This window comes from Nomascus leucogenys, chromosome 21, assembly GCF_006542625.1.
Source record: "Nomascus leucogenys isolate Asia chromosome 21, Asia_NLE_v1, whole genome shotgun sequence".
NCBI lineage: Eukaryota > Metazoa > Chordata > Mammalia > Primates > Hylobatidae > Nomascus > Nomascus leucogenys.
The window spans coordinates 74301936-75455368 of record NC_044401.1 but is presented as its reverse complement, the minus strand read 5'-3'; the positions used below and the strand labels follow the sequence as shown (position 1 = coordinate 75455368).

Below are 1153433 nucleotides of genomic sequence, written 5' to 3'. Positions count from 1 at the left end.
ATTTAATAATGTGGTTTCTCACTTAGGATTGTCTTATATCTTTCAATAATTTTAGAATTCTTTTTTAAAAGTTCTTGCATATCATTTCTAGGGTTTGCTTCAAAGGGCTGTACAGATTTTTGAATGGAGTATTATTAATTGTTCTAATTTGTTAAAGCAAGAATGCTATTGCTTTTGTATATTGATCCTCTATCCAAAAAATTTACTGAACTCTCTAACTACTGCTAGTTTGCAGATTCTCCTGGATGTGCAAAGTTAAAAATCATATGCAAATAAATAATTTTGTATCTTCCATTTTTCTTTTGTTATATTTTATTTCTCTTGTCTTATTTAGTTGACTAGAATGCCCAGTTAATATTAAATGTGGACAATGTCCAAGGGCAATATTTGTTTATATTTTCCTTAAAAGGAATGCTTCTAATGTTTAACTATTAACTATGAGGTTAGCTATATATATTTTTTATTGACTAAGAAAGTTTATTTTTTCTTAATTCAAGATGGATTAAAGACTTAAATGTTAGACCTAAAACCATAAAAACCCTAGAAGAAAACCTAGGGAATACCATTCAGGCCATAGGCATGGGGAAGGACTTCATGTCTAAAACACCAAAAGCAATGGCAACAAAAGCCAAAACAGACAAATGGGATCTAATTAAACTAAACAGCTTCTGCATAGCAAAAGAAACTACCATCAGAGTGAACAGGCAACCTACACAATGGGAGAAAAATTTTGCAATCTACTCATCTGACAAAGGGCTAATATCCAGAATCTACAAAGAACTTAAACAAATTTAAAAGAAAAAAACAACCCCATCAAAAAGTGGGTGAAGGATATGCACAGACACTTCTCAAAAGAAGACATTTGTGCAGCCAAAAGACACATGAAAAAGGGCTCATCATCACTGGCCATCAGAGAAATGCAAATCAAAACCACAATGAGATACCATCTCACACCAGTTAGAATGGCCATCATTAAAAAGTCAGGAAACAACAGGTGCTGGAGAGGATGTGGAGGAACAGGAACACTTTTACACTGTTGGTGGGACTGTAAACTAGTTCAACCATTGTGGAAGACAGTGTAGTGATTCCTCAAGGATCTAGAACTAGAAATACCATTTGACCCAGCCATCCCATTACTGGGTATATACCCAAAGGAGTATAAATCATGCTGCTATAAAGACACATGCACATGTATGTTTATTGTGGCACTATTCACAATAGCAAAGACTTGGAACTAACCCAAATGTCCATCAGTGATAGACTGGATTAAGAAAATGTGGCACATATATACCATGGAATACTATGCAGCCATAAAAAAGGATGAGTTCATGTCCTTTGTAGTGACACGGATGAAGCTGGAAACCATCATCCTCAGCAAACTATCACAAGGACAAAAAACTAAACACCACATGTTCTCACTCAAAGGAATTGAACAATGAGAACACTTGGACACAGGAAGGGGAACATCACACACCGAGGCCTGTCATGGGGCGGGGGAGGGGAGAGGGATAGCATTAGGAGATAGACCTAATGTAAATGATGAGTTAATGGGTGCAGCACACCAACATGGCACATGTATACATATGTAACAAACCTGCACATTGTGCACATGTACCCTAGAACTTAAAGTATAATTAAAAAAAGAAAGTTTATTTTTTCTAACGCGAGTTCCATCACATCATTCAGTTCCTTATTAAAAATGTTAAAAATATTAATAAAGTACAGATATCTGAGGACTTGTACACAAACTTTTAAATGACAGTTTCAGTTTAATAGTAGAAAAAAGGATAAAATGATAGAAGAGAAAGTAGAAGAGATAGAGATGGCTACCTTAATTGGCAAAAGAATATTTTGTTTATGTTTCTTTTTTAAAGGTTAGCTTGGACCAGTGCTCCTCACTGAGTCATTCCAGGGTGGTGAGTAGAAGTTCTCCAGGGATTGGGAGCTAGGCCTCTGGTACTGTTTTGCTATTTTCGGTGCTGTGAGACCGTAGTGGTCCTAACATGGGGCAGTATACAATGGATTTCTGGCTTGGGTTGGCTGTTTTCTTGGCTTTGTTTCCACTTGCAGCATGGGATTATCCACTAGACATTGGTAAATAACTCTTCTTGTCAAAAGATACAAAAAACTATATTTAACAAGTGATCTCCCATGATTCTTTCCTTCCCATTTGGCCCTAACTGCCATATTGTTTCTCAAGTGTGGGCCATGCTCACACCTGCTTTCGCCACTCCTGTCTAGCAAGGCCCAGAGCGCTGCAGCCTGACCTATACGCTGCGACTTTAGTTCCCTACTCACATTCAACCTCACAGGGCTTCCTAGAAGTTCCTTTATTTATCACTTTATCATTTCCTAGCATGCTTTCATCATTGCCATTCCAGGCATTCTTTTCTTCTGGAGGCCCCAGCACCCCTGTACCCTCCAGCCTCAGAGGATTTAGTGCATGACACCATGAAGATGGTGGTAACCAGCCTTGTCCACAGTTCAACAGCTGTAGGAGGAGTGGTCCTTCTCGGGGCTTGCCTTAGGGGTAAAATCAGCCTCCACACGGACTCCTAGGTAGAATGAATTCCTCCAAAATCCTTCAAATACAGAATTATTTCAAGAAAGGCTAGACCTTCTGGGAGCACTTAACATAACAGGAAATCCTCCCATTATCATTTGCGAAGACACTGGCTTCTAGAATTGAGGGGCAAAGTGAGATTTCACTGAGCAGTTCCATGTGCCATTGAGTTGCCTCACTCTCGGTTCAGAGCATATCAGGTAGTATCCTAGGGGTTGCTCTTCTTTGAAAAAGAAATTTCTGATGCAATATTTGTTTATGATAAAAATTTTAACATAGAAAACTATAAAGAAGATATAATCAATAGCAGGTCATATTAATAGGTTTATTGAATGCTCACTATATGTCAGGTTCTCTGCTAAGCACTTTATAAGCATTATCCTTTTTTTTTTTTTTTTTTTTTTTTTTGTTGAGGCTGAGTCTCACTCAGTTACCCAGGCTGGAGTGCAGTGGCAGGATCTCAGCTCACTGCAACCTCCACCTCCCGGGTTCAGGCGATTCTCCTGCCTCAGCCTTCCAAGTAGCTGGGATTATAGGCGCCTGCCACCATGCCCAGCTAATTTTTGTATTTTGAGTACAGACGGGGTTTCACCATGTTGGCCAGGCTGGTCTCGAACTCCTGACCTCAGGTGATGCACCCACCTCAACCTCCCAAAGTGCTGGGATTACAGGCATGAGCCACTGTGCCCGGCCCTATAAGCATTATCTTATCTTCAAAACAAGCCAGATAAAAACAGCCACTAATATTGGTATAATTCCCTTCAGTCTTTTTTTAAAAATAGATTTTGTTAGGACATTTCAAATTTACAAAAAAAAAAAAATTGAAAAGCTTGTACAGACAGTTCTCTCATACCCTACAGCCAAGCTCCCCTCTTACTACCATGTTACACTAGTATGAAATATTTGTTACCATTAATGAATCAATGCTGATACATTATGATTAACTGATCCACAGTTCATTTAGACTTCCTCAGTTTTTGCCAATGTCCTTTTTCTGTTCCAAGATCCTCTTCAGGATCCCACATTAGATTTCTCATCGTGTCTCCTTAGGCTCTTCTCAGCTATGGGTTTTTCAGACTTTCCTTGTTGTTCATAACCTTGACAGTTTAGAGGAGTGCTGGTGAGGTTAATGAAGGATGCCCCTAGATTAGAATCTGCCAGGCTTTTCTCATAAGATGGGGGTAAGAATTTTTTAAAATTCTGATTAATTGAAGCTGAATTATAATAATTCTTTTTCTGCTAGTGAGACAAACATCCAGTCTTTCTCTTTGCTTTTGCTGTTGAAGTCCATTACCAGATTTCAAATGTTACATTATCTAGAGACCTGAGAAAAAAACCAACTTAATCACAATGTATTTGTTAAACCAGCCCAGAAGTTTCCTTCCTCCTACTACCCTTGTCCAGTTTTGTTATTGTCTTCAGTCATGTTTCCCAGGAAGCAAACTCTGGGGCAGACATGTAAGTACAGGAACTTTATTAAGGAAGCTAAGTTCAGTATCAATCCCTATCAGAGCAAGGGCAGACGGTAGAGTTAAACTGTGATGTAGGCGCAGTGGAAGCCTCAGTGATAGAACTAGGACGGTCTTTCAAAGTTGTCTCAAACTGATTCAAAGGGGCCAGGCCCTTGTGCCATTACATCTACCAATAATTGGAAGTTGGCTCTCCCCGGGGAAAGAATGTAATTTTGGACAAGGCAGGTCCTTCCAGCAAAAGGCAGTTCCTGGAAAGAGACTCAGCTCTGTATGGCCAGCAGACACCATTCCCAGCAGCTGGGGGAATGTATGCCCTGTTTGTAAAAGGTAGATCTAGGCAATTTGCCACAGCATCAACTACAGTAAGCAAAAATATTGTTTTCTCAAAACCAGAATTCGGGAAGTTTTTCTTTGGTAGAGTCAAACAATTTGTAGAAGCTAGAAGTTACCTATTCTTTTGATTGTGTGATAAAACTCAACTTAAAAATGGTCTGGGTCATGAGTTGCAGGGGACTGGGTGTAGTCAGAAGTGAGGATGGATAGACATTTGACTCCTAAATCAAGTTCTTTGACAGCTTCATAAATCCTTTTTCTTCACTCATGTCATATTGGTAACCTAAATTTTTTTCTAGAAAAAGAGTCAACTTTACATAAGTTTTCAGATTTGTTAGCATCAAATTATAATTACCCTTCTAATATTTTAAGTCACTATTTTATATTTAATTATACTCCCTGTTTTTTCTGTGCCTTCTTTGTTTCTAAGTCTTGCCAGATGTTTGTTCTCCTTCTCCACTTTATTCTTTTCACCTTTTCAAAGAACTGGACTTTGTTTTTGCTTACCATCTTTATTGTTCGTTTTCTGTTTAATTAATGTTTGCCCTTTATTAGTTTCTTCTTTCAACTTTCTTAGGGAATAAACTTCTTTTTCTAGATTGAGTTGAGTTCTGGGCTCACTACTTTTCTGTTTTCTTTTTGAATAGATATATTAATGGCTACAAAGTTCACCCTGGAGTATTGATCTAGCTGCATTCCATATGTTTCGATTAAATATAATAGAGATTGTAAGTTGTCCTCCCATTTCCATCCTGATCTTTTTTTTCTATTAAAAAAAAAACCCACCCAAAATGTTAGATGAACATATGCTTTCCAACTAAGGATAGTATTTCTCAGCCTCTCTTGCAGCTAGGGTGGCCATATGCTGAGCATACACAGACTCCAGAGCCACCCAGGTGTTTGCTCCAGAAATTTCTGAGGACGAGGTCTAATTTGCAATCAGTAATGTGTTACAGAAACTCCAAGGTGATCAGCCACACAGTCTGCCTAGTCAGCTTTGAAACATACTTGGCAGGCCAGAAAATGGTACTGGCTAGATTCTACTACTGCAGCAAGGAAGGCTGGAAAATGGAGACCGTCACCTGGAAGCCATTTATCTGTCTAGCTAAAATTTGGAGAATCCATTATTGAAAAGGTAAAGGAAGGATGGATACTGGGAAACTATTAGCACTATCCACCATAACTCTACACCAATACACAGGGATACAATCAAGCAATTTTGCTTTGGGTAGTAGAAAAGTGACCAGAAGTCATACAGGTATCCTTTAGTTTGCATATTTAAAGGAAATGAACCCGCCCTCTTCTTCCCCTGTTCTCATTCCCTACTGGCTGGAAGTCAGCATGATGGCAGGAGCTGGAAATTGTCAGATCATGACATGAAAGGAGCACAGTGAAGATTGTAGAACAAACAGCTAAGAGGCTCTGAGAAAGACAGGATCTAGTTAGAGTCCTCTTGGAGACCTTCTCTAGACTTTCCCAGCCTGAGTAATAGGTGTCAAGCATGACCAAGATGAATCTTAGGGGCTGGTGAGGATGGAGTTCCAGCAAAAAGGAAGTGAGGGAACAAGGTAGAGATGGTAGACAAAGCAAACTCAAGAAATACTTGCAGTGTTCTATTTTATTTTCATAAAATAATGTATTTAATTGATAACAAAATAAACATTGATTTTCAATACCTAAAAGAAATCAAAACAGAAAGACTCGAAAACAGGAAGCTACTTCAAAGTCCACCTGACAAACTTTGGTTACACAAGAGGAAAACACAGCATCCTAGCTTCTGGCTTAATGTTACAGGATGACGTTTGAGGGTACTGACACTGTATCAAAATATTTAAGAGCTATGATATACGTGAACAGATTTTGTCCCATCTCTTTCCAGCTTTGAAACCCTAGGGAGGCCTCTATTTTTCTCCAACCCATATGGCTATTCTGAGGTCTTAATGATATCATAACTATAAAGTACTTTATTGTGTCTGGCACGCAGTGCATACTCAATTAGTGACAGCAATTATTATTTCCAGTATGTTTTAGCACTTTCCCAACTCTAGAACCCTCTCTTTGCCATTTTCTCAAACTCCTTAGCTTTTCTTTTTTCCCCTCTTGACATAGAAAGGATTGAACTATTAGTGCCACTGAATTCTAACAATGTCAGAAGGTTTATTAAGTTCAAGGATTCAGCGTCTATAAAAACAAATCAGTACCCTGTTTTATGGGAGCTCAGGGCTCAAAATTCTATAAAACAGATTTACATTTAATGACAAGTACCTATGCCATGAACATGTCACTGTTAATATTTCTGTGGCAAATTGCACTGAACAATAAGGTATTCCAGACAAATAACCTGATGTCATGCAGGAGGGAAAAGCTTTCTTTACTTACTAATTCTTAGCTCCAAATGCCCTTTGAGCCTCTTGGCTCACCATTAGATCAGAGTAGTTATTATTACTGAAACATAAGGTTAACATTTCCACCATCACTGGGGTTACAATTTGCATACTTCTGCATAATTCTTGTGCGCAGCTGCTGCTATGCTTCATCTTTCATCTTGGTTTGTACCATTCATCTGGAATTTCTTAAAACTGAACTATTCATAATAACAGTCTTGAAAGAACTTCAGGGGGAATGTTGAGTTCAAGATTTTAGCAGCATCCTTAAATAAAAAAGCTTCACAGCCTCTTGAAGACATGAACGGTTTTGACTAACAAGTTTAATATTGACTGCATGGGCTAAATGATTGCAGAACAAATTTTTTATTGCATTATAAATCTGCTGGAAACAACAACAAAAAAAGGTCATCAATTCCTTCCTTACTTCTTGCTGGTTTTCAAAAATTACTCTCTTTGCCTTTCTTGTTTCCCAAACTAAACTAGGGTATTCAATGTTGTCATAACTTCCCTTTGTCAATAATTTTTCATAAACTGTTGAAACTTGTAGGCTAGATGAGAGGAAATCACATAAGAACTCAAGCCATCTTTAAAAATCAAAGGTGCAATAAAAAGAAACTGGTCAACAGCCATTATGTGAAATGAAGCAAAGACAAAAAAGAGTAGTTTAAAAGAAGACATGAATTCTAGCCTTGACTTTGCTTAACACTTGACATATTTCCATTAGCACATCATTTCACTTTTCAGTAGATGGGCCCCTTGGTTACAAGTTTCAGAATCCAATCCAACTGGCAAAAGAACAAGTGAAAGCAATGGTAGCGCAGAGCCATTTACTGGCTCACATACAAACATGGGAGTATATTTGGTTCAGGTGCAGCTAGATCTAGGCACCTAAATGAAGAACATGTTCCCCCTTACCCCTATTCCTCAGCTCCTCTTTTTCTGTAGGTTGGCTTCGCTTTCAGGCAGGCTTTTCAGATCCCATGGGAACACAGTTACTAGCACTTCCAGTTTATGTCTATTAGTTTAGCTATCCCAGTGGAAAGACAGCACCCCATTCCCAATAGTTCCCATGAAAGACCCATGGTCTTTGGAAAACCCCTTTAGATCTCAGACTCAAATTCGAATCAATGCAAAATTCAAATTGGCCAGGTTTCGGGTACATGCACCACATATTATATGAACTACAATTTGGGAGGGGGTGTTTGCCTGAAGGAAAATCAGAGTAATGTTACAAGAAAAAGTGGGGAATGAATAATAAATGAGGAAACAGGCAAAAGAAATTCACTTTCAGTCCAACGTCTCTTGGATCTCAAAGTACTCAATGAAATGCAGAACTTGGAGTTGATGATGTGAAGCTTTTTCCTCTAAGATTCAAACTACAATACCTTAACCCCGTCTCTACTAAAAACACAAAAAATTAGCCAGGCGTGGTGGCGGGCGCCCGTAGTCCCAGCTACTCAGAGAGGCTGAGGCAGGAGAATGGTGTGAACCCAGTAGGCGGAGCTTGCAGTGAGCCGAGATCGCGCCACTGCACTCCAGCCTGGGTGACACAGCGAGACTCCGTCTCAAAAAAAAAAAAAACTTCTGAGAAAGAAAATTGAAACCCAATATTTATTCTCCTCCTCTATCCTTACTGAAATAATCCCCTAACCTATGATAGATGCATAGCTGCCCAGCAAAAGACTGTTATTCCCAAGCTCCCATGTAGCTAAGTGTGGCCAAATGACTGATGTGGTAGGCTGAATTATGACCTCTGTATTAGTCTGCTCTCATGCTGCTAATAAAGACATACCCGAGACTGGGTAATTTATAAAGGAAAAAGGTTTAACTGACTCACAGTTCTGCATGGCTGGGGAGGCCTCAGGAAACTTACGATCATGGCAGAAGGGGAGGCAAACATGTCCTTCACATGGTGGCAGGAAGGAGAAGTGCTAGGCAAAAGGAGGAAAAGCCCCTTATAAAACTAAACTGTCAGATCTCATGAGAACTCACTCACTATCATGAGAACAGCATAAGAGTAACTACCCTCATGATTGATTAAATTACCTCCCACTGGGTCCCTCCCATGACATGTGGGGATTATGGGAACTATAATTCAAGATGAAATTTGGGTAGGGACACAGCCAAACTGTATCAGCCTCCAAAGATAGCCAGGTCTTAATCCTTGGAAACTAAGAATGTTACCTCATAAGGTAACAGGGGCTTTGCAGGTGCGATTGCGTTAAGGATCTTGAGATGGGAAAGTTATTCTGGCTTACGCAGGGAGGCATTAACTGCAACCACAAATGCCCTTATAAGAAGAAAGCAGAGGAACATTACATACAGCAGAGGAGAAGGCAATGTGACCACCAATGTGGAGACTGGAGTGATGCAGAATGCAATAGCTACCAGAAGCTGGAAGAGGCAAAGAGGGGGTTCCCTTCCACAGTCTCCAGAGGGAGCACAGCCTTGCTGACACCTTGAGTTCAATCCCTAAAAAGGTGAACTGTGAACGAATAAACTTCAGTTGCTTTAAGCCACTAAATTTATGGTAGTTTTTTATAGCAGCCATAGGAAACTAATACAAATTAGTATGAGTTTTGGCAAATAAAATATGAGAAGAAAGGAGGTGCCCAACTACCAGCTCATGCCCTTCAAGGGAAAGGCAGTACCCTCCCCTCCTCTCTCTCCCTTTTATTCAGTGGGCTGGAAGGCAGACATGGTGGTGAGCTATCTTGGACCACCACCCATTATGTGAATAATGGTAACAACCCTACAATGACAGAGCAGCAAGATAGAAGGAACCCAGATCCCCAATACTCAGCTTGAGCTTCCAGTTTGAGAAATAAATAAAATTCTCTCTTGCTTAAGCCACAGTATTTTGTGGTCTCTTATGACAGCTAATCTGTATCCTAATGAAATCATCATTTTTGACTGCCATGAGATAACTCCTTGCAGACTTCAACTACAAGGAGTATAATTCACCAATAGTCAGTAGACACAATCTGAAATCCCCCCCATCTGCACCCAGCCCATGCTTTCACAAGCTGCTCCTGGATAGTGACTGGGCATGGTAGAGATACTAAAGCAGTCCTATTCCTGGGAGACATGGCACTCCTATAACAGGCATCTCTGGCTCAAAGATTTCCCCAATGTCCTTGCCAAAACTTCATTAGACAGCATGGCAGTCTAAGAAACTTAGACCCAACCTTCCTTCCCTCTGCGGTCACTCAGGGCAGATTTATTTTACTCTCTGATGGCTCTCCCAACCTTACCAGCTCCTGCCCCATTTTCCCTCACAGATGATTCTGCTAATTAAATCCTTGCTCAATTAATTTCACCTTGGCATCTGCTTCTGAGATTAGCATACCACCTTTTCTGAGAAATTCAAGAAAAATTGGTCTTCTGCAAAAGTAAGAAAATACAAGAATTTGATCGAGCAGTAAAAATAACCTGCTATAAACATATTTTGTAAATACCCAAGGTACCTCTCTGTGAAACCAAGAAAGAAGGCTTGACAATCTTATACAACTTCACTTTCCCCAAACAACCTCTTGATTACTTCCAAATTCCCCTCTGCGACTTGGAAATACATTAGGAGTGCGACAAAGTTTTCTCTCAACATTTAGCAAATTGTAAGTTATTGGCTATTCTGAACAACTGAATTAAAAGTAAAATCCCATCAATTACCCAATTGCTTATTTAAATATCAAACATGTAGTTGGTTGATGATAAATAGGTAAACATTCAGAATGATCAAATTTTTTCATTAATATTTGACCTGATTTAACATAGTGTAGATGGAGTCCATTAGCTCTGCGTCTCCACGTGTTTGCATGTTTTCATCTTAGTGAGTGCTAATCTGTCATCTGTCCACACAATGTGAGACTTGCTGGACTCTCCTGATTAGAAGTTAATGCTCTATTCCACTATAGTCTACTATTTGCACCATTAGTCATAACTTATTTCTTTTATATATATATTCTTTAAGTGCTGGGATACATGTGCAGAACATGCAGGTTTATTACATAGGTATACACGTGCCATGGCGGTTTGCTGCATCCATCAACCTGTCATCTACATTAGGTATTTCTCCTAATGCTATGCCTCCCCTAGCTCCCCACCTCCTGACAGGCCCTGGTGTGTGATGTTCCCCTCCTGTGGCCTTGTGTTCTCATTGTTCAACTCCCACTTATGAGTGAGAACATGCAGTGTTTGGTTTGTTCTTGTGTTAGTTTGCTGAGAATGATGCTTTCCAACTTCATCCATGTCCCTGCAAAGGACATGAACCCATCCATTTTATGGCTGCATAGTATTCCATGGTGTATATATGCCACATTTTCTTTATCCAGTCTAACATTGATGGGCATTTGGGTTGGTTTCAAGTCTTTGCTATTGTGAATAGTGCTGCAATAAACATATGTGTGCATGTGTCTTTATAGTAGAATGATTTATAATCCTTCGGATATATACCCAGTAATGGGATTGCTGCGTCAGATGGTATTTCTGGTTCTAGATCCTTGAAGAATTGCCACACTGTCTTCCACAATGGCTGAACTAACAACATTGTAAAAGCATTCCTATTTCTCCACATCATCTCCAGCATCTGTAGTTTCCTGACTTTTTAATGATCGCCATTCTAACTGATGTGAGATGGTATCTCACTGTGGTTTTGATTTGCATTTCTCTAATGACCAGTGATGTTGGGCTTTTTTTTTTTCATATGTTTGCCTTGGCCACATAAATGTCTTCTTTTGAGAAGTGTCTGTTCATATCCTTTGCCCACTTTTTGATAGGGTTGTTTTTTTCTTGTAAATTTGTTTAAGTTCTTTGTAGATTCTGTATATTAGCCTTTTGTCAGATGAATAGATTGTAAAAATTTTCTCTCGTTCTGTAGGCTGCCTGTTCACTCTGATGATAGTTTCTTTGGCTGTGCAGAAGCTCTTTAGTTTAATTAGATCTCATTTGTCAATTTTGTCTTTTGTTGCCATTGCTTTTGGTGTTTTAGTCATGAAGTCTTTGCCCATGCCTATGTCCTGAATGGTATTGCCTAGTTTTTCTTCTAGGGTTTTTATGGTGTTAGGTCTTACATTGAAAGTCATTTATGTCATCTGCCTCAATGTCCTGGACAATCATTTGAGTGTGTGATTTCTACACTCCATGAATTGAAATACAATTGAGAGTCTAAAAATTTATATGTATAATCAATTGATTTTCAACAAGAGGTCCCAAAAACTCAATGGAGAAAAAAAAAACAGTATTTTCAACAAATAGTACTTTAAAGGGACAACTTTGATATCAAATGGACAACTTGATATCCACATGCAATAGGATAAAGTTGGATCTTTTTCTCACACCATACACATAAATTAAAATTGATCACAGATTAAATATAAGAGATGACACTATAAAACTATTAGGAGAACCTTCAAGACCTTAGGTTGGGCAATACTGTCTTATATATAACATGAAAATACATGTAACAAAAGAAAATAGATAAGCGAGACTTCAAAATTAAAAACTTTTGTGCTTCAAAGAGCACCACTGAAGAAGTAAAAAGACAACCCACAAAATGATAGCAAACATTTACAAATCATATAGCTGATAAAGAACTTGTATCTATATTACATTAAAAACTATTATAATACCACAATAAAATGACAACTCAAATTTAAAAATGTGTAAAGGATCTGAACAGACATTTCTCCAAAGAGAAATACACAAATAAGGATATACAAATGACCAAAAAGCACTTGAAAAGATTCTGAATGTTGTTAGCCATTATGGAAATGCAAATAAAAACCACAGTGAAATATGATTTCATATTCACTAAAATGGTTATAATAAAAAAGAGACACTGACAAATGTTGGCAAAGATATGGTGAAACTGGAATCCTCATATACTATTGGGAACATAAGATTTTGCATCCACTTTGAAAAATAGGCTGGTAGTTCAACAAAAGGGTAAACATAAAATTATCATATGACCCCCAAATTCCACCACTAGATATATTCATCCAGGAGAAATAAAAATATATGTCTGCACAAAAACTTGTACATAAATGTTCATAGCAGCATTATTCATAATAGCTTATAACTAGAACCAAGTTTTCATCAATTGAATAATAGACAAACAAAATGTGGTATATCCATACAATGGAATACTATTTGGCAATTAAAACAGAATGAAATACTGAAACATAACCCAAAATGGATGAACTCTCAGAATAGTATGCTATGTGAAAGAAGTCAGACATTAAAGGACGTATATGGTAAGATTCAATTTATATGAAATGTCCAGAATAGGCAAATTCACAGAGAGAGAAAGTAGATTGATGGTTGCCAGGGGATGGGGGTAGGGAGAATGAAGAGTGACTGCTTAAAGGTATTGAGTTTCTTTTGGGGGTGAATACTATGTTGTGAAATTAGATAGTGGTGATGGTTGTACGACTTTGTGAAAATGCTAAAAAACATTGAATTGTACACTAAAAAGGTGGATTTTATGATATGTGAGCTATATCTCAACTTGTAAAAGTCTATGAGCCTCCAATAGCATGTAAACCTTCATCTCCATTATCCCTATTAACACTGCCAATATCCTTAAATCATTTTCCCCAGTCATCAGTTAACCAATATGAGCTTCCAGCTTCACCTTAGCATATAACAAGGTGAATTAAGTCTAATGTTGAAATAAATTTTACTTATGAAAAAATAAGACATGAGCCTCTTTTTTTAAAAAAAAAGGAAACTGGAGGAAATTTTTAAAATATGTATTTTACTCATCTTTTGAAGATTAAAGTTTTTGTAATTTTTTTCAATAAACATCTCAGCTCTATGTTACCCTATGAAATCTCTCTCCTTTTGTTGACAGGCTTGTTGCAGGACAGGGAAGACAAATCCTAATCAATGACAAATTGGTTTAAGTTTTCACATCCTTTTGTACAATCACCTTTGAGATTGAGCTCATGGTCTCTTCTGAATTTCAGATCAAGCTGGGGCAACTGATAAATTGGCAGCTCCTACAGGGGCTCATTTTAAGCCACTATCCTCCCACCCCAGTAGTTGAAGATTAAAGTGGCAGTTGTCTTGTAGTATGACTATTAAAAAATTAATTTCCTTATTCAAGGGGAGGTATGCAGGCAAGTGAATTATCCCAACTCTTCGGTATTTTTCTCTTACACCTCAGCATACTGAAGAAGAGAAATACATTACCAAAACATCAAGACGCCAAAAACGCTCCCCCCGAAACATTATTTTCATAGCTGTAAACACAGTTGAAGTTTCAGAAATATCTTCTCACTATATTGACCAAGCACAAAAGGTAACAATTATTTAACATTAACCAATCAATCTCAGCAAAATTCTGCTATGTTTCATCACTATTCCAGCATTAAAGATGAAAACGTTTTGCCTTTAGAAAGCGGTTCCTATGGAAATGACCATAAATAAAGATAAGTGTGAATATTTAATGAGAAGTGGGAAAAATATATATTTTTTAAGTTGGCTACTTTGAACTGGTTGACTTGAGAAGAGTGCAGTTTCTCTTCTTTGGCAGAAAATTCTCCTTTGTTTAGAAAAACACATGAATGAGTTTCCTTGTACTGTATATATTTTTTATTTTCTATATATTCTGATGTTTTGACATGTTAAAAAAACCTTTCTAGCTGGGGAGGGACTGCCCCTCCCAGGAATAGCCAGCTCTTAGAGATAGGGAGAGCTCAGCCAGGCATGAGTTTGATATGCAAACTAACCAATCTGCAGCCCAGAGCCCGGGCTTCTCTATTTGGCCCAGACACCCCAGGAGACTATATTCCTCTGCCCTAAACATCCCAAAGCCAGATTCCAGGCAACTAGGGACCACCTCTATAATTTAGAACCCACCACAAATTACTCAAACCCACTAGTCCTAAATCGTTCATTTTGCCCTGCCTTGCCTTTCCCATGGAAATCCCCATGGACCATGGCCCCAGTCCACCCCCCGTTTTGTGTTTCTGTTTCCTGCCTCCTGACCACCATGCTGTCTTGCCCCTGTGTCCTTGCGTGGTATGCCCCATCTTTAGGACCTGTGAGTATAACACACTTTGCTTTCCTGAGCCGCTCCTTGTCTCCTCTTGTGATTTCATCTTACTGAACATCACATAAAAGAATTGAAAATACCCCTCAACCCTCTGGACCAGATAAAAGAGATCTAGAAAAAGAAAAATAAAGCTCATCTACATAATAAATAATTAAAATTTCCCCAGTGGCGATGGGCAAGGGAATCCTCCATATCCATTTCCCCACCCTGCTCTACCCTGTGTTTCATCTGACCACAGGAGGCTGCATTCAACAGACTCCCAAGCCCACTGGCTTCCAGCGGGGTTCTGCCAACATGTGATAACTGCCAACTACTGGAAAGTGAGGTCGGGGTGTTTATTCCCCAGGCTCTCCATCTGCTGCTTCACGGGCTAGCAGCACTTGGCATTTGTGGAAGCAAGGCATCCTTCTCCTGCAGGGTCCCTCTCCCCCTCAGGATTCCCGTGACATCTTCTCTGCTCTCCTCCTTCAGACCTAAGACTGGTAATAGCTCCCTGCTGTTGCCAGCCACAGGGTGCTTCAACATAAAGTCAGTTCTGCTATAAAGCAATACAGGCATTCCTGAAAATCATCATACTATGAAAAACTGTGCAATAAAAACCACAGGACTTAGGGCAAAATGGGGCTAGAGGCAAATAAGCAAAAACAACATCTGTGACATGTTTTAAGAAGATAGGAACCTAATAAAAATGGTACAGTGTTATACTTGTTGAATAAGAAAGACATGAATACTAGAAATATGGCACTCAGCCTTAAGAAAGACCTTGCATTTTCTTATGGAGTGGGCGTGGGGAGAGATGCACCTTGTGAGCTATTGTGAAGTGGTGGGAATGGGTTATCTGGAGTCCCAGGGAAAGCTGTCACATAGGATGTGTGTGGGTGTGGCTCACAAGAATGTGATGAACTGAGGGTGGACGGTGGTGGACGCTCGAAGTGCTTGCATTTTGTGTATCCCTACACTGCTTGGCTCTCCTGGTTGTAGTTTTCTATGTTCACTTAATGTTTCTTATGGATGAAATCACACATAAGCAAATACAAAATTATGCTCAAATTTTCCCTGAATACATCAATGACTTTGGAACAAATCTGTATTTTCAAAACAAGTGTTAAGAAAGAAATGGTTGTACATAATTTGTTCCCCTATACTCGGCCTATGACCTTTACTAAATTCTCCTCAGTTTTCAAAGTCGAGTGTATTCTGTTTCCTCTCAAAACACCTAGAAAGAGAATTACAGGAGCCTGGGGAAACTCAGGAGCCCCACTGGGAGCTGTAGCAACGTAATGGGAATTCAGAACCTAAGACTCTAACAGCCTCTGTAAGAAATTCCTGTCGGGAGCATGAGCCAAGAGAACTATGACATGGACAATGTCCCACCAAGCCATGGGGGTGACGTTGCCACCCTGTGGGTCTGGAAGGCAGAGCATCAAGGCAAAGAAGATTATTCTCAAGCCTTTAAAATATAGGGCTTGGCTGGCTGGGTTTTAGATTTGCTTGGTACTAATACCCCTTCCTTCTTTCCTATTTATCCCTTTGGAATGACAGTGCCTATCCTACCCCTGTACCACCAGTGGATTTTAGAAGCACATAACTTGTTTGATTTCACAGGTTCACAGGTGGAGAATGATTTTGCCTCAGGATGAATTATACCTCAAGTCTCACTCATGTCTGATTTAGATATTTAGATGAGACTTGGAATGTTAGAGTTGATGCTGGAATGAGTTACAAATTTTGGGGCTGTAGGGATGAAATGAATGTATTTTGCACGTAGAAGAGTATGAATTTGGGGTGAGGGGCTAAGGATGGAATGCAATGGAATGAATGTTTGTGTCCCACACATAAAAACATATGTTGAAATCCTAAGCCACAAAATGATGGCATTTGGAGGTAAGGCTTTGAAAATTGATCAGGTCATGAGGGTACAGTCTCCACGAATGGGATTAGTACCCTTATCAGAGAGGCCCCTGAGAACTCCCTTTCACCTTCCCCCAGTGAGGATACAACCAGAAGTCATCGGTCTGCAACCTGGAACAGGACCCTCACCAGAACCCAACCATGCTGGCAACCTGCTGTAGGATTTCCAGCCTGTGAAACAGTAAGAAATACATTTTTGTTGTTTATAAGCCACCATAAGTCAGTGGTCTCTGTTACAGCAGCCGAAACCAAGACAAAGCAATTGCCAAAGAACTTTGAAAGATGGTGATGTCTCTCTATAAAATTCTAGTTGCTCCATGTTCTACACGATCTTGCAATCTCCGCCACAGCCTGCCCCACCTCCCAGCCTGGGTACCTGCAATAGCTGTGGCTTTGTGAAGATTGGGGTAAGGAAAGGGGAGGAGAATGGCATATGAGAGACAAAGACAGGCAGAAAAGACAGGGACCACCTTTGCCAACAAAAAATAATTGAGACACAAACCTCCTTCCCCAGAATCAATCAAGGAAAGGGACCTTGGAAGGAAACCAGGCAGTTCACACTGTGTTAGTGTGTGACTAGGGGCCATATTCCTGTTGCTAGAGAATTGCACTCTACACTCAGAAAAAGTGAATATGATTTTACTTCCACGTTTTTCACGAAGAAAAGCTTCCCAACTATATTTTTCATTCTAAAAGCGCTTGTTCTGCAAGTAACAAAATTTTAGGGTGAAAATATTCTATTTTTTTTTCTTCAACAAGCCATTTTCTTTTTTACCTAAGCCAGAACATAAATATAACCTAGTCTTTGCTCAAAAATACTACATTAGCCAGAGAAACACACCCATGTGAAGGAATTATTAACCCTCAAAAAAACTGTAGCAGAATTTGATGAAAGCTGAAATGTATTTTTACAGATGGTTGTGCTATGATGTATTTGATTTGAAAAATATTAAACAAAGCAATACTCCATTTCTGTTTTATTCCCTGAAAGCAATTACTACATGAAAAGGTGGACAGGCAGGAGACAGTTAACAAACAAAGACTACAGAGTTGTCATCAGGTTCGAAATGGTCTGGAAAATAAATGAGGGCCACTCGCCAATAATATGACTATAAAATATAGCAATGAAAAATCTATATTGCGAACATACACATACTTACATCCCACATCACAGCTTGATGGAGCAGGAGATAAATGATCCAACATTGATTGTTTTTACAGGAATATGACAACCCCCCCAAAGAAGAGAAACAGAACATCTCTCCCTTCACATAAAAAGCAAATTACAGTTGAAAAAAATTCACTACTCTCAAAGCAAGACTCAATTAAAAAAATATGTCTGTCTTTGACAGGGCAAATTCCAGGCATGGTATATTTTCATAGAAGTTGGTCCTAAAGGAAAGATTTGAGTGCAACAAAAACCTATGGAACTTTTCACAGCTTGTCATAATTTCTCTGTAATATTAAGCAAGGATTTCTGCCTCCTTAGCTCATATTTTTCTTAACTGATCCTACAAGGTGGTGTTATGTTTGTGATAGTGTATGTCCTTCTTGAAATTCACATTGTATAATAGCTGCACTGCAGACATTGAATAATAACTAACACTGCCTTACAGCAATACTGTAATGGGTAGTGTTTTACTGAGGTGTGTGTGTGTGTGTGTGTGTGTGTAAATGCATGTGGTTAAATGGCAGGATGAAACTATGGCAAGGAAGAGCAGAGGGAGCTCATCCTGTCCCATGAAATGCTGCAAGGACATCACAAATGGCGTTATTTAATTAGAAGGCAATCCGAACTCTGGGACATCCACTTCTATCTTCAGAAACATTAAACAGGAACTATATTGTCTTTGTGTTGTGCAAAGGTTCAAGCCAACACAAAGAACCTCTGAAAGTCACAAGATTTTTGAGCCAGAACTTCCGCGCACGTTCCCCTCTGCCTTGTCACCTTTCATCCACTTTGTTCAGAACATCCTTAGGGTTTCTAGACACCCTGTTCTGGATCTTGTTATAATGCTCAGAATGGCTGTCAGCGGACAAGAACAGAGCTCCAGTGGTCAGGTTTGAGTATGTGAATAAATACACCCATTTGGGTGTTATCCAGCTTTTCCATTTGTCTTACCATTTCATTCTTCAGTTGACTCTGTGACCCTTGGGAAGTCAAAGAAGGCATTTCTCTGGTTCTTTACCCTCGACCTCAGGGCACTACAGCCTTTATTCTCTGCCCCCTATTGCCCTTTGGAGATAATTGCCTACACTTTGGTGCCTATATTACATATGTTTCAACCTGTTCTCCAAACGTTAACTGTTTGGGATTAAAATAGTTTCTAAGAAGTATTTTCAGCCTTTCCTTGAGCTTCTGCCAAATCTATGGCTCTCCACGGAAAGGAAAATGCTGAGCATCAAAAACAAAATGAGAGTTAGTCAGAAAGAGATAATAAATAGCACATGACTACATGTGGCAAAAGCTAAAAAAAAAAAACCAACTTCTTTGTGTTTTAATGGTTTAACCATGACAACAGTTTGAGGTCTTAGTAAAGGTAATAGGAATATAGGTTTCTCATTTCTATCAAGAAGTGAGAAAAGATTGGAAAGGCTTTACCATGGAAGTCATATCAGATCATTGATACTGTTTATGCAACCAGATTAAAAGATTCCAATTAAACATTTCCACAATGCATTATTTGCAATGTAAATAGTAATAGCAGCAATAAATGCTGGAATAAATTGTGATGTGGATAATTACAAAATAGGAGTTGGACTGAGGTCTGCAGGACTCTAGTTCTCTCAATATTACGCTAATAAAGGGGCAGGGCAAACTCTACCAATACCTTTGTCAGAGTTGCTGCAGGTTTGGGTGGAGAGTGTCCTGGCTACCACTTGGGAAAGAGAGAACCATGGTGCTAAAATCATAACAAACATCGCTACAACAACTTATTTAATCTTATAAAAAGAAAAAAAAAGCCAACCCATGGCTGGAGAGATTGGTGGAAGAAAAACAGGTTACCTGCAGAGCTATGGAGGGAAATACTCGCAAGTAGTTCTGGAAGGTTAATATGCCTCAGAATTGCCTAGAGGGTTTATGAAAACATAGATTGTGCCCTCCCATTCCACCCCACCCCCCACCCCCACCACTGCTACCTGCAGTTTCTGACTTAGTAGGTCTGTGTTTGGACTTAAGAATTTGCATTTCTAACCAGTTCCCAGATGACACTGATACCGCTGGGCTGGAGACTACAGTTTGAGCATTGTTGCTCTAAGGGGTATTTGGTTGAGGGAGAGACTTCCTCATGTCGTATTTTACATCTCTTGGAGATAATCCTCTGCTTAAGAAAAATAATTAGTAACTTTTATAGATACAGTATGAGGCCTACCAGAAAGTGTCTCTCATCCTGCCTTAAAATATCAACACGCTCTCTAGGATGGGTAACATTCAGCCACCCACAGCATGTGGGATCTGATGGAATCAGACAGAGGACAGGTAAGTTGTTGTTGTTGTTTTAACAGCCTTTACTTTTTAGAGCAGATTTAGGTTCACAGAAATATTGAACACAAATACAGAGCTCCTGTATATGTCCTACCCCACCTCACTCCAACAGCTCTCACTGTCAACATCCCCCACCGGACTAGTACATCTGTTGCAATTGATGAACTTCCATTGACACATCATTATCACCCAAAGTCCATAGTATATATTAGTGTTCACTCATGTTGTACATTCTGTGGGTTTGGACAAATGTATAACAACATGTATCCACCATTACAGTATCATACAGAATAGTTTCACTCCCCTAAAATCCTCTGTGCTTTGTTGATTCATCCCTCCCTTACCCCAGCCCATGGTTTTGCCTTTTCCAGAATGTCATATAGTTGGAATTCTACAGTGTGTATCGTTTTCAGATTGGCTTCTTTCATTTAGCAGTTTGCATTTAAGATTCCTTCATGGTTTTTTGTGGCTTGATCGCTCATTTCTCTTTGTTGCTGAATAATATTCTGTTCCCTGGATGTACCATTGTTTATTTATCAATTTACTTACTGAAGGACATCTTAGTTGTTTCCAAGTTTTGGCAATCATGAATAAAGCTGCCATAAACATTTATGAGTAGGTTTTTCTGTGGATTTAGATATTTACTTTTTAACCATTTGGCAAAAATGTTCCTATAACTTGTATTTTTGTGTATTTCACAATGAAACATCTTTATATTTTAATTTTTAATTTTTTTGTTTTATTAACTAAACTTTTTTGGTTTTTTAAGTTGGTAAAATGATATGTAATTCTCATGTACACCATGATGTTGTGAAGTATACATACATTGTGAAATGACCAGTTCTAGCTAATTAACACATTTTATTGGGTCCCATAGTTATTTTTGTGGTGAGAACACAACATTCACCCTCTTAGCAATTTTCAAGAATATAATATATTGTTATTAACTGTAGCCACCATGTTGTACAATAGATCTCTTGAACTGATTTCCATGTAACTGAATTGAGACATTTTTAAATGAGCTAATACATGCAAAGCATAGTACGTGGCACATATCAAAGCTTAATAATGCTACCAGACAGGTAAGTTTTGACAACATAGACTTGAAAGGAAAAGCAAAACGTGAAGCCAGGGTGTGCTATCTTGAGTATACTATTGAGGAATCAGAAGTAATATACAAAATATTGACACTCTAAGGGATGGAGGTGCTAATGGCAAGATGAGAACCACTACAGAGGCATTTTTTACTCATCCATTCAAGAAGCACATCTGATTTGTACAGACAGTAACACCCTACCATTTAATTGACATGATGACTAAAGTTGCCTCCAGTTTCCTGGGTCTGGTTTTAATACATGTTAAAAAAAAAAACAAACCCTGAATATATTTCTTGTCTATGAAAGGGCATTTTTCCAGATTCATGACCTTTTTGTCTACTAGAGACATACATGGCAAGAGTGAAAGGAAGTGCTGGGAAAGAGACAATTGCTTTGAAATCCATATGGGGATAGAAAGTACAGCATTATCTGTGAGAACAATGATATATGTACATAGGTACACATACATATGATTTTTTTTTTCCAAAGGTTTGAGTTGTCAGGCTGAATGTTACAGAACAAGAGGGCTTGTGGAGTTAGGTTATAAAACTGTGAGATGCAGAAAGGAGAAATACACGGGTTGGCATTTGGATAGCTTTCCTCCAAGATCAAGTAGAATGAATTTCTGACATCAAGAGGCCATTTTGCTCTGCTCTGGAAATAGCCTTACACTAACACCAAGTAACAGTATAACAAGTTGCGTAAGTAAATATCCAGCCTTGAAGACAAATGCGAGTGATGTGGAAAGTCATTTAGGAGTCGGTTATCCGTAATATCAGCTATCTAAATGGCCTGTTCCTTAACCTGGCCCAAATAATTAAAAGTTAGCTGGTTTTCGAAGCTGATGGCCCACAGGTGTGACTCGTTCAACCTGCATCTCTTGCTGCTAGTTGTTGTGCCTTTAAATGTTGAACTTGAATGAGTTAAATGGAGCACTCAGTCTCCTGTGTGCAACCTTGCCCACTGGTCTCTGATATCTTTTGCCTGGACTGGGTGAAACCTTTAAGTCGCTGACCAATCCCTTGGAAAGACTTGAGTTTTTGACCCTTGCTATATAGTTTACCAAGTTTCTCTTCAACAACAGCATTATTTTCCTACTAATCTAACTGCCTCTTATTTTTTCCTCATCTCGCTAGTGAAAGGCCAGGTTTTTCCATAAGAATTTAATTGTTCCTGGGTGGGTGATATAACAGTATGTGAAACTTAGGGAGGAAATGTTTCTCAATGAAACTACAGAATTACTTTCTGGCATGGTTCACGGTACGGTCCATATTATTGACCTATTTGGGAGGGGCTTGAAAATTTTGAGCTCAATAAATAAAACGGGTCAAATCTGTGAAGTAACTTGATTTTTAGCAATAGAAGCATATTACCACCAGACACAAATTAGCTCAGAGAATACATTAAATTTTAGGAGGTAGAGAAGGGGCTTTTTTTTTTTGACAAAAGAAGGCTGGGAGAATGTGAAATACCTCGAGGCATGTTCACTTTTATTCTGTAATGAATAGGAAATCTACTGCAGCAAAAGCAGAATTAATGATTCAAAAACAGCTGGAGATATTGAAACAGAAATTTTTTTTTCAATCATAAATTTTGTTTATTTTCTGTCTTCTTTTTTTAAAATTTTATTATTATTATACTTCAAGTTTTAGGGTACATGTGCACAATGTGCAGGTTTGTTACATATGTATACATGTGCCATGTTGGTGTGCTGCACCCATTAACTCGTCATTTATCATTAGGTATATCTCCTAATGCTATCCCTCCCCCCTCCCCCCACCCCACAACAGTCCCCAGAGGGTGATGTTCCCCTTCCTGTGTCCATGTGTTCTCACTGTTCAATTCCCACCTATGAGTGAGAACATGCAGTGTTTGGTTTTTTGTCCTTGCGATAGTTTGCTGAGGATGATGCTTTCCAGCTTCATCCATGTCCCTACAAAGGACATGAATTCATCATTTTTTATGGCTGTATAGTATTCCATGGTGTATATGTGCCACATGTTCTTAATCCTGTCTATCGTTGTTGGACATTTGGGTTGGTTCCAAGTCTTTGCTATTGTGAATAGTGCCGCAATAAACATACGTGTGCATGTGTCTTTATAGCAGCATGATTTATAATCCTTTGGGTATATACCCAGTAATGGGATGGCTGGGTCAAGTGGTATTTCTAGTTCTAGATCCCTGAGGAATTGCCGCACTGACTTCCACAATGGTTGAACTAGTTTACAGTCCCACCAACAGTGTAAAAGTGTTCCTGTTGAAACAGAAATTAATCCTACTTACCTAACTCTTAAAACTGGCGAAAGGGCGAGACAGGCTGATAAGCCAGCACCTGAAGGGAGGTGGAATGTGGATGTTAAAAATCTGTGACTGGTCATTTGTAGGACATTCACATACAGCTACGGTAAAGCCCACAAGTAGCAAATCTCACTAATTAGGAAAAACGGGGTGATGGCCACTGGAAATCACTGGAAAACCTGAAGTGTGGACACTTTTTAAGGACATGTAGTGGTACTGCTTTCAAGACAGAGACTAACAACAAATGACTTTCAAAGGACCGCAAGGTCCCACTGGAGCTGCTAAGAGATAAAAATCATTTGCACTTAGCACATTCTTTATAGGCCAGGGGCTGGTGCTTGGGTTGTACCAGTCACTTTATAACAGTTTGATTTTAAAAAGCTATGCATACCTCCTGCTACCTTACCTATGCTGTTCATTTGACCATTTTTCCCAAAAATGGTAGGAAAGTTTACTTTAGTCCAAGCGCTTTCCTGAGTGACAAATTCACGTTGGTAGTATATGTCATATTGAAATGGTCCCATTGATCTTAGAAATTCTTACTGTCACAGTTGGGGAAAGGCTGAAAATTGGAACATATGTATGTATGTATGTATGCACATGTGGGTGTGTATGCACATGTGTATAAGGCCCATATTTGCCATCTTCTATGTTGTTCTAAGTTTTTTTTTTAAATTGAATTCTAGGAGGCAGGTATGCAAACTTGAGCCTCACACAATTGATTTTGTGGTTTTTCTTTTTCAGGGTATTGGGAAGATATAGGAATCATGACCAGGGCTTTTCTTCACTAGTAAATTTTGCTGGCAGATTTTAAGCAAATAGAAAATTCATCTGGCAGCTCTGTTTTACCATGACATATATATCTCCAAACCTATTCTGGATAGAAAAACAGCATTAATGTCCAAACCCATTTCAACATCAGCTCTTAACCAAAAGAGGTCTTTATAGAGTTTCCAAGGCTAAAGCACTTGCTTATTTCCACTTAGTGACTTTCAAGAGACAGAAGCCTATGAAAGAACACACTAATTCCAGGATATTTGTAAACGTCTACCCATTTGGGGGCCAAGGTACAAATGGCTTGTACATTTGCTAGATGAAACTGCCTGAGATTCCTTCAGGAGGAAGGAAAAGAAGTTCTACCAAGCGCATTCTCAGTGTCAGTCCCTGAATAAGCTTTATGTTTGAAATATATTAAATGGAGTCCCTATTTAAAAGTAGGCCATGCCCCCTCCTACTTAATTTCTCTCCTTAGCATTCATCATTTTCCACTATAAAATTTACTTATTTTGTCTATTTTCTGTCTCCTTCCACCAAAATATAAGCTTCATGAGGGTAAGGATTTTACCTGTTTCTTATTGCTTAGTCTCCACTGCCAAGAATTTTGTCTGGAAGATAACAGGTACTCGATAAATAAATCATTGTGGAGTGAGTGAGTGAATGACTGAGTATAAACAACTAGGATATCATCTCATTATCTTGTGTTCTAATGGACCCAACAGGAAGACCTGGCTGGAACCTAGCTCTGCCACTTACGAACTGGAAGGCCTTAGATGAGTGACAGTCTCTCTGGGTGTCAGTTTTCCTCATGCCTGAAAAGCAGATAATGATAGTTCCTTCTCCATGAGGTTGTAACAACAAAAAAGGAACATGTCAAGACACTGTTTGGCATGTTTCTCGGCATGTTGTAGGTGCTTCAAAAATGTTGGCTATTATTACTGCTTTTGTCTTTATTTCAAAACCATTAACGAATGCAGAATAATACTCCCATGAATATAACAGAATTCTGCACCTACATATTTTGTCACTCATCTTTTCTAAGAGCTCTGACCCAGGACGAGGAAGAAACTGATGGGTGAAGAAGCTGCCTCACTCTTGCTGAGTTTTGTAAAACCATTTCTTGGGCTTGGGGAATGGAAAGGGCTTCCTAGACCTGACCTCACAAAGGACCGTGTGCAGCAGCTGGCCTGCCTATCTCCAAGTTGCATGCTTCAGAAATCAGTAGGGCATTTGGGTCTCAGGCTGTCCATGCTATTACCTTCCTGAAGCCCTAAATACATTTGAAAAGCAATCGTTTTCCTTATAGCTTTGGAAAGGAGAATGTGAAGAGATGCTTGGTGGAGGCAAGCTCATATTTCAAGGCACGTCAAGGACCAAGATGGATGATGTGCAGATAACAGTGGAAACGGATAGAAAACATAACGACCAGGCCCACACAGATGCTCCCACTACCTGCCCCCCGACCCCACTTCAGGATCAAGATGAAATGGAGCCATAACATTCAAAAACAGAGACACTGGCTTTCAGAATAAAGGATGGCTTGACAGTGCCTGATATTCAGGTCATCATTGCCTGCACTGGGATTTTGAATGCATAGCTGCTTCCAGATACGTCTATTTTTCTACCTCTTGTTCTGTGATTCCTAGTCTGCTTGCCTTATTAGAATTATCAGTAAAGAATACTGTTTAAAGGCACTTATTCTATGGATAAGTGCTTGTTTCATCTTTGCAATAAGCCATCGAAATAGGAAATATTTATTTGTGTGCCCATTTCACAGATGAAGTCTTGTCATAAAACCAGTAAGTAGTGCAGTTAGATCTGCCCCCTAGGCCTGTCTGAATCAAGCTTAAATGCTGCTCGGTATCATAACACCACAAACCAAATTAGTTCTTCTGTGATGCTCTCACAGCTTCTTTACTTTTTCTTCATAACATTGAACGTAATTTTCAAAAATATATGTACATGATTACTTGCCTAATTCTTGACTCAGCAATAAACAACTTTTTTTTAATATCACTGTATTTGTAAAGCAGAGCCCAAACATAATTAATAAGAGAGACTCAGAAAATAACTGTCAAATGTGTGAATACAAAGTGGACATAAGTTAAAATTTCACATTAAGATTGAAATTTAGTTAGTTTTTTAAATGAATAAAGAACATTCAAAACTCTTGTATTCAGTGATCTTTCCTCTTCTAAGGATAAAATCAATGTGTAAAAGTTTCTAATAATCTTTAGCATAATTATTCCACAATCATATGGAAATTCACACACTTGTGCAATTTACCTATTATTTTACTCTTCCATTAAACAGCTGCCAGTATGTATCTACCCTCTACATTTTTTTCCTCCTTTTGATTCTAGTTCTTAGCAGGTGCTCAACAAATATTTATGGGACAAACTAATTAAAAATACTGCTGATCAGCAGTTGCTGATATTTTAATAAAAGTAAAAATGCTGACACCTTTATAACCATACATAAATCTTTTCTGAGTGATGTGAACTTAGAGATTTTCAGAGTGAGTTACTTGTGACTTTACAATATTCAAGATACAACAGAATGATGAAAATCTAATTCAAGGGAGAAACTCTGTGGTCATGAACCAAGGCTAAAGAGAAAAAGCCTTGCTGTTTTAGTTTGTTTTTTCCAAACAAAGTTGGGAGGTAAACCACAGCTTCTGACCATATATTTAAACATTTGGAAAACTGACTGAAATTGCTTACATGTAAACAGCAAGAGATTAATACTGTGTTTTCAAAACTGGCTTGAATGAGGCCTGTGAGATTTCACCACAGAAAACGAGAAAATGATTGTTCCCAGAAATAAACAAAAACAATGTAAGAATTTATATTTCTTCTTTCTCTTTCTCTTAGCCAAAAGCAAAGCACAACAGACAATGCAAACAAAAAGGAAATGAACAAAAGAATCTTGAAAGGAAAGAAGTGGTGATAAAGTCTAAGGATGGGAAAATGTGCTATGAAGCAAGAAGCGAAGGATTCCAGTGAAACGTAAGGGAAATGCTAAATGAAAGATGGGTATACAGCATGAAACAGAATCAAGAAATAGTAAGAGGTTGGATAGAGAAGAATCAAGCTGCCGGGTGGTGAGTCCAAACACTGCTAAAATCCAATTCTAATTATACACAAGGCTCTTCTCTGCATTTGTTTAATTTCATTCTTCTCTGCAAATACAGAAACAGCTGTTTCCTTTTTGACACAATTATCTAAGTCCAGAAGCTTTTGAAACATCCCTTTGAAAGGTTTGCAGACCTTGCAAGAAGCCTAAACATATTAAGTAACAGATCTTTTGGATTTTAGACAAGGAAAGCATTTTACTCAAGGCCTTGAATCTACCAGCCAGAGGACCTAGGGTGGTGGAAGGAACCATGGTGTGTCTCAAAGTCAAGATGAATGGCAATAGTTATTTGACCTTAAAAGTCAACAACTTGACCATTAGCTTAACTACATTATGAGTGAAAAATTGACCCAGAGTATTCATCCATTGGCTGACCAGCAGCTAATCAGATTGTCTTTACTGAACTTAGCTTGAACTAAGATACTGATAATCTATGGTCAATTGTTGATGGACACCAGAATGCAGTAAAGTAGATTTAGGATTAGTGGTTCCACTGGGCCATGTCAGTCAAGAGACACAAATAGAAAACTGAGTAGTTCCCTCAAGAGAGAGAATACTAAAAGAAAAAAGGGAAAGACTACAAAAGAGACAAAAATGAATGAATGTGTGGCCCCACAGAGATGGAAGTGAGGGGTGAACCCAGCTGGGCTTCTGGGTCAGGTGGGGACTTGGAGAAGTTTTCTGTCTAGCTAAAGGATTGTAAATGCACCAATCAGTGCTCTGTGTCTAGCTAAAGGTTTGTAAACGCACCAGTCAGCACTCTGTAAAAACAGACCAATCAGCACTCTGTAAAATGGACCAATCAGCACTTGTAAAATGGACCAATTGGCAGGATGTGGGCGTGGCCAAATAAGGCAGTAAAAGCTGGCCACTTGAGCCAGCAGCCGCAGCCCGCTGAGGTCACCTTTCACACTGTGGAAGCTTTGTTCTTTTGCTCTTCACAATAAATCTTGCTGCTGCTCACTCTTTGGATCTGCACTACCTTTATGAGTTGTCACACTCACTGTGGAGGTGTGAGGCCTCACTCCTGAAGTCAGCGAGACCACGAACCCACTGGGAGGAACAAACAACTCCAGACGCACCACCTTTAAGAGCTGTAACACTCACTGCAAAGGTCTGCGGCTTCACTCCTGACATCAAGCGAGACCACGAACCCACCGGAAGGAAGAAACTCTGGACACATCTGGACATCCGAAGGAACAAACTCTAGACACGCCATCTTTAAGAACTATAACACTCACCGTAAGTGTCCGCGGCTTGATTCTTTAAGTGAGACCAAGAACCCACAGGAAGGAACCAATTCCGGACACAGAAGTATTTTCCATTGCTGTCAACTTTTCATTTCCATCTTCATGAAGACTCAGTATCCAAACTCAGTATCCAATAAACAATGGCTAATATTTCTGAACACATAACCATATAGCATTGTGCGTACATTGTTTCATTTCATCCTCAAACAACCCTATAAAGAAAGAACTATTACTGTTCCCATTTTACAGCTGAGAAAACTGAGACCTGGAGAGCTTAAGTAGTGCGCTCACACAAGTCCCATGGCTAGTGACTGGTAGCGGTAGGATTCAAACCCAATTCTGTCTTATTCCAAAGTTCATGTTCTTCTTAAACCAAGTGTTTCTTGTACACTGAAATTACCTCCCTCTTTATTCGAGAAAGCTTGAGAATTCTTTTTATAAACGTCAGCCATCCCTGATGAAGACAGAAATGAAAAAGTTAAAGATGTTGGCAAGGAGGGGATCCTCGTAAGCACTGAAGTTGTGACATAGAGGCAATTCTGTGACTTAAAATTCCATTTCCTTTGGGTATAAGGATTCAACTTTAAATGTTTTTTCCCTCACTTTACTTTCCTCCTTTCTGGTTTTTACATTAGGCAAGTTACTGATATAAAACTCTTGCTGAACTTAGAGTCCTGTCATTTTCCCCAGTGTTCTGACATTTTTAAAAAAATATAAAGTAATTTAATGGAAATTTTTGAACGGGGTAAGAGAAAGACAGAGGAAAGAGTATACTTTGAGTAATGAGCAAACGAAGCTGAGGAAGTTGGATGCTTATGTTTACTACCAAGTAAATGTCAGAGGACATTTACATTTGCCAAATTCTTTGCGTGTATATCTTTAAAGCTGTCCAGATGCATTAGATGAACACAGCATGATAATGGTCATACCCTGCTCTACGCTTCACTTCTACACATTAAATTGCCTGAATATAAATGAAGGCCACAATGTTCATTTACATGCAATACTAGGTCTATTTTTTGAACAAGCTGTCTAAAGAAATATCTGTCACACGATAGATTTTCACATCTTTGGCTATTTGGGTTTTATGTTGGAAAGAAGTGAAGAGATATGTGAAGGATTTTTTCAGAATATTGAATTTGGGCCTGGGCTAGGCATTGGCTAGCTGTGTGACCTTGAGCTATGCATTCACCTGATGACATTGAAACCATACTATTTATGTCATAGGGTAATTAAGGTCATAATAAGATCGTAACTGAAACAGAGATGGAGAAGATTATCAGGAGTCTTTAAATGTTTACGGAATTTATTGAATGATTATTATGAATTGCTTTAAGGAAGAGCCACTCTAAACTCCATTTTAGTTGAAGGAACACATTTGGGTACTTACTGTGTGTCTGGCACATGCTTTCTTATGAAACGATCTCCCCAGTTCTGTAATAGGACTTTCAGTTTAGATCTTTTGAGTTGAAAATGGCAGAAGGTGCTGGACCATCAAGATCTGAAGCTGATCTCAAGAAAAGATGCTCCCTGCCTCCAAATCTTTAGCCTCAGGCCACTGGGTGCATGTGGAATGGGCCAACAAAGGGGCGGGGTCGATAGGCTGCTGTTGCCTTGCAGCCGAGTCCCCAGGGAGACAAAAGAGGGTGCTGACCAGAAGCAAAGAACTCACTATTTTACCCCTTTAACAGGTAAAAATTACAGGTAATTAACAGGGTAAAAATTAACAGGGTAATTAACAGCGTAAAAAAAAATTAGGGTAAAAATTACAGGCTCATTGTTTTAATCTCACATTCTTTTGTTTGTAACATCAGAGGCAAGTCTTTCATAACCTATTCATAGACACATACACATTTATGTGAAACAAATATTTTGCAAAAGAATAATTTTTTTTAAAGTGACACTTTCAACAGAAAATATGTAGATATTCAATATTTTCCTTCCTCCTAGAGGGTGAACAGCCTCTTTCTAGGGAAGGGCACCCAGCTGGAGAACACTTGTCATAATTTGCAATTATCAGCCTCTCATGAAAAGAAACGTAGTCACAAAGCCAAGCCAGGCTGTTTCAAAACCACAGTAGAGAATTTTCTGGAATCAGGGGCATATGAGTGCATGGAACTGAGGAACAAATGCCAGATCCAAAGTGGATGCTGAGATCATTCCCAAGCAAAGACCACCATGTGAGTAGGGGGAATCAAGACATAGTGTCAGAGAGGGCAGAGAAGCCCAAAGATGAGTGAAGGGTATCATGGTGAGAAGAGGGGTAGCTACAGCGTCTGCAGGAGCTAAGGCAGTTCTGCTGGCATTTGTAACCACCTGGCCTTGAAAGGTGGCAACACAGAGGAGTGGAAGCAGCTCAGGGCATCATAAGGCCCTGGGGGCCTGAGGGAATGGTGATAAATGGAGGTATGAGGCCCAATGAGAGATGAGGATAAAGAGTAACCAAGGATGAGGAAGACCATAATATTTATGGTCCAAACAAGGCCAGGACAATTTGGAAAGTGCAAGGGGGTGCTGTTAATAACTATACCAGGCATATACTGGACTGTTGCAGGCAACTTGGGACGTATGGACTCTATTAAAAGCAATTAATGCTTTGGCTTAATGTTGGCCTTGATCAAGCCACTGAGGGTAAGAGTTAGGGCTCTGGAGTCATTTGCCCTGGTTCAAACACAAACACTGCTGCTTATTGACTGTGTGATCTTGGGTGGATAATTTAACTTCTCTGTGCTGAGTTTTCCTGCATATTCCCATTGTACAGGGTATACCCTGAGGCCCTAGAGAGGTTTAGTAAGTTACCCTAGGTCATGGAGTTAGGAATCAAACATAATCCAGTCTTAAACCAAACTCATGCTCTGAACCTCTACCACAGTAACTGTACATACAGTCAGTGGCAGCATTTGTGTTCTCAGATTATTCACTATGAACAGCACTGAATAGATCTCAGCAGGTTTCTAACTATTTTCCTCCTTGACCAGTATTTTTGGAACCACAATATATATCTGTCCCCAACTTTATAATGCCCTCAAGCAATACCAGCTCCCCAAGAAATGTCTAGTTTAATGTCATTTTGGAAGGTTTTACTTGAAATCTGCTGTTTCTTCTACCAGTAATTCCTCCCGCCTTAAAGAATGTTCCCTCCCTGGCCACAGAAGAAGTTACCTGTTTGATTTTAATCACTCTCCTTAGAACCCAGCTTAAGGGGATACAGGTAAAAACAAGAAAAGGAATCAGCTGAGAAGACAAAGTTCTTGGCTCCAAATTAAAAACAATCCTGAATACTCCATATCTGAAAAAAGTGCAAATGATTCCTGGGAGGGACTTGGAAAAGAGCTTGGCTCTTACGGTAATCTATCAACTGTCGGCCTCTTAACACTAGAGGTTTAAAGACACACGCTGTTCTTGTTACAGAGGACATGTTCTTGTGGGTACATCCACAGCAATTTATGACTACTTCAAAATCAGTTGCAAGCTTCATCTATGTTTGAAATCCAGCATTTATATGTGCTTTAGGAGACACTGAAAATGCTCTTAAATGAGATTTGTAAAAGCCAGTGAAAAGTTAAAAGCAGCTTATAAATGCAAGGTATTGTTATTATTGCAAGAACATTAGTTATGCAATGCCTGTCAGTCTCTTCTACAGTATTCTGGATAAATGCATTATTCCTTTAAAACTATTCCAGTAAATCTGACTTTAGATAATATGCAGGCAGATATTATTTTCATATCCCTTGTTTTCATTCTCTGAGTGTTGACATATTTCAAATCGGTGAGTGAATCCATAAGGTACTCAAAGAGGCAGTGTGGTCTTCTCACCCCAGAACACCATCACTAATTACCTGTAATGCAGCTGACCAGGACAAGAAATGCAGAACGTAATTCTTTATTATTACCTGTACAACCATTTTAGCTCAGATCCCACTAATTTGGACATTCCAATTATTCAACTGAGCCTGTGCTGAATTTTTTCTTTCTCTTTGTTTTTGTGCTGAATTTTTTTCTTTCTGCTCTCTTTGATAAAACTAGTTGTGAAGCAAATGGAAGTACAGATATAATGAGTTTGGAGGAGAAAGTTAAAAATATTTTAAAAGTTTTGAATACATCTTCATGTAAAAGAACAAGAAATGTGATGAATAAATATAGCTACTCAGGTATTACCTAAATTTTATACCTCTTTAAAAGAATCTTTACTGGTTGCCCTAGGGTTACGTCTTTAATTAACCAGTCTCCTTTCAAGTAATGTTATACTGTTTCCCATGGCATGCAAGTTGGCATTTGAATCACATTCCTTATTTAATAGATGGAAATTAAAATATACTTTAAGCTATAATTCTCTATATTTTAGTCTATTTTCATGAATTCAGACTGACCAGTCAATTTTCTTCTCTTTACTCTTAGTTTACTCTTATGTTCTGGGGTACTGGCAATGTTCTATATCTTGACTTGGGTGATAGTTATGTGGGTGGATACACGTGTAAAAACTTATGTACTTACTTGTATATGTGTTATACTTATATATTTTTTTCAATATGATGCACAAGTTAAGCCTTCCCCATTGTTCACCCAGGAGATATTTCTCTAATGGCATTGAGTATGTTACAGAAAATATAGGTAGGACATATTTTGATGGCTGCCTGGATGCCTTATGTTAGCACTCAGAGCTCAAGGAGCTGGAATCTCTACAGATCGGTTATCATCACTCTAATCCTAGAATGCCTTTTCATCCCAACCAGCCATCTTTCAGACACTATCTGTTGCCTGGAAAAGCCAGAGTCACATCAAGGAAGATGTTTCTCAACCAATAAAACAGCCCACATGCAACTGGTGGTGGATTTTTTTGTATGCATGCCAGTGAGGTATGAAGAATGGCTTCATTAATGATGGCAAACTCCAGCAAATTAAGAATTGTTTATATTCATTTATTCATCAAGAATTCATGAATGATTATTTATGCAATCATCCATTGCATGTCCATATGTACAAGACCCTGTGCAGGAATACGCAGTTATTGCTTTTAGGCGCTCATTGTATTGGGGGATATAAAGGCAATTACAGTGCAGCTGCACAGTAACTGTACTATAGCAGGAACTGCAGCACGGCATTGCGGGGCAGAATTGGGCTCTCCACCAGCTGAAGATTATCAAGGAGCAATGGGTATGGAAGTCTTCTTGGAGGATATGAAGCATAACCATTGGAAATAGCCTATCAATCTAGTGCCAGAATTCTCAATTCCCATCCTCTTCCCTCTTCTAACTATATTCCTTCCTTAATGGATGCACCTTGGAAATATACACCATTATTTTTTTCAGTTGTGAAAGTAAAAAATCTAGGAAGTCCTGCAAAGGAGTGCAAAGAATTGTTTAGGACTGGTAAAAAATTTGATATTTCTGTATTACAGTGGTATGGTTTCATAGGCATATATATCTTTCTATACTCATCTTGTATGTTTTAAATGGATAAAATTTCATCAATAAGGTTGATGAAAAGTCTAGCCATTATCCTTGACTGATCTTTTTCCATCATCCTCAAGTCATTTATAAATGCAGTCCCTTCAACATCTAAAAATCATCCTAATCCATCCACTGGTCTCCATCCCCATTGCCATCACTATTGTACAAGCCCCAACCACACGTGGCTAGGATGACTGTGGTAGCCTCCTGACTGGTCTTTCCTCCATTCTTGCTCTCTGTAGTCCATTCTCCACATCTGTTTATAATGCAAATGTGGTATGTTATACCCTTGCTTAAAACTCAGAAAGCTTCCAATTGCACTTATAATGAAACTGAAATTCCTTCCAGGGCCTTCAAGGTGCTACCTTAAAACTTTTAAAACTTTTTGGCCTCAGGACTGTCTCACACTTTTAGAAATTAGTGAGGAAAGCAAAGAGCTTCGTTATATCTATTGATATTTACCAGATTAAAAACTAAAGCTGGGATATTTTTATATCTCTTTTAAATACATTTTTAGTGGTTGCTCTTCCAGGGTTTTATATATACATGTGTGTGTATATATGTATATATACGTGTGTGTGTGTGTATATATATGTATGTATGCATGTATACACACATATATGTCTTTAATCAGTTTACCTTCAAATATTATATAGTTTCACATGGCAGGCAAGAAAGTTTAGAACAATATTCTTTTGGTTCCTCTCCCCCCTCTTTGTACTATTGTTTTATACATTTTACTCATACATATGATATAAATATACAATAATTACTATATACTTTAGAAAGTTATCTTTTAGAGCAATTTAAAATGAAGAAAAAATAATTTTATACTTACCTTCATGAATGCCATTTCCAGTGCTCTTCATTTCTTCATGTATGTCCAAGTTTCTTTAATCTGGTATTACATTCTGTCTGAAGAACTTCCTTTAACATTTTTTCCACAGAACAAGTCTGCTGGTCATGAGTTCACCAAGTTTTTGCCTGAAAAGTATTTTCGAAAGATATTTTTGCTGGATATAGAATTCTGGATAGACAGATTGGTTTTTAAATTTTTTTATTAATACATAATAGATGTACATATTTCCAGGGTACATGTAATAATTTTGTATAATTTGTTTCTTTCAGCACCTTAAAGATGTCACTCTTTTCTTCCAGCTTGCAGAGATTTAAGGGAAAGTGGCTCATAATTTTTATCTTTGCTTCTCTTTATGCAATGTTTTTTTCTTTCATGGCCTTCAAGATTTTCTCCTTATCTTTGGTTTTCAGAAGTTTGAATATGATGTGTCTAGGGTTTTTAACATCTGTATTGTTCTCCAAGCTTCTTAGAGCTGTAGTTTGTCAACCATCATTAATTTTAGAAAATTCTCAGCCATATATTTCAAATATTGCTTCTTTCATGTTTTCATGTTTTTTTCTCTTTCTAGGATTTCAATCATGTGGTATATTAGACCGTTTGAACATTTGATATTGTTCCACAACTCTAGGATACTCAGTTCCTTTTTTTTATTTGTGTCTCAAATTGGGTAATTTCTATTGGCCTATTTTCAATCGCACTGATTCTTTCCTCAGCTGTATTGAGTTTACTGATAAATTTGTCAAAGGCATTTAATCTCTTTTTCACTTCCAGCATTTTGATTGTTTCTTATAATTGTTATCTCTCTGCTAAAGTTCATCATCTGACATTGCATGTTACTCATTTTTCTACTAGATCCATTAGCTTAATAATTATATTTAAATTATTTGTCTGATATTTCCAACTGAAGGACCTGGGTGGGGCTTCCCGCCTTTCCTAGGGATGTTGCTGTTCCCCTCCTCCATGCCTTGCACCACAACGGAGGTTTCCTCTGGACTCTTACCTGCCTCTTGTCTTTCTCATGAATATCCAATAAAGTCCACAAAAAAGAGCCTGAGAGTGAGTGTCAAGTCCCCTTGTGTCTCCAGCTCCCAAGGATTCTATACTCTCATATTAGCCACCTTCTATTTTAGCTCATTCATTAAAATTTTTAGCTGAAACTTGTTATCAGCTTGTATGGCTAGTAGTCCGTCTCTCTTTATACGTACTAGTCTTTGCTTAAATTTCAGATGAGTTGATTTCCCTGAGACCTCAGCAATCTGAGAGATTTAGGAATGATTGTATGTACCATCTGGAAAACTCTACTGTGTGCTCATCAGAGAACAAACGTGAAAAAGGAAAATAATATTTAGCATTATTATGAAAATTATTTTAGCATTGTGGACTCTCCAAAATATTTTGGTAACTTCCAGTAGAGTCTTTGAGACCCACTGTCCTCCATGATTTAAGCTACACTCACCTTTCTAACATTACCACCAAACACTATCCCCCCTTCCGTACTATATTCAGCCACACTGGTCCTGTAGTTCTGCCTGCACACCAAGTTCTCTAATGACCTAAGTTTTTGGCCTCATTTCTCCCACAAGGAGTGCTGTTCCCTAGGTCTTCAAATGACTAGTTCCTTGTCATTCTCCAAATTTCAGCATGGATGTACCTCCTCAAACAGGTCTTCCATGATCACCTTGGTCTAAAGAACCTATACACATACGCCTACTCTAAGATGTTTTCTATCACATCACACTCTTTATATGAAATGGTATTTATACTCTCAGCCATGCTTTCATGTCTCTTGTGGCTATGCCTATTCTTGGTATGAGTCCGACTGGGCCTAAACAGAAAACCAATTCAGTTCAAAGAGTGTTTGAACCTCGATATGAGCTACACTTGGCCAGTGAAACAACCCCATGGGAGTCTTCTTTTTAAGTGATTTTTAAAAAACCACAATTAGCTTGTTAATGATTGATACAATTTAGTCATTCTTTTATCAAAATTATTTTCAATATATTTGCTTCTTTTCTGTCTTCCTCCAACTTTTCTGTCTCCTACAATATCTATAGTACCTAGAATAGCATCTGTTGTATAGTAGCTCCTCAAAATGTCAATAAAATGGCTGAGACTATTTTAATGACTAAATTGTACCAATCATTATCAAGCTAATTGTGACTTTTACATCACTTAAATAAAAAAAAAAAAAAGTCTCCCATGCGGTTGTTTGACTGGCCAAGAATAGTTAGTATTTAGATTCAAATGCTCTTTGAACTGAATTGGTTTTTAATCTATGCCCAGTTGAACTCGTATCAGAGGCAGGCTCAGCCACAAGAGACATGGAAGAATAGCCAAGAGTCTAAAATATGATTTCAACACATGATAAAGCAAGGCTGTTTCAACAGCATGGGAGGTGTACTTCTTTGAACAGCGAGCCCTGGCTTTCCATATCACAGTACCTGGCAAAACTTTGTTTTCTTTTCAGTAATCTTTAGCTTATCTTCCTTAGGCAATGTGAAAAACTAAAAAGGAAACTTCAAGCCAGGAAGCTGTCAGAAATCCTCTGGTTTTCATGTCTGCTCTACTTGGTTCCCCAAAGTAATATTTCCACAAATAAAGATGTCAGGAGTTAATGTGGACTACAGAACTAGGCAAGAACCCCTAATCAGGTGGTCCCTGATCAGTCTCATGATGCGCTTTCTCCCTTATGGAAGGCTATAGAACATGAAAAAAGAAGAACCATGGTTCTTTTTTAATTTGAGATTGGGGCAAGAAATTAAGTGCTGGTAGTTTGGAGTTTTTCACAAATTGAATGGATGTTTTAGAAAAAGCTCTTACTCAACACTCAACTCCCCTAATATAATTGATGACATTTTTCCTCAGCTGTCTGATTTTAAATGTATGTTACCATCTGGATGAATCTTTTCTCTAAAGCCTTATTAAGGGCACATATCAGGGGTGGGGAATAAAACAAGGGCAGTGATTGATGCAAGTCATCAATGATCTGAAAAGTCTTTAATTCAGTCCTAGAAAAAGGGCATAATATGGTGGAGAATGAAGAATATAGGGCCAAAATCTAAGTCATATTCGTGTGTGTGTGTGTGTGTGTGTGTGTTTGTGTGTACGTGTGTGTATTCATTAATCCAGTGTACATTTGATGCAGTTTGGCTTTGTGTCCCCACCCAAATCTCATCTCAAATTGTAATCCCCAGGTGTCAAGGAAGGGACCTGATGGGAGGTGATTGGGTGGTGAAGGCAGTTCCCCCATGCTGTTCTCATGATAATGAGAGAGTTCTCACGAGAGCTGATGGTTTTTGAAATGGCAGTTTCCCCTGTGCTCTCTCTCTCCTGCCACCTTGTGAAGAAGGTGCCTGCTTCTCCTTCACCTTCCAAGATGATTGTAAGTTTCCTGAGGCTTCCCCAGCCATGCAGAACTGTGAGTCAATTAAACCTCTTGTGTTTATAAATTACCCAGTCTCGGGTAGTATCTTTACAGCAGTGTGAACATGAACTAACATTAACATTATTGAACTCCGACCATGTGACAGGTACTATACTAGGTAAGCAATGGTAAGGAAGATAGACACAGTGTCTTCTTAATAGGCTTCAGAGTCTAAGAAGAAAATGAGAATACAATTAGATATGCAAATAACTATATTAAATAGAATAGGCTATGAGAAAAAAACTAATCGAATATTTAGGACTAAGACTCAGAGGAGAGATTTTTGATGAAAATGTGGGAGGAACCAACAGATGTATTTTATTAAGGCTGTGATGAGTAGACTGGTGATCTAGGATGAAAGAATAAATGTAAGACACAAAGAACTAGAGTCTTTATTGTGGAACCTTATGACTGTGTGAGTTAATACTTAATAAGCTATATATATCTCTATATATGTATATATATACATATATACATATATATGCATTTATATATACATATATATGTATTTTTATATATGCATATATGTATTTTTATATATACATGTATGTATATGTTTATATATATACAAGATTTTTGATGAAAATTTGGAAGGATATATATATACACACATGTATTTATATATCCTATTAGTTCTGTCCCTCTAGAGAACCCTAATATACCTGGGAACCTGACCAAGTCAAGGGAAAAGAACCTAAAGATAATTACATTGAGAGTTCATCCAAAAATGACCTACCCAGATGCCCCGAAGTAAACCTCAAAGTTGACAAGCCGTACCTACACACTCAGTTCATCCAATCAGGGCATTTTCCCTCTTTTAATCAGGAGCACACGACCAAGACATTGGGAGGAATGATTCTTACATAGAAGATGGTGATCATTAAAATACAGTCATGTGTCTCAATGACAGGACTACGTTCTGTCAGTAGGTGATTCCATCATTGTGCAAACATCATCATGTATGCTCTGACAAAAATAAATAATTGAATATATAAGACTATGAATATGCCATGAGAAAAATAAGTAATTGAATATATAAAACAAACTCAGAGGAGAGATTTTTGATGAAAATTTGAGAGGAAGCAATACAGGTATTTTCTTAAGGCTATGATGAGTAGATTGGTGATCTAGGATGAGAGAATAAATATACAAGCACAAAGAACCAGAGAACGCTACGATTGAGTGTGGCTCAATCAAATCTGAGTGATATAGCCTACTACATACCTAGGCTATATAGTATATAGGCTATTGCTCCTAGGCTACAAATCTGTACATCATGTTACTTTGCTGAACACTGTAGGCAACTGTAACACAATGGAAAGTATGTATGTATTTGAACACATCTAAACATAGAACAGATACTGTAAAAATACAGCATAAAAGATAAAAAATGGTTGACCTGCAAAAGGCACTTAGCATGAATGGAGCTTGCAGGACTGGAAGTTGCTCTGGGTGGGTCAGTGAATGAGTGGCGAGTGAACGTGGAGGTCTAGGACATTACTGTACACCACCGTAGACTTTATGAACACTGTACACTTACATTTATTTTAAAAATACCATACTTGTGCAATAACATTATGACGGCTATAACGTCACTAGGTAATAGGAACTTTTCAGCTCTATTATAATCATATGGGCCCACCGTCATACATGTGGTGCATCGTGACCAAAATGTCTTTATGCAATGCATGGCTGTATCTCTATGTAAAGTTAACCAGAGGATTCATGATCAGCATAACAGATATTGGAAATAATTTGTACATTGGTAAAGTGGATGGATTAGATTTAAAAAGCTATAGAGGAGCTGTCACCCTTACCAAGACAGGGCGTAAGAATCTGGTGAGCCAGGAGCCTAACGATGCTGCCACAGTGGTGTCATTCAGTCTTGTGTAGGCGCACATTGTGGACATTCCTGCTGGCTGATGCAATTAGGTTAGTTACTGCTACCTCAGATCAGAGCCACATCTGTCTCCAAGTGACCCTTTCATGTATGATATTGGAGGACCGGAGACAACAGAGAGCAGAGTCAGCCACTGGATTACAGAGACTTGTGAATAACCTTTGGAAGCGTGGCAGAAATTGGTTTGAGCCTTGCTCTCATGAATGTACAACTTGGCAGAAAAATTCATCCACAGGGAAGGGAACATCTAGCTTGCACCCAACTCTCATTATCAGGGGCTGACAATATTTGCTGAAAGACCTTGACAAATGTGAACAAATAAACAACTTCAGGTCTATTTGCAACACTTGTCCAGCTTGCTTACTGGATAAACCATACTTGGATTCAACTTTCTTTTTGGATTTAAGCCTTTCTTGTGCTGCCCCCTGCTCAAAGAGTCCTGCCTTCTCTTGTACACTAAGCCCACTCATCTTATTGAAACCATTCATATACTCAGATGATTCATATTGTGTCTTGACAATTCAACTGTAAGCTCCCAAATAGGAATTCTGTTGTTCAAGTTTTAGAGTAAGAACTATTATAATGGTAAGACTCTCTCTCTCTCTCTCTCTCACTCACAAACACTTACAATGTACCAGGCACTGCTCTATGTGTTTAATGCAAATCAACCTCTATAATTTTCACAGCAACCCTAAGGGGCAGGTAACATCAATACTCATATTTTACAGAAAGGAAACGGAATCAGAATACTTAAGTGAGTTGTCTAAAGTCACACAGCTATCATTCAAACTGAGCCAGGTGAGCTCTAAAACCCAAAACTCTTTACCACTATTGTGAGATTTCTCACCTGCAGAACTGTAAGATAGTTATTATTATTATTTTTTTTTTACTATTTTAAATCACCTGGTTTCTCACTATTTTGTAATAGCAGCAACAGAAAACTAACATAACTGTGCTACCCCCACTGCTATTCAAGCCACAGGCATAATTCTTTGCATATAAGCTTTAAAAAGTAAAGGTGTTGGCCGGGCGCAGTGGCTCATGCCTGTAATCCCAGCATTTTGGGAGGCCGAGGCAGGCGGATCACTTGAGGTCAGGAGTTCAAAACCAGCCTGGCCTACATGGTGAAACCTCATATCTACTAAAAATACAAAAATTAGCTGGGTGTGGTGGCAGGCACCTGTAATTCAAGCTACTGGAGAGGCTGAGGCAGGAGAATCGCTTGAACCTGGGAGGTGGAGGTTGCAGTAAGCCAAGATTGTGCCACTGCACTCCAGCCTGGGTGACAGAGCAAGACTCTGTCTCAAAAAAAAAAAAAGAAAAAAAAAAAGAAAATTGTTAATGAATATATATTTGTTGAATTTGTTACAACTGTTAAAAATGACCTAGCGATGCAGAGAAACACAAAAATTATCATGAGAATTAGCAGGAGAGAAAATTACATATTCATGAATTTCAAAGAGGTGACAAGGGCACCAATCTTAGAGACCAGAGACCTTGATCCTGGACCAGATTTTGCCTAGAAATGCCTATGTGACATGAGCAAGCCTTTTAATTTCTCTGAGCCTCAGCTTCTATGTTGAAGAATAAGGGAGTTGGACCGGGTCATCTTGAACTTCTTTCTGGTATAAAAAGAATGATATTTTGATTATAGTTTTCTTTCTTCCCACTTATTTCAGTCAAATAATGATGTGCCCCAATATTTCTCTGAGATAGCCATACTATATCATCATGAGCAGTGCGAATAATCAGATTCATGATGAAATGCACAAGGAAGTACTCAAAGCTGACTTTAAAAAGCACCATCTAATATAACCCTGAGGTTTCCTCTCTCCACTTTAACTGATCCTCCTTAGTGGCTTGCCATTCATCACAGAAACCAATCACAGAAACCACAAGGGCGTTGATCATATTTCTTGAGTCTATGCATTTGTATAACCTCATTGTCTTTATAGAGTGTGCAGAATAAGAATTTCTGACAAAATCTTTTTCTTTGCTGAGAAATAATAGATGTCTGTATAATGCCAGTGATACTGGTCTGATGGCCAGCCAGTGGTTTACAATTTCCAGTAGAATTTGCCTTTGTGTGTTATTTTTCTAACAGTACTGTTACTATAAAATATAAGGAAGAGTGTACTGGGGAGAAGGGTAGTGGCAGGGAAAGAATAAGAGACAGGAATAGAGGTCGCAGGTGAGGGAGCTGCAAGGTGCTTGGAGCTATTTGGCCTTTTGTGCACAATTGACAAAACCATTTAAATTGTGGTGGGTTGTGCTCCTCCAGCTAAAATTCAGTGGTGAGGATTTAAAAATATAAAAATTAGATGCAGAGAACTAAGCAAAGCAATCAGTATGTGCAGAAGTTGGAGGTACCAGGACCAGCTTTTGTTGCAAATCTTTGGGCAGATGACATGATTTGGGCATAATATACATCTTTCACAGCCAAACAACATAACCCGTGATGAACAGAGCGTCCAGACAAAGATAAACCCTGTGAGTCACACACAATTCTTTTCTCGGCAAACAATGGAATTACATCCAGCTTGGTTCGTAGAAAAGACAGCCAAGGCGTTTTCCTTTCTTTGAGTATCTTAAATATAATGAAGGGATAACATATGAGAGGGAACATAAAGAAGGAGAAAATTTTCTTAGAGAAGGAAACATTGTCAGATAACTAGACAGCAAAGAGACATAGGGTAACAGATTTCCTGAGCTATATCCCCTGCGTACCAAAGAAAGTACAGGATTGGAAGAAAAAGAAAGACCAAGATGAAACTTAATGGGCGAGTGTAAAAATTGAGAAGAAAGCTACAAAGAGAAAGAAAAATAGAAATAGGAAAAAATTGTGAAGAGAAGAAAATACAAAAAGAAGAGGAGGTGGAAGCCTGCTTTGTCCTCCTTTCATTGGTGCACATCAGTAAGGGTCAGTCTCTGTACGTTTGTTTCATCATTACTTCCACTTTCTCTTCTTTCTCACTTTTTCCCACTTCAGAATTGGGAAAGAAAGGAACTGCCAGAGATGCTTCTATGCTCCCCTTTACTGCCATGCACAACTTGGATTTTCTTTGTCCTGCCAAGACAGCATAAAATAGGGTTCCCCGAAAGGAAATCAGGGTACTGTTAGGAAAGGACCATGAGGTTGAGAAACCAAAACACAACAGTATCCACACAGAATTGATTCTGTGAGCTAGTCTTATCTTACATTGAGCGCCAACCATTCACAACTTAATCAAGGGGAGCTGAAAAGCAAAGATGCTAAAAAACAATAACAACAAAAAGAAAAAGTATATATATGCAATGTTTCATAAAAGATGAAGCTTTCCCTAACCTCATAGATCAGAAATAGAAATAAAAGCTCGATGTAGATTTCCTATTCTATGAGTCTGCTTCAAGAATAAAATCGCTAGGTTAATTGAACTCTGACCTCTTAACATGTTCATTAGAAATGTAAAAATATTGTTTGATCATCTCTTGAAAACTAAAATGAGCTATACTTTCAGTCATTTTTGTAGTTGTCGTATTTATGTTTTCATCTTTTATTATGCCCCCTGACTTTAAGATTTAGGTATACTAAATTTTATCCTCTATAAACAAATTGATGCTTTTCTATGACATTTCCTAAAAGACAAGTGGCTGTTTTACTTTTCCTTTTGGCACATTCTTTGCTGCTGCTTAATTTTTTTAATCTTGAGAAAATGTCTTTCAACTTTTTTTCTTCATAAGAATGCTCTTCGAGTCTCTTTGAACCTGTCAGGTTATACTACTTTACATACAAAATTATACATAATTATTATAAATGCATTTACAAATGACTAAATGGCAAGTGCTTATAGATGCATACTTACAGACATGTATATATTCAATATTTACCTTATACATAAATTTAGTCAGACTCTGTTAAGTGGATGGTTATTAACATGTCAAAATATGGTTCTGAGAGTATGATTTTATAACATCAGGATAGTTGATATGTACTGACAAGGACTGATGTCTAGAAATGTTAAGTGAAAAATTAAGCTGCAGATCAATACACATACTATAATCGTTTGAATTTTTTAAAAATATAAGTACAGATTCATGTACTAGGTTATAATTGGTTTTGCTGTGGTAACTAGCTTATTCTGAAATCTTAGTGATTAAACACAATGAAGATAGTTTGCTCATGGTACATATATAACACACATATGCACGATGAGAGAAGAATGCTAATCCATATAGTCATTCAGGGACCCAGGCTTCCACCACATTGTACATGTAACATTTAGAAGATGGAGCCTCCTCAGTCTTTGCAAGAAAAGAAGAAGGCTCATGGAAAACTCATTCTTACCATTATGCATCAGCCTAGCAATGACAAATATTACTTCTTCTTTGAGACAGGGTCTCACTCTGTTGCCTAGGCTGGAGTGCAGTGGTGTAAACATTGCTTGCTGTAACCTTGAACTCCTGGGCTCAAGTAATCCTCCCACCTCAGCCTCCCAGAGAGCTATGACTACAGATGCATGTCACCACACTGAACTAATTTAAAATTTTTTTTGGTAGAGACAGGGTCTTGCTATGTTACCCAGGCTGATTTTGACCTCATGGCCTCAAGCAATCCTCCTGCCTCAGCTTCCCAAAGTGAAGGGATTACTGGCATGAGCCACTGTGCCTGGCCTCACTTCTGTTTATAGTATATGGGCCTAAGCTAGTCTCAAGGCCAATATAAGCTGCAAGGAAACTGGAATTGGGAAGAGCACATGGATATCCAGTTAACAGTAAATATTTCTAACAGTACAAACACACACACACACACAGAGAGAGAGAGAGAGAGAGAGAGAGAGAGACATGCAAAATGCAAATTTAAAAGCTCTAGAAAGAAAAAAATATCTATCTAGTAAGTACCTTTGAGGAGAGAAATGAAATTAGGGAAAGAATGAAGAAAAATTCTATTCTTTTATATTATATGCTTCCAAATTTTTACATTTTTAAAATAAAATCAGGTCTGACATTTGTTATTAAATAAAAATATTTTTAAAACTGTTAATGATTAGTTATTCTGAGACAATCCAGTTGAAATAAAACTGGTAAACAAGTGGTTAAAAGGCAATACAAAATAGTTTCCACCAATGGCCCAGCATCAAGCACGGGCATAGTTTTCAGGGATCAGCCAGGGCTCTCTATGATTTAGTGGCTGTTGTTTGATCAATGGTTGAAATGATAGAGTGGAGAGCTTGCTGATTAAGTTCATGGATAAAGCTATGTTAACTAAAACTTTGGGAGCTGTGATTAAGATCCAAACTGGCCTGTCAGAAGTGAGCTATGGCCAAGTGTGGGGTGTGAGTATACTTGGGAGTGAAGAATGAATCTCTCAAGACTGCAAGGGTCAGACAGAAATACTTGAGTGCCTCTGGATTCAGTGTAAATCACATGCCAGACGGATGTCTGGAATAAATGGGGTTGCTTTAAGAAATGTAGCACTGCTCAGGCATTTCAAGCTTTAAGAGAAGACAGGAAAGGAAAGAAAGGAACATATCTTCAGAGCTTGTTGTATTCAAGATCATCAGGCAAAAAAAATAAATAAATTACTGAACAGGGTGGACTGTGTATCAGACCATGAGCTACAGTGGTAAATAATGCAGACACTGTCATCATCTTTATGGAGATCATGTCTAGCTGCTCTCTTTACATCCAAGACTTCCCTCTCTTGGTCTCTAGGTTGACTTGTCCAGGGACCAGCAGCAAGAGACTCTCCTGAGAACTTATTAGAAATGCAGAATATGAGCTCAATCCCAGACCTAACGAAACAGAATCTGCTTTCTAACAAGGTCCCTCAGGTGGTTCCTGTGCACATTCATTTGTGGAAAGCACAGGTCTAGGTTGTATTTTCCTCCTCCAACTTACCTACCCTATTAAGGAGAAAGCCACCTTACTCACTTTGCAATTGCCTTGTCTTTGATTTTTATCTACAAGTGGATAGGCAAGAGAATTGAAAGAGATAGGAGAGGCTAAGCAGACATACATAATGAAGGGGTAAATAGAGAGGGGAAATGCAAAGAGAAATATTCAGGCAGGGGGAGATTATGGGAAAGTTCAGGGAAATGTAGAGACAGGAGGAGGAGAGAGAAATGGAGGGCAATTGCAAATAAATAAAGAGATGAGGGAAAGCAAATTTGAAGAAGTCTTGCTATACAATGTCTCCATCAGCTATTCTTTGAAAGACTTCATAAGAGATTTAAATTTCCTTTTAACTATCTTTGGGTGTCACTACGAATATTTTTTATGTGAAACCAGATGAGAAGGGGCTACTACAACAAACCCTAGCTTTATATTAGGTATATATTAGTTGTCATTTTTTAGGTAGGAGGGTGGAAAACACAATAAAAATCTAAGACAAGTCCTGTAATCTAGCACTATGCAGTTCCCATTCTATACCATTTCCAAAAAGGAAGAATTATTTTTCATTATTTCACAATGTTTCTGTTGACTTTCATAGATCTCTGCACTGAATTATTTAATGATGCTAAATTAGAGCTAAATCCCCAAATAGCTGTGATTTACCAGTTACACTAGAAAGAGATGGACCAGATAGATCCTTCAAGCTGATTTTAGCTCTGTATTTCAATGTCTAGTATGAATGGAAAAAAATTGAAAATAATCTCCAGCTTGTGGAATTAAATTAGCAGTAAGAACATTCCAGCCTTGGTTTTTAGCTAAATGAATTGCTTGAACATAAACGATCATTATCCTTTCTATGTACATAACAAAGAGGATCAATTTTGAAGCCCAAATGAATGATAGTGATAGTAAAAAAAAGGAATTCATAAATCAAACTTGATAGAATATAATAACCTCAGCACCTATGGCTGCTCTGTATAATCTCCATATCAAACAAAAATCACAAAAGAAAAAATAATTTGTTGTGGAAAATCTTGAATGGTATGAGAGATGAAGTGATGGTTCTCCTTGAAAAACAACTCTCATAAACATTTATTTTAAAAATAGTTTTTAGATCAGGAGAAAACATCAGAAGGAAACCCTACCTGGCTCTTTTGCTCTTTTTGGTGTTTAATTTAAACTCAAGGTTGGGGTATTCTTTTTTTTTCTTAGACGGAGTCTCACTCTGCCGCCTAGGCTGGAGTGCAGTGGAGCAATCTCGGCTCACTGCAACCTCTGCCTCCGGGTTCAAGCGATTCTCCTACCACGGCCTCCCGAGTAGCTGGGACTGCAGGCACCTGCCACCATGCCTAGATAATTTTTGTATTTTTAGTAGAGGTGAGATTTCAGTATGTTGGCCAGGCTGGTCTCGAACTCCTGACCTCATGATCCGGCCACCTTGGCCTGCCAAAGTGCTGGGATTACAGGTATGAACAACCGTACCTGGCCGAGGATTCTTATTACAACAAAAATAAAGAATTTTGTTTTAATTTAAGCGTAGTCTTTGATGCTGCATTGCCCATGTGGTAACATGCAACCCTGCTTGACTTAGATATAGTACCATGCATTCAACTGCAGAACAATTTCAAAGACTGTCAAGAGACTAGGTGCCCTTCCTTTCTGAGGCAGAATCTAATTAGCCCACGGTAACAGGCCTTTAAAACACACACACACACACACACACACACACACACACACACACACACACAGAGATGGTGAGAAAAGTGCTAAACTTTATTAAAATAGAGTACTTGTCATCAGTTTGTATAGAATTTACTTCTAATTGCTGGTGTGAATATCATGAAGTCTTCCACATTTAAAGAGAGAGAGAAAGAAAGGAAGGTTGCTGATCTAAATGTGCTTTACAAACGCTTTATCAAAGCTACAACATTTCAAGTGTTTCACAGGCTATAATACAAACGCGATGGCAAGAAAACAGTGTTGAGTTGATTGCTGCCCTCAACCCTCACTGTGTAAACCTCCATAACATAAGCACCATATCTACTAGCAGACATGCAAGTCCTTGGGCCATGCTCCAGGGTCAGTGTGTTTTTCTGGCTTGGGGCATCAGTTTATGAACTCTAATTACAGTTAATACACTATTCCTAGGTACTAATCTCCAATCCCACAGCTGCCAGATCCATTGGAGAAATTGGCCAAAAGTCAAGGCCAGGGAGCTTTAAGGGAAAGCAAAATGCTGAAACGAACAAGATGCTGTCTATCTCCTGCTTAAATGTTTTCTCATGGCTCTCGAAATTAAGGTCAAGATCTGCAGGATGAATTACACAGTCCTGCGCAGCCTGGCAGCTCCCTAGCTCCTGCTCAGCATTTTTCCCTTAGCTGACTATTCTTCAGTCATGCTGGTTTTTCCCGTCACGGGGCCTTTACCCACATCCCTGCCCCTTGCCCACTGCATTTCACCTCTCTCTTCCCTTCATCCATCAAGTCACAGTGCAAACATCAAGGCATTAGGAGAAGCCCAACTTCAGCATTCAAACTAGGGAGTTTGTTTCCCCTGTTATGTGATCCCACAGGACCTGCAACTTTTCCATGAGAACATCTACCACGATTGCAGTTTTACTGTTATATATACAATTTTTTTTACTGCCTTTTCTGCTAGGCTTTAAACTTATCTGTCTTGCACATAGAGACTCCATAAATATTTGTTAACCGAATGAATGAATGAATAAAACAGAGAAGAGATAGGAGTCAGATAGTCCCATAAGTCACCTTAATCATTTCTGTCTGTCAGAGTCCCTTTTACTAATACTGAAATTTCTTATTTCTGAATTGGTCTCCCCCATTTAATTATCTGATCTTCAGGTAGAGGGCTCTTGTCATGGCCTGCCACATATGAAAGAGTTCAAAGATCAGCTGCTTGGAGAAGAATGGAGGAAGACATGGAGACAAAAGATGAATTATAAGAAGGGAGAAGAAAAGGTGGCAGAGAGAGAAAAAGAAGGCAGAGGAAGGGTTAGTAAGTCCTTAAACATGTCAGGTGAAATACAAGAGAAAAATCCCTGATTAAAACCTTCCTCTGGAAGAAGAAAAGGCTTATGTAATCTTTTTGGAGGATATGCCAAACAAATGTGGCACACTGACAGCATATTATAAATAATACTGATTTTAAAATTGCTTTTATAAAGACAAACAGAACACTAAATTTCCTGTTGGCAATACACAAACCATTAATAATTTTGATTTCAGGTTAATACATTTTTGGGGGAAGAATAGAGGACTTCAGAGGGCATTTAGAATCATTAGAAGCTGGTGTATTACCACTGACATTAACAATCTTTGGGAAAACTCATGATGTCACTTGCTTTGAACAATATGAGGACCAGCTGTAAGTGGTACAGAATGGGGACTAATGACTAACTGTTCACATGCAAAACTCAGACTTGTGGGAGAGGACTTCTTAGGCAGCACCAGGCTTTTAGGCCAAATTATTAGCTCATTTTAATTGAAAATGTGAAAAGACATTACACTTTGCAAGATGGTACTCAAGACAGCCATGATTTTTAGTGGAAAGAATCTCATTCAGAGAATCCCCATGGTGCCAGGCTTTCAACTGTATATTACAGATATGTTACCGTTGATATTCTGTATTTTTGTAAGATCTGGTCCAAGTGCATTTAGCTCTATATTCAATAAATGGTCCACATCAGAAAGTCTTTAGTCATCTTGTATTTTAGACTTTTTACTTACATTTCTGTTATTCAAGACAATGTATTTGTTCACTGTCCTCTTCTAAAAAAGATGAGTATCATTAACATGTCACAACTCATTTGTCTGTTTTTTTATTCCAAAGCCATAAACTTTTATTGAAAATGTTGTGATCCATTCAGTTTCAAGAAACGCTGTTGGAACATCTTGGTTTGACAGTCTCTTAAGTCAAGCCCACTATATTCCTGACATGGTGAGTCGGACTTTTGCCAAAAACAGGCAAAAGCTAAACTCTGCATGTTAGCAGCAGAAAAGGCCAAGAAGCTGGCTTTGGAAATGGTTCTCAAAGTAGCCACATTTGAATCCTGGATAATAAGAAAGGATACCTCACATAGAAGCTGGTAACCATAAATCAACCAAGGTTCCTCTGTCCCTCATTTCACCCCATGTCCAGTCTAACACTTAACCCCATTAATTTTGCTTCCAATCTTCCCCACACTACCTGAGCTACTCCAGTGGTCTCCTCCCTGGGCTTTGGGCTTACGTGCTTGGCCTCTTCAGTGCATTCTCTACATGGAGACCCAAGTGATCTGATAAACACTAATCGGATAAGTATGGATGTCTGTTGTATGATAGTAACCATAGTTGATAATAATGTGTTGAATACTTAGAAATTGTTAAGAGATTAGATCTTAACTCTTTTCACAACAAAAAATAAGTATGTGAGGTGATGGATATGTTAATTAGCTTGACTGTATCATTTTACAACATATACCTATATCAATACATCACCTCATATGCCATCAATATATGCGTTTTTTGTCAAGTGTGCCTTAGTTTTAAAAGAATAAAATTAAAAATAAGCACTCTCCAAAAAATAAAACAAAACAAAAACCAAAAATACGATCATATCACCCATCTGCATGAACCCTTCAATGATTTTCCTTGCACTTAGGACAAAGCAAAACTCTTTATTCTTACTTAAAATGCCTTGCCATCCTCTCCAAACTCATCCTGTATTACTTCCCATCAGTATCCTTTGTATTTATTATCTTAAAAGTTAAGGTGCAGTAACACCAACACGCACTTTCACCCTGGTGACCCCGGTCATCCTGGCTCACTCACCAGGTAAGCTGGGCACCATTCAGGAGTTCTGGACTGTGGAGACATGCACAGAGGTGCCCTCACATCTTCTCACTGGTCTACATATGACACTAAAGTCATATTATCTAACGATAACTAAATTGCCGAAATGAACAGTGGACTATGTAAGCTAATGCCTACCAAGAAACTCCAGTTAGAAGATAATACCAAGAAAGGAAACACAAGCAATCACAAGAAAACAGAACAGACACTTCTCATACTCCAAATCCATACTTCTTTCATGTTAAAAACGATGACTGAATCAGATTTGCCAAAATGCCAGGAAGAAAGTGATTATCAAAAAAAGCGTTTGAACTTATTTTCATGTTTACTATTGGTAATAATGATCCTTAACTTTCATATATACTGAATCTTGACCTATTGATAATATGAAAATATAATTAGCAAGAACATTTCAAAGCTAAGCATACAGATTATTAACCTACTTAAGAATATAAGAGATTTTATGTTAATAAAAATGACTTAAATATAACATAACATAGTGATATAGGAACATAATTTGTAAATAAGTAAATACATACATTTTTGTATTCCTTCCTCAAAATGTTTCTATTGCTGGGGTGGTCAAAAAGTTTAAGGACAACTAGACTCCTATGTATCAGAATCATCTGTGGAACTGCTAAAAGCAAGGATGCCTGCGATTCACCTCAGGGTCTCCAAGGTGGGATGCAGGAATCTGCATTTTTAAACATATCCTTTAGAGATGTTGAAGTGTTCCTAGAATTCATTAATTCCATGCATACTGAATAACTCCTCCTGTGTACCAGGCACTTTGAGATGCTGAGGGGACAGCAGTGAACAATTTAGACAAGGCTACTGCTCTCCTCGTGCTTACATTTTAATGTGAGACAAACAAGAATACTTGACATCAATATGTGATACAAAGTAAATAAAATGGGATATTAAGATAGAAAGTCAGGAGCTGGACGCAATGGCTCGTGCCTGTAATCCTAGCAATTGGGGAGGCCAAGGTAGGAGGATCGCTTGAGCCCAGGAGTTCAAGGCCAGCCTGTGCAACATAGGAAGACCCTGTCACTACAAAAGAATTAAAATTAGTGAGTATGGTGGAGCGCACCTGTAGTCCCAGCTACTTGGGAGGTTGAGGGGGGAGGATCACTTGAGCCCAGGAGGTCGAGACTTCGGTAAGTCATGATTGCGCCACTGCACTCCAGTCTGGGCAACAGAGTGAGACATTGCCTCTCAAGAATAAAAAAGAAAGTCATACAGGTGTCAGGAAGGACTCTTGTGGAGACAACGTTTAGGCTGAGAGTTGAATGACAAGAAGAAGCCAGTCATGCCAAAATATGGGACCAAAGGGAACATCAGTGCAAAGTCCCCAGGTGGCATCAAATTGGGAAAATTTGAGGAAAAGGGAAAGATCATACAGCAGGCATTGGGGACAAGGAGAAGATGCAAGGTGAGGTGAGGCCCTACTCCTGTCAGCTTTGGAAGGCAGGGGAAGGAGTTCAGACGTTCTTTTAAGTGAGATGGGGAGCCATTGAAGGGTCTTGGTAAACGTACTATCTGATTTGATTTATATTTTTAAAGCATACGCACTGGCTCTGTGTGGGGAATGGAATATAAGGAGGCTGGAAGGACATCAGGTGAGACCCATTGTGACAGTCAAGACTTTCAAACCTGGCCGGGCACAGTGGCTCACGCCTGTAATCCCAGCATTTTGGGAGGCTGAGGTGGGTGGATCACAAGGTCAGGAGATGGAGACCATCCTGGCTAACATGGTGAAACCCCGTCTGTACTAAAAATACAAAAAAATTAGCCGGATGCGGTGGCGGGCACCCGTAGTCCCACCTACTGGGGAGGTTGAGGCGGGAGAATGCCCTGAACCCGGGAGGCAGGCTTGCTTGCAGTGAGCTGAGATCGCACTACTGCACTCCAGCCTGGATGACAGAGTGAGACTCTGTCTCAAAAATAAATAACTAAATAAATAAATAAATAAATAAAGACTTTCAAACCTAAGGCCAAGCTTGGAACTAAAGAAAGTGTAGCATTTGGCTGTTGAGTGAACAAATCAACAATGAAGAATTAATAAACAGTGGAACCAAGGAATGAATCAAAGCCAGGAGTGAATTATAGTCCTAGAAACTCACCCCATATCCAGTGGTGACCCTTCCAGTTAGAAGTCAGGACCACTGACCACTCCTGTTCCGGGTGCCAGCCAGCCCTCTGCTCATATTTCAGACAGAATGCATTTTATGATTAATCTTAATCCTCCTACCTCCTGTAGAAGTAAATAATCTAAATGCTTTCCTCGGGGGAGGAGAGAAGGTAAATGATCTCTCCAAACACACCCTTTAAAATTTTTTCGATGAAAGCAAATTTTTAAACCCACACATTTGAGTGGGAACTGAATGGTAGTAAACAAACACCTAACTTCTACATGTGGGATCTTTGAGGTGACCCCATGTCTGTCATCACAGAATGAAGTTTGTAACCACAGCCAAGATTTCTACCCTCATCTTTGCCCCAAATTCTAACTAACAGGAGCCAGAAGTTGCCAAGGTTAAGATAGGGGATGGCTGTTGTCTTTTGCACTTAAGTTATTATGCACCTTCTTTTTCTTTCAGGTGCCTTACTTTTTCACTCTCAACATGAATGCCTCTCTCTGATTTGCAAATCTCTTTCCAGAGTCTGTCTAAATGGAAAGTTTTTTTTGATCTGTAGCCCAGACAAAGGAAGGATCTGTATTTCCAGCATCTAGTATGGGTTGCCTCCCTGTTGACATTAATCTTCCGCCTTTGCCAGGTCTAGACAATAGGGGTTGGAGAGCGTTAATCTAAAGATTCACCAGACACCAAGCCATAAATCTGCCTGGGGGTAGACAAACTTGTGGCATTTTCTATTTGCTCCTAAGAAGACTCTAGGCTCTGTTTGGTTCTCCATTGCCTCTGCCCTGAGAAATTGAGTTACTCACAATATCAAAATTCAGTTCCTCGAGAGCATCTCACACTCAGCAAAGCTGAGAAGAACAAGGCACCATCCATTTCCTTCAGGAATCGAGTTAGAAAATCTAAGGGGAGACATTGTAAAGATACAACAGATTTAGTTGTTGTGAGACATTTTGTTTCCCAATAGAATAAAGCAAAGCAGATATTTCTCATTATATAATCATGTTTCCTAGTGAGCATCACTGAGATTTTTCTAATTGCCATATCTACTTTTTCTTATCTGGGAAAGTTCCCAATTAAGACCAAAACTATAAGGTGTTCACAAGAGAATACTACCAGTAAGCTGGATATTTGCTGTACATTTTCATAAAATCCAAATATTAAAAAGCAAATCTGAAAAGTGTGCCTAATGATAGACTAGGCAATTGTGTCTGCAAAACCAAAGACATCATTATATTTTGTCTGCATGTACAACTGATAAATGATTTCCCTTTAAAAGTTATTTTGAATTTTTGTTTTGACTTTGGTTTCCCCGAGAATAACTGGACTGTCAATGTGTGTGGGCGTATGCTTAAAGATTATTCTCTGTGTGTCTCTGTTCTTATCTCTCCACTTTCCTCCACCTCCCTTTTTCCCCCTCCCTCCCTCCCTCCCCATTTGTGTCCGTCTCTCTATGTGTCTCTCTCTCCCTAAAAACACCTTAGCCCTACGAAATAAGTTGCATCCCTTGTTCTGGCTCAAGATAACACCTATTTTAGGGTACTCATTCTATGGACAAGCCGACTACTTGACACATCTTCTAGTCCAAGAACTCCATAATTATTAGGCAATTCCCTGTATCAATTAAAGAAATGTTTTCATGCACATCTCCAGATTGAGCTTTGGCTCCATTATACTCCTGGGATCATTCATATGTTGACATCACTTGAAGTAGACACTCCAGTGTGTGCAGAAAGATAAGCTGCATTTCATGTGTCAAGAATGAGACAGACTGGACAAAGAAAATGTGGTACATATACACTGTGGAATACTATGTAGCCATAAAAAGGAATGAGATCACGTCCTTTGCAGAGATGTGGATGGAACTGGAAGCAGTTATCCTTAGCAAACTAGTGCAGGAACAGAAAACCAAACACCAAATGTTCTTATGTATAAGTAGGAGCTGAATGATGAGAACAAATGGACACATAGGGGGAACAACACACACTGTCAGTCTGTGTGTGGGGGGATGGAGAGCATCAAGAATAGCTAACGGATGCTGGGGTTAATACCTAGGTCATGGGTTCATCTGTGTAGCAAACCACCATGGCACCCATTTACCTATGGAACAAACCTGCACATCCTGCACATGTACTCTGGAATTTAAAAGTTGAAGGAGAAAAATAAAAACAGATTGAGTTGGGGGCAGTTCCAAGATGGCCGAATAGGAACTGCTCCAGTCTACAGCTCCCAGAGTGAGTGACGCAGCAGACGAATGATTTCTGCATTTCCAACTGAGGTACCAGGTTCATCTCACTCGGGATTGTCAGACAGTGGATGCAGGACAGTGGGTGCAGTGCACTGAGCATGAGCTGAAGCAGGGCGAGGCATCATCTTACCCGAGAAGCACAAGGGGTCAGGGAATTCCCTCTCCTAGCCAAGGAAACGGGTGACAGACGGCACCTGGAAAACCAGGTCACTCCCACCCTAATACTGCGCTTTTCCGAGGGTCTTAGCAAATGGCACACCAGGAGATTATATCCCGTGCCTGGCTCGAAGGGTCCTACGCCCACGGAGCCTCGCTCATTGCTAGCACAGCAGTCTGAGATCAAACTGCAAGGCAGCAGTGAGGCTGGGGGAGGGGCACCCACCATTGCTGAGGCTTGAGCAGGTAAATCTGCCAAGAAGCTCAAACTGGGTGGAGCCCACTGCAGCTCAAGGAGGCCTACCTGCCTCTGTAGACTCCACCTCTGGGGGCATGGCATAGCCAAACAAAGGCCAGCAGAAACCTCTGCAGGCTTAAATGTCCCTGTCTGACAGCTTTGAAGACAGTAGTGGTTCTCCCAGCACACAGCTTGAGAACTGAGAACAGACAGACTGCCTCCTCAAGTGGGACCTTGACCCCCAAGTGGCCTAACTGGGAGGGACCCCCCAGTAGGGGCAGACTGACACCTCACAAGGCCGGGTACTCCTCTGAGACAAAACTTCCAGAGGAACAATCAGGCAGCAACATTAGCTGCTCACCAATATTCACTGTTCTGCAGCCTCTGCTGCTGATACCCAGACAAACAGGGTCTGGAGTAGACCTCTGGCAAACTCCAACAGACTTGCAGCTGAGGGTCTTGACTGTTAGAAGGAAAACTAACAAACAGAAAGGACATCCATACCCAAACCCTATCTGTACGTCACCATCATCAAAGACCAAATGTAGATAAAACCACAAAGATGGGGAAAAAACAGAGCATAAAAACTAAAAATCAGAGCACCTCTCCTCCTCCAAAGGAAAGCAGCTCCTCACCAGCAACGGAACAAAGCTGGACGGAGAATGACTTTGATGAGTTGAGAGAAGAAGGCTTCAGATGATCAAACTTCTCCAAGCTAAATGAGGAAGTTCGAACCCATGGTAAAGAAGTTAAAAACCTTGAAAAAAGATTAGACAAATTGCTAACTCAATAACCAATGCAGAGAAATCCTTAAAGGACTTGATGGAGCTGAAAACCATGGCATGAGAACTACATGACGAATGCACAAGCTTCAGTAGCCGATTCGATCAACTGGAAGAAAGGTTATCAGTGATGGAAGTTCAAATGAATGAAATGAAGCGAGAAGAGAAGTTTAGAGAAAAAAGAATAAAAAGAAATGAACAAAGCCTCCAAGAAATATGGGACTATGTGAAAAGACCAAATCTACATCTGATTGGTGTACCTGAAAGTGATGGGGAGAATGGAACCAAGTTGGAAAACATTCTGCAGGATATTACCCAGGAGAACTTCCCCAATCTAGCAAGGCAGGCCAACATTCAAATTCAGGAAATACAGAGAACACCACAAAGATACTCCTTGAGAAGAGCAACTCCAAGACACATAATTGTCAGATTCACCAAAGTTGAAATGAAGGAAAAAATGTTAAGGGCAGCCAGAGAGAAAGGTCGGGTTATCCACAAACGGAAGCCCATCAGACTAACAGCTCATCTCTTGGCAGAAACTCTACAAGCCAGAAGAGAGTCAGGGCCAATATTCAACATCTTAAAGAAAAGAATTTTCAACTCAGAATTTCATATCCAGCCAAACTAAGCTTCAGAAGTGAAGGAGAAACAAAATACTTTAAAGACAAGCAAATGCTGAGAGATTTTCTCACCACCAGGCCTGCCCTAAAAGAGCTCCTGAAGGAAGCACTAAACATGGAAAGGAACAACCATAACCAGCTACTGCAAAAACATGCCAAATTGTAAAGACCGTCAGTGCTAGGAAGAAACTGCATCAACTAACAAGCAAAATAACCAGATAACATCATCATGACAGGTTCAAATTCACACATAACAATATTAACTTTAAACGTAAATGGGCTAAATGCTCCAATTAAAAGACACAGACTGGCAAACTGGATAAAGAGTCAAGACCCATCAGTGTGCTGTATTCAGGAAACCCATCTCACATGCAGAGACACACATAGGCTCAAAATAAAGGGATGGAGGAAGGTCCACCAAGCAAATGGAAAACAAAAAAAGGCAGGGGTTGCAATCCTAGTCTCTGATAAAACAGACTTTAAACCAACAAAGATCAAAAGAGACAAAGAAGGCCATTATATAATGGTAAAGGGATCAATTCAACAAGAAGAGCTAACTATCCTAAATATATATGCACCCAATAAAGGAGCACCCAGATTTACAAAGCAAATCCTTAGAGACCTACAAAGAGACTTAGACTCCCACACAATAATAATGGGAGACTTTAACACCCCACTGTCAACATTAGACAGATCAATGAGACAGAAAGTTAACAAGGATATCCAGGAATTGAAACCAGCTCTGCACCAAGAGGACCTAATAGACATCTACAGAACTCTCCACCCCAAAGCAACAGAATATACATTCTTCTTAGCACCACATTGCACCTATTCCAAAATTGACCACATAGTTGGAAGTAAAGCACTCCTCAGCAAATGTAAAAGAACAGAAATTATAACCAACTGTCTCTCAGATCACAGTGCAATCAAACTAGAACTCAGGATTAAGGAACTCACTCAAAACCGCTCAACTACATGGAAACTGAACAACCTGCTCCTGAATGACTACTGGGTACATAACAAAATGAAGACAGAAATAAAGATGTTCTGTGAAACCAACGAGAACAAAGACACAACATACCAGAATCTCTGGGACACATTTAAAGCACTGTGGAGAGGAAAATTTATAGCACTAAATGCCCACAAGAGAAAGCAGGAAAGATCTAAAATTGACACCCTAACATCACAATTAAAAGAACTAGAGAAGCAAGAGCAATCACATTCAAAAGCTAGCAGAAGGCAAGAAATAACTAAAATCAGAGCAGAATTGAAGGAGATACAGACACAGAAAACCCTTCAAAAAATCAATGAATCCAGGAGCTGGGTTTTTGAAAAGATCAACAAAATTGATAGACCGCTAGCAAGACTAATAAAGAAGAAAAGAGAGAAGAATCAAATAGATGCAATAAAAAATGATAAAGGTGAAATCACTACCAATCCCACAGAAATACAAACTACCATCAGAGTAGTTGTATAAACAACTCTATGCAAATAAACTTGAAAATCTAGAAGAAATGGATAAATTCCTGGACACATACACCCTCCCAAGACTAAACCAGGAAGAAGTTGAATCTCTGAATAGACCAATAACAGGCTCTGAAATTGAGGCAATAATTAATAGCTTACGAACCAAAAACAGTCCAGGACCAGATGGATTCACAGCCGAATTCTACCAGAGGTACAAGGAGGAGCTGATACCATTCCTTCTGAAACTATCCCAATCAGTAGAAAAACAGGGAATCCTCCCTAACTCATTTTGTGAGGCCAGCATCATCTTGATACCAAAGCCTGGCAGAGACACAACAACAAAAGAGAATTTTAGACCAATATCCCTGAAGAATATCGATGCAAAAATCATCAATAAAATACTGGCAAACCAAATCCAGCAGCACACCAAAAAGCTTATCTACCATGATCAAGTGTGCTTCATCCCTGGGATGCAAGGCTGGTTCAACATACGAAAATCAATAAATGTAATCCAGCATATAAACAGAAACAACAACAAAAAACACATGATTATCTCAATAGCTGCAGAAAAGGCCTTTGACAAAATTCAACAACCGTTCATGCTAAAAACTCTCAATAAATTAGGTATTGATAGGACGTATCTCAAAATAATAAGAGCTATCTATGACAAACCCACAGCCAATATCATATTGAATGGGCAAAAATTGGAAGCATTCCCTTTGAAAACTGGCACAAGACAGGGATGCCCTCTCTCACCACTCCTATTCAACATAGTGTTGGAAGTTCTGGTCAGGGCAATCAGGCAGGAGAAGGAAATAAAGGGTATTCAATTACGAAAAGAGGAAGTCAAATTGTCCCTGTTTGCAGATGACAGGATTGTATGTCTAGAAAACCCCATCGTCTCAGGCAAAAATCTCCTTAAGCTGACAAGCAACTTCAGCAAAGTCTCAGGATACAAAATCAATGTGAAAAAATCACAAGCATTCTTATACACCAATAACAGACAGAGAGCCAAATCATGAGTGAACTCCCATTCACAACTGCTTCAAAGAGAATAAAATACCTAGGAATCCAACTTACAAGGGATGCGAAGGACCTCTTCAAGGAGAACTACAAACCACTGCTCAAGGAAGTAAAAGAGGATACAAACAAATGGAAGAACATTCCATGCTCATGGGTAGGAAAAATCAATATCGTGAAAATTGCCATACTGCCCAAGGTAATTTATAGATTCAATGCCATCCCCAACCAGCTACCAATAACTTTCTTCACAGAACTGGAAAAAACTACTTTAAAGTTCATATGGAACCAAAAAAGAGCCCATATAGCCAAGAAAATCCTAAGCAAAAAGAACAAAGCTGGAGGCATCATTCTACCTGACTTCAAGCTATACTACAATGGAACAGAATAGAGACCTCAGAAATAATGCCACGTATCTACAACTACCTGATCTTTGACAAACCTGACAAAAACAAGAAATGGGGAAGGATTCCCTATTTAATAAATGGTGCTGGGAAAACTGGCTAGCCATATGTAGAAAGCTGAAACTGGATCCCTTCCTTACACCTTATACAAAAATTAATTCAAGATGGATTAAAGACTTAAATATTAGACCTAAAGCCATAAAAACCCTAGAAGAAAACCTAGGCGATACCATTCAGGACATAGGCATGGGCAAGGACTTCATGTCTAAAACACCAAAAGCAATGGCAACAAAAGCCAGAATTGACAAATGGGATCTAATTAAACTAAAGAGCTTCTGCATGCAAAAGAAACTACCATTAGAATGAACAGGCAACCTACACAATGGGAGAAAATTTTTGCAATCTGCTCATCTGACAAAGGGCTAATATCCAGAATCTACAAAGAACTCAAACAAATTTACAAGAAAAAAACAACCCCATCCTCAAGTGGGTGAAGGATATGAACAGACAATTCTCAAAAGAAGACATTTATGCAGCCAAAAGACACATGAAAAAATGCTCATCATCACTGGCCATCAGAGAAATGCAAATCAAAACCACAATGAGATACCATCTCACACCAGTTAGAATGGCCATCATTAAAAAGTTAGGGAACAACAGGTGCTGGAGAGGATGTGGAGAAATAGGAACACTTTTACACTGTTGGTGGGACTGTCAACTAGTTCAACCATTGTGGAAGACAGTGTGGTGATTCCTCAGGGATCTAGAACTAGAAATACCATTTGACCCAGCCATCCCATTACTGGGTATATACCCAAAGGATTATAAATCATGCTGCTATAAAGACACATGCACACATGTGTTTATTGCGGCACTAGTCACAATAGCAAAGACTTGGAACCAACCCAAATGTCCATCAATGACAGACTGGATTAAGAAAATGTGGCACATATACACCATGGAATACTATGCAGCCATAAAAAACGATGAGTTCACGTCCTTTGTAGGGACATGGATGAAGCTGGAAACCATCATCCTCAGCAAACTATCTCAAGGACAAAAAACCAAACACCGCATGTTTTCACTCATAGGTGGGAATTGAACAGTGAGAACACATGGACACAGGAAGGGGAACATCACACACTGGGGACTGTTGTGGGGTGGGGGGAGGGGGGAGGGATAGCATTAGGAGATATACCTAATGTAAATGACGAGTTAATGGGTGCAGCACACCAGCATGGCACATGTATACATATGTATCAAACCTGCACACGTTGTTCACGTGTACCCTAAAACTTAAAGTATAATAATAATTTTTAAAAAACCAGATTGAGTTGGTAGTGGATTCTTAGAACTCTGTGTTTAGAAGGATTCTGAGGCTATCTCCTTCCTTAGCAGGAAAGAGTGCCAAAATCATCAGGTCTTATTTCTACAGGAATGGGAACTTGAACAAGGACACAAGTTACCTTTCTCCAATCTGTTCCTTCGTGTGTTTTCTATTGACAGGCTTCATCTTCAACACATACTTCACCCCATCACTTGCTAGACTCTCTTAACCAAATATTTTGCTCCCATTTTTTTCAGCTTACCTCTACATGAGGGGCTAGACCATGGAGCGTCCCTTCAACCTCAATTGACCTGTGATATGGCTTACGATATGGCTCATTCATTATGTTCCAGTTCCCAGGCTAATTCTGTAAGTACTTTGTTTTAGAGTAAGACTAAGTGAGAATGTCACAATGAATTATGCTTTTGGAACAATATGTTTACATTTTAACTTAAGTTGTGGGCTTTAAGAGGCATGATGAATAAACTTTCTCACACACGTCTGCACTCACAGACTTTGGTGGCTTATTGCATCATACGCAAATCACCAGGCCCACTTTATGATGTCAGCTCAGCAATGGCATGCTAACTTTCTGTGCTCATGAAAACAATGATCAAAAAGTCTGATTACCTCATGATTAAGGTGCTCCAAAAAAAATGAGCTATCAACCTGTGCACAGAATGGGCAAGCATCTTTTCAGCATGCAAAAGAGATTTGGGTTGCAATTTTTACCATAGTACAATTTGCCCATTTAAACTAGCTCAACGTTCCCCATTAATTACTCACGCACATTTCAGGTCTTTTGAAAATTTGTAACAAAGAAACGCAGCTTAAGAAATAAACTACCTATACAAAAATAACCTCGGAGGAAAGAGGGAGTCACATGTGACAAATAAACATTTGTAATCGGTACTATAAATCACGAAACAGATTAATTATCCAGAAACATACAAAATCATCCTCTAAATTGTTCTCTTAATGTACCAGCTCTCCACTGACTCATTACTAAATTATTTGCTAGTGAATGAATTTTCTTCTCTTCAAACGCTTTTTGAGCTGGGAGAAGTTGGCACAGACAAAATGCTTTCTGCCAGGGGTGAGGTTATATCCCCACAACCCTGAATCAACTGGTTATAAAAATCAAAGAGCTCTGCTGAACCACAAGGAAGTTTTCTCTTGTGGTTATCGGCCATTTATTTTGCCACATCTTCATTACCATTCTGAAATAAAATTCACAGATAATATAACCTACTGAAATGTAATTTAAATAAACAAACAGGTATTAACTAATATAAAGGAAGGAAAAAAAAGTCATTTGTTATAATATGAATTTAATATTTGCATGTTTGGGCTCTAAACTGGAAATCATAATAAAGCAGTCAGATGATTTCATCTGTAACATAGAAGCACAAGAGCTACAGATATTCCCCAATCCTTGGAGCAACCAAAATTGCATCCATGTATTTGCTATACAACTCCTAGAGACAGGTGATTTCACTGAGACCCACAATTTCCACAACACTATATGGTTGGTTTGATAGCCTCTTTTTGATACATATTTTTTTCAGGCTGAATTCATTATTGGTCTGGCTAGTGGTGTCATAACCGTTGATGAGAACTTGACACCATACGCCCTAAGTTTTTACATCTCTGTTTTTGTTTTTTACTTTTTAGAACTAGCATCTTGCTCTGTCACCCAGGCTAGAGTTCAGCAGCATGATATGGCTCACTGCAGCTTCAAACTCCTGGGTTCAAGCAGTTCTCCCATCTCAGCCTCCCAAGTAGCTAGGACTATAGGCATGTGCCACCATACTTACCTAATTTTTAAAATTTTTGTGGAAATAGAGTCTCACTTTGTTGCCCAGGCTGGTCTCAAACTCCTGGCCTCAAGCGATCCTCTGACCTCAGCCTCCCAAAGCGCTGTGATTACAGACATAAGCCACTGTGCCTAGCCTCACCTCTGTTTCTAAGTATGATTCTCTAAAAGTCCAATGTTAATGAAATAAACATAGAAACCTGCCAGTCCCATGGCCTGCCACATGACTGTACCTGTAGAGAAAAATGGCAAAAATTTAAGGAAAAAAACCAGCCCACTCCACAGACATACTGAGACTTGTCTTTTAGGCAGAAGTTACAAGGTTTTCTCTACTCCCCTTGAGATGGGGCGCTGAAACTCCAAAAGACATTTACCTTGTGATATCTGAATCAGGAGAGTGGCTTGCTTGTGTCCACAAATGATCAGTGTCATTCTTGAGCTTCCACACTGGATTCTGTTTCTCACCAGGGAGAAAAGTAAACTTCTCCTTATCTGGCCTGTGAAATGGGAACCCGAGGTGGGGGAATGCCCTCACTTGTTGTAAAAGGGGATGAGTAAATTCTCTTTTTTTACTGCTTAATGCTTCTAAGAGAAAGAAGCACACATTATTCCCTCTGGGTTGTCCTTCTTAAGTTACCCTGGAACAAAAGTCAGTTTGAGTTTCTCTTCTGGTGAATCACAGAGAAAAAACGAAAACAGTGAAAGCACTTCAAAACGTCAATGGTATGCTTCCCCCTTAGCTGTAGTCCTGTGATGAGACATCATAATTGCTATCGGTATCATTGATGTTTTGCATTCCTATACCATTGTAGAAATGTCATTGTACATTCTATACACACGATCCTACTTGATCCTTTACAGCAAGGGAAATAAAAAAGTCAGTGTTATTAACATCATTTTAAAGATGATGACACTGAGGCTGAGAGAAAAGGAATTTGTCTAAATCCCCACGGTTACCAAGTGGCAGTTCAAAGAGAAGGATTCATGTATTGGGCTAAGAATACTTTGCTCTTTTTATTCCACCGCTGATTTACCAGAAGCTACCCCTTTGCCCCTTGGATAATTTGCCCCGTGAAGAGAATAGATCATTTGCATGATTGGCCCTCAAGTAGGCAATAGCTAAAAATAATACTATAAACCAAGTTCTATACTTTCGATATTGGGAGAACAGGACAAGGACACACGTGGGTAATGTCAAGACCCAAGTTCACACAAAGCATATTTCAAGAGAATTAGTCACTGTCTCAAAGTGTTGCCTACATTAGAAAAATTATTGTCTCTAGTTTTTAGACTCCACCGTCTTCAATATAGGAGTTTTATTTCAGGATAACTCTCCTCATGGTCACAAGATGGCTGCCAAACAGCTCCAGGCTTCCTATGGGGATGAAACAAGATCTGGCAAGAAAGAGACAATCTATTCCTGAGTTTAACAGTGAAATAGAATTTTCTTCTAGAAAAATTGTGAGAAGTCCCCCAGCCAGTCACACTATTTTCATTGGCCAGAGCTAGGCCTTATCCCCACCCTTAAAATAATTTATTGGCAAGAGGAATTACTCAATTGGCTGAAACACATCAAATTGACCCTTTGGGTAGAGAGACGGTCCTCTTCCCTGAAGGGAGATAGGAAGATACCTGGGGGGGAAAATGGGGTTTTATTGAAAAGAAAAGGCCAGTCATTGTGGCTTACGCCTGTAATCCCAGCACTTTGGGAGGCTGAGGAGGGCGGATCATGAGGTCAGGAGTTCGAGACCAGCCTGGCCAATATGGTGACACCCCATCTCTACTAAAAATGCAAAAATTAGCCGGGTGTGGTGGCGAGTGCCTGTAGGCCCAGCTACTCGGGAGGCTGAGGCAGAAGAATCACTTGAACCCAGGAGGTGGAGGTTGCAGTGAGCCAAGCTCACACCACTGCACTCCAGCCTGGGCAACAGAGCCAGACTCTGTCTCAAAAAAACAAAAAAAAAAGAAAAAGAAAAGGAAAACCACACACACACACACACACACACACACACACACCTCTCTTTCTCTCTGTGTGAAGGGAGAATGCAATGTTGTCTACCACATAAGTTTCTACAAGCCACCAAGAAATTTCCATTTTCTAAATTTCCTTCTTTTGAGGATCCTTCGAGTACTTCTTTCACACTTTGTACCTTCCAGATAGTGCTGGTTTTTTTTTCGCTTCTTTCCTAAGCTGCATTCTCTCCTAGTTTTGTTGTTGGTACAGAACTGTCTGTCTGATTGCCTCTTCTCCGAGGCTGCCAAGCCATGGGATTGGGCAAGTTTCTAAGCTTGGCCCTTTAGAATTGCATTTTTAGAAAATCATACTTAAAAACAGAGATGAGAAATCTTAAGATGTGTGGTCTCAAGGTTTCATCAATGGCTATGACACTACTAGCCAGTCCAATAATGAATCGAGCCAAGAGACAATAGCAATATATACTGTGTTTAAAATGTTCACTCAGTTGTGAATCATTATTGATAATACATTTTAAAGCCATTTTTTACTGAGTGTTTACCAGGTGCCAGGTGTTGTTTTAAGTGCTCCGCATGCATGACTTACGTCACTGTCACATTTCCCTCAGAGGAAGGTAATATTTTCCTCATTCTTCCTTGACATATGAAGAAACTGAGCCTCAGAGAAGTGAAGAGACTTAACTTCTCAAGGTCTCACAGCTAAAAGTGGCGGAACAAGTCCTTGAACCCATGCTTCCCTGACTCCACAATCCACACTGTTAACCACTATTTTATGTTTTCTTCCGGATGTTCAGAAGCCTAGTGAATGAGTCGATGCAATGATTAATCAGCTTTCATGTTCAGAATTACTGATAGCTCTGGCCTTCCTAATAGCTCAGTGAGTATGAACATTATGATATCCTACCCTCACAGAGTTCCTGAGTACTGAGAGTGGGCTGGCCTAGAACTTTCAATGAAACAAGAGTCTTCAGACTCCTAGCCAGTGCGCTCACCTGTAGATCATGAAATGCCTTACCCAGGACATGAACACTCTTCCATCAAGTTCCAGCGTTCTTACCATCATCATCTCAGAACCTCTTCATACCTCCCTGGTAAATATTAGGTAACGATGTTAACCTTGATAGAAAGAAGCAAACCTGGTGGGTAACGGTGGCTCATGCCCGCAATCCCAGCACTTTGGGAGGCTGAGGCGGGCATATTGCTTGAGTCCAGGAGTTCAAGACCAGTCTGGGCAACATGGTGAAACCCTGTCTCAACAAAAAACACACACAAAAAATAGCCTGGCATGGTGGTACATGCCTGTAGGCCTAGCTACTTGGGAGACTGAGGTGGGAGGATCCCTTGAACCCAGGAGGCAGAGGTTGCAGTGAGCCAAGATCGCACCACTATACTCCAGCCTGGGTGACAGAGTGAGACCCTATCTCAAAGCAAAGAAAGAAGCAAACTTGATAAGGGAGAAGTGTGGTGGTTTTTTCATGCCAACAGGGCAAGTCAGAGGTAATGAATAGGTACCACAGCCATAAAAGGTATCCAAATGCCCCCTCCAAACCCTGGTTATAGAAGCCTTTCTTATAATTCCTGCTTGCTTGGAGAAGAGATCAGTAAAGTATCTGGTTATGCTCTGTCCACAGGACAAGATTGCTGATGCCACATCTTTTCCCCAATCATTCAAAAGAGCATCTTTGTCAGCCTGTCAGCCCTACTGAATCAAAGTGATGCTGGGGAAAGGAGAGAGCAAAATCTGGAGAGAGAAGCCATGTATAACAACTGCTCTGAACACGACCTCTAGTCCAATAACAAATGTCCTAATTTCACAGTGCTAAGGAAACAGTGTCCTCACTGGTGGGTGAAGTTCAGCTTCTCTGCAGGAGCAGGACCCATGCAAATCATTGTTTTTCCTTTCTAAGGATCTACTAGATACTTTCCAATGAGTTAATCAGCTTTAACATGGGGCGATGCCACTGTGCTGGTCTAAAATATATGATTTGCAGATGGAGGTCGGGGGATCAACCACAAAGTCTGTCATCAAACGAAACACAAATGTGTTCACCTCTGGTCACTGGTTCAGGTTCTGGGCAGTCTGCCCCTTTGGTAACTGTTGTGAGTGTGGCAGTGCAAGCTGAATAAGTTGATGCCCCCTTGGACTTCTATTTGAGATTTCTCCTCTGGTATTTGTATGGTACAGGTTTTGGGCAGTTGAATGAGAGTATGTAGGGACTGATCTTAGAAAACCAACAGAAGTCCAGGCACAGTGGCTCACACTTGTGATTCCAGCACTTTGGGAGGCTGAGGTGGGTGGATCACTCAAGGTCGGGAGCTCGAGACCAGCCTGGCCAACATGATAAAACCCTGTCTCTACTAAAAATACAAAAATTATCTGGGCATGGTGACGGGCACCTGTAGTCCCAGCTGCTCAGGAGGCTGAGGCAGGAGAATTGCTTGAATCCGGGAGGTGGAGGTTGCAGTGAGCCAAGATCGCACCACTGCACTCCAGCCTGGGTGACACAGCAACACTCCGTCTCAGAAAAAAAGAAAAGAAAAGAAAAGAAAAAGAATAAAAAAAAGAAAGAAAACCAACATAAATCAGACTGTTACCTTCTATCCCTTTTCCCTAATAGGGGGAGAATGCCCCGTCTTATAACCCATTTGCTATACCTCTGCCAGCGATCTTTCACACATGCAGCAGCTGAATTGTCACTTCTTCAAAGACATCTCCTTGACCATTAATCTGAAGGAGCCATCCAGCATTATATTCTTCACAATGCCGATCTCCAAGTAATCTTTCCCTTCCATTGTTTATTACCAGTTTCTCCCAAAGAGGACATAAGTTCTTTGAGAACTGGAACCTGACCTGTTATACCAGTTAAGATGAGCTTCCTCTGCTGGTCATGGAAAATCTAAACTAAGAGTGACTTAAAATCAAAACTTATTTCTCTCTTGCATCCAGAGGTAAGCAGTCCAGGGCTGGTAAGATGGCTCCAAGCTCTCTAAGGGGCTCAGGCTCTCTCTCTCTCTTTTATTATCTTTCCTACAAGGCTTTTATCTCCAGGCCCAGTCATGGCATCTGTTTTCCAACCAGGAGGAAGGCAGACTAGGTAAAAAGAGGCAAGGCCCTCTGTCCTTTAAATATTCTTCTGCTTACATCTTATTGGTTTAACCTAGTCACATGGTCATGCCTTCTGCAAGGGAGGCTGGGAAATGTGGCTTATATTTCTGCACAGGCCCAGACAAAAAGCAGGGGTTCTATTATTGCAGAAGAAGAGGAAAACTGATACCAGAAAGCAGTTAATCTCAGAAACTTATGTTGTATTTGCTGCTGTATACCCACTACCTGACCAATCTTTGACATAAAGTCCCCCCAAATATCCGTTAAATGAAAATGAGTGAATGAATGCCATTCTTTGGCTTATATTCTCTAACCACTCCTAATGTTTGTAGAATTAAGACCCAAATCTTTAAGGCAAACTACAAAGCCCTGCGTGATCTGAATCATGCCCCCCTCTCCAGCCTTGTTCCATTCTTCCACTCCTCCTTCCCCCTGTTGGCTCTAGCTATGTTGACTTCCTTCAATTCCTGGAATATTCCTGGCTCTCTCCCGGTTCTCACCAGAGCAATGCACATGGCATTTCCTCTGTCTGAGATGTCCTTCCCTACTCTCTTCTTCTAGGCATTTTCTACTCTTTCCTTTTTTCCTTTTCTATCCTGAATTCCTAGAAAAGTACCCAGGGTATAGAAGATGCTCAATAATTACCTTTTGACTGACTTAACCTCAACACGTACTTCCTTGGGGAGGGTTTCCAAACTCTGTAGACTGAGTTGAGTTCCATATCGTATAACCCCATAGCATCCTGGACTTTTCCTTTGTGAGACTCTGTACTCTTAAAATTATTTACTTAGTTATTTAGAAGTATTTTTGGGGGATGTCAGCCATCCTCATTAGATGAAGATTATGGAGGGGAAGGATTATGTAACTGCCATTCTCTGCTAAATCCCCAGAGCCTAGCAAAGTATATGGCACACAATAGCTGCTTCGTAAGTACCTATTGTCTATGAATGAATGCCTACCTTGTGTAAAACTGCTATATGACATCTTGGTGAGTTGATTGAAACAAGCATTCCTTGTTCTCATGAAGTTTATAAGAGAGACACATGACCATAAATATACATTCAGGAAAAGTCTGTAGAATTACATTTAATTGAACTAAACAGGCATTTCATGAGTACCTGCTTTGTGCCAAATAATTAAAGGTATTGACCCTCAGGGAGTTCACAGTGTAATGAGGAGTATAAATTGCTAATCACCCTGCAATAACTGTTTCCCGTTTTTCTCTTTAATAGAATCTCCACCACCAACTCAAGTGTTAGTGAAGAACATGGCTGCCTTGCTGAGGTCTAGTGTTTCCAGCCTCCCTTTTAATCAGGTATAAACATGTGACCAAATCTGGCCAATGGGATGTGAGCAGAGATGATACACGCAACTTCTAGATTATGATCTTGTGAAGGAAGCTGCTTGCACTCCCCCCATTATCCTTTCCTCCCTTCCTGGTGGCTAGGAGATGACAGTAACGCTAGCCACTTTCTTGTGCCCAGAGATGGAAGCCACACATTTAGGATGGCACAACTACTCTGGACTATTCATCCTTGGACTGTTCTATGAGGGAGAAACAAAACTTCCATCTTATTTAAGCCACTATATTTTGGGGTCTCTGTTATTGTAACCTAACTTATATCCAAATAGAGGGGGTAGCCAGGTATAATGGCTTACACCTGTAATCACAGTGCTTTGGGAGGCTGAGGCAGGAGGATGGCTTGAGGCCAGAAGTTTGAGATCAGCCTGGGTAACACAGCGAGACTTTGTCTCTACAAAAAATAAAAACAACAAAATAGTAGGGTGTGGTGACACATGCCTGTAGTCCTAGTAATTCAGGAGGCTTAAGTGGGAGGATCACTTGATCCCAGGAGTTTGAGGCTGCAGCGAGCTATGATTGTGCTGCCACACTCCAGGTTGGGCAACAGATAGAGACCCTGCCACTGAGAAAAACGAAAACAAAAAAATAAATAGAGGAGGCAAGCAAACACAATAGAGTATGTTAAGTACGGTAACAATGGAATTGTAGAGGTAGAGCCTAATCTTACCAAGACGGTGGTGTTTAAAAATGAAAATTGGGCACAATCTAAATTTCCTCTAGGTCATCCAGAAAGCACAGTGATAGTCAATGTTTCTCATGGCCCTTAAATGATTCTTCCATTTATTCCTGCAGAAGGTTGAGGAAGTCATAACTGCCTCCTAAGCAAGTTATCTGATGTTTCTGTGTTGGCAAAACCCCTGAAATTATTCACTCATTCTTCCTCTGTGTTTTACCTTCCCACCTGGCTAAATTTCATTCACTGCCTGTTTATGGGCAAAGCATTAGGGGTCTCAACTCAGTATGCTTGAAGTCAGTTAAGACAGATGGGCATATAATGGTCCTCCTGCAGAAGTGGCCTAGAAGACTGAGTGCTTCACTCTGTGTGTGAAGAGTGGGACATGGAAAGCTTCAAAAAGGAGCTTTTCAGGATTTCACATGAAAGGGGAAAATGAGTTGTTCATATCTATAACATGGCATGAGATTGAAGATTTTTAGCTTTTGCTAGATTTACTAAGGCTCCTATGTGATCCCATCCTGGATGACCTTGTATATGTCATCACTCATGGGATCCTTTTCAGAAGTCATGATAAATTTCAGTAACCAAGGTCATGGGAGCACTGGCACTAAAAGGTTCCATGTATTTATGATGTGTAACATGCTGTGACATGGGTGTTGTCAAAAGCACTGGACAGGAATATTGCATATTGCCTATAATAACCACTTACAAGAAAAACCTTTATAAATTTCTGGATTGTCAAGCAAGTAGACTTTATTGCAAATAACAAATTCATTTCTGTAATAACAATTTTGTTAAACCCTCATGGAGATTGAATTATAATTTAGATAATTATGAGAGAATGAGCTGTTTGAAAAAACTTAGCACATCCTTGTCTTTGAAGGAAACAAAACGTCACCTAACTGACCGATGTTTTAATTTCTCACTTTAGCACATCCACTTGCTCATAATGAGGGTTACTGCCAGTAAATTCATGCCCTGCTTCAAATCTGCTCTGGTGCATGTTTCATCTTAAAATAGAACCCCACAGTCTATAAATCATTATACTTTTCTCTTGATAACTCTTAAAGTTGTGGTCAGAATTAAGTAAGTCGGTAATGTGAACTACCTGTATCAATAACCCAGTTAGGAAAGATCATTTATCCTCCCTGTAGATTGTCTGCAAAAATGGCCTCCCACAATTCCATTCATCTTTAACACACGTGCCATCTTTCCCACCAAGAGGTGTAGTCTATTTCTCCAGCCCTTAAGCCTAGGCTGGCCTCTTTGATCAATAAATTGGAGCAGAAGGGATGTTATGTGACATCTATTAATATTTCTGGTCTTATACCTTAAGAGATGTGGCAGGTTCTGCATTTGGCCCCCTGGGATCCAGCCTTCATGTCAAGAAGCTTGGGCTAGATTATTGAATGATTAAAGAACACATGGAGAGACAGAGAGGCTTAGCGAGGCCCCAGCAGTTCCATCTATGCCAGCCGAAGCCCCAGGCATGTGAGCAAAGCCATCTTGCATCCTCCAGCTCTAGTCAAGCTCTCCCCACTCCTCTTTTCCACCCCCAGCTCACCTCCCCTGCCAACAGCACATGGGGGCAGAGATGAGCCTCCCATGCCAAGCCACCCATCCCAAGCCCTGGCCAACTTGCAGAATTGTGAACAACTAAGTGTTTTTTTTGGTTTGTTTTGGTTTTTTTTTTTTGAGACGGAGTTTTGCCCAGGCAGGAATGCAGTGGTGCGGTCTCAGCTCACTGCAACCTCCGCCTCCCAGGTTCAAGTGATTCTCCTGCCTCAGTCTCCTGAGTAGCTGGAATCACAGGTGCGCTCCACCATGCCCAGCTAATTTTTTTTTTTTTTTTGTACTTTTAGTAGAGATGGGGTTTCACTGTGTTAGCTAGGATGGTCTCTATCTCCTGACCTCATGATCCGCCCGCCTTGGCCTCCCAAAATGCTGGGATTACAGGTGTGAGCTACCGTGCCCGGCCAAGTGATTGTAATTTTTTTAAGCCTCTAAGTTGTGGGGCGGTTTGTTATATAGCCATGGGTAACTAAAAAAGATGAAGAAACTGAATTACAAAAGGCCACTGGCTTAGCTAGCCAAGTAGCAAAGTTAGGATTTGAACCCAGGCAACCCAGCAGCAGAAACCACACCTCTAACCACCATTCTATGTTGACTGCTTAGATATAAACAAAGAACAGCACAGAATGAGAAGGCAGATCAAAACCACAGTCTAAATGGTGGGTACAAATAAAGCAAGGGAAAAGAACAGTAAACAAAACAAAAAAAGATCAGTCCAGAGATCTGAGGTAATGGTGTCAAGAAAAGTGCACAGGAACCATCGTGATTTTCAACATGTATTTTTGCCCTTTAACTGCTGCCTAAGTCAGGATACCTGCCTAACTTGATCTTCATGCACATATTCTGCCTTTTATGTGTCTCTTAGGAGAGGCAGCAGTTCAGAGTTTGAACTCTGCACGATGGGGCTTAAGATCTGAGATACCCAGTACCTAGCTGGCATTAGGTATCGCAAATCTTAAGCCACCTCATCTTAGCTGAGTGCTCGCCTCACATCACTTAACATCTCTGAAACTCAGTCCATCCATCTGTAAAGTGGGCACAATACTTTGATCTAACTTCTAAATTGTTATAAGGATTAAATCTAACAATATACTCATGGTTTAATCTCAATAAATGGATATTATTACTTTGATGGAAACTGTCTGGCCCAGAGACCTTCCTCCTTACATTTTTGGAATTATATTTTGACTTGGTTTCACATCTTCTACATTGTGTCTCTAATTCCATGTGCCATGACAGTCACCAGATATCTGCCATCCTCCAACACTACTGCAGGCTAATCCTGAGGCACAGACTGCTAAACTGCCATACCTACTTGGCCTACAGGTTCAGGAAACTATTTTAAGACCCTGAAGGATTGCCAAATATGAAACCCCCTTTCCAACCCAGGAATCTCATTTTGCATTTCTTGCCATGTTAAACAGTAAATAAATTACCTCCTGATCAAGCCAAAAGCACTTTCAAAAGGTCCTTCCCTTTTCTTTCTTCTGTTCACATCAATCTTTGTTGCTAGCCAGGTCATTTTTTTAATGACATCTAAGCTCTCTGCTCCCATGGGCATCTGATACAGTCTGCTTTCTCTTAGCCTGTTATGCCCCAGTCCTCTCTCTCTTTTCCCATTATCTTAAATTCCCAGACTACTAGAGTGATACCAACAAGCTGACAACTCACTTGCCTGCCAGACCCCTTCCAAGCACTCATTAATTCAGTTGGGTCGAATGTAACATGCCTTCCCCCCGATGCAATTCCGTTCCCTCAATTTTCATTTTCCAGGCAAGGTGCCTGCATCGTGGAATGGCCATGATGAATTAGTTTTTACCTTAATTTATTCCAGCATGCATAAAGCATGAGGATTCCAATTTCCTTGATTAATGTACCATTCCACTCCACAAGAGCCTTCATTTTTAGCTCCTAATCACTCTCAGAAACGTGCGATATTGTTAGCTACCACATTCAACCTAGGAATGCTATTATTTCCCCAAGTTCCCTCAAACTCAACTTGGACCCTCACTTTCTGAGCTGGGATGTCTTGAAAAAACCATCCTTCACCTTAAGTTCCACAATAAATTTTGCATCTTTGCCCCCTTCTTGGGATTTCATGAAAAACATACATTTAGAAGAAATACAGAACATACTTTAAGGGAATCTGGCCCTATCCAGTGAAAAATACCTCACTTTTACAGCAGGGAGAAACAATTCCTACAGCACAAAGAATCAGTGGCTTCTACCAAAAATAATGGTAGCACTTTCAGAGGGTTTCCACAGAAATAGAAAAGATATTTTACTCAGAAAAGGGGAATAAAGGCCAATGACATGTGTTCACTCTCTGAAAACGTGAAAAACAACAGATTAAAAGACAAATCAAAGGTCTCCTCACCAACCTCTCTTTCTTAAATAGATGAGAGACATGGAGGCCCACATTGAGCTAACCTAACCCTGACAGCTATTGGAGAGTAACAGGGAGATTAGATGAAAGTGTCAGAAAAAAAAAAAATACAAAGATGATATTTTTGTTTCAAAGCCAATTTTCCATATTTTTATCACAAAGTATATACAAATTATAGAGTAGGTCAGGAGACTGGGAAAGGCTTTCTTTATTCACTAAATATCACAGCTTACCAAAAATGTAAGCTCCTTCCTTTCTAAGGGATCTGGCACATTGAAAGTAGGAGGAGCAAAAAGGGAGAGCCGGATAGGGACAGGAACCTGGTGATAAACGGGCTGCACCATCAGTCTAGTTGAAGTCGATCCTTTTTTTTAAAGCAGATTAATACTTGAGATGCTCCCCTCATAAGAATGCTCATGTCTGCCTCTATCCCTTTCTCCTGGCCTGGCCACATGCAATCACCTCCCTTCACACATGACATTTGATGCTTTGGGAACATCGCTCATATTAGTCCTCTTTTTTGATTCCTCACATCCCCCTTGAAATCCTATTTGACCTACATAGCCAGCTCAAATACATTCAGTGTCACCACGAAGACCTCTTCGTATATGTAGCTGCAATTTATTGCTCCTTCATTGGAATCCCATCATCCTCCTCATCATTGAAGCTATCATTTATTGAATGCGGCTGTTTCTCCCCCTTGTGTTCTATTATTCAGCAGACATTTAGAGGGTATTAAACATGTACTGATTACTACCTGTTTGTGGAGAGGGAGGAAGGGGTGAGAGATAAAGAGAAATAAAACTTCTGCTCTCCAGGAAACGTCTCTCAGAATGTCATCATCGTCGTCAAATATTGAATCATGACAGTTACGCCATGGCTGATTCATTTCCTACTCGTGTGTGCTCTCGCATGTGGTCTTGCCCTCTTGCAGTTAGGTAAGGCCATGTGACTAGTTCTGACCAGTGGGCTGTGAGTGGCTGTGACATCTGTCCCTTGCTATCTGAAGCACTTAAGAGCTGGGGGGGTGGGGGGGAATAATGATCCCCCTTCCCCCAAGCTCTCTCTTGCTTTCCTTAAAGCACTGCATTAAAGTGGCAACGTCACAAGTTTGAGGTGACCTAGATCACTGGTAAGTCAGTGAATAAAGTAGTTGCCCTGGGGAGTCACCTGGCTCACAGCAGATTTTCTGTTGATGAGAAACCTTCATGGTACTGAACACCTGTGTTTTGGGAAGATTTGTCAGTGCAGCATGGCCTATTCAAACCAACACATACCTCAAAGACAGGTTCCCCTACTATCCACATCTCTAAATGAGAAAACTCACACATGGAGTGTAAAGCCATTGGTCCAGATAGAAACAGAAGGATTCTCTCATTTCCATTATCAACTCTGCCCTCCTGAATGGATTAATGTCATTATCACTCAGGTGGGTTAATTATCTCAGGATTGGGCTCCTGATAAATGAATCAACCTGATTTTCTTTTTCTGTCTGGCATGCTGATTTGCCCTTCCCTCTTCCACCATGAGATGACCCAGATGCAGCACCATGCTCTTGGACTTCCCAGCATCCAGAACTGTGAGCCAAATAAAGTTCTACTGTTTATAAATTACCCTGTCTGTGGTATTCTGTCATGGCAGCAGAAAACAAAGACAACCAGTAAACAAACTAATTAGTAAAAGAAAAATTATTCTCATTAATATGGAGACTGAAGTTACTGTGGAGCTAACAGCAGCCTATTGACACATTCATTCATTCTTTTCACATATATTATTAAGTGTTCATCATATGCTGAGCACTGGTAGCCACAGTAGGTTTGGCAGTGAAAACACAGGCATAATCTCTACATTCAAGAAACTTACAGTCTAGTGGAGAAAAAAGAAGGTCATCAGGTAACGATATGAATGAGCATATAATTGAAGAGACGGATTCTTGCTCTGTTGCCTGGGCTGGAGTGCAGTGGCATGCTCTTGGCTCACTGCAACCTCCACCTCCTGAGTTCAAGTGATTCTTCTGCCTCAGCCTCCTGAGTAGCTGGGACTACAGGTGCACACCACCACACCCGGCTAACTTTTGTATTTTTAGTAGCGACGGGGTGTCACCATATTGGCCAGGCTGATCGCGAACTCCTGACCTTGTGATCCGTCCGCCTCAGCCTCCCAAATTGCTGGGATTATAGGCGTGAGTCACTGCACCCAGCCACATAACTTTTAGAAAGTTCACTTAAAGGAGGGGAGAGTTCCCTTTGCCACTCCTTGCTCTTTACTGCTGGTTAGAATGTAGATGTAATGGCTGGAGGTAAGCAGCCATCCTAGACCATGACATACATGGGAAAGAAAAACACATGTGACAAGATAAGTAGGATAGAAGAAATCTTGTCCTCTTATGCCACAGACCATGACATCCCTGGGAAGACTGCCTCTAGCTTCTTAAATGTATGAAAGAAATTCACTTCTACCTTCTTTAACCCTCTGCTATTTGGGGATTTTTCTGTTATTCCCATGGAAATGTAATCTAATCCAGTGCTGAATATTAAACACTCATTAAGCTCCTCTGTGAAGTTATTGTACATTTTTAGAAAATTGGCGTATTCATAATTGGAAGATAAATTTTCCCTTCAGAATTCTAAGCAAGGAGCAAAGCTAGTATATACCGCAAGCAAAATTTTTTTTTAATTGTAGTTTTTAAGTTCTGGGGTACATGTGCAGGGGATGTGAAGATTTGTTACATAGGTAAATGGGTGCCATGGTGGTTTGCTGCACCTATCAATGTACCACCTAGGTATTGAGCCCAGCGTGCATTAGCTGTTTTTCCCAACTGCCAGCAGGCCCCAGTGTATGTTGTTCCCCTCCCTGTGTCTGTGTGTTCTCATTGTTCAGCTCCCACTTATGAGTTCAGCCATTGTGGAAGATGGTGTGGCAATTCCTCTGAGATCTAGAACCAGAAATACCATTTGACCCAGCAATCCCACTGCTGGGTATATACCTAAAGGAACATAAATCATTCTATTACAAAGATGCATGTATGCATATGTTCATTGCAGCATTATTCACAATAGCAAAGATATGGAATCAACCCCAAAGCAAAATTTTTTCAAAGTAAAAACCATATTTTAGAGGAAGAGCTGCATCATGAGTTGAGATGTCCATTTAAAAGAGAATCACTTACAAAAGACATTCCTCAAATCACTGCATACGGGTAAACAAAGCAGTTTCTTTAAAAGCCAACTTATAATAATAGAAACAAGCAATCATCTTCCAACAACCTGAGCAAGTCTGCTCACAGCATGATAGCTAGATACTGTTTACAATGTTGGCATCTTCTTTTGTTTCTGTCTTCCTAATACCAGATAAATTTTATAAAAATCAGGATTCCATCTCTGTGTATAATTTGGGACACAGCTAATCTGGAGACAAGAATGGATGCAGCCCCAATTTCATCTTTACTTGCCTGCTTACCTCCTGTGTTTTCCTATTTGATAAACCTCACACAGGAAAAAGAACAGCACAAGACTTGAGTCAATGAGCCCAGGAGCCCTACTGGAAGACTAAGGCACAGAGGACAGAAGGAAGGACACACACTGCCACTCATTGCAAGACCACGGAGTGAGAGACATTTAGAAGAATTACTGCCAGACTTTCTTGATACCAGTGGCAGGGTGCATTTGGGCTTTCAAGCCTGTGGACACAGGGAAGGTGAGCAGCTTTGATCCACATCTAAATCCCTAGCTTCTGAGGAGGCACCCATGTTAAGCTACTCATCTGAGCATGAGCAAAGGTTAAACTTTACTTCCATGCTTCCAAAGCAAACCGAAGTCTGAGAAAGGTGGAAATGAGTGTGGACTAAACAAATAAGCAAAGCCTTTTAAAGGCCTCACTGGTCTTTGGCTTAATTCTGTATCCATCAAGAGAAAGTTAGGAAGGGCAGAAAAGAGCCGAGGGAACACAGAATCTAATTCTGCTTTGGCAGCAGAGGAAACGATTGGGACTCTGAGAGGAGGTGAGCCCACCTTGTCCACATAGCTGGTGACTGCAGAGCTGGACCCAGAAAGGGGCATTCAGCTGCTCAGCCTCCTCTCCAGCGTCATGCTACATGGGGGTGCCACCACCCCTGCCACTTCCTTCCTACCAGTAGTACCCATCATAAAATACCAGCATATCCTTGGGAGTCTTGAAAAACAATGGGTATACGACGTCATGCTGACCTCTGCCACCACCTTCCCATCTTCTCCCAAACTTTCAAGAAGGGCTGTGCCCTGAGACTTGCTGCGGGGACAAGAGATATGGGAGAAAGAGCCATAGGCATTACTGGCAGGTCAGCCTGTGGAGGAAATGGCTTTGTGCTGGCCGCAGCGTCCATTCTTCATTCACTTAGCAAGGCCTGCCAGAAAAAGAGGCAAGAAGGGGGACACCAGTCCACTGCTGTTGTTATCCCCATTTCACAGATGGGAAAACCAAGGAATGGAGGGACTAAAACACCCTCATGATTCAAATCCAGCCCTCCTGATTTCCAATGTGGTACTCTTTCCATTACACTACTCTTCTTCCAGAAAATCTTAATGTAAAATCACCTGAGATTTCTGCATTCTCAGAATGCAAGAAAGTTCCATTCCTAACAGAAAAAAAACAGGCTCCTATTGTGGGTTGAATTGCATACCCCACTCCCCCCAAAACGACATCCTAACCTTCATGGAATGGAATTGGCACCCTTATAAAAGAGGCTTGAGGGAGTCTGTTTGTCCCTTCCAACAGGTGAGGACACAACAAGGCGCCATCTTGAAAGGAAAGTGCAAACCTTCACCATACACTGAATCTGCTGGAGCCTTGATCTTGGACCTCCCAGGCTCCAGAACTGTGAGAATAAATTCCTATTGTTTATAAATGACCTAGCTGGTTGTATTTTGTGATGCCAGTCCAAACCCACTGAGGCACTGGTAGAGAGATAAAAGCACCCATATGGGGTCTCTTGGCCTCAGGCTATAACTCCAACTCCCTGTGTAACCTTGGGCAAGTTACTTCCTTTCTCTTTGTCTCCATTTTAACAACAATGAAGTAGTAGCTCCCTTGTAGTCTGAAATGAAGATTACATGAAATAATGCATGTTAAAACATGTAGCACAGATAGCACATAATAAGGACTCAAAAATTTTATAACTGTTATTAATTTTTCAGGGCAAACTTAAACACAAGAGAGAACAAGGGAAAAGTTTACAAACTTAATAGAAGCCTCAGTAATCAACTTTCTCCTGTTCATGATTATACCTAGTCCAATAAGATAGCTATTAGATACATGTGAGTATTTAAATTCAAATTAATGAAATAAAATGAAATAAAAACTTGAGTTTTTCAGGCACACTAGCCAAATTTTAATAGCCACATGTGGCTACTAGCTATGAATAGAACATTTCCAGGATTGCAGAAAGTTCTGTTGGACGGCAATGTTGCCACACTTGCTGCTTGAAGGCCTTAGGTAGAGACTTTCCAGACACAGGAGCCAAGATGCCAAGGGGATGTTATTTTCCTTTCAGCTTATAAAGGATTTTCAATGCTGCATCAGTAAATAGACATCTTAAAAAATCTCTTTATCAGCAGTAAACATAAAAGTCAGTTCTTATCACAACTTCAAATAGAATGCATAGCTACCAAGAATTTTTCATCTAAAGTCAGAGATGCTATAAGCCACAAAATGGAGTGTGTATTAATCATGACAATACCAGTGTATGAATAACTTCTTTAGTAATAGCCACAAAAATGCAAAGGGCTTTGAGTTTTAGGAACAAGAATTGGTACAAACACATGTAAACCAAGCCCCACATTTACTGTGAATAAAAAGAGACCATTCTGGTGTAACATATTGGCCACACAAACACATTTTTAAGTTTCAGAACCTAGGCTGAATTAAAAACCACATGGAAGATTATAGCTAAAGTAGGGAAAAATACAGTAATAAGTGATAGAAAAGAAATCAAAGTGACAATGTAGTTTACAAGTTTCCAGTTAGATGTCATCTAAAATGTTTTGTTCACTGTAATTGGGCTATCAACAAGACATTATGCAAGGAACAGCTCAAGAAACAGCCCATGATGTCTCTCATTTTGATACAACTTCTGGAAGGGGGAAGAATATAATCAAGTCACTTCTGTTCCAATCAAAAGGGGGAAATCATGGTTCAAGAAAAAGAAAATCAAAATAGAAAAATAAAGTTTATGTTCTACTAATCAGAGATGAAATTCAGAAGGATGATTGGACTTTTAGAAGAGAGTTCAAAAACCCCATTTAACTCCAGGCATAAGAGGTCAATAAAGTCATGATGCTAATAAGCAGAAGTGTAGATAAATAGAGTTTCAGTCCCCCTAAGCCTTTTATGGCAAGAGAAAAGCCTGACCAAGAAACAAGAGTGATAAGACATAGACGATGTTGGAAGTAAATCCGAAAGGGTCAGCATGGACAGCCTTATCTTGCACAGCCCACCACTAAACAGGTTTCTAAGAACAGGCAGTGGGGATCAGCTGTGGGTATCTGTCACAGTCCTCCTATCAAGATTTCCTCTACTCCAGGAAATGATCACATCCCTTCCATCATGTGTACATCAACTAGACTCTCTAGATCATCTTCTTTCTGTCTCATAAATGTCTGTCTGGGACATGGGTTGGTCTGGAGAACAGGCCCCAGCACATTTCTGGCACCACCCTCTATAGAATTCTCTCCCTAAAAAGGAAAAGAAGAACAAGAAAAAAGAATAATGAAAGAGAACCCTTCTTAAAGAGGAGGAGTTCTCTCATTACAAATCCACCATTGCCCTCCGACAGCTCAAAGAGAAACTGCAGTGATTTCCACATCACAGAAACTCAACGTTAAGTCTCCACATTCCTTTCCTATTACACCTGCCTGCCACCTGCAGAGATGTACTCATCTCATTTCCTGAGAGGGTTTCTGCACATGGCAAGGTGGCCTCAAGTTAAAGGAATGATGCAGGTCAGGAGACACACGGTACAACTCTTTGAAATGTTTATGAAATCAGATCCTGAACTTGTCCTCCCACCATTATGTTGCACGACAGCTATCATACGCCTGCAATTTGCATTGCTGAGAAACAAACAAGAAACTACATGATTTGTTTCTGGACACCTCCCTGTCTGTATACAAAGGGTTTGTTTTTCCACCTGCATGAGAGGTTCTAGCCTGTTCCACCAGCTAGAAAACATGTGCTTTAAGATGATAGATGTGTATTGCAAGATAATGACCAAGGTAATTACTAAATTCAATAATGTAGTTTAAGTTAATAAAAAGCTGAAGTATTAGAAAATGACACCAAGGATATTAAAACTTGGTAGAAATTCTAAGAACACTGAATAGCCCAATAGCCAATTAGAGCAACAGAGGTTGCTGCTTTTAAGGGAATACTGGTGATAAGGTCAGAAGTAGTCTAGCTTAAAAGAGATCCCAGTTTAAAACCATCCTGAGCCCTATCTCAGAACTTCAGAAGCCACCTTAGCAGGTCCTCAACCCCACCCCACCCCAATTCTATTCCTTCTATTTTGCCAAGGTCTCCACAGCCTGATGGCTTCCTGATCCCCACAAGAGGATATCCAAATGAAAAGACCTGGGGATTATGTTTAACTACTCTCAGCCCTTACCTGCCTACATGTTGTAAAAAGCAGCGCATACATCTGTTCAGCTATTATCCACATGAAGGACACAATCCATGGATAGATTCAAGGAAAAGCACAATTCACTAGCAATACTAACAAACTAATCCAAATAACAGCAAAAATCACTGTGTGCTTCCTAGGTACTACCTGGCACTATTCTAATGCAGTTTATATATAGCTTAGCTTCTCCTTGTGACAACACTCCAAAGTAGGCACTACTGTGATTATCTTCGTTTGACACATAAAGAAACAAAGGCATGGAGAGATCAAGTAACTTGCCTAAGTTCACATATCCAGGCAGAAAGTTTCCAGAGATTGTGTTCCTGACCACTAACTCCACAGCTTGCTAAGGGACGTAAATGTGACTGCATCTTTTCCTGAGGAATACCTTAAATGCCCTAAATTTAAGAGTAGCCTACATACCCTAAATACAAATCAACAAAATGCAAAGAGACTGACAGTAGCACAAGGGTGAGAACTTTAAATTCACACAAAGATAAATGTTTTAAAAGAAGGTTACCTTCAGACATTGGTAAAGAGAGGGTCACTACTATCTAATGGCTTGACACACCACTTATACCTGTATATCCTCGCGCTGTGGTCAAGTTCAGTGGAAGGTATAGAACAGAAGTCACCAGTGAAAGCCCACAGGCAGGTCTTGAATACATGTTCTATTCTGCCCATATGGTATTTTCAAGTTTTTTAAAACTTTGCTGCCAAAGTATAAAAGTTGAAATTTTTCACATAAATATTCAGATTTTAGACTTTTCTACAAGGAACAGGTTTGTCCACGCTGGACACGCCCTCCCTTATGCAACACTTAGAACTGAAATGTAGGTCTGTCCTTTAGATGGGGCATGTGCTCTAGTTTGCCATACTCACCACTACTCCCTATTGTTATATATATGACAGCTTCTCTCATTTATGTTTCCTACTAGGTCCCCATAAAGCATTAAAACATGTGGGTCCTGATTTAGAGGAAAGGAGAAGTCACAGAGAAAGGATTCTGAAAAGGCAAGATAAAGGGATTTTGGTTCTAGCTAGGAGACTGGTAACGTCACCTCACTCCCCATATACTCATTCTTTAAATGGGAGGCCAGGCTAGATACTGTCTAAGGTTGCCTAAGTTTAATAACTCAAATAGGAGATTGAAGCAGTACGTGTAATGTCCCAGCAGTGAGAAGTGAGTTTGTCACTCTTGCAGAGGCCACCTAGGACAGGCTCTCCCTGTGCACTGTCTGACCAAGAGAACTGGCTTGGCTCAGTCGCACGGAACACCCCCCTCACTGCTGGGGATTGAGAGGCAGTTCACTATGTTGGTTCTCAGTGTTGTATTAATATGTAGGGTACTTCTCAGATAAGAGATAATAACCCTTCATGCTACAGTATTCTAAGCTTCTCAGTTTCATCATGGTATTCATAGATGAATAACTTTTTGCTTTTTATGCATGCATACATGCACAAATTTATTAATCCATTCAATAAATTAAATGAAGCTCTAGGCACTGTGCCAGTCACTATGATATAAATCTGCAGGTTGAAATAGCAGGTAAGTGGGGAGCTAATGCGTACAATCCCAGATAGCTTTCAGTGTGGGCAGGTACCATCCAATCTACTGGGTGCCTGGAGAGAACAAAAACAGAGAAAAGGCAAATGTGTCGATCTGTCTGCTGGCCGGGGATATAGTCCTCCTCTCCTCTCCCTGGGTAACAACTTCCCCTCCCCAGCCTTTGGACTCCAAGACTTACACCAGCAGCCCACTGGGTTCTCAGGCCTCTGGGCTTGGCTGAGAGTTACACCATCAGCTTCCCTGGTTCTAAGGCCTTTGGACTTGGACTGAACCAATCTACTACCATCCCAGGGTCTCCAGCTTGCAGATGACCTGTCATGGAATGTGTCAGCCTCTATAATTGCATGAGCCAATTCCCCTAATAAATCCACACTCATCTATATATATTTCTCTCCCTACCTATCTCCTTACCTCTCTACCTACTTATCTCCCTGCCTCTCTACCTATCTCCCTACCTCTTTACCTATATCCCCATCTCCTGTCTCCATATATATATATTCTATTGGCTCTGTCTTTCTGCAGAACCCTGACTAACGCAGAGACATATCTCCCCAATGCTCAGCCCCATTCCACACATAGAAAGTGCTCACCTCCATCCTGCTTCAAAGGGCCCCTTCAAATCTATAGTAGCTTGGGAATAACGCGGGAAGGTACATGTACCTTCTTCCATGTCCTCAGATGAAGGTAGAAAAAGGCCTTGTGGCCTGGGCCCAGTTGTTGTACTTGCTACATAGGCATTGCTAAGAGTAGTTAGAGGACGCTTGTGAAAATTGGATTGTCAATTGGGTGGAGCTCTTGCAGAGGTCATGTTTATTTTCTAAATTTGTGTAAGTGTATTGATAAATTCTCGACCCAGTGCTTCTTCTCAGGGCACTTCACCAGGCAGCTTCTAAGCACAGCCTAGTCACCTCGAATCCCTTCTTCCCAGAGCAACAGGCTTTAGTTTCCTTTCTTTGTGCTTCCCTGCCACCTCTCCCAACACACACACACAGACTACCGTTCAACTATCCACCACCCCCTAATCCTGTTTTCTTTGTTTGGCCTACTAGAAACCTTCAGTGCCTCATTTAAAACAGAATCCAAATGTGTCAAGGAAAAATTTGGTTGTCACTTCCTTGAGGACAGGGAAGGCTTGATCTTTAAAATAGAATTCTTTCATTTCTACCTCTTGCCAGTGAGAGGAAGTATTTACTTGGCATATCAGGAAGGTACCTCATTCCCAGATGGGCTAAGTCAACTCCTCCAAAGCAGCAACAACAAAAGACCTTCCATATTAAAATAGGTTAATCTTTTACCTATGATTGCATTTGTACTATGTTACTTTACCCTCTGGTTAGCAGCCTGAATTAGGAGAAGATGTTACTTTTTTAAAGTTCTTTACTTTGCGGCCCAGTGAAAACTTCAATAGAGACCAACAAAACTTCCTTTTAGGTTGGCCTGAGTTCACAGGCCAGGAAACAAAGGGGTGTTACATTTTAAATGTGATGTTTCCCCAAAATATGTTAAAAGGGCTCTACTCTCATGAATGGGATTAGTGTTCTTATAAAAGAAATTCCAGAGTTACCTTGCCCCTTCCACCACGTGAGGACACAGCAAGAAGGAACCATCTAGAAACCAGAAAGCCTGCATCAGACACCAAATCTGCAGGTGTCTTGATATTGGACGTTCTAGTCTCCAGAACTATGAAAAATAAATTTCCATTGGTTATAAGCCACCCAGTTTATGGCATGTTGTTATAGCAACCTGAATGAAAAAAAGACAAGAGGTAAAGTGATACCTTTAATTCAGAAACATCTGAATCCCAGTTGAGATCTCAATTAAGATGCTGGGCAGTTGGGTGTCCTTGGGTAAGTTAATTAACTTGTAAAAGGCTCCAATTTCTAATGTAGAGATGAGAACGATAAAGCCTCCCTGTTCTGCATAGCCCTAGACAAAACACCAGAGCTGGTGTATGGACAAGCACCCAGCACAGCGCTTGGCACAGAGAAGGGGGCACATAAATAATAGTAATGCCTTGGCACGGAAGAGACAACAATTGAGAAGGAGAGAAGGCTCTCACATGCAGCACGAATTGTTTAACAGAACATCCAGAGCACAACCAACACTTCAACAGTTGGCACAAACTATGTTTAAAAATAATAAGGAAAATAAGACGAAATATATTGAACAGTTCAGTGGTTAAACAACACGGATTCATTGAGCCAATCTACACTGAGTAACTATATCAGATGAGGACTAAGCACTGGCAGTAATAATAGGGAAAACAATTCAACTAGTTTTTCTTATCATGGAGCTACAGAGGAGACATAGGTAAATAAACCAGTAACAATACCAACTTGTGGTAAATGCTCAGGAAAGGAGAAGATATTTTGAGAGCAAGAGTCTATCAGAGCCCCTGTTGGGAAAGTTTTCCCAGAGGTAGAACCATCTCAGCTGAGATCTGCAACTCAAGGAGGAACCAGCAAGATGGAGATGGTGGTAACAGGAAGCACAAAGGTCTACTGGTAAAAGCAAGTGAGCCCTTTCAGTGGACTAAGTCAGAGAAGGCATTAAATGCAAAAGGGGAATGGGCAAGGGTTATAACTATGCTGGGTCAGCCCCAGGCAAGGAAATTTGCTCCCAGAGGCAGTGGAAAGCTATCAGGGAGACTTCAGCAGAAGACTGGCTTGTCTTTGGATAATGAGACTATGGATTTTTTTTTTCTTAATTTCTGATTTTGAAGAATCTCTATAATGAGCAAGTACTAGTTACATAATTTTTAAATTGTGTAAACCATTCACCTTAATAAGAAACAAATACAACACACTGTTTATCAAATAGGTCCTTTTGGGAAAGAAGGTCAGGGATTTAAATATCCTTAGAATTACCAAGAAAGCAAACCCACCATTTTAAAAGGAAAAAGGGCAGCATAGTGCCTTTGGCTGATTGCATCAATAGGGCCTGAGGATATGTAAAGAGGCTTAGCCCAGCTCAGGTGCAGACCACGCTCTGACTCCTTCAACATAATGTTCTCAGGGATTAGTATCTTGACGACGTCAGAAAAACAAGCTGAAAGGAAGGTTAAAGACCTCTTCAGTGGTTTTCAAACATTTTTAAAAAAGGGACTTTTTTTCTTTTTCAAGTGCAATCTTAAACATAAAATAGGTAAAAGATTACTTGCAGGTTGAACAGGGAGGGAAATGTGGTAAACCGCCGGAATTGGGATGACTTGATCTCTATTTCCTAAGGTGAATTCCTCCCAGAAATGCCAGGGTGCCTCAGAAGAGTTTAAACTTTACCAGCATAGGTTCAACATCAAAGAAACTGCAGTCCACAGAGGGGAAGCCAGTGGCTTTAGCACTGGAAGGGATTTGCACAAGGTCACGGGTTAGTGCAGAGCAAGGATGAGAACCCATGTACCTGTCCTGCATTCATTCTGGCTTCCTCCACCCCACAAAAATGGGGAAAAAAAAAAAACTGCCTAAAATTAGGGTATTCAAGTCAAAAAATTGGAGTGACAGCCAGAGCAGGTCATGTCTTTGTGAAAACCCCCGTCTCACCTCCCAGGACCGTGTCACATCTACAGAAGGTCACACTCCATTTACCCTGCCAAGGATCTCCAAGGTAGTTCTGTATACTAGTTTGGATTCCAACTTCTAGAGCCAAAACAACAACAAAAGGAGGACTTACTGGCTCATATAACGGGGAAGGCTAAAGTCAGTTCCTCCAAATAACTCTCTCACCTTTCCTTGGCTCCTCTCTCCTCTGGATTTCTTAATTTTGATGGTGGGTTCTCTCCATCTGGTGCCAAAAGCAGCCACTTACAATGGTGAATGGAAAAGTTTCTTAAAATCTCAGTCTTGAAGACAAGTGGAACTCTTGTCTGATAATTCCAGCAGAAGTCCTCGGAAAGCTCTTGATTGGCCTGATTTAATACAGTTGCCTATCCCTGAACCCAATCACTGCTGAATTGTTCCTGAATTGGCTTGGCCTGAGTCTTGAACACACCCCTGGACCCTCAAAATAGAATTATCCCCATCTGGGGCTTAGGGTAGTGGGAGGGTGGGAGTGGAAAATGGGTGGTTCTCCAAGGAAAGGAGATGGGATGCTTGGCCAACAAATACTAGACATATCCTTGACATTTCAGGCCTATAATAAGTCATTTCCTAATTGGTGAAAGCGGGATTATTTGTGTAAAGGGCATCCTCAGAGATACACGTGACACTGCTTTTCTGCTGTGAATAGCCAGAAATTGCTTAAAATCCTAATTGAATCAGACTCCGGCAAAACTCGATTGTGCCACTAGAGCTGAAGTGAAATGAAATCAGCTGAATTAAAAGATTTCTATTTTACTTGCAGTTAGATGGCTCCGAAACGACTTCTAATAATGTAAATCCTCAGCCTGATACTGGTATTTAGTCTTTGTCTTTACTACAGGTAACTATAAGAAGAAAGAACTTTGGGAGGCCGAGGCGGGCGGATCACGAGGTCAGGAGATTGAGACCATCCTGGCTAACACGGTGAAACCCCGTCTCTACTAAACAAAATACAAAGAAATTAGCCGGGCGAGGTGGCGGGCATCTGTAGTCCCAGCTACTTGGGAGGCTGAGGCAGGAGAATGGCGTGAACCCAGGAGGCGGAGCTTGCAGTGAGCCGAGATCGTGCCACTGCACTCCAGCCTGGGCGACAGAGCGAGACTCGGTCTCAGAAAAGAGAAGAAAGAGCATTTGGATGCATATTATTAGATTTATTATCCACACCTTTAGGAAACATAAAAGCATTCAAAAGTTCCAGATATTACTATGATCCAAACATGGTATGAATCTTTTTAGCACTCAAGTTTAAGGATTTTCTACAAAGACCGCAGTGTAAACTATTGTGTATAGATCATTATAATATAATCAATGGTAAATTTTTTAAGGAATATGATATTTTCACAGAACAGAAAAACACTTAGCATCTGCTTTTGCCTTCCCTGCCCCACATGCATGGGGAATAAGGTCACATGCATATTTCAGAGCTATAGACATTTCATGTTTTCTAATTCTTGGGTTTCCAAAATAGCTCTCAAGTTTCTTCAAAGGTTTAGTTCACAAAACAGAGCTAAAATGTAATGAGAAAAGGCTGAAAGAAAACCTCTAACCCAGGGACATCAGGTGGCGTTTGAGAAGCATTTTAATGACAAAGCTGAAATCCACATCTGTTAGCACCTTTCATAACGCCCCCTGGACAATGCACTGAATCTGTTTAACTCTTGGCATCTGAGAACAAAGGATTCTCCGGGTCCAGCAACTGTTCGATGCCCCCAACATAAGCCGTGGAATGGCTCAGAGGGGGTAAAAACAAAACAAAATGAGCCAAAATGAAACTTCTCTCTGTTTGTCCTGCCCTGAAGGGAAAGATGACTTAATCCACGCTGGTTAAATCACAAGTGAACCATGGGTAAGGGCCCCGGGTCAATCCAGGACAAGAGAACGACATCTGTTAATGTTTGGGGATGGGACTGTTCCCTGGGCACTTTTAGAAACAATGCCAACTCTGAAATGCTGCTGGTCACTTTTTCCCTTCGGATGTAAACCTCATTCTTCGAACTTTAATAGGAACCAAATCTCATGCACCACAGTTAACATGGCAACATATCCATTTCGTGACTTTGCCTTGGAGAATCTTTTTTTTTTAAGTGCAAAAATTTCTCTATCAAGATAAGATAGAACAGACTGAAAAGTACATATGGTAAGTTAATTCAGGTACTGGATGTCCTGAGGCTTAACATTACATCTTCTCAAACCTGGTCAGTTTGGCAAATCTTTATTCTCAGTTGGCTTACTGCTATACAGAGAAATCCAGGTAATCCTGAAGCACATAAATAGTTTTCTTTTAACCATAAGAAAACATCTATGAGTACCTCTGTAGGGACAATAAACTGAGAGAATATTGTAGAACACTGCGGTTTAGACATTTCCCCGACTCCTCTAGTTCTGCTTTCAGCTCACATTTTTTTCTTTCTTAAATTTTTTTCTTCTGTTTAATTGACATATAATAATTATACAAATTTATGGGATACATAGTGATGTTTCAATTCATATAATGTGTAGTGATCATATCAGGGTAATTGGCATATCCATCATCTTCAATATTTATCATTTCTTTGTGTTAGGAACATTCAATATCCTCCTTCCAGCTATTTGAAACTATATATTATTGTTAACTCTAGTCATCCTACAATGCTATAGAACACTAGAACTCATTCCTCCTAGCTAGCTGTCATTTTGCCACTTTAGCAAATGGCTCCCTATCCCTCCCTTCTCCCTACCCTTCCCAGCCTCCAATATTGTCTGTTCTACTTTTGACTTATGAGATCAGCTTTTCTTAGCTTCCACCTACGAGCAGCAGCTGACATTTTTTGAGTGCCTAATACATACCAGACATTGAGAATACAAAGGTGAGCAAAAGCTCACCCACAGGTGAGAGACAAACACATCAAGAAACAGTGACAATCCATGTAACTATTGAAACCAGGGAATCAGAAGAAAGGGAAGCTAACTTAGCCAAGCTAAGGACGCATGATTAGGGAAGGTTCATGGAGTGGGTGCCCTTTGACCTTTGCAAGTTAAACAAGAATTCACCAGGTGGAAAGTGGTGTTCAGTGGAGGGACCAGAACAAAGGGTGGGGAGTATATTATCAACTGAAGAAGACAAATGAACATTATCTCAAACCCCAACTCTAACTGATTGGGAGTGCCTTCTCAAAGTGTGGCGATGACAAAGTCTACAAAGCTATGTGGCAGGCATTACCCAAGCCCCACCCATCATCCAACCCATCCTTCACTCAGTCCATCTTCACCCCTGAGCTCAATTCTGGCCTCTGTGGACAGTTCTTTTGCATTAGGGTAGCTTCCTCTTTCCACCACCTGCAGCTTTCTGCTCTTCTGGCTGAGGATTTTCTGATTCCTTGGGTTTCCCAAGGGCAAGGCAGCCTGCAAATACTAAGGATTTAATGCTTCCAGAGGAAACCTTTATCCAGTGAAGAAATGGGAATCACTGGGAAAACAAGCGAGCATCCCCTTCCCTCATGGGCATCATTCTCAGGTGCATCCTGTACAACCATCGCAGGATCCCCAGTGGGATTGAACCCATTTGTCTATAGCAGTAACTCAGTCATCAACATATTGACTTCTGTCTTCCCTGTCTCATTTTCCTCACTCATTTAAACTTCCAGGAATCACCTTTCAAACACTACACATTAGATATCTATTGCAATGTAACAAATTATCTTCAAATTTAGCAGCTTAAAACAATATATATTTATAACCTCTTATAGTTTCTATAGGTCAGGAAATCAGGAGAAGCTTGGCTGAGAGGCTCTTGCTCTAGGACCCTCATCAGGTTGCCATCAATTGAAGGCATGATTAGGGCTGACGGATCTACTTCCAAGATGGTTCACTCAGGTGACTGGTAAGTTGGTATTGGCTGTTAGCAGTTGGCCTTACCATGTGAGTTTCTCCACAGGGTTGCTTAAGGGTCTTCCTGACATGGCAAATGACTTCCCCCAGACAACACAATCCACAAGAGCAAGGCAGTAGTCATGATATCTTTTACGACTTAGCTTTGGAAGTCACACAGTCATTTCTGCAGGACTCTGTTGGTCAAACAGGCCAGCCTCATACAATATGGGATGGAACTATACAAGGGTATGGATACACAAGAGAGGCTAGGATCACTGGGGAACATCTTGGAGGCTGGCTATCATACTTTCTTAGGGTTTAGCAGGAAAGTTTGTCCTGTTTCATTCATGATGTCCACCTTGCATGGGACATGAGGGTGCTGTCATGCATGCTAGCATGCTGAGGATCTATTTCCCCGTAATTTCTGGATTTAATTCCCAAAACTTTCAGAGATTAAGTAGATTCTGACCAAGACCTAAGAACTCACTTCCATTTTGGATGTAACTCTTCCAAAATTAAGCCAGTCCCAATTTCCTACTATATTATTCTTTTTAGGAGTCATGTCACTGAGAAGGACTGGGACAATACCTTTCCACTTTATTTGGAAACATTTTCAGATCCTTCAATTGTTTTTTTAACAATGCCATGCTGCTTCCATCACTAATGTAAGTACAAAATTCTAAAGACATGGTTCCTTCTGATTTGTAATTTATATGCATTCTTTTGCAAAACTAGTCACTAGGAAATAGCAACAGAAAGTCTAAATTACCCTTCAGTATTACCATATTCATATCCACATGGGAATTCCACAGTATAAATCAGATCTAAATAAACAAGTTCTGCCCCCAGATTGCATAAGATGTATAAATGACATCAGATAATTCAGTTTGCAGATGACAGTTCAAAGCCTTCCTCTTTGCCCTCTTGTTACAAACCTATGATAAATATGTCCAAAGTAGAAAAACTGTCAAGTGGCCAAAAGAGGTTCACCAAGGGGAAGAGTTTTGCTGGTTCTATGTTTCAACCTCTCCCCGAAATAACTTGTCAATCCATAAGATGAATAATATCCTTAGTTTGCTTCCATGGAACATTTAAATTACAATCCAATTTTATAATTACATTTCCTCAGGTGTACCACCTTGGTTATATCAAGATTATATAAGCATGCAAGATTTAAGTTAGTAAATGCAGAGCAAAATATAAATATTTATGCCTATGAACACATTAAAAACAAAAATCATGAAACTCCAACTTGAAATTTCTTATGTGCCTCATTTTCAGTGATGAAAATACAAAAATTGGCTGGGCGTGGTGGTATGCACCTGTAGTCCCAGCTACTTGGGAGGCTGAGCAGGACAACCGCTTGAACCCAGGAGGTGGAGGTTGCAGTGAGCCGAGATCACACCACTGCACTCCAGCCCGGTGACAGAGCAAGACTCCATCTCAAAAAAAAAAAAAAAAAATCTTGGCAGGATACTATCTTTTCATAATGTATTCTTAGGTCCAGGGGGATAGAAATAAAACATTAGCATTACAATGTTAGAATAAAATGTGTGCATTAAATAAACAAAGATGTTTACCTGGAAAGAAACAGACTAGACCAACAAAAACCTCAACAGAATTGTTGAGGTTTAAAGCCATCTCCATTGCCAAAAGGCTCGATCTATTGTTGATTGTCATCTTTTATTGTGACACTAGCTAGAAGAGTCGGAGGGGTTTGTGTGTGTGTGTTTGGTGGCGGCGGTTGGGGTGGGGGTGGCAGTTGTTTTTTACAAGGAGAGATCAATCTCTTTTTAACCATTCTCCATCTTAAGAAAAAAAAAATTGCTTAAACTCTGAGAGGTATAGGCTTTATTTAGGATGCCAGGGAGACAGATTTTAACTCACTTAATCACAGTGAAATCTCACAATCTAAAATAATTACCAGTACTTGGCAGACAAACTATTATCTGTTGAAGATAATCAGTAGAGAGAACCAGGCTAGATGGTTAAGAATCTAAGACAAGGCTTTTTATTGTTGATCAAGAGGAGAATCATCAGGCCTGAGTTATTCTGCCTAACTTCTCCTTCTTTTTGTCTCTGCCAACCCAAGCTCAATGTGAAATGACCACAGTATTTTGACTATATTTGTAGGTGAATTCCCATCTCCATATGGTGTCTCTGAAGAAGTCTATTTGTTTATCTAGATTATAACAGTGATACGTAATTAATATATTTTGTTTAATATATGTTTTCTGTGTGGCGAAACAGTCTTGCTTTTTAAAAAATAAAAGAAATGGCCGGGTGCAGTGGCTCACGCCTGTAATCCCAGCACTTTGGGAGGCCAAAACAGGTGGATCATCTGAGGTCAAAAATTCCAGACAAGCCTGGTCAACATGGCGAAACCCCGTCTCTACTAAAAAATACAAAAATTAGCCAGGTGTGGTGGCAGGTGCCTGTAATCTCAGCTACTCAGGAGGCTGAGGCAGGATAATAGCTTGAACCCAGGAGGCCAAGGTTACAGGGAGCTGAGATTGTGCCACCGCACTCCAGCCTGGGTGACAGAGCGAGACTCTGCCTCAAAATAAATAAATTAATTAATTAAATTAAAAAACTACTGAGTTCTGCTGAGTCATTTACCCACAAAGTCCTGAGAACAGCAATTGAGAACAGCTGGGGGGAATGCCTTCATCTTTTTTTTTTTTATTTAATAACAGCTTTTTTGAGATATAATGCACATACCATAAAATCCATCTTGTTAAAGTATACAATTCTGTGTTTTCAGCATATTCACAAATGTGTGCAGCATCACCACTATCTAATTCCATAACATTGTCATTATCCCAAAAAGAATCCCCATGGCTGTTAGCAGCCATTCCCCATCTCCTCCTTCATCCAGCCCCTAGCAACAACTAACACATCTCTGTCTCTATAAATTTGCCGATTCTGGACAATTCATATAAATCGAATGCTACAGTATGCAGACTTTTATGAAGGACTCCTTTCCCTTATTCAAGGTTCATCCATGTTGTAGAAGATAGAAGTATTTACTTCTTTGTTTGGCTAAATAATACTATTGTATATTCATACCATATTTTGTGTATCCATTCATCAATTGAGGGACATTTGTGTTGTTTCCACCTTTTGGCTGTTATTAATTCTATGAACATTCATGTAAAGGTTTTTATGTGAACATGTGTTTTTCATTCTTTAGGGTCTATACCTAAAGTTGGAATTTCTGGGTCATATGGTACCTCTATCTTGAGTTTTTGAGGAATTTCCAAACTGTCTTCAAAATGGTTGTACCATTTTGCATTCCCACCAGCAATGTATGAGGGTTCCAATTTCTCCACATCCTCACAACACTTGTTATTTTTGTCTTTTTGACATAGCCATCCTAATAAATGTGAAATGATATCTCATGTGACATTGACTTACATTTCCCTAATGAACAATGATGTGGAACATCTTTTAATGTGCTTATTGGCTATTTATGTATCTTTTTTGGAGGAAGATCTATTCAAATCCTTTTTCCATTCTTAAATTAGGTGTTTCTTTTTATTGTTGAGTTGTAAAAAGTTCTTTAAATATTCTAGATACTAGACCCTCATCAAATATGTGATTCGAAAATATATTCTCCATTATCTGGGTTGTCTTTTAATTTTATCGTTGGTGTCCTTTGAAGCACAAAAGTTCTTAATTTTGATGGCATCCACTTTCTTTTTCTGTTGCTTATGCCATTGGTGTTATTTCTAAGAAACCATATCTAATCCAATGTCACAAAAAATTAATTTTGGTTCTTACATTTAAATTTACAATCTGTTGCAAGTTAATTTTTGTATATTATGTGAAGTAGGGAGAACAACCTCATTCTATTCCATGTGGGTATCCAGTTGTCCCAGCATCATTTGATGAAAAGATTGTTTTTCTTATTAAATTGGCACTCTTGGCAAAAATCAATTAATTATAAATGCTCGGGTTTTTTCCTAGACTTTTGATTCTACATTATTCATGTACTTGTCTTATTTGTCTATCTTTATGGCAGTACTATATCATCTTGATTAATATAAATTCATAGGAAGATTCGAAATCAGAAAGTGCAAAGCCTACAACTTTGTTCTGCTTTTTCAAGATTGCTTTAGTTATTCTGGGCCCCTTGCATTTCCACACGAACTTCAGGATTTGCTTTTCCATTTATGCAAAGAAGGGCAGCTTGGATTTGAAAGAGATTGCATTGAATATGTAGACCAATTTGGGGAGTATTGCCATTTTAACAGTATTAATTCTTCCAGCCTATCAACATGGAATGCCTTCCCACTTATTTAGGTATTTCTTAACTTCACTGAAATGGTTTTTACTTTTCAGTGCCAAATCTCGCAATTCTTTTGTGAAATTTATTCCTCCTAAGTATTTTATTCCTTTTTAAGCTGTTGTAGACAGAATTTCTTTCTTGATTTCAATTTCAATTTGTCCATTGCTAGTGTATACAACTGAGTTTTGTGTATTGATCTTGTGTCCTGCAACCTTACTGAACTTCTTTATTAACTCCAATAATTCTTTTGTGGATTCACTACAATTTTTTATATAGAATTTCTGTGGCTTTTTAAGAGTCCCAGGAATATGTCAGAGCCCTTCAAAGACCCCTGCAAATGTCTCATTCCTCAGTTTTTCCATTTAAGTTTTTTGGTCAACCTCTTGTTTGCCCCAACTGGTAATGGCACCTCAGACAGCTGTAATATTAAACATTTGCTGCCAATTGTTTTCTACAAGTATCTTGAAGATTACACTATTCATACAGAGTGAGCTCCGAATCAAGTCAAATAAAAACAAGCCCTGAGAATGGAGCTTTTCAGCAAGCTTTCAAACAAGCCAAATAGTGGAAATTCTCTGGAGATCAGGCTTTAGGAAAACTCCAAACCTATTTTTTCCCTTCCAGTGGCTGATAGGCTACTGGTTTTCACAGCAATCATAACTGTAATCCTGATGGTTTTCAAGGCTACTAAGGCTGGGGAAGAGGAAAGAATTATAAATTTTAAAATGCTATAAATTTAATTGTTCTTACAAAGTTTCAATTATTTTTCTTAAACACTCCTCAGATTGTTGTAAGCCTTTAGTTATTTCTACAGTTCTTCAAAAGCTGATTTTGACAGGTTTTTTGTTTGTTTGTTTGGTTGGTTGGTTTTGTTTGTTTGTTTGCAAGTGTTCTTATTTCTTCATTTCTTTTTTGAAGAAGTGAATTTTCAGAGATCCTTACTCAACCATTCTAGAAGTCAGCCCAATGCCTTTATTTATTTATTTATTTATTGAAATTCTTATTGCAGAATTCTGAAAAGAGCAATCAAAGATAGGACTTGAGCCAGTAGAAAATGCACTTAATAAGAATTGGGCATTGATGAAGTAGTTGTCAATTCTAAAAAACAAAGAAAAATTAATTTGCCAATGTAAAGTACTTGAAATATTTTTTAAGTGAAGCAGCACCTTCTTTATAAGTTTCTTTTCTATTTGCTTACTACCAATTAAAATCCAAATAGTATTAGAAATAATGTCCTTAGAATACTAAGCATGCAAGTCCATTATTATGTTTCTTCATGATACACACTAGTGAGAGTGAGAAGGGGAGATTCCCTGTTTTTACTACTTTTTCTAGGCCCACAGGATGTTTTCATAGCTCTGTTACCAAAGTGAGGCATGTTGTGGCAACTTCCAGAGATGAAGCAAAGTGCTGAGAAAAATTAAACTCTTTCAGGCTTGCCCTAAAAACTTAACCCTTTAGTGTCATGTCAATATCTCAGGGATTCCCTCTAATTCACTGGAGGAAGAAAAAGTACCACCAATAGTATCAATACATACATTGTGCAGTATGGATTTTGCAGGGGCTAAGCTTTTTTTTTTTTTGATAGCCCTTTCTATTCAACTTTCAAGGTTAAATCTAAAAATTTGTGTAAAGTGCTATATGAAATAGCAACGTTTCAATATAATTCTTATATTTCAGGATGTGTTACAGAGCAGCTGATGGGCCCCAGGGAATCTATCCTTATCACTTCCAAAATTGATTGGTGCTGTTAGCAGAAGGTAGCAGAAGTTATTTTCCTTCAGATTATCTCCAAAGCACAGCACTTGCTCCTTCTATATTTATAACCTAGGCACCCTAACCAACAGCTGCTTCAATGTGATGGGAGCAAACCGAGATTCTCAGCTTAGATATGGGCAAGCTTTGAGACAGAATAAAGGCATACTATGTTCCTTTCCTTGATTCAGCTAATTGCTGAATGACATTTTAATAAGCATCTGAGGTAGGACAAACCTGCCATTTATATTAAGATCAGCCTTGAGCTGTAGACAAGAATTTGGACTATACAATTCAGCAGGAACACCTAGATACCAAAGCTGGGCAAAATGACAAAAAAAAAAAACTGATCCTTGCATATATTTGACGTCCATAACCAAGGGATAGGAAAATTTTATCTACTTCCTATAAGAAAAGGCAGTTTCCAAGGGTGGAGCAAGGATAATTTCATGCTGTTAAAATTCTAGTTAGAAATTCCTATTTGAAGACTCTGGTAGTGCTTTGCCATCCTTTCTCTGAACTAACATTTTAGATGCTTGGGTTGTGATCTTCCAGCAAACCTTATTTTAAAATAGGCCCTTTCATCTTTCAAGTGGCTTTGGGGCATCCTTCTCAGTGCCAAAATCACAGTTATCTATTGCACAAATGAGGCCAAATGAGGATGCCACTTGGCCTTCCTTTCACAAACATCTTTCCAACCCATGACAAAGCAACAAAGCAGTGAATGGTTCAATGGCATCTGAAGCACATAAATTGTAAATTTTCCCACACAAGGAAATCAATAGATATTTTCAAAAGGTCAAAGAGTTTCCCTCTATACTAACAAGCTGAATCTACTGGGGGAAAGAAGTGTTGGAAGATTCCACTTCTGTGATGAGTATCTTGTTATAGTACAGTGGCTTGTTTTCCTACACAAAGATTGAATCCTGAGAGAAGACAATTTTCCTGTAAAACAAGCAATGCGGTCCTTAGCCAATGTGACCTTGAACCAATCCAAGCTTTATTGGCTTTAATCTCCTTATATACAAATGGGAATAATAACAGTATCTGCCCCCAACAGATTGTAATAGGCATAAGTTCCTGTAAAATGCCTACCCTACTGCCTGGCTCCTAGTCAATGCCCAGTAAACAGTATCTCTGAAGTTAACAAGGTCTAGATTGATGATGGTGGTGTCTGATGATGATAAGCTGATACTGAATATTAGCTGATATTGAAATTTAGCTCAGAATCTCCCTATTCTTCTGATCATGCCCTTTCTACATCTCTAACAAAGTTTGTTCCTGAGCACTCAGTTAACTCAGATCCCACCCCCAGATAGAAATAGAATACCACAGCTTAATAAGTTTAAATGTCTGCAATTTAAAGAGGACTACAAGAAAACAATGAATAAAGTACTCCACAGGGTGAGTTTAGGTGCCAGAGCATTTCTCCAGAGCAACTTTTTATGGGTAGCCAGGGAGGAAGAAATGAATGAGACCAAGTTAAAGTAGAAGAAACAGAGCTCAATTCAAAGCCCACCTGGAGAGATGGTTTTGTGAGGTTGATTCCTGGATATCACTACAATGAACACCTTTGTTGGAAGAGCTGAGCCATGGAGGCTTTTGCTAATGTTGGGTGATTAGATTATTACACAAAGCAGCATAGAAGGCAGCCTTCCCTCCTGCCCCTTTGCCCTCCTCTTCTTCATTTTGTAGATTGATTTGACCACTCATCAGTTAATTAAGATTTTTATTCCCTGCACTAGGGTTAGCCCACTTATCAGATGATAATAAAACTCATTTGAAAACTAAAGAGAAACATTTAATTCCAAGTCATGTACAAAAGCGCATTTATAGATAGATATCATGAGGAAAAACAAGATCTGAACTTCTAAAATTTAAATTCCAAGGTTTGGGGGCAGGAGGGGTTATTTCTACTGTATTTCCAAGATGCAGGCATTCATGTTTAAATTTTTTTTTCTGATTCATTAAAGACGACTGATCTGGTAGAGGAATAATCATACAGAAGTTGAAGTCTAAAGTCCTGAATTCAAATTCTGACTCTAATGAGCTCTGTTACCATGAGGAAATCATTTAATTTCTCCATGCTCCATTCTCTCGATTGTAAAATGAAAGTGCTTGATAACCTATTTTCTTTTGTGCATGTACATTTTACAATCTTTATACATGCTCATCATTTTTTTAATGCAGGGTATGTCAAGAAAACACCAAAGTTCTCCCTACTCATTACCCAACAGTCTTACTGCTCAGAGGTAACTATAGTTAACTGTTTGTATACATTCATATATGTGAAGACATGAAGACATATATTTTACAGAAAAAATGATTCCACTATATCAAATGTTGTGCAATTGCTTTTTTATTCCCAATAATATTTTCCTGAGCTTCATTTTAAGTGAGTTCAGGTAAATCTACTTTAAATACTATATAACATTACATTATGTCATGGTTTATTTAACTTTTCACTGATTTACAAATTTAGGTTATTTCTGTTTTTGTTTTTTAGCTGATACAAATAAGGCAGCAATGAATTTTCTGGGGCAACTATCATGTGCACTTAGGCTCATATACCAGTTGACTGGATGTCATAGAATGCTTCTAAGAAATTGACTTTTTCTTCTTTCCCAGACCATAGTTTTTGGTCTAAAAATGTGTATAGAAAGCTTCAGCAAGTGACTCAGAACACCATCTCTCTTGTCCTCTCTTTCTCTCTCTCTCAAAAAAAGATGCAAATATGACATTTTACTGCAAATCTGACAGAAACCCACACGAAAGCCTGCATAAGGGTTTTCAGAAAGTTTTATTTAAATTGTCAGTAAAGGCATACAGTTTAAACTGCCAAGTCCCTCAGAACTTTAGAGAAATATTTAGGAATTGATGAACGTTAATAACAACAATGTAATGACATAGTCGGGGGTGGGGGGCAGATGTTAATTTGTTAAAGAAAAACATGCAGAGCTCAGCTGAGAAGAAAAATCCCCTTTTCTGACTGACACAACTGAGCAAAGAGAATCATTCAACTTCAAAGCCAAAACAAAAAAACTTAACTACTTACCATAATTTAGGAGTAAAGATTGACAGTTTGCTGCAAAAGTTAATCTCCTGATTCATGTTGAAGGCATTGAGTCAATAGAGTACCATCATTTATAGTACTGCCTATGAGTTAACAAAATTTGCTGTTGCAGAGTTTACAACTTCCTGTGTTTAAGAACAAAGTTTCCTTAAAAAAAAAGAAGATGTAATTTTAGTTATTCATGCCTCTTTCAACTCAAACACTGCACATTACAAGTGAACAACATATGATAATTCAAACCAATAAAAGTTACTACAAAGAAAAGAATATGATGCATGGCCTGTTCACCTGTTTCTGAAGGTAGAGTATCATCAAGTTGGAGAAAAGGAAGTCAGGTAGAAATGGCATGACCACCATCTTATTTTCTTCCATCACTGCATTTATCCAACAATGCCCATTTACCATACATGCACTTAATTTGTATTGTAACCGTCCATCTTCATCTCAGAGTGAGATGTATTTCCTAGGTGTGAGGGAAGATTTCCAAATTAAAAAGTTATTTCTGTATCAAAATTCTCTGAAAGGATTAGGAAGAGTGTGATGAGAAAAATCACACTTTCAACCCTAGTCTGAAACAGCACAATATATTCTTTTGTCTTTTTAAAGAAACTTCATGTAAGGGGCCAAAACGATTCAAGAAACCATTCTGGGATGGTCAACTACTCACCCCAAGCAGTTTCTTCTTTCTTTATAGCTGCATCTTTGAGAGAGTTGTAGAATATGACAAATTCAAAGAGATCAGGGCTGATAGTTTCACAAAAATTACAGCTTCATAAAAATTATTAATGTAAATAATTCTGAAATTATTTACATTAGCGAACTCCAAAGGAAATCCTGAGTCTATAATAAGGACGTATAACAAAAAAACTGAAACTGAAATTTTCACAATCTCATAATATTCAATCCTTACTTTCTCAGTATTATTACAGATATCCCATAGGTTTCTAAGATTTTCAGTGTTTCAGAACTATTCTTGTTAGTGTGAAATTTCCAACATAGAGAAAAGCCGTATTTTTTATAAATCTTACAGAAATGCTTATCTTAGGCAAAAGTGTTTCACTTAGAAGTATGTCATTAAAGGACTTTGGATTCTACGTAGTGGCCACTTTAGAGGGAACTCTAGTCTGAATATTTTCTGTTGTTATCTGCCTTTCATTCACTTGTCTTTTGCATCCTGATTTCCACGTGGAACTTCCCCTTCCATAATCTCAGTAGGATGGTGTTTATCATTTCCACAGCACCACAGGTGGTCAGGTGATCCAAGCCTGATCAATTACAGCATCACATCCCTGGAGCCATAGTGATTAGTTTAGAGGTGAACAAAGGGGTTCAGTCAAGGCTGATTGTAGCCAATGAGTCAATGTAGTCAATGCCAGGGCTCTAACTTGAAAGAGAGATGCTCTGTTTCCATGTGTACTGCTTTTAATTCATGGATATTCCATTTTCACTCACTTTCAGTTTTTGTTTTGTTTTTCTTAATCATTTCTACTCCCTCTCTTCAGGGTTTTTTTGTTTTGTTTTGTTTTTTTAACTCTGGCCAACTCTTTCCATGTCTTATTCTTTTGGAACTGCAGTATCCCAGGAACCACCCAGGGAACAGAAAAACATTTTTTGCTTCAGAAGGATTAGGATCTAGGTACGAGGTGTAATTCAGTTGAAGAGTTTCTTACATGTTCTTTACAAAAACAACAAAACAGAAAATAATAAATGAAATAACTACTATCAAAAGGCAGCTGACCCAGCACTTCTTTTCCTTTTTTCTTGAAGTTTGGCTGGGCAGTCTGCAAAACAAAGAAACGTACTGGCGATGTGAGGTTCATATGTCAGAACTCTTTATCTTGAGTGGGGCTGAAAACTTAACTTGAATTGACTTGAGAGAGAGAAGATATTTTCCTCTCTATCAGAAACGTTCAGGGTAGAGGTTGGCTTAGGGAACAAATGAATTCAGGATCCAAATGATGTCATTGGACTCATTTTCACTCCTTATCTCCACTCTGTCTTCCTCTGTTGATTTTATGGTCAGGACCTGAAAAATCAAAGCTTGTAGTGACACCTGAAAAATCAAGGCTCAAGTACTTTTTATAGCTGGGGGAAGAGGAAGCATACGCAAGATTTTCACTGTGCCTCAATGGATTTGACTGAACCCATTCATTCATTCATCTACTCCTGTTTCTCTCTACGCAGTTGCTTTCTGATTACAAACACATCAGTGACCACGGCATCCCTGAGATGGTGACTTCTGATCACAAGTCTATGTGACTTTCCAACTCACCTCTCCAAAGGAAACTAATTCAAACACACTAATTTCAAAATCCATGGCGAGAGATTCTGATAGAAGTCATTTTGTGTCTACCCCTGGTCCACTCAGAGGAGCTGTGAAGATTGGCTCTTTGGGGCATTAAGGCAGAGTCTCTAAGAAAGCAGAGAGAAAGAAGAGGAAACAGTCCCAGCATAACACAGTCCCCACCATAATACACACACATCTCAAAACTCTTTAGGGTCTTTCTGTTATGCCAACCTATTCACTCACGTGATACAGGAATGGAGACAACATTGGATAACTCTGTACATTCAGGCTACGCAGAATTCCCAATCCCAGCCTTCCCCATGTGCTCCCAAAGCTCAAGCTTCACCCCAGACCAGTGAGGTAGGGTGAGTAAACCTCAAGGAATAACATAAATGCCTACAAGCAACTCCAGCTTAATTTCTAGCTTGTACCACATATGCCAGATGCAATGAGTTCAAATCCTGGCTCCATTAATTATTAGCTATGTTGCCTTGGGCAAGTCACTAAACTTCTCTTTGCCACATTTTCTTTAACTATAAAATGTAACCCTCGTGATTTTTGTGTAAACCTCATGATATCCCTCCTTCATAAAATTCTGTGTATCATGATTCTCCACAATGGGATTATTTGGTGGTATTCTCTTATACTTAAACCCCTGTTAACACTCGTAAGTTTTCTATTACCCACCCACTCCTAAATGATGACAAGGCAAAGTCAGAGAGTGTCAGTGTGGAAATATAAATCTGACTTCTCAACCCAGCCCTGAGCCCAGACATAGCGTTGCTTTGAAAAGGCACTAAACTTGGGCCCCCAGATTGTCACCTATAAAATAAGGGAACTGGAGTGATTGTTCCTGTTTCCTTCCGGCTTTATTCTAAGAACACCCATTAAGTGTAACAATTATTTTAAGACTCAACTTATGGTAACTTAAATGTTACCGTCATGGAAAATTAAGACGCCTTTGTTAAACAAGGGAAGTACCAGTGTGCTGTCAAATATGGAATTCTCTTGCATAAATGTGACTGGAGAAAAAAAATGTGAGAGCAACCTCTGTGCAAGGCTTCTGCTAGTCTCTGAGGTAATATCCTGAGAGGATATGGCTCCTCATTAAGAGACCCCGGCCCAGCACAGCGGAAGGAGGAAGAAGCAGCAAAATGCTTTCCCCTGTGATATGTTGCCGGTCTTTCACAGATCTGTATTTTTTTTCCCTCCCTTGTTTCCATTTATTGGTTAATTACTAATATTAATAGTTTTCTTAGCCCGGCAGTAACCCCTATTTGTGATTTAGAAAACAGATTCCAAAGGCAATCCTTGTTTCACTGGAAGCTGAGATTTTGGCTTGCTGTACCTCGTGGCCTTCTGGGTTCTGACGGAGGCTTAACCTGAGAAGAATATTATGTCTGGGTAAGGAACAGAGCAGTCCCTGAGCTGCCACAGCTATAGAACCTTGGAAATATACTTTTGTTCCAGGATCATTTTCAAGTCACTACCCAGGTCTCTCCAAAGAAGCAAATGCCGTTCTGCCTTGATTTTCATCCTGACATGGGCTTGGGCACAAATACTTTGTCCAGCAGCATCAAACACTGTTCTGCAGAGGCTTCATCCTCAAACCATCCTATCAAAGAAATAACTGCAGGATACTCAGCCTCACAGTAGAACTCATTATGACTACAAGCCCTGTTTTATAAACCTAATCACATTGTCCATAGAAAAAGCAGGAAGCCAGCCGGGCGAGGTGGCTCACGCCTATAATCCCAGCACTTTGGGAGGCCGAGGCGGGCAGATGACAAGGTCAGGAGTTCCAGCCTGGCCAACATGGTGAAACCCTGTCTCTGCTAAAAGTACAAAAATTAGATGGGAATGGTGGTGGGCACCTGTAATCCCAGTTACTCAGGAGGCTGAGGCAGGAGAATTGCTTGAACCCAGGAGGTGGAGACTGCAGTGAGCCGAGATCGTGCCACTGCACTCCAGCCTGGGTGACAGAGCAAGACTCTGTCTTGGAAAAAAAAAAAGCAGGAAGCCAATCAGAGAAGCAAAATTATTTCTTTTGTTTTGTTCTGTGTGAGATAGGGTCTCATTCTATTGCCCAGGCTGGAGTGCAGTTCTGCAAGCATAGCTCACTGCAGCCTTGAACTCCTGGCCTCTCACATGATCCTCTCTCCTTGGCCTCCCAAAGCACTGGGATTACAGGCATGAGCCACCACACCTGGCCAAAATTCATAGATAGATATGAATGGGTATGATATTTCACACTTGAGAGAAATAAGGGAGGTGGGAAAAATCATTCTTTGAACACTGGCTACTTGTCAAGCTTTAAATGCATTGTAAAATTAAATCCAAATAAGAACTCTGGGTGTGGCAGGGCAGTCTATTTCCATATTACAGAGCTATCAGGCAATTTGCTCAAGGCCACTCAACTAGTAACAGCTGAGCTGGGATCCGAACCCAAGTCTGTTTTTCTTACCCCTCCTACCACCAAATGCCCAAATACCACTTGAAATAACTGGAGGAATTCATTTTCTAATTTCGATTCATATTGATGCGTATTATATGATGTTTCTTATCTTGTGAACAAGGCTTATTTCTATAGCACTTTCATAATACCCCAGAAAGTAAAATTTTTCTCTAAAAGAGACTCTGAGAATTTTAATATTTTGCTTACTCAAAAAGGCAGATTACATTCTGCATTCAAAACAAAATAGCTCCCCCTACAGTTTTTGTTCTATTCTCATCCTCGGCTTTGGCCAAGGATGACACAGAGAACCCCTAGGTCAGATACTAGAAGGCAGAGCTGTGCATTTGCCCTGTATTGATGGGAATAATTATTGGTCCATCTACTTAGAGAGGATCAGGGTTGCTACTCAGGACAAGGAGACAGCCCTTTAACAGTTCCTCACTTTCTTAAGTGTCGGCAACAATTAGTAGAATAACTCTGTAGCTGCTAAGAGTCTCGTGTTGATTTTGACAGGCTCCAGGCTGGAGTAAAAATGTGCTTTCTGGAGGCCAAATTCCCTTCCAGCTTCCAGTGCATAGCTGGCAAAGGCAGACACTGTCAGCCATTCAAGTGCCGAGATTCCTCTGTGACGTCGTGAGTCCCAGCTTGGCCCAGCGCCCACTGCCTCCCGGTAACTGGTTGGAAACTTGCAAAGCTGTACGTCAGCATCACGTTAAGAACATGGCACCTACGTGCTCTCCCATGGGTCTGCAACGAGGGAACACCACTGATGATGCAAGGACTGCTGGGAACTTCACTAAAGTTCTGGGTGCTCAGTGACCCTGGGGACGTCAATAATTTGAACTGGCCTGACATCATTTACTCTCACTATCCCTTACAACAATCAGCTGTCTCTGCCTCTTTTGGATTTGGTTCTTTCTCCTAGGTAATTTCCCAAGGAATTTTTAGGTGGAGGGAAGTGGAAGACCCTTCATGTAGTCCATGCAAAACCTACGTAAGTGGACAAGTGAAGGAAGATGGATAATAATCAGCCCGCTATTGATAATGTTAAGAAAAATTAAATTAGAAAACGGAGCTAGAAAGTACCCTGAAAACTTTAAAGGACATAGAAATAATAATAATTAACATGTGATGAGCTCTTAACATGGGCTAACGACTGTGTTAACAACTTTACATGTAATATTTCTTTTAATCCTCAAACCAGGCTTATAAAGTTCATTCTATGAACAGACCCATTTTGCAGAAGAGAAAACTGAGTTGGAGAAGTTAAATATTAAAAAGATGTCAAATTGCCGAGCAGAAAATTAAATCTATATCTGTGTGACTCTAAAGCTCATGTTCTTAACACGGGATAGTACTGCTTCCCCAAAACAGAAGTGCACGTTAAGTAGCAATTTATAATGGAAAGTATAATCAGATACTTGGAATGATACTCAGATCCTGAGAAACCTGAGATTTTAAAACATGAGCGTACTTTCTCAGTAAAGTTGCCCTTTGCACCCGTAAAGTGCCTCTTACCTCGATGACTGAACATGACAATTAGTGTGTATAGAATGATTTGTGACTTTTTAAGCGTTTCCATATGTGCCATTTTAATGAATCCTCCCAGTAATCCTATAAGAAACACGGGGCAGGAATGTCTACTTTCTAGATAAAGCAACTGAAGAAGTTAAGTGACATGGCCAAGGTCCCATAATTTAAAAAGAAGAATCTACTGATTCTCAGTTCATAGCTTTTTCTACTTCCCTGAGATGCCTGACTTGGGAACAAATGGTAACTTCAATTCTTCCAACTCTTCCCTACAGCAAACCTAGCCCTTGGTATCTGCCTTACTCCACCTTCTTTAAAGAGATAACCATCCTGTTACCCACAAACTTCTGTGCATCCAAGGACAGGGTTAAATAAATCACTTATTTGCCCTGATCCTCCCTGCCTGTCAATATTTGCTGAATGGCTTCTTCAGAAAGTACCCAGAGTTATTGGTAGCTGTCAATGACTTTCTTCACAGAATTGGAAAAAACTACTTTAAAGTTCATATGGAACCAAAAAAGAGCCCGCATCACCAAGTCAATCCTAAGCCAAAAGAACAAAGCTGGAGGCGTCACGCTACCTGACTTCAAACTATACTACAAGGCTACAGTAACCAAAACAGCATGGTACTGGTACCACAACAGAGACATAGATCAATGGAACAGAACAGAGCCCTCAGAAATAATGCTGCATATCTACAACCATCTGATCTTTGACAAACGTGACAAAAACAAGCAATGGGGAAAGGATTCCCTATTTAATAAATGGTGCTGGGAAAACTGGCTAGACATATGGAGAAAGCTGAAACTGGATCCCTTCCTTACACCTTATACAAAAATTAATTCAAGTTGGATTAAAGATTTACATGTTAGACCTAAAACCATAAAAACCCTACAAGAAAACCTAGGCAATGTCATTCGACATAGGCATGGGCAAGGACTTCATGTCTAAAACACCAAAAGCAATGGCAACAAAAGCCAAAATTGACAAATGGGATCTAATTAAACTAAAGAGCTTCTGCACAGCAAAAGAAACTACTATCAGAGTGAACAGGCAACCTACAAAATGCGAGAACATTTTCGCAACCTACTCATCTGACAAAGGGCTAATATCCAGAATCTACAATGAACTCAAACAAATTTACAAGAAAAAAATAAACAACCCCATCAAAAAGTGGACAAAGGATATGAACAGACACTTCTCAAAAGAACACATTTATGCAGCCAAAAAACACATGAAAAAATGCTCATGATCACTGGCCATCAGAGAAATGCAAATCAAAACCACAATGAGATACCGTCTCACACCAGTTAGAATGGCCATCATTAAAAAGGAAACAACAGGTGCTGGAGAGGATGTGGAGAAATAGGAACACTTTTACACTGTTGGTAGGACTGCAAACTAGTTCAACCATTGTGGAAGTCAGTGTGGCGATTCCTCAGGGATCTACAACTAGAAATACCATTGGACCCAGCCATCCCATTATTGGGTATATACCCAAAGGATTATAAATCATGCTGCTATAAAGACACATGCACACGTATGTTTATTGCGGCACTATTCACAATAGCAAAGACTTGGAACCAACTCAAATGTCCAACAACGATAGACTGGATTAAGAAAATGTGGCACATATACACCATGGAATACTATGCAGCCATGAAAAATGATGAGTTCATGTCCTTTGTAGGGACATGGATGAAACTGGAAACCATCATTCTCAGCAAACTATCGCAAGGACAAAAAACCAAACACCGCATGTTCTCACTCATAGGTGGGAATTGAACAATGAGAACACATGGACACAGGAAGGGGAACATCACACACCGGGGACTATTGTGGGGTGAGGGGAGGGGGGAGGGATAGCATTAGGAGATATACCTAATGCTAAATGACGAGTTAATGGGTGCAGCACACCAACATGGCACATGTATACATATGTAACAAACCTGCACATTGTGCACATGTACCCTAAAACTTAAAGTATAATAATAATAAAATTTAAAAAAAAAGAAAGAAAGAAACTACCCCAAGTTTTCTTGACCAGCTGAAAGTGATGAGCAGTGGAGAGAATTTACAAGTCAGGAGGAATGAATGGGAGTTTGGCAGACTAGACATTTGGGGATGATATTGTCTAAATTGGTTAATTTGTTTTAATCAAGTGGCTTAGTTCAAGCCATCATTAGCTCTCCCATGTCAATGGTATAAGTGGAATGACCTCCTAAAAGGTCCTGCTGTACCCGGCCAACGTATTTGGATCCATTTTTTAAAGTGAAGCCAATTTAATCTTACAAAAAATGCAAGTTCCTCTTGTCTTTAAGCCTTTCAAATGCTTCCCAAGGCCTTTAGGATTAAAACAACAAATCCTTATAATAACATATGACCCCGGGTTACTTTTCCAACCTCTGCTCGGGTCACTCCCCAACATGCCGCATTTCCCCTCTCAGTCTGCACCCTAATCTCTTTACCCAATGTATGAGAATTCCCTTCACAACTTCCCTGACAATAGTCCTCCAACGTAGGCTTGAACATGCCCAGGAATAGCCTGGCGGAATAGCCATTCTCTTGACGGGCACATCAAATTATCATTCCCTAGCTGAGTCCCAATCAGCTTCTTTATAACTTGGGCTCAGAAGTCATGGAGATTTGGGTCCATGCACACTAGCTGTGTGAGTCAGTGTCAAAGCCTCAGTTTCCTCATCTGAGAGATGGGTAAACTGATGAAGTTGTAGCAATTAAGTGAGAACAGGTGCAGAATATTCCTAACAGTGCCCTAAATGTAGTAAGTGTTCAGTAAGTATTAGCCATCATCATCATCATCACTTTTATCATATACCTTTCCACTCACTTGGCTGCACATCCTGAGTTTCTTCAACCAATGCAGAGTAGCATTAACTATTTAAAAATCAGTTAACATTTAATAGTCCCCCCAGGACATATAGTCTAATGCCCTTTTATCTAGGGAGAAGTCTTAGATTATCGCAAGAAGTTCCCTAGGTCTGCTGCCAAGTTATGGGGGTTTACTGACTAGGACCATAAGCTGATTGCCACATCTTCTCCCACCAAGCCAGGCCCACACCTAATGCCCATGTACACACACCAAAGAATAAGTGAATTTCCCAGTTCAGTTACTTTTAGAATTGGACTTCTAATCCAGCTTCAGTCTATACTACATCAACACTATAGGAATAGAAGAGGAGGAGGATGATAGTCTAAGACCCAGGACAGTTGCAAAAGGATTTTCTGTTTAACAAAAAAGAAAATAATGGCTGGGAGCAGTGGCTCATGCCTGTAATCCCAGCACTTTGGGAGGCCGAGGCGGGCAGGTCACAAGGTCAGGACATCGAGACCATCCTGGCTAACATGGTGAAACCACGTCTCTACTAAAAAATGCAAAAGATTGGCCAGGCATGGTGGCAGGTGCCTGTGGTCCCAGCTGCTCGGGAGGCTGAGGCAGAAGAATGGCGTGAACCTGGGAGGCAGAATTTGCAGTGAGCCGAGATCGCGCCACTGCACTCCAGCCTGGACGACAGAGCGAGACTCCATCTCAAAAAAAAAAAAAAAAAAAAAAAAAAAAAGAAAAAGAAAAAAATACATAAATAAATAACAAGAAAAAGAAAACATATCATTTTTGGTTCACAGTGAAAAATCAATATGGTCTCTGTCTTTTCTTTCAAGAACTTGAATGCTTCCTACTTCAAAGTATATCATCTAAGTTATTGCCTTTCATAAAGACACAAAAATGAGACATTAATTTGTGCAGCATGAATTGAATTTCTGAAGGAAATACATGGGGAGTGTGTTTGAGGAGAAACTATAGAGGCCAATGTAGTAAAACATGCCTCCCCGCATTGGTGTTATGAATCATCACACTCAGCCAATGTGGGTAGACTGTGCCACATTGCATCATGTCTGCACACCACGCCAGATGACCATAAAGAAGCATCACGTTTCTTTGCATATACAGCCTCATCTAACCATAAAGAAATAATTAAACAAGCAACCAATAAAAATTGTGGACATGTATTTTTTAACTGAAATGTAGCATAGCAACTACAGCAATGAAACAGATAAGAGGGAAAACAGATCAATATTTAGAGCATAAATTTTAGTAACACAAAACCAAACTACCATCCAAGAAACCCAACTCTTCTCGCCACATCACCCCAGGAAGGCAGCCAACTCAAGGCAAAAGAGGACATTAATTTCTCAGTTCTCACTCCTATATGATTCCCACTCCCTCTTTAGACCATTAGGACCTGCTCTAAGTAAATGGGGCTCATGGGAAGTTGACAGCAACACCTTCTTGCCCCATCAGCATGGTATTTCTTCCTCATTGAAGCCACTGACAGCTTTCTGTCCTCAAGGTACTCAGAACATTGATTCACCCAGATTCCTTTGGTTACAAGTGTCAGAAACTAAACTTACTGAGTTAAGCCAAACTGGAACAATGGGTTCAAATAGCAGGGAAGTCCAGGAGTAAGCTGGCCCCAGGAAGCCCAGTGACTTAGACAATGTGATTACATTTAAACTCCCTCCATCTCCCTCCATCTCCAAGCTCAGGTTCTACCTGTTGTCTTCTTCCTTTTCTATAGATTGGCTTCTTCCTCATGGCCAGGTTGAATGAGGAAATGGTAAAAGAGGTGTGGATGCAGACAACTCTAGGCTTCCATTTCCTGCTTAGTAACACCAGAGCTTCTCTATACCATTGTCTCTCTCTATGAGACTGCAGGGAACGACTCTGATTGGCCTAAATTGGGTCACGTGCTCATCCCTGTGGCCATGGAAACCAGTTACTATGATTGGCCAGGCCTATTTTTTATGTCCATTCCTACGGCTGCAGGGCCATGTCCTGTGATTGGCAGCTCCTCAGAACCACATGGAGTGGAAGAGCTGTTCCTAGAAATGCGGTGCTTGTTATTCTGAGAGGTAAGTAGAAAAGACAAAAAATTGACAGTTGTTTACCATATCATCCCATTCTGTCTTTATTACCATGATACACACATCCTCTGACCCTCTTTCACTTTACCCCATGACCTCTGCTTCCCATTAAATATTTTCTGGAATAATTCTTATAAACATAGACCTTTTAAATCCTGCCTTAAAATCCCGCTTGATCTCATTTTCACATTTAAAGAAATCCATCCTAGAAGTCATAAGTAAATAAAAAACACTTTGTGTTTACTACAGTTTGGTTTAAAAAAAAAAAAAACTTCAGAATTACTTTTGTAGAACTCAAAAAAACATTCAATTACCAACCATTCCTCCTTTCAAAAGTTCCAAGATGCACAAAGGCTGCTCTCAAGGCCACTCACCTGCCTGCTCAAATACTGACAACCGCCCCCTCCAAACAGTCCCACTTTTAATTTCCCCTTTAATAGTTCTATTTCTTTTCTCCTACCATTTACTCTTTGACCTTTCTAGAGTAATGAGCTAGAGTCTCCAGACCTACAGTGATAATAAAAACCAAGAAGTTGGTGATCAAGCCAGCAACCTATTAGGTGGAGCAGGAGAAATGGTGGGCCAGGCAGGCAAAGTCAGGTTTTTCACAGCAGATGAAGGAGGGAGGGGTCTGTGAATATTCACATGCTGATGTATTTTCCCTGCAATCTCCCTAATCACTTAAAGTTCAGACAGTTGGCAACAGCCACTTATTTCACAAACTCATTCACAACAAGGCAGGGTTACCAAAGCACAGATGCTACACAAGGAAATAGCTTTGTAGTCAAATAAATCTGGGAAAGGCTTCCCAACATATCCCTCAGTTTGAGGTTTATGGTGTACCTGAAGGACTGACAATTTTTACAGTGAAGGCATACGTTTCTCTTGTTTTACCTGTCATTCCAAAAACACACTTGTTAATAGAACTCTTCATGATAACACCCATTAAAAGTGTTAGGAATATACTTCCAGAATTGTACCACCAAGAGATTTGTGGCTACTAACACCATCTCTGGGAGAATTTTTGCTTTTTTTAGAAGGCTGGCTCAAACATCAAAGCTCTACTGATGGAGATGTTGGGCAAGCAGCCAGCCTGTGGTAGGTACTTGGAAAGAGAACCTTTTGATATCTCGTCTTCTGCGGCTTCTATTTGGTTTGGACTTGCTCTCCATATACCACTGCTGAGTTTCTGAGCACTATACATTGGAGAAGAATCATTTTGGTTCCGTTGAAAGGCCTCTCTTTTCATCAAACCAGTGTGGTGCTTTTCCAGCTCTCATTGCTCCAGGGAGCTATGGGCAGTTTTCCTACCAAAGGCACCAGGTGCTGTCTGTGTTTCTGGGACCTTCTCCAGTGCCTGTCTCTGTTGGTCCCCTTGAATGTGCTGCCTGCATTTTGCTACTTCTAATTGAGAACCATGGGCTTCAGGCTGGATTTCCATCTCTCTGCCTTGCCCTATTAGACTTGATGTTATATTCTGGAGTTTCAGTCCCAACCCAAAACCTACTCTCATATGCCTAAACTACAGGTGAACCTCACCCAATTAAATTCAGCTCAGGGTTGAGCTTTTAACCCACAACTTGTCTGCAAGAGAAAAATAGAAGTTCCTTTCCTTCTATTTACATTATTTCTGAAATTTCTGAAATAGAAGGAAATAATTTACATTATAAATAATTACATTAGATTATTTCTGAAATCTACAACATTTCAGAAAATTTTAGCTCTTTGGTCAAACTTGGTGCTTTCTACTTGCATTACAGTTAGGTGTATGAATGACCTAAGTCCCTGCCCCACTGCCTCACATCTCAAGCTTCTTCAGGACAAAAAAAAACTATATCTGTTTTTCTCCGTATCTCCCTAATACCTGGGTAACGTCTTTTGCAGGTAGTAAGCACTTAACAAATGCCTATTAACTGAATCAGTAAGAGAATAAAAAATCTTATATAGCACATGGATGCTTTGGAGAACTAATGGAAAAGACAAAATATTTATAAATTTAACATATGAAATCCTGTTAATTTAGAATTCCCTAATCCAAAAGTGTATTAGTCCATTCTCACCGCGCTATAAAGAACTGCCCGACACTGAGTAATTTATAAAGAAAGAGGTTTCACTGACTCACAGTCACACATGGCCGGGGAAGCCCCAAGAAACACAATCATGATGGAAGGGGAAGCAAGGACCTTCTTCACATGCTGGCAGGAGAGAGAAGAGCCTCTGAGAGCTTTTCTCAGGAAAAACCACCGTTTATAAAACCATCAGATCTCGTGAGAATCTACCCACTGTCACGAGAACAGCATGGGAGCGACAGCCCCCATAAACCGGTAACTTCCCACCGAGTCTCTTCCTCAACACCTAGAGATTACAAATTCAGGATAAGATGTCGGTGGGGGCAAAAAGCCAAACCATATCAAAAAGCTATGTTGATTCCCACAACATGGTGATTTTCCCTTCTTCCCCCTACCTTTGAGTACGTCTGGCATTGTCTGGAAATATATTTAATATCAAAACTGGGGTGGGGGTGGGGAAGAACAGAGCTACTGGCATCCAGAGGGTTGAAGGCAGAAATGGTGCTAAACGAGTTACACTGCAAAGGACAGAACCCCTGCCCCCAACAAAGAATTATATGTCCCCAAAGTCAATAGTGCCACTACTAAGAAACCTCGCCACGAAGTCAAGAAAAAGCCCACCTTTCCACTGCCTAATAACAAAAGCTTGCTAAAGAAATGAATAGCACAAAAAGATTGCAAGATAGAATTCAAGCTTTTTCAAATGCTTCAAGTCACCTGGTTTGCTTTCATCAAAGAATGGTCTTTATTATTATCATTATTCCACTGTAATTACCCAGAATGCTTTGCTTATGTTCTGTGCTGGACCAATTGGTAAATTGAATTGCTTAAATGCATTCTCTTCTTAGTGGTGCTTTTGTCTATATTACAGGGCAGGAACCAAATTTAATTCCCTAGTCATAGGACAAATATTTACCACAAACAATAGCATTTCAACAGTTTGAATCCTTAACTGCCAGAGTGGCTGCTATAAAAGGGACTGTAAGCACAAATGCTCAGCTAGTATTTAAAGACCCAATTGCTCATAAGCCAGACAGCACATGCACAAATTACCGTTTTCTTCACTTGACAACTGCTGTTTTTATCTTGACACATCCACTTAAAAATTATTTCTGACAAGAATCTTAACAGCTTTAAATCAGTCTAATTAAAGGTAATACATTTTTGCTAGAAAAGCATTTGAAATTATACAGTATTGCACAGTTCACTTTTCAAATCAAGTTACTGAGTGCATCAGTAAATGACAAAAACACCTCCACTGACATATGGTCTTCTATCAAAGGAAAACATTTCCAATACTTTATGGAAGTCTCTAACAGCAAGGTTGTAGGAGGCAAAACATGCTTAGAGAGCTTTTCTGTAGTGAATTAGCACCATGTCCTCGAATATTACTTTATGTAGATGTGGTCAGCAGCTCTGACAGGGCTCCTAGCGACCTCTGCCCCCTGGTATGCAGGCACCTGTGGAATCCCCTTCCTTTGTGCACAGAACCTACTGACTCAGTTTTAACAACAGAACATAACACAGGTGAAGAGATGTCATTTCCATGATGTGGTTGCAGTCTTACCTGCATCTCGCTGGGTTTCTGTCTCTGTTGCTGGCATTCTCTCTCACCCTCTTGCTTGCTTGCTGCCATGTTGTGAGCTGCCCGATGGAGATGCCCACGTGGCAAGAAACCAAGGGTGGTTCACAGCTTATGAGGAGCTGAAACTCACTCCAACAACACAAGGATTGGAAACCTGCCAACGAACACATGAGAGTTGTTAGAAGCGACTCCTCCCCAGGCAAGCCTTGAGATGACTACAGCCCTGTGAGAGACCCAAAGCTACAGGACCCAGCTATACGTGGCACCTGGTTTCCTGATCCACAGAATCTGAGAAATCGTAAATATGTAGTCATTTTGAGTTGCTACATTTTAGGGTAATTGGTTGTGCAGCAATAGATAACTAATACAAGATATAACCCTGTTGCCCCAATCTTTATCTCTTTTGTTAATTCCTTCCTTACACAAAAGGCTCACCTCTCCTATTCTTTGATGCATCCTTTTCTTATCATTCCACCAGCTCTAAAACTGAACTCTCCACCAGTATTTCCTCCTGACATCTATATTTTTCAAAAGCATACTCCTTTACACTCTTTTCTTCTTCCCCAAAGCTCAAATGAATGGAATGAGAAATGCTGCACTGGCCATCCGGATTCAGAGCATTGCTGTCATCATTAACTTCTCCACTTTCCACACTGACAATCCCACACACAGCCACAGTGCCCTCAACCTGTTCCTCCTCTCTCCACAAAGGCTCTCACATCCCTTCTTTCTTATTGTTTCCTTATGTTGGAACGATTGTACTTGTCTAACAGGTTTCTTCTTGTACATACAAAGCCAGATTATACCTCCTAACACACCACTTTTCTAATTTTACATGAAATTTTTGCCTAAAAACCTACAAAATGTTCATTCATGTTTGGAAAATCACCTTTGATTATGACATTCACTCCGACAGTTCACCTACCATGCCAGTTTTTATCTCCTTTGTGTTCAGGGCCTCATGAAAACTTGACTCATAAGGTTCAGAATTTCCAAGCCTTAGAGCAAAGTAAAACACCATAGCCAATTTGATACAATAAATCCATCAGGGCTGTTGTTGCAGGTCGGGTCAAGAAGTAGACTGTGAGATGGAGATTATTAGCATGAGGAAAGATTATTAGGGAGTTCTTCAAGATTAACAGTGGTGGGGAAAGGGAAGGCCAGAGGAAGAAGCTGGGAGACGATGCAATCACAGCAAAGGCCTCAGCCTTAGAACGTCATTCTTGTTCGTAAGAGCATAAAACAGGAAATAATTCAAATCTCCATCAACAAAATAAACTGTAGTATACTGAGACAAGGAATTCTATGCAGTGATAAAAAAAAAAGGACTACCATTAAGCTCAACAACATGGGTGATTTTCACAGACACAATATTCAGCAAAAGCATCAGACACAAAAGAATGTGTGATTCCATGTACCTGAAGTTCAAGCTAACGAAACTAATCTATGGTGATAGAAGTTATAACAGTGGTTTCCTCTTAGGGAAAAGGGGTTATTGACTGGGAAGGGTCATGAGGGAATCTTCTAGGGATGGGGTCTGAATATATTCTATATCTCGATCTTGATTGTGGTCATATAGGTGTATATACATACGTAAGAATTTCTCAAATTCTACACTAAATATTTGTATACTATAATGTATATACATTATAACTTTCTATCAAGGGAAACCTAAGTGTTGGCCTGAACAAAACAACAATTACCTCAAACAGAAATGTATTCATCTTCCTTGGAAGACCAGCTAAAACCACAGCCAGTTTGGGGGATTTGGATTTTTGTTTGTTTGTTTTTGTTTTGTTTTGTTTTTTTGAGAGACAGGGTCTTTCTCTGTCACCCAGACTGGAGTACAGTGGTACAATCATGTCTCACTGTAGCCTGAACCTCCCAGGCTTAAGCAATCCTCCCTCCTCAGCCTCCTGACTAGCTGGTATGACAGGTTCACATCACCACATCCAGCTAACTTTTAAATATTTTGTAGACACAGAGTCTTCCTATGTTGTCCAAGCTGGTCTCAAGCTCCTGGCCTCAAGCAATCTTCCCACCTAGCCCTCACAAAGTGCTGGGATTACAGGTATGAGCCACCATGCCAGGCCAAAATCTTTAAATATACTCTGTTTCTTCCCAAATTCTCAAAATAAATGTTCACAACTACATAGCTGTATGTGTACCTCTACCCATAAAATATAGAACACATGCCAATAGGGAGAGAAGACACCAGCATGCTGACGCTAGTAACCTCTGGCCACTTTAATTGTAGGCAATTTTAACTTTTTCCTATTTGATTTTCTAAAATTAACATTATCATTATTTGTGAAAGAAAAAGAGTGACTTTTTAAAAAATGCATTATCATTCATTGAGGAACACACTAAAAGAAAAATGCAGTGCTGAAAATGACGTTGTCCCTGAGAGTGTGTGTTAAACCTCAGAGTGAAAAAGGGTAACTTTTTCAGGACCAACATGAGAGTGGACAGGGATATAGAAGACCCATGGGGGAAAGGTGCCATGTTAAAAACAAGCTGCAAATGACCCTGGCTGCAGTGACAATACATTTAAATGGGAATGTCCAGTTGGAAGGAACACAGCATAACTGCTGACAATCAGTTAGGAATTTCTGGCAAGACGCAGGCAAAGACAGAGGGGCTGTCCCAGTAACATAGCTCTGATTTCTTACGAGGCCAAAAAAGAGCCCAGTCCTCTGACAAAGACTGGCTCTTCCTGTGGTAGTAGCCGCCGATGCTGCATGAAGGACACGCTAGAGAGATGCAAAGCAAGAAAGCCTCTCAGTTCCTTACAGATACCAGAGTAACTGGGACATCAGCCATGTTGCCTGGGAATACCCAGAGTACGTCACAGTGGCAGGTAAATAAAAAAGGGTGTGAATTTGTCAGATTCCAAAGTCTTCCAGCCATTCTGACTCAGTGACTACTGAAATCATTTCACAACGATCAGATTACTCCCAGAGTCCCTCGTGGAGAAACATCACGTTCTCTGCCAGTCCAACCCAGGAACATGAATCCCCAGGGGGAGCTGAAGGAAAACAGACATTTCAATGAAGACTTTTTATAATAAGAGAGAAAAGATTCTTTCTCTCCAAAGGATGCTGAAAGCTCACAAAAAGAAAAAAATTTAATTTCTTTATCACGTAGTATAAGTAAAATGATAATTAAAACAATAATTTAAGGATTTCTTTTTGAGGAAGGAACAGAGACATGCTAGTGGCTGTGAAAGATGCCATTTGCCATTGTGGAAGCAAAAATAGCTTTGTGATCAGAAACACTAGTACTGGCTGCGTGACTGTGGACAATTTACCTCTGTATACATCAGCTTCCTCATGCATAAGGTGGGGAGAATAATACCCATCTGATAGACTATTGTGAGGAGTAAATGCAAATAACATATATTAGGTGCACTTGGTGCAATGCCTGGCAAGTACCAAGCCCAATAATATATATCACGTGATCCATGCTGTTGTCACGGTTATGGACAATTCTCACTACAGCGTCTTTCTAAATTTCATTCCAGTCTCACCCCAGCTACAAAGTCTTCTTTTCATGCCTCGTATCGCATGCTCTTATTTCAAGGATAGTGTCTAGCTCTGTAAAAACTGTACATAACAAGATCTAACCCAAGCCAACAGGCACAAGAAGGCCACCGTAAGTGAAGGTGGTATAGTACGTTGCAAACCCAGATAGAATGAAGCCCAGCTAAGTCAGAATTATGTAAAGTCAGCTTGTCTGATTTTTCCTACTGTGGAGACATCAGAATCTTGACTCATAAACTCTGGTATGGTTCACTTGTCCAAGGACCTACATCTGAGAATACCCTGATATGTTCTTTAATCATAAAACCTGAGAGGCTCATGGAAAACAATGGAATCTGAATTCTATAAGGAAATCTACATTGTATAAAATTTGTAATAAATGACGCATAGTGTCTAGCCATTCCTCACTGAGGAAGTGGTGATCATCTCTTAACAATGACTTTTTGAGCGAACAGCTTTCATACTGTCTGGTCACAGAGAGACTATACTTTCTGCTTAAGCATTTGCTATTAATAGAAGTATAATGCCACCATTGACGGAGTGGACTGTGACGTCAGACTGCCTGCAGTGCTAAACCCAGTGCCGATATTTGATACGTGCGCAACTTGGGTACATTGTTAACAATTTTTTTTTTTTTTTTTTGAGATGGAGTCTCACTCTGTCACCAGGCTGGAGTGCAGTGGTGTGACCTTGGCTCACTGCAACCTCCAACTCCCTGGTTCAAGCAATTCTCCTGCCTCAGCCTCCTGAGTAGCTGGGATTACAGGCAAGCGCCACCATGCCCAGCTAATTTTTGTATTTTCAGTAGAGACGGGGTTTCACCATGTTGCCCAGGATGATCTCTGTCTCCTGAGTTCGTGATCCGCCCGCCTCGGCCTCCCAAAGTGCCGAAATTACAGGCATGAGCCACCACGCCAGGCCCATTCTTAGTATCTATTTTTGCTTCAATCTTATCAAAAGTAAATGGGATTGATAATAGTGCCTGTGTCAGAAAACGGTTGTAATCATTTATCATAAATAAATTTATTGATGATAAGGTAAATCACTTAGTGCCTGGCACACAGCAGGCAAATATTTAGCTATTTTTACTAATTTTTAATCATTATTATTAATTTTTTACTTATATTCACTTTAGAAATTTCAGAAAAAAGTGGAGGGGACAAAGTTTCAAACCTTTTGCTATGGAATATCTCGAAATGACCACTTTAAGCATTTTGGAAAAGTTTTCTTCTGAAATATACAATTGTACAATACCAAAGTGTATATGGTATTTTATAACCTAATTTTTCCCATCTAACCACCAATTATGGGGTAAGGGGGGATGTCATATTTTTTACTTAATCATACTTCATGGGAAAAATCTTTGTCATTATATATTCTTCTAAACATTATTGTGCCTTATGCAGAATACTACATTGCGTAGGAGTATTTCTTTAACTATTCCTCTATTACTGGCTATTTAGGTATCCAAATTTTACTATTTTTTAAAAAAATGGTTGAACATCCCCTAATGTTTGTGCAGGTCTGTGATCTTTTCTTTGAGATAAATTCCTGGGAGTGGAATTTGTGATACCCAAAAGGAATAAACGTTATTGAAGCTTCTGATCTATTTAATGTGTTTCTATTGGGATGCATTGCTTCCCCCAAAATGCTCTTTCAAATTCTGGTTGGAAATATGTGATGCTACAGTTCTTTCTCTCCCTGAGCAATAGGATCTCTCATCAGTTCCCCTATAAGATGTACATTCTCGGTCAGGCGTGGTGGCTCCTGCATATAATCCCAGCTCTTTGGGAGGCCGAGGCAGGTGGATCACGAGGTCAGGAGATTGAGACCATCCTGGCCAACATGATGAAACCTTGTCTCTACTAAAAATACAAAAATTATCTGGGCATGATGGTGCACGCCTGTAGTCCCAGCTACTTGGGAGGCTGAGGCAGGAGAATCGCTTGAACCCAGGAGGCAGAGTTTGCAGTGAGCAAAGATCACACCATGCACTCCAGCCTGCTGGCAGCGTGAGATTCCATATAAAAAAATTTTTTTTAAAAGATGTACATTCTCTTCTGTGTGGCAATGGAAAGGCTTTTAAAACTCTCCCTGATTAAAAAAAAGAATTATTTCCTGTTGTCTTTGAGCTGGAATTGAATTATGCAAATATATGAAATCCACAATACTTATTGCGCCACCCCTGGCAATAGCATCCCTAGGGGTTATCTTTTGTTCACTTGGAGATCAATATTTTGTGTATTTCATTTTGGATGCTCAGGTAGAGTAAACAGCTTCATTTCTCCTCTTGCCCATTTCCCTACTTCTTTTTTTTTTTCACATTCTGGACTGGTATGTTACTTTCTTTATACGCAAAAAATAAAAATAAACACATGAAATCTCTAAACTCCAACCCATTTAAAGACTGGTGCATGTGTCAAATTTCTTACGGTGTCCCCTTGTGGTTAAAAGCAATCTCAGTGCCTTACCCCAACATTCAAACATAAAGATCTAGCACCTGCCTAACTCTTCAACTGTGCCTATGCCTCTCTCTCTCCTTTGCATACCAAATTACAGTTATGCTAAATATTATGCATTTCATTGAACATTCCAAGTGCCTTCTGACACTAGGCTATTCCTGAGCTGTTCCCTCTACCAGAAAGGCTTTTGTGCTCCTCCTTGTCATTCAGATCACATTCGAATGCCACCTCCTCACCATCCTTGCTTGCCCACCCAAACTTAAGCTGCCTCTCACTCATCCTTTCTCACATCACTCAATATAAGTCTTTGCAGTGCACTTGCCATGCTCTAATCTTATATATTACCAAAGTCCTTGGACTGTTTTCTTCCCAGCTGTATTCCTAGGAACTAGTGCCCGGCATGTCGTAAGTGCTCCATAAATACTCACTGAAAACTTTTGTTGAATGGATTATGAAAAATTTACTCATTATATCCTGCTGAAAATCTCCAACAGAACTTAAGTTCTGTAAGAAGGCAGGGAAGTGTTGTAATGAGAATAAGGTGAACCTCTGTAAGAAGAATGAATGTCTGTTATACATATAGCCTTATTTAGGAAACCAATGGTGAACAGAACTATGGATACTGGATAACAGGAGAGAAGTCTAGGGACAAAGTGGCAAAGAAACTCCTTTTGGTTGTGAAAAATGAGTGGATGGAGACAGAGACAGGAGTTGGAGAGAGAGGAAGGAAAGCAAGAAAGATAAAAGGGAGGAAGGGAGAGAAGGAGATAGAGAAAGAGAATTCAAAGCAAGTCTTTGAAATGCTATGTGGCTGAGATCTTGCAGAGGCACAAGCCACATGTCAAGGGCTTACAGAAAATTAGAATGATGTATTATAGGGCCAGGCAACCAAGGAGAGTTTCAAGGACGAATATGAACTAAGCTTGTAGAACTGGTGATTTTTGTTTCCTAATAGAGAAAAAGAAAAGAAAGCATAGTCGCACCTCAGCAAAGGTAAGTAGAAAGAAAGTGCATGGCTCGCTCAGAGAAATGGCAGGTCATTTTGTGGGGCTGGTACATGAGGTACAGAAGGAGACACGGAGGGAATCCTGACTGCTAGTACTTATATATTTGGCACATTCATTCTCCAAGATCAGTTCCATGGTCTGGCCGGTTCTGACCTATAGCAAGAAGAGAGGGCAGTCACGTAACACATGTTCTCATTGGTCTCCCATTTCATTTATCTTTCTCTTCTTCTCAACATCTGTAATGAGATACAATTCACATACCACCCAATTCATCCATTTAAATATATGATTCATTTCAGTATATTTGTAGAGTTTTGCAACCATCAACACTAATTCCAGAGCATTATCATTGCTCCCCCAAAAAAACCCGTACCCATTGTCAGTCATCCCTCATCCCCACCTCCAAACCCCTGACAAACTCTAATCAACCTTTTGTTTCTATGAATTTGCATATTCTGGACATTTCATATAAAAGGAGTCCTATACTATGTGGTCTTCTCTGATTGGCTTATTTTAGTTAGTATAATGTTTTTAAGGTTCATCCAAGTTGTGATATATATCAGAACTTCATTCCTTTTTATGACTGAATAATATTCCATTGTGTAGATATACCACATTTTATTTATACATTTATCAGCTGATAAACATTTAGTTTACTTCTACTTTTTAGCTGCTTTGAATAACACTGCTATTAGCATTCATGTGCAAGTGTTTCTGTGGACATGTATTTTTAATTGTCCTCGATATATACATAGGAGTAGAATTGGTAGGTCATATGGTTAACTCTGTGTTTACCGCTGTGATGAACTGCCTGTTTTCCAAAGTGACTGCACTATTTTACATTCTCACTAACAATTCCTCCGCACCCTTGCCAACACTTACTGTATCTGTCATTTTGATTACAGTCTTCCTAGTGGACGTGAGGTGGTATCTCACTGTGCTATTTCATTATAGTTTTGATGTGCATTCTCTAATGACTAATGATGTTGAGCCTCTTGTATTGCACTTATTGGCTATTCTATTCTGCCCAATCTATTCTTTACCAGGTAGCAAAATTATAGTCCTTAACCTATACCTGATCTCAATACTCCCTTGCCCAGAAATTTACATAACCTACCCATCATACTCAGACTAAAGCCCAAATCCCTCTCACATATACTAGGCCCTGTATAATGTTACAACTTGCAGTTATTTTACTAATTGGCATGTTTCATTTTGGGGTATGTGTCAGTCTTCCCATTCAGAAGATCAGAAATAATATCTGCCTGTCCTCCATGAATTTGCATGCCTAGAACAATGGCTCCCATATGGTAAAACAAATGCTTACCAAATGCAAGAATAACTAGGAAATTTAAAAAATATTTTCTCCCAAATATAGCTAGATAATATACAATAATTTGCTAATGAAAAGTGATATATACGTGTGTCCTTCACTTATTTCAATGGAATAATAATGGTATATTAACTCCTCTCATAAAAAATATGTACTAGCACATCTAGAAGTAGAAAATGTAATGAAAGTAGACATACTTATTGTAGTTCATTCAATTCAATCACAGTCTCCAAAACATACTGTCTGCTGCTGTGGTATTTCAAAACACCTAACTCATATCCACATGCTGTACATTTGCCACTCAGCAATATTTTTTTAAAAAAAGAATAAGTAAATCGGGTAATAGCTCTATTACCATTCTGTAGATTAATAATGCAGGTTTTATTGCATAGTTTGGTATTGATGTGTTTATTCTGATTCTATTAACAATGAGTGTGTGCCAGCCAATGTGAGCCTGTGTTTTAATGTATTCCATGGACATTGTGATTCTCCCTTAAGTGGTCCTTTTGTTCAATAAACCATAAAAGTCATTTTCAACTATGCTATAAGGTTTAAGTTTCTTTGGGGTTATGAGGTTGTCATTGCCATACTGTGAGAAATTAGTTCAAAGTGATTGGAAGTTAATAAAGAAATTATTCATGCCATGTGTTACTTGTAACGAAAAATCATCAATTTAATGGCTTGTGATATTTTACATGGAAAACAACTTTCTTCCTTTGCATTTCTAAATGTATGAGTTTGGACATTAAAAACAAAACAAGGAGTAGTTTCCACCCAATCCTCGCTGACCTATTCCACCCCAGAGCACACTTTTCTACATATTTGTCCGCAAGAACCCACCATATTCTTGAATGATTTAAACTCAAGTTTTGTCTCCCCCATAAAAATTCTAATCAGTCCACTCTGTCTTATCTTCAATTCCTCCACTTTTTTCCAACCTCTCTGTCACCACTGTGCTCTTTCTTTCCTGGACAACTGCAGCCACCACAGTCCTGCACCCCTACCTCCACTTGAGCTCTCCTCCATGCCATGCTCCACCAGCAAGTCAGATCATGCCACTCCCCATCTTTGGTAACGAAGGGACCAATGAATGAATGACTACCCAGAGAGAGACAGAAGTAGTAATTCTAATAATTGTCTTCTCATATGTATAAAGCATTTGTTCATATTTTCAATACAGTGTTTTGATGAAGATAGGTGGGAATTATTATTATTGTTATTTCCATTTTACACATAAAGAAATTGAATCTCAGGCATTGGGATGATTTGCTCAGAGTTACATGGATAGCTGGAAGACAAACAGAGCCAAGATTCTAATTTGGAATTTTGAATTCCCTGTCCTGTGCACTCTTCCCATGGCAACGTGTTTTCTCTGCTGCCCCCCTCACACACACACACATGCGCGCGTGCGCACTCACATACATAAAGGTACGTGCATGTGCACACACCAAGGAAAAAGATCGAGGGTGCCTAATCTGTTGCCAAACAAACCTAAAAGCTATTTATGTTTTTCTGTACTCATACAGAGGAGCAATTGCTTGAAAATCTGTGATAGCAAAACTGTACAAGTGGGAGATTATTTCATTTCCAAGATATAACCAATCACGCTGTCCCCAGAACCGCCCAAGAAGAAACTCCCAATCTCAGAACAGGCACACGGCTCGAATTATCAAAAAAGCCATTGAGATAAGACATGCATGATCTCCTTCCTAAAGAGGTACCTCAAATAAATGTTCAGCTGAGTGTATCTAGAAAATTAGAAAGCTTAAAATGCTCCCTGACACTTTTCTTCCTTTCAAGTAAGTTATTCTATGAGGCAGAGCTCTTCATAAGGCCTATTTTTCTTGTAGCCCACAGAAGGAACTTAAAACACAATAAAAGAGTGCTCTGTTGGGTGGGTCAAAGAGGTTAAAGCTGAGAAAAGAGACTGGAGAAAATTTTTTAAATAAAAAATTAAGAATTATAGGGTATCCTTATACCAAATAATATATGTTAGAACAGAAAACTGGCAAGGTACAGGGTGCCTTGAGACTATTTCACTGTGACATCTTATTTCTTATAAACCATCTTAATCTCCTTTCTCATCCAGGACAAGAATGACAGCCACATCATCTGGAGAAGGCAGCCAGGGAAGTACTCAAGAGAAAACACTTCTGTGGGTGACTTGAAGAAGCTGGTTACCATATGGTACATTTTCTATAACCCTGGTCAAAATAAGCTCAGAAACTAATGGGAACTAAAGGGTAATCAAATAAAATTACCCCAGACCAAGAAGCTAATTGCAAAAAATAAAAGGGATGAATCAGGGCTTGAGTCAGAAATAGGGAGTCAAAAGCCCTTCCCAGAGACCACCCTCCTTGCTCTCACTGGTAGATAGTTCCTCCTCCTCCTTGCCTTGACAATTTCTGCTTTGTCAGCGCCAAGCCTCTCCCAATTCAGTTCCTCATGTGTCCTTTGAGTTCTAAGGAATGGGGAGAGGAGGCAAAAAACAGCTTTCAGATGCCAAGTAAGTGGAAGCCTAGAGCACCAATCTGCCAGAACCTGTCTATACCCCACTCCTGACATAAGTCACTGTCTCCTATATCCCCCACTTGCATCAGATAGAAGGACATCTCTGCCAGTTCTTTAAACATTTCATATTTTTGATTCATTTAGACCTTAAAAAATGTTTATTTCCTCTTTCTGGAAGGTTTTGTTTTTCTTCTCATTGCCAACTAATCATTCAGGTCTTCACTTAAGCTGCAATTCTCCACCTACCTTGACCCTGCCCCCTCCCACCAGAGCAGATCAGCTCACTTAGCCATACTCTCATGGTACCTACCACAGAAACAAAAACCATTAACAAAGTCATCATAATTATTTATTGTTTGTCTACCTTGTTAGACTGGACACTCTTAGAGGGCAGGAACGTGATCTCATTTTCCTCACTCCTAGAATCCCAATGCTTAACTCACTGCCTGGCACGTAAGTGCTTGGTAAAAGTTTGTTCTTCCTTTTGCTACTGGTCACCTTTCAAAATCTCTGCATTACATCATCTCTCAAATTGCAGCTCAGAGAAGACTGACTTGGAAATGAAACACAGACAAACAGAGGGAGACTGCCAGACACTAGTGACTAAGATACAGCGGGGCCGTTCACCTTCCATAATAACCTACTGCACCAACATGTACGACCATCCCTCCTATTCCATAGCCAAAAATCTCGGAATCATTTTCACTCTTGATGCCTGCCCTTGTCTTTCCCTCACCTTACACCTAACCATCACCTAGGGCTGTCTATTGTTATTTTCCATCAATTGATTGCCAACCACTGTCCTAGCTCCCTGTCACCATACTAGACAAAGCCACCATTCCCTCCTAGAGACAGCCTACTCCTGTCTCACTGCTTCCTTCTTGCTATATCTCCTCCATTCTCCACTTAACAGCCAGAGTGTCCCTTGTGAAACATCTACCATGTCACAGCACTGCCTTCTGTTGATGTTGCTTCAATGACTTCCTATGGCTCTTAGGATAATGAGCAAAAGCCCTAATCAGTCTTTGAGGCCCTCGCAGACATGCCCACTGTGCATGTAGCTCATCTGCCTCAAATGCAGCCAGTTCCCCATGTGCTCAGCTGCTCCGGCCCTCTGACTGTCCTGTGGGCCATACCAAGCTGTTGGTGTCACATGGCCTTGTGCTCACTGCCTCTGTGGTCTACAGTGTCCTCTCACACCCTTCTCTCTCCCATCAACCCCTGCTCCTTCTAAAGATCCTACCTCACTTATTCTGCTGGGAAGAATCTTTTTATCACATTTCTTCTCCCAGTCTAGAGCCAGTTTCATTCCTTTACAGGGCTAAATATGTTTCTAATTGTTTCTTATTATGCACTCACTCAGTAGAATTGCTAAGGGTAATGCTTATCTTTTGGACCAAACTCTAAATTCCTGGACAACAGAGACTCGATAATGCTTGCAGTTTCATCTTCAAGATGTAACACAGTGCCTAGCATACAGAAGGCACTAAGTAAACTTTTGTTAATGGATAGATGGATGGATGGATGGATTGATGGATGCATGAATGAGTGAATAGTCTGGGCTGCCATTTCTCCATCCTCTAAACCAGGAATTACAAAATCCCCACAGGGGCCAGGCAGGCAGAAAAATGCGTGAATTATGCTAGGCGTTAGTAAACAGGAGTTGTAGAGCATGCAATGAAATTTTCACATTTCTTTTAAACCCTAGGTTGTTGACCAAGCTTTGCCAGCTTTTTTGCAGCTTTCTGTTCCAGCAAGTTACTCCCCTAAATCCTACCTATTTTAAAAGCAACTCTAAGAGGAAGAAAGGCTTGGCAGCCAACAGATGACCACCACATTCTCTCCCCCAAGACGTCTGATTTCAGAAGGCAAGTTCTGTTCACAGGAAGGACAGTATCCATACAAGTTCAGTGAGAGGGGCTGTCCCATAACCTGGAAGCCAAGGACTGGAATGCCCTCATTCACTTATTCTGATTCATAAAGTTTAAATTACTAAAAGAGGTTAACAACTTCAACATGTGGCATAATCCAGCCATTCATTTTTTCAAGAAAGGGAAAAAAGTTTAACTTTGTAACAATAATACAAACACAAAAACATTTCCTGGGAGCAAAAAAAAAAAAAAAAATGGCTTTGAAATTCTGCCTTTTATCTTCCTGGGAAAAGCAAGAGCTTACAAACTGGAAAAAAAAAAAAAAAAGTTTCTTTTTGGTAAACTCACAGGCCTTTGGCCACTGCTTCCCTTCCACCTCAATTTTTTTTCTGATCTATGCATTGACCATGTAGAAATGTTCAAATGAAAGCACCTGGTCATTTTTACTTATCTTTCTTATTTTTTCTAGAAAGAGGCCTTGATATATTCTAGGTTCACAAGTGATTTTGCTAGATTTTTGCCATTATGAACCTGTTTCTCTTTAACTGCAAACCACCTGATTCTGATTTTCCCTAGCCATAAATCTGAATTTTTACTACATTTTATCTGAGATTCCCAACAGATGGGCTATGAACCAAGAAAAATACAATGGGAGGAAAGAAAAGATAAAATTATTGGGCAACAACTACACAGAAGATGAAACAACCCTCAGACAGGATATAAAGGAGGGTGAATGGGGTAGTCCCAATGAAACAGAATGAGGAAAACCATTTTCTTCATAAAACCATAGAAACAGCAGTATTTACCTTTAATGTTGTTGCTACCCAGAAGAAGAAAAGGTATCTTGGCATTTTATCAACCATATTTTTATGTCCTGCCATCAAGAATTTCTTTTCACTGCCTCCATATATTTCTTAGTCATAAAAGAGGGCAACCATTTTCAATGATACTAAATCCATCTATTCCCATATATCTGACCCAACACAACTCAATCAGACATTTTTTTTAACCAGCCTTATGAAAAGATGTTATGAAAAGCTAATGACCACCCAAACCTGAGTATAACCATCCAAACATTTTAGTGAAAGGACAGGATTGAGAAGAATCACTTGACTAAAGAAATGCCTACAATGGGCTGGGCCGGTGGCTCATGCCGGTAATCCCAGCACTTTGGGAGGATGAGGCAGGTGGATCACCTGAGGTCGGGAATTCAAGACCAGCCTGGCCAACATGGCAAAACTCCGTCTCTACTAAAAATACAAAAATTAGCCAGGCGTGGTGGCACACGCCTGTAATCCCAGCTACATGGGAGACTGAGGCGGGAGAATCACCTGAACCCAGGAGGCGGAGGTTGCAGTGAGCCGAGATTGCACCACTGCACTCTAGCCTGTGCGACAGGAGGGAGAGTTCATCTCAAAAAAAAAAAAAAGAGAAAGAAAGAAAAGAAAAGCCTACAATGTTAAAGGTTATGCTAACATTCACAGCCAAAGGCAGAAGGGCAATGTATATATTATGATACAAAATATTTAAATAGGAATAGTTCAATTCACCATATATATACTCTGTACATGATGCCAACCAGGTTACTTGAAAGTCACACATTAAAACAGCTGTCTTCATATTTGCTAGTTGCTATCTAATTTCTATAGGGTATTGGTCCTGTAAAATTTTTCTAATATATGTTATTGTTTTATTTTTTGATATTTTAATAGAAATTCAAGAATGAATATTTACTGCCTATATCTGATAGAAGAATCCCATTTCTCATGAGAAAATCAATGGATAATACTCAGCGATTCTTCAAAACCAAAACTTCCTTTATCAAAACCTGTAGAACACAGGTTTCAGCAAACTTTGTAAAATATTCAGATCAAATTTGGGTTTGTTATTGATTTTCAGGAGGATTAATCTCTTTTATATTAAAAGCTCATTTCCTCACAAGTAATGGAAATTCATTGAGTCTTGCTTTGGTGTGGGGAATGTGCAAGAACACACTATGGAACTCAGAAGGGAGGAAACAGTTCAGTACGGATGGGACCCAAGCACTAGAAAGCCAGAATGAATCAAGACTGCCAGTCCCGGATCTCCCCAACTCTGTGGTTGCTGGTCTCTCCTCTCTTTACCTCATCACAGCTCACTTCAATCGTTTCTTTGCAGAAAGGCTTTCTCCGTCACTCTACACATGCGTGATAGAAACAGGCCCCTCCCCTGTCTCTCAAGACCACACATCCCCAAGTCAAATGATTAGACAGACTCCCTTTCCTGACTCTAAAATTCCAGAGGGAGTCCAACTGACTCAGCCTGGATCAGCTGTCCACCTGAGGCCAATCAGCTTTGTGCAGAGATGCTAGTTTTCATAGTAGAGCAATCTGGAACTACCCAGGCAAATTACATATATATATATGTAATATATATAAGTTATATATATGTAATATATATGTTATATATATGTAATATATATATGTTATATATATGTAATATATATAACTTATATATATGTAATATATATGTTATATATATGTAATATATATAAGTTATATATGTAATATATATAAGTTATATATATGTAATATATATGTTATATATGTAATATATATGTTATATATATGTAATATATATGTTATATATATGTAATATATATGTTATATATGTTATATATATGTTATATATATGTAATATATATGTTATATATATGTAATATATGTGTTATATGTGTTATATATGTGTTTTATATATATATGTTTTATATATCTATATATAAGACTTCTACTCCAGGGGAAATTTCACAAAGATTCATGAAAAGGCAGGGGTATGGTCTTTGTACACATTTGTAGGGGCAAGAAATTGGATGTCCATTACTGGGAGAGGAGATCAGGTAAACAGTAGAGTTACATCACAGAGCATTATGCAGCAGGTGAAGCAAAGGGCTACACACGGCCCCACAGGAGTTCATTGTTAAGCGCAGGGCTTTGTCACACACTATAGAAACTTCAAATGGGCAGACTAGAAGGTCTAGGGAGAAAGGCTGCAGCAGGATATTGGATGCCCAGTTGCCTTTTATTACAGCATTCTATGGAGAGGTGTTCTTAGACCAGAGGGTAGCTAGATGTCTCATGGGCTATGCTCCAGGAGAGAAACCTATCCCTTTTTTATAGGACTAGTGAGAGCCCTTGCAAGCAGGGAAAAAAACAGCCTGTGCTTGGGTGCTGGCTATTCAGAGGAGCTGCATGCTCATGCTTATAGCGTCTAGAGAATTCGGGGGACCTGAGGCTGGATACAGCCCATCCAACTGGGAGAGGGGAAGAGCTCCCAATCACAGCTAGCTCATTTCCACTTATTTGGAAGAGAACACTGCATCATGCAGTTGACATCCTATTGGGCATTGCAAATCTTAAATGCATAGTGCTTAGTGGCGGAAAGGGTAAAGAATAGAAAAAAAAATCTATAAAATAATAAATAATATTATCTGCATAAATGGGGGTGAAGCATGTGAAAATCAAATGGATGAATGGTGACCAAAAAGAACAAAAGAGGATCTTTTCACTGGACAAGGATGTAATGTGACAGAAAGTATAATTAACCTGAAACCATTCTGCCACAGATCCACAACGACAAATTTTTTTAAATGAATAAAGGATGAATATGGACGCAGTTTCAACAGGGCTGGGAATACAGTCTCAAGGCTGTCTATGAAAACCTGTCATTAATCATTTGTACAAACATTAAATACTGATTCTGAACCAGGAATGAAGGGTGTTCCACAGGAAAGCTGGAATGACCTTTAACTAACCGTCCATCTTCGCCACTGGGACATTTTTCACTTGCTAGTGAACTGCTAGGAAATAAGATTAACTCATCTTGTCTTTGAAGGTGGTAGTGATGGTGGGATCAAATATCCTCTTGACCTCAAATATCACATAAGTAACAGCTCGGCAATGTAATGCTGCATTGTTGTCAAAGAAAATCTTGTCCACCAGCAGTTAAGCATTTGTAGAGAAAGTGGGGAGAAGCTATCTGGCAAATGTTTTAACAAATCACTACAACTTAGAAATGTGTCTGAAGGCACATGGCATAAATTGATTTTGAGATATCTTAAGGTCTTAAACATGCTCAATATCTGCAAGAAGATGCCTATTTCAATTCTTATCACTTTTCCAGATCAACTTGAAATTAGTCAAAGGTGGACTAATCAAAGAACATCTTTGACTAATATGAAACAGGGCAAATTTCCCAAGCCAGAGGATAATTACACAACAATTTTTAAGGATGAACTTTCAATTATACACCAACTTACATTTTCAAATTTTGCCTTGTACAAACAGACCAGGATTGCCAGAGGGAAGGTTGCAGGAGAAAAAAATAAATGCTGATTGAAGCCAAGATGCGGTTGGAGGAACTGTTGAAAAAAAAAAAGTCTCCTCTTTTCCCTGGAAATTCCTGGGCTCTCAGGGAACAGAAATGATTGAATCTGCAGGAGAAAGCTCCCCCCACCCCGACTCCCTGGGCCACCAAGAGTCACCAGTTTAATAATGCACAATATCATGGTGACCCCTCGCTTCGGTCTCAAGCTCTACAATTTATGGTTTGGTTGTTATGTGACCTGTGGATAATATTGAGAACCATTGGTTCTCATTAGAAGGCCTTAAAAAAAAACACTGCAAGTTTTTTATAGTTCATCTCTAGAATTCTTACAAAGGGCACTATGTTTATAAAACATCTGAACACCCAAGAATATGGCTGAACCAAGGCAACCCTGGGAAGTAGGTAACATCTGTTTTTTTATCCCAAACCTATTAGCCTTCTGTCTAGTACTGCTCTATTTTTAACCCTTCCCTCCCCAACTAGATAGCCATGGCTGTCACACATGCTGCACCCTTGGTCCCCAAATTCTCTTAACTGCCTCCTCTCCTCCTCTGACTTGGGTTTTTGCTAGGAGACTGCTAGCAGTAGTACAAATTTACAGTGTAAAAGAATCAGCAGGTGCCAACGTCTTCATATGGAGATTCTCAAAGTTAGGGGCATATCAACAAACAGACCCAGGATTAAGTAGCCTCTGTTCTGATAGCTCAGGGCCCATGCTATATTGGTCATTAAATACCTTAACATCGCCTCGCTCATGGAGCTTGTTCCAGCTACATATGTCATTCCTGCACTTCTCTCCAGTTTCTCTATTTCCCTATTCCAACCCAAGATTCTGTCTCGTGAATCAATGTCAAAGTGAGTCACTGTGACAGAAGTTCTGTGGGAATGCACAGGTGTTTTGAAGCAGAAAAAAGTATATTCAAAGACCAGAGCTGAAATTGTTATTGCAATAGTTTTTAACCCTGGTTGCAGATTAGAAAAATACGCGGGAGAATTTTTACATGCTGACACCAATTAAACTATACATCCTGGTGGATATTGCCTGGCATCAATATTTTGTGAAAGACTCGCCATGGGATTCTAATGTGCATCCAAGGTTGATAGCCACTGCATTGCTATTGCCAGTTAGAATATCATGTCTGTACTTTAACTAGAGTCTACAGTGCTTTGACCCAAAGGAAAATTTTACAGAGGAATTTCAGCTTTGCTCGTTGACTCGGAGAAATATTTTCAGTCGGTTTGGATGTTACATGATGTAATCAGTTTCTTCTTCCATCTAGGCATGGGATGCCAGCATTGTGTTGTAAATTCTCATCGTATTTAACTAACAGGGAAATCACACTGGCTGAAGATTCCTGTGAGTGGTGCTCTTGTACCCGCTGGTGTGTATCTGTTGAAAGCCTTTTCTGAGCAGTTATGTTCATGCATGGAACCTCAAACACCACGGCACTGGGCTATTGAACACTAAAATCTAAAACACACACAAAAAAATCTATACCCTTAAGACGCTCTACCTCTTCATGCTTGATTTATTCTACTTAGATTTAGTCCACACTGGCATTTTTATATTAAATTGTTTTCCTGCTGTCTTGTATTTTAAAGCCCCTTGAGAAATCCTGACATTAAATTGGCCACACAATAGAAAAATTGGGAGAAGCAAACTCCCTTCCCCCCTCTTTTGTTAGCATGATTGTTTTTGATTAAGTCAAGTCCAAAATGAAAACCACAGGGGCCTTCCATCACAAACATCCATCATAAGCCATGTTGAAGGCATTCTCAGAATCCTGTTAGAACACAGGGAAACTTGCTTGGAAATTCTGACATCTCCAAAACATTTCTGGGGAGTCAGGTTGGGGGTGGATGTACAGGCAAATATCATTAGACTAAATGGCTCAAGATTAGAGCAGTATCTCCCCCAAAGAGCATTTTTTTCCTAGAGTTTTTCCAAAATGATATCACAACAAAATCCAAGAGATTGTTTAATTTTTTATGACTTTGGCATTTCTTCTTCTCTCAGTTGCTTTTGTTTGTAGTTGCAAATATTTTCTATCTTGATTTCTTATACCTCCATACCAAAGATCATACACCACGCATACAGCACAAGTTTCCCACAGAGTGGATGGTGGTCAAGGGGATTTTTATCTGACGCAGAGACTGCTATATATTTTCCCAACTACCTGCAATAAAAATAATAAATGCAGCAATCACTCATTCTGCTTAGTACAGTTGCTTGCTGATGGTGCCTGTTAAAAGGTTCAGCTTAAGAAGTCTAGCCCTAGCTTCTTTGTGTAACTATCACTTATTCGGTGTTACTATGGGGCAGACACGGTGTTCTGTGTTTTAAACCCATTTTCTTCTCTAATCCTCACCACGGATAATACTCTCCTCATTTACAAATAAAGAAACTGAGTTCACAGCAGCAGTTATGTCACTAGTTGAAGGCCATGCAGCTAGTATTAGGCGGACCTGAAGAAATCAATCCTAGTTTATTTCACTCCACAGCCCATTTGCTCTCAATAACAACGTGATATTCCGTAGTGGGACAGAGATTATTAAAATCTGGAAGTAAAATAAAATGCATGCGTGTTTTCTGTCCTGAATCCTTGCAGGGCCATCTTGAAGGATACTGGCATGAGGGAGAACAGTGCAGGAGTACGTTGAAGATCAGATCTTTTTATTTCCATAGGTTTTTGGGGAACAGGTGGTATTTGGTTACATGACTAAGTTCTTTAGTGGTTATTTGTGAGATTTTGCTGCACCCATCACCAGAGCAGTGTACACTGAACCCAATTTGTAGCCTTTTATCCCTCACCCCCTTCCCACCCTTTCCCCTGAAGTCCCCAAAGTCCATTGTGTCATTCTTATGCCTTTGCATCCTCATAGCTTAGCTCCCATTTATGAATGAGAACATACAATGTTTGGTTTTCCATTCCTGAGTTACTTCTCTTGGAATAATAGTCTCTGATCCCACCCAGGTTGCTGCGAATACCATTAATTCATCATTCCTTTTTATGGCTGAGTAGTATTCCATTATGTGTGTGTGTGTGTGTGTGTATACATATATATGTATATATGTGTGTGTGTGTATATATCACAGTTTCTTTGTCCACTTTATTGATGAGCATTTGAGCAGATTCCATATTTTTGCAATTGTGAATTATACTGCTGTAAACTTACGTGTGCAAGTATCTTTTTCGTATAATGACTTCTTTTCCTCTGGGTAGATACTCAGTAGTGGGATTGCTGATAAAATGGTAGTTCTAATTTTAGTTCTTTAAGGAATCCCTACACTGTTTTCCGTTGTGGTTGTACTAGTTTGCATTCCCACCAGCAGTGTAAAGTATTCCCTTTTCACTGCATCCATGCCAACAGTTTTTTTTTTTATTTTTTGATTATGACCATTCTTCCAGGAATAAAATGGTATCACTTTGTGGTTTTGATTTGCATTTCCCTATCATTAGTTATGTTGAGCATGTTTTTCATATGTTTTTTGGCCATTTGTATAGAAGATCAGCTCTTTTATGTAAAGCTGTGTTTCTCCGTCTCTTACTATAGATGTTTGAGGCAGGATAATCGTTGCTGACCACGGAGATGGAGGGGGGATGATCTCTCCTGTGGATTGCAACATGTTTAGCATCCCTGGCCTCCACTCACTACATGTGCTAGCAAACCCCCTCCCAGTGACAACAACCAAAAAATGACTCCAGATATTGTCAAATGTTTTCTTTTTGGGGGGGTTGGGAATCATCCCTATTTAAAACTCAGTGACATAGACTAAAATTAGAATGGGGAGCCCTGGAACTGTGCAAAGGCAGCAGCCCTGCTCCATCCCATCCATTACCAAAAGCCTCCCAGTGAAAACAGAGACACAGGATGAGTCAAATCAAAGGCAAATAGATGCTACTAGGAGAACAAAGAAGCTTGAGATTCCTGTAGAGTATTTATGCACCCATCAGATTGACCAGATTGGAGTGCACACCACTCCAGAAGTCAGTAAATCATAACTCCAGATAGCCCCGTTCACATTCTTCTGAGGAGCCATCCAGTTGATGTCCCTTGCAATGTCTGCCTTATGAGACACCTTGATAGATCTATTGTCTGCCCTGTGTTGTGGTCTACATTTCCTATCTCTCAAAAAGAGAACAGACATGGAGATAATAATTGATTGGCAGAGGTTAAGTTTTTAGATCAATGTATAAAGTATTGCCACTAATTGGTTTCCTTCACAGCACAAAGATCATTCTTGTTCTACAAAATGTTCCTGTATCATATATTTCAAGGACTTTTGACCTAGCATTATGCAAATTCCCAGTGCCCCCAAAGAAACAAGACAAAATAAGCCACAAAAGGTAGTATTTAAATCTTGGAATGTTAAGGTTCAAGTTAGAATTAAGACCCAGAGAGGCTCCATGTAATGAATATTAACCTGAGCCCAGGCCATGTTAGAAAAACAGAGTAAGTATCACACAGATGTAATTTATTTGTTGGTCTTGGCGTACCGATCTTCTTATCTCCCCAAGTTTTGGTCCTGGTGGAATTGCAGACACTTTCAACTCCAGTTCAAGGCGATATCTAGGATGAATAAAAGCCATTTCATTACCAGCTGATACCAAGCAAAGAGAGAGGGGGAACAGGAATGTTCTAAGATTCCAAAGGCATTTTCTCCAGAGCAGCTCTCATACAAGTCCATCTGCAATTCATTTTCTATTTCAAACAGGCTCAAGACAGTGGGCTCTTCAAAATTACACACAACGGCAGAAAGCTTTATAGCATGGTTTTTCATGGTCCTTTTGCCTGCAGCCATCACTGAATGTCACAGGAGATGTGGTCCCCTCGTTGTCATGGTAACAAGATGCTACTGGGTTGGCTGCCAGTCACTGGGAGCCTGGAAATAATATTCACACCACATGGACACTTCACCCCCTGGCACTTTGGGGTCCCAAATTGAACCAATGGCACTGTGTCCCTGCTAGAATCCACTCCAGGGGTTTCCTTCAAGTAAGCTAGAGCTGGGACGCAAGCTTAGCTTTGAAACCGCTCCCTGCCACAGAGCTGAACCGACAAAATGAGTTATTTCAGGCAGAAGAGCCTCCTTTGAGCTTGGGACCTCTCTGCCCTTGCCAGATGATTCAAAGCACGAATCTGATTTTTTCCTCTTCCTTGCTAATCTTCCTTCTGATGTTCAGGCCATGTGCGTGTCTCACAAACATTTTTACAAGTAGGAGAGTGAGGGAAAGGAAAAACAAAATAGCTAATTCTCCCACTCCACCCCTTGAAACATTCTTCTGTTAAATAAGCCTTATAGACGCACTAAAATCTCTGGCTGAAACAGGCACATCTGAAAACGTGTAACTTTTCCTTATTCCAGGTTATGCCATCCCTTGGTTTTATCAATAAATGCTGGTTGCCAGGTTTTTGTCCCTATTCTTCTCACTGCAGCTGGCATACCATGAACACCAGATGCACGAGGAAAGAAGATAAATCCCGGGGTCCAGGATAACAGCCTTGATGGATTTCAGAGAGCAGCAGTCAGTGGATCACAGTTCAGAAACCAAAAGGGAGTTCAAAGTACATGTGATCTCTTTACCCAAGGAAATGCCAAAGGAGGAACCCTTGTCTCTCTGCTTCCTTTGTTAATCTCTTACAGTCCATTTTCCAAAAGGCAAAGAATGATCACAAGGAAATTAGCCTATGTTACCTTTTTACTTAGAGCATTCCATCTCCTTCAGCAAAATCCAAAGTTTTATCATGGCTTCCATGGCCTGGACTGTAATCGGCTACCTCGCTGATCACATCTCCCACTTTTGTCCTCTTGGTAACTCCAGTTCGGCCCTCTGGATTCCTTTTCTTTGAATGCACAGAGCAAGCTCCTGCCCTTTGTTCAAATGTCAACTCATGAGGGCGGCCTCAGCTGACCAGCCAATAGAGCCCTCTCCCAGCCTCCCAACCCATTATTCTGGATGTCCCTTACCCTTAATTTGTTTCTTGTCATATAAAACATTAATCTGCTTGTCATTCCCCCTCTGAAAGGTCAACTCTCTGGAAAGCAGGAACTTCATCATTCAGGTGGTCAAGGAAGGCCTCTCTGAAGAGGTGACATATAAGCAGGGACCTCAGTGATCCCTGAAAGACACAAGGGATTAAGCTGGAGGAAGAGCAGTCCTGCCAGGACAGAAGCACAAAGACCACAAGATAGGGCCCAGCTTGGCAATTCCATACAACAACAAGGGAAAAATTTTCTAATAATTTTCTAGTAATTCTAAAATGTTGGCTTCTTTTCTTCCCAGAAAACAAACAAGCTTCTCTTTCAGATGAAGTTTATTATTTTTCATAGTTAGATGAAGACTTTGCATTCTTATAGATTTGCATTCAAAAGAATGTCCTCTGATCATGGACATGGGAAGATATGTGGGACCAGTAGAAATATTGTGAAAGACAGTACTTCTGGGAAAAAGAATTCTCAGACTGCTGTTAATAATTCACCCCTCCTCTAGCTCACAGGAAGATTCTTATCTGGACTTTTAAAAACACCTTCTTTCAGTTTAAGTCTATCTCTATCCTTGTTAGAAAATCAGGATTAAGCAAATGAAGTGTCATCTCAACCAATATCAAAAAGATTGTCCTATAGAGAAAACAGGATAAGGCTTAATTCTCTCAAGGAGGTGAAAAAAGGGAAAGACAAATTGCTAATTCACGGTTACTCCGAGTCTCTGTATGACTGGATGCACTTTTTTCTTTTATTAGGATAGATGGGATTAGAGTTGTTTTGAATTCTTAAAATGTATATAAGATACCCATATCAAAGCTTAGCTTAGAGCAAGGAATTATCTACCAGGTAATATCTTTGGGGTTGATGGGAGATTTTAGACCAGACATTTGTAATTCAATTATGCCAAAAGATCTGGGTTGCTCATGTTTTTAAGTAGCTTTGACTTCTGTATGTGCCTCTCCATAAGGAGCCACAGCAGGTACCAGGCCCATCTATCACCTAATGTACAGGAAAAGATATCATAAACTATTTTGCCCCAAGGTGACAGCAACTTAATATGCTACCTTCTCCACAGATGTTTCCGTTACAATTTTATTTTGCTGAAAAACTTATTAAGCATCTGCTATGAACCAGGCTTTCTGTTCACTGATTACATTTGTCTTATTCAGTAATTCATAACAAAGTGAGACTACTAGGTTTAGGTTTGGGATGGAGACATAGGTACTTTGAAAAAAAATACATATTTTTAATTACTCTATTTTCTGTTCCATGATACAAACTATAAAAATGAGAGCTCAGGCCGAGCGCAGTGGCTCACACCTGTAGTCCCTGAACTTTGGGAGGCCAAGGAGGTGGGAGTTCAAGACCAGCCTGACCAACATGGCAAAACCCCATCTCTACTAAAAACACAAATATCAGCTGGGCCTGGTGGCACGTGCCTGTAATCCCAGCTACTCGGGAGGCTGAGGTAGGAGAATCCCTTGAACCCAGAAGCCAGAGGCTTCAGTGAGCCAAAATTGTGCCACTGCACTCCAGCCTGGGCAACAGACTGAGAACTTATCTCAGAAAAAAAAAAAGAAAAGAAACAAACCTTAACCAAAATTTTCTCAGCTAGTGGCCTCGTGTCAGTTGACCCCAGGCCCAGAGCTTCAGTAATTTTACCTCCTCTCTTTGACCCTCACCCCAGGCATGGGATAAGCTTCCTTCCATTGCTTCGGTTTGGGTTGCCTCAATGACTCCTGTTGGCTTCTCAGCCTCGCTTCTATCATCTGTGTAATGAATTCTCTACACTATATCCCTTCAATTTCAAATACATTGAGTGATTTCTGTTTTTTTCAGTTGCATCTGGATTGATACAGAAGCCATATGTAATACTTCCAAGGTAATAGTTAAAAGAAGAACTGAGAATAGAACTCAAGTCTGTCTGCATTCAACAGCTATACTCTTTCCGCAGCATTTTGCTACTTGGATAAATTAACTTAATGAATATTTATTAAACTCCCATTATGTACTAGGCAGTGAGTAAATAAGGTTCTGAAAGCAAGGGCTTGCTGCTGACCAGGACCTTCAATGTTCCCCTAGTTTGGACCTTGTTTACAGATAAAAGATATTAAGAGGATTCCCTTCCTAAGAGTCAGCCTGGTTTGTTACTCTGCCTGCATTTATGAGCTCCATTACTGTAATATCAGGAGACTCAGCTGTATTCACAACTCACACCATAGCAAGTAACCCCAAATGATACTGTGAAATGCATCTTGTTTTTCCTCTTTTCCCTGTATCTTACCAGTAGGGAAATAATAGTATTAGAAAATCCATTTTGCCACCTCATCTCTTCCTGTATCTTGTCAGCAGGGGAGGAATCAAAGTAAATGGCAGTGGCCCTGAGGCAGCAGATAATTACTGGGGGACTGAGCATGTCCACATTAAAATTTGTGGGGTTGAAGCACATCTAGGAGGAATTTAGTGATGTACACAGACGGGAGGGCTTTTGTTTTGTGTTTGTTTCATGCTGAACCTCAGGTTGTAAAGTTTGTGTATTTAGATATGTGCAATAAGCTGAATGCATTAAACTCCATGTCCAGTGTAAACCAACGAACAAACTGAGGCACACAAAGATGACATGACTTACCCAACATCACAATCCCAGTTTGTTGCAAATACAGTTGATAAGACCAATCGTTAAAGTTTCTTTCACAGAGAAAAGAAGGACCACTTCCCTTGGTTTTGCTAATAAAACATTTTAAATCATTTATTTACACACACATAGAACTGTAAGTTTAGAAACCCTTCGGAAAGGGGTTGTAATAGTGGAATGCAGAGAGCAGACAAATTCACAGAGCAAAAAGCAATTCTACTGCTTGGAATATCTTTCCTCAATAAAAATGATTATCTGTACAAGAAAAGAAACCCCTGAGCACATCCAGAATCCTCCATATGCATGAGAAATACAATGGCTTATAAATGAGCACGTGCACTGGCCGCCCTTCACCATGAGGATTGCTGAAGACAATAAACAAATGAACAAACACATATCCGCATGTGTATACATTCTGAGTATTAAATCATGTTTCATTACGATTAAAAGTGCTGATTAAGAAGATAAATTTAAATTCTTTTCTAGTTCAGAAATTAAAAACCTCAATCCTTGGATTTAATGACTTTATCACCTTCCTCTATCAACCACACTTGGGTCTCAGTCAAATCTTGACCTCACCAGGGAATAATTCATAATTATATGCTGGTCTAGAAAGAAAGAAAACAGTTTTTAAAATCTGAATGTGATAGTTTTAAAATGTGTCCACAAATTATTGGCTGTGTATTTCATCAAGAATGGAATCTTATTTCACTCCCATTGAACGTGGCTCACTTCTGACAAAGAGAAGGCAGCAGAAGTGGTGCTGTATGACTACTGAGGCTAGATCCATAAAAGGTACCGGGCTGTCTCTCTTCTTGGGACATAGGCCTCTGGAGCCCTGAGCCACCATGTAAGAAGTCTGGCCACCTATAACCACCATACTGGAGAGACCATATAGGGAGACCACAGAGAAAGCAAGAGAGAGAGAAAGGAATTACAGTTGTTTGAGTGATCCTAGTCCAGGCACCAAATACATGAGTGAGGATGCCTTCAAGGTGACACCAGCTCAGCCACCATTTCATTGCAACTGTTTTAATGACCCCATGTAAGAATCATCTAGCTAAGCCTATTCAGCCCAGAAGACTATCACCAATAATAATAAACAATTATTGTTGTTTTGGGCCATTATGTTTGCGGTGATTGTATGTAGCAATAAATAACAATTTCATTCTAATAAATCGTCTTTCTACTTAGTGTACTTATGGTACCTTTTGACTGCTTGGACTCTTTTTCCCTTTTAGGAACTCTTCCCTTCCCAATGCCATATGATTTTTCTGGGTTATCTACCAGGCAACTTGGAGTCTTCTGCCTCATGGCCAGATATGTGGTCCAACCTGGCCCATCAGAATATCCTGGATGCAGTGATTGGTTCAAGGAACATGACACATGATTCAGCAGAGCCAACCAGAGACCTCCAGGGAGATCAATGCCCACTCTGGAGACAAGAAATGATGTCCTTTTCTCTGGATTTTCTAGCTTTGGAGTGGTATCTTGGCTAACAGGAGAGAGAGAGTTGCCCTGGGAATAAAGACAGGATAAGAGAAGGCAGAATACAGAGATAGAGGTGTGGAAAGCAGGGATTGAGGATAGTGGAGAAACAGAGGGAGTGATTAAATCATGATGGCAACATTTGAACTCCTGCATCTAGTCAAACTGAAGCCAGGATTTGCCATCATGGACTTTTCAGACACATGAGCTGATAAAGTCTCTTCTTCCTTTGAGTTTGGTTTCTTTTATTTGCAAAGAGGGTTCTTTCATATTTAAGAATTCAATATGATTTTAGAAAAAAAGGTCCAGGAAAGATCCAAAGAGGTGTATACAATTTTAGCCAGAAATAAATTATGATTATAATTATTCAAACAAATGCTACATGCCTGTGTGAAAAAACAAAATACGCAATTTATTTTTAATGAACCTAACAAAGGAAGACAAAGAAATAAAAAGTACAAAATTGAAGGTTCAGGATAAAGATTGAAATCAGGTTTAATAATTGTATTACTTTAGGCTGGACATTTTACTTTGAGACCTAAAACTCAATGGTTTAAAACATTTTTTATCTCAGAGTTTTTTTGGGTCAGGTATGCAGGAGCAGTGTACAGGGACCTCTGTCTCAGTATCTCTCAAGCTGCAATCAAGGTGTCTCTCTGGGGCTGGGGTCTCATCTGAAAGCTCAACTGGGGAAGGATCCACTTCCAAGCTCACTGACATGATTGTTGGCACGTTTCATATCCCCATAGGCTATAGAATGAGAGTCTCAGTTTCTCACTGGGTGTTGGCAAAAGGACTCCCTCATTTTCTTGCTACATGGACTTCTCTGAAGGGCAGTTAAGAACATGGCAGCTGGCTACCATCAAGACAAGCAAATGAGAAAGAGTGAGGGATTGAGAGCAAAACAGAAATCACAGACTTTGAAAACCCAGTCCCAGAAGTGATATCCCATCACTTTGCCCTATTCCATCCCTTAGAAGCAAGTCACTAGGTCCATCATTCCTAAGAGGATTACACAAGAACATGAAGGCAAGATCCAGGGATCATTAAAAGCCAAGTATCCTTCCAGGAGTATCCTCACTTCACAGGGGCTTCTATGTGTTCAGAGACCAAACTTAAAGCCGGAGTGTCTTATGACAGAGTTATAAGTACAGAAACTGATGATGCACATAAATCCCTTTAGGGAGGGAAGGATTTTCCAAAACCTAGTTAGCTCCAGAATTTTCATATATTAGGGGATTGTGGTCAACAGTCTTGTTAGAGGGTGAAAACTTGATTTGTCTTAAAGCTGCATTTACCTAGGAAGCACATTCTTTTTACTTAGCTTGTTGGTGAGCTATTGAGGGGTAGGTATAGTAAAAGGACTTTATGATGTCATTAGATCTTTTCCAAGCCCCAAGTGTGCCAGCATCAGAACTTTTTGAATCATAACACAAAAGCCACACCTTTCTTTGTCTAAAGGAAGATTGATCTTAGACCCAGGTCTTCCTAACCAAGCCAATGACGGCACTCTTACCTGGCACCACCGCTTAGGAACATAAGTGCCTTTGAACCTGTAGGAATTATAGCTAGTGTTCAGAGTAGACAACTGCTGTGGAATGGGAAAAACATTGCAAGCTATCTGCTTATCAGAAGCACTTGGGCCCCCTCTGTTTTGAAAAATGTTTATGTTTGCTTCTTTCTAACCACTAATTACTCCATAAAATCCTGTTTGGCTATTGTAAACATGTGCCTGTAGCTAAATGAATCCATAAAACCGAAACAACACCATTAGAACAGCTCTTTGTTAAGCTTTAGGAATGGACTATCATTACTTGTATTTGGCACAAGGAATAAAAACGAAATCATTTGCATAAATATTACTGAAATTAGAATCTTAAAAGAAGGTTTATACCCCAAGGTGCTTTATTCTAAAAAATAGTTTCAAATTTTGAGAATTTGAACAATATTGAATTTCTACAATAGTAGAAGGAACTATTGTTTATTATGTTTTAGGGCTTTTTTTCCACTACATAGAGGGGTACAATCTAGATTTTGCATGTTTGTTATTTATTCTCAAATAAGTACCTCTATTTTCCTTTCCATATAAAAGACGATGTCAGATTGTCCCTGGAGAACAATAGGCACTGGCAAGTAGCCTGAAGATCTCCTTCATATGCATGTTTCCCAGGTGAAGGGCCAACGCAGAAGTGGAGAGTAAATCACCAATAGGGGATTGGTTTTGGCAACATGAGAATTTGCTCAGCTTGATTCAAGTTGTGTATGTGCCAAGTTCACTCAAGAACACAACACATAACCTGCCATCTAGATATTAAGCCAGGATATGTGATGTACAGAGAAATATATGTCAGCAGAGAGCTCTGCTACAAAACTTCTTTCCATCACCAAAATAACAATAGAAAAATTGATGCTTTTTCTATTGTAGATCAGTGGTCCTGATCTTCAAAATTGTAATAAATCTTCCTTAATGTCAATTCCCAAGCTAATTATGAACAACCTGAGCACAAAGTCTAACGCTTGGAGTTTTCTGTGAGTAATGCTCCTCCCTCTTCCTAAAATCCCTTCAACCAAAGAATGGAAGCAAGGTAAGAAGGGACAAGTGTCTCCCCTCTGTTGCCTCACTCAGTATTTTCCATGAGAAGCATCTCATATTGGATGGCGGGTTGGGGGGCAGTCTGATTTCGCTGGAGCAGCTCTCAGGTCTTGGGGCCAAAGGGATGACGCCAGAGGTCCACAACGCCGGGAACTCCCAAGATGGAATAGTCCTTGAAGCCATTTTGAAGGGACTTGCTTGGATTTATAATTCAGCTGAGTGTAACTGTGACAGGAGACATGATAGCCAAAAGCTTGAACTGTCGATCTTAATTCTCAGATCCTCCAACTCAGTGTGAAGGTCCTATCTCTCCTACCTGCCTTTGGGAACACCAAAGTCACCTTTTCTATACACTGGCCCCCGACCTTCATAAATAGCTCTTAGTTACAAACTACTGATGACTTCCTGTATGGACATAAATTATTTTTAGCAATTTTACTCAAAACCTTTAGACTGGACATTGTTGTGATTTTCTAATATTCACTTAATTCCTCCCCTGTAGGAAAGTGGACACACAGTTTGGGAAGAAGAGCCTCACCCTCAAGACTCCCACTCCAGGTGAGTGGTGCTGATGCTTTCCAGTCTTTTACTTATCTTGGGGGGCGGGGTGCCCTGAAGGCTAAGAGCACAGGTGCTGGTGTTAGATCCTAAGTTCCAATGTTAGTTCTGCCTCTTACCTTCTCCAACCTTCATTTTCTTCATTTCTACAATGGGGATTACAATGGTACCCCTCCTTAAGGGCATGTTGTGAGGGTTAAATGAGACTGTCCACGCAAAATGGTTTTAGCAGTACATACAGTAGGCATTCAGAACATAACAGGGATATAGTGGGGCTCAACACAAGGCAGCAAGTGTGACCATTATATTAATGTTTCAGGGGAAAAGTGGTGCCAAAGGTGACTTCATGAATTCAGAAACCAAAAGACTCAGAGAGTAACAATATATGAGGCTTTAAATGGAAATGGACAAGTTGGGTGGGAAGGAAGAAGTTAGATAGGCAAGTGTCTAGGCAATTGGGTTGTGTGTCCTGTGGCTGCAGAGATGGTGGGACAAGTAACAAGCTCCCAGGTCTGTCAAGTTGCTCTTCTCCCAACCCCTGGGGATCTGATGAGGCCACAACAAAGTCTTAGTACTGAGGTAATGGAAACTTAGTAGTATCAAATACAACCCTCTCTTTTTCCAGATGGAGAAATGACTTGATCTAGGTCATGAAATGGTTCATGGTAGAAATAGAAATGCAACAAAGATCTCCTGGCAGCCAGACTGGCATTTTTTAACCCAGCAACCAGGTATCTAATTAGCTTCCATTGTAATGCTCCCATGAAAGCATTCAGCGTATCATGACCTGCAAGACAACTTTACACACAAACAAATCCTAGTTAAAGCTTTTACTACTGAGAAGAAAAATGTGGCACCATGCATTCCTTTGCATCAGTGAGAATACTAGAAAGCAATCATTATTTTGCTGAAATCTGCAAACCATTGAATCAATAGAACGTACTTACATTAGGGTATCAGTCTACACACAAAAGAGTTAACTAAAGAACATAAACTGGGTGCAAGCAGAAAGATGGGATGTTGATTAAGAAAAATGGTCCTAGCTAAACCAGAAGGGCTAAAAGGTGCTTTCACAATCGAAAATTTACCGTTTTGACCCTTATAACTGTCACGAGATCTGGGACACAAGGACCCACATTTCAACTCTTTTCCACTTACTAGCTTTGGGAACTGGGCCAGTTACTTAAATTCTCAGGGCTCCAGATTCTGCTTCTATAAACAGAAGATAATAACATCTGACTCACAGCATTGTTTTCATGAGACATTAGTGAGAAATTGTTGATGATGTCCAGCACAGTACCAGACCCAGGGTGTTTGGCACTGCCTCTTCCAATCCAGGTATAGCCAAAGATACTCATTTTCTGAAAAAGCAATAATTATCTGTTATGCAGCAGGTCTTTCCTAATTGGGCTCTTGTTCTGTTTTGTTTTAAGGATTTTTCCTAATTAAATACAGAGCAAGGAAGCTGGTTTAGATTACAGGGTCACTGCAAAATAACTTAGACAGTAGATACGACCTATTCTCAAGCTGCCATAGTATAATTGGGAATATTTTCTTTGTCTTGGGAAGGAGCCAGAGCTGTAAGCCTCCTTTCCTCTGCTTTGTGGATCATATCAACCAAGGGAGCCACTTTGACAGCTCTGCAGCCCTGGCCCATGCTTGAGAGTTTCCCTTCCTCTGACCTTCCTAGGGTCTCTTCCCAGAAGGATTGCTTTGCACTGGCCTCAGCATCATTGAAATTCCCTCTACTTACAGTTATGGCTGCAAGCAAGGTCATCATAAGTGTACTGATGATGCTATTGATGGAAAGTCTAATGCCATCTGTTGGTTGTGGGGAGAGTTGATATGCTTCTAGTCCAGTGTGTGGCTTTATTGAATTCTGAAACTATTTGAGATAGATTTTCCCCCAAAGATTGTCACAAATTCTCCTTACAGGAAATACTAGTGGAAGTTCTTTCGGCTGAAACAAAGTAATCCCAGATGCTACTTCAAATCCACATGAAAAACAAAATAAAAAACAAGTACACTGGCAAAAGTAATTATGTTATTATAAAAGATAGTATGAATTTCTTCTCCTTTCTCCTCTTGTAATAACTGATTTACAAAGCACTTGTATAAAATATATGTATAAAATTGTATTGCTATAGGCTTGTAACATATAGAAGTGTAGAATATTTGACAATAAGAGCACAAAGATGGTAGGTAAGAGCAAAGCTGTATAGAAGAAAAGGAATGACACCAAACAGTAACTTGAATCCACAGAAATAAATGAAAAGAACCAGAAATGGCAGATAGGATGATTAATATTTAAAAAAAACTCTACAAACATGTATGTACGCTCCTGTCTTCTCTGCTTTCTTTTTCTTTTCTTTCTTTCTTTCTTTATCTTTTATTTTATTGTACTTTTTGAGACAGGATCTTGCTCTGTTGCCTAGGTTGAAGTGCAGTGGCATGAACATGGCTCACTACAGCCTCGACCTCCTGGGCTCATGTGATCTCCCCACCTCAGTCTCCCAAGTAGTTGGGACCACAAGCATGTGCCACCTTGCCTGGCTACTTTTTTTGATGGTTGTTTGTTTTTGTAGAGATGATGACTTGCTATGTTGCCCAGGCTCAGTTTCCTTAATAGACATAAAACTATATAAAGCAATAATTACAAAAAATATAGTTTGCAACATATATGAATATAATACATATAACAATAATGACGTAAATGGGGGAAAACAGAATAGAACTATATCAAAGTAGTGTTTCTGTATCTCACTGGAATTAAGGTGGTATAAATCTAAGTCAATTCTGATTATTTAAAATGTGTGTGGTAAATCCTAGATCAACTACTAAGAAAATAACTTAAAAATAAAAAGTGAAAATATCATTAAAGGAACTAAAATGTTTTATTAGAAAATTCTTAATGCAAAAGAAAGTAGTAAAGGAGGAATAGACGAACAAAAAAGACATGAGCCATATAGAAAGTAAAAAGCAAAATAGCAGATATAAATCCAACTAGACAGTAATAATAGTAAATGTGAATGCATTAAGCAATTCAGTTGAATGGCAGAGATAGATAAAAAAAAAAAAAGATCCAACTATATACCTCTACAAGAGACATGATTTAAATTCAAAGACACAATACAGAGAAAGTAAAATGATCAAAAAAGACATATTATTTAAAGAGCAACCATTTTTAAAACTGCATTAATATTAGACAATACACTTTGGAACAAAAAGTGTTACGATAAACTTTAGAATGAAAACTTTTGAGAGGCCGGTCACAGTGGCTCACATCTGTAATCCCAGCATTTTGGGATGCCAAGGCAGGTGGATCACTTGAGGTCAGGAGTCTGAGACCACCAGCCTGACCAACATGGTGAAACCCCGTCTCTACTAAAAATTCACACACATAAAAATTAGCCAGGTGTGGTGTCGTGCACCTGTAATCCCAGCTACTCAGGAGGCTGAGGCAGGAGAATCACTTGAACTCAGGAGGTGGAGGTTGCAGTGAGCCAAGATCGCGCCACTGCACTCCAGCTTGAGTGACAAAGCAAGACTCCATCTCAAAAAAAAAATAATAAAAAGTTATGAGATAAAAAGGGATATTTTATGATGGCAAAAGGGCCAGTCAAACAGAAAGATAAACATTTATTCATCTAAAACTGAGCCTCAAAATGTAAGAAGTAAAACTAACAGAAGTGAAGGAAGAAATAGACAATTCAGCAATAATAGAGACTTTAATACTCCACTTTCAATAATGTATGGAACAACTAGAAGGAGATCAACAAGGAAAAAGAAAACTTGAACAATACTATCAACCAATTAGACCTAACAGAAATGTATAAAACATTCCACCAACAACAGCAGAATACACATTCTTCTCAATTACACATGGAACAGTCCCCAGGATGGGCCATATCTAGGCCATAAAACAATTCTCAATAAATGTAAAATGACTGAAATCATACTAAGAATATTCTGTAACCACAATGAAATAAAATGAGAAATCATTAACAAAAAGAAATTTGGGGACTTCACAAATATGTGAAAAATAGACAACACATACCTAAATAATCAATAGATCAAAGAAATCACAAGGGAAATTAGAAAATTCTCCGTGATGAATAACAATGAAAACACATCAAAACTCACAGGATGCAGGTAAAATAGTGCTTGGAGGGAAATTTATAGCTGTAAATGCCTACATTAAAAGAGAAGAAAGTCTTGATCTCGATAGCATAAACTTCAACCTTAAGATACTAGAAAAAGAAGAGTAAGCTAATTCCAAGTGAATAGAAGAAAGGAAATATTAATAGCAAAGATTTGAGCAGAAATTAATGAAACAGAGAAGAGAGAAACAATAGAGAAAAATCAATGAAAACAAAGTGAAGCCACCAATAATTCCTCTCCTCCCTGTACACACATGCAGCTTCTTCCACCAAGAGGTGGGGGTCTATCTCTTTTCTCTTTGAATCTGGATTGTTGTGATTTTCACTGACCAATCAAATATGGCAGAAATGCTACCTAAAGAGGTCGCCATGCTACCCAAGTACAGGCTAGCCTGGTGAAAGAGGGGGCTCAGGGAGAGGCCCTGGAAGATGAGAGAACAGGTGAAAAACAAAACCTTCCTAACTAGCAAGCACTGAGACCTCAGATATGTGAGGGAAGGGCTTGAGGACCACCAGCTGACTGTAACTTCATGAGGTATCCCAGCCAACACCATGTTGGGGAAAAGACTCGTAGTCAACTGACAGAATTGTAAAAAAAATACATGGTTGTGTTAAGCCACTAAGCCATAAGTAACTGAAAGCAATTTTTAGGTTGAACGCTCATAAGGAGAGGAACTTCTAATATAGTAATGTTGGCCAAATCTCAGCCTCGTTCCTCTATAATGTTAAAAAACAAAAGGTCTCAATCTTCTAGTCTAGAGATCTTCAAACTATAATAGATGAAACTAGATAAAAGTTAAGTTTCTCTTGGTGGGATGGCCAGGGGAAGACATTCAGAAATTCACCTGTTTGGGCTGTCTAAATCACTTTCTCTTTTTTTTAAGTTAGCTTTTTTTTTTTTTTTTTTTACTGTAAGTTCTGGGATACACGTGCAGAACGTGCAGGTTTGTTACAAGGTATACACGTGCCATGATGGTTTGCTGCACCCATCAACATGTCATCTACATTAAGTATTTCTCTTAATGCTATCGCTTGCCTATCCCCCTACCCCTCGACAGGCCCTGGTGTGTGATGTTCCCCTCCCTATGTCCAGGTGTTCTCATTGTTTAACTCCCACTTACGAGTGAGAACATGCAGTGTTTAGTTTTCTGTTCCTGTGGTAGTTTGCTGAGAATGATGGTTTTCAGCTTCATCCATGTCCTTGCAAAGGACATTACCTCAACCTTTTTTATGGTGCCATAGTATTCCATGGTGTATATGTGCCACGTTTTCTTTATCCAGTCTATCATTGATGGGCATTTGACTTGGTTCCAAATCTTCGCTATTGTGAACAGTGCTGCAATAAACATATGTGTGCATGTGTCTTTATAGTAGAATGATTTATAACCTTTTGGGTATATACCCAGTAATGGGATTGCTGGGTCAAATGGTATTTCTAGTTCAAGATCCATGATTTAAATCAAGACCATTATTTTACAGATGAGGCACAGAAGGAGAAAGGAAGCTTTCCAAGAACTATAAGAAGTTTCAGACTGACTTCTAATCAAAGTCAGGTTTCCTCAATCCTATTCAATACTTCATCTTCAACACATGGAATTTTAGAGGTGGGACTTTATTTTTTGTGCCTGCTTTTTGGATCACTTGTCACTGTAACAGGCCAGCTAAGGCATAATAGTTAAGACATGATTTTGGAACCACATTCCCTTACTACCTGTGTGACTGAAACCTCTGCCAGCAACAGAGATCACCACTAACTCCCCAAGATGGCAGCATTTTTCCCTGAGTGATCAACCAACTACTTGGTGGCAGGGTGATTACAGTGGACCCCTTCCACCATGGAAAGAGCAGCATTTTGTCCTTACTGGGATAGACACTTATTCTGGATACACATTTGCCTTCCCTAAATGTAATGGTTCTGCCAGAACTACCATCTGTAGACTAGCAGAATGCCTATCCACCCTCATGGCATTCTACAATTGCTTCTGATCAAGCAACTCACTTCACAGCAAATGAAGTGGGGCTCATGGGATTCACTAATCTTACCACATTCCTCACCATCCTGAAGCAGCTGGCTTGACAGAATGATGAAATAGCCTTTCAAAGACTCAGTTACAGTACCAGCTACAGTGAGGGTCTGGGACAAAGTGCTCCAGGAGGGAGTATATGCTCTGAATCAGTATCCAATATATGGTGTTACTTCTCCCATAGCTAGCATTCATGGGTCCAGGAATCAAGGGGTGGTCTACTGGCATAGACCCCTGGTGATCCACTACCAAAAGTTTTATTTTCTGTCGCTGAGACCTTATCCTCCGCCAGTCTAGAGGCCTTATTCTAAAAGGAGGAATACTTCCACCAGGAGAAACAAAAATTAATCCACTGACCTGGAATTTAAGACCCCTGCTCTGACACTTTGGGCTCCTCATGGCTCTGAAACAACAAGCAGAGAGTGTCTGTGATGGCTGGGGTGATTGATCCTGATCACCAGGGAGAAATTGGACTGCTACTCCACACTGAAGGTAAGAAAGGGTATGGATGGAGTACAGGAGCTCTCTTAGGGTGTCTCCTAACACTACCATCCCCTGTGATTAAAGTCAATGGAAAACTATACCAACCCAATTCAGGCAGGACTACTAATGTCCCATATCCTTCAGTAATGGAATTGTAAATTTATTCTAATCTTTAATAATAGAATCATGATGAGCTGATTTAAATGTAAACTTTAAATGTAAATGGGCTAAACGCTCCAATTAAAAGACACAGACTGGCAAACTGGATAAAGAGTCAAGACCCATCAGTGTGCTGTATTCAGGAAACCCATCTCATGTGCAGAGACACACATAGGCTCAAAATAAAGGGATGGAGGAAGATCTACCAAGCAAATGGAAAACAAAAAAAGGCAGGGGTTGCGATCCTAGTCTCTGATAAAACAGACTTTAAACCAACAAAGATCAAAAGAGACAAACAAGGCCATTACAAAATGGTAAAGGGATCCATTCAACAAGAAGAGCTGACTATCCTAAATATATATGCACCCAATACAGGAGCACCCAGATTCATAAAGCAAGTCCTTAGAGACCTACAAAGAGACTTAGACTCCCACACAATAATAATGGGAGACTTTAACACCCCACTGTCAACATTAGACAGATCAATGAGACACAAAGTTAACAAGGATAGCCAGGAATTGAACTCAGCTCTGCACCAAGCGGACCTAATAGACATCTACAGAACCCTCCACCCAAATCAATAGAATATACATTCTTTTCAGCCCCACACCACACCTATTCCAAAATTGACCACATAGTTGGAAGTAAAGCACTCCTCAGTAAATGTAAAAGAACAGAAATTATAACAAACTGTCTCTCAGACTACAGTGCAACCAAACTAGAACACAGGATTAAGAAACTCACTCAAAACCGCTCAACTACATGGAAACTGAACAACCTGCTCCTGAGTGACTACTGGGTACATAACGAAATGAAGGCAGAAATAAAGATGTTCTTTGAAACCAATGAGAACAAAGACACAACATACCAGAATCTCTGGGACACATTCAAAGCAGTGTGTAGAGGGAAACTTAGAGCACTAAATGCTCACAAGAGAAAGCAGGAAAGATCTAAAATTGACACCCTAACATTACAATTAAAAGAACTAGAGAAGCAAGAGCAAACACATTCAAAAGCTAGCAGAAGGCAAGAAACAACTGATCCCACAGCAATACAAACTACCATCAGAGAATACTATAAACACCTCTGCACAAATAAACTAGAAAATCTAGAAGAAATGAATAAATTCTTGGACACATACATGCTCCCAAGACTAAACCAGGAAGAAGTTGAATCTCTGAATAGACCAGTAACAGGCTCTGAAATTGAGGCAATAATTAATAGCCTACCAACCAAAATAAGTCCAGGAACAGATGGATTGAAGCTGAATTCTACCAGAGGTATAAGGAGGAGCTGGTACCATTCCTTCTGAAACTATTCCAATCAATAGAAAAAGAGGGAATCCTCCCTAACTCATTTTATGAGGCCAGTAACATCCTGATACCAAAGCCTGGCAGAGACACAATAAAAAAAGAGAATTTTAGACCAATACCCCTGATGAACATCGATGGGAAAATCCTCCATAAAATACTGGCAAACCAAATACAGCAGCAAAGCAAAAGGCTTATCCACCATGATCAAGTGGGCTTCATCCCTGGGATGCAAGGCTGGTTCAACATATGCAAATCAATTAACGTAATCCATCATATAAACAGAACCAAGGACAAAAACCACATGATTATCTCAATAGACACAGAAAAGGCCTTTGACAAAATTCAACAACCCTTCATGCTAAAAGCTCTCCATAAATTAGGTATTGACGGGACATATCTCAAAATAATAACAGCTATCTATGACAAACCCAAAGCCAGTATCATACTGAATGGGCAAAAACTGGAAGCATTCCCTCTGAAAACTGGCACAAGACAGGGATGCCCTCTCTCACTACTCCTATTCAACATAGTGTTGGAATTACTAGCCAGGGCAATTAGGCAGGAAAAAGAAATAAAGGGTATTCAATTAGGAAAAGAGGAAGTCAAATTGTCCCTGTTTGCAGATGACATGATTGTATATCTAGAAAACCCCATTGTCTCAGCCCAAAATCTCCTTAAGCTGATAGGCAACTTCAGCAATGTCTCAGGACACAAAATCGATATGCAAAAATCACAAGCATTCCTATACACCGATGACAGACAAACAGAGAGCCAAATCATGAGTGAATTCCCATTCACAATTGCTACAAAGAGAATAAAATACCTAGGAAAACAACTTACAAGGGATTTGAAGGACCTCTTCAAGGAGAACTACAAACCACTGCTCAAGGAAATAGAGGATACAAACAAATGGAAGAACATTCCATGCTCATGGATAGGAAGAATCAATATCGTAAAAATGGCCATACTGCCCAAGGTAATTTATAGATTCAATGCCATCCCCATCAAGCTACCAATGACTTTCTTCACAGAATTGGAAAAAACTACTTTAAAGTTCATATGGAACCAAAAAATATTCTGCATTGCCACAACGATCCTAAGCCAAAAGAACAAAGCTGGAGGCATCATGCTACCTGACTTCAAACTATACTCCAAGGCTGCAATAACCAAAACAGCATGGTACTGGTACCAAAACAGAGATATAGAACAATGGAACAGAACAGAGCCATCAGAAATAATGCCGCATATCTACAACTATCTGATCTTTGACAAACCTGACAAAAACAAGAAATGGGGAAAGGATTCCCTATTTAATAACTAGTGCTGGGAAAACTGGCTAGCCATATGCAGAAAGCTGAAACTGGATCCCTTCCTTACACCTTATATAAAAATTAATTCAAAATGGATTAAAGACTTAAATGTTAGACCTAAAACCATAAAAACCCTAAAAGAAAAAACCTAGGCAATACCATTCAGGACATAGGCATGGGTAAGGACTTCATGTCTAAAACACCAAAAGCAATGGCAACAAAAGCCAAAATTGACAAATGGGATCTAATTAAACCAAAGGGCTTCTGCACAGCAAAAGAAACTACCATCAGAGTGAACAGGCAACCTACAGAATGGGAGAAAATTTTTGCAATCTACTCATCTGACAAAGGGCTAATATCCAGAATCTACAATGAACTCAAACAAATTTACAAGAAAAAAATCAAGCAACCCCATCAACAAGTGGGCGAAGGATATGAACAGACACTTCTCAAAGGAAGACATTTATGCAGCCAACAGACACATGAAAAAATGCTCATCATCACTGGCCATCAGAGAAATGCAAATCAAAACCACAATGAGATACCATCTCACACCAGTTAGAATGGTGATCATTAAAAAGTCAGGAAACAACAGGTGCTGGAGAGGATGTGGAGAAATAGGAACACTTGTACACTGTTGGTGGGACTCTAAACTAATTCAACCATTGTGGAAGTCAGTGTGGTGATTCCTCAGGGATCTAGAACTAGAAATACCATTTGACCCAGCCATCCCATTACTGGGGATATACCCAAAGGATTATAAAACATGCTGCTATAAAGACACATGCACAGGTATGTTTACTGGAGCACTATTCACAATAGCAAAGACTGGGAACCAACCCAAATGTCCATCAATGATAGACCGGATTAAGAAAATGTGGCACATATACACCAGGGAATACCATGAAGCCATAAAAAATGATGAGTTGATGTCCTTTGTAGGGACATGGATGAAGCTGGAAACCATCATTCTCAGTAAACTCCCGCAAGGACAAAAAACCAAACACCACATGTTCTCACTCATAGGTGGGAATTGAACAATGAGAACACATGGACACAGGAAGGGGAATATCACACACCGGAGCCTGTTGTGGGGTGGGGGGAGGGGAGAGGGATAACATGAGGAGATATACCTAATGCTAAATGATGAGTTAATGGGTGCAGCACACCAACATGGCAATTGTATACATATGTAACTAACCTGCACATTGTGCACACGTACCCTAAAACTTAAAGTATAATAAAAAAAATAAAATAAAATAAATTCCTCTCTACACACTGCTTTAAATGTGTCCCAGAGATTCTGGTACGTTGTGTCTTCATTCTCATTGGTTTCAAAGAATATCTTTATTTCTGCCTTCATTTCGTTATTTACCCAGTAGTTATTCAGGAGCAGGTTGTTCAGTTTCCATGTAGTTGTGCAGTTTTGAGTGAGTTTCTTAATCCTGAGTTCTAATTTGATTGCACTGTGGTCTGAGAGACAGTTTGCTGTGATTTCTGTTCTTTTACATTTACTGAGGAGAGCTTTACTTTGAACTATGTGGTCAGTGTTGGAATAAGTGTAATGTGGTGCTGAGAAAAATGTATATTCTGTTGATTAGGGGTGGAGAGTTCTGTAGATGCCTATTAGGTCTGCTTGGTGCAGAGCTGAGTTCAATTCCTGGATATCCTTGTTAACTTTCTGTCTCGTTGATCTGCCTAATGTTGACAGTGGGGTGTTAAAGTCTCCCATTATTATTGTGTGGGAGTCTAAGTCTCTTTTTAGGTCTCTCAGGACTTGCTTTATGAATCTGGGTGCTCTTGTATTGGGTGCGTATATATTTAGGATAGTCAGCTCTTCTTGTTGAATTGATCCCTTTGGCCTTCTTTGTCTCTTTTGATCTTTGTTGGTTTAAAGTCTGTTTTATCAGAGAGGAGGAGTGCAAGCCCTGCTTTTTTTTTTTTTGCTTTCCATTTGCTTGGTAGATCTTCCTCCATGCCTTTATTTTGATCCTATGTGTGTGTCTGCATGTGAGATGGGTCTCCTGAATACAGCACACTGATGGGTCTTGACTGTTTATCAAATTTTCCACTCTGTGTCTTTTAATTGGGGCATTTAGTCCATTTACTTTAAAGGTTAATATTGTTATGTGTGAATTTGATCCTGTCATTATAATGTCAGCTGGTTATTTTGCCCATTAGTTGATGCAGTTTCTTCTTAGCATCGATGGTCTTTACAATGTGGCATGTTTTTGCAGTGGCTGGTACCGGTTGTTCCTTTCCATGTTTAGTGCTTCCTGCAGGAGCTCTTGTAAGGCAGGCCTGGTGGTGACTAAATCTCTCAGCATTTGCTTGTCTGTAAAGGATTTTATTTCTCCTTCACTTATGAAGCTTAGTTTGGCTGGATAGGAAATTCTGGGTTGAAAATTCTTTTCATTAAGAATGTTGAATATTGGCGCCCATTCTTTTCTGGCTGATAGGATTTCTGACAAGAGATCAGCTATTAGTCTGATGGGCTTCCCTTTTTAGGTAACCTGACCTTTCTCTCTCACTGCCCTTAGCATTTTTTCCTTCATTTCAACTTTGGTGAATCTGACTATTATGTGTCTTGGCGTTGCTCTTCTTGAGGAGTATCTTTGTGGTGTTCTCTGTATTTCCTGAATTTGAATGTTGGCCTGCCTTGCTAGGTTGGAGAAGTTCTCCTGGATAATATCCTGCAGAGTGTTTTCCAACTTGGTTCCATTCTCCCCATCACTTTCAGGTACACCAATCAAACGAAGATTTGGTCTTTTCACATAGTCCCATATTTCTTGGAGGCTTTGTTTGTTTCTTTTTTACTCTTTTTTCTCTAAACTTCTCTTCTCACTTCATTTCATTAATTTGATCTTCAATCACTGATACCCTTTCTTCCACTTGATCAAATCAGCTTCTGAAGCTTGTGTATGCATGTAGTTCCCGTGCCATGGTTTTCAGCTCCATCAGGTCATTTAAGGTCTTCTCTACACTGTTTATTCTAGTTAGCCATTCGTCTAATCTTTTTCAAGTATTTTAGCTTCCTTGCAATGGGTTCGAACATCTTCCTTTAGTTCAGAGAAGTTTGTTATTACCAACTTTCTGAAGCCTACTTCTGTCAACTTGTCAAAGTTATTCTCTGTCCTGCTTTGTTGCATTGCTGCCAAGGAGCTGTGATCCTTTGGCGCAGAAGGGGAGCTCTGGTTTTTAGAATTTTCAGCTTTTCTGCTCTGGTTTCTCCCCATTTTTGTGGCTTTATCTACCTTTGGTCTTTGATGATGGTGACCTACAGATGGGGTTCTGGTGTGGATGTCCTTTTTGTTGATGTTGATGCTATTCCTTTCTGTTTGTTAGTTTTCCTTCTAATAGTCAGGTTCCTCAGCTGCAGGTCTGTTGGGAATTTGCTGGAGGCCCACTCCAGATGCTGTTTACCTGGGTATCACCAGCGGAGGCTGCAGAACAGCAAATATTGCAGAACAGCATATATTGCTGCCTAATCCTTCCTCTGGAAGCTTCGTCTCAGAGGGGCACCCAGCTGTATGAGGTGTCAGTCAGCCCCTACTGGGAGGTATCTCTCAATTAGGTTACTTGGGGGTCAGGGACCCACTTGAGGAGGCAGTCTGTCCATTCTCAGAGCTCAAACACCGTGCTGGGAGAACCACTGCTTTCTTCAGTGCTGTCAGACAGGGATGTTTAAGTCTGCAGAAGTTTCTGCTGCCTTTTGTTCAGCTACGCCCTGCCCCCAGAGGTGGAGTCTACAGAGGCAGGCAGGCCTCCTTGAGCTGCAGTGGGCTCCAGCCAGTTCAAGCTTTCTGCTGCTTTGTTTACCTACTCAAGCCTCAGCAATGGCAGACGCCCTTCCCCCAGCCAGGCTTGCAGTCAAGCAGTTCGATCTCAGACTAGCAGTGAACAAGGCACCATGGGCGTGGGACCCAATGAGCCAGGTGCGGGATATAATCTCCTGGTGTGCTGTATGCTAAGACCGTTGGAAAAGCTTGGTGTTTAGGTGGCAGTGTCCCGATTTTCCCAGTAAAGTCTGTCATGGCTTCCCTTAGCTAGGAAACGGAAATCTCCCGACCCCTTGTGCTTCCCAGGTGAGGCCATGCCCCACCCTGCTTCGGCTCACCCTCCGTAGGCTGCACCCGCTTTCTGACCAGTCCCAAAGAGATGAACCAAGTACCTGAGTTGGAAATGCAGAAATCACCCGTCTTCTGCATCGATCACACTGGGAGCTGCAGCCTGGAGCTGTTCCTATCCAGCCATCTTGAAATGGAAGCTTAGCTCATGTCACATTGATCCGATCAATTGTCAGTCAGTGTCACTGATGACATTACCAAAGTTTACTTTGGAAAGGAAAGAGATTGAAAGGATATTATCTTAGTAATGAATTACTTACCAAAGAATCCCTAACTGCCTTATTTTTTAGCTAACATTTATTAACTAAAATTTCCAAGAAGATCTTAATCATAACGTAAAAGAATCCTTCAGGTTCCCAAAGCCAGTTTCTACAATATAAGCTGTCTTCAGGCTGAAAATGCTTAATAACTATGAGGGCATGCTTTGAAGAAACGTGAACAGCCCTAAACACTTCATTGATTTATCAAAACCAAGTAGCCAGAAAGAAGCTAGAGTCCATTTCTTCATTAACTTGGTTGCTGTGGAATCCATTTGGTGAGCACTTGACTTACTACAATTGAGTTACCTATTCTTAGTAGCTTGTTCTGCTTCCAATTTTAGCTTATTTGCTGAATTGGTGCAAACCAGAAGACAAGCAATATATCTGGAACAATCAGCACGTTCTTTCATGGGCTAATGAGAGTCAATTCCTGGGATTTCAACAGAAACTGTCTTTTAATTATCATTATAATTAATAATAATAATGCTAAGTAATTTTCTAACCAGCCAAGGTGAAATCACTCAATACTTGAAATTGACACACAAGCCCAGTCAGGATTATAGGCTCAACTTTTTAGCTACTTGGGTATCTAGCAGTTCTATCACTCTGAGGATATGAGCTTGAGGATTTTGGAAATTTGGTTCATAATGAGCGACAGAATCCCAGAGTCCCAGAAGGTCGGAGCCAATGAAATCATCTACATTCAATCTCTTAGAAGAGCTTAATGTGCATAGACATGGAATATGTTCCAAGACATATTGTCAAGTTGAAAACAGTAAATTGCAGGATAATACACACATCAATTGTCTGTCAACATAACCACAGGAGTAAAACTAAGTAGAAAATATGTTTTTTGGAAGTATATATATTATATATTCTAAAAAATAGAGTAGAGGATATGTACTGTGGAGAAATCCATAAGACTGTACATTAATATATTAACAGCGATTATTTCTGAGAGAATGAAGTAATATATACATTACAAAACTAGCCTCAGTTATTCCCTTTCCCACATCTCTGCTGCTTGCAATGTGATTTTGCAACTCCTTCTACAGGGATGTTGAGTTCATTTCTTCTCTCCTTATACGTGGGCTGGCATTGTGACTTGCTTTGGCCAATACAAGCAGCAGCAGTAAAGGCAGGTCGGTCACAGATCTAGGCTTCAAAAAGCTTTCACTTGCTCTTTTAAGGCCCTATTCAGCCTCAGTGAGAACAAGCCTCAAGCTAGCCTGCTGGATGATAAGAGAAATACAGTCTGGTTACCCCATTCTCCCCCTGCCCCGGCAGTCAGCAGTCAGTTAATATACCAGCTGATCACAGGCACATAAGCAACCTCAATTAGGTCCGCTGAGCCTTGACCAGAACAGCAGAACCACCTAACTAACATCCAGAGTCATGAGCAATAATAAACACTTATTATTTCAAGCCACTGGATTTGGGTGAGATTTGTTACACAGCGATAAATAACCGATAAGTGCAGATACAACCTAATAATCCTTCTCTATAATCATTTTACAATGAGCATATATTGACTTTTTAATTAGAAAGCAAAATAACAATTTTTTAAAATGTCTAACCCTTGAAAGAAAAGAAACCTGAATCACACAAGGGGAATATTGTCCAATTGGTTAAAACCCTGGCTGCAAATCACAAAAACCTAATTCAAAGTTTAAGCAAATCAACTAACTTACTGACTCACAGGACTCTGAGGCCCAGTGAGGTATTTCTAGTTTTAGTAGTGGCTGAGTCTTGGTAATCAAGTCATATTTGTCTAGAATATGTCTTTCTCTTCTTTTATATCTCTTCTTCTAGTTTGGCTTTATTCTTGGGCAGATATTCCCAAGAGTGATGAGATGGCCATTGCTATAATTTGGACGTTTTGTCTGCTCCAAATCTCACATTGAAATGTGATCTCCAATGTTGGAGGCGAGGCCTGGGGAGGTGTTTTGGTCATGGGGGCTGATAACTTATGAATGTCTTGGTGTCATCCTCATGACAATGAGTGAGTTCTCACTCTATGTGTTCATGCAAGATCTGATTGTCTAAAAAAGCCTCGAATTTCCTCCTCCTCCTCCCTCTCCTCCTCTTCCTCCTCTTTCTTCCTCTCTCTCGCCCCCCATCATGTGACACACCTGCTCCCCATTCATCTTCTGCCATGACTATAAGCTTCCTAAGGCCTGACCAGAGGCTGAGCAGATGCTGGTGCCATGCTTGCACCCTGCAGAACTGTGAGCCAAATCAACCTCTTTTCTTTATAAATTAGCCAGCCTCAGGTATTTCTTTATATCTACAGGTTTAGGATCCAATGAAAATGATAATTCCTCCTAAAAGTTCTAGTAATATCTCAGGAGTCACTCTAAGTGGCCTAGTTTGGATTTCGTACTCATCTCTCAGTCGTTGTTGTTCTGGTTGACCAGCTCCATTTGTACGCCAGTCCCTCAGAGATGGGCAATGAATGGCAAAAGGGCAGTTATTCAAATGAATATTGGGCTACTGTTATCCTAATAAAGGAGAAGTGGGAGTTGGGTGTAGAAAAAACAAAACAAAACAGGGGTTCGCAATACCCAAGGACTTATAACTAGTAAGTGGCCAAGTTGGGACTAAATCCTAGGTTTTCTGACTACTAGTACAACACTGAAAATGTATTGTGAAATATATATGTGAAAATGCCCACATATTGGCATTATATGGTATATTCATCTCTGCCCTCATGTTCTTCCTCATTTGGCAAACAGCCCAAAATGTATATGAAATGTTCTGCTGCTATGAAACCTCATGACAAAATACTGTGCTTTCACAAATTAAAGTGAAGTTGTCATAGTCCATTATTGGAAAGCAATGAAACTTGCATTCATTCATTCAATAACTATGCTGTGGCTTCTGCAATATGCTTTAGTCTATTCTGTAACTACATTAACATATGAATGAAAAGCAATACAGACACCCTACAAGTAGTGGAGAGGGGCGTTAGAGTTTAATTATCATGTCACAATTCATCTGTTTTGTGAACCATCCCAAACACAGTGAAAAGAATGCTTTATCACAGCAGAAGGGAGGTTATCATTTGAAACTTGGAATAAACTGAGTCTATGAAAATAAAAGACAGTTTTAAAGTGGACTTTTACTATACTTAAATAACCTTCATGCCTTTCTCCTACAGTTGCAAAATATTTACATATTACCACATTTGCCACAACCTCTTATAGCAAAGCCTGCCAACTCACTTTAAAGAAAAAAAAAAAAAAAAAAAAAAAACAGAGAGAAACCAAGATGCTGAAGTGCAACGGGTTCACTGTTTGACTAGATGCATGTCAGCTCTGGTCAGGACTGGGAAGGAGGCTGCCCCGAGACGACATTTTTCTTTCGGAAATTTTGACATCATATAGACACAGCTGGTACATATCGGAAAACATTTTATGTTCTCACCATCCCAAAATAAAATGATCTTCTCCCACCATTCATTTGGTAATTAATCATGGACGGCCTTGTGACATTTCTTCTTTCTCTTGTGATTTCGACTTAGGAATTTAATCCTATGCTTTTCTTTTTTATATTTGCTGTGTCTCATTATATATAGGGCCTTGGGGGTAGGGACTCTATATTAAGCCAGCAAAGACCAGTAAGCTGCTCCCTGTGTGCCTTCTCCAAACAACTACTGGTAATTGGTGGGATTTGGGAAAATTTGATGCCAAGATTCTACAGGAAAGAGGATCAACGCCAATGATAATATCTGCCAGGGGTTTCATACGGCAGGTTGTAGTTGACCCCAAGCTTGCCAGGCATTTGCCATCCTTGCAACCCCAGGCCCCAGTTTCCTTCTTATTTGACCCTACAGCCTCACGTCTTTAAAGAAACTTCTATCTGCATTCTTTATCCAGGATTCAAACCTTTGTATGGATAAAGAGAAACAAAAGTTAGGTGAGCATCTAAGGTGAGATGGTTTGGCTGTGTCCCCACCCAAATCTCATCTTGAATTGTAGCTCCCATAATCCCTATGTGTAATGGAAAGGACCTGATGGGAGGTAATTGAATCATGGAGGCAGGTTTTTCCCATGCTGTTCTCATGATAGTTAATAAGTCTCACGAGATCTGACTGTTTAGTAAAGGGCAGTCCCCCTGTACAAGCTCTCTCTTACCTGCCACCATGTAAGACATGCCTTTGCTCCTCCTTCACCTTCTGCCATGATTGTGAGGCCTCCCCACCCACGTGGAACTGTGAGTCCATTAAACCTCTTTTTCTTTATAAATTACCTAGTCTCAGGTATTTCTTCAAGCAGTATGAAAATGGACTAATACCTAAGGTATTATATGTGCAGATATTCTTTACAAAATAAATTGGTTTGTCTTCTGATTAGAAAGTTATGTTTTGTGTAGTAAGTTTAGAAAATAAAGGGAATATTATGATATAAGAGAAATAAAAATTACTGTAATTAATTATATCATCCAGAAATACCCATGACAGTATTTTTGGAGTGTTCGTGCTAGCGAATTTTTTTTTCCATTTCGGTTTTTCTGCCAAAATTTGATTCATGCTAGTATATGCTTTTTGTTTTTATCACTTTGCAATGTGCTTTGAACATTTTAAATGTCATTATTCTTCCCCCAAAATGTGTTTACTACAAATAAAATTCCTCTATGTGGATTTCCATGGGTTTATTTTTAACTCAAGGCATTATTTTTATTAAAATATATTGGGTTTGATGACTTAGATAACTATTTACAACTTTTCTAACAGCAGTGGGGCCTCTCACTGCATTGTTACATTAAATAAAACATTTACATTGCCAGGGTTCTGCTTCCAAAGTGGAAAAACACTCTGAATTCAAACTCATTCAGGATCAGAGTCTGCCTTGCCTATACTACTGGAAAAACAAGTGATCTTTTAAGGAAAGGAGAATATTAGTTAGGTCAGGTGTATCTCTTGGAATATGATCTAGAAGCAAAATATGCCTTTTTTTCCTTTCTGAGTTAATAATTTATACTAAAGCCACCTCCCCATTTCTTGTGTTTCCTTCATTGCCTTTAGAGCCTCCACAGCCTTGAAATCAGGAGAAAAAAAGAGTTCCTCTATTCCCAGTAGAGAATTCCCACTGACATCATGGCAAGTAATGCAGTCTTCATATTTCCTCAAGGGAACGTCCCACAGAAGATGCTTACCGGGGATAAGATGGGGGAGAAAGAACAGCCAACAAGACATTCTATCGATCCTACAAGGCAGGACACTTGAAAGGAGGGGAGTAGAGCTCTAGGAATCTCCTTTGGTTTTAAATAGGGGGAAAAAATAATTTGTTTCATAGGCTTAAAAAAAATTAAACCTATTATTAGATTTAAGTTATTTAATGTTGATCTGTGCTAGCAGTTGCTAATTTAACTGTGCATAATAATTACCTGGGTGCTTGCAAAATTCAGATCCCCAGGCCTTACCCCAGACCTACTAAATCAGAATCTTGGAGGGGAGGAAAAGGGGAAGTGAGAGAATCTGTAGTCTAAAAAGTTGCCCAGGTGATTCTGATGCAACATATGGGAAATCACTATCTCAAAACAGTTGGAATTGAAAATCTCAGTCAATAGCCAACTATTGGGTCTGCTTGATTTGAGGTCAAGCAAATTGAATAAATCATCTTGATGAAATAGAGGTATTTTTCTCCTCGAGTCAACTAACACATATTAAACAGTGACGTTGTGTGCAGCTCAGCCAACAGTTTGCAATTCTTCACTATCAAACCATGGGGCTCTGATAACTGATCTTTCACGCACGTCCCAGACATTTCTATAATGTCTTCAGCAACCAACTGACACATCTAGCAAGCAGAAAATAACCAAGGTTACCATCCTGTTGATATACTTCCAGCCAAGAGCAAAGAAAATTGACATTTTAGCCTAAATGGCTTTAGGATGGGAAAATCTACCATGTCTGGTTGATATTTTGAAATACTAAAAATAGGTTAAGGATCCTCACCCACTATTCTCTGCTCACAAATCCCTAGCTGGGTGTCAATTTGCTAAAGAAAAAAAGGACACAGCACATGCTTACCTTCAGAAATTCACAATGTGATGTGGGGAACATAATTTATTCCAAAAATAAGAAAGGAAGAATATAAGACCCTGCATAATCAAGGGCTAGATTGTGAAGGAAGGACCTAAGTACCAGAGGAATTTGGTGAAAAGAACATCTATATGAGATTTGGTCTACATAATTACATTAGCCTTGCAGATGGCAATTTGCCTGCAATTGAGTACTTTCTCATGGTCTCTATTTTAAATGTCTCATTATAATACTATCTCTGGATCTTCAATGGGTTAATGACTTTTGTTGGCTGATATATTTGGGGAAGTTATAGAAAGCCTGATTTAAACCATGAATCAATCAGTTAGAACTCTCAACATAAAATCCATTTAAAGAAGCAATTATAATTCACCCTTTCCTCCTGCCTGTACCAAGATAATTTTTCACCCCAGCAATCCAATCGTGAATTGTCCAAAAGACGTCACTTTCAGAATAGTTTGTCACATATAATAGAGAGGAGACTTTGATCAGCTGCAGCCAGCATCATTTCACTATGTCATTGAAGAAGAAAATTTTTGTTTTAATGTAATGGAAACATTAGCATTTAGAAACCAAATTCTACTGAACACTGCTGTGAATATAAATATACTTTAATATTAAATATAACCTCGGAATATTTTTGTACCCCCAAAAAATTGTTATGCCTGTAATTCCATCAGCCAGACAGAAAGCTCTGTCAAAACCTTGGTGTATAACCTTTCAAACCGTTTCCCAACTGTGTCAAACGCACACACACATACACACAGAAACACACACACAGATACATTTATATTATCTATATACTAAAAATTAAAATTGTAAAATTACAGATAATAAATTGTTATAAATAAGGAATCATGCTGTCTATAACCTTTTGTGATCTTTTCTTACTCTGCATGGGAACATTCTTTCCATATCAAAATGTTCATTTACAATATTATTTTTAATGGACCACTTTAATTATTTTACATAGAGCTGCCATCTTTTATTCAACCAATCCCTCACTGTACGACGTTTCAATTTTTTCATAAATTATTTGCTATTATATAAAACACAATGATGAATATCAAAAAGATAAAATATTCTCACCAGTACTGATTACAATCTCAGGATAAATTTCTTGATGTGGAATTTTAGGGCCAAGTATGTGTTTGTGATACATATAAGGCCAAGTGGGCTTCCCAGCTCCAGCATTAACCAACAGCCATTTACCTGAGCTCTCCTATAAACAAACCAGACTTCTCTAAATAATATGGGTATACATATGTAACAAACCTGCACATTCTGCACATATATCCCAGAACTTAAAGTAAAACATAAAAAATAATAATAATAATAATATGGGTCTCCAGTCCTAGCATATGTTATAGTGTTAAACACATTACCGAGCCAAAAAAACCTCCCCATCACAGGTGAGGTTGGGGAAGGTCAAAGAAGTGTAGCAGGGAGCAAACTCCACCAGGCAACTGGGAACATTCCACTCATTCATTCCAATAAGCACGTATCAAGCACGCACCGTGTGCCAGGTACTGTACTTGGTACTGGCAATTTGATTCCTGTTTAGCATTTTGAATAGAGATAACCACAGATTCTCATAGATAATCATCGCAGGGTGTGATATGTGCTGTGTGAAAATCATACGCAGGGTGCACTGAAAACACAAAGGACAAGGGAATATCTGAGAGGTCAGAGTCACAAATCATAGTAAAGGTCACCTATGCTGAGCCTAAGGACAGTAGTAGAATTGTCCCAGGTAAACAAGCAGACAGAAGGACATTACAGCAAAGGGAACAGATATGCAAAGGTTCAGAAGTCTTTTTGAGAATTACAAATTCCGGGAAATGGCAAGTGAATTATGGCTGCAGTAGAGGAAGCACAGATCCCAGCTATAGACAGGACCTGGATGGAACTGTGGTCTGGGTGAGAACTGAGTGGCCCCTAAATGGCACATAAAGGAGTCTGGATTTAATATTGCAGGACACCAAAAAGATTTTGAGAATCTTTATCTTCAAACACATGATCTCATGTTATGAGACAGTGAAGGTTAAATATCAGGGCTTTGGAGTCACAGGATTGTTGAGATAATTAGGTTGATGTCCGTATGTATAGCTGTATAGCTCACAGTGTCTGAGCTATACTCTGCACTCAATAGATAGTAGATATTGCACTAGTAAGAGTGAGAAATCATTGTTAACCCTCACAGCAACCATTTGAAGGAGGCATGAAAGGAAAGGAAAGCTCAAAAGGGCTTAAGGGACTTGACCTAACTCCAGTAAGTAGTTTGTGGAGAAGCATGAACTTAACATCACATTTTGGGACTCTAAGTCCCGTGCTGTCTCTTTTCTTCACATCATAATGTGTTGCTTCCATCTTTTAGTCTGTTTTGTGCTTCTATAACAAAATATCTAAGACTGGGTAATTTATAAGAAATGAAAATTGTTTTCTTACTGTTCTGGAGGCATGGAAGTCCAAATCAAGGGGCCAGCATTTGATCTAGAGAGGGCCTTCTGGCTTTGTCCTCAGATGGCAGAAGGGCAAGCTTGCTGAACGCTGCATGGAGCCTCTTTTAGAAGGGCCTTAATCGAATTCACGAGGAAGCAGCCCTCATGACCTGATCACCCCTTAAAGGCCCCACCTCCTAGAACAATCACATTGACAACACCTGGATTTTGGAAAGGACAAATTCAAACCATAGCATCCTAACTTTTTCACTCACAGTCAGCCCAGAGGGAGCAAAATGACACTTTCTAAAAGACTGTCCCTTCAGTTCCTCCACAAAAGCGAGGCTAAGAGAAAAGACAGGATTGGGCTAACCATTAGCCTGGTTGTAAATAACATCCCTGATAACACTAACACAGCAGGAATAACTACAGCGTTAAAAACCACTAACTTGTATTGACACTAGGTGCCAGGCACTGAGCTAAGTACATTGTACCACTTAACAACCCCCTAAATTAAGTGCTGTTCTACAGATGAACAAACTGAGGACCAGAGAGGTTAAAGAGCTTGTCCAAAGCTACAAAGACTGTAATTCATAGAGTCAAACCTGTACCAGATCACTCCTAAGCCAGTATATTTAACTTCTGTAAACGAATTTCTATATCCTGTCAAAATCCATAAGCTTTAACATGGACTTTTTCCAGAGCTGATGCTTCAGAATTGGACCCAGGAATCACTGGCTTGTTAGGCCACACAGCGACCCTGGCACATTGCAATCCTGTCTCTTGAAGAAGGGCAATCTCCTATTTGAAAAGCTACGTTGGGAAAAGGCTCTTTGCTCATGTAATGGGCTGAAAGGAACATCTGCAACTGAGTTTCACCACCTGGCAGTGTGTCTAAGGCTAGTGATGAATGGAAGGTGAGACTGACACTTACTAAATCAGGTTGTGTCCTCCGTGCAGAGGAGCGAGGAGCACCGGAAAGCCAGAGTGATTCACTGAGCCTGCTTTGGCAATCTGTGAAGACTTCATTCCAGGCTCACAGCAGGGAAAAACATACTTAAATCTTGCCTGCAGAGCTCTCTGGGAACGAAATCTATCACATCACTGTAGGGGCAGAGAGAGAAATCAGCTCTGCAATTGTGGGGTGTATCTAGCAACCAGTCACTGCTGTCAACATTCAAACTTACCCTGCATGCATCATGAGATGCCATCAGCAATGGCGGTGCAACACAGTACTAGCCAGTGGGCAGGGGAGCTCCATGGGCAGCTTTGAGGAGATAGGAAACAGTATTAATAAACAGAGGGTGAGAAACGGCTTGGTTTAAAGGCTGTACACCATCAGGAGTAATAAAAGCAGAATGCTAAGAAAGAGAACACTTCATTCATCCTCTCTCATGGTTGGTCATTGTCTCCCTAAACTGAGTATGCGCTTGCTACGAAGCCCAGCCTCCCGTGCTGCAGAGATAGATCAAATGCACAGTGGCATTCATGAGCAGGGAGAGACAGGAGTGCTTTAGCAACTCTTTACCACCCCATCCCCTTCTCTAACCTTATTGCCTACATAATAATAACCATGGTAGTTATGAGTCACAGCTTTTGTTGAACCCTTGCTCCATGCTAGGCAAAATGCAAAGTCCTTTTAGTCTATTAACTAATTTAATTGGTGAAGCAACCTTCCAAGATGAGGATCATTATTATCCCTGTTTTACAGATGAGGTTTCAAGTAACTTGCCAGGGGTTATCCAAGTCTTCATGCGGAGCTTTATAACCTAACCACTAGGCTCTAGCACCTCCAGTGCCGACACATGGTTCTGCTCTCAAAGGTCACTGCTAAATTATTACTTGCCCAGAAGGGATAAAACCAAGCTATTATTAATTTCCCAGCTCACTTCCTTCAGAACATTTATCACAATCTGGACACATCTGATTTCCTCTTTGCTTACTTATTAGTATTCTGTTTTCGCCCATAGACTTATAAACCCCAAGAGAGCAGGGTCCTGTGGGTCATGTTGCTAAAGTCACATAAGTGCTTAAACCCATGCCTAGCATGTTCAAGGTTTTCACTGCAGATTTGTTGACTGAATGGTTTGCCATGAATACTCTCAAGTTAATTAAGTACATAGGTTATGAGCTTCTCAGAGCCAGAGCCCATGGTCTAATTCTATCTCCTATGGTCTAATTTGGGGCCTGGTCTGCAATGCGCATGCAATTAATGCTGTTTGACACGTGGTACAATTTTAAGAGCAGGCATCTGCTTTTTGGAGCAGATGGACCTGACCTCAACCACTCATTAGTCATGTGATTTTGAGAAAGTTACATAAATTCTCTGTGCCACCACAGTTGTGACATCTGCAAAACAGTAGGATTGTCAAGAAGATTAAATGACAAAAATCAAGGCTGCATCAATGCCTTGATTTTAGACTTCTGGCCTCCAGAACCATCATGATAGAGTACATTTCTGTTGTTTCATCTACCCAGTTTGCAGTAATATGTTGTGGCAGCCCTAGGAAACTAGTGCTATGGTGAATGTAGGTGCTACTGGAGCATAGAGCTTAACTTAAACAAAAACAGAACGGCAAACGACCTATATTTGAAGCATTTCAGGTGCACCTTGCTGAAAGGAAGCCTAATGAATAAAAGTCTTAATTCATAGATGAGACGAATTAGAAAGCAAGGACCTTCTCAAAATGATTTATAACAGGATCTCCTTAGAAAGAATAGATTCAATTTAGCAAAATGTGTTTGCCCACAAATTTTCTTTACTGAGCAAAATAAGATACAATTACGAAAATCATTGTCCCTGAATCAATCACAGTCATTTTCTTTACCTGATAAAATGGAATGATCTGCTTATTTATCAGACATCTTTCTTTGCGATCTCTTTTTAAAAATAAACTATTTCATTGACCTGTAACATACCACAGAAAAGCGCCCTACATAAAAATGTATGGCTCCAATTAATTTTTTTTTTTTTTTTTTTTTTTGAGACAGAGTCTCACTCTGTTGCCAGGCTGGAGTGCAGTGGCGCGATCTTGGCTCACTGCAATTTCTGGGTTCAAGCGATTCTCCTGCCTCAGCCTCCCAAGCAGCTGGGACTACAGGCATGCACTACCACACCCAGCTAATTTTTTTTGTATTTTAGTAGAGACGGGGTTTCACCATGTTGGCCAGGATGATGTTGATGTCCTGACCTCATATCTGCCCGCCTCAGCCTCCCAAAGTGCTGGGATTACAGGAGTCAGCCACCACGCCTGGCCAGCTGCAATTAATTTTTACAAAGTGTTCCCACTAAGGTAATCAGGCACTATAAACAGAATGTGACCAGCCTCCATCATCCACCCTCCCAGTAACTGCCCCTCCCCACAAGAGGTAACCAGTCTTGATCTCTAACATCACCAATCAGATTGGTCTGTTTTAAATATTATATTAGGTTGGTACAAAAGTAATTGTGGTTTTTGCTATTGAAAGCAATGGCAGAAACCGCAATTACTTTTGCACCAACCTAATATGATGGAATCTCATGGTATTTACTGTACATCTGCTTATATTGTCCAACATTGCATCTCTGAGACTTATCCATGTCGTTGGGTGTCACGATACTTTGTTCTTTTATATTGCTGTGTGGTATTCCCTTGCAGAAATACAACACAACTTATCCATTCTACGGTTGATAAAATTTTGGTGGATTCCAATTTTATGGCTATTAAAAAGACTGTTTCTTTGACCATTTTTGTACATGCCTTCCGGTGTACACATTCCTTTCAGATGTGTAAGTCAGTGCTGAATTACTGAGTCACTGAATGCATTCACCTTGATGACATACAGTCAATTTTAGCCATTTTGGTGGATTTGTAGCATGTTTCATTGTGTTTTTAATTTGCATTTCCATGGTAATAAATGGTGTAGGTCATCTTTCAAATATTTATTGTCCATCTGGTTATCATTTTTTGTAATGTGTTGGTACAAGTTTTCTGGCCACTTAAAAAACAATTAGGCTGCCATCTCTAATACGGTTTTACTTTCAGGTTTTCCACATGAGTAGTTTATAAAAATCACTTGATAAACATTTTAGCTGTTCAAGTACTATAAACGAGAGGATGATAACAGGAATTCTATTTTGCTATATGGTTAGGTTACCTCCCTTTGTTTATTGGACAGACAGAAGCCTTGAAAAAACACATGGCAGCTGAGTCTTGAGGTTAGAGATCCACTTCAGGCCACAAAACTGGAGATACTGCCACCATCATACTGTGGAATTTCCCCCAGCAGCCAGCTAGGGAGGATTTTACTCCTTAACTTTCAAGTCGGCAACCACATCTCTCTCCTTTCTCCTAAGAAATTTGAACACAGCACAAATGACTCAGGGCGCTTATAAACCAAACTGGGCCTCAAAAATAATCTTTTTGTCAGCTTCTGGGGAAATCATTCATCAGCGCTCGTGTTTTCTTGGTAGGCCCAGGTGACATTTCTCCAACATCAAGACTTGCAATGTTCTTTTATCTTCTTTCTTTTCCTAATGAAGAGTATTGATTTTCTTTCTAATTTTTACTTTGCTTTTAGAGAAAGTTTGTTTTATAACAAATATGATTGGTTGACTTAAATCTGGTTCCTGTTCATACGGATGTTCTCTCTGTGATCACTGGAATGACCAGTTTGAACTAGTTTGTCTTCATTTATGCTAAAATGATACCATTTTCCAGGATTCAGGCTGTATAAAAGTAAAATAGTAGCTTGTGTTCTCTCAAAGCATGGAGAAACTTGTATACTCAACAGAGAGATCATGATTCCTATTGGCATTTCAGACCTTGGAGCTAGAGGCAGCTATGCAGGAAAACCCAAGGCAGGGGGCTGTGGGGGCCCAGGAACTCCAGAATTCAATGCAGCTCTTGGGCATTTTTAATAGGTGAGTTTCCCAAATACCATTTTGAAATATTACCTTTGAGATACCCCAGAGTAGACTCAGTCTCAGGGGAAGCTATAGATGTAAATCAGGAAGGGCAAATTTTTACCGTTTATTAAGTCATTTTCCCCAAAATTTCTACCTGGGGGTTTACACCCTGAACCTAGTGCTAGAGGACACAGTGAAAACCAGTGACAAACGGCTTTGGTGGCTCTCCTTCAAAAATATGTCCTAATGAAATAATAAAGGATATGTGCAAAGGTTTGCAGATAAGGATGTTCATACCAGCATTATTTATAAATGGTAACATATTGCCAATTACCTAAATATTACACAATGAAAGACTGGAGTTACATATTATGTTTTCTTTATTTTTGCTTACATGTCTTTTCTATTTTTTCACAAAATTATATTTCTTGTTTAATTAATATATATATTTTTTAAATAAGGTGATATGAAAATCAAGTTAAATAAATAAAAGAATACAGGAAAACAATTACAAAGAGGTATTTCATAATCTTTGAAGTAGAGTCTCAGTATGGGACTACATGGCACTGGGTGGAACTGGGCTTACAGTTTGCAGTAACTTTTCTTTAGAAACGGAAGATAATGGAATGACAAGAGATGAAGCAGCTGGTTCCTGCAGAGGCTCTTGTTCGACAGAAAATAGTAACAGGAGATTTGTCCTTGGATCTAGTGATAGGTTACCTTTTACTAAGTCTCACTAGGTGTCGGGCCATATGCCAAACACAATTGTTACACGTTGTCACTTAAATTGGGCAAAGATAAGATGCAGGCATGTTTGTGATCAATACCTCCGTCTCCCTGAAACCCTATCCTTCCTAACTACATTATTCCCCTCCCCTTCTCCATCCTCCACCTCCTACCCCATGCCCTACTCTGAAACCTCCAGATTTGGCTGGGCGTGGTGGCTCAACGCCTGTAATCCCAGGACTTTGGGAGGCCGAGGCGGATGGATCACCTGAGGTTAGGAGTTTGAGATCAGCCTGGCCAACATGGTGAAACCCTGTCTCTACTAAAAATACAAAAATTAGCCATGTGTGGTAGCAGGCGCCTATAATTCCAGCTACTTGGGAGGCTGAGGCAGGAGAATAGCTTGAATCCAGGAGGCGGAGGTTGCAGTGAGCCAAGATGGCGCCTTTGCACTCCAGCCTGGGGGACAAGAGAGAGACTTCGTCTCAAAAAAAAAAAAAAACCTCCAGACTGGATATTCAGTGCCACTGTTCTGCCCTTTCTTTCCCTGAAATCACAGCTTCATCTCTACTAGTCTAAAGCATCTGCTGGTCTAGACCTTGTCCCCTGACTCACACTTATTTATGCACAACAAAATCATTCATTCATTCTTCCATTTGACATGGAGTTAAGACTCAAACCCAGGCAGGCCAGCTCCAGCATCATGGTCTTCATCTTTCTGCTCTGCTAGCTTTGGTACACACCCAAGCTTTGATTTACACAAATCAAACATGGGTTCAAATCCCTGTGCTGCCAATTTCTAGCTGGATGGGACTTTTAGGGAGTCACTTAGCTCCCTAAGCCACACTGCCCTTATTTGTAAAAATGGGTTTACTGATGGTAACTATTTCATAGAGTTAATATGAGGGCTAAATTAAATAAGACAGGGCAGCAAAAGCTCTTGCACAGAGGCTAACAGATAGACATATTTAATATATAGAAGTTAACTATAAGCAAACTGCAATGTTGGCCATGAAATCAGGTTTCTGAGAAAAAAAATTACGTTAATTGCAATATTTGGAAAGAGTTTGAAAACAACTCACATAAATGTTAAGTATGTAAATACAGAGTCTCTATTGAGGTCAATTTTTTCCAAATCTTCCCCAATTATCATTTTATAAGGGACCAATTGAGGGCCTTCTGTTCCAGGAAGTAAGCATCTCCTCTGGTAAATTTTTCTCTGACCTGCTTTACTCTCTGAGGTATAATCTGGTCTCCTTGATTCCTCCCAATAAGATTTAACATGGGAGATTATGTTATCATATCACATTCAATACTTTGGCACAGTATTTGAAAAAAAAAATAAAAGGATCCTCCAAGATCATCCCATCTGTTGCTTCTCAGTCTTTAATGTGCATATAAATCACCTGGGATTCTTGCTCAGATGCAGCTTCTGATTCAGCAGATATGAGTTTTAGCCTGAGATGCTGCATTTCTAAGAAGGTCCCACATGATGTGATACCGCTGGTCTAAGGACCACACTTCGAGTAGCACAGCACTAGAGCCCTAGTTGTCAAATGTCCCTATACATTCGAATCATGCAGACGTTTATAAAATACTGATGTCGGATTCTCACTCTCTCACCCTTAAGATTCTGATTTCACTCATGTAGAGGCCAGCATGAGAAACGGCAGTTTTTGTTGTTTGTAGCTGCACGTAGGCTTTCAGGTAAGAGGGCAGCACATTTTTTATTGGAGTATTCACAGATCATAAGTGCACAGCATGATCCTCCAAAACAAGAAAATAGACGTCAGCATGGAAATAACGTCCAGATTGCTTTCTGCCAGGTGAAATCTCCACCCCACAACTGCCACTTATTGGTTACTGGGTACTAACTATTAATACTTTGCTAGAAGATACGTATATTTCACTTGGCTCTACTGCAGCCCTCTGGGGTGGATATCATTAGACTCATTTCATATGTGACACTCAAAATGTTAAGCAATTGCCCAAGTGAACACAAGTGAGAGTCAAAGCTGGGATTCAAAACCAAGTCTTTCTGATGGCAAAGTTTGGTGAAGTTTTTTTTTTTTTTTTTTTTTTTGAGATGGACTCTCACTCTGTCGCCCAGGCTGAAGTGCAGTGCAGTGGCACGATCTCGGCTCACTGCAAGCTCCACCTCCCAGGTTAATGCCATTCTTCTGCCTCAGCCTCCCGAGTAGCTGGAACTACAGGCACCTGCCCCCACGCCTGGCTAATTTTTTTGTATTTTTAGTAGAGATGGGGTTGCACCGTGTTAGCCAGGGTGGTCTCGATCTCCTGACCTCGTGATCCACTCGCCTCAGCTTCCCAAAGTGCTGAGGTATATGTACAAGATGTGCAGCTTTGTTACATAGGTAAACGTGTGCCTGGTGATTTGCTGTACCTATCAACACATCACCTAGGTATTAAGCCCAGCATGCATTAGCTATTTTTCCTGATGCTCTCCCTCCTCCATCCCACTCTCCAACAAGCCTCAGTGTGTGTTATTTCCCTCCCTGTGTACATGTGTTCTCATTGTTCGTCTCCCACTTATAAGTGAGAACATGCAGTGTTTGGTTATCTGTTCCTGTGTTAGTTTGCTGAGGATAATGGCTTCCAGCTCCTTCCATGTCCCTGCAAAGGACATGATCTTATTCCTTTTTATGGCTGCATAGTATTCCATGGTATATATTTCACTCGTTGCCCAGGCTGTAGTGCAATGGCATGATCTCAGCTCACCTCAACCTCTGTCTCCCGGGTTTAAGCAATTCTCCTGCCTCAGCCTCCCAAGTAGCTGCGATTACAGGCATGTGCCACCGCACCCAGTTAATTTTGTATTTTCAGTAGAGACAGGTTTTCTCTATGTTGGTCAGGCTGGTCTCGAACTGCCGACCTCAGGTGATCCCCAGCCTCAGCCTCCCAAAGTGCTGGGATTACAGGTGTAAGCCACCATGCCTGGCTGTACCACATTTTCTTTATCCAGTCTCTTATTAATAGACATTTGGGTTGATTCCATCTCTTTGCTATTGTGAATAGTGCCACAATGAACATATGTGTGTGTGTGTCTTTGTAATAGAATGATTTATATTCCTTTGGGTATATACCCAGTAATGGGGTTGCTGGGTCAAATGGTATTTCTGGTTCTGGATTTCTGAGGAATAGTCACACTGTCTTCCACAATGGTGGAAGTAATTTACATTCCCACCAACAACGTAAAAGCATTCCTATTTCCCAATAACCTCTCCAGCAACTATCATTTCTTGACTTCTTAATAATCGCCATTCTGACTGACATGAGATGGTATTTCATTATGGTTTTGATTTGCACTTTTCTAATGACCAGTGAGGTTGAGCTGTTTTTCGAGTTTTTTGGCCACATGAATGTCTTCTTTTGAGAAGTGTTTGTTCATGTCCTGTGCCCATTGATTAGCAATTTTATTGAACTACAGTTGGCAAATCGATTGTACATATTTAAAGGGTATTATTTTATGAGTTTTGAAATATGTATATACCTAGGAAATCATAATTACGATCAACAGAATGACTATATCCATCTCTTCTAAAAGTTTTCTCATGGTCTTTGCCCTCCCTCCCTCCCTGTCTTCACCCCATCCCCAGGCAACCACTAATCTTTCCGTCATGATACCTTAGTTTACATTTCCCAGACATTTATGTAAATGGAATCACACACTATGTACATATTTTGGCTTATTTTACTCAGCACATTGATTTTGAGATTTATTCGTGCTCTTGGATTTATCAATGGTTTATTCTTTTTCATTGCTGAGTAATCATCCATTGTATGGATATACCACAATTGGTTTATCCGTTCACTGTTCATGGACACTCAGATTGTTTGCAGTTTTGGACTATTAGAAATAAAACTGCTGTGAGCATTCATGTAATATCTCTATGTTAATGTACACTTTCATTTCTTTTGGGTAAACACCTAGGAGTGGAATGACTGACAATTATATATTTAACTTTTCAAGAAATGGCTAGTCTGTTTTCCAAAATGGCTGTACAATTTTCCATGCCCACCAGCAGCTTTAGGGAATTCCAGTTGCTCCACAGCCTTGCCAACATTTGGTAGGACCCAGGTCTTTTAATTTTAGCAATTCTAATAGATATGTTGTGATATCTCATTGTGGCTTTAATTTGCATTTCCCCATTAAATAAATAATGATGTTGAGCATTTTTTATGTGCTTATTTCAAGTGTAAGCTTTTACACTCAACATCACTGTTTCTCAAACACATACAGTATGATTCTTCTTAAATGAAAAAATAAAACAATATCAATCCCCAAAGTTCCTTTACTTTTATAATGATATTTAGTTTTATTATAATATGAACAAAATACATAGCAACATAAAACCAGGCGTTTTTATTTATAAATTATACTTTTATTTATATGACTATAAAAAATTAAAACTTGAATCCAAACAAAACTAAAAATTCCCACTACTAGAAGTAATAGTATGAAAGATGATGATTTTGCTGACCCTAAATCACCACTCATAAATTTACATGAGTTGCTTATACAGTACCCCACAATAGTATATAGCCTTCCCTTGGCAGGAATTCATCATTTATGTGTAAGATCTGCCTCGTTTTAGCCTGTGATAATTAAAGTGGCCTTTCTTGTCTTGGCTCCAACACTTTTGTAAACACCAGTGCAAATGTAGGCACTGGCATTGCATGGCAGTATTTGGTTATAAGGAGAACCAGATGATCCAAAACAGGCTTATACTGTTTTTGTTAGATTTTCATCAAAATGAAAAATACAGTATTGAAATACCCTCATAACAAACAAGTCACCCTCCAAAGACAGGGCTGCATTTCCAAACTTTAGCAAATCCCCTAGTTAGAAAAGCTTCACTCTATGATTCGACCTGTGCTGTCTTCACTTGACCACACACTTTCTCTGTCCCCTGCATCCGATACTCTTTGCTCTATTCCACAGCTCATTCCACAGTGCTAATGACTCTTCCAACAGTTTATATCTCATTATATCACTTGATCACCCCCACCAAAGAAATCCTGCAGGGAAAGTAGAGCATCACCCTAAAGTGCAGATGTGGAAACTGATGCTGATGACTCTAAGTGGGCCCTCCCATATTCACATAACAGAGCCTGGTGGATTCAAGACTCAGGTTAGATCTTCCAAGTTACATCTTTTTTCCTACATCACATGACTTCCTGGCATTATTACTAAGAATACATATTCTGGAGAACATACAAACCTGGGGCTTTTTAAAATAGCTCTCCTTATGATCAAACAACCAAATGTTTTCCACCCATTTTATTTCCACTAATACAAAACAGACCCAGCATCCTTTTGCCCATAATTCATGTCTATTTTTCTTTGATTGTCTCTTTGTCCTCTCCAATAGGAAACACAAAGCTTTGGGCACATAAATGGGTATGACACAATCTAGCTGCCACCCACCACGTGGCTACTGTCCATCATGTGAAAACAAGGACCCCCTACCTCCCTCACTCCCACAGACGAGCCCCTGGTGTTCTTACAATCACACCGACTTTCAATAGCCTCAGCATATTCACAGCTCTCATTAAGGTTGCTGTATTTCTTTTCCAGGTGGAAGTTTTCAAACAAAGCTCTAAAAACAATTACAAAAAGCCACAACATCTGTCATCCATTGAGCCTTCATGCCAGGCCTTGTGCTGAGGGACCGCACGCATCACATCTCCATGCCATACCCCTATGAGGCAGATACTATATTACTCCCACTTAGGAGATATGGAGATGAGTTCAGAGAGTATAACTTGCCCAATGTCACACAGCTAATAACCAGTGGAGTCAGGATTCAAACCCTTGTCTTTTAGGGGCCAGTAATGTATGTGTTTAATCATTGTGCCAGCATTACCTCTGAGAAGTCATCTCTAATTTCCCCAGCGATAGGAAATAACTCTTTCCTCTAAAAATGTGTAGCCTTTCAACTATACCCGTCTTCCCCTTCTTGGCACTTCTGATTTAGCATTATCTTTATTTGTGAGATCTATTTGCTCCTAAATGGCAATATTTCTGCCCAACACTCCTTGGGAGTCTCACACAGAACTTAGCACGCTGCCTTACCTATAATAAGATTTTAGTACATGTCTATTATTTTTGCTTGTTTGTCTTGGCTGGCAAAATGGATGAGTAGGTAGAGGGCCTTGCTGTTTTCATCTGCCAAGCATCCTCATTTCTTATTTCTCCACCACCATTACCACCTACTCCAAGAGTGGTTGAGCATGGAGTCCACTCCCCTCCCTGATCACCTGGGCAAAATTTTTTCCTGATTTCCCTGCAACAGCAATTGATCCACAAGGGGTAGATGGTTCAAGCAGATGCCTTCTCTGTAGTCATAAATGGATACAGGTAGAGAGAAGCACCTCTTATTGCTGAGATGACTTAACTGGGACGATGTGACTCTGGAATGGTCAGAGTTCTTTCCTTTCATCTCAAGGAGAGATATTCTGCATATCCTGCATGTAGCATGAGGGAAATATAATTTGAACACATAAACTCAGCTCCTCAACACAAAACCTACCAGTTAAGTAAGCCACGTTTGTCTTTTAGTCACTTGGGCATTGATGACTTCCAACTTCAAGCTGCCTGACAAACACCAGAAAGCAAAGGCCTAGATAAGGATAATGTTCTTATTATAAATCATCACTCTCTGTATTATTGTAAAACTGACAATGGCACATTAAGAAGACAGGTATGATATATGAGCATCATTCACTCTGTCATCATTCACAGACCAAATGCCATTTAACACACCTAAGATGTCATGGCACTCAACGTGGGTCCTCTCCACTGGTCTTTTACTGACACTCCTTATTTTCAAAAAAAAAAAAAAAAAAGGAAATTATTTTCTTACCTAAAAGAAAAGTCTAAAGATGATTTCAGGGGAGACGCAAACAATGCCATCAAACACCCAAGTCCTGCCTGTCTCTACAATCTGACTCCTCCAGTGCTGCCTGTCCCATAGTGGACCCTTGACAGCTCTGAGCTCTTTGTTCATGGATGTAAAATGGCTGCAGCAGTTTGAGCATCACTTCCTTGTACTGCACCATCCAGAGAAGGAAGTGAAGTCTTCTCTGGTAGTTCCTGCAAAAGAGCTTGCCAGAATTGAGGCCGTCAGTCCACAGGCACATGATGAAGAATGGGTAATCCATTTCCCTCAAAGCAAAATTCATGTATTTTAATGTGAAGAGGAAGCAGAAGACACACACATATATACACACACACAGAGAGAGAGAGAGAGAGAGCAAGATAGAGAGGAGCATAAATATGGCAAAAATTAACAACTGTTGAGTCTAAACATAAATGGCATATGGATATTCCATGTATTCATTTTCAATGAATGTTCAGTGTCTGTAACTTTTGTGTTACTGGGAAAAGTGTCACAGAGGTCATGAGCACGATTCGTTAAAATTTTCAGCTCTCTGCCACCAAAAGACATGGTGAGTTTATACTTCCCAGCTTCTTTAAATTTAGATGTAGACAAGCGACTTGCTTTGGCCTATGAGATATGAACTAGTATCATTTCTAGAAGAAGCTTTGTAGGCCGATTTGTGATTCTCTATGTTCCCACCCTCTGTTGCAGAGATCAAGGAAGCATATATCAAGATGAAATCTCCCTCAGCCTCAGTCTCTGAGAGACCGCATGAGAACAGCCCTCAGACAAACCCCTATGGTCATGCATCTAAGCAAGAAATAAGTCCTTCTTGTTATGCACCACCAAGATTTGGGGGTTGTTGGTTACAGCGGCAAAACCTAAATTATCCTAACTGATACAGGATAGATACTGTGCAGAAAAAACAATACTCCATCCTCTAAATAATTGGAAGCTTTAACCATGAAGTTTTAACTCCTAGACTCTTAGCTCAAATAGGAGCCTTCAAGCACATACTCAGAGCAGGCTAAAATATTGATTTTCTTCTTGTTGTTGTTTCAAAGTTGCAATTAAATTGTAGCCCAATACCAAACACCACGTGATCCCTCTTTTAAGATAACTATGTTGTTAAATAATACTAGGAAAATGATTCCAATTGCTGTTTCCTTCTTTCCTAACTGCCGAAAATACATTCTAGAGTGGTGTCAGAGCAGTGACAAAAACATTTGCAAAACTCTACAACCTGTCCTCTTAGCCCCATTGCTGTCAGTGAGCAGGGAAGAGCAGTGGGCACGTTGTAAAGTAAACCACTGTCCATTAAATCTGTGAAACTGTGAGACAAAGAAAAAGGGAAATATACCCGGTCCTTAGGAAGTTTCTAAGGAAGAATTACAATAGGCTAGTGGGATTGGAGTGAACTCATCAGCAGTACCAACCAGAGAAGTAAATGCCTTCTCTTAACTACTTAGACAGCATCTTTAATAACCACTCGAAACTCTTTGCACAAGTCCACAGGCATTATCCACTGTGGCAAGAGGCCCTTGATAGGCCAGTATTGGATTTCTTAAAAGTAGCACAAGTGATCTCTCCAAAGAGAAATCATTAAAAAGTGGAGAAGTCACTTGGAGTCCAAACTCAATCTGGAAAAAAAAGATTCTCTGAGAGCAGAGGAAGACTAGGCAGATGACTTGGTGGATAGGTCTGCATTTTTTGGAAGGAAAAGCTCATAAAATTTTTCGCAGTGATGGTCCCATGTTAGCTGCAGCATGTGAGTGGCTCTCATCTACTTTGGGCCTCATTGTCTCTGTTACCTCTCAGAAGTTCCTTCTGTAGCTCTGTCTGAAACAGTCAGCATTGATCTAAATTAACTTAGCAGAGGTAGAATCTAAGGCAAGCTGCCCCAAATCTGTAAGCCTCAGTTTCCCCATCTCTAAAACAGGAATAAGACTGTTGTGATATTAAATAAAATAAAAAGGTAAAGTGCTTAGCAAGGTCTGGCACATAGCAAGAGCTCAATAAATATTTAGTTGTTATCATTATAAATTGTATGTCTTGGTTGGAAAAGTCCTGTGGGTCTCTATGTGAGTTGGCTGGCCTTTTCCTTTCTAACTCTTCAAGGGCTCCAGTCATTATTTTCTTCCTTCTTTAAGTCAAGGAAATTAAACTGTGTGCCAGTTACTGTCCTCCTGGCTGGTGACGATGATGAATGAGACAGAGTTCTTGTCCTCCATAGCCAACACACACGATGTGATGTGATCAGTGCAAAAAAGAAAAAGAAAGAAAGAAAAAAAACAAACCCATGGGCCACAGAGGAGGGACACTGGAGTGGGTTTGGATTCAGGTAGTCTTACCCTGAATGGGTGATATTTAAAAGGCCTCCTTTTCCTAGGCCTAGCTCTTTCCCGAAGAGGATCTGCAAATCCCACTCCACAGGTGTCAGGAAACAAAAGCACAACTCCCTACCCAGATTTAAGAGCTATGAAAACTGGAGTGAAGAAAATATCACCAGGAGGAGAAGAAACTCTTATGTTTTAAGGCATTGGGACTGGGGGATCGAGATAGGGATGTGTCCATGGATTTTTTTCCTTGGATATGGGAGATATTCATACCAAAAGCCCTAAGGATAGGGCTTCTATCCCAACAGACACTTCCCATTGCACACTTGTGCACTTATCAGTCTCCCAGCATTTCAAATCTGAATTTATCGCTTCAGTAAAACCTGCACATTATATTAGCATGGCTATACATCCTGATTGGGCTAGGATAGTCCTGGTTTATACCTGTTGTCCTAGTGTAATTATTACTAGTGTTACTTTTCACTTTCAAAGTTGTCCCAGCTTGAATGATAAATTATACCTATAGAATCAACCTAATCTTAGTAAATCTCCTTAAATTTGTTTTACAGCTTATGAGTGTTTGGATGCTGAAATTCTTTTTTTTTTTTTTTTTTGAGACGGAGTCTCTCTGTCACCCAGGCTGGAGTGCAGTGGCGTGATCTCTGCTTACCGCAAGCTCTGTCTCCTGGGTTCACAAAAATACTTTAAAATATAAGAGAAGGTAAACTCATTTTCAACATCATCTGTATTATAGATTGACAGTCACAGTAATAATAAAATTGCTTACCATTTATTAAAAAGAAAGTATATCCTAGTCATTCTGACAGGTGCTTTCCTCATTTTATCTCATGTGTAAATATTATAGCTTCATTTGGGGTTATTTTCCACAAATGTGGAAATGAAGCACAAAGAAGTGACTTGTGGAATCTTCAGGGAGCAGATGGGATACTGTGGAGGAAAGATAAGGCATCCAGAAGGAAATGAGGAAGACAGCAGAAGAGGCAGGGCGAGAGAGCCAAAGCAAAGACAAGGAAGTTTGCTTGGTTCAAGGCCAATCATATTCCTTGGCTAGCACCTTGCAGACATGGGAACACCAATGCTTCCTGGCTTCGGAGCTTGAATGAAACCTTCAGCTGCCCAGAAGCTTAAGTGAAGCCCTGGAACCCTCTGACCCTAAAATACTGATAGCAAACAGTTTCATCTCAACCATTCATCCCTTCCCTTCTCCATGGCCCTGTACCAGCTCTCTAGAGCCCTCTACAGCAATATCAAATTATCAAGAAAAGCAAGACTTCCGAAATCCAAGGGTCATGAGAAATGTATTCTAGAGGTCATGGCCTGCAAAATCCCTGATATGGCTCAGTTGCAGAGGGCTAATCTCCTATCTCTTCTCAGATCTCTGTCCACTTGCCAAGGTCACAAAGCATGGTCAACAGATCTGAGCCCTGGCTCTTGGGTTCTGATCTCTCCTTGTGCAGTATTCACGTTCTCACTGCCACTAGCACAGAAGTTGCATTTCCAACACTATGATTAATTGAATCCCTCCAGGTTTCCACAACTAATCACATCTTCATAAAGTTTAATTTAACATAATTTAATGTAACACTGCCCTCTTGTGCCTCACCACACAAGGGGCCTTTGTGTGGAAAAATTTATTTTCAATTAAAAATAAAACATATCATTTCAGCACCCTATGGAACACTATGCTGGAGAAGTGGGTGTCCTTCTTGTTTTTCTCCCTTCATGGTTTACCCAAGCCTTTTGTTACATTGATTTCCATCATTGCTGGACAAGGAAACCAATGCTAAGGACAGACTTCAACATAAATCCACATGTGATTATTTTAAAGTAGCATATGGACGGAAACAGCAAACAATGAATCCAGGCTGCCCGGGAATGAGGAGTGCAGGAGAAACTGAGTAAAAAATCAGGAAATGAAAATAAAGTTATTAAATAGACTTGCCACAGCTGGCTTAGGGATTGCAATAGACTTGGTTAATGGGAAAAATAATCATAGAGAGCCCTTTAATTGCTTTTCTGCTGAGTTCCTTTCCACATCTCCATGTTTGCAGAGATTAATTAGGAGTTCTAATCACAACCTAAAACTAAACTCAGACAGATCAGAGAATTCTTTTTTTAAATGGGGGCATGCTCTGGAGACTTCTGAGCAGTGTGTCTCATAAAATTGACAGTCAGTGATTCTGGTTTGCAAAAAAGGAAAGTATTTGTAAGGAATAAGTAATTTCAGGGCATAACCCAACATCAAATAATGCACAAATTGCCACTTTTTGAGCCTTATTCCTAGCTCAAAAATTGGGTCTTAGTATTTTTCTCTTGATTAGCCACTCCTCAGCACTCTGGGCAAGAAATGACGGGTAGGAAAATGATTCTGAAAATGCTGAACGTTCTATAAATCACTGAGGCAGAAAAAATGCAGCCGAGCTGACCTCCAAGATAAGGAGATAAAGACAGGAATTGCATAAGCCATGCCTCTGGAGGTGTGCTGCTCGCTCTTGCAGGAGAGCAGAGCTTCTGACCACTGTTTCATTTCCATTCGGTTTTCTTTATCTAGCCTCCATCCCCATGATTATCTTTGAAAATGTATGCTTTGGTCAGTGATGGATGTCTGAAGATTATGTACTTAGAAAAAAGGGGCCCATGAGTTTTTTTCCCCCTCCCTTTTAGGTCATACTTTGCTTTATGATCAGTTCTTTTTACTATGTCCAGAACTTTCAGCTTTGCCTAAGGCTCTGAAAATTTTCAATGTCTTGAACTACCAGAAAGCCTCTTTGGATAAAAATGGTAGTACTTATCTGGAAGGGAGCCACTAAAAAAATGTTTTTTGTTTTTTGTTTTTTTGGTTTTTTTTTTGACTGGCTTGTATTTACTAATCCTTCAGTAATGAACATAAAATGTTTATGCAATAAGAAAAACAAACATGTTTTTAAAACTTTTTTTGAACTTTCCATTTTTCAGACTTTTTATGGATTTGGATACTTGCAACTTTTTAAGAACTTTGTACCAAATTTTGGATATTAAAATCATACCTTTCCCTTTATCATATATTATAGACATTTTTCTTTTGCAGCAGTAGCTATCACTACTAGATGTAGGGTGATAATCATATTCACCCAATAAATCATTACCTATTATGTATATAGCACTGAGGTAGTCAGTGTACGTGTATTGGGAATAGGAGAAATGACAGAGACTAATGAGATTCAGAGTTTTAAATCCAGAAAAGCAGAAGAGTCATATCCACTGATAACTGCATCACCAAGTAGAAAAGCAACAGTACCATCAGAGAGGTGGAGATCAGTGGATCTAAGCCTTCAGCATGCATCAGAATCATTTTGAGAGTTTTTAAAAATATATATGCAGATGCCTCTGTCCCTCCCCTGGAAATCCTGATTCCATATGTCTGGGGCAAGGCTCTGAATATTTGTTTTTAAAGTATCTTCAGGTAATTCTGATGTGTGGCCATGTTTGAGAATGATTGGTATAGCTAGACAGATATGGAGATTGAGAAAAACATGAAGTTATTTGCTCTAGGAAAGAATGAGAGGCTGGCTTCATTGAAAAGATGACATTTTAATATGTATATATGCTGGTAGAACATATATGTGATATTATCCATGTACCCAGGCCCAGATAAGCAAATTACTAGTTATCCTTTGAGAACTAAATAGACAGAGTAATCATTCAGTGAAAGACATTAGAAATACTTAAAGACAATTATCAAACTCAGATATGCAAGGAAGCACTTGATATTCCGTCCACCAAGGGTAAACCACTGCTTGATGGAAAACAGAAAGGACTTAAAACTGTTGGAAGTTTGGAATTAGTACAGCTCTGCAGTTTAGAATTATAAAATGGTAAAATGAAAAAGTAGATCCTGTTGTTAACAGAAATGTTGCATTCAGCCTTTCAGCTGAGAAAAGGGGGCAGATGGATGATGTGACCGTGACAGCAGGACTGACATGTGCATTGTCCTCTATGACTATCCCAAAGTGAGTAAGGGAGCTCTGATTGCTTCTCTGCGCTTCTGCATTGCTGAGAGGGTGAGAAAATACAGGAGAAGGCAGCCCAGACTCTGCCATCAAAGACAACTGTGTTTACATCACTACAATTTTTTAACCCTTCTTGAAATTCGCAAAAGCATCAAGGTGAACCTTCTCAATGTTGGAAGATGAATCTAGTTCCTAATCTCAGATGAGCAAGAAATGTTTTTTTTTTTATTTGAATCAAATTGTCTGATTCCCAGGGCCCATCTGACCATGGGCTCAAAGACCTCTCAGCACTTATTGCTGTTGCTGCCCTCCCAGGGATGCACCAACATCCCAGGGTCTTACCCTACCCCAAGCAAGAGAGTGGGAGGTGACACTTCCTCTATCCAGTAGGGCATCTGTGGCAAACTGTTTCCAAGGAGAGGTTCCGTGGCGGCTGTGCCATGCTGGCGACTTGAGAATCTTGGGCTAGTCCTGAGTCCTGAGTTTATGATCCCATCTCTGGGTGCCTTGGGTAGGCATCACTCCTCCCCAGTCTAGGGAAAAAACCTTAGCTGGATTTGCTAACCTCAGTTCCGGCAGAGCTTCACCATCTTTAGGCACTTCCATTTCCTAGAAACACATCCTTACTTTCAATCCTTGACCCTGAACACCCTCCCTCTGCTCTACATGCTTAGACCCTCTGTCTCATCTCCTCTACAAACTTAGGCTTTTTGGAGAGGCAGAAACAGTATTTTGTTTAGGCAAATTTGGCTCTCAATCTAGGAAAACAAAAATGAAAATTAAAAAAGCTTAGTTAAGGAAATATCAAGGGCATGACTCCTTCTTGGAATAGAGAAAAGAGAAAAGGCAGGGAGAATACAGACTCCTCAAAAAAATTTTTTTAAATAATATATTTAATTTAAACAGCAAACTGAACCACACCACTCCCTCAACTACACCTTTTCACTGACTTGCCATCACCTATTATATCTCGCTATTATTGTATCTCACTATTCTTGATAAAACCATTTAAGGTGCTATCCCTGCCTGATAAAGTGCTTCACAAACTTTAATGTGCATCAAATCACCTGGGAGTCTTCTCAAAATGCAGATTCTGATTCAGAAGTTCTGGAGTGGGGCCTGGGATTCTACCTTTCTAATAAGCTCCCAGGGGATGTGAAGTCTACTCCTTCAAGGACCACACTTTCCTTCAAGGGACCACAGCTTTCGCTTCATATATACCACATATAAAACTCTCTCTGCAACATCACACAGTTGTTTCTTAGTGGACTGTAGGATAACCGCTAGGCCTTTTGTGTCAAATGCTCGTTTTCTGGACCTCATCCCAGATCCACTGGTTCAGAATCTCTGTGGTGGGTCATGGTGTCTGTATTTTTTAAGTATATTTTGTGCGTGTATCTGCATTTTAACAAGCTCTCTTGGTGACTTCTATGCTCAGTAGCATTTAAGATGCATTGCCCTTGCTTTATCCATGATTAACTACTCAATGTGTTCCTAAGGTGTCTTTCACCTGCCTGCCCCCAGGCCTTTGCATTGACTGGGGATTCTACTGCCAATGTCCTTACTAGCATCCTTCTCCGCCTCTTGTCTATACATTTTACCTGGATTCTTCCTGCTAACCCTTCAGAGGCCTTCTTGGGCTACTGCCAATTTGCAGTGGATATCCCCTGTGCTGCATTAAAGCATCCCATGAATACTTTGGTCCTCTTGTTTTGTCTATTGGAATGTCTCCCTCCAAACTTAGGAGCAACTTGAGGGCAGAAAGTCCTTTATCATTTATACCCTATGGACATAACCAGATAGATGGATGATGTATGAAATAGATAGATAGAAAAGACAAGACAAGACAGATGATAAGATAAGATAAGATAAGATAAGATAAGATAAGATAAGATAAGATAAGATATTGTGAGGTGGTATGAGATAAGATAGGTGATGGATAAAATGAATCAAGGGCAGATCAGTATTTCCATCCACATACATACAGAAGTTTTACGTTGAATAAAATTCTTAGGAGTTTTTTAAAATAAGTTTTGCTAAATGTACCAACAGATGTCAAGCTCAAAGCAGGGCTCTTCCTCCCAAGAAGAGTGCTGTACCCTCTGTTTTATCTTCAACCCTGCCACAGAGGTGACAATATAATCTCTCTTAAAAAGGCATTTGAGACTACCTTCTTCCAAAGCCCCATGCATGCACTTTTATTCACCTTTATGTCATCCACAAAGTGCATCTCAGTTTCTGCCACTATAGCTGCAGTGTTACAGACTAAAATTTCAGGAGAAAGAACAGCTAGAATTTATTAGGCATTTTCTGCCATCTAGGGACTCTACCAATCACTTTTACATTAAATATCTCTTACAAGCTGCACAACGACCCTAACGTATATTGCCAATGGGAAACTGAGTCTAAAGAGGTTAAGTAGGCTACTCCAGATAAAGGAGCTAGGAAAGAGGATGAAACTTGAGACCCAGGACTGTCTCACCCCAGAGGCAATGCTCTGAACCTCTGTGTCACTTCCGAGGGAATATGCTCTGGTCACCCATGGGCACAGCATTCAAAGCCTTTGGGACATTCATTGGGTAGACCTTCAGATTGTCACCTTTTCACTGGATGACTATGGGTAATTTTCATCATGGAAAACTTTGTGACTGAGAAATCTTTGCATCACTTCCTCGGAAATAAATCATGCTCCACCTAGCCCAGCTCCCATCCATACTTATAGTATCTCACTCTCTCAGACCGTCTTCTATTTCTTGACTTCCATGTCTTCTTTTGCCAACACAAAGGGAAGAAGTCAAAATCAGCATGTGTTTTGTGGTTAGCAAATGGTACATTAATTAAACTAACCAAAGAATTCACCCAGCCCCAAGGTTTTGTTCTCAGTGTTACTTACAATTTCTGGAAGAATGATGCCATCGGGTTAAGATCCACACAGTCTGTGGCTGCCATCTTGTTACCCAGGTGGTTGCTGAGACCCTGTCTGCAACCACCTGTGATGTCTGCAACCTGTCTGCAACGTGCAATGTAGATTAACTTGGCTAAAACCCAACTACACTGCCCTCCCAATGGCTTCTGCCACTTCCCTAGATCCCCTCTATTCCTAGCTCCTGAATTTGTTCCTTTTCCCTCCTTGTCAACCTAGATGACAAATTCAGCCACTTGCCAGTTTGTATAAAAGCAGTCTGAGAGAGAGGAAGAATGTATTGAAGGACACAGAACTGAGACAGCAGTCACCTCAGATCTCCTGCCACATCACCCATCCTTCTCCTCACAGTCCTCCTCACTCAGTGTCCAGACAAACCAACTTAGTTCCTCCTGAGTACACAGAATAATTACACCAGAACCTGCTGCATGGATACCAGACAACATTTCCCTCTTGCATCATAACAGAACCCTGAAATTTTTTAGAGATTCACATGTACAAACAACGGTGTGCTTCAGAGGACATTGCCCCTTACCAGCCTCAGGGACAGGTTTGACTTGTCAAACAGCAATCCCATTTCCCTTTCAGGGATTGCTACAGAAAAAAAACACGTGATCCAAATCTGGCCAATGAAATATAAGGGAAGATTTGCTGGGGGCTTCTGGGAAAAGTTTCCTCATTCATGGGAGACACACAAATAAGGAATTGTTCCTTTTCTTCTCTCAGCTGTGGTAGTTGGAGAGGACACCTGGAACTGCTGCAGCCATCTTGCTACCAGAAGAGAAGGAGTGACTTTGAAAATGACAGAGCAGAAAAGGAGAAAAAGCTCAGGAGATAGAGACAATGAATCCACAAAACCCATTTTATTTTTCTCCTGAGCACAGAATAAACGACAGTTAACAGCCACCCCGCCCCCTCCCCTGAAGTCAGGCAGTACTAGAAAATTGAGTCCTGACCAATGGATTGTGTATGAAAGTAACGTTTACAGCTTCTAGGCCTGGCCTTTAAAGTGACCTGCTTCATCCTCCCCATCCTTGCTCTTTCTCCATCTGCAGGCTGAATGATGATAGGGTGATTGTGAAGCCATATTGAAGATGACAGACCTATCACATAGAAGAAGCCAAAGTTCTTGAATATAGTAGAAGCCTCTATTTCCATTAAATGATTACATGAATGAGTAGTGTCTTTTTGTGTGTTAAACCACTGGGATCTCAGGACTAATTTGTTGTTATAGCACATATCATTATTTAACCTGATTAATACAACCAAATTCCTTGACTCCTGAATCAGCAAACTCTGAATTCTTTCCACCTTTAGCCTTCCTCTTATGAGATAACACTTTACTTAATCCTTAAGATCATTTGGGGCATTGTTTTCCTTTTTTCAGCCTAAAACACCTTAACAGTATTTCACATCTCTACAGTTCTGACCTTCATACTTGTATAAACAAACCCATCAAGATGTTCATAGAACCAAGGCCAGGATCCACTCTGTTAAAGAAGATTATCAATGAATGTAAGAATTTTTTTTTAACACTCTCCAGGGGTGGTCTGGTTTTTCTTTTTCTTTTTTTTTTTTTTTTAATTATACTTAAAGTTCTGGGATACATGTGCAGGACATGCAGTTTTGTTACATAGGTGTACAAGTGCCATGGTGGTTTGCAGCACCCATCAACCCTTCACCTACATTAGGTATTTCTCTTAATGCTATCCCTCCCCTAGCCCCCCGCCCCCTGAAAGGGCCAGTGTGTGATGTTCCCCTCCCTGTGGCCATGTGTTCTCATTGTTCAATTCCCATTTATGAGTGAGAACATGTGGTGCTTGGTTTTCTGTTCTTGTGATAGTTGGCTGAGAATGATGGTTTCCAGCTTCATCCATGTCCCTACAAAGGATATGAACCCATCCTTTTTATGGCTACATAGTATTCCATGGTGTAAATGTGTCACATTTTCTTTATCCAGTCTATCATTGATGGGCATTTGGGTTGGTTCCAAGTCTTTGCTATCGTGAGTAGTGCCACAGTAAACATACATATGCCCGTGTCTTTATAATAGAATGATTTATAATCCTTTGGGTATATACCCAGTAATGGGATGGCTGGGTCAAATGGTATTTCTAGTTCTAGATCCTTGAGGAATCTCCACACTGTCTTCTACAATGGTTGAACTAATTTACACTCCCACCAACAGCGTAAAAGCATTCCTATTTCTCCACATCCTCTCCAGCATCTGTTGTTTCCTGACTTTTTAATGATCACCATTCTAACTGTCATGAGATGATATCTCATTGTGGTTTTGATTTGCATTTCTCTAATGACCAGTGATGATGAGCATTTTTTTCATATGTTTGTTGGCTGCATAAATGTCTTTTATTGAGAAGTATCTGTTCATATCCTTTGCCCACTTTTTGTTGGGGTTGTTTTTCTCTTGTAAATTTGTTTAAGTTCTTTGTAGATTCTGGATATTAGCCCTTTGTCAGATGGATAGATTGCAAAAGTTTTCTCCCATTCTGCAGGTTGCCTGTTCACTCAAGTGATAGTTTCTATTGCTGTGCAGAAGCTCTTCAGTTTAATTAGATCCCACTTGTCAATTTTGTCTTTTGTTGCCATTGCTTTTGGTGTTTTAGTCATGAAGTCTTTGCCCATGCCTATGACCTGATGGTGTTGCCCAGGTTTTCTTCTAGGATTTTTATGGTTTTAGGTCTTACATTTAAGTCTTTAATTCATCTTGAGTTGATTTTTGTATAAGGTGTAAGGAAGTAGTCCAGTTTCAGTTTTCTGTATATGGCTAGCCAGTTTTCCCAACACCATTTATTAAATAGGGAATCTTTTCCCCATTTCTTGTTTTTGTCAGGTTTGTCAAAGATCAGATGGTTGTAGCAGTGTGGTGTTATTTCTGAGGCATCTGTTCTGTTCCATTGACCTATATATCTGTTTTAGTACCAGTACCATGCTGTTTTGGTTACTGTAGCCTTGTAGTATAGTTTGAAGGCAGGTAGCATGATGCCTCCAGCATTGTTCCCTTTGCTTAGGATTGTCTTGGCTATGCAGGCTCTTTTTTGGTTCCATATGAAGTTCAAAGTAGTGTTTTTCCAATTCTGTGAAGAAAGTCAATGATAGCTTGATGGGGATAGCATTGAATCTATAAATTACCTTGGGCAGTATGGCCATTTTCATGATATTGATTATTCCTGTCCATGAGCATGGAATGTTTTTCCGTTTGTTTGTGCCCTCTCTTATTTCCTTGAGCAGTGGTTTGTAGTTCTCCTTGGAGAGGTCCTTCACATCCCTTGTAAATTGTATTCCCAGGTATTTTATTCTCTTTGTAGCAATTGTGAATGGGAGTTCACTCATGATTTGGCTCTCTGTTTGTTCTTGGTGTATAGGAATGCTTGTGATTTTTGCAGATTGAGTTTGTATCCTGAAGCTTTGCTGAAGTTGCTTATCAGCTTAAGAAGATTTTGAGCTGAGATGATAGGGTGTTCTAAATATGTAATCATGTCATCTGCAAACAGAGACAATTTGACTTCCTCTCTTACTATTTGAATACCCTTTATTTCTTTCTCTTGCCTGATTGCCCTGGCCAGAACTTCCAATATTGTGTTGAATAGCAGTGGTGAGAGAGGGCATCCTTGTCTTGTGCCGGTTTTCAAAGGGAATGCTTCCAGTTTTTGCCCATTCACTATGATATACGCTGTTTTCTAATGGGATTTTCCTTTCCTTTGGGAATATCTATTTCTGAGCTTTTTTCTGCTTGATGGGTACAGTGATTTTTCCTAAGCAACATCCTCTTCTAGCTAGCCAGGGAACCTACAGCAACATGAATTTTAGGAGTAGGCATTCTGAGATATCCCTCTGGATAAATTCACTGATGAGAGCTCGCTGAGCACTCACCTCAGATCTAGCATAAGTTAAATTTTCTCCTGAGTCTTATCTTTTCTGCACTTGGTTCAATAGCTTCCCCTTGTGAGGAGGATCTTTGAATGATGCTACCTTCCTTCCTTGGTGGTTGATATGGTTTGGCTGTGTCTCCACCCAAATCTCATCTTGAATTATGGTTCCCATAATCCCCATGTGTCATTGGAGGGACCAAGTGGAGGTAATTGAATCATCGGGGGTGGTTTTCCCTATGCTGTTCTCATGATAATGAGTGAGTCTCACGAGATGTGATGGTTTTATAAGCATCTGGCATTTACCCTGCTGGCACTCATTCTCTCTTGCCTGCCACCATGTAGGATGTGCCTTTGCTCTTTCTTCACCTTCTGCCATGATTGTGAGGCCTCCCCAGCCATGTGGAACTGTGAATCGATTAAACCTCTTTTTCTTTATAAATTATCCAGTCTCAGGTATGTCTCTATTAGCAGCATGAGAACAGACTAATACGGTGATGCACTTTTATCTGCTCCTGGATGAAGGCCACAGAGTTGGCCTTACTCCCAATGCAAGTGTTCCATCCTTGTCCTCTGTCCAGTGGCTCCATTGTCTCACTTGCAACTGATACATCTGTGGGCCCACCCACACTTGAAGGGCTAACAGACTACCTCATTGGTCCTCTTGCAGCTCCCATGGAATATTGGGACACAGTATGCAGATATAGGACAAATAGAAAATAAAATATTTCTGACAAACCAGAGTTACAGTACTGTGTGTATGTATGCCAAGCATCTACATATTCTCCCTCCTTATCAGATTTCTCTTAAAAATTAAATAATTTTTTGAGTTCCAATGTCTTGCCTGAAACTCCTCTTTTCTACTCCCTTCCCACATTAGAGCTTACCCCTTCTTCCTTTATGAATCCTGTCCTGGAACCTACTGTTCTTTGATGTGCTCTTTCATGCAGCAGAAAATAGAGATTAGGAGCTTGGAATCTGCAGCCAGACTGCCTTGTCTTGATTCCTAGTTCTACTACTTACTGGCTATGTAACCATGGGCAAAGTAAACTCTCTGTTCCTCAGTCTCCTCATTTGCATGAGGGGATAATAATAATATGACTAATTTCATTTAGGTGACGGCGAAAATTGAGGAAATTCACTGAACATGGTTTGAAGAGTGGAACAGAGTTAAATGCTCAATAAATATACATGTAGCTATTTGTATATCTGTCTGTGCTTTCCCTTAGATTATAAATTCCTTGAAGTAAAGGACAAAATCTTATCTGTCTTTGTATTCCCAGTGTTAGGCCCTAAGTAATTCTCAGTATGTGTTGAATGAATGAATGAGAAATAAGTAATGGAATAAACTTCCAGGTGTATCTATGACTAATAAGCAATTATTTGGAGACTTTCCCACTGACAACCACAGCTTTATAGCAAACAATTCCAGTCTTTTTGTCATCTGTCATAACCCAAGCTGAGCTTGTCTTAGTTTTCTCTGCATCTGTGAGATTTCTGATGCCAGTGTGGATATTTCAGTCCTTTTTTGCCCACACCCTCCCCACCTCACCCCCTTCCCCAGCCCAGGTGAAAACATTCTGCCTTTCCAACCACAAAGAAATAAGTAAGCAAATTAAATTGTACTGTGAGGCCATTAAAAAAGATGGGTTTGCTCTCTCATCCTTCTGTAGAAAGATGTTTGTAACAAAATGATAAAGATCAGGTAATGAAACTGTATTATAGAATGCCCATTTCGGTAAAAATATATATTTTATATACTAAATGTCTAGACCCGTGGTTTTTCACCTATGGCTACACATTAGACCTTAAAAAACTAGTCCTGCACACTCCAGACCATTTGAAACAGAATCTCTGGGAATGGGCAACAGACACTTATATTCCTTAAAAGCTCTCCAAGTGATTCTAAAGATACAAACAGATATCTTATCAGAGGCTGTCTCTGCCTGGTGGAATTGTTGGTGTTTTTATTTTCTTCTCTTTCATTATCTTTTTTTCTCCTCCTATAAACATGTATTGCTTTTGTGATAAGAAAAGAAAAAATCCTCACATACCATCAAAGTACAAGTGGAGACAAGGGTAGAACGGAGACAATTTTCAACATCCACTAGCCCCTTACTACAAGGGAGAGAACACTGAAACTTCCTGCTGCACTGCTCAAATTGCGATCCCACAGGGCCTCCTAGGAGGAGGTGGGACACAAACACAGCAGTGTTGTATTAGGCTGTTTTTGCATTGCTATAAAAAAGATACCTGAGACTGAGTAATTTATATAAATTTAATTAACATATAATTTATATCTTATGTAATTTATACAAACTTAATTAATATATAATTTATATGTTATATAATTTATACAAATTTAATTAACATATAACTTATATAAATTACCCAGTCTCAGGGTTTTTGTTGCTGGTGGTTTTTTGTTTGTTTATTCGTTTGTTTGTGTTTTGGAGACAGAGTCTCACTCTGTCACCCAGGCTGGAGTGTTGTGGCATGATATGGGCTCACTGCAACCTCCACCTCCTTCCTAGGTTCAAGCGATTCTTGTGCCTCAGCCTCCCGAGTAGCTAGGACCAGTCATGTACCACCACACATGGCTGATTTTTGTATTTTTTTTTAGAGATGGCATCTCCCATGTTGGCCAGTCTGGTCTTGAACCCTTGGCCTCAAGTAATACACCCATCTCGTCCTCCCAAAGTGCTGGGATTACAGGCATGAGCGACCATGCCTGGCCAGTCTCAGGTATTTTAATTGGCTCACGGTTCTGCAGGCTGTATAGGAAGCATAGCAGCATCTGTGTCTGGGGAGGCCTCAGGAAACTTACAGTCATGAAGGAGGGTGAAGAGGGAGCAGGCACATCACAGAGTGAAAGCAGGAGCAAGGGGGAGAGTGGGGGGTGGGGAGGTGTCACACAGTTTTAAATGACCAGATCTCATGTGAACTCAATCACTGTCTCAAAGATAGGACCAAGCCATGAGGGATCCGCTCCCATGACTCAAACATCTCCCCCAAGGCCCCACCTCCAGCCTCGGGGATTACAATTAAATATGAGATTTGGGCAGGGACAAACATCCAAACCATATCAACCATCCTGCAGATCAATGCCAACCAATGGAGAGGACATTAAAGGATATACTAGCCATCCCTAAAACACTGGACTCACTTTTGACGTTTATTAACCTTCTTGTTAAAGCTCAGCTTCAACTGTCAATGGCCATCAGACCTTCCCCAAAAGAAGAGGCAATGTGCACAGAAGTCCCCTAATAGACCAGAAAGCTATCTGATGATGAAGTAGATGCCAATGGCTACTCTACAGACAAAAATATCCAATCCTATCTGATGCACAGAATTTGAAAATAATATGAGTTGTCCCCAGAGTTCAGGATCATCATAAATCTAGATAGTTACATAAGTGGTGGGGTGGGTAGGGGGTCTGAGAAAGCCCACCCATAACATTTACAGAGCCTGGGGTAAGAATTCAAATGGAAGCCCATAAGCTGTATGTCTTTTTTATAAATCAGGCTTAAAAACTGTTAAATAAAATGTGTTCTGTCTCCCTGCCTTGATGACTATTTTTTCCACAAAGATGAAATGGAAAATATGTAAAACCATGGCTTTTAAGTGACCAAAAATCAATAACATATCAAAGATGACTGAATGAAAAGATTATTGTACAGCTCTGGGTATTCTGTAAATCGGCCAGCAGCATTTGAGTGAGTAATAAAATAAAGCCATACATTGTCATAAATTGTTACCTATCTATCCCATAAGCTTTACTTTTCTTGCCCTTATTTCCACAGAATCACTCTTATAATTGTTTAATATTACAATCAAGATTTTCACATAATCTATGTTCTATTAACAATAATAATTTAAAGGATTCTAGATAAAATGTAAATTATATTCACAATACACAAAATTTGAGAATATTTTTATTCAAAAGTTATATTAAAGTAAATGTAACAAGGTAAAAAGAATTATTTAAATTATTACTTAATGTTTCATCATTTTTATGTCTATTATACATTATTTAATAAACTAATATTATGTAAAGTACTGCCTTCAGGTCGGAGCCAAGATGGCCGAATAGGAACAGCTCCGGTCTACAGCTCCCAGCGTGAGCAACCAGAAGATGGGTGATTTCTGCATTTCCATCTGAGGTACTGGGTTCATCTCACTAGGGAGTGCCAGACAGCGGGCACAGGACACCAGGTGCAGCGCACCATGCACCAGCCGAAGCAGGGCGAGGCATTGCCTCACTTGGGAAGTGCAAGGGGTCAGGGAGTTCCCTTTCCTAGTCAAAGAAAGGGGTGGCAGACGGCACTTGGAAAATCAGGTCACTCCCACCCTAATACTGCGCTTTTCCGACGGGCTTAAAAAATGGCACACCAGGAGTTTATATCCTCCACCTGGCTCGGAGGGTCCTATGCCCACGGAGTCTCGCTGATTGCTAGCACAGCAGTCTGAGCTCAAACTGCAAGGCAGCAGCAAGGCTGGGGGAGGGGCGCCCACCATTTCCCAGGCTTGCTGAGGTAAACAAAGCAGCCGGGAAGCTCGAACTGGGTGGAGCCCACCACAGCTCAAAGAGGCCTGCCTGCCTCTGTAGGCTCCACCTCTGGGGGCAGGGCAGAGACAAACAAAAAGACAGCAGTAACCTCGGCACACTTAAACATCCCTGTCTGACAGCTTTGGAGAGAGTAGTGGTTCTCCCAGCACACAGCTGGAGATCTGAGAACGGGCAGTATGCCTCCTCAAGTGGGTTCCTGACCCCAGACCCCCGAGCAGCCTAACTGGGAGGCACCCCCAAGTAGGGGCAGACTGACACCTCACATGGCTGGGTACTCCTCTGAGACAAAACTTCCAGAGGAACGATCAGGCAGCAGCATTCGCAGTTCATGAAAATCCACTGTTCTGCAGCCTCCGCTGCTGAGATCCAGGCAAACAGTGTCTGGAGTGGACCTCTAGCAAACTCCAACAGACCTGCAGCTGAGGGTCCTGTCTGTTAGAAGGAAAACTAACAAACAGAAAGGACATCCACACCAAAAACCCATCTGTACATCACCATCATCAAAGACCAAAAGTAGATAAAACCACAAAGATGGGGAAAAATCAGAGCAGAAGAACTGGAAATTCCAAAAAGCAGAGCATCTCTCCTCCTCCAAAGGAACGCAGTTCCTCACCAGCAATGGAACAAAGCTGGACGGAGAATGACTTTGACGAGTTGAGAGAAGAAGGCTTCAGACAATCAAACTACTCCGAGCTACAGGAGGAAATTCAAACCAAAGGCAAATAAGTTAAAAACTTAGAAAAAAATTTAGATGAATGTATAACTAGAATAACCAATACAGAGAAGTGCTTAAAGGAACTGATGGAGCTGAAAGCCAAGGCTCGAGAACTACGTGAAGAATGCAGAAGCCTCAGGAGCCGATGCAATCAACTGGAAGAAAGGGCATCAGTGATGGAAGATGAAATGAATGAAATGCAGTGAGAAGGGAAATTTAGAGAAAGAAGAATAAAAAGAAACAACAAAGCCTCCAAGAAATATGGGACTATGTGAAAAGACCAAATCTACGTCTGATTGGTGTACCTGAAAGTGACGGGGAGAATGGAACCAAGTTGGAAAACACTCTGCAGGATATTATCCAGGAGAACTTCCCCAATCTAGCAAGGCAGGCCAATATTCAGATTCAGGAAATACAGAGAATGCCACAAAGATACTCCTCGAGAAGAGCAACTCCAAGACACATAATTGTCAGATTCACCAAAGTTGAAATGAAGGAAAAAATGTTAAGAGCAGCCAGAGAGAAAGGTTGCGTTATCCACAAAGGGAAGCCCATCAGACTAATAGCAGATCTCTCGGCAGAAACTCTACAAGCCAGAAAGAGAGTGGGGGCCGATATTCAACATTCTTAAAGAAAAGAATTTTCAACCCAGAATTTCATATCCAGTCAGACTAAGCTTCAGAAGTGAAGGAGAAATAAAACACTTTATAGAAAAGCAAATGCTGAGAGATTTTGTCACCACCAGGCCTGCCTTACAAGAGCTCCTGAAGGAAGCACTAAACATGGAAAGGAACAACTGGTACCAGCCACTGCAATAACATGCCAAATTGTAAAGATAATCGAGGCTAGGAAGAAACTGCATCAACTAACAAGCAAAATAACCAGCTAACATCATAATGACAGGATCAAATTCACACATAACAATATTAACCTTAAATGTAAATGGACTAAATGCTCTAATTAAAAGACACAGACTGGCAAATTGGATAAAGAGTCAAGATCCGTCAGTGTGCTGTATTCAGGAAACCCATCTCACGTGCAGAGACACACATAGGCTCAAAATAAAAGGATGGAGGAAGATCTACCAAGCAAATGGAAAACAAAAAAAGGCAGGGATTGCAATCCTAGTCTCTGATAAAACAGACTTTAAACCAACAAAGATCAAAAGAGACAAAGAAGGCCATTACATAATGGTAAAGGGATCAATTCAACAAGAAGAGCTAACTATCCTAAATATATATGCACCCAATACAGGAGCACCCAGATTCATAAAGCAAGTCCTGAGTGACCTACGAGGAGACTTAGACTCCCACACAATAATAATGGGAGACTTTAATACCCCACTGTCAACATTAGACAGATCAACGAGACAGAAAGTTAACAAGGATACCCAGGAATTGAACTCAGCTCTGCACCAAGCGGACCTAATAGACATCTACAGAACTCTCCACCCCAAATCAACAGAATATACATTCTTTTCAGCACCACACCACACCTATTCCAAAATTGACCATATAGTTGGAAGTAAAGCTCTCCTCAGCAAATGTAAAAGAACGGAAATTATAACAAACTGTCTCTCAGACCACAGTGCAATCAAACTAGAACTCAGGATTAAGAAACTCACCCAAAACTGCTCAACTACATGGAAACTGAATAACCTGCTCCTGAATGAATACTGGGTACATAACAAAATGAAGGCAGGAATAAAGATGTTCTTTGAAATCAACGAGAACAAGGACACAACATACCAGAATCTCTGGGACACGTTCAAAGCAGTGTGTAGAGGGAAATTTCTAGCACTAAATGCCCACAAAAGGAAGCAGGAAAGATCCAAAGTTGACACCCTAACATCACAATTAAAAGAACTAGAAAAGCAAGAGCAAACAAATACAAAAGCTAGCAGAAGGCAAGAAATAACTAAGATCAGAGCAGAATTGAAGGAGATAGAGACCCAAAAAACCCTTCAAAAAATTAATGAATCCAGGAGCTGGTTTTTTGAAAAGATCAGCAAAATTGATAGACCGCTAGCAAGACTAATAAAGAAGAAAACAGAGAAGATAAAATAGACGCAATAAAAAATGATAAAGGGGATATCACCACCAATCCCACAGAAATACAAACCACCATCAGAGAATACTACAAACACCTCTATGCAAATAAACTAGAAAATCTAGAAGAAATGGATAAATTCCTCGACACATACACCCTCCCAACACTAAACCAGGAAGAGTTGAATCTCTGAATAGACTAATAACAGGCTCTGAAATTGTGGCAATAATCAATAGCTTACCAACCAAACAGAGTCCAGGACCAGATGGATTCACAGCCGAATTCTACCAGAGGTACAAGGAGGAACTGCTACCATTCCTTCTGAAACTATTCCAATCAATAGAAGAAGAGGGAATCCTCCCTAACTCATTTTATGAGGCCATCATAATCCTGATACCAAAGCCGGGCAGAGACACAACCAAAAAAGAGAATTTTAGACCAATATCCTTGATGAACATTGATGCAAAAATCCTCAGTAAAATACTGGCAAACCGAATCCAGCAGCACATCAAAAAGCTTATCCACCATGATCAAGTGGGCTTCATCCCTGGGATGCAAGGCTGGTTCAACATACACAAATCAATAAATGTAATCCAGCATATAAACAGAACCAAAGACAAAACCACATGATTATCTCAATAGATGCAGAAAAGGCCTTTGACAAAATTCAACAACGTTTCATGCTAAAAACTCTCAATAAATTAGGTATTGATGGGACGTATCTCAAATAATAAGAGCTATATAAAATCTTTGTATTCTTTCTTCCACTTTTCTGTAAGACAGAAATTTAAACATTGTTTTTAAATCACCCAGGGTCTTTTGGCGCCAGGAATTCCACTAATAGTGACATTACTGGTCCTTTCCATTAGAAGAAAACTCCTCTAGGCTACTCTTTTTAAACTACTAGTATTCCTGAAGGGGATAAACACAGCCTGTTATCCATCATCCATCCATTTATTTAACAAAGATTTCACTCATCTATTCAATAAATGTGTTTAGCACCTACTGTGTGTCAGGGACTACACTAGGCAGGAGGAATATGTTGGCAAGCAAAATTAGTCATGACCCTACCCCTTTTAGGCTTTTGATCTAGTAAAGAAGACAAAAATTAATCCAAAACTCACAAAAACAGCTATAAAATTCCAATCTTGACAAATATTACAAAGAAATACGTGATGCTATAAAAGCGTATAATTGAGGAATGAGGAATTGACCTAGTTAATTTGTTTTGAGCCCTGAAGATAAAAGGGTGAATGAGGTACTACTTTTAGTTTTTAGTAGTTTACAGGGTAATAAAGGAAAAAACAAGAATAAAATAACATCGTTGGGATGTGATAAATCTAACGAGAGCGACATGAAAAAAATACATTGAGAGCACAAAGGAAAGGTTGATCTTAATGTAAAGATCAGGGCCTAAAATCAGTGTCACCTGACCCAAATTATGAAAAATGAATAGGCAAAGAAATGCATCAATATCCAAGAGAGTCACGTAAGCAAGGGAGTGGGGACATGGGTGGGAATTGTGGCTCCTTAGGAGAGAGGTGACTATCACAGAGCTCCTGCCACATAAAGATGAATATCACAGAGCACCCGCCACATAGAAGTGAATATCACAAAGCGCCTGCCACATAGAGGTGAATATTACAATGCCTGCCACGTAGAGGTGAATAGCACAGCGCCTGCCACGTAGAGGTGAATAGCACAGCACCTGCCACGTAGAGGTGAATAGCACAGCGCCTGCCAGATAGAGGTGAATAGAACAGTGCCTGCCACGTACGGTGACTATCACAGTGCCTGCCACATAGAGTGAATATCACAGAGCCGTCACGTAGAGGTGAATATCATGGTGCCTGCCACGTAGAGGTGAATATCACAGAGCGCCTGCCACATAGAGGTGAATATCATAGCATCTGCCACGTATCAGTGAATATCCAAGTGCCTGCCACATAAAGGTGACTATCACAGAGCACTTACCATATAGAGGTGGATATCAAAGTACTTGCCACATAGAGGTGAATATCACAGTGCCTGCCACATAGAGGTAATATCACAGAGCACCTGCCACATAAAGGTAATATCACAGAGCACCTGCCACATAGAGGTGAATATCACAAAGCACCTGCCACATAGAGGTGAATATCACAAAGCACCTGCCACATGGGCCCTCTAGAAAGACGCAGGCCAAGCTATCACTGCAAATGCAGGTCAGGCTTGGGTGCAGAAGGATCTAGATGTTGGCCATTTTCCCCAGGCAGCATGGAGCCACTAAAAGTTTGTAAACAGTGGAGTTGCATAGCCATTTCTTTGAAACTTAATTGCCCTAAGCTACAAAATGGAGACTCCAAAATGTTGAATGAATAAATGAACGAATGCAGAAACAAGCCTTATGTCAAAATAGCTGAATTCTTGAAAAGACTCCTGAGACAAGTACAAGACACAATATAAGGCTTATTGCTGGTGCGGTCACCCCAGTTTTAAATGGCACAACCTCACTTGCCAAATACTTTGCTACCACAAAGGGCTGGATTGTTCAGACTCCCACCCACAGGGAGGTCCAGGATAGGCCTGAAGGGAACCTCTCAGAGTCCCTCCCACAGACCTCTGACCAGTACAATGTAGATTTCTATGGGAAATAAGATGCCACAATCTTTACGTCATTTTTACAAAGAGAGATGTTTTCCAGCTGTAAAGATGGTGCATATCAAAATACATTAGTTCACATAATTCCTAATCAGAACTCTATGTCGCAGGTGACAGAAACCCAACTCATACTAGAAAAAGTGAAACAGAAACTATAGGATCATATAACTGAGGAATCAAAAGGGGAACAGGCTTAGGCACAGTTTGACCCAGGGTTCAAGCAAAATCAAAGGAACACTCCCCACTCCCATTTCTTTTCTCTTCTGGAATCTACTTCATTTCACTTTCAAATACGCCCTCGATTCATGGTGGGAAACCACCAACAGCAGCCCACACTCATATCCTGCATGTTTAGGATTCTTGGTAGTAAGAACAAGTCTCTTTTCATAGCTCTGGCAGAGGAGCCTTGGGGACGAGTCTTACAGAACCAAAATGGATCAATGGCACATCTATAAACCAATTACAGTGTCTAGGGGACAGATTAGTCTAACTGGTAGATCTGAGTCAGTGTGTACCATTGACTGCATTATTCCCTTACAGGGGAAAAAAAAAGTTCTGTTTCCATAAGAAACAGGATGATGTGGTGCCAGGCAAACACAAACAACAGATGTGGTAGATGTGGCAGATGGACTCATGCCTCTTTATTTCCTCCCTTTGTAGTATGCCTTACAGATACTAGAGGCTAAGAAGCTAAAAACTACTCATTCAAGGCTCACTCCAACTCAGGTTCACACCGGGCAGCCTCTGCCAACAGAGACAATCATGCAAAATCTAGCTGCTTACACGACTTATTCTAGCAAGAGCATTCATGGACACACTTGTGAGATCCTTACAGATGGTCCCAGCTTCATGTGCAGCAAGAAATAGAGCTCAGGAACCTAATTTGCTACTAAGGGTCATGGCTAAGGCAATGTAGTCTTGGAGCCACCAGCTGTGGTGGTGGCTTCCTAATCATTACAAAAGATGTACTTTTTTGGTAAACCACCTCTGTGACAGTTTGGAAGCCCAGCCTGCAGCCTGTTTGCTTAGTCTTTCCAATGATTGTGTAAGCCCCTAAATCTCTGTATATTTAATCCCTTTCTATTTGAATCAGGTAGAGTATGGATCCTAACGCAGTTATCCACTACAGTTTCTGAAGAATGCTGTACAAATAAAACTTTGTTCTGAATCCTTTTTACAAATGATAGATTCATGGAATCCATCTTAGCAGAATCAGGCTGTACCTTCCATGAGTTCACCCCATCATTTGTGGCCCCCAGCAGTTTTGAGATACATTTTCTTTTTATTTTTGACATCTTACAGTTCTATAATTCTCTCTTCTTCTTTATAATCAACTGTTAAACTCATCTCTTAAGATGTTAATTTTGGTTATTGCTATTTTCAATTCCTGTATTTCTATTTTGTTTTAAAATACATTGTGTCATTTTTCCAATTTTCTCACAAAATATTTTAATTTTCTAAGCACAGTTATTTTTAAATGTTTTTGAACTTTCCAACTTCTGGGTGGGGCCTATCTCATGCCAGCTGTTCTGTCTGTACTCACTCAATATGTAGTCTTATGTGTCTGACTATCTGTGAGTTGTGTGCCTATAAATGCAATTTAAAAAGTGTTTGTAGAAATAATTTGAACTCAAATCATGCTATTTCTTGTAAGGAGGATTTTTAATTTATTTTTGTCAGGCAACTAGAAGCATTAGAAATCTGGAATAGTATCTATCTGATTTCAGGAACCACCCAGATAATCCAAAGATGTGGACTCTAAGAATACAGTTTTGCTTCTGGTACACACTTTCTAATTAAGGAGCAGGCTTTTACATTCCCAATTCAATGTGTAGAGATCTTACTAGGTTTCTACCATAAGCAGGTCCTGAACCCTAACTTTTCCCACCTACTTCCAACTCCATTAGGCTGTTGAAAGTGCTGCTCCAGGCTCAGCTGCCTCTTCTGGAATCTGCAAGCGCACCCAGGGTTACAGCAGCCAAAAATGTTATTGTGCCTCTCTTGACTACTTCTATTTCTTACATCTGGGCTCAATAATTCCTCATAACCTAGTTAGTTCCCTAAAGCCTTAAAACAGATTTTTTAATAGATGATATTTTGTCCAGCTTTCTGGTTTGTCATCAGTGGGAGGGTTGGTACACATTACAAAATCTGCCATAATCTAGGGGCATTTTACTTTTCTGGGATCCAGAAATAGCATTTGAAACCCTCTCTGACTCAGATTTATACAGCAAAACAACAAAACATTAGAAAATTGTATAGAATGTCCCAAAAATTTTATCCAAAATGGTAGAAAATCAGTCTGGATTCACTCAAGGGATGAACCGTTTTGAAAAACTTAATGATATGGTTTGGCTGTGTCCCTACCCAAATCTCATCTTGAATTGCAGCTCCCATAATTCCCATGTGTTGTGGGAGGGACCCAGTAGGAGGTAATTGAATCATGGGGGTGGGTCTTTCCCATGCTGTTCTTGTGATAGTGAATAAGTCTCATGAGATCTGATGGTTTTATAAAGGGAAGTTCTCTTGCCTGCTGCCATGTAAGATGTGCCTTTACTTCTCTTTTGCCTTCTGTCATGATTATGAGGCCTTGCCAGCCATATGGAACTATAAGTCCATTAAACCTCTTTCCTTTATAAATTACCCAGTCTCGGGTATGTCTTTATTAGCAGTGTGAAAATAGACTAACACACATAATAACCAAAACTTTGGTCTTCCCTCAAACAAAACAGTGACTAAAACGCTGTTGTCAAGGAGCAGCCTTTTCATGGTGAGACAGGCAATTCTCACACGTGAGGCAGCTACTAGGAATGACTTCATTTCTGACAGCTGCTCTGTTTCCTCCTCACTGCTAATAAGCTGAGAGATTCTGGAATGATTCTCTCAGGAAGCTTTGTGTGTGTGTATATGATCATATTTCATTTTATTTGGCAGAACAGAAAAGATGATTGGGATAAAAACAATTTCTGCTCAGTGAGCAAAAATAAAACAATAAAAGTAAGTAGGAGACTTCATTCAAACATGTTTTACAAAGAATTTAAGGTTTTAAAATATAGGAAATTTCACCATCTCGTGTATGTTTTCCTTTGGTATTTTGCAAAAAAATGCTCCTCCAGAGAAATCCATGCCTACTTTTAGTACTCATCAAAGATCAGACCTGGACTAAGCCTAGATCTCTGAACAGTCACTTGAGAAATTATTTGCTTCTGCTATGACACTGAGGGATGACAATCACAGAGCTTAAAGCCATTTGAGCGGTGAAAAAGTATATGAAATAGCACCAAGGGAAGTCCCAGATTTTCTGGTTTTGCTTTATGGGCAAAATTTTTCATTCTGTTCTACAAGAAATAGAGTCCCCCAGGGCTGTTCCTCTGATAGACGTATTCATTATTGCTGAGAAATTAGAGTAGTTTCCACAAAATGCTAAAGGTTGTAGGGTTGATTATATTTATTAAACAACCAAAGATAAAATATCAGTTGCAATGTTTTGGAAATCACATGAAATGGTTCATGTAACTTTTAACAGGTGGGGGGAACAGCTAAACAGGCAGGTCATCACATTTGCATAGAAAAAGAGCATTACTATTTGTTGTTATTGAGAGGTCCTGTAAATTATTGACAAGGAGATGATACTCAGAGCAGTGAGACACAGTCAAAGGACTAGCAAGTTAAAAGTCATATAACATAAATTTCAGAAAACTTAAAAATCTAAGCCTTTAAGGTTAGTTGTTTTCTTACGGATGTCTGTAATAGAAAAAATATTTTCCTTACAAAAATGGAATAAAGGTAAGCTTTATGTCCAGCTTTGTCACTCACTAGTTGTATGAGTTGGTAATGTTTCAGTCTCTCTAAATCCCAGTTTTCTCATCTTTAAAATGGAGTTTATCACAATGAGATACCATCTCACACCAGTCAAAATGGCTATCATGAAAAACTCAAAAAATGACAGATACTGGCGAGGTTGCAGAGAAAAGGGACATTTATACACTGTCAGTGGGAGGGTAAATTAGTTCAACCATTGTGGAAAGCAGTACAGCAATTCCTCAAAGAGTTAAAAGAAGAACTACCATTCAACCCAGAAATTCCATTACTGGGTATGTACCCAGAGGAATACAAATCATTCTAACATAAAGACACGTGCACACAAATGTTCATTGCAGCACTATCCACAATAGCAAAGACATGGAATTAACCTACATGCCCATCAATGTCATATTAGATAAAGAAAATGTGATACATATATACCCCACTGAATGCTATGCATCCATAAAAAAGAACAAGATCATATCTTTTGAGGGAACATAGATGGAGCTGGAGGCTATTACCCTTAGTAAACTAATGCAAGAACAGAAAACTAAAACTGCATGTTCTCACTTATAAGTGGGAGCTAAATTATAAGAACTTATGAACACAAAGAAGGAAACAATAGACACTGGGGTGTACTTGAGGGTGGAGGGTGGGAGGAGGGAGAGGAGCAGAAAAGAAAACTATTGGGTACTGAGCTTAATATCTGGGTGATGAAATAATATGTATAACAAACTCCAGCGACGCGTGTTTACCTGTGTAACAAACCTTCACATGTACCCCCAAACCTAAAACAAAATTTTTTTAAACTTATAAAAATTTGGTGAATGCAGCAAAGGAAGTGCTCAAAGGGAAATTTGTAGCACTGAATGCAAATATTAGAAAAGAAGAAAGATCTAAAATCAACAATCTAAGCTTCACCTTAGGAAAGTAGCAAAAGAAGAACAATTTAAATCCAAAGTAAGCAGAAGAAAAGAAATAATAAACATCAGAGAAGAAATCAATGGAATTTAAAATAAGAAACCAATAGAGAAAAATGATGAAATCAAAAGCTTGTTCTTTGAAAAGATCAATAGGATGTTAAACCTCCAGCCAGGCTAACTAAGGATAAATGAAAGAAGATAAAAGTTACTAATACCAGAAACGAGAGAGGCCATCACTACTGATTTAATGGATAATAAAAGGATAATAAATATTAGGAAGAACTCTGTGCCGACAAATTTGATAAATTAGATACCTCTTAAAAATGTAACTCTTAAGATTCAACAATGAGAAAATACACAACCCAATTAAAAAATGGGCAATAGGTCTGAGCAGATACATCACCAAAGAAGATATACAGATGGCAAATAAGCATCTGAATAGCTGCTCGACATTATATGTTATCAGGGAACTGCAAATTAAAACAATATTGAGATATCACTACCACCTATAGAATGGCTAAAATCCACGATATTGACACCAAATGCTGGCAAGAATGTGGAACAGGAACCCTCATTCATGGTTGGTGAGAATGCAAAATGACAGAACTGCTTTGGAAGAGTTTGGTAGTTTCTTACAAAGCTAAACATGCACTTACCTTACAATTCAACAGTCACACTCTTTGGTATTTGCCCAAATGACATAAATAATTATGTCCAAACAAAAACTTGTAAATGAACGTTTATAGCAGCTTTATTTATAACTGTCAAAATTGAGAGGCAACCGAGATGTCCTTCAATACGTGAGTGCATAAGCAAACTGTTGTACAGCCATGCAATGGACTATGTTCTAGTGATTAAAAAAATGAGCCACAGAGTCATGAAAAGATATAGAAGAACATGAAATGCATGCTACTAAGTGAAAGAAACCAGTGTGAAAGGCTACATATTGGGTAATGCCAAGTATATGACATTCTGGAAAAGGCAAAACTATGGAGACAATAAAAAGACCAGTGGTTTCCAGGCATTCATGTTGAGGGACGGAGGAATGAATAGTTGGAGTATAGGAGAATTTGGGGGCAGTGAAACTATTTTGTACCATACCATGATGGTAGATCTATGAATCATACTTTTATAAAAACTCACAGAACTGTACAACAAAGAGTGAATCTTAATATAAACTATATGCTTTTGTTAATAATATTGCATTAATATTAGTTCATCAACTATAACAAATTTACTACATTAATGCAAGACGTTAATAATATAGGAAACTGTGGTTGGGGTGATAAATAGAAACCATCTGTACCTTCTGCTCACTTTTTCTGTAAACATAAAACTGCTCTAAAAAAATAAAGTCGATTAATTAAAAAAGCAAAAAATAAAATAAAATAGAACGGGGTTTATAATGGTGGTCGTCTCACAGGCCAGTTGCATACAAAGAGCTTAGAACATTCTTGGGCATGGAATAAGTGATTAATATTGTTATTGTTTATATTACCACATTATTAAGTTAGCTTGCCATGAAATCCAATGTACAAATGACAAAATAAAGTGGTCCCCAGATAAACTTATAGTAGTTAAGGAGGGAGGGAGTACAGTGTTTTAAGATAAGTTTGGGCGCATTTTGATAAACATTCTTAAATCAAAATCCGCTACTTCAAATTCAGGGATGTTAAAGAAAATGCCTCACTGACACTTCCCTCTGAAGTGCTGATTTTAAAAAAAAGTTTTTAAAGCAAATAAAATGGTGAAATGCAGATTATATAGGCTGAATAGGACCAATCTGAACAGAAACAAGAAGCCAGAATGCAAACGTGATTCTGCTCAGACATACTTAAGAGGAAAAGCTATATTCAAATTGTCAGAAAGCTCTCTGTACAAGCAACTGTCCGGGTTCTCCTCCCATTTCTCTGACATTTCCATCTTTGCATCCTTGGTGAGGTCCTCTGCATCCACTCACTTCTTAGTTTGCACTGTTCTCAAGAGTCCTCGTGGCTCACTCTGCTGGATGACATGGGCTCACTGGGTTTCCTTCACTTGCACACTGTAGTCCCTGCCCTTGATTTGGCTTAAACTGAAAAGTGTATTTTTCATGGAACTTAAAAAACCCCAGGGTATATGGGCTTTGGCGCAGTAGAATCCAATTGCTCAGATGTACCTATCAGTAATCTACTTTTGTTATGTCTCAACTCTGCCTTACAAAATGGTGGTTGGTTGGTTGATTCTCCTCACAATAGCAAGTTGGCCAACAGGGGCTTAGCCCTATCAGCAGGAAAAGAGAGGGTTCCTTTTTCCAATGCATCCACCATATATCTTGGAGCTGATTCTTACGAGACTGACTTGGGTCCATGCCTATCTTGGAATCAGTCCCTGTGCCAAAGCAACAGAGGATACATTTACCCAGACCTCGGTTACATACCCACCCGCATAACAGGAAGTGGGAGTCATCACCTCCAAACTACCAGTCTGAGAGTGGAGAGGTAGAGTAACCCAAAAGAAAGAGATACGTTCTGTTAGCAGAAAGAATGCTGTGCAGACAAAATAACCACTATTGCATATGCCAGATCTTCCCTGTTCTGGCCTCACCCTCTTCTCCCACCCCTCTGGACACTCCCTGCCAGTGAATCCCAGTGGACACCCTTTCTCACCTCCACCCCCTCCTCACTTCCACCCCTTCATAAGGGTAATCCCCACTCATCCTGTAAGACTCAGTTCAATTATCCTCCCTCCAAGGAGTTTTCCCTGACTACTTACATCACCATAATCCTATGCTGGATTAGGAGCCCCCAACAATCCTGTGATTCTGTTTGCTCATCTCTGTCATGACACTTACACATTGATGTGCCAGTCTCCACTCCTGGACTAAACTCCTTGAGTGCAGGGACTATTTAACTCAACTTCATATCCCCTGAAATTAGCATAGTATCTTGCATATAGTAGGCAAGCCTCACTGTGCGAATGAATTAATGAAAGAAATCAGCCTCATCAGCCTCGCTGTGCAAATGAATTAATGAAATTTCAACATGAGGTCAAATCCCAAACATTTGCACACATGCACACAGGTGGTATTCAAAATGGCTAACAACCTGTAAATTCACAGACTCATCAGAAAGAACTCTGGCTGTAGAATCAGGACAGAGGCCTGGAGGCATCCTTCAAGAGCCAAGTGTTTCCACTTGGACACATCAAGTAGATCAAGGGGAGCCCCAGAGGGTACAGCAGGTACTCAGGGGTAGCATCTGTTTACGAAGTGCAATGAAAATATTTCAATATGTCATCAACTGGTACAGGTGTACTGATGCATACTTGGTGATTACCGGATGTATAGCTATTTGCGTGGCTGTTCATGTGTATAACATATTTAAATATATTGCATACACAGGTATGTATGCAATAAAAGATTTCCATTAGCTTGTCTTTTACACATTTTTTTATCATAGAACTTCTAACAGTACCCAGAAAGATTTCTGGGAAATGTGTCTTGGCCTAGAAAGATACAATAACTCCTTTTCCCATCCTAGTTTCCATCAGAGAAGCATCTGCTCTGACTTCAGCTCCCAAACCAGAGTCCCCAAAAGATCCCTTGCAGATGGCTCAAAAATGACACTATTCTCAGTGCACATGCTCCTCTTATAAGCAACGTAGTCATACTCACAGCCTTCCCCCAAACTGGCATTTATTTCCCAAGAGGGTTCTATACTGTTCTCTAAAAAGATGAAGCAAACATTAAAAGTCTTAAGTGATCTAAAGACAACCAGGGTTAGGGAAACCTTCAGGGAAGCTAATTTTGTATTCACAAAGAAGGTAGCCGTGGTCAGGTCCTGCCAGTGGGTGAATTTACAACATATAATTCTTTCAGAATGAGATATGCAAATTAAACCAATTAAATCCTGGCTGTGCTTGGCCATTCTAATGCTCACACTCACCACCACATTAATTGAAACAGCGCTGAAGGAGTCTTAAATTCAGGGTAATAAGTTGTGTCTGAGATAATCAACAGGCAATGCATTCATATTAAGGCTGAGTAGGAAATGCTGATTCTAAATCACTCAAGGATCCAGCACTGCATGCAAGAGAGGCTAGTCGCGTGGTGCTGATACCCGAGAAGGAGCTCTGTTTTTTAATTCTGTTGACAAGAGACACAACTCACTCAGGAGAGGAGCTGTTTTTTTTTTTCTCTGAACACCAAGCAGGCATGAGGGTGACAAGAAGAGCAGTGCCTGAGACCGTGACTTAGCAAGAGGTGAAAGGAATAAAATTGCATAATTTAAAAACAGGGCCAACGGCTAGAAGGCAAGCCAGAAAATGACTGCTAGATACCAGTAGTAGCTCAAGACAGAAATGTGGGTGTTATCCTAGATTTATCTCATTCTAATGATCCCTCTCCACCAGCCAATTCGTCACTAAATCCTCTTTTTCTGCCTCCTAATTATACCCTTAATCCGTCCGCTTCTATCGACCACCATTGGCCACCTCCCTAGATCAAAGTCTTGCCACATCTCCCCTATACTTTCGTAATTGCCTCTTTACTACTTTGCCTGATTTCATTTTTGTTTTCCTCCAACATATTCTCCTTGTAGAGCCACAGTGGCGTTTTATAAATAGAAATTGGATCATGTCACTCCTTGCCTTAAAACTCCTCCGCAGCTTCCTGTTGCACGTCAAACAATATCCCAGCTTTGTATAATATCATGATCCAGCTGGCCAAAATAATGGGCCCCTTCCTATCTCTCTACCTGGGTCTCAGTACCAAATATCCCCACTCCCCACCATAATCTTCACCCTCTAATTCCAGTCACATTGACCACCCTTCAATTCCTCAAAGATTCCAAGCTCTTTCCTCCCCCAGAGTATTTGCAATGCTCTGTTCCTTCTTCCTGGAACATCCTTCCTCACTTTTCCCAGCCTCACTCTTAGTGTCCTTCTATGGCTTCCTCCTTCTGATGTTACTGGTCACAACCTAGATATGACCTCGTCAATGAGCATTTCTCTGACCACCCATCCCGAAGAACATGTGTTTCCTCCTCCAAAACCCAACATCTTGCAACACCACCTCCCCAAAAGAGAAAGCTTAGTACCTTCTTCTAGGGTTTCCTCCTTATTCCCTTGTTTCAAAGAGACCAACAAATGGAAATCCCAGTTTTTACCCTAGCCATCTCAAGCCTGTCGATGCTGCTACAGTAGCATTGGGAGATTAAATACTCAGAAATCTGCTCCCGCTGGGACCCATTTCCTCTGTCAGCAGGTACACTCCAAAAGGGATGGCAGGAACCCACTTGAGCTGATTTGCTTTCAATCTGGTCAACAAGGCAAGGCAATTTAGCCTCATATTTAGTACCACTTGCTTTACTAAGTACATTCTGACGAAGTTTTAATGACATAACCCAGGGAGCACTCTATCTACATGTAAGTAAATTGGTTGAGAACTTTGATTTTCCCACTGGAAATCTCACTATTAATCCATGATTTATTAAGCCATTAGTCAAAGATTTCAACACTCTAAACATGCTGTCATTCATACTTAAACTACCTTCCTACTTCTCACCCTCCTGTTCCACTTCTTGGAATGATTTCTGGAGGCTGTTGCCTCTGGGTATCTGCTGCACACCCTACTGGCATCTCCATCCCACCTTATGTTCTGCACACAAACTCTTCAGCCTTGAACTCTGCATTATCCAAAGGGGCCTTAACAGAATTGCCACCATAGTCTCAGCAAATTTTTGTACTTCTTAATCTGACTTCACCCACCTTGGCCCTGTAAGTGATTTTAAAATGCCCAGTAGTGGCTTCTCATTTTTCTCAACTAATTAACCTGTTTAGTGAGATCTGTCTTCTGCAAACTCATTCATTTTTACAAACAAGCTTGAGAATATGATGTAAAAGAAGTATATATAATGGAGAGTATCTCTTTGCCAAACAGTCTGTCAAAAGAGGTAAGATTCTGTATGTATATATATAGCCTTCTCTGGGGTTAAAAAATGAAACTCTTGAAGGAAAATAATAATCAAATTACTATTACCACTGTCATATTCTATTAAAAGGTATAATGCCTTCTTTGTACTCATACTAGCATAGATAATAAGAATTATTCTAGAATTTAATGTTCTTTCCTTTTCTCTTTTGTCATTTATTCCCTTTATCAGAGTTCCTTAGTTTTAAGAAACCAAAACCAAGCTTCAATGTCTAAAGATAAAATGGAGTTTACTAGAAAGAAAGAAAAGACTCACAGCATCAACCAGAGAGATTTAAGACAAAGGATTAGAAAATATTAAGGAATCACAGGACACTGGCAAAAGCTGTGTTTCAGGAATACTTTGGCCAGCTACTACTGCCACAAAACTCAAAAGATAACCCTGCCTACTACTGCTGCCTAAGTGAATGTCACTGGATCCTTCATCTTTGTGTCATCTACTCAAGATAAAGTCCTTGGTGAGAGAATCTGATGGGCCAAACCCAGCTCACGTGCACTTGACCCAGCAGGCAGGCAACATGGAGAGGAGGAAGCTGACCCTTGGCAGGGATGCTGTGGTACACTGACAGATCTCTCAAGACCCAGGCTCTCAATTCCCCCAGCTGCTGGGGATATTGCCTGCTGATGGCTCCCAGATAAATCTCTCCCCTGGAATTGTCCTCCACTGGGAGGAGCTGCCTCACCCAAGGGTACACTCTCTACTGGGGGCAGCCTGCATTCAATGCCTGGGTATGTTACTGGAAAGGGGTCCTGATCCAGACCCCAAGAGAAAGTTCTTGGATCTCATGCAAGAAAGAATTCAGGGCGAGTCCACAGTGCAAAGCGAAAGCAAATTTATTAAGAAAGCAAAGTGATGAAAGAATAGCTGCTCCATAGACAGAGTAAGGCGTTCCCAATAGTAACAGAAAGAACGCACCCAGTCTAGGTACAATGCTTGTTTATATACATGATAACAACAACAACAACAAAAAGTCATGGGGATAAGTGCTCTGCTACAAGGGTTTGTGATAAAGAATTTATTTTCTTTATTACTATATTTTGCAAGAATCGATATTATTATCTTTAAAGCAAAATTAGGAATGCTTCTGTTCTCAAGATATTGGGATATCAGGACATTCCTGAGTCTGGGTCTGTTCAGTAACGTTATCAGCCTGTTCCCTTAATCATACACATCTAGAGGCTAGGAATACCTAACTTTCTGGGAATGCAGCCCAGCAAGCCCCAGCCTCATTTTTCCTAGCCCTCACCGAAGATGGATTCCACTCTGGTTCTAATGCCTCTGACAGTTGATAAACGAATACAAAAGCCTGCAAACTGTGCCTCAATTTGGGGCATCTCTGAAGAGCCATCTTAGTCTCAGAGCTCCTTGTGGAGTTGACTGAGGTCTTTATGCGAACTGCATTACAGTTCAACTTCACCCTCAGCCCCATCCAGCTTTCCTCACTCCCTTACCTGTATTGCTCCTAAGAGTACTCCCCAGCGAACCACCTGCAGGCAAACATCTGTCTCAGGATCTGTTTTGACAGCCTCCTTCAGTTTTCCAAAAAGAACTACACGTAATAGGATATTTTGCATAAATAAGACAGGGCATGGATACTGGGCAATCAGATAAAATGGCATATGTCCACTGCATGCTCACATACTTTTCTGTATCAAGTAAGATGCTGCCATTAACAAACAGTTGACAATTTAGAGTTTCATTTAGAAATTTTCTATGGAGTCAAGTCAGTTTCCTTCCCACATTCATCCATTCCCTTCCCCCATTCTCCTTAGCTCACTCTTTCGTATATTTAGATCTATATATTTCTCTCTATTAGCTGTTTCTCTAGAGATGATAGAAATAGCAATCATAATGGAAATAGAAATTAGATAGATATGGAGATCAAGAGATTCAGAGATTGAGAGAGAGAGGCCTGAAGTCATTCTACTTCTCTCTGTCTGTCCTTATGTTCTTCTCCCTTCCTAGAATTCCTTCTCTTTTTCTCTCTCTGGAAGTATAAAATCCTACCTATCCTTATTTATAAAATCATTCCCTCACATTTAGAAAGCACTTGGATAGTTCAAAGTGCTATAACGCACTTCAGGCGATTTGATCTCACAACATGACCATGAAGAAAGAAGAACAAATATTGTTATTCCTATTTTACCTGTGGGGATCCCTGTCTTGGAGAGGTTAGATAACTGGACCAGGTTCCCTTAGACCTCCCCCTCCATGATGTCCTTTGAGAATCATCCAATGCCCTTTGACTCTTCTCTAAGCTAATGTAGTGATGGGAATTCACTAACTTGATTCAGAATCAGGTTTTGTTCTACTGCTATTCCTTGGGTGGTTGTGTTTTGTTTCTGCCTAGAACTCCCTTCCACCAACCCACCTGACTCTGACCTAGGCTAGATATATGCTTCTTGAGGGCCAGGGCTGCATCTTTACTCCTACCACAGAGTACAGAATAGTAGAAGTTAGAAACCCAGGGTCCAGTCCGGATATTAGTATTTCCCAGCTGGGTGACCTTGCAAGTCACTTAACGTTTCTGAGTCTTAGTTCCCTCATCTGTAAAAGAACAAATGCCTACTTTGCAAAATCATTGTAAAAATTACCTGAAATAAGACATTTGGAAAAACTTACATGATCTGCCACACAGAGGTCACTTAATAGGGGATCATTTTTCCATCATTTTCACTTTCACAGTGCTAGGCATACCAAAGTCATTTTAATATTTATTAACCAACTATTAAGGGAAATGATGGTCATGATCATGTTAGGAAGAAAAGGTATGTAAAGAGATGAGCAAAGGGCTTGAAAACAGCTGCTAAAAATGTTTAGTATTTACTATATGCAAGCCCAAATATATATTTCTATCACATCACCTTTTACAAAGCACCAGCTAATCCATTTGCCTTTCACCCAACCATGTATCCAAAAAAATGGCCCCCATTTCCCCATTTGTATGCTGGCTGTTGTTACAGACTGTCAAGGTTCATTAATACAGTTTGCACTGTAAGTGTTACTGAAACACAGTATTTTACAAACCAGGAGGGATATGGTTTGAATGTGTTTCTCAAAATTCCTGTGTTGGAAACTTAATCCCCAATGCAACAGTATTAGGAGGTGGGGCCTAATTAGAGATGAGCAGGTCATGAGGGCTCTGCTCTCATGAATGGATTAATGTTATTATCTTGGGTGTAGATTAGTTATTGTGAGAGTGGCTTGTTATAAAAGCGAGTGTGGCACCTTCTTGCTATCTCAAGCATACTCTCTTGCCCTTCAGCCTTCCACCATGGGAGGAAGCAGCATGATGGCCCTCACCAGATGCTCCTGGACTTCACCTCTGGAACCATGAACCAAACAAATTTCTCTTCTTTATAACTTTCCCAGTCACAGATATTCTGTTATAGCAGCAGAAAATGGCCTAAGACAGGAAGCAACATTTATTTTAAGGATGTGGTAATAGCCCATGGAATAAGTGATTCTCCAAAGTCACACAGTCACAAAGTAGCACAATGGTAGCTAAAATTTAGATTATACGAGTCTAGAACCCAAGTCCTTTCCTCCATCCCACAAATGGGCCACATCATTTCATAGCCAGTTTACCTTTCTGTCAGACTTATGGTGAAAACTTTAGGTTGCACATCAAAAAAGATGAGATAAATGCTAATTTCATTTTGGCAAAAATTCAAAGTCACTTGGTTGCCAGAAATGGAAACCCACTCAGGCTGCCTTAAATAAGAGGAGATTCATTTTAAAGAATCAAGAATATTTTATGTAATCTCAAGGCTCTTGAGAAACTGAAAACCAAAGTCTCACTCAGACTGAGGAAGCTATTTTCTCCATCTTGCTTTCTTCCCTTCTTGGCTGCCACATCGTCTCCTGGTCTCTCACTTTTCTCTCTCTCTACATGTGCACATTTCCTCAAACTCAGCTTTCCCTGCCTCTTCAAAAACATGATTAAAACGTGGTTGCCTGGAGGCCTTCCACTGCTTTCCAATTCCAATGCCTCCAATTAGCTAACTACTATCCCTGCATACCAGTTCCAAATTCCCAGGTGGGAACGTCTGATTGGTTGACACCAGCTAATAGATGGACTCACCTTATCAGCTGTCTATCCTCATCCAATCTGTTGGTGTCAGGGAGGAGTATAATTAGGTAATGTAATCATGTCTACAAGGTCATGTTTCTTTGTTTGAGGAGAGTTACAATTTCTCAGAAACGGGGCAGCCCAAAAGTAGCCCCAAGAATACCCTTAGATGTTAAAATGAATGTTTTGTCTCAATCATCTGACTTCTCTTAAACAGCTCGATGATGGGCATCTTCACTCATACATTATGACAATCCATCCAAAAAAGAAATGTGGACTCTAACAGCACTGCAGCCATGGGGTTACACTACTCAGATGCCCCTTCAAGAGAGATGCTGGCATCTCGAAGAGATACTTGCATATTCATTTTCACTGTGCGGTAAACATGGCACAAACAGCCAAGAGATAGAAGCAATGTAAATGCCCATCAACAGATAAATGGATAAAGAGAACGTAGTATACACATACAATAGAATATCGTTTTACCTTAAAAAGAAGAAACTCCTGTAATACGTTACGACATGAAAGAAACTTATGGATGTTATGCTAAGTGAAATAGACCAGTCACAGAAAGACAAACACCACATGATTCCACCCATATTAGGTATTTAAAATAGTGAACTCAGAAACAGAAAGTGCAACGGTGGTTGCCAGGGATTAGGGAGAGTGGAAAAGGAGCAGTCGTGTTCAATGGATGTAGAGTTCCAGTTTTGCAAGATGAAAAACTTCTAGTGATCTGATCTATTAGACAGCAAGTTGCAAATAGTTAACCCTATTGTATGTAAACTTACAAATAGTTAAGATGGTACATTTTATGTTATACGTTTTTGACCATAATGAGACAGAGAGAGAGAGAGAGAGACAGAGTTGTGGACTCAAGGAGTGCTATTAAGCTATGGGTGCCTCAGAACCTGCACCAGTTTTCAGCAAAGATCACCCAGTTGCCAGGCACATTCCAGCCAAGGGCTCACTAATTTAGATGCCTCTATAGCCAATCTTCATGCCACTGCTCCCTGTGGGCTGTTCTGCAGTCTGCGGCTCTTCCTCCTTCTTTTCCCTTTACCTTTCATAGATGACAGACCTACTTCAAGGTCTGAAGCCTTTTCCTGCTTGCTCCTGCCTCATTCCTCTTTACCATTCATAGGCATTATCCCCAATAATTCTCACACTTCCACCTCTATCTGCTTCTCAAAGAACTTGTCACAAGTCATTCAACAGACCTACAAGTTCTCCTATACACCCATGAGAGAAAATGGTATTTGTGTGCATGCACACTTATGGCTAAGTACGCTGCATGAAGCAAGCTAAACTTACACCCCAGGCAGCTTTAGCTCTTCTCTAGTCCCTTTGCACCTTTCATATCTCCGTGTTAACACTCAGTGCACCATGTCATCATTGTTCACAAGTCCATGATCTCACCTTGAACATGCTCCTCCAAGACTAAGGGCACACCCATATTTATTTCTGTATCCCCCAACACCCGTCAGAGTACCTAGTAGATGAGACACAAATAGCAAATATTGGAGGAGGGAAAGGGCAGGAAGAACAGAGTGAAGGAGGAAGAGTTAAAGGATAGGAATCATTTTTGGCATAACTCAGTTCACAGCTGATGTTCAAAAATGCTCATCCACAGGCTGCATGTATACAGTAGCCTGCCCTTTTATGTAATCCACCCAACAGTTAACAAATATATATTGAGCATTTGCTATGTGCCAGATGGAAAGACAACATGTGACTTACATATGTGGTCTCCATCCTGGGCACGGAAACACAGAGGCATTTGATTCTACCGTATGTAATGGATATCCATGTTTTCCCCTGCACAATTTGGTCAACAAAAAATCCCATGCACACGGTGCATTTTGACAACTGTGTGGAAGGTTGAGGATTATCACTCAGGAAAATGGACATTGATGTCGCTGACTGTCCTCCCAGGATGGTACTGGGAAACGTTCCACTTAGTAACTCATTAATCATTTTCAGGTATAGCCTGAGTTTTCTGTTCACTAATTATGTTGACCTTTCTGGAGGCAAAGATTTACACTGTGAATATGTTTCCTGTTTCAAAAATCATCTGTAAATGAAATGGTGCTGTGGTGCCTGGGAGCATTCCTCCGTTTGGAAGATTATTATATTTAAGTCATTTAAGACTTTAAAAACAATTGCCACACTCTTTCAAACACTTGGGACTTTCTTCAAGAACAAATACTACTAAATATAGCTGGATTTTAGCTCAATCTTTAAAATTTGTTTTGCTGACTCATCTCTGCTCTGGGTGGATTTCTGAGTTGCAGAGTGGAGTGACCAGCAAGTGATGGAGATTTCTTCAGTTCAGTGTCCCTTAGCAACCATAATTTCACTTTCCTGTTGCCATAACAACTATAGCATGAACATCAAGGTCATCAAGCCCACGGAGCCTCTTTCAGGAAGCCGAGTCTCTCACACTTTCCAGGCTTCTCTCCTGTTTGCTCTCACAGGAGATGTTTTATAGAAAATGGCATTTGCTCCTCCCTTTCTCCACTCCACGTTACTTTAGAAAGCAATCTATTTAAAGATGTAAGACAATCCACAATAAAAAAGACGCAAAGACCTCCCCTGGTAGATTGAAATAGCCACTGCAGTCACTCATTTAAACTGTGCTACATCTTCAAATGGGTCTGTTTTAAAACGATGAAAAGACAATATAGCAGGCGGCAGGATTTTGAAATTCTCAAAGTCTTGGATTCCAGTATGACATTTGTCACGATTCTTAGTATCCAGGTTGTCTAGCTTACAGTTTCTGGAAAAAGGGGGAGGCTGAATTTGATGATCTCCAATGTCCCTTTCAGTTCTCACATTCTGTGAATCAACATTTAACACATCAGATTTTGCAAGGGCTTGCTTTTTAGATGGTAAACCAAAAGTAGTCCCAGGATAGGCTTTTCCACCTCACCGAAAACAATCAGCTTCGTGGAACAAAAACTAACAGCCCCTCTTGATAGGGGCTTTTGTGCTCATTCCTGCATGCCAGTGGTAGAGCTGGCACTCCAGAAACATTGAAACACCATGAATAATTATGCAGCAAGGAAACTTTCTCTTCTTTGTGTTCTTTTTACAATTATAAATAGTCGACATTAAACATGGTTCTTCATCCCAGCTATCAGCCAAAATTCAGGGGAATTAGCTAGATATTAACATTTGAAGATAGTGTAATTTCATAGCTCTATTAAAGCAGACAAATAAATCTCCCAGCTAAATTGTCTCTACTTTTGACTAGGAAAGAAGAGACCACTTAGGCTCTCATAGGAGTAGGAGACACTTAGTACATTCCAAATAAATCCTACTTGCCAAGCTTTCCCAGCCATCATTGTTAACCACAACCCTCTTCTGAAATTCTGAATGCTTGCTCACATAATGTAGCTCTCAACGTGTATCAAAGACATTTGATTTTAGGGCATATGCACTGTACTCATTAATTGAATTGAAGACCTCGCCTCTTTTTTCCCCACTGTTTGTTGACTGTTAACTAAGCAATAAAGTTTAAAAAAAAACAACTTCATTAGTTAAGAATAGTTCTTCTGGTATTGTGCTTAAGAGGCTGGTTTTTATTTTTTTATTTGCCAACATATTTATGACATTGTTATATGGTTTTTCTTTTGTTTCCAAAAAGCAGTGTCAGCTGTGGTTGATGTTTGAAATTATCATGTGCCCCTCGCTGGCCCTGCCAATCCTTACTCACAACAGAGTCACAACACTTGCTAATGATGACCTTCTCCCCTGGGCAACAAGCATACCTTCAGAAGCTGCCCAAGGGGAATATGGCACCAAGAGAGCCACTTACATCTTGAAAGTTTTTTCCTGGGGAAAGGAAGGATATTGCAAGAAAGAAAGGCTGCTTCCTGGTTGCCTTTGTTTATTTCATCAGTGTTTTCTCTCTAGGAAAAAATGACTCTTGGCAAAGGAGGCAAGACACCTGCAAAGAAGTCCTCATTTCCTCTTGTAGGCATAGAGATCTGAGTAATGCGTTCCATAGAATTAGAAGAAGATGACAGACAGACAGCAAATGATTGATATTTCATAAAAATTCTAACTAAAAGCTGATATTTTGCACATAGTGGGTATTTAATAAATTTCTCTAGAATGAATTCATGAATCCCAATGTCAGTAATTAGCATGCAGTGGATAGAGGTAGAGTACAATTGCAACACTAAAGGATTAAATCAAAACCATCCTCTTATGGATGACCCATAATGTATTGAACATTTATAATTGATACGGCATTTATGTTTCTCATAGCTCTGCCACACTGTCTCACTGCCACTCATAACAGCCCCACAAGCAGAAAATTTTCCAACTCTCATTTTATAGGTGAAGAAACTGAGATGGACATTAAATAACATAATGGAAATTGTATTGCTAAAGACCTAGCGAATTGTGGTTTAAATTCAGTTCTTCTGTTTCCCAGAACAGTGGCTTTTTCTTAAGGTGGAAGTTTGTCTACAAAATACAGTTAAGCAATTTTTTTTTAAACTAAGTGCGGCTGGGCAAGGTGGCTCACACATGTAATCCCAGCATTTTGGGAGGCTGAGGCAGGCAGATCTCCTGAGATCGGGAGTTCGAGACCAGCCTGAACAACATGAAAAAATCCCGTCTCTACTAAAAATACAAAATTAGCCAGGCATGTTGCCACATGCCTGTAATCCCAGCTACTCAGGAGGCTGAAACAGGAGACTCGCTTGAACCCAGGAGGCGGAGGTTGCGGTGAGCCGAGATCGCGCCATTGCACTCCTGCCTGGGTGACAAGAGCAAAATTCCATCTAAAAAAAAAAAAACCTAAGTGCATTAGTTTGGATTTCCCAAGAGAAACCAAATGTAACCACCTTTAGAGAGAAGGGTTTACTGGAAGAATATAAATATAAAGGGCTCCATATCAACAGATGGCTGGAAGGAGAGGTTTAGGAATATTGGGATTCTGGGGGCCGATTTTGTGGGAGCAGGAAGCACAGCAACTGTCTCCTTTCAGAAATAGTTTGATCAGAATATTGCACCTAACAGCACTTGTTACTGCCATTACCCCCAATTGTGAAAGTTCCTCCAAACATTTTCTTTATGTTTTTGTCACTAGTTCAAGATTGAATGTCTCAGATGCAAGTGCCTAACTGGCTGAGCTCAAGTCACAGATCCAGCTCCTGGCCTTTCAGGAGTAGGCAGAGGCAGAATTGGTTCTCTCTTTCCCACCTCTGTGTCCCAGCTTCTGTAATAAGACAGAAGCCCACACCCCACGGAGAAGGAGTAATTCTCTAAAAGGAAAAAAAAAAAAAAAAGCTGTTAGCACTAAGCTTTAAGAAGATGAATGATTATTGAGCCAATCAAAGTCAAGTGCTTGCTATTCTAGGTTATACATACATCTATTCTCCAAGATAATTTTACTAGGAAATTAAAGTCTAGAAGCAGAGAGCTGGGCCACCTACCATTACATGGATCCTTCTTGGGGTCCATTAGTTAAAGTAGTGAAAACAGAAGCTAGTAGGACACATGAAACCCCACAACACCTTCCTAGCCTTGTGAGATGTGCTGGAGTCAGAGAAGAAGACATTTTCAGTACTCCTTAAAGAAATAAGCTTTTACAAAGGCTTGTATTGGTTAAGCCCTGCTTTGCACTGCAACGTCTATCACAGTGCTCGCCCAGTTCAGTCCACTTCACTTCACCATAAGAAGCCACAGCTCCTAACTATAGTGGGGTTCTTAATAGGAAAGAAGTGAAGACTAAACCTGCACAGGTCATTTTTCCCTCTAATTTGGAGTTTGTCATTGTGGGCCTCACCCAGTAATCTAGTGAGGCCTGGATTGCACCAGCCTACCAGCTCTTCTTGCTAATGGCAGGTCCACTTCTTGGCTTCAGGGATATTTATCAGACATGGAGGCATTTTGGCACCAAAGTGGAGATGTATTAGTTTTGCCTCTCCAGCTCCCTTTGGTCTTCCTTCCAGAAATAGCATCTGAGTCTGGCAGGAAGGAAACACACCTCCTCTACTCTCAGACCGCATGGTCCTGGTGGGTCTGACCACACCTTCTCTTAATTGTGTGGCATGGGCATGAGCCAAACCGGACAACTGTCATCATCCTTCCCCCTGGCAATAATGATTCGTTCAGGAAATGGGCATATTGTCCAAGTTGGGCCAGTGATATTTAAGTCTGGGATTTCTGATGGAAGATTTGAAAAACAGTCGCTGTTTTACATTCAGATGACTAAAGTCTGAGGATGCTATCTCAGCTAGTGGCAATCTACTCACCATATGGTAATAGACAGCCTCAGAATAAAGATAATAAAGAGAGGCAGAGCTAAGAGATGGAGAAAAGCAGATTTTGAACTTCCCTACTTCAGCATTAGGACACATTCATTAGTGCATCCATTCCTGAGTCTACACCTGAATTTTCATAGTGTGAGTCAATAATTCCTTTTTCATAATTGAGCCAATTTGAGTTGCATTTCTGTCCATGCTTGTTCTCCACAAATAGAAGAATGACAAATTCATTCACTCATTCGGCAAATATTCCCTGAGCACCTATTACACACCAGGCCCTCTGGTAGGTACCGGGATGCTGTGATGTACAAAACAGACATGGAGACTGGGGCTGGAGGGAGACATTAGTCAGGTAAACATACAGATAATATGCTTGAAATGATTATGATGAATGGGAAGGAGAAATAGAGTGCTATGAGACTGTAAAGAAGGCCCCTCTGACCATCCCCGGACACAAAAGAAAATTATGAAATGTCTGAGGTTAAAAAGAGAATGTTGATGTTAGAGAGCCATAGAGAGTCAGCTCTAAGACAGACCAAGGGCAGTGAGAGGCAAGCCAAACCAGCTACGTAAGTTTCATTTGAGAATCCTCCTTTTTAAGACTCCCAACATAGACCTTGGATATAGCTGAGAATAAGAAAATGTAAGTCTTCCAGAGCAAGGAACACCATCTACAGTATAAATAAAGACTTCTCAGACAGAAAATCCTTAGTTACCTCAAACATGGTAAGTTTGCTCTCAAGGGAGAACTCCATGAGTATCTGCCCATTTTCTCTTGTGTCCCCAGCATGGGGCAGGGCCCCAGTGCCTCCTGCGGGAGTCTGAAGAACCATAGAGCCCTATCATTGTCCTTAACAGGCTCACAGCAATGACTAATAGGAGTAATGCATTTATCCAAGAGCATAGTTGTGAAACAGACAAATCATGTTCAAGGACAGTGACTCTCAGCAGAGAGAAGGGAGACACGTGAGATTTGAAAAAGGATTCCCCATCATAAACCAAAAAAAAACAAAGACAACTATTTGGCTGGTGCAGAAACACAGAAGAAACTGAAAAATACAGAGGAAACTTGGGTTTTAAAAAGGCCTAGAAATGCTTCGTCTAGAGGAGAGGCCCAGGGTAGTGATGGAAAGTAACCTTGTTGGGGACAAGGTCTTTGGGGTCAGTCCAATAGACCAGTGTCTGAATGCCAACACTGCCACTCAAGAGCTTCAAGGGACAGGACTCTGGACATATTACTTCACTTTTCTGAGCATCAGGCACCACTTTTAAATAACAGCAATATTAATACTGCCTACTTCAGTGACTAGTTCTGATGAAGAGAAAATAATTGGAAAGAACTTTGTGTTTACTGGTACACAGCAAACAAGGACTCTCAGCCATTGCCATTGCTATCATTGTTCTGGACTTTGATGGGTAGGGAAGGTATGGATAGATAGGGCTCTTAAGGACTAATATCACCTTAATAGCCAAATAATAGTTATCTTCTACAGAGAATTGATTGAGTGCCAGATATTATGCTGAGCTCTTTCCAACATTCGTCCTCAGTCCTTATACAATGAGGATGTTCTATTATAACCCCCACGTACAGATGCCATCACTGAAGTATAAAGAAGTTAGTTTACTAGTTTAGGCTCATACAGCTGAGAAGTAGCAAAGCAGGGATTGACCCTGTGCATCTAACTCAAACTCCCACACTTCCTCAGGTCTGTCCAAACCTAGGAATCCGCCTGGAGACTTTTTCAAAGACTTTATCTCAAGGCCCAGACCTAGAGCCTCCCATTCAGTAAGTCTGCTGGGAAGCCCAAGAATCAGTATGTTTAAAGCTCTCCAGGTGATCCTAGAGATCAAAAGAATCCAGAAACCCCAGCCGTAGAAAACCAAGGCCCTGGAAGAGAGTTAACTGTAGCCCCCCTCCTTCACCATGGCCTTCAGAGTAGACAGAGCCACGTCTCCCACCAATATCAAAGAATTGTTTTCCTGCAGTACAAACTCACTTGGGACCAGGTATAACTCAGCAGACAGGGACTCACTCCAGGTGCCAATTCTCTACATCAAAGGGCAAGAGTTTTCTCTGCCCAGGCATAAGGGCCACTCAGATATTAATTTCAGTCCCATTATACATCGTGAGTTGTAGCTTGTGACCACAGTCCTTTAAAATATCTTGAGCTTCACAGACAGATGAAGTCTGTGACCTAGCTCTTCCTCCTTTCATCCCATTCCCTCATAGAATGTTAGGCTATCTATTAAAAACCATCCCTGGTCCCCCAGACCATGGTCGGCCCAAGGAGATAACCAATCTTCTCCGTGTGACTCAAGGCCAAAAGGTCCCATTGTGATTCTCCATGCAGGCTCAGAGCAGAGTAGTTAATGGTGTAAGTGATCTTGTTGTATGCTTGGCACAAACTCACTGCAACAAGTAAAAGCTCTATTGATTTTCTGGAAACACTTAAAATGAACTTTGCTCTCAGCAGGCAGCTAACCAAGACTAGAAGTTGTTCTCTATAATCTGTAAAACCACCAGAGCTGAGGGCTGTATACATGTGGCTGTCAGCTCAGTCCAAACGAAGCTACCATTTTCACCATATGATCCCAGCAAGTCATTAAAGGTGTGTGGCACCTATACTCATAGATTAGTAACTCAGGAAAATGCATCCAACAGCATTCAAAGTCAATGGGCACCAGGTTAATCCAAGCCTGGACTGTCTATGCAGTGACATCACTCGGCTGCTAAATTCTTTCCCCCTTTTCTGGTATAACTTCCCAGCAGTCATTGCTGCTGCCTGCACAGCAATAAACCTTGTTTAGACAAGTGTTTAAAGCACATTGTTCACACAACAATAGAAAGACAGACACTGAGAAAAAGTTCCCAGGTTTGACTGATGTGTGAAACAGCCCAAGGTGACATATTATAAAATATTTAGTTGAAACAATGCATATAGCTGGAGCCCTTGTGCAAATATAAACACTAGCACCTTCGTGGCAATTTCTTCGTTATCAGCTGGTGGTTTTTCTATACTATTACTTTTGCTTCATCCTTCTTGATAGAGTACATTTTGAGACTTCCTCCACTGACATTCATGGATTTTTCATACAGATGTTTAACTCTGTTCAAGAAGTATAGGGGCAATGCCCTTTGAAGGCTCAAATGCCTTATTTTCTGCACAAGGGAAGGTTTGAGGGTAAGCAATGCTATTTGGTGGCAATTTACTTCAATCTGTGAGATGGAGCTCTTCAGGATGTGGACAGGCAGGAAAGCAAACTGCCTTTCAGCTCCATTCCCTCCACTCTTGCCTGGAATACATATTTAAAACAAGCTGCCAGCATGTTAAATACCCCATCCCTGAATTTCAGATGAACAAGCAAAAACCATGAAAGTAAATATAAGCAGGCAAACTTAGGGGATAGCTACTATAAGATTTTTCTATCCCTATTTCTGTTTTCTCTACATAAATGTGCTAAATATAACTATGTGTCCTAAACTTTCACTTTTGTGCCATTGGGGAAATTTATTCTCTTTTAGTAAGAGTTATTTCCATATTTTTACAATCTATTCCTTGTCTCTATTTTAAGCACATTCGAGTGACAAACATGTACTGAACATAACCTTTGTGAGGAACACACAGCTCCTACTCATAAAAACCTAAAATCAAGGTAAAGCATGCATCTCAGTCTTCCTAAGTTCTGCTAAAGAAGCAGCGGTCTTCCAATAATCATTTGAATATTGCCATTTTCCAAGATATTGGGGCAGCCTCCTGGTTTTTGTGTTGTTTGCTTGTCTGTCTGAGCTACTTAAGCCAACAACAATCTGTGAGTTGCAGGCAAAGATGGTCATAGGTATTAAAACCGGAATAACAGAGATAGAGAAAGGAAAAGAAATGAGTAGACAGTTGATGGTCATCTCCCATGCTTCCTCCCACTTCTTTCTCAACAGGCTTCCATTTTCGTTTAGAGACCCCCATGGCTCTGGGAAGCTGAGCCCACCCACCCCAAGCCACACATTCCATCCACTTGGTCACAGTTCAGGAGTAGGTAGGTATTTAAGAAAGAATATTGGTTTGGCTATAAATGGGACAGACAGCCAAAGTTACCAATGGCTTAAACAAGCTCAAAGCTTATTTCTCTGTCACATAAAACTCAAGTTAGTACAATGGCTATGCTCTGTGGAGTCATCAGGGGGCCACAAGCACCTTTGTCTTGTTGCTGTTCCATTCTTAGAGTGCTGCTCTTGTCTGTGTGGTCTCAGGATTGCTTACAACTAGGAAAGCTCCCATGTTTCCTCTTCTTTAATTTAGGGGCAAAACACCAGAATTGCACACAATACCTTTCACTTATATCTTATTGGCTAAAACTTAGTCACATGGCCACGCTAGCAGCAAGGGAAGATGGAAAACACAGTCTTTTTTTCAGGCATTTATGTGCCTGGATAAAATTCTATTACTAGAAAAGAAGGGGATAGAAGATATGAGAGATCAACCCAGTAGCCTCTTCCAGGCTTGTGGCCTAGACTATTTTAGGTCCTCATGTTTTGGTTTGGTATCCAGAAAAACAGGTGCATATTCTCCCCCAGGATGTATGGTTTACTGAAGTGGAAACTTGGCCATTTTTGCAATCATAAGGAAAATAATCTTAGGATGAAGAAGAGAGTAGAAGCAAGTGAATCTTAGAGAAAAGGATCTCATTATCACGTGATATTATAAACTTCTAGATCAAACTACATCTGAAGCTCTATCTCTAGACTTTTCACGTATGCCAGCCAGTACATTCTCCTTATTTTCAAAAGCAGCTTGAACTAGGATTTTCTTACTTTCAATTGAGATATCCTAAGATATATAGAGGAAAAGGGACAGAGAAAGAGAAGCAGAGAGAGACTGCAAGAGAAATAAAGGAAGATACCAGATGGCCACTAACCCAAAATTTTAACAAAAGCCACTTTCAGACACAGGAAGGGTGTAAACTACTTACAACCGATGAGCTAAACATTAACAAAAACACAGAATGATCCAAATATTAGCAAAACTCCTTAGAAGAGAGAATAGATGACAAAGAATAGCTGGTATTGAGCAGCCAAAAAGTATAATGTTTTAAACAATTCTTTCCAAAGCTGCTCATATGAATTGAACTATATTATCACATCACCCTCTTCTCTACTTCCTTCCATAGAGAAGAGTTTGTTGGGTGAAATAATACCCTTAATATAAAAGCCTCATTAGATTAGCAATTATTCTACACCAAAGCCTTGGGTAGATGCCCCTGGCCTTAATTCTTTGACAAATTATATTGTGGTGGCCAATGTGAGGCCGTGAAAACCAGTTTTGTAATCCTCTAAGTATTTAGTCTAAGGCTCCTTCAACTCTTAGCCCTGAGGACAAGACCAAGCAATTACAACCCTTCTGGACTTTATTTTTCCCTAAGATCATCATCAGGAATTTATTAAGCAAATTTTACAGTATAAATGCTGATGAAATAGGCACCATTTTTAGAAAACTAGGAAAAGAGTTTGTTTTTACTCTTACATAACTCAAGACTGAGTGAGACAACATGTTTGAGAAAATGCAAATTTAAGAGATGACAAAAATTAGATGAAAGAGATTGTGTTCTTTACACAATGAACTAGAGGTACAGCTGGAGTTAGAATTCAGATCTGCTTGTTTTGATAGACATCTCACCTAAAATTCTTTCCATTTTATTGATGTCTAGACTAAGAAGATGCAAGAGGAGGAGTAAGTACTGACAGCCATGTGGATTAAAATTAGTATTCTCCTATTGCAAAAAGGTTATTCAGATTCAAAAACAAAAGCCTGACATGCCAGTAGATATTTTTATGTATTATTTTGCAAGTGAGACAGGTGGGAGATGGAGCCAGGCCGTTGAGTGCAGGTTACGGAACAAAACGCCCATTCATTCATTCCCCAAATACTGCCTCTGGCATGAACTGCTCTGGGTACTGAGGGTATGGCATTAAATAAAACAGAGTAAAACAACACTGTTCTCAGGGACCTTAGTTGGTGCTAAGGGCTAAGGAGAAGAAAATGTCGTTAAGTAGTTTTGTGATAGCAGGGGAGGGGAGTCTGTTTTAAGTAGAGCAGAGAAAGTCTCCCGGAAAAGGTGACACATCCACAGTAAGGGAAGGGATGAGGGTGATACCAACACGCCCCTGCTTTTTTCCAAGATGCTTTAGCACACTTTCCTTTACATGATAAGCTAGAGCTTTGTCAATGGTTATCCTAGCAGAAGGGTAAGTGGCAAGGGTATTGTTTAAGCCAATCATGATTCACTCCCCAGGCTTTAGCACGTTGCTGCCCCAATGGTTTTTTCTGAAAAAAAAAAAAAAAAACATTTTTTCAGAAAAGCACCCATAAATTATGATAGTTTATTCCACCCCTGCCAAGCCAAACTCATCTAAAGTGAAATACTTTCATGATAACTGAAAAGAATTACCATAATTGACAAGCTTGTATGTCAGAGAGACAAAACTTGCAGGTGAGCCATAGGGCAAATGCCCATTCACACATCGGAAGAATCTAACCTTGATAAATCATTTCTCGGAGGCAGATAGATAAGTGAAATCTGGCTTCTTCTTGCTTAAGGCTCTTCAAGGACATCAACCAATAAAACCACTTGACAATTAAACCAAAGCATACTGTCACTGCCCCTACATACTTCTGATCTTGCTTCACTCACCATCATAATTCAGGAGACCACTTCTCAGTATGGGGAGGTAGCACAAAATGTTCTCACATTTCAAAACTACAGATATCATGCGCCTTAGCATTTAGCACAGAATGAATCCCTTTTTTCATTATTTTTCAAATTTGATTTTTTGGGTTACTATTTCTCATTCCTTGTTGGGCCAGAGAGACTCTAGAGATACATTCTCCAATGAAAAACATTTTAAAATCTAACCAAAGTGCAAGACAGAGAGTTTTTTAAGTTAATTCAGGAAAAGTAGATGCTTTTTAAGAAACCATCTTACCAATGAAGTCATGAGGTGGTATGGTGTGTTAGAAAACCAGAGAGCATCTGAATCCTTGAATCCTAAGACCCATGTTTCCAGGTATAAGCCCTTAGGCATGAAGCAATTCATGTATGTGCAGGTTGAGATATTTCCTGCCAACACTATGGGTTTGGGTGGTGGGCTGGGATTGACCAAAAAACATGGTATTTTGTGTGGAAGTGCTTTCTAAATAGCTACATTTTATTGTGTGACCCATATGTGAGAGATGCTACAATGCACCCTTTACTCTCACCTTTTTTAAGCCCAAACTCTGTGGCAGGTACTGTTTTCACTATTTTATAGCTGGGGACAATGGGTAATCAGAATAAATACACAGAAAATTATGGAGCCAGGATTCCAATTTGGATTTGCATGGCTCTTTCCACCAGTGGCTTATTATTTTCAATTCAGAATCTCACCAGGCAGAGTGGCACATACCTGTAATCCCAGCTACTTGGGAGGATGAGGCAGGAAAATCGCTTGAGCCCCAGAGGTAGAGGCTGTATTGAGCTATGATCACACCATTACACTCCAGTCTGGACGACAGAATAAGACTCTGTCTCTAAGAAAATAAATAATAAAAGTCTTACTAACATGGGCCATTTGGGGTTTCATAGTTTGGGGTGAAGTTTTAGGAGGGGAATAAAGTAACTGAAACAGAAATAAGTTGAAAAAAATAAAGGAATTACACAATTGAAGTTACAAGACTTTCAGAAGCCAACAATCTTGAGACAGAGAAGCATATTGACATTTTTGGATAGATATGGAAAATCAAAGACATGGGAATTAGGAGGAGAAAATGTGCCTTTTAGAAATGAGGGGCAGGAGGAGGGAAGAACAGCACAAGCTGGGGGAGTAATTACAGCTGGACACATTTAGTCTCAGACAGTTCTTTGATAACCAGAAAACAACACATTATAAAGTTAGAGATTTAATACTCATAAGGCCATTATAGATAGAATCTTTGCCAATGCTGGAAATAATTGAAAAACAGAAGCATGCAATTGACCACTTTCTAGTTTCTTTGATTTCTCCAGGCTGTTTGAAGAGTTGAATTCTGGAAAGGATTTGAAAACTGGGCATACCAACCCTAACCATCTAATTGCCAATGAAGAAGAATGAATTACTCTGCAATTCTATTAAAGGTGAAGGAGGTCCCAGGGAACGATTCTAACAAAAATTGTATTGACTTGGGATAAAAGCTTGACTGGTGACAGCCCAGACTATTACGATATCGAGCCTGAGTTCAAAGAGAGTATAAGAGCAACTTTATGTTTGGCCACGTTTAGACAAGGTTACAACCCTCTACCAAGTATATGCCAACTTATTCAGATACGGCATTCCATTTCATATACCCTGTCCTTTCCTAACCCACCAAAGAAAAAAATGCTACCATATTTGTTTACCCTGACATTTACCTGGCTTTGTTCTTAAGTTTTGCATTCAAGTCATTATTTTGGCCATTGTCTAGTGTCAGATAAATTTACGATGGAGCAGCATCGATGGAAGCACTCTTCTGAAGTTGTGGGTGGTTGGTTACCTTATGGAACTCATTAACACCAGAATTGGATACAGTCTGAAAATAGAGGTAGATTGCAAGCAGATTTTGACAATTCTTGGAAAACAGATCTTAATGGGTTGCCAAGAAAAAAAAAAAGTTCAACGATTGCCTATTGAACCTCTATTAGGGTTGTCACATAAGAAACAAGACATCCTGGCCGGGCACGGTGGCTCACGCTTGTAATCCCAGCACTTTGGGAGGCCGAGGCGGGCGGATCACGAGGTCAGGAGATCGAGACCATGGTGAAACCCCGTCTCTACTAAAAATACAAAAAATTAGCCGGGCATGGTGGTGGGCTCCTGTAGTCCCAGCTACTCAGAGAGGCTGAGGCAGGAGAATGGCGTGAACCCGGGAGGCGGAGCTTGCAGTGAGCCGAGATTGCGCCACTGCACTCCAGCCTGGGCGACAGAGCGAGACTCGGTCTCCAGAAAAAAAAAAAAAAGAAAGAAACAAGACACCTTTTAAATTTGAGTTTCAGGTAAACAATGGGTAATATTTAGTAAAATAAAGTCCCAATGTAGTAAGGTCTTAGTATAATAAGGCCCCAGTCAGTACATGGGGCATACTTACACTAAAGAAAGGTATCGTTTGTCTGAAACTTGAATCTAACTGGTAACTGGCTTGCTTGTCTGCTTGTTTGCTTGCTTGTCTGTTTTTGCTAAATCTTGCAACTCCAGTCTCTGCTTGTATCAAATCCTACCTCACACAGGGTTAGTTTCTCAATTGGTAAATAAGGCAAAAATTGCCTATCTTAAAAAATTATCATGGGAAATCTTTTAAATCACTCAAAATAAAGTCTACCTGGGCCGGGCACGGTGGCTCACGCTTGTAATCCCAGCACTTTGGGAGGCCGAGGAGGGCGGATCACGAGGTCAGGAGATCAAGACCACGGTGAAACCCCGTCTCTACTAAAAATACAAAAAAAATTAGCCGGGCGTGGTGGCGGGCGCCTGTAGTCCCAGCTACTCGGAGAGGCTGAGGCAGGAGAATGGCGTGAACCCGGGAGGCGGAGCTTGCAGTGAGCCGAGATCGCGCCACTGCACTCCAGCCTGGGCGACAGAGTGAGACTCCGTCTCAAAAAGAAAAAAAAAAAAAAATGAAGTCTACCTGATTTTATATCATTCTGCTATTACATCGCTCAGTGACTCCAAAACAAATTATCTTACTTGAGTGTTGAAAAACTTCTCAGCTGAACACCACAGTTTTTAAATTGTATATTAAAATATGCTGTATAAGATGCTGTATTAAAAACATACATTGGCCGGGCTCAGTGGCTCACACCTGTAATCCCAACAATTTGGGAGGCCAAGATGGGCAGATCACAAGGTCAGGAGCTCGAGACCAGCCTGGACAAGCGACCAGCCTGGCCAACATGGTGAAACCCTATCTCTACTAAAAATACAAAATTAGCCAGGTGTGGTGGAGGGCGCCTGTAACCTCAACTACTCAGGAGGCTGAGGCAGGAGAATTGCTTGAACCTGGGAGGCAGTGTTTGCAGTGAGCCGAGATGGTGCCATCGCACTCCAGCCTGGGTGACAGAGTGAGACTCCGTCTCAACAACAACAACAAAAAAATACATTGTCTGTTTCTTAGATTAACTAATGTTTATCAAACTAATGTAGCGCTTTGTTTCAAATACTAAATAGTATACTTAATGACTTATAATGAAAAATAGCATTCCTCTACCCAATCTGTCTGGATACTTCAGTCCAATTCTCCATAGGCAACAAGCCCTCAATCCTTCTAGCTTTTTCCCTTAATATTTACTTTCATATTTATTTAAAAAAAAACTATGCCTTTTTGCTTTTTATCTGGTATAATGAAAATTTTATTGTTTCTATTTGGATAACTGATTAAACACTTCAACATTGTCCTAACACTAAATGGGAAATTTCCAATTGCTCTATGGAGTTAAATTACACTAAGTCAATTTTTTTTTAGATGGTCTCACAGTCTCACTGTGTTGCCCAGGCTTGAGTGCTATCATGACCCACTACAGCCTCAACCTTCTGGGTTCAAGCGATCCTCCCACCTCAGCCTCCCGAGTAGCTGGGACTTTAGGCATGCACCACTACACCCACCTAATTTTTGTATTTTTGGTAGAGACGGGTTTTACTATGTTGCCCAAGTTGGTCTCGAATTCCTGCGCTCAAGCAATCTGCCCACCTCGGCATCCTAAAGTGCTGGGATTACAGGCGTGAGCCACCATGACCAGCCAACTCCTTTTTTCTATGGAGTACAGTATGATATTTCAATACATGTATGCAATGTACAATGATCAAATCAGAGTAATCAGCATATCCAACATGTCAAACATTTATAATTTCTTTGTGTTGAGAACATTGAAAGTCCATTCTTCTAGCTATTTGAAAATATGCAATAAGTTATTGTTTATCATAATCACCCTCCAGGGCTATAGAACACTAGAACTTATTTCTCCTGTCTACCTGTACTTTTGTACCCATTAACCAATCCATATACTATTGTTTCTTAACTTAGCAATTTTACACATTATCTACACATTTTATGTTACTTTTGAGTGAATCTGTATACTGTCGCCATAACTTCTTCCTTGGGCAATGCTTCATTTTTCCTGGAGGCAATCACTGTCTCAGAGTTGTCTTTTTTTTTAAATTTGTCTGATTTTCTAAGCCCAAATTGCTAATATTTTCAAAATGCCCCAACACCTCTGCCTTCACACCTACGAATAATGTTTTCCATTTACTTAGACACATCAGTTGCATTATTTTCTTTCCCAAAGACCTCCCTCCCAGAACTTCACATCCATTTGCTCTACTCTGGACCTGTCTTTCCACGCCTGCTGTCCAGGTCACATTCTGGGTCCTGTCCTTTGCAATTCTCCTGTCTTGAAGTGTCTTGTTTCTGAATTCCACGTTTGCTTTTGTTGTCTTTGTTGACCCCATTATTAAACCATATCCTCCAGAATCTTCCTAAGGAAGGCTGCCCTAAAAGCAAATATTTTGAATCCTCACAAGTATGACACCACCATTTGTCTATTCTAAGTTGATAGGCTGAGTAGAATTTTAGCTTGAAGATTCTTTTCGCTCAAAATTGTGTTGCTCCATTGCTTCCAGTTTTCTGGATTGCTGCTGATGAGAAATGACTCCTGATACCCCATACATGACTGCCAATACCCTGTACATGACTTACTTTCTTCTCTTAAAGCTTACAGAACTGGCTCTTCAATTTTGGGATTCTGAAACCTCATGATGATGTGCTTTCATGCAGGTCTGATCTCATCCATCGCATTGGGTGCTTATATTCATTTCCTAGGGCTGCTCTTACAAAGAATCACCAGCTGAGTGGCTTAAAGCAACAGAAATGTATTCTATTAAAGTTCTGGAAGCCGGATGTCCAAAATCAAGATGTCAACAGGCCTGGCTCCTTCTGGAGGCTCTGAGGGAGTATCTGTTCCATGCCTCTCTCCAAGGGTTGATGGTTGCTAGCAATGCTTGCCATTCCTTGGCTTAAAGTCGCATTATCACTCCAGTTTCTATTTGTATGAGGACTTCTTCCCTGTGTGTCTCCTCTATTTCTCTGTATGGCCTTCTTATAAGGACACCAGTCACTGGATATGGGCCCCACGCCAATCCAGTGTGACCTCATTTTAGCTTCACTGATTACATCTGCTACTTATTTGGAAAGACTGTATTTCCAAGTAAGATCAAGGTGTGGAAAAACTCAAACTGTCTTATCCTCTTCTCTCACACCACCAACAACCACCAACACAGAATACCTCTGGGACCAAATGAGTGGGAGTTTTTCCTCACTCACCAAGCAGCAGGTACCAGCTGAGTGTCCCCTAAGTTAATTCTGACACCCTCTACCTAGAGATAGAGTAAGATCCCACAGGTTGAGGGCTGTTCCTCAAGAATGCCTCCCTCCTCCCTCAGACCCCAGTGGCAAGTCCAGGCTTCTGGAACTTTTCACCAACTGCTCCAAGTTGGGGTTCCCATGCTTCCCTCTTTGGGTTTGATTAATTTGCTAGAGTGATTCACAGGATGCAGGAAAACACGTTTATTGGTTTCTTATAAAGGATATTACAAAGGATACAGATGAATAGATTCCTAAGGTGAGGTATGGGGAGGGGTATGGACCTTCCATGCCCTCCCTTAGTGAGCCATCTTCCAGGAACCTCCACGATGTCCAGCTATCTGGAAGCTCTTCAAACCCTGTCCTTCTGGGTTTTTATGAAGGCTTCATTACATACGCATGATTAATTAAACCAGTGGCCATTGGTAATCAACTTACCCTTCAGCCCCCCTCCCCTCTGGGAATGTTAGGGGTGGGGCTGAAAGTCCCAGCCCTCTAATCCTGCCTTGATCTTTCTTGTGATCTGCCCCATCCTGAAGCTACCCTGGGATGGCCAGCCACCAGTCAATCAGTAGCATATAAAAAGACATCATTTTGGTAATTCTAAGAATTTTAGCAGTTTTATGCTGGGAAAGGGGGTTGAAGACCAAATATATATTTCACAATATCACAAACACATTCTGAAGTTACAGGTCAACATAAATTTTGGGGGGACACTATTCAACCCGAGACAGGAATAATACAGGATGGTCACAGAATAGAAAATTCCAGGCGCAGTTTCACATGACTAGCAAAAGGAAACTGTTGAAATAGCTGCAGAACCTAGGGGCTAAGACCCTAAAATACAGAATGTGGACCAAGCTGGCTAAGACCAACTGGACTCAACATGGCACTGAATTTGTCCTAGGTTTCACCTAGAAGCTCATTACACACTCATTAACATACTAAACATATACCCACCAGCACCATGACAGTTGCAGGAATACCCATATTTGGTGTAAAAATGGGTGGCATCAGTTTTGAGAAATCTCCACCTTTTTCCAGGATCATGAATATTCCACCCTTTGGTTAAAAAAAGTCCATAAAGGTGAAATCCCTTACCCTCTTGTATGTCTCGTGTGATTCTCTCTTGAGTATGCCCACACTACCCATTTTTTTGCTTGTTTTGTTTTGTTTTGATACAGGGTCTCGCTCTGTTGCCCAGGCTGGAGTGCAGTGGCAGGAACATGGCTTGAGTATGTATTTTTCACTTTGCAATAAATGTCTGTACTTTCAATATTTTTTTACCCATCCTTGAATTCCTTCTTGTGATTGGGTCAAGAGCCTGGACACTGGCTGGCATCAAGGTCTCGCCGGCGTTTGGGACCATATCAAAGCCACTATAGTGGTCATGAGTTCCTTTCATTCTGGAACTCACCTCCTTCACTTCCAGACATTTTTCTTGATTAATTGATGTTTTCCTTTCCTCTTTTTCCTCTAGTTTTGCCCCCTGAAATTTCTGTAACTTATGTCCCGAACCTCCTGGAATTATCGTCTAATTTTCCTATCCTGGCTCTCTTGTCCATTTCTTTTTGTTACACCCATCTATGGAACTTTAAATTTCAGCTTTAGTTTCCATTTCATTTCAGCTTTTTAATTTCCAAAAGTCTTTTCTTTTTATCAGATTTCTCCCTTTTTTATAGCCTCTTGTTCTCATGTCATGGATGCAGTATCTTGTAATATCTCTGAGGAAATTAATTACTGGTTGTTGTTGCTGCTGCTACTGCTGTTATGTTTTGCTTTTCAAAGTTTTCTTGGGTTCTTACTTTGTCTCTGTTTCTTCCAGGAAGATAGAAATGTCTCTGTCTTTCAAGTTGAAGGCTTTCCTCAAACGTGTTGATCTTTTAATGTCCTTACTAAAAAGTGCAATACTAAAAAATCACATTAGAAGCTCTGTATGAATGGAAGAGTTTCACTTCTGTATGCTGATACAATAAGCTAATTCTCACATTCAGTTTCTCCAGAAAAGGAACACCTGGTCTCAGCCAGTCAGCGTGGCTCACATCTGTAATCCCAGCCCTTTAAGAGGTCAAGGAAGGAGGATCACTTGAGGCCAGGAGTTCAAAACCATCCTGGGCCAAACAGTGAGACTCCATCTCTAAAAAATAAAAATAAAAACAAAATTAGCAGGGTATGGTGGTGCACACCTGCAGTCCCATCTTCTCAGGAGGCTGAGGTGGGAGAATTTCCCGAGCCTAGGAAGTCAAGATACCACTGCATTCCAGCCTGAGCAATAGAGTAAGACCCTGTCTCTAAAATAAAAAAATAAAAGAAACAGCTAGTCTCTTGTCAAGGTGGGTAGAGAGAGTCGATAGAGGAGAGTATACTGGTGAAGCAGAATGGACAGGGAATCTGGGCTTTTATTGCTCCAATTTCTTTTTTTCAAATAGTCTCTCTGTGTCTTCATTCATTACCCCTGCCCTAAGTAGTGATGTGTTAGATGTATACAGAGTAAAAAAGGAAAGTTAGTATTTTTTAGGGCTTAATGTATATCAGGCATTTTTGCTGACTTTTAAAATTTCTATTTCTTATATTTGAGGGCTGCAGTCAACCAAATCTTTTCCTCAAATATTGCCATTTGAGTGGATAAGGACAATTTTAAAAGTGTCTTACCTAATATATGATGTGGAAAGGAAGAGATGGCATTTGTTGGTAACTCGTCAAAGCTGTGTGGGAGAATTGTGGAACACGTGTGGGATGAGGCTGCAGTCGTAAGTGGAGCTGGGAAATCCCTATGTGGTGAGGCATGCAATGCCAGTTGGGAAACAATATTGGTCCTGGACTACAGCTAAAGGCAATTCACGGGGTGAGAAGGACGGAGCCACCATGCTCAGAACACTTGTGCTTAAGAGCATGGGATTTGGTTTGCCAGGGATTTGGGTGTGAGTCCATGTCTTCTCACCAACTCACGCTCCCATTTCTATCCATTCTGAATTCTCCATCACTGCTCCTAATCGCCCTCCTGCTTGTGCTTTCCTGGAGAGTGTCAGGCCACATTGGTTACCACCCCAATGCCTTCACTCCATAACACAACCCAGACAAAGGATAGTATATGCATTCCTCTACAGATGGCTTAGAAAAGAGTGAATGGGCAGAGGGCAGAGGAGGGGAAGTGTACCCACAGCACTCCATAGAGATTGGCTGAAGATTAGATTTTGGCCATCCATGGTTTTTTAGTTGTCCTTTTGGGTTTTTTTGGTTTGGTTTGGTTTGGTTTTGAGACAGGGTCTCGCTGTGTCACCCAGACTGGAGTGCAGTGGCACGATCTCGGCTCACTGCAACCTCCACCTCCCAGGTTCAAGTGATTCTCCTGCCTCAGCCTCCTGGGTAGCTGGGATAACAGGCATCTGCCACCACAACTAGCTAATTTATTTTATCATTATTACTATTATTATTTTGGTATTTTTTTAGTAGAGACAGGGTTTCGCCATGTTGGTCAGGTTGGTCTCAAACTCCCAACCTCGAGTGATCCACCCACCCTGGCCTCCCAAAGTGCTGGGATTACAGGTATGAGCCATTGCACCTGGCCAAAATTCAGCTATCTTTGTTTCCATTTTCTACCTTAAGAACTGCACAGAGACCATCATTTTACTGATAAATATATTTTGCTAAACAAATAGTTAAACAAATCCAGAAACAAATGTTGCCATCCCTTAAAAAGACAGATGTGACTGCACATTTTTTTAGTAAAGTTTGTATTTTCTCACATCTACATATAGTTTGCACACATTTTTATAAATATATATATGTATGTATGCACATACACAGGCACACACTTCATATATGTATTTATATATGATGTGTTATATATATTATGTATGTATAGATATATATTACATCTACAGTCATGCGTTACTTAACAATGGGGATTCATTCTAAGAAATGCATAGTTAGACAATTTTGTCCTTGTGTGAACATCAGATTGCACTTACACAAACCCAGATGGGCTAGCCTACTACACACCTAGGCTGTATGGTATAGTCTATCGCTCCTAGGCTATAAATCTCTACAGCATGTTACTGTACTGCATACTGTACGCAACTGTAACACAGTAAGTAACAAAATTATGCATTATGTATATCTAAATGGTACAGTATATATTGTATAAAAGATTTAAAACGGCCCACCTGTATAGGGCACTTACCGTGAATGGAGCTTGCAGGACTGGAAGTTGCTCTGGGTGAGTCAGTGAGTGAGCCGTGAGCAAATGTGAAGGCCTAGGACATGACTGTACACTATTGTAAGCTTCATTAGCACTATACGCTTAGGCTACATTAAATGCATAAAAAAATTCTTTCTTTAATAAATTAACGTTAGCTTACAATAACTTTTTAACTTTATAAACATTTTTTAACTTTTTGACTCTTTTGTAATAACACTTAGCTTAAAACACAAACTTTTGGCGCATAAATGTCTTCTTTTGAGAAGTGTCTGTTCATGTCCTTCGCCTGCTTTTTGATGGGGTTGTTTGTTTTTTTCTTGTAAATTTGTTTGAGTTCATTGTAGATTCTGGATATTAGCCCTTTGTCAGATGAGTAGGTTGCAAAAATTTTCTCCCATTCTGTAGGTTGCCTGTTCACTCTGATGGTAGTTTCTTTTGCTGTGCAGAAGCTCTTTAGTTTAATGAGATCCCATTTGTCAACTTTGGCTTTTGTTGCCATTGCTTTTGGTGTTTTAGACATGAAGTCCTTGCCCACGCCTATGTCCTGAATGGTATTGCCTAGGTTTTCTTGTAGGATTTTAATGGTTTTAGGTCTAACATTTAAGTCTTTAATCCATCTTGAATTAATTTTTGTATAAGGTGTAAGGAAGGGATCCAGTTTCAGCTTTCTACATATGGCTACCCAGTTTTCCCAGCACCATTTATTAAATAGGGAATCCTTTCCCCATTTCTTGTTTTTGTCAGGTTTGTCAAAGATCAGATAGTTGTAGATATGCGGCATCATTTCTGAGGGCTCTGTTCTGTTCCATTGATCTATGTCTCTGTTGTGGTACCAGTACCATGCTGTTTTGGTTACTGTAGCCTTGTAGTATAGTTTGAAGTCAGGTAGCATGATGCCTCCAGCTTTGTTCTTTTGGCTTAGGATTGACTTGGCGATGCGGGCTCTTTTTTGGTTCCATATGAACTTTAAAGTAGTTTTTTCCAATTCTGTGAAGAAAGTCATTGGTAGCTTGATGGGGATGGCATTGAATCTATAAATTACCTTGGGCAGTATGGCCATTTTCACGATATTGATTCTTCCAACCCATGAGCATGGAATGTTCTTCCATTTGTTTGTATCCTCTTTTATTTCATTGAGCAGTGGTTTGTAGTTCCTCATCATCACTGGCCATCAGAGAAATGCAAATCAAAACCACAGTGAGATACCATCTCACACCAGTTAGAATGGCCATCATTAAAAAAATCAGGAAACAACAGGTGCTGGAGAGGATGTGGAGAAATAGGAACACTTTTACACTGTTGGTGGGACTGTAAACTCGTTCAACCACTGTGGAAGTCAGTGTGGCGATTCCTCAGGGATGTAGAACTAGAAATACCATTTGACCCAGCCACCCCATTACTGGGTATATACCCAAAGGACTATAAATCATGCTGCTATAAAGACACATGCACACGTATGTTTATTGTGGCACTATTCACAATAGCAAAGAGTTGGAACCAACCCAAATGTCCAACAACGATAGACTGGATTAAGAAAATGTGGCACATATACACCATGGAATACCATGCAGCCATAAAAAATGATGAGTTCATGTCCTTTGTAGGGACATGGATGAAACTGGAAAACATCATTCTCAGTAAACTATCGCAAGGACAAAAAACCAAACACCGCATGTTCTCACTCATAGGTGGGAATTGAACAATGAGAACTCATGGACACAGGAAGGGGAACATCACACTCCGGGGACTGTTGTGGGGTTGGGGGAGGGAGGAGGGACAGCATTAGGAGATATACCTAATGCTAAATGACGAGTTAATGGGTGCAGGAAATCAACATGGCACATGGATACATATGTAACAAACCTGCACATTGTGCACATGTACCCTAAAACCTAAAGTATAATTTAAAAAAATACAAATAAAAATAAATAAATAAATAAATAAATAATAAAATAAAAATTTTTTTAAATGGGAAAAAAAAACAAACTTTTTGTACAATTGTACAAAAATATTTTTTCTTTATATCCTTATTCTATAAACTTTTTTCTACTTTTAAAACTTTTTTTAGGCCAGGCGTGGTGGCTCACGCCTGTAATCCCAGCGCTTTGGGAGGCCGAGGTGGGCGGATCATGAGGTCAGGAGATTGAGACCATACTGGCTAACACGGTGAAACCCCGTCTCTACTAAAAATACAAAAAAAATTAGCTGGGCGTGGTGGTGGGCACCTGTAGTCCCAGCTACTCAGGAGGCTGAGGCAGGAGAATGGCATGAACCCGGGAGGTGGAGCTTGCAGTGATCCGAGATCACGCCACTGCACTCCAGCCTGAGCAACAGAGTAAGACTCTGTCTCAAAAAACAAAACAAAACAAAACAAAACAAAACAACTTTTTTTCTTTTTACTTTCTAGCCTTTTTTGTTGTTGTTGTTAAAAACAAAGACATACACACACACATTAGCCTAGGCCTACACAGGGTCAGGATCATCAATATCACTGTCTTCCACCTCTGCATCTTGTCCCACTGGAAGGTCTTCGGGGGCAATCAGATGCATGGAGCTGTTGACTCCTATGATGACAATGCCTTTTTGTGAATACTGCCTGAAGGATCCACTTCAGGCTGTTTCACAGTTAACTTTTTTTTTAGTAAGTAGGAGCATGCTCTAAAGTAATGATAAAAAGTAGAGTAAATGTATAAACTAGTAACATAGTCATTTATGTACTGTAAACAATTGTAAGTGCTAGACTTTTACACTCCTTGTAGTATAGTAGGTTTGTTTTTACCAGCATCACCACAAACACCTCAGTAATGCATTGTTCTGTGACATTAAGACAGCTACGACATCACTAGATGTCGGGAATTTTTCAGCTCCATTATAATCTTGTGGGATCACTCTTGTACATGTGGTTCATCATTGACTGAAACAGCTTTATGCAATGCATGACTGCATACATCTGTGTGTGCACGTGTGTATCATAAATTTACACAGATATTTAGAGAAGAGAAAGCGGAGTTTGGAATGATAACTACCAAAACTCTTAACAAAGGTTCATAGTAATTATCTCTGGAAAGGGCTGTTAGAGATGATGTCCTTTTCACAGAAATACATCACTCAAATAATGAGAAAATAAAAGCAAAACTATTTCCCTTTAGGAAAAAAAAAGGCAAATTGAATATATGTGAGACGAGTAGTGAACATAAAACATTGAAGTAGAACCACAGAGAATTTAAAAGGGAAGGAAAAAAGACATTTGTAATAGAGAGTGAAGGAAGAAATCATAATCTTAAAAAACTCACTAAACAGAAGATAACACAGCTTATGTAACATTCTCATAACAACAAAACTGAGGTCCTAGGTGTACTTCCCGGAGCATGAAAAAAACACAGTTACAGGTTAATGAAAAGGCTGAGTGAAGGAAGTTAGCTTTAACACCTGCAACATCTGTGCAACCTGGAATTGCATTCCTATTAAGGAAGTGGGTGGCTCACACTTCCCCTCCCAATGTAGCTCTTCATGGATATTTCTGACCACTTTCTTTCTGATAACATGTTAAATTAGCCAATTTGGCCAAATTTACAAAAATAAATGGTTCTATATACGCAATCCCACATCCAGTATAGATGACAGCGAAGCCCAGATCTCTCTACCATAGTTCCCATATGTTCACCTCATCTCCCGTTAGCGTTCTGAAATGGATGGCATCGTTGGAAAATAGTACAGGTCCCAAGAAGTAGAAAATCGTCTCCAAGTTAAAAAAAAAAAAAAAGACTGAGCTATAAATCACATAAAGGATGGAAGAATTCCCTAATGTCTTAGCTTTTTTCTTACTTTCTAGTCAGAAAAAGTTATTTTAACAGGAAAAAATTATTAAAGTTTTTAAGCTTTTAAAAGTTGATGAGTCAACAATGACAGATCAGGTTATTTGGACTAACTCTCCCACTAAAAACAGCTAAAACTAATGTAGTAAACATTTTTAGTCCTTTTAACAGCATCAAAGAGCTGGCAAAATGAGAAAGGAAATACCAAGTACCAAAATAAAAGATGTAAATGGAAAACTTCGCAGTTGCTTTAGGTCTGAGGCCATTTGCCAATCTGGAAGGAACTAAGCTGTCCTTTTAATGGACTTGTGGTATGGAGGAAGCAACAATTAAAGGATGAGGCCCATTCAATATCGTGCGTCTAGTAAATCACCTCCATCTATAATACGCCGAGCTCTCAAAGGTATACAGTATTGGGGAACGGATAAATCAATATATCCACCTATCTCCTTCCACCCGGGTAGATTGCAGGGAGAGATACCTTGGACTAAGAAGAGCTGGAGAACAGAAATAAAGAGGAAGGAAGGAAAGAAAGAGAAAACATAGACAAATTGTCCCTGAGAGGAGGCGAAGCATGGGCACTTTCCCTCAAGGATTTACATCACCAATTTTGCATCATCTAAGTGATCCAAGAAGTATAAAGTATGATTTTAACTTAAATAGTTATTCAGTCATTGGGAAATACCCCATATAGAGCTGTTTAAGGGAAATAAACATTTCACAAAGACAACAAAGTGCTTAAGGAAATAATACGCCATGGGTGAAAAACAGCAGAAATAATGGACACCTAAGTATTTCAGATATTGCAATTAGTAGACATAAATTATTAAAAATTATGTTCCATGTTTAAAGAAATAAAAGACAAACTTAGAAATAAATGCAGGGTATAGGAAACTACACAAAATATCATAGCTGATTTGAAGAAGAACACGATTGAACTTCCACAAATGAAACGTACAATAACCAAAATTTAAAACTTAATGTATAGTATTGGGCCGCAGATCAGATGAAAAAGAACTAAGTAAACTGAAAGAGAGAATAGAAGACATTTATCCAGAAGGCAGCACACAGAGCCCATAATTGAAAAGGAAAAAAGTTTCAGGAACAAGAACATAAGGAGGGGAAGTAAGAAGAGAGGGGAAGAGAAAACCTAATATACATTTTTAAAAACCTTTTTTAACTGATAGAAAAGAAAATGAGGTGGTGGCTCACACCTATAATCCTAGCACTTTGGGAGGCTGAAGCAGGCAGATTGCCTGAGCTCAGGAGTTTGAGACCGGCCTGGACCACATGATGAAACCCTGTCTCTATGAAGAAATACAAAAATTAGCCAGGCATGATGGTGCATGCCTGTGGTCCCAGCTACTTGGAGGCTAAGGTGGGAGAATCATCTGAGCCCAGGAGAGGTTGAGGCTGTAGTGAGTTGTGATCATGCCACTGCACTCCAGCCTGTGTGACAGAGAGATACAAGAGGAAAGAAAGAAACAAAGAAAGAAAGAAAAGAAAGAAAGAAAGAAAGAAAGAAAGAAAGAAAGAAAGAAAGAAAGAAAGAAAGAAAGAGAAAGAAGGAAGGAAGGAAGGAAGGAAGGAAGGAAGGAAGGAAGGAAGGAAGGAAGGAAGGGAAAGAGAGAGATTGAGAGAGAGAGAGAGAAGGAAGGAGACAATATTTGAAGCATTAATGAAGGGAGAATTTTCTAGAACTGGTGAAAGATGTCAGTCCGTAGATTTAAGAAGTGAAATGAATTCCAAACAGGGCATTTGAAAAAAAAAATCTTAACCTAAATATACCAGAGTAAAATCGCAGGAAACTAAAGTTCAGAAAAGTTTAAAAGCAAAAAGATTTTTTTGGAGAAAAAAATACAACAGTTGACTGATAGGTGACTTCTTAACAGAAGACAACAGACGGGTGGAGTTGTATTGTTAATTTACTGAAGACAAATAACAGCCAACTAAGAATCCTCTACCCACCTCCACCAAATCATTCGAGAATAAAAGTGAAGACATTTTTAGACAAAAACTAAGACTGCCTACAAAAATCTAATTCTAAAAGATAAACTTCAGGCAAAAGAAAAGTGACTTCAGATGGAAGACGTATTAGCAAGAAGCAATGGAGAGCAAAGAACATGTAACAAACAAAGACTGAAGCACCTTTTCTTGGAAAGTTTGTAAACACATTTAAAAGTCTTGAAATAAACTAAAAGCAACAGCAAAACTTTAACTTCAAGCAGAAAGACTTCAGTAGTCAATCTGGGGCTTCCAAACATGGGGGAAATAATTTTTAAAATGTGTTTTTAAAGGTTTGCAGGGAAAGAAAGGCAGGATCAAAATACATCATTTTTGAGATTTAGCTGTCTCCTTGACATTTGTGTTTTCTTAAATTTTCTTAATGGGTGTATTTTCCCTTTACTGATAACATTAGCCTTCCATTGGAATATGTTGCATTCATTGTTTTAATAATGATTTTAAGAGAAAAGTTATAAATGAAGAAAGATGCACAGACTGTTTTCTGCAATACGTCATGTTCCTTTGAAGATTAATTGTTTAGATTCCAAGTCTGAACTTTTATAAACATAAATCAAGTTCTAGCTTAAAATTGCCCCAAATTAAATGCATAGCCCTTACCACGTCCTAGAAGGATATATCTGGTTTCTGCCTTTGGGTACGCTGTCTCCCAACAACTCTCCCTCTTCCTCACTGTCCAGATCTATGGCCTGTTGCTCAAGTATTCCAAGCCTGTAATTGCTTGAGGACCTTTGCACAGTTTTTGTTTTTGTTTTGTTTTCACAGCCAGGAATGCTCTTCTGTTTCTTTCTATGGTTGGCTTTTCCTCATCTTTCAGCCCTCATTTTAATGGTGTCTCCTCAGAAAGCCTTTCCTGACTATCCTCTCTAAAGCAGCCTCCCTCTCAGGTCATTATACCGGTGTGCTGCTCATTTCCTTGGCACACTCATCATTCTCTCCAACTGTCATCTTCACTTGTTTACTAGAGTCTTGCCTGTCTCTTTCCCATAGAAAATAAGTTCAGCTTCATGAACAAAGGACCTTTCCTGAGTTGTGTAGCATTGTACCCTTAGGTCCTAGCCCTGTGTCTGACTCAACGTAAGTGTGCAACAAATATTTGTTGAATATCCTTAAAACTGAAGACGTTCTCATATTACTGACATTATTGTCTGACTTCAGGTGTGAGCTGCCTGTTCTGTATTGGGACTTAAAGAGATACCTGTAAAAGGAGCATCAAATTCAGTGGCTACGATGAGAAAAGCAGATCTGATCAGCAGACATTTCTGGGAGCTTACCGTGCTAAGCATCAGAGTTTTAAAAAAATATGTTATCATATATGAAAGATATATATAAGATTTCCTGTAAGAATAAAGTTTTATAAGGACTTTGTAAGGTCAAAATGGGCCTGAGTTCTAATTTTATTCTTCTACTTCCTTGCTGTGCAAATTTAGGTAACTTAAGTAAACTCTCTCCCAGACTCATTTTCCCTGTTTGTGAAATGAGGACAATAGAAATGACCTCCTAGGGCTGTGAGAATCAAAAGAGACGATGCCCTTAAAGCAATGGCTATGTGTGTGGCAATCATAGAAGCTCTGTTAATGTAAATATTCTAGCCTCATTCCATGAAATAATTTTTGATGCACTCTGCTAGAGAAACTTATAAATAATATTTAACTCACACTTATTTTGAATCTATATAACCTCCCAAACCAGTGAAGTACTAACTTTTTTTTTTGACATGGTTATCTAACAATCCATGGAGAGCATTGCCCTACCAACATCCATCCCCCACTCTTCCAAAAGAACCCCAGATTTGTTTGTGGTTGTAATGTGCTGAGCTAATGCTTTAGCACCCAGACCCTCAGAAGCTAGAGGTGTCCATGTGGCATGAACCTGGCCAATGACATATATAAGTAGCACCCTCACATGAGTCTTCCTGCAAGCTCCTTTGGCCTTTTGACCTTCCATCTCCTTCCTGCCTGGAATGTGAACACAACTCCTGGATGTACAACAACCATCCTGAGGGCATGAGAACAAAGCCACACAAAAAGGTATGGAAGGAAGGTAGAGGGAGTCGGAGTCCTTGATGCTATCACTGTACTGCTATGTCTAGCCCTGTACTGCCCAGTCCTGGATTACTTCTCATGTGACAAATAGCCATCTTATTCATTTAAGTTTACTTGATTTTTTTTTGTTACAAGTTAGGATTTTGTTACAAGTTGGGATTCTCCAGAAAAGCAGAACCAAAAGAGATAGAGATAGAGATGGGGATAAATACAGATACAGATATATACAAAGAAATTTATTATAAGGAATGTACTTACATGATTACAGAAGCTGAGATGTTCCAACATCTGCATTCAGCAAAGTGGAGATCCAAGAGAACCAATGGTATAAGTTAAGTCCAAGTCCAGAGGTCTGAGAACCAAAACAGCCAGTGTTATAAGTTCCAGTCTGGAAGCCAGTAGGCTCAGACCCAAGAAGAGTTGAGGTCTTAGTTGGAGTCCAAAGGCAGGAAAAGACCAGTGTTCCAAGCTCCAATAGTGGGGCAGAGGAGTCTCCCCTGACTCCTAGGTGGGTCAGCCATTGTGGTGTATTTAGTCCTTCAACTGATTGGATGAGGTCCTCTTACATTAGGGAGGCAATCTGCTTTACTCAGTCTGCCAATTCAAATGTCAATCTCATCCAAAAACACACCCTCACAGACTCACTGGGAACAATATTCAACCAAATACCTAGGCACTCCATGGCTTAGTCAAGTTGACACATAAAATTAACCATCATACCTGCAGCCAGAAACAATGTTGTAATGTACCAGTCCAGACCACCTCATGGGCACCTGCAAAAGAAAATCCAAGGGTTCTTTTAAGAGCACACTTTTTAGTTATGTGTTCTCTCCTCTTTCCATTTTATGTTTAGAAAGCCCACAGGAAGTGGAACGTGAACATAATCATAAAGGAAGTTAAGAATCATGAAGGAAATCAGGCTATGGTAGCTTAAAATGTGTCTAACCCCCAAAGAACAGCTATTGCAAAAATCTTGAGAATAGGTAGAGAGAGCACTGCCAGCCCCTTCCCCAATGAGTCCCTTTATAATTGTTCCCAAAGGAACTTTGAAATCTCCAGTGTTCAACCCAGAGAGTGAGACATGAGCCACAGGTTCCCCTGCTGGCGCCAAGAGAAACAAAACGAAGTGTCTCACAGCATTACAAAAGCTTTTACAATGTAAAATTCAACATTATTTTTGATCATTTTCTCTGATACTTTTGAATTTGTGTATAATGAGCATGTAAAGCACAACCTTATTAATACACTAAAAGTGGTTTTATGAGCCCAAAGGAAAGGTCCTAATTTACATGTGATGCTTGCTCACTCATTCATTTACTTGTCGGATAAATTATTGAGTGCTTCGTAAGTGTCAGGCTCTGGGGACACAAAGCCAGGCACTTTGTAAAGAGGTTTAAAGAGCCAACTCTATCCTCTAAGAGTTAGTAATCTAATATTAACACTGATACACATGCAAATACATCCTGGCACAGAATAAAATAATGAATCCTGGACATTCTTGAACCATGAAGTATTTATGTCACATACAAATTAGTTCACATGGAAGTTAATGTTTGCAAATAAGAGTAATTGGAAATGGAATGAAATGTACGTGTATGCATACTGCCATTTCCAGTCTAGCTGAGCAGCCTTGAGTAAGTTACAAAGCCTCTGTGAGCCCCATTCTCCTCATGAAGAGAACAAGGGTAATAATATCCAACAATGAAGGAGTCTTTGATAATTAAAAACCTAGTAAAGCATATAGTACAGTGCCCAGCACAGAGCAAGTGGTAAACGCTGTTTACCACTACTTCTGCAGTGATGATGATTGCTCAAATATTAATTCCACTAATAAAGGGTTTGCATATTACAGGTATTTTTTTTTACTTTTATTTTAGATTCGGGGGTACATGTGAAGGTTTGTTACATAGGTAAACTTATGTCATGGTTTATTGTACCGATTATTTCATCACCCAGGAATTAAGCCCAGTACCCAATAGTTATCTTTTCTACTCCTCTCTCTCCTTCCACCCTCCACCATCAAGTAGGCTCCAGTGTCTGTTGTTTCCTTCTTTGTGTTCATAAGTTCTTATCATTTAACTCCCACTTATAAGTGAGAACATGCTGTACTCGGTTTTCTGTTCCTGCATTTGTTTGCTGAGGATAATAGCCTCCAGCTCCACTCATGTTCCTGCAAAAGAGATGATCTCGTTCGTTTTTAGGGCTGCATAGCATTCCATGGCGTTTATGTACCATATTTTCTTTATCTGATCTGTCACTGATGGGAACTTAGCTTGATTCCATGTCTTTGCTAATGCGAGTAGTGCTGCAATGAACATTCACGTGTACGTGTCATTATGGTAGAATGATTTATTCTTCTGGGTATAAATGGTAATGGCATTGCTGGGTCAAATGGTTGTTCTGCTTTCAGCTCTTTGAGGAATCACCATGCTGCTTTCCACCATGGTTGACTGGTATTTTTAATTGATCAGGTTTATCCTTCTCCTACCAAAAAATCAGGGTCCCAAAACCGTCCCTAATGACTCAGTTCTCATTAAGACAAAGTGTTTTGTTTAAGTAAATAAGTAGGGGGACTGGAGGTATAAAAACAAACCAAATTAAGTGATTACTTGAATGCCTTTGCCATTATGGAGTTAGCCACATCTGTTTCATGTTATCTACTGTGGTCTGCTAAAATTCCTGTCATCTCATTTCTCTTTAAATGAACAATTCTGTATTGCTGAAATGTATTTTCTAGATCCTTCTTTTAATGTACTCATATTTCTGTTTAACACACTATTCATTCATTCATTAAAAGTATTTTTCAGCACCTACTAAGAACCAAGCACGGTTCTGAGTTTAGTATCGTTAAATAATATCAACAAGGTAGACAGTTTCCTGATCCCAAGTATCTTAGTCAAGCCTATGTTGCACCAACAGTCCAAAATGTCTTTCTAGAGCCTTTCATATCGTGTACTTTCTGGTCAATTCTTACAACATTTCATCTCTTAAAGACGGTTCATATCATCTTTACCTACAAAATTTCTGTATTTATGGAATACGATTCATTAAGATTATTTTATTTCACTTCTGTTCTCTAATTCATGGTTTCTCAAGTTGGTGGGCCCCCTAACAAACCCTCTACAACGTAAACCATTATTGATGTTTAATTTTGGTGGTTAAAAAACTGTTCGTGTCAAGGTTTGATTTAAAAATAAGTCATCCTCTGACACAAATTACATTCCTAATGTAATGTGATGGACACATTAAAAGAAGCCTTTCCAGTAAATTCCTTAGAGTTTCCATCAGCTCAGCATACAGGAGAGATTGAATATCTGCTCAAAGTATATGTTTATCAGGGACATATGCACTAACACGTGAGTTATTTTTTCAAGCAAGATTTTAAATTCCATGTAGTTTTGTGTTACAAGCCATTAAAGGTGCTGATCATTCACCATATGAATTACAGCCGTGTACTGTGTGGGGAACCAGTGGGTAATTCTTTGCACATCAAAAGATGTTGTCTCTAAATGTACCACCTCCCTCTCGGTGTTAATGCTGGCCTTGGCTGATCCCTCATGAAAGGCTAGTATAATGTCTTTTTAAATGACTTTTTTTTGACTTATGTAACAATCACAAACCAGGTACTCGGGGGGAAAAAAAAAAACCTTAGCAAGTTTTGGGAAGAGATGAAAGCATGTTCTATTTTAAATGTTCATCTAATCCTTCATAGAGGGATAAAATAAACACATTTTCAAAAGTTCAGCAAAACTTTTCAGAAGTTCAACAAAAATTCCTGGAAAGCTAAGAAGTATCAGTTCCTTTCAGCCCAGCAGCACTGTCCCAGACAATGTGTAACACATGGTGGCACAAGGCCAATAGTAATGTCCTTTCTGAATCATTTAATTTTTACCCAGAAAGTAATTCATCTAGCAAGCTCTTGCCTCTTTAATCACCCACCAGCCCCTACCTGGCCCTATCATGATGATAAAATGCATTGCTGGCATCAGCCAACAGATAGGAGCACCCCTGGGTGCTCACTGGTTTGAAAACTCTCTGCCTTTCATACTGCCTGTCTCTTATGTTTGTCTGTCCATATTCCCAACAATCTGACTGTCTTAGTTCATTCGGACTGCTGTAACAAAATGCCTAAGACTGGATCATTTGTAAACAATAGAAATGTATTGCTCACAGTTCTGGAGGCTGGAAATTCCAAGATCAAGATAACAGCAGATTCTGTGTCTGGTGAGGGCCCCATTCCTCACAGATGGTGCCTTCTAGCTGTATCTTCATATGGCAGAGGGGGCAAACAAGCTCCCTCCAGCCTCTTTTATAAGGGCACTAATGTCATTCATGAGGGCTCCACCCTCATGACCTAATCACCTCCCAAAGGCACCATCTCTCAATACTACTGCATTGGGGATTAGGGTATTAACTTATGAACTTTGGGGGAACACAAACATTCAGATCATAGCACTGACTGACTGAATCCCTGCCTCTTTGTCTATTTTTATGTCTGTTTCTTCCTTTTCCTTTAACTCCACTTCTCTGTCACTATGTGTTTCCCTCTGCCTCTCTGTTTGCATCTCTCTCTCTCTGTGGTCCTGTCTGTATGTATCTCTCTCTGCTCTTCTCTGTTTCTCTTCATCTCCCTTTCTCTTCTCACCTCTCTCTCTCACTGACTCTCACACACACACACACACACACAGCCACACACACAAACACACACACACATGCATGTGCACACAAACACACAAGGGCATTGTTGTTTTATCTTTATCATCAACCCCAAATAGACTGTTACATGTCTCCCACACTATTACAATAAAACTTCTGTCTGAAAAACAAGTTTCTATGTAGAGAAACTTTGAACATTATTAGAAAACAAAATTCTAATACCAGCACAAAGAAGTTCTTTATAGTCCTCTACATCCAGGATTTGACATGAGAACTTCAAACATATAATAAAATCTGTCACTTAGACCATTGGTCCAAAATAGCCCTGGAAAGATTCTCAAATCCACAGGACATTTATCACTGGGTACAGACTGAGTCAGTTATATACCTTATACGTGGATTTACCATAATTTTCAAAGATATGTTATTCAAGGTTTCTCAACGTCAGATTTGTGGAGGTCCACAATGGATGACTTCAGGGGGCTCATGAAACTCTTAAAAGTGTATGTAATTTTCTGTATATAAGCATTTTTCAAAAGAAAAGTCCATAGCTCCCACCAAGATTCACAAAGTACTAATAATAAGATTCACAAAAATACTAATAATAATCAGCCATGTGATTGTCATCTTCAAAAAATTATAAATTCAATGTAAAAATTTTACTTTTGGTCAATGTATAGCTTATTGACCAAGGGATGATAATAGTCACACACCACCACCATCATATGGAGATTCACAAAATATTTGACAATTAAAACAGGGCAAATCACAGTATTAAAGGCTTATAAATTCCACCTACAGGGAACTGTTTATTTGGCACTGCAGTTATTTTTTAATCTTTTTTATATTTGAGAACAATTTCTGACATAATTCAAATGCACTCCATCTCCATGCATTTTTACCTTCCTGAATCTTTCCATAAGAATCTTTAATTTTCTAACATAGCTCTTTAAACAGACACTCATAAGAGAGGATAAAGACATGATGCATTTAGCAAGTAGATCATTCTATTCTCTACAATTAGTCCCACTTAGGAGTTGAGTTAGAGAAAAGGTTGGGAAGGTTACCTATTATCTTGCTTCTCAATGCTTTCATTTGTGTGTACTGCTTCAACAACTCCCCAAATAATGAAACTATAGAAAATGGTCAAGGTTAATTCGATGCAGATACTGCACTTTAAATACAATTATCATTTCGTTTCTAAAACGCTTTTTAAAAGAAATGATTGCTTAGGAAATGAGTGAGCAGAGAATCGAAAGGAAAACTGTGTTTCTTAGCAAGCATGTTGGCTTCAGGAAGCAACAGGAGGCCAAGGTTGGAAGAGTCCATTCATAGGTTCCACAATGCCAAAGGGTAAAGCTCTCAAACTGGCCTTCGAGGTTCTTCTGCAGGATGGAGCCCCAGTCTTTAGATCCATCCTTTTATCTAATGTTCCTCAACAGCCAATTTATCTCTTCTCTTCCTCCTGGAGCCCAGTATTCTAACAATCCTTCATGCCTGTGCCATGTGGCAGACAAACTTCAAGGTGGCCACCATAACCCCCAATACCTGGTGCTCACATTTCTCTCGTCCTATCCCTTTGCATGTGTGCTCCTAACAAATAGAATGTGGTAAAGGCCATGAGATGTTACTCCTGTGATTATGTTATGCTATAAACTCTGTATAGTTAGCAGATCCGTTTTGGAGTCTCTCTCTCTCTTTCTCATTCACTTTTCTATCCGCTTTAACAAGCTGCCACAAACCCTGCAGCCACATGGGAATGACTTCTGCCAATAATCTAAGGGAACTTGGAAGTGGATCCTTTTCCAGTCACATCTCTGGTGAGAACCCAGCCATGGCCAACACCCTGACTGCAGCCTTGTGAGAAGCTGAGTAGAGAACCCAGGTTCCTGCCCCACAGAAATTGTGAGATAATTAATGTACATTGCTTGAAGCCACTAAGTTTATTACACAGACAAGGAAACAAATTAAGCTAGTGCTGTGCTGTCCTTCTAGAATGCTCTTCTTCTTTGGAAATCCAGCCCCTTTTCCAAGAATCAGATCTGAAATCTCTCTTTTACCTTTTTCTCGCCTAAAACCTGACAATTTATCCAAGGACCTCCCAAGCAGTTTGATTTTCAGCTTCTTTTCAACACTGTTTTCCCACATGGATGACTCTGGGCTTTAATGTCTCACACGGTCCTACATATTCCATAGGGATCATCATGAATTCACATATATGCTCAGTACTCCACTCTCTCTGCCTGATCTTTTCCTCATGATCTTTTGATGGTGCTTCCCCGGGCCTATCACACCTCCTTTTCCACCACTCAACCCTTCTCCTCTCTCTACAACAAAAGCAATCTCTAGCAACACCCCAAATTTTAGTGACACCCCCAGATTTAGACTTGTGTCCCAGTTTCTTCTTGACTTTGAACCCATGCTGATTTTCCCCAGCCAACCAAACCCTCTCTCACATGCTTAAATGGAGGCAGGAGGGTTTAATTAGGAATCTTCCTGTTAGTCAGCAGCCTCTCCAGTCATCTCAACAAGGCCCTCGCTGTTGGCTCACTGGAGCAAACAGCTGTGAGACTGGTCTCTCACCAGCTACCTGGCTGCCACTTAAAATATTTCATGCTCAGAGGCACAAAAAATAAGCTCAGGTCTGAGTCCATCTGCAGATCCTGACAGATCTACCTGACTTCACTCCACATGAACCTGTACACATCACATGAGTGCAATGCCCACAAAACAGTATCTGGCATATATTAGGATGGGTAAGAATTTAAACTGGGAAAGTCTTTTTGGAGGGCAATTTGGAGTACCTATCAAAATAAAGGAGTTTGTATAGGGTGATACTCAGCAATTCAAAAGAATGCTAAGACTTCGCTTGCAGGAAGAGAGATTAGACACACTTTTTCCTATTCTTCCTGTTCAGTATAACTAAAAGCTCTGGACATTGTATATAACACAAATGTAGGTAAATTCTGAAAGGAGGAACGAAGAAGGCAAACCAGCTAGGGATCTGTGATCAAAGGAATGACATGGTGGGAAATGCCCTGGGTTTCCTTTGTGGCCTTATAAAATAACCTAAGATTTGGAGCTGAAGATGCTGACAACCCAATCTCCACATTAATGTATGTAACAGTCCTAATGGTCAAAACCTGGAAACAACCAAGATATTCTTCAATGGGTAAAAAGCTTAAACAAACCATAGTACATCTGTGCTATGGAATACTACTCAGCAATAAAAAGGAACTACTGATACATGCAACTACCTAAATGAATCCCCAGAAAATTACACTGATTGAAAAGCGTCAATACCAAAAGGTTAACTACTGTAATATGCCATTTATGTAAAATCTTTGAAATCACTAAATTATACAAATAGAGGACATAGAGGACATTTTAGTAGTTGCCAGGGTTTGAGGAGGAACTGGGGGGTGGGAGGGAGGTAGGTGTGCCAATGAAAAGACAACAGGAGGCATCCTTTTGGTGATGGAAATGTTCTATATCTTTACTGTATGACGTCAATATTTTGGTTGTGATATTAATTTAGTTTTGCAAGATGTTACCATTGTGTAACACTTGTGAAAGGGTACAAAGGATCTCTGTGTGTTTTTTGGTTTTTTTTCTTGTGGCAACTGCCGGTGAATCTACAGTTATTCAAAATTGAAAGTTTAGTTTTTTTAAAAAAAAAAAGGAATACTATCTCTAAGCTCTCCAAGATGTACTGTTTAAAGAAAATTGAGTTGTAGATCATTATTTACAGTATGGCCCCTTTTATATCAATGTTAACTAACCTTTATAGGTACTTACAGTGTGGCAGGCACTATTCCAAGCCCTGTACCCACATTCATTCATTTAATCCTTATTATAAGTCGATGAGGCAGACACTATTATTATCTGCATTCTACAGAGAAGGAAACTGAGGATCTGAGAGTTTCAGTAACTCAGTCAAGGTCACTTAGTATATGACAGAGACAAGACTTGAACTCAGGCAGTCTGACTCCAGGATTTGTGCTCTCAGCCACTAACTGCATATTTCTACTATCCGTCTGAAATTAATTTTTATGTGTACCTTAGTAGAAAAGGATCTTAAAGGATACATACAACCAGTGGTGTCCCTGTAAGCAAGCTTATTTTTTTGGAGGGGAAGTGGCCTGTAGTCTTTGCCAATGTCTATGATGCAAATATGCTCAATTTCAAGCTATTAACATGCTGTCTAAACACAAGGGTTGCTATAAGCCAGCTCCAGCACATCACTGTACATTCTGTCACTGTGTGTAACACAACAAATCAAAATTTTGTTGTCCTCAGAAGCGGAAAATGGAGAATTAAAGAGTTGAAAATGTGATTTTTTTTTACTTTGTATTAATTATTTGTTTACAATGAAAATATACACATTACTCAGACATTTTAAAAATACAAAAAGAAGTAAATATTTAAGGGTGTATCCTACTGGCTTTAACCTTAAAATCCTTTACGGCACATCCCCTCCCAATATATTCCAGTGCTCAAAATACTTCAGTGTACCCATTATCTACAAGAAAATCTCTCAGGCCCCTTCTCAGGACACACAAAGCCTCTCAAGGGTTTGTCCTTGGCCTGATCCCAGGCTCAACCCCTTCCATAAACATCTGTGCTTTGGATGACCTGCCACACATTGTCACATTACCATTCCTTTGGTCATGCCATTTTCTGTTCTTAGAATGTCTTTTTCATCTCACTCTCATACTTAATGCTCCACAGCTGATATAAAACCTCCCACTAGGCTATACCGTCCTTCATGGGAGGAGTCATTTCTTATTCATCTTTTTCTCATTTAATCCTCACCAAACCCCTACATGAGATGTGTTTGTTAACTATTGCTGCCTAACAAATTACTTCCAAAGTTAGCAGCTTAATGATATTTATTGTTTATGTTTCTATGGGTCAGAAATCTGGGTGCAAATGAATCTCTGCTTTACATTGTCTCACAAAGCTACAAGACAGGGTCACTGGGGCTGCAGTCTCATCTGAAAGCTTGACTGGGGAAGAATCCACTTCCAAGCTCACCCATATAGTTCTTAGCAGGACTAGATTCCTTGTAGGCTGTTGGCCCAAAGTCCTCAGTTCTTCTGTTGGCTGGAAGCCATCCTCATTTCCTTGCCATGTGGACCTCTCCATAGGGCAGCCCATCACATGGCAGCTGGATTCATCAGAAGCAGAAAGCAAGAAGAGTCAGAGAGAAAAAGTACAAGCAATCCAGAAGCCACAGTTTTTTTTAAACCTGTTCTGTTTGTTTGTTTGTTTTAGAGACAAGATCTTGCTCTGTCATCCAGGCTAGAGTGCAGTGGCACAATCTCAGCTCACTGCAACAACTCCTGGGCTCAAGAGATCCTCCCGCCTCTGCCTCCCAAAAAAACCTAGTCTTGAAAGTGCTATTCCATCACTTTTGCCACGTTGTATTCATTAGAGTAAATCATTAGGTCCAACCCTCTGTCAAGGGGAGGGGAGTACACAAGTGCATGGACATCAGGAGGCAGGGGTTATTGGGATTTGTTTTAGAAGCTGCCAACTCCACAAGACTCCACAGCTGCTGAGGGGCAGAACACAGATATGCATAACACTTCCAATATTTCTACACTGCTACACAACATCTGCCTGTGTGCATGACCTAAAATTCTCTATTTGCTGTATGCATCAGGTTTTTTTGTTTTCTATTTTGAGACAGAATCTGGCTCTGTCATTCAGGCTGTAGTGCAGTGACGTGATCGTGGCTGTCAGTTGACTGTCACTTGGCTGCAACCTCTGTCTCCTGGGTTCAACTGATTCTTGTGCCTCAACCTCCCAAGTAGCTGGGATTACATATGAGCACCACCATGCCTAGCTAATTTTTGTATTTTTAGAAGAGATGGAGCTTCACCATATTGCCCAGACAGTTCTCGAATTTCTGGCCTCAAGTGATCCACCTGCCTCGGCCTCCCAAAGCCTCCCTAGTGCTCCCAAAGGTGGCTCACATTACAGGTGTGAGCCACCGGTCCTGGCTAGCCATACGCATTCTTTAAACAAATATGTCTTGGATGCCTACAATGTGCCAGGTACTGTTCTGGGTGCTGAGGGACAGTAATAATGAAGCAGAAGAGGTCCCATCACCATGAGCTTACATACTAGGTGGAGGAGACAGACAACAAACAAACCAAAAAATTAAATTACATCAGGTGGTAAACAGAGTAAGAATTTTAAAAGACGTTAGGGGAGATAATGGTCAAAGAAGGCCTCTGTGAGTAGAGACATGAAGGAAATGAGGGAGCAAGCCAGGAGGAAATGTAGGGAAAGAGAGTCAAGCAGAGGGAATAGCAAAGGCAAAGGCCCTGCGGTATGACCATGCCTGGTGTGCTCCGGGAACTGCAAGGAGGCCAGTGAGGTGCAAGGCAAGTGAACAAGCAAAAGAGAAGGTCAGAGACATTGGCAAGACCTTGAAGCTCATAGGAAGGATTTTGGTGTTTTAAGTGTGTCAGGAAGTTGCCAGAGGGTAAGGAATTTCTTTTCAAGATCCAATCATGTAGTGAGAGACCAAAGTATTATATTTCATGAGCTCTTTCTGACTCTTACTGTTGTCCTGACTTTGTACTGACAGTTTCTCTTCCATCTGTTTCAGAGGATGGAGGATTTACAAAATCGTCAGCCTGTGGCATTCCCATAGGGCAAGGCTCACCATCATGAACCTAGTGTCCTTGTCTCCTTGCACCAAAGCCTTTGTCCCATTTCTCCTCTTGGATTCATTTGTGAGGTCAATAGCAAGTTTCCAACAAAACAGCAAAAACCTTTTTTTTTTTTTTTTTTGGGGTTGTTTGTTTTTCTTTTTTTTGAGACAGGGTCTCACTCTGCCACCCAGGTTGGAGTGCAATAGCACGATCTTGGCTAATTGCAACTTCTGCCTCCGGGGTTCAGGCAATTCTCCTGCCTCAGCCTCCCGAGTAGCTGGAATTACAGACACGTGCAACCACACCCAGCTAATTTTTGTATTTTTAGTAAAGACAAGGTTTCACCACGGTGGCCAGGTTTGTCTCAAACTGGCCTCAAGTGATCTGCCCACCTCGGCCTCCCAAAGTGCTGGGATTACAGGCGTGGGCCACCATGCCTGGCGTCCTTTTTCTTTTTCTAAGCAAACCTCCTGATTTTTCTCTGAACAAACACCATCTAGTTTGACAAAGAACACAAAAACACAGCCAAAACAAAGTCCAAACCCTGGTAAGATGAAAACAAAGTTGAGCCATCCAGAGCACTTGGGCCAGCAAATACTTCCACACTCTCCAGAGTGGACATACAGGGTGTCCTCATATTTTAAAGATGCAAAGTGTCAATATATAAGTTTCTGAAACTATACTTCTTGCTTCGTCCCCTCCTTCAGATTCAAAAAAAGTAAAACCACAACTCTGATGCACTATAGGGTGGACATGAAGCTGGATTTCTCAACCTTGGAACAATTGACACTAGGGGCTGGATAATTCTCTGTTGTAGGGGCTGTGCCGTGCACTGTAGGAAGTTTAGCAGCAATCCTGGCCTCTACTCACTAGATGCCCATAGCATCTTTCCAAAATGTCTCCAGACATTGCTGAATGTCCCTTGCAGCTCAAAATCGACCCAGGTGAGAACAATTTCCATAAAGGCTCAGGTGCATGTTCTTGGGCAAGTTACTAATCCTGTTTGGCCCTCAGTTGTTTGCCTAGAAAATAGAGAAAATGTTACCCTACATGCCTAAGGACAGGAAGTCTGAGATCTCTGTCCAGCATCCATGCTTATGTGAATCTGTGATACTCAGTGAAACAATTACACTACATTGACAGCATCCGTGTTTGAGCAACATGAAGGCACGAATTGAGTCTTACGCAGCTCTGTGTATTGTCTCGTCTAGTTTGTGACATACAGTAGGTTCTCAATAAATATTGGTTTAATTATGATTAAATATCACCTATATGGGTCTTCTCACACTTGGCACTATTAGATGTCCCATATCCAGCATATAGTAGGTATTTAATAAAGTTTTAATAGTGTTATTAAATGTGGTGAGGTCACCTTAAAATCAGGTCCTTTTTAAATTCACAAATGTTCAAGTTAACCAGCATTTACTGATCATTTACAATGATCCAAGCACTGGAGAGAAGGATATGAATGAAAATGGCTCTTGCGCTTTAGAGAATCACGGTACAGTGGTACAAGTCAGCCCCATATCACGGGTGACTCCACTTGACAATGAGAGATGTTATAGTCAGGTGAAAGAGGTTTCCAAGTTTCTGTGAATCTTTTATTTGCATTGGTTCTCCAGAAAAACGTACTTTGGAGAATCCAATCCCATTAATATAAGCAATTATATTATATATAAATGAAGTCATTCTGTTCGAATGCTTCATGAAATGAATCACATCTTTCCTCACCTTTCTAACTTGATTACATGCATAATTACATCTAGTGATGGTTTTATCTTCAGTGCCAACTTAGACACATATTGGTTCCCAGGAGAACCATGTTAAGGATTCTGAGGCCACATTCAAGCCCATTCTTAATGTCTGCCATGGATGCAGCATGAAGAAATAACTTCACTTCTAAGTATCTATCATACCTGATTTAACCTCTTCTTGACGAGTCAAGATTACATTATAATTATGGTCTACCATTTCAGGAAATGACTTCATCATTCTACTTGCATGGATTCAAATCATTGGAATCATCCTGAACTCATCTTTTATTCTTATACATCACAACCAAATTGTCAACAAGTGCTAATGGCTCTACCATCAACAAACACTCACCCCCATTGCTGTCACCCTGGCATGAGTTAACATCATGTGTCATCTCCTCCTATTCTTTTTACTGCCATACTCCTCCAATTGCTATTCCTTGAACCTGCCAGGAGCCCTTCCTACTCGGGACATTTTAACTCACTGTTCCCTATAACTTGCATGCTCTCTCTTTACCAGATAACCTCAGGGTTGATCCTTCCCTTTTGTATTTTCTCACTGAGGACTTCCCCGGCCTTCCTATTTACAATTGCAACTCCCTCATCCTCCCCTTCTCCCTATCCCTTCTTGCTGACTTGTACATATTACTTGTGATCAACTGACATCCTATATATTTTGATTATTTGTTTAGTGCAGACATCCCTTCAGGAAGCTGCATGAAAGCAAGGATTTTTATCCATTCTGTTCACTGCTACATCTCCACCACCTAGAACAGTGCAGGCTCATGATAATTGCTTAATAAATACTTACGGAATAAAAGAATGGATAAATAAGTGAATTACCAGAGCTATAACTCAATGAGATTTAGGGGTTCTTGGAGTTTTAGAAACCTCTTTGTGTCTATACTAAATAACCTCATACCATAGTGCTGTGGTCGTTTCACTACAGTTTATGACTCTGTCTAGAGCTGCACTGTCCAACATGAGAGCCACTAGCCACATATGGCTATTTGGATTTAAATTTAATCTAATTAAAATTAAGTAAAATAAAAATTCAGTCCCTCCGTTGCGCTAGCCACATTTCAAGTGCTCAATAGACCCGTGTGGCTGGCCACTACTACATTGGACATTTCCATCACTGAAGAAAGTTCTATTGGCCAGTACTGGTCTAAAACATCCACTCTGGCTACCCCCAAAATAATTAATTTTCTAATTTGAGGGACCAACCAAACGAGCTTGATAAAACCATTCATAGTAAGAGCAAGCTGAGTATCAGTCAAGGCCTGATGAATTTACCTATGAGATTCTGTGCCTGGGCTTTCTGACCTATGCTTTATCCCTCAGGATCTTTTATTTCTTGGCTTTGATTTTTCATTGACATTCCTGATGAGGTGTTAGGTAGATGGCCTGCAAATAGCAAGCTGCTACAGTATAACATCTTCCGTGTAAAAAATGCCTCCTTGACTCAGAAATCTGTTTTGTCAGTCTCTGGAGATAAAGGACATGTGGCACAACTGTCAGAAGTAAAGACGGGAAGGGAATAAGATCCTCTTTGTGGCTAGGGATCAGAAAAGGGGTAAGTGGATAGGAAAATAGGAAGTGGACCGATTATGAAGATAGGCGGAGAGAACATTATAACTTCAGTGGTTGACATTCACACTGTGAGATAAACAAGTAAGAGGAATGTAGGGTACACTTACTATTTAGAGCTTAAGGATTCTGGAAAACTCAGGAAGAAAAGGCATATGAATTTGAATGATCATCATCAGTTTTCATTTCAATAGATCATGGGGCCCACGTCCTGGTTCATCACAGACATCTCCCACACATGTTTTCTCTAATCCTCTTTAAATAATCCAGCCAAGCCATTTGCAGAGGTCAGGGTGGGCAATGGCTCTGTCCCCACCCAAATCTCATCTAGAATTGTAGCTCCCACAGTTCCCACTTGTCGTGGGAGGGACCCAGTGGGAAGTAATTGAACCACCGGGATGGGTCTTTCCTGTGCTCGTCTTGTGATAATGAATAAGTCTCATAAGATCTGATGGTTTTAAAAGGGGGAGTTTCCCTGCACAAATTCTCTCTTGCCTGCCACCACGTAAGAAGTCCCTTTGCTCTTCCTTCGTCTGCTGCCATGATTGTGAGACCTCTCCAGCCATGTGGAACTGTTAGTCCACTAAACCTCCTTCCTTTGTAAATTATCCAGTCTCAAGTATGTCTTTATTAGCAGCATGAGAATGGACTAATACAAGGAGATATTTTCCCTTGCCTGCGTTCCACTCTCTGCTCTCCAGAGGACAAATGAATCTATCACTGCTGAGAGAAGTCCACACTGCAACATTTGTAACTGTCATCTTCAGGAACAAACTAAGTCTTTCTCCGTCTTCTTGCTTCCTTACAAACTGCTTTCAGATCCATGAAGGAACTGTAAATATTTCCTGATTGACAACAAGCCTTGATATTGTGCAAGGCTAACATCACAGGTTGAGTTCAAATGAGCTACCAATACAATCTGATCTGATTTTAAACTTGTTAAATAACCAAAGGAAAAAGTTAAGTACACTTCTCAAAAAATAAAATCTCAAGATGACCTTTAATTTGAAACTAAATTTTTTATTTAAAAAACATGCCGTGTTTTACCCTCCTCTTTTCTTCCAGTTCAAGACATTCTTTTCTCATGTCGCAGTCAAATGTTCCTATTGTTTTCTGAAGGTCATAGTCTTACATAGTCTTAACATGGTGACTTTTCACTATTTAATGTTTGTTTCATGAATAACATAATTGTTTCCTAATGTCGTTCCATGATTAACTGGTTCTTCCCTTATCTATGCCTCAATTTTCTATTTTAATAGGCTTGCCAGTGAATTTTTAAGGATTGCGAATAAATCTTGTTCATCTTTCTGTGTTCCCTATGGTACTTCATACAGAATCTGACAATGAATTCGGGTGTAATTGTTGAATTAATGAACAAAGAAATGAGTCGATGAATGGATGTCAGATAAACTAGGTGAAGAAATCATCACAAGTGCCTACGGGTGGCCAGTCTCAGCATGGGTGTCCTCACTCAGATCCTACAGCCAGCAGCACATTTACCAATGGAGCTTCATTATCTTGCAGAAACACCCTGCTTGCCCTGGTTCGGGAGTAGCTGGCAGCAGATGAAGGATGGGTACTATGAGAACACTGGAATGCAACACAGCGTTCAAACAATCCTAAGGATCAAGGCAGATGCTATGTCCCTGAATTGGTTAAAAAACAAAAAGTCTCTTTGGACTTTACCCAACTTTCAGACAAAGAGCATTTGCAATAAGTAGAACACACCAGGAAACAAAAGTGACCTGGGAATGCTCCCTTTTAAGTCACATATCGACACTTGATAACCTTCACTAAAATGGCTCTCAGTCACTCCTTTCCATCGCTTTCTAGGTGGCACAGCGAAATGAAGTCCAAGCTCTAACTTAGCAGGCCACCATGCAAATACAAATGCCACAGTGGCTACGCATCTGAGCCTTTGGAAAGGTAGACTTGTAGTAGGGGAAGAACTATGGTTTCTGGTGCCAGACTCCTGGCTCTGCCACGAACTAGCCACATGGCCCAGCCAAACTACTCGACTCCTCTGTGCTTGGGTTTTCTCATATGCAAAATGGGGGTAATAATTGTAACTACCTTATGGGGTTAGTGTACAGACTGAACAAGTTGATATGTTCAGCGTTGTAATGTCAAGCACTGAGAACAGTATCAGGCATGTAGTAAGCCATCAAAAAGTGACTGACACTACAATGATAGTGATGAAGATGAGGATGATCTTGGGAAAACTGTACCTCAGTTATCGATTCCCATTCCGGGACACAGCTCATAATATAGATGTCTACTGAACAGACCTGGAGTGTGTTTATAATCCATATGCCCCATGACACATTATAGAGCAACCGATTCCACTGTATTTTCACATAAATATTCACATGTGCGAAGATTCTATATCACAGATGTTCTGGGCTGTCACCACAAAAGTAGGACGCAGCAGAATATAGTACTTATGACTCAGACTGGCATGAGCTCAAACCCCAGCTATATCACATATTGTCTATGCAGTGTGGACAAATTAATCAACCTTGCTTTGTTTGCTCTTTTACAAATTGAGATAAAAGCAGTGCCTGTTTTCATGGTGCTGCTGTGAAGATGAAATAAAATACTCTTTTATACTTTTAAGTCTGTTGCAAGGACTTTTTCAATAGAAGATAGCTATCACCATCTATCGTTTAGGTTAAAATGCAGAGGGAGAAGATCGATCTGTTTCTCTGAGTCCATCACAAGACTTTGATTCAAAGAAACATGGAACCTCTGGGCCAGAAGGGGTCTTCAGAATCATTTACCCCAGGCTCTTTCCTTTACAGTTGAGAAAACTTCCCTTCTCTGGAGAAGGGAAGTCGCTTACCCAAGCTTACCCAGCTGAAGAGAGGTAAACTGGGATTAGAAAGTAGTCCTGACTTCCTGGCCTGGGACTCTTTTACCAAGACTGCAATGACTCCCTGATAGAATTCAGCCCTCTTCATTCCCAGGCTCTATTTTCTTCACCTTGTCCAATGTGACAGATGCTTCTAGTGTTCCTGAACCATTATCACTCAGCTTTCACTTCTCAGCTGGTGGCTTCTACTACTGGTGGGACATCTCAGAGATATGTTCTGTGCTGTCTCCCTGGGATTCTTCCCTAGGGACTCAGCCCGTTTCCCCCAGAGGTAGCCTGCTCCCTAACATTCGTTGTAATGGCTTCCTTCTTTTCTCTGTCTCAATTCTTCATCCCCTTCCCAGTGCTTCCTAGGATCACCTTCCACATATACTACTTGCATGCAATTCCTTGCCTCAAGGCCTGCTTCTGGGGAAATACAACCTAAGACATCCACAAATTGAATAAATGTTTTTAAGAGAGAAAAAATGGAGGAATAAAATAACATGAAATAGTATAAAATAAAAGACTTTGGGAGAGTGTACAGATGCAATCCGTGCGTCACAAAAAGGTGAATTGGAAGCTACATGCGGGTCATTGGGGGCTACTCAGACTAGATCAACTCAAGCTCAGATATCTTCACATGTCAGTGGGTCAGATATTCAGTCAATGGCAAAGTCACCATACTTACTCCTCCTGTGGACAACCCTGCAACACAGCACAACACAACACAACACACACCTCTCTTTATCAACAACTATACCCACAAATCCACCATCCATAAAATATTCTGTCTGTTTTGCTTCTCTCCTAAAAATCTTCCTCCTGCTATGTATTCTTCAAATAGAAATTCCTACCTTCAGGGAACTCAGTTAACTATTTGCCTTCCCCAACACACCAGTGGGGAGGGAAATCTGTCAGACTGGTTCTGAGCTCTAGCTTTAGAAGCCAGGCAAGTTGCTTCAACTCCAGGCTTCCGTGTCACTACTAACTAGGATAAGATATCTGGCCTCTGCAAACATCAGTTTCCTCACCTGTAAAGTGCAGTAGTAATGCTGACCCTACTAATGCTGTGATGATTTAGTAATACAATGTCTGTAATATACATACTGGCATAAGGGAAGAGTTTAACAAGCAGGAGCAGTAATAGCAGCTGTGGCTGTATTTGCGGCTGTATTGTTATTGTTGTTCTATAAATGCCTCCCTCATTTCCATTGTCATGGCCTCCTGCAACTCTTTCCTGGGTGCCAGGCTCTCTCAGCTAAAGATTGTACAAGCAATCTCCCCTTTCATCACAAAAAACTCATTTGGAGTCTTTCTTTGAACCACAGAGGGAGAAGGGAAATACAAAGTCCTCTAAGAACACAGATGGCACACTAACCTTAGGGGAAAAGGCCTTGGGAACCGGACCAAGGGCCATGGAAAACTCAAGAAAAAAGCTATTGTGATGAAGTTGAAAGCTTCTTGCAAAAAATGATGCATGGCTTTCTGCTTCTAGTTTCAATTTCACTGTAGTGTTGCTAAAGATCTTGAAGAAATGATGTCATTTCTCCAGTCTTTGTATTCAGGGCAAAGCAAACTCACAGAGGAAATTCAACAGGGAGATGAACAGCGAGATATCCGTTTCAAAATACGATCACCATGGTGTCTGAATTCACCTATTTTGCATTAAGAAAATGAAATATTATTTTCAATCCTACATAAGCCCATCTAACAGAATAAGCTTGGTATAGTGAAACAAACTAACAGGCAAACAACTTCTGATTATTAGGGTGGGCTAACTGGCATAACCAATAGACCCCAAACATCAGAGATTTATTTCTTGCTTGTATAACAGTTTGGATTACAGGGTGCCAGGGGTACTTCCCATGCAGTCATTTGGAGGAGCCAAGCTGGCAGAGCAGCTACCATCTTCAAGATGTAAATTCCATGGTTGCTTGGGAGTTGTCCCCATTTGAACCAGCAGGAAGAAAAAACAGCCCAGAAGAAGTGGGGGAGGCTCATGGGCCAGTGCTGAAGTGGAGTTCATGGCTTCCATGGACAGTACATTGACTATCCCAGGGTCTCACAGAACTGAAAGGAAGAAGAAAATATGACTGTTGGTGTCCAGTCAACAAGTCTCTTCCACAGAAGTCCAGATTTTGATTCAAGAGCCAGGACTTCTAGACCTAGCTACTAAGTAACTATGAAAAAGCAACTCAACATGTGAATCCAAAGGAAAGGCTTGGGCTGCTTGACAACATGGATGGGGAGTATATGAAAGTCTCGTGGATGAACTGATCAAACTCCACAGTGAGATTCCAGGATGACTCCACACATGTGTGTTACTGGCTGGGAATCACCGGAGTTGGGCTCCTGGCCTGGATGGCACCGTGTAGCATCTTAGGTGGCTGAGATAGAAATTATCTGGCAATACCAGATTCCCTTCTTTTTTTTTTTTTTTTTTTTTGAGACAGAGTCTCAGTCTGTTGCCCAGGCTGAGTGCAGTGACATAATATCAGCTCACTGCAACCTCTGCCCCTCGGGTTCAAGCGATTCTTCTGCCTCAGCCTCCCAAGTAGCTGAGATTACAGGTGTGCACTATCACACCCGGCTAATTTTTATATTTTTAGTAGAGATGGGGTTTCACCATGTTGGCCAGGCTGGTCTAGAACTCCTGACCTCAAGTGATCTGCCTGCATCAGCCTCCCAAAGTGTTGGAATTTCAGGCATGAGCCACCGCACCCGGCCTGGCAATAGCAGATTTCTAAGGTTACTCCCAGCTCTAACTTTCAATGATGAAAACTCATGCATCTACAAACAATGCATGAGAAGATATCAGTTTCTGTAGAGGAGGGTAGAAGCTGTCATCTGTGCTTGTCAAGCATGTTCTTGTATCTTCTAGTTACAGAACACAAAGACCTCAAGTTGCACAGCACGCAAGCAGAACCTAGGTAAGGAGAGAGGGAGATAGATTCCTGCTGATATTATTTGAGATCCTAGATTCCAATGTGGCTGAAGGCAACAAATATTCAAACTTCCTCTGAGTGCACTTTGAATTATCCTCCTAATGAAGCCTTCTCAACCTTAAGTTCTGCCTCTGTTCCCCCCTCTATGTCCTCACAGTGCTTTGTGAATCCCTCTACTATAACATTTGGCTTGTAGAACTGGAATGAATTGCTTTTCTGGCTATCCTCCCCATAAATTCACAGCTTCTCCAGCACCTAATACAGTGACATCTGCCCAGAACTTAATGCAGTGCTGGGCGTCTGGCAGGCATACAGGAAAGTTTTTCTGAATGAATTTGTCCATTGAAAGTTTAAACTATTGGCCAGGCATGGCGGCTCGCACCTGTAATCCTAGCACTCTGGGAGGCCGAGGCAGGCAGATTGCCTGAGCTTAGGAGTTCAAGACCACCCTGGGCAACACGGCAAAACCCTGTCTCTACAAAAAAATATTAAAAATTAGCCGGGCATGGTGGTGCGCACCTGTAGTCCCAGCTACTTGGGAGGCTTAGGCCTGAGAATTGCTTGAACCTGGGAAGCAGAGGTTGCAGTGAATCAAGATTGCCCCACTGCACTCCAGCCTGAGTGACAGAGACTCTGCAAAAAAAAAAAAAAAAAAAAAAAAAAAAATGTTCAAACTATTACTGCAGAACAGAATTGTGAAGCATATGGCCTTTAGAATCCAAGCTCTACTCCTGGCTTTTCCACATACCTACCATGTGATACTGGACAAGTGACCCTGCCTCTCTAAGTCTTAGTTTTCTCTTTCATCACATGGGGATAGACACACAAGTTTCTTCACAGAAGCTCTTCTGCATCATGAAGCTTGTGAAAGGTGTTACATAAGGACACTTTTGTTGAGCACTTACCACAGTGCCTTTGAAAGTCCCGAAAAAAAATGAGCTGCTATTACTCTCACCATTACCATCGTTATTGTCCATTCACGCTCTCTCAAAAGGCATCCAGGCCCTCTGCTCAAAAGCCATTACTGACTGCAAATTGCAAACAAGGAGAAACTACCCAGGTTTGAAGAGGTGATGCTTTAATCGAGGCTAAACATCAGCACAATGTCAGACTGTTCTGAGCCCCCAGAGCCAAGGCCTCCATCAATCTGAAAGTGAAGACCACCACATGTACACTGTATTGAAGAGGACAGTGGGGTGGGAAATCTGGCTTTAATCCCTTAACTGTCTAAACTTGGGCAAATCATTATACTCTAAGGCCTCAGTTTCCTCACCTACAAAATGAGCACAAAATGATCATATACACTTCCCAGGGTTATATGGGATTATAAATGAGAAATTGTACTGTCATGCCACTTTACAAAGCTTTAAAACTCAGTACAAACGTAAGGGCTGTTGTTTTTCAAAGCCAGTTGTAACTATTCTTCAGCAGATGCCCAGAAGAAAAGGCTGGGCTGACGCAACTCAACCTCAGCCAGGCCCAGAGTGCTCAGAGAATGAGGCTAGAAACTCAGTCAATTACCCAAACAATTTACCACAAACAAAGCCATGAGGTTGAAGGGATCCACTAATTAGCACACCCACTAAAAAGACATCTCAGGTTCCTTAATGAGTGGCATTTCAGAGGCCCGGGGAAGGGAAGTGTATGAGCCCAGGTCACAGACATAGGTACTGAAAGAAGCCTGATTAGAGCCCACTTGTGACTGAATCTACATGGAAACATAAGCACTAGGCTGGGGTTTTCGCAGAGAGTAACAAGCCATACTTAAGATTTTCACTGTAATCCCAGCACTTTGGGAGGCCGAGGTGGGAGGATCACCAGAGGCCAGGAGCTTAGACAAGATGGCGATACACTGTCTCTACAAAAAATGTAAAAATTAGCCAGGCATGGTGGCATGTGCCTATAGTCCCAGCAACTTGGGAGGCTGAGGTGGCAGGATTGCTTGAGCCCCAGAGTTTAAGCCTTCATTGAGTGACGCTGGTACCACTGTCCAGCCTGGGTGACAAATACTCTTTCAAAAAAAAAAAAAAAAAAAGATTTTCAGTAAAAAAATAAATAGCTCCTAATAAGAGTCCGTCACTTTAGTAGGCACTATTCATACTCTATCCTGAATCCTTCCACAAACTCTAAAATGGTAGCGCAAATCCCATTTTGTGGGGGAAATCGAAGCCCAGAGAGGTTCAGTGGCTGACAGTGGGTCACAGAGCGTATATGTATTTGAATAGAATTTGACCCAACACTTTATAAAAGTTTGAATTCTTTCCACTCTGTGACCTCCTGCCTCATGTTCCATATATACTACTTCCTTGAAACATTGATTTTCTTAGCCACTTTCTCCTGGGCTTGGCTAATTTAAATTTTGCAGCCAAAACAACTGCTGCTCAAATGTGATTCAAAGAGCTTTAGGGCTTCTCTCAAGTCGAAGACCTCAGAGGGATTATGGAGAGGAACCAAATGCAGCTTGTCTCCTAAGAAAGAAGTAATTCAGCCTAAGTGAGGCTAGAATCAGGCAAGTCTGCAGGCTACTTTCCCAGCAAGAGCCAAGGGAGGTCAAGGTTGACAGGAAATCCTAAGTGAGAAACTGAAGTGCTCAGCTGCACACCGCGAGAGTTGCCAAGAAATTAATTCATTGAGGAACAGGTTTTGGAGCAGAGAAAAGTACACCACTTTGGATAAGGGCAAAAAAGCGAGCCGACAGCAAAAGTCTGGGACCTTCTTCGAAGGAAAGAGTGGCATCCTTCATTTTGCAATCCTGGGGGTGTCCAGCTGGGGGCTCCCTCTGACAACCAGCCATCCTTCATCAATTTCCATCGTACTGATGGCTATTTATTCAGCATGAGAAATGAGCAGTCAATTGGTGAATGTGGGGGAGGAGAGAGCTAGAGAAGCAGGGGTGAAATGGAATGGAAAAAAAAAAAATCTATAGAAACATTCAAAGGCTGAAGTTAAAATGTCCAGTGTTAAAATACTGAAATGCCAAGTCTTTGAAAAATAAAACTGGAAGTAATCTTTTAAGTTCAGAAAAGTCAAGAAGGCAAACTAAATGACTTTTTTTTTAAGTGCATCACTTTTGCAAGAACAAAGGACACTCACAATTTTACGTTCCTAAAAAAGAGCCAGGAATTCATGCTGTCTTTAAATTACGATAATCATTTCAAGGCTTCCTCTTATTGCCAAGCTGGTGCTGAAGGAGACTGGTAATTTTGTCTCGGAGGGGAAAGCTACAGAGAATGTGAGGTTATGCAAGCAATTAATCCAATATTGACAGTGGGGTTTGCTGATAGACAGCTCATGTGTGATCGGGCTCCAGGCTGCCTAGCATTTCCACCTCACTTGTAGCCATATTTGAATTAGAAAGAGAAATCAGAGGCGTTCAAGAAATAAGTATTTGGCGGGGAAGTGGGAGTGGTAAGAGTTTCTGGATTTTAATGAAAATAGAATTTCTACATAGGAGGGCCTGGCAACAAGGCATGGGGAAAGCATGGAAAATTGGAAGAAGCAAGCTGGGAAAATTGTCTTAAATTTGAATTCTCATAATCAGCACAAACTTTTCCTTGGATTGTATGCATATGTGCAGTAGATTAAAAGGACTGATAGAAAACCTGGTGGCTTGTCTTCTCCCTAGCCTTGTGTGATCTTGAGCAGGTTAGCTAACCTCTCCAAGCCTCAGAGAGCTGTCAGCATATTTTGAAGGCCCACTGTGTGCTGGCTATTGGCCTGGATGCTGAAGAACCAGTGGCAAACCAGGCAGAGCTTCTGCCCTCAGGAAGCTTACATTCGAGTGGGGATGAGAGAGAAAAAGCAGAAATATGTGCTCACATTCCAGGCACTGTCAAACTGGATGAGGAACTACGGAGTGATGGAGGAAGAAGAGGGGAAGAGCCCTTTTGGAAAGAGTGGGTGGAAAAAGTTTTCTCGGAAAAGAAAATATTTCAGCAGAGAACTCAACAGGGCAGGGCTTCTCAACCTCCGCACTACTGATATAAGGCCAGATAATTCTTTATTATGGGCGCTGTTCTGGTTAATGTAGGAGGCTTGGCAGCATCCCTGGACTCTACCCACTAGAAGCCAGTAGCAACCCCCTATCCCAGATGTGACAACCAAAAATGTCTCCAGACATTACTCAAAGTCCCCTATGGGGGCACTCCAGCTGAGAACCACTGGAAGTAGAGTAAGAGAGAGAATGAAAGAGTCAGTCTTCCAGGTAGAAGGAAGGGCCAGTGAAAGGCATGTAGGTGGGAATAAGCTGGGTGATTTAGAAGAACAGGAAGAAGTTTAGAGCACACAGACTGCCGAAGTCAGACGAGGAGGAAATGGTCAAAGGGAGAGTCAGAGAAGTAGTGAGGAACCAGATCACACGGGGCTTTGTAGATAGCGGTGGGAGGTTTGGAACTGGAGTGGCAAGAGAAACTACTGTAAGGTTTGGGCAGGAAAAGGATTTGACCCGATTACACCTTGAAAAGCTCACTCTGGCTGCTGTGTAGAGAACTGAACACAGGGCAGAACAGAAGCAACAGGACCACGTAGGAGGCTTGTCCAGGCATCAAAGCGAGACACTCGTGCTATAGACTGTGGTGATGGCAATGTGGATTTGGAGACGTTGCCAGATTTGAATTCTACTTCAATGGAAGACAGAATCTGATGATGTATTGGATGGGAAATAAAAGGAACGGAAGCCAAGGAATTGCCTGGGACTGGGCATGAACAACTGGGTGGGGCTGCTGCCATCAAATGGGACTGGGGAGAACTGAGCAAAAGCAGGTGTGGGTGGAGGAATCGGTAGGTTGTCTTCTTGGGCGAGTCTACTTTGATGTGCTTCTTCAGCATTCAGGTGTGGGGTTTGCACGATGCTTGACACATGGCAAGGGATCAGTCAAGGGGGCAAGAAGAGGGGAAAAGCAGACACGCCTGGACAATAACAGCATAAAATGATTTACATGATTTACTTTACCAAGGCTTATGAACTCCTCATTTAAAGTATGTGTCTCTCTCATATATTTCAATTAAGACAAATTTAGGTAGAATTTTTTATTTGCTGGTTTTGTTTTGTTTTAAACGAGTCTCACACTGTCAAACAGGCTGGAGTGCAGTGGCGCGATCTTGGCTCACTGCAACCTCCACCTCCCGAGTTCAAGTGATTCTTGAGCCTCAGCCTCCCAAATAGCTGGGATTAGAGGCGTGCGCCACCATGCCTGGCTGATTTTTGTTATTTTAGTAGATACAGGGTCTCGCCATGCTGCCAAGGCTGGCAGACTCCAGGCCTCAAGCGATCCACCCGACTCAGCCTCCCAGAGTGCTGGGATTACAGGCGTGAGCCACCACACCCAACCAAAAAATTTTATCTATCTCATTCACCTATACATTTTTGCTCCCAATCATTTCCTTAAATATGAGAGTTGATAAAAGAAATTATTTGGGTATCTGGAATCCATCATCCATGAGAATCTTGGTTAATCTTCATGACTCTCCCTCTGTTTATTTATTAAGGAGTAAATCATTGGCAGAGTTAATTGAAACAAATCTCTTTATAATATTTTTCTCTATGGTTTCTCATATTCCAAAAAAAGAGTTACACTCCAGGGAGAAAGATTACACACTCTGAGCTGTTAACTACAGAAAAAAGTGATTTTTAAGGAGTTTAAGGATGATGTTTATATTTAGAGCAAACTGGGCTCCCTGTTGTTGAGTTGAGAAATTGCTATTGGTCATTAATTAAATAACCTCCTGCTGATTCTCCATGGAGCATGCTGCACGCACGTGTCTCTGTGCAAAGCATCTCCATCCCAAGTGGGTGGCTGCCATTAAGAGCATCTACCACTGCAACTTCAGGTTTTTGCTTTTTATTTGAAATCACTGTTTTCTCTTCCTTGGCCATCTTAATCCATACAACACATCTCTGCCAATTATTAGCACATGGAACCTTAATTTCACATTCTCTGGGACAGGAGTTGGCAAACTTTTTAAACGAAGGGCCAGAAAGTAAATATTTTAGACTTTGCAGGCTGTACAGTCTATCCCAATTATGCAACTCTAATGTTGCAGTAAAAAGCCAACCATAGATAATATGTAAATCACCGAGTGTGACTGTGTTCCAATAAAATTTTATTTACAAAAACTGCCATGGCTAGGATTTGGCCCATGGGCTGTAAATGACCACTCGCCTCTGCTCTGGAGGATTAATCTTTTAGATGATACCCAAGCATCTGTAGAGTGACTTCCAGGTACACAGTATAGCCCATATTAAGTCAATCATTTAGAATACAGCTTCTAGCCAGGCACCATGGCTCACGCCTATAATTCCAACACTCTGGGAGGCTGAGGTGGGTGGACCAACCTGGCCAACATGGTGAAACTCTGTCTCTACTAAAAATACAAAAATTAGCCAGGCGTGGCAGTGCTCGCCTGCAATCCCAGCTACTTGGGAGGCTGAGGCAGGAGAATCGCTTGAACCCAAGAGGCAGAGGTTGCAGTGAGCCAAGACCGTGCCAGTGCACTCCAGCCTGGGTGACAGAGCGAGACACCATCTCAAAAAATAAATAAATAAATAAACCAAAACAAAAATACAGCTTCCAATAGATCTGTTGAAAATCTATCGTAATATCTATAGGTAGAAGTATAATAACTTTTCCTTTCAAGTTGCATGTTAGGGATTTAGGCATTTGAAATTCCAAAAGAGTTAAGTATTTGGTGGTATATCAGTTATGCTTGTTATTACAATAGGGCTATATAATAAATCACCCCAAAACTTTGTAGCGCAAAACAACAACCATTTATCCAAAGTCTGTGGATCACCTGGATTAATCTGGCCTGGTTTGCTAATCTTAACTGGACTTGCCCAACTCTCTGCAGTCAACTGGTAGGTTGGGTAGGGCTTGCTTTTTTCAGACAGCCTTGACTAGAATGACTTGGTCCTGCTCCACCTGGTCTCTCATGCCCCAGCACACTATCCAGGGATCGTTCTCATGGCATGGCTGGAGTCCAACACTGAGCAAGAGCAACTGCGTCAGAGAGCAAATGAAGTCTATAAGACCTTTTGAGGCTTGGACCCAGAACAGTCATGCTCTCATTTCCACTGCATTCTTTTGGTTACAGTAAGTCACAAAGTTAGCCCAGAACTGTACTGAAACAAGACTATAAAGGTTCAGGACAAAAAGAATTGAATACAAAGAAGCCCTTAACTGGGGTCATCAGTGAAGCCAATCTACCACCGTGACCACTCCAACACCAGCTCATTACTGGTGGGCTTTCAGGATACGAATACCATTTAAGCAGAGCGAGGGTGGGAGAATTAACTGATTGACGTGGATTCTTTGAAAACTTCTGCTCTAATACATTTAATTTTTTTTTTTTTTTTTTTTTTTGAGACGGAGTCTCGCTCTGTCGCCCAGGCTGGAGGGCAGTGGCGCAATCTCGGCTCACTGCAAGCTCCGCCTCCCTGGTTCACGCCATTCTCCTGCCTCAGCCTCTCCAAGTAGCTGGGATTACAGGCGCCTGCCACCACGCCCGGCTAATTTTTTTTTGTATTTTTGGTAGAGACGGGGTTTCACCTTGGTCTCGATCTCCTGACCTCGTGATCCGCCCGCCTCGGCCTCCAAAAGTGCTGGGATTACAAGGGTGAGCCACCGCGCCCGGCACATTAAATTTTTTGGGTAGCTGAAACATGGCATTGCTCATTTTCCCATATTTAACCATGCTTAAGAGAAGTGCTTTATAATTTTAAGGATGACTGCCATAGGATATGCCTACGTCGTAATGTTGGGTCTTAACAGAGACATCTTAAGAAGCTAAATGGCGCCAAAATACTCCAGTTGTATGGTCAAATTAAAGGAAGAAAAAACAAAAAACAAAAGCCTGTCGGGAAACAAAAACACAATGCATTGTGCTCCCCACCTTCCTCCAGACAGCCCCCCTTGGGCATTGGATGCTTATTTTTGGCCCCCTGAGTAGTCTGGATGAAAATCTTCCAGCAGGAAATCACATCAAAGATGTCTCATTTCTTTTGTAGCAAGCTCCATGGAAACAGTATTTATTAGAACCCCTTGGCTGCAAGTAACAGAAACCAACTTGAGCTAGCTAAGGTGCTTAAAGGAGGAAGAAAATGAAAGCACATCACAAGGATACAGGGTGTCTCTCAGAAGCCATGGACAGAGATGCGGCTGAGCTTTAGGAAGGGGCTGGAAAGCACCAGGGACCAAGAGAGTACTTTCCTCCTCTCATCTCTGCCTCCTTTATTTCTCTCTCTGCAAACTAGCTTTAGCCCATGTAGTGATAACTATGTGATGGGAAATGGCTGTCTCATTGTTCCTAGGTATTATTTTTCTCAGCTGGGATTGAGCTAAACTGTCTTCAGTCCTAACTCCATATCCCTGAGAGATCGGACTTTATTTGCCCAGCTTAGCAAATAAAGTCCACTCTGGTTCAATCATCTATAGCCGGGGTCAGAGACAATAAACAAGGTTCCCAGGACCCCTCCTTTGTGGGTGAAACAGGCACTTAAGTGGTTGTTGGGAGTCACATAAGTATACCTCAAAAGAGCTTATGATAGGAATTCTCTCCAGTTTTAGGAACGGGTTTCAATAAGAAGGAGGAAAAGAGAAGGTCAACCTTGTGATATCATCAAAGGTCATGTGTTCAAACTCTCTTGATTCCATACAGTCCTTCAATTTTGTATGTTCTCCCACTCATCAGGCGCATTTATGAGAATGATGTAACACACTCAGAAGATTACTAACAGTTTACCAGTGTCTTAGTTTGGGGGCCCCAAGCAGCAGGCTTTGAGTCAGAGATTCGAGGGCAAATTGCTTATTTGGGAGGTGAACCCAGTAAATGCCAGTATGGGAAGAATAGAAGGAGCCAATGAACGGTGTTAACAAGCAAATCATCCCTGTGGGCAACTGCACTTAATCCTGCTGACGAACTCTGAGAACAGTGCAGATTATCCACCCCAGGTTTGTCGATCATGGGTTGAGGGCTGCTGGGCACTGCCAGCCTACTGCCTTCATGAGGAGAGCTGGCTCCACCAGCCAGAGAAAGCTCACAGGCAGTGAAGCTCACATCCTGGCCATTGGATGGAGGTCCAGTCGGTGTATTCTGAAACAGTTGCTGGTCATACCAGCAAGGGAAGTGGGTGTAACAAAATAGGAAAGGCGTACATAGGCACATAGGTGACGAGTTCTTACCTGCTTAAAAAGGCCCACACGAGGAAGAGGCAAGTGTAGAAGCAGTGAGACTGACCAGAAAGCTATGTCAGAAGTCCAGGCACAAGATGCCGAAGTCTTGAAAGAGCACTAGTGGGGAGAAAGGAGCTAGCTGGTGAGCAGCTGGAAAGAGTTATAAGGAAGGAAGCGTTCACAGGAATTACTAATAGATCAGAAAGTGAAAAGGTCTCCAAGGTGGATTTGGTTTTGTTGGTTTTTATTTTGTCTTGTCTGGCCTTGAATGGGTAGAATTTTGTGAGGTAGTCCGGGCCAATCAGAAGCCAAGGAGCAGGAAAGGGCCAGGCCATGCTCTAGGACTGGAGGCCTGGATCTGGGGTGAGTTAGGGTCTGATTCTGTGAGGCACATGCTGCCCCATCTTTCAGCAATCAGTAGCCATCAGAAGCTTTTATGCGGGAAGGGTGCCATGATATGTTTTAAAAGGTTATTTTGGCCAATCATGAAAATTGGATTGTTAGAGCAAAGTGTAGAGGCAAAGGGATCCAGGTACAAAGTTAACATAATCCTGAAAGAATGAGATGGGAGAGGAAGGCAGACTTACAGCAATGACATTGGCATTGGCAAAGGAGTGACAGGGAAAGATCTGCAAAGCATTTCAGGACCGCAGAGGGATGGTCAAAAGAGTGAGTGATTGTATGCGAGGGTGAGTGAGAAAGAAATGGGTTAAAGAAGACTCTGAGGTTCACCACTGGGTTGATATGGAGGATGGTAAAGCTTTTCCCTGAGCTATCGCGCACAGGCAGAGAGACAATTCCAAGAGAAGTCATTTTCTGTTTGGGAGGGCTCCCAGATACAATGCAGGAGGCCCGTTTGCATTTGAGTTTCAGATAAACAACAAATCATTTTTCAGGGTAAGTATGCCCCCATGAAATACTTGGGATATACTTGCCCTAAAAGTATTTCACCTATTTCCATGTGTTAGATCAGTGTTCCCAAACTTTGCTGCAGATTAGAATCACCTGGGGGAGATTTTAAACTTCCAGACTGCACCCTGCAATACTTGGGACATACCCTCAAAAATGATTTGTTTATCTGAAATTCAAATGTAACAGAGCCTTCTGTATTTTTAATCACTAAATCTGACAACCATACTCTTTGGATGTGCTGAGTTTAAAGTGTCTGTGGGACAGAGTAAGCAGGTGGAGATACAGGTCTTGTATTGAAGGAAGAGGTCCAGGCTAGAAGTGCACACCTGAGAGTCACATACAGCAGATTATTCAGCCGCTGGTTTGCACACCTGATTGCAGTTTGGAATCACCAGGAAAGATATGGGGAAAAAACAAAAATACTGATGATCAGAGATTCTCTGTTAATTAGCCTGTGGGGCAGCCTGGACATCTGAAAGCTCCCCCATGTGATTCTAATATGCAGCAAAGTTTAGAACCACTGATCTAAGCAATGGAAATAGATGAAATCACCAAAGTGGAAAAGAAAGCCCAAGAGGGATTCCTGGTGAGCCATCACTGCATAAAGCGGGCAGAGGAACCAGGAGAAAACAAAGGGAGGGTACCCATCACAGGGAGAGGAAGGAAATGTCAAAGCCAAGGGGAGAGAATCCAGGAGGCAGTGTCCCCTGTGTCCAGGGCTGCAGAAAGGGAAGAGAGGAAAGGCAGCACTGGACTTGTCTACTAGGACAGGTGGCCTTGGTGGCTGAGGGCCACCAGGGGACAATGTGGAAGCCAAATTGCAGGAGGTGAGGCATGTATGAGCGGTGAGCGAGGCGATGCACCAGCTAACTTGGTATTCATAAGCAAACCCTTTTACTCCTCTTTTTCCTTATCTGAAAAGCAGAGAAGATGCCACCTTCCCTACTAGACTCCCAAGAGGACGAAAGTCAGATGAAAAACAAGGTGCTGTGAAATTTCTTTTAGCTTGAGGTTCCAGAAAGAATACAACACCGACTTTAGAACAAGCACTCCCAGCATCATCACCTCCCAGCTCAGTGACCATGGTCTTGATAGCACTCTCTGAACCTCAGTTATCACAACTGTAAACAGGAGGTAATCGTACCCATCTTAACAGGTGTTCTGAGGAATAGATGGAGTCCCAGGATAGCGCCTGGCACACTGGAGGTGCTTTTTGGCTTCAATTTTTTTTTTTTTTTCAAACTGCAAAGGGCTGTGCAAATACAAGATGATGATGACAATAACAATGGTGATGGTTACAAAGGAAGAAGGAGGCAAACTCTAGAGGAGTTAAAAGATAGAAGCCGCACAGAAAATGAAGATTTCCTGGATGTAACCTGTGGTTTACTTGATAGAGTTTCAGTGGAGTCTTGTCATCATGCTTTCCTTCTGTCAAAAGGTCAGGGGCAGTAAGAAGGGAAAGAGGGGGAAGAGAGAGAATGAATGAATAACTATGAGTGAGAGAATACAGCATTTCTCTAATTTACCCATTGGGATTTCAGGGGTAATAACTTGAAGCCTTCCATCACTACTAAGGGATATTAATTTCCCCTGGAATGTTTTCCTCTTCATGTCACCATTAAAAGAACCTGAAAATAGCTATCACAAATGAGGCTTGCATTTTTCCACTGCTGACCATGACTGCTTATTCCAATACCCTTCCTCCCACCGAACTGCTCAGGTATGTGAGAGGGCAGGCAGGATCAAAGCCACTGCTCGGGTTAAAAATTGCCTAATTTGCCGAATTATAATAGAACTCAGAGTGGACTTCCTATCTTCAAAGCACCTTACAAAAGTTAACTAATTAATCGTCATAACACCTTGTGACGTGTGCATTATTATTAAATTCAAGGTGAAGCTTTAGTTGGTGGCTGAAATTTAAATAAGGCCATTTGATAGTGAGAAGTAACCCAACGGAAAATGTAACCAAACATAGAATGGCTTTGGATTTCACCAACTGCTCTCCAAGAATCCTGTATGTTATGACTAAGAAATTGATGACTGCCCCAGTAGCCGTCGGAAACACACAAAAGGAAATCGTTTACTGAGATACCGGCTGTTTCAAAGAAGCATTCAAATCAGCAATTTTGGAGGGATGCAGACTTACCTAAAATTACATCTTCCGCAAAATTAAGATGTCAACGTTCTTTGAAATTATTCTCCCAATTGTAAGGCCCCAGCAAATCTTCATCATTTGGCTTAGAGCAGAGTTTCTCAACCTGGGTACTGTTGACACTTGGGGCTTCATATGGTTTGGCTCTGTGAGCCCACGCAAATCTCACCTTGAATTGTAATAATCCCCATGTGTCAAGTGTGGGACCATGTGGAGATAACTGAATCATGGGGATGTTTTTTCCCATGCTTTTCTAGTGAGAGCTGATGATTTTATAAGGGGCTTCCTCCTTTGCTCGGCTCTCATTCTTTCTCTCCTGCCACCCGGTGAGGAGGTGCCTTCCACCGTGATCATAAGTCTCCTGAGGCCTCCCCAGCCATGTGGAACTGTGAGTCAATTAAACCACTTTTCTTTATAAATTACCCGGTCTCAGGTATTTCTTTATAGCAGCATGAGAACAGACTGATACAGAGCTGGATCATTCTTCATTGTGGGAGGGTTTCCTGTGCATTGTAGGGTGTTTAGCAGCATCCCTGGCCTCTACCCACTGTATGCCAGTAGCCCACCAACCTCTTCCCCAAGTTGTGACAATGAAAATGTCCGCAGATATTGCTAACTCTACCCTGGGGGCAAAATTGCCCCCGAGAACTACTAGCTTAGACAAGAGGTCAGAGTATTTCTCTCTAGTATTGCACATATCCGGAGAGCCCCTGTAGATTTATAAAAAAAAAAAAAAAGTTTTTGTTTTCCCTGAGCCATTACTCTGACCCAAATGAACAAAGAATTTCAGATTTTCCCAAGTGAGCCATTACTCTGATCCAAATGAACAAAGAATTTCAGATTTTCTCAAGTGAGCCATTACTCTGATCCAAATGAACAGAGAATTTCAGATTTTCCCATGACATAAGAGGACTTGGATGAGCCAGCACAGAGGGTCCTTTAAAGATGCACAAAAGGTAAATGCTGAATTTTGGTAACTGGATGCTACTCACCCAGACAACTCAGTCTGCATAGCGACTGGAAAGAGAGCTGGAGGTGTATGCCTGGGCCTAGAGTTTTTTAAATCTTCCCAGGCATCCCACCGGCAATGCTAATTTTCCAGGAAGGCTTGCATCCCACACAGGACATTTCTGGCCTTGCCTGCCTCCTCCAACTTTGCATCCTCAAATGCCAAATTCTCCCACTTTGTAGCTTAGCAGGCAGAGAAGCAGCTGAAAACCCTGCAGGCTATTGAGAATGAGTAATTGGATAGCAGCCTTAAAAATAATCAATCTCTTCCCCCGCCCATCCCTTCCCACCTCCATTTCCTCTCTTGCCTCCCCCTACCCTCAGAGGCAAAGGAAATCTTAATGACTTTTAGACCAAGGAGGCAAAATCATAGTATATTAAGCTTTTTAAGAAAAAATGTGAAGGAATTTATCCCATGGCAGACAAAGTTCAAAGTATTAAAGTATAGGAAATATATACTATCTGCTATGTACTAAATTACCCCCCAAATTCATATGTTGCAAGTCTAATCCCCAATGTGACTGTATTTGGAGATAGGGCCCTTAAAGGAGGCAGTTAAGGTTAAGTGAGGTCCTATGGGTGGGGCCATAATGTGATAAGACTGGTGTCTTTATAGGAAGAGGAAGAGACCCCAGGGGTATGCACAAAGGGAAAAGGTCACCTAAGGACATAGTGAGAAGGTGGCCATCTGCAATTCAGCAAGTGGGCCCTCACCAGAAACCAACCCTGCCAACACCTTGATCTTGGACTTCCAGCCCCCAGAACTGTGAGAAAATTCGTTTCTGTTGTTGAAGCCACACAATTTGTGGTATTCTGGTACGGAAGCCCTAGCTGACTAATATGCTGTAGAATACAGGTGACCCTCCATATCTGTGGATTCAACCAATCGTGGATCAACAATATTTGAGAAAAAAAATTTGACTGCTGAACATGTGCAGACCTTTTTCTTGTCATTATTCCCTAAATAATACAGTATAACTATTCACACAGCATTTATATTGTATTAGGTATTATAAGTAATTTAGAGATGATTTAAAGTATATGGGAGGATGTAGGTTATATGCAAATACTACACCACTTTGTATCAGGGACTTGAGCATCTTTAGATTTTAGTATCTGCAGAGGGTCCTGGAACCAGTCCCCCATGGAGACCAAGGGATGACTGTACTATTTAGCACTTAAAAAAAAGGGCATAGATTCGAAAGATGAATTAAGTGGGAGAAAATAACACCACTGAACAATAGGTACATTATTATGCACTTGTAATTTTAGAAACCCACAGACAAAAAACATACACACACACACATATGCTTTTGTGCATTAGCAGATATCCTGACATGTCTGGAAGGAGAGTTCCAATATGGCAACAGTGGTTAGCTCTGGGAAGAGACTGGAATTGAGGAAGAGAGTGGTTAAGAGTTTTTATCTTACACTATTTGGACTTTTAAAAAAACCAAACTAACGTAGGATGCATTACTTGCATCGTAAAACAAAATATTAAGGGTTTTTTTGTTTTTGTTTTTGGTCTCAACTGCTCTTCTTAGTCTTCTCAAAGCCTGAATCACGTTCTTGGTGACACCCATATCTGGTGCCTCCTGAAAGTACCATAAAATCATAGAGAATATGGCATTCTTTCTGGTTTAAATTCTATAAATGGACCAGACCATTTCCCACTGTTTCAGTGTGACCATCAATGACATAGTGGGGGAAGGGCACGAAGAAAGAACAGTTTCCTCAAAATCCAAAATAAAGCTCATTAATAGGAACAAAGATTGAGACATTTTAATTATTCAGGCATGCGCCTGTGGAATTTCTCATCCATTTTAATGGAATCCAGGAAGGGAGAGGGAATACATTTTTAATAAAAATAAAGAGTGAAACAAAAACCAATCCAGACAAAATACACCAAAGTAATAAAAATAACCCCCGTGAAATAGATTTCAGAAATAAAACTGAAATCGGTTGAGGGGAGAAAACATCATCAGCCAGACTCCTGGGGTGATTTCACAGGGCCCGTGACAGTGCACAATAATTTTGCCCATCTATCTACAGGAAATGGTTCCCGTGTTACAAGTTTCCAATAAGACCAGTTAAAAGAAAGCAACTGGAAACAAAGGTACTCCCACCCCAAAAGTATTCTCTGGAACCCAATTGTTGGCTCTGGTAGGAAGAATAAATAAAATATTTGCTTCTTTCTAAAAAGGAGATGAGCACATCATTTTCCTTTCACATAGTTTGTGGTAATTCAAAGAGGTTTTAGGATGATCCACATGTTGAATGTGGGTTGTTCTCACTGCTTTTTTATTTTAGCAGTGGGGAGGGTCACTTGGTCCCCTCTAAATAGCTTTTTTTTTTTGTCTCTCCTTTCTTCCTCTATGGGAATAGGCAGTGAGTTTTTCTCCCTAAGGCTCACAGACACATTTCAGTTCTTGCTTCTATTTCTCCCCCCATGGCTATGGTAGATCTTTAGTCTCATGGGCCTTCCGTCCATGCCTGGAATAAAACACACACCCTTGGCCACGAGGCCTTTGCTCAGGTCTTGCTTTCTCCCTGGAAAGAGCTCTTCCTTCGTGTCTCCCTTTTTTCTTCTATCCAGATTAAGTCCTCCAATTATAGACACTCAAGGGCACCACATACACTCCATAGCTCTTACCACAATTTGACTCAATTATCCAATGTCTGTCTTTCCTGGCAGACTCTGAACTTCAGGAAGGCTGAAGTTTTACTGCTTTTGTTTGACACTGAGTGCCCAGCATCAAGCCTGGAAAATAATACTCAGTACATATTTGTTAACAAACTGTTTTGCCTGATTTATATTTTTAGAAGACAAGGGAGTGAGTTAAGGTCATGTAAGGTACAATTTCCAAGGGATAAGTAGAAAATCTAAATCATAAAATTCCTCCTAGAAGGGGTGGCTATAGGGAGGACTGTCAAATAGATGGGCTGGAGAGATAGATTACATTTTCACTAGTCTTGACACATTCTGCAGCCAATAAAAGAGAGATACTATCTAGTTCTAGATTTCATGACTATTTCAAATGTACCCTTGATTTCTCCTTTGGTCCCAAATTAGGGCTGGTCATATCAATGGCACCTTCTGGGTCACTGGACTGGACCAACGTTAGAGTTGCTTACGTTAATACTAGAGCTTCTAGGTAAACGACACTTTTTGTCAGTAGCATTTTCCCAAGAATATTTTTCCCCTAAATTTTAAGGCTTGTATGTTATTTTGGTCATAGGAATGTCACACTCCACTCATTCACTCATAATACAATTATTTTTCAGCCCCAAAGTTGCCTGCTAAAATTAGTTGTGGGTAGACATGGGGGCAGAGACATCATAAATACTTTGGAAACCAAGAACTTGCTGGAAATAATTTTCCCTCTTCATGACTGCTGATTGTTAACTATTCAATATTCTCTTATTAAGTTTTAACATACCACATGTTCTATTTAAATAAGAGCATAAAATATTTCTCAATAGAATTTAAGTGAAAAAATACTATAGCTTAATCTTGGTTAAATGATGGTGTTTCTGACCTATTCTTGAGAACAACTGTCCTTATTAGTGAATAAATTCAGAGGTGACAGGAATGTAAAACAGAATTCACAATTGATATATACATGTCCATTATGTTTATATTTGGCTAATAATTTTATGCAAGTAGGAAGGTTTTTTAGTTTACTTTCGGAAAATAATCTCACACCATCTTTTCTTTGAGCTGCTGCATCATCGCAACCTTAAAAGGCAAGCATAGACACCTTATGAAGAAAAGAGAAAGCAAAGCAGACGCATTCAATCCCACTCAGGCTATGGGGTTAAAGCTGATGGACAAGGGCATGGCTCTCTATTAAAATCACCTGGGGCCTTTTATAAACCCTGGCTACACCCAGAACAATCACATCAGAATCTCTGGAAGTGGGCCCAGGCATCAGCGCTTTTCAAGCTCCCCAGATGATTCCAATGTGCACCCAAGGTACGAACCATTGGTTCAGCCGCTCCGCTGAGCCTGGTAACTCTCATCTGATGGGAAAAGGTCCCACAGACTGCAAGCACTTTGCTAAAAACAGCTGCTCCCAATAAAAGAATGCAAATTCTCAGTAACATCGGTGTCACCAGAAACAAAGAAGGATTAGGAGTCACAATTTATCTCTTCAAAAAACTATTTAAACAAACCACTTAACGGTACCAGGTTTTAAAGTATAAAGTTGTTCACTGCAGCCTGTTTTTGTATTAACAATTGCGTATCCATAGGGGCTTGGTTAAGTAAATTGTGGTCAACTTTAGAATATGCAGCTACGAAGAGACAGCACAGTACTTTTGTTTACTGAGTATACAAACTACGTCCTGGGCACTACTCCAGGACCTTGGAATTCATCAGATTCAGGACAAAGATTCTTGCCCTCATGAAACTTAATGAAGAAACTTATTCTAGAAGAGGCCAGCTACATAACTGGCAAGACTTGGTGCAAATTGAAAATGTGGGGGTCCTTATTAAAAAATTACTGAAAATTCAAGACCATGAGAGCAGAACATTAAATCAAGCAAAGGGCCCTTCTAAGTGCAAGGCCCCGTGTGAGTGCACAGGTTGCATGTCCACAAAGCTGGCCCTGATTATAGAGGAGACAGGTGATAAACAATAGAGACCTTGGGAGGCTGAGGTGGGTGGTTCACCTAAGGTTGGGAGTTCGAGACCAGCCTGACCAACATGGAGAAACCCCAACTCTACTAAAAATACAAAATTAGCCTGGCGTGGTGGCACATGCCTGTAATCCCAGCTACTCAGGAAGCTGAGGCAGGAGAATCACTTGAACCCGGGAGGCGGAGGTTGTGGTGAGCTGAGATCGTGCCATTGCACTCCTGCCTGGACAACAAGAGCGAAACTCCATCTCAAAAATAAAATAAAATAAAATAGAGAGAGAGACCATGAGTAAGCACATAGATTACACAGCATGTTAGAAGGTGTTGAGTGCTGCACTGGGGAAAAGAGTGGAACACGGGAACCAACTTGCAATTTTAAACAGGGTGATCAGGGTAGGATGCATCGGAAGAATGACAATTGAGCAAGGATTTGAATAAAGGGAGGGAGTCAGCCATGGATATCTGAGGAAAGAGCAGTCCCAGGCAGGGGACCAGCTAGAGCAAAGCCCCTAAGGCTGGCAGTGTGCCAGAATGGAAAAGAGGGGCCAACCGCATCCCGGAGGACCTCAGAGCCTACTCTAAGGACTTTGACCTTTCACTTGACATTTTAAAAGAGTAGCTCTGCCTGCTACAAGGAGAGGAATCTGTAGGTGGCACAGGGAAAACGCAGAGAGAACCGTGAGGAAGCTAATCCAAGAGTGGGGGAGAGAGAAGGACAAAGGATGGGAATGAGTGACGTACAAGAGGCTTTATTTTAATGGGTGTGTGTATACCTATATATACATACATACTCCTAACTTGAAGAAATACCCACAATATGTAAGATAAAGGAAGAGTTCATAACATAGTAAGGGCTAATGGCCCATTTTTTCATAAAAACTATATATGCATACACAGATAACCCATACAGTTATATATACATATAATATATATTATATATTTTTTAGATATATATATATATAACTATATATATATAACTGATTAGCTTCCTCTTCCTTCTGGCCTCAGTTGAATTATAACCTTCTTCAATCTGGCTAAATCTCCTATTAGTTGCTATCAGAGGACCCTGTGCTTCTGCTTGGTATGCAGTTTGCAAGCATTTGTCTTCTCCCCACCAACTACGAGCTCTTGAGACCAGGAACCAGGCATTTGTAGCCCCCACCATGTACCTGGCACAGAGCTGATCTTCAATAAATGTGTTGAAAAAATGAGAAACAGAGTAGCAAGCCTTGCCTATTACACATGTAGGAATGAGCAGCCTTCCTGAGATATTTTCCCTTCAATTCTACAATCTTATGGGACCAAAGAGAATTTATTCTCTGAGGGATAAAGTACAGCACTTAATGGAGTGGTGTTTAGAGCTCTCAGCTGTGAAGACCATGTCTTTATTCCCTCCAGAGACATGACAATAAAGACGTTTCAGTTAGGTGGAAAGGTGGTGCAGTCAAGGGTAGCAGTCGCATGCAATACTTGAGTATTTACTGTATAATTCAACAGTTATCACTACTTTGCCTAAATCCATGTACTTGCAAAGAGATCTTGTGCTTTGGATCCATTTGACACCTAATATGTACACTAATGAAGTAAAACCACACTCTTCTTGCCTCTGACAACGACCACAATGCATAAAGACATCACTTGGAGGTGGGAGGAAGTAGTCAAAAAATTTTCACAGAAGATCCACTCCTGCAAAAAATACCCCAAATAATTGTGTTGGAGAGGGCATTTCCCTTCACATAAGCTTCTAATGATTTGTATTGCCAAAGCACTTGGATCTTACTGTGCCAAACATCCACGATGCTGATGGTGTTGCCTCAAAGGGGAAATCACTTGGAGGAACTTGAAAGGGCTTTTCCTTTTACGATTAACGCAGGCCACCAAAGGTGGTCTCGGATTGCCCCCAGCTGGAAAAATCCCGACGGCGTAATTGAGTCTCTGCACATTTGGTGTGGCTGTTTATGGCAGGCAAAGAACTTGCATGACATAAGGGCTTTACAAACGGCTTCAATTGTTGTTTAAGCCAGGGACCACTTTGAGATGCCATCTTTAATAAAGGAGATACTAGGGAAGTGAGCAGAGTTCATAATTACCACCTTGGTGACAAAGCAAAATACAGCAAAGGAGATGGATTGGAGGAAGACCTACTATTCAACAAAATGCCTTTTGAATGCCCAGCAGCTTAGGTTCTGGAGGAAAACCCCAAACACTAAGTCATAGAAAGGAACAACCAAAAACTGTGTGAAGGAAACTGGAAAGTTATTCAAAACTAGCTGATCCACCCCCAGGCATGTTAGGTCACTTGAGAATGGTCAATTTTTTATCCAGTGTGACTTGGGAGTATCTCTAATTCCACATACACATCTACCTCCTGAAGTTAGACTTAGAGATGACTTTGTCTCAGTTTTCACAGCACAGCATTTTGGTTTCATATTCCTCAGCAACGGTTAAGCGTAGTATTTTGTTGAATAGTATGTACTATACTCTTTATAATTAAAAGGCCTTCCTCCCCATTTTAATAGAGTGAGAAAATAATTTTTTCTTACAGACATGGTGGCTCATGCCTGTAATCCCAGCACTTTGGGAGGCTGAGTTGGGCAGATTGCTTGAGCCCAGGCGTTTGTGACCAGCCTGGGCAAAAGGACAAAACCCCATCTCTATAAAAATACCAAAAATTATTTGGGCATGGTGGCACGCCCCTCTAGTCCCAGTCACTCGGAAGGTTGAGCAGGGAGGATCACTTGAACCTGGGAGGTTGATGCTGCAGTGAGCTGCGATCATGCCACTGCACTCCAGCCTGGGCGACAGAGTGAGACCCTGCCTTAAAAAAAAGTGTTTTTTTTTCCTTTATTTTGATTGGAAAATAAACCAGGACAACAAAAAGAGTAGAGTACTCATTGCCATGCAGAAATCTTCCTCAAAAAAAAAAAAAAAAAAAAAAGTTTGTGTCATTTACTGAGGACTCTTCTGATTGCCAAAGAAGTGCATCTTTCTTAGCTCTGTGAAGTATGTCCCTTTACAGATGAGGAAATGGAGGCTTCGGAGGAGGTTAAGGAATGTGCCCAAGAATCACACCAGAAGTGACGAAGCTCTTAGTTTGGCAGGATTTGTTTTATTATCAGGGTTCTATGCTATACTGTACTGTGCTGTTTAAACTTTCATGTGCATACGGCATAGCTGAGAATCTTATTAAATGCACATTCTGACTCAGTAGGTCTGGAGTAGGGCTGAGAATATGCATTTCTAATAAGCTCCTCAGTAGTGATGAGGCAGCTGGTCCACAGACCACACTGTGAGTAGCAAGGCACTATGCTATTGCAATGGCATAGGTCCTGCTCTTTCAACACAATGGCATTTCATCAAGTTGGAGTCAGGGGCCCTCAATTGATTACTTGACCCTGATACATTTGAAACAACATAGAGACAAGGAAGATATCAATCCAGAAGCAATAGTGGTTGTGGAATGCATACATTTCCATGTATTTTTACAGTAAAAATGCATTAAAAAATCTTTCACAAAAGAAACTTAAAAAATACAATTAGGGTGTTGAGTCCTCCCCCCCCCAACATTCTTTCAGGCATCAACTGTGTAACAGAGGGAGACAAATTCCTAAATCATTTGATTTCATCATACAAAATACTCATCCATCATCTCTCATCAAGACATTTACATTAAGTGGGGGGGGGGTAGCGGGATTAAGGAAAGTAGGCTCACAAGAATCAGTTTCCAATTTAAGGTTACAGTAGTTCAAAGAAAACTATATCTTTCTGCTTAATGCATAGTCCCTGTACAGTACAATATTTCCAAACAAATCTGATGTGTGGAACGCAGGTGAAACTGCCACACCAAAAAGTCCACGGATTGAGACAAGCCCAGGTGGGTAGCACATAGATTTTAAATTGTCAAATATCATCTTATAACAAGAAGGACATCAAGATGTTAACTTCAGGATATATTCCCAAAATCCACCTTGATTTCATTTATTTAAAATTCTGGATCACAATTGAGAGCATCAGTCATTTAACATCACAGATTTTGTTAGAACTAGTGAGAAGAATCCTAGCAGTGGAGCCCTGGGAATAAAATCTCCAAGTCAGCTCGTAGGAACTTGATGAAAAAGAACATCATTATTCAGTTGTACTCTTCCTCAGCCTTACTACAGCTCAATGTATGCTTTGTATGGAAAACTTTAATAATAAAAATAGCATTCACAGACTTTTCCCTCCTTTTTAGCTACAGAATGTATATTGTGTCTGTTCCAGGAAAGGAACTTGTTTTATAAATGTCCACACAACTATAGCTACTCATTCTAATGTTATGTATAAACTCATAAGTCAAATAAAGCTATGAACAATGTAATATTTATATATGCATAGTGTTTTATAAAAAGATTGGCCCACATACTGCTTTTCATCAATACAGAAAGAGCATTAAGTCCATAGCACACTGCAAGAAATAAATGAGTGAAGAACAGAGAATGCAAACAAGTGCTTAATAATTCACAAGCAGGCTCACCATGGAGGAAATGATGATATTCAAACCAACTGAAGCTTTAGAGAATTACTTATATAGTCTCCCATTTTAAAACAACTTTACATACCTGATTTAGTTTACATGAAAATATATCCCCATGAATCAATTTGTTCCATATTCAGAAATATAAACACATATCACATTCCTCACAGCTAAATTTTGTCATAAATTCTCTTTTATACAAGAAAAAAAGGCAACAATTGTTTTCTTTTTTTTCCCAACAGGCTCTATTAATTACAATTTTTAGCTCTGTACACGCAATGATTGGCTGGTTTTTTTTTTTTTTCTTTTTCCTTTTTTTTTTCTTACAGTACCATGGGAACAACAGTGATTGACTTGCAAAGTTTTCTGTCTGTATGGAAAATGCAAAACAGTACTACAGAAATACACAATGCACTGTAAGCAGCGGTTTGCTGTAGTGGTCCAACAGGTAAAAGCAAACATTTTGGCTCAGCTAGGCAGTAATCCACTTAAACCACATCCCGGGGCTACGGCCGACCCAACCACAGCTCCTGTGGGATCAAAAAGAATGGGTCTGTTTAAAAATAACAATTGTTATGTTTTGTGCTGCTGTCCAAAGGACTCAAAGGACAGAGTCATGAGGCAGAAGTTTCCCAACCAGATCTAGAACCACTGGGACCACTTCCTTCCTTTCCCTTCTACCAACCTAGAGACTTGGACTACGGTTTCAAAGTGAAATTGGCATTTCTAACAATGAATACCCACAGCTCTCACTTCTTTAAATATCAACAGAGAGGTTCCTTCCACCAAGGCTCATTCCCTCCTCCCCAGTTTGGCAAAGAGCAACCACGGGCTTCTACTAAAAGGGAGGGGGGCATGCTTTCCAAATTGGGGATCTTACGTCTTCCTCACACCAGGCACACTGTCCCCCATTCCATCTACTATTCAGCCTCCAATCAGACAACACAAAAGATGCTTGTTGTCTGTTCCTTGTAGTAATTGAGCAAAGCTGTGATGGCATTGCCTTCAATGAGATTTTATCAGATGTTGGAGATGATCACGAACCTGACTGTCTGTGCTTGGGCTGTATTTGGGTAAAGGTGGCCGACGTTTTTGTCTCTGTGCCTTCCTGGGCCAGGGAGAGTACAAACTGTTTCGGAACCAACTATAACTCATAATATAAAACTTCTTTGTGCTGCGCAGTTTAGCTATAAATATCCTTCATTTAGCAATAGTAGTCTTGTCATACAGTTTGCTTACTTTTAGGATCATCGGCAAACCTAATCCATCCCAAAGGGTCCTCAGCTTTTACAAATAAAACTTTGCATTTTTGCTCTTTGCTTTTAAGAAAAACTTCCGACTACAGTATAGCACTACATCACTACATGACAGTCTATATCAAATTAATTAAATTTAATCAATAAATTCCCTTACTTAGAGAAAATGATCAACAGCCCCATTTAACCAGGAGAGAAAAAGATTGCCCGAAAACGGGAACAATTCTTGACGATTCTACAGGTTACGCAGAAACAAAATTTATATCCCTTTGGGCCAGCATTTGGCAAATAATTTCCAAAAAAGTATGCATTTAAAAATACTTTCTTTAATATGATACATCAGGCACAATACTTTTCATATATATTTTTTCTTATAAGATTTCAAATGCATAAAATGTTTGTTGTTATTCATAGGATCATCAGGTTGTCAGATGCTTCATTAGGTAAGAAACTAAATAATTTCAGGTTTGTGACTTTCCTCTTAGAACCTTTGACACGGTAAAGGTTGGAATGTGACTCAGCGCCTCAGATACTGAGGTCGGTGCTACATTCTCTGTAAGGTCGCCTTCTCTGCTCGGGGGGATGTCTGGAACTTCTGCCGGCATCCTGTTTCAGATTCGCCTCTTCCCTTTCTGGGTGGCTGGCTCTGTCCTCTCTGTTCCTTCTGTCCAGGGACCGCTCTCTCCTGCGCTCGGGGGAGCGCGCGCGCCTCCGGTCGGTGGACTTGGCCCTGCGCTCGGGCGAGCCCCCTCTCCTGCGCTCGGGGGACCTCCTCTGCTCCAGGAGTCTCTCCAGAGACCGTCTCCGCCGGCTGGGGGAGCCGTCTCTCCTGCGGGTGGGCGACCGCTCTCGCCTCCGCTCCGGAGAGACGTCTCGCCTCTTCTCGTGCTTCTCCCTCCTCTCCAAAGTGTTGTCGGCGCTGCGGGTGCCCTCCCTCCGCTTCTCTGGGGACCGCCTCTTGGGGCCGTTGGCGGCTGCCGCGCGCTCGGCCTGCGCGTCCCTCCGTCCCTCCGGCGCCCGGTCCTTGGGTCGGCATGCCCCGCTGTCGGGTTTCCTCGAAGTCCCATTCCAGGTGTGGTGTTCATTGGGTTGTCTGCTATACTCTCTGCTGCCTTTCGGATCCCTTGCGTGTGCCCGCTTTTCCCCATGTGGTGATGATTTGTGAAGATCGGGTGGGTAACTGGACTCCAATGACGGATGCTGCCGGCGGTCGGGCCCGGCCCTCACTTCCGGAACACCTTGTGGACCGGCGGGGGGGCCGTGGCGGTCGCTGCTGGGGTCTGCCAGGAAAATAAACGAGAGCAACAGTTGGGTACGAAGGTCCCTCGGCTCCTGCCCCCGTTCCCACCCACATTCGGGACCTCATTAGTCACAACAAGCAAACAACTGTTAAAGCAGTCAGACTCAAAGCCAACTGAATCTTGTTCATTTAAGGAAAACTGCACATAGTTAGGGTTAAAAACTAGTCCTTGTGGCTTTCAGCGTCTGGCTGACTGAATGTTCTCCATACCTGAGACATAGATCATTAAAGAACTGACAAAAATCAGTCATGATTTGAGTCTTTAAAGGCACAATCCAAATAGTCTGTCTAGAGGCATCAAAATTTCCTCTCTGTGGCTATCCCTTGTTCTTTCTTTCCCACCCCCAACCCTTTTCCCCTCCACCCACCCCTCTCCCACCCTCAAGAAAATATTCTTTGCTTTAAAGAATACTTGTTTTGATTTACTTAAAAATGATTTAGGGTATTGATGTGAAGAAGGGGCACCTGGGAAGCTTTCTGGAGCAGGGCAGGAATCATCTACATCTTATCTGGGTGGTGATTAAATGGGCGCATACAGAAGTGAAAAATCTACTGCACTGTATACTCAGGATTTATGCATTTTACCATATGCAGAAGTATACTTCTATTAAAAAAAAAAAATCCAGGGTAGCAGGCAAAGGGGATTACAGAGGCAACATGCTGGCCAGATGTTGATGACTGGCAAATGGGATATGTACGCAAGGGCCCATTAAACTGTTCTATCTGTATTATTCAACTACTTTCTCTGCTTTTGCATACATTAAAAAATAAGGAACTGTTCTTAAAAGGTGTTTTCTGATAGGTAAAAGGAAGGGGAAGGGAGGTTGCTAGGTACACATTTGAGATTGGATGGGGGTCAGATACAATTTTTGGTTTAGAGGCACTTTTTCTTTGTGAGATGGGAGGCAGTCATAATGACATCTAAAAGCTTGGAGTCACTGGGCTGCTTCCTATAACATCAAGGTTTCTACAGGTTTAAAAGCAGGGCAGCCCATAATGGCCCCTATTTATCATTATTCAATATTTGAAATGACAGTGCAAATGTTTTAGGCAGTGTCCTGAATTGAGGAGAGCTCTTTTCAAAGCTGGGATGCTTTGTTGCAACTAAATCCAACAAGTCATCCACATGACACCATTCCAAGCAAAGCACCTGAAACAAGGCAATGCAGTCTGGAGGGCAGACTTGTATGACAGTCAGAGACTAAGGGGTCAATGGGGCTCTTGAAGTATCTTTCATGAGCCAACAAGGTCAATATTTAGCAATTAACCTGTTTCATGACAACTTCCCCAAACCTAGAGTGGGTTTTTAACAAAAAGCAAGTGAAAAGCCAAAAGCAGGGGTCAGCCAACTTTCTCTAAAGGGCAGTAGTAAATAATCTGGGTGTTTTGGGCCACACCATCTCTGTTACAGCTATTCAGCTCTGCCACTGTGGTATAAAAACACAGGCAACACAAAAGTAATGGGCATGGCTATGTGTCAATAAAACTTTACTTACAAAAACAGGCTATGGACAGGATTGGGCCCATGGACTGTAGTTTGCAAAGAGATACCTGACCAAGCAGGAAATCTCATCTTCCCATCTAGCAAAGCCCTATGATACAGGGCTCCATGATACAAGGTTCATTCTTTCTAAATACTGGGTTGGCTATGAGAATGAACAAAAAACAAGTTCTTAACAAAGGTCATTTGAAGATTTGGATACAGGAAGGTACTTGGATCACCAGTGGGTTCTTATGCCTACTTTTAAGACAAGGGAAGGCAATACTTCAACAGGGTCAGCGTTGTACTTACAATTCAAAGAACGCAGGGTGCTCAGAATGAATTGCCAAACATATCAAAACAGAGCTAAGCAGAAGCAATGAGGAAATTAGGCCACAGCACAGAAACACCTAGTATTGATTGAGCTACAAACCGTAGTTTGATTATGGCCCATAAGGTAGAAGCAAGCCTCCCCGAGCTTTTCATTTCTCATACATGCAGCGATATTAGGAGGTATCATCGCTGTGGAAGGGAGGGCCCAGCACCAAGAACAGTCAGAGAGAAAGAGAAAGAGAGAAAGAGAAAAAGTTGAACATTTAGATTCCCTATAACACAGAGGAAAGAAAAAAAAAATCTACATTTGTTAACATAGGGCAAAGAGAGTTTATTTGTCCAGTCAGACAGTCTAAGGCAACACTCAAATAAGGCTGCAGAGACCGCAATCAGAACAGTGACATTTTTAGACAGCCATAAGGTGACTCGAGAACCCAGACAATGAATGCATCCTTTTTTGTTTTGTTTTTTGTTTTTTGTTTTTTTCAAACAACTGGAACAATGACAGGCTGGCATAGGAGAGCATTAACAATAAACAACAAAAGAACAAAATCCCTTCCCACCCCACCAAAGACCGTGGCAGTTAAATTAAGTACAAAAAACTCATTACAAAAATAGCCTCACAGAGAAGCAGGTTCCAATCAAGTCAGAAAAATATTGGAACTTAACATATTATAACCCATTTGTGACTCTAATCAATGGAATTAGAGAGATTTAGTCCAAGTGACGCATGGAGACATTACAGTAGCACAACCCTGGCAGGTTCAACCCTTCTTGGAAAACCATGTATTTAAATGATCTTTATTTTTAGCCCAAAGAACATCTGTTAGTGTTGGATTTTCATCCTCAGTGCAACAGACATAGGTTTTGAGAAGGTACACAGGTTACTGACGATGACTCTCAAATGAAATATCACATCCAACAGAAGCATAGGGAAGACAGAAAAGGGAGACAATGTTACACAGTTTCAGTGGTATCAATACACCTAATGGTCAGAAGTTTAGTACAGTGCACAGCCACAGCATCTCAATGTTGTCAAAATACTTCCCCTGTGGTTGGCCATGTCTATAGGGGCCTTGTCTAGTACCCACCCTCCCCCTGTACCTCGGACCCCTCGTATTTTGCACCTGTACAAATGTCCAACACCTGGGGAGGCTGGCCCTCCAAGGAGCTATCCTTCTCCTTGAGCTGCATCTGAATTAAACATCTCATCAAGTCCAAAATGCAACTGAGAATTGTGCAGAATGACTTTCAGAAAAGAGGGTGATAATAGATAAATCCCTAATAAAGGGGACCAACGTATCTGGGGACCATTCAATCACAGTTTCTATAGAAACTTTTGTAGACCTTTGGTTGGGAAAAAAAGCCCTACATCTAGGGCATAGCTTTTTTTTTTTTTTTTTTTAATTTTAAACACAAATCTCAAATAAATAGGACATAATTATTATCATATACAATATTTTGCCATCAGAACACTAAGCTATGTAAAGATCATTGCTGTCTACTCAAATCAAGTCTAAAGATATGACAAAGGAACTCTATGTATAACCTGGCTTTCCTCATAGGAAAGGTATAGTCACATGTTTCCCTCATGATGAGCACTGGGAATTTATTTCATCCTTTATCATTTAAAAACATTATGGCTAATATATTAACAGTTTTTGTTTGTTTGTTTGACAGTAGTTGGGCTCAGATGGTCTGATTTGGGGTAAGAGACCAGTTGGGGGATGGAGAAGTGTTGTATACAGAGCATAAAGGAGGTGAGCAAAGCCCCCAAATCTCTCAAAATTTCATGCCTCTTAAATAAAGACACCAAGTAACCAAAAAGGAAAAAATAATTGTGCCTCAATGTATCACTCAGGAAACCTGCTTTCCTGCTTCTTAAAAGGAGTATATAGTCATTTTGTGCTAACAATTGGATCTGAGGAACAGTTTGGCACAGTTCAAACAAACATTCCTTCGCTCTTGGTCGGACTAGACAGAATGTTCTGATTATCAGAAAGGGGGCTATAAAGATCTTGTCTTAGGCCATGCCCCAGTCCACGTAAGCAAGCAAAAGGATGAAATGTGTAGAGATTTCAGAACAAGCGAGGCAAATAATCACATGGTGCGAGAGGCTGGTAAGACACTGGTGAATAGGGGAAACAAAAAAGACTTTCCTGCTGCCGTTCTGGAGACAAATTCATGGAGTCATGCCAGGGAAGGAAGGAATGTTTTCATAGTTTGACCCACCATATTCTGGTACTGAGCCGTCTCCCCGCTTCAGAAACAGACGAACTCTGCGGCCACCATTCTTAATGAGTTCTATAGCTCGAGAATGCTTCATGTTTTTGGTGGTCTCACCATTGATCTCTAAAATTTCATCACCAATCTGCCAAAGCAAAAGAAAACTAAGTGAGATTTAAAATTCATGTACGGATTCACCAAATGTTTATTAAGCACGTGGCAGAACATCTATTGCTTTGGACGTGGCAGTGACCAACAGAAATCCCTGCCCTCATGGAGATTATATTCTAAAGAGGGAAAGACAATTAAGAAAATTAGAAAACTACATATATGCCAAATTACATGATAAAGGGGGGAAAAAAGCAGTAAGGGCATGTTAATGGTTGGGGTAGACAGCTTTTAAGAAGGCTCCCATGATTTCTGCCTCCTTGCATTCACAACCTGTGTAATCTCCCCCTGCCTTTGAATGTGAGCTACATCAAGTGACTTGCTTCTAATAAACAGAATATGGCAAAAATGATATCAGTTCAAAGATTAGGTCATAAAACGATTTTGTCATCTGTCTTACTTGTGCTCTTTGCTTCTCTCGTTTGCCCTGATGCATGTTATGAGCTGTCCTCTGGAGTCCCAGGATAATGAAATGAGGGACTGCCCTATAAGGCACTGAATCCTGGTAACAACCATGTGAGTGAGCTTAAAAAGCAAACCTTTCCCCAGGTGAGACTTCAGATGAGACCATAATCCTGACTGATACATTGAATGCAGCATTCACTTTGTGTCAGCCTCTATTCTAGACACTGGAAATAAAAGAATAAACAAGACGAGGCAGATCCCTACTCAAACAGAGCTTATATTCTAAAAAGAAGAGGAATAGCACTGGCTTTCAAGTCTACAGTCTTTAATTTGAATCCTATCATTTGGTAACTGACTTGCTCCCCGTACTTTAACTTCCTGGAGTCTACGTTCTTACTTATAGAAGAGGCTGATAATACCACTCACAACTACCAAGCTGCTGGCATCAAATCAGGTAATACATGTAAACCTGTCATGTAAACTATACACCATTATACAAAGTAGCATAATAATATTTCATTTGATCAGAAACTTTTTAAAGTGATTAAAAGGCAAGGGAAAATAAATTCCTTATATCTGAAATTCAAACAAAAGAAATATATACCACCATGTATCTTCCCTTGAATATATACATGCAAAAGAAAAGGATATGAGAGAAACTGGTAGACTGTTTGGCCCTGGACGCTATTTTTACTATATTTTTCACTGTTTAATTTTCTTAAAACACATTCATGCTCTACCTTCTCAATTTTAAATGTTAAAAAATTCACTCTGAAGAAACTAAAACATCAAAATTGTGGCTTAAGTGCAAGTGTTACGATCCTCACCCTTAATCAATTTTTCCCTTTTCCTGCTCAGGCCCAACTGCATTCACTTTTTTCCTTTCCTGGCCTGACTGTCTTGATTTCTTTTAATTTGTTGTAAATGGCTCTCCATGGGCAATTGCCAATCTATGTGACCTATCTATGAGTAGATGATTTATGTTTTCTTAATCATCTAATCTGCCCAGGAGAACAGCACATTCATCTACAGGAACAGATATTAGCGAAACACAGCAGAGTGGACTTTTGGCATTTATGTATTAAAAATTTGTAGCTCTTACTACAGAGCAACTCTGAATATTCATGCCACAGAGCCCTGGCTCTTTGCTAAGGCAGAGAGTAGACTTGCTCTCTTTGAGCCTAAGGTTAAGACCACTGGTAACCAGCTAGAGGATAAGTAGACCTCACTGCCCAGAATCTACAGGGCCATAAAGCTTTCCTGCTTTCTAAGCATGCCAGGGTATCCCAGAATTCCTGCCAAGGGATGTGCCTGTCCCATGACATTAAGCACAAAAACTATCGAAATAGGCTCTGAAAAATATCTACTCTAATATATTTGCAAGTAATTTAAATCCTTTATTCCCTGTATCAACCCCAAAGAGATGTAAGTGTTCACCTAACTTTAGCAGCTATAATTAATTGTGCTTTAGGGAGAAATATTTGGTAGGGTAGGAGTCATGCATTTAAGAGAATCATGAAAGCTATAGAAAATGTAATTCTTACGAACATGAACATTCTAACCATATATGACAAGAATTCACTGCAGATGGTTTATTTGCACCTACCCCAGACTCCTCTCTCCACTTACCCTCATCTTTCCACACCTCTCTGCAGGACCATCCTCTGCTAAGCGCAGAACATAGAGGTCCATGTTATACTCTCGGCCTCCTCGAAGGCTAAAGCCAAATCCCTTGGCTCCTCTTTCCAATTCCACAGTGTAAAAATCTTGCTCCTATTTAAAGAAATTAAATGCAATCATTCTAGGAGAACTAATATCCACAGGACTCTTCCTAAACATTCTTGGCAAAAAGGCACAATCTCTACTCCCCTCTTGGTGACTCTTGTTTATTAATAATCTTGATTCATCCTCATTAATCTCAGAAGTCACAGATCCAGAATTTGAAAACAGTTATGAGCATGTCTATGTGCATGTGTGTATTTAATGTAACACATGTGGATTAAAATTTAATCAGTGAGGCTGTGATTTGCATTTGGGGAAGGACAATTCCTCATTACATGATACCAGCCACCTGGCTGCTGGATGCCCAGCCTCCCTGACCTGTGTCCAATAAATGCTGGCTACGCCCATCATGAGGATACCAACAAAACCTCTCCAAATCCTGATCAAGGAAAATTATGAAGGGACAACCGAAAGCCCCCAGGCAACCAGTAAAGAAAGAACCCAGCTGGGCACCTGTAATACCAGCTACTCAGGAGGCTGAGACAGGAGGATTGCTTGAGCCCAGGAGTTTCAGTCCAGCCTGGGCAGCATAGTGAGACCCTGTCTATTAAAAAAAAAAAAAAAAGGAATCTGTTTAATTTTGCATCACCCAAAGTTCCTCAAATTTGGTTCACCTGCTATTATCTTCACACTCTCCCTTGCCATCCTGAGGACAGGCATTTTGCTCTATGGATCTCACCTTAAATTCCCAAGCCTGAAAAACACCTTATCAAAAAGACATTTTCTTGGCAGAAGCATGTTTATGAATACTATGAGTAGATATTGGTTGCTTTGCTTTCTCTAACTGCCAATCCTTGTGACAATTACAGCTTTTCATTTTTTTTTCTCCTAGAAAAGGCTATCTAGGAATAAGTTAAGGTAGTAAAATAAAATGTTATTTCCTAGACAATCAAATGTAAGTATATATTTGGTAAATCACCTCACAAAAGGTTATTTCTTTTAAATTAAAGGTGCTTCAAAAAATATCCCATAAAAGTAGCTTGAGAAAGTTGGAAGGAAATGTGCCAAGTATAGAGAAAAAAGAGACATGGTGCTCACCTGTGTTGCCTGGGGTGCTTTGAACTCAAACTGAGATTCCTGCTTTGGTTTGGTGGTATTCCTGCCAAAGTGAAAGAAATAAATATAAGAGCAACCCATTAGCAAACTGAGAAAGAATCAAGGACATATATTGTCATGCTGGGAGTTACTTTTTTCCCCTTTAACAAAGGAAACCAAAGCCATGTCTGACCTTGTCTCCTGGGTCCCTTGCTGAGAAGGGGTGTGTGTGGTGGTGATGGTGGCGATCTTCTCTGCATTGGTCAGCAAGGTGGCATTTGAGGACTCTGCAAAGAGGGATAGAACATAAAGAAATGAAGGCCACAGAGAAGACATCCTCCAGCCAGGAGGTATGCAGAAGCCCTGTATCTGAGTAACAAGTGTGCCTTCTCTGTCCCCATTTCAAACAGTCTGACTTGAATTTCTAGACAATTAGGAGTTTAATAAACCATTTTAAGATCTTCTCTGATGTGGGTCATGTATGTCCCCATGACCCTTCTCCCAAACAGACACCTCCACAAATAAAACAGAGTTTGCTAAAGAAAACACTGCTCTAAAATTCTAGCCAAGGTAGGTGTTTCTCACTCCTCCCCTGCCACTGAAAAAAGGCAGTCCCATCAAAGTGCTGCACCACAGCAGAATTCTCTTCCAGAACTTTAAAGGCTGATAATAAATGTCTCTGCCAACATTTCCTGCAATTTATCAGCAATATTTAGTGAGTCGGCTTGATTTCCTCAACTGAATATTAAAATCAGAAGTGTACTAACATCTTGTTAAACACACACATAATATCCACTTTCTTTCCCATTGCTTTTAATACAGCACAACTGAAAATATGGAACTCTTGACAGATGTTTTTGGTATCACTCATGAAAAGTCAATTTTAAAATTTGCATTAGTCAGAGACAGAGTTTGTAAATATAAGTTATACAAATCATGAAGCCACCCCATGAAATGAATTATATCCCTATATAAGTTGACCTTCTTCTCCACTAATCACATTCACAAGCAACTTCATTATCTCCAGAAGTTTGGAGATTTTGAATCCAAAAACACTTTTAAGTGCAACTACAGACTGCACTTAAGGACCGCACATACTCAAATATAATCATTCCTATAGTAATAGCTATATGTTCTTTACTAATAATTTCTTCATTAAGATCAAGGCAAGTAGCAACCAACTATGAGCAAGCTGTATTTTTAATATTTAATTGTAGGTTGACTGAAACTTGTCATACATTTTCTAATAAAGAAAATGCTAAATGTGGTGTTAGGTTCCATTATAAGATTCACCTGTGCATGCCCGTTTAATTCAGTGCACCATTAAATCTAGAAGTTACCAGGAGACCTATGGCTTATAGTAGGCACTTTTGTGTTTACTGAATACATGTATCTTCCCATCACATTTAACTATCATATGGGAAAATATGTTAACTATTCCAAACTGAGATACCTAGAATATATATCTTTCCACTGGAGTCCTGGAACAAAAGACATCCCACAAATCCCAACTACCTGTGGTCTATCTTCCATTTACATTTCCCAAGCATCTTACTCAGCTTAGGTCCGGCTTCTTGTTATTTTATTTTCATGACACATAGTGGTTAGAAGCATGGCCTTGAGATTCAGACCTGGGATCAAATCACCTTTTTTTTCTACTCATTAGCTGTGTGCCTTATTTTTCTTGTCTGTTAAAATGGGGTGATGACCATAATTCCCCTCTCATGGATAAAAGTATATGTAATGTTCAAGCTCTGTGCCTGAAATACAATAAGCACTCAATAAGCACATTTCTTACAGCTACTACTTTTTATTACTATGAGACCTTGTATAAGTTATTTAAACTCTCTGCAAAATGAGAAAGTCGAAATATGATTTCAACAGTTAATATATTGCAGCCATAAAAGCCCATTATTCTTATAGCTAAGGCACAAGAATGAGAAGAAAATAACTAAATCAAGTGAATTGTTATGTGAATCCCATTCATGTTTTGGGACAATGTTTGCCAAAATCCGTTTTACCAATCATTTCCTATGCACTCCTCTGGGTCTTTACTACACCAATATGCCTGTGACCGTCCAAGCTGGGGAGGCGGTGTTTCTCAGGCTTATTGGGAGACAGTTTAGCACAATGGTGACTAGGTCAGATTCTGGAGTCTGACTGTCTTATCTGACTTTGCATTCTGTGCTCTTCAATTTCCTGGATGGGACTTGAGCAAAGTTACTTAAATTCTCACTGCCTCAGTTTTCTCGTGTGCATATTGGGAATAAGAGAATTATCTAAGGAAATTGGGGCAAAGATGATCTAAGAAGATTGCTTGGAATAGTGCCTGGCACACAAAAACTGCTCAGAGGTGATTAGCATCTTTTTGGTACCATTTATTTATTATTCTCATCATAATGTTAAAAGCATATTGTTGGTATATTTTAATGACTGCTATTATAACAGCAAATTATTTTCAGAGCTTTTGGAGGAAAACTAGCTCCTTCATATGATTCCCATTTGAGGGCAGTTAACCAGCAGAACCAAGGAGATGAATCAGTGACATTTTATAAAGTACGCTCACTGTGTCACTAAATATGACAAACAAGCTGTATAGCCCATTGCTGTGACTCTCCAGAACTTTCATAAACACATGTATTGGTCTTTTAGCAAACTTCATATTGCTCATTGCAATTAATTTTATGGAGACTCTCAGAAATCACCAGTTTGTTCAGGCCATGGGGAAATCATAATCAGGATACTAAAAAGAATGTCTCCTTGTAATCAAAGTGATTACAATGATTGAATTGTACAGAGGTTCCTCTTTAGAGTTCTTGTGTGTTGTTGGTAGCCAGAGTTTTCTAAGCAGATCAGATTCCATTCTCAAACTATTATTATTTTTCTGCTGCTTTCATGATTTGATGAGATAATCACCCAATACACAGAATTCCTTTATTATTTTTATTCCTATCCTTTATTTGCTATTTTTTTCCTCATCTGTATGTCTGTGAAACTCATTTTTGGGTTGAAGCTTAATTTTACACACGGTAAAATTAACATTTAGCCTGCAAATGTCGATTTGACCTTGCTGAATTTTCCTCATTTGTTGTTTATTTTAATCTACGAACCACCACCATTTAATGATCATTTAAATGTGCCAAGCACTGTGCTAAGTCCATTACCACATATATTACTTCATTTGACTCTCACCACTCAATAAAATAGATGCAGTTATGGCCCCAGTTTACAAATGAAGACACCGGGGTGTAGAAAATGTAGCTAATATGTCTAAGGTCACTCAGGCAGCAGGTGGAGATATTGGGAATTAGACCCAGGACCTGCCTGACAGTGAACTTTTAGTTTTCGGTTTACATAGGAATTATGTGTTGGTATTGAGGAAATCATATCTAATTGGAACATTCCTTTCAAATAAGAAATAATTTTATTTTACTGTATAAATACTACCAACTTCACCAAGCAGTATCATAGATGAATTAAAATATGAAACACTCTGCTTTGATGGCTAGATTTTATAAGCCATCCCCAGAGCAGCACCAAAATAATTTTAGGTATACCCTAGATTTCCAGGATGTTTTTATACTATCAATAAAGTTATACTTGTTTTACTGAACTTTTAATTCTTCATTTGGAATTAAACCAGGATTGTATTTGCTGAAATGCTCTCTAGCGCTTTAAAATATAAAGATGAGCCCATCATAAAAAAGAGCTTTATCTCAAAGCAAAATTGGCCACTTACGGTGGAAAAAATATATAAGAAGGGCCTGAAACAAGAGTAGGAGTCTCCCTGCCCTCCAGCAACAGTATTAGAAAGAGGTGTCAATGTATTTGACTTTTAAAACTACAAGGCACTATGCTGAATAGGAGTGGTGAGAGAGGGCATCCCTGTCTTGGGCCAGTTTTCAAAGGGAATGCTTCCAGTTTTTGCCCATTCAGTATGATATTGGCTGTGGGTTTGTCATAGATAGCTCTTATTATTTTGAGATACGTCCCATCAATACCTAATTTATTGAGAGTTTTTAGCATGAAGGGTTGTTGAATTTTGTCAAAGGCCTTTTCTGCATCTATTGAGATAATCATGTGGTTTTTGTCTTTGGTTCTGTTTATATGCTGGATTACATTTATTGATTTGCGTATGTTGAACCAGCCTTGCATCCCAGGGATGAAGCCCACTTGATCATGGTGTATAAGCTTTTTGATGTGCTGCTGGATTCCAAAAGCAATGGCAACAAAAGCCAAAATGGACAAATGGGATCTAATTAAACTAAAGAGCTTCTGCACAGCAAAAGAAACTACCATCAGAGTGAACAGGCAACCTACAGAATGGGAGAAAATTTTTGCAACCTACCCATCTGACAAAGGGCTAATATCCAGAATCTACAATGAACTCAAACAAATTTACAAGAAAAAAACAAACAACCCCATCAAAAAGTGGGTGAAGGACATGAACAGACACTTCTCAAAAGAAGACATTTATGCAGCCAAAAGACACATGAAAAAATGCTCATCATCACTGGCCATCAGAGAAATGCAAATCAAAACCACAGTGAGATACCATCTCACACCAGTTAGAACGGCCATCATTAAAAAGTCAGGAAACAACAGGTGCTGGAGAGGATGTGGAGAAATAGGAACACTTTTACACTGTTGGTGGGACTGTAAACTAGTTCAACCATTGTGGAAGTCAGTGTGGCGATTCCTCAGGGATCTAGAACTAGAAATACCATTTGGCCCAGCCATCCCATTACTGGGTATATACCCAAAGGACTATAAATCATGCTGCTATAAAGACACATGCACACGTATGTTTATGGCGGCACTATTCACAATAGCAAAGAGTTGGAACCAACCCAAATGTCCAACAACGATAGACTGGATTAAGAAAATGTGGCACATATCCACCATGGAATACTATGCAGCCATAAAAAATGATGAGTTCATGTCCTTTGTAGGGACATGCATGAAACTGGAAAACATCATTCTCAGTAAACTATCGCAAGGACAAAAAACCAAACACCACGTGTTCTCACTCATAGGTGGGAACTGAACTATGAGAACACATGGACACAGGAAGGGGAACATCACACTCCGGGGACTGTTGGGTGGAGGGATGGGGGAGGGACAGCATTAGGAGATATATCTAATGCTAAATGACAAGTTAATGGGTGCAGCAAAACAACATGGCACATGGATACATATGTAACAAACCTGCACATTGTGCACAGGTACCCTAAAACCTAAAGTATAATAATAATAATAATAAAAAAAAACTGCAAGGCACATGGACAGATTAGGTACTTTATGGCAAATTCCAGAAAGTACCCAACATCCTTTATTAAACAGTGCTTATACCTACTTTAGCTCTCCCAGAGGAGTGAAAATGGAGATTACTACACTTTCAATGGCAGTCATGTATCAAGAGAAGCAAATCCTAGCTCTCACAGCCCTGTCCAGGGACTATTCCAAATCTCGGCACTTACTCTTCCGACAGCAGCTTCCATCTTGGGTTTCAACTAATCTATCTGTGACAAGCAATTCCAATTCCAATTCTAACTTTGTTCCCATATTAATATCCTCAGCCTCCCCTTATGGAATCCACATTGAAAGCCAAGCAAATCAACAAAGGATACAATTATTCCTGTTATAAATATTTTACTGGATAAACACGTATGTAATAAATATCTAAGGGCGGCACGGGAAAATTTGAATCCCATAAATATTTTAAAAGTTTTGGGAGACTTTTTCCTATTCTAATGCCTTTGCCAAGGAAACAGCAATATCTATATGTTGCCAAGCTCTACCTCCTACATAACCAAATACTTTGAATCAAGAGTGATCTGAAGTGCAAATTTAGGACCATTATTCAAATAAAGCATTTTTAAGCTTCTAAAGATTTTCATTATATTGAACTTGATTCAATCTGATGGTTCCATGTTACCTGGCTCAGGGAGCTTCTATCCTTGTCTGATTAAAGTCTCTCTCCCACTCCATGGGGCATCTCCATACAATGCCAGTGTTGTTTGACTTCTTAGATTTCAAGTTCAGATTCAGTAAGTTCAGCTATTCTCTGGGCCCTTCTGTGCTGCCATTGTGTATTTATTCATTCATCCCTTGCCCATATCTCACAGGAGAGAAGGTTCTGCCCTCCCCCATTGTCCCCACTGGTCCCAAAGAGAATCAAAGCAGTGAAGGTAAGGACTCTCCCAACCTTGGCCTGACCAAGGCTGTGAAAACACTCCTGCCAGACCTTCTAACATACAATAATGCCAAGGAAAGAGGAATCACCTTTTGGAGGTTTTGTTGGAAAAGTCAGAGAAACATGTGGGAAGCAGAGTGAGGGAAACTAAAGACTGAGATGAGTGAAACTGGAGAAAGAATAAGGCTACCGATGACAAGAACAAAGAATCAGATAGCATGAACTAGACATGGAAATGGACTCAGAGTAGACTCAAGCACTGCACAAAGGACACAGCACCTTTTCAAAGGGCCTCCTGGGGTTTTGAGAACAGTGTCCCAGACGTGATGGATTCTTTTTTTTTTTTTTTTTTTGGAGACACAGTCTCACTGTCTCCCAGCCTGGAGTGCAATGGTATGATCTTGACTTACAGCAACCTCCGCCTCCTGGTTTCAAGCAATTCTTGTGCCTCAGCCTCCCAAGTAGCTGGGACTACAGGCATGCGCCACCAGGCCTGGCTAATTTTTTGTATTTTAGTAGAGACAGGGTTTCGCCATGTTGCCTGGGCTGGTTTTGAACTCCTGAGCTCAGGCATTCCGCCCACCTTGGCCGCCCAACGTGCTGGGATTACAGGCATGAGCTACCATGCCCGGCCCCAGACGTGATGGATTTCTAAGAACTTAGAAACCACTTTGAGTTAAGACCTTCAGTCTCCTTGTAGATATCATGAAACAAACGGTCTTTGGGCCACTTGATGAAGTAAATATCAGAGTAAAAGACATGAAAGAGACCTGAGGCATAGGCACGTCCATTTTACCTTGGAATCAACTATGTCCAACACACTTTCACAGAAAGGAAGTGGACCCGGTGTGATTATCTCTTCACTGAACTGTAATGCTCACTCTTTGTCTTCCAGGGGTTTGCAAAATCTTCCTGGATCTCCCACATCTTTTGAGAAATCTAACTCCCCTGCTTCAACTCTAATTTCCAAAGTGCTGTTTCTCAGACTCGCTTAAAATATGAGCATCACCATGAACCCTGGAGGCATAGCTTGCAGTGAGCCGAGATCACGCCACTGCACCCTAGCCTCGGTGACACAGCGAGACTCCGTCTCAACAAAACAAAAAAGAAAATGAGCAGCACATATTCACCCTCTGCCAGACTTGATTCCCTTTACCTGGCTTCTGGCACTTACAAAGTAACTAGAGAAGAAGCTTATGATCATATCAACCAAATTCCTGAAACATCTTGGATGAAATCACATGCTCAGCAGAACATGTATTGCCTTAAAAAATATCAATCCTCAACTATGTTGTACCAGTTTTATGTTTACTTGTTTTTAACCAAGGTAGCACAAGATGTCTATGTGAATTTTATATTTCCTACGTATTTAAATGTTTAAATTGCCTTTATAATGCCAACTGTTATTGGATAATCCACCTTGCATGATAATTTTTGGCGTTCAGGCTTAAAAGTTTTTTTTCCAGTGTATTTTATTTTGTTTGTTCTGAGACATGGTCTCAGTCTGTCATCCAGGCTGGAGTGCAGTGGCATGATCAGGGCTCACTGAAGCTCGACCTCAACCTCCTGGGCTCCAGCCATCCTCCTGCCAGCGCCTCCTGCCCCCACCCCCTGCCCCAATAGTTGGACTACGGGTGCAAGCCACCTCTCCTAGCTAATTGTTTTGAATTTTTAGTAGAGACGACATCTCGCTATGTTGCTCACGCTGGTCTGGAACTCCTGAGCTCAAGTGATTCTCCTGCCTCAGTCTCCCCAAGCACTGGGATTACAGGTATGTGCCACTGCACCCAGCTGTGTATTTTATTAAATTAAGTCAACATCTACTATCTACACTGCAGAATAAGTCGCTTCTGAGTATTTATGTCTTTACTGACTTCGAACTCTTTTTCTAAGCTCTTCACTCAGGGAGTACTTTCTTTCCTTCTTTCGAATGTTCTCATTCCCACAATAAGATTGACCAACTATAAACCCAGCAAGTCAATCCCTGGGTCCTGTTCTTTTGGGTTAGTCTGTTTGATATCTTTCCATGACATGTTGATAAATGTGTCTAAATCCACACACAAAGCATACCTCAGAGTATCATACCTCAAGTTTTATCATGAGATTACGGCAATTAAGTCCCATCCTCAGGCTTCACTTCCAATTCTACTTCTCTTGCTATTTCCCCACAAAGGAACTTCTGCAGTTTCTTCCTCCACTGAAGTCACGAACCCCCTCAAACTCATCCATGAAGGTTGGAATCAACCTCTTCTAAAATCTTGTTAATGTCAACATTTTAACCTCCTCCCATGAATCATAAATGTTCTTAATGGCATCTAGAAGGGTGAATTTTTTCCAGAAAATTTTCCAAATCTTTCCAAATGCATTTTCCAAATCCATTAGAGCCATCACTATCTATGGCAGGTATAGCCCTACAAAATACATTTCTTAAGTAGTAAGACTTAAAAGTCAAAATGACTTCTTGATCCATGAGCTGCATGTGTTCGATGCTGTGTTAGCAGGCATGAGAACAACATTCATTTCCTTGTACATTTCCATTAGAACTCTTGGGTGACCAGGTGTATTGTCCATGAGCAGTAATATTTTGAAAGAAATTTTTTTCCCCTAAGCAGTAGGTCTCAACAGTGGGCTTAAAATACTCAATAAACCACAGCACAACAGAAGTGCTGTCATCCAGGTTTTGTTGTTCCATTTCTAGAGCACAGGCAGAGTACATTTAGCATCATTCTGAAAGGTTCTAGCATTTCCGGAATAGCCAAATGAGCACTGGCTTCAGCTTAAGGTCATCAGCTGCATTAGCCCCTAACAAGAGAGTCAGCGAGTCCTTTGAAGCTTTGAAACTAGGTATTGATGTCTCCTCTCTAGCTAGGAAAGTCTTAAATGACATCTTCTTTCAATAGAAGACTGTTTTGTCTACACTGAAAATCTGTCATTTTGTGTAGCCACCTTCATCCATGATCTTAATAATTAAATACTCTGGAAAACTTGCTGCAGCTTTTATATTTGCACTTGCTGCTTCCCCTTATACTTTTATGTTATGGAGATGGTTTATTTCTTTAAATCTCATGAACCAACCTCTGCTAGCTTCAAACTATCTTCTCTAGCTTTCTCCCCTCTCTCAGCCTTTACTGAATTGAGGAGTTACGAACTTGCTCTGGATTGGACTCTGGCCTAAGGGAATGATGTGGCTGGTTTGATTTTCTATCCAGACCACTCATGCTTTCTCCATATCAGCAATAAGGCTGTTTCCCTTTCTTAAAATCCATGTGTTCTCTGGAGTGGCACTTTTAATTTCCTTTAAGAAATTTTCCTCTGCATTCACAACTTGGATAAATGTTTAGCATGAGGGATCTAGCTTTTGGCCTATCTCAGCTTTTGACATGCCTTCCTCACTATGCTGAATCATCTCTAGCTTTTGATTTAAAGTGAGAGATGTGTGACTCTTCCTTTCATATGAAGAGTTAGAGGCCACTGTAAGGTTATTTACTGTTCTAATTTCAATATTGCTTTCTCTTGGAAAAGGGAGGCCCGAGGAAAGGAACAGAGATGGGGAATGGCCAGTCAGTGGGGCAGTCAGAACACATATGACATTTATTAATTGTTTATCATTTTATGTGGGTATGGTTTGTGGCACCCCCAAACAATTACAACAGTAACATCAAAGATCACAGATCACAGGTCATCACAGCAGATATAATAATAATTAATACTAATAAAGCTTGAAATATTGTGAGAATTACCAAAATGTGACGCAAAGTCACAAAGTGAGCACCTGTTGTTGGAAAAATGACACTGACAGACTTGCTCAAAGCAGGGTGGCCACAAGCCTTCAATTTGTACAAGGCACTACAAAATGAAGTACCTGCAAAGCGCAATAAAATGAAGTGCAATGAAAGGAGGGATGTCTGGACCGCATTTGGCTCTCTCAATCACTTCTCACTATATTTTCTGGCTTCCTTCATCCTTCCCATTAGGAACCTATGTTCTATCATCTTGTGACCACTTTCCTAAATTGTAATAGCTTTCCAGAGTGGTGAATTGGTGGAATGAACTCCAGACCAGTCGGTAAGTGACTAACCATGCATTTGAAGGAGGGTGAACTACACCATCATTCAAGAGGCCAGTGTTTTCCTCCACATTTAGTGTGGGATATTTTTGGTGCAGAGAAAGTTCTCTGTTCTTGGAATCAACAATTTTAAATTTTTACTGTTTGGTTTTGCATTTACCTTTTCCGTAAGGCACTGGCTATACCTTTCAAATCTTGAACTATAAAGTTCACTTTCTAGCAGTTAGTATATAAAAATACTCATTTGGTAAATAACTTTCAGATGAAACCTCTAATTTTCTTATTTTATAGATACATGGCATAGAGTTTTTATCACATTATCTTTATAAATCAGATTTTTTCTTCAGAAATACTCACTGAGTTTTAGAATATATAGTTTATAACATGTATAGCAAGACTGAAAAAAGACATTTAAACATTTTGGGACAAGTGTCACTTTCCTCCCAAGGGCGAAGTCAGCTTAGAATAAAGTGAATATTCAGGACCTAATTCTCTAAAGGATCTATACTTCCTGACCTTAGCCTATCAACTTAAATTTTTTTTTTTTTGAGATGAGTCTCGCCCGGCTGGAGTGCAGTGGCGTGATTTTGGCTCACTGCAACCTTCACCTCCCAGGCTCAAGCGATTCTTCTGCCTCAGCCTCCCAAGTAGCTGGGACTACAGGCATGTGCCACCACGCTAGGCTAATTTTTATATTTTTAATAGAGACGGGCTTTCACCATGTTGGCCAGGCTTATCTCAAACTCCTGACCTCAGGTGATCCAACTGCTTTGGCCTGCCAAAGTGCTGGGATTACAGGCGTGAGACACCGCATTCAGCCTCAACTTAATTTTTGTTAAACATGAATAATACAGTGAGTATTGGTATTTTGTGCTGGGTAACTTTTTATTGTGAGGGCTGTTCTGTGTTCTGTAGGATGTTTTGAAGCATGTCTGACCTCACTAGATGCTACTCACACCCACTGCAGACAATGCCAATGTTCCCTGGGGGGCAGAATCACCACTTATATAAAAGAACCAAAGATTTGAATTTAACTAATCACACAAATAAATAAGGACAGGCCTATTTAATGTAGATACAATTTATCAAAAATATAGAGATTTCATTCTTTCTTCATTCACGTCCAAAAATTAGGGACAAATCCAGTAGACACAAACTCTTAGATTCTCCCATTAAATAAAAAACTTTGATATATTCACTTATTCCAAAAAACCATAGTACTGGCTCTGAATTGCCACCATGCAGGTTTTGTCATGTCACCATATAATACAGTTCATATTATACATATCAGAGGATCTGTACCACATGTATTAAAACTATTTTATAGTGTTGAAGACAAGGACACAAAAAGCTAAATAAGTTGAGGAAAGGGTGAAGATTTTTCTGAAACTTTTTGTTTTTTTTTTTTTTGAGACGGAGTCTCGCTCTGTCGCCCAGGCTGGAGTGCAGTGGTGCGATCTCAGCTCACTGCCAGCTCCGCCTCCCGGGTTCACGCCATCCTCCTGCCTCAGCCTCCGGAGTAGCTGGGACTACAGGTGCCCGCCACCACGCCTGGCTAATTATTGTATTTTTAGTAGAGACGGGGTTTCACTGTGTTAGCCAGTATGGTCTTGATCTCCTGACCTCATGATCCGCCCGCCTTGGCCTCCCAAAGTGCTGGGATTACAGGCGTGAGCCACGGCGCCCGGCCTGAAACTTTTATATTTGCAGCAACACAGGGTCACAGGGCTAGAGGATTAATTACATAAGAGGGTGAGGTATGGGTTAGTAACAATGGCTCACGTTTACCTGATGGGTATATTTAGTTAGGGATGAATAAAGCTGCCACTAAATTAATACTATTCAGTTAAATGAACACTAATGAAAGAGAGAGAAAAGGAAAAGACAGAGACAGAGAGAGAGAGACAGCAAGAGAGTGAGAGAGAGAGAAAGAGATAATAGGTATACTTTACCATCCCCAGGAATGATGCGGAGGGTAACTGTGTTTCCTGCTTCCTTGATTAGGTTCACAATGTCTGAATGGGATTTGTTGGTGATGGAACATCCATTTACTGCCAAGATCCGGTCTCCTACTTTCAGCTTGCCACAGCGGTCAGCAGGGCTCCCCTCAATAATCCGACCTATTTTGTGAGGCATAGCCACACATGCATTGCCTGCTTTGATATTGAGTTTTAATTTTTTTAAAGTTACGTGGGAATATAGCAAAGGGAAGAGAAAAAGGGTTGAAAAGGGAAAGAGAAGGTTAAGTGTTAATTAATTAAAGCATTAAGCAAATGTTATTAAAGGAGAGCTCTGCACCGATGGTCAAAACATTGGCAATACTCAGGGTGTCTGTATAAGGAGCTACTGCCCTGAAACTAGAATTCATTGCTGCCATCCTGCCCAGATTCAAAATTAGGGGAACCCCCAGCTGCCCTCCTTAAACCAATTACAAAATTTGGGATAGTTGGCAACTTCAAAGATTTTTAAGAGCCCCAAAATAACTGGCTGTTGGCTTATTTTGGGACTGCAAATGTGAAACCCAGGGCTGGGATGGATGCTTTTACTCATTCTGTGTTCATGTCACTTCATTTTTGCCAGCTGTTGTTTAAGCTTCTGCCAATGTTTTGTTCTTTCTCCATTTAGAAAAATAATCACTGGGCATCTGGTGAGGGATAAGAGTCTGCTAGCACCAAAAATTCAATCTGAAAACACCTAATGAACACTCAGACTTTCTGCCTTCACCCCAGAATGACGAAAGCTTTAGAAAAAGGGCGTAATTATAAGAGATGAGCCAAGAAAGCACCCAACCTTGAAGCTTATTTTTCCTTTTAGGACCTTTGCTCAAGCAGCTTGTCTTATGTGCTTTCAGAGTGTGGCCTGACTGGTTCATTAGCTCTGAAATCATCCTCCTGCCTCACAAAAATCCCCTCAAAGGACTGTGAAAATCTAGTACCTATTCGGGCTGAGGACATTGATCTAAAGCTAGGTTCAAATCATTCCTCACCCTTTTTCCTTTAATCATCTCCTTTCTCATCATCAGTTACTGCACATCCACAATATCAAAGACCAAGAAAAGTGCATTTGGAGAGAAAGGTTTATCGTGCACTTTGAGGCACTGCATGTCATTGCTAACTTCTAGAGAGAGGTGGCTGGCTTTGAGGCCTGACATAGGATTTCTAGTTAATCTAGTTAATCATGTATTGAGTTTCAAAGTTCTTATGCATATTCACCTACTTTGAGAATTTGTCTTTCTGGGGACTATGAAGGTAGTTACGCAGTTGAGTTACCTTTTGGAAAGGGTGACAAATAACATGAGGGACATTACAACTAACTGAGCAGGCTCTTTCGTCATAATTTGGACCTTAAGGGTAAAGTGTGTGGGAAAATGTGCTTTAATTCCTTTGAATTTCAGCAGGTTTGCCTGAGCTTGTATCATAGGATGGAACATCAAGGTAAGATAATTTTTAAAAGTTAACAGTCTATTAGAATACAATAGGTAGGTGTGCTAGAATGCTCCCATACTCAAATTCAAGGTCTTGACTAAGTTTAGTTGATCTCCAAGGACAATTGGTATAACAAAGGTATCGAACAGCAGGTCTGAGGAAAGCTCAGCAAAGCTCAGAAGTCTCATGCAAGGCATTAGGGAAAGTTTAATTTGTTCGTTGTAAGAGCCAAAGGAAAACAATCAAAGACCAAATTGTGAGTGTGAATACAATATTCATTATATAACACATAACCTGTCACTTGACATATTTGCTATTTCTTTCTAGAAGGTGAAACTGACAATTCTGAAATAGTTAAGAACATCACAGGATGCATGCAGACAGTCAAATTGTAGATCTGAAGAAAATAATTTGGGATTTCTTTCTCCCTTCTTCCTTCTCTTTATTTTTATATTAAGCAGGAAAGTCTCTGAAATTAATTTTAAAACAAAACCAAAAAACCTTGCTTTGATGTCAGGTCATCCATCCATGACATGCTATGATAACTTTATTAATGTAGCTCAAAAAGCACTGTTAGTAATGGGCGTTTGTTACTGCAGCCACACATGCATAGACCTGGCTGAGTCACTGTCCCCTGTTAAACATAAAACTTACGGGGAGACAGCTCTAGCAGGAAGCAACACACCAAGATTAAATGGATGCCAAGTGAGTTCTACTGCATGAGAATGCTAAAGGGTTGTAGCACCTTGCTGATCCTAGCCAGTTTCCATGTGGATAAGTCATTCAGGGATAGAGCTGAGGTACATGAAAAGCCTGCACAGCCTGCGCAGCCCTTCCCCTTCTCCCATTGTTTTCCATAGTAAGTAACAAATGTGCTCGGGAGATAACAAATGACTTTTTACCCAATCAGGAAGGTGGATCATTTTTGGAGTATACATCTATAATCAATCCATTGCAATGGGAAACAGATTCATATATCACTAGTTTCTGCAATCATCTGGGTTTCTACTGGTCTTTGCTAGTGTACCCAGCAGAGAGTGAACCTTCTGAGAAAGTCACAACTGTGTTTCTCCATACTTTGCTGAAACCCTCAATGTCTGGATGAGACAGGAAAATCAAATGACTCTTAACTCAGATTTTAAACAGACTTTAAATCAAGCAACAGTAAAAATATTATTTAAAATTAAAAAAAAATTCCTATGGGGATACAGTAGAGAAAGAACACAGATGAGGCAGACTAGCATCTCATGTAGCATTTTTACTCCTTACACCTCTATTTTTCCTAGAGCATTTTTACAGCTGTACGCTCCTTGTAAAAACTCTTAAGACATTCTTAAGACCATTCTGAGATCCTTGCAATTAGTGCTATCCTATTCAAGACCTTTCAAAAGCCTTGCTTTGGCAAAAACTGTAGACTCTGTATGATGTCCAGGGGTTGCTATTCAAATTTCTTTTTTTTTTTTCAGACGGAGTCTCGCTGTGTCACCCAGGCTGGAATGCAGTGGCACGATCTCGGCTCACTGCAACCTCCACCTCCCAGGTTCAAGCGATTCTCTTGCCTTAGCTTCCCAGGTAGCTGGGATTACAGGCATGCACCACCACGCCCAGCTACTTTTTGTATTTTTAGTAGAGACGGGGTTTCACGATGTTGGCCAGGTTGGTCTCAAACTCCTGACCTCAAGTGATCCACCCTCCTCGGCCTCCCAGAGTGCTGGGATTACAGGCGTGAGCAACAGCCCCCGGCTGCTATTCAAATTTCACGCAAATCTGATGCATGCTTTAAGTTGTGTATGCGTGATCACATTCTCAGGGTGGAAGTTGAAAGGGTTGAACAAATATTCCCAACCTTCAAAAGGGAAAAAGCTACCAAATCAACTCCACCCCCAATTAAGTCTTTAATTACCCAGAGCAAGAAGCCATACAGCATTTCTGCACGTGAGGTCTGGGTCAGCTTTCACTCGCAAGAGAACAAAAACTCCCAGGCATGGTGGGAAACCCTGGGCAATTTCACGTTCAGCACTCACCAAAGGTCGTGCCTGCTTCGGGCCTGCTCACCGAGGACACGATGACGAAGCCGAAGCCCTCGTTCTCCCCGCGCCGGATCTCCACGTCGTAGGGCTGCACTACGGTGCTGACCACGCCGCTGCCCCCGCCGCCGCCACTGCCGATGCCGCTGGTGCTGCCGCTGCCCGAGCTCACCGTGTTCAGCGAGTTCTGGCTGCCCTGCGGGGTGCGCTTCTCTTCTGTCAGCGAGGCTGGCTGGTTGCTACTGTGATGAGAGGAGGCTGGCGAGGGCACCTCGTTCTCGGTTTTGGGCACTGTAACAGAGAGATGCACGCGTACAGCACCGTGTCCTGCAGCGCCCCCCATCCTGCTGCCCCTCCCTCCTTCCTGCAACTCCTGCAAGAAATCAAAACATGAACCGAGGGGAGGAGACAGCACCTGGTTTCGCAAAACCTGGATATACGGATTGAAAGCATCTTCTCTTGACAAATATTAACCATTCAGTATCTACGAACATTGACCCCACCTAACACCAAAGAGGACTCCCAAATAGCGTTTGTTGTTTACAGCATGCTATATGTCGACATCCACACTCAGAATCAAGTTTGCAGCAAGATCAGCCTGCTGTGAAATATTTCCCCATTGCACAAAGGGAAGGACGGGCCTAAGCGTCGGTGAGGGCTACACCCGCGAAGACCGCCATCTTGGCTTCATAGATACAACCTTGGATGCACGTTCATATTGTCATTACTTTCCAGTCACATTTCCACTCGGCTTTTTCCATCAGGCAACAAACAGTAAGGTGACGGTAACGTTGAGGCTACCTGCCCTATGTGGGGTTCATGACAACACCTGTGAGACATACACACGCTTCTCTTCTTAGCTTCCAGGTGTCAACATCAACTCTGATCACAGAACTGGATACACTGGCCTCCTTCTGAATTTAGTCACCATTCTAGTGTTACTGTCAGACGGCAAGGTAAAGCACTCCTAAACAGCCAACACAGTAGGTGGAACCAACTATGCCAAAAACAAAATGTGTGTTGTGTCCAAGTTTTAGATCAGACTATATTCCTTTCTAAAAGCTTCTCTTTTCATAGATTGTTTTAATTTTTGAAAAATAAGCATAACAAATTTTTAAACCATTTTTAAGCATATAGTTGAGTGGTGTTAAGTGCATTCACATTTTTGTGCAACCATCATCATCATCTATCTCCAGAATTTTGTCATTTTCCCAAATTGAAACTCTGTACTCATTAAAAACTAATTCCCCTTCCCATTTCCTCCACCCACTACCAACCATCGTTCTGCTTTCTATCTCTATAAATTTGACTACCCTAGGTATCTCATATAAAGGGAATCAATATTTCTCCTTTTGTGACTAGTTCGCTTTGCATCATGTCTCTTCATAGATTTGACATGCCTTTTACACAGAGCTAAAAATCCAAAATATTTAAGATTTAAAAAAATAAACCTGAAACAAAAAAAAAATCACATTGCCTTACTATTTCTATTTGTGCCAGGGAAGCCAGATAGTTTTCATCTCATCTCAAAAACTGGTTCTAGCTGACTGCTTTTAGCTGCATGGAATAGTATGTTGAGAAGGATTGTGAGGCCATAAACACACTGGAATTTAACACCTGAATTCTATAATTAATCATATACCATTTAAAATGGGTCATACTCTTTTTTTTTTTTAAACAAGTTACCAATTAATTTTATCTGACAGGTTTCTGTTTCACTAATATTAATGCCATGAGAATTCATAATATTTCAGGTCATATTTCTCCAGTAATTCCACTGATATAAGACAATCACCTCTGCTGCATTCTGGGTTCTGCCTTAAAGGTTTCAAGGTGGGAGCTGCATCCAAAGGTGAACAACCAAGGTGTGTTCAACGTGAGCTTTCAAGGGAAAGGACAGACACTCACACAATTGACTGTCTCAAAATGGCAGATTCTGATATGGCAGTAAACCATGAGTCACTAGAATGGCAAGGAGGGAATGCTAAAATATGAAGGCAGTTGGAGGGAGGAGGAATTTCCAAGGGAAGAAGGTTATATTTGAGCTGAGCCTGAAAGGATACGTAGTATTTTGAGAATTAAAGTCCAAAGCTTATGGGCAGGAAGAAGGAATCAAAGCTGACCTAGAACTGGCCAGCTCTACAACTTTCTTGTAGAAACAACAACAAAAAAATCTTGGTTTAATACATAGGACAGTAAGAAATCAGTAACTTTTTTATGAGCTTATTTTGTAGCACAAACCCGATTTTTGTTCCCTTGATATGAAGCTACAACTCTTCTGACTTTCATAATGACCTCATTTGTTGAGGATTAGCATCAAATGAAGAGGATGGCTAAGTTCTGATTTGCAAGGAGATAGAAGGGAAGTGATATATATTCAACTAGCCTTCCTCTGGAAGCCTTGGTTTAACATATGCAAATGGCACATTAAAGTACTTTAGAATGACAGTAATTTTTGCAGGGTTTGAGAGAAGCAAGCCATCTGGAAATTCTGAGCTTGATCACATTTGCAAACATTTGCTAAAATAGACGCTCAAGGAGGCAGACACAGGAAGGAGGCCTTTTCTGTGAATAAAGTGACAACGCACTGTCTGAAGGAATGAATGAAATACATACCCGCAAAAACCACTTTACGCCGCACCGTGAGATTGACATGGCCTTGCTTGGCAGCTTGTTGCATAAGCTGGACCACAAGCTGGTGTGATTTTCCAATTACTGGCGTCCCATCCACACAGATTAATTCATCTCCAGACCTCAGGCGGCCATCAGTATCAGCAGCACCCAGTGGTACGATGTGACCAATATAAATCTGTTGAGTAATTGAATGATGGATGAAACATTGCTCTCCTATGTTTACTGCTACATCAATGGCCTTCACATCTCTGGGAACAATTCATTCATTCATGTCTGCAGCCATGCCGCAAACATTTATTGAGCACCCACTGTGTACAAGACATTGTGCTAAGTATTGCAACAATTCTTAAATGGTGAAAAGAATATTTCTTGCTTAGTTTCCAGATGTTTATCTGTGGCCTATTGATGACTCACTCTCTTTTTCCCCTTTGCAGATATAAATTACTTTTCTCCCTTCATTGTATAACCTATTCTTCTTTTCTAGCTACTTAAAAACTCTCTTTCCATAAAACTCTGCTAATTAAAATATTAATATTACTTTTATTTAAGGGTCTAGCATCGTGCCTAGGAATGAGGAATATGTAATAAATACTCTTAAATGAATGAAGCAAAAGTTGGTTGGACATCTCCATTTTTGAAGTCTTTTAGGACTCGAAAGCAGAGCACTCTTTATAGTTAGTGTCTTGCTGTTATATTTGCCATTCACTAAACCTTAGCTAAAATATTTGTGCCTGCCTTGCCTTTCCAGCAGGCAATAATGCTATAGTTACCTTCACGTGGCATTTATAGTTTACAAAGAACTTTGAAAAACTGTTGCTAAGCACATGAACTCGAGTCAGACCTTGTCAGTCCTTCCATTTGGTAGCTCTGTGATCTTGGGCAAGTTAGTTAGCCTTTCTTTTCCTTGATGTGAAAACGGGATAAACTGGTGGGTTTGACGGATAAATGAGAGAATGTATGTTAAGAGCCTTTAGCACAGAACCTGGCACATAGTAAGCGCTCGATGAATAATGGCTGTTATTATCACAAGGAAATTAACAATACCTATTTTAGTTTTTTCTTCCTTCAAAGGAACCCTGTTATGCTATTCTAAATTTATTCCAAAATGGAGGACACTGAGGCCCAGGGAAGTTCAATGTTCTTGACCCTTACTCAGGGTTCTTTCTCAAGTTCTGTAAAGGCAGGGGTCTGACATTCTCCAACCACTGTCTCATACGGCTTTGCGAAGTACTCTCTGCACACCAGCAACTCAACATACAAAGCCTACTACCTGCTGGCAGAGTAAAGGGACCTGGCCAGAAAAACCAGGCCACTGTGATATTAGGTGAGGCCTATTCCTGTTTTGCTTTCTGTTTTCGTCTCCCTTGGGGGAAAGGGGTGGTCTACAGAGGCTGCAGCTGCCACTTTTCACAAACACTCATACAAACTTTTTAGAAAGAATCTAGTCTCTTCTTCCTCAAGACAAAGAGAGCTCCACAAAACCCAATGAAAAACCCATACTACTCAAGATTAAAGAGTCAGTGTTGCATCTAGCTGGACTTAAATGTTGGTGATTTGTCACTGTCGCCAATTTGCTTTGAAGCCTTAGAAAAATATGCTGGGAAGAGAGACAAGCAAAAGACTCACAGGTTCCCCTGGTTCATTTCCACCCAGAATCCTAAATCCAAATCCAGTCTCTTTTCTCCAGAGGAAGATGTCCTGTTCCTGGTAATCTGGAACTGCAGAGAGGGGAGAAAAAAGAGATGGATTATTTTACTGATAAAAGCAATGATACCCCCAAGATGAACACAATTGCAGGACAAGAATGGTGGTGCTTGATCAGATGGAAGATTTTCAATATAGGCAAAGAAACAAAATACTCTGAACAGGTGAAATAATGGAAGACACGGGGATAAAGTAAACAGTGGGAATAGTCACTGAGCCCTAAAGTTCTTCACAGGACTCATCACTGTTTGATAATTCCAAATCAAGCCCAAGCCATGATCCTTAACTACAAATAGTCAGCATTAACTGCTTTCCTCAGTATTCTTGCAGGGAGAATTAAGTAAATTATTATGTGCCACATCACAAAGCAGGTGTCCATGTGCAAGAACAGAACTCAGGCTAAGTCAGAGTCACCTCTGAAGCCAGATCTAAGGATTCTGAAGTCATGTTAAGTCACCAGATATTTCCTCTACTAGAGGATGAAAGAGAACAGCTTGGTTTAAACAGACTTTCTGATTTATCTTTAAGTCACTTTCTTCTTCCTTAAAATAATTAAGACTAGCAATGCTAATAGGCTTTGTTAGATCATTTTTGCCAAAGATTACTCTAAAACATCCTAGTATTTCCGCATACAGTCAGTCCTCCATATCTGTGGGTTCTGCATCCTTAGATTCAACCAATCACAGATAGAAAATTTGTTAGACCTACAATGGTTTTAGCTGTGATGAATATGTACAGATTTTTTTTCTTGTCGTTATTCCCTAAGTAATACAGTAGCACAACTATTTACATGGCATTTGCATTGTATTAGATATCATAAGTAATGTAGAGATGATTTAAAGTATATAGGACGTGGGGTGCAGGGGCTCACAGTGGTAATCCCAGCACTTTGGGAGGCCAAGGCAGGCGAATCGCTTGAGCCCAGGCATTCAAGTCTGGGCAACATAGTGAGACCTTGTCTCTATAAAAAATAAAAAATGAGCTAGGTATGGTGGTGTGTGCCTGTAGTCCTAGCTACTTGGGAAGCTGAGGTGGGAGAATCGCTTGAGCCAGGGAGGTTGAGACTGCAATGAGCCATGATTGCCCCAGTGCACTCCAGCCTGGGTGACAGAGTGAGACCCTGTCTCAAATAAATAAATAACAACCAAACAAATAAATAATACAGGAAGGTGTGTGTGTGTGTGTGTGTGTTACACACAAATATTAGGCTATTTTCTAGGGATTTAAGCATCCATGGATTTTTATATCCTTGGTGGGGGATGCAGGTGTCCTGAAACCAATCCCCAGCAGACATTGAGGGGTGACTGTATAAATTTTATTAGGATTTCCATACTATTACCAAAATCAGCCAGGCCTCCAAATCCTTAAGAACAATGGTGATGACAAAAAGTCTGTGTTAATGAATCATATATCTCATTGCCAAAATGACTGCTTTACTCTAGAACTTGCCTCTGATATTTCAGCATTAAAAGTATTAATTCATTTTCCAATAACTTGATATTTTACTTTCGATACTCAGTAATGGACCAGGGCTTTAAAATGAATATCTTGTTTTTTAAAACAAATGCAATTTCCATAAGAAAATACTCACTATACACGAAATTGTTTTATACACCACTCTGTTACTTCACTAAAGTAAAAGAGAATTATTTTTATTTCATTCTTACTTAATATTTTAACGTATACATAGGGTGTTTTATGACCTATAAAGTGATATATCTTTTTTTTAAAGAGAAAAAAATATAATTCAGTTGCGGTGAATCCTAAAGGACATTTTCAAATGCTATAGTGCATACCTTCTTATTTAATTAACTGGATTTGGGGCTGAAGGAAAGCGCAGGCCTGAGAATTTAATTCTTTTCTTCTCCAGTTTTGTACAACGGAATAGGGAACAAGAAGGTGGATGTTTAGATTATACGTTGGTGAAGGGATGTCCCTTTTTAGTGATTCACCCACAAACTTAAAATGTATAGTGAATGAATACACCAACAGAGAAGAAACCAAGTGACCCGTAAGTACAAGTCAGAGGAGTATGAATCTGATCTTTTTACTTGAGCTATCTCAGTTCCAGGGCTGTAAATGGGTGCTTTCTATCCACTGCTTTTATTATAATTGCTGAGGCTAAGCTGCAAAACACCCGGAACATGGAGCTAAGCTGCTGCACAGGACTCCCATAAACACAATTTGAGAGTAATATTTTCTTGAGCACGCTAAGGTAACAATATTTTCTTTCTGTTCGAGTAGCTGGCTAAAGGATATTTGCTGTAATAGCTTCAATGAAACAACAAATTAAATCAAGTTGTGTCTCTGTCTTTGGTTCACTCAAGCAGGAGGATTATTACCGAAATAGACCACTGGTGCTTTCCAGCCAGCACTGGGTTCCTGGCAGAGTCTGTTTTAGGTCTGCTGAGTGTGTGGCCTCTCTGGGAACAATGAAAGGGCCTCTGCAGAGACTTCCAGCCCAGACCCATTTTTCTCAGCATCATTTAACACCAGAACATTTGCCCATCCTACAGTGACACCAAATGTAACAAGTTTTTGCCTACTGTTGCTCATTTAGGTGTGAGCTAGCATGTATGGGAGGTTGTGGCCAACAGATTTAGGCTTATCACACCGTTTAGTCCACATGAAAAAAAAAAATAAAGCTTCGTTTCCTTCTGAGAATCAGTGGAAAAATGGCAAATTTATTTAAAGGTTTTCTGTTGAAAAGGAAGATGCCCACTGACATTAGGAATGTTAAAGACACAACAGTGAGCCAGAAAACACAGACATAAACATCGACACACAGACATGTTACAAAGAAAGTCTTTTGCTACTTTAATTTTGGCATTTTAACAATTCTACTCTTCTACCAACTAAATGCCATTTACCCCAATATATAACTTCGGCAATAAATCAGTACTGAAACACATTATAGGATTATGAAATTTCTCTCTTCTGTGTCCTCTGAAGCCACCTCTTCTTAGAGGCATTGAAGTTTCTAAACTACTTCCCCCAAAATGGTTTTCTTCCTTACTTCAGGCAGATTTTATTAGAATTAAGTTTTTAGGCGGCAGTAAGGTAGAACCATTTTTCTGATATTAATATCACTTTTTTTGAGTGAGGCTAAATCAAATAGAGCTAAGAAAACCTTGTCCAGTTTTCATTTGTAAGCCCTTGCATATGAACAATTTCTGCAGTTAGTCTCCTTTTGGTAATGCCAGTGACAATTGAATAAAGCAGTCAAAAGACTTCCTTTGATAATTAGAGAGAATGGACCCACCAGGTTTGCAGAGAAACCTCCTGGTGTCTCCATTACTACAGACATACCAACACATTTCCAGACTTGACAAGGGCATGAAGAACCCTTTTTATTCTATCGTGTCTTTGGTTTGCGTTTGGTCAACAAGAGCTCCAAAGCACTTCCCTTCATGCCCCTCTTTTCTTCCCTCTCTTTTCTGAACTTCTCCCCAGGCCCCCAGACCAATGAGAACATCAAACAAGATGAATGAAAATGGAGAGACAAAAGTTTTCAGCAGATCCTTACTCGGACATTCTCCAAAATTCGTGGAATTGATTTCTCTCTCTCTCTCACCCTTGCTCAATCCTGATGCAGGTGAAGGTGACATAGCTGGAATATTAATTTCACAATTTTGCAAAGCTTAATGTACATTCTTTCTCTTAGTTCACTTTAATTTAGTTTTGATTGATAAGGAACAGGCAGTTCAGCTTTCACGATAAAGGTCATGGCTGTTATTTTAAAAGACTATAGTTTGATTCCATTTTTTCTTTCTTTTTTTTTTCACAGTGCTTTACTTGTCAAAAAGGTAGAATTTACAATTGCACCATTGAGAGTTTCCTATAACTCTTATTACCATCTTAAACTCTCCTTATTTAATGACACTCTAAAGTACACATTCTTGAATGGCCTTACTTCAATCATGGTTTGTCTAAACCCTTATTGCTTTTTGAAAAATTTAAGTATATTTGTGCTACCACTATAGTACAGCATTTATTCAAAAGTGTATCAAGTCCAGGATGAAATTCATTCTTGTACTAATATCTGTTCAGGTGAATTCTAAGCATTTCAAGCCAGAATAGTCTTATATTTAGAGATGCAAATCAATGGATCTATCCGAGAACTGAACAAACACACAAATACAAACTCCTAATTCCTCTTAAAATTTGGAGGTACATCCAAGCTTCTTAAGCTCACTATGATAAAGAAGCTCAATCACCACTTCCAAACTTGTAAGCATGTCTCTCCCAGGCAGGACAGATTTACGATGCTGGTTAATAAGACAGTTTTGAGGTTTTTCTTTCCAAACTATATAGTGAACAGGCAAAGTTTCAGCTACAAGCCTTATAATTTATTTTGTAGTAAATGCTACTGGATATGATCTGATTTTCCTAAACATTTCCTAATAAGACTGCATCACTGTCGTTTTTAAGATGTGCACAATTCTAGAGAAACTATAAAACAGGCAACATGGCTTTTAAAGGACTTCAGTGCTCGTCTTTGTTTTTAATTAAACATTGAAACTCTTCAAAAAAGGATTCATGAACACATTTGTAATTCAGACTGATTCATTCTAACACTGCTGCCTTGAGAGATGGCCATATCAAAAATATGGTACATTGCAACGCATTTAGACCACGTGAAGGAATGCGTTCACAGATTCTGTTAATCTCCACATTGCCGCTAATAATAAAAGAAAAGAAAAAGAAAAATGTATTTCCAACAAAAAGAGGGTAATATGGCACAGTTAAGCTGCTGTTGCTGACTTCAATTCTCCTGTTTTTCCTGGAGTACTCTGCTCATTTTACTGTCTTGGGGGGAAGGGGCAGGGAATCACATCTGACAAGGCTATATACTTTTTTCTCTTCGAAAGACGAGATACAAAATAACCTAAGAGAATGGCAGAAACTGATCTGAGATAAAGAAAAGTACTGATTCAATGACAACATTGATGCAGCTTCATTCCTAGGTGCTGTGAAAATAAGAAAATCTGTGACAGATACTGAATAACTACCATGGGGGCCAGGGGGAGGTCTCATCATTATCCTCATTTAGTACCGAGGAAGAAATTCATGTGAATGTTAACATCAATTAGGTTGCTACTATCTATCGGTCAACTGCAGAGCCTCCAATTACCAAAAAGGAATAGGTTCTCATTTGTGCTGCTCTATCTGATTCCTCAGATGTTAAAGAAAGTGAAGGAACAAAACTGGCACCATTCCGAATATTTCTTTCTTTTTTTTTTGTTTTGAGACAGAGCCTTGCGCTGTTGCCCAGGCTGGAGTGCAGTGGTGTGATCTCAGCTCACTGTAAGCTCCGCCTCCCAGGTTCCAGCGATTCCTCCTGCCTCAGCCTCCTGAGTAGCTGGGACTATAGGCGCATGCCACCACGCCCAGCTAATTTTTGTATTTTTTAGTAGAGACGGGGTTTCACCATATTGGCCAGGCTGGTCTCCAACTCCTGACTTCGTGATCTGCCCGCCTCAGCCTCCCAAAGTGCTGGGATTACATGACTGAGCCATGGTGCCTGGCCCCGAATATTTCAGTCCAGCTGCCACCTGAGCAATTTCAGTACTTAAAGTAGCTGGCTATAGCGACATTTCATATTTTTCTTATTTTTTTTTTCCTGGTGAAAACTTTTTAGAAACATTTGATTAAGTCAAATTCTTAAGAAAATTTGCTGCCACCAGGGTAAAAATGGCATTTGAGCAAGAGCCTTCTATTAAACGGATGTTTTACAATTGTCCTGTCAACCCATGACGACCCTGCCAGCCCTTCAGAATGCAATTCATTTTATCACAAAAAGATTCATACAGGAAAACTCAATCATAAATGTGTAATGTATTGAGGAAAGCAGGAGTTCGGTCAATAAAGCAATATCTCAACATTAACTGAAGTTGGGCCATTGATTGGATGAGCCATAAACTTAGAGAGTAATGTAGGGGGAATGTGAAAAAGCTCCTCTTTGGAAATATCTCTTAAAAGGTTTCCTTCAGTGACATCACTACAATGAGCGAGGAGACACAATGAGGACAGAACCTGGTTCCTGGTTAGTATCCACTGCATATGAGGTCATTCGAAATGGAACTTCATTTCCTTTAGTCAGGCTTCGGGGGTACTTTAGGGGTACCTTTCTAGTCCAGCAACTAAATAAGTCCCTGCTCAAATTAGTGGGCTTTTTGCCAGCAGGGTGAACTTGTAGTCAAAACAGCCTATTTAATTCCATGCGTTGTGGTAGTAAGAAGGCAGTGATATTTCTCCCTTGAAGAGGAAAAGGATGAAGCCCTGAGCAGCTCCTAGCATTTGATAACCAGCAAGACTCCAGGCTCACCTCTGCCCCCGCAACTGCTGAGCATCACTCAGTGGACTGACCAACTTTCCTCCTAAGACAAGGATGCTGGCCTCACTGCCCCATTTTGCTTGGGTCACAGATGAGTTGACTTTCAGCATGCACCTCGGCCAGCAAAGGAAGCACGGCACGGCCAAGTCTGTGTGGTGGACAGGAGGCCGGGGACCCACACCTCACACAACCTATCTGCCACGACTCTCGATGGGGACCCTGCTGAGCAGTGACCACACTTGCAGCTAGGAATGAAACCTGTGCTGAGAGGAGGATGAGCAAAATGATTCCCTTCACTCTTACAGCTTCTCTCAGACCCTTCAACAAACCGAATCTCCACCATCAGAACACCTCTCTCCTACCCCATACCAAAAAAGAGAAAATGAGGTGTCTGTCCTTCATAGCTGCCTCACCCTGACCGTTATAAGAAAACATCAGAAAACAGCCACCCAACAACAACAACTTGCATTGCCTAAAATTAAGGCATTTTTAGGAATTTTCATTGGTAAGATAAATGAGTATTATTTATGGTGAAGAGTTTTTGGAAATCATTTCATAATAAAAAGACATTAAACATGAGGGTGATACTATGTTTACACAAGCCAAGAAGTTACAAAGTATACTATCACTAGCTCATATTTATAGAAAAGGTAAAGCACTGGATAAGTAATTAAAGCACAACCACTCACTGCTATTGTTTTTTCCTTTTTGTGGGGAATGTTTAGAGAGATTATAATTGTTAAAAAATATTACCAGTATTTTTTAAAATCAAGAGACCACTTAAGAAGCATTTGATTTCTTCTCATTAGTCCGAAATCCCAGTCAATCATATTTAAGTTCTATTGCATATCAGATTTGTGCTCAGAGCACATCACAATCTCCACTTGGAGAATTAATGAGACAGCAGCTCTTATCTACCATTCCTTTTAACTGAAGGGAGGAAAAATACCCATTTTTACCCAGTACATTTATGTGATAACCATCCACTTCTACCCCCTCCCCAAAGTGAAGGCATAGTGGAGCCTCCATGGATAGCCAGCAGAGTCCGCTCCCTCTGTGATACTTTTGCCTCTTGCGGATTTCACTTTATCCAGTTTACACACTGCAACTCCTCTATTTTCAATAACCTTCAAGAGAAAAGTAGAGCCCTGCGGAGGAGTCAGGGTAAGACAGAGGCCAGGATGCTACTCACGTCGGTTTTCATACATGCTCCTGGACTGGGCCCAGATTTTAAAAGGATCTGGTTTTTTCTGGCCAGAGCTGTCAGTTTGATCTGGAGCTTGGGCCTCTGCAGGTGGGAACTCGGGGAGCACCTGTGTGCTGTGGCTTGGGGATGCTGTGTGCAGGCTTCGGTGGCTGGAAACACTGTGCTGAGAACTATTCTGGCTGTCTTTCCTTTCCAGTGGTTGCTGAAAGTAAGCAAGTGAGAGGGGCAAGAAGAAAAGATTATTATTGGTTCTCTGAGTGAGTGTTTTCCACCAGCTTGTCTTTGTTTAGTACTTCTGCGTACACATACATATCAACAGTATTTTGGCTCCCACCTTTCTCCAGCTAATGCTGAATGCAGATAAATCCCCAGGTGATTGGCAGACAAACAGAGAGGTGGGCCAGATAGACAGACATAGTCATAACCCATACTGCTCTCTGGGCTACGGCGGAAAACAAATCCGATATTCATCACAGGTTCTCAGCTAAGACGCTATGCTTGTTTATTGCAAGATGGATCAGTTTTAACATCCTCATTTTCACAAAAATATGTAACACCAAATACCATGAGTGGTTTACGATAAGGCTGTAATATCCAGAAGAAATATAATCAGGGCTAAAGATGCTCTTCAGGACTCCATGTCTTGTATCTTTTAATAATAAAATACCCAATTCCTCTTTAAGAGTTTGCTATCCATTCTTTTCGACTATTAAAAAAAACAGAGGTCAGATCTTTTGAAAATCATGCCTAGTATTATATGTTTATTGGTATTTCTATGTGTAGAAATTACTAATATATGAAGAACTTCCATGATTCTTAGCTAATCAATTTTGCAAGCATTACACTTCACCTCTTAAACTGCTGATAGTACTGTTGGTTGAAAACCAAGATCAAACTTTGTATGTGAGTTGACCTCTGGGGGTCAGCCTTCTTAGATTTGCAACTTCTCCAAAGTCCAAGTGTTATAATATTCAAAGGGGAAGAGTTCCATTTAAATTTCAGTTGAATAACCAAGTCCTTGTTCATTAAAATCTGCTCAGCAAAGACCCTTCTTATTTTACGAAAAGTTCTGTTAGAATGGCGAATGAATGGAGAGTAAGACCTAATGGAAAGGAAAATAGTGGGTAGAACAGAAAATAACTGTAGTTCTTATTTTCCCCAATAAAAGACTGTGGTAATCTCAGGTGTTTAGCATTCCCTATTCAAAACAAAAAATCCTGCAGCCATGCCTCATACACCATAGACACCATGTCACTATACTTATCTGATTCAAAGCATTTTATGGGGTAGAGGACAGGAAGGGGCTCTCCATTCTCTCTTATAGATCCTGTAGAGCTCGTGGTTTTAAAGTACTTTATAAGAGCTTTGACCTTGATCATTCTAGATCCCTGAAGTTCTTTACAGAACTTCCACCGGGTGTTCCGATCAAGCCTACCAAGGCCCTTCTTCCTTGCTGTCTCCCCAAGTATCCTTCATCTTTCATTCCCCTGGAATTCTGCTGGAAATTTGCAAGGTCCCTTCATTTAATTCTCAGGTCCCTATACTTCCTCTCCTTCCAGTAATTGCTTTGAAACAAGTATCTGAAGAAAGCCCAAGGAGGACAAAAACTTCATTTGCTCTTGACTATTACAGATTTGAATGTAGGTATTGGCAAGGATTCAAAATTGAGAACAACTGGACATGCATTCAATGAAGGCAAGATAGACCATTTAAAATTATACTTGATGTGCCTACGGAAGAAATTTGAGGGCCATATTCTAAGCTACCCTGGAGGTCTTGGGAAAACGGTATGAGAGGCTTAATTCACTCCAATTCAAGGGGAAAAACATACACTGGTGCAGATGCCAGGAAAACACGCTGATGTTTGGGTGGGAACAAACACCATCATAACCTCACGTCACCATTTTTCTCTTTTGAGGATCAAGTGCTCAGCTCAGATTTGGTTGCCTTTCCAGAGTTGATAGAACCTGGCTCTGCCAACTTCAACAGTTTCTCCTCCAACAGTGAATTCAGCTCTCAGGGCCAGAGTGAGAAAATGTAAATGATGGATACCATACTCATTTTCTTTTGCATGCACATGGGACTGTTGTTTTTTTTCCCCCCACTTCAATGTGGTCTTTACAAGGGTCTTGATTATAAACAACCATGTATAGCATCGGCCCATCTTTTGTGTGAACATACATAACAATGCATAGAAAAAATGGGATTATGGGTGGAGTTTTTCCCTCTTATCATTATACTTTCCCATATTACCTACCTTTTTTATTTTTATAGTGCACAGAGAATACTTTTTATAATCGAGACAAAATTTAAAGTCATTTTCATTTCAAAATGAACCTTGGTCAACAGAATTAATGGGAACTGCTACTTCCTATCTTCTTACATTTTAGTAATGTTTTACTTTTGTTCACCTCTGAAGGGGAAAGATATTTTAAATGTAAAAGCAAAAATCAACAAAAGACCTCTGCATTTACCCTGAGAATGGCATGCCTCCCTTCAAATGACCACTCTCTTTTGGTTCCTCAAATTAGTAGATGCGAGATTGATGGCAGGGTTGGCCTATGAGCACTAAATGCTGACCCTGGAAGCTCTGGCCTCATCGTGTTGAAACTACTCTTCACAAAGGTGTGCACACTGCAAGATTACCTGCAGGAAACAGCCTTGTGCTGCTGCTTCTTTTGTAGGGTTATTGGCAGTTTCTTCTTGGGCCATTACCTCCTGAAGCCTAACTCAAACCTTTCCACTTGATCCCTCTTCCTGAACTGGAGAGAAATACCCTTCTGGCATCCCTGACCCACTGAGAAAGTCTGATAAAAGTACTGGACCTGTCTCCCAGAGAAAATGCATATGTGCTTTTACATACATACCTGTGCATGCATGTGTAGACATTCAGCATGTCATGTCATGGGTTTTTGAAACCCTCTCATGTCTGTCCCAGTATAATAAATCCCGGACATGGAAGACCTAGATCTCTTACGTTTAATTGAAGAGATGATTCCACCAGAAATAGAGAGTGCAAATGAAGTCTACTGGAAACGCTTGGGCCATTTTTCAAATTGTAACACCCTTTCTCACCTCCCCAATAAATGACTCATTTAGGTCCAATTTAACACCAAATGACAGACACAATCTGGAATGAGTTTGCAAAACTGCCTCTCGGTCAAACTGCACCTCTGAGTCTCTTTTAAATGCCATCTAACCTTTATACCTCAAATTGGAAAATAAAAGTAAAGGAGCATCCTGAGAATGTGCTCTAAAAACTGTGCTACCACTCAACTATCTCTAACTGGCCTATATAAACGGCATACTAATGGGCTAAATACACAATAATCTGGAAGCTTTTTGGATGTTCTCCCTGCTAAGACTTAACCTCACTCTATGTTCCTTCTCAAGTTCAATTATGAAAACTCATTAATTTGAAGATATATTCTGTAATTTAATATCTTGTTGGCACTCTGGATTTTTTTAAAACTATGCTATGGGTGTGGGGGTAGTTCAAAGTATTTTTTTTTATTTTCTGTGAGCATGCTAATTAGCTATGAGGTTGTCCTTTATCTGGTTAGAGCCCAGAACTGTCCAGGAGAAAAACCATGTTTATGTATCTCCCAAATTAAAGTCAACTTGTAGGCATTTTCAGCAGTCTGGATCACCTCCCAGAAGACTAGAGGCATGAGAATACGTTCACTTCTGAACTATTTATGACACAGGATCAGATTTGCATTTAATGCGACTGTATTTCACCTCATTTTCCTAGGTGAGACAATAGCCCAAAGACAAGTAGCTGTAGTTAAAAGTATACTTTTAAGTCTGTTAACGAAACCCTGTGCACACTAAGAACATGGAAAAATGGAAAAACCTAGTACAAAAATGATATAACATCCAGCCCAGGCCCTCCTAAGTGTGCTGCCCCACCTGCAATAGATTTATTCACTTAACCCAATAAATCACACACATAGCATCACCTGCTGTGTGCTAGATACTGAGGGAAACAACATGTAAATAAGGAATAGATGGTACCTGAGCTCTTGAAATTTATCCCTGGGCATGTATCCAAGTGTGTGTATACATAGTGTGTGTAGATGAATATTAATCAAATATAATATATTGATAGCAACACACTGCAATGTCCTTTAGAAAGGTGGTAAAGAGAGGACTCTGGGAGAACCCTACTAATAGAAAGAGAAGGCTGGGCATGGTGGCTCACACATGTAATCACAGCAATTTGGGAAGCCGAGGAACACAGATTCCTTGAGGTCAGGAGTTCGAAACCAGCCTGGCCAACATGGTGAAACTCCAACTCTACTAAAAATACAAAAATTACCCAGGTGTGGTGGCATGCACCTGTGATCCCAGCTACTCGGGAGGCTGATGCACGAGAATCACTTGGAAAGATGGAGCTTGCAGTGAGCTGAGATCACACTAATGTACTCCAGCCTAGGTGACAGAGCGAGACTCCATCTCAAAAAAAAAAAAAGAGGGTGTGCTAAGTGGACTTTCTGAAGAACAAAAAAGCTACTGTGGCACAGCAAGGGAGGGTGGCCTGAGAGGAACTGGGAGGCCACATAATGCATGAGCCCTGGGGGCTACGTAAGGAGTTTGGGTTTAATTCTTAGTTTCAAGAGGGGGAATCCATTAATTAATTTCAAGTGAGGATGTTCCAACAGCCAACATGTTTCCAGAAAGTTTGGTGCCACTACTGGGTGGTGAATGGATTGTTGGGGAAGAGGAGTGAATGCGGAGAGGCCAGTCAGGAAGCCCCAGCTGCAGTCAATGTGGGGACCTGAGGTGGGCAACACCAGGGTAGCTGGAGTTACCCAGGAAAAGAACAAGTGAGGTCAGAAGACACTTTGGTGCCAAATTCAACAGGGGCTACTGACAGACTGACTGCAGGAGGCTGAGGAGCAGGAGAATGGAGGGGACAGGAGAGAAGGGAGGTGAAGAGGATCACCAGAAGGAGGAGAGCTTAGAAACAAGGATATCCATGCACCACACCTCCAGTGTGGGTAACTGGTTGAGAAGGGGTGCCATATGTTAAGACAGGAATTTCCAATGCTAATTGTTGTCACTATGCTGATATTTTTGAAGCAAGAGTCTTATTGCTGAGTCTAAATTCATAGCCAACTAGGAATATGGAAATGGGCTCAATTTAAAAAATTCCCTAAAGGTCTTTGGCCATGAACCTGTATCACAAGACCTTTTAAACTAAAACTGTACCAACCTCTCTGAAATGAATGATTCCCTTACTTACTGTCAGGCCAGGGAAACTGGGAAGACATAATGGTTTTTATAAATGGAAATGGGAAAAAAAATCAGCTCATCAGTATTTCCCAGAATGATTTCAAAATGTAGGTACTTATAAAGTGAACTTAAAATATTTGCTTGGAAGAGCAAATGAATATAGACAGCACTTAGGAGCTTCAATGATTGAAAGAATTCATGTGGCTTAAAAATGACAAATCGATCCATTTTAAAGCACAATTATTTACAGTTCACTTATCCGCCAAGAGCGAAGGCTATTGCAGCGATTTACATGGACAACAGGAAAAACTCCAAGTGCTGATGAGGTATTAGGCCAATGTCATTAAAGGTTGTGTGAAAATCAGAGACTCGAATCCAAGCCAGTGCAGAGGATGGTCATTCCTTTTGTTTGTTTCTGTTATCATTTATGGGTCTAAGTCAAACGATTTCTTCCAAAAAGGTGGGCGAGAGGAGTTAATGGAAAAGAAAAGGCAGGCACTGACTGGATATGAAAATGGATTCGGGTTCACATTGCATGCTTTAAAGGAATGTAATACAATGGCAAAGTCCATCTACCAGGGTTCCAAAAGGCAGAGAAGGGGAGTTGCCATGGGAAGTGAGAGGCAAGGAGACTGACTTAAGTGATCCTATGCCTTCACCCATCTACTACTCTCACTGCTTCTTCTTGTAGGCTGTAGAAGCTTTGATGGGATCAATCATCATGCTGGTTGTCACACAAGTGGCATCAGGGAAAAGGAGGACAGGTGCCACATAACTGTATGAGTCTGAGAAAGAGGCAGGGTACATAAAACGGAATGATCTAGGTCAGGGTCACTCAGTGTGTGCGCGTAAAAGGAGTCTCTCCCTCACATCTCTTAATGACTAGTTTTCAGCAATTTCCTTTAGCATCTCTTGCAGGGGAAAGGGACCGAGAGGCTAGTGGAACAAAAACCTATCACTGTGGCTACCCTGCAGACAGCTTGCTATGTCTGCTCTAAAGAGGCTGTTGAAGAGACTGCCTCTTCAATGTGGATGGGCACTGGATGCTTTGCCCACCGTCCGGGGTCCTCTATATAAAAACTTTTTGTACGATTTTTTTTTTTTTTTTTTTTTTTTTTTTTAGTAAATAGGAAAATCTTCTCTCTTTAGTGAATATGGTACACTTTCTTTCATCTGACAATAATAGCTAAGTAAAGAATGTGGTTTCCTATGTTGCCTAGGCTGCTGGGGAACTCCAAAGTACTCCACAGCTCAATCACAGCACTTATTCAACCGTGGGTTTTGGCATTTTATGATGACTTATAAGTTATTATAATTAAGAGTGGAATGATTACCTTGTGTGTACTTGGTTCCATGTTATATTTCTGCTTTATTAATGCTCACCACACTTTAATCCCTATGAGGTGAGGATCTTTGTAGAACTGCCTGTTAATGTGGTTATTATCTCTCCCTCCCCATTTCCATGAGGGCAGGGATGTTTTCTGATTAATTCTTATCAAATATTGGCACTGGGTCTGGCACATATAAAATAATAAATACTTATTGATGAAATGACTGCATAAACATTTTGGAAATTTGTGACAATTAATCTTTTTTTTGCAAGGAGCAATCAATACATGGTTTGTTTGCAAACTGCAAGAAGAGAGGTGCCATGACCATCTTATTTATTACAGTATTTCCAGTGCTTCGCACCAAACCTGTTATTTAATGGGTTCTAAATACTAGTTTTCTGAATAATGGATGAATGAATGGACGAAAGATGAATGTTTAGGTGGAGGAACAGATGGATAAATAGAAGATGATAGCTAGGTGCAGTGGCACATGACTGTAGTCCCAGCACATTGGGAGGCCAAGATAGGAGGAGCGCTTGAGACCAGCCTGGGCAAGATGGTGAGACCCCCGCCTCTACAAAAAATATAAAAATTAGCCAGGCATGGTACTACATACCTACAGTCCCAGCTACTTGGAAGGCTAAGACAAGAGACTGCTTGGGCCCAGCAGCTTGAGGCTGCAGTGAGCTATGACTGTGCCACTGCACTCCAGCCTTGATGACAAAGTGAGACCTCATCTCAAAAAAAAAAAAGAGGGGACAGATTAAGGGAGAATAGTTGGGAAATGAATTCATAAGAAAAGAGGTGGATACTGACTTAAAATTCAGGGTTTGGTGTGATATTTAGTTTTAAATTCTCATACACAAGATCCTTGTGGGTGATTTACACTGAGAGTCTCAGTTAAATGAGTTTTCAGTCAGGATGATTAAGTTGGGCCACAGAATCAGTTTCCCAGGGACGTCTAAAACCTGACAGAAAATATGTCTTGTTTTTGTCTTTGTTATTTGGCAGAAAAATCCCTGATGTTATGAAAGTCCAGGTATTAAATTAATAAAATTTTATTAAGATACTGCCATTGTCCCCAATGAGTATATAAACCACAATTTCAACATTTAAACTAAATCTTGCGGGTGAAATTGCTTATTAAGAGTAAGCTACAGGGACTATCCAGGAGAAAAACGAGATAAAAAAAAAAAGATAAGTCCTTCTGTTCTAATAAAAACCCAACTACTTAATTACTGAAAACCTTAAAAAAAAAAAAAAAGGTATGAGGGCAAAAGGAAGCTGCCAGTCACATGAGCAAGCCAACATTGTCAAGAGCCTCTAATAAAACAAACAAAACAACCACAACACAATGGTCCTGAGCTGAGACCACTGTGCACATGTGCACAGAGCTATTGCCAAATCTAAGTGAGTCACAACCCAGTTACAATCAGTGTGCTTTTAATTATGCATCCTGCATAATTGACCTTATCTGTCATTACTTGAATGGCTTTCTGGTACCAGGACATCCAGCTTCCCTGTGAATTCCCTCTGACCCCACCAGAAAAATTCCATAATCATCTGTGTCCCTGGCAGGACATCATCAAAATTCAAACTGGGAAAGGGAAACCGCTTTCAACCCACCTGTACAGAACTCTCACTGATCACAGATGTTGGCAGCACTTTACATCCAACAGCAGACCTTGGCCGACAGCTCCCAAATTTTGTATAGCAGCTGCCAGTGTGTGCCAGCAATGCTGTGAAAACCCTCATGCCTGTCCTGGCAGAGAAATCAGGTAAGGACAAGCCCCAAGCTGGGGGCTTATTCTTTTCTAACCCAGCAACACATCACTCTCTTAGCTTGTGATAATTAAGAGCCAGCAGACTATGGGCAAAGCAGTTGAGAGCTTCTTTCTTAGGAATGCAGCCCGAGTAATTGGCTTGCTGCTTGCTAATGACATGGCTTCTGCAAAAATTAACTGTCATAGGGAATTCTCTTAACTGACTTGGTGAATGCAGGTTCAATACGTATTTGATAGCCTTTGAGCTCACCAGGCAATTCCAAAACACTTGGGGGAAGAAGAAATGCAAATGAATTACAAAAATCCTTTTGCACACTAAATTTAAATGGAATGCAAAACGGAAAAGAACACCTTGCTACTTGACGTCATGCTACCTGTGCAAAACTACCATGTCTCCCTCAGCACCCTCCTTGTTAAGACTCCATTCCATGTGGGGTGTGTAAAATAAGCCCATGTATCAACATAGCACGGCTGGGGTGGGGGAGAAAAAAGGATGGTTCATGCCAACTCAAGCTTATGAGACACATCTTCTGGATTTCCTTCCATTTTTCTGAAGGCGGATGGGTTACTATGACCAAGGGACAGGGAGACACACATGCGCACATGCACACACTTGGGCATCTTTGTGGTTCCAATGTGGGCACCAACCAGCACTTTTCTGCCAGGACATTAACACACACTGACGAAGAAACCAGCCCTGAAGTCAAAGTTCCAATCACCACGGCACTATGCCATCGGAATCACATCAATTATTGCAGGTTTTTCTCTTTGGAGAACTTAGGAGTGAGGTTTAAAAATGCAGGAAGCTCCCTCTCTCATCTCCTTAATAAACTTCTGCCTCGTGCTGCCAGGCTTGGAGACAGGTGGAAAGAATTCAGCTGCAGCGCCGTAAGCCGCAAAGTTTTCAAGGTTCTCCCTTCCTGGATGGCACGAGGCTGTAGGTTTTCCCTCCCCCAAATCTTCTAAACCACATGGAAACATCCCTCTTTATCCTAATATTAAGGAATTGAGAAGCCCCTTCCACCCAGATCAATTTCACAGGCACTGGAGTTCCAGATTTTGAGTTAAGCGGCATTTTAATTTGTCATTAGTGCCCCGGGAGCATAAACCCATACCACCAAGCAAAACACTATAGCCTCTAAGCTATTAGCTAACATGTCAACTAGGTAATGCATCTTCAGGGAAACCAGATTAGAAAGGACAGCAAAACATTGATTTTTTTTTTTTTCTTTTAAGAATCCTCTACCTGCAGCATAATGCTGCTAAAGCTGGCAAAACAACAAAGGACATTTCCACAGCAAGGAAATGTCTTATTCTCAGTGCTGGGGCAGTGAACATTGTTCCATCTGAGCATGGTCACATATATGGGGCAGAGCAATTCTTCCTTAAACCTACAGGCTTTTTATTTTGTAAATAATTCATCCTCCGGCGCCTAAGAAAGCTAAGGGAGAGAATGGGTAGACATGTGAACGGCTGGGAACACCAGTTGAGAGCAATGCTACTCACGGAGCAGGTGGAGCTTTCTTTTTTTCACTCCTTCCAAAGGAAACAATAGCATTTGTATCAAGTTAAAACGGCTAAGAAACTCATCCCTTTGAAGGAGAGTGTGGATGCATTTGTATAGAGAAGATTTCAAACATGCATTCTTTATCCTGGCTCCTGCAGCCTGCCCACAAATCACTATACAGTTAAAGACAAGCCCAAATACCTTGTGCAACAAACAGATCCCCAGAACTTAAGAAAATGAGCCCCGGCTCCTGTCTCCCCCATCCACTGTAAAACACATTTAGTGAAGTGAAGCCACACAGAGTACCCTCCCACCTCCAGCCCCCCACCATCCACGCCAGCCCCAACAAGCACCAAGTAACTGACAAGTCCTTACCGACTTTGGGCTCTTCTTGGGAACTGGCAGCCCTGGAAAAAATGCAACAAGGAGGGGAGGGGGGAAGAAATCATTAGCATATAAATGTTACCTTTTCCTTAAAGAACAATCCCCAGGTGTTCCATGGCAACCTAGCCATCTGCAGAGTTATGTCAGATTTCTCCCCAGCATCGGAGTTACCAGGCTGTTCATATCGAATCAAAGCAGAGGGAGGAGGAGAGCGAGAGGCAGGAGATCTATCTGCATTAGCTATGCTGACTTGTACTGCAGCAGCCTGGAGGCTGGGAAAAGAAATTCACAGACCTCAGCGGCCTGGGAAATTGAACACTTGGACAGAATCTCAAATGCTCTTCTGGATTAAGAGAGACTTAACTTACAATTGAGTCCAGGATATTTCCTTTCCACACGATCCACTTGTCAATTGAAACGGACCAATCAGGACAGAGGAAAGGGTATATATTTAGTTTCAAAGGAGTACATGGTTAAAATTAAAAATTTTTTTTTGGCCTTTCCTTTTTTTTCCCTCTGCCTTTCAGAAGAGGAAATGCTTTATTTGGATGAGCTCCATACCAAAACAAAGATGGATGCTCTTTTGCCAACACAGAATGCTAACAAATGAACACAAATCCAAGTTGGTCTAGGGTCCCCTCTGGATCATCAGCACATGTCTGTCTCGACGTCTGCCAGTCATCCAAGCAACCTCCTACTCACAGCTTGTTGGAAAGGATTGGAGCAGGACTAGCCCCTCAAGAGGGAAAGCATGTCACTTGGGAGTGAAAAAGAAAAATTGCACAAAGCTGAAAGAAAAAGATAATAATGGAGAAAGAAAGGCAAAGGTGTTCACTGAATCTAGCTGGCTCTTCCAAAACCCTGTCCTTAGTGGGAGGGCTGGAGCTGGAAGGGACAAGTGATTTCCTCAATTCTAGGGAAGTCAGGAGCAATTGGGGGCAGACTTACGGGAAATCTGCCACCAGGGAAGGGTGCGAAAGACAGGCGAGAAAGGAAAATAAAGCGTATACTGGTATTTCACAAGTAATCATTTCTGCAAGCTGTTGCCTCTTTTGATTTTTTTCTTTGGGCAGGAGTTAGAATGCAAAATGCAGATTCTATCTGTATAAAGCACACAAGAGATGCTTGGGATCTGGTGATGCTGCACTGGAGATTTCAACCTGTTTTTGAAAGTGATTCCTAGGGAGTGTGACGATCTCAACTCTTTTGGTAGTGACTTGTCAAACCATGAGCCATGCTAAGTTCAGCAGAAGTAATATGAGGCGAGGCAAGGCAAGTGGGTGAGTAAGGAGGAAGCAGCCCAGACGAGCCTGCAAAGTGCCCACTGGGAGTGAGGCATGATGAGGATTACTCATCCTGGGAGGCACGGGGGCACTCTCTGGCAAGGTTCCTCGCATCACCAAAATGAGGTCACCATGGAAGCCTGGCTCCCAGACCTCAGAGGGCATAAGGCACACTCAGTAGCTTGTTAGAAACGCAGCAGCCCAGGTCCCACCCTTGGGGGCCAAGGAATCTGCAGTATTAACAAAAATTCCAGGAGATTCTGATACAGAGAATCCGAGGACCATATTTAAGGAAACTCTGATACAGTAGAGTATTACTCTCGCAAGTTAGGCAAACTCAGATAGGCATCCTTTAACAAAGTGCTTTGGGGCCCTCCCTGTCTCAGTTTCTCCATTTATAAAGGGAAAACAGTAAGACTCACTTCACAAGATTATTAAGATAATGAAACAAGAGAAAATGTTTAAGAGCCTCCTACCTGGCACAGACGGGTTACTCAAATGTCTACACCTTTTCACCTTCCTTAGCTAATTTACATCATTCAGAAAGGAAGCGGTATGGTTATCTTGCACTAACTACAGAAAAATCATCTGCTAAGCATATTAAAATATAAAAAAGATTATAGGAGAAAATATTTTACCTATGGATACAAATAACTGTGTTGAACAATTTTGATATGTCTTTATTTTTTTAAATAATGATCAGGTGCTTTTTTTGGCTCATTAATACGATTCCCTTAAGAAATTTTATTAGGTTGTATTAGTGTGGGTCACTGTATAAACTTCAAAATTATATAAGATGACATCCTTAAATTCGTATTTTCTCCTAATTCAGAGAGACCTTCTTAGTTAATTGGAATCAGCAAGGTTTCACCACAGTTATCTTTTACTGCAGTTGACTCTGCCCAGGATCCCAATGACCTACATGAAAATTTGGAAACAATCCCCCATTAGGTAAGCAGAGTCAGGGAAAATGGTTTCAATCTACACTCTGCTAACCATGTGTAAGACTCTGGCCGATCTTCAAATCCCTTCTCTTAAGAGCTTCACATATAAAATAAGGGGCATTTTTCATTCTGTATCGATGCACATTCAAAGGCGCATTCACAACGATGTTCAGTGCAATATTGTCGGTAGAAAGGAAAACTGGAAACAACTGGAAGTTCTAAAAAACTGTGGGGCAGCCAACCTACAAAGCTAGGTTAAAAGGAATGAGCTATCTCTACAGGTAACAACATAGTCTTTAAAACATAATGTTCAGTAAAATGGCACGCTGCAGAATGGCAGGCACAGCAGGAGACAGGTGTTCCACACACTCAAACACATGCGTGGCTTTTGCCTTCCATGAACGTCCACATCAAATGGATAATGGGGATATGTTCAATAGTGCAAGGAGGGGCAAAGATCAGAGGGACTCATTTAAGGAGACTTTATCCTTATTTAGAATTCTTTTTTAAGACCAGCATTTTCACATATCACTGACGCAATAAAATACTAATTCAAAAATAAATATTAATTAATTAATTAATGGCCCCTTCATTGTGAATTGCACAAAGCCAACCAGTCTGAAGGATATGGGGGTAACCAATTAAGGTCTGTTTCCTCTGAGGAAGTAGTCCATGGAATATTCCAGAAGATCCCAGCTCAACTGACACAACAAACTGTATATTACAACAAATAAGAAAATCTTTGTTTAAAGGGGCATTTGTTCCTCTTTGCTGGCTAGTTGCTGAAAACCTTCATTTTAAAACGCCACAGGTTTTACAGCAGCCCAAAAGCAGGTTATGACCACAAATTAATATTTAAATAGTCAAAATCAAGAGACTCCACTTGATTGCTTTTTTAAAAAGAAGAACTCAAAGATTTGTTTTAGGCCCACATGGTCATTAAATCTTAAAATCTAATACATATGAATGCTGGAAAAACCTTATTACAATTTATAATTTATTTTAGCCCAAACTATTCAGACGGATTGAAAACAGCTGGGAGACCTAACAGAAAAGACTCAAAAGGTCACTGCTTGACATGACAGAATGCTCCAAGATCTATCAAAGGAGATAGCGCGTATGTAACTGGATAACTGCAGACATGTCCCTACCAGCTAGGCTATAGGAAGCAACATCAGCCCATACTTCATGGCATACCAGTGGTTTTCCTTAGACAAGCAAACACCTTGTATGCCTTGTGGCAGCAGAAAGTTTGTGTTCTATAAATCATGTCACATATTACACATAAGGCATACGGGCAGAAACGGCACCTATCTTAATGGGCTTGTCTGGTCCATTCAGGGTAAGGAAGGGGAACTTTCAGAAGAGGCAGAAGAAAGAGTTTATGGATGGCAGCATCTGCTTTTAGGGCCTTAGAAGGCAGCAAATATTACTTCTAAGGAATCCCAGAAAACTTTTCCAGGGAAGTGTATGTTCGAAGTGTGATCTACAGGAGCGAGACAAGCTTGGGACTTGAATATCTAAAGTTCTCTATTAAAATGGTGTCATTTTGGAAAAAACAAATTGCAAATTCTTTGCTAGTGACTGGGACCTGACCAACTAATGTAAGGAAGAGAAATCTGTTTCCCTCTAAATATCAAGGCCATAAACTATAACTAAATGGCAGAATGTCATAGTTTGTGAAATTTTATAATGCTTGTACACAAATAATTTACATGAAAAAAGTAAAGCTATAACAGAATACATACCATTTTGCAAAGAAAGGCTAGAAGGTTATGTGCGAAAACAGTATTTTCTTTGGCTCATGGGATTATGCTTGGCTTTATTACCTATTTTTAGTATCTCTACATCAAGAAAAGCTTTATTTATTTATAAATACACACATACATATCTACAGATGCCACAATAAACAAAACTCTATACTGCTTCTTTTTTTTTTTTTTTTGAGACAGAGTCTCGTTCTGTCGCCCAGGCTGGAGTGCAATGGCGTGATCTTGCCTCACTGCAAGCTCCGCCTCCCGGGTTCAAGCAATTCTCCTGCCTCAGCCTCCTGAGTAGCTGGGATTACAGGTGCATGTCACCACGCCTGGCTAATTTTTGTATTTTCAGTAGAGACGGGGTTTCACCATGTTGGTCTGGCTGGTCTTGAACTCCTGACCTCATGATCCACCCTCCTCAGCCTCCCAAAGTGCTGGGATTACCAGCATGAGCCACCACGCCTGGCCTCTATACTGCTTTTTAAGGTAAATGCAGCACATTTCAGAACATTTTGTTGCATTTTAAAATCTCTTGAGCATCACTGACCTCTATATCCTCCAAGAGTTGCTTACTTTTCCCCAAAATGAATGCATACATATAGTTTTATTAAAGAACCCTTGTAGATTAGGACCTATGCTTGTCCTACTGATTAAATGGAAATATGGAAGAAGTAGGAGAGCTCAGCTGGGCTGTCGGGGAAACCAACCAGAAGCTGAGCATTGCCATTTCAGCACTGAGACAAACAAAACCTGAGCTGCTAGGAAAGACAGTGGACCTCTCTGGACCTAATTTCCTCCAGGTTTAAAGGAAGTGGGAATGCCAACCAACCTCACTAACTGAATGAATCAAGAAAAACTACACAACGGGGCTTTGAAAGGGTGAATCCTAAAGTGTCTGTCACATACAAAATGGATCTACGCATAAGAAATATGTACGATTTATGTCATCAATTTACATGTTTTCATTGTGATATTCATTCCCCTCTGCATTTGGGTCTTCCGACTTCAGCATTTTAGTGGAAACATTTTGCTTTCCTCCTAAGCATTCCAACAAATGCTGTGTCACTAATCCACATGTCACTGAACACATGGGATTCTTTACAGTTTTGCAAAGCAAATGTTGCAATAAAAACTGTCCTGGAGCTGGATTAGGTGATACAGTGTGCAAGGGGCAGGGAACTGCGTGTGTGTGTGTGTGCATGCGTGTATATATGTATACACACACATACACAGTTATAGATCTCTCTCTCTATATATATATATTAATTTATTTTATATATCTATATCGAGAGAGAAAGAGAGAGAGAGAGAGAAGGTGGAGGGAGAGAGAGAGAGTAGGAGCTAGAGAGGGAGTCATCAGGGACCACTGAAAGCCACTGAAAGAAAATGACTGTGAGGTCTTGATCAAGGGCTAGTCTTAGACACCAAAGAAGACAAAAGTACTCTGAGCACAATCTCAGACCCCACAAGCCTTCTCTGTTATTCGAAAACCTATCAATGCATAATTCTACATGCAGGACTTTAAATTTACAATTAGTTTTAACTCAGTAAACTCATCATTAGGAGTTTGTATTAAGGAAATAACCAGTCTTGCAAAAATTCCTATAAAAAGATGGTCGACACAGCATTATTTTAAGAAGATAAAAAATGGAAACAGGCCGGGCACGGTGGCTCATTCCTGTAATACCAGCACTTTGGGAGGCTGAGGCAAGTGGATCACCAGAGGTCAGGAGTTTGAGACCAGCCTGGCCAACATGGTGAAACCCCATCTCTACTAAAAATACAAAAATTAGCTGGGTGTGGTGGCGGGCACCTGTAATCCCAGCTACTCGGGAGGCTGAGACAGGAGAATCACTTGAACCTGGGAGGCGGAGGCTGCAGTGAACCGACATCACACTACTGCACTCCAGCCTGGGCGACAGAGTGAGACTCCACCTCAAAAAAAAAAAGGAAACAACCTGAACTTCCAAGAGCAGAGGACTGAGTAGAGAGATGCGTTATATCAACAAGATGAAAAATTATGAAACCATTAAAAATGAGCACAACAAAGAATATTCAGTGATTGGGGGAAATAGTAATGATACAAGACATGAACAGCAGGGTAAAAACTGTACATAGAATGTATAAACTCATTGTTAATAAGTGGATATACATATATATTCAGACACATCATATACCCAAAGACTAAAGGACATGTATTAAAATATTTTTCTAAATATTAGTATTAATAGGTAACTCATATTCTTGTTTACAGTATTTTCAAAGATTGCTGGGTTTTACATATAATGTGGCAATAGTCATCAACGGGATCAGTATTGCAGCCAATATTTAGCATGCCTGGACAACGGCACATACTGGCCTTAGTGCAGTGCTAGACTAAAAAACAACTGGAGTTTGTTCTATCTCTCCTTTGGCTCAATGACTCACTACCTTTCCTACTCAAGTGTTTATGCTCCTAAATTACTGGGTCATGGCCTTGATTGAAAAATGTGATACAAAGCTGTTACAGCCCCTCTCAAGCAAAGCTGCACAGAAGCACATAATTTTGCATATAATTTCAGGGAGTCTTTGAAACCTTCACTAGTGACCCTCAGAAACCCACTTTATTGGGGCCTATACTCCTTACGTTAAATCATCCTTGTCCAAGTATATGGCTACAGCATTAGAAGCAATTCTAGGGTGAGATTGACTTTAGCTAAGTTTTTATTTTCAGTAAGAGCAGCATATAAGTAGAGGGGACAATGAGAAGGATCAAACAGAAAGGTAAAACTGGCATTGCTTACTTCGCCTTCTTTCGTGGAAAGATCTAAAAGACACATCTGAAAAAATTATGATGAGAGGAACTGTATGAAAGAACACAAGTAATTTTCAGCAAAAGTTCTGCTCCCTGGAAAAGGGAATGTGCCTCCTAGGCCATGCTTTTATTTGTTGGGGGTAGTAGGATGATGAGTCAAAACAGTAAGAGATTATCGAGGCAAAGTCGCAATGGGGTGCAGGAAAGACAAATTGAGAACAATCTGAGACTTCCCCAGCCAGTCAGAATTGATGATTATTTGACTGCAATCCAGCGGTTCTAAACAATGAACATCAATGGCCAGCAACCCTTCTAAAAAAAAGCCATCTGCATCATTTCCTGCCAACCAGTTTTTTGTTTTCTTTGTTTAATAGAGAATATATAAGCCATGAAATAAATTTAAATTGTTCTCTGTGTACCAATAAAATGCTAACGACAGTCCAGAAAACAGGAAAAGGTACATTCAGCCTTCACAGTTTCCACTGAGGGCAGGAAGGAAAACAGGGAAAATTCACTCACTCATGTAACCAAACGGTGCTGACAGCCTAGGAACTGGCATGAAATAAAGCAATGAGCAAGACCTACAGGGTCCTGCTTTCACAGAGCTCACATTCTGTGGGGAGACAGAATAAACAACTTAGCCAATAATTTCAGAGAGTGAAAACTTCTGTGATGAAAATGACGCAGGACAATGGAACAGGCTATGCCGGGGATGCACAACTACTTTATGTTGGGTGATCATGCAAGTCTTTCTTGAAAAGACCGTATTTGAGCTAAGACCTGAAGCATGAGAAGGAACCAGTCATGAGACCATTCATTCATACAAGATTTACTGAGCTCTGCCATATGCCTAGCAAAGCATCACTAAGAGATAAAAGTAAATCAGACATGGCCCCTGCCCTGGAGGAGCTCATAGTCTATTTTAAAAGAGAAAAAGCAAAGCAACCATTTTATAATTCACAGTGGTAAGTGTTACATGCCAGGAGAGAAGGGAGCACTGTTGCTTTTAGGAATACAGAGGAAAGAAATCTAATCCAATATGAAGAAGGGGGCAGAGGGAGGAGCTGAAGTAAAGAATGGCTAGCATTTAATCGTGGGGTGGGGGAGTGGGTGGAAACACATGCAATGATCGATCCTTGAGTGAATAATGATGATAAGCTTTTCTTGTTGTTGTTTTGTTTTAGCTAAATCAGTGTACCAGCATAAACTCAAGGCCAAGCTGAAACCAGAGTACATTTTCACTGAAGGACTTTATAAACACTATATATCACAAAATTGAATCCATAAAAAGGAATGAAAAAATGATCCTAGTTTGGACATGTTTGATTTTTTTTTTCTCTTTCTTCTGGCTAAATACCATCATAACCCTGTAGCGTAATTTTTCAATACAAATATGATACCAGCTGCCAAGAACATAAGTATCAGACCCAGTGTCTCCAAAAAGATGAAGACATTCTTTCCTTTGGGGACTTAATAATGGCCATTATGAAGTATTTTGACCATCATAATTTAGACAGATAGTTGGACTTCAGATGTCTGAAATAAGCAGCTCCCAAGGCAGTGTCAGCTGGCATTTTATGAAGAAGATTAAGAACATAGTTGTATTGGTTTTACAGCTGCAGAGAAGTTTGCTTCAATTACACAGTACACATAGTCTAATAAATATGTCCCAGGAGAAATAAACGGCTTGCAAAGCTGGTGATTGCTGATGGCTTACAGAGCCCTTCACCTCAAAGTCACAAGCCTTGACCTGGCACAGGTAAGAGAGACCTAAAGTCATAAATACCTTGGGCTGCTCAAAGACCTAGGTAAGATGGATGAATTGTCTTCATGCAATTCCTGAGAAATAAATGGTCACTCCAGAGAAGGTATCATTTAAATGATATGGATGATCCTATTGTTGCTACTCTCGAAAACACGTGAAGTATACCTAAAGGTTGAAAACTGAGTGCAAAAATACCTAAAAAGTATTCAGAGCCTGCCTTTGACATAAATTTGTTCTAAGTACTAATATCTTCTCATTTTGCAGATGAGAAAACCAAGACACTGATGGTCAAGTAACATGGCCAACATCACAGAGTCAGGTGAATAGCTGGGGATACTTGGTCTAAAACCAAGCCTGTGCTTTTAAACTATATGCTCTCATTCAAAGGTTCCTTAATTATTTTGGTTTAGAGTCTGCTATGATAAGATTAATCCTGCAGCCATTCCTACATACCAAATGCATTTACAGAAAATTTTTAATACAGCTTTATGAAATACATGGACCTACCACTGACAACTGCTAGGTCAACGGGTCAAGGTATCTAGGACTCATAACTGCGACATGCATTTGGGAAGACAGTTCTTTTCTACAGATAGCAGAGGAGTCTATGCACAGTCAATCAATTTCTTAACACATCCCTGATATTTTACTCCAAGTCTCAGTACCTAAATCACTGGTAATTCTAGGCTACACATGCTGAAAATACAACAAGATCAGTCTCCGATTTGGGACAATGAAGCACGTCTTTAAAGCTACACAACTAACAGGTTGGCTGGCCACCAGACTTTATGAAATTCAGTTTCAAAGTGGGCAGGAGCTTTTTCTAGCTTGCAAATGTTTCCTGACACTACCTAATAACAAGATTTCTTTTTTTTAACGGGCTTAGAGAAAAGATATGGAATGAGTCAGAAGTAGAGTGAACTATGGCATCTTCTCTCCAGAAGGGAAAGAAAAAGAACCACCAACTTAAAACAACCACTAATTTGTCAAGATGTACCTACCATGAGGTCAATCTTTCTACCCTAGGGAATATTCCTATCAAGATCTACTTTTTAAGGGTAGAATTAAGCTAGTTCCTCATATGGTTCTAGGAAAACTCTCTAACTTTATGTAAGTTAAAAATATTTGTCATTGTGGCATTTAGAAGTCGGGTCTTGTCTACATCTAAAAATGCTTCTACCTCTAAGGAAGACTCCTTAACTACCATACCGACAACTTGATGCTTCTAGTACCTATATTTCATATTTGAATTGCTTTTTATGCAAATACTTAAGGGTTGACCATGTAACCCATTCCTCTTATCAACAGCTCATTCACAGAGGTCTCCCTAAGATAGGTGAAACTATGGTGGCCTGATAGCCCCGTGCAGTTCCTACAAATTTGAAAGTGTGATTTTTAACTACATAGGATGTACGGGGGGATTATGAAACAATAGCTCAAAATAGCTCACCGAAAGAAAAAACTGATAAGGATTCCTTTTCTGGGCTGGAAAAACAGGATGCTGTGTGGGCCCTTATTTTAAGGTCACTGGTCCCAAAGGAAAACCTATCACTAATTGGTGCTGAGAAGCTTATAGGTTAAAAAACACATGCTGGGACCCTTTTCTTTTGCATTACTAACTTTTAGGTTGTTTCTTATCCCAACTGCTTATTTTTAGTAACGTAAATTAGGCTCAGGACCAAGATAGAAACCCAGAATAATATCCGGGCTTTTAACCTTATAGGATGCCAAACCCCTGACACCTAAGACCCTGCCTGAGGCTTCTTTTTCTCTCTCCCACCACATCACAAACGCATTCTGAATCCATCCAAGTTCATCTCCACTGCCACTACCTTCTCTTGCCTAGATGACCACATGAGTCCAGAAACTGGTCTCTGCTTTATGGTTTATCCTCTTTATTATCCGCACTGAGGCCAGAGACAACTTTATACAGCAGAAATCACATTGTACTGTCTCCCAGCTCCATGTCCCTATGGCTTCCCAAAACCGTTTCAATTAAAGACAAACTCTTTGTTCAGTGTCCCAGTAAGCCCTCCTGGATGTGACCCTTCCTATCTCTTTATTTCCTCCTCCTGGACACACACTCCAGCCAGGTTGGCACCCTCCACTGTGGAACTGCTTCCGTGCAATTCCCCAGGCATTTTCTCTGGCTGCTCCCTCTGCCTGGAACTCTATGCCTGCAGATCTATGTGTGGGTGGCTACCGCCTTTCACTCAGGACCCTCGTCAAAGGTCACTCCTTCAGAGAGCCAACCAGAGATCCAGGCAGGCTACCAGCAGATCTGAAGTGGCCCTTTTCTGACCCACTTTATTCACACAACCCAGTTTCTTTGTTTGCACTGAGCCTATCACTCTCTAAAATGACCTTGTTTACTTGTCTATTATTTATATTGTTTATTGTTTACTTATTGATTGTCTCTATTTCAGGGACCTATTCTATCTTATCGGTCTATCCCTAGAACAGTATCTGGTCACCAGTTCAATAAACACCTGTATCTCTCAAATGCATGTATGAATGTGCAGAGCTCTGAAATGAGTTTACACCTTGAAAGCTGCAGGAAGAGCTGATGAGGCAAAGGGGAGGAGCTGCTTGGCCTTTCTTTTTATAGCCATCATTGCTGCAGTGACTGTTTAATAGCTCTTGATCCTTGGTCTGTTCCTTGATTTATTGGTGAGCTGCCAGGTTCGGCTCAACTCACAGCTGCCTCACTCAGCACAGAGAACAAGGTTCCGCTGTGCCACCTTGTGTCCTGACTTCCCATCACAACAGATGAGCTTTGGTCTCAGAACAAACTGAAAGCTCAGAGGGAAACACCAAACCCTATAAGCTCCCCACCCCAGCAAATGGATATGTTCTCAAGGATTCCTTGAGATCTAAATCTTCAGGTAAGGAGATAGCTTCATATCCTTACTTACTAAAGCAAACTTTTATTACAGCACTGGGTTCGATGCTTCTCAATGCCTCACCCTTCCCTACAAAAAGCAAACACATGCTGATGAAAAAAAAAAAATCTCAGGTCCTTTTCTTAGGGCAAATCCATGAATCTCCTGAGCAGTTTGAACAGACTGATTGATGTGATGGCCACTTTTTTGTCACAAGATACTTCTGCAAAATAGGGAAATTTTCCAGCTTGCTCTGGAGCAGGGTACATTGTTTGGCAATTTCAATTAGCTTTATTACCAAACTGCTTAATTGCAACAGAGCCATGCCTGGTACCATATCAAGCTTTACTCCAATATCTTAAATTTAAGAAATCATATAAGCCTTAGAAAACACAGGTCATGGTTAACAACAGCAAGGCAATCGGACTTCAAGTCCTGCAGCACCACATTATTCAAAGTGTCTGCAAGTCAGACCTAAAGAAGCCATTTACTGAGGGGTCAGGTTTTCCAAAGAGCAAGGACATACAGTGAGCAGCCCCATTCATCTCCCGTGGAGATATTAAATGTCTTCAAAATCCTCTTGCTGAAACAGTATCTGAACTGGTCTAAGTGATTATGTGACTTAGAGGGAAAAAAGCTGTTTCCTTGACTATGTCAATTTCTAATGAATTGCTGCCCCATATAGCTAGGAGGGGCAGGAGACGCTTGGGCTTTGTTCAGCTATTAGATTTCAGGTTTTGGTGAGGCAATGCTCACTGTACCAATCGGATTTGCTTAAAGGCTGAGCACAGGAATCAGTTTCACCCACATACACCCCAACCCACACATTATCCCAGTTAGGACAAGCCTCAGTTAGAAGTAACTTTTATAGGTCAAGTACATTGGAGATGCAGGAAAATGCAAGAACTGTGAGGCCCTTTAATGAAATATTTTAGCTGGGAACAAGATGTGTAACAAAGCATTGCATTTATGGCAGGGAAGAGTAAGTATAATGGAAACGAAATACATGCTGACCCAGTAAGTACTCAAGTCAACAAGTTTCTCACTGTGGAAAATAAATGCCAAGATCCTTTTGCTTTCTCTCTTGTCTGATTCTGGCTATTACCTATTGTTTATTTATTTTTTGGTAAATGAAGCTCCAATCAGGCTTACAGCCAATGCAGATGGTGATCTTAATGCAAGCAAACACAATTTGAAATGAATTTTTGAAAGCTGTCATAAAATTTCTGAGACTGCTTTTTACATACAAGAAACCAGCTATGGATATTTTGGGGTGCCCCCGAGCACACTAAATGTGCTCGGTTCACCCAATTTTTGTCTTGCTTTTGGATTTCACTTCTCCGGGTTACCCCAATAACTTATATAGGACAAAAGAGTTTCATAAAAGGGTGTGACTAATAAATGTTGTATTACATAAGAGTGACGAATATAACCCTGGCCTTGAATCCGAACTCTTTCTTCTTGAATGAAGATCTAGGGGAAGCAATGATCAAAGAAAGAGGGGAGCTCCCATTTGCTCTTCCTGAGGTTTGGATGCCAGAGCCCCACTCACACATTACTTCAGCGGCTCTGCTTTCATATCCTGTTCTATTCTCAACCTCCTGTGGGCCTTTCCCTACAGCAGTGATTCCTGGATTTTACATTTCATAAGCCAGCAGATTTTGACAACACAGAACTGAGCAATTGATCCTAAGTTGCCAATTCTTTCTTTTGTGAACTAAGAACATTAAAAAGGAGGAGATAAATGATAACAACCTTTTCATAAGAAAAAAAAAAGAGGCACTGGGTGTGGTGGCTCATGCCTGTAATCCTAGTACTTTGGGAGGCTGAGGCAGGCAGATCACCTGACCAACTGGACCAACATGGAGAAACCCCATCTCTACTAAAAAAAATACAAAATTAGCCGGGTGTGGTGGTGCATGCCTGCAATCCCAGCTACTCGGGAGGCTGAAGCAAGAGAATCGCTTGCACCCGGGAGGCAGAGGTTGTGGTGAGCCGAGATCATGCCATTGCACTCCAGCCTGGGCAACAAGAGTGAAACCGGGTCTAAAAAAAAAAAAAAAAAACAACAGAAGAAGAAGAAGAAGATCATTACCTATAAAGGAGAATCTTTCATACTGGCAAATCTTCACTTCATGAAAAACCTACTACTCCCTCCTGGTTTTTCTCATCATTGTTTACTAAAGGAACATGCTGTCACAGACCAAAAGGAACACATCTACCACCTTTCCCTCCAGGCTCTTCCTTTTCACCTTCCCTAACCTTTTCTCTACTCCAGACAACTAAGTCAAAGGTACTGAAAACAGTAGGTCTGCTTCAGCTTCTCCTCCACCTCTTTTCTCTTAAGCTCCATTCAATGGGACAGAGCAAGGGGCCAGAAAATAAGAAACTCTCCATCAGAACAGGACAGCACTGAAGGTGTGACAGGCCCTCATCTTATCCCATCGTCATGACAGTGCTGAGAAGGGTACAGTCCTACCCATACTTCAGATGATAATCTGGAGGCTCACGGACATAGCCCAGAGCTGGCTCAGGCTGCACTGCTGGGTGATAGCAGAGATCGTGCTGGAGATCCTCACAGCTGACTATCCTGCCACTCCGTTACCGAGGAGGTGCAGAGGCAACACGAGGAAGAAGTGGGGAATCCACATTCAACAAAAAATAACCCAGAAGTGGATTTCATTTGTACCTAAACAAACAGAACACAGCGTTTCTAACAAGCAAAACCACACGGGTGTTGAAGGGGTTAAAGCAGTGGTTCTCAAGCACATCTAATTTTGCTCTTTAAAGGACATTTGGCTCTGTCTGAAGACATTATTGGTTGTTAAGACTGGGGAGAGGGGGGTGCTACTGGCAGCTAGTGCTAGGTTATAAAACAGCCTTCTCTTCCTCCTTCAGTTGCCAAAGTCTAAGTGAAAGTTGCTTTGCAGATGCAGACAAACTATATAAACATAGAATCCCATTAATTCATGGGCAGTGCTGTTATTTTTTCAATGCAATCATCTACCATTTTGGTAAGTGGTATCTATGGCAAAAGTAACTACAGAGAATGCAAGCCATTTTTAAATTTAGAAACAACAAAAATACCTAAGAGCATGTAGACCTAATTCCAACTATCTCCAAGCGATTTTTGAAAACAAATTCATGTTTATGTAACTATAAGAAAGCTTTTTAAAACACAGCTTTTACACAGGTTCATCATGCCAAGACCCCTTTGGCATACCGATTGCAAAAATAAAAGCCTAATTAAAAACTCAGGTTGCTGAATGAGTGGAGTCGACAGCCAATGCTGGGGAAAGAAAGAGATTCCCTCCATCACAAAGTCATAGCTGGTCCATGATGCAGCTTCCTAGTTATTATGACTGCTATTCTATGACAGTGGAAAAGGACCTTTAAACAACCTTGCATCAAATACAAAGATCACAAAAAGGGTCTATTAGAATTTTTCATGGCAAAGGTAATACACCAAATGAGATTTCTAGAAAAAGGATTAGGTATGAGACAATGGGGAAGCTGTGATTAACCACACTGTATTTTTGATGTTTCCTTCATGGCACTTCTCTATAATGAGAGAATAGCACAGTGCTATTGTTGAATGAATGAATGAATGAATGACACTTATTGCATATGGTGAGGAACCAAAAACATTGAGAACATTAGAAATGCAAAAAGGAACACTATTAACAAGAGTCTGAAATAAGCCCAGGTAACAACTTGGCACACAATAAAGGGCATTTTCCACGTGGCCAGTGGAAACATATTACCTCTAAGGGCTCCAGGCTATTTTTGAAGACATTAAGATTCTACCAGCAAGACATTTGAACCAAAAAGGATTATGTTCACAAACAGGGAACATGATTAATATTTAAGCAGAAATACCAGGTAAGGTAGAAGTTTTAACTTTACAGGTGACACTGCAAAGACAGACTCAGTAAGCACCATGGCAAATACTTCCCTCCAGATGGTGGTAAAGAACGTGTGATTTCATTTGAGGGAAATGAAGGAAGGTGGGAACATTTTACTCAAGGTAAACTCTGTCTCAGATAATGGTTTTGAAAATGCTCAGAACTGAAAAATGCTTCGAATAGAAGTAGGATGATATCTCTTGCAATAAAGAGAAGTTCAACAAAGCGAAGCTGCAAAACTGATATAAGGACCCGGGGTGAGGGGTTGGGGGGACAGCACACACTGGGGCCTGTCGGACGGTGGCGGGGGTAGTGACAGCATCAGGAAGAATAGTTAATGAATGCTAGGCTTAACACTTAGGTGATGGGATGATCTGCAGCAAATCACCATGGCACACGTTTACCTATGGAACAAACCTGCACATGTACCCCTGAACTTAAAGTTGGAGAAAGAAACCTGATATAACGGAGGATGCCATCATAATAATATTCCTCATGGCAAAGACTTTTCAAATGGGAAACACTACCCAAAGTTGCTGACAACTAATAAATTAATTTTCACATGGAACCCAAGTAAGGGTAGGAAACAAACTCCAAAGTTAATGGGGGAAATGTCTGATGATATACGCTTTCTCTCTTTTTTTTTTTTTAAAGCATAAATTAAACCAAAAAGAAAGGAAAAGTTGCCAGTTACTGGGATTTTGAGATGATGGTGAAAAGAAATTCCTAGGAAATGGATCCACAAGAGGCCTGCACATTCATGCATGATATCCTTGCCTTTCTTGATGTCTTTGTGTATGCTGTCTTTGGGTCTCAAACTCAGCTGCCTTGTGGGCCACAGACAGACAATGGGCAAGAGTAAGGACAGATGTAAGAAACAGCAGGCCAGGGGGAAGCTGGAATTGTTGGCTCCAGCTAAATGCATTCAGATCTGTAAATATTTTTTTTAAGACTAATTAAAAAATACATGATGGGTCATGTCAAATAGTGCCCATGGACCAGTTGGTAACTTTAAATCCTTCCTACATTTCAAAGCACTGCTTTAGTCCAGCTGTTCTTAGCAGAGGGCGATTTTGCCCCTCAGGGGCATCTGTCAATGTCTGGAAATGTTTTTGACTGTCACCATTGGAGAAAGGGGGCAGGTATGTGACAGGCACCTACTCAGTAGAGACCAGGGATGCTGTTAAACATCCTACAATGCACAGGAGGGGTTCCCGCAACAAATAACTGTCTGGCCCAAAATGACAAACTGTGGAGGCTGGGGCACTCTGCTCCAGTTCAAGTAGACTGTTGTCCGTCCTCCGTACCCCACCAATCACCTCTTATCCAAATATGTACGGCACAGATTCAGACTACATATTACTGATGGTAAAGCTCACTTGTTAGTCTTGCCTCCCTAACTAGATTGTGAGTACTATTTTCTCCTTATTTCAGAACTGTGCACAAACAATATCCTCAGTCCTTCATGAAGAACAAGTATGGGTCAAATGGAAAGAGGCCTGTCGCTATTATTACTAGGACTATGAAATTAAATAGGAAAGCCTCAAATAAATAGAAATTTCAATAGTTTGCTTTCAGATGGAAAAAGAATGATCAAATCTAGTGCCATTTCTGCACAGTTTACACAGACTAACCCCAAGACCTACCCCTTCTCACCTATGTTGCATCCCATCTTCTTCCCCTTCTCAAATACTTCACTCCTGCAAAGAGGGAGTGCAATGAATCCTTTCTCCTCCAATCATTACTTTCTTCCCGTCTTTTGCGTCATCCCTGTCTATACATCAGAACACTGTGGTATCTCCCATCTTCAAAACAAAACAAAACCCTCTCCTTTGACTCCACACCCCTCTCTAGGACTTGTTCCACTGCACAGCAGATCTTCTCGAACAGCTTACCCCAATCCCTATCCCACCTCCTCCCCTCTACAGCCTCTCCAGCCCGACTGCATTCCTGCATTCGCAGCCACACTTCATGGGTCCTGCCCTCAGGGGACGTTATGCCACAGGCAGTGTTTTCACCCCTGCAGGCCTCCACCTCTTGACCCACGAGTGCTGCTAGAATCGCCTTGCGACGCTGTCTTCTCTTGGGTTCTATGATACGACTCTTCCCTGTTCTTTCTCCTATCTGCACTGGTGGTTCCATCTTCACTGGGGCCTCCTGCTCAGTCTGACCTTTGAATGGTGATGTGCCTCAGGGTTCTGTCTTGCACTTTTTCTCCCTCCTTCCTGCTCCTTCCCTCAGTAATCTCATTCAGCCCCATGGCTCTAAATAACCTCTGATTCTATCTTTTACAAACTTATGTGACTATGTTCCACAATGGGAAATACATTTTATAACACATTCATACACACACACACACACACACACACACATACACACACACACAAGTGTATGAATGTGTTACAAATTGTATTTCCCATTTTATGAAACGTCTGTGTGTGTGTGTGTGTGTGTGTGTGTGTGTATGCAGGTATGCATATGTGGGTATACACACACAGTAAATATTTCATAAAAAAAGGACTTACCTTCAGTGAGTGTGATATACTCTAATGTTTTCTATTTCACTTCTAAGAAAAACACTGGGTGTAGCCCAATACATTGATTTCACAGCCCAGTAATAGGTCATAGCCCACAGTTTATAGAATACTCATTGAGACGATAATGGCTCATAAATGCCTATTTTTCCTGACCTAACCTCACAACCACCAAACTCCAGATTCCAGACAACTGCCTACATTTCTGCTTCATTTGGATGTCAAATGGGCTGTCACAATTAACAAGTGTGAGAAGAAACCCTTGATTTTACAGCTCAAGTCCTACCTGCTTCTACCCTAGGATCCACATCTCAGCAAAGATTCCTCCTGGGTCAAAAATTCTGGGGTCATTTTGGCTCCCTCCCTTTTCCTTTCCTTCAGTTGGGGTTGGCAAATACAGCCCATGGGACACATACAGTTTTCTTGGAACACAACCAACCCATTCCTTTACATGTCACCTGCTACAAGGGCAGAGTAGAGTAGTGGGGACAGAGACTGTAGGGCCCACAAAGCCTAACATGTCTACCCTTTGTCACTTTATAGAAAAAGTGTGTCCCCCCCCACTTTACAGTCAACCTACGGAGTCCTGCTGACTATTCTTTAGGTGTCCCAAGTCCCCCACTGCCATGATCCTCTGTCTGCCCTATAGTCCAAGTTGCTAACACTCTTGCTTGAACTACTGCAAAAGCCCTCACAGGTCTCCCCTTCCCCTCCTGCTCCCCTGAAATACATTCGTCATATATATGCCACGGGGACTATCTGAACATGTTACTGACAGCTTGTCCCTTCACCGTGTGAATCTGGACCTCACACTGCAAATGGAATTCAAACTCCAGGTCCCGGCCTCCAGTCTCTGACTTCAGCCATCCCCATTCCCCGCTCCCCTTTCTCCAGGCACACAGGTCTCTGTTCCAATTCTTTCTTGGGGTCTTTGCACTAACTGTCCCTTCCTGCTGGAATACCATTCCCTTCTCTGTGGCCACTCAAGTTTCACCTGTAATCTAGAAGAGCCCCCTCACTGCCAGGCCTGCCACACCTGTTCACTTTACCTGCTCTGATTTGCTTCACAGCACTTTTCTTTGGCTGACATGATTTTGTTCAATTGTTTATTTTTGCCCTTTCTCCCTTTCCCCTAGAATAAATGCCTCATGAAATCAGAAGCCTGTTTGTTTCATTTGCAGATGATGCTGCTCTATTCCCAGTGCGTAGACGATGACAGGCATGTGATGTTAATGAATTTGTCCCCCAAAAAGAGACAACAAAGCAACTTCTTTATATTCAAATTCCGCACTTAAATAAAAGCACAGAATAATAATTCTACAGCCTGTGAGCCAAGGGAATGAAATTCTACCACTCTTCCAGGAAGGGGAAGGGATGCCACCACACCTTAATGAGAATTATAAATCACACATGAACATTTTTGTAATAAATAATGCATATAAGTAAGTAACTCAATGCATTAAGTTTACCTTCAAGGAGAATGAGACACTGCCTTGTAGAACAACAGTAAAAGTTTTAGGTGTGCCAACCACTTTGCATTGTGAATATAACAGAAATAAAACTCGAATCATCCAATAAAGTCTGAGTTGCATACAAATGTTAAATAAGTAAAGCTTGCTTAAGTTTAAAAACCATGAGATCAAAAATCCATAAAGAAACCAGAGTCCCTTAAGATGTGAAAGTGAGGAATAATTTTTATGCATTATATAATGAAAGACAGAATCAAAATAGAAACATTTTTATATTTATCTCATCGCTTGCTGTAAGTCATCTCAAATATAAATGTGACCTGTCAGTCTACAAAGAATTCTCAAATAAAATCCTTGATAACTTTAAACCATGGCAATAAATCAAAATAGCAACTTAAAACTGCATTATGAATAAAGGCCAGAAGGCTCCTTTAATACCAAATTGGAATGCCATTCTGTTTAGCATGGTGGAAGTGCTAGGAAATTTGCTAATTTTAACTTGAACAACTTTTAACAGCTAGAAGATGTTAGGCAGCACGTTGGATGTGACAAGAGGACTCAACTTACAAAATTATTAGAAAATACAAGCACCACAGATAAGTGGTGAGTGAGGTCAATTAGTTTGAGATACTGAATCAATGAATCAGATAAACACACCAAGGAGGCTTCAAAGTCTCCCCTTTAAAACAGACTTCTGACAAATTGTAACTTGCTGGTAGCTCATATGGCAGATTATACATATTTGATATATAAAAATTTTAGTTGAGTTTTTCTTGTGTTTTGAAGTCTCTTCCATTTTTTGGATTAAAGGTACTTTAATGAAATAATTTAATTTAAGCTCCTTAAATAACATCAGTTTAGTATAAAAGCTGAGATGCTTCCCAGCCAGGTGGAGGTCCTGTAATCCGCTTATAAACTTGACGACACCATGCCAGGATTGAGAAAGTGGAGATTGCCCCCAAGCACTTTTACTTTACAAGTCTTAAATCCTCTGAGTGTCAATTCCTTGCATCCCTCCCTTAACATCCAGTTAACGCATATAAAGAACTCAGAGCAGTGACTAAACACGGAAATGATGTAATAAACAGGACCCATGTTTATTACTCTCTGCATAAAAATAAATCCATTAACTATGAAAGTGCCTTCAATTGCGTATTTTTCTTTTATGCAAATGTATAAAAACAAAAGAGAGGGTAAAATAAAGGATATCCAGCTTCTCACTTCTGAGGGTGAAATAATTACAATCTCTAGAACCGTGCTGTGTAGCAGTACTTCCTGCAATGGTGGAAATGTTCTCTGTCTACACGGTCCGATATGGTAGCCCCTCGCCACATGTGGCTATTGAGCTCTTGAAGTGTGGCCAGATGGACTGAGAAACTGAAATGTAAATCTTACATAATTTTAATCATGAGATAGTGGCTACTTGACAAGATGCTGGAGAACAGGCTTTGGAACCAACATGATTCACTGACATGAAGCTCCCACATCTTGGCCTACGGACACAATGAACAATGCATCTACTAGCTGTTTAGGGCAGCCTGTGAACAGAGCACACAGCTATTGCAAACAAACAGACCTGGGTTCAGTCAGGATCTGTCACTTTTTAGCTGTGTGACTGGGGGGTGGTCAGTCTCCCGCTGCTCATTTCCTCAGCTATTATAATGCTCACAACCTAGAAAGTTCTCTCAGGATTAGCACTTATGAAATCAAAGGGTCCTGCATTAACTCATCTTTTCATTCAATGCATATGATTTTCCGAATACCTCTAATGGACTAGGCACCATTTTAGGCAGCAGGGATAAAGTAGTGATTGCAACCAAGTCCCTTCTCTGAGGGGGATCACAGGTAGGTATAGTACATAAGAAAGATCATGAGAGCAGACAGTGATCGTGGGAGATGCTGCTTGATTTATGAGGAATGGTCACAGCAGACTTCTCAGATGAAAGGGGATGAAATAACCTCCGAGCCGAGGACTGAATGATATGAGTGAGGAGGTCCTGTGGCTACCTGGGAGAAGAGAAATACAGACAGAAGGAGATGTAAGTGCTAGGGCCCTGACACAGGACTTTGGAGTTCACGCTTAATGATGGGAAGCTATTCTGACATGAGGACTGCCTTGATCTGATGTACTTTAAAGCACTGTAGCTGGAGGGCAGACTGGAGGAAGCACTGAGACCTGTTGCGAGGCCACTGCAAGGCCAGGTGCCCTACAATGGGTGGTAAAGGCCAGGGATGGGGTTAGATGTAAACCAAGTCTGAGTACACTGAGAAGGGAGAACTGGCAGTATTTGCTGATGGGAACATATAGGACTCCAACATTATTAAGATACCACTCTATACACAACCTGAATTCCCCTTTCTGGGGCCCTAAAGCTCAATCTGAGACATTGTGGCAGTCAAGCACTTAAGCAGTACAATGTACAATTCATTCTCTGGTCCAAGACCAGAGGGCAAAGAGGAGAAGTGCCTGATCACTTGGGTTTAACTCTGTGCATGGCTCACTGTGGTTCTAATTATGATGGTTTTGTATCATTTCAGAAACACACATGTGCACACACACACACACACACACACAGAAGAGCTAATGCTAATGATGCACTTAGATAACGAGATTAGATACTGCTTTCTCTGTTTGGATCCATGACGATTTAATGAACTAAATATCATCAGTAAATTCTGATGAGAATTAAGAGGCATTACTTTGCCCATAGACTTCAGGCTTTACTCATTTCTTTATGCATAAGATATAGTCCTCAACAATTATGGTACTGGAGCAATTTCTTGCCTGTAAGGCAGGAGGCTTTTGGGCAGAGTGTTTAAGCACTGTCTGGAGCCAGACTTTCTAGGTTCCAATCCTAGCTTTGCCACTAACCAGCTAATGTGGGTAAACGACAGAAACTCCCTGGGCCTCAGCTTCCTCTTCTCTAAAATGGAGCTAAGATTGTATTTACTTCAGAGGACTCTGATGAATTATGATATGTAAAATGTCTAGAAGCACGCCTGGCACATTGTAGAAGCATTTATTGTTTTCATTACAAATCTTATGCAAGTTTTCCCAACTAAAACAGAATTTTCTCCTTTGCTTTATACTAATTTATACCAAATTAAGCTGTAGGAAAACAAAAACAATTCCTTCTTGTATTTTGTCCTAGCACAGAAGCTAACAATCACTGCCTTCATTTCACAAGGATCCAACCCATCATCACATTGCAAATTGGTGGCAGTTTCAACGTGGCTGCAACAATGAAGTCTTGAAAGGTTTTATTTACCTTCTTGGGCATGTGTGTGTGCATGAATGTATGTATGTGTATTGCATGTATCATGGTAACATAGCTGGAACGTAGTAAGTACTCAGGAAATGACAGTAGTAACATTATCATTACTATCACCACCACCATTTTCTTATCTAAGTTTTGCCTTTTAACTCTCATTATCATTTTTCTACAGTTACGAAGTGTGCTTATAAAGCTAGAGGATTCATCTTCTATTGTGACTGGGAGATCAAGTTTAATTTATTCAGCTATGATTTGCTGAGACCTTATCACTTGCCAGGCTCCCCAGGAAGTGCCAGGGACACAAGAGTAAGGGTAAAACACGCTACTGCTCTCTAGGAATTTTAACATTTCATGAATTTATAATCAGACCCTGAAATTACTTAGTGGCCTGACCAAAGTATTCAGTATATGGTTTGTGCAAACTAGAAAGGAAAATATCACTTCCATTACTGTTGTGATCAGCAAAAGCCAGTGAGGATGGCACTCTAAATGAGCATCTCCAATAGCAAGTCCCCTTTCTTTTCTCCTCGGAAGTAGAAAAATGTAGAATGTGGGAGCTGAAATGGACCTTAGGGAAGACTGAAAAGTCTGTCACTTACAAAACAGACTTTAAAAGATGAACATTACTCAGAAATGAAAACATTAAAATAAGCTTTATAAACTTATTTTCATCCAACTTATATGTCAAAGAATCAAAACTAGAAGGGACCGTAGAGGCAGAAGCCTAACATTTTTTGCACTTCTGGTTGTACATCAGAATCACCAGTGGTACCTGGGCAACACAGTGAGACCCTGTCTCTACAAAACAACTTTTTAAAAGAGATCAGCCTCACATGGTGGCACATGCCTGTAGTCCTAGCTACTCAGGAGGCTAAGGCAGGAGGTTCGCTTGAGCCCAGGAGTTTGAGGTTGTGATGGGCCATGATCATGCACTCCAGCCTGAGCAAAAGAGTAGTACCCTGTATCAAGAAAAAAAAAAAAAAACCTAACAAAAAAACACAAAAAAACACACATGCCTGAACATCATACAATCTGTATGGCCCAGCTAGAAATTTTTATAAAAAATAAAATACAAATCCTTCCCCACCCAATTGCCACTATTACTTTATCATGTGATGACTACTATGTTAGGAACTGGCACAAATACTACCTTATTTAATCTATGCACATCATGCTCATTTTTTTCAGAAGTCTAACTAAGCTCAGAGAAGGCAAGTGACTTGCCTAAAGTCGCAACGCAAGTAAAGCAGAAGCCAGGATTTAAACTTGCATCCTCTGGCTCCAGAGTCCTGTGGTCTTCCCTCTGTACGACAATAAGGTCATCCCTTGCATAAAATGTGAGCCAGAATGGAGTGCCTGAAAGATTCTCCAGCTCAGAACATTCATCTTTTAGATTAAAAAAGTAAGTGTCAGGTAGAAGTAGTACCCTTCTCAAGCATATACAGCAGCTTACGGGCAGAGTTTGTACTCCAGGCCAGCTCCTGGTACCTCAAGTTCCGTTTTCTTTTTAATACATGCCTTCTCTCAAAAGTAAAACATAGGATCTTCACTTGCATACCGTGTTGCCAAATCTTTTCTTGAAACAGAGTGTTGTGACTCAACATGAAATTACATCTTAAAGAGTGTCACGCCTACTGATAGGTGGGAATTTGCTGAATATCCAAAATATTTGACACAGAGGGGCACAGGTAGTTACGCTATCTACATGAGCCTTTTTTAAAAAAAAGGAAAAAATCCTTATGGGACAAGTTCAATCGCTTTTACAAATTAAAAACAAAAATCCACAAACTAGTTTGATTTTCCAAGCACTTCAAAGAAGTCTCTAGATGCACACCGATGTCAGGTGACAGGATTTCTGAATCCAGATGCTGCGTTCAAAACAGAAGGGTAAAAAGCACTTTCCTGACTGGACAGCAGAGAGAGAAGGAGTAAGGACACACAACTGGAAGAGGGGAGCGAGACACAGAGAGGAACTGCCCTTTAAAAACCTGAGTGATCAACAGGCAAGCAGGGAGATGTTGATGAAGAGGACATTTGTAAGCAAATCAGGACTGGTCCCGGCTACTTGGGAGTATGGATGAACACTGCACAGCAGCTCTAAGCCTGACTCAGGAAACTGTCTGACCCTGGACATTTACAAATGATATTTCGACCTTCAGCTCGATTTCCAGATGAGGGAAGGGGGATGGACTAAAAATACTAAAAATGAAATGTATTCGATCTTGACAAGAACAAATGTCAAAAATGAGCTCTAGAGATTAGGAATTAAAATAGGTGCCACAAACATAGCAGCCAGTTCTGTCCCAAAGTAAAAATGGCCTGTTCTTTAAAGCATAGAAAGCCACAACCTCACGACAGGAATTCCTGAGACTCGTGGAACAGTGTAGATGAGTTTAGCAGTCATCTTACTAGCAGTTACAAAATAAATTAGATTCATTAGAAAGAATCGGTGAAGTGGCCATTTACTTTTTCATTCAGTCTAGCTGTTGTCTTGAAGTACCTTCATCAAGCCTTCTCATTATGTCCCCACTATACAGAAGAGATGATTAAATGTCAGCCCTGATTCAAGCAACTAATGTATGGCAGAAACAAATATATTTATATGCCTTCCAGAAAGATTAATAGTATCTGGTGCTAGCCTGCCAACTGCAGATGTACAAACTTTCTATCCTATACTTAAATCAAACACAAGACATATGGTGTATTTTAAAGACTGCTGATGTCACAGTGATTTTAAATTACTCATGTTCCGAAATAAACCATGTAGATGTTGATGAATATGAAAATATATTCTGGATTTTTCATATAAATGTTATAAAATGTAACAGCATTAATAAGAAGATGGCATTGGGAATTAAGAAGAGAGAATGCGAACATTTTTAAAATCAAGGAGTATAGTCAGGCGTGGTGGCTCATGCCTGTAATCCTAGCACTTCGGGAGGCCAAGGCAGGTGGATCCCTTGAGCGTGGGAGTTCAAGACCAGCATGGATAACATGGAGAAATCGTTTCTACTGAAAATACAAAAATCAGCCGGGAGTGGTGACATGCACCTATAGTCTCAGCTACCTGGGGGGCTAAGGCAGGAAGATCGCTTGAACCTAGGATGTTGAGGCTGCAGTGAGCTGAGATGGCACCACTGCACTCCAGCCTGGGTGACAAAGTGAGACCCTGTCTCAAAAGTAAAAATAAAAAATACAATCAAGGAGTACGTTTCTATCATCAATTGTTTGCTGACTTAGGCGAATTCATTACAAAATGGTTCTAATAAGTGTGTAAGTTAGTTGGCTATAATGAAACTTTATCTTTGGTCTCCTTAGAAGTGAATCTAATGGGGTAATAAACAACACATCAATAACAGAAATGAGAAAGAGGATAGATGAGTTAGGAGAACAAGGTGGTTTGTGTCTGTCAAATGAGCAGTGGCTGAATCCGAGGTGCACCTGATGTACCAAGAATTATTTGAAAGTTTCCAGGTTGTCAGCCACAGTATTGAGCAGTTATACAAAAATTAGCGTTATTCAGTTAAGTAGGGCAGAACATTGGACTGGAAACCACAGAGCCAGGGTGAACAGCTCAGAACTACTGTGGGGTGGCACCTTCCTACCTCACAGGGAAGTGACAAATATCAGAGGAGATGCACCTGCAGGTATGAAAGTGCTTTGTGTATCACTGATTCTTCTATAAGTGCCAGGTGTCATCATCACCATCATCATTATTGTCATAATCGTTCTCATACCCAAGTCATTTCCTACTACATACATCTTGGCTACTGTTTAAAACCAGTTCTCTGAGCAGTCAAGTGATCTAGGTACAAGAAGAGACTTGAAAATTAGTTAGTGGAAATGACGTTTTTAGAAAAATAAAATTTGCACAATGCCTTTTATAACTGCCTAAGCCAGGCTCATTGAGCATTTCGATTCACATAGACAGCTGCTCTGTATTTTGGGTTTCCTTCAAATGACCCCAGCCATTCTGATCGCAGAACACACAGATTCATGAAAACATGAGAATCTGGGTGCTGTGACACAAATGAGCTCCTCTGTTGCAACAAACCAAAAGGAAGTCAAAGTCTGGTTCTTGATCTCTTTTCAAAAGGCCTGAATATGTTGTTCACGAAACAAATCATGGTGGCAAGGATCAGGGAAACAGCCATTCTCAGGCCCACTGTGTAAAACTATCAGTCACGACTAATCACATATAAGTATATACTCCAGGAGCAAGACATTTCAATATGGTGGAAAACACTGCTGAGTGTGATGTCCTGTGTTTTCTGGCGAGGCAGAGGGTGCGATATGGAGTCAAGGGGAAAGGAGGAAGCTCAATGCCTCGAGATTTAGAATAACCCAGATCTCTGAGATCCTCAACTACTAAATGTGAGCATGTTGAGGGAAGTGTTTAATATGATTAGCAGACCTCTTGCTTCTACCAAATAGAAATAATCACCTACCTATCCACTTAATACCTATTCATTCATAAATACCTAAAAGGAGTCAGGTGTTGTGTTAAATGCTGGGGATAACAGCTGTCCACATGCACACATGGGCCCTGGCTTTATGGAGCTTTATATTCTAATGAAAGACAAATAATGAAAAAAAAATAAAAGCATGAAATAATGTCTTGTGCTAAAAAGGTAATGACGATCAAGGTTATGAAGAAATGTGATAAAGATTATATGGAAGTGTTGGGAGCTACTTTAGATAAAGTGATGGGAGAAGCCCTCTCTCATAAGGAGACCTGAATGAGACTGAGCCAGCTGGGAAGAGCTGGGAAAGGACCATTCCAGGCAGAAGGCACAGTAAATACAAAGGGCCTGAGGCAAGAAAAGGCTTGAAGCATTAAAGGAGCTCCATAAAAGCAGCCAGTGTGGCTAAAGCACCATCAGATGGAGGAGAGGCACATGAGACAAGTTTGGAGTGACCACAGCCACATTTTGCAGGCTATGCAGGCCAAGTTCAGGAAATTTAAAGGATAAAGGTTATTATTTTATATATATATATAATATATTTTATATTTAATATAAATAAAATATATTTTATATTATATATATATTTTATATTATATATATATATAAACTTTTTAGAGAATGGGGTCTCACTATGTTGCCCAGCCTGGACTCAAATGCCTGGGCTCAAGTGATCTTCCCGCCTCAGCCTCTCAAGCAGCCAGGACTACAGGTGGGTACCACCACACCCAACTTCGGTTTTTAAATCTTAACGTTTTAAAAGGCACAATCTGATTTCTGTTTTAAAGTATCACTCTAACTGCATATGTCTGTCATAATGTATAAACCACAATTTTTATGCTAAAGAGGTTAGTATTTGGAGAAATCAGTATGCATTTTGAAACATTTACATAAAAACGAACCTTAAGGAATACACATTTAAAAAGCCCTCAGTGGTCATCTGAAGATACTCGAGTAAGTTAAGCAATGAATTTGGGATAAAAAAAAAATTCGAAGAACAAAACAAACCTACTTACCTCCTCGTTGCACCAACAATGTGACCTCACTTCCCTTAGGACACTCAACCAGCATATCCACCACTTGGTTGTGAGTTAGGGCCTGCACGTTCTTCTTATTAACTTCCACTATGAGATCTCCTTCTTTCAGGCCTCGGCACCTTGGGCTGTCAACAATCTGTTTCACTCTTTGGCCACCCCCACCAGGACTGTCTGCGATAGTAAAACCAAAGCCCATTGGCCCTTTGACAATATGAACAGTTATGAGTTCTGGCTGAGTGGCTATGGAGGAAGCCAAAGAAACAGTGTCATTAGGATAACCATGAGAACTATTTGAAGCCACGTCTGCTGGGCTGCTTGGCCTGGCATCCTTCACGCCATTGACTTTGCCTGTTTTACTACTGTGGCTAGCTGGTGAATCATAGGTCTCTTGCCCATTCACAATAATTGGTTCTTTATCCAAAATGGCTACCGAGGTCACTAAACTTGTATTGGGGTCATCTGGATCAAAAGGCAATGGATAACCTCGGCAGAGTTCAAGGTCCACGCTGGCACCAATGGGGATGGACTGGAAGATCTTCACAACTTGAGCATGTGTGTGTCCCAAAACACAGGTGTCATTCACACTGACAATCACATCCCCTGTAGAAGGCAAGAGTGTGGGGGTTAAGAAAACAGCACCCAGAAAATTGCCATCAGCATTATAATATCTTCCACTAATATAAAGCTGAACTGAAACTGCATGTGGGTGTGATACTACAGGGCATAAAGTGCTTCTATTACTGATTTTAACAGCTAATAAAGTGTTCTTTCAGCAACTAGTGTCTTCCCTGCTAATGAGAATGTAATAATCACTCAGAGAACATTGGAGCTTTCTCCTAAAAAAAAAAAAATCTCACTGCAGAAATCCAAGTTTAGAATTCATTTATTTAAATGGGGATCTACATTTTTAGTAACTTATTGCTTTACTGTACTCAGTTTCCCAAAGTTAAAATGACTTCACAGGTTTTAATCTGTCCCAAGGGATGAATTTACATAATGCGGAGACCTGGCTCATTCTCAAGGTGTTTAAAGGTATAAACACGTGCAATCATGACGTTGTTTGGTCTTGCTCAAACCAAACAACATCATGATTGCACATGTTTATGTCCTGGATTGGAGTCTCACGACACAGAACACACTAACGCCATGTTGACGCTACCTGTTTCCATCTTGCCATCCAATGCAGCAGGACCATCTAGGACTAAGCTCTTGATCTGGAGAAACTCATCAGGTTCATCCCCTCCAACCACCGTGAAGCCAAAGCCACGACTGCTTTTCCGCAGCTTTGTGTGAATGAACTTGCCTTTCAACTCAGAAGGGTTTCGTGTAAAAAAGGGTTTGCCTGGATTAAAATAAGAAAAGCATAAGGAATGTCACCGTTGGTGAAAAGGAGAATTAAACAAGATTTGAGACAATATATAGGTAATTCTTCAAGCTTATGCCCTAGAGCCTTTGGGCACATAGCATCTTAAGAATGTCCTCTCTTAATTTGAGGAATAAGGATGTTCCTACGCCCCAGTGCTGACGGAAGGAGGTAAAGCATTGAGTATGTCAACTCCAGGGTCCAAAAGAAACTACAAGAGAGGGATGAAACTAGTCCCTGTCAGGTGACACACTTCTTGGTTTCCATTCATGCACTTTGACAGGAATTGAGCTGCCACAAACCCCTTCACAGAAAATGGAAGTGGCCTGTTTTATGTAATTTTATTTTGCTATATGGCTTTTGATGTGCTGCTTTGGGCCTGGCTTCCACTTGAAAAACCAACAGAACAAAAACCTTAGTTTTAATCAGACAGAAAATCCAGGCTGAAAATGCACAGATAATACCAGAAAACATATAATAGTCACAAATAATAATTTGACAAAAATGTAGAATGACTATTTTCAAAATTAAGGGTCATCACTTTGAATTGAATTCTAAATTCAACTGATTTTTTCCTATTTATCTGCAACTTTTATTAAATTTGTGAAATAGCCAACATATGTCTACGGCTAAGATTTACTGTTTAAAACAAGTTTAGGATATTTGTTTAAAAAACACAAACCAAAAAACAAACAAAGAAACCCCATCAAAAAAAAAAAAAAAATCCCTAAACTAAGTAGTTACTAACAGTAGCCACACAGCTCCAAATTCAGCTGTCTTATTTAAAATAAATTCGGCTGGGCATGGGGGCTCATGCCTACAATCGTAGCCCTTTTGGAGGCTGAGTCAGGTGGACCACTGAGGTCAGGAGTTCGAAACCAACCTGGCCAACATGGTGAAATCCTGCCTCTACTAAAAAAAAAAAAAAATACATAAATTATCCAGATGAGGTGGTGGATGCCTGTAATCCCACCTATTTGGGAGGCTGAGGCAGGAGAATCACTTGAACCCAGGAGGTAGAGGTTGCAGTGAGCTGAGATCGCGCCATTGCACTCCAGCCTGGGCAACAAGAGTGAAACTCTGTCTCAAAAAAATAATAAAAATAAAATAAATGTACAGATAGAGATATAGCTAAATTACTTCCCAACATGCTACCTAAGGTTTTATTGAGTTTTCTTCATACATTCACAAATAACATTTTGAACATAAACCAAAACGTTTTCTTTTGGGTTTTACTAGGCACTTCTCTGTAATTGAGAAACTTATTGGAACTTCTCTGATTATCCCAAGTAGTAGACCTAACTGCATGGGCACCTTCTTTCATCTCTTCTAACTTTACTTACTTCTTATACCCTGTCCTTGCCACACACAGCTTCTCCATCTGCCCTGCTTCTTTTCTATCCAAAATGTTATCCAAAACAAAAAGAGAGACAGAGGGAGACATTATTCCCCTACACCCCTGCACTAGAAGCCTGGCACCTAGGAAAGAAAGTTATTTTTGGTTAGTTACATCTAAAAGAGTTTAAAAGGTCTCTGGGCATGCATACAATTTTTAATTGCATATTTTAAAAGTTTCTGGCTGTTGCAAAGAAGGTTCTTTTAAATTGCCTGCAATCAGAGGTCCTTTCACTAATCTGCTCTCTAGCGCAGTCCCAAAGCTTATGGAAGCTTGACAAACTACAGCCCTGTCACAGTGGCTAAAGAAAGGCAAGACTTAGAAGGATTCGTCAGGCAAAGTCATCTGCCAAGGCATTGGGAGGGTGGTGTCACTTGCACCAAGAGCTTTGAGGAGACAGCTGCCAAGACAATTATCAGATGGAAATTGAGGTGAGGTAAGATAACCCCCAAAGTTTACTTTAGGGGGAGGAGGGTGACTGGCCTACACTCTTGCAGCAGGTGCTGCTAGGGCATTCCAGGGCCCTGAATGGAAACACATTTCAGTTATGCAGAGACATCATCGACAGCCATTTCCTTCGCAGCAAGACCTTCCCTAACCACCTTACTAAAAACTGCGGTACCTCCTACATTCCCAATCCCTTTTTCCTGCTTTATTTTTGTCCTTAGCATTTACCACCTTCCAACAGAATATACATCTTACTTATTGCTTTGGCTTTCTTACTGTCCCTCACTCCCGTGCGTGAGTGGCACTGATATGCAGGTACATAAAACCACTAGAATGTTAGCTCCATGAGGATTTCTGTATGTATAGCCAGTATCTAGAATATTGTCTGGTACATTTTATGTGCTCCGAAAATTTTTGTTGAGTGAGAGAACGAATGAACAAACAAAAGCACGCAGAAATGATATTTATCATGTCTTTGAGAAGGCTGAAAAGAGGTGTTTGGGTGTTGGAGCTTTTCACTCTTATTATAGGCTAAGTTAGAAAATGTGAAAATGTGCCCGGCAGTTTATCTAATTAAAAAAAAATACATTGGCATATTTTGTGCTGAGAATGTTAACTTAATAAAGACATGAGCAGAGCTTTGAAATTATATGACTGACTTCCTTTTCCAATGTTTAACAAGGGAAGGAAGATCAGAGGGTTTCACATTTATGCACATTTTATTACTTTTTACGTATGGGTGGATCATTAGTTAATGTGGCTTTTGGAAAGAAATGCTTTTCACCCCATAAGCAGTGGAATTTGGAGCTCTCAGCTGCAGCCCTGTGGTACATGTAATTTTCTAAGATCCTAACCTCTGTTTACCAGTCATCAGTGGTAAGACTTAGTTGTGTCTTACCCAGGGAAAATCACCTGGGTAGCTTTTTAAAATGTACTCATTATCAGTTCCTTCCTTAGACTCACTGATCAGGATGTTCTGGGTCTTGGCCCAAAACTCTGCACCTGAATGAACCTTAGGTGCACGTTTCCCTGCCAGGCTGGGGGGAGGGGAAAGAAATGTCACTTCTTGACACTAGTGTTTAAACACCCTAGACCAGTACCGTCTAATGGCACTTTCCATGATGATGGAAATGCTCTGTGCCTGCACTGTCCAATATGGCAGCCACTAGTCACATGTAGCCACTGAGCCCTTGAAATATGGCTACTAAGACTGAAAAACTTAATTTTTTGATTTTTTAACTGTAATTCATTTAAATTTAAATGGCAACATGTAACCAGTGGCTTCTATACTGGACAGCATAGATTTAGATACACAAATGAGGTATCCCACAAAAACCAAAACAACCAAAAACCTTTCAACCAGAAGTCAAATTATTCCTAATGAATAGTGTTCAAATTTGTGCTCTGCTACTTAGTGGCTATATGGCCTTGGGCAAGTTACTAAACGTCTCTGCCTCAGTATCACAAGTATAAATGGAGGTAATGATGATACCTATTTCACACGATAGTTGTGAGAAACAACCATGGCAGATAATGTAGGTAAAGTGCCTAGGAAGGTACCTGGCACATAATAAGAGCTCAATAAATGAGTTATTGTTTTGATGGCGGTGCCGGTAGAGTGAGTGTGGTGGAGGGGTAGCTGCAAAAATCTCTCTCCAAGCATAAGCTTGAAGCTGGAGAGTTTTCATAAGAGCAAATCTCCAAATTATCACTTGCTGAGATTAGAAGTACACTCTTGATCAGGGGAGAATTTAGTTGGCCTGCGAACTTGGCAAAATTACTACCAAACAATCTGATCAAATTAGCTATATGGCTTCTTCCTGACAGTCTATCAACACTAGATACTGCCCAAGACACAAGACACTAGACACTAGACGGCTCATCAAGACACTTAACCGGTAGGCAGGTAACCCACAGTTATAACCAATGAGGCTAAAGTCTAGGTTAATGTTTATTGAAATCACAGCTTGGAGCCAAATGGTATGGATTTTAACTGCTTTCTTTGGTATCAGTTATATTCCAAAGATTATAAAGGTGCTTGAAACCTGTGGATCAACAGAGAGACTATACAGTAGAAGGGTGGTAAGAATAAACGAGTCAATCTCAAGGAGAGTTCAGTGAGCCTGAACCTTCAGACACTATTGAATGGTATTTGAAAGTGGGGCCTTTGGGAGGTGATTATATTATCAGAGTGGAGCCCACATGATGGGCTTATTCTTACAAGAAGAGGAAGAGAGCTAGTCCTTTCTCTCTCTACTCTGCACCACATGAGGATACAGTGAGAAAATGGCATCTGTAAACCCGGAAGTGGACCCTCATTGGACACTGGATCTGCCAGCACTTTGATCTTCCACTTCCCAGTCTCCAGAACTGATACATAAATGTTTGTTGTTTAAGCTACCTAGTCTATGGCAACTTGTTATAGCAGCCTGAACGAAGACACCAGTGGATGTCTTAGTCAATCATTAGATGATTAAAGAAATAATGAAGAGATATAAGGAAATAAGGAAGAAGAGAAAAAAAGAAAAAGAAAAAAAGGCCGAGTGAAAGAAAAGTAAGAATCTGAGATGAAGTGTCTAATACAGATAAATACTGTCTCGATTCTTAGTTGGTGCACTAAGCATTTTCAGAACCTGAAACTTTACAGCTTTAATTTATTTAATTTCAAAGATAATTATGTAAGAAAGTCTGGTTGGCTATTCTATATGTATATGTGGATGGATGGATGGATGGATGGATAGACAGACGGATGGATACTGTTTCACTCAATAATAATGTCATCAGAAAATAGATATCAAAGGATTATGCCTAGTTTGGGATTATCGCACAGTGAAAAAACAAAAAACAGAGAATCATAGTCTCTTGCCTCCATGGCATTTAAAGTCTAATGAGGAAACTATTGTTAAATAATAGCACACAAATGAACACTAGTTATAACGGTTAAATTTCATAAATGTGAAGCACAGGATGATTAAGAGTAAACATGGTAGGGGAATCTAGCACAGACCTGAGGTGAACAGGAGTTAGCAGAATAAGAAGTAGGAGGAAAAGACAACTGCAGACAGAAGGAACAGCCTCTGCAAAGGCTCAGAAGCAGTTCACAGTTTTGCTGGTTAAAAGAACTGAAAGGAGGCTAACTTACTGTGAGAGAGGGGAAGGTAAGAAGGCATGAGCCTACAGAAGGAATTTTATATTTACAAAAAACCCCACAAAACTGAGGACTCCACAGTCATGTTGATATTAATCAACATTATTATGTACTATATCCTATCATTATTAAAGTCATTATCACCATTAAAAAGTATACTCATGACAGAAGAAATTATTTTACATAAATTGATACTAATTCTAATCTAATGACAATGTCAGCTAGCAGAGAAACAATTTCTTTCTTTTGAAAATTATAATGAAGGAATTAAAATTAAAGAAATGAATTACTCTACTTATCTTTTTATACGTAACACAATTAAATCTCTTTTAAAATGTGAAAAGGAAGAAAAATTTTATAGTATTTTTATTGTTTCTGTACCACAAACATTCCCTAACTCTGTCAAACATGAAGCTTGTTTAAAAGAAAAAGAAAACTAAACACAAATATTTTCTATAATTTAAGAGTAATGAGGCCTGAAAGTTGCAAGGTTCTGGAGCTTCCAACTTTCAAGAATAATCCTCTATAAAGGCCTCATCCTATGTGTGAATGTAAACAAACAAGACCTACTGAAATGTTGTAAACAGGCATAAACACCAAAACTGCAGCAAGAATAGGGAATGAGAACTGAAAACACAATATCAAACCATTTGCATTTATAGGAAAGTCTTAGACAAAACCTAATATGTTGGCTAGAATCTTGAAATATCTAATGCTGAGTTTCAGATTTATCTTTTTTAACAAACTATTAAATATCTGTGCTCTCTAAGTCAGTGATTCCTATCGCTGGGATGGGTTTGCTCCCCAGAGACATCTGGCAATGTCTGGGGACATTTTCCTTGTCACAATGAGAGGTGGGTTGTGTGCTACTGGCATCTAGTGGCCAGGGGACATCTCACAATGCCCAGGACAAACCCACACAACAAAGAATTACTTACCCCAAAATGGCAATGGTGCTGAGATGGAGAAACCTTGGTTTGAATGATCATTTAACAGGTAGTCTTTATTTTTAAAATATTACAAATAGTTGGAAAAAAATTATTCAGGAAGACTCCTAATTTTTCTTGACAAGTCTAACAATACATTTATCATTGTTTTCATTATTTATGGTTTTCACTATCAAAGGAATGACTTGGGAGTTACAAGATTCCACTTTTCAAAATACCTTTAAAAAAATTAGATTTTGAGCTAAAACCATGACACAATTAGAAAGACAAGTACTTTACCCTGAAGTGGAGCTTCTCTGGCTGGCTCTGGATTGCTTGGGGGATGGTTTGGAATAACAGGAGGCACAAGGGCTGAGTGATCTTCTGTCCATTCTATGAAAAAGAAAAGAAAGTTTCCTATTTTTCCTTCAAATGGCTCATTGAGTTACTTATGATTCACCTTATTATTAATAATACTCAAGGCAATAAACCAAGGGCAGATAGCTTAGATTAAAAAGAAGTCGTTATCTGGCCTCATTCTATGAAGCTCTTTTTTTCTTGTCTAAGACGTTTTGGGAAAGAAATATTATGATATAATGAATAAAAACTCCAGTTCTCTCCGGCTGGAAAGTCCAAAGTGAGGTCAGTTAAAAAATGTCAGGAAAGATATACAGTCAACTAATGGCAGCTGTAAAAGGGAGAAATTTCTCTAATGTGATTGAGACATGAGCTGGGCTGCTGAGGCCAGCTTGTCTTAGGTAGGGAGGAAGATGAAGGTAGATTTCAGCAGTTTGCTAAGGGTGTGCTCTTCTGTTATCTCTGAAATTCAAATGAGACCTATTACAAATACTCCTGGGTCCTAACTGTAGTCTTATTCACCTTGGAAGGCCAGACATAACTCACAGTGAGTGACCCTTGAGATGGCACCCCAGAATCACTTCCAGCTCAGCTAACATATTCAATTGTATATTCTCATTTGCAAACTGCACTTTCTAACACTACCAAGTTTTATCAGCTCAGGAAAGATACATGAAAAAATCCTTTTTAGACAAAAAATAACAGATGTTGATAAGGATGTGGAGAAAGGGGAATGCTTATACGCTATCGGTGAGAATGTAAATTACTGCAACCTCTACAGAACCACCATACAATCCAGCAGTCCCACTACTGGGTACCTGAAGAAAAAGAAATCATTCTATCAGAATGATACCTACACTTGTATGTTTACTGCAGCACTCACAACAGCAAAGATGCAGAATCAACCTAAGTGTCCATCAGTGGATAACTGGATAAAGAAAATGTGGTATGTATGCCATGGAATACTGTTAAGCCATAAAAAAGAGAATAAAATTATGTCTTTTGCAGCAACATGAATGGAACTAGAGACCATTATCTTAAGTGAAACAACTAAGAAACAGAAAGTCAAATACCACATGTTCTCACTTATGAGTGGGAGCTAAATAATGTGTACTTAGGGACATGGAGTGTGGAATAATAGACCATGGCAACTCGGAAGGGTTGGAGGGGGATGAAGGATGGTAAATTACTTAATGGGTACAATGTATACTATTTGGGTAATGGTTACACTGAAAGTCCACACTTCACCACCACTTAATATGCCCATGTGTCAAAAGCTGCACTTGTACCCACAAAATGTATATGAGAAGAGTTCTTTTTAGCTAGAAAAGAGACTAAGGTAGATAATATTTCAGTGGGTGAATATAGACAGACATACATACCTACTCTCTCTAAATTGTACAGTCCGGGGCAGTGGTTGGCAAACTATGGCCCACTACCCAAATTGGGGCCAATTCCTGTTTGGATACAGCCTGTGAGCCAAGAATAACTTATATTTTCAAATGGTTGAAAAGTAATAAAAAGGAGAATACTTTGTGACATATGAAAACTACATGAAGTTCAAATTACAGTGCCCATAAAGTTTTATTTGAACACAGCTACACCTATTCATTTACATATTGTCTACAGCTATTTGCATACTACAATGGCTGAGGTGAGTAGTTCTAACAGAGATTGACTGTATGAATCACGAAGCCTAAAATCTTTATTAACTGGCTATTTACAGAAAAAGTTTGCCAACCTATAGTCTATGGTTTATATTTATTATATTCAATATTATAGTAACAGAAGCGTTACACTTGATATTCTATTTGATATTCACATATTATATTGAGGGGAGTATTAAGCCTATGATCCTAAAAGATCACAATGAAAAACTGGGGAAAGCCACAGTATCTAGTAACAAACGAATGGCTAAATAAAGCAGAGGCATTCATGAAATGGAACATTATGTCACCATTAAAAAGTATAAGCTAAATCTATATTAGCCAACTTTGTAATATGTGCAAGAAATAAAAAGTGAGAAAACAGGTCTCACATACATACTATATATGTATAAATTATTAACAGATTTTTGTTAAAATATGCATATATGTATATCCCTAGAAAATTTCTGCACAGGGCTTATCTCTGAGAATGGGAAGGGGCCAAGCAGGGGAGAATTTAATGTTCTATATTACCGAATTGCCCATATTTTTACAAAGAGCATGAATTAGTCTGTAATTTTAAAAAGCACCCAAAACTACCAGCTCTTTCTGATTCTTTACACGTAATGTTCCTAAAATTAAAAGTTAGTTTCATGCCCAGTAACTCCACTTAAAGTAAAAATGCTAAAAGTGGTTTGGATTTAGCTACCAGTTGCAATGCAAATACTGTGGGGGCAAGAGATTTCCTTCCCCATCAGAAAGTTCTCTGATCTAATGATGCTCCCTGTTAAATTAAAATGGAGCTCTGGGTGCCTTTGAATTAGGATCTCCACTTTGGCCGTCCAGAGGAACATGGAGAGGGGGTTCTCTTCCTCCCCACAGGACATCAGCTCTTCAGTGTGGTAAGAGAGGACTCAATCACTGAGGCCAGTTCTGACCACACGAGGGTGTCAGTGCTCAGATTTCCCCCCATGCTCCCCTGCTCAAGAAAAAGCCTAGAGGAAAGAGGCCAACCTTCTGTCTGCTGCTGCTGCTGCTGCTGCTGTTGCTGCTGCTGCTGTTGCTGCTGCTGCTCAAGCTGCTTCTTCCGTTTGGCTTCTAGAACCGGGTTCTCATATTGTGTCTTCCTGTTGATGTGGCTGGGGAAGACAGCAAATAGTATTCAGCTTGAAACACTTCATCCCACCAGCAAAATGCCAATCAGACCAAGTCCCTGGAATCAAACTGAGCAGAGCAGGTGGTCTGAGATGCTAACCCTCATGTGTTAAAATGCTCAGTTAGAAACAGGAAATAAAAATGAAAAGTTTCCATTACTGGCTGCTTATATGCACTAAGCACTGGGCTATCAGTTTTATATGCATTTTATTTAAAAGTCCTCAGTAAATGCCAGGAGGTAAGTCCTATTTTTATTCATGTCTTATGAATAAGGAAAATAAGTGTCTGGGCAGTTAAATACTTCACCTAGCATAATATAGCTAGTAAGCAGTAAACAGGCATGCAAGCTCAGGGTTGTCTGCTTTCAAATCCCAGGATTTTAACCACTGACCCCCCTCCAAATGTCCAAGATACCACCTGACAGGGGAAGCTTCCTTAATTCAATAAGAAGTAGATTAAGGAATTAATGAGAAATAAGATTAAAGTGGCTGCGTGACATTGTCTGTAACATACAATGCCAGAACTGCTGTGTAACTGTCTGCAGCAGGTTTCACAGAAGCATAAGCATTCATCCAAACAATGAAGTTAAACAAAGAACTCGACTCACATCTGTTAACTATTTTGATCACTAAACATAGATGCACAATTAAAACTATAGGCCTTAGGCAGAGAGACTCCAAATAAAGTTAACCTAAGTAGATGTGATGTGCTCAAAATGACAAAGATCCAAACACTTAGACGGCTACAAAACTAATTATATATATATATGTATACATATGTGTACATATGTGCATATACATGGTGCATATATATGTGTGTATATATATACACACACACACAAGCATATACATATAAATATACATTTTTTTTTTTTTGAGACAGAGTCTCTGTCACCAAGGCTGGAGTGCAGTGGTGCGATCTTGGCTCACTGCAACTTCTGCCTCCTGGGTTCAAGTGATTCTCCTGCCTCAGCCTCCCGAGTAGCTGGGATTACAAGTGTGCATCACCATACCTGGCTAATTTTTGTATTTTCAGTAGAAATGGCGTCTCACCATGTAGGCCAGGCTCGTCTTGAATTCCTGACCTCAAGTGATCCACCTGCTTTGGCCTCCCAAAATGCTGGGATTACAGGCATGAGCCACCATGCCCAGACTTATTTTTCTTAATTCAAAATAATAGTTTATTAGAAATTTAGGAGCATGCCATTGTGATTATTTAGATTATTTTTTTTAAAAGCTAGGCTTTATTTTTTTAAGCAGGCTTATCAATAGAAAGGATAGACTGATTGCTCTTAATTTCTATTAAAGGCCTACATGTTTATTTCCTAATTCTTGTAGCAATTTCATTCTAAGAAATGGTCTACCATTAACAGGCACATGAATCTGAAAAGACACATGGAGAACTGTGTGGTAAGATAACAACTTGCCCCTCAAACTAGTGTCTTCACCCATAAAAGCTTTTGTCATTTGTTCTTGCTCTCTCTTAATGCATAAACTAGTTGAGGGACAATTCAAAATGAGCTTCAAATAGCAAAAACCCCACAGTACATCTGTGAGAAAGATGATCTTTGGGGCGCACAAAAGAAATTTATTTTCTGAGGGTCAGAGGGACAGCCAAGTTTGCCTCTCTGATGACCCATATTACCAATCTCTCTTTTCAGGCAAAGTGGAGGTAAAAGTTAGTACTGGCCAAGGACACTTGCTATATTGAACTCGTAATTTTTACAATAAGATGCTGGGCATCTATTTTATGGCCTGGCACTTTTTTTGTCTTGTGTTCATATCACCAGGGTATTATACAAATTACTTTTCATCACCAGCAGCATAAAGGAAAGAAAATATGACAGTTACATCTTCAGTGTGGCAGGTGGGATTATGTTTCTACAACATTTATAGGGCATTTGCTTCTTTTGAAGGAACTTTTATTAGTTACCTCTCATTTTTCTCATAGGAAATTATCTAATACAAGGCTCTTTTTTTTTTTTTTCAATGTCCTAACCTTTGGGTTTCTTTTAGTTTCGTCCTATCAATCAATAGTTTTGATGAAAGGAAAAAGTGGGAGCCCAATGCTAGAATAAGGCACGCGGTAAAGAAATCACAAGGGTTTTGGACTTTTAAAAATGGGAAACAAGAACCTCAGGCAAGAGGGAAACAAAGAAACACACAAAGTCTGCATCCTAGGCTAGTTCTCCATTTCCTCCTCAATCCTGGCAACATTTCATAAATTACCGTGGCTGAACCTTTTGGAATGTGTGAATGAATAAAGAAGTAATTGCTAAGGAGTTCAGATCTGGGGAGAGCAAAAAGTAGACAAATCAGATACTCCTTGTAAAGATAAACAATCCCTCTTCATCTGGTCTACTGAATCCTGGCTTTTCTCATTCATTCATTCATTCATTCAACTAATACTCATTAAGTACCTGCCATATGCCAGGACCATGTTGGGCCTTTGTGATGCAGTGATGAACAAAAGACATGGATCTTGCCCATGTGAATTTAATAATATGATTTGCTATTTTCAGATTTATTGAATATTTTCTCATTCATTAAAATATGCAAACATATTTTCATCATAAAATTAATCTTGTTAACGGGTTTGTGCCTTATAATGATGTCAGGCTGTACTTAACACAAATGTACATAATTATAGAGAGGTATAAACTAATGTGTGGATTGTGAACGGGCACTTACTCTACATAGTAGATACCATACACAGGGTCTTCAATCTTTTCCCAACCAGCAGGCAGTTCTGAAAAATAAAAGAACATTTAGGGCAAGAAGAGCATATTCTTGAAGAGCCTGGGTATTTTCAACAACTGAGTTAGGCAAAAAGAGAAAGACTCATAAAAATGCTTTAAGTCCAATTAAAACTGTATATCCTAACAGTATCCATTATTTTATCAGTGTATTTTTCTACATGAAGAGCAATTCTTTATCTACTGGTATTTTGTGCAAGAAAATAAAACTTAATAAAATGCAGCCTTTATTCTAAATCACTATTAAATTAGATTTTAACTAAAATATAGGTTAAACTTGCCTTGAATACCTAGTTCCTATCTTAAATGTTTACGGTTTTCTCATTTGGTTCCTAGGCCATCTTATTACACAAGCAAAAATGGATGAAAATTAATGTTTCATTTTCAATACAATAGTGTTGCTTTGCTCTCCTTGAAATAAAATCAAATCTGCATCTTATTTTCTGCTTGTTCCTAATGAAAATGCAGTTGGGTTTTTGAACTACACACATTGTCACTCAATTGCTATCTCTGGGCTGGCCCATCTTTCCCAGCATTTAACCTGTGAAAGCAGTAACACAGCTCCTGATCCCTAAGAGCTCACTATCTAAGGTGGATGAATTTATTTCTTTAAATGTGGTGGTACAATGGCACTGGGGGATGTATGTGCCTTTCTGAAAACTCGATCATGCTCTACAGACCTTCCTAAGGTTTCATATCAAAAGTCAAAACTTTATTAAACAGGTAATAGTTCTGTTTGAACAAGAATCTGTTGTGGAAAGGCCCACTGCACCATATTATTTTACTTGGTGAAAGAAGGGACTAGGTTGTGCTTTTTTTGTCATTAAACAATCCTTTCAGGCAAAGCAACAGTTATTCAACTTAATTTTAAAGCTTCCTTGGTACATGTAGTCAAGGCAAACTTATGTAATACCACACTCCGAAATGAATAATTAGTCCTAGAAGTAGGTATTAAGACCAACTTTGATAGAATACTACAAACTTGAAATATTTGAAATAGATTTTTGTTTAATTCAAGGAATCATGTGGTCACTAATTTAAATAATGATGTCATCAGGGCAGAAGGCTTACATATGCCACAAACAGTTCCAGACTGAGGTGGAGGCATGCACAGGCACACAAACACATTCAGACTAATTACTCAAAGTTTATGTTTTGTTCAGATTTGGCTGCACATCAAGAGACATTAATTTCATGGTTTTTGCTCCACATGTTACTTGTTTGCAAACAAAGAGACAGGTTTTCCCCCCTTTTCTTCTAAATTAAAAAGAAGAAACATTTAGCAAGTTTTAAAGAAGTCTTTGACTTGTAGGAGACATAAGCTACTAAAATGCAAGACAGGTCCAATTTGCAGATGTTGATACAACTTGGCATTTTTATATACTGAGTCTTGCGGACCGATGCAAATTAAATGCCTAGGAAATGCTTTCCCCTTACAAAGCTGGAAATTACCATTTAAATGAAAATGAACCAGGAAAATATTTCCAAAGAGTTGGGAAATTGAAGATTAAAAAAATGCAAATTGGTGCACAGTCATACATTTGTATAGGGCAGAAGGGTGGGTGGATGTGAGGAGACCGCATTAAGTTTCATAGAAACACCATCTCTTTTCAAAATCTGCAAGCTGAGATATGTGGCCTGATTATCTTTAGATAAAACAGGGGAAATATTAAGCTTTCAAGTTACTCACTTATTAATTTGACAAACATTTGTTGAATGCCCACTGTTTTGCCTGAGGGTGTGTTAGGCACCAGGGACACAAAGAGAAATGCAAGTCCATCATCTAAGCAGAAAATTCAGCCACGTGGTATGTGCTCTGATGGACAGCCGAGGAGGGTACTAGAAAAGAAGGTACCCGTGACTTCTTTTCTAGTGCCTAGTCAACAACTTAATATTCTAGAGTTGAAAAATGGGGCCAGTCAACTGGCGTCTCTGGACATTTGTCAGTTTAAACACATCTTTTGGAACAGATGAGCAAATTCCAGAGATTGAAAAGATAGTTTCTCACTTCCAAGGTGGTCATTAACTTAATCATAGAAATTAGTCTCCTAATGCTTACAATAGAAATGGGTCATCGATTTTAAATAGGAAGATGTTTGTCCTAGAATTTGCCATTTGGTTCTAAAAGACTGAAAAAGGCAGAAAATATTTAAGTCCAGAATGACATTATAATTTTTTAAGCAAACACTCTGAAGACTCTTAAAAAGGAATCCTCGTATGACTAACCACGGTCAGGTAGCAGATTAGACTGCACAACCTATCACAGAGATTGGAGGTGGCTAAGATCCTTTTGGCATTGCCCAGATATGAGACTGAGCCTTAGTTCTTTCATTTATCTCTACTACTCTGTGGCCTTGGGCTACTTACTTAACATCTCTGAACCACATCTTTCTCCTGGGTTTACCTCAAAAGTCAATGGTGGATTAAACAAAGATACTTCTGAACACTTAGCACAGTTCCTGGCACATAGAAAGTGTCCAACAAATGGGAGCTGTTCCAGGAAAGCACAAAAGGAATAAGACAGATGTCTGTGGCCTGTGTACTTGCTACTCCTGCCTCTGAAAATCTCATGCTGCGCTATTTTGTCTCCACAGAGCACATATTGAGCAGTCAAAGGTTCTAAGTTCTTTTCAAAGAGACTTCTCTGGGTATAGATTGAAAATCATGCTCAAAATCAGAGATACATTTCACAACTGTGACTTAGTTTTGGGTGGGAGGAGAACTTATTTTCTTGGCTCTATCTCCCCTAGTTGGTTTCACCAAATGAATACCCTATAATTCCAAAAGAAGGTTCTGCAGGTGCTTTTTAATTCTGGGGAGATGTCTGCAGAGGACGTGATAAATTCTGCAAACCAAAGTACATAATAGAGCAACTGACCCAGCTCAAACAACAGAGTTCAGAAATGACAACTCTATAATCAAATGATCTGTGTCCAACACCCAAGCCAGCTGCCCACGCCTCTCAGAGGCCGATTACAAAGAGGGTTTCCTTGTCACATCTGGAATTACATTGTTCACTGAAAACCTGACAGTTGCTATTGTTTGAAATTAGGACCCTCTTATTAAGAAAATGAGCAGTGAGCTTGTCAACAGAATCTGGAGTGAATGCAACAGAAAACAGTGTGTGTGCACGTGTGCTACTCTTTACACAGTGGACATGTGCAGGCAAAAATCAAAGGTTTTATCTCTACCTTTCCTACAAGAACACATTTGGGCCATTTCTATAGTATAGAACGCATTCCTCCCTTGTGCTGTGTTAATGGAAAAAAGCACCGTAAGAAAGTACTGAAAAATCCAAGAAGAGGGAATTAGGTAATAAATAATAACACTGCAAATAGCTAATAGCATGTGCTAATCACAGGGACAAATATTAAAACACGCTTTCATGAAGTCATCTCATAAGCACCATGGGAGCTCCTCTTTTGGCCCCTCTTTATGGATAAGGAAAGGGAAGCTAAAAGAAGGTGAATAGCTTGTCTAAGTTTGCATAGCCAGTAAGCAGGGGAGCCAGACACTTTGATCTGAACCCAGAGAAAGCCAAGAGAACTCATGTTTAGAGCCTTTAACAGCATAAGCAAGTCACCACGATATCACAGTTACATGTGGGTAAAAATGCAGAAACGTCTTTCCTGAAAATTTCAAATTCAAATTTCCAGAGAAGCAAATAAGGTTGTGCCCCTGTACACAGCTATGCTATCTCCACTGGCTGCCAGCAGACAGCAGAGTGATCTCTCACACGTATTACTCAGGTAGCAAGAGTGGTTGAAATTGGCTGAACAAATGATTAAGACACTCATTTTGTGTCTGGAAAACTTATTTCTGTCTCTTTCAATTACTTTATCTAATATCATTGGATTGACAAATTCTTTTTTCAATCAAATTAGTTTCAAATTGTTCTATCATTCAGGGTGGACCTTAAGTCATCCCTCTCACAATGACCACAAAGACAACTTATTAAACATCTTTAAAAATAGATCCATCAATAGTTATTGACCATTGTTGGCATGTGCATCAATTACAACAGATACGTTCCAAATGTTAAGAAAAACAGAGCTTGGTTCTATTCCATCATAATTCTAGCCAACCATGACTGATTATCTTTATCTCACATAACAAAAATAAAGAAAACCAAATGAATGCAATAATCTGTATTAAATAGATTTATATTTTCAGGTCTTTAGGCAATCTCAAAAATGCCAGGCAGATTCAATAATCTTAGTATAGTTCCACTCATACTGATGTTAAACAATCTTCTACTTAAACAATCTTCAGTTGCTAAAGAATCTTCCATCAGCCGAGGCTTTCATCCGCAATTTAGCTGAAATTTATGCTTTCCTATGTATCCATTAACAAATGTATCAGATGGAATGCAAACTAATTTTAATGTTGTTCAAGGTTGAACATAAAGGACTGAACGTAATAGCAAACATAATTCAATATATTCCAATAGCAAAGAAACAAGAATTTGGCATCATCTGCTAGTATAAATTATTCCTAAATAACAATAGCTAGAGTAGTCAAGACTTGATTTGCATTGACACAACTCTAAGGCAAACAGTACATATAGGTGCTGCATCACTATATACACAACCACTCACTATAATGGCAAGGTCAACATGTAGTCTGTGACGTAATAACAACACAATCCTAAGACTTAACTATTCAATTCCTCAGTGACCTTCTTTGATTGCAAGTGCTCCTATAATGCTCCTTAAACTAGTCTTAATGGATTTTTGTTTGTTCTGCTTGGCTTTTTTGTATTACCCAAATAACCATCCGCACTAAACAAATAAAGAAATAAGACTGAGACAGGTTATGCGAAAGTTCAAGGGACCCAGCGAGCATCTCTTTGGTTCTTTCCCAATCCTCACTTTACAAGACCTACACATTACCAATTTGCTAACTCTCGTTCTAGTCTCTGTTCAGTCAGACATTTTCTTTGTAAACATAATGTACTACAACTCTGCGTCATGCCTGTAGTCAGACACACAGGTTGTAAGAATGACCTTTCCTGGATAAGCTAGAATGAAAATCATAATTGGAGGAGTGCAAACTAAAGAAGCAGAGGGATTAAGCAATTCACTGGGGAAGAAAACCACGCAGGCCATGCCATGCACGTGTCATGCAGCAGCAGCAGGCAGGGAGGGTTTACCTAGTTCACTGTCCAGCTCCTCGGTGTGTACCCCTTCTTCTCCAAAGGAATAGCAGGAATGAGACAGAAAAGAGAGAAAGCAAAATTCAGACACCAGCACCAAGAAAGGAAATCTCCTCAGGAAAACAGCAGCTAACACATCACTCTAGTTCGTCCTTACCTGCATTGTGGCTTATTTCATTGGCTTGGATAGTAAACTTGCGACCTCAGTGTAAATCACAAAACGGGAAGAGCTGATATTGGCAAAATAATTACATGGCTCATTTCCTTGCATGTCAAAATAGGATTTGATTGGTTGTAAAAGATGACAAATACCTTTGCGGTTTCAATGTTCTTAAGTGGGAAGTCACTTATTACAGACCTTATTGGGAGTAAACAAAGCTGTTAGACCTTTCATTATCAGTCCTTTTAATCTTTCAATAATCCTCTAATCAGTGAGGCAATTATACTCACAATTAAAGCATTATTTAACTTACAAGTAACAGTGCTGCTTGAAAAATGGAAGGTGAGGTCAAATTGAAAGTGCAGACTGTATAATGAGCTAACTTTGATGTCTTTCAAAAAGGAGCTGGAAAGATGAATTATGTCAAGATAAAATATATCAAAGAAGAAAGCCTTGAAACCTGCCCAGAAGGAGTGCTGGGAGGCATTTTACTGGTTTTGTGAGAAAACACACACATACACACACACACACACACACACACACTTTCTAAGTCAAGCAGCTCAGAAATATTAGAATTAAAATGTCCTCAAAAATTTCAGGGAGCAAAACAAGTCCAAATCCTTTCTGTTCTTGACCTCGTCCTCTTGCTGTCAGTAAAACATTTTATTATTATTGAGAAGAAAACACCGGAGAACACACAAAAATCATTTCATACATAATGTTTCCCCAGGGTCAGGGCAAGTGGCTCCTATAAGCTTCACAAACACAGGGATTGAGCCTGTTTTCACTACCACAACAGGCTCAGTGCCCAGTGTAGCTTTCTGAACAAGTTAGGTACTAAATATTTCTTGATGAATGAATGAATGAACCAATCAATCAATGATTCACTTAAATAACCAACATGGGCCTAGACACCTTGTAAACTCTTGATTTGTTGTGGGGTGGGGGGAGGGGGGAAGGGGGAGGGATAGCATTAGAAGATATACCTAATGTAAATGAGGAGTTAATGGGTGCAGCACACCAACATGGCACATGTATACATATGTAACAAACCTGCACGTTGTGCATATGTACCCTAGAACTTAAAGTATAATAATAAAAAAAAACATGATCCCACCGCCAACGGTAAGTTTTGACTGGTACCGTTTCTTAAAAGGAGAATCTAATTTACACAAAGTCATCTGTGAAAACGCCCATTTGGACATTATCTAATGTCTTTGGGAGCATTTGTTCACTTCTTCAGTAGTTATTTATCAAGACCTATGACGTGCCAGTCACTGTGCTAGGTGACATATCAAAATGAACACAATCAGGGGCCAGGCGTGGTGTCTCATGCCTGTAACCCTAGCACTTTGGGAGGCCAAAGTGGGTGGATCACCTGAGGTCGGGAGTTTGAGACCAGCCTGGCCAACATGGTGAAACCCTGACTCTATTAAAAATCCAAAATATTAGTCAGGCATGTGGCGCTCACCTGTAATCCCAGCTACTCGGGAGGCTGAGGCAGGAGAATCGCTTGAACAGGGAGGCAAAGGTTGCAGTGAGCAGAGATCATGCTACCACACTCCAGCCTGGGTAACAGGGTGAGACTCCATCTCAAAAAACACAATCAGACATCTCTACTTTTCCAGAACAGGAGACAAATCCAAAGCTCACACAAATAAAAGTAAAATTAAAACTATGATAAGTTCTCAACAGAGTAAGATAAATGAGTGACCTAATCATATCTTTGGGGGCAAAGTCATGGAAAAATTCCCTGAAGTATAACCTGAAGGATATGCAAAGTTTAATGTCTGTTATATTCATTGACACATTCGAATACCTAGGATGCACGTGACATACAGAAAGTATTCAATAACTATTGTGAAATGTAAGGGTATTCTAAGAGAGAAATGCACATTTAACTGACATGAGGCAGGAACTCAATGAGGACTAGTGGGGATGATGAAGAGCAGAGAGCAGAGAAATAGTGTGAGAAAACCTAGAGAGGCTGGCCACACAGGGCTCAGAGAAGCAAGCTATGGACCTGGCATTTCCTAAGCAGACCCTGTGGAGGTTGTCAGCGATAACATCATCACATTTACATTTTAAAAGATTTCTCAGAGTGCAACATAAAAAGGAGAGTGAAAAGAGTCTGTATGGGAGATGAGCATGATCCCAGATGAGAATGGTAGATGCGGTGAAAAAAACAGTGAATGGATCCAAGAGATATTTAGGATGCCAAGTGAATTCAGCTGGTTCACGGGTTAGAAATAGGTGTGAAGAAAAGTGATATATCAACGGGGAATTTTGAGTATGCATAAATTTGCCATGAATGGAGACAGGAAACACTTTGTATATTATGTAATTTGGGGGGAAAGATCATCAGTTTTAATGGTTTTAATATGACTGAGTCAAAGTCTCCTTGAGACAACCGTTGACATTATCAATCGGATGGATTACAATATTGGCCTGGAGTTCAAAGGCAACATTGAGGGCTTCTAACTGAACTGGACACAGCAATGACAGGAGTCATTCATTAACATCAAAATCTCAAACCAGTTTCTCAATTTTCTGAGATAGGAAGTAGAACATATCAAATCTTTACAATAATTAAGTACGATGCTATACTGTTATGCCCCATATGTATGACCTACAGAGAACAGAATGAAATACGGGGACAATATTTGCAACCAATATGTTTTTCTGCTTTGTGTTATAAATAATAACAAGGCAGCTTTGCGTTAACTGGCAACAGAAAATGCAAATTGATACTTACCATAATCTGATTATATATTTATACTGTTTGTGTGTACAGGCACACAGATATACATAGAATTTCTACCAGAAACAGAATATATGAATTCTAATATTAAAGAGATAATTATAAACTAACTGCATTTGGTATGAATACATTCTTGTTCCAAAGGAAACAACATTAACACAAAAAGATGAGAATTTTAAGAATTAAAAATTACTAGATTTGGTCACAAAAATGTCAATTCCATTCAATACTTTTACTCTATGTACAGTTTTTCTCAGAAAAAGCTATTGCAGTATTCTATCACTTATAATATTGTATTAACAGGCATTTTCATACGTTCCCAGAATAATTACAAAAGGGATATTGACATTGAAGACCCTATGGTAATGAGTGCCTAAATTGCTTTCAAAATCATAAGGCATCAAATAATGATTATTGTTCCATGAAGTTTTAGGGTTGAATGTGTTTTATGCTCTGATCTTTGAAAACTGGTTATTTATGTTCAGGTTGAGTAGTCATTATCCAAAATGGTTGGAATCAAAAGGGTTTCAGATTTTGCATATTTTCAGATTGGAGATACTTGTGTAATATACTTACTGGCTCAGCATCCCTAATCCAAAAATCCAAGATCCAAAACGCTCCAGTGAACATTTCCTTTGAGCATCATGGTGACACTCAGAAAGTTTTGGATTTTGGAGCCTGTTGTTCTTTTGTTTCTTTCTTTTAAGACAGGGTCTCTCTCTGTCAACCAGGCTGGAGTGTAGTGGCACAATCACAGCTCTCTGCAGCCTCCTACTCTTGGGCTCAGGTGATCCCTATGCCTCAGCCTCCCAAGTAGCTGGGACCACAGGCACATGCCAACACGCCTAGCTAATTTTTGTTTTATTATTTGTAGAGTCAAGGTCTCACTATGTTGCCCAGGCTGGTCTTGAACTCCTTGGCTCAAGTGATCCTCCTGCCTCAGCCTCCCCAAGTGCTGGGATTACAGGTATGAGCCACGCCATGCCTGGCCAATTTTGGAACATTTTGGACTTCAAATTTTGGGATCAGGGATACTCAACCAGTATTATATGTTAAACAGAATACTGAAATAATCAGTACAGTCCATTATCTCCCAAGCATGCAAAATACCAGAGCTGAATGAACCTGTTCTATTCCTTCTTCAGGAATGAAACAAAGCAACAAAAACAAAACAAGCATCTTGGTCATGCCTCCTAAGTTAGAAGGACTTTTGTTTCCATTTGAAGTAACTCAGATAAATACCGACACAATAGTCTATGTCATTTAAAGTAATCTGCAAACCATGGATAACAGAAGGATCATGGAGTACAAGGTTTTGACAGTATCATACTTTAAAATACTGCCTTGCATTTTCAAAAAATCTTCAAGTTTATGTATACAACAATTCTGCACTATAGGACAAATAATAAAGTTCTGTTATCTTACAGTAAAACACATATTTAATAATTATACTACTAATTCACATGCCAGAATTGAATAATGAGTAGCAAAGCAGAGCGAAGCAAACCATTTCCCTTTTAATTCTTCCACACCAAAAAATAATTTTGGTAGAACTTGGGATAGACGTTGGTGTACTGAAAAGGGACACACTAGCTCTGTTTTAATTTTTTTTTTTTTCATTTTGGAGAAGTAATTAGAAAACCCAAAGCCTTGAAATGAACTTTTTCAACAAAAGCTCTTACAGCCAGTTAGTTCATTTCCAAGATTAACAGGGAGAGCGGTGCTCTAGGTAACACCCCAACCTCTGTCTCAAAAGAATACAGTTACTACATATTGTGGGTATACTGTAAGTCACACAGAGATTCTCAAACATGTCTAGATCTGTTTCCCCTACCTCCAAGACTAGGGAAGTATGTGAAATATGTAGAGTTCAAGAAAAACTCCAAACTTTTCCCCCTAAGACTTTTATAAGATAGGATTAAACCGGAGAATATGTGAGTTACCAGAGCATCTTTGGTTTCTTTATTCCTAGAGACTTTCTAGAATTTTCTCTAAGTTCCTGAAGACAGAGGATGTATCTTCATTTGAACAGTTTCTAACTGTTCTGCTTCTAATGGAGATATTAGTATGCATCTGTCTTTATCTGTAAACAAATTCTTCTCTTGAAACAATTCTGACTTTCCTCCTGCTTTTGTAAACCACAGTCCATTTAGCAGAAATTGAATTACCTTTTAAAAACTCAACCTAAGGCCTGACTGACCTGGCTACGACTCTTTAAAATTTGCACATGTGAACAGTGCCCCCAATTCACTTAACCCAAGACCTGACTGGCCCCTTACCATCATCATCACACTCTTCCAGAGGCTTCTGCTGCTTGTTCAGGCACCGAGGGTCTAACCAAGACGTTGTTTTCGTGTTATGGCTGCAATCCAGAAACAAAAATAAGATATTTTGTTTGGAAAAAAGAAAAAAAAAAAAAGCAAGAAGCCCAATGAGGAATTACACACACTTGAATATTTCTTCCTTAACCACAACAAAGATGCTTTCCAACAGAAAATCCAAACCAGAAGAGAGCCTGAGTTTAGAATTACAAAATGGCTTGGGGAGGGTCTTAGGTAGGCTTTTTACTTACCTAACATGTGATTATTCAATTACTGAAAGCTTAAAAAGTAATACCGTTTTATTTTTGAAAAATAAGTTACAAATGATACTCCTTGCCTATACCATCTACACTTGTCTAGATTACTTTAGACTTTGCATTTGCCACAGGGAAAACTTCAATTTATTTTAAATTTATCTATGATTTGAATCTTGGATGCTGAAACTCACAAAGAGGGCTGCTATTTCATTCATTATATTACATAAGAATTCTCATGACAGCATGAAACTACTCAATTCACATAAATCACTCAAAACTACCAATACACATCATTAAATCACAATGTCCTAAATTATGCTTTGGACATAATGAAGGCAGCCCCAAATTACTCGTCATAAATAGAATCTGGACCAAGGATAAGCTTGGAGAGGCTAAACATGTCACTCAACTGCCTTTGAAGAGGTATAGTTCAATTCTACATGAAGTATTTCAACAGATGGTTATTTGAAGGTGTAGAGACACATTCCCAAAGATATTGCCATTCAATCATATTAGAAATGTCACCAGAATGGCTGGAAGCATTCAGCCTTTGTGTTTCCCAAAGCAGTGGCCGGGACAAAGTTCTGCTTGAGCCCCCAGGGCACCATGCAGCTAAGTGGGTGGGGCAAACAACTCCAGTCCAGTAGTTCTGGCTACAAACTAGACATGAAAACAAGAAGTTTTTTAAAAATTAAGTTCAGGCAGTAACTTAAAACTATTTTTGAACTGTGACATTTCGGTTGTAAATTTGGGAGTTGGCAGGGAAGAGGGGTTGCCAAAGTTCTTTATTTTTGATTCAAATCTTATTAATTGTTAAAAAAAATGGCTTAAGAGAAAAACACAATCTGCAAATGTATACACGTTATATCAACTGTGTTAAAATAAAAATAACAAAAGGTAATATAGCAATCACCACCATTACCACTACCAATCCTACTTAATGTGACCACGTATGACTGCCAGAATCTGTTCTTACAATAACCCTATGAGAGAAGTATTATTAGCATTAAAATTATTGCTCCCCATATTACAAATGAGAGACCTGATAATAAAAAGGTAAAGCAATTTGTCTAAGGATACCCTGCTGAGACATCACAGAACTGGGAATTAAACCCAGAGAGTTTTGCACTAGAATCCACAGTCTGCACTACTCCTACACAGTAAAACAGTAAAAAGGATCATTGTTAGGAGAGGAGATTATGCAGGATTAAGAAAAACTGTGTTTAAAACAAAAATAACTGTAGATTCACATTCAGTTAAAAGAAAGAATAGAGAGATCCCACGCACCCTTAACCTAGAACCCATCAATAATAACATCCTGCAAAACTATAGTATACCATGACAACTAGGATACTGATACTGACACAGTCAAGATACAAAACATTTTCATCATCACCGGGGTCCGTCACGTTGCCCTTTTATAGTCACACATGGTTCCCTTCCAACCATTCCCCCCAACCCTCTTCTTAATCCCTGGTAACTACGAATCTGTCCTCTATTTCTATAATTTTGTCATTTCAAGAAGCTTATATAGCACGGGGCATGGTGGTAGACGCCTGTGACTCCAGCACTTTGGAATGTCAAGCCAGGCGGATTGCTTGAGCTCAGGAGTTCAAAACCAGCCTGGACAATGTGGCGAAATGCCATCTCTACAAATAAATACAAAAAAAAAACTAGCCAGGTGTGGTGGTGCACACCTGTGTTCCTAGCTACTGGAGAGGCTAAGGTAGGAGGATCACCTGAGCCCAGGAGGCAGAGGTTGCAGTGAGCAGAGATTGTGCCACTACACTCTAGCCTGGGCGACAGAGTGAGAGGCTGTCTCAAAATAAAATAAAAATAAAAATAATTTTAAAAAGAATGTTATATAAATGGAATCATGGTATGTCATACTTTATGACTGGCTTTTCCACTCAGCATAATTCTCATCAAGATTGTTGTATATATCAATAATCAATTCTTTTTATTGCTGAGTAGTATTCCATGGAATGAATGTATCACAGCCTGTCTAACCACACAAAGACATCTGGATCATGTCTAGTTTTTGGCTATTTGGACAAAGTTATTATAAACATTCATGTACATGTTTTTGTGTGAATTTAAGTGTTCACTTCTCTGGGACAAATGGTCATGTGTGCCACTGTCGGATGGTATGAGCTGCATGCTTAGTTTCTTAGGAACTGTTTTCTAGAATGCCAGACAACCCCAACAGCAATGGATGAGAAATCCAGTTTCACTGAATTTTTACCATCACTTAGTGTTGTCACTATTTTTTACTTTAGCCATCTTAATAAGCAAATGACATCTCATTGTGATTTTCATTTCCATTTCCCTAGAGCTAATGGGGCTGAACTAATTTTTTCATGTGCATATCTTCCATCTATATACCCTTTTCAGTGAAATGTCTGTCCCTCTGTCCCTGTCTTTAGTTCACATTCTAAATGAATGGTTTGATATTTCTCTTCACTCTGGGGTTTTGAGAGTCCTTTGTATATTCTACATACCAGTCCTTTTTTAGGTGTGGAGTCTGTAAACATTTTCTCTGTAGTTTGTCCTTTCATCCTCTATCAGATTCTTTCACAAATCAAAAAATTTGCATTTTAATGATGTCAAATTTATCATTTTTTCTTTCTCAGGGATCTTGCTTTTGACGTCTCTTTGCTTAGCCCTGTATTTCAAAAATCTTCTGCTTTTTTTGTTTCCCTAAAAGTTGTATTGTTTTAAGTTTTACATTTCAGTCTCTGATTTATTCGGGGTTAATTTTTTGGTATGAAGTGTGGGGCTTAGGTGGAGGTTAGGTTACATGCCTCTGGTCGTCCACTTGCTCCTGGACCATTTACTGAAAAGACTATCTGCCCTCCGTTGGATTGCTTTCAAATTGAATTGCTTTTGTCAAAAATCAGTTGGGCACACTTGTGGATCTATTTCTGGGTTCTACCTTCTGTCCCGTTAAGTTATGAGTCTATTCTTTCACGAACACCACACGATCTTTATTATTGTGACTATATAATAAAGTCACAATAATGTAAATTAGTACATTTGATATCAAGCAGACTAATTACTATGACTTCATTCTTCCTTTTCGTAATTGTTTTAGCTATTCTCTTTCCTTTGCCTTTCCATTTATATTTTAGAATAAACTTGTCTGTATCTACAAAAAGACTGAGATTTTGACAGAAATTACATTAAATCTGTATATCCATTTGGGGAGCACTGACATCTCTATCAATTCTGAGTCTTCCTGTCTGTCCATGAGACATTGTCTCAAAACAAAATAAAAATAAAAATAATTTTAAAAAGAATGTTATATAAATGGAATCAACGTATGTAATACTTTATGATTGGCTTTTCCACTCAGCGTAATTCTCATCAAGTTTGCTGTATCTATCAATAATCAATTTTTTCTATTGCTGAGTAGTATTCCGTGAAATTAATGCATCACAGCCTGTCTAACCACTCAAAGACATCTGGATCATTTCTAGTTTTTGGCTATTTGGACAAATTTACTATAAAAATTCATGTACATGTTTAAGTATGTTCTCCATTTATAAGGAACTTCTTTGATGTCTTTCATTAGCATTTTATAGTTTACAGCATATAAGATCCAATACATGTTTTGTTAGATTGACACCTGTATTTTTTTTTGAGCAACTTTAAATTATATTTTATTTTTGATTTTGGTGACCAAGTATTCATTGCTAGTATATAGATATACACTTGCTATTTATTAAATTTTAAATTTTTGTGGGTACATGGTAGGTGCATATATTTATGAGGTATAGAAGATACTTTGATACAGACATACAATGTGTAATGACCACATCAGGGTAAATGGAGTGACCATCTCCCTCAAGCATTTATTCTCTGTGTTACAAACAATTCAATTATATTCATTTAATTATTTTTAAATGTACAATTACATTATTATTGACTACAGTCACCCTGCTGTGCTATCAAATACCAGATCTTATTCATTCTTTATTTTTTTGTGGCCATTAACCATCTCCACTTCCCCCTTACCACCACCCCACCACCCTTCCTAGCCTCTGGTAACCATCATTTTACTCTATCTCCATGAGTTCAATTGTTTTAATTTTTAGCTTCCACAAATAAGTGAGAACATGTGAAGCTTGCCTTTCTGTGCCTGGCTTATTTCACTTAACATAACGACCTCCAGTTCCACATAGGTTGTTGCAAATGACTGGTTCTCACTCTTTTTTATGGCAGAACAGTACTCCATTGGGTATATGGACTCCATTTTCTTTATCCATTTATCTGTTGATGAACATTCAGGTTGTTTCCAAACCATGACTAAGGTGAACAGTCCTGCAATAAACATGGGAGTGCAGACATCTCTTCAATATACTGATTTCCTTTCTTTGGGGTATATACCTAGCAATGGATTGCTGGATCGTGTGATAGCTCTATTTTTAGTTTTTTGTTTTCTATTTTTTTTTTGAGGAACCCCCAAACTGTTCCCCATAGTGGTTACACTAATTTACATTCCCACAAACAGTGTGAGAAGGTTTCCTTTTCTCCACATCCTCGCCAGCATTTGTTATTGCCTGTCTTTTGGATAAAACCCATTTTAACTGGGGTAAGATCACTCATGGTAGTTTTGATTTGCATTTCTCTGATGATTAGTGATGTTGAGCACCTTTTCACTTATCTATCTGCCATCTGGAGTCTTCTTTTGAGAAATGTCTACTCAGATCTTTCCTCCATTTTTCAATCAGAGTACTAGATTTTTCCATAGTTTGAGCTCCCTATATATTCTCATTATTAATCCCTTGTCAGATGGACAGTTTGCAAATATTTTCTCCCATTCTGTGGGTTGTCTCCTCACTTTATTTCCTTTTCTGTGCAGAAGCTTTTTAACTTTGCGTGATCCCATTTGTCCATTTTGCTTTGGTTGCCTGTGCTTATGGGGTATTACTCAATAAATCTTTGCCCACTCCCATGTCCTAGAGAGTTTCCCCAATGTTTTCTTTCAGTAGTTTCATAGTTGGAGGTCTTAGATTAAAGCCTTTAATCCATTTTCATTTGACATTGGTATAAGGAGACACATATGGGAGAGTTTCATTCATCTGCATACGGATATCCAGTTTTCCCAACACCATTTATTGAAGAGATCATCCTTTCCCCAATGTGTGTGCTTGGCACCTTTGTCTAAAATGAGTTCACTGTAGATGTATGGATTTGTTTCTGGGTTCTCTATTCTGTTCCATTGGTCTAATGTGTCTGCTTTTATGCCAGTACTGTGCTGTTTTGGTTACTATATCTCTGTACTATAATTTGAAGTCAGGTGATGTGATTCCTCCAGCTTTATTCTTTTACTCAGGATATGTTTGGTATTCTGGGTCTTTTGTGGTTCCATATATATTTTAGAATTGTTTTTTATATTTCTGTGAGGAATGTCTTTGGTATATTGATAGGGATTGCATTGAATGTGTAGACTGCTTTGGGTAGTATGGACATTTTAACAATATTGATTCTTACAATCCATGAACATTGAATACAACTGCTATTTATATGCTTATCTTTTATCTTGCAACCTTGCTGAACTCACTTATTATAAAATTTTCTTGGTACATTTATCATGATTTTCTACTAAGATAACCATATAATCTGCAAAGAGGAGTAGTTTCATTTGTTCTTTTTCAATCTGTATGGCTTTTACTTCTTTATCTTGAATCAAAACCCTGGGTAGAACTTCTAGCATGATGTTGAATAAGCGCGGGAACAGCTCAGCACTTTGCGTGGCTGAGGCGGGTAGATTTCTTGAGCCCAGGAGTTGGAGACGAGCCTGGGCAACACAGAGAAACCCTGTCTCTATAAAAACTACAAAGAATTAGCTGGGTGTAGTGGCATGTACCTGTAGTCCCAGCTACCTGGGATGTTGAGGTGGGAGGATCACCTGAGCTCAGAGAAGTTAAGACTGCAGTGAGCTGTGTTCACACCACTGCACTCCAACATAGGCAACAGAAAGAAAAAGAAAAAAAGAAAAAGAGTGGGGATAGCTGACATCCTTGGCTTGTTTTCACACTTGCAGGGAAGGCATTTCATCTTTTCACTATTAAGTATAATGTTGGCCACTGGTTTTCTGTAGATGCTCTTTAACAAGTCAAATAAATTTCCTTTAATTCCTATTTTTCCATGTGAAGAGTGCTGAATTTTGTCAAATGCTTTTTCTGTATCGACTAATAAGAGCATTAATTCTTTAGCCTGTTAACATGGTGGGTTACATTGATTGATTTATTTGAATACTGAGACAGCCTTGAAGGACTAGAACAATTCCCACTTGGTCATGGGAAATTGCTGATTACTACTTATTAAATTTTGTTAAAGATTTTTGCATCTATGCCTTTTTTGTACTGTGTTTAGTTTTGCTATCAAGGTATTATTAGCTTCATAAAAATAACTGTAGACTGTTCTTCCTCTTTTATTTTCTGGAAGAGATTATGCAGAAATAGTGTAACAGTTCAATATTTCTTTTTCAGGAGTTCTTAAATATACAAATTCATCTCTCATTATCTCTTTTTTTTTTTTTTTGTGATGAGCGACTCCTCATTTAAGCCTGGGAATACTACTTGCATTACTTATTTTTTCTTTTTTTTTTGAGACGGAGTCTCGCTGTCTCCCAGGCTGGAGTTCAGTGGCGCAATCTCGGCTCACTGCAAGCTCCGCCTCCTGGGTTCACGCCATTCTCCTGCCTCAGCCTCCTGAGTAGCTGGGACTACAGGCGCCCGCCACCATGCCCGGCTAATTTTTTTTTTTTTTTGTATATTTAGTAGAGACGGGGTTTCACCGTGTTAGCCAGGATGGTCTCGATCTCCTGACCTCATGATCTGCCCGCCTCGGCCCTGCCACCGCACTCGGCCTTCCAACAAGTGCATGGCAGGTCATTACATGGCATGTGGCCATCCACACCATCTACATTAGGTATTTCTTCTAATGCCATCCCTCCCCTTACCAACCACCCCCCAACAGGCCCCCCAGTGTGTGAGGTTCCCCTCCCTGTGCCCATATGTCCTCATTGTTCAACTCCCACTTATAAGTGAGAACATGGGGTGTTTGGTATTCTGTTCCTATGTTAGTTTGCTGAGAATGATGGTTTCCAGCTTCATCCATGTCCCTGCAAAGGACATGAACTCATTCTTTCTTATGGCTGCATAGTATTCCATGGTATATATGTGCCACATTTTCTTTATCCAGTCTATCATTGATGGGCATTTGGGTTGGTTCCAAGTCATTGCTATTGTGAATAGAGTTACAATAAACATACGTGTGCATGTATCTTTCTAGTAGAATGATTTATAATCCTTTGGGTATATACCCAGGAATGAGATTGCTGGGTCAAATGGTATTTCTAGTGGTATACCCTGGAGGAATTGCCACACTATCCTTCCACAATGGTTGAACTAATTTACACTCCCACCAACAGTGTAAAAACATCTCTCTGGCATCTGTTGTTTCTTGACTTTTTATTTATTTATTTATTTTTTGAGATGGAGTCTTGCTCTGTCGCCCAGGCTGGTGTGCAGTGACACGATCTCGGCTCACTGTAACCTCCACCTCCCAGGTTCAAGCAATTCTCCTCTCTCAGTCTCCTGAGTACCTGGGACTATAGGCTCGTGCCAACACTCTCAGCTAGTTTCTTGTATTTTTAGTAGAGATGGCGTTTCACCATGTTAGGCAGGATGGTCTCTATCTCCTGACCTCGTGATCTGCCCATCTTGGCCTCCCAATGTTTCTTGTTTTTTTTTTTTTAAGATGGAGTATCACTCTATCGCCCAGGCTGGAGTGTAGTGGCGCCATCTCGGCTCACTGCAAGCTCTGCCTCCCGGGTTCACAGCATTCTCCTGCCTCAGCCTCCTGAGTAGCTGGGACTACAGGCGCCCACTACCACGCCCGGCTAATTTTCTGTATTTTCAGTAAAGATGGGGTTTCACCGTGTTAGCCAGCATGGTCTCGATCTCCTGACCTCGTGATCCGCCCGCCTCAGCCTCCCAAAGTGCTGGGCTTACAGGCATGAGCCACCGCGCCCAGACTGTTTCTTGACTTTTTAATGATTGCCATTCTAACTGGCGTGAGATGGTATCTCATTGTGGTTTTGATTTGCATTTCTCTAATGACCAGTGATGATGAGCTTTTTTTCATATATTTGTTGGCCACATAAACGTCTTCTTTTGAAAAGTGTCTGCTCATATCCTTCGCCCACTTTTTGAAAGGCTTGTTTTTTTCTTGTAAATTTGTTTAAGTTCCTTGTAGATGCTGGATATTAGCCCTTTGTCAGATGGATAGATTGCAAACATGTGCTCCCATTCTGTAGGTTGTCCCTTCACTATGATGATAGTTCCTTTTGCTGTGCAGAGGCTCTTCAGCTTAATTAGATCCCATTTGTCAATTTTGGCTTTTGTTGCCATTGCTTTTGGTGTTTTAGTCATGAAGTCTTCGAAAGGTATCGCCTAGATTTTCTGCCAGGGTTTTTATGGTTTTAGGTCTTATGTTTAAGTCTTTAATCCATCTTGGGTTAATTTTTGTATAAGGTGTAAGGAAGGGGTCCAGTTTCAGTTTTCTGCATATGGCTAGCCAGTTTTCCCAACACCATTTATTAAATAGGGAATCCTTTCCCCATTTCTTGTTTTTGCCAGGTTTGTCAAAGGTTATATGGTTGTAGATATGTGGTGTTATTTCTGAGGCCTCTGTTCTGTTCTATTGGTCTATATACCTGTTTTGATACCAGTACCATGCTGTTTTGGTTACTGTAGACTTGTAGTATAGTTTAAAGTCAGATACCATGATGCCTCCAGCTTTCTTCTTTCTGCTTAGGATTGTCTTGGCTACATGGGCTCTTTTTTTGGTTCTATATGAAATTTAAAGTAGTTTTTTCTAATTCTGTGAAGAAAGTCAATGGTAGCTTAATGGGGATAGCATTGAATCTATAAATTACTTTGGGCAGTATGGCCATTTTCACAATATTCGTTCTTCCTATCCATGAGCATGGAATGTTTTTCCATTTGTTTGTGTTCTCTTATTTCCTTGAGCAGTGGTTTGTAGTTCTCCTTGAAGAGGTCCTTCACATCCCTTGTAAGTTGTATTACTCGTTATTTTATTCTCTTTGTAGCAATTGTGGATGGGAGTTCACTCATGATTTGGCTCTCTGTTTTGCTACTATTGGTGTATAGGAATGCTTGTGATTTTTGCACATTGATTTTGTAGCCTGAGACTTTGCTGAAGTTGTTTACCAGCTTAAGGAGTTTTTAGGCTGAGACGATGGGGTTTTCTAAATATACAATCATGTCATCTGCAAACAGAGATAATTTGACTTCCTTTCTTCCTATTTGAATACCCTTTATTTCTTTCCCTTGCCTGATTACCCTAGCCAGAACTTCCAGGTGGTAAGAGAGGGTATCCTTGTCTTGTGCCAGTTTCAAAGGGAATGCTTCCAGCTTTTGCCCAATCAGTATGATATTGGCTGTGGGTTTGTCATAAATAGCTCTTATTATTTTCAGATATGTTCCATCAATATCTAGTTTATTGAGTGTTTTTAGAATGAGACAGTGTTGAATTTTATTGAAGGCATTTTCTGCAACTATTGAGATAATAATGTGGTTTTTATCATTGATTCTGTTTATGTGATGGATTATGTTTATTGATTTGCATATGTTGAACTAGCCTTGCATCCCAGGGATGAAGCTGACTTGATCGTGGTGGATAATCTTCTTACTATGCTGCTGGATTCGGTTTGCCAGTATTTTATTAAGGATTTTCACATTGATGTTCATCGGAGATATTCGCCTGAAATGCGTGTGTGTGTGTGTGTGTCTGCCAAGTTTTGGTATCAGGATGATGCTGGCCTCACAAAAAGAGTTAGGGTGGAGACTCTCTTTTTCTACTGCTTGGAACAATTTCAGAAGGAATGGTACCAACTCCTCTGTGTAACTCTGGTAGTATTTGGCTGTGAATCCCTCTGATTCTGGGCTTTTTTTGGTTGGTAGGTTATTAATTACTGCCTCAATTTCAGAACTTGTTATTGGTCTATTCAGGGATGCAACTTCTTCCTGGTATAGTCTTGGGTAGGTGTATGTGTCCAGGAATTTATCCATTTCTTCTAGATTTTCTAGTTTATTTGCATGGAGGTATTTATACTATTCTCTGATGGTAGTTTGTATTTCTGTAGGATCAGTGGTGATATCCTCTTTATCATTTTTTATTGTGTTTATTTGATTCTTCTCTCTTTTAGGGATGCCCTGGCCAGAGAGGAGGAATCTCCACCCCTTATTATCTTGAATGTCTTTAGGGTCCATACTGATTCCTTATTTAATTCCTAATATTGACAATTTGGTCTTCTCTCATTTTTTCTTTGTCAATCTTATTAGAGGTCTTCAATTTTTTTAATCCTTTTGAAGAATCAGCTATTTCTTTCATTGATTTTTGTCTATTGTTTTTCAGCTATTGACATCATTGATTTCTCCTCTTATCTTTATTATTTCCTTCCATCTTTTTGAGTTTAAGTTATTCTTCTCTTTCCAGGTTCTTGCATTGGGAGTTTAGATTGTTAATGTGAGACTTTTCCTCTTTTCTCATATATATGTTTAGTGCTATAAATTTACCTCTCATCACTGCCTTGGCTGTGTCGCACCTATTTTAACGTGCTGTATTTACATTTTCATTCAGTTCAATTTATTTACTTATCTTTAATTTCCCTTGAGACTTCCTCTTGGACCCATAGATTATTTAAAAGTATGTTGTTTAGTCTGCTTCTCATTTATTGGAGATTTTCCTACTGTATCTGACATTAATATGTCAACTCTTGCTTCTTTTGATTAACATTTGCAAGATATATTTTTCCATCCTTTACTTTCAACATACCTATATTGTTACATTTGAAATAATGCATCATAGATAGCACACAATTAGGTCATGCTTTTTAATTCACTTTGCCATTCCCCATCTTTACATTGCTGTATTTAGTTCACTTTATTAAATGTAGTTATTGATATGTTAGGGCTTAAGTCTTCCATTTTGTTTGTAATTTTTCTTTTTGTTCTGTTTTTCTTTTCTCTGTTTTATTTTTCTGGCCTTTGTGTGGGTTACATGAATGTTTTAGAATTCCATTTTTATATATCTACAGTACTGTTGAGTATATCTCCTTTGTATAGCTTATAAGTGGCTGCTTTAGGTACTACATTACATATATATGCACACATTATATATATATATTTTTTATAAATATATTTTATATATCTTATAGTCTACTGGCATCATCATTTTACCACTTTGACTGAAGTAGATAAACCTTATCTCCATTGATATTCTTTTACCCTGCCTCACTTACAATAAATTATCTTAAATATTCTCTCTACACACATTTAGAAACATTAAACAGTATTATTGTTGCTTCAACACGCAAACCTAATTTGGAAAATTTAAAGAGATGCCAATTATATCTCAATAAAAATGGGAAAAAAGAAAACTCAAAAGGTGAAGAAAAGTATTTTATTTATCTATAGTTTTACTTTCTCCATTCTCCTATTTTCCTCACTGTTTTTGTTTTTGTTTTGTTTTTTTTAGAATTTTGGTTTTGGCCGGGTGCGGTGGCTCATGCCTGTAATCCCAGCACTTTGGGAGGCCGAGGCGGACGGATCACGAGGTCAGGAGATAGAGACCATCCTGCCTATCATGGTGAAACCCCGTCTCTACAAAAAAAAAAATACAAAAAATTAGCCAGGCGAGGTGGCGGCCGCCTGTAGTCCCAGCTACTCGGGAGGCTGAGGCAGGAGAATGGCGTGAACCCCGGGGGGGCAGAGCCTGCAGTGAGCGGAGATCGCGCCACTGCACTCCAACCTGGGCAACAGCGAAACTCCGTCTCGAAAAAAAAAAAAAAAAAGAATTTTGGTTTTGTTTTAGAATTCTCTTTTTGTTTAGAGAACATCCTTTGGCCATCTATTGAGAGCAGGCCTGCTGGCAACAAATTTTCTTAGCTTTCTTTCATCTAAGAATATTTTCATTTTCCCTTGATTCCTAAAGGTTATTTTCACTGGATGTAGAATTCTGGGTTAATTCTTCTTTTCTTTCAGCACTAGAAAAATGCTATGCCACTTCCTTTAGGCCTTTGTTGTTTCTGATGACAAATATGCTGTCATTTTAGTTGTTTCACTAATATACATAGGGTGTCATTTCTCATTGCTTTCAATGTTTTTCTGGTTTTAGTTTTCAAAAATTTGCCTATGAACGTGTCTTGCTGTAGTTTTCTTTGGGTTCAGCCAGCTTATTGAATCTGTAGGTTTATTTCTTTTGCCAAATTCAGAAAATTTTCAACCATTAGTTCTTCAAGTACTTTTCTTTTCAGTCCTACCCACTTTCTCTTCCCTGGGACTCCAGTGAAATAAATGTTAGAGCTTTTGTTGTTGTTCCAAATGCCTCTGAAGCTCTGTTTGTTTGTTTGTTGGTTTTCTTCCCCCAGTTGATTTTCTCTCTATTGTTCTTATTGGGTAATTTCTATTTTCAGGTCCACTGATTCTTTCCTGTCCCCACTCTCTTCTGCTGTTGAATCCACCTACTAAGCTTTTTGTTTCGGCTATTGTATTTTTCAGTTGAAAATTTTCTATTTGTTTTTAAATCTTCTATGGCTTTGCTGAGACTTTCTATTTTGGGCTGAAACATTCTACTTTTCTGTTTGGCTTACGCATGGTATAACTGCTTGCTGAAGTAATTTTATGATGGCTGCGTTAAAATCTGTTAGGTAATTCTAACAGTGCTATTATCCCTGTGTTACTATCTACTCATTGCCTTTTTTCACTCATTTTGATATCTTCCTGATTCTTAGGATAATAAGTGATTTTTTTTATTAACATGGATATTTTCGGTATTACATTATAGGGGTCTGGATCTTAAACCTTCTATTAGCTTTTCCTAATATGGCTGAAAAGAGGAAAGGAGGCTATCTGTTACTTTTAGGTGGGGTCTCCATTTGGCTTTTGTTGACACCGGAGAGGGGAATGGGCTCCTTCTTACTGCTGGGTGGGGATGGTGGCTTGAGCTCCCCACTAGGCCTTTGTTGATACCAGCTAGGCTGGGAGGGGAAGGACTATCTCACTATTGCTCCCAAGCTAGCCTCTCTGACTCCTCAGGGAGAGGGTGGGCTCTTTACCACTGGATGGTGGTAAAAATCCTGATTTTCCTCTAAACCTCCTCTGACGCCACCCCAGTGGAGAGGAAGAGGTTGTTTCATTACTGGCAGGTGCGGTGGAAGTCCTGAGTTCCCTCAAGTGGTCTCCGCTAAATCTGTGTGGAAATAAGGGGAATTTCCTTACTGCCTGGATGCAAAGTGCCAGCTCTACACTTGGCCTTTTCTGATGCCACCCAGCAGGGAGGTTTCACACAGCCTGTCAAGGATAGAAGTCTAAGCTTCTACCCTTGGGGCGTGGGACCACAGGTTTTTCTGTGCTGTTGCTGGAGTAGAATGGTTGTTGGATAAAAGTTTTCTGTCTTGTAGGATGCCCCTTTCCTGATCCTTTGGCTAGAGAGAGCAGGCTTTTATTAGGGCTTTATTTGCCTCTATCTGTTGGCATTTCTGGGTTGCTGGCTCTTTAGCTTTAAGTGTGGATAAATGAAGTAAAACAGAAAGGGAACTCACCACCTAGTATTCCTTTGATCCCACGCTCCCTAGCCAGTCTGTCTTATTTGCTCTTCCTTTCAAAGTCTTCTTATGTTTGTTTTCTATACAATGCCAAACGTTTATAAATCCATGCTTGATTTTTTAATGTTCTTTTAAATTTCTACTATTTCTTCAATTTCCCAAAAACTATAAAACAAATGTGTATATATTTGCATGTGAGTGTACACACACGTACATGCATAAACAAGGTAGATCTGGTTCTAATGCGGTTTCATTTGCTATTCAATGGAAGATATCCTAAAAAGAAGTTTTTCGGAATGAAAAACACATGAAAACAAAGTAACAGGTATATATAATTTAGGCTAAAATATAAATGATATGTATCTAATCACTTAATATATATGAAATTTGATAGTTGCAGCCCAAATCCCATAATTATCATAAGCCACATTTTTGTATAAGTTTTCTACTAAACCTTAGGCAAATGAAACACTGGCTTCACATCAGCTAAAAGCTAAGTTATAAAAAGTAGGCAAATCACTACATTCTCTTGTAAGCCAGCCATAGTTTAGGAGGCCAGCATCCCGCTAACCATCAAGATATCCAACTTCCCTTTTTCCAATGTATCAAGTCAATCTTGAACAAAATTACTGGTACATTCTTTTCTAAGAATCTGAGTTTCACAGATTATTCTGTACCAGGAACACCTATTATCCTTCCCTTTTCTCAGCATAATTCTTCTTTACTAATGTGACATAATTTCAAAGGCAATTTATTGCAAAAGCTAAGTAAAAAATCCTGAGTTTATGGCTGGCATCCATTTTTATATTAATGTTTAAACTCCTCAGAATAACCACAGATAATGATGATGAAAATGGTAACAATAACAATAGTGATCACTAATTACTACCAGCCCAAGAACTTTAGCTTCTCTATCTCCTCTAATTCTTACAACAGTCTGACAAGGTAGGTACAATTCATAATATTCATGTCCTACTTTTATATATATGTATAGAAAGCTGAGATGCAAGAGGTAAACTCAAGTTCCTAAGGTCAAATAACTTGTAAATTATGGAAACAACATGACCCTTTAGTTGAGCTCTTAACGAATACACTTCTTGACTCTCAAGAAAAGACTGCTTCTTTTATCCTTCTCTTTAAAAAGCATTTGTCATTAACATGAAGACAGAAACATGGGTTGTCTCCTCCCTCTGGCTGGAAAATAGCACAGAAGCTCTAATTCACTTATCTCAGAACTCTTCCTGGGTAGGTTCTCAAAGAGAGTATTCTTTTTTTTTCTTTTTTTTTGAGACAGAGTCTTGCTCTGTTACCCAAGCTGTGCAGTGATGCGATCTCGGCTCACTGTAACCTCCTCCACCTCCCAGGTTCAAGCGATTCTCCTGCCTCAGCCTCTCAAGTGGCTGGGACTATAGGCATGCACCACCATACCTGGCTAATTTTTGTATTTTTAAATAGAGATGGAGTTTCACCATGTTGGCCAGGCTGATCTAGAATTCATGACTTCAGGTGATCTCCCTGCCTTGGCCTCCCAAAATGCTGAGATTACAAGTGTGAGCCACTGCACCCAGCTGTCATAGAGGGTGTTCTGAGATCCAAGCCTTTTCTCTAACTCTCATATGTTTAGAAAAATCATACTACCTAATTTTCATTGTTTTTTTCTAATTATAAAACATATGCTAAGTATGCCAGGCTTGGTGACTCAAACCTGTAATCCCAGTGCTTTGGGAGGCTGAGGCAGGAAGATCACTTAAGCCTAGGAGATAGAGGCTGCAGTGAGCTATGGTCATGCCACTGCACTCTAGCCCAGGCAATACAGTGAGGCCCCATCTCAGGAAGGGAAATAATAAATAAATAATAAATAATAAATAAATAAATGTGTGTATACACACACACACAAAGTATAAAAAATTCACAACCCATATCAATGAAAAATGTGGTTAGAAAGTAAGCTATTTAGTTAACTCCAACCCAACTGTTAATAGATACTTCAAGAACTTTCTGTGTCTAGAACTTGATCTACATATTAACAGAAACAAATGCACACACAGAATAGATGTAGGATATGTGTGTATACATGCGTATTTTGCAAAATTGAGATCCTTCTCATAGTTTTCTGCAATATCCTCCCCTTTGTTATTGTTGACTTAACAGTAGATCAATTTCAATCTATACGAGTATAATAGATGAATCTGTGGTTTTATTTTTTAAAAAATTTAATCAGCCATTTTCTTTTTCTTTCTTAGTGGTATGTTAAAACGTGGTGAATCTCAATGATAGGATAATAAAGTCAAAATACTGCATTTAAAAACTGACAACTGTTGGTTAGGAAAACCACATTATCTTAGATTTTCCAGAATGGTTTCAAATGTAGGCATTTTTTTTTTCCTTTTCAAAAAAGCTAGCATTTACATTTTATAAATCTGAAAGATTTTCCTGTCTGTTCTCAAACCTAATTCATACACCTTGCACCATGTAAAAATATTAACTTGCGCATTGCAGACCTAAACACAAAATTTAAAAAATGAAAATATTTATGACTCTGTGTTAGGTAAAGATTTCCTAGCTACTACAGCAGAAGCACAACTGACTAAAAAGAAAACTGATAAATCAGACTTTATCAAAATTAAGAATTTTTGCTATTTGAAAGACACAGTTGAGACAATGAACAGAAAAGCCAGACTTGGAGAAAATGCATACAAATCACATATATGATAAAGGAATTGTATCCAGGATATATGAAGAAGTCTTAAAACAATAAGGACACTGCAGTTCAATTAAGAAAAAAAAAAGCAATATATTTACTATTGTTAATGGTTAAATATGCTCTTTAAATATTATGTCATAATTTCTATATACCATAATTTAGTTGTCTAAACCTTTAGGGAAACGATTAACCTTATGCTTCCTCAAACTGTTGAGAATCAATAAGTAGATAATAATTAATTACCTTTTTATGCAAAACTTATTAAACCTTATTAAAAAATACCATCAGTGGGTGATCAATCCTTTAAACGTAATTTACATTGGCAGCTGCTAGACAGAGGGAAGGAAGGGAAAAGAAAGAGAGAGATATTTAGGTAGAAATAATGGTATACTTTACTCTATAAAATAGACTTCTCCATTTTCGGTATAGGCCATCTCCCAGTTTTCAGGTAGAGGACCTAAATTATCCTCTGCAGAAAGAGGTAGGTATTGAGGGAACTTCTGAGAAGGGTCCGTGATGGGAGCAGCGATGATGCTACTATTCACAGGTGGTAATGCTGTTTCTTGGAGAGTGTGCTCGTCTTGTTCACCAGAATCGGCTGCTTAATCATGTGAAGAGGTGAGACAGAGAGAGAGAAAGAGAGAGAGAGAGAAAAAAAAGGTATTCATCAATCATACCCCATACCCGGGAAGTACGCAACTATACACATCTATATTCTTAAACACTCTTATCCTTTCCTAATTCCTGGCCATTAACTATTACTTCTATTTTATTTAGATGTCTGTCCCTTAATTAGAAAGCATTGAAATGATCAATGAAATTTATTTTACTTAAAAAGAAGGGAAAAAAATCCCAAGTAATACATTGCTCATAATCTTGGAAATGTCAAAGAAGAAACCAATTCATGACTCAAACTCTTAAACTAAGATAAGGCCATCAAAACACAGATGGATCTGCACCCTTATTCCATAGTATCATTTGATTTCATTATTCAGAAGATGTTTGGGCACAAGAAAGTATCCAGGGTGAAAACACAGACACAGTGGCATTATTACTCATTCTTGTATAAATGATTTTATAAGTTATTTTTATGTTTGTATAAATATTTTTGGTAGACACTGGCAAAGATCAAAGAATGGTAAATTAAGCTGAAACGTATAAAAAAGTTTAGAATACGCAGACGGCTATACCAGTGACTCAGATTGGAACCTCTTTTGAAAAAGTTACTTTCCTGTGAAAACCAAGACAGTTACCCCCAGAACAGTATCATGTGGGCGGACTAATATACTTGAGTCTTAAAAGAAGGCTCGAAATACTTGAGTCTCCTTGCCTTCTTATTAACTAGAAACATCAGGGGCGATGTCATCAAAATATCCCCAAATGGCACTGTTGACATTCTGGTTGAATTTTTATAGAGGCCGATGATATTAAATGTCAATCTCCATGGGGCTTTAAAACTGAATAATCGGGTATCTATCTCCCACAGTAACTCTGTAGACATTTCTGATTTAGGAAAAACAGACTGAAGAATGATAAAAGGCTGTTTTCAAAGCTTTCTCTGATGAGAATCTCCCAATGACACACATGAGAGTAAAGGTAACCTAAAAGCTGGATGGAGGACGTGCCAAGCCGACTAAAGCACCACCACCAGCAACAATGTACCATCCTAGAGGAGGCTGCCTGTAGGTATCCCCAGCCCTGCATCTATTTGCTGTTCTCCTGCTAGCACCACTCAGGTGTCCTTGTGGGGCTCCCCTCCACTGCAGGTCCACATGGTCCAGGAGGGAACCTACTCCTGGCTCCACATCATACTCCTTGCCAGTCAGGGGTATTCTATCATTTTTGTCTTTGTTATTAGGTCAGGAATAGGTACATGATCTAAGGCAAATGAATTTGAATGTCAGACATGGAAGATTTACTGGAACCATGAAGCCAGAGGTGGTTGCTTGACTGCAGCCTATTTGCTAATAGGTTCTCATGCTGCAGGTATTGGCATCCATCTTGACATAGCTTGACATGACCTGCCACAGAATTAAGCCCACATAGAAAAAAGGAGAGGTGACAGATGAAGAAAGTCATCTAATATCCCTGACTGAGCCTCTGATCTCTGATTTCATACCTGAAATCAAGGATGCCCTTCATTTTGATTGCTTGAACCCCCAAATTCACCTTCCTGTTTAAACCAATTTGAGTTAGCTTTGCAACTTGCATCCAAGAGTGTGGATTAATAGACCAACTATAAGTAAGGGAACAGAAAGGAATTAGGCCAACATAGAAGAACAATTTTGAAATTACTAATCAATAACAAAATAAATTCAAAACCCGGCAAGAATTAAAGGAGTCACCTTTAATTCTCTAGAAGCCAACAAATATTCATTTCTGGCGTATCTTTGGAAGGTAGACTTTTCACACTTAAGTGCATAAAAGAATCACCTGGAGAGATTATTAAAATGCATATATCTGGCTCTGTCCTCCAGAAAACAGGTTTGGGGTAAGGTTCCGAAATGCACACTTTTAAAGTACCCAGGTGATGAATATTCAGGTGGTATAATAACTACATTTGAAAGACAAAGACACTAAGAGTTCTCCTACGAACTAAAAGAAAAAATGATGTAGAAAACCAATTGTTTAAAAAGTTCTAATTTCAGTTGGGAATTACTCTACCTGCTTCTTGGTTTGAATCTGCCATGTTCCAGAATCACTAGAACCTCCAGCTCCTAGGACAGGTGTTGCCCTGCCGCCAATGAGCAGAGAGTGCTGCAATCTCTGGCTACATACTCCTCCGTGCACCAGTGCCAGGCCAGAGATGCAAATGAGATGTGTAGAGAGTGGGTCTAGGATGAAGGGAGCTGGGCACTCAGTGCCAGGCAGTTTCTGCCCTGGAGGAGAGTGGACTTGCATTTGCCAAACTTCTGATTTTTCAAGACAAGCTGGAAATCTGTATTTTTATGTAAAATCTCCCAAGTTTTCAATCTTAATTTCTTTAAAAAATAATGCAGTATGACACCAGTGAAAAATGAAAGGTCATGATTATGGGCACTGACCTTGGAGCCACACTATCTGAGTTTGAATCCTGGCTTTACCATTTACTAATGTGGGCAAAGTACTTAACCTTGTGTGCCTTCACTTGCTTATCTGGAAAATCGGGACAAAAACAATCCTCACAGGGTTGTGGGGCGGATTAAATGGATAAAGCACTCAGAATAGTGTCTAGCACATAGTGAGCCACAGTAGGTAGTTGCCAGCAGCAAAAGTACCTCTATCTTAATCAAAATTATGATTAATTTTGTCTTCAGGCCAGACCTGTCCCCCAGCCTGCAAATACGTTACAAATAGGTAGAAAAGGATAGGTTATAACATCAGACCAGAGATCATAGTCTTGTCTGCTTCTCGCTGTGTGGCTTTGCCTTTCTGAGCACATATTTCTCGATCTGTAAAATGGGCATAATGTACATGGCATGAGAACAGAAGTAACACATGCAAAGCGCCTGGCACCTGGGGCATGCTCAATGGGTGCTTGGGACTGAGATCTCTTATTGGAACTACAACTGTCCAAACTCAGTGACAGCCTTCTCAATTAGGAGGCAGCAAACTGTCAGGATGATAAGGACAAAGAATAATTTCATTTGAAAATTTTAATTAACCTATTTTAATAGAAACTGGATATAACAGGAAAAGGGTAGTGCCAATGGGTGAGCCACTACATATGAAATGAGATGCACTCAATTTAACACTGAGTGTACACATGTTTACAAAAAAAAAAAAAAAAGTCCCGCCAATGTTCCTAGACAATGCATGAAGGGAATATTAGCTCTCTGGGAAAATCTCTCAGAAATTTTAATTTCCTGGAGGAAAAAAAATCCCTCCAGCAACAAGATCTTACTTTAAATTATCCAAGTATTTGTTTTTATTTTATATGCTTTCCATATCTTCTTCTCAGCTCAAAAGAATCTGAATCTCATTCTCTGAAAGAAAATGGAAAGTCCAAAAATGAGCTGCTGGCACAGAAACACGGCAGACTCAAGAATTCACAGCCTTAGTCATGGCTTTGACTCTGACACATGCTGTGATTTCAAAAAAATCTTTTGTTGGGCATGGTGGCATGTGCCTGTAATCCTAGCTATTTAGGAGGCTGAGGAAGGAGGAATGCTTGAGCCCAGGAGTTTGAGACCAGCCTAGGCAACATAGTGAGACCACATCGCTACAAAAAATTAAAAATAAGCTGGGTGTAGTGGCACCTGTCCACAGTCTCAGTTATTTGGGAGGCTGAGGTGGGAGAATCACTTTAACCTGGGAGGTTGAAGCTGCAGTGAGCTGTGATTGCGCCACTGCACTCCAGGCTGGGTGACAGAACTAGACCCTGTCTCAAACAAACAAACAAACAAACAAAACCTTTCATTTAATTTACCAAAGATTTAGGAGCACAGCCACCACTTTCTTACTAAAGGTTACCAGTGAATCCAAAGAGGACAGGTAGAATGGAATACTGGAACAAGATGGAACGGGGAGACAGGGAACCTGGTTTTATTGTTCAGTGGTGTAACAGGTACACAGTCCTTCAGGGTTCTCATCCGCAAAACTGGGAAGGTAATATATGGATTGCTTCTCTCTCAAGACTTTCAGGAGGTTTATGGAATACACGTAAAAATTGTTTGTAAAACATAAGTGAACATGAATGTCATTTTTATTCATAGTAAATCAGAAGCTTCCAAGCATGTATACACACACACACACACACACACACACACACACACACACACACACACACACCACTCTTGGGGACTTTTAAAGGTGACTTCAACAATATAAGCCAAGTCAAAGAAGATTTCTGAAGCTCGTTTTAAATTATACATGCTTTTAGGTTTATGTGTATCTCCCACTGTGTACAACCAATCATAATCTTTGAGGTCCATAAAGCTGATGAACTTGATTTAAAACACAAATAGCATAGTAGGTGTGCACTGAGGCTGTGGAATCAGACTTTCTGGGTTGCAGTGGCAGCTTTGACCCTCCCTCACCGGTTTTGTGATAACTGGACCAGATGTTTGACCTCCCTGGTATATGCATAAAGAACTCAGCAAAATACTTGCCATATAGTCCATACTTGAGAAATATGAGCTCTTATAGAAATGAGTATCTCTTAACATTCCAAAGCAATGCTTTATCACTCTCTACCAACAAAAAAGAAGTGTCAGCAACCTAATGTTTAAGAATATCAGGGATTATTGGAAGAAAAAAGCCCAGAAACATGATTAAGTAATGTTTTGATGTCTTTCAGAGGTGTTCATGAATGAACCTGTTACTCTTTAGTTGTGGTGATTTGTTACACATTTCCTTTCTTCTTTCTTATTTTTGAGACGGAGTTTCACTCTGTCACCCAGGCTGGAGTGCAATGGCACAGTCTCGGCTCACTGCAACCTCTGCCTCCGGGGTTCAAGTGATTCTCCTGCCTTGGCCTCCTGAGTAGGTTGGATTACAGGCACCTGCCATCATACTCAGCTAATTTTTGTATTTTTAGTAGAGATGGAGTTTTACCATGTTGACCAAGCTGGTCTTGAACTCCTGACCTCAGGTGATCCACCCGCCTCAGCCTCCCAAAGTGCTGAGATTACAGGCATGGGCCACCGTGCCGGCCCTTGTTACACCCTTTCTAAGTTGTCTCTAATAAACACAATATTTTTTCAAAATTCTTTGTTTGTGTATATAACTGTGCTTTGGCCAACAGTGTAACTCTACCTTCATTAAGCCCACATAGGAAGTGTTCTTTCTCAAGGGCTCTTTTTAGGTCCATAATTTGGGCACAATTTGTAGAAGACTGTCCCATTGCTTTGTGTTCAGTCAGTTCCATGGTGAGCATGTGGGATGACTGCTCACTGCTCAGCTTCTGCCTTAATCAATGACTGCAGAAAGGAGGGGTGGGCTGCCTTTCCAGGATGCTTCTGGCCAATAGGCTCCCTGATCTTTTGTCTGCAAACAGTCCCAACGTTACTTAGGCGTGTTATTGAGACATACCTTCTTCAAAACAGTCAAGCAAAAGGCACCTAAGATAGAAACAGCAGCAAGTTATCAAAAATATCCTGGTAAATATAATTTTTAATGGCTTCATAATATTTCGACATTTTGATATGATGCTCATGCCTTTATCATAGCTGGCCCAAGCAGGAGCCAACACCTCATTATGCCACTGTCACTCTATGTGCAAACTGGCTGGTGGATTCCTATTTAATGTGGTTCAGAATACAAAATGCTTTGACACCACTAGTTTCACATACTTATGGACTGGGTAGTGTTAATTATTTGAAAGATTTAGCATGAGTTAGTGTATGACAGACTGTCAACTGTCGCAGGTGTAGTATTATAAGTGAGGGGACAGTCAACATGCTCCATACATTGTGAAGAGGTCCCATCACGTGTATATCTCAAGGCCACTTTTTCCTCAGTGCATCCTATTGGCCTTCTTGGTATCAGACAAGAACATGAGGAACACAGTCAGGTGCCACTTGGCTTTCTGTTTTGTGTGGAAACTAATTATCGGACTGATTTTGGCAATGCTGATCTGGGCCCACAAGCTGTTCTAAGAAGCCAGGATTTCAAGTGGGGATTTTATGGGGTCAGATTTTCTGAGGCATGGCTTCTAGAGAGACAGAGATCGATAGTAGTTAGAAACAGGAAATTGCATCTAGACTTACAGTCATCTACCTCTATTTTGCTCCTTCTTTCTACCAAAAAATCTATTTAATAAATGGAGGACAAATACATGCATACAAGCTTCTTGGGGACCCCCCAATCTGCTTAGCAGAACTGTTTTACCCCCAAAGTCTTCTGTTTCTGTGACCACAACTATGGTTTAGGTTATACCATGATTTGCTATTCCTCTTTATCAAAATATCAAGGCATTAAAGTATGATATTTTTTGAAAGAAATGTTAACATGTTTTCATGATCTGTTTTCATTTTGGTAAGGGCCACTATAAACAGTTGAAAGATTCCTAAATGAATGAAACCAGCTGATTTCAATTAAAACATTGGTACAAGGTAGCAAATTTCTTCTAGATATTACAACTATAGGGCAGGCACTGGCCTAACCCATTCTAATTGAGAAAATAGAAATTTTCATGGAGTCAAATTCATACAGCTAAAAGGGGAAACTCAGAGATGATCCAATCCTAGCAAGTCATTTTACACATGGATGAGTTAGGCATAATGTTCCTAAAAAGACGACTACCAAGAGCCAAGCCAGGAAAACAAACAAATCTCCTTTGTCTTTACCTAACACTTCGTGCACAAATGTTGGGCTATCCTACTGCTATGACAATAAACTCATCCAAAAAATTTTATTTCCATTTGATAAATTTTAGTCTTCTGAGCTTAGTTAATAAATTTTAAAAAACCTAAGTGAGGCCCATACAGGTTGCAAACAGCATTCATAAATAGCAAACTTTTCCTAAATATTCTGTTAGAGTTCGTAGCACAGGGGAAAACAGTCTACTCATCTCCACCTTCATTGGGGCTGATGCTAATCAAACAACGACCAAAGTATGGTAATGTGAGTAAAGGCCACGATGGGAGAGGAAAATCTCATATGTTGAAAGTGGATAACTTATTCATAGCTATAACTCTAAAATATTAAAGGCAATATTTAAGTACAGGAACAGAGGAAATAAGGTGTTCTTCTAATCCACAACACTATAGACTGAAGTTACTCCTATCTTACTCAGCTGTTACATTTGGAGTTACTATGTAAGGTCAAATACTCATATAGTAAAAAACATTCTTGAGCTCTTCTGGGTCACTGGACTAACCCAAGGAACACACAACATTATTATTATTATTATGTATTTTTTATTTATACTTTTTGAGACAGAGTCTTGTTCTGTCACCCATGCTAGTCTGCAGTGGTGCAATCTCGGCTCACTGCAATCTTTGCCCTTCAGGGAACACACAACATACCCTGTGAATGGTGCCCCCTGGAGTTGTGCAGTACTCAGCCTGTATGGCCTTACCCAAAGGCCTTGTCTTTGAAAATCCCTTCATAAAATACAACATACCTAAGCTCGGAGGTAGACAGCCCTGAATATAGATAAAATATATATAATATAGTCAGTAATACATAGGCTATATAATATAGAATGCATATATAGGCTATAATGTTAGAATTTTACTTTTCCATCTTTCTCCCTTTTAAGGCATATAGCAATTTTGTGTAAGTTAACTGAACACATAATATCCTTCCATTATATCTCTGCTTTCAAAGATATAAGAGGATGCTGCTGGCCTTCTATACAGCATCAACTGACATTAAACTGATAAAACACATTCTCATATTTTGCTTCATAGCAATCAGCCATAATGATAGAGATGCTGCAAGTTACTCCCCCAAAAAAAATCAACGAACAAAATACAGATATTTATATACATATATCATTTTGAAGAGAAAGAAACCATGCTGATTTCTCGTTTTTCTTCTTCATACATTCACCCCCAGCTCCTTTAAGGTATTCTGGTGAAGTTAAAATATTCCTGTAAAGGGGCATGAAAAGAAGACCAGGGGGGACCATCTCTTCTGCAAGCACTGTGTGGTCCAAGTTTGAATTTTGGTGACCCTACAAAATCCCTCTTGAGAACAGCATCCTTTTCAAAACTCTATGCAAAAGCCTCCTCATCATCCCTTCCGCAGGTCCATTGAGGGCAACATGGTCTGACCTTTACCTGTAAAGCTGCTGTTCATTTCAGGAACGTCATCCTCCTCCTCATTCTCCGCATGGACTATGCCAGCATTTTGCATATCATTGTAGGACTTGGTTCGCTTCGGGGTCGACTGCTTAGAGCCAGACTGAAGGCTGTGCAAGGCATCCGTCGTGATCACTTTCCCACTGACTGGCTGGCTAGGAGGCTTGGGTGTCCCATAATAGTTTCCTAGGTGATGGAGAGACACATTTGCATGTTTCAAAAGGAATACTTTGTTTTTTTTTTAAGACTTCACTTCCAAATCTCTAGGCACATTAAAAAAAATTAAACTAGAAAACCAGAACAAACTGTATTTTATTTCTGGGTTAGAAAAGATGTCTTTCCTATCCCGCTAGACACAGCGATTTCAGATGGGAAGAGGAAAGCTGTATTGTTTTAGTGCAAAGAACCTACTAGGGCTAAAAACAAAGGAGGCTATGCTGAATAGTAAACCTTCCTCCTCATTACATTTGAATATCAATTGGTCATCTTTTTACATATATGCACCAGCATAATGCTGAATCCAATTTAGAGCAAGCCTCACAGAAGATAAAAAATTCATTACTGCCGGCATCCTTACAGGCCTAAAAAGTTGAGGTCACCTTCCCTTAATAAGGGGACTCGTCAAGAGGGTACCAGGGCAATATTTTAAAAGGAGGACAGTAAACCCCACGTGGCGCGTCTTTAGCTGAATGGCAGGCTTGACTCTGAGTAGTGCGGGGTAGGAACAAACCCTTGCCAAGTTTTAACAGAAAACCCTGTGTCAATCGTGGCACCCAGTATCGGTCACTCTTCCAGTAGTGGCCCATCTTCACTTTCAGCCACTCTTTTCCAGTTTGATTTAGGTCCCACTATAGTGTGCTATGTGATTCTCACTTGTACATAAATAGATTTTTACATTTCAATTTTTTTATTTTAATAGATACATGTATTTTTAATTTGCCACAGAGAAATCTCACTGGTAAGTTATGATAGCAATATAAAGTTTGCCTTTAGAATCTAAGAAAAAAAGCAATACTTTAAAAAATTGACGTATTTTTCACTTGAAGTTTAAAAAGACAGTTTTATATAATAAGAAATTAATCAGCTGAATACATAATAGTGATGGTAGTAATAAGAGTTTCCTTTTAAAAAGTTAAAAAGTAAGCTATTTTTTAAAAGTGATTTTAAAGATAACATTAAATAAATAATACGTGTTCTCATATGAACAAAATCATAAAGGGTGGTTCATCAAGATCAAAGTTTGAAAAACACAGTTGATAATCAATAATATTCAGTGGCTACATGATAAAAGACATCAACCTTAGAATGTCATCGATCCATTTACCACTTCACATCTTTTAGAGTAAGGCCAGGAGGATAGGAAATGATTTTGAGATGCTGAATCAATCCTAACTAATGTTTGTAATTCTGTGCTTAGTAAAGCAGAATTTGTAAATAATAATAAATCCTGTACACACCGTTTCTTCCCAAGGATCCAACCCCATTGTCTAACCTCAGTACATATTTACATAACAAACACATTTTATTACACAAGCACAAAACAAAACAAAAAAACGCAAAAGGAGACAGTAATAGCCTGGTCTCCGTCAGACATACAGATAATAAAGAATTTGCTTCTCAGCAGGGTACAGTGGATCACGCCTATAATCCCAGCACGCTGGGAGGCTGAGGCGGGCTAACCACCTGAGCTCAGGAGTTCAAGACCGGCCTGGGCAACATGGTAAAATCCCGTCTCTAAAAAATGTACAAAAATTAGCCAGGCTTGGTGGTACTCTCCTGTAGTCCCAGCTACTTGGGGGTGCTGAAGAGGGAAGGATTTCTTGAGCCTGGGAAGTCGAGGATGCAGTAAGCAGAGATCATGCCACTGCACTCCAGCCTGGGTAACAGAACTAGATACTGTCTCAAAAAAAAAAAAAAAAAAAAATTGCTTCTATCAGGCTTTATTCTTATAAATAAAGTTTCTTTCCTTTGTTTTTGAAATGGAGTCTCGCTGCATCACCCAGGCTGGAGTGCAATGGCACGATCTCGGCTCACTGCAACCTCCACCTTCCAGGTTCAAGCGATTCTCCAGTCTCAGCCTCCCAAGTAGCTGGAACTATAGGCATGCACCACCATGCCTGGCTAACTTTTTTGTATTTTTAGTAGAGACGAGATTTTACCATGTTGGCCAGGCTGGTCTGGAACTCCTGACCTAAGGTGATCTACCTGCCTCAGCCACCCAAAATGCTGGGATTACAGGCGTGAGCCACCATGCCTGGCCAATAAGGTTTCTTTTTTAAGAGAAAAGTTTTAATATTTTTTAAAACTTTTTTTGAATCATCAAAATTTATAGAGATACACACCCACTTTCTTTGAGAGGAGTGTAATAGTCTCTATCAGCAGGAAAACTCAACATACACATTGTTTTAAATGCAGTACATGAAAGAGCACCATGTTCAAACTTGAAGAGTGCCAGGTAGAAACCTGATAACGCACATTCTGGTGGCTTATACTCAACTCAATCATGCAAGTGTTTTCATAGGAAGTAATCTATCCATATCTTCAAAAATCTTCTTTCAGGTTTCCAACTTAAAGGCGCTAGAATTGAGTCAAATCAGCTTGAAGAAAGGCATCTCACATGTGTCTTTAGGGGCTAACACTTGAGCAAAGAAGAAATTAGCACGTGTCAACCAAGAAATGCACTTAATCTTGCATTTCTAAAGAGGTTGTATCAAAGGATGTCTCATGCCTTCATTGAAGGTGTAAGTAACTAGGCCAAACTGTTAACTTTCTCATTAACTGAAGACTCTTTAGTGAAGTTTAGGAAACTATGATGGTTAACTCTCTTAAAAATAATCTGCACAGTGAGAAAAAAAGGAGAGAGACAAAGCTCTAATGAATTTAATTTTCATTCCTTAATCATTATTATATCAAGACATCATGTACATTTTCAAGTTAGATGTTAAATTATGGCCAATGTCTATAAATAAGAAACTTCTACTGAAAGATGTAGAACCCCTCCCTTGTAACTTTTATATGCATAATTTCCTAACCATATCACTCAGTTTCAGCGCCATTAAACTGCAGTAGCATTCATAAAATTATTAATCATTTAAAATCAATGAAAACTTCAACATCTGCATTTATGGCAGAAATAATAAGTGCTTGGAAAACAAAAGTTCCACTTAAATTTGACAAATATGTGTGGATTTTCCATTAGGTACCCACCCTCGCTTTTCAAGTGCAAAATCTTTCTTAAGTTGATAAATGATCAGCAGATTTGTTAATGCAATTACATACAACCCAAAACAATCCACTTGTTCACAATGGTTTCCTGTTTCTGAAAATTAGTTTAACATTGACTGGAGGCAGATAAAGTAGATAGTATCAGGTTGAACCACATGAAATTGCTGTTGTAGAAGATATAAACTGTCAAACATAAGCAATTTCATTGGCTTTAATCTAAGGAGTGGCCCATGAGCAATACTGCAGAGCCTTGGCACACCATATCATGGGGTAAAAGGCTTGGAAGAGACAGCTCAGAGTTGAAAGCCCACTACTAACCAACTAGCTGTGTGACTCTGGGCAAGTCTTTGTCCTCCTTTAACTTGGGATTCTAAGAGAACCTAGTTTACACCTAGAAGAGCTGTTAGGAAGACAAAATGAGACGGTCTGCCTTTAACCTATGCTGAAGTCTGCCACTATCGTGAGGGTAGATAAATGCTACCTAAAGTTGCTATCGCATGTTTTTAGTCTTTAAAATGACACCCATACTACATTGTTTTGAGGATCAAAGAGATCATGTATCCAAAGTGCTGCACATGGTAACTGAGCACTAAGCAAGCAAACCTGTCAATAACCAAATAACCAAGTCTTCTACACTCAGTCTCTCTAGTACTTTCTCTGTGAAATGGGAATGGTAGCACCAGCTGTAGCAACCTCATAGGATTATTGTGAAAATTAACTAATGCAGAGTTTTCAAAGGTACTCTGTAAACTATAAGGTGTTAAATATGAGACAGTGTTATTATTATCCAAATCTCTCCACTATTTCTTATTTCCCATACTGAAACCTACAACCTTTATAGAAAAGTTTCTGTCTAGTGGCTTTCTAACTGCAGAGTGTCCAAACTTTCATACACCACTGTTTTAAAATAATTTGGATTAGTGACCAACATTTAAAATTAGAAAGCTTCTAGTTAAATCTAGATTGTCAATGCTGTTTGACAAAATGTAAAGTCTGGTTCCAGGTACTCCATCTCTTATAGAGGATGTTGAAGAGCAAGTATGTGTCTAAAGCCAATTCACATGAACATACCAAATCAAGGATTTCTGCAGAGAAATTTTTGCTCCTCCCCTTGGTTTTGCCTGACCCTTGGCAGACAAAGATCTTGGACCCCATCTAGAACAGTGCCCTAAGGCTGCTGCAATGCAAGGGCATGGGCAGATACAGGGGCATGAGCAGGGGCATGAGTAGATGTAAGAAAACCTTAAACTTCAAAAAGTCTTCAATAATTCACAGATTAACCTTTGAGTGAATTGATTTTTGGAGAGCTTGCTTTCGGCCCTGGGCTTTTGGACAAAAACTCTGGCTGTCTTATTCCAACTCTGGCTGTCTTATTCTGCTGTGAACTGCCCTTACCATGCAGCAATGGGCAGGATGGGTCATGCTTGCTCCAGTTTGCCACAGTCACCAGTGGTCTTCTTTGCCTCTACGCACCCTCTTACCTGACCTCTCTGGCCCCTCAGGCACTTGAGTTCATGACTCTAACCTTCCAGAAAGTATTCCACCTTTGCAATGGTTTGCACTCATGTCACAATCAAGCAAAGTTTAGCCATAGCAGAAACACAAACCTTACAAAGTCTAGCCATGTAGAAACACAAACCTTACAGACAGTATGTGCGACTTAACAGTATTAAATAAAAAACATCTGAAAAATTATAAGTGATTAAAAACTTAATTGGGGCTATCACTTGGCAGGCTGCACAGTGTCTGGGAGCCGTGAGGCTGATTGTCCCACAGACTCTGCGTTATCCCACACACGTTTCCTGCAGAGGCTGGGCTCCCTCCCAAGTGGAAACTTGTTCTCTCTGCTGCTATTTTCAGAACTGGTTCTACAACAAAACTCAACAGGGAGGGTGGCCAGGGAAGAAAGCGGAGGGCAAAGAAGGACTTAAGAGGAAGCCACTGCTGGCCTTAATTACCAAGCACAATTTCTGGCCAGGACAAAGCCAAAGAAAATATTTTTCTGACACGCATTTAAAAATTAATAGACACTGCAAATCAATTTTTAGGGCTTTATAAAATATTTAAGGAGGATTGTAACCCTGGAATTTAAGTTAGGATGAATCAAATCTGTATGGCTTTCAAATTATACAAATTTACTATTCATTCATTCATTTCCTTAAAGAAAACCTTTTTAATGCCAGGCATGGGAAATACAAAGTAAAAACTGGACTGAAACACGATCTTCACAATCATTCTATATGGCATACATCAGTTTTGTCAAGCTTCAATGTGCAAACAATTAAATTACAATAAGTAATGATCAGGGTGGGCATGAGGTCCATGGATCACTGTTTGTGTAGCAAAGCCATTTGGGACAGAGAAAATCATTCCTCTTTTGCAGATGACAAACATAGAGGCCCAAAGTGGCAGAAACGCCTGCCATGGAGTTACATGGCTAGCCCCAGGTAAATGGGGGTGGGGATTGGGGGTACTTGTCTGTCTTCTTCCTATGAGACAAGCTTTTGAAAATAAGCCTGAGAACAAGGATGGTAGTGACCACCCATGGCTGGGAATCTACAGCATGCATTTTCAGCAGGGGCAGTAACACCCCCAAGGGGGCAAAAATTGTTTTCTTTTTTTGGTGGGAGAGAGGTACAAAAACCTTACTCTCTTTATGTATAATGCAAATATGTATAGAGTACATGAATACATGGACATCCAGCATATCTGATTTTGCCTTAGCCTCAAGGTCCTGAGGGGTCTGCCCCATGTCCACTTTCCAAGCACTTGTCCTGATTGCCTTCATCTTGTTCTTTTCGCCCTCACCTCACTGGTTGCCTTTCAGCCCCTAGCATGTAAACTGTGCCCTCTTCCCCACCTCATAGCTCTTGCACCCACTCCTCCCTCTGCTCCTCACCCTGTTACTACCTGCTCATCCCCAGCAACAGTATCTTTGACCCCACAGACCAGATCAAAACTGTCCTTATCAGTTCTTATATGTTCTCAAGGAACCACGTACCTCCCCTTCCTAATGCCCTTTATTGTATATAGCGGACTGTTTAATTAATCAGTACCTGTCTTCACCTCTAGACTATAAGCTCCAAGAGGCCAGGGGCCACATCTGATGTTGTGTACCACTGTGTTCTCAGGCCTGACACAGTGCCAGGCACATACCATTACCCGGCAATTCGGTGCAGAATGAGTAAATGAATAAGGGCAGATAGTGCACATGAATTCCAGCCTGGGATCCTCCTAAAAACCTGTATTGTGGATCCAGTTTTTAATAGCATGACTCACAATACTTTCTTCCCAGTCCATCAATTACATCTGAATTACCAAGATCTGCATCACTTCGCTTTGCCACTTGCTTGCTCAGCACATGATAGTTCCTTCATAAAACTGCAATGCTTTCTCTTTACTCTTCCTTTTCCTATCTGCCCCACCCTACAAAAATAGGATGTTCATGCACAAAAGGACAATAAACCACTGTTCTATAATTAGCACTTTGTCCTTGCCAGTGCCATTTGCTTTCTAATACAAGACCAAACAGGACAACATAAGAGTTTTACGACCCTGAGTGAGGTAAGGGACCTCTCTGTCTTCAGCGTCAGTTCACATAGTATAAAGACAAAAATCATGGCAACCTAATAGGGTTTTTGTCAAGATTAAATTAGATAATGTGTATAAAGCACCCAGCACTGTGCTTGGCACAATGTTAGCCTATAATCAACTCTGGCAGTCTCCCATCAGGCCTGATGTTGTAGACAGATAATAGGGTTAATGTGTAGAAGAGTGTATTATCACAACACATATTCAAAGAACAACATTTTTTAAAGTTACCTTTATCGTGCACCTATTAAGTGTCACTACCCATATATTCACTTACTCTAATCTTTATAAACAATCTTACAGAAAAAAAAAGGCATCAATATTCCCATTTTCACATAAAGAAACTGATATTCACACAAGTCAAAAATGATGACTGGCATTTAAACACAGATTAGTCTGTCTCTGACATCTATGCTTTTAACTCCAGGAAAATTTGGGAATCTCTAAGCAGGGAATTAAAGAAAACTTTGCCAGCTCCCCCCATCTTCATAAGCAGAAGAACAGCCAATTATAGCACAGATTTCATTTGGTCACTTTCATTATCAACAGAGAACATTCCACGACAGAGTTTGCCAACAGAGCTCATCACAACAGACTGCTTCTAGGGCCTGCCAAGGAACAGGACTCCAGACAGTCTCGCTTTCTTTAACCAGAAACAAGAACTCTCTTCACCCCTATTTTATCTCTGTGTCCCCAAAAATTATACCATTGGCAGCTGCCTTTTTGCAGACCTTCTAGGAAGCAAAACAATAGCATTATTGAATGCTGACATCCTCTTCCTAATTAACATGCAGAAATATGCAACCCATAACTCCAATTTGAAATGTCACCCTGGCACTGCACTTCTATGCTGAAGGAAAACCTTTGCAATGCTCAAAGTGTATAATCAGCCCCTTCTACCCAGAGGCATTTGTAAAACAGCCATGTCTGGACCCCCACCCTCCACTGAATAGCTCATCCCTTGTAAACTCTCTCCTAGAGAAGTCCCAAGGGCTGGCTGAGGCAGTGACCTGTCTTGCAGAGCAAAAATGTCAACAGAAAAAAAAAAAAGAAAAGCAAGGGAAAAGGGAAATGGTTCAGCTGATTTATTTTAAGCACCATATCAAATAAATAAGCTCGGTGCCACAATTAGGAAGCTGGGCCAAGTTGGAAAGATGTGCTTATTCTTGTCTTCTTTACCTTGCTTTGATGCCAATTCTGTTCAGTGACAGAATGAGGAGTTGGTTCAAACTGTAAAGCAGAGATCAATGACAAACTCTACTAATAACTTCTATGCCTTGTGAGGGGTGATAATCAGATTCTTTACATAGCCAGGAAGGGGCTCTACTCTGTTGGGAGTACAGGCAACTCTCAGTGTTACAGCTGTCGGGGGATAGAAAGTTTCAAGATGGAGCCCCTGCCCCCCAAACCTACCCCAATTACAGTATTTTTTATTTTCACAAATGGTACCACTATCTATCCAGTAATAGAAGACAGAAACTAGGAGTCATCTTAGGAGGATTATCATCATCTGTCTTTTCTACCTCGTTCTCACAATAACCAATATATTAACAAATTCAGCTTTTCACATAAATATCTCTAGATTCAGCTGACTATTCACCACCACCATCACCAATGTGGTTCAAAGCCAAGTCCAACTGTGGTTGCCAGATGAAATGCAAGACAGGGTGTTCCGTGTTTTTATTTGCTAAATCCAGCAACCTAACTCCAGCTCACCGGTCAGATCTCACTTCAATTACTACTTCTACAGAGGTACTTTTTCTCAGTTCCACAGACATCCACTCTCCCCATCTTATGGTCTCCTTTAAAGACCTTCGCACACTTACAATTGGATATTTGTTTATTTAAATAAAGTGTCTTGTTCACTAGACAGTTAAGACCCATAAAGACAGTGACCACAACCACATCTGCTTTCGTTCAGCATTTTATCTTTAACGAATAAATGAATGAACTCACAAACTAGTAACCGAGGCTACAAAAGAAGCATTACTTTTCAGGCAAAGGGAAATAAAAGCATCCCAGTCCTGCCACATTTGGCCAGGCTATGTCCCTAGCTCCTTGCAGTAGCTTAAAGCAAGCTCTCTCTGGATTTCAGTTCTATCATCTGAAGAAACTAACTTTACTGCATTTCCAGCTGTAAAGTCCTACAACCGACCAATGTAAATCAAGCAAATATTAGGCCTAAAAGAGAATTCTAAAGGTTACTGGGCCTTGAGGCTTCACTGGTTCACTCTATTTGTCTGCCATCTCGCCTGTCATAGAATGTATCCACAAAAGAAGATAACCACTCCTCTGCATAACATCCTCTTTGGGAGGATTCAACATGATGATTCTTTTTTAAAGGAGCTTAACTGTTAAGACCTGCTTTGCTTTGTGAAGTCAGCTGGTGAGGACAGAGATCTTGTTGAGCAGGTCCTCAACCTTCCTTTCAGAAGCTTTTATTCTAAAACTGGTGTCACCAGCCATGTGTGTATACTTAAATTTAAATGAGTTTATATTGAATTAAAGTTAATTTAAAACTGGGTTTCTCAATCACAAGAGCCACTGGCTGCCATAATGGACAGTACAGAATACTGAACATTCCCAGCATGGAAGGGAGTTCTTACGGGATAGCAGTGGTTCTAAGGGAAACAGGGTGTGCTTGCTTCCCCTCCCTTTGTAGAAGCCATCCTTCTAACCCTCTCTTGGTTCATCATCACATCGTTCTCTGTGGATTCAGACCCCGTGGCCCATGCTGATTACTAAACTCAAACACCATCTCCCAGCCTCTCACCTGACCTAACACAGTCCTTCCACAGCTTTGCCTCCTCTAGGGAGTCTGCCAAAACTAGATGAAATGGTGTGCCCTTTCTATAAGCTTCTGGAGTGCTGTGTAGTTTCTCTCAAAACACTGATCACTTTTTTTTCTTTCTTTTTTTTTTGTTTTTTTGTTTTTTTGAGACAGGGTCTCATTTTGTCACCCAGGCTGGAGTGCAGTGGCACAATCTCAGCTCACTGCAACATCCGCCTCTTGGGTTCAAGTGATTCTCCCACCTCAGCCTCCCAAGTAGCTGGGACTATAGGCATGCACCACCACGTCCAGCTAATTTTTATATATTTTTTGGTACAGAGGGGATTTTACCATGTTGGCCAGGCTTGTGTCGAATTCCTGACCTAAAATGATCGGCCTGCCTTGGCCTCCCAAAGTGCTGGGATTATAGGCATGAGCCACTACACCCGGCCCACTCATCACTTTTCTTAAAATTGTTTACATTCATTCATTCATATATTACACAGAGTCTCGCTCCTGTTGCCCAGGCTGGAGTGCAGTGGTGTGATCTTGGCTCACTGCAGCCTTGAACTTCCCAGGATCAGGTGATTCTCCCACCTCAGCCTCTCGAGTAGCTGGGATTACAGGTGCACGCCACCATGCCCGGCTCATTTTTGTATTTTTTTGCAGAGATGGGGTTTTGCCATGTTGCCTAGGCTGCTCGCGAGCTCCTGAGCTCAAGCAATCCTCCCACCTCAGCCTCCCAAAGTGCTGGGATTACAGGTATCAGCCACCACGCCCAGCAAAATTGTTTATGTTTAATCTGCCTCACAAGACTGAGCAGGGGAAGAGTGTAGACTCTGTGGCCAGAGTGCCTGAATTTGAATCCCAGCTCCATCTTTGATTTACCATGTGAACTAAGAAGAGATTATTGGCATTTCTGGGCCTCATACTACTCTTCTGTAAAATGGACATAAATAGAACCTACCTCATAGGCTTGTTAGGAAGATTAAATGACTTTGTGCATACAATGCACTTTGAAGAGCACCTACTATGTGCCACACAAGCACGAGCAAAAATAATTAACTAAAAAACATAAGCACCTTCAAAGTCAGGTAGTTTTGGTCTACTGCCCTGTACATCATATCCCTTGCCTCACAAAGAAGTCTGACCTGAAATAAATGCTCAATAAATATTTGTTGAAATAAACTATATATGCATTAAAAGGCTTGCTTTAAAACTGCGCTACCAGAAACTTACCCTATAGTTATGCTCAAAACTGTGTAACAATATACTTGAAGCACTGTTTATAACACAACCACCAAAAACAGAAGGGGGAGGTGAGGCAGGGGACATTTAAAATGTCCATCTGCAGGGGACTGGTTAAATAAGTTATATATATATCTATATACTCATTCACTGGGATACTATGCAGAATTTATAAAGAATGAGGCCAAAGGCTGAAGAACACTGTATGGGGTAATGTGGAAAGATCTCCAAGGTATGTTAAGGGCAAAGGGCAGTAACAGAGTGAAGTAAACAAGACATATGTATATGCTGTGTACATATAAGTTTTCTGAATATTTGCACTAGTATCTTTAATAATGGTTACCTATATGGAAGAGGGGAAAAAAGTAGGACTTAGCTAGTTTTAGGGCTTTTACTGTAGGATCTATTCCATCATGTACACTTATTAGTGTTACTTAAACATTTATATATGTCTTGCTTTAAAGAGTGCTTTGTGTTGTTGTGGTAGACTTTGCCTCTCTGGAACCAGTAGAGGTCTGGAGAAAGCAATTTCAGGAGGGGAAAAAAGATGGTGAGTACCTAGGAAGTAAATAAAGACATTTTACTGGCAAATCTGGTGGTTTACTGACTGGTAGAGGGGAAAGGGATCCACCACGGGAGCAATTTTGAACTAGGTGCGTGTAAATACAAGAGCTAATGCTGATGGAGAGCTTACATGTGTCAGACACTCTGCTAAGCCCTTTCCAATTATTGTCTCATTTAGCCTTACCTCTGAGGAAGCACTATTATTATCCTCATTTTACCAATGGGAAAATGGAGACATGGAGCATTAAGTAACTTGCCGGAGGGCACACAGCTCAATAGCAAAGGGGCTGAGAATCAAACTCAGGCAGTGTGACAGCAGGGCTTGCATGCTTGTTAGTGTCCACCAATAGACAGCAGCCACCATCAAGGGACTTGTCCAAGGGAGGCAAAGACTGAGAAAGTTCTCTAAATGTCTTTCCAGCCCTACTCTGATGACGGTATACGGCATTTAATAAACATTCCATTCGGCTCTCAGCTTTTAAGGGTCAATATAATATACTCTGGTCAGTTCCAAAAAATTATGAGCCATCTCGGCCAGGCGCAGTGGCTCACACCTGTAATCACAATACCATGGGAGGTCGATGCAGGCGGATCACGAAGTCATGAGATCGAGACTATCCTAGCCAACATGGTGAAACCCTGTCTCTAATAAAAATATAAAAACTTAGCCGGACACAGTGGCATGGGCCTGTAGTTCCAGCTACTCAGGAGGCTGAGGCAGGAACTATGCTTGAACATGGGAGGCCGAGGTTGCAGTGAACTGAGATTGCGCCACTGCACTCCAGCCTAGGCAACAGAGTGAGACTCTGTCTCAAAAAAAAAAAAAAGAAAAGAAAAATTATGAGCCATTTCATATGGTAGGGAAATTTCACCGCTAATAGGCCAAAGGCTGAAGAACACTGTACAAATGGGTTAGAACTGGAAAAGATTAATCCTGCGCCTAAGAAAATTCTAGTTCCAAAATAACTATGCAACACTCACAAGGGCACCGTTTTCTATAAGACAATCAGACATTTTCTGAAAACCATTACTCTACTGCTATACACCAGGAAGTTAGCTTCAAGTACTAACAGGTTATTTTCCTTAGCTTCTTAGTTATATCTACGATATTCTTCGGGTTTTTAGGTAAGAGTGTAGGATCTGAGAGTCACACTGAGCTGGGTTTGGTTCCTGCTCTAGCATTCTAGAACTGGCTGTGCAACTCTGAAAAAGTTATTTAATGCCACTTGGCTTCAGTGTCCCCATCTAAAAATTCAGTGAAGATAATAGCTGCCTCTGTTGCAATGATAAAATTAAATGAGGGAAAGAACTGACTCCACCTATATATCATTTGTTCCATTAACATTGAATAAAGCGAGTTTACTTTCCATCTTCCAAGTTAAATTGGAGTCTAAATCACAAGTTTTTCCTTTCCGACCCAATCCTCTTTTGCTTTGTACAACCACTCCCACCCCAGCCTCTCCAAAAATGCAAATAGATGTTTTGTATATTTGATGACTGAAGCCCCCCAGACGGGCCTAATAACTGATTTCAGATGAGGACAATTCTCTCTCTGCTAACCAAAGAGGAGTCACACATGCTCACCTCTTCACATGTACAATATGTGAGGACAGCATGCTGACAACATGTTGAAGAAGCTCCTTGTACCTTCCCGCAGCCTCCCTCCCTTCCCTCTATACACTCCTAGACCTCGATTATTCTCGGACCCCTGCCCAGCCCACCAGCCACCCAGTCACATCCCAACATGTAGTTTCAGGAAACTAAGCCAACTGATAATTAGCAATACTCAAAAACAAACAAACAAAAATTCTTCACTTCATGAGCAGGAATTTGATTAATATACACTGTCTACTGTATATTCACAATTTGGAAATGAGCAGTATGTACAAAGACAATGCTCCTTCCCTTCTTCACCAAAGAATACCAAACCAGAAACAGCATCTCTAAGATTCATGATCATGATATGAGGGTTAGTCACTGTAACAGGAGCAATTATCACATTAAAGCTATAATGTCCCTAATAAAATAATAATCTACTTTGTATTTACCCTTTATGTTTAAGTCTAATCTTTAAAATGCCCCTGTGAATGCCTAATAAATCCAAATTTTAAAGAGTTTGTAAAGAGATACACATAATAACTTCACCAAGTTAATAATCTGTCCTAGTTAATAGTATCATTACACCACTTCTGCCTCAAATAATAATAACACTCCAAAAAGTAATCAAGCTATAATACTGTTTTCAGAAAAACGTGACTTTTTTCCACCACATTTGGCTTTGACCCAGCAATGGGATCTGATCCTATGGATATGTTTGCACCTGTATAAAATGACACATCCATGTCATTCAACTCGGCAGTGTTTAGAAATATGAAACATTGAAACTGACTCAAATATTTGTTCAGAGGGAAGTGGTTAAATAAATTACAGTATGCCCATACAAAGGAATTATAATTTTTATAATTATATTTCAAAAAGAAGAAAACCAGAAGTGCTTTATTACTGAATTGCAATGACCTATTAAGACATACTGTTAAACAAAAAGAGCAAGGCCCAAACAGCATGTACTATATACTACCTTTTGGGGAAAATAGGGAAGAAATGGGAATATCCATACAACATGTATGCACACATGTATATACGCACGTGCACATGCATGTCTGTATTGACATAAACTTCAGAAGAGTAATCAGATTATTTATAATATTGAATCCTAAATTAGGCCGGTGGGAGACAGGTATATGAAGATTACTTAGCTAAATATTTTAAAAATAATTTGCTTTCCTGTAATCCCAGCACTTTGGGAGGCCGAGGCGGGCAGATCACGAGGTCACGAGACCATCCTGGCTAACACGATGAAACCCCGTCTCTACTAAAAATACAAAAAATCAGCCGGGCATGGTGGCGGGCGCCTGTAATCCCAGCTACTCAGGAGGCTGAGGCAGGAGAATGGCGTGAACCCAGGAGACAGAGCTTACAGTGAGCCGAGATTGCGCCACTGTACTCCAGCCTGGGCGACAGAGTGAGACTCTGTTTCAAAAAAAAAAATAGTTTGCTTTATGAATCACATAAAAATACATTAAAAACCAATCAGTAGGAAAGTGATATGTTATTTCTTCAAGATTAAAACAACACTACTTATAGGGTCACATTTTGTGATTAACCATGATTCTTCCTTCTCTTCGAATACCATACATGTCCATATTAAAAAACAAAACACACCCACACACTTGAATAGTGAAATTAAAAAAGAAAACTCCTAGAGAAAAACAAAAACTATTTTTAAAGAGCTTCACAATACCTATTCCATAGACTTTATCTATTATTGGTCATATTAAGGTGAACTGCAATCTCCTGTTACGTGTTTAGGCCTCCAGATTCCACAAAACATTTTTGCCTGGATGGCTCTGGCTCCTCTGAAGTACCCAGGAGAGAAGCTTTTCATGCTGTTGTGCAAGTAACTCACCTTCATAGGTGCCAACTTCCAGAAGAGTCCCGCTCCGCTCGAGGTCCAAGAACTCCTTCACAGTCAGAAAGTTATAGTCCACGCCAGGCACTTCTCCTTCTCTGGGAGATCGGGTTGTGCCTGTAGCAGAAAATAAAAAGGCACAACAAACCATCAGTCAACTAAAACAGGAAGTGCCACATACAGGTGTAATTAAAATAACCTGTTCAGTAAGAGGGCGCACCTAAGACTCTGCCGCCTCATCTGTCCAGACAGGGACACGGTAAAGGCAAATTCGTTCTAATACAACACAACAGCATTCTCATTTCCACACTCTAGTGCCTGGGACCCCCAAATGGGAGAGAGAGAAAACCAAGCACAGCTGGGTAACCTAGAGAGAGTTTTATACCATTTTTGACAATGCACTGAATAAAAAAGGTGAACTGATTTTATACAGACAACATTCACAGTCAGCAGCTTTTAGGACTCCAGTAAATACTAAAAACGTATCCACCTTAAGCTCAGAGCCTAAGGGGTTTGTGTTTTTATCACAGGCCTTGAGATTCTCATATTCCTCAATACAACCGGCAAGTTCCAAAGCCCTTTAAAGAAAATGACACCCGCTGCATAAACACATCACTAGAGAAATATAATTGCCTGAGATCTGTGGTTGGACATCTCCCAGGGATTAAAATGCTGCTGCTCCTCATGTAATTAATATGTTGGCCAAAAGGAGGCCATTCATGAACTCTGACTAGGGAGAAAGGACACTGCATTTGCTAGAAAATTCTCCCCCTGAATTAATCTGGTCATCTTCTCAGTGGCTGACAAATCTAACGCTTCCTCTTGTGAAATAATGCAGAGCATCCAGAGTACAAAAGTCACCCAGCTCAGGTGCTGGGCTATGGATCTACCATTTTAGCCCAATCTCAGTCAACAAAGTGGAAGCAATGAGCAGAATGTGGTTTACACATAAGTCAAGAAAGGAAAGTAAACCAAACAGCAATTATGTACAGTGTACTAGGAGCCTATGTTAAATATTATGAGACCAAAAAAAAAAAGAGCAAAAAATGTGATTTCTGCTGTTACGTTCAACAGAGCTCATTTTGCAAGGCATTATTACCTGTGGTGGTGATTTAAGGTCAATGTTTTCCTATATAATAAGTAAGGATATTTCCCTATGCCTAGGATCTCTTCGTTGAAATGTAATGCAATTAAATAACCAACTATATGTGCCTAGTGGTGCTAAAGTTCTTAGCACTGTGCGCTCTCTGATCATTTGCCCATGTGAACGACCGCATCCACACCTACACTGGATATTCATAATTTTCATAAGTCAAAAACACTCAACACTTAGTACACATTTTACTGAGGCAACATGTATTTTTAGTGCACATAATTCTTCTATCTGAAATCTGAACATTTTAAATAGCTGCAAATTGGGCATAGGATGGTTATAGTATAGATGTTTGCTTCTCGTAACCAGCATGCTGGAACCTTCAGGTTAAAGAAGCCTACTCTTACACTGTTTCCTAATTTGTTCCCGTTTCGTGCCTCCCCTGGCAGGTGATAACAAACCCCTTGAGGTAGTGCACAACTTTTAAATTTACATCTCAAGTGTCAGGCACAGGAAACATACAGACAGTATCATACACTGTTAAAGAGCAGTGGTCTGGAGCGGGAACGCTAGGTTCATGGTCTGCCTCTCCAACCTGTGGTCTTGGACAGGTTCCTTAGTGTCTACTGTTTCTCAGTGTCCTTGTTTGCGAAATAGGGATAATAATAGCCCCTAATCCATAAGTTTGTTGTGTGTATTGAATGACACAATCCTTTTTGAGGGCTTTGCCCAATAATTTTTAGTAGACATTATAGTTTATGCTTTTCTTAGAATGAATTGATAGAACCTGACCGTTCAAATCCCACTATAATAATCTGTTATTAAATACATATATATATGTTTATGTGTATGTGTGTGTATTCATGGCATGATATATTGTATTTATTCAACAAATATTTATTGAGGCCCCAACACATGCCGGGCACTGGGGAAACACTGGTGAACAAGACAAAGCTCATGCCCTGATGGAATTTATATGTTACTGTGAGACACAGAAAACAAATACGTATATAAATAAATATAGCACTTAATATCAGGAGGAAATCATTCTTCTACAGACTGAAAGATTAGAAAGTATCTCAGAGCAACATAGGTTAAAGGTTTAGACAGTGTCTTGGAGGGAGGAAGCAAGGGAGAAGTAGGGAAGCTATTTTAGCTAGGTGATGAGGAAGAGCCTGGCTAATGCAAGGGTGATGGGGAATGCATCCAGGCAGAGGGAAGGGAAAAGGCTCTGATACGGGTGTGATCTGGTGTGTCTAGGGAAGGGCCGAAAGGCCAGCATGGTTGTGGCACAGTGATGAAAAAAGGGCTGGAAACGAAAGCAAGCGGCAACATTACGTAGGCCACAGAAAACACTTCATATTTTATTCTAAGGATAATGGAATGTCATCCTTAGAATGGTTTTGAGCAAGGAGGTGCCTTGATTTGGTTTTTGTTTTATTTGCCTTTTTAGAGACAGAGCCTCGCTCTATCGCTCAGGCTGGAGTGCACTGGAGGAATCACAGTTCACTATCTCCTTGAACTCCTGGGCTCAAGAGATCCTCTCATCTCAGCCTCCTGAGTAGTTAGGACTACAGGCAAGTGCCACCACACCCAGCTAATTTCTTTTTTTTGTACAAATGGGGGGTCTCACTATATTGCCCAGGTTGGTCTCTAACTCCTGGTTTCAAGCAGTCCTAGCTTGGCCTCCAAATTACTCAGATTACAGGCATAAGCCACCACACTCGGCTTGGTTTTCCTTTTTAAAGCTCTTTGACTTCATGGAGAACAAGTTTTGGGCAGAGTAGCGTGGGAGGTGGGCAAGAATAGAAGTAGGAGGACCAGTTAGGTGGTTACCATAGTGTCCAGGTGAATGGTAATCAAGATATGGACTAGAATAGGACAGAAGTGATAAGAAGCGGTGAGATTTCTATTACAAACGAGTATTTTAAAGAGCTACAGTATAGTCCATAGAACAGACATATTAAAAGTAAAACCCATCATCAAGGTATTAAGCCCCACATGCATTAGCTATTTATCCTGATGCTCTCCACGCCACCCACTGATGGAGGACAGAGAGCATCAGGGGGATGGAGGTGCACCAGGATAAATAGCTAATGCATGTGGGGCTTAATATGAAGATGATGGGTTGTCAGGTGCAGCAAACCACCGTGGCACATGTTTAACTATGTAACAAACCTGCACGTCATATGTAAGTATCCTAGCACTTAAAATAAAATAAAATTAAATTTAAAAAAAGTATGTCAGCTCATCACACCATGCAAGGTCTATATTTTGAAGACAGAACTAATAGAACTTGCAGATGGGTTGGATGTTGTATGTAAGAAAGACAGAAGAATAAAGACAGAAATACTTATTTTGTGACCTGCGCACATGGGCTGTGCCATTTGCAGAGATTGAGAAGGCTGAGGGGAATGGTTTTGGGAAAAGGGAAAATCAAAAGTTCACTTTTGGACCTGTTAGGTTTGAAATGCCTAATAGATACCTAGGTACAGAGAGTTGGAGCACAGCTGACCTTAAAAGTCTGAAGGTCAGAGTAGAGGGTGGAATGTAAACTTAACAATAATAAGAGTTATCAGTTGATTAGTAAACCAATGGCATTTGAAGGCAAGAGACAGAAAGATAAAGTCTACGGAGAGAGTTTAGGGAAAAAAAAGCCAAGAAGTTTGGATTGAACACTAAGAACTTTTAACTTTTCGAAGATGAGAATAAGAGAAAGATCGTCAAAGTAGACTAAGCAGCAGTAGCCAGCAAGATAGGAGCAAAGGAGGAGGGTGTGATGTCTTGCAGCCAAGTGAAAAAGCTGTTCAGCCAGCTACTTGTAAAACACAAACAGTCTACATCACACTGGGAATTCCAGGGCAGTGCAAGAATAGAATCTCTTTGAAACTTGCTGTGAGACGATCTGTCCTAAATATGTTCTATATGGCAACTCTCATATTCAGCCTCCATACCAAAGTTCCATTAACTTAATCCATCTTAAAAAAAAATCAGGACAAAATAAAACAAAACAAAAAATGTGTTGAGTTTCATAGTCTTGCCAAACCAGACAATGTTGATTTTTTTTCTCCTTCTGCAGCCATCTTTGCCATTCTTTCAATGATGTTTTCAGATCCAATTTGTCAGGTTTATCTTAAAGACAACAATCACCCTGGGGTCTTAATTTCCTGAGAGGATTCAAAATAATCAAGAACGTCAAAAATGCTACATTTCAGCGGAAACATGAAACTAGCAGATCCCATTTTTCCATGTAAATAAATATGCTTAGGATGCCTTAGAGCAGCAAGGGAAGGGAGTGGGTGGGCGGGCAAGTCTCCACCCATAAAACGTTCAGGGTTTATTACCCAGACAAAACCTTTCCATGCTCAGGCTAGCAGGAGGTTTCCCAGCTATCCTCTGAGCAGCCCGCCCTGGGTCTGGGCCAACCTGACCAGGCTCTATTCACCGATTTTGTGGAGAAAAGGACCCAGGGAGGGGACCCCGCCTTCTCTTTTCTTGTAGCAGAATGACAAGCTGCTGGCTGGACACACGCCTGGCAGATGGCATTTCAAAGGGTTTTCAGGAGCCATCTGGGTTGGGTACAATTATTACAAACCATGCTTCTAACAAAGCCAGAAGGGTTACTTCCTGACAGGAGACGAGTAAAACAAATTCTACCATGTTTCTCAGGGACAGCGTATTAATAAAAAAAAAAAAAAAAAAACCACCAGGCTGACAAACTGGGATTTTCCTTAGCCTACAATACTGCCTTCTGTTTTTCTAGCTAGAAATTGGGCCAACAATATCTTGCAGTTACTAGCTTTAAGCTAATAATAAGCACAGTGTCCAACCCCCCCAAAAACAAAAAAAAAATATATAACACTGGGAAAAAAATAATAGCTTCCATTTCTCGGATGTTCACTTATGTCCCAAGCAAGGTGTTAAGCACTTAATCAATACTATTATTGTATATAATCTTCACAAGAAACACAGAAGTAAGGATTATTATTACCCTCATTTTATTGATGAGGAAGCTCAGACTCAGAGATGGAAGCTGCCCAAGGTCACATAACAAGTTGGGCAGAGCCATGGTCTGTCTGAACACAGGCAATCTGACAGCAGCATCCCTCATCCTTAACTATCATTGTCTGATGGAACCTGTCTTCATGGAAGTGTTCCATATCTGTGCTGTCTAACCTGGTAGCCCCTAGCCACATGTAGCTATTAAAAAGTGGCCAGTGTGATTGAGAAACTGAATATGAACTTTTATTTAATCTTAATAACTTTAAGTTTAAATAGCCACATGTGGCTAGTGTCTACTGGACTGGTCAGTACAGCTCTCAACCATGAGAATATCTGAGTTGCCTTCATTACACTACATCCAGTACCATGTCCCAAACAACTTCTAGCACTCAAAATAAGAACAAGAAACATACTTATCTGAAACAGCATGACATCTCAAACAGACAGAAGAAAACCTCTCTTAAAAAAACACAAAACTCTCATATGCTTTGAAAAACTATCTAGTCAACTCCATGATTTGTTCTAAAAATTTTATTAATTCCTATTGGCTGTGGTCTCTAGGAAAAAAAAAAATGTTCTTAGATATTTGTGACAGCATGGTTTGTAGCAAACAAAACAAAAAAGACCAAAACAAAAGCAGCCCTCCAAGAGACAGAAAAAATGAGTGTCCAAGAATATGGAAATGATTGAATGAAATATGGTTGATCCACCCTTGGGAAAATGTTTTAGCTATGTAATGGTAAATGGTAAAGAATGGTTAAATTGGCTAGGTGTGGTGGCTCATGCCTGTAACCCCAATACTTTGGGAGGCTGAGGTGGCCAGATCACGAGGTCAGGAGATCGAGATCATCCTGGCTAACACGGTGAAACCCCATCTCTACTAAAAATACAAAAAATTAGCCAGGCATGGTAGCAGGTACCTGTAGTCCCAGCTACTTGGGAGGCTGAGGCAGGAGAATCACTTGAACCCGGGAGGCAGAGGTTGCAGTGAGCTGAGATCACGCCACTGCACTCCAGCCTGGGTGACAGAGTAAGACTCTGTCTTAAAAAAAAAAAAAAAAAAAAGGTTAAATCTACATGCAGTTACCTGAAGGAATGCCTTTAATGTGCATTGAAGTGATACAAATTACAGAATAAGATGTAAACTATCACTGCATTTCATTGACAAACAGAATATGGTTTGTTTTACAAGTTTATGAATTTTATGAGTTCACATAGTTAAATGGGTATAATACTACTATACCCTTAACAGTGGTAACCTCAGGAGGGTAGCTTCAGAAATGGGAAGAGATGAAATGATTGTTTAAACACCTCTCATGCTCTGAATGGTATCAATAGGCAGGTAACTGTCTTGGCATTTTATAAACTGAATGAAATCATTATTTAAGAAATATTTTAAGACCTGATTCTTGGGTATTTTATTCAAGCATCTTCAATAGTAACTTAGTCCTCACAAAAAACATGCAAAAGACTTATAGACTCCAGCTGAATCACACAAACAATGTTCCAAGGTTTCCCATCTCACAGAAAGCCAGCCTGAAGGTCAACAATACTTTACTTGCGGCCGGGCGCGGTGGCTCAAGCCTGTAATCCCAGCACTTTGGGAGGCCGAGGCGGGCGGATCACGAGGTCAGGAGATCGAGACCATCGTGGCTAACACAGTGAAACCCCGTCTCTACTAAAAATACAAAAAATTAGCCGGGTGTGTTGGCGGGCGCCTGTAGTCCCAGCTACTCGGGAGGCTGAGGCAGGAGAATGGCGTGAACCCGGGAGGCGGAGCTTGCAGTGAGCCGAGATCGCGCCACTGCACTCCAGCCTGGGTGAAAGAGCAAGACTCCGTCTCAAAAAAAAAAAAAAAAAAAAAAAAATACTTTACTTGCCTTACTGATGAATAGGAATATACTAAAAGTAGATTTGAGAAAGTGGTACTATTTTTTCCACTTGATTTTATTTTTAAACCTCAAACTGCTCATCACTTAAACAGGGTCCTTTTTAAGTATTTAAGTACCTCCAAGATTTGTACTAGAATAGTGAATATCAACCCTTCCCACCACCAGATCATAACTTAAGTAATTAATTTGAGCTATGTCCCAGTGAGTGTCTCAGAATGAATTAGCAATGACCCCACAGTTCACCCAGTAAAGCTTGAGTGGCTACCTGCTTCTTACACACACTTCATGGTTCATAAACCTGCAGTGTATCTGGCTTCAGAGACTCCTGCTGAGGAAATGAGAAAGTGACCTTATCACTGAAATCCACAAACCATGACTACGAAAAGGAAACTGGACTGGGAACTTGTTCGCTCTATCTTTTTATTCTAGAAATTCTCTTGAAATATCCAGTTGAGGCAGAAAAAGAAAACTCCTACGGGTGAAATTCTGATAAGCCATTTCCTACTGCTTCACGTTCCCAAAGCCATCCGGTTTCAAGACGTTGAGATCTCACTCAGCAACTGTCCAAATGGTCTTACGGCCAGATTGTTAAAGGAAAATAATCAGCCCACAAAGATTAAATTGTCAATATTCCACGATATCACCTGCTGTTAAATTAATCAGGGTCCTGCTTGTCAAAATCTAACAAAACTTCAAAAAATGACAGTCACTGCAACTGCTTACGTGTTAAGAACAGATCATCATTTTCCTATTCTAACACAATCATTTGCATCTGGTAAATATCCAGAGTATCAGCTGGATATCCAGGACAGCCTCATGCAGTTCATTCTTTAGCTGATAGAGCTAGAGGACAGTAGAATGTATTAGTCCTCCAAATTCACTCAGTTACCTACCTCTCGCACAATTTTTGCCATATATGACAATCAGCACTACAATTTACTTGATATCTACCCCTCAAATCAAACTGCTTTTTGTGGTGAAACAGACATCTTATTTAATATTAAAACCTCCTTCTGATTTAATATTTTAATATTAAAAACCCCTTCTGAAACTGCTTTTAAAAAAAATTAAACAGGCCGGGTGCAGTGGCTCACACCTGTAATCCCAGCACTTTGGGAGGCCGAAGTGGGTGGATCATGAGGTCAGGAATTCAAGACCAGTCTGGCCAAGATGGTGAAACCCTGTCTCTACTAAAAATACAAAAATTAGCCAGGCGTGGTGGCAGTCACCTGTATTCCCAGCTACTCGGGAGGCTGAGGCAGAGAACTGCTTGAACCCGGGAGCCAAGATCGCGCCACTGCACTCCAGCCTGGGCAACAGAGTGACACTGTCTCAAAAAAAAAAAAAAAAAAAAAAAAAATTTAAACATATTTGGGTAAAAAGGAAATACTTAGCCACCACAAACCTATTAGAATGGTTTAAAAATGTTTCTGTGATACCAAATGCTGGCAAAAATATGGAGCAACTAGAACTCACATGCCTTACTGGGAAGAATACAAAATGGTACAACCATTTGGGGAAAGAGTTTGGCAGTTGGTTAAAAAGTTAAACACAAACTTCTCATATGACCTAACAATCCCACTGCTAAATGTTTACCCCAAAGAAATGAAAACATACTCACACAAAACCCCGTACACAAATGTTTAGAAGAGCTTTATGCATAATCAACCAAAACTGGAAAACAACCAAATGTGGTTCCATTGGTGAATGAATTCACTGTGGCACATCCCTACAAAGAACTACTGCTCAGCAAAACTACAGATACACACAGCATGGACGACTCTCACAAACATTATGCTCAGGGAAAGAGAAGCCAGACTCAAAGATTACACATCGTATGATTACTCCATTTATATTCTATATATTCTATAGAGATGGAGAATCAAGCAGTGGTTACCAGGTATGTAGGGTGGGAGCAGCACAGGTAGTTAGGGAAAGGAGGACGACATTGTTTTGTTTCCTGCCTGTGGTGGTGGTTGCACGACTGTGCTTTTGTCAAAACCCACAGCGCCCACCACGAATGGTGAATTTTACTGCGTATAATTTTTTTTAAAAAAGGAAACATTTAGCTTTACCTCAAATGGAGAATCAGTTTCATCCTGCCATAAATAGTAAGTAACTAAAAATAAATGCAACAAAAATAAAGCCATCTTGTTTTATCTGCAGCCTAAGGCTCTAAGCCTGAGGTCTGAATTATCCTATTATCACAAAAGGGGATTGACAAACATTAGAAATATCTTAGACACCTATTAACGTCAATTTGAGACTTTCTGCTTAGCATAAGTATAAGGATTTGTCTTCAGAGTCTGGACTGTTATAACAGAATACCATAAACCGGGTGGCTTAAACAACAAGCGTTGTTACGACAGGCATTTTGACACACACCTGGAGTCCCAGCTACATGGGAAGCTGAAGTGGGAGGATTGCTTGAACCCAGTAGTTCAAATCCAGCCTGGGTAACATAACAAGAACTGTCCGGTGAGAGGGCCCTCTTCTTGATTTTCAGACAGCTGCCTTTTTTGCTGTATCTTCACATGGCAGGAAATGAAAGCCCTTCCCCTTTTTACATGGGGCATTAATTCCATCACGAGAATCTGACCTTCGGTTAATTAACTCCTAAAGGCCCTACCTCCAAATACCATCACATTAGGAATTAGGGACCCAAGGGTGAGAGAGGGAGACAGAAGGGTGCATTGAAGCGGAAACAATTCCAATGTGAAAAGAAAAGGTGTGTGGGCAAGGTGGCCATGGTGCCATGGAAAGGGCTGAAAGAAAACAGACTCATACTACTTTGGAGGGTGGGAGTGGTTAGAAAACGAACAGCAGAGAGAGGGAGTAAAAATCCGTGATACAGGTAATCCCAGATGAGACAGCTATGCAGACTCAAAAGGGTCACGTGAATAAATGTGACTCAAATTGTTAGTGTCACTAAGCAACATACACACACATACACCACCCCTCCCCACTCCCGGGTGTGCTGTACCTCCAGCAGAACAAAGCTGAAAAGGTAAGATCCTTGTCTTCTAAGAACTTGGAATCAGTTTGGGTCTATGTCCAATCAGAACTGATGTCTCATTGTAAACGAGAAAGCAGCTAAAAGAGACTTGACTGACTGTCATCTCTGTAACACATTATTAAATAAACAGGAATAAAGAAGGCCAGCCTCCTCCTCAGGAATCAGCGGAAGTTGTTGAGTTATTTAACACTTTACATGTGGTGATCTGCAAATCACTTCAAAAGGAAGCAAGGCCACTCAGGGCAACATAAATGGATCCTTTCTAGAAGCACCATTTTGAATAATGGGGCATTCTCTGTCCAAAACTCTCAACTATGATAACAAAGGTCAGAAACAGGACCCTCATTTTTTCTATCCCAGATCTCAACACAGTAGTGTCAGTAATTGTGTCTCATAAATGGAATAATGCCAAGCCACTCAACAGCAGGTGTGTAAAGACAATTATTTTATTCCAGCTATAACTTGCATGTTTGGGATCAGCAGACCCTTTCAGGTTCCATCTTGCATGGAGGAACACTGTGTGATGAAGGTATTGGAACCGCATTTTAAAAACCACACCTAAAATACTTGAAATAAATAAGGACTTGGCATTTATTCCATTGTGCTGATGATTTGCAAAAGTGGACTAGACATAAGAGATAGGAAGCATCTGATCTGGTTTTCATGATCCTACTTCTAGCTCTTTTCTCTATAGCTATGACATGGGATGAAGGAAAAGAAGAAGTTTTGAGTGCCAAATCCAAATAGCTCCACAGGAACTATTCAAACTGCCCATGTATCCTTTTCCTGGAAGCCAGGTGCTCTCAGTTAAGTGTAAACATGTTACCTTTCAAGGAGATCCACATTATGTCAAAGAAAAATGTGAACCTTCCAGATTGTTGAATGAATCATATAATACAAAAAGAGAGTGTATATTTGTCTAGGGCAAGCAAATCGTTCCCAGTAATAAACAAAAACAGCAGTTCAAGGAGCTGATGTAAGAAGAACCAGTCTTGATCCAGCTCTGCCACTAAATTAATTATGTGACTACCTTGGAAAATTCCCTTTTATGCACTCAATGTCCTTATCTGTAAAACAAAAAGGGTAACTACTGCTCTGACTATACCACAGAATGACTGTGAGACCAAATACATTCATGTGCAAGGATACAAACCCCTCAGCAAATTTAAGGCATTAGAAAATTACGTTCATTTAAAAAATCTGTATTTAGGTCAACATCTATTCTTTATATGCATTATCTCATTTAATCCTTGCAACAACACTATAAAGTAGGTAATATTATTATCCTATGTCACAGATGAGAAAGCATGCACACGTTACGTGACTTGCCAAGAATTACGCAGCTGGTAAGTGGCAGGACCAGGACTTGAAACCAGGTTTTTGTTACTAGGTGGGAACTTCCGTACACAAAGAAGACATTGGGGAGGGGTGGGAGGATAAACTAGTGGAGGAGCGAGGTGCAGCTGAATTCCCAAAGCTCCGATAGTCCCAGCTACTCAAGAGGCTGAGGGTGAGACAATCGCATGAGCACAGAAGTTCAAGTCCAGAATGGACAACATACCAAGACCCTGTCTCTCTCTCTCTCTCTCTCTCTCTCTCTCGCTTTTTTTTTTTTTTTTTTTTTTTTTTCTGAGATGGAGTTTTGCTCTGCTGGCAGGCTGGAGTACAGTGGCGCAATCTTGGCTCACTGCAACCTCCACCTCCTGGGTTCAAGCGATTCCCCTGCCTCAGCCTCCTGAGCAGCTGGGACTACAGGCATGCACCACCACACCCAGCTAATTTCTGTATTTTTAGTAGAGACGGGGTTTCACCATGTTGAGCAGGATGGTCTCGATCTCTTGACCTTGTGATCCGCCCGCCTCAGCCTCCCAAAGCATTGGAATTACAGGCATGAGCCACCGTGCCTGGCCAACCCTGTCTCTTTTTAAAAGTATAATAATAATAAATAGTAGCATGCACTCAACTAATAACAGAGGTCTGTTAATATCAATCTCACCACAAAAGAGTTATAAAGCACTTACATGCCAGGCACTGCAAGTACTTTGTATTCTCTTTTCCCCTAAAACCTTATCACAATCATGAGCAAAACACTAAAATAAGCCCACTTCTCAAATGAGGATTTGGAAAGAAACAGTACATCCCACCTCTGTAAGGGAGCTGAACCGGGATTAAAACCCAGGTTTTCCTACTCTGGAGGCTAAGCTCTAAAATTTTACACTACCTGGCTTCATGTCTCATTCTGTATCAAGCATGTTGGCTCTATTCTTAGACTACTCCAGAAAGAATCCTGCCTTAGGGCCTTTGCACTTGCTATTACTCATCCCTACAACACTCTTGTCTCAGTTGGCCACTCTTTCTCAAGACAGCCCCAATGGTTGCTCCCAAACTTCCTTCAAGAATTTGCTCCAATGTCACCTTCTTGGTAAAGAGCTTCCTAATGGCTTATCGTAAATTGTAAGCTCTTTCTCCCACCCTTGAACTACCTACCCTGCTTTATCTTTCTCCACAGCACATATCAACATCTGTGCTGGTTATTAAACTAGTGGCTTGGCTCCAAATCTACCCTTCCAAACACTCTTCTGCAATGCTCAAGTTAGGAGTCTACAAACTGTATTTCCTAGGATTATTCTGCAATAGGGGAAAACTGAAGAAGGTGGGAGGTCAGAGTGGACTAGCTACTTCCCATATGTTTGCTGTTCCTGTCAGTATGTCCCCAGCAGAGGCCCTTCGCCCTGGCAGCATAAGTTGCTTCCAGCCTCCAACTCCTGAGTCAGTCTCATCGCATCCCAAGAGGTACCAGTGCCACCTTCTCGGACATCTGAGCTCTCTGCCACAGGGATCCCTCCTCTGAGCCTTGAGATTCAAACAACTCCAAACTCTTTATTTTGATCCTCCCACCCAACTGCTTTCTGAAGTTATTTCCTTTGTGTGACCTCAGAGCTCTCTTTCTGCTTTTTCAGATCTCCAACACCAATTCCCTATAATAGAATCCCTCTGTTGAAAAACCTAGCATGATTTTTGCTTTCTTGACTGGACCCCAAATGACATACTTAATATGCAATAACTTTAGATTTATAAACAACATTTAGAAAATAATCTTTCCACAGCAGCATTAGAACAGAGGGTTTTGTCTGTCTCGATACTGTTGAATCCTAAGCACCTGGAATAGTATCTGGTCCATATTAGGTGCTGAATAAACATTAGCTGAATGAATGTATCCCTCTAGTTAGTAGTTTAAAACTAACCAGAAGACATTGTCTAGGTTTCAGCCTAAAGACTATCTTAGCCCCAAAGGCTTCTCTGACCCTAACTAAAGTAGATCCCCTCTAGTTCTCCTTCACAGACCACTGCATAAGTCTACCACGGCACATTTTACAATCTGTAAAATGACTTTCTGTATCTGTATATGTATTTATGTATTTATCTTTCTTCTTCACCATAATATTAACACCATAAGAATTAGAGTTGTGTCTGTCCCACTATATCTTCAGTGACTAGCGCAGGCTAAGCACACAGTAATTGCACGATTTTTTGTGGAGATAAAGGTACACTGGGGCTTAACTCCACGAGAAAATAATCATTTGGACATTTTATTGCTCTTCCCAAAAGAAAAGGTAGGAGGAGATGGGAATTAGTAGTGATCTCAGTGGGATCCTGTACCCTAAACTCCTTGATGTGACTTGGAATCCCAAATAGCTGTTAAGCCAAATTTGATTTGATGGTATTATGAGACATTGTTACAGTCACAAATTAAAATACTTCACAAACATCAACACCATGAAAAATCAAAACCTGTGTGGAAATCCTCTATGGTTTCAGCAAATATCTACTAAACACACACTGTGCCAAGTAATGTTGAAGATGGTGGATGCAGCAAAAAATAAACAAATAAACCGAGTTTATGTCTCCATGGAGTTGATATTCTAGTCAGTAGAGATACACATTAAATAAACTAGTAAATATGCAATATGTCACTTAACATGAGGGAGAAAAAGCAGAATAAGAGTGGTAGGAAATTTTCAATGGTAGAAGTAGACGAGGGAATTCCTCACTGAGAAGGTAAAATATGCACAGAGGACTAAAGGAAATGAGAGCAGGAGCCATGGGGCAGGCCTGGAAGTGTTCTAGGCACAACAGGTAACACAAACGCAAATGTCCTGAGGGAGGAGCAAGCTATGTGTTTGAATTACAGTAAGAAGCAGAGTGGGTGGGGTAAGAGAAAGATGTTATTAGGTTAGAGCAAACGTCATTGCGGTTTTTGCCATTACTTTCTTTATTGCACCAACCTAATAGATCAGAGAGAAAATGGGGACTTGACAACACAGAGAGATAGAGGCCACCATAAGGACTTTGTATCTTATGAGGAAGATGGGAAGCCATTGGAAAGTTTTCATCACAGGAGTATCATCATGTGACACACACACACACACACACACACACACACACAAACATATATTTTTTTTGAGATGGAGTCTCGCTCTGTCGCCCAGGCTAGAGTGCAGCGGTGCGATCTTGGCTCACTGCAACCTCAGCCTCCTGGGTTCCAGCGATTCTCCTGCCTTAGCCTCCCGGGTAGCTTGGATTACAGGCACATGCCACCACGCCTGGCTAATTTTTGTATTTTTAGTAGAGACAGGGTTTCACCATGTTGGCTAGGCTGGTCTCAAACTCCTGAACTCATGATCCACCCACCTTGGCCTATCGAAGTGCTGGAATTACAGGCATGAGCCACCTCACCTGGCCCTGACTTAAATTTTAAAGAGACCACTCCATCTACTGATTTGAGAATAAACTCTATGATGGACTAGAATGGAAAGAGGAACAACAGTTTGGTGGTTATTATAGTAATTGAAGTTACAGACTGTGATAGGTTATTCTTCCCATCAAGATGTGGAGTCCAATTCCACCCCCTGTGTATTTGTGTTGGCCTTAGTGGCTTGCTTGATAGAAGGAATAAGGCAGGAATGGTGCTGTGTTACTTCCATGTCTAGGTCAGAAGAATCCTTGCCGCTCCTGCTTTGGTCCTTTGGCACAGCAGCTCTTAGAACATAACTGCCTCACTCAGAGAAAGCTGGAGAGACCCACAAGGAGAAAACAGGAGGCTCCCAACCAACAACCAGCACAGCTTTGCAGCAAAATGAGTCGGCCATCTTAGAAGTGGACTGGCTAGATCCAGTTGAACCACCCCACCTACTCTTCCTGAAACAGACACAAGCCATCCCGCTGAGCCCTAGTCAAATTACAGATTCATGTGCAAAATAAATGCTTATTATTTTTTAAGCCACTAAGTTTTGGAGTGATTCGTGACACAGCAACAGATAACCAAAAATAGAATTCACGATAGCTCAAACTGGCCATAAGGGAAAAGATAGTTCCTAAGGCACTTATGTGGAAGATCCTTCAATAATATGGTTAAGAACTTGAGGTTTTCGAGCCAGAAAAACTTACATTTGAACACAGTTGTATCACTTAACAGGTGACCCTTGGCAAATTAATTAGTTTTCCTCAACCTCAATCAGTTCCCTCATCTGCAAATGGGAAGAGTAATAGGGCCTAGTTTCTTGAGATGTTGTGAGGTTACAAGGAGATAATGTATGTAAAATGCTTTGCGCCGTGCCTGACACTTCATGAGTATTCAAAAAAAGTGAGCTATTAATAGGATTGATTTTTTACCTTTTTAAAAATGCCACCATGTCATTCAGCATTCTCAAAAATGGAAGCTTCTGTGGCACAACTCCTGGATTTCCATTACATTAAGAGGCCAGATGCAAGAAGAGTTATTCCCAGGAGAAACAAGAGCCACACTTGACTAGCCATCTTCTATGCATCGACAGTGTTTAAGATGTCATAGGATTAACTGCCAGACTGCCTTTCAGAAGCCTTTCGTGACTTATGAACCATGGTAGTCATGGGAGCTAACTCAATATTACCAACCCTCAGCAAAATAGCTTTCCAAAATTTTAACACTATCACATCTATTTTGGCAAACATATTAGCCAATTCAGTGGAGAGCAAACTATTATGACACCAATTTAAGGGATTCTGCAAATTCAAGGAGAGGAAAAAGGGCATGATTTTATCAATCCATCCCAAATCTTGCTGCTGATAATTAGTGCAAACCCCATTATAAAAGCCTAGATATGAGATGTAGTATCTACCACAGAGAGTGGAAGGGACTTCAAACAGAAGGATCAATTTACCACTTGATTAACCTATGCTTGATAGCAGATCACTGTTAGAGATACTACTCACATCCCATTTCCACTTTATTACAGAGATTACACTGAACAGAGAGCTGATTTTTCACAATAAAAGTCTTCCTACGGCCTTTAGCCAGAAGCAATAAAATTCTGACCTCACAGCTATAACAAAACAGAGAAACCTCCTAGCATATATCTCTGTATTAAACAACCAGCCTTCAAGATACATCACTGGAAGGATGTTGGAAAGAAATGCTGCTTTAAAAATATCAATAGCCCAAGATTTAGGAGCAAGTACAAGAGATGTTTAGAATTGGTTTAATAAATATTTAAATACATATGCCAACATGCCATTAGTTTATGAAATATAGGTTTCAGGGAATATTGACTTGAGGCCTATATTACTTATTGAGTATTAATATACAATACAATGAATATTCATGGACAATGAAAATTCACTATTTTAATGTAAATATGCATACCTGAGTTCCTGAGTGATCTATCTTCCTCTTGGGTGGTTGTTACACAGTAATAAACGTTATACTCTTTGCCATATGTTAATGAGTCACTTCAGGCCCAAGAGCTTTATGAAAAGTTGAATGTTATGTTGTAAGGCATTAGAAAGTCATGATAGGATAACAATCAGAAAACTCAATTTTTACAAAGAAGCTACCATTTCTCTGCTGATGCATAAACCATAGCTTTGCTATTTTAAAAAATTTGTAATGGTGATTAATCTGATTGCTTATTTCAATGGGACTTAATGTATCTGGGATGTGTTCCTCTGACATTTCTATTCTTCTTTATAGCTACATAAGCTTAAGGTAATGATGAGTTCTCAAATCTCTATTATAACAGAAAAGTAGCAATACGGAGGGAATACTATCATAGAGGAAAAAAATCCAAACGGAATTTCATACCCTCCTTCACTCTTACAATGGCCTTCACCACGAGCAATATTTTCTGCCACAACATGGCCTAAAAGTGTTAATATATATCCAGCAATAATGAGATATGAGTCAAATAATGTTAAAAAGCACTGAGTTCAACCCAATTAAAAAGAATTCTTCACTGCAAGACTTCCCAAAGGTGTTGAATATGCTGATATTAATTGAGAGTTTCCAAAAAGAATAAACTATGCTGTGTTTACCCAACTCTTTCTTCATGGAGCATTTCACAGGACTAGTGTTCTATAAGCACAAGCATAGGCTGGTGGAGTTTGAGTACCACTTTCCCTAATCTCATAGGTAACTTACTTGAGTTTTTAAAGGATCTCTAAATCAAGAAAGGATTCCTGTTCTCACTTTCTCCCCTACATAAAGCCAAGTTTAGGATGAAATCTCACAATGATGTATGAGAAAGGGCACACTTTCTAGACCCAGTGTACAACAACAAATACAAATTTAATTACATCACTTACCTGTTTAAAGTCCCTCCAGTAGCCTCCCGAACTCTACATGGCAACACACAAATTCTGTCAATCAAGCTTTTGAAAGTTTCTTTATGACCTGTTCATCTTTTCTTCCCCAGTCATAGGTGTAAGTACTCAAGACTTCAGTTTGGGTACTTTTAGCTCCCCACAAACCTCTCCCCAAAGTAAATGCTTCAAAGGCAGACAAGTCCTGGCTAATTTAGCTGAATGTGGTACTTCTGGCACTTACTTTGATTGTCTGCACTTGGAGATTCTACACCTATAATTCCTCTACCAAAAAAATATTTATGCCACCAATTCCTGCTGCAGTAGGGGTGGGAAGACTCCCAAACGTTCTTTTGGCTTCAGGCTCAGCTTACACATCACTTCTTCCAGGAACCTTGTCTGATACAGAAAGGCTGGGCTTGGTATCATTACTATGAGTTCTCATAGCATTCATTCCTTTCCCGCACTTTAGAATATCCCACTCTCCAGTGAAATGACACCCTTACTGATCTCCTCAACCAGAATGTATATTTCCTGGGTGCTAAAGATGGAGTCTAAGCACACATATTATGTTTGCCAAAGAGTCTTTTATACCACAGTCAGCCAGTAAAGTACATATGATCTTACCGTGTAGGATACTATTACCATATTAGCCAGTTATTATTGAACTAATGCATGCCCACCATTTATCTCAAGAGCAGAAAACTCTAATTCAGATAATAGGAATGTTTCATGAGGTCATGCACAGTTTACACAACTGTGAAGGTTCAACAGAGGGTTACTGGAGTCTCTATAAACAGCCTTTAATGTGGCAACCTTAATAATATAGGCAAGGTCAGAAGTTTTAAAAAGGAAGAGATGGAGGTGAAGAGAGGGAGGCAAGGAGGAGGGGAAGGGAGAAAAGTCAAAGGATGCAAGAAAAAAAAGCAAGTTAAAGAGTAGTGTTGTTTCTCCTTGTAAATGAACTTCTGCCCTGGAGTGACCAGGTCACTGGAGGCTATTCTCCCACTAGTCTCTGTTTCACATGCATCCTGTCCCATGGAGTGTTAGAAATTGCACAGATTAAGAGAATTTCAAGGGAAATCTTGACCTCGAGCAACTTTGTTTGCCTCATGTGCTTGAAAAGGAACTCATACGTAAGTTAGAACTCAACTGCACAAGTATTTTAAGAAAGAATTTTTCTCTCAGTCCTGGAAATAACTGGGAATAGTGGTTAGAAGTGAAACACAAACAGTAATTAGCATTAGGGGTAAAAATATCCCTTCTATAATTTTGATCATTTAAAATCACCAGCACAAATACTTCCAGAGTAGGAAGCCTCGGAATGCACACTACAGAAAAGCTTATGATGTCCTATTACTGCTGTCACCAACGGAAATTCAAACACAAAGATCACATGAAACACAGACCTCAAGTTACTACAGTGTTTGTTACAAAGCAAATGCTCAATGAAACTTTGAAAAGGGAAGAGAGGAAAGCAGAAAGGGAAGGAAAGCAAGAAGAAAAGGAAGGAAAAAGGGGAGGGGAAAAGGAAAAAGGAAGAAAGTTAGAATGAAAAGTTGATTTTGGTCTCTGGGAAAGTTTTGACAACAATCTTTCACAACGAACATTTTACTGTATACTCTCAAGTCACAAAGTTGGTGTACAGCGGCAACAGGCAATACTACCCAATGGAAAATATCTGACACATTCTATCTGGAAACCATGGAGTCTCTCACAGGTTTCATGAGAAGAAAAACAATTGCCATAGGTAAAAGAGAAGTACTCCTTTCTAATCAGCAGCTCATAAAATTGCTGTAAGAATGTCTAAGCAATAATGAATAGAAAGTTTCTCTCACACAGGACTGGGAACTTACAGGACTTAATATATGTTAGTCATGTTTCATTACTCTGTTTTTGCTTATAGAAAAGTGAGACATGTAGGATAAATTGGACTGTCTTTTATCAAATTCCCAAAGCAAATACAGAAGGGTTTCAGTGCATCATTCAGTTCCACAGTGGACCATGCTCAAATAGAAACGAGGATGTAGAAACAATGAATAAATGCAACCCAGTCAACAAAGTGTCAACACACCCTACTCTGCTGCCCTGGTGTGCGAGCTGAAAACAGTGAAGGGCATTAAAGTTATGTAGACTCTACTGCAGAACCAAGATAAGCTGAACGATAGATTGCAACAGCTGGATATCTGATACATCAGGCCATGCAGAATTCCTAGTGGTCACTTGCATTCTAACTCTGTCTCAGCTCCAAGGGGCTCTCTCAGGAGGCTGGAGCTCATGCACTAGGTTTTGGCCAGGATCCAGAAACATGTAATAGGAAAACTGGCAAAGGTCCCAACCCAGCCCATTAATGATCTGCAAACGGTACCCTTTAGATCAAATACTCAAGCCACAGGCCCTGGAGGTGCAGCTTCACGTTTGTCTTCCAGAAACAATTATTTCACCATCGAGGTCCACTTGTGCTGCTTGCTAGAAATCATTGTCCTCTCCCCTCGGCCCCAGCATCCTCGGTCATAATTTTAAACACCTACTTGGAATTGCATCCCTAGACTCAAATTTATACATTCTCATCTCCCTATAATGCACCCATTTCCGGCTCACTGCCATTAATCAGCAAGACTGCCAGACGCTACTATCCTACTGCACCGATGTCAAAGCCACCCAGTTGTGGACAACCTTCGCAGAAGAATTCCACACCACCTCTCTATGGACAGACATATGCTGAGCAGAGGAGTACTTTTCTCAAATCTGCAACTCTGCTTCAATATGACCCTCACAAACACCCTCAACCCTCAGTACGTTTTTCTTTTTCTCTCTTCTCCTTTACGGTATTTGTAGCCAAACACATTGTCTGCTGTACTGAGATAATCTGCAGAGAAACTACTGACTAACCTTTGGAATGCTTTTAAAATCTGTAGAACTAAGATACACACATGCTACCCAAAGATTTCATCCTCACTAAGGAATCAACAGTAATCTGAGAAATGTTCTGTTTGGAATGTTGAGTTTTTAAGTCCACTAATATGGCTTCTAAATGGTAAAATGAAATGGCATCTTTACTTTCAATGAATGCTCTGGTCGGGAATAAGCACTGTATAATCATCTGAGATTATAATTACATGGTCATTCAATTACAGTCACAGAGAGCCTCTGAGTTGTAACAATTTATGAAAAAAACAAAAGAACAAAACACTTATCTTGTCAACAATACAGCGGTGGAATGTGCTTAACTCAACATCTGGGGGTTTGATGGTGGGAAGCCACTTATTAATTATACAATTAGGTATCACAATTGTACAAGTATACAATTAGTAGGTATTATTTCCTGAATACCTACTGTGTTCAATCAGCGTGCCCCATATAAGGGAGGCACACATTGTCCCCTGTTTTGTTTTTTTTTTTTGAGACGGAGTCTCTCTCTGTCGCCCAGGCTGGAGTGCAGTGGCGCAATCTCGGCTCACTGCAAGCTCCGCCTCCCGGGTTCACGCCATTCTCCTGCCTCAGCCTCTCCGAGTAGCTGGGACTACAGGCGCCCGCCACCACGCCCGGCTAATTTTTTGTATTTTTAGTAGAGACGGGGTTTCACCGTGGTCTCGATCTCCTGACCTCGTGATCCGCCCGCCTCGGCCTCCCAAAGTGCTGGGATTACAGGCGTGAGCCTCCGCACCCGGCCTGTACCCTGTTTTAATTGCTTACTTTGCTGGGGACTTCAGTATCTTAACCAAGTCACAGTTAGGGGGAAATCACAATTTACAGAAAATGTATATGGAAAAAGGCTTCCTAATCTTTGCAAAAACAAAGAATCTTCTGTTATGTGTAATTAGTTTTGAAATCACTTATTGTAAATTCTCCACTTCTATCATAATCTACATCACCTAATTAATGTGATTTGCAAGTGAGAAATATTTATTGTGCTTTTCCACTCCAGTGGCAGGGTGGGATATATGCTTGTTTCATTTTTCTTTTTTTCCTGCCCTCCTTGATGTTCAGCTCACTGTGAAGGTGTTGTTGACATCTTTGCCATTTTTTGCCAAAATGACTGCTCAAATTAAGGTAACTTGGGAAGTTATTGCCTGTAAAACAAATGGGGCGTCACTGAAATGGCTATTCCTTGATTGTATTTCATTTGAAATTTAACAAAGTCAGAGAGATGGGTCCCACGAGCATATCTCTACTAAAAGCTCCAGCTCTTACTTGCAACGTATGTTATGCAGCAATTATGCTACCAAGCTGCCCAGAATTCTTTGTCTGCATGCAAATTAGTTTATATGTGCTACAGTTGCCATTATGACAGTATTAAAGAAAGAATTTGGTAATGAAACTAGCCTCTTTATGGAAATGCAGTTCAATTACCTTAATAGCACATTGGACATACCTGCAATTGCTTATGAAGTGAAAAGCCCAATTCTCTCCTCACATGCCCAGACCACTGTATTTAACCCACCTTCTCATCACTTTAAATACAAGAACAACCAAGAGGGGGATTTCTAGGCTACCTTTTACAGGCCTGACTCTTTCAGCGCTACGATGGGAGCATTCCCTCAACTGACAGTGTGGGGAACTTGGTGATTAAACATTCCTACAATCCTCTAATAGTTAAAAAATTAAACGGTCATCCAACCCACAGCTGTTAGCTCCCAGCTTTGCCATCAATCATTAACAGTAACTCCTGGGACCTTCAAAGGCCACCAGCAGGCAGGAGTGAGAAAGGAAAGAAGAATATTAAGTCCTTAATTCCAGGCCTGAAAGATACGTATAAAGCAAAGAATGCAGGTTTTAAAAAACTCTAGAATGGTTATGGTATTTTAGGAAGGCTAAGATTCACGTATCTTCTCTTCTTCCATTGGTGATTGTCTCGATTTCTCAAACAGCCAACCTAAATCACTGCTTTTAGGCTGAGAGAACAGCTCCTTTGTCACACCAGTGGCTCCTTTTAGGAAGCAAAGTCCCAGCCCTCAACGCTGGCGTTTCCACAGCTTGCCAAGCTTGGGATGCTACCATAAGAGCACTGAGTCTCACACCTAACTTACATTGTTCAGAGTTAATTATATTTCCGGGTTGAGTACGGTGGCTCATGCCTGTAATCCCAGCACTTTGGGAGGCTGAGGCAGGTGGATCACTTCAGGTTAGGAGTTTGAGACCAACCTGGCCAATATGGTGAAACCCCATCTCTACCAAAAATATAAAACTTAGCCAGGAGTTGGCCAGGCGCAGTGGCTCACACCTGTAATCCCAGCACTTTGGGAGGCCAAGGTGGGTGGATCATGAGGTCAGGAGATCGAGACCATCCTGGCTAACACGGTGAAACCCCATCTCTACTAAAAATACAAAACACTGGCTAGGTGTGGTGGCGGATGCCTGCAGTCCCAGCTACCAGGGAGGCTGAGGCAGGAGAATAGTGTGAACCCGGGAGGCAGAGCTTGCAGTGAGCCAAGATTGGGCCACTGTACTCCAGCCTGGGCAACAGAGCGAGACTCTGTCTCAAAAAATAAAAATAAAAATAAAAAATAAAAACAAAAATAAATTAGCCAGGAGTGGTGGTGCATGCCTGTAATCCCAACTACTCAGGAGGCTGAGGTGGGAGAATCGCTTGAATCCAGGAGGCAGAGGTTGCGAGATCACGCCACTGCACTCCAGCCTGGGCAACAGAGCGAGACTCCATCTCAAAAAAAAAAAAGGTTAAATTATATTTAAGAGAGATCATAAGAAGTACCAATTGGCAATTTTTTAAAAAGTGGGGTGGGGAGTATTGATCTTCACATAAAACAAAGATATTTTTACAGACTGCTATTTTTTTGGTTGGGTGAAAGACTGCAAAGATTTTAACAGTATCATAAGTTAACAAAAAATGGCTTATTAATTTCTCTTTGCTCCACTGCTATCATTTACATCAAGAAAAAAACTGAAACACCTTGAAAAAGGTGTTCTGAAATTTAGACTGAAAACTAACAGAAGCACTTTATTTTTACCTCGCTTTTCTTTCACTCCACGTCAACTGATACAAATTGATATAACACTGCAAAATTCATCCAATATTGCAAAATTTATCTAAGAGTTTCTCAAAACTAAGATTTTCAACACAGCGCAATTGCTGTCAAACATGGTGCTACTTTACATAGCCGAAGTCCTTCATTCATTCATGGAAGAGATTCAATAGATACACCATGGCAGGACAGGGACTAGGGCCTGAAGTCACCACGGATATATAAGGAGATGTAGTGTCTGTCCCCATGGAGTGGAAACTCCAATGAACTTGTACCTCTCTTTAGTAAGATACAAGGCAGGTCACAGAACGATCTGTATCTCAATTTCTGAATCTGTAATGTGAAGACAATATCACCTATCACAAAGGGCTATTGTGATCATTTCAATTTGATAATCTATAAGAGTTAAGCGCTTTGCATGATGTGTAGCAGAGAACAAATGCTCAGCAAATGTCAACTCCCAATATTTCCCCTCTTCTCAAGGTAAAAACTGGCCCCCGTACCAAAACATTATTTTACCATTCAAAATACTATGGAGTCAGGCATAGTGGCTCACACCTGTAATCCTAGCACTGTCGGGGGCCAAGACAGGAGGATCGCTTGAGTCCAGAAGTTTGAGACCAGCCTGGACAACAGAGTGAGAACTTGTCCCTACAAAAAATTTAAAAATTAGCCAAGCATTGTGGCACACATCTCTAGTCTCAGCTACTCAGAAGCTAAGGTGAGAGGATCACTTGAACCCTGAAAGCAGAGGTTACAGTGAGCTGAGACTGTACCACTGCTCTCCAGCCTGGGCAACAGATGGAGACCCTGTTTCAAAACCAACCAACCAACCAACAAAAAGCAAAAACAAAATACTGCCATTAACTAATGCCTAATTGGTAAATATTCTTTTTTTAAAATAAAAAAAAAGTCTTGGACTTTCTGCTCCCAGGTTAAAAGAAAGATTTTGAGTAGATACTTTTCACATTTTGGTAAAATACACTTAGCATAAAAGTCATCATTTGAGCAATTTTAAATTGTATAATTCAGTGGCAGTACATTCATAATGCTGTCCAACCATCATCACTATCTAGTTCTGGAACATTTCATCACCACAAATGGAAACTCCATACCCATTAAGCATTAATTCCCTGTTCTCCTCTCCCCCAAATTCCTGGCAACTACTATGAATTTGCTTATTCTGGATATTTCATACAAATGGAATGATACAATATGTACCCATTTCTGTCTGTCTTCCTGTAATGTTTCTTGTAGTGAAATGTTTTCAAGGCATGTAATGTGGCATGTATCAGTACTTAATTCCTTTTCATGGCTGAGCAGTTGTATTCTCTCACATGGATATACCACATTTTGTTTATCTATTCATCAGCTGATGGACATTTAAGTTGTTTCCAACTTTTGGCTACTGTGAATTATGTGCTGCTATGAACATTCATGTATGAGTTTCTATTTAAAAATCTTTTTCAATTCTTATGAGTATATACCTAGGAGTGAAACAGATTTTACCTATGTATACACACACATAGATAATATATGGATACAGACATAACACACATAAAAATGTATATACACATATAATATATACACATATATACATAAATATAATATACACACAGTAGCTCATTTCTGCAGTAGTAAGCCTTTGATATACTTGCCTGGTTAAGGCCTTTCCCTCTCTTTCTCCATCATTAGCTGATCTTGACCCTCTCCCATCTTCACATTTGGAACGTCTTAAATGACTTTAAGTCCTCTCCATATCCCACCTGTTTACATATTACCCATATATGTGTGAGAGTGCCTAGCTAGGGATTCAGTAGCTATTTGTTGGGAAAAAAATGAATAAACGAATGAATGAAGCAATACCTTGCATATAGCACTAATACAGCAAGCACCTGCAGCAACATCAACTCCATAATCATATCCAAGGTCAAAACAGAGAAGGTGATCCCTAGTGTTCACAGTGCTACTTTGAATGTCACTTTCTGGATACCTGTCATTAATGTCATCCATGTCATTGAATTAGGCGAGCGCTAATTTGTCCATGTCATTGAATTAGGCGAGTCTTTCACTCCTTTTCTCCATCACAAACTCCTCCAGAACCATATAGCACAGTGGCTAAAAATATAGGTTGGGAGAGGCTGAGTTCGGCGTATTGCTTGAGCCCAGGAGTTCTAGACTAGCCTGGGCAATGTAGTGAGACCCCATCTCTACAAAAAATACCAAAATTAGCCGGGTGTGGTGGTGTGTGCCTGTAGTTCCAGCTGCTACTGGAGAGACTGAGATGGGAGGATTGCTTGAGCCCCAGAGGCAGAGGTTGCAGAGAGCCAAGATAGCACACGACTCCAGCCTGGGCAACAGAGCAAGACACACACGTATGTGTGTGTGTGTGGTGTGTGTGTGTGGTGTGTGTATGGTGTGTGTATGTGTGTGTGTGTGTGTATATACACACACACACATATATGTATATATATACACATATACACATATACACACACATATATACGTATATACACACACACACACACACACACACACACACACACACACACACACATATATGGAGACAGACAAAGAGGAGGGGTGGGGTTTGGACAAAAACAGCCCAGTGTTGGAATCCCCATTGGCTCTGTTATTATTTGTAGTTCCCATAAATTTCAATTTGCATCTCTGAAAAATAAGGACAATAATTCCTATGCTTTGAAGTTGCTATGAGAATTAAATGACATAAGTCATGTGTAATGCTTAACAAAGTGCCTGGCCCACAGATTAATGGTACTGCTTACCATTAATTAAGTAGGTTCCTAGCATAAGCAAAATCTCTTTTCTTACATTAAATTCTCTCGGGACACACACAAAAAAATCTGAAAAAAATCAACCCCAAATGCTCCAATCCAGACCTGTAGATTTATATCAATATACTAATGGATCTCAAATTATATCTCAAATTTATAGCTAGGGTTGTCATCTGAGCAACAGACATGCCTATCATCCAACTGCCTACATGAAATTTCCACTTAGACCCGTAAGAGACAGCTTAGAATTAATACAGTGCACGCCTCATACATTATTGTCAGGGGAACTTGGGTGAAGGGTACACAGGAACTCTACGATGCTTGCAACTTTATAGGAGTCAAACTATTTCAAAATTTAAAGTTGTAATATTTATTTATAATAATAGTTATAATACACAATTATTATTTATAGTTATAATATTTATTTCTAATAATAGTAAGATTAACATTTTCAAACTGAACTACTATAGGTTTGCTCTCCGGCTCCAATTCCCTATCCACCTTTGTAAATGAACTACCGTCCAACCAATTGCTCAGATGCACTTAGGCATCACCCTCACGTGGAATACAACAGCATTAAGAACATACACACCTTGGGGCCAGACTGCTGGGTTGCAGTCATGGCTCTTCCAGTTTCCAGCTAAGTGACCTGAGGCCAGTTCCTTGACTTTTCTATATTTCAGTTTCCCCATCCATAAAATGAGAATAAATGGAACCTACAGGACACAGTTATTATACAGATTAAAAGAGTGAGTTGAGTTAATTCACTAAAGTGCTTCAAATGGTACACTTCTCATTGTAAGTTTTCAATAAAGAATTAGCCATCACTATTACTATTTTCCCTTAGCCCTACACTTACATCGAACATGCACTCTAAACCTGACCACTTCTCATTCTCTCAGCTGCCAACAACTCTAGTATAACCCCACCACCATCATCAATTCCTACAAATCCATACATGTTCCAATCATATCTCGGTTCCCAGCCTTCTCCTCCTAGGATTCATTTTCCGTAATAGTTAGAGAAAACTTTCTAAATCCTAAACCAAATCATCTTACCTTTTACTCCAATGGTTTCTATTCAATGTTCCAATCGTTTCCTATTGGGAGCAATTTTTTTTGAAAAACTCTTAATAATGGCCTAAAAAATTCTATATGATCTCACTCCTGCTTTCTTCTCTGACCTCATCTGCTTCCGTTCTCTTCACTAAGACACAATGGCTTTGAGCACGACAAAGCTTTTGCACTTGCTGTTTGTGGCATGGACTGCGACTTAATCTCCAACATTCATTCTCCCGTGCTTTCGAACACTCAATTTGTCAGGGCCACATGGTGCCCTGGAATACAGACTACACATGTGGCCTACCTGGCTGCTAGACATAACCAAACAATTACATTCTATCAATGGGATCTACGCAGAAGTATGTGTAACTTTCAGGAAAAGACCTTAAATAGAGAAGGCACATCTCTCTTTTGCTCTTTCTGGGTCAGACTGGCTACAGTGCAAAAACAGCAGCCCAAGCTTGGAGCACGTGTTTGGAAAAATGCAATTAACAAGAGAGAAGGAGCCAAAATCTGTGGAGGGAAAGGCAAAACTACAGAAGGAATCTGGAGTCCAGGTGATCATCAAGCTGCATCATCAGCTCTAGGTTACTAACCTCTGAGAAGAAGAAACATACAATGCACTCCCGTCCTGTAAGCTGCTTTAATTTATGATCATTCCCCCTTTCTTTGCAGAGCAATTTTCCCCATGGATCCATGTGTGGCTGCCTCCCTCTCACTGGTCAAGTCTCCCCTCAAATGGCACAACATTAGGGGTGTCACTGGTTTAGCAGGACCCTTCTCTCTCTCCTGGTGTATACCATGTGACTCTATGCTTTCCTGTTTGCAGCATGTGATAGCACAGGAATTCTTGGTATCTACTTTGTAAATGTCTGCCTCCTTCCACCTAAAGATAAACTTTTGGGGAGCATCCTCTGTAGCCCCGCACACTTAGAACAGCTCCTGGATTGCAAAAAGAATGCAATCTCTATTTTTTGACTGGCTTACTTATGGTATGTGTGAATGATCTGGTTTTGTGTTTCCTCCAAATACTGGGTGGTTTTCCTTCTCATCTCAAATTAGTAGATTTAACTCAGTCCAACATTTATGGAGCACTTATTGGGTGGAGACACTGTGTTAGACACTGGAGAAATAAAGACAAGAGGAGGTGTGGTCACTGACCCCAGGGGCTTCATAGTAACACTGCAATCTGCTCTTCTCATCACAGAATTAAATACTGAAGGAATAGATAAGTTGACGGTGACTTTTGTGTTGTGTTTACTTAGGAAGAAACTCAGACTGTACCCATAATTGCCATTTTTGGATCCATTTTTTAAACACGGTGCAATCATTACTTTAGTGCTGTGACTATCACAAAATATGGACAACTTCCAAAATACAGTTTCAAAATGTCATTAAATACGTAATTATTGAAAAATTCCATCATTGTACCATGATCGCCTCCAAATCACTTTCTAGAATTCAAAGACTTTCACTATCCTCTGAGGAAAGTGACATGTAGAATTCTACCAAAAACCACGTAGAAAGCTATATACAGAGTTCTTTTAACAAGACCAAATATTCCCCCAATGAGGCAGCTTCTAAAAGATCTTCTCTATCAAAACATTGTCTGAGCATTTGAATCCATGTGGTTAAGACCATTTCTTGGTGGAGGCTTTAACAGTTCAACCTGCAAAGTCTCATGAAATCATCCCAAATATTACATCCATCCAATCCAAAATTCTCCACTACTAGGTAAGATCATTCATGAGAGCTTATATGGCTTATGTAAATTCTAGACTCAGAATGTTTTATAAAAAGCACAAGCACTAGCTTAGAAGTGGATTCTCTGGCCATACTCAAGACTGGAGATGACTGAAGCCTGACAGCTTGACTGCAAGCTTGTGAGACAGGAAACTATCCAGAACTACCTAAGCCAGACTATGGATTCCTGTTCCTGGATTCCTGACCCTTAGAAACCTGGTGACAGAATAAATGTTTGTTGTATGTTTGTGTGTGTGTGTGTTTCTAAAGCATGATCACTGGCAGTCCTACTTCCAAATTATACACATGTCATAAGTGCAGGGCTCATGCCTGTAATCCTAGCACTTTAGGAGGCCAAGGTGGGAGGATCATTTGAGTCCAGGAATTTGAAACCAGCTTGGGCAAGATGGCAAAACCTCATCTCTACAAAAATAAATAAATAAATGAAAATTAGCCAGGCGTAGTGGTGCACACCTGTAGTCCCAGATAGGAGGCCAAGGTGGAGGATTACCTGAGCCCAGGAGTTTGAGGCTGCAGTGAGCTGTGAAGGTACGGCTGCACTCCAGCCTCGGTGAGAGAGTGAGACCCTGTCTCTAAAAAAGAAAAAAAGATTGTGGGATTTGGAAAGAGAGAGAGATCAGAGTGTGAAACTAGCCCAAGCCATGTGACTTAGACAAGTGTCTTAATAACTATTCCATGCCACAGTTCCCTGAGAGCTAATGTGACAAACAAATGAGATCAGGAAATGAGACCACAGTGCCTGGCGTACACATACAGTAAGCACGCAATTCACATTGACTGTGATGTCAGTGAGAACACTGACGATGACGGCAAGAGAGCACCAAGATTTGAACCCAGGTCTGGCTGCCTCCAAACTCAATCCCATTTCACTATTTCTTGTTCAGTGTTTTCATTCTTGGCCACCAATCCAGGGCATCAGTAGGAGGTTTCAGCTCTGATTTCTAAGGCATGGACGCTGCCGAGCCTCTAGGGGGTGAGTTTGTTCAACTCCATCACCATGGCAGGAAATTTGTGCAACAGAAAGGATAGAGATTGAATGGAGGGGAAGTGCCAACTCTCCATGTGGGGGACAAGGCACCATATGGCCCAGCAATTAGGAAGGAAGAAGACTGCCAAGGACAAAAATAACTCTGGCAGAATCCAACACGGCTGGTAGGAGAAGTCAGCCCAGGTCAGCTCCTTCTTGGTGGTGTTGTTCTTGTTCCCCAAGGGATTTTACTGACACTCCTTACCATGAATTTGAAAAAGATATGAAAGAGGAAAAGGAAGTCTGATGATAGTGGAGATTTCTAATACCGGCTCATTAAAACAATTTTCCTTTTTCCTAAAAGCCTGGTGCACGAATAGCTCTTCAAAGGGAAGATGTGCTTCAAGAGAAGATTATTGTTAACTTTGAAGAAGCTTAACAACCTCACTCTCCTTGTCTCCAAAAGAAGGCAGGTGAACTAAATGAGATGCCTTGTCTCTTGCAGCTCCGAAATAAGATGCTGACTCCAGTCAATAAGCCAGAGATAGCAACAGGAAGAGGAAGAAGGAAGCTGTATAGATTCAACCCTACCCATTTTCTACGAGTAAAGTTTGTGTTCAAGAAAAAGAACAGGGAACAAGGACTCAGTGAATTTCTGTAAGAATTCAGGCATGCTTCACACCAGGAAGACAATGAATACCACACTCTTTCAAATCTAAAAAGCAATCCAAATGTTCAGTTTCTTTCTCTTCTAATGGAATGAAACTATCAATGGCATTCAAATACCATCACTCATTCAGCTGAAGGCTATTTTATGCATGTAACTACAAGGGGATAATTCAAAGGAAAAAAGGTAAGGTTTTATTTGGCAAAATGAAAATTAATATTTCTTAAAATAGAGATCGGTTAGGTAACCTCTATCTTAATTATGACACTTCGATATTTTTTCTTGACAGCTTAAAGTCAAAATCACCCTTCATTGCTGCTTCTTTGGTTAAACAGCAGCTGAGGAAGCTGGCTCGAGTTTAAGGACCATGTTGAATTTTTTAAAATACATAGTAAGACACTAGAATAAACACCCACTTGGTGAGGTGCTCACACCATGAGGGGCACATGGGAACTGAAAACAAATGGAGAAATCCAACTCATGCCTAAACTCCTGTTCACTCTGGGACCTTTACACACCATATGCAAAGGCAGCTGGCACGGACTGTGTTATTTACATTTATATGTTTTCCCCTGAACTTTAAGTTAGTACACACTGTTGATTTTGTGTCTGTTACATACATACATACTGATGTTTCACTATATATTTCTTTTGTTGTTCTAATCTTATCACCCCTACTAAGCTACAAGTTCTATGAAGCCTAGATTCATCTTTGTATAATAACTCCTAGCATACTATAGATTCCTAGCTTCTAGAACTTCCCATATCGGAAGGTCTCAGGAAACCTGTATGGGATAATATGAATGAAAATAAAAGGTGACCTGGATACATACATATCTCTCTCCCTGAAATATTACTAGAGCGTACCCTTCCTGGGCATTTGTACAAAAAAGATAATGAGCATTCTGGCTGGCTCCTTTGCAACAGTTATAAAGGCAAATGGAATTAAAAAAACGATTCCAGGGTCTTTTCAAAGGAGCCAATAGGGTAGGGTAGGGTGGGATTTATATTGGAAATGCACTGTTTCAGTCTATCTAGTCACTATTACCCATTTTCTGGCCACCAGTTCCCAGCTCCTGAGGTGCATGCGACCCTGAACAAGCTAATCAGCATGATCCATTCTCTCGTCAAAGTATTCAGGGCTGGCCATATGACCCTGGTTAACCGGATTCAATCTTGGGACACTGGTTGTAACCATTAAGAAAAAGGAGAAAAAGAAATTCACTTTTCATGAAGGACGCTAAGCTTCAAGGATGGGACTCTAACACTGCTAGGAACAATCCTCTTCCCACCAGAGATAAGACTGAGAAGGGCACCAATACAGCAGAGGGCAGAAGACAGATACAAGGACAGATTGCTAACATGTTTTGGGTACCCAGAGCCAGCCATGCCCGTAGGTAGTTTATCTTTGGACTTTTTCATTAGGTAAGCACATAAATTCTCTTTTCTGTTTGACTTTGAATTCTTCTGGCTATGACAATGGAATGAATTTTAAGTGAAGCAGAAGTGTTACGAGGGATTGCACGGGCTCATAAAACTCAAGTCCTTTACAATATATCCCGACCTACGCTGTCTAACCTCCTCTGCCATCATCCCTCATCCACTCTGTGAATTTAAGTTCTCAATGCACTCCACTATACACTATCCGCGAATAGATCAAACACATTTATGCCAGCATGCCTTTGCTCAAGCTGTTACCTCTCCCTATGAGCTCTTTCCTTCTTTCTCTGCCCAGGAAACTCCTATTGATACTACAAAGCCCATTTTTCTGTGGAAGCCATACCATTCATAAGCAGGAGCAAGCACTCCCTTCTCCATGTTCCCTTTCACTCCTTTCTCTTTGTTCCCTTTTGCATTTTCCCCATAATTTATGGCACCTTGTGGCATTTGCCACACTGGTTCACTGTTATTTATTCATTTGTTTCTCCCCAAGCTGTAACTTATTCATCTTTATCTCCTCATACTTTAATGTTCAATAAGTGAGAAGGAGGAAAGAATGGCAGTGGGGGAATGTTACGGTCATGCAGGGCAGAGAAGGAGGATGGACTCTGAACAAGAGTCTTCAGAACTTGGGTATACCTTGCAATAAAAACAATAATCAGGAAATCACTGCTGGATTAAAAATGACCTCCCAACTTTTTGCCTTCCACTGAAAAAAATCAGTAGATTTTTTAAGTAAATGCAAAGGAAACAATCGATATTTAATAGTCAAATTAGGATTTCATGCTGTTCCCCAACCCCCTGAAAATTACACATTTAAAGAGACAGATTATGAAGATAATTATCTTTTAAATGTATCAAACACAGTGGCTCACACCTGTAATCCCAACACTTTCGGAGGCCAAGGCGGTCGGATCACCTGAGGATAGGAGTTCAAGACCAGCCTGGCCAACATGGTGAAACCTCATCTCTACTAAAAAATAAAAAATTAATAAAAAAATAAAAATCAGCCAGTGTGGTGATGGGTGCCTGTAATCCCAGCTACTTCGGAGGCTGAGGCAGGAGAATCGCTTGAACCCAGGAGGCAGAGGTTGCAGTGAGCTGAGATCACACCACTGCACACCAGCCTGGGCAACAAGAGCAAAGCTCCATCTCCATAAAAAATAAAGACATAAATAAAATAAATGTAAACAGTTATGTTTACAACACCCTCTGCCTTTTCCACTAACCTACAGGTTGGAGTATAAGGATAAAACCAGAAAATAGCATTATTGGGAACCAGAAAAACAATGGCCTCAAGACTTCTAAATTCTCCATTTAGAGAATTTAAATTTAAATTTAAACAACAAAATACCACAGCTAAGAATAATGCTTTAAGTGGCATGCACTCGGGATATTCTCTGGCCAGACTAAAAGATACACACCATCCTTCCATGTGGTGATAAAAAAACACTGATCTCTATCTACCTCCTTCTCTCTCATCCAAAAACATTTTTCTCATGTGTTCAGCATTTTCTATAACAAGTAACTACCCAGAAATCAATTCCCTATAGTTAAATTTATACCAAGTTAGGCTGGTGTTGAACTGCAATATTACCAAAGCTCTTAGAAATCTGGCAAATACAATATGAAGGATATCAATAGAAGCCTGTAATTGAGCTGAAAAATTAATTATAGCCCTAATGTGATTCTCTTCAATCAGGAAGGTCCGCTAGATGCCATGCTCTCATCTAACCCTCAGAGCGACACTAATATCCACACCAGACGGACAGGAAGGGCAGCAGCAGTCAGACCCAGAGCAGACTCGTTTCTCTGTTCGATCCTCAATATTTTTCTTTTATTAAATAAGACAAACATACCAACCACAGTCAAGCAGTCACACAAACCAACTACCATCAAACAGACACACATACCAACTACCTACTGTCAACCAGAAACACATACTAACACCGGCAAACAGAAACACGAACCAACTACCGTCAAGCACAAACATGTACTAACTACCATCAGACAGACACACATAGCAACTAGCATCAAACAGACATACCAACTACCTCAAACAGACACACATAGCAACTACATCAACCAGAAACACATACCAACTACCATCAAACAGACACACATAGCAACTACCATCAAACAGAAACATATACCAACTACCGTCAAACAGACACATGTACCAACTACCATCACCTGGAAACACATACCAACTGTCAACCAGAAACATGCACCAACTACCAACAAACAGACATACACACCAACTACTGTGAAACAGAAACACACACCAACTACCATCAAACAGAAACAAATACCAGTTACTGTCAACCAGAAACATGTACCAACTACGTCAAACAAACACACACCAACTACCATCAAAAAGACACACACCAACTACTGTCAACCAGAAACACATACCAACTACTGTCAAAGAGAAAACCTCTTCTGCACAATATGGCCAAGCAACCATCTGAAATGGATACCGTGTTCTCTGGGACCAAGAACAAACAAAAAAGATGCCTGTGTCCTTTTAACCTGTATCCTCATTTGTGATCATGGCCAAAGTAGAAGTGCTCAGTGAGGAGGGTGCAAGGAAATATACTCGAATCAAAAGCCTGGCCAGGCTTTCCACACTATTCCTAGACACAAAGGGAGCTGGCTTCCTGGGCACTCTAGCAGACTGTGGCAACTATTTAGCATATGAAGAGAGGCCTGTGCCTTTACCCACTTTCTGGAAACAAAGGCAGTCTGTCGTCAATATAAATACAGTTTACATACCAATGCTTTCTAATTAACCTTTCACCACAGTAGTTTTGACCACAAGTGTGTTTTCCTTCTTAGCCTCAGGAACCTGGGAGAGGACTAACCCTAGGCTTCTCAGCCCTTGCTAATGATAGGTTTCCAGGGGCTTTAAACAAAGTTTGGATTTCAGGATCAGCTCTGCCACTTACTACCTGAACTCAGGCAAGTAAGGTAACCTCTTTCACTTCTCCTACACTCGCTTCCACAGAAGAGGCTTCAGAGCTTTCTCGTAAGATCAATGGGAATATTAAACAACATATGGAAAGTGCTTAACACCAAGATGGGCTCAAAGGGAAAGTCACAAACCACATACAACAGCAACTTATGCTATAACAACTTATGCTATATGTTATGTTCAGTAACTTCTAATCTAAAAGGAATATTCGAGACCAGTAATCACAACCAATAGGATAGAGACTTCTTAGTTTATACATGCCTTCCTGGACTATTCTATCTAAAATTACATCAAATCCCTTTATTCTCTACCCACCTCACCCTGCTTCATTATTTTACATAACAGCATATATCACTTCCCGGCATTTTATATTTATGTTGGGTGTTTTTTTCTATATTCATGCTCCATAATGTAAGCTTGGTTGAACTCACTACTATATTCCCAGTGCCTAAAAAAGGGCCTGGCAAACAGAGACCCTCCATAAATACCTGCAGGATGGTAGAATGAATATACATTTTAAAAATATAGGCGGCTATCAATTTTTACATTTGTTTTGAGAGTGGATTGTATTTTATTAAAATGATTTTTGATACTGCAGGTTGCTTTATATCTAAAATGGACTTCTTATCTATTTATTCAAAAAATATCCATTGGACAGAGCATTTCACAAAGCTGCTTGCCAGGTGCTAAGAAAGAGGTAATGATTCATCAGAGTCTGCCCTTAAAGAGGTTTTAGTTCATACACACTGGGTTGCATCCTCAATGCACAATCATTCTTCCTTCACTGGTAAGTGCCTCTCTCCCTTCTTCCACGTGGTGACGGCAAATGCAGCCATGTTGGTAAAATGTAATAACCAGTCTTCTGTGAAACAGGAAGGAAGCAGATGTGCTGGGAAGAGCAGCCAGGCTGAGAGAGGGATTCAGGGCTCCCCGTGGTGCAGCAAGCCCCAGGGCCCAACTGTTACTAAATCTGGATGGTGTATGTATCAAAAACATTTTTTAAAAAATAATCAGCCAAGACATAAAAAAGTTTGAAAAGATATATTCTTTCCAAGGGAAATCTATCCTAAAGAAAAAAACTGAAATCTGAACATATATTAAAACACTGATCGCACAGAAATATAAACTACCATCAGAGAATACTATAAACATCTCTACGCAAATAAACTAGAAAATCTAGAAGAAATGGACAAATTCCTGGACACAAACACCCTCCCAAAACTAAACCAGGAAGAAGTCGAATCCCTGAATAGACCAATAACAAGTTCTGAAATTGAGGCAATAAATAATAACCTACTAACCAAAAAAAGCCCAGAACCAGACAGATTCACAGCCAAATTCTAACAGAGGTACAAAGAAGAGCTGATACCATTCCTTCTGAAACTATTCCAAACAATAGAAAAAGAGGGACTCCTCCCTAACTCATTTTATGAGGCCAGCATCATCCTGATACCATAACCTGGCAGAGACAAAACAAAAAAAGAAAATTTCAGGTGAATATCCCTGATGGACATTGATGTGAAATCCTCAATAAAATGCTGGCAAACCGAATCCAGCAGCACATCAAAAAGCTTATCCACCATGATCAAGTCAGCTTCATCTCTGAGATGCAAGTCTGGTTCAACATACACAAATCAATAAACATGATCTATCACATAAACAGAACCAATGAGAAAAACCACATGATTATCTCAACAGATGCAGAAAAGGCTTTCAATAAAATTCCACAACCCTTCATACTAAAAATTCTCAAAAACTAGGTACTGATGGAATGTACCTCAAGAGCTATTTAATAGCTATATAAGAGCTATTTATGACAAACCCACAGCAAATATCATGTTGTATGGGCAAAAACTGGAAGCATTCCCTTTGAAAACTGGCACAAGACAGGGATGCCCTCTCTCACCACTCCTATTCAACATAGTGTTGGAAGTTCTGGCCAGGGCAATCAGGCAGGAGAATGAAATAAAGGGTATTCAATTAGGAAAAGAAGACGTCAAATTGTCCCTGTTTGCAGATGACATGATTGTATATTTAGAAAACCCCATCGTCTCAGCCAAAAATCTCCTTAAGCGGCCGGGCTCGGTGGCTCACGCTTGTAATCCCAGCACTTTGGGAGGCCGAGGCGGGCAGATCACGAGGTCAGGAGATCGAGACCACGGTGAAACCCTGTCTCTACTAAAAATACAAAAAAAATTAGCCGGGCGTGGTGGCGGGCGCCTGTAGTACCAGCTACTCGGAGAGGCTGAGGCAGGAGAATGGCGTGAACCCGGGAGGCGGAGCTTGCAATGAGCCGAGATTGCGCCACTGCACTCCAGCCTGGGCGACAGAGCGAGACTCCGTCTCAAAAAAAAAAAATCTCCTTAAGCTCATAAGCAACTTCAGCAAAGTCTCAGGACACAAAATCAATGTGCAAAAATCACAAGCATTCCTATACACCAATAATAGACAAAGAGAGCCAAATAATGAGTGAACTCCCATTTGCAATTGCTACTAAGAGAATAAAATACCTAGGAATACAACTTACAAGGGATGTGAAGGAACTCTTCAAGGAGAATTACAAGCCACTGCCCAAGGAAATAAGACAGGACACAAACAAATGGAAGAACATTCCATGCTCATGGATAGGAAGAGTCAATATCGTGAAAATGGCCATACTGTCCAAAGTAAGTTTTAGATTCAACACTATCCCCATCAAGCTACCATTGACTTTCTTCACAGAATTAGAAAAAACTACTTTAAATTTCATATGGAACCAAAAAAGAGCAATCCTAAGCAAAAACAACAAAGCTGGAGGCATGACACTGCCTGACTTCAAACTATACTACCAGACTATAGTAACCAAAATAGCATGGTACTGGTACCAAAACAGATACATAAACCAATGGAACAGAACAGAGGCCTCAGAAATAACACCACACATCTACAACCATATGACCTTTGACAAACCTGACAAAAACAAGGAATGGGGAAAGGACTCCCTATTTAATAAATGGTGTTGGGAAAACTGGCTAGCCATATGCAGAAACTGAAACTGGACCCCTTCCTCACACGTTATAAAAAAATTAACTCGAGATGGATTAAAGACTTTAATGTAAGACCTAAAGCCATAAAACCCTAGAAGAAAACCTAGGCAATATCATTCAGGACATAGGCGCGGGCAAAGACTTCATGACTAAAACACCAAAAACAATGGCAACAAAAGCCAAAATTGACAAATGGGATCTAATTAAACTAAAGAGCTTCTACACAGCAAAAAAAACTATCATCAGAGTGAACAGGCAACCTACAGAATGGGAGAAAATGTTTGCAATCTATCCATCTGCCAAACGGCTAATATCCAGAATCTACAAGGAACTTAAACAAATTTACAAGAAAAAAAAAAACAACCCCATCAAAAAGTAGGCAAAGGATATGAACAGACATTTCTCAAAAGAAGACATTTATGTGGCCAAGAAACATGAAAAAAAGCTCATCATCACTGGTCATTAGAGAAATGCACATCACAACCACAATGAGATACCATCTCACACCAGTTAGAATGGCGATCATTAAAAAGGCAGGAAACAGCAGATGTTGGAGAGGATGTAGAGAAACAGGAACATTTTTACACTGTTGGTGGAAGTGTAAATTAGTTCAACCATTGTGGAAGACAGTGTGGCGATTCCTCAAGGATCTATAACCAGAAATACCACTTGACCCAGCAACCTCATTACTGGGTATATACCCAAAGGATTATAAATCATTCTACTACAAAGACACATGCTCACATATTTTTATTGCAGCACTATTCACAACAGCAAAGACTTGGGACCAAACCAAATGCTCATCAATGATAGACTAGATAAAGAAAATGTGGCACATATATACCATGGAATACTAAGCAGCCATAAAAAAGGATGAGTTCATGTCCTTTGCAGAGACATGGATGAAGCTGGAAAACATCATTCTCAGCAAACTAACACAGAAACAGAAAACCAAACACCGCATGTTCTCACTCATAAGTGGGAGTTGAACAATGAGAACACATGGACACAGAGAGGGGAACATCACACACTGGGGCCTGTCGCCGATGGGGAGGCTACAGGACGGATAGCATTAGGGGAAATACCTAATGTAGATGACGGATTGATGGGTGCAGCAAACCACCACGGCACGTGTATAACTATGTAACAAATCTGCACATTCTGAACATATAACCCAGAACTTACAAGTATAATAATAATAAAACACAGGAAGATGTTTATCACAGCTATTTAAAAAGGAAAAACCAATCATTTTACACAGAATAATGAATGAACACCTTTCTATTCTCATATGACAAGATACTATCGATTAAAGATATATTTGGAGAAAAATCAGATTATATAAGAAATAGTCATGATAATCATGTTAAACGAAAAAAGCAGGATAAAAAACTACAAACACAGTATAATATCAATTATCTATGTCTCATGTGTACGAGTGTGTATATTTGTGTGAGTACATATGGGGAGAGGGAGAGGTGTAGTAGACATACAAGCAGATATATAAAGTAGATATATCCAGATATTCACCATGATTATTCCTGGATTATAAAATTAATGTACATTTTTCTTTTATTCTTGATGCCTTTTATATTTTTATATTTTACAAATTATAATAAATAATGACTACTTTATTTTAAAATGCTGTATTTTACCATAAAATACTACCCAATGACTTCTGGAAAGTTCTTCTGTTTGTAAACAACTAAATAGCAAATGTTTCCAAGACCATTAGGAACATACCTGTAGTTGTACCGGTCAACGTATCACTCAATGTAGCAGAGATAATGCACACTGTGGGGAACTGGGGGATCTCAGAAAGAGGAGATTACAAAGAACTTTTATAGGATTTCTGCATGTGTTGGGTAATTTTATGTGATTTGGGGGAGGGTTCAAAGAAGTAGGGCTTTGTTCCAGACTAGATGCTGTTAAGACACGGAGGTAATTCCATGATTGTGTTTCCTAATAAATCTTACCTAGCATGCAGAAAGAAGGAAGCAATGCTACAACTCTAGTATTTAAAGAAGCTACTCATACTAGCCAGAATGGGAGGATGTGTGGTCATTTTTGTGGTTTGGACAATTTTCATGTTTTGTCTGTGTTAAGGCGTGATTACAAGGGTCTCGTTTTTGTTCTGATCCATCACCAAGCCACAAGCAACCCCAATGCCTAACTGATAGCACCAGGCTAGTTCCCAAATAGTAAAGAATATATAATCTGTCAGAAATATTCAGAAGCAGGTAGTATGATTAGGGTTATTTCTGAAAACAAACATAATGCAAACCTGATGGGGTTATTTTGTAGAATAAGTAATACATGTGAGTGTGATTTATAAATATAAACAGTCACATGCATGCTACCGTGTTGCTAATATCTTCACCATCACTGTCATTTATATCAATCCCATCTAGTGCCGGAGGATCTATATCTTTGGAAAGGGGCGGGCTGCAACAGAAACTTGTACATTAGTTTCAGTTTACCAAAATGGTTAGAGATGATGAAAATTAAGACCTAAATCTTAGAAATGGACACATATGAAAACTTCAGACACAACTCTTAAAATACGCATCCCCTCATAATGTGTCACTTCTGACAAATCCATAAGAAAGCAAAAAATTTAACACCTATCCCAAAATATAATAACTTAAAAGAAACTTGAGAAATGGAAAATGTGGGCAAAGGTGAAGTGGCATAATGTCAGCAACTTACTTTTGATAGTTCAGACAAAGAGAGAGAGAGAGAGAGAGAGAGATGGCATACCAGTATATACATGGAACTCCTGAGGGTTTCTTCCTGTATTCTCATGGGTCATTTTGCACTTTGGAGACTACTTCCTTAAAAGACCTAATTACAACAGGTCAGAATAGTGGAATTCTACATAAGATGTGTGTCAAAGCCCAGGAAGTACCCATAGTGAAGCAAAACTTCCTTACTTTCAGACAGGCCTTTATTGTGATGAAATTATAAATTCTTAGATGACTCATATTCTAGCTGTCTATTCATTCTTAAGTATCCACAGAGTTCCTAAGAAGGACCAAGCTTGGTCTAAGGTGTCAGAGGTCCATGAAGACTTCTCCAGAGGCCTCCCTCATGAGCAATCTCTACAGGCAGGATGATGCACCATTTATTATATAGGAATTCCATCTAGTAGACACCCTTCCCCTCAAAAAAATGTGATGATCCCATCAAAAGCTTGCAGGCACTTAGCCATGGTGAGAAAATTAAACAGCCTGTATGTAGTAAAGGGGTCACAGAAAGGGTAGGTTATGCAGAATAAAAAATAAGACCAAACTCAGGGGAACCAGGTCCTCTGAACTTTTATTTTTAATTAGTACATGGGCATAATGGGGTATGATAAAAAAACACACACACACACACACACTCAAACTATAAAAATAAATCTCCCTCTGTCCCAACCCTAGCCTTCCAGTCCCTCCCCAGAAACAACCAATGTTTTCTATGCACACACATAATTGCATATAAACATACATTTAAAATCATAAATGGCCACTAACTATAGACCCTGTTAAATACTTTGCTTCGTCTCGTTGAACAATATTCACTTGTTCATTTACTTGTTATTTAGCAATTATTCTAGGAACCACTAAAAAAGCAGCCAAAACAGACAAAACTCTTGCCCCCATGGAGATGGTATCTCAATGGGCCATTCCATACAGCATATAAACAATATGTCATTATTTCGATAACTGCATATTCACTCTATTGTAAGTATATACTACAATGTACAGTCCTTTACGGATCGACATTCAGTTTGTTTTCTACTTTGCACATTCTTTTTTATAAACATTGGGCTTGCAGCATCCTCTTCTTTTATAAGCAAATATTTTGGACAAACCTGGAACAACTGTTTAAAACATGTTCATCTACGTCAAGGTTATATTTTGAAAATGCCTCATTCAATGACTTAGTTTTCACTTATCAACATCTATAAAACCACATCAGAGAAGACATTCATTCTACAATTGTTTAACTAAGTTAAGATTCCAGTTGATTATTTGCAACAGTTTAGCAAATTACATTAGAGTTTTTAACAGCCTATGAAGAGAGTTAATGTCATAGTCAATCCTTTTTTTTTCCTTGCAACTGTTAGGTGTGGTGTTAATTCTCCCAGCTGGTTTTCAGACAGCTTTAAAATTAACTTTGAAGTTTCTCTAACCCTTAAAAAAAAGTCAATGATTGCTTTGCCAAGAAAAACAGAGCCGTTAATGAACAAGTCAGAATTCACTAAGGTCTTATAATTTCAAATGTAGACCTTCTGGGCACTGTGTATGTGTATATATGTGTATATATGCATGTATTTGTGGGTATGCATACATGTGAGGGTGCACGTACATGTACGTAAGCTAACATTCATAGAAGGTCTGTGATGCACTGCAGCTGAAGGAGTAATGCTGAACCACTGTTACATCAATCCATCTTACAAAATAAATACATAACCAATACAAGAGTCTATGCTGACTTATAAAACAATAACCCCAACATTTCTTGAGCACCTAAAATGTGTGCCAGGCTCTGTGCTGTTTTAAGTGCATCTCTTAAGCAAAATAACTCAATGTAAGGATAGGAAAGCTGACTCTTACAGTGGCTTAGATACTTTGCCATGTTCATTCAACCCCTAAGCGATAGAGCTGAATGTCAGTGTAGACAGCCTCTGCTTTAAAATCTCCATAAAGGGTATGACACTATTGTAACTTCTAAATACATCTGATAATACCTGCTTATAAATTATGAGATGGCATTTTATATCTATTACCATAGTATAAAATACCATGTAGGATTTATTCAGTTTAACTTACGATTTTTATAAATGTGGGATCCATGATTCAACCCACATCTATCTACTTCACAGCTGGGTATTCTTTTTTGTCACCTCAAGGTACCCCAGAATGAAACCATGGAAAAGTTGTACTGCCCACTTTCTGCAAAGAAGCAGGGTTAAAAGTAGGAGCTCTGGAGGGCTAGTGCCTAGATTCAAATCTGAGCACAGTCACATGGTAGCTGTGTGCACTGGACGAATCCCACTTCTGTTTATCTGTTTAGTGGGAATGATATTCTTGGTGGCTGAGTGTATTGAAATGGAATATATATATGAAGAGCTGATAGCAGTGTTTGCCCTATGTTTAAGTACTCCATACAGCTTGCAACTATGGTTATTTGCCCATATTCACTCCATAACAGAATTACAATCAGGTATGTCCTATCCCAGACTCAGGGCAAAGCCTGGAGTTCAAACGTACCACATGTTGAGAAAAAAGGCCAACTATGAAGTTCATTAGGAGCTTAGAACAATGAAGAAAAGTTAAGAACAATGTTCAAATAAGGAGTAAATGAAGTAATTGAGGAACTCCAAAACGACCATCCCAGAGCTCCTCAAGCAAAGGTCTCCAATAGCCCTGCAGCAATAACCAGCAATAACCAGCCCTGCAGACTGGAACCCATTCAGCCTGATGTGAATACACTTTGCTCTGGAGGAAGAAGCTCTGCTCATGGCAGACAGGCCTGATTGCCAGAAGTTACATTTCCCGTGAGTGAGCAGGGAATCCATGGAAACTAGAGCCATGGGGTATTGGGGGCATCCCAGGTGAAATGAGGCTCTCACCACCTCAGAGGAGCCTTCTGCCCACAGATGAAGCATCCCAATGAGGGACAAGAGGGGCAGCTGGCACACAGCTCGCAAGAAGGCCTAGGCACCCTACCATCCCCTCTCCCTGCACTGGGGACCACCAGAGGCTCAGGGCCAGGGGAGAAAAGTGGCTCTACAGTAAGGCTCTGCACAAAAGGGCCTCCCTTTCAATTCCTCTCCATTTTCTCCAGCTGAGCCCAGCTTTATGCAAACAACATTCTTTTTTTTTTTTTTTTTTTTTTTTTTTTTTTTTTTGAGACGAAGTCTCTCCCTCTCGCCCAGGCTGGAGTGCAGTGGCGCGATCTCAGCTCACTGCAACCTCTGCCTCCCAGCTTCAAGCTATTCTTGTGCCTCAGCCTCCCTAGCAGCTGGAACGACAGGCCTGCGCCACCATGCCCGGCTAATTTTCGTATTTTGAATAGAGACGGGGTTTCACCATGTTGGCCAGGCTAGTCTCGAACTCCTGACCTCAAGTGATCCGCCCAACTCGGTCTCCCAAAGTACTGGGATTACAAGTGTGAGCCACCACGCCCGGCTGCAAACAACACTCTTAAGCTCAAAATTCAGGCTACTGGAGGGGTGGGGTGAGCCAACAGTTGATTAAGCGGCAGCAGGCCAGGGAAGCGGGGACGGCGGGAACGGGAGACAGCAAGGGGGAAGGGAACGTGGCTCTCAACCCACTGGAGCCAAAGAAGGGACCCCGGCCCCAGGAGGAGCGAGCCTGCAGCTGATGGGCCGCCTGCGTCTCCTTGCACCTGCCCTGGCACCGCAGCCAAGGCAACCCCCGAGCGGGCCCTGCGCTCCGCGGCGCGGGCCGAGATGCTCGCCCAAGAAACATGGCTGGTTGGAGCCTCCGAGCTGCGAGCGCCGGGCGCGGGAGGGACGCGACCGCCAGCCCAGGGAGGCGGGAGGGGGGAACTTGAACGCCCGGGCGGGCGGCAAGTGCAGCGCGTTCCAGTCGCTCCCCGGCGCGGCCACTTCCTCGCCTTCTCCTTCCTTCCCTTTCGTCCCTCTTTCCGTCTTCCCTCTTCCTCATTCCCGCCCGGCCTCCTTCCTCCCTTCCTAATCCCCTCCCCTCCCCTCTTTCTGCTGTCACTTCCAAACCCAAGGACAAAACCGTTACCTGCGGGCCCCGGAGCGGCCCCGAGGTTCGCCTCGGTCACTGCCGGAGCCCAGGCGCGCGCTCGGTGGCCGCCCGCCTCATCCCCGCGCGTCTGAGAGGCCCGGCGGCAGCTGCTCCTTTTATGGGGCTCGCAGGCAGTAGGCTCGGCCAGGGTGCCCCCAGCCCGCTCGGGCGGCAGCGGCGTCAATGCGTGCTATTCACACTCCGGGCTGTGGCTGGTACCCCTCTACACACCCCCCGGGAGTGCGCGACTGCCTGCCCGCCCCCATCCCACCGGGCCTTGGACAGGGGTGGGGGTGGGGGACAAATATGGCTTTCAGGGCACCCACTAGGGGAAGGGAGTCACATGGTTCTGGCCCTGGGGAGCCAGGGTAAGAGGGGCCCACCAAGAGCTGCTACCACCTTGAAATGAATAGGGAGGTGCTGGTCAAACACTGGAGTGTGGGGTTGACTTCAAAATACAGCAGGAAGAAAGCTGAACCTTTCATTATCATCATCATCACTATTTTACTTATGATTATCATTAAATAGCATCTGCCATTTTATTAAGCGATTACTATGAGCCAAAAAATTCTCTTCTGGGACAGAACATTTTAAAAGCCTGTGTGTTCTGGGTCCACCACCTGGCATTTTGGTTAATACAGACAGAATCACATCTTCCCTCTTCTCAGTGGAAACCTCTGCTGGCCCCACTCCATAGAAGAAAAGCTACGCACATTAGCTCTGCATTCAAGGGCCCTTAAGTTTCTATCCTGGCCCTACTCTTTAGCCTCAAATCTGATGCATCTCACCCTCAAGAAACCCCAGGAGGGGGTTAAGTATTTGTCTTTTTATTAAAGATCAGAAAGACAAAGCTCGGAGAGGTTAAGTAATTGCCAAAGGTCACTCAGCTAAGAAATGCTGGAGCAATGCCCCAGGTCAGTCCAAGTTCAAAGTCCTGGATCTTGGTCTCTCCATGCTGCTGTTTTTAGTAAACTTCTGAAGCCAAGAGGGCTTCACACCCTTTTGAGTTCTGGATGATATCTCACCTCTTCACTGGCAAGAATAAAACTTGAAAGAAATTGGACTCCCTAGGCCAAGAAGAAAATGCCAGAGAGCCCTGTTTGAACCTGTCACCTCTGGGAAGCTCTTCCTTTTATTCATATACAATTTTAGTTTTAGTTTTAGTTTCAGGTGGACCACAGCAATAGTGATGGGAAATAATCAGTTTGACTAAATTGGGACTGGCCCCCAGCATGCTCATATCACTGCCTGGAATGGCAAGAAGAAATGGAATTCCCAAGGCTAAGCACCATAGCTCATGCTTACAATCCCACCAATTTGGCAGGCCAAGACAGGAAGATCACTTGAGCCCCCAAGTTCGTGACCAGCTTTGACAACAGAGGGAGCCCCATGTCTCCAAAAAAAAAAATACAAAAATTAGCTGGGCGTGGTGGCATGTACCTGTAGTCCCAGCTACTTGGGAGGCTGAGGTGAGAGGATTGCATGGGCCTAGGAGTCTGAGGCTTCACTGAGCTGTGATTGTGCCACTACACTCCAGCCTGGGCAACAGAGACCCTGTCTTAAAAAAAAAAGGAAATGGAATTCCCAATGATAGGTTTGGCTCTGTGTCCCACCCAAATCTCAACTGGAATTGTAATGCCCATGTGTCCAGGGAGGGACCTGTAATCCCCATGTGTGGAGGGAGAGAGCTAACTGGATCATGGGGGTGGTTTCTGCCATGCTGTTCTCATGATGGTGAGTTCTCAGGAGATCTAACAGTTTTATAAGGGGCTCTTCTCCCTTCACTTGCTTCTCTTTCCTGCTGACTTGTTAAGGTGCCTGCTTCCCCTTCTGCCATGATTCTTTTTTTTTTTTTTTTTTTTTTTTTGAGACGGAGTCTCACACAGTCATCCAGGCTGGAGTGCAGTCACATGATCTTGGCTCACTGTAGCCTCTGCCTCCTGGGTTCAAGCGATTCTCATGCCTCAGCTCCCCAAGTAGCTGGGATTACAGGCGCGCACCACCGCGCCCGGCTAATTTTTTTGTGTTTTTAATAGAGACGGGGTTTCACTGTGTTAGCCAGGATGGTCTCGATCTCCTCGGCCTCCCAAAGTGCTGGGATTACAGGCGTGAGCCACTGCGCCCAGCCCACTTTCCTTTATAAATTACCCAGTCTCAGGGAAGTTTATAGCAGTGTGAAAATGGACTAACACACCCAAGAAGAAAGCCAAGAGCAATTATTTGTTATACTTCACATAATACTAGAATGATTTTTCCATGTGACTTCCAGAAGCAGAACACTATACAATCCACACTAAGCATCTGAAACAGACCTTCCTTCACAAGTGTGGAAATGCATAAATGCATTAGCTAAGAGAGGGAGTAACGTCACATTTACTCCTGTCTCTTTTTAAAGCAGACACAGAGGAGTAATTTGACATGAGAGGTTCCCCAAAGCAAAGCTGGTACAATTTCCCTGTGCGAGGCTCATCAGAGGACTAGATAAGCCTGATGCTGATAAGAGGCAGAAAAGGAATGTGTAAGTTGCTAACTCCAAAGTAGGGGAGGCAGTGAGATATTCCTGTCAGAGTGAAAGTGATTTTCAATTTCAAATAATTATATTAGGTCATTCATTGTGTGGAACGGGGTGTCTGTAGTACACGGTATTCCTGCTAAGAGGGTTCTCAAAGGCTGAGTGTTAGGAGGCAGAAAGCCTGTAATTAGAAGTCCTGAAGCACCCACCCTCTCTGATGAAGAGGATTGGAGTACAGCCTGTCCAGGTAATAGGGCTCAGCTCAGGAGTGTGTGTACGTGTGTGTGTGTGTCCCCGTTCCAATTTCCCAACATGAACATCTAATTATGCCAAATCTTATAAGCTTCAGGGGAGTGGGAAAATGAGAATTGAAAGCAAACAGTGATTTAGAGAAAAAAGGTATTTGAACCTATTTCCAAAAGAAGCTTGCATTTAATACAGGGGTAAAAAAAATGGCTTATCCTTTGAAGCAGCCAGCAAAATTCCTAACCACTCTTGGATTCTGAGCTACACAACTTGCTAGTTTCATTTGCACTCATGATAGATTTTCTTAGAAGCCCTCTCAAGACTACGGGTAAATGCAACTGGGGACAAGAAAATGAGGGCTTGGTGGTGATGTCACCATTCTTTTGTCTGTCTCCACTCATATAGATGAAAATGGGCCTCCTTTGAGCAAATCTAGCTTTTCTTGGGGCCCTGATCCTATGAATTACTTACTTTGGGAAGGGCCTGTTAAAACTGAAATTTATATCTGCCTACAGAGGGAAGTTTAGGAAATCTAACTTAATTCATTCCACAGCCACTCTTGACACGACATATGAACCTTCAACCAGATGCATGTGTTACGCCTTGGTTTAATTATGAGATTAATTCATAGGTTTTGTGTAATATCCTGATTAACTTATGTCTCCTGTTCACAGATGGTAAACGTAAAATTTCTCCAGGAGAGGGAATTACATCCTCCTGCAACTTGAGGTTTTTGCTGATCTGTTCAGTGTGGTAATACATCTAAGAGATGTTTAGTCCTCACTTCAAACATAAATAGCTATTCCTGATACTCAGATGAAAAAGAAAAAGATGCCTTAATTGTAACTTCACTCAACTGCATTAATACCATTCTATTTAAAGTAACAATACTGAGTTGTTGGGTGTTTTTCTTTTTTTGAGCCCCTGAAGATAGATGGAAAAATTAAGTCTGATTTAATCTATCAGCTATGCATGGTATAACAATATTAAGCCATACATTTGGAGCGTAAGTAGCTAGAGGCAGTTTCTACACCAAACTCACTTGGCCACCCAGAACTTATATTCTCTGTGGTAGGTATGAGTCTTGTCCTACATTTTGGTCATGTTTATTTATTTTTTAAGTGTAAACAGTATTGCCCTAACATTAAACAGGATGAATTCAGTTTGGCTTTGAAAAAAAACAATTTTTTAAATATAACATCCTTTCTCCTTTATTCACTCAACACATTTTTTTAAAGCACTTCATATGTGCTGCATTGTTCTAGACAATGGAGATGTCTAGAACAGGCATGGTGATGATATACCTGTGCCTGACCAGAACCCTGACATCAATGTTGCAAGTGTATATAGAGTGCACTATCATTACCAGCCCTAATAACAGCAGTGCGAGGGAACATATTAAGACAAATGAATGAGTAAGTGTCCAAAAGTTTTTCCCTGGTTTTAGGATATGCTATGTATTTTTTCCATGGACTTTCTAATTGTTTTTTAATGTGAGTAAGGTTACAAATGGGCAGCAATGAACTATGTTTAGACCTTGGACTCTGAAGTCTGAATGTCCTGACTGGGTATCCCCATGATCCATACTCATTCGCGCTAATTCTCAGTTTCACTAATTCTCATTATCTCTATTACAAAATACAAATGAAGAAACTCAGAATACTTTCCCCGCGGTAATGTTATAAAATTAAATGAGACAATATAGGCAAATCATTTGGACTACAGTAGTTTTGCTCACCCTTTTCTTCATTATTGCTCTAAGCAATGAGCGTTTTTAGATTTTTTTCTCCTAATCAACCCCTGCTTTCCAGTGAAATTGTAATACCACAGATATACTGTATATCTGTTTAGGTATTGTAGGTAGATCTGTACTTTCTACATAAAAAGGGTAAGTTTTGTTTCACTCCCTAAGAACCAGTATTCACCTCCCTTAGGAGAGACATCACTTCCCTTTGAGAAGGCATGGTCAAGAGTCACTTTGGACACTAAGTGATAGAGTCATGCAGTGCTTGCTAAATCTTAGCAAATATAACAGTAATAATCATCAAAATAAATATATGATTCTATATCCCTACGCTAGAGAAGATCTGAGTAAAGTCTGGTAAAAGATGACAAGAGGCACATCAGCTCTGACACCCAGGAAACCAAGGCTGAATCCAACAATAAAGAGTCTGTTGGAGGCTGGAGTTGAGCATAAACCAAGAAGACCTTCTTATTTTCTTACCGATGGGAAAAAGAGAAGACGCAAAGCATCAGGGCAGCTGGACAAGGGTGATCACATCTCTTGACGAGTCAGCTAAGATTACCCATCATTTACTCATGCAAAGAAGAAGCAACACAACACCAAAGTGTTCCAGAATAGATACTTTTAGGCACAGTTCATTTTGCCTGAAAAATCCTCTTTCTACCCTTCTGTCCATCCAAGTCTCATACCTACATCAAACCCACCAAAGGTCCCACTTCCTTCATGAAATCTTTCTAGCACAAAGAACCTTCAGTCATCAAACAACCCTGATTTAAATTGAAGGGCATTCTACGGAATAACTAACCAGAACATTTCTTCAAAGTGTCAACATCATGAAAGAAAAGGCAAGACTAAGGAACTGTCTCCATTGGAGACATGACAAAGATATGCAATGTGAGACACTGGATTGGATCCTGCAACACAAAAAGGACATTAGTGGAGGGGAAAATGGTGAACTCCAAATAGTCATGGTTTAGGTAATAGTACTGTATGTGTTAATAGTACATGGTTTAGTTAATAGCCAATGTTAATTTCCTGATTTTGATCATGATACCATGGTTATGTAAGATGTCAACATTAGGGAAAGCTGAGAGGAGAATAAATGGGAATGCTCCATACAATTTTTGCAACTTTTCTCTAAGTCTAAATTATTTCAAAATTAAATTTTGAACGTTTTTTGAAATGGTGATTTACTCATTCAATTTTTTCAACAAAAGTATTTTAAAGGCCTACCCATGCTAGACCCTTCCAGAGGCTTGGGAATCAGCTATGAACAAAACAAGACAATAATCCCTAATATCATGGTTAACATAGTCTTCTCGGGATTCCTTTCTGCCTCAGAACAGCTATAAGGCCATGCTTTATAAGTCTTATCCTGTCCACTACTGCCATGTCAAATTCATCTGTTCTTGTCATATCTCCTCACATTAGGGACAAGGTAGGGCTCCTGTTCTCTGCCTTTCACTCATGGGAGTGGATGGGGAAGTGAGCTCCTATGTCCATTGCCTGGTATGTAGCACATGCCTAGAACACTGCTTGAACATAGTAGATCTTTGATAGGTGAGAGGTGGTGCCATTTAAAAAAATATGAACACCCAGCCTGGTATGGTGGCTCATGCCTGTAATCTCAGCAATTTGCAAGGCCAAGGCTGGAGGAACACTTGAGCCAAGGTCAAGACCAGGCTGGGCAACAAGGTGAGACCCTGTCTCTACAAAAAAAATAAAAGAAAATTGCCAGGCATAGTGATGCATGCCTGTAGTCCCAGCTACTTTGGAGGCTGAGGCAGGAGAATCACTTGAGCCCAGAGGTTGAGGCTACAGTGAGCCATGTTCATGCCACTGCACACCAGCCTGGGTGATAGAGCAAGACCCTGTCTCAAAACAAAACGAACAAACAAAAAACCAAACACCCTTGATACAGAGCCTGATGCAAAATAGGCATTCACTTAACATGTTTCTTGCCTAGAATGTAAGAATGATCAGCTGTTGGTCTCTGCGGACTCTCAAATGTTATAATTTTATGACATGTCATGCTTGATTCTTTGACAAATAAGAATGTATGTGTGTTTGTGTGTGTGTGATAGGGAGAGATTGTATGAGAGAGAGTTAGTGAATTAGTTAGGAAGTAGTGGAATGGAGAAATAGAGACCTGAACTAGTACATCCCCATGGACCTTAACACTTCAAAACATAAGCTGGTACTTAAAAGATGGCATCTTCTCACTTTGAAAGACAAGAATGATCATCAAAAGAGCAACAACAAGAAATCTCTGATGTACTTTTCCAGACATTAGCTACTTATATAAATTAAAATTAAAAATCAAATTTGTCATATGGCTTTAAAAATGCAATATGCTTTTGTCACTTACACTAGAATTACATTTTTCTTGGAAACACCTCCCTGCTGGTCCCCATGCCCTGAACCATCTGAGACATTTACTCACTACATATAGTGATGTCTCTAATTTCAAGATCAGTTCTGTAATGTATTTCATAAGCCTGGTCCGCTTTCAGAGTTCTCATTATCAGTGAATGTCATTTGCATCCATCTCATTATAAAAGCCAAAGCCTGAGAATTCATCCTGGACAACTCTCTTCACTTTGTCTTTAAATTCTGACAATGTTCCTCCTAAATATATTTCATGCATTCACTACAATTTCTCCTATAATAGCTTTCAAGCTGGCTACCCTACCTATAATCCACACTGTTCACAGAAGGCAGAGAGATCTTTTTAAAAAGTAAAAACCAACAAAAAGTAAATCTGATTATGTCATTCTAACAGCTTGAGTCCCCAAAGAACAAGATCCTTAATATGACCTAAAAGGACATGTCCTTTTATGGTCTGGTCTCTGCCAACCGCTGCGGCATCATCTCTCAGTATATGATTCCAGACTCTTTCTGCTCAATCCGCGCTGGCCTTTGTTCACTGTTTCAGAACATTCCATGCTCTGACCACCTGGGAAAGGCTCTCTGCCAAAGTACCCTTCCTTCCACCTATTTATTCTTTGTGTGTCAACTTGAACAGCAACTTATCAGAAGAACTTTCCAACAAATCCCCAGACTCGGTGTGTTGCTGACCTCCAAGATGGCCATTAATGGACCCCATTTCCTGGTATTCAGACTCTTGTGTATTGTCTTCCCACAGCACACAAAACTGGTCTGGATGACTAATAGAATATAGGAGAAGTGACAGTATGCCACCCCTACGATTAGGTTATAAGACACTATCCCTTCTACCTTGGTTCTGTGCATTCTCTCTGTCTTCCTCTTGGAGTATTTGCTTTGGGGGAAGCCAGCTACCACATGGTAAGAGCCACACATAGTGAGGAACTAAAGCCTCCTGTCAACAGCCATGTAAGTGATAGTCAAAGTCCATCCTTCAGCCGCAGCCGTGCTTTCAGATGACTGTATCCCCGCCTGACAGCCAGCTGTATCCTCATGAGAGTTCTTGAGCCAAGACCACCCAGCTATACCACCGCTGGATTCCTGACCCTCAGAAACTGTATGAGGTCATTAAAGTATATCATTTTGGCTTTCTCAGTAAGCAATTACCCTAAAACTTAGCAACAGATAATGATATGCTTGGTTAGATGCCTCTGTCATATCCTCTTGTGGAATCTTGTTCCTTCTGCATATCTCACTTGGTAATTACATATTTGTTGAACTAAATCGATCAGTGCCAGTCTCCTCATCAGTTTTGTCTCCTAATCTCACCACAGTATTTCCAGAACTTTGTGACAGGCCTCAAAAACATTAGGTGGGTGAATTAATTGTCCCAGCAACACACTGGAAGACTTCCCTTCAATAACTTAATTGCTCTGCTAAATTTGCTTTTGGTAGGGAGTTAACATGTAATGTGAGCCCTAAAATCAGTCAGTAATTAATAGAAGATAACCATGTAGAGAGGTCCCCCAACCACGGCCTCATTCACCATCAGTTTCAATCTGCAGCATGCCTTCAATAGGGAGATAAACTGCCTCCTACCCACGAGTCAATTAATAACAATAAAATAGGATCCGATCCAGGTCTGTCCAGACTGCAGTCTCTCTACTGTCACTGTCTTACAGATCTATGAGTCCAGGGCACCAATAGGCTTTCTCACCCTTGAAGGATAATTATCATCATTCTCATGTTAAGTACAATGTCCTGCTTATTAATAGACATAGAGGCTATCAATATCCAATCAGGAGTCCAAGTGCCCCCATCTGTGTCTAAACGTTTCCATTTTTAATTGGTTGATTTTTATTTTTCATGGATGACAGACACTTTATTGGCCTCCTCTCTGGAATATTATGACTATTGGTTGCAAGTGGAAAGAATTACTAAGCAAAATACAGCCAGTAGTACCACGAAGAGAGCAGACAGGCCATCAGCACATGATGTTTAATCAAAACTGATGATAGCTGAGGCAAGAGGATCACTTGAGACTACGAACTTGAGACCAGCCTGGGAAACACAGCATGACCCTGTGTCTTTCTTAGAAAAAAAACAAAAAAACAGCTGACAGTAGATCCTATCATCTTCTTATATCATTCTCTCATTCATTTCCTCAAATTCAGGTATTATGGTAGAGAAAAGCTAAGTTTCACTTCCACGAAACCCATGAGTTTTAGCCAACACTTCCAGTGGGTTGGCTGATTTTCAAATGGGGTCCATGCTAAAAACAAACAAACACACAAAAAACCCCTGCAGATTTCGGACCCCATCCTGATCTACTGAGTCAGAATTTCCAGAGGATGAGCTTGGCAATCTACAATTTTAACCACCAACTCAAAAAATAGATTATACTACCCGACATAAAAGCTCATATGTTACCCAAAACCACTTCATTATAATAAGCTACAAACCCAAATATTTGTTCTAAGTCAAATGACAGAAAACTGAGGAAAACAATGAATCTTCTAAAGCAAAAAACTTAAGTAATTTCATTCTCAAGTACTACTCCTCTGCTAGATTAGGCTTCTCACAAAGGAACCAAAAGGCCGAATTACACATACTGCACACATGACAGCTCAAGTCCTTTTCACAATAGGTGAAGTTTTAAAAAGTCTTAGAACAACAAAAAAGACAACAGAATTCCTCTTGGAGTCCATTTTCCTCAGTGAACTCACAAATAAAAAACTGACTTTAGTATCTCTTTAAGAACATCCCTTTCAGAAGCTGAGCATCTAAGCAAAATTACCAGAAATGTTATTTTCTCATGTCAGTTATTCATTATATTAAAAATCATTATGGGCCGGGCGCGGTGGCTCACACTTGTAATCCCAGCACTTTGGGAGGCCGAGGCGGGCGGATCACGAGGTCAGGAGATCGAGACCACGGTGAAACCCCGTCTCTACTAAAAAATACAAAAAAATTAGCTGGGCGTGGTGGCGGGTGCCTGTGGTCCCAGCTACTCGGAGAGGCTGAGGCAGGAGAATGGTGTGAACCTGGGAGGCGGAGCTTGCAGTGAGCCGAGATCGCGCCACTGCACTCCAGCCTGGGCAACAGAGCGAGACACTGCCTCAAAAAAAAAAAAAAAAAAAAAAATCATTATGTTCCAAATTAGAGGGTTAAATAATCCTAACAGTTTTCTTAGCCAGTCTTTCTCATCCTTCACGGGTCACGAAGAAGAAGGAGGTTTTGACCACAACTCTTAAGCTACTTTTAAATCAATCTATCTGAAAATCTGAGGGACACTTCCACTTGATTGAATGAGTCCATAATATTTTCAGTTTCCAAAATACTAATCATAACTTGAAAATATTTATCTACACATTATTTTAAAATTTTTAATTTACTTCTACTTGTTTTTCTTTGCTCTCTGTTGAAATAGATTTATCTCTAATATTCTAACATTCATACAGTGCTCACTGTGTGCCAGGGTCTACACTATGTGATTTCATCCACTCCTTCTTTTAATCGGCCCACATGCCTACAAAGTAGGGATCATTATTCCATTTTTGTATATCAGAAAGTGGAAGCCCAGACAGGCTACAAAACTTTTCTAAGTTCTCTTGGCTCATGGGTGACAAACCAGGATTTAAAACACATCTGGGCCTGGCACGGTGGCTCACACCCGTAATACCAGCACTATGGGAGGCCAGCAGGAGGATTCTTCAGCTGAAGACTTTGACACCAGCCTGGGCAACATAGTAAGACCCTATGTGTATAAAATATACAAAAAGCTAGCCAGGTATGGTGGCATGCAACTGTAGTCCCAGCTACTCGGGAGGCTGAGGTGGGAGGATCATCTGAGCCCGGGAAGTCGTGGCTACAGTGAGCCAAGATTGCACCACTACACTCCAGCGTGGATAAGAGAGTGAGACCCTGTCTCAAAATACTAACAAACGAAAACACACATCTGACTACAAAGCTTGTCTGTTTAGCAAAATACAAAACTCCATATATATAGGATAAAATATGTAATATCTTCCCACTGTGAAATTAATAATACTATTTTAAGAGAAATATATAGAGGATTCCCTGGTACATATCAGTGTTGATTTTCTATCACTTTAGTGAAAGTATCACATTATTGCCACTAAATCAGCCTGTTTTGAATTAAAAGTGTCCATTATGATGGTGCACTGAAAAATGTATTCCTCTTAACTGGATTGTTTGTAATACAAAGGATAAACGCTTGAGGGGATGGATACTGATTTTCCATGATGTGATTATGATGCATTGCATGTCTGTGTACCCCACAAATATATATACCTAATATGGACCCACTAAAACTTAAAATAAAAATTTTAAAGAATTTTTTAAATGTACTCATCACCTTTTCTATCCTTTAATAAGGAGAAACTATAACTGCCAGAACAAATTCTAAAGATAGTTCTAGATTCTAAAGGAGCCGGTCATCTGCGATTAATTTAATGAAACTGGAGGAAATGTAAACTGTTTCCTGCTCCTCCCACCCCTTTCCCCCTCCAGATAGGAAAAGAGGGACATAGGAAAGAAACAGCTCTGCAAAGGACAAAGAAAAGCCACCAAGTGAAACCCATCTGGTACGAAGTCACAACGATGAGGCAGGCCAATGTGGGTGGGTTTTCTACTATGGTGCCCACTAAAAACAACAAAAGACATGTGGCAAAATCTCCAAACACTAGGGAAGTCTGGGAGGAAGACTGCTCAGTGATTAGTCCAGATGGGAACTACTACATTCGCTAATATAAGCATCAGAGAAAGTGATCCATACATTTTTGCATCAGCACAAATGAAGCCCACTTTTTGAAAATGGTTATGCCAGTAGATCAATCCTTCAGTAATTCTTGGGGATACAAAACAATCAGTATGGCAGAGATACAGGGAATAAATAAAAACAAGCTGTCCAAGGCACTTAGACAGCGTTAGACCTGGTACTTTCCCTTTTTCTCTAATGGACTCTGTACCTGAGGGTTTTGTCAAGACTTAGTACCTTCAGGTAGAAAAAGCTTTTATAGATCTTCAAACACTGCTAGGAAAACTTGGAAATATGACAGGTATCTTCTTTTTCTATCAATAAATCTTCCCTATTTGGCAGAGCTATGAGTTATTCATAGAAGAAAGATCATTTTATTAAAGTATTTTGAGAGCTTTTGTTTCCCCTGTATTGCTATATTTTCTCCCTCACCCTTAACAACAGGACATCCAATCTACGGCTGGGGCAAATGGTACTAAGAACTCTAGCAGGACTAAGGAGGGGATTATTTGCAAAGGCTTGAGCCTTAAGGAACGAAACCCACCACCCAGAAAAATCTAAACACAAGAAGCAAAATTCAAGGAAGTGCTTAACTTGAACTCAAAGGATCCTGAAGTGTTCAGGAACAAGCTTAGGGGGTCTATGAACCCCCTGAAAATACATGAGACAGATTAAGTATGAAGTTCTGGTTTCTTCTAGAAAAGACTCAGAATCTTGAGATGCACAAGCTGAAAAGGAGTTTTAGAAATAATTTACATCAACTCTCATTTTATAGATAACAAAACTAAGACATACAGATGTGATATTTACCACCTTCATTGAAAGAAAATCAAATGAGTTTCTCACTTCTTAAATCAAGCCACTGCTTTATAAAACTTTATTAGCAAGTTGAGACAGAGTCAGTCAAACTACAGCTGGGCAGAAATAAGCAACTCAACTCTAACAAACCAGTGATTCACATTAATTTAACATACAGTAGTCCCCCCAATCCAGTTTCACTTTCTGTGGTTTCAGATACTCTGGTTCAACCACAGTTTGAAATAGGTGCTTACGGTACAATAAGATATTTTTCAAGAGAGACTATATTCACTACATGTATTTATTCACAATAAATTTTATTACAGTATATCATTATAATTGTTCTATTTTATTAATAGTTGTTAATCTCTTACTGTCCCTAATTTATAAATTTAACATAGGTATGTATGCATGTCATAGGTATGTATGTATAGGAATAAACAGAGTACATATAGGGTTATGTACTATCTGCAGTTTCAGGCATCCACTGGGAGTCCTGGAATGTACCCCTGTGGATAAGAAGAGGGCTACTATATTTTCTAGAAAACAAAACCATAAAACTTACCATGTTTTATCAAATCTGAGGCAACAATTATAGCTTACGAAGCAACAAGGCAGAAAAAATACTGCCAATTAAGTTACAGAATGCCACTCATTGTAGAATGCATCTTGATTTCTGAAATGTTAAAATGTAGAACACTATGCATCTTAGAATTGATAAATATAGTATTGTAAAAAAGTAATGACTTATAGGACTCTTGGCTTGTTTTGTTATGCTTTGTTCTTTGTTGTGTTTTTTGTTTTTGTTTTTCAGAGACAAGCTCTTTCTCTGTTTCCCAGGCTATAGTACAGTGGCAAGATCATAGCTCACTGCAGCCTTGAACTTTTCGGCTCAAGCAATCCTCCCATCTCAGCCTTCTGGGCAGGTGGGATTACAAGTGCAAGCCAATTCGCCAAACTGATTTATGACTCTTGAAAGAACACAATATGGTAGGCTTCCTTTTGTAATAATTAACAGGTAAGAAAGAACTTGTGGGACATCTCATAAATTAAAAGCCCTTTTTCCAACACATTTTGGACCAGTAAATGATGAGTTAATTCTTGCACAAAGCAAGAAATAATATAAAATTACTCATACATATTTAAAGCATTTTATTTTAACACACACAGTGTTCATTCTTGCATGCATCTTTTAAAGTAGATTAACTTTTTTTGAATCTAGGTTCCCTGTTTGGGATCTGTAGTATCTTTCATGATATAAACCATACTTACAATTCAGTGTCTATGATTTCTAATTTGGGCTTATTTGAAACACAGTGATAATGTAAAGACACTTGCAAACCAATTTGAGTGCTTTAGATTTTTTATGACTTCCCTTTGTATTTTACAGTCTTTACATACACCTAATTTAACAGCAATTTTTAAGCAAGAGAACTTTATTAAGTTGTCCTAATGGATTCCAATAAATTTTCAGGGAAATATCAGCTTTCCCTCCCCACTTACATTTCATTGGCTTGCATAATATTTAATTAAATTATATTGTTAGAGTAACAATGATATAAGCAGGTTTGAGAACAAACAACAGACTATTGGACAGCTTGCAACTCACAGTGAGAACATCAGTATGCAACTGAACACCAGCTTTCAAGGTGACATTCAATGATTCTTGCCTCCAGGTGTTCAAGCTCCAGTGTAGTTAGCCCCCCTCCCACATGAAGAGAGCTGGCCTGATGTTGCAGAAATGATAGAATGTGATTCCTGAAGTGAGGTCATAAAAGACATTAGAACTTCCAACTTGCTCTGTCTTTGGTCTTTTGTTCTAGGGATGCTGCCTGCCATGCCATGAGATCCCTCAAACAACCCTAGGGAGAAGTCCACAGAGCTTCCTGCCAAAACCCAGTGTGAACTGACCTGACATGTGAATGAGACACCGTGAGAGTGGATCAAACAGTCAAATCAGACCAACCTGGATTTGAACCCAGACTCAGCCACTTAGTACCAGAGTAACCCTGGGTAAGGTTACTGTGCTCTCTAAGATTCAATGTTCTCTTCAGTAAAATTGGTTGATGATGGTGCTGATTCATTAGGTAGTTACTAGGAGTTGTTACAAATTCAAGACAAATATTGCTGGCAATTGATAGTTACTGACTGCTTACTTGTATGAGACCACTATGCCAAGCCTTTGTATTCATATTCATTATTATCATGGTCATAAGCCTTCACAGTCCTTCTCTTCTCATTTACTGCAGTAGATAATGGTGCCTGGCACATGGGAAATACTTAATAAATGTGGCTTCCAGCAATAGCACATGTAACGACATTGAGGCTTTCGTGCAACTGGAAACTGAGCTCCTAGGGAACAAGATGCATATCTCCAGAGGCTGAAAGGGCCACTGGAGCTCCTGCATTTACGCTTTCCCATTGTTTCACTCTTCTCAAAGCCGTCCTCCTGACTAGGTCAGGAAAAACCAACTGGAACCAAGTGCAGGGCTGGCAAATGACCTCATGAAGCCCGGACCAGCTCCCCTGCCTTAGACAAGGCTACGAAAATGGATAACAAATCTTCTAAGAAAAAAAAAAAGGCAGAACAAATCTATTTTCAAGATTCTTTCCTTCCTTTTACAATTACAATCTGCTTCATGAATGTCCTGATTTTAATATTTCCACTGCCATCTTCTGCCCCTGTTTTTGGCCTTCTTCCATATCTAATTCTGATTTTTCTTGTTTGCTGAATAGATCTAGCCAAGGCAAAGAGACAATTAGATGTCATAAGAATGAATGAGATTTTAAAAAGAGATGGCTTATAAATAACTCCCTGCAGAAATCTTGAAATAACTGTGGACAAAGAACTGTCATCCAATTTACAACAGTAACAACGTGAAGACCAAAAATAAATAAATAAATAAATAAGTAAAAATAGTAGGCCATGCAGTGGCTATTCCTGAATCCCCTGGGAAATTAAACACAGGCACAGCCTCATCTCATGTTCAATAGCAACGGAAACATTTATTTGTGTGCATTCCGATGTCCTAACAGTACTCTAACCTGCAGCTAGGGTCTTTAGCAGAGGGACTAGTTGTCAAAAGTGCTCTTAAATGATATCACAATTTTTTTCTCATCATTAGATGCCTGTGTGAGAATAAGTTTACTGGCCCCATACTGCCAACCAGCTCATCAATGGCAGAAACACAATATGCTTCCAAAGCCTGTAGACCAAGTGAGGTGACAACTTAGAGATGAGCCAGTGGGGGCTCCATCTCCTGAATACTCTTACCCAGAGGACATAAAAACAATCGACCTTCAGTCAAGGCCAGCTGAACTGCTGAGATACTGTGATGGTTATTTCATTCTTTCTAAACCTAGATACCACGAATAGGTTCCAAAACAAGCCTGCAAGCACATCAGCATACACACGGGTGCACACACACATACACGAGCACAAACAATTCATTAAAAGGTGAAACACTTATCTAGTGACAGCTGAGCAAGAGAAAAAAGGTGCATGATTTAAGACATCTTTTTCCATTCCCTTTTCTTCAGTATCTGATGCTGTAACTTATGTCAGGTGCAGGCTAACTCCAATAGAAAATAATTATTTTTATCAATAGTCTATCATATTCCTTACTGTTAATCCACAATATATAGCCAAACCTAGTATGTCAATACTAATTAGAAATACATAGGACCATTCATGGCCAGCAAATATTTCAAGACAGTAGTAGTTAAGAAAATCAAAAGCAAAACAAAAAACAAAACTCGGTGGTCATTTGTGTTCACAGTTGTTAAAGTCAGTGTTTTGAGTGACTTCACTTCTCAGATCCTCAACTTCTCCGGTATGACAGTGTGGCTCAGTTTGGACAACACTACTCTCATTAAGAAACATTGCTTATGGCCGGGCACAGTGGCTCATGCCTGTATTCCCAGCACTTTGGGAGGCTGAGGCAGGCAGATCACTTGAGGTTAGGAGTTCAAGACCAGCCTGAACTTGGTGAATGAGACATGGTGAAACCCTGTCTCTACTAAAAATACAAAAATTAGCCAGGTGTGGTGGTGCACACCTGTAATCCCAGCTACTCTGGAGGCTGAGGCAGGAGAATCGCTTGAACCCAGGAGGCAGAGGCTGCAGTGAGCCAAGATCGCATCACTGCACTCCAGACTGGGCGACAGGGCGAGACTCCATGTCAAAAAAAAAAAAAAAGAAACATTGCTATCACACAATGGACAGTGGATTTGGAGGAAGTCCTTACCATATGATGCAACAGTAATATTTACAGGCAGAGAAAAATGTCATAATATTTTAAGTTTGTGGTGGCTCACGCCTATAATCCCAGCACTTTGGGAGGCCGAGGTGGGCGGATCACAAGGTCAGGAGTTCAAGACCAGCCAGGCCAATATGGTGAAACCCCATCACTACCAAAAATATGAAAATTAGCTGGGCATGGTGGCAGGCGCCTGTAGTCCCAGCTACTTAGGAGGCTGAAGAAGAAGAATCGCTTGAACCCAGGAGGTGGAGGTTGCAGTGAGCCGGGACTGCACTATTGCACTCCAGCCTGGGCAACAGAGTGAGACTCTGTCTCAAAAAAAATAAAAAATAAAAAAAATAAGGACATAAAGCAAGTTTGGTTACTATAGGCACATGTTACTTATCTACATATATTATCTATATACTCAGAAAGGCATGAAGGCTATTAACATCAGAACATTAACAGGGACTAAGTAGTAAGGTTCAGGGTGATTTTTACGTCTGCTGTTTTGCTCACCTTTGTTTTTTTCCATAGTTAACACAAATGATCTCTGTGATAGTTACATGTAAATGGCAGCAAAAGCAAAAAGCATATACCTCCCACTAATAACCCAGGGAAATTTGGTTCCAAAGTTAAGACTTTGACTAAGATGGCATACATACCCAGAGGTCAGTTTTCCCAAGTCCGTGTTACTGGGTTTTTGTTTGTTTGTTTGTTTGTTTGTTTGTTTTGGAACGTAGATCGTACAATTGTGTCCAAGAGTTTAGTCATTCAGCAATAAACAACCCAAAAGACAATACATTTTTAAATGGCATTGCTTCTGAAAGCAGACAAAACTGGCAGGACCTCTGAGATGTCAGAAGAGGCCCAGGGCACTCATAATTTTTGAGACCTCTCCTGACCCGGTGATCCACCCGCCTGGGCCTCCCAAAGTGCTGGGATTACAGGCGTGAGCCACAGCATCCGGCTATCTTTAGATATATTAATTAAAATCTTGTGAATGTATCTACATGGCTGTACATCAACATTGTTTGGAGATCATGATAAAAGTCTACCTTTGAGGCCATTCCTGCCCCCTGCTCCCTCCACAGGGAGGAAGCTGACCTGTAAAAAGTATGAAAAGGAATGACATATAGACACTTTTAAGTGGCATTGCTTCTGAATGCAGACAGAACTGGCAGGACCTCTGAGATGTCAGAAGAGGCCCAGGACACTCATAATTTTAAGACCTCTAGTATGAAATAGCTAAATATGGTTTTAAAAGATGAGCTTTTTTAAAGATATATTAATTAAAACCTTGTAAATGTATCTACATGGCTGTACATCAACTTTGGTTTGGAGATAATGACATTTGAGGCCATTCCTGCTTCCTGCTCCCTCCACACTCACGCTGACCGTGTAAAAAGTATGAAAAGGAATGACCCCCACTTATCATGAAAAAAAAATTACACAGGCAAGGCTGACGGGTAAAGACCAGCAAATATCTCTAACAGAAGGACAACTACTAAAATTTAAAAATAAAAAAAGTCCTACTACGGAAAGCATTGATGGAAAGCCCTATAATTGTATCCCAAATCATTTCATCACATCTAACTAAAGAAGAAAGAGGAAAAGGATGGCTGGGCACAGTGGCTCACACCAGTAATCCCAGCATTTTGGGAAGCCAAGGTTGGTGGATCACTTGAGGTCAGGAGTTCAAGACCAGCCCAGCCAACATGCGAAACCCCATCGCTACTAAAAATACAAAAATTAGCTGGGTGTGGCAGCACACACCTGTAATCCTAGCTACTAGGAAGGCTGAGGAAGGAGAATCACTTGAACCTGGGAGGTAGAAGCTGCAGTGAGCCACGATCATGCCACTGCACTCCAGCCTGGGTGACACATGGAGACTCTGTCTCCAAAAACAAAAACAAAAAAAAAAAAAAAAGAGAGAGAGAAGCTCATGTAATCTTCATATGTTGCTGTAACATATCCCACTGGCATGTTATGTGATATTTATATTTAATTTAGGCTGAACATGACTCTAGCAAATCTCTTTGGTAGTTAAATGTTTCCTTCAAAGAGATATCAGGATATAAATCCTGAGGTCAGCATCCATGTCAACACCAACATAGAAACCTTTCAAAGCACAATCCCAAGGGAATCTATTTACCAGGTAAAGGACACAACCAGAGGCACTTAACGCGGAAGACTGGTGAAGGGCCAAACTCCAACCCAAAGACCAACTGATCATTCATTCATTCTTCACACGTCTGGGTAAGGAGCAGGCAAGGCACTTGTTGATATTGAAGCAGGAATTGTTTCCCCAGTTCATATCCCAAGCTTCGTAGCAATAAAAATAAAATATTTTTTGACTGGACACATTTTTTTTTTTCTTTTTGGTTGTGCACAGGAGCTAGAAAGCCCTTGTTATATCCATGCAAGCAATCTAGCTGATTCCTTGTTATGGTTGGTCAGGTAAAACCTTAACGATCATCAAATCAGGGCACATAATAGAGTCAACTTGGTGAAACGCTGAGTCGGGGAGTCACTGCCTATGAGCAAGGAGCTCTCACTTGATTATACTCATGCTCTGCTCAGGTTGGCTGATTTGCCAATATATTTAATTTCTATAGCAGTGTACTGGATAATAGGGACCGCACACTCAAGTCTAAAATGTGTTCATTCATTCTACACCTGTTTAGCACCTGCTCTGGGCAAAACCTTGTGCAGGGTGCTGTATGTTGGCTCCCAAAGGAGGAGGATTGCTGCCAAGTTTGCTTTAGGGCTTGAGCCATGTTGACTATTAAATACCAGTTCAGGGTGTTCAGAAAAGTCTCTGATAATGCTGCATAAATTTCTAATTAGTCAAGCCTTTAAATAGAAAGAGGTCTGTCATTTTATTGTGATTTCCAGGGTTACTTTATCCTCTGCATTTCCCAAGTTTCTATGACCTATAGCAATGAGTTCATAATAATATCCATGTGTAATTTTATTTTCCATATAGAGCAGCTGACATTAAATAGCAGCCCATGTGCTAAATCCAGCCAGCTGATAAATGTTTTGTTTGGCTCACACAGTACTTTAAATTCTTTTTAAAAATAACTTGCCAAGCAACCCAAGTATCTATAGATAGATGAATAGATAAACAAAATATGGTACATACATACAATTCAGCCTTAAATAAGAATGAAGTTGTGACACATGCTATAACCTGGATGAACTCTGAAGACATTATGCTAAATGAAATAATCCAGACACAAAAGGAAAAATATTGCATGATTTCTCTTATAAGAAGTACCAAGAATAGCCAAATTTATAGAGACAGAAAGGAGAATTGTGGTTACCAGGGGCGAGAGGGAGGAGAATGGAGAACTGTCATTTAAGGAGTACATAGTTTCAGTGTAGGATGATGAAAAAGTTCTTGAGCTGGATGTTGACGATGGTTGCACAATAGCATAATGTATTTAATGTGACTGAAATATGCACTTAAAATGGTTAAAATGGTAAATTTTTGTTATGTATATTTTACCACTATAAAAAAGATGGAAAAAACCTTCTCCACTTATACAAATGAATACGTGTGCACTATGGAAATCAAAACTGTAGGTAAGTTTAAAGTATATAAATCCTTCCACAATTTTTAAAGGATCCTTTAAGATTGAAATGTTTAAGATGCCAGGCACGGTGGTTCATGCCTGTAATCCCAGCACTTTGAGAGGCCAAGGTGGGAGGATTGCTTGAGCCCAGGAGTTGGAGACCAGCCTGGGCAACATAATGAGACTTTGTCTCTAAAAACAAAAAATAAATTAGCCATGCATGATGGCATGTGCCTGTAGTCCCTGCTACTTGGGGGGCTGATGGGAAGACCTCTTGAGCCTGGGACGTCAAGGCTGCAGTGAGCCATGACTGTACCACTGCATTCCAGTCTGGGCAATACAGCGAGACCCTGTCTCAGAAAAAAAAAAAAAAGTTTCAATAATATTTATCTGGTGAATTATTTTTACTGAAATACTTGAATTAATTTTACTGAAATACTTAGATGGGACAAGACAAGGAGGACTTTGCAACATTAGAAAGATGAGAGATGGTATACTCTCTCAACCACTAGGTGAGCTCTTTCTATTCCTACAGTGCTTCTTCCTTTCTTTCTTTCTTTTCTTTCTTTCTTTCATTATTATTATTATTATTATTATTATTATTTTGAGACAGAGTCTCACTCTGTTGCCTAGGCTGGAGTACAGTGGTGCAATCTTGGCTTACTGCAACCTCAGCCTCCTGGGTTCAAGAGATTCTCCTGCCTCAGCCTCCGAGTGGCTGGGACTACAGATGTGCACCACTATACCCAGCTAATTTTTATGTTTTTAGTACAGACAGGGTTTCATCATGTTGGACAGGCTGGTCTCAAACTCCTGACTTCAAGTGATCCACCAGCCTCAGCCTCCTAAAGGGCTAGGATCACAGGCATGAGCCACTACACCTGGCCTTTCTACAATACTTCATAAAAAAAAAAAAAAGTTTAATCAGCTCAGATTAAAAATATAACAATGAAGAAAAATTATATATAGCTTAGAAATTAAAAGTTGCACTAAAGTATAAAGAATATCAAATATTAGGAATGTCATTTATATTTAAGGCTTATAAATCAGATTGAACACATGGAAATGTTTAAAAATGAAATTATATGATATCCAGGGTTTGCTACAAAATAATTCGGTGGCAGGAAAATAAACCAGAATGCTGATACAGATGAAATAAGACTGGCTAAAAGTTGACCACTGTTGAAGCTACATGATGGGCATCTGGGCATCTAGATTCATTGACTTACGTAGAAAAAATCCAGATCATGTTACATATAAAAACAAAATAAGCAAGAAATAGAGACTAAACTCTTTTTCTCATTCTCCTACCCCGTTTCAGGCTGCCTGGTTGTTTGGGGGGCTCTTTCAAATACAATGGTTCAAAAGAACTGCCAGGACAAAACAAGCAAACCAAACTCAATTACCGAATAACACTCAATTTTGCCAATGGTATCTGTAGAAAGGGAGGCTTACATTATTTTGAAAAGTCTCAAAATCAGATGCACTTGCTAATTTTGTTAACTTGAAGAGAACAAACAGAAAAGTCATCTCTTTTTCCAAAAACCCATAAACCAGTTTGCTTTTTATTGTTTTTCATTACAATTTTGAACACGAAATATTTCCAGAAAATGAAAAACCCAAATGCACCTGCCCACATTAGGGATTAACTGCTTGGAAAATTCTATTTTAAAAATTGCAGTGAATGAAACTGAGGGTCATTTTCCTCTCTTTACTCAACTGTATACAAATTATTTTATATATAACTTTTCATCAAGGCAATACAAATATATGATATAAATTTTTCCTCAAATTTTGTGTTTCAGAAAATGTGGAAGAAATAAATGCTCTTTAAATGGTATTTTAAATGATGAATACATGTAATGAGGGCTTATCACTCAAAGAAAATGGTATAGTGTTATTTATAAAAGGATCCAAATGATCTTAAATTGAATCCCTAGCTAAAATTTCAGAAGACTAACAAGTCTTACTACTTAATGAGATCACTAAATATATCCTTTAAAAGCAAGTAATGATTACTAGAATATACCATAGGTTTATTCAGAAAAAGCTATAAGCAACCAACTTCTCTAAGTAATTTATTACACTTTATTTTAGACAATAGGTCAAAGAATATAGCAAAGGGCAACTAGACTTCAAAAAGACATTTGGTAGGGTTTTTCTATAAAGGAGGAGCCATGAGTAGCAGGACAACTACACCCACAGGTGTAGTTGATGAATACGTTTTGAGAGATGTCACTGGCCTCTGTGTTTGATTTTGTCCCATTAATAATGTGCACATGTATTAAACAAAAACATAAATGGCATGCTGACCAAAAATAGCTATAAGACAGTATTGATCATGTGATGCATAAAATTATGCACCAAATGAGGGCTTTAACTCATTTTTTCAGTTTTGGCAAATATACCCAACCTCATAACAGATTAAAAAACAAAAGTTCTACTCTTTGAGTGGAGATAAAAAATAGGCATACATGCACAAATTAGAAAAAATATATAGGAGAACGGGACAGAAAAACATTATCCTTTAACAGAACAGTAATGTGAAAAACGAGGAAGGTAATCATCCTATTTAATTCTGACTAACAAAAATGAGGCAGAGTAGACTAGTTTATAATACTGAGCATTTATTATGTGCCAGGTACCATCCTCAATACTTTAAGAATAATGTCTTACCAATATCACCCTACAGAAAGGAACTATTATTATCTCATTTTTATAAACAATTAAATTAAGACTCTAAGAGGTTAGAGGATAATCTAAGGTCAAATGACCTTAAGTGAGGAGAGCTAAATTTGCCAAGGCTAAGAGGGCAGTTAATGTAAACACCAGGAACTAGGAACAAGCGAATGGTGTTAAAGGTAAAGAAAGCCAGCCAGTGTTTCCGGAGTGCATTCTACTGCATTGCACAAAATGAGGGGAAATGAATAACCAGCTGGGGAGTTACTACTGTCCACTCCAGGAGAAGAAAGACTGCATCACAGGGTCACAGACATCTGTCCTTCAAAGTAGTTAAGCAGAGGCAAGGGGCTGCCAGTCAAACATGGAGACAGGACTCAGGCATTGAGTGCAAAGCTGAACTAGAGACCTTGAGTTTCTCTGATCCTATAAGTAGAAGCAGCCATAGTAGTGGTAGTAGAAATTACCATTCACGATATGCTGTTTTCCTTTATTATTCTTATTATCCTTCATCCTTATAACAATTTGTCCCATAAGTATTACTATGTTCGTCTTAAACACAGAGAAATCAAAGGCCCATAGCAGGTCCAGGATTCAAGGTCAGACCTGTCGAGTTACAAAAACTCATGCCCACTACACTACCTTTTTCCCCCAAAGGAGCAACTAGATCATAGGAACACCTGATTTGTTTTCAGAAGGGTCAAACTCTGGCCAAAGAACAGATTGTTTCTCTCCAACATTTACATTTCTCAGAGGTGTAGTCTATTCAAGAATTTTAATTTAGACTTGCACATATTTTGACAAGCAAAAAAATGTTATACAGATATGAAGACAAAGTTACTCATCTTATCCCTATCTGCCAATTACATTCCTCAAATAACCAGTGTTAATATTTTGGTGTTTGATATTCATTCTTTTCACAAAACTATAAACATATAGATACATATATAAGGGGTTAATTTATTTTAATCAAAATAAAAACAAACTGCACATATTATACAACTCATTTTTTCTACTTAATATTATAGACATATTTAAAATCATTAGAACAAAAAAATTGCAAGCCAATATTTCACATGAACAAAGATGGAAAAATTCTAAATAAAAATTTAACCAATCATATCCAACAATAAATAAAAAGCATAATACAACATGAGCAAATAGTGAAATAGGGTTTATCCCAGTCACGTAAGATTATTTTAACATTGGAAAATCTATTAATATAATTTATCACACTAATAAATTATATATCACACTAATAAACTACATAAAAACTACATAGTCCTCTCAGTAGACACAGAAAAAGTATTTCAGAAACTCCAACATTTATTCCTGATTAAAAAAAAAAAAAAAAAACCCCTGGTAATCTATAAATGGCAAAGAACTTCAACCTGATAAAAAGAATTTATGAAAAACCTGCAGCTAACATCATAGTTAATGCTGAAAGAGTGAAAGTTTTTTTCCTAAGATTAAGAGAATATCTTCATTACCGTTTTCTGTCTAACACTTTGCTAGAGGCTATAGCCAGTGCAATAAAGCAAGGAAAGGAAATAAAAAGCATTTAGAATAGAAAAGGAAGATGTAAAACTTTTATTATTTCTCAGATGGCATGGTTATCTGTGTCAGGGTTTGGCAAAATGTGACAGTTTTGTTATTAAGTTTCGTAAGAATACAGTCACTCCTATTCACTTGTGTACTATCTACAGCTGCTTTCACCCTACTAATTACTCAACTACCACGGGCAGTTGATAACTGCCACAGAGACACACAAGCTTAAATTATTTACTATCTGGCCTTTTAAGAAAGTTTGCTGACCCCGATCTATGTAGAAAATCTGATAAAATCTACAATAAAACTACTGGGAGTAATAAGCAAGTTTAGACACACTACAGAATACAAGATCAATATATAAAAATCTATTATATTTCTTTCTGCTTGTAACTTGTAATCAGAAATAGAAATTTTATTTTTTATTTTTTAACTTTTATTTTAGGTTCCGGGATACATGTGCAGGTTTTTACAAATATATACGTATGTATATATGTATATATGTGTGTATATATATATACACACACACACATATATATATGTAAACTGTATGTCATGGGGGTTTGCTGTACAGATAATTTCATTGCCTGGGTAATAAGTATAGTACCCAATAGATATTTTCAGGAACAAGAATTTTAACACAGCATTTATGACAGCAACAAAATATATAAAATACCCAGCAGTAAATCTGACTGGAGATGTAAATGACCTACATAGAAACTAAAAAAAAAAAAAAAAAAAAAAAATGTACTGAGAGAAATTTTAAAATCTACCCTATTCATGGGCAATACTTTTAAAATGTCCATTCCCCCCATATTCATCTGTATCTAGATATTCAATGCAATCTCAACCAAAATCCCGCCATACATTTTGTCAAAATGGACAAAGTGATTCTAAAATTTACATGGAATATTGAAGGACCTAGAATAGCCAAAACAAATTTGAAAATGAAGAACAAAGTTGGAAAACTAATAGTACCTAACTTCAAGACATTATAAATCTCCAGTAATCAACAGTGTTGTACTGTTGTAAAGACAGGTGAGTACATCAGTGAAACGGAATAGAGAATCAAGAAATAAGCCCTCACGTATATGGACAACTAATTACCAACAAAGATGCAAAGACAATTGAGTGGAGAAAGGAAATCTTTTCAACAAGTGACACTAAAACAACTGGACTTTCACATTTACAAAAATTAACTTCAACTCGGAATGGATCATAGACATAAAACTAAAACCAAAAACTATAAAACTTATAGAAGAAAACTTTTGTGACTTTAGGTTAAGTAAGAACAGATATCACACCAAAACCATAATCTATTAAGGAAACAACTGGTAATTTGTATTGCTTCAAAGTTAAAAATCTCTGTTCTCCAAAAGACACTGTTAAGAGGATGAAAACATAAGGCACAGATTGGGAAAAAGTATGTACAAATCACATATATGAAAAAGGTCTTATATTCAGAATCTATAGATTTCCAAAAACTTAATAAGACAACAAAACACCAACTAAAAAGGGAGTAAAATATTTGAATTAAACACTTTAACAAAAAAGACATATGGATGGCAAATGAGCACATGAAAAGACGCAACATTATTAGTCATTATAGAAATAAAAATTAAAACCATAATGAGATACCACGATATACTATTAGAAAGGTTAAAATTAAAAAGACTCACCAAAGCAAGTATTGATGAAAATGTGGAAGAAGTGAAACTCTCCTACACTGCTGGGCAGGAATATAAAGTGATGCAATCACTCTGGGAAGGTTAAGAGATTTCTTAAAACGAGAGAGGACCATGTGACCCAGTAATTCCACCCATAGATATTTACTCAAGAGAAATGAAAGCATACATCCATATAAAGACTTACACACAAATGTTCATAGCAGCTTAATCTGTAATAGACAAACTGGAAACAAACCAAATACCTATCAAGGGGTGAATAAACAAACAAAAGATGATACATCCATACCATGAGATACTACTCAGCAATAAAAATAGTGAGCTGTTGCTATATGCTACAACATGAATGGCTCTCAAAAAATTGTGCTAGTGAATGATGCATAATTCACTATTATGCTATGAATGAAGTCAGATTCCTCATGCCACAAAAAGAATACATACCACATGATTACATTCACATATAATTCTAGATAAAACAAACTTAGCACCAGATAACATGTTACTGGTTGTCTTGAAATCGGGAGATACACGGTAGAGGAGAGTGATTATAAAGGGGCACAAGGACATTTTTGGGGGAGCTAATGTATGTTCATTTTCTTAATTGTGGTGCTGGTTTTATGGGTATAAGCACAAGTCAAGACTTATCAAATCATACATTCGAAGCATGGACAGGATATTGTATATTAATTCTACCTCAATAAAGATGTTTGTAAAGAGTCATTAGATATTAGTCTAATTTTGTTTTCTAATTACTTTATGTATATATACACACAGATTTTATAAAACGTAGAGCATGCATACTTAGCATTTTTAGCGGTTTTCTGTTTGCTTCTTGTTTCTAAATCTCTAATTAATCAAGTAACATGTATTAATAACCTGTTTGATAATAATTCTAACAGTGGCCCTCTGAAAATTCAGCTCAGGGTGCTAGAACAATTAATATAGTGACACCAATATCATGACATGTGTGACACATTAGCATAAAATTAGTGGTGATCCTTATCAATCCTATGTAGACAATGCTAATCAATCCCCGCACTCTTCCTCTCTGAGCCTGAATAAAAGATTCCAGCTCTAACAGGCTGGAGCTAATACAAATGGTGAACCCACTCTGCCATCCAGGGGTCTTGTTGATGATGCTGGTGATGCCTGACTGAAGTAGGCAAATACGTTTTTATCTTCATCTTTTTGCCAGGCTGTCTCTGTGCTATCTTGTTGCTTTGCTTAAATCAAAAAAAAAATGGGCGTTGTATTGCTACCTGCATTTTGTCTTGCATTTAAGTAATGGTTTCCTTTAAAGGCCAATTCAGAACTCGTACATTCCAGGAAGCCTCCTATTGACTAAGCTCAGGTCATAATAAACTTGACTTTTTCTGAATCCTTTCAATACTAGATTCCGTGCTAGACAATACCACATTTAGGTATCTGCTGCCAGGATTATTCTCTGAGCTTCACTTTTCTTACCTGTAAATTGATACTTATCTTGCAGAGTTGTCTTCAGGACTAGAGGTGATGTATGGTTACCCCTGGGATGTAAACTCCACAAATTCAGACATTTTGTCTAGTTTGTATAACCCTAGTACCTAGAATAGTGCCAGACACAGAGGAAGTGTTCAACAAATAGCTGTAAGTAAATATGTAAGTAGTCTTTCACATATCATGGCACATTAAGTTCGATCCACATACACACTTAATACTCTATAATAACTCAGCTACTTGAAGACAGTCACCCTAGGTGCTCTTTTTGTCCCTTGGAGTTATATTTTACTCAGGGTTTCTATAGTTAGAAGTCAAGGCAAATATCACAGGCAGAGCTGGACTAGAGTGAAACAAATGAATCATAATCCTGGAATGTAAATTTAAAGGATACACCAAAAAAACCCTCCACATATGAGAGAAATAATATTTCATGCAATATTTTTTAAAATAAAAATAATGCAAAGAATCCATTATGAACAAAACATCAGTTTTAAACAAAGGCAAAATCAGTAACAGTGCAGGACTGAGCTGTATCAAAGCCTGAGGCAAAATGAAAAATCAAACACGGCTCCTATCTTCACTTAAAATAATTTTGATTAAAAATATTACATTAAAATATTATTTATCCTGATTACTGAGGTTTCTAGCACTCCCTTCAATTCTGTGCCGGAGGTGAGTGCCTCCCTCGTGTCACCCTGGCCCTGCACAGCTGTCAAAACAGCCCTTGAAGAACCCCTTAAACTATCCACAAAATATAATATTCTACTCTCACTGAATTCAACACCACCAGTTTGCCTTTAGTGTTGGAACAGTATTACGTTTCTCCAGGTGAGCCCTGGATGAAGAAGATGGCTTACACTTCAGGAGCCAGGCTGTATACAAAATGTGTGTCTTTACACAGCAGACTCACCCTTGGCTCAGCGAGGTGCTGATGCCATGGGAGGCTCCTGGGAACCGAGAACAGTGGAACCATGTCTCTCATCTCACCCTGGCTCAGGCACAGACTCCAAGGCAGGCGGAATCAACCACATTCTTTTATTTGTCTTTATTCACTCCTGTTTGTGCTCTCTCTGTCTCTGTCTCTCTTTCTCTCTCTCACACACTCTCACACACGACTTGTGTAAGTTGAATGAATAAATAATGTGATTCTACTGGAAATGCGATGCTGCCCGCCCCGTGGCTTTCTACCCAGCATGCCTGCTTTTTGAGCGACTGACGGGTTCTGCCTCCATCCTCAGGAGCCTCAGCTCCCACAAATCACTAGCGATTTCCTCCAGCCGCCAAGACAAAGGCGACTCTGGCAACCAGGCTATGTATTCCTTTTGCTTTCCCTAAGCACCCATACCATGTTGCTTCCCATAAATTCACAGTTTTATCCGGAGATGAAATCGCACCATTTCTGCCAGGAATCACACACAGAAACATGGTTCTGTTTTGTTTCTGGACATACTGTATTTGATAAAATTAGAAAGAAATCACCCTACCAACATTTGCACACAAGAAGAAAGGGAAAAAAAGAGGAGGGTGAAAAATCAACCAGCTATGAGACCCAGTATAGAGAAGATATCAGAAAAACATTTTTTGCAGGTTCCAAATCTTGAAGTATAAAACTATCCTCTCCTATTCTTCTTTGTTCCCACTTGTGGCATCTAGCCAATCACCAACAAATATAAGAGCTGGATGCCAACTTCAGTAAACACATTTAACCCTACAAGGAGAGACAGTCATGGGGGAAAATGAAATCTTCATGGGTCCAAGTTTCTCAATGAGAACAGATATTCAGGCTGGGTGCCATGGCTCACGCCTGTAATCCCAACACTTTGGGATGCCGAGGTGGGTGGATCACTTGAGTTCAGAAGTTCAAGACCAGCCTGGCCAATATGGTGAAACCCCATCTCTACTAAAAATACAAGAAATTAGCGGGGCGTGGTGGCACATCCCTGTACCCCCAGCTACTTGGGAGACTGAGGCGCAAGAATCACTTGAGCCTGGGAGGTGGAGATTGCCACGAGGCGAGATTGCGCCACTGCAATCCAGCCTGGGTGACAGAGTAACACTCTGTCTCCAAAGAGAGAGAGAGAGAGAGAGAGAGAGAGAGAGAGAGAACAGATATTCCCTGCAAGCTCCCCTAAAGCGATGCATTTTTTTTGTGGGGGAGGCATGGGGGTCACTAATACAAAATACAGACTTGGCACTAGCCTCCCAAAGCAGACAGAAGATTGGATAATTACGTTCATACACATATCCATGAGGCAAACGTCCTTGAAGTCGGAATCACGTTGTCCAGCCCCACCACTGTGCAAATCCTGGAGTCAGAACATCTCAGATTCTACCAGCTCCTCCCAAGTATTTTCCAGATAAGGTAACAGAGGCTTAGCAAGACCAGGTGACTTGTCTTACCTAGGTCATGATGGCAGCAGGTGCAACCATCTACCCAACCTTCTGCCAGAAAACTAGGATGCTTTCTGCTGCTCTGTGGTGGGACCGTTTGCTCACAGGACTGCCACGTTATTTGGGCCTTACAGAGTTCCTTTCTGTGGTTAAGTGAAGTGATTCCCCATGCCCTATGACTACCAGATACACCACAGTACACAAGTGACTTCCAAAATGCAGCCAGGAGTCCCCACAGTCACAAATGTCTGTTCTTAGACCCTCTGAGACAACTGTAACAGGGATAAACACGAATGGAGAATGATCCATAAAGAACTCACTGGCCAGGTGCAGTGGTTCATGCCTGTAATCCCAGCATTTTGGGAGGCCAAGGCGGGTAGGTCACCTTAGGTCAAGAGTTTTGAGACCAGCCCGGCCAACATAGTGAAACCCTGTCTCTACTAAAAATGCAAAAAAGTAGCCAGGAGCGGTAATAGGAGCCTGTAATCCCAGCTACTCGGGAGGCTGAGGCAGGAGAATCACCTGAAACTGGGAGGTGGAGGTTGCAGTGGGCCGAGATCATGCCATTGCACTCTGGCCTGGGCAACAAGAGCAAAACTCCATCTCAAAAAAAAAAGAACTCGCTCACTATCATTGGGACATTAAAAAAGCCAACGAAACTAGACAAGCTCACTGGCACTGTTTTTTCATTAATTACTGTATCTTTTTTCTGATTAAAAAAGTATAACAATTTCACATGATCTTATAAGACTATTAGCTCTCTGAGGGCAAAGACTTTTTCTGCCTCGTTCACTAGTCTATCCGTAGTCCAGGTCTTAACTCCATATTAAATAAACATTTCCTGAACAAGTTTTAAAAAGAAAAAGATATCTGTTCATTGAGAAAGTCCTGAAAACATAGAAAAAAAAATTTAAATGAAGCAAACTCTCCCATCAATTAGCAACACAGAGATAGCAACTGTTAGCACTTTCCAGAATATATTCTGTACATGTACATACAAGTTTTCAATCTAATTTGAGATTAGACTATATAAAGAATTTTGTATCCCATTTGGTTTGTCTTTTCTTTTTTCTCCTTTTTTTTTTTTTTTGGCCAAGTAATCTCACATCTTGCTTTTAATTTTAACCTTCTCTTCAGTTCTCTCTTCTTCAGTTCAAGTGCATTGACAGCTACAGACATCGGATATGAGCAAATCAATACACAGTGACCCAAAGTCAAACACCAAAAGTTCTTCCTGGAGTCAAACAACTTCTGTAGAATAAAAAGAATCCTCTGAACCAGTTCTTCCTTACTCCTAACACAGGTTATTTTTTCAATTAACAAGTCACACAAACACCAGGACAATTACAGCTGTATTGAACTTTGTGGTATTTTCTGCACAGAAAGTAAATAGATCTTTCTACCAAAGCATGAATAAAGAAGTGAAGGACAATAAAAAAAAATACGTGACAGATACCAACCTTGGGCTATCAGATTACTCAAGCACCTCTGAATGCTAAAGACTGACAAGTCGCTTCTATAAGAATCACAAATTTTTTTGTTAGTTGTTTCTCTCACAGCGTGCACACCAGTTTCCACACATTAATGCATACATTTCAATTCAGCTGACTTCCCTGGTGATATCTCTGCCTGCATATCTAATAGATATTTAGATTCAAAATATCCAGAGTTAAACAATTATCTTCCCCTTCAAATTGGCTCCACTTGCAACCTGTCCCATCTCAGTAAATGATGACTCCAGCCTTTCTCTGAGCTTAGGGCAAAAGTCACGATATTAATATCATCCTTTTCTCCTGTCTTCCTCTCATACCTCCCGTCAAAAATATCTACACAACCTGTGCCAGCTCCCATCATCGTTCACCTTGATAGCTGCACAAGCCTCATAACCGGTCTTCTGCATCCAAGCTTGACTCCCTACAGTGTGAGAGGCACACTCTATATTCAAAGAGCATCCAGAATCATTCTTTGAAATGTTGAGTCAAAAAGGGGGCAGCACAAGGGACTTTTCTGGAATGATGGAATGACGATATGACTTGAATATGAACCTTTGCTAAAGCTCACAGAAATGTATATGAATAAGAGAATTTTACTGTCCAGTAAAAAGGAAAAGAAAAATTACTGTTAAAAAAAAAAAAAAAAAAAAGGCAAATCAGGCCACAGAAGTTCTCTGCTCAAAAACCTGTATTGTATGTGCTGAAGTTGCCACATGACCCGATTCCCTATTACTGTTTTAACTTCATCTTCTAGTACTTTCTCTTCCTCTGCTCACTTTGTCTGAGCCACACTGCCCCTGCCCCCTTACTGCTATTCATACAATTTAGGCATGGTCCTCCCTTAGTGACCTGGCACTGGCTGTTCCCTTTACCTGGAATCCCTCCTCCCCTGCCATTTGTAAAGTTAATACTCTCCACTCTCTCTTGCACAAACATCACATTCCTAATTAAGCCCTACTGAAACCTGCCATTCATCTCCCATCAGCATTCCCAATACCCCTTACCTTGCTCTACTTTTCCTTTTCCATTCATAGGTGTTATCATTTTCAGATATACCATATAACTCACTTACTAATAATTTGTGGTCCTTATCTAACTCTCCCTGACTCACCTCCAGCTAGAATTTTAAACTCCTTGAGAACAACAATCTTCCTTCCAATCCTGAATATATTCCTGACACTTAGAAAAGCGCCAGGAACATAGTAGATGTTTGACAAATATCTTTTGAAAAAAAGTGTACACAACTGGAACCTAGTGTATATCAGGCATTGCACTAGCCCCTATGGTAGATTCAACATGTAAAATGACTGTTATTTTGTTAAATAAATGGGTTGGCCTACATAATCCCCAAGTCCCTCTCTAGCTCATAAATGCATTCCAAGTGAGTGTTTTAGACACGATAATAGGCTGTACTCGAACGTAAGCGCCCTGAAGGCAAGGATTTTAGGCTGCTTTCCAGCTACTGCATTCCCTGCCCTAGAACAGTGCATTGCATAGAGAAGCATGCAATATTTAGTGAATGAGTAAGCTCCCTGTGAACAAGGAATAAGAGTCTTGTATGTGTTATGTTTCTGATTCTACCCGGCACATAGGAAGAGCCCCAGGCACGTGGGAGAGGCTCGGCCCTGGTTATGTACTCTACGTAATCTCCTCATGGTTGGTTCAAAAAAAATCACAGTTAGCAACAATACGCGCAGGCCTTCCTCAATATTCTCCGGAGTATTAATGGAGAGGATGATTTTAAACACGCTGCATAAGCACTTTACTTCAGGTGGCAGCTCTTTGGAATTCCTATTAGGTGCGTCACATCAAAGAGAGGTTCTCTGATGTTGACACGCCTGACAATTCTGAGTACAAAATCCAGGTCAAATAAGACTTCTGATGAAAGGAAGCTTCTCCAGAGAAATTGCAGGGATTTCCCTTTGCACCCTGGTTACTTCAATTCTCTGTCTTGAACTTTACACCAAGGCCACTATGACCCCAAAGCCTCATGGACGTCACCTCAGCAGTCACCTACTCCAATCACCTCTGACTGGCCATGACTATTAAAGGTTTTGCTTCCATGAATGTGTGTTTTCCAAAGATACATACATCTCATCAGCAAATGAACGCTGACATGAGACATGACTTCTCCTTCTACAACTTCTAGAATTACAGGTATCATTGTCACATCAGGACTGTGCAACACAGACATAATGTAAACCACATATATGATTTTAAGTTACATAATGTTAAAAATAAGTCAAACCAAACAAGTGAAATGCACTTAATAGTGTATTTTCTCTAACCCAATATATCCAAACTACTGTAATTCCAACATGTAATCAATATAAAATTATTAATCAGATATTTTGCCTTTTATCTCTCATACTAAGTCTTCAAAATTGGGGTCCACTTTACACTGACCACATATCTCAATGGCCCCAACAGTCACATGTGGCTAGTGACCACTGACCTGGACATTGTGAGTCCAGATGTCAAGCACCTTCTCTCCCAAGTGGTTATTGCTGCTCTTAGATTTACACTATTTAAGGATCTTAGAACTGATTTTGAAAGTCTTCTAACCTATGATGACACTACTTTCATTACTCTCAGCGCCAAAACATGCATCTTGCAAGACAGCTGAATGAAGCAATGTTAGAGTAGGAGAGGGCTGCTAACTAGGATAGAGTTACCCTGTCTCTCAGAGTCACAAATAATACATTTGTTTCTCTAATCTCTAACTAGAACCCCATTTTGTTGAATTACAATGACATTCCTAAGATTCTAAGAATGATGTTTCTTACTGACAGCACGGAAATGTGTGCTGACAAGGTTTTTTTTTGAAACAGCTCTGCCAACACCACCACCAAAAGATAAACTGAACAGCAACAGAAAGGAGGTTGGAAGCAGGAGAAAGTTACAATCACCTTCTCATTATAAACGGCACTCCCGTGGACCAGCTCTTAGTGTTTGAACAGGTACAAACAAAATGAGGCTGAAGAAGAATAGGGCTCTTTAAGGACTCAAAGGAATGTTCCAACCAAGTTTTAAATGAAGAAGAACTAAGGAACACATGCAGGTTAGGTGCTAATTCACCAGGTGAAAGTTGTTTTGAAAATCTATACTAAGAAAAGCTCTGTTATTTTCTCCCTGAAGATGAAATTGTGGCCTCTACTAGTCTTTCAAAGGTGAAATGGTTCATGAGAATATGAAAGGCAGTTCAATCTGGAGAACTTTCCACAGTGACAGTGGTGTGAAGTTCATAGCAATAAAATAATAATTAACACATCACAGCACATGCAGACTCTGACATTCTCTACCCCTATTTCCATTAGTCAGGGCCTCAAAAATCTACTCCTGAAAAAAAAAAAAAAAAGACAAACTGGCTTAAAGTTAATTTTTTTCCTTTCCATGGAAGGTTGTTATCAAGCATTGCCCAGCCTACAGAATGAGCTACTCTGGCCTACTTCTAACAGCTGACTCATCAGAGACCAGTGGCAACAATGGTTTTCAGGAGGCCAATGCTGGAATTGGTGAGGCTCTGAGAGTACCCTGCCAAAGTCAGCAATTTCTTTAAAACGGGGTCAGCTTATAGGAACCCAGATGCTATATCTACTGGCCTGGTTTCTTGGAGAAAGAAAAAAACCAGACTACAACATACCCACTATCCTAAAAACAGCCAAGACACAACTGGCAGCAACCTCAGTAGACCTGAGTGATAAGCAGTGTTTGGCACAAAGCTGGGAAGCCATTGATTTACTTTGCAGTTATTCATAGATTTCACATTCAAGTGGACGAGAAACCTAGGAACAAGACACAGGTTACAGCTCTTTTGGCCTTTGAAAAAGCATATAAAAGCAGAAGGAAGGAAGCAAGCACATCACATCTCCACATCTTTATGCCCTCAGCCTACCTAAAAATAAATTTGAAGTGTGTGGTACAAAGATTATCAATGACTACAGCACTAAAATAAATGGAAAATGTAATAAAGATATAGTTCGACAAACATTTCTAGATTCAGGATAGTGCCTCACAAAACTGTATTTGTGATACTCTTGCCAAATCAAGTATAACAGTATTCATTCTTTATTTCATTCATTTATCCATTCGACCAGTTCATTTAAGTCTTTCTTGTATCAGGTACTGTGCTAGACACTGGTGCTATAATGGGAAACTGAACCCAACAAGGACCCGCATTCAGGGACCTTCATATCCATTGAGAGGAAGGCAGACGGGCCAAATTGATTCACCTAAGTCAGTAAGACTTACTGATGTGTAGTAAGAACTACCATTCAGTGAATGCCTATCATGTTTCAGGTTCTATGTGAGGGACTCATTTAATCCTCACAACATCAGCAATTAGTCATCAAGACCATTTACAGATGAGGTAACTGAGCTTTACAGAGGTCAAATGATTTGCCAGGGTCATTCACACAGTCAAGGACAGAGCCAAGATAGAAGCCCAGATCTGTCCAACGCCTATCACAAGCTTCATGTCTGAAAATAAGATACCATCTTGGTATTAAAAAAATCAGGCAAATCGATGGTGAGCAGGATTGACTGACAGCTTGTGCAATGCATTAAAATGTATGATTATAAACAACCCAATTTTAAATGTGGATAAAGGATTTGAACAGACACTTCACAAAAGAAAATATACAGATGGCAAATAAGCAGATGAAAACATGTTCAACATCCTTAATCATTTCGAAAATGCAAGTTAAAATCACAGTGAAATACCACCACACTGCTAGAAAGGCAAAGAAAAAATGTTTTTAATTTTAATACCCAGGGCAGGTGAAGATGCAGAGCTTCTGTAACTCTTAGATGTTGCTGGCGAAAATGAAAAATGGTACAGCCACTTTGGAAAAAGCTTGACAGTTTCTTATAAAGTCGGACATATATGTGCCATACTACACAGAGATCTCACTTCTACGTATTTACCAAGCAAAATGAAAACCACTGTTGACACAAAAACTTATCTAATACATATTTAGTTATCTCTCTGGCCCTCTGAACTTATTCTCTTGCTGTCTTTGAAGTGTCCTTTAGCAACTTTATTCTTAATTCCCAAAAATGAGAACAATTCTACTGTCCTTTAACTGGTGAATAGCTACACATACTATAGTATATTCATACAATGGAATAATATGCAGCAATACAAAGGATGACACAAGCAAAAACATAGGCTGGGTGCAGTGGCTCACACCTGTAATCCCAGTACTTTGAGAGGCAAAAGCAGGAGGATCAGCTGACCCCAGGAGTTCAAGACCAACCCTGGCAATATAGTGAGACCGTATCTGTACAAAAATGTAAAAAATTATCAGGACATGGTGGTGCATGCCTGTACCCTCAGCTACGTGTATGACTGTGGTGAGGGTATTGCTTGAGCCCAGGAGGTTAAGGTTGGAGTGAGCCATGGTCATGCCACTGTACTCTAGCCTGAGCAACAGAAAGACACCCTGTCTAAAAAAAAAAAAAAAAAAAAAAGAAGGCAACAACATGGATGAAGCTTAAGTCCATTTTACTAAGTGAGAAAAGCTAAAGCTAATACCTTTATACTAGATTATCCCATTTACATGATATTCAGAAAAAAAGGCAAAATGATTAGGAATACAAAATAGATATAATTGCTTGGAGGAGGTAGAAAGGATTAACTACAAAGGGTCAGTAGAAAATAATTTTAGGAATGCTGATTTTTAGGGGTGATAGTATTATTATTCTATAGTTTGAATGAAGTGGTAGTTACATGATTGTATGCAACTGCCAAAACTCAGAGCACTGCATACCAAAAATAGTAACTTTTATTGCAAATTAATTTTCAAAGTGAATACAATTTGCTTCAACAAATTGTGATTTGAACAACAGAAATTAAACACCTCTCAAAGATACACAAAAATACTAAAATTTTGCCTAAAGCCATCCCAAACTATAAGACGTATTCTTAATGACAAAATGTTGGAACACGAACAATTTCAAATTGGCAAGTAACAGATTTTTTTTTTTTTTTTAACATCTTCTCACTGGTTGGCAAGCATAACAGTTCACTCCAATACCTTCATTCTGCATTTTGGAAAATGCAAACAGGGCACAGGGAAGCTTCCGGTATGGGAGAATGAAGGTTTCTCCTTAGCCTGTAAGAGGTCACAAAAGCTGATGCAGAGTTTTTCTTCACAGAAGAAGCTAAAATTTCCCAAAGGCTTTCTGCTTTCCCATTATGGAAAAGGCACCGTAACAACAACCTGGTGAATTGCCCTGAGATCCCTACCTATTGCTGTGTAAGGGCTTTGCTTTTGAGGTAGGGTTGAAGCTCTTTTGAAATCTTTGACATTCCCCAATAAGATATTGCTGGGCCCAAGACCTTGCTGCTTTTTTCTCAATGCCACTGGGATACAGATGCTCCTCGATGGAGTTATGTCCTAATAAACCACTGGTTTACTGGGAACACACCTAACCTAATGAACATCATAGCTTAGGCTGGCCTATCTTAAACGTGCTCAAAACATTTACATTAGCCTAGAGCTGGGCAAAATCATCTAATACAAAGCCTATTTTATAACAAAGTGTTGAATATCACATGTAATTTATTGAATACTGTACTGAAAGTAAAAAACAGAACAGTTGTATGGATACTTGAAGTATGGTTTCTAATGAATACATATGGCATTTCTTTGCCATTTTATTTTATTATTACTTTTTTTTTTTTTTTTTTTTGAGACAGGGTCTCGCTCTGTTGCCCAGGCTGGAGTGCACTGGTGCGATCTCATCTCTCTGCAACCCCTACCTCCTGGGCTTCCACCTCCCAGCTTCCACCTCTCAAGTAGCTAGGACTACAGGCATATGCCACCATGCCCGGCTAATTGTTCTATTCTTTTTGCAGAGATGAGGTTTCACCACGTTGCCCAGGCTGGTCTCAAACTCCTGAGCTCAAGCAATCCACCCGCCTCGGTCTCCCAAAGTGCTAAGATTACGGACGTGAACCAAGGTGCCCAGCCTACTTTACCATTTTAAAGTCGAGAAATTGAGTTGTAACTCGACCAGCTGTATTAACCACACCCTCCCTCCCTTCTTCGCATTACAACACAATGAAACTAACAGAAGCACTCAATCAGGGAGTAATTCCACAAAATGTATGGCAAGCCTGAGAGAAGCTAACTTCCCAGTGTTGGGATCCATCTGGATCTCAATTCTCCAGCACACGTTTGGTTCTTTCCCCAAGGCTCTAGAGCCTATTCTCTGGCTTTCCTTAGGGGCTCCTTTAATGAACAGCCCCAAAGCGCCGGCTCATCTGCCTACCAAAGGCTCGCTAAAAACCCAGATTACAAACAATTCAAAGCATGAAATGAAAACTGACGCTTTCAACTCCTGTAATGATGAAAATGGGAAGCTGCCGGAAACTCTATGCTCCTTTATTTTCCCCAAGAATATAGATAGCCTTCCATGAATATAGATAGTCAGTTTTCAAGAATAGAGATAGCAGCATGTTATATGAGATAAGAACTTGCTCTAAGGGTGAAGCATTCCTCCCTAAATTTGACCCCATTAAGGTGGAGCGTTTGCATTCAAAGGCAAGTCTGGTAGGGGTGTATTGATAACAAAAAGAAAAAATGCTACCTTCAGAATCAACACTGACCAAAGATGACAAACTACTCCCCATATGTAAAAGGCACATTAAAACAATGAGTGACTATGCCCTTCAGTGTGAATCAAATCACATTTTTCAATCTAGGCAATGCAGATGAAAGTCTCACCACTCTACTGGTGAGATGGGCAGTTCAAATTCTATCTCTGTGTAGGTTAAGTATCTGTAAAATGAGAGGATTGAACAGAAATAACACCTCAGAGTCCTCGTGCAATATTATGTTCTGTAGTTCTAGGACTTAAGAAAGTACAAAGGGCAATGTACTGTCTGTCATTCTCTACTAAAATAAAAGTTCCCCAAGGGAAAGAAGTGTTAATTATTGTACCCTTGGTACCCTGCAGAATGCTTGGCATATACAACATGCTCAATAAATTTTTATTGAACGGATGATGAATGCTAGTAGAGTCAGGATAAGTTTGCCTGGCTCCATCATTTGACTACCGGGTTCTGTAATTAAGAAATAAATATTTATACACCTAAATTGTGATTTCACGATAGACCCTAGGAACACAGAAATGTATGAGACACTGAAGTTATCCTTAAACCTATATTCTAGACAGTGAAACAAGAAATGTTAGCTTAAGAAGAGAACCATCTAGGAAGTAAAGAGTTTTCTAATGTTGCTAGGTTCAGAGCAGGGATAGGTTAGAGTAAACAGTTTACAGTATGCATGGACGGCTTCCTGCAGTATGTAGACAGAAAACTGGGGAGACAGGAAACTTGAATAGTTAAAAATGATTTAAAATGATGGCAAGAAGGATTCACTTCCTTACGATGGGGCAGTGAAATAAGGTGCTTCTATATTTTTATATATTAACAAGATACTATGAAAACAGGTCCAAACTCAAACACGCCATTTTGGACAACCACTTAGGCCACTCCCAGGCTTATAGATCCCACACTCTGCTGGACAGCCCACTTGCATGCCCCTTGTGACTTTCCCATCTACCAAGTCACCCTTCCTACGACCATGCATGTCATCTTGGACCTCTTCCTCTCCCTTGCACTTCCTGCTCCAGTATTCACCAAGTCCTTTCTCTCCCTGAATATTTATTTGTTGGGTATCTCCCCTATCTTCCTTGCCTTAGCTTGGGCTTTCACTTTGACCACAGCTTCCTTGTTGAGCCCCCTGCATTAACTTCATTCCCTAAATCAAGGGTTGGGAAATTTTCCTGTCAAGGGTCAGGTAATAAATAGAAAATAGGCTTTGGAGGCTGTGTAGTCTCTGTCACAACGACTCAACACTCCCACTGTGGCATAAAAGCGGTCATAAAAAAATAAAATAACCAGATGACCAGGTTCCAATAAAACTTTATTTATCACGACATGCAGTGGGCCAAATCTGATCTCAGGACCCTACTTGAATGACCCTTGCTTTAGATGGTTGCCAGGGTGGTTTTCAGAAAAAAACAAATTGTACCACGTGACTCTCCTAAATTCTTCCAAGACACCTATCACCCTCAGGATAAGTTCCAGGCTCCTTGGCATCTCTGTGTCCATCCCCCTGTCTGTGTCTCGTAATTCCTAAAATTGCACATTCAACGATCCATGACTTAATCCCTTCCCAGAAACACCAGCCTGTAACGACTTGATATACACATGGTTGGGTCCTCTTCCAGGAATGTCTCCATTTCCTCTGAAAAACTCCCATCCAGCCTTTAAAACGCATCACCAGTGTCTCCTCTACCATGAAATTTTCCCTGACCTGAATTCTAGACAAAGTCAGGTCAGTCTCTGTGCTCCCCCAGCACCCTGACATACTTCTCTTACAACCCATGTGACGGCGGGATGTCATTGGCCATGTATGCGTCTCTCACCACCACCAATTCCCCTGTGAGGGTAAAGCTATTTTGTACATCTTTGTATCTTTAACACCCAGCATAATATCGGGCTCATAAACATATTTGGGTCATAACAACTATTTGTTTGATTAATCGGTAAAAAAAATCATAAAGATTTCAACTTGGTACTCCTTTGACCTTGTATAACTGTAAAGAAATCTGACTTCACTCGGTGCTCTTAACTATCTTGGCTGTGCCAACTATTTTTTTTCTTTTTTTTTTTTGAGACAGAGTCTTGCTCTGTTGCCCAGGCTGGAGTACAGTGGCAGGATCTCAGCTCACTGCAAGCTCTGCCTCCCAGGTTCACGCCATTCTCCTGCCTCAGCCTCCCGAGTAGCTGGGACTACAGGCGCCCACCACCTCGCCCGGCTAATTTTTTTGTATTTTTAGTAGAGACGAGGTTTCACCGGATTAGCCAGGATGGTCTCGATCTCCTGACCTCGTGATCCTCCCACCTCGGCCTCCCAAAGTGCTGGAATTACAGGCTTGAGCCACCGCGCCCGGCCAGCTGTGCCAACTATTTTAATTCAACAATTGCTATTAAAACTTGTCCAAATGTCAGAATAAACTGTTCTGAGGATGATATAATTCAAACTTTCCCCTTTTAAAGGAGATGTACTTTAAAACTGCTACTTAGCTGTCCCCCCCGCCGCATTTGTCTTTAATTAGCTGCTTGAACAATGCTGAATATATTACATTCTCTTGCGGAGAGCTAAGTCCTCAAGCAATTAGTCTGTCCTACCAAATGTGACTTACATCACTACTGTGCCCAGGATAGGCAAACCTTCACAGGACAGGATAAATTCCTACATCTTCCAGAACCTGGACAGAACCTCTAACGCCAAAGGAAACATGAACTTGTGGTAAAGACTATAAAAAGTCCATGTTTTTTCACCTATCAAACCAGCAAAACTTTAAGAAACAAGAGAATGAACAAGCTTACACACGCTGATTAGAATGTAAATTATATAATTCTTTTAGTGGAACAATTAGGGAGTATTTCAAATCCTAAAATGTGCATTCTCTTTAACTCAGTGATGTCACTCTCAGGAGTTTAACTTACAGAAGAATTCACAATACACACAAAGCTATGTGTGCAAGGATGTGCCTTTCATCACCGTTTCCATCATTCAAAAACTGGGGAATGTTGGGCTAAATCATGGTACAACAAAATTTTCCATGAACTCCAAAATCTACAACCACTGCCTTCTTGAGAGTCCTGACCGTCAAGCTCACTATGTTCAGAATGAAACTCCTGATCTTAAACTAAGAGATGATCCGCCCCCGGTGTCTCCCATCTAGCAAATGGAAATTCTGTCCTTCCAGTTGTTGATGTTAAAAAGCAAAAAACCAAAACCCTTGGAGTCATTCTCAACTCCTCTCTTTTTCTCACACCCCTCAGGTCATCCATCAGGCATCAGTCTACTCTCAAAATATATATAACCACTTTGTACACCTCCACTACTATTACTCTGGTCTGGCCACTATAATCTCACACCAGGATTATAACAACTTCCTGTCAGTGCTCTCTGCTTCCGCTCCTTCAGAAAACCTCATCCTACTACCTTCAGTGAGGCTCTGCAAATGTTCATTGAGAGCATGTTACTGCCTGGATCAAGACTCCGCAATGGCTCCTATTTCACTCTGGGTGGTGTGGTTGGTTAGGGTCTAAAATGTCTAGCATAATCTGTCATTCTTCCTTATACTCTGACCTCTCCTACCACAGTTCTAACCCTTGTTCACTCTATTTCTGCCACTCTGGCCTCCTTGCTGTTCCTCTGAAAATGCAGGTCCCAGTTCTGCCACAGGGCCTTTGCACTGGATTGGCTTTTACCTAGTTATGTGCATGGCTCCTTCCCTCATGTGTTCAGGTTTGTGCTTATATGTTACTTTCTCAGTGAGGTCGACCCTTGACACCTTGACAACTCTATTTAAAAACTGCAACATGCCCAATCTCCACACTCAACCCCCTTACTCTGCTCTGCTTTTCCCCTCGCATAACGTCCCACCTTCTAATATACGAAATGATTTACTCAGCTATTACATGTACTGTTTTGATTTCACCTGACTAGAACATAAACCCTATAAGGGATCTTCATCTGTTTTGGTTGATCATATATACCAGGCAGGCAGAAAATAGTTCCTAACACATAAAGGTTGTTAAATAAATACTTGTTGAATAAATAAATATATCTTAGTGTTTCTGTGAGGACTAAATCAGCCAGCCCTAGCACATAGCAACCTAACAAAAGTAGGTTCCAGTTATTATTAGAAAGAATAAAGTAGGCATGCATCTACTGACATGGAAAGTTGCCCAGATGTAAAGACAATAAGAAAAGCCAAGCTGTAACTGAATACAAAGTGTGCAACTGAACTAGCATGCAAAGGAGAGTTAATAGAGCATTATCAGTAATACTGAAAAAATAGCAACATGCTAACAGCTCACCATCAGGGCAAGTGTTAAACATATTATACCATCTTCCCACCATACTTGGGGACATTAGGTGGTTGTCACCAAGAATAAGGTAGGATATTTGTGTTACACATTAAGATGTCAATTTCAGATGGGGAAAAGAAATTGACTTACTGACTGAACAGGAGGTAGAGTGTGACAGCACCTTCTTTGAAAGAAAAAAGAAAAAAGAAAAAAGCTGTGTGCGTATATATATTAGTGCAGAAAAGTTGGGAAGGAAACAAAGGCACACACGCACATGCAGTTACTTTTGGAGAGTTGGACTTCAGAAAGAATGAGGGCTAGTGTGTAATTTTATGCTGCATTTTTCCATTGTGCTTGACTTTTTGCAAGCAATCAACCCAACTTCTGTTTTGCCGAACACAGTAACTTTTGGGAAAAACTTCCCATAGTGGAAAGATCTCATTTTAACTAATCATTTCTACCTTATTCCCTATTCCCTGATCTTATTAGAAGTAAATTAAGATGGGTTCTAATACAAGCTACAGGAGGGCAGGGGACTTTTATATTTTGTTGATGGGGCTATGATCCCCAGTGCCTAACAAGTGCCTACCAGGTAGTAGGCACTCAAATATTATAAGTTATTCTCCATATAAGGTCACCTTCAGGTAAAATTATAAGTAGTAAATTAAAAAGTCCCAAGCTAGAAAGGGATATAGCAAAAGCATCAATAAACGGGAGTGTTAAGCCTCATTAAAAGGAGTTTAAATGTTTACAGACTTTTTTTTGCTTCCCTTTCAGGTCACTATCTATAATCATGTGTTTTTAAAGCAACTCTCTTTGGCATGACTCCACAATTAATGAGAAAATTATAGCACTTACTGTCTTATAGCCAAGTTATTTCATACAGTCGTTGTCAAATTTGTAGATTCCCACTGATCTAATCTTTATTGTGGCAAAGAAATATACCCAGTGCAATAATTCAGATGCAAGGACTAGTAGATTGTGAAGGACTGGGGGGAAAGGAGATTCTTTAATCAGGCGAGCAGTATCAACTTTTCGAACAATTCAACAGTGAGCAGAAATCTAAACACTTTTTTACTTCCAATAGAATATAGGATAAACTATCTGGTTGGTGGAAAATAATACGTATCATTAAATACAAACAAACCGATGTTTCAGTTTCTATTTTCAAAATCATTTTTCAAGGAGTTGTACTTTTTTGCATTGCTTTGATAATTACAATAGCACTCTAGGAAACAGCTTGAACTTCATAATGACTGCATAAGGTCAAAGTTCTTAATGTGTCCATTCATTCAAGTATTTATTGAACATGTATTACACGCTAAGCATTGTGCTTAGGACTAGATATAGAAATACTGGAATATATATTGATATCTCATTATATGGAGACAGATATATTGGGATATGGAAAGAGAAATAATTTAAAAATCTCCACAAACAAAAGTCTCACACAATGGAATTAAAAGAAATATGGGTTTGTTTGTTTTTTCCTGCCCTTTCAGGTCAGATAATCATTTAAAAATCTTTTCACTCAAGAACATTCAGCCTGATGAGTCACTTTCAAGCCCAAGACCTCCCCTTTACTCTCATGCCTCAGATCTTCTCAAACATTTTGGTAAAAGCCAGCTAACATTTTCTCCATCCTGTTTTTATTCTTGAATCTGGCCACCTATCAACACTTTAAGGATGTCAACCTCCATGGATGAAGAAATAATAATCAGCAACAGCAGCTCAAGGACTGTATTCAAAAAAACAAAACAAAACCAGATATCTAGATGGCATCAGTCATCAATTCAATCCATTTGATTGAGTGCCATTTTTATCAAATGGAATCACTTGTCAAACAGGTTTACCAATAAAAAAATGGCAGATCCCAGATCCCACTATTTAGAAACATTGTTTAGTCATAATTTTCCTGACTGTTGACATCCCAAATTAGTCATGTAAATTTACTGAAGGCCAACAGTAGCAGAAACTTGTCAACAAGACCCAGGAAGCAAAGGAAGGCAGCATCTTTACATTTTTAGTGTTTATAACACTTCAAAAGCCTAAAAGTCATCAACAGCTGGCGTACTATCAGACACAGAGATCAGCAGAGTTACTGAATTAATGGCTGGCGTTGTTGCTTTCTTCCCACCAGACATCTCAAAAAATGCTATGACAGTTTTTCTGGTGCCAGAGGGTGTCAGTATGACTGCGAGGGATGTGCTTACATTCAAATATTTGGGGTCTGATTATCAACATAAGAAATGTTTTTTTTTCAAAGGAAGAAACAAACATGCTGAGAAAATGGTGATTACTAAATGAGCAGAATTTTGTTATGCAAATACAGTTGCAAAGAAAAAGAAATATCTGCAGTATTCTGATGGGGGGGGGTGTCTTTTGATTTAGCTTTTTCTAGTACTATCATCTCTATATTTACTTTCAGCTTTAGAAACCCTTTTACCTTCAGTGCTCAGTGTCTCCCAAATTCTATTCCAAGCAAGCCTAATAAGCCAACATCAGAATAATGCATGGGTCTCTGTATTTATTTATTGGAATCATTAAACAGGCAGTTTCAGTTGGTATCACATCACCTGCTTTATATTACGCAGCACAGGGTCAAAGAGAAATTACAATTAAATTTTTCAATAACTGGTGTCAATTAAGCACGGTGTTTAGCTCCTTTGTAAATATGGAGATCTCATTCTCTCTGTCTTCTCTTTCCACTCCTCTACCCCCATCCATATGCCAAGAATGAATAGAAAACAAGGGGAAAGGAGAGGCTGCCTCATCAGAAGCCTTTGCTAGATGTGTCTTAGTAAAATCAGCCACAGTCATTACTTCTACGGCACCATTAATTCATGGGCATAGTTTCTGTTCTTATACACAAGAATGTCAAAGATCCATACAACTGTTTATCACAAAAACAGTCTTGGGTACCAAACGTATAGGTTCAAAGAGCTCCTTTCTGTTAATAAAGCCCATGTGAAACTGTTTTGCCACAAGCTTTTAGAGAATCTAGACTCAGGGTTGGTAGTTCCAGTGGACACACCAGGGGCCACCTCACAAATTGCCTCTTCTGGCCACAGTTAACTGAAGAGGCAGTGAGGCTCTAGTCTCCCCTGGGGGGTGGTTTCATATCAAACACACATACCCATGCTTTTGCTCAGCAAGGATCAGGAGAGGAGCCTCAAGTCTAATCATAAGAACAGACCGATTTAAGAGCCATAATTGAGTAAAAAGAATAAGGGACCGATTCCACGTCTCTCTAGCACAAACACAACAAATCCAAACACCAAACCTCAAGCATCTCTTTAAACACAGAAATACAACTTGAAATATACAGCCTAAGAAAGAAACTACATAGGGAAGCAAATGGGTAAGCTTCAGTTTTTAACTCCCTAGGGTGGGTGGGGCAGGGGTGAGGAGTTAGGAGTATCCTCATCAAGAATCCTTTCCCTCTGCCCCATCCCCTTTCCCAAAGCCAAAAGAGGAAAGGCATTGAGAGACAGGGGCAGACTGCTTCTGTTTGCTCAGTTGAGAAATGGAGGAACCAAGTCTCTGTTGATACCATTAATCTGCTAAAGCTTTCAACAGCACAAAAATTCATTGGCAAGTGATGAGCTGCGCCTTGTTGACAAGTTTCAGTGCAAGTTAAATCACGAAAAGAATCCAACTTCACATCTAATTAATACAGGCTTCCAAGTGATCAAAAAACAACAGTTTTTCAGAAAGTATGAGCCTTATAGATGATAAAAGGCAAGCTTTTCTCAACTAAGAAATGCATTTATTTTCCCAGAACCCTAAAGACAGTATGTCATTCCGTCAGTTACCATGTGCATATGGAGTTTTTATGTTTTCAATATAAAAGTCACAATGCCCTCATGCAAAAGCTTCCTGTTTTACTGAAACCCCCAACAAATATGTCCGAATCTTTTGAAAGCACTGAATACTCATCCAAGAGGAGCAGTAAAACAAACAACACTATAAATCAGCAAGGGTTATTTGGCTAGCACACACACTCATAAGTAGTCTCCTAATTGATTCTCAATTGACAGGGTGTTGAGCATGGTAAACTCTGGGAAAGAGAAAAGGGCCCAACATACCTAATCCTTATAAACAAGCTATACATACCCTCAAATAATTTAGTTCAGGCACAAATCCACTCCCTTTGTGTGTGAGACAAAGTCTATATACCAACACTGTGGACAAGACAGCTTCCTTGTACACTCCACTGACCCCTGGTACCCAGGTCAGTTAGACTTAGGACTTAGGAAGAGGAAGGGAGGGATAGCCCTCCTGAATCTTCAAAAATCCCTCAGCCTTCCGGGTTTGGCCCATTCACTTACAGAACCAGATAGGGAGAAAAGCCTTTTAGCTCCCAAGCACTCAGCAAGCCAGACTCTGGATTCTGTTTTCTGATGCCCACAGACATACATCTCTTACCTAGACAAGACAGTGCTCTAACATACACATGTTAATTTCCAGGAAGCAAACTTAAAAAGCCTTCCGCATGTACATTCTTCGTTTTAGAAATAGGAAAAAGGACAGAGGAGAATCGCAGCCCTTCCGTTTCTTATTTTCCCCGAGAGCTTACAAAGCCCTCCAAAGTGCAAAGGCATTTGCCCACCGCGCTGCCCGGGAAGCAGCTCTCCCTCTCCCCCGCCTTCCCCTGCCTGGGCGCCGGAACAATGCAGCAACATACATTTGCCAACACCTGCTGGAGCCTATTAATATGCACGGGGACGTATTGATTTTTCCCCCCTCCCTTCCCCTGCCCTCCACACTGAGCAGGCTTTCATCTCCTCCTTTACCATCCATCAGGAACTCATTTCGCCGGCCCCCTCCCCCTCCCACCCCCAGTCCCCATTCAGCCGAGCCCCTCGCTCCGAAAGCCCGGGCTGACGAGCACACTTTGGAATGCACTTCATTAAAATTTAGCTGCCCGATTCCAACCTGCAATGCGGAGGAGGCAATACAAAGCGCGCGCCACACTTCCTCCAGCATCCCCTTCAAAAGCCCCATTGTTCGCCAGGCATCTGCTCCAGAGCCCGGCCTCTCCCTATCCACTGACCTCTGATTTTTTTTCTCCCCACTCCCCCTTCCTCCCAGCCTGGCCAAACGGGCCTGCCTGGTGAATTAAAACGCAGCCGCAGCCATCTGGCCCTCCCAAGCTGGCCGGGTTTCTCCCCGCCCCTCCTCCCTGGTCCACACACCACACACGGCATCTTCACCTCCATGGATGTTCCCACAACCCAAGCTCAAACCTCCGGTGGCAGCGAGCCTCTGCCGCCGCCTGCCTGTCCCCAGGCTTCCTCCAGCGGCGGAGCGTTCGAATCCAGAGGTGGGCAGGGGGCGGCGGAGGGGTGGCGAGAGGAGATCATGGACCACTTGTACTTGCCTGTAAACCCCAGCCCAATCGCCAAGATTAATCCTTCCCTTTGTGAGCCTGAAACCGCCTCCCACCACGCTGGTCCTCGGCTCTGCAGCGGCTGTAAAGAGAGGCGGGGGTGGGGGGGTGGGATCCGAACCCCTTCCTAGGAGAGCTGGGGGCGCCTCGGCCACCTGACCACAGAGCGGTTTTTCGAGGGAAGAGGTGCTGGCAGCAGGAGCAGCTGATGGTGCGAGAAGGGAGAGAAGATGCCCAGGCTTGCGCCTTTTATATTACTGGCGACATTTCTAACACATGACAACAATTTCCATCTGTATTTAAGCCGGGAGTGTGAAAAAAGAGCATTACATCACAGAGCCCGGGCTCCTAGAGGCTGCCGGATATCTAGGCCGGGGGGGATTAGGGGGCCGCACCTGCGGAGGGGGCGGGGACTGAGCGAGCCTCTCCCTGCTGGGGCGTGTCAGGTCCCCATCACCCGCGTGGCCCTGTGGGAGCCCCTCGGCATGGAAAGGCGGGAAATAGGGTTGCCCCATTTGCCACATGCTGGAGGCTGAGTGCATGAGTGGGTGGGTGAGGGTGAGGGAAGGGGCGTGACTCTTTCTTGCTAAGGGATGCAACCCTGACTTCTCAAGAGCAAGGGACAGAAGTCCCTTCTGATGAAACTGACTTCTGCCTTTCTGCCTCTTCCTCAACTTTGGAAGGAATTCCAATAGATAATAACTCTTATGTTTGAAATAATTGTCTTCCTTTGGAGTTAAAATAAAGACGATGGAGTGGCTTAGAAAATGAATTTGAAGGATCCACTTTCAAGGAATTGACTCTTCAAGAATCAAGGGTATAATCTGACTCAGAATCAACCTGCTTCTTTATTGCTCACCTCTATGTCATTAAAACTCATTGTGTTTAAGGAGTGATAGGATAGTGGATAGGGAGAGGCTGGCCTCTGGAGCAGATGGTTGGCAAAGCTGCCTCTTTAAAAGATTCTCTAAGAGCTGGCGCTATCACCTCCACCCCGTTTCTTTTGAGGGATCCTTCCTCTTCATCCACCTTAGTGAGAAAACTTTATTGAGAAACCTCTAGCTTTGGAAAGGTAAGTTTTCTCTTTTTTCAAATGGTCAGTCATTGCTGAAGCTACACCTTGTAGCAAGAGAGTGAATGCCTCCAGACTGTCAAAGAAAGGACTCTACCCACTGCCTTCCTTCTCATAATCCAGGTGCTACAGAGTCACATGCAAGCATCCTCCAATAATTCATTACTACAACTTGGACAGGAGGAGATAAAGGGGCTGGAAGATGTTCTGAGAGGAAGAATGCCAAGAAAATAGGGCGAGAGGTGAAAGGAAGCAAGGGCATACACCTCTTTCTGGGGTGTGTTGGGGGAGGCAATGCAGAAGCTAGATTACAAATGGGTGGATCATAGGATGGCAAAGCAGGCTTAAGGGTGCGGGAGAGGCCGGGCGCGGTGGCTCACGCTTGTAATCCCAGCACTTTGGGAGGCCGAGGCGGGCGGATCACGAGGTCAGGAGATCGAGACCACGGTGAAACCCCGTCTCTACTAAAAATACAAAAAATTAGCCGGGTGTGGTGGCAGGTGCCTGTAGTCCCAGCTACTCGGAGAGGCTGAGGCAGGAGAATGGCGTGAACCCGGGAGGCGGAGCTTGCAGTGAGCCGAGATTGAGCCACTGCACTCCAGCCTGGGTGAAAAAGCGAGACTCCGACTCAAAAAAAAAAAAAAAAAAAACAAAAACAGGTGCGGGAGAAAGGTGAGAAGGCAGTGGGCCATTCAGATAACAAGGCAGCATAGATCTTTCCTTCGAATGCAGTTATCGACTGGATTTCATAGCAGATGAGAAAATAAATGTTGTTCCTTCATATTTGCTACTCAGTAAACCTAGGCATGTCCATCTGAAAAATCCAGGGTGTGGAAGGACAGCATGTCTAAGGCCCCTTTTCCTTCTAGTCACTCACCGTGGTCAAAAGACCCAATAATGGAGTCAGACTCACTAGGTTCCAACCCCATCTTTCCATTTTCCGTGACTGTAGATAAATTACTTGCCTGTTTCCCCTGGTATACAAAATGGAACAAAAACTCTCTACTTGTTATGCAGATCATACATACAAAGTGCTTGGTACAGTTCACCATACCTAACAGGTGCTCACTAAATGTCACCTATCACTACTGCTACTATGATTGTTTCTATACAAAACATCTCAACCAAATGAAAGTGCTCATCTTCTACTACTGAGGGGACCTGCAAAATGGAACAGCTCCCAGGGCTTCAACTAGTGAAATGCAAACAACAGAACCCTAGACATCCTGGACCTGCCAGAAAAAAGTGAGCAAGATGTCTCGGAAGAAACACAGATTCTCTGGCTTCATTCTTGATTCACATCTACTTACAGGAAGGTGAAAAGCCTTGAGAGTTACATGCAAAGTATTCGCTTACATGTTTTGTTTGAGAGAAACAATAAACTTAAGGGAATACTTTATCAACCATATACATAACACATACGAGCATTTACATCACTTTTCCTCTCAATCATTATTTTTAAAAATGGAAAAAGAAAAGTAGATACTACATAAAACTTTCAAAAGCCTTTAGCCACAAGCTAATGCTGAAAAATGGAATTTGTATTTTATTAGTTTTCCACAAGAAAATGATTGCACAGTACAAATTAAATTGCTCTTTTGCAAGGAATCTGCATAGAGACTTCCCTGAAGGGAACAAAAATACAAAAGGCATTCTTTTTATGAGAGAAAGAAGGGAACTTTTATTCAATAAGTATTCAAGGATGTAGCTTTCCAATCTTCAATAGGGAGAGAAAAATAGCTGTAATTTTGGTTAGGAAATATCCCTAATAATAACAAATTATTTTCAATCAGAGGGCCAAAGACCAGGTTTCTCTACGTGCAAGAGAAGCACAAGGAAAAGAGTCCATGAAAATCTACTTGCTTTTCTCAGAGGTGTAGTATCTTCACACACTCCATCTCAAAAACCAAGGCTCTCCCAGCTTGTGTGCTCTCCAGCATAAGCCAGGAGAGATGCTTAGTTGCATTTCTTTTAAAGTCTCTTTTGTCGCACACACAAAATTAAAACCAGTAGGTCCTGGGCTAGCCAGCTTCATGGGTGCCTGGCTTACAGAGCCCAAGGGCAAGCTATGGCTGCAGTGCCTTGAGAGCACAGTTTAGAGAGGCAGTGAAATGTAGACACTTCTTTACTAGCAATTTTTGAGAAATAACTGTGAGAAAAAGGCCAAGAGTTTCTCTCATTGAACACATTCAAAGTAATTAGAGAAATGTTTAGGAATCAGAATAAATGCTGTGGAAAAGTGACCACTTGCGAGGAAGTAGAACATACTGGTTATGAAAGTGGGATCTGGGGCCAGACCAGTTCAAAAACCCACCTCTGGCTTTCTCAGTGTGAACCACTGGACAAACTTGACCTTACAATGACTCTACTTTTTCACCTGTAAAATGAGAGTAAAAAGAGTTCCTGCCTAATGGAACTGTGATGAAGACTAACTGGGTGAATAGAGGGCATGGTACTTAGATCTGAGTTACTGGCACAGAGAAAGTGCTGACTAAGTATTATTACTGGCACATCAACACGCTAACTCTTAGGTGTGGATTCCCTCTAAATGCTTGCTCTGCATATGTTTTTCCACAAATATTTATTGAGCACATACCAAGCATATAGCTCTGTTGGATATAATAAAGAGGTAGAATACATCCATGGGGTTAGAAAGGGGTTTTATAGTTTTTTTGTTTTTTTTTTAACAGAAACGTCCTTTGGATAAAATATGAACTCACATAACACAGGCCACATTCACTGACTAAAATGCAATAAGAACAGCCATTAACAGTCAAAGGGAAAGCAAAAATTCATAATAAAATCTGCAGGATGTACCCATATGCCCACACAGAAGGAAATTATAGCCTTAAATGCATTTATTAGAGAATAAGAGAGACAGAAATTAATTATGCTTTCTATGCATCATACTATAAAAGTTAAAATGAAACAAATTAAAAAACAAAAGTAGAAAATTCAACAGTGTTGGGACAACTGGATATCCACCTGCAAAAGAATGAAGCTGGACCCCAACCTCCACACCAAACACAAAGATTAATTCAAAATGCATCATGGACCTAAAATTATAAAACTCTTAAAAGATAACAAAGCAGTAAATCTTTTGTATCCTGAGTGACACCAAAAGCACAAATAAAAAAAAAACCAGAAATTAGACAGATTAGGGTGTATTAAAATTTAAAACTTTTGGCTGAAAACAGTATCACCAAGTTAGTGAAAAGACACCAATGGAATAAAAGAAAATACTGGTGAAGCATTTATCTGACAAGGTACTTGTATCCAGAATATGTAAAAAACTTCTACAACTAAACAATAAAAAGACAAAAAATCCAATTAAAAATAGGCAAAGGAATTCAATAGGCATTTCTCCAAAGACAATACACAGATAGCCAACAAGCATACGGGAAGATGCTCATCAAAACCACAATGAGATCCCATTCACACCCACTAAAATGGCTATAATCAAAAGGACAAGTAAGTAAAGATGTTGATAATTGGAAGTGTCCCGTATGCTAATATTAAAGGGTTTAGCCACTTTGGAAAACAGTCTGGCAGTTCCTCAAAAAGTTAAATTTATGATATGACCAAATGATTCCCTCAGTATACACCCAAGAGAAATAAAAACACACATCCACATAAAAACATATACATGAATGTTATAGCAGCATTATTACTCATAATAGCCAAAAAGTAGAAATAATTCAAATGTTCACTAACTGATGAATGAATAAAATGTGGCACACCCATATGATACTATTGGGCAATAAAAAGGAATGAAATACTGATACGACATGGATAAACCTGAAAACATTATGCTGAGTAAAAGAAGATACAACATGTCACATCTTGTGTTATTCCATTTATATGAAATCTACACCATAGGTGAATGTATGGAGACAGAAGGTAAATCAGAATTTACCTGTAGCTGTGGGAGTTAGAAGCAAATGGGATGTGACTATTAATGGGTATAGGGTTTCTTTCTCGGGGTGATAAAAACATTCCAGAATTTTGTGGTGACAGTTGTACACCTTGAGAATAAACTAAAAAATAATGACTTTTAAAATAGGTCAATTATGTAGTATGGGAACTATATTTCAATAAAACTATTTTTAAAAGGTAGAAAGAAGAAATAATGAAATTAAGGTAGAATTACTTAATTACTTACTGTTGGCAATAAGAAAAAATCGAGAGAAAAACTGTTTCTAGGGAAGCACTATTAAAATAGAAAAACCTTTGGCAAATAGGACCATGAGCAGGGAAAGGAGAAATCATATATAATCAACCTTAGGAGCAAAAAAGGAGGCAATACAAATATTAAAAAGATTTATTTTCATGTATAAGAGAATACGATGTACAACTTTATACCAATTAATTTGAAAATCTAGGCAGAATGGATCATTTTCTAGAATAAATTAAGGAAACTATCTTAAGAAGCAATAGAAAATGTGAATAGAGCAATGACTGTAACTAAAATGAAGTTAAAGAACTATCTCCTCCTTCCCTTTTCCTAGCTATTGCAAAGAAAAAAATACATACCAGGCCAGGATGTTTTATGGACAGATTTCACCAAGCTTTCAAAGAAAAGTATGATACCCTTTATGCAACTCCAAACACACATACTTTCCATACTGTTTATTATATATTTTCTACAGGTTCACACAGATTAAGAATAACTAGAAAAAGATCTCAGACGAATATTTAAAAAATGATAATCTATGACTACCAGACCAAAAAATATATATAGCACAGTGTTGAGATGGTCAAAGGGGACACTGAAATTCACGGTGCTGCTTCTATTTTGAATAAAAAAATTTATATGACAATCTACATAACAAAAATTCGACAATTATTTGGAATAAAAAATTAAGGTATTATTTGGAAACACGCATTAAATTTTCTGTCTAGTTGATTGAACCATAGAGCGTAGATAAAAGGGAGGCATTACTGCTATCGAACAGAAAGTTATTCTAATTGTAGGTAAAATCCCTAAGAAACTGAAAAGCCTCCTACGTGCTGGTCTTGTAAGCCTGAATATAAAGTTAAAGCAGACCTAACAAAAAGGAATAACTTTGTCTTTCTTTGTGCTGCTATAAGAAAATACCTGAGACAGTCATTTATAAAGAACAGAAATTTATCATAGTTCTGGAGGCAGGGAATTCCAAGAGCCAGGCGCTGGCAAGTTTGTCTGTTGAGAGCCTGGTCTCTCCTTCCAAGATGGCGCCCTGTTACAGCATCCCCCAGAGGGGATAATGCTGGGTCCTCAAATGACAGAAGACTGGAAGAAAGGAAACCCACTCTGTCAAGTCTGTTTAAAAGGATCCTGGCCGGGCGCGGTGGCTCACGCCTGTAATCCCAGCACTTTGGGAGGCCGAGGCGGGCGGATCACGAGGTCAGGAGATCGAGACCATCCTGGCTAACACGGTGAAACCCCGTCTCTACTAAAAATACAAAAAATTAGCCGGGTGAGGTGGCAGGCGCCTGTAGTCCCAGCTACAAGGGAGGTTGAGGCAGGAGAATGGCGTGAACCCCGGGGGGGCGGAGCCTGCAATGAGCCGAGATCGCGCCACTGCACTCCAGCCTGGGTGAAAGAGCGAGACTCCGTCTCGAAAAAAAAATAAAATAAAATAAAAGGATCCTAACCCCACCCATGAAGGTTCCACCCTCATGACTGAATCACCTCAGAAAGGCCCCATCTCTTAATACATATTGGCCATTACGTTTCAACACGTGAATTTTGGGTGATACATTCACATTATAGCACTTTGTAATTTTCACAATATGAAAATTTCCTTAGTTCTAAGATATAATTAATTATAAGATACAACTTTCAATTTATGGCTTTTCAGGAGAAAAGAAAACTACAGCATTAAATATGCACATCTATGTTTAAAAACATTCAAATGCAAAAAAAAAAGTAACTGAAGATCAAGAAATATTGGTGTTATATGCCAAAGAAGACACTAAGAAAAATGAAAAACACTCTTCCAATGATAACATTTTAAGCTATGTTGGATTCTACAGCAAAGTTGTGCCTGGATAATGATGTTTAGTTATATATTGACATTAATGTATAATGATTATTTAAGAAATAGCAAATACTGCTGAGGAAAGGCACGCAAAACAAAAGCGCCTCAATTTATCTGATGCTTTTTAAATTGGCCAAGGGCCTAAAAATAATAACACAGAAACGATATCAGAGTTGCTACCGTGGATGTTTTTTCCTGGCTTGTAGAATACAACGACTTTCATATAATGTCAAAGACAAATAATAAATCACTTCACAGTTATTTATATATTCATAGAGATGGGCGTTTTCCTTATAAGAACATTTGATTTCCACCATATAAGAAAAAAGAAACCAAAAACATCAACTTGAAATGCTATCTTCCTACTGGATTTTAACTTGAATTGCCACAAATGTGTGAAGAAGTGAACTGCTTATTTAAAAAAAAACTCCATTGACAACTCTCTGGCTTTTATCAGTCAACTGGAGAATCAAGCAGCAAATGGGTAATAAACAAAATTCCTCTGACTGTAAATTTCAACAAGAAGTGAAAATACAACAGACGTGGAACATTTTCCTTAATGTGTTACTATTTAGCATTACTTCCCTCCAAGGTGCAAAAGATGACCATCTTCTTGGAATGTACTCAAATGGGCTCTTTTACAGGCTTTCCAAGAAAACACAGAAGCAGCAAGCTTCCCGTTGTTACGCCTGAAAATGACTCATGCCATGAAAATATGCAACTTAAGATGGCTAATGAGAGAAGAACCATTCTACAACAGCTCTGTCAAAGATAAAGTTCTAGAAACTTCAAACATTTATTGTACAAGGGATGTCATAACGACCCTTTAAATTTGTACAATGAGACCTCACTATAAATGACCTGTTTTACAAGACCACATCCATGGCCAGGCGCGGTGGCTCACGCTTGTAATCCCAGCACTTTGGGAGGCCGAGGCGGGAGGATCACAAGGTCAGGAGATCGAGACCATGGTGAAACGACGGTGAAACCCCGTCTCTACTAAAAATACAAAAAAATTAGCCGAGCGTGGTGGCGGGCACCTGTAGTCCCAGCTACTCGGAGAGGCTGAGGCAGGAGAATGGCGTGAACCCGGGAGGCGGAGCTTGCAGTGAGCCGAGATCGCGCCACTGCACTCCAGCCTGGGTGACAGAGCAAGACTCCGTCTCAAAAAAAAAAAAAAAAAAAAAAAAAAAGGCCACATCCATTTATCCTTAAAATTGTAGAATTTACAATGAACCTGTGCTGGTATCATCCTTTTGTATTTGTTGTTGTGACTCTCACTGGCTTCAGAACACAAATTACGGCTCTTGACATCATGCTCACCATGTGCATCTTAGAAAATTTTCACCTGTGAAACTTTACACTATACTCACATACCAGCCAAATGAGTTCCTGAAAAAATCTGCCACAATGAATAAATAAAGGGGGCAGAAATTATAGATTTGATACTTGCTGGGGAGTATGATGTGAAAGTAATTGTGCTTCCTGTAGGCCATGCACAACTGTAGGAAGTGCTCATCTTCCTGCAGACAGACAAACTCAATGACAGAGAGCCTCAGAGTTGGCACTAAAAGAAAAACCAGCCCTTATAGGCCAATCAGATCCTTCTAGAGTGCCTGACCTACGTTCAAAGCACACTGAAGGGCTTTCAGCAGATCAGAGTTAATGAAGGAGAGAGAAAAAATAAGTCTACAAAAACACACTTACTATTTAAGTGTGCCCATCAGTGTGCCTTATATTAGTAAAGTATACATTGTCCAACTCGGGTTCAATGGTAGATTACTTACATAGGAGACATATCTCAATTGAAACTGCTCTAGGAAACATCAAATATTTTGACGAAAGAATTACAGAATCAAACTCTGAAATGAAAGTCCACTACTAACCACAACCCAGAGAGGAGATCAAGCAAGTCCTACTGTGTGCAGGGTAGTTACATGTAAAACACCCCTTCCCTCCTCCTTTGCATCCATTCAACTCTGCCTACTAAATAATTATTTCAATTAGCACAGAATGTGCATTTCTACTCATCAGATACACAGACATATTTTTGCAGTTTGAGCACCTACTATGTGCCAGAGCCTCTCTTGGTGCTTTTCATGTATTATGTTAATTAATTCTCCCTACAAGTCTATGGGGATGATACTATTGTTCCAATTTTATAAATTGCAAAACCTCGGGAAGAAACTTATCCAAGATCACAAAGCCAGAAAATAGAAGGGCTATGAATCAAACCCATATCCTTCCACATCCAAAACCTATGTTTACTCACCAACCACTGCACTGTGCCTCTCAGTGCCCTGAAGGTTATTTTACTTTTACTTTCTTTATTTTTTTATTTTGTTTATTTTATTTTATTTTATTTTGAGACAGGATCTTGCTCTGTCACCCAGGCAGGAGTACAGTGGCACAATCTTGGCTCACAGCAACCTGCGCCTCCCAGGCTCAAGCAGTCCTCCCACCTTAGCCCCCAGAATAGCTGCGACTACAGGTGTGTGCCACCACACCCGGATATTTGTTTATTTATTTGTTTATTTTCGAGATCGAATCTTGCTCTGTCACCCAGACTGGAGTACAGTGCCATGATCTTTGCTCACTGCAACCTCCACCTCCCAGGCTCAAGTGATTCTCCTGCTCCAGCCTCCTGAGTAGCTGGAATTACAGGCACCCACCACCATGCCTGGCTAATTTTTGTATTTTCAGTAGAGATGGGGTTTCACCATGTTGGCCAGGCAGGTCTCAAACTCCTGACCTTAAGTGATCCACCCGCCTCAGGCTCCCAAAGTGCTGGGATGACAGGTGTGAGCCGCTGCACCCGGCCTGGCTAATTTTTGTATTTTTTGTAAAGATGGGGTTTCACCATGTTGCTTAGGCTGGTCTCGAACTCCTGAGCTCAATCGATCCACCCACCCTGGCCTCCCAGAGTGCTGGGATTATGGGTGTGAGCCACCACTCCTGGCCTAAGACTGCTTTTCCTGACAATTCTCTTGAAACCCAGATTCTGGTCAACACTGATATGGGTTTTTTAAGCAAGCTCCAATAACTGCCTAAGTCCTTACGATTTTTTTCCCATTCTGACATTTTCTATATCTTTTGAAAATATATGTATATGTTAAATACATAACAATAACATAATTCACTGTAATATGGTTTGGGATGCCCAGGTAATCCCCAACACTCATGAATCTAGTGTGCAAATGGACATCCAAGAATAGTGCCTCCCTGTCAAATAGCTGGTACCTACCCTAGTCTCTCGCAGAGAACATTCTTTTCTCCTGACTTTCCCCTTCCTGCTACAAGTCACACCACTCCCTGAAACTGCTATTGTATCTGCCCCTGAAGCAACTTTTCAACAGGCAACAGTAAAGGCAGGCAACGCCCCTGTTAACAGAAGTGGCATCTTCATCGCCTCCAACTTCATCCTCACTCCCATCGTGATCCTTACGCATCACAGCAGCCCCCATTACATAAAGTGCTTACAGGAATCCAAGCACTGTGCTAGGCCTCACAACAGCCCTTTAAAATAGGCATTGTTATCTTTGCTTTGCAAATGAAAAAACTGAGTCTCTGAGAAACTGACAAGGGAGTGAGAGGAAATAAAACACAAAGCCCACTGACTATTCTTATGTGCTCCCCACTACTACCCTGAACAGGTAAATTTCTTTAATTGGGTCCTATGTCTATATTTTATCTTATTCTCTGTTTTTCGAAACTCACTTCTAGTACTCATTTGTTCCCATTACAAGAAAAATTTCTTAGGAGAACTGATATGACCTCAAGTGTTCCTTTGAACAAATCAGGTGCTTCGGCGTACTGTGTATTATGCATGCGGCCACTGTCTTTCCTTTTGTACTACAAGTATAAAAAAGAGAATAGCACAAAAGAAACGGGAAGGAAGAAAAAAATGTCAGAATAACTTAATGAACTGTTCATCTAATTTAAGAATAGATTTAAAAAAAATTTTTAATACTCCTTATGCCATCTGTGTGCCTGGAACTATGCTTAGGACCTCACATACATTTTCTCGTGTGATTCTCACCACAACCTACAAAGCAGGTATCATTAGCCCCATTCCATAGAAGCAGCTCAAAAAGATCAGACAACCAATGCAAGCACAGCCAATAAGCAACAGAACCAAAATTTAAAACCCAGTTTTTTCTACAAATCAGAAAACAAACAACAATCCGATTAAAAAGACAAATGGGGACCGGGTGGAGTGGCTCATGCCTGCTATCCCAGCACTTTGGCAGGGCAAGGCAGGCGGATCACCTGAGGTCAGGAGTTTGAGACCAGCCTGGCTAACATGGTGAAACCCAGTCTGTACTAAAAATATAAAATTAGCCAGGCGTGGTGGCAGGCGCCTGTAATCCCAGCTACTCGGGAGGCTGAGGCAGGAGAATCAGCCAGGAGGCAAAGGTTGCAGTAAGCCGAGATTGCGCCATTGCACTCCAGCCTGGGCACCAAGAGTGAAACTCCATCTCAAAAAAAGAAAAAAAAACAGACAAATGGAAAAAGACTTGAATAAAAACTTCATGAAAGAGGATATCCAAATAGACAATAAGCATTTGAAAAAGCGTTCAATATCATTCTACATCAGAAAAATGCAAATTAAGATCACAATGAGATACCCCTGCACATCCACCAAGATATGCAAAAATTTAAAAGACTCATAATACCAAATGTTGGTGAGGATGAGAAGCAACTGGAACTCTTACACGGTGTAGGTGTGAGTGCAAATTGGTGTAACTACTTTGGGAACTATTTGGCAATATTTATTACAGCATAACATATGACTACACTGTAATCCAGCAATTCTACTCCTAGAATTGTGCACATATGTCCATTGTATAAGAATGCTCACAACAGTAGCTAAAAACTGGAAACAAATCAAGAGAAGAATGAGTAAGCAGATCATGGTATATTCATACAATCAAAGACTACACAGCAATTAAAAAATCAAACTACTGCTACATTCAAACTACATGGATGACTCTCAGAGAGTAATGTTAGCAAACAGAGTTAGAGAAGAATACATACTTTATCATTCCATTTATATGAAATTCAAAGACAGGCAAAAATAATCCAGGGTGATAGCATCAGAATCGTGGTTACTTTTGGGAAGGAAGGGAAGCGTTCAGTAAGAGCAGACACAAGAGAGCTGCTGAAATCCTCAGTGTTCAATATATTGACCTGGGTAATGGTTATATGGATGAGTGTGCGTGTGTGCATGTGTGCGTGTAAAAATTTATCAAACCATGCACTTAAGATTTTTATAACTTGCTATATTTATTTTATCTCTATCTCTTTTTTTTTTTTTTTCTAGAGATGGAGTCTTGCTCTGTTACCCACGCTGGAATGCAGTGGCCTGATCTTGGCTCACTGCAACCTCTCCCTCCCGGGTTCAAGCAGTTCTCCCACCTCAGCCTCCCAACTAGCTGGGACTACAGGCATGTCCCACCATGCCCAGTTAATTTTTTGTATTTTTAGTAGAGATGGGGTTTTACCATGTTGGTCAGGCTTGTCTTGAACTCCTGACCTCAAGCAATCCACCTGCCTATGCCTCCCAAAGTGCTAGGATTACAGGCATGAGCCACCGCTTTTTTTTTTTTGAGAAAAGGTCTGGCTCTGTTGCCCACCCTGAAGTCCAGTGGCATGCTCATAGTGCACTGCGGCCTCGACCTCCTAGACTCAGGTGATCCTCCCACCTCAGCCTATTGAACTGCTAGAACTATAGGTGCGCACCACCATACCTGGGTAATTTTTTGTAGAGGTGGGGTCTCCCAGTGTTGCCCAGGCTGGTCTCAAACTCCTGGGCTCAAATGATCTGCCCACCTTGGCTTCCCAAAGTGCTGGGATTATAGGCATGAGCCATCATGCCCTGCTTCCTTCATTTTTTTTTAAAGGGTCTCTGTTAGAACCCGCATATGACTAGCCAAGCAATTGTTCAAAATCGTTGCATTCTACTGCCAGAATCTGGAATAAGAGAAAGAAACAGACCATTCTGAGGTAGAAGGAAAGGAAGGAAAGAGAGAAGGGGAAGTAACTGGGAGAAGGGAAGGGGAGAGAGAGAGAGGAAGGGAAAGAGACTTTGATGTGCCCGGACAGGCCAGACCTTTAAGTATATAATACAAATTCAGAACAAAACAGCAATTATCATATCAACAAGATTTTTTTTTTTTTTACCTACTCCATGTTCCTTAGATATCTAACTGTTTCTTGATTTATAAATGATCCACTCAACTGTGAGCTAAGAAGTTACAAAATTCCCCTACAGCATCCTTGACTCAAGTGGATTGGAATGGGGTATCTAATTCTGAAGCAATGCATGAGACTGAATGCCCACCTTTCAATAGCTCACCTCTGGGAGAACTAGAATTGAACATCAAACAAAAAAGTTAATGAAACCTGTATTAGCCACAAACTTCTATCCACTGGGGAAAAAGCCATGTAGATTCCTAGAATTAACTAGGGTCAGGCAGGCAACACTGACAGAATTCGAACCGAATTTCAGTCCACCTGATGATTTCACATGATGTCTTATTTCCAACTCATATTATACATTTAAAGAACACTTTACCTACAATTCAGGCAACACTTTTTTTCAAAATCCCAACTGAAACAGATGTATCTTTTTTTTTTTCCCAAGTCACTAATTAAGTGAACTTGAGACTGTGTAAAGCCAATTCGAGACGGAAATAAGGAATATGTATCCCTCAAGTCAATGGATGAAATCTTAGAATACAGAAACTGCAACTCCAATAATTCTGTAAGGTCTGTTTGTAATCTTATCCTATGAGACGGGAAAGGAGAAAAATGTCATGTTCATTTAGGTACATATATAGTATATAGTATATACACAGCAGATAGTATATACTATATAGTATATACACACTATATAGTAGATAGTATATACTATATAGTATATATACACTATATAGTAGATAGTATATATACTATATACACTATATATACATATAGTGTATATAGTATATATACTACATACAGTATTCCATCTATGCTGTATATACATATTGGTATATATGTGTGTATATACGTGTAGTACTATATACTATAGTATACACTATATATACTACACACAACAGCGTACACAGTATGCATACTATACACAACAGCGTACACAGTATGCATATATACCATACACAACAGCGTACACAGTATGCATATATACCATACACAACAGCGTACACAGTATGCATATATACCATACACAACAGCGTACACAGTATGCATATATACCATACACAACAGCGTACACAGTATGCATATATACCATACACAACAGCGTACACAGTATGCATATATACTATACACAACAGCGTACACAGTATGCATATATACCATACACAACAGCGTACACAGTATGCATATATACTATACACAACAGCGTACACAGTATGCATATATACTATACACAACAGCGTACACAGTATGCATATATACTATACACAACAGCGTACACAGTATGCATATATACTATACACAACAGCGTACACAGTATGCATATATACTATACACAACAGCGTATGTAGTATATATACTATATACATACACAGTATGTAGTATATACACTATATATAGTATAGTATACTATATGTATATGCTATATGTACATATATGTACACTATATACTGTATGCATACACTATATATTATACATATACTAGAATATACTATATACAGTATATATACAAATATACAGCACACTGTATACTGTATATACATATATAGTATATATGTATGTATACTGTGTATATAAATGTATGTATACTGTATATACAGTATATACAGTATACTGTTTATACTGTATATATACTATATATACACACATGTATACACACATATATACTATATATGTATATACAGCAGATAGAATACTGTGTATATACTATATACTCTATATACACATATATGACACTATATATACTATACTAGTATATACAGTATATATATACTAGTACTATATATACTATACTAGTATACTATATATAGTGTCATATATGTGTATATACAGTATATAGTATATGTTTATATACTGTATGTGTATACATACATAGTATATATTTATATACTGTATGTGTATACATACATAGTATATATACACACATAGAGCCTGAAGAAAGAAACAGTGTTGGTTATTAGTGGGGGTTCTTGTAACCAACCTGACTGAGCTACAGTCCTATGCGATAATTGTAAGCCAAGCCACTTAACTTTATTAGCCTCAGTTTCCTCATCAGTAAAGATACTAATAGTAATTATTTCCTGTACAAGATTTCTACAAGTATTCAATGGGAAACTATAACGAAAACACTTAGCATAAACTTGGTATTCTGTAAGTGCTGGATTCTTGTTTTAATATGTGCACAATATCTTTCCGGCTAGTCTCTCTGTACTTTAATGAACACGATCTATCACGGTAGTAACAAAATCTCAATTCTAAGCTAAAAACACTGATATAAGTAAGGGGGAAGAGAGACAAAAACATAACATTCACATATAATCCCCTTTTTCCCAAACTATAATTGTTTATTTTTTATTTTTTGGTATAGGTTGATTTTCCTTTTATAGAAAATATCAAATTTACAGAACAGTGCAAGAATAAGAATAGTACAAATAACACCATACACACTTTACTCAGACTTGCTGGTTATTAATGTTTTAACCTGCCAGCTTGTCATTTGTCCTCTCTCTCCCTCCTCCCATACATAATATACTTTTAACCATTTTTAATGCCTTGTAGCCATTTGAGCATAAGTTGCATCATTCACCATGGCCATTTACCCCTAAATACATTAGCATATATTTCCTTAAAATAGTGACGTGTTATTGGTTAATTTTAAATGCAATAGAAAAATATGTCATTGATCATTTTAAAAGTCTACTTTATTCATATTGTAGTGAAAATAACACAATTGACATTCTCTTGTTTAAATTTTGGGCAGTTCATTCCCCAACACAAACTAGGTAGGGCAATCGGAACACAACTGGTGAAATTTCCTTACTTGGACCACAGAAGAAATACACACAATCCACTATAGAAGCCAGAAATTTTATGTTTATTGAACACATTTGATACAAAGACATTTTTAAAAATATATTATTTCTCATTCTCTTGACTCAAATGATTCTTGGGAAACTAAAATATCCTTTCCTCAAAATAAATAATACATGGTAAGGATACTGTGAAAACTTTCATGTGCCTTCATAAATCATCATGGAAATTGCTTTATAATTGCAACAAATCTTGATGAAAAATGTCAGCTAAAATTATAAAGCAATTAAATAAATTAACATGACTGCCAAATAGATATATTAGTATCCTACACTCAGCCAAATACTAATCCATATGTTATTAGGAGGAGACTCTTTTTTAAAATTTAATATGTTAATTTTAAAAAATGGTCTTTGAGGTGATGGCAGGCAGAGAAATAAACTAAGAGCTTGGACTCTGGAGGTGGTTAGAACTAGGTTTGAATCTGAGTTCCATCATTATTAAACTGTGCCTCCCTGGAGATGCCACTACCTAAGCTCTCCGCACCTCAAGTGCTGCACTCATACTACAGAATACAGAATACAGGACTGATAACACGATGCCCTACGGGGTTCAGAGATGGCTAACAAAGCTTGTAAATCACTTAGCACAGGGCCTGGTGCATACAGAAAGTGCTCGATTAATGATAGATGTTATTATTAAGTGGTGAAGTCTGATCTAACATGTTTTCACAAGAAGATTATAAATTACCACAACTCTAATTAAATTTAATCTGAAACTCCCATGGCTTTCCCTTTTTCTACATCCCTGAGAACCTTAAAGAACACCAGCCAAACCATGTTTATTTGAATCTATTAACAGACACATATAAATCAAGTCCAGTGTTATGAGCTTTTACGTTTGTAATTTTTTTCCCATTTTTTCTCCAATAGGACTCTATCCACTCAGCAACTATACAATGGCAATTAGGGTTAACAACATATAATAAGACATACAAAGAAACAGAACATTGGGGAATTAGCTGATGCTGGGAAAAGGCAAAAAATGTGCTGTTTCAAGCATGCCTATTATTGGCTAAATCATCCAATTATTAATCTTCACTATATTCTTGCCTGGCATCTAGTGTTGGGTTACTCAACAAATGCCGAAGTCAGTTTTTTAAAACTTAGCTTGTTTAAAGAAAAAAAAGAATCTTCATGTAAATAAGGCCTCAAAGCCTAAAGAGAAACTGAAAAGAGTGTTTGGGAAGTCATGCTAGAAAGGGAAGGGAAAGGTGTAAGGAAGAAGGATCAGTCTTAACAGAGGGCCTACGAAGTATCAAGCTCATGGCTGGGTGCGTCCATACTTCTTCAAAACATCAGTAAAGATAATGAGGAAACTGAGTCACGGGAAGCATGAGTAACCTGCCCAAGCCAACAAAACTGGTGAGTGGTACAGCCTGCCAGCCTCTCAGGTCCACCACACCCGAAAGCCCATCACATCTGAATGTTCTAAACTCAACAAGACAAACACTAATGACACACAGGGCAGGGCATGAGTCCAAGTGTACTATGCTGAATGGGCTCTGAAAGGTGGCCTGAAGGTGCTGGAAGGGGCTTTCCAGTGGTTCTCTTTTCCATTACATACACTATTGTGCTAAAGTAAACTAATAGTACAAATGGCTGTAAAATGCAGTGGTTTAAGACAATAACTTTGGGATCTATCAGATTGAAATCAAACTCAGCTCTGTAAGTAAATGCACTTGAGCCTCTATAAATCTCATTTTCTTCATTGGAAAATGGATATAATAATAGCTTACACTTCAAAAGATCAAGAGGATTAAAGGAAATAATGTAAGTAATGTGTTTAACAGTTCCTGACATATTGGGCATATTCAATAAACACAACTTGGTTTTTTTAAAAAAGGTATCAATTTTTAAATTAGAAAGCATGGTGTCAGATGAGTTAGCCTCTCTGCTCCCCCTTTACCTCATATGTAATGACAGTAATAACTACCACTAGCATCATGGTACAACTAACCAAACAATATCTGTAAAGTACGTAGGCTCTCTACTGACAAAGAGTGATGAATGCCAGCTGCCCTGTCTAGTGCAGAATTTAGAATTTCAGAGCCGATCTTAAAGCTTTAAAAAAATGGCTCTAGATAAGCTCTAAGGAGAAGGATTGATAAAATACCTAAGATCAAAAACAGAAATAAAAAAGAGCCAGGTATGGTGGCATGTGTCTGTAGTCCCAGCTACTCTGGAGGCTGAGGTGGGAAGATCACTTGAGCCCAAGAGTTGGAGGCTGCACTGAGCTATCATCATGCCACTGTGTACTCCAGCCTGGGAGACAGAGTGAGACTGTGTCAAAAAAAAAAAAAAAAAGAAAAGAAAAAGAAGAGAAGAGAAGAGAAGAGAAGAGAAGAGAAGAGAAAGAAAGAAAGAAAGAAAGAAAGAAAGAAAGAAAGAAAGAAAGAAAGAAAGAAGAAAGAAAGAAAGAAGAAAAAGCAAGCAAGAAAAAGGTAAGTAAGGTGGAGTATCAATAGATGTAACTGCCAGGCGCGGTGGCTCACGCTTGTAATCCCTGCACTTTGGGAGGCCTAGGCGGGCGGATCACGAGGTCAGGAGATCGAGACCACGGTGAAACCCCGTCTCTACTAAAAATACAAAAAATTAGCCAGGCGTGGTGGCGGGCGCCTGTAGTCCCAGCTACTCGGAGAGGCTGAGGCAGGAGAATGGCATGAACCCGGGAGGCGGAGCTTGCAGTGAGCCAAGATTGCGCCACTGCACTCCAGCGTGGGCGACAGAGCAAGACTCCTTTTCAAAAAAAAAAAAAAAAAAAAAAATCAATAGATGTAAGTGACATGGACTAGAATAAACAAAGCCTTGTAATAAATGGCATAATCCACCAATCACAATGTCAGTTTCATTACTGACAAAAGCTACAATGGAGAAAATGGCTTTACATCTTTGTTAACAAGGGGATTGTTAATAAATCACCCCCAAAATTACACTTACCAAACCCATTCCCCAGCAAATCTCAAAACCTCTGTCTTCCCCGTGAGACCCGCCCAAAGAAGATTTCCAGCAGGGATGGACAGTGAATGCACGCTTCCCTGGGATCAGACAGAGCCCCCAAGAGAACAGGAAGTGTCACGGTCAGGAATGCCCAGGTCGTTCTCATAAACTCACTAACAGGAAAACTCACTTCTCCCCCAGCAAGAGGTAAACAGAGATTCCACGCTTCAATGCTCCTGAAGGGGCACTGTAGAAATGCAAAGTGGTTTTCTGCTCTGAGTTGTCACAAATATGGGGGATGCTGCTGGCATTTATAAGGAGGGTTCCAGGGATGCTCCAAGTTCCTCAATGAATAAAACTCCAGAATAACAAAGAACCTTCCCGATTCCCTCACCACCTTCCAGTGCTCCATCGGAGAGTCCCATGGATAAAAATGTGTTTACACTTATCTGAGCCAATACTCTAGCTCCAAATCACATCTAAACAAAAAGTGTTGTTATCTAATCTCATGATTTTTCAATTTGGCACAAAACTCCTTGCCTGGACTATTACCTTACTTTGTAAAACATAAATCATAGCTCACCTTATACACGGTGAAATAGGAAATCATGTATCAGCAGTACAGTGATACCCTTGACACAGTAACACCTTGACATGGGCAATCTTGTGTTTAAAGTGATTTCTATGTACATAGTTTGTGCTAAACATTATGAGGAGTATAAAAACAAATCAAAAGCATAGGAATTCATTGCTACCCATGAATGTCCTCTGTTGGAACATCCTCTTACACAGGACAATTTGGACAGAACCATATTTAAAGTCACAAATATATGATGGACAAGGGAACCTCACACCACAGTAAGAAACATTCACTTCTTTGTTCTAATGCTTGTCTTCTTCAAGGAAGCCCAACAGCAAACCAATGGACAGCAAATAAGTGTCGGTGGAGAAGGACAGGTGTAAGCAGTCAAGCGGTGGGTCAGTAGGTGGAACGAGTCTCCATATCACAGACTAGCCAAGAGCACATGGGAAAATACAGTCATGATGGGTAGAAGAGAAGGGGAGAAAAAAAGTAGAAAGCTGATCAAGATAAATGTTGTTTACATTATAAGCAACAAACATCTGTGGTTAAATAGAAAAGAGATAGAGTCAAAGAGTTCAGATCCTTAAGAGTTTCTGTACTTTAGATGAAGCCAAAGTTAGAGATGACATGATAGAGAAAGAGAAAGGGACACAGAGAGATATCCTGACAGAGAATCCAGTACACAGTAGGTATCCAAAAGCTGGACAGCTATTGCTATTGTTACTAGTCACAGTTTTGCCACAGGCTAGGTTTTGTAAAGGCTAAAGCAATCCTTTTACTCAGCCCTTAGTTTAGATAGAGGACAAAGGCAGAGAAACAGCAACAGAGAGAAAGTTTCCAGTGACCTTTATCTCTTTATCTGATCAGTCCTATGATGCTTGCAGAACTCTCTAGTTCATGAGTTATGATCGGAAGCATTCCACCAGCATCTAACACAACCTGAACACAGGTATGCACATTCCAGGAGACAAACTACTTTCCAACATCCAGTTCTTTATCCTGAACACTTGCTGACAAATAGGTCTAGTTCATGTCATCAGCTCTAATTGTCAAAGATCACAGGAAAAGTGGTTGATTTTAGGCAAGCCATACTGGAAACAACTATGTTTAAGAGAAAATTGTAAGTTCAAATAGAACTAATGGTAATTTATGGCCCCACTTAAAATAATAGGCAATGATAGCAGATGTTAAAATGGCCTTTTGAATATGGCTATCATACAAAGACCAGTACCACCTATGTTTACCACATCAAATTTAAATTGCCTTGTAGATCAAACACATGTAATCCCTCTGTAAAGTCCTTTCAGTCAATGATCAACACCTCTTAGACCGGTTACAACGGTCTCAGTATTGGGAAGAGCCTTGATGAACAAAGTGTTAAGCTGCAGAACAAAACTGACTCTTATCCTTTCCTCTTTTAGGCGACCTTTGCTTGAAAAGAAAGATGACAGTTGAGCCCAGAAAAGTGAGGAGGAATGGGAGGGGCACTGTTCAGCATTCCAGAGAACCAGCACTACTGGATGAGTTGTATCTCCTTTTGACAGCAGCAGTATAGTAAATGACAAGCCCTGTCAGTTAATGCATTTATCTTCATGGGAAAAGTGGCCATTCCAAAGCAAGAATCTCAGATGTTGTCACATCAGCTAGGACAAGAAGTCATAAAACAAGAAGGCTATCAATGCAAGAGGTATGGTGAGATCTAGACTACAATTGGGAGGAGCTGTGAACAGGCACTCCAGCTCCAAGCTCATGGGAGCTTTGACATTTTTCTTGTGTGCTTCGATTACCAGCCAAGTAATTAGTGAAGTCCTTATCAGTCATCTATGACCCTTTTTGGGGCTCAAGACTCTGACCTTCCTTTTATTCTGAAAGCCTTATGGTCAAAGCAATTCTGCTGTTTTTCTCAAATGCTAAGTAAGGAAGAAAAAAATAAAAGAAGAAAAAGAAAGAACATCTTTTTCCATTTCTTCATTTGTTCATTCGTTCAACAAATACTTATCCTATAGTCCAGGCGCTAAGCTAGGAGTGGCCTGGTCACTCAGTTAGATATGCTGCCTGACTCATGAAAGTTAGCATCTAATTAGGACAGGCAGGCACTACAATCAGGCACAAAACAGGCATGAAGGAGGTCACGGAGTGCAGCTTGGGGAGTGGGGGGAGGGCAACAGGCCCAATCTGCAGAAGCAATGGAGGACTTCGTGGAGGAAGTGGCATCTGGCTAAAATTTAAAAAGAAGACTGTGAACTGGTCAGATAGATAGGCAGTGAAATAGGAAAACATAATATGCACCCATTTATAAGAAGACACAAAGTGTGTTTGGAATATGAAGTTTGTAGGGTTGAAGCGCAGAGTGGGAGGGGTTGGGAATGTGACCAAAACTGGAGGGGGAGAAAGACAGAAATATTAGCCAGATGGTTCTGAGGAATGAGAGAAGTAGGCATGTTTACAAGCATTGCAAACTCATTTATTGTGGTTTTTCCACAGGTAAACAAAGAAAAGATCTAATGGAAAATAAGATAAACTTAGATATGCTAAGAAGATCATGTAATGATTTTTTTGAATCTGAATAATCATTATTAAAATTATATTGTACATACCAGTGAATTACTTGAACATCAGAGAGAATATACTTATTTTTAAGGTATTGTGCCTTCCATTGCTCCCAAACCCAAGACATAAAATGTCATTATTTTAAGCAACTAGAGCTCTAAATTCAACCATCAGAAACATTTTTTTTTCTTTTACTCTCAACAGTCTGTTTGTATATTACTCTAATCAGACTATTAATAATAACACTCAACTTGAGAGTTACAGAGAACTGGTTTAACCCTGACCATGCTACCTGCTGTGTGACCTTAAGCAAACTATTAACTTCTGTGAGCCTCTGTTTCCTTTAATAAGACTCACCTTATAGGATTGCTATGTGTATCTGTAAGACAATGGTTGAGTCAGTACTACTATTTCCATTTTACTGAAGAGTCAACGAGATTCAAAGAGGTTATATGACTTGTGCCAGGCCACACAGCCAGCAGAGCAGCCCTCAGACTTCACAACAGGCCCCTGAACTCATTCTGCATCTGCATCTCTTTTCTGTTGGGTTTTTCTAGTGCTGTTTTCAATGGTAAATATAATTAAATTTCAACTAACATGCCCTTTCTTCTTATTGTAGAAATAATAAAAGTTCTTGAATAAAGGGAAAATAAAAGGGGAGTGGAGAATAATAATAACCGTAACAAAAATAGCACTGGATGAACACTTTAAATGGGTAAATTGTATGGTATGTGAATTATATCTCAACAACACCATTACAAATTGTAAAAAGTAAAATAGCAGCAGATGAGGAATGAGTAATATGGCATTTCAAATGGTACAATTTTGAGAAAGTTCAATTTTGTTGCTTCATCTTTTGGCCAGTAAAACAGGGGTGCTATTACCTACATTTCCTTTGCCAGAGAATTAAGATAAACTGAGCCCTAAGTGGTAAAGTGTGCTATGATGCACATACAGCTCCACTACATTATGGCAATGCTAAAAATAACCTGAGAATGAAAAAGTTTTATTTCTTCATTTCCAATGACCCATGAGCCTCCTAAAATGTACAGGGAAAGATGTATACCCCCACCGCAAGCACCTGTTCATGAGGTCATCTCTCCTCAAAATACCGAAGTCACTGAAATGTCAGTGGCAGGAAGTTCTGGAACATACAGATTACACGAGCCCATTTCCCTGCAGCACATTTACATCATCATCAAGAGAATCCATTCCCCAAATCCATGGCTTCCTAATCCATTAGCACAACAGGCTGGTGGAGAGCTTGGCTTTCTCAGTCACATGGGCCATAGAATCAAAATAAACACAAATGTGGCCAGAGTAACACAAGTCGAAAGAATCCCAAGTAAGCCCCAGTCTACTCATGTTCAAAGGCACACACGCTCCACCACACTCCAAAACAGACCTCTTCTGAATTTCCTTCCTATTTTATGTAGGAAGTGTAAAATGAATTGTTACCTGTTTTCTCTTTCAGTAGGAACACCATTTCTGCTTTCCAAATTCCTGATTTACTGCTTTCACAGCCATAAAACATCAATGCCAAGGGGCTTTATACAAGCAAAAACAAACATGATTTTTCCACTGTTTTTAAAAGACAGAGTTCGTTTTTGCCCCAATTCCTACAAAGTGGTAAGCTTAAAATCAAGCCATTTAGCTCACAGTCAGGTCCAATAAATCAGTGGAAAAAATAAATGGGAGAGCATGCCAAAATGTAACCATGGTAACACCACAGATGCATCAAGAAATGGTGTGCTCATTTGCTTCATCCCCATTTCTTAAATTGGAATCTAAGTAGGGGAAAAATTACACAGAGAACAATCATGATTCTGCAATTACTGATTTCTGCAAAACTGTATTCAACCTGCCGTACTATAACTTCAGAGGCAGCTACAGGGCAGCTATGAAAACAGCCCTAGATGACATAAGAGTTAAAAAGACCAGATATGCCACTTACTGACCCTCCCTGTGACTTTGTTTCTTCATCTGTAAAATGGGTGTTAAAGACCCCCAACTTCAAAGGGTTACTATAGGAGGAATGCCTGACAGTGCAGAAGAGGCAGGGCAATGGTGAACTCAGGAGACTCGAAGCCATGATCACCTTTGGCTTTGATTTTATTGGCTTCCTCATTGCCTCAGTTTCTTGATTTGTAAAAGTAGAATGATAATCCCTGCCCTACCTATGTGATTACCATTAGGAATTAATTATTATTAAGCCAAAATATAAGAAATTACTACGAGATTATTACTAGGACTACAGTTTACAACTTCAATGCTAAAAGACTAAAAGAACTGAGGACCACAAGTTCACATTAACACATCATCACAACCTCCTCTCCGTCAAATGCAACTTAGCCACTCCATGGACAGAGGCAACCTTGGGGCCCTGTCCCACGTTACTTGTAGCAAACCTCTTCTCCCCTCAGAGCCTCTGTTTTATTAATGAGCAAAATGGAGAGCCAGGGGCTATTGTAGAATCTGATCTGTGGAGGTTATCATCTAGAACTATATAGTCTAAGTCCTTTCAGATCTACAGAATGCCTTCGATTAGTTCTGCTTATTCTTTTACAGTAGTATCAGAAAACATTAGCACTCTAGCATATCATTTCCAAGGTTTTGTTTTTTTTTTTAAAGAAAACCGTTTATAGCAAACAAATCATAGAAATAAACAAGGTACCTTGAACATTAAATTATTCCTCCTTTCTTTAAGCTGGTTTAAAAAATGGTATGTCTAGGAAAATAAATTCCAAACTTTGAAGGACTGGGTGATAGAGAGGAGAAAGGAAAATTCTAAGTAATAAAACCAGAATCATTCTTTCCTCATATTTTAAAAGAAATTAAACAACCAGGAAAACAGTGTGCCACAGTACAGTGATACTTCACTACAACGGAGCTGCCAATTTATCCACCCATAGACAGACAGACAGGCTGCCTTTCTTTACACAGACACTGTGCTTTCAGCATTCCTATGTTCTGTGTCTTGTTTTTTCAGATTTGGTGTAATCTAATGGTTTGGGGTTTGGATTTTTTTATCTGTGGAAATCATTTCTTTGAACAAAATTATACATAAAATCCTGACTTATGAATCTGATGAAGTTGGCCAAAAGGAGAACCCTGGGAAGGAAGAGAGAGCCCACTGGGGTATTCCCTTCACTGGGGGTCTCCACAAAGGTCAGTCCGAAGGCCACTGGACAGGTCTACTCAATTAATAACAGCAAAGGTTAACATTTATGGAGGCTTACGGCACACCATTACCTTACAAAGTGCCTTCTGCGCCTGATCTCACTGACTCCTCATAGCAGTTCCATGAAGCTAGTATTACTGACATGTCCTTTCCACTAAAGTGAAAAGTGGGCCTTACAAAGGTAGATAATTTGCCCCACATTGCAGAGCCATGACTGAAACCAGGCACACCACGACACTGTGTTATTGAATTATGATTTGCTTGAGTTAAGGAGTCACTCAGTAGGCCAGGCACCAGGTGTTCCAGAACCAGATGTTGAGATCTCCTTTCTCCCCTGGACTTTTCACACACACACACACACACACACACACACACACACACACAACACCCAGCAGTGAGATGCCAAAGTCTGGCTACTTACAAGGCACAGCATGGCGGTAAAGGTTATCCCTTATGGTCTGCTGGAGCTCATGATCAGGAGATCCCTTCTGGAACCGCTGATTGAGAAAATGTCGCAGGTCCTTGTTCAGCCTTCCTCCTGCAGGAAATACATAAAATAGACATACCACATCAACAACAGGGCCTCCTAAAAAAGGAGTAGCCAAGAACTGATTGCAAGAAAGCCACAGGATGCAATTCTAGCCTGCCACCCCTAGTCATTAGGAGGACGTACTTTAGATTTTCCTCTGCAGGGGTAAAGTCAAGCAAGAACGTCATAAAGATAAAACAGCACTGGCAATGCATTAATTTGGAGATCCTATCTCACATAATAACAGAAGGCCAAAATATCGAAGTATTTAAGGTAGGCTATTACATTTAAATATGTGCCAGACACTTGTAGACATTATTAGTAGAAGCGTAAATTACTGAAACCTTAAAGAAGATAATCCAGCAATAACTGTCAAATCATAAAATGTTCTTTGACCAGGGATTCGAATGGTAGGAATTTACTCTACAGGTATACTTGTAATCTCTTCAAATTTCCATGAGCATTTACTATAGCTTTTTTTATTTTTTTGATTTTTATTTTTTGAAATGGAGTCTCATTCTGTCACCCAGGCTGGAGTGCAGTGGCGCGATCTCGGCTCACGGGAACCTCCACCTCCAAGATTCAAGCGATTCTCCTGCCTCAGCTTCCCGAGTAGCTGGGGTTACAGGCACCCACCACCACACCCAGCTAATTTTTGTATTTTTAGTAGAGACAGGGCTTCACCACGTAAAACAGGCTGGTCTCAAACTCCCGGCCTCAAGTGATCCGCCCACCTCGGCCTCCCAAAGTGTTGGGATTACAGGTGTGAGCCACTGCATCTGGCCCTACTATAGCTTTTTTTATGACAGTAAAAAATAAAAACAAAAACCTGGAAACAACCAAAAGGGAGCAATTAAAGCACAATGAACCCATGTAACAACTACTTTGCATAAGCTAGATTTTGATGGGTTGATATTGGGAGAAAATGTGTGGAACTGTGCATAATGTCTGATTCCTTTTCTGTAAAACTGAATTTGGAAAAGGAGAGACTGGGTAATAGGAGGAATCACAAGAAAGTTTTAACGACAATTTCATTTACGAAAAAGGACTTGAGCTGGGGATAAATAAGTAGGCTTCACTCTTCATCACACAGACAGACAGAGAGACACAGACATAGACATCTCCCCATCCTGGGTTGCTTTTCAAACACTAAACGTATGTTGCTTTTGTTGTTGTTGTTGTTGTTGCTGTTATTGTTAAGCATAGTTATCTAAGTGAGTCTGTGTTTGTTTCTTTGCAATTCTCTACACTTAAGAGAACAAAAGAAAAGCTAAAAATATTATATTATCACAAAAATGTGTCATAGAAAAGAGACACATTTTAAAAAACCATAATCACAAATTACAGTGTACAGGATCAACAGAGGGCTTGTAGATCAACCTAACCAGCATTCACTCTTAACGGAGAAAGATGCTTCAACGACAGCTAAAAATAACTAGGCTGAGACTGTCTTTCCATTTTTAGACAAGATACAAATTAGGTAAGAGCATTTTTAGCCTTAGAGAAACAATGCAGCAACCCAGGAGTCACATGAGCTACAAAACTCATGTCTTCAAATGATAACTTCCCTATGGTCAAAAAGAGTAAATCATGAGGATGACAGTGATGGTTAAGATGATGATATTTCCTACCTAGGGCAGGAAACTACTGATCTTTACTTTAATATCACGTTCAATATAAGATTCCAGCTACACCTGCTCATTTTGAAATAGATAATAAAACCCAATTTGAGCTATTTTATTTGGTATTATATCTACTGTTACAAGTGGCCAAAAGGAAAATACATATATTCAAACCAATCTTAGGTCATTCAATCATTCATCAAGTATTTACTGAATGAAGACACCAACATGCCACATGAACCCACCCTCCAAAAAAATCAGCACAAGGTTTGAACAGACAGTTCACAATGGAATATATGTGACTATTAAGCATATAAAAAGATGTTAGACATGATTAGTCATTAGAGGAAAAACAATAAAATCACAATGAGATCCCACTGAATAACTACTTGAATAACAAAAATTAAAAAGATTGAAAATATCAAGTGTTGGCAAGGTTGTTGAGAAACAGGAACTCAAATATACTGTTTAGCAAGCATATAAAATGGTTCGTCCTCTTAGGAAAACAATTTGTCAATATCTTAGAAAGTCATACCTTCAACAGCCAAGTGACCCAACAATTCCACCCTTACTTACATGAGAGAAATGAAAACAAGTCCACAAAAAAAAATCTTGTAGATGAATCTTCACAGCAACTTTACTTACAAATAGCCAAAAATTGGAAACAACCCAAATGTCCATCAAAAGGTAAATGAAAAAGCAAACTGTGGTATAATCAAGCACTGGGGTGCTACACAGAAATTAAAAGAAACTACTAATGCGTGCATTAATACTGATGAATCTCAAACACAGAATGTTGAGCAAAAGAAGTCAGACACAAAAGATAAAATATTGTATGATTTCATTCGTATACAAAGTTTTGGGATAGACTAAAAAATTTTGGAACAGACTAATTTATAGTGAGAGAAAACAGTTTAGTTGTTACAGAGAGCTGAAGGTAGGTAAAAACTGACTGCAAAGGGCATAAGGGAATAAAATCTATGATCTATGGGTCTTCTCCATTGGAAATTGAGAAAACAGGATGAAGGACTTCTACACGATTTCTATATATGGAGAACTCTATACACGGGGCCTCTATATTATTTTTTATAATACCTTGTGAAAATATAATATTTTTAACATCAGCTTTTAAAATGGGGAGCACAAGGGAAGATTCTGGAGGAGATACCAATATAATATTTTCTTTTTTTGAGATGGAGTCTCATTCTGTTGCCCAGGCTTGTGTGCACTGACACAATCTCAGCTCACTGCAACCTCTGCCTCCCAGGCTCAAGCGATTTTCATGCCTCAGCCTTCTGAGTAGCAGGGATTATAGGCATCTTCCACCACACGCAGCCAGTTTTCATCTTTAGAAATATGAAAGTAGAGATAGGGTTTTACCATGTTGGCCAGGCTGGTCTCGAACTCCTGCCCTCAAGTGATCTGCCCACCTCGGCGTCCCAAAGTACTGGGATTACAGGTGTGAGCCACCACTCCTGGCCCCAATATAATATTCTTGATTGAGATTAATAACATTGGTTTATATATTTGTCAAAATTCACAGAACTGTATACATAAAACAAGTATGTTTTATTATATGTAAGCCATACCAATAAAATCGATTTCAAAAGCTTAAAATATATACAATGATTGGATGACTGGATGAGTACCATGTGTGAGTCAATGTTTAGGTTGCGTAGTTCTCTCTTTAGAGAGTTGAAGTGAAGGAAAAAGAAAGTAAATCTAGGTAGTTAAGCCACACGTGCCTACTTCTGAATCCTGGCTCAAGTTTATCAGCTGGTGAGTCTGAGCACAGGGCTTAATCTCTGAACCTTGCTTTCCTCAACTGTAAAAATAGAACACTGATGTAATATTAGCTCTGCCACAAGATTTTTGTGCGGATTAAATGGGATGATACATTCAGACAGTGTCTGGCAAAAAGAAAACACTCAGTGAAAGATGGAAATTATAATTATTATGTTGTTGAATGGACGACTGTTGAGGTGAGGGGGCAAAGAAAGAAAATCAATCCAAACATGAACTCTTACTCTTTTTTAAAAAAATCCATGCAAACCAAATTTATTCTATTGCCTTAGAAATAGCCAGAAACAAAATATAGACCTACGGACACTTGGATGAAAGGATATTTCTAGTGTTTCTAGAAGTGAATAAAAATCTACTTGTGCTAAAATAGTGTGGACCTACGTAAACTTATTAATAAACATTTAGTGTGTGGTTAGTGTATTCCAGGCATTGTGCTGGAGCTGAAGATCAGGAAATGAAATCAACTAGTAAGTCACTGATAGGTGATCTCTCTACCTGCTAACTCCAGCTTGGGGTATAAGGCACTCTAGAAATTGAGTAAAAAAATAATGTTTACCAGCAAAATTCCCATTGCCTGCAATGTAGGGTTTTAAATTTCTCTTAGGTGACAAGAGTTCTTGACATTAAAAAGACACTAACAGTTATCATTTGAGCCATGGCAAAGATGTCTATGATATCCCAAATGCTTAAATCAAAAGCAACATTCCAAAGGAGTTTTCACATACACTATCTTTTTATCACACATATAACAAAGATTTTTACATCCTTATGGATCATAGGTGGTAACTATCAAGATAAACCAGGGGCTTATAGATTGGAAACCATTTTACTTTTTTTATTTTTTTGGAGACAGAGTCTCACCCTATCACCCAGGCTGGAGTGCACTGGTGTGATCATGGCTCACAGTAGCCTTGACCTTTCAGGCTCAAGCAGTCCTCCAGCCTCAGCCTCCCAAGTAGCTGGGACTACAGGCATGCACCATTATGTCCAGCTATGTTTTAAATTTTTGTAGATACAGGTTCTCACTATGTTGCCTAGGCTGGTCTTGAACTCCTGGGCTCAAGCAATCCTCCTGTCTCAGCCTACCAAACTGCTGGGATTACAAGTGTGAGCCACCATGCCCCACCTGGAAGGCATTCTTAAGTATAAGCTCTTGGTTTACACCTAAGCTTATATTCAAACTAGCCAAGGTAGCTGGAGTTTATGGTCATCAAACTAAAACTCCCCTCTACTGCAGATGTGCAAAAAGACAGAGTTTACTATGCTGCCAGTTAACATTTACTCTGAGTTCCATGACATTTGGACACGAAAAGCCTCAACCTTCACATTCTATTAAACATACTGTACATTTTGGCATCTAATCTCAAATTAATTGCCAATTATTCAAGAGACATGTCTATAAATTGTCTACTAATCGTCAAGGGCAGTGAGCCAATAAAATAAGGTGGAAGACAGTTTGTCATAGCATCTTCACTTTCTTTGAAATTCAAGATTTGTTTTGTAAATAGAAAAGAGAACATAGTCAGAAATACAGTCATGCACTGTAGAGCAAAGTCCCAGTCAAAGCCGTATGTACCATGGGTCCAAAATTACAACACTATTTTTTCTGTACCTTCTCTATGTTTGCATATGTTTAGATACACAAATACTTACCATTGTGTTACAAATGCCTACAGTATTCAGGAAAGTAACATGCTGTGCAGATTGTAGCCTAGGAGCAACGGGCTATACCATATAGCCTAGGTGTGTAGTAGGCTATACCAGCTAGGTTTATGTAAGTGCCCTCTATGATGTGTGCATGACTAAATCACCTAAGGCCACATTTCTTAGAATGTATTCTAGCCATGATACAACACATGACTACATGTAGAGCTTTTTCCAAGACAGGGGTTCAGAGCTTATTGTAAGACAATTTTATATTTTAACTGAGGACAATGGGGCTTAGATGCTCCCTTGATTTGCCATTATTTTATATTTCTGTATTTTTTCTTTCTTTTTTTCTTTTTTGAGATGGAGTCTTGTTCTGTCCTCCAGGCTGGAGTTCAGGGGCGTGATCTCGGCTCACTACAAGTTCCGCCTCCCGGGTTCACGCCATTCTCCTGCCTCAGCCTCCCGAGTAGCTGGGACTACAGGCGACCGCCACCACGCCCAGCTCATTTCTGTATTTTTAGTAGAGATGGGGTTTCACAGTGTTAGCCAGGATGGTCTCGATCTCCTGACCTTGTGATCTGCCCACCTCAGCCTCCTAAAGTGCTAGGATTACAGGCCTGAGCCACTGCACCCGGCCATATTTCTGTATCTTATCTATATATCTGGAATTCTGTGTCTTTTAAATTGACAGCAATATAACTCTGCTTTTTTCACCCATATGAGTTTACAGAATGTTAACCATGTTTGTTGGATGTAATTTTTCTTATTTTTAAATGTTGTATAATATTCAATATTAAAATAACCCAAAATTTATTTATCCTTCATAGACAATTAAGCTATTTCCAATATAAACAATGCTGCTATAAATGTCACTGTAATGCCTCCCTCCCCTAATTTTTTTTTAGCAAATGTGTGAGGTTTTTCTCTCTAGATTATCTAAACCTGAAAATGGACATAGATATCTTTGACTTGTCTTAACATTTCTGAATTCATCCCCAAAATGGTGCTGCCAATTTGCCTTTTTATAAATAGTTTTGGCGGTCCTGCTTTCCCACACTTAGGCCAACATTTGCTATTGTCACTATCTTTCAGGTCCCCAAGACCACTCCTGATTGGATGATTCACTAGGAAGATTCGGAGGACTCCTTATATAGTTGTACTCATGGCTACGGTTTATTCCAGCAAAAAGATACAAAGTAAAATCAGTAAAGGAAAAAGCCTCACAGAACAAAGTCCAGAGAAAATCGGGTATAAGTTTCCAAGTGTCGTCTCCAAAAGGCATCACACAGGACATACACACATTCCCCAAAGAACCCATATGAAAAGCTGCCCACCGGAGAAGCTCCTTAGACACCCAGGGCCTGGGAGTTGGTCATGTAAACAGCCTTTGCCTGGCACAAAATAAACCTCCAGACTCTCGGAAAAAAAAGCATAAATGATAGCATTTGGGCATACAGTCTACACATAGTGAGCCACTCTTACCGGTTATCAGAATAGAAGAAATTCCCTGAAATGCAAGTTCCCAGATGCCAGCCAAGGGCCACATTAGCATTCCATCCAGGTGCCACTAACTCTTTTCTGCACATTCCAACTTTATAAATGTTTCCCAATCTACTAAAGATAAAATGATATCTTGGTGTTAGATTAATTTATAATTATTGATTACAACTGAGAGTGGGCATTCTATTATAGTTGTTAAATTGTCTTTTATGTTTTCCTTTCTGTGACTTGCCTGTTCACATTTCTTATATGTTTTCCTATTAGGTTATCTAGTTATCCTTGATAAAGAGATATTCTTATATATTCTGGATAGGGTTCCTTTAGCACTTATTTATGGTATAAATTTTGCCTGTCATTATTTAAACATAAAACGATCCCCTAATATAATTAAGTTGTGTCGTTTCTCTAACTTTTTCTCTCACCTGCCAACTCTTACCAGAAGCATCTTTTCAAGGTGATGGATGATGAGGGGACCCTGCTTGGACTGATCTCTATCTCCTAGGATAGAGATCAGAAAAGGAATGTTGCTCAGTAGAAAGAGTCTTTGTGGTCAAGAAACCAGGTTTCCCAAGAGAACACTTTTGAGTCTTCTTAATGTATCCGTCTGTGACCGAGAGGGCAGAATACAGTTCGCTGTGTGTACTGCATGTGCTCCACAGCTACATCCACATCCAGAAGGTCAAAGAATGGTATTTCATTACAATTAGAATTCACACTTTAATACAGTTCAGATTTTCAATGCTGAGGAGAACTTGCATAAGGATTTTGAACTAATCACACTTTCAGGTGATTCTGCTTTAGCACACAATTTCTTCAAAAAAATGATGACAGTTGTAGGAAAAGTCCATTTATTAGGGCAACAACAAATGGTTTGTACTGCAGTGGTGCTATTACAGCAAAAAAAAAAAAAAAATCCATCAGATCAGCACTTCAGTTTTATAAAGAATAGGATTTTTTAAACACAAAATTATAAATTGAAAAACAAATTAGCTTATTTTATAGTCACTCAAACTTACAATCCAAAATTCATTTAAGTGAGCTTTATCTGAAAAGGATGTTTGCTACTTGTTTTTTCTAATATATTTTTCTATATTTTTTTCTTATTGTAAAAGCAATATAAATCACTGGAGAGTTACCCTTAATAGGTGCAGAGTTTCACTTGTGGATGCTGAAAAACTTCTAGAAATGGTTGGCGGTGATGGATACACAACAATATAAATGTACTTAATGCTACAGAACCACACACTTAAGAAAGGGAAAAATGGTCAACTTTATGTTATATCTATTCAACCACAATGAAAAAGCGATATGAATTAATCACAAGATTTTAAAAATACACAAACGTACAACAAACAAAGTTAAAATCACCTGTGACTTCATTTACAGCATAATTAATATTTTGGTACGGTCTCCTCTGTATGCCTACGTACCTATAAACATATATGCACACTTATAATACATTAATACATTTGGGGAGTTTCACTCACTAATTCAACATGTATTTATTAAGTGCCTAGAGCTAAACACCCTGTGAGCCCTGAGGATGAAACAAGGACAATACAGAGCCCCTGAGCAGCAGGGTACATGCCTGCTTTAGGAAGGATGAACAGACATGACCTCCAGGCAGAGACAATTGTTAAGGTGAGAACTAAAGGAGGATGAGAGGCTAGCTAGGTCTGCAAAGTGTTGGGGAAAGACTATTCCAGGCAGAGTAAACGGCATATGCAAAAGTTTCGAAGTAGGAAAGAGGTTGGTATGCTAGAGAAACAGCATGAAGCTCAGATAGAGGGTGGCTCAGGTTGAGGTTAAAAAGAGAAGCACGAGTGGATAATGAAAAATGTGGTATCTATACACCATGGAATACTACTCAGCCATAAAAAGGAACAAAATAATGTCTTTTGCGGCAATCTGGATGAAGCTGGAGGCCATTATTCTAAGTGAAGCAATGGAAAACCAAATACCATAAGTTCTCACTTATAAGTGGAAGCCAAGCTATGAGGACAAAAAGACATACAGAGTGATTTAATGGACTTTGGGGATGTAGGAGGGGAGTCTGAGAGGTGGGTGAGGGATAAAAGACTACACACTGGGTGCCATGTGCACTGCTCAGTGACATGTGCACTCAAATCTCAGAATTTACCACTAAAGAACTCATCCATGTAACCAAAAACCACCTGTACCCCAAATACTACTGAAATTTTTAAAGAGAGAGAGAGAAGCAGTGGCCAGACAATTCTGTGCCTTGCAGGTCATGATAAAGAGCTTGCATTTTATTCTACATGTGTGAGAATGCACTGAGAGGATTTGAGTCATGGAGGTAGAGGACGTGGTCTAAATATCAAGGTTTCTTTTGCAGTTGTGTAGTGTATACACACACGCAGGGTCATGTGTAGAGGCGGAAGTCAGAAGAAGCCAGTAGAGCTGATCACACAAGTCCTGAAGTGGCCTGGACTAAGGGAGTGTCTGGGAAGAAGTACAGGAAGGGGCAGAGAAGAGATGTAATTTAAAACTGGAACTGATACGGTTTGGTGACATAATGGAGGAAGACACCACATGCAGTGGAGTCAAAAAGGAATCCAATGTTTGTGCTTAACTGGTAATGAACAGCTTTGAGTGGAATACAGAGATCTATTAGGTATCTTTTAAGGGTAGGATGTGTGGGATCATGCCACATATATGGATTTATTTCTACATTTTCTAACAAATAATTCATAAGCATTTGCGATATTAGTGTACAAAAATATAGTTTTAAGGGCTATGTAGTATTTTATCTCATCAATTCATCACAACCTATTTAACCTATTACCAATTAGTAGGCATAAAAATTGTTTCTACTTTGATTATCCTCCTTGAACAAAATCTATCTGTGTAATTCTGATTATCTTCTTGAGATCTTTGAAATGGAGATATTGAAACAAAAAGCACAAAAATGTTTAATGCCCTTGATACAAATTCCCTCCAGAAAGATGATATTAGCTTTCCTTCTTCCAGCTTTATTTTAAATGGCTCCGAAGTAGGTACATAAACTCATGGCAATATTATGAGTTTCATGTTAATAGACATTTGCGGCCGGACGCGGTGGCTCATGCCTGTAACCCCAGCACTTTCGGAGGCTGCGGCAGGTGGATCACATGAGCTCAGCAGTTCGAGACCAGCCTGGCCAACATGGGGAAACCCCACCTCTACCAAAAATACAAAAAATTGGACGGGCATGGTGGCAGGCACCTGTAATCCCAGCTACTTGGGAGACTAAGGCAGGAGAACCACTTGAACCCGGGAGGCAAAGGTTGCAGTGAGCCAAAATCACGCCACTGCACTCCGGCCAGGGCAACGGAACGAGAGTCTGTCTCAAAAAAAAACAGACATCTGCATGTCTTTCTTTAAAACAACTATTATACATAATGCTGTAATAAAAATCTTTAAACATAAAATTTACTGAAATTTCCTAGAAGTAGAATTACTAGACGGATGAGTATGAATATTACTTTAAAGGTTCTTGATAAATACTCACAAAATGCTTTACATAAAGGTTATGGCAGTTTCTACCAAATCTGGAAGAAATTCAGCATCACTCACCTGACAATTACAGTATCAAAATGAGACTAATTTTTCACATTTTAATTATGGTTTTTAAGAATTCTCCACCAATAATTTGAACAGATGTCAACAATGCATTAAAGAGACCACATGATGATAAAACTGTTCCCTTTCATTTTGAGAAACTGCTCGTTCTAGTGAGAAAATTAATTTGGAGAATGGCTTAGTGAGAAATAATGAATGACTGCCATTATCATATTTATTCAACTAAAAAAAAACTCTCACATCTAAAAAATACACAAATAAAGAACATTCAGTGGGCCTGTTCTTTTTTTTTTATTATTATTATAGGGTACATGTGCACAATGTGCAGGTATGTTACATATGTATACATGTGCCGTGTTGGTGTGCTGCACCCATTAACTCATCATTTAGCATTAGGTGTATCTCCTAATGCTGTCCCTCCCCCTTCCCCTCACCCCACAAAAGTCCCTGGAGTGTGATGTTCCCCTTCCTGTGTCCATGTGTTCTCATTGTTCAATTCCCACCTATGAGTGAGAACATGCGGTGTTTTGTTTTTTGTCCTTGTGATAGTTTATACAATTACTTCCAACCTCTCTTCTCTAAACATTCAATCATTGGTCTAGGTCAGGAGTCAGCAAAATATTTCCACAAAATGCTAAGATAACAACTATTTTCCAGCCTTGATAGTGCATATGAACTCTATCCAACTGCTCAATTCTGCTTCTGTAGTGTGAAAGCAGCCATTGACAATACGTACATGAAGTTGTTTTTCAATGAAAGTTTATCTACAGAAAGAGGCAGATTTGTCCCTTGGGCCATAGTTTGCTAAATCCTGGTCTAGATGTCGGTCTTGCCTCTTCAGGTAAGGAATTCTCCTTAAGTAATTGTTGGCGTAGAGTTCAAGTAATACTTGGTGTGAAGGTGGAGGGTGTTCATGTAGAAAGCTGAAACTGGATCCCTTCCTTACACCTTATAAAAAATTAATTCACGATGGATTAAAGACTTAAATGTCAGACCTTAAACCATAAAAACCCTAGAAGAAAACCTAGGCAATACCATTCAGGACACAGGCATGTCTATGGACTTCATGCCTAAAACACCAAAAGCAATGGCAACAAAAGCCAAAATTGACAAATGGGATCTAATTAAACTAAAGAGCTTCTGCACAGCAAAAGAAGCTACCATCAGAGTGAACAGGCAACCTACAGAATGGGAGAAAATTTTTGCCATCTACATCTGACAAAGGGCTAATATCCAGAATCTACAATGAACTCAAATAAATTTACAAGAAAAAATCAAACAACCCCATCAAAAACTGGGTGAAGGATATGAACAGACACTTCTCAAAAGAAGACATTTATGCAGCCAAAAGACACATGAAAAAATGCTCATCATCACTGGCCATCAGAGAAATGCAAATCAAAACCACAATGAGATACCATCTCACACCAGTTAGAATGGCCATCATTAAAAAGTCAGGGAACAACAGGTGCTGGAGAGGATGTGGAAAAATAGGAACACTTTTACACTGTTGGTGGGACTGTAAACTAGTTCAACAATTGTGGAATTCAGTGTGGCAATTCCTCAGGGATCTAGAACTAGAAATACCATTTGACCCAGCCATCCCATTACTGGGTATATACCCAAAGGATTATAAGTCATGCTGCCATAAAGACACATGCACACGTATGTTTATTGTGGCACTATCCACAATAGCAAAGACTTGGAACCAACCTAAATGTCCAAAAATGATAGACTGGATTAAGAAAATGTGGCACATATACACCATGGACTACTATGCAGCCATAAAAAACGATGAGTTCATGTCCTTTGTAGGGACATGGATGAAACTGGAAACCACCATTCTCAGCAAACTATTGCAAGGACAGAAAATCAAACACCGCATGTTCTCACTCATAGGTGGGAATTGAACAATGAGAACACATGGACACAGGAAGGGGAATATCACACTCCGGGGACTGTTGTAGGATGGGGGAAGCGGGGAGGGATAGCATTAGGAGATATACCTAATGCTAAATGACGAGTTAATGGGTGCAGCACACCAACATGGCACATGGATACATATGTAACAAACCTGCACATTGCGCACATGTACCCTAAAACTTAAAGTATAATAATAATAAAATTAAAAATTAAAAAATAAAAATAAAAAATAAAGATTCTCCCTTCAAAAAAAAAAAAAATGACTGGTCTCTACCCCAGGACTTGATAGAATTAGAAATTCTAGGGGTGGAGGTTCAGCAATCTGTGTTTTAACAAGCCTTCCAGATGATTCTAATACATGCTAAAGTTTGTGGACCAATGGTCTCAGCCACACCAAAACCTCCTAATGGAATATGGGGAGCTAGGCTCTATTTCTTACAGCCGGTCCTCATCTCTTGCTAATCTCAAATGCTGCCACCCCACTATGGGGCTGACAATAAAAGGCACACACCACACGTGACTCCAGACAGGGGGTACCTCAATACATATGCAGAGATGGAAGCTATTCCCCAAGTGGTACAAAGACTATTGTTCTTTTAGTCATGTTTCTGTAAAAGTTAAAAAAAAATAAATAAAAAAGAAATGTGTGGTGAGTGTGATGTGAAAGAGAGGCTGCAAGACAGATTTATGTATGCTGATGAAGCTCAAGAAGCAACTATTTACATTTAACTCCCCACATGAGCAAGCATGAAACATTTTGCTAGCACTTCAGGAAATCCACTTTATTATTATTTTCTGCCTGCCTTCTCTGTTCTTTTCTCTTGGTGAATCTTTTTATTATAAATTTCATCCCGCAGTGAGAAAAAATTTGAATTAAGCATGGAAAGAAAAGCAAGCTTAGGTTTAAATTCCATCATCTTGATTTTTTCATTATTTACAGCCTTTGGTGCTTCTTGTATTTATTCCAGTTACACTAAGATAGTGGAATAACATTTGTTCAGAAAAAAAATAAACAAAGGATTTATATACAGAAAGCAGAAAGACAATGTTCTCCTATTGGTAAAGTAATATAGCTGATGTGAGCTTATGGCATGCCCTCGTAAACAGCTGCATGGCCTCACCAAAAGCTGAAATCAAGTGTCTCTACATTCAGAATGCTGAGTGGAATCTAAAGATACGGGTGTTTGTGCCCTTCGAGAATATTCTAAATTCTTGAAAAGATACTCTATTAGAATTCCAACTGGACCGACTGGACTCGAGATGACAGCGAACATTTATTAAGCACTTTCAATGAGCCAGATAGCAATACTAAGCAGTAACTTCATAATCCTTACTCCCAACCAATGAGATTGCTAGTCTCATTTTACAGAAGCATAAAGTGAGGCTCAGAAGTTGCCCCATCATCCAGGTAGCAAGCAACAGAGGAGATGGGACTCAAATCCGGGGGAGTATGACTGTCTGTGTTCTTGACCAGAGAGGTCTAGGAAAGGTTCACGATCAGAATGATGATAAAGACAAACCAGGAAGCACCAGTACAGAAAACAAAGGCAAAAAACCAACACATATTCTTTCTATATTCAAGTTCTTGCACTTGCAAAGGTTTTTAAGACAGTTTCTGCTTCTGAGAAGTCTCCCAAAAGCATAGCTGGTGTTGTAGAAATTTGTTGATACGATCAATGTCCCCACAGAGTGTGTTTCTTTCAGTAGTATATGGTTAAGAGTGCTGAACTTCAAGCGAGGCTTGATTAGTTCAGATCCAGGCCCCAAATTCACCAGCTTGCCGTGGGCATGTTGCTGAACTTCTCCCAGCCTCAGTTCCCTAATCTCTCAGGTGGGGATAATAATGGTATCTGCTCAAAAGGGCTGTGCAGCTTCATGATATCATGCACTAACGCAATATCTAGTATAATACATAGTAACTGTGCAGTAAATTGTTACTTTTACCAAGGCTCGTAACAATGCAGTGTATAAGCTTGACTAGATCTGGAATTAAAAAAAATAAAAACAACAGAGACGTTTATGGCTCACCTAAGGGAATGTTGACTACGAACTCAAAGTTTGATGATGTTACTGAATGAATGTTGGTAAGTGACAACTGCATCATGGCTTGTAGGAAAATGTCACCATTTTGTGGTAATTTTTGCTTATTTGGGGATGAGGTATCATGATATCTATACCCTAAACTCAGATAACTTAGCAAAATGGAAATAGGTGCAAATATGTAAATATGGACAGATGGGATGGGTGTAGCAAGATGTTAACAGCTGGTGAATCCTGGTGACGGGAGTATATATTTTGTTGTTTTTTCAACACTAGTGTGGGTTTGGAAACTTTCAAAATAAAAAAGTAAAATAAAACATATATATTTTTTGAGACAGGCTAGAGTACAGTGGTGTGGTCATGGCTCTCTGCAAACTCCACCTCCCAGGTCAGGTGATTCTCCCACCTCAGCATCCCGAGTAGCTGGGACTACAGGCGTGTGCCACCACACGCAGCTAATTTTTGTATTTTTAGTAGAGACGGGGTTTCACCATGTTGGCCAGGGTGGTCTCAAACTCCTCACCTCGTGATCCTCCCGCCTCGGCCTCCCAAAGTGCTGGGATTACAGGTGTGAGCCACCGTACCCAGTCAATAATTATTTTTAAAAGCAGTTACAGTCATAAGGACACTGTAAAACATCTATGTGACTCTCAATATAAAAACCAAAGACTGACTTTCCTTCTAAACTGCCACATCATAAAGTTGTCTAAATGGCCCTCTCAATGCCAACCACATGAAGAAACCAAGAGAGTGACATCTGAATGGCACAGACTTCCAGAGAACACTCAGCCAAGGCACATAAGCAAGGTTTGTTTCCATGAACCAGCACCTACGGGTAAAGCCTTGTACTTCAGGGTTTTAGGAATCTGCCGACAGGTAAGATGTTTTAAATGTTTTTATGCAAATACAACCGAGATCCCATTGGTATTCCACAGCCTTGAACATCCATAGTAATTAACACAAATGTTCTCCTACCCTCCCAGCCTCACCCCAATTTATTCACAGACAGGAGTAGATAATCTGGATTGCAAACTGTATTCTAATATGATCTGACGTCATTCATGCAACGGTTGGCTGGGGCCAGAGTTCTAGGCGCTCTGACCTACATCGGGAAATCTCATTCTGACTGCGTTACAGTAGAGTACGCCACTTCAATTTCTGCTGGACTGTGACAGCAGAGACCACTGTGATACATACATCATTTGATGGGTCTGAAAAAAGTGACACAATTTCCCATCAACAGAGCATCCTTGAGTCAATTCTTTGCACAGCGCCTCTCTTTAAGTAGTTTCAAAGTCAGAAACAAAAGAGAGAGTCACAAGTAATCGCCATGGTCCCGGGGCAGAGGGAGGGAGAGGGGTAAGGGAGGAGAGGGGCACCTATTTTATGTAAATGTGGTTGTGTACAAGTTCTAGACTTACTTCATATGTTGCCAACCTACTAAGTTAAACATTCTCAAACCATTAAGATTCATCTCTCTGACCACAGCTCTCATTTTTCAAGAGTGTGGTACATAGTGCTCTTGTTTAAAAAATATTTAGGGGACAGAGTTCTAGGCTGATTATCAGATATTTCTAATCTCCATAATTCCATAAACGATTATAATTTTCACACTCCACTATTTTCATTCCGCCTCACTGTAGTCTTCCAGCTGCTATTCAAAAGTGATTATAAATAATGGGGCTATAAAAGCCATTCAGTAATTAGGACACTCACTGGCCATACGCCAACCTTGACAATGGAAGGTGATTTATGTAAGACCACCCTATCACATCTGCCATCCTGGTTTCCCCTCTGACAGGCTCACTGGTCACGTATTAACATTGCCCTTAATGATCATTTTTTTCTTGACTAAAGGGCAAACTGGCAACCCAAAGTGCTACAGGGTTTTTTTTAACTATGTTTATAAGGGAAAACACACACACACACACACACACACACACACACAAAATAAGCCATTTATTTTCTGTCTTGTCATTTAACATATCCAGAGAAAGGAGAGAAGGCATAGAATAAAGTAAACTGGATCAAGTCAAAATCCTGGCACTTGCCATCAAATAGGAAAGACCTCAATGAATTCCAAGTACAAAAACAAAAAACTTCAGACCTAGCTGACCAAATCTTATCCCCTCAGCACAAAGCCTTCAATATACACAAGGTTAAGCCCATTGCAGGCTTTGCCTAGTGTTTCTCTAAAGGAGTACCACTGTCATCTTGGGCAGGACAATTCTTTCTCACTGTGAATTTGTTCCATGAAACTCTGGAAATTCAGCATCCCTGTTTTTGGCAGCTCCAAACTAAATGCATGGTGTATTCACTAGCTACTGTGACAAACCTAGTGTGACAGTCCCACCCAGGGGATGGGTAAACATATAGAAATTGGGGATATTTATACTTAAGTGCCCCTTTACACATATGTGGAATCTTCTTTCTTCTTTTTCTTTCAGAGCAAAGAGCATATTAGAAAAAAAAATATTGCAAGCTGGGCATGGTGGCTCATGCCTGTAATCCCAGCACTTCGGGAGGCCAAGGCAGACAGATCACTTGACCCTAGGAGCTCAAGACCAGCCTTGGCAACATGGCACAACCCTGTCTCTACAAAAAAACGTAAAAAATTAGCCAGGTATGGTGGTGCATGCCTGTAGTCCCAGCTACTTGGGAGGCTGAGTTGGGAGAATCACCTGGGCCTGGGAAATCAAGGCTGTAGTGAGGCATGATGGCGTCACTGCATTCCAGCCTAGGTGACATTGAGACCCTGTCTCCAAAAAACAAAAACAAAAACAAAAAAAAAGAAAAAAATTGCAAAAGGGCTTATATTGGGGATGATTCCAAATTGTTAAGATTTGACATGCACATGCATATATTTCCATACATTTCTGCTAGCACAGGGCTGCTGTGCGAAAGGCAGCAGTGTTTAGCGCTGGGAACACAGGTATGAGAGGCCTTCTCTGAAAACTGTATCTAAAATACACTGCTCCATCAGTGTCTGTTCTATTGCTCCGGTTTACTGCATTCATAGCAGTTATCATTCTTTGAAATTCTTATTTATATATTTATCTTGTTTATTGTCTGTCATCTCCTCACCCCCAAACCATGAGAGTTTCCTGTGAGGACTGAGATCCTCTTAGCCTAGAATAGAGTGTCTTGGCCTACAGGAGGAGCTGGCATAGACTATGTGACTGAACAAGTGAGTGAATAAAGGATGATACCGCTAATTAAAATGACACAGGCAGTGGCTAAAGCAGAACTAGGCAGACCTATGTTCCCATCCTGACTTGGCCATCTGCTGCCTCTGTGTGTTCTTGGGCAACTTACTTAATCACTCTGGGTCTCCATTTCCTCATCAGAAAAATGGGGATAAGAATAGCATCTACCTGACAGGGCTGTCATGAGGACTCAATGAGAATATACAACGTAATGCTCACTAATGTGAGCTACCCTTTCCTTCATCATCTGACTTGAAAGTGACATGATTCAAATATACCTTTCATGAAATTCTATTCTCCAAGAAGGTAACAGAAAAGAATTTTTTTAAGATTCATGGTTATGACAATGTACAAAACAAATGAGTTAAACAAGCCAGCCTTTCCACATCTCCAGACTGCAAACTAATTAAAACAGATGTGTTATCACCAGATTGTTTTCACACGCCCGCTTCTGTTTGTACTACACTGTATGGCCGAAGGTGTGCAGAGACAGAATTTCCTTCCTTCCTCCCACCTCAGGCCTCAAGTAGCTGGGACTATAGGAGTGCGCCACCATGCTCTCCTGATTTTTTTTTTTTTTTTTTTTTTTTTTTTGAGACAGAGTCTTGCCCTTTCACCCAGGCTGGAGTGCAGTGGTGCGATCTCAGCTCACTGCAACCTCCTCCCAGGTTCAAGCGATTCTCCTGCCTCAACCACCCAAGTAGCTGGGACTACAGGCATGTGCCACTGCACCCAGCTAACTTTTGTATTTTTAGTAGAGACGGGGTTTCACCATGTTGGCCAGGCTGGTCTTGAACCCCTGACATGAGGTGATCCACCCACCTCAGCCTCCCAAAGTGCTGGGATTACAGGCGTGAGCCACCGGGCCCAGCCATGGCTAATTTTTTTTAATTTTAGTAGAGACAAGGTTGTGCTCTGTTGCCCAGGCTGGTCTCAAAATCCGGAGCTCAAGCGATTCTCCCGCCTTGGCCTCCCCCAGTGCTGGGTTTACAGGCATGAGCCACTGCATGCTGCCCATTATTTTCATTTGCATTGCCCTGATGACTGACAATGTTAGTCTTGTCAAGTACTAACAGAAGTGTCTTTTCATTTGTTAAGTTTCTATTCAAATTGTTCGTCAATGTATATTGGTTGTCTTCTTAATGTTGACTTGTAAAGGCCCCTTATATATCTCTCATATCAGTCCCTTGCAGAAATACATTTTTCAAGTATTCTCTCCAAGTCTGTGGTTACCAATTCATTTTCCTAATGATGCCTTTTGATGAGTGGAAATGTTCAATGCTGAAATGAGGTCTAATTAATAAATTTTTACGGTTATTTTTTCTCTATTATTAATTTACTACAGATGAGTCAGAAAACAACATAAGGAAATAGAACTCTGGGCAAGGAGTCAGGGGGCCTGGATTTGAGACTTAAATCTGCACAGGTATCTGAGTTTGGGGAAGTCATCTGGGAGGGTTAATTTTATGTGTTAACCTCACTGGGCCACAGCTTGTCCAGGTATCTGGTCAAACAGGATTCTGGGTGTTTCTGTGATGGGGTTTTGGGATAAGGTTAACATTTGTATCAATGGGCTGAGTAAACCAGATTGCCCTCCTTAGTGTGGGTGGGCCCCATCCAATCAGTTGAAGGCCTGAATAGAACAAAATTACTGTCCTTCCTCCAAATAAAAGAACTACTTTCCAGCCAGGTGCGGTGGCTGAGGCCTGTAATCCCAGCACTTTGGGAGGCCGAGGTGGGCGGACCACCTGAGGTCTGGAGTTCGAGACCAGCCTGACCAACATGGAGAAACCCCGTCTTACAAAATTAGCCAGGCATGGTGGTGCCTGCCTGTAATCCCAGCTACTCGGGAGGCTGAGGCAGGAAAATTGCTTGAACCCAGGAAGCAGAGGTTGCAGTGAGCCAAGATCGTAGCCTGGGCAACAAGAGCAAAACTCCGTCTCAAAAAAAAGAATTACTTCCATCTGACTGCTTTGAGCTGGGAATCAGTTTTTTCCTGTGTTCAGACTAGAACTGAAACATGGGCTCTTCTGGGGTTCAGGTCCACCAGCCTGCAAACTGGGAGTACCATCAGCTCCTCTGGGTCTTCAGCTTGTCATGCGCAGGTCTTGGGATGTGCCAGCCTCTGTAACTGTGTGAGCCAATTCCTTAAATGAAATCTCCTTCTCTCTATATATACATCCTACTGGTTCTGTTTCTCTAGGGAACACTGACTAATACATCATCTACCTCCTTTAGCTCCAACACAGCATGAAGCATTCTACTCAATTCTTAATGAATATTGCTGGAATGTCTAATACATCGGCTCTAATTCACATATCTATAAATGAATAAGTTGGATTCGACAACCCCTGAGGCCTCTCCTGTTCTAAAAGCCTCTGATACTTATCTTGGTCTCACCTTTCTATTCCAGTGACTCCTTTTCCCTCAGGTGTCCTCCACCAAAATTAATTCGGCTGTGCTTCTCAGAAAAAGTGGCAAAGCTCCCTCCCAGCTAATCAGCTTAGAAGTAATTCTAACAGGCTCCAGCTACATAGAAACCTGTTCTGGTTTGATTGTCCTCACCTTTTTGGAAAGAAGCTAAAGAGTTCACAAAAATTCAACATTGTTGTATGTTTATTCACAACAAGGGTTGCAGCAGTTGAATTCTCTTAACTTCCTCTCCAAATATATTGCTTATATACTGACGTATTTACCCGAATCCTAAAATAACATTTTAAAACTGCAAGGAAGATACCAAATGCACCAATAAATCCAACTAACGAGTGTTCCTATTAGGGAAGCAAGTCCCTGACACATTATAGTTCTCAAAACACAGAAGGAGATCAAACGTTTGCCACTGAAACAAACTGAAACAGGTCCACACTTCAGCCTTTGGGAACTGTGACACCTTCTTTTTTGTTGCTGATTCCAAACCAGTCCTTATGAGAAAGAAAATTATCTTTACACATTCATGTGACTTTAAATACATTTTGCAGTGCCCTCTAAGACCAAACCACACCCTTGGAGATACCAAACCACAATTGAGAATTTTTGCTTTCTAATAAGCCTGTATTAAAAAATAAAAAGTAGGTGATGGTGACTGAGAGCTACGGTAAGAACCTGAAGGGATTCAGTTCACTAAGCTTCCCCACATAGCTCTAACAGCAAAAGCACAGAGCTGCTCTCCCCTGGGGTCCTGGAATGTTCTAATGACAAGGCATCAGCCAGGCTTACTCAGAATGAAAGTGGCAACCGAATGTTGTTACCTCTAAGACAGGGATGTAAACTTCAATGAACACTGAAATCACCTGGGACATGTCTAAAACAGCACCAGCGCCTAGGCCCCCACTTCAGACCAATTCAGAATCTACAGGGAAGGACTAGGCATCGGTATTTTTTTTCTAATCTCCACTAGTAATTCCAATGTGTAGCCAGGGTTCTAAGCCTACCCTACTTCTCAGACTGTGAATTCACAGTAGATTTACTAACTGTCAAAATATACACACAGAATCTTCTGTTGATAGAGCATCCTGTATAATCTCCTAAGATGAAGTGCCCTTAGCTTCAAAGAAGAAATGTAAGACTCCGAACCAGGTGCAGAGAGTGGGATGGGAGTGAAGAACATCAATGAGATAAGGAAGTGGAAAAATTCTAACACCCTCTTAGAGTCACAGCCCTGGGAATTTAAATTGCATTTCTGCCTGCCCTGACTAAGGAAGAAAACTCAAATTAGCTGGGTAGAAATTTCATCTAAAAGTATCAGGAGACTCCAAGTGACCTGTACTTTGATGTCTCTCACTGTGGCTCAGCCACGCTTTTCTCTTTCACACCAATTCCTGAGAAAAGTCATCAGTAACTGATACGTAGTTTGAAGAACAGACATCAAATACAAAGCATGGGTTAGGGGCCCAAGGTTTCCGCCAGGCTGTGATCGATGACAAAGAGCAAGGTGAGAAAGGGCCTGCTGGGATCACAAACGCAGGGCTTTCCCACACTGCAATCATAATAATGATGTCTTAAAAGTTGCACAGGCTGACTTCTGAAGGTGCACAAAGCACCAACACATTTAGAAAGCGCTGGAAAAGATGAAAGAACAAATAGAAGGCTCCCCAAAATTAAACACAACTCAACATGACTGCTGTGAGCTGGGTAATTATCTCATTGATGGATTCTACACTCCAGCTACCACTGAACCATGTGCTACCTCAAAAGGTTTCTTCAAGCACAGGCACCAATAAATGCTTGCAGCCACTCCCATATCTTGATCAAGCCCTTCAGTGCTCACAAGAACAATCAATTTTCTTTAATGAGACATTATTCTGCCACTGGTCAAAGATGCTATGACCATCAAATCTTCTATCCCAAAGACTCAAAGGGAATGAAAAGCCTTTGAGAATTTTACATCAGCAAACCAAAAATACTTAAGCCTAGCAGAAAACCATCTTCTTCAACCAGATACCAAAATTTTGAATAAAGTGTTTTTATAATGACTTAGCTAGACATCCGCCCTATCTATAACCTTGATATGTAAGCTCTATTTATACATACTGAAGTCATACTGGTATCTCAAAAGTTCAAGCAAAATCAAATCATGAAAGTAAATCGGTTACATTTTCTATCCTTTTTCTTGATAAAAAGAAGGCTAGCTTAACATTTGCTTTTCTCCCCATAATTAGAAAGATTCTGGAAAGAGAAAATGTAGTCAAACAGGCTTGAGCAGAAAATAGCTTTTTTAAAAAGTGCCTTATATAAAAGAATAACAATTAAGGAATAAAGCTCCATCTCTCATTTGATAGGTATTACCTGCCTGGAAATTAAATCATACTTAGTGCTTTTTCTAGAGAAGACTTCTGTTCCAAAATGAGGGTCTAATGTTTTGAGTGGTGCAAGCCAAATCAGCTTGAAGAAACAGAAGGCTCTGCTAAGCTTTAGCAGAACAAGCCCTAACATAATATGCCAGAGAACACGTTTGACAAAACAGAAGTAGAAAAATATTTTCAAAATCAGTTCTTGGCTTAAATATAGCATTTGACACCTCCAGTAAACACAGAGAAGATCTAACTTGGTAGCTCCATGTGACTTTCTGAACTGCAGCAGACCAGATGGTGGGGTGAGTTATTCATTTCTCAGCTCCTCACCCACTTTTCCCTTCCATTAGTGACTTCTCAGTTCAGGGTCCCTTAGAAGAGCTGGAAATAAAAGAACCAGATAAATACATGGAACTAGTTTTCTTGGTACTTATTATTCTACTTTAAAACCATGTTACTAGCAAACACCTCATGCCAACTCAACAGCTCTTGTTAGTAAGTGTTCTGGATTATACAGTCAAGTCAATGTCTCATTTGCTATCTACAAAAAATAAATAGGGTGACACTTCCCCTTCTGTAAAGATAGGGCAGATATACCTTTCCCTATTCCTCCCACTAAGTACAACTATAGGCCTTGGATCTAGGAAATTAAGAAGAGGTCTGAAATGTAAAGAGAAAAAGGCAGACCAACTAGGAGGAACCTTGAGACAAACCTCAACATGGTGATGAGTTTCATGGGTTTTCTTTATGTCTCATATATCCCAGAATCAGAGCTGAAGAACCCAGGAATGGGTAAAAACCAAGTGGGATGAAGGAAAACAACAACAACAACAAAAAAGCCTGCTCTCTCTAGCTAAAGACTTAGGGAAGAAGGAGGGAAACTGGCAATAAAGAATACTGTTAGACAATAATGGCTCTACTTCAGCCAAATACCACAGAAAAAGACTATACTGCCACCACCACCCAAGCCGGCAACGATTGAATAGGGAACTTAGAATTCCACCCTTTTCAGACTGTATTGGGGTCACCCAATCTCTGCTCCTCATTCTGGGGTACTGTCAAAGAAGACTGAGTAAAGACAGAATCTTCGACCCCATGGGTGGAATCTCTTCTTCTCCCCACATCCCCTCTTCCTTATCCCCTCTTCGTCATCTTTGGAGACCCCAGAGGAATTCAGCACTTCTGCCTCACATAGCAGTAATATGATGTCATTCCTCCCATTGAATGTCAAACGAAGAAGAGGAGTGGGAAACCTAGGCTTCTACCCCCACTGGACTATAACAAGGTCTCATATCCCCTTTCCCTAACAAAGTGGTGTCAAACAAAACCATCTAAAACCGAAGGTTTAAGATTCAGTCTCATAACATAATATCCAAAATGTCCAGATTTTAATTGAAAATCACTCATCATATGAAGAATCAAAAAAATCTCAACCTGAATGAAAAAGGCAAGATGACAAAAATGTTAGAATTATCTGACAAGGATTTTAAAACAGTCATCCTAAAAATGATTCAAGGAACAATTATGAATCAAACAAAGAAGTATAAAACTTCAGCCAAAAAAAAAAAAAAAAAAAACCCAGAAGACATAGCAGGGTAGGAAGCTAAGACGAGCAGATTTCTTGAGCTCAGGAGGTTGAGGCGAGAGTGAGCAGTGATGGTGCCACTGCACTCAGCCTGAGTGACAGAGTAAGCCCCGTTTCAAAGAAAAGAAGAAGAAGAAATAAAGATAAATAGAAATTTTAGAACTATAAATTATAACCAATGAAATAAAAAGCTCAGTTGATAGGCTAGACAAGAAAATGGAGGAGACAGTAGGAAAATATTAGTCAATTTGAAGGTATGATATTAAAAATTAAAGGCCGTGCACAGTGGTGCACACCTGTAATCCCAGCACTTTGGGATGCTGAGGCAGATGGATCACTTGAGGTCAGGAGTTCAAGACCAGCCTGGCCAACTTGGCGAAACTCCATCTCTACCAAAAATACAAAAATTAGGTGGGCATGGTGACACATAACTAAAATCCCAGTTATTCGGGAGGCTGAGGTAGGAGAATCACTTGAACCCGGGAAGTGGAGGTTGCAGTGAGCCGAGATTACACCAGTACACTCCAGCCAGGGTGACAAAGTAAGTAAGACTCCATCTCAAAAAAATAAATAAAAAGAAAGAAAGAGAAAACAGTGAAAATGAATGGAAAAAAGAAACAGAGCCTCAGGGATCTTTGGGACTCTAACAACAGACCTAAAATTCATGTCACTGGAGGCCCAAAAGAAAGAAAGAGTTAAACATTTACTTAAAGAAATAATGAGAAAACATTTCTTAAAGTTAGCAAAATATATAAAAATAGAGGTTCAAGAAGGTGAGCAAACCCAAAACAGAATGTTTTAAAAATCCACACCAAAATATACTCAAATTTTTGAGAACTGAAAGAAAAAAAATCTTGAAAGCAGTGAGAGAAATAATACCTTACACAGAAAAAATAGGGTGACAGTGAATTTTTCATCATAAACCATGGAAACCTAATAGAAAAGGGTACAACATTTTTCAAGTCCTAGAAGAAAAGAACTGTCAGCCCAGAATTCTATATCCAGTAAAAATATTCTTCAGGAATGTAGGTGAAATCAAGAGATTCTCAGGTAACAAAAAATTAATAGACTTCTTTGACAGTAAACCTATCCTAAAAAGATGACTAAAGAAGTTCTCTGAAATGTGGTTATAAAAGTAAGAATTTTAGGGCAAAAAGAGGGAAGAAAAACAATGAAAAGAGTAAAAGTATAAGCAAATACATTTCTCTTCTCCTACTGAGTTTTCTAAATTAGGTTTGAAGCTCAACTATCTGATGTGGCTCTAAGAGTACATGGAGGAAATATTTCAGACAATGATATTATAAACAAGGATGTAAAGAGATGTAAGGCTTCAGCAATTCAGCCAAACTGGTAAAATGACCATTCTACATATAGATATTTTATATACTTTTGAGTATATCTATTTTTATAGCCCTTTTAGTATTATATATAATGTAACACACAGAGCAATACTAAAAAGGCTAAAAAGAGATATACTCAAAAACATTAGAGATAAATCAAAATAGAACGCTAATAAATGCTCAACCCACAGGAAGAATAAAAAAGAAAATAAATGAATAAGACAGAAAAAATGAAAAATAAAAAATAAAAAGACATACTTTTTAAGCCTTAACATGTCCATAATTACATGAAGTGTAAATCACCTAAACACATCAATTAAAAGACAGAGGTTAGCAGAGTAAATTTAAAAACATAACCCAACTATATAATGTTAACCAGAAACTTGCTTCAAATATAACGCTATAGGCATGGTGAAAGTCAAAGGATAGAAAAAAATATGCAAACATTAATGAAAATAAAATAGAAATGCTATGTTAATATCGGACAATGTGGACTTCACAGCAAAGACACTTAACATGGACAGGAAGAGACATTATATAATGATAAAAGGGTCAAACCACCAAGAAAACATAGTAATCCTAAATGTGTGTGCATTAAACAAGAGAGCTGCAAAATACATAATGCAATAACTGATAGAACAGAAAGGAGAAAGGAACAAATCAACAATCGTTGTTACAGACTTTAACATCTCTCTCTCTTTCTCTCTCTCAATAATTGGTAGAATTAGAAAATTTCCAAAACGTAGAAAAACTCAACACCTTCAAACAACAGGATCCAAAAGACATTTACAGAACAATCGACCAAACAACAGCAAAATGCACATTTTTTTCAAGTGCCCACAGAACATATACCAAGATTGACCATGTTGTATATGATAAAACAAATCTCAACAAATGTTAAGCGTCGAAAGCACACAGAATGTGTTCTCTAAATACCAGAGAACCAAACTAGAAATCAATAAAAGAAAAATATGAGTAAAACCTCTAAATGCTTAGAAATCACACTTGTTAAAACAAAACTCATGGATCAAAGAGAAAATCTCAAGAGAAATTTTAGAAACACATTGACATAAATAAAAAAACAACATGTCAAAATTGTACAATTACAGGTAAAGCAGTGCTAAGGGAAAAATTTACAGGGATCACATTAGAAAAGAAGATTCAAATCAATAAACTCTGTTATCACCTCAAGAACCCAAGAAACAAGAACAAAATAAACCCAAACAAGGAGAAAAGGGAAAATAATAAGGAAAAGAGAACAAATCAATGAAAGTAAAAACAGAAAACAATAAAACAAAGAAATGATTCTTTGAAAAGACCAAACAATTGATAAACTTCCAGCAAGACTGACAACAGGGAAAAACCGACCTAAGACACAAACTGCCAATAAAATGAAGCAAACAAAGGATATCACTGAAGACTTTGCATATATCAAAGGATAAAGGAATATTACGAACAAATCTACAAACATACATTTGACAACTGAGATGAAATGGAGTTTGAAAAACACAAACTACCACTACTCATCCCATATAAAATATATAATTTGGACAGTCTGAAAGCTGTTAGGCAAATTGAAGAGAAAACAAGATTTCCCAATTTATTTTACGAACCTAGTATTACTATGATACCAAAACCAAAGACAGTACCAACAACAACAACAACAAACAGTGGACCAGTATCTCCCACACCACACAAACCTGTATATGTAATAGCATTCTATAAAAAACAAAAAAACAAAAAAAAAAAAAACAAATCATACAACTGATCAAAAAAAAAACATCTTATACAAAACTTAAGAAATACCAAATGCAATCATTCTTATGTAAATTAAAAGAAAAAAAAGAAAACTACAAATAAGTAGCTATAAAGAATACCAAACCTACATCTGACAATAATAATTAATGGTGAAAAATGGAATACTTTTCCCCTTCGGATTGGGACAGCACAAGGCTCTAACCACTGTTGTTCAACAAGGAGCTAGAAGTTCTGGCCAAAGTGCTGGCAAAAAAAGCCAGAAAAGTAAATAAAAGGCATATAAATCAGAAAGGAGGAAATTAAACTGTCTTGTTATTCCACAAATATCATGATTATCTACATAGAAAATCCCAAGGAATGTATTTTAAAAACAAAAAGCCTCCTAGTACTAATAAGTGAATTCAGAAAAGTCACAGGATAACAGATCTGTATCTGAAAATGAATGTATTTCTTTTTTGTTTTTTTTTCTTTTTTTAAACACTCTGTCACCCAGGCTGAAGCGCAGTGGCACTATCACGGCTCACTGAAGCCTCAACCTTTTGGGCTCAAGCAATCCTCCCACTTCAGCTTCCAGAGCAGCTAGTACTACAGGCCGTGTGTGTGTGTGTGTGTGTGTGTGTGTGTGTGCACAGACAGGGTCTCATTATGTTGCCCAAGCTGTTCACTAACTCCTGGACTCAAGGGATCTTCCTGCCTCAGCCTCCCAAAGTGGTGTGAGCCACTGCACCTGGCCTTAACGAATGTAGGCCTATATATTAGCAACGAACACAATGAAATCAAAATAAAAGGAACATTTAGGTATAAATCTAACAAATTCAGTACTTGTTTCCTGAAAACTAGAAAACAGTGATGAAATTAAGATCCCCTAAATAAATGGTGATGATACACCATAATCAAGGATTGAAAGAGTCGACACAGTAAATACAATTATCTTCAAACTGCTAGGTTTAAGGTAATTCCTATCAAAATCCCATGAATGTTTTTTGTAGATATAGACAAAATTATTCTAAAATTCATATGAAAGGCAAACAAACTGGAATAATAAAAAATTTTGAAACTGAAGAATAAAGGAGAGATCAGCTTACCTGATTTTACAACTTAATATATAGCTACAATATTTAAGACTACGTGGTATTGATGGGGATGCAGACACACAGATTAATGGGTCAGAATCCAGAACTCAGAAACAGATTCATTCAAATATGCCCAACTGATTTTTCACAAAGACACAAAAGTAATTCAGTGGAGAAAGGATACCCTTTTCAACAAATGATACTGAAACAACTGGACATTCACAGCCAAAAGAGGACAAATGTTGACTTAAACCTCATATATCACACAAAAATTAACCCAAAATGCATGGTAAATATAAAACTATAAAATGTGTGAAAAATGACGTACACCTGTAATCCCAGCAACTTGGGATGCTGAGGCAGGAGGATCACTTGAGGCCAGGAGTACAAGACCAGCCTGGGCAACACAGACACCCCGCCCCCAATTTCTAAAAAAATATAAAAAATTAGCCAGGTGGGGTGGTGTGCACCTGTAGTTCCAGCTTCTTGGGAGGCTGAGGCAGGAGGGTTGCCTGAGCCCAGGATTACAAGGTTACAGTGAGCTGATTGCATCACTGCACTCCAGCCTGGGTGACAGAGACTCTATCTCTAAAAATTAAGCAAATAAAATAAAGTAAAACGTGTGACGTCTTTGGTATCTGGATCTAGGCAAAGTTTTCTCACACCATGACATCAAAACCATAATCCATAAAAGGAAAAAAATAATGAATTGGGCATTACGAAAATTAACAACTTATTTTCCTGCAATAGGCTCTGTTAAGAGGATGAAAAGACTGGGAGAAAATATTTGCAAACTATGTATCTAACAAAGGATTAGTGTCTATCTAGAACATATAAAGAACTCTGAATATTCAATAGTAAAACAACAATAACAAATAACCCAAGAAAATAGATAAAAGATATGAACAGACACCAAATATGAACTTTTCACTAAAGAAGATACTGATGGCAAATAAGCATATGAAAAGATGTCTAACATCGTTAGTGATTAGAGAAATGCAAACTAAAACCACAATTAGCTATTACTACACACCTATCAGAATGGCAAAAATAATGACAACACCTAATTCTGGCTAGGATACAGAAAGCTGGATCACTCATATGCTGGTTGTGGGGATGTTAAAATGATACAGCCACTCTGGAAAATAGATTGGTGGTTTCTTAAATACCTAAACACAACTACTATTTGACCCAGTGCTACAGTTTAAGTGTATCCTGCCAAAAATCATGTTTTGGAAACTTAATCCCCAATGCAACAATGTTGAGAGGTGTGACCTTTAAGAGGTGATCATGACTGGATTAATGCTAGTATTTCAAGAACAGGTTGGTTCCTCATAAAAGGATGGGTCTGCATTGCACCGCATGCTCTTGCATAAATGCTCTGGTGCTCTTCCACCCTGTGCCAGATGAAGACCTCTTGACCCTGAACCTCTCAGCCTCTGGAACTATGATAAATAAAATTATTGTCTTTATAAATTGCCTAGCCTGTGACATTCTGTTATATCAATGCAAAATGGACCAAAACACCCAGCAACAGTACTCCTTGACATTAATTCCACAACAATGAAAAATCATGCCCACACAAAAACCTGTGCACACGTTTTGAGGATAGATGGTTAAATGAACTGTGGCACATCCATATCATGGAATACTACTCAGCAATAAAAAGGAAGGAACTACTGATATATGCAACAGCCTAGAGGAATCTCCAGGGAATTATACTGAATGAGAAATGCCAAATGGGGGCCTTCTGTGTAGGCAAGGGACAGAGTCTCCTGTGGAGGGAGCACATCCCTGTGTTAACACCTTGATTTCCAATGTCTGGCCTACAGAACTGTGAGAGAATAAATATCTGTGTGTGTGTGTGTGTGTGTGTGTGTGTGTGTGTGTGTGTGTGTGTGTGTGTTTTGAGACGGAGTCTCGCTCTGTCGCTCAGGCTGGAGTGCAGTGGCGCGATCTCGGCTCACTGCAAGCTCCGCCTCCCGGGTTCATGCCATTCTCCTGCCTCAGCCTCCCAAGTAGCTGGGACTACAGGCGCCTGCCACTGCGCCCGGCTAATTTTTTCCTGTATTTTTAATAGAGACGGGGTTTCACTGTGTTAACCAGGATGGTCTCGATCTCCTGACCTCGTGATCCGCCTGCCTCGGCCTCCCAAAGTGCTGGGATTACAGGCGTGAGCCACTGCTCCCGACCAAATATTTGTGTTTTTAAGCCAACAAGTTTGTGGTAATTTCTTTTTTTGAGACAGAGTCTCGCTGTCGCCCAGGCTGGAGTGCAGTGGCGCGATCAAGGCTCACTGCAGGCTCCCCCAGCTGGGGTTCATGCCATTCTCTTGCCTCAGCCTCCCGAGTAGCTGGGACTACAGGCGCCCGCCACCACGCCTGGCTAATTTTTTGTATTTTTAGTAGAGACGGGGTTTCACCGTGTTAGCTAGGATGGTCTCGATCTCCTGACCTCGTGATCTGCCCGCCTCGGCCTCCAAAAGTGCTGGGATTAGAGGCATGAGCCACCACACCCAGCCTAAGTCTGTGGTAATTTCTTACAGCAACCATATGAAATGAGTATGCCAGCCACATCAGCGGCCTGGGAACCTATTAGGAATCCAAATTTTCAGGTCCTGATCCAGACTTTGTGAATCAGAATTTGGATTTAAGCAATGCTCCCAGGTGATGAGAATGTAATTAAAGTAGGAGAGGCATTGATATAAACTACTATACGATTCTTACATTTTACAGCAATGACTTTTGTACCAATGTAGAAAGCATTTACAGTTATCAACATGTGAAAAATAAGTAGGGTGAACATCTGAAAAATGCGTATTTTTAGTTTTTCTTGGTGCGTATATAGTCAAAGTCTGAATGAAAATAAGCAAGACCAAAAAAATTGTTGCTTTAAGGTGAAGGGATTGTAACTCCCCCAACCCCACCTAGTCCTCATTTTATTCTCTATAATTCTGCTAATTTATTTTCTGATAACGTTTTTAAGGCCAGCAGACTTACATGAAGATCGGCATTTGCCTTTTTTGCTCACTGCTCTTCTAGGATCACAAGTCACACAGTAGAATGAAATCCCACATTACGGACTTATCCGGGCTCATTAACCAGGTGTACAAGGAACCAGCCTGGTTTTAGCCAATTCAACCTCATATAAGAAGAACAAAACAAAACATTGGTCCAGATAATTATCTTTTGAAGAAACACCCAAAGCAGTTCAAACACACCCTGGAGCTAAGGCAAAGTAGCCAGCAGAGCCATACTCTATGCAAGTCCAAATCTTTGGGTCTACGTTTATTCCAGGATGCAGATCTGGCAGCTAGAACCCCAGGAAACACTCAGTGCCTCGATGGTCATGGTGGTTAGCTGTGCACATGGAGACCTTTCCCTGTATATTGTGGCATGAGGACCTGCACATTAAGCCCGCTTTGCCAGTCATGTGGAATCAGTATCCACCAGACAATGAAGTCGATTAACTGTTCATCAGTGAGTCAATTGTTAAATTATTTGTCTCCTTCTTTTTCTCACTGCAGACAGACATCCCAGGCATGCCATCCTTGCATATGAGACCAAGAAAACACCACCAGATATCCAGAGGATCCAAGACAGAATCCTTTTTTGCATATTTGAAAGCAACAATGTGCCTCATTCACCTCCAAAGTTAATTTTTCAAATGATTTGGCCTATAAGTCAACCTTCTCCCCACTCATCTCAAAGTGACTACATTTCAGACAAACTTTTCAGCTCATCTTTGGAGAATGTATCTCTCCAGTTCAAACATGTTCTAGGAATATTTATATGTAAACATCTAAAAACCTATCTTCTCTAGCTATTACGCTGAAGGAAGAAACCCCACTCTAATTAAAGCAATAATGCTAAGTTGGATGAACAAAACAATATCTACTTCCAAACTTCAACAATTATTTATATACATGCAATCCAAAATGAAAACTAAATGAGAAATGGTTAAAATGAGTTTTATTATCGTGTCTAGACTAGTCACGCCTCTGCAGTGAAACCATTATTTAAATATTTTTAAACTCTGATTATCAAAGGGGGTAGATAATTCAACACTCTAAAAATTTTTGTTTTCACTTCTAGATATGTTGCCATTGCCATTATTTAAATGTTTCAAGAAGAAAATAGGATTCATAGTCATTCAAAGTGACTAACGGGGAGAGATAACCTACAAAAATAAATTATCACTTTAAATAAGGGCTCTCAATCTTAGTACTATTGACACGTGGGACCAGATAATTCTTTGTTGTTGGGAGGAGGGGGTCATGCTCGGCATATAGGATATTTAGCAGCACCCCTGGTCTCTGTCCACAAGACACCATATGCCAGTACTTATTCCCTACCAGCTGGTGACAACCAAAACCATCTCCAGACATTGTCAAATGTCTCCTGGAAAATAAAACCACCCTCAGTTGAGAACTACTGCTTTAACTTAGGGACTAGGGCAACCTAGTTGAATTCTCAAATGTAACTCAATCCTCCTTTAGCCCTCTAGGGATTTCGTGGTTTGCAAACCCAATAGAATGACTGTCACCATTTAGCTTCCTATGACCACATTTTAGGAATCACCTGAGTTTTAGTAGGTTTTCTTGTAATGCAAGGCCATGGCGAGGCTTTACAGGGACTGAAATAATGGCAATATTAACTGGCCACTGGTTTTCAAGAGACTAAAGATGTAATTCGGAAGGCTGACATCCATGACCACAATTATTATGGGGCATACCTGAGAAAGCCATGATGCCCAAAACTTTGGACAAGAAAGCTATAGTCCTGGCCTAAGTTACTATCAAAAATATGACCACCTATTAGCCTAAATTGCTGGAGTCTAGGACATGTTGAGTCATCAGAAGTCTACCAGGAGAGCTTATCCAGCAAGAATCTGGGTCACCTGTAGTTTCGGAATAATCTCAATGAGATGAGAAACCTTGTATGTTTTTTTTTCTTCCCCAGTGGAAATATGCATTAACATCACAACTTGAGTAGGAATAAAGAACACCTTCTTGGACCACAAAGTCACCTTTGACTCCCTCCACCTTCCATATCCCTCACAACACATCAACTGCCCAGTTCTTCTAATTCCACCTCTTGTACAGCTCTTGAATGAGCCCACTCTTTTCCAACACACCTTTCACTACTAAGCCATTACAGAAGCCTCCTAATCAGTCGCTTACCTTCCACTTTGGCCCCTTCCACCAGACATAAAGCAATCTTTCTAAAAGACGAATCTGATTGCCTTTCTCCAGTTTGCATTCTTTCATGGGCTTTCCGATGTGCTTAGAATAAATTACAGACACCTGCAAGCTTCTGTGTTATCAGGACCATGACTTAATATAAGGAGTCATGGATGTCGGGTACAGAACCCAATGTCATGTGCAATGAAATCACACTTATGCAGGGTTTAGTACTATAGGAGTTTATAAAACCCGAATCATTGATAGCACAAATTGCATTTAACAATTCCCTAAATTTCCAGAAGCTGGACTTTTGGGAGCTCAAAAGCCAAGAATCAACCCCTGTAAGCTTCTCTTTGCATTTCTATTGTGCCTTTCCTTTTCCTAAGACAGTGAAAGGGAGTTAGGCCAAGGTTATTTTAAATCTAGCAGGGTTGTGAGTTGGGGAAGAATAGGTATAATTAACAAAATTTCACTTTCTCTTTCTTTTTATAAAGAGTTTTTGTTAAACTGGTGGAGTCTCACTACACTTACCACGTGACTCCAGTATATAAAACACAACTCCAACTATGTTCAAAATACGCATACACATAGGCGTTATATTTCCATGGTGAGGAGGAGGGGATTGCTACACACAGTGAAATATGCAAAGCAAATGAACTAGAAAGAAATACAGCCATATGTGAACAGGAATATCTCTGGATGGTGAGATTAGAGATGATTAATTTGATTCTCAATACTTTCATGTATGTTCCACTGTCAATAATGGAATTTTTTAAAAACTCTAAATGGTTACTTTAAGTCTTTATATTAATATACGGACCTAGACATAAAATACATGGCAAAGGTAACATTAAATTGTTTTAGAATGAAAAGATTTATCACCTGCCCTGATTCTTCTCATCTTGCCGATCTTTATGCCCAGATAACAGCCCCAGAATGGAAACTGTTGTCATTTGATGCTTTCACACGTCATCCCCAAAATCAATCATCTCCAAGGTTTTTAATGCACACACGGAGATATACAAAACTGAGGGTGTAAAAACGTCCAGTGAATCTGTTAAGTGTTTGCAGTTGAATATTAGTGCCTGTGTGCCATTTTGTGGAATGGTGACCTATCATGACTGTAAACAAAGAGAAAAACAGTTATGAAGTATGGCAGCCTTATAATAATCAGTGAAAAGCTTTCTCTGCCAGCACTTTCAAATCGAAAATTCCATGAATATTAAAAGCTTCAAACTCAAATCTCCATTCAACACACACCACTGAGTCTCTTTCTGTGTGCTAGTGACATATGAGTAATGACTTTTTTTTTTTTTACATTGAAGAATATCCTTTTCATTATAGGTATAACATGATGAGTGTGATTAGATACCCATTTGCTAAATGTTACATACTCTCACCTCTACTCACCCAGAAGCTGCAGTATGAGTCTTGGTCAGGGCATGAAGTGAACATCTGTGTGGGGCCCACCAACTGCTCTGTCACCTGCCCACTGCATTTCTTTTTCTAAATTTCTGAGTGCTGGGCTCAAATGTAAGAATACAAGCTACATTGACTTTATTGCCCAGTTGTTATAAAAACGTAAAAGTTTAAGCATAGATTGCCTATGGAGCGATTATATGTTTCACAATTGTCAAATCATTTAAATTCAAATGAAAATGCATCTTGCCATTACCCAATTTATTTTATATCAATTTCAAAATGTGAATACTGGCTCCAGCCTTGGAATAGCAAGCCCAGTTGCAATCATTATAGGAGTCTTTATAAGCTCCCTTTATTACACACCGTGTGTCTTCCTACCAGTGTAAAGCAGGGTAGAGTGGGGCGGGGATGTCTCATTCAACTCCCCGGCCTTCTAGCATTATGACAATATGATGACTGGGAGGACAGACAGAGACGTAGAGTGGAGAAAACACAGTGTCTCACCACCTGTAGTCCCAGATGGCACTGGAAGATACTTCACTGTAAAACCATCAAGGCTTAAAAAACACATAAAGCAATGCACTAATTAAAAGGAAAAAAATCTACATCCAACCATACATAGTTATGGTACAGATTATTACATACACAGTCAACTGTGACTTCTGAAATATAACTGAGTCAAACTCCAGCAAAACACAGATGACGAAATAAAGAGCTCTTCTGTTCCTCCTTCCACTGATGTTACAATGGAATTCATACACATCTATCAATTCAAAGAGTTTTTCCATTTTGCTCAACTTGACAGGCAGAGGAGAATTTTTGAGTTGTCATCATCCATCACCATGATGACTACAGTTTATTGCAGGACAGTGCTAAGTGCTCACATACATTATTTAATTCAGTCCTCACCACTCTTTGAAAGGGGAACTATCATTACCCTAGTCAGACAGAATAGAAATGGAAGCACAGACGAGCTGAGAAAGTTGCCCAAGTTCACACAGCTTAGTAAGAGGTAGAAATTGGATTTGAACTTGAATGCAATTGAATTCCAGTTGAATTCTAATGTTGAATTCCAATTCCAGTGTCCAGGTAAATTCCAACTCCAGTTCAGTTCCCACGTGCAAGCTCTTCCACACTTTGTGTGAAAAGTCATGTTATTAAACAGAAATAATCTTTTCAGGTTTTATTTCTGTCTCCCTTCAAATCTTGGCTACATCTTGAGTTCACTGATAACCCAGAAAGCTCTTGTGTCAGACATTAGTGCTGTCTATGTATGCATGAAGGTGTGTGCCTCCTCACTAACCATTCTGGATTTCAGTTTCCTAATAAAAATATAATCCCCTAATGTCATCAAGTCTGCAATGCGGACAGAAAAATTAAGTCTCAGAAGCGCTAAATTTGAAAAAAAAAATTCCCTCAACATCACCAAGGAAATTCTGGAGCCCGTATTGAGAAAATTTTGTTCTTCTTAATCAGAAGTTAGAAAACTTGCATCCATCTCAAAGCCCCTTTGCCTCTGATACAGTTTACTGTCTCTTAAACTACCTATGACACTGAACCGGCAAGGGTCTGTTCCATTTGGCCTCCCAAAGGGCTTAATATTGGAAGGAGGTGAAGTCTGGTGTCAGTTTTCAAAGTGTCTCTGATTAAAAGGGAACCAAATTTTATATGCCAAGCCATCATTAAACACAGAACAATACACATGTTTTAGGTGCTTTTCAATTATAAACCTTATGCAAGTAAAATGTTATGGAATATAAGAGGTTAATGGAATAAGACAACATCAAAGGAAAAGGAACACTTGAAAATCTTTTAGTGCAAACTTCTTATTCCGAGGAGGGGTGGGAGGGGGAACTGAATAAGGGCCACCAAACACAGATGGGAATAAAGGATATTTATTGTACTCCACATCAAACATAGACTATATCAGGAGGTATCAAAAAAGAGACACAGGGCCATACCTACTGGCTCATGCCTATAATCCCAGCACTTTGAGAGGCCAAGTGGGCAGATCATTTGAGGTCAGGAGTTCGAGACCAGCTTGGCCAACATGGTGAAACCCCATCTCAACTAAAAATACAAAAATTAGCCAGGCATGGTGGCATGCATCTGTAATCCCAGCTACTCAGGAGGCTGAGGCAGGAGAATTACTTGAACACTGAGCCAAGATCGCTCCACTGCACTCCAGCCTGGGTGACACAGGAGGACACTATCTCAAAAAAAAAAAAAAAAGACACAATAGGAAAAAAAGTTGATAATGATGATAAGGATAGCAATATCATTGGCTAATATTTACGGAATGTCTACTATGTGCCAAGTATTGGGCTAAGAACTTTACATACATCCCCTACCTGGAATCCCTGCAACATCCCTAGGAAGTAGGTACTATTCTTACCCCCAACTTAAAGATAAGGAAATGGAGGTAGAGGCAGGCTAAGTGTCTTACCCAAGGAGATACAATAAGTGTGGCACTGGGATTCAAACTCAGAGCCAGTGGTAATACTGCCTCCCAGGTAGGCAAATAGAAAACTGCCTTTGAGGCCAGGCCTGGTGGCTTACACCTGTAGTCCAAGCACATTGGGAGGCTCAGGTGGGAGGATCACTTGAGCCCAGGAGTCCGAGACCAGCCTGGGCAAAACAGTGGGACCCCCATCTCTATAAAAAAAAAAACAAAAAACAACACCACGTAAATTTGTCTTTGAATTAAGAGGAGTGGGGGAAGTGTCTTCTATTCTGTAGACACAACAGGGAGCAACATGGAAAGCCACAGGAAGCTACTTACTTAGGGAGCCAGTTGTACTTATTGCCCAAATGAACACCACTCTCTGTTAAAGGAGTCAGTAAGTTCAATCCCTAGCAACTGGGGAATGACAACATCATGAAAGTTTAAAAGAAATTTTTTTTTGTTTCCTTTAAAATCTTTACTTGCCTGCATTCTAAGCTGAGCTTTGTCTGGTAGCAATGAAATTTGCTCCTAAGTTTGGAGCCAAGTCCAATAAAAATCAAACCACCTTGCATGATGACCCCCAGTGAAGTGACAGCATAAAAACTTTCATTTAAATCTAGAGTCTGCTACTGAATAGCCAGATGATACTGGGAAGGTCACTTACATTCTAGGATGGAAATTTTCTCATCTGTCAAACTAGCATAATAATACCTTCTTCAGAGGGTCACTGTTAATTGAAATAATGTATGTGAAATGGTTTGCACAATGTCTGGTATAATTACCAATGAATCATTAAGTGTACACACAGAAAATAATTTGAGGTTTAATGTTAATTTAATATGCTAGGACTTTAAAATGATGTGGAAGTCACACGAAGGAAAATCACGAACTTTATCATGTGTTCCCTGGGGGAATGAGCCTTAATGCTGAAAAGAACAATTTGTATTAAGAAGGCAGAATGAGGTGATGATTATAATTAACTGATTTTGGCTCAAAGTCACTTTAAAACCCTTCCTTTTGGGTTCTAGAGAATGTTACAGTTCTCTTTACAAATATCACTGTTGACTTTTAATAAGGACATGATGGACCAAATAGCAATACATCAGTACAGGAACAAAACTTCCTGCATTTGCTATTCGAGAAAACCTAATGATCTGGTAAAATATTGCTATTTTAACAGTCCGGTTTGACTGTTCAAAAATTTTTATTTGCTCTGTTCTCCAACACAATGTATAGGCACTGAGATTCCAGTTACTAGTAACCAAATTGTAACACTGACTGAACAAATGAATTCTTTAGACCAGTTCTTCCGAAATGTTAATATGCATCTCAATTACCTAGGGATTTGGTTAAAATGCTCATTCTGATTCAGTAGGACTGGGATGAGTCCTTACATTCTGCATGTCTAAAAAGCTCCCAGGTGATGCTAATGCTGCTGGTCCCTGGACCACAGCTGGGTGGAGCAAGGCTATGGAACACAAGTTCTCTCCCTCTCTGTCTCTTTTTAATCCAACTTTGACTTGTTCATCCATTCACAAGCCATCTTTTACCCTCTTATCTCAGAAGAAGTTTCTGTCCAATGTCAAAACGAAGTGAAATAAGTGCAAAGCACAATATTGTGTCCGGTCTAAATCTGAGGGTTTTCTTGCCCTGTATTTTGACATCTCCACATGAGCATGCAGTAATGCACAATAAATACTAGAAATCAACTGGAACTTATATCCACACCTTCTTTCCTTGTGAATTAATGATAGCTGCTTCCTTTTTATGCGCTTCCTGTCCTTTTGTACAATTAATGCCAACAACAGCCAGGTAAGTCCTATTTTTATTCCTATTTTATAGAAGAAAAGGGGAGATTCAGTCAGACTAAATAATTTCACCAAGGTCACCCAGATAGGAAGTACAGAGTCAGTCTGACTCCCAAGTCCATGTTCTTAACCATTGTGTTATGAAGTACAGTTACTTGAGAACTTCCAGTTCTGTTTCTGGAGGAAAAAAAAAAAAAAAGACATGAAAATGAGGCAGGAATAATACAGGGTGATCACAGGAGAATGGAAAATTCCAGGGAGTAATTTCACATAACTAGCAAAAAAGAGACTATTGAAATAGCTACAGAAGCTATGAGTTGATAAGACCCTGAAAAACAGGCATGGACCAAGCTGGCTAATACCAACTGGACCCAACATGGTGCTGCATTTGGCCTAGGTTTCACCTACAACCTCATTATATGCTCATTAACATACTAAATCACACACTCACCAGTGCCAGGACGGTTCCAAAAACACTCATATTTGGTGTAAAAATGGATGGCAACATAGTTCAGAGAAATCTCCACCTCTTTCCAGGAATTTTCATGAATATTCCACCCCTTCGTTAAAGAAACCCATAAAGATGGAAACCGCAAACCCCACTGCGTGACTTTCTCCTGAGTAAAACCGCACTCCCCTTTCTTAAGTATGTATTTTTCACTTTGCAATAAATCTTGCTACTTTCACTATTTTCTGCCTCATCCTTGAATTCCTTCTTGCAATGGGGCCAAGAGCCTGGATCTCAGCTGGAATTGAAGGCCCACCAGCGTTTGGGGACCTCCTCTAAACCAAAACCACTCTCTGTGTCATTAGTGATGTTGGCCTGGGTTCTACATTTCTCATCCCCCAATCTCCAAATGAGTGGATGGCGAAGGTTTCCAGAGTTTGGTTACAATCTCTCCGTGTTAAATCAAGATCATAGTTTATGACCCACCCAGAACCATACTGACAAGACACAAATCACAAGTTGGCCACATAGAAAGCACTCAACCATTTAATCTACCTGGTATTTACAAAATGATTTCGTTATGCCAATTGTTACATGTTGTGGGGCAAATACAAAAAAAGAGAAGGCATAATTTTGGCTTCTAAGAAAGTCCAACTTTCTTAGAGGTAAAGGTAAAGTTCATTGTGGTGAACTTTTACCATAGTGAGGTAAAAGTTCATTGACTTGTTGATTCATTCATTCCACAAATATTCACTAAGTGACCGTTTCATGTCATACATTCTCTAAGGCACTAACGCCATGAAGGTGAACATGGTAAACGGGCTTCGCCCTGAGTTTATAGTCAAAAAGGACAGATAGACATTAAATGCGTAATTATACAAATAATCACAATAGTGGTGAGCACTACAAGGGTGAAGTACAAGATGTTCTGTGAAACTTGACCTTGTCTAGGGGCACAGACAATACATCCTAGGAAACTCAGACAAATTTAAGATAAACAAACATGGACATTTATTAATCCTCTACGGGGAGGTCTAGTTACACAAAGTGATGGTCCTCTAACAACTCTGAAATCAACGCATTCAGTGCAAACAAAGATTATTATTGTCTTCCGGAAAAGTTTCCAGATCTCATTAGGGAAAAATGAACCCAATTTTTGCTCTTAACATATAATTACTTCAAACTATGGTTAAACTCACAGAAAGCTGGAAAGTCAGAAAGTTTTCTGACATCTGTCTTCTAATGATGCTTTTCACTTTCAGATTAAACAAATTCTGCTATAATGAAAGAAGATGATAGGGACCACCATCTCTATGGGAGGCTACCATGTCTCGCCTTCCATAATAAGCTATTACAATACTTTGGACCCATATCCATAATGCCAAAGGACCAATTATTACTAGAATCTTAATTCTGGGAAGAATTAAGTTGCATCAAGTTCAAGCAAAAATACACTCATCAAACTGACACCTCACAGGCACATCATACAAAACACTAAACTACACCCCAGGATTCCAAGATGAATACTAATTTTCTAAACTAAATTAGGTACCCTTCAGGACACAGAACCATCTTTCCTGACATCAGTTTAGAGCTCTAAAAAATAAAAAACAAACTGAAAAGCCCCCAATGTATATTCTTACACATATTTGCTCACAGGATGGTGTATAACTAGATTAATTGTCTGGGGGTAGAATTAGCCTTTTTGGATCCCTAGTCTAAAATCTAGAATGAGTGGGGAGAAAAGCAAATGTCAGGCAAAACCCCCATTACCATATGTAAATTACAGAATGAGTGATTTCTTGTCAACAAAATGAATTCTGTATGTTGTTTTGGAAGTGGCACCTTATTAAACACACAAGTCATTTTCATAATTAAACAAGGGCAAATGCAGAGGAAAGAAGCCATTTAAAATGGCATCTTGGTTTTCAGAGGGAAAAAAAGTGGGTCCAAATAAACCACAGCAACATATGAATAACCATCAAACCCTGCTGTATGGTTAAAGTCTGAGACTTTAGTCAAGATGTTTTCATTGGAGTCCTGGCTGTGCTTCTTCTAAGCCAGATACCTTGAGCAAGCCACTTCTTGTTTCTAAGCCTCAGTTTCCTCATCTGAAAACAGAGGATAAACTTACTGTGATGGGAAGCATATAAAATTCAGAGCATGACACCTGGCACTAGTGTTACCTGTTTTTAGTATTCTTAAAATCATCTTTGCATTTCTTTTTTTTTGTTTGCGATGGAGTCTCACTCTGTCGCCCAGACTGGAGTGCAGTGGCGTGATCTTGGCTCACTGCAAGCTCCACCTCCTGGGTTCATGCCATTCTCCTGCCTTAGCCTCCCAACTAGCTGGGAAGACAGGCGCCCGCCACCACGCTCGGCTAATTTTTTTTGTATTTTTAGTAGAGACAGGGTTTCACCGTGTTAGCCAGGATGGTCTCGATCTCCTTACCTTGTAATCCACCTGCCTCCGGCCCCCCAAAGTGCTGGGATTACAGGTGTGAGCCACCATGCCCAGCTTCATCTTTATATTTCTTTATTATTGCTGCCAAGAAAAAAAACAGAGCAATTACCAAGAACTTCAACAAGTTCAGGATGGGGGCTGAAGTGGAATAAACCACAAGGTGAATGAAAGGAGAAAAAAATAAAAATAATCAGAACACTGGGTACACTCTGTGCCCTCTCTCTCCTTCAATTAACAAATAAGACCTACTCAGTCCATGGAGAAGCCAAATTGTTTACATATGACATTCAAATGAGCAGCCTGGCCTGGGTTTAAATGAAAATGTACTCGTCTAAATTAGGGAGCAGCAAACTTTTTCTATAAAATGCCAGACAGTAATTATTTTAGGCTTTGCAGACCATACGGTCTCTGTAGCAACTACTTGATTCTGCCACTTTGTGTGAATGCAGCTATGGACAATATGCAACCAAATGGCCATGGCTGCGTTCCAGGAAAACTTTACTGGGACAGATGTGGTTTACCAACCACTGATCTAAATAGAAGTTTGAGAGGTCGGTATGGCAGATATGTTTGTTTGTATGTCCTAATGATGTTTCTCTTTTTTATTGTATCAATTTAAGTTGTGCAATGTGATGTTTTGATATGCATACAGGTACTGATTATTATAGTCAAACAAATTAACATAGCCATCATCTCACCTAGTCACCTCTTTTTTTGCATCAACAGTACCTAAAATCTCCTCTTAGCAAATTTCTGGCATTCGATATTATTAATTATAGTCCTCATGCTATACATTAGATTTCTAGACTTATTTACCACACATAACTACAACTTTACACATTATGACCTACATCTCTCAGTTCTGCCCCAACTCCCTGCCCCTGGTAATCAGTACTCTACTGGTAGACAGGTTTTGTTCATTGTTTTCCTAACCAATGGTTCTGTCCACTTCCTGAAGTTCCACCTTCAGTTGTGAGGCAGGGGATGCATGGGAGACCAGAGACAGGTGCTGGAGGAGCCAAGAACACCCTCTTTCAAAGGAGGTGCACCTACCCATGCCTAGCACATACTGGGAGTTCAATACATATGTCCACGATGTTTTATTTCTTGAAAAGGGAACTAAAGGGTAACAAAGTGAGATTGAAAGGAATATACAAATATAAATTTAACACAGTAAAATGTCAACATGTGTGAAGTCTGGAAAGTGGAAACACAAATGTTGGTTATCTGTGCTTCTGAGACTACCAGGGTTTTTAATTTCCATATTGCTACAGAAGGATATTTATGGATATTTGGCAGAAACATCACAGCACTGGTCAATTGCTACAAAAATGTCTAAACTTTTACTCTCATTTTCTGTTCTTGCCTTCCTCTGGACTGATAATGGTTTTACCGTGGTACCAGTCCACACACCACACTTTGGGCACTGCTTATATTATTTTTTCCTTATGTTTGAAATATAGCACAATTAACATCTTAAAAAAAAATCAGAACGGAGGAGAGGAGTCAAATACAGAATCCTAAAATTCAGAGGTCATGAAACCAACTGCAGAAATGCCAAACTAAAGGGCTTTGTGTCTTCACAGATCACTTCATTCAAGAGGTATCTATTGAGGGCCCACTGGGTATCCGTTCCTGTGCCAGGGTTCAGGACAGTGAGCAAGCCACAGTGGCAGCCCTTGGGGAGCCTTCACTTAGTGGGGAACTTTTCAGCCTTGACACTACTGACATTTGGGGCTGCCTTGTTCTTCCATGTCAAGGTTCCTTGTGCACTGTAAGATGTTCGCAGTATCTTTGACCTAAACCCACTAGGTCAGTAGTCAGTAGTAGTACCTCCCCCAGTTGTGATGACCAAAAATGTCTCCAGACATTGCCAGATGTCCCCTAGGGATCAAAAGCAACCCCACTGTGAACCACTGACCTATAGCAAAGGAATGATAGTTACAGTTAATAACAACTATAATATGTCCAGTCGTGTTGACAGATAGGGCTTTAACCCAAAAATGTTAAATCCTCATGAAGAAATACTGCCCATTATAAAGCATGTATCTCAACTAAGTGATACTTATGATCATTACAAATGGTAGGCTACATTCATACATGCCATTGCAACAGTTCCCAACTACTATTGCAATGGGCTTCAGTGCTGAACAAATTGTCACCTAGGATATTTAATGGAATGCTCATAACAGCTTCACCAAGAAATTATTACAGTAAGTATTTCATGATAAAGAAAACAAGAGATCCAGAAAAAATAAGCCAGTTGCATAGTGTGGCCCAGGTAGACACTATACTCAGGTTTACTGTCTCTGAGTCTAGTAACATCATTACTACCACCAATAACGACAAAGGCTAATAGCGCTTATTCAGAGAACATGTATATGTATAAGCTACTGTTCTCAGATCATAATCTCATTTAATGCTTGTAACAACCCTACAAGGTAGCTTCAGATATTGCCACATTTTACAGACGAAAAAACTCTGGCCAAGATAAGTTACATAACTTATCCAAGTGGCAAAGGGGGGGAATTTGAACTCTGCCACACCAATGGTTTCTCATTCCAGTTTCTGTGGAGAAAAATAGTCAATCTTCACTATTAATAGATTCCATATTTGCATATTTGCCTACTCACTGAATTTTATTTGAAACCTCAAAATCAATACTCACGGCACTTTCACGGCCATTTATGGGCATGTACAGAGCAGTGAAAAACTGTAGTTGCCCAATGAGTATGTTTCCAGTGGAGATCAAACAAGACCATGGCCTGTCCTTCTGTTTCAGGTCTCACACTGTGAAGAAATGTGCTTTTTACAGTCTATTTAATGCCATTCTTTCACATTTTTGTGCTTTTTGATGGTAATTTCTCTGTGTAAAATGATCTCCAATTGTAGTGCTAAAGTCTATATAGTGTTTCTAAGTGCAAGAAGGCTGTATATGGCCTATATTTTTGCTTCCAAGCAACAACTGCCCTACACCATTAAAAAAAAAATTCAAACATCTTCCATGTGGCCTTGAAAAAGTAACTCCACCCAAAATTCTAGCCAGAAGTCTACCTGCTGAGGCAGAAGAGCCTTTGAGTACTAATCATAGATACACTGACTCATGCTATCAAACTAGAGCAAGTGTTCACCCTTGACTCCCTGTCACACTCAGCAAATTTCCTACCTCTTTAAAACTTACCAGCCTTACAGAGAAAATGGTGTGCTGGATATGCTTCATTCAGGCACGAGTTACAGTGCTCTTAGCTGTGAGTTCGGTGTTAATGAATCCACAATAATATATGTCCAGAAAAAGAAAAAGGAAATTGGCTGATCTGAAGCCAAGCCACAGATTGCTAAGGTAACATCTATAGTATATGATGAGGCTATGGAAAAGATGGAAAACAGGCTAAATTTGTGGATTTGTGAGACGAAAAATTTGAAAAAAACATAGTGAACAGCATTGCTGTAAAGGATCAGGAAAGTGTTCAACCCTTCTCAGTGACATCTTATTATAAAGAAATACTGCATATGTGATTTGAAAGAAACGAACATTAAAGTGTCATTAAACAGAAATACAAGGAAAATACAATTATGTATTGATCAGTTGATGAAAATGTGACCAGAAGTTCACAGGAACCTCATCCTGTATTTCCCTTAGCAGATCAGTATTTGCTAATTAAGTGTTCATGGTGACTTTATGGACATAACTACACAAAGACACAAAAACAAGAACTGATAGTATGTGGATCACTCTGGGAACATTTCCTGGGCTTTCCCCTCAAAGTTCCTAAATTTCAGCAGTGGGGCCCAGAAATCTAAATGTTTTAAAAGCTCCTCATCCACAGACCCATGTTTATGAACCACTGTGATACATCATGCTAACAAAACCAACAAAAATCTTTAAAAAAACTATTCTTCCTACTTTTGATAAATTTGATTCGTATACCATACAGAGCCTTACAGTTACACAGGGCTCATGCTGTGAAATTGTTTGGCTTATATCCTTGCTTCCAAGCCACAATTTTTTTAAACCATTAAGGAAAAAAAAATTCAAACACTTTCCATATGGTCACTGAAAAAGCAACTACACCCAGAACTCTAGCCAGAAGTCTACCTGCTGAGTTAGGAGCCCTTCAGTACTAATCACAGATACACTGACTCATGTTGATCAGTCCAGAGCAGGGGTTCACCATCAACTCCCTGTTACTCTCAGCAAATTTCCCACCTCTTTAAAACTTTCCGTGTGTGTGTGCATTCACAATGTACTATTATCTTAGGAACCAGGGCACCGTACAAAGAGCATTAAAAGATAGTCAGAGATACTATAAATAGTGATTTGGAAATACACTTCCTTAAGAGAATGATGACAAGACTCCTGCTCAGGATAGATTTTTATGGCCATCCCCAGATGCCCAACAATCTTTCTCTCCAGTATAGAATTCTCCAAAGGCTATTCCACTGAACACAAGTCAAAGAGAATGCTTTGAGATGAAAAAATTCCGAGGCAGGTGAGTTTGGAAAATGCTGCTTATTATAAAACCTTATAGACATTCAATCACACATTAGCATAGTAAAAGCTCTGAGAAGCCCTGAAGGGAAGATAGGAATGACACATGTCTAAACTATGTTTCAGTGAGCAATTCCCAGAGTGATTTGACCATGGGTTTCCTTTACACACCTATAAGTTCCAGGAAACAATGCTGAGAAGTGTTTTTTATTATCTTGGTGGTGGAGGCCATAGAAAAAGATGAAACAACCTCCCCCTCATGGCCATTTCCACATTCTGATGAAAATTCCTTACGCTCATTTCTCCAGTGCAAGGATTCATCACAGATCAATCATGGAGACAGCTTTGAACTCTTCCAGAAATTCAACAGCTGCACCCTTTGCTCATGACCACAGGCAAGGTCCACTATTAGCGGGAGATGAGCGCTGCACTTCACTACCCTTTCTTCCATGAGAACATCCATCCCAAACTAGATGAAGCCTTCAGACGTACCTACAATTATCCCACTGGGAGAGATGAACATAAGAAAAACAATGGTCTCCTGCAAGATAAACAGCAGTGTCCTATTTGTTTGCAGTGAGTGAAAACGGCATTCCTTCTGCCCAGAATGAGAACAGAGGAAAAAAGGTGTTCAAATTAAAGACATTTTCATTTTCAAAAATCATTTATGTAAATTATTTGATGCCATTAGGAAGGCTCCCATGAAGAAGGGACAATGGGCTAGGCCTTGAGGGACAATTCAAAATTGGGAAAGTGGGACTAGAGTATGTGGGTATCAGAGGTGGGTGGACCAGCATGGGAGGGGAAGTTTCAAAATGATTTAAATAGAATGAACGAATATAATACAGAACAGAGTTTGGTTCGTCAGAATTCCACGGTGGCCGATTCCTGGGAGAAAAGCAGCCAGAAGGTAAAACTTAATTATACTTTCCGAGGCCATCAGAGATGCTACCGCATGAGAAGTGTGATGTGTGCTTCGCACAGACTGGGGAAGGAAGGGCTGCGTGTGTGGGACAAGTGAGAGCACCAGGAGGAACGAGTGTTTTCTCAGGATGAATTCTGTATTCTTAAAGAAGAAACCAATTGAATTTTATTTTATTATTTTATGAGACACAATCTCATTCTTTCACCCGGGCTGGTGCACAGTGGTGCAATCATGGCTCACTGCAGCCTGAACCTCCTGGGCTCAAATGATCCTCCCTCCTCAGCCTCCTGAGTAGCTAGGACTACACCAACACACTCAGCTAATATTTGCAATTTTGTAGAGATGGTGTTCTGCCATCTTGCCCAGGCTGGTCTCGAACTCCTGGGCACGAGCAATCCACACACCTTGGCCTCCCAAAGTGCTGGGATTACAGGCATGAGCCACCGCACCTAGCAAAGAAGAAACCAGTTTTTTTCAACACTCCCACCTGCAGCTGGACATGTGTATGGCACAGTGCAAGGGATTTTCATCAAGTTTAGCTATGTACTAAGAGTTTGCTCCCTGTGTAATGATTTCCTTAATTTAATGAAAATGTAAATTAGTAACATCAGGTTTTTCTGAGAGATAATAGTATAATGTTGAGGTTCAGACCATGAACTCCAAACCCAGGCTGCTTGGGTTCTCATGCTAACTCTGTCACTAACAAGCCGTGTGACCTTGGGCTAGGCATTTAAACTCTTTGTGCCTCAGTTTTTGCATCTGCAAGATGGGGATGACAAGAATACAACTACACCATAAGGGTTGACGTGAGGTTTAAATGAACGAATACACTTAATAAGGCACTTAGCACAGTACCTGGCACACAAGTGCTATTAAATAGTTGTGCACTGGAGTAAGCTTGTACTGGCTCATGAGTCAAATGTTAGCACCTCTTCCTACCTCCGTACTCAGAGACATCAGTCATTCCCTGCCAGAGCCAGGTGTTAAACATTTACCAGGATACCACACAAACATATTTTCAAAAAGTTTGTGTAAAAATGGAATTAAAAGACAAAAATTTAAAATATAAACTTTACTTCTCAACATAAGCTCCATCCAGTTCAAAACTCTCTTGTGAGTGATGAACCAGCCATTTAGTCCTTTTTTTTTTTTTTTTCTTTTTTTGACACGGAGTCTCACTCTGTCACCCAAGCTGGAGTGCAGTGGTGCAATCTCAGCTCACTGCAACCTCTGCTCCCCTACGTTCAATTGATTCTCCTGCCTCAGCCTCCTGAGTAGCTGGGATTACAGGCGTGCTGTAATTTTTGTACTTTTAGTAGAGACGGGGTTTCACCATCTTGGCCAGGTTGGTCTTGAACTCCTGACCTTGTGATCCACCTGCCTCGGCCTCCCAAAGTGCTGGGATTACAGGTGTGAGCCACTGCGCCCGGCCACCATTTAGACCATTCTTAAAGAACTGAAGGTCCTGGGAAATTAACCATGTCAATGTTGTACTTTTTACATCATCTTTATTTATTTGTTTATTTTCTTGAGACGGAGTCTAGCTCTGTTGCCCAGGCTGGAGTGCAGTGCAGTGGCACAATCTCAGCTCACTGCAACCTCCACCTCCCAGGTTCAAGCAATCCTCTACCTCAGCCCCCTGAGTAGCTGGGATTACAGGCGCCCACCACCAAGCCTGGCTAATTTTCGTATTTTTAGTAGAGACAGGGTTTCACCATCTTGGTCAGGCTGGACTTGAAATCCTGATCCCGTGAGCCATCGTGCCCAGCCTTTTTTACATTTTTAACTGAAGAAAAAAAAGGTTGTCCCTTACAGACTTTTTAAGATTAGAAAACCAAAAGAAGTACCAAGGAGCCAAATCAGGACTGTAAAGTTGACTCATGATTTCCCATTGAAACTCTTGCAAAATTGCTCTTGTTTGATGAGAGGAATGAGCAGGAATGAACATTGTCATGGTAGAGAAGGACTCTTTGGTCAAGTTTTCCCTGGCATTTTCTGTTAAAGCTTTGGTTAACCTTCTCAAAGCACTCTCATAATAAGCAGATGTTATCATCCTTTGGTCCTCCAGAAAGTCAACATGCAGAATGTCTTGAAGAGCCCAAATAACTGTTGTGAAGACCTTTGCTCTCGACCAGTCTGCTTTTGCTTTGACTAAACCACTTCCACCGCTTGGTAGCCATTGCTTTGACTGTGTTTTGTCTTCGCGATTCAACTGATAAGCCATGTTTCATTTCCTGTTACAATTCTTCAAAGAAATGCTTCAGGATCTTGATCCCACTTGTTTAAAATTGCAGTTGAAAGCTCTGCTCTTGTCTGCAGCTGATCTAGGTGCAATGGTTTTGGCACCTATCCAGTGGAAAGTTTGCTCAACTTTAGTTTTTCAGCCAGAATTGTGTAAGCTGAACCAATTGAGATGCCTATGGTGTTGGTTATTATTTGTGCTGTTAACTGTTGGTCCCTTTCAATTAGGGCACAAACAAGATCAATTTTTTTCCTTGCAAACTGATGTGGATGGTCTGCCACTGTGGGCTTCATCTTCAGCATCATCTCATCTTTTCTTAAAATGAATTATCCATTTGAAAACTGTGGATTTCTCTGAGCCATTGCCCCCATAAACTTTTGGTAAAGCATCAGTGATTTCACCACAAATTTGATATTTGTTCTTGCTTCGATTTTGGCAGAATTCACGTCGCTCAATTAGAAGTTCTTTTCAAACTGATGTCTCATCATTCTTAGTACCTGAAACTAGATCCTGTTCAGCTACTTTGTAACAAGTTAGTACGAGTTTCTTGTGGGGAAAAAAAATTGAAATCCATGTATAGTTGTATCCTATTGTGTATTTTCCATGAACTTTTTGAAGACTCCTCATATATATGCATATACATATATATGTATGTATATGTATATATATACACATATATAACACATATGCCATGTATATACATATATATACACATAAGTGCTTGGTTTCATTATTGCTAATATTAAAGTTTTTTCTAATATGACTCAAGCAGAATCTGAGTTATTTGAATTCCTGGCTTTTATGTAGGTTTCATGAAAATTTAGAGGTTGTTCTCAAATCCTCAACCCCAAAATAATTATTTATGGAGTACCATCAATATGTCTGACATAGCCGTAGACATTATGGACTACAGAAGAATTATAACAAAGGTCTTTACCTGTAATGAGTTTACAATCTTGCTAAGATTTTTTGCGAAGCTAATGAACCACACAGTTGGTACGTGTTTCTTTTCCTGGGAACATGTTTGGTACCCATGGAGCTCATCCACTGTTAATCTCTTCCCCGGGAACCTCAGTGGTGTCCACAGTTAATGTAGATAAATATAGCCCTTGCCCTGAAACTGTGCAAATTTGCTACTTATCACTCTTCCTAGATATATACAGAAAAACAGCCAAGGTAAACAGGCACATATACAACCACATTCATATTCTTCAATTAAGTAAAAACCACCAAGCATATATTAAGCCTCTAGAATGTATCAAAGTGCTTTAAGTAACTGTCTCCTGTTGGGAGCTATTCATTCACTGTTTTTAGCTTTTTTATGATGTAAAATAACTGAAACGTATGCATTGTAATGATGTTAATATTTATCATAATACCTAATACTTATTGAGAATGTGGAATCAGCCATGCAATTCTTCTAAGCACTTTACACTACTCCTCACCACAACCCTGTGAAGTAACTGTTAATATCCACATTTTACAGATAAGACAACTGAGCTTCAAGAGACTGATTATGTTGCCTAGTACTACAGAGCTGGTAAGAGCTAAAATTTCAACCGGGATTTGGCACTCTAGAGCCAATGCTATTAATCACTGCAAAGCAGGTGTTTCTCAATCTTGGCACTACTGGCATTTGGGGCTGGATAATTCTTTGCTCTGTATTGCTATGCACTATAGGATGTGCAGCAGTATCTTTGGCTTTTACTGACTAGATACCAGGAGCAATCCACATTTGTGACAATTAAAAATGTCTCCCATAGGAACCAACTCACCCAAAAGAGCTGGCCAGGTGTCCCCTGCAATTCAAAATTGCCACTGGTTGAAAACCACTGCTATAAATTAAAAGAAAGAAAGTAGAGGAATTCCTAAACCTGGCTACATATTAGAAATAACTAGGGTATATTTTCAATGGGTTAAAAATGCAGATAGCAAGTCTTATCACTGATTCAGAGAATCAGAGTGAAGGGGTCCCGTAGAATAGTCCATCATTTGTCACCAATTAATTATGTCATCTTGAGAAAGTTACTTGCCCTCTCTGTGCCTCAATTTCTTTATCTAGCTACTGAGTGGGCAAAGCTAGACTGTGTGTCAAACCTTTCCATGGCTAGCAATCCAGTCTGTGAAATCATTCAGATACCCATCACTTCCCTCCTTGACAGGCTTCCATTCACACTGCACAGAGAGGGTATAATGACCAAAAAAGTTCCTACAACTCCAGTCCTCACATAACTATAAGGAAATCTGGCCAAAAGCTGACCCATGATAGACTTACCATCAGTTCACCATAGATACAAAATTGGGCACAATTATCACCACAGAAAGGTTAGTTTCCACTTCACACCTGAGGTAGGTAAAAGTTGAATCTCAAATTGGAGATGCAATTTTCCCACTATGCAAAGTGGTTGCTGCATTCCTGGGTGGAAAAAAAAAAATCCCCAAACTAGTATTGCCATAAACTGAATTCACTAGAAACCTTGACTCCAAATGACACTGGGGAATGTGCTCCTCTTTTCAGATTCATGAAATGCTTTCATGTCATTTAAGAAGCAAAATGCAAAAGAAAAAAGTGGGGATTGTCTACACTTTATAGACATGGAAGCTTTAGTCTGACAATCCCAGATCCTATCGCCAACCCAAAACAAATCTGTTCCATGGCAAGAAAGTACTTTAGAGAATTAGTCTTTGCTGTATTCGTATATGCTAATTAAGCTCCAAATGAGAAATTGCTGATGATAAATCGCTTACAAAGAAGCCATTTTAAAAAAAATTTTACCAATTTATAGATACATCAGATTATATCGGTTTAGGTCACACTTACCTTATATACTCACGTGTAAAAATAGGATGAAAATGATTACATTTGAAAGTGACTGGGGTTGCTAAAGTAAAAATAGGAACAATCTTCATTGAGGAGGGGGAAAAACATCCTTAAAAGGATATTGAATAGAAGGGTGTCTGTAAGGCATGGAGAAGAAGGAGAAAATGTCCTGGATTATGAAACCACAATAGAATTCTGCTCAGAAATTTCATGTTATCAATTCAGTTGATCAGATACCAGTAAATCCACTTACTAGAAACTGATTTCGGAGGAAACAGACACGTAACTATAATTCAAATTCATTCCTTTAAAGCATGTACTACCAGTGCACTCTATCAAGGGTGGGCCCCAGCCACTATTAAAGTGTTAAAAGAAATTATTTCAATTCTTTATGAGTATAAAATTATAGTAGAAGGGAATCAATTAATCTTAAGTGATATGCCACCAGGCCATAATCACGTATGATCAATTGCTTTCTTCTATCCTAGTTTCTCAATGTATGTGTTATGACAGGTTCTGCGAAGGTGAGTGTTAAAAAATACTTGTTCCAACTCAAAAGGGTATCACATAAATGACGGCCAGCACCATCTGTCGGTGGTACACACAGCTGTTGCACTAGCAAGTTTTTGCTCACCTGAATCAAGATTCGATGACTGAAGTTTTACAAGTGGGACAGCATCCGTATACCACTCTAAGTGGTGAAGTGCAGAAGCTCTTAAACATTTCTCCTAATATTTATACTCTTTTACACGACCAGACACTGAATGAATTTCTTCTAATGATCTGGAGGTGAAGCCTAAAGTAACTGCCTCAAATTTCCTGATGTCTTAGTTTATCTTAAACTTTTGTAAGAATATTGTGCTGTGTACTAGAGTAACCTGTGTCTATTTTTTTATGTAAAAACATGTATAAAATATTTATAGTTCAACTACTTAACTTTCATGACCAAATAGTCGGGTTAAATAATTTGTTGAGGTGTACCATATCTAGCCCCTGGGGCATATTACCTTGGATACCTATATCCTCCAGAGATACTCCTACTCCAATTTGAGAACAAGTAGGAACTCAGCTCTGCCACAGCCTGCTGTGTGCCCACACTGGGCCTCAGTTTCCTTATCTGTGAGATAAGACCATGGACAGGATCTCTAAGGGTGCTTCCAGCTCTGACAGTCTCTGAAACAACAGTCATTTGGATCTTCAGACACAAACACCTGACTCATCTCACTACTGGTGAGCCCTGCATGCACATTCCTATAACATGTGGGCACAGAAATTTGTAAATTATATTATTGTATATCTAGTTCAATAAATATTATAAATAGGCATTTCCTATTTCACCTATAGTCCTAAAAGCTTATATATTCAAGTTGGCAAAACAAAAGCATTTTCTCCCTCATTCTTCTCATTAGCTAAATGGAGGAATGCCTTCTATTAGGGTCACCTCGTATTTAAGCATACACAGCTGGGCGCGCGGCATGTGCATGTAGTCCCAGCTACTCGGGAGGCTGAGGTTGGAGGCTCTCTTGGGCCCAGGGATGCAGGACCAGCCTGGGGAACACAGCGAGACACCATCTCAAAAAATACTAATAATTTAAGCTTATACGATAGCTCAATAAGGTTAGGTCTATTGTTCAAGAATGCAACAGGAGATGACATTAAAGATATAAGCAATGACCACAACAAAACAGCTCTTAAAAATGATGTTAAGTAGCTAAGATTTCTGCATGTATGGCCTGTGGATTTTGGATGTTGGACAAGCCCAGCAAGATAATACACAAGCACAGAGAAGCTGATCTCAGCCCTATCAGCATAAGAGCTTTGGTTAAGATTCTTGCCAAAGCTAAAGAATTCAAGCCCTCCAACATATTTTCAAGAACCAGTCATTTTATTTCTCCCCTAGGATCACAGACCTTCCCAAGCCCATGAGGTGCCTGTGAAACTCCACATATGGGAACTATATTTTTAGGAAAGGGGCCAAGGTGTCAGAGGCTATGCATCACAAGAACAACCCCTTTTTTCTCTTTTACTAACACAGTTTGGCTTCCCCTGGTTTCTAGCAGCAGTTAATTCCAAGCCTTTATGTTCTCAGACAGTTTCAACACTGCCTTTCCCCTCAGAGTCATCACCAAAATAAATATGAAAAAATTCCAGTGCGCCCTTTGCCTTTTCAGTATTCCCACTCCTGCTGGCCCCAGGTGTTCTCTGGTTTGAAGGTTGCCCACTATGCAACCCGCCGTATAATTCAGAACCTGGTGCACTTCCCAGGCACATCAGTAGTGTAAATTTGTACTACAGCAAAAGCTTCAAGGGCTTAATCAATTGCAGATCAAATATTTTAAAATGAGGATTAATCTCATCACTGCAGCCCAACAGATGCATTTAGTGTTAATAAATAAACTTCAAACTTCCTGCAGACACTGAAAAATGCATTCCCAATTTGCCTTTGCTTCTGGTTCCTAACAGACAGGAGAGAGGGCTCCATTGATATTCCAGAGCTGCACTTTCCAAGTATTCACACGGCTGACTCTGCTGTATCTCGTAAGATAAAAGAATCAGAAATTAGAGGAAGAGAAACATTCTGACCAGATGCTCTCTGATCTCCCCAACAAAACTCCAACCACACTGTCAGTCTCAATCACAATGTGTGGGCACTGAGATTCACGAGGCCAAATGAAAATAAAATTATGATATTCATTTACGTGGGTGATGGAAGGGTGGATGAAAAGCCCCATATGTTCGGAGTTTCAAGTATAATTTGAAACAGCAACACATCAGCCTTAAAAACAGAACCTCCATGGCCTCCAAATTTCAAGAATAGTGGAAGATGCTTGCCTAGAATAAATCAATTTGGAAAGCTGCAGTCATCAATCTCAAAGTAATTTCTGCCAAACTATAAATGACGATTTAAAAACGGGGGAAACGCCAGAAAAATACCACTTCAAAGTTTTATTAATAGTACATTATAGAACACAGAAAAAAGTATTTATTAGAGAACTTGTGAAGAATACACAGAGAAAAACTCTGATGAATTCACAAAATGGGGCAGCACAATGAATTCACCAGTGTATTAAAAGCAGAACCAAAAGTTAAACCCATCACGGACCAAGGAGGGCTTAATTCAAAACTTCAAGGAGCCATCTAATGAGGTGGCTCATTACAGCGTCACAGCGACACATGTACCTCTAGTTTATGAATTTCAACGATGTAAGCTAAAAACAAGACAAAATCAAACAACAACAATAACAAAACTGATAACAATTGTCTTTGATAAAAGATGGCTCTAGAACACAAGCCAACCACTTCATACGGGTTCAACCAAAGAAATAGCATCCTGTTCCAATACTGGAAAAAAAAAATCAGGCTGAGTTGCTCTTACTGAGAAATGATAGAGCACAAACAGGGATGATTTAATGGATTTTCAAAGATAATTATGGCAGGACTCAATTTTCACCTTGTTTGATGACTTTAAGCCACCCTATATATGTCAATAGTTTGGAGGAGAAAAACCACATGGTTATCTCAGCAAAGAATGTAAAGAAAGCATTTGAGAAATTGAGTGCATATTTTTGACAAGCTTGTAGTAAAAGCACAAAGGCTATTTGTAGATTATGTTTAACAGTAAATTTTGGAAAAACCTAAATATACATCTATATGGGAACAATTACAAAATTATGGTGTATCTATACAGAGAAACTCTACATAACCATTAAAAAGAAATGAGACTTGTGCACTCACACACGATAATGATGAGGATAGATGCAAATTGAAGGATAGGATGAAAACTTTAATCACATTTTCATAAAACCCATGACATGTACACACACGTGTCTCTATTTAAACAGCATGAGAATACATAGAGCAAATAATCATTATTGCAATAATCATGGTTAGCTCCAAGAAAAGTAATTGGAGCAGGGGCTTTTGGTTTATAAATTTCTGAATTCTCAGATTTTTTTAAACAAATGTACTTCTTTTGTAATTTAAAAAATAAATCTGGAGAATAAGGAAGAAAAACACTCCAATTAAAAATGCAGAATTGGACCAGGCCAGAGAGGTCATCTAGGAAAAGCTGTGTCCACCATCTCCAGCAAAGGAGAAGATACTCCTTTTTATTCATACTCAGGAAGGAGGTGGCAGAGTTTCCGGCTAATCTGGTCGATTGTTATACAAGCTAAGCAGTGCAAAAAATTCTACCTTTTATCTACCCCCTTCTTCTCATTCTCAACTCCAAGCCCAATCCTTTTGTTCTTTTCTCAGGAGCTTTAGAAAACAGATGGTTACACCATCCTTTGAATCTGTCAATGAATCACACAAAATCAACAGTGTTTTTCTGGAGGGACACTATTGTGTTCAACAATACAGAATGACATATCCCAGTTTGCTCCCCACATACAAACATACCAGACTCCATTACTAATGAGCTATTCAAAGGGATTTTACCAGATGTACTTAATTTAATTCAACAATTACTAATTCAATGACTCCCGTGCTCTTGGTATTTTATTATGAGCTGTGCAGGACCCTTCAGAAATTTAAAATTTTATGGTGGAGAGGGAGGTACATGATGACAAAGAGATCCACAATTCAGGGTAGTTTAAGATTAGGAGAATGTGCAGACATTATAGTTAATGAAGCACTTAGAAAATCTTTAGAGTTCAGACTAGGCTAAATAAGGTGAGATAAACATTTAGGATTTTTTTTAACTTTTCATTCTCTATTTTTAAATGTTATTTTGTATTTTTGTTTGTTTACTTAAGAATATTTTGGGAAGGGATTTTTACTATTGGCCAGCAAGGGTCAAGGCAGGGGTATACAGCAAGGTGGAGACGGGAAGACTAAGAGGCTTCTGCAGTCACTAAGGCACCAACGCCAAAGGCTGGGTTGAGGGTAGGAGCACAGTCATATCGAAGACTTGACCTGGCTCAATGACACACCAGCAAGGTTTGGGTCTCAGTGACCAAAGGGGATTTTCATGTAACTGATAGATGCAATGAAGAAAAACGTTGGATTTGAGCAGAGTGCTTAAGGTATCAGAGAAGAATCTCAGCATGTGGAAACAGGAAGGTAGTTAAAAGTCAACACTGGACCCAGACTTATGATTTAAGAGAGAGAATCATCACTTTGTGTTCCTTCACTCTCCACACCTCACAGCTTTCTGCAGTTAGTATGGGAGTTTGGTGGCAACTTCCGCACTTTCTCCCACTCTTTCGTATCCACATCAAAGGTCAAACTCTTCACATGCCAAAAGAGGCACCATGGCCGAACCCCAATCCAGAAAGGAATGCACTAAATCACTGGACGCGCTGCAAATGAAGACAAAAATCCAACACCATATTAATCATTGGCAGGTTGTATTTCCTTTCCCTTAAAAAGTTAGCCGCTTCACTGTTCACAAAAGCAAAGACTTAGAACCAACCCAAATGCCCATCAGTGATAGACTGGATAAACACAATGTGGCACATACACACCATGGAATACTAAGCAGCCATACAAAAGTATGAGTTCACGTCCTTTGCAGGGACATGGATGAAGCTAGAAACCATCATTTTCTGCAAATTAACACAGGGACAGAAAACCAAACACCGCATGTTCTCACTCATAAGTGAGAGTTGAACAATGATAACACATGGATACAGGTGGGGAACATCACACACCAGGGCCCGTCAGAGGATGGGGAGCTAGGGAAGGGATAGCATTAGGAGAAATACCTAATGTAAATGACGGGTTGATGGGTACAGCAAACCACCATGGCACATGTATACCTATGTAACAAACCTGTATGTTCTGCACATGGATCCCATAACTTAAAGTATAATGAAAAAAAAAAAAAGAAAACCTTTAAAAAATAAAATAAAAAGGTAAAAAATATTAGCTGCTTATACAGCAAAGTGAGAGTAGTTTTGCATTTTTCTTAAGTATCTACTCTGCAGACGGATAAATTAAATCAAGCTTTGTGGCTAACAAAAGAGCTACTTGGCATCAAGTAAAAACATAATGGGATTAAGGGAAACATACATACAGATGTCCACTGGCCCTGAGTGGAGGGAAGAGATCATGTCAGGGAATAGGTGACTGGCACTTCCTCCAGTCCACGCCACACTCCTGGAAACACACTCATATCTGGTTAACTGACACTAACCCACAGCTTGCCTCACTGAGGGCAGGAAGCCCAGAGCCGTCCTTTCTTCTCTTTCCTTTTGCTCATCAGCACCACTCTTTTCAAATTTTGTCAGCCTGTTGTGTTCACGCTCCTTGAACAAGAAAACTGTCATTTGGCGTGACATCTCTCTCCTACCCTGGAACTCAACAGGCTCCTGAAAACCTGCAAAATTCCACACATACTTATTCTGTGAATTTTGAAAATCTCTTACTCATTTTAATGTATCCTTCTATGATGGTGATTTTCTATCTGCATTGACACCCAAATGAATAATTAAGAACCATCCCATCTTCCAACTTGAATAATGGGCGTAAGTAGTGACAGAATCCTTTTTTACTTCCCTGTTCCACTTATTCAGGTTTTCCTCCTCAATCATGCTGTTTAATTTCTCGTCAGCTAAGCATGTCTTTGGACAGACAAAGCAATTTTCCTCTACAGTGTGTCAATTCTGCAGTGAAGGTTTTCTCTTTACCTGCCTACTTCCTTAGCTCAAAAAAAAACAAAATAAAAGTCTCATACTCAACTGTCACAAATACGCTTCATTTTCATTGTGTTTGACATATGAATTCCATACAGTGAGACGGGTCTTAAAATCCAGCACTCAGCGACTACTGCATCTCAGGACCACCCTTTTACAGACAGCCATGGTGATAAGAGCTATAGCTGACATTTCCTAAGGATTCTTTGATAAATGTCATCACTTCCTTAACTGCATTCCTATTGCTTAATCGAGATGCCCCTGGGGCCGGGCACGGTGGCTCCCATCTGTAATTCCAGCACTTTGGGAGGCTGAGGCACAAGCATTCCTTGAACCCAGAAGGCAGAAGTTGCAGTGAGCCAAGATCATGCCACTGCACTCCAGCCTAGGTGACAGAGCAAGACGCTGTCTCCGGTAAAAAACGAAAAAAAAAGCCCATGGAAAGAAAGGCTATCAAGAAGAAAGGAGAACAACAGACCAGGGCACAGAACCACAGAACCAGACATAGGGAGCATACTCAGGAGGTTCTGCATGCTGCCTGTGACTCGAGGCCCACGACTCTTGGTCGGCGGTTTTCAAACCTACTGTTTTCCAACACGGGTAGGGGGAAATGTCACCAAAAATTGTGTTAATGATTGTTGCTGGTTTGCAAATTATTTTTATTTTTCCTATAAACTAGAACAAATCTAGGGCACGTTTATTTAAGACAGTACTCTCAGTCTTGCATGCCAATATGGCCTAGTTTCCATGAAGCTGGCTTGGGTGGCAGCAAAGACTAGGACTACTATAGGACCAGGGTATGGCCAAATAACTCATATTTCAGGCTTACTTCTGAAGTGGGATGAAGGCATACAGGGTCCTTACTTAGAGGGTAGAAAGATTAGTTCTCTCTCTCTTTGATCCCAAAGCTTTTTCCCTTCTAAGTATGGGGACAAGAAAGCTGGGACAGCATCCTGTAGACAAAGGCCTTACCGCTCTCACTTTTTTCTTTGTACATTTTCTATTCTTCCATGACATTAGGTAGTATGGGTCTAGCATGTCCCTTGGATTCCAATGCCCTACCGCATCCTCATCTCAGCCTAGAGCCACCAAGGGACACCAGCCCTCAGCAGGTCTTCGACAAGCTATACGGCACCATCTCTTGCAGGTCATTCATTCCTTCCTTTTGATCTGTCTCTGATTTGAAAATGATAAGACTATGGTGACCATACCATTTATCATTCAAACAGGGGAGCTCTTGTGAAGGAAAGCTTATTGATTGATCAATTGATTGATGTATTAATTTAGAGACAGCCTCTTGCTCTGTTGCCCAGGCTGGAGAACAGTGGCGCATCATAGCTCACAGAATCTCAACCTCCTGGGCTCAAGTGATCCTCTTGCCTCAGTCTCCTGAAGAGCTGGGACTACAAGCACACACCACCATACCTGGTTAATTTTTATTTTTTAATTTTTGGTAGAGACAAGGTCTTGCTATATTGTCCAGGCTGGTCTTGAACTACTAAACTCAAGTGATCCTCCGGCCTCAGCCTTCCAAAGTGCTAGGATTGCAGGAGTGAGCCTCAACACCTGGCCTGAGCCACCATGCCCAGACAGCACTTCAAATAATATAATAATGATATGATATGATATTTTAATAATTATTAAAATCATAATAATAACAGCAATTATGGGACAACCAGGCACACATACTAGAATTATCCTCCCAGGCAAGTCAAAAACGTATAGTATGAGTTTTTCTCGTAATGGGATGGAAAGATTCAGTATTTTAGTTTGGGTGTTGGGAAGATGAAGAATTGATTTTGGCCTACTTTAGTTTTTAAGCCATTCTGGCAAAGGAGTTCTCCACAGGTCCACAGATCCAGACCTACTTAATCAATATCTGTAGTGGGGCTTAGGGACAAAGCACCTACATTCTTGAATTTTGATTTATCATCTGTGCATTAGTGTCTCAGGGACTTTGAAAACAGGGCTTAGGTACTATTTTGTCTACTGGCTAAAATGCCATTATAGTTACTTAAGCGCAACCACTTCATTATTTATAACACCAAGAATAATTCTAAATCCTTTCTCCCTGAATTTATTCCCTCTCTCTTTCAAAGACCTGGGTCTCATTTATAGATCACAATCTAGAAACATCTGCCCCAAATAAGCTACGCCCATAATTCCATTTCTCACGAGAGTCCCTGGAAAGTAACAAAGCACCTAAATGACACCGAAAGATAAAATCCTTATTTTATCCTATCATTATTTTAGAATGTGAGTTATATCATTTTTTACTCTAAATGAACCACCCAAACATTTTTAAGAAAAAAGCACTCATATCCAACTGGGACAGACATTACAATTTACCCTATCATTTTGCTGTCACACTGTTTAGAAACATTTTCCATAGAAGATAACCCCTGAAAACTTTCTGTTTAAATAAATACTAGCAGACCCTCTGCACTTCTATTTATGTTCAAGTTTACTGAGACTCAGTGCAAAGCCATCTTGCTTTTGAACAAAGCACTCGTAGATAACAAGTACTTTCCATATCTTCATCCCCATTCTCAATCATACAGCTAAATTTGAACAAAATGAAAAGAACTTAAGAATTACATGCCCATGTGAGTAGATGATACAAAAGCAGAGCAAGCTCATAGCAAGATGTTTAATAAGAGTTTTGGCTTTTTTTGGTTTTTTGGGTTTCTTTATTAATTAAAAGATGAGGTCTCGCTAGGTTGCCCAGGCCGGTCTTGAACTTGTGACTTCAAGCTATCCTCCCACCTCAGCCTCCTGAATAGCTAGGATTAAACACACCTGCTACTTTGTCCAGCTGAGTTTGGCAGGTTTAAGGGGGCAAAAAATAACATCATTCACATCCACAATTTTAACTTCTAGGGTTAGCTTTTAGGGTACTCAGAGGAAAAAAGAAAAAATTCCCTGGAAAAGAGGAATTTATTTCCTTTAGTAAAACAAAAACCCGTCTGGAGAGAAACCTAGAAAATGAATCCAAGATTCAAAAGTAACATCACAGGTGGCCATGCAAAGCCAGAAAAGGAGACCCAGTAACAACAAGCAGCCCAGCCCTTGACTAGCAAAAATACTCCTTTCAAAGAAGGAAGTGGGAGGAATCACTCTGCCCAGTTTTAAGGCTCATCATTTAACCACAGTAATCAAGACTGTGGTACTGGCAAAGGGAAAGAGACCTAGATCAAGGGAAGAAGAATGTAGAACCCAGAAATAGACCTAAAATATGCCTAACTGATTCTTGACAGAAGTTCAAAAAGCATTCAGCGAAGGAAGGATATAGTCTTTCAACAAATGGAGCTACAGCAAGTGGCCATTCACAGGCCAAGAACGGAGCACTGACCTGCCTCTCACACTTTACACTAAGTCAGTTGTGACCTTTATCTCTCACACCACATTTATTTGGCATGGCTCATGCACTTAAATCTAAAATGTAAAACTATACAACTTTTAGGAAGAAACTTAAGAAAAAAATCTTTAGGATATAGGGCCAGAGAAAAACTTACTAGGCATGACACCAAAAGTGTGATCCACTCAAGGAAAATTGAATCTAATCAAAATTTAAAACTTTCACTCTGTGAAAGCCCACATGAAGAGAATGAAAAAGAACAGTAACAGGCAGAACACAGAGGATTTTCAGGGCAGTGAAAATATTGTGTATGACAGCGGTCCCCAAACTTTTTGGCACCAGGGACCAGTTTCATGGAAGATAATTTTTCCAATGGATGGGGACAGGGGAGGCGATGGTTTCGGGATGAAACTGTTCCACCTCAGATCATTAGGCATTAGATTCTCATAAAGAGTGCACATCCTAGATCCCCCACATGCACAGTTCACAGTAAGGTTCACACTTTTATGAGAATCTAATGTCAACGATGATCTGACAGAAGGCACAGCTCAGGGAGTCATGCTTGCTTGCTGCTGCTCACCTCCAGCTGTGCAGCCCAGTTCCTAACAGGCCACAGACCAGTACCGGTGTGTGGCCTGGGGGATGGGGACCCCTGGTATACAATGGTGGATACATGTCATTATGAATTTATCTAAACCCATAGAGCTATGTGATTTATGTCATCAAGAGGTAACCCTAATGTACACAATGGATTTTAGGTGATAATGATGTGTCAGTGTAGGTTCTCCAACTGTAATGAAAGCATCACTCTCATGGGGGATGTTGATAATGTGGGAGGCTGTGCACGTATGGGGGTAGGGAGTATATGGGATACCTGCAGACATGTCTCTAAATTTTGCTGTGAACCTAAAACTGCTCTAAAAAAATAAAGCCTTATTAAAAAAAAAAAAGAAAAAAAAAGACAAGCTATAGGCTGAGAGAAAATACATGCAAATCACATAGGTGACAAAGAACAAGTATCTAGAACCTATAAAGAATTCTCCAAAGTCAATATTGAAAAAACAGATAAACCAATTAGAAAATGGGCAAAAGACCTGAAAAAACATCTGACTGAATAGGATATATATATATATATATGGCAAGCACATGAAAAGATGCTCAACATCATTCAGCATTAGGAAAGTGCAAATTTAAACCACAATGAGAGCACTTCACACCTATCAGAATGGATGAAATGAAAATAGTGACACCACCAAATGCTGGCAAGGATGTGAAAAATCTGGATTATGCTCATACTGCTGGTGAGATGTAAAATAGTATAGCCACTCTGGCAAGTAGTTTCATAAGAAAACTCACAGTCACGTAACTGCAGCACTTTGGAAGGCCAAGGAAGGCAGATCGCTTGAGCCCAGGAGTTCGATACCAGCCTGGGCAACCTAGAGACAGCCCATCTCTACAAAAAAAAAAAAAAAAATTTAATTATCCAGGATGGATGGCGTACACCTGTAGTCCCAGCTACTCAGGAGGCTGGGGCAGGAGGACTGCTTGAGCCCAGAAATCTGAGGCTACAGTGAGCTATGATCATGTCGCTGGATTCCAGCCTGAGCAATAGAGACTATCTCAAAAAAAAAAAAAAAAAAAAACTAAATATTCAACGAACAATTGTACACTTGGACATTTATCCCAGAAAAAGGAAAATTTAAATTAAAAAAACAACTACAACCACCACCTGTATGCCAGCGTTCATAACAGCTTTATGTGTAGTAACTAAAAACTAGAATTAGCCAAGATGCCAAGATGTCCTTCAACAGGTAAGTGGTTAAACTGTGGTATACACATACCATGAAATACTACTCGGCAATAAAGATTATATTTTCCATTAATATAAAATTTCTGATATGACCAAGTTTCAGAAATTGAAGACAGATTAGTGGTTGTCAGGAGTTGAAGGGGGCCAAGGGAGAGATGGGTGTGGCTATAGAAGGGATTTTGGTGGTATTAGCACTGATCAATATCTTGACTGTGGTTGTAGATATATGAACCTACATGGGTGATAAAATTGTGTATACATCTAAATACACATATATGCACAAATAAGTATAAGTAAAACTGGGGAAATCTGATTACACTTGGTAGGATTTTTTTAGTTTTGTTTTTTGAGACAGTCCTCCTCTGTCACCCAGGCAAGAGCGCAATGCCATGATCTCAGCTCACTGTAGCCTCAACCTCCCAGGCTCAAGCAATCCACTAACCTCAGCTTCTCAAGCATTTGGGACCACGGGTACATGCCACCACACCTGGCTAATTTTTCTTTTTTTTGGTAGAGATGAGATTTTGCTATGTTGCTCAGGCTGGTCTCGAACTCCTGGGCTCAAGTGATCCACCAGAATCAGCCTTCCAAAGTGCTAGGATTACAGGCATGAGCCATCATGTTTGGCCCGAAAGACTGTATTAATGTCAATATCCTGATTGCAATATTATACTATAGTTTTGGAAAATTATACCACTGGAGGAAACCAAACTAAGTGTAGAAGGGCTCTCACTGTATTATTTCATAAAACTGCCTATGAATCCACAATTATCTCAAAATTTTCCATTAATAAAAAAGTGCTGAAAATTAGTACCATTAAGATGCATACTGCATAACAGAAGTGAAAATACCAGCATATAAAAGTAGTGAAACTATTCTAATTTTGTTAAAATGTGAGCACATGCTTGTATATTTCTTCATTAAAAAAAAAAAAGATTAGGAGAAAATTCCAGTTAATACTTATCATTTCTGGGTGGTAGAATTACACATAGCTTTGTTTGCATTTTAACTTTTTCCTCAAATTTTAAACTTAGTTTTCAAACAGCCTCTAATGAATATATCATTTTCACATTCCAGTGTTATAAAAACTGTTTGATATCAAAAGCGGAAAAATCCATCTCATATATATTTTGTATTACACACAACGTCGAAGAATGTAGCTTGTCTAGGGACTAAAATATTTTCAGTTAAGAAACTATCTGAGGTGGTCATGTTAATTTAGAAGTAGCAAATAAATACACCTTTTGATTCAATCAATAAAACTCACCCTACATATTGCTATTTTCATTCAATCATTTCCATCAGTTTCTATTTTAGTAAAAATAAGGCTTTCAGGAAAACTACAAAGTACAAATGAACTTCAGAGGACTATGTTGGTCTGAATAACTGCTCTCTTGCCTTTTTAGTCCTGGAAGAATACCAGTGGTCTCTGACACTCAAGGGCTACTGAGAGAGACAGAAACTAAGCTGGAAAAACACAATTTAGTCTGTGGTTACTAGGAAGTTAGACACGTTTTTTTTCCCCTGAAAATTATCTCCATTTGCTTCAGATTCTTCACAGGCCTCCACTTAACACCCTCTCGCAGCACGGTGCAAAACAAATCTGTCAGCTGCAAATATGGCCATAGAAACTTTTTCCCCAATTGCTAGGGAAACAAAGTGAACAGCAGAAAAAACACCTCCGGCAAGACTGTACGGCTCTGCTGTCATGTTCTGTGCAATAACTGTGACTCTTTACTTGATTTTCTTTGGCCCCTGGCTCTGGGGACAATTTGTTTGAACAAACTAAGAGCAGTCGTATCACACCTATGAGTCATCTTATGGCCTGTTCCCATTCATTGGCCTTTGGGTTTGGGGGTTCTCCATAGATGGTATCTCTCCTCTGGGCATTTTGGAAATCTGTAGGGTGTTTGGTATTTTTTTGTTTGTTTTGTTTTTGGCAGAGTCTCGCTGTCACCAGGTGGAGTGCAGTGACACGATCTCGGCTCACTGCAACTTCCGCCTCCTGGATTCAAGCGATTCTCCTGCCTCAGCCTTCCAAGTAGCTGGGACTGCAGGCACACACCACCACACCCGGCTAATTTTTTTTATTTTTAGTAGAGACAGGTTTTCACTGTGTTAGCCAGGATGGTCTCGATCTCCTGACCTCATGATACTCCCACCTCGGCCTCCCAAAGTGCTGGGATTACAGGCATGAGCCACCGCGCCCGGCCCTGTAGGGTGTTTTCTAAATGCAGAGAGGAGGGGGATTGTTGCAGCAACTGGACACCAAAACTGGGATTTAACAGGCAGAATCTCTCAATGAATTGTGCTATGGCATGCATGACTTAGGACTGTCTCAGTGGACAGGAAGTGAAATGCCAAGCATCTGAGCCAAGGACCTTCCTTCGTTTCACATAAAAATAAATGCACAGTATGTTTTTTATAGTTTTAATACACATCACACACTAAACCATGCAAATTTAGAGGAAACTGCTACTTTTTCTTTGTAACTTTACTAAGAGTTATCATTTTGGAATATTGAATCTCCAACAGCAAGGTCGTTTCTGGTTTACAGTAGCCCATTCGATGAATCTGTAGCAGTTGCTTTTATAGCTGAAACATTCACAGTGATTCTACGTATAGGTGCAAGCATCTCACTACTTCATTAAGTCCTACAAAGTCTTGCTATTCAAAATGTGGTCGCGGAACAGCAGTACTGACAACACTTGGAAGTTAATTAGAAATGAAGAATCTCCAGGCACGGCGGCATGCACCTGAAATCCAAGCTACCTTGAGAGGCTGAGGCAGGAGGACCGCATGAGCCCAGGAGTTTAAGACCAGCCTGAATAACACAGCAAGATCATTGTCTCAAGATTTTAAAAGAGAGGGGGGCAGGGGAGGAAGGGGTCATTGATGCGGCTTCCATTTGGAATTTAAGGCACCATGAAGAGTGACAACGGTCATGGTTGTGGTGGACACTTGGGCCCCAAAAGAGGCTCAGGAGGAGAGCTCAGGCCCTCTGCACCACATATCCCATTCGATTTCTATTTGTGTGAAATGGCCTTCCCCTGGGTCAAGCCAACACCTGATGCAACTTCCTTCAGTGAGGCCTTCCTGAAGAGCAATCAGGACCCAGCTCCTGATTCTGCTGAGCAGGCCACTTACCTTTCCCTGGGGACAACAATAAACAATGTGATTGACAATCTGTGGCTCCAGGGACATCTGAAGTGCAAATTGAAGAAGTTGGATAGGTGAGATCCTATAAAAAGAGAACAGTCACTACAGGCCACAGTGCAGCTGCCCCGCTGGTAATACACAAGATTCTGCCAAGGCTGGAAGCTGTTGCTGCCCTGGGAAACAAGTCGGGGGAAGCCTGAGAGCACAGGATCCTTCTGAAGTTTTCACCATGCCGACCAAGCCGACGAAACTCAGTTGGAAATCAGTTCTTCCGATGCTACAGTGAAGACTGTCATTACAACAGTGCCACCCAATCTTCCAAAACTGGACCCAGAACTCCATTTGGATATCAAGGTATTGCAGGGTGCCTTAGCAGCCATTCGGCATGCCCACTGGTTCAAGGAAAATGGTTCTGAGTTCACAGTTAAAAAGTTATCATCAAACTACTGAAGGACTTGAGGGTTTCGTTTTCCTGGCTTTGCCCCTCACACCCTGGTTCCTAGGCCTAGTGAGTCATTATGTTGTGGTAACCCCAACAGACAGCCTTTTGCCCTAAACACTGCACACAGGTGTTGCTTGCAGATTCTGGGTGCAGGACTGTTCCTGCCAGGGTCCAGGGGTATCACTGACCCCTGTGAGAGTGGCAACTTCAGAGTACACACAGTCATGACCCTAGAACAGCAGGACATAGTCTGCTACACAGCCCAGACTCTGGTCTGAATCCTCTCACATGGTGGCTTTAGGAAGATCCTTGGCCAGGAGGGGTGATGCCAGCCATCTTACTTCTGAAATATCTACCTGGGATGGAGTGACACTAACACCTTTAGAAAAGGCTTACAGGAGTCATTAGAGAAAAAGGAAAGGAGGAAGAAGAGAAGACAGAAGAACCACCTCAAGGAGAGGAAGAAGAAAGCATGGAAACTCAACAATGACCTTCCCTTCACTCCCTTTCCTACCCAAGGGGGAAGACTGAGGCTTAAGCTAGGTGCTACTGTGCTTTATAAGGTGACAGACATTTCCCTGGGGTAGGGAAGATAGCAGGAAGGGAAATAAACTCTACAGAAGTGTCATTCCACTGGGTTTTGACATTGGCTTAGCAGCCAATATCAAATGTTGGTATCCTTCTTCATTATAGATGAATGGCATTATGACCTATGCCATACATCTACAATGAAGGAGGATACCAACATATTTTCCTAATATTCTAGAATCCCCACCTCCTGAAAACCCCTCTCTTAACTAATACTTCACAGGATGCATTATCTATTCATCTCATATTAGGATAATAAAGGGAACACATTAAAAATATTTATTCCAAATCAGAGAGGCACTGACTTGAGAACTACTGACTAAGAAACTATCGATGCTGCTAGCTCTGTTTGTACCTTTATTTTTCTACACTATCCCTACTCTGGAAAAACAGACTGCAAGAGAAGCAAATGTAAATTTTCCTTGACTATGATTTTTGTGCCCCAAACTGTCCTCACTGAGGCAATGTGATGTTACGTCATTAAATCTGGCATCTAATGCAACTCGACACTCACAAATGGAAACATCTGGAAACACACAGTCCCTCTGAAACCCAGATATCAGTCTCTTCAAGGGAAAACAAATGCTCCAGGAGCACTTCCCTTGAACGGTCTTTTTACTTGATAAAGCATTCCACCTTACTGCCTCTCACGAGGAAATATGCCTTAGCTTTTATCAAAGTAAGTTCTGTTTTGAACCAAAATAAAGACAAGTTTGGATTTCCCCAGGATACAATAAAACAGACCTGAGTTCCATGTTCCTAACTGCTCAATTCTACCAAAGTGTCCCACCAGCAGCTCAAATACACTTCACCTTCAAATTCGCACTCAGTATCTTCTTTCCTAAACCTACATTTTGTCCTTTGCTCCCTATTTCAGTTAATGACCCAAAGTAAATAAAAATAAAAAACCACTCCAATCTCCTAGTTCTACAATAATAAAATATCCTTCAGAATTAACTGTGTGCCAGGTCACAGTGACATCAAGGCAAAAGACACACCATCCCCCTAGTGGAGAAGCCCACAGACACGGAAAACTCCTGGTCTGGTTACAGTTACATCGTCTGGAATATTCAAAGTCATCTTGGAATCTTCCCTCTCAATTGCTTCCCATAGGGAAACGTCAGGACCTGTTAACTTTATTTTTGTGCCAAGTGTCCATTTATTTACTCCATCAGCAACTAGTCATCTAACTAACCTAATTAGCTGCAACTTAACTAACTAGAAGGTCAATTAACTGAAATCTTTTTAATTCAGTTCACAGGAAAAAAGGTTTTTCACAAGCCAGCAAGCTAAGGGCAAGTATATGGGATACCTGTCATTTTTACCCGCCAGGCATACATTTCTGCTGCTTCAGGCCACAGCACCTCTATTTTCTTCTGGGGATCTGTATCCCGTGCCCCTTCCCCCGCTCAGCACATGTTGTTTCAATGAGGTTGACCCTACTCCTTGGCACAAGAGCTGCATACAATCCAGCTCTGCCTACCACAGCAATAGCAGCGGCTGGAAGGAAAGGACTCACTGGGCCCAAATCAGCCAATGCGACTTAAATCAGGGACTTTGTTGGAAGGATAGGAAATAAAGGTTTAATTTCCACTGCAAATGTAGAGTAGACTACATGGAGTCTATTTGCTTACACAGGCAAATATCCTCCTTGAGAATCAAATGAATACAGAGGAAGAGAAAAACCAAGGGACAGAGAAGGGCTGAGTCCTGGTGACACACTCTTAGCTTAAAAACCCCACTCCTGATACACTGTCACACTGTTATTGCTGTAGCTAGTTGGAGTTGGCTTTCTGACACTTTCAAAGAAAGTCTTAACAGAAATGTTTTAAAATGCTTTTTTAAAAAATGCTGAATTTTTTTAGTGAAAAACAACACTAAATATACAACTTTTTTTTTCTTTTTCTTTTTCTTTTTTTTTTTTTTTTTTTGAGACACATTCGTGCTATGTCACTCAGGCTGGAGTGCAGTGTCACAATCTCAATTCACTACAACCTCCACCTCCTGGGTTCAAGCGATTCTCATGCCTCAGCCTCCCAAGTAGTTGCCACCATGCCCAGCTCATCTGTATTTTTATTTATTTATTTATTTATTTATTTTTAAGTAGAGACAGGGTTTCAGCATGTTGCCCAGGCTGGTTATGTACTCCTGACCTCAAGTGATCCACCTGCCTCAGCCTCCCAATGTGCTGGGATTACAGGCATGAGCAACCACGCCCAGCCTAGATCTACATTTTAACCGCTATAATAGTCTATGTTAAAAACTGGTATTTTGAATGATGCCTATGAAATACCATGATATAATACTATGATATTTTGAGCAGTAAAAGAAATTCTGACCAATATGCCCCACTTACCAAACTAGCAAAATGTGCACCTAATTTTAGACTATCCAGAGTGACTATCCTGAGAGTATTTCTCAGGACACTGGTGCCTTAAGAAAAAAGGGGTTTTGGGCTGGGCGTGGTGGCTCAGGCCTGTAATCCAACATTTTGGGAGATGGAGGCAGGCGGATCACGAGGTCAGGAGATCGAGACCATCCTGGCTAACATGGTGAAACCCCGTCTCTACTAAAAATACAAAAAAATCAGCCGGGCGTGTTGGCATGCACCTGTAGTCCCACCTACATGGGAGGCTGAGGCAGGAGAATGGTGTGAACCTGGGAGGGGGAGCTTGCAGTGAGCCGAGATCGCGTCACTGCACTCCAGCCTGGGCGACAGAGCGAGACTCCATCTCAAAAAAGAAGAAAGAAAAGAAAAGAAAGGAGAGGAGGGGAGGAGAGGAGAGGAGAGGAGAGGAGAGGAGAGGAGAGGAGAGGAGAGGAAAGAGGAGAAGAGGAGGAAAGAAGGAGGAAAGGAAGGAAGGAAGGAAGGAAGGAAGGAAGGAAGGAAGGAAGGAAGGAAAGAAAAGAAGGAAAGAAAAGAAAGAAAGAAAGAAAGAAAGAAAGAAAGAAAGAAAGAAAGAAAGAAAGAAAGAAAGAAAGAAAGAAAGGGAAAAGGGGGTTTCAGACCAAATGTATGTGGCAAAGTCTGCATACCACAGCCCCCTCTTGGAAAGTCAAAATGTTATGAAATTAATAGCAAAAACCGGAATTACTTTTGCACCAACCTAAATACATTGACACATTACGGGCTCTGTAATAGTCTACACTGAGAAATCTGTTTTCCTTCTTTGACCACATAACTTCCTCTTATAATTATTAGCAAGTGTAAACTTTTAGCAGAACATTATGTTCAGGAAAACACTGAACTCAAAGGCCCACCAGCTCCACCTTAAACAAAGTCCTATTCTAATCTACTGCTGTATTGAGAAAAATGAAAAATCCTTGAATTTCCAAATCTAACAGAATTTAAATCTCACTACCTCAGCGTATCTCAAAATAATATAGTTCCAGAAGTTACACTGTCAGCATCATAGTACATTTATCAATTTCGTATTTGAGACTGCTATGGTATGTTTACATCTGAGCAAGAAGAAAAAGGTATGGCTAACTGGACTGAAATCATTCCAGGAAAATAAGTGCTTAAACCAGTTCCAACCTCATTAGCTTCTCCCAAAAGCTAAAATCCTCCTTAATGCAACCAAATAGCCATTATTAAATCAAAATCCAAAGTGCTACATTTCAGAACAGAATAAAATTCAAGTTGTAGTTAATTACTCCAAAGTCAAAATTTAAATATTCTGTATTTGTGATTGAATTACAAGACTCTAACACTACTTGAGCTAAATCAAGTAGAAAAGGATAGGTATATGAGACCTTTTTAAAAAAAAATTGTGATCTGGACATTCCTAGATCAGATGTTCTAACAGCACAGTGAGACACAGAACTCAAGGAATAAGCATCATTGAGAACTCTCAATGTTAGAACATGCGATACAAATCCATGTTTTAAATGTTTCAATGGTCAACAAAGACAGATATCGTTTATTCATTGATTCATTCTTGCTTGTTAGCACATATGAATTCATTTAGCAGATATTCGCTGATGGCATACTCTGGGTTAACAACTATACTAGGTGACAGGGACAGAGCCTCCCCTCATGTTATTGGTGGAACTGTGCCTCCCTGCCAACAAAACTCGTATGTTGAAGTCCTAGCCCTGAGTCCCTCACAAAAAGCCTACAGTGGCTTTGACTTACCCTACATAGTCTTATACAATTCATATATCCCTGTGAGATAGCCAGTGCCATCATCAACATCATCATCATCACCACCCCCATTTTGTACTTAAGGAGGCTACTATGGTTTGAATGTATCCCAAAAGTTCACGTACTGGAATCTTGTCCCACAGTGCAGCTGTGTTGAAAGGTGGGACCTTTGGTAAGTGATTGGGTCATGAGGGCTCTGTCCTCATGAATGAATGAATGAATGAATGAATGGATTATCGAAGGAGTGGGTGAGTCGTCACGACACTGAGTCTGTTACAAAAACCAGTTTGGCTGTCTCTTGTGAGCCCCCTTGCCATGTTATGTCCTGAGCCACTTTGGGACTGCAGAGAGTCCTCACAAACAAGAAGATATTCATCAAATGTGGTCCTAGACCTTGGCCTTCCCAACCTCCAGGATTGTAAGAAATACTGCTTTTTTGAGACAGGGTCTTGCTCTGTTGCCCAGACTGGATTACAATGGCACAATCACAGCTCACTGCAGCCTTGACCTCCTGGGCTCAAGTGATCCTCCCACCTCAGCCTCTTGAGTAGCTAGGACCTATCATAGGCATGAGACACCATGCTTGGCTATTTTTATTTTTTAAAAAAATTTTTATACAGATGGGGTCTTCCTATGTTGCCCAGGCTTGTCTGGAACTCCCAAGTTCAACCAATCCTCCCGCCTCAGCCTCCCAAAGTGATGGGATTATGGGTGTGAATCACTGCATCTGGACACATAATAAATTTCTTTTCTTTATAAATTACCCAGTCTCAGGGATTCAGTTATAGCAACAGAAAACAGCCTAAGACAGAGGTTAACACTTGAAAAGGTTGAAAAACTTTCCTAAGATCATGTAACCTTTAAATGCAGAGCTAGGACTTGGACCCTTGTCCACAGTGCCCCCATACAACCGGGTTCCAAGGCACCTGGAGCATAAAATATAGCGGAAGAATTGGCCATGTTTCTAAGAAGGCCAAGTGAGATTCTACAGACACTGGAAACTTGAAAAAGTGAGGGAAATGCCCACAATCATAATTTCCTGAAGGAGCTTTAACGCCTTATTTGAAAAGTCTACTGTCCTCTCACCAAAGAGGAATCCAGGTTAGCCTCTTTGGAGAGACCAAAGGCGGCCTGATCCAAGAAGACCAGCAGATGGTGAATTTTGACAGGATATCCATATTCAGAACAGTTTTTTTTTGTCTTTTGTTTGTTTGTTTGTTTTTGGAGATGGAGTCTTGCTCTGTCACCCAGGCTGGAGTGCAGTGGCACGATCTTGGCTCAATGCAACCTCTGCCTCCCGGATTCAAATGATTCTCCTGCCTCAGCCCCCGAGCAGCTGGGATTACAGGCGCGGACCATCATGCCCAGCAAATTTTTGTATTTTAGTAGAGATGGGGTTTCACCATGTTGGCCAGGCTGGTCTCAAACTCCTGACCTCAGGTGATCCACTCACCTTGACCTCCCGAAGTGCTAGGATTATAGACATGAGCCACCATGCCCAGAACACTTTCTTAAAGGAGGACCCAAAAAATGAGTAAAATATACAGACAGGTTTTTTTTTAATCAGCAGAAAATCAATAAGGATGAAAATTGGAGCTATAAAATGGAGCCAGATAACTAACTAAACAAACAGAAAATAAGAGGCATTGAGAATCAGACTTCCTACATTCTGTAATATACTCAAACCCCTTAAAAAAAAAAGTTATATCTAAGCCATAGCAGCTATGTTTATTACTTTTATATAAATACTTAATAACGGTCATACATTGCACTAAGCAGTGTGCCTTGAGCAAATCACTTAAAGTTTCCATGCCATGGTTTAATCTATAGGACCAGCATCTACCCCACCTGTCTGTTGTGGGGATTAACTAAAATGGTGTACATAATGTGCTTTGGAATATGCCTGGCAGGTAGTAAGTGATAAAAAAAATATGAACTGTTCTCATCACCACCACCTGGGGTTCAACCTTCTAAGGAGGATTTCTTCAACTCCATTTTTCAGATGAGTAAATTGAACCTTAATAAACCATCCTCAGGGGTCAGAGAACAAAAAGGACTTAATCAGGACAGTTCTGGCAACACCAAAAGTTGATTCCATCAAAGCCTTCAGCTCATCCCCCGCCATACCTGGAAATAGCTACAATGTGCTGCAAATAGTAGTGCCCAGATATTTCCGCCTAACTGTACTCCTGTGACTAACCCGTGAGCTGCACTACTCAAAGCAAGGTCCTCTAATGCATAATAAAACAAACGTACTAAAAGGCAGAAATCTATTAATTACAACCAAAGACTTCCACAACAAAATACTGCAATTACTACTCACTACCTGGCTGGCTGTCTCTTTGAACAGGCTGAGATAATTGGTTTTCTTTATATTTTATTTTTCCTACTGAATTACTTTTTGTGTGTGTAGGTATTAGCCGCTACTACATTCAGGTACAAAATGTGAAATTTCTTTTGCATATAAGGCTACTCGTGCTCAAGGGAATATTTAGTAAATTAGATGGGCATTTATTACCAAAAATTATGCAGGAAGGAAAGGGAAGAAGGTCCCCAAATTAATAATCTTATTAATACACAAATGCCATGTGAAATCCATTCTCTTCTACTCCCCTGAACAATTCTCTTTAACAGAGATAACTGATAAGGTGGAAAAAAGAGGGTCAGAGAGAACTGAATTCAAGGAAGAAAGACAAAAATGGGAAAATGAGTAGAGGATAAGAGATGTATTTTAGGTGAGAGACTGTTGGGACAAAGTTCAGGCCTGATTCAGGCATCACCCCCATTAAATAATAGATGTTGGCAATCTTGTCCCAGGGAGATAAGACTTGCAGAGTTCACCTTATGGAAGCAGATCCTAAGGATACATGTGAACCAAGGGAAAACAGAAGGAGGTCCTGGATATCCTCCCCTTCAGTCCTCCTAGCTGCGGGGACCTTGGAACTTGTACCTGCTCCCTCTGCTTAGACTGCCCATTCCCTGTTCCTGAAAGGGCCAACTCCTTATTTTCCAGGTCTCAATCACATCCCTTTTCTTCCCAGGACATATGATCTGAAATTATCAAGTTCATCCATTTACAGACTTGCTTTTTTTATGTTCAATAGGTATTGCTGGGGGATGAATGAATCTACAGTAGACGCCTAGACCTCTTTTAAGGAGAGATAAGACACTGGAAAGCCATTTGATACTTGAATTGTTGGAAAAGAAATAAAAAGACTTCATTTGCTGTGCAGATTCCAAGGGCTCTCAGTTCCAGCTGCAGGCCATGTCGGGAAGTCGTCCCAGTCAACATCCAGGACAATGGGAAAGGCCTATGTGGTTGATTTGTGATGTGTGCCATGAGTGTAGCCACCAATATTTGTGCTTTACTCACTCTTTACTCATCCTGCATCACCTAGGATACTTCCCTTGTTGCTACCCTCCACAAGCAGCCAGAATGACCCTCCCAAAGGTAAGGCAGACACTATCACAACACTTCCCAAAAGCCTCCAACGGCTCCTCTTCTCACTCAAGATAAAATCCAATGGCCAGTCACCGTCCATCTCCCTTCCCACCAAATGGGTTCCAGCTTCACTGGCGTCTTTACTATTCTACAAATACAGTGAGCTCACTCCTGCCTCCCTATCTTAAAAGCATTTTCCTCCATCAGAAACATCCCCCTCCCCTAACTTTCTGCAGGTACCTATTCAAGTCACCTTATCAAGGAGGCCTTCCCTGCTCACCCTATGTAAAGAAACCCTCTGTCTCCATCACTTTCTGCCATTTCATTTAGCTTTAGTCTTCTTTATAACATCTTCCACTTGAGATACATTTTTTAATTATCTGTTTCCTTCGTTCACCCTTTGTAGCCCCCCATCCAATACCTTTATATTGGATTTTATCCAATATAAATATAAAGGAATTTTATCCTTTATATTCTTGGGGCATCTCTAACACTTAGAACAGTAGTTGATCACATAAGGAGCCCCCATTAAATATTTGTTGAATGAATAAATAAATGTATTCCCCACTTATAATTAAAATAATTAAAATGAATAAGGCCATTTTCATCTAAAGAATAGCTTAACTGCCCATAAAAATACATGTCCATGAGCTTCATGTTTTGTTTCCCTCCTGCCAGATACCAAAACCAGAATTTCCTAACATTTGTGGCAATAAAATAAAATACACATTTGGATTCTTAACAAAAATTAATGTATCTCACCATAGCATACATATAATAAAGAAACAAGAATAGGGGAAAAGCCAAACCCTTATAAATTTTCCCTAAAGGAGTGATTCTCATAATGTGATCCCTGGACTCAGCATCAGAAGCCCCGAGCACTTGCTAGAAATGCAAATTCTTAGGCCTTGCCCCAGACCTACTGAATCAAAAACTCTGAAGGTAGCTTACGCCCCAGAAATCTGTGTTCTCACAAACCCTCCAAAGCACACTCAAGTTTGAAAACTACTGCCCTAAAGAAAAACGTGAGATTTTAGAAACTGATTTTTAACTACGTACAATTTTGACATTTTTGGTTTGTACATTAAAATATGACATTCCTTATAAGATGGTTGAGATAGCCTCTAAGGAATCAATAGCAGGGTGGGCGCAGGGGCTCATGTCTGCAATTCCAGCATTTTGGGAGGCTGAGGCGGGCGGATCACGAGGTCAGGAGTTCAAGACCAGCCTGGCCAACATAGTGAAATCTGGCCTCTACTAAAAATACAAAAATTAGCTGGGTATGGTGGTGCATTCCTGTAATCCCAGCTACTCAGGAGGCTGAGGCAGGAGAATTGCTTGAACCGGGACCCAGGAGGCGGAGGTCACAGTGAGTGGAGATCACACCACTGGGCACTCCAGCCTGGGCCACTGAGCGAGACTCCGTCTCAAAATAAATAAATAAATAAATAAATAAAATAATAATATATAGCAAATTTCATTCTACCATTCGACCAAATTATAATTTTGAATAATAATCATATATGAATTGATCTAATGTTTTAAATATTTTCCTAAAATCAAGCTTTCTATTCCATGGCTGCCCTGGATCTACTTATAAATAAAACTGAACAACCACATCTGATTTCATCCTAATGTTGTGATTTTTTCGGGTAGCAGTTCTGATAATTAGTAGGGATCAACAAATTAAAAAATGACTGTAACACGTCATATAAGAAACCCTTAAAGGATAGAAAATGTGAATCTCTAACAGCCTCACATCCAAAAATTTGACCAAACGTCTTTACCTGAAGCTGTTTCTTTAATTGCTTCTAATGAAGTCGATGCATGTGTTAATTAAATATTAAGTGCAAATGTGAGTACTTCTAAGAGGAAGTACAGCTCTTCAGGTCACCAACATACTCCTTACACCCACCAATCCTTTAGAACATGAGGGCTGGGACCCCCAAATCACTCATTCAACCGCCCCTTTTTAACACACTGCGGCCACCATCAGGGGGCTCATTACCAACTTGGAGACACAAAAATTATGTCCACAATATAGCTTAAGGGCAGTTCCTAAAAACAGGTTTACCAATATTAATAGCTGGCCTTGCACTAAGTGTTATTCACATATTATTTAATTTTCACAATAGTTCTGTAAGGTTTTCATGTATCCCCAGTTTACTAATGAAAAAACTGCTGTACCAATAGATTATCTAAAATTCTCATAAAAGAAAAGCTCAAACTTGATTCCAAGTAGCTTTTTTCTCGAGACAGAGTCTTACTCTGGTCGCCCAGGCTGGAGTGCAATGGCGTGATCTTGGCTCACTGCAACCTCCACGTCCTGGGTCAAGCGATTCTCCTGCTTCAGCCTCCCGAGTAGCTAGGATTACAAGCATGCACCGCCACACTCAGCTAATTTTTGTATTTTTGGTAGAGACAGGGTTTCGCCATGTTGGCCAGGCTGGTCTCGAACTCCTGACCTCAAGTGATCCGCCCGCCTCGACCTCCCAAAATGCTAGGACAGCCGTAAGTCACCACGCCCAGTCCCAAGTAGCTTTTAATGCAAGGTTCATTTTTCTTTTTTTTTTTTTTTTTCCTGTCACACATATGGCTCCCTTGAGCTTCCAAGACAGACCCCAAATAAAGGCACTTTTATTATAGGACTGAAAAAGATGTGACTAGGAAGGGCTTGAATAAGAATTTCATTTGCCAAGAAATGGTCTCTGGTAGACTCAGATTTTTCCCTTTTTTCTTCCTTGATGCTCAGAATCACAGCTGTACATTCCTAACAAAAAGATACATGAATCAGAGACAGCCAATATGAGCAAAAGAATAAAATAGAAGAGAAAATAGTAAGAAATGGCTGCACTGGTAGCCGTGATAAAATTTTAATTTGAACATTTTCTGAGAACAGATTTTAGCTTATCAAGCGCTATGCAAATTATATGCAAATCCCACACAATGCCTGCATATATTCCCCAACGCTTGTTTTTTTTTTGTTTTTTTTTTTTTGTTTTTTTTTTTTGCTCTCCCTAGGATGTGGCCCTCAGGAAATCTACCCCCTTGGCTCAGCACTCTGGATGGAACATTTGCTATACCGAAGATGACAAATCTGAAGGTTTCTGATCAGTATTCAGTACCTATGTTTACGAGCGAGCCCACTGGTCCCCCATAATAGCAGCATTAAATCCAAATGTCAAGAGGAATTTATATACATATATTTTTTAAGTGCCAGCTTATAAGGCCTCACCCTAGTTACAGGCAATCTTTAGCCACCCTGCATCTTTAAAAATCAGCGCACAAACCCAACAAACCACCTCTTGAATGTAGTCATTAGGCAGAAAGAGTTTCCACAGTGGAACCCAATACTGCCATAACCTTTAGTGTCAATGTTGTAATTCATCACGGGACCATGTGCAGGCTGCCCCAGGAGACATCTCTCACATGGCAGAGGTGACACACATGGCAGTAAGGTGTCAATTTTACAATATAAATGCAGAATCCAGGCCAGAAGCTATTAACTAGTCTTGCTAGCCTCCTCTCACTTTCTAGAATTAATTACCAAGCCCTCTCCTACCTTGGCCTTTTTGCTTGTTCTTTAAATGCTCTTGACTCTTCTACACGCCTTTGCATCCTTCAGGGCACAGCCTTAAAGCTCCCTTCTCTGAGAGGCCTTCCTTAGCTAAAGAAGATAACCCGATTATTTTCTGTCAGGCCACCTGTATATGTACTACAACCACTGGTACTTATTTTATTTGTTTTACTTACTTATCTCTTTCAGAATCTGAACTCTTTGAAAGCAGGGACCCTGTCCATCTTGGCAACCAGGATATTCCTAAAGCCTTAATGCACACTTATCAAATAAATAAATAAATAAATAAGCAGCTCCTCCTTTTTATTTCCACTCCCAAAAGCTTGGGCTAAGCATATGGTGGTGAGATACTGTCTTCCTTAGATCTCTGAGATGCAGGACTACCCCCTGCTGAGAATGATGGAAGGTACCCGCCTTCATAGAATACTTGCAAGCAGAATCTGCAGCAGAGACACTGGGAAGACGGGCTGGGAGAGGCAGCCCACCCTCCACGTTCAGGAGCACCATGCTGCACTTGACAATCTGCCTCATTTGGCCTTCAAGGCATGATGCACATCTCCCTACTGTTTTGGCAGGGGGTGGCTGGCTTTCGGTCTTTGCTGCTGTATGTGTGCTTCCTGACTACTGAACCAGAAGATGAGCAAATCTGACAACTGCTCCAATGCCGAGTGACTTTAACTAGAGTAATGAACACCACGAGGGCATCTGCTGGATGCAGGGGTAGGGTGTAAGTGAGGATCCATAACTGGCCAGTCAATTATCTATTCAAATGCTAGCAAGATTGCCCTGGACAACTTTTCTCCCTGATTAGAATAAAGACCCAATAAAAAACTTGTCTAAGAATATTTAAATATACTCCAGGTGCCCTTTCTCGTTTCATTAGATGCACTGCCCTTAGGCAATTCTACCCAAGCCCAAGGCTTCACTTGCTCTTTCTCTGCTGAGATATCTTCCAGCCAGGACCTTTCTTCCTGAGCTCCTCCCAGAAATCCAGTTGCCTCTTGGACACTGCTACTTGGATATCTTGCAGTCATCTCAGACTCAAAATGTGCAAAACTTGCCTAAGGTCACGCTGATAGAAAGTGGCAGGCTAATTTATAGTTTAGATGACACCAAATAATATACACAGGCTTCCCAGTGTGCCCAGATGCCTCCAACTCATTGATGGGGATGCCTGTGGGAGAGTAGGAGGGAGAGTGCCACTGTACCAACTTGCTTGGGTAAATGAACCTCAGGAAAATGAGTTCTAGATTAGTAACAGCAATGAAGATGTCAATAAAATGCTACCTAACCTCCCATTAACCCTAGGAACTGTTAACATCAGTGTTAGCTAGGGATTTCTCAGACACGGATGGGCTTAAAGTTGATTCAAGAAATTCACTTGCTTAGAATTGAGTGAGTTTTTTGGGAAGCTGGTACAATCTGAACAACCCTTTTTACTGCTTACTTTGCGTTTTAAGCGTCTCAGTTAATGAAGTATCTCCTAGCACAAGGGATGAGAAGAGGGGAAAGAAGGCAGGACATCACCAATCCACTAGTCCCTTTTACTAATCCTCACAGCAAAACACCATCCTACAACATCCTCCAAGTCCAGCTGGCTATCTGTCCTGCCTCAATTCTTCTGTTTTATTTCACCAACACGAACAGGCTTAGTTTTCCCCAGCCCTGAACAGAGCTCTGTCCTCCTTAGGAGACACCTCATTTGCAGTTTGTTTCCAAGCTTCAACTCATTCCAGTGTTCTTAGACAGAGTTGTTACCAAATGAGCACCAGTCCCAGGTGTCAACTCAACTGCCATGCCAGGAGGGAGCATCTACCCTTTCCATTGGGAAGCTCAAATTGGGCTGGCTGTCCTAGATTGCCTCCTTTCCCCAGGCTTCCTGCGGGGTTTCTAGACATTACCACTTGCCAGGTTTCTCCTGCCCTCAATCTTCTCTGTTCCTTATTATCTCTGTCCAGAGAGATTATTTTGAATTGAAAGTTTTCTTCCTCATCTGACTTGGCACCAAGAACTTGCACATTTGACAAAAGAGTCAATGGGGCTTATGTGGTTTTTTAAATTTAGGAATGCTATGGTAGTCACTTCAAATTTTCTTTTTCAACAATCATTTTAATCAGTTCCTGAAAATTTGTGTGCATTCAAGTGCATGATGACATAAAAATTCATTTTTTTTAAAAAAAGGCACAAGTAGCTAACACTTTGTAGAAATGCGCCTCTATGGCAAGCTAAATCTCTCTCCTTCTTTTCAGTCATCCTCTAGACCCTGTCTCATCCCAGTCTGCAGTAGATGTGCACTCCTCATATTTACCTACCCTTCCCAATAATCCCTATTTTCCTTCTAGACTCAAGACACAGCTTTCTACTACTGCACAGACTCCTCCGTGGCTTCCCCAAATCCCCAACCAATTAAAAATGGCTCTGCCTGGCTGAATTTCTAGAGACCTTTGCTGAGGTTAAGGATCAGTCACAATTCATCTTATATTACTTTCATACATATACTAGATAGGACAGAGATGTAGAGAATTTCAGAAGATTTTGCAAAAAATCTCATTGTCATGGTTTTAAGTCAAACTATATTCTTATCAAGGTCTATTTGAAGTAAAAAAAAAAACAATTTCTAAGCTTACATTTGGATAATAAACTGGTATTTTAAGTACTTTAATGTTTTCAGAGTATGTTAGCTTAACTGAATATTTTCTCTGCCCTGGAAAATTTCACAAAGCGGTTAACATTCAGCGGCACACCAAGGCCAGCTATGATGTGCTTTTTGAATTTACTGAAATTCTAATTAAATACAGAGTATCTTAGCAAGCCCTCAAGAGGAGCAATACCAACAATACTTTATCCCTTAAAAAGCAACTGTGAGCATTCACTGAATTGTATACTTTAAAATGGCTAAGTTTGTGTTATGTGAATTTTACCGTGATTTGTACAAAAAGAAATTGTACAAGGTACAAGTCGGTCTAAACAACCTCTGATGGTAATACTTCTTTATTCACATGGGGAGCAGCCATGACTATCACATTCAATTGCAGAATCCCTGATTTATGGCTTTGAATAATTCCCAAAAGCTAAGTCATAATAGATCTTGGACATCTTCACATACCCCTAGATGATTAGACATTAACGTGTCCCATTCCAAAAATTACTTGAGTTTGGAAAAGGAATTTCAAAAGCAAATGCCTACAGAAGTTTGAGCTCACTGATATGAAATGAACTTTTAAGTCTCTTGTTCAGACAGGGTTAATGTATAGGTTTGGGGCTAATCCTTCCCCTCAACAGAGAACCTAATGGAGTGTTAGCATTAATGTTCTTAATGATTGGCAAAAGAAATTCTTATGGTGAAGATATATTTCCTAATCTGCAGTATATTTCTGTAGATGAAATGTGGTATCACATAAACCCAGCTCTGAGTCCATGAGTAACAAATCCTTCTGTAAAGTACAAACTGACTGTATTTGTGAGAATATGCCTTTCAGCACTTTCTATTCAACAGCTCAGCAAACTAAGTTCTCCAATTAATTTTTTTCTCTAATCAATGTAATGAAAACATTGGCACTTTTGCTACATTTTGCCAGGAAAACCACTAGTAGATGGTACACAGGCTAGTTTAAATTTCACTTTGCTTTGCAAGTGGGATTTAAAACAAAATAATCTTTACCAAATTGATGCTTCTGTCTGAAAGGACCAAAATTTATGTTTTAAAAAATGCTCTGAAATAGCAAACCATGGCAACTGTTGACATGAATGAGCTAAATCTGAGTGGAACTCTTAAAAGCCTCACTGGAATATTTAGCAACTATTCCAGAAAGACTAAGGCGCCATACCATAGCCTCTGCCTTCCCTGAAATTACCCAGGCTCCATTCAATGACTTAACAAATGTGCGCCAAGCACCTCCTGGGTGCCAAGCACAGTGCTCTGAATGGGAAACTGTCGAAAATGAGCCAAAGTCCTCTCTCTCAATGAGCTGGCAAACAGCATCACAACAGACCGTGCCAAATAAGGACAGAGGAAGGCTTGAGGTGTTAGGAGTCCACAATATCCTGGAAAGGAGTGAAAGATGAGGAGGATCCAGACAGGGGAGGAGAAGGGAAAGAGATGTGGAGGGGAAATGGAAAGGCAAAGGTCCTGAGACAAAGCAAGTCTGACAGCATCACTGCCTTCCGGTTGACTACAGCATAACGGATGGGTGGGTGGGTGGGGAGAACAGTATGGGATGGAAATGAAAAGGCAAGCAGGAGCCAGGGACCACAGGACTCTCTCAGCCATGATAGTAAGTTTCAGCATGTTATTTTAATTGCAACAGGAAGACACTGAAAGACTTTATTCAGGATGCTCAATTTGCTTTAAATCCTAGTCCCATAATTCCATCTCGCAAGACATAAACAAAAAATGTCCATACCAAAACCACCTGTGGGTTTCATTTATCATTTCAAGTGAACCACCGTCTCAGCATGGCAGTCGGATAAACTAAAGACTTGGCAAAAGATTTCGGGGAATGACAGCTCATTGATCAAACACAAATGTGTTTGCTGTAGTTACCGTAGATGTTGTATAAACTTCTATTCCCAAAGTCTGACCAAACCTTAGATGCAGCAGGCAACTTTTCTTCAGTGCTCATTGGCAGGGCTCTAAGGTGTAATCTAAAAAGTGAACCTGCCATTTCACACTTCCAAATTAAATATTTAATGACTCATATATTGCAGGGTTGATGCTATGCCACATAGAAGCACTTTGTCAAGAATCAAACCATGCAATAAAGATGGCAAAAGAGCACAGCGGCTTACACCTGTAATCCCAGCACTTTGGGAGGCCGAGTCAGGTGACTGCTTGAGCCCAGGAGTTTGAGACCATCCTGGGCAACACAGTGAGACACTGTCTCTATAAAAAAAAAAAAAATTAAAAAATAGTCAGGCATGGTTGTGTGTGCCTGTAAGCCCAGCTACTTGGGAGTCTGAGGTGGGAGGATTGCTTAAGCCTGACAGGTTGAGGCTACAGTGAACCATGATGGGGTCACTGCACGCCAAACTGGGTGACAGAGTGATACCCTATCTCAAAAAAAAAAAAAAAAAAAAAAAAAAAAAAAAGGTTGGCAAAAGAATCCCTGGAGAAAAGATAATTATTAAGCCACAAAGATAAAAAGATATTTCACCAACCATGGATTTCACACACCCTCTCAAGCTTCTTTCTCAGTAAAACCTTTAAACTATATTGATAGCTGAACCAGAGAGGAAAGCAAGTCAATAAAATTAGGAGGTAGCTAAAAATCCAAAGTCATCGCCATGCCAATCCAACCTGCTGCTGTAACTGTGTGAAGAATATAAAACTGGCAGATAGAAAGAATGAGGTAATACTGGATAAAGTATCAATGTCTACACATTTTAAAAGCATCTCATCATCAAAGAGTATGGAATTGGACATAGTTCTACATATGTCCTATTCACCAAAATAATCACACCTATAAATGTAACCCGCTTCCTGGAGTTGAAAAATAATCTTTAGAATCAACCTGACAAAGCCAATGCCTCTCTCACCTGAGGTTCAAGACAGCACAATGATTTACAGACAGGACCCAACCTGGCTTTTCTTCCCCTTTAAAAGAAATTGATGGCATTTAAATATGGAAATGAATTGTTAAAAGAATAAAGAGATGGTAGTAAACGCCAAGAGAAGAGGAAGGTTAGCTTTCACTGGGATAAGTATCCTCTATCCTCTTATAATTACCAGTGAGAAGCTCTTCTGTGCCTAAGGAAAAGAGACAGAACAGGCTCAGAGGAGCAGGCAGGTGCTTGCTTCACTGATAGAGGTGAGAGACCCCTCAGAGATGAAGAAGCAGAGATGGGCTGGAAGATGCCACTGCCTCACTTAACTCAGAACATCTCTTTCTTTTGAAACTTGAATTTGGGGAGAAAGTGCTCAATTATTTCTTCTAGTTAAGGCTTGGAGGCAGTCAGGTGGGCAAATCGGTCATTGGTGGTGGGGAGGAAAGAAAAAAGGAAGGATGAAAAAGTGAGAAAAGAGGAAGGGAGGGTAGAAGAGGAGAATGATAGGAAGAGAGTAAAAAGCAGAACAAGAAAGAAGAGAGAAAGAAAACAGGGGGAAGGACAGAGAAAGAACAGAGACAAGAGCTAGCATTGCATTCCTTCTGGTGGCTTCCAGACAGACCTTGCCATTCTTCTCAATCAACCCTTCCCTTCTTTCTTCTTTTTCTTCTTCACCAAATTCCAGGATATCTGGGTAGATGATGGACATGAGGAGAAAGCAGAAATGGTAAATCCACCCAAGCAGGAAGGAGTAATTTCCAACTCTATCACCCATCTCCCATGCTCCACAAATTCTGTGGCCTTAGAGGGGCAAACTGAGGTTTTATAAAGGTTAACAGAGGTTTTATAAGGGTTCTAATTTACCTAGACCTCAGAAGAGGGACAAGCCAAGCCTGCACACCTGGGCTTTGGCATAACAGAAATTATGCTTAAAGCTAGCCAGTGATTTTCAAGTAAACATGAATATGTATATACACTACATGGCTGTTCTCTTTTGGTAACAGAAATGTGCTCAGCATTTGCATCATTCTCTCTTGGCTTTTTCCAAGTAATGAAAAGGGGCAACGAGAAAATGTGCAGCTCAACACATTTCTTACACCAATCTCCAAAGCAAGGGCAGTCAGTGGCATGCCAGAAATGAAAACCTGCTATCTCTTTTTTTTCCAGTCCAATGCTTAGCACACTGGATTACAGAGCCTTCAAAAGTTTTAAGAAAACGTATCTTTGAAGTTGTCTTTTGTCAAGTCTCTGTCATTAAAAGTGAGTTGACTCACCTACCTCTATTAATACATCTGAGGTCTCTCTTCATCTTTAAGAGCCACTGAATAGGGCAAGATTGGAGGATAAAATATTTAAACCTCTTTTAGGAACACCATGGGTGAGTTTTGGGAAAGCAAAGATACGAAATTAGAGACAACAGGAAACGTCAGTAGTCTTACAGCATTTCTTTGTCAACATGAGCTTCTAGCAAGACCAGATGCACTTTGGATCAGCCTTTCCATACCTTATCCATTTGTCTTTAAGCACACTGACACCCAATTTTGCCACCTTCATCAGAATATGAGAAGAGTGCTCATTTCACATTTTCACGTTGCATTTGACAGATTAAAACTTGAAGATATGCTTTTGTCAAGCAATTTGAAAAGAATTTTAGTAGCTCTAATTGACGTACAGAACTATTGCAACATAAACCATAACTGGTGTAAATCAAATCATGATTGATACTCTCTTGCCTAGAGGTATCTGCTATGAATTAAGTTATGAGAAACACTGCATCCCAAAGCAGTGACCTTACAATCAAAGCTCCTCCAAAAAGTGACTTGGGGAGCAAATAGTGAAATATGGTGCATAAAGCCCAAGCTTTTGACTTCTGAAGGTTGTCTTTTGTAGACTACCTTGTTGTTAATGAAAGTATGTTAAGAGGTTAGTCCCCAAGATTTCACAAGCCTTTTTTTAAAGGAATGGTTTTAAAAAGCAAAATACGATAATAAGGCAAAATAGAAGGGAGACAAGCTATCACTGAAAAGGCAAGCTTAAACTAGGTAAGTTTAGAAGATTTCTTTACTTGGTGAATCACTTATTAACCTTACTTTTTTTTTTTTTTTTTTTTTTTTTGAGATGGAGTTTCGCTCAGCCTGTTGCCCCGGCTGGAGTGCAGTGGCACGATCTTGGCTCACCGCAACCTCCGCCTCCCAGGTTCAAGTAATTCTCCTGCCTCAGCCTCCCGAGTAGCTGGGATTACAGGCATGCACCACCACACCCGGCTAATTTTGTATTTTTAGTAGAGAAGGGGTTTCTCCATGTTGAGGCTGGTCTCGAACTCCTGACCTCAGGTGATCCACCCACCTCAGCCTCCAAAAGTGCTGGGATTACAAGCATGAGCCACTGTGCCCAGCCTTAACCTTACATTTCTAAAGCACTAAGAAGTTTCTAGATTTGAGTTAACACTATTATCTCTTGAAGCTCATATACCCTACGAGGTAGACAATGCAGATAGATACAGTGATTCTCATTTCACACGTGAAGAAACTGATTTTCTGAGACTAATTTCCCCAAGGTCACACAACAAATCAAGGTAGAAGCAAAACTTGAACCAATGTCTTCCAGTGTCCAGTTCGGCACTTTTCAACCATGCCCCTGCTTGACTAAGGGGTCTGTCTTAAATATATGCTTTCCCAATGCCCATTGATACAGACTTCTACCCACTTTCCTACCATTTCTCCAACTGTTCCTTTTTTCTCTCTGCTTACCCTCCTTGTTGTGTCCCCTAAATACAGACCTTCAACTGTTTGCCTTTTCTTTTTATAACGCATCCCACTAGATGGGTCTCATCCATTTTCGTAGCCTCTATGAAGACAATGAAGACAATTCCCAAATCTACTGGTTCCAGCCTACACCTTAAACTCCAATGCCACATGTCCATTCAACAACTAGTCACCAAACACCAAGTGTGTTCTAGGTACAGTGTCAGTTTTTTGTGGATGATGCTATGAACAAGAGAATAAAAGTTTCTGCCTTCATGAAGCTTGCAGTCTAGAAGGGTTGAAATAACTACTAGGAAGAAACAATTACTATAAACTCTATTATGCCAAGGTCAAATAGAGAAGGACATTCAGAGGAAATGGGGTTGAAGTTTGGAAGCCAGATTTCTTTGAATAGACTTCAGATTTTACTTTGGAACCACATAAATGTTTTATTCAAATGTAAAAAGGTTTTAGATAAATAAACAATCTCTAAAAACAGAAAATTCAAAACTCCAAAATTTGAGTTTATATCCATAACAAGATATATCTACAGACAAAAAAAAAAAAAAAAAAATCTTCAGGCAATTCCCTGCTATGAGCTTAGTTTTGTCCCCCCAAAATTCATATGCTACAAACCTAACCCTCAGCACCTCAGAACGTGAATGTATTTACATAGTCCCTTTAAAGAGGTTATTAAGGCAAAATGAGGTCACATGGGTGTGGCTAATCCAATACGATTGGTGTCCTGAGAAAAAGAGGAAGTCAGGACAAGAATGAGCACGTGTCCAGCAGAAAGACCACGTGAGGACACAGAGGGATGACAGCAGGAGTCCGGCAGCCAAGGAGCAAGGTCTCAGGAGAAACCAAACCTACTAACACCTTGATCTGGGACTTCTAGCCTCCAGAACTGAGAGAAAACAAAGTCCATTGTTTAAGCCACCTGGTCTATGATACCTTGTTATGGCAGCCTCAGCAAATTAATACAATCGCCATATTGTAGACTCTGATCATGTCTCCCTCAGAACCCTTACCGTATTGCGATTTATCTTTTATTCGTGTGATTTTGGATTGATATCTATCTCCCAGGCTATAAACTCCATGAGGACAGAAAGAGAGCGTGTTTCTCCAAAGTGCCTAGCAAATGGTTGGCTCTTGTGATGGTTTAAAAACACAGCCTAAAAATTCTGTTACACTCCTCCCATTGAAAGGTAGGGTCCATGTGCCCTTCTCTTTAATTTGGGCTCTTAGACTTGACCGACAGAATATGACAGAAGTGATTTTTGACAGTTTCCAGGTCAAAGGGTTAAGAGCCTTCCAGTTCCTCTCTCTTAGATACTCAGTCTTGGCGCCCACCCACCATGCTCTGAGGAAACTGGGCCACACAGGGAGGCCATGCGTAGGTTCTGGATGACGGTCCTCACTGTCAGCCCCAAACAATGCCAGCAACAACTGCCAGACATGTGAGTCAGGAATCCTTGCAGATGAATCCAGCTGCAGCTACCATCTGGCTGCAACCACATGAGAGACCCCGAGCAAGAAAAATAAAAAAACAAAGCCATGAGTGATAATAAAATTGTGTTTTGTTTTTGTTGTTGTTGTTGCTGAGACAGAGTCTCACTCCGTCACTCAGGCTGGAGTGCAGTGGCGTGATCTCGGCTCACTACAACCTCTGTCCCCAAGTTGAAACGAGTCTCATGCCTCAGTCTCCTGAGTGGCTGGGACTACAGGCACACACCACATCTAGCTAATTTTTGTATTTTTAGTAGAGACGAGGTTTCACCACGTTGGCCAGGCTGGTCTCAAACTCCTGGCCTCAAGTAATCCGCCCATCTTGGTCTCCCAAAGAAATTGTTTTAAGTCACTATGTTTTGGGGTGATTTGTTATGCAGCAACAAATGACCTAAATAGCACTCTATAAATATTTGCTCAATAAAACACTTCCTAGGAATTTTCTACAAATGTTGCCCCTAAATGCTTTGGGATGTCTCTGCAAATCTTAGCAAGTGACCATCACTCTACCTTTATTCTCTCACTGGTAGGCTCTCCAATTAAATATTCATTCAGGAAACTCATAGCTAGGAAAGGAATCTTACTGTTCAGTTTTGACCCTAAATACAGCCTAAGCTTTCAAAATGCAATAAAGACAGAAAGTCCTATAGAGAGAATAGCTTTCCAGGCCCCATTCCTTCTACTCATGAGCCAGTTTCTGTTCATTGGCATTTGCAGCAGACCCTGCTGTTTGTAGGCATAAAACATTCTCGTTGCTTGAGTGATGCAACATCGCCCTGTCTTCTGCTTCCTCTCCCTGCCATACCAGCCTTAGCAAAGCTGCAGCCATCACCATGGAAACTAGCCCGCGAAGAAACTCAACATTCTTGGTCAAACCCTCTGTGCTGTCACCCACAGGGAGCTCTGGAAAGAGAGCCTTGTATTTGAGTAAAAATGGCTCTTTCAGATTCTGGGAGGTAACCATTGTTTTCTCCCTATCAAGCTGAAAAAGAGATTTAAAAAAAAAGAAAAAAAAGAAAGAAACTCTTTTATTACAAAGTCCCTTCCAATGTAATACTGGCTGTCTAACCTGTGGGAACTACTAAAACAAGTCAGACAGAAGCCTAAGCCCCAACAATTTTTAAGCACTGGGCTGATGCTACCGCTAACCGAGAAGGGCAGAGATACATAATAGTTCAGCACAAGGCTTCAGAGCCAAAGACGCCTCAGTTCAAGTCCTGGCTCCATTACTCAGGACCTGGTAAGTTCATTCATTGATTTATGTATTCATTCAGTAAGTATTTTCTGTGCGTCTACTAGGTCACAGGTACTTTTGTTAACCACTGAGAAAACCCTGGGGTACAAAACAGACATGGTTCCTAAACATTTACCAGATGCCTGCCTCCTACCACCAGGCACTAATTTAGCGCTGGGAAAACAAAGGTGAACAAAACAAACTCCTTGAATTTAAAGAGCTTTCACTCCAATGCTGGAAAAAGAGGAAGAAAAGTTAAAATAACATTATTATAAGAACCATGAAGTGGACATACAAAAAGCTCAAACAAAAAATCACAAAAAGCACCTGACTTTAGAACTATGGTCAGAGCAGGCAATGTTGTTTGAACTCTTTAAGTCTTGGCCGCTCTATCTGTAAAACAGGCATGCCACCACACTGCGTTGAGGTAAGGGTTAAAATTAACCCATGTAAAGCGTGTTCACAGTGCTTGCATACACAGATGTTCAGTAACTGGCAGTTATTGCTATTATCAATATGACACATGAAAGTGCCTTTAGTGACTCTTCTAGGGAGAGACATTCCTTCACAGGCCCTGACCCCTGAATGTTCCTGCAAAGAACACTAAGGCCTGAACGCCCTCTGCCTGGACCACGGCTTGGGGTTATGTTCACGGTGCACAATCTTGAGAGATGAGGTAATGTCTCCATCCAGGAAGGGGCAGGCTTGCAATACAAGAGGCAGATTCCCCCAGCTCAGGGTTTCTCAGCGGCAAAGCAAGCTCAGTGTGTACAATCTCCACCTGGGCCCCTTCGAATCACCCTCCTCAGGATTCGGGGAGCATGGGAGCCTACGTAAACATGATGCTCATGCCGCTTGCTGTGCTGTGAGCAAGAACAGCCTTTATCTCTGACCCAAGAGTCTCATGTTGGTTGCCAGCATGAATGAAACTATATAATAGGCTAAATTATTAGCTTGTAAGTAGGGTTAAAAAAAACCGAAGCCTGATAGTATCTCTTAAGAATCATCAGTGAGCCTTAATTTAGCTTTTTACAGATAAATGAAGTCCTCAATCATTTCTTCCCTGACATCACAGTCTCTTTTAAGGACAACTCTTAAGTGCCATTATCATAAAATGAACACACACACACACACATACAAACACACCCCACAACACCACTTTAAATCATCTGAAATTTCTGTTTACCATTGCGACCAAGCCTGGCAGTTTCTTCTGTTCCTCACTACAGGAAAAATAGTATAGATATTAATGATGGTGTCTTGCTCTCCCCGAAACTCCGAAGGAGCAGGGACCACAGACACAGGTTTAGAGTCTGGACAAAGGATGGTGACACAGATATAAGATGGGTGGGATGGGGAGAGGGGTAGAGATGGTGGGGGGTGGGATGGCCAAAGAATCATACAAACAAAGAAGGTGAGAAATCTAAATGTGGTGTAGTATATAGATTTGCTCTCAAAGTGAAGACTTACCTAGGAAGAAAAATGACCTCAGACATTTTAATCAGCAATGCTTTGCAAAAAGGCATTTTGTCAAGGGCATATCACTTTTATCAGATGCTAAATTGGCGTAACAATTTGCTGCATCCCAGATTAAAGTAAAAAATGCGCAAACAACAATTACAATTTTTGCAGGTCATAAACATTTTCTTGGTCCCCTTATAGCATTTTCATCCTTCTCTCCAGGCCAGGATTTTGGTTTTTTGTTTTGCTTTTAATAATACAGGTGTAAGTCTAATTTGCTATTTCTTGCTATATATGCCAAAAGCTCAGAATTTGAAATGCATTTTTAATTTAGCATACTGCTGGGAGTTTGGAAATTCTAGTTGGACCAGCATTTGTCTATTTCACCTTGACTGCAGAAATCAACACTGCTTTCCTCTGATTACCACTTACTCCTAGGGGTCACGTGCACATTCTAGGGAAGGAAATGGCAGGTACAAAAAGACACGTACACACAAGCACCACCGTTTCAGACACACATTTTGTTTGTTTAAAAAAGAAATCACTTGGGGAAAGGAAGCAGATTTATCACTTCTCTCAGGCACTCACCATGCTGTGGAATTATTTCATGTCAAAGATAATTGCATCAATGAAATATTTATGTGCACTCATTATATGAAAACACTTCATTTTATAACCAAAAATTTGTGCTGCTTAAGTAAAAAAGCAGGAAGAGTTTAGGTTGTAGAACTCCTTCCGTTTTGGATTTGTAAATTTGTAAATTTAGTAAACCAAAGCCAAGACAGCTGCGCATCTCAGCTGAGATGTCCCTTGGGGCAACAGAGGTGTTAGAAGTAGTTTGTTGATGTAAAGCTTTCAAAAAGTTTGTGTTACAATCGAAGGTATGTGAGACTTAGTTCTCTGTTTTGTAAGGCCTCCGAAAACAAAAAATTAGATTCCAAAAAAAGCATTTACAAAATTAAACCATTCAGGCCCGCTTGAATTGTTTTAAAGGCATCCTCTTGTCCTCAACTTAGGAGCTGACGTATCAGACACCATCTTCCTAGGACTGAGACACTGTATCAGATGCAGGACTAGCCTGAGGATCTGGGATAGTTTCACACAGAGAATGGTACAGGGACTGCTGTGTATGCTACAGACCAGCTGATTGTAATCCCAAAGGGATTTGTGTAATCTGTTAGAAAACGCACAGACTTCAGAATACATAAGGCTGTGGACATAAATATATTTCATTCTGAGAAACTGTTCTGAGAAGGAAAATAAAAATAATAAATTCTTCTCTATCTAGGATAGATTTATCAGTCATTTACCTCAATGTGCAGTGCACAAAAATGAGGGGAAGGGAAGAGCAGCAATTAGGCCGACACAAAGGCAGACTATCTTATTTCACAGAACGGTGGGAACAGTGGGGAACGGCAATTCCTTTCCTGCTACCTGACTCTGAAATTCCGAGCTCTTTAAAATCACTTAATTGCTTCTCCTTGCAGGGAATGTTTACTTCCTTTCTCAGTGTTCTCTCTCCCAAAGCTCTGCCTAACAATTCTTGCGGGAGTTTCTAACAACTCTTCTTCATGGGACCCAAGATAAAAGGAAAGAATAAACTCTGCATTCAACGAGTACACATGGAGGGCCCATCACGGACCAGCCATTGTGTTAGGTGCTAGGGGTTTTAAAAAATCAGTCTATGAACTGCAGCATGATTTAAAAAGCGGTTTTCCAAACTATGTCACAGTTTATCACAAAATCTTGGTTGCAGCAACTGGAAGTCAAATCAACTTGCTGAAGCCAAAAAGAAAAATATTGGTGAATGTTGTAGGCACAATAATGGCTCCCCAAATATGTCCCCATCCTGCGCTGCAGAATCTGTGAATATGTTCCCTTACATGGCAAAAGGGACTTTGCCCATATGATTAAGTAAAGGACCTTGAGATGGAGAGACAATCCTGGATTTTCTGGATGGGCCAAATCACAGGAATCTTTTAAAAGAGGAGGCCCTTGCCTGGCTTTAGTCGGAGAAATACATATGATAACAGAAGCAGGCTCACCTAAAAGACAGTGAAAGAAAGTTAATACAGGACAAATAACTGAAAAGTCAGAGTTGTCTTCAAACCCAGTTAGACTCAACCAGCGGTTCGCAACTGGGAACAGTTTTGTCCCTTAGGAAACATGTGGCAATACCCGAAAACATGTCTGATGATCACAACTAGGGTTGGGGGAATGTGTTACGACACCCAGTAGGTAGAGGCTGGAGATGCTACTCAGCATCTTGCAATATCTAGACATTCCCCTATAGCTTCAAGCTCAAAACTTTCCATTCCAGGAATCCCTTCTTAGATAGGTCTGGCAAAAGCCCTTGAGTTGATTCTGATTGGTCTAGCTTAGATCACCCTCTGAATCCTGAACTAATCACAGTGGCCATGAGGATGGAGCACTACCCTAAGTGCCCAAGCTTGGTCATCTGCCCTCCCCTAGGGCCAAAAGGGCTGAATGAGCTCCAGTTTCACATAAACCTACTGTAATAGCAGAGGGTGGTCACAAGAGCAAACAACATAAGAAAGATTTTTTTCCCCCAAGTTTCTACTACCATGGTAGATTCTGTCTAACCAAGTGGGCAGAGTTACTGTGGAAGCTTTTTATGAACATTCTATAACATGTTCCATGCACAAATCCCTGTACCTATACTCGGGACCTTGAATTGATTGGTCTGTGAATCTAACTCCTGATAAAGTGTTCTACAAGGTCACAGTGACATACAACTGATAGGCTATGTCATCTGTGGTTAACATGACATCCTATCGGTCAACACAAACTTTTTTTTTAGAGAAAGCCACTACCGGGCATTCTAACAGCAGAAGCAAGTTACGCAATATTGCTGGAAACATTTTGGCTGGACCTAAGAGATAGCTTCCTAAGATGATGAAAAAAAGGATAACTGTGAGAACTTTTTGCAGTTCCTTTCACAGAACATGTTTGCAGCACGAGATGGAGATGAACCAATCTTTGAACAGCCATATCAACAGATATTTGAGAAACAGAAATGACCTCGTGCCCCAGTGCAAATCCTACAATGTTATCCCTTTGCTCTATCTTTTCCAGTCTACTTCTATCACACCTCTTTTCTCTGCAAATCACAGGCGGTTCACTTTAGTTACACACTAGTGATGTATCTTGCCTTTAAGTTATTTCACATTTTCATGACTCTGGTATAAATAGTTGAATTAGCCTACGATGAAAGATGACAAAGATTTCAGAGCACGTTCTCAGATCAAATTATTACAGGATTCACGTACAAATATATGAGCCTAGAAACTGATATAACACTGAGGACAACATAAAAACAGAGATTAAAAAAATCCTTTTTCATATGAATCTTCCAGAAACAACATATTTGTCACATTTGTATTTAAATTTCCCAAGTCAGGTATCATGAGGCATCCTTTACAGATTTCCATCCGGTCTTTCAAATTGGGCTGCTGCGGTATTTTTCCTTCTTTTGTTTCCTTCGTCCCTTCCTTTCAAAAAGCACTAAGAGAAAAAGTCAATCCCCTTTTCCTGCCCTCTCTCTGCTCCTCACCACAGCCTACATGTTGTTTTTCAGAACTTCTACCCAGTAGCACATAACCCTACCAAAAAAAAAAAAAAGACACAAAGCAAATGCCCTAAATTGTTGAATACTAAAAATAAGAAAAAAATCATTTGAAAAATAACTTTTTAAATCAAAACATTATGTATTATTAACAAAAGCATCAGAAGACAGATAAATACAAAGAGATCCACAAACAGCAGTCTAGCTACATAAATGTAACCAAGACACTCCTATAGATTTATTCAAATTGGGGTTATATGGATACACATTACATACAATACATACATACATACATTCATATATATATATATATGGGCTTACCATATATACATTTTTGTAGAATGTGGATATTACACAATGTTTAATGTATATATATTTTAAATTTAAAAAACTACATACGATTTTTGTAACTTGCTTTCTACAATTTACATCATACATTGTGAACACTGCTATATATAAATAAATATTCATCTATAATATCATTGTTAATGCATAGTATTTTATTAGAGAAGTACCATAATTTATCTACTCAACCTCTTTTTTTTTTTCTGAAACAGGGTCTCACTCTGTACCCCAGGCTGGAGTGCAGTGGCATAATCACAGCTCACTGCAGCCTCAACCTCTCAGGATCAAGTGATCCTCCCACCTCAGCCTCCCAAGTACCTGGGACCACAGGCACGCACCACCATGCCAGGCTAATTTTTGTATTTTTTGTAGTGAAGGAGTTTTGCCATGTTGGCCAGGCTGGTCTCAAACTTCTGGGCTCAAGGGATCCACCTGCCTTGGTCTCCCAAAGTGCTGGGATTACAGGTATGAGCCACTGCACCTAGCCCATCTACTCAACCTCCTGTCTTCTACAGTTATGACGGCAGTGTCAAATTTAAAAATGTTACAATTCAGATGCACAAAACTAAATGCAACTTCTTAATTGTCTATAGTTTATTTAACCTTCCTTAAGAGCTCTTACCCTGACAGGTAGCGGAGTAGTGCTACGTTATTGTTGATAATATCTCAATTTCTTGTGTTTTAAATGGAGCCTTTGGGTGAAGTCACTGGAATGTAAGTTCCATGAAGGCAAGGATTTTTGCCAGTTTCATTTCCTGCTGCATTCCTAGTATCTACAGTAGTGCCAGGCATGGGGTAAGTGTTGGATTAATATATTTTAAATGAACAAATCCATCTCTTTTTTTAATGTGAATGCAAGTCATCCCTACAATGACATCCAGGTATCTGGGAGGCTCACACAATCTTGTGGCAGTAGAAGAGGGGACCTGTGCTGGTCACTGAGTCCTCTGCTCTCTCTGCTGTGAAGTACCTTATCTGCCAGGTTACCGAGCGTATGCCCCAAGGGCATCTGAAACTGAAGTCTACCCTGGATGACTTGGCTCTGTTCTCCAGGCTTGGACGGAGTGGTACATTCTCTCTTACCAATTCCACCCTAATTTAACCCCCTGAAATTCTAATAAACCTCTGGGCCTCAGTCCCATCCCCCAACCAACCCTTGACTTAGCCCATCTTAGTCTGCACTTCTAGCATGTTATCTCACCATCACTAAAGCATCCCCTGTGGTAAGTTCACAGGCTCTCTCCTCAGGACCTTATACATCCCCACCAGGTGGGAGCTGAGGAAGTTCAGGATTGATAGATCTCTCAGGCCTTCTCTCTGCCTGAGGCTGATATGCTCTTATTCTTTTTTTGTTTGTTTTATTTTTTGTTTTGTTTTAGAGACAAGGTCTCCCTCTATTGCCCAGGCTGGAGTGCAGTAGTACAATCTCAGCTCATTGCAACCTCCACCTCCCAGGTTCAAGAGAACCTCCCACCTCAGCCTCTCCAGTATCTGGGACTACAGGTAAATACCACCACGCTGGCTAATTTTTTGCAGAGACGGGGTTTCACCATGTTGCCCAGGCTAGTCTCAAACTCCTACGCTCAAGCAATCTGCCCACCTCAGTCTCCCAAAGTGTTGGGCTTTCAGCCGTGAACCACTGCGCCTGGCCATTCTCCTAAACTTACTGAGCTGCTGTTAACCTGTCTTGGTATGGGATGGCCCTGCAGTGTAGCCTTCCTAGAGTTCCAGAGGTAGTGAGACCAACACCCTATTGCTTTTAACTAATACGTTTGCCACCAATCCCAGCATACACTGGAATTCTGACTCCAGGGTATAACACAACACACACACATATATATTTAGTTACTTCCCTCCCTTTCCATCTTCCTTGTTCCCCACACTCCACTGGGCCTGAAGGGCTGGGCTCCATGTCACTCCACCTCTTCTGGGGCAGGGACTTCCCTTACTTGTAATTTATCATCCAAACCAGGATGCATTTGAGAGTAAAAGGGGTGCTACTGATAATTAGGTCAGGATAAGGTCCATGAATTAGAGCTGTCCTAAGGAAGCTAGTAAGTGTGGTCACCCTAGTTACATTAAACTTGACATTCAAGTTCACTGGGCCTTGTTCTTGATATGCTAATGGGGGCTTAAGGGATTTAGAAAATCTCATTTTGGTAGACAAAACTCGAGCACTGACTCCTTCTTGCCTTCCTGCTTTAAGAATCATAATCCCTTGAGGCAAATGGACGACTCTGGGTGTTGGGAAAAAAGGTCATTTACACAGAAATGTAAAAGAGAAAAACATATTAATATACTCGAAAGTACTACTCCTCTTATTTATGCTATTCCAAACAATGTGACAATGAACACTTATGGAATTAAATCATTGCACACTGCCTCAGTTGGTTTCCTTAAAATGGCTGTTTCTGTTTGTATGTTTTGTTTTGTTTTTCGTTTTTTTTTGTTTTTTGTTTCTTTTTTTTTCAAGTAGGCTTACATAGACTTGATCTTTAATTCTGGAGGTCGACTAAGGAATCTGGAATTCCCTACTTTCCGAGTGTGTCTCAACTCTGGGCTCTCGACTATCCAGTTTCTTCTTCCTGGAATGTCCTCCTACATTCTCACTCTGCTCTTATAAGTCTTGCTTTCCACTGTGAGGTCTCTGCTGCTGACCTCCTTCCCTCCTCCAATCCTACTACTCAGGGTCAGTTGCTCTTTCCACAGTGCTCTCACAGGAGAGCAACTTCCATGGCTTCAGAACTGAGCCAACCAATTTGTGCAGCAATCTTGAGAGGTAGGTGGAATATTTCTACTTTGAATATCAGGAAACTAAACTTAGTATGTCGTGATACAAGTACTCACCACAGTTGATTTGTCACTATGCACCTTACCTAGATTTGTTTAAGAATTAAATGACCTAGTGAATGGGAAAACTCTGGGAAACAGATGAGAAGCTGGACAATAAAAAAATTACTTTGGGGCACAGTGGCTCGCACCTATAATCCCCATAGTTTGAGAGGCAGAGGCAGAGGTGGACAGATCACTTAAGCCCAGGAGTTCAAGATCAGCCTTGGCAACATGGCAAACCTTGTCTCTGACAAAAAAAAAAAAAAAAAATTAGCTAGGCACAGTGGCATGTATCTGTAGTCCCAGCTCCTTAGGAGGCTGAGGTGAGAGGACTGCTTGAGCCCAAGAACTGGAGGCTGCAACGAGCCATGATCACACCACTGCACTCCAGCCTGGGCCATAGAGCGAGACCTTGTCTCAAAAACAAAAAAAAAAATTACTTTAGACTCATCTTCTTTCTACATGGTTGTTAAACTCTGTGATAACAAAGACTAAATTTTATCTAAATCATAAAATATTAGTGTGACATGAAAGCCTCAAGAAATTACGAACAATGTTAGCAGAAGTTTCACATGAGCAAATTTAGCCCTCCATAGGCCCACATTTCTGTAAAGGAAGAAAAGAATCACCATGTGAGTTTCCAGCCACTTCTGTTTCTAGCAGTGAATACTTGGGGGGGTAGGGGAGGGGTGGAGGGGCTGGAGGGAACTTGAATGCTACCTTTGATTTTTATAGATACGAGATGTAGATATCTGTTGTAGAAAAAAAAAAAAAGTCACAAATGAGAATTTGGAGCTCAAAGATCACTGAGAAGGAGCAATGCTATTAGGACATCCCTCACGGACTTAGGTTGCCCGGACTGTCATCATACAGGTCAGAAAAGGACGTAAAGGAGGCGCAATGGAGAACCTGCCTTAGAGTCTGAACTAGTGGCCAGTGGTCAACAAAACCTAGATGAACTAAGAAGAGACACAGTTCAGGTCAGAGTGCGGCTAGGAGTGAAACCCCCTGCGGCACTGTGGGTAGACCTCGGAGGAAGTGTGTGTGTTTATAAGCATTTTGTGTCTATAAGCTTATTGATGAGAAGAGCTACATCACCAAGATGCTTCAATCCTGGACTTTTCATGCAGAACATCCACTATCTGGAAGGTGTTAAGAGTTTCCCCACCCCAAAGTAGCTCCAAAAGAAAGCTGACAATCTCCAGAGGCAGAAATAATAGCAACAGCCATCTCTTGGCACCTCTGGCTATAGAATCTCCTCAAGCAGCAGTTTTCAAAGTTTCAGGACTCATTTATACTCCTCAAAATTATTCCTTTCCAGTCCTTTCCCTGCTCGTGGTGTTTGTCACAAAGGGGACTGGGTTCTATAGATGTTATATGTGTAACATATCTAGCAACATCAGTCAACAAAGATAACAAACTGGGATCTGTGTTTCCTCTACACATATGCTCCTCTTAAACAGTACATTCTCATTAACTTCAGAAAGTTAACAACAACAAATGGCAAAATTAGTAATTTTGACGTGTAAAAATGCACGTCATAATCACAGTTTTGGTGGAGAACTCACGCTAAAGTGAGAGTGACGATCTTAATTATATAGGAGGGTCTCATTAGAGCCTCAAGTATTTAATCTTCAGTGAGATTCAACATGAGTGCAAGAGAACTTTGTGTGGAAATTAGCATGCTTTGGGACTGGAAAAAGTAAAAATCTACTAGGTGTACCTGTGAACATACACATTTCAAAAATCCCATCAATTGCAGACACATACACCATCATTTCAAAGAAAGCAACTTAATACTCCAAGCAAAGCATTGACAATGATATGCCTGAACAGACAGGTTTAATTAGCCCAAACACTGTGTGTCTTAAAAAAGACAACACATGTCCTAGAGCTTTCTTCCACATCAACAAGGCTTTATAAAAGCACATGTGTTTGTATATAAACTCACACTGTCCTGTGAAAATTATAATGTAGTCGTGGAGAGGGATGCTAACAGAAATGGTTACCACAGCAACAAAAATCACCACCACGCTAAAGATGTCTGATTTTGTTTCGTCTCTCAGGTTTTTGTCAGAATGGCTTGCTCAAGTTATCTTTCAGCAGTCTAGAAGACAGCCCTTTCAGCATGGGACTACCATTATTCTCAATCACCTGAGCATAGCCATAACTTCACCTGAGTATAGCCATAACTACAAAGTCTTTGGGTAGGAAATTTTACTGGATACCTGGATCAGATAAATCTATACTGCCCATTAGAATGGATGCTACCTGAAAAGAGGGCTTTTCCCGTTTTGTTCATTGGTGAGCCTCTGTTATCCAGGATAATGCCCCACACACATACTAGGTGCTCAGCATTTGTTAAATATATGAACGATTACTGTATTAGTCTGCTCTCATGCTGCTCTAAGGGCATACCTGAGACTGGGTAATTTATAAAGGAAAGAGGTTTAATTGGCTCACAGTTAAGCATGACTGGGGAGGCCTCAGGAAACTTACAATTACGGCGGAAGGGGAAGCAAACATGTCCTTCTTCACATGGTGGCAGAAGAGAGAAGTGCAGAGCAAAGAGGGGAAGAGCCCCTCATAAAACCATCATATCTCGTGAGAACTCACCCACTATCATGAGGACAACATGGCCAAATTCCCCCCATGATTCAATTACCTCCCACTGGGTCCCTCCCACAACACTTGGGGATTATGGGCACTACAATTCAAGATGAAATCTGGGTGAGGATACAAAGCCTAACCACATCAATCACCATGAAAAACACAACATAAATTAAAATCCCAGCTGAAATCTCTCCATTTCATTTTTAAATCACAACACCCAGGATTTGAGTCAAAAAAACTCAATTTTTCAATATGCTCAGAAGGGAACAACTCCAAATGAGATTCCTTTGCAACACAGTTTGATTCTTTATCCCTTCCAGTTATAATTAAGTCATTCAATTGAAGTAGGAGAGTACAATGGTTAAGTGCATCGATTCTGGAACAATAATGTCAGGGTGTAAAACCAGGCTCTATCTCCTTGTAGCCTTGAAGGGACCACTTGACTTCTGTGTACCCCAGTGTCTCCATCTGAAAAACAGGGAGAGTAATGGGACCTATCTCAAACATCAGCTATTATCATTTGAGCACACACTATAGCTACAAAGATGAATAAAACATCCTCCAGTTCTTATTATACCACCACCCACATGGTATTATAGATCTTGTTACATGTCTAACAAGACACCAGGAGGACAGAGGTACAATTATCAGACAGTCTTCCATTGTCTCAACTCTGCCAAACCCTGGTGGCTGGGGCTCAACAACTTGGTCATTGAGAAACTAAGGCTGGCAAGTAGGCATGTAGACTCACCTTTTGACATTCTCTGGCATAGCATGGAAAAGAAGAAATGCAAGGGACTTGAGTGTCACCAAGCTAACAATGCTGAAAGACAGGAATTAGTACATCTCCTTCTTCACTCTGCCAGATCCTGGAATAAGTAGCAGCACATTCCATTCCAGCCTACTTAAAATGGGAGCAGCACAGCCTCAGCCAATGATCAAAGACAAAAGATCTAGAAGTTAGAATTTCAAGACTCTCCAAGCTGGTTGCTCCAACGTTAGAAAAGTCTATGCATAACAGGAAAAAGGTTGGAACTCAAATTCTGAAAAAAACTTGATTCCAGGTAAGCTAATTCGTCATAAAAATAAAGGAAAGAAAGGGAAAAGAGAAACTATTATTTAAAGGGTTAATAGTCTAATTGCTTCTCAAGTATTTTCTGAAGCCAGTTTAGCAGGGTTAAAGTAATATATATGAACATATTCTTGGCAAAGTGAGTATAGTAAAGAAATATAAAATTATGCAAAGACTTGTTGAGATTAAATGAATTACTGCTGCATATGAATCAGTCTTTTTTAAAGAAGCTATACAGTATAAAATAGACATAGTCTTGTCATTGATTAGATTTACATTTCCATCTTATTTAAACTATGCCACCTGGAGAATAAGATAATTCAATGCTTTTTTACATAAAACACCTTGGCTTAATATTTCACAATGAGAAACTTTCATTTTGAATTAAATTATGACAAAATGGAAGTCTAGGAGAATAGAATATTCAGCTTACGGAATGCTAACCATTCAATCTGGTAAAGATATTGAGTCTCTGACAGTGAATAACTATTGCAATGTACATTTTCCTACAGATGAGAAGTAGATTCAGAAACTCTACCAAATCTTTAAAGATCACACAGCAAGGCAGGCATATATTGCCCTATTTTTGTGGTTATCGTTGAGGTATCAAGTTTCTGCAGCATTCACAAAGCTCAGAAATCTCTAAATAATGCCACCCTCAGTTCACTGGTGATATCTCAAAAATGGCTAGAGAGAATTATTGTCTTTTATACATACTGATCTGAAAGAAAGCCGTGATTTCTCTAGGACACCATCCACAAGTGTGCTATAAAGCACAACTTCACTAGGATTCCTAGAAACGCTGATGCCCTCAGCTCTTGGGGGCCTGGGCAGGGTTTCAGGCACCTAGGGACCTCAGAATGGTCTCTTATCCTACGAGCATCTTGATAGGGCTTCAAATCCCCAGGCAAGTATCACCATTATCTGTTACAGCCATGGCATGCAAAAGACGAGGCAGAATGGAACGGATAAAGGGAGTTGGATAAACAGGTTGAGTATCCCTAATCCAAAAATCTGAAATCCAATATGTTCCAAAATCCAAAAAAAAAAAAAAAAAATCCAAAATCTAGAACAGTTCTGGTCCCAAGCATTCCACATAAGGAATATTCAACCTGTAATTCCACACAATGTTAACAGGAATTTGGAAGAAAACAATATATGGGATAGAGAAAATTCTGAGGCCAAAATGTGTAGGAAGTAGTGAGACAAAGTAATATAAATTTCTTCACTGTAGGATTTACAAAAATTCTTTAACATGCTGATAGAACATGTTAAAAGAATATGATACTGCTGTAATTCACCAACTTATTTGATAGCACACTTATTTAAATGGAATTTTACCAGAGTTAGGAATTCACAGAACACAGTTTGAGAACCACTGCTTTACACATTTAATTTGTGTTACCTGATAAAAGGACTTCAATAAACATTTGAGTTACAATCGAATTATTATATATATAAAGAAACAGAGAGTTATTCCATTTATTTATTTGTTTTTGAGGTGGAGTCTTGCTATGTTGCTCAGGCTGGCCTTGAACTTCTGTGTTCGAGCAATCCTCCAGCCTCAGCCTCCTGAGTAGTTGGGACTACAGGTGTGTGCCACTGCCCCTGGCTCTAAGGGAGTTACTCCAAATGAAGCTTCCAATTAGGAAGATATTTTATGATAAACTGAATGTAACCTGGGAGACATGAGTAATATATTTGAATGGCCTAAATTAATTCTGTCATTTTACTTCTAAAATATTCCAGATGCATTCACACATTGCTTGTTTCCCTTTCTTTTGTTTCAATCAATGAGTAATTATGAGTGCCTCCTATATGCTCCAGGCACTGGGGCACCCAGTCTCCCTCAGAGAGACAGACAAGACAGATCAACAAGGTAGGCAAGAAGGAGCTTCTATTTTCACAGAGACAGACAGACAATAGGAAAGCAGATATACATCCTTCAGAAGTGAAAATTATGTTATACTTTTAAGGATGATATATCAATCCGGGTGATGTGAGGGAGAGTGACTATAGGTGGGGATTTGGGTGGGGATACTATTTGAGAAGAAAGTCAATTAGTACCCCCACCCAAAACAGATCAGGAAACATTTGTAAAGGGATATAGTCTGTTTCCTAACATAGGTGCAGGCAACTTCAATGTAAGCTAACATAATGTATTGTCAGAATAGCATTTTCCAGACTCAAGAAGGATCTGGAAGTCTGGAAGGCTATTCTAAAGAGGTGGCACAGGAACTGAGTCTGGGACCATGAGAAGGCATCAGTCAAGAAAGATCTAGGGAAGGAGATTCCCATATGAGGCAAATGACAGGAGCAAATGCTTTGAGATGGAAATGAGCTTGGGGAAAACTCAGAACAGGATGATTGGAGCTGGAGCACCCTGTGAGGCACAGAAGGTGGCCTAAGATGAGCTGGAGATGCAAAGAGAGACAGACCACGTGGGATCATAGAGCCCATGGTATGGAATTTGGATCTTTGTCTGCAGGAAGCTGCTCAGCAGTTTTCAGCAGGAAAATGCTATGACATGATTTCTGTTGTTAAAAACAGCTGCTGCTGTGTGGGAAACAGCAAGAAGAAAAGCTGAAAAGATGAAGAGAAGTAATTCACCCCTAAACATGGTAAGTTACTTCCTCAAACCCCAGGGCCTAAAATTCCAAATCCTCGAGAAATAAGTCAAACTAGATAGTCATTCAGCTAAGCAAAGAGCCAGTGTTCTAGGCCGGGCGCGGTGGCTCACGCTTGTAATCCCAGCACTTTGGGAGGCCGAGGCGGGTGGATCACGAGGTCAGGAGATCGAGGCCACGGTGAAACCCCCTTTCTACTAAAAAATACACACAAAAAAAATTAGCCGGGCGTGGTGGCGGGCCCCTGTAGTCCCAGCTACTCGGAGACACTGAGGCAGGAGAATGGCGTGAACCCGGGAGGCGGAGCTTGCAGTGAGCTGAGATGGCACCACTGCACTCCAGCCTGGGCGACAGAGCGAGACTCCGTCTCAAAAAAAAAAAATAAAAAGAGCAGGTGTTCTGTGGCACAGCTGAACTTTTACCCTTCAAACAGTATTGTCAGAAGAGATACAATCATCCCAAAGAAATGATGCAAAGAAAAAACCGTATTTTTTTAAATATTATTTGTCTAGGACACCACTATTCTTAACACTTTTTTTTTAAATCTTAAAGGAACTTGGGGATAAAACTTTTTTAACTGCATAAGCACTATTCCTCTAGTAGAACTTGAGTGTATAATGAAGCCAATTATTTTTTAAAATAGTAAGGCTTTACTGGGATTCCTAATCAATACTCATATGACATCTCCTCACAAAATGATCATTTACTGTGTTTAATAACTCTTGAGATTAAATAGGAATGACATGCAGTAAAACTTGACTAATTTTGATCCGATTAAATCAAGTTTTGCAAAAATTTGGACCTGGCATGGTCTGAATCTGTGTTCTGCATTATCCAATAAAAACAAATCTGTCCTATAAATTAGCAGTTAACAAAAAGTGGAATGGGGGGGATGATATTCACTCTGAAGAAAACAAGCTATCTAGAAGTATATTTATACAGGACCAACACACTAATTATAAAATGCTTATCTATTCATGACAGCAGGTCACCCCAAAATCTCTATTACATTACGTAAGCATACGTTGAGGTTGCCTGCACCTACATTAGTAAACAAACTATATTCATTTAAAAGTATTTCCTAGTTGAAAGTTCTCAATGACTTCAGCTAACAATACAGTTAGGATCAAAGTTTGAGATTGGCTGAAATCACACCAAATCACTATGTATGAACATTTTGGGTATAATACTATGCACAGTAGACAATATAAAACACAAAACATACATATTTTATACAGTCATGTATAGATTGGTTTTATCTGAATGTCTACGTGGACTAACTTCCAGCCAAAGGTTTAGTAACAACACTGAATGTAACTCAGGGAAGAGCCACTGCCAATCCTGCTTTACTAAACATTACAGCCACTACCCAGCAAGGCCAAATTCCTTGAGCAAATGTGTGTTTGCTGACCCTGGAACCCGTCTTTGAGGCTCCCCATCGCTAATGAAAAGTGAACTCTACTTCTTGACCTTTTCAGCTGTTCTGGGAATCCAGCCATAACCAGAGTGTCCCAAGAGAATCTCTGAATTTGTCTACTGCAAACACAGCACTGCAATCTAAGCAGCAAACTGAACTAGATTTTAAAACAAGCAGTTAGCAACAAAAGGCAGAACATTAAAATCACCATGTAATACAATCCTGCTACCACTGATCTTTGGTTATATAAGTAGTTCAGAATGACTTGATTGAATAAGAGATGCTATATTACTTTCTTTCTGTCACTAAACATTTTGGGGCCTCATGTTCAATTAAAAATTAAAATTTGGCCACACATACCAAGAGTCTAATTACATTTCTCAGCATCTGTCTTTCTTTCCAGGCCAAAAGAAAATATTTATGAAGAGCAGATTGAGACAAAATATACTGCTGTGGAATTGGTGAATATCTCCATTACATCATTTGCCTTTTAGGTGGTTTATCAGTTAGGAATGCTTTTGGCTGCAAATAAGAGAATCTTTGCATAACAGTAGCTTAAACAGTTAGTGGCTTATTTATCTCACAAAATCTGGAAGTGATCTCTGGGGTTGCTTCAGCTCTTCAACAATGCTATAAAAAAAAAATGGCTTCCACCATTCTCAGCACGTGAATTTTCTTCCCCAAGCCTGTCACCTCATTTTCACAAGATGCTACTCCCTTTCCAAGCAACATATCCTCATTCAAAGCAGGAAGCAGGAGACAGGGGCAAAATGACTATCTTCAGGAGTATCTGTCATTTTTACTGAGGAAGGGAATCTCTTCTACTTCCCCTCATGTCTCATTGGCCAGAGCTGGGTGGCATATACAACTCTAGACCAGTCACTGGTGTGGCAGAATGGACTGACCAGACTGGCTTACACCAACTGTGATTCACGATGTATGACCTGGGACAGGCCTGCTTTGCCTGCGATCAAGTAATTGTGCTGACTAGACACAAAATCAGGGGTCGATTACTGGGAACAAGGGGAGATGCTACTGAGGAGATAAGTACAGCATTGTATCCCACAAGTGTTTCCTAGAATGGAAAGATCTACGGATAAACAAATGAATAAATGGTCACTAAAATAAAAAAGTAATAGTTCATTTTTATTTTCTCTACAGCAAAATATTGTGAGAGGCTGAAGTGTTGTCAGAGCTGTAGAATAGAATCTGTTATTGTCTAACTCTCCCCACCCCCCGGGTTTTTTTTTTCCTTTTTAATAAGCGAAATGGTTACCTCCATTCCAAGTTTTGCCAAATTCAATGAAAAGAATCACAATGAATTAAGTTACCTCCGGAGGCATCTTCTAGCCCCCAAATTTAGTTACTGGATAACTCAAAAGGTAACCATGGTGCAACAGGGCATTTCTTCCAGTTTCCCTAAAGGGTGATCAAAATGTCCATTTAAAACATATAACCCATACCCCATGATTTAATGAGTGTTATATAAGTAAAAGGCTGAACTTACAAATACTCTCAAGAGAGAAACCCTGTCTTCAGTGTAATAGCTTTGGAGCAAATATGGAATGTTGCTTGCCATGTCAGACATACTTTGGAATGTTGCTTGCCATGTCAGACATACATAAAGGGAATTTTCGTGTTATGGCTAAAAACACCATCACACAGTCCACCTTAAAACTTGGCTCCAGTCGGGTTAAATAGAATTGTAACAGCATTTAAGGAAATCTACGACCAGACATGGTGGCTCACGCCTATAATTCTAGCACTTTGGGAGGCTGAGGTGGGTGGATTACTTGAGTCCAGAAGTTCAAGACCAGCCTGGGCAACATAGTGAAGCCCTATCTCCAAAAAAAAAAAAAAAAAAAAAAAAAATTTAGCTGAGCATGGTGGTGCATGCCTGTAGTCCCAGCTACCGGGCAGGCTGACGTGGGAGATTCACTTGAGCCTGGGAAGTCGAGGCTGCAGTGAGCTGTGATTGTACCATTGCACTCCAGCCTGGGTGACAGAGTGAGATTCTGTCTCAAAAAATGAATGAATGAAAGAAAGAAAGAAAGAAAGAAAGAAAGAAAGAAAGAAAGAAAGAAAGATTTACATTATCATGCATAAATCAGCCATTTTTAGTGCTGTAAATAATAAATGGTGCTCTGAAAATTCAGCCTCTAAGCAAGCTGTGCTTATTTATCCCCAGGATTCGAAGACTGATAAACGTTAAATGTGGATAGTAGCCAGAATTGGAATATAAGGTGTAATCTCCATTCTCGCTAAGTTTACAAGCACAGGACAGAATGAGGGTCTAAATTGTAGAAACTGTCATGTAGAATATTGTCAGAGTTGATTACTTGTGGTTCAGATATGATATTGGGATACTGAAATGTCGCAATTAAACAATTCTATTTTAAGTATTATGAATATTTTTCCCCTTTAAATTATATAGCTTCTTGGTAGAAAACATTCACGTATCAATTTAGCAAATTAGCCCCTGCTGAACTGTTCAGAAATAAAACGAATTCAGTCTCAGCATAAAGAAGAGGGCACCAACCTTAGAGAGACAACAGAATCTAGAGAAGAAAAGTTCCTGCCTCTTTTCAATGTCTGTGTGCTAGGATTGCAGTCCAGGTGCTCTGCACTTAGGCAGAACACACAGACAAGCCAGATTTGGCTACTCTCATTTACAACACATGAAAACTTGCAAAGACTTTGTACACAAACCCACTTCTCATTAGACTGATCCTTGGGGATACTGATAAGCAGTAACTAGTAAAGAGTACAACCTCATCCTTCCTGCCACACTTTCCAAGAGCTCCCAGGATTAGCTATGTGAGAAAGGGAAATAAACGGTTTCTGAATCATTTCAAACCAGCATCCTTCCCCAGACTAACATCAAGCTGCTCTCTACCACCCTCTAGAGGATATCAGCATTACAACAGTAAAGAAGAAGAAAGACCGCTAATCTCAGCGCGGCACTTACCTAGAAAACAAGAATGTGAAGTTGAATAGAATGAGGATTCATTCAATGTAATATACAAAACTCTTTTGAGACTTCTGTGTTTAGTATCAACTATCATAATAAAATTATGCAAAAATCCTGCTACAGATTATACATCACAATTAAGCAAAAGTTATGCTTATCTTCCCTCATTCCCCAAGTATGATCCACTTCCTGGAGTTTGTACTAACTCAAAGCATTAATCTATATGCTAAGAAGTATCTTTAAGGTCTGGAAAAAAAAACTGTGATTCTGATTCTTGAATTCACTGATGAGAAACTCAAATGAGAAAAAAGAACTAGGTGTAAAATATCAGGGAATGATGAGGACTGTGGCAAACTGGGGAATCTCCTGCCCCATTAATGGGGTAAGAATCTATTAAGTTCTTGCTGATTGTCTGGACTCAGGGTCCCAAGATCACTTGTTTTTTCTGTCATTGTTGTGGGTTTTTTGTTTTTGTTTGTTTTTTTGAGACGGAGTTTCACTCCCAAGCTGGAGTACAATGAGTGCAATGGCGCGATCTTGGCTCACTGCAACCTCCGCCTCCTGGGTTGAAGCAATTCTCCTGCCTCAGCCTCCTGAGTAGCTGGGATCACAGGCACCTGCCAGCACGCCCCGCTAATTTTTTGTATTTTTAGTAGAAATGGGATTTCACCATGTTAGCCAGGCTGGTCTCGAACTCCTGACCTCAGGTGATCTGCCCACCTCACCTCCCAAAGTGCTGGGATTACAGGCGTAAGCCACCGTGCCCAGCTGTGTTTTGTGTTTTTAAATGAAAAAGCCAGAAAATTAATTGTATGTAAAAATCTCTATATTTTAGAATGTTTGACCTCAAAAACACTGTACTAAGAAAAACAAATAGTGAAGTATCTTGAAGATTTAGCCCATCAGAGCAGACATTTCTGCTCTAAGCTTATCTGTCAGTGGCAACTGCAATCCAAGAGAAACACCAGAGAAGGAAACCTCATCCATCTCTCACACAATGAGAGTCATCCTATCAAAAAACCATCTTGTTTATAGGGACAGATGTAGCAGATGTGGTAATTTGAAGACTGTTTAAATCTTCAGCCACTCCCTTCCTTGGATGTTTGATCTTAATCTTGAAACAAAGTGGCTATATTATATCGCATATTAAGGCATAAATAAATCACTGCAACCATCTAGGCTATTTCTTCCTTGCCTGCTCAGTCCAGAAGCACAGAAGATAGTCAGATGGACACTGCCAAGAAGGGGATGGAAGCAATGAAACCACTTTCACATGTTTGCAGGAAGCCATGTCACTACAGCTGTTGTTAATCCTCTCCCAGGGAAGAGCAACGCAGGTTTGCCATTCAACACCGAAATTCCTGCTCTAATTCTGAGTGTTACTTTTCTCCATCTTGGGTCTGATTTAAAACCCAATCTACTCCTCTTATCAGTATAATGTCCCTTTCTGAGGTCCGTTTCTCTTTCTCAGAAAGAAGGACATCGTGTGAGTCGATTTTTCCCATAGCTGACAGACTGGGGGTTGCAGAACAGATTTAGCAGACGAGGATGCCAACTCATTTTTCATTTGCAGGTTAAAAACATTGTCTTGGCTGGGTGCAGTGGCTCACACCTGTAATCTCAGCACTTTAGGGAGCTGAGGCAGGAGGTGGGAGGAAGGCTTGACCCCAGGAGTTCATGCACCCTGAGCAACACAGGGAGACCCTACCTCTACAAAAATTTAAAGACTTGGCCAGGTATGGTGGCACTCGCTTGTAGCCCTAGCTACTCTGGAGACTGAGGCAGGAGGATCTCTTGAGCCCATGAGGTCGAGGCAGCAATGAGCCGTGATCACACCACAGAACTGCAGTCTGGGCAACGGAGTGAGACCCTGTCTCCAAAAAAAAAAAAAAAAAAAAAAAAAGGAAGAAACAAAGAAAGAAACTGTCTTATGTACATAACCTTCATTATCATTAGTCAAATCTCTATTTCAACAGCATTGAAAACTCTTTAGTGACTGTTTCCAACTCAAATATATGATGCTGAAGATTCCTGAAGGAAGCACAGTTCTTAAAATCTAATAAAAGGGCCAGTCCTCTTGAATTTGTGTATGGATTTATTATAAATTTCCAAGGAAGCTAAATCAAGTATCATATCTAGATAAACAGCAGGAGGGGAGGAGAGGGGAGCAGAGGGGAGGAGAGGGGAGCAGAGGGGAGGGAGGGGGAGGAGAGGGGAGGGGAGGGGGAACAGAAGGGGAGAAGGAAGACAAATCCTAAAATTATGCCACAGATCATTACAATTCACATAAAATCTTCTCTCTATTAAAAAAGAAAGTACATACCTATGCATACAGTTGAGTTACTTGAGAATCTGGCAAAAGAGCCTTATTGATTATTTAATAATAAACTACTCCTGAAACACAAAGCTAAATTTAAATATCTATGAATGTCATTTAACCTCTGAAGATGTTTCATCAAATACATATTGGAATCATACTGTATTCCTAGCATTTAATTTTCTTCCTGAAAATGAATGAATAAGAGCCATGTGGACTGCTTTGTTTAAAATTTCACTTTATAGATTGCTGTCTGCCAGTGTTCTAATAATAGACAAATGGAAGCAGAAGTTACGTATTTTTGGGGGGAGGGTTCTCATTTTAAAAGTGGCTAAAGCCTGTTTTTAAAAGTGTGTCTGCGTGTGTGTGTGCGTGTGTATGTGTGTACAGGAGATCAATAGAAAACATAAATACTGGAGGTGATTCTTAAGGTTATGCAAGATGGTGAGACCTACGTAAGAACCAATAAGATAAGTGAGATCAGCGAGATTCCATTAAGTTATCTATCACACAATGTTGTCAACAGATCCAGGGCAATCTGAAGCCCCCACAGACGGTCAGACAGCACTGAATTTGGTATTCACGGCTCTTGCTAGGGATCTGTCCAATCCAGTGAAAGATCCTTGAGCTAGTATAAAAATGCAACCCCCAGACCCCAGAGCAGCACCTCAGTTATCATTATTATCAACAACCTACTGAAGACAAAAAGAAAAGCAACATGTGCTGACCAAGGAGGCTCCACAATTAAAGATTCTCTGTCTGCTCATTTTCGCTTACAACAAAAGAAATTTGACTTGCCAATACACGTATATTAACATTGATGTCTGCTGCCACTCATTAAATGCTTAGAATGTGCCAGGTTATCAAGCACTTTACAGGCACCATGTCAGTTACTGAAGCATCTGTGAGAATCATTCTTATCTCCACAGTCAGATTTCATAGAGGCCCATGGAGATTAGACAGCCTGATCAAAGCTCTACTCCGAGTGCCCGCGCTGCCATCTGAACCCACGTCTTCACCTCTAAAGACATTCCAACAATTAAATCTCCCAGACGCAGAATTTTCAGAAATAACACTGACATTTCTGAAAGTGAATTCAGAGAGCCGAAGGTTCATTCTGTGTTACCATCATTCAATTCTCTTATGGTTTTCTATGGGTCTTGCCACAAGAGCACTTTCATTTCTTTCTATCATTCTATTTCCAACCTGTAAGAAAAGTTCCCAGCAAAAGTAGCAGCTTCACCTATCTGGGATCTTCCAGTGGTGACTTTTAGATCAATGGAGCTCCAGGTGAAAAGAACAGAGACTCCTTTTAAAAGAATGCTATCTGTGTTAGTCAGGGCTCTCCAGAGAAACAGAACCAATAGGATATACATACATACATATATAAGAAGAAGTTTATTTATAGGAATTGGCTCACATGACTGGCTCACATGGATTGGCCAAGGAGTCCCACAATATGCTGTCTGCAAGCTAAAGAACCAAGAAAACTGGTGGTATATTTCAATCCATGATGGTATAAACTCCCAATCCAAGGCAGAAGGCTTGAGAACCTGGGGTGGGTGAGGGCAGCACTGGTGTAAATCCTCCAGAGACCAAAGGCCCAGAAAGCAAGAGCTCCAATGTCCAAGGGCTGGAGAAGATGGGTGTCCCAGCTCAAGAAGAGAGAACAGGTTCGCCCTTCCTCCATATTTGTGTTCTATCCAGGCCAACAAAGGACTGGATGATGCCCATCCACATTGGTGATGGCAGATCTTCTTTACTCAGTTTATTGATTCAAATGCTAACCTCTCCCAGAAACACTCTTACAGATACACCCAGAAATAATGTTTTACCAGCTACCTGGGAATCTCTTAAACCAGTCAAGACAACACACAAAATTTACCATCTCACTATTAATTTCATAACTTCATTCCTAGAATATCACAAACAGCTTTGTGCCCACCAGCCAGAACTGATTGTTAATATTGTCACACTTGCATCAAGACTTTTTTTTTTTTTTTCTTTTTGAGACAGAGTCTCCCTCTGTCCCTAGGCTGGAGTGCAGTGGCACGATCTCGGCTCACTGCAAGCTCCACCTTCCGGGTTCACACCATTCTCCTGCCTCAGCCTCCTGAGTAGCTGGGACTACAGGCGCCCGCCACCATGCCCAGCTAATTTTTTGTATTTTTAGTAGAGATAGGGTTTCACCGTGTTAGCCAGGATGGTCTCGATCTCCCGACTTCATGATCCGCCCGCCTCGGCCTCCCAAAGTGCTGGGATTACAGGCATGAGCCACCGCGCCAAGCACATCAAGACTTTTAAAATGAATGGATGGATGGACGGACGGATGGATGGATGGACGGATGGATAGATGGATGGATGAATAAATCAGCCCTAAAATTAATGAATAAAAGCAGCTTCTTCCAGTAAAGAACAACTCAGTGTTTGGAACTAATTAATTTATTCACCAGGTATGCCTTGAGTTAGAATCCAGTAATGTGCTAAATACTGGGGATACAACAGGAAATAAGACAATGATGTAACATTGTTCCAATACAGGAAAGCAGAGAGCATTTTGGGAGCACAGCAGGTGATAGCTCACTCATAATCACTGGCTGCCATATGGCGCCAGGTTTTCCAATACTTCCAAGAGGCAGAAAATAAAGATTTTACATGGGTAGGTGGCTGGGGTCAAACCACAAAGGTCCAGGCTAATCACGTCAAATTACAGCCAATGAAAGATTTTAAATGAGGAAGTGAGATCATTAAATTCTACTTTATCAACATTACTCTACCCACATATGGCAAATGGGTTGGAAGGGGTAAAGATGGAAGCCTGAAGTTTCACTTAACCAATTACCGAAACAACACACACACCTCTCTCCACACACACACACACACGCCCTTAGCACATTAAACCTGCCTCATTAGGACTCCTAAAATCAGATTCCACATTCCCTTACAATATTCTAACTTGAAAATAAAAACTCACTGTAGGCAACTAGTGCTTTCAAAGCCCTCCAGTTTTCCTTCCTCTTTGTGCTAATGGCTTTAGGCCACGTCTCACTGCAGTAGCAAAGTGTTTAAATCACAGGTTTGCGCTAACAGTGGCACTCGTCCCATCAATATCCTCAGAGAATACTTTTTTTTTTTTTTGAGACAGAGTCTCGCTCTGTCACCCAAGCTGGAGTGCAGTGGCGCGATCTCGGCTCACTGCAAGCTCCGCCTCCTGGGTTCACGCCATTCTCCTGTCTCAGCCTCCAGAGTAGCTGGGACTACAGGCGCCCGCCACCGCGCCCGGCTAATTTTTTGTATTTTTAGTAGAGACGGGGTTTCACCGTGGTCTCGATCTCCTGACCTAGTGATCCACCCACCTCGGCCTCCCAAAGTGCTGGGATTACAGGTGTGAGCCACTGCGCCCGGCCTCAGAGAATACTTATACAGGCATAGCTCACAGATACTGTGGGTTCGGTTCCTGATGACTGTCATAAAGTGAATATTGCAATAAAGCAGGTCACACAAATTTTTTGGTTTTCCAGTACATATAAAAGTTATATTTAAGCTTTTGCCATCCTCCTGCCTCAGCCTCCTGAGTTGCTAGGACTATAGGCATGGGCCACCATCCCAAGCCAATTTAAAAAAAAAATTTTTTTGTGGAGATGTGGTCTCATTGTATTGCCAGGCTGCACTCAAACTCCTGGCCTCAAGTGATCCTCCAACCTTAGCCTCCCAAAGCACTGGGATTATAAGCTAGAGCCATCACACCCAGCCACAAATGTTCTTAATGGCCTCTAGAATGGTAAATTGTTTCCAGAAGGTTTTCAACTTACTTTGACCAGATCCATAGAAGAATCACTATCTACGGCAGCTACAGCTTTACAAAATGTATTTCTTAAATAATAAGACTTGAAAGTTTAAGTGACTCCTTGATCCATGGGCTGCAGAAGGGATGCTGTGTTAACAGGCACGAAAACAACATTAATCTCCTTGTACATCTCCATCAGAGCTCTTGGGTGACCAGGTGCCTTGTCGATGAGTAGCAGTAACAATACATTGAAAGGAATCTTTTTTCTTCTGAGGAAGTAGATCTCAACGAGGGCTTAAAATATTCAGTAAACCATGCTGTAAGGAGTTGTGCTATCATTCAGCCTTTGTTGTTCCATATATAGAGCACAGGCAGAGTAGATTTAGCACCTTCTTTACGGCCCTAGGATTTTCAGAATAGTCAATGAGCACTGGCTCCAACTTCAAGTCACCAGCTACATTACCCCCTAACAAGTGACTGAGTCTGTCCTTTGAAGTTTTGAAGCCAGGCATTGACTTCTCCTCTCTAGCTAGGAAAGTCCTGGACAACATATTCTTCCAATAGAAGGCTGTTTCATCTACACTGAAAATCTGTTGTTTAGTATAGCCACATTCATCAATTATCTTAGCTTGATCTCCTAGATACCTTGCTGTAGCTTCTACAACAGTACTTGCTGCTGCATCTTGCACTTTTATGTTATAAAAACAGCTTCTTTCCTTAAACCTTATGGAGCAACTTACACGCTAGCTTCAAACTTTTCTTCTGCAGCTTCCTCACCTCTCAGCCTTCATTCACAGAACTGGGGAGTTAGGGCCTTGCTCTGGAACAGGCTTTGGCTTAAGGAAATGTTGTATAGCTGGTTTGATCTTCTATCCAGACCAACTTTCTCCACATTAGCAATAAAGATGTTGCACTTTCTTGCCATTCGTGTGCTCACTGGAATAGCCCTTTTAATTGCCCGCCAGAACTCTTCCTTTGCATTCACAACTTAGTTAACTGTTTGGTCCAAGGGGCCTAGCTTTCAGCCGCTCTCAGCTTTCCACATGCCTTGCTCATTCAGCTTAATCATCTCTAGCTTTTGATTTAAAGTGAGAGATGTGTGACTCTTCCTTTCTCTCAAACACTTAAAGAGTCCGTTGCAGGGTTATTAATTGACTTAATTTCAATACTGTTGCGGCTCACGGAATAGGGAGGCCCGAGGAGAGGGAGAGAGACATGGAAAAGGGGGATCCGTGGAGCAGTCAGAACACACACAACACTTACTAAGTTTGCCACGTTATATGAGTATAGTTTGTGGTACCCTGAAATTACAACAGTAACATCAGAGATAAAAGATCACACATCACCAAGACAGATAGAACAAGGAAAAAGTTTAAATATTGTGAGAATTACCAAAACGTGACTCAAAGACACAAGGTGACCACATGCTGTTGGAAAAATGGCACCAATAGACTCGGGCAATGCAAGGTTGCCACAAACCTTCAAGTTGTAAAAAAAAAAAAAAAAAAAAAAAACAAAAACAACAAAAAAAAACAACAACAACAACAAAAAAAAACGCAGTATCTGCAAAGTGCAACAGAGGGACGCTTAATAAAAACGGTGTGCCTGGAATGGCTTTCAAGCACTAGTTTATCTGAAGCCTCTGATAGGAATGTCCATTCAGTACGCATGCGTACTCCCACACACCCTCAAACCCATACACAGAAACATAACAACCCATATTCATTTTTCAGGCAGGAAACACCACAAATCAATTTCCACTAGTGTCTTTCTGGTTTTTAAAACAATTTACTGGACTGATAATGACACTAATAATATTTTCTGGGCACTGGTTATCGTGTGAGGGACACTACATACATTATCATAATTTAATGCTCCCACAAATCCTAGGAGGTTAGTATAATTACTATCCCCATTGTACTGCTGCAAAAACCAAGGCTTGGAATTGTTAATGAGCTTGCCAAAGGTCATACACCCAGTAAATTGAGATATTCGGATCTGAACCTGGAAAGCCTGAATCTGAACCCTTTGTTTCTAACAGCCATGCCTACTGCCTCTTCCAGGGGGCCACACATTATTTTCACATTTACTGTTAAGGTCTCAGGAAAACCCCAGTGATAGTGGGGACAAAGGATGGAAAACTTAATTACCGTTCATTATTTTGCATCAGTTAAGAAATAATCTACTCTCTCAACTGTTATCAATAGACATTCTGAAAACTTCAGGAAACCTCTATCTCCGTAAAACCACTGCTTTCAGCCACTAAGGTCAGGTCGTGAAAAAATACGTATTAAGATTTAAAAACTTTAGGCTCATAGCGCTAAGTAAATAAAAATCCACTTGTAAATATGTGACCCCATTTTTGTATGCACACATCCACAAACACTAGAAAATATAAACAAAAATGTTCAGCCATTATCTTCAAGATCACTATTTTTCCTTCTTTATGCTTTTCTTTCCTAAGTGTTTCAGATTTACTGTTTTTGTAATGGGGGAAATATGATTCAATGTCAGCTTTGGGGGAATAGTAAGAAGACTTTAACGCCTTTTGGGCTGCTTCTGAAATGCACATTTTGAAGCTCCTTCTGTAATCATGTAAACAACATCAAAGACTATGGTTATGACCAGAGAGAACTTGATCAACTGTGGAACCTGCTGTTCCATCAAAATAAAAGAGGTTGCTCTTATTGATTTTTTTTTTTTTAAGACGGAGTCTCACTCTGTCCCCCAGGCTGGAGTGCAGTGGCGCAATCTCTGTTCACTGCAAGCTCCGCCTCCCAGGTTCACGCCATTCTCCCGCCTCAGCCTCCGAAGTAGCTGGGACTACAGGCGCCCGCCACCACGCTCGGCTAATTTTTTGTATTTTTAGTAGAGACGGGGTTTCACTGTGTTAGCCACGATGGTCTCAATCTCCTGACCTCATGATCCGCCCGCCTCATCCTCCCAAAGTGCTGGGATTACAGCCTGAGCCACCACGCCTGGCCTATTGCTTTATTTATTAAGCTACAACATTTGATGAGCACATTTGATGAAATAAACAGTTCTTGTTGTTGGCTCCTGCAGTTGTGTCAATCTTTAAAATTTACAAAAGAACTTAAAAACCTAATAGGGAGTAATTCTATCTTCCTTGAGCTACAATTTGCAGAGTTTTTAAAGAAGCCACGTTGAGAAGACTCATTTTAAACCGTGCTTCTGTACTGGGCTAAGTTAACGGCTTTAATGCTGAGGAATATACCCTAGGATCACAACATGTCATAGACATCAAAGGACGTGTTTCATTTGTGAATAAAATTTATTATACATCAGCAGAAAGCTTTCAACAAGGAGATTCACACTCTAGAAAATCTACGGATGTGGAGACCCAATCCAGGCTGCAGACAGTTAATCCCCACGACCAATTTTAATCACCCATTCATTCAACAAATAACTAACAAGTGCCATGCCCGGAACTAGGTATAGCCTAATGAGGACAGCATAAAGGAGGTGCCACCTTGACAGAGTAGGACGTTCGAAATCCACTGGAATGCAGTCTAGAAAATAAATACTACATGGCTTTCACTGCCCTTGTTCACTCATATGGGGATATGATATCTAAATATATTTATATCAAAATGCTTAGAATTCTACAATATTTAACACTGTATCAAGTCCAAGAAGAACAAAGGCTGTTCTTCAAAGGTTCCTGTTATTGCATATCAATAACAAAAACAACAGCAACAGCAGGCCTTACTTTGGAGCACTTTCAATGCATCAGGGACCCTGCCAAATATTTTACATCATTATTTCATTAATTTTAAGAAAAAAATTCTTAGAATTCCTGTGCCCATGTTTTGAGACAACATATGCATCTTTTTCCCCATTATGAAAATCCAATATACCCAGAGGCTGCTTCTCATTTTAATAAATACTTTTTTATGTAGAGCAAGTAAGGGCTTCAGAGCCAGACACATCAGAATGTGACTTGGGGCTCCACCATGAATGTGTCATATGGGCTTTGGGGCAAGCTCTTTGGTCTCTGAGCCTCTCTGTCCTCATCCCTGAAATAAAAACTCCAGTCGCTTTTCCCAGAATTCTTCAGAGGATTAAAGGAGATACTGTACGTGAGTGAATGTGTCTGTGCGTTGCCCAGTATCTGCTGTGGTGGGCAATGCAACCTACAACCGTACTACTTCATGCGCTCTCAACCTTTTACTGAATTCCATTTCAAATGAATTGTCCTAAGACTCATCTGATTTCCACAGGATTCTGCTGAGCTGGTAACCTTCTCTTTCCCTGCATCTGTGAAAACCTACAGCATTTATCATCCAGTCAATCAGAACGTAGGAAACAGGCTTAACAAGACGCTGTTAATTGCAGAAACCTGCTGATCAACAATATGTCTGGGAAATGTTTGTAAACAAACTCTGAAACATCTGTCCACATAAAAGTCTGAAAACAGATATGAAAATTAGCTTTTGAAGAAAGGAGTAAATGGGAGGCAGGGTTAAATAAACCTCATTCTATCAATTACTTAAAAAAATGAAAGAGACCCTACATGCCTTCTCTCTACAAAGATATCTGCATATTTTCCTAGATGCTAGATACATCTAGGCATACAAACATGATTCATACCACATCATCTCATTATCACTCTTGAGATCACTTGTTAAAATAATGTATCTTTTTTCCCATGGTGATAATATTCATATCCTAATGTTAAGAAGTTCAGTCCTTTCAAAATCCATTCATTTGCTCAACTTTATATCAGGCTTTTCTATGTGCCTGGTACTATAAAATGAGGATATAGTCTAAAAGATTCCTAAGTGTTTGTCCACCAAGTTCTTTATATTCCACCATCTTCCTTCTAAATCACCCAAGAAAAGTATCTCTGAAGCAGTCCTCATCTCTGTCAGCATTTAAAATATCTAGGCAGGGCACGGTGGCTCACGTCTGTATTCCCAGAACTCTGGGAGGCCAAGGTGGGCAGATCGGGAGTTCGAGACCAGCCTGGCCAACATGGTGAAATCTCGTGTCTAATAAAAATACAAAAATTAGCTGGACGTGGTAGCACAGGCCTGTAATCCCAGCTTACTTGGGAGGCTGAGGCAGAAGAATTGCTTGAACCTGGGAGGCAGAGGTTGCAGTGAGCAGAGATAGTGCCACTGCACTCCAGCCTGGGTGACAGAGCAAGACTCCATCTCAAAAAAAAAAAAAAAGTCTAAAAGAAAAGTCTATTCATGTCACTAAGGGTTTTGTTAAAGTAATTATTTATTTTTTCTGTCTCTAGGGTATATTTAATACATACCCATTTTTTGTGTTGGTTCTCAAGTCTTGAGTGGAACAGATTTTAATACAATAAAATAAAGTCTGGGGCAAATTAATTTACACATAAAGATAATACATATTCACCAAGACACCATGATTATGTGTGGGCTTTGTTATTCTACAACTTTAAAATTAAAAAAAAAACTGAGACTTAACATTCCTTCATTAGACTTCTAATAAGGGGATGTATTTGGGTGTTTTGTTTTGTTCTTGGGAATGACAATTTCAAATTGTTCATTATATTTCAAATCAGTTTTTAGGAAAGGCCAAAAGCTTCATGGGTATCTCCCTAATAGACAAAAAGAGTAAAAGCTAACTTTTAAAAAGTGTTTCTAACAGTTTGTTCATGGCCAGGTTTCTTCTAGCTAGTTTTCAGGTTTCAGAACTAAATGCCCCATATCAGAGAATTTTAGGACCAGTCGAATGGTATAGAATCTGTATATTACCCAATGTCTCTCAAAATATATCACAGAGAACTGGTTTGCATGGGTTAGATGATGTGACTCTAGATTTTGAACCCCATTACTGGCTTCTACCTCCTTCCAAGGGCCCAAAAGTATAACTGGCACATAGTAAATGCTCAGTAAATGTTCGCTGAATAAATGAAAGGGGGAAATCAGCATAATAAGAATAGGCTGAGAAAGATTATAGTAGCACTGTTTTAAATGAATGAGTCTGGTTAGAATGAAATCTTAAGCAGCTGACCAGGCTGATGCAACGGTTCCAATCATATGGAAACATGTTTAAGAAAGAAGATTGAATTAAAGAAGATATAGACTGATTTTACAGAAGATATAGATTGTATTATACTCTAGGATCGTAACTTCAATGATAAGAAAGACTATCAGGAAATGTTTTTGTTTTCTGTTTTTTGTTGTTGTTGTTGTTGTTTTTAATAAAGGTAAGAAAAAGGTGCCAAAGTATTAACAGTAAAATCTCTGAGGGGTAGGTTTATGGACAACTGATTTTGTTTTCCCTTTTTAAAAATTACATTAACATATATAAAACAAAATTTGCCATCTTAACCATTCTTAAGTATGTAATTCAGTGGCATTAGTTACATTTATAGCATTATACAATTATCGCTACTATCTATCTTTTTCATCACCTGGAAGAGAAATTCTTTAACTATAATGCAATAAATTCCCCATTTGGTCCCTCCCTTCAGCCCTTTGGCAACCTCTAGTGTCCATTCTGTCTCTCTGAATTTGCCCATTCTAGATCTTTCATACAAGTAGAATCATACAGTGTTGGTCCTTTCGCATCTGGCATATTTCACTTAGCATAATGTTTTCACGGTTTATCCACAAGTGATTTTTTGGAAAACTATTTTTGCATATTAAATTATTTTTTACAATGGAAATATTATATACAGGGAACCAGAATGCTTTGTGTCTCAAATTAAGGAGTAAGCTACAGAGAAACAGAAGCAGGAAAGAGAAGGCATCTCAAGCAGGAGGAATGAGACAGGCAAAGGGGCACAGGGCAGAGGACAGACAGTGCCCCCAGAATGGCACACGGTGCGGTGTCAAGGATTAGTGGTCAGTAAGTCAGACTGCACCTCTGAAATCAGCCCAGCAGACAACACGTGAGATATAACCAAGATCACCTTGCACAGTTCTTACCACAAGATCCAATCCACTGACAAAAATACAGAGCATATTACTTACAATTGGAAGCCCTAACTTCGCAGGCAAGCATATTTTGCATGAATTGGCAGGTTACAAATGAACATAAGAAGACAGCATCTGTCAAGTCCCTTAGGAAACCAGGCAGAACCAAATATAATTCCTTACCTGAAAAACATAAACACATAACACATATTAAAATTCAATAGGCAAATTTTATGTCTTTCTTAGTAGTTTAACAAATATGTTTAATCAATTATTTCTTTTTCTCATTGCAAGGTGCCTATGGCAAGTGGATATTGAATTCTCTTTTTTTTTCCCCCTTGAGGTTGAGTCTTGCTCTGCAGCCCAGGCTGCAGTGCAATGGCACAATCTTGGCTCACTGTAACCTCAGACTCCTAGGCTCATGCAATCCTCCCACTTTGGCCTCCCAGTAGCTGGGATTACACGTGTGCACTATCATGCCCAGCTAATTTTTTGTATTTTTTATAGAGACAGGGATTTGCCATGTTGCCCAGGCTGGTCTCAAACTCCTAGCCTAAAGTGATCTACCCACCTCAGCTTCCAAAAGTGCTGGGATTACAGGCATGAGCCACTGCACCTGGCCAGATACTGAATTCTTTTTTTTTTTAGATGGAGTCTTGCTCTGTCACCCAGGCTGCAGTGCAGTGGCACAACCTCAGCTCACTGCAACCTCTGCCTCCCAGGTTCATGCGATTCTCCTGCCTCAGTCTCCCAAGTAGCTGGGACTACAGGCACCTGCCACCACACCTGGCTAATTTTTGTATTTTTGGTAGAGACAGGGTTTTAATATGTTGGCCAGGCTGGTTTCAAACTCCTGATCTTGTGATCTGCCTGCCTTGGCCTTCCAAAGTGCTGGGATTACAGGCGTGAGCCACCACGTCCAGCCCTGAATTCTTAATTCAATGCATATTTTTCCCTGATTCAAGACTAATTTGATGTAAATGTTTCTATATAGGATTATAAATGCTCCTGATGAAAGTATATGGGTCACTATATCAAACATAACTCAGAAATAACTATATTATTGACAGTATAATTAGTCATTTCCACGACATAACAATCACATAATCAAATGGACCCTAAAATCCTACTTGAAATCTCACCCAACCCCTGAATTCACCCGTCCTCTTCTTGGCTATCCATTCACTCAGCACATCTAGTGAGCACAAACTATCCTTGCCGATGACACGGAGGGGAAAAGTATGATTCCAGCCATGAAGGGCATTATAATATCATGTAGAAATAAGCTATATTCAAGCCTCTTCCCTCTTCACTGGTGAATATCTGGAAAATAATTACATTACTTTGTACTTCCTCTGCCTAGTCAATCACTGACTCAATAAGTATATTCAGAGCATTTCTCTGTGCAGCAGCAAACAGCAGCAAACAGAGCCCCATCTCTGGCCTTGGGGAACTTACAGTCTAGTAGCAAATACAGCTATCTTAGTATAAGCACATGTAATGGGAGGGCCAAACAGGGTGATCTAGTCTGGGCTAATGAAAGACACCTTGATGAGGCACATTTAGACTGAGATCTAAGCCAGGCGTGGCGGCTAATGCCTGACATCCCAGCTGTTCAGGAGGCTGAGGCAGGACAAATGTGTGAGGCCAGGAGGTCACAGCCAGCCTGAGCAACTAAGCGAGACCCTGTCTCAATCACCTAAAGGATGAATAGGAGTTAAAGGAAAGCATCATTTAGGTGTATGAAAGTGGTTCTCAAACTGTGTTCAGGGGACCCTCTGAGGAGTCCTAATACTTTTTCAGGGGATACATAAGCTCAAAACCATTTCTTAATAATGCAAAGATGTACACACCCTTTTCACTCTCATCTTACAGTTGTGTTTTCCAGAGGCTACAGGCCCGAAAGTAGAAGCAATGATGAGAACCCAGCTGCCCTACATTAAACCAGACTGCCCAGAGATGGCCAAACATCTAACAAAATTCCGCTCTTCTCACTAAATATTTAGTTCTAGAAACCATTTCCTTAAAAAATGTTACTTATGTTAATACATAATGGGGATATTATTGTGATTTTTTAAATGAATTAATATACATTTGTAATTTCTCAATTTCCATTTCTAGAAAGGTAAATATGCAGGGAATAAAAGCTCTTTGGTGTCCTCGAGTATATTTAAGAGTCCAGAGGGGTGAACTGTGGACTTCAGTTAAGTGATGTGTTGATACAGATTCATCAGTGGTAACAAATGTCCCACAATAATGCAAGATGTTAAGAAGAGAAACTGCGGGGGAGGAGGAGAAGGCGTCCATGGAAACTCTACTTTCTGTGCCATCTTCCTGCTAAACCTAAAACTGCTCTAAAAAATAAAGTCTATTTAAGGCGGAAAAAAAAGAGTCTAAAAGAATGTCAAGACCAAAAAGTTTGAGAACCACTGGCCTACAGAAAGGCAGAAGTGAAGCCAGTGGGTGAGGCGGGGGTGGAGGGCAGAGAAGCCAGTGAGCCAAATGCTGGGAAACCAAGACTCGGGGTGCCGGTAATTAGGACCAGAATGTGGCTCTAAACGCAGGTTTTAAAAAGATATTGCTTCACAGCATTCCTGCCAGAAACAGGACTCCTCCTCTCTCCTAAACTGATGATAGCTAAGAGGGACAAGGAAAACTTAAGAGTCTCAGAGGCAGTCAGGCTCCAAGCATGGGCCAGGTGCTCCTTAGTAGCCAAATTTAGACATGAAGATTTTTCAGGTTTCCTCTTATCTTATTCCTAAAGGAATTAAGATGTAGTTGCTATTTTAATATCTATTAGGTAAGTCAAAAATTGCCCTCAAAGAGTTGCTGAGAACAGTGACATTATGCCGGCCCCATATCCACTTTCTTGTGTGTCAAGTAGAACACTAAAACTGTGAGCCACAGGAATATTCTGATTCTCCAGTTCAAGTCTTTTGGGGATGATTAATGCAAAGCCCAGGGTAGGACATGGGCCTTTAGATGTTCTGGCTCTGCTCTAAGTTAAGATTTTCTAAAACTGAGCAGGAACCCCCAGAGAGTCCAGAATAGAAGGAAAGTTATGTATCTATTCAAAGGATAAGAATTTGCAGCTGCCGCTTTGTACTGCAACACAGTGAGGGGCAGGCTAGGTTCATCTGTCCTTCCATTGTTTCAGCTGGTACTTATTAAACACCTACTGTGTGCCACATCTGATGTCAAGGACCTGGTGACCAAGTTGTAGGAAGAGATTTAAAAAACAGGCCGCAATTATACAGCTTGACACATGTAATAAGAGAGATAAAGAAAGGATGTTATGGGCCCCCAAAAAGAAGGACATGAGGGGCATGACCTCCTGGGGGAGTTATTGTCAAAATCAAGGCCTGGTGCGTGATTAATATTTGGCCAGGTTAGTAAACAGTGGGGTACACAGCACTTAAGACTGGAGAAACGACACGGACCAAAGGGCAGAAACAACACATGATCCCAAAGCAGCCCTGGGAAGGGGGATAACACTGGAGGCAGGAGAGTAACAGGGGTGGTGATGCTGGTCCAGATGGCATCCTCAAACAGGCAAGCGGCAGTAGGGGTGGACAGCAGATGTGTTAAAACTGACAGAGCTCAGGCACTAGTGTAAATGGAGGTATGGGAGGAATAAGAGGAACACGGCACAGCCATCCAGTTCTCTACAGTGGGAGAGTTGAGGGGCTTCCAAGACCTCATCACGTTAAGATGCAAGGCACTCGGCGGTAGCCAGCAAACCTCAGAGATCACGATAGTGAAGGTTAAATGAGAGAATGCCCAATGTCTGTAAGCGCATGATGCAATTCATAAGAGCTGTTGTTACTGTTACCATAGCTATCCTTGTAACTGAGCATCCATCAAATAAGATGAAGGTGATGTGATTCTATGCAAAACACGACCAAAATCAGTTGCAAAACTGTTCCGTGGCAACCTGGATGAGATGGGAGACTATTATTCTAAGTGAAGTGACTCAGGAATGGAAAACCAAACATCATATGTTCTCACTCATAAGTAGGAGCTAAGCTATGAGGATGCAAAGGTGTAAGAGTGACACAATGGACTTTGGGGACTCAAGGGGAAAGGATGGGAAGGGGATAAGGGATAAAACACTATAAGTTGGGTCCAGTGTATACTGCTAACGTGATGGGTACAACAAAATCTCAGAAATCACCACTAAAAAACCTACTCATGTAACCAAATACCATCTGTTCCCCAAAAACCTATGGGAATAAAATAAATATATAAAACCAGGTCCAGTCTGAGTTAAAAAGGAAAAAAATACTGCTGTGAGCCAAGCATTCATTATGCAAATGAGACTGAGGGTTATAGCCAGTAGAAATGATATGCTGAACCAAATGCTAACCAAGCAAACAAAAGGGAAGGCCTCAAGATATGTTCTGGAATCCTTATTTTTAAACAGAGGTTTTGTTTGGCCTTCCCAAGCAAGATCCAGATGATACACAGCATACTTTTTCCACCTACTCCATAATGCAGAGGGAAGCATTTAAACTCAAAATGATGGTGCAATGAGAGACCGGGTCAGGGAGGCTGCAGCACAACAAACAAGGAAAACCCAAACTCCTGGTGGCCAAGGCTCTGGTTAAGGGCAGGCAGAGCAGAAAGGGGTTCCTGTGGGTGCTGAGGCTGGGACACATTCTGCAAATTAAAACCAAACAGCAGAAATCCACCGGCAAACACCAAAACAAGATGGTCCCGTAATTGGCAAAATAATAGTTCGGGACCCCAAAGCAACTATCCTGTAATTCTGGTCACTGTGCTGATGGAGGGCAGAAAGAGAAATCTGGAGAACCTAAAAGGAGTTACATATGTGATGAGGAGGTTGGGAAAACGGGCTTTTTTAAAAGGGAACAAGTACCAGGGACTTATAAATACAGTGGTGAGAAAGGGATCTTTAATGATGCTTTTCAAGTAGAAATGCATCTCCTTCTAAGACAAAATCTACCATTACAATCAAATTAACAAGCTAGATTAACTGTAGAATGAGTTCATAAAGTTTACAAAAGACCTGACAATACAGTTCCTCTAAATAGTGATTTGATTTACTGGTTCACACACATTTTAGAAACATATGCAATGTAATTAATGACTATGGGAATCAAAACTATGAGAAGTCAAATTTTGCTGTGTAAATCAGAAGATCTCCAAAGCAGTCAATGAATAGCCTGCATTTCCCTCACTTGAGGTAAAATGCTTACTTTGGAGTCCGATCCCAGATCTGTAACATCAGAATCTTGGGTTTCAAGAATGTGTATTTTTTCCAAGTTCCCCGCAAGGTATTTTACATACACTGAAAGTTGAAAGCCACCAAGGCAAAGCAAGTAGACCTTGAAGGAAGGGCTCTTACATATTAACTCTTCTCAATGAACATACAAAATATAGTACTACTTGAAATTTTTGCAAGAAAAGGAAGAATATTACAGTGGGAGGTGTCATGAGACATTAAAATAAGTTACCACAGTGGCTTGAAACCTTTCTTTATACAAGATGCACCGGGCAAGTGATTCAACTTCTCTGAACCTGTTTCCTCATCTTTAAAATGGGGATTAAAAACAGTTTCAGAAATTTGTGATGAGGGTTGACCCAGCTAATGTGTTTATTGTGTGCACACGTGCCTGGCACTGGGAAACAGCTTGATGAGTATAAGCTATAATTATTTGGGGGAAACATCTGATTAAAACGGTAAAACTAGTCCTGCATGCAAAAGATGAGAAAGGTATCAATCCCATTTCTGCCCTTACTCTCTAGCTCAGAGACCTGAAATAAATGTAAAGATCCTTCAGCTGGAGGCTTCTCATGAAGAAAGAAATTGTCCTGCCCCCTGCTGGGCAATGGTGCACTGACAAAAAGAGCCTAGAGAAATGTTCCGGCAACACAGCCAGGCTGGAGCATTCCCATTGTGTGGCAGGGTCAGCTTCAAAGAGCACACAGTGTCTCTCCCTCTGTCTACTTTAGATGTCTCTTTTCAATCTAACATTATGATGTTGCACTGACCTTTGGAGAAAAGGGCACTGTTCTACATGGTTCTGATAAGCCGCTTTCTAAAAAACACATCCTGGATGCTAGCAGTATGTACTTCTTACTAAGAGGACAAGACGATAATCTTGTCATTTAATAGCGGCCTTAGGAAAGAAAGAGATGACAAAGGCAGTTTCCAAATGTCACTGAAGAATGATCTTTGCAAGTATCACTGAGTCAAATGTGGGCGGTGTGTATGTAAGGGTGTATGTGTGCAGATTTACACATGCATGTGCATTCCATATATATGTTCTCTCTAAAGAAAATATATTAAAACTCTACACTCAATTTTATAGTTTAAAAGACATACAATATTTAGAGTCAAAAGACTTCATCTCCATCCAATTTTTAATAATTTCCTTCTTTATTCTGTTCTTTTACCAACAGAATTTCTTATGGAAGAACTTTTTAAAAGCTATTTATCCTTAAAGATATCATCTGACTTTGTTTGTTTGTTTTTTTGGAAATGGGGTCTTGCTATGTCACCCACGATGGAGTGCAGTGGCGCGATCTCAGCTCACTGCAGCCTCAACTTCCCAGGCTCAAGCCATCCTCCCGCCTCAGCCCCTCCAAGAAGCTGGGACTACAGGCGCAACTGACAAGGCCTGGCTAAATTTTTTTTTTTTATTTTTTGTACAAACAGGGTTTCACCATGTTGCCCAGGCTGGTCACAAACTCCTGCACTCAAGCAACGTACCCGCCTTGGCCTCCCAAAGTGCTGGGATTACAAGCATGACCCACCGCACCCAGGCAAATATATCTCTAAAGATACTTAGAAGTAGCTTTAAGATCAGATTCAAAACTCAGCCTCTGTTGCTTACTTTAATATGGTGTTAGGTAAGTAACTTAGCCTCTCTAAGGTTTAATTTTCTTCTATAAGATGAGGAAATGCCTACTTAGGTTTGGTGTGAGGAATAAATAAAATAACACATGGGAAAGTGCTTTATAATTGGTAACCAATCAAATCAACGTAATTTAATGTCAAAATTAATGACATAATTAATCCAAAATGGTTGTTCTCCACAAAATGTTAAAAATAATCTTGTAAAATTACATCTATAATCTCAGAGGTACAATTTCTAAGCATACAGAAGCAAGCTACTAAGGTTATGGTGTCATGCAGGCATGTATTTTTGGTTGAGGACAAGGCCTTGATGTGTGTTCACAAAGACACTCTTCTTGATCAAACTTTAGTCTGGTTCCTATGAGCCCTCTTTTTTGACTAGGCCTCAATCTTAACCCCTGTCCTGTCTTTGGCCGGCCAGCCCAGTCTTAGCAAAGAATCCTACTCAGTCATATCCCACCCCGACTCCAATGCTTGACATCTTATCATCTTGGCCTGCCTTCAGCAAGAATTCTGTTAGGTCAATGTAGTCAAAATCCCCCTACTTCTGATATCTCCTCTTAGTCATTTTCCATCCACTGAGACCCGCCCTTGCTCATTAGCTATAAATCCCACTTGTCCTGGCTGTATTCAAAGTTGAGCCTGATCTCTCTACTCTACTGTAACACCCCTATTACAGCAGTCCATAGTAAAGTCTTCCTGACCACCTTAACAAGTGTCAGAACAATTTTTTTCTTCAACAATGTCTAAAACAGAAATAGGGAAAGAAGGAGGGACTTATGACATAGTGCAACACCAAAGATGGCAATGACCGAGATAAGAAAATCTGGAAAGATCTGTATATCCTGAACTGAAACTGAGTGCCCGAGAACCATAGGGATGCATTGCAAATACACACACTCAGCTCACTTTGTGAGACCTAAACTGTCCAGGCTCATCAGAATTTGTGGTATTATAGACACTCTGCTATCATCAATCCAATGAGAAAGCTGAGAAAAATACTAATACGAAGCACTCTCTTGCATATTATCTCACTGAAACTTCACCAAAAACACCTAAGAACTGGGTATGGTTATTATCCCCATTTTATTGGTAAAGTAACTAAGAGTTAAAAAAGTAATCTGTCACGCCTGCAATCCCAGCACTTTGGGAGGCTGAGGCGGGAGGATCACCTGAGGTTCAGGAGTTCGAGACCAGCCTGACCAACATAGTGAAACCCCATTTCTACTAAAAATGCAAAATCAGCCAGGCATGGTGGCACATGCCTGTAATCCCAGCTACTTGGGAGCTGAGGCAGGAGAATTGCTTGAACTCGGGAGGCAGAGGTTACAGTGAGCCAAGATCACACCACTGCACTCTAGCCTGGGCAACAAGAGCGAAATTCCACCTCCAAAAAAAAAAAAAAAAAAAGCAATCTGTACCTATGTTATGTAGGTGGCAAGTGAAAGAGTCTAGACTCAACCCCAGGCAAGTTGATTCCAAAGCCCATTCTTTTAATCACCACACAAAACTGCCTCCCAGGGAGCAATATCCAGGAGAAAGAAAAAGTAAAGTTGAAATTCTAGGAAAAGCAGAAGGGCCCAGAAGGAGCGAACCACCTAACTTTAGGATCATAGGCATGGGAAAGGACCACACAGCTGCAGGTACAGGCTGTAGAGAATGTCTGACTGAACACAGTGTCTAAAAGAATGAATAACTTATTATGCCCTCTGCATCAGTTATAATTACACAAAATCTTTCTCATTGTTCTTAGGGATTCCCAAAGAACTTTCTTCAATTCCCCATCCTCATTTTCTGTTTGCTTGAAATCTATCACATGACAGATATTGCTAAAATATACTGACTTTTTACCACTGATTTTAAAGGATAAAAGCAAAATCCACAATTCCTCCTTATCACTGAGAGACAGAATTTTGATCACCGCAACGAAGAGTGAATCAAGCAAATATGCCAGGAACTGATGTAAAAACAATGGCACATGTACGATTAATTTCCATCCTCATTCAAGTGATGTAGGAAAAACATAATGAGCTAATTCCTGAAGAAAGGAAAAAATAACTATTTAAAACATCTATCAAGGACTTACGGGGCACAGGAAAACTCATTCACCCAATTTTATGCTCACTCACTTGTTTTGGTCCCCAGATTTCTGTGTGTAACATCACTTTTCAAGATCAAGAAAGTTATTCCACAAGCTTTTGAAACAAGTATCTTATGAGATGTGTTTCATCTTTTTGATGCTGAGCCTGCCTTTTTACCACTGCCACTTTCACAGGCAATGTCTTAAGGAAAATAGTTTCGTGTAAACCGGGTTTTCCCCTTAAAGGCAATGCTAGTTTTAGGCAGCTAAAAGAACTGAAGCTTTGGAGAAGGCCCACTGGGTTTTCAAATAGTTTATTCTCACTATTTCAAACCAAATATGCCAAGTTACAAATGAACATATGGCAACATCTTAGCCAACCAATTTGGATTACTGTCCAAATTGGAGACTAAATCTTGGAGATTAAGCTTATTTGGAGTAAGTATCAGTAGTTTTCTATGTTTAAAAGGAAATTATCTTTCATATAAAGAAAGGTGAGAAAGGGGCTGGCCAATTAAATAACTGTTACACCACAAATAGCATATTTAATTTATGTATTTATTATTTATTATTTTAATTTTTTTTTTTTTTTAGATGGAATCTTGCTCTGTCACCCAGGCTGGAGTGCAGTGGTGTGATCTTGGCTCAGTGCAACCTCCATGTCCTGGGTTCGAGCGATTCTCCTGTCTCCCTAGTAGATGGGATTACAGGCTCGTGCCACCAGGCCCAGCTAATTTTTGTACTTTTACTAGAGATAGGGCTTTACCATGTTGGCCAGGCTGGTCTCGAACTGCTGACCTCAGGTGATCTGCCCGCCCCAGCCTCCCAAAGTGCTGGGATTACAGGTGTGAGCCACCACGCTCGGCCACAAAGAGTGTATATTTACATTCTATCAGTTAATGTTTACAATTCACCCAAGGAGGTAGTTATTTCTGACAATCAAAGAGAAAAAGCTTAGAAAGCTTAAGTAATTCAGACATGTTCAGGGTCGTATCTGATATGATCCAACCCATACTCTGCTCTATACCTTTGGTCTCTGATATCAGAATATTCACTCAAGCATGTGAAAGTGTATTTGAATCAAAAATCACTATTTCATATAGAGTAGTCTGAGGGCAAGGAAACAGTAGGGGTGGTGATTAGAATTCATTTCTTGTAGACACTCTGTGATAGGATTCAGCATCAAGTGGTAGGAATTTACATATAGGCATTTAAAATGAATAAGTCTTCTAAGAAAATGTAAATGAGACCCAAGGAGACAACTATATACATTTATGGCCTTCAGGAAGGTTAGCGTAATGCTTTAATATTTTCTTATGTGAATAATGAAACTAACTTACCCACAACTGAGTAAGCCTAAAAAAAATTCAGGCAACAGCTATTCTGCAAAGTTACCATTATTATTAAAATAAAATCTTATTAACCTCATGCCAACTCATTTCAGATAGTTCTAATTTGAGAAAACTGTTACCCTGGAGGCAACCTTATGCATTAACATGCTGTAATATAAACACTGAATAATCTAAACCTAGATAATTCAAAATCTGTCATTTCTGATCACTTACATTTCAAATTCATAGTCTTACCATTTCTTACTTCTGAATAAGCTCTCCCCTTAAGTCTTTAAAATAATTTCAACTTTCACGATGAAAGAATCCAAAGATTTTCTACATCTGGGAACTACTACACAATGTTCGTGAAGTTAAAAATTATCGTGTCGGGGTTTATAGACTTCTCTCTTTTCCAACTTAGTTCTCTCTGTAACTGATCCCCTCTTACAGAGGAAAAAAGGGACAATCTGATGTAGTCTTCCACTAGTGGATCCCTGAGAAAAAAATAAGGAGTTAGAGACTAAACTCTTCTAAAGATGGCCAGTCGGGAAAAAATTGTGCGCATTTTTACACAGCATAGAATAAGTTAAATGGTGGTGCATGACGGTGTGGATGAGAACAATGTTCTCAAGTGATGGGGATCTAAAGAAAAGAGAAGCTGCAAGATTTCAGTAAAAGTTGCATGTACTAGTAAATTTAGAACACTTTAAATAGCTCATAAAAACATGAGTAAAGGTCATACTTCTCATGGGGACCCTGCTTATTTAAATACAACCCTGCCCTAAGACAGAACAAGAGCATGGCTTTATAAATGATACATGTTCATCCCAGCATCCGGCTCCTGGTGTCAGCAGAGGTCTCTACTATAACAAGTCTTTCTCATAAGCATCTCTGTACATCCTGAGATATGTCCTTTGCCAACTGTACACACTCTGAAGTGAATTATGGTGCCACAGTCTCTTCCTGTAAACTACCTTTATGAAAAATTACAGTCATATTTCCAGATGACATATTCTGAAGTCATCAGGAGACAGTCTTATCTTCAATACAGAGTGTTCAGAGAATAGAGTTAAAATGAAAGCTATACAGTCTCAACTAAAACAACATAATACCCACATACACAAACACACCATCATACAAGGAGGATACTTTATTACCTATCCTTGATGAAAAACAGAATTCCTCTGGTAATGAACTTATATCTGAACCCATACACGGAATGCCAAACTTGAAAGTATTTTAGTTAACGAAAATAACTCAAATACCATACTGAAATAATTCTTTTCAGACACTTGAGAAAACATACTTCAGAATCTCATAATCTATCACAGCTTTGGGTTGCTACCTCCTTGCCGGGAGGTTTATAAAATCACTTAAGAGCCCTTCTTAAATTATGTAGCTTTCCATTTGCTACTTTTTAACAGTAACTTGGAGAGAAAAACATTTGATTGTCTACGTTAACTCTTTTAATTTTCACTGAGTTTGAGGGCACAAGAAGCACTGACTTATAACCATTCCAGAGGACCAAAGCTGGAGGCCAGGGACCTTCTACAGAAAAGAGGTTTTCTGAAATTTTAAAATAAACTCCATTGTAGCTATATAACCAGTGGTTAGATTTTTCAAAAACATACCATTAATTAAATTTCTGGCTGGGTATAGTGGCTCATGCCTGTAGTCCCAACACATTGGGAGGCTGAGGCGAGTGGATCACCTGAGGTCAGATGTTCAAGACCAGCCTGGCCGATATGGCGAAATCCCATCTCTACTAAAAATACAAAAATCAGCTGGGCACGGTGGTGCACACCTGTAATCCCAGCTACTTGGGAGGCTAAGGCAGAAGAATCGCTTGAACCCAGGAGGCAGAGGTTGCAGTGAGCCAATATCACACCATTGCACTCCAGCCTGCGCAATGGAGCCAGACTTCATCTCAATACATTATTAATTTCTATAAATAGAACCATACCCTCCTAGTGACTTAAACCATCTTCTCAGAAATGTTTCAGTTTATGCAGGAACTATTAACTGCTTCAACTTTTAGGTTTCTCAGCCACATGATTTAAAGAAAGAAATCCTAAAATAAGTTATCTGAGAAATTAAGTACTCATTTCTGCTTCCTCTGGTTTATAAAGTTGAGACATTCATTGGTTTAGAAAGCAAGACAAACTTCAATTTTAACCAAACAGTATCACCCAATTTCCCTTAAACAATAGAGACACATAATCTTCTCTAGAGAGATACTTTAGAACATTTCTTCTCTTCCCAGAAACTTCCTTCAGGAAAAACTGGCTGGAGAGACCCATTTCTGTGATGTCACAGCATCTTACACACACAGAGCTCTAGGTCATCTCAAATCCTAGGGTCAAATTAACTGGGTTCTAAACAAAACAACGACAACACTCACTGACTTCAAAGATCTGTTGACTCGAGGAGATAAATCTCCCAGTCCTGGTTGGGTCTTTTCAGAGAGGTGCAGAAAAGACCCCCTAGAATGGAGCTGTTGAGCCAATCACCTTTCCACAGCAAGACACATAGCAGAGCATCTGGGAAGAGAAATAAAGCTTACAAACAAAACTAGGGGAAAGGAGAAAGAGAAAGGTCATTCATCCTTTTCAAACATGCTTACTTACACTGTTGCTTTCATTATATTCAAAACCACCCAAATATTACACATCCAGTCTGACTGCTCTTTTCCTTTAATCACTTGGAGCTCATTTCTGAAAATGGCACCCTGGTCCTCAGTGAGCCAGATTTTGCAAACCGCCCATACATTCCCATTATCACATTTTACCCAGTCTGCAGCATATTTATAATATTTTAAGTAAACTAATTTCCAATATATATTCCGAAAGCAGCGGTTCTCAACTGGGGGGGAATATCATGCCCCAGGGGACACCTGGCAATATCTGGAGACATTATTGGTTGTCACAAATGGAGGACGCTACAGGCATCTACTGGGTAGAGACCAGGGATACTGCTAAATACCCAACAATGCACAGGACAGCCCCTACAACAAGAAGTATTCGGCCTCAAATATGGCAAGGTTGAGAAACTGTGAGAAATCAATTAATAATATTTTTGTTGCCTTCATTCAATGAGGGCAGTGTTTCTCAAAAACGTAAACTTTCTGACTCCAAACTCTTTGCTGACTCCAACGAACACCTCCAAGAATTCTGAAAAATAGGCAAATGTTTACTTAGTCCCCACATTTTAAAAATAAGATACTTAAGGAACTTATATGCTGGTGAATGTTAGAATTCAAATGTTAAATCCATCTAATCCTTGCAAGCTTTCTCATATATGATCTCATACATATTTTCTTTACCACGGCCCCAAAAAGGAGAACTGTTAGGCCCAGTGCAAAAAAAAAAGAAAGAAACTGAAACTGAAGGAAGTCAAAAGCAACTCGTCTCGAGTCTCCCGATGGGTGAGCAGGAGAGCAAGGAATCGAATCGAGTCCCTAATTTTAGTGTTGTTCTTCTCAATATATGATGCCCTCCTCTAGGGCAGTTTTTAAAATATTGAACTGAGCTGCTAAAATTGTAACCGTCTCATCCAATGCCACATATTCATGGATGTCATTTAAGCCCCCTAAGTGTCAGTCTCCTTATCTATAAAATGGGGATGTGTTGTGAGGAATAGAGGAGATAACGTTCCTTACACCCGTGCTTAGCACAAAAGAAGCACTCACCTAGAAAAGGCAGCTGCTCTTGTGATTCTTATTAGTGGGATCTCAGGACAGTGTGTGTCATTATACCAGAACAGTATTTGAGCAAGCAACCAAAAGGTTGGGATAGAAAACCCAACACACACAAAAAGCATCTACTGCAAAATACTATCTATCTTAGCCAGCAGCAGTGGGTGGGGGGTAGAAGAGGCTGATTTCAAGTTACATGGAGCACAAGACTGAACAAACAGAAGTCTTCAACATTTACTTGCATTTATTTCCTTTTCTGTTATTAAAGGCGTTAAGAGAAAGGTCTTGATTTCAATGTCATGGGGCAAAGCTGGGGCTAACAAGTGTGTGCTTGAATGTGAAATGTGTTCCAGTAAAACTGATAGTCTATACTTCCTTATTTAAAGAGGTAGTGAAGAGACGAGAAAGACTCAAAAGGGGGCCCATTTTTATTTGAGTGATATAGCACTGAAATTAAGCACCTCTAGAATTAGCCTGGATTCAAATTTTGGCTCTAGGGTGTAACTAGCCCTTACTATTAGAAAGCTACACAACCTTTCTAACCTTCAGTTTCCTGAGCAAAAATTGGAGAGCACAAAAGTATTTCCTTCATATAATAGAACTGTGTTGGGAGTCAAATGGTATAATGCACGTCAAACTCTCAACATAGGGTCTGGAATACTGCACATGGAGAATAAATGCTAACCATTGTTACTATGACTGTTGTCATCATTGTCTTTGACCTCCTCCTCCTCCTCCTCCTCCTCCTCCCCCTCCTCCTTTATAATGTCCAGCTCTGTGTCTAGCTCACAGGAGGTTCACAATAAATGTCTGCTGATTAATAATTGTTTATGACACACTAGACACTGCTCTAAGAGGCAGTTACTACCATTATTCTCTTTCTAAAAGGAAGAAACTGGGGACCAGAAAAGATAAGAGACTTGCCCAAGGTCACAAGCGAGGAAGTCACAGAGCAGTAATTTTTTTTTTTTCTTTTAAGAGATGGGTTCTTGTTCTATCACCCAGGCTGGAAGGCAGTGGCACAATCATAGCTCACAGCATCCTCAAACTCCTAGGCTGAAGTGACAGGAATACAGGAATATAAAAGATAGGAATAGACGGGAATACAAGACAGGAATACAGGCACACACCACTGCGCCCAGCTAATTGTTTTATCTGTTGTAAAGATGGGGTCTCCCTATGTTGCCCAGGCTGGTCTCAAACTCCTAGCCTCAAGTGATCCTTTTCCTTTGGCCCTCAAAGAGGTAGGGTTACAGGCATGAGCACTGGCTCAGCCTAGAGTTATAATCTGAGCCCAGATGGTCAGGCCGCAAAGCCTCTGTCCCTAGCTACCACACAACACTGCCTTACGACAGAAGAAGAGTGAAAGACAGGGTTTAAGGAAGTTCTCATCAACATAAAATCTCAACAGATGAGACCTATCTGAGAAGGAGGGAAGGAAAGCACATTCCTGAGATGGCCAGTCAGAGGGAGGCTTCCTAGAAAACCCTTCTTTGAAACAAGGGGTAGAGGTAGGCAGAAAACAGTCTTTGCATTCAGTCAGCTTGTTTGCCATTTTAAACATAGGTAGCGCCCATAGACGGATAGCTACGCTGAAGACAGAATCAGAGTTCCCAAACACTGAAATTACGCAGATATCTGAGGATGAAAGAAGGGGGCCCTTCCACGGGATAGACGTAGCTAAACAACTTATGTGATCTGGAATCTTCAAGTCCTCTTGACTTTCACCAGGCACATTCAATTTCCAGAGCGCCCTGGGGTGTACTAGGCAAAAGCTGGTATGTTTTAGGGAAAACAGCTCTCAGACATCCCAACTTAACATCCATACACCTTGGCCACCTGGTTGTGAACTAAATTACAGGGGAATAATTATCACATACGAGATTAAAATGGAAGATTCTCGTCCTATCCAAATAAAGAGGACAAATGGAGTCAAACGAAGAATACTGTTAGACATTTTTATAAAGAATAAATTATATTTCCAGTAGACCTAGTACCAGTCTTGTCAAGTAAGGACTCTTCAGAACTGCAGCAAAATGCTAAATTCCAACAATGTTAAGCCATTTCCTGCAGTAATTACATGAGGTTTCATTTCTAACCTCTCCAAACGCTTTTATGTCTGTCTCTTTTCTAGTGGCAAACGCAGGGAGGTTAAGAGGAGCAAGCCATTTTGTTTCAAGCCAGCCACAAACCAAATGCACAATGCCACAAAACAAGTCTTTATTCCATCAGCCAGCGGGTTCCTCATTAACCAGCCGAGAATGAACCTAGAATGCACAATTTCGTGTTAATCACAGAAAACAGATGCCCATGATGGCTGCAGGTAAAACTGATTGTTTTTGCCTCTCAGTACCACTCACTAGGGAATGTGATCTGTTTCATCTCCACCCTCCCTTCAAGGATTGCTGAGCTCCCAAGTGCTTGTGAAAACAAGTCAGGTGTGGGGATGGTACTGTGAGAAATGAAAAATGGTCTTGACAAGATGAAAAGCTGCATTTTCCATCTGTTCTTAAATGGGCTTAAATAGACACAAAATGGGGACTGCTTGCTTAACCCTTCCGTATCCACACCTCAATAGAGCAGACTGGAGTAAGGGCCTAAAAAGTTTTCAGGAGGGCAACAACAGGGTGGTGGTGGGAACTGTCTCATTTTTTCTTTATAGTAACTCACTATCCAGGGCTCACAATACCCCAGAATGGCTGCATTTCACCAGGTATAAGCCACTTCCAGCACCCAGGGCCTGCCAGGAGGGCAGTCTATGAACAATCACAGCTCAAGTGGTTCCTTTCCCCCTCCAACGAGAATCACAAACGCCTCCTGAAGTGGGTCCCACTAACAGTTCAGCTCCTTGAACACCCATTTCTTCCTTCTCAGATTTTGAAAGTCTGAACAGTTGGTTAGAGACTGCTGATGATAAAGGAGATACATGCAGCAGAGGCGACTTGCAAGGCACTAATTCATTCTCCAAACACCAGCCTCTCCTAGGAATCTCATTAGTGCACAGCAGGTGGACAAGTGAAGTACAAAGAATGGGAAGGGGAAAAAAAAAACAGGAAGAAAAACTGCACAGATCTCCAAAGGATGCCATCATTATTTTACTTTATAATGATCCCAAGAAAAGGGTGAACTACTCATTGTTCATTTGTTCATTCACTGGAGAATCATAAGCAGGGCCCAGAGAAACAAAAACGCTATCAGTAACCATAATTACTTTGTTTCTATTTGTTTCTTTAGTTATATAACATGGGTGTGTTATTATAGGTTAGGTACTCTGCAAAGTCCTCTACACGATTTTCTCATTGAATTCTTACAACCACCCACTGACATAGGTACTACTGTTTTTCCTGTTCTATAGATGAGGAAACTGAGGTCCTCAGAAGTTGAGTATCTCACAAGGTCACACAGCTAGTAAGCGGCTCAGATAGGATTGAAACTCTGGTCTGCACAGTAATTCATACAAGCATCGCTCTACCACTTCCAGAATGTGGTCTAAATACATGCACAACTTTATGTACAACGATATTCATTGCAACATAATCTGGAACCAATAATGGAAACAACATCTGTTTCCCAAAGTACGGATGGTACATTTTTTGAACCATCGCTACTACTTTGGGGAATAGCCATTCAAGGGGATATCTGCAGTGCAAGAGGCTCTCTGACCCCACTCTTTTCCTTCCTGAAAGCAGTCATAAAACCCCCACGTGGAAGTATCCTCCCTATACTAGTAGGAAAGTCACATTCATATCATCAAGGATGGGAAGCTGAGACCAAGAGAGCTCTGTACAAACAGACCTTGTTAAAATAATTCTTATCTTCCTTCATTCTCCCTACATAATTCAGTTACTTTTCCAGAATTGCCTCTCTATGTTCAACCAAATATAAAAGTATCTAGGTTTTGCCACGTCCTTAGATCTACATTTCCATATAAGGGTTCCCATGTCACATAAGACTTGTATTACATAAATTTCTAAGCTTTTCTCCCGTGACTCTCATGGTGCCTTAATTCTCAGGCCTGGCTGAAAAAAACTAGGAAGGTGAAGGTAAAAGTTTGCCCATCCTACAATAACCGCATTTATATAGCACACATCACTTCTTAAGCACTTTTTATATAGCAACTCATTTAATCCTCAAAACAACCCCAGAAAACTGAGGCATAAAGAAAAAAAGTAACGTTCCCAAGACACAAAGCTGCTAAGCACAAGGGCTGGACTCCAACCCAGACTGTCTGAATGGGGTATCTGTGCCCACAAGCATTTCCCTGCACTAATGGTAACAAAATAGCACAGTCTCCTAGGTGGAAGCATAGGCATATTTCATATCGCACAAGTGCTTTAAAAAAGAAAGAAGAAAGAAAAAAATAGAGAGAGAGAGAGAAAGAAAGAAAGAAAGAAAGAAAGAAAAGAAAAGAAAAGAAAAGAAAAGAAAAGAAAAGAAAAGAAAAGAAAAGAAAAGAAAAGAAAAGAAAAGAAAATCCTGAGGCCAGGCACAGTGGCTCATATCTGTAATCCCAGCACTTTGAGAGGCTGAGGGGGGAGGATCACTTGAGCACAGGAGTTCAAGACCAGCCTGGGCAACATGGAGAAACCCCATCTCTACAAATAAATACAAAAATTAGCCAGGTGTGGTTGGTTGGCACCTGTAGTGCCAGCTACTGGGGAGGCTGAGGTGAGAGGATTACTTTACCCTTGGAGGTGGAGGTTGCAGTGAGCCAAGACCATACCTCTGCACTCCAGCATGGGTGACAGAACAAGACCCTGTCTCAAAAGAAAAAAAAAGAAAAAGGAAAAAAAACCTTGTTGTTCCAAAGAATTATAGTTTGGGTATTAACATGGTCTATGGTCTTCCTTCTCCTTTTATGATCAACATGAAATCCTTAAATACAGTAATAAAAATTTCTAGTTCCACACCCACCCACCCACCATAAAAAATAATGTAGATGTGAAAATGGCACGGTACTTAATGATCAAGATTGTCAGGTAAAAATGTAATGCAAGCCAGCATGATATTACTTATGGTTGTGATTCATTCTCTATGCTTCTCCCACTCCTGTCCACTCCCCTCTCCCCCACTATTCAAAAAGGAAAGGAAAAGCTGGATGTCTAGCTTTGACATTGCAAGGGTTGCTGATATTCTATTTTACTATGTTTGCTGTGTTTTCAAAAGAACCAACATTTTAGAAGAAAAGGAACATCACTTTATTTAATTTGGTTCTTCACTTTTTACTCTAAATCAAAGTTCATTTTACCTGAAAGTTTTAAAAAAGACTGACAACTGAGGCGTTGTGGAAAGATCATCTCACTCTACCGAATGCTTAGGGGAGAAATTCATCAAAAGCAGACAGCAGACATCTACCATCCACCATAAATCAGCTTCCTTTTTCTTCTTCTTTTTTCTTTTTTTTTTTTTTTTTAAGCATCCTCTTTAGAATACAGTGAGAAAGTCGTGTCATTTAAATTGGCTTTTTGAAAGGAATTTCAGAAATTATTTTAGTTTCTGGAATAAGCATCAGTGTAAACACACAGCTTCAGTATATGCCTGAAGCTTGTTGATTTCTCCTAGATATTTAAAAACAGAACCGCTTGTTTTGTCCTTTTTTACTTGGCTCACAAAGTGACATGGCAACAGACTATGTACTAATTTTCTGGGGTTTCAGCACTGAACCAAGAAGATGGCAGAAAAATGGATACAATCATTAAAGAAATTATAGGAACTAAATTAAGTCAACCTAACAGTGAGGCTGATTTTCATAAAGGGCCTGTGTCCCCAAGGTAAGGAATGCATCTTTCCCATCATGGAAGTCAATGGATGGCCCCAAATGTGGTGTCCTCAGTGCTACAGAATTTATCTAACATTATCTGACTTGCCTGTTCCCATTAAAAGTATAACATATCTGACTGACTGTTATAGAATAAAAACATCTGGCAAAGACAAAGAATCCTATTTATAGGTCTGGTTTTGGGAATGAACCTTTACCAAAGGAGGGGAAAGGGTACTGATCCCATGATCCCATAACAGGATTGCCATCAAGTACTTTTTTATTTGAGATAAGGCCAAGCATTTGGTTGTGGCACTGGCAGGGACAACTATAAAGAAACCGATGTTCCACTGCTTATTAAGCTCCAGAGTCCCATTAATGCCCTTTACAAACTTAGGAGAGGTGTACTACTCTACCTTACATAATAAAGAAAATTGAATTTTAAAACATTGAAGTAATTTATCCACAGTCGTTTAGCTAGAGAGTTGGAAGAGTCAGGATTTGGGCCCAGGACGACCAAATACCAGATCCATGAGGCTGTGGTGCCTTTCCTCTGACCTTAAGTTGCTGTGAGACATTTTGAGCTCCTGATCTTTAGAAATATTCAACCAGAGGCTGTATGGCCTTTTGGAATTAATTTTGTAGAGAACTTAATCACTGGCTGGGGAATGCTAGTGATTCCTTCCCCATGAAATCTACTGATTTTTCCATTATATAACTCAATGAACAGTCTTCAACATGGGTCGCCATTTTCGGATTTCTCTTTCTCAATCTTGCTTCTAAGCAAGGCAATGATTCTTCCTACACAAAGGTCACTTTCTGCAATATCTGCCTAAATTTTTTGAACATTTGTGAACCCTGGTAATGTCACCAAAACATCTGCTGCCCCTAACTAAATAATTTCATCTGATCATCCCAACCTTGGTCCCATCTGTGGCTTTCTTCTCTCTGCTTATTAAGTTGAGATGAGTAGGCAGGACTAAAGATCCCTAACATTTTGCCGCTTGTTTATTTAACAGCTATGGATATTTACATTTGCCTTCCTAACATATTTGGTACTAATTAAACCTCACAGATTTAGCACAGCTCTTTCTATATATAAGGCACAAGTCAAAAAAATAATCTTCAAAAAAACTTCATTTGGGTCAAGTGGGGGATACCTTCTTCAACTCAGAAACTGGGAGTTTAATAAGCTAAGGCTACATTCAATGTAATATGTTATGTAGAACAAGCAAGAAGGAGTCCCAATTCCTGGCCTGGTGGATAGCTATGGTGATTCTTTCTGGGTACCATATTTTAGGAAGAACATAAACTAGATTGTTTCCAAAGAGGATGTGGATAATAGAAATTCGAAACTAGGTTGCAAGGGATTGTACAGCTATCTCAAGTAGTATCATGTTAGGTGTATATCTAAAGCAGTATTCCTTAGATTAACTCAAAACGTCAGTTGAATGGGATACACAAAGGAAAGGAGGGGGAGGAGGTGGAGAGGAGGAGGGGAGGGAGGGGAGAGGAGGAGGGGAGGGAGGGGAGGGAGAGGAGGAGGAGGGAGGGAGGGGAGGGAGGGGAGGGGAGGGGAGGGGAGGGGAGGGGAGGGGAGGGGAAGGGAGGAAAGAAGAAGAAGGAGAATCTCATAGTCCAATAGTGTGAAATGATATGTGGGGCTGGGCACGGCGACTCATGCCTGTAATCCCAACACTTCGGGAGGCCAAGGATCACAAAGTCAGGAGATAGACAATCCTGGCCAACATGGTGAAACCCCATCTCTACCAAAATACAAAAAAAAAAAAAAAATTAGCCAGGCATGGTGGCACACTTCTGTAATCCCAGCTACTTGGGAGGCTGAGACAGGAGAATCACTTGAACCCAGGAGTTGGAGGTTGCAGTGAGCCGAGATCAAGCCACTGCACTCCAGCCTGGCAACAGAGCAAGACTCTTGTCTTAGCCAGCGTGCCCGGCTAATTTTGTATTTTTACTAGAGACGGGGTTTCTCCATGTTGGTCAGGCTGGTCTCAAACTCCTGACCTCAGGTGATCCGCCCACTTAGGCCTCCGAAAGTGCTGGGATTACAGGCATGAGCCACGGCCTTTGGCCACAAGAATTATCTTAATCACAGTCATTATTATAACAGAATAAGAGGCCGGGTGCAGTGGCTCACGCCTGTAATCCCAACACTTTGGGAGGTCGAGGCAGATGGATCACTTGAGGTCCGGAGTTTGAGACTAGCCTGGCAAACCTGGTGAAACCCCGTCTCTACTAAAAATACAAAAACTAGCCAGGTGTGGTGGCAGGTGCCTGTAATCTCAGCTACTCAGGAGGCTGAGGCAGGAGAATTGCTTAAACCTGGGAGGCAGAGGTTGCAGTGAGCCAAGACCACACCGCTGCACTCCAGCCTGGGTGACAGAGTGAGACTCCATCTCAAATAGTAATAACAACAACAGAATAAGAGAAAGTACACTAGCCTGGGGATAAAAGATGCTTGGGTTCTAGTCCCAATTTGGTTGGTAACAAACTACCGTCTTGGGCAGGTCATATTGCCCTCTCTGAGTTTCCATTTCTCTCTCTTTTTTCTTACCTAAGTGCATGGTCTACGTTAGGTAGCAGGAATGACAGAATCATGACACGCAAAATCAATCTTCACACATGTTCTGTTTGGCTAGCATGAACTCTCCAGATCATCAAATCTACCTCTCTATTTATCAATAATCACCTATTCACACATTTAACTTGCCTGCCTGACCCAAGCAAGAGTGTTATCTCCCAAGTTCTATAATATTTCTTACAGATCCAAAAATATATATAGTATCTCTTACTGACTCACCCACAGTTTAGTTTTGTTTTTTTAAATAAAGACTTTAGGCCAGGGTGGTGTCTCACGCCTGTAATCCCAGCACTTTGGGAGGCCGCAATAGGAGGATCATTAGAGGTCAGGAGTTCGAGACCAGCCTGGCCGACATGGTGAAACCTCGTTTCTACTAAAAATGCAAAAAATAAAAAAGAAAAATAAATAAAGCCTTTACTCAAAGCATTTTCAAAATTCCTGTCATCCTAAATTGGAGAATAGTTTTATAGTATTTAGAAAGCTCAAAGACATTCGTCCTTCCACCAAGAAAGAACTCCCCCCCCAGAATGAAGCTCTGACAATTGTTACATTAAATTTATGTTAGGAGGCCATTGTTTTGGACTGATCTCCTGCACTAGACCCCAACAGAACAGACCAAACCAAAATGGGGTTACTCATGCTAAGGTTCCATTCACCAAAACAAAACGAAGGTGTCCAAGCTTAGGAGAAATAACAAAAGAGATGATAGCCAAATCCCCAGGCAGTTCTAGCTGGCATGAAAGGGAAATCACCTCTGCTTTAACCCTTACAGGAAAAGCAATCTGATGTAGCTTAATGTAAACCAAGCCACTTTTTGTATTATGCAATTTCATTGTTCCTGGCTTAAGCTATCATAAAAAAACTGACCATTCTGCCATGACCAATGCAGTGCCTTTTCTAAATCTTTGGATGACATGCTCTCCAATTCATGAATTGCTACTAAAAGCAAATAAGATATTTAAACCTAATTTGTTGAAATTTTGTGTTTTAACACAACCAAAATAGGCAAGCATTCTATTCCTACTGGCAATCCTTTACACAAGTTGCTTAAAAAATTACTTAAGAAGGCTGGGTATGGTGGCTCATGCCTGTAATCCCAGCACTTTGGGAGGCTGAGGCAGGCAGATTACTTGAGGTTAGGAGTTCTAGACCAGCCTGGCCAACTTGACGAAACCCCGTCTCTACGAAAAATACAAAAATTAGACAGGTATGGTGGTGTCCACCTGTAGGCCCAAATACTCAGGGGGCTGAGGCAGGAGAATTACTTGAAGCTGGGAGGCAGAGGTTGCAGTGAGCCAAGGTCACACCACTGGACTCCAACCTATGTGATAAAGCAAGATTCAATCTCAAAAAAAAAAAAAAAAAATTACTTAAGGATATTGGTGCCACCATATTAAATTCAAGAAGTGGTAAAGCAAAGGTTGCTTGTCTCAGTCAAGTTTTTTCTTCATTGTTTGGCTTCACTAAAGTACCAAAAATAAAACTATTGAAATCAAATAGCAGAAAGTTAGAATGCTTTCTAAAAAACTAATCACTCCTGCAAGGCTCACATAATAACAGCCAGCTATGGATAGAATGACTTTATTCACATCTATTAATAAATGGCAAAGATGAAATGCAGCAGTGGAGGCTCAGATTTTTCCAGTTGTGGTAGAACACACAGGAGTCCCGGTTTGAACCTTCCTACAATTTAATTTTTAATATCTCTGCTTTAGAAAATACTACAGTGGCATTACTTTAAAGAAATCATTATCTTTTAGAAAATGTGAGAAATGTGTTTAAGAAGATAAAAACTGCTCCGTATAGAGAATAATATTTTCCCCTTTAAACTCCAGGGACAAAGCAAATTTTCCAGTGTCATTTTACTGTAGCCCACCAGCATTTTGACAAAGCAAACCTAGTGCTAAGAACTCCTTGAAACTGGAAACCAGCAGAGCCTCTTGGTAACTTAAATAGATGAATTTCAATTTTAAAGCCACTGGGCCTGAACAAAAAGAAATGCCTTTTAAAAAAACATTGCAAAATTTGAAGTCAATATTGGCTTTCTTACTGAATAAAATAATAGGAAAAGATTCTTCAAAAGTTGTGGATCTGTTTTTTTCTGATGACAAAAATAAATAATGAGTAGACAAAACCAAATGATTACTTAGGTATATAATCCTCATATATGCATATAATGGGGTCTTTACTTGGTTTTCTTTTGATCTTTTTATAAAAACGAGCTCACGTTGCACATGCACTTTGAACTTCCTACTGAAAGTTCATAAGCGTAGCAGAGCATGATGTTGTGTACCTGTAGTCCCAGCTATTCGGGAGGCTGAGGCAGGAAGATCATTTGAGCCCAGGAGTTTTAGGCTGCAGTAAGCTATGATCGCACCACTGCACTCCAGTCTGGGCAACATAGCAAGACTCTGTCTCTAAGAAAAAAATATAAAATAAATAAAAATAAAGTTCATCAATATCACACAAAGCCTCCTAGAAATAAACGGTCCCAGGCCCCATCCAGGTACAAGCTGCAATTTCATAGCATTTCAAGGTGATGGACATGCAATTGAAAAATGAAGAAGCCCTAGCCGAGAAGATACTTTATGGAGCACCATTCCCTATTTGACTTTGATGAGAAGATGTAGATGTTGATAACACGTGTCTCTGGACACCAAGGAAATAAGTGTCTACCTGGGTTTAAACATGTGCCTACTATCTCTATGTAACAGTGCCTGTTAAAAGCAAAAAAGGTGAGACGGTATCTTCAAGTTCAGGTTTTCGGATAGAAGGCGGCTGGAAAGAGCTTTCCTTTGTTGCATCACTTCCCCAGTAAAGTAGCTTGAATATCACCAATGAAATAACCTCTCCTGACAAAACCTCCAACTAAAGTCACCGTATCCAACAGGGCCCTTGGGCAAAGATGTTCACTTTCAAAATTCACCGTGAGGAGATTTACATGCCACCTGCGAGGACTGCTATCTTGGGCCCATGACACTATTACTGCTCTCATGAACCTTATTACTGAGAGGACAAGAAAGGTGAGAAAGGCAGAAGAAGACGCATCACTGGCAGAAACTGCTCTGTCTGCTTACCATGAGTTTACTCTAGACTCCTGCCTGCGGAAATACAACCAGTGTGTCAAGGCATATGTGGCCATTCAGCATTTCCCAGAGACTCTGTGACTTCGCCCACTTCCAAAGACTGTCTCATAGAAAACTCCCATCAGAATTCCCAGTTTTTTCATCAAAATTGGTCAAGCACTAATTATTAAAAGTATGAAAAATGCTACCATGTGTTCATCTTTTAGTTGCTTTCTAGGTACCGTAGGGCATTGGTAATTTAAGCTCCCATCCATCCTGCCAGGTGCAGGAAGAAACTGACACGAGGAAACCTACTGGCCAGCTCTTGTTCTGATAATGTCCAGCAACCCTTAATAAGGGCAAGGTACTCTACATGCCTCAGTTTACTCTTGTGTAAATGATACCTGTGTGCCTCAAGTGTTTCTCAAAGTATGACTCACTACCATGAGAGCTGAGGGACGGGTATGAAAGATGCTCTTAACAGGTAATATGAGCATTAGAAAAATATTGGACGTTTGCATATAGGCGTATCCTTTTTTAGTAAATTATTATTCATTTATTGACTTATTTACTTATTTATTTTGAAATGGAGTCTCGCTCTGTCGCCAGGCTGGAGTGCGATGGCACAATCTCGGCTCACTGCAACCTCTGACTCCCTGGTTCAAGCTATTCTCCTGCCTCAGCCTCCCAAGTAGCTGGGATTACAGGCACGTGCCACAATGCCTAGCTAATTTGTTTTTGTATTTTTAGTAGAGACGGGGTTTTACCATGTTGGCCAAGATGGTCCCGATCTCCTGACCTCGTGATCCACCCACCTCGGCCTCCCAAAGTGCTGGGATTACAAGCACAAGCCACCACGCCCAGCAAATTATTTTATTTTTAAAGAAGATTACTGGGCAGGGTGTGGTATTACAGATTACACCTGTAATCCCAGCACTTTGGGAGGCCAAGACGGGCAGATCACCTGAGGTCAGGAGTTCGCGACCAGCCTGACCAACATAGTGAAACCCCGTCTCTATTAAAAACACAAAAATTAGCCAGGCGTGGTGGCACGCACCTGTAGTCCCAGCTACTCGGGAGGCTGAGGCAGGAGAATCGCTTGAACCCAGGAGGCAGAGGTTGCAGTGAGCCAAGATTGTTCCACTGCACTCCAGCCTGGGTGACAGACAGTGAATCTGTCTCAATGTCTCAAAAAAAAAAAGAAGAAGAAGATTACTCAGCAAATATCAGCTCAGATAGTAGGTGAATGTGAGGGGGAAAGCCCTAAAGGTGTTCCTTAATTATTTCAGGTAGTATAGCACCATGGGGAAGTGAGTATGTCTTTACAGAACACAGGGAATCATAGAGATATTTTATTTCATCATAAATAAAGAAAATTTTACAACTGTGTAATATAAAAGCACAACCACAGTTTACATGTCTGCAATTTGTTTAAAACCAGCTATCAAAATAAGGTATAACCAGCCTTCTCCAAATGTGATTAATAGTTATTTGCTATTTAGCTCATAATGTTTTATGTTCTGCTAGCATTGGAAAAAAAAATAAGCTAGTCAGCACCAAAAATTTTGAAACCTTTAATAAAAAACAAAGTCTAATGGATTTAATTTTATTCAATAAGCCTCATCATTATTTGACTCTCCTTCAGCCTAACCCAGGAATCCCCAATGCTGTTTGGAGCATGCTGTGAGAAGCAGGGACTGGTTGGAGTCTGAAGTCCATTCTATGATGCTAGATCATGTAAGACCTTAAGTTATGGTTTGACTATTTTAAAAGAATAGTGTTGCATCTTTTATAACCTGGCCAGGCGCGGCAGCTCACGCCTGTAATCCCAGCACTTTGGGAGGCCGAGACGGGTGGATCACAAGGTCAGGAGTTGAAGACAAGCCGGGCCAAGATGGTGAAACCCTGTCTCTACTAAAAATACAAAAATTAGCCAGACGTGGTGATGGATGCCTGTAATCCCAGGGAGAGGGTGAGGCAGGAGAATCGTTTGAACCTGAGAGGCAGAGGTTACAGTGAACTGAGATCATGCCACCGCACTCCAGCTTGAGCGACAGAGCAAGACTCCGTCTCAAGAAAAAGAAAAAGAAAAAAATATATATATAACCTATTAGGCCCAATCCCTTCCTTGTAGGGGCCAATTTCCTCTTTCCTCATCAAAACAGAGACTTTATGAACCTGTGTCTCCCTGTTAACATTGTCAGACCATAGAGAAGAGCCATTCCTTCTTTGTCTCTTCTACACTGATTCCGGCGGGACTGGAGTACAGCTGTCCATCATGAGACCCTGGCTTTTTCACCACAGGAGTGGGCATGGGACCTGGGATGGCCAAACACCACCAACGTAGGCAAAAGACCCAATTGAGCCAACTGAGTTCTCTGCAGAGAATGATCATGGTGCTAGAAGGGAGAGACAACTCTTTCCCTGGGATCAGCAGCCATGAGAAGGAAGTAGGCCGGTAGCTGCCACGTGGAGAACACTTCGTGAGACTGAAGCAAACACAGAGGAAGCAAACAGGGAGCAGAGAAAAGGAAAACGAGACAGCATAAGGACAAGCTTCATAAATCAGGAAGCTAACAAACTTCAGGCTCACTGAGGGCATTACTGCAGGTAAATGAGTCTAAGTTTGGGACAAGACACATTTCCAGGGACCTGGTTTTACGACCCAGTTCCTGATTACTGCACAGGCTGATGAGAATTTCTTGCATTTACAAATGACAGAAAAGATGCACAGAAAGCAATTAACAGCATGTGAATTTAAGAAGGGGAAGCAATGGGAGGAGGCAAGAATTGAAAGACTATCAGATGAAAGTTACCAGGAAGCACAGAGGTCATGAGGTCTGCAGAGCTGGGTGAAGATACAGACTCCACCTCACACCAGCCTCCTCTTTGATCTACCACGGACTAGTTTCCTCGTCTGGTAAATGGCAAAAAACTCTACCTGCCTGGCAGGACTGTTGTAAGAAATAAATGAAATCATACGTGTAAAGTATTCATAAAAGTACCTGACAGAGTAGAAAAAGAGCTCTCAAGTTCTCACCAACCCTGAATCACTATGATGGAGTAATATATTAAAACAACAGCCAACACCCCCAAAAGATTAACAACCTTAAGAGTAGGGGGTCGGGCACCATGGCTCACACCTGTAATCCAAGCACTTTGGGAAGCTGAGGCAGGAAGATCACTTGAGCCCAGGAGTTCAAGACTGGTCTAGGCAACATAGTGAAACCTCATCTCTAAAAAAAATTACAAAATTAGTCAGGCATGGTAGTGCATGCCTGTAGTCCCAGCTACTCAGGTGGCTGAGGCAGGAAGATCACTTAAGCCTGGGAGGTGGAGGTTGCAGTGAGCTATGATGGTGCCACTGCACTCCAGCCTATGCAACAGAGCAAGACACTGTCTCAAAAAAAAAGACAAAAAGAAAAAAGAGTGGGGGTGGGATCACTGGTAGGTAAACTCAGAATATACTAGCGTAAGGTCTATCCATATCACTCGGATTGTCTGGCTGTGATGCTGATATATATGCCTTGGAATTCTAAGTTACAGTCTCCTTGTTTATCATCTAGAAGTTCACAAGCCCGCCTTCCGGAGAACATGGTGAATTCAGAAGGAAAATGTAACTGTACTCTAATATGCTTTCTTTGGGTCTCAGACTGCCTTGATTCAAGTGTTTATGCCTTAATTATACTTGAGTCTTTCATTTTAACGACTTTTTAAATTCGATATAAAGATTAAAATTTTTATATCTCATTGTGTTTTCCTTTTAATACAAATTACTTGTGGTTGCTGAACGAGGTACAAATTAGAACAATTTCTTCCCGGGAACGGTATGAAGGAAACTTCACAGGAAGAGAAAAAATTCCAAAGGATAAACAGGTTTATTGCAGAAATTACACACTACAGATTCCCATAATGCTAGCCATCCCAGTAACTAAGTGGCACATGGGCATTTGTTTCCATAGCCCCAGATTCTCTGGCTAGTTAAAAAAAAAAAAAATTTAATTGCTAACAATAAGTTTTTGTTCTACCATTGGGTGAAACCTTCCCTTGTTATGAGTTTCTGTATCTGACATAGAATTCCAGCTAAACCAAAATTCTGTTTTACACAAGCAAAGAAGTCCTGAGCAGGGTGAAATGGTAGTTATCATCTTTGATGTTACTGTCAAAGGCATGGAAGATACTTATCTTAATACCATTGTTGTCTCTACCATCTCCCTGTGATGTTTTTCACCCAAGAATTTATTGAAAATGTATTTGAAATGAGCAAAAATTGTGTCCTGTATCCCTCTTGGATAATTAGTTTCTGAAGTCCATGTTTGTTATTTATTCAAAATCTTCCTGGGGCAAAATTCTCCTTATTTTGAATGTCCAGGTTTTGGTGGAAAAGCATTCATAATAAGTGCTTTCATACTTTCCTTGTTATCCCGTTGGCTTATGTCCCCTAAAAACTCAGTCTACCAAGCTTTTGTTCACATAGTTTACGGATATACTGTGCACCCATTCTGAACCCTGACATTTCACATCTGCTCGCCTAAGAGAAATGGCATACACACAATGTTTTCCTATTTGGTGATGAACAAGTACATGGAACATATAGGTCACAAGTGATTTTTAAGTAAGAGGAAAACAAGAAATTCAACCAAAGAGCCAGCTGGTACTGGGCCTATGTTCTGTGCCTAACAAGGGGTTCTAAGATACACTAACTCGCCTTAGGCAGTAGGGAGAAGATTTTGATTTCTGTCTTCACTATTGATTGCTACATGAGTCAATTACTTAGCCTTTCTAAGCTTCAGTTATAAAATCAGGATAAAAATGTCATCAACATCACGGGATAGTAGTGAAACGAGACAATGTATATGAATTTCATAGTACCCAGCATATAATAAGAGTTCAATAAATATTGGCTATTTTTATTATCATCATTCTTACCAATCCAAAGAGCCACGTGAATGTAACCTACAGACTGATTGATCTCAAATGCATTTTTTTAATTCTAAAATTTCTGAAATCCTGTGAATATAACAGTGTTTTCAGGCTGGGCGTGGTGACTCACACCTGTAATCCCAGGACTTTCTGAGGCCAAGACAGATAGATTCCTTGAGTCCAGGAGTTTCAGATCAGACTGGGCAACATGGCAAAACCCCATCTCAACAAAAAAAATACAAAAAAATTTGCCAGGCATGGTCATACATGCCTGTAGTATCAGCTACTTGGGACACTGAGGCAGGAGTATCATTTGAGCCTAGGACTTGGAGGTTCCAGTAAGCCTAGATTGTGCCATTGCACTCCAGCCTGGGCAACAGAGTGAGACCTTCTCTGGAAAAAAAAAATTTTTTTTAAAAGTGTTTTTTTCTCTTCTCACCCACTCTGCCAAAAAAAAAAAAAAAAAAAAAAAAGCATCTTAAAGAAAACACAGTCCATTATGTGAATGGATATGCAGACAAAAAATGTGCAGTTACATATACCAAAGTATTAACTATGGTTAAGAAAGGTAATACTATAAAGTTCTTTTTAACAGTGGTTTCTGGTCAAGCGCAGCAGCCCACACCTGTAATCCCAGCACTTTCAGAGGCGGAGGTGGGTGGATTGCTTGAGCCCCAGGAGTTCAAGACCAGCCTGGGAAACACAGCAAACCATGCCTCTACCAAAAATATAAAAAATTAGCTGGACAAGATGGCGCATGCCTGTAGTCCCAGCTATCCAATGGCTGAAGTGGGAGGATCACCTGAACCTGGGAAGTTGAGGCTGCAGTGAGCCATGATCACATCACTGCACTTCAGCCTCAGACACAGAGTGAGACCCTGTCTTAAAAAAAAAAAAAAAAAAAAGTTTTCTAATTATTCTTTGATGTATTTAAATTATTTGCAAGACAAAAACATTAAATAAAAATTTTTGCCATAAATCCCATACTTACTTAGTGTGCCCCAAATCTAGTCAAATAAATTACTATAAGAATTTTTTGTTGCCCTTCCTATTTAGTTTGCAATTTTTGCCACTCCTTTTGAAATAGCTCATCCTCCTGTCTTCTACACAGGTGGTGCAGAAAGTATTTTAAAAATCAATGTAGCATTCTTTACTACTTGCTGCATGAAACACTACTGGCAGATAGTTGGGTTTCTTTTTTTTTTTTTATGGCTTCTGAATGCTTTAACTTCCATTAATTAAATCCTACTCTCAATTTTTTTTTAAAAAGGCCACACAAATATTAATGTCAAAAAACAATGATTAGGTAAGAGAATGGAAGATATATTTCCAAAAATTTTTCAAAGCCTCTGAGTCCCAGGAAACACAATTTTTAAAAATGGTAACCCTTATTTAAACACATAATAAAAAGAGATCTTGTCAAATATATTAAATTATAAATTGGACATCAGTTTTGTACAGGCTGATTTCTAAACTGTAATAGAACACATCTGAGGTGATTTTCTGGCTCTCCTTGAATATTTGGTTTTCCAGACAGCTGCAGGAAATCTCTGGGCAGACATACCACTACAATAATTAATGCCAGCTTTCAGGCATCCCAATGAAAAAGAATTCATGACAGCAACAGAAAACGTCCCCCCACAACACACACACAGAATAACCACAAATTTAATGTAAAACATGAATCCACAGGCCTCCAGCCTGGAGCAGCTGAAAGACATTTGTGTGATTCACGAACAAAGAGTCATTCGATCTCTTCCATCGGACTTTTCTGCATCTCAGCCACTTTTGTTTCTATCCATCGCTGGCTGCTTCATTCATACCCTGGTTATGTCTGCGCAGAACAGTGATCCCTATTTCTATTATACTACAGGTTCCAACAAGGAACCTTCTTCTACCCTCTCCTTGCTTTCATCTTTCATCTCCCTGAAGGGCATTGGGGCCTAGCACAACCCCTGGAACATAGTATATGCTCAACCAAGGCTGTGGGTAGATAGACTGGAGGGTAAGTGAGCATGTGCGTGGATAAAGAATGTATGAACAAAACGCAAACGGTGACAACTCAAAGACTTTCTGGATTCTAAAATTATATTAAGGGAAATATTCGACTTCTGAGAAGCAAACATACAGATAATATGCTCACTAGCTGTGTGACCTCAGAGAAGTTCCTTAGCCTCTCTGGGCTTCAGTTTTCTCATCTATAAAATTGAGACCCTAACAGTGCCTAATCAGGTGGTTGCTGTGAGGGTTAAATTAGTCACCATTTGTGATGTACTTACAAGAATGACTGGAACAAAAAAAAAAATCTGTGTCGAGAAAAAAAGTAAGTACTGGCAAATAAATATCAGGTTCATTATCACCATTTTACTAAAATAAAGGGACTATATTTGGCATAAATACCAAATGGACTTGAAAACTATGCTCATGGCCAAGTGCGGTTGCTTACACCTGTAATTCCAGCACTTTGGGAGGCCAAGGTGGGAGGATCACTTGAGCCTGGGAGGTTGAGGCTGCAGTGAGCCGTGATTGTTGTGCCACTGCACTGCAGCCTGGGCAAAAGAGGGAGACTCTTATCTCAAAAAAAAAAAAAAAAAAAAAGAAAAGAAAAAGAAAAAGAAAAAAGAAAAGGGAAAAGAAAAATATGTTCAGCCTCCTAAAAGATGGAAAACAAATGTATACAGATGGTTTCAAATCCCACCTATTTGACTGCAGTGCTGTGGGATTTCTGGACCTTCGTGTAAACAATTTGTAAATGGAATTATCACAGCTCCCATCGCATACATTTTCTGTAAAGATTAAATTAAATTATAGAAAAAATTTAGCAAGAAAACTGGCATGCAGTAAACAATCAATCACCCTAACACTACTATAGTGCTATTAGAGAGTGCAGTAAACCATGATGAAATAGGTATGCATAATAATTTATATGGTGGGCATCATTTATTCAGACATCAAATATTTAATGAGTACATACATCATTTTAGGGCATTTTAGATACTGTATTCTTTAAAGCCCCACAACAGCCATGTGATACACAGTTTACAGCACTGACTTAATGAAGAAAATATTAATTTAAAAAGAAAAGTTCGGCACGGTGACTCACGCCTGTAATCCCAGCACTTAGGGAGGCCAAGGCTGGCGGATCACCTGAGGTAAGGAATTCGAGATCAGCCTGGCCAGCATGCTGAAACCTTGTCTCTACTAAAAATACAAAAATTAGCTGGGCATGGTGGCGGGTGCCTGTAATCCCAGCTACTTGGGAGGCTGAGGCAGGAGAATCACTTGAACCCAGGAAGCGGAGGTTGCAGTGGGCCAAGATCGTGCCATTGCATTACAGCCTGGGCAACAAGAGTGAAACTCTGTCTCAAAAAAAAAAAAAAAAAAAAAATCTTTTGAGAAACGTAGGTAGGGTTCAAAGGAAAGACAACATTTGTTGAATATCCAGCACATTCCAAGCCCCATATACGGCCTTTTACATATGCAATCTGTCTCCTCACTCCACACCCAGAAGATGGGGACTATGACTTCAATTGCACAGGTGAGGAAACAGCAGTTAAGCAACTTGCCAGGACCACTCAGGTCAAAGAGCCAGAATTCAAACTCAGATCTACCTGGCTTTATGACTCTAGATTTCTGCCCAACTTCTTAATATTTGCCAAACAGAAAAATACTAAGAAGACTGAAGCCAGTCAAAATGTGTCTTCACTTTTAATGACTTCTAAAAAGACAACTCTCATCTTGGATCAAGTTCCTGTTAATAATTTTCCAAAGATTCCAATATACTCCAGAGGTCCTCAACCAGGGACGGTTATGCCCCCCAGGGGACATTTGGGGATGTCCAGAGACATCAATGGTTATCACAATTAGGAAGGTGCTAGTGTCATCTAGGGGTCGAGACCAGGGATACTGCTAAATAACCTACAACACACGGAACAGCTGCCTACTCCCAAATCCCAGACAATGAATTATCCAGTCCAAAATGTCACCAGTGCATAGGAAAAGAAACCCTGTATCAACCCACAAAATGAAAATTTTTTGACTTTCCAAAAGTTGTACTTTGCTTAGTCACGCTCTAGAATTCCACAGGAATAACCACTTAGCCTCATTCACTTTTTTTCTTCACTATGAAGTTTACGCTTCAGTACACATTACTGCCAATATGACCTCTTCCATCATACCAGGGGCTCTGGCTGCGTTAATGTGAGTGGCCCTCTTCTCCATGTAAATGTGCACAAATGGAATATTCTGGTCTCAAGAAAACACAAGCAGGTCCCCAATTTGCTTCTGGAAGGGCTCAGCCCAAGGTAAGAAGGGTCGGGAGGGGACTATATCAGATGCCATACACTAAAGCACTCAACATTTTTCCAAAAATAATTCATCTTCAACCCAGCAATGCAGTTTTCTTTGCCTGTGTGTTCTTGCATAAGGAACTGTAAGATGATTTAAAAGCAAACTTTAGAAAGGTAAAGTTGAATCTCAGAACTTCTAAGACCAAGAATTGCACAATCACTTGATAGATTTATCCCCTAATTTGATAGCGTCTGCCCCTTCCCAGAAAAACTCAACTAAAGATTTATAGGTCTACTTAGATGAAAAGTTCTCCTGTGGGAACACAAGGCTTCTTTTAAAGTCACAGACTAATAGTCTAATGAATTTTACTCACACCATGGAGAGAAAGATCTTGATTCCTTAAGGTCTCCAAAAAAGATCTATCTTTGGAAAGTGACAAGTATGCTGTTAAGCAAAAGCAGTAGCAAGTAACTCTAACCTTTTTCTTACCACCTAGTTCCTGTTATCGATTACATGTGATGGGAACATTTACTATCATGAAAATAACAGCACTAAAAAAGAAAAAAAAATGAGACTTATAACACAGTCCTTATTTTCCTAACGCATTTGACAAACTTGAAAAGGGGGTGGTGCTGAGATCTGAGAACATGCTATCAATTTTTTTCGGTGGGCAAGGGCAGGGGGGGACATCATCTCACTCTGTGGCCCAGGCTGGAGTACACTGGTCCAATTACAGCTCACTGCAGCCTGGACATCATGGGCTCAGGTGATCCTCCCACCTCAGCCTTCTGAGTAGCTGGGGACTACAAGTATGCACCACCAGCCCTGGCTAATTTTTGTACTTTTTGTAGTGACGGTGTTTTGCCATGTTGCCCAGGCTGGTCTCAAACTACCAGGCTCAAGTGATCTCCCCGCTTCAATCTCCCAAAGTGCTGGGATTACAGGAGTGAGACACCACGCCCAGCCTATGCTGTCATCTAAAAATATACTGATTAATTTCAGTCAATGCTTAATTCTGAAATTACCAACTTGGCCTAAATACTTGCAAAAGCACTGAAGAAGATTTAAAGCAAAAGTTCTATAACCACAGTACTAAGGAGATTCAAATGACTAACAATGAGGTCCAAAACTATTGAGAGAAAAGCCTTGGAGAGCTAACTTGCATATATATTCACAGAAAGTCTCAATACTCAAACTCAAGATTACATAGGGTCAGAAATGGTTAACAGCTGACTTAAAGTTTCCTCTTTGAGTGAAGAATCCATTTTTGAAAAAAAGATTTTAACATTAAAAATAAATCATCACTTCGATCCAACAGATGAATAAGCCCCCTGTACAGTTTATGCACATTTGCAGACTTCATTGTAAAAAACGTAGAAAAATTAAGGAAAGATGGCCACCACATTATCAACCATGGTTCACAGAAGGGGGTTGAGGAGAAGGAAAAGAATCTAGCCCACATGGGGCAGAAGAAGGGACTTGCACTGCTTATCGTATACTACGTAAGGGCCATGACTACAGGTGATTTTTCTGCTTTATGTTTCACTACTTTGCATATTTTATTTTTTAAAAGTTTGGATGGGCCGGGCATGGTGGCTCACGCCTATAATCCTAGCACATTGGGAGGCCAAGGCAGGCAGACCAGTCTGGCCAACATAGTGAAACCCCATCTCTACTAAAAATATAAAACTTAGCCAGGAGTTGTGGCTCATGCCTGTAATTCCAACTACCCACGAGGCTGAGGCAGGAGAATTGCTGGAATCTGGGAGGCAGAGGCTGAAGAGAGCCAAGATCACGCCACTGCACTCCAGCCTGAGTGACAGATCAAGATTCCGTCTCAAAAAAAAAAAAGAATAAAATTTAAAAGTTTAGATGGAAAACAGAATAGTACCTGCACACAGAGTCCTCCCAAACAGATATTGACACAATACAAGATATCTGACAGCATTCATTCAGTTTACTTACATGTGCCAGGCAGCAGTTGCTAAGGGCTCCATTTGATCATCTGAACATTTGATAGTTTCATCTTCACAATTGCCTATCTACCTTGATCAGGAAATGGATAGATTTTTTTTAAGTTCCGGAGTACACGTGCAGGATGTACAGGTTTGTTATATATAAACATGCACGTGCTGGTTTGCTGCATGGAATAGGTTTTTTAAAACTAAATACAGTACTGGTTTGTTTCACAGAAATAGATTCATTTAAAAAAGTATTATACAAATTATATAGCAACTGCCGCTTTTCAAAGACCAAAGATATAATGAAATTGACTTGACATTAAACTCGTATTATAGATAATTCAGTTTTCATCTCATGACTGAGAGGCCATTACAAGATCCTAAATAGCTTCTGGCCAGTAATGGCAACATCTATAATAATAACAGCTACCACGGAAGAGATTTGCTAAAGGTTTCTACTGATTCTCTCATTAATCTCCATCACCCTGACTCTCTGAAACTACGCAAACACAGCGAGTACAGGCAGCTTTCCTAAAGTCACAGTCAGTGGAAGGCTGAACCATCTGACTGGAGAGCCCCCTCACTATAAACCTAAGATTGTTCTGTAAAAACAGAGTCGCTGCTAAACAGAGGGGTCTCCTGGGCAGATCGGTAGATTTCACTTTCCCATATATTCTGGGGGATGGCATGCATTTCATGTCCATTTATCACACGTCCCAAGTCTAGAGCCCCTATCAAAGGGAAACACTTGTCAATCACAGATTGTAGAAATTATCATTAGGAAGCATAATAGGCAAAATAATCACCCTCAAAGATATCCCCATCCTGCTTCCCAGAACCTGTGACTATGTTACATGACAAAGGGGAATTAAGGTCACTAATTATGGTGACCTTTAAATAGGATTATCTGGGTGGGCCCACTATAATCATAAGCATCTGTAAAAGATAAGACTGCAGATGAATGGCACAGAAGGATACAACGTTGCTAGCAGGCTTTGAAGATGGAGGAAAGGATTGTCCTTAGGTTGGAAAAGTCAAGGAAACGGATTCTCCCATAAAGCCTTAGGAAGGGAACACAGCCCTGTGACAACTTGGTTTTAGCCCAGCGTCACCAGTCAGAACTGTAAGATAATAAGTAAAGGTGTGTTAAGACACTAACTTTGTGAAAAAGTGTTACAGCAGCCAAGAAGAAACTAATACAGGAAGTAACTGCTGAGTTATTTTTCCTAACCCTTTTGGACCAAAGGAGAATAAAAACTATTTTTTTAAAGTATATGGATTTCTTAAGCAAAAAAAAAAGTTAGATGAAAGGTTCATTTTTCAACACTGTAGCTTAGGTATAATCGTAATACATTGAAGGATTCTCTTTAATCAAGTTGATTTGTTTTCAGGTGTAATAACTACAATAGTTAACATCTACTGAGCTTTTAATAAGTTTGCAATATAAGTGTTATCTTATTAAGTCCTCACAACCTTTGAGCCAGACACTATTATTATTGGGCCATCTGTGAAATCAGCCTAAACATAAGAGCTGAACTATTAAACTATTAAAAAAAAAAAAAGAGAGAAATCAATTTCATGACCTTGAGTTAAGCAATGGTTTCTTAGATATAATCCCAAAGCACCAGCACCTTTAAAAACAAAACAACAACAACAACAACAAAAAACCGAAAAGTTGGATGACATCAAAATGAGAAACTTTGGTGTTGCAAACAATACCATCAAGAAAGTGAAAAGGCAACCTACTGGGGGAAATATTTACAAATCACATGTATAAGTGTCCAGTGTCCACAACGTATTAAAAAAAAAAAAAACTCTTACAATTCAACAACAAAAAGAAAGAATATGACAAATATTTTAACAGATATTTCTTTAAGGAAGATATACAAGGGACCAATGAGCTCAGAAGCACATGCTCAGCATCATTACACAATAGGGAAATGCAAATCAAAACCACAAACGGACACCGCTTCGCACCCACTAGGATGATTACAATCAATAAGGCAAAATAAGACAAGGCACAGGGGCTCACGCCTGTAATCCGAACACTTTGAGAGGGCAGGTGGGAGGACTGTTTGAGGCCAGGAGATCAAGACAAGCCTGGGCAACATAATGAGACTCTGTCTCTAGAAAAAAAAAAAAAAAAAATTTGTTTTGAGACAGGGTCTCACTCTGTCACCACCCAGGCTGGAGTGCAGTGGCATGATCAGAGCTCACTGCAGCCTCAATCTCCTTGGCTCAAGCAATCCTCCCACCCCAGCCTCCCCGAGTGGCTGCGACTTCAGGCCTGCATCACCATGCCCAGCTAATTTTTTTTGGATTTTCAGGAGTGATGGGGTTTTGCCACATTGCCCAGGCTGGTCTCAAACTCCATGGCTCAAAAAATCTGCCCACCTCGGCGTCTGAAAGCGCTGAGATTACAGGTGTGAGCCACCACACCCAGCCTGTACTAAAAATAATAATAATAATAATAATTTTTTAAAAAGTGCAGGCCAGGTGTGGTGGCCCTTGCCTGTAATCCCAGCACTTTGGGAGGCCAAGGCAGATGGACCACCTGAGGTCAGGAGTTCGAGACCAGCCTGACCAATACAGCGAAACCCCATCTCTACTAAAAATACAAAAATTAGCTGGGCATCGTGGCGGGCGCTTATAATCCCAGCTACTCAGGAGGCTGAGGCAGAAGAATCCCTTGAACCTGGGAGATGGAGGTTGCAGTGAGCTGAGATTGTGCTACTGCACTCCAGCCTGGGCAACAGAGTGAGACTCCATCTCAAAAAAAAAAAAAAAAAAAAAGGTGCAATAACAAGGAGTAATGGGCACACAGAGAAATTGGAACCCTCATCATTGCTGGTAGGACTGCAAAATGGTGCAGCCACTTTGGAAAACAGTCTGGGAATTCTTCAAAAAGTTAAACATGGAGTTACCACATTCCTAGGAGCAATTCCACTCTAGGTATGTATACAAGAGAAATGAAAACATATGTCCACACAGAAACTAGTACATGGATATTCATAGCAGTATTATTCATAAGAGGTCAAAAAGTGGAAACAACCCAGATGCCTACCAACTGATAACTAGATAAAAAACATGTGGTAGGGCTGGGCGCGGTGGCTCACGCCTGTAATCCCAGCACTTTGGGAGGCCGAGGTGGGTGGATCACAAGGTCAGGAGATTGAGACCACGGTGAAACCCCATCTCTACTAAAAATACAAAAAATTAGCTGGGTGCGGTGGCGGGCACCTGTAGTCCCAGCTACTCGGGAGGCTGAGGCAGGAGAATGGCGTGAACCCAGAAGGCGCAGCTTGCAGTGAGCCGAGATCGCACCACTGCACTCCAGCCTGGGCGACAGAGCGAGACTCCGTCTCAACAACAAAAACAACAAAAAGAAAAGAAAAAAAAAATGTGGTACAGTCAAACCACGGAATAATATTTGGGAAAAAGAAATGAAGCACTGATGCATGCTACAACATGGATGAACCGTGAAACAGGATAAGGTGGAGTGGCACATCACAAAAGACCACATACTTTACAATGCCCTTTAGATGAAATGTCCAGAATAGGCAAATCTATAAGAGATTTGTGGCTACCTAGGACTTGAGAGGGTGGCGGTGGAGGGCACAGAAGGAAATGGCTGCTAATGGATATAGGATTCCTTTTGGAGAGGGCAGAAATGTTCTAAAATTAGATTATACTGATAGTCGCACACGCTGTATATCTATTAAAAATACAAATTGTACATGTTACATGAATAAATTGTATGACATATTAGTTATATCTCAATAACGCTATTTAAAATGTGATTTAACTTCTGTACCCCATATGTATTCATGAGTTACTTACTACCTAATTTTTATTTAAGGAAGTAGGTGTTTAAGAAGTATTTGTAGGAGAACCACAGACAACCACAAGAGGGCGCTTTCCTCACAGCTACAGAAAAAGAAGTGTCTAACACACATGGGTCCTATTTACCAATTTGATTTCATTCTTCCCCCTTTTCTTGGACGGAATGAGGTATTAGTATGTTTCATACAACACATTAAAGACAATAGTGTCACCAAGGTTGGTGACAGGTTGAAAAATCATGACATACACAGATAAAAAGTAAATGTTTAAAATTAAACTTCAGTAACAGAAACTACAGATAATGTTGCATTGTATTCATTTCCTTCACTTCTTGTCATACAAGAGGTTATACAAAGTTATTTGTTTAGGATAAAATTCAGTGAGATAAATCATCACAGGAAATGAAACATGTTATAAATACGTGGTCTCTGGTTCTCTGTTCCATCTCTAGCCCCTGGAACCATGTCTAGCATAATTGGCACTCCATAAATATCTATTAAATGAATGAGATGAATTAATGAGTGAAATCAACATTTCTTAAATTTCAGAAAATATTTCACCTACCTTGGAGACTACATCAAAATATTTATTTTCATCCATACCAAACATCACAATCATTTCACTGAATAAGTACCTCTGAAACAAGTTCACAGAGACATTCTGTGAAATCAAGTGTAATTTTTTAGGCCATGAATCCTTCCCGACCTCCCCCTTATTCCTGCTGTCATCTTAACTCTTTTTTTTTTCTTGAAACGGAGTCTCGCTCTGTCACTCAGGCTGCAGTGCAGTGGTGCAATCAGGGCTCACTGCAACCTCTGCCTCCTGGATTAAAGTGATTCTCCTGCCTCTGCCTCCCGAGTAGCTGGGATTATAGACGCCTACCACCACACCCGGCTAATTTTTGTATTTTTAGTAGAGATGGGATTTCGCCTTGTTGGCCAGGCTGGTCTCGAACTTCTAACCTCAGGTGACCTGGCCACCTTTTCCTCCCAAAGTGCTGGGATTATAGGCATGAGTCACCATGCCCAGCCCATCATAACTTTTTTTTTTTTTTGCCTTGAAATCAACAACTCCGAATTACTTCCGGTTTGCATTCTGTGTATTGAGACCCACAGCAAACTGAAGTGTCACCCAGGATGGCATGCAGTGACATGATCCCAACTCACTGCAGCCTCAACCTCCTAGTCTCAAGTGATCCTCCCACCTCGGCTTCCCAAGCAGCTGGGTCTACAGCATGCGCCATCACACCCAGCTAACTTACTGTATTTTTTGTAGAGACAGGGTTTCCCCATGTTGCCTGGTCTCGAACTCCTGGGCTTAAGCAATCCTACCACCTCAGCCTCCATAAGCGCTGGGATTAAAAGCATGAGACACCACACCTGGTCCAAGAGTCTCACTCTGTCACCCAGGCTGGAGTGCAGTGGCGCGATCTCCACTCACTGCAAGCTCCGCCTCCCAGGTTCAGGCCATTCTCCTTCCTCAGCCTCCCAAGTAGCTGGGACTACAGGTGCCCGCCACCATGCCCAGCTAATTTTGTTTTTGTATTTTTAGTGGAGACAGGGTTCCACCATGTTAGCCAGGATGGTCTCCATCTCCTGACCTCATGATCCACCCACCTTGGCCTCCCAAAGTGCTGGGATTACAGGTGTGAGCCACCGCGCATGACCCCAAGAATCTTTTAATAATGACCAACACATCTCTCTCACTGTGTTACCTTTTGTATTCCTACTTAATGTTTTTCCATCAATGCACCTCTTACTAAGCCACAAGCACAGAACATTTCATTAGAGGAAACCAGATTCTTTTCCTATCTCATGTTTCAAGGGGTCTGACATCAGACTAATTTCTGGAACAACAATAAAACTGCCCCTATTTCCTCTCCAGAAGCCACATTCAGTTACAAAAACTCTTACTCTAAGCTCAGTCACAACAAAAGTTAGGCATGGAAAGGCAATCTCCGAAAGGTTTTTCATTTGGGATGTGATGAATGGGTGAAGGATGACCTTTTACAGACACAGGGCCTGGTCATTTAAGACACCTAGAGTTTATAAGCCACTGGAGCATTTTCATAGCAACACACTATGAAAGAAACCGGATCACCAAATGATAAACTCAACTTGAAAAGTCTTCCTCTGCCGTTTTTTTAGTGAACAGTCTACTGTCAAAACAAAGATTTTATGTTTAGTCGGTTCTAGGCAGCCCAGAAACTTTAAATAGAATGCCAAAACACATTGTGTTTGAGTGACAAGGGAACTAACTCTCACACGTCATTCACTCATATTCCTAAAAATTATTCCGTGTAACTAAGGGCTATACTAGATGCTGGAAATATGACAGCAAGCAGGGCACATTCCCTGCCCTCTGGGACTGCACCGCCTGGGAGACCAGATGCACAAATAAATGAGCAATAATAAAACAGAGTAGAGACTGTCAGGGACAAGTTCATGGTGTTATGGGAACACAGGGGCTGAACACCTAATTAGCCTTGGGTGGTTAAAAATAACTATAAACAGATATGATAACACAGCTGAACGTTAGGAGCCATTAAAATATGAGGAGAAAGGCATATTTCTCAGAAAATAATAGCCTGTGCCAAGGACTAAAGACATGATTGCTCGGCAAGTTCAAGAAAGTAAGAGAGAGCTCAGGATGATTGAAAGCAAGCATGGAAAGTGACAGGGGTTAAGAAAGTAAGCATGAGCCAATCGAGAAGAAAGTTTATTTAGTCTTGATCCTTAGGGAATCATCCCTGCAACGGCCTGCAAAGTCACAGGTTGCATTTTTCCTTTTCCCCCACTTTTAGTAGACCTTTCTAGGTTTCCTTGAGGTCAAACCAGAAGCCTCAGAAGTAATTAACATGAGTTGAAACTCAACTGTGCCCAAGTAAACTCACATAAAACAATGAGGAAAAAATCTCCAAAAGCCCACGTGCGCAGGACTAGCAAGTCACGTGTATGTTACAAGTGCTTGAAGGTGTTTCGAATGTTTTTTAAATGCAGTTTGTTCTGGGAATCTCACAATGATCCCACACACTTTCTCAATCTTACAAATCCCAGTCTTACAAATATTAATTTTTATTTAAAGAAGAATGGACTAGCCAAGGTCTTGAACTCAGGAACAGAACTCTGGTCTAATTCCAAGTATCATTTACCGGCCACCATAACAGCTGCTTCCTTCTGGAAGCCAGTGGCTAGCATGTACCTCCATTATGACCACTTTCTCCTATGCATTTTAGATTATTCATTTCAAGCTATTCTAGGGAACTGCTCTTGCAGTTCTATGCCCAAGTTCAATCCTAACAAGCCCCATCACCAGCCGTGTTGCAGAGGTCTGCTCAGAGTTCTAAGTTTGGCTTCCACCCAAGACCCTCTGTGGCAATAAAATCAACTCTATGGTAGCTCACTCTAAATTACTTCCAGTTTGCATTCTGTGTATTGTGACCCACACCAAACTGAAGTGTCTCAGAAAGTATTAAATAAATCAGTGTTCAGAGAAATGAGGCAGCCTCAAAGGAAAATAATATTAGCTCAATACTAACCATCAATCACCAACTATGTGTGGGACTTGCTCAGTGAAAATACAAGGAAAATTTGGAGAAGTTTATTTATTCCCAAAGCCCCAAGCTCACACAACAAACAAAAAATTAAAAATAAATAATGAGGCCAGGTATGGTGGCTTGTGCCTATAATCCCAGTGTTTTGGGAGGCCAATCCAGGAGAATCAGTTGCGGCCAGGAGTTCAAGACCAGCCTTAGCAACATTGTGAGACCCCCACCTCTACAAAAAAATGTAAAACATTAGCCAGGCTTGGCGGCACCCACCCGTAGTCCCAGTTACTGAGGAGGCTGAGGCGGGAGGATTGCTGGGGCCTAGGAGGTGGAGGCTATAGTGAGCTATGATCGCACCACTGCACTCCAGCCTGGGTGGGAGTAAAACTCTATCTCTAAAAAAATAACGAACAAATGATAATAAATAAGTAATGACCAAAATGTCCAGTCAGTGGGGAAGAAAGGAAAGCAAGTACATAAAGTAGTAGGATGGTGCCACCAGTCCTGTGGTATTCTTCCCTCCCCTACCACTCCCAAAGGATGCTTGACGTTCCCCAGTCAAGAGCTCCTCCAGGCTGTAACAAAAGCCCTTGAAAATCACATTGGGGTGGCCAAGAGATTGGCACAGATACTGAACTCTCCCACTACATTCTACAGTTCCAGGACAAGGAACATGTTGCTTGGCTATAAGGCCCCTCAGTTCCAACCATTATTGAGTAACATTTAATCCTTCAGCCAATTCCCATTTTACACTTGAGGCAGATGATCCCCAGAGAAGTTAGGTAAGTTAAAATTAATTAGCCAGTCTAAGGAAAATTCAGAAATAAAATCCAAGTCTCTGAGCCCAAACTTACTGAGCCACTTTAAGTATTAAAGGACAGAACTGAAGCACATAAAGAGGCTGATTTAGCCAGGATCTCCCTTGCCCACGGCCCTGTGGCTGCAATTAGGGACCTAAAACTGATGAGCACTAGGTGGGATTTATGGAGTACTTCCCAGATAAAAACAAAACAAAAACAAAAACAAAAGTTTCTTTTTCAAAAGTCCTTGAGCAATATGCAATCTCAATAATTTGGACAAATTTTCCTGTCTTTGTTCTGTTTTCCACAAAAAGGAAGCATTCTGCACACAAACAAAAATCTCAAAGTCCATGAGATAAAGCTCTTGCCCAGAGTGCTCAGGAAACATTATAAGCAGAATCAGGTGATGATTATTAACGTATTAAATGTATTGCATGTCTTTTACTTCCAAACTTGCAGACCTAACTAAAGATGACTAACAGAAAGATTTTCTTTTTAAAAAGCCAACAACTACTTGGGAAGAAAACTAGTTCTATATGTGCTTAACAGGCTAGGCAAGTTGATGCTTACCCCGATTGCATGATATAACCCCAACGTTTAAAAGCCAAGACGCAATACTTAAAATTAAAAAGACCTATAAGACCACTGGCCCATAGCAAGAAAAAAGGAAAACAAAACATAAAACCATTTGTTTGACCTTCCGATCCTATTGCCTTCTTAATTACAGCAGTTCACATAATTGGGAAGTAAAGAACAAAAAAGACATGGAAGTCCACTGAGGCCCCCTTGCAAAACATTTGTCCAGCAAAGCTCTGCCTAAATAAACCTTTTATTAACCTAGACTCCACAAGTTTCTAATCTAACCCCTTTGAAGTCCAGTAATGGTCCTTCTCCTTTTACTAAAAGCCAAATTAGATGGCCATTTTAAGGGTTAATGCTCTTGAAATGGTTAGGCAGAAGACAAAAAGACTGCCTATTTTTCCTACAACACACAGTTAGATCTTGATAAGGCAGCATTTTGTAAGTCCTCTGGAGTCAGCTGTAGAAGAAAAAAGCATTAAGCTCAAGCTAATAAAGTGGGAAAGGGGCAGCCTAGAACCAAAGCATCATGACATTGCAGCTAACAACCTCAGCCTCGCCGGGGAACATGCTTGTGCTTTTCAGTTCTATAGTGGTACAAGGCTGGTACAACGAAGACTGTACAGGCTGGCGCAGTGACTCATGCCTGTAATCCCAGCACCTTGGGAGGCCAAGGCAGGCAGATCACTTGAGGTCAGGAGTTCAAGACCAGCCTGGCCGACATGGTAAAACCCCATTTCTACTAAAAATACAAAAATTACCTCGGTGTGGGTGGCATGCACCTGTAATCCCAGCTACTCCAGTGGCTGAGGCAGGAGAATCACTTGAGCCCAGGAGGTGGAGGTTGCAGTGAGCCAAGGTCGCATCCCTGCACTCCAGCCTGGGCAACAAAGTGAGACTCCTCAGAAAAAAAATTAAAAATAAAGAATGTGCAAATCAACATGCTTTATACATGTAATTCTTTTAAAACAGATACCCCACACAGCGCGTGCTGTCCATGCCTCCATTACTGCCAACCTGTCTTCGCTCCAAGCCAATGACTGGTGCAGACCCAGCCTGCGTGGGAAAAACACACGCTCTCTTCCTTCAAAGCTGAAAAACCCAAGAAGGGCGCATCAGACAATGAAGACACAAATCCTAGGTACGGTCAGCCCTTCATATCCATGAGTTCCACATCTGTGAATTCAATCAACCTCGGTTAAGAATATTCTTAAGCCTAGAGCCTGCTGATATCACGATAGACATTCAAAAACATGCTGCTGAAAAAATACTAATATTAGAAAATATTTAAGGGACATTACATGGAAGAAGGCTACAAATGAGAATATTTATTACACTGGAGGGTATACAGTTACATATTTTAAACACAGAAAAGAGAAAGGGAGGGAGGAGACAAAGAAGACGAATAAAAGAATAGGAGAGAAGAGAGGAAGAGGTGGAGAATGGTCACAGAAATAAAATCAACATCATATGCTATCCTCTACCCCAAATTAAATTAATGATGAGGTAAACGTTCTTACCGGTAGCTTATGGGTAGTGTTTACTCTGTTTTGTGTGTGTGTGTGTGTTTGTTTTTCCATTTGCCAAATTTTCTACATTGAACATATATTACTTCCATAGTAGAAAAACATTCAAATGTATAGACAAATGTTCTGGGTGTTTCTTTAAGGCTTTTTCAAAAGGACAGTCTGAGCTGGGACCATAGGCAACGCAACTGCCTTCAGGTGCCTTTTCAAAACACAGATCTTAGCCCCATCTAAATCCTTTTACACTAGTTCTCCCTTATCTGCCCAGAAAACATTCCAAGAACCCCAGTGAATGCCTGAAACCATGAATAATACCCAAGTCTATGTAGGTTTTTTTCTATACACACATACATACATATATACATACATACATACATATATACATACATACACACATATATACATACATACATACACACACACATACATACATACATACACACACACATATATACATACATACATACATATATACATACTTCTGATAACATCAATTTATAAATTGGGCACAAGAGATTAATAACAATAGCTAATCATAAGATAGCTATTAATAGCTATTAATAAAAAACTAATAAAATAGCTATTAATAATTAATAGCAAGCCAGAGGCAGTGGCTCATGCCTATCATCCCAGTACTTTGGGAAGCTGAGGTGGGAGGATCATTTGAGGTCAGGAGTTCAAAACCAGCCTGGCCAACATGGTGAAACCCTGTCTCTACTAAAAATACAAAAATTAGCTGGGTGTGGTGGTACACACCTGTAATTCCAGCTACTGGGGAGGCTGAGGCAGGAGAATCGCTTGAACCAAGGAGGAGGAGGTTGCAGTGAGCCAAGATCATGCCACTGCACTCCACCCTGGGTGACAGAGTAAGACTCTCTCAAACGTTGATAATAATAGTAGTTATTAATAGCTATTTTAAACTAATGCAGTTTATTAAAACCAATAGATAGCTAATAATAATAAATGTATTTTATAGCTAGCTATATATATAACTTATATATATAACTTTTATATAATAAAAGTAAAATAAGGATTCCTTGAACACAAGCACTGAGATACTGTCCCAACTGATCTGATCAGCTACTAAGTGGCTAATAGGGAGGTGGCATGTACAGCGTGAGTCCGACGGACAAAGGGAGGATTCACGTTCCAGGGAGAATCTAGTAAGATGACTCAAGGTTCATTACACTGCTCAGAACCACATGCAGTTTAAAACTTATGAACTGTTTATTTCTGAAAATTTCCATTGGATATTTTCAGACCACAGTTGACTGTGTATAACTGACACCACGGAAAGCAAAACCATGGATTGCGGGGGCGGGGAGGGCAGGCGCTACTATAAATAACAACCTCCGAAGTCAGAGCCTGGTTTTTGCATTTTAAGTCTCTCTCAGGGACTCTCATACACACCACAGTAGGAGAAATAGGGCATTTGAGTTTGGAAAACTGGTTACTCATAAGGCTGAATTCTGACCCTAGAGATAAGTCTCATCCACCAGCTAAGTTGAATGTATTTCTCTTATTGCTAAGAAACTTTTTGAGGACTGTCTCTGTAGAAGTCATGCCTGGGAAGACAGGGATGTTGGAAGGCACAAAGAATCAAGGTGGAAATTGCTGGCAGGGCTTCATCACATTATCAGGTGTGCACCATGCCGGCGCTCTCAGGGCTTAGCCAGTTTAGCCAGGATAGATGGAATATAGAATGAATCTATCTGTGACAACTTTTCATAAGATTATTCACGCCCTGGCAAGAGATCTACATATTGGTCAACTGTAAACAATGGTAGCTAGTGAAATGAACTCTCATTCACAGAGTCTGGGGCAATTAAACCGATTACTTTCCACTGTGAATCCCAGAATCTCAGAAATGCCAAAGGAGAACACAGGAACTTAGAAATTACCCAAACCCTTACCTTTTACGAGAAGAAAAGCAATATAATTGAGGCATGGAGCTGGGAGCTTTAATCTTCAAAGCATTTATAAGCAGTTGAGAGATACTCTGGATAAATTAAAGAATTAGAATAACCATTGGGCTCACTTCAAGGGTTGAGCCTAAGAATATGAGTTGAGATACTGATGAAAGCAGCTGCGAAAATGCCTGCAACTGCTGGCCTGGGTGGAGCAGCTGCAGGTCTGCATCTGTCTGGGAGGACTGCATTTCCAGGACAGTCTGTCCACTAGTCTCTCCTTTCAGTTTACCTTCTCCCAACTCTGAAGGAGAATCCAGTTAAGGAAAAGATCAAGAAAATACATTACACAGCTATATCTCTGCACCAACATCATATAGACAAAATAACTCAATTTTCTGCTATTTGATGCTGGTTCTTTGTAGATACAGACGCTGTGTAAAGTTTCTGTTGTCTAAGAAGTCATACAACATTCTCAATTGATGACTAACCACTGTAAGCCTGCTGTCTTTATGTCAAACCCACTGCCTTCCTTTCTCCTAGGAGCAAGACGGCCACCATATCTGTGATTTATTGCGCTACCACTATACAGAACATGACTCGACCTGGACCACACCCTAAGGCTAGAAGACGGCAGTAACACTAAAAGGATGAGACGCAAGCCATAGCCAGAAGATCTGGAATGGCCATTTTCCTTTCCGCAAAAGGAAAAACTCATAAACTGGACCTAATCAAAACTAAAAACTTGTGCTCTGTGGGAAGAGGCTAAAAAGACAAGCCACAGGCAGGGAGGAAACATTTGCAAGCCACAGACTCAACGAAAGACTGGGACCTAGAATACATAAGGAACTCCCAAAACTCAATAGCACCTTTTCCTCAGTTGCTGCTAAGGCATTTGGTCCTTCTGAGGAGGCTCAGGACCGGTTGGGGTGTGGCCTTCTCTTTATCCAGCGACTAAGACTTCGTCCAGCAGCCACTTCCCCAGCCCCCACCCATAACGCAGCCTCAATCTCTGAGCTCACCTGCATCCACTCATTCTGCAGGACAGTAAAAGGTGATAGTCACAGAATGAAAATCAAAACCCTCATTAAAGCAGCTGGTGTCAATGGTGAACCTTTCTGGCCTAGCCAATGTAGGCCTCAGGAGCCCCCTCTGCTGTGTAGAGCCTAGGGGACCCGCCCCCCAACCAGCGATGCCCCAGGAGGAGACCCTATCCCTCCACCCTGCTGTCCTCACTCAGAAGAAAGGAGGGGGCAAAGCCAAGAGAATCTGAGGAGTCCCACGATGACATGGGCCTTGGTCTTTTTGACTAAATCTTTTATGTAATATGTTCAATAAAAAGCTGAACAAAAAAAACAAAACAAACAAAACCTCATCAGAAAAAAAAACACAAACTATCCGGTTATAAGATGGGCAAAATATATGAACAGACATTTCACCACTAAGAATATACAGACAGCAAATAAGCACATGAAAAGATGTGTGCAACAGTACTATCCAACGACGCAAATGACTAATGCTAATGAAATACCACCACGTACCTATCAAAACAGGTAAAATCAACAACAGTGACGACAGCAAACACCAGTGAGGACACGGAAAACAGTTTGACACTTTCTTATAAAACTAAACAGGTGACTATCATGTGACCAGCAATTGCTCTCTTGTGCTTTTAAATGAGAAAAGGACATTTATGTTCAAACACACAAAAACATTTGCGTATTTCATACACTATGAACATATGCATATGAAATACACAAATGTTCATAGCAACTTTATCGGTAATAGCCAAAACTACCATCAACACAGATCTTCTTCAATAGCTGAGTGGCTAAAAAAGAAGTATGGCTCATCAATACCATGGAACACTACTCAGCAATTTTAAAAAATGGAACTGCTGATACACACAGTAACCTAGATGACGCCCTCAGGTGGTTACACTGCATGAAAACCATCAATCCTGGGCTACATACTGTGTCATTCCATTTATATAACATTCTTGAAATGATAAAATTATAGAGATAGGGAACATATTAGTGACTGACAGGGGTTTTGTAAAATATTACCACTGGAAGAAATTATGCAAAGGATACACTGGATGGCCCCGTAGTATTTCTTACAACTACCTGTAAATCTCCAATTATCTCAGAATAAGAAGTTTAACTTAAAATGAAGCATGCTCTATTTGGGTCTCCAAAGAAACAGGACCGTAAGATAAGATACACACACACACACACACACACACACACACACACACACACACACACACGGAGAGAGAGAGAGAGAGAGAGATTTAAGAAACTGGTCAGGCCGAGGGGTGTGATGGCTCATGTCTGTAATCCCAGCACTTTGGGAAGCCTAGGCAGGTGGATCACCTGAGGTCAGGAGTTCAAGACCAGCCTGGCCAAAATGGTGAAACCCCGGCTCTACTAAAAACACAAAAATTAGTCAGGTGTGGTAGTGCACACCTGTAATCCCAGCTACTTAGGAGGCTGAGGCACAAGAATTGCTTGACCCAAGGAGGCGGAGGTTGCAGTGAGCAGAGATCGTGCCACTGTACTCCAGCCTGAGTGACAGACTGAGATTCTGTCTCAAAAAAAAAAAAAGAAAAGAAAAGAAATTGGCTCACAGGACTGTGGAGGATGGCAAGTCCAAAATTGCAGAGCTGGCACAGGCTGGGGTCCCAGGGAAGAACTGATGCAAAGACGCTCTCCAGGCAGAATTCCTTCTTCCTCCCAGGAGCTCTATTTTCTTTGTCTTTTAAGGCTATTTTCTTTTAAGGCTTTCAACTGATTTGATTGATGAGGCCCACCCCCATTGGAAAGGGTAATCTGCTTTGCTCTGAACCTATTAATACCAAAGTAAAGGTTATTCTTATCTAAAGAATACCTTCCCAGCAACATCCACACCGGTGTTTCACCAAATACCTGGGTACCGCGGCCTAGCCAAGTACAAACAAAATTAACCATTACAGCTGCTGTTTCATCTCTTTTCTGCTGGGCTTTTGGTCACTAAGCAGAAAATATGAGGGGAAAGGGACACACTGGCTCCCACAGCAGTCAGTCTCCGACATCAGCTATATCTATGTGGGGCAAGTTAGCTATTAATAAGTTTTGCCATGAAATAAAATTAAATTTTTATTCATTTACTTTAAATCTTTTTAAATGCCTAAACCTTCTGAATAATAATATGCTATTTCTAATGCTCTAACCAAGGGGTCGGCATATTTCATCTATAATAAGGTGCCGACAGTAAATATTGCTGGCATTGCAGACCATATGCTCTCTACCCTAACCTCTCAGTTCTGTTGCTGTCATGGGAAAGCAGCCTTGTACTATACATGACAAATGGGAATGGCTGTGACTATTAAACTTTATTTACAGAAGCAGGCTGTGGATCAGATTTGGCCTAAGGGCCATAGTTTGAGGATACCTCCTCTGTTACCAACAAAATTTCAGGTACTTTTCATTTCTCTCATCTTCCAAGGGTGTGATGTTGGATTGAAACTAATCACCTGTATTTTTTTTTCCAACAGCGTTTACTGTTCATCCAGAAAACCTTAGTTACGCCTCGTGAGTTCCGATTATTTATTAAACATGAAGCTCAACTGATTATATGCTGATCACTTTTAAGTGTTTGGAAAAAAATATTAAAGCCCTCAGTCTCTGACATACAAGGCAAGCCCAATTAGTGCAGACAATATAAGCCATTATCCAGCTGCAATGGTCTCTTACATTTTCAAAAGAAAGAGTGGAGGCAGGTAAACACCAGCCCAGTAAACATTAAGGATGTACCTAAGGAAGCTTTAATACGGACAGGATACCTGTAAAGAGTCTATGACTCACTAAATTATTCTAGAATAGTTTTTTAATTGCTCTGATCTACGTATGGCAACTGCTGCTTCTGATTAAACAGATTTAAAATGAAAAGAAAGAAAACAGAAACCGGCCAGGCACACTGGCTCATGCCTGTAATCCCAGTACTTTGAGTAGTTGAGCCAGGCAGACTGCTTGAGCCCCAGAGATCGAGACCAGCTTGGGCAACATGGCGAAACCCCATCTCTACAAAAAAATTAGCCTGGTGTGGTGGCAAAGGCCTGCAATCCCAGCTACCTGGGAGACTGAGGTCAGGGGATCACCTGAGCCTTGGAGGTCGAAGCTGCAGTAGGCCATGATCACACCACTGCACTCCAGCTTGAGCAACACAGTGAGACCCAGTCTCAAAAAAAGAAAGAAAACAGAAACCTAGTTTCTATAAATACTAATAATTTAACCAATATTAATATTTAGGAACTTTGAAGAATCCAGAGCACGGACAGGAGAAATAACACAGATTTCTAGTGGAGATTATTCAATGTATGTTGGGAAGTTTTGTCATCTAAGGATACACTCAAATCTAAGCGTATCCTCGGATTTGACTGTGCTGTACTGTTTATGGGCATCACAGCTATGGAGCGACAGCCCTTGAAAGGAATATAGCTTGTCTCATTTCTAAAATGCATCTTTAATTCTTCACCTTTAAAACATAGCCTCGGCCGGGTGCAGCGGCTCACACCTTTAATCCCAGAACTTTGGGAGGCCGAGGCAGGCAGATCACAAGGTCAAGAGATGGAGACCACCCTGGCCAACATGGTGAAACCCTGTCTCTAATAAAAATACAAAAATTAGCTGGGCGTGGTGGGGTGTGCCTGTAATCCCAGCTACTTGGGAGGCTTAGAAAAGAGAATCACTTGAACCCGGGAGGCGGAGCTTGCAGTGAGCAGAGATCACGCCACTGCACTCCAGCCTGGGCAACAAAGCAAGACTCCATCTCAAAAAAACAAACAAACAAAAAAAAAAAAACACAGCCTCAGAACCACTGAAAATGACAACCCCTCACCCATTCCATGCCTTTTTTTCTCCAGGGAAACATAAGTCATCAGGACCCGTGGAGCAGACATCATTCTGAAAGGTACATCAAAGACACTCTGAAGTTCCAAAGGAAGCTGCCAACTGTAGGCCTCAGGCCAAGATAGGTGTAGGGGTGCTGCCCTTTACCGTGGCTCTTGCCTTTTTACCATGGCTTAGGAAGGATGCCCTGGGTTTCCTTAAACTTCGCAGATTCATGCTGATTGCAGTCAAAATAAATATTCCCAGGATCTAAGGCAACCCTCTCTGTGAAGTGAAATTTCCTCTCATGAAAAGAATTTCTAGAAATACTACAGCTAAGTAGCCCCCCCATTATCCATGGTTTTGCTTTCTGCAGTTTCAGTTACCTACAGTCAACCACAGTCCAAAAATATTTAATGAAAAATTTCAGAAATAAACAATTCATAAGTTTTAAATCACGCACCGTCCTGAGTGATGTGATGAAATCTCTCACCATTCCACTGTGTCCACCTCAAACGGGAACCGGCCTTTAGGACAGCATTTCTACCCCGTATACCCTCACCACCCATTAGTCATATAGCGGCCATCTGAGTGAGCAGGTTGACCGTCAAAGTATCACAGTGCTTGTATTCAAGAAACCCTTATTTTACCTAATGAGGACCCCAGAGTGCAAGAGTAGTGAGGCTAGCAAGTCAAACAGCCAAAAGGGAAGTTGTAATGTGCTTCTGTTCGTGAAAAAGGTGAAAATTCCCGATTTAATAAGCAAAGAAAAAAATCATATGCTGAGGTTGCTGAGCTCTATGGTAAGAACAAATATTCTATCTGTGAAATTGTAATGAAGGAAAAAGAAATTTGTGCTACTTTTCTGTTGCACTTCAAACTACAAAAGTTATGGCCACAGTGCATGACAAGTATTTAGTTCAAATGGAAAGAAAAATGTTTGGGTGGAACACATCAACAGAAATGGGTTCCAACTGATTGAAACATGTGGCACCAGGAAGCACCGAGCCTATACAAAGACTTCAGCAAGGGATCGCCTAAAATGAGTGACAGTAAGTTATTTGTTGTAAGTAACGAATGGTTGTGCAGATTCAGGATAAGCTTGTACCGAAAAATACAAAAATTACTGGAGAGTCTCTATCTGCTGATGAAGAAGCTGCTGTCACATTTCCGGCAGAGTTGAAGAAGTTGTTGATCTCATTACTGCGCCTAATTTATAAATTAAACTTTATCATACATATGTATGTATGGGGAAGAGCAAAGTATACTATAGAATTTGGTACTATTCCATGGTTTGAGGTACCCACTGGGGGTCTTGGAACATATCTCATCTATATTAAAAGAGCAGCTGACATGTCAGTTAATTGTAGTTCTAAATGAGTATGAAAACAAAACTCATATTTATGTGTTTTTTAAAAAATATTTATTTGGGCTGATGTTTCCAGAACTTTTGAAAACTCTGTAGTGTATTGCATTTTCCCCTTGCATTAATAATTGTACCCAATGCCTTACATTTAAATGTTCTTCAGCTGAGAAGATAGATGTCTGGTAGTTGAAAAAAATAAATAAAACAAGCAAGCATATTATTTAAACACACAAATAATGTACCGTTTTAAAATAAGTTAATACTATGTTTCCCAATTATTCAGACTTCCTGAAGGTTTCGACTGCCTAATTCCAAGTCTACCACTTACTTTGCTGAATGGCGTTGGGCATGTTACTTTCCTCCCAAGTTTCAGTTTCCTCATCCATAAATGGAGAGCCTAATAATACCTGCTCCATATGGGTTCTAGTGGCGAACAGGTGACTTAACACATGTAAAGCATTCAGAATAATGCCTGGCACATGGCAAGCCTTTAGGAAGTGCTAATCCTGATCATCGGCTTCTTTTTCTTCTTCATCATTAATTTGTGGTTCTTACATTTAAAGGTGTCAGAGTAGTTCAACGGAGGAGCAGGCAAAGTTTTAGGGGTGGCATGTTAAATATTAAATATAATCAATCATTCCCTCCCCTTGGAGAATTTTCTATACACTGAAGAGTATCCTTTAGTAATTGTGAATTTGTTTTTTATCCCCACAAAGAGTTAGAGGGAAACCTTAGCAAAACTGGACATTGTGTATCAGTGAGTCCAACTGTCCTGTCTCACAGTCTTTATAACCCAGCAAACAGGCCCAGTGAACAGGTGCTTGGAAGGGCAAAACATGGACTGCTTCAAACAGTCGGAAATGCATCCATTAAGATATGAACTCCCACCATGGGAAATACGTTTTTTAATTAGATTTAAAAAAAAAAAACTCATGTAAGAAATTGGCAAAATTGTTGCTTCTGAAAAGGAGTGATAGCAAAAACTAAAACTAAAAATAAAATAAAATTTTAAAATATGTATCCATTCCTATGGTTTCCAAGTATTTTGATGTTAGCTTCTACCAGGACTGCCTGGCATTTTTCTCATATATTTTCTTCCTTTATCTTAGAGTGAATCTATTTGTCACACAGTTTATTGTTCCTGTTAGGTTGGTACAAAAATAATTGTAGTTTTTGCCATTAAAAGTAACAGTAAAAACTTCAGTAACTTCTGCACCAATGTAATATTTCCCCTGGGATAAAACAGGGTTGGATGAATCAGGTGCTCATAGGCAAATCTCCCTGGAAGTTCCGACTTAGTTCTTCTCCTCTGTCACTTTACATTTATTTGCAAATTGTCAAGCACCATTAGTTTATATTTGAGATACTTACGAAAATGAGAGATAAAGAAGGATTTCAGGTAAAACTCTTCTTGGCCAACACAGATCTAATGTTTCCAATGAAATATCACTTCTTGAAATGGAAAAAAAAATAGGAAGTCAAGAAAAAATACAGACTGCAAGAACAGCAGGGGTTTAGCTTCAAGTTAAACAGAAACACTGATGCAGACAATATCAATCATTTGAGCGTTTTGAGATCTAATAAAGAACATCCAAAGGAAAGGTCTGATGAGGGAAAGAAAATCCAAAGCTTTGAAATGGTCAAAGTAGCTAGGTCTTGAAATCAGATGCAAAGTTATAACATTCTAGAAAAACGTCCGGTCGCTTAAGTCTTAGATTCCGTCAAAGTGATGACCAAATTTAGAGAAGAATAACTGTACTTGGATCACTTAGCAGAAACAGCATTATAGGCCAACTTGGCTGGAAAAAGCTCTCCATTATCAAGATCTGAGGAAGATTTCCGCAAATCCAGGTCTCCATCTCCCTGACAGCCTCCCTCACTTTCTAACAGCTCCCCCACCAATCACTTCTCCTACATTCTAACCCAGTGGCTCCCAACTCTTTAAAAAATGCAGATGGGTTTTAAAGTTTAGTAGAACCTAACATGACAGTAATTATATTTTAAATATCTGTTGGGTAAGAAAATGCATAGAAACAAAAACTTTTCAATTCACTGTAAGATTTTCTATTTTATTAACCCCTAAAGCAGGGGTCCCCAACCCCCAGGCCACGGACTGTTACCAGTCCATGGCCTGCTAGGAACCCAGCCACACAGCAGGAGGTGAGCAGTAAACTAGCAGTACCTCCTGAGCTGGGCCTCCATTGAGATCAGCAGTGGCATTCAATTCCCAGAGGACCACGAAACCTATTTTGAACTGCACACGTGGGGGATCTAGGTTGGGTGCTCCTTATGAGAATCTAACTAATGCCTGATGGTCTGAGGTGGAACAGTTTCATCTTGAAACCATCCTCCCTGCCCCACTCAGCCTCCTGGAAAATTTGTCTTCCATGAAACTGGTCCCTGGGGCCAAAAAGGTTGGGGACCACTGCCCTAAAACATCTTCATTCAGTTAAAATTTTTCTGAGAGCCTGCTATGTGCAACGCATTGCTCTTAGCATTTGAGGTACAATTCTGCCCTTAAAATTCTCCTCCTTCCTTCCCTCCTTTCCATATCCTATCAGAAAAGGTCTGAACAAAATCGTTATTCGGATAGGAGAATTCTAAATTCTATTTGGTGGGAGGGATGGGGGCGGCAAGGAAGATGGAGGAAACTCTCCATTCCTCCTTGGGGTTGTAATTTTTCACCATGTGAATGCATTCATGAGTTACTCGTGTAATTAAAAATAAAAGATGGTAAACAGAGCATCTGTGTAAGAAATGTCTAGAAAAACAAAAAGTCCTTTAGAATTACTTCAAGGCCCTCTAAAAATGTGCCCAAACCCACACTGCACCCTGGGGTTCAGAAAGCAGTGGCTCTTGCAAATTGTTCGTATCAATTCAGTTTAATTATCTGGTAGCAACGATCAGGCAAGCACCACCTTTCTTTGTTCATTCTTGTAACATCCATCAAGTACACGATACCTGGCATATAACAAACACTGAATTAGGTAAATATTAAATGGCTGACTGAATGGATGACTGAAGAATGCCTAGTTTCCTGCCTCAAGTACCAAATGCCTAACCATTTTCCCTCCATGGTGACTTCAACACACTCTCCAAAACTCCACTCAAAAGATCACCTCATTTGTGTGTGTGTGTCTTTTGTTGGCATCTAACTCATCTATGGTGAAAAACACAAATTTCATCTCTACAACCTCAACATTTTCTACGGACACAGACACCCATGTAACCAACATGCAGATGAAGACAGAGAGACGACATTACCAGTACTCCCACCACACTCCTTCAATATGGCCTCCTTTTAATAACATCTTTGCCCATTTTTTTGTTTCTTTGTTTTCTGCTACTTGCAAAGTCAAAGTATTTCACTTTGAATAGGATAACAGCTAAATGAGCTGATTTTTTTTAACTAGAGTTAGCAAACATCTCTAACCCAGTAAAGTGATGTCAATTAAAAATAGTATTAGGAATCCTGCGATATTATAACAGCAGGTGACAATTTAACACTGTTTGGACTAAAATATTGTAGGTGAAATTTACTGTAATAGACATTGTACACATGAAAAAATATCAAAGGTTTCTAATTTTAATACATTTTCCCTCAATGCTCAATGCTTAAATAATTTTCCTTTACAAGCTTACTGACTATAAAAGATAGACTTAAAATTTCCTAAAAGGAAATTTTAGATGTCACATTACATGACCTCTCTACATTCTCATCTTTAAATCATTCCCTGTGAAATCTTGTTCAATCCATCATTTGAGAATGTCAGCAGGAAAAATAATTTCATTTTTTTTTAATTTTAGTTTCAGGAGTACATGTGCAGGTTTGTTATATAGGTAAACTCGTGTCATGAGAGTTTGTTGAACAGATTATTTCATCACCCAGGTACTAAGCCTAGTATCCAACAGCTATTTTTCCTGATTCTCTCCCTCCTGTCGCCCTCTACCTTCCAATAGGCCCCAGTGTCTGTAGTTCCCCTCTTTGTGTCCACGTGTTCTCATAATTTAGCTCCCACTTACAAGTGAGAACATGCGGCTTTGGTGCTGGAGGCCATTATGCTTAGCAAACTCATACAAGAAGAGAAAACCAAATACTGAAAAATAATTTCTTAAATGAATTTTGCATATGACAAAAGATCTCACACCTCCTCTGACTCAGAAACAATAACACGAGTGCTTCAATAAAAATTGTAACCAAGATTCACGAAGACTCCTTAAACCTTTAAGATAATCATAATAGATTAACAAGAAGCCAGCACAAACTGAGGCATCCCTAAATTCCACTCTGCATCTTTCCAAGAGAAAACTCTAAGAACATTCAAGTCCCCTTTATAACACTGAAGAAATTCGAAAAACAAACATTCATCTTACTGATGTAGAAGTCTGTAAAAGCATCACACTATTAGCTCTTCCAATGGCCTGTCATAGACCCTGCCTGGCACAAGCCACAAATAAGAATGTTCTAAAGAATTTACCATTTTGCAAAACAGAACATTTCTCAGATGGCTTAGCAAAAAAAAAACACACACACAGTGACATCAGAACATTAAGAGGGGGGAGAGATTTTCAGATAACATCACTGATTGGTATTGACAATGTATTTATATCAATAAATTGATATAAATTTATTGATATAAATTGATATATACCAATATTGATATGAATTGATATAAATTACCTTGATATATCAATATGTCATACTGATGTAAATTATATTGATATTTATATCAATACAAGTTATATACTGATATAAATTGATATTTACATTATTAAATCAAGTTTAGCCTAAAACTGCCTCTTTACATATTTTAAATTTGGTCAAAAGGTTTTTCTGTACATCATGAACTACGGCAAGTGGAGATGTAAACAGACCGTAGCCTACACTTGTGCCAATCACGAAGTTTTTCCCAATGAAATGTACCCAACTGTACAGTAACCAAAACAGCATGGCACTGGTACCAAAACAGGTACACAGACCAATGGAACAGAAAAGAGATCTCAGAAATAAGACCACACATCTACAACCATCTGATCTTTGACAAACCTGACAGAAACAAGCAATGGAGAATGGATTCCCTATTTAATAAATGGTGCTGGTAGAACTGGCTAGCCATATGCAGAAAATTGAAACTGGAACCCTTCCTTACACCTTATACAAAAATTAACTCAAGATGGATTTGAGACTTAAATGTAAAACCCAAAACTATAAAAAACCTAGAAGAAAATCTAGGCAATACGATTCAGGACATAGGTGTGAGAAAAGATTTCATGACAAAAATATCAAAAACAATTGTAACAAAACCAAAAATTGACAAATGGGACCTAATTAGTTTATGTACAACAAAAGAAACTATCATCACAGTGAATAGACAACCTAGGGAATGGGAGAAAATTTCTGCAATCTATCTATCTGACAAAGGTCTAATATCCAGAATCTATAAGGAACTTAAACAAATTTCCAAGAAAAAAAATAAACAACCCCATTAAAAAGCGGGCAAAAGACAAGAACAGACACTTCTCAAAAGAAGTCATTTATGCAGCCAACAAACATATGAAAAAAAGCTCAACATCACTGATCATTAGAGAAATGCAAATCAAAACCACAATGAGATACCATCTTATGCCAGTCAGAATGGCAATTATTAAAAAGTCAAGAAACAACAGATGCTGGAGAGGCTGTGGAGAAACAGGAATGCTTTTACAATGTTGGTAGGAATGTAAATTAGTTCAACCAATTTGTAAGACAGTGTGGCGATTCCTCAAGGATCTAGAACCAGAAATACCATTTGACCCTGCAATCCCATTACTGGGTATATACCCAGAGGAATATAAATCATTCTATTACAAACGTACATGCACATGTATGTTCACTGAAGCACATTCACAATAGCAAAGACATGGAATCAACCTAAATGCCCATCAAGGATAGGCTGGATAAAGAAAATGTGGAACATATACACCATGGAATACTATGCAGCCATAAAAAGGAACAAGATCATGTCCTTCGCAGGGACATGGATGGAGCTGGGAGCCATCATCCTCAGCAAACTAACAGAGGAACAGAAAACTAAACACCACATGTTCTCACTCATAAGTGGGAGCTGAACAGTGAGAACACATGGACACGGGGAGGGGAACAATACACACTGGGGCCTGTCAGGTGGGGGACAGAGGAAAGGAGAGCATCAGGATAAATAGCTAATAGATGCAGGGCTTAATACCTATGTGACGGGTTCATAGGTGCAGCAAACCACCATGGCAAATGTTTACCTATGCAACAAATCTGCACATCCTACACATGTATCCCGGAACTTAAAATTGAAAGAAATTTTTTAAAAATTAAAATTTTTTTTTAAAAATGTAGCCGGCAAGGCGCAGTGGCTCACGCCTGTAATCCCAGCACTCTCGGAGGCTGAGACAGGTGGATCACGAGGTCGGGAAATAAAGACCATCCTGCCTAACGTGATGAAACCCCGTCTATACCAAAAATACAAAAATTAGCTGGGCGTGGTGGTGTGTGCCTGTGGTCCCAGCTACTTGGGAGGCTGAGGCAGGAAAATCACTTGAACCCAGGAGGCGGAGGTTGCAGTGTGCCGAGATCGCACCACTGCACTCCAGCCTGGCAATGGAGAGAAACTCCATCTAAAAAAAAAAAAAAATGTAGCCAACTGTTCGAACTGTGTTTTAATAGGGCAAACGCCGAACTGTAACCAATTCAACTGTTTCTGTACCTCACTTCTGTTTTCCGTAGGTCACTTTCCTTTTTTGCCCGTAAGTCTTCCCCCACATAACTGTGCTGGAATCTCAGAGCCTTTTCTGCCTCAGATGGCTGTCCAGTTCACCTATCATTCATTGCTCAATTAAACTCCTTTAAATTTAATTCTGCTGGAGTTTTTGTCAATATCAATTTACTGATACAAATGAATTGTCCACACCAATCAGTGACGTCATCTGAAAATTAGTTTGTATCAAACTGATCTAAATACACCATTCCTGGTCCCTGTCCACTAGATGCCAGTAGCACACCCCATAGTTTGTGACTATAAAAAGTGTCCAGACATTCCAAATGTCCCCCTGGAAGATGTGAGGGAGGAAACAGTGCAATAGCCATCCATCATTTGAGAACTACTGATTTATACTGATGACACAGTTGATGATGATAATGATGGAAACATCATCATAATAAAATAATAAAAACCATTTCCTCCTGTTCAGTACTCAGATGCTGTGCCAAGTACTTGATATACACGTTCTTCTGTAAGACCACCCTATGAGATAGGTATTCTACTTTTCCACATTTTGTAGATAAAGAAACTGAGGCTCAGGAAAGTTAAATGCCCTATTTAAGGTCACACAGTAAGATGCTGTCCTAATCTGTTCCTGTTACTATAACAGAATGCCTTAGACTCGGTAATTCGTAAATAATAGAAATTCATTTCTCACAGTTCTGGAGGCTGCAAAGATCAAGATCAACATTCCAGCAGATGTGGTGTCCGGCAAGGCCTTCACCTCTGCTTTCAAAACAGAGCTTTCTTACTGTACATTGACATATAGGAAGGACAAAAAGGGACCAGGGCTTTCTCTTCAACCTCTGTTTATAAGGACACTAATTCCACTCATGAGAGCTCCACCCTCGTGACTTAATCACAGCCTAAAGGCCACACCTCTTAATACTATCACATTGGCAATTAAGTTTCAACACAATTCAGGGGCAGGAGAGGGACACTTTCACACCATAGCAGAGGCTGATCTTACAAGTTCATAATTTTAACTAACATGCTATATATTGCCATCTCCACCACACAGAGAATTATGAGAGTGCTCTGTGAACCCAGCATCGGGCTATTCCAAACAGAAGTAAATGGAGAACACAGTACCCAAAGGATACAACAGATAATGTCTGGTAGTGAGTGACGTAGACAGCCACCAGACTGCAAATGCTCATGTTCCCTATTAATAACGTGCTTTAAACACAACGTGATAATCCTCAGAGCAACTTCTCAAGATAGATACCACTATCTCCATGTTACGGATAAGAAAACTGAGTACAGCGCGATTGAGCAAATTATCCAAGATCACAGGGCTGTTTTTTCTGATGGAGCCAAGATTTAAAATGAGACCCAGCCAGGTGTGGTGGCTCACGCCTGTAATCCCAGCACTTTGGGAGGCTAAGGTGGGCGGATCACTTGAGGTCAGGACTTTTTTTTTTTTTTTTTTGGCTCTTGTTGCCCAGGCTGGAGTGCGATGGCGTGATCTCGGCTCACTGCAACCTCTGCCTCCCAGATTCAAGCGATTCTCCAGCCTCCACCTCCCGAGCATGCCTTACAGGCATGCACCACCACGCCCAGCTAATTTTGTATTTTTAGTAGAGACAGGGTTTCTCCTTGTTGGTCAGGCTGGTCTCGAACTCCCAACCTCAAGTGATCCACCCGCCTTGGCCTCCCAAAGTGCTGGGATTACAGGCGTGAGACATGGCACCCAGCTGAGGTCAGGACTTCTTGACCACCCTTGCCAGTATGGTGAAACCCTGTCTCTATTAAAAAATACGAAAAGCCAGGCGTGGTGGCACGCTCCTGTAATCCCAGCTACTCAGGAGGCTGAGGCAGGAGAATAGCTTGAAGCTGGGAGGCAGAGGTTACAGTGACCCAAATCGTGCCATTGCAATCCAGCCTGGACGACAGAGCAAGACTCCGTCTCAAAAAAGTAAATAAATAAAAGTAAACAAATAAAATGAGACTGGTCTGACTGCTGAGCCTCATTTACTTCCAGCACAATGATTTTATGGGTCAAGGGACAATATTAATGTAAGCAGCCAACACGCTCTCAGCAGGAACTGACACGAGTTACATACCCGTGGGACCCACTGCATGATGACACCTTCAAGACACCAACAGAACTCCAGCCTCATTCTCCACCCACCTCACAAATTGGGGACCATTCTGCTCTTCTGTCACTCAAGAGGACTTGCGCTGCCCTCACTCAGGACCTACATGGGTCTCGGCTTTTTATATCTCATTTTAAGTAAAAGCAGATTTTTTAAAAGTGCATTCCCTTCTTAGAAGAACATTAATTAACTTCTAAGCTAAAACTCTGCTGGGAAATGTGAGGTACAGCAATGATGTATCTCCACGGGTAATCTAAAAGGGAAAGGAAATAAGGGGAGATTTATGCTGGGAAAATGAGAGTAATACTCAGAGCGCGAATAATCTAAAGTACAGATATTTAATCTGAGAGAAATATCTGGATATTGGGAATTCCAAAGAAGAACTCAGCCAATGATTATGGTCCACAGGGCCCATGGGTAGGTTATTAAGAAATGCATTTACATTGAAATACTATGCTACACACAGACAGCAGACCAGCATTAAAAGGTTTCACGCAGCATTCCCAGCACAGACAGCGATGATGTGCTCTAATAACTGGGATAATTGCCCACGCTGGGACCCTAAACTTGTTTCCAGACACTTCAGCAGGTCAAGTGTAGAAGATAAATTTAAGACCATTAGGACATGGTAACCGTTGTCACCATTTCCAAGGGGATGCTGAATAAGAAGGTGAGAAAACTTTATGTAAAACTTTACCAAGATGACAGAAATTCAGTTCTCCAACGTCATCCAAGTTCCCTTGCAGTATGGAAATAATACTGCTTATCCAAGTCAGAGGACTGGAGCCAAGAAAGGTGACAGAGAAGAGACATGAATGGGGTGGGAAAGAACAGTTTAAATTACAGGTCTTCCAGAAATACCTTCTGCCCAGTCCCACCATCCTGCAGAAAACCTGAACGATCAAAACACTTTCAGCTGTGATGGAAAACTCAACTCAAACTAAGGATGGGACGTTCTCATTTACTGGCCTAGGGACATGCCCAGCCCTGGAGCCCTGAGGCCAGGGAGAGGATCAGTTGCCCAGATAAAAAGTGGCACCCAGTTACCAAAGTAAGGGGAAATGGATATTATGCAGGCAAAACAGATACACTGGACATTCCATTCCATTTTGTCTTGCACAGAAATCAGGAGTCACTAATTTCTGAACTCCTGTCCAGTTCCTCTTTCTGTAAGAGCTCAGTCTGTCTTCAAAACTCACCTAGGCTCCTTTCCTCTCTAGTGCCCTGCAATACACCCCCATTCTGAATGTCCCACCCCAACTCTTCTCCCACTGCTGCTCCGGCACACACATCCTCACATATATCCTCTCTCTCTCTCTCTCTCTCTCTCTCTCACACACACACACACTCACACACACACACAGACACACACTTCTCTATCATTTTCTTTTATTTCAGGACTTATTTACCAAAGTATCATGGTTTCAAGTATGGCAGAACTATGAGCCAGTGCATGAATTTATCCATCAAAAAGTGCTACCAACATCTTTACCTATAATTTCACATATGAGGTAAAGCCATTTTAACTCAAAGAAATGCATGCTAATGGTGGAATTTTAGATACTTTGGCACACTGGGCAAGACCAAGAGGACCCTTCTCCCAAAGACATTCAATTCATGCCACACAGAGAGGCTGCCTATGAAGTCTGGCTAGCAGAAGGCCTCTTTTATCCAATCTCTACCCCATACACCCAAAGGGCTCATGAAGCTGGCAGTAATGCCTCTACCCAGAAAAGTAATTCAGTACTTCCAAAAGGTGATTTTAAGACAGACTGTTAAATGAAACATGAGTAATTCCATTACAGTGTTGACTAGGAACACAAGTCAGAAACTGCTCCAGACAAGAAACTCGTAACCACAACAACAAATGGAAAACGAACTCCAACGTGGCTCCCCGGAGAGAATCGAATGAACGGATGGGTATTTTCCTTCTCTAATTTCCAAGGATCTAATAAAGGTTTCATCTCTGTCAGTAATGGTGGGAGTCTATCGCCAGGGAAGATGATGGCAGCTCTCCCTTGGAGCTCTTGCATTTCTGCAATCAGCCAGGGAGGGAAAGCCCACACTCCACGAAATGCAAGGAGTAGAATCCCTCCCCAGGTCTACTGACTTTCAACTCCAGCAACCTGTTTAGGTCCTTCGTGGTGCACACACACCTCGTATTGAAATTGACTTTGTTTTGTTATTTGTGTACACATTTAGCTCTTTCCTCTTTCTCTTCCATGAGATTACATGTTTCAGGAAGGCTCCAGGCAGTACCTTGATTACCTTGCAAGTACATGGCATACAGTAGGTACTTAACACATATTTGTTGGGATAATTAATCTGCAGATTTCTAAACAAAAGATTGATAAACAATTGAATGAATGGTCACATGTGGACAAAGGAAAGCATGCTTGTCTTCTCAATCAAGTATTCAATGTTAGGTTCTAAAACTAACTATAGAAAATACAGTATCAAAGTATGTACACAGAAAAGCCAAAAACTGCCATACATCCTTCACTATTTTCCTACAGGCAACTTCAAAGGATAATCCTTGCATCTTGGCTCTTCAATATTTGAAGAGCACCTACTGTGATAGCAATGTCTTATCACCCAGCCCCTACTGACATGGACAAACAATGAAAGACTATATTCACTAACATTCCCTGGTAAGAGGCTAGGAGACTAGTGTCTAAATGTTGGGTTGTTTTTTTCTTATTCCATTAGACATTTTTAGATTCTCAGCCAAGCCCAGAAGCCAACCCTCTTCTTGGGAAGCTTCCTGCCAGATCTCCATGGGGAGCCCCCAGGCAGCCATATTTGGACTGGGAATCCAACCTCCACTCATTGACCAAGAGCAGTCACCTGACTCATGCTTGGCAAAGCAGAGTCTCTTTCTAAGGAAATGTGGAGCTATGACTGAGAGCCAGCTAGTCAGTCTCTATGGGTTCCTGAAACTGCGGAAAGAGCTAAGAGTTATTCATGTTTTCTTTCACATGAAAGCTGGGCTGCAGAGAAAGAGATAATGTAGCAAAAAAATAAATAAATAAACAAACAAACAAACAAAAAACAAGAAAAACAGAGCCAAGACAGAGAGGTAAACTGATAATCTTTCGGGTCCATTCCTAAGTACCAGCCCATTCTTGCCCAAGTGGCATGAGCTAACCCTGTAGCTTTATTATAAAGAATCCCCCCTTGTTCTTTTACTTAAGCTAGTCATTGCCAGCTGGTTGATTATAAATAACATGTATAATCTAATTTCCTGAGAATTTTAAAGTCTTTTGTACATTTACATGTGTGTGTGTATGTGTCTGTGTGTGTCTGTGTGTGTGTGAGAGAGAGCGTGCGCTCACAGCTATAAACACGAAACTATTTCTTTTTGTGCAAACTCCCACAAAAACTTGGGGGGAGAGGAGGTAATCTCATGATCTCTGCATTAATCCAGCCTGAAACTGTTCTGTGTCTCTCTGTACCTCAAAGCCAAGCTATTTAAATAGCTTTCAGGAAACACTTTTTCCCAGACACCAGATACATAATAAATACTTTTTTTAAGTGTAGGAAGAAAAGAATAATATACCACCAACCTGACTAATCTTAGCACATTCCTGACTCAGTACAGATGCAACATAAAGGCTGGCACAAAGCGGGTATTCTAAAAATGTTAATTGTTGCTGTTATTATTATTTACCTGTTCCTGGCCCAGTGCTCCCCAGCAGGACTGGCATGGTGGGGGCACACACTGCTGTGACCCTAAATACATTAGGGTTGAAAAAAATTACAGGATTTTATAATTTTATAAAATCTCTCTCTCTCTTTCTCTCTCACACACACACTTCTCTATCATTTTCTTTTATTTCAGGACTTATTTTCCGAAGCATCTTATGGTTTCAAGTTTGGCAGAACTACGAGCCAATACTGAGCAAGGACTGAATAAAGTTATAGGATCATTATAAGAGTTAGCAATGATACATTCTATGTTCCAAAGAAATGCTAGACCACATTAAATAAATGATATAAACTGACTAGTTAAAGTTAGTTTACTTTTTTTTTTTTTTTTTTTTTTTTTTGAGACAGAGTTTTGCTCTTGTTGCCCAGGCTGGAGTGCAACGGTGCAATCTCAGCTCACCACAACCTCCACTCCTGGGTTCAAGCGATTCTCCTGCCTCAGCCTCCGAGTAACTGGGATTACAGGCATGCACCACCACATCCAGCTAATTTTTGTATTTTTTAGCAGAGATGGGGTTTCTCCATGTTGGTGAGGCTGGTCTCAAACTCCTGACCTCAGGTGATCCGACTGCCTCAGCCTCGCAAAGTGCTACAATTACAGGCTTGAGCCACTGCGCCCAGCCTAGTTTACATTTTTTAAAAGAAAAAGTCATTTTCTATTTTATTAAAGAGAAGCAATATAAAAATACACAATCACAACAGCATTCAAGAAAACGAAACCATCTTCATTCTTCTGAAAGAATCCAAAAGGAGTGAGAGGTGAGCATGGCATTTGCACATATACCTGAACTGCCTTCCAAGCTATCCTCTTTGTCTCACCAAGCGCCACACCCCCATTTCTCCCAGCTTGTTCATGAATCTAGCATGGACTGGGTGAGGCCTGTAACAACTGAGGCTCCTTTTATTGTTCACTCCTCAACTGGCTGCTCCAGGAAATCCTACAGCATGGCAAAACCATCCTCAAGCAAAAGCTGATGGAAGACAATGTGGGGGAAAAGGAAGAAAACAATGAGATACGAAGGAGATGCGAATTATGAAAAAATGACCAGTAAGAAACAAATCAAAGGGACAAAATGAGCTTCTATTTGGGGCCTATGAAATTAGCAACTACTTAGAAAAAATATATACTACATAGTAATGGTGGGGATATAGAAAAAGAGCAGTCTCAGAGTTGACTATGGGTAGGTAACTTGTTTCACCCTTTCTGGGAGGAATTTTAGCAATGTACATCTCTTTAAAATATGCATCATCTTTGACCCAGCCATTCCACTTCTAGAAATTTATCCTACAGAAATAATCAGAAATATGCAGAATGCTTAGGGTACATAGATGTTTAGAACAATTAAAGTCATAAAATGGTATTTATAATAGGGAGATAACGGTGCCAATCTAAAGGTTCCATATTAATGGAGTGGTTTCCTGAAATACAACACACATAATTAAGTCCAGGGTTCTTCAAACTTTATTCTGAAAAGCTCAATGAGTCGCTTGGACATATCTAAAGGTACTCTGCAGGAGTAACAAATGAATCCCACTAGATATGTCTTGCTCCCATTCATCCCAGACTTAGCCATCCTCCTAAAATTATAGGTACGGAAATGATGCTACTGTTTAAGCAACAAACACAAAATGGTTAGATGCTAAGGACTATTATGCAGCCATTATAAATCATGTTATATAAAAATATACACAAACTAAAAAGAACAAGTGGCACCCCAGTATCTAGTAGGCTTCAGATGAGATTGGGTCTTTAGTAGCTGCTAAAGATACAGATTACCCTGCCAGACACAGGGTGTCTCATCACTAATAAACTCTTAATAATGGGTATCCTTCTTTCATATTCATCTGCATAAAGCAGTCATAATAAAACTCATTCTCTAAGGTGGTAGTAAAAATTAGTTGAGATGATGCATGTAACGGTGTTTACCTCAATGACTGGTACACAACACTCCATCATAGAAGTTCTTTTAATGTATATCAATTTAACGCTTAGAATTTCACATTTACCAGTATTTATTCCTCACCTCTCATTCACACAGCATTTGAAATCATTATCAGCTCAGACCTCCTGACTTTCATGGAAAGCATCCATGAAATCAAGTCTTTTATGAAGTCAAAAATGATTTCTTTCACCCAGAGGATTCCAGTCTTTGAAGGACACAATTTGGATTTTTTGTTTTGTTTTGTTTTTCAGCTAAGGAAGCAAGCACTTCGCTGCTTAAGCAACCGCATCTCAGCACTAACGACCCCAGCAGACTATCTATCCCTCAAAATCACAGAACTACTCATAGAATGCTCAGAGCATCACAGAATCTTACAGAACTCTTTTATAGAGACAAATATGGCTGTCATCTTTTTATGTCTCTAAGAAATGACAATAATTCAGATTTCAATTCTACAGTGATTTGATTTGATCATTTTAAAGCAAAGACATAAAATGGTTCATTTATATAACCAGTTGCTAAGAGTGTTGGCATTTTAATGGGCAGCTTATGAAAACATACTTTTTGAAAGAACATACTAATATCTACAGAGAGGAAAAGGATGAATGAAGCTCATAAAATTTAACTGCATTTTAGTTTTGATTTGGGAAAGCTGCAAGATCATCCACTTGGGAAACACAGTCCATAGATCCACAGCTGTATTTCTAAGTCCTGCCTCGTACAGTTCCTAGCCAGTTGCTGCCATGAGAGCCCCTTCTCTACAGGGAGGCAGCAGCATTCCTATCTGCTCTCTCCCTGCAACCTGTGCTGCCAAGCTAGTGGAAATCTCAATGATTCAAGGGACTGAATAGAAGTTCCTCTCATCAAAAAGTCTGACAATTCTGGGGCCCATGATCTGGGAATGAAATGGCCTCTGCTAATCCAGCCTGGGGCCAACACATGGTTGTTGATTGCTTTAAAGAACGAAGCACTACCAGCCTTAGCCGTTTCTCAAGAGGAAACACCTGCTAAGGACATTTTCATTCATTCCAATTGAGCAGTTTCAAGGCGCTAACCAAGAAAGCAGAGCAAGCAACTTCTGGTGGATAAGAGCAGACTCTATAAATGCCTTCCTACTCCAAAATACCTACCCCTCCCCCAGCTAAATTGACAAGAGTGCCTAAATTCCCACCTTAATTCACCATTGGATATATTAAAGAAAATATTTAAAAGTTCCCTAACAGGGAGAGCAAAATCCATGAAGTCAAATCATATAGCATTATCTTAGCAAGAATGTTATTTTAAAACAGTATATTCTATACTATTAAACATGTAATATATTTTAAAATATATTTTATTACTTGTCATATATATTTGAAATATTAAAATTATATCATAAAATATATTTTTATTAAGGGCTTATGTGCCAGAGACTGTCACCAGTGATTCATACACCTTTTTTTTTTTTTTTTTTGAGACGGAGTCTCGCTCTGTCGCCCAGGCTGGAGTGCAGTGGCGCAATCTCGGCTCACTGCAAGCTCCGCCTCCCGGGTTCACGCCATTCTCCTGCCTCAGCCTCTCCGAGTAGCTGGGACTACAGGCGCCCGCCACCACGTCCGGCTAATTTTTTGTATTTTTAGTAGAGACGGGGTTTCACCGTGGTCTCGATCTCCTGACCTCGTGATTCGCCCGCCTCGGCCTCCGAAAGTGCTGGGATTACAAGCGTGAGCCACCGCGCCCGGCCCATACACCTTATCTTAATTAATCCTCACTTGTTTCGAGGCAGGTACCATTATCCACATTTTACCTATGAAGTAACAAAAGCTTGGACTGGCTAAGTAACTGACCAAAAGCTACTCAGCTAGTAAGAGGCAGAACTGACTCCCCAACGCAGAGATCTAACATACTCCACTGCCTCTCTCTAAGCAGAATTCAAAGGAGGACAAAGGAAAAGAAAGGTACTAAGTTCAGGAGACTCTGATTTGTATATTAAAAAATAAAGTATTATTGTCTACAATGGTAGTTGCGAAAGTTGGCAGCTGATTGGAATCACTGACGGCATTTTTTCAAAGAGCAGTGCCTGGGTCCAAGCCCCCTCCCCCTCCCAATTCTGATTCTAACTGGCATTTTCACACACTCCCCAGGTGATTTTAATGTAGAGTCATGGTTGGAAATCACCATCTAGAAGGATTTGGAGTAGAACTTAAACGTTCATAGAGGAGGCTAAGTGAACAAACAAGGTTTTGGAAATCTCTAGAACAAGACTATCCCAAAAAAACTACTTTCAGTGATGAAAAACTTCCATAATCTGCACTGTCCAGTGTGGTCGCCAGTGGCAACAATGGCTACTGTGACTAAGGAGATGAATTTTACATTTCATTTCATCTCATTTCAATGAATTTATATTTAAATAGTCACATGGGGTAGTGGGAACCGTACTGAACAGCACAGCTGCAGACATCTGTCAATGTGCCTCTGCTTTATTGATGAAATGTGTCAACTGGGATGTTGACCATAAACAAAGTGGCAAGTACATGAGCTCTTACTGTCCATATCAATTATTTGACATGATCGACTGTCCAAAATGGAGCTTTGTTAACAAGTCAGATGCTCTGAGTAGCTAACAGGGGAAAAAAAAAAAAATAAGATCAATGCCATGGAAAATATGTCAAATATGTTTAGCTAAATACTCTTTAAGGACATAATTCTTCAGGTCAGTGTTAATTTGCTCCCTATATTGCAAGAACCAGTTGCTAGCCATGGCCATCATAAATGCCATATCATCACAATAATGCAGAGGAAAGAAGAGAATTTAGGGATGTAAAATATTTTGTCAACTTCTGCTGTTATTGTGGGTCAAAAGAATCTTTTCTTTTATCTTCATACCTTTGGCACCTACTCCAGTACTTTAAATATATATTCAATGAACTAAAAAATAATTTAATGATACAGCAATAATGGAGCATTTATCCATTATCTTGCATATTGTAGTCAATCATACATGCAGAATAAAAGGGTTTGGACATAAATTACAATTCATAAAAATTACAAATATGTCTCACTTTTATTTCAATAAAAATTTGTTTACTACTTAGGTACATAACATGCCTGTGTGCCAAGCTATTATACATTCCTTAATTTGAATTACATGACTACATATGTCAGTGGACTAATTCTGAAGATGTGCGTATTCCCCTAAATTTTGATATAAAATTATACGCTTTTTTAAAGGTCTCGGATTATTTGAATTTTATATATCAGATGTTCACATATTTTATATCTGAACCTAATTTAATTTAGAAATGCTCTGCAGTAAATTATACTTAGCTAATTGTATGTATACATCCCTCCATAGTTAAAAACAATTTTATTATATTCTGAATGAAGCTTGCAAAAAAGAAAACATCATCTATGGCTCTACATTTGTATTTATATGCAGTAATACTAAAACCCAGGCATGGTACCAATCTACATGAAAACAAGAGCTTAGTTTCGAAAATTAAACTGTCTGGAGAGGAAAAGCTAAAAACATACTGATATACTTCTTGGTCCAATAATATACTCGCACTTCCTCCCATTTTTCCAAGATGAAGCCAGGTTAACAACTGAGCAGTGTTAGAAAAGAAAGAGGGAGAGTGATTAACGACACTGAAAATGTGTAAAATGTGCTCAATTCATCAGTTGCTTTGAGGACACAACTCTTTTGGACCATTCCTATTCTGCTCTGTGTCATCAAAGTAACAACCACTGCTGAGGCCTCGGTAAACACCATTTTTATCACAGTAACAAAAAAGGAGGCTTTGACTGTGTTTTTAAGCTAATGACATTGCAAATGTAATAGAACAAGACACAATGGTCTAATAAAAAAGAAAAGCTAATCCTAAAAGAAATTTGGACTATGATAATGGCTTAAAACAGTCAATTCCAAAGCAAGAGACCATGGTAACTAATTGTTCCATTCTAGTTACACAGTGAAAGCCAAAAGACATAATGCACTAACTGCAGTTAGAAAACAACTAAGTAAAATTATGAGTGTGTGTGTGTGTCTCTCTCTCTTTGACTTTCCTTTGTCAAACGGAATTATTTTTAAATCTGCAGTCCTTAAAACACATACACACACAATATTCCATGTTATTCAAACACTGTCCCAGTCTAGAAAACACTGATTAATTAGTCCTCCATGAGTTATCACATACATTTTTCTACCAAGCATTCACTGTGCTATCTTGGTTAGTTTCTATGTCTATCTCAATTTAATTCAACAAATACTTACTGAGGCTCCATTTGCCAAGCACCATACCAGGTGCTGGAGACCTGATAATAAACATGGTACGTTTCCTGGTCTGATGGAACAGCATCTAGATTTACAGCTGAATAGAGGGCTGAGTACTAAAGAGGGTAAGCACAGCATGCAGTCAGAACAAACAGAGGGGGTCCAACCCAGATGTGGGAGAGAGGAAAGACTTCCCAGAAGATGCAGCCCAAACAGTGAATCCACATTAGCCACAGAAGCTTCAGAGGGGCAGAGGGTAAGGAGTTGAGAGCACTGCTGGCCCAAGAAATGACTTGTACAACAGCGCAGCAATGGACAAAACACTGCATGAAGGAGGAACCCAATGTTTAATAACTCAAGGGGAAGGCACGGAGTTCAAGATGAGGCCAGAGAATAAGCAGGAAGTAGTCACTGAAGAACTCATACATCTTATTGAGGAGTTTCAACTTTTATTCTGAGAGCACGAGGGCACCAGATTTGTTTTTATAGGACAATTGTTACAGCAGCCTTGCACAGAGAAGACTGGAGCGTGCAGGAAGCCAGAATGCAGAAGCCTCCTAGAACACTAGCTCCCAGAAAGCAGTTTATCACGGCTCAACAAAAGATCAATAATGTTGATTGAACTCCACTCATACTAGAAAACCTATCTATTTAACTGTTCCCTCAGAAAAATTTATAATTCTATCATGCTTTATTAACTAGGCATATGGACCAGGAACAGTGAGTGGCTCATGCTTGTAATCCCAACACTTTGGGAGGCTGAGGAGGGCGGATCACAAGGTCAGGAGTTCGAGACCAGCTTGGCCTACATGGTGAAACCCCATCTCTACTAAAAATACAAAATTAGCCGGGTGTGGTGGAGCATGCCTATAATCCCAGCTACTCAAGAGGCTGAAGCAGGAGAAACACTTGAACCCGGGAGGCGGAGGTTGCGGTGAGCCAAGATCATGCCACTGTACTCCAGCCTGGGCAAAAGGAGTGAAATTCCATCTCAAAAAACAAACAAACAACAACAACAAAATAAACAAGGCATATAATCTCCCAGCAATAGAATATGTGATTTTAACTGTTTTATCATTGCTTAATTCACTTGCCCTAAATTTTATGCACTGTACCCCTTCCCTCCACCCTCACATTGGTCATCCTAGTGACCAATGTATACAAGTGAATAACAGCAGGACAGTTAGGGCTTGAGAGATCTTCCTTCAAACCAAGTTAACTCATTTATTTACAAAGTTGATTACATCAACTTAAATGATGAAATCCACCCCAGCATTAAGGCAATAAAAAGTAAGGCTGAGGCTGGGCACAGTTGCTCGCACCTGTACTCCAGCACTGTGGGAGGCCAAGGCAGGTGGATCACGAGGTCAAGAGATCGAGACCATCCTAGCCAACATAGTGAAACCTAGTCTTTACTAAAAATACAAAAATTAGCTGGGCGTGGTGGTGCATGTCTGTAGTCCCAGCTGCTCAGGAGGCTGAGGCAGGAGAATCGCTTGAACACAGGAGGCAGAGGTTGTACTGAGCCAAGATCACACCACTGCACTCCAGCCTAGTCACAGAGCCAGACTGTGACTCAAAAAAAAAAAAAAAAAAGGAAGGTTGAGGAATAAAGGCTGCTTAGGTCAACAGAAACTATCGATTCAGAAATTGCTAAGCAGAATTACGGATCTTTATATAAAGCAAATATACTGCACTGGCATGTGCATATAACTCAAGGATCATCCCACTGGACAAGTGGGATGTTGTCCCAGCATTTTATTAATCATTTGATTGACCTTTGAACAGACTTACTAGAATACCCGACAATCAGCACCCAAACAGAAACAAATCTTTACTGCCGCACAAGCAAGGTTTCAAAGTGAGAAAAAAAAAACTGCCACACTTGAAGGCAGTGTTATTTACTGTGGCAATTTTTTTTTCAGCCTTTCAGCTTGCACTGCATAAAATTTACCATTATCTGGGAGATCCTCAGAGATGAGCCCCTGGTGCTTTTCTGCTACAGTTTTAGAAGCTTGTTCATTCATTATCATCTGAGATTATACAGGATTTCTTGCTGTTTACAGCCTATCTGTGGTGATCACATCTCATGTCCAGTCACATTGGCAGTGTGATCCTCCATGTCAAGGGGCGGATGGATACAAGGGGTAGTTATGGCATAGGGATCTCTTTTAAGTTGAGGAGTACTGTGTCCACCCTACTTTAGAAACACACACATTAGGCGTCCTTAATCTTTCGGGGTCATGAGCTATGGTGTCACAACTCCCTAGAATCACAAAATCTTGAAAGCAATTTCTTAAGTCTATTCATGCACCCCTCAATGTAGGTGGATTAGCTAGGATTCTTCAGGTCACAAGAAAAAGGAAATCTAAATCAAACTAACTCAAGTTCCCTAACCCATTGGACTCTGTTGTCTTAGGTAAATAATGTGCTTCAGGCACATTTTGAGTAGTCTGCATCATCAAGGCTCTCTTCGCTTTGGGCTTTATTTATAGGATCCCTGTGTTAGTACCATAGCAACTAACTGTTCCAGGTCAGTATCATCCCAGATTCAAGGCCACAGGAAAGAAGGTGGTACCCTTCTCCTGACACACCAACAAAACTCACAGTAATAATTCTAATTTTTCTGACTGGGTCACATGCTTGTCCCTGAATCAATCACTGTAGGCAAAACGATGTTATTCTCTATTTGCCCAACCTTGGGCCACGTGCTGACCCCAGGAGCTGGGGGTCAAACCTGCAAAGGAAAGGGTGGTCATAGTTAAAGTAAATCTAGGAGGCTCTTGGGGGAAGACAGGTGCATGGGAGCTAGTTACAAACTCCCAATCTACACACTGAATTTAAGTAGACTAAACCTTTGCATTGGAATCTTAGTATCACAGGATTGTAGAACTCAAGGAAACAAAGTGATCTTAACCAGCAATTCTCAAAGTATGAACCTGGGGTCCTGGAGGTCCTGAGACCTTCTCTGGACTCCCCAAGATTGAATCATTCCCCTGCCCTGTTTCAGGACCCGAGGGCTCCCAGAGTTTGGTCATAGCATATATGTTTATGTGACTGGTATCCTCCCCATGACTACAAGCTCCATGTAATTAACGTCCAGGTCTGCCGTGTCTGCTGCATGCCTGGCATGCTTCCTGGAAGTCAACAGTGTCTCCTGGATGAGAAACTGAATACATTAAAAGACAGCCATAACACCTGGATATTTCCTTGGATCTTTATCTGCAAATGCTTTCTTACCAAGTGAACTACTAAAGACTTTGTCAATCCAATCTTCTCAGAGGTCTAAGATGTTACAAAAGAAAGACACTGAATTCTTATCTACCAGCATGGCTCTAGCAGCTATCATGACAAAGGATGGAAATCACTCCGAACCTACAGCCAACGCCAAACCAAAAGAAGCAACATCATCATCACAATACAGTCATAAACTTACCTGGGCAAAGGGGATGCTTGGTTCCCCTAGGACTTCACATATTCAGATGTGGGCAAAATTTAAGACAAGCAGCTAAGATACCAGAGTGCATAGAGTGAGATGTCAGTGATGATAAGGCAACTCAAACTCTAACAAGGCATGATGGCTTAGACAGCTAATAAACCCTGAGACAAATATGATTTTTAAGAAGTTCTTTTCTACATTTCAAGGTGACCATTTCAACCTGACCAGATCACTCCTTTTATTCATTCATACAAAGATGGAAGGCATCAAGTGCCTATAACACCTACCAACCTAAAGGAAATACAGAGAGCAGAGGAACATGTAAACTAACACCACAGGGATGGGATCAGGTAATCCACACTATGGGGAAACTATAGGGCAAACAACCCAGTTTCTTCAAATATAACTTCCAGGAAGAAAGAGAGATGAGGAAGGTCAGGAAGGAGGGGAGAAATGAAAAAGGAATTTAATAGATAAAAAGAAACATAAAAGACCAATTGTATTAGACTGTATATTCAGTTTTGTATAGTGCTATAAAGAAATACCTAAGTCCAAGGCAGGCAGATGACTTGAGGTCAGAAGTCTGAGATCAGCCTGGCCAACATGGTGAAACCCCATCTCTACTAAAAATACAAAAATTAGCCGAGTGTGGTGGTGCATGCCTGTAATCCCAGCTACTCCGGAGGCTCAGCCAGAAAAACTGCTTGAACCCAGGAGGCGGAGGTTGCAGTTAGCTGAGATGGTGCCACTGCACTCCAGCCTGGGCGACAGAGCGAGACTCTGCCTCAAAAAAGTAAAAAATAAATAATAAATAAATAAATAGAAATACCTGAGGCTGGGTAATTTATAAAGAAAAGTGGTTTAACTGGCTCACGGTTCCACAGGGTGTACAGGAAGCATGATGCTGGCATCTGCTGGGCTTCTGGGGAGGCCTCAGGAAGTTTACAATCATGGTAGAAGGTGGAGGGAGAGCAGTGTATCTTACAATGGCAGGAGTATGAGGAAGAGAGAGTGTGAGGGGAAAGGTGCTACACACTTTTACACAATCAGAGCTTGTGAGAACTCACTATTGTGAGGACAGTACCTTGGGGGGTGGTGCTGAACCATTTGTGAACCATTGCTACGTGATCCAGTCACTCCCACAAGGCCCTACCTCCAACACTGGGGATTACAATTCGACATGAGATTTGGTGGGGACACAGATCCAAACCATGACCAACCAAACACAATGTGTGCACCTCACTTAGATCCTTACTCAAACAAAGAGAAAAAATATTTCACAACATTTGGCAATTAGTAATTTGAATACTCGATATTTGACAACTACGGTATTACAGCTAAATTTTTTGACTTTAACTGTTTTAATCACATATGTTTAACCCTCTTAGATGTTAATATTGAAATATAAATAATATAAAGTGATTTGACATCTAAGAATTATTTCATAATAAAATAGGAAGGATGAAGCTAGTGGGCCTGGACAGAATTAAGCAGAGTTTGGGGAAGTGGATGATGGTACAATGGGGTGTCTTATGTTATTCTGTCTGCTCTTTCTATGGTCCATTATATTTTCTAGAGGAAAAAGAAAAGAACTTCCTCAAAAGCAGGGATGTGAGCTATCTTGTTCTGTTCTATTTCCAGTGCCCAGCACAGTTCCTAATACATAATAGGAGCTCAATAAATATTTGTTAAATGAAGGAGAGAACATTTCTTATTCATTCCAGTAGTCCAAGGCTTGTGGGAGCAATGTAGTATGCCATATAAAGCTATATAAAGCCTTCCACAGCCTGCTTCTCCTGACACGCACATTGCATACACTGTTGTCAACAACCTATCTTTATTCTCTTTCTCACTGTCATTACTGTTACACCTCCAGGTGGCTTCTCCTGCAGTACTGACAGCTTTTAAACCTAATCTCTATTTTTAAGAGAATGCAGTAAAACTGAGAAAAATCCTACCCAAAGCAATCTACTTTTAAAAAATAAAAAATATTTATTGAGCCTGTACAATGTGCCAGAGCTGACCTATAAGCACTGAAGATGCTTCATGAACCTTGCATTTTTAACGATGGACACGTGCCTCCCTCCCCAATTTCACCATATGAGAGGTCATAGTGCACAATGGACTCCAGAATTTAAGAAACTGGGCAGGAATCTTGGTTCTGCCACTTACCAGATGGTAGGACATCGGATGAATTATTTAAACTGTGCCTCTGTGTCCTCACTGATAAAATGAAGAATCTTTTAAAATCTATTTCCTAGAGTTCCTACCACAATGCCAAGTACAAAACAATCAATCAGGTTACTATTTTTACCACACAATTTTTTTCCTTAGGAAAATGTTAAGAATTGTTTTAATTTAAAATGGATTAAAAGTTATTTTGCCAAGTCACCCATGCCTCGCCTATGTCCCTGTGAATTTGGAACTTGACATAATTTCAGGAATCCCTGCTCCGCCTTTTCCCTAAGCCCATGTGGGATCTTGGAGGACGGATGTAAATAATGGCCAGAGCTGTACATGTGCAAATAGTAGGGCTTGTTTTCACATCCCATCTGGCCCGCTTTCCAAATCCTAGATGGCCAAGAGTGATTCGCAAGTCCAAAGCAACATGTCTTCAATGAACATATACCATTACATGAGTGGCAGCAAACCAGGGGCCCAGCAGGTATAGAGGCCCCAGGTTAATTTCCAAACTACAGCTGTTAGAAAACACGTTAACAGTGCTGGAGACCTTAAGAAAGCTGCACATACAAGCCAACTAAGCTGTAGAAAGGATTTGTGTAGGGCGCGGTGGCTCATGCTTGTAATCCCAGCACTTTGGGAGGCCGAGGCGGGCGGATCACGAGGTCAGGAGATCGAGACCACGGTGAAACCTCGTCTCTACTAAAAATACAAAAAAATTAGCCGGGCGTGGTGGCGGGCCCCTGTAGTCCCAGCTACTCGGAGAGGCTGAGGCAGGAGAATGGCGTGAACCCGGGAGGCGGAGCTTGCAGTGAGCCGAGATTGCGCCACTGCACTCCAGCCTGGGCGACAGAGCGAGACTCCGTCTCAAAAAAAAGAAAAAAAAAAAAAAAAGAAAGGATTTGTGTAAGTGTCTTTATCTTCAAAAATAAATCCGTCCTCTGCTATCGGCTGACCCAATCTCTTTCCAACATTAATGAATTCATGAACAAAGAAACAGACACAGTAGCCCTCCATTCCCTCCTTAAGTTGTCTGCCTAAATACCTTCTACATCTAATGTAGCATTCAGAGCTTGGGGGTTTTACCCAGAATGGCCATGTTACTACAAGCCATGGCTATTCTCTTGCCTATCAATAATTTAACCTCTTAGTAAGTTATAAGAAATATCTCTTTACTGGAAAATGCCTTTTTTTTTTTCTGTCTTAACCTCTTTCGCTACCAGACGCCAAAGCATCTGTGGGAATATTTTAAAATGTTGTAAGATTACATGGATACTAAATATTTCAAAATTATTCCCTGGAAGAAGCTTGTCTGTACTCCCTGCCCCCAATGAGCAAACACACACACACACAAATGGCTTAAGGTAAAACACCCATAAAGTAAAGAAGAGGGAAGAGTAACTTATCTTCAAAAGCACAGCCACAGAAAATGTATCAAGCGCTCTTAGAAAGCATATTGATCTGAGATGTTTTAAAAGTTTATCTTTGAAAATCTAAGCCTGAGGTTACTTTTGGGAAAACTAACTTAGGCGTGAAAAGAAAAGAGCTTATAGCTTATCCATTAAACATTTTGGCCCACGGCACATTCTTTTTTTCCCACTAACAGGCAGGGTCTCTTCTCATCTTTAGAATCTGTCTCCCATTTGAACAATACTTCTTTTAAAGAACTATCCTTAAAATCAATTATTTACTTTAACCTAAGCAGTGGTTGTGCTGAAGCTGGCTTGTATTGGCTCACAAAAGTAGCACTTCTCCCCAACTTCGCATTCAGTGACTTCATATTGGTAGTCTGAAATCAACCATGGTGGATACATTGACACCATGGAAATCAGCCAGTGCTATAAATCAGGCTTCTTTCTTCCCTAGAGAGCCAGTAGTTAAATACTTCCTAGCTACTAGTGAGGCTAAAATGCCCATCAAGAGGGAAATGTTAAATAAATTATGGCACAGTTATGCAATGGACTTCTCAAACACCTTAAAAGGTAACATAAAATTATATATTCATCAATCAGGAAAGGTGTCAACAGTATTTTTAAGTTAAAAATATAGATAATTTTCAGCCAGGCGTGGTGGCTAATGCCTATAATCCCAGCACTTTGGGAGGCCGAGGCAGGCAGATCACGAGGTCAGGAGTTCGGGACCAGCCTGGCCAGTATGGTGAAACCCTGTCTCTACTAAAAATATAAAAATTAGCCAGTTGTGGTGGCGCATGCCTGTAGTCCCAGTTACTTGGGAGGCTGAAGCAGGAGAATTGCTTGAACCCAGGAGACAGAGGTTGCAGTGAGCCAAGGTCGTGCCACTGCACTCCAGCCTGGGCAACAGAGCAAGATTCTGTCTCAAAAAATAATAATAATAAAATTTTTGAATTTTATATATATATGCATATGTATTTTATAGGTATGCCACGTTAGTAGTTGCATATATGTGTATGTGTGTATGTGTACACATATATACATGCATGGAAAAAATACAACAAATGGTAAAAACGCATTGTCAATGAATGGAAGGATTATGACTGAATACCGTTTGCTTAATTTTACTTTTCTGAATTTTGCAAAGTTTTTAGAATGAACAGCTATTATTTCATAACAGGTAGGAGATCATACTAAAACTCCAATAAAAAGAACTCAATATTATTATACTGGCATAAGCATATGCATTTCAATGCCAGTATTATGAGCTACTTATATGTGGGATAAGAAGTAGAAGGGAATATTATTCTTAAACATGTGCTGAAGCAGACTGGATATCAGCATTCTGTGCAAATTCTTACCTGTTACTTTTGCCTAAATGAGCCTTCATCTGCCTCTGGGCTAATTAAGTATGGCTACTCAGTCTGATGAAACTTTGAAAATAAAATGGATATACAATTGAGAAGAATATTTGTCTTACTGACCTTACTTATTATTACATATGCTGGCCTTCATCATTCAACAATTGGTACATTTTGTGCCCAACTCAGAAGACCAGACCAGCCTGACATTTATCAGCATGGATTTTTAAAAACTGTCTCCAATTACATTAAGGGCATTGTACTGAGATATCAACACTTCTGCAATTAGGATATGCTAACCATCTCAGATCCTCCGTAAACCCTTCGTAGTGGGTTTTAAAGATGGAAAACGCGACTAACTTTAGATTTCAAATAGTTCCCTTTCTAACAATTTTTAAACACATTATCAATAACATTACTGAGAAGAATAAGGAAGCGTTTAAAAATGAATATAAATGGAAGGTCATCCATTCTATTAGCACTGCTCTCAGCAACGTTCTTCAGTTTCTCCTCATACTACCTGACTTAACTCTAATATGAATTTGTGCCACCACCCCTCAGTTTGCTGCTCCCTTAACAATCTTTCCTTGTTTCTCAAAGAAGTTCAGCATCAACCTTGGGGTTCACTTTCTATAATCCAAAGTAATTGCCTGATTAAAGGCTTTTAAAGTAAAGATTTGCTTTATCCAGTCCCAAGGAACCAGGGGCTAGTTATAAATCTAAACTTTCACAACTATCTGGGCAGCTCTCCGTTTTTTTCTTTCCTACATTCCGTGCTTCTCCCTGATACAGGAACAAAACAGCAACATTCATGACCAAGAGCCTAAGAGACTTTCAGAATGTAGAAAGTTGATGCCAAATTGGGAAGTAAGACAGTAAGTGGGGAAGACGTAGGAGACAAAAACAACTACTTCCATTTATCAATCACTTTACACTATGCTAGGCACAGCACAAAGAATATTACAAAAAACATTTTAAAGTCTCTTTATGTTCATAAACCTCTTCAAGAGGCAATATTATCACTTGAAACTTAGGAAAATGACATAATGCCAAAGTCACACACAGCTAGTTAACAACAGAGCCAAATTGCCCTCGCTCCAAAGCCCATTTCCTTAAGCTCTATACTCTGCTCCCCCCACGTAGTCCAGGGTCTAAACTTTGAAACGCCTTTGACCTAGGATGGCTGAATCAAAAGGGTCAAACACAGATGGGTCACACACACCCTTACTTCAAGCTCTACTCATCTACATTCTCTTAAACTAAAGTCCCAAGCTACACGCTTTTGGCATGGGATGAAGCTGCATAAAGTTGTTGAGATAATTATTAAAGAGAGGGATATTTTTTCTCTTGTCTCTTTTCGGCACTCAGAAGTATACTTATATTCACATTTATATAACATTTAAGTTATTTTCCCATTATATTATTCTAATTGCCTGCAGCAAAAATTTTTTTAACGTTATGTGTAAAAGTAATAGCATCTTTATGTCTATCATAACAACAGTCAGGCTGAAATCCATCCAAAAAGATTCCCTGAACACGTCCTTCCAGATAAACCAGGAACCACTCACTCACACAAAATACATGTTCAACTAGAGTTGATTTTATAAGACATTAATTAACATAGCTTCATTCTGCAGTGACAACAGCCCATCTGCTTTCTTGGCATTGGAGAAATGATGGACTTCAAATCAGCTTAAGGGAGGCTTGAGTCTGGAATGATTTCCATCTGCAACTAGTTCTTATCTAGTTCTTTTCACTGTTAACTCAGCATATCTTATCAGACTTCTTCAACTGGCCAGAGGAGGACCATCAGGTTCTGTCCAAACCTGGTGAACATCAAGCACCAACATCACAGGCTAATTGTGGAGCAGAACTTTTATAGGAGGAAGCAGAAGGTCTATCCCACAATAAGATTTCTCACCACCCAAACTCAAACACTTTTCTATAGCTAAATCCAGTCTCTGCACTGTTGTAGTTCTCCAGGGTAGCATATCTCACATCTATGTATTCTTTAAACAGCCCCTTTTTTCAGTTATCAGTAAGATGGGAGACTGAAAGAAAAGGAATGACTCCTGTTGATGTCACTAAGTGGTTAATGATAAGCTGTACTTTTCAAATCCCAAGGGCAGAAATCTAAGCAAATTAACACAGTTTTAAAGTCAAGTAACAGGCTGAATAATGGCCCCCTAATGATGTCCAGGTTCTCATCTGCACAACTGCAAATGTGTTACCTTACATTACAAAAGGATTTTGCAATTTATGATAAAGGGTATGGACCTTGAGATAGGGGGATTACTCTGGATTACCTAGTCGGGCGGATCTAACAACATGAGTTATTAAAAACTGAGAACTTTTCCTGGTCAGAGAGATGCGATAGAAGGAGAAAAGATTACAAAAGGAAAAGGAGCTCAACCCTGCTGTGGCTGGCTCTAAAAGCAGAGGCAGAAGGCCATGAGTCATGGAATGTGGGTGGCCGCTAGAGGCTGGGAATGGCCCTCTGCTGAGAGCCAGCAAGAAAACGGGGATCTTGGTACCACAACCACAAAGAGTTGATTTTGCCAACAACCCAAAAAAGCAAGGGAAAGGATCTTTACGCCAGAAGTTTTAAAAAGGAACACAGCCCTTCCAACACCTTGATTTTAGCCCATTGACATCCACGTCAGGCTTCTGACCTTCACAAATATAAAATAATAAATTTGTGTTGTTTTAGCCATTCTGTTTGTGGTAATTCATTATAGCAGCAACAGAAAACTAATATATAGGCTCAGGCAAAATGAAGAGCATTTCTGAACATCTTCTTAGCCTCTTGGTCTTTAAAATCAAAAGGAACCAATTGCATAGTGCTATGGTCTGAATGTCAGTGTCCTCCCAAAATTCCTATGTTAGAACCTGATACCCAGTGTGACAGTATCAAGAAGTGGGGCCTTTGGGAAGAGATGAGGTCATGAGGGCTCCACTCTCATAAATATGATTAGTGCTCTTATAAAGAGGCTCAAGGGTGCTTTCTTCCACCCCTTCTGGCATGTCAGGATACAGTAAGGCACCATTTATGAAAAAGAAGACCTCCCCAGACATCAAATCTGCTGGTGCCTTGATCTTGGACTTCCCAGCTCCCAGAAGTGTGAGAAATAAATTTCTCATGCTTGTAAATTACCCAGTCCAAGGTAGTTTGTTATAACAGCCCTAATACACTAAGATACATGGTATATTGCTTACAAATGTCTTTTAATAAGCATGAGAGTTGCACAAAACCCCATTTGCAACGTCTGCAATGCCAAAGACAGCTGTCGGTGTTGGGGAAAGTCTCTGAGCCACTACTCTCAAAGATGTTAAATCATTCCAGACTATTCTGAAAGGCAAAGATAATTAAGCTTGATCAGGAATCTCAAGTTCTTTTCCAGTGTAATGTGTTTGTATAATGGCAAAACTATGGCACGGATCCCTACATAAACAGTTGTGCTTTCAGTCGGTGTTGACTGACTCTCCCTCCAATTCTACTTTGGATTCAGCAATGCTTATAAATAAACTGTCTTATTAGTCACAGCGGTATCCACATACAGGTGAAAAAAATGACATTCCCGACACACATGAGATCATTATTTATGCAGATGAAGCCTGGTACACATACAGTGGCAAAGTCTGAGTTCTGACCACCAGCACTTCCCAGATCTTTAATATGAAAGCCAGTGTCATGGATTGAACACTACCATTCAGGTCCGCACATACTGTATCAGAGGGAACATCTGTTTGAGGCATTGCAGTTTTTCTAATTTCCACCTTAAGGATAAGTCTGATTTTGGAATCAAATCTTCCTGAGGCTTTTTGTGGAATGCTAAAACCACACCTGGGGAAAATCTTATAAAATGAGAGAGAGAGAAAAAAAACAGAGAGAGAGAGAAAGAAAACATACAAAGTTCACTTCCAAATAAAGACATGGGGTAGCTATAGCTGGCATAATTTAGTTTATCACCAACCAACCAATGATTGGTCCAACCATGGCTTCCAGTAACAGCTCTCATGCAAAACATAAAATATGTTTTAAATCAATGCTAAGTTAATGGGCTGCCACAACAAAACTTCTCTCAGTGGACATTATTTCACACCAGATTTCCATAGCCAGATTCTATATCAGATTCCTTATCGGTAGACGTGCCTTAAACAAGACTGACTTATATTTGCTATCAGTTTTCCATTGATTTATGATTCACAGTATTATATTATGCAATCTGTTAGACAGATTTTAATAATCAGATGTGTCCAAGTGATGAAACATGGGACTGCTTGCCCAAACTTTACCAAGGTTGTAATACCCTCCATGTTTTCAGTAAGGTAAATATAAGGAGACAATGGGACCTCCATTCTTTACCAGGAGTCCCACTTGTGACATCTGATAATACAAATAAAAAGATTTATAGTATTAAACTGAAGCAAACAAGCATGCAAAACTATGGAGAGGGTGACACTGGGTGGTTTTAGAAAGGTTATACAATATCTTTAAAATGTAAACACATTTAGACTCTGCAAGTAATCAGCTATATGCACTTTTAGCAACTGGACCTCTCTGAGCTCCAATTGCTAAATGATATTCCCTTTTATTTGTGACATGAGGAGACTGGTCTGCATTTGATTCTGCATTCTGAATTCATGAATGCTAAGTGAATTGGCAGTGTCCCTAACAATGACCTTTTTGTCCTGTTCCTCACTTCTAACTTCAAGCTAGAAGCCAGCACATTGCTCTGCAACTTGCCCCTGACTTAATGGACAACTTCAGGCAAGTGTCACTTCCCCAACAAGCTTCAGTTTCTCCTTCGCTAAGAGCCTCCTCTGCTAATTCTGAGGAAGATGAACAGGGCTACCTGGCAAAAATTATTTATAGAATCCAAGTAGCGTTACCTGGATGTTTCGCATCAAAAACTAAAACAAGTACACGCTGAAACGCAAAGCTAGTGAATTCAAATTCCTCCATGCTTTTAAGGATGGAGCATGTGAAGAGCACAAGTATAGAGATAAAGCATCTTATTGTATAACCACGTACACAGCTGAACTTAACCACTCTTCCAAAGTACACAAAATAGAACTTAATCCATAAAGTAGATTTGAAGACTGGCCTCTAACTCTTGAAAGTTGGCATGCTACCACCATAAAAATGCCATTTTTGAACTAAAAAGCAAAGAACTAAATGACTCCTGGTCTTAAGATTCAGGCAGGAAACTCAAGAGGCCAAAACAAAAAAATTCCACATAGACTTTTGCAAATATTTAAAAAGCATCTACTGGAGAGAATTTACTTGTGTGAATGGAAGTTTTAGATAAAATGCCTCTCTGAAATACATTTGCTTTAAAGAGAAAATAAAAGGTGGCAGTCTTTACTACAGATTTGAAATTTAAAAAGGCAAATCTGAAATGTGCCACCACATATGTGAGCCACAAGGTTACAGCTTGCCAAAGTTGCAATTCACATGCTTTACCCATTCCTGGACTTGCTGAATGTTGAATAATAATTGTGGGGGCCTTGCCTTTCATATTGTGCCAATAATCTCGAGAGACCTTACCTTACCATTTATCAGGAGGTCTTTAACATTTTGCTGTCATCAATCAAGAGTGTCTTTTGGTCTCTAATGTTTCCAACCAGCCCTCTTTTTCAGAGCACCTTTCTCTTGACTGCCCATAGATGAATGTTTAATTGCAGCTGGAAAGGCAACAACTGCACAGCCATCAGCATAAATCACACGGCAGATCCACTAGGCACCACATTTAACTGGCAGAATTGATGTCTCCCAAATCAGTGCCTGCAAATGCAGCTGGTTCTGTGCAGTCTTTGTGCCTTATAATTTGGTTAAGCCCTTTACAAATGATGCCAAGGGAGGGGCTAAGAGAGATTCTTCAAAACAATAAAGACTTCCAGTGTGGTTTTAGCACATGTAATGAAACTGAACACACTGAAAAGAAAACTCTTAGGGATGGAGAATTACAAAAGAATAAAAGGCTTACAGCAATTCCTCATAACCAAACTGCTAGCATGTCTCTGAATACGACGTGCTCTTCCGTGCCTATCTGCTTGGCAAGTAACTTCTGTTCATTCATCTTTCAAGACTCCTGGATGAAGCTAGATGCTCCCTTCTCTGTGCCACAAAAGCACTCAGCCCAAAGCTTCTCTTCCAACAATTACCATGTGTTTTGGAGCCATTCAGTTTTCTGACCATCTCTCAGAAGACCTGAGCCTCTTGTTTATTTCTATACCTCCACATCCTAGGGCAGCTCCAGGCATACAAGAGATATTTAATGTTTACTGAAATGACTACCCATCAGGCAAAGCATCTGCCTTCAATCTAACCATCACGGTCCCTATCCACTTTGATGAAAATGGCAAACCATTATGGATACTATTTGGTTTTCAAGTCTGGTTATTATTACTCAATGTCGGGAGCTTGAATCCTACTCACCGCTTTCACCCAGTATATGATTGCGTCAAGGAAGCAGATTAAATATGCATTCTTACTATATTTCACTAAAATTCTCCCAAGAACTCTACAAGGGTGCGATTATATTCCCATTTGTATGGATGAAGCGAATGAATGGGGCTTGGGAAGGTAAATAAATGACTTTTCCAACATCTCCAAACAGGTAAATCAGTAATAGTGGGGGAGGACTGGAATGGAGGTCTACTGAACTTCTTTTTTTTTTTTGAGACAGAATCTCACTCTGTCACCCAGGCTGGAGTACACTGATGTGATCTTGGGTCATTGCAACCTCCGCCTCCCGGCTTCAAGAGATTCTCCTACCTAAGCCTCCCAAGTAGCTGGGATTACAGGCCTGCACCACTACGCTCAGCTAATTTTTGTAGTTTTAGTAGACAGGGGGTTTCACCATATTGGCCAGGCTGGTTTCAAACTCCTGACCTCAAGTGATCCGCCCACCTCAGCCTCCCAAAGTGCTGGGATTACAGGCGTGAGCCACTGCGCCCAGCCTAGGTCTACTGAACTTCTAACACCCATGCAATACAATCTCTCTGGCTTCTCCAGTAGCAGCAGAGACCAATACCATAGGTACAACTCCTATTAAAACAGAAAGACTGAAGATGAACTTTCACTGAATGTCCAAGTATATGTTCAAATATCTACTTACTAGGGTAATCATTGATGACTTACCTATTTGTAAGTCTTCACTATGTTATATAAAATAGAGAATATTCATTTTTAAATTCCAGGCTTTATGAGATTTTTGTTACATTATTACAACCAACTTGAAGCAACTACCAGCTTTTTTCCACAAGTTAGGTGGCAGGCTTCAGCATGCTTTTGAGCATATTCAACCTGTTACAATCTGAGCTCCCAGAAAAGTTTCCTTAATTGAGTAAACAATTATATGAAGCCAAAAGTTGGCTGAAAAGAGAGGGGCTAGATCTCTTTGTTTCATCTGCACGCAGGAAAAGGTTTATGAACTTTCACAAGCTCCCCAGTGGCTTTCTGTGGCAGTGAAAGTATCTTTAGATTACTAGTACACATGACTAGCTATCTAACAGAAATCTACAGTCCATTTGCAAATTCTTACTCAGCACCTACTTCCCTGGGCACTGGGGATCCTGTGGTGAACACGACACATGTAATTCCTACTTTTCTGCAGCTGAAATTCTTACGCCTAACACCAGCTGATAGATAAACAACAAAGGTAACTTCAGATAATAATAAGCGCTAAGAAGAAAATAACAGGACGGTATGAAAGTAAGAGGAGGTAGGAACATGAAGATATTTGCCAGAGGAGGTTCTGTAAAGGCTACTTTAGATTGGGTAATTACAGAAGTTTCTGAAATGGCATTGAGTTTAAAGCTCAGAATGAATCATCCAGGAGAAAAATCTGAGGGAAGAGCATTCCACACAGAAATCTCAAACAGTGTGAATGAGCTTAACATGTTCAGGAAATAGCTCAGGAAGTCCAAGGAGCTGCAGCTATCTTTCTCTTACTGATTTCTACTTTGATTTCACTGTGGTTGGAGAATATACTCTGTATGATTTCAGTTCTTTTAAATTTCATACTTTGTGTTATGGCTCACAATACGGTTTTTCTTGGTATACAATCTGTAGGTGCTTGAAAATATTATCAATTCTACTTTTGTTGGGTGGAAGGTCCATAAATGCCAATTAGATTCAGTTAGCTGATGGTGTTGAGTTCTTCCACATTTTTGCTGATTTTTCTCTCTAGTTGTTCTATCAATTATTGAGAGAGGGGTTTTGATGTCTGCAACTATAATTGTGGATGTATCTATTTCTTCTCTCATCCCTAGCAGTTTTTGCTGCATATATTTTGCAGGTCTTTTGATTGTTGCACAGGCATTTAGAATTGCTATGTCGACATGGTGGAATGACCCTTTTATTTATCATTATAAAATGTCCCTCTCTGTCTCTGGTAATTTTATTTGCTATGAAGTCTACTTTATCTGATGTTAATACAGCCATTACTGCTTTCTTTTGATTGGTGTTTGCATTACATACCTTTTTCCATCCTTTTACTTTGAACCTGCCTATATTCTTTCATTTGAAGTGAGTTTCTTGAAGACAGCATACAGCTGGGTCACGTCTTAGTCCACTCTGCCAATCTCTTGTCTTTCGACTGATGTTCTTAGAGCATTTGCTTTTAATAAAATTGTTAATGTGTTAGGTCTTAAGGTTTTTACTCTATTTTTTGTTTTCTGTTTCTTCTCTGTTTTTCTTTTCTCCAGTTTACTTTTTCTACTTTCTTCTGGGTTACCTAAACTTTTTTAAAAACTCCATTTTGGTTTGTCTATAGTATTTTTGAGTGCCTCTCTGGTACAATATTTTATGTACTATGTAACTACCTTATTCACACCAAGGAAACAAGAAACTACAGTTATATGATAAGGACATTAAAAAATTCATTGGTTCAGACTTGTCTGGCAGGAAGAGAAAACAGTGTTAAAGGGGCCAATTAACAGCAATGACAAATGTACCAGCAAGTTAACATGTGTCAAGCAAGTAGAGAAAATATTCACTTTCAACCCAAAGCCAATGAATTTCCTAATCCCATGCATTTGCATTTCCTGAGTTTCTGATTCTTGCTACTTTAACAAATAGAACTCACAAGTATGATAAAGGCCACTCACAATAAGCCAATGTTTGAAAACACATGACTGTATATAAGAAATCAACGACTCTGTCTGGTGTATTTACTTTCATTGCCAGATAATATTTGCATTAATATTACATTTTTGTAGTGAAAAACAAGAAATCTGAACTATTTAAATGTAAATGAGAACATTCTTATTTTACACTATTTACAGACCATTATTTGGCAGATTTAAGAATTTATATTTACAATTTTAGCACCCTCTGCACCATATATAGACTCTCCCGCCCTGTGCTTGAAACCAGAATGCAGCCCTTCTGTTCAATCGCCCTGTTTCTCCCTTGCAGATTACATTAAGCATCTTGTTTATTCCTGTTTTAATTATAAAAATTGGTATGGTAGATAAGAGATGAGAGCAGAACTGAAGCCCACATCACTACAGGCAAGCAAGCTGGGGGCTACCTGCTCAACTGAGGACCCAGTGTCAAGGCACAAGTTTGGAGGCTTGTGGCATGTCATCCACATTTCCCAAGGGGCACACTGCTGTGCTGTCACCTACCAACCAGACATTGCATTAAGCAGGTTGTCAGACCAAACATGGAAGGGAGGTACAACCATTCCCAAGTAAGGGGTAAAACATACAGTGCATAACATCACAAAGCCAAAGAAAAAATGATGTTGTCATTGCAAAATGTGAATACTTTTTGCTCCATGAACACATGCAAGATCTGAGTCAGAAGAATAAACCACTCTACTTCAGTGATATGCTGGATGGAAACAAAGAAATAAATCTAACTCTGCAGGCACAGTATAATGTTCGTTCACCTTTCTAGTTTCTTAAAGGATCTCTAAAATATAAAACGGCTGAGGACTAGTGGCTTAGTGGTAATGATCGTGAATAAAGGACAAAAATAAGGAAGCACAGGACAAAGACAGGACCAGAGAGGTATGACGAGATCAATAGGAAAGACGATGGTTGTCTAAAGAAAGGGAAGAGGCCGGGCGCGGTGGCTCACGCCTGTAATCTCAGCACTTTGGGAGGCTGAGGCGGGTGGATCACGAGGTCAGGAGTTCAAGACCAGCCTGGCCAAGATGGCGAAACCCCATCTCTACTAAAACTACAAAAATTAGCTGGGCGTGGTGGTGGGCGCCTGTAATCCCAGCTACTCGGGTGGCTGAGGCAGAGAACTGTTTGAACCCAGGAGGCAGAGGTTGAAGCCTGGGCGACAGAGCAAGACTCCATCAGAGAAAGAGAAAGAGAGAAAGAGCGAGCTGTGCTTTTCGTGGAGCCATCACTTTTGTAAATATCTGGTGCCGCAGACACCACACCTGCAATCATCTGCCCTGGCTCACTGTCTGAAACTATTAACTTGTAATATAAATGGGAGGTGTTATAATAACAAGAATAATGCCACCATCTTACATACCTGTGACCTTTCCTGACAGATAGGTCCTAAATGTGACACCTTTTGGAAAAGGTTCCTAAGAAGTAACTACTGACACCATCAAGACAGAAGAAATGAAGGTTTTCTTCAATTAAAAAAAAAAAAATCAAAAACAGAGAACTTGCTTCTCCACGAAGCATTATGGTATCTCAGCTCCAAGAAGACACAGGTAAGATATGGGAGTCACCTCCTGCTAGAAATAACTCCAGGCAAAAAGGCAGATGTGTGCCTTCCTGACCCTGCCCACCTCCATCCGGGCTGTCATTTCTACAGCAGCTGGCTGAACAACCCCACAGATGAGTGTCAACTGCAGCTGCCAAACCTGCTGAAGGAACATAAAGCACAATATGAAAATAGGGATGGTTGATGCCACAACCTCCCAGAGATAGGACAGAGTTCCTGGAATTCCTCCAGCAACATTCTCCACTACCCACACACATAGAAAGTCAGATGACCATTATATCTGTCTAGCTCACACAAGGGAACCACAGCCAGTAGATGCCTTTGTCCTCTGCTTCTATAAAATATGCCACGACCCCACCCAGCTGCTTACCCAACGATGGGGGCCAACCTCCTGAAGCTCATCTCTGTTTTGCTCATCTCTGGTGTCCTGTTTGATATTTTTAGCTGGTTCCTAAAAGGCACAACCTCAAATTTCACACTTCCTTATTCGTCTTTAAAGGTCTAATATAGGCTTTCTCAAACTCAGTTTGACCAACCCATGAAGGTCTTATTTTTAAACTTTTTATTTTGAAAAGATTTTAGGTTTACAGAAAGTGGTAAAGATAGAACAGAGAAGTTGTAGATACCCTTCACCCAGATTCCCCCATAGGTTACATCTTACATAACTGTAGTACAACTTCAAAGCCAGAAATCTGGCATTGGAATATTTGTGTATGAGTTCTATGTTATTTTCTCACATACAGGTTTGTGTAACCACCACCCCAATCAAGATACACAACTGGCTGGGCATAGTGGCTCACACATGTAATCCCAGCACTTTGGGAGACCAAGGGACGGCGGATCATTTGAGGTCAGGAGTTCGAGATCAGCCTGGCCAACAAGGTGAAACTCCATCTTTACTAAAAATACAAAAAAATTAGCTGGGTGTGGTGGCGCGCACCTTCAATCCCAACTACTAGGGAGGCTGAGGCAGGAGAATCACTTGAACCGAGGAGATGGAGGTTGCAGTAAGCCGAGATCCCACCACTGCAGTCCAGCCTGGGTGACAGAGTGAGACTCAAAAAAAAAAACAAAACAAAAACAAAAAAGATACACAAATATTTCATCACCACAAACATCTCCCTTGTGCTACTCCTTTAGCGAATACACACCTCTCCACAACATGCCTGGCAACATTATGTTTTCATCTCTATAATTTGATCATTCTACATAAATAGAATCATAAAACATATGACCTTTAGAAATTGTTTTTTCTTCACTCACCATAATGCCTTAGAGATCCATCCAAGTTAACGTGTATATCAATAGTTTATTCCTTTTTATTGTTGAACAGTATTCCATGGCATGGATGTACCACAGTGTACTTCACTATTCAGCTACTGTAGCACATTTTAGTTGTTGATCATTACAAACGAAGCTGCTATGGACAATTATGTACAGGTTTTTGTGTGGACATAAGTTTCCATTTCTCTAGGGTGAATGCCTAGGAATATGACTGGGGTCCCGCTGTAAATGTATATTTAAGTAATTAAGAAACGGACATATCATTTTCCAGTGAGTTTGTACCATTTTACATTCCCACCAACAATGTATGAGAGGCTCAGCTTCTCTGCATCCTCACCAAGATTTGGTGTTGCCACTATCTTTTATTTCAGCTGTTCTCTGTGTAGTAATAACACATCATGGTCTTAATTTGCATTTCCCTAATGGTTAGTAATGTTGAACATCATTTTAAGTGCTTACCTGCCATCTGTGTTCTGTGTTGTCTTTTGCCCATTTTATAATTGAATTGCTTGGTTTTTAATGTTCAGTTCTGAGACATCTTTATAAATTCTAGATGAGTCCTTTATTAAGTCACGCACTGCATAACATTTCCGTCAACAACAGACCGCATATACAATGGTGGTCCCATAAAATTACAATGGAGCTGAAAAATTCCTATTGCCTAGTGATACTGTAGCCATCATAAGATTCTAGTTATTCATGTGTTTGTGGTGATATTGATGTAAACAAACCTACTGTGCTGCCAGACATAGAAAAGTACAGCACACACGATTATGTACAGTGCATACTTGATAAATATGATAAATGTTACGATTAATGTATTTATTATATTATACTTTTTATCATTATTTTATAATGTATTCCTTTGACTTATTTTTTTTTAATTGACTGTACAACAGCCTCAAGCAGGACCTTCAGGAGCATTCCAGAAGAGGATATTGTTACAGGAAATGACAGCTCCATGAGTGACAAAGGCGGAAACACATTCAACGGAGGAAGGATAGTCTTCAACAAATAGTGGCAAAACAAGCTGAGCCTAAGCTCATCTTTAAACAAAAATTAACTCAAAAGGGATCAGAGATGTAAATGTAAAATATACACTATAAAACTGTTTAGCTAAAACACAGGAGAATACCTTCAGGACATAGGGCTTGGAGAAGAATTTTTAGACATGACATTGAAAGCATGATCCATAAAAGGAAAGACTGACAAACTGGACTTTATCAAAATTCAAGACTTTTGCTACACAGAAGACCTGTGCAGATGAAAAAATAAGTTACGAACTGAGAGACATTACTTGCAAACCAAATATAGTCATGTTGTAAAGCATCTTTACGATGTTGAGTCTTCAATACATGCAATGAGGTATCTCTCCATTCATTTAGATCTCATTAAATGTCTTTAATTAGCACTTTATAGTTGTTGGCATACTAAATCTGGTATATATTTTGTTAGAGTTACACCTAAGTATACGTTTTTGTGGAATTGTAAGTGGTATACATTTTAAATTCAGTATCCATGTGGTCATTGCCAGCATATAGAAATACAATTGATTTTTGTAAGCTTATCTTGTATCCTGTGACCTTGCTGAACTCATTTATTAGTTCTAAGATTTTTTTTTTTTTGGTAGATTTCTTAGGCTTTTCTGTGTAGACAAAGATATCATCCGCAAAGATGTAGTTTATTTCTTCATCTCCAGAGTATATGTTTTTTATTTCCTTGTCTTGCCTTACTACCCTAGCTAGAAATTCCAGTACCGTATTGAATAGCAGTGGAGAAAATGGACATCTATGCTTTGTGCATTGCCTTAGGCAGAAGGCATTTGGTCTTGCACCATTAAGTATAATGATAGCTCCAGGTTTTATGTAGATACTCCATATTGAGTTACAGAAGTTTCCTTCTATTCGTAGTTTCCTGAGAGATTTTATCATGGATAGGTATTATATTTTATCAAATAATTTTTCTGCATCAATTGATACACTCATGTGATTTTTCTTTCTTAGCCTGTCAATAAGGTGAATTACCTTGATTGATTTCTAAATACTGAACCAGCCTTATATCCCTAGAATACACCCTTCTCGGTCATGTTGTAGTACAATTCTTTCACATATTGCTGGTTTTGATTTGGTAAGACACTGTTAAGGATTTTGGTGTGGGTGGGGGGTGGCCTAGATTCATGAGGGATATTGTTCTGTAGCTGTTTGTTTTGTTTTTGTTTTTAGTATTATCTTGGTCTAGTTTTGATATCAGGATAAAACTAGCTTCATAAAGTGAGTTAGCATGATTTCCTCTTCTTCTATTTTCTGGAAGAAATTATATAGAGTTGATATTAATTCTTTTTTAGACATTTGCTACAATTCTCCATTGAAACCATTTGGGCCTAGAGATGGGGGTGAGCCAAATTACAAATTCAATTTCCTTAAAAATAATAGAGCTATTCAAATTATCCACTTGATAGTAAGTTGTGGTACTTTGTGCTTTTCAAAAAATTGGTCCATCTCATCTCAGTCATGAAATTGACGTGCACAAAGTTGTTCAGAGTATTATTCCCCTAGACGTTTTTGGTATCTGCGTGGTGACATCAACAGTGACAGCCTCCATTTTATTTTTTATATTAATAATTTGTATCTTTTTTTCTATTTGTTAGTCTTGCCAGATATCCGTCTATTTTATTGAACTTTTCAAAGAACTAGCTTTTTGTTTCATTGATTTTCTCTATTGTTTTCTGCTTTTTTTTTTTTTGAGACGGAGTTCACTCTTGTTGCCCAGGCTGGAGTGCAATGGCACGATCTCAGCTCACCGCAACCTCCGCCTTCCGGGTTCAAGCGCTTCTCCTGTCTCAGCCTCCCGAGTAGCTGGGATTACAGGCATGCACCACCATGCCCAGCTAATTTTGTATTTTTAGTAGAGACAGGTTTTCTCCATATTGGTCAGGCTGGTCTCAAACTCCTGACCTCAGGTGATCCACCCGCCTCGGCCTCTCAAAGTGCTGGGATTACAGGCGTGAGCCACCACGCCCGGCCTGTTTTCTGCTTTTAATTTCATTGATTTCTGTTATCTTTATTTCCTTTCTTCTGTTTGCCTTGGGTTTATTTTGCCCCTCCTCTTCTAGTTTCTTGATGTAGGGGCTCCAAAGTTTTACTTGTAATTTTCCTCTTTTCTTTCTTTGTTTTTTTGTTTTATTTTGTTTTTTGTTTTGTTTTTTTTTTGAGATGCAGGATGGAGTACAGTGGTGCAATCTTAGCTCACCACTACCTCCGCCTCCCGGGTTCAAGCCATTCTCCTGCCTCAGCCTCCTAAGTAGCTGGGATTATATGTGACCGCCACCACACCTGGCTAATTTTTGTATTTTGAGTAGAGACAAGGTTTCACCATGTTCGCTAGGCTGATCTTGAACTCCCGACCTCATGACCCATCTGGCTTGGCCTCCCAAAATGCTGGGATTACAGGCATGAGCCACCGTGCCCGGCCAATTTTCCTCTTTTCTAATATAAGCATTTAGTGTCATAAATTTCCCTCCACCAGGCTTTTTGAACAAACACAGGGTTCACAGGAACCTAACTGTATATCCACATTCCTTAGCATCAGGTCCCGAAATTTACAGAATAAAAGACCATATTACAACTGGTTTGAAACGAGCCAACTCACAATGCCTAAGGGGCGTCTGGGGTTCATTTCAAAAAACAGGATCCTCATCTACTTTGGTACTATAGACAAGAAGGAACTCAATCTTACTAATAAAATATTTAAATAATAAGTAAATAAATATCAGTTTCAGCATTTTTATCAGTCCACCTTTCCAGTTCCTGCTCCAGACCTCCACTATATGAAGAGTACTGACTCAAATTTTTACTGCCATTTCTCAAACATCAAAACAGACGTCAATGCTCTGAGTTATGGAGCCCTTTCCTAGAGAGCAAGAAGTAACTGATCTTCTCTCCTTGGTGTCTAAGAGATAACAAATAAACAATACCATCTTTTTGTAACACTACAATTTACAATCTAGTAAGGGAGGAGGTGTAAAAGATTATTTAATCAAGTAAAGGAATTCACACTTGTTTTCTCTTTCTTTTTTTAATGTTCCATGTCCCCTGATATTTTATAAATCTGTACCTTTTTTTTCTTTTTTTTTTTTTGAGACGTAGTTTCGCTCTTGTTGCCCAGGCTGGAGTGCAATGGCGCAATCTCGACTCACCACAACCTCCACCTCCCAGGTTCAAGCGATTCTCCTGCCTCAGCCTTCCCAAGTAGCTGGAATTATAGGCATGTGCCACCACGCCTGGCTAATTTTGTATTTTTAGTAGAGACAGGGTCTCTCCATGTTGGTCAGGCTGGTCTCGAACTACCGACCTCAGGTGATCCGCCCACCTCGGCCTCCCAAAGTGCTGGGATTACAAGCTTGAGCCACTGCGCCCAGCCATAAATGTGTACTTCTAACATAAAATTTAATCCGGCTGAAACAAATATTTGGACCACAGCAAAATGCTTCTCCATAATTCGTTCCTTCCTTTCTTTTTTCTAGCAAGCTTCACAGCCAACAGGGCACTTCTCCTGGAAGGTGAAGTCATGGTGACCTACTGCTCTTTATTCAGTCTGACATGTATGTTAATCTTCTCTGCTTACTCTTAGACCATGGAATATCATCCTTCCAATGGGAGACAGTGGCTTTTCTCTTACACTTTTCCCTGTCTCCACACCATAAATAAAATGAAAACTGAAACATGTCTCCCCTACCAAAAAATCTCTGTCCCTTCTTACACATCCATAATGTGTAGCCCCTACAATGGTCTTCAATGATCCCCACCTCCTGGTATTCATAACCCTGAAGAATTTTCTCCCCATAAGTGTAGTACAGGCTTATTGACTCAATTCTAATAAAAAGAATTGATCAAAAGTGATGGATGTCACTTCTAAGATAAGGTTATAGAAAGACTGTCTTCTGTCTTAGGTGATCTCTCACTATCTCCTGGATCCTTCTTCCTAGAAGGATCCAGATGCCATATTATGTGGGAGCCCTGTCAAGAGGTTCACGGAATGAGGGACCAAGGCCTGCTAACCAGGAGAATGATCCTGGGAGGAGATTCCCCCGCTATCCCAGCCAAGTTTTCAGATGAGACTGCAGCCCAACTGACAGTCTGACTGTATCTTCATAAGAAACCTGAAGCTCAGGATCCCAAGTTAAGCTGTGCTCAGTTACTGACCCATAGAAACAAGGAAATACTCAATGTTTGTTGTTTTAAGCTAAAAACTTGTGGAGTAAAGTAAATAAATACCAGTTTGTTACATAGCACTAGATAACTAATGTACCTTCCCAGCTAGAGACTTCCACAGCCAAGAATAAGACTTATTTACCTGTCAGTTAACTCACTCTTTTCCAAAGACCCTCTGATTCTAGAGGACCCCTTCTTCGTTTCACTCTCTCCTCATCAGCTTCCTGGTATAGGGAAATAAGTCATCACCATGACTTAAACTGTGTGGACTGTTTTGTTTTGTTCTGACATCAAAGCAACCAAAACAGAATAGAACTAAAAGAAAGCAAGGTTTAAACTTTCAGCCCATTTTCAACTCCAGTCTCAGCAAAGCTCTGAGAGAAGAGAGTTTTACGGTCAAAAATGTTTGGGGCTCTTCCCCTAAGTGGCCTGAGGTGAAAATGGTTCGTTCACCATTCTCTTGACCCAGAAACCCCCACAAAAAGCATGCAAGTTGAGAGGTTGAAATTTTCATTTTCACTGCAAGAACACCTGTGGAACCACCTAGGACATCGACTGTATGCAGATATGAAAGCCACCAAGTATCTAAAACATGTCATTTGACAGAAGCAATGTGTGCCATTCCAAAGCTGTAACAGTGGAGTTGGTAGGTGTGTCTGGGCCAAACGGTGGGGCTGGACACAGGGTCAGTGGCCCAAAAAGAGTGCTAAATTTTTGCTGCACATGTATAAAAATGCAGAGAGTCATGCTGAACTTAAGAGTTTGGATATAGATTCTCTGGTCATTGAGCAGATTCGGGTGAACAAAACACCTAAGATGTGCTGCAGGACTTGCAGAGCTCATGGTCAGATTAACTGATACACGAGCTCTCCCTGCCACAACTAGATGATCTTGACTGAAAAGGTACAAATTGTTCCTAAAGCAGAACAGAAGGTTACACAGAAGAAAAGGATATCCCAGAAGAAACTGAAGAAACAAAAACGTATGGCACGAGAATACATTCGGCATAAAATAAATCCAAGTAAAACAATTTTAAATGTCTGGAGAACACTACAAGCAATGTCCTCTTCTAGAGAACCCTGAAGTTTTAACACATTGAAAGCTCTGATCTTGCCAAGGAACTCCACTTAAGTTCAAAACACACCCTCCACACACATCAAGATCAACAGAGATCTTACTGAACCAGCATCCTAAACCTCATACTTCATGAACAGGGGTCCAGAGAAGCAGTTCTCAAAGTGCAGCTTAAAAAGAAACTGAAAACCCAATTCATACAAGACCTGGGTCTTATTTTAGAGCATTTTCCAGTACAGATTGGATCCAATCCAAACATATAGAATTAAATTATGAAAAATGACACAGACTATTACTTACCAATCACCCACTAAAGGACACTCCAGGGATCCCTAACTCCACTCTTAAAGTTTAAGAAGACATCAGCACTCTTTGTGGCCATGCATTAATTTGCTCAACCCTTTCTTTCATCTGAGTATTTCTTCTGCCCATTGAAATCCTTGGGCATAGGCGGGGCATGGTGGCTCACACTGTAATCCCAGCACTTTGGGAGGCCAAGGTGGGAGGATCAAAAGGTCAGGAGTTCGAGACAAGCCTGGCCAACATGGTGAAACCCCGTCTCTACTAAAAATACAAAAATTAGCTGGGTGTGGTGTTGCACGCCTGTAGTCCCAGCTATTCAGGAAGGTGAGGCAGGAGAATCACTTGAACCCAGGAGGCGGCGGTTGCAGTGAGCTGAGATTGTGCCACTGCATTCCAGCCTGGGCAAAAGAGGGAGACTCCATCTCAAAAAAAAAGAGAGGAGAGGGGAGAGGGGAGAGGGGAGGAAAGAAATCAATCCTTGGGCACATAGAGTGTCGTGGTTAAGATGATGGGCCCCTGGAGTAACATTGAACTTGCTATCTGACCATCACTTACCATACATGTCAACTAATCTCACTAAGTTTCACCATCTTTATCTGAAAATAAGCATAATAATAATATCTACCACACTGGAATGCATGAGATAATTCTTGTTTAGCTTTGGCACAGTGTCTGGAACAGAGTAGGCACTCAAAAAATGCCACCTATTGCTACATTTTTCACCATCCAATGCATCAGAACTTAAACTAACCAATTTTAGTTTCCAGCAGGGTCCAAACATCTCAACATGTTTCTACCACATCACTCACAACTGCACCAATTTCGTGTCTTTGCTATGCCTTTGCACTGCCAGACTGAAGAATTTGATGTGTTAAGTTCACTCCCATGTGGCAGCTCTTAGCTCTTCCTCCCCATCTGTTCCAGCCACACCTGTCTCGACCTTCTCTGGTTCCAAATGACAACCTGAATTTTAGAAGTTTCACAGTCTTTTACAAAAGGTAAGTTTTGCTGTTTTGCTTCCAGTATCATTCAGGACACCAGCCAACAGTTTCCTGACCTTGTGATCTGCTTAGACAGGTTAACCTGCAAAGCCTATCAGATTCTTTTGTCCTTTTCTGGTTCAAAGATGAAAAGCAGGTAGACGGCCGGGCTAAAAAAGCTTAAATCTTTCTTTCATAAAATTTGGGAATAAAAGCCTCAAACCAGTAGTAACAATGCCACATTCAACACTTCATTTGGCAAGGTCAGAAGCCATCGAAACTGACTTTGTTCATGGGTAGACATATATACAGCAAAGGAACAGGGACCAGGCAGCTATAAATCCAGCAGCCAGCCGCCAGCCCCTCCAACAGAAGGCAGTGGTTATGTAAAAGTATTATTTTCAAGATCATCACTAGAATCTATGAAAATGACTCCTAAAGTTGGCTAGAGTCTGCCTGAAAACTAGTCTTTTTCTAGGATGCAAGCCCTTATGCAGTGTGGTCTCAAGTGAATAGCAGCTGGAAAGGGAAACTTCACCCCAAACTCTGCAAAATTGCAAATCTAGGGCAAGGTTGAGACAATGGATGCAGGTTTGGCCTTTGACTGACCTTAATAAGTTACTTAGCTACTCTAACCACACTTCATTTGTAAAACAGGGGTCACGATCTAGATCTTCCAGAGTGTTACAGTTAAATTACGCTCTGCCACCAGATTCATAATAGGGCCCCATAAAGGTCCTTATAGTAAGTCTGAGTAGCAACTGCCTCAAAGTACCAGCAGTCATGATCACCAATACGTTTTGAGCACACACTCTGTAAAAATATGTGCTTTAGCCTTGTAACAATTCTGAAGTAGGTTCTCTTATTATTGCCACCACAGATGGCATTAACTGGTCTGAGGGGTTAAGTAACTTACCCAAGGCAGCTAGGAAATGGTACAGCTAGAACTCAAATCCAGGCAGTCTAATTCCAGGGCCTATGGTCTTAGCCATTGTACCACATTGCCTCTGTGAGGAGGCATTAAATACATATTTGAAAGGATGGATGAGTTGACAAATGTAATTATCTGGTGCTTTCATCCTCTGGGGTCCTACTCCCCCAAATAAAGGAAAGAAACATTGGCTTGTTCTTTCAGATTACAAAGAATAGCAGTGTCTTATTAAAAACAAAAAAAACAAAAAACAAACCCTAAGCACATTTGTTTATACCAATTTTAAGACAATTATTTCCTAAACCAAATTTTTACTACCCTGAGGTTGGGTACTTATGAAAACACTGCCAACATAATGAAACGACTGTGCAAAAAGCAACAGCTGATCACTAGAGGCAATTTTCTTTCTTATAAATACAAAAATCCTATCAGCTAAAAGAATGTAGCATGACAAATCACAAATCAGAGACAGAGTCTTCTATATGAGGATTTAAAGCTCAAGAATTTCAATGTACTTAATAACATAAAATCTGAGGCAGATGGCTCAATGTTTTAGAATTCCCAAATTGTTAAGGGTATCCTGGATAGAAATACCCTAGCTAGGTTTCTCTTTCTTTTCTGGCCGGCACCACCTGGTGGGTTTTTTTTCCTCTAAAATCTAAGTCCCCACAGGCCATAAAATTAAGATCTGGACAGCATTCTTGCTGTCAAACTGATCCATGGAAGAAATCTTTAATTTCATATTCATGTAATTCTAACTAAGGTATTAAACAAATTTCATTTATCCATATGGAGATAGTCTCATCTCCAGTGCATTTTCGTAAATATATTTATCAATGTGGATGATAAATATCAAAATATATGAATTTAAAATCCCGAGAGTACTCTTGAGCTTACACATCATGGGGAACAACCAACACATCGTTCAACTATTATTCATTCATTCCCTCATTCATTTATTTATTCTTTTATGCTAAGGATGCAGAGATGATTTTGTATAACTTAAATGTGCTTTTGATGATGAAATTCCACTGGGTACTAGGCTCTTCACTATTTTACAAGGGAGGACGCTGAAGCTCAGTCTAATTAAGGACTTGTATCAGGTCACAGAAATAGCAGAGCTGGGATTTAAATGTAGTTTTGGAACCAAGCATGGTGGCTCACACCTGTAGTCCTGGCAACTTGAGAGACTGGGGTTGGGGTATACCTTGAGTCCAGGAGTTTGAGTCCAGTTTGGGCAACACAGTGAGACTTCAACATTTTGGTTAATCTTGGATAGCTCTGAAGTCATCAATACCCTTCCCCAATAGAAGAACAAAGGAGACGACTAGAGAATAAGAGTTACCCAAAGGATAGGAAATTCATTAGCCCAATTTATTGCCAGAATTAAAAAGAAGAGGTCAGAAGCATTCCACTTTGTCAGACCATGTGTCTCTGTTTCGTTTACTGGAGGAATGGTGAACATGGGAACTGCATGTTATCCTAAATGCAACTTCATATAAAAGAAAACCAAATGGGAAACATACGGAAGAATTAAAGTGGCGAGCTAAGTGAAGCAAAGCAAAGCAACTTAGAATGTTTCGTATCCTACGTTGGTTCTGAGCAGACTTAATAAGAAGCTGACATCGATATCCGATGGCCTGAGAATCTACTTCAGCACTGAAGTACATTTACTCCTGGCCCCATGGACCTATTATTGTTCAACTTGCAATAATGGGACACTTTCAAAGAGCTGACAGGCAATCTTTAATTAAAATACATTGAAAATAACATGAGGCACAGTTTGCACAAAGAAAACAACTACTCTCTTAGTTAAGTTACCCAACGTAAGTTGTACTCAATTTGTGTGTGTGTGTGTGTGTGTGTGTGTGTGTTTTCTTTCTAAGCTGAGAGTTTTCACTGAAGGGAAGAAACTGATTTTACAATTAATTAAGAGATGAAAAACCTATAGTTTAACAGTTAAACACTTGGGTACTAGACCCAGATAGGCCTGAGTTTGAGCCCAGTCACCTGCAAGCTGAATGTTCTTGATCGTTATTTAAACTCTCTTAGCCTCAGGTCCCCCATCTTCAAGTGGAGAAGACTTCCTGCCATAGTACACAACAGAGCAGATCACCAAATGTCTCCGGCTCTCTGCTGCTGTGGACACTTCCTGGCTTCCTCATTTGTGAGTGAGTGGGGCCATGTGGTTGGTTCTAGCCAGTGAGTTGTGTGCAAAAGTGAAGCAAATCACTTGCAGTCCAAACACTTAACTGGCAGCTCAAGACTATTCGAGCATTCTTTTTTTTTTTTTTTTTTTTTTTTGAGATGGAGTTTTGCTCTTTTTCGCCCAGGCTGGAGTGAAGTGGCGCAATCTTGGCTCACTGCAACCTCCACCCCCAGGGTTCAAGTGACCCTCCTGCCTCAGCCTCCAGAGTAGCTTGGATTACAGGCATGTGCCACCACGCCTGACTAAGTTTTGGTATTTTTAGTTGAGATGGGGTTTCGCCACGTTGGCCAGGCTAGTTTCGAACTCCTGACCTCAGGTGATCCACCTGCCTCAGTCTCCCAAATTTGCTAGGATTACAAGCGTGAGTCACCGCACCTGACCCACAGCATTCTTTTCCCTTCTGCACAAACACCAGCAATGTTGGGTAGCCTCTCGTCAATATGAGTGACAGTGATGAGCACAGTCCCTCTCCCTACCATTGACCCATTTGCTGCACAAGTATCCTAAGCTAAAAGTAAACTTTCATATATCCATATCATCAAATATACATATATATATATGTATGTATATGTATATCTCACTGGGATTTGGGGGTTGCTGATCTGTTATTGTTAGATGTCTAATACTGACTGATAAACTACTTCATAAGCTGGTTGTAAGGACTAAATGAAATTAAGAATACAGCCTGGTAAGATGTCTGTAAGTGCTTAATAAATGACATTTTGTTGCTGCTAAGAAACAAGCATTTCTTCTACACAATGGTTAGACTGTGTATTTTTCATCACATCTAATGGAGAAAGAACGTTAACTGAGCTAAAATACTTTCTCCTTCCCTTTTTCCTAGGTTCCACTAAAGATTTGATGTCAGTGTTTGGGAATCTACAGAAATTTAACCCCAAAGAAACCAGCTCTCCCTCTCTAGATTCAACTTTAAACTGCAGAATTTCTCTGAAATGCAGATAAATTAGTCACTTTACTAATTTGGTTCAAAGCAAGAATATGTATCTGAAATTAATTTATCAATTATGTACTGTATCATTTATATACTATTATGATCTAGGGTCATACCCTATATTTTTTTCTAAATCACTGATATTAGAAGTGAAATAAAACATTACCAGCCAAACTTGTTTGAATACCCTGTTTCTTTATATATATATATATATAAAATAGTGCTAATTTAAATGTATGTTAGGGCTTCCTTCCTTCCTCCCTCCCTCCCTTCCTTCCTTCCTGCTTTCTTGCTTTCTTTTTCTTTTCTTCCCTCTGTGGCCCAGGCTGGAGTACGCTCGGCTCGCTGCAGACTCCCTGCATCCGGCTCCCGTGATTCTCCTGCCCTGGCCTGCGGGCTGCCTGGGATTGCCGGCGCGCGCCACCACCCCTCCCTCGTTTTTCTCCTTTGGCTGGAGGCGCGGTTTCGCCATGTCCGCCAGGCTGGTCTCCAGCTCCTGACCTCCAGTGGTCTGCCCGCCTCGGCCTCCCGAGGTGCTGGGACTGCTGACGGAGTCTCGCTCACTCGGTGCTCGATGTTGCCCGGGCTGGAGTGCGGTGGTGGGGTCTTGGCTCCTTGCAGCCTCCGCCTCCCAGCCGCCTGCCTTGGCCTCCCAGGGTGCTGGGATTGCAGCCTCTGCCCGGCCGCCGCCCCGTCTGGGAGATGGGGAGCGCCTCTGCCTGGCCGCCCATCGTCTGGGTTGTGAGGAGCGCCTCTGCCCGGCCGCCCCGTCTGGGAGGTGAGGAGCGACTCTGCCCGGCCGCCACCCCGTCTAGGAAGTGAGGAACGTCTCTGCCCGGCCGCCCCGTCTGGGAAGAGGTGAGGAGCGTCTCTGCCCGGCCGCCCCGTCTGGGAAGTGAGGAGCGCCTCTGCCTGCCGCCCACCGTCTGGGATGTGAGGAGCGCCTCTGCCCGGTCACCCATCGTCTGGGAAGAAGTGAGGAGCGCCTCTGCACGGCCGCCCCGTCTGGGAAGTGAGGAGCGCCTCTGCCCGGCCGCCCCGTCTGGGAGGCCTACCACAGAGGCCAGAAGCAATGTGGGGGCTGGACGTGGTGGCTTATGCCTGTAGTCCCAGTACTCTGGGAGGCCAAGGCGGGTTGATCACTTGAGGCTAGGAGTTCGAGACCAGCCTGGCCAACATGATGAAACATATGAAAAATACAACAGACCAACCAACCAACCAAGCGACAACAAAACAGGTCTACCCTGGAGTCATACTCTAATTTTTTCTATTTTGCTCCCTTTCTGATCCTTTATCCCACTTTCTTTTTCTTCCTCTTCCTTCTCCTTCTTCTTTGTCAAATAGAGGATTGAGTTATTATCATTGATCCATACGAAGTCCCTCTCTCATTTATTTTCTTTAATTCCCACCCCCCATTTGCATTCCCCGTCTTCCCATGTGCAACCTTCCTAATATGTTTGATATACATCTTTTTGTTTGTACTTTTAGAAAATGTTTATTGTTTTGTGTGCAAAAAATATATATATTATTAAAAAAAGAAATAAAAAAAATAAAAATAAATGTAAGGGAACATACTAAGAGTTTGAACCCATGTGTTTGTGTCATGCTGTAAATTATGGTAAATGCAATCCCCTTCTTTTGCAGTATACAAAATAGGATGACCAACTGTCACAATTTGCCTAAGTCGTGACCACTTTTAGTACGGAAAAACCTGGAAACCATATGCAAACTTAATCCCAGTTTGCCTGGTGCTTTCTGGGTTTTAAAACTGAAAGTCTTGCATCCCAGGAGCACTCTCAATCCAGGGTAAACCAGGATGGCTAGTCACCCTAATGCAAAGATATCCTTGAAGTGTCAAGATAAGCAAGACACCTCTTCCTGGAATGTAAAGATACAAGGGAGGAACATTACATCATCTAAGAGTTTGCCATTAAAACAAAGATACATAATAGAATACGATATAAACTCTGGATGAACTTTTAGAATAGAACTCAAGCTGTCAAAGTAATGTTGGGCTTTCTGTCCTCTGTTTTTACAGGGGCACACTGGAGAAAAAGACTAATAATAAGCAGTGCTTTAGAAGAAACGCCACTGACACAGAAACAACCAGGATGCAACATTCACTCCCTCCCTTACTTTCTCCACGGGCTGAGAACAGTCATTAACCTTGCTCTAGGCCCCAGTCAGCCTACCTTTATTTTAAAAATATGCCTCAAGCACGGCGCGGTGGCTCACACCTGTAATTCCAGCACTTTGGGAGGCCGAGGCGGGTGGATCACCTGAGGTCAGGAGTTCGAGACCAGCCTGGCCAACATGGTGAAACCCCATCTCTACTTAAAATACAAAAATTAGCCAGGCAGGGTGGGAGGTGCCTGTAATCCTAGCTACTCAGGAGGCTGAAGCAGGAGAATTGCTTCAACCCGGGAGGCGGAAGTTGCAGTGAGCTGAGATCGCGCCACTGCACTTCAGCCTGGGGGACAATAGCGAGACTTCATCTGGAGAAAAAGAACGCCTCATTAGAAGGCAGGGACTTAGCTTTTTCACTGCTGTATGCCTGGTACCTAGAACTATGCCTGGAGTTTGACTAAATGAGTAACTAAATCTCTCAGCCAGGGATAAAACTAATATCCACATCAGGATTGTTGACGCTATCAAAGAAGATCATATACGTAAAAGTGCTCTGCATATTAACAAGAGCTGCACAAAAGTGACTATTATCTTGCAGATCTCTTGATTACCTTATTTACTCCCACACAATGACTTATGAGTATTATGTTGTTGCCTTATTTGGATTTTGATAGGCACTGGTGATGGAGTGTAAGCTTGCAAACTAAATAAAAAAAAAGTCTGTTAGGTTGCCAGGCATGGTGGCTCACGCCTCTAATCCCAGCACTTTGGGAGGCCGAGGTGGGCGGATCACTTGAGGTCAGGAGTTTGGGACCAGCCTAGCTAAAATGGCAAAACCTCATCTCTACTAAAACTACAAAAATTAGCCAGGCGTGGTGGCCCACACCTGTCATCCCAGCTACTCAGGAGGCTGAGGTAGGAGAATCGCTTGAACCCAGGAGGCAGAGGTTGCAGTGAGCCGAGATGGTGCCACTGCACTCCAGCCTGGGCAACAGGGCAAGACTCTGTCTCAAAAAAAAATCTGTTAGGCTAACATGTACATACACATACAAGGTGGCCACATATGTTTGGAAATATTTTCAAAAATGAACAGGCAGAAGTCGAATGTTTATGTTCAGTAATATAAAAAAGTTTAATCAAAGAAGTTTTAGAACATATGCATCATAAGGAGGAAGATACTGCATAGTTTTGATCTGAGGAAGAGGCAAGAATGGGGGAAGAATTTGAGAGGAACGTGGATAAAGGCCAAAAGCTGAATCATACGGGGAAGGTTTTTAAGTAGGAATAAAAGCGAATACATTGAGCTGGAGGTGGGAAGGCTCAAGGAATTGCGGGCCCAAGGCAAACTTGTCAAACCAGGAAGATATCTGGTAGGGCTGTGAACAGCCTAAACACCAAGCGAGTTCATGCATCATCACTACCTCTATCTGCCCTCCTTGTTGGCCCTATCACAAGGAAGAAATCCTTGCCAAGGTTATCCTGCTGGTGTCTTCCACATGGTAACAAGGTAGCTGGCGATGGAAGTAGCATTGCTGTCTAGGATGGGCTCTCTGCACCTGGCCAGCATCAGTTCTGAGCCTCCCCAGAAAGGAAGACGAGCGTAGTGAGCAAACATATCTTGCTTGTTACTATTGCTCTCACATTGTGTTTCAGATGGTGGAACAACATGTGAAACTCTACCCAGTAGGTAAACACTAGACAGACGTGTGTATATACACACACCTCCATTACCATAAAAATGTTTGAAGACACACTCGACACCAATTTTTTTTTTTTTTTTTTTTTTTTGAGACAGAGTTTCACTCTTGTTGCCCAGGCTGGAGCACAATGGCACGATCTCAGCTCACCGCAACCTCTGCCTTCCGGGTTCAAGTGATTCTCCTGCCTCAACCTCCCAAGTAGCTGGGATTACAGCCATGCACCACCACGCCTGGCTAATTTTGTATTTTTAGTAGAGACGGGGTTTCTCCATATTGGTCAGGGTGGTCTCGAACTCCCGACCTCAGGTGATCTGCCCCCCTCGGCCTCCCAAAGTACTGGGATCACAGGCATGAGCCACTGCACCTGGCCGACACCAAATTTTAAGTAACTGGCAAAGTATCAGAAAATATTTGTGGTTTTGGCTGGGCACGATGGCTCATACCTATAATCCCAGCACTTTCGGAGGCCGAGGCAGGCAGATCATGAGGTCAGGAGATCGAGACCATCCTGGCTAACACAGTGAAACCCCATCTCTACTAAAAATACAAAAAAAAAAAAAAATTAGCAGGGCATGGTGGCACGCGCCTGTAGTCCCAGCTACTCGGGAGGCTGAGGCAGGAGAATCGCTTGAACCCGGGAGGTGGAGGTTCCCTCTGGGAACCGAATGCAGTGAGCCAAGATTTGTGCCACTGCACTCCAGCCAGGGCGACAGAGCGAGACTCCATCTCAAAGAAAAAAAAAAAATTAGTTGTGGTTTCTACTCTGGGACACATCAGCAGCATCTTTGTTAATTCATAACTAAAGATTTAAAAGTAAGTCTTCAGATGAATGATAGCCCAACCCAACATGATGTGGTAAACAGCTCAACTGAAACTATAAACATCACCTTGCTTGTGTGATATAAATAGTTCTATAAGTACATGTTTAATGCATTGATAGGTAAATTCCTAGTAGGGCAAAGATAAGATCTGAATTCATTCACCTACACACACTTTGTGCTGACGAAATTTTTAACACAAGTTCCACCCCTCAAATGTTTCAATATCAAAAGTCTAAAATGCACCCCATGCTTTTACCAGCTGCTGGGAAGTTCGAACGTATCAAAACATATTCATTTCTCAGTTCTGCCCACACTAACCTCCCCATTAACTTAATATTAGGGAGACAAGCAATGAATTTCTGGATCAGTAAGTAAAACCTAAGATGTATCCAAAAAAGGGCAGCTGAATGCAAGGAAACAAAAGCAGTCTCTATCCTCACAAGACCATATTTTATTAAATGATTTCAAAATGCTTCTCTCTGTTTGATGCAGTTTGCTGCTAATACTCAATATGGAAACCTTCCAGGGAGAAAGTGGTTATCTCAATCAAGAAGTCCCCGACAGACCAGGTGTGGTGGCTCACATCTATAATCCCAGCACTTTGGGAGGCCAAGGCTGGTGGATCACCTGAGGTTGGGAGTTGGAGAACAGCCTGGCCAACATGGTGAAACTTCATCCCCACTAAAAATACAAAAAAATTAGCCGGGTGTTGTGGTGCACACCTGTAGTCTCAGCTACTCAGCAGGCTGAAGCAGGAGAATCACTTGAACCAGGGAGGTGGAGGTTGCAGTGAGCCAAGATCATGCCATTGCACTCCAGCCTGGGCAACAGAGCGAGACTCTGTCTCAAAAAAAAAAGTGGCCCTGACAAAAACAGGTTAGCTGTGTAAAAATTCTAATCTTTTATTTAAAGGTTAAAAAAAAAAAGCATCGGTTACACAGGAGGCTGAGATGAGAGGATCCCTTGAGGCCATGCGTTCCAGTAGAGCCTGGGCAACAAAGTGAGACCCTGTTTCAAATTTAAGACAAAACAAAACAAAGAAGTAGCAGAAAGAAACAAGGAGATATGAGTACATGCAATACACTTTCTCCTCTTCACTCAAGGATTTTGCTGTCCCAGTAAACATGACAGTGCTTTGTACACACAACTTTGAAAAAATAAGTGGATGAGGCAATAATGTGCCTCCATCTCTCCATGAAAATCCTGAGTTCTCCTCAAAAGCTCAGAAATTCCCATGCCAGCGTCTTCACAACCACCATTTCCATGTGATTAAAATAAACAGCCACCTTTTCTGCAAAATGGGTAACTTTGCAGTATGTTCATGGAAAAGCTCAATGCTGTTCTTACATATACCACTCAAGGAAGTTTTGTTTGGAAGAATTTGAATAAAATGTCCCACCAGAGGGTTTTGCAAATGAGGCACACACCTAAAAACATGGCTAGTCTCTGTCACCTAAATGAGCTGCTGTGGCCTGGTTCATCTGGTAGCACCATGACTCACAGTTCCCGCAAACCTCCCAAGGTGCAAAGCCATGACAGATGGTCACACTACTGAAAGGGGAATACCTACAACCACAACCAAAGGGAGAAGTCCACAGAAGTCCACAACCAAAGGGAGAAGTATGACACCTCGGAAACGTCAACAGCATCCTGTAATCAAGGGTTGCAAACTCAAATGTCTACAGGGACAAGGAAGGTAATATAAATAAGTACGTACAACATCTGCTGGGTATATGCAAAAGGGGATGGATAGTGCTGGCTGCAGCTGTAGAGGGTGTGTGACACCTGAAGGATAAAAATTACTATTTAAACTCCGGGCTGATAAAAACCTGCCCAAATCCATGGGGGGCGGGGGTGAGTTTACAGCCTGAAGCACTTAGCACCCTAACCAGCAGACAGGATGTGCTCAGTAAAAGATGCCATTATAAGCAGGAAGCCTTGTGGGTCCACAAGAGAAAAAAAGGCCTGTGAAATGTTTGCTTAGAGATCTGCAGAAAGAGATAAACAGTACCAAAGAAGTGGGAGGAAAGGGCTTGGTGGCATGGCTCACACCTGTAATCCCAACACGTTGGGAGACAAGGCAGGAGAATGAATTGAGGCCAGGAGTCTGAGACCAGCCTGGGCAAGCTAAGACCCCATCTCTACAAATAAAGTAATTTTAAAAATAAAATAAAATAAAATGGCCCAGCATAGTGGCTTGCACCAGTAATCCTAACTACTCAGAGACCGAGGCAGGAGGATCACTTAAGCCCCAGAGTTATAGGCTGCAGTGAGCAATGATGAGACCACTGCATCCCTGCCTGGGCAACAGAGTAAGACCTTGGAGGAGAAGGGAGAGGGGGAGGAGAGAGGGGAGGAGAGAGGGGAGGGGGAAGGGGAGGGGAGAGGGAAGGGGACAGGGGAGGGAGAGGGGAGAGGGGAGGGGAGGAGGAGGAGAGGGAGGAGAGGGGAGGAGAGGGGAGGGGAGAGGGAGGAGAGGGGAGGGAGAGGGGAGGAGAGGGGAGGGGAGAGGGGAGGAGAGGGGAGGGGAGAAACAGAGAGAGAGAGAAAGAAAAAAAAAGAGGAAAGAAAGGAAAAGAAACGAAAACATAATTAAATAAAATCAGAAAGCAGGAGATAGCACATGTAGATTTGTAAGAACCAAGCCTGGATAGCCCATTAATCCCCATAGATACATTGGCTCGGGTGGGGAAAGGCACCATGCCAATCCAAGCAAACGTGAAAAGAAGCCTTTCATTCATGCGTATCCATTCACTCATTCTTTCCCTCACTTACGCAACAGATAGTCACTGGAAGCTTCTTGCATGCCAGGCACCCCTGGCTCTGGCCTGAGGACATGATGTTAGACCAACACAGGACTCTTCCAGAGCTTACTGTGTCCAGCACTGACCAGCAGAATTTTCTTGATGACGGATGTATTTTAGATCTGCTTTGCCCTATATGATTGCTACATGTGTCTGCTGAGCATCTGAAATATGATTATGGCAACTGAGGGACTGGGTTGGCAGAGTATTTTATTATGTTTAATTTTAACTAATTTATATTTCAAATTAAATAGTCACATATGGCTAATGGCTACCATAGTGGATAGCAAAGGTCTAGGTAGGGTGTCCAGGCATCGCCCTCAGGTTGGGGAGAAGAAAGAGCAAAAAGGAATAGAAGACTCCAGAAGAGTAGAATGCAGGTTTTACCTCCCTGTATACTCATAACTTTCTATGCCTATCAAATGCACAGCTTTTCCATTCCTGCCTCCTGCAACCCTGTCACATACCCTCCTAGATGGCAGAAGTTAAAAATGAATGGCAGATGGTGACAAACACTCAATGTCCTACTCAACAAAGTGTGACCAGAGCAAGACTCAATGAACTCAGGTATCTGATCCAATGTGACCAAACTGCAATGCTGCCCAATGCTGTGTCCTTTCCTCACAGCCCTGCCTGGAGAAGGTCATCGGGTGACACAGATGCTGCATGACTATAGAAAACAATGATTCTAAGACAACACGCCAGGCTTTCCTCCTCTCCATTCTAACATATCTCAGATGAACAAGTAAGGACATCATCACGTGCTTCACCTCAATGTCAATGGCACTTTTTCAAGAGGTCAGTGTGTCCCCTCCATACTGATGCCTGGGACATTGAAGTTGGGAGCTGATGGTCTTAACCCTCTCTGCAAAACTACAGTGGTCTCTTGGCTCCAGCCAGCAGCACAAACTAACAGGACCTTGCCTCTCCATGAGAGTTTCTGGGCATGCTCAAGTTCATGAGACGCCTAACAGAAGGGGAACTCAAATCGTCCATGGATCCAGACTTCCTTTTCTCTTAATCCAGTGACATATTAGAAACTGTCAGCTAACCTACCAGAAACACAGGAATCACATGAAAAGCAATACACCCTGACAGCCCTGTTTACTTGACAGGAGTTGGCCAGCTCCAACAGAGGTAATGGGGCTTATTGGTGCTCATGGCTACTGCACACGCCCAGGCCACGCCTGGCAGAAAGGCAGCCCTTCTTTCTCAATAGGAGCTGGCCTTTGTTCTTAAGGTCAGTTGCCAGAGTCATGGTCAGAAGCATTTAGAACAGGAAACAGAGCTAATCTTTACAAGGACTGGCAAGCAGTTTCCTGGAGAAAAGAAACATGAGAGAGTACAGCACAAAAATCTAGGACTGGTTCAGATTTTACGAACCATCAAAACACAGAAATCCTACCAAGTAATGCTGCAGAGATGTCCTATTCTTCACATGTGAAGAAGTTAAAAATTGATAAGCTTTTGTTCATTATCACCCTATGATTGTCTGCAAATCAGAAGACTTTCTTAGCTATTCTCTAATTTATACCTGCTAATCTTTGCATTACTCCAGCCAGAGCAGCTATCATCAGCCCCAGTTCACACAGAAGAAAACAAGAGCGGAGGGTCCTGCTGGGTCACACAGTTCAGGGTCCAGAGCTAATAGCTCAGGATGCCCTGGTAGAGATATCTGCCATACCATATCCTAGAAAGCTGGTCAGCAAAGCTACGATTTTTAGCTCTTTTGCCAAGTATATTGCCCCTTGGAAGACCTTATAAAGGCTTATAAACTTCAGATGCCGTCTTTGGCGAAATTTTTAAAACTGCTATGTATTAGGAAGCTAGTCAGATGGCGCTGTAGTCTGCCACCCACATAGATGGGACAGACACAGAAGGGCCTGCTTTACCTGTGTGACATTCGTTTCACAGGGACATGGTGAAAACATCTCTTAGACATTTAAAAAGAGGTAGGAAGGCAAGAAGGGGGGGAACAAATGGGTCTAATCACACACACACACATTTAGGTGATTAGGCAGGGATTCGCGAAAACCTAGTGTTTTAAATAGTATTCATTCTAGCCTGGTATGATGCTTGTGCCTATAGTCCCAGCTATTCTGGAGGCTGAGGTGGGAGGATTGCTTGAGCCCAGGAGGTTGAGGCTGCAATGAGCCAACACTGTGCCACTGCACTCCAGCCTGGGTGACAGAGAGACACATTGTCTCAAAAACAAACAAACAACAAAAATAATATTAATTCTAAAATGATGTTAACAAATATTTTAATAATGGCCTAAGCATAAATGCCATCCTTAGCATCAAAGAAAACTCATGACCAGCAGAAGTTTCCAGAAGACTTCAGGAAGAACTCACTGCTCCATGTTGACATAATATGAAGTGATGCTGTGATTTATAAACAGAACGATTAGGAAAAGGAGCTCAGCCTACCATCTATGACACAAGCCAGTTGCGGAGACAACACATCAACGGGTCTCTGCTGCATTCAACCAATTTTTTCATCTTGTAAATCTGTGACTCTGACTGGCTGGATAATGCTATTGGTAAATTGGTAAAAGATAAGAACCAAGATTTTCAAAGTTCAAATAAAGAATAACTAAATAACTGCTTCTTCCCAGAAGGAATTGAAGATTCTTTTCCTTTTAAATCTGTCGTACTCTTTAACTCATCACAGGATCTAATTATGAATATCTGTCTTTGCAGAAGAGGAAAGGAGGAGGAAGACAGCCTTGCGACCAGAAATCTTCGCTTTTTAAAACCACCAATGACCTGGTCTAATCATCTCTGCAAAAAACTCATCTGTGATGACATGGGGTGAAACCACAGTGCAATTTTCAAGAAACATTTTATGCAAATGTATCTGCTCCAACTGCATATAAATTAAAATAGTAATAAATCAAATCCTATTTTCTGATTGGCTTGTATTATTATTTCAGTTAATTCCTCTTCCTTTCTGAATGAGCTAACACCAAGTTTCTCTGTATCCACCGTAAGTATAATCAGAGCCGTCAAACTTAAAGAGCAAGAAAGAGAGGGATGAGAAGAAGGGATCGTGTACACGTTGGCCTGCTGTGTGCCAGATATTGTGCTATGTGTTTTAAAAATGCTAAAATTGGCTAGGCAGGGTGGCTTACGCTTATAATCCCAGCACTTGGGAGGCTAAGGTGTGCAGATCACTTGAGGTCAGGAGTTCGATACCCACTTGGCCAACATGGTGAAGACCTGTCTCTACTAAAAATACAAAAATTAGCTGGGCATGTTGGTGCAAGCCTGTAATCCCAGCTACTCAGGTGGCTGAGATGGAAGAATCACTTGAACCCAGGAGGTACCTGGGCAACAAAGTGAGACTCCGTCTAAAAAAAAAAAGAAGCTAAACTTTATGGGAGGCCATTGTTTTAGCTGAGCACCAGCACTAGGCCCCTACAAACCAGAAAAAACCGAAACTCCATTTAGCACGGAGTCACTCATGCTAAACGCCACATAAGCAAATTAAAACTTTAAGGAAACAGGGCTGCGCATGGTGGCTCATGCCTGTAATCCCAGCGCTTTAGGAAGCTGAGGTGGGTGGGTGACCTGAGGCCAGGAGTTTGAGACCAGCCTAGCCAATGCAATGAAACCCCGCCTCTACTAAAAATACAAAAAAAAACCCCACAAAAATTAGCCAAGTGAGGTGGCACTACTAGGCTGTGGCAGGAGAATCACTCCAACCTGGGAGGCAGAGGTTGCAGTGAGCTGAGATGATGCCACTACACTCCAGCCGGGGTGACAGAGCAAGACTCCGTCTCAAAAAAAAAAAAAAAAAAAAAAAAAAAAAAAAAAAACTTTAGGAAGCAGACAGATACCCCAAACAGACCAGGTTTTCTTGAAAACAGGAGATTACAGTCTACCTGACTCAGCAGAATAAGTAGGTCCCCTCTGCTTTAACCCTTACCAAAGAGTAACCTATGCTACGCTAACCAATCAGGTGTTTTTTCTTTTCTTTTTCTTTTCTTTTTTTTTTTTTTTTTTTTTTTTTTGGGACAGAGTTTTGCTATTGTTGCCCAGGCTGGAGGGCAATGGTGCGATCTCGGCTCACTGCAACCTCTGCCTCTGGGGTTCAAGCGATTCTCCTGCCTCAGCCTCCCGAGTAGCTGGAATTACAGGCATGCACCACCATGCCTGGCTAATTTTGTATATTTTAGCAGAGACAGGGTTTCTTCATGTTGGTCAGGCTGGTGTCGAACTCCCGACCTCAGGTGATCCACCTGCCTAGGCCTTCCAAAGTGTTGGGATTACAGGCATCAGCCACCACATCCAGCCTAATCAGGTGTTTTTTCTATTGTTCTATTTCCCCATTCCCACCTAAAAAAACTCGCTGATCTACCACTGCCCAGACGGAGCCCTTATTCTATTTTGAAAGAGGCTGCTCAGATTTATGAATCGCCAATGAAAGCCAATTACATCTATAACTAAGTTTACTGTAATTTTGTCTTTTGAAAAATATGTGATTGTATTTAATCCTTATATCAGAACTGCAGACAAGGGTATTGACAGAGCCATCTTTACAGATAGACACGGAGGCAGAGTTGATCAGGGGCATGTCAGAAGCCACTGATCTGGGCAGCCCGCACGTTCCCCTCCCTCCGCACCCATTAAAAAGAGGTCCACGGAGTGTGCTGCAGGGATCTCTAACAGGAGCCATGGGGATCTGCCATGGCAATGGCATGCTCAGCCAGGTGCCAGAGAAAGGTCCCCCAGGATGGTCTCAAGAGTCTGTCCTCCGCATGGCAGCCAGTGCTGCTGAACAGATTCCACAGGGGAGAAAGGCAGGATGCGTGCAGTAGGTTCACGGTGAGGAATTTTCCCTCTTCTTCCATTTCCCCAGCTTCTTTGAGAAGGCAGATTGTCCTTCAGCGATTTAAGCCAGGTCTGACACCACAAATACATTTGTCAAGCCATTTCAAAGTAACAAACAATAATCATTATTTTACCTACTCTAGGGTAACATCGAGAATTCAAATTCAAATTCAAATACCATTTCAAAGTAACAAACAATAATCATTATTTTACCCATTACTTCTAGGGTAACAGAGAGAATTCAAATAAGAAGGGCATAGGTTGTTCTTTAATGAAGGTTCTTATTTTCAGCAGCATCTCCGTGGATGTGAGAGGGACAGGCACAGCACAGCCACAACGCAGCCTTTGATCATGGGGCCAGGGTCACTCAAATGTAGGAGTGACAGAAAGCAAGCCCCCCTCGCTCTAGTTTTCCAGCTGCAGGGAGGCAAGGAGCTATATTCCTTATCAGAAGTCAGAAAGTGGAAACACGGAGGCTGAAGAAGGCTGTTGCAAATATTTGGCGGGCAAACAAAATGTTTGTTTGATTTTTAATTAAGTTTTGAATTTCGTATACCAGGTGTGTACTCTCTGGTCCAGCACCACCCCACCCACAGGTTCTGACCCTCTCAGCCAGGCCAGTGTCACTCGAGTTACCCCCTTAACTCTAAAGACTTGGAGTTTGCAATCCCTGTTTTATATAGTCATGGGGAAAAAAGAATTAAACCCCTTATCTACACAAAAAGTATTACCCCTCTTACTAACACCTCTTGTATATAAACCACTGAAACTGGGTATGTTAGTACTGTAACAGGGAAAATAGACCCCAGAAGAGATTATTATAAATAAACATGGGTAACAGTGCAGCAGGAACAAAGAAGAGGGAAATCCATCTCTGTCCAAGGAGGCAATGAAAAGTTTCAGAGTGAGGAGCCATCTGACCTCAGTCATAACGGTGAGTGGGAGCTTGCAGAGGGAAGGGGCACCATGAAAAAAAGACACTCGTACAATGAAGAGCAGAGTGACTCAACGGCTGAATCACAGGGACTGGGCCTGCATTGTCCCGTCTAAAATGTGGATCTAACTTTTCTTGAAAAACCAACATAGAGCAGCCAACAAAAACCCTTATAAAGCAACTTGTTGAGATATTAGCAGGCATGCGCAGTCCACAGTGCTAAATCACGTCAGGCATCATAAGATGGCAGATCTGGAACAACTGGTAAGACCTCTTGCACAAAAAGTCACACAGACCATGCTCTGTCTCTCTAATTGGCACCACCAGGCTCCCGGAACTGACATCTTATTTATCTTCAATTCTTCTCTTTGCACTATGTCTAATGAGGCTCTGTCCACCTCACGTAAGACATGGTTCTTTGTTTACGTTCTCTTCTTTATGAATACCCAGAGAGATGACATTGCCTAGCAAGAGGCATTCATTAGTGGTTAAGAACTCGGGCGCTGGACTAAGACCAGCCGGGGTCTGAAAATCCTGGTTCTTCCCTCAGCAAGCTACCCCATAAGCTCAGTTTTTTCTTCTATAAAATGGGGAAAGAGCAGTACCTATTCTCATATGGTTGATGTGTATTAAGTATTTAACAGCACCTGCCACAGAGTTCGTACTCAATAAATGTTGGAGTTCATTAATCTAATTACTCATGCCTTCCCCATGAGCCCTCTTCCCTTTCTGTCTCTGTGTTTCTCTCCTCTAGATCATTCTCAACACCAGCATCATCACAATTAATTTGTCATAAGCAGCACACAGCAGGATCTACCACTCTGTTCCTCTTCACCCTGCACCACACACCTAGTTTCTATTCCACGGCCTCACGTGTAATGTGGTGGGACCATGTAACTGGGTTCTATAGCTAACAGAAATGTGAACTCAAGTGACATGAGACCATTTCAGGCTTGGCTTATAAAATACTTCATGACAGTCCATGTTCTCTCCTCTTCCACGAGCTCATTACAAGTGTAAATAGTGGCATGGAAACCACATGCTACAGATGGCAGAGCCACAAAATGGCAGAGCCTAGAGCCCTGAATCACCACTTGGAAGAGACTCACCTGCTAATTAGAAACACCTCTTTTGGACATTTAGTAAAGAAAACATAAATTTCTCACAGATTAAGCCACAGAGGTTCTGGAGTTTCTCTGTTATGGCAGCTAACATTACCTTTCTCCATTCTTAAACATTTGGTATATTCCCACTATCTACAGAATGAAACCTGACCTCCCTAGCATGGCATTCAAGGTCTCCCCCAATCCAGCCCCAGTTACTCTCCAAGCCCCTTTCTCACCATGAAGCCAGTAATGTACCTAGTACTTTCCGTAAGTACCAGGCATTAATAAACCTTCCCAACCCTCGAAATCTTTGCTCTCAGAGTTCCTTCTATCAGAAAGTACCAAATTCCTTAATAGTTGACAAAATTCGGATCAGTCTTCAAGGAACAGTTCAAATACCATCTCCTCTGAGGAGCTCATGTGATACTGGTTACCATGTCTTCTGGCTACCAGAATAGACAGAACAGACTATGCTTACTCCTTCACTACAAGACTATTACTTATGATATATAGCCAAGTCTCTCTCTGTATTTTCACACTACTGAGGACTTCTGGAGAGAGAAGCTAAGAGACTTTCAATTTCATATTCTTCATCCTTAACACACTAGCTCGAATGAGTAGGAACTTGGTAAATGTTGTATAGGGTAAATGTAAAATCATAAAGAAATAAGGGCACATTCCATGTATCATTAGGTAGCATGCCCAGGCATGACTACTTGGCCTCAAATATCATAAAAGTGAGACCACTTCCTTGATGTAATTTCTTTCCAGGCCAATTACTTTTGTCGACAGCCCTGGTTGAGATATACAAATGTGGATCACTGGACGTAAGAAAGACAAATGAGAATGTTGGCAAATCCACTCTACTGCTAGATTAAGAGTTCAAAGCCTCTAATCCATCCATCAAAATGGATAAAATAGATGAAAAATCAGCAATAATCTAAATGCAACCCAAAATGACCTGATACATAAATTATGGCATATCCATAAATTAAATATTATACATCTATAAAAATCGATATAGTCCCCTCTTTTCCTACCCCAATTCTACCTCCACATCTTCGTCTTCAGATTGTAGCTGAAGTATCATTTCTTTAGAAACTGGTCCCCTGTTAGTCACTCCTGGAGTAACTTTCCCTCAGAGCTCTTTCACATTGATTTGGTATAATTATTTGATTATTGTCTTTCTCTCTAACTACCACTAAATAATGACAGTGGAAAGAATATTTCTGTTTTTTGCTTGTAAATAGGGTGAGTGAATGAATGAATGAATAAACATTCAACAGAATATGAAACAAAATGAGAAAAATGTAAACCAAAAAAAGTTAGGTTATATAATAGCATGTATAGCATGATCCTATTTTGTAAAGAAATAATGTTATACCCATCTGTCACCCTAAATACAAACACAGACACACACAGACACAGAGAAACGTATAAATAAATAACCTGTATAACCTAAATTTTGGGAGATTCTTCACCAAAAGCTCAACACTGGATTTTTCTAGCCAAGGTTGAAAGGATCTATGTGGAGTGCTCATGACCTCATTCAGGCTCTTCTTTCTCCCTGGTACAGGCCGGGGTTAATTTCCTGCTAAGTGATGGACGAAATAGCTTTACTGAACATGTGGAGGAGGTGGCCTGCTTTCTTCTTTGCTCACCAACTACAAAAATGGCAGCTGTGAGGCCGGGCACGGTGGCTCACGCCTGTAATCCCAGCACTTTGGAGGCCGAGGCGGGCGGATCACAAGGTCAGGAGATCGAGACCATAGAGAAACCCCGTCTCTACTAAAAATACAAAAAGAATTAGCTGGACGTGGTGGCGGGCACCTGTAGTCCCAGCTACTCGGGAGGCTGAGGCGGGAGAATGGCGTGAACCCAGGAGGCGGAGCTTGCAGTGAGCCGAGATTGCACCACTGCACTCCAGCCTGGGCGACAGAGCGAGACTCTGTCTCGAAAAAAAAAAAAAAAAAAAAAAAATGTCAGCTGTGATGGGGAAGCCTGGACTGTCAAGGCCATCCGTCAGCCACAGCGAGATGGCAGACTCTATGTCACGTGCCACACAGCTACGCCGGCCACATCCAGCCCTGCACGGCTGCATAGCAGAATTAGGAAACCAGCACTTTTCATTCTGGTTTCCCAGCTTGAACCAGGTTACTACAGAGAGGAGAAGGTGAAGAATGGAGTGGGGAGCAAGACTCTGCCTCCGTAACTCTGCCACCTGCTTCCAGGCTGTCGGAGGAACACCAGGTTGCTCTTCATGGCCATTCGCCAGAAATATTAGACTAATATGGAAGTCCTGACTACTCACCCTGCCACTGTCCAAATCTAAACTACAGTCACAAAATGAAGATTCTACTGAGGCTACAAATATTGGGAAAATCAATATTTTTAAAGGCTAGAAGGGATAAAGAAAGATATGCAAATAGTCACCATTATCAAAATGCTAAGACACTAAGCAGCACTCCTCTTCAATACTGTAGATACACACATCTGTAATTATGCCATCCACACACCTACATACATACAGAGAGGGTTGATATATGGATAGACACTAAGCAGCACTCCTCTTCAATATTGTAGATATGTAGATCTGTAACTATGCCATACACACATCTACACAGACACACCTACAGAGAGGGTCTATATAACACGGTAATGTTTACTAAAAAATCAGAAGGAAACCAAGTCAGCATAAACTCATATTCTCTGCCCTTTGATGGTATAATTTTCTCCTAGATTTTTACCAAATAAATAGCCTAGGATGTGAGCCAATATAAAAAATCAGAAAAATCCTAAATGGTACCTGTTAAACTTCAAAAAACAAAACAAAACAAAACAAAACAAAAAAAGCACTGACCACATGCAGTGGCTCACACCTGTAATCCCAGCACTTTGGGAGGACGAGGCAATTGCTGAGCTCAAGATATCAAGACGTGCCTAGGCAACATGGTGAGACCTCATCTCTACAAACAATACAAAAATTAGCCAGGCATGGTGGCACACACCTGTACTCCCAGTTACTTGGGAGACTGAGATAGGAGGATCACTTGAGCCTGGAAGCAGAGGTTGCACTGAGCCAAGATCACACCACTGCACTCCAGCCTGGGTGACACAGTGAGATCCTGTCTCAAAAAATAAAAATAAAAAATAAGCACTTTGCAAGTGTTCTTTTGTTTTGTTTTGTTTTGTTTTGTTTGAGATAGAGTTTCACTCTTGTTGCCCAGGCTGGAGTGCAATGGCACAGTCTCGGCTCACTGCAACCTCCGCCTCCCAGGTTCAAATGATTCTCCTGCCTCAGCGTCCAGAATACCTGGGATCACAGGCATGTGCCACTACACTCAGCTAATTCTGTATTTTCAGTAAAGACAGGGTTTCACCATGTTGGCCAGGCTGGTCTCGAACTCCTGACCTCAGGTGATTCACCCATCTCAGCCTCCCAAAGTGCTGGGATTACAGGCGTGAGCTACCATGCTGGGCCATACTTTGCAAACTTTTAAAACCACAGTGCCAGCAGCTGACATGGAATGATGTTCATAACATATGATTGAGAGAAAAATAGGTTTCAAAACATTATGCACTGTTTTGATTCAATTTTTGTAATGTAAACATATAATTTACAATTATTAAGTAAACATGTAATACATAAATACATTAAATATATAAATATAAAACATATGTAAATTACATAAAATATATACTATGTATGGAGAATAACTGTGGCTGGGGGAATTGTTGATATTTGCTGTTTTCAATTTTTTTCTACTTTTTTTTTTTTAACAGACAGGGTCTTGTTTTGTTGCCCCAGTTGGAGTACAGTGGTGTGATCATGGCTCACTGCAACCTCAACCTCCTGGGCTCAAGTGGTCCTCCCACCTCAGCCTCCTGAGTGCCTGCTTCTTTTTTTTTTTAATGCGATGTACATTTAAAAGGGGGAAAAAAGCAGTAACAGAAAAAGGAAACACTAAAAGAAAAAGGAAGAGAAAATCCTAAGCTTGGATTCAGAAAAGCAGGTTGATCTAAGATCTCAGTAGGCCTTGAACGACTATTGATAATCCCTTCCACCCAGCCACTACCTGCTCCCGCCAACACAGAAAGACCAGGCAATGACAGACTAACCTGTATAACCTGAACTTTGGAACAAAAGAGCTAGAGATGCAGCATCTCATTTATGTATATACATAGGGCCGACATATGAATTCCACTGTGGGTACTGCCTACTAAACGTTTCTTACATTCTCTGTCACCTCCCCTCGTCCCAGAGGTCTAAACTTCTGTCTTCTAAGGTTGATTGTTTCCTAAGGCACTGCCATGTTCATCAAATGAGCTAGAAAAAAAAAAAAAAAAAAAAAAAACCCATAACTTGTGGTCCCTTACCAAGAGCAAAAGAAGGCAGCTACTCGGTGTAAACAGGGAAGAAGGGAGGCGTCACAAAAGAGTGGATGGTGGAGACTGTGGTCAATCAGCTCAACTGCTGCTGGCTGTCCCGGACAGGATGTGAACTCAGCAGCATCCACCTAGCTTCAGATATTTTTAAAGAGAAGCTGAAGATCCAGATGTCTGGGAAATCTCTCTATTTTTCAAGAGTCCATGAGCCTGCCCTTGAGGTGAGTTGCTTAGTTTCCTGATCTGGAAATTGGAGACAATTATGAATACGTCTCTCACAAGGTTGTTGTGAAGTTTCAATGAGTTAACCTATCCAGAATACCCAGAAAGTTACCAGGCCCAGAGTAAGCATTTGGCACTCATCATCTTCCAACCACCAGCATCCACAGGCCACCAGTTTGCAACCCCTAGGCTGCTACTACCTGAGGGCCAGGGGGGTCCCTGAGGACGAAGATATGCTATCTTCATTTGTCCAATTCCTGGCACAGCTGCTGGCACACTGTTGGCAGCAGCATTTTCTGAACACATCAATCAATCGTAGAACAATTCCTAAAAAGTTAAGCTCCACAAAGCTTTTCTGGCATCATCAACCCAGTTCCCCTAACTTCAAAGGGTGTGAGTGGGAGGCCAAGCATGGTGGCTCACACCTGTAATCCTAGCACTGTGGGCGGCCGAAGTGAAAAGATTGCTTGAACCTAGGAGTTCGAGACTAGCCTGGGCAACATACGGAGACCCTGATTCTACCAAATAATTAAAAATTAGCCAGGTATCGTGGCCCACGCCTGTAGTCCCAGCTACTGTGGGGGCGAGAGGAGGTGGTGGTGCTGAGGTGGGAGGATTACATGAGCCTAGAAGTGCAAGGCTGCAGTGAGCCATGATCTCATCACTGCAATCCAGCCTTAGCAACAGAGCAAGACCCTGAATCAAAAAAGGGGTGGGGGTGGGGGTATGAGTGGGCTGTACAACAAGCACAATAAGACGGCTCCACACCCTAGCCCCCAAGGAGCCCTGCCATTTACTGTGCTTTCTGAATTCCACTCTGCTTTGGAGACTCAGGGTCCAGGAGTCTGAGGAGGTGTCAGATCTGAGGAGGATGGGAACAGATGGCAGTCCCAAAAGTGCCTCCTTGTAACCAACCACTGATCTATCAGGAATCTGAAAGCCGCTCTTCCCTGCCCTGTCATTTGCTTACAAGTCTGCCTGCTGAGAAAAATCCCCATGAGTTCTTAGGGTCCATATGCTGTTCTGGAAAGTTGGCCCTGTTTCAAGTAGAGAAAGAAAGATGCTCCAGTGCTTTCCTACCACAGCCTCTCCTCTGGCCTAGGTTCCAGTTACCTTTAAGAAACTAACTGTTATCACAGCCATCTTGCCAGCGAGGTTTACCTTGAGGCAAAACCTCAAATGATCCTGCAAACTGAGGATGGATGACAGTGATCACCACTGCACAGTAAATACTCAACATGTGTGAGACCCCAAACTAAATGCTGTCAGCAATCCTTACATCAACCTTTGGGCTAAGTATGAATATTCGCATTTCACAGAGGAGGAAAACAAATCTCAAAGAGGTGACACAACACACCAAATGTTGACGGGTAGAGCTCAGATTCAAAATGTTGTCTGACTCCGAACAGAGGGCCTGTCATGAATTCACCACATAACCTTCTAGACAGACTCCCTGCGCCCTGGAAAAAATGCCTCAGTATCTCATTTTATCAGTTATGGGGTATCACAAACGCACTCAGCATGTATCTTTGGGAGAATGCTTACCCACATCCAGTCTTTCCTGCTCTTAATGCCAGTGGAAATCTGTTGGCATTATTCCCTTGAGCACCTAATTATATGTTGGGAGCTAACTAATCTCCCTCAAAACACCACAGGCCATTAGAGGGCAAGGGTGACAAGAACCATTCCTACACGACTCAGCTCAGCAAAGACTTGTTAAATGAGTTCTTAAACAATTGTAGCTAGATTCTAAGACAAAGTAGTTTTTTTCAATACTTTGCATATTTTTATGAATTCTTGACTTCTCGACAAAGTCCACCCTGATCACCGCATGTAATACTACCACCTGCTACCTGCCTGGACATTTTCAACCCTCTGACCCTGCCCTACTTTTTCCTTTGCCCATAGCCCGTATCAACTTCTAACATACTTCATAATTACTAATTGATTATGTTTATAATGTGTCATCTATCCTACCCTACCTGCCACCCCTACTAGAATGTATAGATACCAAAGGCAAGACTGGTTTTTGTTGTTGTTGTTGTTGTTGTTGTATGAGACAGAGTCTTGTTCTCTCGCCCAGGCTGGAGTGCACTGGCACGATCTCCGCTCACTGCAAGCTCCACCTCCCAGGTTCACACCATTCTCCTGCCTCAGCCTCCCGAGTAGCTGGGACTATAGGCGCCCGCCACCACGCCCAGCTAATTTTTTGTATTTTTAGTAGAGACGGGGTTTCACTATGTTAGCCAGGATGGTCTCGATCTCCTGACCTTGTGATCCGCCCACCTCGGCCTCCCAAAGCGCTGGAATTACAGGCGTGAGCCACCGCGCCCAGCCAAGACTGTTTTTTAACTGATGTATTCCAAGGGCCTACAACAGAGCCTGGCACATAGTAGGCACTCCATAAATATTTCTAATCCAACTGAAATGAAATGAGGATCCTGGCCACTTGGTGTCTCACATTCCTCACCTGCAATTAAGCAGTTGTAGTGCTACTCATCTTACGAGAATGAGAGGGCAACAGACACATGTGCAGCACGTGGCCCAGTGCTGGCACGCAGTAAGCGTTCAGTGCATCTCCACTATTCTTTACCCTAGAAATCGAAATCTGCATTGCATTCTGTACCTGGCTTCACAGCTCAGGCCATTGATCACTACCCTCAAGTTATTTCTGAATCTGGGAGAGCCATTCTTCATTAAATGCATTTCCTCTTAGAAAGAGCGATTTGTTCTACATGGATGCTGAGCATTTATTTCTATCATAGACAGGAGCCTACAATGTTGACAAATGTGCATAATGATCAGTAAACAAACACGGGAAGGGCAGGGACTGAACCTAATTTAATAGGCTGCCTGAGCACTGAGACACTTTTTCTTTTTTAATTCCCAGGATCCAACGTCAATTCAACATTGGAAGCCTGGGCCTCCAACAACCCTTCAGTTTCATGCATTAAGTGAAAGAAAAAGATGGTCCAAATGATAAGGAAAGCCTGTGTAGCATGAGCTATTCACATTCTGATCTCCCCACACACCCTGATCTCTTCTCTAGGACCTAGAGGGTAAGGGTGTGTCTTAATGCTTCTTTCTGTCTATCCCCTGGCCCCAGCTCCATGAATGGACCAAGGCAGTGACTCACTGAAATGAGAAAGAGAGGAGGCAAGGAAGGGAAGAAGACAGGGAGGCAGAAAGGAAGACAGCAAGAGAGTCAAATCAAGTAGAGAAGGAGGGAGGGAGAGAAGGAAGGAAGGAAGACAAACAGAGAATGACAGGAGAGAGGCAGGGTAGGGAGGGGTAGGAACGAAGGTAGAGGAGAAGGAAAACTAGGGCTGTTCATAGTGGGATTTTACCATTTTAGTGAAAAAAAATAAAGAAAGAAAAGGAAATGAAGAAAGACTAAGACTTTTATATGTTCCTATAAGTGTGAAAAGATATTCAAGCCGGGCGTGGTGGCTCACGCCTATAATCCCAGCACTTTGGGAGGCCAAGGTGGGAGGAGCACCTGAGCCCAGGAGTTCAAGACCACCCTGCGCAATAAATTGAGATGAGACTCCATCTCATACCTATATATATATATGTATAATTTTTTTTTTTTGAGACAAAGTCTCAGCCCATCATCCAGGGCGGAATGCAGTAGCGCGATCACAGCTCACTGCAACCTCTGCCTCCCGGATTCAATTGATCCTTCCACCTCAGCCTCCTGAGAAGCTGGGACTATAGGCACACACCACCACACCCAGCTAATTTTGTATTTTTTGTAGAGATGGTGTCTCACTACGTTGTCCAGACTGGTCTTGAACCCTGGACTCAAGCAAACCGCCCTCCTCCACCTCCCAAAGTGCTGGGATTATAAGCATGAGCCCCCACGCCCAGCCTAATAGTTATATTTTTAAAACAAAAAATATATATATTCAACCAGGTAACACTGAATGCCTCAAGGTGGGAGTGAGGGAGAGTTGAAATTGGGGTTGGGGGTTGTGGGAGAGAAGAATGCATGCACTCTTTCTTCATGCACCTGTGTAATTAATGTTTGACTTGTTCCAGGATTGGGACGGCGTGACTGCAGCACAGCCAGCCAGCTGAAAGCACAACACTGAGAAAAGCAAATTTGGGAATTGCTGAAGGGGAAAGAGAGGAAAATAACTGTGGAATTCTGGGTGCTTCCCAGGAGGCCAGTATTACAGCTTAGAGGCCAAAGCATTCAGCACTCAAGAGCTGGCGTGAGGCCAGTACAGCTGGAAACACAGCAGGTGGAGTGAGGTGGAGGAAGGAACACGCAGGCTCAGGGATCCGGCTTAGGAAAAATCAGGCTGGGGGACTTAAAGTAAGATGAGGAGGGATCATAACTACTTAGGTTTACCTCTGTCCAAAGTTTTCTACTGAATGGTGGGTCAGAAACTCAAAACCTTGCCCTTCAGATAAGGCTAAATATTATAAAAAGAAAATTTGCAACTTTCCTTTCTCCTTAACCCCACGCAGTCAATGTCCCTTATTGGACCAGCCCAGAAAGCCCTAGATGAATCACTGGCTGCTATTCTATTCTGCCTGGGTCGGTAACAGTTCTCCACCTGTTCCTGTCTATAAGCGAAGACATTCTCTTTCATGTCTGTCTGCCTCCCAGTCTTCTGCAATCAATACATTGGTGCCAACTTATCAGAGTTCTCGCTCTACCAACCAGTTGTGTGACCTAGGGACATGTTACTGACCCTCTCAGACTTTCACATTCCTAACTGGGAAAACTGGGAAAATTAACAGAACACAGCTCATGGGGTTGTTGTAAAAATCACATTAAATAATTACATTAGCACAATGACTAGCAATGGAAAGCCCTCGGTAAATGTAAGCTGTTACTTTTAGGCAATGCTTCATATACTGCTCACAGCCCCTATAAGAGAAGTGCTTGTTATCAACCCTATTTTCCAGGTGATGAAAAGGTGGCTGAGAGTTGACTTCACTTTTCTAAAATTAAGTAGCTAGTAAATGGCAGAGCTAGAATTTGAATCCATATTAAAAATTTATGTACCCAACTAATAATTATTTTGTCTCCAACTCTTCCTCTCCACTGTCTTCCCTAACTTTCTTTAATACACATTAGCCTGTCCCCTTCCCCATTCTACCTTCATCAATTTCTCTCTTTCCTGTCCCCAATCTGCACACACCTGAGGCCACAAACACATACTCTAAGCACAAAGCTGAGTGTGAGGTTAAAACAGAAGAGGATACAAAATCAGAACCTATTGGCAGTATCTTCTAAAGCCAAACAAATGAAAGAAAGGAGTGTTTATGTCTACCAAAACACTCAGACAATAAATAGGGCAGCTTTATTGAAAACAGCCCCAAACTACAAGCTACCCAGATGCATATGAATAGAAAAATAATTATTTTATTGTATGTGCATGCAAGTGAGTATTATACAACCAATAAAAATGAACTACTGACACACACAACACAAGGGTCATGTCTCCCAAACATACTGGACAAATTAAGCCAGACATAAAAGAGTACATACCATAGTTTTTATTTATTTGAAGTTCATGAGCAGGCAAAACAAATATATGGTAATAGAAGAACCGGAACAGTGCTGACCTCTTTAAGAGGAGAGCACTGAATGGGAAATAGCACAAGGAGCCTCCCAGGGTACTTATGATGTTCCATATCTTAATCTGGTGATGGTTACACAGTAATACCTCAATTAAAAGGTCACTTAATATTAATGCACTTTATGTATTCTAGACTTCAATTCTAAAAAAAGAACAAAGGTAATAAAAATAATCAGAATCCATTTCACTGCAGAAGTTTCCAAGGTTCTGGGGCAGCGGCCAAGATGGCGAGCTTTGGTGCTGTCCGTGGGTAAAGTGCTGATTTGTCTCTTGGCTGAGACCTCAGATAACCTTGTGTGTGAGAAGGAGAACGAGTAGATCAGGACACATCCAGTGACATCACAGCCAAGTACATCTGCTGCTCTCTGGACCCATAGCAAGCTCTCAGGCCTGCAGAGGTTTGCAGCAAAATCTACAGAACAGCTCATCCACAGCTGAGCTGCTTGTGCTTACTCTACATAGTGTTCCTGTGATAACCCTCAAAGTTGATGCCTACTGCTTATTTTCTGGCACATCTGATGGTTTTTACCTGAGACATTATGGCACTTTGGTTCTCTATCTTCTCCTTATCTGAGCAAGGCTTCACGCCTCTAAGATGTTTATTCCCTCTGATCACAAAGGTTTCAGACAAAAGGGGATTGCTGAAACCCACTCATTTGGCTATCAGGCACGTTATTACATTATCACACTTTGTGGCACAGAAGGACAGCATGTGCAGAGACCGGACAACAACAGTGTGTCAAGACCTCTGCATATTTGATTTCAACACAGGTGCCAAGAAAATTTAACAGAAAAAGAATCACCTTTTCAACAAATGGTGCTGGGACAACTTCACATCCACATGCAAAAGAATGAAGTTGGGACCCTTTCCTATGCAATACACAAAAATTAACTCAAAATGGACCATATACCTAAATATAAAACTTAAAACTATGAAACTCTTAGAAGATATAAAAGTAAATCTTCAAAACCCTGGGTCAGGTGAAGCCTATTTAAATATAAACCAAAAGCAAAAACAAAAGAAAAAAAAATAGATAAAAGTTTTCTGCTGCAAATGATACCATCAAGAAAGTGAAGATGCAGGCTAGGTGCAGTGGCTCACACCTGCAGTCCCAGTACTTTGGGAACCCGAGGCAGGCAGACAGCTTGAGCCCAAGAGTTCGATATTAGCCTGGGCAACACAGCAAGACCCCATCTCTACAAAAAACACAAAAATGAGCCAGGTGTGGTGGCATGTACCTGTAGTCCAAGCTACTCAGAAGGCTGGGGTGGGAAGATCACTTGGACCCAGGAGGTGGTGGTTGTAGTGAGCCGAGATCTCACCACTGCACTCCAGCTTGGGAGGTAGACTCTGTCTCAAAAAAATTTGTTTAAAAAGCCTCTGTCTCAAAATTAAAAAAAAAAAAAATGTAGATGACCCACAGAATGAGAGAACATACTTAAAACCACACATCTGATAAAGGACTTGTATCCATAACATACAAAGAATAGTTAATAATAAAAGACATATAACACAATTTTTAAATGGGCAAACCATCTTAACAGACATTTTTCCACAAGATGATGTATAAAAGACCAAATAAACACATTAAGAGATGGGAAACATCATTAGCCATCAGGGATATACAAATGAAAAACACAATGAGATCGACTTCATACACCTTTGACTGGTGTACAAAGACAGGCAAGTGCTGGTGATGACGTGAAGAAACTGGATCCTTCATACACTGCTGGTGTGAATGTAAAATGGTGCACCTGCTTTAGGAAGCAGTCTGGCAGTTACTAAAAACTTAAGGAGTTTCCATTTGAACCAGCAATTCAATTCCTAAGTATGTACCCAAGAGAAATGAAAACATATATCCACACAAAAACCTGTACATGAATATTCATAGCAGTATTACTCATAATAGCCAAAAACTAGAAACAACCCAAACGTCCTTCAACTGATGAATGGGGAAAAAAATATGTATCTATAGAATGGAACATTATTTAGCCATTAAAAGGAATGAAGAGCCAGGTGTGGTAGCTCACATCTGTAATCCCAGCACTCTAGCAGGCTGAGGCAGGAGGATCGCTTGCAGCCAGGAGTCTGTGACCAGCCTGGATGACATAGCAATACATTGTCTCTACAAAAAACAAATAAACAAGCAATGGAATAAAGAACTGACACAAGCTACTATAGAAATAATATTGAAAATACTATGCTAAGAAGCCAGTCACAAAAGACCTGACACTGCAGTTTACATTTATATGAAATATAAATAGGCAAATCCAAAAACACAGAAAACAGATTTGTAGCTGCCTAGAACTTGGGGGTAGGGGAGTGATACAGAAAAGGTAAAGTGTTTGTTGTTCAGACGATGAAAATGTTAAGTTAGACTTCAGAGATGACTGCACAATTCTCTGAATATATTTAAAGTATTTAGTTGGAAACTTTAAATGAGTGATTTGTATGGTATTTGAATTATATCTTAATAAAACTGTTATGTATTTCAGAAAAGAAAGGAATCAGGAAAAAGGAGAATAAATGACTATGAAATTTAGAAAATGTTTTTTACAAAACCCTTAAGGCTACTGAGGTTGCATGAGGAAATGGAAAAAACACATGACTGTGACCAATGTCAGAGGTGCACAGATCTATTTGTAGCTCTGCCTCTCCATATCGATCAGCCCCATGACCTTGGTAAAGACACCTATCTCCTCCAGGCCTCTTTGAAAATGAAGGACTACAATAGGTCATATTGTAGTTCCCTTCCAGCCCTACTATATCCTCATTCTTAAAGATGCATTACGGATTAGTGACCACAGCCTAACATAATAATGAAGAAAAAGAAAAAGGAATAATAACAGCTAGTACTGACTGAGCTCTTACTTCACGCCACTGCTGTTCCTGTCTCAGCTCATTAAATTTTCACAACACCTCCCTGAGACCGCTGTTATACTCATTGCACAGATGAGGAACTGTGGCTGTGAGGGGATGAGGGTTGTGGAATCAACATAGAAAGCAACCAGTCCACATTAAAGCAAGTGGACAGAAAACAGTAAGAGGGAGGAAACCAAGAATTCTTTTTTTAAGGGACTGATGGATTCTTTAATAGGTTTAGCTATGCTGTGAGGGTTTTTCAGTTCTGCTATGAGGGTTTTTCAGTTTTGCTGGAGAGTTTAGGGAAGAATTAGAGATGAGGATGAAGAAAATTAAGCAAAAAAAAAAAAAAAAAAAAGGCAAAGCATATTATTCACGTCATAAAAAAGCAATACAGCTGGGTACAGTGGCGTGCATGTCTGTGGTCCCAGCTACTCAGGAGGCTCATGCAAGAGGATCACTTGGGCCCAGGAGTTCGAGGCTACAGTGTGCTATGATCATGCCTGTGAACAGCCACTGCACTCCAGCCTGGGCAATATGGTAAGAACCCATCTCTTTACCCACTCACCACCCCCCCAAAAAAGGCAATATAATTATAGTGTCCTATGTAGCTCAGCTGAGAAATGCTGCTGTACTGATACTACTATGTAGTTAGGAAGAAGGCAGATGTAAAAAAGTGTGGGTTTTATGGAGTAAAACAAAATTAAATCCTCAACTTCTTTACCAGGGATAACAGAAAATAACAATAGATAATACCTAAAATTGAAATCACAATAAATATAAATATGAACATATGGTTTCTAAATATAGAGGGAAATGCCAGAAGGAACAGCTTACAGAGTTAAAGGTGGTACCCTCTGTGATGTCACACTGAAGAATGGGGAGCAGTTATATTAAAGATTAATATTTTTGTGATAAATCTTAAAGTACTTTTGAATTTCTTAAGATTATCTACATGTATTATGCTTTAATTTTTTTTTTTTTTGAGACAGAGTCTTGCTCTGTTGCCCAGGATGGAGTGCAGTGACCCAGTTTCGTGTTTGTTGAGACGGGGTCTCACTGTCGCCCAGGCTGGAGTGCAGTGGCGCGATCTCGGCTCACTGCAAGCTCCGCCTCCCAGGTTCATGCCATTCTCCTGCCTCAGCCTCCTGAGTAGCTGGGACTACAGGCGCCCGCCACCATGCCTGGCTAATTTTTTGTATTTTTAGTAGAGACGGGGTTTCACCATGTTAGCCAGGATGGTCTCAATCTCCTGACCTCGTGATCCGCCCGCCTCGGCCTCCCAAAGTGCTGGGATTACAGGCGTGAGCCACTGCGCCTGGCCTATGCTTTAATTTTTAAGTAAAAATTAAATTAACACAAAACAAAAACTTTATCCAAGTTTAAGCTGGGACTCAAATGCAAGTGTGAGTCCAAATTCCAGGCTGTGATCAACATACTCTGTGGTCCAACTTATGGGACCTTTTCCCAAATGGGATTTATATAAACTGCTCTTGGAGATGCCTTTATACAAATTAAGTAGTTTTTGACAAAATCACCAATATGAATCAATGTACGGCAGAGAAGAAATGAAATTCTACAAGGTACAACTCCCTCTTTACCAACAAACACGAAACTGGGATAAGTAACATCTCAGGGCATGGACTTATACAATACTTACGGCACAAACATAAATGCTGGCAGCCTCCCTGAAAATGTGAGCAGCTCTCAAATGCCCACAGATATTTTAATGTGTTTTCCTCCACTTGTATCCACACGGACAGGCTCCCCAGAGATGACCTCAATTTGAATCTAGAAGAAGACAGCGTGCCTCTAAGACACTTGGAGAAAGTGTCTTAGCTCTCAGACATGAAATCAGTAAGGTAAGAAGAAGGTGGGAAAATATTTTCCTACCAAAATAGTCACCTGTATTTTAGTTTAACTGATTCCCAGGTTCAAGCAATTCTCCTGCCTCAGCCTCCCAAATAGCTGGGATTACGGACACCCACCATCATGCCTGGCTAATTTTTGTATTTTTGTAGAGACAAACTCAAAAGCTTTCTGAACACTGGAAAAGAACCTGATCATCTATGAGAACAGAACACCCCGTAACAAAACATGAACATGGGGCCAGGCATGTGGCTCATGTCTGTAATCCCAGCACTTTGGGAAGTCAAGGTAGGAGGACTGCTTGAGCCCAGGAGTTTGAGACCAGCCTGGGCAACATGGTGAGACACTGTCTCTACAAAAAGTGTTTTAAAAAATTAGGCACAGTGGCGCACACCTGTGACACCAGCTTCTCAGGAGGCTTAGGCAGAAGGATCACCTATGCCGAGGAGTTGGAAACTGCAGTAAGTCATGATCACACCACTGCACTCCAGCCTACGTGACAGAGTGAGGTCCTGTCTCCAAGAAAAAAAAAAAAAAGGAAAAAAACCACAGGAACACGGACATCACAAAACCACACTGGGCTTTGGATGAAAACCTCACCCAACACGGTTTTCAGGTTTCAAGTCAAAAGTTGGATATAAGAATGCAGACTTGGCTGGGCACAGTGGCTCATGCCTGTAATCCCATCACTTTGGGAGGCCAAGGCAGGCAGATCACCTGAAGTCAGGTGTTCAAGACCAGCCTGGCCAATATGGTGAAATCTTGTTTCTAAAGAAATACAAAAATTAGCCAGGCATGGTGGCGGGCTCCTGTAATCCCAGCTACTTGGGAGGCTGAAGCAGGAGAATTGCTTGAACCTGGGAAGCAAAGGTTGCAGTGAGCCAAGATCACGCTATTGCACTCCAGCCTGGACAACAGAGCGAGACTCAAAAAAAAAAAAAAAGAACGCAGACTTATTTATTTGCCAAAATAAAGAAAAAATAAATTATTATTCTCTACCATCCTCAAATAAGTGTTTATTATACCTCAAGATTAGAAGGAAGAAAAAGATAAAGCACACCAGTGACAAAATGGACAGGTTTCCCACCATGAATGCATATTTCATTTGTGGCAGTTTAAATATTACACTTTGCTTCAATGCTGTCTGCTGGTTACAAATAGCCCAGGGCCCTGCTCCTGATCACAGTTCAAAGGAAGGCTGCCTGGACTGATTTAATGACCAGCTCCGACCAGAAGCTGCCTCCAATTTATCTACGAAACAGGTATAGGGAGGGGAAGGAGCACAGATGAGTATAGTCTTTTGCAGGGGGCAGTTTCCTTCTCCAAGGCCCTCCTCCCCATCATTCAGCGCACCTGACCTCCTTTCACCTGCCCCTGCTGCCTGAGCTCCAGCTAGGGGTTGCAGTGATCAAAGTCAATACAAGCCTCACTTTAGAATGGCTTCCATACCATCAATCCACGTTTGAAAAACAACCACCAAAAAGACTCGTGCTCATTGGTAAACAAGAGTATCTCCACCAGGCAGGCCCACAGCCTAATTGGGAGTGAGTCAGCTCATCAATGCACCAGAGACTCGGCTGAAAATTTCTCAACTTGTTGATACAAAGCTAGACATTAAGGTGGAAGCAGAGAGCAAAGAGAAGCATTTAAGTTCGCTGGGAGTCCCAGGGTCCACCATTAAGCCCCCTGTTTTCAGCAATCATTTTGCATTGCTAAGGACAGTGGAAGACCTGGCCCCCATCCACCGCAGTAGGCAGAATCTGAATATGGGAGTAAAGGTTCCAAGCAGAGAGAAGTCAGGCGATTAAGGGAAGAAACAGGTCTCTTTGACAATTAAAGCCTACCTTATGATCATGTAATTACACTTGGAATAAATGTTACAACGCGCTAGGAGACATCATGCTTAAAGCTTCACATATTATAACAACCCTGGGCAACCTGACCACCTGTGACATAATCCCAGCTCCACTATGTGCTGGCTGTGTGTTCTCAGGCAAAGTTCTTAACCTCTCTGTGCTCAGAATCATCTGTAAACTGGGAATAATCATGAGTTCTACAACTCGAATTAGAGTTATAAGGTTTGAACTTGATAGCCTAGGTACAATACCTGGTACATGTAAAGGAGCAAAATGGTAGCATTATCATTTCATGATGGTTATTATTATTATTCCCACTTTACAGACTAGGAAACCAACCTTAGAAAGAATCACAAATTTGTCTCAAGTCACACAGCTGATAAGTGGGCTGAACTGGGTCTGTCTAATGAACTCTGAAGCTCATTCTCTAATTACTTATTACAGTCTCTCCTCTCCCCTTGTAGTTCCTGCCCTTGTGATCCCCAACAGACACATGGCATCAGCTACTACAGTCTGTGTGATTAAAAAGTTGGGCACGGTGGCTCCCACCTGTAATCCCAGCACTTTGGGAGGCCGAAGCAGGAGTTCAAGACCAGCCTGGGCAACATGATGAAACCCAGTCTCAACTAAAAATATAAAAATTAGCTGAGTATGGTGGCACACACCTGTAGTCCCAGCTACTCGGAAGGCTAAGGCAGGAGGATTGCTTGAGCCTGGGAGGTAGAAGTTGCAGTAAGCTGAGATTGCGCCACTGCACTCCAACCTGGGTGACAGAGCAAGACCCTGTCTCAAGAAAGAAAAAAAAAAATATTCTTGGAAGACAATTCCTGTAAAAATCCATACAATAGTAATAATAACAGTAGTAACAATAGCGGTGGCAGTGATGGCTGCTGTCATCATCACAGTAGTAGCCGAAATCAGTGACCCTTAGCGCATGTCACTGTGGGCTAAATGGTATATATACAACATCTCATATCCCCTGTCAGGAAGGACTCCATGTGTCACATTTCCACCAAAACATCAGGGATTTGGAAGTGGTATCACCAAAGGAGAGCTATATGTTGGCAGGACAATTATGAACAACAAATATTGCTGACTGGTCCCAAAACAAATATCTTTATGACAGATGAGGTGAGAGAATCAGCATATGAAATGGCCATATCATAAAAGTAGCATTCCACGCTTCAAACTTGAGGAGATAATAAACAGCTGACAACTAGATTCCACTGGGAGAACATCCTCACTAGCCCACCACCGCAGCAAAGGCAGGGAAGAAACAATTATTCACTTAGGAAGAAACTAATAAATAATTTTTATTATTTATTATTTATTATTTATATAAATAAATATAAAAATTATTTATTATTAACTAATAAATAATTTTTATTCACTTAGTTCCACTGCACTGAGAGTAAAATCCAAAGAACTAGTTGTAACCTCCTGAATTAAAGAAAAGATAAAGATACTACTGTTGGCCTGGGACACATATCAGCAATATCTCATCACTTTCGTCCTCTTCTGCATTTTCATGGGAAATAAAATATCTCTGGCATGCGTGTGTGTGTGTGTGTGTGTGTGTGTGTGTATGTAACAGGGTCTCCCTCTGTCACCCAGGCTGGAGTGCAGTGGCATGCTGCCACCTCTGCCTCCCGGGCTCAAGCGATCCCCCCACCTCCGACTCCCAACTAGCTGGGGCTACAGGCGTGGGCCAACACACCCACCTAATTTTAGTATTTTTTGTAAATGCAGGGTTTCGCCATGTTGCCTAGGCTGGTCTTGAACTCCTGAGCTCAAGCGATTCACCCGCCTCAGCCTCCCAAAGTGCTGGGATTACAGGCATGAGCCACCCTGGCTTCTGATTTTAACTCCTTTTCTGCACCCTGAGATTAAGAAAGGCAAGCACTGGGACTTGTTCACTGCTAAACACCCAATACTCTTAGATAAGAGAGTACCTGGTATTAGGAAATAGATGATAAATATCTGATCAATGCATAAATGATGGATCTAAATCTCTTAACAAAGCCAAGTGCAGTAGCTCACACCTGTAATCCCAGCACTTTGGGGGGCCAAGGCAGGAGGATCGCTTGAGGCCAGGAGTCCAAGACTAGCCTGGGCAGGGTGGCAAGACCCCATCTCTAAAAAATTTTTTGTAATTAGCTGGGCATGGTGGGGTGTGCCTATAGTCCCAGCTACTCAGGAGGCTGAGGCAGGGGGATCACTTGTGCCCAGGCGTTGGAGGCCATAGTGAGCCATGATCTCACCACTCTACTCCAGCTTGGGTGACAGAGCCAGACCCTTCCTCAAAAAAAAAAAAAAAAAGTTAAGACTTCCATATGAGTATAATAAGCTCATCACACATTTGTAAGCTTATCAAATGATTTTTATTTTGTCTTAACAACGTCTAGGTACACAGGAATGTGTTCTCAAATCTATGGGAGGGGGATTCAGCTCCTAGTGTTCATCCAAGCACTTTTTTTTAGCAACGGGGCTGAATAGGAGAGGAAGCCCTTAAATTCCTTTCTTCATCTAAGTAGGTTGTGATCAAAAAGTCATAAGAGCCTCTGGAAAGCCAGAGAGGAAAGGGCCCTAGCTAGGCAGTGCCCATCCAAGGCCTGTCAAGAGGAGATCAAGTTCTATCACAGATCAAACAACAACGCTTCCTATTCCCCAAGCAACCTTCAGTTTAGGAAATTCCTGACTTCCCCTCTGAGGCTTGCCAACAGGGAGAAATGCATTAAAATGCAACAATAAACATTCTATCCAAAGGAAGTTGGTTTTCTTTCTGTAAATTCATAAGCAATCATTTTGATCTCTGTATCATTCTCTGTGAAGTGGGCTGCTGTGAGTTTCTTGGGAAACACCCTTTGTGAGGCTCCTTGGGATCACTCTAAGATGTACCTTTCAGACAGGCTTCTTCAGTTAGTAACAGAAACCAACTCTGGCTAACTTAAAGAAGAAAAAGCTGTTTACTACATGGACACTAAAGACAAAGCTGAAGAAATCGCCTTAGGAAGGTAGGAAACCAAAATAACTCTAAGGACCTAGGCAGCAAGAACTAGCAATCTCTTCTGTTCACCTCTGGGCGAACAGTTTTTATATCACTCAGTTCCATACTCAAATTCAGGAAGAGTATGTCTGATTGACAGAGCTTAAGTTACATGTTTTCCCATCTACAGGATGGCAGGGAACCTGGGTTGACCATCCCATTAAGACTAAGGGAGACATTCCTCAACTGAGGGGAAAAAAGGAGGAGGTGAGAGATAGAAAGAAAGGAAAAAGAAGAGAATAAATCAGAAAAGAAAATGTGCACACCAAAAAAGCACAAGTTGGCCAGGCACAGTGGCTCGCATCTGTAATCCTCGCACTTTGGGAAGCTGAGGCAGGCAGATGGCTTGAGCTCAGGTGATCAAGATCAGCCTGGGCAACATGGTGAAACCCCATCTCTACAAAATATCAGAAGAAATTAGCCAGGCATGGTGGTGTGCACCTGTAGTCTCAGCTACTTGAGAGGCTGAGGTGGGAGGATCACTTGAGCCCAGGAGGTTGAGGCTGCAGTGAGCCACGATCACGCAACTGCATTTCAGCCTGGGCAACAGAGCAAGACCCTGTCTCAAAAAAAAAAAATAAAGAAACAAAGAAAGAAGGAAAAAGAAAAAAAGAAAAGAAAGAAAAGGGAAAAAGGAAGGGAAAGGACAAGCTGACCTCACAAACAAGCAGTCAGGTATCTTAGCTGCCCCTAACCAGTGGCCTACATCAGCAATTTATACAACCATTTATCTCCCCAGTTTCTTTTAACATTCCAGTCATTTCGTGGCTCAAGCTATAGTAAAACGTCACAGGTCTGGAAATACCATCACCACTTAAGTGAAGAGTACAGTTTAAAAGCATATGTTCGAAATGAACCCAAAATATTAGCAAATGGCTTAAAAAAAGGATTCAGGCATTTTACTACACAACAGTTATTGAAGTTGAATTTTGTGTTACCTAAACAAGTTGGAAAAAATATTTGACAAAACCCTCCTCCACAGAAGTTGTACTAGCAAATTCTAGTCTAAAAGAAGTAAAATCAAATAATTCTGAAATGCAATCCTCAAGAATAAACAAGAATATGTATTTTATAAACAGGGTGGGTCACAGTAAGGAAGAATTTAATACTTGCTAGACAAATAATTCTTCACAACAATTATAACAAAGACTTATCTCTGGAATTCTACAGAAACTGTCACTTTGCTATGAAATTCTACTTCTGGAAGACCACCCAGTTTAAATGGAATGTGTCCTTTACTGAATTACTAATATTCACAATTTTCAAAAGATATTCTATGAAAAAGAAGTGTTGCTTTAAACACTGGCATCAGACCATCCAGTTGTGAGACAAATGACGCATTCCTGAATTGCCACTGGGTTTCCCACTGTTGTAACCCTCTCCTCAGTCTGATTTTCCCTGTCTCTCACCCTCAGACAGAGGGAGAAACAATGGCTGCAGCAGTAACAACTGTTTATCTTAGGTTTTGTGTACACATGAATTGCCTGTGGGCGTTTCGCAAAATGTGACTCCCCCAAATAAACTACTGGAGCCAGTACATTCCCTGTTCATCAGAAAGAAATAAGCTTTTCAGTCTTAATTCCCCAGTCTACCAAAAAGAAAAAAGAAAAGAATTCTTTCTGAATCATTCCCTAAAAGGCTTTAAAAAAAAAAATCAGAAAAAAGGAAAATGAAATGAGACTCTAGTAGAAAAGCAAGACAGAATATACTTACCTTAAAGGGAAAAGAACAAGAATGAAAAGAGCAAGATAGACAGAGAGTAGAAGAAACCAACTACAAGTTTTATTAAAGGGATTTCAAGGTGACGGTCAACTAATTAGATTCCTGAATTCACAATATAACAGAAAGAAAAACATGTCCCAATAAAGCCTACCAACTCTCTCCGCCCTGCCATGTGCTGCCTTTTCTTAGATACAACAAGGAACTAGTGACACTGTGCATATAGCACATAGCAATACTGTGCATGAGGTATCCAAGCGCAGACTCATTACCAATACAAAAGGAAAAATTGTACCAAATGGGGTGGAAGAACAAAGGGAGAACTTGACCAAGCTCCCATCTAGAAACACACAAGATAGGTGAACAATGGCCAAAAAGTACTTCCCTTAAATATAAAAAACATGGCATCAAAATGTGAGAGAAAATTAAGGAAGAGACAACTTGAATCCATTTAAGACAACTTGAATCCATTTTCTAACTATTAAAATACTGAGCTATTAAACAACTAATTTTGCTATCAAATGAACAAAGATTTTCTTTTTCTTTTTTTTTTAAGATTCACGGGGTACATGTGCAGGCTAGTTACATGGGTATATTGCATGATGCTAGGGTTTGGGCTTCCAATGATCCTGTCACCCAGGTAATGAACACAATCCCACCGGGCATTTTTCAACCCCTTCCTCCAACTCTCCATCCCCACTTTGGGAGCCCCAGTGTCTACTGTTCAATGTTAGTTCCCACTTATAAATGAGAGCATATGGTATTTGGTTTTCTGTTAGAGGAACAGAGATTTAAGGATTGGAGAGAGTATAAGAAAATTTGTATTAGCATGATATGTACCAAAACCTACAGATCTATAACCAGGTAATTCCACATGTAATATTTGTCTCAAGGAAATATTCAGAAAGATATATAAGGCTGTATGCACAAAAATTGTTCATCGCATCATTGTTTATGAAAGCACTTCAGAAACAACCTAAATATTCAACAAAACAATCACATATAAAATAAATTATAAAACATTCATAAAGTAGATACCTGGATGAAAAAATGTTTTCATGTCGGGCGCAGCAGCTCACACCTGTAATCCCAACAATTTGGGAGGCCGAGGTGAGCCGATCACCAGAGGTCAAGAGTTCAAGATCAGCCTGGCTAACACAGTGAAATCCCGTTTCTACTAAAAATATAAAAAATTAGCCCGGTGTGGTGGTACACATCTGTAATCCCAGCTACTTGGGAGGCTGAGCCAGGATAATCACTTGAACCCGGGAGGCAGAGGTTGCAGTGAGCTGAGATTGTGCCATTGCACTCCAGCTTGGGCAACAAGAGCAAAACTCTGTCTCAAAAAAAATAGTTTTCACATATATTGTTAACATTATTCCCTATCAAGTATAATAAGGGAGAAAAACAAAACTCAGAGCGTGTGATATGGTTTGGCTGTGTCCCCACTCAAATCACATCTTGAATTGTAGCTTCCGTAATCCTTACATGTCATGGGAGGGACCCAGTGGGAGGCAACTGAACCACAGGGGTGGGTTTTACCCATGCTGTTTTCATGATAGTGAATAAGTTTCATGAGATCTGATGGTTTTATAAAGGGCAGTTCCCCTGCACACGCTCTCTTGCCTGCCACCATGTCTAAGACATGACTTTGCTCCTCCTTCACCTTCCGCCATGATTGTGAGGCCTCCCCAGCCATGTGGAACTGTAAGTCCATTAAACCTTTTTCCTTTATAAATTACCCAGTCTCAGGTATGTGTGTACTAGCAGAATGAGAACAAACTAACACAGTACAAAATGGCTATAATTTATACAATAAATGCTCATGTGCTTATAGGTGGCATCTGTCTGCATGTGTATATACGCATACACACATATACACTCATACTACATAACACTATTTAAAAATCAAATGTTGAATGGTGGTTATCTCTGAGCAGAGATGTTACAGTTTTATTTATCTGTATTTCCTAACTACAGCAAACAAGTATAACTTAAAGCAAAAATCACCTTACAAACAATAATGTGCTATATACTTAAGTAAAGTTTAGAACTGTAATGGGCCAACCTTTCAATCCATTGAGAAATAGGCTCTTATATTCCATATCTCCCTATTTTGCATAGTTTTATTACCTAATAAGATACTGTTTCACACCAATTCTGCATAGAAAGTTCATATGTAAATGTCCTATTATTAGCGAGATTATATGTTGTATTTTTTGACAGTCAAACTTCATAAATGGATGAAGACAAGCAAATATTCTAAATAGCAATTTTTTTTTCATTTGGTACATCAAAGGGATTTTTCATTTAATCTCAAATAAGTGTATCTCAAGATTCCCTTTTTAAAAAAATAATAAAGGCATGCTCTTCAGCAAAGACTGAGTTACCTCCAAAAACACATTCTCCCCTTCCTCCAAACTCTCAGTTGAGCATATGGCTGCCCTGATTAAAGACTTTTGTTGCAGCTAGTTATGGCCACACGAGCAAGGTCTGGCTTATGAGATGTGAGCAGAAGCACAGTGTGTCATTTCCAAGCCGTATCTGTGAAGAGAAGAGACCTGCTCTCCTCTTGTCTCCGTCTCACTAGCCAGAATGCACAGGAGGACAATATCTCTATAATGACAGAGCAATATATGAGACAGAATCTCAGTCCCCAACCTTGCAGAATCACAATAGTGTAGGACTGTTACGTGGCTAGACCGTTACATAAGGTAGAAATGAACTTCTACTATAATGAAACCACTATGATTTGAGGTATCTGCTAATGCAGCCAAACCTATATGTTGGCTGATACACAGAAAACTTGAACAAAATAACCAGTATTGAACCAGTAAGCTATTAATTTCTCCTACCTGATCCTATTCTTCAAAAAACATTTCAGAATAGGTATATACCACTGTCATTTCTTAATAATTTAAGAAAATAAAGTACCCAGTTAATGTCAAGGGCTTCTGTGCAAACTCATAAAATACAAGGTGCACTTAAAATAAAATACTGATTAAGAATAGTCTAAATTGAAACCAAGATTCTCAGACATGAGTAAAATATGTATGCCATCTCAAAAAAAGATTCCAAAGATCATATGCATATTTTTATCTGTATAGAAAAATTGAAAAAATATATCCCAAACGGGTTGCCTCAGGAGGATTAGAATTTTAGGTTGAGAACAGAAGGAGGTAACAGGAAAAATTTAGTTTTCTACTTCATATTCCTGTGTTTTATTTGAATTTTTGCCATAAACATGTATTGCTTTAGTAATACACAAAAACTATAAAAAATAAAGCACATATTAGAACTCCGTACAGCAGACTGATACCAAAAAAAAAAAAAAAAAAAAAAAAGGCAGGGGCAAGAGGGGGAAATAAAATTTCTATCTACAAATAAAACCACAGCCTTCTGAATTCTGGGATGTAAATTCAAAAACTTGTAACTTCTATTGTACATTAAAAAAATTATAACATACCATAAAACCTGAATCTACTTCTTTAACTTCCTTGCCTTTAACAAATACCACAATTTCTCTTAGACAGAGATAGTAAACAGAAAACTCATGAAAAACTAAAGGGACACAAAAATAAAAATTCTATGTCTGGTTAGGACATTAATAAGCTCACAATCACAGGACACCACTGTTATCTAAGGCACAGTGTTTTCAATTTGGATGGTAGGTCAGTTCATCTTTGAGCTTTGATCAATGTCTTAAGGCTATCAAGACCACATGAGGATATGGTACATTGCCCATTATCTCACTTACTGAGTGACCTGTTACTCATTGAACTTACTTCCACACAAGAGAACAGCATAGATACAGTATCCTAAATGATCATGCACATAAAACACACATTAACATCATATTCATCGTTAGCAACTATTAGAACCTGTATATTACACTCTCAATAACTGTATCATTCAAGTTGATATTAGTTCAATATGGCACATTGTGTGTTTCATAAAGAACCTATTACCAAACTAAGATTTTTTTAGATCAGCAAAACCCAATCTTTATAAAAGGTGCCCAGTTGATTAGCGAAATTACCTTCTCTCTACTGTGAAAACAATTCCCACTACCCAACCCGATGGTAAGAAAGCTGCTACATAATTGTGTGTGAAGGCCCTGAACTTCAAACATTCCTAGGACAGATTTTGCCTAATGGCGACAGGACTTAAAATCTAAGAAGCCATATGAAGCATCAGAACCCATGTCAATAACTTTACAAAAGCACAAGAATAGTCAAGGAGAGGTTGAAAGGAAGACTATGTCTTTAATCTTCAGAGTCAGAGCCAAGGGAAGCACTAAGCAGGGAATTAGTATATGTCTAGCATTGGAAACCAAAGTATTCAAGAGGCCCATTCTAAACCTTTATGTCCAAAAGAATTCCTATGAGGCTAGGTTAAGAAGAAAAAAATGTTGGAATACAGTGCAAGTTACCACTGGCAGATGTTAAGAAAATAAAATTATACAAGCAGTAAATGGGATAAAATTTTTAATGAAATTAGAAATGAAAGGGGATTCAGAATTAAAACTAGCAACTGGATTCACAAGTCTTAAATACACACATATACACAAGTACATACACATTAAAGAATCTTTAAGATTTTTTTTAAACACTCAAAAATGAAATACTGGCCGGGCACAGTGGCTCACGCTTATAATCCCAGCACTTTGGGAGGCCGAGGTGGGCGGATCACAAGGTCAGGAGATCGAGACCACAGTGAAACCCCGTCTCTACTAAAAATACAAAAAAATTAGCTGGGCGTGGTGGCGGGCGCCTGTAGTCCCAGCTACTCCGAGAGGCTGAGGCAGGAGAATGGCGTGAACCCGGGAGGCGGAGCTTGCAGTGAGCCAAGATTGCGCCACTGCACTCCAGCCTGGGCGACAGAGCGAGACTCCGTCTCAAAAAAAAAAAAAAAAAAATGAAATACTGATTTTAAAGAACTAAAAGCTTCAATTCCTCCTTTCTAAAAAAAAAGAAGCCAGAAGACTGGCCAGGATGCCCAAGACCTTCCAATTCAATGCTCCCAAAAACTATGAACCACAAAATCTGACAGATGGAAAATGGTTATTCCCAAGGGGTTTGGGATTCTACAGGTACACCAGAAATTATCTGTGCACTAAAAAAAGTGAGTAAAAGTATTTTCTATAATATACAGATGCCGTATATGTATGTTTATGTATATATTTATATATGTGTGTATGTATACATCTGTGACAAATGTAATATTACAAAGATGTAATGTATAATGACCTGTGTAGGCTAGTACTGTTCATTATCAGATTCATAGCAGTTTTCCAAAACCAAGACATGCTAAAAGTACAACCAATATTAAGTAAGCATCTGTGAAACTTTTTGAAGCATAGCCTCTAAAAGACTGAAACCACCACACTAATCCAGAGTGATCCTTCAGTTGACCTGGATGATATAATGTCCCTGGGTCAGAGTGAGATGGCTGAATTAAATAAGTAAAGAAAGTAATCATTTGATATGTAGGAGAGAATGTGGGCAAGGAGATGGGAAAGATCCACCACTTTAAAAAGGCAAGAACCCCTTCTGTTTCTGAGTCTTTTTAGCAGACCAGTTGCTGCTACATATTTTGTATCTGCACAGACTTTTCTCTTCTGGGCTTAGCGACACACTCAACATTTTCAGTACAGAGTCATGATTCTCTGTTCTCTCCTCTATTCAGCTACATCATGAGTCATAGTAATGACTATTCTTGAATACCACTGGTGACGTTCAAAAAATTCTAAGCTCATGCCAACCAACTTTTGAACATCTGTGAGGCAGGGGAGAAATACTCGCCTAAAAGCTGCTGCCAGAAACAGTAGTCTGCATTCCAAAGTCAGCGCAACACAGGAGTTTAACTTGGGAGGCCTTAACGTAACAGTAACACAACAATGAAAGAATCTGTACCAATAAGGAAAATAATAATGTCAGTTACCATCTACTGAGATCTACTATATTGAAAAAATTTACACTCATAGTCTGGGGGCATGGGGGGTTGTCAGGTAAGGCTTCCTGGACGGGGAGCCACCTGAGCCAACACCAAAAAGATAAGCAGAATGTACTGGTATATACAGAAATGTACTGGTATGTGTTCACAGCAGAGAAGCATGAGGATGCTGCCACATGTATGAAGATGGTCACTGCAGTGTTCCTTACAAAAGCCAAAACACACAAGCAAGCTTTGTGTCTTTCAACAGATTGTTATCTTAATGTCTACCTCATTCTATTCACAGAAAAAAATAAAAGTGGGCAACCAGTTCTCAGCTCCAGACGACATTTAAAACTCATCATATGCCGGCCAGGCGCGGTGGCTCACGCCTGTAATCCCGGCACTTTGGGAGTCCGAGGCAGACGGATCACGAGGTCAGGAGATCGAGACCACCCTGGCTAACACGGTGAAACCCCATCTCTACTAAAAATACAAAAAAATTAGCCAGGCGTGGTGGCGGGTGCCTGTAGTCCCAGCTACTTGGGAGGCTGAGGCAGGAGAATGGCGTCAACCCAGCAGATGGAGCTTGCAGTGAGCCAGGATGGCGCCACCACACTTCAGCCTGGGCGACAGAGTGAGACTCCGTCTCAAAACAAAAAACAAACAAACAAAAAAAAATCATTATATGCCTTCCCAACTCACACACAGGCACACACACACACAGAGGAGGTCAGAAATATGTTCTTGTGCATCCAACTTTAAAACATTAAGCTTTATAAAATTCAACAACATTTTTCCCATTTCACGTCTGAACAAGGCCCAGCACAGATCCAAGGACCAAAATTTCCCAAAGGACTTGCAAGAATGTTCCAACTTTAACACCACATCCAACGCAAACACTTCTTTAAAAGAAAGAGCAGATTCACATAGTCAAAAACTCAGGAGTTGAACAAGTCACAAAATATCAGCCCATCCATTTATAAGAGGTACAAGTTGAGAACCACTATGGTTGAAGGATCTTGCCCAAGGCCAGTCATACAGCTGGAACGGCAACCCAGATTCCAATTTTAGAACTATCCCAATAAGCTACATTGATTGAACTCCTCCTATTGTATTTGTCAATAGCCAGCTGGAACAGCACAAAACATCAACTTGGAAAGAAAAACAAGAATAAAATGTATCGCCTTGTTTGTTTAGACAAAAAACCTATTCTAGCCTGGGCAGTGGTTCACACCTCTAATCCCAGCACTTTGTGAAGGCTGAGAGGCAGGAGGATCGCTTGAGGCCAGGAGTTCAAGACCAGTCTGGGCAACACGGCAAAACCCCATCTCTACAAAAATTACAAAAATTAGCCAGGCACAGGGACATGCGCCTGTAGTCCTAGCTACTTGGGAGGCTGAGGTGGGAGGATAGCTTGAGCCCAGGAGGCGGAGGATGCAGTGCGCCATCACGCTTCAGCCCGGGCGACAGAGTGGGCCCCATCTCAAAAAAACAAACAAAAAAAAAAGGAAAGAAAGAAACCAACAACAAGAAAAAAACTATTCTAATGGGTTTGTAACATGGACAACTACTTGCTCTTTAAAGAATGAGACATAACTATAATGGTAAGAAGTCATTTATGGAGCACCTATTACAAATCTGGCAATATGCAAGGCCCTACCACCCATCACTGACGAATCATTGAACTAGGACTTAGGTAAGCACAATCAATAAAACCCTTAAAGCACAACTGGAAGAGAAGTGTGGGCTGCTAGCACAATAAGCCCCAACAAACTAAAATGTTAGATTAAGGGATAGAAGTATTTTCTACTTCATAAGTTAATTATACATTACCAAGGTTACTTTTCCCCACTATTCTGCAGGAGTCAACGTGATACACAATGTAACCAAGGGTGACAAAAGCAACCACACTCCAAAGTATTCAGCAAAATACTTGACAAGCAACATGCATGACAATAGCCCTAAGGTGTTGAAAGACTGGGATACAAACCCGTGTTGTCCGGGGCCTGTTGTGGGGTTGGGGGAGGGGGAGGGATAGCATTAGGAGATATACCTAATGTAAATGACGAGTTAATGGGTGCAGCACACCAACATGGCACATGTATACATACGTAACAAACCTGCACTTTGTGCACATGTACCCTAGAACTTAAAGTATAATAAAAAAAAAAAATATATATATATATATATATACCCGTGCTGCTCCAATTCAAATTTGTGACAAGTAACCAGTTATAACAGGATTATTATGGACAATGAGATACACCCCTCGCATATTGTTCTAAATAGATACTTTATACAGAAAACTCATTATAGATACTCATTATATAGAAAACACAGTCTTTAATTAGAGTCTCTAAAATAGCTATTCCCCATCCTTAATTATCATGTAACATATAACACGAAAACTTCTGATCACAGCCTAATGGGCAGCCAACGGGCAAATTCCCTCAAGGTTCAGTGACCCTAACTGTGAAGCTATTTTTCTTTAATTATGTTAAAGAAAAAGATGTCTCAATCCATGGTCCTCCTAAGCTTCAAGAGGAAAGGTTGGGAGGAAACTCATTAACTTAGTTAGAATCGTCTGTATTTCAGAGAGGAAAGAAAAAGAGAAAACTTTGCATAACTTTTTGATGGACATAAAATAATAGCAGAATCAGATTTTATTAAGTAGCATACCAACACTTGCAGGCATTCTTGTGTTTATTTTTTAGAAATTATCAAAACCTACCAAAGCAAATCTAAAGAACATATATAAAAGAACTTACCTTAAACATTAAATTAATGTTAAGTATAATTATAACAGCAGCTAACATTTATGTATTAGGTGTTAACTGTTCAACTTTACATATTGTTTTAATGTCTCCCAAATCAGCCTAACAGTAAGACTCACCTGGGGCACTTAATCACAGAATCCCTGGAAATTCTAATTCTGTAGCTCTGGGATGGGTCCCATTATTTTAAAAAATGCATTACAATCATTCTTATGACCAAGCTAGGTTAGGAAACAGATTCTCATGGGCTCTTCTTTAACAATGCCAGGAAATAGGAAACATTATTAGACACATTTGACAACTGAAGAAACTGAGGCTTAGAGAGGTCACAAAGCCACCCAGGGTCAGAGGCAAAAACAAACAGAAATGTGAGCTCAGATTTGTAGCTTTTAGCCTGAAAGTAAAACTGCAATCATTGTTCCCTTCTCCAGGTAACACACCAGGGAAGGACACTAACAACCTCAGTTTCAGGGATGATAAAAATTAAGTAACAATCCATTCTTCTCTTATTATCTCTCTCAGAGTATCTAAGAAGGCTACACTGGTAAAAGACTACAGTGCAGTTTCTGGTACATAAGTTACTGAAAATAAGATTTCTTTCCTATCTCCCATCCTTCATCCCTTCTTCTCTACTGATGTCCTCTAATTGGAGGCATTAGTCCTCTTTCTACCAAGCAAAGCCAAAGGTTCCCAGACATAAACAACCTCAGAAAAAAAATGTGAAATAAATGGCAGATACTAACATCAGGTTTACTATTCATTTTTCTTTTTTTTTTTTTTCATTTCATGAAAATTACGTTTAAACTGGTTTCTTGCCCGGAGAAAAGCACAAAACAAAATTTACATAACTCCTTTAAAAATCAAAATACAATTAACATAAGTTTCTTCATGCATTCTCAAAAATCCAACAATATAGTTTAATAGAAAATAATGACAAGTAACATTTATTGAGCGTATCAAGTATTAAATCACTAATTCTCATCAGAACTCCAGAGGGAATTATCATGAGTCCCATTTACAATTAAGAAAACTGACACCAAGAAGTTAAATAGGCCGGGCGCGGTGGCTCATGCTTGTAATCCCAGCACTTTGGGAGGCCGAGGTGGGCGGATCACGAGGTCAGGGGATCGAGACCACGGTGAAACCCCGTCTCTACTAAAAAAAATACAAAAAAAATTAGCCGGGCGTGGTGGCAGGCGCCTGTAGTCCCAGCTACACGGAGAGGCTGAGGCAGGAGAATGGCGTGAACCTGGGAGGCGGAGCTTGCAGTGAGCCAAGATCGCGCCACTGCACTCCAGCCTGGGCGACAGAGCGAGACTCCGTCTCAAAAAAAAAAAAAAAAGTTAAATATTTTGCCCCAAGTTACACAGTTACTAAGTGGTAGAGACAGTATGCAAAATTAGAAGAACTACTGTTTGAATTCATGATTTCTTTATTACAATTATCTACTGCTGCGTAATAAATCATCCCAAAATACAACGGCTTAAACTAACAACAATCATTTTATTATCTTTCACAATTTCTGTGAGTCAAGAATTTATACAAAGCACAGCTGAAATGCTTGTCTCTGCTTCCTGATGTCTGAATCTTACACTGGGAAGACTGCAGGCAACTCAATGGCCCAGGGCTAGAATCATTTGAAACCCCAGGTGTGTTTCACCTCCCCTGGAACACTTGGATGTGGCCTCACCATTTGGCTCCTTGAGCTCCCTTGCAGCCTCCTAGCTGGCTTCCAAAGTCAAGTGTCCCAAAAGAACCAGGCAGAAGCTGTATCCCCTTTTATTACCCTATCTTGGAAGTCTCATAGCACTGCTCCACCATAATCACATGGCCACCCCTCCATACAAAAAGAAGGAACAAGACATCACTACCCGCTTCTCTATGGAAAGAATCTCAAAGTTGTAAGAACAGCATAGTTTCTGCCACAACCCCTAAATAACAATCAATAATATCATCCCTACCTACTCGGGAGAAAATGGAAGTTCAGAAAGGCTACGTGATTGCCCAAGGTCACATGATAAATAATGGCACTAAGATGCCAGCACAGGCCCTTGTGACTCCAAATCCTGTGCAATTTCCATTACATCATATTTATAAAACATTCCATCGAAACTGAGTTGTTCCTTGGTGAAAGCTAGGACACATCCATCTTTTAAAAATAATAATAAAGTGAACCATTCCACCAAAAATATGCTAAAAGGATATCCAAATATAAATTATCAAATTCGGAAAGGCAGCAAATGGAAATCCTAATCTAAAGCATTCTTAGTTTACCAGTGATGTCAAATGTTAGCATTTTCTTTGTTGTTGTAATTGAGGATTCGTGTAAGAAAAGAGAAATAAAATACCAAGAGTATTCAGTAAGGATAGTCCTTGAAAAGAACAGCAACCACCTAGAACAGTGGTGCAAACCATCCAATTAAGTCTAAATAGGAGATATCCAGGCAACACAATGAAACCAATGAGCTACAAACTCCATCTGATGCCAAAACTAAAAGGGGAGTTATCACTCATCACCATCAACTGCTTTTGAAAAGGCCAATCCCAGCTATGAGTGTCTCTTCTGGCATGGGAAATTTCGTAACACATCTTTATTGCAGGCTGAGGCCACTTGCCTCATCCAGATTTATTGCCTTATGAAAATGTGCAATATGAATGTTTACTGTTGTCATGGAACCTTCACATGAGTTCAAAATAACACACACCCATCATTGTGGCATTTCCAAACAGGAATGAATGGTCGGAAATGGAGGTGCTAGCTAATGTTATTTATTAAAGCAAATAAAAACTTCTCTTTTGTTTTAGGTATCTGTGATGTTCATGGAGGATTTGGCAATATGTGCATGGTTGTGCATAATCTGATAATAAATCCATCAGTCCTTTATTTTGCTACTGGTTAACTAAAATGCCAGACATAAAGGCAACTGTACTTCTTTAACAAATGTGTCTTCTTCTAAGTGGGCAGTGTCAGCACTTGTTCCCTAGATGGGTTCACAGCTAGTACAACAGGCAGAGTCCTCCATTCAAAACTTCAGCACCTCTTCTCCAGCCCCTATTCTCTCCACTCAGCGTCTTAACCATGGGCATTAAAGAACACAACATGTGAAATATACAGGCAATTTGCTGGTCTGAGTTTGTGTGACACCTTCAGGTTTCAGAAATTAAACTGCCACCTTCAGGGTCAGAGGCCAGAATTCTCAAAAGTACTACAATTCTTTTGAGAAGGCAAGGCATGGTAGACACTACCTTTGTCTTCAAACAATAATCTAATTTTTTCTTTCCAAATCCCTACAAAGAATCTTTATATGATTAATGACCATCTATCTATCTGGCAGCTTTCTGTATCAAAGGGAATAACTTAACCTAAATTCATTATAGTTTCATGTGCCAAGTGCATAGTAATGGCTAAAATCAAAGTCATTGAGATGGTGAAGCCCCATCCAAACTTAACGTCAGTTACCCTCCACTTTAACATTGAAAAACAGTATTTATCACTACATCAATACATTTGCTTCTAAACACTTTTTCCTCGAAGGGACTTTTCAATCATCAAACTATAGCTGGCATTAAATCCAAAAGAATATTCAACTATAGCAAGTAATATTTCCCTGGAAAGCTATTAATTATTCAGCATTCCTTAGCTGCCTAGAAGCAGATGGATAACCAGGTTGTTCTTTGTTGGAAACACTCGCTCAGCGCCCCCGCCCCCAGCTTGGAGAGGAATACAGGCTGACCCACGACCATTGTATCTCTGTACACCTCAAGAAGCGATGCAGCAAGGACCAGCTCAATAGTACCTAACAGCCTGGCTGACACGGGGAAGCCCCCAGCCAGAGCAAACTCTCTACCCACTGCGGTATTTTTCTCCCTATAGGCAATCGACAAAAGGCCAATGTTCCTACTCACTTTAAATTGAGGCATAAGTAACAGGACTCAGACAAGGAAGAAAACTGAAGTCCCAGTCAAAACTGGAACCCACCAGGGTACTAAATATAATAAGTATTTTTATTATTATCACTAACAGCAGTAATCACGACAAAAAAAAAAAAAAGTACAACCATGCCCATGGCTGACAGGAAGGTTATCAATCGAGGACAACTTGGTTACATGTGGTTTAGGAAGAAGAAAAAAAGACTTGAAATTATCAAAACCTTGGACTCAGCAATTTCACATCCGGGGAGCTTGTCCAAGAAAACTACGAATGATGTGGACAAAGATTTAGCTACAAGGACGTTCAACACAGAGTTGTTTAAAACATGAAAAACTGGCTGGGCACGGCGGTTCACACTTGTAGTCCCAGCTATGCAGGAGGCTGGGGCAGGAGGATCACTGGAGCCCACAAGTTTGAAGTTACAGTGAACTATGATTGTGCCACTGCGCTCCAGGCAGGGCATCAGAGACCCTGTCTCAAACAAACAAACAAACCGGAAACAACCTAAATACCCAACAATAATATGGACAGTATACATCCATACAATGAAATACTAAGTAAAACTTTAAAATGGTAGTGTAAAAGCAGGTGAGGCTTTTCTCTGACATGGCAACATGTTCATGATTTCACAGGAAGTGAATATTCAAGTAACAAAATGTATACTGTTCAATATAAATTTTGATTTTATATACCTACACACAATACACCTAGAATAATACAATTGCCCCTCCATATCCGAGACAAATTGGTTCCCAGGATCCCCTTGGATACCAAAAATCCACAGATGCTCCCATCTCTGATATAAAATGGCACAGTACTTGCATAAAACCTATGCACATCCTCCTGTATAATTTAAATCATCTCTAGATTACTTATAATACCTAATACAATATAAATGCTATGTAAATACTTCTTATACCGTTTTTTTTATTTGTACTATATTTAGTACATCATTAAAGAATAAAACTGGTTATATTTGATGGGTGGAAAAACAGGCGAGTTTTTGGGTTAGCTCTTCCTAATAGTTCTGCAATAAACATGTACCACTCTTTTGCATTAGAAAATTAATGGACTTTAATCCCAACACTTTGAGGGGCTGAGGCAGGAGGATAGCTTAAGCCCAGGAGTTCCAGACCAGCTGAGGAAACACAGCAAGAAACTGTCTCCTAGAAAACCAAACACCGCATGTTCTCACTCATAGGTGGGAATTGAACAATGAGAACACTTGGACACAGGGCGGGGAACATCACACCCTGAGGCCTGTTGTGGGGTGGGGGGCAGGGGCGGAATAGCATTAGGAGAAATACCTAATGTAAATGACGAGTTAATGGGTGCAGCGAACCAACATGGCATATGTATACCTATGCAACAAACCTGCACGTTGTGCACATGTACCCTAGGACTTAAAGTATAATTAAAAAACAAACAAACAAACAAAGAACCTGTCTCCACAAAAATTTTTTTAAAAAATCAGCCAGGCAGGGTGGCGCACCCCTGCAGTCCCAGCTACTGGGGAGGCTGAAGTGGGAGGATCACTTAAGCCCAGGAGGTTGAGGCCGAAGTGAGCTATGATAGCACCACCACACTCCAGCCTGAGCAACAGAGTAAAATCCAGTCCGAAAAAAAAAAAAAAAGAAACAAAGGAAAGGGAAAAAAAAAACTTAATGGAAAGTATTTAAACATTTCAACAACATTCTACCACAGGGATCACTTTTAAAGGCATACTGTTTTCAGAAAAGACAGATGTTTTCTCCCTAAAATTAACCTGCAGTCCAAATCCAAATATTCAACTCAAGATATAGCCATAAACAGCTTTTTCTCTCTGTAGGAAACTTAAGAATAAATGCTTGTGATTAGACTGACCATCAGCTAGAGAGTTTGATATACAATTTGGTTTAATGTTTTCTACAAAAATCCCTGCTCAAAAGGATTCTTCTCAATGTATCTATTTCCACCCGTTTCCTGTATTTGTTTCTCCCCCAAAATCCTACCTTTCTGTGGCATAACACTGAATTTTTATTCATCCCAAATAATGGTCCAGTGAACACTTTAAATAAAAGGCGGCTGGGTAGTAGCTTGGAGATAAAGTACTGTTTTACAGAACCCTAGGGAAAGGCAGTAATATGGAAGAGTTTAGTGTGGCATCATAAAAAGTAGGCATTTACTTGTAAAAATTAAATGCACACAGGCTTGTTCATTTGCATGTGTACATATGTATGTGTAAAAAAAAATTATATACACACATAAACAAAAACAACAAAACAAAACAAAAAACCCTGAAATTCAAATTGTTGACAGGTATAGAAAATAGGAGTAAGTTCATGGCTCCTTCATTTGCTATGTTTCATTTCACAAAAGTTCCTATTATTTTGAAACACTTAGTATACAAAGTCCTTCAAAATATACTGACATAGAAAAACAAATGAAAACAACAGCAACCAAAGGCAAAGTAATAGTTAATAATAATATATTGTATAGTTTCAAATAGCTAGAGGAAAATATTGAACATTCCCAACGTAAAGAAATGATAAATGTTTGAGAAGATGGATATGCTAATTACCCTGATCTGATCACTATACATTATATGTTTTCAAAATATCATTATGTACCCCATGAATATGTACAATTGCTATTTGTCAATTTAAGTAAATATACTTTTAAATAATGAAAGAAAATTTTTTAAAAAAATTTTTTGAGACTTGGGTCTCACTCTGCAGCCCAGGCTGAAGTGCAGTGGCACAATCTTGGCTCACTGAAGCCTCAACTTCCCAGGCTCGGGTGATCCTCCCACCTCAGCCTCCTGGGCAGCTGGGACTACAGGCACACACCACCACCATGCTCAGCTAATTTTTTTGTAGAGACGGGTTTTGCCATGTTGCCCAGGCTGGTCTGGAACTCCTGGGCTCAAGCAACCCTTCTACCCCAGTCTCCCAAAGTGCTGGTATTACAGGTGTGAGCCACCATGCCCGGCCTAAAAGATGTTTTAAGTAATATATTCTAAATGGATGCCTTTCAAAACAGAAAATACATTCACAGTGTAAAAAGTAAAATGTGAGGATTCAGCTCCAGGCAAAGAGTCATCAGAGGAAGGAAGTTCATAACTACTCAGGTCCATTTTCTCTCTACAGTTCTTACTAATAACATGTCCCATTATGATCATTCCGCTGAAGAAATCAGACTTATCAAGAAATGAAAACAGATCACAGGAAGGCAGGGGAGGAATGTCAACCTCAGAAAAAACTGAGATCATTTCAGAGGTGCTAACGGATAATGGAAATGTCACCATAGCAAAACACTACCATCCTTTTGTGACATAACTGGGATAAAAATCCCTACAGACAACAATACCAGGGGAATAAAATTAAGAGAGCTGGAAACAGAAAGAACAATTACGTTCTTTCTCATGTTTTATGCTGGAAAAATGAATTCACAGCAACGGCCTTGGTGTCAATGTTAATTCTCCACACATATGGAGCCCCAAAGATGTATCTAATACACTTTCATATATACTTCTGCTAACTTGCTTACATTCTGAATGGGACTTTCAAAGGGGGATAAAGTTAAAACTGGATTAATGAACACAAATTAAAATACATCCTTCCTCCTCTGCCCAGCCGCCCCGTCCGGGAACTGAGGAGCCCCTCTGCCCGGCCGCCACCCCGTCTAGGAAGTGAGCAGCGTCTCCGCCCGGCCGCCCCATCTGGGAAGTGAAGAGCACCTCTGCCTGGCCGCCCCGTCTGGGATGTGGGGAACGCCTCTCCGGCCGCCCCGTCTGGGAGGTCTACCATGGAGGCCAGAAGCAATGTGGGGGCTGGATGTGGTGGCTCACGCCTGTAGTCCCAGTACTCTGGGAGGCTGAGGCGGGTTGATCACTTGAGGCTGGGAGCTCAAGACCAGCCTGGCCAACATGGCGAAACATATGAAAAATACAACTGTCAAACCAACCAACGAACCAAGCGACAACAAAACAGGTCTACCCTGGAGTCATACTCTAATTTTTTCTATTTTCCTACCTTTCTGATCCTTTATCCCACTTTCTTTTTCTTCCTCTTCCTTCTCCTTCTTCTTTGTCAAATAGAGGATTGAGTTATTACCATTGATCCATAAAAAAAAATTAAAATAAAATAAAATACAATACATCCTTCCTGATACACTAATTTTTCAGATATCATAGAAGTCTTGGTCAAGTCTAAAGTAAGAGTGCTAAAATGGCATTGCACCCACAGAAATACAGATCTTGCTTCCAAAGATGAGGGGAAAGCAACATTTTTCACATATCTTGCAGTTAATCACTTACATACTTAGATCAAAGGGAGTAATCAAAGTTCCAAAAGAATTTCAGATTAGCTTTCACATTATCATGTGGCCCATGATTACAGTTACCTGGACCCCCCAAAAAATGAGCTTTCTATGCTACTGGATTTGTCTTGGGGACAAGAGATAGGCAGTATACCCCCATCGTCATGCTTTGGACGTTATTGCAAGGACACACGCAACATCGTGTCTTTCCTACATCAGGCATCCTTGGACTCGTTAACTCTTAAAAATCCCATCCATCACCCAGGACATAAAAAGTAAAAGTCACAACATCACTAACCAACCTTCAAGGTAACTTCTCACTCACTACAATGAACACGGGGTGTAAGAAGTAGACAGAAAACACAGTGTTATAATTGGGAAGAGGTGATAAAGGTGCGAGCAAAAATTAAAAGAGTCATGTATTATTTGCCTAGTGTTAGACTTAAAATGGGGCTTAGTATATGCTAGGCACTCAATAAATGTTCACTTAAATCATAACATACTACTACAGAATTACTTAGCCATATCTGTCTGTCCAACACCATGCATATAAATACTCACCACTGTTTGACTAGGTTTTGATGAACTTGAAATTGGCGTGAAGAAGGAGTTAGTAAGAGGCCCCACAAAGAAACACAAAAAGGCAACTGTGGTGAACATCACCGGGTTACCAGATGAATACCCTATCTCCTCAGTATTCTAGCCATTTTCTTACCCCTATAGGTGACAAAAGACATACTTTCAGCCATCATTTTTGCACAGAACTCCATTACGCTGGCCACAGGTGCAGACAGCTGACCTATTATGAACCAATGAGAAAACTTCTCCCTGGAATTTACAATCAGGACTAAGAGATTCCAGCTTCAGTCTGGATGAACCCTTGAGAGGAAGAAATATATGCTAGGAGAGTGGACAGCCAGGCTCTGAGGAGCAGATCAATCTATTTTGAGAGAACAGAAGAACAAGGCAAGAGCGCATTTGGCAGGAAATGACAAATACCTACAGAAAAACCTGATAAGGTTCAAAGTCTTAGTCCCGGGGTGTTTCCAAAACTGGCCTAGACTGGATAACCCTTACCTTGGGTATGCTTCAGATACCCTTACAATAAACATCCTCTTTTTATTTTTGCTCAAGAGCATTTATAATACTTGCAACGAAGAGCCCAAAATAAAGACTATTCCTCTCTAACCAAAACAATCGAGAGACAAGGAAAAAATAAAAGATGACGCCACACAAAAGGAAGGGCAAAAAAGCCCAGGGTGGTCCTTGAAACAATGAGGAATCCACCATGCAGGCCCAGACCAGAGACTGGGAGCTCAGAGAAAGTGTATGGATGACATTTCTGTTCATCCTCGTTGGAAGGGTGAGAGTCACGTGCTGACGAAATTGGCTGGAGATATCAGCGTTGTTTTTACAATGTTTTAGTATCTGTGAATACCACATTCTTTTCCTTTCTTGTACACTCTTGTTTGAAACTCTGGCAAAACGCTGCACAGGGTAAGCAATTGGAAGTTGGCTGAGATGAAGTTATGTGATTTCAATTAAAAACATTCTCTCACTTGCGGCTTGCTATCGCTGTGGAAAATAAAGAACTGCAACGGCAAGGTTTTTTCCCCATTGAAAATATTTCTGTTAAGCTTCAGAACGGTGAAAATCATTTATCTACATACACAAATAACTTCTGTTCAAGTTATATCGGGGCCCTGGTCCAATCCCCAGATTCTGCGAAAAAGACAAATTTTGTATAGACTAATTCTACTGTTCTCACTTCCTCAGCACCCTCCACAATTTTGCATGTATACATCCCAGGATGCCTAAAAACTCACAAATGCCTGCTATCCCACAGGGTTGCAATAATTAGCGCTTTTACTAGTACATCCTTATTCTGCTGCAGAAAATACTTACCAGGTTTTAAAATTCAATATTTTTTTTAATACATCATTTTCACTACACAAAAAGAACTACCAAGACTGGTCTCCTCAAAAGGATAACATACTTCTTAATGTTTCTCCATGATATTTATTAAACGCTAAAGAACGCAAAAATAACACATCTTTCTGAGAGTTCTCTGATATGAATTAATGATCATTTCTAAATATAGCAATAGTAGGGAATAAATGTCTGGATTTGCTTCTGTTTACTAAACAATAACCTTACGGGTTGGTATTTTACTGCTTTACAAATACGAGGGAGACAAACAAGCAAAGCCGTAGGAGAGAGAAAACTCTCGTATCGCAATTGTGTCTGCCTAGAGAATCAGATTCCTGAACACTGCTCCCACCTCCAAAGTATCTGAAAAGGAGAGAAGCCACAGACTGCTCCCAGGCTGAATGCAAGCCCAACCTCAAATAGTAGAAAGAAAACAAACTCAGCCAAGATGGCTCCTTAACAGTAAAATTCTCAGCAGTTCAGCAAGATAGTACCCCGTAGACAATGACTCGAGAACTTGAGAAGGCAGCAACAGCCCAGCCCCTTGCGTATGCAAAAGTAAGCTCCTAAGAGTCATTCATTCCTGCAGGAAGCACCCCTGGCCCTCCTAAGAATCACAGCAGAAGGACTAAGTTTTAGCTGTGAAAAGACAAAGCTCGAGCTCTCTTACCTGTACCAGCCTGTGGCTCCCTCCCACTTATTCCAATTTGGGACAGGCATCCAGGGCTCTTCCTACAACTCTGAACGGGGCGGATCCTGCCAAGTCTCTGCTCGCACCTGAATGCAGGAAATTGAGCATGCTCCCCATCAGGGAGCAGCACTAGGGCAGGACACACGCCATTACCTCCAGCTTGGGAATCAGACCAGATCAGCAGCATCACCCTGCCAACATTACCATTAACCTCAGGAAAGCAGAGAGAAAATGAAAATTGCCTTAAGGACCTGTAACAAAATCCGAAATTAAGGATCAAAAGGAAGAGAATGAAAGGGTCATAGTTGTCACTAAATGGCTAGAATGAGACCACCAAGGTCAATCCAGTAAAAATCAGCAGGGTTTCTCAGCTCAAAGTCTTTTCTGGGGGGAGTGGTGGGGACAAGTATCACTCTGTCACCCAAGCTAGAGTGCAGTGGCGCAATCTCAGCTCACTGCAGCCTCAACCTCACAGGCTAAAGCAATCCCCCCACCTCAGCCTCCCAAGCAGCTGGGACTAGAACTACTGGCACACACCACCACTCCCAGCCAATGTTGTTTATTTTTTGTAGAGACAGGGTCGCTATGGTGCCCAGGCTGGTTTTGAACTTCTGGGCTCAAACGACCCTCCTACCTTGGCCTCCCAAAGTGGTGGGATTACAGGCATAAGCCACCACAGCTTGAAGTCTTAATATAGTACAAGAGTGGTAAGTGGAAGCTTGGACTAGGAGTCCTGGGTATGTATCCCGTATGCCGTTTCTAACTCAGGTGTGACTGTGGGCAAGTAACTTCTCTCTAGAGTTCAGTTTCCTCATTTACAAAACCAGGATAACAGCAATGCCTACTTCCTAGGGCAGCATAAGAATGAAATTCCTGGCACGCAAAGAGCACTCATGAAATGTTCTTATCAAATGTAATGCAACACACACATACACACATACACGCATGCCTGCACATACACACACCTTCTCCAGAGATCAGTTTCCCTAAGACGGAAAAGAAGGTACTTTCTGAAAGGTTTTGTTTTTAAGTGTTTATTTCAATTTGCCTAAAATCAGGCAGAGAAAATAATTCTAGGCCAGGTGCAGTGGCTCACACCTGTAATCCCAGCACTTTGGCAGGCCAAGGTGGGAAGATCACCTGAGGTCTGCAGGTCGAAACCAGTGGCCAACATGGTGAAACCCTGTCTCTACTAAAAATACAAAAATTAGCCAGGTGTGGTGGTGCACACCTGTAGTCCCAGCTTCTTGGGAGGCTGAGGCAGGAGAATTGCTTGAACCCAGGAAGTGGAGGTTGCAGTGAGCCAAGATAGCGCCACTGCATTCCAGCCTGGGTGATAGAGCAAGACTCTTTCTAAAAAAGAAAGAAAGAAAGAAAGAAAACAATTCTAAATTCTTCAAAAACATGAAAATCTAGCAAATTAGAAAGGAGCACAGACTACTTAATCTTTGAGGAAGCTGTGAAGATTGTGCCATAACTTTTTGATTCAATTCTTTCCAACTAATTCCAGACAGCAAAGAGACACCACTACCCTGAGGGCTGATATTTCACAAAATATGCAGCAAGGAGAGCCCATGAGGGCAAGAATGGCCTGGACTGCCCAAAACTATGTCAGTTGCTGTTTTGCGTGCTTGACTCTGAGGATTACAAGGGTGGTAAGGTCACACAATCTCAGGCCCCTTCTCACCTACCACATCTCCAAAGAGACATGCACCCTCTGATATATCAAACTGGCTGACAGGAAACTCGGTTCCTGCTAAAACCCCTCCAGTGAATGGCCACTGCCCTTAGGACAAAATCCAAACTCCTGACCACGGCCTTCAGGGCCCTGCGGCCCGGCCTCTGCTGCCCTTCCCAACCCAGCTCCCACCGCTCTCCCCCAGACCTACTCTCATCCAACACTCCAAGCTCTGCCCACTTCTAGGATGTTGCTTCCACCATCCCTCAGCCCAGAATGCCCTTTCTCCATCAATCCTATCTCTGGCTTTCTCATTCTCCAGGTCTTAGACCACCCTGGCTAAGACAGATCACCTACCCACCATTCAATTCACAAGTATCATTGACAAAATAGTGAAGAGTTTAATTGTTTACAGCCTGCCTCCCTCTCCTCACTAGACTGGAAGCTCCAGGAGGGCAGGGCCATATGCTGGTCATCATGTGGATGCAGCACCTGCCACATGGGGAGGGTGACCGGGCACATAAGGTGGTGACTGCCTCTTGAGGCTGCCCATCTCCTCTTTGGACAGCATTTGGAGACAAAGCTTAAGCATGTAACGGGACAGGAAAACGCCTCATCCTGGAACTTTCTCTGCAATGGAAATCAATATAGATTCAACAAAATTAGGTACTCCATATAGGGGATCTTAACCAGAACCCCACATTACAATACACAGGGGAGCTTAAAAATTATACCAAAAATAAGAGTTACACTAATACTGATGCCTATGCTATATCCCCAAGAGTCTGATTTAATTGATATTAAATCCGGTTTATGTGATTTAAATGATATGATATTCAGCTTGGTTTGAGAACTACTGTTTTAGAGCACTGCTTCTCAAACTAGTTGTGAGAAACGACCAGCTGTTTCTTATTTCCCAAAGTATCAAAAGACAATAAAAATTAATGACCAAAAAAAACACAAGCACACCCTACAAAATACAAGACCCAACTTTTAATTATTAAATTCAACAGATAGACAACTGTCCTGTGCAATTACATTTCTTTTTCTTGGCCTGGGCAACCTAGTGAGACCTCATCTCTATGAAATATTTTTTTTTTTCTAATTAGCTGGGCATGGTGGTGCACACACCCTGGGTGACAGAGTGAGACCTTGCCCTGAAAAAAAAAAAAAAAAATTCTTTTTCTTCTTCTTTTTTTAGAGACAGGGTCTCACTCTGTCGCCCACGTCAGTCTTGAATTCCTGGGCTCAAATGATCCTCCCACCTCAGCCTCCCAAGCAGCTAGGATTACAGACTCAGCCAATTACTATTACACTTCTAAATTCTAAGTCTCAATTTCTATATTTATACCATTGTGCACAGATTAACAAAAACAGACTTTGCACCTCAGCTGAGGTCTACAGAGCACATTTAGAGTAACACTACTCAGAAGTTACAGAAAAAGGACAAAATGTAGTCTAACAACTTAGTTGAGGACTGCACACTACTCAAATTACACTACACAGTAGTAAATGACTACATATCTAGACAGGAATGCACCACATAGATCAGAACAGACTTGTCATCTGACATATTTTTGTGGTGCTTTCCGGATATAAGAAAGAGTTCTCCGAGTGTTTTTAAAATACTGAAATAATAGAGTTTCTGGGATGGTTTATGCACAATTAAGGCATTCTCTTATTAAAAACATAACCTTGCTTTTGCTCACTTCGTTTCTTTAACATCACTATATTTGAGCATGTGTTTTCCATTAGCTAATAATGCAGAAGTGTGTCATTCTTCTCCCTGAAAATATACTGTTACCATGAAGGCACATCTTGAAAATGGTAGCATCTAATAATAAAAAGAATATATTACTCAAAATAGGACTAAACTAGGAAAGGGAGACTGATGGTCTGAAGTGAATTCAAGGATGGGAGACATCAATGTGGGTTGGAATGGTAAGTAAAAGCTCCATGAAGAAGGAAGTACCAGGGCTCAGTGCTTAAAGAGAGGTTAGGATGAGGCAGGCAGATGGGAGCAGGGAAGGAATTTGAGCCCAGTCTGAAGGGCAGCATGTCCACTGGTCAGTTTAATACAGGGCTGAACCATAGCAAGGGGAAGATGCAATGGGTGGGCTTCTTTTCCCAGGGGGGATCACCACCCCCCTTTCTTCCAGGCCCATTCCTGCCCTCCACAAAAGTATCCACAAAACTCAATGTTTTCATTAAATTCTCAAGGGAAAGTCAAAATCTACAGCCATCTTAGCTGGGTGTGGTGGCTCATGCCTGGAATCCCAGCACTTCGGGAGGCTGAGGCGGGCGGATCATTTGAGGTCAGGAGTTAGAGATCAGCCTGACCAACATGGTGAAATCCCATCTCTACTAAAAATACACAAATTAGGTGGGCATGGTGGTGGGCGCCTATAATCCCAGCTGCTAGGGAGGCTGACGTAAGAGAATTGCTTGAACCCAGGAGGCGGAGGTTGCAGTGAGCCAAGATCACCCCATTGCACTACAGCCTGGGCAACAGAACAAGACTCTGTCTTAAAAAAAAAAAAAAAAATCTACAGCCGTCCTAGTAAGTTTCGGCAAAAAGAAAGAAAAAGAACTTGACAATGTACTTCTGGACCTGAACGGTGGTAGAGAAATGAGATTTCCCTTTTGTCTCTAGCATTGATCCACAAATTCAGTGAGAAAAATCTTGCCTCTTGTTTACAAAAAAACAGTCCACTTGGTGAAGACTAAGGATTTGTAAAAAGAAATGGCTCCATGACAAACTTAACATGAATTCTACTCTACTGCCTAAGAAGAGCCCTTAATTAGATTTTTCAAATTGCTAAAAATATTACTGCTTAACTCCCTTTGGTTTCAAATATAGCATGATGCATATTATTGAAAATAAACATTTTATTAATATATATGTTATTCCCATGGATCCTTCAGATAACCCTAGTGGGGGGATGAGATTATTATCCTTTTCACAGGCTGAGACCTGGTAAGGCTGAGTTATTTGCTCAAAGTCCTACAGCTTGTCAGTGACAAAACCAAGACTTAAACCCAAGTCTCTGTTGCCAAATCCTTTGAAGGTCGCCACATGCAAAGTACTTATCCCCCCACAACAGCCTTCCCTGGAACTTACAACAACTCAGCCAGTCAAGCTTTGGCTATGGAAATATAAGCAACTTTGGAAGTAAAATGGGCACATTAAAAGCAAAAGCACAGATTGGTTAAAAATCTAGGAATCCACTGTCCTCTGGAAATGACTTTACCTTTTTCAGGTTGAAGTCTTCAGTGGATCTGGTGTTTTGAGATGCCCAGTCCTGAATTCTCATTCAGAGTTGCCATAGCTCCCTCTAGGTGACTTCACTCTAACCTCCTGTGAGACTGAGGCTATTCCTTCTCCACCCCAATTACCTTCTTAAGCATCCCATGGTCTTTTCAGGCTTGTTCCTGCCTCAGAGTCTTGGTGTTTGTCACTGGCTTTTTAAGAAACATTCTTGTCCCCGGTATCCATTTGCCTGACTTGGCCCCATATTTGCGTCTCAACTCAAAATGTCCCCTCTGCCAAGGAGCTAACTAGGAATACCCCGTCACGTGTTACCCCGGCTCCATCACTCTCTGTCGAATCCCTCTGTTTTACTTTCTCCCTCCTGCTTATGAGTATCTGAAATTCTTATGATTCATGGAGCATGCAAACACTATATGAGCACCACTAAAAAAGACAGAATCAAAGATAACACAAGAAATACACCAAATGCCACTCATAAACAAACATGCCCTGAAGGAAAAGTTCTTATAAATGAATTCAAAATAACAGAAGACATCAAATATTGAATATTTTGCCAGCTCACATACACCACACAATAAGAAACATTCAAAGGTAGTATATGCAGAAAATGTCTACGAAACAACAAAACACCAACCTCTTTTTCCTGGTGTTGAACACTCTTCTCTCTGCCAATACTGTCCACAATAATCCTTAATATTTCTTTTTTTTTTTTTTTAATTGAGACAGAGTCTTACTCTGTCGCCCAGGCTGGAGTACAGTGGCGCAATCTCAGCTCACTGCAACCTCCACCTCCCGGGTTCAAGCAATTCTCTGCCTCAGCAGAGAATTGGATTCTCTGCTGGGATTACAGGCACCCACTACCACACCCAGCTAATTTTTTGTGATTTTAGTAGAGACAGGGTTTCCTCATCTTGGCCAGGCTGGTCTTGAACTCCTGACTTCGTGATCCACCTGCCTTGGCCTCCCAAAGTGCTGGGATTAGAGGCGTGAGCCACTGCACCCAGCCAATCCTTATTATTTCCAAATGAAACAACTTTTAATTCCTGCAAATCATCTTCTATATTTTTCTCTCTATGAAATAAGCAAGGTTGCAAAAATCAGCTATGTAAAAACTAGTATCTGAGCTGTCCAACGCAAAGGATATTAGGACTCCGTGGCCAACTTCCCCTCTGGAAAATGTAGATCAGTCTTTCTAACGGACTCTTGGGGCAGCTCTCCAGCATGCCTTATCATTAGAAGACTCTCTTGGTCATTAACCATAATGACCACTCACAGTCTACATTTCAATCTACAACACAGTAGGGCAGACACTCAGAAGTCTGCTTATTCTCAGCATGTTATGCTTACACGAATCAATTTTTTAATAAAAGTAGTAAATTTATGGTTCTAAAATATAGAGGATGACTTCTAGTTGTGATCAAATAACCCATTTTCTAGGGACGGCCTTTTATAATGCCAATTCCATGCACAATTGGGAATCAAGTTAAGGTGTGCCTATGACCAGGTGGAGTATTCTCATTACTAAAAGCCTTCGCTCACAGTGCCTCATGAAGCTACCCTCAAAACGTATTCAAGTATATAAATTCTCTCCTCCTGTACTGACACCATCACTGAAGAGCTAGTATCAACATTATTTCCATAGCCCACCTTTAAGGAGTTAATGTAGTCTGGGCATGGTGGCTCATGCCTGTAATCTCAACATTTTGCAAGGCAGAAGCAGGAGGATCACTTGAGCCCAGGAGTTCAACAAAGTTGAGACCCCGTCTCTACAAAAAAAAAAACTGTTTAATTAGCTGGGTGTTGTGGCACACGCCTGCAGTCCAAGTTACTTGGGAGGCCAAGGTGGGAAGACTGGCTTGAGCCTGGGAGGCTGAAGCTGCAGTGCGCCATGATCACACCACTGCACTCCAACCTGGGTGACAAAGCAAGACCCTGTCTCAAAAAATAATAATTAGGCCACTGTGGCGGTGGGCGCCTATAATCCCAACTATTCAGGAGGCTGATGCAGGAGGATCACTTGAGCTCAAAAGGTCAATGCTGCAGTGAGCTGTGATCACACCACTGCACTCCAGTCTGAGTGACAGAGTGAGACCCTGTATCCCCCAAAATTAAAAAAATGTAAAAAGAAAAGAATGTAAATTAGCTGCTGCCAGCTTTATTTCAGGGATGTGGGGATTCCAAGCAAGATAATCAAACCCGGATAGTATCTACACCAGCGATCCCTAACCTTTTTGGCACCATGGACCGGTTTGGTAGAAGACAATATTTCCATGGGCCAGAGGTGGGGGATGGTTTGGGGACCAAACTGTCCCACCTCAGATCATCAGGCACTAGTTAGATTTTCATAAGGAGCACACAACTAGATCCCTCACATGTGCAGTTCACAACAGGGTTCACACTACAATGAGAATCTAATGCCACCACTGATCTGACAGGAGGCGGGGCTCAGGCAGTAATGCTCACTTGCCCACTGCTCACCTTCTGCTGTTGGGCTCAGTTCCTAACAGGCCACAGAAAAGCATCGGTCCATGACATGGGGGTTGGGGACCCCTGATCTAGCTCATAACCTTCTGTCTATGTTTGGATAATATTACCTTAAATAACTGAATATAAAACAATAAACAGGTTTAAGTTTTTGAGGCTGCCGAAGTGAAGAGTTACAGAGTACTTTTAAGAGATAGATATAACTGAGAATCTCAAATTTGGAAAAAGATCTTTTATCCCCCCATGAAAAAGTTATCACAATGAAAATACATTTAAAAATGAGGATAAATACAATGCTGTACTGTTGACAATACACAAGTCTTTCAAATGCATATTCCAGAGGAAAAACAAGCACCCTTGAAAATCCATCAGTGAAAAACAACCAATAAAGTACGCCACCATTGCAAGTGGCTCTCCTGTTCACATACTAATCAAAGTGGTTGTTGGGGCAGCACCATGCCAAACACTGATATGATGGAGGACGTGGAAGCATGAGATAGCTGGGAAAGTGATCAACTAATCGGAGAAAAGAGTCACTACTCTTTATTAAAGAACCACTTACTTAAAACATCCTGCGGTAGAAACGAGTGCCCCTCAACCTCCATCAAAACTCTACAGTGGATTCCTATTACTGTCAGGCCATAATCCCAAAATGCCTCTTTAATTTTACTTCCCAACAAAAACGTCCTGACCTAGGAGTTAAATCTCTGCTCATCACCTATCCAACACAGTAGACGGATGTCTACCTTCAGGCCTCTTTCGGACATGGTGGACTTTTTTTTTTTTGAGATGGAGTCTCACTCTGTAGCCCAGGCTGGAGTGCAGCGGCATGATCTTGGCTCACTGCAACCTCCGCCTCCTGGGTTCAAGCGATTCTCCTGCCTCAGCCTCCTGTGTGGCTGGGACTACAGGTGCACACCACCACACCCGGCTAATTTTTGTACTCTGAGACGGGGTTTCACCATATTGGTCAGGCTGGTGTCGAACTCCTAACCTCAGGCGATCCGCCCACCTCGGCCTCCCAAAGTGCCAGAATTACAGGCGTGAGCCAAAGCGCCCGGCCTGGACATGGTGGACTTTTGCTATCCAACATCTATTTTCCCCATTTTGGACAAAAGCAATCCAGTTTTCATTTGTCAAATGAAAATAACTTATCTCCATAGGCTGGTTTAGACATTTTACTCAAACTGGGACATTTGAACGTTTGTCCATGGAATTTGAATCTCAAGCAGAAAAAGACTGAAAATGGTTGGAGTTGGCTCATCCTCCGGGGGATGCTCTACAGAGATGTGGCTTCAGCTCCCTCCACCAACAGCCCCAGAGCTGCCCAGTGTCCACCTTCCTGATCCCATTTTTCAGGTATTTCTCAGATCCTGTAAACCACTCCATGTATCTATTGTTTGTTTACAACAAATTTATTTTCTGCTTAGGGTAGATTCAGGGTAGATTTTTTTTGCACTTAAGACCAAAGTATATCCTAATTTGCACGCTTATTAAAGTCATTCTTAAACCTTGGGATCAAAACTCAACACCCCTGATTATTTTTAAGCCCTTCAAAGCCACACCCCAACAGCATAACCGCTCTCTCTTCAAAACTTTCATATAAGCCTATTATATATTCTTACCGTTTTCATTTACCCATTCTCCAAACAAATTACCAAATCATACTTTTATAGCCCACTGGATTATTTCCTAGCATCAAACTTGGCACCTAGAAGGTGATACAAATATTTTTATCTATTATTAAAATTTCTGTGTAAGGCACTGTGCTTAGTGGCTTCCCATTCATTACTGCATTTCATTCCTCAATATAGGTAGGGTTATCCCATTTGGAGGATAACCACACCAAGGCAAAGAGATTAACTTGCCCAAGGACATTCACAGCTACTAAATGGACAAATGAGATTTAAATCCAAGTGTGCCCTTGAAAGCCTAAATTCTCAATCACTGATGATAGAACTTGAAAGGGAAAAGGTAGGTGTGAAAATAATTCTATCTTAGACATATTTATTTCATCATCTCTGGAGTCTGGATATGAAACTCTGCCCACTGACATGTTCATGAACCCAATCTTGAAGGCTATTTAAGTTTAAATGAAACGATGCATTACTTCACGTAAATGGAAAACAAAGAAAACTCTGATCTCAAAAAAAAAAAAAAGAGTTCTGATTCCTAAATCATACACGTCGTGTTCTCAGACTGTAGAATTTCTCTCTAATCTGCTCTGACAAAACCAAGTCAGGGGCTGGGGAGACTTGAACAGCAGGCTGAGAAACTGGAAGAGCCCAGTCTGGGATTAAAAACTAACTACAAGGGGATGATTCACATATGGATCATTACGATTCAGGGATGGTTAAAAGCAGCTCGCATCTGGTTTTATTTGGGCTCCGTTTCATCTAATAAACAAGTACGTGTTTAGTTTAAACAAACAAAAACAGGTAACAAAAAAGTGTTTTTCAGGTCACACGCAAAGTAGGATTAGTTTGGAAAATGAAGACTGGCACCTGGAAAACCAATTTCACTTAAGTACCTCACCAAGAGACGCTGACCAAGTGACTTAATCTCTTAGGACCAGTTTCCTTAATCAAATGGGAAAATAAGGATTTTTTTTTTTTAGTTACCTTAGAAGATTATTATGAGAATCAAAAGAAAGCATGAACATGGAAAATTTTATCAACTCTGACAAGACATTAACAAATATCCCCAGAGGAGGTCAAGCAGGCCTACCCGAGTCTACAAGTGGAAAAGTTTGTCAAATACACTATAAACGGCTACACTAGGTACAAGTCACGAAAGGAAAACCAGACACAGCACGTGTATCAGCAAACAACCTATCAGACATCATGAAGAATAAAGTAAACTTTTATCTAGTTTGATCTCTTTAAATACTACCAAGCCATGAAGGGCTGGGCACAGTGGCTCACACCTATAATCCCAGCACTTTGGGAGGCAAGGCAGGCAGATCACTTGAGGTCAGGAGTTCGATACCAGCCTCGCCAACATGGTGAAAACCCATCTCTACTACAAAAATTAGCCAGGCATGGTGGTGCACACCTGTAATCCCAGATACTCAGGAGGCGGAGGCACAGGAGGCAGAGGTTGAACCCAGGAGGCAGAGGATGCAATGGGCAGAGATTGTGCCAGTGAACTCCAGCCTGAGCAACAGAGCAAGACTCTGTTTCAAAAAACAAACAAACAAAAACTAATAAATAAACACTTCCAAGCCATGAAGTTCAATTCTTTGAGAACCATTTTTTCATATTTGACAAACTTGCATTTAGATGGAATTGGGATTATTCCTCCTCCCCAACCCCCCAAAAAATCCAAAACATGGTTCAATGCTTTCAGGTAATTTCTACCTAAATTCTGACCTAAATTTGGGAGAGGCAACCTCAAAGTATGGCCTGTAGAAAGCCAATAGGCATAGGTTGTTTTGGAAGATGGGGAGGTGGTGTTCAGAAAGGAGAGATTCCAGAAAGGGTTCTGTTAGTTCACTAATTTGGGAAATGCTGCATTGGGCAAAACAGGTTCCTTAAACACAATACTGCTTGGAGAATTTACCATGACATGTCTTTCAAATCCGTAACAAAGTACTGGAATAAAAAGCATTTTGCAAACTTATTTGCAAAGAGCATCCTTCAGGCAGGTGTTCCACGGAAAACAAACTGAAAACACAGCAGAAGACAGTTAAGGGAGGAAATACATGGAGGAGAAATTCCTACGGAACATACCGTACTTTGGGGAGGCAATGTGAGTGGAGTACCATGGAGGAATTCTACCACTGACTGTGTATCCCAAGGTCTTTATCTTCAATTCAAGGGGTCCTAACCCTCCTGAATATTCTTGGCAGTTTAGAAAACACTCACATGCACCCAGAAAGCAATTGCTTTAAACCCAGAGAGTCCACTAGAAAGGACAAAGTGAGACAAAGAGGGAAGAAAAGAGGATCTTAGACCCTCCTTTCTCCCCTAATGCTTATTAACAACTCATTGGCTTTCATGTTTTCTCCATTAGGTTTAGCTTCATGATCAAAATCACCTCAGGGCATACTATAATCAACCAAACATCAGCTTTCAAGAGATGCACCATATGACTACATCCGCAGGTCAGCATACATATTCAACCAGCATAAACCCAGCGGGGACTTCTACCAACAGAGGGCCTCCTGTGAAAAGCCTGGAAAAAAAGTCAACTCTCTGTTGCATAGTGAGCAACATAAATCCAGCAACATTTATTTCAGAGCAAAGATCGATCTGTTAACTAATTAATCTGAACCCACAAATGAACACATTCTAACTGGGATACTTTCTGGTTTCATGGTTTCTGCTATCACAAATTCAAATGCCATCAGGGGCCATGCAGATAACCTCAACTCGTGAAGCAGACAATGTCTGAAAAAGTAGAGAATTATGGAGACTAAGGGGGAACCTGAGAGTTCAAGCCAAGCCTCAAGGCATTCATGCTCAATTCAATTAAAACACAGTGCTGACTCTAGCTCCCATCAGACAAAACAAAACAGGTGCAGTCCAAATTCAGCCCACAGGCTACCAGTTTGAGAGCTCTGGGAGAGCCACCGTCCTTAAGAGGATTTGAGCCTAATGTCCGACAAATGCCTAATGAGCATATTAAATTTACAAATCACATAGTTGAGAACAGTATCAACCCAAATGTGTCAAACAAATTTGCTTATGGTGGATGGATATTTGCAGGATATATGTACATATACAAAGGGTTTCAGCACTGTACAACAGAGTTCAATGCCTTAATCTCCTGCGTGACCCGGGATAAGGTATGTTATTTTTCTGAGCATCAACTTCCCCATCTATAAAATGAAGATAATAGCACCCCCTTGGGATAGTAGTGAAAGTTACACAGGAATAAATTTGTAAAGCTCTCAGCATGTAGTAGGCACTCAATAAATGATAGTCGATCTTTTTTTACAAAGCATATTTAGGCTAGTATTATAATGCACATTTAGAACAATTCATTCAAGGACAAAGTCAATCTCTTAGGCAAATCGTGTGGTAAATGATGTTGATCAGTCCCTTGCAAGAAACTGCTAAGCATATGACCAGTCTCACTTAGCCTCTTGCCACACAGAGGTCATGAAAGGATGCTGGTGCCATCTCATGGTAACGCTCAGAGCCCAGAGGAGATACAAATGCTACTACTGTTCACATTTGAACAGCAGCTTGTACATATTTAGCATTAATTCTGTTAAATATTTTTAAACACTCAATTCAGAAGCGTAAATCCAAACACCAACACACCAACGGGATGCTAACACATCGCTCCATGCCAAACACCTTGCAATGTGCACAGTCATTTGCCCTCTAAAATTCACACCCGTTCAAGTTACTCTTCTCACCTTGTCTTCCAGCAGATGATCTGCACACTTGCCCCTTTTTAGACACTGGCTGTTTTCTCCTACAGAAAATTTAAATTCCAATGTGTTTGGGTCTTTTTCTTTTTTTAAAATCCCTGAAGAGACTGGACTGGGAAGGGGAAAAACGATGAATAACACACAGGTGCTTCCTACCTAATTAAAAGAAAAGTTCACAGCTGCACTGGTTGTGAATCATCCCTCTGGGTTATCCAGTGTATCCTCCAAGTGGCACGTAGTTCCATCAAGAGCCATATTCCATATGCTTTCCTGAAAACTGCCTTCTCTTTGCTTGATGACTATCAGGTAACTAATGGCATTTTCTACTTCCTGGCTTTCCCCTTTATGGACAAACCAGTTCATTTGTGCTTCCTTATTTCTAAAAATAACCCTGAAAAAAGGACTCACAACTTAGTGAATCAAGCTTTCACTTATGCTGAAAAAGCAAGATGCAAATTTGTGTATATATTATCATTTCTGTGTAAGAAATACATATACATTTATATTATACACATATAAAATGTGAATATATATAACATGTATATATTTATATACATATAGTATATAATATTCAATACACAGTATATTACATATATATTTGTGTATTTCTTTCTTTTCTTTTTTTTTTTTGAGACAGAGTCTTGCTCTGTTGCTCAGGCTGGAGCGCAGTGGCACGTTTTCAGCTCACTGCAACCTTTGCCTCCCGGGTTGACGCAATTCTCATGCCTAAGCCTCCCAAGAAGCTGGGATTGCAGGCACATGCCACCACACCCAACCAGTTTTTTTGTATTTTTAGTAGAGACGGGGTTTCGCCATGATAGCTAGGCTGGTCTCGAATTTCTGGCCTCAAGTGATCTGCCCGTCTCAGCAATTGTATTCGTCTGTTCTCATGCTGCTTGATAAAGACATACCCAAGACTGGATAATTTATAAAGAAAAAGAGGTTTAATGGACTCACAGTTCCATGTGGCTGGGGAGGCCCCACAATCATGGCAGAAGGCGAAAGGCACACCTTACATGGTGGCACGCAAGAGAGAAAATGAGAGCCAAGTGAAAGAGGAAACCCCTTATAAAACCAACAGATATTGTGAGACTTTTTTGCTACCACAAGAACAGAACGGGAAAAACCACTCCATGATTCAATTATCTCCCACCAGCTCCCTCCCACAACACATGGGAATTATGGGAGCTACAGTTAAAAATGAGATTTGAGTGGGGACACAGCCAAACCACAATCGCCTCCCAAAGTGCTGAGATTACAGAGGTGATCTACTGCACCCAGCCTATATACATGAATTTCTTGCTTAAGTATATATATCATACACACACAAACACACACACACACACACACACACACACACTGCCACTACCTCCAGAGAAACCAAATAATGAAATAATGAGCATAGGAGAAGACAGTTGTCAGGGATAAGATCTACTGTTCTCATTGTATACTTTTTAAAATCTTGGATAATCGTACAGGTAATATATTAATGGTCCAAAAACTCTACCATTAACTCTAAAGGATGAGGAGTTACGTGGGGCTACAGGGTTTCCTTTCTCCTCTATCCTTCTGCATCACTAGTAGCACTTTTGAAATTGAAAAATAAAACCAACAATGAGATACCACGACATACCTATTAGCAAAACTAAAATCCTGAACACTGACAGCACCAAATGCTGACAAGGATGTGGAATAACAGGAACTCTCACTCATTGCTGGTGGGAATGCAAAATTATATTGCCACTTTGGAAGACAGTTTGGCAGTTTCTTACAAAACTAAACATAATCTTACCACACAATCTAGCTAGGAATCATGCTCCTTGGTATTCAGCAAAGGAGTTGAAAACTTATGTCCACACAAAAACCTGCACATGAAACTTTATAAAAGCTTAATGTGCAATTACCAAGTCATCCTTCAGTAAATGAATGGATAAAAGAACTATGGTACATCTAGACAAGGGAATATGATTCAACGCTAAAAAGAAACACACCATCAAGCCATGAAAACACATGGAGGAAACTTATGAATGCATATTGCTAAGTGAAAGAAGCCAACGTAAAAACGCTACATACTATATGATTCCAATTATCTGACATTCTGGAAAAGGCAAAATGATGGAGACAGTAAAAAGATCAGAAGTTGGGGGATGGGGAGATAAATGAGTAGAGCACCGAGAATTTTTAGGCAGTGAAACCAGTCTGTATATTATAACGGTGGACACATGTCATTATATATTTGTCCAACCCTATAAAATGTACAACACCAAGAATGAACCCTAATGTAAACTAAGATCTTTGGGTGATAATGATGTGTCAATGTAGGTTCATCAATTGTAACAAATGTACAACCTTGGTGGGGGACGTTGATAATGCGGGAGGCTGTGCACAGGCTGGAAGCAGAGGGTACGTGGGAAATCTTTGTACCTTCCTCTCAATTTTATTATGAATCTAAAAATGCTCTAACGAAGTCTATTGTTTTTAAACAGCTACTCAGAAAAATAAAAGAATGAAACTAATTTTACAGTTACAAAGAGAATAGCTACACACTGAGGTAGGGTCAGAATCAGTAAACGTGAATTCCTATCATTAAGCATTTTTATTACATCCCTAGAAGGGCATCTGTCATTTAAGAAGGAACTTACATAACTCTCTCAGGTCAATTTTATGCACTCTACTTTTGCTTCTCTTGGTTAAAAATCTGGGGTTGGGAACATATATTCACCTGTGTATTATACTCTTGCTCCAAAACTTTTTTTTTTTTTTTTTTGAGACAGAGTCTCACTCTGTCACCAGGCTGGAGTGCAACGGCGCGATCTCAGCTCACCGCAACCTCCGCTTCTCAGGTTCAAGCAATTCTCCTGCCTCAGCCTCTGGAGTAGCTGGGATTACAGGTGGGCACCACCACGCCCAGCTAATTTTTGTATTTTTAGTAGCAACGGGGTTTCACCATGTTGGTCAGGCTGGTCTCGATCTCGTGACCTCATGATCCACCTGCCTTGGCCTCCCAAAGTGCTGGGATTACAGGTGTGAGCCACCACGCCCGGCCTCCACAACATTCTTAAACTGATTTCTTTTGCCAACAAATGAGTTGTTTTCATCCTATTGCTTGGTGGCTACACAGGTCAGCTTAAAATTATTGTTTGCTTAAATTCAGAGAATTTAAAATGCTCTTCTCTTCAAATTATCCCTACCAACAAATAAATGCAAGTTAAGGAGAATGCTTACAAAAAGTTAAGAGGAGTTCAATTATACTGCAGAGTGATCTGTTTTTCTTAAGGAAGGATAATAATCCTCATTTTCAAAAAAAACAAACAAAATGTAAACTAGCCAAAAGGGTATAAAATTGGAATCCCAAATTATTCTGGCAAACAATACTGTGCCCACAAGGGCACTCACTACACATGAAACCAGATAGTATGGTTAACATTGATCTGTGAAGACTGAACGCTATCAGTTTTCATGATCCTTGCTCAACAGAATTTCACTGGCTTTTCCTTTGGAGAACACTAAATTAATTTCATTGAATTTGAGGGAGCTTTCCCCCCAGGAGACAAAATGCTGACTTCTCATTCTGAAGTTATAAATGTAAAAACAATTAGATTTTCTACTTCTTAACCTCCAAAATGCTTACACAAGGGCCAGATGTTATGGCTCATGCCTGTAAATTCCAGCACTTTGGAAGGCTAAGGCAGGAGGATCATTTGAGCCCAGGAGTTTGAGACCAGCCTGAGCAACACAGGGAGACCCCATCTCTACAAAAAAATTTTTAAGTTGGCCAGGAGTGGTGGCACACTTCTGTGGTCCCAGCTACTTGAGAGGCTAAGGGGGAGGATCTCTTGAGCCCAGGAGTTTGAGGTTGTAGTGAGCTACAGTTGTGCCACTGTACTCTAGCCCAGGTGACAGAGCAAGACCCTGTCTCAAAAAAAATAAAAGAAAAAACAAAAAAAAAAATAAACAAATAAAAAATGCTTATACAAGAGAAGGTATCAGGAGGTAACTTGGATATATTTTCATTCTCTCATTCTCGCTCTCTCTCACACACACATTTTTCAAGTTAGAAAAAGGCATAGTTCCCCCATTCGAGGCTTTGTTAACAGGACCATTATAAACGGCTGGAATAATTTCTCTCATACAGTCTGTTAGCCTGCTTCCTAATATCTAACTACTGCTTTGAACACTAGAACTCTCAGTTTTAGCCAGACATCACAGACCTTCCATCATCTTGACCCCTTTTAACTGTTTTCAATCTTATCCCATTGGTCACCAACTTAAGATTCCTGGAAACTCAGGAATGAAATAAATCTAAGTGGTCACTTGGTCTAACTTCGGGTCCGATGTTTAAATTCACACAAACTTCTCGCAATGACCCAGACTAGACTTGGAGAGCTCTGAATCAGTGAACAAACCACATTTCTTGGCAGCCACACTTATTTTAGGGAGCTTTGCACATCACAAATTACCCACAACAGTCCTGCTCACATCCTTTAGGGCCCACACAGAATGAGGCCGACTTCATTTACACATATTAGCCATCTATTTAAAGAGTTGGTTTCCACCTGCATCCTGCTGTATTTATTCCTTCCAGCTAAACACCTCGACCTGTGCCCTCAATTTCTCAAAGACCCCTGTGATAGTCATTAAAAACAGTGATATTAAAAAACAAGGGCTCTAAAATTATCTTCTTTTTAGTTTTAAGCAGTGAGGAACTGAACATATTGGATCTTCCATCAAATTCTGACAGTCACACACAAACACATATGAATTTGTAATCCTGAACCATCTCTTTTTAAGGTATAATACATGTGTCAGGTGAAAACCTAATCTCTCTTCTCCTAGATTCAATCACCTCAAGGCATTCCATATTTATAAGCTTCACTCTCTTCTAGGACTTAAGAAATATTTTTAAAACAATATAGTACAATTAAATTTAGCCCATTCTTCCCCTTCCCAAAAACATTTTTAACAACTTTTATTTAATTTCACATTACAGAAGAAAATGAAAATTAAGATTAATTGAATTACCCTCCCCCCATGGGTTTTAATTTATATGACAACATTTACATTTGGTAAGAACAAAATGGCAGGGCACGGTGGCTCATGCCTGTAATCCCAGCACTTTGGGAGGCCGAGGCGGGTGGATCAAGAGGTCAGGGGTTCGAGACCAGCCTGACCAACATGGTGAAACCCTGTCTCTACTAAAAATACAAAAATTAGCTGGGTGAGGTGGTGGGCACCTGTAATCTCAGCTACTCAGGAGGCTAAGGCAGGAGGACTGCTTGAACCTGGGAAGCGGAGGTTGCAGAGAGCCGAGATCACACCACTGCACTCCAGCCTGGGCGACAGAGCAAGACTCTGTCTCAAAAAAAAAAAAAAGAACAAAATGGAATTGGGCTGCAGTTTTTAGTTATAATCGACGCTACTGCCAAACTGAGTTCAGTTCAGAAGTTATAATTGCACAGAAAATGAAAACATGTAATTTTGACTTTTACTATCATTTTAACCCACTGCAGAATTATTTAACATTATTTTGCCATGTTGGAAGAAAGCTACTACGTGGTATTTTGCTCAGGCCAATGTATAATAAAAAAAATTGATTTGAGAAGATAAGGTTATTAAATCAATCTGTATTTTAGCAATGACTTACATTTTTTTTTTTTTTTTTTGAGACAGGGTCTCACTCTGCTGCCCAGGCTGGAGTGCAGGGGCACAATCTCAGCTTACTGCAATCTCTGTGTCCCGGGTTCAAGTGATTCTCCCATCTCAGCCTCCCGAGTAGGTGGGACTACAGACATGCGCCACCATGCCTGGCTAATTTTTGTATTTTTTGGTAGAGACGGGGTTTCACCATGTTGGCCAGGCTGGTCTCGAACTTCTGGCTTCAAGCAATCCTCCCACCTCAGCCTCCCAAAGTATTGGGATTATAGGCATGAGCCACCGCGCCCAGCTGACTTATAATTTTCTTAAGATCTTTACCACCATATTGGAATAACCTCCAATCAATACAGAAGCTCCTACCACTCTTTTAATCCATTCCTCCTCAAGAAAAGGTCATTCCACAAAATCAATCAAAGGAGAATCAATCAAAATGATTGACAATTGTCTGTAGCCTGCTAGTAAAAGTTAAAGGAACACAAAAGAAAATCAGGAAAGAAAGTTAGCCTGAGCCCAGGAGGTTGAGGCTGCAGTGAGCCACGATGGCGCCACTGCACTCCAACCTGGGCAACAGAGTGAGACCCTGTCTCCAACCACACACACACACACACACACACACACACACACACACACACACACACGGAAAGAATATAGAAAATACATTTTGGTTAGACATGAAAAAGGAATAATAATAATAATAGGAGTGTGTCAAGTACCTGCCATGTGCTAGCTCTGTATTAACATGGTTTATCTCCATCACTCATTTAATCTTCAAAATCACCTAAGATACAGGTACTATTATTAGTTCCCTTTTTCAGAAACAGAGACTCTGAGAGATGAAATGACATGCACAAGGTCACACACAAAAAAACAGCAGAGACTAGACCTAGATTCATACATTAGCAACCAATGCAGGAGTTAAAACCTGGTATACTGGGGTTGAATGGCATCACCTCAAAGTTCATGTCCACCTGGAACCACATGTGACCCTATTTAGAAACAGGACCTTTGCAGATATAATCAGTTGAGGTCATAATCAATCAGGGTAATCCCTAAAACCAATATGACTGGTGTCCTTTTACAAAAATGAGCAGATACTCAAGAGACACAGACACACACAGAAGGAAGACAGCCATGTGAAGAGGAGGTAAAAATTGGAGTGACACAGATACAAACCAAGGATGCCAAGGATTGCTGGAAACCACCAGAAGCTAGAAAGAGACAAGGAAGGCAAAGGATCTATAGATCCTTCAAAGGAAGCAAGGCCCTGCTTGACTTCAGACTTCTAGCTTCCAAAACTATGAGAGAATACATTTCTGATGTTTTAAGTCACCCAGTTTGTGATATTTTATTAGAGCAGCCCAGGGAAATGATTACACCTGAGAAGAGAACACAATGAATCAATGGAGCATTGCAATGCCAGCACTTCATCCCCAAAGAAAATTGGCGTACAGAAAGGAGAGACAGTAATAAGAACCAGCCAGTCGGAAGATCAGCAGGTTTCTGTCAAATAATAACCACTGGCGTATTTCCAGCCCCTTCCTATAGCCTTTAGAAGACCCAACTTACAACTATGTCTATGAGGAACTCCGGTAGAACTATACATAATAGGAAAACATAACATTTTTTCTTGATAACAGGAACATCTGGCCATGCTGAACACACTCAAAACAGAGGAGATTTGCAAATTATAGCTTCCCTTAGGGCTTAGAAGTGCTTAGATAAAATTTGATTATTCCATACTGGCCTGCAATTTTGACTCCAAGATATCAGGATCACATGCCCCAGGCAAAAGATGTCTAATTCTTCTCTGTAAGACCTATACTTGCTCTATCCATTCCATATGTATCCATCCACCCATCCACGCATGCAAATGTTAAGCTTGCATTCAATAAACATCTTTTTTTTTTTTTTTTTTTTTTTGAGATGCAGTCTCACTCTGTCACCCAGGCTGGAGTGCAGTGGTGTGATCTCGGCTCACTGCAACCTCCACCTCCCAAGTTCAAACAATTCTCCCGCCTCAGCCTCCTGAGTAACTGAGACTACAGGCGCACACCACCACGCCCAGCTAATTTTTTTGTATTTTTAGTAGAGATGGGGTTTCACCATGTTGGTCAGGATGGTCTCGATCTCTTGACCACGTGATCCGCCCGCCTCGGCCTCCCAAAGTGCTGGGATTACAGGCATGAGCCACCGTGCCTGGCCTCAATAAACATCTTAAATAATAAACATCATAAAAAGTCTACTAGGTACCTGGCACTGTGTTTGTCCTTAGAATAAATATGACAAATATACGCCATATCTGAGGGAGTCTACCCTCTAGCAAGAATGAGAGACATTCAACAAGTAACTTTAAGTAAGAATTAACAAGGAGACATTAAGGGTGCTATGGGAGATAAGAGATAAGGTTGGCCAATCACATACAGCTGTACAGGGGGTACACTGCACAAGCACATTTGGCCAAGTAACATGTTGGGCCTAAAGTACAGCTCTCTCCATATGCACAAAAGAGTGTTGTTTCCTCATTATCACAAAGAAGCAATTCCAACCAGCATCAGCTCTGAAACTGTAGAGGATGAGCACCTAATCTTGCAGCATCAATGCACCTGAATTTCATCTTAAGAGTAATATTAACAGAAAATAATTAAAGTGTTTTTTAAGTATTAGACTCGGCTGTCCACAGGAGCAGAAGCAGTAATTTATCCAACATTATTTCATCTCTTGGGTAATACTAAAATAATTCAAGGAGATGTATGAATAATTGAAGCTAAGACCATCTGTAAAAAATGCCATTATGGCTCTTTACCAATTGACATGCATTTAAAACCTTGATTTAAAAAGTAGCATTTTCCATCCTTTTAACTTTAGGAAGATTTAAATGATTTATTAATCAAGTGCTCTTTCACTGGACTAAAGTAGGATCACAAGCCCTATTCAAACCTGTCTTCCCTTTCCACATATCAAATTCTTGCCTTCCAGAGAAGCTACTAAAATGCCCATATTAAGAAGGGTCTGTCTACAGCAGTGGGATTGCATCTCCCTCTCCAGAAGACTGTAAAATTAGAAAATCAAGCCTGTCACTTTAAGATATATGAGTCCCATTTCAAGAATTTCTAGCATCAAACCAAGCAAGAATATCATTGGGAGGTGAATTTATATAACACAAGGATTCTAGGAGAAGCCATCATTTCCGTGGCAGGAATCAGAATGCTCAAACAACATGAGGCAAGAGGCCATCCCGCATCCCCAAATTATCTACCTGTAAGTCACAGCTTGCTTAGAGTTATTAGAGCAGGTTTCCCAGATTGCTTTGGTGGGCTCTTAATTACTGAAGGTCCACCACTAAACCTGTCTCTGGTCAGATTCGGTTAGGAAACCCCACATCCCACACTGTCCCTCGCTGCTCCATGCTTCAGTTTTCTTATATATCAAATGAGAATAAACAGCCATGCCTACCTCATAAGACTGTTGTGGGAAATTACGAGTTAATGCATGTAAAGTACTCACAGTCATGCCTGGCACATAGTAAGTGCTAAACAAAAGGTAATTGTTATTATTATCTTCTTTTGTAGAGCATCTTGATGAATTTGTCCATAAAAACCCTCTGAGAGAAGTCATGAAAACAAATAAGTCTGTTGAGCTTTACATATGCCAAATATGTCTGACCACAAGATCCTTTGACCTCCCCATAAAACATTTTCTATCACTGGGGGAGCTCAAGTCCTGTAGAGCTCACCATGGGATACACTGCTCCCTGACTGTGTCTCTGCCTCGTCTACTTCCATTGCTCATCCAGGAATTGAGAAGACTTTATCATTTAAGCCATGAGATGGCAGAGGAAGAAAAAACCAGAAGCCTGTTTAAGTCACCTTTAGATTTCCACTTCTTCTTCCACTGAATTGTCCTTGATATTTCCTTTGGAAATAAATTCCAAGGTAATAAAAGGCCTCAGTGCAGGTAGCGTTTTGTTTTGTTTTGTTTTTTGTGTTTGTATTACTTACACACAAAAAGCTGGCTGAAAGGCCAAACAGAATGACAATAAAGGGCACCTTGCCCAGACTTGATGTAAAAAGGCCCACCTTGACCCAACAAGGACAACTGTAAACAACCCAAGGCCAGTGACCACATAATTCCGTGATGCAGTTGAGAGAAAAACAACAGGAACTTTGTTCACTATAGTCACACAATACTGGTTATTCCTCTTTCTATTTCTATAACCTAGAACACTAAATATGCCTTCAATAATTAGAACGTTTGTTAGATTGATAAAAATAAACAACCCCAACCTCTCAAAAAAATAATAGTAGCTCTCTCATATAACCTTAACCATCCTTAATGGACTAACTTTTTTTTAGACAGGATCTCCCTCTGTTGCCCAGGCTGGAGTGCAATGGGGCAACGTTGGCCCACTGCAGTCTCCACCTCCTGGGCTCAAGCCATCCTCTCATCTCAGCCTCCTGAGTAGCTAGGACTACAGGCACGAGCCACCACACTCTGCCAATTTTTGTATTTTTTGTAGAGACAGTTTCACCATATTGCCCAGGCTGGTCTTGAACTCCCAGGTTCAAGCGATCCACCTGCCTCAGCCTCCCAAAGTGCTGGGATTACAGGCGTGAGCCACTGCACCTGGCCATATGAACTCATATAATCCTCACAACCACCCTTTGAGGTAAATGCTTTTATCTCCATTTTGCAGATGAGTAAACTGAGGTGGCAAGTACTAAGTACCTTACTCAAGATCACACAACTAGTAAAAGAAAAATTCAAATCAAAATCGTTTCTGTTATTTAGTATTTCTTTAAATGAATTCATTTTTTAACTTCAATAGATTTAACCTGAAAGGAAATTTTATTACATTATTGTGTGTTATCACCTACTCTAAATAGAAGGTAGTCTGAAAAAGAAATACAAGGTAAATAAAAGAATGTTACTGTTACCTAAAAACTGTCATCTGCAGAAGATCCAAGACTGAAGTCCTTTCTCTCTCTCTCTCTCTCTCTCCCTCCCTCCCTCCCTACACCTCCCTCTGTCAGAGGGGTTTGAACAGAGCAACTCCATCTTGAAAAGGGGCTAGATAAAATAAGACTAAGACCTGCTGGGCTGTATCACCAGTAAATTAAGGCATTCTTCCTCACAGGATGAGATAGGAGGTCAGCACAAGATACAGGTAATAAAGACCTTGCTGATAAAATAGGCTGCAGTAAAGAAGCCAGCCAAAACCTACCAAAACCAAGATGGTGATGAGAGTGACCTCTCGTTGTCCTCATTGCTACACTCCCACCAGCGCCACGACAGTTTACAAATGCCATGGCAACATCAGAAAGCCTATATAGTCTAAAATGGGGGCCGGGTGTGGTGGCTCACACCTCTAATCCCAACACTTTGGGAGGCTGAGGCAGATGGATCACCTGAGGTCAGGACTTCAAGACCAGCCTGGCCAACATGGTGAAACCCCCATCTCTACTAAAAGTACAAAATTAGCTGAGCGTGGTGGTGCACACCTGTAACCCCAGCTACTCAACAGGCTGAGGTAGAAGAATCACTTGAACCCAGGAGGCGGAGTTTGCAGTGAGCCGAGATTGCGCCATTGCATACCACCTGGGCAACAAGAGTGAAACTCTGTCTCAAATAAATAAATAAAAATGGGGAGAAACCCTCAGTTCCAGGAATTGCCCACCCCTTCCCTGGAAAACTCATGAATAATCCACCCCTTGTGTAGAATATAATTAAGAAATAACCATAAAGATGGGCAACCAGCAGCCCTCAGGGCTTGTCTGCCTATGGAGTAGCCATTCTTTTATTTCTTTACTTTCTTAATAAACTTGCTTTCATTTTACTCTATGGATTCACCTCAAATTCTTTCTTGTGCAAGATCCAAGAACCCTCTCTTGGGGTCTGGATGGGGACCCCTTTCCGGTAACACCTCTGCCTTTTCATCTCCTGAAAAGGTAGATTTGCTAGTGCAAGAAGATATTAAAGACTCACAGGCACCAAACTAATATTTCCTCCATCACATAACCACGCCCACTGAACGTGACCTGCAAAGGGTCTATCTCATTGTAGGATCCAAAGCCATTTAATGCCACAAGTGTGAACTGCTCCCAATGCCCTCACCCATCACAGGTGGTCCCACACTGGAAAACACTGCTTCAAGCAGCATTAACAACTAAGGATGTCACAAATGCAGATTTATTTGCCAATAAATCAGGCTGCTTCTGTAGGTTTTTTACATAATGGGAAATCACAGATATCAATGTAAAGTACTGCTTTTAGGTTCAATCAATCATTGGTAAACTGATACAATGAGGAAAACCTGGCTTGGCTGGCAGTTCCTGTGGAAAGGGACTGTGGTTTGGGCTGACCGTAAGATCAACATCAGCCAAGAGTGTGACAGGGTTCTGAGGTGAGAGAAGGGACTCTTAGGCTCATTCCTAACCTGTCAGGGATTGAATCAAGGGAAGGGAGATCCTGTCCTCACAGTGAGCCAAGCAGACCACACCTGGCGCTCAGGAAAATCAACTACTTAACACAACACGTCCTTTTCAGAAAAAGCAATCAAGAATGATGAGTATCTGAAAATTAAGCCACTTGAGGAATATGATCACCCTACTTAAAATTGCAACCCAAGTCCCTTCAGTATACATAATCCCCCGTACTGTTTTTTTTTCTTAGAATTTTCACCTCCTAATATGCAACACGAGTTGCTTTTACATGAATTTATTTTCTGCCCCACTCCATGAAGAGAAGGATTTTTTTACAGCAGTGTTCACTGACACACCCCTGATGTGTAGAGCAATGACTGATACATATTAACACCAGAGAGCCAACTGTGTGCAACTCCTCCCAATACTAGGTTCACCGAGTTTACATTGGTCACTTAATACTGGCCGTAGGAGGAGCATTTACATAAAGGAAATTGGCAAACACTACAATCAGTGCTCCCTGCCCAGAGCTGGTTCTTAACCATTAACTAGCACTGATTACACTTGCTCTGAGAACTTGAGGCAACAAGAATATAAGAACGAACTTAAAGCAAGAGAGTTTTTCAGATATTGAACAGGTACCATTGTTTCAATAGAAACTGGATGACCTCATTTGTCAGGAGCACATGAGATGAAATCAATGTATTGCTTTTCCACCGGCCTCAACTGCTCTGTGAGGGCAGGAATCTCAACTACATCTCTCAATATTGTCACAGTGGCAAGCAAGTAACTTTGAGTTAGTTGCTGTACTCAATTGTTTCCTTTCAGCCGAAAGACTAAAATTCTATAGTACATGTCAAACTACATTAAGTCTAATTTCCACGGTTCTAATCACTAGAGAAAATGGGTCAATGCCTTCTTTTAAACATGAAAGGTGTAGTTTCCCTTTTAAAACCTAAGTTTTCAAATAAAAATACAACCACAATAACAGCTGTTACATAAGGAAAACCACACCTTGCAGGGTGCCCATTATTTCAGCCTCTAGGCAAGATAATGAAACCTTCCCTGTACTTCAAAAGGACCCTGAAGATGACTGAAATAGTTTTAATTAAAAATGCAATTAGCATGGGTTTTCTGAGATACAATGATAATGGGTGGGCAGGACATAAGAGGCTATCACTGATGCTTTCAGCGTATTTAATGAAAAAAGCAGGCCCACCTAAAATCCCACCAGTTTGGGAAGCCGAAGCGGGAGGGGTCACTTAAGCCCAGGAGGTCGAGGCTGCAGTGAGCCATGATCCTGCCGGTGCACCCCAGCCTGAGTGACAAAGGGAGACACTGCCTCAGAAAAAAGAAAAAGAAAAGAAAAAGAAAAAAACCTGTGACAATGAACCTGTTTGTAGAGCACCCCTGTTTGGGACAACCTACCTATATACCTCATTCATCCTTTCATCCTTTCTCCTCAATTTAACTCAAATTCATTTCGTATGTAGGCTTTCTAAAATTGACAAAAACTCAGCCATCACACAGGCAGATATCAAGGATGATTTTTTTTTTTTTGATATGGAGTCTCGCTCTGTCACCATGCTGGAGTGCAGTGGTGCGATCTCAGCTCACTGCAACCTCTGCCTCCCAGGTTCAAGCAATTCTCCTGCCTCGGCTTCCCAAGTAGCTGGGGCTACAGGCCCCAGCTACCATGCCCAGCTAATTTTTGTATTTTTAGTAGAGATGGGGTTTCACCATATTGGCCAGGATGGTCTCGATCTCCTGACCTCGTGAACCACCCGCCTCAGCCTCCCAAAGTGCTGGGATTACAGGCGTGAGCCACCGTGCCCAGCCAAGGAAGATTTTTACGTCAAGAATTCAACAATGCAATCCACATAAGATACTAGATAATTCTATCTTGAATAACTTGAGACCCTTTCTGGGCACAAAAGCCATAAAAGTTTAAAACTCCAACAAATTCCCACAAACAAAAGGGCCTCAAAGAGCAAATCAACCCATGGTAATAATTCAGGATAAGAAGCTGAGTACACCAAAGGCCTGTGGAATGGAAAGTGGGCTGGGGAGAAATTCTGGGGTCTAATCCATTCTTTGACTTTTACTAAGAGTTATGAAACTTTGGGCAAGTCACTTGAACCAAGTTGCAGTTTCCTTTATCAGCCAAAGAGGAAAATACTTCCCCTGTGTATCTCACAGCTTTCCTAGAAGGGTAAATCACATTAAAAATGATATTTGTAGGCTGCGCACATTGGCTCACACCTGTAATCCCAGCACTTTGGGAGGCCAAGGCGGGTGGATCACCAGGTCAGGAGATGGAGACCATCCTGGCTAACACGGTGAAACCCTGTCTCTACTAAAAATACAAAAAATCAGTCGTGCCCAGTGGCGGGCGCCTGTAGTCCCAGCTACTTGGGAGGCTGAGGCAGGAGAATGATGTGAACCCAGGAGGCGGAGCTTGCAGTGAGCAGAGATCACGCCACTGCACTCCAGCCTGGGCAAAAGAGCAAGACTCTGTCTCAAAAAAAAATATATATATATATATATTATTTGAATCTAAAGGAAAAACCAAGGTCTTTCCATTGTGTCTCAGTCTCTACTACTAACTTCCCCAAATAAGATGGAGATGTATTTATCAAAATGTCCACTTCTGGCCAGGCACCGTGGCTCACACCTGTGGTTCCAGCACTTTGGGAGGCAGAGGCAGGCAGATCACTTTGTCAGAGGTGTTCGAACCACAGCAACTCCATCTTGAATAGGGGATAGGTAAAATGAGGCTGATACCTACTGGGCTGTATTCCCAGGAGGTTGGGCGTTCTAAGTTACAGGATCAGATTGGTTGGCACAAGATACAGGTCACAAAGACCTTGCTGATTAAACAGGTTGCAGTAAAGAAGCCAGCCAAACCCACCAAAACCAAGATGATGACGCAGTGACCTCTGGTCCTCCTAACTGCTCATTATATGCTCATTATAATGCATTAGAAGGCTAAAAGACACTCCCACCAGAGTCCTGACAGCGTACAAATGCCATGGCAACGTCAGGAAGTTACCATATATGGTCTAAAAAAGGAAGAACCCTCAGCTCTGGGAATTGCCCACCCCTTTCCTAGAAAACTCATGAATAATCTACCCCTTGTTTAGCATATAATCAAGAAGTAACCATAAAAATAGCCAGCAATCAGTCCATGCTTCTGCTCTGCCTACGAAGTAGCCATTCTTTTACTCCACTGCTTGCTTTTTTTTTTTTTTTTTTTTGAGACGGAGCCTCACTCTGTGTCCCAGGGTAGAGTGCAGTGGCGCAGTCTTGGCTCACTGCAACCTCAGCCTCCCAGGTTCAAGCGATTCTCCTGTCTCAGCCTCCCGAGTAGCTGGGACTACAGGCACGTGCCACCACACCCAGCTGATTGTGTATATTTTTTAGTAGAGATGAGGTTTCACTGTGTTAGCCAGGATGGTCTCAATCTGTTGACCTGCTGATCCGCCCACCTCAGCCTCCCAAAGTGCTGGGATTACAGGCGTGAGCCACCGCACCCGGCCCTCCCGTGCTTTTTTAATAAACATGCTTTCACTTTGTGGATTTGTCTCAAGTTCTTATGTGAGATCCAAGAACCCTCTCCTGAGGTCTAGATTGAGACCCCTTTCCAGTAACAGCTTGAACACAGGAGTTCCAGACCAGCCAGGGCAACATGGCGAAGCCCCGTGTCTATAAAAAATACAAAAATTAGCCAGGTATGGCGGCAGACACTGCAGTCCCTGCTACTTGGGAGGCTGAGGTGGGAGGATCATTTGAGCCCAGAAGTCCAGGTTGCAGTGAGCCAAGATTCTGCCACTGCACTCTAGCCCAGGTGACAGAGCAAGACCTTGTCTCAACAACAACAACAATAAAAGTCCACTTGCATTCTTGTGCTCTCTTCAACTTATATTACAGGGTAAAAAACTGTTCTGCCATTATTCCTCTCCATGGCATATGAAAACCTGCCATTACATGTGGATTTGAACCCAATTGTGGGTTCAAATGAAACACATCATTGGAAACACAATGAAAATCACTACCTATATTGTACAAATGACTTTTCATTGCACTGTGACTAGAGTAGGGTAAGTGTATATGCGAACTCATAGAAAAGCTTGATGACACTAAACTGCCTGCTCTCCATTGTAATACTGTCACATTTTTAAATACTTTACTGAAACTTGGAGTTACCAAATAGTCCAGAAAATCAACCACAGAGATAAATCAAGAGATTGAAAATCCAAACACATGGACACGGGGAAAAAAATTGCATCAAGTTTTGTAACGTTTGTGGTCACAAATGCTTACAAATATTTCAAAACATTTCACTAAACTATTTTATTTGTTAGGACAGAATGCCTTGAACTTGCACTCTTCTGATTGATTTGTAGATTATTTTCTTGCTCACTTTCTCTCCCAATCAGCACAAAATAATGCAAAGAAGGTCTGTTAGAAGACCTGTGGATTACATTCTTTTCAAATTACTTGAATCACTTGAACCTGGGAGGTGGGGGTTGCAGTGAGCTGAGATCACACCACTGCACTCCAGCCTAAGCGACAGAGTGAAACTAAGTTTCAAGAAACAAAAATAAAAAAGAAAGATTAGGTAATATGTTTTCTAAAACTGCTCTCTCCCATAGCAGGTAACTTTGAGGTACGTGTCTGCCCCCTAGATTTCTTCTTTGGAACACAATCCCCTTCAGCATTCCCACCACCCCCAACATATATATACCATCAACAGAAAAAAGCTCTGGGCACCCCTAGAGTTCCACCCACCCAAGCAATGGCTGATTGCCTTAGGCATGGGCACCTAACTGAAGCTCTACCTATGAAATTCCCTCTTTCCAGGAAGCTAAACCACAGAAACTCTCTGTGACTAAAGCCATCATATAATAAGAGAGCCAAAGGGGCTTCCAAGTTCTACCCTGTAGATGGAAAATCAGAGAAAGCCCATCTGGAAAGAAACATAATCAGAGGAAAGAAGGTCCTTCATGAGGCCCTCTCCATCCTTCCCCTTGGGTTCCATGAGACTTTCCCTTCTCCAGATAATAAATTACCCTTCCTGCTTAGGCTATTACTTGCAACAAAAGCTGATTCATAATTATGTTTAAATAAAGTATGATGCTATATTATCCTATACCAGACTACATTTACTTAACAGTTCTACCTTTTCAAAGTTTAAATCTTGATATGAAAGAGAATACCATCTGCCTCTAGGCAGCACCTAACCAAATGCTCCATTGAAAATTAGGCATTCAGGGAAGCTTCCAGTTATACTTGTTTCAATAAGTATTTTGTTTAAGTGTGTATGGCTGAAAGAACCTGTTCCAGGACTAAACTCAGTATTAATCCACTTAAAGACAAAAGCTGTATCTTATCCTTGGAGTCCAGAGAGAATGCAAAATGGCTGAAGTGTAGTGGCCTAAAACAATAAGCATTTATTATCTCACAGAGTTTCTACAAGTCAGGAACAGTTTCGTTCATGGCTGAGGATCTCACGTGGTTGCAGTCAAAATATTGGTCAGGGCTGCACTCATCTGAAGGCTTGACTGGGGCTGAGGGATCTGCTTCTGCTTCTAAAATGGTTCACTAATATGGCTGCTGATGAGAGACCCTGGTTCCACGCTATGTGGACCTTTCTCATGGGTTGCTTGTCTGTCCTCATCCTACAGCAGCTAGCCTACCCCAGAGTGACAGATCCAAGAAAGCAAGGCAGAAGCCACAATTCTGTTATGACCTGGCCTTGGGAACAATACTGTGTCATTTCTACCACATACTGTTGGCTTGAATGTCAGTCCTACTCAGCTTAGGAGGAGTCCATACAAGGCCATGAATATACGGAGGTGAAAATTATTGGGAGGAGGGGAGGGGTCTTGGAGGCTAGCTACAATTGGCTAGATTACGACAGATACTCCTTGAAACTCCTAAGTTACACTAAATATAGTATTCGGAGAAAAAGAAGAAAGAAGAATGATATCTTAAATGAGCCTGTTTTATTAATTGTTTATCATAGTATGTATGCACAGCGGAAAATAAATGTAGTATAAACAAATCCCTATTCTGGCCAGGTGCGATGGCTCACGCCTGTAATTCCAGCACTTTGGGAGGCCGAGGTGGGCAGATTACCTGAGGTCAGGAGTTCGAGACCAGCCTGACCAAAATGGTGACACCCCATCTCTACTAAAAATACAAGAAATTAGCTGGGCTTAGTGGTGGGTGTCTGTAATCCCAGCTACTCGGGAGGCTGAGGCAGGAGAATCACTTGAACTGCGGAGGTTGCAGTGAGCTGAGATCGCACCACTGCACTCCAGCCTGGGTGCAACAGAGCGAGACTCTGTCTCAAAAAAAAAAAAACAAACAAAAAAAAAAAAAAAAACATATCCCTGTTCCTTCAAAGAGTTGAATCTAGGTGAGATACCAAGATGTGCACAAGAATAATTAGAGAGCAATTAGGGTAATGAACTGATACTTTTTTTTTTAATATATTTTACCAACTTTTTTTTTTTAAGATAGAGACAGGATCTTGCTGGGTTGCCCAGGCTGGTCTCAAACTCCTGGCCTCCAGGGATCCTCCTGTCTCAGCCTCCCAAAATGGTAGGATTATAGGCATGATTCTAAATACAACAGAGATTCAGAAAAAGAAGAAACAATAGGTTGGATGAAGCAGGGGAAAGTCTTTCTCTGCTCTTTACAAATAAAGGCTTACCTTAAGGTGGCATCTTTAATCATCTATTTTATAGACTACAGGTAGGACTTTTTGCAAACATTCATTTGATGTTAGCAAGTGATTTAACAGGACTAATGGTGCAGTACATTTAAGAAAAAGGCTCTCAACCTAATTATAAAACCGAGTCCCTCTTATATTGGGCTATTTAATGGTGCCAGATTGTGGGCTGAGAAGAAAAAAAAAATTTTTTTTAAGGGGAGGTTGTGGTGGGACATTCCAAAGGGTGACACTGAAATTCTCTTGAGAGCAACCATCAATAAGGAATTTGCACCAATTTAATCTGCATTCCACAAGTATTTATTTAATCCTATCTATAGTAAGCCACTGTGGTTGGTACAAACACAGTAAAGAACAAGACAGATACCAGTCCCGCCTTTCTACAGTATGCTGTTTATCAAGAAAGACAAAACAAAAACAAAAAGTAAACATTCCAGTAATGATTATTGCTATTATGACAAAGAAAGCATAGGAAACTATTCGATCACAGAAGAGAGGTTACAGTTCCCCCAATCTAGGGTTTGGAAAAAGAAATCATAAGGGTAGTTAATGGAAAAAGAAGAAAAGAAAAAAAAAAAAATATCCTTAGTAAATGACAGATGTGAAGCCTAAAATGACTGAAGCTAAAACCTAAAAAAAAAAAAAAAAAAAAAAAAAAAAAATGACATTGAAGCTAAAACCTAAACTATGTATAGCAGTCAGCTAGAAAAAACAGGCAAGAAAGAATATTTCAGGTGGAGAGAAACACATGTTTTCAGGCCAAAAGCTGGAGAACAAGGTGAGTTTAAAGAACTGAAAGAGGTTTAGTGATTACAATGTTGAACAAAAGGGGGCATGTGGAATGAATAAGAAGAATAGTTTTGTAGACTGAATTCTCTGCAGCAAACTCCATCAAGAGGTAGAGGTCAGGCATGGTGGTTCACTTTGGAAGGCCGAGGTGGGCAGGAGTTCATAACCAGCCTGGGCAAAGAAGTAAGAACCCATCTCTACCAAAACGAATGTTTTAATTAGCTGAGTGTGGCGGTATGTGCCTGTGGTCCTAGCTACTCAGGAGGCTGAGATAGAAGGATCACTTGAGCCCAGGAGGTTGAGGCTGCGGTGAGCCATGAGGGTGCTACTGCACTCCAGACTGGGCAATAGAGCGCGATTCTGTCTCAGAAAAAAACAGGGAGAGTCTACTATCTCACCCTTTGAATTTTGGCTGGCCTGGAAGTTGCTTTGACAGATAGAATGTGGTAAAAGTGACACTGTGTGAGCTCTGAAGAAAGGGCCTCAAGGGGCCTTGCCACTTCCACCTTCCTGCTTTTGAAATGCAGCCCTGAAACTGCCAAGTAAGGAAGCCAGTCTAGCCTACTGGAGGAAAATAAACCATTGTGGAAGAGACACCAAGGTGCCTCAGAGGACAGCCAGTACCAAGGCCAGAGACATGTGAAGGAAGTCACATCAGAACTTCCAGCTCAGCCACCGCCCAGGTGAACTCCGCAGATGAGTAAGCCCAGGTGAAACCAGCCTAAGAACTATCTGGCCAACTCACAAAATGATGAGCAATAACAAACCACTGGTTTTCTTTAAAGCTACTAAGCTTGGGGGCTTTGTTAGGCAGCAGACAGAAAAAAGCCAGAGCACACAGGACCAGGTTAAGGACTTCGACTGACCTTCATCCTAAAATCAATGGAAAGCCAGGGAAGGGTTTTAAGAACAGAGTAACATAATCTATTAGTACCACAGACACAGTACCTAAGCCAACAAATCTCCCAAGGCCCTAAAAATATCAGGAATATGATGGGAGGAAGGGAACTGACTGCAAAATACAAAGAGAAACAGCAGAATCAAAATCCCTAAGTGTAACCCACAGCAAGTCAACTGCAAATCAAAAATTCCTAGGTATTGACCAGGTGCAGTGGCTCACATCTGTAATCCCAGCACGTTGGAAGGCCGAGGCATACAGATCACCTGAGGGCAGGAGTTCGAGACCAGCCTGGCCAACATGGTGAAACCCTGTCTCTACTAAAAATAAAAAAATTAGCTGGGTGTGGTTGGTACATGCCTCTAATCCCAGCTACTCAGGCAATGGGCCAAGATTGCACCACTGCACTCCAGCCTGGGTGACAGAGCGAGACTCCCTCTCAAAAAAAAAAACAAAACAAAACAAAAAAAACAAAACAAAACAAAACAAAAAACTTATGTAGCTATATATATTATATTTCATCAGGAAAGTGGGTACATTTTAATAGTTATAGAAGAGGGCAATCTCCAAAGTACCTTGCACCTTCAAAGTCTCGTGCGCGCGCCTGTGTGTGTGTACACAGGGTCTCTGCCATCGAGGCTGGAGTACAGTGGCACAATCACAGCTCACTGCAATCTCAAACTCCTGGGCTTAAGCAATCCTCCCACCTCAGCCTCCTGAGTAGCTGGGGCTACAGGTGTGCACCACTGAGCTCAGCTTCAAAGTTGTTGTTGTTGGTTTTAATCTCTAACTAATTTTCTCCACAGGCAGTATCTCCTCCTGATGATTAACAATTTTGTATAGCTTACCGAGAGCAAAGCCTACACCACACCTACTGTCCCAGGGAGAGAATCTCATCAGGGAAGAAAACTAGCAACAGACAAGGAGGCCTATATTCTGAAATCTGAATTCCAATAGCAAGTTATTACTGTTTGAGATTTTGAAGGGCTGTCAAAAGAATGGCAGCCTGACAAAAACACCTTGAAAACTCTTGCAACCTATTTGCAGACCTCAGCCAGCCCCTCCCTGACACTTCTCCCTTGCCCTTTTGCCTCAGATTTCCAACGCTTGCTAGCTTTGTCTGTTCTGAATGGCAGTGCTCAGCGTTCAGCTAAGGAAATCCTCTCCTTCCCCAGCTGGCTCACCAGGAAATTGTTTAGAAGTCAGCTTTTTCCTGGAGGTGGCCCGCAGGCCCACAGGGAAAGAAAGAGGTTGTGTCAGGGGCTGAGAGCACTCCCCTGGTGAACCAATTTGTGGATGATGGGCTGACCACAGGCCACCGGCAGCCTCTGCGGTGTGAAGCCATCAGGGTGCATGTGTGTTTCCTAGGTGGCTTGCTTTGGATAAGCACAAGCACAACTGGCTATACCTAACCTGCTAAATAGAATTTTTAAGCCACTTCTTTGATTTGGTGGTTTTTTTTTTTTTAAGATACAACTTAATTAACTTCTGACAAGCAGAAGAGCCACTGCAGACAGTAAGGTTTGATACAAAAAAAAGGGAAAGAGATAAGTAATGAAATTACACCCAAATTAAGTAAGATTTTGCCTAAGGGACATTGTTTTGTTAGATGATTACTCCAGCCCAAATAAGTATAAATCAGGCTATCATTCTGTTTGTTGGAAAATAAAATATGGTATTTATTTTTTAATGTGCTTTTATAAAAAAAGAAAAAGAGACGTCATCAGAATCAAGAGCATACGGATCAAGCAATACTCTATTAGGAAATAAATGGTTGACCAGATAACTTGACCTTAAAAAGTATATTCCATATTATAGGCCAATATGATCATTCTTCCTATCAAATCCAAATGCATACAAGGAAGACAAACTTCAAGCTACCAAGAACATTCTTCAATTACCTAAGCTACAAATAAAAATAGAGCTTCCACGAGAAATAAAGAATTAGGTCAGTGGATAGGAACAGTTTCTTTCCATTTAAGTTAACTAAAATGTTACTTGAGGGGAAAATTTTGAAATGTGCTTTAATGTAAATATTATATTAAATTAATATGAATATTATATTAACATAATTATACTAAATAAATTAATATAAATATTATCTTAAAGTAATATAAATACTATATTAAATATATTAACAATATAAATAAAGGTCTTTAAGGACCTTTAACAACAAGCTCTGTTCTCACTTATCTGTTCAAGGTGATTCGAGTATTATTAATATTTGCAGGCTGGAGATGCACAAGATGACCAACCTCTGAATGTCCCGTCTTATGAGGACATGGTTAAAAATGACAACCTCCCTACTCGCCAAGAGACTTGACACTTCTTCCTTTTCTGCACTGAGACAGGACGATTTAAAGTCCAGAATAAAATAAATTAAAATAAAGTAATCAAGCATGCACCTCTTTGAATGAAGACTTCTCGTAATAAACCTAGGCGGGACATCCTAATTATCTAAGGCCTGAAGATGTTCTTTGGTGTAACAATAACCTAAGATTTATTTATAGTTTTCCTGAGACTCATTAAACATTTCCTGCAATGAGACCACATCACTGAAATCATTTTATTGTGATAGGCTGGCAGAGCACAAGGGGAAACAGTCCTCAAAGACAAAAGAACAAGGTTCTGGTGGGCGTCTTTGTAGCAGAGGGCAGTAGATATTTTTTTAGTGAGGATGCAACCATTGCAGGTAAACAGCAGGAACTCTCTTCTGATGCTATATCCTGTCCTGTTTAACTCATTAATTTAGGAGACCCTCAGCCACTAGAGTAAAACACTAGCACTAGTAATTCTCTTGCGCCCCCATCCCAAAATCAATTTATTATAATTATATTGCTAAAGAAAAAGAAAAACACATAAACTAGTTTACTTTGACTTTAAACTAACATGGATTATGCATTAAATGGGTTACTAAGTCATCAATGAAATAAATTCTTTTGAAGTTATTGTGGCCCTACAGTTGTACATGAAGAGTCTTTCTATTTCCCTTTTTTAAAAAAATGCCTTTTGTATCTCCTGCAGGTTTCCACATTTCTATTTCTATGGGCAGGAAGACTCATACAGCCAAATGTTTAGTCCTCATTATTAAAAAATATACAAACTACATTTCACCAGCAAGATCATTATTTCATAGTCTTTCATGTTTACACTGTACGGGGTAAAATCAATAACTCAATGTGAACTCCACACAAATTACAAACAGCTAAATGTAGATGATGACAGTGGATCTTAAATTACTCATAAACAAACTGAATGAGGAAAAGTATCCCAAAGAAATATTGTCAAATAGCCCTAACAATGGTTCATTTTCTAAGTTCAGAGAAAATATTTCAATGGTGAATGTGAAATTATGAGCCCATCTAAATCATTAAAGTAGGAGTGTCATAGGCTATAAAAAATACCAACTCATACTTCTCCATACTCAGGCCCTCCGATCTTCCCTGGAATGTGTCATCTGCATCTAAAACCCAGTAAGAAAAGAAAGGGAAATCGATTTGGGTAATAAAAGGACATAAGTAGTCATGGTATCAAGTCTCATGAGGGTTTGAGTCTAACAAGGTTTGGGGAGCAAAGCTGACATTCCTCATATTATTTGAACATTAATAAGCACATTGTGGCCAGTTGATAAATGCTTGTTCATAATATTACTAAGTTTCTGGATTGTTTTACAGTCCCTGGAGATGAAGGAAGAATAAAACAAGAAGGAAGAATCATTAAGTGACTAAAATGAAAAAAATCAAAGAAGAATCTTGAAATGTGAGTGTGGCAGAGGCTGCAAGTTGCCTAATTATTTTCGGCCCTACCTCTTTAATCCTTAGAAACAGAATTTCTACATCACTGGCAAACATGTGCCAGGAGCTAGGCTACGCCACCCTTCAAGAGGGAAAGCAGTGAAGCACTAGAATAACACCCAGGGGAGGGCTCTCCAAACCCTCCTACCTCTTATTCCAAGCAAAGCAGACAGCGCTTAGGGAAGGCAATATTAGGAATGGTTGCTCAAAGAATTTACTCTGTATGCCACACTCCCACAAGAAATTAGGGGATGTTTTAGTCCGTTCATGTTGCTATAACGAAATATCATACACTGAGTCACTTATAAATAACAGAAATTTATTTCTCAGCGCTCTGGAGGCTGAAGTCTAAGATCAGGGTTCCAGCACAGTCAGATTCTGCTGAGGACCCTGTTCTGGGATGTAGACTGCCATCTTCTCATTGTATCTTCACGTGGCAGAAAAGAAAGTGAGAGAGCTCTCTGGGGTCTGTTTTATAAGAGCACTAATCCCATTCATGAGGGCTCCACCCCTATGATCTAAATACCTCCCAAAGGTTCCAACAGTCCCACTTCCTAACACCACCACATTGAGGATAATGATTTCAACAAATAAATTTTGGGGAGATTCACATTCAGTCTATAACACGGGTCCCATTACTTTTCTACTGAGGTTGCTTCCTCAACTTTAAGTATTGGTAACATTCTGAATTTTATGGAACTATTACAAGGAGTAAACAAAATAAAGGTAAGCAAAGTGCATATCAGACTGCACAACCCAGAGGCAACCCACAAGGTATTAACCATAATTTAGTTTGTTCGTAGCACGTTTCAGTGGAAGATCTCTCAACTCCTCACAAACCCCAAACCTTAAACCGTCCCCTCGTATTTAACAATTAGGGAAACTCTAAGAGCTATTATAGTTTTCCTGGCAACTGACACCATATGTCACTTCTTCCCTCCACTGCTTCCACCCTCAAAATTTGTAATTTCACATGAAACAGTACTCAAGAAAAAAATTGTAAATGGAATCAAGGTACAAAGAATTAGAATTATATTGCCCCCGCCAGGCACAGCGGCTCATGCCTGTAATCCCAGCACTTTGGGAGGCTGAGGTGGGAGGATCACCAGAGTTCAGGAGTTCGAGACCAGCCTGGCCAACATGGTGAAACCCCATCTCTACTAAAAACTACAAAAATTAGCTGAGTGTGGTGGCAGGTGCCTATAATCCCAGCTACTTGGGAGGCTGAGGCAGGAGAATAGCTTGAACCCAGGAGGTGGAGGTTGCAGTGAGCCGAGATTCCACCATTGCACCCCAGCCTAGGTGACAGAGCAAGACTCTGTCTCAAAAAAAAAATAAATAAGTAAAAGAATTATATTGCCCCTAGTTAAAACCAAGACAGTTCACTAATACAAAATGGCATCAGATTGCTCCAAAGTAGGCTTCCTCAGCCTTGGTACTATTGATATTTGGGGCTAGTTATTGCTTCTGTGCATTGTAGGATGTTTAAGCAGTATCCCTGGCCTCTACCCTGTAGATGCAGTAGCACTCTCCCAGTTTTGACAATCAAAAATGAGTCTAGATTGTGAACTGTCCCCTACGGGGACAACATCCTCACCCCTACCCCCACCCCCACCTCCCCTTAAGAACCACTGCTATTTGAACACCATTGAAATGAAAACCCCAACTTTAAAGTCTAAAGCTCTTGAGTTTGGCTTCTCTCATAAATGAAGAAAATAACATCCTCAGAAATAAGAAGTGTTTCCCAATGGCTTTCAGGCATTAAAGGAAAAGTGTTAACTTTCTGTTGTTGTTGTTGTTGCTGCTGCTGTTGTTTGGGACAGGGTCTCACTCTGCTGACCAGGCTGGAGTGCAGTGGTGCAATCTTGGCTCACTGCAGCCTCTGCCTCCCGGGCTCCAGTAATCCTGCCACCTCAGCCTCCTGAAGCTGGGACTACAGGCATGCGCAATCACGCCCAACTATTTTTATTTTTTGTAGAGACAGGGGTTTTGCCATGTTGCCCAGGCTGGTCTTGAACTCCTGGGCTCAAGTGACCCGCCTGCCTTGGCCTCCCAAAATGCTGGGATTATAGGCGTGAGCCACCATACCCAGCCTTAGCTTTCTTAGAAAATGCCATTTTCCTTCCTGAAATGTGACCAGGAGCTTTACCACACAGCACGTTGCTATATGTGCAACACAGTCTGTGAGAAGTGTTACTTTAACTAATGGCTAATATAATACCATTTGCAGGAAAAAAAAAAAAAACACATACAAAACCACCAAAAGGAGAAATCCTGACACTAGTGAAATATTCAGTTGTAAACCAAAAGAATTCCTTACTGAGAGTGATTGGCTTTCACATGCGTTGCCCAGAAATGAGCAAATGATATCTGAAGAAGTTTTATCTGTGCTCTGGAGAACTACCATCTTTTAATAGCCTCAAACAGACAGTTGATCATTCTGCGATTTGGACATAATTTTCTTGGTCTCCCAGCCCCATTACCCAGGGGCCAGAAAAAACATTTGGCATGATCCCGACTCTAATATAAAAGAGTTGGCTCCTTTTTTGGTTTCTAACTACCACTGTTAAATATGAGGTCAAAGTTCTAATGATTACTGTCACTTTCTGATTTTACAGTTAAGTATATTATACAGAATGTTAGCAAGTGCCTCACTTTCCTCATCCATAAATGGAGATAATAGCACCTACACCCTAGAGGGTTGTTATGCAGATCAAATTTTGTTTTGAGGATCAGTATTTGTAAAATGCAGCCAGGCGCCGTGGCTCACCCCTAAAATCCCAACACTTTAGTAGGAGGCCAAACCAGATAACAAGAGGTCAGGAGTTCGAGACCAGCCTGGCCAACATGGTGAAACCCCATCTCTACTAAAAATACAAAAATGAGCTGGGCATGGTGGTGTGCACCTGTAATCCCATCTACTCGGGAGACTGCGGCAAGAGAATACCTTGAACTTGGGAGGTGGAGGTTGCAGTGAGCCGAGATCATGCCACTGCACTCCAGCCTGGGTGGCGGAGGGAGACTCTGTCTCAAAAGAAAACAAATTTGTAAAATGCTCACAATACTGTTCACATATAGCAAGTGATATATAAGTGCTTGTTAAACAAATACAATCTATATACTCTGTTATTTGATGAAGAAATTATAATGTTTACAGTTGCATTCTTCATGCCAGATTGGCTGTATTTTTGTTTGGTTCTGTGTTTCTTTTGCTGGGAGAAGACGGAGAAACATTCTTTGAAAATGTCCCTTTTTCTCTCTGAACCTTCACTCACGCCCTAGAAAAAAGAAAATCATCGCAGGGCTGGGCACGGTGGCTCACACCTCTAATTCCAGCACTTTGGGAGGCCAAGGTGGGCAGATCACGAGGTCAGGAGTTTGAGACCAGCCTGGCCAACATAGTGAAATCCCGTCTCTACTAAAAATACAAAAAATTAGCTGGGCGTGGTGGCGGGCACCTGTAATCCCAGCTACTCAGGAGGCTGCGGCACGAAAATCGCCTGAACCCGGGAGGCAGAGCATGCAGTGAGCCAAGATCATCATTGCACTCCAGCCCGGGCGATAGTGCGAGACTCCATCTCCAAAAAAAAAAAACATCTCGGCCAGGCGCAGTGGGTCACGCTTGTAATCCCAGCAGTTTGGGAGGCCGAGGCGGGCGGATCACGAGGTCAGGAGATCAAGTCCACGGTGAAACCTCGTCTCTACTAAAAATACAAAAAAAATTAGCTGGGCGTGGTGGCGGGCGCCTATAGTCCCAGCTACTCGGAGAGGCTGAGGCAGAATGGCGTGAACCCAGGAGGCGGAGCTTGCAGTGAGCCGAGATCACGCCACTGCACTCCAGCCTGGGCGACAGAGCGAGACTCCGTCTCAAAAAAAAAAAAAAAAAAAAAAAAATCTCAGGAAACGATACCCTACTATATGTGAAGCACTAAGTGTGTGTGTGATTGTGTGTGTGTGTGTATATATATACGTATATAGATTCTGGTTTGTAATCCACAGTACAGATTTCACTACAGTCGCTAATCTTGTCCTACAATTTGAAAAACACTGCTTTAGATGAGTATTCCACAAAGAATATTATGTAGAAAAGCAGTATCACAACAATATTAAAGAGTTTCATGTTCAAGAAAGTTTGAGAAAGCCTTACTTTGTATACCCTAACAATAGTACAAGTCATTAGATATCCTGCAGTTAAGAAATATATTCATTCTGTAGAACTCAAAACTTGTTTGTGAACTGGGCATTGTTTTCTTCCACTGTGACAGGGCAGCATCATATAGCTTGTGGGCCAATTTTCATATTTCTCAAATGAAAAAAGTTGAGTTCCAGGAAAAAAAAAAACATTCTTTCTGACTGAATCTAAAAGTGCCTAACTCTGTGCTTAACTCAAGTAGCTGTTTAAGAATCCTGGTTCAACTCCATTAAGCAGTTTTGCCATTTCTTAGTAAAATTTAATAAAAAGTGACCTTGGATTATTTTTCCCTTCAAAGGGAATGTTACTTGTTAAGCAGGTAAGATGGCAGAGATTGAAAGTGCTCAGCTAGGTGCAATGGCTCAGGCCTGTAATCCCAGCCCTTTGGAAGGCAGAGGCAGGAGGATAGCTTGAGCCCAGGAGTTGAAGACCAGCCTGGGCAACATAGCGAGACTCTATCTCTACAAAAAATAAAAATAAAAAAATGAGATGCATGTGGGGTACGTGCCTGTAGTCCCAGCTGCTCGAGAGGCTGAGGTTGGAGGATAGTTTGAGCCCAGGAAGTTGAAGATGCAGTAAGACATGCTCATAGCACTACACTCCAGCCTGGAGAACAGAGCAAGACCCTATCTCAAGGGGAAAAAAAATAAAGTGCTATGTAAATGCCAATAGCTTTCCAATTTTTGAGAAAAAGGACTAAGGAAAGGAAGAGAGAAAGAAAGAAAGAATGGAAGGAAGGAAAAGGAAGGGATGGAGGGAGGGAACCATGAAGGGAGCCCTTTGGATATTAGATCTCCTGTGTGCAAGAAACTTCTAGAAGAATGCCCAGCTCACCAAGGAAAGAGCTCGAAAATAAAAGAAAGCAAAGATATACATCTAAATCTCATACTCTTTGCAGCACTACAGAATAAGGGAAGATAGTTGGGGTAGAGAGGTGGGTAATCCAACAATAGGGAAAAAGGTAATAAAGAGAGTGTCAATTTTGTCCGACAGCATTAAAATATAACAGGCAGGCAAATATTCATTATATAATATTAGCATTCATTCATTATATTGAGGATATCCATTACATAATACTGCTGTGATGGGGCATGAAATAGAGGATGGGAACCAAATTCATCCATCATGTTACAACATATATGAAAAGCAACAAGGAAATTGGAAACAAGTGGTGTGTCCATAGGGTAAGAGTGCTTAAATCTGGGAGCACCAATGGATCTGAGGGGGAAGCCCTTTTTAAAATGCAGAGTCTGTGGGCTTTCTCCCAGACATTCTGATTTGGAAGGGCTAGGGTGTGCTCAATAATCTGCATTTGGTTTTTTTGTTGTTTTTAACTTTTACTTTAGGTTCAGGGATACATGTGCAGGTTTGTTATACAGATAAACCTGTGTCCCGAGAGTTTGATGTACAGATTATTTCGTCACCCAGGTAGTAAACTTAGTATCCAGTAGTTATTCTGTAATGACCACCTAGGAGATTCTGAGGCTGATGATCACACATTCATTTCATGAAAACTTAATGGGTATGTAGTATCTGCTGTGAAAGCAAACTAAATATGGCCTGAGAAGGACTCTGTACTTTTATATTTGAGTCCTTGTGGACCAACCATAGCCTAACTTAATAGGTAGACAAGGCTGAAAAACTAATTTAGGAGTATGAAGCTGTAACAATAGCTGAGTCTTGGCCAATCCCAGTAGCCATGCTTCAACCAGTCATACACTGCTGAGTGTTCAAACCTTGTTCAAATAAGGCAAATGCCAACGTGTAACCAATCCAGCTATTTCTGCACCTCACTTCCGATTTCTGTATGTCACTTCTCTTTTCTTGCCTATTAATTTATTCTGACCACAGGGCATCCCTGGAGTCTCTGTGAATCTGCTGTGATTCTGGGGGCTGCCCAATTCGTGAATCATTCATTGCTCAATTAAACTTCTTTAAATTTAATTTGGCTGAAGTTTTTCTTCTAACACTGCCAAGCCCTGTTCTAGGTGCTAGAGACACAACAGTGGATAAAGCCACACTTGAGAGGCAAGCAATAAAGTGGTAATCATTCTTTTAAAATTCTTTAGTATTAAAATAGTATTTATTAAATAAATTTCCTGAAAAAAACAAGAGACAACATTTTCCTGCTCTCTAATTTATGTTTTACTTAAGAGGAAATGCACCTTAGAAAGCTCTCTAGGCCTGGCCCTAGGGTCCGCCTACAGCATGGACACTGGAAGGGGGTGGCCACCTAGGGTGTCTGTCCAAGTGAAGTCCTGGCACTTCCTGCCATTCCTGCATGCCCTCCCAGGGCACTAAGGGTGATGATTGGGAATTAGAAAGGGTGGTGATGGAGAAGGAATAAAAAATGTGTTACTTCAACTCACAAGAAACACAAGTTAAAGAACTTTTGGGAACTACAAGTCCTCGTCAGCGTCTTGTGGGCTATTGACGCTGACCTCCCAACTTGGTGCCAGTTAGAATTTCCTCCCTGCCTTTTCTGCATTTCATCATTTATTTCCTGGTTTGGAATATTAAAACTTCACTTACATCCTGTTTTGGTCCCTTTGTTTTTTTTTTTTCCGTTGGGCAGAAATTTCAGCAACCTCCTCCAGGTTAGAGAAAAGTAGAGCCAAGGGTAGCAATGACTTTCAGCATGGACGAGAACAGCCACCAAGAGGGGAGAGCTCAAACCTATTTGTCTTGGCAGTGGCATTCAGTGAGCTGCTGGTTATGTCATCTGCCTACAAGTAGGCCTCGCTGTTTTGCAGTCATCCATTTCCCAATAATGGTATCCTGACACCACACATGCACACCCAGATCTGGCAGCGCACCCACCAGCCTGTGCTGACTCCAGAATAGGTAGGGCCAGGGACAAGAAAATGAAAAACAATCCACAGGAAACAGATCACTTAAGAATGTTAAATATTAAAAATGTTGTTTTCACCTGCAGAGTAAGAAAATATAGGAAAAAGGGGATAGCTGGAGAATTTTATCCAGCTAATGAGTTTATACAGTTTAAAAGCACACTTTTGAACTACAATCCAAAGTGACAAAACCATGAAAGCTAAGCAGTATGCAAAACTCTACAACTAAAGTGTTTCATCTCAGTATTTTATATGCATTAATTTCAATTTACAGCTAAATGTCAAGGAAAATCTGTTTCTTTTCTATCTTGTGTTATGTTTGGTACCCTACGGCTTTTAGACACTGAATAACTTATAAACAAATAATATCTCATCCTCATTGTCATGTAAAATAACTCCCCAGCTTGTGTTTCCTGTAGTTCTTAAAGGAAAGAGGATCCTAATGTTGAAAGAAAATTGTATCGGTAAGCCATAGCAAACGGTTCCTAAAAGGAGACTAACAAAATGCTAAGATAATAGGCCTCTATCGTTTTATATTTATGGTTTTACCTATAGTAATTCTGGGATTAGAATTTGTAATACCCCAAACCGCATATGTAAGGTATAAATGTCCCCTAAATATATTTAAAACCTGGAAAAATTGTACAATCAACCTAAAAGGGAGGAACACAAAGAATAATACATGTCTCTAAATTCTGACATAAATTTAAAGGATGAAAACTCCTATATTTATATTTTAAAATCATCAAATGAATACACTGAGATAAGCTATAATAAAATTATTATGCTCAATTTACACTAATTATAAATTGCACTTTTGTGATTAACTGTTGAGGCTTTCAAGTGAAAGCTTTAATCAGCAATATCAGTTTTTTGGTTTGTTTTTTTGAGACGGGGTCTCGCTCTGTTACCCAGACTGGAGTACAGAAGTGCAATCACAGCTCACTGCAGCTTGGATCTCCTAGGCTCAAGCAAGCCTCCCACCTCAGCCTCCTGAGTAGCTGGTACCACAGGCATGCACCATCATGCCCAGCTGATTTATTTTATTTTTAGTATTGATGAGATCTCACTACGTTACCCAGGCTGGTCCCGAATCCTAAGCTCAAGCAATCTTCCTGCCTCAGACTCCCAAAGTGCTGGGATTATAGGCATGAGCAACTGCTATGCCCAGCAATCGCAATATCTTTTTTTTTTTTTTTTTTTTTGAGACAGAGTCTCACTCTGTCACCCAGGCTGGAGTACAGTGGTACGATCTTGGCACACTGCAACCTCCACCTCCCAGGTTCAACCGATTCGATTCTCCTGACTCAGCCTCCCGAGTAGCTGGGATTATAGGCACGGGCCACCACACCAGGCTAATTTTTTGTATTTTTAGTAGAGATGGGGTTTCACCATGTTGGCCAGGCTGGTCTCCAACTCCTAACCTCAAGTGATCAGCCTGCCTCAGCCTCCCAAAATGCTGGGATTACAGGCATAAGCCACTGCGCCCAGCCTAGCAATATCTTTTTAAAAATAATTGCTGCTAGCAGCAATGGACACTCTGCCCTGGAATATTATAAGAGATATCTCCAGCCTTCCTAAATGACTCCCTTGTTTTATAAAACCCCAAATTGTCTGCCTTTTCTTTGAGACTTTCTTCATTAATGAAAGTTCTCCTTATTGCAATAGCCTAAATAAAAAGCCCAATACATGTGCCCTTTTATTATACTAAAACCCAAATTGTTCAAGAAGAGCTTACGGTAACTTTTAAATGAGATTAAAAATCACTTGGCCGGCCTCACTAAATTACAATTTCAGTTAGGCCCAGAAGCCTGAAAATTTTGGAAAGTTCAGTAGGGTTAACCCAAAAAACATCTAAATCCAGGTTTAAATTTGGGAAATCTTTTCTTTAAAAGAGAAGGACACAATTCAAACTGGCTCAACTTATTCAATACACTTATAAAACAAATCACTAAGTCTCAAATGAGGACATCTATCTTTGACCCACAGACTTAAAAAAGCCATATATGCCAAGAAATAATATTTAAGCAACTGTTAAAATCTGTTGGGATTTTAGAATCGTAAAATCCTTTGGCAGTCAACACAATCTACAGGGCACGAAGATGATGCTACAGATACCTATCCATGAATTACACAGTTCAATTTTATGTCCCTAAGCCAAATAACTGAAGTGAATTCTCCACAGTCTCTTCCAGCTGCCCAGTAACCAGCCTAAGAAGGTGACAAGAGCAAAGCAAATGTAGCACAGAGAAAAAGACAGGCAAAAATGGTAGCTGTCATTTCTTCACATTGTGCTGTCAAACACTCTATATTCCTCAAAGCATTTGTCACCTCCAGAGCACACTTCCATTGCTGCCATCATGACATTTGGCTATACATTTTTATTCACTCCACTTATTAAAATGCAAGGCCCTTTGTCAAGAGCACGTGTCATATCAGATACCTTCCCATCACCTGCATAATAAACCTATGCAAGCTCTGTGTCCAACATTTGTGGCCCTATATTCTAGAATAATGCTTAATAAGCACCCACTAAACATTGTTGGAGGAGGTGTTAAAGGTCAATTGCTATTTCTGTTGTTATTACTACTAGCTGGCTGGAAATGGCTAAGTTCCTGTTAGGTGCAGACTTAAGAAAACAAAACAGAATTCACTGACAAATGTTATCTTCTGTCTCAATCATCATTTAGACTTGACCAAGTTTACTGCTTCATTTTACCAAGACTACAATCCCTCAAAAGAAGGAAATGTGCTTTTTATTGTTGGTCACAAGCCCTAACACAGTAAAATATTCAACATGTCCAGCATTCAGCTGAAGTATGAGACATGCCCCCAAGTTTCTAAGGCTGAAAAGAGTTCAACTTTCTCTCCAAAGTGCTAAGATATACCACAAGTGCTACATGGGGAAAGTCTACTTACTGGTAGGATCTAAACCTAAACCTCCAAATGTACCTAAATTCCCAAGTTTTTAAACTTTTCTATCTAGGGAAAAAAGCTTTTTACTTTTATATCTAGGCTCCAGTTTTATATTTAAACTAGATTGGGGCTGGGCACGGTGGCACATGCCTATAATGCCAGCTCAAGAGTTTGAGACCAGCCTGCGCAACATGGCGAAACCCTGCCTCTACAAAAAATACATAAATTAGCCGGGCAGAGTGGCATGTGCCTATATTCCCAGCTACTCAGGAGGCTGAGATGGGAGGATGGCTTGAGCTCAGGATGGGGAGGCTGCAGTGAGTCGAGATGGCACCACTGCACTCCAGCCTGGGCAACAGAGCCAGATTATTAAAAAAAAAAAAAAAAAAAAATCAGGATTAGTAATATTACTGGTTCTTTTTCTTTTTTAATTTACAGCTCGTCAATTTTAATAAAAGAAATGAAAAAGCCACATTCAGTATTAAAGTTAAACAAGTTAGGAGATGAAAGTAGACTAGACCACCCAAGTGGGTAACTTAGCATTGGCTGAAATTACCTAGCTTTAGTTCAGAGACCACTCCTGAAAAGGAAAAGACATTTCTAACAACTTTAGCCAAAGGTCTGGGAGCGTGAAGCCTCAAAGAACCCTCCTGGTAAGGGTACTCTGCATAGATCTGCATATTCTCCCACGGCCCCAAAAGACCAAAAGCCCAGGCTTGTACCCTGCCCTTGCTGTTGAATGATCGTCAGAGGAAGTATGTTGAGAACCCATGAAAAACTAATTTAAATGATTAAAATGTGCCCTGCAGATCACCCTCTCTGGAAAACACTACAGGAGAAAAACAAACAAAGAATATAAGCAAAGTACTAAAAATCCCTGTGTAAATTAAACTCTATTGTTATACCAAAGATTGCTCAAAGGAAAAAAAATTATCATCTTTCCTTTCCAAGAATTTGTAAATCCCTCTTCAACTGGTTGGAATGGAAATTACAAAATGCTACCCCCCACTGGTCTGCAAAAGCCACCACTTAAATGGAAATGCTTCCCTTGAGTCACACAAAGTCCCAGACAGAGCTCTGCACTGTGTACTGTCATTACTAATATGAGGACCTACTCAGGGACAGGTAGAGTGTGGGGATATCTCAGGGCAGGGGTGTCCACTCTTGGCTTCCCTGGGCCACATTAAAAGAAGAATTGTCTTGGACCACACATAAAATACAGTAGCAACAATGATAGTTGGTGAGAAGAACAGGAAGGAAGGAAGGAAGGAAGGAAGGAAGGAAGGAAGGAAGGAAGGAAGGAAGGAAGGAAGGAAGGAAAAGAGAGGGAAAGAGAGAGAATCTCATAATGTTTTAAGAAAGTTTACGAATTTATGAATGTATGTTGAGCCGCATTCAAAGCATCCATTCAATCACTGTTTTCTCCTCCCAGAGAATTCGGTGTGGAGTCAGGCTCTGGAGCTGCATGGTCCAATATGGTAACCCCCAGCAGACCCTGAGAGCTTGTCATATAGCTCACGTGGCTGAAGAACTGAATTTCTCATTTTATTTCATCTTCAATGATTTAAATTGAAAATACTCAATGCTGTTAGTGGAAAACATTTCATTGTGTTTGGAACCACCTGAATCTACTTTTTCAGTGAAATTTTCTTAAATATAAAAACAGATCAAACGTTTCCAATGAAACTGTTGCAACGAAATGGAGATATACTCTGAAGTATAAATTACACACCTGATTCAAAGACTTAGTATGAAAAACACGTCAAATATCTCACAAGTAACTTTTATTATTGACTACCTGTTGAAATATTATTTTAAATATATCTAATTGAATAAAATGTATTATTAAAATTAATTTCACTTTTTCTTTTTTACTCTTTTTAAAGTAGCTACCAGACAATTTTAAATTACAGGTGGTTCGCATTATAGTTCTATTGGACAGAACAGCTCTAGAGATTCCAATCAGCTTAAGCCTTCAGCTTTAAAACTCCTTAATCATTTTTATGCAAGGAGTTCTCTGGCAGTCTGGTGATGACTATTATTACCTCAGAATAATGTTTATAAATGAATAACATAAAATGTGTAAGAGTCCAAAGGAAACTAATTATACTGAACTATACTGAGCAAAATATTCTTTTTTTTTTTTTTTTTCTGAGACAGAGTCTTGCTCTGTCACCCAGGCTTGAGTGCAGTGGCGCGATCTCGGCTCACTGCAAGCTCCGCCTCCCGGGTTCACGCCATTCTCCTGCCTCAGCTTCCTGAGTAGCTGGGACTACAGGTGCCCACCACCACACCCGGCTAATTCTTTGTATTTTTAGTAGAGACGGGGTTTCACCGTGTTAGCTAGGATGGTCTCGATCTCTTGACCTCTTGATCTGCCCACCTCGGCCTCCCAAAGTGCTGGGATTACAGGCGTGAGCCACCGTGCCTGGCCGCAAAATATTCTTAAAATAAATAATAATGCTTTTTCTTAAGGCACTGAAGAACAACAAATAAATAACGGTGAATCTATTAGCTACTGTAGTGATAAGTATAAAAGAGATTGCAATGTGATATTAAAATATCTGAGTTTCCTACTGATGACAAAGTCGTAAGTATTGCTTCTGTCACTGTGGTTTGTTGCCTACATTCATAATTCAGGGAAATGCTCAAGTTCAGTTAGGGGTTAGTGAAAGTGTAGATAGATAACTTTTAGCCCACCCAAATTTGCAGATCCCCTGATTTCTCTGACAGACTTTTTGGGGACCCGTGGATTCCAAGGTTAAGAATACTGTTTTAATGCCTGATGAATCTGTGTGTCTGTTTGTCAAAGATGACCCCCATCCTTAGGATGTACTTTTGCCTTGGCTCATTCCTGTTAATTTGGTGTTCATGACTCATAATTCCTGTTTTTGACCACAACTAAACCAATATTAGAAGGAAGTGCTTGGACTTGTTTTTTTCCGATACTTTTGCTCTGCAAAGGGAACAGGAAGAACAGCAAGGAGTGTATATTTAAAAGAAAAGAGCACCTTAACTACATACCAAAACACAATTCTTTTGATCTAATGATTAATCTGTGTGTGTTAGACTATTTACCAACCAGAAAGGCCACATAAGGCCGCACATGGTGGCTCATGCCTGCAATCCCAGCACTCTGGGAGGCTGAGGCGGGCGGATCACGAAGTCAGGAGATCCACACCATCCTGGCTAAAACAGTGAAACCCCATCTCCACTAAAGATACAAAAAATTAGCCAAGCGTGGTGGCGGGCGCCTGTAGTCCCAGCTACTCCAGAGGCTGAGGCAGGAGAATGGCACAAACCCGGGAGGCGGAGCTTGCAGTGAGCCAAGATCACGCCACTGCACTCCAGCCTGGGCGACAGAGCGAGACTCCATCTCAAAAACAAACAAACAAACAACAACAACAAAAAGCCACATAAATATCACTGGCACTTCATATAATTAACTATACAAAGTATTTCCTGTTGTTTGTCTTGACAAACACTTTCATAACACTTACCATGTGCAGATACTGTTCTAAGAACTACAAATACTAACTCTGCAATCCCTAATACAACCTATGAGTCAAGTACTATTATTATCCCCCTTTTACAGATGAGACAACTGAGGCTCAGGGAAAGGTTAAGTAACTTGCCCAAGGTCACAGAACTGGAATTCCAACACAGAGCAGCTGCCTATGGTGTTCTCAAGGGGAGGGCAATGCCAAACGAAAACAAGCAACAAGAGTCTACTCATTGCAAGTGAGCAAAGGTTCTGATCAAATCTTCATTCTTGCTTCCAAATCACTTGCTGAAAAATTAAAACTAGATAAGTAAGGACAGCTGCCTTTATACCTTCTGGCCTATTCACAGGCAGATTTCCAGACGAAACCAAAGGCCTTCAGGAGGAAAAGCAAAGCTCCTCAGTCTCAGGGCAGCTAATGCTGGGCCTGGCATGTTTTCCACTCTCATCTAAAATATGCTGCAGGAGAATCTAGGCCCAGTGATAAGCCAGGTTTCAACTTCACCTCCCCAGCTTGAGAGCGATTACACACACACTTGGGATTTAACCAGCAAGAGAAGGACACGGAAACCTGGGTTCCTCGGAGCCCACTCTCTGTTGACACTGTTGCCAGGGCTTAGCCAATTGCACCAGTGTCAAGAGCTCCACAGAGCGGTTTCAGCAGGGAAACCAGCCCTACAGGTGTATCCAGGGAGGCAGGTGTACAAGGCCACATTCTTTACTCCACGGAACAAATGAAGGTTTGTCTCCCTGCTGTGCGGGGCTCACAGGGCCAGATAAACCTCTCTCAGACAACAACCTCAGCACAGAAACAGTGTAGCTTGCTGCTACTCTGTAGCACCGAAAGTAAAATGCCAACCACTAAAAGAGAGAAGCAGATAATGTTACAATAACATTTATCTAGAAAGGCAATGTTCATTAGGTAAAATTTAACTACGGCAAGAATCTTTAGGACAGATATGACTCAATAAATGTTTGTGGATCTGAAAACCTAGTGCTTACCTTTTAAAAGGTTTCTTGGACTAATTTAAAAGCTTCATTTTGGCTGTGTGAACTGGCATTCCCTTTCTAAAATGATACAGTCCCAGTGGTAGCTATAATGTTAAATAAAATGACTTCATTTCCTCCAGAGAAATATTTTTACCTCAACCCCCCATGCTCTGGCACTCAACTACTCAAGACTCCAATATCAGGGGGCAAAAAGTCAGGCCTATTAGGCCTGGATCGTTCTCAGATTAACAACCTTGGGGGAATAATCCTATAAGAAAATATTTTCAAGATTTTGGGTAATAACATTTTTGGGCCAGATGAAATTTGTTAGAGTTTGCACTTCTGTTTCTAAAAACCTCTGAAGTCATTTGTTTCCCACAGTTTTTCTTAGAAGCTACTTTGTGGGAAAGAAAGCCAGGGCCTAGGCATCAGGCCAGCTAGAAAGGGGTTGCTCTGAAAGAAAGCCAGCCCCCGGCAAGCAGGAGCGACATGGGCAGCACTGGCCAAGGTGGTTAATTTTTCACCTGGGTAGAGCCGTAGGCACTGACATAGAAAATGTCTGTGAGACGGCGGATCCGGAAACAGGCAAGATGCACAGGTAGTGGAGTGTCTGACCGCAGGTTTGTTGCTTCAAATTACATAGGAACTTATGCCAAACTGAAATAGTTATCTACAGAGAGGAGGAGGAGGGGCAGGGTGTGTTGTCAGGCGGCACAGTGGGGAAATGGCAGTGCTGCGACAGAGGACCTCAACTCTGGACTACACAGCCTCGCACTCCAATCTCAGTTCTGCCACTTGTTGCCAGAGGAATCTTAGTCAAGTTTCTTAAACGCTCTCTGCCTCAGTTTCTTCACCTATAAACCACAGGCCCCAACCCCCAGGGCTGTTGGGATATATACCAAGGAGGTACTCAGAACAGTGGCTGGCATTGAGGAACTGCCAGGTAAGGGCAGCTGTTGCTATTTGTGCAAATTCTGACATTTGTCATTCTGAACATAACCCTCATAACAAACGAGGTACAACTGTTACCTCCACTGAGAGACAAAAGAATTGAGACTTAGAAAAATGAAGGAATTTGCTCAAAATCATGCAGTTAGTAAGAGACTACACGGAGGGATCCAGTCCTGTTTGTGAAATCAGAGACCAGCAGTTTTAACCTCTCTCATCTGGTCTTTCTTCCCTTACTTAACTTCCCGAAAGAGAGAGACAAAGACAGAAAGAGAGAATGAGAGATGGTGAGAAAGACAGAGACAGGGAGGAGGGGGGAAGTGAAGAAAAACACGTTAGAGGTAAATAACTTTTTAAACTAATAAAAAATAAACTTGGCCAGGTGTGGTGGCTGATGCCTGTAATCCCAACACTTTGGGAGGCCAAAGCAGGAGGATCACTTGAGCCCAGGAGTTCAGGGCCAGCCTGGACAACACTGCCTCTTAAAACTAAATAAATAAATAAACGTAACTAATTGCAAATGAAATTCCACCAGGCCAAACTCTCAGTGGCTACATAATAAGTGGTTACACCTCTCCTAGCCTCCTAGACCAGTTGCACCTCGATTCTAGCTGAGTTTCACTAAGCAAGGCAAACGAAGCAGGAGAAGCCTCGGAGGGAAGGTACCAAATAACCCACCTGAAATGAAGCTCAGCTGTCTTTGAAGAGTCTATCTATTCTAAGGCTCAGAACTGGTGGCATGATGAATATCGGTGCTAGAAGAAGAAATGTAAAACCATATAACATTTTTGCCTGTCCGTCCTTGAAATGCCTTACAATTTCCCTTGGAAAAAAAAAAAATTATCTTGTAATTCTTATTTTTCTTTACTTCACTTTTTCATTTCCAGAACTGCTATGGTTCTGGTTGAAGAATGACAACCATGGATCTTCTACAATGCCACCAGCAGTCTCTCTGCAATTGTAGCAAAGGGAAAAACACCACCACTGAGGCTGCCAGTCACAATATTTACCCATGCCGGTGTGTTCTGCTTCTTTTCGGTGGAGGAGGCAGAGAGCAGATAAACGAAAAGCAAAACTTCTCTGTGTCAAAACACAAGCTGAAGATGATTTCCTTCTCCACTGCCCGTGTATGAAATATACGCAAATCCAGAGCAGCCCTGGGCCCAAGCAGTGTTCATGGTTCTGCCCGGCCATAAACATGCCAGCCTTCAAAACATACTGAGACACCAGGACATCAAACAAACAAGGCAGTTCCAGAAAGGATATATCGACTTTTGACGTCTAATGCTCTCGGTGAAATAACTTTGTTTCCCCTAAAAATAGATAAACTAAAATAAATATAAGAGTATTCTACAGCAATGTAGCTAGCCACTTCTTCCTGTGACTCAGAGCAACCTCGTAACTTCTTTTTGATAATAACTATGGGCCAGGAACTAAGTGCTTTTTGTTGGAATGACTGATACGCTCTTCATACCAACTCGGTGAGGAATTTCAAATGACATCCCTTTGCAGATAAGGAGACTGAGTCTCAAAGAGGTAAATAACGGTGTAGGTTTATATAGCTTGCCATCGGCATTTGGACCTTGGTGTGTGAGATTCTGTAGGGTGAGGTCTAACAAAATGGCCCCACCTTCAGTTAAGGATTCAAATGATCACCTAGCAGCCCTTCAACCAGGGTTTAAGCTAAACTCATTCAGAGTTTCTGGCTCTAAACCTCACTCTCATTTCTTTACAGTGAAACACAGTAATTTAAAAAATTCGAAGTAGGCATACTTTCAGGTGGCTCAAATTAAAAGATCGTCAATACCAAGTGCTGACAAGGACGTTAAATAATGGAAACCCATAGACTACTCGTGGTAACATAAACTGGAAGAGCTGGAACACTGCTTAAAATTATCTATTGAAGGCAGGGCATGGTGGCTCACACCTGTAATCTCAGCACTTTGGGAGGCCAAAGCAGGAGGATCACTTGAAGCTAGGGGTTCGAGACCAGCCTAGCCAACATGGTGAAACCCTGTCTACATTAAAAATACAAAAATTAGCTGGGCACAGTGGTATGTGCCTGTAGTGCCAGCTGCTGGGGAGGTTGAGGCACGACAATCGTTTGAACCACAAAGGCAGAGGATACAGTGAGCTGAGATCGTGCCGCTGCACTCCAGCTTGGCCAACAGAGTGAGACTGTATCTCAAAAAAAAAAAAAAAAAAAAAAAAAAATACACATTTTGCCCCTTGTCTGGAGTAGAAAGAATTGTGGTGCTTCTTACAACTGCCAAAGCCAAAGCCTGAATTAGTTCTAAAAGTCTCTGGAAGTTTCTGAGGGCACGGTCACTCCAAAAGATACAAATCCTGGGACTCTGAACTAGCTTCATTTGACAGCCCCTTCCTTTGGTTAAATTTCAAAAATATCTCAGGCTCACCTCAAGCTTACTGCATTCAAACGTTCTCTGATTTCTCCTTCCTCTCTACTGCATCCTTTGTCTTCTACTTCCTTAGGACATTATTCCTTTCCACTTGCCCTTTACTCAAGTTGTCTTTATCCTCTTAGCTATACAATGATTTAATTCAGTACAAAGAACATCACTTTTTACCCATCACTGATTCCCCAGGGCAAGGCACTATGTCTGTTCACAGTAAGTGAGTGATGCTCTTTTTTGTTATTTTGGTTTTTCCTTTTTTGAGACAGGGTCTCGCTCTGTCACCCAGGCTGGAGTGCAGTGGCGTGATCATAGCCCATTGTAGCCTCTACTTCCTGGGTTCAAAATCCTCCCACCTTAGCCTACTGAGTAGCTGGGACTACAGACATGGGCCACCATCCCAGCATTTTTTATTATTATTATTATTATTATTATTATTATTATTGAGACAAGGTCTCCCTATGTTTCCCAGGCTGGTCTCAAACTCCTGGACTCAAGTGATCCTCCCATCTCAGCCTCCCAAAGTGCTGGGATTACAGGTATAAGGCACCACGCCCATCCTAATGTCTTAATGGACAAATGAATAAATTCTCTCTTTTTTTTTTTTTTTTTTTTTGAGACAGAGTCTCACTCTGTCGCCCAGGCTGGAGTGCAATGGCACAAACTCGGCTCACTGCAAGCTCCACCTCCCGGGTTCACACCATTCTCCTGCCTCAGCCTCCAGAGTAGCTTCGACTACATGAGCCCGCCATCACGCCCGGCTAATTTTTTTGTATTTTTTAGTAGAGACGGGGTTTTACCGTGTTAGCCAGGATGGTCTCGATCTCCTGACCTCATGATCCGCCTGCCTCAGCCTCTCAAAGAGCTGAGATTACAGGTGTGAGCCACTGCGCCTGGCCAATAAATTCTCTTTTAATACTAGCAACAACAGAGACAAGTATCTTTCTGTTCTTGTCAAACCAATGACTGCAGCTCTGTATGTTTCCGGAGTGATTTAAACTTGCCAGATGAGCTTTCAGCCAGTCAAACTGATTTTCCTTTGAGCCTAGATTCCTCATGTGGAAAAGCTCCCAGAAAAGCTTGACTAGATAAGAAAAAAGTGATGTCTAGACAATTCTCCTTTAGCCTTCTGCTGGGAAAACCTCCAGCTGTTTCACTGAACCTCATACAACCAACTCATAGTTCACATTTCACAGATTCCTCACCAGGGTTTTGACATCTTGGGGGAAAACAACTGAAGAAGGGTGGGCAGACATCTGACTATAGAGTGGTTTCTAATAAAGCAGTAAGTACAAACAATTCCAAGAAAACTAGGATGTCACTGGTCCCTGTGGTCACCAAACAAAAAGGATGTCTGTCCTATGTAAGGACACCGAAGAGGTGAAAAAGTGCCTAATCCTAATTTAATTATAATATTTTTTCCTATAATCAGAGAGGAGAAAGTCACTCAGGCTTGAAGCCAAAATTATAAATCTCATTGTCCACACAAATTGTACAAGATTTCCCTTGAGCAGACTGCAGGGAGGTGGGCTCTTGTTATCCTTCCTTCCTTTCAACTCTTCCATTTCTGTCTGTAATTTCCCCACCTTTGTTTCCATATAACTTCACCATCCTTGCTCCTATATGGCCACAAAGAAAAGAAATTCTGAGAAATGAGTTGAAATACCCCAGTTAAATAGATTCCTTCCTTGTCTATTAACAAGACATCACTCTTATTTACTTTCTGTAACTTGGCTCTAAGCTATAAGTTCATCTGTCTTTTCTATGCTATAGGCAGTGCAGAGCATGGGCCAGCCTGAAATGGCAGGCCTGCAAATATTGATATGCCAAATGAGAAATAAGTAAACTTGCTTTCAACTAACATGAAATCCCAGAATAACCTTTGAATTTCCATGACACCATTCATCTAGGGATAAGAGGGGAAGGCAGAAGGGGGCATTCCTGTGTCCATCTGGTATACCCCTGCAACAGGCTATTACCACTTAACTGCAATGCATTAAAGGTAGGACAAACAGCCAGGAAACGAACTGGTCTCTGTCCAGTCAAAGAATTAGTCAACACAAATCTACAGAAATAAGTCACTTTGAGCTTGAGGTACTACCTACCCATAATGCATTTCCCCTCACCTCTTTGATTTCATTCAGTTATTCATCCCCTCCCTTCCTAGGTGGTAACTACAACTATTATTTTCAACTCCAGTTCCTTATGCAACACTGAACATGCATAACTGAACTGTACACTGTTAACTGAATAGATGATCAGTATAATAAAGAGTCCTCATGTAAATTAAGGAAAATATGTAAAAACCCCCAAAAAATCCACTGAACAATCATTTGTGCACTCAACATAGAGAGACCCTTAAATATGCTATGCAGAGTATCTTAGAAAATAACACTAAAATGAAGCCCTCTTGGAGAAACTAATGATTTATTTTTAAAGGTCTAGTGAGTGCCTAGATAGTGCCTTACCAAGGCATTCTGCGGAAAACAGGGTTCCTTGTATTCAATGCAGTCAGGAGGTGAACTGATATCAAAGAACCACATCCATTCGTGTCATTTTACACATTTCAAGAAACAAACTTTCCAATAAAGACAGACTCCATTCCTCTTCCCCCTGACCTTCCTGTCAGGCTTCCCTTAATAAAATTTCTGCCAGATAAATATCATGAATGTTCCATTGTGCTGAGAAGAAAGAAGTTTACAGCAAATTGCTTGGTTAGAGCTAAGAGTCTGGGAGCCCCTGAGCAAATCAACTAAGTGCTTTGGAAAAAGCTATTTCCAAATTGGGACAGTTTCCATGAAGTGACTGTGCATAGTCTTCATGAAGAGGTTGTTTGTCTCCTCCTATCTGTCATATTGGTAGTTTAAAGATAAGAAGAAAGCATATTTGGACTGTTTGTTCTCATGGACATTAATCTGATTGTATTTTTTTTCTTTTTTTTTTTTTTTTTTTTTGAGACGGAGTCTCTCTCTGTCGCCCAGGCTGGAGTGCAGTGGCGCAATCTCTGCTCACTGCAAGCTCTGCCTCCCAGGTTCACGCCATTCTCCCGCCTCAGCCTCCTGAATAGCTGGGACTACAGGCGCCCGCCACCACACCCAGCTAATTTTTTTTTGTATTTTTAATAGAGACGGAGTTTGACCATGTTAGCCAGGATGGTCTTGATCTCCTGACCTCGTGATCCACCCGCCTCGGCCTCCCAAAGTGCTACGATTACAGGCATGAGCCACCGCGCCCGGCCTCTGAATTGTATTTTTCAAGTGTACTAAAGTTCCTCCAGGAGCTACACACACAACGAATGTACTTTCCAACTTGGTTATTTAGGAAGACCAGCTTTGTTACATCAAAATGTCCATTAGAAAGTCATCACACAGGCCAGGTGTGGTGGTTCACGCCTGTAATTCCAGCACTTTGGGAGGCCGAGGTGGGTAGATTGCTTGAGGTCAGGAGTTCAAGACCAGCCTGGCCAACATGGTGAAACCCCATATCTACTAAAAACGCTGGGCGTGGTGGCCCACGTCTGTAATCCCAGCTACTCAGGAGGTTGAGACACAAGAATCACTTGAAAACGGGAGGCAGAGGTTGCAATGAGCAGAGATCACGCCACTACATTCCAGCCTGGGCAACAGAGTGAGACTCTGTCCTGGGCGGGGCGGGGGGTGGGGGGGAGGAGGAGGAGGAGGAGGAAGAGAAAAGAAAAAGAAAGTGACAACAAAATGAGCAGAGAAATTGAGGTTTTACCTCAAGTGTCAGCGGAAAAAAAAAAAAAAGTTAAAACAGATGAGTTTTTTTTTTAAACACTGCATATAAAACAATGAAGTAATTTGTTCAGAGAGTTCTGCTGTTAAAATAATGACAATCTGGCCAGGCGCAGTGGCTCACGTCTGTAATCCCAGGACTTTGGGAGGCCAAGGCAGACAGATTGCCTGAGCTTAGGAGTTCGAAAACAGCCTGGCCAACACAGTGAAAAAAAATTAAAAATTAGCTGGGAGTGGCATTTATAGTCCCAGCTACTTGGAAGGCTGAAGCAGGAGAATTGCTTGAACCTGGGAGGTGGAGGTTGCAGTGAGTCGAGAGCGCACCACTGCACTCCAGCCTAGTCAACAGAGCAAGACTCTGTCTCTTAAAAAAAAAAAAAAAAAAAAGGTAGCTTGGCCAGGTGTGGTGGCTCACGCCTGTAACCCCACCACTTTGGGAGGCCGCGGTGGGTGGATCACAAGGTCAAGAGATCCAGACCATCCTGGCCAACATGGTGAAACCCCGTCTACTAAAAACCCAAAAATTAGCTGGGCATGGTGGCATGCGCCTATAGTCCCAGCTACTCAGGAGGCTGAGTCAGGAGAATCACTTGAACCCAAGAGGCGGAGGTTGCAGTGAGCCAAGATCGCACCACTGTACTCCGGCTTGGGTGACAAAGCGAGACTCAGTCTCTAAATAAATAAATAAATAAAAATAATGACAATCTAATGTAGGATGGGCAGTTTGTAACTTTTCCATAATAATTCTTACATGATTTTAAAAGGGCCCTATGCCAACTCCTTTAATATGCACTATTTTACTTAAAATCGCATAACACTCCCAAAACAGGAGGAAAATTTTGTAAAGACAGAGAGCTTTGCTTGTTGTATACATTTTATCTCAAGACTTGGCACAATGCCAGGATAGAGTGGTACTTAATGATATCTGTGGACCGAAGGTCAACACTTTTTCATATGTTAGACAAATACAGCTCATAATGATTAAGAAATTTGTCTGAGACCACAAGGCTGGGAAATGACTAAGTCAAGCTTCCAATGAAGGGCAGTGAGTCAGATTCCTGAGTCTAGTCCATCTAATATAATTGTTAAGGGTGTTAACATTAATCTTTACTGCATCACATTTCTGCAAGGAAGCTTTGAGCCACCATCCTGAAGACTGAGAAACCAACACAATTTTAACCCATTAAGCATAGCAACTGCCCTGCTCTGTCTTTCAATATCCTGCCCCTGTCTCATTCACAGTGTACCTCTGCCCCCAGTAATTACCTTAGCGTCAGAGATCCATAAACAAGAAGAATATTAAGACTTGAGAGAAGCCAAACCACTCACCTGCTGAGGTATGGCAGCCCTAACTGTGAGAGTATCACCTCCCTACTGATATCAAAATCAGACCCTACAAAGGAGAAAGAAGGTCATCTGAAATCACCTTGACACTCCAAACAGAGACTTACATCTGTGGGTCAGAGAGTGAATGAATCATACAGAGAAGAACTCTTCATAGAACAAGGCATGAGTCACTGGTTCCTCTTACTGAGACAGAAAAAAAAGTCTATCCTTTTATATATCTAGGGGGTAGTGCAGGGGTGGGGGGAATCACCATCTCTTTCATTTCCTCCCATTCTCATAGCTCCATGAACTGTCCACAAGTTATCACCAGTGAGCATGTGGTTCTCTTTTCAAGGCAGGGCTATTGCCCTTAACTTCCACTCCTCTCCAAACTTCAGGTTGTTTAGCACTAACTCCACTCATACAGATTTTTTGAGCAGCTGCACACCTTTGTCTCCCTGACCAGAATCCCTAGGAATCATGCAAATCCTCAGGCATATCCTGGGTTCACTTTCAGGGGATTCCCTGAGGATGCCCCTTTTTTATGTTCATCAGCCTTAGGAAGCCACCCCCAAGTCCAACAGATACACAGTCCCCTTTTTGTGGATGTCCAGGCCACACAAGAAATGGAAAGAATTTCAATAAGAAACTCTCCTGGAAACTATATGCATATGCATATCTACTTCTAGGTGCTGATGATACCAAGGAATCTTTCATAAAGACAAGCACATTGGCCAAAGCCCCAAGGCATAATTAGCCTTGCTCTAAAACTTTCCTAAGTGGCCAGAATCTACTCCATATATTTTTCTTAGCCAAGAAACAGATGTAGAGTATGAATGATTTTCCACTGAGTACCTTCGAAACAGATGCAACTATGTGGTAAATGTTCCATCTGCCCAGAGCATCCATTGTCAATGGAGACCAGACATACAAACTCTGAGGATCATTTAATTCAGTGTTCAAAAGAACTTCCATCATTTGCATCCCAGCCTCATGACTTTTGCCACATATGGGTACCACTTCTACTATTCCACTTTAGCCTTTTTAAAACCACTTTCTTTTCATGTAATTAAATATATTTTAAATGGAAACTTTACATCACCTCTAGGAATAGACAGGCAGAACCAGCTGCTATAAAAATAAAGTAACTAAAAGCAAATACAATGAAAGCAAAATCTTGCCATTAAAAGGTATGGTCTCTCAATCAGGAAGGAAAATTAGCAAACGTTCGGGGGTGCTGAAGACATTAACACCTAATAGAGACTTATTTGATGTAATGTCAAGAACTGAGAAAGGATTAATGGAAGAGGAGAAAAGGAATGAATTTGAACTAAAGCAGGAACTCAAGTGAGAAGACAAAATCTGAGGGCTCTGTTTCACCCTTTTTTTTTTTGGTTTTGTTTGTTTGTTTTTGAGATGGAGTCTCACTCGGTCACCCAGCCTGGAATGCAGTGGCTCACTTCAATCTCCGTCTCCCAAGTTCAAGCAATACTCCCGCTTCAGTCTGCCTAGTAGCTGGGATTACAGGAATGCACCACCATGCCCAGCTAATATTTTGTATTTTTAAGAGATGGGGTTTCGCCATGTTGGCCAGGCTGGTCTCGAACTCTGACCTCAAGTGATCTGCCTGCCTCCACCTCCCAAAGTGCTGGGATTACATATGTGAGCCATCGGGCCCTACCAGTCACCCTCCTCTTTATACTGCTTACTATGGGCTACTTCTCAGAGATAAAAGACGGTATCAATGCCACAACCTAGGGTAAATGACCAACCGGAGTGTGGTTTCTCCTCAAAACTTCCATGTATAAGATAGAGTCAGTAGTATACTAATTTCTATTTTCTAACCTTCTTTGCACAAAATATTTTGGACAGCAAACTAAGAGTAATTTGCTAGCATCTCAGAAGCTAAACAGGTGACCAGTGATGGCACTGCCAAAACACCCCATGGTAATTCCTATTCAGCTAAGTCAGTTAGAGCCCATACAGCAAAGGCCCTCTGAATTGGAAATACTAATGGAAGAGACAGTATTTTACCAAACAACAAAAAACAGCAAGGTGTTCTCTCTTCTGCAAGATTGACTTTTCAATAGCTAAAAGTTACACCAAAATAATAATAATAATAAATAATTAGGTGCATCTACCTATTCGTTTTATTCAATCACAGAAATCTCTGCCACCTTATAGAATCCTGAAATTTCTGCATCTTGTGACTGACAAAAAGAGAAAGGGCAACTATTGGGAGGCTGAGGCAGGAGGATTGCTTGAGCCTAGAAGTTCGAGGTCGCAGTGGACTAAGATGGCACCACTGCAGTCCAGGATAGGTGGGCATGGGTAGGGGGGAGTGGGAGCCAAAGCCTAGAGAGTATGGCCACAGAAGTAAAATAAATTTGTGATCAAACCCCATTGCTGCTAATTACGAGGCATCAGCTTGCTCATCTGCAAGTGGGGCTAATCCGCTTAAGGTGGTTTTGAAAACCAAATGAGGCAGTACATAAAACGTCTGGCACAGTACCAGGCACACAGTTACTTCTCCCCAAAATCCATGAAACCTATTTAATTAGTCTTTTTTAAATCCATGAAATGAACAGTACTTTAGCACTTACTCTCTCTTTCATATACCAAATGGTTAATATACAGTAACCTTTGTTTTAAATGTCGTACATGTATTAATACATTTAATCTCACAGAACTCTATGAAGTTGGCACTATCATGATTTCTGTTATACAGACGACAACACTGAGGCACAAAGAAGCTCAGCAACTTGCCCAGAGTCACAGGGTTAGTGGACAGTAGAGCCAGGATTCAAACCCAGGCAATCTGGCACCATGGCACGTATTCCTAACTACACGTACCATGGTGCCTTTGAAATCCTGGAGAAACATCACTGAAAAAGCCCAAAAAGGTAGACAGAATGATAGACAGATGGACAGCTATGCGATAAAACAGCGTGGTAAAATGTCAGTGGCAGAATCGAAGTAGCAGGCATACAGGTGTTTGCTATAAAATTCTTTCAACGTTGCTGTATGTTTAAAATTTTTCACAAGAAAACATTGGGCGGAGAGCAAGGAAGAGCCCAGAGTGTCATTTCCTCCTCAAAAATGGAACCATACTGAAAAAAAAGGTTACGCCAATAACCAGGGTGAAAGGATTTCCCCACCCCCACCTGCCTCCCCCCGAAAAAGTATCCCAGTTAAACTCTATAAGCCACAGATTCAAGTTATAGGTTGCCCCAAATGGGGCCAATGGCTGAGAAAGAGAGAGAAGCAGATGGGCTGCAAAACTGGGTCCTCTGCCAGCTAAGCTAGAGAAACCATCTCCCAATTGAAAGTGTTAATGGAAATGCCAGGCCAAAGTAGTCGACAGGAAACATTTCTTGACACTGTACATGCAAACAAATATGGCTTCTCCTACAAAGACAAAGAATGCAGTGGTCCAACCAGGCCTGTCTTTAAGTACTGGCAAGCACCCAAGGCAAATTAACAGATTTCAACTTCTCAGGCTCTAAAGATGAGTACCAGCTCTTAAAGACCTCTCAGGGGATGGAAGGGAAGGAAGGGGATTTCAGCCAGGTGAAGCTGAGCCAGCGATTAAAGGGGAGGAGGGATGAGTCTGCAGTGGCACTGCCCACCCCTAGGGGTCAAGGAGGAAACTGAGGCAGTGCTCTCAAAGGAGACAGGTTGTGTCGTTCACAAATGCTCCTATGACTGGTGCTGTACGGAATATAATGAGATAAATGCTTCAACTGAAAGCCTGACAGCTTCTAGACTAGGTCTAAGGGAAGCAAGTAAGTTAGAGACAGAAATGGAAAGAAAAATATGGTAAGAAAGGGGATTAAATTTTAGGCATGTTCATATACAGTTGGCAAAAGTGAAAAATGATGCATCCTTTTGAAAGGGCAATTTGGCAATATCTAACAAAAACATGAAATGTGTCCACCTTTTGAACCAGAAAAGTCTACTACTGGGATTTTATTTTACAAATACAATTATATGTGCATAAAGATCAAAATACAAGGATATATTACTCATTCCAGCATTATTTGTAAAAACAAAAGGCTGCAGAGAACCGTAATGCTCATCAGCAGAGGACAGGCTAAATGAATTACACACGGAACACTGATTCAAAGGTAAACTCCAAGTCATTGAAAAGAATGGAATCCATCTTGGTGCTGATGGAAAAAGAGCTCTAAAATGTTGCTGTAGATGTGAAGTGGAAAAAAAACAAGGAACAGAAACTCATATACGCATATCATTTTTCAAATAAGGTGTGTGTGTATATGCACACATATTCTCTATATAATGTATACACACTATTTTTTTTAAAGGAGAGCGAGAGAAAGGAGGGGAAACAAGTGTACTTGTATATGTATAAACAATTCTAGGACGAGAAACTGGAGAAGTCAGGACATTAGAGACTTTTCACTCTATACCCTTTTTTATACTGATTGAATTTTTGAATTCTACACAGTTTTCTCACTTTAAATATATATGAATATTCTACATCAGACCATTTAAAATAATATTTTATTCATAGAAAATGTAATGGTTTGTTTGAAATTTAGTCATAACATCCCTATAAGTTTCATGCAATTAAATGCTAATCGTATGCTAAACATTTGATGAGACTACCTTAAATCCAAGGTAGTCAGAGAGCATATTTGTAGACCAAGTTTTACATGGGACACAATTAAAAGAAGGACTACATAATTTGCTGTATTAGGAACATTTAGCAAAAGGCTAACACCCAGCTCAAAGTAATTCAAGCGAAAGAGTAAAGTTATTATCACACTGAAGTCCTTCGTAGAACCCAAGGGAAGAACTGAGGCTGGTCTGGAGAACAAGGGAAGTGAAGACTTAACACTGTGGGGAGTCTCTCTCCATCTTCATGGCTTCATTTCCTCTCACTGCACAGTAGCTTCTTCCACATGCCACAAAACATTGCTCTCACAGTTCCTGGCTGTTATCTGTAACCATTTCTCCGAGAGTGGAGGTATTTCTCCAAGTTTGGAATTACTGGCATTTTGGCTGGTATGGTTCTGTGTTAGGGGCTGGGGGGTGGCTGTCCTGTGCATCGTAGAATGTTTATAAGCATCCCTGGCCTCCACTCCCCCTCCTCATAGCTGCAACAACCAAAAATATCTCCAGAAATTGCCAAGTGCTCCCTATGGGGATAAAATTGCCACTGACCTGGGAGAAACTGAACTGCTTGCTCATTCACCTTCCTAAGTGCTGGGGAAGGACTCTGACTGCCTAGCTTTTGGCTCAAATGTGGCTGAATAACTAGAGCACGCTTGCACTCATAAGGTGACCCCTTCATAAGCTTGTGGTTTAAGGAGAGAGTTGTTGCTCTTTACCACTGCTACAGGGCTTTCCCTAAACTCTCTAAGTCAGTACTGTCCAACATAACTTTCTGCAAGAAGATATCCATCATGTGCTGTCCCAAACAGCAGCCACTGGCCATATGGGGCTATTAAGCACCTGAAATACAGCTCCTATTATTGAAGAACTGCATTTTAAAATTTTTTATTTGACTTTCATTAATTAAATTTAAATAGGCACATGTAACCCTCGACCACCTAATAGAACAGCACAGCTCTAAGTACTGAGAGCATTCAATCCCCTTTAGAACAGTTGCCAGCATACCGTGGGGGCTTAATAAGTATTTGTTGAATAAAGGAATGAATATGATTAGGCTCAGCGTCTTGGTTGGCGAAAGTCATTAAACCAACTCAGATGGTTCCACCCATAGGAAAAATGGGAACTCCATGAGAAAGGATCAGAAACAGATGCAACCCAGTGTCCATCAACAGATGAATGAATAAACAAATCGAGGTTTGCACACATGGCAGAATATTGATTGAGCTCTAAAAAAGAAGACTATTTTGACACATGCTACCACATGAATAACCTTGAAGACATTTTGCTAAGTGAACTATGCCAATCACAAAAGGACAAATACTGTATGAGTCCACTGATATGAGGTGCCAAGAATAATTAAACTCATAGAGCTAGAGTACAATGGTGGCTGCCAGGGGTTGGGGGTACCGAGAAGTGGGGACTTAATATGTGATAGATAAAGAGTTGCAGTTAGGGAAGATGAAAAAGTTGTGGAGAGGAATGGTGGTGATGGCTGCACAACGACGCAAACATAACTAACGCCACAGAAGTGTACACGCACAAGTGGCTAAAATGTTAAATTTTATGTCAGGTACACTTTACGATTTTGTTAAAAAAAAAAAAAAAGAATCAAGAAAGCTTAATATGGTATGGTGGACTGAACCATTGCTCACAATGCTTTACAGCATCCTTATACGCCAGAAATAAATGGAACAAACCTGAACCCAACCCCACACTCTGGAGCTAACACCAGCCAACCCACACCCTAAGTAAAGCTACCCTACAAAGCTATGACTGAGAGAATGAGATCCTTGCTGTTGCAGGTTATGGGTTCCAGGGAAGTTTGTTACACAGCATGTTTATAGCAAGAGTCAGATACATGAAGTCTCAATGGTCATGGCTTTGCCACCAAGAGAACATTCCAAGAATAATGAATACTTGCCACAGTGTGGCTAAGGATCAGCTGCATTCTAAAAATACAGGTAGATCAGTTTTAAAAAATAAATAAATAGGCTGGGGGCGGTGGCTCATGCCTGTAATCCCAGCACTTTGGGAGGCCACGGTGGGCAGATCACGGGCTCAAGAGATTGAGACCATCCTGGCCAACATGGTGAAACCCCGTCTCTACTAAAAATACAAAAATTAGCCAGGCGTGGTGGCGGGTGCCTGTAGTCCCAGCTACTCGGGAGGCTGAGGCAGGAGAATCACTTGAACCCAGGAGGCGGAGGCTGCAGTTAGCCAAGATCATGCCACTGCACTCCAGCCTGGCGACACAGCGAGGCTCCGTCTCAAAAATAAATAAATAAAACCATGAACCATGACATTTGATGAATCATTATTTAAAAGGTCCACTAAGCCTCAGATCCTTGAAGAAGGTGGGTCCAATGTAGAACTGTGCTTCATTCCTTAAGGGTCTATGGATTATGGTCTTAAGTGATGTTGAGCCTGAAGAAAACAAACCCTGGCACCTCTCATAACCCATTATCATCTCTGGAGACCATCTGATTCTAAAGAGATGCAATTTGAAATGCTCCCTGAAGCACTTCAGGCCTCAACATTCTCGTTAAATTTCCCCTTTCAGCTGTCCCTGGCAGTCACTCCGAGCTGACAGCCAACATCCTCTACTGTCTGAGACCCTCCACCCTGAAAGGAAATAAAATGTACATCCAAGTCAAGCACATATTTTCACGCAATTCAAAGAAACCAAACCGTGAACAACCTGAGGGCTCACAGGAGCCCTGTTATCATCTACAAAGACTCGTGAAGCAGACTCGGGCACATCATCACTTCCACAAGACACAGAAGCCCTCTGCATCCTGCTGGAAGAAGCCCTCCCAGCTTCCTGCCTGACACACTTCCCTGGACTTTAACCGGCTCTACTTCCCTCCACCTCTGTACCAGTGACCAAGGACCAGAACTAGTTAAGATTTTCATTTTTCCTAAGGAGCAAACCTCTTATGCTGCTTCACCCCAAGAGCTCAATAGAGTTTCCTCTTGGGCACACTTAATAATCGTGTTGTACCTCAGCAAGGAGATGATAAAATCCAAAGGCAAATGGGACAAGCTGTTAGCCAGGGGTGAGAGAACTAGCAAAGGGGAACAGACTATTCTAGGAAATAAGAAAGGAGGTGCTCGGGCAAGGCTTGTTCAGGCCCACCTTCCTCCAGCCTGGCAGCCTAACTGGTCCCTAATTCTGCCACCTCACATTGCAAAGCAGTTCTTATCTCTCATTTGAAAAACTGACAGGGATAGAGGACAACAGACAGGAAGTCCACACACACTAGCAGCAGCAAAGAAGGTGAAGGAGGGAAGACCATGGAAAGCTTTATGACATAAGGCCACTGTTGCTAATTCAAATTGTTAAATATTGCAAGAAAGGAGCAGAGAATATATTTTACAAAATGTTCAGCAGAAGAAATTTTGCTGCTTAATTACATCTTGCTAATTTTAAATATTTTCTGATGCAGTCAGGTTCCTATGTCTAAGACATATGCCTGTGAAATACATGTTTCTTCCTTTATTTAAATTATAATAAATTAATTACTTTAATTAAGTATTCCTTTTAACTTTATTTCTATTATGTAAACAACTTCTGGGCAGTAAGCCCTGTATGATCTTTACTTGGCCAGAGCCATTTTGCTTCCTTTTATTTGCAGTTTCTATTCAGTCCAAAATATCATTTATTTTTGCTAAAATCATTATGATCCCCCCTGAAGGGCTAGGACTGGGTGAGATCAACTGCTAACAATAAGAATAACGATGAAAAACAACAAGGGGAAAAATATCAAGAGAAGCAGTCAGATACTCAACTATTCATGGTCAACATTTATTAGGCACATATACGCATACACTTAATCCTCAGAACAACACAAAAACATGTTTGTTTTATTCTTATTTTATATATGGAAAATAAGCTCAGATGAGTTCCAGCAAGTTGACCAAAGTTAAACATATGAAAGACAGTGGTACTCCTAAGAAAGCCAGAGCCAATCAATCAAGTCTTGTTCTCCGAACTCCTTCACTACTATACTACCCGCCGGTTGGGTACCAACTACACTTTTACTAAGAGGCAGTCCAGGTGTGGTGGCTCACACCTGTAGTCCCAGCTACTTGGGAGGCTGAAATGGGATGATCACCTGGGCCCAGGAGTTGGAGGTTGCAGAGAGCTATGATCATGCCGCTATACTCCAGCTGGGTGATACAGTGAGACCCTGTCTCAAAAAATAGCAAAATTAAATTAAATTAAAATAAAATAAAGGCAATTTGTTCTCCTCTCAGCAGAATAGGTGCCCCCTATTCTCACTCATCTCAGCCCCCTTTCCTAACAGTCATCAAAATGTTACGAGATAAAGTAAATTTTTGTTAAGTTCTCTAACCTGGTATTTTCCATTCTTTTTTCTTCATCTTCAGTACCTTTGTAAGGGAAGTAGAAAAAATTTCCTTTGGGTTGTGCAGGATTTAATAAGATACACCATCTAAAGTTCTGAGTATTGCAGCTCCCATGATACTCTGATACAAATTTGGCCAAACCACGCTTTAAGGGCTCTGTGTACACACAAGAGATGGTATAAGTGAATGTCTCCTAGCCAAACTATGCACTCCTGAAGCATGGTAATGCATGTCGGTACACAGCCATATAAACATATGCACAACAGAGCAGCTAAGAGCTTAGATCTGCATCTGAAATTCACCTCCAATTCTTACCGATTTTTGGACTTTGTTCCTAATTATTCTAAATCTTAGTTTCATTATCCATAATATAGGGATAATACTTACAATTCCTTGTGAGGATTAATAAAAGAAATGTACGTAAATTGCTTAGCACAGAGTATGGCATAGAGAAAGCACTCTATCAATATTATTATTTATTTATTTGGCTCAAGTCTCATTTTCTTTCTTAAATTCCTTAGTACCTTTTTGTTTTCAGAACAATTCATATAATCAGGGAAAAAAATGTAAACAGTGAAGACAAATAATCCACTTAAAGCATTACATAATTTATAAATGCTGATGCCATAAAATATGCTTTGCATTAATTTCATCTAAAATTCAGTTTTATAGTATACATCAAATATGGTTTAAATGGATGTTGATTGTTCCTTTTTTAGAATTAGCATGAAGAATATAACAAAAGGAAAGGTACAGAAAAATAAAATCTTTCTTAGATATTTACTTCTAGGATTCAAATTTACTACTAGGAAAGTGACAAAGTAGAATTCAACTCTTGTTTTGCTGAAGACAACTAGATATTTTGCTCCTTCAAAGTAAGGATTGTGGCCATTATCTTAGCATCCTAATCACCATGCACTGTTCCTGGGAAATAGTAGGCCCTCAAACATTTGGTGAAAGCATAAAGAGTGAACAAATGGGAGAGTGGGAGGGAAGAAGGGAGGGAGGGAGGAATGGATGGGTGGATGGGTGGGTGGATGGGTCGGTGGATGGGTGGATGGGTGGGTGGATGGGTGGATGGGTGGGTGGGTGGGTGGATGGATGGATGGATAGATGGATGGATGCATGGATTAACCAACCTTATGTTGCCAGTTTGTATCAGTTATTTATTGCTGTGTAACAAGTAACCCCAGTCTTATTGGCTTCAAACAATAAGCATTTATTATCTGACAGTTTCTGTGGGTCAGGAATCCAAGACTGGCCTAGCTGGGTGGTTCTGGCTCAAGGTCTCTCACACCTCTGCAAAGTGTTAGTGGGGCTGCAGTCATCTACAGCTTGACTGGTCCAGAGAATACTCTTCCAAGCTCATTCGCATGGCTGTCAGCAGGGAGCTTCAGTTCCTCACTGTGTGCGCCTCTCCACAGCACTGCTCGCAGCATAGCTTCACCCAGAGCAAGAGATCCAAGAGAGAGAGAAATAGAAAGAATGACTAGGACAGAGGACAGACTTTTATAACCTTACCCTGGAAGCGACACGCCATCATTAGGCTATGGGTCTCACAGACCTGGGAACAGACTGCACGAAGGTGTAAATACCAGGAGGCAGGGATCATTGGAGGACATCATAGAGGCTGTGGAGTTTGAAATAATCAAATCTTCTAAATTGCAAAGCCAGTAACAAATTAACATAGTGCCATAGGCAGGGTTATTTTTGTACAGCTGCAAAAACTTATTCAAATCATTCGTATTATGTTGCAAAGATTAAAAGGGAAATAGCTATTAAAAAAAAAAAACCAGTAAATATCCATGAGAAATGTCAACTTGGATTTTCTTCCTAACCCAAAAATGATTGAAATGTTCTTCCTGCCCAACTTTCAACTCATAGCAATAGTTAGTTTCATTCTAAAAATTCAAGACTTGACTCAGCAAACACATCAGTGCCAAGAAAGCAAATTTCCAAAATTATGTCTGTCTCTTTATGGAGCACAGGCCAAACTTAAAGGAAAAAGAGTTTAGACCACAAAATAATCTGTCATTTCTAGCCCTCATACCAGCATATTGAAATGGTGGGATCTTCCACATTTTATGTACGGCATAAAATATGAGAAAATACTTTCTAGAATGCCTTATTACCCAAGTCTGAATTGAAAGATGGTTTTTAGGCCGGGCACAGTGGCTCAAGCCTGTAATCCCAGCATTTTGGAAGGTGGAGGTGGGCAGATCGTTCAAGCCTAGGAGTTCGAGACCAGCCTGAGCAACATGGCGAAATCCCCTCTCTACCAAAAATACAAAAATTAGACAGTCTCATAACCCAATCTCAAAATAATAGATAAAAATAAAAAGTAAAATAAAATAATAAAGAAAGATGATTTTTCATCACCAAATCTTTGCACTGATTTCTCTCTAGTTTTTCATTTGCAATGAAATGTCACTCAGACTTGGACTAAGATTAAGTCATAACTGACAGCTGTTGACTCTCTCAAGCTCTTCTCTGAGTGTATCAAGCTTGAGTATCCTTATTTTCCACATTCTTCCTTATGTAAGATGCTTCTGAGGGATGATGGCAGTGGCTGGCATGTATTAATACAAAATACTTCACATTATATTTTTGAGCTGGAAATTCAAGAGAAACAAATACCAGGCTGAAGTCGGTTGCTACTGAATGATGGAGAACCTCCATTCCAAAGGACAGTCTTTATTTATGGCTTCATCCTAGCTTGGTGCCTTGAAAGTTGTCCCATGCAAGTGTTTCATCCCAGTTCTACTCTGAGTGCCAAGAAGCCAGGAACATTTGGTGAACTTGGCTATGCCTCTCTGCACTGGCGGTGACTTTTTGCTGCTCCTCCCTAGACAACCCCTATGTGACATAAGATGATATTGTAAAAGTCATAAGATATTCACGAATTAAGCAAACCATCACCAACACCTTAAATGGTGTAATCACTTGTATATAGCCATTTTTTAAACAGAGTGGGATGAGGGATGCTAAGATTTAGGCCATACAAAATTTATTTAAAAGATCGTTCTTGGGCCAGGCATGGTGGCTCATGCCTGTAATCCCAGCACTGTGGGGAGACGGAGGAGGGTGGATCACTTGAGGACAAGAGTTCGAGACCAGCCTGGCAAACATGGGGAAACCATGTCTCTACTAAAAATACAAAAAATTAGCCAGGTGTGGTGGTGCGCTCGTGTAATCCCAGCTACTCAGGAGGATGCAACACAAGAATCACTTGAACCTGGGAGGCAGAGGTTGCAGTGACTCAAGATGGGCACCACTGCACTCCAGCCTAGGTGACAGACTGGGACTCTGTCTCAAACAAAAAAAAAAAAGACCTTTCTCACTAATGAGTTTATTGATGGTTAAAAAATATTTTGATCATGTTCTGGAGTTAATTACCCTAGTGTTTGACTTTGAACCAAACTCAATTACATACAAGAATTAATCAAAACATACTTAGCTTGAGGCACAGGTAAACCATTAAGAAGACTTAGAAGCTGTGCAGTGTCATCGTAAATTAGCAGAAGCTTTATTACCTGCCCTAATTTAAATTACATGCTTTCACACTTGCTTTGTTCAAAAGGCACAACAGGTAGAAGGCATCCTCAAATGACAGCTTCATTCTCAGTGGTGTCTCTTACAGGTATTTTCAAGCAGAAATTGTGCGCATATTACAAGTTAACAAGAAATGGAAACCATCTCAGCAGGTAATCTTTCAAATCCCAATTTCAAGAAACCAAAATGTCAATTAAAGCACCTTGGGCTTTTTAGTGATGCTCAATATCTACTTATAAATGATGGTGATGTTATAGGGTTTCTTTCCATCTAATTTGTGCTTTAGGCATCTCAGCATTGGAAAGGAGACCATAGGTCATCATGGAGTCTAATCCTTTGGCCCCACCACCATCCCGCAGTGGCATTTGTGAAAGGTTGTCAACATCATCACTTTGTTGTCACTGTCACCCTCAACCTATGAGGACTCCACTTGACTTCATCCTGAAAACACACGTAGGTACAGGTAAGTATGCTTTCAGTGTCCCAGAACAGCCTATTCGAAACCAGATCATGCCACTGCTCAGCTGGACCTGCCACCCTTACAATAAAATCCAAACTCGGCCAGGTGCGGTGGCTCATGCCTGTAATCCCAGCACTTTGGGAGGCCAAGGCGGGTGGATCACCTGAGGTCACGAGTTCACCACCAACCTGGCCAACATAGTGAAACCTCGTCTCTACTAAAAATACAAAAATGAGCTGGCCATGGTGGCACACACCTGCAGCCCCAGCTACTCAGGAGGCTGAGGCACAAGAATCGCTTGAACCCAGGTGGTGGAGGTTGCAGTGAGCCGAGATCACACCACTGCACTCCAGCCTGGGCGACAGAGTGAGACTCCATCCTCCTGCCACTACCAAATAAAAAAAAAAAAAAAAAAAAAAAAAAAAAAAACCTCATCTCCATGACCTGAAAGGCCCTACAGGCCTCCATCTCCTGTTTGTGCCCGACTTTGTGCCCTGTTTGGAGCCACATTCATCTTCTAGTTCTTCCTCAAACCTGCCACGTTCTTTGCCACCTCAATGAATTGTTGGCACTGCTCCCTCTGCCCGCTCTCCTCTGCCCCCAGATCACCAGGAGACCAGCTCCTACTCAAAATCCAGGTCCTGTCTCAAGTTTCTAATTCCCAGAGAAGCCTTCCCTGACCAGTGCATCTAACACCTATTGCATTACCCATTATCTCTCAAAACTAGCTGTTATTTTTTTCCACATTTATTCACTCACATGCCTATTACGTGCCATATGTGTGCACATAAGATGGTAAGCTTTATAATAATAGCAGCTGATCAAAGCTAAAGCTTACACTGTACGGAAAATTTACTATGTGCCAAGCTCAGTTCTAAGCACTTCAGTTTCTCACAAGCCTATAAGGCAAGTAAGAATATTATCCTTATCTTACAAATGAGAAAACTAAAGCACAAAGAGGTTAAGTAACTTGTCCAAGACACACAGCCACTAAATGGTAAAGCTGGGACCCTAGTCTGGAAGTGCGTGGCTCTAGAATCCACACTGATAAGTAGGACATTCTGCCTCCTTCCCACAAGAGCAGAGACGTGCCCTGTCTTGCTCAGGGCTGAATCTCCAGGAGCCTAGAATGCTTGGAAGAGAAGGCCAGCGGAGGGAGCTGTCTCCTAGCCTAGGTGGACTTCCTCCTTCTCTCCTATCACCCAAAATACTTCCAACCCAGGGATCCTATCCCCAACTCCTAACAGTATCTTCAGTTCCATCACTGCAAGTGTCATCTGAAATCCTACAATGGGGTGACTCAGCTCTAAATTTCTTTCTTTTTTTTCTTTTTTTCTTGTTGAGATGAGTTTCACTCTTGTTGCCCAGGCTGGAGTGCAATGGTGCAATCTCAGCTCACTGCAACCTCCGCCTCCCAGGTTCAAGCAATTTTCCAGCCTTGCCTCCTGAGTAGCTGGGATTACAGGCATGCACCACCACGCCCAGTTAATTTTGTATTTTTAGTACAGACGGGGTCCCATCATGTTGGCCAGGCTGGTTTCAAACTCCTGACCTCAAGTGATCTGCCCTCCTCAGCCTACCAAAGTGCTGGGATTACAGGTGTGAGCCATCACACCTGGCTCAGCTCTTAATTTCTTCATTCAGAAGCAATAATTTCGAGGACTCAGAAAGCATCTCTTCCTTCATTCAGTGAGCCCAACTATCCATCTCACTCACGTTTTTTTAAAATTCTAGAAAAAGAAGTCAAGTTAGAAAGAACAGCCAAAGTTTTTTTCTTTTCTTTTCTTTTTTTCCCCACAGCTACTCACAGAGATATCAAGATGTCTGGAACAAAAAATAAGGACTGAATATTAAACTCACCCAGTACAATTTTCTTATAGTAATTTACCAAATAAGGCACAACCTCAGCCTACAAGCCCTTCCTTCTACTCCAGCTTCTATTTGGGTCATAATATATCTATCTTCTAATGATCACATTCCCGGTGTGGAAAAGTAGCCTGTTGCTTAATCAAAACGTCATCCAACAAAAACCATTCTCACAGTTAAATTCCGTTTCCTTCAGGAGCAGTTGGCTGAAAGCTCACTAAGACATGTGGTTTCAGCTATTCTTACTCTTCAGGGAAGTGCTATTTTTCTTCAAAGCAAAGTAGCCCAGCAACCCCAAGGAAACCTGATTAACTTCTTTGGTGATATGCTAGTAAAACTCACTGCGGTCTTGCTTCAGGGAATTTTAATGGCAGCATTTCTGTTTCATTCATTAGAACCTTGAAGTACCCAAAGAAACGAATATCCTTTCTCTTTCTTTGTTCCTCATTTTGTTTTCAGAATGCAGGTCAGGATCAGAAACTGGGAACTACGTGACACCTCTGCAAAGAGTTGATAGGTCGATAAACTTGATGGTTTGCAATCCAAAGGGTGCTCATAAGGGAAAAGCTTAGGTGTTAATAGGACATGCCAATTACTCCAGTGTTGGGCTGCATAGCTCAGATGGCTCCAGCACCAGGCCAAGAGACCAAAAATTCACAATCAGTCTTCTTAATAAACTGTGAGCTCAGCAATATTCCAATATTAAGCAGCACCCTGGACTCCAGAGAGTCATCTTGAAAGTATGTGCGGGTGATTCAAGAGGAACTTGCCTCTAGAGTAGGTCACTACAAACTGATCACCATTCCTGGAAAAGCTGCTGAGCACGTGGCCTTCAGCACATGGCCTTGTCCCTGGGCAACCATCTGGATGAGGGTGGGACAAGTGAACAGTGGTGGCTTTAAGGTCCAGCTTTTAAAAAGCTGTAGCCAAAAAGTTAGGTGTTTTAAATTCTGGGTCACGCCCCTTATTAGCTGTGTGACATTGGGCAAATTACTTAGCCTTTCTAAGCCATACTTTTGGAGATCATTTGGAATATAGCACATAGGTATATGAAAAATAAATGGGTAATGGCTGTGCGTGGTGGCTCATGCCTATACTCCCAGCATTTTGGCAGGCCGAGGTGAGCAGATTACCTGAGGTCAGGAGTTCAAGACCAGCCTGGGCAACATGGTGAAACACCATCTCTACTACAAATACAAAAATCAGCCACGCCTGGTGGTGCACACCTATAATCCCAGCTACTCGAGAGGCTGAGGCAGGAAAATCGCTTGAACCCAGGAGGCGAAGGTTGCAGCCAGCCAAGATTGCCCTACTACGTACTCCAGCCTGGGCAACAGACTGAGACTCCATCTCAAAAAAAAAAAAAAAAAAAAAAGGCAAGATACAGAAGTCATTGTCACTTAGCACAGAGTTGCTCATCAGTATCTGAGGTGCAGACTGGTTAAATGATGGGTATGTATAAGAGAACTAGTTAGTACACAGGTCCCCTAATGTTTGGTATCGTGGAAGAGGCCCTGGCCTGAGAGCTGGAATGCTCGCTTATTAGTGCAAGCACAGCCACAGATTATATATGTACTATAGATCTTACTCTGTCCAATGTTTATTCTACTTAAATCTAAATAATTACAATTAAATGAATTAAAATGAAATAGAATTAGAAATTTAATTTCCTGGCCAGGCACGGTGGCTCATGCCTGTAATCCCAGCACTTTGGGAGGCCAAAGCAGGCAGATCACTTGAGGTCAGGAGTTCGAGACCAGGCCAACATAGTAAAACCCACTTTCTACTAAAAATCCAAAAAAATTAGCTGGGCATCAAGGCGTGTGCCTGTAATCCCAGCTACTTGGGAGGCAGAGGCAGGAGAATCACTTGAACCCGGGAGGCAGAGGTTGCAGATCATGCCACTGCACTCCAGCCTGGGTGACAGACTTCATCTCAAAAAAAAAAGAAAAGAAATTTAATTTCCTAGTCACGCTAGCCACATTTATTTCAAGAGCTCAGTAGCCATGTGTGGCTTTTAGCTTCTGTATTGGATAGCTCCACTGTAGAACATTTTAAACATCACTGCAAGTTCTGTTAGACAGTATTGCTTTAGCAAGCAGGTGAACCTTTTGGCTCCCACTTCAGCTTTTTTGGGGAGTTGGTAAAATATGACCATTAAGCATAACTTTGGAGTTATGCTGACTTCAGATTCTGATTCTGGTTTCTCAAATCCTGCCTGACACAGAACAAACAACTTGCCTTCAGTTTCATCATCTGTAAAATCGAGATAATAGTAGCCCCTCACAGACTTACAAAATATTACATGAGATATTGTATTAGATATATGTGGTTAGTACTTCATACGGTTTGGCTGTGTCGTCACCCTTCTCATCTTGAATTCTAGCTCCCATAATTCCCACCTGCTGTGGGAGGGACCCGGTGGGAGATAACTGAATCATGGGGGCGGTTTCCCCCATATTGTTCTGGTGGTAGTGAATAAGTCTCACAAGAACTGATGGTTTTATAAGGGGAAACCCCTTTTGCTCGGTTCTCATTTTTTCTTTTTGCCTGCTGCCATGTAAGACATGTCTTTTACCTTCCGCCATGAGTGTGCGGCCTCCCCAGCCATGTGGAATTCTGAGTCCATTAAACCTATTTTTCTTTATAAATTACCTAGTCTCAGGTATGTCCTTATTGTCAGTGTGAGAACAGACTAATACAGTATTAAATGCTCAAGAGATAGCATGTATGTATTTCACATAGAGTTTATCATTTGTATCAGGTCTCATAAGTCGAGGCATCCGTCTGCCTCCAGAGGCCAATCTCTTAAAACACTTTCTCCCCTTGCAGGGTTGGAGACTTTAATTATGTAACTTAAAATAAAACAGTGATGGAATATTTTTCCTGCAGTGCCATTTTGACCAGAGCTGGATTTACTCTAACAACAAGTGCCTGCACCTTTTGGCCGAGTTCCCTGAGCATCGGCCCTTTCTTAGCGGCTTTGGGGAGAGGCCTTGACTTAGGAAAAAGGCTTCCATGATCCCCTGAGCCTGAGACTGGCCTGGGGTTTTAATTCCCACCCTCTGCTTATCTCTTGGCTGACATTTGGGCGTGCCACATGCCCCTTCTTTGGTGCAAGGTCTATCATCTGCAAGGTGCATTTTACAGAAAAAAAGGCAGAGTCCTGTTCTTGACCTTTCTCCTTCTCACCAGGGAAACGCTTCGTGCCATCCACCTTGGGCAGAAGTCCAGAGACACCTGGGCAACTTCCATGGTGCATTTTAAAAGGGAAGAAATGCCAGAATACAGCTGTAAAAATGATGGTATATTTTAAATATCAATACCTAATAAATCAATGCTTTTAACGCCTACATAATATGCCATGTCGAGTGACTGCCATTACAAGACAATTATGATCTCATAAAAAATATTAATTATCAGTGTCTTGTAGAGTGTGTGGTCTGGTAATAGGGCTCATGTGTAACATTGTAATGATTGTATTGTCATTTCAGTCACCATTATAGTGACTGTATATCTAAGCTCAGTAGGCACCAGTGCCAAAAATCTACATTTGAAGCCCTTTGTGACTGAGGCATCCCAGGTACTAAAAGCTCTCATGAGAGGTCCTAAGAGCACAAGTTCTGGTTTACTTCAAAAAATAGATATATATTTTTGTTTGTTTGTTTCTTAACAGTAAGGAAAATGATCTTTTATTTTTTTATTTTTTTAAAGACAGGCTCTCCCTCCGTCACCCAGGCTACAGCACAATCATAGCTCACTGCAACCTCCAACTCCTGGGCTCAAGGGATCCTCCTGCCGCAGCCTTCTGAGCAGCTGGGACCACAGGCTCATGCTACCACGCCCAGGTTATTTTTGTTTTTATTGAAATGGGGTCTTGCTTTGTTGCCCAGGCTGGAAAAATGAATATTTTAATGCAAGGGGTTTCTTAGAATAGAGGAAAACTTCAAGACACATCATAAAGTAAAACTTGTTTGCCTTCTGACATAAATATTTGCTTTTCTTTATGTGCACATATAATTTATTTCTCTGGTCTTGCTTTCTGTTTCAGTAGTTACTGATTTATGAACTAGTGTTTAGTAGTGCTCTCCTTTGAAGCTGGAGAAAATTAAGTGAAGTTCTTTTATGTGAGTAATGTGGAGTACAATGAGATTCTCCAAGACCCGAGACCTCTCTGTGAAATGACTTTAAAACCACTGGTGAGCGTTTCAACTCTGGACTTTTCTGCCTTTTAAAATTCACTCACACAGTTTGGATGAAAAGAATTTCAACAGACAATGAGATTTAGATCGCCTGATTGTAAGTTTTGGTGCTTTTCTCCAAATAAAGTTTCTTTTTTAGGTGAATATTATGTTTTAAAATTTTTTAAAAATGAAATTAGAGTTTGATAGCAGTCTTTTAAATAAGTCATTTCCCCACTCCTCCTTATCTCTCTCTCCCTCCCAATTATTCTGTCACTTATTCACTGATGCCCTGGCTAACACAGTCACTCAGCACTCCTCCTAGAGGGAACATTAGTTGACAACGGCCGCTTCCAGGGTGGGTAACTTTGCCAAATTACTTAACTTCTTTATGTTTCAGTTTTTTATATTTGTAAAATGGGAACAGTGATGGTACTCATCCCACAAGGTGATTATAATAGTACAGTTTATAAGTTGGTGGGAGGTTTGAATGAGTTAATGCATCTAAAGTACTAAAAGTCGTACCTAGCACCCAGGAAGTACTCATGTTGTCATATTTTACTCATCAAATAGTAATTGAGTGCCTTCTTAAAAGATAGTGTAGGCCGGACACGATGGCTCATGCCTATAATTCCCAACACTTTGGGAGGCTAAGGCGGGCGGATCACCTGAGGTCAGGAGTTCAAGACTAGCTTGGCCAAGATGGTGAAACCCCATCTCTACTAAAAATACAAAAATTAGCCGAGCATGGTGGCAGGAACCTGTAATCCCAGCTATTTGGGATGCTGAGGCAGGAAAATCACTTGAACCCAGGAGGCAGAGGTTGCAGCAAGCCAAGATTGTGCCATTGCACTCCAGCCTGCGTGACAGAGTGAGACTCCGCCTAAAAAACTAAATAAATAGTGTGCTGGGTACTAGGAATCTGGTGGTTAATAGAAAGATGTGGTTTTGCATTTATGGATCCTCAAACGCACCATTTATTCATTAAAAATTCTGTTTATACTGGGATGTAAGTACTTCATGGAACTGTGATGACCAATCTGCATGTTCATATTTCCCCTCTCCTTCTTTTAAAACACTTTTAAAATAACATTTTCAAAATAAAATGTGTGTGTGTGTGTGTGCGTGTGTGTGACAGGGTCTCACTCTGTCACCCAGGCTGGAGTACAGTGTTATGATCACCACTCACTGTAGCTTCAGCCTCCCCAGCTCAAGTGATCCTCCCACTTCAGCCTTAGTCTCCGGAGTACCTGGGACCACAGGCATGCACCACCATGCCTTGCTAATTTTTCTTTTTTTTTAATTTTAGAGATAGGAGTCTCACTATGTTGCCCAGGGTGGTCTTGAACTTCTGGACTCAAGTGATTCTCCAGCCTCAACGTCCCAAAGTATTGGGATTTACAGGTGTGAACCACCATGCCTGGCACAAAATACCATTCTATTCTCAGATTAATTTTGTACCACGGAGACAAGAGGAAGTTTTCCCTTTTCTTTGTAGATGAAGCAACTTGAGGACAGATATTTGGAGGTCTTATCTGAGGTTCATTTAAAGTGGGGCAGAGGCCCCAGGCCTTCTAACTCTCCATCTAGTTCTCTGTAGTAGCCCTTCCTACCCCACCTTTGATACTGATGTTAACCCCAGTGTTTCCTCATTTACTGAGCTTGTGTGACTTTCAAAAGGCTCTGTTAGTCTCTTGATTTCTGTGAGGAGCGAGATAGCCATGACTTTACCCTGACCATGTGACTGGAAACATACTGAATATTGGATGGAGAAGTTCAAAGTGTTTCAGAAACACATGACAAGTTATTGTTAACATTATATGAATGGGAGGTGGCAGGTCAAGTAAGGCAAGAGAAGCATTCAAGCTGACACCTTGTTCATGAATTTAATCTCTTATGAGAACAGCTAGAATGATCACAGTGGCCAGTTTGGTAGCCTGATCATTTTGGTCATATGCAGAAATGTTCTCAATGGACTTTCAGAGTTAGAATTAGTTGGTATACAGGCTCCTCCTTGGAAATGTACACGCCAAGCAATTGAGAAAAGCTGGAAATGCATCTGTCTCAAGTCTCACTGAAAATTCCTTTAGGTAGCATACTCCAAAAGATTACATGGAATTGAACATTTTTGAAATAAGGACAGGACTAATAGACTTTCTTACGTGGAAATCTCTCGTCTTTTTTTCCCCTGGTACTTTGAAAACTTAAAATAAACATCGTTTCCAGTATTTGATTGTTTATTTACTAACTACCTGTTTGGAGGAAACGTCATATTGTCTCAGAACAATGGAAGCTGTGGTCACAAGAGAGCAAGGAGAGGGGGTGGTATTCAAGTAGTCAGTTGGGATAGACCCAGTTTGACTAATATTTGTTGCGTCTCTGAGTTCAGGTGAAAAGGATAGTGAGTGGCACTGCAGAAAACCCAAGTAAACTGGAAATAGAAAATGGCAAAGTTGAAACTAAAGCAATTAAACTAGTGCCCCATTTGAACATGCTCAGTGACTTGCCTTAGAACTGTTAGTCAAGAAGAATGTATTAAATGCTGTATTTGTGAAGACGTCTTCCCTAGTTGATAGATTCTCTGCCTTTCATTGGCTTTTGGAGAATCAGCTCAAGGGTAAAAGGGTACAGGATAGAAGGAGCAAATGGGCTAGATGTTTGTGGTTATTTCCTTACATTTCCAGCCAGACATAGCTGATTGATCACGGTGCCTCTTCCCACTAAACACAGACGTGTTTGCAGCATCATTCTCTATTGGAATTGGCACATGAAACTTATATACCATCCTTGATAAATGACGTTGTTTTTTCTGTTGATGTAGTCCAGATTTTACCCATATTAACTTTAAAAAAAAAAAGATTGTCTTATCTTAGTAGAAATATCTAAGCTCAGCTGAAGAAATACATTCTATAAATACCCTTACAACCTAAACGCTAATTTTATCCCTAGATGAGTTGAGATGTGCACCTGAATTTGTCTCTTGCATGTGAATCAGGGCCAATTGCTAAGCTCTATTAACAGAACTATGTAATTAAGATAAAGGACGGGAGCAGGACAGCCAATCCTAAAATTAGCTCTTGCCTTGATGTTCCCCAGGTGCAAGTGCCTTGGTCCTTTCACTCTGGATGCACTTGATTTCCTTTTCAAGATGTGTGCAGGCCTTACCACGATTTCCAAAAGCTTGCTTCTGGCTCAGGTTGGGGAGCTGAGATTGTTTTCTCCTGTGGGATGTTATTGGTGTTTGAAATGTCGTCTGGCACCTTAGAAGCTTTTTGCGTAAATATTCTTTAAGATAGGTGTCACGTTATTTATGTTTAGCTTGTGATAGTCCAACGGTCTTCTTACAAGCTGTTTCTGGACTGGTACTTTGAGAATAATGTAATTTTTGTCAGCTGTCCATTCTTTACAATGAAGGTAAGTAGTGCAATTAAGGAAGGGATTTTTTTTTTCTTTTTTTTTTTTTGAGACAGAGTCTCACTCTGTTGCCCAGGCTGGAGTACAGTGGCGCGATCTCAGCTCACTGCAACCTCCACTTCCCAGGTTTGAGTGATTCTCCTGCCTCAGTTTCCAGAGTAGCTGGGACTACAGCTGTGCAACACCATGTTCGGCTAAATTTTTACATTTTTAGTAGAGACGGGGTTTTGCCATGTTGGCCAGACTGGTCTTGAACTCCTGACCTCAAGTGATCCACCTGCCTCGACCTCCCAAAGTGCTGGGATCACAGGCGTGAGCTACCGCGCCTGGCCTAAAGAAGGGATTTAAAGCCTACTTGTCAAGGGATACCAGTATAGCTACAGATTTTACTCAGGTGACTTTGGGAGGGAAGAGCTTGAACTCTGCTATTCCTAATGTGCATCCTTGGGCAAGGCATGCAGCTTGTCATGTGCTCTAGTATCCTAGATGAAATGGAGATGGCAACAGTACCGACCCCTTACGGTTGGCATAAGGATTAAATCAAAGACATAACAGACATTTGTAAGTCAACCGACACAGTGCTTGGCATATGAAGCCTAAGATGTAGGTAATTGCTCATTAGAGATGGGAAGCCAGGGTAAGAACTAGGGTGAGGCAGGCGAGCCACTTACCTTGGGGGCAAAATTTAAGAGGCACCAAAACCCTCAAGAATTAAGTAAGAATTAATGCAATACTTTCATTTCTTCCTGCCTGCCTGCTTTTCTTTCCTTTCTTTTTTAAGGCAGAGTCTTACTCTGTCACCCAGGCTGGAGTGCAATGGCATGATCCCCACACATTGCAACCTCTGCCTCCTGGGCCCAAGCAATTCTCCCACTTCAGCCTCCCCAGTAGCTGGGACAACAGGTGAGGACCACCATACCCAGCTAATTTTGCATTTTTTGTAGTGATGGCGTTTCCCCATGTTGCCCAGGCTAGTCTCAAACTCTTGGGCTCAAGCAATCTGCCTGCCTTGGCGTCCCAATGTATTGAGATTACAGTCATGAGCCACTGCTCCCGACTACAGTACTTTTAAAAATAAAAATTAGTGTGGTAAAGTCCTTGACGAACTACACATCAAGAGTGTAAATAAATTCAAGGACTGCCCCTGCACTTGCATACCCCTGCCTCCTAGTGTTATAAGGATAAAATAAGACCATGAATCTGAAAATGGGTTGAAGATATAAGTGTAAGTTATTATCTGAACACATTGTTAAAAGCTTAAAAAATGAACAAAACAAAAAACCTCTCAGCTTTTCAGAGCCTATCTGGGGCTCGTGACATTCCAATCAAGTACGAAAAGAAAGTCAGTAAGTACCAGGAAACATTCATGGACCTCTACAAGTTACTCAAATCTACACTTGTCCCGAAATTCAGGATATCCATTTGTGTTGGTGACATCCTATTTTTTTTCATTCAACACAGAAGGCGGAGTGGTCAGCTATTTTTGAGCTGAAGGTTAAAGCAGGCGTAACTGTGTTGTTGACAATCTTGGCAACTAGCCCCAGTGAAGGGGGTTATGCAGACAGTACCCCTAAGTACAGTGGCAGATTGGGAGGATGGAGGTCTCTCCTCAGTCACATCACTCCAGATGAGCCATCAGCGGCTGCAAGGCAAGATTTCTACTAACAACGTAGAGATGTGCTACTTCCAGGAATCTACCCACAAATGAGGGCAAAACCAGAGGTAACCTACCACAGCAGAAACACAATAAAGAACACAATGAGATATGGTGAAAGGGAGTCTAACCTCTAGACACCATAATCAGATCAGCCTGTAGTTTTTCTTTGAGTTGTAATTAGCAGCTGTTGTTCAGTTCAAGCATTAAGATGAGCCCAGCTGTCTCATTCTGAAGACAATCAACAGTCCAAGAGCAAAAACATGGCACAGCTTCTATCATTATAATTAGAAAGAACTCATTTGTAAGAATTATCACCCCAATGTGAAACATTTCGTCCTCAAACTTTTCCTATTCTATTTTTTATCGCCGCCCCCACCCACTGACTTGTTAATTAACAATATTTTTATGCCCTGATTCCCTGAAGACAGTTAACAGAGCATTTTAAAAATGTATTTTCTCATTTGACCCTTACTCAGTTCTGGGAGATATGCCTGGTAAGGATTAGTCTCCCCATCTGACAGCTGACTTAACTAAGGCTCAGAAAGATGCAGACAACTGCCTGTAATCCTCAAGTCAGTAAGTCGAAGGACAAAGCCTAGAACCTAGGTTTGCTCAGTTTTATTCCAACGTTCCATCACAAAATTACACATTTAAAATGCTTCCTATGCAGACACTATTCAAAGCACTGTCACAGCTTTTATATAACCAGTAAGCCTCAAACATGGAAGATTTTAAGAGGATTTATATAGAAATAATGTAAAACATAGATTCAAACAGGTAGAGAGTGAAGATGGGAAGGATATTTGACCACATTCTCAGCTCCGTGTTTTTAAATTCTGGCTGCACACTAGACTTGTCCAATGAACTTTTTAGAAGTTCTGTACTCCATTCCCATAAATTTTGATTTAATCAGTGAAGCATGAGGCACTGGTATTTTTTTATATCTTCCCACATTAATCTAATGTAATGCTACTGCGGAGAACCACTGCTATAGGTCAAAGATTAGTATAAACAGTACATGAGCCAGAAGTGGTACCTGAGATGAATTTGTAATACCAGACATAAATTTATTTTTTTTTATTTATTTATTTTGAGATGGAGTCTCTAGCTTTGCCACCCAGGCTGGAGTGCAGTGGCATGATCTCGGCTCACTACAAACTCCACCTCCTGGATTGAAGTGATCCTCCTGCCTCAGCCTCCGGAGTACCTGGGATTGATTACAGGCACCAGCCACCACGCCTGGCTAATTTTTATATTTTTTGTAGAGACAGGGTTCTGCCACGTTGGCCAGGCTGGTCTCGAACTCCTGGCCTCAAGTGACCCACCCACCTCAGCTTCCCAAAGTGCTGGGATTAACAGGCATAAGCCACTGCACCTGACCCAGACATAATTTTTTAATGTTATACAGTTGTTGTGTTCATTTTACTGAATATTTGGGGGAAAGTTAGCTGTCATATAAAACCTATGATTTTACAGTTTTTACAGACTAAAGTTTAAAAAGTAATTTGATTGAAAGAAAATATAAATAAAAACTGGTTCAGGTGGTACACAGATATGAAGAAATTAAGAAAGTGGTTCAAGAACGACTAAAGTCTAGAGATATGATGATGAAGAGGATTATCTTGTGAGGAAATAAAGAGGAAGTAGCAGACACAGGAGGAAGAGCTGGCAGGACCTGAGTGAGACTAACGTGAGGCAGGGGAGGGAAAGAAAGAGTTAATACAAGTCACCACGGCAAGGTGCGGGATCATGAAGTCAAGTTCAGTATCCTGCTCCAAGTACTATAAATACCAGGCAGGTTCTCGGTCAGCATTCCACCTCTGGCAAAAATGGAAAAGTTAAAGATTAGGGAGGTTACTGAGGGAAGACCAACATCTAAATCAACTGCTCAGGCTTGTTCCCTAAGGAAAGATCTACAAGTCTCTTAGGATGGGGTACCGCCTACCTTGGCTGCCTGCCAAAGAATGACCCTCTGGTAAGGGAGACTCTCCTTGTTTAGCTGAAGCTTCTAACACCAGATGAGCATAGCTGTCAGACCATTCTCAAGCACATGCTTCAAGATTCATTCTTCAGATTGCAGCTCCTGCTGTGGCATGACGTTCCTTTAAGCCGGTTTGCCTCTTAACACAGAGTAACTATGATGAGCATGAACCCAATATAACGTAATACTCCTTAAAGGCCAAGTGTTGTAAACTGGACCTGCTCAGAAAGAGAATGCTGACTATAAAAACTTAGTCATCTTCAAATATATATGCCATTGTGCAGAAGAATTTAGGTGGTATACATACAGTTACAGAAATAAATAATGGTAAATCTCATTTTGAGAAAATTATTTCCTTTCTAATTCTCTTTCAAACCTTCTGATTTTGAATCTCAGATCTCAGCTCAACGTGGTGGTGCATGCCTGTAGTCCTAGATACTTGGGAGGCTGACGCAGAAGAATCACTTGAGCCCAGGAGTTTGAGCCTGCAGTGACCTATGATCGTATCACTGCTCTCCAGCCTGGGTGATGGAGTGAGACCCTGTCTCTAAAAAATAAAAGTAAGTAAATGAGGCTGGGCGTGGCGGCTCACACCTGTAATCCCAGCACTTTGGGAGGCCAAGGCGGGCGGATCACTTGAAGTCAGGAGTTGGAGACCAGCCTGGCCAATAGGGTGAAACTCCATTTCTACTAAAAATGCAAAAATCAGCCAGGCGTGGTAGCATGCGCCTGTAGTCCCAGCTACTCAGGAAGCTGAGGCAGAATTGTTTGAACCCAGAAGGTGGAGGGTGCAGTGAGCTGAGATCTGCCACTGCACTCCAGTCTGGGCGACAGAGCGAGAGACTCTGTCTAAAAAAAAAAAAAAAAAAAAAAAAAAAAAAAAAAAAAGTAAGTAAATGAAAGTTAATGATACTGTTAGAATATGTGAATATGGCAAAACTCATGAAGGTGGTTTCCAAGTGACTTACATTTGAAGACTTCTGCCTCCAATATCATTTCTGAGTGCCCTTCCTCAATGGTACTATGAAAGTGTTCCTCTCCAGTGTCAGTGTACTTATGAAACCTAGGTGACAGAACCAGACGTCGCTTTTTCTTGTTGCTAGGAAACTGAGGAAATAGCTTGGGTCAGCTAATGTAAGCAGACTATCTCCTGGCCTGTTTCTGATGCAATGAAATTCTAATACTTAACAAACACTACAACATTTTAAGACTTTGCTCTGACTGACCAAATTTGAGTTTTGGTCTAGATATCTTTCTTGCTCAGACTCTTCCCTAAATCACATGGTGGTATCAGTTTAAAAAATAAATCCAGGCCAGGCGCCGTGGCTCGTGATTGTAATCCCAGCACTTTGAGAGGCCGAGGTGGGTGAATCACTTGAGGTCAGGAGTTTGAGACCAGCCTGGCCAACATGGTGGAACCCCATCTCTACTAAAAATACAAAAGTTAGCTGGGCATGACAGCAGGCACCTGTAATGCCAGCTACTAGGGAGACTGAGGCAGGAGAATTGCCTGAACCCAGGAGGCAGAGGTTGCAGTGAGCCAAGATTGCACCACTGCACTCCAGCCTGGGTGACAAGAGCATAACTCCATCTCAAAATAAATAAATAAAAATAAAAATACATAAATCCGAATGCCATGAGAAATAAGCAGGCAGGATGATGGCATGGAAGGGTGTGGGTGCCAGAGAAAGTTGGAGTTTGGTCATGGGTAAGTTAACCTCACAAAACCATAACATCCTCAAGAAGTTGTAGGAGAATTAGATGAAAAAATGTACAGAAGGTACCTCATACACTAACTGGCGTATAATAGGCACTTCATAAATGTCAGCTCTCCCTTTCTTGAATAACCCACACAGTTGCACATCTAAGAAAACAGTGGCTCACCTATATCTTGACAAAGACAGTCCTTCCATAGATTATTTAGTACAAGTATTTCCTCTACTCCTCCAGATCCTTGAGTACTAGCCTTTATTGTCTGTGGTGAAATAACAAGGATTGAGTGCAGTTTGCATTGAAGAAAACCTGAGCAAAAAACAGTGAACAACTGTGGTAGCTCTGTCTTGCCTGCCAGAAAGTAGTACCTTTCCCTTGATTTCCATCACTCTGCTTCCCTTCAATACCAGGACTGTCTAACCAAAGCTTTCCAAGGACCCTTCCAAGGGGATCTTGTTAAAATGCAGATTATCATCTAATACATCTAGGAGGGCAACCACAATTCTGTATTTAACAAGCTCTCGGGAGATGTGAAAGCTGCTAGTTGGCACATGGACCATATTTTGAGTAATAAAACCCTCAATACCACCAACGCCTTCCAGATCCAGGAAAGAGAACAAGGGAACGAGGGGCAGAGACTTTATCAGAAATTCCTTTCTCTTTCCAAGAGTCTGGACATCATTTCAGCTTTATTTTTATTGTTGTTGTTGTTGCTGCTGCTGCTGTTGCTATTGTAGGGTTTCACTCTCTCATCTAGGCTGGAGTGAAGTGGCATGATCATGGCTCACTGCAGCCTCAATCTCCTGGGTCAAAAGATCCTCCTGCCTCAGCCTCCTGAGTAGATGGGACTACAGGCACACGCCATCATGCCTGGCTATGTTTTTTTAATTATTTTTAGTAGAGGCAGGGTCTCACTATATTGCCCAGAGTGGTCTAGAACTCCTAGGCTCAGGCGATCCTCTCGCCTCGGCCTCCCAAAGTGCTGGGACTACATGTACCTGGCTTCATTACAGCTTTATTTCCAGATGCTTCATATGGAATTGAAATGTCTAAGAGCATCCCATTTAACTGAGAGCCATCACAGCAGGCCACATGGAGCTGGTTATAAATGACAGATTACTCATTTTTTTTGCTTTACATGGTTTTACCAGCAACCCATCTGATACCAGTTTCCCCACTGAGGCTTAAAATGACACCTCTGCCTCACTAATAAGTGAATACCACAGGGTGTGGACCTCTGTTGGCAGAACAAGAACCCATGTAGCTAGAGGTGGGTGATTTGCAGTAGGAACCCACAGGCTATTAGAAGAACCAGCAAGCCCTTACTGAACACCTATTGAACAAGAATAACTCACAGAGGAACACACTTCACACATTAGTCTTTCATTCAACAAATAGTTATAGGGCACTAATTGGGTACCAAGCACTGTTCTAGGCTCCATGGACGGAACCCAAAAACTTGCTCACCACTGTAGCCTTTACACCCTTGGTACGCTTACTTTTCTTTTAATCAAATTGAATGAAACTTGATCACAATAAGCCTGTGAGTTAGGCAGTTCAAGTGTGATCTCATCAACCACTGTGTGACATCATCTTACATCATTTTCAGACTCTGTGAAGTAAGCATTACCTGTAGTTAATAAATCACTCACTCGCACACATAGCTTGGGGTCAGTAAGTCAACTGCTCCCAGGTAACACAATTAGCTAACCCTGGAAATGGAACAAAATTCTACCTGATTGCAAGGTAGTCTGCAATCAGGTAGACCTCTAGTCTGTGCTCCCTCCCTAGAGAAGAAAAGTAATTCCCTGCCTGCCCTCAAGAAGTTTACCATCTCATAAAAAAGAGAGGACAACCCACAGCCAGGAAGCACTAAAACAAACATGGTAGGCCGGGTGCAGTGGCTCACGCCTGTAATCCCAGCACTTTGGGAGGCCAAGTAGAGGTCACGAGTTTGAGACCAGCCTGGCCAACATGGTGAAACCCAATCTCTACTAAAAATACACAAATTAGCCAGGCGTGGTTGTGGGTGCCTGTAATCCTAGCTACTTGGGAGACTGAGGCACGAGAATCACTTGAACCTGGAAAGCAGAGGTTGCAGTGAGCCGAGATCGTACCACTGCACTCCAGCCTGGGTGACAACGCAAGACTCCTCAAAAAAAATAAAAATAAAAATAAAAATAAAAAAACACTGGTAAATGACTAAAGCATGAAAGCGAGTGGTTCCAAGATGCAATGCTCTAGAACACAGCACAGAGTGAGAAACTAAGTGCCCTTTTCAAAATACTTTCAACTTAGAAATGCTTATTAGTATCTCCCCTCCTACTCATATGCTAAGCACCCCCTGAGGTAGACAGGCAACCCAGTCGGTCCACCCTGGGTGCTGACTAAAGACTTCTTGAATGTGTCTGTTTCAATTATCTACTGTTTTATATCAGACTACCCAAAACTTAGTGGCTTAGAACGACCAACCACCATTTCATCTCTCTTACAACTCTGTGCATTTAGAATGTGAACAGGGAATGCAGTATCTTCTGTCTCAGCTCCCTGAGCTATGTGCTGGGGTGAACCATCTGGGGTCCCAGCTAGAATGGCTCAGACAGCTGGGTGCTGGCTCAAATTGCTTAGCTGGAATCACAGTAACATCACTTCTGCCACACTCTTAAAGTGGTGCACAAGCCCTGTGTACCTTCAACAAGAGAGGACTCTCCATGCACATGAAGTGGGTTTCATTGAGGCTATCTAGCCAACAGCTGACTGTAACTTACACACATGAATGAATGAACAAACTTCAATCACTGGCTCCATTCCTCTTTCCTCTGTCCTCCACAAAGACGAGTCATTTGCAGAGAGAGGAAATTAACTCATTGTTTCCCTGAAACATGGGAAAGAAACAAAGGGTTAAGTGGTCAGGTGTTAAACCTGAGGGGCATGGAGTTCTTAGACAGAAAGCTCCTCCATCCACATATAAGTTTCTCAGGGACAAGAACACTGTCTGTTCCCCACTGACCCTCAACTCTTGCCCATACTGCAGGCCCTAGAAAACTCGGAAGGAACTGTGATCCTCTGATGAGTCACTCAGCCTTGGCTTCTCCCTGGTGAAGACAGACAACAAGAAACACATTTCCATAAAGGTGCTGAGATAAGCAAAAACATAAATAACAAATGCAGTATGGTCTAGAGATGGACTTGTTACACAATGGTGCTGTCCAGAGGAGTTCAGCAATAGCCAATAATTACAATGAGTCATTGGTACGTGAGTGGCTCACACCGTCCCAATGCAGGAGAGCCAAGAAATAATAAGACAGGTCAATTCAATCCCACTGAAAGCTCAAGTTAATAAGAAATTTAAATATTTTTCAAAGAGTAGAGGTGATATAGACAAGAGGGCACATTCTTTTCATCCATTTCCCCATAAGGATATATGGCTCCCTTAAAGGTTTTTTTTTTTTTTTTTGAGAAAGAGGTCAGATCCTAAATGTATCACTAGGCCCCAAATGGTAAATTCAAATCGTATTCAAACTATTGTCAGGGAAGGAGAGAAAATGACAGACCAGCAAGCACATTCCTGAGGCAGCAAATTTAACAACCTGCCATAATCTCTTCCAGCTGAGCATGCGCTGCTCTACCGGGCCCTTCTATTCCCATTTGTAATTATTCAGTGCATTCATTTCTATGCTCCTCAGCAGCTACCTAAGTCTGTTCTCTGGGAATCCTGGGAATACTTTCAGATAAAAAATGGTGCAGCAATTAAAAAGCTAGCTGAGTGTGGTAGCATGCACCTGTAGTCCTAGCTACTCAGGAGGCTGAGGCAGGAGGATCTCTTGAGCCCAGGAGTTTGAGGTTGTAGTGAGCTATGATCGTGCCACTGTACTCTAGGTTGGGTGACAGAGCAAGGCCCTTTCTTAAAAAACAAAACAAAACAAGAACGTGACCTTTTTCAGCTTTCTAAAAAATAACCAGAGCTCTAAGAATTTGCGTCCCAGAACCTACAAATATAAATTGGATTCTAGGACCCACCATTGATTAGTTAGGTAACACTATTGAACTTCACAACTAGGCAACTATTGAACTTCTCTGAGCCTCAGTTTCCTCATCTAGAATATGGAAATAATTATAGCACCTACCTCCTAGAATGGTAAGGAGGATAAAAAAAATGATACCATGTATTTCAAGGTCTTCACCTGCAACACAGAACACAATAAGCTCTCAATAATTGCCAGCTACTATTATAACTTGTCTTTTTATACTGTACCTAACCCCAAATTAACAGTGCAACACTTCATTTTTTTTTAAGTCTCATAATTCCACCCCATTCAATCCTAACTAAATTTAAAATACACACCAAAAACTAAAAAAGAGATACAGGCACAGCTGCCAAATGGCAAGTAAAAAGCCGTAATTTTCCATCATTGGAATATATTTAGTGATAACTATAAATGAAAAACTAAGGGGGGAAAAAAAGCGAGCCCCCACTTAAAGTTACCCTTCCAGTCTGACAGTCTGAAAACCAAAAATGAAGTCAGACTTCCGCTCGCTTCACTCCTTTCCACTCCCGTCTGTCAAAGTTGGGTGGAGAACTCCCACATTTCCTGTTCTGAGCCCGGAGCTCTCTGCCAGGTAAAGCAATAGACACTCCAGCTTGTGCTGGGACAGCTGGGACCATCGGAGGGCCAGGCACTCAGGAAGCTTCATATCATTCTTTCTAGGTTAGTTCTGATGAAATCAGCACCCTGAACTGAGGGCCCCGGGCGGCCAAGGTAAAAGATTAAGTCATCAAATGACTAGCATACTTGCTTCTTAACAAGCAACTCTTGTGGCTGTCATACACAAATGACGTCATCTCCAACACACACCTTGTCAGGTATTCTATTCCCAATTTTCTCACAGGTGAAAAGGAACCAGACTGCTGATTTTCTCAATTTGCTTAGCAGAGGCAGAAATTTAATTGGGATATATATGGTTCTTTAGATTTTCTTCTGCAGATTTTGCCTCCAGCACTTTACATTCCCCAGGGAATAGTTTTTGTTGTAGAGAGTACTGAAAAATCCATCTATGTACCCACCCTACCTCAATGGAAGTGGTCTGGCAGCACCTACTCACACACACTGACCACCAGCAGCACTGTGCAAGACCTTATGCAAGATCCAAACCACTAAAACCTCCACCAACTTATCCACAGACCAAAATTCAGATTTGCCAAGATTTATAAAATGATTGCAATGTCATGCTAGAAAGAAAAGAATATCGGCCTCACAGAACTCAGTAAAAATAAGAAAATATCATCTACATGATGAAATTTCATGGAGTTCTGTATCAAGTCAACCTACCCACCATCTAAAATTCTCTTGTTCAACTATTGCTTTTGTGTTTCCTGTCTTTTCCCTCTGCACACACACCCCCGCCCCCCCACACCAAGAACCTAAGACCCATGAGAGCAAGGACTGTTTGCCAACTCTAGTCTCACAAGACAAAGCAAAATAGTAGTTGTGGGCCGGGTGTGGTGGCTCCTGCCTGTAATCCCAGCAGTTGGAGAGGCCAAGGTGGGTGTATCACTTGAGGTCAGGAGTTCAACATGGCGAAACCCCAGCTACCCAGGAGGATGAAGCTGGAGAATCGCTTGAACTCGGGAGGCGGAGGTTGCAGTGAGCTAAGATTGCGCCACTACACTCCAGCCTGGGTGACAGAGTTAGACTCTGTCTCGGAAAAAAAAAAAAAAATAGTAGTTGTGGTGGATTCCATTATTTTTTTGGCAAATATTCTCTCCCTCCTCCTCCCCCAGCCTCCATGGGAAGACTATACTTCCCTGACTTGCTTTGGGTATGTGCTGAAATGACAGTGTGTCATGCCAGTCCCAGGACCAGGCTGCAGAATGAGACACATATATCAGAGTTTCCCAGTCAACTTGCAGACCCGTGAGTGTGAGAATACTTCATGTTGAATGCCACAGAGTTTGGGGTAGTTTGTTACATAGCTTTTTCGTGCCAAGAGATGAGTGATACAGCAAGCTCTCAATAAACATTTGCTGAAGTAACAAATGAAAAGACTCAACTTGTTAGCACTTGCAAAAACCCATTAATTGGGACAATTCTGCAACAAATCAAGTATTAAGCCTAGTTTTTACTTAGAATATACTCCTTTAATAAAAACTACATATTTAGAGATTAAGATTTAAGAGACCAAGACTAATCTGTTAGGCCTTCCTTATTTGACTAGAGCCAAAAGATAATGATCACTTATCCCATTTGTAGATTATACTCTGAAACCATTTGATGGTTTTTTGTTTGTTTTTTTTTTTACCCTTTCCTTTCCTAAAATGCTGGTGAAAGCTTCAAGCCCATAAGATACCAATTTTTACAGGGTACTATTCCTTTCATCTAATACAAAAAGCCTTGAAGCTCATAAAAATGAGGCTATAAACTTTTAAGGCACACAGCTTGTAGGGTTAGTGTTGATGTATTTCCATTACTTGAAACCTTTAATGGAAGTAGTTTTACAGTTCACTTACATATTGTGTTTACAGTTATTTCATTTCTTAACAGAGAATAGAATCACATATAAATGGGGATAAAATCACATTACGTTTTATAAGTACCTTTTCATTCTGACCCTTTATCACTCAAGGTAAGGGCTATAAAAGAATCCCTTTTAAAAAAAAAATTATTTTCAGTTCCGGGATACATGTGCAGGATGTGCAGGTTTGTTAGGTAGGTAAAAGTGTGCCATGGTGGTTTGCTGTACCTATCGGCCATCTCTTAGGTATTAAGCCCAGCATGCATTAGCTATTTTTCCGATGCTCTCCTCCCCAAAACCCCACACTCCCGCACTCCCGCACTCCCCTGGCAGGCACCAGTGCGTGTTGAAAAGAAGCCCTTTTTCAATGAAATTATAACTTTGGGGGATAAGGAGAGGAGAGACAGACAGAAACGAGACAGAATCAATAAAATCTGAGAGCAATATGCTTCCTCATCTATGGTATGGATATGCTTACTTTCAACGTGCCAAGCGTATGCAATATCAAAATTTCACCTGTATAGATGATTATGAGCTACCAATATCTTTCTTTACCCCTCAAGTGTGAGGGAAAAAAAATGGGAAAAGCACCTAATAGAGTCTTCAGGCCTTATGGCAAATATATGGTGAAATATTCGGTGAATAAAACAAGTCTATTTTAACATACACTGCCAGACCACCTTGGGAAGTTTATCGTTTTCTCCGTCTCAAATCACTTTCCACACATGGTATTAATGTTGGTTTATTCCTTTCTTTATTATCTGGTTGCTAAGTTCCCTTTTAAGCCACAATAGGACACACCAATGCTCCACAATCGTTTTGCCATCAAGAACTAATTGCATCATGTTTCGCAAATACAGCCCAGTTTCAGAAGTCTGTGTTCCCCAACTGTGCTTACGAACTAATAAGTAACCTATCTGCCCCCGAGAGAGCCAGTGTAACCACACAGAGTTAACCTTACTCCACCTAAAAGTAAAGAAACTTGACATTTTAGTTAAACTAGGTAACCATATCTTGAGAAAATGTACTCTTGTTAATCAGGTCTTGTTCCCCACCGCCCCCCCGCCCCCGTTTTTTGTTTTTTTCTTGAGACGGAGTCTCGCTCTGTCCCCCAGGCTGGAGTGCAGTGGCGTGATCTCGGCTCACTGCAAGCTCCGCCCCCAGGGTCCACGCCATTCTCCTGCCTCAGCCCCCCGCTACCATGCCCGGCTAAATTTTTTTTGTATTTTTAGTAGAGATGGGGTTTCACCGTGTTAGCCAGGATGGTCTCGATCTCCTGACCTCGTGATCCGCCCACCTCGGTCTTCCAAAGTGCTGAGATTACAGACGTGAGCCACTGCCCCCGGCCCTTGTTCCCTTTTAATGATAAAACAGCTTGAGATTCCTTCTCCACATGCCTTTTAAGGCCTCCAAATGGGCTCAAGAAACCAGGCTGGGAGCTGGTGTTCTGTTTTAATCTCTATTTCTCCATCTCTTTCTTCCTACCCCAATTAAATTTTCTTATTGAAATAAATGCAGGGTTTTTAAAAAAAAAAAATTTTTAAACCTAATATGACTAAGGCAAAAATAATCCCAACACACATACTGTGATGCTTCTACCTTGATTACTTACCAAGGGTAAATAATGGCACAAGATGGGCCTTGTGGGAAATAAAAGCTAAAACCGTCCAAAGACACCAGCCATGATGAAAGGTATTCCACAATGGAGTATTTCAATCAGGAAGCAGGTGGGCCGAGAGCTGTGCTCAGCCCCCATGGTGGGGCAGGGCTCAGCACAAGGGGCTTGGCACAACGTGGGCACTTAATGGGTGTTTACTTCCTGTCCATGACAGGGCAACATCCTGCATCATGGGCTAAACCTTTCATATCAGGCTTTTACAGAAGGGCAGCAATTATTATCCTCTCAGCCCACCAATTTTAATGAAAACCCACAGCAGGGCAGGCCCTGTCTAAAGTGCTTCACGGCCATTATTTCATTTAGTCATCCCAATGACGCAGTGAACAATTAGGAAATTGAGGCTCCAAGAGTTGCAGTCGGCATGTATTAAGATATTATGAAGATGTCTTGTCCTGGTGCTGGAGATACATAGCAAAATGGAAAAGATGAAATTATTCTCTTCAAGGGACCTGCTGTCAAATAGGGGAGACAGAAAGGTCTTTAGAAAATAATAGAATGTAGTTAGAAGAAACAAATTCAAGGTGCCCACAGAAGGCCCCTAAGTATTTGGGGGTGGAGGATCTCAAGGCCATGGTATTTGAGCTCAGTCTTGAAGAACAAGTAGGAATTGGTTTGATTAGGATGGAATAGGTGAAGGGGGATGAAGACCTTCCAGGAGTAAAGACCTCACCTCAATGAGGTTTTCGAAAAGAAAATTTTGAAATAAACTTTGAATATTCAAAAAAGATACATAATATCTAAAAATTATTATGATTATGCTAGATCCAAACCACTAAAACCTCCACCAACTTATCCACAGACCAAAGTTCAGACTTGCCAAGATTTATAAAACGATTGCAATGTCCTCACAGGACTCAATAAAAATCTAAAATGTAAACACTTGACAGACAAAATCCCTTTGAATCCTCACAACTGGAGGAGGCAGGTCCTATAATCATCCCTGTTTTACACAGGGGGAAACTGAGGCTCAGAGAGGTTACATAACATGGCTTAAAATTACATGGCAATTAAGCAGACCCCAACCCTATATAATGCAGAAACTTACATGTCCGTGCCCTTAACAGTTGCTCCTACCTGCCCTTCCAATTTTGCTTCCTGTCCAGTTCATAATAATGTATCTACCTAACAAAAAACAAGTAGTCTGAAGAACAATGGAAAATTTTGGACATCTGTGCCAATTTTAATTAAATAATTGCTTGTCCACAGGCCAAGCTGTTAAAGCCTTTAGAAAAACACGGAAGCTGAAAGCTCTCACGTATATTAAACAAAAGCGATCCTATATGATCACTAGCAAGGTCCAAACCTTCCCCTTGCCTCAGTATTTGTTCCCAAAGCAAGCTCAGGTTTGATCAACCACTTCCTGCCTCAAGTCTTATAAGCCCCAGTGTGCTCAGACCTTCTGAAGCCACTTGACAGGCTTCCTGCCTCAATTTCATAGATTGAGTCTCATAAACAAAAACAAATGCCCAGGGCAAAAACCTCTTGCCAATAAAGGGGCTTGCATTAGTTCTCCTCAGATAAGGATTAACTTCAATATTTAGCTTAGAAATAAGGCATTTTAAGTTCGCGTTTTCAGAAACACTGGACAAATTTGCAGAAAAGAAAAAAGTATGTCTGGATGGGGAGGGGAGATCTCACTACATTAAATGTTTCTATAATAAATAATTCCCTGAGGTACCAATTTTAATCACATGACATTTTGTTTCCTTTTAATGCAAATATACAGAAGACAATACTACCATCTCCAATTTTATTTGTAAGGACCTAGCTCTTAGGTAGGAATTAGGGACATTTGATGAGGCAGGGGGTGGTGGTAAAGATCTCTGTCTTTTCTGAAATGACTCAATGCTGCTTAAAACTCACCTGTCCCACATGGACTATTTTTCTTTTCTTTTTTTGTTTTTTGGAGACAGACTCTCACTCTGTTCCAGGCTAGAGTACAGTGGCGTGATCTCGCCTCACTGCAGCCTCCACCTCCCAGGTGGAGGGATTCTCCTGCCTCAGCCTCCCGAGCAGCTGGGATCACAGGCACCCGCCACCACACCCAGCTAATTTTTTGTATTTTTGGTAGAGACAGGGTTTCTCCATGTTGGTCATGCTGGTCTCGCACTCCTGACCTCATGTGATCTGCCCACCTCAGGCTCCCAAAGTGCTGGGATTACAGGCATGAGCCACTACACCTGGCCTATTTTTCAAAAATAGTGCTTCTGATTCACTGCACTTCAAAGGTGGCCTTCCTGGTATTTTCAGGTAAAACAAGCATAGGAAGGGCCATTTGTCCAGACAGGTAAATTACACCTAATGATTGACACTAACAAGAGAATTATTATATTAATAGTACAGAGCTGGAATTAACAACAACCACTACATACACACACATACACACAGCCCCAGGCAGCATTAGATCTATATTCATATATTTAGGCAAAACTTCCCTTTGAACTGCTTTGATCCATCTGCCCTGAACATATGAAAGATGAAGAGATAACTTTGATACCTGTAAGACTGTGAAAATGAACAGCGCAGTTGGTACAAAACTACAAAGCCCTTTCCCCTTGAACAGCAGAGTTACGGGGCAGCCATAAACCCTAAAACAAACTCTTCCCTCCTTCCCTCTCCTTCTCACCAGCCATTCGCCACCACCTTCCTATGTGGAGACAAGGACACACCATAGCAACTGCAATTCAGCCACAGAGTAATGGAGAGTGGAGATTTGGCTTGTTGATTCAAGGTTAAAGAGGAGAGGCAGGCCATGCACGGTGGCTCATGCCTGTAATCCCAACACTTTGGGAGGCCGAGGTGGGTGGATCACGAGGTTAGGAGCTCGAGACCAGCCTGACCCAACACGGTGAAACCTCGTCTCACTCTGTTGCCCAGACTGGAATGCAATGGTGCGATCTTGGCTCACTGCAACCTCCACCTCCCGGGTTCAAGCGATTCTCCTGCCTCAGCCTTCTGAGTAGCTGGGATTACAGGCACGCACCACCACGCCCAGTTAATTTTTGTATTTTCAGTATTTTGTATTTTAGAGATGGGGTTTCACGTTAGCCAGGCTGCTCTCGAACTCCTGACCTCAAGTGATCCACTCACCTCGGCCTCCTAAAGTGCTGGGATTACAGGCGTGAGCCCCCGCACCTGGCCAGCTTCAACCATTTTTAAGGGTAACTTGGTAACTGTGTAGAGCAAATTCTCACTTTTTTGTTTGTTTGGTTTTTGGTTAGTCAAGTAAAGTAGTGAGAGTAGAGAAAGAACAAATAAATCTGTAACCGGTTGTGATCAACCAGCTGTAAACACCACTGCACTCAGACAAGCTGTTTATTTGTTTATAATAATAGTAACAAGAGAAGAGGGGGGGACATCACAATAATCTACTCCCACCCCCTTGGTAAACTAACAGTGCTACTTCCTTTATACCTGTGAGACTATCTAAAACAATTCAGAAGCTAATGCTCCTGTTCGCCAAAACAGATGTGGGGAAAAAAATCCTGCTCGGATTTTATTAGAAGGCAAGGACTTTCCTCATTCTCTCTCTCTGGTTACTAATGCTCCAAAATAAGCCACCTCAGCTTTGTGGCATAAAACAACCCTTTCATTATGCTCACGGTTCTGTGGTTCAGGAAGTCAGACAGAAATGGGGACAGTTTGACTCCACAGTGTCTGGGGCTTCAGTTGGGGGTGCCTTGATGGCTAAAGGCTGGAGTATCTGGAGGCATCTTCACTCACATGTCTAGAGGTTGACACTGGCTGTCGGCTGAAACACCTACACGTGGCCTCTCTGCGTGGTCTCTCTGTGTGGGCTTAGTTTGGGCTTCCTCACAGCATGGTGGCTGGGATCCAGGAACAAGCATCCCAAGATAGCAAGGCAGAAGCACATGGCATTTTTACGGTCCTGCCTCAAGAGTCACATGGTGTGACTTTCTGTCATACTCTGTTGGTCCAGATAATCACAAAGGTTTGTCCAGGTTTAAAAGGATGGTATATAGACATCACCTTCCCCACTCCCATGGAAGAACAGTCAAGTTCACATTGTATCTGGCATCGGAGCTATCTTTGCCACCATCTTTGGGAAAAAAATGCAATCTGACATTGCAGACAAACCACTGACAGATGAAATCCCATGAACAAGGTAAGTCCAAAAATTCTGAGTCCCAGGCATCTTCGACTATCGCAGATTTAAAGCAGACACTTTGATTGGCAAAAGATCACAGGAGAGAGCTAGAAGAATGGGATTTTAGCCACAGAAGCCCACCAAGGTGCCTTTGAAGCCATGATTACAAACACTACTCCTGGCAACAATTAGAAGGGTCCTCAACATATATTATTGTATATACATTTGCTGTTTTATTGCAGCTTGGTTCCTTCTGTATGCCATTGACATCTGATTTAATGTACAAGAGTATTAAAACATCTGCTGAATTATAATTCCAAAGTTCAGATGACATCAAGATAAAATCTATGAAACTATGAATTTGCCATGTTAAATCGCTTTTTTATTTTTAATGGAACACAGAGGGCAGCTGTTTTTAAAGCAGTCCCATATGCAAAGTTGTGGGTTAAGTTTAACTCAGAACCAATGTGACCTACAGATCTTTGAATGTGTTGCAAGGGAGACCACAGTCTTCAATAATGCTGCATCTCTCAGCAGGCTGCTTTTGGGCCAAGCAGGAGATGGGGAAGCAGAGAAGATCATCTGCAATGGGTGGCCCATATCTTGATTTTTTGTCCCAACCTAAAAATGATAATCCAGGCTCTTCCTCTGTTTTAAGGACAGAATAGGCCCACCTTTCAGACTTTGGGTTACATCACTAAGCAGGAACACCATCCCCATCAGGATAATATCCTCATTTTGTAAGTAACAGCCTCATCCTCAGCTGTTCAAAATCAATATTCACAGCCTCTTCGCCTCTCCTCACCCACTAAGAAAATCTTTAGCACTTCCCACTCAGCACTAACCCCATTCCTAAATCTCCCACGCCTTCCCCTTGTGTCTTACTATACATATTGAGGCCATCGGTGTGTGTGAGTGGAAGGGGGGAAATCAAAGGGAGAGAAGAAAATAGCTGAAGGACAAAGACAAGGAGAGAAGATGAAACAAAGAGGAATGGCAGCATCATGCCAGGGAGAGATTTGGTAGAGGACAAGAAACATACCACAAAGAGATCTTCCATGCATCTCCCATGGATCTACCAGGAATCTAGCGATGGAATGGTGACAAATAAACAGAGAGGGAAAAGGCACTTAGGAAGGGCTGCAAAAGGGAACCACCTGACTTCCCATAAGATTGCAATCACTTCTAGGGTTGGTTCCTGGACTGGATTTCTTTGAATGACACACTGGGCCAAGACTCAGTCACTTCAAAACTCTGGATTTACTTGGGTTATGTTGAGCTGATAAAAAATTAGATTTAGAGAGATCAGTAATTTGTTAAGTGACAACTCAATTCTTCCCATCACTGAAATTTGTGACTTTACCACTACCAGACACAGCCAGGTAAACAGAAATCTATCACATTCATTTAGCCCTTATCGTCTATTGCTCATGAGGATTTAGCTGTTCACCAGACAGGAACCAGAAACCAGTATGGAAGCATTTGTGTTGCTGGCTGCTATATGAATAATGTCAGCAAATATGAATTAACTCATGAGAGGCTGAAAAACTATTCCTGCCAGTATTGGATAGGACAGAAAATGAAATCCCACCTTCTAAAGACAGAAAGTTGCCCAGCATTTTATTTGGAATGTTAAAGTCTTAAAAGCTTCTCATAAAGTCAAACAAGTAACTTTTCACTTGTGACACATATATACACACATATAGGTATATGTGTACATGTGTTTATGTGTAGCTATATATATGTGTGTATGTGTATGTATATGTGTCTATACATACACATATGAGTAAGACAAACTAGAATGGTTTATTTTCAGCATATGTCAAACCCTAGGCAATGCTGAAGTAAAGCTTTTTCATCTGTTTAGACTCTGACCATCCTATGGTATCAGAACTTTAAGGAGGTTTCTAATGATGTCACATATAATACTGCTGTTTAAAGAAAGTATGACATAAAAACATCTGAACACACAGACAGATAAATAAAATAGGGGAAGGGGATTATGAGTTTTAAATTTTTGTTTCAGTTTTTTCTTGGTTTAACAGTCCTCTCTTTGAAGAACATGGTTTGGTTCTGTTTTGTTTGTTAGAGATGGAGTCTCACTCTGTCACCCAGGCTGGAATATAGTAGCTCAATCATAGCTTACTGCAACCTCAAATTCCTAGGCTCAAGTGATCTTCCCACCTCAGCCTCCCAAGTAGCTAGAACTACAGGTGCATGCCACCATGCCCAGCTATTTATTTATTTATTTATTCATTCATTTATTTATGTAGAAACAGAGTCCCACTTCGTTGCCTAGGCTGGTCTGAAACTCCTGGCTTCACGCGATTCTCCCACCTTGACCTCCCAAAGTGCTGAGATTACAGGCGTGAGCCACCACACCTGGCCTGAAGATCACGTATGTCATGTAAAGTCTATTAAGCTCAACTACACTCAGGGTGCAGTGCAGATGCTAGGTCCCATGGCGCTCAAGAGGGAAGGAGTCCCTGGCCCTGCCTTGGTAGAACTTTATCAGTTCTATCTCATTGTCTCTTTTAAGCCCCACGTCACCACGGTGATCCCATCTTCCCAATGACACACTGTCTCTTTTCCTATATCATTAACAGGTAAGAATCAAGTTGTAAACAGAAGAATTAAGAAGCCAAAAAGCAGGAAAGCTGAGCAACACACTCAAAATCTAATCGGTGCCTGAGAAATCAGGAATTGACTCTAAACCCTTGGACACAGCATGTCACCAACACAGTCCAACTCTAGTGAGGAGGAGGAGAGTGAGGAAGAGGAAACTCAAGAGCATAAATGTGCGGGATAAGGGAAATGGTGCAAGGCTGAAGAGAAATTCCTTAACTGCATCCTAAGCAGCTGTTGTCAGTAGGTTTGTTGCTGGTGCTTCAGAGAAAACATTTCAGGACCATTTATCAAGGGAACTGGTTGCAGTAATATGGATGGGCTTGATTCAAACAAGAAAATATACTGTAGACAAAAAGGAACATAGCTTGTAAGTGAGATGAGCCCTAGTATAGCAATAACCATTTCAGTGTATTTGCTATACTTTCCTTAGGGCAGAAGAGAAGGAAAGATACTAAATTGGACGAGGGGAGAATGTGTGCCCCACACACTAGTTCTCTGGAGCTTATCTGGCTCCATAGATTTTTTTTTTTTTTTTGGACACAGAGTCTCACTCTGTCACCCTGGCTGGAGTACAGTGGCCTGATCTTGGCTCACTGCAACCTCCATCTCCCAGGTTCAAGCGATTCTCCTGCGTCAGCCTCCCAAGTAGCTGGGACTACAGGCATGTGCCACCATGCCCAGCTAATTTGTGTATTTTTAGTAGAGATGGGGTTCCACCATGTTGGCCAGGCTGGTCTTGAAATCCTGACTCTAGGTGATCAGCCTGCCTCAGCCTCCCAAAGTGCTGGGATTATAGGTGTGAGCCACAGTGCCCAGCCTGGCTCCATACATTCTTACTATTTAGTACAGTTCACAGGACCAGCAACAGCAACACGTGGGAGTTTGTTAGAGATGCCCAACCTGGGCCTACTGAATCAGGACCTGCATCCCCAGATAATTCACAAGCACAGTCAACCTGTGGATTTACAATGCTGGGCCCTACACCATCTGGTGAACCCGGAGATTTCAATCTTTTCCTTGTCTCCTCCTCCATTTAGTCTCTAAAACGTGAGCACCCACCACGGGTAGGCACTATACCCGGCAGGCACAGTGATGCCCTTGACCCTCATGCAGTTCAGAGATGGGCATTCTGGGGAACAGACACAATCCATACAACCACAAATACACATAAAGATACAACTGAGTGGCGAATGCTGCAAAAGGGAAACACGTGGTCTTATGAGAGCATAAAACAAGATGAGATTCTGTCAGGCCAGGCTTCCTAGAGAAAATGATGTTAGAATTGAAATCTGCAGGATGATTAGATATTAAGTAGGATGAGTATGGGGGGCGGGGGGCAGGGAACAGTGTCCAGGCAAAGAGGAAAGGCATATGCAAAGACCCCATGGCATACCACATTACAGGAACTATAAGAGAACACCACATGTACCATGAAGCTGGCGAGGGAGGCAGGGGCCAGACTATGTGGGTTCTTGTAGCTCTAAATACTTTGATCCTCAGAACAGAGAGAAGCCCTGAGAGGCTTTAAGCAGGTATGCCAGCTTAGAGAAAAGAAGGTGTAGGCAGATCCCAGGAATTTTACTGAGGAAGCAGGACTCAGACCCCAGCTATACCCATTTATATAAAAGTTTATCTTCCCTTCCCTTCTAACCCAGGGCCATATCAGGGCTAAGCTGGCCTGCCTGCCACCAACCCCACAAGACAAACTGAGCCCCTTTCCTACCAAAGAAATAGGCAAGAAGCGCCCCAATGCTAAAGCAAAAGAAAAACACACACACAGATGAATATGCCTGCTGGCTGCCCCAGGACATTGGAGAGAGTGATGCATAGTACTTCAGACTCTTAAATGTAAAGAATATCCGGCCAGGCACGGTGGCTCACGCCTATAATCCCAGCACTTTGGGAGGCAGGCGGATCACCTGAGGTCAAGAGCTCAAGATAAGCCGGGCCAATATGGAGAAACTCCGTCTCCACTAAAAATACAAAAATTAGCCGGGCGTGGTGGCAGGCGCTTGTAATCCCAGCTACCCAGGAGGCTGAGGCAGGAGAATCACTCGAACCCCAGAGACAGAGGTTGCAGTGAGCCAAGATCGCGCCACTGCACTCCAGCCTGAGCGACAAGAGTAAAACTCCGCCTCAAAATAAAAAAAAGTCAGGAATATCTGAATTCAAGACCTGGTTCTACCACTGACTACGGAGACAAGGTAAACTTTACAAGGCTCCACCTATTAAGAATGCCTGACAATACCTACATAATAATGTTACTGAGAGAATTAAACAGGAGTGTCTAGAAAGCTCTAAGCATGAAAATTAACACATAGTAGATGTTCAATAGAAAAATGTATATCTTTACACAGCACTGTGGTTCTCAACCTGCCCTTATGAGCACATTAACTCTTCAAGCTAAAAGAATCATTGTTGGCTGGGTGCAGTGGCTCACATCCATAATCTCAGCACTTTGGGAGGCCGAGATAGGTGAGGTAGGTGGATTGCTTGAGGTCAGGAGTTCCAGATCAGCCTGGTTAACATGGTGAAACCCTGTCTCTACTAAAAATACAAAAATTAGACGAGTATGCTGGTGGGTGCCTGTAATCCCAGCTACTCAGCAGGCTGAGGTAGGAGAATCGCTTGAACTTGGGAGGTGGAAGTTGCAGTGAGCTGAGATTGTCCAAGTGTACTCCAGCCTGGGTGACAAAGCGATACTCTGTCTCAAAAAAAAAAAAAAAATCATTGTTTATTTTTAAAAATAATAAGGATTGACATATAGAAAATGCTTAGCCACAACATTAAGCAATACTAAGCATCACATGTATCAGTAGTCATCACAGTAACGCTATGAAACGGGTGCTCCTATTAACTCCATTTTACAACAAAAAGTATACAGAAAGTAAGGAGCCTGCTCAGGTAGTCAGTGTGAGTCTCTGCTCTGTGGTGCCTTGGCCACTCCTCAGGGCTCCCAATATGCATATCCCTAGGCAATAACTTGGGCAATTCACAAAGTGCTTTCCCCCTTATTCTAGGTCTCCTTGAACCACGGAACTTTTAGCATGATATTCACTGACGCCCAACAAGCCTGCTTCACTCAAGTAAAAGGCTGAATGAAAGAAGCTGCCTCTTGAAAGAATCTGATCCTCTGACCAGGGTACAGGCTGGCAGATGATAAGAGGCTGAAAACAAGCACACCTCTAGGCATTCCTCACTCACACCATTATAATGAAAAGAAGCTTTCTCTGGCTATGTGGGACTCTGATGTCATTAGTAGGACAGCTCTCTGAAAATCTCAAACACCCAAATTTTGATAAAATCTAACTTTCTTTTCAGAATTTCCAGTTTGTGGTATTTGGAGAAGTCCCATAACCCCTACATGAACTGAACTGTGTTTATTTTCAAGTTTTCTGCACGCCACTCACTACCAACCTGGTGTTTACAAAGCACCTTTGCCCTCAGGATTTCCAGGCAGTGATAAAAGCATAGAGCAAATATTTTATGGCTGGTCTCATCCTAGTGCCGTAGGGGGTATACAGAATGCCAGCCAGCTGTAGGCAAAGGGGCAGGACTTGAAAGCTTTCTCAGAGGAAGCCAAGTGTTACCTGTGGTATTTAAATGGAAAGAGGCCTGTTGAGTCAAGTGCCTTCCCAGGGAACTGGAGGGACACCAATTTGCCCGAAGTCATCCCTGGCTGGGGAACATAATAGAGGGCTAGAGTTCAGAGTTTTCTTCCAGCTGATGATTCATTTAGGACAAAAGAATTTACCTTTCCTTTCAACTCTCTGTGACAAAAGGTTGGAGATACCAGAGGAAGCCAATTCAGCTAACTTCAAGGGTGTCCCCACATGGGGGCACACACAAATGCACCAAAGGGAAAATGAAAGGGAACGGCCCATGTATTCTTTTCTCGGCAACAAACGTTCCAACAGTCCTGAAGCAACAAAAAGATAGGTTTGAGAACTAGTCAAACATGAGCTCAAATCCAAGCACACCCACTTCCCAGATGTGTGTTCTTGGTCATGTTACTGAAGAAGGTGGTGTTTATTAAACCAATTACACACAAACAAACATACACCCCTATGTCACGTGCCCACATGCAGTGAACGCTATGCTGTACTATGCCACCCGCCTCCAGGATCCCCCTCCAAGACTTGTGTTGGCTGCAGAGAGTCACCTTCCCTGAGGTCACATAGCCTTCCCAGAACAGCTGCCTCCAATCCTGGTTGACTTGAGGGTATACAAGCCTTGCCCTGTCATCCCAACACAAGACAATACTGAAGAACCATCTCAATGTCAGAGCTTCCTGCAGGTCGGCTGGGCCTTGGTTATGACAACTTCACAGCCTAACTTCTCCTCCAGCCCAATTCCTTCAACAGGAGGTGATCCCAAAAGCATTCCCTAACCAATGTCCTATACGGTAATCATCTCTGAGTTTGCTTTCCAGGAAGCCAGACAATATGCTGAACAACAACAACAAAAAAAACTGTAATGAGAGATAGCGAAGCATGGCCAGGTAATAGTATTAAGTTATTTGGATTGTCCTTTTTTCAAGGTCAAGTAAAATGCAAATCTGGGGGAAAAAATGAGTTAACTTTTTTAAAGGGCAATAGGATACCCAACAGATGTCCAATATTTCCTTTTTCCTTAGCTGTAACTCCCCCTACATCACACAAGCTTGTCTATATCAGATTTGCTTTTGCTTGTTTTAGTTAGGACGGGCAACAAAATGGTATTTCAAAGTTACATCCTTCAAATTCAAAAGAATGACAGCCACTGAAACATTCTATACTCAGTTAACCCAAAACACCAAACTTCCAGATGTATACAGGCTTTAATCTGTCAAACTTTTAAGTAAACTTTTCTTGGACAAGTTATCAAGTAACATCTTAGAAATTATTTTTTTAGCAGAGGGCAAATAAAAAGGAATTACACCATGACCCACTCAACTTGAATAATACAAACTACACTTTATGCAGTAAACATTCATTGCAAGTTTTTCCTATAAATATAAATATGAGAAGAGGTAGTATTAAAAGTTCCATATCACCAGCCTTACCTTGAAACACAAAAAAATATTAAGACTCAGTAATAACTAGCTAATTTCAAGAAAGCAGAGGTGGAAATGGATGAGAGATAAAAACAGACAACCATTTGGGAGGCGGAGGCGAGTGAATCACTTGAGATCAGGAGTTTGAGACCAGCCTGGCCAACATGGCAAAACCCTGTCTCTACTAAAAATACAAAAATTAGCTGGGTATGGTGGTACACATCTGTAATCCCAGCTACTTGGGAGGCTGAGGCAGGAGAACAGCTTGAACCTGGGAGGCAGAGGCTGCAAAAAGCCAAGATCGTGCTACTGTACTCCAGCCTGAGCAATAGAGTGAGACTCCATCTCAAAAAAAAAAAAAAGAATAAAGGGACAGATGTGAAATCATCTAGCACAGTGCCTGGCACATCAGAAGTGCCCCGTAATGTCCAGTAAATCTGAATCACTGCTATTTTTTAACTGCAGCTCCTTCCCACCCATCCCCATTTCCTCTAGGGTTTTACTGGGAAGCAAAGAAAAGAGGAATCTAGCCAACTCTGAAGCCCACTCTAGGTCAATAGTTCGCATGTAGCTCATTTAATAATTTTAACTCCTATTGTGTCTAAATTTATGTTTGAGGAACCCAGGGGTGGGGAGGGTCACAGTTTTAAATTTTTTAAAAAGGTGTGTTGTTTTCCCAAAGAAGAACTTCAATTCTGGCTGGGCGCAGTGGCTCATGCCTATAATCCCAGCACTTTGGGAGGCCGAGGCGGGTGGATCACCTGAGGTCAGGAGTTTGAGACCAGCCTGACCAACATGGAGAAACCCCATCTCTACTAAAAATACAAAATTAGCCGGGCGTGGTGGCACATGCCTGTAATCCCAGCTACTCAGGAGGCTGAGGCAGGAGAATCACTTGAACCCAGGTGGCAGAGGTTGAGTGAGCAAAGATTGTGCCATTGCACTCCAGCCTGGGCAATAAAGTGAAACTCCGTCTCAGAAAAAAAAAAAAAAAAAAAAAAAGAACTTCAATCCAACTACCTTGGTTGGAGCCAAATTAAAGAAAAAGATAGAGGCCGGACGTGGTGGCTCACGCCTGTAATCCCAGCACTTTGGGAGGCCGAGGTGGGCGGATCATGAGATCAGTCCCAGCTACTCGGGAGACTGAGGCAAGAGAATGGCTTGAGCCCAAGAGGCGGGACTTGCAGTGAGCCGAGATCACACCACTGCACTTCAGCCAGGGCAACAGAGGGAGACTCTGTCTCAAAAATAAAAAAGAAAAAGAAAGAAATGCAAAAATCCCCACTAGGTATTTGAAAAAGCATGTTAGGGCCAATGCTATCCACTTTTCTCAGACAATGAAAATATCTTCAACGATTTGACTGAAGACTTCTTTAGGTAGAACGAAGGAGATACTCATACACATGCTGAAAAGAAAAAAGGTAACTTCTCCCCTGATAATGACTACGCAATGGTGGCTCCACAGTGAACTGTGGCTCCACAGTGAGAGGCCATCTTCCTCAATTTCCCTCATAAAAATAATACCTGCTTGCTGTAAACTACACCAACGAGTCAGCTGTGTCACAGCCCGTTTCCCATTTCTCTTGCCCCAATTCCAATCCTCAGAGGAAGGTATGGTAAACACATAATTCACCATCCAAAGCAGTTCACCAAACACTGAAAGAGGGTACTATTAATAATTACACCAGAACAACAGGTGTAAACCAGATATTTCCCAAACAAACCGAGACATATGGTCACCCTTCTCAGAGGTAGCCACAAGTAACAGATCCTTGTTGTTCCAGATCTTTTTTTATTTTTAAGGCACACACAAGCATACCCAACCAGGTCAGCAGTAGCTGTGATACAGAACGGGATCATCCTATGGCTGCTGTCTCTTACTTTTTTCATTTAATATATCATCATCTGTTTACACGTCAGGAAAGAGATCCACCTCACTTTTTTAACTGACTACAGAATAAGCCACTGTACGGAGATACCATATAATTTTTCAACCACCCACAACACATATATGCCAACTTTAAATTTTTGTCTTTACAAGCAATGCTATATAGAGAACACAGCCCCACATATATCTTTTATGAGTTTGAGTATTTCCAGAGAATAGGTTTCTAGTGGTAGAAAGGCTAGGTCAAAATGTCACCATTTTTAATAGGTTCTTCTCAATACTCTCCAAAGAGGCCTTATCAAATCATTTCAAGACCAAGAGTTAATGAACACTTTTGAAATTCTGCCAGGCTGGTAAAGGACACGTGCTATCTCATTCCATCATTTTTTTACATGTTAACTTAAGACACTCTGGGTCCATGGTACACTTGGAATTTTCCTGCCTCCAGGCCTTTGCTCCCACTGTTCCCTCCACTTAGAATCACATTCCACCCCATCTCTATAAATATCCTACAGACAAATACTACCTCCCCTTTAAGGCCAGTTCTAACCCTAACTGACAACAAATCATCTCTACATGATCTTTTCCTTCTGGGAATGCCCACAGCACTGTTTAATCCTGCCCCACCATCATCCCCTCACCCAGCACCCTCTCCCCTACCAGACACGGTGGCTCATGCCTGTAATCCCAGCACCTTGGGAGGCTGAGGCAGGAGGACTGCTTGAGCCAAGGAGCTCAAGACCAGCCTAGGCAATATAGTGAGACCCTGTCTCTACAAAGAAAAAAAATCTAAAAAATAAAAATAGAAATGCAAAGACAATACACATATACTAATTGATAAATTAAGACAGCTATGGTAAATCAAAATAAGCTTTGGATATATAAAAGACCTGGATATAAAGCCCTGGCTCTGCTGAGCCCAGTAAAGCACCTTACGTCCTGCAGGCATCCATTTCCTCATTGATAACTGTGGACATAGCCAACCCCCTCCCAGCCTGAACCTAAGAACCTAGTTTGTTTCCCAACTTTGCCTACCATTGACAGCAGTGAAGAAAAAAAAATCTTAACTCCTCTGTGCCTCAATTTCCTCCTCTCAAAAATGGGAATGATTATAACACATTTCACTGAGCTGACTGAGAAGTAAATGAGTTGATAAAAAGCACTTCTGGCAAAGGATGGCATACAGTAAGGGGTACATATATGCTAGATATTCTACAGCTATTGCTTTAAAATAACAATTAGATGAGATTTTTTAAATATGCCAAAAAGTTTATAAGCAATAAATGTCTAGTAGCTTAATTTTTATCCCATTTACACCAGAATAATCAATAGAAAGAAAAATTGACCAAACCAGGCAACTACCCTGACATAAAGTTTATTGGAAAATGTCTATATGCATTTTCTCTCTATCTGTACATCAATCATCCTAGAACACTAAAGACTCAGGGATCATTTAATTGCTCTATCATCATTTGTAGCTTCCTACAGAGTGGTGACTAAATTGAGACTTCAAGAAATCGAAAGGAAATAACATGAGGACACAAAGACAGTATACTTAGAATGTGTTTCTATCAAATATGCTCCACATAATTTGGTCCAACAAATTCAGCTCTATAAAATCTCAAAGGAGGTAGTGGTGCCAGGAAAGAAGATAAAAACCCAGAGTGTTAAACAGAAGTGTTTTGAGTCAATTACGAAGTCTATTCAGCGCCTCCACAAGCCTAGAATCAAGTGATCAGATTCAAAGGAGGAAAACTGACAAACTTAATATGGTAATAACTATCAGTTATTCAGTGTTGCCTTTGCTCTGTGTTCCATGCCGAGAGTTGACTGCATCATTTCATTGAATCCTTGCAGCAATCATATAAGATATGTGTTCTTATTACTGCTACTTCACAGAAGTAAAATCATGTACCAAAGGCCACATGGCAAGGAAGCAGCAGGACCAGATTTGAACCCGGACTACATGAAATTCAAATCCTGTGCACATAATTACTGAGCATACAGCCTCCAAGCCAGAAAGGTGGAAGGGTCGACTGGGTCAAAGCTGATGGCGGGACTGAAGAACAGCTGACCAATACACACACCCTTTGCAAAGAAGTGATGAGGACACGTTGCTGGCAAGGCTCTACTCTGGCAATATGTGTCCCAGCACCGGAGCTGGAGACTTTGGGTAAGTGGTGCACCCGAGAGACCCAGGGAAAGTCAGGCAAAGCTCAGCAAGAAAGAAAGCAGAAGGGAGGAGGTCATGACATCAAGAAAACCTGACTCCACCTGCTTCCAAGGGGAGTGGGAAGATAAAAGTCAAATAGGAAAAGGTGGAAACAACCCAATCTCCATCAACAGATGAATGGTGAGCAAAATGTGGTATACACAATGCAGTATTATTCAGACTTTAGAAGGAAGGAAATTCTGACACGCTGCAGCGTGGATGAACCTTGAGGACATTATGCTAAGTGAGATAAGCCAGTTGCAAAAGGGTAAACACTGTACGATTCCACTTATATGAGGTATCTGGAGTAGTCAAATTCATAGAGAAAGAAATTTAGAGGTCACCAGGGGCCAGGGGAAAGGGGAATGGGGAGTTGTTAATAGGTACAGCAGGAGAAGATGAAAAAGTTCTAGAGATGGATGGTGGCAATAATTGCATAATAACCTGAATATACTTAATGCCACTTAATTGTATAATTAAAATGGTTAATTTTATGTTATGTATATTTTACCGCAATTTTGTTTAAGTCTCATAGAACCTTGCTACATTCATGAAGTGCCAAGTTGCACTGCCGGGAACCCCAAGGAGAAAGTAGGAGTTAGTCAGTGCGGGAAGACGCAAGCACCTGTGTCTAAACACGCGCAGGGCGCGGCTGCAGATGGAGAAACTGGGAAGCTCCGCACTGCAACAAGCCAGGCTCACAGTGAAACCATCGCCAAGGCACCAACGTCTCCCTCCCAATGGAGGGTGCAAGGAAGGGTGCCTGGCCTCAGCTTTCTTCAGACCAAACTCCAGGAGGTCACCTACCCTTAATTCACACAATGGTACATCACACCCTGAAGGGGATCCCGCCACTTGCCACCAGGCAACAGTGCAGCCTCCTGGCGACCACCAAGCTAGAGGAAACCCACCGCTGTCACTCAATCTGCTGGGAAATCTCAGACAAGTAACAACTTCCAAGGCTCAGGGTTCTGCCCGCTGAACTGGGGAGGATGGTACACCCACTTCACGGCACGTGCTGAGGATGAAGGATGGTGCACGTGTGGCCCTCAGTTGCAAAGCCTGAGCAGAGGCACCAAATCAAGCTCCGCTGTTGTTGTCATCATCCGTATAGCTCTACTCTCCCCGGTTTTCACTGTCATACATGAAGCCCAACAGCCAGGTGACAGGACAGAGTGGGCAGGTGAGAGCTGGAAGCCATCCCAACTTTGAAAAGAAAGGACTCTTAGGCAAACACAAGGAAGGAGGCGGAAGCCATTAGAATAGTTAAACAATGAGAATGCTGAGAATCAACACGCTGAGAGAAAAAGCAAACATCTTTACTCTTCTTTGGGAATTAATATCTGTAAATTGCTTTGTCTTGGACTCATTTATTTTTCCTCCTTTGATCTTGGTCAGAGATGGGGTCCACAATTTTTGGTGGTTGTGCTTCACGCACACACAACCAGGAGACAAAGATAAGGAAGGACACTTTGGTGTGGGGCGGGTGTGTGTGTCTGCACATGCCCATTTAATGTTGTTTTCTTTTACAAGCCTGGCTGGAACAAAATACCTTTAACCTCCACTACACCCTCACCCCAACACACACATGAGCAGCCCCTGCATATTTTCACACGTGTAACTTTCTGCTACCACCACGGGATGTAAAAGCAGAGTATTTTCTTCCAAAGACTGACTGCCTGGTTAACAGCATTTGGCCATGCTCTAGTCCCCCAGAGGTGACATCCCATTCTCTACCTTCCAACCAGGGTATTCAGTGCCAGGAGTTAAACCCTGGGATTCCAAAATTCTAGACTAAGTGGCCTCCAGCCAGCCACAAAGAGCCAGGCTTTTTTTTTTTAACAGATGCAGAAACTGAGGCACAGAGAGGTTAAGCAAGTGATCAAGGTCACACAGCCAGTAAGGGGCGGTGAAGGAATTGAAAATAGACCTGTAACCACTAAACTATCTTGCCTCACATGGATCATGATCACCACCCCTTGTGGCTAGGTTCCAGGTGGACTTGGTACAGCCTTTGGTGGCCACTGATGGGCTGGTGACCCTCTTTGCAGCCTTCTGCATTCTGAGTGCTCAGGGTCTTAATCAGCCACCTGAGCTCTGACTCTCACCTCACTCAGCACAGTATGGCTTGGTCTCATTACTTACCTCCCATTCTCCTCTTTCAAGTCATTGCTTGTCGAGTTTTGCAAGAATGAGAACTGGTTGTCTGATCACCTCTCGCTCTTCCCTTTGGGAAGCCACAGTGTGTCTCCATTGTTCCCCAGAACTGTTCAAGGCTTCCAGTAAATTCTCATATCTTCCCTGAGCCATATCCAATTGGAAGGCACCTACCCACACCAAGAAGGATGCCATCTTGATTGGTTCATTGATTCACTCATTCATTCCACAAATGTTTATGCTGCTCAGCTGCCAGGTACTGCCTGGCCATAAGTAGAGTAGAATACATGGATTATGGATCAGCTTCCTGCTCTCCAGTGATTACACTCCAGTGGAACAGATAATAGGCAGGCTAACTTCAGATGGTGATGAGAGCTAAGAAGAAAATAAAGTGAGCTCAGGAGATGGTGAGTGAACCTATGGGGACTTCTGTGAGAACTAGAAGGCAGGGTTTCCCAATCTTTCTGCTACTGGCATTTGGGCCAGATGAATCTTTGTTGGCAGTGGGCTGTCTGGTGCATTAAAGGATGTTTACAGTACCCCGACCCCTACCCCTCTATATACCAGTGGCACTTCCCAGATGTAACAATCAAAACTGTCTTCAGACATTGCCAAATGTTCCCTGGAAAGGCAACATTACCTCAGTTGAAAACCACTGGTCTTGAATACTATTTAACAGCACAGGCTGCAATTGGAACCAGATTAGAATTGCAGTTTACTAGCTGTTAAGTTAAAGCAAATTACTTCACCTCTCTAAGACTTGGTTTCTTCATCACTAAAATGGGTTAAATTTTATCTACTTGCAAAGTTGTTGCAAAAATAATAATAATAAGATAGTGTCTGTGGAGAGTTTGACAAGAGCTCAGGTAACAAATGATCAATAAATGGGAGCTGTATTTTTTAACTCATCAGGTCAAGTGAAAACTCATATCCAAGGAGTCCACTCTTACCTCATCGACACTCAATTGCAATTAAATTTCCCATGGCACCTGTCCAATTTGACCTCTCTCTAAATCCACCATCCCATTGCAGGTAGCTGTCAGAAGTGGGGATCAGTTGGTTACCTGACCTGGCATCTATTCCACGGCTTCTCTCTTCTCAACAGCACCTCCCTCTTCCTTAGGGAACCATGTTTTGCTCCTTGTGCAACAGTCAAAAGGCCCAGATAAGGACTGACCCCACCCCTTACTGCAAGTGGGCACCAATTTGCATAAGCATCAATGATTAGGGATTGCAGAACTAAGGCATTCAGCACACAGTACATGATATTCCTCTGGGTCTCTCTCTCCCTGGCTGTGAGTAACAAGGCATATCACCCCTGTCTGCCGCCACTGTTATCCATCTGCAAATAAGAGCCACCTTGGCCAGGCGCACTGGCTCACGCCTATAATTCCAGCACTTCGCGAGGCTGAGGCAGGCGGATCACTTGAGCTGTTTGAGACCAGCCTAGCCAACATGGTGAAACTCCATCTCTACCAAAAATACAAAAAATAGCTGGGCATGGTGGTGCACGCCTACAATCCCAGCTACTTGGGAGGCAGAGGTAGGAGAATCGCTTGAACCTGGAGGTTACAATGAGCCAAAATCATATCATTACACTCCAGCCTCGGTGACAGAGCGAGACTCTATCTCAAAAAGAAGAGCCATCTTGAGGCTCCAGACAGGAGGAGAGTGAAAACAGCAGCTCTGAGAGAATCAAGGCTGTCCATCACAGACATGTAGCTTTTATCTTCACAGGTAGTCAATACAGACTATCGGCAGCTCTGAAGCAAATTACAGAGAAATTGGACCCATACCCCGATTGAGCCACACCTGAAGCTCCATCCTTCTGAAATTCTAAGTTATATGCATCAGTGCATCTCCTTTGCTACCTAAGCCATTTGAGTTGCATTTTTTAAATTAATTATAACCAAAAGCATCAAGTGATACAACAGTTTAACTATACAACCTCGGGGTAACATGGAGTCTCCCACCCTGCATAAAATACTCACGTTGAAATCACTTTTCAGTCATTCATTATATTCACTCATTACAGGTGCTGGAGACAGAGCAGTCAACAGGAGAAAACATCACCCCTAACCTACTTCACCTGGGACAATGAGCGCACTACCATATGCTGAGCTTAAGAAAACTGTCATCGGTAAATGTACCGATTAAAAAGAAAAAGGCCAAAGGACACTAAAACATGATCTACCCTGAGCTTTCAAAGTTAAGAAGCATCAACCCAAAGTATCACTCCAACCTTGTCTTGGAGCAGCTGGATGTGACGCCAAAGATCTGCAACTGTCCTATTTGTGTTGGCACTGTCTTCTGTGCCATTCAATATGGTAGACAGTAGCCACAAGCAGATAGATTTAAATTGTGTGTCAATACAATGTAAAATTCAGTTCCTCAGCCACATTACAGGTACACAATTGCCACATGTGGCTAGGGAATAAAATATTGCACAGTGTAGATAAAGAATATTCCATCATCACAGAAAGTTCTATTGGTCAATGCTGTCTTTCCACCAGAGTTTCCTTTCTGCCTTAAAAGGGCAAGCATGGTACAGAGGAAAAGGTCCCTGTAAATTACTAAAACCCTGAAGCAAGAAAATGAACTTCCACAAACACATATGCACACACCTAGCATTTGCCCCCTAGAAGAACTTGCAGCTCAAATAACTCAATTTGTCTTTCTATTCTTGACGGCCTCCCACAATCAGCGTTCATTCGAGTGTACAGTGGGGTCTGTTACCATCACTTATTAGATAACTGGAATTGAAAAGGCCAATATTTTAGAGCCTGGAGCATCACATGCTGGACTTGCCATATTCAGCCAGAGCATCTTTAAACACTGGATTCACAGAGCCCACACCCCCAGGATTCTGATCCCGTAGGTCTGGGCTGGGGTCTAGTAATCCCCATATTTAACAAACACCCTGCCTGATTCTATGTAAGTGGCTGTTCTGTGCACTACTCTTTGGAATTGGAGTATCAGGACTGTGCTGAGCGGGGAGACATGAGTCAGAATCACTAATAAAGCCACGCCCCGGTGACTATAACTTGAAAACTCTCCCAGGTAATTCTGATATACTTTCCGTTCACCTAAATCCAATGTGTGGGGTACTGTGTTCAAAGTTGATGATTTTCTTCAAGAAGCTGTGCCTGCAATCTGTTAGCAGCCATCAGGTGACTATAACTGCCTGGTAACAGGTGCACAGGACTGCAAATTTCCCCCGCAGCCTTTTCCCGAATGTCTCTTTCCCCTCTGGAATTCAGGCAACAGAGTGACTCACCATGTTTTATTAAACCCCATGGATAAGCTCCTTCCACCAAAAAAAAAACCCTCCTAATCCTTACAACCAGCTATCTTATTCCCATTAATGGCTTCTTCTCACAATTATCTTTCTTTGGGATAATTTATTTCACACAGAATATCTTGAGCTTACATTTTTTTTTCTGAATTTTTTTTTTTTATTATACTTTAGGTTTTAGGGTACATGTGCACAATGTGCAGGTTTGTTACATATGTATCCATGTGCCATGTTGATTTCCTGCACCCATTAACTCGTCATTTAGCATTAGCTATATCTCCTAATGCTGTCCCTCCCCCCTCCCCCAACCCCACAACAGTCCCCGGAGTGTGATGTTCCCCTTCCTGCGTCCATGAGTTCTCATTGTTCAATTCCCACCTATCAGTGAGAACATGCGGTGTTTGGTTTTTTGTCCTTGCGATAGTTTACTGAGAATGATGTTTTCCAGTTTCATCCATGTCCCTACAAAGGACATGAACTCATCATTTTTTATGGCTGCATAGTATTCCATGGTGTATATGTACCACATTTTCTTAATCCAGTCTATCGTTGTTGGACATCTGGGTTGGTTCCAACTCTTTGCTATTGTGAATATGCCGCAATAAACATATGTGAGCTTATATTTTTAGCTAAAATGTCACAGAAACAAATTCACATTGCTTAAGAAAGCCAGGGCCTTTCTTCCATACGGCAGTATTTTCCCACGGAGTTGAAGAGACATACATAGGCAACAGCTACATGAATTTTTCTTTTGCTGGGCATCCTATTTTCCCAATTTTTCTCTTATAAATAATGACACGTGTATAATATATCAATATTGAGATAACACTTTGTCTCTTCAAAAGTTTTCTATTTTTAATTTTAAAAGAAAAGTAAATTTATGGGTTAATAAATGTGGCTCATAGATTCAAATAGGCAGAAGCCAGGGCATTTCCTTGGATGCAGGTATCCGAAACAACAGTCTCATCTGCTGTCCTTACACTGGAATGAACAATTACTGGGGGTTTTTTTCCATCTTTGCCTAAACTCAAGATTCAAAGTCCCAAATTAACCCATAGCTTTTGGACACGTGTCAGCCATTCGAACATGGAATCTCATTGTCTCTGTTACCTATTGCCATTATAATGCCATATAATAAACAATCACGAAACCTCAGTGGCATATAGCAATATGCATTTATCACATATGCACCTAGAGTTCACTTAGGGTCAGCTAGATTGCTCTGCTAATCTTAACTGAAATAAAACAGGTTTCATATACACTGTGGAGGTACTTAACTGTGCATTTGCACCGTGACACGGCTAGACTCTTTAACAAAGACGAAAGCACAGAAATTTAACCTGGGATCGCCCAGCCTGAAACACCATGGAATGTAAGCTTTTTGTGCCACATTATCCTTCAGCATTTTATACTAGCAGAAAGAAGTCAAACTTCATGCCAAGCTAGGGGGCCTTCTGGGTGCTCCAAAAGCAGTGACCACAATGAAGGAAGTGGATCGGGGCATACAGTAGTCTAAACTTGAAAACTCTCCTAAGTTGCATCTCACATCAGAAGTTCTGGATTACATATAGAATATCCTATCTAAAATTTGAATTCCTAGACAGTCTATTGGAATGTTCCATTCGATATGGGAATGGAGGGGGAAAGGGGACTAGAGAAGGAGAGAAAAGACACACAACACAACTCCAAACCAAGTAAGATTTTAACCCTGCGTTGGACTTTTGCTGACAATTTTATAGTTTTAATTTAACAGAGGACCTTTCTTGGCTCCTTGATAGAAAAAAAAACTGCACTGACTAAATTTCTCATCTGAATTACCTGAATCACTTTCCTCATCCTAGTGCAGCAAACCTGGTGCCCGACATGAATTATGCAATGCAGAACAACCATTATGCAGGCAGGAAAGCAAGAAGGGCTGCACTGGTTTGCAAAAAACAAAAAACAAAATTCTACCATGTAATGCTGGCACTGAGAAACAGATGCCTACCAGTCTTAGAGGTTAATCATGTTCTGACAGTGTCCACTCCTGGGGTAAAGGTTAGGGTCCCAATTTATCTACACAAAGTCCAAACAAGTTGTATTATTAGGAAACTTCCTGCCAAATTTAAAACCTCCCTAAATGGTATACATAAACTTCATTCATTCTTGTTGGTAAGGCTACACATTTCACAATAAAATCACTTCAGGGCAGAGAATAGATTCTATTCCTGTACTAAGAACTCAAATCCATGTGAACATCAATTTCTAGTTGTGACTTTGCACCCAGTTCTAAGACCCGGCAGACCAGGGCCCTGGGACAAAATATTCCAAGAATTATGATCAGCTGTCAAAATATACTCTCTCCCCAGCTCTTCATAACTTGAATTGGAAAGCCGTCATCAGCTGGGCCTCAAATAAACCTACATGGACTACAGTGCCAAAGTAGACCACTTCCAGAACATACTATTCATTTCAACACACATTTCTTGACCCTTTTTGTGAGTTGGTCAGTATCCTGGGACCTGAGAATACAGAAAGAGTAATGCAATTACTGCTTTTGGAAAGATGAAGTATGAGAGAAACCAAGTGAGAGACAAATATATAAACAAGGCATTGCAAGCTTGTCATCTGAGGACCAAATATGGCTCCCAGATGTGTTTTGTTTGGTTCACCCTTTTTTTTAAAAAAGGAAAACTTTGAACCAGTGCTTTAAAACTGGCAAAGTTCATTTAAAAAAAAAAAAAAAGAACAGGTTTCTGGGTTCTCTTGAAAATCTGAAAAATCTAGACTAGAAACACTGGGCCAATGTTCCTACATGGCAGCAACAGGCCAAAGCAGAATGGCAGCTTTTCCCGTTGAACAGAATAAGCCCTTCCAGGTAATCCTAGTCCCCACCACTCCCTAATTGTCCTTTAAAATACTACTCAGTATCTAGCCGGGCGCAGTGGCTCACGCCTGTAATCCCAGCACTTTGGGAGGCCAAGGCGGGCGGATCACCTGAGGTCGGGATTTCAAGACCAGCCTGGCCAACATGGTGAAACCCTGTCTCTACTAAAAATACAAAATTAGCTGGGTGTGGTGGCGCATGCCTGTAATCCCAGCTACTCGGGAGGCTGAAGCAGGAGAATTGCCTGAACCCAGGAGGTGGAGGTTGCAGTGAGCCAAGATCACATCACTGCACTCCAGCCTGGGCAACAAGAGTGAGACTCTGTTTCAAAAACAAACAAACAAACAAAAAACTTACTACTCAGTATCTGACTTCTGAAGACCACCATAAATAAACAATTCCAGTAGAAGGTATTATCTTTACAAGTGAGATAAGTGAAAAATTACAGGACTCTCAATGTACAGCCAGCAGGGATATTAGTTAATATATTCTCTGGGCGGGGGGGGCGTAAAATGATGATGGATACCAAAAGTCTTAAAAAGAAATAATTCATGTGAGCCAACAGCTTTATTTCTAGATAGCTATCCAAGGAAAATATCTGAAGACGTTCGCTAAAATGTATGTATGAGGGTAGTCATCAATACGTTATATAAAAGAGAACTGAAAACACTCTAAATGTTCATCCTTAAAGTAGAGCTTATTATATTATAAAGTAACCAAAAATAAATTTTGCAGTCACTGAAATAGCCAACTTGATCTACATATAGTATTTTTTTAAAGTCCATGATTGGCCAGGCATGGTGGCCCACGCCTGTAATCCCAGCACTTTGGGAGGCCAAGGTGGGTGGATTGCTTGAGCCCAGGATTCTGAGACCAGCCTGAGCAAGACAGTGAAACCCTGTCTCTACCCCCAAAAAAATTAATTATCTGGGCACGGTGGCATCCACCTGTGGTCCCAGCTAGTCAGTAGGCTGGGATGGGAAGATCGTTTGAGCCCAGGACATAGAGGTGAGCCAAGACCATGCCACTACACTCCAGCCTAGGCAACAGAGAAGTAAGGCTCTGTCTCAAAAAAAAAAAACAAAAAAATAAACAAACAAAGTCCATGATATGCTGTTAGGCATGAAGAAAACTCCCACCCAAATAGCATGTACTGTACAGTCTTATTTTCATAAGAAAAAGCCCCCCCATTTTCAAAAGTGTATGTTTGTGTTTCTATCTGTGCATGTGTGTGTGTGTGTGTGTGTGTGTGCACATCTGGATAAAAATAGTGTTAACACATGGGTTTCTCTGGGGTGGGATTACGGGCAATTCGGACATATTTTTGTGCCATATTAACATATTTCTGTATTGTATACGTTGTTTAAATGAGAAAAAATTTAAATTTCACCAGGAAAATACATAAGCTGTGGAATCACAGACCAATTTTAGATAGTGATTGATAGTCATACAAGGTCACGATACTATTTAAGTTTTTAAAAGATTAGAAACCAAAATCTAGATGCCTATGCTTTTTATAAAATAAAATTTTAAAAAAACACATGCTGCAACACCGGAGAAAGCTTTTTTTTTTTTAACAACTTGATCTTGAGTTTTGAATTCTTAACTAACTCACACAGACTTAAACAGGCTGATAGATGGAGGAGGAAATGAACATGCTCTCCCTATCAGATGTAAATTCTAACGCTTCGCCAAGAATCCAGGTGGTAAAATACTATTTAAACCAGGCCAAGGTGGTATCTTCCACGGCCACATTACATAAGCAACAGGCGCAAGCAGATGCACACATCTGGCCAGAATAAAGGCCCTCTAAGACATTCAACGTAATTAATTCAATATTTTTCTCTATAGTTCAAAATGCTACAACAACTGGCAGACAACCATCTTAAATCATCACGGAAAAGTCAGACATATGGCTAAGTATATTTAATATGCCTTAAAAATAAGACATGGATTTTCTAGCCAACAAGATCTTAGACAATTTTTTTTTTAATTTTGCCTACTCATTACCCTCAAAAAGAATTCAATTCAACAGATATTCCTGAGTACCTACAGAGGGCAGGGACTACAAAGATCCATAAAATAAGGATGTTGCCTTTAAGAAACACATAATCTAGTATGGGAGACAGCTGGGCAAAACTATAGTTACAAGGCACCATTGTGACTCTTTGAAATAACGAAGTGCATGGAGGATAGAGAGAGGGCACACGGGAGGAAAGAATGGAGTGTTGGTGAGACTGATCAGAGAGAAGAGGAGATGGCGGCAATTACGCAGAATTGCTTGAAAATATATAGCAGCACACTGTTTTTTGGCAGGAAATACTTTGGGAACCTATTTTTTATTTCTCGGACTATCTTCTGTGGGGTCTCCAAGCATGTTGTACTGTCTCTCTGGCAGCAAAAGGGCCAGCCTAAGACCAGTGTCTCTACATTGACATGGGGGCTCCAGGCTATGGGGTAGACACATTTCTTTCTTTTTTTCTTCTTTTTTTTTTAAAAAACGAGAGGATCGGCTGGGCGCGGTGGCTCACACCTGTAACCCCAGCACTTCGGGAGGCTGAGGCGGGCGGATCACAAAGTCAGGAGATCGAGACCATCCTGGCTAACATGATGAAACCCCGTCTCTACAAAAAATACAAAAAATAGCCAGGCGTGGTGGCGGGTGCCTGCAGTCTCAGCTACTAGAGAGGCTGAGGCAGGAGAATGGCGTGAACCCCAGAGGCGGAGCTTGCAGTGAGCCGAAATCGCGCCACTGCACTCCAGGCTGGGTGACAGTGAGACTCCGTCTCAAAATAAATAAATAAATAAAGAAATAAATAAAGAAAGAAATAGTCTTTCTCTGTCACCCAGGGTGGAGTGCAGTGGTGCCATCATAGCTCACTGCAGCCTTGGACTCCTTGGCTCAAGCAATCCTCCCGCCGCAGCCTCCCTCCCTAGTAGCTAGGACTACAAGCATGAACCACCATGCCCCTGCTGTCAAGACATTTCTTAACATGGAAACCTAGAGTAAGATTATTGGAATCAGGCACATCTGAGTTTGAATCTCACCTAGGTCAGCAGTCAGGGAACCAGGAGAACCTGACTTCTCAAGCTAATTTTCTCACAGCGGAAATGAGAATAAGCTCATCTACCAAGGCAAACCCTTAACCTGGGTTTAAGTGATGTATCAGAGGAACAAAAGTAATAGTTACAATTACTAGCATATCCCTCCTAACTCAGATTCCCAGTATCAAGCATGGAGTCATGCCTGTAGAGGCGCTTTCTCAACCTCAGCCTTACTGACATGTTGGGCTGGATAATTCTCCCTTGAGGGGCTGCTATGTACATTGTGGGGTGTTCAGCAGTGTCCCAGGCCTCTACTCTCTAGATGCCAGAAGCAACCCTCTCCTTAATTGTGACAACCAAAAATGGCTCCAGATGTTGCCAAATGTCCCCTGGGGAGCAAACTTGCCCCCAGCTGAGAACCACTGATTCAGAGGCACTCACTGAGGTACCTCCATTTCTCAGCTGAAAATACCACAGCTGGCCAGGCACGAAGGCTCATGCCTGTAATCCCAGCACTTTGGGAGGCCGAGGCAGGCAGATCGCTTGAGCCCAGGAGCTCGAGACCAGCCTGAGCAATGTAGTGAAACCCCATCTCTACAAACAAACAAATAGCCAGGTGTGGTAGGTGCACGCCTGCAGTCCCAGCCACTCAGGAGGCTGAGGTAGGAGGGTCACTTGATCCCAGGAGGCGGGTGTTGCAGTGAGCTGAGATCAAGAAAAGAAAAGACCACAGCTGCTAGTAGGGTAGGTATTTCAATGAGCACCACTGAAGAGCCAGGCAGGGTACTACAAGTTTTACATACATTATCTCATGTAATCCTTACAACCACTTTATGACACAGGTAACATTCTCATTTTCAACTGGGAGAACTGATGTTCTGGGAGGCTAACCCGTCCCTGGTCTCTCAGCTGGGAAGTGGGAGAACCTGGATTTGAACCAGGTGGTCTGACTCCAAACCCTTATGACCACTAAGCCCCACTGCTTCCCCAGCCATTCCTGATGTAGGAGCCCAGACGTGGTACCAGGAAGATGAGAGGACCACAGAGTCCCATTCTCAAGAATCATCGTTGATGGTAAAAGCCTGCCTGAACACCCAAGAACTCGCCCTCCCTCCACACTACCACAACCTGCGACCTGCAGACAATCATTAAAAGCAATTCGTCACCAAGGACAATGTAGGAGAAGCTCAGGCACCTCAAACCTCCATGAGGTCCAGAGGCTTCCTTCCTACTTGTCTGAACTAATCCAGTCTCAGCCTTTCAAAAAGACAGCATCCGAATCAAGCAGAAAAAAGAGTGTTTTCTTCTAGACTTGAAAAGCTCTCCAGAGAACTGTACACTGCAATCTCCATCTCTCAAGAGATTCTTTCTTCTCTCCCAAGGGCTTTCAAATGGGGGGCATTCAAACAATTACAGAAGTCAACATTTATTGAGCACTCACTATGTGCCAAGCCCTGTGTCATATGGTTTACTTTCTACTTTTCCATCAACCCTAGAGAGTAGGTATCATTATTATCTCCATTTTCAGAGGGGGAAACCTGGCACAAAGAGGTTCAGTATCTTGCCCCAGAACACCCAGCTCGTAAAGTGTAAAGCCTGCCTCTTCACCCAAGCCAACCTTGGGTCCAAAATCTGACTCTATGACACATCACTAAATTGCTATTTGTGATCATTTTATGAGTACTACAGTCCTGATGACACTATATATAGCAGTAATTTTGAAACATGGCTTATAATCAGGGCATGATCGCCTTTTAATTACACCATCATGCCCCTGTCCATAAAGAGAGCCTCGATCTTGTCTCATAATGGAGTAAAAGATTAGCCTTATTGTAAGAAGCATAACTGTGGCCCATTAAACGGACACACAAATGCCTCCGTCCGCAGTAATGGTGGGGTTGATACCTTAGCCATGAGAATGTAATTATCTTACGTAACTCATTCTCATGACACTGGAGATGGTAACAGAAAAAGTCTATACACACAGCCAGAAGAATCTCTCAGTCTGTTTAGGGGTGAGAGAGTCTGCAAAGTTCCAGGACACACTCGGCATGGGGCTGCCTTAGACACACAGTGGTGACTTGCTGTTTAAAGCACCTCCATTGGCCTTCTTGACTCACTGGTCTCACTTCTTCCTTGCCCTACTGGAACTTCCTGGGAGCACCTCCCAGATAAGCCCTGTGATTCAAATCCTGATCTAGAGTTGGCGTCTAGGGATTCATGTTGGTGGGGGGCACACAGGACTGAAAGTGGACTGAGGCCAATGACTTGGCTAAGTAAGGGATGCTGTGCACAGACCTATCCCTAACTCGATAAGACCTGTCCCTAACTCGACAAGTCACGTCATGGTGACTCTAGTAGCCTCAGCTCTCCTGTTTGGATCAGCCACCTGGTAACCCTTGTTACCGTCATTTCCCAAATCAAAGTAACCTCTGAAAATCAGGACACTCAATTAATTTTAAAGTCAAGGACCTCTTCCATGCAGGGAAACCTAAAATTGGAAATGTGACCTTATCTCTGACTCCAAGGAGACTCCAGTGGACTCTTCCCTCCTGTTCTTGACAAGAAACAAAGGACCCACATGTTCTTACTTGTAAACCCATAATATTAATACCAACTGAAGCAGGCCAGCAATGTTCACTGTCTTTAAGAATATTCCTGGGTCAATCAGCTAAGCTCTATTTTAGCCCCAGCCATTGACTGTAAATGTTAAACTCTAACCAACTTTAATGTGATCCATCATCAATCACCTAAATTTTCAGGGACTTCTATATATCTACATTTTCAGAGGTAACTGACCTCAGGGGAGATTTATTCCAGTTCTAAATTTGACTGTAAACATTTAACAAATACCCAAGCAAGTACTAGGCACCAGGCACTGTTTTTGCTACTGGGGATACTGTGGGAGAACAAGACAATATTCCTGCCGCCTCAGAGCTTACATTCTAGAGAAAAAGGTAAAATAAGAAATTTAGTTATGGTGAAGTGATCTACAGACTATGGATTAAAATAAAGCTGAGAGGGGGAACAGGGAATGACACGTGGCAGTGGAGTTATGGTTTTCAATAATGTACTCACAAGAGGCCTCACTGGGCAGGTGACATTTGAGAAAGACTTGAAGCTCAAGAGATAACAAGCCTGTAAGATGATTAGGTGGGCACTAGCAGGCAGGACAGAGACAGAGAAGTAATATCCATAGGGCAGGTCATGGGCGGCCTTGGAAGTCACTATAAGGATTTCGGCTTTCACTCAGATACAGAGACTACAGAAATGATAAATAATGGATTATTCCATTATGTAATTACTGAGCCATAAAAAGAGAAGATTTCTATTTAATCATAAAAGACACTGCTCAAATTACATTTTCTTTTTTTTTTTTTTTTTTTTTTTTTTTTTTTTTTTTGAGATGGAGTTTCGCTCTGTCGCCCAGGCTGGAGTGCAGTGGTGCAATCTCGGCTCACTGTAAGCTCCGCCTCCCGGGTTCACGCCATTCTCCTGCCTCAGCCTCTCCGAGTAGCTGGGACTACAGGCACCCGCCACCACGCCCGGCTAATTTTTTGTATTTTTAGTAGAGACGGGGTTTCACCGTGGTCTCGATCTCCTGACCTCGTGATCTGCCCGCCTCGGCCTCCCAAAGTGCTGGGATTACAACCATGAGCCACCGCGCCCGGCCTCAAATTACATTTTCTAATTTTGCTACATGCCTTCGGAAAAGTTGACACCCAGAACACATTAGACCCTCCACAAGACACTTTACTAGAAAGCAGAGTCAATATGACAGGCCCAACCTTGACATCTGTGGAAACAACGAAATGAATTCATAAGAAATAATACATCGATGCCGACCTCCATAGGGGTGCAGTCTAGCAATGCACCAGTGTGTACTAGGGATTTTTCAAGGTTACAGATCTCACATATGAGCTGCAAAAAGACAGGCAGGCATGCAGTAACCTGCTTTTTTAGGATGTGAATGTCAGCCCTTAACGAATTTGACAGCCTTTATTCTCAGTGTATACAAAATCAGTATATCCTGTTACATGTATATACAAACTCAAGGAAAGCGCCACTAACACCAGAGAGTGGGGCTTTGCATTAAATAACCCTCGTTTACAAAGCAACATCCTTCATGTAAACCCTTGTGGTAAGGAGATGTCAGAATGTTTTCTCTTATAAACCACTTAATTCCCCTTGGTGGATATCATCAATTCTGCCATCTAAAACCAGCTGGGTAATGAATGCCAAGAAACACAGCGAGCCAACTGTATGCCATCGCCACAGAAGGTCAAGTTAATCTATTTTTAAATAACACAGCCAATGACAAGGGGTGGCCACTGGAAACAATGGACAAGTTGGGTTGTACGTCCTTGCTTCGTTTTTTGTAAAGCCTGTACAGTGTTCCACAGTGTAACCTAAAAATATCCTTCCAAGAGTGGTCTTTTGGCACCAAGAACAAAAACAGATTGATTTTTGAAAGTTTAAGTTAAAAAAAAAGACATAAACACAAAGTACAATTTAAGAGCGAGAGGGCTAAAATTGGATTGTGTTCTGTAGCAAAGATCTGATTTGCTATTAGCCAAAAAAAAAAAAAAGTACACAGGGACAACGCTGCAAGAAAACGGAGGGAAAGAGTCATTTTTAGGGACGAGGACACAGGTCCCACATCAACAAAAAAAATCCTTATCATGCTGCCTGCTGAACATCTGAAATTTCACGGTTAGAGCCTCACTTGTTAAACTTCAGTTAGATTCAACAGGCAGAAATACTTGAATAGGATTCATTAATCCTTGTCAGTCATTTATAGCCCAGTATAAATTATTAGACACAGAAAGCCAGCTAATTGGAAGATCTGGTGATGAGAAAGTGAAGACCTCAGGCCGGGCACAGTGGCTCACGCTTGTAATCCCAGCACTTTGGGAGGCCGAGGCGGGTGGATCACGAGGTCAAGAGATCGAGACCACGGTGACACCCCATCTCTACTAAAAATACAAAAAAAATTAGCCAGGCATGGTGGCGGGCGCCTGTAGTCCCAGCTAGTCGGGAGGCTGAGGCAGGAGAATGGCGTGAACCCGGGAGGCAGAGCTTGCAGTGAGCCAAGATTGCGCCACTACACTCCAGCCTGGGCGACAGAGCGAGACTCCATCTCAAAAAAAAAAAAGAAAAAAAAGTGAAGACCTCTGCATCCTAAACAAGAAGTAAAAGACAAACCGAGAGAAAGGGAGGAAAGATGTTGCAAGTGGCCTAGCTGCACTTACTTTCTGAAACAATGGAATAGTCATTCACGCATCCAACCAATTTTAGTGAGCACCTATTATTTGCTGGGTCTTTTCTGAGACGAGTCTCGCTCTGTCACCCAGGCTGTAGTGCAGCAGCGCAATCTCGGCTCACTGCAACCTCCGCCTCCCGGGTTCAAGCAATTCTCTGCCTCAGCCTCCCGAGTGGCTGGGATTACAGGCGCCCACCACCACACTGGCTAATTTTTTTGTATTTTTTTAGTAGAGACAGGGTTTCACCATCTTGGCCAGGCTGGTCTTGAACTCCTGACCTTGTGATCCACCCACCTCGGCCTCCCAAAGTGCTGGGATTACAGGCATGAGCCACCGCGCCCGGCCCTGCTGGGTCTTTTTCAGACACTGAGAAATACAGCAGTGAACAAGAGAGATAAGCTTCTTGTTTTCATGGAACTTCTATTCTCATGGGAGGGGAAACAGACAATAAAGAAGAAACAGGGCTCGTTGCGGTGGCTCACGCCTACAATCCTAGCACTTTGGGAGGCCAAGGCGGCAGGCGGATTCCTGAGCTCAAGAGACCAGCCTGGGCAACATGGCGAAACCCCATCTGTACTAAAATACAAAAACTTAGCCAGGCATGGTGGTACGTGCCTATAATCCCAGCTACTAGGGAGGCTAAACATCAGAATTGCTTGAATCTGGGAGGCAAAGGTTGCAGTGAGCGAGATCACACCACTGCATCACACCACTACACACACACACTGATCACACCACTACACACACACACTGATCACACCACTGCACTCCAGACCGGGCAACACAGCGAAACTCTGTCTCAAAAAAAAAAAAACACAAACAACAACAACAAAAACAGAAGATAATACGAGATTGTGTCGAGGCTATGAAGGTACAAACAAGATGAGGGAATGGCACTTTACTCAGGGAGCTATCTTTTGTGTGTGTGTGTGAGATGGGGGTCTCACTCCGTCACCCAGGCTGGAGTGCAGTGGTACAATCTTGGCTCACTGCAACCTCTGCCTCCTGGTCTCAAGCGATTCTCCCATTCTGCCTCCCGAGTAGCTGGGACTACAGAAGTTCGCCACCACGCCCAGCTAGTTTATGTATTTTTTGGTAGAGACTTCACCATGTTGCCCAGGCTGGTCTTAAACTCCTGAGCTCAAGTGATCCTCCCACCTTGGCCTCCCAAGGTGCTGGGATTACAGGTGAGCCACCACAAGGGCACTATCTTATATGCAGTGAGTGGTGTGCAGGGGCCAGCTCACATTGGCTTGGGAACACCAAGTATATGCGTCTCTTCCCAACTCCAGCTATGCTACAAATCAGGGTCTACCCACTACTAGCACTGGTTGTTAAGCATTTAGCAGCACACCAGAAGGAGGTCACTGAGGAGAAAGAAGCAAGACCAGAGATTCATGAGAAACCAAACAACTCTGAAAGACAAGGCCCTGTGTTTTAAAATGAGAGTTATTGTCACAAATTCCAGTGAATCAAAACAATACCAAAACAAAAAACCACACAAAGAACTATATTCAACCATATGTGATCACAATTTTCCTCATTACAGTGAGGGGAAGGGTCTGGTGGTGGTTTGGTTTGGCTTTTAAATCGTATCTCTTTTATTATCTCCACACTGCCACACACACACACACACAAAAGTAGAGGGATAGTTACGGTTCCTGGGTAATTTGAAAAACCACAAAATTCACCTGCAAAAATATGTAAGCATGACCTGTAATACACCACTTTGGGAAACTACAATCATACCATTTTAAACCTTTGGAGTCTGAGTGATTCATGGAAACACAGGATTTCATGAGCACAAATAACCTGAAGAGGCGCACCCACTTATTTTTGGTGTAGAGAAATGTAGGCTCTAAGAATGTGACTGGCGGAGCTTATTCTAGAACCCAGGTCACCTGTCTCATCTGATGTCATCTTCTCAATTTTGGTCTATACCCTAGTACAGTAGTTCTGAAAACTGAGTGAGCATCAGAATCCCTTGAGGGCTTATTAAAACGCCCCATAGATGTTACCCCACCCAACCCCAACCCCATCCCCTGCAAAGCTTCTGAATTTGTAGAACTAAGGTGGGGCCCAGGAATCTGGATTTCTAACCAGTTCCCAGGTGATACTAAAGCCACTGGTCTAAGGACCCCACTTGGAGACCTACTGTCCCAGGAACTGGGAGCGCAGGCTTTGGAATCAGACAGAGCGGAATTGCGGCTCTACTTCTGCCACTGTGGTATGACCCTTGGAAAAGTTATCCAAATTCTCTGAACCTCAGCTTCTAACATCTGAGTCCAATTGTAAGGACTGAAAAAGAGAATGCCCACTAAGCATCAGCTTAGCCAAGCACCTGTTATATTCTAAGGCAAGATCTTAATACATACTAGCAACATCTTATATCCTGTATCAAAGTTTCCTTAATTACATTTTTCCAAAGCATACACTAGGATGGCTAAAATTCAAAAGACAAACAAAATCAAAGATTGCCAAAGATGTAGAGCAACTAAAACATTAATAACAGCTTTATTCATAATAGTAAAAAATGGTAAATACTCCAAATGTCCATAAACAAGCAAAAGGACAAACTGGTATGTGTATACAACGGAATATTACTAAACAATAAAAAAAGAACCAAATGAAGTATACGTGCAACAACATGAAATCTCCAAAATATTTTGTTGAGTAACAAAAGCCAAACACAAAAGAGTACATACTGCATTAGTTCATTTTTATGAAGTTTAAGACAAAACTATTCTATGGTAGATCTACAGTGCAGGGGGAAGGAGGAATTAACTGGACAGGAACATGAGAAAAATTTCTGGGGTGATGAAAACGTTCTCTATCTTGATTTGAGTGATTAACATGAGTGCATACATTTCTTAAAACTCATCAAATTATATATCTAAGATATGCATTTTACTATAGGTAAATGATACCGGAATACACATAATTACATATAACTTTGTAAACGCATTTTATGACAAAGTACTGTCTTCTCCATTTAAAATGAACCAACTCCAACCTGACAAAGGACTGTCTTCTCCATTTAAAATGAACCAAGTCCGACCTGGCAGACCCACTGAGTTTGATTCCTGCACAGTCCAGTCCTGCCACAGACGGTTTTGGTCCATGTATCTTTCCAGAGAACTGCCATGAAGTAGAAACAGAATTTTCTCCCACCATGTAGACAGTATCCAGAGTGACTTGTGTCCCTGGGAGTGGCTAACTTGGGATGCAAACAACATAAAAGTAGTATTTTTCTTTACCATATACCAAGTATGAGCCTACTTGATATGACTTTAAAAGGCACAGTAATGAAGACACATTAAGAGCAATTCTGTCATACAATCTAAATCCTATCCTCGACACAGAAGAGGGAGCAGAAAACTGGTGAAATGGTTTCTAGGGCCATGTTTACTGGTAATGAAGACGTGAGAAGATCCAACTGTGCCTGTGTAATTATTACAAGAAATAGTCACTTTCAGATTGTAATGAATTCCAGGCCATTCAGGTTTCCCAATCAGTATCATATTTCTATCCCATTACAAGTAGATTCACATACATACATAATCACACACACACGCAAACATACACACACACTCGCCCCTGCTGTGAACAATCTGTGCAAAAGGGGTGAAGAGAGCTAACACCTGGAGACACTACAGTTTCCTTTGAACTCAGAGGGGTCTGTTTCCAAACCCACTTGATTATCTCACCAAGCCTTCCTAAACTCCGTGATGAGAGAGCCCTGGGACATCGCCTCCCAGAAATTTGGCAACCAGTGGAAGGAAGAGACACAAGCCCATGCAGCATCTTGCACACTGCAAACACTGCAAACAAGCCCCTATTCAGGACCCGTTAGACACTGCGAGACATTCCACTAGTGGGGCAGATACCCTTGCCTGTCCTTCCTCCACCCTTTCTCCGAAATGGTCCTGAACTGAGACCTGCAGCTGCTCCCATCATAGGCCTTCACACAGTATTTTCTCTACAGCCCTATCAAGTCATAATTATCCAGGTTCCTGACACTAAAAACTAGTTTCAGAAATAAATAGCTGCCAAAATCAATTCAAACAAAAATAGCTAATCTTTATGGAGCACTTACTATGTACAGGCACTGTTGGGTGCATTTTCCACGTGTTAGCTTATGTAATATCCACAGGAAAGCCAGTGTCAGGAGGACGCATTGTCAGGCCAGGAAAGGTTTTGAACCTCAAGCAAAACCTGGAGAGGTATGCCAGGAATGAGGCACAATCTCTCCCTTTAATGAGCTCACTACCTTGTATGGAAATAAGGACCTAACTCAGAGTCCAGAGTAAGTAAAAAACCTCAAAGTAGACATTAAAGGAGCCCAAAGGAGGAAGAATTTGTTCATCCTAGCAGGATTCTGGAGGGCTTCTTGGAAGAGGTATCCAGGTGGAGAATGAAGTCATAAATACAAGGAGCTTTCCATAGCTAAGTGTCAGCTCCTCAGCTCCCAAAGCTGCTAAAAGGCCAGGCTAGTCCCCCTGCCCCCTCCTCCATTTCATCTGGAACACGCCTGTTTCCAAGAGAGGACCAGCTCAGCCCAGCCCTTCCTTTGACACATTCCTCCAGCTGCTGCCTGTCCTTATGGAAACACATGGGAACTTTTCACCACGTTCAACTTCAGCACTTCCTTCGGTGCTTTCACTGGGGAGAACCTGCGTCATGGCACTTGCTTGCACAAGGGAGCCCTTTAAGGGCCTCAGTTGTCCTCCACTGGGTTGACACGGGGACAGCCCCTTGTCTGTACCGAAGTGAGATGTAAGGGACCTACATAACCAGCAGCCACCAAATGCATCTTTTAAAAGGCCTCTACAGATTTCTGAGAGAGGAATTTGCTTCCACTCCCTCCTCAGGAATCAGCCCCTCCAGTGCCGTAGGGTCATCCCCTCACTCCTTCCTCCTCCATACTTAGGGCTCTGCACCAAGGGCTCAAACCCTCGCTTTTGGCAACTATGTGACCTTGAGCAAGTCACTTAACCAATATCAATCCCAGTTTCCTTATCTCTAATATGGGGTATATAAGAACAACTCGTTCTTAGAACTGTTGTGAATCGGAGTGAGATAGTGCAAGTAAAGTATTTTACACAGAGCCGGGCATGTAGTAAACCAACAATGAATAATAGTAGCTTCATTTTCACCATCGATAATGACGATGATGGTGGTGGTGGGAGGGTAAACTTGGACCCGATTCGAGCTAAAAGAAAACACCCCCTCCCCCTCTCCCCCTCCCAAATCTATGGCTGGGCCACACGGTGGAGACACATGCGTCATCCCGCTGAGGGGTGAATGCAGGCTCTTCTGGCGGCAGGCTCAGGAACCGCCTGGCAGTGGTGTCCTAGCTCACCTGGAGGGGTCGCGGGGTGAAGCAGATTTCCTGATGGGGGAGGTCCAATAAACTACAGACCCTCTCTTTCTGTATACCCACTCAGCAGGTATGGAAACTGACCCGTGGCCAAAGAACGCCAACTGCATCCCTCCCCCAAGGAGCCAGGACAGCGTCCACCATGCCCCTGACTCAGTTCCCCAACTCTCCCTCGGGTGCAGGCGAGACTGCGCTGCACTTGGTGGCGGAGATAACAGGTTGGCCAGCCAGGCCTGCGAAACGTCCCCCCGCTACCTTGCGCAAACCCAGCCCCCTCTTCGAAACGCAGGTGGGCAAACAACCCACAACCTCGCAACAACTTTGTGTATTTCACCGCCACCACAGGGCGCACGGCCTCAACTTCTCTTCACTGCGCTCCGAGGAGGGAAGCGGGAAATCGAGAATGAGGGGCAGCCCACAGACCGCCCTCCTTTTCTCGGGGCGCCCCCCTAAGGCGCGCCCCGCTTTACCTTGTCTGACGGCTTTGAAGGTGATGACCTCCTTGCAGCTGTCGATGACCCCCAACACGTCATAGCGGGGCAAGCCGGACACCCGGACCCCCTGCACCTCCAGAAGCAGCTCCCCTTCGCCCAGCCTCGGGCCCTCGCCGCCGCCGGGAAGCCCCGCTGTCTCGACTGCCGCCACCGCTCCGACGTACGGAAACTCCCCGTGCTCCGCGCCTCCCAGCACCGTCACCCCCAGCTCGCCCTGGGGTCCTCGCTTCACGATGCATTCGTGAACCCTGCTAGTCCAGTGGTTCTTCTTCTGGATCACTTTGGACATGATGAGTTACACCCCTCCTCCAAAAAAAATAAAATAAAACGAGAGACAGGTGCCCCCCACAGCACGAGCCCCCAAGCCTCCGCTGGTTCATGGGAGAAACATCTCTCCCCAAATCACAAAACAGGAGAAACTTGGCAGCCTCGCTCCCCTGCACACGCTCGCGCACTCAAGCCATCATAAAACAAACTTTCTGGGCTTCCCCGAGAGCCCCGCACAGACGCCCGCGAGCTTTGTTTGCATTCCGGTGCCTCTGGGTCCACGTTCCGGCGCCCGCCCGTGCTCTCCCGGACCAGAGTCCACTCTGCGCCGCTCGGGTTATTTTTTTTCCTTCCTTCCTTTCTCTCTTGCCTTTTACAAATGCGGTGTCTCCTCTTTGCCTCCCGCCCGGCTCGCCTCTCCTCGCGGGCGGGCTGTTCCTGAGGGTGAGGGAAGCCCTTCCAGCCAGTTGCCGGGAGCCTTGAAGACGCGGTGGCGGGGCTGGGGGGAGCGGGGCGGGAGGTAAGTGCTCGCGGCCCCTTTAAGCAGATACAAAGGCTCGGCTTGTTTTGTTACAGTTCATTCTATTCCGCGCCGCGAAGCGCAGCGGCCGGCGACAGGAGACGCGCGCGCATGCGCCCCGCTGCCGCCAGCCGGCCGGCCCACCCCTCCCCTCCTCCCCGAAGGGAGAGAGTCCAACGTGCTTCCCGATGGGTCCTAAAACCGACCGGCCGGGAGAAGGCAACTCCCCCCGACCCTTCCTGAACCCCTCTCCTCTCTCTTTCTTTTCTTTCAGTGCCCTGGGCTCCGCGGATTCATTTGAGGCTGGAGGGCCGCGCACGTGTTTTACTCCAACTGTTTGCAACTTTTGAAACCCGGGCAATCTGGCTTTGGCATTTGAAAACCATTTCAAACAGGTGGGGGTTGGGGAGACTGCCACACTCACCCTGGCGCTCACACTCACGCACACGCGCACGCACTCGCGCCGGCCCTAAGCCTCCTAACCGCCCTCGGCCAGTGGCTGGCTGGGCTGTCGGTCACCCAACCCGGCTGGTTCGCCGCCCCGCTCGCCGCAGGTCCCACTGAAACCCCCGAGACCCGCCCCAGGGCGCTTGCCGCCTCCCTGCCTGCCCTGCGCTCGGGGGTTCGGGTCCTGGCGCGGTGTCTGCCAGGGTCTCTGTGACCTGGGGGAGGGGGACGTGGGATTCCCCGGTCCCCCAACTGGGATCCCTGTGCGGGTCACACGCGCCCTCACACACACCCGCATCCTTAAACTTTGGGACCAACTTTTAGGACAGGGAAACTACAGGGCAAGAGAGAGAAGCCATGGGGCTAAAGTGTGGGTTCAGGTCTTCAACCAAAAAAAGAGATGCCTCTGGCTTTTCAACTGTCCTTCCAGCAGAGACTGCTGGACCCAGTCAATCATCTGCCCCGGCCTCAAGTTCCTGGCAGGGCCGGGAAGCCTGCGGACCTACTCTGGGGCCAGGAGATAAGGATCCCCGCCGGGCGCGGACATGCCCTGCGTCCTGGCGCCCGCGGGGGCGTGAGAGAACTCGGAATTCGCAGCCCGGGGGTAGCTGCGGCCTCCGGAGGTCGCCCGGGGTGCGGATAGAGTGACTTCTGTCCCGGCGAGGTGGCGGACAGAAAGACTCCCGTACCACAGGAAGGCTGCCCTTCCCAAATACTCCTCAAATCAGGCTGCTGGGTAGTCTCCCCAGCAGTTTCTTTTCCTCTTTAGTGACGTATAATTTTGTTCATCTTTGGTCACAGGAGAGATTCCAAGAAATGAGGGGGGTACGTTGAAACGATGAAGAAAGGATGGACACAGCAGTTGAGGTTGAGAGGTAGGCTCAGGGGTCCACCCTTGTGTGACCTTGAGTAAGCTCGGTGACCTCCGCGCCTCCGTTTCTCGCTGATCAAATAAGTAGAACAAGACCTCACAGGGTTCTTGGGAGTATTACGTGGGAAAACACTTATAAAGTGGCAAATAATAAAAACTCATTGTATTATTAATAGTAGTATTACTATTTGGGAAGAAAATTAGGAGATCATTTGGGGATTCAAGTTAGGAAGTATGATAATTTATCCTCTCCTTTCTAGAACTTAAAAAATATGGGCATACTTTGTGTGTTTGTTTTTTGGTGGTGGTGGTGGTCGTGATGGTCGTGGTGGTGGTGGTGGTTTTAGAAACGTGGTCTTGCTTTGTCCCCAAGCTGGAGTGCAGTAGCTCGACTAGCTGATTTTAACCTCGAACTTCTGGACTCAAGCAATCCTACCACCTCAGCCTCCTGAGTATCTGGAATTACAGGCACACGCCACCATGCCCAGCTAGTTTTTTATTTTTTTAATTTTTTGTAGACATGGGGGGGTCTCCCTATGTTGATTGCCCAGGCTGGTCCCAAACTCCTGGGCTGAAGCCAACCTCCTGACTTGGCTTCCCAAAGTGCTGCGGTTATAGATGTGAGCCACCATACCCGGTTTAGGCATATGTTTAAACATCTTTTTAAAGCATTGTTTGTAGGGTGCTATTCTAAGCTAATAAAAATAAGGAGGGATGTTGATGCTTCTCTGTTGGGATATCCAGAACTGAAAATCCCATTGCATTGTGTTTCTGAAAAAAGGAGGTGACCAATTTTCCATGGCTTTGCTTGGTGAGAGGAACTTCGTCTCCAGCTTTTTTTCAGAAGCAATCTAGGTCAATATGAACAGCACTTCAAAACATATATTATCAAACCCAAGCACAGATCTAGCCAATCAGAATGTCAAGGAAGGGCTAAGTCATTTGAACTTTTAAGGTTCCCCTATGTGTTGCTGGTACACAACGCTGAGCACCATAGGTTTAGTATCTTGATTCCAAAGCATTGTTTGGGTCCCAGACCTTTTTGTCAAATAAACCTGTGATCCACATTTCTGTGTAAAATAAAAACTTAAGGAGGTCAGGACACTTTGACAGTTTGGTTTACTGATGTATTATTCCCAGTTCCTAGAATGGTGCCTGGTACTAGCAAATGCTAAAATATTTGTCTCTTTCGACAAAAATGTACATTTTTACTTTCCATGTTAGTGGGGAGTCACACATTCCCCTGCAAATCATTAGTAAGCTTAGTAAGCTTAACCTTGTGTGTTTCCCCACTTTGCCACTTCATATTCTAGTAAAGTGTAATTGTTTACTCAGAATACCCACAACCAACCTTGAATTAGGAGTCCCCTACCTCTCCACTCAACTCTCATCTCCGCCTGGGGGAGTCCAAGGGCTGGACAAGACCAGGCGTTTTGTGATTCCTCCCAATGCAACAACATTCCCCTCTTGCCAGGATTCCAGGTGTCCCCACAGCAGCTGAGAAAGGAAAGAACTTGAAATTTAGCATACGTCAGGTTTTAGATGTGGAAAAGCCCCAAAAGAAGAAGTAGTACCTGTGGGCACAGAGGGCAATATGGAGAGAATAGACGTTATTCTAATCCAGGAAAAGGAAAAATAATTTGAACCTTCAAAGTAGCCAAGGCTGCCAGTTTCCAAGATGCTCCCTCTGCATCTTCCAGCTGGTGTTTCACCTGGTCTAGTTCCTGTGTCCCAGACTGGAGAACTTCAAGGCAGAGGTCATCTCTCTCCTATCCAACCTTTGAAACCTCAATACCACAAACCATGATCCATGCCTTGTGTGGAGTGTGCACCATACACAGTGGTTGAGTGAATTGAAGAAGTGTGACATGAAATTGTTGAATAAATGGATGAAGTATGACATGAAATTGTGTAATATGTGACCTTTGATCCAAAGCCAGTTTAGATTTGGTTGCCAAAACAGGGGTATTTATATTAGGTTGGTGCAAGAGTAATTGCAGGTTTTGCCATTACTTTCAAGGAAAAGTGCTTATAGTTATGTCATTGTGAAGTAGATTTTTCCTGAATAGATCTAAGATCCTAGTGTTCTGACTTATCTCACTTTAGCTATGAATTTGGCAATACATTCTGATGGGAGAAATAATGCTATAAAATACGTAACTTTCAAGCTTACCATGTATGTCAGCATAGTGATGTGAGTTGGGTTTTTTTTTTGTTGTTTGGTTTTTGTTTGTTTGTTTGTTTGTTCGAGACAAACTCTCGCTCTGTCGCCCAGGCTGGAGTGCAGTGGTGCCATCTCGGCTCACTGCAACCTCCGCCTCCTGGGTTTAAGTGATTCTCGCTCCTCAACCTCCCAAGTAGCTGGGATTATAGGAGCACACCACGATGCCCAGCTAATTTTTGTTTTTTAGTAGAGACAGGATTTTGCCATGTTGGCCAGGCTGGTCTCGAACTCCTGACCTCAGGTGATCCGCCTACCTCAGCCTCCCAAAGTGTTGGGATTACAGGCTTGAGCCATGGCGCCCAGCTGATGTGAGTTATTTTATGCATTCACCACAACTGTGTAAGGTAGAAACTATCAGGAATGACCTTGATTTTATAACTGAGGAAAATGAAGCTAAGAAAGTGAAGAAACTTGCCCCAGAGCTTAGAAGTAACAAAACCAGGAAGTGAACCCAGAAGCATGACCCAAAACCCATGCTCAGAACCACTGTAGTCTGAGAGGATAGGATGTGGCCAGTTAGCATATTTGGGTAACAGCGTGCTCTGGACTCTTGAATCTGCTACATGGTGTGTACACAGTAATGAAGTCCCCTTCCTTTCTGTCTCTTCACTTTAATCTAAAGGATACAGTGTTTCACTCCAGAACTCAATCTCCTGTTCTCCATCTGTGGGCTCTGAAGATTCAAATAATTTAGGAATGTAAAGAGAATTAATTTGCAAACATTTCTACAGTGTTTAGGCTGCAGTACAGGTGACATGCGAAACAGCCTTATATTATTGCATAAGCATTTCAACAATGAACTCCTAATACAGAGGGTAGATTCAGCTGAGAAATAAACTGTAACAATAAACTCTAGACAAATTAAGATCTTATTTGTATATAGCTAGTTCTACTAGGGGGAAGAAAAAAAAACAGGAATATGAAATGTGCATTTCTTTTCCTTCTCCCAAATATATTTCTTTCTAAAGTTTTCCAGTTGTGATTAAAGAAATGTGTCATTGAAGTTTAAAGTGGTAATTTTCCTCCTTTTTCTGAAAATATGAGGATGGGAAATAAGTTGGTCAGTTGCAGGGGCAAAGGAGGACATATAAATTGGTTATTTTTTTAATTTCTGAAGAAAGTTATCAGGAGGCATACATTAGAGGTGTCAGTATAAATAGGTTGTATACAGTAGGGTAACTGACTCCAAATAGGTAACTTAGAGCAGAAGACCAGTAGGGGAGATTGAAGCCATTAGGACAGACAGATGGCAAAGGGCAGTGAGGGCCTTCTAGTCATCTCGTGGGAGGGCGTTTATGGCTCACTCGATAACTTGCTCTTTCCTTTGCCAGGGAGGCAGATGGGTCATTTCTTCTGTCCATAGTATTCCTCCCTTTAGTACTTTCAGCTAAGCAAGAAAAAATAAAATGTTGTACTTTGGCAAACCAAGGTGGATGATCACTTGAGCCCAGGAGTTTGAAACCAGCCTGGGCAACATGGTGAAACCCCATCTCTATAACACATACAAAAAATTCGCCAAGTGTGGTGACATCCACCTGTAGTCCCAGCTACTCAGGAGGCTGAGGAAGGAGGATTGCTTGAGCCCAGAAGGTCAAGGCTGCCGTGAGCTATCATTGCACCATCGTACTCCAGCCTGGACAACAGAGCAGGACCCCGTCTCAAAAAATAAAAATAAAAGACAAAATAAGGCTGAGCATGGTGGCTCACACCTGTAATCCCAGCACTTCGGGAGGCCAAGACAGGCAGATCATTTGAGATCAGGAGTTCAAGACCAGCCTGGCCAACATGGTGAAACCCCATCTCTACTAAAAATACAAAAATTAGCCAGGCGTGGTGGCACTCACCTGTAATCCCAGCTACTAGGGAGGCTGAGGCAAGAGAATGGCTTGAAGCCAGGAGGTGGAGCTTGCAGTGAGCGAAGATCGTGCCACTGAACTCCAGCCTAGGTGACAGAGCAAGACTCCATTTCAATAAATAAATAAATAAATATTAAATTGTGTGACAATTGTGTGACCTTTCAAGCCATCATATATGAACTATTATTTTAATAGCCCAGGAAGTAACTCCAGGAAGGGTTTAAATCCTGGTTAATGTTCTGTTTCACTTACATGCAAAAAAAAAAAATGAATAATGGGAACTGGAATATTTGGTTAGACTTTTGGTCTGAGGAACCAAGGGAAATCAAAAAATGTTTCATGATTATCTCTCCTAAAATTTCCCAAATGGTTCAGCTATATAAAACACTAAGTATCTCAAATTAGCCTATCATCCTCCATAACTCCTCTGAAACTATACCTGATGGTTTACTAATTTCCTTGAGAACAGGAAACTCTCATTTTCTCGAGAACAGAAGTGTATACCTCTTTTATATTGCCTCCCATCAACTTTGTCAAAATATGGTAATTAGAACATGGCTTACTCTCTATTTCTTTTTTTCCTCTTTTTTTTTTTTTTTTTTTTTGACAGGATATCATTCTGTTGCCCAGGCTGGAATGCAAGATCACAGCTCACTGTAGCCTCCACCTCCCAGGCTCAAGTGATCCTCCCATCTCAGCCTCCTGAGTAGCTGGGACTACAAGTGTGAGCCACTACACCCAACCTTCCTCTTCTTTATTGTATACCTTTAGCAATTTACTGTACCAAAACAGAACTGAGAGGAAGAAAAAGGAAAATACACATTGAAACTAAGGGTAAAATGCCCATATTTTTAAAAATACCATACTAATATAAATTTTTGCAAGAAATTTTTAAAACAGATAAGTAAACAGGCACATTAAATTAAATCATTTGTAGGCAGGGCACAGTGGCTCACGCTTGTAATCCCAGCACTTTGGGAGGCCGAGGCGGGCGGATCATGAGGTCAGGAGATCGAGACCACGGTGAAGCCCCATCTCTACTAAAAATACAAAAAACTAGCCAGGCATGGTGGCGGGCGGCTGTAGTCCCAGCTACTCGGAGAGGCTGAGGCAGGAGAATGGCGTGAACCCGGGAGGGGGAGCTTGCAGTGAGCCGAGATTGCACCACTGCACTCCAGCCTGGGCGACAGAGCAAGACTCCGTCTCAAAAAAAAATTAATTAATTAATTAATTAAATCATTTGTAATCTTACCACCAATAATTAACTGCTTTTTATATTTGGTGAATCTTGTACTGGACCTACCTAAACTTATATTTATTACTTTCAATAATTGAATAATATTTTATTCTCTGAATGTTTCCAAATTTATTTAATCAATAGTCCATTGATGATCAGGATTCTGAAGAAGGCTAAAATAACAATTTGTATTAGGGTGTTTTTGATTGTCAGTGACAGAAACCCAGTTTAACTACCGTAAGCAAAAAATGAAATATATTACTCCATGTAATTGGCAAGACCAGAGGTGAAATTAGTTTTCAATATGTCTGGATGAAGAGGTTCAAGTGACATCCTCAGCTTTCTCTCTCTGTATGTCTTGATTCTTTTTTGCTGTCTGTTGCCCTCATCCTCTCCCACTACATACAGATGGGTCTTCTCCAGCCAGCCAGGATAGATAGCTAGCTACAAGCAGCCTACATGGTCCAGGTTTAGCAATCCCAGCCAAAAGGAGATTTTCACTAACAGGAGGGAAAAGGAACAGAGAAACTTCAGTCCCTAATAAAGCAATTTCAGTTGTTGAGGGTAGAGGTAGAGTCTGCCTACTTTGCGGTGGCTTTCACAATAAACACGAGTGATTCAAAAACCTCCTCAGCTGCCTAATCAAGCCTGGCAGAGTATGTGTGGACTTGGGGCTCCTAAGGGAAACCTCATCGAGGTGGGTTCCTCTGCAGACTCTTATCATGGTCTCCTTTTCTGCAGTTACCTAAAGGTTCCAAGAATTCAAGTATAGTGAGAGTTTGGTTTCAATCATAGCTACAGTGGTTGGCCCATATTTTTATAGATGTTTTGAAGATACTCTAAAGCTGGCAACACTGCAGGATTGAACCCCTTACAATGGAAGCCAGTCAAGTATTATACTTGTTTAATACCGATGGCTCGTTAAACTACGTAACATTGATTTAAAATGTTCCAAAATGACTCTTGAGTTTCTCTGAGGCTAAGCTGAAAATAAAAATTAAATATCCCATGATGGCACATGACAATTGGTAGATTGTTTTTATTCATTCATTCATTCATTTAGCAATTTTTTTTTTTCTTGAGACAGATTCTGCCTCTGTCTGTCATCCAGACTGGAGTGCAGTGGTGCAATGTCAGCTCACTGCAACCTCTGCCTCTTAGGCTCAAGCCGTCCACCCACCTCAGCCTCCCTAGTAGCTGAGTCTACAAGTACACACCACCACGCCCAGCTAGTTTTTGTATTTTTTGTAGAGACAGGGTTCTGCCATGTTGCCCAGGCTGGTCTTGAATGGTCTTGAATTCCTGGGCTCCAACAATCTGCCCATCTCTGCCTCCCAAACTGCTGGGATTACAGGCATGAGCCACCATGCCCAGCCCAGCAATTTTTGTTTGTTTTGAGATAGCATCTCACTGTGTCACCCAGACTGGAGTGCAGTGACACAATCATGGCTCACTACAGCCTCCAACTCCTGGGCTCAAACAATCCTCCCACCTCAGCCTCCCACATAGCTCAACCACAGGCACACGCTACCTAACCTGTCTAATTTTTTAATTTTTTGCAGAGACGGAGACTCACTATGTTGCCCAGGTGGTTGTTGAACTCCTGGCTTCAAGCCATTCTCCCACCTCATCCTCCCAAAGTACTGAGATTACAGGTGTGAGCCACCACATCTGACTTTTTTTTTTCTCCAAGCAATTCTCTTGCCTCAGCTTCCTGAGCAGCTGGGATTACAGGCACCTGCCACCATGCCCAGCTAATTTTTTGTATTTTTAGTAGAGACGGGGTTTCACCATGTTGGCCAGGCTGGTCTCAAACTCCTGACCTCAAGTGATCCACCCACTTCAGCCTCCCAAAGTGCTGAGATTACAGGCATGAGCCAACATGCCTGGCCACGGCTGGCCTTTTTTTTTTTTTTTTTTTTTGGCAATTATTGATTAAACACTTATTTTGTCAACTCCTTGTAGGGACTGATGGCACAGCACTAAAAGACACATTTTTTTCCCCTCTGGAGGAAGCCTACCTCCTAATTTGACATTGAAACAAGAGAAAAGATCAGTACTTGGTAAGGTCAATGACACGGAAACCCAGGTTACTGTGGAGGACATCTCATTAGGGAGGATTTTAATTTGTAAACATGGCATTAGAAATTAAAAGTGCCATTGTTAGAAGAATTTCTTGCCTCCTCCCCTCTAATTTATTTTAAAAGTATTTGGAGAAATGAAAGACAAAATCCAGCTTTATTATTACATTATGATACTCAAAGATATGTTTTATGGAGGCATTGACAGAGTTCTCAGGTTAAAGTTGCCCACAGCGTGAATATATGGTTCCATAAAGGACAATGCTATCTTGCCACAAAGCTGATCCAACAAACACTAGGTGGTGTTTTGAAAAATGACTCAGGATAATGAAGCAATCTGGAGTCTGAGCAACCTTGCTCCTTGAACTGTGCCATCTTTGGAAAATTGGCCCCTACCAAACTGTGTAGCCAGATGAATGAGGACTCAAAAAGATAATGTATTACTCACTTTCCAGATTTAGCGCGTTCCTAGAATTTTAAACTCATTTTCATGGACTGTTGCCTAACTGAGGGGAGGCTTAGACAAACCCAGAGTGGTTATGAGCAACATCCCCGGGGGAGTCAGTGCCCAAATTTGGAGTCCTTGTGTCCTGAGCATTCCTGACACTCCTGGCTTGGAAATTCAGCCTGCCCGAGTTGGAGTACCCCAAGGATTTTAGACGCAGCTGAGAACTGCTGAATTAAGCCAAGTGTTGGAAGATCCTGCAATTTTAATTATTAAGTTAGCCCTCTGCTTTATTGAATGCACAAGCTGGCATATGCTTGGGAATGTTTCTGCTTCCAAACTCACAGCATCTACATTTTTCAGATGTTTGACCTTGATCTTGTGACCTTGCCTCTAGAACTCTGAGAGTGCTGGGAATACTCACAGCTGAGTGATGGGAGCAAAAACTAGACAGACAACAATCTTTTGTTTTTCTTTTTTCCTTTTTTAACTCACTTAAAGTACAGGGTTACCTGGATTGAGACTGGACTGTTTTAGACTAGATTTACCTTCCTTAAGTTATTAATTTTATCATATAATCTCAGTATGACTTCACTTTTTGAATTGTTACCACTAAAGCCTGAAACTATTAAAGCTATGCAATCTGCTTGCTAACGCAAGCTGGCATTTCCTGATACTGCTATCAAGATAGCTGAGAACCTTCTCTAGAGTCAAGTTTTTCAAACTTTTCTGATTGCTATTTGCAATAGGAGATGTATTTTTATCACTAGCACACACACACATACACATATATACATATGGTTGAAACAAACATTTAATGAAACCGTAATTATCCTTTCTGGGCTGGGCACAGTTGCTCACGCCTGTAATCCCAGCACTTCGGAAGGCCGAGGAAGGTGGATCACTTGAGGCCAAGAGTTGGAGACCAGCCTGGCTAACATGGTGAAACCCCGTCTCTACTAAAAATACAAAAATTAGCCAGGCATGGTGGTACATACCTGTAATCCCATCTACTCGGGAGGCTGAGGCAGGAGAATTGCTTGAACCTGGGAGGCAGAGGTTGTAGTGAGCCTAGATAGTGCCACTGCACTCTAGCCTGGGCAACAGAGTAAGACTCTTGTCTCAAAAAAAAAAAAAAAGTTATCCTTTCTGCCTACAATGCCCTATACTAGGGGTTATAACCCATAGTCAATCCATTCCTTAACCTATCCCTATCTGACTCATGAGCTAAGAATGGCTTTACATTTTTAAATGGATGAAAAACAAATCAAAAGAAGAATAACATTTATATGAAGACCCATTTACAACATGGCATGCACTGCTACAAATCTTTGCATTTACTGTCACATTAAGTCTTTAGAATAATTTGTCTTTGTCTTAACAAAAATCATGACCACAATAGGAATAATGGCTAATGTTTTTTGAGGGAGTGCTCACAGTTCTGAGCATTTTGGTAAATGCATTATGTGATACATGTGTTTATTCCTCTCCACTCTACAAGGCAGGGAGTATTCGGGTTCCCATTTTACAGGTGAGGAAACAGAGGCCTGATAAGGCTATCTAACTTGCAGAGCATCACACACCTAGGAAATGGCAGTTGGGGTTTGATTCTAGGTTTTTCTGCTTCTGGGTCAATGATTTTGACTACTATTGACCTTGGTAGCTCCTTGCCAACTGGACCCACAACACGGACTCGATGTATATTTGAAGAATGAACGAATATAGGCGTGAATGAGTGAAGGAACTTGAGACGGAATGATGGTCTTCTATGGATCCTAACCAACTATGAGAACACAGACAAATTAGGTGATTGTTCTGTGCTTTTAAATGTAGGCTGAGCATGGTGGCTTATACCTGTAATCCCAGCACTTTGGGAGGCCGAGGCAGGCAGATCGCTTGAGCCCGGGAGGTTGAGGCTGCAGTGAGCCGTGTTTGTGCCACTGCACTCCAGCCTGGGCAACAGAGCAAGTCTGTCTCAAAAATAAAATGAAATAAACGCAAGCAAACAAAGTAAACATCTCATTTATTGAGTGTTTACATGTGACCAACACTGCACGTAAGTGCTTTCAATGCATTTTTTTTTTTTTTTTTTAAGACGGAGTCTTTCCCTGTCCCCCAGGCTGGAGTGTAGTGGCGCAATCTCGGCTCACTGCAAGCTCCGCCTCCCGGGTTCACGCCATTCTCCTGCCTCAGCCTTTCCGAGTAGCTGGGACTACAGGCGCCCGCCACCACGCCCGGCTAATTTTTTGCATTTTTAGTAGACACGGGGTTTCACCGTGTTAGCCAGGATGGTCTTGATCTCCTGACCTCGTGATCCGCCCACCTCGGCCTCCCAAAGTGCTGGGATTACAGGCTTGAGCCACCGCGCCCGGCCGCATTTTCTCATTTGATCCTCATGACACTATAAGGTAGATGCTATCCCTGTTTTAAAAATTTAGAATGAGGTTCAGAGAGGTTAAGTATCTTGCCAAAGATGACATAACCAGTATTCAGACCTGTTGTCACTGAGACTAGGACCAAGACCACGTTCTTAACCACTGTGCTATATACTTCTGTTTATTAATTTCTAACATCCCTGTAATATCTACCCTATGGTTTTAAAGGCAAAATAAGCAATGGGCTAGAGGCTTCATTAGTAATTATGGTGTGAGCCAGGTACAGCGGCTCATGCCTGTAATCCCAGCTACTCAGGAAGCCGAGGTGGGAGGATCCCTTTAGGCCAGGAGTTCGAGATCAGCCTGGGCAACAAAAGGAGACCCTGTCTCTACCAAAATAAAAATTAACTGAGTCTGGTGGCGTGTGCCTGTAGTACTAGTTACTCAAGAGGCTGCAGTGGGAAGACCCCTAGAGCCCAGGAGTTGAAGAATGAAGTGAGCTATGATCACACCACTGCACTCCAGCCTAGGTGACAGAGTGAGACACAGTCTCTAAATAAATAAATAACTATAGTGTGCTCCAACGACATATTTCTCTATCAAAAAATGTAAGGCCTAAGACAGAAGTGGAGGAAGCATAGAGATACCTTCCAGTACATTTTATATGAGGATTGTGTTACTAACATACTGTTATATAATCTTCGCAGATTTTGTATAAACCTAAAACTTTTCTAAAATTGAAATTTATCTTAAAACACTCTGAAGCCCATGAAAAATATGTTCAACATCATTAGTCATTATAGATATGCAAATCAAAACCACAAGGAGATACCACTATACATCCACTAGAATGAGTATATATTTTTTTAAAATGAGAATAACCAATGTTGGTGAGAATGCAAAGAAATTGAAACCCTCATACACTGCTGGGGAGACTGTAGAATGGTGTAGCTGCTGTGGAAAACAGTGGGCAGTTCCTCAATAAGTCAAACATAGGATTACTGTATGACCTAGCCTTTCCACTCCTAGGTATATATATACCCAACAGAACTGAAAACAGGTGTGCAAACAAACCACTTGTACACAAATGTTCATAGAAGTAACATTCACAACAGCCAAATTCAGAAACAGCCAAATGTCCCTCAATGGATTAACGGAAAAATAAATGTGGTATATCCGTACAATGAAATATTATTCAACCATAAAAAGAAAGAAAGTACTGATACATGCTCAAACTTAAAACAACCTTGAAAACATTGGTGAGTGGAAGAAGAAAAACACAAAAGACCACAAATTGTATGATCGCATTTACATGAAATGTCCAGAATAGGCAAATCCATAGAAACAGGAAATACATTAGTAGTTGTCAGGAGCTGAGGACAGGAGAAGTGAGGACGGTGCTGCTTAAGGGTTATGGGATTTATTTTGGGAGGGGATTAAAAGGTTCTGGAACTAGACGGTAGTGATGGTTGCACAACATTAAGAATTTACTAAATGCTACTGAGTCATATACTTTACAATGGTTAAATGGGGAAGTTTATTTTATATGAATTTTACCTAAATTTTTTTAAAAAATGGCCAGGCCCAGTGGTTCACGTCTGCAATCCTGGCACTTTGGGAGGCTGAGGCGGGAAGATTGCTTGAGTCGAGAAGTTCAAGACCAGCCTGGGCAATACAATGAGACCTGTTTTTTTAAAAAATATAGATATATAAAACAATAAATTTTAAATATATATATATTTTTTGAGACAGAATCTTCCTCTGTTGCCCAGGCTGGAGTGCAGTGGCGCAATCTCGGCTCACTGCAACCTCCACATCCCAGGTTCAAGTGATTCTCCTGCCTCAGCCTCCCGAGAAGCTGGGATTAAAGTTGCCTGCCACCATGGCTGGCTAATTTTTGTAGTTTTTAGTAGAGACGGGGTTTCACCATGTTGGCCAGGCTAATCTCAAACTCCTGACCTCAAGTGATCTACCTGCCTCGGCCTCTCAAAATACTAGCCACTGTGCCCGGCATAAAATAATTTTTAAAAAACCACTCTGGCAACATTACAAAGTTGTGACATATTAAGCTAATATAGAATGTGGTATACAATATAACCATATAACTTACAGAAAATAAAAATATTATAGTGCTCAGAACATCTTGATTTAAAGCACGGGGTTTTTTTTTGTTGTTTTTTTTTTGAGACGGAGTCTTGCTCTGTCACCCAGGCTGGAGTGCAATGGCACGATCTCAGAGAATCTCTTTAACCTGGAAGGCAGAGGTTGCAGTGAGCCGAGATCACGCCATTGCACTCTAGCCTGGGTGACAGAACGAAACAATGTCTCCAAAAAAAAAAAAAAAAGGCTTTTCTGAGGATGTCTAGACATTATGTGAAAGCACAGGGCTTTGATTCTGCCAGATATAAAAGCCCATGCTCAGCCAGGCGTGGTGGCTCACGCCTGTAATCCCAGCACTTTGGGAGGCCGAGGCGGGTGGATCACTTGAGGTCAGGAGTTCAACAACAGCCTGGACAACACGGAGAAACCGTGTCTCTACGAAAAATACAAAAATAGCCAGGTGTGGTGGGGGGCTCCTGTAATCCCAGCTTCTTGGGAGGGAGCCTGAGGCAGGAGAATCGCTTGAACTAGGAACTCCTGACCTCAGGTAATCCACCCACTGCAGCCTCCCAGCATGCTATGATTACAGGAATGAGCCCAGCCCTCAGAGAAGTCTTATAACCTGTATCAGCTCCACTGTCCTCAACCATAAAATGTGTATGATTGCTATTATTATGAAATACTTTTCACATGAGGTGTCATTTAGCCTAACAACGATGTTGATGGTTAATATATAGTTTGTTCCTTTCTTTCTTTGTGTATGAATTGAGTGTTGCTAATCTTCTTAGTGATCACTACATTAAAAGCAAACCGATCTGGGTTTAGGGAGATAACAATCATGTTTTGAACGGCTTTTATCTCCTTGAGAGGCTTCCTACATCCCAGAAAAGTATTGTGTGAATAGATCTTTAAAGTAGTTTCCAAAGGAGTATAGCAATGCAGTATAACTATTATACGGCATTATGTTGAAATTTAGGCTAAATTGCTGTTACTAAAATTTCTAGGCTGATTCCAACCTGTTTCCAAGAACAGCTATGGAATTCGGAGGTGACAGGAAAAACTTTATTAAGAAAAGAGATACCTACTTCTCCTTCCCTTCCCCTGAGGATAACTAAGCTGTCACCATGAATACCAAGACTGCTATTTCTTCTTGTATTTGCATATGGCATCCTCCCAGGTAATTTATGGAGCAAATCCTGACACAGCTCCAGGAGAAACCATATAGCTCCTTTAGTATCATTAGTAAGTAAAAGACCAGAACATGTAAAGAGGGAGAGGAAATTCATCTCCCAAAAGATTCAGGCACAAGGCTCTCTGCTCCATACCCTCTACAGTCCCTCCACCCACACAATTCAGACATCGTATGTAAGAGAATGACACTTCTAGAACCCTGCCCTCTAAACTCTGCTCCTTTTTTTTTTGCTCTGATCCTCCTGGGAGTTGAGGAACGCTGGAAAATAACTGCAGGGTTTCGCTTCCAGTTGGTTAACCCTGATGCTGATTTCTCTGCGGGACATTTTCAATCTCTGCTCTTGGCAAGAAACTGCAGAACTACAAAAACTGCCAGCTGAATGAAAATATCTTGAAGAGCAAGGGGGATGGGAGAGATGGAAATTTGGGGAGTGAAGGTTTTAACACTATTCCCATTCCTCTTTGTACATTCTAGTCTAACCACCAACTGTAAGAAAGTTTGACTGACATTTGACCTACTGGATTAACATCATCAAAAGGGCTGAAACCCTCTTTCTTTTTATTTTTTTATTTTTTTTATTTTTAATTTTTGAAACAAGATCTTACTCTGCTGCCTAGGTTGGAGTGCAGTGGCATGATCTCAGCTCACTGCAAGCTCCTCCTCCTGGGCTCAACTGATACTCCCACTTCAGCCTCTGGAGTAGCTGGGTTTGCAGGCATACACCACCATACCTGGCTAATTTTTGTATTTTTAGTAGAGATGGGGTTTCACCATGTTGGTAAGGCTGGTCTTGCACTCTTGGTCTCAAGTGATCCGCCCACCTCAGCCTCCCAAAGTGCTGAGATTATAGGCTTCAGCCACTGTGCCCAGCCCCCTCTTTCTTATTCCATTCTACCTTACGTGACTTCTCCAACTAGGTTACATGCCTTGTATTTGTTTTAGCAGCACCTGTACTTCCTCATGCAGGCATACCCAAAATATTTGCAAGTGCTTATCATGTGCCAATTTGCTACACCTTAGGTAATGATTTGTCCTTTAATTCAATAAATTTTTATTGAGCACCTAAGACATGTCGGGCACTTTTGAGCTAGTGGGGGAAAAGTCCTTAACTAATTGGGCAAAGGTGTTCCTCTCATGGAGCTTACATTCCACTGTGGCAATACACAAAGTAGAAAATAGAGTCTCTGAAGATAGGAGCTATGGAGGGGGAAAGGGGGACTTTTGATGCCCAAGGTTAGGATTGTTGTTACCTACAAGGTGATAAGGGGAAGCCTCGTAGCTAAGTTCAGATCTGAGCAGAGGTTTGAAGACAGTGAGAGTGCGGACCAAGTAGCTATCTGGGAGACAGTGTTCTGGGCAGTGGGATCAGCAAGGACCAAGGCTCTGAGATGAGAGTCTGCTTAGTGTGGCATGGAAAAGCAAAGAGGAAAACAGTAGACAAATACTCTTACCCTCATGGGGCATAGAGTCTGGTTGGGGAGACAGATAGTAATCAAATATCTGCCTAATAAATGTCTAATTCTAAAGGGACTGTGTGCCAAGAGGAAAATGCACATAGGGCTGGAAGACGCTACAAAGACACCTGATCGAATCTGAGAGAAGGATTCCCTTAGGAAATGTAGTTGCAACTGAAATCCAGAGAAGAAGAAGTTAATATGGTACTGGAAGAGGCCGGGCCTCCCATAGTGTTGGGATTACAGGCATAAGCCACTGCACCCAGCTTCCTTTTTTTTTTTTTTTACCAATCATCCTCAATATTAAATATTATTTTTAGTATGTATTTCCTAAGAACAAGGATACCCTTTGTGTCTTGTGACAAGAGACAAAATAATTGAGCAGGCATTGAAAGCCTTCATATTCTCAGAAAAGTAGGTTTTTCCAGAAGACATTAAACACACTCCTGCAGACCAGGCGCAGTGGCTCATGCCTGTAATCCCAGCACTCTGGGAGGCTGAGGCAGGAGGAACACTTGAGGCCAGGAGTTTGGGACCAACCTGGCCAACATGGTGAAACCCATATCTACCAAAAATACAAAAATTAGCTGGGCACGGGGTGTAATCCCAGCTAGCAGGGAGGCTGAGGCACAAGAATCGCCTGAATCCGGGAGGCAGTGGTTGCAGTCAGCCAAGATCCTGCCACTGCACTCCAAACTGGTTGACGGAGCTAGACTGTCTCAAAAAAACAACAACAAAACAGTATGGTACTGGAAGGGTGTTTCCCTTATAGAGGGAACAGTCTGTGTTCAAAGGGATGAAAAAAAACAGCTCTAGTTTTAGGAAACAAAAGATCCAGTGTCTGGCTTGCAGAGAATGAGGGGGGAGGCATCCTTGAGGAGCTGAAAGACAGGAGCAAGGGACAAATCACACAGGATTTCTTGCAGTTTGTATGTAGCTGTTTAAATAAATATGTTTGCCGTCTGCCTTCCCTGTTGGACCAAGCTGGGCAAGGGGTAGGGGGGCAGCTGGGACCCTGTCTTGTTAACTACTGCACGCTAACTACCTACTCAGAATGTGGCACACAGAAAGGGCACAGTTTGTATTTACTGACTGGCTGACTGGCTGTCTAACAACTCAAACAATCTGACATAACCATCTGAAAGCCTCAATAGTGAAAATGCAGCTTGCATTTTGGGAGTAGTTGGTTCTGCCAGATTCCAGGTTTAGAAAAGTCCAGCAGATTCGGCAGTATTCAAAGCTGTGATTTCTATTTCAAAACCACAGATATAAGCTGACCATGACCATGGGGAACTCCTTCCATGGGGGAAAGGAATCCAAATGGTACATTCATGATACCGAGTTGGGGCAGGGTTTCTATCTTGACTTGGCAATTGTGCATATCTTAGATGGGTGCTCCTTTGCTCATTTAATACTTTGTACTAATAAGTAAAATGACCACATAGAAAAACAGTCTTCTTTTTTTTTGTTTTGCTTTTTGTTTTGCTTTTTGTTTTGTTTGTCTTGTTTTTTTGAGACGGAGTCTCACTGTCACCCAGGCTGGAGTACAGTGGCATGATCACGGCTCACTGCAACCTCCGCCTCCCGGGTTCAAGTGATTCTTCTGCCTCAGCCTCCCAAGTAGCTGTGACTACAGGTATCGGGGGAAATTCAGCCAGATAATGGGCGAAATTCACCCCCGATATTTCACGTAGGTTCTTTTCTATTTTCCCTAAGTGTCGGCCGGTTTGAGAAATAAAGGGACAGAGTACGAAAGAGAGAAATTTTAAAGCTGGGCATCCGGGGGAGACATCACATGTAGGTAGGTTCCGTGATGCCCCCTGAGCGTAAAACCAGCAAGTTTTTATTAGTGATTTTCAAAAGGGGAGGGTGTGTACGAATAGGATGTGGGTCACAGAGATCACGTGCTTCACAAGGTAATAGAATATCACAAGGCAAATGGAGGCAGGGCGAGATCACAGGACCACAGGACGGGGTGAAATTAAAATTGCTAATGAAGTTTTGGCACGCATTGTCATTGATAACATCTTATCAGGAGACAGGGTTTGAGAGCAGACAACCGGTCTGACCAAAAATTTATTAGGCCGGAATTTCCTCATCCGAATAAGCCTGGGAGCGCTATGGGAGACGGGTTTATTTCATCCCTACAGCTTGACCATAAAAGATGGCCGCACCCAAGGGAGCCATTTTAGAGGCCCACCCTCAGGGACGCATTCTCCTTCTCAGGGATATTCCTTGCTGAGAAAAAGAATTCAGTGATATTTCTCCCATTTGCTTTTGAAAGAAGAGAAATATGGCTCTGTTCCGCCCGGCGCATCGGCGGGCAGAGTTTAAGGTTATCGCCCTTGTTCCCTGAACATTGCTGTTATCCTTTTCTTTTTTCAAGGTGCCCAGATTTCATATTGTTCAAACACACATGCTCTACAGTTTGTGCAGTTAACGCAATCACCACAGGGTCCTGAGGCGACATACGTCCTCCTCAGTTTACGAGATGACAGGATTAAGAGATTAAAGTAAAGACAGGCATAGGAAATCACAAGGATATTGACTGGGGAAGTGATAAGTGTCCATGAAATCTTCACAATTCATGTTCAGAGACTGCAGTAAAGAGAGGCATAAGAAATTATAAAAGTATTAATTTGGGGAACTAAGAAATGTCCATGAAATCTTCACAATGCACGTTCTTCTGCCATGGCTTCAGCTGGTCCCTCCGTTTCATGTTCCTGACTTCCCGCAACATACAGGGAAGTAGTCTCAGTACTTTGGGGAGCCAAGGCTGGTGGATCCCTTGATGCCAGGAGTTTGAGACCAGCTTCTCCAACAGGACAAAACCCTATCTCTACAAAAATATGAAAATTAGCCAGGTGTGGTGGTGCACACCTGTAGTCCCAGCTACTCAGAATGCTGAGGCAGGAGAATCTCTTCAATCCAGAAGGTGGAGGTTGCAGTCACCTGAGATCATACCACTGCACTCCGGCCTGGGCATCAGAGCAAGATTGTCTCAAAAAATATAAATAAAAAATGAAAAATAAATAAAATATGCTGGTTGGTTGTACTTAGAACGCAGGGATAGAGGCACCCTTCATTCTGCACAGTTTGGTGATAATGGTGTAGATACAGGGCCTGGTGGGGTGGGGGGTGACTTTTTTTTTTTTTTTTTTTTGCCACCAAGAGGGGATCCAAGCCTGGGGACAGTGTTAATTTAGAGGAGGCCAGAATTGAGAGAATTGAAGAGAAACAGCTGTCAAGCCTGGAATCAAATCGCATGTGAAGCATACTCTGCTTCTAGACTTTTCTGCTAGGCAAGGCCCTACATTCTATTTATGGTTTAAATCGGAACTTCTGTAACTGGTAACCAAATTGTCCTAGCTGGTAAGGGTGATAGAAATCCAGAAACAGTTCTGTGCACTCTAAAAATACAGCAGCATCTATAGAAAATCAGAATGAGGGTGGAATTGCTCCAAGATCCATCTTCTTTTAAGTTGTTTTGTTTTTAAGTGAAATCTTCCAAGAGTTCATCCCTTAAATATAAAAATGAAATTTTGAATAAGTAAAAATATGTGTGTTTTTTTAGAAAAATGCCAACCATACAAAGAGGTATACAGTGAGAAGAGGGTATCCATCCTACTCATCTCAGTTCCTCTCTCCAAAGGCAACAGTTTAATTGTTGTTGCACATTGTGTGTACTTTCTAAGATATTCTGTGCATAGATCTTCCCTTTAATTTACACAAATGGTACTATATTACCGTTGCTGTTTTTGCTCAGAAATATATCTTACAGGTTGTTCTGCATCAGAAAATACTTAAGCTGCTTCTTAAATAGGGCAACATGACTAGAAATTTTTCATTCTTCATTTTATTGCTATGAACATTACCTGTAAATGGGGGGTGGGGGGAATTTGTTTGTTTAATCAGTGAAATGAAGCAACAGCAACAAATACCTTCACAGGTGTCTGAGGAAGCGTATTTAAAATTATTAAAGAGCTGCAAATTATTTCATTTTTTGGTTCTGTAATTTATTTAACCAAGCTCCTGCAGAGGGTCATTTAGGTTGTTAACTTTTTATTTTTTTTTGAGATAGGGTCTTGCTCTATAACACAGGCTGGAGTGCAGTGGTGCAATCACAGCTCACTGTAACAGGAACTCTTGGGCTCAAGGATCCTCCTGCCTCAGCCTCCCAAGTAGCTAGGACTACAGACATGCACCACTACACCCAGCTAATTTTGAAAGTTTTTTATAGAGACAGGGTCTTGCTATGTTGCCCAGGCTGGTTTTGAACTCCTGGCCTCAAATAATGCTCCCACTTCAGCCTCACAAAGTGCTGGGATTACAGGCTGTAACCTTTAGCTACCATATACAAAGCTGCAATAAATGTTGTACATGCTGCTTTGTTTGAAAGCTGTATCAACTGTTCTAAACAATAGCCTATGTAAATACAGGCTGTTGAACCAAAAGTTTTAAATTTGAGATGCTGAGTAAAAGAATTCAGAAACTAGGTTTCGTTGCTTAGTTTTTGGCATATAACCCTCTTTGCTCCTACAAATAGACAGATTTCTTTTTCTCATTCATTGATCCATCCATTCATTAATCAACAAATATTTTGGGGCACTCAGTATGTGCCAGGGAGTATTTTAAGTGCTGATCATTACCTCCAGGGCTTAATATTACATGCTCATTTAAGAAGCAGGTGATAGGTCCAATAAATGTCTAGTCCTCTGTGGTTATTTAGACATATTAATACAAGCCATGCAATACATAACAATGTTTCAGTCAGTGACAAATCGCATGTACGACATTGGTCCCATTCGATTTTAATACTGTATTTTTGCTCTACATTTTCTTTCTTTCTTTCCTTTTCTTTTCTTTTTTCTTTTCTTTTCCTTCCTTCCTTCCTTCCTTTTTTCCTTTCTTTCTTTCTTTCCTTTCTTTCTTTCTTTCTTTCTTTCTTTCTTTCTTTCTTTCTTTCTTTCTTTCTTTCTTTCTTTCTTTCGAGACAGAGTCTTACTGTTTCCTCTACTGGAGTGCAGTGGTGTGATCATGGCCCACTGCAGCCTCCAACTCACGGGCTCAAGCAGTCCTCCTACCTCAGCCTCTCGAGTAGCTGGAACCACAGGTGTGCACCTCCATGCCCAGCTAGTTTTTTTAAAAAAAATTCGTCAAGACAAGAATCTCATTATGTTGCTTAGTCTGGTCTCAAACTCCGGGGCTCAAGGGATCCTCCTCTCTCAGTCTCCCAAAGTGCTGGGGTTACAGGCGTGAGCTACTGGGCCTGGCCCATTTTCTATATTTAGATATGTTTGGATACACAGATACTTACCATTCTGTTGCAGTTGCCCAGAGTGTTCAGCACAGTAATATGGTGCACAGGTTTGCAGGCTGGGAACAACAGGCTATCCCATATAACCTAGGTGTGTAGTAGGCTGTCCCACTTAGGTTTTTGTGAGTGTACTCTGCGATGTGCAAAAAATGAGGAAATCCGACCTACACATTTCTCAGAACATGACCCCCTCGTTAAGCAATGTGTAACTGTACTTAAGAGACTGCCTATAAGAGTTTTACAGTTATTTCAGTACTCAATCTTGGACCTGTATCAGAAGGGGGTCATTTCTATGCAAGATTATTCAACACTTTTAAGTGAAAAAGGCAGTATGAGCCCAACAAATGTATCATTTATTGAGCCTTTACTCTATAGAGATAGAAAGCATTTAATAACTAACTAGATGTTATCTCAGGAATGGCAATGAGTCCTATAGTTTGTTCCTTAATTCATTGCTACAATATTGTTCATTTTGTGCTTTTAAAAAATATTTAATTTCCTCTTGATTTTTACCATCCAGTATGTAAGAACCAATTTTGGCTCAGTATTTGCCATTTTTTTCTACAGTTGCAATATTCCATTTCATCATGTAATCCTCAAAAATATTAAAACTCTGAGAAAATAAGAAGCGTTGCTAAGAAAATGATGCTGAACTCTTCCTGTGGCCTAGATGCATGGTTTCTGACAAATTAATGTGTTATTAAAATAGCTGACCTATGAGAAAAATCTGTGATCACATTCATTACAACCAGAACTGGAAAGATCTATTAGAAATTGATTTACATCAAGCCCATCTTTATAATCCCTTGTCTCATTCTTTACTTTCTGTTTATGCCTTTGCCAAACTTTAAAATGAAGTATTTGGCTGGGTGCAGTGGCTCACGCCTGTAATCCGAGCACTTTGGGAGGCCAAGGCAGGCGGATTACTTGAGGTCAGGAGTTCAAGACCAGTCTGGCCAACATGGTGAAACCCCATTTCTACTAAAAATACAAAAAATTAGCCAGGCATGGTGACACGTGCCGATAATCCCAGTTACTTGGGAGGCTGAGGCAGGAGAAAAGTTTGAACTGAGGAGGTGGAAGTTGCAGTGAACTGAGATTGGGCCGCTGTACTCCAGCCTGGGCAAGAGAGCAAGACTCCATCTAAAAAAATTTAAAAATAAAAATAGAAAAATAAAATGAGATACTTAATCGTGTGATTGTTTCTCTTGTTTCTCCTTGACTGGACGCTGAGCTTCATGAGATCAGTGACTGAGTCTATTTGTCTATCCATTTTCTCTCTGTGCTTAACACATGGTAGGTGCTGAATAACTATTGGTGGAATTTATTTGGCCATGTGCTTATGATTCAAACATACTAAGGTAAAATTAGTTTGTTTAATGAAATTAAACTAAAACAATAACACGAAAAAAATTAAGTAAAACAACCCAGGCATGGGGGTGCACCCCTGTAGACCCAGCTACTTGGGAGGCTGCGGCAGAAGGATCCAGAACCCAGGAATTCAAGGCTGTAGTGTGCTATGATTGTGCCTCTGAATGGCCACTGTGCTACAGCCTCAGAACAGACCGAGACCTCATCTCTTACAAAAAATAAAGCCAAACAATAATTGAAAATAAAATAGCTAAGTTAGTCAACCAGTCAAAATAAAGATGAAACAACATGGCTAGGCCTATGAGTTTCTTTATTTTTTATTCCATTGATAGGAACATTTCCTGCAGCCAAGGGAAAGTAAATTCATTTGTTTAATGGGCAAAATGAGGCAACCACCTTCATAGACTTCTGAGGAAACAGCCTAAAATGATTGTGCTCTATATAATATCAAACAAATGTGAGAAAAGCCATAATAAAAATGACAGTCTGATACACCCAAATGACCCCTTTCATCTTAAGACCTTGAGACGTTTTGCAAATGATAATTATCTCTTACATCATCTCCATGAGGTAAGAATTTTCTCTCCATTTGTAACTGAGCCTACACAAAGTTATTTATTTTAAAGCCCCAAGTCATCGCTGGTATTTGAATCCTTCACCTCCTGAGATATGTGTAAATTAGCACATAAATCACATTGTTAAATGAGGAAAAAACTTTAAATTGGGCTAAAGTTATGTTTGGCCAATCAAGAGTCTAAGCTCATTAGGGACTTCAGATTACCAGTAAAAATTCCCCAGTGATGAATGGAAATAGGAACGGACTGGGGGAATTTCAAGATAAAAATCTGTTCAGTTTTACCTTATATTTTAATGACATTTTCAATATTTGGATGGCCTAAGAGATGAATTGACTTCAAAACACATTCTGGAATGGCGGGTGACCTGGTGCCAAAATAAAGAATATCTGACCAAGTATACATTCCCAGGGGAATGATAATAAAACCCTAGACTGGGAGAATGTTTCATTTTATTGCCCAAATCCATGGAAATTCACCATGGCGGATCAAACTTTTAATATTTGGTCACAACGGGACATCATTCTTAATGATACCCAGCTGCAGAGAGTGTGTGCTCAGAATTTTCATTCCTACCTTTGTGCTATTAGGAATTCTGTTTTTTATATGTACGTAATTTTTAAACTTTTCTTCATAAATCATTACAAGTGTCAAGACAAATAAGAATAGTATTAAAAAACTCTCACATCCCTTTTTCATAGATTCACAAACTGTTAACATTTGCCTATTTACTTTGTCATGTGTCATATGCAAAATTTTTTTTTTTTGAGATGGAGTTTCACTCTTGTCACCCAGGCTGGAGTACAATGGCATAATCTTGGCTCACTGCAACCTACGCCTCCTGGGTTTAAGCGATTCTCCTGCCCCAGCCTCCCGAGTAGCTGGGATTACAGGCACATGCCACCATGCTCGGCTAATTTTTGTAGTTTTATTAGAGACTGGGTTTCACCATGTTGGCCAGGCTGGTGTCGAACTCCTGACCTCAGGGGATCTGCAGGATTACAGGCATCAGCCACTGCGCCCCATCTGTAAACATTTTTTTAAAACAGTTAGTGATTAAGCTGCATTCATCATTCTGCCTTATGCTTATATTCCTTAGTGTGTATCTCCTAAGAACAAGGACACCCTCTTACGTAACCGCAATGCCATTATCTCACTCTGTCGCCAGGCTGGACAACAGTGGCATGATCTCGGCTCACTGCAACCTCTGCCTCCCAGGTTCAAGCGATTCACCTGCCTCAGCCTCCCAAGTAGCTGGGACTACAGGCACGTGCCACCACACCCAGCTAATTTTTGCATTTTTAGTAGAGACAGGGTTTCACCATGTTGGCCAGGATGGTCTCAATCTCTTGATCTCGTGATCCGCCTGCCTAGGCCTCCCAAAGTGCTGGGATTACAGGCATCAGCTACCGCACCAGGCAGCAGGTAATTAAATATTAATCAATATTTTTATTGAATCTACTATCTATCCTCCAATTTTGTCAATTGACCCAAAAAGGACTTTTGTTGCATTTTTTTTCTTCAGTACAGAATCCAGACCAAGGTTGCATGTTACATTTAATAATTATGCCTCCTTTGATTTTGATCAGTTCCTCAGCCTTTCTTTGTCTTTCATAATAATGACGTTTCTGAAGAACACAAACCTGTTTTAAAATGGCTTACATAGACTTTTTTCAAGAAACCTAAATTTTATGGTTGTTGCCATTTTTCAGTTAACAGTTTTCAATAGTAACTTTGTAAGAAAAGGAGAGATGAGAATTACATAGCTTTTGACTCAGTACTGTCACTGAAGTCCATAATAAATCCACTTGTATACATGATTTTTTTTGCGGGAGGGGGGGGACAGAGTTTTGATTTTGTTGGCCAGGCTGGAGTGCAATGGTGCGATCTTGGCTCAGAACAACCTCCCCCTCCTGGGTTCAAGTGATTCTCCTGCCTCAGCCTTCCATGTAGCTGGAATTATAGGCATCTGCCACCACGCCTGGCTAATTTTTGTATTTTTAGTAGAGACAGGGTTTCACCATGTTGGCCAGGTTGGTCTCGAACTTCTGAGTTCAGGTGATCCACCCGCCGCAGCCTCCCAAAGTGCTGAGATTACAGGCATGAGCCACCGTGCCCGGCCGCATATATAACGTTTTAAAGAAGTGCCTGGCACATAGGTACTACTCAATAAATGTCCTCAAGGGTACACTTTTTCTCCCTCCCATCCCCAACTCTATGGTCCCTGTGAGTGAGGGGCACGCATGAATCTTGGTCATTTTATCCTCAGTATCTAATACAAGGGCTGACAGTAGATTGTTGAGTGAATGACTACCACAGGGGTGAAGAGGTGTCCTCTGATGTGTTGAATGACAGCATCTCTCTTTTTCCTTTCTTTTAGAGACAAGGTCTCAATCTTTTTGAAATGGTTATTTACTTCTGGTGTATTTTCTAGTGTTCATTAAGTCTTCGACATTTTCTTACAGGATTATTTGTCTTTTTATGACTGATTCATAGGAGGGTTTTGTTTTGTTTTGTTTTGTTTGTTTTTAAGAGACTTTCTCCCCAGCTGGGGTGCAGTGGCACCATCATAGCTCGCTGTAACTCCTGGGCTCAAGTGATCCTCCTGTCTCAGCCTCCTGAGTGGCTGGTACTATAGGCACATGCACCACCATGCCTCCCTAATTTTTAAATTTTTTGGTAGAGACGGGGTCTTGCGATGTTGCTCAGGCTGGTCTCAAACTCCTGGGCTCAATCATTCCTCCTGGAAGCTTGGTCTCCCATAGTGTTGGGATTACAGGCATAAACCGCTACACCCAGCTTCATTTTTTTTAAAAAATCATCCTCAGTATTAAATATTATTATTTTTAGTGTGTATTTCCTAATAACAAGGATATCCTTTGTGTCTTGTGACAAGACACAAAATAATTGAGCAGGCATTGAAAGCCTTCATATTCTCAGAAAAGTAGGTTTTCCCAGCAGACATTAAACATTCTCCTGCAGGCGGGGCGCAGTGGCTCACGCCTGTAATCCCAATACTTTGGGAGGCCGAGGCAGGCAGAGCACTTGAGTCCAGGAGTTTGAGACCAGCCTGGCCAACACAGTGAAACCCCGTCTCTACCAACAAAAATTACCAAAATATTAGCTGGGTGTGGTGGCACAGCTGTAATCCTAGCTTCTTGGGAAGCTGAGGCAGGAGAATTGGTTGAAACTGAGAGGCCGAGATTGCGCCACTGCACTCCAGCCTGGCAACAGAGCGAGACTCTGTCTTAAAATAAAATAAAATAAAATAAAATAAAATAAAATAAAATAAAATAAACATACTCCTGGAAATAACATTTTGTTTACTCTCCAAATGCTTAAAGTCCTCTGACATCATATGTACTCTGTTATCTTTTTTCCTTAGGTCATTTTAAAGATAATTTTCTTCCCTTTTCTTTTCATTCCTTCTGTCTACATTTTAGGATACCGAAAACTCATTAACTTCGATTCTACTAAATTAAAATTTGTGGAGTTTTTGAACAATTCTTTGTCCTCTAAACATGCTAAGAGAATTTTGAAGAACTAAGCATTTGTAAGGGTGCCAGGCTAGTCTACTTAAGGAAATCGATAGTGCTTTGCTTACGCTTTGTTTACATGTAAGTGGTTGGTTAATGGCAAATCGCTGTATACTGTTATTTAGTTACCATTTAGGGGACCCTTACTGTGTTTCTGTGTACCTGCTGTCATCTCCACACATTAGTGTTTCAACAACAAACAAGGTAGTTGATGCTCAGAGAGAGTAACTAGCCCAAGGTCAGACAGCTGGTAAGTGATTCAGCTGGGATTTGAGCCCAGGCCTCTAAATTCCGCCTTTGCTAGATTACTCTGTGCCAGACTACTTTGATGTGCATGTGCAGGTCCTTGTCCTTACAGTTCTTGCCTTACAGCCCTTGGTAGGCACACTGGACATGTACTTAGTTACCAGCAAAGCAATTTCACACACACACACACACACACACACACACTTTTCTGAAGGTACATCGACAAAAATAAAAAAAAGAATTAAATATATGCTGTTTCTTTTTTTTTTTTTTTTTTTTGAGACGGAGTCTCGCTCTGTCACCCAGGCTGGAGTGCAGTGGCGCAATCTTGGCTCACTGCAAGCTCCGCCTCCCGGGTTTGCGCTATTCTCCTGCCTCAGCCTCTCCGAGTAGCTGGTACTACAGGCACCTGCCACCACGCCCAGCTAATTTTTTTGTATTTTTAGTAGACACGGGGTTTCACCATGGTCTCGATCTTCTGACCTCGTGATCCGCCCGCCTCGGCCTCCCAAAGTGCTGGGATTACAAGCGTGAGCCACCGCGCCCGGCCAATATATGCTGTTTCAAGAAAATCAACAATGTAGTATTGGCGGGAAAACTACAACTTTGGCCTTCTTTTCAGGCAGCTTTTATTTTACTTTAGGTTTTTTTTTTTATCGTTTTGGTTTGTTTGTTTTTTGAGACAGAGTCTCGCTCAGTCAGCCAGGCTGGAGTGCAGTGGTGCGATCTCAGCTCACTGCAACCTCCACCTACCAGGTTGAAGTGATTCTCCTGCCTCAGCCTCCCTAGTAGCTGGGACTACTGGCATGCACCACCGCGCCCGGCTAATATTTGCATTTTTAGTAGAGACGGGGGTTTCACGATGTTGGCCAGGCTGGTCTCGAACTCCTGACCTCAAGTGATCCACACTTCTTGGCCTCCCAAAGTGCTAGGATTACAGGTGTGAGCCACTCATAATCCCACCGAGCCTGGCCATAAGGGGGATTTTATTTTGAAATACCAAGTAGGGTATGGGCGTGGCCATCAGAACCTCGTCAGTCTTTAGAGCCTTTTGAAGTTCTAACTCCAGCCCTGGGTCCTTTAAAAGTAAGAAAACGGCATTTCATTTAAAAATATTATTTTCATTGCTTCAGAGAATGCTTCCCTCACATTGAGTTAATGAGCTTTTCCTGAAAAATTCGGTTGTGAGAGATTTTGCTTTTGAATTACCCAACGCAGAGCACATTCTGAGTGATTAGAGGGGCTCCTAAGATAAAAGGAATCACCTGATTGAAAACACACTTTGGCACTTAGGAAGAGTTGCAAATGGAGGAGATTTGGGGGCAGCATTACTTTCTGACTTTCCATGGTTTATATTTGGTCAGCTAAGGATTTAATTATTTCGTCATATTCTGATAAAGTGCCCTTCTGAATACTTAATAGCCCACTCTGGATACTTGATTTTTATTTCTTTAAAAATTCTTTTTTTTTTTTTTTTTGGCTCAGCGGGGTGGCTCACGCCTGTAATCCCAGCAGTTTGGGAGGCTGAGATGGCTGAATCACCTGAGGTCTGGAGTTTGAGACCAGCCTGGCCAATGTGGCAAAACTCAAACTCTACTAAAAATACCAAAATTAGCCGGGCATGGTGGCCGGCGCCTGTAATCCTAGCTACTCAGGAGGCTGAGGCAGGAAAATCGCTTGAACACAGGAGGCAGAGGTTGCAGTGGGCCAAGATCACGCCACTGCACTCCAGCCTGGGCGACAGGGCGAGACTCCATCTCAAAAAAAAAAAAAAAAAAAAAAAAAAAAAAAAATCGTTTTTTTTTTTGGTGGGGGGGGAGAAGAGACTGGGAGGAGCATGAAAGGAATTTTGTTAACTTATTTAAAGGGAGAACCATAAAACTGTCTGTCTACCCATATTTTATATATTCCTTTTATATAATGTATATAATTTACTGTTCAGAAGTATGATTAGTTTCATTTAAATCATATGCAATTTTTAATTATGCTTGCCTCAAAAATTATGGGAAAGAAAAGTCCTGAGCCATTTGGCACTTCACCTATATAAACAGATGAATGAGTGTTTTATAATAAACATGTGCATGTTTATAACGACAAGTGAGATTGTCGTGATAGGCTGGTGGCAATAACCACACGGAATATTTGCTGAGTACTTGCTATTTGCAGGCACTATGAGAAGCACTTCACTCACCTAATCCTTACCTCAAACCTCAGAGGCAGTTACTGCTATTATCCTGTTTTGTAGATGAAGACAATGAGCCTCATTAAGATTACTTGTGAGCTAAAGCCCCCACAGCTAGCGATCCTATTCAGTCCGACTTCAGATGCTACACTTTGTTTGGGATCAGTCTCTGTTGCCAGGGTGGAGAATTGGAAGGGCACTAGAAAGGATTCGGGAAACCACAGAAGGACCTGTTGCAGCTGTTTAGCTAAGAGATGATGGAAGCTGCGACTAGCATTTTGAAGGTCAAAGTTTAAGGAAATGGAGGGAAATGGTTAGGTCTCGGTAATGGCTTTGATACGGACATGAGGAAGAGGATGTTATTGAGAACTGGGTTTTTGTTTGACATGGTGGAGGAAAAACATCCATCAAAACTTAGCCTGATTCCTTATTAGAGAAAAGCCAGTCAGAATTAGTGGAAGGTAAGGAATGAAGACACGTTTTAAAGGAAACAGTTTCATGATTTTCCGGAAAAAGAACCGGGCTATGAAATGATTTCCAGGTCTGCCCTGAGCACTTGCGCAATAAAGAGTTAGAAACGGTGTGCAATTGGCTGGGCGCGGTGGCTCACGCCTGTAATCCCAGCACTTTGGGAGGCCGAGACGGGCGGATCACGAGGTCAGGAGATCGTAGCCATCTTGGCTAACACGGTGAAACCCCATCTCTACTAAAAATACAAAAAGAAATTAGCCGGGCCTGGTGGTGGTCGCCTGTAGTCCCAGCTATTCGAGAGGCTGAGGCAGGAGAATGGCGTGAACCCGGAAGGCGGAGCTTGCAGTGAGCCGAAATCGCGCCACTGTACTCCAGCCTGTGCGACAGAGCGAGACTCTGTCACTCACACACACACACACACACACACACACACACACACAAAATGGTGTGCAATTCAAATATCAGTTGGTCCGCAAATGGTGCTTCTCAAGTGTTCGAAGGTGATTAAAAGCAGTTTGTTTTCTAAGCCGTTTAAATATTCCCTTTGGAAATCTTGTTAAACTCATTTGCTTCCCAAACTCTTTCTCTTTAAAAAGTGGAAAAGATAAACTTCAGCTGAGCCTCTGTCTCAATGAGGCTTTACTCGATTAGAAAATATTGACCAGCTGCATTAGCCCGTGTCTTCTTCTATGGTCAATAGAGTTACTTTCCACAGGCGCTGAATCTGCAATCCACAAAGTCTTAGCTGGTGTTAATGACCGTTTCAATGACTGCTCCAGCTACTATTTTGCACTCTGCCAAATAGGCTGATGGGAAGAGGGTAGGGATTAGGGGTACAGTCTCATCCCATGCCTTGGGATGGGACAACGAATCCCAGATCATGGAACCATATAGTGGTAAAGATATTTCCCCTAACACTTGAATACCTATTCGTGCTAGGCTTCTGAATATATTACCTTTAGTCTTCACAACCATTAGACAAGAATATTTTATTTTGTCCATTTTGCAAATGACAGAATCAAAACTTCAGCCCTGCATATCCAAGTGTCTGCTGGCACTCTTTACCTGTACATCATGCTAGCAACTAACCAAACAACTAATTATATTCTTTTTTTTGTTTTGTTTTTGAGATGGAGTCTTGCTCTGTCACCCAGGTTGGAGTGCAGTGGCATGACCTCAGCTCACTGCAACTTCCCCCACCCAGTTTAAGTGATTCCCCTGCCTCAGCCTCCTGAATAGCTGGGCTTACAGGCATGCCCTACTACGCTGGCTAATTTTTGTATTTTTAGTAGAGACAGGGTTTCACCAAGTTGACCAGGCTGGTCTTGAACTCTTGGCCTCAAATGATCTGCCTGCCTCGGCCTCCCAAAGTGCTGGGATTACAGGCCTGAGCCACCGCGCCTGGCCCAATTACTAAATTTTAATGGTTTTCCTCCTACTACCTCTGTATTAGGTTTTTTGGTTTTCCCTTTGTATTTGTTTACTATGGCTGCTATAAAAAATAACCACAAACTTAGTGGTTTCACACAACACAAATGTATCCTCCTACAGTTTGGGTGGCCAGAAATCTGAAATGAGTCTTACAAGTCTAACATAAAGGTGTCAGCAAAGCTGATTCCTTCGGGGGGCTCTAAGGGAGAATCCATTTCCATATCTTTTCTTTTTTTCTTTTTTTTTTTTTGAGCCTGAGTCTTGCTCTATCATCCAGGCTGGAGTGCAATGGCGTGATCTCGGCTCACTGCAACCTCTGCCTCCCGGGTTCAAGCGATTCTCCTGCCTCAGCCTCCTGAGTAGCTGGGATTACAGGCACTTACGACACCATGCCCAGCTAATTTTTGTATTTTTAGTAGAAATGGGGTTTCACCATGTTGGTCAGGCTGGTCTCAAACTCCTGACCTCATTATCCGCCCACCTCGGTCTCCCAAAGTGCTGGGATTACAGACGTGAGCCACCAAACCCGGGCCTCGAGTCTTTTCTAGTTCCTGGAAGTCACCTACATTCCTTGGCTTGTGGCCTCTTCCTTCTACCACATCACGTTTTCTCTCCTTGCTTCCATAGTCATATGACCTACTTCCTCTCCTACAGTTAAATCTCACTCTGCTTCTATCTTTTTTTTTTTTTTTTTTTTTTTTTGAGACGGAGTCTCGCTCTGTTGCCCAGGCTGGAGTGCAGTGGCCCAATCTCGGCTCACTGCAAGCTCCGCCTCCCGGGTTCATGCCATTCTCCTGCCTCAGCCTCTCCGAGTAGCTGGGACTACAGGCGCCCACCACCATGCCCAGCTAATTTTTTGTATTTTTAGTTGAGACAGGGTTTCATTGTGGTCTCGATCTCCTGACCTCGTGATCCGCCTGCCTTGGCCTCCCAAAGTGCTGGGATTACAAGCGTGAGCCGCCGCGCCCGGCCTCTGCATACATCTTATAAGGGCAATTGTAATTACATCTTGGGCCCACCCAGATAATTCAGGATTATTTCCCCATCTCAAGAGCCTTAACTTAATCACATCTATAAAGTCTTTTTGCCACTTAAAGTAACATTCACAGATTCAAGGGTTAAGACATGGCCATCCACGGGGGTTATTTTTCAGCCTACTACAACCTCCTAGCCTGGTTCACTGCGTCCCAATCTCTCACCTCCTAGCCGGCCTCCGTACCCTTAGTTTAATTCATCTTCCCTCCTCCACCCATTATTTACAGCAGTGGTTCCCAAAAGCAGGTCCATAAACTGAACCCTTGGGAAGGTTGTTAAAAATATAGGTGCCAGGGGAGGGTTAGAAGGGGTGAGGGATTAAAAATTACCTCTTGGGTATAGTGTACACTGCTCTGGTGAGGGGTATACTGAAAACCCAGACTTCACCACTATACAGTTTATCCATGTAACCCAAAACCACTCGTACCCCTAAAGCTATTGAAATTTTAAAAAAAGATATCACCTAGCAGAAAAAAACAAAACTAATCACACGATTCTGTTCATTAATACCCCTTATAATCTTCTGTTTTGCTTCTGCATATATGACCAATATAAACATTTTTACGTTAAAAACAAAAAACAGATGCCTGGGCTCTACCCCTGTAGATACTGATTCAGAAAGTCCAGTGGATCTATGCTTTATAAATTACCACCTGGCCAGGCGCAGTGGCTCACGCCTGTAATCCCAACACTTTGAGAGGACAAGGTGGGAGCACTGCTTGAGCCCAGGAGTTTGAGATCACCCTGGGCAACACAGTGAAACCCTGTCTCTACAAAAAAAATCAGCCAGGTGTGGTGGCGCACACCTGTACTCCCAGCTACCCAGGAGGCTGAGGTGGGAGGATCACCTGAGCCTGAGGAGGTGGAGGCTGCTGTGAGCTGTGGTCATGCCACTGCACTCCAGCCTGGGCAACAGAGTCAGATGCCGTCTCAAAAAAATAGGGTAAATGAATAGGCAAAACGTTATGGCATGTTGAAAGCTACAGAATTGCTGTAGAGAAGAAACTCAGGATAGGAATTTGAGAGAGTGACCCATTGGAGAATTACCATAAAATTGTCTGCATAACAAGCACACTGCTTTTACGTTCCCTCTTACAGATCAATAAAAATAGCAAAGTTTTCTATTTCTAAGGTGTTTTTATTCATATGTTACATAGTTTTAAAACAATTGTTTTAAATCAGAAGTAGCTTTCAGGGATTGATGCAGGTTAGTGATGGGAGAGAGAGAAGGCTAAAACCTTCCTGCTCCACATCCCACCTTATTATCCTATTGTTTTTCTCACGCCCAGTTAGTTTTGGGGACCTCTCATTCTGACTATAAACTTATTAAGGACAGAGATTGTGTCTCAGTCCGTATGTAATCCCCAGCACCTAGGACACTGTTTGGTATATTGTTGGCGTTCAATTAATGTATATTCAATAAATGTTCAATTAATCAATGAGCAAATGGAATAAATGCTAGTACAAAACACTTTGTTGGCTGGGCATGGTGGCTTACACCTGTAATCCCAGCATTTTGGAGGCCGGGGTGGGTGGATTCCTTGAGGTCAGAAGTTCGAGAGCAGCCTGGCCAACATGGTGAAACCCCGTCTCTACTAAAATAAAAAAAATTAGCTGGGCATGGTGGCAGGTGCCTGTAATCCCAGCTACTTGAGAGGTTGACACAGGAGAATTGCTTGAACCCAGGAGGCGGAAGTTGCAGTGAGCCAAGGTTACACCACTAGGTGACAGAACGAGACTCGGTCTCAAAAAAAAAAAAAAGAGTTCGTTGAGTTGTTACTAAAAGACAACCTACATCGATGAGAACCCAAGACTAGGGATTAAAGGATCTGTTGGTTTGGGAGGCAAAGGTGGGTGGATTGCTTGGCCCAGGAGTTTGAGGCCAGTGTGGGCAACATGGTGAAACTCTGTCCTTACAAAAACCACAAACATTAGCTGGGCATGGTGGCATGTACCTGTAGTCCCAGCTATTCATGAGGCTGAGGTGGGAGGTTCGCCTGAGTCCAGGGAGGTTAAGGTTGCAGCGAGCCGTGATCGCACCACTGCACTCCAGCCTGAGTGGCAGAGTGAGACCCTGTGAGCGTTTGCTGTTGAAGAGTCTACAGATGCCTGTGATGCAAGCCTAAAGTGAACCCAAACACTTCTAGGCGGTCAAAAGCCAAGCAGACATACATTATTTTGTATCTGTCTAGATATGGGGTATACAGATAATAGCAAACACCTGAGAAGCACTTACTACATCCCAGGCACTGTTCTAAGCACTGCACATGTATTAACATGTATGTGTATCATCTCATTTAATTTTTACAAGACCCTTAACATCTCATGAAAATTCCATTTTCCAATGATGAAATAATGTAGTTAAATAACTTGCTCATGGTCACAAAGTTAGGGAGTGGATTCAAACCTGGGCAGCCTAGTTCTAAATTAGGTAACAAGAGAAAGTAAATATGCTGAATTGTATAACTATTATCATAACACAAACTAGAACATTGTCGTTACCCCAGTAAGAAGCCACATCCCTGATTAAGTTAATCTGTCTTCCCACCTCCAGCCATAGGAAATCACTAATCTACTTTCTGTTTCTATAGATGTATTTTTCCAATACATTTCATGTAAATGGAACCGTATAACATGTGCTCTTTTGTTTCAGCTTCTTTCATTTAGCATATTTTGTAGATTCATCCATGTTGTAGCCTGTATTCGTGTTTTTTTTTTTTGGGCGGAGTCTTGCTCTGTCACCCAGGCTGGAGTGCAGTGGCATGATCATAGCTCACTGTAACCTCCACCTTCTGGGATCCATTGATCCTTCCACCTCAGCCTCTTGAGTAGCTGGGACTACAGGTGCACACCACCATACCTAGCTAATTTTTTGTGTGTGTGGAGACGGGTTTTCGCCATGTTACCCAGGCTGGCCTTGAACTCCTGAGTTCAAGTAATCCGCCGATCTTGGCCTCCCAAAGTGCTGGGATTACAGGCATAAGCCAGTACTCCTGGCCTTCTTTCTTTTTTATGGCTGAATAATATTCCATTGCGCAGCTCTACCACATTTTGTTTACCCATTCACCAGTTGATGAATATTTGGGTGGTTTCCACTTTTTGGCTATCATGAATAACATTGCTATGCATATTCTTGTACAAGGTTTTTTGTGGATATATGTTTTTATTTCTCTTGGAATAGATTCTCAGAAATGGAATTGCTTGATGGTATGGTGATTTTGTTTACATTTGTTTATGTTTAATGTTTAAGAAACTGTGGCCTGACATTTAAGCCAAGATCTGAAGGCTGAGAAAACACAAGGGTAAAGGAAGGGAAAATGTTGTACGCAGCCACTAGTTTCTGTGTTTCATATGTGGTATCTACAAAGAAATAATTATTGTATTTTGTGTCTAAAACCCGAGGCAAAATAGTGTTATCAAAGGAAATCTGTCATTTCTTATGATGATAAACATGCCTACATCACAGCCAGGTAGCCTTTCCCCAATGTGAACTGAAATATTTTATGAGAAATTATTACAAAAACAAAATCCAAACTAATTAAAAAATACAAGACAAAGAAAGCAAACAAGCAAAACCCCAAACTCTGGCCCTGTTAGTCTTACATAGAGGGTTGTATGCTAAAATGTCCATGACTATTCCTTCTATTCTGTCTTCTTCTGTGTTTCAGCAAGTTTATCCCCTCAATGCAGAGCAATAATATTTGCAGTCTGAAAGCTCAGCTCTGTTTGCATTGCCTCCCAGAAGACAAATGGTGTTCGGTGAAATGGAGGAAAATAATCATACTCAAGCCATGTTTTTCCAATATGCTTTCCCCCTTTTTGTCAAATTGTGTTAAGGTTTTGTATGTATGTATGTGTTTTCCCTTTCTATGTGCTTTTCAGTGTGAGACAGAGCAAGTATTCATGACTCCAGCAGTTCAGCCCGTCGGTTGAGTACACAATGCATTGGTTAATCCAAGGTGACCTGCGGGTCGAAACTCCGTTTGCAAAGGCAGCTGCAGTACAACCACCAGGCAATTACGACGTTATAAGCCATGAGTGTAAAGCTAGAGAGATGATTTCTAAAAGGCCCCAAAGAGAGTTTTTACTTCTTAGGCTTATGACCAGAAATTCATGGCACATTAAGTTTTCCATCTGAAAGCTAGGAGAATCCCTTGTCACAGCATCTAACTTCTAAGAGATTGCAGAGAGAAAATGTCAGGATTTCTCTGGATGAAAAGTATTCTCCAAGCATAGTGATAAAATTCCAGCTTCTTCTCTGTATTTTAAGATTAAATAAGAGGGAGGGAGGCCAGGCGCAGTGGCTCATGCCTGTAATCCCAGCACTTTGGGAGGCTGAGGTGAATCACCTGAGGTCAGGAGCTGGAGACCAGCCTGGCCAACATGGTGAAACCCCGTCTCTACAAAAATACAAAAATTAGCTGGGGGTGATGCTGGGCATCTGTAATCCCAGCTACTCAGGAGGCTGAGGCAGGAGAATCCCTTGAACCCAGGAAGCAGAGGTTGCAGTGAGCTGGGATCATGCCACTGCACTCCAACCTGGGCAAGAGAGCAAGACCCACCTCAAAAAAGATACTAAATAAATAAATAAATGATAGGGAGGGATTGGTGGTATATCTGGGCCTATGGTTTGGATGTGGTATGTTTGTCTCCAACAAATTTCATGTTGAAATTGGATCCCCAGTGAGGTAGTGTGGGGAGGTGGGGCCTTGTGGGAGGTGTTTGGATCATGGAGACAAATATAACAGTTCTTGCTCTCTCAGGAATGGATTCGTTCTCACCAGATTGGTTGTTATAAAGCCAGGATGCCTCCAGGTTTGATCCATCTTCACACGTGTCTGGTGCCCATTTGACTTTCTCCACCATGTTTTGATGCAACTCAAAAGCCCTTACTAGGCCAGGAGCAGTGGCTCATGCCTGTAATCCCAGCACTTTGGGAGGCTGAGGCGGATGGATCACCTAAGGTTGGGAGTTCAAGAACAGCCTGGCCAACATGGTGAAACGCCGGCTCTACTAAAAATACAAAAAAGTTGGCCGGGCATGGTGGTGGGTGCCTGTAATCCCAGCTACTCTGGAGATTGAGGCGGGAGAATCACTTGAACCTGGGAGGCGGAGGTTGCAGTGAGTGAGATCACACCACTGCACTCCAGCCTGGGCGACAGAGACTCCATCTCAAAAGACAAAGAAGCCACAACAAAAGCCCTTACCAGAAACTAGGGAGACACCAGCCCTGTGCTGCTTATGTAGCCTGCAGAACTGTGAGCTAAATAAACCTCATCTTTATAAATTACCCAACCTCAGGTATTCCTTTATAACAACACAAAACAGACAAAGACATCTGCTTAGAGGACAGTAGTGGCCATTGTTTTCATCATCTACTTAAAATTCTTGCCCCTGTCTTTTAGAAATGGCCTGTTGGTTTTCCTTTGTGTAATAATGACATTCTCAAATTTGTTTGATTTGGTTGATCTGACTCCACTACTATGCACCGTGGGTAGGCACATGACACAGACCTGAATAACTGCAGAAAGCATGTCCCTATTCAAAGTGATTGGCTCAGAAACGGGCATGTGGCCCAAGATGGGATCATGAGAAGCCTGAGCTTTTGCTGAAAGAGTCAGGAGAGGTACACTCTTTCCTGTGGGTTGTCAGGCTGCTACTAAACATCTTCTCTGGTGCAAGGGGGTGCCCTGTCTATAACAGGAGAGAATAAAGCCAACAGAGAGGAAAGCAGGACCCAGAGATGGAGAAGAATAGTGGCATCATCTCAGAATCAGGAGCCAGCTATGCTGACACCTATACAGTCCTTGGACCATTTGACTTTAAGCCAGTAATTTCTTCTGTGTTGTTTGGATGGGAGGAAGTTCTGTTACATGCAACCAAAAAAATTCTGACCAATTTGGGGGCCACCCAAAGCTCAGTTTAGTGCCAGAAAAAATGGATTTTCTCCCTATTTTTAACCCCCAACTTTGTTTTTGTTTGTTGTTTTTGTTTTTTTGGGACGGAGTCTCACTCTGTTGCCCAGTCCAGAGTGCAGTGACGGGATCTCAGCTCACTGCAACCTCCACCTGCTGTAACCCCCAACTTTGAATCAACATAGGAATTCCAAAATAATCTCATCACATGAAGTTGGTTTCAGGATGTTTTTGCTTTACCTATATACAGGTGCCATACATAAAAATCTCAGCAGGTAGCCAGGCACAATAGCTCACATCTATAATCCTAGCACTTTGGGAGGTGAATACAAGAGGATCGCTTGAGCCCAGGAGTTTGAGATCAGCCCAGGCAACACAGCGAGACCCCATCTCTACAATCAAATAAAAAAAATTAGCCAGGCATGGTGGGGTGGTCCTAGCTCCTCAGGAGGCTGAGGTGGGAGGATCACCTGAGCCTGTGAGTTTAAGGCTGCAGTGGGCTATGATGATGACACTGCACTCCAGCTTGGGTGACAGAAGGAGACCTTGTCTCTAAAAAATAAATAAATAAAAACTTAACAAGTTAAAAGTGAAAGAATCCCAGTGACTCGTGACCTAAAAAGGCAAAGTAACTGTCCCAGGGCCATATGTTGTATTACGATTGAAGTGTCATGGTATCAGAGCCTTCTACTCTCTTTCATTATCTTTTAGTGAAATGGGTTTCAAAATCTAATATTGTACACAGAAGTGGGTTGTAAAATCAACACATCAATTACCAAATAATGATCAACTTAAAAAAAAGTAAAATAGGATCGATAGCATCAGAAGACATCACACATCACTTCTTGGCCTTTTGGCTAAGATACAGTGCAGAATACATCACATATAATAAGGATAAGTAGTATTTTATAAAGTCTGTTTCCATGGTATATAAACATAAATATATATGCACATACACGTAGATATCCATGGAGTGAGTCTGATATGTATGCCATACTTTTTAACTGTGATTCACTGGCTAAGCTTAAAAGCTTCTTTCGTGCATACTTGGATTTCCTTTATAAGGATGTTTTCATCTAAAAGAAAAAAAAAAGTGCATTTTTCATACCAGTAAAGGGTCACCTGGCATTCCAGTCAAGCTAGCCCACGTGGATGGCCTGGATTCTAACAAAGTTTCTGTGCCTGAGTTATGAACACAACATTTTTCTGTTTGTCTTCCACATCACTGAGCTACCAGTAACAAGAGTGTGCTTTTGGAAGGCTTTTGGGATTCTTTGGGGAATGAAAGTGCTGCATAAAATCAAGTCTGGTCTGTTTATGGATGTAATTCCCTGTGCCCAGAGATCAGGATGTGCACTGCGGTCTGAATTACATTGCATCTGATTCTCATTAACTGCCTGTGATTTTCCCCCTGGATCCGGTTTCTCTGCCCTTTCTGAATTACTGTGCACATGGCTGGCTTCCGCAGATTGCTCAGCCCTGGTCATCTGCAATCGAGTCCACTGCTCTGTTATAACCCATGCTGCAATTTGAGTGGACCCATATCAGAAGTGTTTTAGGCATAAACATTCTGTCTAATGATTAAAGGGACTCCCTAAGCTAAATGTTGCTCTTTAGAGAGTTTATTACCAATCACTATGGAAAAGGGATAGATTTGATTTCTTAAGCCTGGAGAAGGAAAACTGGACAATAAGTGTGTATTACCAAAGCTTGTATGATGCTGTCGGCTGAATTGTTTCCTCCTCAAATGCATATTGAAGCACTAACCCCTAATACAATTGTACTTGGAGGGAAGGCTTTGAAGAGGCAATTAAGGTCACAGGAGGTCATAAGGGTGGGGTCCTAATGCAATAAAATTGGTGGCCTTCTAAGAACAGGAAAAGAGAAAGATCTTGCTCCTTTTCCACATGTGCAATGCATGCACCTGAGGAAAGACCAGCACATAGTGAGGTGGCCGTCTGCAAGCCTGGGAGAGAACCCTCACTAAAACCTCATCTCAGGCTTCCAGCCTCTAGAACTGTAAGAAAATTCAGGTCTGTTGTTGAAGCCACCCGGTCTACAGTGTTTTGCTATGGCAGCCTGAGCTGAATGATAGCTAGCAAGCAAGGCCTATCTCAATCCTTTTTTAGTATCAGAAAAAGGTAGCGGATTTCTTATTAACCTAATAAATATGTATATAATGCCTACTACGTGCCAGGCATGTTCTAAATCCTTAACAATTATTAACTCATGCAATCTTCACAACGACAGTCAGTCAGGATGAGCTAAGTTATGCTGCAGTGACAACTCCCGGATTTCAATGTTTAGAACCACATGTGTATATTTCTCCTTCACACTTGTCTCTTCCTTGGATCTGGTAGGGGAAGGTAGGATAGGGGACCCTTTTACCTGGAAATGACACTTCCCTTGTGCTCACTTTTCATTGGCTAAAGCAAGTCACAGGCTTCCTTTAACTTCGAAGATGGGGAAGTGCTATCCTGCCATGTTTCTGGAGGGAAAAGAACCAGAAACATTTGTTGAACAGTAAAAATGACTACTGAAACCATTTTATGAAGAATACGCTTTTACTGTTCTTATTTTACAGATGAGAAAACAAACACAGAGAGTTTATGTAACTTATCCTAGATCACAAAACTAGTAAATAGAGTCAGGTTACCAGGCTTAGCAAATCAAAATACAAGACACCCAGTTAAATTTGAATTTCAGATAAACAACAAATAAATTTTTAGCAGAAATACGTCTTAAATCTGCATATGGGATATATTTATACTAAAAAACTATTTGTTGTTTATCTGAAATTCAACTTTAAGTGGGTGTCCTGTATTTTATCTGGCAACCCTAAGCCAGGCAATCCTCAGCCAGGATTTGAACCCAAGTATTTTGGCCCCAGAGATGAATATTCTATTCAATACTGTTCTTTTGCTTCTGCAACCTTCTTTTGTTCCTCTACTGATGTTAATTTAACATTTGTTCCTGAACCATATGAATAAGGCTGAAAGCAAATTTGAGGTCTTCTCTATGGGGATGGGGATAAAAAGCATTTTGGAAATGTTTTCCCACTGATAGTTTCACGTAGAGTCCTGGGAGCTGGGGTGCGGGGACCTGGGGGTATAGGAGGAAATGGAATCTCTCCTTTAAAAGTGAGCCTGTCCACTTTCAGATGTGTCTAGTGATCTGCCTCCTAATGTTCCTTAGCTAATGGAAGGGGAAATGTGGGGCAGATAATCAAAATGACAGTTAATCCCCAAAACTTTCCCCTGTGACTTTGAAGTGTGGCATGTTTTCCTTTTAAATGTTGAGGCACTTAGGCTGATAATAAAATGAGTTTGCATTCTCTGACCACAGTCATTGAGGATTCAGGCTTGAGGAGTTGGCTCCACACCAGTGGTAGACAGTGGGCATATAATTATGTTTGTGAAATGAAAAAGAAGATTATGTATGTGAATAGGGTGAGTCTGAGGGGGAGCGTAAAGCCAGCTTAAGACCACATTTTTCAGATATTTTCCCACAAGGTTGATAGTCGATATGCAAATAAGTGTTGACAGTGATAATAGCTGATACACGATTAACATTTAAGAGATACTTATTAATTGCCTGGCACAGAGCCTGGTATAAAGTAGAATTTAAATGTTTGTTAAATCAATGAATGATTGACACCCTATAATGTAGATGCTCTCAGTTGCCCCCTTTTACTAATGAGGAATCGGAAGTTGGGCTCAGTGACCATCTGATTAAAATCAGGCTATCTTCTTCTTCTTCTTCTTTTTTTTTTTTTTTTGAAACCAGGCCAACTGCTGAAGATCTTTGGGCCTAGGCAAGAACTTTGATTTATCTGAGAATTAGTCTGCAGAGTTCCCAGAGTTCCTAGTTCTTGATTACTAGTTCTCTTGATTTGAGTTGGCCTTCAAAGAGTTTGAATCGAGCAGCTGAAGCTTGTGACTCATTGCGTCTATTAAGAATAATGGCTAATAAGCAATTAGGAAGAATTGATTAACATGTCTGAGCCCTTAGATAAAAAAATAGCTAAGTACAGAAGATTAACATTTCATTGCTGCTATGTGGCCTGAGTTTCACTTAATTCCCTGCAAAAGGACACACAATCTTTCCCTAGATGAGGTTTCAAAGCAAGGGCCAGTCATCATTCCGTATTCATGGGGGATTGGTTCTAGGACCCGGGTGGGGAGTAAAATGCAAGGATGCTCAGTCCCTTTAATTAAATGGAGTATTATTGGCATATAACTTATACACATCCTCCTGTATACTTTTTTCTTTTATTTTTTATTTTTTAATGAGATGGAGTCTCACTATGTTGCCCAGGCTGGGCATGAACTCTTGGGCTCAAGCAATCGTCTTGCCTCAGCGCCTGCAAAGTGTTGGGATTACAGGCGTGAGCCACCACACCCAGTCACATCTTCCTATGTACTTTAAATTATCTTTATATTACTTATAATACCTATCCAATGTAAATGCTATGTATATAAAGTCAAACATCGCTTTATAATGGGGATACCTTCTGAGAAATGCATTAGAGTATTTCCTCATTGTTCAAACATCATAGAGAGCACGTACACAAAGCTAGATTGTGTAGTCTACTACACACATAGGCTGGATGGTATAACCTAATAGCCTGTTGCTCCTAGGCTCAAAGAAACCACCTTCTCAGTGAGGCCTGTGCAGACTAATTTCAGGTATTAACATTGGAGATCCCTCAGTACCCCCTTATCGTGTGCCTTGGTGCAAGGGCCAAGGAAAAGGAAAGTAAATGCAAGTCTGAAGAAACTGTTTTGGGACAAGAGGCCAATATTGACACGTTCCTTTGGCTATTTAATAAATGTCGGCGACCCACTAGGGATATATGAATAAGCTGGGCCTACACACCCCATAGACTTTAAGAGAGTGGCAGAAAATAACAGTTAGTGTTAATTTCTATTGAAAATCCTTTTATTTAGTCATTACTATATCCTAGGTTCTGTCCTAAGTTATTTATCATGATTTCCTCTTTTAACTGTCCAAACAGTCTTGTGGGCTGCTCTAACACTGCTGGTGGGTACACAGCTTGGTAATGCCACTTTGGAAAACTGTTTGGCAGTACCTTCCAAGCTGAGTGTATGCAAACCCTATGACCCAGCAACTCTGTTCTTCCATATATACTGAGCAGAAATGAATACATGTGTTCACCAAAAGACATGTTCTAGAATGTTCATAGCAGCACTGCTAGTAATAGCCCCAAAATAGGAGCTACCCAAATGCCCATCAACCTCATTGATTGATCAACTGATATATATATATATATATATATATTTTTTTTTTTTTTTTTTTTTTGAGACGGAGTCTCATTCTGTCACCAGGCTGGAGTGCAGTGGCACAATCTTGGCTCACTGCCAACTCTGCCTCCTGGCCTCAAGGGATTCTCCTGCCTCAGCCTCCCAAGTAATTGGGATTATAAGCCCGCACCACCACGCCCAGCTAATATTTGTATTTTTAGTAGAGGCTGAGTTTCACCATGTTGGCTAGGATGGTCTTGATCTCCTGACCTTGTGACCCACCCACCTTGGCCTCCCAAAGTGCTGGGATTATGGGCATGAGCCACTGCCCCCAGCCAATTGACTGATTTCTTAGTTGATTGTGAGTTAATTAAAAGGCACATTATTCTGAGTATTCTGAGTGGGCCTAAATTCATCAGGCAGGAGCCCCTTTCGAAAGGGCCAGTAACTTCACGTGGAGGGATTTCCCTGCTCCTCTGAAGTGGTGATGCAAACCGCCTACGGAGAGGAGCACTCAGCAAGGAACCGTGGGGCCCTTTAGCAGCCGAGAACAGACATTCACTGACAGTCAGCAAAGAAGTGGGAAACTCAGTCTTAGGAACACATGGAATCAAATTCTGCAAGCATCTGCATAAGCTTGGAAGAAGACCCCAAGCCCCACATGAGGATGCAGCCTAGCTGACCCCTTGAATTCAGCCTTATGAGAACCCTGAGCAAAGAATCCAGGTAAGCCGTGCCCAGACTTCAGACCTGCAGAAACTGAGACAATAAGTTAATGTTGGCCAGATATAGTGGCTCATACCTGTAATCTCAGCACTTTGGGAGGCTGAGGTGGGTGGATCACCTAAAGTCAGGAGTTCGAGACCAGCCTGAGCAACATGGCAAAACCCTGTCTCTACAAAAAAATAAAATTTAAAAAATACAAAAAATTAGGCCAGGTACGGTAGCTCATACTTGTAATCCCCGCACTTTGGGAGGCTGAGGTGGGCGCATCACCTGAGGTCAGGAGTTTGAGACCAGCCTGGCCATTATGGTGAAACCCTGTCTCTACTAAAAATACAAAAATTAGCTGGGCATAGTGGCGGGCGCCTGTAATTCCAGCTACTCGGGAGGCTGAGGCAGGAGAATTGCTTGAACCTGGGAGGCAGAGGTTGCAGTGAGCTAAGATCATGCTACTGCACTCCAGCTTGGCGACAGAGTAAGACTCCGTCTCAAAAAAAAAAAATTTAGCCAAGCCAGGCGTGGTGGCAGGTGCCTGTAATCCCAGCTATTTGGGAGGCTTAGGGAGGAGAATTGCTTGAACCTGGGAGGTGGTGATTGCAGTGAGCCAAGATCATGCCGTTGCACTCCAGCCTGGGCGACATAGCGAGACTCTGTCTCAAAACAAAAACAAAAACAAAAAAACTAAAAACTTACCAAACACCACCTTTTTCTCTAAGATGATATGTAAAACTGTTTCATGTCTCAAATTCTTTCCATATGCTTAAAATGATTTTTATTCTGCAACTCCTAATTGAGAGGCAGTTATTTCCGTATCTTTCCTACTCATTAAAAAAATCTATACATTATGTTATAATTTGTTTAACTATCAACCTTTAAAAGGGCAAATAAATTATGGTATTGTGGTATATTCACACAGTGGAACACTATGCAGCAATGCAAATGAATCATCTGCAATTACATACAAAAGATGAGTATATTTCACAAACATTCCATTTTTTATAAAGCTTGAAGATAGGTAAAAATACTGTTAGACATTGGATAGTGGTTAGTCTTAGGGGATGGTGAGGCAGGCAGAATTCTAAGGTGGGGAACATGATATCTGCCCCCTAGGTTGCTCCCTCATATAATCCTGTCCCTTGAGCACAGGTGCAACCTGTGACTTAGTGGGGTATCCCTCCTGTTATTAAGGTCCCTAATCACTGAGGAGACTATCATGGGTTGGCCTGTCCTCATCAGGCAAGCTCTTAAAATGAGCAGTAAGAGGTCAGAGACAGAAGTCAGAGTGACAAGGTGCTTCTGGCCTGGAAGGGAGCCACAGTTGTGAGCTGTCTATGGGGGCAGGAACCACATAGCAAGGAACTGGGCAGCCTGTAGGAGCTGAGAGTGGGCCCCTGCCAACAGCTAGCAAGGGAGCTGGACCTCTGTTATACAGCCATAAGGAACTGATTCTGCCAGCAACTGCAACGAGCTCACGTCCTGAATGAGAACCCAAGCCTTGGCCGACACCTTGATTGCTAACTCGTGAGACATGAGATCTATCTAAGCTGTGCCCGCACTCCTGACCCGTGGAAACTGAGATAATAAGTCTGTGTTGTTTTAAGCTGCTCAATTTGTAGTAGCAGGTTACATCTCAGTAGAAACGTAACACAGAAGGTAGAGATGAGAAGGAGGCTACTGGGCATTGAGTGTTCTGTTTCTTGATCTAGGTGATGGTCACACGAGTATATTTAATTTGTGAAGTTTGTATTTTACACTTAGGATGTGTACACTTTTCTCTATGTATTATACACTTGATACAAAGTTGTTTAAAAATGAATCTTTTGAAATAGGTTGTGTATTATAATCTCTGCTCTACAGTTGAGGATATGGAAGCCCAGAGACACCCAAGCCCAGGCCTGCCTGAATCCACTGTGTCTGTGGTCTATATTGTAGCCTACCCCTCTTGTTGATGGTCAGATAATATAAATATCCCCTTGGTGGTGCTATTCTTGGTAAAACACTAAAAAAACGAAAAAGGGGAGGGGAGTAACTCTTTAGAATGAGTCAGACCTTTGATATATGTCGTTTTGATTATTTAGGGAGCCCTGATAATAATTGTAGTTATTTTCTAGTGGTGCAGTAAGGGACCTCTGATAAATGTGACCTTTTATTGCTGTCCATTGCCCCTCCTCCTTCCAGGGACCAGCAACAAATATATATACTAAAGATTCTGACTTTTGACCCTGCCTGTCAACAACTGAGAAGGAAAGGAGAGATAGAGAGGTAAGAGTTCACCCAAGGTGTGTTTGTTCAGGAAAGAGTATTTATTACACCAGCACTTTCTTTAAAAAAATGCAACAAACCAAAAACCTAGCAACAGTCTTTCAAAGATTACCAAAATAATATTAATAAACAATCATTTAAGCAGAATCAAACCCAACTTCAGAAATTAAGAACCTGAAAGTTTAAAAATTATCCTTCTTAAAAATAACAACTACTGCTGGGCGCAGTGGCTCACGCCTGTAATCCCAGCAGTTTGGGAGGCCGAGGCAGGCAGATCACCTGAAGTTGGGAGTTCGAGACCAGCCTGACCAACATGGAGAAACCCCGTTTCTACTAAAAATACAAAATTAGCCAGGCGTGGTGGTACATTCCTGTAATCCCAGCTACTTGGGAGGCTGACGCAGGAGAATTACTTGAACCTGGGAGGCAGAGGTTGCGGTGAGCTGAGATGGCACCATTGTGCTCCAGTTCGGGCAACAAGAGCGAAACTCCATCTCAAAAAACAAACAAAAAACCCCACAAAAACAAAAAACTACACTATCCCATACAGTAGCCAAGTGTGGATATTGATCACTTGAAAGATGGTCTGAATTGAAATGTGCTGTGTAAATACACAGAGGATTTCAAATACTTAGGAAAAAAAGAATGTAAATATTTCAGTGGCATTATATTGATTATATGTTAAAATCATAATTTTTAGACATTGGGCTACATAAGATATATTATTAAGAACTAGAATATACAAAATTCACCTGTGATTCATTACATTTCCTTTTGGATGCATTGATCTAGTATATTGTAGGTTCTTCACAAAAGACATACACAAAGTAAAAAAACTAGGGCTTAAATTTTTTTTTTTGTTTTGAGATGGAGTTTTGCTCTTGTTGCCCAGGCTGGAGTGCAATGGCGTGATCTCGCCTCGCTGCAACCTCTGCCTCCTGGGTTGAAGTGATTCTCCTGCCTCAGCCTCCTGAGTAGCTGGGATTACAGGCATGCACCACCATGCCCAGCTAATTTTGTATTTTTAGTAGAGATGGGGTTTCACCACGTTGGCCATGCTGGTCTCGAACTTCTGACCTCAGGTGATCCGCCCATCTTGGGCTCCCAAATTGCTGGGATTACAGGCATGAGCCACTGTGCCCGGCCTAGAGCTTTAATTTTACGGCATCAGCATCATTATTAGTTTGGTTTTGTTTATTGTTGTTTTAAGAGATAGAGTCTCCCTGTGTCACCCAGGCTGGAGTACAGTGGCACAGTCATAGCTCACTGTCACTTCAAACTCCAGGGCTCAAGCCATCCTCCCTTCTCCTCCTCCTCCCAAAGGATTACAGGTGTGAACCCCTGGGCCTAGCCCATTTTTTGGTTGTTTATTGTTGATGTTTTTGTTTGTTTGTTTTTGAGGCAGAGTCTTGCTTTGTCCCCCAGGCAGTAGTGCAGTGGTGCCAACATGGCTCATGCAGCCTCAACCCCCTAGTCTCAAGCAATCCTCTCACCTTCGGTCCCGATATAGCTGCAACTACAGGTGCAAGCCACCACAGCAGGCTAATTTTTGTATTTTTTGCAGAGTCAGGGTTTCACCATGTTGCCTAGCTGGTCTCAAACTGCTGAGCTCAAGCGATCCTCCCGTCTCAGCCTCCCAAAATGCTGGGATTATAGGCATGAGCTGCCATGCCCGGCCTCATTACTTATTTTTTAATTATCTTTTTTCTGATTACAAATGTATCATAACATAGTAAAAAAGATTGGAAACACAGAAAAGCATAAATCAGAAAGCAAAACCTCTCCTTTAAGCTGAATCATTTTAATTAACATAGCCTATATTCTTATAAAACATATATATATAACTACATACTGTATATGATTCATTATATAAACATTATTTTGGCTAAATCTATCATGGAGTTCCTTCAATAATAATATGTAGGTAGATAGTTCACTATGTAAATGTATTTATTTACCCAATCTCTTATTGATTTAGGTTGAGTTTTTTCTTTCTTACGAAATCTGCCGTTGCTACACTGATGATCCCATGCATACATCTTTTGGTGGTTGTTTAGTTATTTCCTTAGGATCCATTGCTAAAAGTAGCATTCTTGGGTCAAAAAACAGAGATGACAAATTTTAGATTCCTACAGTGCCTTGTTAGTTTGTGTTTTACTCTTAACAGTAAGCTCTCAGGCTTAGGGACCATTTATTTTTGGTGTATTGTGCCCTGCATGGTTGTGGGCAGGGATCATCTCTTATGGGTTCCCCTCTCACTCCCTGCTTCTGTACCCTTTTCAGCTTTTGAACAAGTTGAGGCTAAAAGATGGTTCCGGTTTTCTTTTTTTTTTTTGAGACGGAGTTTCCCAGGCTGGAATGCAATGGCGCAATTTTGGCTCACCACACCTTCCGCCTCCCGGGTTCAAGCAATTCTCCTGCCTCAGCCTCCCGAGTGGCTAGGATTACAGGCATGCACCACCACGCCTAGCTCATTTTGTATTTTTAGTAGAGATGGAGTTTCTCCATGTTGGTCAGGCTGGTCTCGAACTCACGACCTCACATGATCCGCCCACCATGGCCTCCCAAAATGTTGTGATTACAGGAGTGAGCCACCGCGCCTGGCCCAGGTTTTGCTTCTTTAGAAAAGAAGTTGGTTGGTAACCTTAGGGAAGAATGTAATTGAAATGACCGTGGACTTCTTAAATTCTTGGTACTGAACCATCACCTAGGGCACTGTCCAGCTTATAGGTGGCTCCTGTGGGCTCATGTGCTGCTGTCAGTTTCAATCAGTTTTGAGCTAAGTGGTGGAGTCCCACATGGCTCAAGAGTGCAACCTATGGCCAGGCGCAGTGGCTCATGCCTGTAATCACAGCACTTTGGGAGGCTGAGGTGGGCGGATCACCTGAGGTCAAGAGTTCGAGACCAGCTTGGCCAACATGGTGAAACCCTGTCTCTACTAAAAATATAACAGTTAGCCGGGCGTGGTGGTGGGTGCCTATAATCCCAGCTACTTGGGAGACTGAGGCAGGATAATTGCTTGAACCTGGGAGGCGGAGGTTGCAGTGAGCCGAGATTGCACCACTGCACTCCAGCCTGGGCGACAGAGCAAGACTTCATCTCAAAGAAAGAAGAGTGCAACCTAAGTGTAAGGACACCTTAGAAGCGGGCTGTGGGCAAGGCAAGCACTGACACTAGCTTGTTTGGTTAAGTCCCTTTGATTAGGACCATATAAAGCAAATTATTAATGGAGTACCATGATCATTTTCACTGTGGATGAAGCTGTGAATGTTAATAAATGTTTGGTGTAAGAGATATCTCATTGTAACACAGATAGTTTCAACCTCCTTGCCAAGTGCTTGGGGCTTGGTGTCTACTCTAGAAATGTTATTATGTTGAATCGACTATGAAGAAATAATAAATATCAACTAGCCAGGCGCAGTGGCTCACGCCTACAATTCCAGCACTTTGGGAGGCTGAGGCGGAAGGATCCCTTTGAACTCAGGAGGTTGAGACCAGCCTGGGCAACATGGTGAAACCCCGGCTCTACACAAAATACAAAAAATTAGCCAGGGATGGTTACTCACGCCTTCAGTCCCAGCTACTCGGGAGGCTGAGGTTGGGGGATGGCTTGAACCCCAGAGGCAGAGGTTGCAGTGGGCAGAGATTGTGCCACTGCACTCCAGCCTGGGAGGGAGACACAGTGAGACCCTGTCTCCAAAAAAAAAAAAAAAAAAAAAAGAAAAAGCGAACTAGCCCTAGCACTGGTAGGATCAGGAACCATCATGTAAGATAGCTAGTCATATCACATTCTAGAAATGTGCTTCAGTCCTACCATTTGAACAATTCTAGGATTCAAAACCACAAGATTAATGGTCTTTATGATAGATTTTTTTCATGGGGAAAAATGAAAATGTCAGCTACCAGAGTTCTAATAATACTTTTATCATCAACTCATAGCAATCTTACTGTGTTACCACTTCAAGGAGTGCCTGGAAATTAGTATATGCTCAATTGCTCTAATTAACTGAAATGAATGCCATGTACTCAATTATTATGCTAGTAGAATGTGTTAGTTTATTGAAAATATGAAGCTATTCTCTATTCTGGAAACCTTTTCTTGGATGACAGATATATATCTCTAGAAATTAAAACCCCATAGGTTAACATTCTGTACAGTTTTTCGTGATTTTTTTTCTTTTTTTGAGGCAGTCTTGCTCTGTCACCAGGCTGGAGTGCAGTGGCTCCATCTCCACTCACTGCAACTTCTGCCTCCCGGGTTCAAGTGATTTTCCTGCCTCCACCTCCCAAGTAGCTGAGATTACAGGTACCCACCACCATGCCCAGGTAATTTTTGTATTTTTTTTTTTTTTTTAGTAGAGATGGGGGTCTCACCATGTTGGCCAGGCTGGTCTCAAACTCCTGACCTTAAGTGATCTGCCTGCCTCAGCATCCCAAAATGCTCGGATTACAGGTGTAAGCCACCATGCCTGGTTGAGATTTTTTTTTTTTTTTTAACTGGCAACATGGCATCCACTAGAGCATAATGGAAATGTTCTTAGAAGGGCTTGAATAGTTTCTCCCAGACTTTGGAGGAAACCTGGCTTATATGGAAAAGCCTGAAGGTGAGAGGCTGATGGGAACATTGTGGTGGCAAAGCCTATAGGGTGGGCTTTGAATCAAGAGGGTGGATGCCCTGTTGGCCTGGTAGCCTTGTTTTAATCTCTTGAAAGAACCCCACTCTGCAGAAGAGTGTAGCAGAATGTGGCAGTATGGGCTGTACCACTAGAGTAGGCCAGGAAGGGCCACATAAGCAGTCAGTAAAATAATGCATTTACTAAGGAAATTGGGCACCATAAGAAGTCCCTAGTTTGGGCTGGGCGCAGTGGCTCACACCTGTAATGCTAGCACTTTGGGAGGCTGAGGCAGCCTGATCACTTGAGGCCAGGAGTTCAAGATCAGTCTGGCCAACATAGTGAAATACTGTCTCTACTAAAAATACAAAAATTAGGCCGGGCGCGGTGGCTCACGCTTGTAATCCCAGCACTTTGGGAGGCCGAGGCGGGCGGATCACGAGGCCAGGAGATCGAGACTATGGTGAAACCCCGTCTCTACTAAAAATACAAAAAAATAAATTAGCCGGGCGTGGTGGCGGGCGCCTGTAGTCCCAGCTACTCGGAGAGGCTGAGGCAGGAGAATGGCGTGAACCCGGGAGGCGGAGCTTGCAGTGAGCCGAGATTGCGCCACTGCACTCCAGCCTGGGCGACAGAGCGAGACTCCGTCTCAAAAAAAAAAAAAAAAAAAAAAAAAAACAAAAATTAGCCAGGCACAGTGGTACATGCCTGTAATCCCAGCTACTTGGGAGGCTGAGGCAGGAGAATTGCTTGAACCCAGAAGGCAGAGGTTGCAGTGAGCTGAGATCGTGTCACTGCACTCCAGCCTGGGTGACACAGCAAGAAGACTCTGTCTCAAAAAAAAAAAAAAAAAAAAAAAAAGAAGTCTCTAGTTTGGGGGTGTGGGGGGTGGTGAGTCTCCAAAGACTGATAAAACTGCCCCAGTTGGAAAAGAGACAATGTTTGAGATATATCACCAGTTCAGTGGGAACATATTGTTCCCTTCCATAAGCTCCTCTCCCACTCCCAATCACAATTCTATGGGGTATAGGAGTATCAGAGAGTGGTTAAAAAAGAAGGCAAAAAGGCCAGGCACAGTGGCTCACACCTGTAATCCCAGCACTTTGGGAGGCTGAGGCAGGCGGATCACCTGAGGTCAGGAGTTTGAGACCAGCCTGGCCAACATGGCGAAACTCCATCTCTATTAAAACTACAAAAATTAGCCGGGTGTGGTGGCGCACACTTGTAATCCCAGGTACTTGGAAGGCTGAGGCAGGAGAATTGCTTGAATCTGGGAGGCGGAGGTTGTGGTGAGCCAAGATCGCGCCAGTGCACTCCAGCCTGGGCGACGAAGCGAGACTCCGGCTAAAAAAAAAAGAGAGAGAGAGAGAGACAGAGAAAGAAGGCAGAGCAAGGAAAGAAGCAACAAATCCCGCTGGCTTTCTCCTCTGGGGTTAGGTCTGAGCTGCTGGAGAGAAAAGCTTGACTTGGATGAGAAACTGCAGTTTTGCTGTTATGCTACATTGGACATTTGTAGTCCTGAAAATGATTGTTACTACTTGAATGTTTTTGGAGACACCAGAGAATCTCCCCTGGGCATTCACTTGGGGTAGGGAAGGAAAACACAACAGAGAAAATTTGAAGATAGCAATGGGGGAGATGAATTTACTTCCTTCTGTACCTTATCAAACCCAACTCGTTTAATTAGCCAGTTTCTCCCAATAAACCTCCATTACCATGTAAACTGTATTTCAGTTATATGCAACGTGAGATAACCTGATTGACAGTGATTGTGTGTGACTCATTAGTTAGAAATCCAATGAAGATTCTTTGCTAGAACCAGGTGGTTCTCTTGGGACTAAACAGAACACTGGTACATGAGTCTGCAGCATCAGTATCACCAGGAGCTGCTAGAAATGCAGAATCCTAGGCCCTATCCCAGACTTACGTCATCTGTAGCTTAACAAGATCCGCCAGGTGATCCATACGCACATTAGAGTTTGAAAAGCATTGATTCGAGAACTCAGTATGCTTCACATTGTCTCCTAGACAGGAAAATCCTCATTTTGACCTCAGTATTGTGGGACCCTGAAATGGAAGTAGCTCAGAATCATGAGACCTGGGCCCTACCTGTGTTATGCGGGTTGAATCATTTCTTGGACTCTCCTACATTTTTGTAGTTGTTTAATCAGATGAATTACAAGGTCCCATCTGGCTCTGACATTGTGTAATTCTAAGAAATTTTGGTTGAAGGGAAAGAAAAAATAAAGCCTGGTTAAAATTTAATAAACCTGGTAAAAATTTGATGAAAGAGTCACTACAGCCTCACTGTGTGGCTGTGCAACTGTGATGGAGGGTATTGTCCATGCATCCCTGCTCATCACTTCGTTGTTTGTTAGCCCAAATGAAAAGTCATTTCCTGTTTAATAACAATTATCCCTCCTGTACTGAGGAAGAAGCATATTTGATAAGAAAAGAAGATTATTGCTAAAACAAAATGATATTTAGAGTGGTGAGCTGCCAGCAGCTTCCAAATCATTTGTATTGGAATGATTAGTAAATTCTTTTTTTTTTTTTTTTTTTTTGAGACAGAGTCTTGCTCTGTCACCCAGGCTGGAGTGCAATGGCGCGATCTTGGCTCACCGCAACCTCCGCCTCCCGGGTTCAAGCAATTCTCCTGCCTCAGCCTCCCAAGTAGCTGGGATTACAGGTGCCCACCACCATGGCCAGCTAATTTGTTTGTATTTTTAGTAGAGACAGGGTTCTGCCATGTTGGCCAGGCTGGTCTCAAACCTCTGACCTCAGGTGATCCACCCACCTTGGCCTCCGAAAGTGCCGGAATTATAGGCATGAGCTGCAGTGCCCAGCCAAGTAAATTCTTTATTTGGAAAGCAGCATATGCTTTTTTTTGATGTGTAAGGATTTTTTTTTTTTTTTTTTTTTTTGAGAAGAATTGCTCTGTCGTAAAACAAAGATCACACACAGACATAGAACAAACTCAAATTTGACCTCGGTAATGCAAGTCATGTGGTGGTGTAGACAAAGAAGAATGCTAGAGCCAGTACTTAAGAATATATTTCAGGTGCATTGCTGACTCACTGTGTGATGTTGGCAAAGTCTTTTACCTCTTCTATTTTTCAGTTCTGCTACCATAAAAGTGATTGAATTGGGTTATTCCATCCTGCATATTAATTGCTGTTCCTGATAGAGGTTGCCTGGAATTTTGGGTTGAGAAGTACAGCAGGGCCTCAGCAAGCTCAGTGGGAAAGGATCAATGAATTAGGCACGTCTGCTATGGGTGAGGCAATAGGGAGTGACCAAGTAATTCCATTTGTTTGCAAATTTCTGAGCTAGGAGCTTTCTGAGGATATTGACTATCTTAAATGTTTTCATCCTGAAAATATTTTAAAAGGGTTTTATTATAGGATAAAAATAGACTGATTTCTGGATTTATTATTGCTTCCTTGTTTTTGTTTTGAGTCAGGGTCTCACTCTCACCCAGGCTGGTGTGCAGTGGCGTAATCACAGCTCACTGCAGCTCCCACCTCGCTGGCTCAAAGGATCCTCCCGCCTCAGCCTCCGAGTAGCTGAACTATATAGGTGTGCACCACCATGTCCGGCTGATTTTTGTATTTTTTGTAGAGATGGGGTTTCACCATGTTGCCCAGGCTGGTCTTGAACTCCTGGGCTCAAGCAAGCTGCCTGTCTTGGCCTCCAAAAGTGCTGGCATTACAGGCGTGAGCCACCACGCTTCTTTGGAGTCTTGTAACATCTTGAAGTATATGTGTGTTTGCCTGTTCTTGGTAACAACATGCAGGACAAGCTCTGAAGAGAAGCAAATCTGCTTGAATTTAAAAGAAATTCAGCGTGAGATAACAGATAGTCTGGAAGTGATTTATGAAACGAGTTCTCTGTTTTGTTAAAACATAAGATTGTTGTTCCATTTGGGGACCTTTATATGAAACAGATGCCTAATCTATAAATCAGCCACCCTGCAGTAAGAGAGATGACATTTTAAAATAAATTATTGTGGATCCAGGAAGTAAAAGTGTGGATGAACAAATTTTTATTGTCTTCTGGGCATAGGAATCATCTTATCAATCATCTGTTTGGGACGATCTTCCCCCCGATGCTTATTAAGGGGATTGGTGATGAGGAAAGAGTTGAAAGTTCTGTGTAGAAACTTGTTCTCTGACCTAACAAGGCACTCCTCAGGTTTGACAGGAACAGCGGCAGAATTGTGGACTTTTCCATCTTTGTCAAGAAAGCACTGCTGTTGCATTTGGGTTTCAGTTTCAAATGTAGTCCCCCAAAGGAAACTGGATTAGAGTAGTTTGTAGAGTTCAGAGAAGGAATACATTTATAGTTGTTGGGTTTTTTCCTTTTCTGTCGAGCTCTTCAGTGGATGGATCTACTTTCTACTTCCCATTATAAAAATGAACATTTTGGCTGGTCATGGTGGTTCATGTCTCTAACTGCAGGAGTTTGGGAGGCTGAGGAGGGAGGATCAGTTGATACTAGCAGTTTGAGACCAGCCCCGACAACATAGCAAGACCCCGTCTCTACAGAAAAATAAACAGTATTAGCCAGGTGTGGTGGCGCACAGTCTATAGTCCCAGCTACTCAGGAGGTGGAGGTAGGTGGATTGCTCGAGCCCAGGAGTTTGAGACCACCCTGGGACACATAGGGAGATCCTGTCTCCATGAAAAATTAAAAAAGTAGCTGGATGTGGGTGTACACACCTGTGGTCCCAGCTACTCAGGAGGCTGAGGTAAGAGGATTGCTTGGGTTTGGGAGTGGAGGCTCCAGTGAGCAGTGATTGTGCCACTGCACTTCAGCCTGGATGACAGAGCAAAACTCTGTGTTTTGTCAAAAAAAAAAAAAAAAAAAAAAAAAAGGAAAGAAAGAAAGAAAGAAAAATTTCATTGTTTTCATGTCATTTCTTGACTGTTTGATAGTTTTCTGTTAGTCAGCTAATGATCATTCTCTCTGCACCTGAAAGCCACAAGTTCATTCATGTACTCATTGGTTTAGTAAAAAGTACTCATTTAACTGTGATGGAGAGGAAGACATATGGCTGGCCACCCGGGTTATAGTGATGTTTATATAAGACATGCTCCATCTTCAAGGTTTACAACCCAGCAAGGGGCCATAAATACAGTATATCCAAAGTGACAGGTAATTCAAATATGAGTTCTAACTGATTTTGGAAGTCTTTTTTCATTTTAGAAGACATTAATCATTTTCTTTAGCTTGACTTAATTTTTTGAGTTGATAATTTAGTCACATGGTTCAAAAATAAAAGTGAAATCAAAAGTCTTAGTCTAATTCCTGACCCAACCTACCTAATTTCCTACGCTTCGGCCTCCTATATGTAACCACTCATTAATTTTCTGCATAGCCTTCTGGTATTTATTTTTGTGCAGATATAAATATATTCTTATTTTCCCTCCTTTTACGTAGAAGTTTGGATACTGTATTACTGTTTTGCATGCTACCTTTTTCACTTAATTGTTTTCCTGTGACATTTCACAGGGCATAGAGAACTTCATTCTCTTTTTCATAGCTGTGAATATTGTATAGAAGTACTGGGGCTTATTCACCCACTCACCTCTAGATGAATGTTTGGGTATTCCCAGCTTCTGGCTCACACACAACTCTACAATCGGTAAAGGGTGTATCTGAAACTTCATGTAGTGCTGGTTTAGGTTTAGCTGTAAGACAAATTCCCAGGAGTGAAATTGCTGAGTAAAACAATAAATGCATTTGTAATTTTGATAGGGATTGCCAATCAGCTCCCCAAAGTGTTGTACCATTTTGGATTCTCACCAGCAATGGATGAGAGTGCTTAATTCTACCATTGATTATAAAATATGTTGTAAAACTTTTGGACTGGATTTTTGCCAACATGATAGGGAAAAAAATGATATCCCTGCATAGCTTTGATGTGGATTTTTCTAATTAAAAGTGAGGTTAGGCCAGGTGTGTTGGCTCACGCCTGTAATCTTAGCACCGAAAGGCTGAGGTGGGTGCACTGTTTGAGCCGAGGAGTTTGAGACCAACCTAGGCAACGTGGTGAAACCCTGTGTCTACAAAAAATAGAAAAAGTAACCAGGTATGGTGGTATGTGCCTGTTGTCCTAGAAACTCAGGAGGCTAAGGTGGGAGGATCACCTGAGCCCAGGCAGGTTGAGGCTGCAGTGAGCCATGATCACACCACTGCACTCCAGCCTGGGGAACAGAGCGAGACCCTGTCTCAAAAACAAAACAAAACAAAAATGAGATTAAATGTCTTTTTATATGGTTAAGAGACCCTTATATTTCTTTTTTTGTGATCTGTCAATGTTTTTTGGTCATATTGCTATTGCTTTGTTGATTTTTTTTCAAAATTTCTCAGAGGAAAATTTATTCTTCATGAGCATTTATTCTGAAGATCTTTTTTTCTTTCTTTCTTTTTTTTTTTTTTTTTTTTTGTGAGATGAGTCTTGCTACGTTGCCTAGGTTGAACTCACACTCCTGGGCTCAGGCAATCCTTCTCCTTCACCTCTCTAGTCTAAGCTAAATTCTCTGTACGTATGTACTTGTTTAACCCTCAGCAAGCCTGGGAACTGAGTATTGCCAGACTATTTTTCAAATGAGGAAACAGAGGTTCAGAATAGTTAAGTTACTTCAGGCCATACGGCCAGGCAGAGGCAAAACTGATGTCTGGAATCAAGTTGGTCTTACTGCTAAATTCTATCTTCTTAATTGCCCAGCTTTACTGTTTTTCTTAGGTGGACGCCAGAGTTAAGTCATTCAAACTGGTTTTTGTTTCCCAAACACACAAGATGATGGAGGATTGTGTTGCTGAGCTCATGTTGGGTGGCATGTGAGACTCCAGCTGGGATAAGAAACACACCATGTATAATCTACCCATTGAATAATCCCCAGGGAGATTGATTGTACACTTCCCCCTAACCCAGAAAGCCTTATGATAGTGTGACTAAAGCCAAGAAGAAACAGAAATGATACCTGGCTGAAATTACCCAGGAAAAGGATCACATCAAGGCAAGCGTCATAAGATGCACATGGCCACTGTGAACCAAGCATGTTAATCAAACATCACCAAAAGTGGTTCCCATTAGGGGCCCGGAAACATTTTTAATGTTGCAGTTATTTCTGCTTCTCCTGCCTTAAAGAAGGTGTAATCACCGAATGAGCTCATCTTGCCCACTGTGCAGAAAAAACCAATTCACTGAGACAGTGGTATTATAACAGAGAAAGAGTTTAATTAACTTAGAGCTAGCCAAATGGAAGGATGGGAAGTTTATTACTCAAATTAGTCTCTCAGAATTCAAAGGCTAGGGTTTTTATGGATACTTTGGCTGGCAGGGGATAGGGAATGCGTGCTGCTGATTTATTGGGGATGAAATTATAGGAATGTGGAAAATGATCCTCTTGCACAGAATCAGCCTCTGGGTGGGGACCACAGGACCAGCTATCATGAGTCATGGGTCCAAGTGAAGTCAGTTGGTCACTAGAATGCAGAAGTTTGAAAAGCGTCTCAAAAGACCAACCTTAGGTTCTACAATAGTGATGTTATCTATAGGAGCAATTGGGGAAGTAGGACCTCCAGCACAGTAACCAATTATAGAAGGGCAAGCTACACTTACATTTTTAGCAAAATTCAAGCCACTCCTATAATTCTAATCTTGAGGCCTTTGTTTTGTTTTGTTTTGTTTGAGGCAGAGTCTTGCTGTGTCACCCAGGCTGGAATGCAGTAATGCGATCATAGCTCACTGCAATCTCGAACTCCTGGGCACAAGTAATCCTCCTGCCTCAGCCTCCTGAGTAGTCAGGACTACAGGCACTTACTACGATGCCCAGCTAATTTTTAAATTTTTTGTAGAGATGGAGTCCTGCTTTGTTGTCCAGGCTGGTCTTGAACTCCTGAGCTCAAGCAATCTTCCTGCCTTGGCCTCTCAAAATGCTGGGATTACAGGCATGAGCCACTTTGCCCAGCCTGTGGCTTTTCCTTACTCTTACAAAGGCAGTTTCAGTCCCTGAACAACGACAGTGTCAGTTTTAGGGAAGGACTATTATCATCTTTTCTTTAATGTTAAACCATAAACTAAATTCCTCCCATGGTTAGCTTGGCTTGTGCCTGGGAACAAGCGAGGACAGCCAGCCCGTGAGGCTAGAAGCAAGAAGAAGTCAGCCATGCTAGACTTTTTCACTGTCGTAATCTTTGCAAAGGCGGTTTCACAGGCTGCTGGGAAACCTGGATTATAGGAGGTATCTGAAGTCCATCGCCAACTTCTTTCTCAAAGAGCTTGGCCAGCACCTGGAGATTTAGGAGTTCTTGGGAAAGATGCTTTCTCTTCCCAACTTTCAATGCTCATGCTGTGGATAAAAAATTGAGCTGGCCCCAAAAGAGCAAAATAGATGAAATTGTGGTTCATTTATGGCATTTGACAAATCTGCAATATTCGATGCAAGTGCGTTACTAAATGATTAAAACCCCAGGTTCTGCCCTCCGGGAATGAGTGAGAGTATTATATTACTCCTGAATAATGTAATCATGGCAGTTTTCTGCCAGTTCAAAACTACAGCCAAGATGCCCCTTTTCACCGTATTTACCAATGACATTCTAAAAGCCATCTTCCTTGTAGCAAGTTTCCCTATTTTCTTTTGCTTCAGTTTATTAGGATTTAATAAAAATTGAATCAGTGGATTTAAGCTTTATTAAAGCTACTGTCATGTTTTTAAGCAAGGTAGCAGGTATATATGAAGGCGTATGCTAACAAGATTCAGGAAGTATCTCTTGGTACAGTCTCAGAGATACTGGGAATTAAACAGATCACTCATACATAGGAGGGGAGTCAGAATGGATTTGGTTTTGCTGAGAATTTAATTAAAGTTTTCATTAGGATATAGAAGTTCAGCATTTCCCCTGAATAGTATATATTCAAAAGTGGAAAAAGTAGAGGAAATAGATGGTTGTTCCCAATGCTTCAGCTTGATGTGTTAGGAGAGCTTGCAGCAGTACAGCCAGGGAGATCCTTGGATTGCCAGCTGTATCATCCATCAGGAGTTGGCAAACTTCTCCTGTATCAGGCCAGTTAGTAAATATTTAAGGCTTTGAGGTTCATAAGGTCTTTGTCGCAGTTATTCAACTCTGCCGTTATAGTGTGAAAGAGTCAGAGACAACACATAAATGAATGGGTATGGCTTTGTGTCAATACAACTTTATTTGTAAAAACAGACTGCAGGCAGATCTTGGCCCAAAAGCCATACCTTGCCATAGAACAAAGCTTGAGTGCCTTCTTTCCTAGGTAGGAAATCCTGCACTGGGTAGTACCCTTAGATTATAAGACAATGCTTTCATTTGTAATGTGTATGATTGACTCCAGCCACACAATTTTAGAACAAGTCACCAGCGAGAGGACCATGAACGTGGCCTTCACCTTTTCTTTACTTCCATGGTCCTTCTTGCTGTCACCTCCTTTTATGCATGTCATTTATTTGATACTTCCTTTATCCCTGTCATGTGCCTCTATCTTTTCAGTTCATTTCTACTTTCCTGTTAACTCTAGAGAAGGTATGAGGAAGGAGTTAGGCGTTTGGACCCAAAGCTCACTCATACCTGGGTTCAAATCTTGGCTGAGTCACTTATTTAAGAAGTTTTTTGATTCTTCGGATTATGTTTGTCTGTCTTTCAAATGAGGCTCAAGATAGATAATTCATAAAGTTACTGTGATGTTTAAAAGAATATGAATGATGCTTTACAAATTAGTAGTCAATAAATGCTAATTAAAGATACTCACAAAATATACCTAAATTGTTACTACTATACTTTGTAATTTCTGACATTCTACTTTTATGAATCAAATTCTCAATTTCTTCCAGACTTTCATATTTGTTTATGTTGGGAGCTGGAATGTCCTCAGAAGAAAGTAACTGTTTTGGTTATTATTAAGCTAGATGATGAGGGCCCAAACCACAAAATAACAGTGGCCTAGACAAGAGAAGCTGGTGTAGAAAGAATGGTGCCCAGGATCAAAGCCCCTTCCATCTGTGTCTCCTACTTCCATTCCATTGTGTCTGCTCCAGCTCCTCAAGCAGTTAAGCAATCAGAGAGGTCAGGGCAGAAAGGGCAGAAAACAAGAGACTTCCATTGACAACCAGTGGCTCCCTCAGGCACTCTCCATCACATAAACCTGTTTTACCGTCTCCACTGACTGCAATCATCTTGTGTTTTTGTTTACTTGTTTATTGTCTATTTCTTCTCAATATAATATAAGCATCAGGAGCTCAGGGACTTTGTCTTATTTGCCACTGTTTCCCCCACACCTGATACAATGGCTGGTACATTGTAGACACACACTCAACATCTTTCCTTCTTTCCTTCCTCCTCTCCCCCGCCCTTCCTTTCCCTTCTCTCTACTTTTATTTTAGATTCAGGGGGTACAAATGCCGGTTTGTTACTTGGGTATATTATGTGATCCTGAAGTTTGGGTTATGGATGATCCTGTCACTCAGGTACTAAGCATAGTGTCCAACAGTTTTTCAGCCCTTGCCCCCACTCCCTCCCTCCACCATCCATTAGTCCCCAGGGTCTATTGTTGCCATCTTTATGTCCGTAAGTACCCAATGTTTAGCTCCCACTTACAGGTGAGAACATGCAGTATTTGGTTTTCTGTTTCTGTGACATTCACCATCTTTAGAATGAATTCCAGAGTAAAATTATTTTGCTTTGACATAATAAAAGGATATCCTTCAAAGTGTTTTGTGCATAGTAGGTCCTCAGTGAAGCCACCTGGAATGAGCAATTGAACAATGAACATAATACCGGTCAGCTTAGATTAGTGTCAGATAATAATAATAGTTAACAACGATTACATGCCAAGGAATATGCAAAGTGTTTTACATGCTTTATCTCTTTGATTCCTCCAGTAACCCCAGGACGGTAAGGAGTAATAATTATCTCACCTTAATGAAAAGAAAATTACATTTCAGGGAAGTTTAATACGCTGCCCAAGGTATACCATTGGAAAAAAAACAAAGCAACAACAACATCAACAACAACAAAACAGAGCCAGGACTTGCACTAGGTATATCAGATTTTAAGGCCAGTGGTCTTAAACAATAGGCAGCCCACAGAGGACACTTCTAAACTATGTGAATCCATGAATCCGTCGAGATGATTTCAGGATTCCTGGACTAATTGCAATAAAAGATGTTTGAGGTGCAATAGACCAGTTTCTAATATGTGTGCCAAAGTAATACAAAGAAGCACTTTGCTAAGAAATTAGTCATTGTCCATTGACTTGACAATGAGTCTCTCTGAACTTGTTCCATTATCTTGTTATGAGTAGTGATAGATGGTCAACTTAAATTCAAGGGAAAGTTAATGACCTGAAACCCAAAAGTTAGCCAAAGGAGAAAAAAAAGTCAAGTTGATACTTAAAAGCTGGACTTGAGGTTTTTCTTCCAATATTTGAAGTCTCATTTTTTTTTAAATAAAAAAGAACTAAGTGTCCAAAATTTCCTTTAATTAGGCATATTTCCCTCAATTTTTATTTTAATTTCCCGGGTACATGTGCAGGATGTGTAAGTTTGTTACATAGGTAAACATGGGCCATGGTGGTTTGCTGCACCTATCAACCCATTACGTAGGTTTTAAGCCCAGCATCCGTTAGCTATTCTTCCTCCTGCTCTCCCTCCCCACAGCCCCCCGACAGGCCTCAGCGTGTATTGTTTCCCCTAACGTGTCCATGTGTTCTCATCGTTCAGCTCCCACTTACAAGTGAGAACATGGAGTGTTTCAGTTTCTCTTCCTGTGTTAGTTTGCTGAGGATCATGGCATCCAGCTCTATCCATGTCCCTGCAAAGGATATTATCTCATTCCTTTTTATGGTTTTTTAAAAATAGCATGCAGCTAAATATGACCAGAGTTCAGGTTTTAACAATTACAGCTATAGAAAATAACTCAGAATTCATTTTTTAAAAAATAAAAGTCAAAATCTTCCTGTTTGAGGCAGTGTGGGATGCAGGAAACGTTACGGACTTGGAAGGTAGACACAGCCAGCTTGGCAATGCTTGCTTTGCTAGTTTCTGGCTGGGGGGCCAATGTCTTCTCATTTCTCTGAGACTTGGTTTCCTCATCTTTTAAAAAAATTAGAATGGTACAGCCGGGTGCGGTGGCTCATGCCTGTAATCCCAGCACTTTGGGAGGCCGAGGCGGGCGGATCACGAGTTCAGGAGATCGAGACCATCCTGGCTAACATGGTGAAACCCCGTCTCCACTAAAAATACAAAAAATTAGCCGGGCGTGGTGGTGGGCACCTGTAGTCCCAGCTACTTGGGAGGCTGAAGCAGGAGAATGGCATGAACCCAGGAGGCGGAGCTTGCAGTGAGCCGAGATCGCACCACTGCACTCCAGCCTGGGCGACAGAGTGAGACTCCATCTCAAAAAAAAAAAAAAAAAAATTAGAATGGCACTATAATTTCCTCTGCTATTATGTCATGAAGGATCAATGCCACCACACCCGGCTAATTTTGTATGTTTAGTAGAAACGAGATTTCACCATGTTGACCAGGCTGGTCTCGAACTCCTGACCTCAAGTGATCTGCCCACCTTGACCTCCCAACATGCTGGGATTATAGGCATGAGCTGCTGCATCCAGTTTTCTGGACTTTTATTAGGAGCTAGCTCAAAGTAAATCACTGAGCTTACTCCTCAACATTTTTTTTTTTTTTTTTTTTTTTTGAGATGAAGTCTCACTCTGTCACCCAGGCTGGAGTACAGTGGCGCAATCTCAGCTCACTGCAACCTCTGTCTCCCGGGTTCAAAGATTCTCCTGCTTCAACCTACTGAGTAGCTAGAATTACAGGCGCTCACCACAATGCCCAGCTAATTTTTCTATTTTTAGTTGAGACAGGGTTTCACCATGTTGGCCAGGCTGGTCTCAAACTCCTGACCTTAGGTGATCCGCCACCCTTGGCCCCGCAAAGTGCTGGGATTACAGGCATGAGCCATTGTGCCCAGCCTTAGTCTTTAACTTTACTTGGCTGAAGTAAATCTGTGTAGGTTTTTATCAACACTTAGAAAAATTCAGGAATAATGTACCTATAGCAAAGTGCATAAATGTTAAGTGTTCAGTGCTCTGCATAATTTAAATTTGTACACATGCAGTGTGCAATGGCTCATGCCTATAATCCCAACACTGGGAGGCTGAGAAGGGAGGACTGCTTGAGGTCAAGAGTTTGAGACTACCTGATCAACATAGAGAGACTTTGTTTCTCCAAAAAAAAAAACAAAACAAAAAAACTAGTTGGGCATAGTGGCATGTACCTGTATTCCCAGCTACTTAGGAGGCTGAGGTGGGAGGATTGCTTGAGCCTGGGAGGTGGAGGCTGCAGGGATCCATAATGGCACCATTGCACTCTAGCCTGGACGACAGAATGAGACTCTGTCTCAAAAAATTAAAAATAAAAATATCAGTAAGTAAATAAAGTATACAACCGCATACCTCCAACCCAGATCAAGATGGAGAATATTTCCAGCACCCAGGTTTCCTCATGCTCTTCCTAACTGGTACTTCCTCCAAGGATAACTAATATTTAAATTTTTTGTGACTTTTCATTTTGAAATAATTTCAGCCTTACAAAAATATTGCCAAGTAGTATAAAGTATCCTTGTCTACCCTTCACTCACCTTTCCCAAGTCATGAAATACTTATAAAAACCAGGAAATTAACATCAATAGAATTCTATAGACCTTATTCACCTTTCACCAATTTTTCCACGAATATCTTTTTTTCTGGTCCAGGATCAATGCCAGGTTCACACATTGTATCCTGTTGTTATGTTTCTTCAGCCTACTGCAATCTGGAACAGTTCCTCTGTCCTTCCTGTCTTTTATGATAGTTTAAGAGGCTGGTCAGTTATTTTATATAATATCCCTCAATTTAAGTTTGTGTGATGTTTCCTCATGATTAAATTCAGGCTATGCATTTTTGGCAATGCTGTGACAGAGATCTTATGCCCTTCTTAGTGCTTACTATCTGGAGGTACATGATAATGTCTCACTGGTAGTGATATTAGCCTTGATAACATGATAAAGGCGATATCTGCCAGATCTCTCAACTTTAAAGTTATTATTTCTGCCTTTCTAATTAATAAATACCTTGTTGGGAAATATTTTGAAATGATGCAAATATCTTGTTACTCATCATACATTTACCTACTAATTTTAGCACCCGTTATTGCTGTTTGCCAAATAGTGTTGTCTACTTTGATCATTCCTTCTACATTTATGAATTGGAATTCTATTGTAAGAAAGAGGTATCCCTTCTCCCCATTTACTTTTTTTTTTTTTTTTTTTTTTTTTTTAAGACTGATTCTTGCTCTATTGCCCAGACTGGAGTGCAGTGATGTGATCTTGGCTCACTGCAACCTTTGCCTCCCAGATTCAAATGATTCTCCTGCCTCAGCCTCCCAAGTAACTGGGATTACGGGCACCCACCACCACACCTGGGTAATTTTTGTATTTTTGGTGGAGACGGGGTTTCACCATCTTGGCCAGGCTGGTGTTGAACTCCTGACCTCAAGTGATCCACCCGCCTTGGCCTCCCAAGGTGCTGGGATTACAGGCGTGAGCACCCAGCCTACTTTTTTTTTTTTTTCCGAGGCAGTCTTGCTCTTTCACCCAGGCTGGAGTGCAGTGGCGCGATCTCAGCTCACTGCAACCTCTACCTTCCAGGTTCAAGTGATTCTCGTCCCTTACCCTCCTGAGTAGCTGGGACTACAGGTATGCGCCACCACGCCTGGCTAATTTTTTGTATTTTTAGGATGAGGTTTTGCCATGTTGGGCAGGCTGGTCTTCAGCTCCTGGCCTCACATGATCTGCTCGCCTTGACATCCTAGACTGCTGGGATTACAGCTGTGACCTACCAAGCCCAGCCCCCATTTACTTCTTTATTCAATTATATACTTATCTTTTTAATGTATTAATTAAATTTTATATACTAAATATAATTTAATAAGTACATTTAAAATTGTTTTATAATTAAGTTATATATTTATTTACCAACTATCCATTTAGTGTCAGCCTGTACTCATGGCTATTTTCTTTTATTTTTTTGTGTTATAACCCATCATTGCCAGTGTGTTCTTCACATTGTCCCAGCTTTGGTCATTGGGTTTGCCTTCATGCTTGCTCCTGTGTCTACTTTCTGCAACCATAAGATGTTCCAGACTCATCTTGTGCTTTTCCTGCCGCAGTGCTGGAATCAATCATTTCTTTAAGAAGCTCTTATTCTTTTCTTTTTTCTTTCTTTTTAATAATAAAAAACTAGACATGGGGGTCTCGCTACATTGATCAGGCTGGTCTCAAACTTACGGCCTCAAGTGATTCTCCCATCTCGACCTTGCAAAGTCCTGGGATTACAGGCATGAGTCACTGTGAGCAGCCAAGACACCCTTATTATTTTCACTGGGGAATGGCACAGAGATAGACCTGGGCTCATTGTTTCTGAGGTGTCATTTCTTTTGTTGCTTCTAGGTCCTTTGAGCAGAAAGCACTTGGACACATACATGTATATACTAACACACACACGCATCTACTTCTATTTCTGCATCTATCTGTATAGCTGTGTAGCTATGTCTATAAAACTGTAGTTCTGGCTGGGCGTGGTGGCTCATGACTGTAATCCTAGCACTTTGGGAGGATGAGGCGGGAGGATCGCTTGAGCTCAGAAGTTCAAGATCATCATGGGCAGCATGGTGAGATCTTGTCTCTACAAAAAATTTAATAATTAGCTGGGTGTGGTGGCACATGAACACACATAACATAGCTTCAGAGTCGCTAATCCATACCCCTCTGAAGATAAAATTTAACTAGAATACAATATTTATGTACTTTTTTTTAGTCTTGTAATATGTAGCAAAAAAAAATATTCTGTTCTAAATTTACTTATGTTAGTTTGCTCAACCCCTACAGCCAGTGATTACTGTTGGTAGGATCTCAGTTTTATTTGTTAATGTTTGTATTCTGTTTGTTTTCTCCCTGCATCCTGGTTGATTTCAATTATGTATTTATTTCCTTAGGATGTAAAACATTACCGTGATTCTGGAATCTAGAACTATACACAGAAGTATGTCATTCTCCTTTCATATGTTCCACCCCACTCCCATTTCCCCATTCTTTCCACCCCATTTCCACTTTTGTGTTAATCAGTCTCATTACTTTCCATGGTGTCCATCCCTTGTGTATTTCCTTTCATCTCCTTCTTTCTTACACAGAGGTAGCCTACTACAGATACTCTGTTTTTTCACTTGAAACATGCTATTGGAAATTACTTTATACCAGTTCATTGACAGCTTCCTCATTCTCTTTTTACAGCAACACAATACTCTATTGTGTGAGTATGCTGCAGTTTATTCATCCAGTATCCCATCTGTGGGCGTGTAGGTGGTTTCCAATATTTTACAATGACAAACAATGCTATAATTATTTGTGTGTATTTTTATATTGTTGAAAATGTGTCTCCACTATGAATTGCTAGAAAGGGAATTGCTGGCTCAACATGTTAGTGGGTAGTTTTGTCAGGTAGTTCCAAATTCCCCTCTGTAGGGATTGTACTATCATGTATTTCCATCAGCAGTGTATGACAGCACCTATTTCCCTAAGATCTTGCTATCAGAATGATTTGTCATACTTTTTTTTTTTTAGACAGGATCTCTCTCTGTCACCCCTGCTGGAGTGCAGTGGCTTGATCATGACTCACTGCAGCCTCGACCACCCAGGCCCAAGTGATCCTCCCACCTCAGTCTCCTGAGTAGATGGGACAACAGGTGAACACCACCATACCTGGCTGATTTTTATATTGTTTACAGAGATTGGGGTTTCACCATGTTGCCCAGGCTGGTCTCAAACTCCTGGGCTCAAGTGATCTGCTCACCCTGGCCTCCTAAAGTGCTGGGATTACAAGAGTGAGCCACCACGCCCAGGCTGTCATACCTTTTGATTTTTACAAATCTAGCAGGTGGGGAATGGTATTTCAATATTGTTTTAATTTACATTTATCTAATTGGGGGGCAGTTTGCACATCTTGTCAACTGTACATCTGTACATATGTATTTTTAAGGACCATCTTTACATATGTATTTTTTGTGCTGAATTGTCTGTCCATGTGTCTTTCCCCTTCTTTTATTAGTTTTAATCTAATTTCAATATGTTCTCTCTCTTTTTTGGAAACAGAGTCTTGCTCTGTTGCCCAGGCTAGAGTGCAGTGGCATGATCTCTGCTCACTACAACCTCTGCCCTCCGGGTTCAAGTGATTCTCGTGCCTCAACCTCCTGAGTAGCTGGGAGTACAGGCGTGCAGCACCATGCCCTACTAATTTTTTTTATTATTTTATTTTCTTAGACACGGTGTTTCACCCTGTTACCCAGGCTGTTCTTGAACTCCTGAGCTCAAGCAATCTGTCCACCTCAGCCTCCCAAAGTGCTAGGATTACAGGTGTGAGCCACCACACCCAGCTAGAGATATTAGTCTTTTTTTTTGTATATACATATTGCAAATATTTTCTTTAGGTTTGTCCAGTTGTCTTTTTGTCATACATAATTGTTAATGTGTATGACAAAATACACATTATGCAGTCAAATTTATCCCTCCTTTATTGCCTCAGGATTTTTGAGTCGTTATAAAGTCTTTCCCTACATTAAGGTTAATGAGGAATTCACCCATGTTTTCTTTTAGTATATGTATAGTTTTATTTATTTTTTCCTTTTTCATTTAGCTTCCTGGTCCATTTGGAGTTTATTCTTGTGCGTGGTGGGAAATATGCATTTAATTTTATCTTTTACAAGTGGGTATTCATTTTTCTCAGCCCTATTTAGTAAAAATCTGTCTTTGCCCCAGTGATTTGAAGTGCCATCTTTATCATACGCTAAATGTGTGCATTTCAACTTGAATCTATATTTGGGCATTTTATTCCACAAGTCTATTTGTCTTTTTTTTTTCTTTTTCTTTTTTTGCACCTATTACACTGCTTTGATTATAAAGTCTATTGGTCTGGTGAGGCAAGACCACCTTTGAAATTTTTCTTTTTCAGTATAGGTAACAACTCTCCTGACTTCTATCACCTTAGGTTGAATTTGCCTGTTTTTGAACTTCAAGTAAATAGAATCATATGGTATCTGTTATTTTATGTCTGACTTCTTTCATTTGATCTTGTATCTGTGTGATACATTCATGCTGTTGGAAGTAGCCGCACCTTGTTCATTTTCAGTGTTGTGTCATATTTCTTTGTATGCCTCTACCACAACTTACAGATCCATTCTTTTGTTGATACATATGTAAATTGTTTCCAGGTGGGTGCTGTTGTGAAGAAAGCTGTTATGAACTTTTTTTTTTTTGGCACACCAATGCACATGTGTCTCTCAGAATTCCTAGGAGTGAAATTGCTTGGTCATAGGATAAATGAATATTTAGCTTCGGTAGATAATACCAAACAGTTTTTCAAAGTGTTTGTACCAATTTGTAGTCCCACCAGCTATGTATAAGATTTTCAGTTGTTGCATAGCCTTGCTCGCACGTGGTGTTGTCAGTCTTTTTTTTTTTTTTTTAATTAAAAGGTAAACTTTAATGTCGAAAATGCAAACTTGGGGAAGGCAGAAAGATCACACGCAAGGCTGTCACTTCACACTTGGAAGGTTGCACAGCGGCCCAGACAGTAGAGGGGCCGGGAGTATTGTCAGTCTTTGAAGCTGCCTTAAAAGAAAAGAAAAGAAAGAAAACCTTGTATGACATAATTCTTCTTCCTCTTGAAACTCAAGAGTCATTTCCAAAACAGGAAATGGCTGGAAACAAAACAAAACAAACCCAGCAAGCCCCATTTTTTCAAACACACCTAACAAGTTACTTATGGCAGTCATTGGTTTTATAGAAAAATACAGAAAAGCTGTTTTGAGCTTAGATCAAATGTAGCAGGCAGTTTGTTGTTTACCCCAAAGCCATTTTCAGGCCGGGCACAGTGGCTCACGACTGTAATCCCAGCACTTTAGGAGGCCAAGGTGGGTGGATTAGCTGAGGTCAGGAGTTCGAGACTAGCCTGATCAACATGGTGAAACCCTGTCTCTACTAAAAATAGAAAAATTAGCCAGGCGTGGTGGCACATGCCTGTAATCCCCGCTACTTGGGAGGCTGAGGCAGGAGCATCACTTGAAGCTGGGAGGCAGAGGTTGCTGTGAACCAAGATCGTGCCACTGCACTCCAGCCTGGGCAACAAGAGCGAAACTCTGTCTCAAAAAAAAAAAAGCCATTTTCTCCCTTTTTGTCTTTCTAGCAGGACCTCAGTTTTGTTCAGCATGTTCAGCAGGGAAGGTGATCTTATCCCTAGCTTAGGGGCGAATCTTGTTTCATCTAAGCTAATCAGGGCTGTCTCTTTTTTTGAGACAGTCTCTCTCTGTCGCCCAGGCTGGACTGCAGTGGTGCGATCTTGGCTCACTGCAGCCTCCACCTCCTGAGCTCAAGCAATTCTCCTGCCTCAGCCTCCTGAGTAGTTGGGATTATAGGCATGAGCCACCACACCTGGCTAATTTTTGTATTTTTTAGTAGAGATGAGGTTTCACCATATTGACCAGGCTAGTCTCAAACTCCTGACCTCAAGTGATCCTCCAGCCCCAACCTCCCAAAGTGCTGGGATTACAGGTGTGAGCCATGGTGCCCAGCCCTAATCAGGGCTTTCTTATTCCTGTCACCAGCAATTAGTTTAGGAATGAGCATGTGACCCAGCCTGGCTAATAAAATATGAGATATGAGGAACACTGGCATAGCTCTGGAGAGGAGGGCTCGTGGGAATGGTTTTTTACTGCTAAAGAGACCCCAACAGAGACGGCCCCTTTTTGCCTCCGGATGTGGTATGTCTGGATGTGATGCCTGGAACTGCAACAGCCATCTGGCTGCCAGCCGAAAATGAAGCAAATCCATGAAAGAATCAGAACAAATGGAGATGGAGTCTTAAATACAGGATCTGGAACCTGCCCCATCCAAGTTTATGTGAAGTAACAAATCCATCAATTGTTTAAGACCATTTGAGCTGGGATTTTTCTATTACTGACCATTCCACCTAATACCCCTGGTACTGGGCTTTGTTAGAATAACATAGAATAACAAAGGGGAGACAAGGCTCTTCACTTGTCCCCTGCAAATATGTTTTAGCAACCTCCTCTTTGTTCTAAACCAGTGGTTTTCAATCTTTAGTATGCCTCGGAATCACCTGGAGAGTTGATTAAAACAGCTTGCTGGACTTGGCTGTCAGAGTTTCTGATTCAGTGGGTTTGAGATGAGGTCAAGAATTTGCATTTTTAGGAAGTTCCCAAGTGACTCTGAGGCTGCTGGTCCAGGGACCACACTTCAAGAATGATTATTCTAGAATATGGACACCATCTTACTGCATTTAGTAACATGTTTGTTTTAAAAAGTCAAATAATATATATCATATGCTTCTTTTTCAGGTTGAGAAATACATTTTTTTTTTTTTTTTTGAGACAGAGTCTTGCTGTGTCATCTAGGCTGGAGTGCAGTGGTGCGATCTCGGCTCACTGCAATCTCTGCCTCCTGGGTTCAAGCGATTCTCCTGCCTCAGCCTCCTGACTAGCTGGTACTACAAGCATGCACTACCATACCCAGCTAATTTTTGTATTTTTAGTAGAGATGGGGTTTCACCATCTTGGCCAGGCTGGTCTTGAACTCCTGACCTCAGGTGATCTGCCCACCTCGGCCTCCCAAAGTGCTAGGATTACAGGCATGAGCCGCCACGCCCAGCCAAAAAATAGAAATCTTTATCATCATTTTGAATGACTACCTAGTATTGCATCATGTGGATATACTAGAATTTATATAACTGTTTCTAATAGCATATTCTGTTATTTTGTGGGGATTTTTTGTATTATTACATTAACATGAACAACTCTATCATAAGTATCATTCTATGTTAATCCTGACTGTTTGATAATTTCCTTAAGGCAAATTCTTAAAAGAATTGCTGGATCAGAGGGAAATGTTTGGGGCTTTTTTTTTTTTTCTCATATCGTCTTCATAATCCACCTCATTTCTACTTCCAGATATATTGCCCTTAGATTTAGATATTTTGCCAGGGGACTTCTGGTTGATCCTGCTTCAGCTGGCCAAGGCCTTGGCCATTTGCTCTGTAGGGCTCTTTCCTTCATGTTGCAAGAGTTGAACACTAAAGATAGCACTGCCAGGCCTGGGCTAGCTCATTCCTAACAGTTAATTTAAAAATTTTTACCAGGAAGAGAATAGGAGCCTGGGAAGTTCTTAAGAGTTCTGTCTTTCTCTACATCATGAGAATTTGAGCATACTTTCTGTCTTTGCCATATTTCTATTTGAGAATATAGGCAACCAGTGGCTCAATACTCCAAAAAGAAGGAAAGAAGTTGCATTCGGATGTCATCTGCCCATCATCTCAGGCATGAAAGTCACCCAGCAGAGGGAAAAGCTGGGTGCAAGTTATGTCTTTATGCTCGACCATGGAAGAATTTATTTTCAGACATACTTGGCCTCCTAAATCAGAGCAGCACTTCTAGTTTAGCTGGGACTTCTAGTAGAATTCAAAAAAGTGTCCTTAGTTGAGTGTGTTGGTTCATGCCTATAATCCCAGCACTTTGAGAAACCAAGGAGAGTGGGTCGCTTGAGTCCAGGAGTTTGAGACCCGCCTGGGCAACATGGTGAGACCCTGTCCCTACCAAAAAGTAAATAAAAACAAAAACTAGCCGGGTGTGGTGGTACACACCTGTAGTCCCAGCTACTTGGGAGGCTGAGGTGGGAGGATCACTTGAGCCCACGGGGTTGAGGCTGCAGTGAGCCATGATTGTGCCACTGCACTCCAGCCTGGGCAACAGAGGGAGACCCCATCTCAACAAAAACCAAAAAACAAAAAACAAAAAGGGTCCTCACCAGAAGAGAGCTTACAAACAAAATACAAATTCAGACTGGTTTTGGCTTGAGTTCATTAGAAAGTAGAGCCTGAGGCAAAGCTTTAGGTGCCTAATGCAATTTTATTATTATTATTATTATTACTGTTCATTTTGTTTCGTGTTTCTATAGAGATGGGGTCTTCTTGCTGTGTTGCCCAGGCTAGCCTTGAACTCCTAGGCTCAAGCAATTGTCCTGCCTCAGCCTCCCAAAGTGCTGGGATTACAGGCATGAACTACTGTACCCAGTCCAATTTTATTTTAAATATAAACGTTTGTGTCTCTTTCACTTAAAAACACAGTATTGACTGGTTCATTATGCCATTGATATGTAGCATCCAAGATTGTTCCAACTGTTGCCAATTCTCAGCCATTGTGTGGGGTGGGGATAGATGAAGAGACAGAAAGAGAAAGGAAAGGGAGGAGGAGAATGATAGAGGAGGAGTGTTGAGGGAGAGGTATAAACTTGCTTGGTTTTAGGGGCATTTTCTGGAATTTGCATATACCACCTCTGCTCACACCCCGCAAGCAAGAACTTGGTCAAATAGCCACTCAGCTCAAATAGTATGTTCTGTATCTGCAGTCATGAGGAAGGCACTAAAATTTTGATCTGGGAGTTTCAAACCCAGGGAGATGGTGAGGGCAACAGACAAGCCAGGCAAGGAAAGATGTGAACCAAGGTGATGCTTTGTATCTCAAGCCAGTCATGAGGAGACACGTGGGCCGCTCAGCAGGCTTGTTTGGTTTGCACACAATTCTTTCTGCAAGGGTTGCAGAGGGGAACTATGACTGGAAATAGTCCCTGGGAGAGGAAAAACAGGGGAGATCCATCTGCTCCTCTCTCTCCTATCTTGCATTTCCCGTTGGTTTGTTCCCACTGGCCGAGGCTTACGCCCATAAGGAGCGACACCTCCTCTCTTCCTGTTGTGTAACCCATCCCCTTGGCAATGGTTCAGGAAGCAGATCCCACACCCTGGGAGTGGAAGGGTGACCCTCGTGAGTGGGGGGCATGGACCAGGAGACGGGAAGCACCTGAGAAGGTTTACTGGGTCTGTGTTCCAATATATTACTTAATGGCATTTTGAGTGGAAAATAAAAAGGGCTTTGATGAAAACTTTTCTAACTGATGTCCATCTTTTGGAGTCCGGAGTTGGTTTCTCAGTACCTTGCAAAAAGAACTAATTGATCAGAGGCTGATAGGGAGAAGGGCGTCTCCCTTGATCTTTGGCCAAGAATTCTTCTAGCCTAGGAGTGTTTTTGTTAGACATTGCAGAAACCTGAAGGAGGTTAAGGACAACCCATGGATGTCCATTAGGATGCTATAGAAAGTGTTCCCTCCCTCCTTTCCTTTCTTCATTTTTTCTTCCTCTTCCCTTTCCTCTCCCGTTTCCTTCTTTCCTTCCTTCCAAAAGGGAAATTTGACTGTGATTACCTTTGTTTTGTTAAGAAGCTTGAACTCCTTCATGGCATTTTTCCTAGAAAACAAGCAATGTGCAAACTGGCCTTTCCGTATGGCATAGAATATGGACTACTAGCCAACCAAGTTAGAATATACTTTAGGCTGCCTTTGTCTGGGCCTGACATATTTCTTTACTGTGAACCTGTGAACTTAGAAATGCAACTGAATCAGGTTGGGCATGGTGCTCACACTTGTAATCCCAGCACACTGGGAGGCCTAGGAGAGAGGATATCTTGAGGCCAGGAGTTCAAGATCAGCCTGGAAGACAAAATGAGACCACGTCTCTACAAAACTTTAAAAGCCGGGCATGGTGGGATGTGCCTGTAGCCCCCAGCTATTTGAGAGGCTGAGATGGGAGGATTGTTTGAATCTAGGAGGGTAGAAGGTAGAGGCTGCAGTGAGTTGTGATTATGCCACTGGGCAACAGATAAGCAAAAGACCCTCCACCCAAAATGAGAAGCGGCTTCAGTGAAAGCATCTGGCTTCTCTCCAGTGATCTTTAAAAACAGAAAATTGATCATATTGGCACAATTGCTGTTTGAGAGTCTGAATGCATAGTGATTCAGCTCACATCCTCTAGATTCAAAAGCATCAAATTCTAAATCTTCCTCTAAGTATCTCAGTGAACGTGGGGATGTTACTGGACACTTAGACTCAGTTTTATTTTCAGTATAATGGGCATTATAACACCATGCAGTATTATAATAGTATCTGTTACACAAAATTAGCCGGGCCTGGTGGCATGTGCCTGTAATCGCAGCTACTTGGGAGGCTGAGGCAGGAGAATCACTTGAACTCGGGAGGCAGAGGTTGTAGTGAGCTGAGATCATGCCATTGCACTCCAGCCTGGGCAACAAAAGTGAAACTCCATCTCAAAAAAAAAATAAAATAAAATAATAATAATAATATCTGTTATACTACTATCTACCTTACATGGGTATTGGGGTATTGTAAGGGCTAAATGAGATAAAACATGTCAGGCTCCTGGCACATAATACATGCTCAGTGAATGGCAGAAGCTATTGTTTTCACAGTGGTAATAGTCATTATCATCATCATCATCATCTTATTGTATGGCTTACTATTGTTCCATTGAGGATTGCAGAATAAAATGTTGACACTGGTCAAGGTATTTAACATTTGAGGGTCTTTAGTGACCCTTCCTCTCAGTAAAGGGACACTAGCAATTATCGTCAGGCATGCAGGCACGTGAGGATGGTGCTTGCACAGTATCAACCCCTCAGTCGTTGGTTTGTTACAGGTTATACCACCATCATGTTGAACTTTTTAAAAAAGTATCTTAGCCCTCCCGTCAAAGGGCAAAGGTGCTTCCCTCCAGTTTCTTTCCCAGTGTCTTGTTATGAAAACTTATGCTGGGCACGGTGGCTCACACCTGTAATCCCAGCGCTTTGGAAGGCCAAGGCGGGCAGATCACCTGAAGTCAGGAGTTCGAGACCAGCCTGGCCAACACGATGAAACCCCGTCTCTACTCAAAATACAAAAATCAGCCAGATGTGGTGCCAGGTGCCTGTAATCCCAGCAACTTGGGAGGCTGAGGCTGGAGAATCGCTTGAACGCAGAAGGCAGGGGTTGCAGTGGGCTGAGATTGCACCACTGCACTCCAGTTTGGGCAACAGAGTGAGACTCCGTCTCAAAAAAAAGAAAACTTGTAAATGATGTTCGGGGTTTGTGAAATCCCTGTGGAGGTTCCAGGTCTCACCTGCACACTGAAAGATTCTCCTCGTCTATGGAAGCTTTCTGGTGCTCTAGCTTAAAAGGAGCACATCTAACTTTCTAATTCCAGTCTTTCTCTTAATTAAAAAAAAAAAAAACACCCAAAAACCTTATGTTAAGTTTATTAGGGCAATAATGCTGTGGTATTGCTAATTGCTGGCAGACACATCAATCCATTTGTTTGCCTTAGCCTAGAGTGATTTTACAGTTATGAGTTCTGTTCGTTGGTTTCTAATAGAAAGCCAGGACTTATCCCATAAATTCTGCAGCTGTGGAACTAGGAACATTAGGACTCTTCCTGCCTATTTTGGAGCATATATCATTGCACTGGCTTCCTAACCCCAGGAGAGATGTATTACAGATGGAATGTATGCCCCATAAAATAAAGTGTCATATTTTCTTGACGCAGCAATTCTTAGCTGCAAAGACAATGATTCATCTAGTCAGTGCCAGCTTCTAAATGAGAAAAAAGAAAGAAAGATGATTAGGAAGATACATCCTTTGACTCTCTCTCTCTCCATTTCTATTCTAAGCCTACTTTTATAAAACCACTGGGTTCCAGAATCTGCATCATGGGGTCTGAACTTTCTAGTTCTTGATCCTCAAAGGAGATAAAAGTGGAAGCAGAGTGCATCTTCGGGAAAGCATCCTGGGGAAGATGGGCTTTGAGAAGTAACCAGCTGTGGACAAATGAACAAGCTGGCCCCTACTCTCCTCTCTCACCTCTCCTCTGGCCTCAGTTCCCCCACACCTTCCTCCGGTCCAACCACAGTGGTCTCCTTAAAATACCTCAAATACGCAAGTTCTTCATGATGACCTGGAGCTCTTTCCCTGATCTCACGGCTGACACTTTCTCAGCACAAACGACCACTTTCTTGGAGAAGCTTCCCCAATAACCCGGCTGAGAGGAGCTCTCACCCTACCCTGACGTACTCTTTTAACACTTTGCCCTGTTGTATCTTTTCCTTAATGTACTAGCTAGAGTCATGGCTTTATTTACTTGCCCCAGTTTGTGCTTTTTAGTGTTTTTCTCATCTAGAACATAAATCCCATGAGAGCAAAAACCTCATTTGACTTTTTCTCTACTCTACTCCCAGGTACTGGTAGGAATTCTAGATTTTTTTTTCTCTGTTTTTAATATATTTTTAAATTTTGAAATATTAACTTAAGCCCTTTTTCCTTCTTTCTTTTTTCTGAGACTGGGTCCCCCCTCCATCGCCCAGCCTGGAGGGCAGTGGCACGATCTCGGCTCACTGCAACCTCCACCTCCCAGGCTCAAGCGATCCTCCCACCTCAGCCTCCCAAACAGCTGGGACTACAGGCATGCACCACCATGCTGGGCTATTGCTTTGTATTTTTGGTAGAGACAGGGTTTTCTGATGTTGCCCAGGCTCGTGTTGAACTCCTGAGCTCAAGCAATCCACCTGCCTCGGCTTCCCAAAGTGCTGAGATTACAGGGGTGACACTTGTCTGAGATTGTAGAATTTAGTAAGTACAAAGAGCTCTTGATACGGGCTCAGATGATTTGGGTGGCAGTTCCAGAACTGTGTAAATGTGGCCCAGTTTCCTGTCTTCCTGAGTTTCATTCTCTCATCTGTAAAATGGGAGTAATAATCCCTACCTCACAGAGTACTTGTGAAGATCATTCGAACAATGATCAAGAAAAAAATATATACATATATTTTTTGAGACAGGGTCTTCCTCTGTAGCCCAGGTTGGAGTGCAATGGCTTGATCACAGCTTGCTGGTCCCAAACTCCTGGGCTCAAGCAATCCACTTGTCTCAGCCTCCCAAAGTGCTGGGATTGCTGGCGTGAGCCACCACGCCTGGCTGATAAGATATTTTTTATTCTGTTACTGGTTTTACACTTGGGAGAGATAATGAGGGTTTCCTAAAGGACCTTGATAAATGAAAGAATGACAATGAAATATCATGATACTGAAAGGGGAACTCTCACAGTCTGAGACAGGTGGTAAAATTTAAGATGCTTATCCCACCATATGGAAAGTAAGGAAATTGATACCCCCAAGAAATTACATCAATTGACTGTACAGATTCTAGAATGTTACAGCAGGAAGATTTGTTAAGATATAGTTGAGTGATTTTTAGACTTGCCTCTCTGGAGTACTGGGGTTTTGTTGGAGCTCCCTGGGATCTAGGATATAGCGGGAAATAGCCAGGAAAGAGGAGGAGCTGAGCTGATAGAAATACATGCCCCATCTCCCCTAGTTCAATCAGATTAACTGCATTTTAATGCTTTTTTTTTTTTTACATTGTTTCAGAAGCTAGTTATTTATTGCTCAGAACCCTACCCTCACTCTTTTTTCCTGACCCTGATTTTTATGTGCAGGGAAATGGGCTCAACTTAAGGCTATGGAGTGTGGTCAAGGTCATTCATGACAATCCTCTTCCTCAATTTCTCACTCTCCCTGGAAGCTATGGATTGGCATATGACCCAGTTTTAGCCCATGAAATGTGAGAAGAAGCCAACTGCTGCTAAAGTTTTTAGGAAGCTTTTATTTTCTTACTAAAAAGGGACACATGTGGCTGATACGGTCCTTTCCTGTCTTCCTCCTCCATTCCATGCTAACATCATGTCTGCCACTACAACAGCAATCTTGTGCCCATGTGGCTGTAAGCACTGGAATGCCTGGAATCTCAGAAACATTGGCTCTGACCTCTGTGAGTCACTGAACCAATTCCGGCAACCACCTGGCTCCAGACTTCTTGCCATGTGAGGGAGGAGCTACTATTGTTTAAACCAGTGTACGGTTTTCTGTCACTTGCGTCTCAAAAAGCGTTCTTCACAGATATACATATATTGTGCTTCCAGATAAGATTTTGTTTAGATCTAGGATTCTGAGGCTAAAAATAATTTGAAATATGATCTCATCCCATCTTTTCATTGTAGAGAGATAAGGTAACAGTTTCAGTTGTCTGTTGCTGCCTTACAAACTATCTCAAAACTCCCTGGCTTAAAACAACAGCTGTTTTGTTACCCTTAGAATTCTGTGAGCTGACTGGGTTCAGCTGGGCAGTTCTTCTGCTCCTTGGGATGTCTCCATTGCCTACAGTTACCATGAGGCTCAATGGGCTCATTTGTCTCACGCCTTGACAGGAATAGTCAGAAGGCTGGGCTCAGCTGGGACACAGGTCCTTTCTCTCCCCTCATGCAGTTTCAGAGCTTCTCTCTGTCTATGTGGCCTCTCCATGTTGCCTCTCCATGTGGACTTCCTACATGGTACCTTCACACCCCCAAAAGCAGAAGCCACCAGGCCTTCCTAAGACTTAGGCCGAGATCCAGCTTTGTATAACATCTGTGACGTCCCTTTGGTTAAAATGAGTCAGATTCAAGGATAGAGGACTATCTGAGGGCATAAATACAAGAGGTGTGTTTTATAGGAGGCAATCTTTGCAGATTAGCTACTATAGAAACTGAGACCCAGACTGTGAAAAGTAGTTGTCTAAACTGATAGAGTCATAAGTATTTAAATTAGAACATCATCGAAGGGATGAGAGCTCCAAAGCAGGATGGAATGGGAGAGTGGAGGGGACAGGAAAGAGAAAGGACTTATCCTCAGCCAGGGTTTTTAAATCTCAGCAGTGTTGACATTTGGGGCCAGATAATTGTCTGGATGGTTGTCCTGGGAATTGTAGAATGTTTAGTGGTATCCCTGGCCTCTACCTGGATGCCATTAGCATCTCCCCTCCAATTATTATTTTTTATTTTATTTTTTTGAGACAGAATCTTGCTTTGTCATCCAGGCTTGAGTGCAGTGCCTTGATCTCAGCTCACTGCAAGCTTTATCTCCTGGGTTCAATCGATTCTCCTGCCTCAGCCTCCTGAGTAGCTGGGACTACATGCAGGCTAATTTTTGTATTTTTAGTAGAGACAGGGTTTTGCCATGTTGGCCAGGCTGGTCTCTAACTACTGACTTCAGGTGATCCGCCCGCCTCCCAAAGTGCTGGGATTACAGGCATGAGCCACATGGAGGCCTCCCCTCCAATTTTGACAACTGAAAAAAATCTCCAGTCAATTGCCAAATGTTCCATGGGGGCAAAACCACTCCCCAGTTGAGAATACAGCCTTAGCGTTAGTGATGTTTAGAGTGTATCTATAACTACACAGAAGCCCAGCTGTCTTCCATGTGGGTCAGGCAGCACGTTTATATTCTTAAATTCTCCCGGTGGCAAATGAAGAAGGTAGGATACTCAATTTCACACTCTGGTCCACATGTTTTATGTGGAGTCTTCACTTTGGAAAAAGCCTTTTTAGTTTTGCTGTAAGTTCCCCAACTTCACTTTTCCCCCCCCAAGATGGAGTCTCGCTCTGTCACCCATGCTGGATTGCAGTGGTGTGATCTCAGCTGACTGCAACCTCCACCTCCCGGCTTCAAGGCTGAAGCTCCTGCCTCAGCCTCCTGAGTAGCTGGGATTACAGGTGTGCGCCACCATGCGCGGCTAATTTTTGTGTTTTTAGTAGAGACGGGGGGTTCACCATGTTGGTCAGCCTGGTCTCAAACTCCTGACCTCGTGATCTGCCTGCCTTGGCCTCCCAAAGTGCTGGGATTACAGGTGTGAGCCAGCGCACCCAGCAATTTCACTTTTAGGGTTGTGTCTTCAAATGAAGTCTGAACCAGCGGTCCTCTTTCATTGCCAGTGCATCGTACTAAGCACTTCCCTTCCTTTCTTTTAACCAAGAGTCATCCACAAATAAGTAGGTGGATTTTAAAGCTGTGGGACTGGGTGACATCAACTAGAGAAATCAGCAGATGAAGAAAGAAGAAAAGCTGGTGGCTTAGGCCAGGGTCTACCCTGAGGCCTTCTAACTTTTAAAGGTAAGTGTGTATGTGTATACATACATACATATGTATACACACATATCCCAGAAACTAGAAAAATGTATATGTACCTATAAAACTTTTTTGGTGTTCTGCCTGTATTTATACAAACATATACGTATATGTACAAATACATATTAATATATACACATGGGTGTATGTTATATGTGTACATGTTTATTTTTCTCATATATATACGTATATTTTTTAGACAGGGTCTCACTCTGTCACCGACGCTGGAGTGCAGTGGCCTGATCACAGCTCACTGCAGCCTCAGCTGGGCTCAGGTGATCTCCCTGCCTCAGCCTCCCGAGTAGCTGGGACTACAGGCACATGCCACCACACCCAGCTAATTTTTGTATTTTTTGGTAGAGATGGGGTTTCGCCATAATACCCAGGCTGATCTCAAATTCCTGAACTCAAGCAATCTGCCCACCTCAGCATCCCAAAGTGCTAGAATTAACAGGCATGAGGCACTGTGCCCAGCCTATTTTTCCTATTTAATTGAAGACCAATTTATATACAGAGTAAGAGGGAAGAAACTAAAATAATTCTGGATCTCATATGAACAATGCAAAAGAATCAACCTGGTCACTGCTGAGGCCAGGCTTGTCATTGTCCCCTCTAGAATATGAGAGGGCAAATGTATGAGCTCCAAGAATCTCGCTTGCCTTGCTCATTGGCTCATGCCTGTAATCTCAGCACTTTGGGAGGCTGAGGCAAGCGGATCATGAGGTCAGGAGATGAAGACCATCCTAGCTAACATGGTGAAACTCCATCTCTACTAAAAATAGAAAAAATTAGCCGGGCGTGGTGGCGGGCTCCTGTAGTCCCATCTACTCGGGACGCTGAGGCAGGAGAATGGCATGAATCCAGGAGGCGGAGGTTGCAGGGAGCCGAGATAGCACCACTGCACTCCAGCCTGGGTGACAGAGTGAGACTCTGTCTAAAAAAAAAGAAGAAAGAAAAAAAAAAAGAAAAGCGCATGGCGTGGAGTAAGTGCTCAGGGTATTGTAAAAGGAAAATAAAAACTCTGGGACCCCCATTCACTAAGCCAAAAGGAAAAAATTCAGCTGAAAGCTAAGTCATGCAAGCAACTGCCTTTCCTTTTGTTCCTAAGCGATAGGATAGCGACAGATACAAGGTTAAATGTCTCCACTGTATGTTCACCTTATCTTGTGGAAAGTGACAATTTATTGAGAACAAGAGGGACACATATAAGCTTTTCCCTTACCTGCTCCTTTTCTCTTGCAACGTGTGGATTCAGGAATGTGACCATACCCTCCCTGTTTCCCCCACAGCCTGCTTTTCCCCTTTAAATATTGAAGCCTTGAAAATCATCTTTGGAGAAAGGCACAGACTTGTCTACCAGGTGTGTCCTTAACTTTGGCAAAATAAACTTCTAAATTGATTGAGACTTTTCTCAGATACTTTTTGGTTTACAATATATTTGTCAAATGAGTGAGTATCTGTGCTGCAAGGCAAAGAGCTTTAACATGGAGAACCTGATGACGTGGGTGGTAGGTGCAGCTCTGTGTGCTGTCACTGGAGTCAATGCTGTCAGTGCCCTGCTCAAATCCGCTTTACTTAGAGGGGCATCCATCCTCCAGCTGCTGTGAGCTGTGGCTTCATCCAGGGGAGAGATGATGATGACTTAGATCAGGATGTTTATTGTTAGCAGAAGTGATAGAAGCGGTTGGATTCTGGATACATTGTGATGATGGAGCCGACAGGATTTTCTGGTGGATAGGCTACAGAAAGTGAGAAAAAGAGAGCATGCCAGGATGAAATTCAAGGTTTTAGGCCACAGCAACTGGATAAATGGAGTTGAAATTTGCTGCAATATGGAAGACTGCATGAGGAACAAGTTAGGGGTGGGGTGGAAGGACAGGAGTCAAGTTTTGGCCAGGCAAATTTCAGCATATGTATTAGACGTCCAAGAGGACAAATTGAGTAAGTAGTTTAATGAGTCTGGAGTTCAAGTGAAAGGTCTGGGCCAGATATAATTGGGAGTTAAGGATATATGGATGATGTTTAAAGCCATGAGACTGAAAGAAATCACCAAAGGATTGAGTGTATTTGAGAAGGGCAGAGGAACACGGGCTGACTTTGAAACTTTAAAGGTAAAGGTTGGGCTGGACGCACTGGCTTATGCTTGTAATGCCAACACTTTGGGAGGATGAGGTGGGAAGACTGCTTGAGCCCAGGGGTTTGTGGCTGTAGTGAGCTATTATCTTACCACTGCCCTCCAGCCTGGGCAACAGAGTGAGACCTTGTCTCTTAAAAAAAAAAATAGATAAACAAAAAGGAATCAGAGGCTGGCGTGGTGGCTCACGCCTCTAATCTCAGCACTTTGGGAGGCTGAGGCGGGTGGATCGCTTGAGCTCAGGAGTTCAAGACTAGCCTGGGCAACAGGGTGAAACCCCAATGCTACAAAAAAAAAAAAAAAAAAAAGCCAGATGTGGTGGCATTTTCCTGTAATTCCGGCTACTCGGGAGGCTGAGGCAGGAAAATCACTTGAACCTAGGAGGCGGAGGTTGCTGTGAGCCAAGATCAGGCCACTCCCTCCAGCCTGGGCAACAGGGCAAGATTCCGTCTCAAAAAAAAAAAGAAAGAAAATTGATTAAAAAAAAAAAAAAAAGTAAACTTTGGTAACAGTGGGTCTCTAAGATTCATTTCAATTATCTTATTTTGCAATTCTCTTGGGCCTAATAAGTTTCTCAGTCTTTTCCCAAATCTACAAAAATTAGTGTATTTCCTTATAATTACCCATCATTGGAATCAAATTGTTGCTGTTCCAGTTATGTATTGATGCATAACACGCCTCACCAAAACCCAGTGACTTAAAGAATCAGCTGTTTTCTTTTTTTTGAGATGGAGTTTCGCTCTTTCGCCCAGGCTGCAGTGAAGTGGTGCAGTCTCGGCGGCTCACTCCGACCTCCACCCCCCGAGTTCAAGTGATTCTCTTGCATCAGCCTCCCAAGTAACTGGGATAACAGGCACCCTCCACCATGCCCATCTAATTTTTGTATTTTTGGTATTTTGGGCCAGGCTGGTCTTGAATTCCTGAACTCAGGTGATCCACCCACCTAGGCCTCCCAGAGTGCTAGGATTACAGGTGTGAGCCACCATGCCCGGCCCCCGTTTTCTTATATGTCATGATTTCGCAGGTGCAGAGAGTGGGCTGGGCTGGGCTGGGTGATTCTTCTAATCTACTTGGAGTAGCTGGAAGTCTGTTGATAGTATTCAACCGGTTGATAAATTAATCTACTCGTGGAGGAGGAATGTAAACTGAGTCGTGCAGCAAGCATGTAAGAACATATGAAAAGTAATTACACTATAGTGTGTAGGAAGAGAAGGTTGGGTATTCCTGGGGAGAAGATTTCAGTCTTCTTCACCTCCTTGGCTGTTACAGAAGTAGAGGGAAATAACTGGAAGTTTGGTAAATTGCAGCCTAAATAACAAGAGACAATTTTCTAGTGTGCGGAGCAAACAATGCCGTTGAATCCTGGGCATTCCTCTAGTTCATCAGTCTCATCTTATCTAATGATTGAACCTTGACCTTCTGACCTGAGGATTCTTGTGTCAGAAGCCACAGTTTTATACATTTCTCCAGGAATACTTTCCAAGCTTTTCCAAGGAAGAAATATTTGTTTCTTCTGCTGTGTTTCTGCAGTGGTTTCCACTCACAGGAAGTCCTAATTATCTGAGGAAAACTACCACTAGATAAAAACACTTTAAACGAGGCGCAAACTTCGGTACATAGCATAGGTGTGTGTTTGGGGTGCACACAGGTTCAATGGGAATTTTCCCTGAAAGAAAACAAAAATAAAATTATAAAAAGAAAGTTATTTTTCTTATTCAGTAAAATGTTGTTTCTGATTGCAACTACAGGCAAGAGGCAAAGAATGAAGTAAGTGTTGATTGTTTTGTTTTGAATAAAAGTTTAAAAAAATTATTTTTCAATAAAGTGAGACCTTTTCTCTATAAAAAATTTAAAAACTGAGTGTGGTAGTGTGCCCCTGTTGTCCCACCTGCTTGGGAGGCTGAGGCAGGAGAATCACTTTAACTTGGGAAGTGGAGCCGAGATCACGCCACTGCACTCCAGTCTGGGCCACAGAGTGAGACTCCGTCTCAATAAAAAAATATATATATATTTTTTAGAGACACAGTCTTGCTATGTTGCCCAGGATGGTCTTGAACTCCTGGCCTCAGGCAATCTTTCTGCTTCAGCCTTCTGAGTATGTTTTACATAAAATTTCAATCAGTAAAATTTTATAAGATGTGGCAAGTCATCCTTCACTCAAGTGTCACTTTTTCATCCCAATAAAGATCTGTTTTGTATTTATATACACTCATGTACACATAGCTGTGTATGTGTATGTGTATGTATGTGTGTGTATATCTATATATACACACATATAAATATGTAAACACACTCTAGATCTTCAATATTTTTAACTTTTTTGATCTATAGTATACTTAGAGAAAAATGGCCGGGTGCAATGGCTCACCCCTGTAATATTAGCACTTTGGAAGGCTGAGGCAGGAGAACTGCTTGGGGCATGGAGTTTGAGACCAGACTGGACAACATAGCAAGACCCCATCTCTACAAAATATTTAAAAATTTGCCAGGTGTGGTGTCACGTGCCTGCAGTCCCAGCTACCGAGAAAGCTGACGGTTGGGGATTGCTTGAGTGCAGGAATCCGAGGCTACAGTGAACTATGGTTATACCACTGCACTCCAGTGCCAGTGACAGAGTGAGACCCTGTCTCAAAAAAATGAAAATAACTTCAGAAAAATCATAAGTGCACAACTCAGTGAATTGTAATTTTCATAAGCCATTCACACCCACCTTGTCAGCACCTAGCTCCAGAAAGAGAACATCATCAGCCTCTTCGATGCTCCTCTGTTATTCAAAAGCAGTCATTATTCAACTCCACCCCCACTGCAAGTAAGAACTCTCCTGACTTCTGACAGCATAGATGAGTTTTGATTTTGAACTTCTTCGAAACGGAATTGTATTTTGTTATCTGGTTTCTTTTTCTCCATATTACATCTGTCAGGTTTACATATGTTGTTGCTAGCAGTTTTTTATTCATTCTCATTGCTGTGTATTTCACAGTATGCATATACCAACATTTCTCTATTCCACCATTGATGGATATGTGGGAAATTTCCAGTTTGAGGCTTTTATGAATAGGGTTGTGAATGGGGTTCAGGACATGCCACGTCCCAAATATGGCACCTTGGCATTTGAGAAAACCACAGAAGCAAGAAGGTCTCTCTGACCTGTCTCACCCTTCTCCCCTAATGTAGTCCATAAAAACTAGCTGACCTTCCCCTGAAAGTAGGTGATTAGACTCTCCTTCCAGAGAGGTCCTCCCTATACCTGGAGGAAAGGAATGAAGACACAGAGGTGCCAAGAAGAGTTCTCCCCAGCTTATTCCCATTAGATCCTACCCTTTTGTCCTCTGATTATACTTTGACATGATTCTCCATAAAAGTACACACTTGTATCTGTTTCTTCAGGTCTTCTATTCTGAAGCCTCCCATGTCGCGTAAAACTTACATGAAATAAATCTGTATGCTTTTCTCTTGTTAGGTCGCCTTTTGTTACAGGGGCCTCAGCCATGAACCTTGTGATGGGTGAGGAAAAGATCTTACTTTTTCTCCCCTACTACTGCTAAGAACTTCATAGTATGTGAGTTTTAGCACACATGAGTATCCATTTCTGTTGGGTCATGATGTAGTTGTTCTTGCTTATGAATCTGTTAACTTAGTCATATACATCCAAAATTGTTGCTTCAATGACATTTTGCCCATGGTTGGAAACATACATGTTCAGTTTAATGGACATTTATATACTTTATGAAAGAATACACAGTGATTCAGCACGAAAAAGAAAAGTTATTTTATCCACGGTTTTCACAGTTTTTGTGGCCACAGAAGTAAATAGCAGGGTGCAAATGATGTTATTGAAACAAATATTTGTCAAAGGAGGAATGACATCAATTCCTCTAAGTGTTTTGTGGAAGGAATCTAAGAAGACAGACACCCTCAAGGAGATGAAGCTGCTAGTTATACTGAGTTCGTTCTGTTTCTCAGATATAGGCAAAAGCATTTCCCATCACACATCATGCAACTGAAGGCAGAAGAAATGGCCAAATTCCTTGGAACAGGTGAAAGATACTTCAGCTGGGCGCAGTGGGTCATGCCTGTAATGCCAGCATTTTGGGAGGCCAAGATGGGCAGATTATGAGGTCAGGAGTTTGAGACCAGCCTGGCCAACATGGTGAAATCCCATCTCTACTAAACATACAAAAATTAGCTGGGCATGGTGGTGCATACCTGTAATCCCAGCTATTGGGGAGGTTGAGGCAGTAGAATGGCTTGAACCCAGGAGGCAAAGCTTGTAGTGAACTGAGATCATGGTATGGCACTCCAGCCTTGGTGACAGAGCAAAACTCTGTCTCAAAAAAAAAAAAAAAAAGATACTTTAAAGCAGGGAAGAGCTAATGTGTGTCATTCATGTGTAATGCAGGACTGTCATTAAGACCTTGCAACATATTTAAGTGGCCCCATTTTTATTCTTCCTTGGAGGTAGATAAATAACAAGGCATTTAGTAGCTATGATGTCTTATAATTGATGAAATATGATAATCAGAATGATCATATTAAAGCTGTAATTTATTGGTCCAAGCACTGTGCTCAGCAGTTTACAAACATTCTCTCATTTAATTTAATTCTTCACAGCAGTCCTATATGGTAGGTAATATATTTTAGCCTTAGAGACATTAGGCACCTTGTGCAAAGATACATTGGTAGTAAGTGATGAAGCCAGGACTCAGACCTGAGTGTGTGACTTCGTGAATGCTGACTCTGCTCAGCTCCTGGAGGTCTGAGGTTTTCCAGCTGCTCTACTGGAGGATGAATTCAACTGAGGTGACCAGGGACGGGAAGATCTTGCTGGCATTGTGTCTAGGCAGTGTTCTTCACTCCAGCTTTGACTGCCATAAAGCTACTACTCTGACCCTAGTTCTGATCGTTTATTACCTGCACTAGTTGTAATAGTTTCCTTATTAGCAGTTTCCCTGCTTCCAGGCTGGGTGTGGTGGCTCTTGCCTCTAATCCTAGCACTTTGGGGGGCCAAGGCAGGAGGATCACTTGAGCTCAGGAGTTCAAGATCAGCCTGGGCAATATAGTGAGACCCTATCTCTATTTAAAAAAAAAAGTTTCCCTGCTTCCAACATTGTCTCCTATCACCCATTCTCAGCACAACAGCTAGAGTGAGCATTTATTGATTGATTAATTGACTGATTGAGACAGGGTTCCACTTTGTCACCCAGGCCGAAGTGCAGCGACACCATCTCGGTTCACTGCAGCCTTGATCTCCCAGGTTCAAGTGATCTTCCTGCCTCAGTCCCCCAAGTAGCTGGGACAACAGGTGTGTGCCACTACACTGGGCTAATTTCTGTATTTTCAGTAGAGACAGGGTTTCCTCATATTTCCCAGGCTGCCTCAAACTCCTAGGCTCAAGCAATCCACCGACCTTGGCCTCCCAAAGTGCTAGGATTCCAGGTGTGAGCCACGGCGCCTGGTGTGAACATTTAAAACATAAGTCAAGGCCACACCCCAAACCCTCCAAAGGCTTCCTATCTTGGTATAAAAGCTGGAGTGTGCGGGGTCCTACAAGACCCTGTGCCATGACTCTGTGTCACCCTCCCCATTCCCTCCCTCAGGTACAGCAATCCTGGCCTCCTTACATACCCAAACTCAGGGTCTTTGTCACTTTGTGTCCTCCACCAGGACCAGAGTTGGAGACAAGGATTTGAGTGTAAATTGTTTATTTGGAAAGTGAAGGACATTGGGAAAGGAGATGGAAAGGAAAGGGTGTGCCACTCAGTCAGCTACCCTTGTGGGAAACTGATCTCAATTCCACTGGCAAGGTTTGGGAGCCGGTGTAGAGCTTGCATGTCAGGGGTGAACAATATTAGCCCTCTTGAGTGGCCTGTCTCAGGCCTGGGGTAAGGCAGGGTCCAGTACCCGGAGAAGGCCTTCAGGCAAAAGGGATGCTGATGTTTGTTGGTAATTTGACATCAGGCTGGCACTAAAATGGGAAAACTTGAGGCATATGGTCAAGACCTTGAAAATGTCCACGACAGGCCCACAGATTTGCTGTACTGTCTGCCTAGAATATTCTTCCCTCGGATAGTCCCATATTGCTCCTTTAGAACTATATTCAAATGACTCTTCAGAGAGGCCTTTTGTGATTCTCTTCTCCAAATTGTCCCCCATCTCCTAGCACACACATATATCTTGTTTATGTTCTTTCTTCTACCACTAAATAAAGGCACCACGTGGGCAGGCATTTTGGTCTGTTACATCCACTGCTTTATCCCCAATACTTGGTATAGTGTGTGGTACATAATAGGAGTTTAATAAATATCAAATGAATGAATGAATGAAAGGTCGTTTTAAAAAACCTCTATTTGTTTCCTGTGTCTATTGTCAATTGACTTGGAATACTTAGGAATGAGGAATATGGTTAATTGGCATCTTCAAACTCCAATATATATATCTATTATTTTATATTAGGGCCTGATGGTGAATAGCCTTCAATCTCATCCCCCTCCACAAATGTTGAACATCTACCATGTGCCAGACACTGTTCAAAGTACTAGGAATACTGTGATATATCAACTGGGAATGACTTTTGGCAGGAAACGACAAACACCGATAGCAATGGCTTACACCAAAGAAGGGTTTTATTTTTCTCCTGTAATTAGAAGTTTAGACACAGACAGTCCAGTGCCTGCGCAGTGGCTCCAAGGGGCCACTGGGGACCATGCCTGCCTCTACCTTCTCTATGTGGTCCCAGCTTGCTGCTGTGCCTCCAGCAGTGTCTGCATTCCAATAAGGAAGGGGAAATGGAAGGGGAGAATGTGTGTTCCAGAGGATTCCTCCTTCCAGGGTGCTTTCCCCGAAAAGCTCTATGCGACAATTTCTGGTCGTATCTCTTTGCACATCTCATGGCTACCCCTAGCAGCAGGGGAGCTAAGAAATGTAGCATTTGTTTGCTTTTGTTTTCTTTGATGGGCTCCTTGTTTTCTGTAAACAAACTTGGGAAGGAGGGTACAATTAAATGCATCTTGAGTAGGTGACTAGCAATACCGGCCATAAGACTAATCACCATGTTCTCTTGAAGCTGTGGCTATAGTGCAGACAAACAGAAAACAAGGAAGCAAACACACACCAACTTGTAAAACATTCCAAATGTGATATCCACAAGTGCTGTGCAGGGTCCTTAATAATAAGGGGGAGTTAGAAGTTGACTCAGGTTCTGTGTTATATCTGGGAGTCAAAGGAGCAGCTCTCCAAGGAAGTGACATCGGAGCTGAATTCTGAATGATGAGGCAGAGGCGACTGTGCCAAGATCAACTGTGATTTTACCGATCCTTTGTTGGTTATAATTTAATCCCAGACAAGAAAGCAGTATAACTATGTCTGCCTAGTTCTATAAAATCCAGCCTTCAAGATGTGGGATAAATCATCCTTATTTTTCCTAAACATTCTCTCAGAGCTGTGATGAGGTTTTTTTCTTCTTCTGGTGCTTCTCTCTCCCCTTCCCTTCCCTCCCTCCTCTCTCTCTCACAGATAGCAAAAATTGAGGTGGTTCCTTGACAATAACGGTAAATGATCACGGAATGGAGCATGAGAGGGAGTTTTTGCTTGTTTTTTTGTTTGTTTGTTTGTTTTTGAGATGCAGTTTTGCTCTTGTTGCCCAGTCTGGAGTGCAGTGGCACGATCCCGGCTCATCTCAACCTCCACCTCCCAGGTTCAAGCGATTCTCCTGCCTCAACCTCCTGAGTAGCTGGGATTATAGGCATGTCCCACCATGCCCAGCTAATTTTGTATTTTTAGCAGAGACAGTGTTTCTCTATGTTGGCCAGGCTGATCTTGAACTCCCAACCTCAGGTGATCCACCCGCCTTGGCCTCCCAAAGTGCTGGGATTACAGGCGTGAGGCACCACACCTGGCCTTGTTTTTTTAAAGCCTAACAAAGCTTAATGTGGCTGGGGCCAGGTGGCTCACACCTGTAATCCCAGCACTTTGGGAGGCCGGGATGGGTGGATCACTTGCGGCCAGGAGTTCGAGACCAGCCTGGCCAACATGGTGAACCCCATCTCTACTAAAACTAGAAAAATTAGCCGAGCATGGTGGCTCACGCTTGTAATTCCAGTTACTCAGGAGGCTGAGGCAGGAGAATGTATTGAACCTGGGAGGCAGGAGGCAGAGGCTGCAGCAAGCCAAGATTGTGCCACTGCACTCCAGCCTGTACGACAAAGCGAGACTCCATTTCAAAAAAAAAAAAAAAAAAAAAGCTTAATGCCAGAAAAAAAAATTTTTTTTTTCAGGGAAATAAGCCAGATATGGGCAATTTATAAGAGAGAGAATAATTCTAGGGAAATTCTGTTTAACCCATCAGCCAGTCTGTCAAAAAAGAGGATCTCTGTGGCATTGGGTGAAACTGTTGGTATGCCACGTTCTAATCCACATAGCCTTAGAAGAGCTCTCACCTGCTCATCTTAGTAAGTCAGTTGTTATGGAGAAAGGTGCTTTTTACATCTGGAAGGCTGGCTGGTCACAATAAGCAATTTAAATGTTACTGAACTTATTTCTTCTTGAGACTGTTGCTGTATGGTTTCTTGCTGTCAGCTCCTTTCTCCCAATATTTTTATGCTATAGTTATCCTTTATCTAATATGTGCTACAGATACAAGCAAACCCCTTTGTGTGTGTTGAGAACTATAGCTCCTGTAAAATTCTGGCTAGACCCAACTCAGCAGGGGTGCTCAAGTCTGCTTGCAAGAGACTTAACAGGGAGAAGGGTGGAAAAATGTCAGTGAACATTGTGGTTGTAATACCACCTTACTTCACATTTCCCAGTGACTTTTTATGCTTCATATAGAAATGTTCAAAACATATCCCATTGCGTTTCATTTTTAGATTGCAGCGTGGTTGTATTGTTTTTCCCTTTGTACTTTAAAGACTAAGTACACTTTCATCCCAGATATTACCAAAATCACACAGATGATTCAACACTTAGACAACACTGCTTGATAATTTTCCATCTTTATCATTTTTCATTCTTGACCCGAATCTTTTGGTATTGTGTAAGTGCTGCCTAAGTGAAAAGCTTTTCTTTTTAATTTTAACAAATGTGTGTTATAGGCCCGGCGCGGTGGCTCACACCTGTAATCCCAGCACTTTGGGAGGCCGAGGCTGGCGGATCATGAGGTCAAGAAATCGAGTCCATCCTTGCTAACACGGTGAAACCCCGTCCTACTAAAAATACAAAAAATTAGCTGGGCGTGGTGGCGGGCGTCTGTAGTTCCAGCTACTCGGGAGACTGAGGCAGGAGAATGGTGTGAACCCAGGAGGCGGAGCTTGCAGTGAACCGAGATCGTGCCACTGCACTCCAGCCTGGGCGAGAGAGAGAGACTCCACCTCAAAAAAAAAAAAAAAAGAAATGTGTGTTATAAAGGGTTCAGACATGTTAATATCTTTATTATACTTTATTATACATAATTCTTTTTTTCTTTTTTTTGGAAGTCCCTGCTCCTTAGCCCATTGCACTGGCAGCTGTTGATAAATCACACAGTCTTTTTTTTTTTTTTTTTTTTTTAAGACAGGGTCTTACTCTGTTGCCCAGGCTGGAGTGCAGTGGTACGATCTCTGCTCACTGCAGCCTCAACCTCCCAGGCTCAAGCAATCCTCCCACCTCAGCCTCTTGTGTAGCTGGGACTATAGGCGTGCACCACCATGCCCAACTAAGTTTTATATTTTTTTGTAGAGGTGGGGTTTTTCCATGTTCCCCAGGCTGGAAACCCTATAGTCTTAATTTCTGATTTCTATGAGTTATTCACGCAGTAACTCCAGTTACAGAATAAACATCTAAGATGAAAGATTTTGATAACCAAAATTGTTTTAAAATGTTACTGGAATCATTTAAATAAATTAGTACATTAATATGAAGGAGTTGTTTGCAATGATTAGCAACCATGTTCTTAAAATATTTAATGAAAAAATGGTACTGATATCCTGTTGAGTGAAAATAAGGAGGTTAAAGAATGTTATTACTAGATGATTTCAGTTTTGTAAGATGTGTTTTAAAAACTGGAAAACAGCCAGGCATGGTGGCATGTGCCTGTAGTCCTAGCTACTTGGGATGCTGAGGTGAGAGAATTGTTTGAAGCCAGGAGCTTGAGGGTGCAGTGAGCTGTGACTGCACCACTGTACTCCAGCCTGGGTGACAGAGTGAGAACCCATCTCAAAAACAAAAACAACAGCAATCAAAACAACCTTGAAAATAATATATCCAAGTACTAACTACTGCATGGTGGGAATTTGAGTAGTTTTTACTTTCTTATTGTGTGTTTTCTTACATAGCTGAAATTATTTTTAAAATGAACATGTAAAGCCAACTTTTTTTTTTTTTTTTTTTTGGAGAAAGAGTCTCGCTCTGTCACCCAGCCTGGAGTACAGTGGTGTGATCTTGGCTTACTGCAACCTCCACCTCCTGGGTTCAAGCAATTCTCCCACCTCAGCCTCCCAATTAGCTGGGATTACAGGTGTGCATCACCATACCCGGCTAATTTTTGTATTTTTTAGTAGAGACAGGGTTTTGCCATGTTGGCCGGGCTGGTCTCAAACACCTGACCTCAGGTGATCTGCCTGTCTCAGCCTCCTAAAGTGCTGAGATTACAGGCATGAGCCACCGCGCCTGTCCGTAAAGTCAGTTTTAAAAAGAAAACAAGCTTATTTTTCAATAAGGAGGTAATGCATGAGGGAGAAGGCATCAGCTTAGAAACTGAATAGATGTGGGTTTAAATCCAATTATGCATTGATTATATGGTTGTCAACCTCATAATGATGTTTTGGTAAATGAAAGATAGTGTATAAAATGGTGGTTCCATAAAGATTATAAAGGAGATGAAAAATTCCTATTGCCTAGTGACTAGCTTTTAACATCAATGGCACAATGCATTACTCCCAAGTTTATGGTAATGCTGGTATAAACAAACCTACTGCACTGTTAGATGTGTAAAAGTTCAGCATATACAATTATGTAAAGTACATCATACTTGATAATGAACGATTACATTACTGGTTTAGATATTTACAGGATAGGATAATTTTTTATTTTTTGAGGCAGAGTCTTGCTCTGTCACCCAGGCTGGAATGCAGTAGTATGATCTCGGCTCACTGCAACCTCTGCCTCCCGGGTTCAGGCAATCCTCCTGCCTCAGCCTCCCAAGTAGCTGGGATTATAAGCATGCACCAACACTCCTGGCTAATTTTAGTATTTTTAGTAGAGATGGAGTTTCACCATGTGGGCCAGGCTGGTCTCAAACTCCTGACCTCGAGTGCTCTGCCCACCTTGGCCTCCCAAAGTACTGAGATTACAGGCATGAGCCACTGTGCCTGGCTTCATTGTTCTACTTATATATATATATATAAAAATGTTGGCCTGGCGCAGTGGTCACGCCTGTTATCCCAGCACTCTGAGAGGCTGAGGCGGATGGATCACTTGAGGGCAGGAGTTCGAGACCAGCCTGGCTAACACGGTGAAACCCCATCTCTACTAAAAATGCAAAAAAATTAGCCAGGTATGGTGGCACATGCCTGTAGTTCCCGCAACTCGGGAGGCTGAGGCAGGAGAATCACTTGAACCCAGGCGGTGGAGGTTGCAGTGAGCCTAGATTGTGCTACTGCACTCCAGCCTGGGCGACAGAGCAAGACTCCATCTCGGAAAAAAAAAAAAAAAAAAAAAAAAGTCAACTGTAAAACAGCCTCAGGCAGGTCCTTCAGGAAGTATTCCAGAGGAAAGCATTGTCCCTGTAGGAGGTGACAGTTCCATGCTTATTGTTGCCGCTGAAGATCTGCCACTGGGACAAGATGTGAAGGTGGAAGGCAGTGATACTGATGATCCTGACTGTGTAGGCCTAGGCTAATGTGTGTGTTTGTCTTAGTTTTTAACAAAATTAAAAAAAAAAATACAACATTTTAACATTTCAAAAATAGAAAAAAATACAGAGTAAAGATATAAAGAAAAAAATTTGTACAGCTATACAATGTGTTTGTGTTTTAAGCTAAGTGTTTTTACAAAAGTCAAAAGTTTAAAAAATTAAAAAGTTTCAAAAGCAAAAATGTTACAGCAAGCTAAGGTTAATTTATTATTGAAGAAAGAAAACAGAATAGATTTTCTTTATACTCCTTTATAATCTTTATGGGACCACTGTTTATATGCTATCATTGACCAAAACGTCATTATGGGTTGCCTGACTGTATAATAAATGGTTAATTGGATTTAAACTCACATCTATTCAGTTCCTTTTTTTTCTTTCCAACTTTTAAGTTCAGAAGGTATATGTGCAGGTTTGTTACATGGGTAAATTGCATGTCTCAGGAGTTTGGTGTACAGTTTATTTGGTCACTCAGCTAATGAGCATAGTACCCGATAGTGGGTTTTTGATCCTCACTCTCTTCCTGCTCTCCATCCTGAAAACTTTAAAAGTAAATTTAGTGTAGCCTAAGTGTACAGTGTTTATAAAGTCTGCAGTACAGTACAGTCATGTCCCAAGCCTTCACATTCACTCACCACTCACTCACTGACTCACCCAAAACAACTTCTAGTTCTGCAAGCTTTGTTCATGGTGAGTACCCTATATAGGTGGACCGTTTTGAGCTTTCATGCCATATTTTTACTGTAGCTTTTCTGTTTTCATGTTTAGATCCATAAATATTTACCAGTATGTTGCAGTTGCCTACAGTATTCAGGACAGTCACATGCTGTACTGGTTTGGTACCATGGAGCAATAGGCTACACCATATAGCTTGGGCGTGTAGGAGGCTATACTAGCTAGGTTTGTGTAACTTACACTCCATGTTGCTTGCACAAGGACGAAATCACCTAATGATGCGTTTTCAGAAGAGTATCCTGGTGGTTAAGTAACACATGACTGTATATGTAACCTGAAGCCCTCAGAGCTTCCCTGTCTTCATCTATCAGCCCAGGGAGAGGAATCAGTGGTTCTCCAAAAGCTGTACCTTTTTCCATAAATACAAGGATGAAGGGCTGAGATGATGGCTATTAGAATTGTATTGAGAAATGATAGAGGGATCTGAGAAAGCAAGGCCATGAGATGAAAGCAGAGAGAAGGCGGTTCGAGTGGAGACTTGATGAGGTTCATGTTCATGGTTGCCCAGCCATCAACACGGGCTCATCATGCCTGTTTCCAGATTGCTTCTAGAAGTTAGCTACCCTCTTTCTATAAGATGGAATGAAAATGCGTACTACATACAGATCATGAAAAGACGCAAAGAAAATGCATCTTCACATTGCAGGTACTCAATTAGATTTATTTCTAATACTCACCGCCACCCACAATTGGAAGGAAAGAAGGGCTAGAACATTAAAATTTCCATCTGTGCTGAGACTGCAACTTAGCTATTTAGAAGTTATTTTAGCAGACTTCCCTCCAATGGAAAAACAAAACAGGGATAACTAGTTTGACTTGGTCTTTTTTATCTCTTTCCATTTAAACACAGATATCCTGTTGTGATAACCTTTGACACTTTATTACATGGCCGCAGTAAATAATAACTGCCCTTATTTTGTAATGTTAGCCCTGGTTACGCAGCACCATTAATTACTGAACATAAAAGTTGAAGTTTTTGTGAATAGAAGGAAATGTTATTTGAATACCTTTGCTGGGTTCACTAAGTTTATCTGAGGGCTTGGGTGGTTTAAATGGCGAAGAGAGAATCATTGAGTTGTGTGTTTGTCACAGAGAAGTGCCCCCGCACCAAAAATAAGAACCAGCCAATCTGGGGCCAGTGGGAAAATGTTGACAGACTTGCAGAACTTCATTGGAAATCTGAGTTTGAGTCATGATGAAATTAAGAAATCAACTTCCAAACACCCTTAAGTTATCTTAATTGCTTAGAGAATGTATCTTTAGTTACCTTTCTCACTATAAAACAGCATTTTTTTGTTATTGAAATAGTGTTTAAGGACTTGCAAAGGAATGACTTAAAAATCACTGAAAATCATGTCCATGTCTTTGGAAAAAGTCTTGGAAATGTTTTGCCATCAATTTCCATATTGATCAGGACACTGAGTTGGAGATTTTGTCACTTTTCTTCTTTGACAGTTGTCATCCTTTGTCAATATTTCTTTTCTTTCCTTTTTTTTTTTTGAGACGGAGTTTTGTTCTTGTCACCCAGGCTGGAGTGCAGTGACGTGATCTTGACTCACTGCAACTTCTGCCTCCCAGGTTCAAGCGATTCTCCTGCCTCAGCCTCCCAAGTAGCTGGGATTATAGGCACCTGCCACAACGTCGGGCTAATTTTTGTATTTTTAGTACAGACGGGGTTTCACCATGTTGGTCAGGCTGGTCTCAAACTCCTGACCTCAGGTGATCCAGCCACTTCGGCCTCCCAAAGAGCTGGGATTACAGGAGTGAGCCACCATGCCTGGCCTGTCAATATTTCTTAAATAAGGAAAAGCCTGGCTTTATAAAGTTCAAATTTTACTTAAAGTTCATCTATTCCATCTCTCCAATTAGTTAATCACAGTATTACAGAATCATTAATGTTGGTAATATTTTAATGTGAACAATTGTTAATTGTGAACAATTGGCTGGGTACAGTGGCTCATGCCTGTATTCTAAGCACTTTGGGAGGCCAAGGCAGGTGGATTGCTTGAGCTCAGGAGTTTGAGACCAGCCTGGGCAACAAAGTGAGACCTCTTCTCTACACAAACTAAAAAAGTATGTGGGCATGGTGGCATGTACTTGTAATCTCAGCTACTTGGGAGGCTGAAGTGGGAGGATCTCTCTTGAGCCTGGGAGGTTGAGGCTTCAGTGAGCCCTGATGGCACCACTGCACTCCAGCCTGGGTAACAGAGCAAAACCCTGTCTCAATTAAAAAAAAAAAAAAAAGGTAACGTTTACAGATCCAGTCTTAACGTAAGTGTAAGGCAAAATTTAAGACTTTGGAATAAATAAAAGAGATATTCTTTTGGAATATTCAAATTGGATATTCTTTCAATGAAATATCTGTCTTTAGAGACCATGTAATCCTACAGGGATATACATCTTGGTCTTTGGCTAAGCTATTTTACAAGCCTGTTAAGATAGAAGTTAACTTGAAAAGTGTTTTACTGTAGATTTCTGTATTGATCACAATTCAGAAATTGATGGTAAAACTAATAGTAATGCCAATATTTCTTGTTCATAGTCATGCAAGGAAATTCTGTCCTACAGACGGTCAGTTGATTTTCCTCTCTTATTGTGGAAATAAACAGTTTTGTGTCCACTTGCAAATTTATTTCAGTATTCCCATGTATATATATATCTGCTATTGGACTTCTCCTTTGAATGAATGATAACATTTCGCTGGTTCACTCATTAGTAATGAGTTAAATAAAACGTATTCAGGTGTTCATTGTATGTCTATATGATAATCATGATTTTACCTTTTTTGGGAAAGTTATCCTTTAACCTAAGATATACAAATGACCATTTTATAATTAAAAACTACTTATCCCTCTCCCTTGGCCTATAGATGAAGACATTGAAGCTTGGAGAAAAACAGGGTAAGCATGTAATAGATAGGTTAGCTGGATTTGAATCCATGTCTATTTCATTTCTAAAATGGTGTTCTAACTCATTGCACTGCCTCCTCACTGAGAAATAACATTTTTGTATTTTAAAAGATGGCTTTTAGTTTCATGTTCCAGTTGATGCTTGTATTTCCAAAACAATCATGGTAGTGAAATTTGATTTATACATTCTTTCACCTAAGCTCTGACTTTCAGCTGCTAGGTTTCTCTCTTCTGCTTTCACTGGGATGTTTCTCTTGGCTTTGCATCAAGTAGTACTGTGTTTTCAAAGCCTCCATGTCATTTACAGTATGCATTAAATTGTATACAAAGCTTTTCCCTTTCAGGACTTCTTAAGACCTTCTATGCCACGATGATCTTGCTTCTCTACTGCATTTTGCGGTTGCTTTTCTCTGTTTCATCTTCTGTGCCACCCCGCCCCCCTCCTTGCTAGTGCCATTTGTGAATAAAAAAGGAACGGTGAAACCGTGCCTTTGCTTTGCAAAGCAGGGTTCCATTAGCTCCTCTAATTCTGCAGCCTCTTATTTCTCCGTTTTTGCTTAATTTCAAGAAGAAAGCCTCAGTGAGGTGATGTGTCCCTGTCATACTTGCTAGTCTCCCTTTCATAACAAAGAGAGAGCATAACAAAGAGAGAGTTGGAGCTTCCTCAACAATAGTATATAAATTTTTTGTTTTTATTTTGCTTACTTTATGGTTATCTCTAATTTATGGAAAATAATTCTGATTTGCATTTATGATAATAGCACAAAGCTTCTTTTAAAATGAAGTTCAGTTAAAAATCAGTTGAGATAAAGGAAAGCATTAATTAAATAGCCTGACTAATAGATATGAGCTCTTCCCTGCCACGTTTTCCACCATGTGAGGGTGCCATGAGAAATCACCATCTATGGAACAGAACTTCACCAAACACCAAATCTACCTATGCCGTAATTTTCTTTCTTTTTTTTTTTTTGAGACGGAGTTTTGCTCTTGTCGCCCAGGCTGGAGTGCAATGGCGTGATCTGAACCTCTGCTCACTGCAAACTCTGCCTCCCAGGTTCAAGCAATTCTTCTGCCTCAGTCTCCCGAGTAGCTGGGATTACAGGGGCCTGCCACCAGGCCTGGGTAATTTTTTGTATTTTTAGTAGAGACAGGGTTTCACCATGTTGGCCAAGATGGTCTCAAACTCCTGACCACAGGGGATCCACCCTCCTTGGCCTCCCAAAGTGCTGGGATTACAGGCATGAACCACCACACCCAGTCCCACACTATGATCTTGAACATCCCAACCTGCAGAACTCTGAGAAATAAATTTCTATAATTTATGAATTATCCAGTTGGTGGTATTTTGTGAGACCAGCAGGAATGGCCTAAGACACTCATAGAGTCATTGTGAGAAGGGAATAAGATGCTCTGTGTGACTGTGAGCTTCCTGAGGTCAGAGTGTGTCTAACTCATCTTGTTATCCCCCAACTCCTAATAAGGTTCCTAGCGTCTAGGATTCCATAAGAGCTTGTTTTTTTCTTTCCTTTGCAAAGCTAATTAGTATGGTCATGTGAACGTTTTCTTTTTTCTTTTTTTTCTTTTTGAGACAGAGTATTGCTCTGTCACCCAGGCTGGAGTGCGGTAGCGCAATCTTAGCTCGCTGCCACCTCTGCCTCCTGGGTTCAAGCGATTCTCCCACCTCAGCCTCCAGAGCAGCTGGGATTACAGGCGTGCATTACCACACCCAACTAATTTTTGTATTTTTAGTGGAGATGGGGTTTCACTCTGTTGGCCAGGCTGGTCTCAAACTCCTGACCTCAAGTGATCCACCTGCCTTGGCCTCCCAAAGTGCTGGGATTACAGGCACGAGCCACCATGCTCGGCCCACATGAACATTTTCTATGGCGTTATTAAACAGACAGTATTGCATGTGAACACGTAAAATAAACATGAGCATTTATAATGTTTTATTTTTCCTATGGTGATCAAAGCTGTTCAATGTATACATCGTATACAATGTATACATCTGAAGTATGGAAATATGCAATGAAGGAAGAAAAAAAATCATCCCCCAAATCTCACCCCCCTTCAGACACATCACACTCCAGAGCAACCACTCTTAATTTGATAAATTTCTCTTTTTTTCTATAATTAAAAATATTATACACTTGAGATCCTAGTATATATGCAATTTTGCAACCTGTTATTTTCTCCTAACGTTAGATTTTGCTTGGCACTCAAAATTCATCCAGCATGATTTTTATTGTTTGACCTACATTGGGACCTTTCTTTCCCATCTGTCATGGGGTTGGCCAACAGAATGTCAGCCTGTGAATTCTTTGGTAAAATGTTTCCAAATGACAAATCAGACAATTTGGTGGGAGGATTGATGCAGGGGGAGGGTGGGTAGGGATGTATTGGGGTAGGGAAAGAGGGAGATGAAGGGAGGCAGGTAAGGAAGTAGGCATGGGAGAGAGCCAGAGGTTCATCTTCACAAACCGTATTGGGAGGTCCTGGATACGGGCATCGGTTCCTTGGCAAAGGTTGGAAGCCACCCATTAATCTTGTACTCCCTCTGCTGGCTTTGCTGAGCACAGCCACTGTGTGATTAACGTGAATAGTAACTACAATGGTCCTGCGTCCACTGAAATCCCCCGTGATGTACAGGAAAGACAAACAGTCATTCTTTTTGAGATTCTTTTTTATAAGATCCAAGTTCACACCAACAGGAGTAGATTGATTGATTACTTATTCAGTTGAAACGAATTCAAATTCCTGCCCCACCCCTCCTGTCCTTCTCCCTTCCCTATCCTCTTTTCCTGTCCCCCAGGAGAATGAAATTCTAAAGTTCTCAGCTTTTCCTTTCAAGATTCTTATGATTCTCCTGATGATCTTGCTTCTCTACTGCATTTTGCGGTTGCTTTTCTGTTTCATCTTCTGTGCCACCCCCCCCGCCTTGCTAGTGCCATTTGTGAATAAAAAAGGAACGGTGAAACCCTCCCTTTGCTTTGCAAAGCAGGGTTCCATTAGCTGCCCTAATTCTGCAGCCTCTTATTTCTCCGTTTTTGCTTAATTCAAAGTTGTAAAAAGCTTTTCAAAATAGGTGTATGCTCTACTTGACAGTTGTGATAAAACAATGCCTCCAATAAAAAGAAAGCAAGATACATTTGCAATTTCCTTTTCCATAATTTATAGTGATTTAGCTCCCCCCCATCAGGAGATAAAAATTTCTTTGGGAACAATTTTCTTTTAATAGCATCATCTGAAGCAGCACACATTTCTTTTGCAGTCATTAGAGCTCCTAGCCTGCAAAACAGTGACTGAAGATTGAATTAGATTTAGAGGGAGGCTGCCTCTATCACATAAATAAATAATGAGGGCCCTGGCCATTTCATTACAGAACTTAAATAAGAAGTACAGATGGTCCGCTGCAATGTTACACATGCATAACCTATTTAAAAGACGACATTATAGGGCCAGAAGCATTAATGTACTCACAGTGTCATTTGTTTACTTGAGTTAATTCTTTCACACTAAGCGCTAAAGCCATGGGTCAGGCAAATTATTGCAGGCAGTAATGCAGACAGATGAAAAGATAAGGGAATTGTTGAATGATGAGAGCATAAACACTAAATTAGCTTAAGGATTTATGGCCCCAAGCTTAACCTAATAGATGTTATTTGCTATTGATCCTTCTCATGGTGTTGTAAGTGACAAAAAACCCAAAAAACTCATTCATTTAAGCACATCAAGAAAGGTAATTAACTTACTAACTTACTGGCTCATGGAACTGAGAAGATCAGAGCTTCAGGTATGGCTGGTTCTAGGTGCTCAGGATGGCTGTCAGGTCTGTTCTCTTGCATGGTGGCTTCATTTGCAGCATGCTCTCATTGCTGGTGTTCAGATGCTCCATGCCTATGTATTAACACTTGCAAGTCCAATGGAAAGAGGTTCTTTGTTATTCTAGCAAAAGATCAGGAATTACATCTGTTGACCAATTTTGGATATGTGCATTTTCTGAACCAATGATTACATGTGGAAGAATGGAATGTGTATTCCATTGAGTCATGTGCCCATCCTTTGAGCCCTGAGTGTGGGGCAGAGGTTGGTGGAGTTTGTGGATAGCATCACCAAGACAGCTAAACTAGGAGAGGGTGGCCCCTCAAAGAAAAATCCACATGCTACTAACACAGGAAGGTGGCGTGGAAGCCAGGTAGGCAAAATGGGATTTCTAATCCTTCAACCAGTGCACTTCAGAAAGGATCATTCACTAGAACCTTCAAATGAATTCAACTAACATACAGGATGCACGCTGAGGTAAAAACTAGAAAATGTCCGTAAATCTGTTCACTCACCTGAGGTTTCAGTTCCAAGTTAAATCTATTAGCAGGCATAACTAGCAAGTATTCTTCATAAGTAAAACTACCTTATTGGCACCTGTCTTTTTAATGCTACCACTCTATGTTTACACTTTCAAATTTCCCAGTTTCTCAGATGACAGAAGAAATTCTTACTGTATCACATCCCTCCATCTGTTGAATTAAACAAAATGCATGCCAGCCCTTTTAACAATTGCGGCACTGAAAGGGTCAAGGGAATGTCAAAGGCAGGATTGAACTAACAGGTTCCGGACTGCCAAGTCCCTTGCAAGACTTTAGAAATATTTCTTTCTTTTAACTTTTGCTCTGGGTCACTTACTTGTGGTTAATGTGGTGGTGCCACCAGCTCTCTGAAATTTCTTACTAGTCAACAGACTACAATACTGAAAGGAGCTATTGTTACACTTCAGTATAGAAACAGGACACACACACACACACACACACACACACACACGTAAATGAGCACATGTAAGGCAGTGAAATCCAAATGAGGTAGACAGATTGTATTTATGTCAATTTCTTTGTTGCCATAATATTCTATAGTGTTGCAAGTTGTTAGCATTGGGGGAAACAGGGTGAAGGGAACACGAGATCTCTCTGTATAATTCTTTATAATTACATTTACATCTTCAATAATTACCAAATACTTTTTTTTCTAATTTTCTCGAGCTGGGGTCTTGCTGCATATGTGGTCTGGCCCAGGGGCTCAAGAAATATGTCTGCCTCAGCCTCCCGAGTAGCTGAGACTACAGCCATGTACCACCACACTCAGCTCCTACCAAAGAAAGTTTTCAAATAATTGCATAAGACAAAAAACTAATAGAAATAGCATTGTCATGAGGATGATAATGATGTCTTGTGTCATCTTGATGAAAGCAAATCTTTAAAATAGTGTGAGATTTTTTTTTTTTTTTTTGAGACAGAGTCTTATTCTGTCACCCAGGCTACAGTGCAGTGGCATGATCTTGGCTCCCTGCAGCCTCCACTTCCTGGGTTCAAGTGATTCTCCTACCTCAGCCACCCGAGTAGCTGCGATTACAGGCATGTGCCACCACACCCAGCTAATTTTTGTATTTTTTAAATAGGGACAGTGTTTCACCATGTTGGCCAGGCTGTTCTCAAAATCCTGACCTCCACTTGATCCGCCCACCTTGGCCTCCCAAAGTCCTTGGATTACAGGCGTGAGCCACTGCGCCAGGCTTGCATGTGTTCTTATCTTCCTGCAGATTCAAAGCTGTGGATGGAAGTTGTTGAAGCCCTAGGCTGGGTTAAGAATACTTTAGATTTAGTCATGGCAAAGAATTCTGAAACAAGTCCTATCAATATGTAGTTCAACAAATATTTATTTATTTTCACTTTCCTTTATTTAAATTGAGATGAAACTTGTGTAACATAAATTAACCATTTCAAAATGAACAAGTCAGTGGCATTTGGTGCATTTATAATATTGTGCAACCACTGTCTTCAGTTCTGAAACATTTTCATCACTCCAAAATAAAACCCCATACCCATTTGGCAGTTACTCCCCAACCCCGCTCCAGCCTCTGGGTGACTTCCAGTCTGCTTTCTGCTTCTTTAGATTTACCTATGCTGCACACTTCATGTAAATAAAATCATGGAAGATGTGATCTTTTGTGTCTGGCTTCTTTCACTTAGCGTAATGCTTTTGAGGTTCTGCCAGGCCATCGCATGTTATCAGTATCAGTACTTCATTCTGATGGTGTTCAGGACCCCCTACCCTAAAATATGGCACCTTGGCATTTGAGAACACTGCAGAAGCAGGAAGTTCTCTCTGACCTCCTTCCCACCCTTCTCCTTTGAAGTAGACTATAAGAGAATTTTTTTTATCTTCTGCTGAAGTAGGGCATAAGGCCATCATTCCAGAGATGGCCACACTATACTCAGAGAAAAATGCCCTGTCTCTAAGGACACAGGAACTCAGAGAAGAACCTGAACAAACAGGCCTTGCTAAATTCTCCCTAGTTGATTACTATCAGTTTACACCCCTTTTGTCCAATGGTACTGCTACCTGACTATCCATTTGTCATCAAACCTAAGCACAAGAATGCATAGGTTTCCCTGTTTTTTTGGTTTTTCATTTAAAAAATCTTCCATATCACATGAAATTTGTATACTATTGTCTTGTTAAGCTGTTTTTTCTCTTTTTTGAGACAAGGTCTGCCTCTGTCACCCAGGCTGGAGTACAGTGGTGTGATCTTAGCTCACTGTAACCTCAAATTCCTGGGCTCAAGCAGTCCTCCCACCTCAGCCTCCTGAGGAGCTGGGATTACAGGCAGCACCACTATGCCTGGCCAATCTTTCTTTTTATTTTTTGTAGAGATGGCATCTCACTATGTTGACCAGGCCAGTAATGAACTCCTGGCCTCAGGCGATCTTCCTGCCTCAGCCTCCCAAAGTGCTGGGATTAAGATGTGAGCCACCGTGCCCAGCCTAAGCTGTCTTTTATTGCAAGTGCCTCAGCAATAAAAGATCCTAGCAATGGATTAGAAATAAAATCTCTCCTCTCCTACAATTTTCTTTCATGGCTGAATAATAAAAAAATTGCCATTATCCATTATATCCATTGTATGAACATAACACAATTTGTCTATCCACTCATTTGTTGATGGACATTTAAGTTGTTTCTACCTTTTGGCTATTGTGAATAGTGCTGGTATAACATTTGTGTGCAGGTATGGTTTTGACCACCTGTTTCCAATTATTTTGGGTATATACCTATGAGTGAAATTGCTGGGTCATATGACAATTCTGTTGAACTTAACAAATACTTACTGAGCAACTACAGTGTTCCCTGTAGTGCGCTACGTGCTGGCAACACAATTATTGAGCCAAAAGGTCAGATCCCTCGTCTTCTGGAACTTAATTTCTAATACCAAAGAGAAAGGCAATAAACAATAAGCAGGAATGGTACCTAATTTGTGATGCAAAATGCACATGAGGTCCCTTGTTAAAAAAATATTATTGGCTGGGAACAGTGGTTCACACTTTTAATCCCAGGACTTTGGGAGGCCAAGGTGGGTAGATTGCTTGAGACCGGGAGTTTAAGACCAGTCTGGACAACATAGCAAAACTTCATGTCTACAAAAATACAAAAATTAGCTGGGGCTGGTGGTACACACCTGTAGTCCCAGCTATTCAGGCTCAGGTAGGAGGATTGCTTGAGCTTGGGAGGCAGAGGCTGCAGTGAGCTGAGATCGCGCCAGTGCACTCCAGCCTGGGCAACAGAGTAAGACCCTGTCTCAAAAACAAAATTAATAATTTTAAGATGAGAACAGCAAAGCCTTAAACCAAGTGGGGAGTGTTTCTAAGTAGGCACGGTGTCCTGAGAGACTGCACACATTATTGGCCTGTGAAGCTCACATTGACAACAAGAAAATACAGTAATTTCAGATGTTAATCACACACAAATACACAAAGTGGGGTAATATGATAGAGAACAAATAGAAGTGGGTGAGCTACTTTCAATAGTTGGGAAAGGCCTCTATGAGAAGCTCATATTCAAGCTGAGACCTGAACGATAACAAGGAACCAACTGTATGAAGATCTCTGGGCAGCGTATCCAAGCAGAGGGAAGAGATTGAGCCAAGACTGCAATCCTGCAAGTTCAGGAGCCAAAACAAGGTCACTGTGGCTGGAGCTGGGTTATATTTAGCCTGAGTGTAAGTACAGTTTCTTTTTTGAGACGGAGTCTCGCTCTGTCGCCCAGGCTGGAGTGCAGTGGCGCAATCTCGGCTCACTGCAAGCTCCACCTCCCGGGTTCATGCCATTCTCCTGCCTCAGCCTCTCCGAGTAGCTGGGACTACAGGTGCCCGCCACCACGCCCGGCTAATTTTTTTGTATTTTTAGTAGAGACAGGGTTTCACCGTGGTCTCGATCTCCTGACCTCGTGATCCGCCCACCTCGGCCCCCCCAAAGTGCTGGGAGTACAAGCGTGAGCCACCGCCCCCGGCCTGTAAGTACAGTTTCTAACACCACAATCCTGGAGGAAGATTTGGGCCTCTTTTTTGGAATAAAGACAGTGAAAATCAGTCTTGGTAACATCAAACTCTAGACCCGTGGTTGTCAGTGAGCATGATATAGCACACTGGTGTTCCCCAAGCACTTCCCAGTTAGGGCCTAGGTTTTGCCCACTGGGTACAATTTATTTTGCATCAACTGAGAACGCAGAGTATCTGTCAGAATGCTGAGCTGAGGATTAGCTGGATGTGGTGTGTGTGGAGTACAATTTGGTACTAACGAGTGGTAAGAAGCATACCATAATGCCAAAGATTGTCTAGTGGGATGTATGCAGAATGTGAGGTTTCTGAGAGCCAAGTCTTGGAAGCAAAGGAGGTTGCACTGAGGCTGAGAAAATAGAGTGATTATTGTGTACACCTTCATGGACCCCACCAGATGTTAGACTGACTGGAGTAGACAGTGTATTGCAATCATTGCTAACTCATTGAGTGTCTTTTCATCTTTTTAAGCATGCCTTCAAAAGCTCTAATAATCATAAAATTCTGGGAAAACGCGGAGATCATGACTCTAGACAACATTTACGAGAACTGCATAGGTGAAAGAGTCAGATGTCTGGCTGACCTAGCAGTTCTCTTTGCAACTGAGGAAGGCCATGCCAAAGAAGTAAGGTTTACATCCAGGCCGAGACTTTTTCAGAGCCACGAGGGAGTGGTGGGTGAGTCAGAGAAATGACGCATGCCAGAAGAAATCCCTTAAGAATTACTGTAAAATCAATGGATTGGAAAACTGAATTAATGGGGCTGGGGATTGTTTATTAACAGTGAAAAAAAATCTATATTTCCCCTGTCTTCTCTAAGCAATATTAGAAGCTATGAGAGAGGAGCAATGAATATCATGTGAAAGGAGAAAGTGAAGACAGCAGATCACATAAATGATTACATGGTCTGAACAGCTCATAAGGTTTGCATGAGTGAATGTTGCCAGTTGTTTTGGTGGATAAACACTTTGTTATCCTAGATCACTCTGAATAACTTGGGCCAATAAAGGCAGTCATACTTATTTCAAAGGACACCATATCAGGTTCTAAAGTGGCCTTCAAATTTATTGCATTTGTGGAAGTACCAACTGGTGAGAATAGCATTTGTGATTGGTTTCAGCCATGCAAGGGAGTCTAGTTACAAGATAATTCTTGGTAGGAGACAGGCTCCCAAATCCTTCTGCTTTGTTTAAAAAGCATTGCTGAATCAGCATTTCATTCAGATTGTACAATATATAACTTTTGTGTTTTTTAAAATACTAATCAGTATTGGCAACTTTTTAAAGTTTTAAAAAGTGAAGTGCCTAGGAAAAATGTTGTATTGTCATTTAAAGCTAAATAAACAGATGGAAATAGAAATTAGAACGTGTTCCATCTTATTTCAATTTTCTTTTTCCCCACTATTATGACAGTTAAAGAAAATCACTGAAAACTAGTCAAATCCAAAAATATGCCTCACATTTATTTTTCCTGGCCTGAGTAAAATTTCAGAGTTTTTTTGACAAATGAAAACTTTAAAAGTAATTATTTTTTAATTGTTTTGAAAAAAGCAAATAACTAATAATAACGTTCTACAAACATAAAGTTAATTTTTGTGTGATTAAAGTTTAATCTAAAAACATTAAGTTTCTATTACCTGTTTAACATGAAAGTAGACCGTTTTTACACACTTTTTATTTTTGAGAACTTTCCATTTAAAAATCTAATAATTGGCCAGGTGCAGTGGCTCACACCTGTAATTCCAGCACTTTGGGAGGCTAAGGCGGGTGGATCACCTGAGGTCAGTAGTTCGAGACCAGCCTGGCCAAAATAATGAAACCCTGTCTTTACCAGAAATACAAAAATTAGCCAGGTGTGGTGGCAGGCACCTGTAACCTCAGCTACTTGGGAGGCTAAGGCAGGAGAATTGCTTGAACCCGGGAGACAGAGGTTGCCGTGAGCCAAGGTCATGCCACTGCACTCCAGCCTGGGTGACAGAGCGAGATTCAGTCTCAAAAAAAAAAAAAAAAGATAAAAATCTAATAATTATTCCACTTTTGCTATTAAAAAAAACCCTGCGTATATGTATTTACACACAAATAATATGATATGGAAAGTTTTCCCAAAATGTGAGTAATCATCACATCTAGGTGGTAAGATTCTGCTTTTTTTTGTATTTTCATATTTTTTCTATATGAATATGTATTATTTGTACATACGGGGAGGAAGAGAAAACTAATATAAGCAAAGCATTAGTTTTCTAATGTAACTGTAATTACATTAATTCAAATTCTAATAAATTACATTAGTTCTAACTAATGGGTCAAAGTCTTGGCTATAAACAGATGGCACACTCAGGATTTTAAAAAAAATTTCAATAGCTTAGGGGTTATAATGGTTTTTGGTTACATGGACGAATTCTACAGTGGCGAATTCTGAGATTTTAGTGCGCTCGTCACCCAAGCAGTGTACACTGTACTCAATATGTAGTCTTTTATCCCTCCCTCACCTCCCACTCTCCCCACCACAGTCCATTACATCAGTCTTATGCCTTTGCAGCCTGGTAGCTTAGCTCCCACTTACAAGTGAGAACATACAGTATTTGGTTTTCCATTCCTGAGTTACTTCATTTAGAATAACAGCTTCCGGCTCCATCCAAGTTGCTGCAAATGACATTGTTTCATTCCTTTTTATGGCTGAGTAGTATTCCACGGTGTATCTTCCCTTCCCTTCCCTTCCCTTCCCTTCCCTTCCCTTCCCTTCCTTCCTTTCCCTTCCCTGTTCTCCCCTCCCATTCCCTCCCCTGCCCTCCCCTTCCCTCTTTTCTTTTCTTTTCTCTTTTCTTTTCTTTTCTCTTTTCTTTTCTTTTCTCTTTTCTTTTCTTTTCTTTTCGAGACAGAGTCTCACTCTGTCTCCCAGGCTAGAGTACAGTGGCATGATCTCGGCTCACTGCAACCTCCACCTCCCAGGTTCAAGCGATCCTCCAGCCTCATCCTCCCAAGTAGCTGGGACTACAGGCACTCACCACCATGTCCAGATAATTTTTTATTTTTTGTAGAGATGGGGTTTTACCATGTTGGCCTGGCTGGTCTCAAACTCCTGGCTTCGAGTGATCCACTCACCTCAGCCTCCCAAAGTGCTGGGATTACAGGTGTGAGGCACCATGCTTAGCCCACATTTTCTTTATTCACTCATTGGTTGATGGACACTTAGGTTGATTTTTTATCTTTGCACTTGTGGATTGTGCTGCTATAAACATGTGTGTGCATGTGTCTTTTTAAATGTAATAATATCTTTTTCATTTGAGTAGATAGTAGATACCTAGTAGTGGGATTGCTGGATCGAATGATAGATCCACTTTTAGTTCTTTGAGGAATCTCCATACTGTTTTCCATAGAGGTTGTACTAATTTGTGTTCCCACCAGCAATGATAAAGCCTTCCCTTTTTACCACATCCACACCAACATCTATTGTTTTTTGACTTTTTTTTGAGACGGAGTCTTGCTCTGTCACCCAGGCTGGAGTGCAGTGGCAGAATCTCAGCTCACTGTAACCTCCGCCTCCTGGGTTCAAGCCATTCTCCTGCCTTAGCCTCCCCAGTAGCTGGGATTACACGCGTGCACCACCACGCCCAGCTAATTTTTGTATTTTTAGTAGAGATGGGGTTTCACCGTGTTGGCCGGGCTGCTCTGGAACTCCTGACCTCGTGATCCACACACCTCAGCCTCCCAAAGTGTTGGGATTACAGGCGTGAGCCACCATGCCTGGCTGGTTTTTGACTTTTAAATTATGGCCATTCTTGCCACTGCACTCCAGCCTGGGCGACAGAGCGAGACTCCGTCTCAAAAATAAATAAATAAATAAATAAATAAATAAATAAATTATGGCCACTCTTGCAGGAGTGAGGTGGTATGTCACTGTGGTTTTAATTTCCATTTCTCTGATGATTAATGATGTTGAGCATTTTTTCACGTTTGTTGTCCATTTGTAGATCTTCTTTTGAGAAATGTCTATTCATGTCCTTTGCCCACTTTTTTATGGGAACACTCAAGATTTTTTTAAAAAGGAGAGTCAAATGGAGTTTAACATTTGTGGAGAGAAGTGAGCAGGGTTAAGGAACCATCAGGGCATGACAAGGTACCCAAGGGCCAGCAAACTGGGAAGCTGTTACCACCCATAGACACAAAGGCAAAAGGGCTGGGATCATGTTTCCAGAGCCTGGAGAAAGCTTGGGGCTGACAGGACCATGGCGAGGATGGAGGGCTGAGGACGGAGGGGAAGCACCTAGCCTTGTTTTCTTCCTCCTAATCTCAACCCAGTGGAAGCCAAGTTAGGCCCTCCTAAGAGGCTGGCCTTGAGTCACCGGGCATGGTGAAGAGCAAAGGACAATGAATGTGTTGGATACATGGAGAATAAGCTGCTCTGGCAGCACATTGTGAAGATACATTCTCAGCCGTGGGTTACCTCTCATGCCTTTCTACCATTTTGAAAAAGGAATTAGTTTTCTTTTATTATCCTTCATTTTCTTCTTCCTGGTTCGTTATAGAATTGATCTTTTAAAATGTAGAGATGTTGCCCAGGCTGGTCTCGAACTCCTGGGCTTAAGCGATCTTCCTGTGTCAGTCTCACAAAGTGTTAGGATTACAAGCGTGAGCCACTGTGCCTGGCCAAAATAAACTTTACATGTCTACCAGAGACCACTTTCTCAACATAGGAGCATTAGGGTTTGAATGCATCTTAACAATCATTTGTCAAGGATAGATATGGTAGTCATCTGTCAGTTTTTAAAAATCGATCCTTTCTTCCTTCTGGGGAACCTTCTCTCCCCAACACTGTAGGATGTAATCAAGAGCACCTGCTTCCTTTGCTGTGGGGTGCGGTGTGACTCAGGCTGGGTAATCAACATGCCCCATCTGCGTGGACATGGGGATAAGTGGGTCCATGACCCAATGGGGCCACTCAGAGCTTTTTTTTCCAAGGAGTGACATGGACTGTAGAAAATAAAGTATCTCTTTATGTATCAGGAACTGTCAGGATTATGTTAAGTCTGGAGATTTCAGGAGCTAGAGTTAGGCAGCTTAGGAGTGCCTAACTTTTTCACCCTGGACAGCCTTTTGGTGAATATTGCCAGCATGGAGGGAAAAAGAACTGAAAGATGAAAGAAGAACACAGGTTAGGGATGACATAATTCAAGCACCTGACCCTAGCAGCCAGAAGCTAGCAAAACCCTGGACATCTGTTTTATGTGCCAACAAATTTTCTTTGCCGCATATGTTACTTTGAGGTATATTTCTCACAACTGAAACTGACAGTCCTGACAAATAGAACCTCCCACGTGGAGGCTGAGGGTAATAGCAGCTAGAGTTCATTGTGCTCTTACCTGTATTATTTTCTTTATTCTTATAATAACCCTTAGAAGAAAATAACATATGATTATTGCCATTGTCCAGGTAAACAAACTGAGGTACAGAGAGATCAAGTAATGACACTAAGGAACTAAATTGTCATTCAAATCAAACCTTTGCTCAACTGTAAAATGTATGCTCCTAATAAGATAACTATATAATTTATCCTCTAGATTGGGGCAATTTGATAATGACACCGGGAAAATAGGCACGGTCTTGGACTGTCTCAGGCACACTGCAAATCACTTAGCTCTTCACCACTCCACCATGACTCTTGTGATCCTTGTTTTCCTGTTGAGGAAACTGAGATATGGACAGGTTAAGTAATTTATCCAAGGTCATATGACAGAGTCCATGGGTGGGGAGGAGAAAGATTAGGGAATGTGTTGCTTGGCCAACCTATGTTTATTCTGTGACCAAACATGGGGCTTTTCAAGGCTCACAGGCTTCTAATGCATGGGTCAATACAAAGACACAGAAGATGGATGTTCTGGCCATGTCAAAGTCCTGTCTCAAAGCTCCCAAACCAGAAGATCTTGAGGTACAAAGGTGACTTTATTAAAAGGTAGTGATTGAGCCACTAGAATAACAAAATCATTAACTTTAGAAAATATATAACATAGGCCGGGCATGGTGGCACACACCTTTAATCCCAGTACTTTGGGAGGCCAAGGAGGGCAGATCTCTTGAGGTCAAGAGTTCGAGACCAGCCTGGCCAAAATGATGAAATCCTGTCTCTTCTAAAAGTACAAAAATTAGCTGGGCATGCTGGTGGGCACCTGTAATCCCAGCTACTCGGGAGGCTGAGGCACCAGAATGGCTTGAACCTGGGAGGCAGAGGTTGCAGTGAGCTGAGTTTACCCCAGTGCACTCTAGCCTGGGCAACAGAGCAAGATTCTATCTCAAAAAAAATTTATATATATATATATATATATGTATATCATGGCACTTGGAGGAGCAGTAATTAACAGGATGAGTTTGGGCTGTATTAGAAGCTATGAGATAGTAGTAAATGAAGTAGCTGGTCCCCTGGACCAGCTGGACATTAGAAGTATGAGAAGTAGTAAATGAAGACATCTCTTCATCCGTTCACAAAATCATCTGGATTTTTCAGGACTTATTGGATATTTGATAGACCCTCTGTTTTAGATTGCAGAGGCGGGTAGTGGGAACCAAGCTGCTCCTACTGTCTTTCCTTTGGGGTCCCTTTTGGGTGTGTGTGCCTGTATGGAATGGGGGACACATGGGGCATGTGCTACACAGTCACGTGCTAATGCCACCCCGGGAAGCAGGTACTGTCCTTATGCTATTCTACAGATGAGGAAGCTGAGCCTCACTAAAGTTAAAGAACCTAGGCTAGGCTATTCATCCAACACATATTTTTCACATCCTTCTCTGGGCCAGAGAATGCTGTGGAGTGCTGAGTGCAGAGTGATGACGATGTTACATGTAATTCCTGCCATCGTGGCACTCATAGCAAAGAAGGTACCTGCCAAGTCAGCCTTACTCCACTGCTCCATTCTGCCTACCACCTCCAAAAACAAGTGGGCTGTGGACATGCTAAGCAAAGCTGATCTACTCTGCTAGGTTATGAGGGAAGCAGGGCACAGGGAGTAGGGGAGATAAGAACAAAAGGCATTGGGAGCCCAGCTCAGGTTGTGTCTCACCATCAAGCGACGAGCTGGGCCATGCCAGCAAGCATTGTATTTAATGCATCACTTGCTTTCTATTAGCTTGAGGTTCAAGGGAAAGAAATAACTCTAAATTGGGTTGTAATGTGTTACACAGCCTGACCCTTAGCCACCACTTTAAGCTCATCATGAAGTTCCATGCCCAGCTCTCTGCACCCCATGCTGTCTGTTCTTGTGGCAGCTCACTGGGTTAATCCTGCTTCTTTCTCCATGGAGGGGCTTACACATCATCCTCTCCTTCTGACTTGGGTACTTTCCTCTTTACCATCCCCATCCTTCCAACACACCCTTCTGCTCTTCCTGGGGCAACTGTCCCTGACCACTCTGATCAGGCCGCATGTACCTCTCCAGCGTAGTACTTACATAATTGGCACTTAACATTTATTTATGTGAATAAGTAATGACTGTCTCCTCAAATAGACAGTGAGCTTTTTAAGAGTAGGGACTATTCCCCTCTCCCTTTTTTTGCTCACTTTTAAATATTTTAAATTTTGTTAAATTTATAAATGTAGTGCTAAATATATCTTTGTAGGATGAGTGAAAGAATGAATGGATGGATGAAATTGAGTTGTTACTGAGTATACAACAGGGCATCTAATCAAATTAGGGAAGCCAATAACTATGTCTGGCTTTTGCTTATCATTATCTCCCTATCACCTAGCCCTGTGCTTGAGAGATCCATTATCTAAGCAGGTACTTCTAAAATTTTGATGTTTGTACCAGTCCTCGAAAATCTTGTTACAATGCAGCTTCTGATTCGGTAGATCTGGAGAGGAGCCTGCGATTCTTCATTTTAAACTGCTACCAGGTGATTTTGAGGCTGCTGGCCCCAGGACTACACTCTGAGTAGCAAGACTCTTAGCAATATAACATAGTTACAAGAGGATGTTAGCTTAGAGCAATACATCAGTGAGGATGCTTTTGGTTGCAAGTACGGGAAACCCCAGATCAAAATGACTTACTTAAAAAATAAAGGTGATTTATTTTGCAAAAGAAGAGAGGCCTGTGACAGATTGGAATTCAGGCACAATTTCACCAAGCCTGCAGCTCTGTTTCTCTGTGATTCTCTTGGTGCTGCCCTCCTTGGAGTGTCCTTTTCATTTTTTGGCTGACTTCCTTGATGGTGGCAAAATGATATCAGCTTTTTCAGCTATCACATCTCCGTATGGTATCATCTAGTGGAAAGAAAATAATCTATTCCCCCAGCCATCAAGAAAAGGTCTAGTCTTAACTAGAATTTGACCAGCTTAGGTTATATCTGGGGTAGGGTGGGAGGGAATTTATAATTTATTTGTCTGACATTGTCTATTTGCTAGCTTCAGAAGTGGTAGCTTATATTGTCCTAGCTGGGTCCTGATGGTACACAGGTGCTCAAGTAATCCCATCTTGTGCCTTGGGTGTTTGTACATTCCATGAAATCACAGACACATACATGGACCCTTGCCTTCAAGCATCCACCTAGGGCAGTGGTTCTCAACTCTGGCAGATTAGAATTACCCAGGAAACTTTTACAAATATAGATGTCTAGATTTGTAAAATAAGTTTCCTGGGGCAGGACCCCAATGATCCAAGTTTTTAAAAGACCCTTGAGGGTTTCTAATGTGTAGTTAGGGTAGGAGCCGTTTACCTAAAGCATACTTCTTACTCCCCAGGGGAGGGGATTTTCTGTTCCCCAGGGGCCATTTATCAATGCTTGGAGCTATTTTTGGTTGTCACGACCAAAAATTACTACTGATTACTTTTGGTGTTACTACTGCTATCTAGTGGGATGGTGCTAAACATCTTATAATGCACAGAAAAATCTCTTTTCCCCTACACAAAGAATTACTGGGCTTAAAATGTTGACAGCACTGCGGTTGAGAACACTTGATCTAGAGGGACAAGATGTTAGAACCAGTTATTTATTTGCAATATATTCAGGCATACTGATAGGAAAACATATAGTATAGAACCGTGGTTTTCGAGCTTTATTGTCCTTAAGAATTAACAGGAGTGCCTGTTTAAAACGAAGTTTCCTGAAGCTTGACCTCCTGAAGTATAGATTCCTCCAGCCTGGGGTGGGGTCCAGTCATCTAGATGTTTATTCTGATAAAGTCGCTGCTGATGCAGGTGGCTTCGCAAACCGGGCTTTGAGAAACACAACCGCAGAATGCTCAGAATTTCTTTCAATGTGTGCTTTCAGGTGTGAACCCAGGCAAAGTCCAGAAATAGCATCATGAAAGGCAACATCTTGAGCCAGGAATGCAAGTCTCCTGGTGGAATTTCAGGCACCAGCAGTGGGTGTGGAGATATTTCGGGCTGCTAAAGCCCTGGCACCTCTTCCCCTTGCTCCTTGCTGGGCTTGGTCTTGCAAAGCCAAATGAAAACCCCAGCTAGTTCACGATCTTGTCTTCTTCCGGGGAAAGATTTGTCTGAAGACAGTGTTACTGCTTCCAAAGCACCGAGGGAGTTCTGGGGGTTTTACTGACATTCGTCTTCACAGCTCTGAGAAGGTTATTTCTATCCTTTCTGTCCGTAATGTGAGATGTTAGGGGAGGAAAATGAGATTCCGTCAGGAGTGTATGGTTTAGCCCAGTCTTTTCACGTAATCGTGAGCTGTGATGAGCTTGATGGAGTCTGGTCTGAGCCTCTGGGAAGCTCTGTGACCAGGCTGTTTATCTTTTCACTGCAGTGCCTGAATATAAAACTCGGGCACCAGACCCTGGCTGTCTGGGCAATTTGAGTATGAGACCGCAGACCTCACAAACTTCAGCCATGCACCCTGTCTCCCTGCGAGACCCCGGGCATTTATATAGCACTACAGATAGACCCACTGAGACCCACACTGTAGCAGCTTCAGCAGAGAGAGCTGATTAAATGCCTCTTTCCTTTGCTGCTTGCATTGTTTTGGCAGAGATTATCCTAAAAATAGCACAGCCCAGTCCTGCCTGGATGCCTTCTGCCTCATTTCTGCAGGGTTGTACGATGTGTATCATTCTTCCACACTTACTGTCTCATGGAAGAGGCAACATTCTGTGGAGGAGGAAAATGAAAAACCCTGGGCTTTGGAGACAGAAGACTGCCTTTCAATTCTGGCTCTGCCTCTGTCCAACCTCGCTTTCTTTCTTTTTTTTTTTGGTGACAGTCTTGCTCTGTCACCCAGACTGAGTGCAGTGGCGCCATTGCAGCTCACTGCAGCCTCAACTTCCCACACCATGCGTAGTTAATTTTTGTTATTTTTAGGAGAGACGGGGTTTCATCATGTTGCCCAGGCTCGTCTCAAACTCCTGGCTCAAGGGATCCACCAGCCACGGCCTCCCAAAGTGCTGGGATTACAGGCATGAGCCACCACCCCCGGCAGGCCTCGTTTACTTTGGATAAGTCACTTAACCCTGGCGAGGCCTAATTTTACTAACTTGCCTATAAAATGGGCATATTCTAAGACCAATCTCATGGAATCATTTTGAAGGTAAAATCAGATAAAGTATGTATCAGCTCTTCAATAAACAATATTATGAGTATTGCCTATTCTGAGCAGACCATGCTGTCCATCATCTCAATTATGGCTTAGGTGTCTTTGTTTAGCCCAACACCATTCCTGGTACACAGTAGGCGGCATGTGCTACGAAGTTAAATTCATTATGTCTCTTCTTGTCTTTATTTGATTAATAGCTGTCTTTCCTGCTAGAATTCCACAAGGGCAGGACAGTGTCTAGTTTTTGCATATCTGTGTGCCTTTACCTTTTAGCCTAGAGACCAGCTCAATAAGTACTTGTTAAATTAACAAATGAATGAATGAAGTATGTGGCCGGGCGTGGTGGCTCAGGCCTGTAATCCCAACACTTTGGGAGGCCAAAGCAGGAGGATCACTTGAGCCTGGGAGTTTGAAACTAGCCTGGGCAATGGAGTGAGATCCTGTCTCTACATAAAAAAATAAAAATATTAGCCAGATGTGGTGGTGTGCACCTATAGTCCCAGCTACTCAGGAGGCTGAGGCGGGAGGATCACTTCAGCCCAGGAGGTTGAGGCTACAGTGAGCCACTGTGATTGTGCCACTGCACTCCAGCCTGGGCGACTGAGCAAGACCCTGTCTCCAAAAAAAAGAAAAGAGAAGAAAAAAGAAAATTCATTCAAGTCAGCAAAGATTTTGAGGATGGCTCCTATGTGGTAGGATTTTGTCATTAGACATTATTTGTTTGCAAGAAATAGAAACCAACCAAACTAATGTGAATTGAAAGAAATAGCCAAGTCTGGAAGTACAGCCAGGTCTCCAGGGACTAGGTAAAAAAACTGAAAAACCAGCACACTCCAATCAGCAAGTTCACTTGCCCAGACTCTCTCGCTCTCTCCCTACTTCCCTCTTCTCCTCTCATCTCCTCACATCCTCTCTGCAGTTAGTTTTATTCTTCTCTTCAGTTGCATACAGGCTCCTCTGCTTTGATCATACATGAGACCAGACCACTCCACTCTCTCATTTTAAGCACTGACTTCGACTTAGGAACCAGAGTCTTTGAGTCCCAGACCCAAATTTCTAAAAAAGTGATGAATGTCTTAGCGTAGGGGAAGAGTCAATTCCACGTACAAGTAGATGATGCTGGGGAGATAGGGAGGTCCTCTGATCTGCCTCTCACTGTTCAGGGGCTCCAGAAGCAGGGGCTCAGAGGGAAAGCCTGGATACAAATTCCAAGAGGGAGGACTGGAGGCTGAGAGGTGATCATTGGCAAAGGCCCATCAACAGCATGGGCACAGTGCTGAGCACTGGGGTACCATTCATTTATTCCAGAAATGGAACCCTTATTCTACAATGCAAACAAGTCCACATTCCAGCAAACAAGTATATGAGCAACAGAGCTCCATTTCTCCAATGAAGAAGATTTTCTTCAAAGCGCAGAAATTAGCAACATGATATAGGGTGATAGGGCCGGGGTGGGAAGGGTTATTTTGATCGCCACTTAGTGTCCTGTTCTGTCATACTGGCCAAAAGTACTAAAAACAGTGCCAAGATTTGGTTCTTCTGTTTATAAAGAAGGGCATAAGAGTAGAGTCCAGAATGTTCCTTGCAATTCTCCTTATGCTTGTCATGATGTGGGGGATAATTGGAGGCAAAGTATTTATCTTGGGACTGGAGAAGAGACAACCAGGCTCTGGGGCCACCCTTTCTAAATCTTTTTTTTTGGAACCTATCAAAAAAGCTCTGAGTGGCTCAGAACATGCCACACTCCAAGATCCACCTGCCTCTGACTGGGTTGGGGCCTGCCTAACACAGGCTTTGGGGAAAGTAGAAGGAGTGTAGTGGGTGAAGAGAGCTCACCTGTTCACTTCAACTTTAGGCCTCTTAGATTTTCCCAACAGGCTTCCATGGAAAGGATGCAACTAACTTCAGGGCAGTTCCATCACCATCCTCAGAAACAACAACTGGCCAGGCATGGTAGCTCACAGCTGTAATCCCAGCACTTTGGGATGCTGAGGCAGGAAGGTCTCTTGAGCTCAGGAGTTCAAGACCAGCCTGGACAAACTAGTGAGACCCCATCTCCACAAAAAATAAAGAAAAATTAGCCAAGTGTGGTGGCATACAACTGCCGCCCCAGCTACTTGGAGGCTGAGGTGGGAGGATCACTTGGGCCTGGGAGGTCGCGGCTTCAGTGAGCCATGATGGCCCCACTGCACTCCATTTTAGGTGACAGAGCGAGACCCTGTCTCAAAAGAAAAGAAAAGAAAAAACAACAACAACTAATGCTTAACATATGCTAGGCAATGTTCTAAAAGCTTTGCTTGCAGGCTGGGGGTAGTGGCTCATGCCTGTAATCCTAGGACTTTGGAAGGCCAATGCGAGAGGATCACTTGAGCTCAAGAGTTCGAGATCAGTCTGGGCAACACAGTGAGACTTCATATCTATTAAAAAAGAAAAAAACAAAGCTTTTCATACATTAATTCACTTAACTTCTACAATTATACTATGAGGTAGGTACTATTGTATCCCCATTTGACAGGTGAAGAAATCACACATAAAGCTTCTATAACTTGCTGAAAGTCATGTGTAGAAGTGGACTTCAAATCTAGGCATTTCAGCTCCAAAATCCATTTTTTTTTCTCATCAATAATGCCTTTTCCCAGGTGACTCTGAGCCCTGTCTCTTGTACATAGAGGCTTCCGTCAAAGTATTGAACAATTAAATGACTACATCGCACTTACAAGTTCCACTGAATTTTCTACTACATGCCATATGCATATCTGGTGTCTTTTATTTTAAACATTTATTTAAAAAAATTTTTTTTGAGACAGAGTCTCACTCTATTGCCCAGGCTGGAGTGCAGTGGTGCAACATGTCTGATGTCTTTCACACTTTCTATTTAAATTCAGAAAAGGAGAGTGAACAATCTCTGATTTCAGGTCAAATGCAGAATTTGTTTTTGTTTTTGTTTTTATTTTTGTACCTCTACCAGCAAACCATTATAGTCTGACATCTATTGAAGGGAGAATGTGTTGTGTTATACTAGTCTTCATTTAGAGACAAGATTGGTCCCAGAGAGTGCCCCTTGAATGTGGAAGGTAAGAGCAAACTATGAAACTACTTAGCCAAAAATCCAACTCCACAGTGGAATTTCAGGCATCAGCAAGTAGGTGGGAAGTATTTGAGAGTACGGCAGCCTTTTTGAGGCTTCAATATTGTTGGATGCACAATATGTGGCCTTTATTCCTGGCTTCTTTAACTTAGCATAATATGTTTAAGTTTCATCTATGTCGTAGCATGTATCATTCTTTTTTATAGCTTAATAATATTCCATTGTATGCATATACACCATTTTATTTATCTGTTCATCAGCTGATGGAAATTTGGGTTCTTTCATTTTTTGGCTATTATGAATAATGCTGCTATAAACATGTTGTGCAAGTTTTAGTGTGGATGTTATGTTTTGAATTTTCTTGGGTACGTATGCAGGAACTGAATTGTTGGGTCATACATTAACTCTACGTTGAATATTTTGAGAAATTGCCAACCTGTTTTCCAAAGTGGCTGCACCATTTTACATTTGCAGCAGTGTAGGAGAGTCCCAATTTCTCTATAGCCTCGCCAACACTTGCTATTGTCCCTCTTTTTGGTAATGGGCTGGTAATTCACGCAGACATTGAGTTCATAGATTGTTATACAAAGTGGCGTTCGTTTTATTGGCTGAAGGAAAATAGGATTTATTAATCTGTTTGTTTGTAGAGGGGCAGAGGGAGGAAGGGAGACATGAGGACAATCATGAGTGTTGTCGCCCAACCTTGTTTAAGGAATTGGTCTTGAGTCTCAGAGAAGAGAGGAGATAGAGTAAAGCCCAAGAAGTTCCTGAAGGCTGCTAAGACTCTGCACACCAGCAGGATGCACTGGAATCCAAGCGACCAGGTTCAACAGCGTAGGGGACCTTCCCCCATACTGTGGGACAGCATGCAGGGGGAGGTGCTGAGGTACATCAGCACATCAGGGACAGCATTGCCACGTGCCCACAGAAGCATGGCGAGGATGTAGAGTCTGGGAGCCCTCATCAAATAGCTCCTAGGCAGTGGCTTCCAAGAAATGGCCACGATGCAAGAACACATGGCAACATGGTGGGCCCATGTCCTGCTTTAGGAGCTGGGTCAGCAGGCGAGGGGTGTGAACCTCTGACCCACAGGCCGGCAAACACTGGGATGGTGTACATAAACCTTATCTCGAAGGCCCTGTGCAAACCAGTGTTTTAATTTTATTTGTTCCTTCTAGGGAATGCTAGGCCTGACAATTATATGGAATTTTGACCCTAATGAAGGAAGGGGTGATATACTCATCCATGACCTATTAAATCCTCATTTTTCCACCACGCCTGGTGTTTTTCATTACTGTTTTACAGACTGAAAGAAAATATATTTTGTGCCATGTAAATTATGTTGAGTTTATGGTCTCTTGTGGGAAAGCCAGGGCTAATTTCTCAGAGGATGTTTTATGCCAGTCCATTAGCATGAGCGCCTTATTGATGAACCAGTAAAGCATGCCCTGCCACAGTCTTGGAATGGAACCTCCTAATTCATCATTAACATTCAGGTAAAGCACCACTACATTCATCTGATTTTCCTCCCATGGTAATTGCTGTTTAATTTCTATTTTATTGGCCAGATTAGTAAATCTTGGGCGATACTGGTTCTAGGCATGTACGCGAAAAGCCTGATAGATCTTTTGGTGTTTGTAAGCTAATGATAACTTCCAGTGAACAGCAAAGCCTATAATAACTTTTGGTGCATTTTGAACCCTAAGAAAATCCCTGCCACTATCTCATTCAGGTCCCAGGCAACCCTGAAAGGTAGGACTGGGCAGCTGTCTTTCATGATACCCCACTGTAACTACATGAGGAAACTGAGGCTTGAGAAGGGTAGTAAGTGATGAAAAAATGGGTCTTGGCCTTGATTCGTTCAACTCTAAGCAAGACCTGCGCTGCATTCATAAAATATTAATAATGAACTTTTTTTTTCTTTTTTGAGACAGTGTTGCTCTGTCACCCAGGCTGGAGTGCAGTGGTGCAATCTGGGCTCAGTGCAACCTCTGCCTCTCAGGCTCAAGTGATTCTCATGCCTCAGCCTCCCAAGTAGCTGGGATTACTGTCACACGCCACCACTCCTGGTTAATTTTTTAATGAGGTTTCACCATATTGGCCAGGCTGGTCTCGAGCGCCTGACCTCAGGTGATCTGCCTGCCTCAGCATGCCAAAATGCTGGGATTACAGGTGTGAGCCACCACACCTAGCCTAATAATGGATCTTGTCAGATGGCTTTATTAACTTGATTTGTCAAATCAGTTCTGTCCCCCGTTTCACCACCACTCCAAACAGCCAGTAGGTAAAAATACTGCTTCAGAAGCTAATGCTCAGAGCCAAAACACTGTCAAGATGACTGATCAATTCAGTTAAAATAAAGTTCTGCTCAAGGAAAGCAGTTGTAAAAGTCAGATGTGAATGTGTGAAGGGGATGCATCTATTCCCAATACACCTGGCCTTTCCTCCCCTACAATATTGCAAAATGAATTATTCTATGTGCACAATAATGTGTGACAAAACTTTAATTGACATATTGGCTTAATACGCAATTATGAAAATTACTAGTAATTAAAGGATCTGGGGATGATGGCTCATGCCTGTAATCCCAGCACTTTGGGAGGCTGAGGCAGGTGGATCACTGAATGTCAGGAGTTCGAGACCAGCCTGGCCAACATGATGAAACCCCGTCTCTACTAAAAACACAAAAATTAGCTGGATGTGGTGGTGCACACCTGTAATCCCAGCTACCCGAGAGGCTGAGGCAGGAGAATTGCTTGAACCTGGTTGGCGGGGGTTGTAGTGAGCTGAGATCATACCACTGCACTCCAGCCTGGGCAACAGAGCAAGACTCTGTCTCAAAAAAAAAAAAATGTAATTAAAGGGAACACTTAGCTGACATAGTTTACAAAACTGAATGTATTCAAGAGCTCCTCATTTTCTTTCCCCTCCTAATTGTTCCCTCTGGCTGTCACAGCTTTTAATGATTTGTTATCCATATATTAAATAAGCCGATTCAGTCTAGGTATTATTGGGTGGTTGCAATTACCAAAAGGATAGAAAAGAATTCAATTTTTTGGTGGTTGTTTTTTTTAAAAAAAAAAAGAACTTCTTTAATCTCGGACTTGTTTCTTAAAACTGTCAATTTGCTCTATGACTGATGGTTGCCTGAAAAGTGGTGACCAACTTTTTCCCCATGGAATCAGCATAAATTGGATCTGAGCTGTAGCAGGAGAGCCAAGGTTAGTTATGTGAAATTTTCCTGATTGCAGACTGCTACCTTGTGTAAAGAATCTTCTTCCTTTTTTTCTTCCCTCTTTCCCTCTCACCAGTCTTGACCCTGAGTCCCCTGGGAAATGTGATCCAGAAATGGTGAGCCACAGAAGCAAGAGAAATAATGGGAAATCCACTAGAAATGTTTCTCTGACTACTAATGAATCTAGGGTCAAGTATGGGAAATGTTTGGAATCTGTGACTGCATAGGTCTCATGAGGTGTAGATACTTCTATTAGAAGTTAGGGAGTTCAGGTAAACTAAGAAAATGCGACTCCAAATTCATGTCTTTTCTTCAGTGGGAGAGTTTTTGTTTGCCTGAATTATCTGGATGACTGACATCATATTTTTTCATTCGTATCTATGCATTCATCTATGGGCAACATACATTTGCCTTTGATATTCCAGGTATTCAGGTAAATATTCATGGTGCAGAGAGACACACAGTCCCTGACTTCAGGACCTTCCATTGTTCACCCCTCAAGCCACCTCACCAACTCACACAGTAAGATGAAGACAGACCCAAAAAGGAGACAATTCCATATGATAGCTGTTTTGAAAAGAAAAATGAACGATGGTGTGAGAGTGTCACAGCTGGTTTTAGGGAATTCGCAGAAGACTTCCAGAGCGTGTTAGTATGCTTGGGCTGCCATAACAAAGTACTGCAGACTTACTGGCTTCAACAACAGAAATTGATTTTCTCACCATTCGGGAGCCTAGAAGTCTGAGATCAAGACATCGGCAGGACTGGTTTCTCCTAAGACCTCTCTCCTTGGCTTCCAGATGGCCATCTTCTCCCTGTGTCTTCACGTGGTCTTCCCTCTGTGAATGTCTGTGTTCATCCAAATCTCCTCTTATTATCAGGACACCAGTCACATGGAATTAGGGACCACACATATGACCTCATTTTACCTTACCTCTTTAAAGGCCCCTTCTCCAAATAGAGTCACATTCTGAGGTCCTGGGGGAGAGGACTTCAACATGGATTTTTTTTTTTTCTTTTTTTGTGGTTGGGTTGGGGGAGGTGCACAACTGAGCCAAAGCCACAGGAGAAGTGACTTCTAAGCTGGGGCTGAAAAAAAAGCAGAAGTTAGTGTTCCAAAGGCACCCATGTATCAAGGCCTAGAAGTGAGAAAAAGTGGTCCATGCAGCAAACTGCAAGTATTTTGAAATGCCTAGAGTCTAGATGTAATGTAGAAAGCAAGAAGACTTGAGACTAGAGCTCTGAGAAGGGCTGAATCGTGGAGGTCTTTGTCATCTGAGTTAAAAATGGGACAATAGGCACATGGAAGAATTTTAGGCAAGAGGATCATACTTAAATTAACTTGATATCTAAAGACCACTGCTGGGTGTATGAATGCTTAGCATGAGCCCTGCAGAAGCAGTCTCTTGGCTGTCATCACTCATAGAGGGACATGAATTGTGGAGGTAGTGAGGATAATAAGATTCCCTGCACGTGGAGGTGAAGTTATGAAAACTCTTTTGTATAGATGCTCCCATTTCATCCTCACGAATTAACTCTAGTTCACAGCTGAGAAAGCTTAGGCTCAGAGAGATAGAGGGACTTGCTTCATTAAGGCCACAGAGCCAGCAAAGGGCCAGCCTGGATTAGAACTCTGGCCTTTATTCACCTTTCACCTTGGCTCTTTCTAGCAAATCAGCATCCTTTCTGAGGAGTGAACCACATCTCTAGCTTGTCTTCCAAGAAGCCCTGCAGTGCATGTTTCTTTGAGGTGTCCTCGACATCTTTGTTAAAATGTTCACTCTTTTAAAGAGGAAAAAAGCTGCTATTTGAGAGGCATTTACTGCCATAATTACAGCCATGATTTGGTGAAGTTGACTGAGAAAACCCCAATGACTTAAAAGACAAACCACATTTCATATACCACAATCTGTCAGGGGCCAGCATTTGACAGGAAACAGTTTGATGGAAACTTTTCTGTTGTCGTTTCAAGAGATAGACACGTTGCAGAGAACCACTCTGAAACACTGATATATTTTCATCATTATTGGGTTGTTTTTCCAACCACTTTTATGTGATATCTTCTCATCTTTTTTCCCTAGTCCTTTGTCATAACCTTTCTCCCAAAGGGCTAGGGGCTGTCTGGACTCTGGATACCATTAACAAGATCACATTTCTTTCATCTCTGTTGTCTGCACCTTTGTGGTCCCCAGAACTGTTTTGTCTAAGACAGATCAAGAAATCATTCTCATTATGCTCTCATGACTTCTACATGTCAATTAGGACCAGAAGAGATGGCAGTGATTCTCTCTAAGCCTGGCCAGCCTGAGACAGAGCTCAGATTGCTACAGTGCCCGCCTCCTCTTCACTGTCTTTATGGTTCTATCTCACTTCTTAACCCACTGTCTCCAAATCCTCTCTGCCTTGACCAAAGTCTGACTGAGCCCCATGATGAATCTGAAGTTTTGCATAACAATTTATGGTAGAAATTAATATCCTAATAATCATTTGTTTAGGCCAGTGGTTCTCACCTGGGGGTGGTTTCGTGCCCCAGGGGATAGTTGGAAGTCCCTGGAAACATTTTGTTTGTTACATCTGTGGGAAAGACATGTTAGTAACATCTAGGGGGTAAAGGCCAGGGATGCTGCTAAACATCCTTTAATGCACAGGGAAGCCCCCATAGTAAAAAAATTATCTGGCCCAAAATGTCAATAGTGTTGGGGTTGAGAAACCCCGATTTAAACAACTAATACTTAAAACTTAATTATATTCCAGGCCTTATTGTAGAAATAGAAGATTTTGTAATAAACAGGACCTTTGCTCTCTAAAATTTTATTATCTAGAGGGAGCATATATCATTTAGAGTTTTTCCAGCTGCAATTAACAAGATACTCAAAGAATTTCCTAAAGATACTTGAAATTTTCTCATGTAACAAACATCTGGAAGTGATTTTAGGACTGTTTAATTGAACAACTCAACAAGGTCAAGTATCTGGGTGAGCTTCCCCAGAATATTTTTTGCTTTTCCCTCATGGTTGCAAAATAGCTGCCATAGCTCCATTCTCACAAATAACTCCCAAAGCAGGATGGATGAAAGGCATAAGGGATCTCTTCTGATATATCAATGTTTTTTTAATGAGGGAGAAAAATCCTTTCCAGAAGCCCCCCCAATGCCCAATAGGCTTTCTCTTATATCCTACAGGCCAGACTTGGGATACCTGCCCATTCTTAAACCATTAAGGGCAAGTTTAGAATAGGATTGCCGTCAATGACTTGGACTAGGGATCAGCAAACATTTTCTGTAAAGGGCCACATAGCAAATATTTTAGGCCTTGTATGCAGTATGTGATCTGTGTTGCACATTCTTCTTCTATCAATTTTCACAACCTTTAAAAATGTAAAATCTACTCTTAGCTAATGGGCTATATAAAAACAGGCCATGGGCCATAGTTTGCTGACCCCTGGAGAAAGGGCTTTCTAACACCTGCACAAAATCAGGGTTCTCTTCACAACCCAGTTATCATGGTGGTAACTGGATCTGCCACAGAAGGGTGCACAAGTGAAAGGTAATTATAATGCAGTGGGACAAGTGTGATGACAACGATGCATGGAAGAAGCTGTGGTAGCCAGCCTTCAAGATGCCCGCAATGATCCATGCCTCTAGCATTCGTGCCTTTGAATCAGGTTGGTTTCTTGGACTAATAGAAGTGACAGTATGAGGCCTCAGAGACTATATCCTGAAAAACATTGCTACCTCTACCTCAGTCTTGCGGATTGCCCATTCTAGGGGAAGGTGGTTGTCATATTGTGATGACACTTAAGTGGCCTCTCCGCAGGTGACACAGTGAGAAACTAAGGCTTTTCACCAACATCCATGTTCAACTTGCCAGTCATGTGAGTGAGCCGCCCTGGAAGTAGATTCTCTAGCCCTAGGCAAGCTTTCAGTTGACTGCAATGCTGGCTGATATCTTGACTGCAACCTCATGAGAAACTTTGAGCCTGAACTACTCAGCTAAGCTGCTTTTGAATTCTTGACTCACAGGAACTATGAGATAATACATATCTATTACGTTAAGCTCCTTAGTTTTAAGGGCCATTTTTAATGCAGCCATAGATAATGAATACAGAGGTTTCTAAGAGAGTGGGAATGCCTTAGTCTCCAGACTCTTAGAATGGCATCTTTAGATACTAGTGAGATGGTGAGGTGTAGGGGTGGGGGTGATGAGGGAAACAGCTGGCTAGGATTTGGGAGGCCTGGAACCTCTAGTTCATTTGTGAATGTGAAACAAACTAACTCACTTCTTTGGACATCATAAGCAAATCCTGGGAATGAGAGGATGAATAACTGTCAGAAAAAGGAAAACTATCAAAAGCATATGGAATAACCTATATACTGTGATATAAGGCTCAATTCTGTGTTCTCTGAAGTAGTATATAATTTGCCTTTTCCCCCCATCAATCTTGAAAAGCAAAATACGGAAAAATCCGTAGTGCCTAGAGAGGTTAGACAGGAGTCCAGGTGTCCAACCTTAGAAAAAACAACATGCAAGGAGTGGTAATTCAGGACCAAGGACAGCAACCTAATTCTCTACCCCCACCACTCTACCTCGCCCCACCACCCCCATCCCCACCCCACAGACAGTTTTGGGCTTGGTATACATTTTCTGGCATCCAGAAATACATTCTCTGATATATAAAATTAGAACAGTTGAATTTTATTGTATTTAAAACTCAGCTTTAATATTCTGCAAATTCTTGATTCTGGGTTATCTGCTCTGCGCTCGAATCTCTATCAAACGCCTTCAGTTTCTGCCAACACGGAAGGTCAGTCCTGTCTATCAGATGAACATAGAATTGAAGGTGACATACTGATCTGACATCAGTTTACTAGGAAAAGAAGACAAGCAAAGGGTGCTAATTTCTTTCTTTTTATTTGGTTCCCTTTATTGCTGTGTGCTATCATTTACCAAGCCCTGCAGGAGACAAAGAAGAGGAAGTAGCAGATTTTTCCTTCGGAAGGTTTGCAGTCTAGAGAAAGAATGACAAAGACTCAAACAACTCTCCTTGCTGCATTTCTTTCTCTTCCTTTAGTTAGACACTGTATTTGTCCCCTAAATAAGACAGACTCTCAGAGAAGGATCTTGTAACAGATAGCTTTATTTTGATGTGAATTTAATTCATTGTGTTACTGTATAATTTACACATTATCTGTCTTTTGGAATGGAAGCCTTAAACTTTGGGTAGAGATTTGAGGCATTAACAGATAATTTTTAATTTGGTCAAGTTCACCATTAAAGTTTCTTCATCTGCAAAATAGGGCTAACAATATTGGCACTGCCTATTTGTAGCTTTTGTCAGCTTAGCACTCCCTTTTCCATTGCTGAATGAGTACCCCCAACCCTAATTCCATATGGCTGTGGTTAGACTGTCAATCATATCCAGTGCCTGGCCACTGGAATGGCCATAGACATGAGCCTCGTCAATGATGATATGGTTTGGCTGTGTCCCCACCCAAATCTCATCTTGAATGGTAGCTCCCACAATTCCCACGTGTTGTGGGAGGGACCCAGTAGGAGGTAATTGAATCATGGGGGTGGGTATTTCCTGTGCTGTTCTCATGATATTGAATAAGTCTCACGAGATCTGATGGTTTTATAAAGGGGAGTTTCCCTACACAGGTTCTCTTCTCTTGTCTGCCACCATGTGAGATGTGCCTTTCACCTTCCACCAAGATTGTGAGGCCTCCCCAGCCACGTGGAACTGTGAGTCCATTAAATCTCTTTTTCCTTATAAATTACTCAGGCTCGTGTGTTAGTCCATTTATCACCAGTGTGAAAATGGACTAATAGAGATGGTAAAGGGTTCCATTGTTCATAGAGATTGGTTCGAGGAAAGGGTACATGGCCAAAGTAGGGCCACTTAGACTCTTTCCACATGATCTGACGTCCACTTCATCTGGACTTACAAACTGCAAGGATGATGTAAGCTTTAGCTGCCTGTGGGAAGTAATCTGCTACAGGAGAAAATGACACTAACATGTTAAATTTAACAGAAAAAGTGAAGCCAAGACATAGGGAAAGGAACAAGAGAGAATAATAAGAGAGAGGTAGTTTGGCTCCTGGATCTAGCCAGACCTGAATGCATCAAACTTTATATAAGCCAATAAATTCCCTTTTATGCTTATGCATGTTTAAGACATGCTTCTTTGACTTACAACCACAAAGACTAATATGATAACTATAATAGTTATTATAAGGACCAAGTAAAATAAAATGTTTGAAAGCGCTACACAAAAGATGCAGTAAAGTTCTCTGGAAGCTAACACTTTAATCTTTCCACATGTCTCTAAGTGCTTAATAAATATTATTTCATTCAATTCTGTCCTGCAGCCTTAACGCCCTGATGATGGGGAAAACCTTCCATTTTCTTTCCTTTGACATTAAGCTAATGCATTTCATCTAGTAAATTTCTCAATAAACTAAATAATAAACTGAAAGATCTCTGTGTTATTTCAATATGGTTTAAAAATATATAGCTGCCCTGGCTGGGTGCAGTGGCTCACACCTGTAATCCCAGCACTTTGGGAGGCCGAGGTGGGCGCATCACCTGAGGTTAGGAGTTCGAGACCAGCCTGACCAACATGGAGAAACCCCGTCTCTACTAAAAATACAAAATTAGCCGGGCATGGTGGCACATGCCTGTAATCCCAGCTACTCGGGAGGCCAAGGCAGGAAAATCACTTGAACCCGGGAGACGGAGGTTGCAGTGAGCTGAGATCGTGCCATTGCACTACAGCCTGGGCAACAAGAGCAAAACTCAGTCTCAAAAAAAATATATATATATATATATATATATACACACACACACACACACACCCATATATATATATATATCTATATATATCTACTCAAAGTTGAATGCCACCAGCTTTTTACATTACTTTATAGGAAGAACCTTCAGGGAACCACTACTTTGGTGATGTTTTGTTAAATGGCAGTGAAATGGCTGCAGTTGTGGGTGATAGAAAACTCTATTGCTGTCCTCGACTTCATCTGCACTAAGATGAATCCATTATAGCAGCATTCCTGAAATTCTGAGGCAGGATAAAAACTTTTGCAGTTTTTAAATTAATGTTTTCCTTCTTTTTTGGTTCTTTAGGAAGTCTTGCCTTTGTAAGGCATTTTTAGAAAGTCTTGGAGCTTTGACTTATGGTCAGAGCTGTAATTACTTTTATTTTTTTCCCCAAACTTGAAATATGCCTACTAGAAACATGAGACTTTGTCTTTCTTCCAAAAGTAAGCTTGTGTTTGGAATATAATTTAGAGATGTTGAAGATTTACTGCTTTAAGTAAAAGCAGGGTCTGAGACAGGATCTAAAATTTGGGTGCAGGTAAGCTTCCAGCTCATAGAGGTAGTTTGGGGCTGTCCCTCAAGGAAAAATTTAGTTCAGCAATGTCTTAAAAATTGATCGATAGCCATGCAGGTTTTCCTGATAGGATATTTGATAATTGAAAAAATGGCCAGATATGGTGGCTCACGCCTGTAATCCCAGCCCTTTGGATGGGCAAGGAGGGGGAGGATGGCTTGAGCCTAGGAGTTCAAGACCCGATTGCGCAACATAGCAAGACCTGGTCTATACAAAACATTTTTTAAAAATTAGCTTGGCATTGCTTGTGTCTGTAGTCCCAACTACTTGGGAGACTGAGGCAGGAGGATTACTTGAGCCCAGGTGTTCGAGGCTGCAGTGAGCTATGATCGCATTACTGCTATCTAGCCTGGGTGACAGAGCAAGACCCTGTGTCTAAAAGAAAAGAAAATCCTGATTCTTTCTCGACATCTTACTTTTGGCTTCCTAGATTTTCGTTATTATGCAGGACCAGAGTGTTCTTAAAAATCTATTAAGTACTTACTAAGTAGTTATTAGTACTTGCTCAAATTAAATATCCAGAAACTGAACTTAGTGCAGTATTAGATTTACTGAAGCCTTAAACTCAGTATTAATCTACTACGCTGGTCCTGTCTCGGTTTCTCAGTTAGACCAATCCCTTACCTGTTAGGGCTTTGCACTTGCCATTTCCTCTGCCTTGAAGTGCCATTTCTGAGTGCTTCACACAGTTGGCTCCGTCCCCTCACTTAGGTATCAGCTCAACCGACTCCCCAGGGATGCCTTCCTTGCCCACCCCATCTAAAATAGCCACCAGCCATTCTTGGTTACCTTACCCTGTTTTATTTCGTATGTTGCTTTTTCGTGTTTATTGTTGGTTTCACCCTTAGAATTTCAGCTCCATGACAAGGGCCTGGTTTATCTTCTTCATATCTATGTCACCAGTGCCTGGAAACAATGTCAAATGTATACTAGGCACTCGATAAATATTTGTTGGATGAAAAAATCTGGCTTCTGTGCAACTTCACATACTGACATTCAGATATTAGTTTTTTACTGAACATTAGGAGGTACTATGGTGTGATGCTGAATCAAAAAATGATTGCAGATTTAAAAAACTATTTTAGAGTCACTAATCAAGAAGAGGGGTTATCACTTGGAATTTATAGATATTTTTAGATGTCCATGAACCCTCTCAAATTATATGTATATTTTTCTGGGGAGAAGAGCAATAATTTTCCTCATACTTCCAGTGGGATGGGTGGCACTGGCTGAGGCTGACTTGCTGCTAATCTAGACTGACTCTAACCCGATTCTGCTCCACAAAATCACACACTTGGGCAACCAGTGTTTTTGCTTTGTAACCTTGGGCACCCTGCATTCAGGTCCCAAGCAAGTTCCAAATTCAGCACTTGTATTGCCTTTGTGGTTTTACTAATAATCAATGCAAGAAATATTTGAAACGACTTAGGTACCTAAGCAGTTTGTGTAAGATATGCAAAAATGGAGCAGGAAATATATTTGGAAAACTGTGCTAATTTCTCTGTTGTCCAAAACTGTCCACGGCTTTACACCTCAGGTATGGCTGAGGCCCTTCAACATAATTTGCTTCTAATGTCAGTCCTGTAGATGCCTAAGATTTCAGAGTCTGGAATCAGATAGATTTCTATTGGAATCTAGGACCAACCACTTTGTGTTACTATGCACAGGCCACTAATCCTCACTGGACCTTAGTTTCAGTATCATAAAATGTCACACCACACTTACAGAATTGTGATGAAGAGCACATGGTACTATACGCCAAGCACTGTTGTAGCTACTTTATATATACTAACTCAATTTTAATATAATCCTCCTAAGAATCTACGAGGTATGTCATCTAAGAATCATTGCCATTTTATAAATTGAGAAACTGAGGTACTGAGGAGTTCAGTCACTTGACTAAAGACATGCAGCTGTTAAATATCCCTGCAGAATTCTGCTATTCCATCCATCTATAATCCCACAGTGCCTGACACATGTAGTGCCTGAAGCCCAGCACACAGCAAGCATTTAATAGACGTGATTATTGTTTCATTGAAAACATTACTTTGTGTTAGAATAGTTGGCAGCAGAGCTATCCCCAACATAGTTTAATCCCTGAAGACATTAGGAATATTTTACTTTTGTGGACCAGAATGTAGCACGGGTAAACTGAGATTGGAATGCAACGTTTTTGTAAAAAATTTCTCTTAGTCCTTTGTAACAGTGACAAATATGAGTGGAGTCCTCACATCTGGTTTTGTGGCATGATTTTGGTTATGATGCTGGCTGCTCATTCTAGTCAGGTTCTCCAGCCATCCCTAGCAGTTATTTGGTCTCTTCGACAATAACCTTTTAATAAACCTTCCCCTACATTTTTTGTTTCCTTAAACATGTTCTATTGCTTGCAATGAAGGACGCTGAGATTTTTTTCTTTTTTTTTTGAGCAGAGTCTTGCTCTATCACCCAGGATGTGGTGCAGTAGTGCAATCTTTGCTCACTGCAACCTCGGCCTCTCAGGCTTAAGCATTTCTCATGCGTCAGCCTCCCGAGTAGCTGGGACTACAGGCACACACCACCATGCCTGGCTACTTTCTGTATTTTTAGTAGAGATGAGGTTTCACCATGTTGCCCAGGCTGGTCTCAAACTCCTGGCCTCAAGTGATCTGCCTGCCTTAGCCTCCCCAAGTGCTGGGATTACAGGTGTGAGCCACTGCACCCGGCCTTGTGATGTTCATTTCAATTGTTCTTTAAATGTTTGTAAAGCAGCTTACTATGTGCCAGGAACTGGAAATACAGAAAGGAATCACACAGAAAACATCCCTTCTCTCATGGAACTTATGTGAAGATAGCGCTACTCTTCCTTACCCCCTTTCCAGTAAAGTTGTCTTTTTTGCTGGTTAAATATTCCCAGCTCCCTCAACCTTTCCTAGGTGGCACAGTCTTATTCCATCAACATCCTGCACCCCCCTCCTCTGATGCTTGTAGGTTAATGGAGTATTTGTGAGGAATCTTATGTAGCAAGTGCTAGAAACTCAATCAAATTGAATTAAGTTTTAAAAAAAATGTCGGGCACAGTGGTTCACATCTGTAATCTTAGCACTTTGGAAGGTGGAGGCAGGAGGATCACTTGAGCCCAGAAGTTCAAGACCAGCCTGGGCAACATGGCAAAACCCTGTCTCTACAAAAAATACAAAAATTATTCAGGTGTGGTGTCATGCACCTAAAGTCCCAGCTATTCAAGAGGCTGAGGTGGAAGGATTGCTTGGGCCCAGGAGGTTGAGGCTGCAGTGAGCCATGTTTGCACCATTGCACTCCAGCCTGGGCCACAGAGTGATACCTGTAAAGAACAAAAAAAAAAAAAAAAAAAAAAAAAAAAAAGGAAAAGAGAGAGGGAGAAAGAGAGAAAGAAAGAAAAAAATAAATGATCAGTTCAGGAAACTAAAAATTCTAGGGTAAGCCTCCTTCAGGCAAGACTTGTCGGAGCTGTATATTAGTGTGCTGGGGCTGCCATAGCAAAGTGCCGTAGCCACAGCCTGGCTGGCTTAAACAACAGAAATGTATTGTCTCAAAGTTCTAGAGTCCAGAGATCAAGTGTCACCAGGGTTGGTTTCTTTTGAAGCTGTAAGGAATAATCTGTTTTTGCTTCTCTTCCCGGCTTCTGGTAGTTTGCTGACAATTTTTGTTCTGGTAGTTTGCTGGCAATTTTTGATGTTCCCTCGCATGTAGCATCCTCCAAGTTCTGCCTTCATGTTCACGTGGTGCTCTTCCCAGATGCATGTCTCTGTGTCCAAATTTCCCCTTTTTATGAGGACACCAGTCATAATGGACGAGGGGCCCACCCTAGGGACCTCATCTTAACTAATTACATCTACAAGGAACTGATTTCCAAGTAAGGTCAGAAGGTTAGGGCTTCATCATATGAATTTGGAGGCGAATACATTTCAACCCCAACAGGTTCCAATAGTGTTATCAGTAACTTTTCTCTCCATCTGTTGGCCCTGCTCTCTGTGTTTACTTCATTATTGTTCAGGCGCTCTCCAAATTGTGATAAGCTATCAGCAGCTCCACAATCAGAAAGATGCATTTTTTTGTCCAGTTGTAAGAAAAAGCCTTAGAATTGTCTGTGGTTGTCCTGACTTGGATCACACACCTGTCACTGACGCGATGCCTGTCTGGGGATTGGAAGATTCAGATTTGCCATTCCTGGGTCACATGCTTTCCCCGGGAGCTAGGGTTTAGGTCAACTCTAACTGTATAAAGCAGATTGAGAGTAGAGGTAGGGTGAGGGTCCACAGAAGAAAATCGGGTACTGCTGCCAGCAGAGGCCTCACATAAGTAGACAAGAGCTGACCACTACAGTCCTGCAGGTAACACTGTTCTGCTAGCTTGGTGCCATCCAGGTTCATAAGCCAGGAGTGGATGTTTAAGCTTGCTAGGCTTCCTTTGTCTTCACTTACTTGAACTTACATCATCTGTAAGGTGCCTTGCAGATGTGGAATTTTGCGATTCTCTTTGATGACTCACTTAAACTTCCTTTCGTCTCCTTGAGTAGCATTTGATCCAAATAAAGGCCAATTATATAAAAGAACATAGTTTTCTTTGGTTAAAATGGAGTGAGTTCTACTGGGGTTTGATTTGCATTCCTCACAGTGACACAGTGTCTGCCACCTGGCACTGTGTCTTGATAAGAATAACATGAAAGCTGGCTGGGTGCAGTGCCTCACAGCTGTAATCCCTGCACTTTGGGAGGCCAAGGTGGGTGGATCACAGGGTCAGGAATTCAAGAACAGCCTGGCCAATATGGTGAAACCCTATCTCTACTAAAAACACAAAAAAATTAGCTGGGCATGATGGCACATCCCTGTAATCCCAGCTACTTGGGAGGCTGAGGCAAGAGAATCGCTTGAACGCGGGAGGCAGACGCTGCAGTGAGCCGAGATCATGCCACTGCCCTCCAGCCTAGGTGACAGAGCAAGATTCCATCTCAAAAAAGAAAAAAAAAAAAAAAAAGAATAACATGAAAGTCTAACAAAACCATTGGTAGAATGGGCTGGCTTAAAATATTTTTTTTTTTTTTTTGAGACGTAGTCTCACTCTGTGGCCCAGGCAGGAGTGCAGTGGCGCGATCTCGGCTCACTGTAAGCTCCGCCTCCTGGGTTCACGCCATTCTCCTGCCTCAGCCTCTCTGAGTAGCTGGGACTACAGGCGCCCGCCACCACGTCCGGCTAATTTTTTTTTTTGTATTTTTAGTAGAGACGGGGTTTCACCGTGGTCTCGATCTGCTGACCACGTGATCCGCCCGCCTCGGCCTCCCAAAGTGCTGGGATTACAAGCGTGAGCCACCGCGCCCGGCCTTAAAATATTAAGTAGCAGAAAACAGATAGGATGCTCCTGTTCAGTATTCCTCCAAACAAGACTTATTTAATTCTTCTATGATAGGCAGTTCCTGGCCAAGGAACAGCTCTCTCCAGAAAATGCAGAGTTCCCTCCAACTCCTTATCAGAGATAAGCAGTAGCTTGGGAAGTTGTACCTAAGTTTACAGAGCTTAGAACACTCATATCCCCCCACTTTTGCATTTATATCCACATTTCCATTTTGCACCAAACTTTCTAGAAGCTCACTTACTCATGTGACAAGGCTCTCATGAGAAAAGAGACATTGTGCCTTAAGCACTTATTAATACTCGTCATTATTTCTAAATGAAGGCCAAAATGAAATGATGTCAGGCTTATGAAAATGCACTATGAGGCCAGGCGCGGTGGCTCACGCCTGTAATCCCAGCACTTTGGGAGGCTCGGGCAGGCAGATCATGAGGTCAGGAGATCGAGACCATCCTGGTTAACACGGTGAAACCCCGTCTCTACTAAAAAAAATACAAAAAAATTAGACGGGCGTGGTGGTGGGCGCCTGTAGTCCCAGCTACTCGGGAGGCTGAGGCAGGAGAATGGCGTGAACCCGGGAGGCAGAGCTTGCAATGAGCCGAGATCGCACCACTGCACTCCAGCCTGGGCAACAGAGCAATACCCTGAGATTCCGTCTCAAAGAAAAAAAAAAAAGAAAAGAAAATGCGCTATGAAAAGCCACAAAATATTGCTATGCAGAAGATGCCACTTGAAGCTCTAACGATGTAGTCAGTACAGCTTGGTCCACCTGGCACCACACCTTCATTAATCCAGAAAATGAGTAGAATTGCGTGTGGACTTACATGTTAAATGAAGCCCAACTGGTACACTGGGCATAATGGTGGTTTGCAAACCTGACTTTTAGATTCCTACTGTATTAGGGATTGGTCAGGATTCTCCAGAGATACAGAACCAACAAGACATTATATGTGTGTGTGTATATATATATATATATATATATACATACACAAACACATATGTATATACACACATTATATGTATATATACACATACTATATATATACACACACACAGATTTACTATATAAAGTTTTATTTATTTATTTACTTTTGAGATGGAGTCTTGCTCTGTCACCTAGGCTGAAGTGCTGTGGCATGATCTTGGCTCACTGTAAACTCCATCTCCCAGGTTCAAGTGATTCTCCTGCCTCAGCTTCCTGAGTAGCTGGGATTACAAGTGTGTGCCACCATGCCCAGCTAATTTTTGTATATTTAGTAGAGTCACAGTTTCGCCATGTTGCCCAGGTTCGTCTCAAATTCCTGACCTCAGGTGTTTGAGGCCTCGGCCTCCCAAAGTCCTGGGATTACAGGCATGAGCCACCACACCCGGCTATAAAGGTTTATTATTTTAAAATGGCACGTGTGATTATGGAAATGGGAGTTCCAAAGACCTGCAGGGTATGTCAGCAAGCTGGAGACCCAGGAAAGCCAATGTTGTAAGTTCCAGTCTGCAGGCTGGCAGCCTTGAGACCTAGGGAACACTGACATTGTCACTGAAGTCCAAAGGCAAGAAAAAGGCTGATGTCTCAGATAAAAGGCAGTGGGGCAGAAGGAATTCTCTCTTACTCTAGGGAGGGCTAACCTTCTGTTCTATTCAGGCCTTCCACTGATTGCACGAGGCCCACACACATTAGGGAGGACAATCTGTTTTACTCAGTGCACTGGTTTAAATGTTAACCTCATCCCAGAATACAGTTTGACCAAATATCTGGGCATCCATGGCCCCATCAAGTTGACACATAATATTAATTATCACACATACAGACATGGCATAGTATCTATCAACGGGAACCACTCAGCAAACAGTAACAGTTGTTAAATTAAAAAAAAATTTTTCCTTTAATAATTAGAAAACCATCAATGCACTTGATCCTTTTGCTTGAACATGATGTTTGGAAAAATGGAATCTTTGAAAAAACACACCTGGCTAATGCTTTTAATCTTGAAAGCAGTACCCTACCCAGTTGTTAGGGGAGTGTTTCATTGTACGTTTGGTATGGAGTACAAGAATAAGCTACATCTCTAATTAATTGTTTTGAAAAGCCATCTATGCCTATCTATAGCACAGAGCTCTTTAAGAAAAAAATATTCTGGTGTCTTCCATTGAAACTCAGAAAGGGTTGAGATGTTATATAAGCATAAAGAACTAGGAATGATGAACGCTCTTATAGGCAAAAGGGGGAAAACACAGAGGAAGTGTGTGGTTGGTGGCATCCTTTACAAGTGACAGCCCTTGCTTCCTATAATGCTCGGCTCTAATATAAATGCAGTGTATGCCTTGGAGCCTAGTAAATCAAAAATACATTTGAAACTTATTGATTAACTAAAAAAAATCAAATCAGTCTTCTAAAATCTATTTGCAGTTACAGGATATTACCTAAAAATTGAGACTATTGAGGGGAAAAAATGGTAGCCAGAAAACAGGGTGTTAGAGTTTAGCAAGTTCAGACTTCCGTGTTTACTTGACTCATGGTTTGAAAGTCTAACATCAGATCATACCTAACCAATAACATAAATGGTATTATTTGTGGATGGGACGCAAAGGACACCTCATATTGTTATTTCTCCTAAGGGTCCTCTCCTGATTTTGTAGAATCCGATGAGGGTTTTATTTTTGGTTACCTTAATTGGGGAAGGGGTGAAAGGTGGTGAGACAAAAGGGGAAGGCCCTGGGAAATCGACCTTCTTCCCAGAGACAGCATGAAAGGGTAGAGGGATCCAGTCTCTATTTCTACCAGATAACTGAGCCTATTATCCTGATGTTAAATAACCTTCGTAGGTCTCTTTCTGGCCCTATAAAGAATAAAATCTCCCTCTAGCTACCAAGGCAATTAAGGTAAAAAAATCACACTTAGGCAAAAGTGAGATTATGGCTGGAGTCTTCCAGAAAATAACTATCATCCTCCATCTCCTTTTAGCATTGGAAGCCTGGTATGTTTAATCAAAAGAAAGGTCATCTGGGTTGAGGGAATGGGCAGTTAACTGGGTTCACTGAGAACTGCAAATATGCTAGGCACCACAGTGAAGTCAGCTGACATGTTCTCTGCCCTGCAGAATGTTGGCAATGCTGACATATTTGGACTGAACACAATAGATTATCATATAAGTTTAGGCAATCTGAGTGACAATGACAAGTAACAAGAAGGCTCTGAACAAAGAAGGTATTCCAGAGAGATGACTGGAAAGAATTGCCACATAAAGAGAATCACAGCAGACTCCTAGCAATTGTGAAGATACAGAAAGTTTTCATCAGCAACAACTCACAACACTTCCTAGTTTCTCCCTCTGACCCTTTGAGCTACTGACCTCTTCCCTACCAACTCCTTGTTCCCTCTCCACCTCACATTAAATCCCCACTGTTACCTTTTGCCCTACGTAGAGCCTATGCTGTGGGTCCCTTTATTTCTCACAACACACACATCATCTGTCTTGTGACTGCCCAGGGGATGGGAAGGAGTGAGATAAATAAGTGACCTGGACACTTTATGAAACCACCTCAGGTTGTGGACTCATCCTTTGAAGAGTAATGCCAAGTAAAGCTGACATTTTAGGTATGAAGTAGGAGTCAACACTTTACCGTACATTTACTGAGCATCCACTACGTGCTGGAATTTTAGAAATAGATGTGGCTCATTCCCTTGAACTGTAATCTAGTATAGGCCAGCCAGAAAGGTGTTGACTTTTTCATGCTGCTGGGCAGCTGCTCTTTTATTCTATGTACAGGAAGGAACGTGGAAAGGTGAATGGCCTAAATAGAATTGATATTGTGTGTGTGTTTGTTTGGGGCTGTAAGAGATGGGTGACTTCAAAGGTGGTGACCCCTTGTTTGGAATTTTCTAACTGAGACAGCTTGTGGGAATTGGAAAACTTACTCTCCCCATCATTCGTTGAATTTCAGGAAGCAGGGCAGCTCTACTCCATATAGTCAGGTCAGATTCACGTGTAAGGAAGACAGAGGCCTGCTACTAGCTGTTGTCCAGCTTCAGCGGTCCTAGCTGGAGGCCAGGTTCAGATGACCCAACAGTTCTGGGCGGGTGACCAAGCCCCACGGAAGGGTGCACTGTGTGTCTTTCCTGTTTTGCTTCAGGACCTTTTCTGATGCCTTCCTGGCTCGTGGAAGGGATAGCCTAAAGTGTGGCAAAGTTAGTGCCCTGAGGCCATCTTCAACCAATGGGGAAGAGGAGCTTGCAGATGAAGGTTCCATCCCCGCCTCCTGGGGCAGCGTTTCTGGGCAGCGTTTGGTGCGCTTTTCATGAGGTACTGACAGACGTCATCCCTTGTTGTCTAAGCTCAGTAGCAGTTTCAGTAATGCACATTCATATTGGCTTCCACTGCCCACCGCCCCACTTCCCTCACTCTTACTTTCTGGGTTCTCCTGATAGACTAAGAGCATACAAGTCTTTATCTTAGGGAGTCCCAAATTGAGACATCGAGGGAGTAGCATTCCCTGATAACATTCTGTAAAGTGTTGACACTCTGGATGTCTCTCAGTTACTTTGATTTGTTAATGTTATGAATTATCTTGTCCTGCTAATTAAAGAGATGTAAATTGTTTTAAAAATTAAAATTTTTTAAACGCCAGCAAATAACATAGAAAGAAAACCTTCAAGAAAGTATAATGCAGAAGGAAAAATTAAGTTGAAGAATGATAGCATCAGGTATTTATATAATCGTTTAAAGACATACAAAGCAATATCTTATGTTATCGATGGCTACACATATTTGTAGCCAGAGGATGTTTTCCAAATCCCTGGTGGTGGTGGCTTTGGGGAGGCAGACAGGAAGATGAGGCTTGCAAGCAACATAGAGAGGATTTCAGCTTTATCTGTAAGTTTTGTCATATATTTTAAAGCAAAGATTGAAAGGACAGCTGAAAAAAATTTTTAACATTCGATTCTTTTAGTTGGGAGATACATGAACATTTGTCATATTATTCTGTATTACGTGTTTTAAAGTTTTCCCAAATTAAATAAAAAGTTAAAGCAGGTTTAAATGTTTTTAAATGAAATTTGGCAAATTCAAAGCTTTGAAAAAAATTAAGATGACCTATAAATTTAGCATCAAGCCCCAAGCAAAATTGGCAATTTGACATAGATATATTTCTCCAGATGTTTTTTCTAACTTAATGTATGTTGATTTGAAATGCAACTATGTATTAGTCTTGCTGTATCTTCAGACACTCAGAAGTTTCATTGTTGATATGGCAACATTATGAAATGTTTCCCCCTAGAATTCATAAGGCAATGTAAGTCCAGGTAACAGAGGAATTTAAAGAGTATATCTAATTTATTTTCCAAAAATGTAAGATTAGCACTGTGAGAGTAAATATGGGATATGACGTAGTTCATAGTCATATAGATAAGGTTCTCAAAGTAAAGAATTTCTGTTCTTTCCAGTGCAGAATTTTTACTGGGCATAAATCAAGTTCAACTATACTTCTATATTTCCTCTATCATCCCTCTATAAAACTATAACATATACGCTTCAGTCTATCTTGTTACTGGGCTTTCTTTTTTCTTTTTATGATTACAAATAGCCTTCATTACATTTGCAAACTATATCCAGAGTTTGGAATCTTGTGCATGGCTGCAACTTGGTATTATTTAGTTTTATTGTTATTAATATACATGCTGGGAGACAAGAGAACATTTTGATAAATATTCATAAAATGTGCCAGATCGATGCATATTTACAGTATCTATTTGCACAAAGCAATGCCATGAACATATGACTCACAAGTTCTGAAGTCTGATACTGTTAGATAGATTGATGCTGGTAATTTATCATGTGCCGCCAGGAATAGGGAGATGAATTGCAAAACCCTTTACTGGCTTCTGGCTTCCAGGCAACAAACTCCTCTTGCCTTTCTCTCTTTGCCCTCAGATTCATCAGCATCTCTGTGAAGTAGGATTCAAGGATGAAGTCAACCTAAAACTTTTTCTCTAGGTTTCCAGGAACAGACTGGGAGGGCGTAGTTACGGGCAGACCTAAATAGAAAACACTACAGGGATACAACCACAATTTATTTTCCTCTGAAGCTTTTTAAAAAAAGAACCTATACTTTCGCATGCTACAAATCTTTCTTTCTCTGTCTCCCTTTGACCCCAACCCCTACCACATGGGAACCAGAAATAATAAGTTTCTAATGGCCTAGGAGAAGCCGATGCAGGGGCAGGGAACATGCCGCAGAGCAACGGAAGTGATTTCAAAACTCTTGACTCCTTCAGACCTGCCAGCATCAGAAACTATAAATAGGAATGGCTGGCAAGAGGGAAAGATGGGACAGATCTTTCCACTTCTTCAGAATGCTCTTGAGCAGGAGGGAGAGAGCAGAAACATGTTCAATGTTTTGCACAAAACCTGCTTCGTTCCTTCACAGCAGAGCTGTTTGGCATTATGGGAGAGCAGTTATCTGGGCAGAACTCAGAGCTGAAGAATTTTGCTGCAGTGGCTATTGTTGACCTGATGAGATATCTTAAAAGAATCCTTCATTGGGGGTGGGGTGGGGGATAGAGAGGGGAAGTAGACAAACTTTTTTATTTTTTGGAGTATTTATCTATTGCTTGTCTGTTACAGAATGAAATGTGTCCCCCTCAAATTCATGTGTTGAAGCCCTAACCCCCAATGGGACTGTATTTGGAGATATGGCCGTAGGGATGTAATTAAGGTTTAATGAGCTTGCAAGAGTGGAGACCTAATCCAATAGGACTGGCGTGCTTATAAGAAGAGAAAGAAGGCCGGGCGCGGTGGCTCACGCTTGTAATCCCAGCACTTTGGGAGGCCGAGGCGGGCGGATCACGAGGTCAGGAGATCGAGACCACGGTGAAACCCCGTCTCTACTGAAAATACAAAAAATTAGCCGGGCGTGGTGGCGGGCGCCTGTAGTCCCAGCTACTCGGAGAGGCTGAGGCGGGAGAATGGCGTGAACCCGGGAGGCGGAGCTTGCAGTGAGCCGAGATTGCGCCACTGCACTCCAGCCTGGGCGACAGAGAGAGACTCCGTCTCAAAAAAAAAAAAGAAGAGAAACAGACACCAGGAGTGTATATACAAAGGAAAAAGGCCATGGGAGGACACAAGGAGAGGGCAGCTGTCTGCAAGCCAGGAAGAGGGCCTTCACCAGAAACCAACCTTGCTGGCACCTTGATCTTGGACTTGCAGCCTTCAGAACTGTCAAAAAAATAGATTTCTGTTGTTTAAGCTGCTTGGTCTGTGGTACTCTGTTATGGCAGTCCTAGGCAACTAATACAATGTCTCTTAAAACTGAAAGGCAGATTGAAGTTCACTTGTGTATGTGACAAGGCATTGGATACATATTAAGGCCTAGCAGGTAGTGGAGTGGTTAAAAGAATTGGCTGCTGGACTAAGGTAGGCCTGGTTCAAATCCCAGTTGATCACTTACTACCAGTGTGACCTCCAGCAAATTACTCTGTGTCTTTATGTTTCCTCATCTGTAGGAGAGTAATAACAGCTTACATCTGCAAGATTGTTGTGAGGTTAAAAACTGTAATGTATGCAGAGCATGTCATAGTTCCTGGCAAACAGCACCCTAAAAAATGCTAGCTACGACACTGAGCACCTCATTTGTTTATAGTAGTTTCAGTTTACAAAGTAATTCCATAGCCATTATTTCATTTGATTTTTACAGCAATCTTATGAGATTAGTTGGGAAGGAAATCTTACACCCACTCAAGGGAGGAAGAAACCAAAATTCGGAGAGGAAAGGAACTTGTCCAAGCTCAAATTTCTAAGAAGAGTAGAGCCAGGCTTCAAATCCAGATCCCCTGACTCCAACTTCAGTGCTTTCCTCACTAAATTTGCAGTCCCTCTGAATTCCTCCCTCCCTGGTCCCCTCCCCTTCTTTGTCCTTTTTTTTTTTTTTTTTCCCCACCAAACATGTATTGAGTTTCTATCACATTCCAGGCATTTCCTCTTTTTTCCCTGGACCTGTGTGTCTTTTCTCTTGTTCATTTGGACCTGGATGTTGTGCGTGTGTGCATGTGCAAGCTTGCCTGGGAGCGTGTCTGTGTGCCCACATTTGGGCATCGAGGGCTCTCATTCTCCCTAAGGGTGACCTTGCCTTGTGTCTCCTCTCCTTACCTACCAGTGTTTTAGCTCAAAGGCAGCACTTGGCTTTCAAGGACGTATTATAAATAGAGCCTTAACAGCACTCTCTTTTCTTATCTGAAAACTGACATGAAGCATAGGCAACTAGGACAAAAAGAAAGAGAACAGGGTCCATGGTGAAGCAGATAATCAATATCTTTAAATGATTCGAGAGCAGAAATTCCCAAAGGGGAGGTGAGAAGAGACCTGAAAATGACAGGCTGAGGAAGTTTGTTGGGCTCTCCTAGGGAGTGAGTGGTAGGGGGGGTGTTTGAAAAAGCAGATTTCATATTGCAATTTGTTATTTAGAAAAATGTCCCCCAGAAGCTGTTATTCTCATAGTGCAAACTATAGAAATTAAAGCTCTCCAGAACCTTTTTGACCTTTGGGGTTGTATAAGAGTTATGGCAATTCCCAATGAAACGGAAGGTGGCCTCTGAATTGTGAGAGCTGAGATCATCACTGTGTATTTTTAGCCATTAGGGCCTTGAATCTAAAAAGCTGGAAAACACTGTTTCATAGAGTCTTCAGAAAAGAAGCAAGGCCTAAAAGGTGCAAGGAGTCAATGCTTGAAAGGTTCCCAAAGAGTTTGAAAAGGCCATAAAACCCAACTCCCCTGTTTTACAGATGAGGCAACTGAGGCACAAAGAGAAGTCGCTGGCACAAGATCTAGTGCTTATAACAGGATTGGCTGAGCCCAGCAACGGCCTCAACCTGCAGTGGGGGGGTATCAGTAGAAAAGACCAGGGAATCTCCAACAAGTCTCTGCTCCTAATAAAGAGAATTAAAATGTGCCTTTAGGAGGCTGGGACCAACCTCAGGGCACTAGCTCAATGAGCCTGAAGGATGCAACTGGGGAGGCATTTGGAACACAAAAGCAGATACTCCTGCTGTTCTAGATGGCTTTCTAAGAGCCAGGGTTCTTCAGGTCGGTCTTTCCAAGGACCTAAAGTAGTAGGTTGGACAGCAAGGGATGTGGAGGATCAATGAAGCAGCTGTTGGCTTTCGGTGCATATAAATAATGCACTTGTAAGGCCTAGGGTATGTTTTGGTTATTCTGCACAACAAATACTCAAAAAGTGTTGGTGACCCTTGGCCTTGCATTTCCCCAGACCCTGACCCACACCCTGACCTTGACCTGACCCTCAGCCTGAAGCTGACCCTGAACCTAATCCTTTCTCTGACCCTGACCCTGATTTTGAGCCTTCTGTTGAACCATAGCCTCAGCCTGCCATTCACTCTGACACAGGACATGACCTTGTCCTTCACCCTGTTTCTCACACTACCATGGCTCTCAGCTGTGCTCACCCAGACTCTGACCCTGACATGGACTCTGATTCTCACCTTCACAATGAACTTGTCTATAGGCCGACTCTAACTCTGAGGCTGACCCTATGCTCACCCTGAATCTGATCCTAATCTTGAACCTGACCCTTACCATGTCCCCGAACTTATGGCCCTCACACAGACTCTGACCCTCGCACTTACCCTCTCAATTTAACCCCACCCCTCACCCTGATGCTGACTTTGACATTTATCCTGATGTTGACCCAGGACATACACCTAACACTCCTTCTGAATCTGACCTTAATCCTCACAGTGACACTCACAATTACTCAGATCCTGAACCTGACCTTCATCACGATCTTGACCCTGACCTTGATCTAGATACTCACATGACTCTCTTCCTGACTGACCTCTGACCCTTAACCTGAACCTCACACTGATTCTCACCATGACCTGAGCTTGACACTGAACATGATGCTAAATAAGCACCTGACCCTGAACTTGGCTCTCACCCTGATTCTACCTTCATCCTCACCCTCACCCTGAGCTTTGTCTCACCCTTACCTTAATTTTTTCCCAAACCTTAATTTGAACCTGAACGTTTCTAATCTTGACTCTGACCCTTACCCATAACCTACTAGACATTCAGTCTGACACTAATTTTCATTCTCACACTGGTGTTGACCCATACTCTTACCCTCATCCTTTCACAGTCACCTTGAACCTGACCATAAATCTGGCCTTGTCTCTGAACCCCACCCTAAACTTTAACCTTCACAAGACCCTGCTCCCCACCCTCCCCGTGACTGAGACCCTGAATCTGCCACTCTCTCTGAATTTCTCATCCTCACTCTTACCACAGCTCTAATGCATATTCTGACCCTTACCCTCACTCTGAATTTGTCCCTAACCCAAACCTGTCTCTGACACTGACTTTCACCCTGAACCTCACCATAACTCTGACCCTTGGACTATCCCACCCTCATCATGACCTTGATGAAGCTATGACCCTGACTGTAGCCCTGACCCTCACCCTGATATGAACACTGACTCAATTCCCGCCCTGACCCAGACCATCACCCTATCATACTGGTCTTAAATTCATCCTCACCCTGAACCTGACCCAAATTCTGACCCTTATCCTTGTCCTGCTCATCACTATGACCTTGAAAAGACCCTGACACTCACAGTGACCATCAAATGATTCTACTTCACCATTACCCTAACACTTTAGCTGGGCCAGACACTCATCCTCATCAGGACCCTTATGTTCACCTGAGTCTGCTCACCTTGATTTACTATGTATTACGTGCTCAACCAAATCCTCACTCTAAACCTGACCCTGACCTTTATTTTGATGTTCACCCTAAAACTGGCCCTCATCTGGCCCTCTCTCTTGCTCTCATCTTGTGTCCATGATCCTGCCCCTAAAAGTGTCTCTGACTCTGATATCATGCTGACATTGACTCTAACGATCCCACCCCTCTAAAGTTACCCTAAACTTAAATTTCAACCTGTCCCTGGTTGTGACCCTGACCAACAACTCAGTCTTGACCCTGATCCTGACCGTCAACCTGACACTGACTCTCACCAACACTCTGACATTCACACTGATCATCAAACTGACTATACTGAGTCTGGCTTTCAAAAGTTGTGGTAAAATAAATGTAATATAAAATTTGCCATCTTAAACATTTTAAACTATACAGTTCAGTGGCACTAAGTACATTCACATTGTTGTGCAACCGATCTCCAGAACTCTTTTCATCTCGCAAAACTGAAACTCTGTACCCTTTAAATAACAACGCCCTCTTTTTTCCTTTCCCAGCCCCTGGGAACCACCATTATAGTTTCTGTTTCTATAATTTTGAGTAATCTAAGTATATAGGTGGAATCATACAGTATTTGTCCTTTGGTGACTGGATCATCTCACTTAGTATAATAACCTTGAGATTCATCCATGTTGCAGCATGTGTCAGAATTCCCTTCCTTTTTAAGGCTGAATAATATTCGGTATATACCACATTTTATTTATCCATTCATCTGTCCATGGACACTTAGGTTGCTTCTACCTTTCGCCTGTTGTGAATAATGCTTCTATAAACATGAGCGTTCAACTATCTCTTTGAGACCCTACTTTCAATTCTTCTATATATATACCTAGAAGTAGAATTGCTGGATCATGTAGTAATTTTTAATTTTTTGAGGAACCAACCATGTTGTTTTCCATAGTGGCTGTGACCCTATCTTTTATGCTGAACTTTACCTGACCCTGTCCTACATCCTGACCTTAACAATGACCTTCCACCTGATTTTTAACCTGAACTTCACCCTGAATGTGACTGTCATGCTGACCCTAACCATGACACTATCTTGACTTTTACCATGTCCTTACACTGTGCTAGAGCCTGACAGTGGCCCATATTGTCAACCTCACACTGGCCCTCACTCTGTATCTTACGCATATACTTACATTCACCCTGACTCTCACCTCTCTTTGACCATGACTTAGACCCTGAAATTAACCACTACCCTGTATCTAAATTTGAACTAGACTTTTACTTTGATCTTGTTCAGACCTTTACCATGAACCTGACCTCAACTTAACCCTTACCTCACCATGATTTTACCTTCACATTCACCCTGACGTCAAGACTGAAGCTGACCCTTATCCTCACACAGAACATGACCTTGACCCTCACCATGACCCTGTCGGTGATTCTGACCCTGACACTCATCCTGACACCAACTATGATTCTCACCCTCACAATAAACCTGATACTAACCAAGACCCTGATGCATACCTGACCCTATTCTTCATTCTGGCCATCTGATACTAACTCTGATCCTTAACCTAAACCCGCATGATATTGACCCGCTATCTTATCCTAAACATGACCCTCACACTGACCCTGATTTCCACCCTTATGAAGACCCTGACCCTCAGCCTTTCATACTGACTGTCATCATCATGATATTATCTCACTCTGATCCTGACCCTAAACTGGACTCTGAATCTGACCCTCAACTTGTCCCTGACCATTATCTTCACTTTCTCCATTGACCTTAAATGAAATCTGACCATGATGACACCTTGAAACGGACTGACCTCCCTACTGCTGACCTTGACCTTTCTCTTGTCCCTCGACCTCACCTTAATCATCACTGTGACCCTGACCAGCACTGTGACATTGATCCTGAACCTTACCTGACCCTAACCTTTACCCTGACACTGACCCTTAACCTGATCCTTATCCTAAACCTGACCATAAATTTGAACTTGACCATCAATCTGACCCAGATCATAAATATGAAAACAATTGCGACCCTCACCATGTCCCCAGACCTGAGCTGACTGAACTTGATACTGACCATAAACCTGACCACCTTCATCCTTACTCCTACCCTGAGTCACATCATGACTCTCACTCTTACCCTGACCCTGACCTTCACACTGAACTGACACTCAACCTGACTTTGAGTCTCACCGTGGCCCTGAGCCTCACTTTGACTTTATCCATGACACTCAGCAAGACTCTGATATTCGCTCTAACCTTAACCCTGACCTGACCATGTCCTTGAGCTTGCTTGTGAACTTAAACCTCTACCTGATCCTCACCCTCTACTTGGCCCTAACCTTATCATTATCCTGGCCCTGATTATCACCCTGACCTGACCAACATCCTGACCTGATTCTGACACTCAAGCTGACCATGATATGGATACTATTCTCACATCAGCCCTGATCCTCAAGTTCACCCAGAGCCTTGGCCAACTCTAATCTTAATCTTGACCCTGACCCTGATCCTCAACCAGATACTTTTCTGACCTTACCCTGAACTGTTTTGCATCTTGACCTTGACCCTGACCCTCACCATGACACCATCCATGATCCTCATCATGCCCCTGAACCTGATCTTGAGTGTGATCTTCACCTTCACCTTGACCTTCACACACAGCCTTACCCTTCCCCTGACCCTCACCTGAAAGTGATTCTGACCTTGCACCAAACCATATACTCACCCAGGCCTCATCCAGAATTGGACCTTTAGGATGACTCTTATTCTCACTCTGAACCTGACCTGCACCTAGCTCTCATCTTTACCCTTACTCGGATTTGGCCATCTCCCTGCATATGACCCACATCTTGAAAATCACTCTTATCCTTATAGTAATCCTCACTCTGATAGTGATTCACACAAAGACCCTGATATTCATGCTATCACCCTGACTCTACCCTTACCCTGGCCCTGAACTTTACCCTGAACCTTAACTGACCCTGACAGTCAACCTAATCTTTCCTCTGAAACCCTCATGCCAACCTTGACCCTAACTGTACCAATGACATTCTCATCGATCCTTCTATTTTCATATAACTTGACCTGACCATAACCCCCACACTGACACACACCCACACCCTGACCAACACCTTGACTGTGAACTGGACCTTGACTTGTCCCTGAGACTCATCCTGATCATGGCCCTTATGCTGACCCTCACAATGACCCTGACCCTCACTTTGACCCTCAATCTAATATTAACCCTTATCTTGAGAATGAAAAGACTCTGAAGCTGGAGCTTACCCTGAACATCGTCATGACGCAACCCAGATTCTAACTTTTATTCTCACCCTGAACCTGTCCCTCACCACATACCTGATATTGGCTGTCATGCTGACTATGACCCTCCTTACTATTACCATGTCTCTGACCTTGACTTAGAACGCTATCCTCATGATCATCTTGACCCTGAGACTCAGCTAACACTGAACGTCACTCTAATCCTCTCACTCACTAATCTTGATACAAACCCTAACCTGCACCCTTAAATGTACCATGACCTCACCATGCCCTTGATCCTGTGCTTGACCTTGTCCCTACCCTCATCCTGACTTTACCCCTCACCATGATCCCGATGCTGATCTTCACCTGCAACCCCAAACTTTCTCTGACCCAGACCCTTATATTTATCAAGTTTCTGACTACAATGATTTGAAAGTTTGTCTCCTCCAAACCTCATTTTGAAATTTGATCCCCAGTGTTGGAGGTGGGGTCTAGTGTAGGTTGTTGTGGTCATGGGGATAAATCCCTTGTGAATAGATTAATGCCCTTCCTGGAGTATGCGGAGAGAAGGAGGGGAATGAGTGAGTTCTTGCTCTGTTAGTTCCCATGAGATCTGGTTGTTAAAAAGAGCTGGGTACCTCCCCTCCTACTCTCCCTCACTCCCTCTCTCTCCATGTGATCTCTGCACATGTGACTCCCCTTTGCCTTCTGCCATGAGTGGAAGCAGCCTGAGGCTCTTGCCAGAAGCAGATGCTAGTGCCATGTTTTTTATATAGTCTGCAGAACTGTGAGCCAATTAAACCCCTTTTCTTTATAAATTACCCAGCCCTCAGGTTTTCGTTTATAACAACACAAAACGGACTAAGACACTTACCTGGTACTTAGCCCCACCCCCACCATGATTAACACCCTGGCACTGTATCTGACTTCCTTACTCTTCAAATATTACTGTCCTTGATAATCAACCTGACCAGACCCTGTTCGTCACGCTGAACCTGATGCCCTAGCCTTGACCTTTACACCACCCTTACCTTGAACCTGACCCTCACCCTATTGCGATGCCTGATCCTTACAATGACCGTAATCTTTAATTCTTACCCCAAAATGATGCTGAACCTGATTGCATTCCTCATCCCAACTCACATCTGGATACTCCTCATCTAGATACACACATCATTTCTCCCCTGAACAATGACTGTGCCTCCTGTACCTCATCTTCACTTTCACCTTGATCCTGATCCTAAACCTCACCTGGTCTTGAACTTCATTAATACACTGACTCTTATTTGACCTCATTCTTTTTTTTGTTTGTTTGTTTTTTTGAGACGGAGTCTTGCTCTGTCGCCCAGGCTGGAGTGCAGTGGCGCAGTCTCGGCTCACTGCAAGCTCTGCCTTCCGGGTTCATGCCATTCTCCTGCCTCAGCCTCTCCGAGTAGCTGGGACTACAGGCGCCCGCCACCACACCTGGCTTATTTTTTTTTTTTTTGTATTTTTAGTAGAGACAGGGTTTCACCGTGGTCTCAATTTTGACCCCATTCTTATTCCAACCCTCATACTGACCGTTATGTTGACCCTGACCCTGACCTTAACCATTACCCCGACACTGACTCTGAAATATACACTCACTCTCACTCTGATCCTGTACCAGACCCTCTGCACCTCACCCTATCACTAACCTCCTCACTGACCCTGACCCCTAACTTGATCACCAAATACACCTTCAGATGCTGATCCTAATACTGATGGTGATACTGCTCCTGACACTTACCATATCCTAAAGCTCACCATCATCATGACATTTACTCTCAACCTCTCCCTGTCTGTGACCCCCTCTCTCTGACCCTCATTGTCACCCTGACCCTTATAATGATTCTGACTCTAATAATGACCTAACCATCACCAAGTTGAGTTCGAACATGAAATCTTATACACTCACACTCTAGTTTCTTTTGGATTTCTTACTGTTCTTAGTAACAATGTGCTTTTGAGAACTAATTCTCAACTTGTTCACACGTGTCCTGTGTGCTTTCTTTCCTTTTCTCTTTTCTTTTCAGGCAGGATCTCGCTCTGTTAAGCGGGAGTGCGGTGGTATGATCATGGCTCATTGCAGCCTCAACCTCCTGGGCTCAAGGGACTTTCCCTCCTCAGCCTCCTGAGTGGCTGGGCCTACAGGTATGCACCACCACTCCTAGATAATTAATTTTTTTTTTTTTTAATAGCGACAAGGTCTTACCATGTTGCCCAGGCTGGTCTTGAACTCCTCAGTTCAAGTGATCCTCCCACCTCAGCTTCCCAGAGTACTGGGATTACAGGAGTGAGCCACTGTACCCAGCCTACTGTATTTTTCAAATATGTTGCTTTGATTTGTGGTCTCCCTCAAAGTAAGAAACTGCAGTTGAGGCTGGGTGCAGTGGCTCAGGCCTGCAATCCTGGCACTTTGGGAGGCCGAGGCAGGTGGATTGCTTGAGTCCAGGAGTTTGAGACCAGGCTGGGCAACATGGTGAAAAGCCATCTACAAAAAAATAATTTTAAAAAATTAGCCAAATGTGGTGGCATAAACCTATAGTTCCAGCTACTTGGGAGGCTGAAGTGGGAGGATAGCTTGAGCCTGGGAGGTAAAGGTTGCAGTGAGCTAAGATTGCACCACTGCACTCCATCCTGGGCAACAGAGTGAAACCCTGTCAAAAAAAAAAAAAAAAAAAAAAAAAAGGAAAAGAAAAGAAAAGAAAAGAAGGAAACTGCAGTTGAGAAAAATGTGTGGTTCTCATTGATTTGCCTCAGATGAAGCATAGGTTAATTCTAACAGTTAAGAATTTTAGCTATTTTATTAATTTTTTTGAGATGGAGTCTCACTCCGTCGCCCAGGCTAGAGTGCAGTGGCACAATCTCGGCTCACTACAACCCCTGCCTCCTGGGTTCAAGTGATTTTCCTGCCTCAGCCTCCCGAGTAGCTGGGATTACAGGTGCACACACCCGCACCTGGTTAATTTTTGTATTTTTGGTAGAGATGGGGTTTCACCATGTTCGCCAGGCTGGTCTCAAACTCCTGGCCTCAGGTGATCGACCCGCCTCAGCCTCCCAAAATGCTGGGATTACAGGCATGAGCCACTGTGGCTGACCAGAATTTTCTTTAGAGACAAGTGTCTGATTTTTTCTTTACTGCTAGTCTGTTCACATAAATACAATTTTCAATGACATCTGCTTTAACTCTCAAGAAATTACTGTTGAGGACAGTGTGTAAACATGAACTCATTTTCACATATATAGCATAGGTTCCTCTTAACTTGCTCTGATTCACAGGAAGAAATTGTAATCGAGATGAATATGAGTTTCTGAGTTTTTTGGGGTCAAATAAATCTTAAATACATCTTGGTTTAGGCAAACAGAGGTAGCACTGAAAACAATCTGTATCAGTGCATATAAGCTCAGTTTCAGACATTCCTCTCAAAAGAAATTCTTTATTGCTTCTTGGGGTAAACGGAGATGAACATAAGCACATATGAGTATGTGTCATTCATTGCAAAGGTACAGCCCTACTGTAAGGGACAACAAATGAGGACGAGTCTAAGCAGAAGTACTGAAAAGAATCCACCAGCCTGGGCAACGTGGCGAAACCCCGTCTCTACAAAAACACAAAAAAAGTAGCCAGGTATGGTAGCACACACCTGTAGTTCCAGCTACTCTGGAGGCTGAGGTGGGAGTATTGACTGAATCCAGGAGGTCAAGACTGCAGTGAGCTGTGACCGTGCCACTGCACTCCAGCCTGGGTGACAGAATGAGTCCCTGACACACACACACACACACACAGAATCTATATTAGCATCAGCAAACTCAGTTTTACACATTCCTCTCAAAAATATCTCCTTATTGTTTCCTGCAGTAAACTAAGATGAATGTAGGAAGAACAACATATATCCATCTAAAAGGCGTATTCTTTTTTCAAGGTAGGTATAGACTGAATGTTCGTGTTCCCCCCAAATTTGTAAGTTAAAATCCTGGCTGGGTGCAATAGCTCATGCCTGTAATCCTAGCACTTTGGGAGGTTGAGGTGGCTGGATCATTTGAGGTCAGGAGTTCAAGACTAGACTGGCCAACATGGTGAAACTCCAACTCTACTAAAAATACAGAAATTAGCCAGGCAGTAGTGGCAGGCGCCTGTAATCCTAGCTACTCGGGAGGCTGAGGCAAGATAATTGCTTGAGCTCAGGAGGCGGAGGTTGTGGTGAGCAGAGGTTGCGGTGAGCCGAGATCACGCTACTGCACTCCAGCCTGGGCGACAGAGCAAGACTCTGTCTCAAATAATAAAAAAAAAAAGTTAAAATTCTAAACCCCAATCTGATGGTATTAGGAAATGAGGCCTTTAGGTCCTGAAAGTGGAGCCTTCCTGAATGGGTTTAGTGCCTTTATAAAAAGAGATTCCAATAGGCCAGACGCAATGGCTCACACTTGTAATCCCAGCACTTTGGGAGGCCGAGACAGGCAGATCATGAGGTCAGGAGTTCGAGACCAGCATGTCCAATAATGGTTAAACCCCGTCTCTACTAAAAATGCAGAAATTAGCTGGGTGTGGTGGGGGCACCTGTAATCCCAGCTACTCAGGAGGCTGAGGCAGGAGAATCACTTGAACCTGGGAGGCAGAGGTTGCAGTGAGCCGAGATCGTGCCACTGCACTCCAGCCTAGGCAAAAGAGCAAGCCTCGATCTCACAAAAAAAAAAAAAAAAAAAAAAAGAGAGAGATTCCAAAGCTTGCTCCCTCTCTCGACCCTCCAGCATGCGAGGGTATGAGAAGACAGTTATCTGCAAGCCAGTCAGAGGGCTTTCTCCAGATACAGGATCTGCTGGGGCATTGATTTTGGACTTCCCAGCCTCCAGAACTGTGAGAAATAAATGTCCGTTGTTTCAGCCACTCACTCTATGGTATTCTGTTATAGCAGCTCAATTGACTAACACAGCAGAGAAAATGAGAGTGAATCTAAGTAGTAGTATTAAAAAGAATTTGTAGTAGTACGGTTAGGCTCGGCCTCAGACATTCCTATTAAAAGTCTTTATTGCTTCTCAGAGTAAAGTAAGATAAATGTAAAGACAGCAAAATACATATCAAAGGCACATTCTTACTAGAAAGAAAAAAGATAAAAATACACAGTTTATTAAACCTAATTTTAATTGTCTCTTCATTCTTAAAATGTCAGTGGATTAACAAAACATGTAAATGCCTTTGGATAATAAGACATATTTGTGCATATTTGCCTTCTCAAAGCTTTTAATTAATATGAGATAAATGCTCATGAAAAATTACCTAGGCAGTTTTTTACTTTCTATCCTCTAGATGTCTACTATGTCTGGAGGAAAAAAAAAGAAAGAAAAGAATTATTCCCTTAATTAGAGATAGTAATTAACAAAGACAGTTCATTATACTAGGTACAAGGATTGCAGAGAGATACAGGTATATATATATATGTAGGATTTTCTGTTTGTATATTTTTAAAAATTGTACAGTTCACCCATATAATAAATTTAATATAACACATACTGCTTTATTTAGTATACTGACAATTATGCTTTAAAGCTACAGTTTAAAACTTTAAATTATTACCTATTTATATTTGTATGTCTTGATGCATACAAAAAGGGAATATATCCTTTATTACAATTTGTTATATAAATAATATACCAAAAGAATAAAATTAGAATTTAGGTCTTTTGTATGAAGTGACTTATTTTATGCCCAGGTCAACAGAGGTTCCTTTTTTTGTCAACAAATTGTTCTACTGCTTTTGTATTCTCCTCAACTATCATCAGAGATTCCCTTGGATAACCTTGACCTAATTGTATTTGTTCAAAGTTAAAATGCTATCATGGAGTGAAATTCACCCTTAAAACGTAGACAACTTCCAGAAATTAAATCAGTTCAGATAACTAACATCATTGTCCTTACCTGGGCTTGACAGCTCACAAATAAACAAATAAGCAAATATTTATGCTGATAGTAAATGTGTTTTGGGGGTAGTCCACAAATTCAGAATTGTTTAGACACAGAGATGTTTCTAACCTTGAAAAAAAAACTTACACCAATTAAATGACAAATTAAAGAACTTTTAGATGCTTTGCTATTACCTAAGAAAACAGCTATCATAAAAACACAGTCATTGAAAAGACGAGACCTAGAAACTCATGGTAATGCTTTGGCTGGCCCCTATGCCAAACAAACAATATTGACCTAGATAAACAGTCCTATCATCACACAGACAAGAAAAGTCTTGGAGAAATTCAGAGAGGCTGTTCCTAATTGTCAGAAACAAATCTCTAATTCAATTTAGGATGATCATCAGGATGGTCAACTGAGCGTGCCCCAACACTTGAAAATGGAGCTTAACAAAAATTCTTCATGATATAACCATAAAGGAACGATAAGTGGACAACAATATTAGACCAACACTGGTGGCTTAATTTTAGATGCAGCTGCCAAGGATGTGTTTGAAAGCGTGTCTTATCTGCCAGTGACACATCCTGATAAACTGCCAAGGTGGGGTCATGGACAGGAATCAAAGCGTCTATTCCCCTTTAAATACCTCCAAATGGACTTCATACAAATACCTTTTACAATGAATTATAAATATGTTTTGCTCATTGTGCATTTATTCTGAGGGTGGACTGAAGTTTTTCCTTGTTGGAGAGGTATTCCATGCTGGGTTGGGGGTTGAAAGGGTTCAGGGGATGGCTTGGTTTTGTTTTCCCACCTGGGGAATTCCCATTTATCTCTCCATGGACAGAGGTGCTCATTTTACGAGTACTGCACTTAAATACTTTTACACAGAAACTTCACTGTCCTTATAATCTGCAGTCCTCAAGATGAACAGAGAGAACGAATGGAATTTTAGAACTAAAATTAACAAAGCTCTCAAAATCTCTTAAACTCCCATGGCAGAAAGCATTACTATTAGCTTTCATGTGTAAAATCAACCCTTTGTAGGGTCCTTATTCTGCAAGGATGAAAACTTTCTTTTTTTGAGACGGAGTTACGGTCTTGTCGCCCAGGCTGGAGTGCAATGGCACGATCTCGGCTCATCGCAACCTCCGCGCCGGTTCAAGTGATTCTCCTGACTCAGCCTCCTACGTAGCTGGGATTACAGGCATGAGCCACCACGCCCAGCTAATTTTGTATTTTTAGTAGAGACGGGGTTTCTCCATGTTGGCCAGGCTGGTCTCGGACCCCCGACCCCAGGTGATCCGCCCGCCTCGGCCTCCCAAAGTGCTGGGATTACAGGCGTGAGCCACCGCACCCCGCCCAAAACTTTCTTAAAGGAACGGGTGGTTGGACCCTGTGGTCTACCTGGTGTCCCCACCCAGCCACCCACTCCTCCCGTTGGTGGGGAAGGGAGGGAAGTGAAACAGAGCTGTCTGCCCACCCAAATACCACCTCCTTTACCAGTGACCCAGTCACAGATTTCAAGTTTAATGCACCCAGAATCCTGCAATTTAGTTCTTTTGGCTTAAGTCACCTTCCCACTTCTCCCCAACGCATGCTCGCAATTAATGCGGTACTGCTACTCTTGGCAAAGTTTTCAGAGAGTAGTCTCCGCCCCGTACCCCCTATACAGAATCTGCAGTGGGCAGGACTCACCGTTGCTAGGAAACTCCCGCAGTAATCCCTTTGACCCTGTCCTGTGATGACCTTTGGAGTAAAAGCCCCCTGCCCAACTATTGAGCATGCACAGGCTATTCCAGGTGCAACTGCTGCCAAATTGCTGTTCTCCAGGAACCCGCGGTACGGCCATCGGCAGCCCTAGGAGTGCCTGCTGCAGCGGCCTGACAAGGATTAGGGATTAACGGGGAGATCTGTTGCATCATCTTCTTTCCTCAATAAGAAGAACAACACAGGAGGCAGGGTTGGAGGCTCAGCTAAAAACCAGATTCCCACCACCTGTTCCTTCAAGCAAGTGCGCTTGCGCCGGGCAGGCCCTCGGGCTAGCGTCTGGCTGAGGGGTGGTGCTGCCGAGCGCGGAGCGCACGCGCTCGGCGTCTCCATCTGCTGGTTGTGTGGTCCGTATTTTTGGGGTGGATTATAGTAAGTACCGGCATTTTAAAATATGAACAAATAAAATTAGGTCAACACTATCAAAAGGAGTCTCAAAAGAATGGTTGAAGAATATGCAAAAAGTATTGAGAATTAACAGAATCATTCGGTGACAAAAGGAACCTCTATTGATCTGGGGATAAAAATATTTGGTAAATTTACACGGAAGACCCAAATTCTAATTATTGATTTGGCATATTATTTATGTAACAAATTGTAGTAAAGGAACTATTGATATTGCTCCTCCGCCTTTTGGCTAAGATCAAGTGTAGGAACTACTGATATACATTTATTTGTATGAATTTAGGCAGACACATGTGTACAAACATAAAAATAGGTTTCTGACTATTGAAAATACATTTATCCTCTCCATAGACTTTTATCTCTGCAATCTTTATACTCAGTTTAATCAATATCTACATTAATTACTATCGTTAAGTAAGTAATCAGTCTGTTTTTTTTCTCTAGACATAAGGAACACCGAGGGGACAGAAAATTTAAAACCATCCAACTTATTTGTTAATAAGAATTTATCTTCTAGTATTTTAAAATTTTGAAAAGGCAAAAACAAGGGATCCAGCCCTGGTCATGCTGACTTCACAGCTTCTGTGCCTATCTATGCACTCAACTTGTCAGTGTCCTTGTGTCAAAGACCGCCTAGGCACATACCTGAGGTGAATAAATTGGGCTTATTATGGCTTGCATTGAGGGAGAATGCACACCACTGGGAACTACAGGGTGTCTCAGTAAAAAAGTGTCAGAAAGTACCTGTTACAGAATGTGATCTTTTGTCGAGTGACTTGGGGGAGGGTCTAAGGAAGTGAGGGTTTTGCTCTAGATTGGGAGTTGTTAGAAAGTGGAGCTAATTCTAGATTAGCTATTTTGTGGATATACAACACATTATTAAATAATAAAGTGTTTACAGCCTTAAAATATAATTTATCAGTATATTAAATAAAACAATCCATATCAAATTAAATTATTATGTGAATTAACTGCAATAACTTTAAAAAAACTAATAAGAAATCAATTAGAAACTCTCTCTGTAATTCTTATACCCCATATAATTAACCATCTACATTAATCATTATTTTGAATTAATCAGCCTTTTCTTTCTTTTTCTGTAGACATAAGTGACACCTAGAGGACAGAAAGTTAAAAACCATCTGGGTCATTTTTTAATAAGCGTTATATTAATTAAAAGTTTTGAGAAGGCAAACACAAACATATATGTATTATCATCCAAGGCATATTTTGTTAATTCACTGATATTTTAATAAATAAGGGTCAGTTAAAATATGGCTTATATGTGGTCATTTTATTTTAGTAAGAATGCGCCTTTGAAAGTAGTATGTTTTGCTGTCCTTATGTTTATGTCAGTTTACTCTAAAAAGCAATAAGAAGTTTCATTTGAGAGTAATGTGTAAGAAGGCTGAGCTGGTTTGCCCCAATATGAATTTTTTTCAGTATTACTTGTGTTTGCCAACCTAAACTCAGATATATACATATATATCAGATATATATTTATATATGGTAAAGCAAATATACTTGAAAATTATAGGTCTGTGTACAGACAAGCAGTAAAGAAGAAATCAAGCTAAAAACCAAACATTAGTCTCTAAAGAAAATTTTTAATGACTTAGAATTAACAGAGTTGAACACATGCTTTATCTGAGGCAAATTAATGAGAACCACACATTCTTCTTAACTGCAGCTTCTTACTTTGAGGTAGACCATATTAACTCAACTCAAAGCAGCATGTTTGAAAACACGCGGTTCAAGTGTAAGCAAGTTCAGAATTACACATAGCTCTTAAAAGTACCTTCCTGTTATGATGACAAGGAATCTAGATAAAACAAGAGTGTACACATACATTTCATTTTAACTTTATTTGGTGATGATGATGCTCAGCGTCAGGGCTGGGGTCATGGCAGGGTTCAGGGTCACTATCAGGTTCTGGTCATGGTCAGGCCAATTTCATGATGATAGGGAGTGTAAGGCTCAAGAGGGAGGGTAGGGTTCAGGTCAGGGTCAGCAGATTGATCAGCTCAGGGCCAAGCTTTGTGTCAGGGAGTGGGTCATGGACAGCGTGAGAGTCAATGTCATGATGAGAGCGAGCTTCAGGGTCATAGTAAGGGTCAGGATTGGGGTCAGGCTGTCTGTCATGGTCAAAATAAGGGTGATGGTCAGTGAAGGGTTTATTGTTAGGGTGAGAGTCGGGATAAAGGTCAGAGTCAGGGTGAGGGGGAGTGTAGTCTTAGGTCCTGTGTCAGGGTGACATCAGGGTCAGGTTGAGGATCAGGGTTTTTCTTAGGGGCATTGTGAGAGTCAGGGTCTCTCACATTGTAAGGCCAAGTACGGGTCAAGAGATGGATAAGGCTTATTGTTAATTTTAGGAGGAGGATAAGTGTTAGGATCAAGCACGAGATGAGAATGTGGGATCATGCTCAGGGTAAGGGTCTTTGTTTTGGGAAGAGTCAGGGTGAGGGGCAGAGTCAGGTTAAAAGTAAGGGTCGGTATCAGTGTAAGATAAGGGTCAAGGTATGATCAAGTTCAGGGTAAGTCAGGGTCATGATCAGAGTCAGGGTATAGTGAGGTCAAGTTCAGGTAGTATAGGCATCAGGGTCAAGATCTGGATATTGTTGAGGTTCCTGGGGATGATCAGGGTAATGGTCATGTTGAATGTCAGGTAGGGATGAAGGTTAGAGACCTCAGAGACAGTGTCAGGGCAATGTTAGGGTCAGTCAGGTTGTGGATAAGGGTGTGGAGAGGGTGAAGATGAGGGTCAAGATTAGGGGAGGCTCAAATTCAGAGTCTGATGCAGGGTCATAGTTGGGGTGAAGGTCCAATCGTGATAAGGGTGAAGATTAGGTTGGGGTCAGTGTCAAGTGAGCTCAGGGTCAGAATCAAGATCAAGGTAATAATCAGGTTCAGTGAGAGAGGGTCAGAATGAACGTGAGAGACAGAGCAAGGCGGGAGTCAAGGGAGGAGTCTGTGCCAGGTGTGCCATGGTGAAAGCAGGACAGTTGTTAGTGTCAGGGTCAGGTTCAGCTTCAGGGTCAGTGACAGCACAAAGAGAGGCTGAAGATCAGGGTAAAGGTCAGGGACAAAGACTAGGAGAGGTGAAGGGTTAAGCTGAGAGTGAGAGTCAGACTCAATGTTAGGATTATCATCAGGGTCAGAGTCACAATGAGGGTAGACTCAGAGACTCAGAGTCACAATGAGAGTCACAAATGCAAGGTAGACATGGTGAGGGTCAGTGTAGTATTGAAGATGTGGGTGACAGTCAGTATCAGAGTAATGGTACAGAATAGGGTCTGGATGAGTTGTAAGGTCAAGTGTAAGGTCAGGATGAACATGGTAGCTATGCTCTAGATCAGGGTCTAGGTGTCATGGTAATGGTGAAGGTCACTGTAAGGTCAGGTACACAATGAGTGTTCGTCAGATTCAGGGTGAAGGTCAGTGTCAGAGTCTGTATGAGGGTAGGCATCAGGGACATAGTGACAGATAAGTTCAGGGTAAAGGTGAGTGTCAAGGTTGGGTCCTGGTGAAATTCAGAGTAAGTTTCAATACAAGGATCAACATCAAGTTGAGTGTTACAATAAAAGGATCAGGATAAGTCTCAGGCTCAGCTTCGAGGTCAGACCAACATCAGGTGAGGGTCAGTATCAACATTAGAAAAGATCAGGGTTGGGGTCAGGGTCAAGGTTAGGTTAAGGATAAGGATGAGGGTTGAAATAATTGTCAGGCTAAGTAAGCAAGGGTCAAGGTCAATGTGAGAATAGGATGAGTGGCAATGTCAAATGCAGGGTGAACTTGAGTGTCTGGATTAGGGAAAGAGTAGGAATTAGGGGCCAGAAGTAGGTAAGTTTCCATGTCAGGTTCACGGTCAGAGGTAAGGTCAGTGTAAGGATGAAGGTCAAGGTCAGAGTCAGGTGCAAGATAGGGTTCCTGTGAGATGAGAGGGAGATTCCGAGTCAGTATATGTGTAAGGGTAAGGCTCACAGTTATAAAAATGGTGAATTTGACAATAAAATTCAGAGAGAAAATCAGGGTCAGATTCACGGTAAAGGTCAGCTGAGAGTCAGCATGAGGATCAGAGGAAAGGCCAAGGTCAAGTGATGGTCATAGACAGGATCAGGGTCAGAGAGCATCAGGATAAGCATAAGGATAAGGATAAGGATAAGAATAAGGGTGAGTGTGTATGTCAGAGAAAGTGTCAGCTTGATAGTCAGGGTCAGTGTCAGGCTGAGAGTCAAGGTCAGCCAGCATCATGGTGAAGATCAGAGTGAAGGTTAGGGTCTGGAAAAGTCCAGAGTCAAGTTCAGGATTAGGGTCAGTGTAAGGGTATTATCTGGGTCAGAGTCAGCATCAGGATCACCGTCAAGGTCAGGGTGGTTTCAGAATAGGATGATAATCAAGTTTCTGGGAACAGTCAGGGCCAAGTTGACCCCTCAAACTTAACCCGACGCTCAGCCTGACACTGAGCCTGAACCTCATCACGTCTGTTAACATGACTCTTGCCCTAATGGTAGCTCTCATCCTCACCAAGACACTGCAGTCCATGAAGGGGGTGAATGTCAGGGACATAGTGGTCATATATCCATTGACTCTTGACCCTCATGTGCATCTGACCTTCATAGTGACCCTCACTACGACCTTGCCTTGACCTAGAATTTTGCCCTCATGCTGTCCATCCTGACCCTGCACCTGACCCTGATGCTCACCCACACGCAGACCCTATTCCTCACCATGACCCTGATGCTGACCCCGCCCACACCCTCTACATTACTCTCACCCAGACTCTCACTCTCACCATGTCCCTGACACCTCACTTGACCCCAACCCACATCCTGACTCTGGCACTCACTGTGACACTCACCCTGACACTGAATCTGACCTGCATCTTCACCTTAACCTTAACCTGTCCTTTGCCCTCATCCTTACCATCAGCCTAACGCTGATCCTCATCCTCACACTAACTCTTACCCTCACGTTCCCAGTGGCACACTTTGACCCTGACCCTTACCTTGACTGTCTTCTCACTCTGACCTTCACACTCGTTTTGACCCTGACCCACTCCCTGACTGATCTTGACCTTGATCTGTATCTTGACCTTCACCCTGACCCTGATCTAGATCTTGACCTGACGCGGCACTGACTCCCCATGTGACCCTAACGCTAACCATGGCCGTGACTCTGACCTTTGTTCTGAGATCTTGAGACTGACCCTCACTCTGACCTTGATATTCATCCTTCCCCTTCTCATGATTCTTACCCTCAAATCTAACTCAAACCTGATGTCACCCTGACACTGACTGTCATCCCCCCAACCCTTGTACCTTACTTGACCCTGCCCCTACCTCTGACCATCACCCTGACTTTGACCCTGATGCTGGCTCTGACCCTGACACTACCCCTACCCTGAACCTGACTCTCACCCTCCGTTTACCCTGACCATGACCCTGACTGTGATCTAAATCACACATGGACTCTTACCTTGTGTTGACACTGAAACTGACTCTGACCCTCATCCTCACTTGGACTCTCACCCCTACCCTTCCCTGAACAATGACCCTTATCCTAAACCCGACTGTCACTGTCATGTTGACTATGATCCTAACCCTTTTCCTGGCCCTGACACTGACTTTCAGCCTCCTTTGAACCTTGACTCTTACTTGTCCCCGTTGACCATGACCCTGACAGTGACCTCAATCCTCAACCTGACCCTGTCCCTGGCACTGACCACTATACTAAAACTGACCCTGAAATGTACCCCGGCCTTCATCCTGACTCTGACCTTAACCCTCTGATACTGATCCTGAATCTGTACCTGACCCTTCTTTACCTTCACTGTGACACTAAACCCTTCATTGGCCTCAACTTCATCCTGACCCTCATCATGAAATTGAAGCTTACTCTCACCATAACGTTGATCCTGACCCCCAACCTCACCCTGTGATGAACCTTTCCCTGACCCTGTTTATGACCCTGAGTTGAATCTTACTTTTACCCTACACCTGACACCTGATCCTTATGCAGAGTTGATCCTAACCCTGACCAGAGCTGCACTGACTCTGATCGTGACCTTCGACTACACCCTAACTGTGCCATGCACCTTCATCACTAAGCTGAGTTTGACCATCATCTATGCACACACATTCTAATTTCATCTAGATCTTTTGTAACTTGCAATACGAAAATAATTTTCAGAATTATGTACATTTACCAACTTGCCTAAACTTTTGCTGCTTATTTTCAAATGTACTGCTTTGATTCATGTTAATATGATGTAATACAATGAGGTAAAAAATATAAACAAATATATAGTGGCTATTACTATTCTTGTTGCTTTGGCAAATTATCCCTATGGCAGTTGATGAATTAGAGGGCTAAAAATGTAAACCTTCCCAGGATTCCAAACTGATTCTAGCACCCTAAAAGGGCCTCCTGGCTGGCCAAGGAGACTGCTGTTGTCCTTGGCTCCACCCACTGCCCCTCGTCTTTACTACCTTTTCTCTGGCAGGTGCCGGGTGGGGTAAGCCAGCTGGCTGCACAATCCAGGCAGTGAAGAATGGTGGGTGGCACAGCATACAGACCACAAGGATATGGTGACAGTTCTTGGCTCATGGCTTACAGCTAGGGATCCAAGTGTCATGGCCATCACAGGGGATCCTTTTAGCATTGTTTTCTTAAATAAAAGGTATTACAAAGACTATACACTGGTTACTGCTTGTTGTCTTTGCTCTGCCAATGGATCCCCATAGAGAATAACCATACACATATTAGCCGTACCTTATAAGAGCAAAAGACATAAATGATCAGGGTACTTTCATGGTCTCCCACAGAAGAAAGCTAGCAAGCAAACCTGTACTTATGTTTTCAGTAGCTATTTTCATAAAAGCTATTTTTAGCAATTGGAAAACTGGTTTTACAGGCCACAGAGTTATGCATCTTATAAAATAGAAATCAAAATCAGAAATTACTTACAGAGGTGGTATAAACCTTTGAGAGTTCATATTGGATAAGGTTTTCATTGATAACTGCTTTCTGAGAAAATGCCACTGAACTAAACAAGCAACTGACTAAGTGGAGGAAATATCCCTAAGATTACAGAGTACTCCCTATGTGCCAGACACAGCCCCAGGGTGCTGTCCCACAAAGGGGTTAGACTAGTACCGTATAATCACTAATGAGAAAAAGACTGATATTTCTGCATGCTGCAATTCACAAGAAGAGGGAATGGTAAGGGTGGAAGAAAGACAATGGACTGACTGTTCTTTGTTGTAATCATCGTTTCTTGACAGCACTCCTTTTTCCTCCTTACCAGGGAAAATGAGACCAGTAAGAAATGAGGCAAATATGTTAAGAAATTAGGAAAAAGGAAAAGAAATAGTAATGATTGTTTATATAAATATTTTATATACATACTTTATATAAAATACATAGTTACATACAGTTACATATTATATTGTTATACATATCTTAACAAAATATATGTTGATACATATAATGATTGTTTATATATATATGTGTCTATATATAATTGTTTTTAAAGACAGGGTCTGTCACCCAGGCTGGCGTGCAGTGGTGCAATAACAGCTCACTACAGCCTCAGTCTCCCCAGGCTTAGGTGATCCTCCCACCTCAGCCTCCCTAGTAGCTGTGACTATAGGCACGTGCCACTATACCTGGCTAATTTTTTATTTTTTTTAATAGAGATGGGGTTTCGCCATGTTGTTCAGGCTGGTCTAAAAACTCCTGGGCTCAATCGAGCTGTCCACTTCAGCCTCGCAAAGTCCTAAGGTGATAGGTGTAATGATTTGTTTTCAAAAGGAACCTTTTCTAGACAGATAGACTCTGTTTTAAACTCGCCAAGTGAGTTAACAATTTTTAATCCTTCAGTACAAATACTGTGCCTGCATGTTCCATATAAGGAATTGATGTTGCTGAGACATTTCTGAGTTGGTTTTAAGCTCCATTATTAACAAAACAAATGACTATTTCTTTTGTAACCATAAGCACCGTAGCTCTGAATGGGCAAGACAGAGAGTTTCACTATTAAACTACCAAAACCTAAGAAAGACAGATGCAATATAGAGTACTTTATACTACATAGGACAAAAGAGTGAAAGCAGAAGTAAATGAAAACTGCTACAAAGCCATGAAATCAAGGAAGCTGCCAACAAAAGATCATTTAAGAAGGAAAAAAATGATATACCCAAAGGATTATAAATCGTTCTACTATAAAGACACATGCACATGTATGTTTATTGCAGCACTATTTACAATAGCAAAGACTTGGAACCAACGCAAATGCCCCTCAATGATAGACTGGATAAAGAAAATGTGGCACATATATACCATGGAATACTATGCAGCCATGAAAAAGAATGAATTCATGTCCTTTGCAGGGACATGGATGAAGCTGGAAGCCATCATTCTCAGTAAATTAACACAGGAACAGAAAACCAAACACCACATGTTCTCACTCATAAGTGGGAGTTGAACAATGAAAAGACATGAATACAGGGAGGGGAACATCACACACTGGGGCCTGTCAGGGGGTGAGGGTGCAAGGGGACAGATAGCATTAGAAGAAATTCCTAATGCATGTGGGGCTTAAAACCTAGATGATGGGTTGATGGGTGCAGCAAACCACCACGGCACATGTTTACGTATGTAACAAACCTGCATATTCTACACATGTATCCCGGAACTTAAAGTAAAATGAAAAAAAAAAAAAAAAGGAAAGGATAAAACGTATTGGGAAAGTTGACCTTAACAAGGGTAGGTGTCCCAGGCTTGCTTCATTGTAAGAATTACTGGAGATAGTTGTTCAACAGCAAGGACTCCCACACATATTTGAATAATTCTAATTTCACTCCATATGTGATCTACATACATCAGCAGCTCTAAGAACTCCCATTTAAAAAAACCATTTTAAAATGAGAAAAGAGACAAACAAAAGAAGGAATTCTGCTAAGTTACACTGGGTTTGCCATTTAAATAACTGGTGGCAAGTGTCTGAGTGGCAATCCTGAAGTTTGACATCACTCAGTCTCCAATAATTAGTTTACCATAACAAAAGGTTGACACATTATTTTGCTTTGTTCAAGACCAAATTTAACATGTAAAATTATACATATATTACGTTGTTTTTAACTAAATGACATAGCAGTGGTTGTCTTCTAAAGTGGTTAAGTTTTATAACACTTTATATTAATACAATTCATAAAGATTTAATATATTAACTAAATTGTAATTCTAGATTCTTAACTAACTTTTAAAACTTAGTCTTAGCTGAGTGCAGTGGCTAACACCTGTAATCCCAACACTTTGGGAGGCCGAGGTGGGAGGATCTCTTGAGCCCAGGAGTTTGAGACCAGTCTCAGCAACATGGCAAAACATTGATTCTACAAATAATTAAAAAATTGGCCAGGCATGGTGGCATGTGTCTGCAGTTCCAGCTACTTGGGAGGCTGAGGTGGGAGGATCACCTGAGCCTAGGAATTTGTGGCTGCAGTGAGTGGTGATCATGCCACTGCACTCCAGCCTGGGTGATGAGAGCGAAACCATGTCTCAAAAAAAGGGAAAAAAAACAACTTAGGCCCAATTTAATTAATAAATTACCCTTAAATGCTTGTAATTTCTAAAAGAAAAAATACAAAAACTGCTGACTAAATATAATTTTAATTTACCCTTATTAAAACATGAGTAGACTAATAAAATATAAAAATACCTTTGGGTGCTAAAACATAGGTGTTTGATTTTGCGTTTTTAAATTTTTAAAATAATGGGAGATAAATGCTCATTAAAAATTACAGCATGGTTTTTTAACTGTTTCCCCTTTGGGTGTCCCTTATGTCTAGAGAAAAAAAAAAAAGATTCCTTACTTTAAAGATGCTAATTATTTTGGTATAGTTCATAAAAGTAATCTATTACAACCAGAATATTTACTGCAACAATTCTACAATGAACTGATTACATTCTAGGGTCTGCTTGTTGAGCTGACACAGTGAGTTCAGGTCCTAGTACTCTATAGGATTACTTTGAATTCATCTGCTTATGTTTCTACCTCCCTCATTACACTATGAGCCTTACAATGGCAGAGAATGAAATTATCCATGTATTCCCTATTCCAAATTTAGCCCCGATACGCAGTAGGCACTCAGTATTGTATAATGGAAAGAGGCAAAGAGAAGAATGGAATATTCTATGCAGTTTATTTACCTTCTTCCCCTAGGCATGAAGTTTTATTAATAATGAGATAATTGACCTAATGATGCAATGCTAGAATTGCTGAACTTATAGGAGGAAACTTATATGAAAATAACGAGAATGGGCCGGGCGCGGTGGCTCACGCCTGTAATCCCAGCACTTTGGGAGGCCGAGAAGGGCGGATCACGAGGTCAGGAGATCGAGACCATCGTGGCTAACACGGTGAAACCCCGTCTCTGCTTAAAATACAAAAAAGTTGGCCGGGCGTAGTGGTGGTCGCCTGTAGTCCCAGCTACTCGGAGAGGCTGAGGCAGGAGAATGGCATGAAACCGGGAGGCGGAGCTTGCAGTGAGCCGAGATCGCGCCACTGCACTCCAGCCTGGGCGACAGAGTGAGACTCCGTCTCAAAAAAAAAAAAAGAAAGAAAGAAAAAGGAAAAAGAAAATAAGGACGAGAATGGCTATTTGATAGAAGTACGAAGCCTAAAATACCAATATCATCAACTCCTGGTGGTTTATCCTTTCGGATTTTCAGTTTTCTGTTTTAAAAGCATTAATTAGAATGCTAGTACCCCAGAAAAAGCAAGAACATTGTCTATCTTGTTCATCTATATTCCTAGAGTCAGAACATTGACGTGTATAAGTTCAGCAAAGATTAATTGAGAAATGACTTTGTTGCACCAATTCTGATTGCTGATGGAGGCTGGCAGCACTTCACTGAGTACAATATCATTTCAGTGATAGATTATCAGTGTCTGCCATGTGTACAGTAGGCAAAGTTAGGGTGCCTGTAACATGTTTGCCATGAATGTTAAAACCACTCTTCTTGCCTTAGCTATCAGCCAACATTTTAAACAGCTGACTGCAAAGAGGAAGACTATGGAACTAGCAGGTAGGGAAGGGTATTGACTGGGAGGGCTAATGGGGCTCTGACATGGAAACGTGAATCTTGGAAAACAGATTCTGCTGATTCCATGTTTGGCTAAGAACATTGACTTTCTTATTTGTTAGTTATTTTATTTGGGTTTTCCTGATATTAAAAGGTTAAGATGTGCAACACAGCAGTGTTTTAACATTTCACTAATTGAATGAAACCTGCAATGTGCAACAAAAAGATTTTTGTGTTTATTTATTGAGATTGTTCATGTACTGTATTAATTTCACACTCCTTGAACATGTATTCTTCTTCCAATTAGAAAGAAAAAAGCGTGGTGGAGGCTCAGAGTTTATTCCTTTGTGGAATGATTTTAAGTAACAAAGAAATGAATTTAAAATTTCCTGTTCCCAGAGTCTTATATCGTTCTCTGGTTAGGAAGCAGACGCTTCCTAGGTGTAGCTATTGTTCCAAAGCCAGATTATCTTAAGTTTTTGAGTCTAGGATTGGAATGGGGGTGCTTGCAGGTAATTTACTAAAATAATGAAGAGAATTTGAGATATGGAGGGAGATATTTTGCAGCATAAACGCAAGGGTCTTGTGTCTACCCGCACTCAGAATTGCAATATTAACTATGCCAGTGCTATATAAAACAGGATTCATTCACATTTGGAATGATGCATACTTCATTGCATAGCTGGGAGGCAGTTCAATTTTCTGTCACTTTGTTACACATGCAGTTTGAAGTATGAGAACTCACAACTTAACTCTTTTTGCCTCTCCTCTTCCTGATAAGTGGAGGCAGCCCCTTGACCCTGTGGAAGAATTATTTGTTTATTCAATTAGCAAATATCTAGCCATGGGCCAACATTCAAGCTTACATCCAACTAAGGCCATTTGTTCATAGGACATCTGCCTCAATTTGGATTTCGTCTACCATGGACCCTGAGATGAGGACTTGGGCGCAGGCAACTTCTGGGGGGAGAAAATCCCTGGAAGCACAAATAAGAAAGTTAAAAAAGTGAGGCAGGAAAAGGGAAAAATTGATAAAGTATAAATAATAGAGCAGATTAGTGCTGTAAGCAACTATGTCTCCATCCTCCTGGGAATCTTTGAGAAACTATTGGAAACATATACAAAATATCCCCATTAGAGGGAAGGCTGGGATATTTATGAGTGTACACCCACATATCTCAGTTGTGCCTGCAAACTTCCCATGGTGCAAGAGAAAGGGCTCAGATAGAGAGAACAAGAGACACTAATTCCTAAGTTGGGATGTTTTCAGTGTGCCAGGGACTGTCCACCACAACCGTACGTCAATGCAGGCGAGCCAAACAGATACGAGGCAGTGTATCCGCAACATCTACTAAAAAATCCTTACTTTCTCTACCTCGAGGCAGGGTACATTTTGGAATCAACAAACTTCAGACTGAGATAGATCCAGGGCTGCCACATATGGCTATTTAGGATTAGCCAGTTGTGCACCATTTAAGCCCAAAGACTGCCAAGTACATAGACTGTATTGTAATTATTATTGCCTGGAGCTGGGCAATGAAAAATCTGTAACACATTCACAGGGATGTCTGTATAATTGGCACCCCTTGGAGCCGTGTAATGCACAATCTGCAAAGCTGTACATACTGTTTCTTTTATAAGAAAATCCTTTTATGATGGGCAGGTATTATTTTTGGGAGAGTAAATAAATTATTATAAAGCATCAGACAGAGGACATTTCAGAATGAAGTAGATTTCAGTTAACGTATTTGCATCACTCAGCAAGCAGTAGTCACAGGTTCTTTTTCTTTTTAGACAGATTCTTTCTCTATTGCATAGGCTGGGGTGTAGTGGCATGCACTCCAGTAGTCACTGTAACGTCCACCTCTTGGCCTCAAGCAATCCTCCCATCCTCCCACTTCAGCCTCTCAAGTAGCTGGGACTGCAGGCATGCACTACCATGCCTGGCTAATTTTCCTTTCTTTCTTTCTTTCTTTCTTTCTTTCTTTCTTTCTTTCTTTCTTTCTTCTTTCTTTCTTTCTTCTTTTCTTTCTTTCTCTTTCTTTCTTTCTCTCCTTTTTTTTTTTTTTTTGACACAGAGTTTTGCCATGTTGCCTAGGCTGGTCCTGAACTCCTGGGCTCAAGTCATCTGTCTGCCTTGGCCTCCCAAAGTGCTGGGATTACAGGTGTGAATCACCTCACCTGGCCTAGTTACAGGTTCTATGTGGCAATCAGACTCAAAAGATCCGGTAGGCTTTAAAACCTAATACCATATTTTCTTAGCTTTTTAGTTGGATACAGGACCACATGTATGCTATCTGTGCCTTATTAGGAGACCCAAATGCTACCCGAGTACCCGCCTCATCTACATAAGTCATGTCTAGCTGCCTCAAATACAAGGTATGTGTGTATCACCTTAACACAGAGAAGCTACAGCCTCAGTTTTCCCCCCCATCTTTTAGACTATACTAGTCCACTTCATGGGTCTTCCATTCTTGGTGCAGTTCCAACAATTAGGAGTTTCACGGCAAAGAAGCCAGGTATAACCATGCACATACATCTTAATTGCCATTTGATCATTGTATTATATATTAAGATAATCTTAATTTCCATTGAGACAGTATTATGAGAAGACAGATTCCAAACTTGTTTTAAAGGCAAGTCTTTGTTCAGCCCATGCCTGATTGATTTTACTCACAAGATTCCACATAAATTTTGATGAAAAGGAATACAATGCTTATGAAACAATGGACCTCATCTCTAAATTCCTGCCGAAAGTAACTGGCAAATGCTATAAATTTTAATGTAAACAAATGCATAGTTAAAACTAAATTATTTTCTCATTACAAAGTAGTCTTATTGTTAATTGTAGAATACTTGAGAGAGAAGATAGGCACACAGTAGATATTTTAGAAATGTATTTCTCAACTTAACTTTAAATCTTTATTGTAACACTTGTGTCAATTTTCTTGCCTATCTAATCTTTCTTTTGCAGGAAATTGCAGAAATTGAGAAATAGAAGTGGAAAAGAAAGGTGGTATAATAGATAATGTACTACTGCTATTAACTAATTGTTGAGACAGTTTATCAGCAAGACAGAGGTAGCATTCTCGTGGGTTAAATATCCATTATACACTAGAACAAAGTAAACTGTGAGCACTTATGCAAGCACAGTGTTCTCTAAATACTAACTGAGGGCAACTTACATACTGCATAGAAGAAGACCTTATATAGTTAAAATGCTACAGAAAAACGACTCCGTTTCCAAGGGATTAGTCAATGGTATTCTCACATTTTGGAAACTTATTTTTAATCATTCTCTCTTAAGCTTTACTAAAATAAAAATCTAGATTCTTTTTTTTAAATCTTCCTATTTTACTTCTGCAAACACCGAAGAGTTTCATTGCTCCTCATAATGACTTTTGAAAAGAGAGATGATTTTCTGCTCTTGTGAAATGGCCAATTTATTGCCAACTGGGTCACAACAGAATTGATTTCTCATTGCTCTAGTTGGAGTCAGTTATGTCTCTGAGAAAACACCTTTTTTTTTTTTTAAAGGAAATCATGGCAGGCCAATGTCAGTGACCCTGGGGAAAGGCCCTGATCAGGGAAATTAGGAAAGAGATTGCGACATAGATTTCACACGCCCTCCTGCCAGAAAAACATTCACATTGACTTGCTTTGTGTTTTGTCTGTCAAAAATATAGAAGCAGGGCAACCCACTTTTCTGGGACCCTCCCTGTAGCAGAGAGCTATTCTGCTTCCTTCGCCTATTAAATTTCTGCTCTAAACCTCCAAAAGGTATATACACACACACACACCCCTTTTATATAGGTATATATATATATAGTTTTATATAGGTGTGTATATATATATATATATATATACCTTTATATGGGCATATATATATATATATATATATACACTCCTTTATATTGGTGTGTGTGTCTATATATATATATATATACACCCATATAAAGGTATATATATATGTGTATATATATATATGGGTGTATATATTACTATATATGGTGTATATATATGTATATATATACATTTTATATAGGCATATATACCTTTATATGGGTATATAGGTATATACTCTTTGTGTTTTGTCTGTCAAAATATAGAAGGTATACATATACCTTTTATATACCTATAAAAGTATAGATATATATATAAAAGATATATATACACACCTATATATACCTATTATATATATATATACACCTTTTATAGGTATATATATATAGGTATATATAAAAATATATAGGTATATATATTTTATAGGTATATATAGTATATATATAAATATATAGGTATATATATTTTATAGGTATATATAGTATATATATAAATATATAGGTATATATATTTTAAACATATATAGGTATATATATTTTATAGGTATATATAGGTATGGATATATATATACCTTTTATACACCTAAATAAAGGTGTATATATATACACACACACACACCTTATATATAGAGAGAGGTGTGTATACACATACATATATGTATATACCCCCCTCTCTCTCTCTCTCTCTCTCTCTCTCTCTCTCTCTATATATATATATATATATATATATATATATATATGCAATAGTTTCCTGGGGGAAAGAATACCCTGAAGATGTTGATAGCAATAGCAATCCCCTAGCATAGGCTTTTTAGGAGTTTTGGATGCCTATTGGACCTTCTCGATGCACATCAGCTTTCTTATGTAGCTAAAGATGCAACTATGTATGGCCTCCTTCACTTCCTCCTTCCTCTCTCCTTCTCCCTTTTCCATTCCAGCAATTGAGCCTATATGATGTATCTGGGACTGAGTATTCGGTGGTGAATTTCATAGACATTGTCTCTGTCTTCACACATTTTTATAATCTAGTGGTGGAGACAGATATTAATAACATCAGCCCACAAATCTAGAATTATAGATTGCAATAAGTTCTGGGGAAAAAATACGATGCTATGGGAAAAAAGCTGGAGTGTGGTGATGTGAAGGAGAAGGCAATCTCCCTTTGGAAACCACATTAAGTTGAACTGTCAGTGAAGGATAACGAGAAATGCGGGAGTGGGGGCTGGCGTATGCAAATGTCCTGAGGCTGAAGGTATGGACAACTGTGACTATTTTTTTTTCTTGAGATGGGGGTCTCACTCTGCCACCTAGGCTGGAGTGCAGTGGTGTGATCTTTGCTCACTGCAGCCTCGACCTCCAGGGCTCAAGCAATCCTCCCACCTTAGTCTCTCGAGTAGCTGGGGCTATAGGAGCACATCAACACGAGAGGCTAATTTTTGTTTTTATTTGTAAACATGGGCTTTTGCCATGTTTCCCAGGCTGGTTTTGAACTGTCAGGTCAAGCAACCCTCAGCTTGAACTCTGAGCTCAAGCAACCCTCAGCTTGAACTCTCACCTCAAGCAACCCTCAGCTTGAACTCTCAGCTCAAGCAACCCTCCCACCTCAGCGTCCCAAAATGCTGGGATTACAGGTGCAAGCTACTGCGCCTGGCCTCGACTCATCTTGTTAGCAAAAAGCCGCATATCACCAAAGCTTTGTCAGCAAGGAAAGGTGACTGGCGAGGTATGAAGTTGAAGCAACAGTCAGGGGCCAGATCACTCAGGCTAAAAGCAAACATGTCTACTGAGAAATAAAACATGTGAAAAGCACAGAACTAAAAATTAATAGAGGCTGTGGGACTGCACCTGCATGACACATTACTGTACAGGTGGTAACATGTCCTCTTGTAATTATTTGGGGAATGGTGGTTATTTTGCTATGTCAGCACCATGGGATCTGAGAAATGACAAAACAAAGGTATTCGCTCATCTTATACAAGAGATTCTTGAACTCTAAGAGGCGATTCACCTGGGGACAGATCAAGAAGATTTATGTTTGACCTGTAGCATTAAGCGGACTGTGTTCATTTAGGACACACAATGGTAACTCAGAAGAATAGAGGGGTTGTGCCCTTTGGAGTGGAGGCCTGCTGTTTGTTTGACAGAAGGTAATAAAAAGACCACAGTGCCCTGAAGCTCTTTGGAAGGTTTGCAGTGAGGAAGGTAAAAAATGGCAAAAAGCCTGAAAGTGGCACGTAATGGTGAGGGAGCCGGTGAATGGAAATTCAAATCCCTATTATTCTTTTAAACTTTTCCGTACTGGGGAATTACGTGGGGTCTTGCAGCTCTTTTTTTTTTTTCATTTTAAACAAGAACAAGAAGTTTATTTAAACAACAAGACGCTTGACTTGAAAGGAAAACTATCTAGGATTCTTTTTTTGTTTTAGAGTAATTTATCCCTACTTAAAGACAGATTACTCTACATGTAACAGCTACGTACAAAAAAGTTATAAAATTGTCCTTGGTTTTACAATGATAAATGAAAAACATTAAAGTTCTCCAACTGAACTTAATACAACTTGCACTTAGTGCTGCCTCCCCTCTCTTTCCATCCAGAAACTCTTTCTTAACGAAACAAAATGGCATTGAAGGGGGAGGAGAGAGCTTTGATTATTGGTTGATTAAAGAATGTTGCTGTGATGTGACCAGTTGATAGAAAAATTTAAAAATAGAAAAAAAGTAAGAACATCGTGTATGTCAGCTTTTCTGTGAGACTGAGAAATTTCACAAATGTTTCACAAGCGTTTCATTTTTGAAATCAAATACTTTAAATTCATTCCATCTCTTCTGAAGAAAAAGTATGTCTTTTATTGTTGTAAAATATAACATAACATAAAAATGACCATTTTAACCATTTTTAAGTGTACAGTTCAGTAGCATTGAGTACATTTGCTGCTCAATGTACATGAGCAACCATCACTACTATAGAGCTCAAGAATTTTTTCATCTTTCCCCACTGATACTCTAACAACCTCCCCTTATCTGCAGTTTCACTTTCTGTGATTTCAGTTACCCAGAGTGAACCCAACTGCAGTCCAAAAATATTGGGTATTTTTAGAGAGTGAGCGAGTGAGAGATTACATTCACAGAACTTTTGTTACAGTATATTGTTATGATTGTTCTACTTATTGTTATTATTTTTTAGAGACTGGGTGTCCTGTTGTCCAGGCTGGAGTGCACTGATGCAGCCATAGTTAGCTGCAGCCTGAAACTCCTGGGCCGAAGTGATCCTCCCACCTCAGCCTCCTGAGTAGCTGGGACTACAGGTGCACACCACCATGCCTGGCTAATTATTTTTTTTTTTTCATAGAGTCAAGGTCTTGCTTTGTTGCCCAAGCTGGCCTCAGACTCCTGGCTTGAAGCAGTCCTCCCATCTCGCCTCCCAAAGTGCCGGGATTACAAATGCAAGCTAATGTGCCCATTCATATTTTATTATTCATTATTGTTGTACCTAATTTATAAATTAAGCTTCGTAATCAGTATATATGTATAGGAAAAAAAACTAGTATACATAGGGTTCATTACTTTCTGAGGTTTCAGGCATCACCCACTGGGAATCTTGAAATGTATCCCCCATGGATAAGGGGGAAATACTGTATCCATTGAACAATTCAATGAACAATTCAATACTGTATCCATTGAATTCTCCATTTCCCCCTCCGCTAAGCTCCTGGCAACCACCATCCTACTTCCATCTCTGTAAGTTTGACTACTCTGGACATCTCACCTAAATGGAACCATATAATATTGGTCTTTTTGTGACTGGCTTATTTTGCTTAGCATAATGTCTTCAAGTTTCATCTACAATGTAGCATGTGCCAGGATCTTCTTCCTTTTTAAGGGTAAACAATACTCCACCATATGTATAAATGGACATTCCATATTTTGTGTACCCATTCATTTGCCGATTGACATTTGGGTTGTAGAAAAAGTATCTGTTAAACATGGAGCAGGGGAACATGATCTTTTCCTTTTCTTAAATCATCTTACTTTTGTTTTTTCCTTTTACTGTCCTTTCCTTCTTTCCTTCTATCCTTTCCTTTCCTCCCTCTATCCTCCCTGGATAAAAGGAGGATAAAATGTGACTAAGGAACGTTACCATTGGGAATTTCAAGAGCTAGGCCCGGCACAGCCCAGGCGCGGTGGCTCACACCTCTAATCCCAGCACTTTGGGAGGCCGAGGCAGGCGGATCACCTGAGATCAGGAGTTCAAGACCAGCCTGGCCAACATGGTGAAACCCCATCTCTACTAAAAATACAAAAATTAGCCAGGTGTGGTAGCCCATACCTGTAATCCCAGCTATTAGGGAGGCTGAGGTAGGAGAATCACTTGCACTCAGGAGATGGAGGTGGAAATGAGCCAAGATCATGCCACTGCACTCCAGCCTGGGCAACAGAACAAGACTCTGTCTCAAAAAAAAAAAAAAAAAAAAAAGCCTAGTAAAATGACTTTCTTTTAAAATATATATATTTAATGTAATTTTTTTTAAGTGAAATTTTAGAGTCACAGCAAAATTGAGCAGAAAGTATGGAAATTTCTCACATATACTCTGCCCCCATACATGCACAGCCTATGCCATTATCAATATTCTTTACCAGAGGGGTATATTTGTTACAATCAGTGGACCTGCACTGAAACATCATTACCCCAAATCCACAGTTTACATTCGGTTAATCACTCTTGGTGTAATACTTTCTATGGATTTGGACAAATGTATAATAACATGTGTCCACCCTTATAGCATCATACAAAATAGTTTAGCTGCCCGAAAAATTCTCTGTGCTTTGCCTGTTCATTGCTCTTACCCACAACATCTGGTAACCACCTGTAGTCCCAACTATTTGGGAGGCTGAGGCAGGAGAATCACTTGAACCCAAGAGGCAGAGGTTGTAGTGAGCTGAGATCTTACCACTGCACTCCCATCTGGGTAACAGAGTGACACTCCATCTCAAAGAAAAGGTAATTATTCATTAAAAATGATCATCTGTCTAAAAAAAAGTAATTATTCATTAAAAATGATCAGTAATGAAAAATCCCCAGAAATGTCAGGGTTTAGGGTTTGATATGGTCTGGATGTTTGCCCCTTCCCAATCTCATGTTGAAATGTGATTCCCAGTGTTGGAGGTTGAGCCTGGTGGGAGGTGTTTGGGTCATGGAGGTGGATCCCTCTTGAATGGCTTAGCCCCGTCTCCACAGTAATGAGTTCACGTGAGAGCTGGTTGTTAAAAAGAGCCTGGCAGCTCTCTTTCTACCTCTCTCACCATGTGACATGCCTACCCCCACCCCACCTTTTGCCATGAATAAAAGCTTCCTGAGGACTCACTAGAAGCCAAGCAGACGCTGGTGCCATACTTGTACAGCCTGCAGAACGATGAGCCAAATAAACCTCTTTTCTTTATACATTACTCAACCTAAAGTATTCCTTTATAACAATGCAAAACTGACTCACATTAAGATTTTATTAAATATGGCCACATTGCTCACCAGAAAAGTTGCTCCAAATCTCCCTCTAGAAAAAAATCCTTGCCGATTTAAAATGTTAAAAAGTATGCTTTTTTTGTTGTTTAAATTTTCATTTCAGTGTTACTAATGAGTTGAAAAATATTTTTTAACATGTTCATTATCTATTTATATTTCTACTTTTGTGATCTTTACTCATTTTTTTCTATGGGTATTAGTGTTTTTCTATTGAGTTGTGGCAACTATTTACACTTAAAAATTTGATGTGATTATATACATTGCACATATTTTCTCTGTCAAATTTATTTTTATTTTAATTTTTAATAATAAAGCTATTAACCAAAAATATTTTTTTTGAGACATAGAAGATGTTTCTTTATCTCAAGAATAGAAAAATGTTTACCTTGGTCAGGCACGGTGGCTCATGCCTGTAATCCCAGCACTTTGGGAAGCTGAGGTGGGCAGATTGCTTGAGGCCAGGAGTTCCAGACCAGCCTGGCCAACGTGCTGAAATTCCATCTCTACTAAAAATACAAAAATTCAGGCATGGTGGCAGGTGCCTGTAATCCAGCTACTTGGGAGGCTGAGGAAGGAGACTCTCTTGAACCTGGGAGGCAGAGGGTGCAATGAGCCTAGATAGCGCCACTACAGTCCCGCCTGGGTGAGAGATATTCTGTCTCAAATACAAACAAACAAACAAAAAACAAAAACAAAAATGTAAAATGTTTACCTTTCTGTTCTATTATTATTATTAATTTTAAAATTTATCTTTATATTTTGAGACAGGGTCTTGCTTTGTCACCTAGGCTGGAATGCAGTGTCATGAATATGGCTCACTATAGCCTTGACCTCTTATCTCAAATGATTGTCCTGCTTCAGCCTCCCGCGTAGCTGGGACCACAGGCATGTGCCACTATGCATGACTAATTGTTTTATTTTTAGTAGAAACAAGGTCTCCCCATGTTGCCCAGGCTGGTCTGGAATTCCTGGACTCAAGTGATCCTCCCACCTCAGTCTCACACAGTTGTGGGGTTCAGTACTATTTTAATAGTTTAATTATGTCAATGAAAAAATATGTAACCGTTTTAGGAGGCAAGCGTAAGATGGAGATCAAACATTATTTTCTTCTAAATGGTTAGCTGATAGTCCCAAAAGAATTTATTGAAAGAGTCATCTTTTTCTCTCTCACTAATTTTAAATGCAAACGTAAAGCCATATGACTGGTACTCTGCTGATTCTGTCACTTAAAGGAAAACTGACTTTTCGGACTGGCCTTTTAAAATTTTCCATTTGACTTTCTTTCCATTATATATATTTACTACCCTTCGCAGATGGATTGAAATAGTTCCAGGAATATTTTTATTGAAAATGGTTCGAACTGTTGTCTTAGTCGATTTGTGCTGCTATAACAACATACTGCTGACTAATTTGTAAAGACCAGAAATGTATTGCTCAAAATTCTGGAGGGTGGGAAGTCCAAGGTCAAGGTATTGGCAGATTCGGTGTCTGGGGAGGGCCCAGTTCCTGCTTCCAAGGTGGCACTTTTGAATAGTATCCTCACGTGGCAAAAGGTGGAAAGGAAAAAAGGCTGACTGAATACTTTATGAAGCTTCTTTTACGAAGACTTTAGTCATATTCACAAAGGAGGAGCCATCATGACCTAATTGCCTCCTAAAAGCCCCACCTCTTATCACATTGGCGATTGAGTTTCAACACATGAATTTTGGGGGACACATTCAGATCTTAACAAATGATGTGATATTTTTCAATAAAAATCAGTAACATGGAGTGGGGTGCAGTGGCTCCCACTTGTAATTCTAGGCTGAGGTGGGTGGATCGCTTGAGCTCAGGAGTTCAAGACAAGCTTGGGCAACATGGTGAAACCCCATCTCTACTAAAAATACAAAAATTAGCTGGGTGTGGTGGCATTCTTCTGTAGTCCCAACTACTTGCGGACCTGAGGCAGGAAGATTGCTTGAACCCGGAGGTTGAGGCTGCAGTGAGCCGAGATGGCACTACTGCATTCCAGGCTGGGCAACAGGATGAGAAGCTGTCTCAAAACAAACAAACAAACACCACCAACAACAAACAAAACAGTAATGGGGCTTGGAACTTAAGCCTAGTCCTGGTTGAAGATTATGTCCTTGTTTTTTTTTTTTTTTTCTGAGCTAGGCTTAAATTATTTTTTGAGCTATGTCTTTGGTTTCTTGCTAATTTTTATAAATACTATTAAGATTTTAGAGCTTGTTTAAAATAAAACTTGGCTTACAGTGATAGATTCAAGTGAGAAAGACATTATTATAATATCACATGTATAATGCAAATCAGTGCTTACCACATTGCCTGTATCTTTTAAAATGAAAGATTTGAGAACATATGCTGCCTGCAATGTGGCGATAATGATGATGCATTGAAATACTCCATTTAAAAAGCATGCAGAAGTAGTAATCAGTCTTTCTGCTAGCATTTCATGAAAAGGAAGCCCTAGGTCATGTTTGTAATATCTGTATTTCCTAGACGGATTCCAGTGGTATCAAGAAATACCTGGTAAAGCCTTTATCTTGCATAAAAGGAGAGAATATGTATTTCTTCTTGATTCTGAAAGATACCTGATAAATTACATTTCCCTCCAAGTTACCAGAAAACGACATCAACACAATTTTTTCTTGCAAAGTTAAAGACAATCATTGCATTGAAGAGGAAAGGAATTTTTTTTCTTAATTTTACTTCAAAGGATGTATTAAATCAAAATTAAAGTTATAAGTGTAGGTTAAATTTTCTCTTAGGGAAGGAATTACATCAAAAACTTCCAGGAACATTAGTAGCTAGAAATAAGGTTTATTTTCACTTAGGAAGCTATAGTAGTATATATCACAAAATACTTGTGCATCTTGATAACTTATCAGTCTCTCATTCATAATATTCAGAATCTCTAGCTTAAATAGGAAAATACAGAATAAACCCAATATTTTCTATATGACAAGCACTGGACTAAAACTTTCTGTGCATATGTTATTTATTCCTCATCATCCTGAGAGATAGTAATATTTTAATCAACTTTATTGAGGTATAATTTACATATACTTTTTTTTTTTTGAGATGGAGTCTCGCTCTTGTCACCCAGGCTGGAGTGCAGTGGCGCAATCTCAGCTCACCACAACCTCTGCCTCTTGGGTTCAAGCGATTCTCCTGCCTCAGCCTTCCGAGTAGTTGGGACTCCAGGCGCGCGTCACCACACTCGGCTAATTTTTTCTATTTTTAGTAAAGACAGGGTTTCACTGTGTTGGCCAGGCTGGTCTCAAACTTCTGACCTCAGGTGATCCGTCCACCTTGGCCCCTCAAAGTGCTGAGATTACAGGCGCGAGCCATGGCACCCAGCCTTATAGTTTATATACACTAAGTACAACCATTCTAAGTGTGCAAGTCTATGCGTTTTAGTAAATCTACACACCCATGCAACTACTACCACAATAATAACAAGAGAATAGCTTCATCACTGCAAACTGTTCTTTTGTGCCCACTTTGTAGTCAATACTTTGCCTCTACCTCCACCACCTGGAAACCATTTATATACTTTCTATCGCTATAGTTTTGTCTTTTCCAGAATTTCATGTAAGTGGAATCACAATGTATGTAGTCTTTTTTTTTTTACATAGCATAATGCTTTCAGATTAATCCATGTTGTTTCATATATCAGTAATTCATGTCCTTTTATTGTTGAGTGATGTTCCATTTTAAGATGTATCATAATATGTTTATACCACTAATTGACAGACATTCAGGTTGTTTTCATTTTTTGACTATTATGGATAAAGCTGCTTTGAAATATAATGTAAAAATATTTGTATAAATGTTTAGTTCTCTCGGGTAAATACCTAAGTGTGGCATTGGATTTTATAATGGTTGTACCACATAAAATTCGA

General features: G+C 40.8%; 1 protein-coding gene, 2 long non-coding RNA genes and 1 pseudogene across 13 annotated transcripts; 2 read left to right on the top strand and 2 right to left on the bottom strand.

Annotated features, from left to right (window-relative positions):
• Positions 1-290703: 290703 nt before the first annotated feature.
• Positions 290704-970229, bottom strand: MAGI1 (membrane associated guanylate kinase, WW and PDZ domain containing 1). 11 transcript variants are annotated; one of them, XM_030801832.1, is made up of 25 exons: positions 969292-970229; positions 551252-551368; positions 431487-431606; positions 416602-416808; positions 408290-408494; positions 391249-391331; positions 386046-386081; positions 380829-380886; positions 377998-378122; positions 375281-375373; positions 368860-369042; positions 367680-368300; positions 339584-339615; positions 329334-329550; positions 325331-325414; positions 321727-321818; positions 320083-320275; positions 317464-317757; positions 313967-314170; positions 301946-302039; positions 301756-301816; positions 300565-300708; positions 298369-298507; positions 296237-296325; positions 290704-294303 (listed from the first exon to the last, which is right to left on the bottom strand). In XM_030801832.1, the coding sequence occupies exons 1-25, from the start codon at positions 969602-969604 to the stop codon at positions 294247-294249; spliced, it is 3861 nt and encodes a 1286-aa protein (XP_030657692.1). In that variant the 5' UTR covers positions 969605-970229; the 3' UTR covers positions 290704-294246. The 11 variants fall into 11 exon arrangements, with proteins under 11 accessions (XP_030657692.1, XP_030657694.1, XP_030657695.1 ...); XM_030801834.1 differs by having other exon boundaries at positions 313967-314167; XM_030801835.1 differs by having other exon boundaries at positions 313967-314167; positions 408290-408491.
• On the top strand, positions 618202-619377 carry LOC100590449 (annotated as a pseudogene).
• LOC101176582 lies at positions 803909-887641 on the bottom strand. Its single transcript, XR_001114652.2, has 3 exons — positions 887004-887641; positions 834900-835111; positions 803909-806132 (listed from the first exon to the last, which is right to left on the bottom strand). It is a non-coding gene; the product is annotated as an uncharacterized LOC101176582 (long non-coding RNA).
• On the top strand, positions 825433-857344 carry LOC101178283. The gene is made up of 3 exons (XR_001114653.2): positions 825433-825719; positions 846368-846458; positions 856961-857344. It is a non-coding gene; the product is annotated as an uncharacterized LOC101178283 (long non-coding RNA).
• Positions 970230-1153433: the final 183204 nt, after the last annotated feature.

Bases quoted from the DNA above. Each gene is read 5' to 3' on its own strand.
- MAGI1 (XM_030801827.1), bottom strand. From the start codon at position 969,604: ATGTCCAAAGTGATCCAGAAGAAGAACCACTGGACTAGCAGGGTTCAC. The intron at 416,809-431,486 runs GTGAGTTACTTG...TCCATCACCTAG, and splicing joins GGAAGTTGGCACCTATGAAG to GAAACTATTATGGGACACCC. The intron at 339,616-367,679 runs GTAAGTAGGTTT...CATTTTTTCCAG, and splicing joins ATTGTTGGTGCAACGAGGAG to GGCTGCCAGTTCCCAAGAAG.